Source organism: Mustela erminea, chromosome 4 (assembly GCF_009829155.1).
Source record: "Mustela erminea isolate mMusErm1 chromosome 4, mMusErm1.Pri, whole genome shotgun sequence".
In the NCBI taxonomy this organism is placed as follows: Eukaryota; Metazoa; Chordata; class Mammalia; order Carnivora; family Mustelidae; genus Mustela; species Mustela erminea.
In genome coordinates this window covers 71,062,394-72,215,826 of record NC_045617.1, presented here as the reverse complement: position 1 = coordinate 72,215,826, position 1,153,433 = coordinate 71,062,394, and the positions used below count along the sequence as shown (strand labels likewise).

The following is a 1,153,433-nucleotide window of genomic DNA, read 5'->3' as shown; positions in this document are numbered from 1 at the left end:
AATGTTTAATGATCATGGATGAGAAACTGGGGGAGATAAACAGGAGCCAGATCATGGAGAACCTTATAAAACATGCTAATTCTAAGCTGAATGTGGAAACACTGAAGAGGTTTATACAGTATAGTTTCTTTTTTCTTTCTTTAAAAAAAAACCAAACAATAAAACCCACATGCCATCTTTTAATGTACATAGGCATATGGCTTTCTTTAAAATATTTTGAAGTTCAAAATAAAAATTATTATTGCAAACAGTATAATCTTATAATCTCCAGTAAGATTTTCCAAATTATCATAAACATGATTTATTTAATTAAAGAAGTCTTTCTTTTTTTCACCCGTCTTCTGTAACATTTGGATGGGATTATATGATTTCCTTCCAGTCACTCCATGAAGAGTAACAGCTCTAGCATCTGTGTGGCATGTAGATAAAGTTTCAGAATAAACTGGGAGGATCTGCTAGGACATTATCAGGTATTACAGGTAAGAAGTGATAAGTACCTGAGCTACAGTGATAAGCGCTGAGAGGTTGGGGTTGATTTAAGAAGGTTAGATTGGTAAGACTGGATGAGAGAGGGAGTGGGGGATGGAAAAGATAAAGCGGTTAAAGTTGATTGCTCAGTTTCTGGCTTACCTTAATAGTTAGTGACCCACATCAAGGTGTTTTGAAGGAGTGGGTATGGAAAACGAGTAGGAAAAATGGTGAGTTCAATTGGGGATCTATTGATTTAAAGATGAATGATGTGGAATACACATATGGGCACATGCTTTGGAATTCAGGAGGGAGATCTGAGAGGCAAATATAGATTTGAGATTCATAGCTGAAATCAGAGACTTGACTAAGGTGTTCCAGGACACAGGGTTAACTGGAATCAGAAGGGGCAAGTGAAGGAACTTGGGGAAAAACACACATTTACAGGGAACAGAGAAAGGTGAAACTTAGAAGGGACTGAGAAAGAGTATTATTTTTCTTAAAAGATTTTACTTATTTATTTGAGAGAGAATGAGAGAGAGTGCAAGAGTGGGGAGGGTCAGAGGGAGAAGCAGACTCACTGCTGAGCAGGGAGCCTGATGTGGGACTCAGTCCCTGGACTCCAGTATCATGACCTGAGCCGAAGGCAGTTGCCCAACCAACTGCCACCCAGGCACCGCAAGAGTATTATTTAAGTAGGAATTAAACCAAGACATTCAGAATCTTGGAACATGATTGAGGAAGTAATTTCAAAATAGAAGAAATAATCACAGGGACAAAAGTGACTGTGCGGTCAAGGAAGGTGAGGATCTGCAAGTGTCCCTTCAAGTTAGGACTTAAAAAGTCATTGTTGGAAAAGCAGGATCAAACCTAAAAATTCAGAGAATAAATTGATGGTTGCTAGAGGTAGGGGTTAGGAATTGGGGGGATGGCCAAAATGGGTAAAGGGGAGTGAAAGATACAGATCTCCAATTATGGAATGAATAAGTCACAGGAATAAAAGGCACAGCCTAGGAAATATTATGGTCAGTGATATTATAGTAGTATTTAATGGTGATAGTTGGTAGCTATACTTGTGGTGAGCATAGCATAATGTCTAGAGTTGTTGAATCACTATGTTATACACTTGAAACTAATGTAACATTATGTGTCAACTATACTCAATAAAAATTTAAGAAAGTCATTGTTGACTAGATTACCTCAATGTGGAAAATCAGGTGACACTGTAATGATTTTTAAGGAAAAGGATTTCTCTTGAAAGGATAAAACCAATCAAACCAAACTAAAAACAGTTTGGTACCAGCAAATTATTTCTTTGTACTTATTTTTCTAAATGTTACAAGACCCTTTGGTCATTTGGTTGAAAAAAAAAAAAAAGAAGGGGAGGAGTTATTTTGCTGTACCAACATCCTTATTCATTCAATGTTGATTTTAGTAAATCCGTATAATCAAAATGATGAAATTGGCCTCTCAGATCCTATTTCTTTTCATTATATTATTTGTATTTCTTTTCTAAATTTAAACCTGAATGTCATTTTCTAGAATAGCATTAATGCTTTTAAATTTATAATGTAGGTATTATCAGGTGAATTTTTTCCCCAGCTTTTTAGAGATATAATTGACATATAACACTGTGTAAGTTATGGTGTATGATGTGATGATTTGACATAAATATATATATTGTGAAATGATTACCACAATAAAGTTAGTTAACATATCTATCATCTCACATAGTTAACTTTTTTTTTAAATGGTGAGAACTTGTAAGATCTATTCTCAGAGCAACTTTCAAGTACACTATACAGTATTGTTAACTGCAGTCACCATGCTATATATTAGATCCTCAGAACTTAATCATGTTATAACTAGAAGTTTGTACCCTTTGACCACCTTTACCCATTTTCTTGTACCACTCTCTTCTGGCAACCACCAATCTACTCTGTTCCTTTTTCTTTTCTTTCTTTCTTTTTTTCTTTCTTAAACTATTTATTTAAGAGAGAGAAAGAAGGAGGGAGAGAGAACACACACACACATGAGAGTGGGGTGAGTCAGAGAGAAAGGGAGAAGCAGACTCCCCGCTGAGCAGGTAGCCAGATGTGGGTGTGATCCCAGGACCCTGGAATCATGACGTGAGCCAAAGGCAGATGTTTAACTGACTGAGCCACCCAGGTGCCCCTTACTTTTTGTTTCTATGAATTCATTTTTGTTTTTATTTTTTAGATTCCTCATATAAGTGAGATTATACCCTATTTTACTCTTTCTGGCTTACTTCACTAGCCCAGTGTTCTCAAGGTCCATTCATGTCACCAATTGCAAGATTTCCTTCTTTTTTATGGTTGAATAGTATTCCATTATACATATAGGACATCTTCCTAATGCATTCATTTATCAATGGACACTTTGGTTGTTTCTGCGTCTTGGCTATCTTAAATAATGCTACAATGAACACAAAAAAGATGCAGACATCTTTTTGAAATAGTGATTTCATTTCTCAGAAGTGGGATTGCTAGATTCTATGACAGGTATATTTTTAATTTTTTTAAGCTTTTATTTATTTATTTGACAAGAGTGAGAGAGGGACGACAAGCAGGGGGAGTGGGAGAGGGAGAAGCAGGCTTCCTGCTGAGCAGGCAGCCCCAAATAGGACTTGATTCCATGACCCTGGGATCACGACCTGAGCTAAACGCAGACGGTTAGCCATCTGAATCACCCAGGTGCCCCTATTTTTAATTTTTTTGAGGAACCTTCTTACTGTTTTCTATAGTGGTTGCATTTCTACCAAAGGTGAGGAAGGGTTCACTTCTCTCCGCATACTTGCCAGTATTTGTTATCTCTTTTTGATAATAGCCATTCTAACAGAAGTGAGATGATATATATGGTGTGGAATTTAACACTAACTTTAGATGAAACTAAGAGAATATAATTCTTTTCTTTTCTTTTTTTTAAAGATTTTATTTATTTATTTGAGAGAGAGAGACAGTGAGAGAGAGGATGAGTGAGGAGAAGGTCAGAGGGAGAAGCAGACTCCCCATGGAGCTGGGAGCCCGATGCGGGACTCGATCCCAGGACTCCAGGATCATGACCTGAGCCGAAGGCAGTCATCCAACCAACTGAGCCACGCAGGCGTCCCTTTTTTTTTTTTTTTTAAAGATTTTATTTATTTATTTGAGAGAGAGAGACAGTGAGAGAGAGGAGAGAATATAATTCTTTTCAAACCCATAGAATCTCTCAGGAAGAGGAGCTTTCCTAAGTTAATCAGTAAATTAAAAGCATCGAGGAAAATTTATGCCCAGGGCTGGTTTTCTCCCCAGCTCATTTAGGCTTTCAGTTAACTCTTTTTTTTTTTTTAATTTTTTATTTCCAGCATAACAGTATTCATTATTTTTGCACCACACCCCGTGCTCCATGCAGAGAAAGACAACTATCAGTTAACTCTTAAATGTGGGAAACACTGTACATCAAGTTTCAATCTGGTGACAATGAAGATAAGAGGAAAAAAATATAAAGACTTACCTGTATTACCTAACAGTATTGTTTTAAGCAATAGACCAATTTCTATTTCAAAGTAAAATGATCACAAAAGCTCAGAATAGCCTTAGGCAATACAGGTGAGGCGAGAAAGCACTGAATTCGATGCCAAAGATGAAATCTCATGAGAAGAACAGGTGAAATGTGGCAGAAGGAGTAATATTTTGGACCTAGGAATGACTAGGATGTTTCCAAGAGGCTGCCTACTCCCTGAAAAACGATTGTGTGAATTGTGTTTCCTAGATATACAGCACCTGCAATGTAGATGTTTAGGCATTTTGGAGAAGTTGAATTGATTATTTATTTCATTCCAGGACAATGTATATATTTCTCAATAAATAGAATATCTCCAAAATTAACAAAGGAAAGTTCCAGAAAATATGGCACTTCCTAAGCCAGGGTCTCCTTTGTGAATGAGAAGATGTATTTTTACTTCTATCCTCTCTTATTCATGCAATGGGCAGACATAAGACTAAAGAAGATAATTTTTGTTCTCTGAAAAATCTAGTAGAGCTGGTTTTAGCTATTGGCCTTTGGAACATCCTCAGGGCTTTGATGTCCTCTAATCCAACTTGTGAGGGACAAAAGAGCTCTTGTCTCTCCAAGATCAGAGAGGTACTCTACTCTAGGCTTTAAGTGACAGTTAGATGTACAAAACTTTCCAGAAATTCCCCATGAAGCTATATTTGGAAGTAGGAATTTCCTTTTTAATTCTCATTGATTTAAGAAATGGTCTATATAGAAATCAATTAGAATTTTTACCTAAATATTTCAATAATCTAGCACTGTGCATCTGACTTAGGATAACCCTTGAAAATCACTGCATATGTCCATATAAGTACATAGATTACATACACATGAATATGAGATTTTCAGTGTATGACCCAAGGAAATACACAGTTATACTCTGTGATGGAAAATTTTGGTGTCTGATATTTAAATCTATAGAATAATTTCCATCTTGCTAGATTTGAGTAGAGAAATTTTACAAGAATGATGCAAAGTTACTTTAGAAAAAACACATACTTCCTCAGAAAGACCATCAACCAAAAGATAACCAAAGGTTGCTTATCAACAAGGAACAGATAATTGTTCAATTTTTTTGATCTTTTGAAATGTCATAGGAATAGCTAGTTATTGCATAAAATTTATTACCAGTTTTAAATATGGGAGGGTTGCTAGAATTAAACAGCCTTAGAGTGTCAAAATCTCCATTTGGATGGGATGCCTGGATGGCTCAGTTAGTTGAGGGTTTGACTTTGACTCAGGTCATAATCTCAGCATCCTGGGATTGAGCCCTGTGTGGAGCTCCACACTTGGCGGGGAGTCTGCTTGTCTCTCTCTGCCTATTCCCCCACTGTGATCTCTCTCTCATTCTCAAATAAGCAAATGAAATTAGATCTCCCTTTGGAATGAATAAAATTGCCACTAAAAAGGTTGAGGTATTTCCTTAGCTATTATTTGTCAAACCCTGGGTATAGAGGATGACATGCTTCTGTTGTCAGATGCCTACAATTCCTGTTCAAAAATATGCAGTGATTGCATATTTGCTAGCAAATAACCCTTCCCGCAGTATTACTTGACAAAAATCGTAATAATTTTAAGGTTCTTTCTTGAATGTCACCTCTTCATGAAGACTTTTCTGAATCTTTTCAAATGAGTATAATCTCTCCTTCCTCCAACTCTAACAACTACCCTACTCTTCACGTTGTTAGACTTATTTAATCTGTTCATTTGTCACAATATTTTGTGGCAAATTTCCTTGAGGTCACAGAGTTTCTTCTTTAGCTTTGTATTGTCTGTCTCCTTAGCCCAATATTAGATAGATGAGGTAAATAGATAGATAATAGATAGTTAATGTTTGAATATTTTATTTTCAATTGAAATTATATAGAGGAGAAACAGGCAGACAAAAAGGGATTTTGAAAGATAATAAATTTGAAATAAATTTGAAATTTTGAAAGATAATAAATTAGGTATTTAATTAATTAAAAGATCATCATCATCAATATACTAATGGTCTGTAATTGAAAGTATTATGCCAGTCCATGTAGTAACTAGGTCATTTTTTGGTCAACACATGCTTTTTTACTCTTGTCACAATAGCTTATTATATTTTGATCTTAATTCACGTGCCTTATACTGCTGTGTCCTAGAATGATCATGTCTCAATCTGACAAGAGGAGGAAAAGTTTAAGAGTTTATTTATGGAATCCAAATTATTTTAGGTTTAAGATCACCTCACCCCTGAACTTTTAAGAATTTTTAAAAATGATTTTATTTATTTATTTGAGAGTGAGAAAGCGAGTGAGTGCAAGTGTGCAAGAGCAGGAAGGTGGGTCAGAGGGAGAAGCAGACTCCCTGCTGAGCAGGGAGCCTCATATCGGGTGCCATCCCAGGACCCCGAGATCATGACCTGAGCAGCATGCAGATGCTTAACTGGTTGAGCAACCCAGATACCCCACCCCTGAAGTTTTAATCAACTATTTAGTGCATCTCAATCTTTGGCATTTGTATACCTCTGAAAGTAATGTTCCTTCTCACTTTGGATCCCATTTTAGGACCTGCAGTTCTGAGAGTTTTGGATCCCAAATCCCTCTTGGCTCTCTTAGTTACTCATAGCCCTGGCATGATCTTTGTAAGGTCCTTCTTAGGTATTTTTATTAGATTAAAGAGAAAGGCAGGTGGGAGGATAGTACAGAAGAAAATAAATTTGATTGCCTTTAGGTGTTACCTAAATTCATGTGATTCTGGGAGCACCTGACTGCCTCAGTCACGGGAGCACGTGACTGTTGGTCTTGAAGTTGTGAATTTGGGCCCCACATTGGGTGTAGAAACTACTTAAAAATAAAATATTAAAAAAAATTATGTGATTATTTTTTTAAAAAATATTTTATTTATTTATTTGACAAATGGAGATCACAGAGAAGCAGGCAGAGAGAGAGGAGGAAGCAGGCTCCTTGCTGAGCAGAGAGCCCAATGCGGGGCTCGATCGCAGGACCCCTGGGATCATGACCTGAGCCGAAGACAGAGGCTTTAACCCACTGAGCCACCCAGTCACCCCATTTTTATGTGATTATTGTCATGCTGTCTTTGTCCTTAATTTTACCTGATCATTGTTGCTATGCCAAGTGGTCCTGAAATATTCTTAGGGCCCCTTCTGCATCTATAATGATCTCCATAGATCAAATTCAGTCCAGAATATTCAAAACTTGGAGTTTCTATTTCTTGATTCCTAATGGACTATAACTTCCAATACTCATAAGTAAAAATTCACAATCAAGTTATAAGCAATTAATTGATTCAATCTGGAGGACAGAATTTATTTCCATGGAATTTCAAAATCAAAGGAGATGAAATTTCAAAAAGTAGTATTTTGATCCTCAAAACTCCTCTGATTTTATATGCGCTTAAAGGTATATAGAAACTTGAGATATTCTCTGATGATCTATATCATAGCTTTTAGGAAATAAAGATATGAGTAAAAATAAATTGGCAAGAAAGTAAATTAGGTATTTAAAAAACTTGAATATGCATGGTAAAAATGATGATGTCCTTAGTATTATTTTATTTGAATAAACATAATAAGTTAATTTTGGAATAATTCTACTTTTACAACTTCTAAAGCAAATTATAAAATTAATTATACCCTCAGGGTACGTGGGTGGCTCAGTCAGTTAAGCATCTGCCTTTGGCTCAGGTCATGATCCCAGGATCCTAGGATCCAGTCTGGGGTCCAGCTCTTTTCTCAGTGGGGAGTCTCTGGCCATCTCCCTCCCCTCACTCATGCTCTCTCTCAAATAAATAAAATCTTAAAAAAATTATACCCTATAAAGTAAATTTCTTTATAATAAATCTTTTATTAAAAAATGATACCCTAATATCACACAGTTATAAATATTAAAGCTCAGATTTGAAGTATAATATCGTATTCTCTCTACCATCATCAAAGATGGATTACCTAAGTCTAAGCAAAACAACTCAAACACTTGTTGGTGTATGTTTGTGTGTGGGCATATATGTGACAGAGAGGGGGAGAAGAGGAGGAGAGAAATCCCAAGAAGCTTGAGTTTACATTTGGTTGTCCATGTTAGATTACCTTCACACTAATTATTTGTGCAGATCTGGAAGTCCTTTCCAAATTGCATATAAGGATATTTTTAAATTTCATTAGCTGCTACTGCAAAGTCATAAATATATTTATAATTACTTTCAGAGCATTTAAGAATTTAGAGTTCTAGGCAAATTTTGGTATAGATCCTCTTAGAATAGGTGGACCAGCCAGAATTTTTGTGACATTAATATTTAGTTCAAGGGAATTTTACCAAGGTCCAGGTTAGAAAATTCCAAACCAAACCAATGGTGTGCAGAGATGATCCTGGAACAAAGAAAGAAATCTATTTGAACAAGAGAGTAGAAGTAGTAATTGGACCTGAAAATAATAGCCTAACAAACAACTACTAAGATTGTATTACAAAGATAAAATCAGCAATAAAAGAAAACAAACGGGCATCTGGGTAGCTCAGTTGTTGGGTGTCTGACTCAGGTCTGGTCTCAGGTTTTGATTTGGTTTTGACTCAGGTCTTGATCTCACAGTCATGAGATTGAGTCCTGTATTGGGCTCCATACTTGGTGGGGAGTCTGCTTGAGATTCTCTTTCTCCCATTCCTCCTCCCACCCCATGTGCTCTCTCTCTCTCACCCCAATCTCTCCCTCTGAAATAAATAAATGAGTTGAAAAAGAAAGAAAGAAAGAAAGAAAGGAAAGACAAAGCCTAGTGACCAAATCAAGGTCAAGTGTGATAATGGTCACGAATCCACATAATCAGCACCAAAGGTAGACAGGAAGAGGTAAGTGGGAAGCTAAAGTAAATTATTGCATGTTGTGGGTTACTTCAATCTCCTTCCTTCTTCCTTCCCCCCCCCTCCTTCCCTGCCTGACTTCCTTCCACTCTCTCTCTCTCCCTTCTTACCTTCTCTCCTTTTTAAATGTCCTACAATCTTTCCCTTTCTTTTAGAAGAATAACCTAGAAGCACCTAGGTGGCTCAGTCAGTTAAACATGTGACTCTTGGTTTCAGCTCAGTTTGTGATCTTTGGGATTGTGAGGATGAGCTCCATGTTACGCTCTGTGATCAGTGGGGAGTCTGCTTGAAGATTCTCTTCCACTGATCCTCCTCTCTCTTCTCTCTCTCTCAAATAAATAAATGAATCTAAAAAAAGAAAAAAAGAAGAAAAAATAACTTCTACTATGTGCACCATGCTAAGCATTTATTGTAATAATGAGTACGATGTATTTCCTGCCTAAACAGAGCTTTTAGTTCTTTAATCTAATACTGAACACATGGCTTGTGTTGTAAAGAGTTATGTCTTTATGGGCAGAAACCCACCCCTGACCTTCAAACTGAAATGACTGTTTTAACTGATGTAATGCCTGTAGCTCATGATGTTATACAGTAGAATTCACACGTAATAGTGGAGCTGAGAGACTTTGATAATGGCTATATGTAGAATTGGTGATCAGATAAGAGAAATTCATAATGAACTTTTAAGTAAGGGTACATGATTTTCTTGTAGTGTAGCTGAATCCTTTCTACTATAAGAAACATTAGGCTGAAATTTTATGGAATTACATAAAACATATTGAAATACCATTATAATGTGAAGTATAATATCAAATCCGTACTTGGATAGCATACATGCTTAGGCTTAAAATCATTGTATTTCAAGTTCAACTTCATGACAGCTGAATAAGGGATAGGATATTGCTTTTTTTTTTTTCCAAGATTTTATTTATTTATTTGACAGACAAGAGATCACAAGCAGGCAGGCAGGCAGAGAGAGAGGAAGGGAAGCAGGCTCCCTGCTGAGCAGATAGCCCAATGTGGGGCCTGATCCCAGGACCATGGGATCATGATCTGAGCCAAAGGGAGAGGCTTTAACTCACTGAGCCACCCAGGTGCCCCAGGATATTGCTAATTCCTTCCCAGTTTTGGGACTGATGAAAGGTCAGTCCTTTCAGATTGTCCAGCACACACTTGTATGAAACCCATAGAAATCATCCCCATGTTCAAAAGCAAACCAACTATAATACAACTCTGTGTATCAAACTGAAAGTGCTTTTCAAAATAGGGGAGAGAAGAGGAAATGTTCATAGTAACAATATGCTAAGTGCATGATGAAATAGAAAATTTACCCTGGTAGTTTCTCATTCGACAAGGTATGGATAAAATAGAAAGTTATTCCCTAGAGGATATCAAACCACATAGAACACTTCTCATTTGGATGGAGAGATCTGTGCCATCTGTTCAGTGCCGGTATCCCTTCCTTTTGCTTTATCCCCAGATTTCAGAAAATGTATACTGTGTGCAGCATGGCTGTAATAGATCAGGTTTAGAGAGGGGTTGTCTAAGCATTAAAACATTTCTGAAAGTTGTTTGGAGAGATTGAAATATAGCAAGTGTCACACCTGAAACCTGTTCAGAATCAGGGAGTAGGTAGTTGGTTTCGGTGGGTGACCAGAACTTAGAATCCACCTCCCAGCTTCCAAGGAGATTCAGAGATGTGTTTCTAACAAAATTGTAGTTAAAGGGGGATGGCAGCAGGAGTATAAATTGCTACCATCTTTTTGAATGAAAAGTTATTATTAAACACTGGCTAGCATTAATTAGTACTTTCTATATGCCAGAAACTATGCTAAGTTATTTATATATAATTTTATTACTATGTGTCAGGAGTCTTAAAAGTGTTAATTTTCTTGACCTGGTATTTTTACATCGAGGAACTTATAGTAATAATTAATGATCCATATAAAGCATTGTGCACTAGAATGTTTGCTACAACATTATACAGCATGGAATCTGAAGCAAATGTCCAACAATGAAGAATGCTTAGGTAAAGTTACACGATGAGATAATATACATTCATTGAAATCATGTTTACAAAGAATATCTAATATAATTGGAAAATGGTCTCCAAGCTGCATTAAGCAAAATTAAAGTAGGGTGCAAAATAATATATATAAGGTATCTTCAATGTCACAATAAACATGTATTTTTATAAAAAGGACTTATGGGGAATACATGAAACATTAGTTATGGTTTTATCTGGGTGATAGGAATTCTGAATGAGTTTTGTAAATCTTTTAAAATTCATTTCTGTAGTTTGCAAATTTTCCACAAGTAATACATTAATTTATAATTAGAAAACTGAGCTTAGGAAATTTTCTGACAATATAATTCTTGGCTTTTCTGTAGTAAGATTGCCTTCACTTGTCTCCCTGCCCAACTACCTTGTCAATGTGAACTCCTTCTCATCTGATAATGTTTTTGAGGTAATTTTTGAATCTCAGGTTAGATTGATTTTCTTCTGGACTTAGTTTCCCTCCTCTTAAGAAACCGCTCCCCATGGTATATTGTTGATGGTGGCACCTTCCTTTGGTGAAGGCCTCCTTCCGGTAAAAACTATCCCATTCTACCTTTAGTTACCCACTGACACCCTGGCTAGCTTCATGCTTTACTGATGGTACTCTGATAGGACTTCTGGGGATATAATGAGCATCTTGAAAGTTACTTGAAATCTTGGGATACCAACAGGGGAAGTCTGGTGCTCCTCTACCCTCAGAGGAGTGGTTGTACTTCTACACACCTACCAATCTATTTTGAAGACTTGGCTGACAAAATAGCATATGAGAATGTTTTCATAAAAGTCCTTAAGTGTCCTAAGTAAATTAAGGATAAAAGACTTTCAGATTAAATGTTGGTGGTTGTTATAGATCTTGGAGCATTATGGGGACTCAAGAAATACATGATGAAGGAAGGAACATAGAGGAAGATAAAGGAGATAAAGGTAGCCTTTACTATAATAAATATTTTTATTAATAGGAAAATACTGTTTTTCAGAAGATAAGATGTGGGGAAGACATATGAGGAAGGGAGGGAAATCATTCTAGGGTAGGAAAAGTTTAGGGACTGTGTCCTTTCTTGGGATAAATACTCTGGATTGATAAAGGACAATGTAGGCTGGTACTATATAAATGTACATAGAAATGTTTGCTATCAACTCTTCATTAAGAGAAATCATAAATTGTTTCTTCTAAAGATAGAAAGAAGTAAAATTACTTATGACCCAGACCTTCTATGGCTGAGCAGAGCAGGCTGAGTAATGGTGACTGAAAGATAGTGATCCTAATCTCTGGAATTTGTAAATCTTTATTTGGAAAAAAGGGGTCTTTGTGGATGTTACTAAGTTAAGGATCTTGAGATGGAGAGATTTCCCTAAATTATCCAGTGGGTCCAACAATACCATCACAAAAGTCCTTATAGCTTTACAAGACAGAGGCAGAAGGAGACTGTATGCAGACACACCTAAAAGACATGCAAAAGAGGAGGTAATGTGAGCCTGGAGGCAGAGATTGGAGTGATGCCAACACAATCCAAGAAAATGTTTAGAGCCGCCAGAAGGTAGAAGAGACAATGAAGGGTATTCCCCGGGAGGCTTTGGAGAGAACAGAGTCCTGCTGACCTCCTGATTTCAGACTTGCAGCCTTCAGAACTGTGAGGGAATATACTTCTGTTGTTTTAGACCACTAAATGTGAGGTAATTTGTTGCACCCCTAGGAAATGGATACATAAAATAATTCTTACATTGGAGAACAGCCTTATTATGAGTGGTTGGTGAGGTATAGGATTCTAAATGTTGTGCTTGTGATATGCTGAATAGTAAAATCAGTTCTGAAGAGTAGGTAGGCAGTGGGGTTAAGTATCTAGGAGTAAAATGGCAGCAATGAGGTCAGCTCTTGCAGAGAACTGGAGAGTGACAGGAAGGGAGAATAAGTAGGAAAGGGTCCCCAGTCTGTCTCTGACTTGAAACATTAAATCTAACCACCTAGTTGAGCTGAAATTGCTCTAGTTACAATACTGGGGCGGGGAGGGGGATGGAAACTGAACCCTGATACTCTTTGGGTTATTTACCCAAATCCTGAATTATTTTTCAAAATTTCATAGCTGGGTAAATAGAAATTATGCTATCATTTATCATCATGGGAGCCAATGGAAGAAAAGTTGCCAGACTCATCCTTCTGGACTTGCAGAGTAATCATTTTAAAGAAAATGGTTTCAATTACTTTTTTAAAAACAAAACAAAACAAAACAAAACAAAGAGAATTGTGGCTTCAGAACTCAAACCTGATCTACTCCAAAGCATTCTTTCCTCAAAACTACCTTGTGGCTGCCAGACCTAGTAAATTTACATTTGCCAGACAAATAGAAAAGTTTTCCTTGTTACACAAAGGCAACATTATAATCCAGCTCCACTGATGCAGAGAGATGTGGGACAGATGAAGATAACTCAGGGAATCCACCTGCAGCCACGGTCTCAGGGAGCCTCCCTCAGTCAGTTGAAATCCCAAACGCTTATCACAAAAGCGAGAGAAATTTGATAAGGACCTGGCAGTTGTGACCAGACTTACCCTTGCTAGAACAAAAAAGTGATACGCAGAGATTGACATACTCTTAAAACGATCAAAAGAGTAAATGCAAAGGTTTTCTTTTCAGAGGTTCCAGTCATACTGAGTGTGGTCAGATAGTGTGAGGGGCCCAGTTAAGTCACTTGTTAAGAGTATGTAAAATAAGTTGGGAAAGAAAGGACACAATTGAAAAGAATGGGGTATTTATTTACTGAAAAGACCAATGAAATCAATCCCTTCTGAGTGTAAAAGGAGGAAGGGAGTGTACTCTGCTAGGTATTCAACATGTGGGGACTCAGGATTATTTTTAGAAGGCACTTAGTGGGTATTTGCCATGGTGTGCACTGAAGGTAATAGAATTATGTTAACTATCACAAAATAATGGTTAAGAAATCAGTATTAATGTTTGTTAATGGAAGTTTAATACATATCATTATTTAGAAATAAGGCAGCAAGAGCTGTAATCAAGGTATATAACATGGAGGGTGACAGTCCCAAGCTCCATTCCTTGATGTCAGCTTGGTATACAAAATTCTAGAAGTTAGAGTTGATAAATTTGAAAACGTCATCCAGCCTATCCCCTTATTTTATAGTGGAAGAAAATGAGGCAGAAACAAAGCTACTGAGTTGTCCAAGTTTGCCAAGCTAATTAGAGAATGATCTTGGTTTGCTCTTACGTCATCTAAAGATACAAATGCTTGTTATTTAGCTGATTTTTCTCTGGACACACATCCTAGATATTCTAAACCTCCTACTAGGTTGACTCAAACAAAGCAAAGAAAGAAATTTAAAAAATCAAAACAAAACAAAAGGGACAAGCTGAAGAGAGCTTCCTAAAGTAATCAAATGAAGAGGTATTTTGTGATTGAGTCATCAATCTCAGTAAGTTGAAGAAGGTTCCATTCTTATTTTCAAACTAGAGAAAAAACCATATATGCCAATCTCTAGAACTTTCTTTGTTTGATGCAGAAGTATATTTTTAGCTTTTTTTCGAGGAAATCAGCCTCCAGTCTCTGCATCGTTTTGGCTGGTTTCTACATCCTGCTAATCTATCTTCTGCAGCTTCCCCAAAGCTGCTTATTTTATGGCAAATAATGTGAAAGAATTTTTGAATTTTCTCTGAGATATCCCAAATTTTACTAAGTGCTGAGGCTTTTTCCTCAAAAATAATTCTCATGAATGTTCCTTTCTTTATTTCTGTATCTTATAAAAACCATATTTAATACTTAAACTTTCCTAGGGAGATTGTTTTCAGTACTCTGAAAATCAGTCCCAGAAAACTGATTAAATCATTTACATATTCTTAGTCTGCACCGAAAACCCTTTCTCTCTTAAGTGAGTTTCCATTTTTTTCATGATTTTATGATTTTTCATTCTTTCATAATAGTAGAGCAGAAATACGGTCTACATGGAGTTCCCCCTTAAAGTGCCTATTAGAGTTTTCAAAATGCCCAAGGAATTGTTTACAAATGATATTCTAAAAATAGGTATATTCACAGTGTGGATTCATGTTTGTTTATATATGTATTTAAGCAATGATAAATACGAAATTCACACATTTTTGAATAGGGAAGAAGCTTAGACTTTGAGCCATATTCATTTGGGACCAAATGTTGGCTCTTCCACTTGCTAGCTGTGTGATCTTGGGCAGTCGCTAAGCTCCTGCAGCTTACTCATTTAAAACATGAAGATAATAATGACTGTTTGGAAGCGTTGTTACCAGAATTAAATATGTTAAAGAAATAAAGGGTATAATACAATGTCTGGTACTGATGGGTGTCCACAAATGGAGATTAGCATTATTTTCTCATAAGTCATATTACATTTTCAAGAAATTAAGCAGTATTACCTGAAAATATCCCAGGCAATTTTCTCACCAATATCTATCCTTTAGAAAATGCTGCTGCTTTGAAGATCATTCGTAGATCAAAGCTTATGCAGTCATTCTCCAACTTAAGTTTTCTCCTCTGCTCCACTCTAACAAAAATAACTGCTCTGCTATCACTTTCTGGCTCTTCTACTTGTTCATGCATTGTTTCAGACGGACTGTAACATGTTCTAGAACCATCAGAGGGATTCTGCCCTCTGCAATTGCCTTAGAATCAACTTCTCCCACAATTGGTTGTCACTTGTAACATTTGTTATCAGTTGACCAAAATGCTCAGTGGAACACAGATTAGGTTGTCATGCCTCTGGTGTGTCTGAGGTTCAGAACTTTTTACTGGACACATTCTCTTGTCACTTGATGCTAAGAGGAACATGTCAATAGTAAAACTTATCTGGAAGTTGAATATGATGTTACTGATAGAGTTAGGTGTCACATTATATAGTAGGCAGTAGTGTTGCCTGATAGAACATTGTTTGACTTTGTGCCAAAAGCACATTGGGTTCACTATAACTGTCTAGCTCTTCACATGTCAGTATGTCATTTGCTAGCATGCTAAAAATGTAGCAAGTGGCCAGGATTATTTTTAGTTGGAAAAGCTTCATTTACTTCTTATAGGCTAAATAGATCTTTAATGAATAACTTCTGTAATTTAACCTTGTTTTTAACAGATGAAAAGGGAATAAATATTCAGTGATTTGAATGATGGGTTCTCTGTAACAATGAAATATTTAAATGCTCTTACCAGGAGCATTAATGGACCATAACGTTTCTTTTGACAACAACAAGTATTTTGTATTAAGTGAGAGTGATCTTTTTTAAGCTGAACATAAAATCACAAACACAGGGAGCTACATTTTGAACTTTTTATTACTTTGAAGTGAGTTTTTACTCAGGTTGTTCACGGAGGTGTTTTCCTTAACTGGTGCATGCATGAAGATCTCTTCTAAATCAGCATTAGTTTCGTGATTAACTTTGAAACAAAACCCCAAATTTTAGTCACTGGTATGAAATGTTTCTTAGAGCAGGAAACTGGAATTTGCTTTCCTCTAGCACTAACTCATTCATCATTTAGTGCCTCTGATATTAAATGTCATATTTTCAATAATCTAAAATGATGCATGATTTACAAAATACTTCAATTTTATTGTTATAACACCAGGTACAGTAGGCTGAATATAGTAACATGAGCTCACCGGTAAAGAGTTTGATGAGATTAACTGAAACCAAAGTGAGATCTGCCTGTGGAGTTTTTCCTGACTTAGAGTAAGAACCCAAGTGATGGTTCATTCATTCATTTCAAGCTTTGAGTTTATGCTCCTGTGGTGAACTACTTTTCCTCCAATTCCTATCAAAAAAAGTATAACCAAAATAAAATGTTTTTGAATAATTCCTTATAGTAAATCAAGAATAACCCTTCTATTTCCCATAAAAGTAGCCCTTTTAGTAGATCATTATGTAGCAAAAACCCTGATCTATGGCTTCACCAGAAGGGTGATTTTGTTGTTTATTTCTTTGTGTTTTTATGTTCTAAAGGGATAATTCTTTGTCATTTTTTTGGACATACCAAAGTTGTGGTATTTTCCTGTATTATAGATTTCAGCCAGAAGATCAGAATTCTCTCAAGATAATTGGAACAGGTAGGGGTTTGTCCCAGGAATTACAGGCATAACTGTTGTTAGGGTTGGCTAGTGACAGTAAGGGAAGCCAACCTGCTGGTCTGTGTGACCAGTAGACCTAGAGAGGATTCTCAAGAGTTCATTTGGGGGATGCCTGGGTGGCTCAGTTGGTTGGACGACTGCCTTCGGCTCAGGTCATGGTCCCGGAGTCCCGGGATCGAGTCCCGCATCGGGCTCCCAGCTCCATGGGGAGTCTGCTTCTCTCTCTGACCTTCTCCTCGCTCATGTTCTCTCCCACTGTCTCTCTCTCAAATAAATAAATAAAATCTTTAAAAAAAAAAAAAAAGAGTTCATTTGGATGTTACTATGAAATTTTAAGACTCTCCAAAACATGACTCCTAATGTTTCTGTTACCTGAGGTGCCCAAAGTGTATGATTTGGAAGTCCTCACTATGTATCATGTTGTCTGCTCATCTTTTTAAAATTGTTGTCAGGAAAAAATGCTGCTTTCTTTCCTGCTCCTTTCTGCCTCTTAATGCTTGCTCACCATCTGCCAACTAACCTGGAACCATTCAGTTAAAGGGGGCCTTGGTCTGGGAAATGGAGTTTCAGGTTCTCCTCCTTTGAAGCACACTGGAAAATAAAATACTGTCTTAGATGGGGCTGCTATAATAAAAATACCGTAGATTTGGTGACTCAAATGGCCAACATTGATTTCTCACAGTTTGGGAGGCTGGGAAGTCCAAGAATAAGGTGCTGGCAGAACCAGTGTTTGGTGAGTGAGCTTTTCCTGGTTTATAGATGGTTATCTCTGGGCTGTGTCCTTACATGACAGGGAGACAGGGAGATAGCTCTTATGTCTCTGACTCTTTTTACAAGGGCCCTACTCTCATAACCTAATATAATTCAGATTCTTTCCCAAAGACTATATCTTCAAATACTTTCATATTGCAGATTAGAATTTCAACATATAAATTTCAGGTGGACACAAATGTTCAGTCCATAGCAAACAGGCACAGGAGAGATGTGAAGTTAAACATAAATCTGGTTTAGTTAATCCTTTGTCACCTCTATATCCACTTATGCCCTTCTACCCATATGCTACCTTCAAAAATAACAGCCATCTGACCTCAAGTTTCCTCATGATACGAAGTAAATCTGCATTATATAGCCACATATGCATATGGCCATATACAACTCACTCTTTCATCAAAAGGGTAGACTCACAATTCCATGAATCACTGTATCTCTAGGTGATGTCCATTCTTTTTCAAACTTGGTTTGAATTTTCCTTTGATCTCTTATATCTTTATTCTGAACTGTAAGGTTAATCTCTACTATTGTACTTTATATTAGAGGAAGAGGAAGCATGGAAAACAAACTGGTTGATATACACATATATATATATCATAAAGCAGAAAAGGAAATGAGCTTACTTTCTACATGCCTGATTTCTGCAAGTGAATAAGAAGCCATAACTGGTATTTATAATTTTCTTCTCTCACTATCCATTCCATTTGCCTTCAGGAAGCTCCTTAGCTGGCCATGGTTCTTTACCTGATGTGGAGATACAACACCTCCTTTTCAAAGGACTGGAGTACTTAGTGGCCCTGTTTATGTGGCTTACTCCATTCTTTTATTAACCATTTTCACTGGACCTATAAGTACTAAGATGCAACCCAAAGGATCCCTTGAATACTTATTGCCTTCAGTATATAGCAACAACTCCATTTATCCTTTATAATCAGGATAAATCACTCCAGCTGGTACAGCAAACACTTCTTTGTCTATTGACTTAGTGGTGTGAAGAGTTCAAAGTGACGGAGGATAGTTTAAACTTCAAGTTCAGAGGAATCATTGTCAGGTCCACTAGAGCCAATAATGGCAAATGGAAAGAAAAGATTTTGTGATTGGGTCTCTAAGGATAACTGAGAGGAACCAACCACTCCCATTCCCACTTCTTAGTTCCTTGATTCATGTCTTCTAGTTATAAGAAAGATAGCACAATATCAGTTGCTGGTTCAAAACATACACAAAATCTTGCAGAACAGCACTTAGCTGGTCAAGGTATTATTAGCTGGTACACCAACTGGGTTTTTAATAGAGTATTCCACTGTCGTATCAGGTAAAGAAACTTGAAGTGATGTTGTACACGGTAAGATCAATAGATTCCATGGGGTTGAACTCTTCCCCATTCTTTGCTGGCAAACACATTGTTTGGTCCAAAGCAAAGTTTTGTGGGATTCAGAAATTCCATTAACCTTTGGGTAGTGGTGCTTCAAAGAAGAGCAGATAGTAAAGGCATAACCATATCTTTTGCATTTATTCCTTTGAAACATGTTGCTTCCTCTTCCATGAAGAGGTAGAGTAGTTATCCTTGCTAGTTGATCCCCTTGCATATGATGTCGTAAAGGAAATCAGCATCAGACTCAGCTTATAGCATGCTAGATATTTAGCAATAATGGTAACCAGAATAGTCTTGTTGAAGGTAAGACCAAGTCTTTAAACCCATGCATAGCCTCTATTCCTGATGCTTATTTTGCTCATGAGCGCATCAACAAGCTAGAGTAGCTGGGGAAAGAAGGTGGTTAGTATCCACAGAAAGTGTTATCTTCTTCACTATCAGTAAAGAAGAAAAATTATTCAGAATATTCTTCACAGCTGTTGCCTTTTTGTGAACACTTCCTTGAGATACAAATAATTTCACTCCTACCCATTCCTGGAAGTTTACCACTTTCTATTCTGATCTTGCTATCAATCCATTATTTTGTTTCTTTCAAAGTGTAGAGCATTGGAAAAAGTGTTATCCATTTCCCATGATATAGATCTGTCATCTCAAGGAAAGTAAAAAAATTGAATGCATTAATTTATATATAAAATTCATCCATTTTTAGAGACTATGATATATAATATGATTAATTTTAGCAGATGTGTACATTGTAACCTCCCCAAAACCCAAAATACAGAATATTTTCTTCATTCAAAAACAACTTTGTACCTCTTTACAATCAATAACTCTACTTATTCCTTTTCCCAAACAAATACTGATTTGCTTTCCAAATTAGTTTTGACAACTTATGATTTAGTTTTGACTATTCTAGAATTTCATATCAATGAAATCATGAATTAGTTTTGACTATAATAGAATTTCATATCAATGAAATCATGTGGTATACAATATTTAGTGTCTGTTTCATTTCCTCTGTAGTATTTCTGAAATCCATGCATGTTGCTGCATGTATCAGTAGTTGGTTCTGTTTCACTGGTGAGTAATATTCCATTCTATGAATATATCTTATCTTCTTTTCCCATCACCATGATGTTTTCTTTTTTTAAGATCTTTATTTATTTATTTATTTGACAGACAGAGATCACAAGTAGGCAGAGAAGCAGGCGGGGGTGGGGGCAGAGCAGGCTCCCCGGTGAGCAGAGAGCCTGACACAGCGCTTGATTCAGGACCCTGGGATCATGACCTGAGCTGAAGGCAGAGGCCTTAACCCACTGAGCCACTCAGGCACCCCACCATGATGGATTTTTATAAGCATTTGTTATTCATTCTCATGGGTAAATACTTATGAATGGAATTAATGATTCAAATGTCAAGTGCATATTTCACCTTATAAGAAACCCTCAAAATATTTTCCAAATGGTTGTAGAATTTTCATTCCTACCAGCAATATGTGAGTGTTACCATTGCTACATATTCTTGCCTGTACTATCTATTGTCTGACTTTTTAATTTTAGCAATTTCTATTGGGCATTGATTGGTTTTAAGTTACATTTCCTAATAATTAGTGATTATTATATTATTTTTTAAGATTTTTATTTATTTTAGAGATAGAGTGTGAGAAAGGGTAGGAGCAGAGGGAGAGGGAGAATCAGACTCCATCCTGAGCATGGAGACTGACACAGGGCTGGATCATACAACTCTGAAAGCATGACCTGAGTTGAAATCAAGAGTCAGATGTTTAACCAACTGAGCACCCAGGCACCCTGATTAGTGATTTTTCAGATGCTTATTGGCAATTTATGTATCTTGTTTTGTAAAGCATCAATTCAAATATTTTGTTCCTTTATAATTTTGTTACTTTTCTTATTATTGAATTGTAAGTTGCTTTTATATATTCTGGAAGCAAGTCCTTTGTCAGATTTGTGTATTTTGAATGTTTTCTCCTAGGCTATGGCTTACTTTTTTTATTTTTGTAAAGGTCTCCCCAAAGGCAGTAATCTTTAATCTTGATGAAGTACAAATACCAATTTTTTTTTATGGTCTAGCTTTTGTGTACCACCTAAAAATAGTACGTAGAAATGGTAAAAATAGTACTCCAAGTTCACAAAGGCTTTCTCATGTTTTATCCAAGAGTTTTATAGTTTTAACTTTTATAGTTAGGGCCATGATCTATTTCAAGTTAATTTTTATATATGGTTTGAGGTAAGGGTTGAGGCTTATTTGTACATTGTAGTGTTCATCTCCAGTTTGGTTTAGGTATTTTTCATATTTCCCGTGTCTCTGTTTAAAATATTCAGTCTTTCCTATGGTTATATGAACATGTGGGTCATACTTCAACACATAATTGTGGTAGCTGTTTTAATGTCCTTGTTTATAAATTCTGTCATCTTTATAATTTTGAGTGAGTTTTGATATTTTTCTCCTCGTTATGAGTCTTATTTTTCTGTTCTTTTTATTTTTGGAGAACAGATTTTATGAATTTTACTGTGTTGAATGCTGGACATTTTTATATTACCATAAATGTTTTTGAGCTTTGTTCTAAGACACATTAAGTTATGTGGAAGCAAATTGGTGCTTTTAGGTCTTGAGTTTAATCTTTGGTAGGTGGGATAAGATCAGCTGATTTTGCCATACTGCTAAGGGAAAACCATTGTGGGTATTCTGCCCAGTGCCCTATTTTCCACTGTCGCTTGTGAAAAGATTATTCCTGACTCTCTGAAAACCTAGTGACTTTCCCCCTCAAGTCCTTGTGGGTTGCTCGTTTCCTCGCACATTTGTACTCACCAGGACTCAGCCAAGGACTTGAGGGAAGGGAGATCCTCTGAAGATACTGAATATCTATCTGGGTGCAACTGTCTCCACTCTGGCACCCTGGCCAGCAAAATGTAGCCTTCTCCAAAGAGACCTGAGGAATTCTTCAAGGATTTGAGTACACTTGTTCTGAAATTATGGGAGATGAAATGCTGTTGTGGCTATCCGGTCAGTTTTAGGGCACCATTTCTTATGCAGGGGATAAGGACTTCTTGTCTGCTGACTAGAAGTCCTCTTCCTTGGGGATGGTGCTAGAAACTCCCTGTGACTCTGGTCCTCAGTCTCCTTTGCCTTTGCGGCATGCAGACATACTTTACTCAATAAACCCTTCTTTTTTAGTGATAATTTTATAGCTCTCTTTGTCTTAGTCACATTGCAATCTTGTTAAGTAGTCATCTGACTTGGGGTTTCCAGAACTCTTTACATATATATACTGATAGTCACATGAGTCATCACCATAAATGAGTTATTCAGTAGTTATGTGTTGGTTTTTAACAGTTTTCCTTTCAGAGATTAATTCCATTGTAAATATTGTGACTACAATTATTGTGAATTAAGAATCTGGGAACATATTTCTGATTAAAAAAAAAAAACTTTGCTAGGGCCTTCTACCTAATTTGTATGAACTCCTTTATGATCTAGATTTTTTGGGAGAAGGTATCATTTATTTGTTAACATTTTGTGGTTTGCTGTTTCCCTTTTTGTTTCAGTTATATTTCATTATTTATAAAATTTAAATTCTTATACAGTGAAAGTTATTAATCTTTACATTTATATCATTCCTTCCCTCATTTCAATGCATATGAATGAGTTAATCTCTAATCCAGAGACCCAATAATCATTAAATACTATTTTCTGCTAGGTTGGCAGACATTTTAGAGCACTCTCTCATCTAGCATATTTCCCTCTATAATGAGGCCAGTTCCTTCCGTCCTGGCTGTCCCCACCCCACCATTTGGGTAATCCATGAGAGCCATGTTGGCATAATACGGTTCTTTTTTTTGTTGATGGTATATTATAACACAGGGACCATGTAACTCAAGACAATCTAATTGGCATTATTTTCCTGGGATTTTAAATATGAGCTCTAAAATTAAAATTGGAAACAAGGGGAACTACTTGAATGGATATAATGTGTTCCTAGGATGCTGCAAAATGGACATCTTTCTGCACTGTATCTTTGAGGCCTTTAGTGAAAAATGAATGGACGAAGTTAGTTCTTAGTGAGAAGCAAAGGAGAGAGGAGGAGAAAGGGAATTTTCTGGTTTTTTTTTTTTTTTTTTTTAAAGATTTTATTTATTTGTTAGAGAGAGAGATACAGAGCGCAAGCACAGGCAGACAGAGTGGCAGGCTAGAGGCAGAGGGAGAAGCAGGCTCCCTGCCGAGCAAGGAGCCCAATGTGGGACTCGATCCCAGAACGCCGGGATCATGACCTGAGCCGAAGGCAGCTGCTTAACCAACTGAGCCACCCAGGCGTCCCTTTTCTGGGGTTTTGATGTCTTCCCCTTTTCTATCTCATTTTTTCTCCAAAGCCAACCTATATTTCTGTCCTTAGGCATTAATGAAATGTAGCTGTATCTTTATAATAAATTCTCTTTCTCATTTGCTTGCTTTATCTAGCTAAACGTACAGTGCTAGTAACACAGGAGTTCCACTAATAAACTATTTAAACTTTTTTTTCAGTAATTATTTTGATATAAGCCGTCAGATGTATTATCCAACATCCACCCTAAGAGTAGAAACTGTGCAAACTATATGCCATCTTCTGGGAAGCATGTGAAGGCAGTTTGCAGAGGAAGGACTATGGTCAAGTCAGAGTCTGGTTATGAAGAAATCTATCAGATTCTGTAATTTCTAAGAAAAAGAAGATTGTACTTGAGCTGAGCTAAAACAAACAAACAACAAACAAACAACACCCCCCCCAAAATACCACCCCAAACTTCTGTGTGGGTAGTTTAAGTACCAGGACCTTATAGCTGGAGAAGGGACAGGAGCAAAATGTAAGGATAGTAAGAGAAGACTGGAAGTATCATTTAGTAAAATGAGGTAATCCACACAGAATCAGTCTAGGATGCATCTCAAGGATACAGCGTTTAGTTAACCACTTATTTTTTTCACTGAGCAACTTTGAATGCATAAGACATTGGATATTTCACACAAACCAATAGATATCGCCCTTTCCTTAAGGAGCTCATATTCTTGAGGGGATTGAAAAGGAAGATCTTAAATAATTAATTTCTTAGTTATTTACTTCATTTTTATTATGATGAGTGCTATTCAGAGAATCATTAAGAGAAGGAATTTGACTAGGGCTGCATGATATGAAATGATTTTTTTGAGGAACTAAAATAAAGTGTTTTTGTATATATTTTCTAAGCCAGATGCTAAAGTGCCAGACTTGTTCCAATGGGCCTGTGGATTAAAAAAAAAAAAAAATCGCTTTATAATTTCTTGTAACAAAAAAGTGGCAGAAATGTAAAAGTGTATGAGTATAAATTTCTGAATTCTTTTTTTGAGACTTTGACATTAATTTTCTTCTTGAAATAAGTGTTAGTCTTGTGACATAAAATGCAGAGAATAATACACTTTATCTAGTTTTGTCAGAAACAAGTAGTGAATGCAGAGACTTATCCTGCCTTAGAAATCTATCATTCTAAATGGAAAGGCTTGGACTATCAAATAAATACAATGCTGGTTATATATGTTTCCATTGTTTTAGTAATACTTGTTTCTTTCTGCTGTACAACTGACATTGCTCAGACTTCTCTCCAAAACATCAGGCACTGGAAAGAGAAAGAAAACAGGAAAACTAATCAGATTTTAAGCATGAATTATGCACCATCTTGTAGAGGAGAGGTTGGCCATTTTTGTCTGTTTCCTTATCCTTAGAAATCCATTCTTTTATTCACCAATCTGTCATATTGAATCATATCTAGTCATATCTAATGCCAACAGAACAGAACTATTTTTCCCAAGGCCATGGATCTTTGGAGTTTGTGTTTAGGCTTCAAGGAATCAGTGAAAACTTAGAAGTTGTATACATAATTGCAAGTGTATTTTGGAGTGAGGATTGGACAAGAAAAAAGAGTCCATAATATTTACCAGTTTTAAGAGAAAGCAGTGAGTCAAAATTGTTAGGCAGCCATTCCCAAAAAACCTTGTTCGTCTCTGAAAACTATCCCACATTGATCTCATTCTGGAAGCGGTTCTGAAAGATGTAATGTGCTTAAACATAAACTGATGCTTGTGCTTCTTACTGGTTTGAGAAATGAATATTTTCTCTTGCAGATCAGACAGAGAGTTCCTAAAGATATAGTTTTTATGTATTTTGTAACTTTCTTAGCTTTTAGCACGGGGATTTAATCTTAAAAAGTAATTAAAATTTATTTGAAAACAAATCCTTGCTCCTCAAAATTAAAAAAAAAATAGAATTTTTAGTGAAAATTTATCTACCATCATGTATTTCTACATTTCTATAATTTACAATTGCATTCAATTATTTTTATAAAAATATTTTTATTTGTGGGGCACCTGGGTGGCTCAGTGGGTTAAAGCCTCTGCTTTCAGCTCAGGTCATGATCCCAGGGTCCTGGGATCGAGCCCCGCATGGGGCTCTCTGCTCAGCAGGGAGCCTGCTTCCACCTCTCTATCTGTCTGCCTCTCTGCCTACTTGTGATCTCTGCCTGTCAAATAAATAAATAAAATCTTTTAAATTAAAAAAATATTTTTATTTGTAAAAATATTAATAAAAATGTTTAATGAAAAATACACATATAGTTAGTTGACTTTGTTATTACCTAATATCATTGGGTTATTTTGAAAAGAGACCTCATAAATGTCAATCTTTTCCTATTATGCCTAACTTCAAAAATGGTATAGTTAGTAAATTAAATAATATTGTTTACTCAGTATATGGTAAGCAGAATAGTAGCATCCCAGTGGTACACACCAGCTAATCCTTAATAGTCTGTGAATAAATTATGTTGAAATAATTTCACAGTAAGGGAGAATGAGATCACAGATTGAATTAAATTTAATAATCAAGTAACTTTAGGATAAGGAAATTATTTGGGGTACATGGGTGGCTCAATTGGTTAAGTGACTGACTCTTGATTTCAGCTTAGGTTATGATCTCAGGGTCCTAGGATCAAGAGGAGTTTAGGTTCACCATTCAGTAGGTGGACTGCTTTTCTCTCCCTACCTCTTCCTCCCCCCGACACACGTGCATGCACACACACACACACCCCCTCTCTCTCTCTCTCTAAAATAAAAAAATAAATCTTAAAAAATAAAAAAAAAACATAAGGAAAATATTAGATATTTTCAAGGTGGGTATGGTGTAATCACAAAGGTCCTTAAATGTGGAAGAAGAAGGCAGAAGGATCAGAGTCAGAATGATTTGATATGAGAAACTCAGTAGTCTATCATTGGCTATGAAGATGGAGAGGGACCATGAGCCAAGGAATGCAGGTTGCCCCTAAAAGTTGGCAAAGGCATGAAAATGGATTCTTCCCTGGAGCCCCCAGATAGAAAGGAGTCCTACTGACAACTTGATTTTAGCCCAGTGAGACCCATTTTGAATTTCTGACCTCCAGAACTGTGAGATAGTAAATTTGTATGATAAAAATGGTAAAATTAGTGATAATTTTCTACAGAAAGAACAGGAAACTGAATACATACTATCTGGTAGGGATAATAACATTAGGTTATGTTACTATCTATATACTATGCAGAGAATAATTACTTAAATACTTAATATACTTTTTTTATTAGACTTTTACAGCAGAGGGCAAAAGTAAGTTTTGTATCAAGCTCTGACTCCAGAGCTTATGGTCTTAACCACTATGCTATACAATCTTCTTTTTATAAATCATTGAATGAATGATAGAGATATGTAACGCCAACTTGCATATATACGGAGCACATAATGAAGTGTTCAGAAAATGCTTGTGAATAATTCATATTATAATTCATAAAGTGAATTTTCTATTAGAATCCAATTCTTAATGTTCTAAAGAGAAGTACTTTCATCAGTAGAATATTCAGGAGGCTGGAATTATTCTACCTTCCTGGACAGAGGAGTCAGTGGTTGGAGCATCTTTGAGCTTGGCTATTTCTATCTTAGCTGTTCATGACATCAGTCACTGAGAGATACTCAAACCTTTGAGAGCTCATTTCTTATAATTTTGAGAATAAGAAGATATATGAATGTCCTAAGTACACCTTGGTGAATCATCTTAATCTGGGTGTTTCCCTCAAGATGTTCCAAACAGACATTTTTAACAGTATGAGAAAGTGAAAGCATATCGAACGTAGGCCATGTTATTGATTCCCTACAGGTAGGCATCATATAAAACAAGCAATCCATTTTTTTCTTCAACTTTCCAAACTTGTTTTTATCCATTTGCTTGAAATGTTTCTCTCTTGCTCTATAAGTACGTTATGTGTAGTGCCTGATTCTCCCTATGGTATCTGCTTTCCATTAACTTCCTATTGATTTTCGGTTATGTGTACACAGCACTGAACGAACATAAACTGCAAACACCAGACTTAAAGAAGTTCTGCACTGTAACTGTTTTATCTTGGTGACAGAGCACTACAACATGAATATTGTCTGTGCCCTCTTTTTAAAAAAAATGTATTTGAAGGCAATTGTGACAGGTAGGGTCAAGTCTAACCAAGTGATGATGTCTATAAATTATAGTGGGAAGAAATTTGGCATGTGGGATGAAGGATGTTCGTGTAAAAAGGACAAATCAGAATAGATAAAGATGAACTGTTGAAAATATAGCATTACGGAAGGTGAGGTATGGTATAAATCACGATGAAAAGAAAGGTACACAAAGATAGGAAAAGTGAGGAGGAGTGGTAAGGAAGAAATACATAGCAAGTCGAGATGATACCTAGAAGGGAACACAGTTTTGAGACAAGTGAAATTTTAACAGTTATTTTGACTTAAAATGATTAATCATGACTTTCACATTTTTAAAAAATTTTTAAAAAGATTTTGTTTATTAATTTGACAGACAGAGACCACAAGTAGGCAGAGAGGCAGGCAGGGAGAGAGGAAGGAGGAAGCAGGCTCCCTGCTGAGCAGAGAGCCCGATGCGGGGCTCGATCCCAGGACCCTGGGATCATGACCTGAGCCAAAGGCAGAGGCTTTAGCCCACTGAGCCACCCAGGCACCCCTGACTTTCACATTTTAAAAGCATTCATATTTTTGGTGTTTTGCCTGAGAATCTCAAACACAATCACGATACTTTGAAATCAGAGAGATGGAGCTCTATGTTGGGCAAAATACTTAACTTCTTGGGGTACCTGGGTGGCTCAGTGGGTTAAAGCCTCTGCCTTCAGCTCAGGTCATGATCCCAGGGTCCTGGGATCGAGCCCGGCATTGGGCTCTCTGCTTAGCAGGGAGCCTGCTTCCTCCTCTCTCTCTGCCTACTTGTGATCTCTTTATCTCTGTCAAATAAATAGATAAGGTCTTTAAAAAAATATGCTTAACTTCTTTATTAGTTTCAGTTATATCATTTGTAAAATGGTGATAAATATTAACTCAGGGTTATTGAATGGCTTTTACCATATTAAAGAAAGTGGAAAAGTGCCTATGAAAAAAAAAGTGTTTATATTCTTAAAACATAATAGAAACAACCAAAACTCCTATTGATATTGAAGCAGATTGAAATAAACAGTAAATGGAACAGAAAACACATGAGTACATGGGATTGAAATCATCAAGCAGAAAAGCAATTTTCTTTTAAAAATTTAAAAGAAATTTTAAAACCTTTAAAATTATTTTAAAGGTTTTAATAAAAGTACACGATTCTGATTAAATGTATATCTCCATTAGTGGGCAGTAATAGAGCAGAAGAAATAAACTAAGGAGATTGATGGTGGAGATGGGATTTTTTCAAGCTGATCTGTTGTGGAAATGATCTGAAATTAAAAGATTGTATGAAATTCCTATATATTATAATCTCATGTTTCAAGTGTTTATGAATGTATCACTGCATTCAATTGAGGATTTTTTTCCTCTATCGAATCAATGACAAGTAATTTTCTAGAATTCTAAGATTGTATTCCACTTTTAGATAGTATTTTTATTATTTATTATGTGTGTATTTGTTTTTTAAATACTTTATTTATTTATATGAGAGAGAGACAGAGCATAAGGGGGAAGGAGTCAGAGGGAGAAGCAGACTCCCTGCTGAGCAGAGAGCCAGATGAGAGGCTCCATCCCAGGACTCTAAGATCATAACCTGAGAACCAAAGGCAGATGCTCAACTGACTGAACCACCCAGACACCCTTTAGATAGTATTTTTAGAAATGGAGTCTAGGGACTTATGGGTGGCTCAACTGGTTAAGCTACTGCCTTTGGCTCAGGTTATGATCCGGGAGTCCTGGGATCGAGTCCCATATTGGGCGTCCCCTGCTTTGCGGGGTAGCCGGCTTCTCCCTCTCCCTCAGCCTCTCACCCTGCTTGTGCTCTCTCTCTGTAAAATAAATAAGTAAAATTAAAAAAAAAAAAGAAATGGAACCTAAATTATAAGAAAATTTTTATCATATTTCTAAAAAATGTTTACATAAGAGACCTGTATTGTATAAAGAACATTTAAACAATATTCATCTACATGAACACAATGTCTCCTCTGAAGTGTTTTTCTTATTAAGCAAGGGAATAAAAAATGTGGGTTTTTTTAGAAGAAAGATAAGCTGGCTGTTTTAGCTTTACGCCTTCTTTCTTGCATATCATTTGTACAAATAAGAATTTCTATTTATCTTTTTTTAATTATTTGAAACACTGTTTTGGTTTTTTTGGTAGCATATTTTGTTTGAAGAGTTCAAGATTCTAAAGCAAGAAGCTTAGTTACTGAATATTTTATATTGATCTTGTTTTTTTCCTTTCCATCAAAAGTACTTACAAATACTTCAAGTGTAGGAAATAATACTTTGATGTGTTTCTCCTTTGGACTGGTTGTGTTGGACCAGAGTGGGTTACTGAAACATAATTGACAGAATGACTTTTTCTTGCAGAATGACTTCTTGGACTGCTAACTGATTTGTAAAAACTTAATCAAATGTTCCTGGCCCTACTGCAAACTTATCTCAATTAAATATTCCTTATACAAATTATTAAAAAAGGAAAAATAGTGTCTGTTGAATGCCTATTTACACATTCTTACCTTTCTCAGAAATCCCCTCCTCGTTCAGACAAACATTGGATCTTGATAAGCTACTTTATTTTGGTATATAAAGCCTTCTTCTGGACCATGGCTCAGTCTTGTAAGTCACCATATTTTCCTGACTGGGGAGGAAGGAAGCTAGGTTTCAAAGTGTCTTGGAAGAGAAGATGTGGATGTACCCCCCCACTGTGGCTGTCCGATTGTATGATTAGGGTTTAGATCTTTTAAAAGTATCTACCTCCACCAAGACTTCTTAATGTGGCCTCTCCTGCTAACTGATTCCCTTTCTCCAAAACTGCTACATAAAAGAAGAGCACGGAGAAACTTGGAATTTGATTTTGCATGCATTAAGAAAGGTGCATCATTCTTTTTGGCTTATTTCCTCATAATTCAGTCAAAATTTGTATATGATGGCATTGTTCTATTTGTTTATCTACTTTATATTTCTTTGGGAAACAAGATTAAGAAATTAGAACGTTCTACTGAGTTCTCTTTCCCAAATTTTTGAATTGTCCTAATTTAGAACCATAACATGGTTACTCTTTGAACACAGCAATTTGTTGTATTTTTAGCTTCTGTTTTCCAAGGTGAGAAAAACCAAAGAGGAAAATTCCTACTTATAGCCAATTCATTTATGAACTGGAACTTCAAGCCTGTATCACCTAACCAAAGCTCAAGAAATATTCTACATACTGACAAAAAATACTCCTGATCGAGATTTTGTTTCACAGTGGGGTATTCCTAGTTCCCAATCTGGAACTGCAGATATCATTTGGAAATTGCTACACTCTTCAGTTAAGGACATTTCACCAGATGTTCTGCTTTCAACTTTCTACCTGTATTCCTCTGTGTAAATGTTTTCTCTCATCTAGTTCTACTCTTCCCATATTATGCTTCTTCCCATCTCTCCCTTTTTGGAGAATCTCTTTGTATTGGTGTTTTTATCAAATGTCTGATTGGACATTCTTATCAACTTTTCCCTTGGATGTGGCCTCTCGAGTGACTATTTTTTCTTTTCAAACACTTCAGTACAATCCCTGTGCCCATCTTGGGCTCTCTGGATACTATAACCAGAGACTTAGGAGCCTACCTGACTGGAAAGAAGATTTAGTTATATAATGTGATGTTTAATGGCATCTGACAAAAAGAACCTGATACATCCATCTGCACAATAGTGATGCACCTGTTATTGGAATTGGATAGGCCACATCTTCGGGCCATAACTTCCCTCCTAAATAATACCTACATGAACACTTCTATTATTTACCTCTGAGACACTTACTTTTTTCTAGGATTATAGTCCTAACAATCCTCACCTCAGATGGACCTCCCCCTCCCTTTTTGGTGTAATAATACCTTCAATTAAGTGACTGTCAGAGCTGGTCAATTTTGGCGTTATTCTCTTTTTGGTTAGCTTTCATCACTGTGCTTAAATCAGTTGTGTGTTGGCTTATAGTTACTCTCAGGTGGCAGTTTTTTCCCCTTACTTCTAACATCTTGATGGGGTACATCATTATTATTCCTATATATCACCCATATTATATTATACACTGGTAACTGAATATGGGTTCTATGTATAGAAAATACCACCTACATCCATTTGCTAAACAAATGATTGAGATTCTACTCTATGCCAATCACTAAAAGAGTTTGTTAATATACTAATTTATTCCTTTAAAGTATGCAGCATTTATTGAGCATGTACTACTGTATATTAGGAATTATGTTAAAAGCTTAGTATTTTTACAGTGAACAAGTTGGACATAGTATTTATTCTCAATGTGTTTACAGAACAGTTGGAAATCAAGTGAATAAAATCACAATACTGGTGATAAGAGAGAACACAGAGCAAGTAATAGGGTCTTATGGGAGCAATGATGCATAAATATAGTAGTTTTTACACTGTAAAATTTAGTGATGATATAATTTGAACAAAATGTACAAAGTGACCCAAATTAATGAAGTAGGAAATTAAAATATTAGCTAATAGTAAAAGAATTAAATAGTTTAAATCTACAAATGACATTTGCTGAGCTGGAAATTTTGTAACATCTTTTTAAAGGCGAGGAGAAAAATAAGCTTAATTTAGGTTTTGTTCACTAAGAAAAGGGAAACCAAATCTAACAACAATCTGAGACACAGAAAATCGGTGAAGAATAAGGTTACAAATTACCTTCTAACACTGATAAGTAAAAGTGAAAACGTGGAAATCAACAGAAGTTTGGCAGAAAGACAAATATAAAAATTGTAAACTTTAAGAGAAAACTGAAGCCTAAATCTTCATGATACTAAGTGTTAAAGAGGAAAAGTTAATGTTATAAAACCACACAAAAGCCTGAAAGCTTAGAATGTTCAGATCTATAAAGAAATAAGGACACCATCATACAGACTTTATGTGGCATTTTATTTTCACAATAGCAGGTACTGAACATTATTTTTTTCCCAAAGAGAGTCTACCATATAACAACTAGTAAAACAGCAAGAACAACAGGTAAAATTGGATAAAAGACTCCATCTTCTAGCAGTCCAGGACTTTACCCTGTAATTTGTCTTGAAGTTTTTTACTTAGCCTGTTTCTGAGCGTCTCATATAACAATTGGTTTGTAGATTATCTTATCATTGAGTCGTTTGACTGTTTCTGAATCATAGGCTGAGAAGGCTTACAGAGAGTCTATTTTCTTGACTCCAGGCCCAACAGCATTCTAACTTAAAAACATCACTCTTGGTTCTTTTGTGAAAGAGAGACCACAGTCTTCCCTTTATAGGCTCTATGGAAAGCGTCTAATTGGTAGGCTATTTTAAGATACATTTTCAAAGATTATGCTTTTTTCAAGGCTTTTCTCAATATAGTACTGGTGCAGGATGCCAACAGCCCATGCTAGTATCATGTCATTTTAGCCCTTTAACGAATAGACCCCTGGAGGAGGAACAGGAGTTTATCCCTTGGAAATGATAAATAGATTTCCTTTCTTAGTTTTATCTAGAGTGTAAACTTTTATCTCCAGATCATGTCATTTCATTTATATTCTACAAAGCACCCTCTTTGGCTTTAGACAATGTTTAGAAAAAAAATAATGAGGAAAGATATTTAAAATAGTAGTAGAATTAAAGTTGAATGAGAGACTTCGGGGTGAGTTGAAGGGTTTTGAGTAAGTAGTTGCTCAAATAAGAAGGAAGGATAGGAGACATCTTGGAGAGGGAGACTAGTGTCTTTAGTCAGAGAACATTCTGGACCAGGTGAACCGAGAGTGTCATTTTAGACTGGTACAGGACTTTGAACATAGCTGTGATTACCCAATTTGTAAATTGACATAGCTTTGCTTTTTCCACTGTCCTTAGAAAGTTGACATTATATTGTAAAATACTTATCTGAATATATCTGCTACTCTTGCTTACCTAGAACCCATTACCTTTTTCTCTTTTACATTGCTTTTACTTCTCTCTCCCTTTGGGAAACTAGCCTGCTCTCACTTTTAAGGCTTGTATTTTGAAAGGGATGACCAGTAACTGTGATCTGGAGATGGCTGTGATCCAGGCATAGACAACTATTCAATTTCTGTGCCTACAGAACATGGTTGGGGTAGGGTAGGGAATGAGGGTTTCACATATCAGAATTATTCAACTATTAAAGAGGAGGAGCTATTTCCACTGTGATTGCTAAAGGTAGAAAATAGGCTGGAGCTGCTAGCTGCCTTCTTGCTATTCCCTAAGATAGTCTTGACTGCACAAAGGCGATACAGAGAAAAGCAGACCTGAGATAGGAAGAGAGACCAAGTCCTTATTGATATAATTTGAGCCACTGGATCTGGTATCTTCTGAATGTTCAGACTCTTGACCCTATAGATTACCACCCTTTATCTTCACAAGACACCATAACTTGCACGATTATGTTTCTCATAACTAGAACAGTAGTAGGTAATAAAATGTGTTTTGTTTCCACACTCATAAACCACCTTGGGTGCTTCTATATTTCAAATGCTGAGAACTCTACACAGAATCCCCTTCTATCTGTATTGCTTCACCATCTGAAGAGAAGACAGTGAAGGCAGCATAAGTGGTCAGCCAGCCAGGCACCCTCTACAGATAGCTGCCACGGGTCATTTCTTTTATGCTGATAGTATAATAATAAATATTTACCTCCTTTGTTAGCAAACAAGGTAGATTTATCTTCAACTAGAATTTTTTTTTCCCTGTAATAAATAGCAATGAAATCTGATATTTTAAAAGAGAACACCATCAGGGGCACCTGGTGGCTCAGTGGGTTAAGCCTCTGCCTTCAGCTCAGGTCATGATCTCAAAGTCCTGGGATCAAGCCCCACATCCAACTCTCTGCCCAGCAGGGACCCTGCTTCCCCCTCGCTCTCTGCCTAGTTGTTATCTCTCTCTCTCTCTCTGTCAAATAAATAAATAAAATCTTTAAAAAAAAAGAGAGAGATCACCATCAACACCCTTCAGTAGAGCACAGGAGGCTGCAAGGAGATGTAAAGAACACAACACTTCTATTCTCCAGTGTGCTCAGCTGGATTCTACTGTTGAAATTGCTGCCTTATAACTGGACTCTTCCTATCCAGCAAGGTTAGTGTTACAGGGGATCACGGGCACTAATCGTTCATACTTGCTAACTTTCAAGGACATGGATGAGGGAATGAACAGCTCCCACTGAAAAGGTCTAAAATATCTGTTGCTGAGTTTTTTCCTTGGAGAAGAGTGTTAGATACTCTTGGAATATTGTAATTCTATTCTGGTGGCTCAAAGAAAAATAAATAGATTTGTACCATTACATATTAATTATATTAGAAGATACATTTCATTTGTAGTACTAGGATAGAAAAAAGAGCCTTGTTTTCCTTATTAATTTTCACATTGTCGAATCATTTTTTTTCTTCTCAAGACTGATGGCCATTTCTGCACTGACAGATAAAATGACAAGTTAAGAAGGCTCTGAGTCATGTGATGGTAGAGAAAGTGTTGGGTTTTTAACTTAGCAGCTGATTTTATCTTATTATTTTTAGAATACACACACAAATATGTCATGTAAATTAAAAGTTGCACAAATTAGAAGTGGAGAACTTGATGAATTCTCACAGAGTGAATGTGCCAGTGTAACGAACACCCAAATGTAGCACCCCCGAGCCCTCTATTCACTCACTGTTTACCCACTTCTCTATCATCATGACTTCTAACACTGTAAATTAGTGTTTGGTAGAGATTTAGAAAGACAAAATGTCCTACTGAAATGTAAGTAGAGTTCCACTGATGGTTTAAACCTAAAACTGTGTGAATATTTTTTTACAACAGTACATATTTTCCTCCAACCCACATAGGAACTAGTGATACCTACTCCACATTTCCTCTGGGGCATATCCGATACCAAGTTTTAAGTCTTGCAGTTGCAAGAGGCTTTGTCATAAAGAGCTATATAACATTGACTAAGGTTGCCACAGGGGCTCTCTGCATCAAGTAAGTACCTGTAATGTCACTGGGGGGAAGGGCTAAGAAAGAGACATCCTTGTCCTTTTTTCTTCCCTCATAACTATCATGGTTTATTCTTTAAACAAAAGAAAAAGAAAAAGAAATAAAAGTGCCGTTTGAAGAGTTTCAGTTTTCATCTTTAGCTTCATTCCTACAATCTACTTAATCTCTCCTGGTTTCACTTTAAGGAGTACAAATCTCTTGGCTCACTCTACTTTCCTTTGATGCACCACAATTGGACACAAACTAACAGGTTGAAAAATAGTCCATGAGTGCTGGCCAGTGTGTGCCCTGTAAGGATGGGCTAAGTGACATGAAAAGGTGACTTCCTTTGGGGAAGAGTAATGGTCATCCCAACATCCTACTGACTGTCTTGAGTTTCAAAGTGTGATATTCTGTATCCAGCTAAACTGATCTCTTGATCATTTGCTGATAAGAATACTGAATGTTTAGTAGAACTAGTACAAATGCAAGTTTACTCTCCACAAACTAAATGGTGTTATCACACTGGGATATTGGAGCAAGTTGACTTTTAGAAGCACAGAAACATGATTTGGTTTAAAACTAGACACTGGATTACACAGTTACTCATAGCATTAAGCAAATTCAGAATTAAGACGATGTGCCTGAAATGATATTTTATTCTTTTCATTGAACAATAATCTCAGTAACACTGACAGTGAGAATCTATGGAGTTAGCAATTTGCAGAGCAGTTATTTTAATTAGATATAAAAGGGATATTATACTGTATAAAAACCCTCAAAACATTTTTATGTAGTAGTGCTATGGTTTATTATGTAGAACTCATTTAAAGATACGCATGCAACACATTATATTAATTTTTTATAATCCTGTATATTATACATATTTCTTCCTGCAATGAGTAATTGTTGAGAAATAATGAGAACTGTTGAGAGGGTGATTTTAAGAGTTTAACAAAGACAGTCTCCAACCTTAGAAGCCTGTAGTCTTCTTGAAGGTGAGGACTCTGAGTCTGTGCTTTGGTTCAGTGTCTGTTGTCTAAAATAACATGTGGAAAACAATAATGGGAATGAATAGAGTGTGTTTGAAGATGGAGTGGACAGGTCAGTCCATCTGAATGCTCTGTGGGTGTATGCGTTTGTGAACCAAGTGTAAAAAAATTGCAGTCACAAAACTTGGCACATTATAGTCTTTCATACTTTATGTGACATACATATACATATGTGACAGACATAATTACACTCAATAAATGTTGACTGAATGAATGAAAAAGAGCCTTCATACTTAATGGAAGATTTGAGTCTTCATTCTGTAGTTCCTAGGGAGTTGGTATGTTTCCCTCTTTGTGACCAGAAATGTTAGAGTTCTTTTGACAGACCAAGCAAAGTTACTAGTAAGAGGGATGGGAACTGACACAACTTTTCAGGTTTAAAGAGAAAATCCTTCCCAACACTGTACATATTTAAATTTATGTGATGTTTGCCCACAGGTTTTGGAGGGAGTTAGTCAAATAAATGATAAAGAAACTTCAAAACATCTTGTACTTGGATATAAATTTGGTGGTTCGGTATCCTATGAACTATAACCAATCCATCTTTCTCGGACCTAATAGCACCTTTTTTTCCTGCGACATTAAAAGCCTTTAAATTATACCAGCAAGAGTTGTGACAACATCAAGTGCTGCTGGGATAATAAAAACAAAATGCCATATATATGTACATATATATATATACACACACTAACATATATATATACAGTAACATATGTGCATACACTAACACATATATATGCTAACATGTTAATGTAATACACACATATACATACTTAATTAGGTTTTTAAAAATTCCATGCGATGAAATTTAGAAAACTTTAAAAAAAATATTAGCTCATTAGAGTCTCTGATAGAAATTCAAGTTTTTTAAGTATTTCCTTAAAGCTAGATTCATGACTTTTAAAATATAAACTGATTTGTTTTGTTTGGTTTGTTTTATTAAGATTTCATTTTTAGTAATGAGCTTTAACAAAATAATCCACTTGGTTGTGCTCATTCAAAGCTGATGTCAGCCTGTTATTCGCCAGATATAGATGAGGTATCTTGATCTCTGGTCCCGTATCCATCAACACTGTTACTAAACATGAGATGGGCAGTGTGAGTCAATTATTTTCTGACCATTATCATCTACATAACTGAATTACCTCCTAGATACAGTCTTTGTAAATAGTGTTGGGTTCTGAAAACTAGAGTGACAAATAGCATATGGGGAAACATTCACCAGTATTATGCAAGTATATAACAGACACTAGTCTTAAGTGGACTTGGAAGATTCTGAGATCAGCATGACATTTTGCTCACAAGTTCCCAACATAATACAGAACTAAAAATGGGTAAGGAAAAGAAAGCTTTCAGAGAGTTTTCAGCCGTTTGGGGGGGAACAAATGAAAGAATCTGGTTATCATTGCATTTGGCATCTTTGGATTATTTTAATGGATTGTGTCCCAGATGGGTATTAGCATATTGGTAGGGCATGGTCAAAATTTAAAAAAAAACAACTGCCACTGGATTGGCTTGAATGGTTTCCTTAAAATGGCAGATTAGTTTTAGTAATGGTGTTTTTAATACAGCTTCACAGCAAAGCAGATTTGTGTAATTTGGCCACCTGCTATAAACATCAATTTTAATCAATCACGTATATCTTTGCCAATATAGTTTATCAGTGGTAAAATGTTTGAAGATTTTGAAATAAATTTCATGATAAAATTAAGCAGCCATCTGGAATTATAATACAGGTTTTTTCCCAAGTGATTTGCAAGGCATAAATTTGAAATGTTGTATACAGAGAATATACACACGTAAGTATACATCTACTTTGTCCCTGTTTACAATGCAGTCTGTGAGGACATTTTATTAGGAATCATACAGAAAATCTACCTACTAACAAGGACCTATATACAGCCACGGGCAGGAAGATTCTTGGGTTCTGCTGGTCTAGCTCGTGTGCTTTGATAATGAATCCATCTGCTCTACCAAGGTCTCAGTGCTTATGATCCAATCTCTACAGCTTTTCAGTCAGTGTAAAATTATTGCAAAACACAAAATCTGCTTTCTGGTATTTATTTCAAGTGATGTTGGTTTAATAATGTGGCCCCAATCCAAATATAATTTATAGGAAAAATACTGTATTTGTCTTGCGTAGGCAAGTTAGATTTGCACCCTCAACTCCCTTTCTCTATAGTAGAAACTTCTGAAATTTTTCACGAAATATACATTTGAAGAATTTGCATAAAGATTATATTACAATCTGGATCTGTGAAACCAAAGATATTGAATATTTAAATTAGTAGTAATGTCTGCATGTAACCCCTCAATCCACTTATTTCAGAGACTTTTTTTTTTTAGATTTTCTTATTCTTAGGCTTATTTTAGGTTTAGTGATTTATTTATCACTAGTGGAGGGGACGGTGAGGGTTGGTTTTCATATCCTCTGTTTATCCCTCTTTTTATATTCCTTTTATTACTCATTTTAACATGCAACCTGTGGGGGTTTCTCCCTGAAATAACTAGTATTCCTCCAGCTATGAACATATTTTATTAGCTTTATAGCTTTAACTGCCTTTTGTTCAAAATCATAGGCCTTGAAAAAGATGAGATAGAAAATTAAAAATGTAAAATCTGAACAAAAGTATTTTTAAAAAAGACTTGGGGTTGCCTATGAAAGACTCATGATTAGCACTGAAAAAAATGAACTATTTTAAAGTCATTAGAGATGACGTGTTTTACTTTTAATTTCTGTGACATTATAGTCAACATATGAGATATAGAATCCCTACTGCATAGAGATTAAGATTGAACATGTAAATAAACCAAACCTCATATAACCACTCTTGTGCATTCTCTTTTCCATTATTTTTAATATTTGAAGTATCTTCTTAAGTTATCACCTCAAAAATAGAAGGAGGTGAAAAATTTTTAAATCATTTATCCATTTAATGAAACATAATGGGCCACTTCACCTACTTTACCTACATCAGCTGGTGTGGAAATCCTGTGAACTAACTGAGGCTGACTCTGCATGGATAGCTATTGTCAGTATATCACAGACCTCTTCTGTAAACAAATATCCATGACCCAACTTGCATGGCATAATACTTATGAATAAATACTGTTTTGAGAACAGGAGAAAACTTCTAATTCTTCTTGAATGGAAGATAATAATTTCACAGAGGAAGTAACATTTATACTAGGCCTTGTGGGATGCATAAGAGTTTACCAGGCAACAAAGAACATTCCAACAGAAAAAAAAAATAGTATGAAATAATAGAGTGAGTTGAGAGAAGACTGGGAAGTTGAAGCCCATGGAATTGAATAATTTGGAACAAGACAGTGAAGAAGTAGAATAAGATCAAATTGAGGATATTTTTGTCATGGTAAGGAATTATTCTATATGCATGGAGAGCTAGCCAATATCTTAAAAGCAGAGGACTGACATAAATTGATAGATTTTTGTAAATAGATTATAAAATGATGGTGTGGAGGTTGTAGTAAACAGGAACAGACTGGTAGAAGAGCCAATTATACAGAAATGGTAGTGATATGAGTTGTTTTTTTTTTTTTTAAGCAGGAAACAAAACCATGTGTTTTTCTAGGAAGAAAGTTGCTATTTCTCTCCCATACTAACACTGGTTTTACTGCTAGATTATAAGATGTATGAAGATTAAAGATTACTCTGCACTCCTAATTTTTAAAAGTTTATCATTCTATGATGAACTTTATATATCTTTAAATTTCTTTTTGCAAGTTTTTGGAACATTTTCATACATCCAAATTGTTATTTTACATGTTGCTAGAGAGGTCCATCAGGTTGATGAATTAACTCCGTTATAACCTAAAAACCTATTTTTTAAAGTAAATATGTGAATATGTGTTTCTGTTATCAGTGTTTTGTCCATGGCCAAGGGCAAAACCAATTGGTTTGTGTTTTGTCTCTTTTACTTGACTGTTCATCAAAAGCAGACATAATGTAAATTATTAGATAAATATCCCACAAGCAGCTGGCTGTAGAAAAAGGAAAAATATGTGAATAAGGAACATATCAAAAGATAATTTACTTCTTCTATAACTGAAACTTGAAAAGACAAGATGTCATGGGGTTTGGAACATAGGGACTCCTGTTATAATTAGTATTATTGCTATATACAATGTCTTTGTTTTATTTTTTTTAAAGATTTTATTTATTTATTTGACAGAAATCACAAGTAGGCAGAGAGGCAGGTGGGGGGGGGGAGGAAGCAGGCTCCCTGCGGAGCAGAGAGCCCAATGTGGGGCTCGATCCCAGGATCCTGGGATCATGACCCAAGCCGAAGGCAGAGAGGCTCAACCCACTGAGCCACCCAGGTGCCCCATCTTTATTTTTTAGTCTTCTTTTATTTACACTGTTCAAAATCCCTACTACAATGGGTTATGAAATAGAATTCACATGTGTATGATTGTTTGTCCATGTCAAGTATTATTTGATGGTTTTGACTTGATTTGACAGGTCAAATCAATCAAGACAATGAAACAAGCCTCTACACTCTATCCAGTCTAATTATACTGTCAACACATAGATGTTTCATAATAGTAAGGCATATTAATTGTTTGCTGCAAGAAGTTTAGGATCCTTAGCTGCACTTCTAGCATGTAAAATGTTGTTCACTTTAGCAAATAAGTAAAGGACTAGCTGGATTAAATTTTTAGCAAAGCAATTTATTTCCTTACTTAATGTGAGACCAGTACTAATGATTCTTGTAACAATTGTCATAAAGATGATTCATATTTTTCTATGTGGCTTTATAAATGCACCATCTAGTGTAAGATAGAAGATTCTAGTTTAATTGCTAACATTTATCTTTTTGGGTCTCATTTTCCCCCTGGAGTAACATTTCTAGAAATGATAAAAAATAAATCATTACTTAAAAGATTGGGATTTAAAATGGAATTCAAAGTTATTAGATAAAAGTGTTCATGGATGGTCGTGGTGGTGCGTGTATTATTCTAGTTTACATTATTTTGTCTTGAGGCCATAGATACAATTAAAGCGTTAATTGTTGTAATTGTCACTTGGAGGGTCAAAATTCAGGTAAAAATTTAAGAGCAGTAGACAATTGTTGTAAGATTATCCCGTTGGATACCTTAATTGGGTAAGTCTTTCTATGTCTTTTTTCCCTCTCTTGCCCTCTGCCTGTCATCTGTCATTTTCTCTTTCCTTCTTTTCCACTCATACATATTTACTGAGAGCTTTCTGAGTATAAAATGTATTAATGTAATGACAAATATATTGCCATGTAAACAAATGCAAGTATTTCGTAGATTAAAAGTACTGTTAAGATTAGTTTTGAACAGGGGCTCCTGGGTAGCTCAGTGGGTTAAAGCTTCTGCCTTTGGTTCAGGTCATGATCCCAGGGTCCTGGAATTGAGCCCCGCATTGGGCTTTCTGCTTAGCGGGGAGCCTGCTTCTCCCCACTCTCTCTGCCTGCCTCTCTGCCTCTCTGTCAAATAAATAAATAAAATCTTAAAATAAGACTCGTTTTGAACAATATTTGAGGAAGAGCCATACATTTGGAGGGGTAGTATCATAAGTGGGCAGTGATTAAATCAGGGCAAAATTGGCTATTTAGGATCAAGTCCAAAATAGACCTGCTCTGTAGGTCTAGCCGGCAAGAAGTCAAGTTCCAGCTAGCAGAGGGAGGATCAATTAGACCATGACTCAGGTAAGGAAATTACAAACAGATTACACTTTTATGTGGCCTTTTAGCATATCCTTATGAGAGAAAGTGCACAGTGCAGAAAAAGAACGTGGTTGGTCAAAAGAAGGAAGGCATAGTGTCTTGGGTCTTTAAAGAAAACAAATTCATTATAAGAAACAAAGTCCTTTCATCTTCATCAGTGAACATTAGCTGGATAATGGTGGAGTTGACTGGACAGGGTGGGCACTTGTCAACAGCATGAATTTAAGTGGACTGACTAGGGGTTCCTGGGTGGTGGTCAGTTAACTGTCCTACTTTTGGTTTCTGTTCAGGTCATGATCTCAGTATTGTGAGATGAAGCCATGTGTGGGGCTCCATGTTCAGGGTGAAGTCTGTTTGAGATTCTCTCTTTCCCTTTGCCCCTCTGCTTGTGCTCTCTCTCTCTCTCTCAAATAAATAAGTAAATTAAAAAAAAAATGTTGATTGGTTGTGGTGGACTTTGAAGTCAGACTACCTGGATTCAAACTGCAGCTTTACTGCTTATAAATTATGTGACTGGGCAAATTATTCCACTTCTTTGTGACGAGTATTCTTATCTTTAACGTGAAGAAAATAATGGTACATACCTCATAGAATTATAATAAGGATCAATTGAAATAATATTTGTAAAGTGCTTAGAATAATGCCTGGCTGATAGTAAATGGTTGTTAAATATATTTAAAAATTAAAGACTATATGTTCATAACAGAAATGGTAAGTACAACCATTATAAACAAAAGCAAATGCTCTGTTATTGGGGTTTGGGTTAGAAGTGTGGTTTGCGGTAGGTAGGGGAAGGAGTGGATCTAGAATTTATTTCCTCTAGTTTTATGAGGCCATTCCAGTTCTTGCCCAAGCACGCCAAATTAGCCTGGATATATTGTAAGCTTAGGCATGTAAGTGTTAAAAGCATCTAAGATTTCAAATTCTTATTTGGAGGGACAAGAATTGTTGTGACCCCCGATCCACTCTCGAATTAGCAAAATTTGGACAGAACTTCTCATTCCAGGAGACTTACTAATCTTCAGGCATAGAAACTATGGCACTTCTGATAAGAATATCATACCACACAGTCCACATGGGTCCATAGATTAGACAAACAGGCCAAACACAGCAGCTAAAAGGATTTTAAAGCCGTTTCAGTGGCTGATACACATGTTTGACTCATTAATGAATAGTTGATCCTTGTGATTTGTATGGCTTTTGTGGGTAGCACCTGGAAGTCACTTTTTGACATTTGAAAGTCTCATTCTATCTTTAAGTCCATGATATATCTATTTGGAGAGTCCTAAAAATGTGAATATATTTTGCTGAATTCAGTTAGAGAATGATGCAGATTAAGAAATGATTAATTGTCTTGTTGAAAGGTTAGTTCATACATTCTGTTATTCTAGGGGGAGAATTCTATTGGATGACAAAAATGTGAATTTTTCTCTATGTCATTTTGTTCAGTCTGTGGAGAGCAAAGGATTATTTTTTACAGTATGTTTTCAAATAATTTGTCCAAACTGATTTTGTATTCCAGAGTCACATATTGCTCTTGGGTTTTTCTCCCCACATTTCCCCCTAGTGGATTATTTATGCTTTCAACAAAATGATGAATGGTTCTTTGTATATTTTAAATGTGTTTATTTCCTCTGGAGAATCTGAGTGAAACAAGTATAGTCTTGCAGAAGAAACCTAATATGGTTACCTATTCCTTTGAAATTTGTTTTATCTTTGATTCTACGAATTCTTTACAAATTGGATGCTGTATATTAAAAAGCTATAATATTTCATATTTTTAATAGCAAAGACAAGATTGTAGAAACAAGTTATAATAGAAAAAGGATTTTAGTTTCTTTTAGAGATGAGTATTTCATAACATAAAATAAATCCATTAGGGATTTAAAAACATATTTTCTTTACATGTTACAATGAAACTTTCAAAGACAAAATTATTTTTCTCCTTCCTGGAGATCTTTTCTCTTTCTGATTTCCTTCTCTAGGCCTCATCACATTTTTGTACTTTGGCACATAAGCATTTGACTACAATTTTGACTTCAGAGATATATCCATTTGTTTTCATACTGAGGACATGCACACACACACACACACACACACACACACACACATATGGCTGATTCTGGAGAAGAAAGAGTAAGACTAAGTGAAGATATGGAACAACTTAAGGCACAGAATTCTCCAGAGGATTGCTTCTTTTTTTTTTTTCTTTCCTATGTAATCAAAGTGTTATAAAAAATATATTTGTGTTTTTGGAATTTCCCAAATTGAAATGGAATTAAATATCATTTGGAGATTCTTAAAAGTATATTTGTGAACACACATATATTTGCAGTAGGTAGCATGAGTAGAAAAATGTAGAAGCTTAGTTGTTAATAATCTTATTGGAAATTTTTTTAAGAAGGACTTCAATAAGCTACAGATTTTTGATTTTTTTAAATGTTAAGCTCTAATCAAGACATTGTGGCGCTTATATGGAAATGTACACTTGTTCACAACATTGCCCTCCAAGGATATATAATCTAGTTGAAGAGAAAAACAGCTGATACCATGAAGATATAAGCTAGTTTGTGAATGGCACAGAAGACCAGAGGCATTTTTGACTCTTGGATTTTGGGCAGATGTGGATATGCATTGTTCTCTGTAAAAAGAAGTCTTACATTCCTTTAGTTTTTCCTCAGCTTTAAAATCATGATTGCTCTCATTGTTTGGGGAGCTGTTGGAATAATCAGGGATGACCTTCTAGAGGAAGTAAATGTGGGACCTAAATACGTAAATGTAGTGTAAGATGCCCATGGGTAGGGACGTATACAGAAGAAAAGGGAGCATTCATTCTATGAGAGGTCAAGAGTATGAATGGATGATATAAGGCAGGAGAGTAAAATAAATTTATTCAGAAATGATGAGTAGACAGCCAAGTTGCATTAGAGCTGAATTAATTGGGCCAAATTATAGAAGGCTTTGGCTTCCAATAAGACATATTGGTAGAATGGGAACTTTAAATATTTTTGAAAGTAGAAATTGTGGTGTATAAAACAGATTGGAAAGTGAAAAGAGATGAAGTTTTTTTTTTTTTTTTTAACATAGCATATATAAGTGCATAAAAGATTTAATGTGAGGAAGAAAAAGAAGAAACAAGGATAAGAAAAAATGATAAGAAAAAAAAAAACCTGCAAGGACTTTTGAACTAGATGTGCATGGATATAGAAGCTATAAATACATTCCTTCATCCCAACAAAATGACAGAGTGCTTGTCTTATGAGCCAGGCTCTGTTCTAGGAACTTGAAATACATCAGTGGAAAGAACAAGGTTATTGCTTCTGAGGTGTTTCCATTATAAGGAATGATAGGAAATCCTTAGTGAATGGAGCAGTTATGGTGGCACAAAATATTAGCTGTGAAAGGGAAAACTTATAAAATAGTGGAGCAATTTCAAAATTTTGTGCTAAAACAATTTGTTCATTGTTTTCAGCAAGAAATTTGTTCATTGGAGTTTGAAAGGGATGTATTATTTGCCATTAATAATTCCATTTGAACTAAAGAATAAAGTAACACAAGAATATTCATATTAAACACTTCAGAATCTCAAGATGAGTCCCAAAGGTAGACTAGCTAGATAAGGGCAGGTAGAAGAAACTGTAAGAAAAATAAATCAAAAAGGTGTAAAGTAGAGAACATTATGGAAATTGCAAACTAAATTGCAGAATGTTGGCAGAATTGTCAACAGTCATGACACAATCCTAGAGTGTGGCAAAAGCTAGCTCATGAAAGGCCTTTCACACTAGCACATGTTAGAGAGCATCCTGAAGCAAAGTCCCTCCAACCCTGTGATATTCGGAGAAATAATGCTAGCATTAAAATCTCCAAACATGATATGTCAAGCAATAACACAAATCTATGAAGTATTGTGAAATAGGAATGTGTAGTCTAATGTAGAGCCAGTGGTGTAGAATGGTGTAGAACGAATCCAGATTCTCCAGGTTAAAGGAGAGTCAGACCATAAACAGATAAAGGACATTTAATGAGCTTCCAAAAGGCAGTCTTCACCTAGTCAGAATATAAAAGAGAATCACAGAAAGAATAACACTAATTTATTAATTTATCCAATAAATATTTATTAACTGTCCATAACATATCACTGTGGGAGATGAGAGTTCTGCTCTTGAGGAGTTTGTAAGATACCACAAACATTATAATCTTTGAGTCTGAAGAGCTAAAGTAATAGAATCTACTGAGTGATGTTGTGGCTAGTTCTTGCCCCCCGGGTATCTTGAGTGAATTATGTTGCTGATCTTCAAAGATTAGGAAGGTTAATGGACAATTGCATTTCTTAATGTGCTTGTAAGTGCTTCTTTTGTGAACTGAATGTTAGCCTATTTATAAGACATGCCACAAAGTGGTCTAGTGGGAACTCTTTAAGCTGGTGCTACAAACTTGGGGCTGTGAAAAATAAGTCAGTACTTAAGTATATAATGAAAGTAAGAGAGAAAAGAATGCATGAGCAGAACAAAAAAGGTAGTATTAGAAACCGTGACAGACAGTGTTGGTTGGTGGTCTCCATGCTCTGCATGCACTGGTTTTGTTCATGCTCTGTCCAGGGAGGTTGAGCATCAGGAGAATTTGGCTTCCTCCCCAGCTCTAGGGGTGAAGCTTGATTAGTCCAAGCCAATTATGGTAATTCCATACCCCTGCCAAGTGATTCATTCTGGCAGGGGCATGTGACAGAATTTTGGCAAGTAAGATGCAAAAGGAAATCAGTTGGACAGCTTCTGGGACAGTTTTAGCCCTTCTTATTTAAGGATATAAGGAAGAGAATATGTCCCATCTTTACTCTGTCTTTTTGGATATTGTTGTGAGAGGATGTAATGTTTGAAGCTACTGCAGACATCTTGCTATCCTAAAAGGACAAGCCCAAGGACATATGTCTACATTCTAATGATGGCAGTATGAGACAGATAGAAAGAACCCAAGGTCTTTGTGGTATAATGGATTCTTGAATTAACCAACTAACCGTTGCCCTGCCACAGCTGTGAACTCACATATAACATAAAAAATGTCTTTACTAATAAGTCAGTTGTTTTAGTGGCTTTTTTTTTTTCTTGCAGCCAAAAGCATTGCTGAGGTGGAAAAACTTCCTCTACCCTTTTAGGATCAGAGTTTGAAGGGCCTGTAAATTAAAATGACAAAAAAACCCAGATGAACAGGAGGAAAGGCATATGTTTCTTGACATTAATGTCTTCTGTATATGCAGCCCCACAGAAAAATAGTGAAAACATAAAAAGGCAGTTAGATTTGGACCATCTATACCATTTTAACAGGGAGTAATAAACTGCAGAGAAGTGATTAGACAAAGGTAAAGGGATTTGGGGCTACCAGGGGCAGTAAATTGTGGGAAGTTGACCAGGAAATGTATAGTAGATAAGGAATGTTTGAGTATGGTTTCATATGCAGATAAGAGTTGTTTTCCTCTTCCTGGAAAGGGGAGCATAACTATAAATAGGAATTTTTGACACATTTACAAAAGGAAATTTGTGCTCCGCCTTTAGGCAGAAAGGGGGAGGGCAGAATGTTCTTCCCAAACCTACTGCTTCTCAATTATCTTTAGTTCAAAATAATCCTTATGCCAAGTAACATATTTTGGAATGGTATATTCTGATCCCTTTCAATGTTCTACCTAATATGGCAATTATTTCATGTTACGACTGAATGTTATATCTCCCCAAATTTCATATGTTGAACCCCTACCCTTCAAGGTGATGGATTGGGGACTTGGGAGGTAATTAGAATTAGAAGAGGCCATGAAGGTATAGCCCTTAAAAGTGAGATTAGTACCCTTAAAACAGTCAAAAGAGAGTTCACTTCCCTGTCTGCTTTCCTTGTGAGGATACAGCAATAAGTCTGTAACCCAGAAGAGGGCTCTTACCAGAATGCAGCCATTTTGGCACCCTATTCCTGGACTTCCAGTGTCCAGAATTGTAAGAAATAGATTTCTTTTTTTTTTTTTTTTTAAAAGATTTTATTTTTATTTCTTTATCAGAGAGAGAGAGGGGGAGAGAGCGAGCACAGGCAGACAGAATGGCAGGCAGAGGCAGAGGGAGAAGCAGGCTCCCTGCTGAGCAAGGAGCCCGATGTGGGACTCGATCCCAGGACGCTGGGATCATGACCTGAGCCGAAGGCAGCTGCTTAACCAACTGAGCCACCCAGGTGTCCCAAGAAATAGATTTCTGTTGTTTATAAGCTTATGGTATTTTGTTAGAGCAGCCTGAACTAAGATATCCTGTCTTGTGTTCTCAGAGGTTGAACTTGAGCCTCTTGTTTAGGCTTGTGGGTCACTTTATACTTCTTTAGGAGCAAAGCAAATTGGATGGGGGGGGGATTAGTTTTCATGTTAGACATATTTATAATAATTTTTATGTCTGCAGTAAAACCAATTTTAATTATCAGACTGAAGCTGGAGGTGATATATGAGAAATTTAAAAAATTGAAAATTTACAGGCAGGTTTTAAGTTAAGTCTTTTAACAATTCACTATTCAGGCATTTTTCTTATTTTTATGACTATTAAGAGTGAAAACAGATCAAAAAGCAGGTGATCAAGAACTAGCGATGGATAGGGAAGACAGCTATTTTTCAGATATAAAATAAATGCAGTCTGTAGGGAAGTTAAAGGAACTGGATGATCCCCCCAACTGACCCTTAAAACAGACATATACATAAGACAAAGTTTAACCCTTAATGAATACAGCCTGGGTGTAAGGAAATTCAGATTTTAATCATATGATCAATAAGATGTCTCTTTTTACGTCACTATTGATACATTTGTGTAGGAGTTTGAATGACATTTAAGAACCTCTTGGTCATATGAAATTGAATTTCAGTGAAACTAGGCCTTATTTTGTGAAGTATCTGACTTAGCATTTTTTCTTTAGGAAGATATCACTTTAATTAGTGTATTTGAAGATTGGTTGAGAGTTTTATCCTTTCAAAGTAGTGATTTTCTTCACAGACTTCAATTCTATGTCATATATTTCTGACCTTTAAAATGTCTCTGAATTACTGCTGTTTTCCCTTCTTAAATTAGGAGAACTTTATTCCCGATTGAGAAGCAAGAACTGAAAATGTCACTTCTCCCTTTAAGGTATGAGGTGTGGAGGAAATCTTTTAGAAATGTTCAGTTTTCTAGTTCCACCAAGTGCAACTTATACTTGTATAGAATGTTAGGTCAAGCTTTTGTATTTATTGGCATTTTTCATATTTAAGCATAGGGACTTGATGTCCATGTGAAAACAAGAGGTAGAACTCTTTCTCACACACACACACACACATCTCCACCTATTTTAGGGAATTCAGTACCCTTGGAGAGCAATTACTGGCAATATTGGCAAGAGATGTCAGAATTCAAATATCCGGTCTGTTCATTTTTTCCTTTACTGGCTCTGTGATACTGGCTTTGTGATACTGGCTTAAGAAGATCCTTCTAGAAGGAAGATTATGAACTCCTGTGGATTAACAGAAGTCATGGCTCCTATAATAGGTATCATGGCTCTAGATTAAGAGAAAATTATTCACTCACTTATAAAATGTAAGTGTAGGATTTGATGTCCTGAAATTCATCAAATGTTTACTGTGTGATTGGCCTAACAAGTGATCATAGCACTTTAAAAATTGTTCTAACAGCTTCCTAGATTATGTGGAGAAAAACCTCACTTCCTCAACAATTTATTTGATACCATCACAGGAAAGAGGCTTGTACTAGGTTCTTGATGGCTGCAGTATTAAAAATATACAGACTAGTAGAAAGAAATAGATGTGTACATGTAGCCACATCTAAGTGTATCAAGGAAATTGCAGGCAATACAGTTGAAGTATAATTAGATGAAGGGACAAAGATTAGATACCATTTGATGAAAAGAAAATCATCCACCCATTCATGCACCAAGTATCTATCATGCCAGGGACCATGCTTTGTGGAGAGTGAAGATATAAACAGACATATGGAGATTATTTTTGTATGACAAGAGATTAATTAAAACATCTCACTAACATTTAATTATGAACTAGTTTAAGTATTGTGGTTGAAATGTACTGCTGGGTACAGGTTGGATTATATATAGGGTAGAGAATTTAACTCTTATATTGTTTAATGAGCTGGGAACCACAAGATGTGTTCCAAGATTTAGCCATGTAACCCTTTGGTGCTTTATTTTCTTCAACTTCTTCAAAACCAGGAGAAGTTATATTTATCTTGTCTCACAGAGTATATGAACATAAGTGAAGCAGCCTTGAAAAATTGAAAACATTATAGAGACTGAAGTTGTATTCTGTTATAGAATAATGGTTAAAAGTTCTAACTAAGGCCAAGAACATTTTTTGCTGAACAAGATTGTCATAAAAAATTAATTATGCAGTGTTGATAGATGTAATTTTTTGTTGTTGCAAGTATTTCACAAAGACATTTTACAGTGCCTGGCTGATTTTTGAGAACAGAATACTAGATATAGAAATAGATTATAGTGGTTTCAGGAGAAAAAATCAGTAGGGAAGAGATACAAAGTAGGGCTAAAAGTGAAAGTCCTTATTCAATTCCCTTTATAGAGGCATAAGGCAGTGAAGATATCCCTCTTTTAAGTTCTGATCTGTTTCCTCAGGGAGAAATCCTTCCTTCTCAACTCTCTTCCGCAGTTCCCTCCTGCTTTTTTGACCAGCAATGTCCTGTCTCCAGTGGATGATTATGACGTCTCTGTGAGCTAAATTGTGAAAGACCTGTGTCTGGAGTCCTTGTAGGTTTAGGTTTTGCTTCTTCTTCCTTTTTCTTAAACAGAGTACTCTACACTGATATCTATTCCATTATGTTTTTCTTCATAGTTTCCTGATTTATATTATTCCCACATTGTTCTTCTAAAGATAAATTTTTTAAAGATTAAATTCTATAGATCTTGTGCTTCCTTTAACCTAAGTCCATGGCCCACTCTAACCAGATTTGATATTGCATATTTTTTACACCTTCTGGGTAGTCATCACAAGTACCTACTAACAAAAGCATAACAAATCAATAGAAGAGGTAACTTATGGTTTTCTGTCATTCTCAAACCACTCGAAATTATGATCTATTTCAGGGAGGGAAAAAAAACTCACATAGTTCTCTGTTATATTCTTTTGTGTCAGATAAGCAAGCTCTGACATCCTAGGTTTTTAAGGAACATATGATATAGAATTGGTAGTTTTTTTTAAAAAAAGATTTTATTTATTTATTTGACAGAGAGATCACAAGTAGTCAGAGAAGCAGGCAGAGAGAGCGGGGGAAGCAGTCTCCCCACTGAGCAGAGAGCCCGATGTGGGGCTCGATCCCAGGATCCCAAGATCATGACCTGAGCCAAAGTCTTAACCCACGGAGCCACCCAGGTGGCCCAGAATTGATAGTTTTTTTTTAAATAGAATTTCCAACTGTGATTTTTATTTCATACCTACACATCATTCTCAGCAGGTCAAAAATGATTGTATTATGAACATCTAATTTGGTTCTTTAACATATTTGTATCAACAGTAACATCTCCTGAAAAGTAATACCCCATTTCCACATATATGAGGGCAATTTGGCACTGACATCTATCATTCCATTCATCACTGAGGGAGATTTGACTCAATTAATTTGTTTTCTGATTAACCCTTTTCTCCTCTACTGTTCCATTTCTGTTGTTTTTCCAAGTCAAGATCTTGGACAGTATAAAGATACTCCCTAAGAAAAAAGATTGTTATGAAAATCAGTTACATAAACTTAACATCAGTGCTGTGTAGTTCCCAACTATAAAGCATCATTGGGCATAAGGAAAGCTTTTTGTCCCCCTCTCTAGAACAGCACTTGAAATTTATGAGCATTTCCTCAGGCACTTAGTGACGGAATTTTATGCCCAGTGCTCTTTGTAAGGTGGACACTCGGGCTGGAGTCTCAGGGTGGCTAGTGGAAGGGAACACAGGTATGGACACACACACACAGAGGGCATGTTTGGGCCTTTTAAATTCTGTATCAGCTGGCTGTATTTCTATGAACTGTGAAGAATTTTTTTTCTAAATCTTCTTTTGTGGGGTGTGGTCTGTCATCAAATAGAGTGGGTGATTTTCTCTTTTGTACTTGCAACAATCTCCTTCGTAGTTGATACTGTCCCTGCACTTCGCGTGCTTGCTTCCCAGCGGTTTCGCTCCTGGGATAACCCCATCTCTTTTCTGTGTTCATGGCCATTTTCTCTTTTCAGGGATAATTGGAAGAAAGTAGAACAGGATAGGTCTGTGTTATTTTGTGCTCTTTGTAATATCTCTCTCTCTCTCTCTCTTTTTTTTTTTTGGTCTTTTTTCTGCACTACTTAAAAAAACAAAACAAAACAAAAATCCTTTGTCCATACTTTTCCTTCTCTCCTGAATACCTTTTTTTTTTTGCTGTTTTCTTTCCTCTCCTTTGTCTGTCTTGTCTTAGTTAACAGTAAAAGCCTTCTAATTTTTCTAAAACTATTTTTCAAAGGAGTCTTATTATGTTTGTATAAAATTTCTCCTCATTCCCCATTGTCTCATCTTCTGCAAGACTTTAATGTAATCTCTGCCCAAATGACTAGAACAAATATCACTATTATTTCTGCACACATTGCATAGCATTTAAAAGACTGTCCTTGTATTTCCCATCTGAAAACACTTATCGGTATTGTAATTTACCTTTAAGTGCCTAAAAAGTGTGCATAGAACCTTATCTTAGCAGTATTGCTCATTTATCCTAATTCTTTATTTGAGTAGGGAATCCTTGTGACTTCTTTCAGGGCATGGAGACATTAAAAGACTAATTATTTAGGTGTCAGCTGGAAAAAAGTGAAGTATCAATGTTGACATTTGGATTTCTGGAGAAGGGACTTATTTTTATGAAAAGATGATGGTGCTAAGTAAGATTTTATATGTGTTGATTCATTTTACAAATAAAAATCTAGGGGCACCTGGGTGGCTCAGTGGGTTAAAGCCTCTGCCTTCGGCTCAGGTCATGATCCCAGGGTCCTGGGATGGAGCCCCGCATCGGGCTCTCTGCTCTGCAGGGAGCTTGCTTCCTCCTCTCTCTCTCTCTCTCTGCCTCTCTGCCTACTTGTGATCTGTCAAATAAATAAATAAAATCTTAAAAAAAAATCTAGAGGAAAGTCCTAAATGAAGGTTTTTGTGAAAGTGATCAGAGGAAGTGATCAGAGGTAAGGCAGCAAAAAAAAAAAAAAAAAAAAAAAAAAAGCAGGGAGAGGGAAGAAAGAACGAAAACTGAAGTTAGCACTATAAATTCTACACTGGAAATTGGAAATGGGATAAAGTAAATGAAGAGGAAATAACTTAATTTCAACTCTAAGCTCCTCATTTGAAAGTACATATGATTTGATTACATATTTCCTAATCTTGATAAAATGACACCAATGTACATTTTGCCCCAACGTTACCAATATTCTCATTATCATCTTCATAAGCATTATTATCATTATCATTGAGCACCCACTTCATACAAAGCAAGATATTCTGTGTTTATGCTATGACCAGATTAGACAACAGCTCTGTTCACAAGGATGCTATGATCCAGGAGTAGAAACAGTAGATATACAATGCAATGAAGGAATGCTAAGCAAAGTCATTAGACTTTCTGGAAAAGTGCTAAGAATTTGCCCTGATTTTTATTTTCTCTTTACACTATTATATATAATTATTCTATCTTTCATAATTTGATTGACATTGGCTTTTAAAAAATCTGGTTCATATGAAGAAAAAGTTGTAATTCCAAACACGATTTGTTCTCTTTACCAAACTAATCTAGTATGAATTATATTTGATGCTCTAGAGAATATAGTGATTCTCAAACTTATTGATACCTATTTGCATTGATGAATGTAATTAATGCTTATTACTGGAACAAGTAATCTTATAAATCTCATACTTCTTTTTTTAAAAGTAGGCTCCATGCTCAGTGTAGGGCTTGAACCCTAAGATTGAAAGTTGCATGTTCAGCCCTCTGAGCCAGTCAAGCACCCTGCAAATCTCAGACTTTTAACATGAGGTCTGATGGGGATTTGGGTATAGGTCTTTCCTGGACTGCACCTTTAAGCAATACTTAGGGATGTAGGTTCCTTTAATTATGTAGCTCTGCCATCTTGGAGCTTATCACTTCCTGCCTCAAAAGAATGAGGAAGAATAAACTATCAAATGAGATTTTTAAAGACTATGTCACTTCTGTCAGTGTTTTAGTTCTGAATTTAATAGAGTGGCTTCAACTGTATGGTAAAGGTAGCCTAAGAAGTGTGGTCTTCTTATGGGACCTCCAAAGGAGAGAATGGGCTTGGTAAATCCATGGCATTGCCTCTGTCACACTGCAGAATATCTAATAAAATGACAATAGGCATTTGGAAACTAGGAACTTAGGAGAGAAGACAGAATGATAAATAGTTTTGGAAGACAGTGACAATGATATAGGGTTGATTAGTTTGATGTTAGATAATGAAAGCCATTATCCAAAGAAAGATCAACATAGCAAATGATTAAAAAGGGATATAAAGAGTACCTGGCTGACTCAGTTGGTTTGGTAGAGCATGCAACTTGAGATCAGGGTCATAAGATTGAGCCCCACATTGGGTGAGGATCCTAATTAAAAAAAAAAAAAAAGGATTTAAAGAATGCTTTTAAAAATGAAAGACAAAGACAAATATGAAAGTCTGCAGCATAGACTTCTAATTGCCTCTTAATTGTCCATTTGTTTCTCTTTTGTAACAAAACTGATTTACTGCCCAGGTAAATGACTATTTTCTACGTTTCCTTATAATTAGGGATGACCATGTGACTGTTTCTTTCCATTTATATATAAGTGGAAATGTTCTGTGAGATTTCTGCAAGGTCTCCTTTAAAAAAGGAATTATGCTCTTCATCTTTTTTCTTTTTTGAATTCTGAGCTGACCTTTGGGATGGGAAGCACATGCGGGGATACTGAAAGAAGTCTTTGAAAGCTCTGCCTTCTTTCAGAATCCTCTTACAGGAGAGAAAATTATACTATTATTTTATTCAAGCCACTATTAATTTTTGTTTTCTGTCTCATGCAGCTGGTCCAAATCCTAAATAGTACATCAAGGAATATCAACATTTAAAACAACAACAAAAAAAATGGCACAATGAAACTAGATATGATACTTCATATTTCCGATTTTTCCAGATAAGCATCAAAATTCCATGATAGCAAAAGCACACGCACACACACACACAAAACATAGAAAATGTAACCTCTGTTTTTTGTCATTCTCATTCTACTCAAAATTATAATCTATTTTATCAAGAAAATTAAAAAAAAATCAAGAGCTTCCAGTTATCTTTCTTTCTGTAAGAGCAACAACCTCTCTGACTTTCTAGGTATTTAAGGAACTGATATCTTCAGAAAATCATCACCTAAGACTTTTTCTAAGTTCTATTTTGAGATTTTTATGTCTATATGAAATATAGAGATTCTACGAAAGGTGAAATAAAAAGAGTATGTGATCATAAAAAAACTTAATTGATTTTGGTAAACCTGTTCTTCCTATAGGCTAGAACATTTTCAAAAATTTAGAGCAATGGAATCAATAGGTGGTAAATAACATAGTCTTATAAAGGATAAATCATGTTGAAATTGGTAGTTCATGTAGAATTACAAACTTTGAGAATAGCTAGAAAACAGTAGATTGAATATGTACTTCCTGGAATTTAATAAACCATTAGAAGTACCTGAAGAAATATTTGAAAAATTCATTTGATTTGTCACTGTCATTTTGGCTGAGAAATGAGTGGCATTGGATAAACTGAAAACTCTCTTATGGGTAATAAATGCATGGTAAGATTAGTGACATTGCACTGAATTTTGGCAGAGCTATCTAGAAACAAGTCAGTGCTAGGATTCTCTCTCTTTATCTCTCTCAGCACATTTTATTAGTCTTCCAAAATGATAGAATCATGTCATATTCTAACCAGTTAATAAATCTATATTGTATCCTGGACTGTTGTGCTAATCAAGAATTTTGGTTAATTATTATTAACTCATGAGTTGATCATAAGTTGGTGGTTTTGCTTTATTTCAATATATTTGGTTTCCATGAAGCTGCATTTTATAAATGTGCTGGTTGCAAGTTTCCTTTACAAACTCCTGATCTGTTTTTTTTTTTAATTTTTAAAAACTTCTAAAGAGCACACAACTTAGTTCAAGAACTTCCTTTTTGCCCTTTTTACTTGAATGGTTCCTTCCACCTACCCCACATTTATCCTTTACTACTTCTTTCTTTGGTTCCGATACTATCACTAAGATAGGAGATTTTAAAGTGTTCATTAGTCTAAATGAGTAATAACATATTAGGATTGCAAAGTACAAAAATGTGGTTTTTCTAGATTCAAGATCTAGATCTTCACACTAGATCTGGTTTAAAATTGTTCATATTAATTGAGTAATCTTGGGCAGTTTCTCTAACAGCTTTAAGCATTTTTTATTTAAAAAAATTAGTATATAAATACAACTGTTACAAGCATGCTGTGGAACTGAAATGATAGGACACTTATAAAAATAGTTAATGAAAAGAGGTAAAGCTACAAACTTCCAGTTTTAAAATAAATAAGGCATGGGGATAAAAAGTACAGCATAGGCAACGTAAGCAATAATATTGCAATAACTGTGGTGACATAGATGGTAACTATATTTATTGTGGTGAGCATTTTGTAATGTATATAATTATCAAATTACTATGTTTACACCTGAAACTAATATTAAAATTGTATGTCAGCTATACTTCAATTAAAATTTTTAAAATGTAAAAATAAGACAAAAAATGGCCAATGGGTAATCTTATAGAGTCTCTATGGTTTTTTCTTCTGTCCTTATTTCTGTCCTTCCAGCTTCCCTCTTCCCTTTCATTTCTCTAAAATAACATACTTGAAGGGCATCTTGGCTCTTTCCACAGTTTGTCTATTGTGGGCATTGTTGCTATGAACATCAGGGTGCATATGGTCCTTCTTTTCACTACATCCGGATCATAGGGTAGTTCTATTTTTTATTTTTTGAGGAACCTTCATACTCTTTTCCAAAGTGGCTGCACCAACTTGCATTCCCACCAACAGTGTAAGAGGGTTCCCCTTTCTCCACAATTTCTCCAACATTTGTCATTTCTTACCTTGTCAATTTTTGCCATTCTAACTGGCATCAGATGGTATCTCAATGTGCTTTTGATATGAGTTTCTCTGATGGCTAATAATGATGAACACTTTTTCATGTGTCTGTTAGCCATTTGTATGTCTTCTTTGGAGAAGTGTCTGATCATGTCTTCTGCCCATTTTTTTACTTGATTATTTGTTTTTTGGGTATTGAGTTTGAGAAGTTCTTTATAGATCTTGGATATCAGCCCTTTGTCTGTAGTATCATTTGTAAATATATTCTCCCATTCTTTGAATTGCCTCTTTGTTTTGCTGTCAGTTTCCTTTGCTGTTATAATAGCCAAACCGTGGAAAGAGCCAAGATGCCCTTCAACAGACAAATGGATAAAGAATATGTGGTCTATATGGAATATTACTCAGCTATCGGAAAGGATGAATATCCAACTTTTGCACCAACATGCATGGGACTGGAGGAGATTATGCTGAGTGAAATAAGTCAAACAGAGAAAGCCAATTATGTGGTTTCACTTATTTGTGGAACATAAGGAATAGCATGGAGGACATTAGGAGAAGGAAGGGAAAAATGAAGGGGGAGAAATTGAAGGGGGAGGTGAACCATGAGAGACTATGGACTCCAGGAAACAAACAGAGGGTTTTAGAAGGGAAGGGGGTGGGGAGATGGGGGAGCCAGGTGATGGGTATTAAGGAGGGCATGGATTTCATGGAGCACTGGGTGTTACATGAAAACAATGAATCATGGAACACTATATCAAAAACTGATGTTGCACCGTATGGTGACTAACATAACATAATAAAAAAAATAACGTATTCATACTTTAACAGACAACAGTATCCTAATCTAAGCTTTAACTTAAAGTACACTTCTTAACTCACACTTTGCCAAATTTTTATTCAAATCACTGGATTCTCAGATGATTTCTGTACGAAAACAAAGGAGCAAACAAAGTATTTCTGACTATGGGTATTTTTATACTGGCATGTTCAGTGTGAACTTAGGGGAAATGTTAGCGTTTGCTCTTTCTGTATCATCTCAGGAATATTTTCTCATTCCACTCTTGATTTCACTCGCCTACACATCCTGATTAACGTCATAGTGGTGGCAAGCATGTAGATGCCTAAAAATGTATAAATAGTAAGTAAGAGGCTGTTTCAAGGCAGGCTTTTGAAGTGGCTCTTTTTGTGGGAGTTAACTTTATCTCTCTCTTGACAAAGTTCAAGACTTCCGTGATAGGTCATAGTCATGAAACATCCCACTAGTGAAAAAATAACATCATGGACAATGATTGCTCCTAATGCAATCCTCCTCCCTGATACTGTAGAAACTCCTAGTCCTTCCCCATAATGTCTCTTCCTCTCCCTCACTTTCCTTTATACTGAGTGGACAACCTTTATTTGAAATGTTAAGCACTGACTCAGTGTCCCTCTCACCATCCTCTGTTTGCTTCCTTCCTTTCTGAAGAAAGCACATTCTAACACTAAACTATTATGCAACTGAAGGATATAATTTTTTAATTTTTTTTTTAAGTAAACTCTACACCCAACATGGGGCTTAAACTCACAACTCCAAAATCAAGGGTCATATGCTCTACCAACTGAGCTAGCCAGGCATCCCCTGATGCATATAATCTTAAAGCTGATTAATTAGTTCATATTTTCTTAAGAATGAAACTGTTACAGGTTGACCTGTTATGTAGAAGTAAAAAATCTCAAAAGAGGACAACTTAGGTTATAGAAACTGTATGCCTAGTGAGAAGTTTCTACTTAAGTGACCACTTTGGAAAAGAGGCACAGGAGTGGTTGACAATCCCAAGGAAATGTAGATCCATTTGTGTTGAGAGTGTGGTTGCAGATATCATTTTGAATATCTGTATTATGAGTCAGTAGAGCAAATACAAAGACACATCCACACTCTGTATGGAATTAAGGGGACAAGCAATTCGTTTTCCTAAATCTGTGAATAGAACCTATAACGCATCAGAAATAGCAAATTTATAAACACAAAATTGACAGAAATATATAAAACTTTTCCAGTGGTTCACTTCTGAATATATTATAGGATATGACAGAACACAGTAAATTTCATGTCATTTTATTCACTAAAGGAAGTGCTATGTTTATAAATCCTAGAATATCATCAAACTGTGTTTTGAACTTCATCTCTTCTTGAACTAGAATTTTAAAAGATTATGTATTTTCTTGAAGAAAATGTTCATCCACTTGCTAATAATGATGCTGAAGGAATGGAAATGTAATTTCTAGAAATTACTTACTGCTTTTTAAAGTTTTATAGTTCATGAACAGGGATACTGAAAATTGAAGTTTGATTTAATATTTAGTGGAAAGAAGAGAGTTTATTATTTATATCTCTGATAATGTTATTTGAGGTTTCTGTTACCAAACTTCATGAAATATATTTTGTAAAAATGATTCCTAAATCAGGTTTAGAGTGGGGGAAAAAAAGATTCACTGGAAGAAATTAGATCTCTAACACTATAGCTGACCTAAACAAGTTGGAGAGTGTTCTCAAAGAGTTTTGTTTCATTTTCCCATCAATAAAGAGAGTGATAATAACACTTAATAATTAATTGCACAGGAGTCTTGCAATAATTAATGTTTTAAAGTACTTTGAAGATGAAAACAATTTTATAGGCTTCAGTATTAAAGGTAAATTTTTATGGTAAGTATTATCCAACCAAAGACATGCATTTGGTCTCCTCAATTTATTTTTTAGTGCTTCATTTGGATCCTTATGTTAATTAGGAACTTAAAAAATAACACTTAAGAAAAGGATGCGAAATCTTGTTTTGGATCTTGATGTTAGACTGTGAAATCATATGTAACTTGCTTTTGTGAATTTTGTTTTTCTCATATTCATAAGCCTGTCGTATCTCAGCAAGTGAGCAAGTATTATTCCCAGTTCCCTATTACAAAAACATATCTGTCATGTCAAAATTTCTAAGATTTATCTTTTTCTAAAGCCCTTCACTTAATGCAAAGACAAAGTAACTATATGATGGCAATTCTGCATATGAAAAAATATTATTAATTCATTTAAAAATATTTATTGAACATATGCTATAGCCTATGAAGGCTATGTCACCAGGTACGTTGGGAAATATAGAATGTTTCATTCTCATGGCATTTTAATCTACTGAAAGAATTCAAGTAATTAAATTTAAGGTGGAAAGTGATAGGTTAAAATTCAGTATTATAATGGCTGTGAAAAGGGAAGACATCGTTATGGTTTCAGGAAACACAAAATTTCTGTAAAGTTAATATCTTAGAAATGCCTTTATATTTAATAAGAGGAGTAATAACAGTGGTTCTTAAGAAGGAACCTGGCGCCTCCTCTCCCCCTCCACCCCATTCCCCTGGGATATGTAGCAATATTTGGAGACATTTTTGGTTGTCACAGCAGGGAAAATGCTACTGGTATGTAATAGAATGCTGCGAAATATCCTACAATGCACAGGACAGCCCTCTGTGACAAAGAATTATATGACCTTAGTGTCAATAGGGCCAAACTTGAGAAATTCTGTTCATGATAGAGAACTACAAAGCTACCAGATGGAAAAAGTATAGGATATGTATTGGGAATAGAGAAATAGAGCTAGATAGTACTGAAAATGAAAATGAATAATTTTAATTAATTTGTTCTTTCACTTACTCATTCAGTAAATATTTTTATCTCAGGCAACGTGGACAAAAAGATGCAAGGCAGAATTCCTGCTCTGGAGTTTACAGCATAGCTGGAGAGAGTCAGGTAAACCAGCCAATGCATGTTCAGTGAATCTTTGCCTGGTGATTTCTATGAAACACCAATTCTAAGTGTGTTTTTTGAAAGAGTTCCATTAAGAATGAAGTTCTGAAAAGACTGTGTACTACATCCTTCTGCATACCTTGGGACTACATAAAAGGGGTATTTATCTCTCTCTCTGTCTCAGTCTCTCTCTATATATCTGATTGGCTTTATCTCAACCAGCAGTTATTTTGTTATTGCACCTTTTCTCTCTTTTTCTATAACAACTATTAGCAACCTATGACGTGCTGGCGCACTTTCACCGGTTGGCTTCCAGATTCACTCTCCACTCCTCTATACTCTTTGATGCCCAGGATGCTGACCTTTGTGGATTTCATGCTTGAGAGCCCCTGTGTTTGGCTCAACTGGGACATTTGCAACCACAGGAGAGGAGAGTGAGAGGAAAGAGTGGTTAGGATGTGTCTTCCTCGACTTCCTCTTCCAAGAAACCAGGTCACCACAGATTTTCTACATCCTTAACTCCTATCAAATGGCCTTTCTCATAGAGCCACCCTGTCTGGGTTCTTGTAACTGTTCCCTCTCTTTACCCCTTCAGACCTAGGGCTGGCAATGCTCCATACCTTGTAGAAGCCTTATGATTCTTTACGAGCCTGTCTACTTATTAAAAAGTCCTTTATTAAGTCCTCCTCAAATTACCCATCTTGGACCTCATTGTTATGTCTGGAACACGTAACTTAGAAAATGTTCACGTGGTAGCTGCGTAGCAGCTGCCTAAGGTCTGCATAGCAAGGAGTCCAGCAAAGTTTAAATTTTGTATCATGACCCATGAGAAGCTATTGAAGAATTTACCTCTTTATTTGTTGGCTTACTTTTAATGTGGCACAGCTCAGGGGCTTGGCTGTTCCACAGAACCATTTTGATATTGTCTATGTAATTCTACTTTTGCTATATTTGGTTTTAGAAAAAATTTAAGGTTTTGAAAAGTGATGTGAGCTCCAAAAAGCTTTGCTTTATTCTCGTGGATGTATTGCAAAGGAGAGAAGGAGTTACTGAGGCGAGGAGAGCAACAAAGATACACAGTCAATACCGAGTAATTAATATTTTATTCCTCTAGTTTCCCTTTCCTTTTTTAATTCTCAGGAAATAAAGATAGTACTTTAAAAAGTCAAGATAAGGACTCAGTGTTAACATGGATAGGGAAGGCAAGAATGAACAAGTGAGCATGTTAGCATAGTTTGCTTGTTGGATAGGTAGTGCAGAATGCTGATGTAGGATAAGTAGGGAAAGGTGGTAATGAAAATTTAAAACATGATGCAAAGAAACAAACTCCTCTGAATGCCATATCTATAAGCTACCAATTGTATCTATCTCATATGAATATTGAGGTTAGAATTTTATTGAGATGAGTTTAGGACACTGGGTCCTCACAATAATGCTTTAGGTAAGTAGAGAATCAATTAATGATGAAAGAGATTCCTAGTGTGAATTAACTGGAGAAAAAGTGATTCTTTTTGCAAGAAACTGCAACTTCAAAGGCAGACCCTGAACAGACTGTATCAGGGACTCTGTTTCCCTCTTTTGATCTTCAAAGTGTCTCTACAGGGATGTCTGGGTGGCTCACTCATTTAAGTGTCTGCCTTCAGCTCAGGTCATGAACCCAGTGTCCTGGGATCAAGTCCTGCAACGGGCTCCTTGCTAAGTGAGGAGCCTACTTCTACCCTCTACCTGCTGCTCCTCCTACCTGTGCTCTCTCTCTGACAAATAAATAAATAGAATCTTAAAAAAAATTTTTTTAAAGTATCTCTACATCAAGAAGAACCTATGGTAGTTTGCAAGGACTACGTGGAGAGGGACTACAAAGAGACTTAGGAAAATATCATTGTGTTAGGGTCCCACTAGGATGAGAAGTAAGTCTTTACTCTCTAGGGGTGGAGGGGAGATGTATTTAGCTGAACCAAAGGTACTCCTTGTATTTTCTTTTTTGTTCAGATAAGTTAATTTACACTTCCTGGACAATATACTTGCAAATCACTGTCATCAATTCTAGAGATACACATATGAATAAGAATATGGTCTCTGCCTTCAAGCAGCTGTTAATAATCTTTCCAACTGTGTCTCAACTATGCTATGGGGAACCAAAGAACAGTTTATTTATCCAACTTGATAAAAGGAAGAATCCTCCTTGATTAGCATGGTGGTAGTAGCAGTAAGCTGTAAGAAAACCAAAGACCAGTATGAGTCTCAGAACAAAGTGAGTATGGTTGGTGTGATACAGTGATTCTTGCTCATCAAGGGATACTCTCTGAGGACCAACCTTGGAGCATCTCTCTTTTTTTTTCCCCGTTAAAGAGGGAGGTATTTCCTTTTATTTAATGCTATGTCCTGAGGAATTATAGTTATGGTTATATAACAGAGTTACTACCAGGCCAGTGTCAAAATATTTTAGTTACAGAATTTTAAAGATTATTAACATTTTTAGTCTGAATGATATATTTCTGATTAAAATGTCTGTTTGTCACATGCTTTTTTCTTGAAAGTTGAAAGCAACAACATTTTTATTGTGTATCATATCTGATATACTCAAATAAATATAATTGACCATTGAACAATGCTGTGTTAGGGACTCACTCAAGAATCCACATATAACTTGATTCCCTGAAGTCTTTACTAATAGTTTACTGTTGACTAGAAGCCTTACCAATAACATAATTATTATATACTGTATTCTTACAATAAGGTAAGCTAGAGAAAAGAAAATGTTACTAAAAAATCATAAGAGAAAATACATTTATTGTGTAAAGTTTTGCAGGAGAGGTAAACACACCACCAGGCGAGGTAGGTGTAAGGCAAGATTTATTAAAGGCACTGTCCGGTGAAGTTTTGGGGCTCAGGAGAAGGGGAGCCAGGAAAGTCGCACTGGGAGGAGGTCGGCACCCTCAGGTGAGGTTCCAGGACTCCAGAAAGGAGTCGGGGAAGTTGCACTGGGAGGGAGTCGGCGGGGGTCTTTTATCGGGCCAAGGAGGGGCATGGGCTCACATCCATATATGGTAAGGTATTTGGTGATCGGAGGGTATGGGGTGGGGTCTCCTGATACTCCTGTTTCCTGCATAGGTATCGGGTTACCTATGGAGACGTGACCTGGGCATACATCCTTTTGTCAGGAGAGTCAAGGTTTATGGAAGGGGGGAGAGGGGGCTGGCAGATGGCGGCCTGGGCAGTTATTTCTATTGTTCCTCCTGCATTCCTGAAGCTGCCAACCCAACATATAGTACTGTATTTGTAGCAAAAATTTTGTAGTAAGCAGACCTGTGCAGTTTACACCTGTACTGTTCGACAGTCAACTGAATTTGAGGAATTGGAATTATAATTTTTTTTTGAAGATAGGCATTTGATCAAGTTCTCCAAGTTCTTTTTCAGTTACTGTCTCAACCCTTCTTCCCCTCTATTCACCAGCACCACCAAACACCATCTCCCCTTCCCAGTGATATACATATCCCCTCATATGTTAACAGCTTCATTGGAGTATAATTTACATACCACAAAATTCACCATTTAAACTGTATAATTTGGACACCTGGGTGGCTCAGTTGGTTAAACATCTGCCTTTGGCTCAGGTCATGATCTCAGGGTCCTGGGACTGAGTCCCTCATCAGGTTCTCTGCTCAGCAGGGAGTTTGTTTCTCCCTCCCTCTCCTTCTGTGTACTCCTCCTCTCTTTCTCAAATAAATAAATAAAATCATTTAAAAAATAAATAAAGTATATAATTCAATGAAGCTTGGTAAATTTATGTCATTATGCAACCATCACTACAATCTGGTTTTATAACATTTCACTTAAAAAAAAAAATACTCTTGTATCCCTTTGTAGTTACCTCCTGCTCCTACCCTAGCCCCAATCACTGATCTTGTTCTCTGTATAATTTTGCCTATTCTAGAAATTTATTTAAATTTTAACTTAAAAATGCACTGTGTATTCTTTTGTTTCTATTTTCTTCATACAGTGTTTTTGAAGTTCATCCATATTGCTTCATGTATTAATATTTTGTTCCTTTAATTGCTGAGTAATGAATATACCATATTTTCCTTATCCATTGACCAGTTGATAACTATTTGGATTGTTTTTTTTTCCCATTATGAATTATTCTAAATAAGTGTTTACAAATAATGCTTATTTACACACAAGTATTTTTGTAAATGTATATTTTCTTTTTTCTTGGGTAGACACCCAGGACTGGAATTTCTGGGTTATACAGTAAGTATGTGTTCAACTTTTTGAGAAACTACCAAACTACCATTTTTTCAAAGTATTATACCATTGTATTTCTCTACCAGCAATGTATCTCCATATGCTTACCAATTCTTGATATTGTCAGTTGTTTTAAATACTCTAGTGGATGTGCAGTGGTATCACGTTTTATTTTATCCATTTTATTTAATTGGGGGGGACAGAGGGAGAGGAAGAGAGAATCTTAAGCAGCTCCCTATCTAGAGCAAGCCTGATGTAGGACTTGGTCTCAAAATCCTGAGATTATGACCTGAGCCCAAATTAAGAGTCAGTTGCTTAACCAACTGGGCTACCCAGGTGCCCCTCACATTGTATTTTATTTTATTTATTTATTTAAAAATATTTTATTTATTTAGTTGAGAGAGAGGGCATGAGTTGAGGTGAGGGGCAGCTCGAGATAGAGAGGGAGAAGCAGACTCTCCATTGAGCAGGAGGCCTGAGGAGGTGGGGCTCAGTCCCAAGACCGTGAGATCATGATCTGAGCCAAAGTTTGATACTTAACTGACTGAGCCACCCAGGTGCCCCTGCATTGTATTTTAATATGTATTTTCCTAAAGGCTACATATATTGAACTTTTTTCATGTGCTTATTGGATGTTTGCATATCTTTTTTATGAGTATCCATATACATCTTTTGCTCATCTTTAAAATAATTTGTTGTTAACTTCTAGAAAGATGGTAGAGTAGGAGGATCCTAAGGTCACCTTATCCCATGGACATGCCTACATACAACAGCTACATCAGAGCATGGAGCTCAAAAAACAATGAGAAGACTGGCAGAGGAGACTTGCCACCATTAATATAGGAGAGGAGGACACATATAAAAAGATAGGAGGGATGGAGATGTGATCAGGAACCAAACTGCAGGAAAGACTAACCACAAATGGGAGGGCCCCATAGGCATGGAGAAGAGAGAGGAGCAGACATATGGGGGACCTGTACTGGGAAGATGAGTTCCCATAAAATTTGGCTTTGAAACCCATACAGCTTAAGATAAAAAATATTAATATATGTGAAATAGCAAATATCAAAAATTAATATAGATAAATATAAAGTATATATAATATATTAAAAAATTTTATAACTGGCTTAAAACCAGGTACTTAAAAAATCAGTGGGATTAGCTCTGAGAGAGCCAGAGGGTGATAGGAAATGGAGTCCTTGCCCTAAAGAGACAGTGTAATAAAAACAAACAAAACAAAACAAACAAAAAAGCCACCACCAAGACACAGCACAGAGGCCACAGTTTGAAAAGCATCTGGGGTATACTTGAAGGAAACTTATTTGCTAATCTTAGAATGTATGGTGGAGGAGCTGGAATCTTTAGGAAATTCTTCAAGAATGAAAGAGCTAACAGGGGCCTTTTTCTCTCCCCTACTTACCCCACTCCCAGCCCAGATAGTTGAACCTGAAGGAAACATTACAAACACTCTCCACCTAACTTGATAATGCTTGGTAGGAGACCCCCCAAAGCCTTTCATCTTGCAAGCAGTCCTGGTAGAGACTGTGCTACTCCAAAGTGACTCTTGCCCTGGGGAGAGGGGAAGATAACCGCACTCATTGGTACACTCACAGTTACAGCAGCTGAACATTATAACTCCCAGTGCAGAGAGTCCCCAGCCAATCAGTGTGTCTGCAGCCCTGGCAGGCATCTGGCATGACTCTTGGCTCCACCCACCAACAAAAGCCTTTCAGGGGACTACAGAGAGTGAGTGCTTTGTGGTTCAGTATGACCATAGCCCGGGCAAATGGGCTGAAGGGAGGCATTTGATCTGATTGTTGATACCATCCAACTAAAATCCCTTGGTGGCCCCAAAATGGTCCCTTAACAGCACAGGGACCAAACCCCGCAAAAAGGCAAAGTGGGCCAATTGCTGTTCCATGGACTGAAGGCAAACAAGGCTCAGCCATAACAGTAGGGCACACACAACTGACATAAGAGATACCCCTTAAGCACTTGGTTCTGGTGAACAGGGGACATTACACCAAAGGACACCACAGGACCTCTTCTTCAAAAGGCTACTACTTTCAAGATCAGAAGATGTAACTGTTTTCCTAATACATAGGAACAATCACAGAGGGTTAGACAAAATGAGGACACAGAGAAATGTGTCTCAAATGAAAGAATTTGAAGTGGCAGTCATAAAGACATTCACTGTGCCTGAGAAAAGAGTGGAGCATCCCAGTGAGACCTTCAACAAAGAGACATAAAATATAAAAAAGAACAAATTGAGATGAAGAACTCAATAACTGAAATTAAAAATGCATTAAAAGGAATCAGTAGTAGACTGGAGGAGGCAGAAGAACTGGTCAGCAAGCTAGAAGACGAGTATTGGAAAGCAACCAATGACAAAAACAAACAAACAATTAAAAACCAGAAAAGAATAATAAAAAATGAGAATAGGTTAAGGGAACTCAGCAACTCAACAAGAGTAATAAAATTTGCATTATAGGGATTCCAGAAGGAGAAGAGAAAGAAAAAGGGACAGAAAATTTAATTTGAAGAAATTTTAGCTGAAAACTTCCCTAATCTGGGGACAGAAACAGACATCCAGATCCAGGAGGCAGAGAGAGTCCCCAACAAAATCATCCTAAGGTGGTCTATGCTAAGACAAATAATAATCAAAATGGCAAAATGTAGTGATAGAGAATTTTAAAAGCAGCAAGAGAAAATAGTTACATGTAGGGGAAATCCTACAGGGCTATCAGCTGATTTTTCAGCAGAAACTTTGTTGGTCAGAACAAAGTGGTATAATATATTCAAAGTGGCAAAAGGAAAAAGCTTACAACCAAGAATACTCTACCCAGCAAGGCTATCATTCAAAATGGAAGGAAAGATAGAGTTTCCCAGACAAACAAAATTTAAAACCATTAAAACAGTCTTATAGGAAACATTAAAGGGAATTCTTTGAGGGGAAAGAAATTTTCAGGCTTAAGAAAATTAAGAAAGGAAATTAATTCACAGGCAAATACAAACATAATAAAAGTACTAGATAAATCACTTATAAAACCAGTACAGAGGTTAAAGCACAAAAGCAGTGAAGCCAGTTATATTCATAAATATCAGTCAAGGAATTCACAATGAATGTGAAGCATGATATATGCAGAGAATTTGGATGGGTGGAGAAAAATTTTAGTGCTTTTAGAATGGGTCCAAACATAAGCAGCTACAAATTTAATATAGACTGCCAGACGCATAAGCTATTATATCCAAGCCTAATGGTAACTGACAAATGAAAAACTAGTAGTAGATATGCAAAAAAGAAAAAAAAAAGAGAGAAAAGTATCCAAGTATATCACTGAAGAAAGTCAGCAAACCACAAGTGAAGAGAGCAAGAGAAGAAGGGATGGAGAACTGTAAAAACCATAAAACAAGTAACAAAACAGCAATAAGTACATGTCTGTCAGTAATTACTTTGAACGTAAATGGTTTAAATATTCCAATCAAAGGACATAGGGTGACTAAATGGATAAAAAAGCTAGATGCATTTGTGTTTTCTCTACAAGAGATTTATTTCAGGCCTAAAGACACATGCAAATTGAAAGAGAAAGGGTGGGAAAATTCATGCAAATGAAAGCAAAAGGAAATTTGTGGTAGCAATATTTATACTGAACAAAAGAGACATTATAACAAAGCCTATAGCAAGAGACAAAAAGCACTACATAATGATAAAGGGAATAATCCAACAGGAGGATATGATAAGTGTAAATATGCATTCAACATGGGATCATCTAAATACATAAATCAAATCTTAACAGACATAAAGGGAAAAATTGACGGTAATACAATGACAGTAGGGGACTTCAACAGCATACTTACAAAAATGGATAAATCATCCAGAAAGAAAATCAAGGAAACAGTGGCTTTATTTTTTTATTCTCAAAGATTTCATTTATTCATTTATTTGAGAGAGAATGAGAGAGATAGAGAGTGCATGCGAAGGGAGGAGTGGAGAGAAGGGGACAAGCAGACTCTGGGATGAGTGTGTAGCCCAATGTGGGGCCCAATTTCATGATCCCCAGATCACGACCTGAGCCAAAACCAAGAGCTGGATGCCCAACCAACCGAGCCACCTAGGTTCCCTGAAACAGTGGCTTTAAGTGACACATTGGATTAGACTGAGCTAACAGATATATTCAGAACTTTCCATCCAAAAACACATTGGGTAGAATACACATTCTTTTCAAGTGCACATGAAACATTCTCCAGAATAGATCACATGTTAGGTCACAAAATAAATCTCAATAAATTAAAAAACACAGAAATCATATCATATGTCTTCTCTGACCACAATAGAATGAAACTAGAAATCAGTCACAAGGAAAAACCTGGATAGAGCATGAACACATGGAAGCTAAGTAGCATGCTGCTAAACAATGAATGAGTCAACTAAGAAATCAAAGAAGAAATAAAATATACGGAGAAAAATGAAAATGAAAACCCAGTGGTGCAAAATCTTTGGGATACTGCAAATTCTGCTCTAAGAGGGAAGATGATAGTAATGCAAGAAGCAAGAAAATTCTCAAACAACAGGAAGAAATGGGATAGGGACTAAAAGAATAATAGAACAGATCAATGAAATCAGGAACTAGTTTTTTTGCTGAGATAAATAAAATGGATAAACCTTCAGTTAGCCCCATCAAAAAATAGAGGACTCAAAGAAATCAGAAATGTAGGAGGAGAGGGGATCCTGGGTGACTCAGTTAGTTAAGTGCCTGCCTTTGGCTCAGGTTATGATCTCAGGGTCTTGGGATTGAGCCCCACATTGGGCTTCCTGCTCAGCGGGGAGTCTGCTTCTCCCTCTGCCCCTTCCCCTTGTTTGTACTCTCTCCCTCTCTCTCTCAAATAAATAAAATCTTTTTAAAAAATTTTTAAAAAGATTTTATTTATTCATTTGACAGACAGAGAAGGAGCATAAGCAGGGGGAGTAGCAGACAGAGGTAGAGGGAGAAGCAGGCTTCCTGCTGAGCATGTTCCCTGTAGAGGGAACATGATGTGGGTCTCGATCGCAGGACCCTGGGGTCATGACCTGAGCCAAAGGCAGATGTTCAACTGACTGAGCTGCACAGGCGCCCCTCAAATCAATAAAATCTTAAAAAAAAAAAAGAAATGTAGGAGGAGAAATGACAATTGACATGACAAAAATACAAAGGATTAAAGAGATTATGAAAAACTGTATGCCAACAAATTGGACAAACTAAAAGAAAGATAAATTCTTAGAAACATATAACTTGCCAAAACCAAAGTAAGAAGAAATAGGAAATTTGAACAGACTGATTACTAGCAGTTCCATTGAATCATTAATGAGAAAAACTCCCAATAAATAAAAGTCCAGGACTAGGGGACTTCGCAAGTGAAATTCTACTGAGGAAGAGTTAATACCTATTCTTCTCAATTAAAAAAAAAAAATAGAAGAGGAAGGAGACCTTCCAAATTCTTTTTTTTTTTTTTTTAAGATTTTTAATTTATTTATTTGACAGACAGAGATCACAAGTGGGCAGAGAGGCAGGCAGAGAGAGGAAGGGAAGGAGGCTCTCCGCTGAGCAGAGAGCCGGATGCGGGGCTCAATCCCAGGACCCTGGGATCACAACCCGAGCTGAAGGCAGAGGCTTTAACCCACTGAGCCACCCAGGCGCCACAAGCTTCCAAATTCTTTAGACAAGACCAGCATTATCCTGATACCAGAACCAGATAAAAAACAGTACAGAAAATAGTAAGTACAGGCCAACATCTTTGATGAACACAGATGCAGATATCCCTAACAAAATATTGGCAAACAGAATCCAACAATACATAAAAAAAAAATCATTCATCATGATCAAGTGGGATTTATTCCGTGGATGCAAGGTAATTCAATATTTGCAAATCAATTAGTGTGATACATCACCTTAACAAGAGACATGATAAAAATGATATGATCATCTCAGTTGATGCAGAAAAAGCATTTGACAAAGTACAACATCCATTCATGGTAACAACTCTCAGCAAGGTAGGTTTAGAGGGAACATACCTCAATATGATAAAGGCCATATATGTGAAACTCAACTAACATCAGACTCAGTGGTGAAAAACCAAAAATTTTCAAAATCAAGAAAATGATAAGGATATTCACTCTCACCATTTTATTCAGTATTATATGGGATGCCCTCACCACAGCAGTCAGACCAGAAAAAGAAATAAAAGGCATCCAAATTGGTAAAGAAGAAGTAAAACTTTTACTATTTGATAGTATAAATAGAAAACTCTAAATATTCCACCAAAAAACTACTAGAACTATAATTCAATTCAGTAGAGTTGCAGGATACAAAATTAATATTAATAAATCTGTTGTATTTATATACACCAATAATGAAATAGCAGAAAGAGAAACTAAGAAAGCAATCCTATTTAAAATTGCATCTAGAAGAAGAAAATGTTTCGGAATAAACTTAACCAAGGAGGTGAATGACCTTTAGTCCCCAAACTGTAAAATACTCATGAAAGAAATTTAAGATGACCCCCAAAATGGAAAGAAATTCTGTACTAATGGACCAAAAGTGCCAACATTGTTAAAATGTTCGTATTAACCAAAGCAATCTACAGATTTAATGCAATTTCCATCAAAATACCAACATTTTTCACAAAACTAGAACAAAGAATCCTAAAATTTGTAAAGCACAAAAGACCTTGAGTACCCAAAACAAACTTTAAAAAGAGGAACAAAGTTGAAGGTATTGCAGTTTCAGATGTCGAGATATACTACAAAGCTGCAGTAATGAAAACGGCATGGTACTGGAACAAAAATACACACAGACACATCAAAAGAACAGAATAGGATCCAGAAATAAACCCACCTGTTTACGGTCAGTCTATGGCAAAAGAGGCAAGAATACACAATGAGAAAGACTGTCTCTTCAACAAAGGGTGTTGGGAAAACGGGGTACCTCTATGCCAAATAATAAAACTGGACATCTTTCTTATACCATACACAAAAATAAACTCAAAGTAGATCAAAGTGGATTAAAGAGACTCCTAGAAGAAAGCATAGGCATCCTGTGGCTTGTCTTTTTCTTTTCTTAAGAGTGCCTTTAAAGCCCTGTTATGTTAATTTGTGTATCTATAAGCAATATATGGAGGGATTATTTGGCCTTTTTGGTTTTGTTAAGTTAGAACCTGAATCTACATCCATTTTAGCATCTCAATTATTTCACTCAGCATTACCTTACAGAAACTCTTCTCCTGGTCCTAATTCATTATTTTTAATGACTGTATGCCATTCTTTGGTATGCATTCCTCTATTGATGAGTTTTCAATTTATTTTTTTCTCCACAATAGGTTTATTTTTTTCCTCCACAATAGCCAGTGAAGCCACAACCATATTCATATCCGTGTATGTATATTCTGAGAAGTTGTGGCTTTCTTTCTATAACTTGGAGCTCAGGAGTTCAAAATTTGTCTTGAAGACAGTAGATAATTTTTATTTTGATAGATATTGCTGAATTGATTTCTGAAAAGGATATGATAAATTCACTTTTCTACTAGGTGGTTGAGCATCCTTTATCCCTTATTCACATGAGTCAGGAAGATGTCCATTTAAAAATGTTTGCCAGTCAGAAAAGTAAAATGTGCCTGGACATTTGAATTTCTATGATGACTATGAAATTTGGGCATTTAAAAAAAATATTTTATTTATTTATTTGACAGAGAGAGATCACAGTAGACAGAGGCAGGCGGGGGGTCGGGGGGAAAGCAGGCTCCCTGCTGAGCAGAGAGTCCAATGCGGGACTTGATCCCAGGACCCCGAGATCATGACCCAAGCTGAAGGCAGCAGCTTAACCCACTGAGCCACCCAGGTGCCCAAATTTGGGCATTTTTCATGTCTGCTGCTTGTCTGGATTTGCTCACCTTTTAACTTCCATTTAAACCTTCATGCATATTTCCATTGGTTGTTTGCCTTATTCTTTTCAGAATAAGTGTGTTTGGCTATTACACATATTATTTTTTACCATTTGAATTACAAATATCTCTTCCAGTCATATTGTCTCACTATTGGTTTTGCTTTTGGTGTTCCTGGCTGTAAGAATTTTTAAATTTTATAGCTCTTGGTCTTGCTTAAGAAAATCTTCATCTCTACACTCATGTAGTTCCTTAAAATACTTGTATTCTCTCATAATACATTTTAAAATCTTTTTCTAATATTTTGAGGTGGGTAGTAAGTTCCTTTATTTGTGCATTTCTCCTTTAATAATAAAGTAGTGCCATGGAAGTAGTGACATCCCACGAGGAGATGCTTAGAGCCTAGACCTTGGTTTCTGAAAACCACTGACTTCTGGAAGGAACAAAAGGCCCTTGGAGAAATGTCTGATTATAGATTGTGAGCAGGAAAACACAATCAAGTCCTGATTATTGTATGGTACAATAAAGTAAGAAGTTGTTCAGAAACTAATGAGCTCATATCAAAAGATGGGAATCACATTGAAGTCTCTCCCACTGATCTAATTTGAAAAAAAATTGAACATTAAAAATAGAGAACAAATAGCAATGATCATAAATGCTTATAAAATATTTGAATAAAAAATTTCCATGAGTCAATAGATATATTCCAAAAAAGAAAGAAAAGACACAGAGAGAGAAACTAATGTAGGGGGAAAAAGGTAGATTTAAAAAGCACCAATATGATATCTGATTTAAGCAGAAAGATCAAGGGAAGCGAAAACCTGTGGCCCATAGATAGTTGGGGAGGACGACAGTTTCTCAGTGATGAAGTATCACTCCATAGGTTTCTTACTAACTATGAAGGGGAAAATGTACCTTTATTATAGAAAGATCTGGCTGTCACTATTCCATCCAAGTAGGCAGTCTTAGCATTTGCTAATTATAGGACCACTTGACAGTTTCGATTTCTTCTGCTATGCAATGTAAAGTATATAAATCATTACCAATACAGTAGTCTTTTTTTTTTAAATTTTTTAATAAACATGTATTTTTATCCCCAGGGGTACAGGTCTGTGAATCACCAGGTTTACACACTTCACAGCACTCACCAAAGCACATACCCTCCCCAATGTCCATAACCCCAACCCCCCTTCTCCCAACCCCCCTCCCCCCAGCAACCCTCAGTTTGTTTTGTAAGATTAAGAGTCACTTATGGTTTGTCTCCCTCCCAATCCCATCTTGTTTCATTGATTCTTCTCCTACCCACTTAAGCCCCCATGTTGCATCACAACTTCCTCATATCAGGGAGATCATATGATAGTTGTCTTTCTCTGCTTGACTTATTTCGCTAAGCATGATACGCTCTAGTTCCATCCATGTTGTCGCAAATGGCAAGATTTCATTTCTTTTGATGGCTGCATAGTATTCCATTGTGTATATATACCACATCTTCTTTATCCATTCATCTGTTGATGGACATCTAGGTTCTTTTCATAGTTTGGCTATTGTGGACATTGCTGCTATAAACATTCGGGTGCACGTGCCCTTTTGGATCACTACGTTTCTATCTTTAGGGTAAATACCCAGTAGTGCAATTGCTGGGTCATAGGGCAGTTCCCAATACAGTAGTCTTGACAAAAATATTTCTTCTGAATAAAGCACATACTTAACTTGTAGTTTACAATTATTGGAATTAGAGAAACAAGTTAAATGCATCATTTTGAAATAATCAGATAAATCCATAATTTGGGACATTCTCAAAGCCAACTGTCTGGACTTTGTAAGAAAATCAAAGTCAAGAAAAAAGAAAAATTGCTCCCTAAAAGAGTACTCTCTGGATTAAAAGTGATTTCATATCTTGCCATTTGCAACGACGTGGATGGAACTAAAGGGTATTATGCTTAGCGAAATAAGTCAATCAGAGAAAGACAATTATCATATGATCTCCCTGATATGAGGAAGTTGATATGCAATGTTGGGGGTTTGGAGGGTAGGAAAAGAGTAAATGAAACAAGACTGGATCTAGGAAGGGGGGAGAGAAACCATGAGAGATTCTTTTTTTTTTTTTTTTAAAGATTTTATTTATTTATCAGAGAGAGAGAGAGAGGGGGAGAGAGCGAGCACAGGCAGACAGAATGGCAGGCAGAGGCAGAGGGAGAAGCAGGCTCCCCGCTCAGCAAGGAACCCGATGTGGGACTCGATCCCAGGAACCGGGATCATGACCCGAGCCGAAGGCAGCTGCTTAACCAACTGAGCCACCCAGGCGTCCCCCATGAGAGATTCTTAATCTCATAAAAGAAACTAAAGGTTGCCAGCGGAAAGGGGGTAAGGAGAGGGTGGTGGGGTTATGAATACTGAGGAAGGTATGTGCTATGGTGAGTGCTGTGAAGTGTGTAAACCTGGCAATTCACAGATCTGTACCCCTGGGGCTAATAATACATTATATATTAATAAGAAAAAATCAAAAAATTATAAAAAAATAAAAAATAAAAGTGATTTCAGAGACATAAGAATCTTTCTCGCAATATATGAATTTTTAAATGGATATTGGAGTTTAAAAAAATGATGAAATATTTTTTAAGTGTAATTGGGGAAATCTGGGTAACAACCTGATGAGATGACATTGAAATTATTAGTTTTTTCCATTGTGATAGTAGAAGCACGTTCTTATTAGGGTATGTGAGCTGAAATGTTTTAAACGTAGGTTTTACAAAATGTACAAACATGTGGGTTTTAAATGCTGCCAAAGTCTTCATATAGAATGAAAATCTTTTAAATACTACTTACTATTCTTCATTATGCCACCTGGTGCTCAACAACAACAACAAAATACTGTTTTTGTTACCAACAAAATAACTAAACATATACATATAAGAGAGAATTATTTTAAAAAATTGGTTATCCTGATACTATTATATTATATGCTGCTGTGGCACACACTACTTAAAATGCATGAGTCTTTCTAACACATATGTCTAGATAGAAGTCAGGCAAGTCAATTGTTTTCTACCATTTAGATGTCATTATGTTGCAATCACTTAAATAAAGATTTATTTGTATAATCTGCAAAAATAATTTATTCTAAAATGTTTCTTGAAGTGTGTGTATATATATACACACATACACACAGACACAGGATGTGTTTTATAGAAGTATGTGTATTATGTAATATATATCATATTTTTATAAAAGAATATGGTCTGAAAATGTATTTGAATTTGCCATTTTGTACCTGATATGCATTGTAGGAATTTCAAGGATATAAAAAAATATATATATTATCTTGAGTAACTCTCTCCACTTCTTACTCTATCTTTCCTTTGGCAAAAAGAACCATCTGATGGCAAGTGGCAAGTGTGGAATACCATTGCTCCATATTGCTGGTTGTTAAAAGTCACTCACCCATGTGGACTCTATCTTTGCAACAGGCTAAGTGTTTGAAGTATCCTGCATCCAGCTGTCTGGGTAGGATTGTCTATTCCCATAGATTTAAATTATCCTTTGGAGGGGCGTCTCAAAACCTGCAGTTAGGTGGGAGCATCAGGAAGCCCATGGAGTTATATGTTTAAAATGAATCCTCCAATCTAGCATTGTGAACAGCAATGCTGGTATTTTGATATCCATCTCTTTGATACCTTCTTCTATTTCTGAATTGTTTAGCTCTTGAAGAGAGAGAGAAAATTTAATTTAGTGCCCACACCACAATGTTCAACACTTAGTAGTGCATAGATATTGTGTATTTTAAGCATGTATGATCATAGCCAAAGGGAAGCCAGAATAGTGCTGTTTATTTGCATTTTAATTTGACTCCAGAATTGTTTATGTTAGGCCCTTTGGTCCAATGCTAATTTAAATCACTTTCAATAGACATTAATTTCTTCCCTTGCTGCTTTACAACCCTAAATAATAAAAGAGATCATAATTTACTTTCAAGTCCATATTTATTCTACAGGTATGATTTTTTAGCTTCATGAGGGCTTGGAAGACTGATAAATGGTAGCAATATGGTAGTTTTAGAAACATTTGGATGAGAACTTAGTTTTAAATCCCAGTTCTGCCTTAGAGCGATTCTGCGAGTAGGTTATGTTTACTTCATCTCTATATCTCAGTTTACTTATATGTAAAATAAGAATTGTAGTAGTATATACCTCATAGAGTAGTTGGAAGGATTAAATGAGCTAAGGCCTGTGCAGTGCTGACTGTGTAAGTGCCCTATAATCCTAAAGAATTTTGCACCTATTGGGGTGCCTACGTGGCTCAGTTGGTTAAGTGTCTGCCTTTGGCTAAGGTCATGGTCCCAGTGTCCTGGGATTGAGCCCCACATCAGGCTCCTGGCTCAGCAGGGAGTCTGCTTCTCCCTCTCCCTCTGCCTCTCCCCTTGCTTATGCTCTCTCTCTCTCTCTCTCTCTCTCTGTGTGTGTCTCTGTCTCAAATAAATAAATAAAATCCTTAAAAAATTGTTTAAAAATATGTAGCACCTGTTATGCACCCATATTTGATAAGTAGCTAAAGAAGTGGTTGGGAAAGTTGGGAGTTCATTCTTGTTATAATTGCGGTGAATGATGGTCCATTTTCAAAGCTTATGATGAAACCTGAGGATAGACTTATTCTAAAATCAGGACAGGCAACAGTCATGATCTTTATCCTAGAGAACTGAAAACAAGTAGAACAACACTCTGTAAAAGATAAAAACATCAAAATAACAAGGACAGATCTGTGAAGAAGGAAAAAGAGAAGAGTTAAATGATCAGTTATGGGTGAGGGGAAAAGCTCAAAAGAAGAAATCTCCAAAAAAGGAACTAAAAAAAAAAAGTGATTATTCTGAATTGATCCAACAACCAATATGCTTATTGAATAGCATCTGAAAGACTGCAAATTGAAGTATGTGTTTTTTCTGACCATTATTTACATAGACATTTCTCAACTTAATGAGAGCAACAATAGGCAACTGGAAAATGTCAATTAGTCAGCATGCCCAGCTGGATCTTCCTTGATGTTCATGATGAAAGCTTCGTCTATGGAGAGACTTTATATTTTATTCTAGATACCAGACTGATGACAGAGATAAGACATGCATATTCTTTGGAGTTTGTAGTTTCCTATATAATTATTATTATGATAATAATAATTATTATTCTTTGATTGGTACTTCTTAGATTTGGAGAGAAAAAGTTTGGTGAGAAAAACATTAATGTGCACATGTATTAAGATTCAGCTGCTAACTTTCATATTTAAAAAATGATTCTTTACTTTTAAGCTATATTCCTTCAGGTGTGATCTGTTGTATCTATAGCATCATTAGTGGTATTTAAATGTCTCTAGGCCTGACAGTTCACTTGGACTAATGCAGAGTACAATGAGCAGTAGTTTCTAAGAAGTTAATAATTTACATAGCAAATTTACTTAATTTTAGTTTATAATAATCTAACATTTGGGGAAGATTAATTTATTTGGATATCATAATGACATTTCTTAGGAAAACATGCTTATTTTTGGAGACATAAGGATGCGATATACAGGAGTCTGTTTGATATACATAACCATGGATGGAGTTAACATTGAAAGTTTTAAGTACTTTTTTTTCAGAATTGGGATTTCTATTTTCTTTCTCTGTAGCAAGCTAACCTTGAGATATGTGTGAAAAGTAAAGGGTGGTTGGCAAAATAGAATGTTATAATGTGAAGGGAAATCTGATGAAAGTGTAATTGATTCAGAGATCTTTTTGTTGAACAAATGAAACCAAAGATTTTTTTCCCCCAATATCACAAACTAATTGCATTTCTTTCTGATTTCCTTGGAGACACACATAGAATAAAATGTAATAAATACTGCACTTGTGTGTTTACTTACCAGAATGTTCTCCTCAGAAAAAGTAATGATACCCTTTCATTGACATCATCCAAGTGATAATATACTTTTGTTTCTATCATTGGAGTAATAATAACCTTTCAACCACATCACCACACAGTGCTTCTTTCTTTTATTGTACATAATGCATAAAAATAAAAAGGCTATATTATTTCTTAAGGAGAAAGATTATTATTTAAATAAATTCACAGACATCTAAAAACTATAGTTCCTTTTTAACAAGTACTAAAATTTCTATAGACACTTGTTACTTTGTACAAGAATTTGTACAATACTCTTTCAATTATCACATTGTGCTTCAGATCTCTGCTATTACACATCTCAAAAATATGACTTAAAATGAGTTTTAGTTGTTTATATCAAAATTATAAGGAACTGGATTTTTTTTTTGACCAAATACTTTTTAAGCTGTTTCAAAGTCTGACTCGCATGAAATATTATTGATAAGTAAATTGTAGGTTACTAGAAGACAGATATCATGTCCAAGTTTTATGTTGATGGGTAAATTCAATGTAATTTGATAAGGGTTGACATTACTCATAGTGAAAATTTTAATTTTTTCTTTTAGGTTGTTTTAATCACTTAAATTAACTCACAGTTTTAAGGTAAAACAGTATGTGTTTAATGGAGTCCTTTATGAGTTGATGCCTATCATAATAAATTGTATACAGTATAAAGTAAATTATAACTTTGATATCTTTACTTAGTATTTCTTAAGAATAAACAAATTCTTTCTGGTTTTGCTGAATTTTGCTTCACTTTATCATAAATTATAAAACTGTGATTTTTCATGGATGAAGGAAACTCATATAGCATTACTCTATATAATAAGAAAAGCAAACCACATATTAAATACTTCAAATAAAAAACTCTTTTTAATAGTCATAAACTAAACAGAATGCTTCCTCATGCAGGCAAGAAACTCAGAAAACAAGCTAAGGGAACTTTATAGCAATTAGTTTTAAAAATTTACATTATTAAATATATGTTTAATAAATAGGTGCCTGTTTCTGGTCTTAGTCTGTACCCTAAAATGCTGCATCTGAGCTGGATAACACTGGTTTAAAGGCACATTTACAAACGGAGGACAGCTATATTACCATCGTTTCTGGATTTCTGCTACTGCAAATACTCTCTGGGTTAAAGTCTAAATTGCCTGTTGGATTTCATTGGAAGAAAGGTAACCCAGCTAAAGCTTTTTCCAAAATTCATATTTATTTAGGAGAGCAAGAAAATAACCTCAAGACTGTTTTTAGTTGTTTTAGAGGTCAGCTTTTGGTTTTCTTTTGGAAGCAGAAGGATTGTTCACCACATTGGTGATATTAGTGCTGGAATGACAGTGTTATTTATTTGGTGTGACTTAACATGCCAGGTCCCTTTTGGGGACTACTAAAAGTGATGTGTTATTTTCAGCAGTGATTAACATTTTTTTTTTTTTTTGGTAGTAGCTTTATTGACATAAAATTCAACCACTTACGGTGTAAAATGCAGCGTCTTCTACATATTCAGAGTACGTAACCATTGCTGCAATTAATTTTAGAACATTTTCATCACCCCAGAAGGAAATCCCCTTCTCCTTTACTTCCTACTTCCTCTCAGCTACCGTCCTACTGCCCCAGTTTTAGGCAACTACTAATTTACCTTCTTTCTTTATGGATTTGCCTATTCTGGACATTTCAAAATCACAATCAGATAATCAATCAACCAATTTGTGACTGGTTTCTTTCTCTTAGCATAATGTTTTCAAGGTCATCCACATTGTAGTATGTATCAGTACTTCATTGCTTTTTAAAAAAATTATTTTCAAATTTTTTCCAAACAAAGTTCTCACGTATTTATTAATGAACCAACCTACTGGTGCAGAAACATAGTAACATAGAAAAATCATTTCCCCAATAAAACATATCAATTGTTCAGATAGTAGTGATATTTATAGAGTGATAGGATATAAGCACTTGACCTTCATGAAGCATCAGTATATATGTGTGCCATTTCATGTGTGAGCCCTTATAGACCCAGCTTGGTTCTTATCCAATGCCTCTTTCTGGAGTTGTGACTGATTTTACTATAGCTTTTCATCTAAATCTATTGAGGAATGGGGTGATTCTATTTTTGTTTCTTGGCCAGAAATCATTTGACTCTGAAAGTCTTTTGAGAAGACATGGCAAAGAACAGTCAATTTCACACACTATGTTGGCAGAGAAAGGCCTTTTTATACCAAATAAGATTTTCTTATACAGGTTTACCATATTATTATTCATCAGTTGAAGGGCAGTTAAGTTGTTTCCATCCTTTGGCTATTATGAATAATGCTGCTATGAGCATTCCTGTACAGTTTTTAAGTGGGTATATATTTTTACTTAAGAGTGGAATTGCTAGATTATATGGTAACTCTATGAATAATCATTTGAGGATTTGCCAGACTGTTTTCCAAAGAGGTTGTGCCATTTTATATTCCTACCAGTGGTGTATGGATGTTCTGATTTCTATGCTACCTTGCCAACACTTATTATTGTCTGTCTTTTTGGCTGTGGTCATCCTAGTGTGGGTAAAGGGTATCTTATTGTGACTTTGATGTGTATTGCCCTGATGATGTTGAACAACTTCTTGATGCTTTTTGGCCATTTGTATATTTTCTTGGAAAAGTATCTATTCAGGACCTTTGCTTGTTTAAGCAATTATTAGTATTTTTATTATTTTAAAAATTCTTTAGGGGCACCTGGGTGGCTCAGTGGGTTAAAGCCTCTGCCTTCGGCTCAGGTCATGGTCCCAGGGTTCTGGGATTGAGCCCCGCATCGGGCTCTCTGCTCGGCAGGGAGCCTGCTTTCCCCCCCTCTCTCTGTCTGCCTCTCTGCCTACTTGTGATCTCTGTCTGTCAAATAAATAAAAATTAAAAAAAAATTCTTTATATATTATCAATTTTTCTTTCAGCAGTTTATTAAAATGAATACCTGGGGCGCCTGGGTGGCTCAGTGGGTTAAGGCTTCTGCCTTCCGCTCAGGTCATGATCCCGCTTTCCTGGGATCAAGCCCAGCATAGGGCTCTCTGCTTGGCAGGGAGCCTGCTTCCCTTCCTCTCTCTCTGCCTGCCACTCTGCCTACTTGTGATCTCTGTCTGTCAAATGGATAAATAATTAAAAAAAAATACCTTAAGTGGGTGTGTGTGTGTGTGTGTCTATAATAAGTTCTATTATTAGCGAAACATATATAATTTTTGGTCAACATGACATAGAGAAACTAATTTGATTTTTCTTTCAATTATTCTGGAGTCTGTTTGACTACGAAACTTTGTGGATTTTAATATGTTACCCAGAGCACAGCTTATAAAATAAAGGATGTATTGATTAGAAATTAAATTCAGAAAAATAAATTATCTGTTGTGGGTCATAGAAAGATATAATATGAGAGAAAAAGTAAATTTTCATAGAATTATATATTTTTCTAATGCTTTAAGTTTTTTTAAGAGGAATAAAAAATTTTAGCATTTGAGCAGTCTTCTTTCAAATTGTTTTCAGAATCCTTTCCTTGTATATATTATTACTTTTAGGCCATAAATTAAATTTAAAAGAACATAAGTATTTTTATATTTCAACAAAAACAATCACCTCCACTTCCCACTTCCTTATCTTCAATTGAACAAGTAAGGGAAAGAGTAAAATTCATGGTTGCCCCATTGATGTGGCTGATCTGGCCAATGTGGCCCAGATAGTATAAGCCTAACGTACATGGAAGGGCAATTAAGAACAACAGAAGCTTGGAGAGGAAACCAGCTGCCACAACTATGTCCAAGTATGAAGTATTCCTGCATGTGTACCTGAAGGAAATGGACAAGACAGCAGAGTGGTCATGATGGGACCCAGGTTCCCTGGCATTTGAAAGAAGGGTAAAAGGTACTAATGATCCTTTCCTTTGGGTGTCTTTCCTTGGGTGAGGGATGTAGTATGCAATTCATCTTAAGTGGACAAAAGAATGTGTAGCTCAACAGATACCTGACTTCTCTTTTATGAAAGGAAGATTAGGAAAGGTAGATTATGAAAGGTATAATAGAAAGTTATTTCAACTTGCAACCTCACCAGACTGTATGAATTTCTTTTAGGACCTTGTATATTTTGATCAGATAACAAGTTTTTACCATGAAAACAAAAATGAAATAGATGAAAAAACTGAACAGACTGAACTTGGTCATAAATCTGAAAATTTGGATATACACAGGGAATCAGCATTTAAAGCATAATCCCAGGGGTGCATGGGTGGCTCAGTCAATAGAGCCTCTGAGTCTTGATTTTTGCTTAGGTCATGGTCTTAGGGTTGTGGGATAGAGACCCATGTGGGTGGGGCACTGCATGCAACAGAGAGTGTGCTTAGAATTTTCTCTCTCTCTCTCTGTGTCTCCCTCTGCCCCTCTCCCCATCCCACTCATATGCACGTACTCTCTTGTTCTCTAAACAAAAATAAATTAATTAATTAAGTATAATCTCTATTTGAAGTGGTCTTTGAAATACAGCAGGGTTTGAGTATATGGTATAATTTGAAGATAAAATAAATTCACGTGTAACTCTTGTTCAGTGACAGATGAAATTCTAAATACTGACAAGTGCGACAAACAAGAACATGCTGACTATAAGTCATGATCCAAGAGCTGGACATAGGGATAACACTGGTGCCTCATTTGAGTAATAGCTTTTTACACCAGGTGCCAGCAGCAGCGTCTTCTGAGCTGCTCTTTCTCCTGCCCACCCTTCTTTACTTTAGCCAATAGCCATGCAAGTGGAATTTTGCTGTTTAACAACCAAGCTGTATGACAAGAGGAGTCACAATCTAGTGATGTGAAGGTGGAGAAGAGCATGTGTTAGGCCAGGAGAGATGCAAACTGTCCATACAGAGGAAAAAAAGCAAAAAGGAAGTAAGAAGGAAAGAAGGATTAAGAGAAATAAAACCTAGGGCCACCTGGGTGGCTCAGTGGGTTAGGGCCTCTGCCTTCTGTTCAGGTCATGATCCCAGAGGCCTGGGATCAAGTCCCGCATTGGGCTCTCTGCTTGGCGGTGAGCCTGCTTCCTCCTTTCTCTCCCTGCCTGCCTCTCTGCCTACTTGTGATCTCTGTCAAATAAATAAATAGATAAATCTTTAACAACAACAAAAAAAATAGAAATAAAACCTTAAGGGCAAGAACTTTATATTTACAAATATGCTTTCCTTTAGCTGTGGCTTTTGCAAGTGTGTGCCTGTATTTTGTGGTCTTCGTAAATCATGGCTATTTAACCACAAGTTTAAAGTTATTAAATTACCAACAGCCAATCCCCTAAAACTTATGTGCATGAAAAGATGTAAAAATAAAATAAAACAAAGAAATTTCCTATTTAAAATTTAATGCTGATGTGATTAAAAACATATATCAACAGCTTAAAGGCTATCAGACTTCATAATCAAGGAGTAGGCTTGTTATAATAAAAACAAGCTTCACTGTCATTTCTGGGTGCAGATTTAATTTATTCTTATTTTTTTAAAAGCCGAAAATGGTAGGAGGTGATTCATTTATTTGGATGGAAAACTACATCTGGGTCAGAGTTAATAGCCTTCTAAAAGTAAAGTATTATTTGAGAAGGCTTGTGGGTATGCCTGGAGCTTTTTACTTTTATATCATTTGCTAATAAGCTAGTTATCTGGAAGCTATTAAATTAGAATATTTGATTTTACTGAGATTAAAAAGAAATATTGGACTCATAATAATTGGTACAGAAAGCTTCCGTTACATTCTGCGACTTTTTAAAATCCAATGTCATGGTTTGTTTCTTCTGTTACAGGGTTTTTTTGTATTGTTTTGTTTTGTTTTACTTTAGGAAATATTTCTCTATTTGTATGTAAAATAAAATAAGTATGACAATTGAATAAGATACTATTCTTAGCTGATGTTTTACAAGGCTTCAAGCTTTAGAACTATGCCTGATTTAAAGAATTTCATGGTTAATATTTGTGCTGTATAAATTCACCAGTTTTTACTAGCAAGTAGTAAATTCCCAAAGTCTATCTTTGAAGGATAATTTGTTATACTCAAAGCATTTTTTCTTCTGACTCTAATGGGAACATAGGTATAGTGTAGGAAAATGTGAGACTATTTGCAAACTACTCCCAAACAAACTAAAATTGAGAAAAAAAATTAGAAATGAGAGAAATGTCATAGCCAACACTTGTATTTGGCAAGTGTTATAAGGTTTTTAGATTGTAATTTTTAATATTTGGTTTTTCCTTTGTTTTCCTTTTTAAATTCTTCTTTCCCTTCTCAATTCTTTGTTTCTTTTCTTTTTTTATTCTATCAAAATTACTTTTTGCTACAAATAAGACATTTCAACTCTGGAAAGAATTTTGGAATGTCAGTGTCTTCCATATAGTTTTGCAGGCTCAAGATGTGTGTGTGTGTTTGTGTGTGTGTATTAGATAAGTTTTTATTCTAAGAAAATATGAAATATAAATTTAAATTTATTATCTTTCTCTTTGCTTAACACTTTATATAAATTCTACATAGTTGGAAATAAAGCTGCTGTAAATAGTTCAGAATCTCTGTGGTCATATTCTTTCCTTAAAATTTTATACTAGAAATCCCTTTATTGACTTATTTTAACTTGAAATATAGTCACACGTAGACCTCCCTATAATACTTTTTTTTTTTTTAAGATTTTTATTTATTTGAGAGACAGAGAGAGAGCAGGGAGGAGGGGAAGAGGGAGAGGGAAAGGCAGGCTCCCCGCTGAGCAGGGAACCCGATGCAGGACTCAATCCCAGGACCCTGGGATCATGACCTGAGCCAAAGGCAGAGGCTTAACCAACTGAGCCACCCAGGTGCCCCCTATAATACCTTTCTCAAGGTTCCAGCTATGGGACTGCAAATATAAAGATATCATAATTAATTTCTCCAAGTGGTTATTAAACATAGTCTTCAAAGATCACCTTCACTGGGAGTAATTGATTTATGAATGAGATTTTTAAAATTTCACTGATGAGATTATTGCTTAGAGATCTTGGAAATCATTTTTCCACTGCAATGATATTAAAAGGATGGGACTTGGTCCAAGAATGATCCTGAAACTGGTTTATCTATCTATCTATCTGGTTTATCTTATACCTCATAAGCTGAGGTATAGAAATCTGGACCTTAACTTCAATGTATTATTTGCAAGAAAAAAAATGGGTTGAACACTTTTGATTCTCTGCTTTACCAGGGTTCTACTCTGCCTCTGTTATCTGATTCTGACTCCTAGCCACACAACTCCATGTGGATAGAACCAGGCATTGCTCAGATCAGGCTCACCACAATTTCATGCTAATTTTAACCGAGTCCATAGCTCTTCCTTTTAAATGTGTCTCTTACTGGGTCTCTAGCTAAGTATTCCCAAGAGTAGCTGCCAAGGAGGTTTTATCTTTTCCCTTATCTTTCTAATTCCATATTCCCCCTTTCCTCAGGCTTCATCCTATTCCTCACAAATGATTATTCTTCCTACTTAATCTGAAAACATTCAGAGATTCAGGGCACTTTTTCAGCTTGTCAGTTTGTGATTTGCTTCAGTTTTAGAGAAAGAGATGATTCTATTATAAAACCAACTTGGCTCTTTGTCCTTGACCTAGCTCTTTCTGTTTCAGAATGGGTATTATTCTTATAGATATTCTTTTCTAGTCTAGAATCTCACACCCTGCTTAACATACACATTTATTCTCGCCTCCCTCTCTTGCTACTGTCTTCTTTCCTTCTTTCCCTTTATTGCAAAACATCTTCAGTGTTGCTTTCATCTCTCTCTATGTGACCTTAAATTCATTTGTTTTCTCTTCTTCCCATTCTATTGGGAGACCTACTCATTGTCAGCTCTAACTGGCATATATTCATTCTCAATCTACTTAATTCTTTAATATATTTCACCCCTGAAAATTGCTCTTTCTCAATTTCTTTTTTTTTTAAAAGATTTGTTTTTTAAAGATTTATTTATTTATTTATTTGACAGGCAGAGATCACAAGTAGGCAGAGAGGAAGGCAGACAGAGAGAGGAGGAAGCAGGCTCCCTGCCAAGCAGAGAGCCCAATGCGGGGCTCGATCCTAGGACCCTGGGATCATGACCTGAGCCGAAGCAGAGGCTTTAACCCACTGAGCCACCCAGGTGCCCCTCTTTCTCAATTTCTAGGAAAGCTCTGCAATACTCAAATTCTTCTTCTCTTCCTATCTTTTAAATGCTGTCTTTTTCAAATATTCTTATTCACTCTTCTTCTCTTGGTATTAAATACTACATGTCAGGGATCTCATATCCTCCAGGAATGCAAATCTCCCTTCTGTGTAAAATAATCTTAAAGTAACAATTGTTTCCTCTTTTCAAAGGGTATTTGATTAGATAATTATATTTAATCTCCAGTACAAATCTGTGCGGTAGATCTTACACTCATTTTACAGACTATAAGATTTATATTTTTCAGCTTCAAACCGCCTGGCCACATTCCAAAACCTAACTAGCTATATATGGCACTTAGGCATTCAATACAAAGCAGTAACATACTCAGGATTAAAATTATAATCTTTTTCCTGTCCAGTGTCCTCCCTCCCCAACATCCCTGTTGGAGTTAATAATATAACTACTAGCCAAGTCATTTATTTCAAAATCTGGAGTTATGTTCCCTTTCAAATAGTTGGGGCTTCCAATGGGATTAATCTGGATCATCATCTCTTCATCCCAACTATAATTCATTTCTACCCACAGGACTCCTGACATTATATCTGTGGGTTTTCTGCACCAAACGGTTCTCCCATTCTCTGTGGACTCAACTGAGTGTCTTACAATCTAATTCAATTAAAACACTAAGTACCTGGAGTTAATGCAGATCTCACAGATTAAGGGCCCAGTCCCACAAGATTGTCCCTCCACTACAGATGACAATCATATGTAAAGGGTTCTCAGGTTACTCACATTTTTGTTCAACATGACCACAGATCAAAGGTTCTTTCAAGTCCCTCCTCAGGTTGTTATAATGGCTCACAGAACTCAGGAAAACACTTTACTAATTATTACCAGTTTATTATGAAGGATATATGTACATATGTATGTGCACGCGCGCGCACACACACACACACACACACACACACAAAACCCTGGCAGGAAAAACAGCAGAGAACACAGCTGCTGGTTGTTAGGTAAGAAGATGTTTACTCTTCCTCCTCCACTGTTGCTCCCATACTCCAACACCAAAGAAGAAGGTGCTATCAAGGAGGAAGTGATATTCCAGTATATAATACTCTATATTCCTTGGATATAAAGGATATTTTAAAGAATACAAATGAATGGCCAGATAAAGAGGCACACAGAGTAGGGTCCCCAAGGAGTTTGGGATGCCCCACCCTCCTGGCATGTGTATACATTCACCAATGTAGAAGTGCTCCAAACCCTTCCATTTGGAGTTTTTATGAGGACTCCATTGCATAGGTATTATTGATTAAATCATTGGCCATTGGTGCTTGAATCATTTTCCAGTCCCTCATCCTTTTGAAGAGGAAGGTCAGGGAGTGGGGCTGAAGGTAGTTTCCAACCCTCTAATCATATTGTTGGTTACTCTGGCAACCAGCCACCATTCTGAAGCTATTTAGGGGCCCACTAAGAGTCATCAAGAGTCTTTCTTCACATGAACACAGATATCATTGAAAGGGGCTTATTATAAAGGATACCCCTCCCACACTAGCATTCAGGAAATTCCAAGGATTTTAGGAGCTCTGTTCCAGGAACCAGGGATGCAGAGTAAAGATGTATTTCTCATTGCCCCACATGATCACAGTGGCCTTTTCTGCTACCTATCAACTCATCCTTTAAAAGCTCATTCAAACATTTATTCCTTCATGCTATCCTAACATTCCCAGGAATGGCTCATAACTCTCTTCTGTGGCACTTGTTTGCCCCCGTCCTGATATTGCTGAACAATGTGGCTGTCAGAGCTCAAGATCTTGGGTCAGCCAGGCCTGCTCCAATCCTCATGGTGCTACCTACAAGCCGGATGACTTTGTTGCAAGTCACTTAACTTTCTGAAGCTTCATTGTTCCATAGTGGTGAACAATGTCAATAATAACAATGTCTCATTTGTGATGTTTAAAATTATTAAATGAGATATTGTGCATAGCTGGAACACCATAATTGCTCCAAAAGTTACTGGCTAACTCATCTGCTACAGCATAATATTATGAAAATATGCCCAATGTGAGATTTAAAAACCTAGTTACCAGTTTTGTACCCTTTGGCCTTATAGTACTATGACCTGGTCATGATAGCTAAACTCATAGTACTTTTATTACCTGTGCTACAAAGTGGGATGCGTTATGATGTAAATAAATATTTGTGGGATGATAAATTTTTCTGTAAGGATATTCATAAGCTAAGATTATTGGTAAAATATAAACAATGACTAAAATGAACACTTGAATAAGGTTTTTATATATCTTCACATTTTGTTCATTATATGAACAAACATCAGTTACATAAACAAACATGAATAATAGAGCACCTTATACATAAAAATCCTTGATTGTTGATCAAATTAACTTTGATATCAGTTCTCCATTTCTCAAATACAGATACTTTCCAAATTCTGTTGATTAAGAAAAAACCTCTTATCTTTATTATTTTCCCCTGTAACCCAAAGCCACTGTCCTCATCAGGCCCTGGTCTCCTTTGAGAATAAACTGTTAAGTACCGCCTACTTGGCTGCCTTGCCTCCAGCCTTTAACTCTATTCATCCATTCATTACCAGGATGTAGAAAAATCCTCCTTAAACACTCATTTGGCCATATCATTCCCTTGTTCAAGAACCTTCAATGGCTTGTTTTTTTCCTAGCAGAACAAAGCTAAACTTCTCCCCTGAATTTTAAAATCCTCCATCTGTTTCTGCTCTTCCTAGGCAATATTATTTTCCATTATTCCTTAACAAGCTTCCACTGCCCTACTGAGACAGGTATATTTTTTGTCTCTAGTAAACTAGGCCCTGAAGATAAAAATTTGCATAAAATATTCAGTAGCATGTTCCGTATTTTTCTCTTACCTTCTATGCTCCTATGCATGCCATTTAAGTTTCCTGGAATGCCTTCTTCTCTCCCATCACTTACATAAATCTACCCAAACTCTATGAGCCAACAAATGTTTTTACTCCTCTATTAATCTTCTCCCCCCTTTTTTTAAATAGCATTATGTAGTCTTTTAAAATAGTCTGAACTAGATGATTTAGTCACATGGTATATATGAAGCCTCTGTTCCTCAGTGACTACCCATTTCTCTGCTCCCAGAGACATTTTATGTATAAATAATATTATATATGGACTCCCCTCTTCTCTTTTCCACCCCTCTTTTGAGTACAAATAACAAAGGGAATGTTAAAGCTGTCCCTAAAGGGGTCATATTCTAACAGAAACGTGAATGAAGCAATTGAGCATGTTGGATGAAGATCTGGAGAAGGAATATCCCAGGTAAAACAAACCACAATTGTGAAGTCCTTCATGTGACAGCAAGCTTGCTGTGCTCTAGGAGAAGCAGGGTGGCCAGTGTGGTCTGCTGAGGAGACTGCAGATGAGGTCATGGGAGTGGGGCTGCCAGGGAGGTAATGGCTAAAAAGGAGAGTGACCTAAGCCATGGTAAAGAGTTTAGCAGTTATTCTCAACTTACTGAAAATCTTTTGTAGGATTTCGAGCAGACCATGCTATGAACTATTCACATTTTAAAATGACTGTTATGGATAGTCTGTTGAGATTTGACAACAGACAAGTACAGAAGAAGCAGGGAAGCTATGTATTGGTTTCAGCTGAAAGGAAGCTGTAAAAATACTTTCTTAAATGTGTTTTGATATTACAAATCAACTGAAATTCCAGAAGACATTAATGACATTACTATGTATTGAAACCTAAAAGACACAGGCAAAGTGGAACTTGGGGATTAATTCATAATAATAAACGCATCTATTTAAAGTGTTGAAAGTGAACTGAACATTTAGCTAAGCAAGAGTCAGATTAAGAAAGTAGGATAACGTAATTTAGGTGGGAAGGACGGAGAAAGAAATAAGCAGGAATTAAATATAAACAAAAGAAGACTAAAAACTGGTTCCCAGAAAGGACAAGTGAGAAGGAGAAAATTGGAAACCTTGAAGAAGACACATTAACTCCTGTTACAGGTAACTTTTGTGAGGCTTGCCCACCTTACAATTCCACCTTTTCTAGGATTGGCCTCCACCATACAGTGATCAATTCTTGGTGGCCTTGTCCGTGGCTTGTGCTGCCTTTCATTGAGCAAGGACTAGAGAACTCCCCTGGGCCATTTATGTTTTTTTCTCCCTCCTGGAAATTTAGCATTTAAAATTATGAAAGGTATGGGGCACTTGGCTCAGTCTGTGGAACATAACTCTTGATCTTGGGATAATGAATTTGAGCCCCATATTGGGCATAGAGTTTACTTTAAAAAACTTAAACATAAAATCTTAAAAAAAAATACAGTTTTGAGAGAGACTGAGCATTATGTTTTCCCCATTTTTATTTTCATAATAGCCTTTTTCTTTTACAAAAAAAAAAAAAAAAAGACATATACCTCATTCAGTGATGAACTGCGCCAATGTGTTAAAACCACCAAAGTGCCAAGCAAAGAACTTCAGAAATATTAATGCTGGTTTTGACAAAGTAAATACCTAATAATTGGATAACAAATGCTCTTGCAAATCAGGGAATTACTTTTTCATTGAACTAAACAAAATTTAAGGAAAATCTAATAGAATTTCCATTGATAAATCATTAAAAGTAATTTTTAAAGATATATCAGTAAGTCATTTTTGTCATATAACCAATAATAAGTTCAAAGAACTAGATAACTTCACTGTACCAAAACTCCTTAGACCAGTTAGGAATGTATGTGAATAAGCTTTCTCAGCACTTATATCTATGCAAATGAAAATAGGGATAATATGAAAGTTGAGCCCTATCTCATTTGACTAATAATAACACTCATTACCAAATTTATTAAATAATAAAATAATAAATAATAATAACATAATAATAACATAATAATTAATAAAATGGAAAAAAATACAGAAAACCTTTAGTCTCATCCCTTTCACTAAGAAATGCAATTTTAATTAAAGGTTACATTTTATGATTGATAATTGCCAAAACTTGTAAATTTGTTGTTTAAATCAATTGAGAGCAACTAGTAATTATATGGTAATGATTAAAAAAATCATTTAACACTTAGAAACCCAGAGTCATGGGGGGCCTGGGTGGCTCAGGGGGTTAAAGCCTCTGCCTTCAGCTCAGGTCATGATCTCAGGGTCCTGGGATCAAGCTCCTGCATCGGGCTTTCCGCTCAGCAGAGAGCCTGCTTCCTCCTCCTTCTCTTTCTCTCTGCTTGACTCTCTGCCTACTTGTGATCTCTGTCAAATAAATAAATAAAATCTTTAAAAGAATAAAATATTAAAAAAACCCCAAAGTCAAAGAAAATTAAACATTAAACTTATAAGCATAGTTTTCTTGTAAAAAATATTAAAAGCTAATAGAAGATGCTTTAGCATAAAAATATATATCCCCTTGGTATAAAATTTTATGGGATTAAGTGAAATAACAAAAGGGAAAAAAAGGAATAATGTAAAATGTTTTACTTAGCTTTTAAAAAAAATGGTTTGTGGCAGGTGTCATATCACGATGGTATTTAGATTTCCTGGATACCTTTTAAAGTGATAGAATGATTTCATTTTTCAAGTTCCATATTTATAGTATATACCTACAATTATCTTTTTGCAATTACTTGATTTACAATGTAAAAATCTTAATTTTCAATTTAAAAATTCTTTACAAATATCACATCATGATGTTGTACACCTGAAACTCATGTTTCATATCAAGTATATCTTATAAAAACGTTCTTATGGAGATATGTAAGCCAAAGTTTGATGACCTCTCTTTTAGAGAGAAGACCTAACCCTGGAACCTATGCTACAGAGGTCAGGGGAAAGCCTCTTCCCTTCACAAAGTAAGTTACATCTGCAATGGAAAGAGCCTTAACAGGTGCCAGATTTTTATACTGTCCAGGTTAAGGACCTATAAACATTGAGCTTGGACCCTCAATAGGCTACTTGCTTTCTGTATATTGGACAGGTCAATATTTATTGATTCCTCAGTTTCTTTGCTGAAAGGTGAGAAAAAATACAATGACTATCTCAAAAGCTGTTGAAGGAATCCAGTGCCTGACATGCAGGAAGAATCTGAAATATCAGTGGTTGATATAATGAAAAAATGGGTTCTGATTAAGGTTATAGAAGGGAATGTTAGAATATTTTAAACAAGTAATTGAAAAAGTAATTGTGAAAAACTGAATTAGATTTGTCTTTAAGAAAATATACTTTGCTAACTTCTACCTGTAGAAAGTAGGAAGCCTGAACAGATCAACAATTATAGAACAAACTCCTACTTGAAAAGATACTGGGATTTGATTAATTTGATAAACAAGTTCTTTTAACTTGTGTAAGATGTTTATGTTTTTAAAAACTGGCTCCCAAAACAGGACAAGGTAGGAGTGGGGGTTCAGTTGATGGAGCGTTTAACTCTTGATCTTGGGGTTGTGAGTTCAGACCCACGCTGGATGGGTGGGATTACTTAAAAAATTTAAAAAAAAATCTTAAAAAAATAAAACAGGACATAGTGGAAATTGCTATATTGATACCAGAATGATACAGATAGCAAAACCCATCACACAAAGAGCTCATTTACACATGCACACAAACACAACAAATCCTACTTATAAAATATGATTTAAAAATCAAAGTTTACTTTAGGAATACAACCGTACTGACATGTTAGAGAAACTGGTGCTCTCATGGGACTATGAAAAACGGAAAGCCAAATACTTATATTGAGAACTGCTGATGTGAGAAATAGCAACGTATAGGATATTCCTGGATAGGAAAGCTCAATTTTCCTTAAGTTAATCCTAAAATGGAGTGTAATTCAAATACAATTTCAGTGTAATCATGATTTCAGATTTTATCTGAATTAAATTTATCAATGTATGCAAAGAAATGAGCATATTTGGACCCTCTTGGTGGAAGTGCTATTTGCTATAGTATTTTGAGGAGGGTATGGCATTACATATATGTAGGTGAATAACGTGCACAGTCTTTGAACTAGCAGTGAGGTAGATGTTAACTGATTGGTAAGGATCTCAGTAAGGGAAGAAAGCAAATGAAAACTATGTTTAATGTCATCTCATTTCGCTAAAAATCCATATTTATATATTTAGATGTATTTGGATATACAGAGGAAAATATCTCAAAAGATACACATCCGAATGTTAACTCAGACATTGAGAACGCTTTATTACCTATTGCATACAGTTCTATAACATTAATTCTGTTTTTTGTTCTTTTTTTAACAACAAGAACAGAATTTTTGATAATTGAAGTAAGTCAGGTCTTGGGGAAAATCAGAGATAGGTTGACAGTGGCTATTGGATAAACATGTTACTTAGCTTGGAATTACAGTCAGAGAGATATAGATCAATGGAGATAAGTCAAAGTCAGAAAAATTAGCTTCTCACAGCCTCTTTCCATGTAGTAATTAGAGACAGATCTGTGTTAGAAACTGATTCACTCTCACTTCATGTAAACCATACTATACTTTCTGCAGTCAAATATTTAGACCTAAGTATAAGACTTCATATTGGTCTCTTCTAATGTTACCTGGTCAATTAAAACTATTCTCCTTGCCTTAATCCAGATGGTTTGGGAACTTTGGGTAAATCAAATCAACATATTTTTCTTCCTAGTTTTATGACAAAATACATATTTATCTATATTATTGCTGAAATGGTTTCACTATGTAGAACTAAGAACAGAATATACGTGGAGTTTTAGTGTTAAAAGTCTTGTTTCTTTGGGTAATTACTTGATCATATGGTAATTGTTTTTCAATTTTTTGAGGAACCCCCATAACTATTTCTCACAATGGCTATACCAATTAACATTCCCACCAACAGTATCTGAGTGTTCCTTTTTTTCCATATCCTTGCCAATACTTGTTATTTCTTGTCTTTCTTGATACTAGCCATTCTGACTGATATGAGGTAACATCTCATTATGTTTTTGATTTGCTTTTCCCTGATCATTAGTGGTACTGATCATTTGTTTTTTAAGATTTTATTTATTTATTTGACAGAGAGAGATCACAAGTAGGCAGAGAGGCAGGCAGAGAGAGAGAGGAGGAGGAACAGGTTCCCTGCTGAGCCAAGAGCCCAATGTGGGACTCGATCCCAGGATCCTGAGATCATGACCCGAGCCGAAGGCAGAGGCTTAGCACGCTGAGCCACCCAGGCGATCAGTGGTACTGATCATCTTTTCATGTGTCTGTTGGTCATCTGTATGTCTTCTTTGGAAAAATATCTATCAGTTCCTCTATTCATTTTTTAATCAGATTGTTCTTTTGGTGTTGAGTTGTAGAAGTTCTTTTCTATATATTGGATATTAATCCCATCAGTAGACAAATGGATGAGGAAGATGTGAGATACACATACATATTACGTATTATGTTGTTATAACAAAGGATGAGATTGTGTCATTTGTGACAACATGGATGGACCTAGAGGTTGTTATGCCAAGTGAATAAGTCAGACAGAGAAAGACATATAGCATATGATTTCCCTCATATGTGGAATCTAAAAAAACTCAAATGAATAAACAAGCAAAAAGCAGAATCCGAGATAATCCAGAGAACAAACATGGTTGCCAGAAGGGAGGGTGGTGGGGGGGAATAGATAAAATGGATGAAGAGGAGTGGGAGATACAGTCTTCCATTTATGGAATAAAAAGTCAGAAATAAAAGGCACAACATAAAGAATACGGTCAGTGATAGCATTGTATGGTGACAGATGGTAGCTATACTTGTGGTGAACATAGCATAATGTATAAACTTGTCAAATCGCTATACCGTACACCTGAAATTAATGTAACATTATGTGTCAACTGTACTCATATAATAAGAAAAAAATTCTTGTTTCAATTATATTTTTAGAGGAAAGTCACACTTATGCAAAACTGTGATGTCAGCCATTTACCCTTGAGATTTTCCCACATTACAGTCTTTCCTTTTGTTGCTTTACCTTCTAGTCATATGATAAAATAAAATGCTCCGTTTCCATCCAGAAGCATTGTTCTCTCCATTCTTCCCCAATTTTTCCCCATAGCTATTCCTGCTTCCTGACATAGCCCTTAGGTATGGACCTCACCTTCTGTCAAATTGCTCTCCCATTGATCATTGATCTACCTTTCATTTGTTTTTTTTTTTTTCCAATACAGGCAGCTGTCCTTAGTTTTCACATGGAATATGATAAACACTTTTCTTTTAACACTTTACATGTTATCTCTCCCAGGAGGTCTAAATTTGAACAAAGAATTTAACTGCAAATCTTTCCGTAGAGATATTCCAAATAAAAAATAAGATCTGTATAAACCAAAGGACTTAGGAAAATAGCCTAAAACACCCCAGCAAATACTAAATTTATTTGAAGCCCCATGGTTTATAATTTAAGCATTGCTGAGTTCTACCTCATAATATATGTTTATTTTAATATGAAATTATGGCTTCAAATATAAAATAAAATGAAGCATTTATTCCACAAAATCTTTAATAAAATTGACTCACCATCCCCAAGATGTACTCTGTTAATACCATCACTTCCTTCCACACCACCTTCCCAAAGCAGAGTATTCACTACTTTCGTTTCCTGTGCATTTGTGTTGGGAGTATATGTGTGTGTGTAAGTAGGGTATTATTTTGTATTATTAATTGGTAAGGAAAGATCGCCTTCCCAATGTCTCTTAGGGGCCCCCAATGCTTATGTGTAGGAGTTATATGCAAAGAAAGCAAAATGTATGTTTAAGCTCCTTCCTAAGATTCTGTGCACTTTGAAAGCTGCATTTCAAAGAAGCCATTTCAGTGTCTTAGGAAATTAGTCACTGGAAGGAATTGATGCAGATTTAAAAGAAATGGAAGTTCCCAGAGAGTGCTAATGCTCTGCTAGAATGAGCTTCAGTAGGCAGGTAAATCAGTCATACAAAATGAAATTATGTATGCACCTATTAAAGATTACCTTCTTGCTAAATAAATGAAAAATTTTATGACAGATACATTGCTTGTAATTGAAAGTCCCTGATTGCGGGGGCATAATGACAACTGAAACTTGCGACAACCTGTTTGAATGAATTCCTTTTATAAAAATATTGAAAACACAGATTAAGAAAGGGCATTTTACTTTCTTCCAAATGTTTAAAATCACAGAGATAAAAGGAATAAAATAAATCTTTTAGTACTAAGTCATCTCAGAGAGTAGTCTTGTTTTTGTTAATACAAATACAATTCTTTCAAAGCATTATTTTAAATAATTTAGCGTGTGTGATCTAAATAATTTATAGTTATGAGTTAGATAACAGATGTTTACTGGGGAACCATTTATGTGAAACAAAAAAGGGATATCTTTTTGGATAAAGGTGAGGGGGCATGTACAGGGTAAAGTCAGAAGATGTAAGTGAAAATCAAAAGGAAAATCCACTTTGAACAAAATTGAGGGACTTTGATAAAGCTCGAGGGTTTTAAATGACTAACAGAAATAGTTTGCTGGTAGAACTGGCACTCAGAAAGCTTAAGATGCTGGCTGTGAATGTCTCGCTGAGCAGAAGGCTGTCTTTCCATGGAATCATTAGAACAAAGCAAAAGAAGAAATCCATGTCTTAAGAATTAGTTCAAATGTGTTGGATGGCTGATGGCTGAGGTACCAGCAGTCACTGGTGATAGCTGCAGTTCTCTTGTCCTTTTAAGTTCTATGGTCCATATTATATTGGCCATTTCATCACCATATTTGGTTTCCTTCTCATTCCTTGTTTTTCCCCTCATTCTTTTATTTTTTCCTTGTTAAGCCCGTAGGAGTGAAGGGAAGTGGCAGAGCTGTCCTCAGCACAAACTTTGCTGAGGCAATCTTCTGTCATGTGGCACCTGAAACTCAAAAGGAGACCATTACATGTCTAACTTCTGCTTACTCTGTGCTGGTGCCAAGCCAGCTCCAGTCAAGAGCCTTTGTAAATAACGGCAATAAAACTTCTCAGCAAAGAACTTCATGGCTTTCTTACACGCTATATTTATTTCTCCAGAAACAATTCCTCCTCACTTATAAGATTTCCCTGTCCCAGCATGTCCTCTTTTCACCAAATCTTCCTCTGGTTGAGTGACAATGAGTTCACATGAGGCAGTAAGTCACCTTTGACCCCTCATTTCACTTCATTTTGTCACAAGTGACAGGTGTTTAAGTCAAACTATTTCCCTTTTTCTGCAGGACTGGTGACCTTGAGTTTGTGGAAGGTGAATTTTTCTATGCAAACACTAGTGCGGAAGTAAATGATTCTCTCAAGATTTCCTTCCTCAATACTTCACGTGGGCCTAATGCTGTGGCTTCGGTATAATTTGTCATCTTCAGTGCAGCTGGGCTTAATGTTTAGGTAAATGTTTTCCTTTTTCCTTGGCCAGTTCTCTCTTTGCTCATTCAAGTGAAGCTTGTGCCTTTTCCTCTTATTTTTTTCTTTTCTGATTCGTACACTTGCCATGAGTGAAAGGGAGTACAGGAGGTGAATGGTTGTTTGAAAGATTTTCCTAAAGGATTTTAGTAATATCTTCAATGATAGTGATTTTATGTGTCTACAGACAGTTAAGGTAAGTGAATTAGGTATTTTGATTTGTTTTTGCCTTATAACGTGTGCTATTGAATTCTTCCCCACATCTTTGGAGCTTTCTGGTTTTACGTGAATTTGGTTTCTAAAGGCCAACACTAGGGGTCACCCTTCCTTATTTTAAGGTTTTAGTCATTGCCTAGAACCCACTGACAGCCCATTAATCTCAGAGGAAAGTAAGCAATTTTGTAAAGGAAAGGGAAACTCTTTTGGCTCTAATGTTAGTAATTTTGCTTTTTGTTCTTCCTCTGTCATGGAGCCCAGATTTTTAACAGAGTTTTGTGAATGAGAGAATGCTATTGAGTTTTTTCCGGCAACAAATACTTTTTTGAGCAGAAGAATTAACTCAGTTGATTTGAATTAGGACCCTAGAGACAATAAGCATTTTAGGCATAGTATTTAAGGTTTCACTTGAAATCATTAAATTTAAAAATGAGTTCTAAATTTGATACTTTACTTATGACAATAATTTTGCTTAATAAAACAGTAAAAATATCTTTATAAAACAAAATGAAAAATGGGAGGAGTTAGGTAATTAATGATTATGCATATCCTAACTGTAGGTTTCTAAAAATTACATAAGAATGAAATTGTAGAGAAACGTATACACTGAATTGTATCATGTTGCTTGGTCACGCTTTCTTAAGTCTGTTTGTGTGTCTGACTGAGGGAGTTCTTCCATCTACAACAATGCTAAGATTGTGTCGATTTGCAATTGGTGGTTCATAGATTCAGTTTTGAGGATAGGTCTTACAGTTTTATTAGGAAGCTTATATCTCTCAGTACCTATTTCTTCTCAGTTGGAATATTTCACACATAATGTGACTCTAAAAAAGATTGCTTAGCATCGGAGAGAGTACTTCTTCTTCCTGGAATTTTGTTTAACAACCTTAAATTCTTTTTTCTTTCCTTTATAGCTCTTATCTCTGCCTGCTTCTCCCTTACGTTTCTTCCTGGTTGTGAACTGACTCCCACTGATCTTTCATTTCAGACGTCTAGCTAATAAAGATAATATGTTCCATTATTAAATGTGTATTATATGCTAGGCATGAAGTCTTCACATCTTTATGTTATAGGTCGAGAAGCAGAGGCTCAGCGGTGTAAGAGGGCTGGAAGTCAGCTCTGAACTTGGGCTGACTGACTGGCTGCAGAAAACATCTCCTAAACTTTAGACTATGCCAAATTTGCCCGCTGACCACAAGACTGTGTTATCAGTCACACATACAGAAATATACAAAGAGCACCTAGTGACCCAGTAGGTGGCACATATAAGATTACCTGTAACCCTCTGAAGATAGTGAGGCCATTTCAAAGAAATAATTCCAGCTGGGGGATCCTGGACCTAGTAGTGGGCTGAATAGGTCAGCTAGCTATTTGAGGACAATGGAGATCACACCACACCCTAGGCTTTTTCCAGATCAACTTAGAAGAACTAGTCTGTCTGGTTCAGGTGTTGACAAGAGGGATAGCTTCCATAGCAATAACCAGGTGCAGATTTTGTTGCTTGTTTGCAGCGATGGTCCAGTGTGTTGAACAGGAAGAAGGGAGTGGTTAAATGAAGATTTAATGACATTTCATTGGTTTTTTAGCTAATTTTTTCCGGTAGGCTTTCCCAAATCCAGAGGAAGAAGAAATGTCTCCTTCCTCTGGGGTCTTATAGTAATGTGTGCATATATATATTTACTGTAATTTTCTCATTACCTCATAATTATGTCTTTAGTTTCCTATTCCTGCACTTAATCTAACTCACTGAAGCTGAGACAACGTCTTATTCTTTCGACATTCCTGACGTGTTTCCTAATGTCAGACGTATGAGTAACTCAAAACAATGGGTATGAAGAAATGAACTCCCCATTTTTAAAGGACTCTTTGGCACGTTTTGCAACATGAAACTAAAGTATTGCTGAACACTAAAAGGTGGTTTGGGGCTGGGGTGTGTGTGAGCATGCAAATGCAGCAGGCTCTGGGTAATTGGGAGAGAGACAAGGAGAGAGAGCAAACCCCAAATTAAGTTTTCAGAAAGGAAAGGGAAGTGATGAGGCCCGTCCCATTCCTGGACCAAGGTAGCTATTCTGTTAATTTCTAGATGTCAGTCTCTATATTGTACTTGAAAGGTTAAAATAATCTTTTGCCAAATTGAGTTTGATATAAGTGACGAAATTTTCCTCACTTCATTTTCAGAGTTGACTGAAACTCGCTGTGGGGGCTGAGGAAGCATGGCTTTGCAATCTGATACCTATTGAGGCACGTCTGTCACTGTATCCACAGGCGCTGCTTCTGTTCTTTTGCACTGATCTATCTACCCATGAAATCGGCCCATTTACCATATTTGCCACAAAATTTCCCCTCACACTCAGTATTTTTTAGTTTAGAAATTCTCTTCAGGACTGATGAGGCCATCAGGACCAGTCACATGGCCACTCTATTTTGGCTGTACTCTCTCCAGCAAACCCATCCTGTTTCTCTCCTCTTTCCTCTAACTCTTTCTCTCTGCCTTGTGTGGCCTTGGCACTAGCAGGTGGAGCAAAGAGAAGAACTGAACAGGAAAAAACTTGATATGGCTAATGTTTCCACGAGCTGGCAGTGAGTTCCCTGGGACCTGATGTGGTTTCAAACTACCTTTTCCCTAGAAGGCACTTTTCGGGGATCCTCATAGACTCCCTACCTTTCACTTCACATTGCTGAGGGTCCCATACCTGTAGTTTCCTTGTGAGGGAGAGTTCATTGCTCACCTTTATATTTAAACCGGCAAAACTCTCTAAATGGTTTCTTCAAAGGCATCCTCTGTTTTTGACGTAAAGACCAAAGAATCCCCAATTCCCTTTCCCTTGGGTTGAGGAGAAGTGCAGATAACCAACTCTCCAAACATTCACCACTAAGTTTCTCCAACTCTTTTATACACTCAGTATGGGTGAGGAAAGACCCCCCCCCCAAAAAAAACCCAATTCCTCTCAGCACTTTCTGCAAATCTCCTTTTGGAGAGGTAGTCTTGCACCTGACTTTGATAGGTCGTCTCAGGGCCTTGGCAAAAAATTGAGATTAAGTCAGTTTGGTTAACAGCCTATTAATCAAGTTATGGCTTGTGCTAATATGCTGAAAAAGAACTAAACCTCCACGTGGTTGAAATGCTTGCCCAGTGTTACTATCCTATAAATGGAACAATCTACTTATTTTTATTGTGGTACAATATGCATAATGTAAAATTTGTCATTCTAACCATTTTTAAGTGTAAAATTCAGTGGCATTAAGTATATTCACATTATTGTGTATTGAATATACTTCCAATCAAGGTCTTTCTACTCCCAGGGTGTGTGCGTGTTTTGTGACCAGAGATTTTTGTGCTGTTTATGTCTTGCTAGACTTCATGAGAAGTTCATGAGGCTCTTCAAATACCCTCTCCTTCTTTCTCCAATCCTTCTCTTATATTCAAGCATCTCCTCTATATCTAATGGGTTTTCTTGTGTAAATATTTCACTTTTAAGTTCTACTCAAAACCTGGATTCATTCAAAAATTCTTATTGAGTCCCAAGTACTGGTTGAGGCACTGGCATTAAAACAATGAATGTGACAGATAAAAATGTCGGACCTCCCAGAATTTCATTCTATCACACTTCTTGTGCAAATCCTTTGACTCAATAACTGTACTTCTAGAAATTTATCGTATAGGGAAGTTTGCTCGAGTGCACCAAGTTTTATGTAAGATGCTATTGATTGTGGTACTGTTAGTCGTGTGAAAAGTTAGAAACAAGTTAAAAGTTCATCAATATAGAATTGGCTGTATAAGTTATGATATTCATTGTGTAAAAGTTTCCTGTAGCTATTAAAAATAACAGGGTAGGTTGGAGTCTGTATGTTTAGGCATAAAAGATTATTTATCAATGTATATACATATTTGCATAGGGGAAATTCTGGCAGCATATGCATAAAAACGGTTTCCTCTGGAGGTGGAATTATGTCAGCTTGTCCTTTCCTTGTATACTCCTATGTGATATGACCATGTTTCAAAGGGTGTATTTTGTTTGTATCGTCAGTTTTAGAAATGTACAACCTTATTAGTAATACTAAAAATTCAATTTAACTACATGAAATATCATTGTTGTCTTTTAGATCGATTTGAAAAAGGAAAAGAAGAAATAGCAATGTTGGCAAAGGTGTGGAGAGATAGACACTCTAGTACATGGATGTCCTGTTGACATCACTTTTTCTAGGGAGCAGTCCTTAGGCAGGGTTCCTTAAGACAGCCAAGCTAGCTTGTGGCTTTAGGCAATAGTGCCCCCTAGCGGTTGCCATTGTCTGGTCAGGCGAACTTGCTGAGTTCCAAGGCACTGAAAGCAGAAACTTAGGTAGGAGTCTAGGCCTGGAGTCCCTGCGTGGGGCATGCTTGACCATCCACTAAGCCACCAGTCTGTCCACCCCCAATTCCTGCCTGTTATCTGAGAAAAAGGCCAGTGATATGAAAGGAGAGAACAATGTTATCAGGCACCCAATGTGGAAGAGCAAGCCTCTAGAAAGGGAGAACTTTCCTTGTTGGCTAAATGAAAAAAGCACCAGTATTCAGAGATCCAGGAATGGGCAGTGTGTGGGCAGCTGAGGGGCTGTGGGAAAGAGAGGGAAGACTGGAAGACTGGAGGACAACTACCAGGGTACCACGGAACTGGCTATAGCTCCCTCCACTCCTCTAGGCCAGCTGTTACAGGAAGAATAGTTAGGAGAGTAAAACTCCCTCCTAACTTGTGTTATCACACTATATTAGGCAGATTTGTATTTGCAACAGGGAGCCCAGTGTAAAAGATCCACATATCAAAGGCCAAAAAACATATCTGTTTACCTAAAACCTCCACTTCCAGAAATTCATGCTAAGGAGAAGTACTTGGTATCCCCACAGATTTAAGCACAAAAATGATCATTACAAATAGCAGAAACTGTCTAAAATCCAATACTAAGGGATCACTGAACTATATTTATATCTTTATCGTGTGACTGGATACTGGGTAGCCTTAATAATCACCACGAAGAATACTTATTGTCAAGGTAAAATATTAAAATATTTTTAGTAGGCAAAAAAGTCAGGTGACAGGGTGCCTGGGTGGCTCAGTGGGTTAAAGCCTCTGCCTTCAGCTCAGGTCATGATCTCAGGGTCTTGGGATCAAATCCCGCATCAGGCTCTCTGCTCAGCAGGGAGCCTGCTTCCTCCTCTCTCTCTCTGCCTGCCTCTCTGCCTACTTGTGATCTCTGTCAAATAAATAAATAAAATCTTTTAAAAAAAATGCCAGATGACAAAATAATACATAACCAATTTTGTAAGAAATATAAAAAGCATGTGTATATTCATTTAATTGAGAGGATACTGTATATATACCAAAATGTTAACAATGGTTTCCCTGGATAGATGGGATTTTTAAATGATTGATAATTTCTTCTTTATACTTTTATGTGTTTCCAAATTTTAAAAATAGACATATATTACCTTTATGGTTAGAAAATATTTAATCTCGGGAAGTATCAATGTATGTACAATTCACATGCTTCGTTTCATGCAGTTGTCCTCATAATAGTTTTTTACTGGTGTAATTTAAGAGTCAGTGACTTTAGAGTCTAGTATGTGTCTTTGAGATTATCTCCTTATTATTTAATCAGAAAGAATGAAAGGATATATGTCATATGTTTTACAAAAAGTATTTTAGTCTGTTGTTTTTTAACTAAGAAGAGTGGCATGTGTAGGCTGGAGAAGTATTCTTCTCTATAAAATGGAACTAATGCCACTATCTATCCTGTTGGTTCTTTGAGAAGTAAATGGAATTGATTCATGGTAAAGGCCTGGCTCATAGTTAATGCTTTGTAATTATTACCTACCAAGAAACAATAATATAATAGACATGATACCCTGTATGCTATATGATATTCTAAAAGCATGTCTTTTGGAATATTGTCTCTTCCACTGCTTTTAGTGTTTAGCCCTGGTCATGTGTGCAGAGTTTCAGAGTTATATTCTTAGTGTTCCTCCAACTGGTTGGGCAGAGACGGATGCACAATGTGTCCACCATTTAATGATTATTATTTCCCATCTTTCTTTCTCCATCAGATAAATCTGTTACCAAAATCCATATGGATGCAAGGCTATTAAATTCTGTTTGGCTCTACATTTGACTTCATTTTAATCAGTAGCTGAAGGAAAGTAGCATCTTCTTGGCAAAAGATTCTAAGATCTGTTGATTTTTGTTCTTTAATGAGCTTGCTTCTTGACGTATCAAACTTTGCTCAAATTCATCAACTGAGTAAAAGCACTGAGAAAGCACTTCTGAGTGGCTCTATATTCTGAGATTCAGAGAGTGAGTAACATTGGGGGACAGATAAATTAAGGAAGAGATGAGCAAATACAAAAGGCAGAGATAATTTCATATTCACAGTAGAGCTTTCTCAAATCCACACATATGCTTAGGAAATTCAGAGGAAAGCTGAGTTTTAACTGTTAATAATTTTATATTTTTTCAGTATTGTAATATTTCTAAATAAATAAATGATAAGGCTCCTATGTATTTTTAACGATATCTTACTAAACAGAAATTAGCAGAAAATAAAAAGGATCTTTAAAGGCATTCAGCTGGGTTTTTTTGTTTTGTTTTGTTTGGTTTGGTTTTAGTTTGTTTTTAGATGAGTGAATTGAGTTTTACAATCTTAGTATAAAGGATGATTTTTGTAGTTATTTTTTGTAATTCTTCCCTGTCAGTGAGAACTATGGATTGGGCAAGCCAGACTTCTTACAGTAGCACAAATGTACAAAGTTAAATGCATTTACTGAAGTATAAAACACATACCTCTATATAATTACAAGCCTATTAAACCACAGGTAGAAACACCTAATTTCAATGAAATAAGTTACTAATTTTGAGTAGTTTGTCATGGGAATTAGAATGAACAACTTTTCAGGCTATGAATTATTTATCAACAAGAAATAATCATCGAATGGTCCTTTGCTATTATTATGCTTATGGGGTCAGAATTTAAAAAATAAACAATATTTGAAGTATCAAAAAAAGTAGCAAGCTCGATTTAAATCAGTTCTACAAAGAATTCTACAAAGAATTTTGTCTTTCATGATTTCTGATTTAGCAACTTTTGCAAATCAAAAACACAGATAAATAGAGTGCTGGCTTGTCAACTTCAACGTTACTGGACTATTCAAGCAGTCAGTCCATATTCTGAAACCATGTATAAACATTAGCTTACTGATTTTTTTGATGCACATTTATTCTGCCAACTGGAACTCATGTAATTATCTCTAGAAATCTCACTGGTCTAACTTCAGATTTTGATTTGCAAAATATAAAGCAAGCTTTTACTGGGAACTTAAGAAAATAAGAAATATTAACTAATTGATCTCAATCAAATTACATGTTGGTACTATTTCTAAAAATATGATGGGTGAGATACCCTAAATGAACCTCCCAAACAAAATAATTACAATGCTTTTTTAAGTATTTAAATGTCTTGAGATATATTGCTTAGCTGGCCCAAAGGAAAGGAATTTAAAAAGGACAAATAAAAAGTGAAGCCAAAAACACCTGGAGGTAATGAAGAGCCGAAATTGCTTCTACACCAAAATATCTAAAGCCTACACTTGGAAGGATAAATAGATTATAGACAATGGGATATAAAGGCTAGAACCCATGCAGGATTCACACTTTTCTTAGAGACATTTGCACATGGCTGAAACCCTTGTGTAAGGATCTAGGGTAAAGAGAAAGGAACCTGCATGGCCAAAGGGAACAGTGAGGGCATTTTCCTATTTCCTATCTCAACCTTTGTTCTGGGAAGAAGGAAAAAAATAATATGAGAATTTGTATCCAAAAGCCAACCCTCCAACAGATTTAAGGTGCAGATTCATATCATGTTGGTCTAAAACATTTAAATGGAGAATGTAGTTTTAAATTGTTTAGGGTTGGTAGTGCCTCCAGGCAATTTCCAAACACAAATACAATTTCTCTCTAGAGAAAAAAAAACTTCAAAAGGTCCTCAAAGAGTTTTCTCATATCAAGTTTACAGAAATATGAGGGCAAAGTTAAAAAAAAAAAACTCAATCTCTCTCTCTCTCTGTCTCTCTCTCTCTCTCTCTCTCTCTCTCTCACACACACACACACACACACACACACACACACACACACACGAGACCAGAGGAGAGACCCAGATGAAACAACAGACTTCACCATCAGATTCAATACTTCAGACTTTGTTAGATATGCATCTTAAAATAGTAAGGGTAACTGGAAAATTGTATACAGATAGAGGAGAAGAAAAAATATGATGAAGAAAACCAAACTCTAACCTTGAAGAATATAAGAAACTAGTGAAAGCAAGAAAAGAAAACAGGAAAAAAAAATTCAGGTCACTCTCATACTGTTGGTGAGAATGCAGGTTGGTAAATCTACTTTGGAAAATAGTATGGAGGTTCCTCAAAAGTTGGAAATAGATCTACTCTATGACCCAACAATGGCGCTACTCAGTATTTACCCAAAAGGAAACAGATATGATCCAAAGGGACACCTGCACCTCAATGTTTATAGCAATTTCCACAATAGCCAAACTATGGAAAGAGCCCAGATGTCCATCAACAGATGAGTGAATAAAGAAAAAGTGCGAGATCTATATCTATTTCTATATCTATATCTGTATCTATATCTACTATATCTATACATAACACACATACTGGAATATTATTCAGCCATCAAAAAATGAAATCTTGCTATTTGTAATGACAAGCATGGAACTAGAGGGTATTTTGCTGAGTGAAATAAGTCAATCAGAGAAAGAAAATTATGTGATCTCAATTGTATGTGGAACTTAAAAAACAAAACAGAGGATCATAGTGGAAGGGAGGGAAAAATAAAATAAGACAAAATCAGAAAAGGAGAAAAACCATAAGAGACTCTTAATCATAGGAAACAAACTGAGAGTAGCTGGAATTGATGGACATTAGGAGGGCATGGGATATAATGAACATTGAGTGTTATATAAGACTGATGAATCACTGATCTCCACCTCTTAATAATACACTGTATGTTAATTAATTGAATTTAAATGTAAAAAAAAAGGTGCGCCTGGGTGGCTCAGTGGGTTAAGCCACTGCCTTCAACTCAGGTCATGATCTCAGAGTCCTGGAATCGAGCCCCACATTGGGCTCTCTGCTAGGCAGGTAGCCTGCTTCCTCCTCTCTCTGTGCCTGCCTCTCTGCCTGCTTGTCATCTCTCTCTGTCAAATAAATAAATAAAATCTTTAAAAAATAAATAAACAAATGTAAAAAACATTCAGGTAAATAGCAGCATATAGAAAGTTGGTATAAATTAATCCAAACATAGAAGTAATCACAACAAATATAAATTTGTTAAACTCTAATCATATATCTTCCAAACTAACAGGAGATGTAATGAGGTTCTATGATTCTAATCCAAAAGAAGCCTAGAAATTCATGAGGAAAAAAGAAACAGAAAAAGTAAATAGGATCATAAAAATACTTAAGGAGGTCATGCAAGTCAATCCAACACAGTTAAAATCACAATAAATATAAATGATTGGACCAAATTTCTAGTTAACACAAAAAATACAGAGTGAGAGTAAAAATTAAAATATCTGCTGCTTACATGAGATAACTTAATACTATAAAGACACACAATTAAAAAAATGAGAAAATGGTAGCACCCCCCCCCCCCCAATGAAACCAAAGAAAGCTATGTTATTTTCAGAAAAGATAGGCTTTTAAAGCGAAAAGCATTAGATATGAAAAAGGTACAAAATGTTATTGAAGGGGTGTGGATGAGATGCCCTCAAAGATGCCACTTTGGAATAAAGATTATTTTGGCTTAAAAGTAATAAAAACCAAAGAGATTCAGGGAACGTTCTCTACCTCCCCTGTAACTGCCTCAATTTACATTGGAAAGGAGAGTCTGTACCAGGAAGAAAGCACCTTGTTTTTCCAAACATTTCATATTTTCTTTAACCTTCCTGCTAATGAGCTTTCTCCTCTTTCCTTTCCTTTGTGTCCTCAACTGCCCAACCCTCAAGCTTTAGCTCATATAAGCTTCCTGTAGCCTCATTGTCTTTGGAATTTCATGGCTGTGTGGATTCCCTATGTACGCTTAATAAATTTGACTTTCTCTTGTTAATCTGTCTCATGTCAATTTGATTCTAAGTCTGGCTAGAAGGACCATAGGGCAAAGGAAGATCTTCCTGCACTATAAAACAAAAACACTAAAATAGTAAATCAACAAATGTCTTATTACAAGATTTAAAAACTGATTCCTCCAGGAATTGATAGTTTAAGGAGAAAAAATGAATAGTAAAGATACATCATATTAATTCGTTTGATCTAACAAATACAGAATGATGCTCCCCCGGTATCCTTACAATCACTTGGACAAACTCAGTATTGGTTATTTTATCATTCTCCACTGATGTGCATTACATCTATTGTATATCTTTTCCATATATAAGATATATATGTGAATATGTATTTCTAGGCTTTTTTTCTGTATTTGTTTATGCCTACCTTAAGATAATACTGACAAAATTATTATGATTTTTAAATAAAAACAATGGTAGTACAATATCCCCATGTTGTTTTTCTTCTTCAAAACTTTATTTTTATTGGTAAAACCATTGGTTTTCCATATGAAATTTAGAAGTAGAAAAATCAAGTTCCATGATCAGGATTTTGTTTGGAATTGCACTTAAAATATGGATTATTTTTTAGTGTTACTGAAATAACATATATAAGTAATAATTTTTATTATATTTTATAGATGATTACAGATGCTACTTTTTTATAATGCATTTTATTAATTATAACAATATGATCTAGATTCCTTCTGATTTTCTAATTAAACAACCATATTTTCTAAACAGATAGCTAGTTTTATCTTCCCATTCATACTCTTGTGACTCCAATTTTTTTCTTTTTTTGTCTTATTGAAATGGTTGAAGCCACTAGTATGATGTTCAATAGAATAGTAATAACAAGCTTCTTTGTTCTCCTTCTGATTTCAAAGTCAATATTTTATTATGTTTCCTAAGAATTTTTTAAGTCTTCTTTCTCCTGTATTTAGTAATTCTCTTCCTATTCTATTTTTTTCTGTGTGTGTTTTTAAAAACCATCAGTGTTGCGATACCTGGGTAGCTCAGTGGGTTAAGGACCTGCCTTTGACTCAGGTCATGATCCCGGGTCCTGGGGTTGAGCCCCATGTTGGGCTTCCTGCTCAGTGGGGAGTCTGCTTCTCCTTCTCCTATTACCCTCTCCATGCTTGTGCTCTCTCGCTATGTCTTTCTCTCTCCCTCAAATAAATAAATGAAATCTTAAAAAATAAAAATTTAAAAGTTAAAACCATCAATGTTGAATTTGGTCAAATGTATTTCTCTATTGAGGTTGTCTTATGGGTTTATTCTTTTAATTTGAATCAATGGTATCCTCCATTAATATTTAATTTTCATAAGACTCCTTTCCCAGGATCTAATAATTCTTTTTGAAGTCTATTTTCTTTGTTTCTTTTTAAACCATTAATGTGGAACTTGGTCGAATGTATTTTTCTATTGAGATTGTCATTTGTGTTTACTCCTTTGATTTGAGACAAGGTTATCTTACATTAATATTTAATTATCCTTATGGTAAAGTCAAACTGGATATATGTGTGTATGTGTTTAAGATACTGCTGACTATGACTTGCTGATATTAGAATTTTTGAAAAAAATTTTTTTGCAAATATGCTTGTGAACAATATTGGTATTTAATTTTCCTTTTTCCTAACTGTCTTAGACAAGTCTTAGTTTCAGGACTACACTCTTAAAGTAGTTGGAGGGTATTCTATCTTAGAAATGTTTTGTTCCTTGAATTTTTATCGGAAGTCACCTTGTTGGATGTAAAATGAGTAGGTAAATGTGTGTGTGTGTGTGTGTGTACATATATGTATATATATATATTTTTTTCTTCTTATAAAATAAAGTTCTTTGTTACTGGTTTCTTCAGTTTTTCTACTTATAATTGAATTATTATAGCAAAAACAGTTATGTCTTGTATTCAGATAAGAAGTGATAGTTATTTTAAAAAATATTTTATTTATTCCTGAGAAACAGAGAGAGAGAGAAGGAGGGAGAAGCAGGCTCCCCACAGATCCCCTAGGATCACAACCCAACTCAAAGGCAGATGCTTCACCTACTAAGCCACCCAGATGCCCCAAAAGTGATGACTATTTTAAAGGGAGAAGAAAAAAATTAATTTGAGGAAAATTAGTTGGGTGCCTATTTCCATATATTTAATAGTCTAAGTAATTATACCAAAAATTTTTATAGACTTTCTTTTGTGTTTTATGCTTGTTCTATTTCTGATAGGGTATCATTAAAAAAGTATGATGTTTGTGGGTTTTAAGATTTCTGTTTATAATTAAAGCAGATTTTGCATTTTATATTTTAGGCCTGTATAGTTACATGCATACAATTTCATTTTTTTTTCTTGTAAGATTCTTTTATGATTGTATGACAACCTTCTTTATTCCTATTAATGTTTTTTGCTTACAATTCTATTTTCACTGATATCAATATCAATATTGCTTCAACATCTTTGTGTCTGTTACTATTTGTGATACAACTTTTTTATCCCTTTATTTTCAAACTTTTGCTTTGTAGCCTAGAATACAGATCAACATCTATGTGTTCAAATATATATATATATATATATATATATATATATATATATTTCATTTTCTTGTATGGATTTAGAAGTTAATTTTTTGTTTAATTCTAAATTAAATAAGTACAATTTTTTATTCAAATCTATTTTCCTTTTAGTATTTCTCTTTTCCCACCACAAAATAATAAAGATCTTAGCATGATTTGCTCATTGAACAATCTCTGAAACTTCCTTATCTTGTTAATTTAGCAAAGAATTTTAATTCCCCACTTTAAAACGCAAAATTATTGGGACACCTGGGTGGCTCAGTTGGTTAAGCAGCTGCGTTCGGCTCAGGTCATGATCCCAGCGTCCTGGGATCGAGTCCCACATCGGACTCCTTGCTCAGCAGGGAGCCTGCTTCTTCCTCTGCCTCTGCCTGCCATTCTGTCTGCCTGTGCTCGCTCTCTCCCCCTCTCTCTCTCTGATAAATAAATAAAATCTTTAAAAACAAAAAACAAAAAACAAAACCCAAAAAACCCACAAAATTATTTTTCAAGTGTAGGTAATTGAAATTGATACAGTATTTTATCAATTTCAATGCTGACCATTTTTTTCTATTTTCTCTACCTTACCTCCTTGTTCACTTTTCTTTTGATAATATACATGGTTTGAATTTCAGAATATGGCTAGAGTAGATAAATGAACTTAGATACTGTATGTCTGGAAATACCTTAATTTCACCCTCACTCTTGAGTAACAGTTTGATTAAGTTGACAGTTTTCTAATTCTTTTTCTTCTTTCTGTCCTCAGCTATAATTATTCCACAGAATTTTGAAATGCATTGTTGCAGATGAGAAGTATGTCTTCTCTCTGACTGTCATGTGTAAGTAATTTGTCCTTTTTGCTCTGGTAGTTTTCAAGAGTGTCACCTTATCCCTGACGTTCTGCAGTGTCAGTACATTCAGTCTATGTATGGAAGTTATCAACAAATCAGAGTGTACTTTTGGTCTGAAGGCTCATGCTTTTTTTCCATTTTGGAGAATTCTGAAGTACTTATCTCTTCAAATATTACGTGTCTGTCAGTTTCCCCGATTGGACAAGTGGTTTAAGCCTTTCAGTGTCTTCTATATTCTTCACTGCATTGTCATTTTTATTCCTCCTTTTCAAAATTGTGTTCTTGATGAGTTCCTTCCTTTATGTTTATTTTCCTAATCACTCCATAGTTGTCTCCATTTCTATTTTAATCACACATATTGCATTTTATTTTAATGACATTATTTTTTCACTTTTGTATGTTTAAATGATCTTTTTATATTCACAATGTATTTCTTCAGGATTTCTAAGTTTTGCAATTTGTTAAGTTTAAAGGGAACTAGGTCTTCTTTTTCTGTTGCAAAGATTCAACATATTTATTTTAAAACTCTTGTCCCAATTTTTAAAAAGAGACTGAAATTAATTGGAATGAATTTACATTCTAATTGCTGATGTCCTTGGCTGTCTTTTAATGTTATATTTCTTTATGTGTTTGGGAATTTTCACTGGCTCTCCCCATCTCTCTTTTCCTCCTCCTTCCCTTACTTCCTCTCCTCTCTTTTTCCCACTTAGTCCACCACCCTGCCAAGCATGTTTTCATTTACTTCTAGCAGGTTCTCTGATCCTCTACTTCAGAAGCAGGTCAGATAATGACAATTAGTAGTTCATGGCCGATGGGGATATTGACAATATCAGATCTATTCACAAAGCCAGTGATTAGTTTGGTTCAACTTCCTGGAACAAGGTTGTATTTATTCTGCTTATTTTTCTAGTTCTAAAATATCAGCTTCTCACATGTTTCACATTTATATTCTATTTCTGGTCAATGGGAATATTTATTTTGAATTTGAAAGTGGCTATCTCATTTTGGATCTCTATGCTTTGTCATTGCCATGCATGAGGGAAGTTTATGAAAGGTGTACCCTTTGTACTTTTTCGACCTGTGTGTTTGTTTATTCAACTTAATATTCAATTTTTTTTTTATCATTCTTTCCTGTCCTGACCCATATTCTGTCTTCTTGGGATTTTGATCATTTTTGAAAGTTGACTACAGGTCTTCCAAGCTCCTTTTAAATTTGTTACACATCTGGCTATTGAATTATGAGCCACTACCACCCTCTTAACAGTCCTTCCTATAGTGTTAAAGCTGCTATTCTACCCACTGCCCCCGGCCCCAACCAGTCCTTTGCACTTCACTTTGTGCCATGTTCTTTTCTTCTCTTGTGCTTTTTGCTATGTTCTGCATGTTCTCTGAAATGTAGCATTTAAAATTTTTTTCTATTAATCACCAAAATATTTTGATCTTATTTTAAGGACTTTCTGTTTTAGCCGCCTGACACAGGGCCCTTGATTTTATGGGAGGTGTTCTTGTTAAGTGTGACTAGATCTCATCTCTGTTATTAGTGTGACTAGATCACATCTCTGTTATTCTAACCTTGGCTCATCCATATGCTCTTGGAATTACTCTAAATGCGGAGGTTTGCTTTTTGCAAATGCACATGACTCTCCTCTTGCAGGCATTTTACGTGTTGTAGTAGCTTGCTTGGCCCAAATTCAGCACATACCAAAAGAGCTCGAGTGTCTATGTCTCCAGATGCAGTTCTCAAAAACACTGGATGAGGTGATAGGGAGCTTTGACAGGTTCCTTGCTTCTCGTTTGGGATGACTCTGAAGCATGTTCCCTCTCCTCTAGTGCGTTAGTTAAGATTTGGTTTCTTAGTAGGATTTTGTTTGCCCATAGTGGTAATTTACTTGTATTGCATCTTTTGTTGTCTTTTTTTTTTTTCTCTCTACTCCTCTGTAAGTATTGATCTGAATCACTTCCCAGACAAATTACTTATATTCTAACCCTTCTGCCTGGGTTTGCTTCTGGGATAATTCAAATTCAGATATCAACTATCTTGTCTACATATGTTCATCCATTTCTATTTGATCTCATAGCAGATATTGGCAGCACATTTTGACTATCTCTTCGAATGTTTTAGTTTGCCCTTTATACACATGTCTGCTTTTTGTATATACTGAACTATTTACCTACTCCTTAAAAGAAATCCTCTTATTTTTGCAAAATGTACAGGATCCTAGCAGTGATATTTAGTAAAATTCCCCCTTACCAACCCCTAGGGCCTGATGAAGAGTCTCTCTTTGACCAAACTTTAGTCAGGCTCCTTTGAATCCTTTTCCCAAATGGATTCACTTAGACGTTTGTGTTCTTTGCATTGTCCAATTTTAGCAAGAATTATACTAAGTTCATTTAGCCAAAACCCCTCTATCCTTGATATCTGATTAGGTTTTTTAGCCTCGCCATCCCCCAGGGGAAGTCTGATCATCCTGGCCTGACTTGAACAAAAATTCTGTTAGGTCCGTTCCGTTAGAATCCTCCCTTATGTAACCCTCATGTTTCCTCTTAGTAATTTTCCATCCAGAGGATCCCCCTTCCCACTGTTTGTTATTCCTGCTATTTACTTTTCTTTGTTGTATTTAGAACTGAGCCCAGTTCTATACTGTGGTTTTTTTCTCTATATTGCAATAGTCCTAAATAAAACCTACTATCTAGCTCTGGTTTTCTCCGAAATTCTTTGAAAGGGCTCTTCATTTTGGTCTTTCTTATTTTTCTTTCAAAACACTGAAAAGCTCCTAAAAAGCAAAAAAAGCTAAATTCACAGTATGGTCTTTGCAACCAATGTTGCAGTTTGGAGCAGGCATAGGCAAGTTTTTAAAGTTCTCTTCCACAATGGATTCTGTGAGTTGGTTGACTTTTTGTCAGCAAAGGTATAATTTCACGGTGTGTTTAGGGGATAGAAGACTAAACCTGTTCAATTAACTTGAGAAATTAAAAGAATAGAGGGTGGATGGTATGATTGAATGCTTGGCTTATAGGATTCAGAGGCAGTGGAAACTTATAGGATTACTATTTCTCTTTCTCCTCCTTATCTTGTATAGTGATAGGACAGTTGTTTAATGAGAAAAATGATAAATCTTTGTGAATGTGTTCTGCAGACATAACTAACTTTTATAATGCCACAACTGGCAGGAACTTTCCAGTTTCCTCTGTTTTGTTTTGTGTTGGTCTCTGCTTTTTCTATTTCTTTTGGCAGGGAAGTCTTATTGATTTCTGCCATAGAAAGAAGGCTAGATACTGTCATTAACTTCAGTACAAGGCAATATTATCTCAATAATCAGCTAGCTGAATGGATATCCTTCAAAGGCAAAGATGCCACCAAGCAAATTCAAAAGCATTTAAACCCAACTTACTTTTAATCTTTCCCCAGTCTGCAATAGGCAAATATTGACACTGGCCACTAAAATCTGTAAGGCAAAGAGAATAATTTCCATGACTTTTGAAAAAAAAAATCCCTGGAATAACTTCGTCAATTGTTGATTCTTTTTATCTCTTTGAATTTGCTTATTGTTTTAGGTTTTGTCCTTCACTCAGGCAATTTTACAGAAAAGAGGCTTTCATTTGCATATTCTGTTGAAGAATTCAAAGCATGTTTCCTTGGAAACTTCCTTGTCTGGAACAGTTATTTACATAAACAATGTTTTCATCAAAGTTAATGTTTCCAAAGGAAGGAAGATATTAATAGTTTGTCCCAGTTAAAGCATGAATTAAAATTAAAATATTTTTATACCAAGGTTCATCATGATTAGCAAAATTTGGTTACCTTCATCAGCAACATAAAATAATTTAAGAAAAAATAACTTTCCAAGTTAAATATTAGGTTACATGTTCTCTGCCTTATGTAATGATATCCCCCTACTCAATTCAGGACTGGTAGGTGAAAGTTAATTGAAATACTTGTTTAGTTTAAAGTGGATATAAGAAAAAAAAGTAGATACATATTTTAACATTTCCCTTTAAATTAAAACAAGTGGGGAGCCTGGGTGGCATAGTCAGTTAAGTGTTTTGATTTTGGTTCAGGTCATGATCTCAGGGTCAGGAGATTGAGTCCTACCTTGAGCTCTGTACTTAGCTTGGAGTCTGCTTAAGATTCTCTTTCCCTCTCCCTCTGTTTCTCCTGCTCACACTTTCTCTCTCTCAAATAAACAAATCTTCAAAATATAAAATAAAATAAAATAAAATAAACAAGTGAATTTGTATTCATTTGGTAATCTGTTGATGGAGATCCAAGACTTTTACTTTTCATGGGTCTGCTGAGAGAAGTTTTACTTTTTCTTTCTTATATAAATACGCCTATAACGTGCTCTGTGCTTTCCAATTTTGGTTCCTTACACTTAGAATGAGAGCTCATGTACTTGCAAAAAAATTGAGTACAAATGCCTTCTAGATTTTTTTTCAAGTCTGTCAACTTTTTACAGTTTTCTTGTCTATACTTCATACAGCACAAAATTTATGTTAGTGACTCACAATTATGAAACCTTTCAAAGTATTTAACTTACTTTACATGGCAAACACTTCATCAGTCATATTTCATCGATTTGCATAAATTTTAATTACATAATTGTAGTAACAAGTACAACTGGCATAAACAACTTAGGAAATCCAAGTGAATCTTGGTAAGCATACAGCAAGCTACTGTTGAGAGTATATGCACTTAAAGAAATTTGCTGATTACTACAGGGGAGAAAAACTTTCATACCCTTTTACATTCTGAGCCTAGACCTAAGAATTAAACTGACATAGATTAACAGTAAAAGAGCACACACATTTTATGTAATACTTTTACATGAACATACGAGTTTTCAAAAGAAAAATGAAAGCTTAAACAAGCTGTTAGGCCCAAGTCTTATATACCTTTTTAAATAAGAAAAGTAATTTGGGAAACATGACATGACAATGGGGCTAGAGCTAAGGGCAGGTAGGACAGCAATATGACCCAGGAAATTCGTGGGGGAAATTAATGGAAGAAAAGGGTTTTCTAGTAGGTTCTTAAGTAGGTCTTTTTTTTTTTTTTGGAAGATTTTTTTATTTATTTGAGAGAGAAAGAAAGTGAGTGAGCAGGGGGAGGGACAGAGGGAGAAGGGAAAAATCTCAAACAGACTCCCCACTGGACAGGAAGCCAGACACAGGGCTTGATCCCATAACCCTGAGATGATGACCTGGGCAGAACTCAAGAGTCAGGCACTTAACCAACTGAGCTACCCAGGCGTCCCTATGTAGGTCATTTTTTCACTCCTAGTCTCTGGTGACAGGACTGTTTTTCTCTTCCCATCACAAAGAGGGCATCTTTCTCATGGGAGATTTTTTGACCTGCTTTTATAGAAAGTGGGAGGTTAGCGAGCCCTTCCTTTAGTGCTGTTTCTCAAGTGCTTTAACTCACAAAAATCAATATGCCACAGTGGCATGTTTTGAGGTGGTGTGTTCTGAACCCCGTCTGTACTTAGGGGTACTGAGCTCTGTACTTTGTCCTGGTGATACAAGAGTGAATAAAACAGATGAGAATCCCTGTCAGCCTGAAGAGATTGATATTAGTAAGTAAATAAATATATAGTTTAGTAAATAACTATTGCCTCTCTTATGACAAATCGGGATGTTCTCTGCCTGAATACCTTCACACATTCACAACATGCCTATGGTCCTTTCCCTGCCTGAGATCCCTGATGTTGAAATTAAAAGTTATTGCAATGGTCCTTCCCATATTCAATGGATTCAAAGGACTCTTCTCCATTTTGACTCTCTGAAGTTGAAAAAGATGATCTAGCTGAAGATGTGACCAGTCTTTTCATTTGCCTTCTCCCTTCACCATGACCTTTTTTTTTTTTTTTTTTTTTAGCATTTTGAGCAATATAGGTAGGTATGTTGGTTAATGCTTTTCTCCAGCATGAGGTCTTTGAACAGAAGTATAAGGGGACTTAAAGAACAGTTGGCAGCATTCAAGATGTCATGGACATTAGTTGGTATTTTTATAGTAGGAATAGCAAGAATAAATTACTCTTTTGAGTCAGTCAAGTGGTCTGAATCTTCCTCATGTATTTATTACATTATGATTTTTGAGCATGGGAATATAATTAAGCATGCTATCATTATTTTTTTCTGACTGGTACACTGAAAATATTTTCTTCTATGAAATATAAATGCTGCTTTTACCTTCTTTTTATATATTAATATTATTATTATTTTTTAAAATTTCTTTTCAGTGTAACAGTATTCATTGTTTTTGAACCACACCCAGTGCTCCATGCAATCCATGCCCTCTCTAATACCCACCACCTGGTTCCCCCAACCTGGTTCCCCCAACCACCCCTGGCCCCTTCAAAACCTTCAGATTGTTTTTCAGAGTCCATAGTCTTATTTTATCAAAAAAAAAAATATATATATATAGCAATTTTTTTTTTTTTTAAGAGAGTGTGTGCATGCACATGTGGAAGGATGGGCCAGAGGGAAAGGGAGAGACAGAATCTTAAGCAGGCTCCACACTCAGAATGTAGCCCAAGGTTGGGTTTGATCTCACAACCCTGAGATCATGCCCTGGGAGAAAACAAGAGTTGGATATTCAACCAATCGAGCCATATTTTAAAAATAAGGAATATGTTTACTTATTACTGTTTTTGTCAGGGCTACAAACCAACTTTCTAAATTTTTATTTTCAATGACTTGTTTTTTAAATCTATTCAGTACTTTTTTTATATAGCATATTATGTCATAATACTCCATAGTACTTCAGAAATAAGATATAAAGAAATTTTAAAAAATTATATTTGGTCTATTTTACCTTATGAAGAAACAAGAGGACTGGGGCTCTTTTGAAATAAACAGAAACACTAAACATATATAATGTGGCAATGTATCCATTAGAATACTCCCCCTGTCATTAAATAGAACACTATTTTTCAACTTTACCTTTTCTTATTTTTCTTTTTACCAAAACAAACTCAGCTGAATTTCAGTTTTTCCTTTTGTTGCTATTGTGTTTTCTTATGGAGCAGTTTTAGGCACAGCAGAGTCAGTTTATGTATGGGAATTAAGTGGTGGAGTGAGTTTAGGTCCAAAAGAAACAGATATAACATGCTGGGTGAGGTTGCTTGATTTTTTTGGTGGGTTTGGGGAATGATTTCGGCCAGTTTTAGTTTTCCTGGCTCTCAGAAAGTAGTTTTGACAATGTTTTCCAGTTGGGGCTAAACTTTTTATTCATTCTTTCAGTGTTTACTAAACACTAAGAGGCAGGCATGAGTCTAAGCATTTAGGATATCCCCGTGAATAAAACAGTCAAGATTCTTGGCCTCTCAACGTTCACCTTCTAGCTGGAAAGATATAAACATTAAAAAACAAACGTTAGAAGTAAATAAACAATAGTGTGTTAGAGGATTAGCAGTATGGAGAAGGAAGCAAAGGAGAGTAAGCAGGGTTGGTAGTTTGGGGAGCACTAGATTGAGGGTAAGTCCCATTTGGAAGGTGGTGTATGAGCAAAACTCTGAAAGAGGTGGGGGGTAAGTACGGTGTGGAGAGGAAACTGCCAGAGTTTCTGAGTACAGATCTACCTGGGATGATGGAGGGTAGCAAGGGAACCAGGAGGCAGAGCTGAATGACCGAAGGAAGTATTAGAAAGAGAGAAGTCAGAGCGGTAGAGTCCTATGATCTCAGCATTTCAAAAGGATCACTCTGGTTGCTGTGCTGAGAATAAAGTGTATGTGGCCAAAGAATGAAGTGGAAAGAACAGTCGGGAGGCTGTGAGAAATAAAAGAGATGAGAAATGATGCGGATCCAAACCCTAGGTTTTTACATGGTGGAATTCTGAATATATTTTGAAGGCAGAACCCTCAAAATTTTTATCATTTTTTTTTTAGAAGTATTCTGTCTTGTTTTCTGTATGTTAATTTTGTATCCTGCAACTTTTTATAAAAATGTTATAAAATAACCAAGTCACGGGCATATATGTACAGCATAGGGAATATAGTCAATAATATTGTAATAACTTCATATGATGACATTTGGTAACTGGACTAAGATAGGGAACATTTTGTAATCTATAAAAATACCAAATCCCTATGATGTACACCTGAAACTAATAAAGATATTGTATGCCGATTATACGCTAATTTAAAAAAGTATTCTCTTTCTTTGCATAGGATGGAAATCATATCTTGAAAAGGTTGTTAATGCTTAGTAGTATTTCTAGCCACAATTTATTACTCTTCCTTAACATGAAAAAGATTTGGAAGCTTATGTGGCTTATGCTCACACACAGACATGTCATTTTTTTTTTTTTTAATATTTATTTATTTATTTATTTGACAGACAGATCACAAGTAGGCAGAGAGGCAGGCAGAGAGAAAGAGAGAGAGAGGAGGAAGCAGGCTCCCTGCAGAGCAGAGAGCCAGATGCAGGACTCGATCCCAGGACCCTGATATCATGACCTGAGCCGAAGGCAGAGGCTTAACCCACTGAGCCACCCAGGCACCCGTCATTTTGTAAGTGGGAATGATAAATGATTAGAGATGTATTTCACAGACTACACATGGATTAGTTTTTAAGATGAACTTGGCTCTCCCATGATATATAATTTCTCAGCACCCTAAGCATAAACATATCTACTAGAGAAATACTGTAATTCATTTTAAATTATAACTTAAAATTTATATTCAAAATAAACATCAGAGTTTAAAAAGTTGATCTATATGCATAAAAATGTGTGATATATGTACATATCACACATATATTTTATTTTTTTAAAATGGACCTTCCTAAACAAATAATAACTTTATTTCTTCTCTTTTATCACGAACTTATTCGAAATGAGGAGGCTGACATTTTGAAGGTTCTGCAGATGATCTTACATTTTTCCCTTTTCTCTAAGTGCCAGTTCTGGTCAGATATTGAAAAACAAATCAAGTATCACCAACCTATTTAACATTGTTGTCAAAATCATTCAACTTCACATATAGCTGCTCTCTAGATCTTTGACTCACAATTATGAGATGGTATCTAGTGTTTTCTTTTTCATTTTTTTTACACTAATCTCTATTTTAGCAGCTTATTTTCTTTCCAAACAATTGAAAATTATGTCATAAGCAGCTTATTGCCTTCTACTGACATAAAGACATATTGAAAATTTTTTGAGGTTGTAAAAAGTGATGTGATAATGGAAAAACAGAAATGGAAATGATTAAAGTGAATATAAAAATAGAGAGTGGATGCACCATAGTGATAAAATCCAGTCATCCTAGATAGAAATCTGACCATATCAAACATCTTTCACATCAGCTTGAGTTTGACAGCCTGAGTCTTAAAGACAGTTAAAAAATATGTGTTGAGGATTTCAGAATTTCTTCAGTTTGAGTACTGATAAGCTTGCTTCTTCTAGCAAAACCAATATTCTCTTTATTGGAATTTAGGCAATTAGCTCTTCATGAACAACGTAGCCTTAAAATGATGACAGAAACAAAGAAAAAAAAAAGATCTTGCAGTAAATACTCTCAGTTTGGTTCCATGCACTTAGAAGATAGTCTTAATGTTTTATTTAGATCAATTTTTTTGTCAGACACCACTCACAAATTTCTCTCTTTCGCCAGATCTTTCCCCTGAATATCTGCCTGTATATCTGTCTGCTTACAATTAATGAATTTCCAACTGGACTCCCAATATGATCTTCCCTCACCTTTCTCTACCCAAACTCCATTAAAGTCATATATGTCTTAATTGATAACACTTAATCTTTTTAATTTCTCTTGCCCCTAAATTTGGATTTATTCCCAATTCCCCTTTCCTTTATCCCACATCCAGTTACCAGGAAACTGTTTGCATAATTTCAAAGTATATAATCACTTCTCTGTTTGAGACTAGATTGCAACTAGACTACACGTGAGGAGTCGACTTCTTAATGGACTTGCTACTTCCTCTCTTGCTTTTTTACATTTTATTTCCATTGCAACAACCAAATGATGCATTTAAAACATAACTTTCATATCATTTCTTTGCTGGAAACCTCCCTATTGGTTCACTTCTTTGATTGGATAAGAAGCTGAAGTTCTTATAATGGCTCATAAATACCTACATGACCTGGCCTACTCTTAGGTCTCTTACACAGTAATAGTATTCAAGATCTACCATGAGATGGAGCACTAGCAAACCTAGATCTTAGATGGAGACCCTGAGGGGCTCACCGTAGGAGTGAGTAAAAATCAGAGGAGTCTGGACAAAATATAATCTAGACCCTACTTAGTTCAGCCTCTGAGTAGATTATGATGATAACTACCCCACCCAATGCTACTTGGTAAACAAAGAGAAGAGAAAAAACACTTTTGGAGGAACTCAGTGTTATCTGAAGCCACTACATTTTTTTTTTTTTTAACACACAGTTTGTGCTCCTTCACTAACACTAGGTGTGTTATAAGATAGGATCATATGATCATAAGAGAAAAAAGTAGTCAATAGAAGGATATTCATAGTTGATCCAGTTTTAAAGTTAGCAGATAGGAACACTAACATAACTACAAATAATATGTTCAATAAACTAGAGGAAAATGTGTGACAAGATGAAAAGTTAGAGAATATTACTGTAGAATTATAAATTGAGAAAAGTGGTATTTTGGACTAAAATTAAGATAGGATTCAATGAAAATAATCTGATTTGAATCCTTGAAAGAGAAAGAACAACTGAGATATATAGTACACGTGGATGCAGTCTGGAGTTTTAGCAGGAGAGAAAATATGTGGCAGAGGCAATATTCAACTAGATAATGAGTTTTCCAAAACTGATGGAAAACTTAAGAAAAAGACTCAAAGAGTCTACTGAAGAAAAAGAAAAGAGTCTACTGAAAATCTCTAGCAGAATAGATACAAAGAAAACATGGCCAGGCATATCACAGCAAAACCATGAGAACTGAAGACAAAGAAGGAATCTCAAAAGCAGCAAAAGTAAAAAAGATACTTCATGTTCAAAGACTTACAGCTAATTGCTCAGTGGAAATGTGGGAAGTCAGAAATCAATAGAATGGTATCTTAAAAATGCCAGGTAGGAGGGAAAATGCCTACATGAATTTTATATCAAACAAAATAATCCTCAAGGTAGACAAATTAATAACATTTTTTTTTTTTTTTAGTATATGTGCTGCCGAAGCGAGCACAATTAATAACATTTTTAAGTCAACAAAGAGTGAAAAGGTCCTACCAGCCTATCTGAATGAACAGAAATATTTGGAAGTAAAAGAATTCCAGATAGAAATATGGAAATTCAGGAGGTAAAATAAGTGGGTAAGTTCCAACATCCACTGTTAATACAAAATAAAAGTAATGATTAATGATGCTTAGAAATGTGAAGAATTAAAATATACAATAATAAAAAATATAAGAGGGGATAATAATCAACTTATATGGTTAACATTTCGACTTTTTTAATCTCTTTCTCTGGAGCTACAAGCTAGAGGACTTCCAACAAATTGATACTGACAGTTTTACCAAATATTTTACCATTGGTTGATACAGTCCTCTATCTTTTTCACTTCTAATATCAGTTTCCTTCCTATTGCCTGATCACTAGGTCAATGAATGGCACTTTGGGGGAGGATGAATTCCTGTCTCCTCAAAGGACCTTCTAGATAGACTAAGAATCAAATTAACATGAGACAGATAAACAGGAGAAAATAAAAATTAGTAGTGTATATATAGGGAATCCACTTAGGCATGGAAATTCCAAAGACAGTGAAGCCCATTGATGCCTATATAAGCTAAGGAGATGGTAGGAATCTGGGAATACAAAGGGGAGAAAGATCATTAACAGTAAAATGAGAGCAGATGTTTGGAAAGCAAAGGTTGCCTTATCATTATGCAGGTTAATTTCTTAGGTAAAGAGGAATCTGTTAATAGCTCTTTCCCTGGTACAGGCATGCAGTTGTGGAGGAAGGGGAGAGTTGAGGAGTCTTTCCTGCACCTGCTGGATTTTGATTGCTTTTAAGTCAAAAATAGTGTTGATGCTGGGTGCCTGGGTGGCTCAGTGGGTTAAGCCGCTGCCTTCGGCTCAGGTCATGATCTCAGGGTCCTGGGATCGAGTCCCGCATCGGGTTCTCTGCTCCGCGGGGAGCCTGCTTCCTCCTCTCTCTCTCTCTGCCTGCCTCTCTGCCTACTTGTGATCTCTCTGTGTCAAATGAATAAATAAAATCTTTAAAAAAAAAATAGTGTTGATGCCCAAGTGACCCATGTTGGGACAGCCTACCTTTTGGCCCCTATACCCTACATACAAGGTATTTTTTAATGGAAGCATCCCACTTCAAATTACTAATATCTATGTTAAGATAATAGCAGACATTAAATACAATTAATAAACAAAATATATGCAAAACAAAATTTTGTTGGATTTATGTAACTGAAAGTTTTTTTTTTGCTTAAGTAAGATCCAATACAAGAACTTTCAATTGATAATTCGTCTTGTATCAAGTGATTCATGACCGCAGGCTCCTTTCATCTTATGTTTCTAACACCCTTTAGAACTTCAAAGTCCTCTGCATTTAGTTGGCAAATAGAAAAAAAGAGTGCGCATAAAGCAGAGCTGTTTCTCAGCCTGAGGAGACATCACTTTGACTCACATTACATTGCTGTCACTGCCTAAAGGTGGCAAAGAATTGGAATTGAGGACTTTGGATAGACAATAGACTTCCCATAGTGACTCCTACATTAGTAAAGACAGATCATACATTTTCCTTGACATTTAACCAGTTCTATCACAGAAGACTTTTGAATGGATAACTAACAGAGGGATTATGAATTTATAAACAAAGCTGATCTCCTATTAGTATAACTTTATACCACTTTCATAATTAAATAAACTTGATGAGGTATCCATGCCATGGGGATGGAAATGCTATATATTTTGTGCCATTCAGTTAAATGACTTGTCTAGGAGTATCTATCACTAAAATGTTAACTGTATGTTGAATACGATAATCAATTACATATTTGTCAGAAAATACATACATTTTACCTGAAAGAAATATTTTGGTCTTTAAACCTATCTACAATTTATTTAATTTAATGAGTTAGAGATAACAGAAATAAAGAAAAGGTACTGGTGAGAGTGTTTTATATGTGGATCTCATGTGACTCCTCCTTAAATTCTGCCTGCAAAGCAAAAGAATCCTTATTATACAAACTTTTAAGATTTAAATTAGCCTTTCAAAACTCACTCCTCTTAAATATGGGATGGTATACAACAAATAAAAATGTGCATAATTAAGGAGATTGTGCAGAAATGCTTAATTTCTCAAAATCACTCATACTTTAACATTAAAAGAAACAAATGATAATTATGGTCCTCTCATCTGTGACCCAAGCCCATACCTCCAGAGGAGAGAGATGACTATTTTGACAATGTAAATCCAAACTTACAGGCTATTTGCATATATTAGATACATGCTGCAGTATAAAGCTCAATTAATTGGGGAACATATTTTCTGAGATGCAATAACAATATAGTACTCAGAAATGTGTCTTACAGCATTAAATCTAAATTAAATATCAACTCTTGATTATTCATACTAACCATTTAATACAGAAGAACTACTTTTTAGATTTTAATTTACAAATAGAAACATTTAAAACAATTACATTCATCCATGAATATATTTATTTGCAGTTCAGAATCAAATGAGATGGCTGTTTAGAAACTGCTCAATCTTATATACTGAGCTTATGCCTCCTATTAATTTGCTCAACCCATTTAGCTTTAATGAAAACCTCTCACCAGCTATCCATTTTCAATATCCTTATTAAATTAGTGCTGAAAAATTGTGTCTATAAAGCACGAGTTCATTCACTTGAATTGAGTTCTTGCTCAAAAGGCACCTTCCGGTATGACATAATAAAGACCCCATTAAAAAGTTTTAAACATCATATTAAATGCTAATTAGATCTGATCAAATACATATTAAATTTTTATTGTGGTTCATTTTGTCCTTGATTTATTATTGAATATAGCAGTTGCATTTTTTTATAATTGGTAGTGAATGAATTGATTTAAACTTTATAATAATCATTAAGACTGCAATCAACCTGTTGATTTTTCTTTTGTTTGACACAGGATTTTAATTTGGAGTTCACAATGGAGTTTTCTGAAAAGACACAGTGGATGAAGACCTACCTGTGAGGTATGCATTTATGTATTTATCTGTATATTTATTTATTGAACAAATTTGACATATAACATTATATAAATTTAAGTGTATAGCCTATTATATTGATACACTTATATACTGTAATGACTGTTATAGCAATATCTATCAAATTACATAATTGTAGTGCAATATTATCTATATTCATTATGCTGTGCATTAGATTTTTATTGTTCATATATTATTCATTGCAAGTTTGTACCCTTAAGCCCTATCAATCTTAGATTAAGATTTACATATAAAGTATATGTAAAATTATATGTAAGTATATGTAAGTATCACTTATATTACATATAAGTGATAGTATATAGTATTTGTTTTCTCTGTCTGACTTACCTTACTTAGTATAATGTGCTCAAGGTCCATCATGTTGTCACAAATAACAAAATATCATTCTTCCTTATGGTTGAATATCTCTCTCTCTCTCTCTCTCTATATATATATAAAATATGTTATATATAACATATTTTTAATCTATTCATCCGGTGACAGGTGTTCGGGTTGTTTTCATATTTGACTCTTGTGAATAATGCAATGTAATTGGGAGTGCATATTCCTTGTTGAAATCTTTTGGGTTTATACCCATAAGTGCATTGCTGGATCATATGATAGATCTATTTTTAATTTTTTGAGGTAATACCATATTGTTTTTGATAGCTGTTAGACCACTTAACATTCTTACCAACAGTGTATAAAAATTGCCTTTTTTACCACATCCTTGCCAATATTTGTTGTCTCTTGTCTTTTTGATGATAGCCATTTAACAGGTGTGAGGTGATATCTCATTATAATTTTGATTTGCATTTCCTTGTTGATCATTGAAGTTGAACATCTTTTCATGAGCCTGATGGTCATTTTGATGACCTCTTTGGAAAAATGTCTATTTAATCATATAATTTCACTCATGTGGAGTTTAATAAACAAAATAGAGGATCATAGGGGAATTGAGAGTAAAATAAACAATATGAAATCAGAGAAAAAAGCCACAAGAGACTCTTAGCTATAGGAAACAAACTGAGGGTTGCTGCAGGGAAGATGTGTCGCGGGATGGGGTAACTGGGTGATGGGCATTAAGGAGGCACTAGATATAATGAGCACTTGGTATTATATGCAACTGATGAATCACTAAACTTTACCTCTGAAACTAATAATACACTATATGTTGATCATTGAATTTGAATGATTCAGTTCAATATTGAATTATTGAATTTAAATAAAATAAAAAATGCCCAAGACCATACTATAATTTTCAAGAAATATAAAGAAAAGTTTAAAACTTGCTATGTTAGGGGTGCCTGGGTGGCTAGGTGGGTTGGGCCTCTGCTTTCGGCTCAGGTCATGATCCCAGGGTCCTGGGATCGAGCCCCACATCAGGCTCTCTGCTCAGCAGGGAGTCTGCTTCCTCCTCTTTCTCTGCCTGCCTCTCTGCCTACTTGTGATTTCTGTCTGTCAAATAAATAAATAAATCAATAAATCTTTAAAACTTGCTGTATTAATACTTAATAAGCAGTGATTCACAAAAAAAATGTCAACTTAGTTCTTCTGCCTACCTTTTAATCAGATTTTTTGGGTTTTATGTTGTTATGAGTTTTTAAATATGATTTGGATGTTAACTCTTTTTTTTTTCCCCCAGGAGAGGTAAAAAGTGTCTTCATTCAACATATTAAACAGACTCTTTTCTTTAAACAACATACACCAGGGGAAAGCGCGAACGCAGTCCCCCACTACCACAAATTATGCAGTCGAGTTTCCCACATTTGGGGAAATCACAGGGGTCAGCACATCCGGAGTGCAATGGATAAGCCTCACCCTGGGAAAACCGCCTTCATGATCATGATACCTCCCCTGCCAGGTAAATATCTGGATGTTAACTCTTTATATGATAAGCGGTTTGCAAAGCTTTTCTCACATTCTGTAGGTTGTCTTTTCATTTTGTTAATTTTTTAAAAACTAAGTAATTGGTGTATTATAAAAGGATATAACTCAGGAACAGCTAGATGGAAGAGAAGCGGACAGCAAGGTATGTGTTTGTTAATTTTGCTATGCAAAAGCTTTTGAGTTTGATGAGTCCCATTGTTGATTTTTGCTTTTATTTGTGCTTTTGGCGTCATGTTTAAAAATCACTGCCAAGACCAGTAACAATGAGTTCTTTCCTGTGTGTGTGTGTGTGTGAGTGTGTGTATGTGTGTATGTGTGATATTTGTTTTGTCCTCAAGGCTAACACTGGAAAACAATGTGTACATTTCCTTACCGGAATTTAAAAAAATTTGATCATTTGTAAAAATTACACAGTACTTGAGGGCAATGACTCTGTCTTAGATTTTTTTTATACCTAGACTATAGCTAAATAGTTCCATAGCTCACAGCTTTACTAAGGAAATGAGGGGAAAGCAGGGAGATAGAAATGGAATCTCATTTATCACCAGAACCAGGGCGACAAATGAGAAATGCCTTGTAGTGGCCTGTCACAAAATCAATCTCCTCTATGAACATAGACTATCTTTCTGTTTGTTTTCCTTAATTTATCGCAGATTACTTTTCAGAATGTAGGACTGGCTTATTTTATCTTGAATGTCTTCCCAAGTATTTATGTTCTTTAATGCCTATATAAATATATTTTCTTCCTTTCTTCTTTCCTTTCTTCCTTCCTTTTCTTTTAAGTTTTATTTATTTATTTATATTTTATTATTTTTAAAAAATATTTTATTTATTTATTGGACACACAGAGAAATCACAAGTAGGCAGAGAAGCAGGCAGAGACAGATGGGGAAGCAGGCTCTCTGCTGAACAGAGGCGCTCTCAGGACCCTGAGATCATGACCTGAGACGAAGGCAGAGGCTTAACCCACCGAGCCACCCAGGCACCCTTAAGTTTTATTTAAATTCTACTTGGTTAACATACAGTGTAATATCTGTTTCAGGAGTAGAATTTAGTGATTCATCACTTATATACAACACGCAGTGCATAAATGTATTTTTGAAAGTTTTCTTTTCACAATTGCTTGTTGTTAATATAGAAAAATGGAACTGACTTTTATATTGACTTTGTATTCTATGACTTTGTTAAATTCACTTAATTATTATAATAGTTTGTTTCCTTAATTTAAATGTCTGTATATAGTGATGAAATCTGTGAATAAACATAATTTTACCTCATTTTCTTATCTTTATTTAAAATCTTTTTTTCTTGCCTTATTATACCTCCTAAGACTCCCAGTAAAATTTTGGGTAGAAGTGTTGAAAGTGGGCATCTTTGCCTTATTTCACGTATTAAGTGAAAGCATTTGATATTTTACAAAAACAGCTATGGTTTATTGTATGTATCCTTCATCAGATTGAAGTTGTCTTTTATTTATAGTTGCTGTGGATTTTTATTATGAATGGGCATTACATTTTGTCAGTTGTTTTTTCTCCATCTATATGATTTTCTGCATCTATGATTATATGGCTTAATTTGTTAATGTGGAATTACATGGATAAATGTTCAAATATTAAACCAACTTTGCATTCTTGTATTAAACCCCAGTTAGTCAGGACATATTATCTTTGTGTATATTCCTGGATTAGGTTTGCTAATATTTTGTTAAGGATTTTTGTACCCATATTCATGAAAGATACTGGTCTATACTTTTCTTTGCTTTTAATGTGCATGTTCCGGCAAGGCTTTGGAAACCCTGCACCCCAAGACGCGTAAGACTGCATGAATTCTGTTTCACACTCTTCTTTCACTACTACTTTTCAATAAAATTCAAGGAGTTGTGGGACAAATTGTCTAGCACATGAACTTATTTTTTGCATCTTGGGTGCTTCCAGATTTCAGTCCTCTCTGCCAGCATAAACTGTTCTTAAAAGCTAAGCTGGTTTCTCCTCACTTCTGCAATCTTTCCATCTATGACAGACCCACTTATTGCCTATTTGTACCCAGACAAGTCATGTGCCTTCAGACCTAGAAGCTGTCTTGGCTTGCTACTTCTCTATGTATGTATAGTTCATTTCTTGCTGGGATTCTCCTTCTCAAATCTTCCATGAATCTGTCAACCTTTGATAGTCTCATAAAATATTCGGTACAGGTTTATTATCTTTCACCTTTTCTTGTTGCTACCATGAAAACTATATATCGTTTGACATCCTTCTACATCCTACTCAGAAGCAGAAATTCTTTCAAATATCTTATATTGTGATTCCTGTTTGCTCAGATACAGAATTATTCTTATTATCTGTTTGTTGATAAACCAGTGTTTTTTTCCCACTAAACCTTTTCACTATTCAGTCCTGCAGGGGTCCAGCATCTGGTTATGACCATAGTCATGTCTCTTATTTTCATCTGTGCCTTAAAATCCAAGACTTTCACTCATTAAAATCAATAAATATGTCATGAAGACTCATCATTAGGTCTTAGCAGGTTGCCAGTGTTTTCTTTTTTCCTTTCTTCTCTCACTCACTCTCTTGTTTTCTATACATTATCCAAGTGCTCTGTGGTTGGACAGTATTGAGTGTGCTATACTGATGGAAAACATAAGTCACTTCTTAGGCTTTCAGTAGTTTTTAACCTTTAATTCACACAATATGGAAATACTAATTTTCCTCCTCTGAAACCCACTAGTACTTTTAGTTCTCCTTTTATGACACTTAACATGTTCTGTCCTGTATCATTCTGTATTATGGCTAGTTTGCATGCTTGTCCTATCTGCACTACAAGAATAAAAGTTCAATGAAGGAAGAGATTTTTCCTACATTCTTTAGATCAGTGTGCATGCCTGACACCATACACTGTACGCACTTCTCCCTCAATGGAGGAACTGATGTATGGAGAGTGTAATAATGTGGATAATTTCCACAAAGAAAAAGCAAAACCATTTCTGTCAGCCAGGTAAAATACTGAAGCTTTTTTTTCCCCATAAGAATAAATCACGTGGCAAGAAGACAATGGATAGTGGTCCTTTTCTCAAATCACTTACCTCGAAGTCATGTTTTTTTTAATACCATAGTTGCCAGATTTACTAAATAATAGTAGAATAATAAACATACAGTTAAATTCGAATTTCAGGTAACAAAGAATAATGTTTTAAGATAACTATGTCTCAAATTGCAATATTTGCTCACATTTAACTAGGTGTCCCTCTTTTACTTGGCAGTTCTATTCCAATTTACTAGATATCCAGAGTCCCTTTGTTGAACACTTCCTAAGTATAGCTTCCTTGGACTGTAACAAAGATCTCCCCTTGAATCCCACTTCTCTTATAAGGATGTTTTCCTCCGTATTCTTCTTCCTATTTCCCAAGGTGACAATTAGCAAATTGACAAAACTAAGCTGTGTTATAAGTGAATAATAGGGAGTTAATTTTGGAATGTTCAACTCTCATAAAACATGTGCCCAAGATAATTGTGGTGTTTTAGAGTCAGTATCATAATCCAAAATATTCTATTAATGGAAATTTCAAACCAAGACAGGTATTTTTAAAAAGCAAAGGAGAAGTTTGTTGTCTTCAAAACAACCTAGTAACATGGCTGTTAATGACACCTATGTTAGGAGGAGCACTTCCTCCTTGCTGGGCTCAGTAACATATAGACATTGTGATTATTGGCTACCTGGTCCTAATAAAATTAAAAACTTTTTTGAGGGGGAGTGTTGTTATTTAAAAATATTTTAAAGAATTTTCTTGGAATTCTTTAAAATTTCAAATGATCCCTTGCGGTCTAGGTTCTAAAAATTAAGTGAAAATTTATTATAAAAACTCAATTGAAGCCAGTAACTAAACCCACACAATTACTCACATGACCAGTGTTTTTTTTCTCTCCAGATTATATATACTTATTGAATAGCAAAATTTCCTCATTATTAAATTAAGTAGAAAATCAGAACATAAGATACGATACAATTAGAATCAAGAAGAAATAAACTGCTATCTAACAGGTGAATTTTTGCATTTGGACCTAAAGTGAACCCTTTCATTTAGCAATTTAGATTTAGGTTAATTCTCTCTGAAAGTATTATTAGTACAAGAGAGGATAAAAAAGGAAATTATGAAATATTTTCAAGTAAAATAAAAAGAATTTTTATGAGTGTTTTTTTTCATTTACCAATTTAGATTTAGGTTAATTCTCTCTGAAAGTATTATTATTATAAGAGAGGATAAAAAAAGAAATTATGAAATATTTTCAAGTAAAATAAAAAGAATTTTTATGAGTGTTTTAAGAACACACTTTATTTTTATGGGCTAATAGAGATTCCAAATTATAGCAAAAACAATTTTTATATTGAATATAAGGAAATACTTGTATTTGGAATCTATAAACCAGCAAAGATAGCTGTGGACACTTTTCAGAAGAACATTGATAGTCATCACTCTGGCATGGATATCTTTTTTTTTTATTTTTTTGCGGTTTTTTTTTTTTTTTTTTTTTAATTTATTTTTTTTTAATTTATTTCCAGCATAACAGTATTCATTATTTTTGCACCACACCCCGTGCTCCATGCAATCCGTGCCCTCTATAATACCCACCACCTGGTACCCCAACCTCCCACCCCCTGTCCCTTCAAAACCCTCAGATTGTTTTTCAGAGTCCATAGTCTCTCATGGTTCACCTCCCCTTCCAATTTCCCCCAACTCCCTTCTCCACTCTAAGTCCCCATGTCCTCCATGCTATTTGTTATGCTCCACAAATAAGTGAAACCATATGATAATTGACTCTCTCTGCTTGACTTATTTCACTCAGCATAATCTCTTCCAGTCCCGTCCATGTTGCTATAAAAGTTGGGTATTCATCCTTTCTGATGGAGGCATAATACTCTATCCCCAAGTGGTGATGCAACATGGGGGCTTAAGTGGGTAGGAGAAGAATCAATGAAACAAGATGGGATTGGGAGGGAGACAAACCATATGACTTTTAATCTGGCATGGATATCTTCTTGATGATTTTGTACATTATAAAGCCTCATCTGTGATTCATTTCTTTACAACAAATCCAATGTTAGAGTTAAAAGGGATTATTTTTCCTGTGATCCTCAACCATGTCTTCCCTACTCAACATATTTGATGGAAATGGTGAAAGGTCCCTAGTGGCTGCAAGTTCAGCATCTTTTAAAATTTTATTATTATTATTATTTTTTAGGGCATATATTTGAGCTTATTAGAAACTGACAATTCTCTTTTTTCTTTTCTTTTCTTTTTTTTTTTTTTTGGAGTAGAATTCAGTGGTTCATCATTAGCATACAACACTCAGTGCTCATGATAACAAGCGCTCTTCTTAATACCCATCACCCGTTTAGCCCATTCTCCACTCACCTCCCTCTGTCAACCCTCTGCTTATTCTCCATCATTGTCTCTTATAGCTTGTATCCCTCTCTCCATGTTTACTTTTCTCCCTTCCTATATGTTCATCTGTTTTCTTTCTTAAATTCCACTTATGAGTGAGGAGATCATATGTATTTCTCTTTCTCTGATTGACTTATTTCATTTAGCATAATACACTCTAGCTCCATCCACATCTTTGCAAATGGCAAGATTTCATACCTTTTTGATGGCTGAGTAACATTCCATTGTGCACACCCCCCCACACACATCTTTTTTCACCGTTAACCAGTTGATGGACATTTGGACATTTGGGCTTTCTCCATAGTTTGGCTATTGTTGCTTATGTTGCTATAAACATTGAAATGCATGTACCCTTCAAATCAGTATTTTTGTATCCTCTGGGTAAATAACTAGTAGCGCAATTGCTGGATCATAGAGTAGTTCTATTTTTAACGTTTTGAGGAAACTCCATACTGTTCTGCAGAGTGACAGCACCAGTTTGCATTTGTACCAACAGTGCAAAATTGTCGCCTTTCTCTGCATCCTCACCAACACCTGTTGATTCTTATGTCATTCATTTTAGCTATCCTGACAGGTATGAAATCATATCTCATTGGGGTTTGATTTATATTTTCCCGATGATGAGTGATATTGAGCATCTTCTTATGTGTCTGTTAGACATTTAAATGTCTTTTTTGGAAAGTGTCTATTCATGTCTTCTGCCTATTTCTTAACTGAGTTATTCGTTTTTTGGGAGGGGTGAGTTTGATAAGTTCTTTATAAATTTTGGATACTAACCCTTTATCAGATATGCTATTTGCAACTATTTTTTCCCATTCCTTAAGCTGCCTTTTAGTTTTATTGATTGTTTCCTTTGCTGTGCAGAAGTTTTTATATCTTGGTGAAGTCCCAATAGTTCATTTTTGCCTTTGTTTCCCTTGCCTGGGGTGATGGGTCTATTAGGAAGTTGCTGCAGCTAAGGTCAAAGAGGTTGCTGCCTGTGTTGTCCTCTAGGATTTTTATGGTTTTCTGTCACATTTAGGTCTTTCATCCATTTTGAGTCTATTTTTGTGTGTGGTGTAAGAAAGTGGTCCAGTTTCATTCTTCTGCATGTTGCTGTCTAGTGTTCCCAACACCATTTGTTAAAGAGACTGTCTTTTTTTCCCATTGGATATTCTTTTTTGCTTTGTCAAAATTAGTTGACCATAGAGTTGAGGGTCCGTTTCTGGATTCTTTATTCTATTCCTTTGATCTATATGTCTGTTTTTGTGCCAGTGGTATACTGTCTTGATGACTATAGCTTTGTAATATAGCTTGAAATCTGGAATTGTGATGCCTCTGGTTTTGTTTTTCTTTTTTCTTTTTCTTTATTTTTTTTTTTTTAAAGATTTTATTTATTTATTTGACACAAAGAGAGAGAGATCACAAGTAGGCAGAGAGGAAGGCAGAGAGAGAGAGAGGAGGAAGCAGGCTCCCTGATGAGCAGAGAACCCAACGTGAGGCTCAATTCCAGGACCCTGAGATCATGACCTGAGCTGAAGGCAAAAGCTTTAATCCACTGAGCCACCCAGGCACCCCTTGTTTTTCTTTTTTAAAGATTTTATTTATTTATTTATTTGAAAGAGAGAGTGAGTGTGCACACGTGTGCACAAGCAGCGGGAGAGTTAGTGAGAGGGAGAAGGAGGCAGAGGTAGATGGAGAAGCAGGCTCCTGGCTGAGCAAGGAGACCAATGTGGGACTTGATCCCAGGACCCTGGGATCATCTCCTAAACCAAAGGCAAAGGCTTTACCAACTCAGCCACCTATGCACCCTGTTTTTCTTTTTCAGGATTGCTTTGGCTATTTGGGTCTTTTGTGGATCCATACAAATTTTAGGATAGTTCATTCTAGATCTGTGAAAAGTGCTGTGATATTTTAATGGGGATTAAATTAAATGTGTAGATTGCTTTGGGTAGTATAAACATTTTAACAGTGTTTCTTCTTCTAATCCATGAACATGGAATGCCTTTCCATTTTTTTGTGTGTCCTCTTCAATTTCTTTAATAAATGTCCTATAGTTTATAGGTCTTTTGCTTCTTTAGCTAGATTTAATCTTAAGTATCTTATTGTTTTTGGTCAATTGCAAATGGGATCAATTGTTTCATTTCTTTTTCTGTGGCTTTGTTCTTGGTATATAGAAATGCAGCAGAATTTTGCACATTGATTTTATAACCTGTGACTTTGCTGAATTCATGAATTAGTTCTAGCAATATTTTTGTGGATTCTTTCAGGTTTTCTACATAAAGTATCATGTCTGCAAATAGTCAAAGTCTGAGTTCTTCCTGGCCAATTTGGATGACTTTTATTTCTTTTTGTTGTCTGATTTCTGAGGCTATGACTTCCAATACTATGTTAAATAGTAATGGTAAGAGTGGACATATTTGTCTTATTCCTGACCATAGGGGAAAAGCTCTCAGTATTTCCCCACAGAGGATGACATTAATTGTGAGTTTTTCATATATGGCCTTTATGATGTTGAGGTATGTTTCATCTATCTCTACTTTGTTGGGGGCAAGTTCATCAACTTAGTGAAAGACTGAGAGACTACAGAGAGGCATGGCTAGTTTGATTGAGTTCTCTAAAAAATTCTGATATCATTTTCCTCCCTTAAGGATATTGTTTTTGGGGCACGTGGGTGGCTCAGTGGGTTAAAGACTCTGCCTTTGGTTCAGGTCATGATCCTAGTGTCCTGGGATCAAGCCCCACGTCGGGCTCTGCTCCATAGGGAGCCTGCTTCCTCCTCTCTCTGCCTGCCTCTCTACTTACTTGTGATCTCTGTCAAATAAAAAAATAAAATCTTAAAAAAAAAAAGGATCTTGTTTCCAATGTAATTTTTTTTTTAATGAAGCAATTGAGTTGTCTGACAATGTCTAGAAAATTAGGCAAGAAGTTAGAATTGGAACCCATGTCTCTCATTTTCAAATGTAGAGCACTTACTAATGTATCATGTTTTAATGCACCCCTCTTAAAATTATCTTAGTGTCAGTAATGATTTATCACTTCAGTTCACAAATACCTATGGATTCTTTAACCTCTTTTAAAAAAACAAACAAACCTGATTTACCTTACCTCTTATAAAACAGAAGGTCTCTGGCAGAGAAATACTCAAATATGAATTGCCGAGTTATTCTGAGTTTGAAGCTTCCTGACAAACCTGGAGGTGTCAATACAGTCTTAACAGTCTTTAAGCAGATTTTATCTTCTTTTATCATTTTAGGTTTTGAACATATTGTTAGAATGTTTAATCAAAGATGAAAAATGTCAGAGCTTTTGCCCTAAAGACTAATTTTGATTAACTCATCCAACCAGTCTGGTTTGCATTTTCATATTGTGGTTTCACTAATTTCATAAATTCAGACAGTACTATAACTAGAAGGATAATTTTAGGGGACAGCAGACAGCGAGGATTACATTATTACTTTTCTGGTGCTAAGCACAAGTAGGTGACAAGAGGCATCCTTACACAGCTGCAATCTGTCAGTGCCTGCTCCAGGTACCTGCTTCTTGAATGAATCTCTAGGAGCTTCAATTCACAAGCAATTGAGTTGGATCAAAATGAATCTTCTTTTCATTCATATACCCACCATGTGAATTCTCTCATGTCCTTCAGTTTAATGTCTGAGCTTTGAATGATACTGTTATGTCTTTAACTTCATTTTTATCTCCTAAATTTGTATGTACGTAAATGCTTATCAGATTATATTCTTTTAGTAGAGACTCATTCATTTATTAAAATAAAAAATCACTGAATGCTTATTATGTGCTAGACACCCTCGGTCTTGGGCACAGAGCAGTCAATAAGACAAAATCTTTGTTCTCATGAAACTTATAGTCTGGTTGAAGCTTAGAATTTTATACCGTAGTTGGTAAAGATTTTAGGTACACACACATGCACACATATATCACATATATATTTCTATAAACATATATATGCATGTCTACATACATGTGGATGTATATATATATGTGTGTTTGGTGATACATGCTATGAAAAATAAAGTGAGTAAGGGGACAGAGAAATTCACAAGGATACTATTTTAATTGGTCAGAGAAAGCTTCCCTGATGAAGTAGCACTTCAGCAGAAATCTAGATTAAGTGAAGGAGTAAGCCAGGGTGATATTCGAAGGAAGAGTATTTCAGGCCAAGAGAGGAGCTTGCTTTGTCTGAATGACGGTTTAGAAAGTAGGAGTGTGGCTAGAACAGTGTGAGTGTAGACTATGAAGAGAAGAAGTATGAGATGTGAAGAGCCAGGTCATTTGGGGCCTTATTTGGCCTTAATAATGTTTCTGGGTTTTATTCTTATTCATTGGCCATATACTGTAAGGTTTTGCATTGAGGAAGAACATAATCTGGTTTATGTTTTAAAAAATGTAATGTATGTGGTATAAAGAATAGACTGTAGTGTAATTAGCATAGAATCAGAAAGACAAATTCGGAGGCTGTCAAAATAATACAGGCAAAAAATTATGGTACTTGGACTGATACAAGATCTGTAGCGGAGTCAGATTTTCAGTGTATTTCCAAGATAGAACCAATACGCTCTGCTGATGTCTTGGGGATGAAATCCAAGAGGAAGAAGAACTAAGACAACTTCATGATTTTAGTCCAAGATTCCCAAAGAATAGACATAGTCATTTTATTGAGAGGTAAAAATAGTATTAGGTAAGTAATGATTTCTAGAACCTTTCTTAGTAGATTAACAGTTCCTGCTGGATGTAAGTAAAAATGCTTCCAAGACTGAATTGGTTGAATACCTCTTTATGTTAATTCCTGAGTATTTTTCACCCTTGCTAATGAAACCTCAGGTTGGCAGCCAAGATAAAAATGATTGGTGGAGCCATTAGGGAAATATTCACAGAGGCTAACAACTATCTTGCTTGACAGGTAGAAACAATGACTAAAGTGGTTTTAGGGGCTGGGAGTGACCTAAAAAAAAAAACCAAAAAACAAAGAGGAATGTCAGTCTTACCACAGAATTCATTACTTCATTATCTATTTGCTAATATGAAAGAAATTGGGGAGGTTCCCCACCTTCTGTAGTAGGATTTTATATCAATACTAAATTTTTAAATGCTAGAAATTAAATCAATTTAATTTTTACTTTTTAATTAGCAGGAGAATATTTGTTGTTCATTCAGTCCTGAAAGTAGAAAGGAGAAATCTAGGAATAGTAGATATACTGGTGATAATCAGACTGACAGAAAAATAATTATTAGACAAACAGCATGACTAGAAAAAGATACTTAACAGAGAATTAAAAATAATGTGTAAAATTATTCTTCAAATTTGTAAAATGGACTTTTTCTCATCTAGATGTATGCTTTTAGATATGTATGTCTGCATTTCATAAAATCCAGGACATTTTTTTTTCCTCCCTAGGGGAAAAGATGATTTTCAAATGGATGTAGTAATTTAAAAAATACAATAGTGTACCAAAATTCAAACATTTCCAGTTTTGATACAATATTTTGTGTACTATGTTAATATTCTACATGAGGGGCTCTAATAGCAATCTCTTATTTTTCTGAAAGAATGGTGTTATGCTATCAGATATTTGAAAACAAATCTACCACTTATTTAAGAAAAAAAGCCACAAATCAAGAATTTCCAGCTTCCTAAAAGCAGGAATGTCTCCAAAAAATTTTTTAATGTTATTTTAAACTCAATTGTGAAATATCTAATTTTTCACTGAGAATTTATCACTTATTCAGTTCACATTGTTACCAGAAAGCAATACTGTTCTCTTTCAGCTACAAACGATTATTTCTTTTGCACCATGTGGAATGCCCTGCTGCTTTTGAAACCTTTACCATGACTCCTAGCCATATTCCTCATTGCTTTCGTGATCAGGCTTTCCAGTGTTTCCTTTCCATTCACTGAATGGATGACAGTTTTTAGCTTTATGCTGTAGTCCTTGGTGATTGCAGCAAAGGTTGGTGATTTTTGCAGTAGTATAACCTGTTTTTTAATGTTCTCATCTCTACTTCTCTTCATTTCCCTCAAATATCCTAGACATTTATACCTCCCAGGACTTACCCATCTCTTAATATTCAGTCCCAAATTCCAGTTTCTGTCCACATTCTCTTCTCATTGAGCCCCTCCAGCATACCTTTTCTTTGCCTTCCCTGGGATCTCCCACATTTGGACCTTTTATTTTTCCTTCATTGCCTGCTCCTGCCTTCAAGTGCATTCTTAGTGCAGATATCTTGGTGATTATTCATGGTCTTTCAAATACTTTTATCTTATATCAAATTATTCTTGCACCCTATTTGCTGGGTGAACCAACCATATGCCTTAGGAATCCTGGTTATAAGAAACAGAAATTTCTGGATCACTACAGCAGAAAATAATTTATTGAAAGAATACTGAATAGCTTACAAATTAGTGGGAAGATAGGCAGACAGAAAATGTGTGGGCACTGGTGGAGACTCTAAAATGAGCTCTCAAGCAAGGGCAGGTTACAGGGACATCTGATTAGGATGCTGATTGGGTTCAGGACATGCTATCCCAAAATATGCAAGATGGCAAACAAATACCTTAAACTGAAGAAGACTAAGAAACAGGGAGGTCTTTCTGAACCTTCTACCTATTGCCTTTCTTTCCTGAAAACAGGAGATAAATTTTATATGTGAAAGGTACCCTCCCTGTAGCAGAAGAGAGACATTTTATCACCAGAGAGAATTTAGGCTGGCAAGACATCTGTATAACAAAACTTGTTAAACTAAGTCTTATCTTCCTAGTTACATCTTCACCATTTACTACCCTTAGGCCAATCTCTTTTGACCTGTGAATTCATCACAAATTTATTGTTTCTTTGTTTAAAAGGTATAAAAGCTTCCTGCTTTGTTAATTTCTTCAGGTCTTCATTCTCTTGTGAAGGATCCCACCTGATGTAGGAAGGCTCCCAAGGGATGTAGGATGTCAGGATTCAAAGCCAATGTCCAAGAAAGAATTCTTGAGATGTCTTTGGTGCAAAAAAGTGATTTTATAAAAGCATGGAGACAGGAGGAGGAGTCAAGATGGCGGAGAAGTAGCAGGCTGAGACTATTTCAGCTACCGGGAGATCAGCTAGATAGCTTATCTAAAAATTGCAAACACCTGCAAATCCATCGGCAGATCGAAGAGAAGAAGAACAGCAATTCTGGAAACAGAAAAACAACCACTTTCTGAAAGGTAGGACCGGCGGAGACGTGAATCCAAAGCAACGGGAAGATAGACCCCGGGGGGAGGGGCCGGCTCCCAGCAGCGGCGGAGCAACAGCACACAAAATCAGGACTTTTAAAAGTCTGTTCCGCTGAGGGACATCGCTCCAGAGGCTAACCCGGGGCGAAGCCCACGCGGGGTCAGCGTGGCCTCAGGTCCCGCAGGGTCACAGAAGAATCGGGGGTGTCTGAGTGTCGCAGAGCTTGCGGGTATTGGAACAGGAAAGCTGGCTACAGAGACAGAGCCGACAGTATGCTCACAGCTCGGTGTTACCTTGAACTGGTCGCAGGCTCCGTGAGCTCGGAGCGCGACCGGAGGTCAGGAAGATGGGAGTTACTGGGCGCTGTTCTCTGAGGGTGCACTGAGGAGTGGGACCCCGGGCTCTCGGCTCCTCCGGGCCGGAGACCAGGAGGCTGCCATTTGTATTCCCGTCCTCCGGAACTCTACAGAAAGCGCTCAGGGAACAAAAGCTCCTGAAAGCAAACCCAAGCGGATTACTCAGCCCGGCCCCTGGTAAGGGCGGTGCAATTCCGCCTGGGGCAAAGACACTTGAGAATCACTACACCAGGCCCCTCCCCCAGAAAATTAACAAGAAATCCAGCCAAGACCAAGTTCACCTATCAAGGAGTGCGGTTTCAATACCAAGGAAAGCAGCAGAATTCCACAGGAGGAGAGAGCAAAGCACGGAATTCATGGCTTTCTCCCTGTGATTTTCTTTTCTTTTTTTTTTTTTTCCTGTGATTTTTTTTTAGTCTTGCAGTTAATTTAATTTTTTTCTTTTTCATTTTTTTCTCTTCTGCTAATTTTTTTTTTAACTTTTACCCTTTTCTTTTTTTAACGTTTTTAACTAGTTTATCTAATATATATATTTTTCCTTTTTATATCTTTATTTATTCGTTTTATTTTATAAAATTCTTTTATTTTATTTATTTTTCTTTTTTTTTTCTTTCTTCCTTTTTGAACCTCTTTTTATCCCCTTTCTCCCCCCTCACGATTTGGGATCTCTTCTGATTTCGTTAAAGCATATTTTCCTGGGGTTGTTGCCACCCTTTTAGTATTTTACCTGCTCCTTCATATACTCTTATCTGGACAAAATGACAAGACGGAAAAATTCACCACAAAAAAAAAGAACAAGAGGCAGTACCGAAGGCTAGGGACCTAATCAGTACAGACATTGGTAATATGTCAGATCTAGAGTTCAGAATGACAATTCTCAAGGTTCTAGCCGGGCTCGAAAAAGGCATGGAAGATATTAGAGAAACCCTCTCGGGAGATATAAAAGCCCTTTCTGGAGAAATAAAAGAACTAAAGTCTAACCAAGTTGAAATAAAAAAAGCTATTAATGAGGTGCAATCAAAAATGGAGGCTCTCACTGCTAGGATAAATGAGGCAGAAGAAAGAATTAGTGATATAGAAGACCAAATGACAGAGAATAAAGAAGCTGAGCAAAAGAGGGACAAACAGCTACTGGACCACGAGGGGAGAATTCGAGAGATAAGTGACACCATAAGACGAAACAACATTAGAATAATTGGGATTCCAGAAGAAGAAGAAAGAGAGAGGGGAGCAGAAGGTACACTGGAGAGAATTATTGGGGAGAATTTCCCCAATATGGCAAAGGGAACGAGCATCAAAATTCAGGAGGTTCAGAGAACGCCCCTCAAAATCAATAAGAATAGGCCCACACCCCGTCACCTAATAGTAAAATTTACAAGTCTCAGTGACAAAGAGAAAATCCTGAAAGCAGCCAGGGAAAAGAAGTCTGTAACATACAATGGTAAAAATATTAGATTGGCAGCTGACTTATCCACAGAGACCTGGCAGGCCAGAAAGAGCTGGCATGATATTTTCAGAGCACTAAACGAGAAAAACATGCAGCCAAGAATACTATATCCAGCTAGGATATCATTGAAAATAGAAGGAGAGATTAAAAGCTTCCAGGACAAACAAACACTGAAAGAATTTGCAAACACCAAACCAGCTCTACAGGAAATATTGAAAGGGGTCCTCTAAGCAAAGAGAGAGCCTACAAGTGGTAGATCAGAAAGGAACAGAGACCATATACAGTAACAGTCACCTTACAGGCAATACAATGGCACTAAATTCATATCTCTCAATAGTTACCCTGAATGTTAATGGGCTAAATGCCCCTGTCAAAAGACACAGGGTATCAGAATGGATAAAAAAACAAAACCCATCAACATGCTGCCTCCAAGAAACTCATTTTAAGCCTGAAGACACCTCCAGATTTAAAGTGAGGGGGTGGAAAAGAATTTACCATGCTAATGGACATCAGAAGAAAGCAGGAGTGGCAATCCTTATATCAGATCAATTAGATTTTAAGCCAAAGACTATAATAAGAGATGAGGAAGGACACTATATCATACTCAAAGGGTCTGCCCAACAAGAAGATCTAACAATTTTAAATATCTATGCCCCCAACGTGGGAGCAGCCAACTATATAAACCAATTAATAACAAAATCAAAGAAACACATCAACAATAATACAATAATAGTAGGGGACTTTAACACTCCCCTCACTGAAATGGACAGATCATCCAAGCAAAAGATCAGCAAGGAAATAAAGGCCTTAAACGACACACTGGACCAGATGGACATCACAGATATATTCAGAACTTTTCATCCCAAAGCAACAGAATACACATTCTTCTCTAGTGCACATGGAACATTCTCCAGAATAGATCACATCCTTGGTCCTAAATCAGGACTCAACCAGTATCAAAAGATTGGGATCATTCCCTGCGTATTTTCAGACCACAATGCTCTAAAGCTAGAACTCAACCACAAAAGGAAGTTTGGAAAGAACCCAAATACATGGAGACTAAACAGCATCCTTCTAAAGAATGAATGGGTCAACTGGGAAATTAAAGAATTGAAAAAAATCATGGAAACAAATGATAATGAAAATACAACAGTTCAAAATCTGTGGGACACAACAAAGGCAGTCCTGAGAGGAAAATAAATGCCCCTGTTTCTTTCTTGGCTGCATGTTTTTCTCGTTTCTGTTTCTTTCTCAAGAAACAAGAAAGGTCTCAGTTACACAACCTAACCCTATACCTAAAGGAGCTGGAGAAAGAACAAGAAAGAAAGCCTAAGCCCAGCAGGAGAAGAGAAATCATAAAGATCAGAGCAGAAATCAATGAAATAGAAACCAAAAAGACAATAGAGCAAATCAAGGAAACTAGGAGCTGGTTCTTTGAAAGAATTAATAAAATTGATAAACCCCTGGCCCGACTTATCAAAAAGAAAAGAGAAAGGACCCAAATAAATAAAATCATGAATGAAAGAGGAGAGATCACAACTAACACCAAAGAAATACAAACTATTATAAGAACATACTATGAGCAACTCTACGCCAACAAATTTGACAATCTGGAAGAAATGGATGCATTCCTAGAAACATATAAACTACCACAACTGAATCAGGAAGAAATAGAAAGCCTGAACAGACCCATAACCAGTAAGGAGATTGAAACAGTCATTAAAAATCTCCAAACAAACAAAAGCCCAGGGCCAGACGGCTTCCCGGGGGAATTCTACCAAACATTTAAAGAAGAACTAATTCCTATTCTCCTGAAACTGTTCCAAAAAATAGAAATGGAAGGAAAACTTCCAAACTCATTTTATGAGGCCAGCATCACCTTGATCCCCAAACCAGACAAGGATCCTATCAAAAAAGAGAGCTATAGACCAATATCCTTGATGAACACAGATGCGAAAATACTCAACAAAATACTAGCCAATAGGATTCAACAGTACATTAAAAGGATTATTCACCACGACCAAGTGGGATTTATTCCAGGGCTGCAAGGTTGGTTCAACATCCGCAAATCAGTCAATGTGATACAACACATCAATAAAAGAAAGAACAAGAACCATATGATACTCTGAATAGATGCTGAAAAAGCATTTGACAAAGTACAGCATCCCTTCCTGATCAAAAGTGTAGGGATAGAGGGCACATAGCTCAATATCATCAAAGCCATCTATGAAAAACCCACCGCAAATATCATTCTCAATGGAGAAAAACTGAAAGCTTTTCCGCTAAGGCCAGGAACACGGCAGGGATGTCCATTATCAACACTGCTATTCAACATAGTACTAGAGGTCCTAGCCTCAGCAATCAGACAACAAAAGGAAATTAAAGTCATCCAAATTGGCAAAGAAGAAGTCAAATTATCACTCTTCGCAGATGATATGATACTATATGTGGAAAACCCAAAAGACTCCACTCCAAAAACTGCTAGAACTTATACAGGAATTCAGTAAAGTGTCAGGATATAAAATCAATGCACAGAAATCAGTTGCATTTCTCTACACCAACAACAAGACAGAAGAAAGAGAAATTAAGGAGTCAATCCCATTTACAATTGCACCCAAAACCATAAGATACCTAGGAATAAACCTAACCAAAGAGGCACAGAATCTATACTCAGAAAACTATAAAGTACTCATGAAAGAAATTGAGGAAGACACAGAGAAATGGAAAAATGTTCCATGCTCCTGGATTGGAAGAATAAATATTGTGAAAATGTCTATGCTACCTAAAGCAATCTACACATTTAATGCAATTCCTATCAAAGTACCATCCATCTTTTTCAAAGAACTGGAACAAATAATTCTAAAATTTATATGGAACCAGAAAAGACCTCAAATAGCCAAAGGGATATTGAAAAAGAAAGCCAAAGTTGGTGGCATCACAATTCCGGATTTCAAGCTCTATTTCAAAGCTGTCATCATCAAGACAGCATGGTACTGGCACAAAAACAGACACATAGATCAATGGAACAGAATAGAGAGCCCAGAAATAGACCCTCAACTCTACAGTCAACTAATCTTCGACAAAGCAGGAAAGACTGTCCAATGGAAAAAAGACAGCCTCTTCAATAAATGGTGCTGGGAAAATTGGACAGCCACATGCAGAAAAATGAAACTGGACCATTTCCTTACACCACACACGAAAATAGACTCAAAATGGATGAAGGACCTCAATGTGCGACAGGAATCCATCAAAATCCTTGAGGAGAACACAGGCAGCAACCTCTTCGACCTCAGCCACAGCAACATCTTCCTAGGAACAACGCCAAAGGCAAGGGAAGCAAGGGCAAAAATGAACTATTGGGATTTCATCAAGATCAAAAGCTTTTGCACAGCAAAGGAAACAGTTAACAAAACCAAAAGACACCTGACAGAATGGGAGAAGATATTTGCAAACGACATATCAGATAAAGGACTAGTGTCCAGAATCTATAAAGAACTTAGCAAACTCAACACCCAAAGAACAAATAATCCAATCAAGAAATGGGCAGAGGACATGAACAGACATTTCTGCAAAGAAGACATCCACATGGCCAACAGACACATGAAAAAGTGCTCCACATCACTCGACATCAGGGAAATACAAATCAAAACCACAATGAGATATCACCTCACACCAGTCAGAATGGCTAAAATCAACAAGTCAGGAAATGACAGATGCTGGCGAGGATGCGGAGAAAGGGGAACCCTCCTACACTGTTGGTGGGAATGCAAGCTGGTGCAGCCACTCTGGAAAACAGCATGGAGGTTCCTCAAAATGTTGAAAATAGAACTGCCCTATGACCCAGCAATTGCACTACTGGGTATTTACCCTAAAGATAGAAACGTAGTGATCCAAAGGAGCACGTGCACCCGAATGTTTATAGCAGCAATGTCCACAATAGCCAAACTATGGAAAGAACCTAGATGTCCATCAACAGATGAATTGATCAAGAAGATGTGGTGTATATACACAATGGAATACTATGCAGCCATCAAAAGAAATGAAATCTTGCCATTTGCGACAACATGGATGGAACTAGAGCATATCATGCTTAGCGAAATAAGTCAAGCAGAGAAAGACAACTATCATATGATCTCCCTGATATGAGGAAGTGGTGATGCAACATGGGGGCTTAAGTGGGTAGAAGAAGAATCAATGAAACAAGATGGTATTGGGAGGGAGACAAACCATAAGTGACTCTTAATCTCACAAAACAAACTGAGGGTTGCTGGGGGGAGGGGGTTTGGGAGAAGGGGGTGGGATTATGGACATTGGGGAGGGTATGTGCTTTGGTGAGTGCTGTGAAGTGTGTAAACCTGGTGATTCACAGACCTGTATCCCTGGGGATAAAAATATATGTTTATAAAAAATAAAAAATTAAAAAAAAAAAAGCATGGAGACAGGACCCTTGATAAGAAGGAGTTGCCCTGGGGTCAGGAAGAATGGCGCATTATAAACGTTTAAGTTGGGAGGGGATTAGGATAGCTTTAAGTCTCTAAGGAATTTTGAAAGCAAAGTTTCCAGGACCTTGAGGGAGCTAGTTATTGTTGGGAAAAGGTGTGAGGAGTGTTGCTGCTATACACAATTTCTAACCTGGATTTAAGCCTTTGCATCACTTACTCAAGATTCAAAGTCTCAGATGGAAGAGTATGTTTGAATTGATATAGTTTTGAGTAGTATTAGAGCTGGGGTCCTGACCTAATGGCCAAGAAAGAATTCTTGAGACATTTTTGGAGCAAAAAGGTGATTTTATTAAGGTACAGGGACAGGACCCATGGGCAGAAAGAGCTGTTGCACTAGGCTTGTGAGGAATGGTTGATTATATACATAGGGGTTGGGGGAGGTGAGGATAAAGGGAGGTGTCTCAGGACAAAGAGGGCTTTTCATATGCTCAGAATACTGCAGGCTCATTATCTTCACGTTAAGGTTGTTTTTCCTTCTAGTAAGGGATTAACAATAAGACAGTTGGGAGCTTCCTGGAGAAATGTTATATTCTGTCTATTTCAAGTATTTGTCAGTAGGCTGCAGCTTATAAGAAAATTTAATTTTATTTAAATTCCCTTCTGCCTTTGTTTCCCACATCAGAGTGACCCTGGTTCAAATGTTTATATTCTGATTTTAAGAGTGGTAAATACGAAGCTCTTTCTTTCATCTTTATCTTTTGTAGTGGGTGGTGAGGCAGGACATCCTATCAACTACACAAAATGAGAATTTTCTCCCAAATAGTAAATAAAAGTGTTTGGAAGCCAGATGACCAAGACCTGAAGTACCAAGTTAATGTTAATCCAATTGGCTTCCTCATTGCACCTGTATATGGGCAACTGAGCACTGTTCCTAAATAATACTGATTCCTTATCATTTCTTTCTTCTGTTTTCCATGACAGTATTGCATATTTTCTCCTTCTAGTCCTTTCTTCTCTTATTCTCAGGAGTTGTTGTCATTGTTTTCTTTAGAGAGAAAAGTAGAAGTTCAAGAAAGTATCCTTTCAGTGTCCTGCCACCTGCCAACAAATTAATCTTGTTATACTCATATTTTCTTTCTTCCTTCATCTCGGTTGTTAATCTTCCTACCTGTGCTCTAAATTCCCTACCTCTATCTCTCCTTTTCCCACTTTTGCGGGTTCTCCATTTGGTTGATTATTCCCCTTGCTATCAACTTTTCCTTTTTTTTTTTTTTAACTTATTGTAACATTTAGTACTTATATGACATTTAGTACTTCAAATTATTAACATTGAAAAGAAAAAGTTTTCTTTAACCTATATGGCTTAAGCTACTTCTATATCTTACTCAAAGATGTTTGAAAGCTTTTCTATAGTTGTCCTGAAAGAATGCCTTCTTATGGGTGGTTATTTCTGGAACAATTTTGCTGGAATCAGATGCAAAATTGAATTGAGCAGTTTGCAGAATTATAAGGTAAATAAACATACAGACTTTCTAAGTAACCTGATATGATTTGGATGTTAATAAGGAAGGAATAGGACCTGCGACTTTGTTGACTAAAAAGGAGTGTTTTAGATACTCCCTTGTCAATGAAGAGCTCCTTTTTACTTGTTCCAAGAAGACCAGCCTCTTCTTTCTTCAGTCCCTTATAATATTCTCATCTATGTCAGTTGCTGGAAATGGAATATGAATTTCCTCACCCTCTCTTGATTTTCTGTTGCTGTCATAACAAATAACTTCAAATTTAGTGGCTTAAGACAATATAAATGTATTGTCTTACATTTTTCTAGGTTGGAAGTTTAAGCTGGGTCTTGCTAAGTTAAAATAAAAGTTTTCACTAGGTTCTAGGAGGGAATCTATTTCTTTGCTTCGCCCAGCTTCTAGAGGCTGCTTACCTTTCTTGGTTCATGGTCTATTTCCTCCATCTTTAAAACAAGCAATGGGGTCAAATCCTTCTCACATTCCAGCACACTGACCTCCTCTTCTTCCACTCTCTTCCACTTTTAAAGAACTTTGTGATTACATTGAATTCACTGGAATAACTGAGAACTATCTTGTCAATATCCTTAACTTAATTATATCTGAAAAATCTTTTTTCATTTAAAGCAACATATGCATGAGTTTCTGGGAATTAGGACAGGGCACCATTTGCCATCATTATCCTAATAATGACAAGACCACAGCATCCACCTCAAATACTCAACTGCTTATTGCCCCAGGACCCATAACTATGGTCATTTATTAGCAGGCTTCAGGGTGGTAAGTAGAAAGAACAGGGAGGAAATAGCTCATTTACAAAAAAAAGCAAGTTTTTTATATACATATTGTAGATACCTAAGGGATAGATTTGGGAATTCATTATAGTGTTAAATGAAGGAGGACAAAATGTAACACTAGATTGGACCAATTTTGAACCAATTTTTTCAAGTGGATAACTTACTAGATATTCTAGATTTTATATGTTAACTTGAGCAGCAGGTAATAGCTTTAATAATTTGTTTTGCTGGTGATGGAAACTTTGACTGAGAGTTGATATCCATATCTTCCCTAGTATAATGTAAAGGAAGGAATCTAAAAGTCTAAGCAAATAGGAGTGTTGGAATATTTATCATGCATGACAGTATATTGCCTTTCCATTATATATTCTAAAGAGACCAAAGGATTCTTGCTTAACTAAGGTATTGAACACCAGTGTCCTTGACAGCCCTGTGGTGACTGTCTTCTGTAGTCTAGTCATGACCACAGAAGATGCTGCCAGTGAGTTGGTTCCCTGATTTTATTAGGGATGATGGGATCCAGAGTGACAGAAGCTAAGTGTCAAAGCTTAAATAGGATCAAAAATAACGTATGTACTTTTACAGCAATGGGCAGTAGGAATGAGGTGGTAATATGAATATTTTGACCCACAGGAATCTCTGGAGGAAGATATTTTTAAAAAATGATGTCTATCAAAGATGCATTTAACTCATTATTGATGCAACAACAGTATGCTAAAGCTGATTAAAAAAATTGTAGGGTAGATAGAATTATTTATAGCTATAGAAAGAAAAAATGCTAGATTAAGATTTCTAAATGACATAAAAAAATTTTAATGCCCTACCCGGTATATAAAGTTTTCTATGGTTAAAAATCATTTGCATTTCTATAGGACAAAATTAATCTGCATTGCTATAGAAACAGAATCATCTGCATCATTATGAGTTTTCTCCTCACCAACTGGTACACTTTCAGAGTTGTAAAATACTATAATCAAACGTACATGTCCCTAGGGGTTAGATAATCCTAGTTAGATAAACCTGCTACATAATACTCTACTGTGACATTGAAAGGACATGCAATCATCCAATTGCTATTTCCAAGTTTTGGATTTTTGTTTTACTTAACAGTTCTTTCTTTTTGTACACATATTCCTTTCACCCCTGGCCACAGTCAATAACTGATGCTTTTTGTCACTTATATAAAAAGATTTAACTTGCATAAAGTCATATACAATCTATTCTTTGGATCTTTTGCTTAGTATAAAATTGTTGGGTTATATATCTTTTAGTATCTATCAGAAGTTCATTATTTTAGTTGTTGTTGAGTCATATTCTATTACATGGATATACTAAAATTTGTTTATCCATTTATCTACCAATGGGCTTCTTGTGTCCTTCAGTTTATAGCTATTTTGAATGAAGCTATTAAGAATCTTCTAACACAATCCTTTCTGTGAACATATGTTTTCATCCCAATTGGGTAAATACAATGGATGGAATCAATAAGTTGTATGGTATGTGCACAACTTATAAAAAAGAAATTCTCAAAGTGGTTAAATCACTTTATATTCCTACCAGTGGTATATCAGAGTTTCAGGGGCTCCCCATCCTTACAACACTTGGTATTGTCAATCTTGTTTTAGCCATAATAATGGGTAAGTAGTATGTCTTAGTTCAGGCTGCTAGAAGAAAAATACCATATTTAGATTGAACAACAAACATGCTATTTCTTACCATTCTAGAGGATAGCAAGTCCAAGATCGAAGCGCTTGAAGATTTAGTGTCTGGTTAGGACCTGATTCCTGGTTTATAGATGACTATGTTCTTATTGTACTTCACATGACAGGATGAGAGTAAGAGAAATCTGGGTCTTTTATAAGGGCAGTAATCCCATTGTTGAGGGCTTCATCATCATGACCCAATTAGCTCTCAAAGTCCCCACTTCCAAATACCATCTTATTAGAGATTAAGTTTTAGCATATAAATTTTGAGGGATATAAACATCCAGTCTTCAGTATAATAGTAACTTATTATGGTTTTAATTTTCATTTAGCTAATTATTAATCACATTGAGCCTTTTTCCATGTATTTATTGGTCATTAATATGTACTCTTTTGTGGGACACTTGATTAGGTCTTTTGTCTGTTTTAGGGAAGAGGTGTTTTGTCTTGTAGTGTAATACCCTCTAATTATCTTTCTTTTCTTGTGATTGGTTGTGTGTGATATGTTATGAGGAAAATATAGGAATATAAGATTTATATATATATATGTATATATACATATATATATATATATACTTTAAAGATTTTATTTATTTGACATACAGAGAGAGATCACAAGTTGGCAGAGAGGCAGGCAGAGAGAGAGAGGGGGAAGCAGGCTCCCCACCAAGCAGAGAGACCAATGCGGGACTCAATCCCAGGACCCTGAGATCATGACCTGAGCCAAAGACAGAGGCTTAACCCACTGAACCACCCAGGTGCTCTATATTTATTTTTAATATGTATTAATACACAAAGGTTTTTTTTCTTTCATTTAAAAACATACTTTAACCCTACTTTGATGAACTATGTGTTATTATGAATTTAATTATTTAGTAATGTTTAGATTTGATGAAGAACAAAAAAGATCAGTCTGAATAAATCATTTCTTATTAAAAGTTCTATTTTCTCTATGCTATGTTGTAGATGAATGAATGAGCTGTATATCTCAGCTATTAGTAAGAAAACTTATATAAATTCAAGGTAATATTAATAATTTTAACTTATGCATTTTAAATATAATCTAAGGGTTTAAAATACATAATTTATACAAAGAGCTGAGAACATGGCTTGATTTATTTTTATAGCAATAAAGTATATTTTTGAAGATTGAATAACTTATAGATGATATTGAACTGAACTAAGTAAATAAAACACACTACAATAAAAGTATAAACTTTTGAAATTGAATGTAATACTAATAGAGATATGAAAAATTCACATAGGAAAGTATAGTTGAAATTATTTGTGGAAAAAGATATAAATATTAAAAACCTTATGTAAATGTAGGAGATATATTTGGAAAAAAGAGAAATTGGTCATTTGACTGCAGAAGGATTTGTTTAACTTTGATCATTCATTAATTTATTCAATATACAAACATTTATCGAGCTTAGCAACTACAGTATAAAACATTGTTATGTGTTAAGGATATAAATTATATAAGACCTCTAATCTCAGTGAAGTCACATGTTCATAAATATCATATTTTTATGCTATGTTATAGGTGATAATATGAATATATAGCATATATACTTTTTTTGCTTTTTTTATTGTGTTATGTTAGTCATTGTATCAAAAACGGATGATATATTTTATGGTAAGCACATATACTCTTAATGATAGATATGTGATCTATATATTTTATAACATTACTAATAGCTCTGCTAATATTATAAATTATATAAGCCTAATATCAATATTTTCTAGCTTAAAAAATAATGTTTTATTGTGTTTATATATTTTATATCAAATAAACAACCTAGCAACTCTAACAACAGAAAAAGATTGTCATGAAGGTTGCCATTGTACAAATCAGTGAGAAAACAGAACATAGGTTGTCCCTCTGAGTTTGCTCCTTTCTCTTGGGCTTCACTTTAATCTGAGAAAGCAAAACTCTACCTAGTTAAGAGCTTAAAAGAAAACAGTTCCTGAGGGGAGCAAAAGAGATCACGAATGGGAGACTAAAGAGAGTCAGATGCAAAGTTTCTGTGCTGAAACTGTGCCTTTGTTAGACTCATGAGTTCCAACCAATATTATTGATTCCCACTGCATGTTACCCATATGGCCCTTTTTCCTTTATCTTGCCCACCCTAATTATTGATGCCTTTCTTTGCCTTCATAAAATGTCAAGTTCCCTCCCCAGTGAAAGTGGGACTCAGGAGTTCCTTTCCAGAACATTTGAGAACATAATAACTACTGTGTCCCCTGGTTCTTCAGTGTATACCTTAAAGGTAAGTAACTGTAATAAACTAAGTCTATATGAAGAATTACAATTGAGGATTAAATGAACCAAAGATCAAATTTAAATATTGTATATCTATTCTAAATCATCATATCAGTAGCTTTGTATTGTTTTCATGAATTCGTAAGCATTGGCAGAATAAAACAACTAGAATTAGGCAGTTACTGCTGGTCTTGTACTTGTGCTATTTATTTTTTGGAGAATGTTTAACTTACTCTCATATTTAAATGTGTCACTCTGAAGGAAGTGATTCTTTCCTTCTCCCTCTCAAACCTCAGCATTATCATTACCACATGCTATCGTGACTGATCCGTATATCCTTTTTGATGATGTTAGAACTCATTCCACTTAGAGTGGTACTGGTTCCTCTTTGTAGCAAACCACAGAATCTTTTCTGATGTCTCTGAAACAAATACATGAATAAACAGAAAAGATTCTCATGATAGTTTTCTAGAATTTTGTCTCTTACTGGTTTCTGTGTGAAATAATATATATCTATATATTCTTCATGTGAAAGACATGGTAAAGGCACAGTGCTGGTCCATGCATTAAATTTCCAGACTTTCAAACTGCAGGGATTTAATAAATGGGAACTGACTATAATGGAATAATGAGACTAATTTTTTATGGAATTAATGAATTTTCATAACTTGAGCAGCATTTTCCAAAGCAAACCCCTATAATAACCTATGGGATGATTCATGGAAATATGAAGGGTTTTGTGGCTTAAATAATGCCATATAATAAACATAAACTATATCTTAGGTTGTAGATTTAATGCACTTAAACATAATAATCTCTCTCATATTTTCTATTGAAGAAATCTGCTTGACAAAGTAGTTCCCAAGTTTATTTGAAAGGTGGTTTAGTGCATTGGTAAAGAATGTCTGCAATCAGATGACTCAAGATCAGATCCTGACTGCATTTGCTTCTTTGGAGAGTTTAGACCACTTATTTAATCTTTCTGTTTCTCGGTTCCATCATGTACAAGATGGAGTTAATAATAATAACTGCCTCATAGGGTTCTTATGAGGATTGAATGAATTAATATATATCAGGTTTTTTGAGTAATACTTGACACAAGTGCTCTAAAAAGATCTGTGATTTTAATTTGAGTTTGATATCCTTTTCTCATGTAGTACCCACTAGTAAGTAGTAGCCTGTGGCTAATAATGTACTTATCATTCACTGACTAATTCCCAAATGTTGGTTATGTGTTAAATGTTGTCTTGGTCAGTGTGGGCTGCTATAACAAAATACTAGAGTGGCTTAAACAGTAAACATTTATTTCTCATGTTATGGATATTAGAAAATCCAAGATCATGTTGCTGGCAGATTCCATGCCTTGTGAGAGCCCATTTCATGGCTTATAGATTGCTGTCTGCTTATATCTTCATGCTGTAGAGAGCAGAGAGTGAAGATGCAAACTTCTGTGTCTCTTCTTACAAGGGCCTAACTACTCTCTCCAAAGGCCCCATCTTGTAATATCATCAGATTAAAGTTTTAGGATTTCAGCATATGAATTTTAGGGGGGGAGCAAAAACATTCAGTCTATAACAGCAGTACTACTAATATTTATTTTTATTTTAAAGATAAACTGAGGCTGCTTAATCACTTCAATCAATCAACAAATATTTACTTAGCAAGATATCGGTATCAGATCTTTATCTGTGGATAAGAGGCACACACAGGTTAGAAAACTTGTTCTATCTGATTCTGATGCTTGTGTCAGCAGTGGCTGGACGTAACAGTCTTCTTTTATTTATTTAAAATAATGGAGAAGTTGAGCATGACTATCTGAGAGTGCCTGGGTGGCTCAGGTGGTTAAGCAACTGTCTATGGTTCAGGTCAGATCTCCAGGTCCTGGGATCACACCCTAAATTGGGCTCCTGACTCAGAGGGGAGTCTGCTTCCTTCTGCCCTCCCCTTTGTTCTTGGTCACTCTCTTTCAAGTGAATAAAATCAATCATATATATATATATTTTTTTTTCTCACCAAGATCTCAACTTCAGAAGAAGAATCTATTGTGTTGAGAATTTGCACATGTGAGTGCTCCTAGGGATGGTTTTTCATGGCTGACGGCATCATGGGTAAGTGTCTGACCCAAGAAGGGATGATCAGTTACCTAATGAGTTCTACCAAACACGAATAATGGTGATTAAGTAAATAATTCCACACTTGCTTTTAGGGCACTTGAATATCAGACATACTAGGAGGGAATTTTTAATCTCATTAATGTGGGATGGAGAGATGGTTTATTGCTAACTCACCATAATGGTTAAGTCCTAGTTGGTAGAACAGTAAGTATCAGGTGCATCTGATTTTCTGCTAGAACTGATACTGTACTGATAGTATCTGTGAGGTCTGGCTTGTGGCTGTTCATATTTTCCTTTCTTCCCTTATATCCTTCTAGAACAGAAAAATTTCGACTAGCCAAGAAGGTGCAAAAAATGCTGCTAGCACTTTCTCAGTTCTACCTTTCACAAGTATCAGTATTCACATATGGAAAGGACCCTTGTTTCCTACTAGAGAAAGAAGGTAGAATTTTAGTTATGGGTAGGAGTTTTTTGAGAGAAAGAAGAGAGAAAATTATTCTATTAATTTTGAGCTCATTATCCTTTAAGAGGGAATTAAACATGGCAAAAAGCATTATAAAGAGATATGATTTCCTCCGTCCCTTTAAAAGAACTGTGTGTTATTCAGGGAAAGAGATTGTGACCAAATTTGATGGAATTGTTTGTGCAGGTGCAATGAGTTCAGGGGCCCTGCAGAGCACAGTCTTTGCCCACAGACAAAGTATAGCCCAAAGTTAGTGAAAAAGTTATTTCTACATATGCATGGAACACAACATCCTTCTAGTCCTTTAGAGGCCTACAGCCTGGGGCATTGGAGTTTTCATGACTAGAAGCAGTGATTCTTTTTCAAGGGCTTCCACAGTTAGGGGGAAAGGACTTTTGTGAGCCTAAAGGAGAGACGAAGAGGAGTATGAATGTGACATGATGACTGTAGCTGACAGACTGGTTTCTAAGTATAATTGAAACATGCTTTGAATACTTCCAGAAAAAAATTTAAAAACTTGGAGAACAAGTTGAGGGGAGCTTATTTCATGCTTAGGCAGAGAGGAGAGAAGATGATGACTCATAATTAAATATCTCTCCATTTTTAAAAATCACAGTCTGCTAAGGCTTGGGAATACTGGTTATAATTAAAATAAATCCCTATCAACTGAGATAATATCGGTATATCCTAAAAGATCCCTTCCAATCTGAGAGAGCTTAACACACACAATTATATGGTATTCTACCTACAAGAAGTAAGTACAGACAGCAGTAGTGAGGATTATTTTCTATTAAATTAATTTGAGGATAGAAAAGACAGAGTTATTTTGTTATTTTTATTTTTGGTTAACTCAAACCAGAAAGGCCTGAAATCAAAGAATTAAACAACAATCTAAAAATCCCATGATAGAAATTCTTTCCTAGAACTAAATAGTTGAATTTTGCACAATTTAACAAATTATTAATAATTACTATTAAAAATGTATGTACTTCTTTTTTCTAAAGATTTTGTTTATTTATTTATTTATTTATGTGAGAGAGAGAGAATGAGAGAGAGAGAATCTGAAACAGAACCCACTCTGAGCACAGAGACCGATGGAGGTCTTGGTCACATGACTGGGGGATCAGGACCTGAGCGAGAGTCAGATGCTTAACCCACTGAGCCATCGAGGAGCCCCTGCACTTCTTTTTATTCAACTTTTTATTTTGGAAAAAAACTATAGACTTGGGGGATTCCTGAATGGCTCAGTGGGTGGAACATATTACTCTTGATCTCAGGGTTGTTTGTTTGAGTCCCACATGGATATAGAGATCACTTAAAAATTTTTTAAAATCTTAAAAAAATTTTAGACTCAGCAGAAGTTGCAAAAATAGTACAGAGAAGGTCCATGTACGCATCATCCAGCTTCCGTCAATGATGACATCTTGCACAATATATTATCCGAATCAGAATACTGATATTAGCAAAATATAATTAACTAGACCAATCACATCAACTACCATAAACCACAAAAACTCACCAAATATGAAATAGAAAATGTGAATTGATCTGTAATTTGAAAGCTCTGGAAAACAATATTCAAGGTGGTTTCACAGGACAATTCTACCAGTTCTATATTAAGAAGAAATAATATCAGATCTACACAATCTCTTCTAGAAAAGGGAAAAGGAAGCAATACTTCCCAACACTTTTGGGGGACTAACATAACCCTATCACCAAAACCAGATGAAGATTGCAGAAAAAAGCAAGCTAATTTCTCATGAACATAGACACAAAAATATTTAACAAAATATTCATGAATTGAATCCAGCAATATATTGAAAAAATTATACAAAATGACCAAGTAGATTTTATTCCAATTATGCAAAACTAGTTCAACACATCAAACTCATTAATGTATCTATATGTTAAAAATTATAAAACCATGATGAAAGAAATAAAGAAGATCTAAAGAAATGGAGAGGGAAACTATGTTCATGGATTGGAAAGCTCAACATAACGAAGATGTCAATTCTGCACAAACTGGTTAAATACAATTCCTATCAAATTTTCAGCAAAATTTTTTTCTTGTAAACATAGACAAATAGATCTTAAAATAAATATGCAAAGGCAAAGGAACTAGAAAAGCCCAAGCGGTTTTGAAAAAGAAGAATGAAGCTAGAGGAATCACACTACCTAATCTTAAAAATATATATATATATATTTCTATGTCTCTACTTAATATTCTCAATCTTTCTCGCTTTTGAATATATAAAAAACAATTATAATGATGAATGTGTTTTCATGTTCTGTCTGCTAATTCTAACATCTGGTTCAGTTCTGGGTCAGTTACAATTGATTGCTTTTTCTCCAAACATAATTTCCTGCTTCTTTGGATGCTTGTTGACTTTTTTTTTTTTTTTTTAGTCAAATGACAGGAAATATAAATCTTACTTTGTTGAGTGCTATATACTTTTGCATTTTTAGAAATATTATTGGCCTTTATTCTCAGTGAAGTTAAGTTACTTAAAAAGAATTTAATTCATACTGGTCTTGTTTTTACAATTTGTTTTTCAGGACAAGAGCAGCATTTAACCTAGTACTAATCTTACTCCATTACTAAATCAAGACCCTTCTGAGTACTCTACACAATGTGCCTTGAACTATGAGGTTTCCCACTCTGGCTGGTAAGAGCTGTCAGTATTTCTGGTCCTGGGTGAGCACCAGGGACTGCTCTATCTAGTTCAGGTGTTTTTGTTTTTGGTTTTGTTTTCTCAGCCATAGGTAGTCTCCTCACATCCATGCACCAGTGAGTGCTTGTCTGTATCCTGGAGGCAAACCCTCAATAGTTCCAGGGGTTCATTCTCTAAGAAGCTATCTTCTCACTGGTGCTCTTTCCTTTGATTTTTGTCACCTTGGTCTTTCTGGATTTCCAGTACAGTTTTCTCTACCTAGGGAGTCTGCCATTCTCTTACTCTGTAACCCCTGCTTGCACAAAAGCCTGGACATCCTTTCAAGTTAGTAAGCTGGGGCAGTAGTAGAACTCACCTCATTTGTGTCCCATCTTGCCGGGATGACCATCCTTCATCTGACATATTGAAAATATTGTTTTATATATTTTATTTGTCTTTTTTAGTTGTTTCAAGTAGGAGGGTAAATTCAGTGCTATTTGGGAGCTATTTGGCTCCTTTTGGGCCAGATGTGAAAATCCCGCCATTTCTACTTTAGTTCTATTTTATTCTGGACATTTAAATTTCTTGACTTCTCTTCCTTCTTCCATTCTAGTAACTTCCTTTTGCTACAATCAGAGTAATTCTTTTAAAATACACAGTTGGTCAAATACGAAAAACTTCATGGCTTCTCAAAGCATTTAACATGAAGAATAAAATCTAATAAAAGCTTAGTAAAGTTTACAGGGCTTCTTTTAAAATCTGGCCTGAAGGGGCGCCTGGTGGCTCAGTGGCTTAAAGCCTCTGCCTTCAACACAGGTCATTATCCCAGAGTCCTGGGATTTAGCCTCACCTTGGGCTCTCTGCTCAGCAGGGAGCCTGCTTCCTCCTTTCTCTGCCTGCTTCTCTGCCTGCTTGTGATCTCTGTCTGTCAAATAAATAAGTAAATAAATAAATAAATATCGTAATAAATAAATAAATTTTAAAAATCTGGCCTTAAGCCATCTAATCCAACATTTTCTAGTACTTCCTTTCAGACCTTATACTCCCATCATGTTCATTGTGGAGCTCTTCAAAGGTGTGGATAGTCTTGTGTCTTTAGATAGTCACTACTTCCTTGCACTTTTCTCCTAGTTGTCTCCTACTTATCCTTTCTCATTTAAAATATATTGTCCCTAGGTGTAACTCAGCACCTAGCACATAACAGGCCCACGATACAAACTTCCTTTAGCATATTGTTATTTAGGATTGGTGTGGGGAGGATGGAGGTGAAAATAGAAATTGATCTGGGGTATTTGTGACTTAAAAAAAAATCAAATGAATTCTAAATAAAATTATGTTACTAATGCTTATATTCTCATCATCTTTCTATTTCTGCTGAATAGTTAGGAATACGACTGTTTCAGCAGCTCAAGTTTGCAATGGAGTTTATCCACCTGCTCCCTTTTCTCATCACTCCTACTGAGTTTTTTGGCCTTTCTCCAGCGCTCTCTGTTTAGTGCCAGATTTTACCCCATTCAAGGTTGGCGTGCTTATTCAATTTTATTCCAGGAAAGGCCCTTCTACTCCTTTCCCAGGCCAGCTGGCATCTTCTTAAAATCTTTTCCAATATCCATGGCCTATCTCATGTTCCAGGTTCCTCTTGCCTTGGCTTTTTCTCATAACACACCAGATTCTCTAATGAGGCAAAGGCTATTTGTCTTGACTGGTGGTGGGCAGAATTCCTAGTCCTATTACAAGCCACCAAGCAGAAATTATTTAACTAGGAAGAAAAGATGGCATTTAAAATTTTTAAAAAATGGTTAGAAGATAAAAATAAAAAACAAAATCTTTTTTTCTATACTTTAGATAAAGTTTCTCAAAAGAACATTTTCATAAAAAACTACAATGTTAATTATTGACATATAGACTGTTTTTTAGAACATAACTCAAAGGTATTTTTTAAATTTGAATTACTTTAAAGTATATGTACAATGATATTTTTGGAAAAGTAATTTTCCCTGCTTTTAATTTTTGAGAACTTCTTGAATATAGACTCAGTTAATATTTGAATCATATATTCTTTTGTCATAAAATATTAAGTACAGGTAGTGCAAAGCACAATGCTTGATTTGGGTACACATATGCATCAACAGTGCACATTAGTTTCTCCCTTTCTGTACGTGTGTATATGAATAAATAACTAAAAGGAGAACAGTGTGGAGATTCCTCAAGAAATTAAAAATAGAGCTTCCCTATGACCCTGCAATTGCACTACTGGGTATTTATCCCAAAGATACAGATGTAGTGAAAAGAAGGGCCATCTATACCCCAATGTTTATAGCAGCAATGGCCACAGTCGCCAAACTGTGGAAAGAACCAAGATGTCCTTCAACGGATGAATGGATAAGGAAGATGTGGTCCATATACACTATGGAGTATTATGCCTCCATCAGAAAGGATGAATACCCAACTTTCGTAGCAATATGGATGGGACTGTAAGAGATTATACTGAGTGAAATAAGTCAAGCAGAGAGAGTCAATTATCATATGGTTTCACTTATTTGTGGAGCATAACAAATAGCATGGAGGACATGGGGGGATGGAGAGGAGAAGGGAGTTGAGGAAAATTGGAGGGGGAGGTGAACCATGAGAAACTATGGACTCTGAAAAACAATCTGAGGGTTTTGAAGGGGCGGCGGAGTGGGGGAGGCTGGAGGAACCAGGTGGTGGGTATTAGAGAGGGCACAGATTGCATGGAACACTGGATGTGGTGCAAAAACAATGAATACTGTTATGCTGAAAAGAAATTTAAAAAAGGCCACTTATTGGTTCAGAGGTGAACTATAAAATTTTAGAACATCTACAATGTCTAGCAATGTTATGTAACTATTATATATATATATATACATATTTTTTTTACTTTGCAGAACTGATATATAAATTAAAATGTGGCTTCCTTTATATCCTGTTGTTTCTTTGTTTGTATCCTGGGGATACAGAATTGGGTTAATATTTATCTTCATCACTTACTCTCATCAGTGACTCTTGCAAACCTTATTTATTAGTTTGTTTTTGTTTGCAAGCATGATACAACAGATATCAGTTAACCTAGGACCCAAACTAGAACATCTAATGATCTGGTTCTTGACATTTCTGCACACTACCTGTCATCACCTTCTAATTATTACTATTATCTTGGATCATACATGGATATTATCTTGCTTTTAAAAATATATCTTAGTTATAACTGAGTAGTTTTTATCAAGCAGATTGTTTTGTTTTACATTTTCAAAAAACGTTTTATTTATTTATTTGACAGAGAGAGAGATCATAAGTAGGCAGTGAGACAAGCAGAGATGGAAAGGGAAGCAGGTTCCCTGCTGAGCAGAGAGCCTGATGTGGGGCTCGACCCCAGGATCCTGAGATCGTGACCTGAGCCAAAGTCAGAGGCTTAACCCACTGAGCCACCCAGGTGCCCCAGTTTTCCTTTTTTTTTTTTTTTTTACATTTAATTGTTTTACATTTTTAGCTTATAAAAATATATTACGCAGTATTTTAACTTTTTGTACTTACTTTTCTCATCTAAGTTTAGATTGCTTACTTTCATTAGTGTTGTATGTAATGTTTATTTATTCATTATTTGACATTATTATATTTTATAAATATATAAGAATTTAGTCATTTACTTATTTGTCAATATATTTTTGACTGTCTTTAAACTTTTGCTATTACAAACATTAATGATATAAACATTCTGCATATAAATCTGGTTTACCTTTGGAAGAGTTTCTCTTTGGTACAAAATTATGTGAGTTAAGTGTAAGTTTTCTAGAAGTTGTAGAAAAATACAACATTTTTAGACTGAATTTTGTTATTATATAAACTTACATATCCCAGACAAATTCTATTTATTATGATGTACATGTGTATAGAAATATAATAAAAGTAGTATATATGCATGTTTAAAAGTATTAACTTTTTTGAAAAGTTAATTTTTGGGGGAATTTCAAATTTGTTGTCCAAAGATTAAATTCAATCTACAAATGTTTTTCTTTGTTGTCTTATTTAAAAGATATATCCCTTTTCCTAATTTAAAAAAAAAGCTAAGTACTCTGTTGTGTCTCACTTGTATATCAGTTAATGTGAACACAACATCCATTTCTGTATGGGACAATATTTCTTTTGTTCAGCTCAAAAAGTAAGGTAAGAGTTGTGACTAGATTTGACAAGTTGGGAAACCTAGGAAGCATTGTCTGAATTTCATTTTCTCATATCTTAGAGCACAGAAGTTTAAACAAGCGATTTGGAATAAATACATCAACTAGTATCTGTTCAGTGTTGATATTTTTCAACATTACTTTCAATGACCTGAAAAAAATGAGATTATCTTTTTGTCCTAAATCTTCTCATTCAAATCATTTATTTTATAACTCCTTTTTACAAAATAAAACCCCACTAAACTTTTTCCCACGACCAGGTAGGACAATGGCTAGTGCTTCCTGAAAATACCAAACAGATGACTCAGAGTCATTTTTTTTAGGACTGACTTTGTGCTCTGAAATTTTTAAGATTGCATTTGTAACTTATTACTTTACCACAAGGGTGCACTAAGAAGCCCTCATAAACACAAGAATCAGCTATTTAATTTGCTATAACCCATTTGTCCAGAACAGTAAAATGTTTCTAATGATTCACATAAAGCTGTTTATACTCAAATAACTTTCCTACATTGTTAGAAATACTGTGCAGAGGAGCAAAAAATGAATTCTCTTCACAAAGAAAATACCAATAAATAAGAATTTCTTTATTATAGTTTATTATTGTTTTTAAAACTGTTTCATAAATTTTTTCAGACATTAAAATGAATTTAGTCAGGGATTTTTTATTTCTTTGGCAGTTGAAAAGATAGTTACATTCTTTCTAAAAGAGTTTTAATTACTTGGGAGAAATAGTGATAAGATCTTAGTATGTATTCTGATTATGAACTGTAAAAGTTTCATATATTATATTATAATTTTACCAATTTTTCTTTATTACTTAGATTAAATAAAATTGTATGTTGAAATTTTATGAACTTTACATAAATCAAGAGACACTTTATATACTGTATATACCAACCTGGACTACTGGAAGTGAGTTTTGTTTTCTTACACAAATAAAAAGCAAATAATAAATGAACAGTAGTACTCCATATCTATTTATGTTTATATACCAGCAACATATCATCTTACCTTTGTCATCTCCTTGACAAAAAGTAGCAATCATTTTGCTTTTTGATACGTTTTGCAATTTTCAGCATATAGGTCTACCACATCACATCTCTTAATTTCCAGAGAGCATTATTAGCTGCCTATTACATGTCAGGCACTCTGATAGATCTCGGGGAATCAAGGTTAATAACAATAGCAGATACAAAGGCTTCTTTAAGGCATTCACTGTCTATCAGGAAAGTGGTGGAGATGGAGTTATTAGAAAGGAGCGTGAAGGGTCAAACCTTTCTTCAGTATTCATTCGAGAGTTTGCATTAGCAACAATCAGAATGAATCTTTTTGAAAGGGACACTGTCTCATATCATGTTTTTAGGTTGGGTAGTAGAAGAAACTCTAAGCTGGGAGGCAGTTTTCGGTTTTTATCTTAGCTTGCTCAATGAAACTTTGGGAACTTCAAAAGATCTAGTTTTCACATTTGTAAAATACAAGAATTAGAGTAAATGTTCTTTCAATTTTCCTTGAACTTTAACATGCTGTGATTCTACTTATGTGGCTGAATAATTAAGAGATTTATTCTACTTAAATGCAAAAGAAACTGGATTGCAAACTGAACATTTTGTGGCATCAGGACAATAAATATATTGTAGACTTTTGATTTTGAACATAAAGACATTATTCATTTTTATGGTTTAATTCAGCTGTAGGCGCCTTGTGAACATGATAGGCACAAAATGACCCTTACATACAAAATAATCCTTTGAATGCAACATTCCAGTTTACTGCTATTCATCACTGTAAATTTCTTAGTAGAATAATTGGCTTGATAATTGGAAATACGGAATATCATTTCAAGAAATATTTTATATTGAAGATTCAATATTGTGGGATTTTACTGAGGACTTCTTTATTTTCTGTTACATCTGTCATCACCTTTAATTCACATTTGAAAATAATTGGTTTCTTATGAAAGATATCAGACATATAAAAATTGACAGAATGACATAATAAATTCCCATGTATTCATCACACAATTTTTCTTTTTTTTAGTTAGCTGCAATTGTAATTGACATATAATGCTACATTAGTTTCAGGTCTACAACATAATGATTCAACAACACTATTCCTTATGCTATGCTTACCACAAGCATAGCTACCAGTTGTCACCATACAAATGTTATTAAAATACCATTGATTATATTCCTTATGCTGTACCTTTTATTCCCATGACTTACTCGTTCCATAACTGGAAGCCTCATAGGTCTGATTCTGCTTTTTGTTTGTTCATTCATTTGTTTTGCTTTTTTAGATTTCATCTAAAAGTGAAATCATGGTATTTTTCTGAGTTATCTCACTTAGCATAATACCTTTTGGACCCATCCATATTATTGCAAATGGCAAGATCTTATCATTTTTATGGCTGAGTAATATTCCTCTGTGTGTGTGTGTGTGTGTGTGTGTGTGTGTGTGTGTTGCATTTTCTTTATCCATTCATCTATCAATGGATAGTTGGACTGCTTCCATATCTTGACTATTGTTAATAATGCTGGAATAAACATAAGGGTGCATATATCTTTTTGGAATAGTGTTTTTGTTTTCTTTGTGTAAATATTCAGTAGTAGAATTGTTGGATCATATGGTATTTCTGTTTTTAATTTTTGAGGCACCCTCCCCATACTATTTTCCACAGTGGCTATACCAGTTTGCATTTCCATCAATAGTGCACCAGGCTTCCTTTTCCTCCATGTTCTCACCAACACTTATTGTTTCTTGTGTTTTTGATTCAAGTGATTCTGATAGGTGTAAGGTGATTTCTCTCTGGTTTTGATTTGCATTTCTCTGATGATTAGCAATGTTGAATATTTTTTCATGTGTCTATTGGCCATCTCTGTATGTTCTTTGGAAAAATGTCTATTCAGGTCCTCTGCCCATTTTTAATTATATCATTTGGAGGATTTTTTTTTTTTTTTTTGGTGTTGAGTTGTATAAATTCTTTATGTATTTTGAATATTAACCCCTTATTTGCTATATAGCTTACAAATATCTCCTCTCATTCAGTAGGTTGCCGTTTTTGTTTTGTTGATGATTTTCTTCACTGTGCAAAAGATTTTTAGCTAATAGTTTGTTTTTGCTTTTGTTTTCCTTGCCTTAAGAGATATAATATTACTATGACTAATGTCAAAAAAATTACTGCCTGTGTCTTCTTTTAGAAGTTTTATGTTTTCAGTTCTCACATTTAGGTCTTTAATCTAATTTGACTTTAGTTTTATGTACAGTTTAAGAAAAAGGATCCAGTTTTATTCTTTTGCATGTAGCTGTTCAGTTTTCCTAGCACCATTTATTGAAGAGACTGTCTTTTCCCCATTGTGTATTCTTGCCTCCTTTACCATGGGTTATTTGACCGTTTAAATGGTGATTTATTTCTAGGCTCTCTGTTGTTTCATTGTTCTATGTGTCTATTTTTGTGCCAGTACCATACTGTTCTGATTGCTATAATTTTGAAGTATATCTTAAAATCTGGAATTGTGATACCTCCAGTTTTGTTCTTTCTTGAGTGCTTTGGCTATTTAGGGTCTTTGGTGGTTCCATGCAAATTATAGGATTATTTGTTCCCGTTTTATGAAAAATGCTGCTGGTATTTTGACAGGGATTTTATTGAATCTGTAGATTCTTTGGGTAGTATGGACATTTTAACAATATTAATTCTTCCAATCCAAGAGCATGAGCTATCTTCTCACTTTTTGTGTCATCTTCAATTTATTTCATCAATGTATTATAGTTTTCAGAGTACACATCTTTCACTTTCCTGGTTAAATTTATTCCTAGCTATTTCATTCTTTTTGGTAGAATTTTAATTGCAATTATTTTCTTAATTTCTCTTTCTTAAAAACAACCTGAGGGTTTTGAAGGGGTGGGGGGTGGGAGGTTGGGGGAGCCAGATGGTGGGTATTAAGGAGGGCATGTGTTGCATGGAGCACTGGGTGTGGTGCAAAAATAATGAATACTGTTAGGCTGAAAAGAAAAAAAATTTCTCTTTCTGCTATTTCATTTTTAGTGTATGGGAACACTTCCAATTTCTGTGCATTAGTTTTTTATTCTGCAAGTTTACTGAATTCATTTGTTACTTTGTATCTATCTATATATAGATCTATTATCTATCTATCTATCTATCTATCATCACCATCATCATCATCTATCATCAGTGGAGCCTTTAGAGTTTTCTATTTATAGTATCATGTCATCTGCAAATAGTTACAGTTTAACTTCTTTCTTTCCAATATGGATGCTTTTTATTTCTTTTTCTTGTTTGATTGCTGTGGTTAAGACTCAAGTACTTTGCTTGAATGAAAGTGTTTAGAGTGACCATCCTTGTATTATTCCTGATCCTAAAGGGAAAGTTCTCAGTTTTCCACCACTATGATGTTAGCTGTAGGTTTTTCATATATGACCTTTATTATGTTGAGATATGTTCCCTCTAAACCCACTTTGTTAGGAGCTTTTATCATTATCATGCAGTTTTTTAAAAAAGATTTATTTATTTAGAGAGAGAGGGAGAAAGAAAGAGCATAGGAGGAGGAGCAGAAGGAAATGCAGAGAAAAAGTCTTTTTTTTTTTTTTTAAAGGATTTTATTTATTTATTTGACAGACAGAGATCACAAGTAAGCAGAGAGGCAGGCAGAGAGAGATGAAAGAAGGCTCCCTTCTGAACAGAGAGCCCAATTCGAGGCTTGAGTCCAGAACCCTGGGATCATGACCTGAGCAGAAGGCAGAGGCTTTAACCCACTGAGGCACCCAGGTGCCCCTGCAGAGAAAGAATCTTGAGCAGATTCTTCACTGAGTGCAAAGCCTGACACCAGTCTCAATTCCATGACTCTGAGAGCACAGCCCCAGACAAAACCAAGAATCAGAGGCTCAACTGACTGAGACAGCCAGGTCCCCCTGTCATCCAGTTTTAACAATAGTCAGTCCATGACAAATCTTCATCACTATGTGCTATCCACTGCTGATTATTTTCAAGGAAATCCCAATATTGCATCATATCATCTGTAAATATAATGATAAAGCAATCTAACCCACTTATAAATCAAGTTTAGGCTTTTTCCTACTTCTTCAGTTGTTTGTTTTTGACTTCTCTTCTCCCTTATGGCCATTGCTGTGAGAAGAGTGTAAGCATGGTAGGGATTTGGGATTCTGGGATGTCTGCGTATGTGTTTTATTAATTAAAGTGCATTAGTATTATTTAAACTTGATCCCAGATGTACCATTTTCATCTTAATATGGATTGCTGCTGAGCCTGCCTGTCTTTATGGCTTAGTGGACCGAATCAAACACAGTTTATGAGAGGCAGTTCTATATATATGGTCACTTTGTTTTATATTGTCAAATGTTTCAGATTACCTGGTGATAGTTCATCATGAGCTATTCTTCAAAAAGTGCATAATTCTTCACGCAAATGGCACTACCTTGTTCCATTACCCTAGCCGCGTGTAGTGCGATTCAGCTACTGGGGCTTGCTATGAATTTCTCACTAACTTTTTCTATCACTGAGACTTCAATTTTGTTATAAGATCTACTAACCTGTATAGCCTAAGCAGCAGGTTTATTAGATCATAGCCTGAACCTGTTTCATATCCATTTTGTGCTCCAGCTCTAGTCAAAGATAGCAGGATTTATGGTATTCAGGATACAGACCAGATCGGTATTCCTATGTGAGGAATGTGCTGCCTTCAGAAACTTAAAAAGTTGAAGCAGCACTGTATTTCCTACTTTGTACTTCAGCTTGCAAGATGCGATAATTTGTCATTTAATCTGGAGAAAGTGTCCTGCCATTCCCCTGACCACTGGATCTCCTAATATTTTGCTGATATGCCAGATACCTAAATCTTCATAGATGTTTTCTTCCTTTCATTTGGAGCTCGTGTGTCTTGCCAAGGCTTGCAGTGTGCCAACCACCTTTTGCTTATCCTGCCTGATAGCATAATATCACTGATATAATGGATCAGTGTGATGTTCTGGAGTATGCCCATATGATTCAGGTCTCCTTGGACTGAATAATAATATGGAGCTAGGAAGTAAACTTAAATTTAAGGCAAACTGTGATTGGTTTTTTTTGTTGTTGGATATTACATATGACTGCAAACCTTTTCTGTTTCTTTTTCCTGATTGGAATAAAAAAATACACACACAAAGAGTCACTCACACATTCTCTCAGTCTACTACATATCATGTACTTGAGGGCTTATTAATGTGCTGGAGTAAAAACAACATGACAAATGGGCTACTACTTGGTTGAGTTAGCAGCAATGTATAGTCATTCTCCAGGATATGTGTTTTTTGTAGGAGCCAAATAATGATATAAATGGATATAATATGATAGGGACCACTACTCTATCATCTACCATCTTCTACACACTCAATCTCCAGGATGCAATATTTTCTTTGATTTTCTATTTTATCTAGTAGGTGAGAAGGGTGGAGAATACAGATCCCAAGTCTTTCTTTTGGTAATCCCCACTATAATAGCTCTTAACCTAAAGACCAAGGAACCAATGCAAGGATTACTCCATCTGCTAAGAATACCTATCCCAATTACATATTCAGGGATCATGTGGGTATGTGTGTCTAGTGAAACCACTATAAACTAGATTTTAGCCAAAATGCCATTTATTACCTCATCTGTGCCCAAGTCATTTGCCCCTCCCTCTAAAAGGGCCATAGTGATTCTTTGTATCTTTAGAGATCAATGTCAATGCAGATTCTGTGTCTCATAGTCTCACAATATCTGGTTATTCTTAGTGTACAGAGACTTTAGACTTAAGAAGATAGTCATTGTTCCTGCTGAAGAATGATGGTAATGATGGAAATCATTACCATCTATATTTCCTATGGCATTGCAGGTTCCTAACTCCTGGTAAACTAATTTGTGTCTTTTCATATATATTTGGTATTGATTCCTAGCAACCAAATTGCAGGCTGAGTGGTAAGTATATGACTTGCTAGATAGTTTCAAATTTCCCTCCATAATGATTGTATTACTTTCCTTTCACACAGCAGTATTTGAGAACACCTGTTTCTCTATAGCTTCCCTAGAAGTAAGTACTAAATTTGGGATTTTTGCTAATATGATAGGTGAAAAATATCTCAGTGTGATTTTAGTTTGCATTCTTTTTTATCACAAGTGTGACTGAATATTTTTTTCATATCGTTAGGTGCTATTTGCAGTTCTTTTACTGTGAACTCTGTTCTTAATTCCCGGAAATTATGTAGAATTTGTGGACTTTTTCCTTCACAATTTTAGAAGCACTGTATATATTTGTGATGTTAACTGTTTTCTTTGATAGATGTTTGAGCTTTTTTCCCCACTTTGTCATTTTATTTTTTTTCAGTCATGCATGTTTTATGTAATAAAAATGAAAACTTTTCATCCTTGTAGCTTTCAGTTTCTAAATCATAGCAGGAAAGTTTCCCTCACACCTAGGTCACATTGCAATTCACCTATGGTTTCATTAATTAATTGCTGCTGGGAATTGATCCATTTGGAATTTGCCACCATGTATGGTATGAGGAATGGATACAATGTTATTTTCCCTATCCAGATCTCCCAATACCAATTATTAAAAAGTCTTGCTGTGTAATAATTTTTCATATGTAATTAAATCTTTAAAAAAATAAAAAATAAAACAAAAAAATTAAAAAAAAACAAAAAAAATTCTGTGCCATTGATATGTTTGCCTATTTGCACATTAAGACCTTAATTATAGAAACTGTATAATATATATTGATATATGGGAGTGCTTCTAGACATTAATCTGTTTTCAGGGATTTCATGTCTATTCTTATTTATTTATTCCTCCAAATGAACTTTATAATAATGTTACCTAGCTCAAGAAAAAATATTCTTGATATTTGTGTGGAGTTTACATTAAATTTACAAATTAACTTAGGGAGTTGTCTAAAGACTAAGTGCCATGATGTCTTCATGGCACTTAGTCTTTTTGTCCACATATACTTTTGTGTTTTTGGTGATTTCAGTGTGTAGGTTTTGTATATTTCTTGGTAAGTTTACTTCTTGATTTATAGGTATATGCACATGCATAAGTCTATAAATATATTTATGTATATAATTTGTTAATCTAAATATGCATGTTTGCTATCATAGATGGGGTTTTAGCCAGGTTTATTTTTATATATGAAATCTAAAATTTTGATATTGATTTTATAACCTATGTTAGCAAACTGTGTAAACATTTGTAGTAGTTTCTCCATTATTTTTTTGTGTTATCCAGAAATATAATTATTTGATTTGTAAATAGAATTTACCTCATTTTTTCCAAGTAGTTTGGCTTTATTTGCTTCCTTGTATTTAGTTTATTTGGCTAAAATTTCCAACAAAATTTTAAATAGTAATGGATATACTGGGAAATTTTGTCTTTTAAATTTACAGGAACAGTTCTAATATTTTTCCATTAGCTAAGATATAGACTTTGGATTGAGGTAGATACATTTTATTAAGTTAAGGAGGTACCAATTAATTCTAGTTTTTTTTTTTAAAGAATGTATCAAACTTATAATATATTGTTTCTTAATGTATGGAAATGAACTTCATTTTTCTCCTTAGTTCAGAAGATATGGGGATTATATAAAATGAAATAAACCTCATTTGCTTATGCTGTATTATTTTTTAATATATCACATATATTTTTTCAATTTTTTTGCTAATATTTTAGGTGCTTTTTCTTCAGTATTTGTAAGTGAGTTTGAGTTGTAGTATTTTTGTTTGTTTGTTTCTGATCATTGCTTGGTTTGGGAATCAATGTTATACTTCTTTCAAAATGTAATTTAGAAGTTTTCTTTCTTTATCTTTCCTCTGGAGTAGCTGTGTTGGAATAATCTTATTTTACTTTTTTAAATTTTTTTATTTTTTATTTTTTAAAGATTTTATTTATTTATTTGACAGAGATCACAAGCAGGCAGAGAGAGAGAAAGAGAGAGGGGAGGAGGAAGCAGGCTCCCCGCCCAGCAGAGAGCCCCATGTGGGGCTTGATCCCAGGATGCTGGGATCACAACCTGAGCCAAAGGCAGAGGCTTAACCCACTGAGCCATCCAGGCGCCCCAGAATAATCTTATTTTAAAGGATTAGTATAATTCCCTGTTTGTTTGTTTTTTATTTGTTTGTTCTTTAATCGGTCCCAGTTGAACTGTAACCATTTTCTCTTTTTATTTTTGACAAATGGTATGTTTATTCTTTCTATTTCTACTGGGGTCAATTTTGTTAAGTTTCACTTTTGGGATAAAATTATCCTTTTCATCTAGAGCAAATAACATTTGCATAGAATTATGCCAAGTACTCTATTTTTGGCATTCCTAGTTTTCATGATATTTCCTGTCTTTCCTATGTCCTTTTTTCTACCTTTCTTTCTTTGGTTATTTCAGCTAATGGATTTTGTTAATAATTTCAAAAGTCTGGGCTTTGAGTGTGTTAGCTCTACTTTTTTGTTTCACTGTTTTTTTTTTTCTTTAATTATTTTATTAATTCCTTTCTCACTTTTGGTTTATGTTATGGTTCTCTCTCTAACTTTTTTTAGCTGGATTTAAAAAATTCAATTATTTTTAATGGTAGTTTTTATTGATTTAAGTACATAATACCATAATTGGCCTATGATAACTGTCTTAATTATATTTCATATATTTTTATTCTGCTATATCCTGTCTTTACTATTATTATTTTCAAAAATTTTGGGTTTTTTTGAATTATGATCAAAGAGTGGTGATTGTATTATTTCTACTTTTTGGAATTTGTTGAGGTTTCTTTGTGGTATATAATGTTCTACATTCTTATTTATTTTTTTCTACTTTGTCTCGAATTGATAGAGGTATGTTAAAATTTCTTACTGGTAGTTTATTTCTATTTCTCAAATCTGTGGATGCCACTTCTTGAAAGTTTCTGTTGTATTACTTTTTTCATAAATATTAATAATTTGTACATCTTCATTGTGAATTGTAAACTTTATTAAATATTTTACTTTGTCTCCATTAGTGTTTTTGTTTTGAATTCTACATTGTTAAGATCATCTTCCTTCTTATTATTTTCATTTTCCTGATGTACCTTTGTCTTCCCCCATCTTTTTCTTTAACTTTTCTGATACACTTTTGTAAGGAATGACTTCAGAATGTAGCATTATGTTGGATTTTGTTTTGTTAACAAATTTGAATAATTTGAAGAAGAAAAGTAAGCCCACTTTTATCAATGCAATTAATATGATTATCTTCAATCCTATAATCTTAGTTTTCATTATTTCATTTATTTTTAAATCATTGCCCATTGGTATTTCAATATGAATATTAAAGAATTTAGTTTATTTGTTTCCTAGGGTTACTGTAACATGCTATCACAAATTTAGCAACTTAAAACAACAGAAATTTATTCTTTCATAGTTCTGGAGGCCCAACCTCCAAACTGAGAAAGGCTATACTTCCTCCAGAGGCTCCAAGAAAGATCTCATTTCTTGTTTTTTCCAGCTTTTGGTTGCAACTGGCATTCCTTAGTTTCATTGGACCAGTGTTGGCCTCCATGACCAATTACCTAAAACTCTTCTGTCTGTTCTTCTTCGTGTTTCTCCTACAAAAATTTTGTCATTGGATTTAGGTAATCTTCAGATAATCCAAGATGATCTCATCCCAAGGTCCTCAACTTAATTATATCTGCAGAACCCTTTTTCCAAGGAAGGTATAACATATACAGTCTCCTAGGATGTGATAGGAATACATTTGAGTGCTATTTTTCCCCTTCTATAATTTTTGTTATGATAAATTATCTAGCCATCTAACTTGAACAGTCAATAACATTTTGACTTACTTAACTATTCTCTGATTATTTTTACTAAAGTGTTTTAAAGTGAATCCCAAAGTCATGTCGTTTCAACTCCTAAATGTCAATATGCAGCTCAAAAAAGGGGGAGACATTTTCTTACATAACCATAGTGCCATTATGACATCCTGCATAATTATAATTTTTACTACGATCTAATACCTAGCTCAAATTTTATCAATTATCTAAAAATATCTTTGTGATTAGTTGAAATTAAAATCTAAGAAAAGTATTTTCGCTGAATTTGGTTATGCTTTTTAGATTATTTGTGATATAGAATGATCTTATCTCCTTTAGTTTTTTATGCCATTGACTTATTGAAGAAACCAGGTCAGGTGTCCTGAGGAATTCTAGAATTTGCACATTTCTTCCTGTGGTGTCATTTAGCTTGCTTATCCATCTGCAGTATTTTCTATAGACTGGAATTTAAATGTAGAAGTTTATAATCAGGTTCAAATTGTTTTTGTGTGCCAATTTTGGACTACATAAGTTAGTATCTCTTCTTTCTTTCCACATATAGTATAAAATAGCTATAGGGTATCTATCCTTTTACAGGTTTGTAACTATACTGTTTTCTCTAAAACCATAAGTGAATTTTAGTTCTACAAGTAAATGTATACTTAAGGCATCTTCTAAACATCACGCTAATGAGTTCTGATTTTTTTAGGTTGCCTGAAACATTACTTCTTTTTAATCTTCTTTTTTTTTTTAACTTTATTTTTATTAACATATAATGTATTATTAGCCCCAGGGGTACAGGTCTTACGCACTTCATAGCACTCACCATAGCACATACCCACCCCAATGTCCATAACCCAACCACCCTCTCTTTACCACCCTCCCCACTGGCAACCCTCAATTTCTATTGTGAGATTGAGAGTCTCCTATGGTTTGTCTCCCTCCCGATCCCATCTTGTTTCATTTTTTCCTTCCCTCCCCCTCAAACTCTCCACTTTGCCTCTCAAATTCCTCTTTTCAGAAGATCATTTGATAATTGTTCTTCCCTGATTGACTTATTTCACTCAGCACAATACCCTCTAGTTCCATCCATGTCATTGAAAATGGCAAGATTTCATTTCTTTTGATGTCTGCATAGTATTCCATTGTATATATACCACTTCTTCTTTATCCATTCATCTGTTGATGGACACCTAGGCTCTTTCCATAGTTTGGCTATTTGGACATTGCTGCGATAAACATTTGGGTGCATGTGCCCCTTTGGATTACTACATGTGTATCTTTAGGGTAAATGCCCAGTAGTGCAATTGCTGGGTCATAGCATAGCTCTATTTTCAACTTTTTGAGGAACCTCGATGCTGTTTTTCAGAGTGGCTGCACCAGCTTGCATTCCCACCAACAGTGTAGGAGGGTTCCCCTTTCTGTGCATCCTAGCCAGCATTTGTTGTTTCCTGATTTGTTAATTTTAGCCATTCTGACTGGTGTGAGGTGGAATCTCATTGTGGTTTTGATTTGTATTTCCCTGATGCCGAATGATGTGGAGCACTTTTTCATGTGTCTGTTGGACATCTGGATGTCTTCTTTGTAGAACTGTCTGTTCATGTCCTCTGCCCATTTCTTGATTGGTTGATTGGATTATTTGTTCTTTGGGTGTTGAGTTTGATAAGCTCTTTATAGATTTTGGATACTAGCCCTTTGTGTGATATGTCATTTGCAAATATCTTCTCCCATTCTTTCAGTTATCTTTTGGTTTTGTTGACTGTTTCCTTTACTGTGCAAAAGCTTTCGATCTTGATGAAGTCCCAATAGTTCATTTTTGCCCTTGCTTCCCTTGCCTTTGGCAATATTTCTAGGAAGAAGTTGCTGTGGCTGAGGTCAAAGAGGTTGCTGCCTGTGTTCTCCTCAAGGATTTTGATGGATTCCTTTCTCACATTGAAGTCTTTCATCCATTTGGAGTCTATTTTCATGTGTGGCATAAGGAAATGGTCCAGTTTCATTTTTCTGCATGTGGCTCTCCAATTTTCCCAACACCATTTGTTGAAGAGACTGTCTTTTTTCCATTGGGCATTCTTTCCTGCTTTGTCTAAGATTAGTTGAACATAGAGTTGAGGGCCTTTTTATGGGCTTTCTATTCTGTTCCATTGATCTATATGTCTGTTTTTGTACCAGTACCATACTGTCTTGAAGATAACAGCTTTGTAATAGAGCTTGAAGTCTGGAATTGTGATGTCACCAACTTTGGCTTTCTTTTTCAACATTCCTCTGGATATTTGAGGTCTTTCCTGGTTCCATATAAATTTTAGGATTATTTGTTCCATTTCTTTGAAAAAAAAATGGATGGTATTTTGATAGGGATTACATTAAATGTGTAGATTGCCTAAGGTAGCATAGACATTTTCACAATATTTGTTCTTTCAATCCATGAGCATGGAACAATTTTACATTTCTTTCTGTCTTCCTCAATTTCTCTCATGAGTACTTTATAGTTTTCTGAGTAGAGATCCTTTGTCTCTTTGGTCAGGTTTATTCCTAGGTAACTTATGGTTTTGGTGCAATTGTAGATGCGATTGACTCCTTAATTTCTCTTTCTTCTGTCTTGCTCTTGGTGTATAGAAATGCAAGTGATTTCTGTGCATTGATTATATATCCTGACACTTTACTGAATTCCCGTACAAGTTCTAGCAGATTTGGAATGGAGTCTTTTGGGTTTTCCACATAAAATATCTTATCATCTGCAAACAGTGATAGTTTGACTTCTTTTTTGCCGATTCGGATGACTTTTATTTCTTTTTCTTGTCTGATTGCCAAGGCTAGGACTTCTAGTATGGTGTTGAATAGCAGTGGTGATAATGGACATCCCTGCCATGTTCCTGGCCTTAGTGGAAAAGCTCTCAGTTTTTCCCCATTGAGAATGATATTTTGAGGTATGTACCCTCTATCCCTACACATTGAAGAATTTTGATCAAGAAAGGATGCTGTACTTTGTCAAATGCTTTTTTAGCATCTTTTGAGAGTATTTGATGGTTCTTGTTCTTTTTTTAATTAATATATTATATCACTTTGATTGGTTTGTGGATGTTGAACCAACTTTGCAGCCCTGGAATAAATCCCACTGGTAATGGTGAATAATCCTTTTAATGTACTGTTGGATCCTCTTGGCTAGTTATTTTGGTGAGAATTGTTGCATCTGGGTTCATCAAGGATATTGGTCTGTAATTCTCTTTTTTGATGGGGTCTTTGGTTTTGGGATCAAGGTAATGCTGACCTCATAAAATGAGTTTGGAAGTTTTTCTTCCATTTCTATTTTTTTGGGACAGTTTCAGGAGAATAGGTATCAATTCTTTAAATGTTTGTTAGAATTCCCCTGGGAAGCCATCTGACCCTGGGCTCTTGAGATTTTTGATGACTGCTTCAATCTCCTTACTGGTTATGGGTCTGTTCAGGTTTTCTAGTTCTTCCTGGTTCAGTTGTGGTGGTTTATATGTCTCTATTTGCATCCATTTCTTCCAGATTGTCAAATTTGCTGGCATATAGTTGCTCATAATTTGTTCTTATAATTGTTTGTATTTCTTCGATGTTGGCTGTGATCTCTCCTCTTTCATTCATGATTTTATTTATTTGGGTCCTTTTTCTTTTTCATAACTCTGGCCAGGGGTTTATCAATCTTATTAATTCTTTCAAAGAACCAGCTCCTACTTTAATTGTTCTACTGTTCTTTTGGTTTCTAGTTCATTGATTTCTGCTCTGATCTTTATGATTTCTCTTCTCCTGCTGGGTTTAGGCTTTCTTTGCTGTTCTTTCTCCAGCTCCTTTAGGTGTAGGGTTAGGTTGTATATTTGAGACCTTTCTTGTTTCTTGAGAAAGGCTTGTATCAGTATATATTTTCCTCTTGGGAATACCTTTGCTGTGTCCCACAGATTTTGAACCGTTGTGTTTTCATTATCATTTGTTTCCATGGATTTTTTAAATTCTTCTTTAATTTCCTGGTTGACCCATTCATTCTTTAGTAGGATTCTCTTTAGCCTCCATGTATTTGGTTTTTCCCCCAAATTTCCTCTTTTGATTGAGTTCTAGCTTCAGAGCATTGTGGTCTGAATATATGCAGGAAATGTTCCCAATATTTTGGTACCAGTTGAGACCTGATTTGTGACCCAGGATGTGATCTATTCTGGAGACTGCTCCATGTGTACTAGAGAAGAGAAGAATGTGTATTCTGTTGCTTTGAGATGGAATGTTCTGAATATATCTGTGATGTCTATTTAGTCCAGTGTGTCATTAAGGCCTTTATTTCCTTGTTGATCTTTTGCTTGGATGATCTGTCCATTTCAGTGAGGGGGCTCTTAAATTCCCCTACTATTATTGTATTATTGTCAATGTGTTTCTTTGATTTTGTTATTAATTGGTTTATATAGTTGGCTGCTCCCATGTTAGTGGCATAGATATTTAAAATTGTAGATCTTGTTGGACAGACCCTTTGAGTATGATATAGTATCCTTCCTCATCTCTTATATAGTCTTTGGCCTAAAATCTAATTGATCTGATATAAGGATTGCCACCCCAGCATTCTTTTGATGCCCATTAGCATGGTAAATTGTTTTCCACCCCCATACTTTAGATCTGGTGGTGTCTTTGGGCCTAAAATGAGTTTCTTATAGACAGTGTATTGATGGGGTTTTATCCATTCTGATACCCTGTGTCTTTTTATTGGGGCATTTAGCCCATTTATGTTCAGGGCAAGTATTGTAAGATATGAATGTAGTGGCGTTTTATTGCCTGTAAGGTGACTGTTACTTTATATTGTCTCTATTCCTTTCTAGTCTACTACTATTAGGCCCTCTCTTTGCTTAGAAGACCCCTTTAAATATTTCCTGTAGAGCTGGTTTGGTGTTTGCAAATTCTTTCAGATTTTGTTTGTTCTTTCAGATTTTGTTTTTATCTCTCCTTCTATTTTCAATGATAGCCTTGCTGGATATAGTATTCTTGGCTGCATGTTTTTCTCGTTTAGTGCTCTGAATATATCATGCCAGTTCTTTCTGGCCTGCCAGATCTCTGTGGATAAGTCTGCTGCCAATCTAATATTTTTACCATTGTATGTTACAGACTTCTTGTCCTGGGCTGCTTTTAGGATTTTCTTTTTGTCACTAAGACTTGTAAGTTTTATTATTAGATAATGGGGTTTGGACCTATTTTTATTGATTTTGAGGAGGGCTCTCTGTGCCTCCTGGATTCATGCTTGTTCCCTTTGCCCTATTAGGGAAATTCTGTACAATAATTCGCTCCAATATACCTTCTGTCCCGCTCTATCTTTCTTCTTCTTTTGGAATCCCAATTATTTTAATATTGTTTCGTCTTATGGTATCACTTATCTCTCAAATTCTCCCCTCGTGGTCAAGTAGTTGTTTGTCTCTCTTTTACTCAGCTTCTTTATTCTCCATCATTTGGTCTTCTATATCACTAATTCTCTCTTCTGCTTCTTTTATTCTAGCAGTAAGAGCCTCCATTTTTTATTGCACCCCATTAATAGCTTTTTTGATTTCAGCTTGGTTAGATTTTAGTTCTCTTATTTCTCCAGAAAGAGCCTTTATTTCTCCAGACAGCATTTCTCTAATATCTTCCATGCCTTTTTTGAGCCCAGCTAGTGCCTTGAGAATCATCATTCTTAACTCAGATCTGACATATTACCAATGCCCACATTGATTAGGTCACTAGCCTTTGATACTCCCTCTTGTTCTTTTTCATGGTGAATTTTTCTGCTTTGTCATTTTATCCAGATAAGAATATATGAATGAGAAATTAAAATACTAAAAGGGTGGCAAAGATCCCAGGAAAATGTATGCTAATCAAATCAGAAGAGACCCCAAATTGTGGGGAGAACATGGGGGTAAAAAGAAATTAAAAAAAAAATATATATATATATAGGACTGGTGAATAGATCAGAGCCACCCTCTTGATTTTGGTTGTATTTTGGTCTCTTAGAAGAAACTACCTCCCAAAATTTTAAAGAAAGAAAAACATATATATATATATATATATATATATATATATATATATACACACACACACAAAAAAAAAATAAGGACATAAGGGTAAACATGATGAAGGATGGAATATGACTGTAAAGATGAAAATTTAAAAAAAATTCTAAAAAAGGAATTGATAAGATAATTTGTTGGAAAAGAAAGAAAAAAAGTAGAGAGATTTTGCTCAGGCCTGAGACTAGAGCAAAGCCCTGTGCTAGATTTAGGGTATATTTTGATCTATTAGAAGAAATTGTATCCCAAAATTTTTTAGAAGAAAATACCTTATATGTATGCAAAAGATAAAGTTAGATAAAATAAAGTATAAAATATGACCATAATAATGAAGGTTTAAAAAGATCTTTTAGAAAGGTATTGTTTGAGTTATGAACATTGGGGAGGGTATGTGCTATGGTGAGTGCTATGAAGTGTGTAAACCCAGCGATTCACAGACCTGTACCCCTGGGGCTAATAATACATTATATGTTAAGAAAAGAAAAAAAAAAAAGAAAAAGAAAGGTATTGTTAAGAAAAACTAGTTAAAAAACATTAAAAGAGGAAAGAGGAAAAATTTTAAAAATTAGAATTGGAAAACATTTTTTTAAATTTAATTAACTTTGCAAGATTAAAGAATCATGGGGAGAGAGCCATGAATTCCCTGCTTTGCTTTCCCCTCCTCTGGAATTCTGCAGTTCTCCTTGATAAGTAAGCTTGGTCTTGGCTGGATGTTCTTGCTGATCTTTTGGGGGAGGGGCCTGTTGTAGTAATTCTCAAATGTCTTTGCCCGAGACGGAATAGTGCCACACTTGCCAAGGGCCAGGCTAAGTAATCTGCTCAGGTTTGCTCTCAGGAGCTTTTGTTCCCTCAATACTTTCTGTAGAGGTCTGGAAGACGGGAATGAAAATGGTGGCGTCCCAATCTTCAGCCCGAGGAGCCGAGAGCTTGGGGCCCCACTCCTCAGTGCACCCTTGGAGAGAAGCCCTCAATCACTCCCATCTCCCTGGTCTCTGGCCACACTCCAAGTTCACCCAGCCTGTGACCAAACATTTCTGTCTCTGGCACACAGCCCCATTTGGAATCTCCAAACTCCTGCTGCTCTGCTCTTCTGGCGGGTGAAGGTGGTTCTCCCCAGATCTGCTACCTGTGGGGTCTCTGCTCAAAGAGCAGTGGTCTAACTCTTCTCCAGATCACAGTTTAAGGTAACTGTGAGCTGAGAGATTACTCCTTGGTTCAGTCTCTGTAGCTGGCTTCCCCGCTCTGATACCTACGAGCTCTGCTACACTCAGACACCCACAATCCTTCTGTAATCCTGTGGGACCTGAGACCACACTGTCCCCATGAGGACTCCATCCCCACTTAGCCTCTGGAGTGATGTCCCTCAGTGGAGCAGACTTTTATAAAAGTTCATTTTGTGCTCTGTTGCTCCACTGCTTGCCAGGAGTCGGACCCTCCCCTGTGGTCTATCTTCCCGTTGTTTTGGATTCACTTCTCTGCAGGTCCTACCTTTCAGAAAGTGGTCGATTTTCTGTTCCTAGAATTGCTGCTCTTCTCTTTGATTTCCTGTTGGGTTTATAGGTGTTTGGAATGGTTTGATAACTATCTAGCTGAACTCCTGTGACCTGATGCCATCTCAGTCTCTTACTCCTCCACCATCTTGACTCTGAGTACCTGAGTAGCCACCTTTAAAAAAAAAATAAGATGCTGGAAACAAGGCATTTGGCAGGCACGTGTGTTACAGTAAGGATTAATGGAGTACATGACACTGTTGTGGCCCTGAAGTGTTACTTTAATGGATTCTTTCAGAAGTATTTCTGTAAGTAATATTCTCTGGGTTCTAAATATTCCTAATAGTTGGATGCTTTTTTGCTTATATGTGCAGTATGTTTCTATGTATTTTTGGTAGTTTGCCTGAATATAAAACTCATTGGGTTATATTTTCTTTTATTTCTTTCTTTTTCTCAAATATGTTTCTTTGTTGTCTTCTGACATAAAATGCTGGGTGTCAAAAATCTAACAGCAGTCTAATTTGCTTTCTCTTTAAATATTTTGATGTTTTTGCCTAGACGCTTAACTCTTCTCTCTCCCATCAACGTCCCTCTTTTCTTAAAATTTAATAGTTTACCTAAATGGATCTGGGAATTTCCTTTTCTGGATCATTTATCCACATATACAGTGTGCCCAACAGTATATTTTCAACTTCTCTTTTACCAGGAAAGTGTTTTGAATTGTGTTTTTAATATTTGTTCTGTTTCATGCTCTTAATTTTCATATGTTGGATCTTGACTATATTCCAGTGATACCTATCATTTTATTTTAAATCTCTTTTTGTCTTCATTTTATTTTGATTTTTAAACATCAGTCCTTCTCTATCGTCTCTTTAAGTCATCATTCTTGCTGGTGGGCACATCCCTTCTAGTTTAGTCTTTATTTCCAAAGTGATTTTTTCTTTTATTTATAATTCTAAGTTTTGTCAGCAATCTTTCAAGCAATATTTTTGTCCAGTAATCACATCTGTAACTGTGTGTAATTATTAAGCTATTAATTCATAGCTTGTAATAATTTCTTAATTTCTTTGGACTAATTTAAGTAAGTGTTTTTAGAAATGTTTTTCTACTGCACTTTCATTGTCTACAGGGACATAAATTTAACTTTAATCTCAGTTTTATTACAATAATTTCATCTGTGATTTGACTACAATTATTTTCATTACTCATGCTTGAGATTACTTTTCTTGTATTATTAGGAAAGAAGAAGGATAATATTATATTTCCTAGCTTTATGGTTCTAGACCTCCCTCTTCTGTTAGTTTAGTGAAGTGTTAAAAAACACGTATTGATACTCTCTGAGATATTATACTTTTTTCCTCCTCTTCAACATTAAATGATAATTTTTTTCTCTGTCCCTCCCACTTCTTTCCCATGTTCTGAAAATTTGGATTCTGTCCCACAGAAGGTTTTAGAAGAAGCTTTGATTGTTGTATTTTTTTGGCTTGTTTGTTTTTAAATAGAGTTCAAAGGACTCAGACTACTCCAATACCATGTGACCTATGTTTTCCTACATTGTACTCACAAACTGGACCCTGTCAAATCCTTTTCCAAATCAGTTAATGTTCTTGTATTTTTTTCCCAAACCTTCCAGAGCTTGGTGATTTGAGTGTTCTCTAACTCGCATGCCTCACAGAAGTCCCTATGCTTTTCCTTTGGTTCCTCCTGCATATTTAAGCAGCAGGACTATTTGAGTTTTGTTCTTGAGGTATACATTTTACCCATTAACATTTTAGGTTCATGAGGTAAACGTTTTACCCAGTACTGATGTAGAGGTTTTCCATAGTTTTTGATTTTGCTGCTCTGAGTGCCCATCTCTTTTTATGGGAACATTAACAAAGATTCAAAACTACCTGTATTAGTTTGCCTGTAATGTATCATAGACTTCATGGTACAGTTTTGGAGGCCAGAAGTCCTGGAAGTAAATTCAAAGGGTTAAAAGTGGGAGAATCTTCATGTTTGTCTATTTAGCTGAACTCCTTGCACAGAAAGGACCAACAGATTATTGCAGAGTTCTGTAGGTAATTGGAAATGACTGGAAAGTGATGATGCAAAAAACTTTTGGTAACCTTGAAAGTTAGGCAGAAGAACCAGACCATCTGAGGAAAGAAAGTGAAAGCTGATCAAGGCTTTTAAGACATACAGCAAAATCAAGATTAATCTATCTGCAGTATGGTTGATAGATTCAAAATAAGGTGAAAATTGTAGATTATTTTACAGTTTGTAAATATGCTTACATACATTTTCCAAATGCAGATGGAAGGTTAAAAAATGAAGTCTTATTTAGCTTTGATAATTCTGAAGGAGGTTTTCACAAATGTTATTTCATCCACTCCCTGCAAAAACACTTTAATGGATTTGCTAATGTTCATATATTACAAATGAAAAAATTAAACCCTGGGATTGAAATAATTGCTTCAATAACATATATTTCACAAATGTTAAAGTTAAGATTTGACTTAAGGTCTCTCTGACATCAAAGTTTATGTTCTGTCCACTATCATGCTGTAGTGGTCACTACAGGAGGTCACTATATATTAGAGGTGTTATAAGGTATATATTAGAGACTTGGCAATGAGAAGGTAGAGGATAAGCATGAGAAATTTGAGGAAGGAGAGTGAGTTAGTGGATAATCATATATTTTTGAGGTCAGGGATTACATCTAGTCATTTTTCCATCTCCTGTGTTCAGCATAAAGTGGCAACAGACTGGCCTATTTTTAATTTCTATGGGAATGGAATAGGAGAACTTAAGATGGCAGAGTAGTAGGGGAACCCTGGGCTTGTCTCTCCCGGGAGATGTGACTTGGAAGAGAGAAAAGCTATAGTGCTATGTAGGAGAGAGAGCACTTTTCACTCAGAGAAGTCCGGGAGAGAGGGAGAAATTGGGAGAGAATGGTGTGGCAGTGCATAGGGTTCCAGAAAGATGCCATAGTGTGGGGGTCCCCTGGGTCACACAGGGAGAGAATGTCCCTATTCCTGGAGTACATTTGGAAGAGAATATATTGCCTCTTTAAGGACAGAAGACTCTCCAGGTGCCATTGAGTGGTTGTTCAACAGCAGGGGATAGAAGCACAATAATAGGGAAGATAACTTGGTCACAGCTTTTTGCTGTGCTTCATCATAGACTTTGGGCACTCATGAAGACATGCTACTTTTTTCCAGGACAGAAAGATTCCAGGTGCAGTGCTGTGAGGCTCTCCTGCAGGAAAGCCTTGGAAACAGAGGAGGAGATTGTTCATTTTTCTGTGATGGCCTCCTGAAGAGTGGGGGTTACAAGTTCCCCTCCAGCATGGTAGTACTTTGGAGAGAAACACAGACATCCAGTAGAGGACAGAGTCACTTACACCAAACTCTCCACCTCTGTGATAGACAGATGCATCTTTATTAAGGCAGACTTGACTGTAAGCCAATGCAGTCGACTTTTCCCTGGAAAGGACAACGCAGGCCTTCTACATACATCAAGACTACTGATCATAGAGTGCTCCAAAATATCAGCTTCATTCTAGTGGAAATGGGACCAGGATTGTTTTTGTTTCAAATTTTTATTTATTTTTTGAAACATTTTAAATTTATTTATTTATTTATTTATTTATTTATTTATTTATGACATCAGGCTTATAGTTTTTTGTTCATTTGTTGGCTTGTTTATTTGTTTACTTTTCTTTTTTCTTTTTCTTTCTTTTTTTGTTGTTCAGGTTTTTTTCCCCCTCTTTCTTTTTTCCTTGGAATCAAGCATATACTTTTTTGTTTGTCATTTGTCTGTTTGCTTTCTTGTGCCTTTTTTCTTGGATCAGGACTTTCTTGTTGTTGTTCTTTAGGCTTTTTAAACAAACAAATCAAAACAAACCTAGTTAAAGGTCCAAACACTTCTCACTGTTAGCAAGGAAGAACTCTGCAGAGGACAAATGTGTGAGAAAGAGCAGCCAAAACACAGCAGCAGAGTGCACACAGCATACACTAGAAACAATTCCTGAGGTGCCAGGCTCTGGATAGTGTCTAACTCCTTCTCAATATAGGAGCTGGAAACATAACATGCTTTCATAGCACACAAAAGACAGAAACCTAGGCATGATGATAAGATAGAGGAATTCTCCCTCAAAAAAGATAAAGAAGAAATCACAGCCAGGAATTTGATCAAAACAAATATAAACAATATATCTGAACAAGAATTGAGGATAATAGTCATAAGAATACTAGGTGGGCTTGAAAGAAATATAGAAGAATCCAGAGAAACCCTGGCTGAAGAAATAAAAGGCATAAAAACTAGTCACTTGAAATAAAAAATGCTGTTAGTGAGATGCAAAATTGACTGGATATAATCACAACGAGGATAGAAGGAGCAGAAGAACAGGTGATATAACAGGTGATATAAGAGATAAGATTATGGAAAATAATGAAGCTTAAAAGAAGAAGGAAAGAAAACTATTGGATCATGAATATAGACTTATGGAACTCAGCAGTTCCACAAAGCACAATAATATCTATATCATGGGAGTTCCAGAAGATGAAGAGAAGGAAAAAGGAGCAGAAGGTCTAGTCACATGAATTATAGCTAATAATGTGTGGAGGACACAAACACTCAAGTCTAAGAGGCACAGAAAACTCCCCTCAAAAATAAACAAAAACAGGTCAACACGAAGACATAACATAGTGAAACTTGCAAAATACAAAGAAAAAGACAATTCTGAAGGCAGGTAGGGACACAAGTTCCTTAACCAATAAGGGTACAAACATAAGGTTACCAGCAGACTTGTCCAGAAAAATGGCAGGCCAAAAGAATGTGGCATGATATATTCATTGTACTAAATGGGAAAAATATGCAGCCAAGAATACTTGATCCAACAAGGCTGTCATGCAAAAGAGAAGAAGAGATAAAAGAGTTTTCAAGACAAGAGAAACTAAAGGAGTTTGTGAACACTTAACCAGTTCTGCAAGAAATATTAGAGGGGACTCTTTAAGCAGGAAAGAGAGGCTCAAAGCAACAAAGACTAGAAAGGAACAGAGACAATCTATAGGAACAGTGACTTTACAGGTAATACAATGCACTAAATTAATATCTATTAATAATTACACTGAATGTAAATAGACTAAATGTTCTAATAAAAAAATTAGGATATCAGAATGGATTTTAAAAAAAGGCCCATTGATATGCTGCTTATGAGAGACTCATTTAAACCCAAAGTCACCTCCAGATTGAAAGTGAGGGGGTGGAGAGAAATCTATCATGCTAATGGACATCTAAAGAAAGATGGACATGCTTATATCAGATAAACTTGTTTTTAAACCAAAGACTGCAATAAGAGATGAAGAAGGGCACTTTAGCATAATAAAGGGGTGTATTTAACAAAAAGACTTAAAAATTATAAATATTTATGCCCCCAACTTGGGAGCAACCAAATATATAAATTAATTAACAGCAAACTTAAACTCATTGGTAATAATATAGTAATAGTAGGGGACTATAACACCTCACTCACAGCTATGGACAGATAATCTAAGCAGAAGACCAACAAGGAAACAAGGGCTTTAAATGACTCACTGGATCAGATGAACTTAACAGATATATTCAGAGCATTTTATCCTAAGGCAATAGAATGCATATACTTTTTGAGTGCACATGGAACATTCTCCAGAATAAATCACATAGAGTCACCAATCAGGCTTCAACCAGTACAAAAACATTGAGATGATACCATGCATATTTTCAGACCACAACACCATGGAACTTGAAGCAGCCACAAGAAAAAATTTGGAGAGACCACAAGTACAGGAAGTTAAAGAATATCCTACTAAAGAATTAATGGGTTAACAGGAAAATTAGAGAAGAAATTTTTAAAAATGTGGAAGCAAATGGAAATGAAAACAGAACAGTCCAAAATCTTTGGGATGCTGCAAAGGCAGTGATAAGAGCAAAGCAACAAAAGTCTCAAATACAACTTTACAACTAAAGGAGCTGGAAAAAGAACAGAAGATAAAGCTGAAAACCAGTAGAAGGAGGGAAATAATTAAGATTAGAGCAGAAAGAAGTGATATAGAAATAAAAATAAAACCAGTAGAACAACAAAACTTGGAGATTGTTCTTTGAAAGAATTAACAAAATTGATAAATCACTAGCCAGACTTATCAAAAAGAAAAGAGAAAGGACCTGAATAAATAAAATCATGAATGAAAGAGGAGAGATTACAACCAACATCACAGAAAAAGAAAACAATTATGGAAAATTATGAGCAATTTTATGCCAACAAATTAGGCAATCAAAAAGAAATGGATAAATTTCTAGGAAAGTAATCTACTAAAACTGAAACAGGAAGACATAGAAAATCTGAACATACCCATAACCAATAAAGAAAATGAATTTGTAATAAAAAATCTCCCAACAAACAAGAGTCTAGGGCTGGAAAGCTTCCCAGGGGAATTCTACCTAACACTTAAAGAAGAATTAATACCTATTCTTCTGAAGCTGTTCCAAAAAATAGATATGTGAGGAAAACTTTCAAACTCATTCTATGAGGTCACCATTACCTTAATCCCAAAACCAGACAAAAACCCCACCAAAAAGAATTACAGACCAATATCCCTGATGAACGTGGGTGCAAAAATTCTCAATGAGATATACCTAATCAAAACCAACAGTACATTTAAAGGATTATTCACCATGATAAAGTGGGATTTATTCCTGGGCTTCATGTGTGGTTCAATATCTGTGAACCAATCAGTATGATACATCCCATTAATGAAAGAAAGTTTACGGTCCATATGATGCCCTCAATAGATGCAGAAAAATCATTTCACAAAATATAGCGTCCTTTCTTGAAAAAACCCTTAAGAAAATAGGGATAGAAAGAACATACCTCAATATCATAAAGACCATATATAGAAGATCCACAGCTAACATCATCCTCAATGAGGAAAAACTGAGAGTTTTTCCCTTAACGTCAAGAATACAACAGATGTCCACTCTGAGAGTCAACAGAGAACTTTAAAAAGTCCTAGCCTCAGCACTCAGACAACAAAAAGAAATAAAAGGCATTCCAATCAGCAAGACAGAAGTTGAATTTTTACTCTTTGCAGATGATATAGATGATACTCTGTAGAAAATCTGAGAGACTCCACCAAAAATTTACTAGAACTAATTCATGAATTCAGCAAAGTAGCAGGATATAAAATTGACATTCAGAAACCTATTGCATTTCTACATACCAGTAATGAACCCGCACAAAGAGAAATCAAGGAATCGATTCCATTTACAATTACACCTACAACCATAAGATACCTAGGAATAAATCTAACCAAAGAGGTAAAAGATCTGTGTTCTAAAAACTATAGAACACTATGAAAGAAATTGAAGAAGACACAAAGAAATGGAAAAATAGTCTATGCTCATGGATTAGAAGAACAAATATTGTTAAAATGTTTATACTTCCAAAAGCAATCTACACATTCAAAGCAATCCCAATCAAAATAACACCAGCATTTTACACAGAGCTAGAACAAACAGTTCTAAAATTTGTATGGAATTTTAGAAAAGATAAGACCCTGAAGAACCAAAGTAATGTTCAAACAGAAAAGCAAAGTGGGAGGTATCACATTCCCAGACTTCAAGCTGTATTACAAAGCAGTAGTCATCCAGATAGTATGGTACTGACATAAAAACAGACAGATCAATGGAACAGAATAGAGAACCTAGTAATGGACCTATAGTTAGATGGTCAACTAATCTTTGACAAAACAGGAAAGAATATCCAATGGAAAAATGACAGTCTCTTCAATAAATGGTTTTGGGAAAACCGGGACAGCTACATGCAGAAGAATGAAACTGGACCACTTCCTACACCATATACAAAAATAAATTCAAAATAGATGAAAGATAGGTAGCCATCAAAATGTAAGATGGGAAACCAACAAGACCCTAGAGGAGAAAACAGGAAACAACCTATTTGACCTCTGCTACAGCAGCTTCTCACTAGACACGGCTCTGGTGGCCAGGTAAACAAAAATGAACTATTCAAACTTCATCAAGATAGAAACGGTCAACAAAGGAAACAGTCAGTAAAACTAAAAACCAACCTATGGAATGGGAGAAGATAATTGCAAATAACATATCAGAAAAAACGTTATTATCCCAAATCTATAAGGAACTCATCAAAATCAATACCCAAAAGACCAATAATCCAGTTAAGAAATGGGCAGAAGATATGAACAGACATTTCTCCAAAGAAGACATACAAATAGCCAAAAGACACATGAAAAAGTGCTAAACATCACTCATTGTCAGGGAAATACAAATCAAAACCACAATGAGAGACCAACTCACACTGGTCAGAATGGCTAAAATTAATAACTCGGCAAAGAACAGATGTTAGCAAGGATGCAGAGAAAGGAGAACCCTCTTACACAATTGGTGAGAATACAAATTGGTATAGCCACTATGGAAAACAGCATAAAGGTTCCTCAAAAAGCTAGAAATGAAACTACCCTACAACCCAGCAATTGCAGAACTAGGTATTTATGCAAAAGATACAAACTTAGTGACTTGACTTGACGTATATATATATATTCCATATGTATACATAATGGATATTACTCAGCTATGAAAAAGAATGAAAATATTGCCATTTGCTACAACTTGAATGGAAGTGTAGTATATTATGCTAAATTCTCTGACTTCAGAGAATGACACATATCAGTGTGGAACTTAAGAAACAAAACAGATGAACATAGGGAAGAGAAGGAAAAATAAAATAAGATAAAAGTAGAGAGGGAGGCAAATCACAAGAGACTCTACAGTTTTTTTGTTTTTGTTTTTAAAGATTTTTTTTATTTATTTGAGAGACAGAGAGAGAGCATAGAGGGAGAGTGGGAGGGAGAAGCAGAATCCCTGCTGAGCACAGAGCCTGATAAGGGGCTTAATCCCAGGACCCTGAGATCATGACTTGAACAGAAGGCAGATGCTTAACAGATTGAGCCACACAGGTGCCCCCAAGAGACTCTATAGGTAAGAGAACAGACTGAGGGTTGCTGGAGGCATGGCAGGTGGGGAATGGGCTAGAAGGGTGATGGGTACAAAATAGGCCAATTATTGGATGAGCACTGGGTGTTACATGCAAGTGATGAACCACTAAATTCTACTCCTGAAACCAATGCTACACTATATGTTAACTTACTGGAATTAAAACAAAACAAAACAAACAATCAAAAAAACCAAAAAAGTAGGTGTAAGAAACTGAAAAAAAAATTTCTATGGGAATGCAATACTAAACCTTAGTATTATGCAAGTCAAAACAGCACTCTTTAATTTTGTGCTTCCCCCATTAGAGTAAAAGTAAATGGTGAAAAAAGTAATAGTATAATTATCTATAGATTTATTTGTCTTATATGTTAAAGAGAAACTTATTTCTTTAGTCATTTTTCTTTTTAGTGATCAGTTATCTCCTACTTACTATAGTCAGAGAGAAGTTTAAGGAAAGAAAGAAAATTGAGAGAAGAAAAAGAGGATAAATAGTTACTGATTAAGTCTTTCTTTTGAGGGAGCTAGAATTTAACTCAATGGCAGTTCAACAATGCCATTTTACCTCCACCTTCTCTCTGGTTTATTTTCTGGTCTTTAATGTTTCTGAATTTAGCGTGATTTTTGGACCTCTTTTAGTTGCATCAAGTTATGGATAATGAAAAGATGTTCCTGTATTGTCTGCACAAAATAGGGAAGAGAAACAAGGGATGCCAATGACAATGAAAACTTGGGCAGAGTGAGTAGTTTCTCACATATACTATTTTGAATTTTTTGGGGGGGTTGTTTTTTAAAGATTTTATTTATTTGTTTATTTAGAGACTGTGTGTGAGCAGGGGGGTGGGTAGGGTGAAAAGCAGAGAGAATCTCAAGAGACTCCATGCTGTGTGTAGAGCCTGATGCAGGGCTTGATCTCACGACCCTGAGATCATGACATGAGCTGAAATCATGAGTCTGACAGTTAATTGGCTGAACCACTCATGTCCCTGTAATTATGATTTAAAAAAAAATTATTTAAATTCAATTTAGTTAGGATATATTGTATTATTAGTCTCAAGGGTAGAATTTAGTAATTCATTAGTTGCATATAACATCGAATGCTCAGCACATTGCATGCCCTCCTTAATGCCCATCACCCAATTACCCATCCCTTCACCCACCTCCCCTCCAGCAATGCTTAGTTTGTTTCCTATGGTTAAGAGTCTTGGGGCGCCTGGGTGGCTCAGTGGGTTAAGCCGCTGCCTTCGGCTCAGGTCATGATCTCAGGGTCCTGGGATCGAGTCCTGCATCAGGCTCTCCGCTGAGTGGAGAGCCTGCTTTCCTCTCTCTCTCTCTCTCTGCCTGTCTCTCTGTGTACTTGTGCTCTCTCTCTGTCAAATAAATAAATAAAATCTTTAAAAAAAAAAAAAAGAGTCTTAAGGTTTGCTTCCCTGTCTGTCTTTATTTTATTTTATTTTTCCTTGTCTTTCCCTATATTTTTCTGTTTTCCTAACTATGTTTTAAATAAGTTAAGAATGAAGGATTTGTGTTAAAGCATTATGTTAATATTTGTTAAATTATGTTATTATGTTGAAATAATGGAATCACATTAAAACATCAGGCATATATTTTAGCCTCATTACTAGTATTGAATGTTATTTTAAAACTCATTTTGATTCATGTTATAAAATTATGAATTTCATAAAAGCAAACTTTAAACAAAATTAAATGTATTACATTTATTTTAACAAATAACAAATTAATACATAGGAATTAAGGGAGGTTGCATTAAAAAACTTTTTTAACTTAAAGAACATTGGTTAGAGTTCCCATTCCAGTAACATTAAATTTTATTAAAGCAATTCTCCTGTTGACAGCCATTGTAACTGGATTTTTTTTAAAGTCAGTTTTATCATAAGCCTCTTTTATTTTTTTAAAGATTTTATTTATTTATTTAACAGAGAGAGATCACAAGTAGGCAGAGAGGCAGGCAGAGTGAGAGGGGAGAAGCAGGCTTGCCGCTGAGCAGAGAGCCCAATGTGGGGCTCGATCCCAGGACCCTGGGATCATGACCTGAGCTGAAGGCAGAGGCTTTAATCCACTGAGCCACCCAGGCACCCCTGTAACTGGATTTAAAAAAAAAAAACAAACTTTTCAAAGATAGTAAAAGGAATTAAAAATATCAGAAACTCTATAAGACACAGTTTTAAAAAAAAGGAAGTAAACAAAATGATACTCTTTATTTTTTGGTTTTCCCCACAGAGGATGCTTCCCAGTTTCCTGGGATATACCAAGTAATAGAATTCAATACAAATGTAATCTTATGGAGTGAAAAGACAGAGGTTGAAAAAGACAGGAGTAGATAGATAGTGAAGGGAAAATTCTTATAAAGGGAGAAGCTCAGAGAAAGGATGCCCACCCCCAAATTCTGCATGGACAGTTCTGCATATATATCATCTTCAACTCTTTAGATGTTTCCTAAAATATGCATATGATAAGCAAGGCTCCAAAGAACCAAGAGGTAAGCAGAAGCTGGGAGATCTAGGAAATGAGAAGAGATTTCAACAGCTGTCTCTTGCTCAGGAAACAGAATTTGCCATTTAAATGTTGCTAAATTCTAGTTTCCAGAACTCTGAGACAATGCATTTCTGTTGTTTAAGCCACTCATTTTGTGTCTTTTGTTATGGCAGTATTAGCAATGAGGAAACCATATGCAGCAACATATAGCAAAGGTAATGAATCCTGACCAAGTACAGTTCATTCCATAATGTAAGGCTGGAAAGGTTGGAAAGCAACTTTGAAATCAATCATTGTAATTTCAACACATTAACAGAAAAAAAGTAGGAAAGAAATAGGATCATCTGAGGATACATAAAAATTATGTGAGGAGATTAAACATTGATTCATGATTTAAACAAACAAACAAACACACAAACAAAAACTCCCCCAAAACTAGGAATACAGAAAGATATCCCTAACCTGATGAGGACATATATGAAAATCCTACAATTAACATCATATATAATGGTAAAAGACTGAAAAATCTGTCTAAAATTGGGGAGAGTCTTATTACTGTCACTGCTTTTCTTTTCACCATTGAAATTAAAGTCCTGGCTACTAAAATAAAGCCAGAAGAAAAGAAAAGCAGTAAGATTATAAAGGAAGAAATAAAACTTTTATTGGAAGATGACATGAATACTTCAAAAATCCTATGCATTTTACATAAGAAAACAAAAAACAAAGCCTACTGGAACCAATGAATAAATTTAGTATGGTTACATAAACTCTTCCAGAATATTGAAGAGGAAGGAATATTTTCCAATTTATTCTTTGAGGCCAGCATTTTGTCTGACACCAAAAGCACACAAATGCACTACAAGGAAAGAAAATTGTAGACTAATGCCCTTTCTGAACACAGATGTAAAATTTATTGACAAAATTTTAGCCAATGAAATGCAATACATACAAATGATAAATATTATGCCCAACTGTAATTTGTTCCAGTGATATAAATCTGATTTAACATTTGAAAATCGAAGATATGATTCACTACATGAACAAATAAGTATAAAAACCATATAATCATCTCAATACATGCAGAAAAAATGTTTGATAAAACTTTTGGTAAAATCTATTCCTGTTAGAAACATTTCGCAAACTAGGAATAGAAGGTATATTATTATTCTTCGGAAAAACATAACCAATAAGATTATCCATCTATCTATCTCTTATCTATCTATCATCTATCTTTCTGGGGAAGGGGAGGGAAATGAAGATGAGGGAGAGAGGGAAGGGGAAGGGAGAGAAAAGAAGACATTTATTTTGGAAAAATTAACTCATGCAATTGTAGGGGATGGCAAGTTTGAAATCTGCAGAGCAGTCTGGTAGGCTAAAAACCTAGGGGAGAGTTGATATTGCAGTCTTGAGTCTGAAGGCAGTCTGGGGGCAGAATTCCTTTTTCTCTGGAGGTCTTGCATCTTTTCTTTTAAGGCCTTTAATTGATTAGATGGTACCCCCCCCACACACATTAAAGAGGATGATCTGTCTACTCCGGTAACTACTAATGTCTACTGATTTAAATGTGAATCACGTCTAAAAAATATCTTCATAATAACTTCTAGGCTGGTGTTTGACCAAAATCCTGGCACCATAGCCACACATCAAATTAATGCACAGGAGGGAAAATCCTTAACTTGATGAAAGTCTTTTATAAAAAACCCTCAGTGAACCTCATACTTGATGGTGGAAGATTAAATGCTATCCTCCTAAGATGAAAAAAATGGTAAGGATATTCAATCCCACCACTACTAATCAACATTACACTCCAGGTTTTAGCCAGTACAATATGGTAAGCAAATAAATAAATAAATAAAAGAAATTCAGATTTAAAGGAAAGTAATTTTATTTGTATTAAGTATAATTATCTTGGTCGAATGTTTTATGGAACCATAATCAAATTGCTATAACTAATAAGTGAGTTTAGCAATGTGGCAGGATAAAAGATCTGTATCTAAAAATTAATTATGTTTCTACATACACACAATGCAAAAAAAGAATATTAAATAAAAGAATAGTATTTATAATGTTATCTAAAATATGAAATAGTTAGTTATTAATCTGACAAAAAAGGGCAAGACCAAAAAAGAGAAAGACTAGAAAACCCTGCTGAGTAAAATGAGAGAATGAAAAAAATGAAGAGATACACTTGTGTTCATGGGTTAGAAGATTATTTTTTGGATGTCAAGTCTCTACAAGTTGACCTGTATATGCAATGAATTATATTCATTTATATATTGTCTCAGGTTGCTTTAGCTCTGCAATAAGACTTGCTTAAGGTAGAGAGTACATCCCCAAAAGCCTAAAGTATTTATTTCCTGACTCTTTACAGAAAGTTTGTTGATCTCTGCTCTCTTTTGTTTTCCAAAACAGATGGCCTTGGATCTTTTTTTGGCCCCATCTCTGTCACTTTCCATTCTTGCACTCCACCCATGATGAAATTGTTACAGATCATGTCATGTACTATGCTATCTTTTATCTGTGGCGCTGTACGTGTTGTACCTGCAATATTCTTCAATCACCGTACCTCCTATTTGACTGACTTATCTCTCTCTCCTTCTCTCTTTTTTTTTCCCCTCCAAGTCCCACTTTTAGATATTGCTTCCTTTAGAAAAGTTCTGAAATCTTACAGAGTTGCCCTGACCAAATCCTTCTATTGAGCTCTGTACATTTTCTAACATAATAGTTAACATGCTGTAAATAATTGCTTCTGTCTTCTCTGAAAGATTGTAAGCTGCGTGAGAAGAATAATGTCTAAGTTTTTTATTGGAAACAGCACATAATATCTGTTGAGTGAAAATTATTGAATGAACTAATAAATAAATGACAACTTAGGAATGAGATAGCTTTGGACCTGGATAGCATGGTCAAAGAAATCTTTTATAAATATCACAATGGCACTGGTAATTGTTCCTACCAGAAGTCCATGGCATTTTTCCTGGTTAGTCTAAATTCTAATTTGAGACACACAATTACAGCTTGATGACTCTAACATTTAAAAAAAAAATCATGGAGTCATATTACAAAGAATTCCTCTATAAGCATTTATGAAATTAACCTTTCCTTCAGCATAGTGTTGATAGAATTCTGTCTAGAACATAACTGAAACGAGGCTCTTCTAGTACTATGATTTTATTTTAAGTGAAAATAAAAAGTAGTCTATTGACTGATATGCTAACGTGGGATGTGAATTCCCTGGGCTCGTTTCCCAGACCAACCACTAACTTATTTGTATAAAGAGTGCACACTTTAATCTGTAACCCAGGATCTTCCTATTTAAAGTATGAGACAGTTGCTATCTCCATAATTCCTTAATATGGTTGTTGAGAGGATTGACATCTCTTTACTATTTTAAAATAAAAGATTAAGACAGTTTCTAAGTGTTGCTCATGGAGGAAGAAGCAGCACAGCCCTGTTCGCTAGTGGAGTGGTAGATCACCGCAGCTAGGCCACAAAGAAGACAGAAAATTACATTTCTGTCATGTAAAAAAAAACATATTGATATTCAAGGTAAACAAATGAATTGAAGTTGCTTTAAAGTAAAAATGAAATTGAAATTAGTGTGTGATGAAGATAACCATATGGTATTGACAAGTGAGACTGATTTGCCAAAGGTTTACCAGTGAAAGTTACAAGTGGAATCCTAAATGCAAATTATTAGTTGAAATAGACAATTACTAGTTAACAATTAGAGAATTTGATCCAGGACAGCTACATTTTGATTGCATTTTGACTGAGACAAGATGGCTCTAATAATAAATGTTTGGTAGTTTGGATTAAATGCACTAGGAACAATTCCAGGAAGCTAGAAGTTACAGTGAAATGTCTCAACAACGAAGGGGTGATATTTGAAAAGAAGATACAGGCTCATTATTGAGATTTCTAGAAGTTGCAAAGGAGTGGTAGACAGAAGTACTTATTTTTAGTTAAGGATCTATGTCGTATCAGTATATTAGAATATAAAGAAATAGTAAACATAGATTGCAATATAAAGTTGTAAGTTGACTAGAAAGAATACAAAGTGACATCAGTCATGTTGTCCCAGGAAAATATTGTCTTAAAATCTTTCTCCATTTTTTGCACAGTGCTTTTGGCCCCCACCTGTGTGAGAGAAAAGGGGATGTGCAGAAGAAGCTGCCATCATCCCCACAGAACATTTTTAACTCTGCAGCTGAAAGTGACAGCTTATGGAAAATTGGTGGAGATACAATAGAATAAAGTCACTTTTTTTTTTCTTTCAGAAGTTAGGGTATATAAACTAAGATATAGAAGTTTTACAAAGCCTACCGATCCAAATCTTAGAGGAGAGGTGAGCAGAAACTGTTGAGTTAGAGTGGAAAAAAAAAATGGATAAAGAATGAACACATCATAGGATTACTGATGTTTTTTGTTCTCTTTAGGTCATTACCCAGTTTTCAGAGGTGAACCATAGACTGTGTTAGAAAGTAAGCAAAACAATAGAAATGAGTGAAAAACCACCACCAACATCCTTTCCCTCCAAACCTCTATACAAATATTTATGAAGAAAAATACTTGAGAGCAAGGGCAGAACTGAAGCTAATAAATATAAATTAAGAAATCATTTGGGAAAAAATTTATGACATTTATACAACTCATGAAGTATTTTTAGAGGGATGAAGTATTTTTAGAGGGAATTTTAGAGGGAAGTATTTTTAGAAGAAAAATAAAAAACTCTTCAGTGTTGGTTTTAGGGGATCAATTGTTTACCAGTTTATCAGTTGAGCTGTTTTCCTAAAAGATGTTATCATAAATGACAATAATAATAATGTTAAAAAGCCTTCTGATATGTGAAAAGTCAATTTATTAAACATGATTCCACCGTCATTGACTAATGAAAGCACTGTCCATGGGTGTTGAATAACAGAAGTAAGTTCTGGCTCTTTGTTAGGCACTAGAGATTCTGGAGATTCTCAGGTGGCAGACAGTCTTTGCTCTTAAGCTGCTTATAATACAGTGAAAAAGAGATATAGAAACAAAAAATAAACAACAATGTACTTTTGGAGATGTGTGCATGGTACATACATGAAATATTGATGAAAGAGCTCTTATGTCTCACATTCTCAGAATGGATGCTCAATTTGGAGGACAGAGAGAGACCTTACCTGTTTTGTTCAACACTATATTTCCAGTTCCTAAAATAGTGACTGGAACGGAATAACACTAAAACTTTTTTAAAAGAATGAAAAGAAATGGTCTGCTCTGCAGTGTTAAGCTAAATTTCACTGTGGAGGTGATGTGTAAACTGATTCTTTAGAAAAGGCAGGGGCACTTCGGTGGCTCAGTGGATTAAGCCTCTGCCTTCAGCTCAGGTCATGATCTCAGGGTCCTGGGATCAAGCCCCGAATCAGGTTCCCCTTAGGGAGCCTGCTTCCCCCTCTCTCTCTGTCTGCTTCTCTGCCTACTTGTGATCTCTCTCTGTCAAATAAATTAAAAAAAAAAATCTTAAAGGAAAAAAAAAAAGAAAAGGCAGAGAAACAGCATACCAATATGCCCAAGGCACAGAAGGATAAAGCAGCTTGATTGTCTGGTCAATAGCCAGTAGTGGCTGCCAGACTTGTCCAAAGAGATGAATTCTCTAAAAGCTCAAGAGCCTGGAGAGATGGGCAGGAGTCATTGCCTTAGATGGATCAAAAATATGAATATTTGACATGGAAATTTACTGAGATAATGGAAGACAATCACTTGCCTGAAATTTGCTTCCTGAAGGAAATGCTTTTCAACCTTTCTAAAAAGATAAAAATCTTTGAAGGGGTACCTCAATCAGGACAGAGAAATTTCTGAGACTTGGAGATGTCAGGAGAATTTTGGGGGTGAAGTCTAGATTGCCTCTGGACATGGGGAGGCAGGCCAGGATAAATAGCTTTTAAGATTCGGACTTCTCAATATCACGGTATAGTTAGTCACTTACTGTTCAAGAATTCTCTCCCATTACCACCCATTATCACCCAGTCTTTAATAAGAATCATGTCCACAGGTATAGCCTAGTCTTGAGTGACTGGAATATTAAGACAGTACCTTGAGATACCATCATGGATATCCGATGTCCAAGGCAATTAGATTTTATTTTATTATTTTTAAAAAATATTTATTTATTTGACAGAGATCACAAATAGGCAGAGAGGCAGGCAGAGAGAGAGAGGGAAGCAGGCTCCCTGCTGAGCAGAGAGCCCGATGCGGGGCTCCATCCCAGAACCCTGAGACCATGACCTGAGCCAAAGGCAGAGGCTTTAACCCACAGAGCCACTCAGGTGCCCCGGCAATTGGATTTTAAATAAGACATTTAGCACAGTGCTCAAACACACAAGTCATGCATATATGGCCTTTATTTCTTCTACTCTATATTGAGTATCCATTTTTCTCTCACTGCTTTATATCAGTGAGCCTCTCATTTAGTGTTTGTCTTTTTCTTTTCCTTTGTAGAAAACATTTATTGCTCTCCTTCCTATATCCTAAAATGTTTATCCACATTCTGTCCAATAAGCCACATTTATGAATTGTATTAAAAATCTGAGGATTATCTCTAGCAAGATATCTAATGTCAACATAACTTTGTGTATTTATTTCCTATGCTTGAAGCTGTGTTTTCTTTCATCTCACAAAATCATGGCCAACACTTATGGCCCACCACATGCTCTACCTAGTCCTTAAAATCACTTCAACCCTACCAAGTCTGTCAAACTACTTTTACCATTAGATTAGTGCCACTCATTAGGTTTTGATGCATGGTTCTAGTGTGTCAGCTATGGTGTCATGGATAGATTATAAATGCCTTGACCATAAGACTTTTGTGTATATTTGTATCCCATATAGTACTAAATTCAAAGCCAAGCAGATGATAGATATTTACTAAGAGCTTGTGGTTGCTGACTTAAAGAAAGGCCACATGTGTGTGGAGAATTCTTGAGTCTCTGGACCATACTAGTAGTTGGATCTTTCTGAGCAGGGAGTAGTAAACTGATTATTCAATGCTGGATGGTGCACCTTCTATTTCATTTTCTTATCAGACATCTTTATGACCTTCCTTTTATCATTCTACTATTTTCCTTCTGCCATCAAGGATTTGTTCATTCTGTATCTATGGAATCTTTATGATTAGAAAATGACATGAGGTAAACATGGAAAGAATTTGTTGCTTATCACCAAATAAGAGATATTGCTCATCACTAGTAATGTGATACAGCAAGCCCTTAATCACTGGAACGTTCTGGGCATATTACTGAGCACAACAAAAATGGAAGAGTTACGCCATGCACATATGACTTTACAAATTTATTTTCAGAATTGATGAAGCAGTAACCATAAATAGCTGATTATATTTGCTCTGTTATATATAAATAAAATAACTAAGTATAGACTTATCTCCAGTGTCTTAGTTAGCCAATTGGTTATCAGATATCTAAGGATCTTTGCTGTTATATAAATAAAGAATGGAATAGTGCTTAGTTGAACTTTTCCTTTTATGCTGTATAAATGTAGAAAAAATAGGCAAGAACACCGGAAAACTCATTAATGATATCAATATTGCACAAAAATTCTATATAATCAACTGGACTGTTGCTATAGAATTGTAATCCCTCTCAATGCCCTTATTACCCAGCTTTCTGAATACAGAAATTTTCTAAGTTATTCTAAACAGCAAAGGAGAATCATGTACACAATTGACAATGTAATTAACTGATTTACGGTAGTATTTTTCCAATGAGTAACTTAGAATATTAGAAAGGCAAGATGGTGTATTCTCTGTATTTGTTCTGCAGAGTTCTGTTTTTACTTCTAATGAGCATAACAAAAGATTTTTTCTGAGTTGTGATAGGGAAGGGAAGACACTCATTTTTCTTTAAGAATATATGTGATTGTTATTGCCCGAGAAATTGCCTAAAGGCCCTCTTCTCTATTATACACTTTCTCAAAAACAAAACAAGATAAAACAAAATAACAACAATAGCAATGACAAGAACAACAAGATAGTCTCTCAAAAGCCATGGAGAGCTCTGAACAAATAAAGACCTTCCCTTGAACTTTGCTGGGTTCCTGGGGTCTACTGCCTCAGCTTTAACCCCTCAATACCCTTCAACTGTGTTTTGTCCTAAAATTGAAGAGTTGAAAATTGATAATACTAGGAAGACTACTTGGAAATGCTTGGTGAGTGACCAAGTATGCAGTCATATGCTTTTAAAATGTTATTTAAAGTTGACTAGATGTGATAAGGAGAGGCCTAACTTTAAAAGGAAAAAGATTCCATATAACATATACAGACTTGTATGCTACTTTTCTTTCTTCCTTCCTTCCTTCCTTCCTTCCTTTCTTTCTTTCTTTCTTTCTTTCTTTCTCTCTTTTCTTTTTTTTAGAGATTTTATTTAGAAGGATGTCTGGGTGACTCAGTCATTTAAGCATCTGCCTTCAATTCAGGTCAGGATCCCAGGGTCCTGGGATTGAGCCCCACATTGTGCTCCCTGGTCAGCGGGGAGCCTGTTTCTCCCTCTGCCTGCCATCCCCCGCACTTGTGCTCCCTCTCTTTCTCTCTCTCTGACAAATAAATAAATAAAACCTTTTAAAAAAGGATTTTATCTAGAGAGAGAGAGATCATGAGCCAGAGGTGAGGGGCAGAGGGAGAGGGAGAGAGAGAATCCCAAGCAGACTCCCTGCTGAGCATTCAACCTGACATGGGGCTTCATTTCATGACCCTAAGATCATGACCTGAGCTGAAATCTTAACCAACTGAGCCATGCAGGTGTCCCCATGCTACTGGTTTTGATTGTTGGTTTTTTTTTTTTTTTTTTACCATGGCACATGTGATGAAGTGATGCTTAGATGGATACTTTTTGTGTGGCACACTTATGCATGCTTTGTAACTGTTAACAGTTAATTCTTCAGTTAGTTATAGACTGATCCTATTTTTGAAGAATTACAATCGCATTACCTCTGATTGGCTCTAATTTGTGGATATATATATTTTTTAAGCCAGAAAAAAAGCTTTTGGAAATGAGGACCACAGTCTGTGAGAAACATGTTGGTGCTAATAATGTATTATTACTTCCTCCACCTGTCTTAGTCTTTCCTCAGGAAGTGGGACACAACAACCTTGAGGACAATCTGATTCTCTAGTGAGAGTAACAGGTAACTGTCTCTAAGCCTCAGCACTGTTATAGGATGTCACTCAGTTGGTTTATGTACTCACATTTTCATTTACCCATTCTTTGAGAGTCCATATAATCTGGCTAGAGTGACTGCTTTCACTACCATTGAGAAGCTCCTATAGTACTATAAAAGCAGGTCCACCATATCTACCTTTAGGATATTAATTCAAACTTATTTTTATCACTAGTATTCACTCTTATCCTCATCTCCAAACACTGCCACAGATAGCTCTAAAAGTGCACAGAGTTGGCAGAGATTTTCTTTATTGATTTCAGCATGGGTGACCAACAATGTGTAATTGTATTTTTCAGTAATTACTGCATTTCAATTTATCCTAATAGACTTTTTCACTGAGGTTACAAAGAAGAGGGTAATCAAGTATATGAATTTAAAAAAAATTATTTGCCAAAATGTATCTTTGGCAGTCATGGAGGTGGGCTGTTTGAATCGCTCTTCCAGAGAGAACTTGTTCAGGGGCCCCTGGATGGCTCAGTTAATTAAGCAATCGGCTCTTGGTCTAGGCTGAGGTCAGGACCTCAGGGTTGGGAGACTGAGCCTACATCCAGCTTGGCGCTCAGCACAGGGTCTGCTTGAGGTTCTTTCCCTCTCCCTTTCCACCTCCCTCTTGCACATGCAGACACATGTTCTCAAATAAGTAAGTCTTAAAAAAGAGAGAGAGAGAACTTGTTCAACTGCAATTAGCACAGTGAGCTGATAATCTATATAGTTGTCTGTATCTTCAGTCTCTTTCAGCCTTTGGTCCAACTGCATGGTATTCTCAGCCAGCTCAGAGTCATGACTGAAAATGACTGGTCCTGGCATATCTGCCCAATACTCCACTAAGGAATATCTTTGCACATAGCTCTCTGTTGACTGGCTAAGATTTTGTCAGATCTGTATTACTGTTAGAAGTTTTCCCTGCCTAATACTTCTTTTTGCTCCCTTTTCCTCTCATTGTGATTTCAAGTTTTTCTCTGTGACATCCACTTCCTTCAACTCTTATCTTTTATAGGCATTACTGTTCAATAAAACTTTTCATCTCAGAGTCTGTTTTCCAAAGTACCCAACAAACATAGTATTTTAAGTAGCTTGTTAAATGCTTGAAAAACTGCTGTAGTTTATAATCTAATTTTCTTTTTACTCTCTTGATTAATTCCCAAAGAAGCAGAGCTTGAGATAAGGGTTTATGTCCAGCCAGCATATTTTGCTAAGTCATTCCATCAGTGGAGCAGCAGATAGCATGAAACAGATAATTCAAGGGTAGTTGCTATGAGCTACTAGGGCTGAGTTCCATTAAAGACCTGTTGAGGAGTCTGTTCAAACCCTGCAGAATTGTCTCCTGGAGGAAGGGGAAAAGGGAGTAATTTTCTTTAGCCCCATCTTTCTTCAGTCAAAGGTTGGCCTTGAGTGTTAACTCCCTGTCCTGTCAGGTTTGCCTGTGTAACAGAAATGCTGAGTGTATTCCTGCTGGCAATCCAGCAGTGGGATCACAGAAAATCATCCCCTTGATAGGAAGAGAGAGAGAGATGTGAAGTAACTGAGTCAGGATGCTCTCATTTGCACCACTGCACAGCTGGTAAGTACAGATATGACTGCAATAAAAGGGTGAGTTAAGTGGCTGTGAGGTGTGGTAGAGATGCCCAATACACCCCTCTTGCAGCTTCATTGCTAACTAAGTTAGGTTACATTTCTCCCATCTTAAAGGCTTGTGGCGATTTTTCATCCTTAAACATCTATTTTTTAGAGAAATTCTGAAATTAATAAAATTATTAAGGATACCATAATAGAACCCTATGTACGCAGCTTTAACAACTGCCAATATTCAGCTACTCTTATTTCATCAATCCCTTCCCTCACTTTTTATCCTGGTACATTTTTTTAAAATAATTTTTTCAATTTATTTATTTTCAGAAAAACAGTATTCGTTATTTTTTCACCACACCCAGTGCTCCATGCAATCCGTGCCCTCTCTAATACCCACCACCTGGTATCCCAACCTCCCACACCCCCACCACTTCAAACCCCTGAGATTGTTTTTCAGAGTCCCTGGTCTCTCATGGTTCACCTCCCCTTCCAATTTACCCCAACTCACTTCTCCTCTCTAACACCCCTTGTCCTCCATGATATTTGTTATGCTCCACAAATAAGTGAAACCGTATGATAATTGATTCTCTCTGCTTGACTTATTTCACTCAGCATAATCTCTTCCAGTCCTGTCCATGTTGCTACAAAAGTTGGGTATTCATCCTTTCTGATGGAGGCATAATACTCCATAGTGTATATGGACCATATCTTCCTTATCCATTCGTCCATTGAAGGGCATCTTGGTTCTTTCCACAGTTTGGCGACCGTGGCCATTGCTGCTATAAACATTGGGGTACAAATGGCCCTTCTTTTCACGACATCTGTATCCTTGGGGTAAATACCCAGGAGTGGTACATTTTAAAGCAAATCCAAGATAACATATTAGTTTTCATCCACAGTAAATTGAGTATATATCTCTGCTAGAAAAGAACTTTTAAGTTAATCATGATATCATTGTTATATTTAACCAAATAAACTTAACATCCCATCCATGCTCATTTTCACCCGACAGTTTCCAAATATGTTCTAAAGTTGGTTTATTTGAATTGGGATCTTGACATTGCATTTGGCTGAATACCTCCTAAGTCTTTAAAAAATATGTTACATATCATTTATTTTTTGAAGTAACTAGATCATATGGCCTGTGGAATTTCCCACTCTATTTCTGTGACTGATGATAATTTCATGGTATTGTATAACATTCTTCCACACTAGAATTTTTTTTTTTTTTTTTAGATTTTATTTATTTGAGAAAGAGTGAATGAAAGAGAGAGAGCAAGCAAGAGCAGGAGCAGGGGTTGGGGAGAAGGAACAGAAGGAGAGGGAGAAGCAGACTTCTTGCTCAGCAGGGAGCCTGACATGGGGCTTGATCCCCAGATTCTGGGATCACAACCTGAGCTGAAGGCAGCCGCTTAACTGACTGAGCCACCCAGGCACCCCTCACACTAGGGTTTTTAACTGGGTGTCCCAGATTCATAGAATTAAAAAAGTTTAGGAATGTGTGTTGGGAAAAAAAAAAAAGACAGACATCTTTATATTTCTTAATGCCTCTAACAGAAACTTAACTTTTTCTTCCTCTTGAATATAAGCAACAAACCACAAAAGTATTAACACGACTATATAGATTTTTATTTCTGTCATCATAAATAGATGTTTTTATGTCTGTATCATATTACACTTATTATAGAGACCTTGAAATATTATTTTCCTTCATCATAACTTTTAAAATTTTACTGTGATTATGATACATCCCATTAGATTCCAAATAACCACAATCATCTGGTCCACAAATATGGCTGGACTACTCAGCAGCAAACCTGGACCTAGTAATTATTCAAGGACCACACAGTGATTTCATGAGTTCTGGACAGGCCATATGCATATTCTAAACTCTCAGTTTGTGTTACAAGAATTGGGTAGCCTTTTCAGGTCATGATCTCAGGGTCCTGGGATCAAGCCCCGCATCAGGCTCTCTGCTCGCAGGAGGCTGCTTCCCCCTCTCTCTCTCCCTGCCTGCCTCTCTGCCCACTTCTGGTCTCTATCAAATAAATAAATAAAATATTAAAAAAAAACAATTGGGTAGACTTTTATAATCAAATGGGAGCACAAGCCACGCCTGTAGACCACATAAGTTAAAAAAACTCTTCCCATTGATGTAAATACAACATTTGCTATTTAATGTAGATTATTATGAGTATAAACAGATTGTATGGTGGATTATTCATCTGTTCTAAGTTCTATGAGTAACAAGATTCTTTTTTCTACTACTCTTTGAAAAGGGTACTTACCCATATTATGAAATAAAAACATTTTACATACTGAAAAATTATAGTTAAAACTTGATTTCAAGGAAGGCTGTTTACCTATGTGAGAGAATTCTTAGAAGTGTTCATGTTGAAGTGGATTCTGATGTATTTCTTTGACAGTTCTAACTCGGTTGCAGATCCTCGTCTCTGACACTTGGAGTTGAAGAAAATAAAGGACAGTGAAAAAGTATTGTCTGTTAGACATAATTCCTTTTTACTATTTTATTTGAAGTTTGTGGAAGTTCTTAAGTTGTTGAGAATGATTCATCAAATTTTAGGTGACAAACATTAGGGATTCACATTGTGTTTAAGTCTTTCTTTTCATGTAATTATTAGGTGAATAATATTAGATGAAGTAAGATTATGGCTAATTTTTAACAAATGCTAGTAATGGTATACTGCATAAGTGCATCACATTACCGGATATATTTCTTGATGGATCACTTTAAATATTTTAAATTTTACTTAAAAATTAGGTTTTTAAAGTTATAATTTACTAGTATATATCAATGTTAATGTTGATAAGTTATTGAGTTCCTATCTGCAATATTACAAAATTTAGAATCCAAATAATTAGTGGATAATTAAATCGAAATTTAAATTTAATGAATATATAATATTATATATCCAATAATTAAATGGAAATTTAAATTTCCACTTAAAAAATAAATTGTTTTTTTTTAATTAAAGATTTTATTTATTTATTTGACAGAGAGAGATCACAAGTAGATGGAGAAGCAGGCAGAGAAAGAGAGGGAAACAGGCTCCCTGCTGAGCAGAGAGCCTGATGTGGGACTCGATCCCAGGACCCTGAGATCATGACCTGCGCCTAAGGCAGCGGCTTGACCCACTGAGCCACCCAGGCGTCCAAAAAAACATAAATTGTTATTATAATAATATTTGGAGGAAATAATGCAGTTTGTTTGAGTTAAGGAACTCTTTCTCCCCATGCACTTTGTCAAAGTCAGTTATTTCACATTGAGGCACTAAGATTTGTAGTCATGTAAAATAGTGGTTCTTGAATTTTAGCCTACATCAGAATTACCTGAATTTAAAATTCAGATTGCCAGGGCTCCAGAGTTTCTGATTCAATAAATCTGGAATTGGATTCAGAAATATGTCTTTCTAAGAAATTCTTAGAAATCTTAGTGGATGCTGATGGTCCAAGAATCACATTTATTTTATTTTTATTTATTTATTTTTAAAGATTTTATTTGTTTGTTTGTTTATTTATTTATTTATTTATTTGACAGAGTAAGAGAGCAAAAGCAGGAGGAGGAGTAGAGAGAGAAGGAGAACCAGACTCCCTTGCTGAGCAATGTGGGACTTGCTCCCAGGACCCTGGGATCATGACCTGAGCCCAATGCAGACACTTAAACAACTGAGCCACCCTGGTACCCCCAAGAACCACATTTTAAAACTACTACCATGATATATATGAATTTATTCAATCATTAGTTCAACCCCTCAATACAAATTTGAGTACCTACTGTGTACCAAAATCTGGGGATAAAAAAGTAGAGAAACTACATTTTCTTTTGTTTAAAATATTTCATTAAAGTATAATTGACATACAATATTAGATTAGCTTCTGGTGTACAACATAGTGATTTAACAATTACATACATTATGAATGTTCATCACGATAATCATAGTTACTGTCTGTCACTGTAAAAACTTATTTTTTTCAAAATTTTATTTATTTATTTGAGAGTGAGAGAGAGCATGAGAAGGAAGAAGGTCAGAGGGAGAAGCAGACTCCCCACAGAGCTGGGAGTCGATGCAGAACTCGATCCGGGACTCCAGGATCATGACTTGACCCTAAGGCAGTGGCTTGACCACCTGAGCCACCCAGGTGTCCTGTACAAATTTATTTTATTATTAACTATATTCCTTGTGCTGTACTTTCTATCCCTGTGACTCATTTATTTTATAACTGGAAGTTTGTACCTCTTTTTTTTTTTTTTAAGATTTTATTTATTTATTTGACAGAGATCACGAGTAAGCAGAGAGGCAGGCAGAGAGAGAGAGAGGGAAGCAGGCGCCCTGCTGAGCAGAGAGCCCGATGCGGGACTTGATCCCAGGACCCTGAGATCATGACCTGAGCCGAAGGCAGTGGCTTAACCCACTAAGCCACCCAGGTGCCCAGGTTTGTACCTCTTAATCCCCTTTGCCTATTTTCCCTATATTCCTCTCCACTTCCCCTTTGCCAACTACTAGTTTGTTCTCCCTATTTATGAGTTTGTTTCTTTGTTGTTTGTTCTTTTTAAATTTTTTAGATTCTACATATTAATGCGATCATATGGTATTTGTCTTTCTCTATCTGATTTCTTTTCCTTAGCACAGTATCCCCTAGGTATTCCTTTTTAGGTATTCCATTGTGTGTATATGTCCCATCTTCTTTATTCATTCATCTATCGATGGACACTTAGACAGCTTTCATATTTTGGCTATTGTAAACAATGTTGTATTAAATATATGGTCGCATATGTCTATTTGAATAAGTGTTTTCATTTTTTTCAGGTAATTACCCAGAGAATTACTGGATCATATGGTACGTCTATTTTCAGTTTTTTGAGGAACCTCATTTTTTAAAGGTTTTGAGGAAAACCTATATTTTCCAGAGTAGCTATATTACTTTACATTTCCACCAACATGCATGAGTGTTGCTTTTCCTCCATGTCCTGGCCAACATTTCTTGTCTTCTTGATACTAGCCATCCCATTGTAGTTTTGCTTTGCATTTCCCTGAGGATTAGTGATATTGAGCACATTTTCATGTGTCTCTTGGTTGCTTGTATATCTCTTTGGGAAAATGTCTATTGAGGACCTCTGCCCATTTTTAAAATCAGATTATTTGAGCTTTTTTGGTGTGGACCTATTTGAGTTCTTTATGTAATTAAGATGTCATGACAGTCATGACATCCATGGCTTATTAGATACATCATTTGCAAATATCTTCTCCTGTTCATCTGGTTGCCTTTTTGTCTTATTGATGGTTTCCTTTGCTGTGCAAAAGATTTCTAGTTTGGTGTAGTCCCAGTTGTTTATTTTTGCTTTGTTTCCCTTGCTTGGGGAGACATATCCCAAAAAACACTGCCAAGATTGATGTTCAAAGGATTATTTCCTGTGTTTTCTTTTAGGAGTTTCATGATTTCAGGCTTTGCATTTAGGTCTTAAATCCATTTTCAGTTTATTTTTGTGTATGGTATAAGAAATAGGTTCAGTTTCATTCTTTTGCATGTAGCTGTCCCGTTTTTCCTGAAACGTTTATTGAAGACATTGTCTTTTCCCCATTATATATTCTTTATTATAGATTAATTGCTTTCTTTATTATAGATTAATTGACCATATAAATATGGGTTTATTTCTGGGCTTACAGAAGCTACCTTTTCTTCACTAGAGGGAATTATTCTAAATGAGTGTCTAAGTTAACTTTATATCACAAAATAATTGACAGTTTTCAGCTTCTACTGCAATTTCACATGTCTACATCAATTTTACATCACTCATTTTTTCCCCATGGGAAATGAATCAGTATTTTGTTTATAAAATTAAACAATTAGACGTAAAATGTAGTAGATTAAGTATAAAGCTATGTCACTAAATATAAAAAGCAAGTAGGTCTGAAGATTTTATATTTATAAACAGATTGGGATATTATATTAGTTTTCTAGGGCTGTCATAATAAAATACCATTCATTGGGTAGCTTAAGCAAAAACATTTCTAACAGTTTTGGAGGTTGGAAATAGAATTGCTGGCAGGGTTGGTTTCTGGTAAGGTTATTCTTCTTGGCTAGTAGATGGCCATCTTCCCACTGTGTCCTCACATGGCCTTTTCTAGTGTCTGAGCATTCTTGGGTCTTTCTCTTACAAGGACACCAGTCATATTAGATTAAAACCTCACACCATCAGCCTTATTTTAACTAAATCACCTCCTTGAATGTCCTGTCTCCAAATGCAGTCATATGGATTAAGGCCCATCCATCTGACCACATTTAACCTTAATTATCTTTTTATATTACTTTGTATTTTTTTAAAGACTTATTTATCTATTTTAGATTGACAGAGACAGAAGGCATGGGGGGAAGGGCAGAGGTAGAGGGAGAGAGAGAATCCTTTGTGCTGTACATGGAGCCTGATGCAGGGATCAATCTCATGACCCTGAGATCATGACCTACGCCCAGATCAAGAGTTGGATGCTTAACCAACTCAGCCACACAGTTGTCCCCTTAATTATCTTTTAAAGGCTCTACCTACAAATATAGGTTACATTCTGAGGTACTGGGATTTGGGATTTCAACATAAGAATTTTGGGTGAACACATTTCATCCCATACAGATATTCACAGATATGAGAAAACATACCTTTGAGGATACAACTTTAAAACTGTCCCCTGACTTATACCTAAAACATCACCATTCTTTTTCTCATAATCAGTCTTTCTATAAGCATATATTGAGAGACTATAACATTTCCAGAACTCTTATAGGAGCAAAGGGAGGAAGCTTACTTTGCTTTCAGTTTTGAAGGTTATTTCAAAATGTCTGTGTGTAAACACATCTATTTGCAAATTGTGATGCATAAGCCTTTAGAAATAGTATTTGGTTAAATTTCCTAGAAGAATTAAAAAAGTCCATTTAATTTTTTATTATTTTTCAAAAGATTTATTTATTTGAGAGAGGGAGAGAATGAGTGAGCACAGAGGGGAGGGGCAGAAGGAGAGGGAGAAAGAATCCTAAGCAGACTCTGCAGGGAGCCAGTGTGGCTCAATCTCATGACCCTGAGATTATGACCTGAGCTTAAGTCAAAAGCCAGATGCTCAACCAGCTGTGCCACCCAGGTACCCCTAATCCATTTAATTTATAATGTGGTTGAACTACTATATAACTCAAACACAAACTAATGCAAGTTCTAAAGAACTAAATATAATTCAGATTTTCTTTTCTTTTTAAAAATTTTATACAAAAAATCCTGAATATTAAAAATTACTTAAATTCAATTAATTAACATAGAGCATATTATTAGTTTCAGAGGTAGAGTTCTGTAATGTAATTCAGACCTTCTTGATGCAAGTGGCAAAGCAGGGACAATTTTAATCATAGCTGTGAACATTTTACTCCTCATCTTTAGCAGCAATTTCCATCCATTCATTCAATAGACATTTACTGGATACTTGCTTTGTGTTCAGGGTACTGTCTGAAAGCTTACAATAAGCATTGTGTAAGAAAGAAAAATCTTTGCTAGAATGGAACTAGTGGTTCTGGAGGTGATTGGGAAGTGAAGGTCCAACAGCGGAAGGAAATCAAGATATCCATAGCAATAATGTGGAGAACAGTTTGGTAACTATATGGTCCTGTCAGATTGATTAGGTGACTCAAAGGAAGGTTCTTTTATGAAAGAACTAGTTATGCTGGTATGGGCAGTGTTGAGGAAATAAACAAGGTATCTTGGGATTCTCAGAACCTAGCCATTATCTATGTATAGATCCAAAGGGTCAAAGAAAAGAACTCCTGGTATGGGAGCCTAGTGAGAAATAGAATCGTTTTGGAAGTGACACACAGTGGGAGCTGTAGATAGTGGGTGGGTTGGTGGGAGGGAAAGTTACTCTCAGAAACAACCCAAAATAAGGAAGGAGTGAGGAAAAAAAAATCTCAGTTTCTCTTTCTTTTTCACTATTCTCTTGAGGGTGTCTTCCTTTGTTCAAATCTGACAGTAAACAAGATGCAAAGGGAACTTCAATAATGTAATCCACTGGGATTAGGACAGAAAGAGAATAGATGTGGTGGTGGTGGGGGGTGTGGCCCAGGGGAAAACAGCAAATCACCAGCATAGAGAGATTGCATTGGAACTGAGATTGTTGCTAGAACAGTCGTTCAGGTATGTTATTTACAGACAAGAATACTTGTATGTTAAGCACTGTTATGAAATGAAGTTTATATTTTGCCTCTGATATCAAATCACAGAGAAGACTAAGTGACATGAAAAAATTGCAGAGCCATAAAGAGTAAGAAATAATAATGAACTAAGTAATTAACCAAAATTGGAGGCCCAGGCAGAGAGAGAGATCACAGGGTGGGGAGCTGTTGCAAATACATATTTTATCAAAAATCAATTTGAACCAACTGACCAGTTTATTTAATGGTGACTTTTTTTTTTCCTTTTTGACCCTCTGCTCAGCCTCATGGTAATTCCATGGTTGATAGGAGGCACTTTTTCCAATCCATACAATCTGTTTCTTTGAGAAGGCTTTGACAGCAAGATCTTGGCAGTATTCCCAAATGACAAAGTCTTTGGTGACAAAGTCTTTCTATCTTTGGAAAGAGTTGTACAGTTTTTGAAACTGTTAAAGTAGCTGAGTGGTACTTGGATTCAGTATAACTGGATAGTATTTTTAAAATATTTTATGTGAGCATAAATATATGAAGTGATAAGGTGAATGAGTCCTGGCAGAATGATAGGAAATTATGAAGTATGAAAACCCATAAAACAGCAAAAACTATAAAGTTTTATAAGATATTTTTATATCATTTATTAAAATAATTGGAATAATTATAAATAAAAAATCTACCATCTGATCAATTTATTCCCATCTATGCATAGTTTCTTGGCTTTCTGAAATGCAACATATGATTGACAAGAAAATTAATCTTTTAAATAGTTTCTATTTAAACTATTTCCTCAGACTAATATTTCTAAATTCAATCTATCTGAACTTACAAAACCTGAAACTCATTATTCCTTTAGTTATCAGTGGCACAAAATATCCATCACTACTGGAAATAATTAGCTTGCTTAATTGCTGGATTTAATGCTATTCGTTAATTAACTGTTTATCATCTGTCTCTTACATTTGTAGTAATTAAAAATTTTTATATTGTTAAATTTTAAATTGGAAAAGGTCTGATATTCTGGGAAAATAATACAATGATTAATCCCATTGATTAATCTTGAAGTTAGATTTCATGGATTTGAGCCTACTTATCTGCTAGCTGTTTACCTTGACCAAGTTATTGAATGTGTATAAGCCTTAGTTTCTTAATCTAGAAAATGAGGAGTAATAATGGTATTTACCTCCAAGAATTATTATGACGAATAAATGAAAATGGATTACTGATTAGTCAATAATTTAAAAATTTGAATTACTACTAATATATATAGCATATATTATAGATATTAAAAATATCTAGGAAATAATATAAATAAATAATAAATAATAAAATAAATAATGTTTAGTTGTTTATGTTTCAAACTTATGTTATATAAACTTGATATTTATGGAACTTATTATTATCATCACAGTACAATATACAACATTCTCATACTTTAGAATGTGATATGGTTACACAATTCAGTGCATGATATTCCTAAGAAAAATAGTAAACTAAATATTTTAAAAACTTATCATTTCTCCTTTGCAATTATTGATCTTTAAAGTTATTATTGGTGACTTTTTTATATTGATGATTTTTGATAAAGTTTTAATATTGCGTAGTCCATCTCTATATCAAAACATAATAACAATAATTTGAGTGAATTTTTGGAGGGAAAAAAACCCATAAATGTTAGAGGGGTTGCCCCTAATAAAATTCGAGATATTCTAACATATTAACATCTCCACTTGGTCTTTCCATCATTCATGAAGCACGTGGTATATGTACATATAATCTCCAAGATAGAGCAAAAATCATATGGCCTTTCAACAACAATAAAGTGAATTTAAAAGACATTATTATTATTTCTGTTTATAAAAATATCTAAAAAATGAAGATAAATTATTAGGGTAATTGATAATTTATTTTTTATCACATAAAAATAGAAAAGGACTAAAGCCATTTGTGCCTAATGCCGTATTTTAAAAGCAGAATCTCTAGCGAAAGACATTTCTAGAGACCAGAAATCCATATCAATAGATAATATGACTTGGTTTGTGTACCACATTATACTGCATTTTTTATTCCTTATGTTACATGTCACACAAAAAAATTCCAGTGAAAGTGACTTAAGGGCCCATTTTTTTTGCTTTTTCCTTTCCATTGTCAGTTCATTTGAGCTTTTCTCATATTGATAAAATAGCGGCAGCAATTCCAGTCTTTGAAACCACACATCCTGCAGAAATAGAAGTGTTTTTTTTCTCAAGGATTTAAATGAAAGTCCTAAAATTTACTTTTTAGAATTTAATTTCTGGCTGGATTGGCTAAGGTCGCATCCATTTGAAGCAGTCACTATGCAGGAGAATGGAAGTATACCTACTGGCTTAGGTCAACAAACTGCTACTTCCCCAAATTTAACTTTCCCCAGAACACATGAGCCGCATGGTGGAATGGTATATCTACCATTCCAATTGAAATTAATGAATTTAGGGAAGATAAAGAAGCCAATAGGTACCAACTAGATGACTAACAAATGTACTACAGTCACTTTTATCAAAATCAGAAAAAGAATCACAAAAATCACAGAAACTAATCTTGAGGCTTTTGTATATACAGCTATACATCTTAAATTATGTCTAGAAATAAATAAAACCACATCTAAGGAAAATACCCACGGATATTCCCATAATTGCTTGACATTTTTTTCTCACATAGAACCTCTAATCCGAGAGGTTTTACCTACTTTTCTATGTAAAATTTGAAGTTTATGGATCTGGAGATCTAAGAGTCTTAAATGACTGTGGTTGTGTGTATTGGGTAATGTGTCCCAAATGAGGGCGTTACCAGGGATGAGAACTGAACACTTGTTTTGAAAATGTACCTTAGCTCTTCATGACATCTGGAAGACACTTGTCATGTGTTTCCATCATGCTCAGTTCAGACAACTTTTCTTCTGGAAGCATGGATGATATTGCATTTTTTTTCCCCCTAAAGATTTTACTTATTTATTTGACAGAGAGAAAGAAATCCTAAGTAGGCAGAGGCAGGCAGAGAGAGAGAGAGGGGAGCAGGCTCCCCGCTGAGCAGAGCCTGATGTGGGGCTTGATCCCAGGACCCTGATACCATGACCTGAGTCAAAGGCAGAGGCTTAACCCACTGATCCATCCAGGTGCCCCTGCATTTCTTGATCTGGTTGAATACTGAATGATTTAAGTATGCCAAAGTATAATGTATATCTGGGTTGTACATGGTTTTATCTCTCCCCCTACTTCTCTGATGTCAGCAAATAGTCCCACCTCTTTCTTTCAAATAGACTTCCAGAACTGACAACTGCGTCTAAGGAGGCAAAGAGTTAACATTCTCTTCTGTCTTTTTGGTTTTAGCAAATCACCCTGGATGAGCTGAGGCAAAACTCCAAGTAGAATGAGCTTAGAGAACATTAAGTCAGTATTACAGCACAAGCTCAGGATGGCTTGTGTTAAAAGTTGACAGTTCCTTTAAATTCTTTAGGGACTGCAAAAGGCAATTTTGTTTACAGTTCAAATAAGTGAAATAAGAGCCCGAACCAAACCTTTTAAGGTTTTAGAGCCAAAATTCTTCAGTATTTTTTATGCATTTTTATCCACATGTCACAACTACACAGAGCAAATAAACATGGGTATATGTCTGTCTTGGAGGAATTAGAAGGATTAGGGATAAGGAAACATTGTTTAGCCTGGAAAAGATTTTCAGGAAGGACACCTCCATAGTGTACATATCTTTAGGCCAAACCATGCTTAAATTCCCCAGAAAGATTATAGTTCTAATATTTCTTAAAACCCTTGAGAAGGGCAGGCTCAACCCACAATTTGATAGTTGAGATACTGTATACTGTATGTTAATGAAGTCACTGCTTATTCAGGCCTTTCAGGAATTTATTTGCACAAAGGACAAGACTTAGATGTGGTTTGTACTTGGTTAGGATGGGAACTTGACACCACGCAGAGACAGACCCATGGACTCTTTCTATAAAGGACTCCATGAACCAAAGGAAGCTCCAGCCATGTTGATTAAATACTCTGGTTTAAAATGTGACAGAGAGAGAGAGAGAAAGAGACATTTCACTTGTTTATTTTAGCTGAGCAACACAGCATGACACATACATAGTAATAACTGAAGAAACCTCAGTGTCATTTTGTTCTCTAGTGGGTTTATAGCTTTGAAGGCCACAAGAGAAGTTGTTCTTATTCTGAAATAATATTTTCATGGAGGGTACAGAGAGCAACCCCTATGTGAGGGGCCACTATAGAGTACCTTGGTAGATAGCAAACTTCAGGGAAATGTTGAACTAAGACCAGAAAGTCACTTGTTAGCATCTATGAGGTAACAGATGGTGGGGCACTGGGTGGGGGTGGTGAGTATTTTTCATTGACAGAGAGGATCATGATCCAGAGGTATTTGAAGTATTGCCATTAGTAAGATTATTTCATATTGGAAGAGATGCAGACAAAAGCCTAGTTCTGAGCCCTATGATCTTAAAAAAGTAAACAAACAAAAAGAACAAAACAAAGATGATTCATGAATCTCAAGGCAAAGAATGGTATATTCCACTTATGCTATGTATTTCAAGAGCTATCCCCACATTGTTTTCATTTTAGTTATTTCTGACTTCAGTCATGTAAATAATAGTAAGTTTCTTACTTTAAGTTTAAGGTTAGTTTGATCACCGGAGACATGGAGAATTAAATCAATTAGGAAAGACTCAGAGGTCCCTTTTACATTTGGAAATCTTTAGAGTGTAATTCTTTAGATTGCTTAAAGTCAGTAGATTTCAGAAATACTTACTTGTGAGGAAAACATGTAATGTCTTTGATGGATGGCATTAATGACTTCTCTATCATTGCCCTAATTCTGAAATATTTTTTAATGATTTTAAGTAAAAAAAAATTTATAAAGTAAATTTCAAGTATGTACGTTATACTATAGCTTTTCATATAGCTCTTATTCTGTTTATAGTAGAAATAATAGTTTCAGGTATTCAACCAAGAACCTTATACGGAGCAACAGACATTGAAGTAAAATGGATCATATTTCCTATGAAATTGCTAAAAGAAAAAAAAAACCTATGCAGCTTTAATATTATTTTAGAGTATGGAACTAGCTGTCAGAGTTGGACTGGTTCATCAGGCTCTACAATTTTTCTTCTTTCACAATCATTGTCTCCACCAGCTTTATTCTAAAACTGGTTTAAATACAAGGAAAGGAAGAGTAAAGATCACTTATTCAGTAGATCGAGGCTCAAAATCATCGCCATGAGCACTAATCCAGCTCCCACTTCTTTATTCCTGAAAACTGAGATTTTGGCTTGCTTCTGTTGGTAGGGTGCATGGATTAATTAAATGAATTCATTATCTTTATGGGTAGAAACATGTTCTATGAAATTCTCTACTTTGGTAATATCATTAAGAATTCCAATTAAGGAAGTTTGTTATTGTCATTGATTCTGTTCTCTACTTCATATTCTTCATGTAATTGTTCATCAAATTCTATGCTTTTTACCTCAAAAGCCAGTCTCGTCTGATTATCTCAATTCTTATTTTCCTACTCTGAGAATTCCATTATCTTTTATCCAGTCATTTGGTATTGTCTCTTCTGGGTTTCCATTGCTGTTGAGTCTCCATTTTTAGTTTGCCGTTCAAAACACTCCCAGAAGCATTGAAATTAATATGTGCAATGGCAAAGAGTCACAACCCAGATGTCAGACTACCTGCATTAAGATTCTAGCTCTTCCTTTTCAGCCTGACCTTGGGCAAGTTGCTTAACTACTCTGTTCCTTGGTTTCCTAGTCTATAAAATGGGGACAGTAGTTCCTAGTTGCAAGGAATAGGAAAGAAAATTTACAGGAGGCACTTAGAAGACAGCATTCTATAATGCTGACGATCATAAAACATGGTTTTGATCTGCACCCTTTGATGACTCTTCTTTAACCAGCCGAGTATATCTGCCCCATGGCATACAGGAATTTTCACAACGATTCCAGGTTACCTTTCCAGGCTTGTCTCTATGCCTGTGAACATATTCTATCTGCTCTGAAATGTATGCTATTTTATAGACGTATACAATATGTTCCAACCACATATTTTCTCATTTTCTCTTTCTAGAATGATCTTGCATTTTTTTTTCTTTTTTTGATCTTGCATTACTTATTAGTCCAAAAAACCCCATTTGTATTTCAAGGCCACACTCAAATTCACCTCTCCTTGTAGCTTTTTCTGGCCCTTGCTTTTTGCAATGGACATCATTTGTGTTTTGTCTATATCCCCTCGGTTCTGTCATTTCTTTCTATGTACAATAGCCTGATTTCCAGTGGTCATTTTTGGGCCTAATGGCAGCCTTTGGGCTGTTGGACTTATTTTGTCATCCTGCTAGTCAGTCTACCTCACAAAATAAGAACTGGGAGGAAGAGATGAGGTATAGAAATACCTGGGAATTAACATTCATTGGGAGCAGCCCCTAATTACTAAGTATCATACAATTCTATGTAATGTGGGGATGTGCTTTGCTGGAATAATCTTGAGGTATGTGTTTTACTGTGTTTCCTGGAGATTCTATCACAGATAGCTTAATAGTGTACCCTCTGATGGCTGTGCTCCTTTCTGCAAAAAAACCGTTTGCATTCTAACTCTTGGCTTAGGATCTATTCTTAGAGGAGCTCACAGTAATACACTCCTTCATGTACTTTCCATAGCACTTTATACATGCTCTTTCTGTTCTTTAGAGTATTTTATTATAAAAGGTTTTTTAGTTTTTATCTGTTTTGCCACTTCCCCTGGACAGTGAGATGTTCTAGCAAAGGGTCATATCACATTTATCTTTGTATTTGTGCATTTGTCTTGGGCTGGACTTGGCCCCTCATTGACCTTCAATAAATTTTTCACTACCAAAATGAACCGGAATTATCCTTTATGTCATCAAAGTCCCTTAATCACTCTTCTTATCCTCTGGCTCCTCTAGGCTTATGGAGTATTTGATCCTGCTTCCGTCTTAAACTTCCCTTCAGGGACTTAAATCTTGTCCCTAAAACTCAAACTCATGGCTTTCCTTCTAATTGATCACTGTTCTGTTTTTTTTTCTTTTCTCTGTTTCTGATTTCCTGGCTTGTCTTTTCTGAAGAAAAAGAAAGGGAGAAAGGAATTAAGAAGGAAGAGCGAAAGGAAGTGAGAGAGAGAAAGTAAAAGATAGGGAGAAAGGCAGGGAACAAAATGAAAGGTGGGGCTGGGAGAGAGAGAGAAGAAAGATGAGGAGGGGAGGAAGAAGTACAATGACAGGAAAAATTGAAATGGAGATGAGTGTGTAAAGTTCATGTGAGATACTTTTGCTCTTTTTAGTAAGGTAGAAGATGCAATCAACTGATGAAATCAAGAAACATGAAAACATATGTTTGAATAGAATGAAGAAGTCTTCAAAACCAATGGGAAGATTAGTAGTTGGGTAATCACTGATGAGTCAAAGCATTGGCATTTCTTCAATCTACTGATGATTACAGAGCACCTATTACGTACATATCCCATACATAACAAACAGAGTGAGACCATGGCATCTGGGAACTAATGCAACCTTATTACCCTTTATTGATCTTTTCGTTCTCATTTTTTGGCCAAGCTACCTCAAAATGTATATGAATGATACCATTAACCTAAAATATGAAAATACTCAAAAACAATATAAAAGTGTTGTTAAATTAATGATTTAAGCCTTGAAAGTAGCATCCTTTTGTAATGTATAGTCACTATCAGTGTCAGAATTCATTACTTTACTATTTTGTTGTCCAATGAAGAAAAAAGTACCTCTGGCAATATCTCTTTCTTTATTATCTTTGTGATCCAGAAAGCAGGTTATTGAGTCATTGTCCCAAAGCAGGAAAAAAAAAAATGTCTGCTGATTTCTGCTCTGAGCTTTACAATATATTCTAAAGTAAAGTGTAATTTTATAACTAGAGTCTTCTGACCCAGTTTCAGAATCCTAAGAAATTTTAAGCCTCTGGCTAAAGTCTTAATCTAATGAGTCAGGTTTAAAATTCAATCATAATGTTACATTCTTCTTTCATATGACATTTCCTTAGCACTTTATCACTTTTCTCCAAAAGATAAGCAATATTGTATGTGAAAATTACTATACACTTTGGACCTTATGAGAAAGTTAATTATGCAATTATAAACAATGCCCGTAATGGGTAAGAAGGTGGATTTGGCATCTGACAGACCTGAAATACATTGAAATATAATTTTTTTTCTGTCAGTTATTAGCTGTGACCTCAGAGAATCTATTTAACCTCACTGTATTTTAGTTTCTCTCCAAAAATGGGGAAAATAATGTAAGAATTTAATGAATTAAAAGATAAAAAGCTCAGGGGCATGTGGGTGGCTCAGTCATTAAGCATCTGCCTTGGGCTCAGGTCATGATCCCAGGGTGCTGGGATTGAGCCCCACATCGGGCTCCCTGCTCATTGGGAAGCCTGCTTCTCCCTCTCCCACTCCACCTTCTTGTGTTCCTGCTCTCGCTCGCTCTCTTTCTGTCAAATAAGTAAAATCTTAAAAAAAAATAAAAAATAAAAAGATAGAAAGCTCATGAAACACTGCCTGGCATTGAGAAGAATTGTTCTTTTATATTAAATTCATATTGAATGGTTGCCTTTCTGTTTGTTTGTTTAAGCTATTCATTATACATTATACAGCTATCCATTATACCGTTGTCTTATATACAGGGAATTCCCTACCTAAAAACCCTGGGGAAGATGGAGTTGATTTTCTCTGTAGAAGTTGATTGTCAGGTATTTATGATGCTCTCATGTCCAGCCTCCTTTCCACGTACTTAGGCTTGGAAACCAAATGCATGTACCTATACTTTGAATTATGGGATAATGATGCAAAGAAATATACAAGGAAGTGAATGTGTTTGGTGGAAGGCAGAGATAACTATAGCAGTAATAACCACCTTCCAGATGCAGCAGTGATAGTGTGGAGAGTCCTGGAAGTGACATTCAGAATTGTTAATGGTGCTTCCAGTGGCTTGGAATGCTCAACAGTGGCAAGAGCAGCATGAGGAGTGGCCAGCTCAGAGGGGATGATCTGGCTGCTGCCCTTGGTGTGTGGCCTCTGTCTGGAACACCTTCTGAAACATTCTTTTCTCTTGAATCAGCCAGTGTCATTCTTTGTTGCTTTCAGTGATGATCCCTGACTAATATAAAATTAGGACCAGAAACGGTTGCAATCAGTAAGCCCAAGGGAGAATGGCCTGGGCAGGGAGGAGAACATGAGCACAGGCACGTTAAGAAATCTGGGATTTGTGAACTGGCCTAAAGGCGAAGAGTTCTAGTAAATATTAAAGGATAGAACGTTGATAGCCAATGGCATGTGGTACCTGAGCCACTAATTAAATAATCCCCTGGGGTCATCTACTGTAGAATAACGATTCAAAGTAAGGCTATGAGAGACCAATAGCTGTTACAGTTGAATATGAAAGGAAGTTCAATGAATATGAGAATATTTTTTTTTCTAAATTCAAGGACTCCTTAAAAAGGGCTGGTTTGCTCAAATTTCAAAATTCTTGGCTTAAGGTTATAAATAAAACACTGTAAATAAGAGATCGTCTTTGCCCATGTTAAAACAAACAAGAAAAACGTTACCTTTTGTTGCACAGAGCTTTGGGAGAGTGACTGGAATCTAATAAGCACATAATATAAATTAGTAATTATTATTATTGCTTATATTGAAATTATCACCTCTATATTAATTGTTTGACCATAGAAAATTCATGTAACTAATTTATGAAACCACCAAAAAAAAGGAAGGAGGAAAAATTAGTATGTCTAGAATAGTTTGAAGTAGAATTGCAAAAAGGAAAACAGATGGGCAATATCCAGGAAGAAAATTTTGCTCAGTATTGCCCATCTGCTACTCTTTGCTTGCATGCTTTGCAGTAATATAAATTTTCAAACAGCCAAGCAATATAATCCTCAATCTACTTTAATTTATGTTTGCAGCTCATTGGCTGCTGGCAAGGGGATGGTTAGATTCAGATTTGATGATAAAGCCATATAGTTCCCATGTTTATCCCATGAGAGACAAAGCTGTACAAAAGATTAAAATTAGTAGGAGGCAATTATTCTCCTTATTAATCAATTCTAGACACATTTGGCAGCTTGTCTCCAGCAACAGAAGTGCAAGTCAAATAAAGGTGGTGAGACTCTTTCCAGCAATGTTATTTTAATTGAAAGCATCAAGCTCTTTTTTGGTAAGCCATAACCTACTTTACCTAGGAAAGTGTTAAGATTAGTATTTTTCATATGAAAATTACATAGTTTTCTAAAAGCATCATCAGTATTCATTATCTTATAATTTAAAGTATGCTTATTCACACTAAAAATAAACAAGATTATTTGAGTCAGGAACTAAAATACAATGCATTATTTTTTCTCCTCATGGGAGAAAAGTTGATACAATTTTGACTTTTAATAAATGGCCATTCACATAGATCCAGATCAGATGTCAGATGATGGGTTTTTAAGACTAAAGGCAGGACTAAAATAAAGTTTCCATACTTAGCAAGTAGCTACCAGTTTATACAGAAATAAAGATGGTAAGGGATAAAGTCTACATATTACTAGAGCAGATGATCATTTCTCTGTTTTAATCAGTCAATTCAAGCACTAAGTTTTTAAAAGAGTGATTTTTACTTACTTTTAATACAGAAGAGGAAAGTAGATCAAAGGCATTTCCTTTCCTTTCTCTTGATGATTCTTGGTATTTGTAGGGATAGGTATGCTCTAACACAGCCAATAGCAACTTTAAACTCTCAAGGTCTTACAACAGCAAATGTTTATATGCCTCATGTCCACCATCATCCCACTCTAAGACCCAGGTTGATGGTATCAGCTTCTCCAGAACATTGCTAGTCCTCATGACATAGTGGGGTAAAGTATGGTGAAGCAAGCAGAGTGAGATATCCTATTTCATATTTCACTAGCCAAAGTAAGTCACATGACAAGCCAGTGTTCAAAACAGTGAGGATGTGTAATCCCCCACCCCCCACCCCCGGCAGGTAGATGAATATTTTTGCAGTACTTATCACAAATATAACCGGAAGAAGCCTTCTCAAATCCCTGCAGGCTGCTACCTGAAATGTGCAAGGGGAGAAGAATTTTAGTTATAAGTTGGTCCTTTCTCTAATATTCCCATATTAGAGGGAGAAAGGATCAAATAAGTAAAAAAAAGCTAAAATTGATTTTTTATCCTAAATATAATCTCTAGCCATTCCTAAATTACTCTGGTTAAGGTATTTTGAGGATATGTGTCCTGATAAGAACAGGGTGCTTGAATTTGTAAAGGCCTTTTACTTACTAATTTAAATTAAGAGAGTCTATCAATTCATTTTGTTTCTCATTACCTCTTTTGACATAAATATTCTTTCAGTTGAAAATTTCTATAGTACTCCACTAGTTATAATGAATCTATAAGTAGTTTGTTGTTCTTTATATATTGCCTTTTATAATTTTTGCCTGCATGTAGATCATGGAAAAATTTTGATCTCTATTAAATTATGATAGGATATAAAGTAAAATAGGTTGGTGGCAAATTTGGATTCTAAGGGATATTATTTGATACTTAAGATGTAAATTTCAACTCTTTTTCTTCAGAGGATCACTGTTTCAGGGAACATCCTATATTCTCAAAACTGTAAGTCTAGTTTAAAGATGTATTTTACGTTTTATATAAGGGATTTAAGTTTATCTGATGCAGAAGTTATATTAAAAAAACTGAAAAGAACACATTTTCTTTAAAATGGTAGAAATGGTTTTAAGGTATGCTTTATAAAAATTTATATATAAATTGTACATATATATATAGATATATTTATAAATGCGAATTGATTATTCTTTGAAATCTTTCCATTACTTCTGTGACTCTCCTTAATTATGCATTTAAATATCCACTTTCCCTCGGACTCTTTGTAAGAAGAGGTGGGTCCCACTTTTGCTTGCCTTCTTGTTCCTACACGAGAGACGGATTACACTCCTGCCCTCTCAGTCTTCACTCTCTCCTTCACGTGAGGAGGGAGTGAATAATCTGGTTGGTAAACTGGGGGGTAGGAATACGAATTGGGCTTGTGAGGCGGAGGATTTCCTATTCTTGGGATTTGCCTGCACCTCATAAATAAATCTTATTTGGGTGGGTTCTGTAGGGGTGGGGTGCTTGTAGTTCCCAAGGGTTGACTGTAAGTAGGATAAATGTCTAACTCTGGGGTCTGGTGTTAAGTTCTCATGGATACGTAGTTGAGCAATGTTCTCCGATACTGTCGTCATGTACACTGATTTTCTGTTTCTCCTCTGCCTGACTTCCTTGTCTTTTAATTGATTCGGAACTCAGGCAAGGAAAGCATTGCTCTTCTTCACACCCTAACCATCTATCCTCCTTTTAGCCATCCCCGTACTTTGTTCCCTGCCGCAGATGTACAGCTCTTCAACACCTGGTTATTCTGTCCAACTTTCATGTTCCTCCTCTCCTGACTGAAGTGAGATTTCTGGAGGTGAGGCTGTGCATCTACAATTTCAGAAAACTGTATGTATTTTTTGGTGTGCTCCCAGGTTAATGAAGATTTTGGCTTACATCAGTTATATTGATTGCATATATCCTTCAAGTTCATGTATATAGTTTTATTTATGATTTTTGAAATAAACATTTGCAATTTACTAATACAGGCTATTCATCTTTTTTTTATCTCCCACCACCTTTTATCCTCACTTATCCTAAGAGCTGAAAATTATCTTGTTGATTTTTGGTGTTTGAATTTTAAAGTACATTAGGTAAAAATCACTACAAAAATTATTGATGACTATTTGCATATTATTTCAAAAAGCCTTATATTGTATAGAAACATATTTACTAGAACAGGAAAGTTCTTCATTGTTAATTTTGCATCCTTATATGTAATGATTGGGGACAGTTTGGTACAAGTAGATTTAAATTTATTTTCCTCATTTTAATTTTAAAAATATATATTGCTTAGTAATTTTTTAAACTTAATAAATCTTGGCGAAATTTCCATGCCTATGACTTTATCTCTTTTTGATAGTGGCTTAGGATTCTATAGGATCCTAACATTTTATCCAACCATTTCCCAATAGATAGACTTGAGGTTTCTGATGATATACCATTGTGAATACTCCTGCAACAATCAACCTGGTACCCATTATCTTGTTGTTAACTTGTGCGAGTTTAGGCTTTTTTCTCTAATACTATCTATGAACTCCTGAAAAACCTCACATTCTTCGAGATAGAGCAGTTAAGATACCAGGGCATAAAATAGGGTTTTGAGAGACCACTTAATACCTATGGGCCTTTGAAACCAGAGCGCCAACAAAAACAAGTTGGTACTTGGGGAGATTGTGTGGACTTCCCTGCCAAGAGAGCTCTGTGTGCCTGCAGGCTGACACAATGGATATCAAAAATGTAAAAAAAAAAAAAAAAATCACTAAATGGAAATGCAGGAGCATTACCTTTATAGACGAAGGGGTGCTATGAGCTGGATGAGTGCCACGAAGGTGAGCACAGGTGGCAGGAAAAACTGCCATCGGGTGAGTGAAATAGGACTGAGGGTGAGCCATCATAGGAAAAGCCTGGGTGCAGGCACTGAGTTTTGATTTTTTAAAAAAAAGAGCTGAATGGGAGTCCTGGTACTACTGTATTAGCCCAGCTGTGGACTCTTTCTTTTTCTCCTCAAAGTTTTTATTTCTACTCGTGCTTTCCCAGCTTCCTTTGCCTGGAAAAAATAACATATAAACCTACACAACTTCTGTTTGATATTTGCATTCATCCCCTTATTTATGAATCAAGAATGAGTAATTCATATTCAAGAAACATGGGCTGAGGTAAAACAGACTGTGTTTATGAACCATATGTTTCTGCAAGTGGAATAATTGGGTCAAAGGCAATAAATGCTTTGCGAGGATTCTGACAAATTGTTCCCAAAAGGATGATAATAATTTACTATCACATAGTATAAGGATGTCAGTTTTTCTTTTTTTTTTTTTTTGTATTTTCACAAGCACTAGGTATGATTGAGCTTTAAATTTTTTTGATCAACTTACTTTACCCATCCAAATTGAACCAGATTTCCTTATTGTTTTCATTTAGATTTCTAGATAACTATTGAATAAATTTTTCATCAAATTTAAAAAAATGTGAATCTTTGTTCTAGTGATTTATTTGTTGATATTCTTTGCCTAGTTTTATACTGGGTTATTTGCTTTCTCAGTAGTGGTTCATAGAGACTTTTTAAAAACAATGTATATAAACCATGTACCCATTAAACATTTTGAAAAAAATTCTCAGTCCTTTGTTTATAATTTAACTTTATATGTGGTTTCTTTCTACATGAAATTTTCACATTTTTCTATGATCAATTCTAATTTCTCTCTTGTGGTTCTAAACCTTCTAACTTGTTTAGGAAGAACTTTCAAACTCCCATATTACTACCATATTCTCTCATACTTTTATTTATACTTTTTAAGTGCTTTTGTGTTGTTAAAATTTTAATCCATATGGTACTTACTTTTATGTAAGGTATGCAGTAGCAACCTAATTTCAATTTTTCCCCTCAACTGATAGTGGTCACAGTGCCATCCCTTCTCCACTAATTCATGAATATTTGTAAATCTAAGTATACATTATTAAATTGATCTATTTCCTCATTGCTGCAGTGTTTAATCGTCCCTGCTACTGGTGATGGTGGTCATGGTGGTGGTCATTCTTCTCCTCTCCCTTCCCCTTCTCTTTCTTCTTTTTTCCAGTTTCCAAAAGTTTTTTTTTTTAAGATTTTATTTTATTTTATTTTAAAGATCTTATTTATTTATTTGACAGAGAGAGAGATCACAAGTAGGCAGAGAGACAGGCAGAGAGAGAGAAGGGGAAGCAGGCTCCCCACTGAGCAGAGAACCTGATGTGGGGCTCGATCCCAGGACCCTGAGATCATGACCTGGGCCGAAGGCAGAGGCTTAACCCACTGAGCCACCCAGGTGCCCCAGGTTTTATTTTTTTAAGTAATCTTTACACCCCAAGTGGAGCCTGAACTTACAACTCTGATATTAAGAGTCACATGCTCTACTAACTGAGCCAAAAGTTTTTCTTTCTTTTTCTTTTTTTTTTTTTTTTCATAAATTTGCTTTAGAAAAGGATCATTGATCCTGTTACTTTCAGATTAGTGGAATGAAGAGCTTTATCTAGGGACATATTAAGTGGTGTCCAAGGAGGCAGATGCTTTGTCTACCTCTTATTTATGCCTCCAGTCTTAAGGACAGACATGTAGTCAACCAATTCTTAAGACTTAAATCATTGGCTGATTTCTTCTTCAGAACTTTTTACTGAATCACTACCACGAATGATGTCTGTGTCAACTTAAATACAAAAGTCCTCCAAAATGGAACCTGGCTTAGAATCTGCTAGATTAGTCACCCAACTTCACTGCATCCAGGCTGTCCCACACCATGGCCACACCAGTCCTTAGTTCCAACCAGCTCCACGAAGAATGAGATTAGTGTAATATCGCTCCAGAGACCCAAAGGAACATCAGAGTCACAGGATGGCATCCCTTTTGCATTCAGACTTAATGATCTCTTCTATCAGATCTTCGTGCCCTCTATCTTGTTTGATTGTGATGAAGCTGGTGGGGGCTAGATGAGAGCTGTGCTGCTATGCCAGAGCCCAGTCTTGGAAAAAAAATTTTTTTAATCAAATTTTTGTTTTGGAGACTTGTAAGCTTCTTTTCCTTAAAAGAATCTTGGAGTGACAAAGACACTTTTCTTGGCCAAACTTTGGTCAGGACTAAGCCCTGACTTTGGGCATCCATTACCATCTCTGCAGAGTTGGGTTTTAGCAAGTCTCCTGCTAAGTCAGTGTAGAGAGACCTCCTATGCCTAATATTTAATCCCCCAGGGTATTTGATCAAATTCCTTTCCTCCAATGCTCAAACCTCAGTATCTGATCACCCTGGCCTTCAGCAAGAATCCTGTTAAGTCTGTTTATCCAGAATCTCCCTACTCATGATGTCTCTTCTTAGAAATTTCCTATCCATTTTCCACCTTGCAGCTATAAATCCACATGTCCTTGTGGTATTCAGAGTTGAGGCCAAAATATCTTAGCTGCTGCAAAAACAAATAAAGCCTTTTATAAAAAGATTTATTTAATTTAGAAAGAGAGACAAAGAGAGCAAGCGAGCATGTGCATGCATGCATGTTGGGGAAGGACAGAAGGAGCGGGAGAGAAAGTCTTAAGCAGACTCTGCACTGAGCGCTGTGCCTGACACAGCTTGATCTCATGATCCAGAGATCAAGACCTGAGTGGAAACCAAGAGTCAGGTGCTTAGCCTACTGAGCCTATAAGGAACTCCTTGAATAAATTCTTAATTTCCATCTTTAACATTACCAGAATAATTTTTTTTAACGAGTATCAGATTTCATAAATAATTCTTGAATTCTAACTAGCATTAATTTTGAGAAGAATTTATATATTTTAAGTTTGATTCTTTCTTCAAGAAACATGATCTGTATGTCTCTATCAATAGATTCTGAGGACTTGCTTTTTCTTTTTCTAAACATCAATTAGAAGTCTTTTATTGGAGGGCATCTGGCTGGCTCAGCTGGTAGAGCATGTGACTCTCCATTGGGTTGTGAGTTCAAGTCCCACATTGGGTGGGGAGATTATGTAAAAATAAAATCTTGAAAAAACAGAAGTCTTTTATTTTATCTTTTATAGTTCTAGGAAGGATATATGCCTACAGATGCACACACAGGTAAGTAGTTTTAAGATTTAGAAACAACAGAAGTATTACAAACTTAAAAAACACATAATTTAAAACTTCAATTATTTGAATTTTTAAAACATATTTTATTGATTGATTGATTGATCTATTTATTTGAGAAAGCGCTCACACATATGAGTGGGGGGTGGGGCAGAGGATGAGAGAGAAGGACAAGCAGACTCAGAGCCTCATGTGGGGCTTGATCTCAGGACTCTGTGATGGTGACCCAATCCAAAACCAAGAGTTGACACTAAACCGACCAAGTCACCCAGGGGCCCCTTGAATTTCTTTACATTTATTTTGCGAATTTAAATAATACGTTTTAAATTCTTTTCAGTCAATGTTTCCCATCTTCAATGAGAAAGACTAGAACAAAATTAAAAATGTATGATTCAGAAAGTTAAATGCATATACTGGAAATGTAAATAAATACTTTCAAGTTTGGGGGAGGGTCGATTTGTAGAATCTATACCTCAAAAGTTATCAAAGCTTAAAACTGCACCAAGACATTTGAATACTTTGTCTATGGATTTAGTATAATTTATGTGAGATGTCACTTAATGTAAATTCCTTACTAAATGGTCAATATGTCATTGTAGATACATGGGAAAAGCTTTTATTGGCATTGTATCTTGAAAATAAGACTAAATTTTAAAAATGGAATATCTCTCTTTATTTTATCTAAAAAAAAAAGTATCATTTTTAACTGCTCTTATTTTGGGCCTACTAAGGAATGAATCGATAGTGTTTTCCTAGAAGTTTTCTGACAAAGTTGTATAAAAGAATGATATGAAATCAATTATTTCACATTCGACGTTTAAATTCTAAGCAGAGTTCGGGCACCTGGGTGGCTCAGTGGGTTGGGCCGCTGCCTTCGGCTCAGGTCATGATCTCGGGGTCTTGGGATCGAGTCCCGCATCGGGCTCTCTGCTCGGCAGGGAGCCTGCTTCCCTCTCTCTCTCTCTGCCTGCCTCTCCATCTGCTTGTGATTTCTCTCTGGCAAATAAATGAATTAAAAAAAAAATTCTATGCAGAGTTCGACACAGAATTCTAAAGCAGAACACTTTTGCTAATGCATCCAAGCTCTGTTTGCTAAACATTTCAATCTTAAAACCATTTTGTTTAAAATCTTCATTTTATTACCGTGCTTCCTTCTCTTCTCTTCTTTAAATTGCTAATTTTGAGTAGTCTGGTTTGTGACTTGTGTTGTTCCCCAAATCACTTTAACGGACTTCATGCAGTGTTACAAATTTTGCAAGATTTTCATTTTCATACTGCAGTTGATTTACATTGTATTTTTATTGTATTATCTGAAGTCATATCTGATAATCAGTAAGAGAATGACTGACAAATAATTTAGTTTGACATGTAGGGGTAGATATTTCTTTTGAGTCCAGGAACTAATTTTAAAATTCAGCTATTAAAATGGACTATTTGGGGGCACCTGGGTGGCTCAGTGGGTTGAGCCTCTGCCTTCGGCTCAGGTTATGATCTCAGGGTCCTGGGATCAAGCCCTGAGTCAGGCTCTCTGCTCATCTGGGAGCCTGCTTTCCCCTCTCTCTCTGCCTGCCTCTTTGCCTACTTATGATCTCTCTCTGTCAAATAAATAAATAAAAATATTTAAAAAATAAATAAAATGGACTATTTTAATGTCACAGTTACCTAATAATGACTATATTTTTCTCTACCTAACCTCACAATTGTGGGGACTCAGAAAATTTCTACATAGATCAGCATCATACCCTTTTATCATGCAAATATTATTTCCTCATGCATTTTCAGTCAACTTCCTTTTCTGTTATGTATTAGGTATCTTCCCACGTTAGGACCTATGGATATATTCTATTCTTTTACCTGGTGTGTATATTTCACAGCTTTAACTAGTCTTCTGTTGGTGGAAATTAAGGAAACTTCTAATTTTTCAATAGCACAGTGAAAATCATACATAGCCTTTTTTCTAGTGATATGAGAAAATTTCTCTCAAACAAGTTGCAAGTGGATTTGCTGGGCTGAGAAGACAGCTATTTTACACTTTAATATATTTTATTGTACTTCTCAGTGTATTGACCAATGATATACTTTTGTGGACAGTATATGAGCTCCCTCAATCACGCTTTGTCCAACACTTGAATGTTTCAACTTCTTTTCTGCCAACCTGATGGATGAAAACTGGCATTTCATTGCTATTTTAATTTGTGTCCGCCACTAACTGACAAGGTTGTGTGTCTTTTGTGTGGGTATTGCTATTTGCATTTCCCCTAGCTAATATCCTCAGCATATTTTTTACCTTTTCTTTCCCATTAAGTTGTTCAACTTTCTCTTTGTCATTTAGAAATACCTTCTATATTCTATTTTTTTAAAACAGTATTTTTAAAAAAATTTTTATTTATTTATTTGACAGACAGAGATCACAAGTAGGCAGAGACAGGCAGTGAGAGGGGGAAGCAGGCTCCCTGCTGAACAGAGAGCCTGACTTGCGGCTTTATCCAGGACCTGAGACCATGACCTGAGCCGAAGGCAGAGGCTTAACCCACTGAGCCACCCAGGCGTCCCTACCTTCTATATTCTAGGTACTAAACTTTGATCGCATCTACATTAACATGTATTTTCTACTTTTCTGTTGCTTATCTGTTAATTTTATTCGTTTAATGTTGCTATTGCTTATGGCTTTTGAATTTGGGGATGTTAAGAAGGCTTCCTTATCTCTGACTGTAGTTCCTTCTAATGTCTTTCTGATTTTATTTTTAACAGTTTTTTTAAATTTCTTTTCAACGTAACAGTATTCAAAAAAAAAAAATGGTTTTTGCACCACACCCAGTGCTCCATGAAATCCATGCCCTCTCTAATACCCACCACCTGGTTCCCCCAACTTCCCACCCCCCGCCCCTTCAAAACCCTCAGATTGTTTTTCAGAGTCGACAGTCTCATGGTTCATCTCCCCTTCCAATTTCCCTCAACTCCCTTCTCCTCTCCATCTTCCTATTTTTAACAGTTTTACAAGCTTCTTCATCCCCTGGAAATTTGACTTTGCAAAAAGTGTGGAGCAAGGAAACCCTGTGGACTCTACCTTTAAACTATGTCCAGAATCTTTTCCTTCTTTCCTCCTCTACTATTACTCTGGTTCAAGCACCATCACAAGCTCTGGATTTATTTCTGCAGTGGACTGCCAATTGATCACCTCATGCCAACACCTGCTCTTGACAGTCTATTTTCAGCACAGCAACCAGAGTCACCTTTTAAAAATGTAATATAGCAATAGCTGCTCTTTTTACTCCAAGTAAAACCAATGTCTTTAAAATGACTACAGTGCTCTGGCTCTATCATTCCCAACTTGTCTCTCTCCACTTTGCCTGCCTCTTCTTCAGTCCCTTGCCACCTTCAAGAGTGCACTGGCTGCAGTTTTTACACCACCCTCAGATTACACACATGCTCTGTGTTCTACAGATAATAGTGGCTTGCCCTGGCCCATGGGGCTGGAGCTAAGCTGTTAGTGTGGCAACTGCTTCCCTTAGGTTGATGTCCCCACCATGCCTGCTACTCTTCATGCCTCTCCACTATATGGGTACAACCTCTCTCTTACCTACTGTTTTGAGGTTCCGTATTGCACTGACCTTTAAGACAATGGGCACTAGCTATCCGTTTTATTAGGCTCCCGCATGTGCAACTCAGAAGTGTGAGGGGCTGATTCCTACATGATGAAATTTGACAAAAGGGGGATGGGAGAGAGTTGATGAATTCTCCCTTTTCTCTTGTGTTGGAGGCAGAATAGGTTCATGTGATGTCTCTGGAAACATCTTGTATAACTGAGCAATCAGGGTGCCAGAAAGTCATGTCTAGATCGGTAACACTCTGCCTTAGTTTGTTCTATCTCATCCTCTGTTTTACTCCATTTTCCCGGTGCTCCTTCTTCCCTGCGATTGTACTTCCCAATAAAATGCTAGCAAAACATGTTTCCTTTGCAGTCTGTTTTCTAGAGACACAAGACTAAGACAAGTCTCATTTCAAATGTCACTTTTGCATTGAGGTCTACCCCAGCCCGTCATTCACAGCCCTAGCCCCACATCTCCCTCACTGCTGCATTTATTTACTACCTAACAAGTGATTTACTTAATCATCATGGTTATTATTTTCATCTGTTCTCCTTCCCCAGAATAAAAGCTTTATTATTATCATTAATATTTTTATCTTCTTTCCTTCCCCAGAGAAACAGTCTTAAGGCTATAGAGAAACAAACATCGCTGTCTGTTTTATGGACAGCATCATCTCCAACACTAAAGCACACTAAGCACACAATAAGGCCTTCAGTCAGTATCAGTTGAATGAATGAAAGAATGAATGGTGGCATTAATGCTATTGACTAAATGTAACCATCATCACATGACAATGAATTTGTACTTGTCTCTGCTTCTTTATATTATTAGTTGCAGGTTAAAGGCCTGATGTGGTTGAAGCACCTGGCAGCAGTGCTTAGCAGTCTTGTCCTCGTCGGTTTCCAGAAAGCTTGTTGTCTTCTCTTTTGGGCAACTAGGCTCCTCCTACTAGGAATCAAATAATGGTGGGCTCCCAAAAGAACAAGTCAAAAAGGAGAGGGAGGGAGAAAAAAAAAAGATAAACATTCCTTACAGAATTGCATTACATTATAAATGAATTAGGAGTGCTTCATTATAATATTGAATAGTCTTCTCCAAGGGTAAGCTAGGGGCCTTGGTGGTTCAGTGGTAGAATTCTTACCCATCAAGAGCATATTAAAACCCTTTATTATTTTGGTCTTCTTTTTAGATTATTCTGACTTTTGAAAATATTGTTTCACATATCAGTTGTACACATTTCTCCTTACATTTATTTCTAGATAAAATTTTTCAGAACTAGTTTGAATAGATTCACATTTTCTAATTGATTGTTTTGGGTATATACCACAACTATGTTTATTTCCACAGTATTTTTATATGTATCTTCCTTGCTTTGTCATCATTTGTCGTTTTTTACATTTAATCATTAAATTTATTTGGGATTTGGGCGCCTGGGTGGCTCAGTGGGTTAAGCCGCTGCCTTCGGCTCAGGTCATGATCTCAGGGTCCTGGGATCGAGTCCCGCATCGGGCTCTCTGCTCAGCAGGGAGCCTGCTTCCTCCTCTCTCTCTCTCTCTGCCTGCGTCTCTGCCTACTTGTGATCTCTCTCTGTCAAATAAATAAATAAAATCTTTAAAAAAAAAAAAAAATTTATTTGGGATTTTATGTACAGCATTTAGTGAAGATATAACTAAATTTTACTTTTTCCAAGTGCTTATCAATTGTCTAGATCTTTATAGCTGGGTATTCCTTTTTTTCTTCTCATTAATTTATGGTGCAAATGAGCATTCATTAAATTATTTTGTATGCTTACACTTGCTTCTGGGCTAGTGTTATGTCTTTTTTTTTTTTTTTTTTTAAGATTTTATGTGTTTATTTGACAGAGATCACAAGTAGGCAGAGAGGCAGGCAGAGGAAGAGGGGGAAGCAGGCTCCCTGCTGAGCAGAGAGCCTGATGCGGGGCTCAATCCCAGGACCCTGGGATCATGACCTGAGCCAAAGGCAGAGGCTTTAACCCACTGAGTCACCCAGGTGCCCCTAGGCTAGTTATGTCTTATTATTCCATTCATCCTCATTCCTCAACTGTATGGAGAAATGTATTCCCTTGACGGTGTGGTGTCGATATGGGATGGCTGAAGTGCCTTCAGAAGAACTAAAAATAACCAACTGGGTATTTCCAAGGGCAGTTACCTCAACATATCTGACTGGCACCTGGCAGCCTTCCTGTATTTCCTATCTCAGTTATTAATACAGCCAGATGGCCAGTTGCTCTGACCTGAAACTTAAGAATAATCCTTAAATCCTTATATCCGGTTGGTAAGCAAGTTTTGCTAATTTACTCTCTCAAATGTCTTCAAAACATTTTCTCTCTTCCCTACTGACACTGCATTCATTGGAGTACTGTGTTCTGTCACATCTCAGCTTAAGTGTCACCTTCTCAGAGAGGGTTTCCTGACACCCTATTTAAAGAAAACTTCACTTAACAATTACCATTATATCACCTGGTTTGTTTTCTTCATAAGTGCTGTAACAATTTGTAATGAGTCATTTGAAGCTTTTTTCTTAATTATTGTGTGTTTCTCCACTAGAATCTAAGTGCCATGACAGCAAGAACTTACCTTCTTGTATTCTGTGGTAGACAGGGTATCTAGTTTCCAGATTACAGTAAGCATAATATAATAATTTATTATAAGAATGAATGAATGACATGATTTCCTCTTGTTATAAGGTTCATTTCCAACCATCCACACTGATAAGATTTTTTAAAATTAAAAACAGAGATCTGATCATGTTGCTTTCCGGCTTAAAATTTTTCAAAATTTTCAGTGTCTTAAGAACAAGATAGAAATTAATTTTCTCAGCCTATAAAGAGTGATAGAATTATCTTAATCTATTTTAAATGAGGTTTTGAGTAGAACTGAATGTCCAATATTAGGTCAAAATTATAAAATTCATATTTGGTCTTACATTCTGCATTTTATTTATTTTTTTAAAGAGAATTTTTTTTAAAGATTTTATTTATTTGATACAGAGAGAGAGAGGTTACAAGTAGGCAAAGACACAGGCAGAGAGAGAGAGGAGGAAGCAGACTCTCTGCTGATCAGAGAGCCTGATGTGGGGCTCGATCCCACCACCCTGGGATCATGACCTAAACTGAAGGCAGAGGCTTTAACCCATTGAGCCACACAGGCACCCCTCATTCTGCATTTTAAAATATCTGATTCTTTTTTTTCTGTATTTTTAAATTTTTTATTGTTATTATTATTATTTTTTTTTTTTTTTAAAGATTCTATTTATTCACTTGACAGAGAGAGATCACAAGTAGGCAGAGAGGCAGGCAGAGAGAGAGAGGAGGAAGCAGGCTCCCCGCCGAGCAGAGAGCCCGACGCGGGACTCGATCCCATCACCCTGAGATCATGACCCGAGCCGAAGGCAGCGGCCCAACCTTTTAAAATTTTGTTTTATTTTTTTCAGTGTCTCAAAAATTCATTCTTTGTAGAGTTTTAATTAAAAAAACAAATTTGTATAGATTATAGCTAGCCTTTCTTCATAGATGTTTTTGACTTAATATTTCCCATATATTAAATTCTATTTTTTCAATTTCCATGTTTTTTTTTCTATTTTTTAACTTTGTTATTCTTTTTCTATATTTTAGAATCTTAACAGTTAAACAATATCCTTTTCCAGGTAGAGTTATAGAAATCCCATATCCTGTGGGTTTAGTTTCTCTCATGCTCTTCTCCCTTCTACAGATCACATGTTTGTGTGTGGCAGTTATCCAGGAACTTACATTTTAATATCTTTTCCTCTTTAAATGGAAATAATTTAAAAATCATTCATAATTGGCATTAAAATGATGTCTTGGCCATGTAGTTCATTTTTAATAGCTTTCTATGTTATTTTGGCCCTATAATATATTGAGAGTTTTTTAAAACTATGAAGTTCATAAAACTATGAAATATTAAAACTTCATAGTTTTAGAACAATGAAAGTGCTTAGGTGACTCAGTTGGTTAAAATCCAACTCTTGGTTTTGGCTCAAGTCATGATCTCAGGATAGTGAGATCAAGCCCTGCGTCAGCAATCAGCAGAATGTCTGCTTGAGATTCTCTCCTTCTCACTCTGTCCCTCCCCCTAGTCTCTGTCCCACTTTCCCTCTGAAATTAAAAAACAAACCAACCAACAAACAAAATAACCCAACAAAAAAACTCACAAGCTATGAAGTTTAATGATATGAATTAATTCCTAGTAAGGTGAACCATAAAATAATATTTCTAAGTTTTTTCTCTTTTTAGAGTTTTTAAAAAATGTATTTATTTGACAGAGAGAGATAGCATGAGCTGGAGGGGCAGAGAGAGAGGGAGAGAAATCTCCAGCAGACTCTGTGCTGAGCATGAAGCCTGACTCGAGACTGGATCTCCCACAACCTTGATATTACCACCTAATCCAAAACCAAGAGTCAGATGCTTAACGCTGCACCACTCTGGCATTCCTCTTTTTAGAATAAGTTTTAATAATGTCATCTTGAATTATATTTTGTTCTTAACTGATCTATGCTGTTTTCACTTATATATTTTCTTTTTTGAGTCAGTTTTTAAGAATTTATAATCAAGATACCTTTTCCTTTGTAGGGTAAGGAATTTCCTTCCTTGCTGATCAACTCTCTAATTTTCTGACCTTTAATACTGCGTTCTAGTATAAAATGTTCCCACACTTTTTGCAATCTAGTATTTTGTGATTAATTACTTAAAGAATACATTTTTGTAAATAAGTACCTAGTTTTTTCATAAATAGCACTAGACTTACACATTATTTATAAGGTCAATAATAAATTAAATAATCTGACATAATTTTTTAGTTTAATAAAAAAAGATTAATTGGACTAACCACATTTTTTTTTCCCTTGTTTTTGGTCTTTCATATTTTCTTAAATTACAGCTTATAGGGAGCTATTGAAGTATAATTTGAGGGGTGCCTGGGTGGCTCTGTGGGTTAAAGCTTCTGCCTTTGTCTCAGGTCATGATCTCAGGGTACTGAGATCAAGCCCTGAGTCGGGCTCTCTGCTTGGTGGGGAGCCTGCTTCCCCCTCTCTCTGTCTGCCTGTGATCTCTGTCAAATAAATAAAGTAAAATCTTTTTTAAAAAGTATAATTTGAAATAAAATTAAAAACTGACATATTTTAAAGTCTACATAATTAATATGAAGAGTAATAGAATAGTCTCAGGCTATGATCTTCTATATTGTTCTAGCTCATTATATTTCTTAAATTATTGGGGTAAATAATCATTTTATAGGTATCTAGTCTTTTTTTATCATTTGAAATTATATCTTTGTGACTTTTGTCGACAGCCATGAGGGACTAATTGGTACTAAATTTATATAAACAACTAGAGTGCTGGAGATATATAAAAATGTTGTTTTAAGATATTAGGTAATAGATAGTACATATCTGTATACTCTGAAAAAGGAGAAAACATTAGATCGTTCCAGTGATCGACTGACCCAGCTTTCTCTCTGGAAACTGTCTCTCAGACTACAGTACAGGGAGAGAAAACCTAAGCAAAGCTCAGAAGTTTTATTGAACTGTAGAGATAGAGATCAGAATTTGGGAAGGCAACTTAAATTTGTGAAGCAGAGTACTAGATAGGATAATTTTGAGAGATAAAGCTCCAGGAATCTATGTGGGAACTCCCCCTGTATTTTTTTACTAAATAGCATACTTGTCATGCAAAAGTTAAAAAACCTGCACAGAATTATGAAAGAATATTCAGCACTGGGAGACATGTCATTTCCAACGAGCCATAGTGAAGAGACATTATTGAGTACAGACCCTAGAGAAGTCATGCCTTACTAGAAGAGCTAAAGCAAACCTAGAGTAAAGTCTACTTCAGTGATACCCTAACAAAGCTTTAAGAATAGCATGGAAAAGATCATGCTAGTCCATAAAACACTTGATCTTAGCCAAAAGGTCAAGAAGCGATTAATTCACAAAACAAAAAACGTTTTTCAATAGACAATGACAAAGTTCAGATGCTCAGCAGCATAAAATTTATAAAACATTATCACTTTAACAATTGACCAATCATTATTAGACACACGGGCAGAAAAATATGACCCATAATCAGAAAAAAAACACAGAAATTTAAATGATAGAGATGTCTGAATAAGCAGATAAGAACTTCAATACATCCATTGTAAATATTTTCAAAGAGTTAAAGTTGAACACAAGAACACGAGAAAAGGAAACCATAAAATTAAAACTAATAGAATTTCTAGATTGAAAAAAATTAAATATAAAACATAGAAAATGTACTGGATGGGTTTGAAAATAGATGCCAGAGAAGAAAAGGTAAATACAGATAGTGTTATAGGCTGAATGTTTATATCCCCTCAAAATTCGTATGATGAAACCTGATCCCCAATGTGGTAATATCTGGAGGTGGCACATTTGGGAGGTGATTGGCTCATAAGAGTAGAGTCCTCATTTATGAGATTATTGCCCTTGTAAAAGAGACTCCAAAGAGTGTTTTTGCCTGTCTGTCATGGAACCTGTTAGGCAAGAACTCTTGACACTGGACTTTCACTTGACACTGAGGCTGCCAGAAGCTTGATCTTAGACTTCTGAGATACCAGAACTGTGAAAAATAAATTTCTGTTGTTTATAAGTCTCCCAGTCCAGAGTAATTTGTTATAGCAACCCAAATGGACAAGACACACAAATACAGTAATATAAAATAAACAAATTGAAGCAAAGAGAGAAAAAATAATTAAAAAAAATAAATAGAATGAAAAGTGATCTGAAGTAGAGAGGAGACAGAAGATTGTTGAAGAAATTACTTAAATTTTCCCCAATTTTAAGAAAACTCTAAGCTCACAGTTCTAAGAATCTTTAAGCAAGATAAATATCAAAGAACTTATATGAAGGAACATAATAAAATTTATGCAAATGAAGGATTACCCAATAATCTTTGTGGGGGGCTTTTAAAGCATTTAATAGGAAGTCATGATCAAACAAAGATGATTCTATTTTTAAAGGAATAAATTTACATACCATACAGAAGCAGGATAGTTGAAAACTTCCAAAATAGAAACCTGTTTCATATGGCCTTGAAATTCCACATGCTTTGGCTGAAATCAGGAAGCATGATTCACCTATTTGGGTGTGAAAATCTGATGTTGCAGTGAACCATCAGGTATGTTGTTGAATGATTTCAGCCACCACCATTTAGTGATTTTTAGATCAGGGTCTCTTCTGCATATTATGTTATGGTAAGCACTACACAGTAATCTTAAATTCAGACAGAATAGAAATGGAGAAAGATAAGAATAACTGCAGACTTCTTGTTAAGAATTATATAGTCCAGAAGACAATGAAACACCTTTAAAATGTTACAGAGGAAAACAACTTCTCAAGCTACATTTCTCTATGAAGAATAAAGGCTAAGTAAAACTTTTTCAGCAAATAAAAGTTAAGATGAATTTCTCACCAAAAGATAATTTATTATTATAGAAAATAAGAACTATTGTGGGGATTATAACATATAGAATGATGATATATAAACAATAACAGTAAAAGGGCAGACAGAGAAAAATGAACGTACTTTTTAACATTCTTACATTATATATGAAGTAATATAATGTGAAGGTATGATAAGTTAGAATCATATGTTATATGCATATACCTATAATACAGGTATGTGTATATTATAACAATGTATGTTATTATTTATAATATTGTATATGTATATAGTACATACATGTATACATATTATATGCAGTATATATTTACAATAGTGCAGATGAAAACATAATGCTAAAAAGTAATTATTCAAAAATAAGCAGAAAAAAAGAAAAAAGAGTAAAGAATAGGTGGAACAAATAGAAAACATATAAAAAGAACTATATTCGACCCAATTATATCAATAATTCTATTAAGTATAAAGTGGCTAAACCAGAACTCTATGATAGAGCTTTCAGTACAGGAAAACTGTCCCATCTAAATATAGTTTATGTTGTCCACAATGGCTTTTAAATGCTTGAACTGTGGCTATAGTGACTAAAGACCTGTTTTTAATTTTATTTGATTTTAATTTATTTAAACTTAAATTTAAACAGCCATATGTGGCCAGTAATTACTTCATTGAACAGTATATTTCTAAACATTACAAAAAGATGACAAAAGTTATCAGTCTAGATGAAAAAGCAAGACTCAGTTATATGTTGGCTATGAGAGATATCCTTTATATATAAAGACTCAGATTGAAAAATAAAGAATAGGGGCACCTGGGGGGCTCAGTGGGTTAAGCTTCTGCCTTCGGCCCAGGTCAGGATCTCAGGGTCCTGGGATCGTGCCCCACATCGGGCTCTCTGCTCAACAGGGAGCCTGCTTCTGCCTCTCTCTCTCTGCCTGCCTCTCTGTCTACTTGTGATCTCTTTTTCTGTGTCAAATAAGTAAATAAAATCTTAAAAAAAAAAAAAAGATAAATAAAGAATGGAAAAAATATGCCAAGAGAACCTTATCAGAAATATAGAATGAACATAGGAATAATACGAAATTGACTTTAGCAGAAAAACATTAATAAAGAGACATTTAATAGTGATAAAAGATAAGTTTTTGAAGAAGACGTTAACAGTATTCATACTGATAGCAGAACTTTATAGTACGTGAAGCAAAATCTTACAGAACTGTGGTATGATATTGTGACTTACGAGAAATATATATCTGGTCACTAGATGATCACAGTATATTTCTCACATATATTTGGTCTTGTCCATGGTTCCTCGATCACAACTCCTAAAATCCTTGGCAGTTCTTATGATAAGACAATAAAGTCTTATAAAATATGACAATAAATGTGCCTTGTTATTAATAAAGGTGACCTTTAGAGCCCACCCAAGGATGATGACTGGTTGCCAGGAGGATCAACCATGTGATTAATGGGTTGGGACTTTCAGTCCCATCTTCCTTGATCCCCAACCTCTGGGGAGGGGAAAGTAGCTGGAGGCTGAATTAGTCAATAATCAATGATTTAGCCATTTGTGACTATGTGAGGAAGTCTCTATGAAAAGCCATGAGGACAGCATTTTCGTCCCTTTCTGAAGACCTTCCATGGTTGGGGAACCATAACACTCACATCACACATCCCATATACCACCATCAAGCCAGGCTTCACGTTCCACGAGGACAGAAGGTCTTTTGTTTGGGACCTTGTTTTATGTATCTCTTTATCAGGCTTTTGATTTACATCCTTTAAAATATCCTTTAATGATCTGGTAAATGTGTTTCCTTGACTTCCTTGAGTTCTGTGACCTGCTTTAGCAAGTTAATCTAAAAAGGAAGTCATTGGAATCTCCAATCTGTGGCTAGTAGGTCAGAAGCACAGCGACAGCTTGGAGTTTGCATCTGGTATCTGAAGGGTGGTTCTAGGGTTGGGAGGAAGTCTTGTAGGACTGAACCCTTAACCTGTGGAATCCTATGCTATCACGATAGAGTATCAGAATTGAGTTGAATTGAGTTGAATTTTTTGCCTGATATTGTGCATGGGGGACCCCCTGCTTACACTGGAATTGGGTCTAGGTACTCTAAAAGAGGTGGTTTTAAAATATACCCACACATTTTTGATACTTAATCCTTTAAAAGGTGGAGGCTAATTGTCCATCTCTTAAGTGGGATCTGTATTTTTTAACCTGCTTCTAATGAATAACATTTATCAGAAGGGATAGTATGTGACTTATGCTGCTAGGTCATAAATGGTAATATAGATTGCTCCTTGTCTGTCTCTCTCAGACAACATGCTTTAGGGTAAGCCAGCTGCCATAGCATAAGCAGCCCTATGGTGAAACATATGTGGCAAAGAGCTGAAGCATTTTGCTGACAACCATTTTAAAAATTTAGTCCAGCCCATTATAGCCTGTTGGTAACTATAGTCCTGACTAATGTCTTGCTGGCAACCTCAAAAGAGACCCACCCAAGTGAAGAGAACCATCCAAATAAATTATTCTGATTTCATTCATAGTAATTTTAAAATACTAAGTGTTTAGTATTTTAGGCTTCTAAATGTGGGGAATGATTTGTGGGGAATGAAACAATGATTTGTTATGAAGCAATAGATAACTAATATAAGACCTGAAAGGTAAAATAGAAATATCAAAAATTATAGCTGGAGATTTCAACATTTATCTCTTAGTAATTGATAAGACAAATAAACAGCTAAAGAATAAGTATAAAGAACAATGCTATCAAATAATTTTAGTTAATTGAACTTTATGGACTATTCCATCTAAGAATAACAAGATATAATTTTTTTTTAAAGATTTTATTTATCTATTTGACAGAGAGAAATCACAAGTAGGCAGAGAGGCAGGCAGAGAGAGAGAGAGGAGGAAGCAGGCTCCCTGCTGAGCAGAGAGCCCGATGCGGGACTCGATCCCAGGACCCTGAGATCATGACCCGAGCCGAAGGCAGCGTCTTAACCACTGAGCCACCCAGGCGCCCGATATAATCATTTTCAATTGAATATGGAACTTTCATTAAGATAGATCACATGCTAGAATAAAAAGCAAGTTGCAATGCATTTAAAAATATTGAAATCATATTGAATATCTTCTCTGCCCATAGGAAAACTAAATTAGAAATGAATAGCAATAAGATACCTAGTAAGACCTAAGAAATTTGGGGATTAACAACTGTCTTAATCCATTCTGACTGCTATAACAAAATACCATAGACTGGATGGCTTATAAAGAAGACAAATTTATTTGTCAAGATTTGGAGACAGAAGTGCAAGATCAAGGTGCTGGCACATTTTAACACCTGATGAGAACCCACTTCCTGGTTCATACGGGTCCTATTTTTCTGAGTCCTTACATAGCAGAAAAAGGAAAGGGAGCTCTTTAGAATCTTTTATGACAGCACTAATCCCATTTATAAGGCTCCGTCCTCATGAACTAATTGCCTCCCAAAGGCCCCACCTTCTAATATTTCTTTGGGCATTAGGATTTCAACATGAATCATGGGGAGACACAACTATTGAGACCATAGCAACAACACACTTCAAAATAACACACAGGTCAAATAAGAAGCCACACACAAAAAAGAAAAGATTTTGCATTAATTTTTTTTAATTCCAAATTGTGGGATACAATAATAGCTACCTAAATTATATAAGAAGATAGGTCTCTAATCAATGAGTTAAACTTCTAGTATTAAAAGTTAAAGAATGAAGTAAACCTAAAATAAGTAGAAGGAAGAGAATTTTAAAGATACAAGGATCAATCAATATAAACAAAAACCAGACAAATAATAGAAGGAAATAAATATAGAAAGAATAGAATAATGAATAGAAGAATAAAATAGAATGAATAAAGAAAAAATAGAATAAATAAAATAGAATAAATAAAAATGACAGATATCTATTAAAAAGACCTGATGTAAAAAAAAATAGAGGAGACACAAATTACAGTATCAGGAAAAAGAGGTCATCAGTGCCAATCATAAAGACATAAAAAGGATAATAAAGAAATATTATGAATGACTTTATGCCAACAAATTTGACAACTTAGATAAAATGAATTCCTTAAAAATTACAAGTCACCAAACTGATATAAGATGATCAGAATCATTCTATATCTACTTAAAACATTGACTTTGTAATAAAAAAAATTCCCTCAAAAGAGAACTATGGGCCCAGATGATTTCACCAGTGAGTTCTGTCAAATATTTATGGAAAAAATTATACAAATTCTACACAAACTCTTTCAGAAGAACCATATTCCAACTAATTATATAAGGCCAGCATTACATCAAAATCAGATAGAAATATGATAGCTAAATATTAGTAAATGAAAACTAGAAACCTATAAAAGGGATACTATATCATGACAAATCATGTTTTATGCCAGGACTGAGAGATTGATTAACAGTAAAAAATAAGTCACTGTAATTCATCATATCACCCAAATAAAGAAATAAATAAATTATTTATTTATTTATATACAAAAAAGCATTGCCCAAATTTAATATGCATTTGTTATGAAAACTCTCAGCAAAAGAAGGGAACTTCCTGAAATTTTATAATAAGATGTATTGAAAACCTCATCATAATTATCATCATCATAGACATCATCATAATAGTCAGTGAATTACTGATTTCCCCTCTGATCAAAAAGTAGGCAAAAATGTCTACTTTTACCACTGCTATTCAACATTTTTTTTTAGTCTTTTTAAAAAAATTAACATATGACATATTATTTGCTTCAGAGCTACAGGTCTGTGATTCATCAGTCTTACATGATTCACAGCACTCATCATAGCACAAACCCTCCCCAATATCTGCTATTCAACTTTTTATTGCAAGTCATAGCGAATGCAATATGACAAGAAAAAAATGTAAAAGCATACAGATTAAAATGGAAGAAGTAACACTGCCTTTGTAGATAACATGATCCTATACATGAGATATACTGAAGAATCTACCTATAGCCTATTTGAAGTGACTTTAACAATTTTGCAGAATCCAAAGTATAATACTCAAATCACTTGTACTACTATTAGCATATTAAATTTAATGTGAAACATTAAATTGAAAAATACAGTTTATAATAGCAAAACACAAAACACTTAAGAGGTAAATTTTAAGGTAGATTTTAAGACACACACGTTGAACACTACAGAGCAGTGCTTAGAATAAAGATGTAAATAAATGAAGACAGGCTGTATTAATGGATTCGAAGACTCACTGTTGCTAAAATATCAGTCCCCTCAAAATTAATCTGTAGATTCAATAAAAAGTCCCTCCTACATTATTTTTTGGGGGTAGAAATTGATGAGCTGACTGAAAAATGTATATGGAAATGTACAGGACTTAGAATAGTCAAAAGAGTTTTGTTTTGCAAAACAAAATTGTAGGGTTTACTCTACCTAACTTTGAAGCTACTATAAAGCCACAATAATAAAGACTGTGATATTGGCATAAATAAATATATTATTTAGAGTCCAGAAATAGACCCACATATGATCAACTTCTGAAAAAGGGACAAGGTAATCAGATGGGGTAATAATGATTTCTCCACAGGTGGTGCTGAAATGAATGGGTATCTGCATGGAAAAAAGAGTCCTTACCTGAAGTACTTTACTTCATAGCAAACACCAAAATTTACTGAAATAAATCATAAACCCAAATGTAGTAGCTATGATTATAAAATCTCAAGGAAAGAATAGAGAGGATGGTGTTCACCATTTTGGCCCAGGCAAAGATTTCTGAAATGGGACACAAAAAGTGTTAAGCATAAATGAAAAAAAAAATCTTCATAAATTGGACTTAATCAAAATGAAACAGTTCTTTTCTTTGAAAGCAGTTGTTGGTTTGCAAACCAGTGCCGATGGATAGGGGTCAAGGAAAGACAGAAGAAAGGCAGAATACTCCAAGACTGGTAGGTAGTAAGTTTAATGAGCAAGGGAACTTCCATGAGGCTTGTCTTAGGAGGCCTTAAGAAGATTTCTATAGCCAGTTGTCAGAATCTTGAGTCTGTATAGAGGTCAGGCATTCCTAGGTTCAGGCATATGTTTTCAACAATACTACTGTCCAGATGTTCTCAACAATACTACTATCTCAAGGCTGTGTCCTTGAGGCAGCTGTAGTTTTGGGAGGGCAGGCAGGCAGAATGCATATTCCAAGGACAGAGGAGGAGCCTCTGGTTTCCTGAATCCATCCCACAGGTCAGCTGGAAGTCATGTCCTCTTGATGACCTCCTCTAGCATGAGTCAAGAAATTGAAAAGTCAACCCACAGCCTGAGAACAATAGGCACTATATAAAGTGTATTAGACAAAGAATTTTTCTCCAGAATATATATTAAAATCTTACAACCTAACAATAATATAACAAATGAGCAAAAGATCTGAGCAGACATTTCATAAAAAAAGTAATATAAATGCCCAATAAGGACATCAAAACATTTTCAGCCTCATCAGAGAAATGCAAATGGCAGTGCCAGTAAGGTACCACAGTGCAACCTAGAGAAGATAAAATTAAATAGCATCAGTGGTTGGTACACATGCAGAACATCTGGAACTCTCAAATCTTACTGGGGGAGTTTAAACTGATAGAACCATACTGTAAACAGTTTCATAGTTTCTCACATACCCACCAAGTACCCCAATAATATCACTCTTAGGAATTAAGAAATACAAACATATGTCCTTTCAAACACTGTATTCAAATATTCCTGGTAGCTTTATTCTTCATAGCTCAAAACAGGAACAATTCAAATTCCGCTCAGGTGAATGTATAAACAACTTGTGATAATCCATGTAATAGACAATATTTGGCAATGAAAAGGAACATACTACTGACATAGAGCAACAGCATCGCCATACCTCCAAAATGCTGTGCTAAGTGACGAAAAGACCTTTCTTTTCTTATTCCATTTATATGAAATTTCTGAATAGCTAAAATAATCTATAGTGGCAGAAATCAGAGCAGTGGCTACCTGTCTGTGTGGGAGGCTGTAGAAATTATTGCAAAAGGGCAGAAACATTGGGCAAGTGACAGACTTAATTGGGGCCATTGTCAAATGCGAGTTTACATTTTTAAAAATGTTTTTAAAAGATTTTATTTATTTGAGAGAGAGGGAGATAGAGGGAGAGAGAGTGTGGGTGGGGAGGGGAGAACCCAGAGGGAGAGGGTGGGAGAGAATCTCAAGCAAACCCCACTGAGTACAGAGCCAAACATCAGGCTCAATTTCACCATCCAGAGATCATGACCTACACCTAAACTAAGAGTCTGACACTTAACTGACTGAGCCACCCAGGAGGCCTGGGAGTTTACATATTTTAAACATATCAAATGGGTGCATTTATTTTGTGTAAATTGTACCTCAATTAGGTTGAAGAAAAATTCCTCTGATAATACTGGTTCTGTATCTTAATTTTTATTAAATAATTTTACATTTTTTCCCCTGTGTTGAATCACAAGCAGAGTTGATAGCAGAGATCAGTCTTATTCTCAAGACTTGAGCCAGACTCCATTTTGCAATTTCCACCCAAAAAAAACTCACCAAAAAACAAAAAAAACAAAACTCCACCAAAATAGAACAACAACAAAAAACTATTATAGAGTTTCTTAGAACTAATATTAACAGAACTAAAGAAGATGGATAATATTGAGAGCTATCCATTTCCTTGGGCGTCATTTGACCAGATGTTCTCAATCAGTCCTGGTAGGAACAATACCTCCTTTATTTTGCTGAAAGGAAATTCATAGATAATATTACTTACTTTCAATATAGCATTTAAAAACTCAATATAATGGCTTAAGTATAAAATAAAAGAGGAAAAAAGTAATCTATATAAAACAATGTACATCTCAATACATAAATGTTTGGGTAAAACTTACATTTAGTAGTTTGCCTATATTTAGTAGGCAAAATAGAAGCCTGAACCTATTCCTAGAGTCACCATCAATGAGACAGATGTGTATTGATACTGTCCGGGCGACACTGCCATGGACAGACATATTATCAATGATGTGATTTTTCTGAGATGGTAAACACCTCCTGGTAAAGTTCAGAAACACAAAGTATATGATTTCCTCCACTTACATAGTAGTTGCATCCCGGAAAAAAAAAAACAAAAACTGCAAAACATTTTAGGTGTAGCATAGACTTAAATCAGGCTTCAAATAATTTTTCACCTACATGAATGCCCAGTGGGCCATTCAGAAGTCCCTGGTTAGTAGCATTGTCCCACTCAGTATGGGACAACTAACTCTGGGACCTCATAGTACACTGATGTCATTAGTACTCCCAATCACTGAGTAAGCCAGCAGACAGCCTGCAAATCCCATAAAGACCCAGTAAGGAGTTTTCAAGCACAATGGGAACCTCAGATCATAAAAGAAAAAAAACAATAAAAAAGCTAGCAAGGAGCTGTCATTGGAAGCTGGGGTGGCAGAAAAATTCTGAGGTAAAGAGAAGCAGTTTGGAGCCTGAGAAGAAATGCTGGCTAAGGCCTTTATCCTATTTTAACAAAAGTCCCCTGACTGAACTGAAAACCTTACTTTTAATTTAACCTTTACGTTGGTCATAAGCATTGCAGTGGAGCAATGGAGATTTAAAAATTTTGTTCCACCTTGGTTGTCCTGCCCTCAGTCTATCAAGCAGTAGGTCAGTGCCCTGGCCTGACTTACAGAGGCCCGGAACGGCCTTCAGCCACCTGGTAACTTCACAGCACCCCAGGGCCTTTGGGACGGGGCTGTGTCTAGCGTTGGGTCACCTGGGTACACAGTGCCCGCACACAGCTTTGCCAGGCCTTCTCAGGAGGTCCATCCACTTGGCTTCGGTCAAGTTCCCAGCTGTGCAGACTTCCCACAAATAATGTTTTCCATGTGTAGAGACTTTACGGATCACAAAGTGCTTTCCTATCAGTTACCTCCTTTAATTTAAAAAACAAGTTCAGCTAACAGATCAAGCTAAGGAATGATCCCTTCTCCGAGGGAAGGACGGCTATAGGAAGGGCTGTTTCACCGAGGACCCTTTAAGGGCCTGCGCCTCGACGGCTGCGGGACGAGGGCCTGGGAAAGAGGAGGGAAGGGGAGTGTCCTCTTTCTGCCCCCACCCTCCCGCGGCTGCAGAGCCAAAGCCAGGGGGGGGCTGTCTCCTCCTCTTAGCCCGCAGCTGCTGCTCACTCAGCTCACAAGCCCGGGCCGGGGGACTGGGCGGCAGCGGCTCCTCGGGCTCTCTAGACTTGGATCCGCTCAGGGCCACCGCAATGCCAGGAGCGGCCGGGGTCCTCCTGGTCCTGCTGCTCAGCGGGGGCCTCGGGGGCGGCCAGGCGCAGCGCCAGCAGCAGCAGCAGCAGCAGCGCCAGCGGCAGTCCCGGGCACATCAGCAAAGAGGTACAGTCGAGGAACGGGCTCTAGATTCCATCCTATGCGGGGCTCGGGGCCCCTCACTGGTCTCTTCTTCCAGCAGTCCCGGGGCAGGGACCGATTTCTGGCTCTGCTCTCGGGTAACTGGGGCGAGAGGCGCTGAGCCGGATGCCAGGACACTTTCAACTCCCTGAGTACATCGTGGTGGGTTGTGTTGGGGGGATTGCCTACCTCCCCTCAAAGAACATGAAGCCCTTTTCATTGTTCATTCGTTCTGAGAGAACTTGCTATCGCTTTTACATACTGCCAATTGATTTCCGAAATCTTCCAAAGTGGCAAACTTTTAACCGCTTGAAAAATCAAAAGTTTTTCCAAATCCGATTCCATCCCTGCAGAGAAATGTTTCCCAAGCTGTGGCTCATCTTGGAACTTTATGGAGGGCAGCTGAGACTTTTTTTTTTTTTTTTTAAGGACTTTGTTTCTAACTATTTGAACAGAGTTTGTAAAGTAGTTAATTAAGTAAGTGAGTTTTTTTCTTTCATGCCCGTGGGACCTCCTCATCTTTTTCCGACTCATCCTATCTCAGGTATCCTTTTTTTTTTTTTAATAGTGAAATTTCTCCTCTGACTTAAATACAGACAAGACTTTTATGTCATGTTTACTTTAATTAAGACCACAGTGACCAGATACACACTTCAGGGGACTTTGGAAAATGGTTTTATGTAATGTAACTCAAATTACTCTCTTCAGAGTGCTGTAGTGTTTTTATGCGTATAATTTCTGATGCTCTTGGGAGTCTTTGAAGAGTTATTTTATGATCATGAATTTTGAAAGAAGCACATGTACAGCGTTTTAAAACATAATTTATAATACATCATTTTAGCAAACATTTTTATGAATCGGAAAACATGTATTAAAGTAAAAAATATTTAAGGTTTGGTTTCAAATATCAAAATATTTACCCTAAGAGTACAGAGTCTGGAGGTTAGCAGCTTTTGAAAGTTTTGATGAGACTGAATCTGTCAAAGTTTTGAAATACATGTATCCCTCTTTTTAGTAAACTGGAATAAAGTTATGTCTAACCATTCTGATAGTTTTTATAATCTAACATTTCTAGCAGTACTATTTTATCTTAAAAGGAGTACAATCTTCTTGCTACAATAATAACTCCATAATTAAAATTCCTAGATTAAAAATGACCGTAAGTTCACTATATAACTTTTTTCTTCTATTTTTGCTTTTCCTTCTCTGTGAGGTAAAATGGGGTCAGTGTGGCTTAATTAATAGAATTTATGAGAGCGAGTTTGAGAATACCTCTGGCTGCTGATTTTTAAAAAATACTGCTTTAAACTATTAGCCTTGCTTAGTTACATGATATCTTTTAACAATACGTATTACTTTAATACTGTTAAGCAGCTGGGAGTAAAGAAAAGCCAGGATCAACCCTTCTGTTCCCTTGGAGTGGGGCAGAAGCTGAAAGCATGCAGAAGACGGATCAAGTGGGTCACTGAGAAATTTCCTAGTGTGCTGCCCACCCCTCTCGTTCTCTCTTCTTCCTCTACTCCATTTCTAACTCTACTCCTCTCTTTTCTCTTTCCCTCTTCTCATCTCTGTCTCTCAGTCTCTTTCTCTCTCTGTATTATATAAGATAAAATTAACTCTGATTTCTGTAGCTAAGGTCAATGCAGAAAGGGAAGTTTATACTGCCGTTCTGTTCAGAGATCACTTGAATAATATATACAATAAGGAATTCTGAGCAAAATAGTTACAACATAGAATCTACTATAGACTGCTATCTTCTGCATCCTAGAACCTATTAATCTATTATTATAGATAGTTTGTGATATATTTCAAGTTTGGCTCAGGGATAAATGGTTGAAAATTGCTGATATTAAAAGTACATATAAGATATGTTTTATAATACCTTAAATTTATATACTGTTTCCTAATTTAAAAATGCGTTGTATACATTAGCTTATTTCACCTTCAACTATTATTATTATTGGACAAATTTTAAACTGGAGGCTTGGAGTAGTTGTGACTTAAATTCATGAAGCTGATAATATCTTAATTTTTAACAGCTAAAGACACCTCTAGTGTTGTTTATATGCTAAAGTTCCCTTTTTTATGGTACCAAGATTTCTTTCATTAATTGTGGGGGCCATGTTTTCTTTTTAACGTGGTTCTGTTAAAACACACTCTACGTGAAAATCACTGGATATGAGTATGACTGACCAAGTTTTTGGCTATCACCAACTTTTCTCTTTTTGATTATACTAATGTTGACCTTCGTGGCCAAGCATTGATTGTTTAGAATGAGTTCTTTTTTCCCTTATAGTATGGTGCCATTTTATTAAGAATATCGACAGGGGCGCCTGGGTGGCTCAGTGTGATAAAGTCTCTGCCTTCCGCTCAGGTCATGGTCCCGGGTCCTGGGATGGAGCCCCACATCGAGCCTCGCATTGGGCTCTCTGCTCGGGGGGTAGCCTGCTTCCCTTCCTTTCTCTCTACCTGCCTCTCTGCCTACTTGTGATCTCTGTCTGTCAAATAAATAAATAAAATCTTAAAAAAAAAATATCGGCAAGAAGCAATCATTCTTAAATGTTGTAATTGAGTTAGAAATTTAACCAGATTTTTTTTTTTGTTTTTAATTTTTTCTTTAAAATCTTGTGTAGTTTCTCTAGCTCAATGAGTTGTACGAATAGCATTGATTCAGTAAAAATGATATTCTAAGGAAAATTTTTAACCAGGTATGATTGACAGAATAAAATGATGTAGTCAAAGTGGTTCTGTGTTTCAGCAAGGCAGTAGATAAAACCTTTTCCTGATATTCTTATGAATAATTTGTGGAAGTGGGAATCTAATGGTAGGTAAATTGCAGCTGATTGGAAGTAGTTTCCGAAGAATATTGCCTAGTGGTTTAAGGTTAATTTGGAAAGATGTCTCTGGGAGTGTGATGGAGGTTTTCTTATGTTCATTTATCGCGGTGATAGCCTGATGGAAAACATAAAATCCAAGCTTATCAGAACTGCTGGTGGTCCAAAATTGATTCATGTGGCTAAACTGGTTAATAACAGATTCAGGAATTTTGGAGGTCTATATAGCCTGGACCATGAACAGAACCTATGCAGAACTGGTTTTGTTAATTTGTATGCAGGCATTAAATAACTTCATTTACCCTCTTCCGAAAATGTTTTGTTTCCATTATAAATACAGGGATGAGTACAAAAACAGGAGGAGAAAGGGCAGTCTGAATTACAGCAAGTTCAATATGAGCCTATAGTGTGACATGGTGACAGAAAAATGAACTCATAAAAAGACTCATAGAAACAGAGAGAGCTGTTGTTCTAGAACACATTGGAGTGCTTCATTGACAAACATAGGTCAATTCAGAGGAGGAAGAAGAGAGTAGTTAGAAGTCTGGAAAGATTTCCAGAGGAGGACTATCTCAACTGAAAACTATTCATTTGGAAAAAGACAGACTTAGGAAATCACAAGTGATATCCTGAAATTTGGGGATGGCTGTTTTGTGGAAGAGAGGATAAGATGTTCTTTCTAAATCCTGAACTCAGATCCACAGGAGCATATGACAAAGGGGAAGGTTTGAATTAAATAAAATGAGAAGAAACCTTCTCTTTCTTCTTGCCCCTCCCCATTCTGAGCTGTTCAGAAATTATGTGTTGGAGCACCTAACTTCTAGAAAAGTCCATGTGTGATCAGAGGTGCGACTGGTCAGGGATGAGTTAGGATAAAATGCCTTTACAGAGACATAGTTAAAACTCATCAAGTAAGTCTCCAGTACTTCCTTAAGCCCCCAATTCTAGTATTACAGTCTATTGTTTTTGGAGTGCATACTTGCATTTGAACTTCTGAATTCTTAAAGATGTCAAGAAAATATGAAATGTATATAAATGTGTTTTTAGATACCTTCTGGGATTTAAAATAAAAACATGTTTGAGATGATCCTCACTCATTTTTGGCAAGAACACTTAAAATTTTCATATGGAATTTTTACATCACATTAATTGCATGGTTCTGAAACATCCTATGCTATAAAATATGAGAATGCTTCATGAATTACCTGAGACTTATTAATTTTTTTGTATCACTTTTGCTACATATGTAAGTTTTGTACATATGTTGGCTTAGTCACTACAGACTGGCCTAATAGTTTAGTAAAAATGGTTCGTAACAGAAAAAATGTAGGGTTAAGAATAAGAACATACTCAACATTAACAATTATATTATAGATGTGGTAGAAGTTTTTTAAAAGATATAAATTTTATATTATATATTTTATCTCACATATCAGGGTATCCAAATTGCTGATTGGTCTTATTCTTAAAAGCTTTCTATCCTAGGATTTCATGCAAAGTAATGAACCAAATCTCCATCAAGAATTACTAGGAATTATGAAAAAAACTGCACATGCTTTGCCAATTTGTCCCTAATTCATTCTGAAATATGGGATAACTGTCTCCTATACTTTAGTAACCACAGTTTTACCAATAATAACTAAATAGTTTATAGCTCTTTGGGATATGCCAACTATGACTCTGTAAAGAAAGCACGAGTCTATATATTTATGGCAGAGACTTAGTTAAATTGGAAGAAGAATTTCTGAAGTAGTATGACTTAGAGTTTTTATACCATTCAATTATATTACTATAGTGATATCTCAAAAAAGTTTACTTTTTGGTAGATTTCACATATTTGTATTTTCTTAGTCCCCATTTATTTAAAGCAGATCATTGTCACTATTTTTCTGTTCATACATTTAATAAATTCTGATTATTAATTGACAAAGACTGTTGTGATAGACTTTTCAACTTGTACCTTGGAGACCAGATTATTGTTCCTCCTTTTAATCCAAACAGATTTAGCATTAAATGTTTAAAAAAAAATTCACTGAAACTTTGAGCTTTCACATCTGTCATAATCTGCTTTAGAATTATGGGGCCTGAATTCTGGACTACCAGCAAAGTAGAATTGGCAGAATAGGAACAGTTAACCTTGACCTAACCCATGCAGAGCAAGATGAGTGGGGTGGCTAGCTGTCTGAATTAGACAGTGCAAATGCATGCTTGATTTCAGTCAGCATAACTATTTAGTAGGATTCTACTGTGTGGGTGTAGTATGGCTGGAAGTTTCCAAGCAGGGTAATAATAATAATAATAATAACAACAACAAATAATAACTCCAAGTCACCTGTGTAGGTTGCAATAGGTTCTTTTTTCACAGCTGGAGATTAGGAAAAAGGTCAGGAAGAAACTGTTGTCACTGATCAGACAAAATGTTTAGGCTTCCAATGTACAACATTGGGGTTTAGGAGCATGAGTTTAAACTCATGGGTAAGTAGGTAGGAACTTAGGCAGAAGTCCAGTTGTGGGGATTGAGAAAACAAAGTAGAGGTTAGAGAAAGACAAAACCAGAGTGTCACATGGCTCTTGAGACTCATGCTGGGCTCCGTGTATACCAGTCAGACAGAAAGAGGATGGGTTCTTCACTGTACCAATTGCTAAGATGGAGTTCAGGAAGTTGTGCAGGAAGTTGGTGGGCATAGGACTAAGTGTAATGGAATATGGTTAATGAATGACTGTGTTCAGTAAGTAAAACAGAAAAAAAATCCCTGCTTTTCTGGAGTTTATATTCTGGTTGGGGTGGAGATGGAGACAAATATGAATATAGAGTGAATAAGTAATGTATGAATACCTATATTTTTAGAATGTAGTGAGTGATGCACAAACATATATACCAGGGTAAGAGGGGTTGGGGGTCTAGGAATAGAGAGAGATTGGTTGCTATTTTAAATAGAGTGATAAGGGTTGACCTCCTTGAGAAGGTCACATGTGAGCAAACCTTTGAAGGTGAAGTGGGAGTGATTCATACGGACACCAGGTGAAAGAGCTGACGCCCTTAGTGCAGGGAGCAGGTTTATAAAGGTCTACAGGTGAGCCCAATGCAAAGGGTCAGGGAAACACTCGGGAGCTGGATCATTGTAAAGAATTTGCCTTTTAGTTGGAGGGAGATGGGTGGAATTGGAGAGTTTTGAGCAGAGTTAAATGAATGAATGAAATAATAGCTAATATTTCTTTTCCCAGAGAGGCTTTAATCCACTTCACTAGACCAATAGTCCAAATGTAGTATCAATTGAGCTCCATTTCCTCCCCCATACATCTCATTCTTAGAGTATAGCTCAGTGACTCCATTCGAGAGTATTATACCTCAGCAGTCTATCACTGGGAAACACAAAGGTGTTTTGTAAATTTTTCTTTTTTCTTTTTTTTCTTTTGGCATCTCCATCCTATTATGATTAAAAGAATTTTAGTATCAGGTGCCTGCATGGCCTAGTCAGTTAAGTGTCTGACTCTTGGTTTTGGCTGCGGTCATGATCTTGGGGTGGTGAGATTGAGCCCCTCAATTCCCCCCATCAAGCCCTGCAGAGTCTGCTTGAGGTTCTGTTTGTCCCTCTTCCCCCACCTCATGCACATGTGTTCTCTCTCTCAAATATTAAAAAACAAACAAACAAAAAAACCAACTAATTTTAGTACCTTAAAACAACTGAAGTATAGGGAATTTCTACATATCCCTTCATTTGCCCAGTGTTCTTAGAAATATGCCATTTCTTTCTTTCTTTTCTTTTCTTTTTTTTTTTTTTAAGATTTTATTTATTTATTTGAGAGAGAAAGAGAGAGAGCATGAGCAGGGGGTTGGGGCAGAGGGAGAGGGAGAAGCAGGCTCTCTACTGAGCTGGGAGCCCATTGTGGGACTTAATCCCAGAACCCTGGGATCATGACCAGAGCCAAAGGCAGACACTTAAATGACTAAGCCTCCCAGGTGTCCCTAAGTCATAGATTTCTTAGAGTAATTTTAACTAATGTGGATGTTAAAAACAAAAATATGTATATCTTGGAGTTCTCTTTTATTATTTTTAGTATCAGAGCTAAAGTTTAGATACTATTGTTTTTTAAATTTCTTTTCAACTTAACAATTCATTGTTTTTTTTCCTTTTTTTAAGTTTTTTTTTTTAAATTTTTTAATTTCTTTTCAGCGTAACAGTATTCATTGTTTTTGCACGACACCCAGTGCTCCATGCAATCTGTGCCCTCCCTAAAACCCAGCACCTGGCTCACCCAACCTCCCACCCCCTTCCCCTTCAAAACCCACAGGTTGTTTTTCAGAGTCCACAGTTTCTCATGGTTCATCTCCCCTTCCAATTTCCCTCAACTCCCTTCTTCTCTCCATCTCCCTATGTCCTCCATGTTATTTGTTATGCTCCACAAATAAGTGAAACCATATGATAATTGACTCTCTCTGCTTGACTTATTTCACTCAGCATAATCTCTTCCAGTCCCGTCCATGTTGATACAAAAGTTGGGTATTCATCCTTTCTGATGGAGGCATAATACTCCATAGTGTATATGGACCACATCTTCCTTATCCATTCGTCCGTTGAAGGGCATCTTGATTCTTTCCACAGTTTGGCAACCGTGGCCATTGCTGCTATAAACATTGGGGTATGACCCAATGATGTACTGTTCTAATGACTTCTTTTATAAAATGAACTTTGAAATGTTACCTATTTTTACAATCAGAAACTTATTCTATGTTCTGTTTCAATTTTTATAACTTATTTAAGGATTGCTGTAAGTCTTGCAGTAACCTTTGGAGTAAAGTAATACAATTTTGGCCTGACTACATTCTTTTAGTTAGAACAAGAGTTAGGTGGAGAAAATTGCATAGCTTCTCTCTCTTTTCTTCCCTCTCTTCCTCCCTTCCTCTTTTAATATCCTGCTTATGAATAAAATGAGGTTTTCAAAGAGATAATTCTAACAAATACAACTTTTAAGAAGATATGGAAGACAAAACTTCACTTAAATTTTACCAAAAGCCAGATAATCACAATCTCATTATAGCTTTGAGGCATAACCTAAATTTACATGGTGAGTTAAAGCTAGACATTTGCTTGTCACAGATATATGATATGGGTAATAAAGCAGTGTTTTTTCTGGTCATCTTGAATGTGGATTTTAACATGGAAATCTGATGCTATTTGGTTTTTATTCAGACAAGTGACTTTTAGAAAAAGATCATATAGTGTGTTAGAGGTTATTATTCATAGCACTGGCTTTCTGTGACAGTCATAATCTAGTTCAAATAGCAAGTTAATCTATGCAAATAAAGAATGACTGAGACCTGAGGAACTATTTAGTGCCTGGCACTTAGGAAAGGCACTTTGCATAACGTTAACAAAGCCTTTCTATGTAAGGTCCTCTTAGTTGACCACCTCTTAGTTGACCAACAAGCTGTGCTTCTCTGCAAGTCTCTTTTATACAACAGCATCTTGAGCACCAGATGCTTTAGACTGTTTAATAGTATCTAGCTCATTGTGGGCATTAACACATGTATTTACCTAGTAGAGTTGTCTAGTAGGTTAATATAATTATCTTCATTTTATAGAAGGAAATAGATGCTTTGCAACTTGTCAAGGGAAAAAACAGTCCAGTGCAAGCTTTCGAATTAGAAATTAGGATGGTGCCTGGCTCGCTTAGTTGGAAGTGTACAACCCTTGATCTCGGGTTGTGGGCTTGAGCCCTAGGTTGGGTGCAGAGATTACTTAAATATATTTAAAAAACAAGAAAGTAGATAAGTTTCTGCTCCCAATTTTTTGGATCCTACATCGTCAACTCTTTTAGACTTTTAAATGCTTCCTTATCTTTTATAAAACACCTTGAAATAATCATACCTCCATTTCTGAGTTCAGTTAGTCTAATTAGAAAAGAGAGTCACTGGGTATTGTGAAAGAAGAAGAAAAGTGTTGTCTTTAATGGTCTTTTTCATTTAAATACACACAAAACTATGCAGAAACACACCCATAATGCTTACAATTTTGCATAAATGTAAAAATATTTGTCAAATTTTAGTTTTAAATTCTTAGAATTTCGATTATTGGACACTGGACTATAAGAAAATATTAACTGATTATGGCTTTCCTGAAGTCACCTTATATACATAATGTCAGTGAGCTAGAAACATAATGATATTTATTATAAAATGAATCCTTTAAAAAAGGTCTATATATATGTGTGTATGTGTATATTTATATTTCAGTGAATGAAATGAACATGAACCAAACATGTATACCTGATTCAGAGAAGAATTAATATCAAAATTCCTTTTGAAAGAAAGTAGAGCACTGGAATTTCTGTAAAAAGATCTAAAGAGTTCAATCTGAAATTGAACTTCTCTGTTAGAAAATTTTGCAAACTTCCTACAATGTAGGTGTATGTATGGCAACAATGAGTGTATATGTATGTACCATTTACAGTTTAGAACTCACAGTACCTAGTTAATGTATTTAGTATATTTATAGTAGTATATTTAATATACAAAGATATTTAGCCATTTGATTTGTTTTCTTAAATCAGATTTTCAGTTTCATAAAAAATCTTGAATAAAGGAATCTAAGAATTAAATTTGCAGAGAAGTCTAGTTGCCTTTAATAAAAGATTATGAACTACAGAATAATTTATAAATGGGATCATTATATTTTTTTAGTCCAGTAGCTGTACCATTGAAACTCTAAGGTGTACTACATTTTAAGTTGCTTGCAACATATAAAGTTCTATTCTAAAGGGGAAATAAGGTTAGTAGAGTTTGCCACATCGAATATATTTTTTCTAAAGCCTGTATAGCTACCTCAATTTTCTGGCTTATTGCCTGCTATGCCTTTTTCAATTACCGAATAAAGCTGAGAGTATGAAACAGAACATGAAATAGAACAATTGTCATTTCAGGGAGCTACTTTATCTCATTGGTTTGTTGTGAGGAGTATATAAAACAATGAATATAAAACATGGAGCATCTATTAGGGCCTCAAAAATGTGAGTTTCCAAGATGCTTCAAGAAAACTGAACTAAGTTTAAAAACTGTCTTGGTGTCAAGAAATTCTGTCTTAAAGCAGCACTTTTCCTCCAACACTGTGTTATACCAAACTCAGCTGAGGCTGTGTATGAAGGAATTTGCTTAAATACTGGAAAACACAAATGTATGAATTCAGTTTTAATTGGAATTTCTGTTGTAATGTTTTGCCAGTCTGAACTTTATAGCTTAGCATGCAGAAACTACCTATCAAGATATACCTCTTTATAATTTTAATTGTCATATGCATTCCTCTGCTTTGGAGAGAACTTTGAATAGTAGAAAAAGTGTCTTTGGGAGATGGCAAGAATGGGATTCATAGTCATGTTACTCCTCTTTTATTGAGATCAAAAACCCAAATCAATGGAGTTTAAATTTCCAGTTAAAGTAGAATTAAATTAGATAATACATGTAAAAATAGTTGGCAGCTAATCAGTAAATATTAGGTCTTCTTTTTCTTTATTGCTTGATCATAAAGCTCAAAAGTGATATTTGCAGTACATATGAGAGCAGTTTTGCTTAAGAGGAGTGAAACATTCTAGAATCTTCCTTGAGTAGACCCTAAAAGACTATAGATAGCAAACTATGTCATTGAAGAGAGATGGAAGAATTCTACCAAGGTCACACAACAAATCAGTAACAGAGATAGGAAGAAACATAAGGTCCTATATTTAGCTAATAGTTATGTTGGTAGCTCAATGTGAGAAGTGATTTAGACATGTAACAGGATAGAAATTTTAGCAATACTTTGTGGCTATTTATATTTTAAATATGATATAATTAACATTTTTTCCTAGGAATCTCTCATTTTTGGACATGCATTTATTAGGGTTTGGTAAATATTTTTTAGAGAAGGGTTTTAATATGTAATAGGTAAGAAAATTGTATGGTCCATAGTAAATGCTGTATAAAGATTATTTATTATTTTCAGCAGATGAAATACGTATCATCACTGACATCTGCCTGAGTAGAGAGGGTAATTCAGTATCTTTGACACACAATGAAAGTTGATGTCGGATGGTCTTCAATGGAAAGTATAATTGAGTTATAGAAAATCTCTCAAAATAGACCCTCTTTATTTGGACTCTTTCTGTTCACTAAGGTAAAAAAAAATAGTCTTGGAACACATTATTTAATACCAATCTAGATTGGGAAAAGTTTTAGTGTGTCTTCTTGCACATTAAATCTAATGGTGAAATTCTAAGAAACCAAAGCCCAAACCAAAAACTACCTCAGGAAATCGCATAACCGCAACAGATCTCTAGGGAGACCTGCTTTTATAAACTTGGTAATGTCAGATTATGAAAAAGCTTCAGACAAAAACATTTCTTATAAGCCCTTTGGCTCTTCAAAAAATTTCAATCATGCTTAACATGTAATACAACCATCTGGCTTTTCAATCTAGCACATTAGAAAAATCACTGGATTTCCAACTAGAACTCTAGGATACAAGTTTTGCCACCAGCTCTTCAGAAAGATATCACCTTAAAGAGCAGATAAGTCTTCTAACTATTCTGAAGTTCAATTCTCCATCCAAAAAAATATGTATAACGTTCAAATATATCTCCTGGAGATGTTATAAGAGTTAATTAAAATATACAATATGAATAACATTATTAATAATTCTGTTCATTATTAGAGTAAATTATAGGTTTGGCTGAAGACACTGATGGTTCGTGAAGTTCTGCTTCACCCCCTTCCTTTGATTTTTTTTTTCCCCCTTCCTAGTGGCTCTTAACTGTATTTAGTTCTTCTGTATTGAGAATCATGACACATTTTCCTCCTTTCTTCTTCTTTTTTTTTTTTTTTTGTTATATACCTCCCAGTAACAGAAAAAGTTAATTCATATGGAAGGGAAATATTTTAAAATGCAAATCCTATCTTTATTGATTTTGCACATAAATATACTTTATATGCAGACAATATTACATTTAAAAATTCATCGGAGCACCTGGGTGGCTCAGTCAGTTAAGCATCTGCCTTCAGCTCAGGTCATGATCCGGCATCCTGGAATGGAAGCTGCCCTGGGCTCCCTGCTCAGCTGGGAGCCTCTTCTCCCTCTGCCCCTCCCCATGCTCATAATTTCTCTCTCTCGAATGCACTTTCTCAAATAAATAAATAAAATCTTAAAAAAATTCAAAATGCATTTTTATTCTTGTACAAGATATTTTTTGTCAGTTTCAAAAACTGATTTTATTCAAGGGTTCCTGATTCGATGCTACCTAAGATAAGCTGAGAAAGTGATGCTGTCCTACAGTTCATTATCCATTTAGGGTTTGAAAGCTTTAGCTATAATTTTGGACAAAACATTGCCCTTTGAGGCCATTTTCCATATCCTAGGAGATCCATGATTTTTTTTTAATTAACCCATGACTATGTTTGGACTATCCCAAATATAATTCCATGAATTAAGTTAAATTTGGTTCAAGTATATAATGAATCTAGCCTGTTTATGATTTTCATTTATGTACTAAGTGAAAAACCACTCATATTCAGACAAACTTCATGAAAAATTGCTGTTGCAGAAAGCTAGGAGGGCATTTAACCAGTTAGTTTCTCTTTTATGATTTTAAGCTCTTTAATAATTAGAAATTAATAACATTAAGTTACACACTGATAGGACTGTTTGTCTTTTATTTTTAGCTATTGCTTTATCTCCAGTGTCCAGTCTGGCATATGGTGGGCATTTAATTAAATAATTGTAAAATGAATGAAGAAGCCACTCTTTGGTTAGACCCAAAGGGTGCCTTTTTAAAAAATTTCACATGTACTGTTTTTCTTAATGCTTTTATATCTTAGTATTTTTATAAGTTATAAATTTCCATAAATACTGAAACACAGTGGCACAGATACAGGGTATTGTTGCCAATGACACTTAAGTGACAAATATAATATTTTAGAAGTATTTTAGAATGCTTTATCTTGCTTTTAAGATGTACTTTTCCCCCTAAGGGTATTTCAGGAAGAGCTGAGCAATTTTTGAGCTTTGGATGAGGAATGAATATTTCTAGCTTAGAAGTTTTCTGATGTGAGAACCTTTTGGACAAGACTTATAATAGAGAAGATTAAGATAGAAGTTCTACTTCAACAAATGGTATTTGGAAAAACTGGTCAGCTATATACAAAAGAATGAAATTGGATGACTTTCTTAATACCCTACACAGAAATAAGCTCAGAGTGGATTAAAGATCTAAATGTGAGACCTGAAACCATAAAAATCCTAGAAGAGAACACAGGCAGTAATTTCTTCAAGATTGACTATAGTAACATTTTTCTAGATTTGAGTCCTGAGGCAAGGAAAATGAAAGCAAAAATAAACTATTGGGAGTTCATCAAAATAAAAAGCTTCTGTGCAGTGAAGGAAACAATCAAGGATACTAAAAGGCAACCTACTGAATGAGAGGAGATATTTGCAAATGATTTATCCAATAAAGGGTTAGTATTCAAAATATATAAAGAACTTATACAACTCAATGTCCCCAAACCAAATAATCCCATTTGAGAATGGGCAGATGACATGAACAGACGTTTCTCCAAAGAAGATACACAGATGGTCAGCAGACACATGAGAAGGTGTTCAACATCACTTATCAGGGAAATGCAAATCAAAACTATGATGAGATATTCCCTTATACCTACCAGAATGGCTAAAATAAAAAAACACAAGAAACAAAAAGCATTGGAGAGGATGAGGAGAAAAAGGAACCCTCTTGTGCTATTGGTAGGAATGCAAACTCGTACAGCCACTAAGCAAAAACAGTATGGAGGTTCCTCAGAAAGTTAAAAATAGAACTACCCTACGCTCTTGTAATTGCATTGCTGGGTATTTACCACTAAAATACAAAACCACTAATGTAAATGGTACATGTACCCTATGGACATGCATGAGAAAGAAAAAGAGGCAAACCAAGAAGCACTCTTAGCTATAGAGAATAAACTGGTGGTTACCAGAAAGGAGGTGGGAGGGGCATAGGTGAAATAGGTGATGGGGATTAAGGAGTGCACTTGTGATGAGCACTGGGCAATGTATGAAATTGTTAAAACCCTATATAGCACACCTGAAACTAATATAACACTGTATGTTAACCATATTGGAATTAAAATAATACCTTAATAAAATAAAAAAAAAATTGTTTCCTAAAAATGATGTAAGTTCTAGGGATAGAATAGAGAACACTCACACAGGGAGCCTTGGTTAACATGTTTCCATTTTTCTTTGTCTCCTTTTAGCAAACACTGCAATCCTTTATATTTTAGGGGGAAAAAAAGCTTTTGAAAAACTATTCACTAGGCCTCCACAATATGTCAAATAATGTATGTGCTGTGCCCTTAAATGTGATTTCTTTCTTGGAGTTATTAAAAGTCAAAATGATGACATACTTAATAAAAGATATTTGTAGTCCAAGAAAATTGTCAGCCCGTATTCTTATTTTAAGAATGGAACTCTAAGGCCAGGTGGCCTTATCCTTATTGTGTAGGGCAGAGATTGATATGTAGAGTGATCACAGTAAGAATCAATGATGGACAGAAAGGATGAATACCCATCTTTTGTATCAACATGGACAGACTGGAGGAGATTATGCCGAGTGAAATAAATCCAGCAGAGAAAGTCAATTATCATATGGTTTCACTTACTTGTGGAGCATAAAGAATAACATGGAGGACATTGGGAGAAGGAAAGGAAAAGTGAATTGGGGGAAATAGGGGAGAGGAAGCATGAGAGACTGTGGATTCTGAGAAACAAACTGAGGATTTTGGAAGGGAGGGGAGTGGGGGCATGGGTGAGCCTAGTGGTGGGTATTGGAACACTGGGTATGTGCATAAACAATGAATCTTGGAACACTGAAAAAAGTAAAATAAAAAAGAATCGATGGAATAATAGAAGAGCTAACTTTCAGGAGGGAACACATACTGATAGGTATTGGGAAAAAATGGAGATAGTTAAGATATGATGCTATCAAAAGTAGGCAGTTTAAATTTTTACTCAAGATAGAATTTACTTTGGGAGGGAGACAAACCATAAGTGACTCTTAATCTTACAAAACAAACTGAGGGTTGCTGGGGGGAGGCGGGTTGGGGGAAAGGGGGTGGGGTTATAGACATTGGGGAGGGTATGTGCTATGGTGAGTGCTGTGAAGTGTGTAAACCTGGTGATTCATATACCTGTACCCTGGGGGATAAAAATATATGTTTATAAAAAATACAAAATTATTTTAAAAATCAATTAAAAAATCAATTAAAAAAAAGATAGAATTTACTAAGACATGGAAGAAAGGTGTAAGATCATGGAATGCTAAAACATAATGTTCCAATTAAATGGTTAAATGTAAGTGATGCTTCCAGAAGTTTACCTCCTATCATTTTAAATAGATTATAAAAAGTAATATTCAAGGCTTCCCACCTGTTTCTTTCTTTTTTTTTTTTTTAAGATTTTATTTATTTATTTGACAGAGAGAAATCACAAGTAGATGGAGAGGCAGGCAGAGAGAGAGAGAGGGTGAAGCAGGCTCCCTGCTGAGCAGAGAGCCCGATGCGGGCTTCGATCCCAGGACCCTGAGATCATGACCTGAGCCGAAGGCAGCGGCTTAACCCACTGAGCCACCCAGGCGCCCCCACCTGTTTCTTTTATAACTCCTCCGTATTTTCCAAGCTCATTGCTTGGAAAGAATTATCTCTACTTTTTCTAGATTAGTCCATCTTTTGTGAGAAAGATAATTATCTCCCACTGTGCCTTTACTAAGCTGTTTGAGCTATCAAGAAAACTTCCTTTTCCCTTAGCACATCTTAGGTTTCGATGTCCTATCTCTTCTTTTTCTACTTTTAAAATGGAGTTAACATTGGGGTGCCTGGGTGGCTCAGTGGGTTAAAGCCTCTGCCTTCGGCTCAGGTCATGATCCCAGGGTTGTGGGATCGAGCCCCGCATCGGGCTCTCTGCTCCGCGGAGAGCCTGCTTCCTCCTCTCTCTTCCTGCCTGCCTCTCTGCCTACTTGTGATCTGTCTGTCAAATAAATAAATAAAATCTTAAAAAAAAAAAAATGGAGTTAACAGTTCATTTCGTCTAGGTCCTCACTGGTGAATTCACTGTGTCTGATCATTTCTGTTGTTATAACCTCCCAGATCATTATGTATAGTATAAAAAGTTATGTCATTTACTTGATTTCTCATTTTTCTTATGTGTTTATGTGCTGATAGGATGGGACAGGTGGAATTTGTGTTGAAATCGTATGTTTTCTTCTTTTTTAACACCAATTGCAGCACCTTGGGATTGAATTCTCTGTGAACTCACTAGGCCACAGCAACATTTTCAATTGGGAATTTACTTAAAAATCCTAGGAATGTGGCATACTCTTTAATTTTTATTCTCTTGGTATGTGTTCTTCATGGATAAAGAGATGGTAAAATGATTGAAAAGATAATAGGAATCAATTAATAAAGAAGCTCTGCAGTCAACTGTAGAATTATCGTCATATTAACAAGTTTCTTTCAAATTAAATATTCCCCCTAACCTAGGAATTAATATTAAACAATTTTTGTGTTCAGAGCTCAGCTAATACAACTTTCAGATAGAGCAGATCCTATAAAGCAAATGTCTTTATTTAAGTAACTACATAATATAGTCATGATTTCCATGGAGAGAGAAAATCAAATCCTATCTGATGGTCTTAATTGCAGCCTCCTTTCCACCACGCCATTATCATACATTTTACATTTGTGTAGCACTTGGTGTCTAGGATGTTTTATCATCACTTCTATGTCTCTACACAAAGCTTTTGAGTATCATGTTGTATAAATGAGTATACTGCCATGGTTGGAGGGAAGGGGAATCAATACTTAAAATGGATGACTGATAAATAAAAAAAAGAGAGAGAATCCCACATTTTCTAAATCCCAGACTTGCATTTCAATTCTATATACATTTTTGTTCTAATATGAAATGTAACAAATTTTTTTAAAGGGAGAAAACTAATATGAAAATTGTAGCATTATGATATTTATGGATGGTAGGGGTATGATTTTTGAAAATAGAATCTATGAATAATCCATGACCTGTTTTTTTTTTTATTATTTAGTCCAGAAATGATGTTTTCTCATGTTCTCCAGAGGAAAACATGAATTATTTTATCTAGGTACTTAAGATATTACTTACTCCTTCCTCTACTTAATTGACGTGTTTAATTCATTTTTATATTCCATTTGTAAATATGACCAGACACAAATTAGGACATGCATATTGTATTGTTTTATATTAACACACACATATTTTCTATCTTTCACAGTGGCTTCGTGTATGGTTTCATATATTAGGGAATTATAAATTGAATTTATGATAATTTGCTTAGTAAAATATTGATGTTAAAATCTAATGTTACTTTGAATATTGCTTTGAGGGCTATGGGAGACTTACAGTGAAATCATCATTTCACCAAGATTTCTTTCTAATAAGTCATTCACCATTACTGGAATTGTATTTTGTGCATTATATTCCATTGACGTAATTTTAAACTTCCATTCTTCTTCACTATAAATGGAATTTCATTATATCTGACTCCACAATAAGTGGGTTACAGTATCATTGACATTTAGTAGAATTACAGATCTTAGTGTCTTTTTATACTCTGCATTAAAATGTATTATGTGCTCCTTCAATTCTATTTCAAAGAGAGTACTATTGATTTACATAGTTGTTGTATAGAAGACTTCTGTGAAACTCCATCGCTTGATTTCACTGTAGGCTTTTTTTTCCTTCTAAAATTATTTGAAAATATTTTTTAGTGTGTTTGCAACTATTGGATAAAAATGAGATAAAACTTAAGAGATTATAAATATGCTTGTGTGAGTTTTCTCTATTCTCTTTAGCAGTAAGTCTTTATGAAACCTTTGTGAATCTTAAGCTGTAGCTTTCTCTTGCAACTTCCTTTTATTTTATACTTTATTATGAAAGCCCTTGTAGAAAATTAAGCGTTATACACAGTGCTTAGAATGCCTTTCTCTTTTAAAGAGTGAAATGAAAATATTTCTTTTGTCTCAAGCTCAGGGGCAGAAGCCTAGTGGGAATAACCTTTTTTATCTGTAAACTTGTTTGGGACATTTGATGGAGGGGGCTACTGTGGAGGCTGGGGAAGGAGGGGTGCTGAAGGAGGTAACAAAGACAAGGGACTTCAGTTCTAGGAGGGCACACACTGGGATCGCCTCATCTCTCCCTAGATCTCAGAAGTAGGCATCCAGCTGCAGGTAACCCCTTTTTTGGCTCAGAGGGGCCCTTAAAGGACCAGACCCAAAGGGGAAAAATTGCCCTAGAAGAGTCAGAAACTTTAGTTCTAGAAGCATGTCAAGGGTCTGAGACCCAGGAATGAGTAATGCCTGGGCCACATCCACTCTGTCTACTTTGGTAAGAGGAACATTTAAAATTCATCCAGGTCCAGATCCCCCAGTAGGTCTGCACTTGGACCTTACCACTGCTTCCCCTTTCTCCTCTTCCTGCTCTTTTCTGTTCTGGGAGAAAAGGGTCACAGAGTTAGTAATGACCTCAAGATACAGCTTTGTATTTCATCATTATGCCACCCACAGCTTTAATTTTTCAGCTTGGTTTGGGGGCATCCTGTTTGTAACTTACAGTAACAGACTTGGAATAGAAATGCCCTTGACAACAGTCTTAATGAGCATTTTTAATTCCACAATAAAGTAATTCAGAGAATTGTTTTCCTTTGTATCTATCTCCCAAGATAAGAGTATCTGGAGGCCAAATTTCCTGCTGAGTTCTTCGGCATTATTGCTGGGTCAGAAACTAGGCATTTTAACATGAAACATGTTGTTCTGCATCTGGAAGCCAGAATATAATAAGCATTGTTAATTTAGTTAAAAGACAGCTGTTTAAGATTAGCCTTCTTGTATATGTGTGGGAGTTAAACAGAATAATGTCTCTTTCTCAATATGTATGTTTTTCTTTCACTTATATGCAAATTTTAATTGATGAAGGAATTAAGGAACCAAATGAAATAATAAAGAATTTTATAATTTTTGTTGGAAATTAGTCGACCAGTATGCTTCTGAATGGCAATATAAAGTTCCAGCTACTAGATAATTTTGAAAATCTTCTATGCTATATGACTTGTATTCTGGGTCATAATTTCCTATAGTATAAACTACTAAGCCAGATAAAGCAACTCTATTTCCAAGATCTACCTTCATGGTAACTATTATTTAAAACCCTGGCCTCATTGATGCCTTTCAGTGAAAGCACTGTTGTGTTTCAAAATATGTATTTTGATCATTATCTAGGTTCTACACAGTTCTGTAGATGCATGTAATGAGATTTCTTTGGGAAATATGGTTTGTATTTGAGTTTAAACCTCTTATTTTATTTAGCCTTCATAAGCTTTAATCATTTTTCTGATTTTTTTCATTGATTTTTTTCATCGAAGTAGTACTAATTTTGTGCCAGGCATTTTATTCGCTTTGTTTCAATTCCTGAGATCCCTGAAGACTGGTATTATTGCAGGTATAAGTCTATAGTTGAGGAAATCAGGCCTGTCTGATCGTAAGGTATTTACATAATGAAATAAAGTTATCATGTCTTTTTTTTAAACAACTGTTTCGAGACATAATCTACATACAGTAGAATTCCCATGGAAGTATAGGGATCAATAAGTGTGTCAAATGTATATGCCCATGTGACTACCATTCTGATCAAGAAATAGAACATCTCTGCTTTCTCAGAAAGGCCCCACTTGCTCTTTGCAATCTCCTTCTACCCCCACAACCCCTTATCTGATTAGTTTCATCTGTTCTAGAAATTCCTCTGTATGAATCATCAACTATGTACTTTTTGTGTCTGCTTTTTTTCTCTCAGCCTAATGTCTGAAAAAATCATCCATGTTTTTGTTCAAATTTTTGTTCTTTTTAATTGCCAAGAGTTTCCAATGTATGAATGGATCTCAATTTTTTAATTTAGATGTTGATGACATTCAAACAGTTATCAGTTTTTAGATTTTATGCATGAATTTGCTATATGCAAGTTATGTAGATTTCTTTCTATGAACATATGTTTTTATTTCTCATTTTATCTAGGAGCAGAATTCCTGAGTTGCATGGTAAATATATATTTAATTTTATAAGGAATGGGAAAATATTTTTCCAAAGACGTTGTATCACTTTACTTTCTCAAAACAAAGTCATGATTTTGATCTAGTGAGAACAAACCAAGTGTAAATATTGGGCAAGCTAACTTGGATTGAGGAATGATACTATAATTGATCATTTTTCTTTCTACTCCTTTCTCTTTTAGAGAACTACAAAAAATAAGAATTGAAGAGCTTTTCTATATGGGAAGATTTTATTCTTTAAGAGGGTTTATGGCAGATTTAAAATTTTTTCTTTTCTTTTCTTTTTTTTTATGATTTTGTTTATTTATTTGACAAAGCAAGAGTACACAAGTAGGGGGAGCAGCAGAGGAAGAGGGAGAAGCAGGCTCCCTGCTCAGCTGGAAGTCTGATTCAGGGCTCAATGACAGGACTCTAGGATCATGACCTGAGCTGAAGGCAGAAAATTAACTAACTGAGCCACCCACTTGCCCCCAGATTTAAGATTTCTATAAAAATTCTACATAGACATAGGAGACAACAGATACACTTTGTTCACCTTTTAAAGCAGGATTAGTTACTTGTTAATTATTTTACAGTATTATGGTCATGGGTAAAGCAATAATAATAATGTGAAAAGAAAAATCCCAATTTATTCATTAGAAAAGAATGTGTTGAACATGTCCTATGAGTAAGAAGAGGTTTTCTATACTGTACATACAGAGATGAGCACGACATAATTTTTTTCCCCTGTAAGAATTGTGAAAGTAGGAAAAAAAAAAAAGAATTGTGTAAGTAGAAAAGTAAATGTTTGTATACAGGGAGATTTATAAAGGCAGTATATAGATGGTGAGACAATCTCACAGAAGTGGTAAATTGGGCTGAGCCTAACAGAGGAGCAGAATATTTTTTAATCATGTTATTTTATTTTTTATTAAAATATAATTGACATACAATATGTTAGTTTCAGGTGTACAAAGTAGTGATTTAAAAATTTTCTAAATTATGCAGAGCTCACCACGAAAAGTGTAGTTACCGTCTATCATCATACATAGTTATTACAGCATTGCCAACTATATTCTCTATGCTGTATTTTACTCTCCATTACTTAGTTATTTTATGCCTGTAAGTTTGTGCCTCTTAACCCCGTTCACCTATGTTGCCCATCTTGCTTTCTCCTCCCTCTTGCAACCACCAATTTGTTCTCTGTATTTATGAGTCTATTTCTATGTTTTTGTTTGCTTATTTACTCATTTATTTGTTTTTTACATGCCACAAGTAGCTGAAATCATATGTTATTTGTCTTTGACTTACTTCACTTAGCAGAACACCCTCTAGGTCCATCTACATTGTTGAGATTGTATTCTAGTTTATGGCTGAGTGATATTTCATTGTATGTATTCCATGTGTATATTTTCTTTATCATTCATCTATTAATGGACACTTAAGTTGCTTTTTCTGGGCAAATACCCATCAGTGAAATTACTGAACTGTGGTTGTTGTTTTTTTTTTTTTAATTTTTTTGAAGAACTACAGTTCTGTTATCTGCAGTGGCTACTCCAGTTTACATTCCCACCAACAGTACACCAGGGTTCCCTTTTCCTTGCATCCATACCAACACTTTTTATTTTTTGTCTCTTTGATACTAGCTTTTTTGACTAGTGTGAGGCAGTATCTCATTGTGGTTTTGATTTGCATTTCCCTGATGATTAGTGATGCTGAGCATCTTTTCATGTGTCAGTGGGCCATTGCTGTGTATTCTTTGGAAAAATGCATATTCAGATTCTTCTCCCATTTTTCATAAATTTATTTATTTATTTTGGTGTTGAATTATGTAAGTTATGTATTTTGATATTAACTCTGTATGGAATATATAATTTGCAAATATCTTCTTTCATTTAGTCAGTTGCCTTTTGATATTGTTGATGGTTTTGTGTAAAAGCTTTTCATGTTGATGGAGTCCCAATAGATTATTTTGCTTTTGTTTCCCTTGCCTGAAGAGACTTAGCTAGAAAAAAAAATGTTGCTAAGACCAATGTCCAAGTGATTACTTTCCTTTTAGGATATTTGTAGTTTAATTTTTAATCCATTTAAGTTTATTTTTGTGTATGGTGTAAGAAAGTTGTACAGTTCCATTCTATTGCATATAGTTGTCCAATTTTCCAAGCACTATTTATTGAAGAGACTGTCTTTTCCTCATTGTATATCCCTACTCCTTTGTCATAGATTAATTGGCCATATAAGCATGAATTTAGTTCTGAGCTCTCTATTGTGTTCTATTGATATGTGTGTCTGTTTGGATCCAGTACCATACCATTTTGATGACTAAGCTTTGTTGTATACTTAAAATCTTGGATTGTATTACCTTCAGCTTTCTCAAGATGCTTTCTTTCTCTGAGATTCTTTTTCAAGATTGCTTTGGCTATTTGGGGTCTTTGTGGTTTATATAAATTTTTGGATTATATTGTCTATTTTTGTGAAAAGTACTGTTGTTATTTTAATAGAGATTTCTTGACTCTGAAGATTGCTTTGGGTATTATAGACATTCTAATGATATTAAATCATCTAATCCATGAGCATTGGTGTATGTTTCCATTTGTGTCATCTTCAATTTCTTTCATCAATTTCTTGAAGTTTTCAGTGCATAGGTCTTTTACTTTGGTTAAATTTATTTTATTCTTTTTGATGAGATTATAAATGAGATTCTTTTTTTTTTTTTTTTAAAGATTTTATTTATTTATTTGACAGACAGAGATCACAAGTAGGCAGAGAGGCAGGCAGAGAGAGAGAGAGAGAGAGAGAGGGAAGCAGGCTTCCTGTGGAGCAGGGAGCCCGATGCGGGGCTCGATCCCAGGACCCTGAGATCATGACCCGAGCCGAAGGCAGCAGCCCAAACCACTGAGCCACCCAGGCGCCCCAATGAGATTCTTTTTTAAATTTATTTTTGTTACTTCATTTTTAATGTATAGAAATGCAACAGATTTCTTCAAATTAATTTTGTATCCTGAAACTTTACCAAATTGATTTATTCTAATAGTTTTTTGGTGGAGTTGCTTTTTTTGGTGGAGTTGCTAGGGTTTTCTATATATAGGTTTCTCTCTATATATAACATTCTACATATGTTATGTCATCTGCAAATAGTGTTAGTTTTACTATTTTTTAAAAGCACTTTGGATGTCTTCTATTTCTTTTTCTTGTCTGGTTGCTGTAACTAGGACTTTGAGTACTATGTTGAATGAAAGTGGCAAGAAAAAACCACTTTTTTTTTCTTTTTTTAAAGATTTTATTTATTTATTTGATAGAGATCACAAGTAGTCAGAGAGGCAGGCAGAGACAGAGGAGGAAGCAGGCTCCCTACTGAGCGGAGAGCCCGATGCGATGTGGGGCTCAATCCCAGGACCCTAAGACCATGACCTGAGCTGAAGGCAGAAGCTTTAACCCACTGAGCCACCCTTAAACCACTTATTTCTGATCTTGTTTCTTATCATAGAGGAAAAACTTTAAGCTTTTCACCATTAAGTAAGATGGTAGCTGGGTTTGTCATATGTGGCCTTTATTATGTTCAGGTATGTTTCCTCTAAACTCACTTTGTTGAGAGGAGAGAATAATTTGTTTGGGCAGATATGGAAAATAACAATTCAAGAGAGGAAGGCATGGGCCATGGGAACGGCTGATTAGAGAAGCAGGAAAGTTTTAACAGGGCTGATGAACTGAGAGAACAGAGATTAAGTTTAGGCTTACTATTAGTGAACAAAGAGGTTAGTTTCTGATGATAAAAGGGAAACTCAAAATTTTGAAAATCTATCCTTCCGAGAGATTATGAACACTAAATTGGAGTTGCCTAGTGAGTACTGAAAGGAAATGCAGAGAATAATCATTGGTTTTGATGAAGTTTGTAAGCTATGAAAAAGGTCATGACTATGTTAGCATTTCTCAGTAGCCGGAGACCCTCATTTTTTATTTAAAGGATATATATATATATATATATATATATATATATATATATATATATGTATTTTATTTAAGAGAGAGTGTTTGTGTGTGAATTGGGGGAGGGACGGAGGGAGCCAAATGAAGAGTGAGAGAGAATCTCAAGCAGACTCCCCACGGAGTGCAGAGCCCGTTGTGGGGCTTGATTTCACAACCCTGAAATGATGACCCGGGCTGAAATTGGATGCTTAATTGACTCAGTCACCCAGGAACCCCCAGTAGCTGGGCATTTTTTTAATGTCCAAATTTCGTATTTTCAGTAACTTTTCTAATTTGATTACTTCGGCCAGAAAACAAGCTACCCTATCACTGATATAACTATTTTTCAAAATGATTTATTTCACTGGTGTATGTTTTCTCTAAATAAGACACATTTGTGTGCATGTGTGTGTGTGTGTGTGTGTGTGTGTAAAAGAGGTTAGTTTTACTCCCTAGAAATCCTAAGACTTTTTATATTGGATGTAAATCTATATAAACTTGAGCTATCTCTTTACTTGTTATTTAAATGATATTAATAATTTGGTTTTACTTATTAATTCGAGATATTCTAATACAAAATTCCTTTAAAATTGTATACTTGTAACTTATAGAAAAATAGTGACTGAAGCTACTATTCCCTTTGGAATCTGATTTGTGGGCATTGTCTACTCTATATTTTATAACTGCAGTATTAAAGCAATCAGAGTTAAGCTCTCAGAGCAGATTAGAGGTACTTACTAGCAATAAAATATAGTAAAAACATGCAAGTCATAAACATATTTTTATGTAATGGAATTATCTCAGCACATTGTTAATCTAAATTAAGTGAGTTTATAATTGAGGTTTGTATGCAAGAAAAGAGAAAATTTATCTGTTATGCAGACTATCTATGTTTTTAATATCGCAGATAAAGTCTTAAATATCTTCTGAGAATAAGTGTGGGATGCCATTAAATGCAGCTCTCCTCTTCTGCTAGAGTACAAATATATGGCAAACCTAACCCCAAATTTAGAGAAATAAAAAAAGGAGTGGGGAAATGGAAAAGAAAAAAATTAGAAGAGAAGAGGAAAGCTAATTTTCTCATCCTTTTCCCCCCCAAGGTTGTTAACCAAAATAATTTCTAATTGAATAGTTGTGGAAAAATAGAAAGGTGGTTTATTTGTATTTAAAAAAATTAGCTCTGTATGGCTCAAGGTTTGATTGAGTTAACTGTCATGACTCCTAATAGCCACAAAGTTTGGAGATGCTATATTATTTTGACATTTCAAATCAATGGCTTGTGCTCATTGGCCTCCTAGTGTAAACAGGGAGATGAATGGCGCATAAATAGTATTTAGGTGCATTTGATTTTACATTTTAGAAAATATATACACGTTTCTTAGAAAATTGGAAGTTGAAATTAGCAAATAAAACGTGAAGTGAGCAAAAAAGAAATACTACTTAAGAGGTGACCTGTAGGGGCACCTGAGTGGCTCAGTGGGTTAAGCCTCTGCCTTCAGCTCAGGTCATGATCTCAGGGTCCTGGGATCGAGCCCCACATCGGGCTCTCTGCTCAGCGGGGAGTCTGCTTCCCTTCTCTCTGCCTGTCTCTCTGCTTGTGATCTCTGTCTGTCAAATAAATAAATAAAAATCTTAAAAAAAAAAAAAAGAAGTGACGTGTATAATTTAACTGTGTAATCCTCTAATATATGTATGTAATATTTGCTTCAGTTCAGTATAGCTTTGGGCCCCGGTCCCTCCCAGCCCAGTCTCAAGGATACCTGGTTTTTTTGTTTGTTTGTTTGTTTGTTTGGTTTTGTTTTTTAAAGATTTTGTTTATTTGACAGAGAGAGAGAGATCACAAGTACACAGAGATGCAGGCAGAGAGAGGGAGAAGCAGGGTCCCCTCTGAGCAGGGATCCCGATGTTGGGCTTGATCCCAGGATGCTGAGATCATGACCTGAGCCGAAGGCAGAAGCTTTAACCTACTGAGCCACCCAGGTGCCCTGAGGATGCCTAGTTTTGAAATAGCTGTGCACATCTCAAAAGAAGAATTTGCTTCATTTCTAATTTATTTTACTGTCTTGATTTTAAAGATATACTATCTAGGTAGACAACAAAGCCAGCATTCCTGAGCACCTCCATTTTGATGAATCTTAAGTTAATTCTTTTTCTCAGGTATTAAGGTAAATACAGCAAATTCTCTAAAACAAATAGGATTGAACATAGGTTAGTCATTTTTTATTTCATTACTATTGAATCTAAATATGTTTTCATTTATAATGTCCAAAATGCTTTCTTAAATTTGGTAGGATATTCTTATTGTATAGGATTTTACAAAGTTCTAAATTCAATAGGAAACTCATATGGTACTTTTCAAATGAAAAGCAAATTTTTTTTTTTACCATAAACAACAAAAATATTTCCCCCCAAATGTTTTTACACCTTGTGTAAATTACTGATTTTTGAGTAACAGTGAGAACACTTGAAACCATTAGTCAGACCCATTTATGAATAGGGTAGCAGTTTGTTGCTAGACCCCACTCCATAGTAGCGATAAGGCATAGATGGGAGAATAGTTAGACTAATTTGAAATGCTTTGCTTCACGTGAAACTTTGCCAGAATGCCATTACTATGTATTCAGTATTTGGGCAAGTGCTGAAAATCAACATCTATTTGCTTTTGTCAAAACATTTTGTATACATTCTACTTAGACTCACATGAAGAAGACAGAATAATGGGAAAAAAAATATGGTTTTCTTAAAAAACCTACAAAAACACATACATACATACTTATATACATACATTCTTATATATACATATTTTCCCTTTTTTAATTGCTACATATTTTCCCTTTTTTAATTGCTCATCTGCTTTTTAGATTAGTCTGTGGTTGACTTTGAAGAGCTTGTGGGAGTAGAGGGTAAGAGCTAAGGAAAAATTCTACCCAGAGAATTTGTGATTCTCTTAGTATTTTGTGGAACAGCATGAGCGATCTCCTCCAATTGTGTAGAGTAAGTACAGCCCACTGAACACTGCTTAACAGCAGTTTACCACAAGCCAGTTATAATGTCAGAAGCATCGGAACCTTTTCTTTTCTTCTATATTTGAATAATGATAAATGCCTTCATGCTGTGTGAGAACTATTGAAGTGTGTTTCTCCGCAGGTAAACTTGGCAGGGTCTTATATAACTCTACTCGAAGGGAGTATTACTTAAACAGTGTGAAATACATTGTCTGACAAGAGTTGTATTACAATTTGGAATAATGTTTATGCAAGTGGATAGTCTTCCAGTTATTTGTCGTTTAAAAAAAAAAAATGGACCTCTGAGGCCACAATAATAAAACCCAAGTCTTTATTTGGATATTTGTAGTGAAAACTATAATTATTCTTTGTGGGAGAATAAAGCTCAATTATTAGGCTGTAGTCCATCAAATAGGTATGATGAGAGATAACTTCCTTGCTCTTTATTTCTGAAATAAAAGGCATAAAATAATAAATCACTGTTGTTTTCAAATGTCTAAATATAATTTTCATCAAAATTGAGTATGTACCTGATGGTTGATTATTTGCCTTTGGCTGCTGTTATTTATTTTCTAATTGCTATGTCATTCTTTGCTGTTAGCTTGTCACTATCCAGCTCTCCTGGTGGCTATAGTCCTACTTCAAATGAAAATTTTCAGTAGGGGTTTTATGTTCCTAGCTGTTCAGCGCAAATAGCCAGGTAACCAAAAAGCATCTTTAGCTAGTAGGAGTATGGGAATGGAAGCCAAATATTCAAAGTCCTTGGTAAATTTTGAAAAGAATTTAATTCTATTGATTCATATTCTCATTCATTTAGTTTCTAGGCACTTGAGAATAAATGTAATAATCAGAGAGAACACTAAGTGTAAATACCAATTTTAGCAACTGAAAAAAATTGTATTTGAATCACAGTTTCTGATACATGAATACTTCATTAGTTATATGACCGCTTGTAAAATGGAATATGAAATGCCCTTATAATTGGGAATGGCAATTGAGTACTGAAATCTGAAAAATCTCACCACTCGGATCATGCTTCAGTAAAAAACCTGGTATTTCAAGTTTTGTTCATTTTGTGATTTCTTTTTTATCCAAAGATTGCATTTAAGTTAGAATCTTGTTGCATACAACCCCATGATCCTTTTTTTTATAGGGCGACGGGTGTGTGTGTGGGGGTTCCAGTTGTTTGGACATTTAGTCTAAGAGGCATCACACTACTCTGCCAAGCTGCTGTGTCCTGTCCACAGTGGCTGGAGGGTCAGGCATAGCTTTTCCATCCAACTGCTTTTGCATCCCAACCGTCAGATAAAAATGGAAACCCATTGGTCCTTAAACTGGATAGTTTCTCTATTTTAATGCAAATGATTTCAGTTAAGTCACAGTGAAGATGGTAAGATTAGATCTGATGGGGTGGAGTATTGGGAAGTAGAAATTTTTAAACCTTAGATTTAAGATAGGTGAGGAGTGTTGACCACTCCTCTAACCCAATTTCCTTATGTTTACTATTATCTCTTCTCTACTTCAACCCACCTAATTCTTGTTCTTTCTTTCTTTCATTTTCCTTGCTTTGGATTTCTTTACTTTATTCCATGGTGTCTCATTATTTCTCCTTAACCTTTTCTTTCCAGAAACAGAACATGAAGTGAAGTCTCCTATTAAAAAAAAAATCTGGTAATAGAATAGTATATGCTTATTACTTACTTGTATAATTAGAACTTCATACAAACAAAAACAGAGAAAAATTTCCATCATTCCACACCAGAAATGAATAAAATAATTTGAAGAATAATAATTATATGGAAGAAAATTTATTTTACTTTACTTTTTTTAGATATTTAAGATTTTGTTTTATGTTCTCAATTTAAAAGTAGTTTTATTTTTTTATTTTAGTTTCTTCTATACTCCTTTTCCATGCTATGAAAGCTAAATTGAATTTTATTTGCTTTATATATGGCCTATTAACCTTTGTGGAGAAAGAGACTTCCCTCACTTTCTTTAGGATTTGTATATTTTTATATTTGTTTCTGGATGTAAGGAAAACGAGAAGAGCTTGACATCAACATTAGTTCTTCCTCATAGAATTTTGATTGCACCAAAACCCTTTTACAGAATGTGTATCAGGTTGAATATTATGTCATTTGCACACATCTATCTCTTTATTTTACTCCCTATCCCTATAACTTCCTGGTGGTTGTTGTTGTTTTTTAAATCTCAGTATCCCTCATCTGTCCTCCTTATTCCCTTCCCTTTAACCTCATTGTTACAAAGTGCCATGAGTCAACCCAGAGTTAGTTTAGTTATTTTCTTGTGAGTGAGAGTGAGCAAAAGTAATTATTTTCCCTAACTCAATGATGTTTCCCAAAAAACCCATCATTACTGTTAATTTTCTAAAGTTATAATTCAGTTTAGGGAAGTAGGAGTTCTGTATTTGATTCTAGAAATACTGGAAACATATGTTTTGAGATCTAAGTAAAGTTGCTAGAAGGGATGTATATATAAACACACACGCACACACATATATCCATTCTAGTAATAGTTGTGTTTAACTGAAAATTTAATATATTTCATCAAAAAATATATATTGGAGTCAATAAAAGAGAGAATGTTGGAATTTGCACATTTATCATCTCCTTTTCTAGCTCTGCTCCAATAAGCACAATCTAGAAAAGAACTGTCACCCAACCTATTGGCCACTCACAAACCCAGTAGTCATCCTAATCTTCATTTCTTTCATTCTTATCACACCCAGCATTCCCTTGTAACAGGTCTAAAATTCAGTGTTGTGGGAAAAAAAAAGCAAATTTTGTATTTCTAGTATAGAACTCGACTTGTGACCCTGAGCCTCTTGTTTGCTTATGGTAACTGACTAGGAGTTTTCAGGTAATTTCAGTTAAATTTAGTAATTTGGGTGACACTTCTTTTCATTTAAAATTGAGTCATTTCAAGGTTCCGCCTTCCTGATCTTTCTCCTGATATGGAATCTAAATGTAGGGGGAAACGTGCAACATCATGGTATCAGGACAGGAGGTGAGCATTTTGGATCCTGATTGACTTGTGTCAACATAGACAGTAGATTGCAGTTGCTTCAACTGGTAGAGATTAGGAATCCCTCCTAGTACAGATTCAGTTCTCCCACAGTTAAATTCAGTGTTAGCTTCAACCATATAGTCCATCTGGCCCATGATTTTCTCCTTTGCTGGTCCCTTTGCACTGCATTCTGGTTATCTTCAGCAGATGCATGGATTTGCACTCTTTTTTCTTCAATAATGGGCTCACAAGAATGTTGGGAGTTTCCTTCATCCCCTTTTGAGAACCATGGAGCTCTTGGGGGTTGTTACTCAGGTTCTCTGCTTGTGCCTATTTGTACATGAGTCATATGCAATAAACTCTTCTGTTATCTACAGGTAGCAATTTTGAATGTTCTGTGTTTTATTTTTGTTTTTTAATTTCAAGATTGATTTTATTTATTTATGTCTTTATTTATTTATTTGAGAGTGTGTGTGAACGGGGGGAGGGACAGAGGGAGAGGAAGACAAACAGGCTCCTTGCTGACTGGGGAGCATGGTGTGGGGCTTATTCCCAGGACCCTGAAATCATGACCTGAGCTGACTGATACCAGGAGTTGGATGCTTAACCAACTGAGCCACTCAGGTGCCCCTGGGTATTCTGTTTTAAACTTCAGCGTACAACTGATGTCAGTCCATCCTGGTACTAATAATGCTCATATTACTACTAATACTGCTGTCATCCAACAAGTTACATAGTAACTAATATTTGCCATGTCCTGTGATAAATGTCAGAAATATATTATTTTACTTAATTCTCAGAACAATATGATGATGTAGATAATATTGTCCTCATTTTGTAGATGAGGAACTGGGGCCATAATATCAAATGACTCACCCAAGGTTGTACTTATTAACTGGCAGACCCAGGTAATCTGACATGAGGGTATGCATTTCTAAACCACAACCTCTGCAGGGGACTCCTGTATATCTGACTTTCCTCTTCTCACCTCTAACAGTTCTTTTGTCCTCTGTGGGCCAAAGCTGGACTAGTCTAAGGATGGTGCTGGCAGATGGAAGAACTCATTCAGTGGAAAACATGTTCCATCAGCTCTTAAATACACCGCTGATGCTCACCTGAATTCTGACTTCTAAGATTCAGAAACCATAGATTTGGGGTATATTTGTTGTTCTCTTTCTCCCCTGACCCTAATCTCGGGCTTCCCACAATAAAAGGACACCATTGTATAGTCTAAGATTCAACCAGTGTTGGTCACATGGAAGAAAAACAGAACACATTAATGTTTTAAGTTGTTCACTGTCTACCTCACACTTACCAAAGAAATCCATTCAGTCTTATTTGCTGCAAATCTGTTAGGTGAACCTTATGAAACTGATACTGCTGTGGGTTAAGAATGGTGAATAACAGCAATTTCATATCATTCAGCCTAATGTTGCATCATCAATTTCCTTGTAGGCTCACAATCATTACAATGATCCAGGCCGCCATCACCTCACAGCTAGAAGTGATCACAGCTGTCTTTTAATGGATCTTCCAGCTTCCCAATTCACCCTCTCCCATTTGTTTATTATACTTCAGCTAGAGTAAGCTTTATAAATTATAATAGCACTGAGCCACTCCTCTGTATAAAATGCTGTCATGGCATCTGATTGACATTAGTATAAAACTCCAGCTCCATTAATGTGGTCTGTAAGTCTTGTAGCCATACGTCCCAGTTGGTCTCTGACAGCTCTGGCTTACACCTGCTGCCCCTGCCTAATTATTAAAGGACCCCTTTTTTATTCTCCAAAGTGGTCTGTTTCGGTTGATGAATTATATGATCACCTTTACTTATAAGGTACCTCATGATCTGGCATCTGCATTTCTCTCCAGCCTCATCTCTCACCACTTTTTTTTTTTTTTAAAGATTTTATTTATTTATTTGACAGAGAGATCACAAATAGGCAGAGAGACAGACAGAGAGAGAGATGAGGAGAAGCAGGCTCCCTGCTGAGCAGAGAGCCCTATGCGGGACTCGATCCCAGGCCCCTGGGATCATGACCTGAGCCGAAGGTAGAGGCTTAACCCACTGAGCCACCCAGGCGCCCCATCTCTCACCACTTTTTAAAGTCATAATCTAAGTTGTAGACATCGGGAACTCCTTTGATTTATGGAGCATGTCATACTGTCTCTCAGTCTCAACTTGGGCCCATGATGGTGTTGCTGTCTACAGTGTTCTTCTGTTAACTCCCTAATTCATGTCAGTTTGTCACACAATTGCATTTATATGCTTCCTGCAAGAAGCACTTCCTCATCTCTAGACCAGCGTGCATTACCCTGTTTTTCTGTACTCATATTTGCTCTGTACCTCCCCAATCAAATCATCTTCCCACTTAACTGTGTTTTTATATAACTTTTGTGCTTCCTTTCAGACTATTAGTTCTGGTAAGCCAGGACTCTCAGTTTATTCACAACTGTATTCCCAGGGCTTAATAAGTATTTATTGTTTCATAGTGTTGCTGAAACTATACATGTATGTATTGAATGAGTTTATGAGACAAAATTAATTTTAGGGTGACTGTACTTTGACATCTACTCTTGACTTTTTATGTGAATAGACAGATGTTGAGCAAGTAGGAAGCACTATAACAAGGAGAAGAGAAAGGAAGACCAAAAAAGGACCAAGTCTTGAGTATCCAGAAAAGAACAAATGGAAAAAAAACCTGAGAGGCTTTGAACCGACAGTTTGGATGGACACCTACATTCCATTTCTGATCATCTGATCCTGGCTTTGCAGGGCTGTTCCCACTTACCTTAGCAGGAGCATTTCAAAAGCTTCCTGGAACCCAGTATATTTTTCTTACCATGTTCAAACTTACTAGAACATCTTATATAGTCACATAATTTTCAGTAAGCACAAAAGGTAATTATGTTTGCATTTGAGGAAGTACTGGACTTAGATAATTTCCTCTTTTAAAAGTTGGTGATAGTTATGTTAAACAAAAACAAAACAGTTTCTGAAATGGTGACTAAAAGTAGGGCTGTCTAAATCCAGTTTATAGCACTCAATATGAAAGTGGGAAGCTATTTGTAAGCTATTGTTGTAAGCTTACTGTTTGCAAGCCCTTGTCATGGATTGCACTGTGTCCTCCAAAAGATATGTGAAGTTCTAATCTCCAGTACCTATGAATGTGACCTTATTTGGAAGTTGGGTCTTTACAAATGTAGTTAAGGTGAGAGCAGGCTGGGTTAGGGTAGGCCCTAATCTAGTATGACTGGTGTCTTTGTAAGAAGAGAAGGGAGAGAGATACAGGGAGGAAGTTGTGTGAAGATGGAGGTAGAGATTGCAATGATGCCTCTTCAAGCCAAACAGGACCAAGGACTGCCAGCTACCACTGGTTGAGAAGAGAGAGGTATGACATAGATTCTCCTTCATGCATCTAGAAGAGATCAACTCTTCTCTGAGATCTCGATTTTGGACTTCGAAGCCTCCGGAACTATGAGTAAATTTCTGTTGTTTTAAACCACCCAGTTTATGGTAATTTAGGTATCTCTAGGAAACTATATAGTTACTCTAAAAAGAAAAATAAGTATATTCAACATATTTGATATGGAGAGATTGGAGCTCGAAATGGTAGAATGATTACAGAAATAATTATTTAGGGTTTAAATGCTTTGCTGTGCTTTCTTACTGCTCTCAGTCTCACTGCTGATTCTTTCAATAACATGATTACAGGTATCTTCTAGTGGTCTGATCAGTGGCAGGCCGTGCTGTAGGAATGCATGACCCCTCAAATCTCAGTAGACATGTATATTACAGAGGTGTAGTCCTCAAGCATGCAATGCCCAGTAAAGGTCCATCTGGAGACTCAGGGTTCCTGTTTTCCTCTTGTGAGGTCTCTAACTGAGCAGGTGGCTTTCGACAGTTGCAGCCTCAGAGGAGGCTAATAGGAGGGTGGAATGGACCCTCCAGTTCTTCAGTACTTCAGCTAGGGAGTCCTATCTACATTTTATTATCACCAAATATTTAGAGGCCCCTCCAAAGTGAGGGGGCTGAGAAGTATAGAGGACCCGAGGGATGTTTGGTATGAACTCTTTCCGCGTATTTGCTTTTAAAAAAATATATATTTTACTTATTTATTTGACAGAGCAGGAGCAGGGGGAGCTACAGGGAGAAGCAAGCTCTCCACTGAGCAAATAGCCCCATGTGAGACTTAATCCCAGCACCCTGGGATCATGACCTGAGCTGAAGGCTGACACTTACCTGACTGAGCCACCCAGGAACCCCTATCTCTGCATAATTGTAATGGCAAAAGAAAGTTTTCTTCACAATCTGTTACAATTACATGATCTTTTCAAAGATTCTAGCTCCTCCCTTATTTTGGTTTCTCTTTCCCCCTAGTAATAGTCTATTAAAAATTTCTTTTCATATATATATAGCTATTACATAAGTCCTTCACGTCCACAGTGTTGTTTGTCCAGACCAGAACCACTGACAACAGCAATAAAATTCTCCTCCATCCAAAACCGTTTCTTTTTTCCTTTTTTTTAATAAAAGATTTTTTATTTTATTTGCAAGGGAGGAGGGAGGGCTTGGGTGGGGGAGAGGCTGAGGGGAAGCAGACCCCTCACTGAGCAGGAAGCCAGTCCAGGGCTCCATCCCAGCATCCTGAGATCATGACCGCGGCTGAAGGCAGATGCTTAACTGATTGAACCACCCAGGCGCCCTCCCCCCAAACCATTTCTTATGCAAATGTTTGTTAATGTTCAGTTCTAATATGTTTGAACTGCTTAAGGAGAAGGATGACAGTAGAGGAGGAAATGAGAAGAAGAAAAAAAAGGAAGAAAACGTAAAGAGAAGGAGAACAGAAAGCAGGAAGGGGAGGCATCCACTGAAGTTTTTAGAATAAAAGACATTTTAATTGTATTATTTTGTCTATCAACTGAATTATCAGTTACCAAAATTCAAGAAAATATACCCCAGGAGGAAAAAATTCCCTTAAATAACAAACTAAAACTTTACCTAACATTCTCCTTAATCTCTTACATAAAAATCTATATCCCTCCATTAGGTATGTGTGAGAGCTGAATGCACAGGTGGCTAGAGTGCCCCTCTAATTCCCCCCAGACTTCTAGGTGGAGCTCATACAGATGGGTTATTTCCCTGCACGTGGATGTTTATCTAGCTCTAATACAATTCAGCCACCCTTTCACACCAATCTGATTACAATTGCTCTTTACAGGATTATATACTTTTTTAGAGAAGAAAATCATTTAACCAGAAATAGCATCAAAAAGCCTTTCACAGAATACATATGCTTTAAGTCCTGTATTCTTAAGATATTTCTATGTGTTTGCAAAAGCAATATAGGAATATATTTTAATTTTAAAAATATCAACCCCAGTGTCTAAGGATGGATGAGAGGATAAACAAAATGTGGCATATACATACAATGGAATATTATTTAATCTCAAAAAGGAAGGACATTCTGACACATGCTATACCGTGCACGGACCTTAAACTTTTGATGAATAAAATAAGCCAGTTACAAAAGACAAATACTGTATAATTCCACTTGCATGAGGTACCTAAAGTAGTTAAATGTAGTGCTGGAAAATAAAATGGGCTGCCTGGGGAGGGGAGTAGGAGGAATAGGCCGTTATCGTTTGATGGGTACAGAATTTCAGCTTTTGAAGATAAAAAGAGTTCTGGAGATAGGTAGTGGTGATGGTTGCATAACAATATCAATGTACTTGAGGCTACTGAACTGTGCATTTCAAAATGGTCAGGATAGTGTGGCACCTGGGTGGCTCAATCAGTTAAGCATCCTACTCTTGGCTTTGGCTCAGGTCATGATCTCAGGGTCGTGAAATTGAGCTCTTCACTGGGCATGGAGCCTGCTTAAGATTTTTGCTCTCCCCCTCATCTCCTTATTTTCCCCCTAACCCCACTACCTCCTTGCATGTGTGCCTGCTCTTTCTTTCTTAAAAAGTATCAAAATGGCTAGGATCGTAAATTTTATGTTATGTGTATTTTACAATTAAAAGAATTCAAACATAACATTCTTACCTTTGTCTTCTACCCAAAGAAGATCACTGTTTTTATTCTACAGTTATAAGGTCTTTTAAAAATATATTTATAACAATATATATTCTCATATGGCGGTATATATATATTTTTAATTAGTTTTGTTTTTCACACAGTCCTGTTTTGTGCATCTTTGTTCCAACAATGTTTAAGTCCTATTCTGAGAGATGGGACAGGAAATCTTCCCTGGGCCCCAAATGAAGAAGCCTCTCATTCTCTTCTCTACTCTCTTTATGGTCTTAATTCTTTTGGAACAAGACTGTATCAGTCCTTCACTACTGAGCCATTGTGGTGGAATTTTTCATGGTCCAACAGATCTAGGATTTCTACCTATTACTTCTACCATTTCAGTATTGCTTCTCCTACAGTTCTCTTTTATACTGAAGGTTATGCATCTCTCTGTTTATCTAATTTGTCTATCTGGGGAAGCGATGGAGTGTTGGACTTCAAAGATAAAATTGGATTTTAATAACACTTCAGCTGTTTTAGGTTTGAATCTGTTCTGAGTTTCTTTAAAAAAGCTTTTTGGTGGTAGTGGGACTAGGATTAGAGTACAAATGTTAGCTCTCTTTTAGGTGTCTGATCTATAGATATGAGCAGTTTACAGTTTCAAGGATCAGAACATACCATACCCCAAATTTATATCCCCAGAGGTTACTCAAATATTTATGTTATACTTTAATAGTAATATGATTTGTTCTGAGCGTATGGGGTGAACCTAAGAGGTAGAATTGGAAAGAGAAGCTTCAAAACTCAAATGCTTTAATAGGCTCTCAAGTTTGATTTGACAAGCTTTGACAGCTTATATCGTTTCTTTTTCAACATAGGGAAATCCAGAATAACAGTGAGATGTTCATGTCTAACCATTATTTAATATGAACATTGTGTCTTGATTAATGCAAGATGTTATAGACCATACTTTTGAGTATTTATGCTCCTTTTAAAAATCAGTTACCTTTTCTCAGATAAATAATTCAGGAAGTCTGAACTTTCTTCTCCGTCCCTCCTTTTTTTTTTTTTGAAGTCTATAAAGACCACTTTGCCAATGAGAGATATTTAGTATCATAGTAAAGTTCAGAGTTGATAAGGTATTTTAATATTCAACAGATATAATGTTGTAGTATTATTGGTAAGACTGTGAAACAAATCCCAGTACACTTTAGCTCTGCTAACAAAGATGAAATGGAGAATTAAATATGTATATGCAGAGTCTGATTAAGGTTGACATCCAGTTTGAATATATTCATTCCCTAAGGTATAGTTTTGGGTAAAAAATCATCAACCAAGCCTAACATAGCGAAGTTGAAAGCAGTAGAACACAAAGATCTGGTGGATTGTAAGGGACTGAGAATATTCTATGGGTACTGGGACTGTTTCCTCATTGGCAAACATACCAGCTTCCTCCTCTCTCCTCGACTCCTCACAAGCAGTGGCCTTTAAATTTATTTATTTTTTGTAAGAAATGCATTTAAATTGTGGCCAGTTCTTTTTCTCTCTCTAATATATACACACACACACTGAAAATGTTATAAAATGTCTTCAAGCGATACTTAGACCTATTACATTCAATGCATTCCAGTATTTCTACTCTGTATTCTTTATTTTTAGTACCAGATATAACCTACTAAATTGATTTCAATATTCACTCACAGATCGTAATAATAATTTAAAAAATCTTCTCCAGTGTGTTTCATTTCATGTTTGACTTCATTAGGGCAATAATTGAATGTGTGTTGACTGAGTAATGGATCCTTTCATATTTACTCGTGTAGACAAGTAAACTGCTTCTTTGAGCTGAAATCTTTCTTCAGATTTGCTTGAAATCCTTCAAAATAGATTCACTTCATTACTTCTTTACTAAATGTTCATGTCTGTACATGTTAATGCAAAGGGGAAAAAAGCTCTTAAAAAAAATAGAACTGTTACAATGCCATGCAAAGGACCATTTTTAAGTATGTGCTTATTATCCTAGTGGAGATTAGTAGTCTTCATTTTTATTTATCTGTTGACCTTCTAGGAAAAAGGTGCATAAGCTATAAGATTGTATTAACAAAAAGACTCCTGAAGGATTGAGAATTCATAACTATCACCAGTTTTTTAAAAAGGTTTTATTTATTTATTTGACAGAGAGATCACAAGTAGGCAGACAGGCAGACAGAGATAGAGAGAGAGGGAAGCAGGCTCCCTGCTGAGCAGAGAGCCTGATGGATGCGGGGCTGGATCCCAGGACGCTGGGATCATGACCTGAGCTGAAGGCAGAGGCTTAACCCACTGAGCCACCCAAGTGCCCCACTATCACCAATTTTAATAATTGAAATAGTAGTGCTCCTTCTTCCTGAACAACTTTGCTAATTCTCTTCTGCATTATTTTTTATCATCAGTAGTTTGTTTTCTTCCAGAAATATGAAGCCAGTAAAATAAGGTCAACATTCTCTCTTATGGGCTCAAGAATGTGGTAAAATCAGTCTAATGATGTATAATTTATAGTCTTATCTAAGCCCATAGATTTAGACATCTCCATCAGTAACTCTAAAATCCTTATTCCTATATTGGAACTCTTCTGTGAACTTCAGCTCTAATTTTCAACTGTCCTTTGGATATCCTTAATCATATTTTCCTGCCAGGATATATAAGTTAACATTTGTCTACACTTAACAATTAAGCATTCTCTCTCTGAAGTTCCTTATTCTGCATAGGTTTCCAGTTCTTTTCAGGAAAAAAAATGGTCTTCTTTCACTTCCATATTGTTTCAAATTCAATTACACAAGCCCTCATGAATACTTTAAAGTTGAATAAATGAATGAAATTAAGATGACATTTGATGTTAACACTGCCACTCTGCTCTTTAGAAACCATGTGGGTATTGGCAACAACAAGGAGACAAATACTACCAATTAATAATTCTTCAGTTAAAAAATGTAAATGTCATTGTACTCATTTCCTTTCAAATGATTTTCTTAAAAATTGTTTTTTCTAAAATCCATTTTGACTTTTACTCCCGTATCTGACTTATTTTGACTTTCAAGCCTGTCTTTGTGACTCTAGTTTTTATGCACTTTAAACAAATAAAAATTACTTTAATGAACTGTTATTTTCAAACTGTTATTTTCCAAATAGTGCACTTGGACTGTTATTGTAAAATCTATTCTTATTCTTTTCATTTTAGATATATTGCTTTATTTAAGAAAAAATAGCAATTACTATGTTTTTTCCTAAGCTGCCTTAAATGCACCAGTGATTTTTTTTTTTTTATTGTAATATAAGGACACAAGTCAATGACTATTCTTTTAAACTGTCCTACTTGGAGGCGCTTGGGTGGCACAGTAAGCGTCCGACCCTTGGTTTTTGCTCAGGTCATGATCTCAGGGTTTATTTGAGTGTGGTACCCCCCCCCCCCCCCCCGCACACGCCAATACCCCCTACCGCTTTGTTCTCTCTCTCTCTCCCTCATACACTCACTCTCCCTAAAAAAAAACCCTAAGCATTTTTATTTTACAAAATTATACTTAAATATTCCTCCATCTTCAATTATAAAAGTAACCTTCACAGTAATAGCAAAAAGAACAAGATTGGGTCATTCCTCATAACGTATTATAAAAGCTTGGCCTCTTCTGTGTGGTCCCCTTGAGTGATATTCTCACAAGTGGAGCTCTGTGTCATTCGTTGATGCTCTCTGCAAAAAATGCTCTCTGCATTTTTTGCTAATGTGAAATCTTCAATAGGAGTGACTAAGCCTTATGCAAATCTCTCTAGTTGTTGTTCCTTCCAGTAGTGATGCCTTGAAGCCTGAGAATCAATCACTCCACAAGTATTTATTGAGAGCTTACTGGTACTCAGGCGTTGAGCTGTTAACTGAAGAGAATACCAAGACTGGGATATAATCCCTGCCTCAAGGGCTTACACTCAAGACAAGACTTACATCCATTACAGAAGAATGTAAGAACAAATTATTAAATTCTAAATTTCACTGTAGAGACAATGAGTGAAAACAACTGAGAAAAAGGAGGAAGCAGGGTAGGACATGGATGATAGAGGAAAGTTGCCCTTAAGTGAGGCTGGAACCAGGGTGTGAGTACTTGGTGACAGCTTGTGGAATCTGACAAGGATCTCCTGGATCCTTGTGGGAAAGCCAGGATCCGCTAGAATTAAGATTTCTGACTTCAGAGCCAGACTGCCTATGTTTTAATTATAGCTTTGGCATTTGCACACTATATGATTCTAAGCAAGTCATGAAAACTCTGTGCCTCAGTTCCTTGACCTGTAAATATGAAGTATAATAAAAATCATATGAGTACCTGTCCTGTAGAGTTTTTGTGAGGATCAGATGAAATTATAGGAAAAAAGAATTGTAGGATCAAATGAAATTACAGGAATTGTAGAAAGAAAGTAATTACTTTCTTTCTCGGGGAGGGAGGTGCAGAGGGAGAAGAGAGAAGCTTAAGCAAGTCTCCATGCCTGATGCGGAGCTTCACCCATGACCCTAAGATGATGACTTGAGCCCAAATCAAGTTGGACACAACTGACTGAGCCACCTAGGTGCTCCTATAATTATTTTTAAGTAATGTTTTATGAGGTCCTTACAGTGCGAGGGTCAGTTTACATGGCCTATTTTATTTAATCGTTACTACAATCTTATGAAGAAAGTTTTGTTGTCCAGGTTTCAAACAAAGGAACACTTAGGTTATAGAAGCTGTCACCAGTTAGCACATGGAGGAGATGGTATGCAGATGTTGGGTTTTTATATCTAGCTCACAAACTGAACAGTTCACAACCACATCTCCCTCCCCTAACATGTATAAATGCTTGGATTCCATCAAAATAAGGAAAGATCAAGGCAGTGGACATTAAAGTTTCCAACACAACTCCTCAGAGTATGTTCTTTTTGGTAGTCCTCTTCCTACCCCAGTTGGTTTTTGTTTCTGTTTGTTTGTTTGTAAAAATTACTGTTTGAGCTTGGTATGTATCATAAAGAAAGCAAGGAAGGTACTGGGAGTGCCAACATTTCAGGATAAGCAGCAGAAGAAGAGCCAGAAGCAAAAAGAAGAGAATTCTGTGATCTGGACTCTGAAACCATTCCATGTCTGGTAGTCTTATTCTCAGTGAATGACCCCTGCTACCTGCTCCAGAAACCTCAGAATGAACCCACTCTTTTCTTTCCATCTGTACTGCTTATTACCTCTTCAGAGTCCAAATATCACAATTTTCCACTTGTACTTTCACTACAGATTATTAACTTGTCTTCTTGCTGCTTAGCCTTTTTATTTTGAGAATCCTCCACTCTATACTAAGTTCAGAGTTATTTTTCAAAAAACTAAAGGTGTGCAACTTTTAATGTCTCTACTCCATTCAGATCCTTTGCATGCTCATCACCTAGTCTATAAAAGGCTTTCCTCCGCAATTTGGCTTGGCAAACTCTCCTTTGTCAACACTCAACAAAAATGGGTACACTTCTACCCTCTTGATATTAGCAATTTTCTTTTTTGTTCCTGTCTCTGTATCTTATCCTGTCCTTATCTTGATGTGTCATGATTTATCTTCCTCACTAGAGGTAAGCACCAAGAGATCAACCATTTTTTTGTTTCACTGCTGTATCCTTATGCTTTAGTACACAGCAGCTACTTAATAAAGATGTCTTGAATGAAGCATGAATCGATTTACAACATCCTCTTCTTCAACTGACTTTGAGTTTTATAAGGTTTGCAACTGCTCATGATTTATTTATTTATTTATTTATTTATTTTTGGTAATTAACAGAATATTTAATACCCAGTACAAACTTAAGCATATGGATAAACAAAAGATTAAATGCATAAAGATTTTAGAGGGAGGCAGAAAGAAAGATTTCAGGAAGCCCACCCATGGATGAGAAAGCAAATGGATATTGTAGTTACAAGGAAGTGAGTTCAGAGTGCAGGACATAATCAAAAGCAGAGAAGAACAGTAGGGTCAATAAAAAAGCAATGATCAAGCAGATTGAGTAGAGACCGGAATAGGTATCGCTCCATTATCTTATTGACCAACGCCTACTTCTCACAGGCTAATTAGCTCAAGCACCACCTCCTCTGAGAAACAGGTGTTTCTCCTATGCAGATTGTGTTGCCTCTCCTGGTTCTGCTCTGAGCAAGACCCATCATGGCCTTCTAAGACTTCTTGTCCCCGTTCTTGCCCATTCTCATGTGTTCTCCTCACAGCAGCCTGAGATGGTTGTCACTCCCCTATTTTAAAGTTTATAATGGTCTACCATTGTTCTTATAATTAAGACCAAAAAAGGCCTTCATCATTCTGGCATGTGATGGGTTGTGCCACTATTTTTCAGGTGATATGTTGTCCATACTGGATTCCTTTGATTTTTTGAATATGTTCCATTCTCTCCACTGCTTTAAAAAGCCCTTATCTCTGAGGCTTCCTATTCTTTGGAAGATTACCCCACCTCCCCTACTCATTTTTTCAAACTTCAGTTGAAATACCACGTCCTTAGAGAAATCTCATTAGATTGCCACCTATCCCCTCACTAGATCACATTCCCTTGTTAGGGTACTGTTGTTTCCTATGCTCTTCCATTTTTAGCACTCATCATGTATTATAGCTGTTGACTTTTTGAGTGGGTTGATTAGTGCTTCTTTTTTCTCTGCTGTAAGCTTTAAGAGGGCAAGCATATTTCTCTTTTCCTTACCATCACACTCTTTAATCCTTAGCAGACTGTTTTGGCACTGGCAGACACCTAAGAAGCATTTGTTGGAATGAATGGATATTGAGCAAGGGAATAAACAGATAATGTATTTATGAATGAATAAAGGATATATCACATTTTTGCGGCAAATATTTTGGTTATCTGCCTGGCTACAACTAAGAGTGTATTCTTATCCTGAGGTATGACTTGGCAGCTATAGAATCAAAAAGAATATGTTAGATATGCAGAACACGATCATATATATAATATATGTTACTATATACATATAAAAATATAATGTATGTATATTTATAGTATAAATATTAATGAGATATGTGTAATATTTCTAGAAGTACTGGACCACATATTCTATAAAGTAGTCAAGAGCAATGTCATCAAACAAGCATGGGGCTTTTAAGATAAATTGTCTTGCTTTCTTTGGGCAGTGGTGGAAAATAAGGCTTGCTGGAGTGAAGAAAGGGAATAGAAAGCTTTCAGAATAAGGAAGAACAATTTAGATTAAATGAATTTATCTCAAACTTGGAACAAACACTGACTTAAAGTCTACTAGTTCCCAACCATATAATATGAGATGCTAGGGAAGTTGAGGTAATGAGGTGGGAGAGATTTATTGTGAGCTCTTGAAAAGCAAAATACATAATCAAAATTTGTGTTAGGAAGATTAATCTGAAAGCTTTTGAAAGATGCACCTAAGATAGGTAGTAGATTTGTTGAATGAATGAATGAACAAAATGAAATGAATTGAAAAAGTAGCCCTGCTTTTTTATGAACATTCTGTGCATTCTTTTTTTTTTTTTTTAAAGATTTTATTTATTTTATTTGGCAGACAGAGATCACAAGTAGGCAGAAAGGCAGGCAGAGAGAGAGAGAGGAGGAAGCAGGCTCCATCCCAGGACCCTGGGATCATGACCTGAGCCAAAGGCAGAGGCTTTCACCCACTGAGCCACCCAGGCACCCCAACATTCTGTGCATTCTTATTTAGCTTGATTCTCTTGACTGTGAAATTTGACTTTGTATTTCACTAATTATTTGGTTCTGTAATGTTTTATTTATTTATTTTTTATTATTTTTATTTTTTTTTTTTTTGAGGATTTTATTTATTTATTTGACAGAAAGAGACACAATGAGAGAGGGAACACAAAGCAGGGGGAGTAAGAGAGGGCGAAGCAGGCTTCCTGCTGAACAGGGAACCCGATGCAGGGCTCGATCCCAAGACCCGGGGATCATGACCTGAGCCAAAGGCAGTTGCTTAATGACTGAGCCACCCGGGTGCCCCTCTAATTTTTTTTTTAAAAAGATTTTTAAAATACAGTTTTTAAGATTCAGAAACCAAAAAATGACGTGCTAAGCAAATAGATGAGTTTAGAACAGAAAAAAAAAAAAGAGTTGGTAAATATATAAGTGAGAAACGTAATAAGGAGCTTCATTAACAAGGCACACCATTAAATGCGAACATATTCTTATATGTTTGTGTAGGTGGTAGTTTTATTCTGTGTGCCTGACATGCTATCATCTCCTGTATTTTTCAAATACACCATGCTACCAGGGGTCATCACCTTGTCCACATATTCCTCTGTCACCGAGCAGTTCAGAGGTAGAAGATGAAGGGGGCCAATGTTGGTCTCTGTTCATCTTAGCTTGAAAAGAGCATCTCTTTTCAGAGAAAACTGAAAATTTAGCTATGCTGAAAGTGTTCTACCACACAAGAACAGCAAAACACAATCTCATTAAAACAAGCTCAGAAAACAATTCCAAGATACGTGTTTAAAAGCAAACCAAACAACTGAAGCACAAATAGTGTGACCTTCTCTTGACTTCTGCTTTCTCATCTTTACTTATTCAAGATATGTTTTGGACATTAAGCTTTGTTCATAGCCATAACTTTTGTGGTTATTCACCCATCTCTTCTATTATTTTTTCCCTTTCTATTTTTTATTGAATTATTTTAAGAGAAACTTGAAAAAATCTTGATCAACAAAGGTTTTCACTCAGGTGCTTTTAAAATAACTGTATGTCTCCAGTAGCATTTAGAAGTATCTATACTATTGTCATTTAAATTGCTGCTTTATTGAAATTTCACTGAACTACAGAAATCCTTTTCTTCAGTTTAAAAGGAAAAGTAAAAAAAGATGGACAGCATTGAAAAACATTGAATAAATTATTATTCTTTTAATTTAGTTTTTTAAATTATGAATTGACTCATTTAAATTGATTCTAAATTTGTGTATGTGTGTGTCTGAATACTGTTGTCATGAAGATTAAAACTTTTGTTTTCTAGTTGTGTATATTGGGAATGCCAGATTTCTGTAGTTGATGCTTTTGTGGAATAAATGATATAGTTTCAGTAGAATTCTGTAGAGACATGTTTTAATGGGATTGTTCATATTGAGTGTTATTTTAGATGACATTTAAAGTATCACTTATATTTTTTTACCCATGTATTACAGGGCATATTGAGCAATTATACATCACTAATTCTTTGGTTCTCTTACAGTTTTTTAAGATTCTTTTTATCACTGCTTTGGTTGTATTAAGCCCAAGTACTTACCAAAGGGGAACTCACTTGGGTGGCAAGGCATGGAGTTGAGGAAATGTTCTGGAGACCTTTGGACAATGTGCTGGCTAGGCTGTCGTTGATGTGGAAGAGTGCCTTCTGTGGAAGCTTTCCTCAGCCTTGCTCTACAGGACTCTCATTGCGTTGCATTTCTACATACTCTAATATATATGTATTTTTTTCTTTAAAAACATAGGCTGTGTACTTTTTAAGGTACCTAGATCTTATTACTGTGTGATCAGAGAATGCGTCTTGGGCAACTTCTGCTTTTTGGAAATAACTCTGATTTTCTTTGAGGGCTTGCATAGAATACATTTTTCCAAACGGCCAGGAGACAATGAGAGTTTCAAAAGTTTTTTCTAGTCACTAGTGTATCAAAAAACAAACAAACAAACAAACACAATATTGGAAATCATATTAGAAAGGAACCACCAAATTCTACTTATGAATAATGTTGAAGAATACTAGGAGTGCAACTATATGACATAGATGAAGAAGAGAAGGAGAAACGAGTCTACCTTGTCAGAGTACCTATTGCACAGATGCGAAGAAAATCTCGGATGGTCAGATGGGGGCATCTGGTGAAAAAAGAGCCATTGATGTTCACAAAGATTTGGGGAGACCACTTATATATTTATGATGGCAAACTCATTCAGTACATATTAGTATGATGAAATGAAGATTTCGTAAGCTTTTCAAAGGTTAGAGTGATACGTCTATTGTGATGCAATTTAGTAGTGATATGTCAAAACTCTTGTAATTTGTTTCCCAGAAATTGATCATTACATATTGCATAGGAACCAGTATTTATAATTCTCAGGGGCTCAGTGAACAGGAAATTCATTAGGTGTCTATCTGTAGTAGGATCACAAAAGAGCTGATGGAATCTTTGATGATTTTTATAGGCATGGTTCTCAAACAGTGGTGTGTGGTTCACCTGAGTCCAAATCATCAAGGATGTTGAACAATGCACATTCAAGGGGCTCTACCCAGATTAAAGGAATTAATCACAATCTGGATTTGAGTACAGAAATGTACATTTTTACCAGAATCCTTAATGCACACCCAAAGTGTGCAAACCACTGATCTAAAGTAAGAAAGGTGATGGCCCTCGTTTATCTTCTGTTTGCTAAGTTAAATATGGAAAACATAAACTTCCCATGCCATACTTCAGAGGGATATGGGAAAAGAGTAGACATGGCAGTGAGGGGCATAACATCCTGTCATTTCATGTCATTGAGGTCCGGACGGCTGGATGGCAAGTATTTATCATGTATCAGAGCAGGCTGAACAAAGATGCATCCATGGTCTTGAAATACCTAAGAGAATACCAGTATGAAGTATATTCATAAATGTGTCTCACTTACCTAAAAGACTTGATTAAAAATGCATTTTAGAAGATTTAATTGTGCCTTTTCCTCTAGTGACCATCTGTTAGAATTTTGAATACCTAGTCCTATGAAAAATTTATGTCAGTAAGATATATTTGTTATAGCAAGCTTCTCATTCCTGGATTTTTTAATCAGCATCACTGTTATTAGCCTGACCAACCAGCTTGCCTACTAATCCATCTGATCCATGTCACACTCCTGCAGCTGCGAGTGGGAACAGCTGCTGTTCTTATTTCATTCTCCTTCTGGCTGTCATGACATCCAGGTACTAATAACTGGGGATAGGCATTTAACTAAAAGCAGTTGTTACAATAGCTTGAGCTTAAATCTCTACTCATTTTCCACAAAATGAAGTTAAAATTAAATGTCAATTTCAATAGCGACACGTAAATTAAATATTTGGGGTTGGTAATTTTTTTATTAAAGAGTTTAATTTATTTTAAAGAGAGCGTGGAGAGAGGCGCAGAAGGGGAAGGACAGAAAAAGGGAGAGAATCTCATGCAAACTCTGCTGAATGAAGAGAGAGAAGAGGGGCTTGATCTCATGACTCTGAGATCTCATGATTCTGGGATCATAACCTGAGCTGAAACCGAGAGTCGGGCACTTAACTGACTGAGCCACCCAGGTGCACATGGAGTCGGTAATTTTTAATCATGGTTGTTTTTTAAGTGACTAATCTGTATTACTGAGAGCTTTGTGTATACATAATCACTTGTGGGGCAATTTAGGTTATTTAGTTTTAAGATGGCCCCCAAGGATTCCAAAACCAGGGATTCAGTCCTATATACAGTTAACAGAGAAGCAAAGGGGTGGGAATGGTGTTAGAGAGGCCTCCCCTGACCCTAGTCCTAGTCAAAAATCTACATAAAACCTTTGATTCCTCAAAAACTTAACTACAAATAGCCTACTGTTGACCAGAAGCCTTACCAATAACATAAATAGTTGATTCATACGTACTTTGTATGTTACATGTAATATATATTATAAAATAAGCTAGAAAAAATAAACCGTTAAGATAATCATAAGGAAGAGAAAATACATTTACAGTACTGTATGTATATTGAGAAAAGTAGCGTGTAGGTCCACTGGTCAGCGCAGGGGATGCTGCGGCTGGAAGAACAGCAGCATTGGTGGGGAGGTGGGGGGCTGGCCCTGGGATAGCTATGTTCTGTATCCTAGGTAGCCGTGGCTCAGCAGTGGTGGCTTCTGGGCAGCCCTCGAGTGGGGATGGCATGCTGGAGATGCAGGGTAGCTGCCTCAGTCTACATGGAGGTGAACACCTGGCCTGTGGCCATCTAGTTTTGGCTACCTGTGAGTGCATTGTCCCTGAAGAAACCATGGGACCAAGACACCAGCATAGGGAGGGGTCCAGGCCTGGCCTGGGAGGAACCCAAGGCCACGGCTGTCCTTGAAGAGCCCTGGAGCCTGGTGCACAGAGGAGTGGTGGGGGACTGGCAGGGGTAAGGATGGGCACATGGGGCTCCCTGAACAGTGCTGTTCCTCTGGGCACCTTTTAACACTTCAGCCTAGCTTCCTGTCCCTGCCCTTGGCTTGACCTGACCATCCTATTGGGACATCAGTTGACTGGGAGCCCTGGGCCTCCAGAGGCTGCTGACATCTTTGGTGGGGCCTCCCCAGTACTCAGAGGGCAGCAGGCATGACCTCTGAACTAGTAGCCATGGAGACTGGGGTGGGAGTTTTAAGTAAATGCCTTATGACCTTTGCTATCAATTCTTAAAAAAGAAGGCTTGTAAGTTGACCCACCCAGTTAAACCCATGGTTGTTCAAGGGTCAACTGTAATCACTTCGCCTTGACTATGAGTGGGACCTTTGAATATGATGGGATGTCAATGCCTTGATTAGGTTACGTTTTATGACAAAGTAGAAGGGAAATTTCAGATATAATTCATGTGCCTAATTAGATTACTTTGAATTCAAAGGGAGATTATCCTGAGTGGACCTGGCCTAATCAGGTGAGCTCAAAAAGAGCATCTAGGGGTGTCTGGGTGGCTCAGTGGGTTAATGCCTCTGCCTTCGGCTCAGGTCATGATCCCAGGGTGCTGGGATCAAGCCCCACATTGGGCTCTCTGCTCAGCAGGGATCCTGCTTCCTCCCTCTCTCTCTGCCTGCCTCTCCACCTACTTGTGATCTCTGCCTGTCAAACAAAGAAAAAAAAAGAAAAAAAAAAGAGCATCTAGAGTTCAGAAGAATTCTCATGCTAGGCTTGAAGAAGCAAATAGCCATGTTGTGAGAGGGTGCCATGCCAAGGAACTTTGGGGGCCTCCAGGAGCTGAGAGCAGCCCTTGGGTGATAACAAAGAAGAAAGCATAGCTGGGCCAGTGCCCGGTTTGCAGTCTCTGAGCCTCTGAGCAGAGGACCAATCTATGCCAACTCCGAGCCTGCAGAAACTGTATAATAATAAATGCATTTTCTTTTAAGTAACTGAGTTTGTGGCAATTTGTTATGCAACAGTAGAAACCAAATATATCGAGATTACAAAATATTATCACCAACCAAAAACACATTACTCGAACACTGGATATTTTCTCTCAAAATACATGCAACTCCAGTTTATATAGCCTGTAATTATTGGTTAAAAAGAGGATCAGATGATAACAGAGCCGACAAGTTTGATGATCATAGGTATTTTTTTGTTTTTTTTGTTTGCTTGTTTTTACTTTTCCTCCAAATCAGCATCCAGTTTGGACATTGCCCACTTTTAATTTTAATTCTCATATTGTAACTTTCTGAAAGTTGAGATTTTCTTGTTGATAATTCTGTTAACATTTGGTAGGTATGCCTCTTTGGATTCCAAAAGTAAAGTATTTAAGAAGATTGGGAGACATACTTTTTAACTGTAGATAAAAAAGGAAAATAGAATGATGATTTATATTTTCTCCCTAGTTATAGCCATTAAATATAAATTTAATGATCTGTACCTTCTGTGGCTTATTAAATTGTTTGGTATCTAGGTGGAAAATAAGCTGTTATATCATACGTAGCTTTTCTCATGCAGGCCCATAGGCTTTGTTTATTAATGTTCACCAGCTTTGATTAGGTATTGTCCTGTGCCAAATAGAATGCTAGATATGGGAATATAAGATGAATAAGATTCCAAATCTATAGAATGTTTTAGTATAGTGTGAGGGAGAGAAACATAAAGAAGTAGTGTGGCAAAGTATTTTAGCTACAGGTTTGCATATTTTTTTTTTGTCCTTAGGCTTCATTTGGATTTTCTGAGCTTCCAATGGAAGCTTGATTTAACTCTTTCATTAAAATTAATTGCTCTTTATGTCTCTATCTGTAAGAAAAGCACTAAATAAACAGTGGAATCTGATAACATAGTTCTTTCCATGAGATGCTGAGTGAAGAACAGTATTTTAAACTTGTATATCCAATATACAATCCCAATTTTATATTTTGTACACATATATATGACATATAAAAAAGTTGGCGGGCACCTGGGTGGCTCAGTGGATTAAAGCCTCTGCCTTCAGCTCAGGTCATGATCTCAGTGTCCTGGGATCGAGCCCCACATCTGGCTCTCTGCTCAGCAGGGAGCCTGCTTCCCTTCCTCTCTCTCCGCTTGCCCCTCTGCCTATTTGTGATCTCAGTCTGTCAAATAAATAAGTAAAATCTTTTTAAAAAAGAGTTAAGCATCTTGAGAAAAATATATTTAAAAAAAAAATTGGAAGTAAGTTACTCATGAGGTGAATGAAGGGATAAAACCCCTAATGAGATTATGGGTAATTAAAAAGATTATATTTTCCTATATAATAAGCATGTATTACTTTTAAAATAAAAATAAACATTTTTTTCCAAAAAAAAGATGAGTGAATTCGAAGTGAGGAAATGAGACCATGGTTCTTACATATTTTTAAAAATGTATTGAGAGAGGGAGTGTGCATGCTTGAGAGCCCAGGAGGAAGGGGTGGTGAGATGGGTGAAGAGCAGAGGGAGAGAAAGTCTAAGCAGACTCCACAGTCTCACAACTCGGAGATCACGCCCAGAGCTAAAACCAAGAGTCAGATGCTTTAACTCTGAGCCGCTACATGCGTGTATATATATCAATTACATATATATGTAGTATGTACAAATCTTACACACACATATGTATAATATATGTACACATATATATGTATTTGGTTCAACTTGATTGTGAAGGAGCAGAGAGAGAAATTGTGGGAGGTCGGGGGAGATGCTGACAGGAAAAACTTTGAGAAGTTAGGCTTAAATATCATCGTGATTTGGGCAGAATGAAGAAATTGCCGGGAGAGGGTGAAGTGCAAAGGAGAAAATAAATAGCACAGGAAGATTTTCCTGGAAGCAGGAATGACTCAGATTTGAACAGGTGACAGTTTTACTTTGAGAAGAAGAGAGAAGACCTCTTTTGCAACTGTAGGAGAGGACATAAAAACACAGACATGAGAGGGTGGGAGTTTTAAGGGGTCCATGCATGTGGCCTAAATTCTTGCTTTGGGTTAGGAAGCCGGGTCATTAGCTAAACTAGAGAAGGATAGGATAGGAACAGTCTTGGGGAGGTGAAGGCTGGGAAAATCTAAACAAAGTACATAACAGGAAAGGGATTTAATGGCACCAAGGTGATCAGACTTGTGTTTGGATAGGATGGTCACTCTGAGGTTGGGCTACCATGAACTGGTCTTGGGAACTCTACAGGATTACCAATTTCTCTCTTCATATGCGGAGATTATACTGGTTCTGTAAAATACCTTTGTCACTTTCCAATATATACTTCTGGATTATCTTTCTAAAACACAGACTTATTTGTTTTATTCCTTCATCTGACCCAGTCTGTCTGCTCTCATACTCGGCACACCACTGGCCCTTTCCATACATACAGTGTGCATGTGTTTCAGTCATCCCAAATCTGAACATTAGTGTGAAATTAAAAAATTATGGAAATTAGAAATTTGGTGTTTCCCAGGGCACACTCCAGATCTGGGATAAATCTAGTGAGAATTTTTTAATGTTTTTAAGAAGTAATAATTAATCTTATTTGGTTCTCACGATAACCCCAGTGAGGGCTGTCTTACTTTAATATCATTAAAAATATGAAGAGAAGGTTACTTAATTTCTCAAGGTCACACAGTTCCCAGTGGGAGAGCTGGAACTCAAAACTAGACGAGGCCGAAGGGTCTTTTTTTCCCCCTCTAGTCTCCTCTTGTTCATTGTCTTAGGGCAAACCTGTTGCTCTCTCAATTAAAGTGAAGCAGAGGGAAGAGCGTTTCAAATTGCTTGATGAATTAACCCTGTGGGAGGTCAGAAGAACACAAGTATCAAAATCAGAAAAAAAAAAAAATTGAAGAAGGGTGAGAACAGAGGAAGGAGGGATGAAGAGACAGGCAAGACAGGAAGGAAGAGAAATATTTGATGAGCTTGTAAAGAACATTTTTTTTTTTTTTTTTGGCTACTGAATGTATGTATATTTAGATACATTTACTTAAAAAAAAATCCAACGTGATACATTCAGTACTTTAAAATAGGGTAATTATTTTTGCTTTCATTTTAAATGCTTATGTCTTACTTTAAAGTTTTAAAATTTTTATAGATTCAGGTGAAATGCTCAGTTTTCACGAAAATAATCACATCTTTAAACTTAAGGGCATATATTTTATGTGACAGCCTAACATTTACCACCTAGTGTTAAAGATGAACCAATTTGGGGAAAATTAAAAATTCTTTTGGTGTGTTTGAGGGTTTTAGACAGCCAACAAAAATGTGAACCTTTATTGTTTTATTTCTGATGATTTCTGAAATATTTTGATCCTAAATGAATATGTGTGAATGCTACATGGAGAATTTAGGGAATTCAAAATATCACAAAAAATATTTTTTATTTGCTTAAAATATATCAGGTACTGTATACGATGCTTAAAGTTCCAAGACAATGATTGCTGAACTCAAGAAACATTTTTTAGACAGTTGGAGAAATGAATAAAATGAAGTATGGCATGATACGGGCTTATTCCTCTAGTGAATGTGGGGGGCACAGAGAAAATGATACACTGGACTGCAGCCAGGGGAAAAGCTCTGGGATTGGCACAGGCTTGGCAGGAGGGAGAAAGGGCATTGATGGGTCAAGAGAAGTGAGTGCTCTGGGAAAGGGTCATCAGTTTTGAAGCAACTCCTCACTAAGGAGCCAGGAAAGGAGAACACATGATAGGAAGATGCGTGAGGAGCGAGGCACAGCAGTGCCTCAGAGGAGGCCCTGGGTGGACTTTATTTACAGTGTTTCTCCATCTACACTCTACTAATACTAGAAGTACCATAAGTCTTATGGACATTTTGCTTACTTAACTTTTAGTGGGAAGTTCTTAGTTTTCCAGTCAGGGACATGTGAAGCGCCATTTTTAGAAAATGATTTAGGGGCGTTACAGGACCATGTTTCCTGGGGATGAATACCCTTCTCTCACTTATTAGCTTTATGACCTCAGGAAAGTTACATAATCTCTGAACCTTGACTAAATTGGGGTAGCAGAACCTTCCTTTTAAGAGTATCGTAAAGGGGGCGCCTGGGTGGCTCAGTGGGTTAAGCCTCTGCCTTCAGCTCAGGTCATGGTCTTAGGGTCCTGGGATCGAGCCCCACATCGGCTCTCTGCTCAGCAGGGATCCTGCTTCCTCCCTCTCTCTCTGCCTGCCTCTCTGCCTCCTTGTGATCTCTCTGTCTGTCAAATAAATAAATAAAATCTTAAAAAAAGTATCGTGAAGATTACATATACTTATACATGTATGTATACATACATATTGTTATTTCCATATATACCTACACTCACTGACATATAGATATGTAGATATATGCATGTGAGGTGCTCAGCAGAGTCCCTAACACCAAGTAAGCACTGAGTAAATATTAGATATTATGATAGTTTACTTGAAACACTCACATGGTATAGCACCAAGGACATGGAAAATAACATAAACTTCAGCTATTGCAATTTTGTCAGACTTCTGGGTATTTATGATAGAGAAGAAAAGAGGGATCTAATAGCATAATATTTGAAGTTCAGCAGATGGTCTCAACCATAATGCGACTCTATTATTATTATTATTATTATTATTATTATTATTATTATTTTGGTCTGTGTGAAGTTTCACTGATAGCCATTTCCACAGAGCCAGTAAAAAGCATTGACTGTGGAATCAGACAAGTATGAATTTGAACTGTAGTTTTTTTCCCATCTACTAGTTGTTGACCTTCTGCAAGTGCCTTCAACTCTCTATTTTTTTAATGCTGTGAAAAAGGGATTCTTTCCTCACAAGATTGTCAAGGGGATTAGATGTGGTAACAGGTGACTAGTAGCACTGGGTCGAGAAAAGTCCTCAATGAATGGTAACTGTTATTAAAAGGAAGATACTACAGGAAATATGGTGCCATTTTCAAATCAAAATCCTGGCTCAGTGTTAGGGCCAATATCCTCTGAAAGAAATCTCCCTCCAGCATGACGTTTAAAATTAAAAGTCTTCATTTATAATGCGTAATAAAGGAGTTACGAAGTTATCAACATATCAAGCACATCCATCCAAGTATAGCTTGAGTCTGAGTTACAAAGTGATCTACTGTGATCTGAACGAGAGATGCAAGCCCCTAGGCATTGATTGTAGGATAAATTCTTCTGGTATTTTCAATCTCTGTCATCAAAGTTAGGTCTCCTTTACAGAGGGAAAACTTTCTCCTTGTCCCCAAAGCTCTCCACATGCTATGAAGAGGCTGTTTGTCCATTTTGACTTTCCTGTTTTAAAAATCCTTTATTCTTTTACTTTTTTAAAAATTAAATTTAATTTTTTTAAATTTTTTTATTTTTTATAAACATATATTTTTATCCCCAGGGGTACAGGTCTGTAAATCGCCAGGTTTACACACTTCACAGCACTCACCAAAGCACATACCCGCCCCAATGTCCATAACCCCACCCCCCTTCTCCCAACCCCCCTCCCCCCAGCAACCCTCAGTTTGTTTTGTGAGATTAAGAGTCACTTATGGTTGGTCTCCCTTCCAATCCCATCTTGAGAAGAATCTTTTAATTTTTTTTTTAAGTTTCCATGTTTTATAAGCAATATCAAGCCTCTCAACTATTTAAAAAAAAAAAAACACTTCAATTCCTAACAATTATTATTTTCTGAATTGGAATATGAAAGACTTTCTTTATATGGAAAATATTTCCTTATAGTGCATTATATTTTAATAGCTCTTGAAAATTCACCTGAGTGGTCTAGTGTTTATGGTAACCTGGATAGCTAATAATAATAGAAATTAATTCAATACATTGCCAACAACAAATATCTTTTGAGCATCTACCATAAATAAGGCACTGTATTAGATGGTCAAGATGAAAATATGAGAAGAGATCATTTCAGCTCTTGACGATCTTAGTTTACTGAGATAATAGGCTTCATTACAAATAACTGTAGTTGAATTTAACAAAATTAAATTTTGCGTATTCAGAGGGCAATTCAGATCTTCTGTAAAAGAAAGAGGATCACTCTTTTATATTAATAGTAATAATAATTATTAACATTGTTGAATACCTTCTATGTACTATCCTAGATACTTTATGCCTAGAATTTAAAAGGATAGGTAATTTTTCTTATATTGGTCTTCAGTTTCACATGCAGAAATGTAAATTTAGCCTTTGTTACCTTCTGCCCAGAGAGTGTAGAGGAGGTCTGATTTAGCCACTTGTTGACCAGGGGCTGCAATCAGTTCATCAGGACTCTGCTCTCTCTCTTCTTTGTTTACCTTATTTTTTTTAATTAAAGTACAGTTGACCTACAGTGTTACACTAGCTGCAGGTATACAACATAGTGATATAGCAATTCTACCCACCATGCAATTCTGTCACCAGTGTTATTACATTATTGAGTATATTCCCTATGCCATGTACTCCTCATGACTTATTTATTTTATAACTAGAAGTTTGTACCTTATAATCCCCATCACCTTATTTCACTCACCCCAACATCTGCCCCCTCTGGCAACCACCATTTTGTTCCTCATAGTTATGATCCTGTTTCTGTTTTTGCTTTGTTTTGTTTTTTAGATTCCACATATAATTGAAATCATATGGTGTTTGTCTTTCTCTGATATAACTCAGCATAGTAACCTCTGGGCCCATCCATGTGTCAAAAATGGCAAGATCTCATTTTTTATGGCTAAGTAGTATTCCACTGTTATATGTATACACCACATCTTTATCCATCTATATCAATGGACACTTGGGTTGCTTCCCTGTCTTGGCCATTTTAAATAATGCTGCAATAAATATAGGGGTGCATACATCTTTTTGAATGTATTTTTTAAAGAATTTATTTGAAAGAGAGAGCACGAGAGGGGTGAGGGAGAAGCAGAAGGAGAAGCAGGCTCTCTGCTGAGCAGGGACCCCAATGCAGGGCTTCATACCAGGGCTCTAGGATCATGACCTGAGGCAAAGGCAGACGCTTAACCAACTGAGCCACCCAGGTGCCCATTTTTGTTTTGTTTTGTTTTTCTTTTGGGTAAATACTCTAACAGTGAAATTACTGGATCGTATGGTATTTCTATTTTTAATTTTTTGGGTAACCTTCATACTGTTTTCTGCAGTGGCTGTCACAATTTGCATTTCTACCAACAGTGTACAAGGGTTCCTTTTTCTCCATGTCCACACTATTTGTTATTATTTGTTTGTTTTTATTTGTTATTATTATATGTATTTGTTATTTGTTATTATTTTTTATTATTATATGTATACTATATGTATTAATAATACACATTGTTATTATTAGAATCTTTGATTCTAGCCATTTTGATGGGTGTAAAGGGGTATCTCACTGTGATTTTGACTTGTATATCCCTGATGATTAGTAATGTTGAGCATCTTCTCTTGTCTCTATTTTCCATCTATATGTCTTCTTTGGAAAAATGTCTATTCAAGGGTTCTGCCTTTTTTTTAATGGAATTATTTGTTTTGTTTGTTTGTTTATTTGTTTTTCCTTTCAAGTTATTTGTTTTTTTAGTGTTTGTTATAAAAGTTATAAAAGATATTAACCCCTTATTGGATACTTCATTTGCAAATATCTTCATCCATTCAGTAGACTGACTGTTTTTGCTTTTATTTCCCTTGCCTCAGAAGACATATTCAAAAAATGTTGCTAAGGCAGATGTCTAAACAATTACTGCCTATGTTTTCTTTAAGCAGTTTTATGATTTCAGGTCTTAGATTAGGTCTTTAACTCATTTTGAGTTTATTTTTTTTGTAATGTAAGAAAGTGGTCCAGTTTCATTCTTTTGCATGTGGCTGTCCAGTTTTCCCAGCACTATTGAAGAGACTGTCTTTTCCCTCCTGTATATTTTTGCCTCCCTTGTCATAAATTGTGATCTATTAAGGATCTCTCCACAAGGCACCTAAGCAGGCCCTTTCAGGGTTAGATAGTCTTTAAGACTTTAAATCTCAGAAGAAAGGTCTCCTACCTCTAAGGTAGCCATTAATCACTGAAGATCCTGCATGGGTTATGTGTCCAACCCTGTCCATCAGGGACAACAAACCTTGGGTAGCTTAGGTCACATTTCCCTGAATATCACATAGGTAAAACTGCTTGATGTGGGTTCCATAGCTAATAAGTGACAGCTAGGATTGGAAGCTGTGCTCCTTCCAAATGATCATCCTTCTGCTTGAAGTACCTTTCAATTGAAACTGCTTCCTAGTTTGTTTCTTTAATTTTGTGTGAAAAGATATTACCATCATTTTTAAGTAAAAGCAATAAAAAAAAGTCCTATAACATTTTCTTCCCACAATGAAATTAGCTTTTACATAGAGTGGATTTCATTAGTAGATGTAATCTCGAGGGAGAAAAACAGTTTCTTTAAAATATTAGGATATCTTTTATTATTTAATGTCTCCTGGATTCTAGCATAATTGACAGCCTATGTGGTAATGCATCCTATTCTCCAGATAGGCTCCTTGCAAAAAAACCACAACAAACCTGTGGCTGTATTGTGTAGTCTGCACATAGGAGTGTGTGTGCACACAGATGTGTATGTTTTATGTGTGTCAGTGTATGTGTGGTGTGTGGGAGTGGGTGTTTGTGTGTGAGAGAGAGAGAGAGAGGGAGAGTGAGGCAAGAAGAGGGAAAGCATATGTTAGCTTTTTAATGTACTATGATCATTTTGTTGAATGTTTCTTTTTCTATCTTCCAAACTAATAAAGGAGCACTTTTGGGTGTGCTATTTAAAGGAGATGAGCCTTGTTTCTTTTCTGAGGGCACTTTTAAAAGGAGCTCATTTCTTAGATGTTTCTAGTCAAAATGACAACTCTGTGAAATACATTTGCATTATCTTAGGTGTATTTATTGGCAGTATCCTTTAAATGTTGAGTCTCAGCTGATTTTTTTTCCTGATCTTCAGGAAGTTCAGGGACCAGATTAAATCCTGCAGGTTTTTGTGTTATTGTTGTGCTAAATACCATGTTTCATCTCTTCTGCTTCAGTTCTGTAGGGCTGTTAGATCACTGTTGTTTGAAGGTACGTTTGAATTTGATGTCTGTCTCCTTGGCCAGTGGATTATTTCCTAATTTTTAAAAAATGTGGCGTGTGTATTGGAGAAGGTACTTATTCTGAGTGTCAGGGTGTTGTCGTTATTAGTGGGAGAACACATCTCTCAAAGACAGAAAATATGAGCCTCATAACAGTGCCTTATAAGATGACTCTCAAAGGTGGCTCTTATTTTAGCTGTTATGAAACAGGAAGAAACATCATAGACATTAAAGTGTAATATCTACAGTCACCGTAGCATACTATTAAATAAAATGAAGACATGAATATTTAAATTAGGATTTGTTTTTATACTGTATTATTTCAGGAAGAAATTGCAAGCTCTGGAAATTCTTTGTGCCTTGGTGGAAGAAGAATCTGGTTTTTATAGCTCTTTAAAGGAATATCTGCATCAGCAGGAGATTGCCAACTGTCATCATATTTGATTTTATTTAATATTTCTTAAGTACACAGCAGTTGTTTTTATGAAGGAGGGGTTTGTTGACATTTACATTACTGATTCTTTGATTTAGTTTTTACTCCCCGAGCTGACCTGTCATATGAGATAAATCTATACTACAGCAAAGCTCTGTTGTGAAAAAGTCCACAGCCAGATAGAACCCATTTGAATGAAAAAGCTAACAAAATTATAGAAGGGGATCTATTTATGATCTTTTAAAACAATCCTTTGGCTTAAGGCAGAGAACTATTCTACCACCAAATACTGGATTGCATGAAATGAGTCTGTGCTCATTCCAGCTTAATTTTCTTTATCATTCTAAGTACTCTACACATGAATTTAAATTTCAGCCCTGTTAACGTGCATTCTTCAGTGTGTCAGGAGAGGAAGATTATGATTTATGAGCTGGATAAACCTATAAGACACAGGTGGGAGCAAGGAAATTACTAAGTGTAAGAATCACTTCACAAGGAAATACTAAATAATAAAATTACTATTGAAAACCTTCACACACATCTTTTTCCCCACAGTAATACGAACTGTCTTGAAAGAGAAAAAGTTCAATGCAGTAATTATTGGAATCATTCTATTTAAGGTAGTGATAAATCTTGTTTGTAGTGTTTTATGTAAGAACTGAGGGCTAATAAAAGTGAAGTCTTACATAATATTTACTCTCTACCAGGAAATATTATGAACTCTTTACATATAATTAATTAATTTTCTCACTGACTGCTATTGTTATCCTTAATTTACAGAAGAAAGCAGAGATAGAGGTTGAGTAACACACTGAGCCCACACAGCTGGTAAGTGGCAGAGCCAGGATTTGGGCACATAAAAAGGCTTTAGAATCTGGGTCCTTTGCCACTAGTCTATATGGCTGTGGCAAGTGTGTTATAGAAAATTATATAGAGAGGACAGTCCTAGTTTCATTAAAATTCAAAATCAAAAAGTGAAACTATGTGGAAGCACTCAAAATTAGGAATTATTTTTTCAATAGAATAAAATTAATAGAAAATAAAATGTAATCGTTTCATCCTTATGCTACTTTTACCACTCCAATTATGGGCTTTTGGATTCCGTTTGGGCTTCTAAATACAGTTTTTATTAAAATAAAAAGATTTATTTTCTTTCTCTCTGGCAATTTTGTCAAATTTGAGGAATAAAAATAGAGCTGCCTATCATAGACTAAAGAATTTTAAGCTTTAGTGTTACAGAAACATTTAAAATGCCTCTATTTCTTGGATGAGAGCAACGCAATGAGGGTAGGATGTAAGCAGAGTGCTTAATCAGTAGATCTAAATAGATTCTAGTGTGTAAAAGTTTCGGTAAAGTTTTTTAGGCAAAAAGTAAAAATAATGTCTCAGCTGATCAAAACACCCGAATGCATATGATTCAATATATCATATATTATCATAAATTTCACTTCCACCCTTATAAAAAATTCACACAATTTGGAATGTGGGGAGCAAAAACTGTCAAAAATGCACAGTGCTATATACCATGGTATATATAAAGCCATGAGTACATGGCATCTCAATTTTACTCGGGGGCAATTTTAAACACTATATTTATAATTAAATAAATATATTATGCAGTAGAATAAAATTCATTTGAATTTGTAAAAGATCCAGTCTGACTCCTCAAAGAAATTTCAGAGTTGTGGCTCATAAATGGATGCTATACCACCAGACCCCAGGGTATATTCAATTTATTCTTTTCTACCTTTAGAGATGTTTGGGGGGAAAAAATAGTTTGAGAAACACTGAGTTAATGCAGCTTCCCATAGAAACTCTGTAGATTGGTAGTAACTTTTTTGATGCTTACTGTGAACCTAAGAGTGGCCATGCTGGTTATTTTTATATACCTTTTATGTACTAGTCTGTGTTAATCAGAGAGGATAGATTGACGAATAATGTGATTAGTGAAGGAAAACAAAGAACTGTTAATATAGAATAAACACAAATTAAAGTTACATGATATTGTACACAGCATAGGATTGAAAAGCATGAGTGCCTAGTAAATTTTTTCATCTTGGTAATTACTGTTTTATGGATTTTTATTCTCTGCCTGTAAAGATAACACAATATGTTATAATATTGTCATCTTTTATTTCTAGTCTGTCCTGTTGTTCAAATTCATGTTCAGACCCCAAGTAATGTTTCAGAAGGCCATGAAGAAGATTTTTGTTTTTAAAGGAACACTGACATGGAATGATGACAGGGATGGACTTTATGTGTGACTGAGCATGTGTGGAGGGAAGAGAAATGCAAAGTAAATGCTCTGTAAGACACAATGAATAGAAATATCGGAGCGGTGTAACCCTTCCACAAGTTAAAGGTTGCACTTTCATTCTATCTGTGGTCTGAGTAGAATATCTAGGTGGGGACACAATTCCTCAGGCTGCTCTTCTGATTTTGATTGTGGCACCAAAGTTATGGCCAGGGAGAGAAATGATTTGCCTTCATGGTGTCGGTCTTATTAAATTGGAAAATTTTTCTAAACGTTCACTCAAATTGTTGAGTGTTTTTTACAAATAGTTATTAGATGCAAGGCACAAGGCTAATTGCTGGTTGAATATAAAAGGATTTGGACTCGAGTCCAAATTATTTCTTGAATAAAATTCTTTATTTTGTGTCCATTGATAAGCCTTTAAGTCTTATAGGTTTATACTTGGAATTACCTTTTGTCTTAAATTTACTGCACCATGCTTTAAGGGATTATTTCAAGTCCCCTACTGGTATTTGATACACTGTGTCTTCTGTCTTTATGTCATTCAATTGATTTCAAATGTATATTTCCATTATAGATTTTTTTTCCTGGTTGAAATATTTATCTTTTAAAAAATTTATTCTGTGGCAGCTGCTTCACTATAATCATTCCAGACCTCCCAGTAAAGTCAGTGTCTTCTCAAAGTTATGGTTACTTATGAATATGTGAAAGGCACTGTTTTTTTGGTAAAAGTGTAGAATAATACCTTTTCTCTTGTTTTTAATACTCTCCTCAGTGTTGCCCAGTGTTTTAATAATCTTATTGGCTGTCTCAGGTTACTTAGATCTGTTGTCTTTATGGATTCGTTTACACAATATCAACAAGGTTCCTGAGAGCTCATAGCTCAATTTCCATTGAGTATAGTATTTTTCCTAGATTGTACTACTTCATGCCAATTTCCTGCCTATGCTATTGAGAGTTTTTCCTGAAATGTATTTCCTTCTGTGTGTTTGACCATCGAGAAGATATGTGTCATCTGCAAATCTGAGGTTTCACTTAAAAATTTTCTTAGCCCATGCAGGGGATAATTCACTTTATTTTGACTTGGTTCTTTTTATCCCTTTCCCTGTTTTCTATTCCTAATACATTTTATTGCTTTCTAAATTAAATTAAAATAATTAAAAATTTTAATTTTAAAAATTACCAAGCATTCCTTTTTTCTCATTACAAAATATTATAGACCCATACTGAAATTTGGAAATTTCATAAAGGCAGAAATAAGTAATCTCACTAGTCAAGAACAACGTCTGCTAGTATTTAGCATGCATTATCTTTTTATTTGCAAGTATACATTTTTACTTATTTGTAATCACTCCTTACCTACCATTTTAAGTATGTATTTCTTTATGGCTTTCAATCTCTCATCTATATTCTTTTATTATCTGAATGTGACTTTTATTCCAAGATTATCAAGTGTTCTTAATAAAATTACCAGGTGAATTAAAAAAAAAAATCTTTGGAGTACTTAATTTATGAACAGATCCCCTTCCAAAACTTCCAGTTTTTCTGTTACACAATTGTCAGTAGGTTTCAGCCAGATCAGGCTGGGGATAGTTTCACCTTGGTTAAGTTACTTAACTATGTTTATAAGGAATTCAGTTTATTATAAAGTTTAAAAGTGCGTACTTATTATTAAAAAAAAAATCAATGCTAATGTCAAAGCAGTGTTTCCAAATAATTACAGCTGTTCATGTGTTTTGATTTTCATTTTTCAGCAGCTGATCTTCCTGATTTATAACACATTTTTGCATGACTTCTAGATGGTATTATTAAAGTCTCTAGGTTTCTTAAAGCAAAATTCTTATAACTATCATTTTTATGTTAATGTATTTTTATACATTTATTTTGAAAACAGAAGAATAATAGGTTCCTGGGTGCCCATGGGGTTAATATTATTATGAAGTAAAATATTATGTGCACAGTTGAAGCTCATTGTGTTCCTCACAATCACATTCTTCCTCCTTCCTGCAGAGGAAACCAGTTTTAATTTGTAATATGTGGTCATGAATTATTTTAAATAATTGTTATGGTAATTGCGTTTATTCTGCACCTTCACCCCCCACCCCCGTTATTATCCTTATAATAGATTTTATAACCTGGAAATAAGGATGTGCTTTAAGTTTTATCATCACCTGCCTGTGGCCCCAGCAAGTTCTAGGATGTTGTACTGCATTCATTCATTCATTCATTCATCTTTGCTTTTTTTTTTACTTTTTTTTTAAATTTGAACATAGGTTGACACATGATGCTTCATTAATTTCAGGTGTACAACATAGTAATTCAACAGCTAGATATATTTTTGCTTTGATCACTCTAAGCGTAAGAGGTTATATGTATTTTCATTCATTTAATTGTATCAAGGAATACCAAAATATTAAATAATACTGAAAAGCTTATGACAAAAAGTTGTAATTCCTCTATCCCTCCTTCACTCTAAGAGGAGTAACTGATCTTAGCTCGTCCTTCTAGCATTTATCTCCAGATTTTTAAATCATATAACAGCCATATCTTAATTTTAAAATTTTAGATACACTGTTTCCTTTCTTCTTATGGGATATGAAGATTGAACTCTCATCTAGCCCATATGCACACTTCTTCCTGTATCTGTCAACATGTATTTATATTTTGAAGTGTTTAATGTTGTCATTAAAGCTGTATGAATATTACTCATAGCTGATCTCTGTGGTGCCCTATGCCTATGTTTTCTTTCTTGTACATTTTTTCCCCTAATAGGAATAATTGCCTTTTTAAAAAGAATTCTTAGTTTGCCAAATATGTTTCTCTAATTCTAAACCATGATCTTTGACAGAATTGTAAAACCCCTCGCAATACACTAAATCACACTTGGGACCATATTAGTTGATTTTTTAATTTTTTTTTTTTTTAATAATCATCCTGGAACTCTTCACTTCCACATTTTTGTGGATAACACCCTCTGTAGTGTTCCTAGAAAAAGTGAATGAAAAATAACTCACATGTCTGAAGATATCTTAATGCTTCCCCGTTTAAATATTATCTGGCTCCAGACTTGATTAGAAAGCATTTCTCCTCAGAATTTTGAAAGTATTGCTTTGAGGCTCCCAACTCACTTCAGCCACCCTGGCATTTTTCGTACATCTGAACATTCAGACTTCCACTTCAGATCTTTCTCACTGACTGGTTCTCTACCTGGTGTGCTTCTTCTCAATATAGCTGCATTACTAACATCCTTTCCTTCCTTAAAAACTGCAAAAATGTACCATTTTCAATGATCCTCCTTTAGACCTTTACTTTATTATATTATATTTTATTTTATTTAAAATTATTTATTTATTAGAGAGCAGGGGATGGAGCAGAGGGAAAGGGACAAGCAGACTCTGATTGTGGAGCCTGATGCAGGCCTTAGTCCCACCACCCTGAGATCATGACCTGAGCAGAAATCAAGCGTCCAGAAGCTTAACTGACTGAGCCACCCAGCACCCCCTCCATTTGTTGCTTTAATTAATTTTACCACTGCTCCTGCCCCCTGGCATTCTTGATCTCCCTAAATAAGTTGCAGTATTTCTTCTCTTCTTATCATCTCCAAATCAAATATTTTACTAATGAAGATATTGGATACACCTTTTTGTTGTGTCTGTCTACACTCTCCCTGCTGCTCCGCATTCCCTGACAAAATGTAGACTCTAAAAGGGTATAGATTTGTATCTTACATTTAAAAAAAAGGGGGGGGGGACATATATAAGGCAACCAGATGTATCCCTAAACATCTGGAAAAGTATAAGGTACATGGTAGGAATTAAAAAAAAAAAGTTGTTGAATGGTTTTCTGATTTCCCGTGTTAAAGTTGAGATGACATGCCAGTTTTTCCCTTCCTACAGTTGTGATCACATTTTTTCCCTCTATAAGCTCTTACAATCTCATTCTGATCTACAGTCTTCTGCAATTTGATGATGATAATGCCTTGTGCTGTAAGTTTTATGACTCTGGAAACTCATACCTTTTATTCATGGGTTTTAAGTTTCATTACTAATTATTTAACAATGTAGTATCAATCTATGGGTCTTATTTGGATGTCAGACTGATTCTCTAAATTTTTATCTTTTTTCTAATATTTTCATTTCCTTTTTCTTTTTATTCTATTTTTTCTACCTAGGAGATTTCCTCACCTTTATCTTAAAATATTTTTGTTAGTCTAACTTTATTTTTGGTAACTTGTCTGTGCTTTGAATACCCTTTTAAACATTGTGATATTACCCCCTTCTTCTTTCATTCATGCTACCTAATGTCCTAGTTCTCTGGTGTTATAGAAGAGTTGTTAAAGTTTTTATCCTGTCTTTGTTTCCTCTGAGCTCCATTCTCCTTTTCTGATTTGTTTTCTTTCATGGTAGATGTAAAACGTCTGGGGAAACTTGGCTGTCCAATTACATTTATCTGAGATGCTAAAATTGTTAGATCTGTGAGTGTCAGAAAATCTTGTTAACTCACTCAAATATGATCAAGTTGTCATTTAAATGGGAGACTTCCAAGTAGTGTATCTGTAGAGTAATCTATGGATATGCATTTTCAAGTTTCTTGCCTGCTCGCATTCCTATTTGGAAATAGTGTAAGGGTTAAGAGTTAGAATGACCATCATCACATTATTCAGCGTGTAGGTGTATGCTTTTTTGTTTTCAATATGGAACCCTACTTTCACCCCTATCTTTTACTGCATAGAGAGTGAAGACTTTCGGGTTCAGTTTCTCTGAAGAATAAATTCCTGGTCTCCTGCCAGGTCAGCAATGGTGTAGCAGCTAGATTTTAGGAGGTTGGTGAGGGCATCTGAAGACCTATCTCATTGTTAAAGACGGATTTTGCAGCTTTGGTTCTTATTCATGCTTTATAAATTATTTGATGCCTCAAATTTCAGAGACTTTCTGGGGCTCAGCAGCTCAAACTATTCTTTTTGCTCTGATTTCCTCCTCCCCCTTACAAATACATCATTGCCTCAGCTTTCTCTACTCTGGGCCAGTACCACTCACTCCATCTACCATATTTCCATCCTCTATGAATTAGTCGACATTTCTTTTCTGTTGTCATCTTCTGTCTAGTTATCCAGTGGCAACATATTTTTTATTACTTTACTCTTACTTTAAAATGTTTCATAAGCAAGTAGGATTTAAGGGTGTGTATGTGACCATCTGTCATCAAAGTTCAAAGTTTTCATGCTTTAATGTGAAGCACAAAAGGATATATTACTTCCATCCCATTACTTTTGAAAGGTTGTGAATCTGAGCCCTATGTTTTCAATCAAATTACATACAAATAGTGTTAAACTGTTTAATTCCACGTATGTTACACTACTTTGGAGAAGTATATGGTGACTTCACAGATTTTTCAGTGGCAGGGCTATTGTGAGGATTGTGAAGAGGAAGCTCTGAGTTATTCTTCAGCTCCATAGAGATAAAGACAATGAAAGTTGGTCTAAGTACATGAAGAGTTTCGTTGCAAGTTGAATCGTGTTTTTTACTTTACTAAGCAAGTAAAATTTGTTGTTAGCATGTGTTTATAAAGGCAAAGAGTCTTGAGTGATTTAGTCCAAGTGTTCAAATTTGTGTAATAATGACCTCTGGGTCCTAAAGAGGTCTCTGAATCCAAATCAAACACACAATAATTTCTAAAACATTGTGTATTTATTTAACTGATGGCAGATAAAACATTGTGTATTTATTTAACTGATGGCAGAGGTAAAATGCAAATAAAAATTATTTCAAGGTCAATGGCTCTATTTCCCCTTATTTGAAAGTGGACTCTTCTGAAATGGCAAAGAAAAAGCTTTTCAGCTATCTCTCCTATTGATGAAAGGGCAACAAACAAATACCTACATTTTTCATGCTTCTCAATAAAATAAACTGACAATGAGAGATTATGTTAATTACTTATATATCTTTGTTGTCATTAAATCATTATTTTTTAGGAAAAAAAAAAAGTACATGGTTGCGTTGGGGAGAAGACTACTGACCTGAGAAACAGAAACAGCTTAGTTTGTTCTGGTACAGTTCTTTCACTAACTGGTGTTTTTAGTCTCCAGAGTATGATCACAGATAAATGCAGGACTAGATAATTTTGAAAACCCCCTCGTCCTATTCTCCCCCTCTTTCGGTGTTGTTGCCTTTCTCCGCTTCTTGATACTAAGATACAGTTGCTGCTTTCAACTGGCTCACATTCTAGGAGTGAAAATATTGGTACACGTTATTGACAAACATACAAGTGATGTCACATGATCATATTGTTACTACTGTAAAAAAGGTGTGTAGAAAACACAGAGGTAATGTGGATTATTTTAAAAACCATTTTATTTCTTACCGAGTAAGGTACTAACCACTTCAAATGTAACCGAAATGTAACTGAAATCCATGTCTCAAATGACTGAGATCCTTCACATCTGGTTATCTTTAGACCCTGGGTTGTGTAAAATTCAGGGAGTATTTTCCACTGAGTGCTTTGTTTACTGTTATAAAATCTTAAACTGTTACATCAAAGGAAAACTTTCATCAAAAGAACCTCAGCAAAACCTCAAAACAACCAAACATTTCACTCTCTGTTTAAACTATCAGCAGAGGCAACACTGTTATCCCTGCTTATAAACTAACTAGTCCCATCATTGTGGCCCTTCTGAGTATCCTTTTCCCAGGGCCCCAGTTCTGCAAATCACTAATGAACCCTGGCAAAGAGAGAGTTTAGAAACAGGCAAGCCATAGCATTTTCGCTGACAAAGCATTTGTGAAGCTCTGGGAAATTCATCATCTGAAAAGTCTGAATTACGATCCATGAAGAAAGTAACCCACTTGGGGGACGTACCTTCCACATTCTCCTAGATTAATTTAAACCAACATGCAGATGTTTGATATGCTTCTCGCATGGCATTCCACAAGGTTGTGTTTTTTCTTTTGAGGTTTGAATATGCTGATTACCTTTAATAAGCAGTGTCATTCAGTGCACTTAAAAAAATAATTTTTTTTTTTTTTTTTTTTGTGGAGTAAGTAGTGGGAAAGAGCAGTCATTAGAGACTCGCATCTGGAATTGTTGATCGAAAGGGAATCAAGAGAGTCGAGCCCTGTATTTTTAAAACGGGAGTGATCTCCATTATTACTAAAAGAATCTGCAGGTTATAGGATACCTGACATGGGAAAGGAATGCTTGAAGAGTAGCCAATGATGTTGAACTTGCTGTATTTTCCAACTGACTTGTTTTTCTTACGAAGGCAGCATTTTAGTGAAATTGTGTTTGCTTTTCTTTCGGAGAGGTTCTAATTGAAGTTTGAAGGTTCATTACACAGTGCCTGGGAATATGTTGTCAAATATAATTCACCTCTCCCCTAGTGGATGTTGGCATAATTTTTTAGGACGGGGACTCCAGCGTACTCAGCTGTCCTCCTATTCTGCTCCACTTTCATTCATCGTAGAAAGAATTTCTGCCATGTTTCGAATCTCTACTTTCAAGTGTCAGCACACTGAAGCAAATATGAAAAAGTAGGTTTGAAGCTAAGTAGATGAATATTGGCATTCAGACAACACATGATAGGCTAAAACTTCTGTCTCCTTCAATTATATAACCTTAAGGGTTTCACAGACATATCCCCCCAAATCAAAGAACATGCTACTTCTACATTTAAGTTTAATCAGAAAAATAAAAATCAGGGGTGCCTGGGAGGCCCAGTTGGTTAAGCGTCTGCCTTCGACTCAGGACATGATCCTGGGATCCTGGGATGGAGCCTTGCAATGGGCTCCCTGCTCAGTGGGAAGCCTGCTTCTCCCACTCCCTCTGCTCTCTGCCTGTTTGTGCTCTCTCGCTCTGTCAAATAAATAAATAAAAATCTTGAAAAAAAAAAAAGAAAAAGACAAATCAGCAATGTTTGCTCCTACACTTCCCACGTAGCAAGATATTTCTGGTTTTATTTGGGAAATTGAATATACGTGGGGTAGGCTCAGATTGCCCAGTGAAGGGGTCTACTTCAGCGTGAGTACTGTTTTTATTAACAGATTTTATAAACTGGCTTGGTAGTTTCTAGTTCTGTGGCAAGAGCAATCTATCATGATAAACCTGTAACATAAATGTACAGGATACATTCTTGTTTCAAGAGTCTCGAAGAGGAGTCCCCTCATGAACAATTTATATCCAAGGATCATAAAATGGAAGTTCAGCAGTAGCACAAGCAAGTACAGTGAATGGTGTGTCGTTAAGTTCCTTTAAATCATGAAAAAAATATACTTTCAGAGATGTATTAATCTTACTCCAAATATATATATTTCTGTAAATAACAATCGGAAGGAAGAGGTTCTATTTTTTAGCAGTCCTGAGCTGACCGTTTATTAGGAGACTAGGCAAAAGGAGGACAATGGTCTCTGCTCGGAGTGAAGTATTTTGCTGTTAGACACTCGGCGGCAATGATGGCTGAGCTCTATCATTGTATTCTCTTGTGCATGTTTGATAAAACTCCTTAAATGCTAATATACATTTTGGAAAACACAAACTCTGTTATATTATGTTGTATTTAGAAGCAAATTGGTTAGAGGATATGAATCAGATTTGGTAACATGGTCATCAACCAAACTATTCTGTTTATTTAATTATTCAGAACAGGGGTGCCTGGGTGGCTTAGTGGGTTAAGCCTCTGCCTTTGGCTCAGGTCATGATCCCAGGGTCCTGGGGTCGAGCCCCACATCAGGTTCTCTGCTGAGCAGAGAGCCTGCTTCTCCCTCTCTATCTGCCTGCCTCTCTGCCTACTTCTGCCTACTTGTGATTTCTCTCTCCGTCAAATAAATCTTTAAAAAAATCTTAATTATTCAAAATAGGTAATGATGTGAAAGAAAATTGAGATTTGTCAATTTTTATTATATTCCCATCTTATTTCTTGTATATTTGAATACCTTCACTTTATTCTTCTTTCAGCTCAGATGGGCTATGCTCTAAGGGGCTAAGGAAATGAGAGGTAATCTAGAGTGAATGGATTTCAGAGTTTGAGTGTCTGTAAATAAACAAGCAGTTATCAATGGTATTACATTAATGATAACATTTTTTTAAAAAGATTTTATTTATTTATTTGACAGAGAGATCACAAGTAGGCAGAGAAGCAGGCAGAGAGGAGGGGGAAGCAGGCTCCCCACTGAGCAGAGAGCCCAATGCAGGGCTCGATTCCAGGACCCTGAGATCATGACCTGAGTCAAACCCAGAGGCTTAACCCACTGAGCCACCCAGGTGCCCCAATGATAACATTTTAAGAATTTTATTTAAACAGTTTTGGGGCACCTGGGTGGCTCAGTGGTTTAAAGCCTGTGCCTTCAGCTCAGGTCGTGATCTCAGGGTCCTGGGATTGAGCCCTACATTGGGCTCTCTGCTCAGCAGGGATCCTGCTTCCTCCTCTCTCTCTGCCTGCCTCTCTGTCTATTTGTGATCTCTGTCTGTCAAATAAATAAATAAAATCTTAAAAAAAAAAAGAATGTATTTAAACAGTTTAAAAATATCTCCTGGTGAGTTACATTTATTTTAAAATGTTTAAAAACGAATCATTGAAATGTTTCCCACTCTTATTCTACCCTTAGATAGCAATATGTGAAACCATCTAAAGTCATTCTTTATTCTGGTTTTCCCTTCAAGGGTAGTTAACAAATTAAAATAGAGTAAGAAGTCCTATACTTCTAGTCCCATAGTTCCTCTTTTCTGTTGAAATATAGGTAGCTATTTAGAAGATTAGATACGTAAACCAATCTTTTTTTTTTTTTTTAATGCTTAAGACAATCTGACTAATCTAAAATACTTCTTAGTAGTATTAATTGTCAGTAAGGAACATTGAGATCCACAGGTAAACTTATAATAGAAAATTTATTTTTTTAGTAAATTTCTGATACTAAATAGAAGAGATCAGACCCAGATTTTTTAAAAAAAGGCTTTTCAATTAGTAGACTTCACATTGGGTACTACCTGGTATCTGAAATTCAAATGTTTTGATGTACTTTTTGGCTAAGCAGTGGTCTAAGTAATTGGCCACAGATTTAAAAATGTGACTGTCTTAATATTCTGTGTTAGTAGAAGTTCAGAGGTTAGATGCTCGTTTAAGTGCAATTGAATCTGAGTTAAATGATTTTTGTCTACAATTTTTATCTTCTATGAACTTCTGGAAGACTCCTCTGTTGTTCTTGGTTAACAAAGAGACCCTTCAACTTAAAAAAAAAAAAAGCTAAAACAGTACATCAGGACAAAGTTGGAAACAAAGAAAAATAATTTGAACTCAAGGGATTTTCCTTAGCAAGGTCTTAAGAATATGCTAGCTCTTTTTAAGAAAAGAATTGTATATAAAGTCCATTTAGCTGAATAGATTGAAAAATCCTTATTATTTTGATTAATGATTCAATTGTTATATCCATGCTAAATGTTCATAAAAAGGCATTCATTCACATTTTAAAATGAGGTAAATTAAGTGAAAAGTAGGTCAGTGTGCTGAGAAATAAGCTTTTCTTTATCAAATAGTTAATTCTGTATTCTTTTAAAGGAGAAAAGATCAGCTCAGCATATAAGGTACTTGTGATAATGAAAGTACTATATACAGGAAAATCGCTTTTGTTTTCAATCTAGAATCAATTAATTAAATTTTATTGTAGATGTATTGCATAAAACACCTTTCAAGGGCAAAAATATTTTTCATTACATTCCTAGTTAAGGTTCAAATTTGAATGACTAACTCAAGTGTAGGTGAGGAAGTTGTTCAGGCTTTACACAGATTGTTAGAGAAGTAACAAGGTGGTTATGAATACCATCTAAAAATGTACCCAGGACATTAATTCTCAATCTATTTTTGCTGCTACAAGCTTTCAGGCCTAGGCCTTGTGCTGAGACACAAAGCTGCCTCAGGGAAAATTAGTTACCATCTCCGCCCAATGGGGTTTGTCTGACTGCTAATTAACACATACAGTCAAATTCTGTACTATTCCCAAAGACTTACAAAATCAAACACTGATGAAAAGAGAGTATTAACTAAATCGATTTTTAAAGAAAAAGGAAGCACATTTTTTTAAAGGTACAAACGGAAAACATAACAGTCGTTATCAATTGTTTCATTAAATATTCGTTGAGTAAGATGTCTGTGTGGACCCTGTTAGGTTGATCTCAGGTGCTTTGCAGGAGTGCTCATGTGCTGTAGGTCACGTTCAGAGACACACTCCTGACCACTTTTCATGCTACTTATTCCTGTCCGAGACCGTACTGAGGAGACCACCAGAGTGTGTACTGACCTGTAATTGAGGAGTATATTTTCCAGACATTTTAAAATTCTCCCTGCTCAAGATTGTAGGGGGATCCCTGTCAATCAAGAGCAGGAGGTGTGCCTGGGTTCTCAGCGAGAAGACCCCATTCTTTCCCTAGGGAAGCACAGATTTTACTGCTCAGTGGCTCAGACATGTTAGTCTGAGCTTCGCACGTCAGGTTATTTGTAAATTACTCAATCTCTAAAGATAAAACATTCCTAGTCCCAGGTTCATCATTGCTCAAGGACAACATCCCATACCTTGTGCAAAATCGGTCCTAAACTGTGAGGACCAGTTTTGCTCTTCAAGGATTTGCATTAAAGATACCTTCATTTGGGGTGCCTGGGTGGCTCAGTGGGTTAAAGCCTCTGCCTTTGGCTCAGGTCATGATCCCAGGGTCCTGGGATCGAGCCCCACATCAGGCTCTCTACTCTGCGGGGAGCCTGCTTCCTCCACTCTCTCTTTGCCTGCCTCTCTGCCTACTTGTGATCTCTGTCAAATAAATAAATAAATAAATAAATAAAATTTTAAAAAAGATATCATTCATTCTAGTTTCATTCTAAAACTGAAATATGTTTATTCACTCAAACAGAAAGATCTCAATATAAGACAACTATTAAGGAAAGGCTTTTCCTCCAGTGTGGGAATAGCTGCCATGCTGACTGGTCTTTATAAAGACTAAAGTGAAGTTGTAGCAACACAGATGTCCTGAATGGGATTGTCTGTTCTGGGCAACTAGGGCTTAGTAAATATATTAGGGTTGAAAGCATGTTCATGTTATTCTTCCATTCATTCATACATTTAACAAGTATTTTGGACTGCTTTTATGTGCCAGCCACTGTTCTAACCAGTAGAGAAAAAAAACAGAGTAGATATCTCTCTGTTTTTGTGATTCTTTCATTTTAGTAGGGATAGGTACTGGCGTGGGGGGGGCGGGCAGGGGAAGACAATGAAAAGGAAACAAATCAATAAAGTAATTTCATATAGTGATAATGAATGGGAAGAAAATGAAACAGGTATCTTGATAGTTCATGGGGGTGGGCATCACTTTGGTGGTCAGGGAAGGCCTTGCTGGAAGAGATAGTATCTTACCTGATGTCCAGCTGGGGGACTGTCCAGCTACGAGAGATCTGAGATGCAGGGTATTCCAAATGAATGAAAAATTCAGAAGTCCTCAGAAAATGGATGAAAAATTCAGAAGTCCTAAGATGTAAATGAAAGTCTCATGTGGGGATAACTTCTCCGGTTGGAGGAACAGAAACAAAGCCATCAAGACTAATATGAGCCAGGGTAAGGGTGGTGTGAGATAAAATCAGAAGACATGCAAGGGCCATACTGTGTCGGATCTTGTAAACTGTGGGGATTTGTTTGAATTTTATTCTGAGTGCAGGGAAAACCACTAGATGATTTTGAATCTAATTCTTTTTCAATACTTTGTTGCCCTGCTATTTGGAAAAAATGGATTGTAGGAAGAATTGGAGGCCAGCAGTTATTCTAGTAAAGACACCACAGAAGACTTGGCCAAATTTGATTTCTATAATTCCCAAACCCTGAAAGAGAGTACTAGGCCTTCTTCCTCAGTTGTTCCTATTCATTATGGGCCAAGACTCCTGAGCAGATACACTTTGAGAACAATTACTGTTAATTCTGGTTACACCTTGGTCAATTGCATAGGATTAATATAACTATAGGGCAGATGACAGAGGGGAAATCATTTTTTTTTTAACTTCTTTAGTCTCCATATGATGACAATACCACTTGGTGATAATCACATTTATACAGCTCAGTAGAAATTTTGAAATCTTAGGTTACCACTGACAGTTCAATTTCTAAAGGCAATTCACATGAATTCCCAGTTCCTTGATAATGTATTTCAACTGTTATATTACAGCTTTCTGTATAGTTTTAGACTTGGGTTAAGATTTTCTGTATTTTAAAGCAAATTAATATTCTATATGCAGAAGCCATAACACTGTTGCTATTTATATAAAATAAAGAAAATTAAAAATACTCTACACATGGAAGACATCATATACTTTGGAAATAACTGATTCCCATGAAGATGGGTTCAGATCTAATGCCGGGTGAAGATTAACACCAAATACCATGATAGCTGATAGTTATTTTGAGGTCTCAAAGGAGATGATAAACATCTATGAGAAAACAGAATATGGGTAGGTAGTGGTGGAAATAATTCTTATTTCAGGACTAAATAAATTGAGTAAATTAAAGATTCTGGCTTTTAGAGGGAGAAATACATTATTTTCTTTAAAATGTCTAAGTTACAAACTGCAAATCACCAGCATTATTATGATTACAAATTATCAAATTTTATATTAAAATTGAAATAATCTTCTAAACCCCATGTAATATTTTAGCCACAAGACTTTTTGTTTTATTTTAATTCTTTTTTTTAAATATTTATTTGTTTGACACAGAGAGAGACAGCAAGAGGGAACACAAATTGGGGAGTGAGAGAGGGAGAAGCAGGCTTCCCGGTGAGCAGGGAGCTGGATGTGGGGCTCAGTCCCAGGAACTTGGGATCATGACCTGAGCTGAAGGCAATTGTTCAACCACTGAGCCACCCAGGCATCCCTAATAATCAGTTAAAAGAATGCACACTAATAGTTACTCTTATTATGCTCTATAGTATTTTTAAAGTTTTCTGCTGGGATAAAATGGAATCTGAGTTCAAGATGTAAAGGTAGAAATTAAAGTGTGTGAAGGTCCTTCAAATATTCTGTCACTTTTAATAGTTCTCTTCTATATTACTTGACTTACCAATGTTAAAAGTCTGTAAGAGTCTTTCAGCTGCCTTTGATTTTCCTAACCCCTTGTGGGCACAGTTAAAAAGATGACTTATTTGGGTCTTTATAACTGACATTGGATAAGGTTCAAAGTTTTAAGTGATATAAAAACAGTTTAAGAATAAATAATATATTTTTAAAAATTCCCTTAGCAGTTTTTTTCTCTAAAATTGATTCCTGAATGGCAACATACAAGCTTGCATTATAGAATAGAATATGCAGTTGTTGGAAATCATGTTCTGCCTTATTCTGCTAATTTGTTTCTCTTGTCAGGATGCTTTTACTTAAAACATGTTTTGTGATTAGTGCTAAAATTATCATCTCCAAGTTTATCCTTCCCCGTTGGTTTGTCTACACTACCTGTCTTCTGGTGAAATGAATTAAATTCTAATTTGGAATGACTGTAGCCTACAGCCATGAACACTGATAGCTATGTGTCTCTAAAGAGAAGCACTAACCTTTGTTGGCATGTCTCTTGAAGTAAGATTCATTTGCAGAGGGTTGGTTTTATTGGTGGCTGTGTGGGAAGTTTAGAATAGGGGCCCAACCTACTCCTTCTGATCCTGGCATGTGATACCCTCTTTCCCCTTTAATTAGCTTCAGAGGGTATGTGTGACCATGGCTTTGACAATCAGGAAGAGCTCATCTCTTTTGCCCTCCTATGCCTGGCGTTAAAAAGGCACAGTGAAGACTGGAGGAAAAATGTTAATTTTCTTTTTAATTTTCTTACAGAGAGGAAATATTTCAAGCATTTTGTTATCAACATTTATAATTTAACATAATAGTTGAATTGATAATATAAAATTGAATACATTATTTTAGCAGATAATATTAATATTTTTAATGTGCTTGGTGTTGTCATAGATACCTATCCTACCTAAATGCAGTAGGATACTTGCCCTCAAGAAAGTATGTAGTCTTATTATGGACTGAGATAAGAAATGAATGTTGTCACAGGAAAAAATGTATAATTTAATACTAATATAGAGAACTTAGGCAAATAAGTGATGTGACAGTACAGAGGAGGATGAAAATCATTGTGAGGTGAGTAAAGACAGAGAGCATTCTAGAAGAAGTGGCACTTGGAGGATGTGTGGGGATTAAATAGAGAGAGAGTAGAGAGAAGACAGGCAGGTCTTCCAGGCAGAGTGTCTAGAAGCAGAGCCTGTAGAAGAGATTTTAGTGTCAGCAATTTCCTGAGGGGGTACTCTCAGGAGAAACTTGTGACAGCAAAGAAGCAGCAAAGTATGGAAGAAGAAACTGGACGAAGGTGTCCTGTCAGGAGAGACTGAGCCTCAGCCCAGTACATGGTGTGGTCTGGAGAGAGATCTGCACCACACAAGGGTTTCCTCTGTAAGGATTGGGGTGTCAGGTCAGTCAGTTACTCTCTACCACCAGAGGTGGGGGGATAGAATGAGTGGTATAATTTGTAGTGTGTCCTTGGGCAACATGAATTTCACCCATAGAGGCAGTTCTCAAGAATGGAAGGTTGCCACCAGAAGCCAATAGCAGTCAGCCCTTGGGAAAGTGGTCTGGGCATGGCACCAGCAGAATTTCCTACACTGGGGAAATAATTGTTGGGTGTGAGAGATGAAGCTAGCTTGCTGGGGAATATCCCTTCATGCAGAGTTGTCGTGACTTGTAGTTGGTATTACCTTATTAAGCATTAGCTGTTGCTCGTTCATGTTTTGAAAACAATGACACAGCTTTAAAAAACATCACTTTGTAAAAGATCCCTATCATTCCTTTCTCTGCTAATAGGACAGTAGATTGATTAAGAACACTAGGTTTTCAGTCAGACAGATCTGGCCTCAGACCCTAGTGTTGCCCTTGCTGTATAAATGACTGTGTGAGTTCCTGAACCAATCTCAGATTGCATGTGCAAAATGTGAGCAATCATGTATGCTTCATAATTGTTGTATTAAGGGTTTTAATCCTTGGGAACCATTCAACACGATGCCTGGTGTATAGTAAGTGTTCAGTGAATGGTGTTTAGTAGTTTAAATAAGTCAAACTTTTATTCTTTCAATACAGAGTATTTGAGGCTATTGTTGATTATTTTGGGGGGGGGTATTGACAAAGATGGGACAGGCCGAGACACGTGATATGCCTTGGGCACACTTGTGTTTGTAGGATTTGAGAGTGAGTCTGTTTTTAAATTTTATGTCCCAGAGCACTAGCCCTGAAACATCATCGGAAAGTAAATCTTTATGCTGAATTAGGAAAAAAAAACGATACTGGAAATGAAGTTTTATAGATATGTTAGAGCATCCATAAAATCCATTACAAAGGGAAATATATTAATAATGAAATGATTTTGGTAATACCTTGAGAATAGCTCTAATCCCAAATGATCTCTATGTCTGTGCCTCTTGTAAAGGCTTTTCAATATTCCCTGAAAAGTATTGGTATTGTTTTAGTAATGCTATCGGTATTTCAATTTAATTTTCATATCCTTTTATTCTTGAGATGTTAAATTTCATATCCTTTTATTCTTGAGATGTGAAATTTCAACTGCAAGCGTTGAAAATATATGGAAAAATAACAAATTACAAGTTAATCAATTTGTTTTTTAATATTAAAGCAGTTACTAAAAATTACTACATTACAATGGAAAAAAATAGTTTCTGAAGCTGGTAATTCAATAATTACTGCACTAATAGCTGAAGTCATTTTTATGTGTGATCCTAAATCAAAGTCTTCATAGGATGCTCCAGACCTCTTAATAGTTTGACTCAGGTGCTAATGAATTCAGGACATTAGAGCTCATTTGAGAGCAGGATTCATGATTCCTTTACTGTTCAGTACTCCTACCTCTCAAAGACATAGCCGCATTCAAAAAAGGACACTGATAACAGAGTTTGACATTCTGTATAATTTTTCCTCTGCCTATCCTTGAATCAAAAAGAATAGGAAGCTATTTTTAAAATAGAAGCTTGATTAGAAACATATTATTTTCTGCCTTTTTCTTTACATGATTTTCTTCAAAAGGCCTTTAAAAACTCCGCTGATGATTAAAATATTGAAAGTATAACAGTATTTAGGGTATGACTTTTAAATACTTCCTGGAGGGGTGCCTGGGTGGTTCAGTTGCTTAACGGTCCAACTCTTGATTTTGGCTCAGGTTATGTTCTCAGGGTTGTGAGATCGAGCCCTGGGTCTAGCTCTGTGCTCAGCCTGGAATCAGGCTTGAGATTCTCTCCCCTCCTTCTCCTTCCCCCTCTGCTCCTTCTCCTGGTCTCTCAATCTCTCTCTCTCTTTCTCTTGCTCTCTCTAAAAGAAATACAATCTTTAAAAAATTACTTCTTATAACTATAAACGTCTCTACCTCTGTGACTTAATATTTGGTCTAATTGTCCTTAGGCAATGTTCGTTATAAGAGTTTGCTGGATTTCTCATAGGAATTTGAGGTTGAAGGAGGGAGAAAATATAGGTGGGTAGATGAAGAAGATAGATAGATTTTTCAGTCTACTGGAGGACTTTGTTCAGACAAGGGACAGTTCATGTATAGCATTAACCCTATTATTTTACCTGTCTCCAAAAATAACCACTACAAATGGTCACCAGTCATGGGACTAGATGGAGTTCTTGCTTTGTGGTGGCAGTTCTGTGGGACCATATAGTTGATGGCCCCTTCCCCAGGAGTCTTGAGAATTGCCTTCTAGCACAAATGCAGACTCATATGTCAAGTAAATGCATTTTCCTCCTTCAACACCTTTTTTTTTTTAAAGATATTATTTATTTATTTTTAATTATTTATTAACAAGAGAGACAGCAAGAGAGGGAATGCAAGCAGGGGCAATGGGAGAGGGAGAAGCAGGCTTCCCCATGACCGGGAGCCTGATCTGGGGCTCAAGCCCAGGACCCCAGGACTATGACCTGAGCTGAAGGAAGACGCTTAATGCCCCTATTCTTCATTGCTTTTAAAGCTTTGCACATGCACCATTTAAAAGGTCTAAATATATCACACAGTAGTAGCCCAATCAAAGTAAGTGGTCAGACATCAACATGCTGTACACAGTACATCAGCTGGCCTGTCCTGTAATCCAGGGTATTCCATTTATGCCCAGTCAACCAGCTGGCCTTCTAGTTGCTTTATAAAACATAGACTTGATGGTCAAAGGCTCACAATAGGACAAAAGCTGCTCCTGCATTCTACTGAAATTGTTGCTTGAAATCATACCATATTTGCTATTAGTTACTAACATCCAATTTCTTTCAAAAGATGTTTTTATAACTTATGAAAAAGTCAATTCTGTATGTAGATAGTATTTTAAACCCCAGTATCCATACCTCTTGGGGTGTATATCAGCATGCCAGGAGACAGTCAAAACTGCAAGATAAATGTGACACTGTCTTGTGGAATATAAATTCTACTTAAAGCTTTTGATGAAACATGTGGTAAGAAAAACACTGATTTGCATTAAAATATATTCAAATATACAGTGAGATGGAACTGAAAGTTCACATGTAGTTTACAGATAAAGCCTCAAAAGTTAATATTTTCTGGAGGTACTCATTGACATTTTTTTTGTTGTTGTTAGTACTATTGATACCTGGAAAAAGTTTGAAAAGTTCTGCTTTAGACTGTCATTGATTTTGAGAGAAATATTTACAGAATAAGTCAATTAGAAAATCCAGTGGAAATGAGCCTGTAGATTCACTGACCAATCCATCCATCCTTCCATCCATCCATGCAATGTTTATCAAGTCACTCCTATGGACTAAATATTTTGTTATTAACTTTGAATATAAAAATTAATCAAATAAGAATTATATCTGCATTATGATACTTACAATCTATGAAAAACAATTTAAAAATAAATAAAATATGGTGAGCTAAGTACAACAATAAATTAAACAAGATAGAGGAACATATGACAGAAAAACAACAGATACTTTGAAGAGTTAGGGAAGACTTCCCAGAGAAAGTCACAAAAAAATCTGAGATTTTTCTCCCTCCTTCAACCTCAAATTTCCATGAGAAATCCAGCAAACTCTTATAACGAATATTGCCTAAGGACAATTAGATCAAATTAGAATTTGTAGTATGGTTAGGAATGGGTGGATTGGGGAGACTGTTTTAGGCAAATAACAGTGTTTCAGTTTATAGGGAAGTTCTAGGTGAGAAAGTGTACAAACTATTCCAGGGACTAAAAGAAGTTTGGAATGTTTGGGATTTAAATGTGGAGACAATGATGGAAGAGAAGGAAAAATCAGGAATCAGGAGTAAAGAGAATGGGGGAACGTTGAATCATAAGCAAGAATCTGATCATGAACCACTTTGTAAGCCTTACTAAGGAGTTTCAGGAAATCCCTCTGGAGATAATGAGGAAAATGAATCAAATGGATCAGGACAAGAAAATTCATTAAAAAGCTATTGAGGTAATTGAAGGGATTATGATAATGACCTGAACTAGGAAGGTGGCAGTGAAGATGGATGGGCATGAATGGACTGATGGACTTTTTTAGTAGTTTCATTCAAAAGAACTTGGTAATAGATTAGATGTAAAATACAAGGAAGAAAAGGATAAGCATGAAACTAATTTTCAAGTTGGTTAAAAGAAACACAGATTTTGAGGAGAAAAACCAAGAGTTTCCACTTGGATATGTTTTTCTTTTCATTTCTGGTGCCTGATAGATAAGCAGCAGTTGAATATTTAGAGTCAAAGCTCCAGGGAGAACTCTAGGTGGTGATTATGATTTGGGAAATTTTCACAAAGTAGTCATTGGAACCCAAGGGAGTGAGTGATACTGCCCAGACAAGTTTGTAGGATGAAAAGAAGGTATAGTAGAAACACTGTGAAAGACATCAACAGGAGAGGAAGAGATGCTTTGCGTAAGGATGGATATACTGAACATTTTGATTTTTCTGTTTGAGAAATACATTTTCCCCATGTTTCAAGCTATTTTACATTGGTATCTTACTAATGAAGAGTGAATCATGTGAATACTATTGACATTCATGAGGATTGTGTCTTGGGACCTTCAAATCTGTAAATAATATCTTGGTACATACGAATCCCAAGATATTCTGAAAATCTTAACTTCATGGGTTTGTGTTGCAAGATATTCTTCAAATATAACACTTATTAAACTGATCCATATGATACCTTTGTGAGCCAATAGAATATATGGCCACAGATATTATTCTTGTTCTCCAACTAGAGTTACCAGATGATAGAGTTACCAAATTGAAGACATAACCCATAACTGGCTATTTTTTGCTCTTTGGATATATTCACAGATGCATTCTATTTTGGCAATATCTGTAATGAATATCTTTTTGTCTTACAACCTTTTTCTTTATGATAATCCTTATTTAGAAAGAACTTTACCTGGTTAACTTTCAGCCTCTTAATTTTTAAACTATATGAACCAAATTTTATATATGATAAATCCTGACTCATTAGCTTCAATACTGCTCTCAGCCTCTGTTGCTTTAGAGGAATGATTATATATATACTTTACATTTCATTTGAATTAGGTTTCTGTTGAGACAAGTATTTTCTGAATGTGTCCTCATTTCACAAAATTAATTTATTTTCAAACTCTAATTTTACCACTGTTTCGATAGTTTTATAGCAGAGGAAAATGTTTTGAAACAATTTAAAGACTTTTAAAAATTTTTCCTGTTTGTCAGATAATATGGTTGATTCATTCCCTAGCTATATTGGAACTACTGCAAAATCAACGTTTTACTTTTAAATAAATCCAAATGTATATACTCTGGTTAAATACTCTTAGCAGTTTCAGTTGACTTTCCTTTAAAGGGAACTTCTATTTAAAAAATACACTATTAAATAATTATTTCCTGAGTTATTCTGTAAGAGGGGATGAGTATGAAGTGGCAAGCTGGCAGTAAAATAAGTATCCTAAATGTCCACCAGATTCACTGACTAGCTAACTGACTCACGTTAACCAATTTTGAGATTCAAAGCAGGGCCTGAGGAGAATTACCAATGAATGTTTGTAATGAATTATTGGAGTTGGATTGTAAATATTTGAAACTTCACATATTAAGTCCGTGTATGTCAAGTATCCAATTATTTTTTCAGCAGGTTTTCTTTCTTTTTTTTTTTTTTTTTTTCTGACCACCTATCCTGTGCCTTAATCACAGATACTGAACAAAAAACAAACTTGTCCTTTCTTTAAGGGTACTGCTCAGTTTGGCGGGGGAGGGGGGAACTAATCAGTCAAACTAACATCAGGATAATTTAATATGAGGTAAGGCAAGGAACAGGGTTCTTGATAGTGTGTCTCTAAGGAATTAGGACCCTGTGACAAACAGCAGTCACAAGATACTCTCTGAGAAAATGATTCTTGCAAGAATGAGTAGGAGCTGGGTAGCAGAGTTGGGTGGGCAGAGAGGGTTGGGGAAGATGTTCTGAGAGAGAGAGAGATCACATAACCATAGTTTTTTTCTCCTGTTCTCAGAGTGGGCATGGAGCCCTTAAAGATCTGAAAATGTCATTGTGACTGGGACACAAAGGTGAGGAAAAGAGAGTTGGAATTGTGGCAGATGTCAAATCATGCAAGGCTTTAAGGATTGTACTAAGGATTTGGAGCATTATACAAATTACGTAGTATTGATTACTTGTCAGGGTTTGACCAACTTATTTTGAAAAGGGCCAGAGAGTAAACCTATTTTTGCAGCTCTTGGAGTCAGCTGCGGTAGGGAAGAAGCAGTCATAGACAACAGGTGTGTGAATGGGTGTGGCTGTGTTCCAATAAAGTTTTATTCAAAAAACAAGTATGGGCAGTACCTTGCATACTCCCTGATTAGATAAATCCTGAAGTTACTGCCTTATTTCCAAGTTTCTCCATTTGAACTGGTGCAAGGATATTTTGGGGACTTTAACAGTGCCTAGTCAGCAAGCATCAATGTACTTCATACATTGAAAACTGGGTTAAGAAAAAAATTGGACTCCTTTGATTTTCCTTTGAAGTCATGTCATAAGAAGAAAGCAGCAGGCTGGTTCATCTGCCAAGAGAAAGAGCATAAAAGACAAAATGAAATGCCAGAAACTGGATTACTGGAGGGAATGAGTGCTAAGAAAATGTTAAAAAGGTTTCTTGAAAAGCAAGGATCACTTGGGAGGTGAACTTGTTCAAAGCATGCATTAACTCACCTCTTGCAAGAACAAACTGTATTACAAGGCTCTGCTCCAGCTTGTCTGATATACAGCACCTGTGGTCTCTGTAGACAACAGGCTCTGTACTTGAAAAGGATTGAGTTTAGTGCTCATGCTGTAGAGAATGATATACTATCATGAAAGTGTTCGGATGAAATCTGGAAAAGCTAAAGAGACTTTTAAAAAGTGAATTTGGCTCCAACTCATAATCACGGTACTAACTTACTTGAGTAATTTCCTAAAAGTTTTTTTTATGCTGAACTGCCAGTTTTCTACAGTTTTTATCCAAGTCATATAGGGTATTTAAAAATTTTGGAATTAGTCTGCTGGACACAATTTGAAGAAGGTATTTATTACTCAGGATGGGCTAGGTCATGCTGCATTAACAAGCAAACCCCAAAGCTCAGTGTCTGTAAACAACCAGCATTTTTTGCCCCCACTCACAATGCATGTTCATTGTAGTCAGTGGGGGGCTCTACTAATCATAGTCACTGATGGAGCAGTCATCAATTCAATGTTGGGGGGCAATGATAGAAGGAAAGGGATAGCTCTGGAGCAATTAAATGCTTGGTCTAAAGCGACATATGTTCGTTTTTTTCCTTACAATGCAGTAGTCAGAACTAGTGAAAGGCCTCCATTCAACCAGCATGGGCCAGGATATTCAGCCTTACCATCCCTGGGCCAGAAAGCAGAAAATCGGGAATATTTGGCAACTTTGACTGTCACCGACATTCTTATATTTGCATGTGTAATTATTTCATTGATGCTTGTTTTGTCAGCTTAATGGGGTGGGCTACATAAGAGCAGGGACTATGATGGGTTTTCCTCATTTTCCTCTATCTTGTGTCTGAAATAGTGCCTGGCCCAATGAGGGGCTCAAAAAATATTTAAGTGGGTGAAGCGGTCTATCGAGTTTAGTTCTTAGATAATAGAGTTTGCAAGACAAAGTGTCAAACTCATCAGGAATGTTCTGTGTAATATTACCCTTCTGTGTAATATTACCCTTCAAGGAGATAGAAAATCACGATTGAAAATAATATCCCCAAATCTCTCTCTCTCTCTCTCTTTTTTTTAAGATTTTATTTATTTGAGGGAGAGCGAGAGCAAACGAGAGAGAGAAAGAGTATGAGCAGGAGGGAGAAGTAGACTCCCTGCTGAGCAGGGAGCTAACTCGGGGCTTGATCCCAGAACCCTGGGATCATGACCTGAGCTGAAGGAGACACTCAACTGACTGAACCACCCAGGCGTCGCCCAAATGTATTTTTTTCTTTTTTTTTTTTTTTAAATATATATTTATTTATTTGAGGGAGGGATTACAATCAGGCAGAGAGACAGGCAGACAGAGAGAGGGGGAAAAAAGGCTCCCCGCCGGGCAGGGAGCCCGATATGCGGCTCGATCCCAGGACCCCGAGATCATGACCCGAGCCGAAGGCAGAGGCTTAACCCACTGAGCCACCCAGGTGCCCTCCCCAAATGTATTTTTAAAACAGATACAGTTTAGAAGGAACTAAGACACATTTTTTAAATGGTCACCTATTTCCTATTGTAATAGGAGAGACTTTTCTCATGCTGCATATTTAACCTTGGAGGTTTACTCTATTGGTTCATGCTAATCTAAATTACTGTGCTGTAATAAACAACCACCCACATTTTCATGGCTTAATACAATAGGGAGTTTATGTCTCTCATACTACTTGTCTGATTTTTATTATTAGGGAGGTAGGCAAAGGGGCCATGCTCCATATAGCCAGATGAGGACTGAAATGAATGGCGGCTCCACTATATGGAACATTTCTTGTCACTTTGCCTGAGGCAGGGACACCTAAAGAGTCCCATGCATTTTTTTCCTATGCCCCTTCTGTCTAATGTGTGACAGTCACTGGCCAGACTCTATCACCTGGCCTTAGCTAATGCAAGGTATCTCAGTGCTGCAGGAGAGCAGGTGGGATGTTTGGAGGGCTCCACTTTTACTAACACACAGATAATCTGGACAGATGTAGTTGAAAGGTCTAAATATTTATATATAGAAGAGCCCCTTTGCAACTGTGGCAGTTTTAACCTGAATGTGGAACTCACTTGAAAACAAAGGGTATGTTGAGATAAAGTAGCTCAGTCATGGTTTGCAAAAAGTATGCATATAACTCATTTGATGATGAAATGAAAGGAAGAATGTCAAAGATGAGACAGATTGCATTCTTAGTGTCATGTCTGGACCTAATAAATGTAGGCTGTCACTTCTGTTATGGTACAAAACAATGAAAGACTGTTTGCTATTAGGAGAAACATTTAATGACTTGATGTCAACAATCATTTCTGATATCAAGTATTAGAACAGTGTAGGAGAAAAATGATTATTTTGCTTTTCTGGATTGGTATCATATACACTAACATTTGGTATGTATTTTAAAATATTTTGCTAGTTGTCCTGTAAACACCTTGACTTTTTGTACTATATGCCACTTGAATAATAATACTCCACATGTAATGAATAGGTTGCTGATAATAACTTGCTAGGTTCTAGACATTAATACTGAATGAAAGAGGTTCTCTTTAGGATTTAATTTTCTTTGTGGCAAAGAAAGTCCTGGGTTTTGTTTTGCTTTGTCTTTTTTTTTTTTTTTAATTTTTTTTTTAGAGGGACATTTCTCATGGAATAATGGGTCATATCAGGTTACAGTGAGGAAAGTTTTGTTTACTGAGCTATCCACATATCAGTTAAAGGAATTTCACATCTATAAATAAATAAGCTTATTTTTCCATGGTGCCAGAGAGATAATGAAACTTTTATATAAAAATATTTCTACCAGCTGAAATATCACGATTGTTATTCTCATACTCTGCAGATACTTACAGAACTGTGTGTCTGTTTTAGAATACTGGGGTAGGTGTTTTAATTTTTCTCACATCTTGAGAACTACTTACAACAACAATAGATTTGATTTTAATGTGTATATCTTAAGATGTCTTTGAACCAATACTAATAAAATGAACATAACTCTGGGAAACCAATCATTGGAAAATGTAGGATTTTAATTTAAATTTAAATTGGTGCAAGAGAGTATTCAAAAGGTCTTAGTACTTATCTTTCCAATTATGGTTGTGATTACCACTTGGTCCAAACCAAGCTGCCTACTACCCTTTTCCATATTTCCTGACCAGGTGAAGGGCATCATCATCATCCAGATGGCCAAGTCAGAAACCTGGAGCCATCTTCTCATTCTTTTTGTCCCTCATTGTGATATGTAGTTAGTCCTGTAGTTTTCAGTCCCTAAATACCTCCTGAGTCCCTTCCCTCTGCCCTACTGTTTCTTCATTAATTCAGGCTATTGTAAGCCTATTGTAAAGTCAAGCCATTCCATCTTCCTAGGGTGATTTTTCTATAATCTACAGCTGGTAATATTCCTCTAATTGAAATCTGAAATGGCCCCCCATCAGCCAGGATACAGTTCACACTCCTGCAAGTTGGATCTCAGTCCTCTCATGATCTCAACCTTGTCTGCCTTCTTGCCTCATTTCCTATTGCTTGTCTACACACCATCTGAACCTGAGACATTAAAAATGACTCGGTTTCCTCCCAAATACCACATTCTCTCTTGTTGGCTCTCCTTTGTAAATACTGTTTTACTATCTTCAATACAGAAACACAACCCCCAGCTCTCAGTTCATCAACTTCTCCTCATCTCTTAATTGCTAGTGACTCCTTTCAGGAGCCATTCTGTAGTTCCTGGTCAATTAGGCAGTTGACCTCTCTGGTCTCGGCATAGTCTAGTCTTCCAACATGGCATTTGTCATATATTATCAAAATTTTTGTTTTATTTCTTCACTGCATTGCTCCTTGAGGATACCAACTGTGTCTTCTTTGTTTATTCATTTTTTTATACAGAGAAAAATTTTTAAATGCAGAAAAAAGAAATGATAAAATAAATACCCACATTCCCATCTCCTGAAATAACAACTTTTGCCATGCCATTTTTTTCTTACTAAAGAAATAAAATACAACTAATCCCTATTTCTATCCTAAATCCTAATCCTCTTCTGCCCTTCTTACAAGCAAATAACATCATGGGTTTCTTGTCATTTTGTTTTCCATTAAAAATACCTTTACATACATATTATGTATCTATAGCCAATATTGTATGTAGTGCATATTTTTCCAATTAAAATTTTTATACCTTTTATAAGCTGCTACTTGCAATTGTATTTTGATATTTCCTTGACTTCTATAGATTTCACAGACATAATATTGAGTGAATATTGTGTGAATATACCAAGAGATAGAATGTTAAAATTTAATTTCTGTCCATTTTAAGAGTGAAAATGGGATATCACTGTTACCTTCATTTGCCATTTGATTAATAATGTGATCAAGCTTTTTCCCATTGGCCAGTCAGATGTTTCTGGCTGAACATGATATTAATGTTTTTCTCCAGAAAATGAAAGGGTGAAATTCCATAGGCTTGAAGAAGTGGGACTGTTACAAGATCCATAGGCAGGCAGCTTAGTCAGAGCCCACTTTACTGTGAAAGAGTGGCAGAAGGAGAAGACAAGGTGGGAAGATGATGCGAAGAAGCTTGGAGTTTATTTTCCAATGATGGGAATTTATTAATGGGTTTTAACTAGGGGAGCGGTTGCTTCAGAGCTGTGTTTCACAACAATGAGCTTGTGAAGGATACTTTAGAGGTCAGGGCAGCAGGGACGAGAACTGGAGCGGGAAAACAACTGAGAAAAACACTGCAGTGGACCAGACAAGAAATGGTGATGGTCTGAAATGAGCAGAAGAAGTAGAGACGTGGCTGTGCTTGCCATTTATTTGGGAAATTGAATTTTAGGGATTTGGGTTAGATCAAGTATAAAGGTTGGTATTTCATGCTCATGGTATAAATATTAATTATATGTACTTAAGGTATACCACTGATATTAGTTATTTTTCCTTCATTAAACTGAAAAGTAAGGTAATCAGATCTCTATTAAACCTTGTCCTGTGCTTGTATACTCAGTGCTAGCACGTAAAAAGCAAGCAGTGAATAAATATAATGGCCATCTAGACATGACTACCTGTGTTTTGTGGAGTGTGGTTATTCTTGCCAACTCTACCCTTTCCCTTGCTATCTTTCAGTCATCCTTACTTCCCCATGCCCCAGGTGTGATTCAGCCATCACATCTTTTTGTTGTGTTTCCTGCTGTGATGCTGGTGCAATTCAGAGCTACTAGCAAATTCTTATGTTTTATTTGAGGGGATCTCTTCCTGTTCATCAGGCAGTCATGTTCTTGCCATGGTATCATCACTGTGTATCACCGATTTGACTAATGCCTCCTTTTTCATAGCAGATGTTTCACAACTTATCTCTCCCCATAGGGATGCACTTATATGTATTTAGGCATGAAGATCATGAAAGCATCCAGCTTTGAACTCCCTCTGCTACTCTCCCTTTCTCTAAATTTCTCCATTTTTTTTTTCTTTCAAAATGTCGTCACTTTCTGGACACTTTTAAAGGGAATAAAAAAAGTGTCTTACAAATTCTGCAGGATCCAAATAACAAGTTTCTCATAGTAAAAGGCAATTTTTCTATGGATGAAACAAAGTTTCTTTGTAGAGATGAGAATTTAAATGGATTTTTTTTGCAATGGGAAAGGGAGATATTTTTCACCAGTCTTATTGGTTTCCTTCTGGACTTCTCTAATTTAATTTTGATAGTCACTTTTGATGGCAACAGATACAGTTTAATTAAGTTTTACTCCATTCCTCAGTTTCCCTGGGGGAGTACCTGTGGGTGTGTTTTTATTACAAAACAACGTAAGTTGCCTATCTATACCTTGGGAATCACTTGACTGCATTGCATTAGGACAGAAAATAAAGGTTCATGAATATTTAAAAGTTTACTACTATCACTTTCTTACTCTTCTGTGTAGACCTACAAATTAATTAGTTGGTAGATCTGAAATATGTGTTTTTTATTATGCATTCAAAGGCTATATTATTTTTTAGTCCTTTGATATAAATCTTAATACAGTATCTTATAAGCATAGCTTAAAAAAAAAAAACTCTTGTTCTTAGCCTGTCTCATTCTTTTTAGATTTATGTCCACGATGTGCATGGTTCTGAATGTGGAATGGGTCTCTGTGAAGAAAAGTGGGTCAGATGGTTTGCTTGTGCAGATTGGGGAGAAACTGATAGCTTCCCAGGCTCTTTTGAAGGGCGCTGTTTTAAAATACGGATTAGTCAAGGTTTACGGTGCTGTTACCAGCCTGAACACTTCAAACCACTATGCAATTTTCAAGTAGTCAGTGCTTATGGCAAAATTCTGGTCCTTTGATGTCAGGACAGGAATAGACATTTTGTTGGAAAGTGAGGCAAAAATAGAGAAAAAAAATTGTATGATTCTTTTGTTTTTTGGAGGGGATTGACTTTCATAAGAATTTTTTACTCCTTTAAGATCTAGAAATCTCAGCAAAATGGCAAACCAAAACAAAACAAAGCTTCAGAACCCACTTAAGGATCTGATATTAAGCTTCTAATGTTTAAAATAAAATGATATTTGGAAATATTTTAAATAGTATAGTATGAGGAATCCCCCCAGTATACATTACTCATTTCAATAATTACCACTCATCACCTAATTGTTTTTCTCATCTGTAACCCCACTGGATTCTTTGAAGCAGTCTTGGATATTATATCATGTAATCTTCAATCTGCTAATATGTAAGTATGCCTTTCTAAAGACAAGGATTCTTTTTATAAAAACATAATTCCAATACTGTTGTACGCTAAAAAATAAATAATTATTTCATATCATCACATAGTAAAGATCTAGTATCTTTACTAGATAAATTAGATAAACATGCCTATTTAATAGAGTAGCTGAAATTCTTATATGAAGAAGAGCTTTCCAACATTAACTTTTTTTTTTTTCACCCTCACATAGAGTTCACATAGGAAAACAGATCAAATACTTGATACTTTCTCTTTATTACACAGGTTTTAGAAATGATGAGTTGGTTGACTAGTATTCTTTAATTGGTGACCAATTGCTTTTTGTATCTTAAACAACTCATGGGTTTTTAGCATACATGTTTCAGTGGCTTACAGTTACTCTTCTTTTCAGTGCTCAAATTGTCCCATCTTTTTGTCTTTTTGTGGTAGGAGTGTCTTCAGTGTGGTTTCCTAATCTTTTCAAATCAGTCTTCTTTGATATTCTCTAAACTTTCTGTTATATTAAGATATTGCTGGATTGTCTTGCCTATTTCTTGCTCTAGTCTTAGAAATAGTCATTTCTTTGAGGAATTCTGGTTCCTTTAGTGGGAAATGATACTTAAGAGATTCACTCCAACTGGACCTGTAGAGCTGTTGACTGTTAATCACGTCTTTCAGGGGATCACATGAGAAATGTATATTTTTTAATAGAGAAAATCCCTAATGAACTTCTGCTGATATATACATTTACAATTATAGGACTTAGAGTTAACTTCTTTAAATTTTATATTTATATCTCTTGTCTCAACCACTGAAACTTTTTTATTCCTAAGAACTTATTTGCTTTCATGCTCTCTCCTCATATATACAGTTTCAGAATTATACCAAAATTATCCTATATAATGTAGTTCTGAAATGAGTTTTTAAAATATTCTAGTTACTATTTTGTGTTTCTGAAACATCCTTCTAGCCATATACAATCAAATTACTTTTTTCCTTTTCTTTTCTTTCTTTCTTTTTTTTTTTTAGAGAGAGCATGTGAGCCTGGGATGGGGTGGGGGCAGGGCAGGGGGTGGGATGTGGGGACAGTGGGGAGAGGGAGAGGGAGAGAAAGAATCTTAAGCAGGCTCCATGCCCAGCACCAAGTTTTGCTCAGGGCTTGATTCATAACCCTGAGATCATGATCTAAGCCCAAATCAAGAATCAGATGCTTAACTGGCTGAGATACCCAGGCACTCCAGAAATTACTTTTATTTTAAATTTATTTTTTAATTTTTAAATTTTTAATTTATTTTTATTGTTTTTTTAAGTAGTCTCCTTACCCAACATGGGACTTGAACTCATGACTCTGAGATTAAGAATCCCATGTTCTTCTGACTGAGCCAGACAGGTACCACCATGTATAGTCAACTTAACTTAAAAAAAAAAAAATCCACTTGAAAAAGTCATTCTGTGGTTAAATCACAGACTCAAATTACAACTTTGTTTCATATGATTTTTGCTTTAAGAAATTTTTAGATTTTCTGCATTGTATGATGATACAAAACATAGTTCCAAAGTCAAATCCAGAGTAGAGTATATTCAGAGAAGATTAGACTCCCTTTCTGTCCATGCATTCTGTTTTTTCTCCCTGATGTGTTGCCTTTTTAAAAAATATATATTTGCATTATCTTTTTCAGTTTTTAGGAATATATAAAAATTGGTTATTCAAACAATCCATTTAAAGTTTTTTTCTAGTTTTCTGCTGCTATAAGTCATCTTATAATCATTTTTAAATATTTTATATGTTTATACATATATTTTATATATTTATTATATATTTAAAATATTTAAATATATTTTATCTACTATATTATGTTTTATTACATATTAATATATATTATATATTTATGTATTATTTATATTTATTATATAGTATATATATTTTTTATGTTTTATATATTTTCTGTGTACTTGTCAGTGTATCTTTAGGAGAGGTTTCTTGAAGTGTGATAAGTCAGAAAAGGGGTAAACATGAATGTAAATTAGCTAAATATTGTCAAATTCCTTCTATGAGGAAGAGTATTCTCTAGTTGTAAGACCAATTAATGAGAGTATATGTTCCTCTCCCCACCCCATAGATTCTCCAGCAAATCATGTCCCCAAACTTTATATTCCAAAGCTTCTTTGAGGTTATATCTAGTAGCTGGTTGGGAAGAGGAAAAGGGGAAACTCAGTATGATGGGTAGAGTCCTAGGTCACAATGAAAGACCTAGGTTCAGTTCCTGGCCTGTCAGTGACTACTTATTTGACCTTACACAACTTAGCCAAGTTTTTTATTTGCCCTATAGATCTGTGATGAAGACTGAATCAGATGACATTTATAGAATATGTGACAGAAGACTTTACCATGTAGTTACTCAGCATGTAGTTTTAAAAATGTAAAGCAATAGAGATTTTTAATATACTTGGGGGTGGGGTGCCTGGGTGGCTCAGTTGGTTGGGTGACTGCCTTCAGCTCAGCTTATGGTCCCGGAATCCTGGGATCGAGCCCCACATCAGGCTCCCAGCTCCATGGGGAGTCTGCTTCTCCCTCTGACCTCCCCTCTCATGCTCTCTCACTCTGTCTCTCTCTCTCAAATAAATAAATAAAATTTAAAATACTTGGAAATTTTTCTTTTTTCTTAAAGTCAAAGGAAATTAGTTTTTATTTTTAGCTTTTAAAAAAACATTTACAGAATTATCAGTATTATCTATTGAATGTTTGGGGAAATTTCTAGAAGTCCCTTGGTGAGAACAGATAAGGGGATATTTCTTACTGGCCAATGATGTTTGGATTGTTACCACCTAGATACCATGATGACCTCTGGCATCACCTCCAAGGCCACAAATCCATGTGCAAACATTAATTATAATAGTTGATATGAATTATGTTCAAACCTACATGCCATGCACTTTTCCTGCATTAATAATTATATAGTTATAATTATCACAAAACTGTAGTATAAGGGTTCTTATTATCCCCGTTTTATCTGATAAGTACACTGGGGTAAGAAAGACTCAGTACCTGCCCAAGATCATATAGCTATTATGGTTCAGTCAATATTTGAAATTGGAGCTCTGTGTGTGTGTGTGTGTGTGTGTGTGTGTGTGTGTGTGTGTGTTTTGTATATTTGGGTTTGAGGGAAGAAAATATTCAACGCCATAAATAGAGACCAGTTCAGTGCCGAATAGGTAGTGTGGCTATATGTCCTCATTTGCTTGGGACTGTGTCAGTTGATTCTTGATACTTTGATATAATTGCAATAGCACCAACTTTCATTCTCAGATGTCACTGTACTGGTGGGTAAAAAGAGGCTCTTTTTTCAGGCAAGTAACAAAGTGATTTAATGTTATAGGAGTTCAAAGTGTTTAGTGGGAGCATCTTCTTTCCTAAATTAAAGAAAGACCATTGAAAACACCATCCTCCTGCTGTGTGGTCTGCTGCCTTCTTTATTGTAGCTAGGAATTGATCCAACCTGCATTTGTAGTAAACATCCCCTTAGAGCTCCAGTCCCTCGTGGGGCTCAGTGTGGGGTTGTAGAGAAGAAAAAGAACAGGCTGCTCTCAACACTGGTCTCCGATTCCCTCCATTTTAACAATCCACATGTTCCCAGGCTTAGACCTGTGCCTGGCACTAACTGATCACGTAATGTTTTTTGACTGATCAATGACCCTTACTTGGTCTCTTACCATTGTGAAAGAAGTCAAGAAAGGTAGCTTAACCAGAGTACTCACCTCAGTTGAGGACTCACCTAAACATGTACTTCCATATTACTTCATTCTCTTGTTTCAGAGAAAAATAACACTGACCACAACTGGAAACTATGTATGCAACTTTTATCACTACATTTTTTTTAAGGGGGGGACGGGTAGGGGTGGAGGGAGAGGGAGAGAGAGAACATTTAATAGACTCCACGTCCAGTGCAGAGACCAGCATGGGGCTCGATCTCATGATCCTGAGGTCATGATGTGAGCCAAAATTAAGAGTTAGCCCCTTATCCTATTGAGCCACCCAGGTGCCCCCTACGTTTGTTTCTTAACAGAAAAGTCAGGAACCTGGGCTAAAGGGTCTATCTACCTAAGTCATTGCTTGGCTTTATTTTATATATACTGTAATTTTTTTATTTATGCAGGTATTGTTGAGCATTTGATCTGATCATCAGCCCCTGAGATTTTAGTCTATTTAGAGGGCACCACAAAGCACAAGTGAGAGACTTTTAAGAGTAGACATAACCATGCAAACTTAATGGAGAAGGTTAAAATGTCCACTTGATGTTAATAAAACAGGCTTAGCAATGCCAAAAGGAACACAGAGGCTGTGGAGATGTGATCTAGGGTAAATAACATTTAATTTTCTCTATAAAATATATTTTCAGTAAAAAAATAAAACACAGGTAAAATATTTATTTGGGTAAATGTTTTACTAAGGAAATTTTATTTCTTAAGAAAAACCTGCTAAGCCAGTATGAGACTAAGGCATTGGACTAATGTGTACATAAATGCCACCATGGACATAAGAAGGGCTCAGGTAGTAGGGAGCCTACCTAGTCCTATGTAAGCATTACCTAGACAATGAAATAGTCAGTTGTTGGGGTTCTCATATGTTCTTACAATTTAGACTGAATTAAGAGCTTTCTTTTTTTTCTTTTTGAAATCATGGGATAGAGAAATTTTGTTCTTCACATTTATTTTCTATGTTGATGGAGATTGAATTTCATCTGAGATGAGCCAAACAAATTGAGACTGAGACATTTGATGTAGAAAACTTAGAAATTTCTTCAGGTTAAAATTGTTCATTTAAACAAGTCTATTAGATTCAATTTACATTAATAGGGTACTGAATAAAAATGAAGTTATCCTTTCCTAGCAATTAAGTGAGAAAAAAGGACAAAATTATTTTATTACGTAATATATATTGAGTTTCGAGAACAGCAAAAGAATTATTTGTCTTCATGAAAACATGTCTAGAGAATGGCGATGGTGGTAGTATCTGGATTCAGGTTGCTTAAAAATCATGATTCTCCAGAAGTTTGGATTCTGTTTGCATCTGGTTTCTCTAATTCTATAATATGTAGTTGAACATGCTTATTGATTTTCCAATTTAAAAAAGGTAAACAAATGACTGAAAATAGGACTCCATCCTCCAAAGTTCAAACAACTGAATGGTAGTAAAGCACACACATGTGAAACATTTGTTCTTACATTATAAAAATTATAAAAACCAAGATAAAGTATGAGGATGGAGAAATGCAGGGGGGCATCATGTGAGCTTTTGTTTTCATTTGTTTTGTTTTTTCTTAAGTGTAATCAGGCATGATGCCATTTATGCTCAGTATATAAAACATCAGTTTATAAAATAGGATTCAAATAGCTTGCCTGGGCCATGTAAGCATAGGCCTTTGAATTTGCACGGAAATACTTGATATACATTTTTCAGCCAGGCTGCTAGAGAGCAAGACATTTTCTTCTCATGCCTCAAGTGCTCTGTCTATTAAATCTGTGCCTTGCAGAGCCATCCTGAGGATTGCAGAGAATAGATACCAAGGGCTTGGCACATAGTAAGTGCTTGTAAACTGTAACATACCGTGTTTGAGTTCACATCAGGCTTTGTTGATATTTACAAAAGCCAGTTTTCTAGATAATTTGATGACTAGAACTAAGAGTAGTTGTAAATCTATATTATTTAAACATGTTCTCTCTTTATTATGGCGCCTGTTAAAACCGAACACAAAGCTCTAGCAGCACCCAGGATATCTCACATAACTTTGTCTCAGAGTTCTGTTTACAGGGCTTCCACCGCATACAGTATGTGGTGAGATTTTTCTGTTTTTCAGGTCCTTGGCCTGGTGCTGTTTTAGAAAAAAAATATTATCCTCTTCGGTATTTCTTATTGGCTCCCCAAAGGAAGCAATTCTTTTAATTATTGATGATTTAACGGGGGACCATTTTATTCTAACTCCTAGGAATAAAACAACAACAAATGAGATGCTTGGGAAACATCTCATAAATGTGTCTAACAAAGAAAACATACATCTTCAAATATGAATATGCATTTAGAGCCTGGCTGCACGCCAGCACTCCTAACCAGTTGTTCTGTGCTTCAACTTCCTGTTACAGTAGATTCTGGAAATGGAAGCTCTGGGTCCACCAGCTAGAGGTAATAGCACCCCATAGAGTTTTGCGTCTTGGAAGAAGTGGACTTCTTTGTGGTGCAGCGATGAAATATTTATCAGTTTGCCTTAAGCCAAGCACATAGGAAAAGACTAGTTTGTATTTTTTTGTTTTGTTTTCAAGTAGGCCCCTTCAACTCATGTCTCTTGCCTGAATCAGAGAGCTTGTTGTTCGTGGAAAAGCTTTAAGCTGAAATACTTTCATTGTGTGAATGTTTATTACCTAAAAAAAATGAGCTAAAAATGTTTTTGGGCTGCAAGTGATAACGTGTCAATATGCCGTAAATCACAATATTATATATTGTTTATATAATGAAGAGGATCTTTCAACCAGCATGCATCCCTACATTTAAAAATTACAAAGACTACCCACAGCTGAGAATGTAGGTATTATTTATTTATTTTTTAACCATTATAAAGGAGAAAATTCCATTTTATTTCCTAAGTGTTGCACAGAAGAGTGTGATCCAATCAATTTAAACAAGTATAAACATAGAGATGATCATTTAGGTTGAATTTTGATTCAGAGTTAATCCTTAGGATTTGGGGTATTGCACAATCTGTCCCATGAAAGGGGGAAAAAAATCACCTTCTTGGGATTTTTATTATTTTTTTTTCCCTGAGAAGAGCATCCTGCTGGGAAGCTTATTTTATTCTCCTAGATTTGTTTCCTTTTATTTTATTTTTTTCCGCCTGACAGTGATGACTGGCTTACAAATAGAAATTTGCATCAACTAACACAGTCCCTTTTCCTTCTACTGTTGATCTCAAAATTGTTCTGCAGTTCCGAAATATGAAACACTATTGCTATTTTTTTTTTTTTTGTAAAACTTGTGCTCCCCAAAATGTAAATGGATGAAACTGCTACAGTCTATTATGGAAGCAAAAACATTTTCATATTTGCCTTACAGATTTTTTCCAAATAAAATACAGTCATGTTTGTAACAGCACATAAAAACTCCGTTTAGAATTCCCCACAATAAATGGAAGAAGATAAAGCAATCTGCTTCTTATATTAAACAGTGAAGTAAAAAACATGATTAAAAAAAAAAAAAACCTCTTCCTGTTTTGTTAGGATATGAAAGTCTGTAATAGTTGCTAACTTCTTTAAAAAAATTCTTTAGGTGAAACTTATGGTTGGCAGTGAAATCTATTATAGAACAAAGTAAAATGATATTGGAATTACATATGTAATTAAATGATGAGCTATTTGGGAAAAGTGACCATTCGAATTTTAATTTTCTTAAGTATTTCCTTTGAGCTCATGAGGTCTATACATGTGTTTAATTTCCAGTGAACTCAAAATTCTGGAATTAGGCTCTGTTTAGTATTACCCTGGGAAATACATTCATAGTCTAGTAATTTTCTTTTATGTCCACATTATTTTAAATCAGAGCATAGATTTGCTACTGTGTTTTATGGACAGAGCACATTTATTTGTGCATTTCTTAGCTCTTTTAATATTATAGCACATAGTCGAAGATAATTGATAGGATCAACTGTTAAAAAATTATAATATAGTGATGGAGTCTTGGCATTTATAGATTTGGGATTTACAGTTACACCTCTTTCAGTTTCAGAAATTTGTGAGAAATCTCAAAGGTGTCTAAGGCAGTTTGAAATTTGTAGGGACAGAAATCTGTGCTCTGACTTCAGTCAGTCAGCATCTAGTAAATTAGTCCAGCTGACTACCCAGTACCAACATTGCAATATCGCGTATTAAAAATTGTTTGCACCTGGCAAGGTATTGACATACTTATCATTTTTGATAAAATTTTTTTTTTTTTTTTTTTTTTTTTTACCAGTTCTGGGTATGTGGGTATGGGACTCAGGAATTGGCATTTAAAGAGAAGTATATACACATACAACCATACAGCATGTTTTTGTATTTAAATTTAGATAAAATGTCTGTGTTCTGTAGTATCCCATTACCTTAACTGTGTAGTGGAGAGAATGAAGAGTTGAATTCCTGAGTAGCTAGGTCAGAGTAGGAAGACACAACTATGTATTTCTTTTGTGTGATGACATTTCAGTTTTCCCTTTGTCCTTTCTGTTTTCACTTCTTACTGATGGTTTTATTGTAGATACTTCACTTACGTCATCTCATTGAATATAGTAGTATAAAGAGAAAAACCAACCATAACTGAAACTGAGTCCAATTCTCACTTATGAACAGGGCTATCCAAAAGAAGAATGGAAATTTCATTTAAGAGAGCTGAGTTTTTTAAGTAAAAATATTTTGAGCATCGTCTGCCAAATATATCATGGGCCCTATTTAATTTCTCTACTTGTCAGTGAGAACATCCCTGAGACACATCATGAAATCTTTCTGTGGATGAAATCACTTAACCCCAGCAGTGAGTGCCACAGATTGTTAATTTTAAATCACAACAACCACATTTCTATGCACATACATTGATCATGCTACAAACATTCTGACTAGAAGGCTGAAGAAAAAATAGAAAAAGCCCCTCTTTTTTCCATATGGAAATGTCACTGACCAGCAGAAATTGGAAAAATATCCATCAAGAATTTAGATGTAATGTAGATAGGTTCTGACTTCACAAGAGTGAACAGTTATTTCTCACAAATTTCAGTAACATTGTCTTGACAGTGGTTCCTAGGGCCTCTGTGTTGCTAGGCAACTCAAAAGGGGATGGGGAATTTACACTCAAATTTACTTGTATATGTTAGATTTTATACATATTATATTGGGAATGTATTATACACATCATTAAAGGCTAGTTGTACATTTCCATTCTGTCTTTTGTGTGGGCTCCTCAGTAAATGCATGAAAGACACTCTATCTGAATCTTGGCTCTCCCTTTTTTGAAAATTAACATAAACCTAATATATGCATTGTTCTAGTAGACTATTGTGGCTACATGGAGGAAAATAGGTAGCCTTTTTTGATGTAGGATGAAGAATTTTTCTTTTAATACAAGCTTTACTGTGTGTGTGTGTGTGTGTGTGTGTGTGTGTGTGTGTGTGTGAGAAAGAGAAAGAAGCAATGTTTCCAAAACAAGAAATCTATGAAAGAATAGTCTCTGAGTTCTAACTGATTCTTTTCATTTAATTACAATAATTAACAGATACAGAAGAAAACTGCATAGGCAACTTAAATCCAGTAAATTATTAAAGGTCCAAACTGTGGATATTTAAACTAAAGAGTAACTGTAATCAACTTGGGCTTTTTGAAAAATACTGTATGATCTTAAGAAACTGGTGGTATAATTTTAAGGGGTTGGGACAATTATATTTGAAAATTGGAGTGGTTTTGAGAACTGCATTTTAAGAGTTAATGTTATATCAATGCCACAAACCACAGAATTACATATCTGTAACAAAAGAGCTTAAGGAATAATGCATAATGGATTGTGATGGCTGAAACTGCTGAAAATTGATGGTCTAAATCAAAAGGAGGATTAGCAATCTTTGTGGGATGATTACACATCTGTAATTTTGTGGGAAGGGCAGGTAAGAAGAGCCAGGAATACTAGGGACTTTTATTTCAAGTAGGACTCCAAGGATTTGGGGGTATATATCATTTATTAACTTGGTTTCCAATAAGCTAAATGGTCCAAATTTGTGAAAGAAGATATTTTTAGTTTATCACACCAGGATTATGGAACCACTCCTGGACAGTAGGACAGAGTTTACATTCTCCATGCTAAAGGAAGGCTAGATGGATAGAATCTGATACATTTAGTGTCTGATACACTTTGAGTTCCTCACAGTAGTTTGGATCAATATTTAATTGAATGTTTTTGTTTGTTTGTATTATTCCCATTTGATTGAATGTATATAGTTTTATCTTTGAAACTGGAGATAAAACTGAATGTAAGTTTTGTATATTTTATCAAGATTATTTGTTTAATTTGCATTTATTAAAAGAATCTAATGTAATATCTAATATTATCTACTCTGTAGAAATTTAGAGATAATTAAAAAGTATCTTAATGGGTATAGTTTTCTGAGCAGAGAGAATGAAAGGCCTGTAAAAGTTTATCACACCAAATTGCATATAGTCAATAGAATTTATTTTGTGGTCTACCCACAAAAATAACTTTTCATTGATATTATATGTCAGATTACATATTATTAAACATAATTTTATTATACTTAGCATAATATTATATATACTACAATAATTTTATTACACTTAGCATAATACTATATATACTTAAGATTTCTGTAGGATGAAGTTGAGGGGTGTTAATAAGAACTAGATATTTAGTAGAGAAATCCCATGATTGCTTAGATTTGTTAATCTTCAGTGACATATTCAATTACTTAAAGATCTGTGAATCTCAGAATTCATTATAAATAATATGGTTTAGCATTTTTTGTTATTTAATAATTTAAATCTGAGTCTCCTGTGGCTGAGTTTTTGGGCCCTATCTTTGTTTTTCATGCAACTTTGAACTTAGTTTTCTTAAAAATTGAATTCAGATACTATTTTCCTAATTATATGCTATCATCCTATTTTATTGATTATTCTCTTCTTAATTAGCCAATTTTTATGTCAGTTATGACCAGTTTTTACATAAAAATCATTTACATGGTTTAATATCTCTCTATCAACCAAAATAAATAATAATTAGTACACTTAGTATATACCGGTTTTTTTTTTATGGATGGCTAAATATTACACTTTTTTCTTTACTGGTTTTAGATTTTTGATAGATATATAGCCAAATCATACTCTTCTCTTACTTTCCGTTTATTCTTTCTATTAATCTGTATATGAATTCATTCTTTGCTAATAATATGAAAGTGAACAAAACAGGTAAGTCCTTTATCTTTATGTAGCTTGTAAATCTAATGCAGTAGGCTGTCAATCAATAATTAAATAATGTAATTATATATATAGTAAGTGCTCTGAAGAAAATAAACAGGGCAATGCAATAGAAGGAGTTGTGTCAGGTTATTTTAGACGAAATGGTCGGAGAAAGCTTGTTTGTGGAGGTGACAGTCCCCCTGAAATTAGAAGGAGGAAAAAGAGATGGGCATGTCAAGAGTTGGGGAAATAAGTTCATCAGGCAGAATGATGAACAGGTGGCTAGGCACACTGGTAAGAAGGTGGTGAGTTCCAGAATTGGCTAGTGTGGCTAAGGTAAAGTAAGGGAGAGGCATAATATAATGGGACTTAAGTTTGGAACTGTAGACATGAGCTCGCTATTCACCAGTTCATACCTGTGATAAGAAGTTCACATTTTCCAATGTGTTTTTATGAATGACACAGCTTTCTTAGAGAAAGGACTGGTGGGGATTTGTAATGCAGATATTTCAGTGATGGATCATGGCATCATTAAGCCAGGGAGGATGGAATCACAGCAGGCTGGAGATGATGCATGACACCAAAAACCCAGACCTATCACATGGTGCAACAGTGAGTGAACCAAAAGACAAGGGATGTGGATGCCCAGTCTAGTGGGGAGCAGTGAGAGTTGATGTCTAAGATGGACAGGTGTAAAAGAAGTCACCGAGGAAGTCGAAGACCTGAACGCTGGGGTATGTCACAGGTATAGATTTCGTGGTTATCCAAGGAGAGGTAGGAAAGAAGGTGGGTGAACCAGCGACCATGACTATAATCCCTGACTGGAAAGTGGTTTTATGAATGTGATGGGGGATATAGTAGATGGTATAGCCTGATGATAGAAGCTTCAAATTAGCTGAGCTTTTTGGAGGGTGGGAACTTATTTGGTAGTAGCATAAAGCCTCACAGCCAAAAAACCCCACAAGGTCCACATGCAACCCATTTCAAAGTCTTGAAGAGTTTTAGAAAATTCAGTTTCCAAATCAGAGGTGTGATGATAGTGGCCATTTACTTTCAAATAAAAGCATGTCTCAGTACTCACTGACTCACAAGCACATGTGTTTCTGGGTAATTTAGCAAGAATGTAGCTCTGTGAGAGCAGGGATCATGTTTGTTTTGTGGACTGTGCATTAGTCTGGGACTAACATTGTCTTCTCAGTAAATATAAATTGGCTTAAGTAAATGGACTAAATCATAATCTCAGTTTCTTGTTTTTCTTGCTTTCATTTTAATTTGCAAATTGGGAACAATGTAATTTTCCTCTTTTGTGGCCTTATTTCTCTCTGTTACATGCTATTATAGTACAATGCTCATATTTTCAATACTTTCTAATTATTGCCTAGTTTTAAATACTATTAATTAATATCCTGTTGACACTTCATAACATTCTGTTAATTGGCATTTAACACATTTCCCACTAAATGTATTTCAAGATATATTTATAGATAGTGCTTATAGACACCAATTCATCGTAGTTTCAATTTATGGGATCTAAATTTTCAAGTAAAACCTCAAAGAATTATCAAATTCCCCACAAACAATCAAAATGTTTGTAAAACATCCTCTGAGTTTTCAGACATTTGTTTTGGAAAGGAAAAAAATCTATACTGGAGGAAAATTTTACTCTATTTTGTTTTGAATGAAAACTTTTCTATATGTGGTGATTTTGCTGTTCTTTTTATGTAAAAATGGTATTTTTTCCCCAGTTTATTCTCAGTGATTATGCTGGAGCCTGAGGTTAGATTTGTTAAGGCAGTGATTTTAAGGACTCTCTCTCTTTTCTCTCCATCCTTTCTTCCCTTGCCTGGTCCCTCTCCTCTCCTTCCCTCTTCCTTCTTTCCTTTCCTTTCTTTCTTTCTCTTGCTCACTCTCCTTCCTTCTTCTTTCTTTGTTTCTTTCTTTCTTCTTTCTTTCCATATAACTCTCACACATTTCCTAAGAGGAAGGATGGGTAATTATTAGATTACTCTAATATCGAATCCTTAAAATTTTGAAAACAAGTTTATTAACATCATCTATTGTGCTTTGTTTACTAAGATGATATATAAAAAAAAAAAAACTTGCTTATCTTGTCGAGTTTTAATACTAATATTTTCCCAAACTGATAGATATTGGTAAATTTTTTTCCTTTCACCACTTTCAAATATTTTTAGTAATTTAATAGTAATTATCTAGTTTTAATCAAATTCTAGTTCCTATGCTAAATTACAATATTATTATTTTGAAAACATTTTTAATTTGCTCTAGAGGTCTGTAGATTGAGCCAAAGAAGTATAAACTCAGAGTAAGAATATAAATAAGAAAATACACACACACACACACAAAATTTTTGTTTCTCTGCCTTTTTGTATATTTATTTCACTACCTATTAACTCTTTTATTATTAACTCTATTTCATTACCTATTAACTCTTTTATTATTTCTTGTTTGGGAAGATAATATTTTCAGGTATTCCCTATTTTTATACTTTTGTTCAGAAATCAGTTTGACATTTATTGTATTTTTAAGGAAAGTATATGTTAAGTATGATGTAATTATCCCCAGGTTTTGGCAATAAAAAATTAAGAACTCTAAGATTGAAAAGCAATCATCAGTGTCTCTTATAGCAAAGTCTACTGGTAGACATTCATCATAAGGTTATGTTAAATAAATATATAAATCTATAATTAAATAACATTGTGGGGCATCTGGGTGCTCAGTTGGTTAAGTACCTGGCTTTTTTTTTTTTTTTTTTGGTCAGGGCTGGCATGATCTCAGGGTCCTGCCTGGGGAAGGAGCCTTGCTTAAGAGTCTCCCTCTTCCTTTCTGCCCCACCCCCTTACGCACTCTCTCTTTCTTTAAACAAACAAACAACAACATTGGAAGCAAACATCACAGACTAGATAAGAACCAACTTGTAAAATCTTTAAAATTCTTCAGTTCTTCAATGAGAACCAGAGACCTGTCATTTGTCATTGTTATCACAGGAAATGTTATTGTTTGCTGCATTATGCTTCTGTACAATTTTAGAGTGCTATTTTGAATTGCTTTTCGTTAGACTGTAGTATCTTTTTACCATTTGTGTCAATAGATATTTTAAGGAAGAAATGAGTGATAATCTTAACTTTATTTTGTTTTGTCTGGATCTTCAAGATTGGGCATTAGGCTATGAGATCTCTCATCTCTCCTCTGTATTCCTAATCTCTGATGAACCCTATTTCACTGAGCTATCCACACCATAAGCCACTCCATGCAGCCCTCCTTTAATCACCTTCCAAATCAGCCACTACATCCTGGATGTGTTGCATCTGACATTGTTCTAAAACCCATCTGCTTCTTTCCAGTCCTACAACCAGTACCTTCATTCAGAGTCTAAATATTTCTTCCTGTGATTTTTGAACAACTTCTTACATCAGTCATCTGCCACCGTCTCCTTGCTCCTCCCCTTCTCTTATCACTCTTGCTTCATTCCCCTGTTGCAATCCCCTGAACTCCAATCTAAAATGTATGTTGAAGTGTTCCATAAGGTCTGCATCCCCTTTACAATCTGGTGTTTGCTCATCAGGACAGTGTAATCCTTGACACTTCTCCCACTGACACGCTGTCCTCCTGGCAGGCTGAATAGCTCCTGAGAGTTATTTTGCAGTGAACTTGCCATATGTTTTGTCTTCCTCTCTGCTCTTAAACTTCCCAGTACTTGCATGCATAATATGTCCTCACCTTTTAAGAATTTCTTAAAATTTTCCCTGAAATTTGAATCCCTCAACAGTCACCACTTTGGGCTACCGAGTCTTTGCCTTTCTATCATGTCCTACATGAATATTATCCCTGAGGACTTCAAGTGTGTGTTTCCCATCACGGGCCTAAGTAGCGTGCAGACGGCTGAGAGGAAGCAGTCTAGTGGAAGGAGGCCAAGGAAACTTGTCTCTAAGATCTCTGTTGGCAGATCAGTGTTTTACTTAGATGATATTTACGAAAATATAAATAACCATTTATATTTACAAATTACAGGGAAGTTCATTTATATTATTATAGGGAAGTTCAGATGACTGGGGAAAAGCAGAGATGAGGGATCCTAGGCCTCTTAGTATACTGTTGCTGTTTCCTACACTGTGGAGTGAGCTCCGGACAATAGGGACTACGTCTGTCCCCTGTGTCCCCTGAGTACCACATAGTGGTTGGCAAATAGACTGCATGCCATGTACATAGTAGGCTTTTAATACATATTAAGTGAATTGGGGATTCTAGATGATATCGACGCATCCATGTTAAATGGCTTTTAAAAAGTAATTCCTCTGTGGCATTGAAACCTATTTAAAAGACAAATGAAACTTTTTTTTTCTCCCCAAATGACATGCCTGATCTATGCTTTTTGATGAAGATGTGTGGCCTCAAATGGGAGTAAACCAAACCACTGCCATGTACACGTAAATAATCACAAGTAGCTGGTCTAGTACTTTATTCCTTAATGGAGGTTTAGTGAAAGGAACCTCTGTGGCCAGTGCTCTTCTGATGAAGGAATAAGTTAGAAATGTTAAAAGCCTGCTTTCTCCATTTTAGGCTGCCATTTTTTTTCCCCTAAGAGCCACAACACATTAGGCATACCTCAGATGTCTTTTTGAAATGCAAGAACACAAATGTATTGTCAGTAAAATGGTCTGTGTTGATTAGTTTGTCTTTGGGGTGCAGTTGCCTCATCACTGATGGAGATGCTGCTGGTGTTTCCTGCAACCTGCTATGGTATGCGGGCTTTATTGGCTTCCCACCAGTAATGCTGACACCAATTGTCAGATTTTATGGGCAGTTTTAAACCTAATGAAATACATCCTCGAGAAACTTCCTTCACCATTTTAGTATCTGCACGGTGTGAAAGAAAAGAACAAACATTCACAACACAGGATAGTTCAGGACTGCAATTGCAGGAGATGATGACAACATGCTTATTTTGCTTTTGCACATGGTGTCATTAACTGCACCATGGGACACTGATGCTGCCTCATACCCTGGTATTAATCTTTGTGCCAAAGCTTGCAGAAGCCCTGCATGCTTCCACTGACGTAAGTGTTGCTGTCCGTCTTTTTGATCTTAAGATTACGCCTTCAGGATAAAAGGTAATGTGAGCCTGCTGAACTTAAAAAAAAAAAAAGAAAGAAAAAAAATTAAAGTTAGTGAAAGGCAAGAGGTGTTCATTTTTTTCCAGTACTGAAAATGAGGAGTATAAAGCCACACAGGAGACAAGAGTTCTATCACTGTTGGGTAATTTACATACATTATCCAATTTAATCATAACCCTGGGAGAGTTGAAATATCGTTAGTCCTATTATACCAATGAGAGACTGAGAGGTGTGCTGGTATTTGATCCCACGTCTACAAGAATCCAAAGTTACATCCTTAATTAGTACTTTAAATAGCTATCAAAGCATTTGTTTTACTAAATTTTTATTCTTTATTAAACCTAGATACAAAAAAACCATCCCTATTTTCTACAAGCAAAGAGATGCTGGCAAAAATGTATGTTGAAGAATGTATAATCCTTTCATTTTTTTTTTCTACCTCTTTACATATTCCTGAAATGGTGGTATAGTCAGGATCTATGTATTGCCAGGAACTTTGGCAGGATGGGGAATTACTTTTTGGATAGAATCATTTGTAAGAATTTTCCAAATGCTTCACACAGAATCAACTAAATCTTCTGGAAAACATTTTAGAGACCACAAACACATATTGTACCCAGGATGTAGTGTGCTTATTACAGTGTGGTCTGTGATTTTCCTTTAAGCATACAAAACCAAAGACCTAGATTTAAAAAAAAAAAAAAAAAAGGCTGATTTTAGCACTTTCACTATAAAACAGATACTTTCCCATAAGAGAGTATCTTCATTCATATTGAACATACCAGTATCTTTACCAAGTACAATTAAAAAAAAAAAAAAAAGAAAAAAACCAAGCCATTGGGCCCTCCTCTGGTGGTGATGGGAAACTGATCTCCCTTGAGGGTCTTTAGAGAGGGTAGATGCTGTCTACCTTGAGAAAGACTTAATATAAAAAATGTTTATAAAATGCTTGAGCCACCTAGAAATAAATTAACTATCTTCCCACCCAGACCACAGTCTCTCAAGCAGTTAGTAATAATTTCTCTTTTTGTTCTTCTAACCACTTTGGAATTAAGGCTCAGACTCTTTAAAAACTGACTATTGTGTTGAGTTTTCCAAAAACCTCAAAATTTTGACAAATGTTACACATTCTCTTCTAATTAAAATAGCTATTTTAAGAAGTGAAAATGTGCTTAATTCAAAAATCTGGGTTGAAAATAGATATTTGAACAAGTTCAGAAAAATGAAGAAATAATTTTTTTGAAAAAGTGTGAAGTCATTAATTAAATATTTGACCTTTTGTGGCTTCTCAAATGTCCATTTTCAAAAAGATAGAAGCAGATAGAAGGAAAAGATATGAATGTCCTTTCAGGGCAAGAGGAGAAAAGTAATTTAAATTGCCTTGATACATGTTCATAGATTGTAAATGAGGACTTCTTAAAATTTAAACCCTTGAATATGATATCTAGGCTCAGAGTGAGTCTTTCTATATACAATGCAATTCTGACTGCCTGCCAGCTGTGTTCGGATTTCAGAAGATGACCTTCCCTATAAGCTTTATATGTAACTCATAAAATGCATGGCTCTGGAGAACAATTATCACGACAGGGAGTGTGCTTTCTTGATTATATTGGTGGGGTCCTGTTTCCTACTTCTGTTTTTGAAGGATATTAAAGGTAAGATTAAAAATGTTCCAGTTGTTCTGCTTGCCCGATAGTAACAGTGGAGGAGATGAAATTGATTCTAGTTTATGGCTCCGTGTTTCAAAGTCATTCAGCAGCACCTGTTGGCCGGCAGCTGTTGGAGATTATTGCTGGTTTCCTTGTCAGAAACAGTGTGGCAACAATAATAAATCAGATTTAAACTGGTTACTGAAGGAGTTTGTTTAAAAGACTTAAAAGTCTTTTTTATAGCTGAAGATGTTAATTCTAAGTGGTGAACCAGAATGAACCCGCATATATCTTGGTACCAACTTATATTTTCTAAATCTGGATAGTGATCACACATGCAGTGTAGCCAGGACAGTTTTCTTCCAGAAATACAACAACATCGAAAGCCTCCCTGCCAAACAGGGTTGAAAAGTTGGGAAGGGTTAGGATATTTCTTTATTTTTTTCTTTATTTTTTTTTCTCTTTGGTTCAGGTAAAACGGAGGATACAGCTCTGGTAATTAGAATTTCATATAGCAAATGTTCACATACATTGTGGATTTGAGGAATCAATTTTCACTAATCTAGAAAATTCTCTTCTCAAGAGAGAAGAGATTTAAAAACTTTCATGATCTATTTAAGTTCAATGTGTCTTTCAATGAGTAGGGAAAAGTGACTCTGAGGTCATAATGTGGAATTGATTCCTCTCTTCCTAGCATATTATGATATTTCACATTAAGGCAAACTAGAAACATTCATGGGTGAAGAGGGAGGAGGGGAAGTGTTTTTTACTTTATTATTTTCATGGTAATACATAGTTTATGCAACCCATCATTCCTGGTTGTCTAAATATGTGTTTTCCCTGAAGTAAAACCTCAAAAAATTCAGATGTTTTCGGGTTCTTTTGGGGAGGTGAATGATCTAGAGTTCAAGCAAGCATTATATGACTTTTTATTTAGTATACTTATTTCCTATATCTTTACCTATACATACAGGTACATCCATATCTATATATTCAAATGGTTATTTTTGATATTCAGGTTTTATTTTTGAGAAAAGTAGGTTTATTCTTGATCTTCTTTATCTAACTGGAGAATAGCTCACCTTGCTCATTTTTACTTTGCAAACCTCCTTGCTATTCTTTTTACCTCCCTCCTACTCTTTATCTTTCACTAACAGAGCCTTCAGCTATTAAGGCATATTGGTCTGTTTTCAGAAGAGTAACTGAAATTAACCACATACATCATTTTGGTTGCAACTTGGTAGGCACTTGGTTTGCAACATCAAGTCTCTGATCTTTCAGTAAAGGGAATAAGAGATGCTACACACACTTTTCATGAGGAGAAGCCTTTAATTTGGGAAACTTGAGGATACCGCCATCCCCTTTCCACGTGAAATTACTGTGACTTGTCTTTTGTGTCTTTTCAAATATTCATAGAGTTACTTTAGGCTCCATCTCACAGGGAAGAGTTGCATTCTGTGCACCTGTGGCTTGTCCATCATTGAGTCTTTCCACGCATAGAGAGTGACCCTACTGAGCTTGATGTCAAGACTGAGCAAAGAAAAGACATTCACAGAGATTATTCTTAATATCTCCTATTCTAAGATCACCTGTTTCTCCTATAGCTGCTTACTCCAGGACTTTTAGGGTCAGTAGGAATGTTTTTCAACAATTTTTTTAAAGATTAATTTATTTATCTGAGAGAGATAAAGAGCATGAGCAGGGGGAAGGCAAAAAGGAGAGAAGCAGGTTCTCTGCTGTGTGTAGAAAACCCACCCCCTGCCATGCCACAGCCAAGCCCAGGCCAAAGCTGAGATTCCATTCTGACCCTGAGCTTACCACCTGAGCCGTCTCTTAATTGACTGAGCCATCCAGGAGCCCCAAATATGGTTCCTTTTTAAAAATGTTTTTGATAGGGATGCCTGGTTGGCTCAGTCAGTTCAGTACCTGCCTTCCACTCAGGTCATGATCCCAGGGTCCTGGAATTGCGTCCCACATAGGGACTTGCTCAGCAGGGAGCCTGCTCTCCCTCTACCTGCTGCTTCCCCTGCCTGTGCTCTCTCTCTCTCCGACAAATAAATAAAATCTCAAAAAAATGTGTTTTGGGTATATTTGTTACACATGCCTGGTAATTTAAGTGGTAAAGGGAGAAAGATGAGTAGACAGAATTTAAGTGTGCTAAGGCTCTTTAACCATTCTTTCTCCACCCCCCCCCAATAAATTTTAATTTGGTAACATACAAAAATTGTAAAAACCAGAGTAGGTTCGGGGCACCAGGGTGACTCAGTCAGTTAAGCATCTAACTCTTGATTTTGGCTCTGGTCGTGAGTGATCTCAGGGTGGTGAGATGAAGCCAAGAGTCTAGCTCCATGCTCAGTGGGGAGTCTCCTGTCTCCTTGAGAGTCTCTCTCTCCCTCTGCCCCTTCCCCAACTTGGGTGTGCTCTTTCTCTTAAAAAAAATTTTTTTCCCAATAAAGACTAGGTTTAACGTTATTGGATACAGAAAATTTATTGCAAGGAGATAAATAAGACAATAGATTTCCCTACTATTGCTTATTTTCTTTATTCTGTTGTTCCTTTCTACCCAGAACCTGCTTGTAAATTCTCAAGATTAATTTTAGTCATTTCATGCAATTTTGTACTGTACCTTGTCTTTCTGCAGAGCAAAGATAATACTGTGGTTCAAAACTCAGCTTTCCACAGCCCTTAGGGAATATGTTTTTATTATTTTTCAGCAAGAACACTTAAAATTTGTGGAGCTATATTTTGTACTTTCTTGCATTCTTAAATACAGATAGATAATAAATTTACCTATCTCTTTAGCTCATTCACTATTATTATTCTGATTTGAGTATGATCATCAGACTGCACACTGTTGGTTTATTTAGAATGTTTACCTCTGTCTACACATAATCCTAAACTCCTGTACAATCATCACCCTTAATTTGATTCTTCAAAACTGTTTTAATTTGGAGTTAAAATCAGTAAAATTGGTACAATTATTTATGAAAAAAAGGATTCTTCAGTGGATATAATACACATTTATTTACACAATAAGGAGACTTCATTTGTTTTGGGAATACTTCCTGTTTCTTAACTATCTACTGGAAATGGTCAGTTACCATTTTTATATGTCTCTAAGTTACTATACTTTCATTAGAGATAATGGACTTTTGTCCTAGCAGAAAGATACAGTGGAAATAATGTTTGCCCACTGAAGAATACACTGTAATGCTTGTTTGGTTGGTTGGTTGGTTGGTTGGTTGGTTGGTTTTTTTCATTCATCAAGACGATTGTTCATAAAGAAAAAATAAATATTCCATTGACAAAGTTATGTATTTAAGTTATTAAATGAAAAAAATGACAGTGAAAAAGTTATTTTCAAACCTGCTGTGTTTGGCCCTCCTAATTATGTTTTTGCCTATGGAATATAGATTTTGGAGAATTTATTTAGAATCAATGATACACATGCTATTTTTGTGTGATAAAATATTAAATGTTTCCCTTAAATAAGAAAGTACTGTAATTCTCCTTTCCCCTTCAATGTAAATAGAGCACAGTCATTCTTTAAAGAGCAGCAAATTCCCATTTCTTCTTGAAGCATTATTTATAGCCATCGGGCTATGGTATAAAATTCACTTTTTTAAAGTTAAAGCAATTATGGCCAAATGTCTCTGGTCTTTCAACTTTTCTCTGTGACTGGCAATTTATTAAATAAGATTTTGATAAATAGAAAAATGTGGTAGCAAATAACTAGGTAGCTCTTAAGGTAGTAAGGAAGATTTGGTGGAAGAACCCAGAGCTGCCTGTTGCAGGAGTCAGAAGAATGCTGCTATAGCTGGAGCATAGAAGATATGGGTTAGCAGAATAGAATGTCCCTATTCTAAACAACAAATTGTCAGAAATGTGGACAGAGCCCCAAGCATGTAGGGTTTAGGAAATCAGGAGAGACATTTGGATCTTCTTCTAAGTAGGGTTTAAGTAGAGATGTGGCACACTTTTGACTTATATTTTTGAAAAATTTCTTTGACTGCCATATGGGTAATTTATTATTCAGGTACAAATTTTGAGGTAGGGAGAACAAACCCTAGGAATCCAGGTGTGATGATGGTTTACGTAGGGTAGGTTTCAAGGAACCTACCCTTCATAGGGTAGGTTTCTGCTACCCTACCTACATAGGGTAGCAGACATGTTATGAGATAGTTTAGCAGGTGGAGTCATCGTACTTACTGGTGAGTTGAATGGAGGTGATGAGAAAAAAAGGAGATGGTTAATATGGTTAGGGGAGGAGAATTAAGGATAGATCCTAGATTTTGGTCTTGAGCAGTTATGTAGCTGGTGATATCATTGAATATGAGAGAATAGATTGGGAGGAGAGTAGGATTTTTAGGGAGGAAAGGCCAGAGAATAAAGAATTCTGTTTCAGCTATACTGAATTTGAGATATCTTCTAGGCATCTAGATAGGGCAAAGTCCTTGAGAAGGTGGGAGAAGTTGTGATACAGATTTTACAGACCACATGGGGAGAACTTGGTCTTTGATAGGAAGAGCATGGTTTCATCTCTAGCAACTGGAGGGAAACTAGTGTCTGGGACAGATGTTGGTAGATTGGTAGATTAGTGTTGTGAACATGAGAGGGTTTCTGTCTCTTTGTTTCTAAGTGCCTGAAAGAGTATGAGGCAAGGCCAACAGTGAAAATAAGGTAGGGGAGAGGAGTATCTTGTGCACTTGAAGAACAAGAAAATATGGATACCTCATCTGTGTCTTTTCCAGTTATCTTACATTTGGCTACTGTGTGCTTTGTACCCTGGCCTGGACAACCTAGTGGAAGCTGGAGCTGTGTTTATCCCCTCTGCACTTTTACCATGTCAGTGGGCAGGTCTAGTTCTAGGTTCTGCCATTTGTGGTTCATTATTCATGCATACACCAATATTTGCTGTGTCAACTTCTTGAGTAGCAGAAACTGCATGTAATCATTGTGACCTTGGGTTTTTCATCATTCCATCATCTGGATTTCAGTTACATCAGAAGAGTCCATATATGGGCTGCCTGGGTGGCTCAGTGGGTTAGGCCTCTGCCTTCAGCTCAGGTCATGATCTCAAGGTCCTGAGATCGAGTCCCGCATCGGGCTCTCTGCTAGGCAGGGAGCCTGCTTCCTCTTCCCCCTGCCCCTCTGCTTGCCCCTCTGCCTACCTGTGATCTCTCTCTGTCAAATGAATAAAATATTTAAAAAAAAAAAAAAAAGAAGAAGAAGGGTTCATATATAAGTGCTACCTGCCAATGAGACGTCCCATCAGGGATACTGAGATTCTCTGAAGTTATATTTTTGGAGTACAAAGCAGAAAAAAGTGCCCTTAGTCCTGTGCACACTTAACTAAGTAGTTGGCCATGGGAAAATTATTTAGCCTGCCACCTTTAAAAGAAGGAATATAAAAATCTTACTATGAAAAACTAAGGATGTAAGGCTTATAAGATGATAAGCATTCAATATCGTCATTAGACTCTATCCAAGTGCAAATATATCAGGTATTATATTCTGTTGGGGAGAATTATGAAGCCATAATTCTTTGAAATATAACTCAGGAATCTATTCAAATAAGAAATTACATGCAATTTATTCCAAAGTAACTTTTTAAAATAACTGAGAACAACTATACTGAACTCAATATATAGATAATTTATCCATAAAAATGTAAACATATTAAGTAAGGGTATATACTTACCGATATAGAGGTTGAAAGCGTATCTGAAAGTACAAATCAAGAACAAATTTGAAAGTACAAATCTGAAAGTACAAATCTGAAAGTACAAATCAAGAACACAAATGTTAAGTTATTTTGATCATATCAAAACTCCAGGGTTTTCCCTCAAAAACATATAGGTAAGTTTAGGCTGATCAGAATTACCAGTGTCTTTGTCCTGAGATCATCAAAGTCCAGTCTAAGAATCACTGGTGACAAATGGGAGCATAAGAGAGCCAGAAAAAGGACCTTAACTTAAGTATCCCAAGAAAAGGAAATAAATACTATCTAAATCAGTATTTGCTTCTCCCTATAGTTTATCTTTGTTACAGATTGTGAATGTATTTTTTAAAAATATATTGCTCAATGTAATGATATTCATAAGTGTTTCACTATGAAAAACATTGAACACTTTAGATATGTAATATGAAATATCCCATCTTTGATAATTATTTTTATTCACCATATTCTTGCTAACTCTAACTTGATTAAGAAATTTAATGCCCTAACACTCTGGAATTTGAAATGTTCTTTAAAAAAAATTTTAGTATGTTGTCTAAGGATGGTATCACTTTTAATAAGCATAGTATTCCTTATTGCTCCTAAATAAATCACTTCTTTTTATGTAGTCTGCACAAGGAATGAGAACTGATGCATAAAAATACAGCCTTTTACTTTGCAAGGTTGTTTATGCATCCTGAGCCTGCTTATTTTTGCAATCGTGTGCATTGAAAAATCACCATTTGTGTTTTGTAGTCTGGCTTTTGACTAGAGTGGAAATTGGGGTTGGAGACAATGGGAAGTGTGATGTGCAATGTATGACCCTGCATCCAATGGAGAAAAACCACCAGTCTTGTCTACGCTTCAGTCGGCAGGAGGTTTTCTCTCAGTTTGTTTAGAAGAACCAGATCCTGTCATTTGCATGGCATACAGTATTTGACAGAAAAAATTTTCTTTTGCCCTGTATCACTTGAATGCTGAATGCCACAGAACTTCCGTCTCGCTGAAGAATAGTTTGAGGTATCCTTTGTGACAATGATAACAGTAAAACTAAATACAACTTCAAATTATTATGCATATTAGGCTAAGAGCTATTATCTGAATGCCAAAGGGAGCCAAGAAAAGTCTCTATGATTCAGATTATACAGAAAAACATTTTAAAGACAGGTATATAATACAAACCACTTTGGAAAACTCTTTGGCATTAGCTACTAAAGTGAATATAAGCATACTCTTTTCATGCTGTTCAGCCTGAAGGCATATACTCAAGAGAAATGTATTCTCCTCTGCATCAAATACACATCCAAGAATGCTTATAGCAGCACAGTTCAATCTAAAGCATGGAACATACCAATGACATCATAGTATGGTAAAGTATTCTGTGGTATAGTCATATAAGGAATACCATAATGCAGTAAAAAAGAACAAACAGCTACTATATCTGACAGAATGAGTAAATCCTCAAATATATTATTGAGCAAAAGAAATTTGACATAAAGAGTACATACTGCATGATTCTGTATATGACTCAAAAGATACAATTTATCATGTTAGAGGTTAGGATAATAGTTATCTTTGGGGAGGGTAGAGATAGGAGTGGTCGAGAGGGTGGATTCTTGGGTATGGGAAGTACCTTCTCTTGACCTGGGTAATGGTTATAAAGGCTTTTATTTATGATAATACACGATAGTATTATGATAATACACTATATGGTACACTAATATTTTTATTTATGATAAATGAAATTATATGAAGATAAATATATGCATTTTCCTCTGTATATTGTACATACAAAATACATGCCATATTTAATATACATAACTTACCTATTACATATGTAACATACATACTATGTTGATATTTAAATGTACTAATTTTAAAATATTTTTAAAAAGAAGGAAAATCTCAGGCAATAAGAAAGAGTCCATTTTCTCTTCACTGGAGATAAATAAACCAATTACATATAAGTCATATGGAGAATTTATGTATCTGTGAAAATAAACTACACTCCATTTAGATTTTTTTAATGGATTACAAAACAGAACTTAGTTATATTTTAGTCTGTTTAGGAATTAAAATGGAAATTTATTTTCTTTTCCTGAACAGTCGTCAAGTATATTAACCATAAGCAAATTTAACATAATTTAACATTATTTTAAGGATTCTATAACTCAAGTCAGTTGAATTTTTCTTGGTTTTCATTAGTTCAACATTTCAACTTTAAGTTAAACTATTTTATTTTGCCCTTCCTATATGTGACACACTATGGTTTCTATATGATCAATGTTTCTAATATGGCCTCCCAGTTAGAAAATTTTGGACATAAGAGTACTATTGATTGTAGCAAGTGAGTAAGTATGTAAGTTTATAGATTACCTACTACTACTCAAAAAGTGCATTATTAAAGGTATAAATGTGCCTGGCACCTGACAACTGAACTTGGTAATATAAATTCTAGCAAAATGTTAATGTTCAAATGCATGATATATTACTTTTTAAAAACTATTTTTTTTAATCCCTTGGGATGCGTCATCAGGGAGGATGATAAAGGAGATACCAAGAGCTGCCACTTACTAGGCATATGTGCCATGTGCCAGGCACATGATCCCACTATTTTTGTTTGTTTGTTTGTTTTTAAAGATTTTATTTATTTATTTGACAGAGAGAGAGATCACAAGTAGGCAGAGAGACAGACAGAGATGAGGAGAAGCAGGCTCCCTGCTGAGCAGAGAGCCCGATGTGGGACTCGATCCCAGGCCCCTGGGATCAACACCTGAGCCGAAGGCAGAGGCTTAACCCACTGAGCCACCCAGGCGCCCTCCATGATCCCAATATTGATAATACATTTGCTACCCATGTTTCTAAAAAGAGATAATTCAAACAAGATTTTTTTTTTCTGCCTTAGAATGGATGAAACAATTATTTAACCTAGTAATGATCATCTTTTACATTGCTTTAAGAAGCATATACCATAACTCTCAGGGGGTTGAAAATGCCAGGAAATTAATTTTAAATTAAACAGGAAAGTTAAATAATATTAACAAGCTTGAAGTAGAACAAAACATTTTTATCCACCCATTCCTAATTCCCTCCCGGTCATGTTCCTTTTAGGTGTCTAATGTTAATATTTTTAAATTTTATCTTCTGATACTCTAGATAGGCTTTGATTCATATTTCTCAATTTGTTAATTTTAGGTACCATCAATTAACAGTCTGTTTTTCTAAATTACAATTTAGTTTTCTTACATCTGATCTTCCTTGACTATCCTAGTATAGCTATATCACAATTTTATTTTTATTTTTTAAAATATTCTGTTTACTTATTTATTTGAGAAAAATGGAGTGTGAGCAAGGGAAAGGGCAGAGTGGGAGAGAGTCCCAAGCAGACTCCATGCTCAGAGATTATGACCTGAACTGAAACCAAGAGTATGATGCTTAACTGACTCAACCAGATGTCCCATCATCAGTTTTTATGTCTTTTGATGTAATATTCAATGTTAAAATACCTACTGTTCCTGTCTTGAGAACTATCTATGTCCTGTCTTGATAGCTTATTTTTCGTTTGTTTCCTGACTTTCTAATTCTTCTTGCACTTCTTGTACTATTATATTGTATCCCCCAAACATATTTCAGTATATTATTCTAAATATCCCCACTTTTTTTTTTTTAAGCTGTCTCTGCCCAAAGTCCTCTGTGTTTTGTTGAATTTGGGGTAATTGTTCCCTAGGCTTATTGTAGTGTTTTCCTACATTTAATTCACAACTTCCTCTTTTTTGGTTTATTTTTTTTTTTTTCATTTGGCTGGAGCACATCCTCAAGTAGTTTCTGAAAAAATGTTGAATGGGCAATAAATTTTCTGAGTTTTTTAAAGTTTGAATAATTGTATAAAATGCTAGTCACTTTTAGTTTATATACTTAGTCCTATACTTAGTCCTTCGAGTTTGGATAATTTTTCTCTACCTCCATTCTATTTTTTTTTTTTTTTTGAAGCTTGTATTTATCAAACTTGGCCTTCTTGTATTGTTGATCTATGTCATCTTTCCCCATTCTAATTTTACCCTATTTTTCTTTTGTTTCTCTTTTATAAGCAATATCTCAACTCTATCTTCCAAAAGTTGTATTAAAACTTTATTTTAGAAATATTTGTAAGAGTCCATTCTTATATTACTCTATTCTTCTTCTCTTTTTAAATTTCATCAAGAATGTAATTGGAGATTTCTTCCTTTAAGAAAAAAATGCTATCATCAGTCATTTGTATTATCTTTTGTCTTTCAAATTTTTCTCCTCTTAAATCTTGGTTCTTCTTTTCTATGAGATACATTTCATTATTTTTTAAAAAACTGCATATATTTATTCTCTTTCTCTTTTTTAAAAGATTATTTATTTATTTATTTGAGGGAGAGGAGAAAGCAAGCAAGAGAGCAGGGGGGGGGGCACAGAAGGAAAGGGAGTAGTAGTAGGCTCAGCAAGGAGCCTGACTTAGGGCTCCATCCCAGGACCCTAGGATCATGACCTGAGCAGAAGGCAGATGCTCCCCCAACTGAGTCACCCAGGTACCCTGCATATCTTTATTCTCTATTAATATTTCACTGTGGATCTAAAATGATGTGATTAAGGAGTTGATTGGGATGATTGAGGAGCTGACTGAGAGGGGTGTGAGGAAGGACAACAGGTTGATTAGGTAGGGAGCCAGATGTTTTTGCTAGGGCAGTGTCAAAAGCAAGAATGTGTAGATTTTTTTTTTTTTTTACCCTCTGGTATCATGGGGTTTCTTGAGAGAAGTAACCTCCATACCTTTCCATGGGGCATAGATGGCTACAAGGATTCGGGGTTACAGGTGTTCTTGACCACAAATGGAAGAAGTATTCACCTATGTAGAAAATTTTTCTTTCTTTTTCTCAAATTTTGTCTTTTAATAGAATAACATTTTATGAATAACTTTTATTTCACATAAGTGATCCATTGAAGAAAACTTCACAGTTTTAATTCCCTTGGTAACTCTCTGAAGTTTTGCCTTTTGGATGTGTATTTCACTGGATAGTAGGCTGAAATCCCAGGATTTGGGAAAAATCCCAGTTTTAAAATTATAGTCCATTTGATTATGTAAAGACCTGGTTGTGATAGGGCAGCATCTCACGTACCGAGCAAAATGTTGAATTATTGAGCGTGTTGTATTTATTCCAAAATATTTCATCTTTGAATTGACTACTCTTCTATGCTGACTTTTCTTTGCACGAAAGTTAAAATAATTTGGGAAAGGCAAATTATTCAGATGCTGAAATCACGTTGTCATTGATTTCAAGTAGATTAAAGGCTGGTAGAATTGGATATATGCTTTATGTAACATAGCTTATTTCTTAAAATTATACAGTGCATACACGAAATTCTGGAAATAAAAATGTTTAAGTGCTGAGAAGCACTTTTTTTTCCCCTCCTTTTGGTACAAATACACATGTATGTATATATAGTGTAGTTAGTTCTGTATCCAGAAGAATTAGCCGGAGCTTTGGAGAGAAAAGGTAAGAGGAAGAATGCCCTGAGCATCTCTTTGAATAGCTCAGGCAAGAACAAGTGTTATTATCCCAGGAGGAAACTGTAAGTGACTTTTTTGTAATTGGAAGTGTGTCCTGCCCTGATAAGAACTTGTGGATAAGGAAACAAGAGACCAGTAAATAGCCAAAAGGAAGAAAGAAAAGCTTGCTGTGTTCCTCTACTTAAATATATGTCATTTCTCTGGGGACTGCAGGTTTTATAAAGAGATGAGGACTAATTTGGGATGCTACTTACCTCTGTTTCCAAAAGAAAAACTTTCCTTGAGAATATGGTTATAAGTAGGCCATGGACCAAAAATAGGCCATAAGGCATGCCAGGCAGCTTTATGAACTTCAAGGTTCTAGGAAATTTCATCCATTGGAGAGTTCCTCAGTGTTTTAAACAGTTTTAGAAAGGAAACAACAGTAAAAATTAACCATGCTAGTAGAAATCTCTTCTGTAAGAAATGACTCGATGGGAGAGCCCATGTAGTTCTGATGCTGTTTTGTTGTCTGGATGGTTTGCTCTGGCTATTTTCTTCTCGATTTTTAGTATATAAATAAAATTTTGCAAGGCTGATAAAAGAAAATAAAGTAAGCTTTCGGGAGGCTATAAGATAGCATCATACATTTTTGAGGTTTTTAAGACTGAGATTCTATTTTGTTTTACTTAAAAGGAATGCTATAATATTGCACATTTTTGCTTATTCATGAAACTCAGAAGAAATTCCGTCCATTGACAAGCTCTCATTGTGTATTCATCACCACACTAAACCCTCATTTACTCTAAAATTAAGTGTTCAGTGATATGCATGTTATAAATTCATTCTCAGTTGTACAATTTTCTTGGTGCTTTGGAAATTGAACTTTAATCACTTAGCCAGAGTCAAGCAAAAATAGTACTTTGACATACATTGTCAGCATGTTCTTAGATTTTGATAAATGTGGGCAAAATCAATAGATAGATACAGGGGGAGAGTCCAAATAAAATCATCATACTTCAGAAGCTTTTCTTAACGTAACTCAGAGCTGTAGACTTTTCCTTTGAATAATAAAACAGTTTTGATGATAGGAAAGCATCAACCCCACTTTCTATTCAATGAATACGTTTCTGCTGGAGGTAAAATAATAACAAAATAAATATAATCACTAACTTTAAAACTCTGGTGCACTTAAAGGTAAGGTGGGCCCTAAAATTATTTAGTGCATCTAGTTTAGATATGTGGGAATGCTGGATCCAATGCCGATATCAGATTGGCACTTTTAATTTGAATATTTTCTATAATTGGAGTCCTATCCATCCAGTTTCTTTCTTCTCTCATAGATATACTTTTACCTTACACCTTATCAGCTCTTTCCTTTCAGAATTTCACTTTGCTTAATTCTTTCCCTTTTTAAAGATTAAAAAACAAAAATGTATACATTGCCCTCCTTTGCATCCATGTCCACACTTGCTGCCTCATCTCCGCTCTCTCCTCAACGGGTGACAATCTCCTTCAGTTTCCACCTCTCTATAAAGATCTTCTCATTAAGTTCACCCTTAATTTCTGAATCCAGTGAAGATTTTTTCCTGTGTTCCTTGAATTCTTTGTGGCATTTGTCATGTCTGAGCACTTCTTTTTTGGAGGACTCTTTCCCATTGACTTCTGAGATGACATTTACTTTGAATTCTCTTCTGACCTCTTACGTCAATCCTTCTGGGTAATCTTTAGAAGTTCCCCTGTGTAATTCTTCCATACTGAAGTTCTTCTGAATTCCAAACTTTAGCTGCTTTTCAGTTCCGCAGGTTTTCTCTGTGCCTCTGCAAACATCCCCTTGGCATCCGTTCCAAGTGTACTTGGGAGATTCTCAGGTCTAGACCTTCAACCTGACCTGTTGTAGAGTACTCTTTAATCATGGTTATGTCTTGCTTGCATTGCTAGACTAGCACTCAGGTTTGCTTTTTTTCCCTAGTTTTACCAACCTCATTCAGTCATTCCTTTAATCTCCCTGCCTTTTAACATATATTATATTGTTGTATTTATATTAGATTGTATTATGTATTTGATTTTGCTTATTTGCTTGTAAGTTATGTACTTCATTATTAGCTCACTATGTAACAATTCTATATCACTATTATTTTTGTCCTTGTCTTTCGCTTCATATCATAGTACTGTTATAAATGCTTAATAATTTTCTTTTTGTGACTAGGTACATGAATAAATATAGTCCAGCTGTTCCAAAGCTAAATGATAATGACCAAATGAGAACTACACTTTCAGTTTGAAAGGGTGTTTTAGCAGCTACTTTAGCAACAGCCTGGGAGAAGTTCTCCATCTCTTCCTTGCATTTGCAAAGCTGATCTGTATTTAAAACAGGGTAATTCAGAAATTTAATATAGAATTTAAATACAACCTCAGTGTTAGGTCTACTAAAGAACTATATTATAGACTGAGTACATGAGATAAAAAAGTTAAATGATGTGTAAAAACATTTAGGAAGCATGATAAGTTACTAGTTTCTAGAGGAAATATAGTATGCCTAAGGCATAGATTCAATAAATTAGTGTATAGTTATAGATTTGTCTAAATAAATTCATGTTAGGTCTTGATAGAAATGAGATAGCCAAACTTCTTCCCATTTTTTATTAGGCAGAAGTATGCTTGAAGCCCACTGAAATGAAGTCCAGGGCTACGCGGAATACTTTGTTCTGACTTGTGAAAATTTAAAAAGTAATTTAGTGCTAAATAGTTTCGGGATTCAAAATGTATAGAAATAAGTATTGCAATGACAGCAGTTCTCATTACACATAATGAGGGCTCATATCTGAGTGAATCTGTTGAAGGGTCTAGTTTGAATCATTAGGAAAAGGGAGAACTGAGGTGTTATAGAATGTGAAAAATCAACGAAATGTGCACCTCTGCTATTTTTACATAAAATAGACCTTTCCCCTCCACTTACAAAAAAGCCATTTTTTTCCTCACTCCTGGATTGCTTATTTATCTGTATGAAGTTATTATTAATTTATTATTGATTTCTAAGAAAAGTACACATACCCATGCACATTGTCTTTACATTTAAAAGTGTGTATTCAGACTTACTACGATATAATAGAAGCTTAAAATATGAATGTTATTTTTATGAAGGACTTTTTAAAAAATAGTGATCTGAAAACATTATTGTTCTTTCTTAAAGCTGGAGAGACTGAATTTTGCTATAATAGAGCTACAATTACTCTTTTCATCAACAGCTTCGTTAGTAGGTCAAGGAGAAATCATCCCTAACAAGAAGAGTCCATGGAGAAAAGAGACTAACCATATCAGAATTGAAATTAAATTGAAAAAATTTAAATCAAGGAAACTATTTTTGCCTCTTTTTGGTATGATGTGCAAATTCATGCATTTTAAATGGGAAATGGGAAATTTCATAGCCGCCGAACACCAGTGATGTGTGCTCTGTGGGCAGGGTGGATGCAGGTACAATATACTTGTGGCAGCCTTTGCTCATTTAAGGAAATTACATTTGAAACATTCTGACTACATTATAGAGCCACAAGAAACTTTACAGTGATTTCCTTTTAGTGGAACAAAGTACATGCTCTTTTTCAGTTCAGAATCATTTTCCAGTCTTGCTACACTTAACAGGCGGTGCAGATCCAGTCATAGAAAGGAATTTGCTGTGCACACACCTGCACACACACGCAAAATTTTATTAATACCTGTGTACTTCTTTGTGTGTGTTACACTTACTAGAATTTGTGCTTTAATATGAATATTTATCTCATTGATAAAATACCCTTCACTTACTCTCACTGTATATGGTTCAGGATTTCATATTTGATATGATACAGAATAGAATGATGGGTTATGTGAAAATGAGATCATGATATCAATGATCTTTCTATGATACAGAATGAAATAGGGGCTTTGAGCAGATAGAAAAAGTACTTATAATAATTAAATACATTCATCTTATATCGACTAAATTGGTTGAATTTCGATTTCCTTGCTAAGTTACATAACATTTTAATTAACCCAAAGACATTGTCAGGTTGCAAGTAGTACAGTGATATTTTGCATTAAGACACTTGCATAGATGTGCACTAAATTGAGCCTAACAGCAAGGATGAATGTAGCAGACATACATTTAGATACCAACTCCAAGAGTAGAGCTGTTTACAAGCAATTAGTGTATGTGTATTTTATTAGAGAAAGGAGAATTTATTATGAGTGGGGGTGCATTAACTCTTTCAGACATAAGGGTTCTAGTTCCCCAAAAGCTGCATTCATGTAGACAACACTTTAAGCCAGTTTTTAGCTTCCAGATGTTTTCTGATGTTGGAAAGTGAAACACTAGGGTTTGAAGTGGTTCTGGGGACACAGCCTTTCCTGTCAGGGATTCTAGCAGATGCTGATATAATTTAATATTCGTGGAAGACAGAGCAAATATAGAATAGCATCAAATTGATTTTTCAGAGTTTTCAAGCCAGATGTCCCTTGGCATTTACATGGAAGAAGTCTACTCTGTACCACGTTGCATATTTTTGTGTTCAAGTTCTCAGCCATAGTATGTAGTCATTGGTGTTTTGACAGCCATCTGCTTAGGCCTTACTTTCTCTATTCAGCCATAGCTAAAATTGAACATTTTTCAAAGTGGAAAATTCCAGGTAGTCTTGATTATAAGAGAACAGAAAGCTAGTATTCAATATTAGAAATAAAAAAGTGGTATGTATCTTTTGCTTAGTAATAACTCCTGTATTGAAAGAGAATGTGTTACAGCTATGCAAAAACAAATAAGCACTTTGGAAACAGATACCCTAGTTCTTATCAATAGAGTTTATTTTAATTTTGTACAAGGCTCTAGCTAGACACCGACAGAGTTACAGAAATGAGTAACTCCAGAGTGATTATTAGCCCAAGGCTGGCCTCATCTTGTACATAGCAAGAACTCTATAAATATTTGCTGAATGAATGATAAGTTAATATGTTAGAATCCGTATATAATAGTTTGTAGAAATTTTTAACAATAGCTGATAGGTTTTAATATGTGGAGTTGTACAAACACACACAGATGTATGTGTGATAGGTATGTTTATATAGTACAGGTGAATCAAAGAGTTTGATGAGAACTTTTGAGCACTGACTGTGTACCTTTGAACACCACATGCTAGGCATTCTGAATTTTCAAAACTAGTATGTAATATTTTGTTCTAATGTCATGAGTATATCTACATAAAACCAAATAAAATTTAAAAAATCTTTGAAATGATTAATTTTGTGATATATATTAATTGATAAGGAGTAGGGAAGGATGGGGAAATATTTTTAATCAAGAGGATGGATTTTTAACTGATTTTGGAGGTAATATTACATTGAGAACTATGGATAATAAATCAGATAAGGCAATTAACATAACCTGGGTATGTTTTTCCCCCAGTTTTACTGAGATTAATTGATATACAGTACCCCATGTTTCTGGTGTATGGGATAATGATTTGACTTATACATATTGTGAATTGATTACCACAATATGCTTAGTAGATGCAAAAAAAAAAAAAAAGAAAAAATATGGCTTTTTACTTATGATGAGACTCATAGGATTTACTCTGTTAACAGCTTTCACCTAACACTGTGTAGCAGCGTTAACTATAGTCCTCATCCTTAGTACTAATCTAATCTTAGAGAGGTAGTATTGTCAGATTAAGGTAATGAAATCTTTGACTAGAACCTGAAGTTTTAACTGAGAATAATGAGACAAATTCAGAATAGATTTAGATAGGGAAGGGGGTTAGGGTCAAATTATGGGCTACTTGGAATACCTAGATGAAACATTTGTGTTTAACTGAAGAGTCAAGTGAGAGATATCAGGGGATCCAGAGAGGGCCAAGAACGTAAAGAAAGTGGATTTGAATTTTGAGATTGTTGCCAGCTCAGTATAGATTAAGGTCTACAGTATCTTCAGACCTTCATCTGACCATGATGCACAGGAATCTACAAATAATGATCTTTTCTACCTTGATTAAAAATGGGGCTTTAAACTGCATCAATACTGATCGAAGATAATGTGAATTTAAAGCAGTTTTGAAAAACAAGGATTAAACCTGATAATTAGAAGTTGAAAGAGAAGGATTTATCTTAGCTCCCTCTACAACAATAGGCACGCACACATTCACATACAAAATACCATGTATTACTCACATTTTAAATGACATACATTTCTATTGCTCTTCGCAGTGTAATTTTTTCTGATTCATATTGAAAACCAGACTTTTATGTTGTATTCATGCATTAATTGATCTATTTATCAAACATTTCTTGAATGCTTTCTTGAGTCCATCATTATATTAAGCAGATATATTATTAAACAAGTTTTCAATTTAGTTTAGAGAAAGACAGTAAACAAATATTATTACGAGTGTCTAGAAATCCTAAGGCCCTAAATCCATCTATCAGTTTCATAAGCATGATTTACAAGCCTGCTTCATTACTGACAGGGTAGACAAAATATATATCGCTAAAGAGTAACACTTTGCTGGGCATGCTTGCAGTCGCCAAGAAAATATATAGCATTTTGAAAATGTTGTTTATATTTCTTGTTTCAACATGTTTGGGACTAGTTAATGTTTACAGTTTTGTGAGTGAATAAATCTATATACTGAAAACATTTCATTCAATAAGTTGACCTTTTTGAGTTTTGAATAAATTTTGGAGCCTGAGGGAAAAAATATGGTCCTTAAATTTAATTTTCTATGTGTGTCTAAGTTAAGCGCCTTGTATTATCAACTCTTTATTATTATTGTCATATTTTCAATAAATGAGTTACCTTTTGAAATATTCTACGCTTCCCAGTAAATTCTAGCCATCACCCAATCTGGTGACAATCTCGAGATTCAGTGTTAATAATGAAAAACGACCAACCTTTGGCTGTCTTGACATGACTGAATCCACCAAATATATATTTCCCTTCCAAAATAATCCAGGATATATTATCTAGATATGATTTTAGATGATACAGTATGTTGTTTACATTTATCAGTAGTAAAAACTGGATAAAATATTATTAGATTAAAGGAGAGAACAATAACTTAGAGAAATGAGCAGATACCAATTGGAAGTTTCATCGATAAAACTGAAGAGCAATTTACTTTGAAAGCAAAAATCTCATGACACTAAAATGAGATGACGAAAAAATTACACTATGTGCAAGTGTGGAGAAAAAAATAGCTTGTGATACTGTAGTGATCTGAGAGCTCATTATGCATCAGCGATGAAGAGGGCTAACTACCATGCAATTAAAATACTAGAGTATAAATAAGAGTGTATCATGTGTGGTGGCATATAAAAACTCAGAAGTGGATGGAATTTTAGTAGAGTGATCCTCTTGAAAAAGGAAACTGATTAGGCATATTTAATTAGAGAACGGTTATGCAGCCACCTTCTGTAGTATCTTTTTAACAAGAATGTCTCATTTTGGATATTATGCTTATAATAAGATTGATACTCCAAAGACCAGTCTACCCCAGATGCTTGTAGGGATGCTCTCCTTCAACCTCAATATTCTATATCCCAGAGCCCATCAATTTCCCTCTGTCAATTTGACTGCCCGTCAGGATTGGGAACTGAGTAAGTTTTGATGTAGACAACTAGTAACCACTGCAAGTTATAATGAGTCATAGTAATACCTCTCTTCTCTATTTGTGTCCCCAGCTCACTGATTCCAGTGAAGACGAAACACTTTTTTAAAGATCTGGAATTAGTGGCAATGGTGTTTATTCTGGGGGGAACTCTAATGAAAATTAGAAACTTTAAAGGTGACTAAACTTATTACAGAACGTAAACTTGATGATGAGGAGCTGTTTTCTTACTGCCTGTTAATAATTGGAAAAAAGAGACATGTTCCCAAATAGATGAGTTGTGAGAAAAACTGGGGGTGGGGGAGGGGGAAATACCCCCCAAAATCAAGGGAAAATTTTTTGAAATCTTTAGTGAGTGGTAGAAAGCAGTTTTTCAGAAATTTTTGAATTTTTGAAAATCTCAAGTTGACGTTTAGGAATGGCATGATCACTTTTTTCTTAGACCAACCCATTGTAGAGTTTTCTTGCTTCTCCCTATTGACTCAGAAGTGCTTGCCTGCTGAAGACACCTCTGACTCAAGGCTAGAATACGAGTTTTTCTTTCTGTAAGCAGCTGATTCAGAATCAGATCCTTTCTTTAATACCCTTATCTTTAATTTCATCATCTCCAAACCCAGATTCCAGGTCTTTATCTAGGTATGCAAGATAAAGATTAGCTTAATCTGATTTCTCTGGGCTCACTTCCACCGTTCTCTTAGCGTCATCTCTGGACTTGACTTCCCGCCAGACTGCCTTTGAATATCTCTGAAATTTTCTTCCTGTTGCCTGCTGTCACCCCCTACTTCTGTTTTTTTTATTTATCATATCCAATATGGAAATGTTTCTAATAAACCTAGTGCAGAAATTCTATCATATAATTCTCTTACAGTGGTTTGAAGCTCTGAAGAGAGGTGTCATGCCTGTGTTTTTTATTCTTGTATAATTACTGCCTATCTGAGTGCCTTATGCAGTTGGAGGCATTCAATGAATATGTGTTACATACAGTTAAAGAACTGGAATTGAGTTTGAAAATTCCCTTACCTAGGGAATTAATTATCATTACTGATCTTCCATTATTTTATCTATAAAACTGAGTTTATATTGCCTATCCTATATCTTAGAGTTTCTTGAGATTAAGGGGATAAATGAAAGTATTTTGTAATGGACAGTGCTACACATATATTATGATCAGTGAATTGCACGGCTCAAACAAACATTAATGGTACATGCCCCGTGACAAAGGCGCATGGTTTTTGTTTTTGTTTTAGATCAGATGTTCTAGAACAAATATACTAACTCCATGCAGAATGTCTAAGAAAGAAGTTCAAATTGGTATGACTAAATCAATTCACAGAATCTCATTCACTAGTGAGACTCATTAATTTTAGGAATATAAACTGAGCACCCATTTGATATCAATAATTCTAGTTGTCTCTGAAAATAAAAAAGATTAATAAGTTTTAGTCTTTGTCTTCAAGGAACTTAGTATTTAGTGGTCATTGAATGTTGATAAAATAGTAAAAAAAAATTTTTGACAAAACCTCCTTTTATCTGAGAGTTTCTATGTGCTTGGTAAATAAGAAGTATTATTAGCAACACTATGCTAAATGACTGTAAAATGCTGATTTTTCACTTCAAGTATTTACAAGAGCAAACAGAGTATTTGTGAGTTTTCCTGCATATTTATGTGTGTGTTCAAACAGCTGCTAGAGAACAAAGTGTTTTGCTATAAACACTGTCAAACCTCACTTCAAAAAAAATTTGTCTATAAAACAAGTATTTCCATAGATATACTGAAGCTGCGTAGAATTTGCTTTTAAAGCATAAAACAGAATTAGATGCTTGAGTCAGCTGTGGAGCATTTTTTTATGCAACTCTCATTCTAATTCTTCACCCTGCAAAGCAGGCTGAGACCTGACACAATTTGAAAGTGATAATGCAGTATGAAACGTACAGGGGCAGTCCAGCGGTAGGTCTAACATTAATATTGTATTTATTAGAACAGTACATTTTTATCCTCCAAAATTTTGTTTTGTTTTGTTTTTGTTATTGTTGTTTTAATAGGAAAGTATTGGGGGGGATGGGTGGGTGGAGATAGGGTTTTGGGAAATACATATCAATCAATCAATGTAACTCCTAAACCAAAAATTTACCCATTGAACCAACCTAATCCCAGTGAGAATTCAAGGTGACTTATAACAAAACACAAAAGACGGTTTTGTGTATTTTCTAAAACAGAAGCTGAGAAACTACCCAGAAGTAGGGATTTGAGTTTAGGAAAACAATTAAAAAAATAAACTTTAAAGGAATATTGGTTTTAGCCCTTGATGATAACGTTATCTCTCTGTTGTCAAATCACCAAAACGATGAAAGAACTAAATCTGTGTGGGTGTTTTGTTTTGTTTTGCTTTGTTTTGGGATTTTTACCCCCCCCTTTGGTATATTGTTTGTTTTGCTTTTTTCATGATTTATTCTTTTTATATTTTGACAAAATGAAGTCTTTCACTTCTTCAGAAGAGGCACGCCTTGTATGCCCTAAATTCTAAGGTGGATATTTTCCTTGGGCAGTATTTTGGAACACCTTTATGCGTCTGGCCCTTGCTGGATTCTGAAAATATGATGATAAACAACGTAAACAGAGCAAACATAGCTTCTTCTGTCAGGGAGCTTCTGTTCCAGGAAGAGAGATACACCTTGGATAAATAATCATTACATAACATTACAAAATATGATCAGAGCTAGAGAGGAAAAGTAAGGCATAGTCAGGGATTTTAATGGGGATTTGGAAAGGGTTAGCAAAGATCTCAGAGGAAGTACGCTATCAGGAGGAAAGACTCATGAAAGACAGGAGGTATGAAGAGTAGAGGAAAGTTAAGGAGCAGGGATATCCCGGCTAAGTCCTGAGGGAGGAAAAAGCAGAACCTTGTCTAGAAACTGACTAAAGACAGTTTTCCTTGAATGTAGTAAGAGGAGATTGTAAACCAGGATAATTTTGATTTTTAAACCTAAATTATAATCCATTAAAATATTTTTAAGAGCAGTGACTTAATCACATTTGCACCTTTAGAAAATCCAGTTTGTTAAAAAAGGGTCAAAAAAAGACAGAGGGTAATAAACAGGAGTCCACTTGAGAGGTTCTTGCTGAAGTCCAGATGTTAAAAATGCTGTAACGTGGCCCCAAGTGTTGGTAGTGGCACTAGAGAGCAGATCTATCGGAAATTAATTTTGGAGTTCCAGTAGTATTTGGTGGTGGTGTGGCGGCCACAGTGGTTCCGAGCTTTCTGTATAAGGCACCAGGTAGGTAAAGTAGAATGTGCTCAGCAAGAGAGAATTTAGGAGTAGCCAGTTGGGGGCAGGGCCAGGTGCGGGAGGCATGCTGTGGGTATCCTGGTAGTGCTGGAGCATAAGAAATCACGAGCTCTGCTTTGGGAAAAGTTTGAGATGTTTGTGAGATGTCCAAGGAAGGTATCAACCAGCATTTGGATAAGGAAGCCTGGAGCTTCAAAAAGGTATCTGGCCTGGAGATGGAACTTGGGAGTTGTTGACTTTGCAGATAGTATGTAAATGGCTTCCAAGCCGATGAGATTATTGGGGGAGGAGGACAAAATGAGAAAAGGATACAGGATCAAGCCCTGAGGAACTCTTATACATATGAATAAAAACAAATAAAAAGAACAAAGCAAATGAATGTTAACGCTTCTTAACTTTTTTTTTTTTTCCTCTAAGTCTTTTAAGCCAGGGGGAACACAAGATAGAAGAGTGGTTTTTAAATCTGTTTTGGGGCGCCTGGTGGCTCAGTGGGTTAAAGCCTCTGCTTTCAGCTCAGGTCCTGATCCTAGGGTCCTGGGATCGAGCCCCGCATCGGGCTCTATGCTCCGCAGGGAGCCTGCTTCCCTCTCTCTCTCTGCCTGCCTCTCTGCCTACTTGTGATCTCTCTCCTCTGTCAAATAAATAAATAAAATCTTAAAAAAAAAAAAAAAAGAATACTTGGGGCACCTGGGTGGCTCAGTGGGTTAAGCCTCTGCCTTCAGCTCAGGTCATGATCTCAGGGTTCTGGGATCGAGTCCCGCATCGGGCTCTATGCTCCGCAGGGAGCCTGCTTCCCTCTCTTTCTCTGCCTGCCTCTCTGCCTACTTGTGATCTCTCTCCTCTGTCAAATAAATAAATAAAATCTTTAAAAAAAAAAAACAACAAATAAAATATCTATTTCATCATTGGAGATAAGAAATTGTCTAGCAGTCCCTTAAAGAGCCGGGTCCGTGAGGAGCAGCGTCTTTCCTGCTGCCGTTGTACGCATCAAGGCTTCCATGAGCCCCTTCTGATATTCTTGTTTGAGGGATGCAAATGCAAGCTGATGCCCCTTGCACAGCAATTAGCTTCGAGATTTATCATATTTTTACTTTTACATTTTGAATGGTTAACCGCAGATAGACACAAAGTTTTCGATTTGTTTTCAATGGTACAAACACCTCTATTAATGGGTAATTGCCAATTTGAGGCTCTCCATTTCATTTTCAGTGACTTAAATGTGTTTTTGCATTTCCTTTTTTTTGCCTTTTTGCTTCTCATTTTGAGTTTGCAGGCAGACCTGCCAAAGAGACATCTAGTTTATAGGTTTGGTTTTGTAAGCCAGGCAGAGGAGAGCAGATACTGAACATATGTTCCGCTGATATTGATGAAGTGAGGTTGGAAGAAGTTGGAAGCAGTCTATTTCTCCCCAACTGCCACCCCCTCAAGGAATATTTTGGGTATCCTTATGGTAGAACATTCTAAATAAGTATCCTAGCTATAATAATTATTTTTCATTATAGGATTTTTGAAAACCTTTAGGATGAGTCAGGATTGTTCTGCAAGTAGAACACTAAAAAACAAAACAAAGTAGTTTGTAGATTCTAATTTTACATGGATAGTGGATAAGACTTCCATGCAAAGTGAAAGGACTAGAAATTTTATGATCGGAGCAGTCCACTGGATACTCAATAAGGATGGAAATGGGAGTACAGGAACCTGTATTTTGGGGACATGAATTAAAAATGAGATAAAGAATCTTTTCAATCTAGCCTGAGAATGACGGTTTGCTAAATGTGATTTTGTTGTTGTTGTTGTTCTGTATTTTAAGAAGTCTTTATTGATCAGAAGTAGTGTGCTCAATTTTCATTTACCAGGAATCGGATAGGTAGAGTTGGTTTTGAAAAAAAACTATTTAGAGGAGTTTGAAGAAGTTTGGGTACAAATGCCTTACCATTGTCATGGAGACACATTGTTATGCCCCTTCCTGGTGTATCTGTTAGTGTTCTTACCAGAGATCTGGGTTACAATGGCAGTTATTATCTTGTGTATGCACAAGCTTTAGGTTATGACAAATTAATGATATGATCCTATTTTTATAAGATAAATGATACCCTTATGAGGAATTTAATAAAACCTTACAGTGCTTGTCAGGGCCAAGTTCATAATGGCCCTCATAGTCCTTAGTCTAGTAAGAATATTTGCTACATAGAGTGATATTGTTACTCTACAAGCAAAACAGGCTTAAGAGCCATTGGAGTACATATGGTTACATTTGGTTTATTTTATTTCCAATGATAATGAAAATACTTACATTTTCATTTTAATCTCTAGACAGAAGGGTGTACACAATTTTTAAAATTCATTCCACATAGGATCATGTACTCTTTTCTTATTTAAAAAGAAGAAAAGAGACCAAACCAACTCAGAAGTCTCCAAAAATATTCTTTTATTTTGGAAGCTGGAAAGGGCAGAACTAAGCAACAGTACAAGACAAATTTGAAAGGCCTATAAATGTGAGTCTGGACTAGAATACATGCTCTCCTTGTTTCTTCTTTTCTTCCCCCCCGCCCCCCCCGCCCCACCCCAACCACTGGATTTAGCATTATTATTATTTTTTTTTTCCAGCTTACAAACATTGTTGTGTCTGGATGGCTATTAGTTCAAATTGGACTGATTTTCTAGTTCTCTAAAACTCTTCATCTGCATCACATATCAAGAGCATTGAGTTACTTCCTGCAGTGCACAGCTGGAAATCATTCTCTTAGGCAACATTTTGTTTTATCCCATTTTTGTTTTATACCAGTGTGTTCCCACACACCCACATAGCTCAGAATTTCAACAGACAAGTATCTCCTTTTCTTCCTTGATGCCTCTTAGAACATTTTAAATTGGCAGGTTCTCTTTTGTCTTTCAAATACTGAACTACTTGCAAACAGCTCTGTTTGCTTGCATGAATATTTTTAACAAAGCTCTACAGACCTGAAAGACTTAAATGGAAAGTTAGAGACATTCAGTTTCCTCTTACTCTTTGAGAGGTGATAGGGGCTTGGCATGAACAAGCAGGAGAAATACAATGTACCAAGATTAAGATGATTAAAAGGGGAAGGAGAGAGAGACACGTAATGGATTGTTGTAAACAATATGTGATGATTTTTTAAAGTTACTAAGAAATTGACTATATTATATTAAAGAGAAGTCATTGACTGGATGACTTTTCCATACCAAATTTCTACGTACCACCTGTTATTAATTATGTTGGTGAGGGTCTTTGCAAGCTTAACTATAGATGTTAACAAGAGGCATGATTTGAGAAATTAAAATACATATATTATGAATGCCAAAATATAAACATATATATTAATATCTCTGAGTAGTAATAACAAACTGTAATATGCAGGGCACAGACAATGAAGGCAACTACTGCACAATATTCATTTAGTTTAATATTTAGGCTGATGAAAAATATATAATTTAGAAATTATTTTTGCCAGACTGTATTAGAAAGATTTCCTTTAAAAACATGAGTTAGGTTATCATCATTTTAAAGTAATGGTTTACCAAACTTTACACAGTTCAAGGTAATCAAAAAGGAGCACACAAAGAAGAAAAAACAAACAAGAAAAAACCTTCCATTGTAAAGCAGAATTTTTAAAGTGATCACTTCACATTATGATCATTGTATAAGCATTGGGTCTTTGTGTAAATAATTGTGATGGCTGTCATTACTATTGTTCCTTCACATTTTGTCCTAAAGATGTTTAAGTGAAGCGACTGCCTATGTATCTATTTAGTTAGTTATGATAAAATTAACCTCTTGATCTTTGTATATGTGCACACTTGCGTGTGTCTGTGTATGTGTGTATTTATGTACATTTGTGGGTGTAGGAGAATGTATAAACATAATGTAGGGCCTTTGTATCCATGTGGCTTCTTGACCAGAAGCAGCAGAAATCTCCAACACTGTTTTACTTAGGCTCAAATGTATTTATCACATAACTTGCAGAATTGTTGGAACGTTCTCAACACAAGGCTTGAGAGATGGTGTTTATCAAGGCCCTTTCCAGGTTTCACTGCCTAAATGATCTAGTCAGGGTCTTTTTACAGACATTGCCCTTAACGCCTTCCTTCTCCGCCACCACTGGTACTTTTATCTCGGTCACTATTATCTTATTTTTCTTATTCCCCAACCCTATTCTTCAAGGGCTCGATATGTAAAGCCCCAGGCTGAAGCCCTGTGCATGTGCCCGCAGCACGTGCCCCAGCTGCTAAAGGAAGGGAAAAAGAAAGATCTCCTCTACTTCCACTTCCTTATCAGGATACCTTATCTGCATACCCTCTGTACTAAATACAGTGGCAGTTACCTAGGAATGGAAATAGAGGCTGGATTTGGTCAGGCAAGAAATGATAGATACTCAGTATTTTCAAATCACTTGGGTTCTTTGCATGATTTCACTGAGCTAGAGTGCCAAAACAGAGTCTTAACATTTCTACCAAATCAAGGAGCTGATCAATTTAATGGCTTTGGTTTGCGAGATTTCTTTCTAGAAATATTAATTTATATTAATAACTAATATAAATTAATAATTTATATTAATAATTATTAATTATAATAATTAATATTAATTATTATAATTAATAATTTATATTGATTTAGTTTTGATGTCACCGGTGTTTAAAAATAGAGCAAAATTACTTTGACTAGCATACAATCAGGCCTGAAGGTGTTTAAGCAGCTTGTCATAGTAATCTAGATTTCATTGCTTTTCTCTATCCCGGAAATGTGGCTGTGATCTCCCGTTTTGCCCTGCAGCAAAGGTGAGTCAGCCTTAATGTTCTCTATCATATTCCGTTTCACTGAAACCCACCCCCCCCAGCTTTTTGGCCAGCCAGGCAATTTTCTTGCTCTAAAAATCATCATTACACATATCTGTATCTGTTTCTTTTTATTCCATAAATTTGAATTTGAGTGTTATTACAGTCCAGTGTTCTCTCTACACTCAATGATGTTATAGAGTAGAAATCCATTTTGTAAAGGATATTAAAGTTTCAGTATGATGAGTGTTATAATAAAATAGCAACTAAGTACTGTGTAGACACCAAGAAGGAAACTAATTCTTTGTGGCAAAGTCAGGAAACACATCCACAGAGCAGGGATATTTGAGCTGCATCATGAAAGATGAGTGGGTAGCCCTTGTACAGAAAAAGATATTGTAGAAGGGGCAAGATAATGGATGACATCATGCATGGCAAAGAATTTTCAAAGCCCCTGATATAGTTGTAAACAGTAAAGTGTCAGTACACTTGACATGTACAAATAAGTTTAGAGAGGTAGGTTAGGGGCTGACTATAAATGTCTGGAGGACTAAGGAGTGGCTCCTCTACTCTAGGCAACACAGAGGTCTTGAAAAAAAAAAAGTGATGTGATCAGACTTAATTTTAGAAAGATAATTTTCATGACACCATGGAAGAGGAACAGAAGTGGAGTTACACAGAAAGACTAGTTAGTGGGCCACTACTGTGGTAGAGGTAAGATCGGATAGGCAATCCTTATATAAAAGTATAGACAGATGAGGAGAGAGAATGTTAAACTGGAGACAAAAAAAAAGGTAAAAAAATAAATTGGAAGCAGAAATCTTAGCATGGTGAGAAGTAAGACATATTTGTTCTCAAAGTACCCTTTAACATTTTCTGGTTTCTGTGAAATAACATTAAAGCTGGCTTATGTTCACCTTTTGAGTAAGAATGCCAGAAAACTGGGGGATAAAGATAACTGAATCAGTTAGTAATATTTTCATGGTTGGGCTTCATGGAGTCAGCCAGTAATAGAGATGAGCATGTGGAATGGGTGGATGCTTTGAATTGTTTTTTTTTTTTAAGATTTTATTTATTAATTTGATGGCAAGCGAGAGAGGGAACACAAGCAAGGGCAGTATGAGAGGGAGAAGCAGGCTTCCTGCTGAGCAGGGAGCCCAATGCGGTTCTCAATCCCAGGACCCTGGGATGGTAACATGAGCCGAAGGCAGACGCTTAATGGCTGAGTCAACAAGGCGCTCCTGAAATTCTTTTTTTTTTTTTTTTAAGATTTTATTCATTTATTCATTTTTTTTTGACAGAGGGAGGACGAGAGCACAGCAGGGGGAGTGGCAGGCAGAGGGAGAGACAGAAGCAGGTTTTCCGCTGAGTGGGGATGTGGGACTTGATCCCAGCATCCTTGGGATCATGACCTGAACCAAAGAGAGACACTTAACTGACTGAGCCACCCAGGCGCCCCGATTTGAACTTTATAAAAAAAGAAGATACAACTGACTAGAGGAACTGATTCATAAGTAGCAGTTAGAAGCCAGGAAGACGATACTTTTCCTCTTCCAGTGGTTCTTGGGATCCACCAGGGAGAGCTACAGGGTGTCACTGTCAGAGGAAATCAATTACAATAAGAAGGCTGAAGTGTTTTCTTAAAACAGAGAAATTTGGGAATGAGTGTCAGGATTTACAAAACCAAGATGGAAGTTGGTCTGTGAGGATACATACGGACGGGAAAAGGACAATTGGATAGCACCAGACTGAGGAATGGTGTAGGAGGTGGAAGGAATTTTCCTTTAGAGCAGGGAGGGGAGTGAGGCCAGTGGGTTTCATTAATTTCAATTCATTTGGAATTACAGTAACTGGGTCTGAAAATTAGCAGTGACATTTAGGTTCTGGGAATTATTTTCTTCATTCATAAGATTAAATTCTTATGAGGCTTCTTTGAACTGAATTCTTTTTGCTACCAGATAACAGCCTTCCAACTCGTCACTAGAGAAATGTCACTGACAGCCACAGAAACCAGTCTGAACCATGCCACACAGCAGATCGCTTACTAGCATGTTGAAGGCATTCCTCTCCAGCTCACTTGTAGTTCTTCAAAAGACAACATTATGTATTAAATATGATTCAAAGTCAAAGTTCTTTATTTTTATGAACTAAAAGCTGGAAGGATTGGAAATCTGTACAAGGAAAACAGTCACCTGCTGACTGCTGGCCTGCTGGGGTCTTGGAGAGGCTTTCAGCTGTTTGGCTGATACTATGCTTTGCTCTTGCTTGTTTCTACTGATTCTGACAGGATTGAAAAGATAGCTTTCCTCTGTGGTATCCATAAAATATTGCCACATTTGATTTAAGAGATGTCAATTTAAAATGTTATTGTTACTGGTATTGACAATTTATAAAAGACAAAAGATTATATAAATCATATATATACATATGTACATCTACATATATGTGTATATATATAGACAGTTCTATATAGATATTTACATATACACATATATAGGCACATGTAATACTTCTATAGATTCTTTGCCAAATTTTATTGAAATTTCCTCATATACAGAGAAGTTGAAAGAATCATATAGTAAACAGTCATATACTCAGCATCTAAGATTCTAAAATTAGTATCTTGCTGTATTTGCTTTATTATACATCTATCCATCTGTACATAGCTGTCCGTCTTATATTTTGATTCCTTGCAAACGTCGTGCCTCAAGTCTTCATCATGAATATCATTAACTAGAATTCAGTATTGGTTTACTTTATTTTTTAAGCTAAAACTTAAACAGTGAAATGAATAAGTCCTTGCTGGGTGTTGCATGCACTGATTGAGAGTAACCTTCAATAAGCTTTAACAGATGTGCACACTTGTATAATATATTACCATCACCCCAGAAATGGTCTTAATGCCTCTTTCCATCAGTCACTACCCCTCAAATCAACCAGGTTTCTCTATTTTACTTTCCCATTAGATTAGATTTGTCTGTTCCAAAAAGTCAAATAAATGAATAATAGAATATGCACTCTTTTTTGGTAAAGCTTCTTTTGTTTGGCATAATGCTTTTGAGAGTCATGGTGTTGTTTTATGTATCAGTAATTTGCACTACTTTAATGCTGAATAGTAGTCCCATTTTGTGAATAAACCACAGATTTTGTATCAGTTCTCCCATTGATAAAAACCTGAGCTGTTTCCAGACTTGGTTATTATAATAAGAACTTCCATGAACATTTGGCATATGTCTTTTTCATGGACATATACTGTTATTTCTAAGTGTGGAATGTGGGGTCAAGAGGTAGGTCTTGGTTTAAATTTATTAAAAAAACAAAAACAAAACAAAAAATTTTTCTTTTCTAATGTAGTTGTACTAATTTACCATCCCAATAGCAATGAGGTGGTGTTCCAGTTGCTCCACAAACTTCAAAGCTTCGAAGTTGTCAGTCTTTTTAATAATCTGCCACTTACTGTGAAACATAAGAACCTTGGAAATATATAGGTCTACTTACCATGATCTCTCCATCCATCATAACTTTATCAGTTATAACTTTCATAACTTTCATCAGTTATAACTTTTATAACTTTTATAACTTTCATATGGTTTATCATCATAACTTTCATCAGTATTACATTAACATACATTGTAATGTAACCCTCACTGCCCCCTTCAATATTATAATTTTTTCTTTAAACATTAAAATGTACTTAAAGACTTAGGAAAAAAGTCACTTTATATTCAAGTTTGTTTACACTATTTTTTCTCTCATCTCCCATTTACTATTAATCTCATGCTATGATTTTTTAAAAAATATTCTAGATACTACATTTTTCAGTTCCGGAAAAAAAATATATATATATATATATATATATATATTGGTTTCTATTCCTCCACTGGGATTTCCTATTTGTCTTTTCATTATAACCTTTGTGTGCCTTTGATCATAGGTTTAAAGGAGCTTAAAAATATTTGTATGCTGGGCGCCTGGGTGGCTCAGTGGGTTAAGCCGCTGCCTTCGGCTCAGGTCATGATCTCAGGGTCCTGGGATCGAGTCCCGCATCGGGCTCTCTGCTTAGCAGGGAGCCTGCTTCCCTCTCTCTCTCTCTGCCTGCCTCTCCATCTACTTGTGATTTCCCTCTGTCAAATAAATAAATAAAATCTTTAAAAAAAAAATATTTGTATGCTAACTCCAACATTGGGTTGATATCAGTGTTGGTCTTTATTCATTGCTTTTCTTTAAATATGGGTAGTATTTTATTGTTTCTTTTTATGTATAATATTTTTAAAAAAATACTGTCTGGACATTTGTGAATGATACATTGTAAAAACTCAAAGATTCTGTTATGTTTTTCTGAAGAATAGTCCTCCATTTTTTATTTTTGTGTTGTATCAGTTAGCTAACTTGTGTGGATTCAAACATTAAACTGTAGTCTCCCCTGTGGAATGCAGCTAATGTAGATCTGTGTTTTGTACTTTTAGCCCAACTTGGAGTATAGGCTGAGCCAAATTCAGTTCTCGTATTAGTGAAGGATTTGGGAAGAGATTATATACATGTTTTTGGTTACTTTATATGGTTTTCTCTTTTCCAGCATTTTTGTCTCAGTTTATTGCAGCTATTGTTGTTCTTAGTTCTGTTCTCCGGTTTTTCAAGATTGTTTAGAAAAAGATACATGAGAGGAACTGTGGAATTCTAGTTGAGTTTTCACCACTGTGCCTGGTGCAGTCTGAAACACATTCAATATCTTCCTTTTTCTAAGCATATGTATCCCTCCCACCTTACCTGTTTTGAGTGGTTCTCCATTGTTTTCAGGTATTTAGAGTTTTTAAAAAATATATATTTTCTTCAGAATTCATAGCTATAATCTGTGAAGGGTTTGATTCATTGGGAGCCACTCCACAATTATTAAAAATAGAACCTCTATATGTAGGTTTTAAAAGTGCTTCTGCCCTCTGAAACCAGGGTGTGGGATTTTGAGGTTACAAATCAGCACAATTATGTATATGTGTATGAACACACCACAGTATTTAGACTAGCAAATATAATATAAAAACATCCAAGTAAAAATTTGGTGAGTTTTCTAAATATTTGCCATATTGTAAAAATTTTCTATTCTTCACATGCTATGATTTAGCTTTTTCTAGATTATTTATTAAATGTCTACATTATATAACAGAATATTATTTTCTGTATAGTGATCATATTCTAATCTCTAATAAAATATATAATAATATAGGGAGAATAAATGTTACATTTTTTCTTTTTTTTTTTTTTTCAAAGATTTGTTTATTTATTTGACAGAGAGACAGTGAGAGAGGGAACACAAGTTGTGGGAGTGGGAGAGGGAGAAGCAGGCTTCCTGTTGAGCAGGAAGGATGGTGCAGAGCTCCATCCCAGGACCAGGATCATGACCTGAGTTGAAGGCAGAGGCTTTATGACTGAGCCACCCAGGTGCCCCTAAATGTTATTTGTTTTTGTTCAGACTTTTTTTTGTTATGCCACAAATCCAACTAAATTTACTTAGTTTAGATACTATTCAGAAAGAAAATGTCAGTCATAATTGTATGGGTAATGATGACTGGCTTTTATGTCATTAACATTACATGACCTCAAATTGAATTAAGAGGCTCTAAGTCAATACTCTATAAATGTTCACTATCTATTTGTAGTTCATTTACACTCACAGTGTTTACATAATCTTAACCAAGCCACCCACATTGAATATAGCAATAAATATTGCTCTGCTGCTTTTGAAAGGGAATAAATAGGTACAGCTTAATAGATTTAACATATAATGAAAATGGGCTGCAATCTATAATACAACCTGCTGAAGATTCAATAAAAACTCAACTATTGACTGACTCTTCAAATTGGTTGTTAGCAACTAATTGGATACCTTCCCTAACCAATACAAATTACTGATTTTTTAAAAAAAATAAACAGCAATATACCTGATAAAATTTCAAAAGGCAACTGTTCTTGGCCACAAAGCAGGGCAATTAAATTGAAAAGCTTAATTTTCAGTACATGATCAATAAGTTTAACAAACAAGTCAATGGAAAGAACTGAAAGATAATAAATGTAAATTTTGTTAATATCTTTGTTTATGAGTAGAAAAGTCTATGAAGCAACAAAGGGGTGGCAACGGGGCAAGTTGTTTCTTCTATTAAATATGTAAGCTGATAAGCTGAGGGCCAGGTTTTGGCTCTTCTTCATGCCCTGAAAAGAATAAGTCTTCTATGTTAAAGAGCTGAGTTCAGATCTTAGTTATCAATCTTACTAATTCTTATTTTTGTGTGAATTGTTTATCTTCTCTGAAGTGCAGTTTCTTCATTTGTAAAATGAGACTGATAAGATCTACACAATGCAGTGACTGAGCAATTAAGTCCTATCACTTAATGAACATGAAATAGCTTGAATCGGTGTTACTTCTCTACCTGTGATTCTTTTATACCTATGTCATTTTGCTCACATTTTATTCATTTAATTCTGTGTGGTAATTGGGACGTAATCCAATTCTATATTTTCAGACATCATAATCACAATATACAGTAGAAAATGTTCATCTGCCATCTTTCCTTTCTGGTCCCCTCCCATGATTACTCAGAACCGAGAATGTGCAGGTCCAGCCAGCTCAAATCAGGCCCCACACAGGCTGCACCAAAGCAGGGCATGGGGAGTCTTACACATACCTGTGAAACAGAGAAACAGACTCAAGGTCAGGGTCAAAGATGGAACTAGGCAGAGTTGAGGAAGGCAGGAGACAAAGATCGCAGAACAAAACTGACAGTGTCCTGGGGCATTAGAGTTGGATGGCCACTGCTTGAGATGCCTTTTGTATAAATAAACTGGCTTTGGAGGACTTATAGAAGGGGTTGAACTACCTAAACTTATTCTGCAGGCCAGAAAGACCAGAGGTTTTGACCTGAAAACAGGATGCCTGACATATGTCTTCCTTCTATTTTTCAATTTTGTTCTACACTGTACACTAAAAGCCTGGAAAAAAAAAATCCCATTAAAACAAGTTACTAACAGTGACAAATAGGCAGTGGGTTGTGTTGATGTATATGTGAACCATTATGTATACTCTGTGTAATCTATATGTGTCTAGATCTGCAGCCCTATCTGTATCTGTATATCTTTATACCTGAATCTGTATCTGTCTCTAAACAATCACCTAACCTAACTGGTTAAAACAACTATAGGGGCACCTGGGTGGCTCAGTGGGTTAAGCCTCTGCCTTTGGCTCAGGTCATGATCTCAGGGTCCTGGGATCGAGCCCCACAGTGGGCTCTCTGCTCAGCAGGGAGCCTGCTCCCCCCCCCCCACCTCTGCCTGCCTCTCTGCCTACTTGTGATCTCTGTCAAATAAATAAATAAAATCTTAAAAAAAAATAACCAACTATAAAGTCAATGACTCCATTAGTCACTCAAAATTCACATAAGTTTTCAGAAAGAAGTCCATACTCCTATGCTGTTCCCTCTGCCTGTTGTGTTCACTCTTCTCTTCTTCCTTTTCTCTACCAGATAAACTACTATTTCCCCTTTGAGATTCAGCTCAGATCTCTTCTCGCAATAAGCCTATCTTAATAGTGTTTTCATTCTCAAATCTTTTATGGTATCGAGTATATCATGCTCAGTGCATATTTGGCGAAATAATAATTGTACAGTTAAATGCAAAATGGTGATGAATGACAAGAGAAAGACAGACAAACTTTATTTAATTGTGTATCTCTTTCCAATCTAGAGAATAAAATAATGCTTTGGGAATGATCAAATTATTTTAAAATTTGTAATGTGGTGAACCTCACAAAATTGAGGTAGTTCCAATAAGCCTGCTATATAAGTAAAACTAAAACATAAAGATAATAAATAACATTTGTATTTATAGTACTTTACCATTTAGAAAGCTCTCTACATTTCCTCATGAAATATGTAACAGTATCTTTATGAATGGCTAATATTTTTCTGACCTGTGATCATCTGATCATATTAGCTATATTCATGTCACATTGATAGAATGTCTTATTGAGTGGGGTCAGAGCATACAGATGAGAAAAATGAGGGGGTTGGAGAAATAAACTTATCAGGAAGAATGAATACGATAGTGACTGTAGCTGAGTAAAAAGGTAAGTTCTGTCTCTAAAGTCAAGAGAAACAAAAGTAAAAATGAACTATTGCGACCTCAGCATAGCAAAGGAAACAGTCAAAAAACTGAAAAACAACTTACAGAATGGGGGAGGATATTTGCAAATGACATAAAGATAAAGGGCTAGTATCCAAGATCTGTAAAGACCTTCTCAAACTCACACCCAAAAGCAAATAATCCAGTCAAGAAATGGGCAGAAGACATGAACGGACACTTCTCCAAAAAAGACATATAAATGATGAAGAGACACATGAAAAAATGCTCCACATCACTTGCCATCAGGGAAGTGCAAATCAAAACCACAATGAGATATTACCTTATACCAATTAGAATGGCCAACGCTAATAAGACAAGGAACAACAGATGTTGGCAAGGATGTGGAGAAAGGGGAACACTCTTACACTGTTGGTGGGAATGCAAGCTGGTATAACCACTTCGGAAAACAGTATGGAGGTTCCTCAAGACATTTATAATAGAGCTACCCTATGACCCAGCAATTTCACTACTGGTTACTTATCCCAAAGACACAAATGTAGTGAAAAGAAGGGGCACATGCACCCCAATGTTCATAGCAGCACTGTCCACAATAGTTAAACTGTGGAAGGAGCCAAAATGTCTTTCAACAGATGAATGGGGAAAGATGATGTGGTTCATAAATACAATGGAGTATTACTCAGCCAGCAGAAAGGATGAATGTCTACCATTTGCACTGACATGGATGGAACTGGAGGAGATTTGTTAAGTGAAATAAGTCAAGCATAGAAAGACACTTGTGATATGGTTTCACTAATATGTGAAATATAAGGAATAATGCAGAGAACCATAGGAGAAGGGAGGGAAAATTGAATGGGAAGAAATCACAGAGAGAGACAAACCATAAGAGACTCAAGTCAAATTATCTTTAATCTCAAATGTACTTTCTCCAAGACAAGTTTTTCAGTTAGAGAGGCTTCTGATAAATGTCTTTAATATATTGTTATTGAAAAGAGATCCATAAAATACAAATACTAGTCATGTATGAAGCAAAATTGACATTGAGTTGTAGAAAGTAAAGACCCAAGTTCACATGGAATGAAAAGACTTCTCAACTCTACACCAAATGGGTCTCTGTGATTTTATCTGAGCAGGCTTAAACTTCTATTGTATCTAAGAAATAAGTGGTAGTATGATCATAGACTACTATACTTATTGTTTCTGATAATATATTGCCATATAATATGGCCTTATAGCACAGAAGACAGTAAAGAATGGTTTTCCAAAATCTTTTCATCATTTGCTCTTTTCTCCTGTTTGGATATAAAGAAATTATAACAACCACTTAATGCTAAATAATAATTGGAGCATAAAAATGACTACAAAAACATAAATGCAACTTGTACAAAATCTTTACATATGATTATAGTTTACTACTAGATATAAAATAGCTGAGCTGGACGAAGGGTCTTTTGCTGATAACATGAACAAGTTTTTTTCTTTGGGTTTTTATTTAAATGTGTGTTAGAGATAGGACTTTCTTCCTAATTAAGTATTAGAGGTTAAAAATTAAGATAGGTTTAGATTTTATATTTAAGACCCAAAAAGAAATGTTCATTTGAGAACGCATGCTATTTGTATAGAGTATTTAATTAAGTCAAATATTCAATTTTTGAATACTGATTATTTAATTTTTAATTAATGTTCTGAAAAATATTCTATCTTAGCTTCATCTTAAAATGCAGCAAAATCATAACCATGTTGTTTCTGGCCCACAAATCTTTCATTTGTCCTTCTTTTCCAGGTTTATTCCCTGCTGTCCTGAATCTTGCTTCTAATGCACTCATCACCACAAATGCAACATGTGGAGAAAAAGGACCTGAAATGTATTGCAAATTGGTAGAGCATGTCCCTGGGCAGCCCGTGAGGAACCCCCAGTGTCGAATCTGCAATCAAAACAGCAGCAATCCAAACCGTATGTATTTTAGTATGTATTTGCATGATACTGGCTAGGCTCTGTAATTGAGAGATTTTGAGTTGAAGTATCATTAAAGTCAAGGGTCTGTGGTCTCCCAAATTTCTAGAATTTTTCTTCCATTGGGAAATGCTTTATACTCCTTCTCTGACATTGTCAGACTTCTTTATATGTACCATTGTCAGAGTTCTTTATATGTACCAGGTGCATTGCTTGAGGAAAGTTTTCTAGCTGAAGACCTGTGTCAGTCATTAAGTTTACTGCCTCCAGAATAGTATGTGGATGTGTTGTTAATCCAAGCTTTAGTCATTCATGGGTCACTTATGTGCTAGGTACTCCAGTGAAGATCCAGCAGGAATAAGGTGTGGTCCTTCCCTTCAGTTAATGAAGACATGGGCAAAAAGTATAAAGTAAAGAATCAGTATAGGGGCCTGAAGGAGAGACAGAAGTGTCACAAATTCAGACCTGGTACAAATGAAAGCTAACTAAAAGAAGGGTTTTGTGCAGAGGTTGGAATAAGATTATGGAGGTTCTTAAACACCACAAGAGGAGTGTTTTAGGACAGGTGTCATACAAAGCCCTCTTGCTGGCTTCTGTGAACTACACGAATATCTCAGATTCATTTATGTATTTATTCAGCAAGCATTTGAACACCTGCTACTAGCAATGCATTGTATTGACGCATCATGGTAAATCATACATAGCCTTTGACTTAACAGACTTAGAGGGGAAATAGGAGAAGCAGAAAAGTAAAGTGAGTGTTAGGGGAACACGAGGGAGGTTATTTAACTATTCCTGGGAGAAAGTGACCCATGTACTGAAAAAATAAGAGTAAGATGAAAAGTATAAAAGAAAAAGCATGTGCAAGTCTTGGAGGTATGGAAGAGCAGGATACATTCAGTTAATTACGAGTAATTTGATTTAACAGGTAAAGAACTTATATAGAGAAGGAAAGGATGGTGTGCAAGAATTCTAGAGATAGAGATTGATTTGGAGATACACACTGGGAAATTATCAAATATATATATTGGGAAGATTAGTAATGTAAATACGTGATGTCAATGAGGTGACTTATAATGGGGATAAAACTTCACAAGTATATTGTTTTAAAATTTGCTTAGTTTCCTTCTCTTTTTAAATTGCAAAACAATAAAATGAAGGAAGCTTTCTCTCACAATCTACATTTTTTAAATCTCAAAACAAAGTTGGAAGGTATTGTGCATTCTTTATCAGAACGGGTTAAAGGGAAGAATGCATAGTCACCTCTCTATTGTATAATTTAGAGATGCTGAAAATATTTTATTTGGAGAATTGGGGACCTTTGTGATTAAAGTTGGTGGTCCTGTGTATCAGAATATTAAAACAAAAAGGTTAAGAAAAAGATGGTGACCATCAGAAAACTTCTTGCCTTTTAACAGCTCTGGTTATTTCTATGATATAGATTATTATGATATGGGCATAGGAGTGGGGAGCAATGGAACACATCTTACCTGTCTGCTTATTTCTGTATAGAACAATAAGGATAAAGGACCCAAGTCAAAGCCCTGTGGAAACATCAAAAGCTAAGGGAGGCAGGTTAAGTGGAATCTAGAAAGTCAATAAAGAGAAATAGAATCCAAGGAAGGAAGTCAGAAGATTCAAGTACCATGCATGTGAGGAAGGAAAGAATTATCAGGAAGAATGAGTAAGCCTCAATGTTAATTGCTTCCAAGAAATTGAGTAAGAAAAGTGAAATATAGATTTTCCTTGATTTTGACAATATGGGAACCTTGTTAAAGCAGTCAGTGGATTGATGGTGGCAAGTCACACCGCAGAGTTGATAAATGAGTGGTAAAGAGGAATGAAAGGATTATAGGAATATTCCCTCAAATATCCTTGATGTGAAAGAGAATGGAGGACTTCGACAGAGGAAAATGTCATATATTGAAGGTTTTCAGAGTCAGGAAGCATTTGAGCAAATTTCAGTGCCAAAAGGAAAGGCCAGGAAAGTTGAGGATAAAGTTGAGGATAAAGATGGGGGTGGTAGTTCTCTAGAGGTAAAAACAGATGAGTCACTAAACAGGTGGAAAGCCTTAAATTAGGAGACACATACCTTTTAACTGATCAAATCAGAAAGAGGGAGGATGAGTAGAAGCAAATGGAAGGAAGTATTTAGGAGGGAATTCTTATTTAATGCTCTTGATTTTCTGATTAAGATATGTGTCTGGGTCTTCTGTTAAAGAAAGAAGTAAAATTTTTTTTAACTGCTTTCAGGGAATAGGAGAATTGCTGAGCCATGATGAGAATAACATAAGAATTCCATATGGGGTAAAATGGAGGAATCAAATATTTGTACTGAGCCTCATGGAGTCTTATATATGTAGTGGTTACATATTATAAGTGATGTAGGATTTCCGAGAAGGAAAATATTAAGGGGAACTGAAGTATCAAGAGAAGTTTCCAAGAAGGTGGTGAGACTTAGTTGGGCATTAAAAAGACTAATTGCCTGAGATTAGAGGGAAAGGTATTCCAGAAAAGAAGAAAGACAAGAAACTATGTACAGTAACAAGACAGAATAGAAAGCAGATGCAGAGACCGGGGTGGAAAATAATTGAATGGAGACTCTTGGCTGGAAAAATGGATGAGATGCATTTGCGAAACTGAGTCCAAGAGCGACTCTGTCACTTCCCCCTTCAGTCTTGTGTCTCAGTTGGAAGACATCTGCATTTAGGCAAGCCCATCCCATAGCTTTATATTGAGACAAAGGTGAGCAGAATATTTTAGTAACTAAGTAAGCTGTAAAGGAGGTAGTCTTTCTGTTTCCTCATTTTTATTTACCTAAAGTGTTCTTTAAACTTATAGTCTGGATTTACTTTGTTTGATTAATTTTAAGGTACCAACTTCATTACATTTCAATTTCCTGTTTTGAAACTAGAAATTTAGAAAGAACAATACCCTGTAAAATTAAGCAACTAGCAATAAACTACATAAATATATTTTAGGAGAAGTTGGAGCAACAGATGATAAAGTTTTACAAATTCATTGAACAGCTAGAACAAATCTGGCAGGACTGTACTCAATTGCCATAAAGAGAAAAGGAAACTTGAACTTCCTGTTAATAGATTGTGCTTCCCAATTAAAAACTAGCAGTTTGAAAGATTTACCTCATCAATGATTCCTTTGCCAATTTTCTGATGCAGTTAGCCCTTAGATTGACTTGTGTAGCTATCCCTGTTGAGGATGTTATAAGTTTCTATCTCGTTCTAAATAAGGGAGGTATGCCAACAATTAATCAGTATTTGCAAATTAATTATGATTAAACTTTCATAATGGGGATTATAGTTAATTGTTGATTCATCTCCCAGTCTTCATTTTCGTGACTAATTCTCATTTCAATTTGACCTGAGGTGGCAGATATCAAAATTTCCAATTATATAGCTTCTCTCAGAATTACCTGAGAGCCACAAATTTGATTTGGAAATGTGGTTTTGTGTGTGTGTTTTTCGATCACATATTAAACCCACAGTCTATAAAGAAGATTCCTGAGGATGTTTGGGGAATGTTTGCTGTGATATTTATTTTTCTTCAGAAGCAATGTCAGAAATATTTCACTCATGGTTCTGACTTCTAATGTGCCACTTTCAGCACCACTGATACCACAAGGGCATTTATCTGATATTTGGTTTTGCTTATGGTATTTGCTGTCGTTATGAAGACCTGACACCTTTCTTAGCTTCAACAGAACAAGTGCCAATTATTAAATACATTCAGCAGTTTTACTTTTCAATAATGAGATAGGATGCCCCATCTCAGGGGACTGCGAATATGAGAAGACTTGATACAAAACAAAATCCATCCAGTTGCTTAGCTGAACTAAATAATTTATCAATAAAAATAGAATATTTTTGTCTTGTCCTGTGCTCTCACATTCCCATAAGTAACTCAAGGACATAAGCCTCTATGATTTTAATTTAAAAAGTCATAATAGGCTATTGTAATAAAACTAATATGGTCAAAGTATTTGCTCTAAAAATGGCAGATTTAGTGAATATGCAGTTTTGAATAAAAATTTTTCTTTTGAAGATGATTTCATTTATTACGAAATTCCTGTTGCATTGAGGACTTCATTTTGCTTGGTTTTGTTGTTGTTTTCAAATTTTTTATTAAATGCATTTCAGCTCTAATTAAGATTCAGAACAGTGTACATTTTGAACAGATGTATAATTTATTTTATGTATATGCATAATGGTTAGAATATTAATAGCTGTAATGTTCCTCTGGTAACCATGTTAGTTTAGAGTTCTCATCCAAGGTATGTTTACTGGTCCATGGAAAAATGAGAAAGTGAGAAATTCTGAATTTTTAATGACAACAATGAACACATTTTAAAGGACTGTTCTTCATTTAGAAATTATGTTTCTTTAAAGCTTCTGTTGGTTTCAGTTTTTCATTAATTGATAAAATAATAGTGACAGTGTATTAAATGACTGTGAAGGTTACTGTGGTTACTGAAGTTTACTGTGACTTGCATCATTGAAGAGCCGGGACTCTCATCAATTCCACACATCTCTCATCTACATTTTTTCAGTTTTTTTTTTTTCTGAAAATTAATCTTGGAATCACTGCTTTGGAGTGGAGTTTTGTTCCCCCTATTTCAGAAATCGCACACACAATTTAAATGAGATGCCATGGTTAAATACCAAATGGTGGAGCCAGGAGTAACATCTAGCTCCTTATATTCCAACACTCCATATTCCAGACCTCATGCTTTTTTCATCACCGTTATCTTCAGAGTACATGTCTACATTACTACATCATGTAGGCAAAGGGAGGGTCCATGATTATTGCTTGTAGTGATATTGTTTGCTCATTATTTGAAATATTCCTTCCATTTACAAGAAAGATTGTGTTCTAATCTAGAAGGTTACTTTTAGGCCATTTATTTGAAACATCTCCCCCGAGAAGTAGTATTAAAAAGTTCTCAAGACTGACACCCCAAGGCATACATAATCCGTAATGTACAGAAGTGTAGCAGGGAAGCTAGCCTCCAGTTTGTGTACATTTCTGTGGTTAAATATATTGGCTTTCATGTGAGAATTTAGGAAGTTAAGTAGTTTAGTGCAGCCCTTGGGATAGAAATAAGAACATCTCCATCCACCTCCAATCCTGCCATCTTCACCTGTGAATGAGCTGGGCCTATTTAGAAGAGAGGAAGAAAAAACCCAAAAATCTAAAATGGAATTTTTGTGTTACTTGGAAAATGAGAACAGATTTCAGACAAGAACCCATGACTAAGAACCAAAACAGAATGAGGGCTTTGGCACTTTAGGGGTATTGGCTGCTGTTGTGAGAGGCACAACGCTAAGTTGGAGGAAATGTAAGGTTTGAGGAGTGTAAGAAGGAAAGGGATGTTAAAAAAAGACTGCAGGAGTGGGGTGGGGTGGGGTGGCGTGATTGTCCACCTTCCTGTTGTCTGTCTCCAGTCTTCCTTTTAATTTGCACACTGAGTTCTGTTCTCATCTACCTGGAGTAAAGGTGAGGGAAGATCCACATTCTGTTGGTAGGACAGAGTTTCGTGTGCTATTCTCTGTTCTCCACTGAGTTAGTGATGATGGGGATGGGCAAATGCTAGATGGGAGGTTTGGAGTATCTTTCATTTTATATAAATGTATATTTAAAGATATACTTATTTATGAGAGAGATAGCATACAATCTGAGCAGGGGGAGGAGCTAAGGGAGAAGGAGAGAGAAGATCTCAAGCAGGCTCCTGGCTGAACATGGGAGCCCCGTGTGGGGCTTGATCTCATAGCCCTGAGATCATGACCCGAGCCAAAAGCAAGAGTTGGATGCTCAACAGACTGAATCACCAGGCACCCCATCTTTCATTATATTTTTAAATAGTGGTTAGAAGTTGGCCAGTAAAGGACTGACTGCAAAAAGTCTCATAGGATGGATTTGACAGCATTTTATATTAAACCCATATAAACCCAGAGTGCCCAAGTCTTGGTAATAATGAATGTGTCAGAAGGATAGATCTTCAAGTACCTTTCAACCACAATTTAGGATTTTTTGTTTTGTTCACAAAGTGGATGGCTTACTAGAGCTGCCTCAGACAGTATAGAGCTTTGCTTCTTTGAATGACTGACACATCCATTAGATCTCAATATTATTTCTTCACACTTAATTTCTGTAGTAATCTTTCAAGTTCCCTATTTGAATTGATGACCAGAGTGTTGAGCACTTCTTCTCTTACAGCCTAATGATTAAGGCATTTCATGCTACCTTATAGAGTGCTGTGGAAAAGTTGGCATTCATGAAATCTGTTGAAGATGTGAATTGCTCTCTTTTTATGTTATTTTGATGTTTGATATTCACATGATGATGCTTTCAACTTAGTTTTTACTTTTTTTTCTTTAAAGAAATAGCTATACATTCATTATATGATTTTTTTTTTGTCCTTTCACATATTGATGCTGATTCAAAAGAGAGACACCCGATTACAAATGCTATTGATGGAAAGAACACGTGGTGGCAGAGTCCCAGTATTAAGAATGGAATTGAATACCATTATGTGACAATTACACTGGATTTACAGCAGGTATAGTGCTTTCTTTTTTTATTGTTTTTAAATCATTTTCCACTTTTAAAGTTGTATCTTGGATTTCCTGTTTGTTTAGTTAGTGGCTCTTGGGTAAAAGGATACTTTTCTGTAATATGAGGCACAACGGGGCCTCTTCCTTTAGGATATTGTTATTTAGAAATAGTTGACATTTATTTCTAAAGCACAAGGAAAATGAGTTCCCATGAAGTGTTTAGAACTGAATTAGGAGCTGATTCTGTTTTGACTAATGAGAGTGAATGACGAAAATATAGATCAACAAAATTTTACATAAAGAAAATATATTGGTGCCATTTTTAAAACTTTTAAAATAACACAGCGCTCCTGCTCTGCTCATGGTGTGTGCTCTGAAAGGTTCTTGGGTAACAGAGCTCTTGAGTAAATTGCCTCTCATTACTGAGAGTTGAACAAGCTGTGACAGTTGATTCTTAAATTAAACTTGGGCCACTAAACGAGGTAACAAGCCTTGTAGTTGTACAAAATTGATGTTGAAGTTATTAGAGTTTGTGTGGCAGAGGCCTGGGTGCCTTCTACACTTAATCTCTTTTTTTCTTTCCATTCACAATAAGTGAGGTCATGTTGAACTTACTAATCAAGAATTACCATCACCCCAAATTATTTAGGCTTGAAAATTGGATAGAATCTGGTAAAATGTTGCCATATTTTGCTGTTATTCCAAACACTAAAGCTAATTTAATTGACTGAGGGCTGAGACTGGGGGCGTTTAACTTGGATGACTTCTGTATCTTCCTGTTTCTCCTTCCCTGGAATCAGTGTAGGAAAGGCTCTCAGTCACTCCTCCCATACCCAGTGGAGTCAGAGCAGCAAAACATTGTGAGTTAGTGAAGGTGGAATGGCCAAGATAATTAGTGATAGATACTTTGTATAGGTTGTAGATGTTGAGAATCCACTGGTGGTCATAGTGAAGGGAGGCACCAGCCAATGGGCTTAGTCACATTTCCAGGGGACCAGATAGCCACCAATCACTTCACATATGGATGCTTTTTGTCATCAACAGGAGTATAATTCCCCCTCCCGCTCTTCGTCCTCCCTGCCAGAGTTTGAGTCCATTTTTTTGCCAGAGTAGACACACTCAGGAACTACAAATTGCTGGCTGGTGAGTCTCAAAGGAAACCCTCCTCTCACCCATCTAGGACAACTCAGGACCTTACCAAGGTGACAGCAGAGCTCAGGACTGCAGCTAAATTGCCAGCTGGCAAGGATGCATGTCTACTCATTCTAACAGTTAATGTCAGCCCTGAGTTAATGGCATTTCTCAGGAAGTCTGAGTACTATCAAGGAATAACAGGGCAAACTACAACACTGATCAATCATGCATTAGGTCAATGAAGAGTTGTGCATGAATACCCTCAGGATCCTACCCTCAAAATGCACTTCATCCCTCTTCTGATAAAGACAACTTGGTCCTTTATCAGTCACCATGCTTCTCCTTGTTCATTTGGTTATTGAAATTCAGCTTTCCCAATCAGAAGTAAGTCTGCTGTCTGTTGCTTTGTGTCATGTTCTGGGATGGTGAATTAATAAATAGTGATGGTCAATTTCTCTAGTTAACTCTCTACTTATGCTTTAAATGCACATGGAGCACATATCCACATATCTATATATTTTTAGCATTTTTGTTTTTAAAATTTCTTATTTAAATTCAATTTAATTAACATAGTCTGTAATATTAGCTTCAGACATAGAATTTAGTGATAAATAAGTTGTATACAACACACAGTACTCATTACTTCAAGTGCCCTCCTTACTGCCCATCATGCAGTTGTTCCATCCCCCCACCTCCCCTCTAGCAACCCTCCATTTGTTTCCTATAATTAAGAGTCTCATGATTTGCCTCCTTCTCTGTTTTCATCTTACCTTATTTTTCTTTCTCTTCCCCATACTATATTCATCTGTCCTACTTCTTAAATTCCACATGATTGAAATCTTACAGTATTTGTCTTTCTCTGACTGACTTATTTCACTTAGCATAATACCTTCTACTTCAGTCCATGTCATGGCAAATGGCAAGATTTCCTTTTTTTTTTTTTTTTTTAAAGGTTGAGTAATATTCCTGTGTGTGTGTGTGTGTGTGTGTGTGTGTGTGTGTGTGTGATGTGTATCTCCACTCATCTGTTGACGGATATCCGGGCTCTTTCCATATTTTGGTTATTGTGGATAATGCTGCTATAATATTGGGGTGCACATACCCCTTCAAATCATTATGTTTGTATCCTTTAGATATATACCCAATAGTACAATTGCTGGGTCATAGGGTAGCTCTAATTTTAACATTTTGAGGAATCTCCATACTGTTCTTTAGAGTGGCTATACCAGTTTGCATTCCCATCAAGAGGGTCCCCCTTTTTCCACATCCTTGCCAATATCTTTTGTTTCCTAGCTTGTTAATTTTAGCCATTCTGACAGGTGTGAGATGATATCTCATTGTGGTTTTGATTTATGTTTCCCTGATGGTAAGTGATGTCGAGTGTGTTTTCATGTGTCTGTTGTCCATTTGTATATCTTTGGAGAACTGTCTGTTAATATCTTCTGCCCATTTCTTGGCTGAATTTTGTTGTTATTCTTTTGAGTATTGAGTTTGCTAAGTTCATTATAGGTTTTGGACACTAGCCCTTTATCTGATAAGACATTTGGAAATGTCTCCCAGTCCATAGGTTACCTTTAAGTTTTGTTGACTATTTCCTTTGCTGTGCAGAGGCTTTTTATCTTGCTGAACTCCTAAGAGTTAATTTTTGCTCTCATTTCTCTTGCCTTTGGAGATGTGTCTAGCAAGTAGTTGCTTCTACCAAGGTCACAGAGGTTGCTGCCTATGCTCTTCTCTAGAATTTTGATGGTTTCCTGTCTCACATTTAGGTCTTTCATCCATTTTAATTCTATTTTAGTATATGGTATAAGGAAATGGTCCAGTTTCATTCTTCTCCACATGGCTGTCCAATTTTCCCAACACCATTTGTTGAATTGACTTTTTCCAATTAGATATTCTTTCTTGCTTTGTTGAAGATGAGTTGACCATAAAGTTGAGGGTCCATTTTTGGTTTCTCTATTCTTTTCCATTGAGCTATGTGTCTGTTTTTGTGTCAGTACCGTACTGTTTTAATGATTACAGCTTTTTTATTTTTTTAATCCCCCCATTGACTATCTTATCCTATTTATTTATTATTTTTTTAAATTTTTTTATTGTGTTATGTTAGTCACCATACAATACATCATTAGTTTTTGTTGTAGTATTCCATGATTCATTGTTTGCTTATAACACCCAGTGTTCCACTCAATCCGCACCCTCCTTAATACCCATCACTGGGCTCACGCATTCCCCCAACCTTCTCCCTTCTAAAACTCAGTTTCCCAGAGCCCATAGTCTTTCATGGTTCATCTCCCACTCTGATTTCTCCTCCTTCATTTCCCCCTTTTTTTTGATGTCCTCCATGCTATTTCTTAGGTTTCACAAATAAGTGAAACCATATGATAATCGACTTTCTCTGTTTGAATTATTTCACTAAACATAATCTCCTCCAATCCCATCCAAGTTGATGCAAAAGTTGTGATATAACTTAAAGTCTGGATTGGTGATTCCTCTAGCTTTGGTTTTCTTTTTCAACATTGCTTTGGCTATTTGGGGTCTATTCTGGTTCCATACAAATTTTGGGATTGTTTGTTGCAGCTCTGTGAAAAACGTTGCTGGTATTTTGATAGGGATTGCATTGACTGTGTTGATTGCTTTGGGTAGTTGAGACATTTTAACAATATTTGTTCTTCCAATTCATGAGCATGGAATGCTCTTCCATTTCTTTGTGTCTTCCTCAATTTCTTTTGTATGTATTATATAGTTTTCAGAGTATAGATCTTTTTTACCTTTTTGATTAGGTTTATTCCTAGGTATCTTATTTTTGGTGCAGTTATAAATGGAATCAACTCCCTTATGTCTCTTTCTATTCCCTATGTCGCTATGTATAGAAATGCAACTCACTTCCATGCATTGATATTATATCCTGCCACTTTGCTGAATTCAATGAATGAGTTCTAACAATATGTTGGTGGGGACTTTCAGGTTTCTACATAGAGTGTCATGTCGTCTGCAAAGAATGAAAGTTTTGACTTCCTCCTTGCTGGTTTGGATGACTTTAATTTCTTTTTGTTGTCTAATTGTTGAGCCAGGACTTCTAGTACTGTGTTGAACAACAGTGGTGAGAGTGGACATCCCTGTTGTATTCATGACCTTAGGACAAAAGTTCTCAGTTCTTCCTCATTGAGGATGATATTTGCTGTGGATTTTTTCGTGTATGGCTTTTATGCTATTGAGGTATGTTCCTCTATCCCTACATGGCAGAGAGTTTTTATCAAGAAAAGATGCTGTATTCTGTCAAATACTTTTTTACATCTATTGAGAGTATCATATGGTTCTTGTCCTTTCTTTTATTGATGTAGCATATTACATTGATAGATTTGCAGATGTTGTACCACCCTTGCAGCCCAGGAATAAATCCTACTTGGTCATGTGTGAGTAATCTTTTTAATGTGCTGTTGATTCTTATTAACTATATCTTGGTGAGAATCTATGCTCATTAGGGATACTGGTCTATAATTTTCATTTTTAGTGGATTCTTTGGTTTTGGAACTAAGGTAATTAATGCTGACCTCATAGAATGAGTTTGGAAGTTTTCTTTTCATCTCTGTTTTCTGAAATAGTTCCGGAAGAATAGGTATTCATTCTTCTTTCAGTGTTTCAAACCTATCAATATTAATTCAACAGATCAGAGTCTACCTGAAAGCCCATTTTACACTGAAGCCATTTTATATTTTCCTAGGTTTGCTTTGCATTCCCCACTCATGCATTCTCAAATAGTATCTAAAGAGTTATGTGGATTTTTTTTCCTACTCACTCTTCTTCCTGTTTAGTTTAATAGCCTTAAAATGAGTGAATAATCCAAGACATCTTTTATAGTTCAGTCTTCATAGCAAGTTGTAGGTTTCTATTTATAAGACAGTACTATCTAACTCCAAAGTCTAGAATACACCTTGTGTAAGTGGTACATCTCCTATATCTCAAGGTGTCACTGCTGCCCAATGTCCTCATTTGCTTTGGCCCCTGCCTACTTCCTGCAAATCAACCTACTGTGTGTTCAAGAGAAAGGCAGCCCAATTTGCAAAACAATAAATCTTTATTTTTACTTGACTCACAATTTTAATTTAGTCAGTGTTTTGATGATGTAAAACATTAAGAAGGTTTTATGATACTTTTATAATGGAATTCCTCAAGGAGGAAGAGCTTGAAACCTCTTATTTTGTCTTAGGCTTTGGAGTAACAAACTGGAATGTGTTCCTAGAAATTTTTTAGCTAAGGACAAAGTTGCAGGCAAGCATATTTCAGTGCATTGACAATACAGAAAATGTAGACATCCTTATTATTTATTTACTTCTCACAAAAATCTTAAAAGGGCAGCTGGAATTATGATCCTTATTTAATAGTTAAAGAACACTTATGCTTAGAAAAGTCAAGTGACTTGGCCTTTTTACAAAGCCTATTTCGGGTGGGGCTGAGAGTTCAACCTAGAGTGTTTGAATCAAGACCCTGAACTATACCACCACACTATGATATCTTGACTTCTGTGAGAGAGTGCAACCAACAAATATTTTGTTGTAAAACAGGAGACCAGAGTTTTCATTTTCTTGTATATTTTAGTATGCTTCTAAAGTGGCATAACTTCTGTCTTTTGCACCTATAGCATGAAAGATTAATAGGTTATTCAGCATAAAATGAGCTATTACTCTACCGGGAGTCAAGGACAGCAGTTTTATAATGAATAGGTAAATATCACTAAATGTTTGTTTGTTGTTGATTCAGCAAGAGAGTTGACCACTCCTTAGTTCTCCCTTTCTTTTTGAGCTGTATGATTTCAGCCAGTGCCAGTTTTGTTATTGTTGATATATGCTTGGCTCCTCTGTGAAATCGTTTTATTTTATTTTATTTTATTTTATTTTGAATATTCATTCATATATTCACTCATTCATTTAAATTCAAGTTAGTTAACATATAGTACTGGTTTCAGAGGAAAATTAAGTGATTCATCACTTACATATAACAACCAGTGCTCATCCCAACAAGTCCCCTCCTTAATGCCCATCATCCATTTAGTGCACACCCCCTCTTTTCTTCCCCTCCAACAGCCCTCACTTTGTTCTCTATAGTTAAACTTCTCTTACGGTTTGCCTCCCTCTCTGCTATTATCTCATTTTATTTTACCTTCTTTTCCCCATGCTCATCTGTTTTGTTTCTTAAACAAAGGGGGCATGTACCCCTTCGAGTCAGCATTTTTATATCGTTTGGATATATACCCAGTAGTACAATTGCTAGGGCACAAGGTAGCTCTATTTTTTAACCTTCTGCAGAAACTCCATACTGTTTTTTTGAGTGGCTGAACCACTTTGCATTCCCACCAACAGTTCAAGAGGGGTGCCCTTTCTCCACATCCTTGCCAACAACTGTTGTTGTCTGAGTTTTTGATTTTAGCCAACTATCAGGTGAGGTGGTATCTCATTGTGGTTTAGATTTGTATTTCCCTAATGATGAGTGATGGTGAGCATTTTTTCATGTGTCTCATAGTCGTTTGTAGGTCCTCCTTGCAGAAATGTCTGTTTGTGTCTTCTGCCCATTTCTTCACTGGATTATTTTTGGGAAGTTGATTTTGATGAGTTCTTTACAGATTCTGGATAGCAGCCCTTATCTGATACATCATCTTCAAATAACTTCTCCCATTCCATATGTTGCCTTTCAGTTCTATTGTTTCCTCTGCTGTGCAGAAGCTTTTTATCTTGATGAAGTGCTAATAGTTCATTTTTGCTTTATTTCCCTGCCTCCGGAGATATATCTAGTGAGAAGCTGCTGCAGCTGAGGTCACAGAGGTTGCTGCCTATGTTCTCTTCTAGGATTTTGATGGTTTCCTGTCTTGCATTTAGGTCTTTCATCCATTTCAAATTTGTTCTTGAGTATAGTATAAGAAAGTGGTCCAGTTTCATTCTTCTGCATGTGGCTGTTCAGTTTTCCCAAAACCATTTGTTGAAGAGACTGTCTTTTTTTCAACTAGATAGTCTTTCCTGCTTTTTGGAAGATTAGTTGACCATAGAGTTGAGGATTCATTTCTGGGTTCTTTATTCTGTTCCACTTATCTATGTGTCTGGTTTTGTGCCAGTACCATGCTGTCTTGATTATTACAGCTTTGTAATACAGCTTCAAGACTGGGATTGCAGTATCTCTCACTTTGCTTTTCTTTTTCAAGATTGGTTTGGCTATTTTGGGGTTTTTTGTGGTTCCACACAAATTTAAGGATTGTTGGTTCTAGTTCTGTGAAAAGTGCTGGTGTTATTTTGATTGGGATTGCACTGAATGTGTAGATTGCTTTGGGTAATAGAGACAGTTTAACAATATTTGTTCTTCCAATTAATAAGCATGGAATGCTTTTCCATTTCTTTGTGTCCTCTTCAATTTCTTTCATAAGTGTTCTATCATTTTCAGAATATAAATCTTTTACCTCTTTGATTAGGTTTATTCCTAGGTATCTTATGGTTTTGGTGCAATTATAAGTGGGATCAATTGCTTCATTTCTGTTTCTGCTGCTTCATTATTGGTGTATAAAAATGCAACAGATTTCTGTACATTAATTTATATCCTGCAACTTTGCTGAATTAATATATCAGTTACAGTTTTGATGGAGACTCTTAGGTTTTCTACACAGAGTATCATGTTGTCTACAAAAAGTGAAAGTTTAACTTCTTCCTTGCTGGTTTGGATGCATTTTATTTCTTTTTGCTGTCTGAATGATTAGGCTAGGACTTCCAGCACTATGTTGAACAATAGTGGTGAAAGCAGACATCCCTGTCATGTTCCTGACCTTAGGGGAAAAGCTCTCAGTTTTTCCCCATTGAGGGTGATATTTGTTGTAGGTCTTTTGTATATGTTCTTTGTGATGGTGAGGTATGTTCCTTCTGTCCCTACTTTTTTTTTTTTTTGAGAGTTTTTATGAAGAAAATATGCCACATTCTGTCAAATATTTTTTCTGTATCTACTGAGAGGATCATATGTTTCTTATACTTTCTTTTATTAATGCATTATATTACATTAATTGATTTGCATAGATTGAACCACTCCCCAAGCCCAGGAATGACCCACTTGATCATGGTGAATAATACTTTTAATATATTGTTGAAATTGATTAGCTAGTATCTTGAGAAATTTTGCATTGGTATTCAGGGATAATGATCTGTAATTCTCCTTTTTTTTTTTAAGATTTTTAAATTTTATTTATTTATTTGACAGACAGAGATCACAAATAGGCAGAGAGAGAGGAGGAAGCAGGCTCCCCACTGAGGAGAAAGCTTGATGCGGGGCTGGATCCCAGGACCCTGGGATCATGACCTGAGCCAAAGGCAGAGGCTTTAACCCACTGAGCCACCCAGGTGCCCCTGTAATTCTCCTTTTTAGTGAGGTCTTTAGTTTTGGAATCAGGATAATGCTAGGCTCATAGAATGGGCTTGGGACTTTTACTTCCATTTCCATTTTTTGCAACAGTTTCAAAAGAATAGGTATTAATTCTTCTAATTCTTCTTTAAATGTTGTTAGAGTTTCCCTGGGAAACAACAACATTGTTGGTTGGGAGATTTTTGATTACTGATTTAATTTCTTTGCTGCTTATGGGTCTGTTCAGATTTTCTGTTTCATCTTGTTTTAGTTTTAGTTGTTTATATGTTTCTAGTAATTTATCCATTTCTTCTAGATTGCCCTGTTTGTTGGAACATAATTGTTCATAATACTCTCCTATAATTGTTTGTATTTCTGTGGTGTTTTTTGTGATCTCTCCTCTTTCATTCATGATTTTATTTGGGCCCTTTCTCTTTTCTTTTTGATAAGTCTGGCAGGGATTTACTAATTTTGTTAACTCTTTCAAAGAACCAACTCCTAGCTTTGTTGATCTGTTCTACTGTTTTTTTTTTTTTTTTTAATTTCTGTATCTTTTATTTCTGTTCTAGTCTTAATTATTTCCCTTCTTCTGCTGGTTTTAGGCTTTATTTACTGTTCTTTTTCCAGCTGTTTTAGGTGTAAGCTTAGGTTGTGTATTTGAGACTTTTCTTGCTTCTTGAGGAAGGTTTGTATTGCTATATATGCCCCTCCTATCAACACTTTCTTGCATCTCAAAGGTATTGGACTGTTCTGTTTTCATTTTCATTTGCTTCCATATATATTTTTTTAATTTCTTTACTTTCTAGGTTGACCCATTCATTCTTTAGCAGGGTGTTCTTTAACCTCCATGTATCTGTGGCCTTTCCTAATTTTTTCTTGTAGTTGACTTCAAGTTTCATAGCATTGTGGTCTGAAAATATGCATGGTATGATCATAGTCTTTTTGTACTGGTTAAGACCTGATTTGTGAGACAGTATGTGATTTTTCTGGAGAATGTTCCATTTGTACTCAAAAAGAACATGTATTTTGCTGCTTTAGGATAAAATGTTTTGACTACATCTGTTAAGTCTATCTAGTGTAGTGTGTCATTTAAAACCATTGTTTCCTTTTTGATCTTTTGCTTAGATGATTTTCCATTGCTGTGAATGGGTGTTAAAGTCCCCTACTATTATTATAGCATTATCAATGGGTTTCTTTAAGTTTGTTATTAATTGGTTTATATATTTTGCTGCTCTCAAGTTGGCATAAATATTTACAATTGCTAAATCTTCTTGTTAGATAAACCCCTTTATTATGATATAGTACCCTTCTTCATCTCTTATTATAGTCTTTGGTTTAAAATCCAGTTTGTCTGATATAAGTATGGCTACTCCAGATTTTTTTTTTTTTTAACGTCCATGAACATGAAAGATGGTTCTCCACCCCTCACTTCGAATTGGACATGTTTTGGGGTCTAAAATGTATCTCTTGTAAGCAGCATATCAATGGGTCTTGTGTCTTTAATGCATTCTGATACCCTATTTTAATTGGAACATTTAGTTCATTTACATTCAGAGTAATTATTGATAGGTATTAATTTAGTGCCATTGTATTACCTGTGAAACTGCTGTTCCTGTAGATTGTCTCTGTTCCTTTATAGTCTTTGTTGTTTTGGGCTTCTCTTTCCTACTCAGAGTCCCCTCTAATATTTTTTTGCAGAGGCTGGTTAAGTGTTCTCAAACTCCTTTAGTTTTTTTTGCCTTAGAAACTATCTCTCCTTCCATTCTGCATGATAGCCTTGCTGGATAAAGTATTCTTGGCTGCATATTTTTCCCATTTAGCACATTGAATATATCATACCACATTCTTGTCCTGCCATCCTCCTTGGACAAGTCTGCTGGTAACCATATGTTTGTACTCTTATAGGTTAAGGACCTTTGTCCCTACCTGCTCACAGAATTATCTCTTTATCTTTGTATTTTGCAAGTTTCACTGTATGTCTTGGTGTTGGCCTATTTATGCTGATTTTTGAGGGGAGTTCTCTATGCCTCTTAGACTTGAGTGCCTGTTTCCTTCCCCAGATTAGGGATTTTCTCAGCTATAATTTGTACAAATAGACCTCCAGCTTCTTTTTCCCCACTTTTCTTCTGGAACTCTTACAATACAGATATTATTGTATTTGTGGAATTGCTGAGTTCTTTAAGTCTATATGATCTAATAGTTTCCTTTCCTTCTTCTTTTAAGCTTTATTATTTTCCATAATCTTATCTCTTATATTACCTGTTTGTTCCTCTGCTCCTTCCATCCTCATTGTAATTACATCCAATTGAATTTGCTTCTCACTTACAGTATTTTTTATTTTAGGCTGACTAGTTTTTAGGTCTTTTATCTCTACAGCCAGGTTTCTCTGGGTTTTCTATGCTTCTTTCAAACCCAGCTAGTATTCTTATGGCTTTAATTCTAAATTCTTGTTCAGTTATATTGCTTATATATCTTTGAGCAAATCCCTAGCTGTGAGAATTCCTCCATCTTGTTATTATGTCTAGGTTTCTGGCTTTTGTGGGCTGTGAAAGTTTGTTATGTTTCCTGCTCCTATAGTAATACTATTTTAAGAAGGGGTCCTACACTGTCCAGGACCTGGCACTTCAGGAAGTATGTCTGGTGTATGCTGTGTGCACTCTACTGCTGTGTTTTGGTTGCTCTTTCTCACAGTCAGTCCTTTGCAGAATTCCTCCTTCCTTGCAGTGGGGAGTGTTTAGACCTTTAACTAGGTGTGCTTTGATTTCTTTGTTATGATAAGCTGGGTTTAAACAAAAAAGAAAGAAAGAAAGAAGCAGTAGCAACAGTAGCCTGATCTGAGAAAAGGAAAAGGAACAAAAAGAATGAACAAATGGACAAGCAAAAAACATTAAGTCTAATTCCAAAGAAAAACAAAGAAAGGAGGAAAAAATAAAACAAAAAAAAAGAAGCATGACCCAAAAAAAGAGAAAAAGAAACAAACCAACATATGAGCAAGAAACTATAAACCTGATTCCAAAGGGAGAAAAAAAATAATTAAAAAGGATAAAATACAAAATACCAATAGAAAGCAAACAAGCAAGCAAGCTAGTCGTAGTTCCACCAAAACTGAAGCCAATGCTTTGGAGCATCAGTAGACTTGGTACATTCAGTGGTCCTGTGTTGGTCTTCTGGGGATGAGGCCTGCTGAAGTGCCTCATAGTCAGATCTGCCCTGGTAAATATGCCCTTGCTGGGCATAGGGGGATGGGGTTTGGTATAAGTGACTCCAGCCTCCCCTGGAGGTGTTATGTTTTCTCTGAATTTCAGCTATGCAGCCCTGAGGGGTGGTGGTGATGGTGAAAGATGGCATCACCCTGCCCTCTCATTGTCAGGGCAGGGAACTTGTGGCCAGGGAGGGGAACTTGAAATGACCAGTGCTCAGGAGGCCCTCACAGAAAAGCAAACAGTCTTCCTTCCCCTGTCCGAGGCTTTTGTCAGCTCCCTGCCATCAAACTGTCTGTGCCCACGTTATTGGCTCATCCAGTGCCACAGTTCTCTTGTGTTTTCTTTCCGAATGATGCCTAAGATTCCAAACAATAAATCTGAAAGGACCTAGCAAGGTGTAGACACACTCCCTTCCCCCAGCAATGTACCAGGCACTGTTCTGTCCCAGAAAAGCAGTCACGTGGTCACCCAGGTGCCTGATCTATGGTTATGCATAGCAAAAAGCTGCAACTAGGTTATCCTTTTGCGTGTGCCTCTGTCCCCCACTGTAGAACTGTCACTCAGTGCCACCTGGCAGGTTTTTTGTCCTTGGAGAGCAAAATACCCTCTTCCAAATGTACTCCAGAAAGGGAAAAATTCTTTCCCAGTGTGACCTGAGGATCCCCACACCATGGTGTCTTGCAGGAACCCTATGTGCTGCTCTGTCTCCCGCTTTCTCCCTCTATCCCTGACTTCTCCCCAAGAAAATGGCTCCCTCCTTACCCTCACAGCACCGCAGCTTTTCTCTTCCCCAATTTACATCCCTGAACCTCACATCTGACACATTCTGTCCCTCTAGTTGTACAGACTGTGTTCTTAATCTTCAGATTAGTTTCCTAGCTGTTCAAAATGATTTGATACTGATTTGGCTGGGTTTGGAGGATGAGGCAAGCCCTGGGTCCCCCTACTACTATGCTGTCTTAAGCTGACTGAAAACACTTCTTAATAAAATTACTATTTTAAAAATAAACAGCCACCATTGAATTTTCTTGATCAAATCTTTATAGATTACACTGGGAAATTCCTTTTACATTTTAACATTCTAGATGAGCTCTAAAAAAGAAAAATAATAATAATAATTTATTGAGAAGATAATGGCTATTTATTTTATACATAGGTTGTTTTCAGATTTTTATTACTGAGGGATTATTAACTTTTCCCAATTCTGTTATTTACTCACAGTCTATCTTGAGCAAATGATTTAATCATGCTGTGCCCCAATTCCTAGATTAGCATAATAAATATTACAATATCATGACAAGAAATTCGAAGTGATGCTAACAGCAAAATAGCAGTTTTGTGTATTGTGAGGTCCTGGTATCAGCATAAACTTGAAAAGAAACTTAACTGCACCAATTTGTATGCAAAAATCCATATGATGGCAAAGAAAAATATACAATAATTTAGAAGACAATAATGAGGACTTGAAGTTTAACAGGTTATCCAAAATATCCACTTTTAGCTCCTTTTCAACCAGATTTTTACTGCAATATGTTTTATATCTGATCTCAGTTTATGACTTAAAAAAAAAAACTGGCCATTTTCTCTCCCTTTGATTTATTTAGGAAGAAAGCTGATTATTAGAAAGAAAGTGGCAAGTGGGATCAGCTACAGAGGGGCACCTTTATGAAAGACTTTGTTAGCATAAATTGAGGTCATTTTCATTCCTGGGTAATCCAGGTATGTCATGAAATTAGTTATGCCCATGTGTAGGAACCTCCTTCTCTTTAAAAAACAATTCACTTCTCTTCCTGGTCCATCCCCCAAAGCTAAAAATGCATTTATCAAGAAAGATTGTTTTACAGCTACAGAGATCTTGACCTAAATATTTTACTCCTTTATTTTATAGAGACCTATTTAGTGAGTTATATTAACAATGTTAAATGAGGCTGGGAAGGAGGTTGAATTAGCATTTCTATGCAAATACCATTCTTTTAGAATCCATGTGAGTAGCATAGAAACATATTCTCTAAACTGGTAATGAAATGCTTGAACACTTTTGTAATAGTAAAGCATGAAATATATTGAAGTATTTCAATACTTTCCATTTTTTCATATATTCAGTATTTGTTGTTTAAACATAAGAAGGATGGGGACCCTGGATGGCTCAGTCAGTTAAGCAGCCAACTCTCGATTTTGACTCAAGAGTTGTGATCTCAGGGTCCTGGGATTGAGCCCTGTACTAGGCTCCCTGCTTAACAGGGAGTTTGCTTGGGGATTCTGCCCCTCCCCTGCTCATGCTATTTCTCTCTCTCTCTCTCAAGTAAAATAAAAATAAATCTTTCAAAAAAGAGACATAATAAAGATTATCAGATTTTCAACCTCAAAGGAAAATTGTTATTCTTTAATTGCATATTCTTTCCTGACACTCTTCTTTCTCATTCCTGTTAAAAGAATCTGTTGTTCTGTAGCTTAGAGAACATTAGCTCTGCCTATTAAAGCATGCAAGAAAGAAAAAGTGTGATAGATATAGTTCATAGTTCATTATTCAGGAGGTTGAAAAGTGTGTAAATGATGTACAGTTAATATCTCATTATCTAAATAAGCAAGGAAACGTACACATATCATATCTTAAAAAAAACATACAAAATTTAAATAGTGTTAAATATTGTTAAATAGTGTTGAAATTGCTTCTGTTCAATACAGTCTATTTGACGTAAGCGTTTCCTCCTGGAGACTGATCTCTACAAAGGCATTAGCCCACAGAGTGGTCATCAGATGTTTATTTCCCACTGTATACTTCCACTCCATTTTGAGTCCTTGAAGTCAGAGGTTTCTGTTTATTTCCTCGTGGGGGTTGGCATTTAGCAGGAACTCAGGAGATTTGATGAAAGAATTGTCCATGTCTGTTCTTCAAATCACTAAAGTTTTTCTTAGTGGTGTTTGGGTCAGTGCTAAATTGATGAATACAAAAATAACTGTAGAAGAGATTGTAATCTATGCATTCAAGACGTCCTACTTGCATTCAAGATGTCCTACTTGGATACATCTTGTTTAGAATAACAGAATATAATTAAAATCACTGTTCTTTACTTACTTCGTTTTTTTTTTTTTCCTTTTAAGATCATTGATTCAATGTCACAAGTAGGATCTATGGTTAATTAGAAAATGTATTCTTCTACTAAATAAATTTATGCTAACCTTTTAATCATTAATGAAGGTGACAACCATCTTTAGTGTCTATATTGTGTAGTACATTAGTTATAATTGTCTTTGCTTTAGTCTACATTCAACACTATAGTCACATTGATCTTATTAGTGCAAAATCAGGTTTTATTACTTCTTCCACTAAAGCCTCTAATTTCTTTCCATCCCACCTAGTGAGAAAAGCATAATGACTCATGAGGATTTATAGGATCTTTACTTTACCCCATTTCATCTTTGGACTCATCTCCCTTCTTCAGTTGCCCTGCTGGTGTTCTATCAGGTCTTAAGGGTTTCTTTGTACTAATTGTTCCTGCCTCGGGGCCTTTGCACTTACAGTACCTCTGTCTGGAATAATTTTCCCCAATTTACATTTAATCTTTTTCCTCACATTCTTTCAGTTATTATTCAGGTGCCATCTTCTTAGTGAGAACCTCTCTGATAATACTATTTAAAATTGCAAACTCCTCTCCACTTCCTAGCCCACTTCCTTGATGTATTTTTCTCCTCCATAAAATATATTGCAGCCTAACTTACTATGTATATGTTACTATTGATGTTTAATGTTGTTTACCTCACCTTCCTAAATAGCATATATGGTCAGTAGTTTTGCACTACTGAGGATGTGTTAGAATGTGGATTCTGTAGTTGTTGGCTGTGGTGTTATAAATATGGCAGTGAGTTATGTATGTCTTTGAAAATATATATTGAGACTGTTTTGTTAGGAACACACAAACTTAGGATTGGAGCTGAATTGGTCATTTCCCATATTATTGCTAGCAATAATTCTATCCTTAAGGTTGACTTTTGTAACTTCAGTAAGCTTCTGTTCTGTTAGTATTAACATAATATAGTTATTTCCATCCCTCTTGATATCTTTATATTTAAGGAGTATCTTTTGTGAGCATGGTGTAGTTGAATTATTTAACCAATTAGACAATCATTGTCTTTAAATTGGATATATAATTTATTTGTGTTTAATGTTACTACAGATATTTGGGCTCAAAGTACCATATTCCTATTTTTTTAATTGGGATAATTTGATGGATTATGAAAAAAGTAAGAAAGAATATTTAAGATTGGATCATCTTGGAAAAACTGGGATGCATGAGTTTGTCAACTGAAGCAGTCCTAAACAAAGTAGGTACAATCCAAAGCAAATAGCACCATATCCTTTATGGAATCTATCCTGAAAAATATATAAATAAAATAATTTTATGATGCATTTGAAAAATGTTAATTGAACAATTGCTACTTAACACTCACTGTTTTTAGCTAGGACATCCAGCCATGAAAGAGACAGAAAACCTTGTTTTTCAGGATTTTACATTCTAATTTGAGGGTGGGGGGCTATGGTATTTTCCTGGGGTGAGAGGAGAGACATGGAAAATTAGGTATATAATTACAATAGTGAAAGTGTTATGGAACAAGAAGAGCAGGATAATATAATAGAAAGTGATAAAAGTAGCTACTTTGTGTGTTCTGTCTATGCATTTTTCAGAAAGTGGTATTTGAGCTGAGAATTGACTAATAAAAAGTGCTAGTCATGAAAAAAGCTAAGGTATATATCAGGCAGGAATAAACTTGGTGTGATGAGGAATGGAAAGAAGGTCTGTGTGGCTGGAACACAGTGAACAAGAGCAAAAGTTATGAGATGATATCCCCAAGGTATCTAGATGTAGTTAGTTCCTGGAGGGAGACGTCAGTCCTGATAATGAGTTAGATTTAATTCTGAGTATAATAGGAGATCTAGAATGAGATTTACGTCAGGAATAATATGATTTCATTTATCTTGATAAAAATATTATTCTGCCTGGTAAATGGAGGATGATTGCGGTGAAACAAGTGGGAGGTGATGTGGCAGATAGGAAAGCACTGAGGTGCTCTAGCTGAGAGAGACAAAGGAGACTTGGACTCTTGTGGTGTAGGGAGGGATGGACAGAAGTCATAGGTTGAGATTTACAGCAGAGGTTGATATGGCCAGAGTTGATGGCATAGAGAGAGTGGGGCGGAGATGTTGACTCCTAGGACTTTGGCCTGAAGAAATATATTCTACTAAGATTGTATGGACAGAAGGAGGAGCAAGATGGGGATGCTATGTTGTAAGTAAGGGCTCTTTAACATGCTTTGTTTGAAATGTACCTTATCCCTCAAAGTGGAAACATTAAAAGAAAATTTAATTTATAAGTCTAGAGTTTAGTGGAGAGACCAGAAGTAATGATATGAATTTGGATATCCCTGGCAAAGAAATTAAACACAACACTAAGGCCTTGTTTAAGATCACCTAGAAAGAAAGTGTAGAATTAGAAGGATGTGCTAAAATGAATCATGGGCACTTCCGATATAGAGGTGACTGGACTTCAGAGGAGAGGAAGGTAAAGTCGGAGGAGCGCAGATAAAATCTACCAAGAATGAGGGAGTGATCAGTGGTGGTGGTGTGAGCGGGATGAGTTAAGGAACTTAGAAATTGGAAATATCAGAATATAGAAAAAAAAAATCCAAACATTAAATTTCAACAAATGACAGTCTTTTAAGAGATCCTTAATAAAAGGTGAATGACTCCAAACACAGATTTATTTTGGAAACTCCCACCACAGCAACACCTTTTAGTGTTCAGTTTATTTATTTAAATAAGCACATATTGATACTGTAATTTTTGAATTAAGGTAACAGCTAATAAAACTGTACAGAAAAAAATTGTAGCATCCTTTACTTATTAGCCAGATTGTGTCTAAATATATAATTTATATGTATATGTATATGTAATATATATTCCTGTCAAAATACCTCAGTTTTGCTTGCTTTTACAAGTATTTTAATGTGGCTTTTCAGCCAAGTGTGCTGTCAGTAGGTTATGGTAGATTAATCTCAAATTAGCTGAAACAATAAACTGAACTGAAGAAAAATCGGCCTTCTAATGTACTACAGTCAAGGAAATCCAAGTCCAAAACACTAATGAGCAGTTGCCTCTCTGCATTGGGTTATTATGATTATATTAATTTAATAAGTCAGTTTGGGAATCAAAGATGAATAATCTTCAAAATACAGAGTAAATACTTAATTTAGCTGTCTGCCTTCTTACAGTTCACTTTTTCTGTCCGAAAATCTTACAGTAGTGGGCTGGAATATGTGATTTTCTCTGCAATACTATTTAAATACTATCTGCCACCTATTCTCCATTAATTCCTTTCACATGCTAAGCTTTTTCATTCATCAATGTTGAGAATAATTTATTTAATTAATCGTTCTGAAACTGTGGCAATCTTTATAAAATGAAATAGGAAAATCAAGAAATGGAGTAATAAGGAAGTTAAAAGATGGGGCACCTGGGTGGCTCAGTGGGTTAAGCCTCTGCCTTCAGCTCATGTTCTCAGGGTCTAGGGACAGAGCCCCGCATTGGGCTCTTTGCTCAGCAGGGAGCCTGCTTCCCCCTGCCTCTCTGCCTGTTTCTCTGTCTACTTATGATTTCTCTCTGTCAAATAAATAAATAAAAAATCTTAAAAAAAAAAAAAAGATTTTCCACTGATTTTAGAATACACTCGATCATTAAAACTAGCCATAAAATAAGTTCTAACCTAAGATTACCATTTACTTTATTTTTTTATAGTATGTATAATTGAGGCTTCACATAATTTTTTTCATAAATTATATGACATCCTGATGTCATGATTAGCATGGCTCCACCTGCCATTAGGGGACTTCAAGTAGCCCTGCCACCATTTTATTAATGTAACTAGATAAATATGGGCATGTACCAGAAACAGAGAAGAAGATATTGAGTAGGTGTGTGTCTTAGTCCATTTGGACTGCTATAACAAAAGGTTACAGACTGGGTAGCTTATAAACAACAGAAATTTATTTCTCACAGTTTTGGTGGCTTGGAAATCCAAGACTTCTCATTGTAGCCTCATGTGGAAGAAGGGGCTAGGGAGCTCTGCGGGGTCTCTTTTCTAGGGCACCAGTTCTAATCATATGGGCTTTGACTTCATGAGCTAATCACATCCAATGTGATAATGCTATCACCATGGGAATTAGGATTTCAGTGTATGAATTTGGTAGAAAGGTATGGACACAAACAGACTACAGCACTGTGTTATTCTATTGGATTATGGAATATAGAATACCCTCTGTGATACATAGTACCCTATATATCTTTCTTTTAAGAGAACCTCCTGGGGCTTCCTAATTCATCCCTGAAGTTACCATTTTTTACATTGTGTTTTGATATGTTAGAAAAGTTCCCTTTCTGAAAGCTGTTGTTTTCATTTACATCATTGTATTCTTTGGCAATCAACATAATTTTTTTCACTTTCTTTAAGAAGAGACTCTGTGTTCCTGAGTTACATTTCATTAAAGATTATCTTTTTTTTTTTTCCCCCCTTAAGCTCAAGTAGTATTTAACACTTTGGACCATATTTTCCTTTACATTTAGCCTCTCAGACAGAGGCTATGGTTCATTTTTCTTAAATTTCAGTAAAATCCACATAACATGAAATTTTTCATTTTGACCATTTTTATGTTTATAGTTCATCACCACCGTCCAGCTCCGAACTTTTTTCATCTTATGTAATTGAAATTCTGACCTATTAAATAATAGCTTCCCATTTGCCCCTCCTCCCAGCCCCTGGCAACCACTATCCTACTTTCAGTCTCTATGAATTTGACTACATATGTCCTATCATTGGTATCGTGCAATATTTCTCTTTTTAAAAAATATTTGTCTTTTTGTAACTGGCTCTTTCATATAGCATAACATCCTCATGGTCCATTCATCTTGTAGCAAGTGTCAGAATTCCCTTCCTTTTTAGGGCTGAATAATATTTCCTTATTGTATATACCACATTTTCTTATCCATTCATCTGTCCATGGACACTTGGGTTGCTTCCACATTTGGGGTATTGCAAATAATGCTGCTATGAACATAGGTATATGAAAATCTATTTGAGTCTCCACTTTTATGACTTTTGGGGTATATACCCAGAATTGGAATTGCTAAATCATACCCAAGTTCCATTTGTAATTTTTTGAGGAACTACTATAGTTTTCCATAGTAGCTCACCATTTTACATTCCCGCCAACAGTGCATAAAGATTCCAATTTTTATGTCCCCTTGCAAAGACTTGTTATTTTCCATCCCCCGTCTTTTTTTTTTTTTTTTTTTGATAGATGACATCCTAATGGGTGTGAGTGGCAATGGTTCAGATTTTCTTTTATAATAACTTAAGACCATATGCTGTAAGAAAGAATAGCAGTAATGAGTGCCCATGTAAAATTTGAGAATCTAGAAACATGACAGGTACAAGAATTACATGAAAGGAAGTTAAATCCTGAATAATTTTGCTCAGCTTGCTAAAATGACTCATCAACAAAAGGCCAGGGATAACTTGAAGAGTCAGGAAATACACAGTTTTACTTATTATTGGTATAAATTATGGTTTTTATAATATAAATCACGCAAATATATAGAACACTTGTGTCTAGAAATACAACACAGGTACTTTTGTCTGTAGGGATTAATTACGGCACTTTTTGACGATCAAAAAGGGTTGTCCTGAGCACTGGGCAAAATGATTTACATGAATCATCTTTTTTTTTTTTTTTTAACTCCATGAGAAAGATACTGTTACAGATGAGAACATTTTGTATCAAGGAGATTTAACAACTTAATCTGCCAAGTAATAGAGCCAGAGTCCAAATTCAGTTCTTCCTGATTTCAGAGGCTGCTGTCTATACTCCAAATAGACATTCATGCAACTTAACAAACTCCTTACCTGAACCTTGCAGTAATTAAAAGCATCAGGACTTGTCTGTATATAGTATATACATTGGCATATATAATGGCATGTGTACATGCCAATAATTGTGATAATCTTACTAAAAACAAAAACACATTAATATAAAGAGTGTTAACTTTAAAAAATGCCACCTTTAAACTGAATTTAAGCATTTATCAAAAATACTACTAACCTCTGATATATATGTGGAGATATAAGTTGAAATATTGAATTGACTAAGTGTCTGTATTTTTGATTTTTTCAAATGTTTTGGAAGGAGTTATCACATTATTAAATGCTATTTATTGGTCATCTTAAGTACTTTTAATGAATCATACATAATATGTGGGTCTTTGATAAGAAAATTCTTTGGGCAATTAAAATTACAGTAGAGTAAACATTCTTCTAGAAGACTTGAGAAAAATCATCATTGATTCAACTTGGTCAAAGTAATTTCCAGAAGCTTAGATTCTTATTTCTTCACTTTTAGTATGATTCATAGACTTTCCTAAGGAAGGGCTTTTAAACTTTTCTTTGGTAATTACAGTAAAAGTCTGCCTCAGTGTGTTCATATCAATATAACTTATTTTTGCTTTATTTTTTAAATTTCATTTTATTTTTTCAGTGTTCCAGTATTCAGTGTTTATGTACCACACCCAGTGCTCCATGCAAATGTGCCCTCCTTAATACCCATCACCAGTGTTACCCAACCCCTCACCCTCTTCCCCTCCAAAACCCTCAGTTTGTTTCTCAGAGTCCACAGTCTCTCATGGTTTTTCTCCTCCCTCCTATTTCCCCCAATTCACTTTTCCTTTCCTTCTGCTAATGTCCTCCATGTTATTCCTTATGCTACACAAGTAAGTGAAACCATATGATAATTGACTTCCCCTTATTTCACTCAGCATAATCTCCTCCAGACCCGTCCATGTTGATACAAAAGTTGGGTATTCATCTTTTCTGATGGAGGCATAATATTCCTTGTATATATGAGCCGTATCTTCTCTATCCATTGTCTGTTGAAGGACATCATGGCTCTTTCCACAGTTTGGCGATTGTGGCCATTGCTGCTATGAACATTGGGGTACATATGGCCTTTCTTTTCACTGCATCTGTATCTTTGGAGTAAATACCCAGTAGTGCAATTGCAGGGTCATAGGGAAGCTCTATTTTTAAATTTTTAAGGAATTTCCACACTGTTTTCCAAAGTGGCTGCACCAACTTGTATTCCCACCAACAGTGTAAGAGGATTCCCCTTTCTCCACATCCTCTCTGACACTTGTTGTTTCTTGTCTTATTAATTTTGGCCATTCTAACTGTGTAAGGTGGTATCTCAATGTGGTTTTGATTTGAATCTCCCTGATAGCTAGTGATGATGAACATTTTTTCATGTGTCTGTTAGCCATTTATATGTCTTCTTTGGAGAAGTGTCTGCTCATGTCTTCTGCCCATTTTTTGACATCATTATCTGCTTTTTGGGTGTTGAGTTTGAGGAGTTCTTTACAGATCTTGAAAAGCAACCCTTTGTCTGTAGGGTCATTTGTGAATATCTTCTCCCATTCTGTGGGTTGCCTCTTTGTTTTGTTGACTGTTTCCTTTGCTGTGCAGAAGCTTTTTATCTTGATGAAGTCCCAGAAGTTCATTTTCACTTTTGTTTCCTTTGCCTTTGGAGACGTATCTTGAAAGAAGTTGCTGTGGCCGATGTCGAAGAGGTTACTGCCTATGTTCCTGTTAGGATTTTGATGCATTCCTGTCGCACATTGAGGTCTTTCATCCATTTTGAGTTTATCTTTGTGTGTAGTATAAGAGAATGGTCGAGTTTCTTTCTTTTATACATAGCTGTCTAATTTTCCATATAACTTTTAAAGTACTTAATACATAAAGACATTAAATAGAATTCCATACTCTAAATTTTACAAAAAGAAACATTTCTGAAGACATAGAAAATAAATATAACATTTTAAACACAAGAAATAACACGTTTTTTATATTGTTCTCAAAGGTAAAAAATGGAAGTTAAGGTGCTAAAACAACTTGTTGGAAAAAATGAAATATTACTAACTTGTTTAATCTGTATGTCAAATATCTGGGGTTTTTCAAAGTCTCATATCAATCGGAATGTTCTTAAAAACATAGAACCTTGACAAAATAACATTTTGTGCTTGAAATGAAATTTGTACTGCAAGATTGGAGTAAACGACATCATTTCATATTGTACTATTTAAGTGTAGAAATTTATGAGTTCTTGGTAATTCCTTTACACATTTTCATTACTTTTTGAACATCTGTGGGGTGACTGGCATACAATAGGTGCCGAATAAATAGCTGTTGAATTGATGGACAGCTTTGCTGAATTTGCCTCTTTCTTTTTTTTCTTTCTTCTTCTTCTTTTTTTTTTTTGAATTTGCCTATTTCTGAGGTTTTTTCTTTGTGTTGCTATAATACTACTTTCTTAATTAGATTATTTCTTTCCTCTATAGTTATGTGAATTATTCCTCACTCAGGAATAGCGTAAGTGGCTAATCCAACCCTCTACACTTAACTTTTCAGTAATCTAAATTTTATAAATATTCAATAAACTTAGGATGGAATATCTTTACTTTTCCAGTAGGAGCCTGTCTTGTAAAAGATTCAGTTTCAACAAAAAACACTTGTAACTTGGGTGCTGAGTTTAAGAAGTTTTTATAGATTTTGGATACTAGCCTTTTATCTGATAAGACATTTGCAAATACCTTCTCCCATTCCATCAGGTTGCCTCTTGCTATTCAAAAGCTTTTTATCTTGACGAAGTCCCAATAGTTCACTTTTGCTTTTGTCTCTCTTGCCATAAGAGATACTGAACTCTAGGAAACAAACAGGGTTGCTGGAGAGGAAGTGGGTGGGAGGAGGGGTTAACTGGGTGATGAGCATTAAGGAGAGCACTTGATCGAATGAGCACTGGCTATTATATGCCACTGATGAGTCACTAAGTTCTACCACTAAAACTAATTTAAAATAACCACTTGTATCTATTGATTACATAATATGGGGATTCTTTTTTAAGAATGCAAGTTATAGCAGATGATATTGTAAATTGTAAAAATAAGATTCTTATGTAAAGTCCTAAATTTAGCTATATTGTCAGTTTCCTAAGAATAATCTTTGAACCTGTCAGAATACTGACCATATTGGCTAGCTTTAATTTCCTTGATTTTCATTTAAAAATCCAGTTCCAAAATAATTTGTGAATGACATTCTGCTATAAAAGTGTAATTCATCAAACATCTTTTTCTTTATCTCTTAAATTCATCACTTTTTATCATTTCCAGTATGGTTTAAAATGTGTATTTTTAAATTTAATGGCTTTTCTATTGAACTGTCATATTATTTTTTTTTTCATACACATCTTGGGATTTTTACCTAGATTTCATAGCAAGTATAGCTATATTTATGGATTCTCTTCTCATGAACTAACTTTTTGATTGATATTATGCTTTATTGTCTTATAAAGGTTTGTTAACAGCATTAATATTTGGGTTTATTTCCTTTCATTTCTCTTCTCCCTCCTCCCACACCAACACCTAAGCACACATACAAATAGATATGCACTTTTAAAAATTTTTACTTATATTCCAGTTAACATACAATGTAATATCAGTTTCAGATACAACATAGTGATTCAGCACTTCCCATATAACCCCCAGTGCTCATCACTAGTGCACTCCTTAATCCCTATTACCTATTTCTCCCATCTTCCCACCACCTTCCACCCGTTCTGGCAACCATCAGTTTGTCCTCTATAGTTAATAGTCTGTTTCTTGGTTTACCTCTCTCTCTCTCTTTTTTTTTCTTCTTTGCTCATTTGTTTTGTTTCTTAAATTCTACATATGAGTGAAATCATATGGTATTTGTCCTTCTATGACTGACTTATTTTGCTTAGCATTATCCTCTTTAGCTCCATCCATGTTGTTGCAGATGGCAAGATTTCATTTTTTTTTTTTTTTGTAGCTGAGTAATATTCTAGTTTATATATATGCCACATCTTCTTTATCCATTCGTCAGTCAAGGGACATTTGAGCTCTTTCTATAGTTTGGCTACTGTTGGTAATGCTGCTATAAACATTAGGTACATGTATCTCTTTGAATTGGCATTTTTTTCCTTTGGTTAAATATCTAATAGTACAATTGCTGGGCTGTAAGGTAGTTCTATTTTTAACTTTTTGAAGAACCTCCATACTGTTTTCTAGAGTGGTAGCATCAGTTTGCATTCCCACCAACAGTGCGGGAGCATTCCCATTCCTCCACATCCTCACCAACATTTAATGTTTCTTGTGTTGTTGATTTTAATGTTTCTTGTGTCGTTCATAGGTGTGAGGTGGTATCTCATTGTAGTTTTTGGGTTTTTTTTAATTAATTAATTTATTTTCAGAAAACAGTATTCATTATTTTTTCACCACACCCAGTGCTCCATGCAATTCGTGCCCTCTATAATACCCACCACCTGGTTCCTCCAGCCTCCCCCACTCCGCCGCCCCTTCAAAACCCTCAGATTGTTTTTCAGAGTCCATAGTCTCTCATGATTCACCTCCCCTTCCAATTTACCCCAACTCCCTTCTCCTCTCTAACACCCCTTGTCCTCCATGATATTTGTTATGCTCCACAAATAAGTTAAACCATATGATAATTGACTCTCTCTGCTTGACTTATTTCACTCAGCATAATCTCTTCCAGTCCTGTCCATGTTGCTACAAAAGTTGGGCATTCATCCTTTCTGATGGAGGCATAATACTCCATAGTGTATATGGACCACATCTTCCTTATCCTTCGTCCATTGAAGGGCATCTTGGTTCTTTCCATAGTTTGGCGACCGTGGCCATTGCTGCTATAAACATTGGGGTACAGATGGCCCTTCTTTTCACGACATCTGTATCTTTGGGGTAGTCTCTTCGATATCAACCACAGCAACTTCTTTCAAGATATGTCTACAAAGGCAAAGGAAACAAAAGCGAAAATAAAATTTTGGGACTTCATCAAAATCAAAAGCTTCCGCACAGCAAAGGAAACAGTCAAGAAAACAAAGAGGCAACCCACGGAATGGGAGAAGATATTTGCAAATGACAGTACAGACAAAAGGTTGATATCCAGGATCTATAATGAACTCCTCAAACTCAACACTCATGAAACAGGCAAACATATCAAACAATGGGCAGAAGATATGAACAGACACTTCTCCAATCAAGACATACAAATGGCTAGCAGACACATGAAAAAATGTTCATCATCACTAGCCCTCAGGGAGATTCAAATTAAAACCACATTGAGATATCACCTTACACCACTTAGAATGGCCAAAATTAACAAAACAGGAAACAACATGTGTTGGAGAGGATGTGGAGAAAGGGGAACCCTCTTACACTGTTGGTGGGAATGCAAGTTGGTGCAGCCTCTTTGGAGAACAGTGTGGAGATTCCTCAAGAAATTAAAAATAGAACTTCCCTATGACCCTCTCATTGTAGTTTTGATTTGTTTTTCCATGTTGATGAGTGATGTTGAATATATTTTCATGTGTCAGTTGGCCATCTGTATGTCTTCGTTGGAAAAATATCTGTTCATTTCTTCTGCCCATTTTGTAATTTGATTATTTGGGTTTTGGGGGGTATTGAGTTTTATAAGTTCTTTATATCTTCTGGATACTACACATGTATTTTAAATTGGTAGCATACTGTAGATACTGTAGATAAGGTTGTATGTCCTTTTCAACCATGTTTTGTTAACTGGATATTATATTATGAACATCTTCCTCATGTAATTATGTGGTCTTTGAAATTTATTTAAAAATTAGATCTCAGACATCTGGTCTCATAGATTATGTTCCTGCTTCCAGACCTCCTTGGGTTGTGGACCCCCTAAAATGTAAAGGTAATATAAGGGAGACAGAACACCTAGCAGGATCTCAGGAAATACCATCTACTTTATAGTACTTCCATGTATCATAGGAGCAAGTAATGTGCCCTTTCAAAACAAGGTATAAATCAATAATTAAATAAATTTAAAGATGTATTCTATTATTGCATTATTTACTATCCCTTTTCTTCATTCTATTCATTACAATAATAAAACCAAACCAATCCCAAAAATTCAAAATCAAATACGCTATTGGCTGGTGAATTATAAGGATAGATGGGAGTGAAGACTTTACCCTCAATTAGAAAATACTTACTGTCTAATATATTTTTTCTTCATTCTCTTTCAGTTAAAAGTTTCAAAATAGATCCTCTTGCCGCTTGATAGATGGTGTTCTTTCCCTTTCAAGATGATATGAAAACAAACAACTTATATCTTGTGTATCAGCTAGGAAATAGATGAAAGTTTTGCTACTGATTATAATAACTAATATTTAATGAGTGCTTAACATGAGCTGGACATTGCTCTAGCACTTCATGGATGCTATGTTTTGTAATCCTCACAACTTTGTGATGGGTTGTATTATTATTTCTGTTGTCCAGGTGGCAAAAAAAAAAAAGAGGCATGGAAAGGTTATGAAATTTTTACAAGTTGCCAGAGCCCATTTATTGCTATACTGAGTCTGTCTTTCAACAATTCCACATAAACATCTAATGAGGCATCCCATATTGTATACCTCAGAACAGCAGTCTTGATGATTTAATCCAGTTATTGAAATAAATAAATAAATAAATAAAAATAAGAGCTCTGGGAATTATCTTGGATTATTTTCCCTTCATGCCTCTTATTCAAGTTCAGCAAACCTGACCTACAAAATATATCTTGAGCCTGACCATTTATTATCTGCACCTCTCCCTTACTATTCTAAGCCACCATCATCTTTTACTAAGACTAGAACAGCCCCCTGAATAGTCTCTTTGCTTTCACATCTCTTCTCATAGCCTAACTACCAAACAGAAGCCACAATAATCTTTGAAAAATATACATTGGATTTTTTCATCCCTCTGCTCAAAATCCTTCCATGGCTTCCTGACATACCTAGACTAATGTCCATACTTTGTGCCACACCCTGCAGAGCTTGCAGGACCTGGCCCTTTTGTACTTCCCCAACACTGTAGCTAGTCACTGTTATGCCCCAATAATGGGTCCATGATTAAAGGAGCGAGACTGATGTAAAGCGAAGGTCAAGCAAAGCTTTATTTCGCGCCAAGCATCAAGAATCTAACCGAACGTTCGGGGACGCACCTCTTACAAGAGAGGGTGACCCTTCTCTGTTTTACAGTCTAGCTTTTAAGGGCAAAGGCCATGAGGTTGGGCCTGGCCACGCACAGGTGACCAATGAGATTGTAACACACCCAGGAAACTCCACAGTGATGCTAGGTGACCAACTGAGTTACAATTTACCCTAGTAGACATTTGAACCAGCCTATTACACCTTGATTGGGATTGGTGCCAAAAGGGCTCCCAAAGGGCTGGAAGGAGGGGCATACTCCTTGGTAGCCAGGGAGACAGTATGCATCCCCTCACTGATCGATGTCTCCACCTGGCCTGACCCACCCTTGTATCTGGGCTTTGTTACCTGGAGCTGGTTTCCAGGACTTGTTTTTAAGTGAATGCCCTGGGGGAAGAGGAGCAGGGACAGTTTAAGGGTTAAACAACAAGGTTTTTGTTTAACCTCAATGGAAGCCTCTTGCTAAAATTTAAAAATATAAAATAGGTCCTTACAGTCACAATCTGTTGATCCTGTTTCATTCTCACCATATTGTCCTTGAGATGAACCAAATTCATCCTTACGCCTGGCTCTCTGTACTTGCCATTTCTTCTGCCTTCAGTGCACTTTCCAAGATCTTGACATAGTGCCATCTCTCATGTCACCAAGGTTTCTGCAAAGATCACCTTCTCAGAAAACCCTTCCCTGATAACCATCTATTGTAGAAACCTCTACCTAGAATTGTATTATTTATTCTCTTACCTGTTTGGTATAGTGGGGTCCTGGCAAGTGTTTAACAACCGGCTCTCCAGAATGTAAAGATAAACAGCCATGATTTATAGTGATAGCCAATTTCCATGATATAAAAACTCCAATCAGGACTGATTTCAAGTTTCCAATATGCTGTCATATTGAACAAGGAATTGGGAAGAAATCCATACAATCAGCTTTTATTTTTTTTAATTGAAATGTATTTGACATATAACATTGTGAAAATTTAAGGTATACAACATGTTAGGCTGACATATTTCTATCTTGTAATATGATTGCCACTTAAGTGATAATTAGCACCTCTATCACATTATGTAATTATCATTCATTTTTAGTGGCTAGAATAATTCAATTCTAGTCTCTTAACAAGTTTGATAATTATAATGCAATATTATTGTCTGAATTTGCCATACTGTTCATTAGATCTCTAGGGTTTATTTACTATTCATTGCAGGTTTGTACCTTAAGGCATCTGTCCTATCCACCCCACCCCCATTCCCTGGTAACCATCATTTTATTCTCTGTTTTTAGGAGTTTGGCCTTTTTAGATTCTATATAAGTGATATCATAACTTGTGCTATTTTTCTCTGTATGACTTTTTTCAACATAATCTGCTCAAGGTTCATCCATGTTGTTGCAAATGACACGACATCCTTATTTCTCATGGCTGAACAACATACAGTGTGTATATGTATATACATATGCATTCATCCATTGACGGGCACTTAGGTTGTTTCTATATCTTGCTTATTGTGGATAAGCCTACAGTAAACATGGGAGTGCGGATATTTCTTGAATATCTTATTTTCAGTTCTTCTGGGTATATTCCCAGAAGTGGAATTGCTGGGTCATATGGTAGATCTATTTTAATTTTCTGAGGAACCTCCACACTATTTTTCATTGTAGCTGAACCAATTTACATTCCCACCAGTAGTACACAACTGTTTCCTTTTCTCCACATCCTCACCAACAGCTGACTTTTGAAAGCCAGTGTAGGCTGGCTTCAGCACATCACTGGTGTATTGCCTGCTTTTCAGAATATAATCCCCAGGAGAAAGCTATGTTGTTATATTAACCTCTGTATTTTAATACTTAGTTTAAAGGCTGGCAGAATAAGTAGCGTGTTACTCAATAAGATATGTAGAATACATGAATCAATGAACTAATTAATGTAACACTTTGTGGGCCTTTAAAATATGTATGGATGTACAGAATTTTAGAATCTATAATAGGAATCTTAGGGGAAAAGGTGAGAGTAATGCTAGTCGAAGCAAATTTGACTACGGGTATAATTGACCTTCCCATCCTTAATCAAGGAACTCCTCCCCACCCCCATTTGAATATTCTCTCTAAACCTTTCTGAAGAGATTACTGAGAATGTAGACATTTAAATGTATTCTATTCCTATTTAAATAATTGCATTTATGTTTAGTCTGCAAAAATTAATCTGAAGTTTTTCCAGTATGTTGTATACCTTAAACATTTGATGCATGTCTAAACTGTTGTTTATGTCAAGAATATCTACAATGTAAATTATGACCTTCTTTTGATTGTGTTATAATTTTAAAGTGACCTAGACACACAAAAAATTAGATTCAAGAATTTCAGTAGTGATAGGACTTTTCTTCACTTCTATTGGTAATGATACTTGATAGTATATTGTGCTGACGGGGGCAGACAATGAGAGAAGAGCCTCCTCCACACAAAATGTGTGTAAAGTCTGCTTCCAAAAAGTGACTGTATTTACTACCTCTGTTTATGGCCACCTAATTGCAAGACCATTCTTATACTCCCTGCGATAAGGAAGGAGGCCTCATTCTTCATACCTCTTGTAGTGTTTTGCTAACAGCTACAGTTACTTTGCAACAATCCACAGCATGTTTGGGCTTAACAGAATCTTGGGTTCATGATGAAACACTTCATTAAACTGTTGTTTATAGTGTCTCTATTTACAGTTATTCCTTCATATTTGCTTATGGTGGAATTGTTTAGATGTTCTGTTGTCATCATTCTCTGCTGTGTAGATGGATTCAATTTATAGTGTCAGATTTTACCACTGATGACCTTGAAGCTTTACCAATTGATGTTGAGTAATGCTAGTCAGTCACACTGTTCCAGAAGCCCTATGGGTTATCTCGTATGCCTTGGGTATCACACGAGATAGAACTTGATTCCACATTCGTGAAATACTATGTCTGTTTCCCACAGATATATAATTCTTTGTGATTTATTTCTGGATATTGTGATTAAATATTCTATTGGACAGTGATTTCAAAATCAGAATAGAATGATAACACTTTGTTGTACTTCAAATGGAAATGTGTATGGGTTTTTTCTAGTGAAGGATCCTATTTAAATTAATCATGTTAAGAGCTAATAGGCTTCTCACAGGAGGACATTAGTTCTATAAAGTATCTGAAATTATTTGCTCTTTTTTTTGGACAACTGTGACCATGACTTTTTGTGATGTTTGTAACCTGCCTACTTGGAAGGATTTCAATGTTAAGAAATTATCCTATGTCACTTTTTAACCATTCCTTTTCCTTTTTGTACTGTGAGCCCTATTTTGATTAGTTTTGATATTTTTCCAGTGGAAAGGGGTTTGTTTTCTTTTTAAAAGAGCTTTTTATTTTGGTGTAACCAATTAATTAGTCCTACATGGAGAGCTTTGGAAAGTCCATAAGCAGTCAAACTTGACTCCAGGACAAAACATTTATTGGTGAGGGCAGCATAGAGAAGACAATAAAATCCTCTATGCACTCTGTGGGTTGTTGTGGATCTTCTTGGAGCTTTAGAAATCCAGCTCTCAGCACTCCATAAGTCATTTTTGAGTTGACATCAGCAAAGTTATACCATGATTTGGGTGCATATCTCACTCAAAAAGAATCAGCATAAATCTAGGCAGAATAGAAAAAATGAAGAATTTGCAGTATGGTTGTTATAAGAATTTTATTATATGTCCTCTTAAAATGGTAGCCTTTCAGACATATTTATCATAACTTTTTGGCACTCAGTCTTTAGAAAATGTCTACATAGTTATATGAGTGTCATCTCCTACCCTTAGTTTTAAATCACAGCCAGAATGACATCAGGCTCCACAGATTTCTCATTTTTCATTTCATTTACACTCTTCACACTTCACTGGCAAGTGAGGTCACCTCTTTAAAATTTGGGGTAAAGGCCAGCTTGACAAACTTTGGCAAAATGTTCTCTTTTGCAAATTCTCATTTCAGAGGAAGAATATGTGATTCAGGCATATTTTAGATTGTTCTCTCTCTCTTTTTTTGGTCTAGTTTTATTTTATTTTTTTCAGTGTTCCAAAATTCATTGCTTTGCACCACACCCAGTGCTCCATGCGATACGTGCCCTCCTTAATACCCACCACCAGGCTCACCCAACCCCCAACCCCTCTCACCCCCCAAACCTCCATTTGTTTCTCAGAGTCCACGGTCTCTCATGGTTTTTCTCCCCCTCCGATTTCCCCCAACTCATTTCTGCTCTCCATCTCCCAATGCCCTCCATGTTATTCCTTATGCTCCACAAATAAGTGAAACTATATTATAATTGACTCTCTCTGCTTAACTTATTTCACTCAGCATACTCTCTTCCAGTCCTGTCCATGTTGATACAAAAGTTGGGTATTCATCCTTTCTGATGGAGGCATAATACTCCATAGTATATATGGACTATATCTCCTTTATCCATTTGTCCACTGAAGCACATCTTGGTTATTCCCACAGTTTGGCGACTGTGGCCATTGCTGCTATAAACATTGGGGTACAGGTGGCCCTTCTTTTCACTACATCTGTTTCAGATTGTTTGCTTGTTAATATTGTCACACCTCTCTGTCAGTGATGAGGGGTGTGTCATCTGTACATACTAATGTCATAAAATGGTTAGGTAGGTTCACCCTGTAGGTCCTTGCAGAAATCACTGCAGAGGCCCCTGGAATTATTTCAGAATTGGCATGCTATTTTTGATTGCCTGTTCAATTGATTCAAAACTGAGAATCTATTACATGTAAGGCATTAAAAGACATTTATAAACTGTTCTGTAGTTTCTACTATTAGCAACGTATAACTTAGTTTTAAAACAAGAGCAAGATTACTTCTTTACAAAGCAAGATTAAATTGTTATAAGAAATAGTAAGTTGTTATTTTGAAATATTTTGAAATGGGACTTGAGAATGTGGCTAGATTAAAAGTTGAGCTGTGGGAAATATCTGTATTAAATGAGTTACTTGAAATATTCTTAGACATAGAAAGTATTATGCAAAAAGCAAATCAGGCAAACTGGATTTATAAACTTGCTTTATAATTTCCTAGTCATGTGAAGTAGAACAAGTTACTTAGTGACTTGGTTTCCCATAGCTGCCATAACAGATTACCACAGATACAGTGCTTAAAACAACACCAATATATTAATTTTATAATTTAATAGGTTAGAAGTCTGAAATAACCCTTGCAAGGTTAAAATCTAGGTGTGGATAGGGTTGCATTGATTTCTGGAGGCTCCAGAGAAGAAATCATTTCCTTGATTTTTCCAGCTTCTACAGGCCACCTACATTCCTTGACTCATGGTCCTTTCCTCCATCAGCAGAGGCAGAAATGGGTTGAGTCCTTCTCGTGTTCGATTACTCTGACCTCTTTTGCTTTCTTCTTCTATTTTTAAGGACCCTTGTGATTACATTTGGCCCACTCAGATTATCCAGATTATATTGCCATCTCAAGGTCTTTAACTATATCATATTTGCAGGTATTTTCTTTCCACATTAGAAATTAAGATATGGACATCTTTGAGGGGTCATTATTCTCACTACGATACATACCCTCTCTCATTTTTTTTTTTGAGACTTTATTTATTTGAGAAAGAGAGAGAGAGTGAGCTCAAGAGAGAAAACACAGGTGGGGAGGAGAGGGAGAGGAAGAAGCAGACTCCCTGCTGAGCAGGGAGCCCAACATGGGGCTCCATCCTGGGACTCCAGGATCATGACCTGAGCCAAAGGTGGATACTTAACTGACTGAGCCACCCAGCATTTATACACCCTCTCATTTTAATTTCCTAATCTGTTCCTACCTATCTTGTAGGGTTCTTGATGGCAGAAACAAAGTTCTGCATGCTGAAGTGCCTTACAAATGCTAGGCTTTAAATAAAATGTAACTTTCCCCAAGGAAAAGATTTTTAAGAAGTAGAACATTGGGTCATTCTTTTGTTAAGGAAACTTGAATTAAAAAGAACCACAGCAGGTAGACCCATACAGAGTTTGGAGAGAAATTCAGGACATGCTATCTTCTGAAAACACTTTCTGTCTTCACTCCCTCTCCTATTGTTTACTTTCCATTTTGGGTGAAGAGCTGTATTAGGACACATTTTTTTTTTTTTTGATCCCTAAATTATAAATAGTGTCAATACCTTTTTTCCCCCCCAGAGATAAAGAGAGTTCGCCAAGGGGGGAGAACAGAAGTCAAAAACTGTAGAGACTTCAAAGAAGATGAAGATAAAGAAAAAAAACATGAATTTTTCAACTAGGTTTCTGGTAACTCTTCTGAAAATGATTAAAGTAGGTGGGCTGCCAGGTGTTAACTAGAGAAGGGATAATAAAGTTATAAACAACAGAGGGTACAGACTACACTTAAGAAAGTCCCTAAAGAAAAGTAAGAAAGTGGGACAGTATATCAACATGGGAATAGTTCTTTCTATTTTCATTTGTAATAGCTAAAATTGAATAAGTGTTAAGTGACTCTGATCTGTTGAAAGAATTCATGAACCAAGATCAGAAAGTTTTATTCTGTCTTTGATTTGTTATTCTACACTGCTAAGTTATATTTCTAACTCTTCTCATCACTACAAATCTTTGCTATTATTCCCCAAATGCTTTGAACTAGAGTGATTCATTCATGTCTGCAATGTCATAAATTGGAGAATGTGTAGATTCTTCTCACCCTGCTAACTATAGAAGCACAAAAACAAAGGCAATGCTGGGTATTTCTCAAGGGTGAATAATTTTTAGAAGACAAGCTTTAAACTGTCACATTTCTTATTGTCTGTGATTCACACCAATATTGTGCTCTGTGATGGCTTCATTGAAAGGACTGTCATGTTCGATGGGGGACCCAGCCTACCTGCTCTTTTACCAGTAGCTGGTGTGAAAGCCATGCTGTGCCAATGGCTTGTTCACAGGAGGCAGGTCAATCTTTGAAACCATAGATGGTTTCAGATAAGAGAAAAATATGTGAGGAGAGAAGAGATGTGAAGGGCAGTGCTAAAGAGAAAGAAAACGCTTGTCTGAGTTTTACCTGCAGCTAACATTGTTAAAAATGATAGCAACTTAATGAAGCATGAAGTAGTAAAGGCATTAATAAGCTAGGGGAGGACCTTAATTCATTCCAATTTGGGTTCCATTCACTCATGTTACTAGTTTTCTTAAGACTGAACTAAAATTTTGATTCCTTCTAGGCCTCTAATGCCCTTTAGAGTTGATAATTAATTTGAAAGAATTATTAAGATATATTTATTGAGCTTAGGATGCAGTGTAGTCACAGTATAAAGCAGAGTTCACATTTATCAAGATAATAAAGAAAGCGCATTAAAGATTTGCTCAGTAGGAACAAGCACTAAATTACCGGTAGTGCTAAAAACCACTGTGTAGAAGATAATCATTTGTTTATTAAAATATGATGCAATAATAACATTTTAAATTCTGATTATTAAAATTTCCCAACATACCCCCAAAACGTTATAGAAGAAAGAATATCATAGACCCAGGTGTACCTGATACCCACCTGTAAGAATTAACCCATAGCCTTTCCTGTGGCAATTCTACAAGAATCCTATCCTGCCCTGCAGATTCTTTAGAAGCAAATGCCGTATATATCATTCTCTCTATAAATATTTTAATATGTACCTCTGAAGGATGCAACTCTTCTGTAAATAAAACCATTGTCACATCTAAAATTTAGCACTATTACTACTACTCTAATACTGACAAATATCCCTTCAGTATTCAGATTCATCACAGTTACTTCCAAGTTTGTTTTAATAGCTGTTTGGTCGAATTAGGGTGTGCGTGAAGTCACATACTGCATTCAGTACATCTCTAGGGGCTCTCTTAATCTATAACCTCATTAGTTTTTATTTCCTTGCAATTTTTTTCTTCTTTTTAAAACTGAAGTACAATGAACATCCAGTGTTGCATTAGTTCCAGGTGTACAATATAGTGATTCAGCAATTCTTCACATTACTCAGTGCTCATCGAGATAAGTGTACTTTTGATCACCTTTCTCTGTTTTACGCATCCCCCTCTTACCTCTCCTCTAGCAACCACCAGTTTGTTTGTCTCATTTTCTTTGTCTGTTTTGTTTCTTAATTTCCATGTATGAGTGAAATCACATGGCATTCCTTTTTTTTTTTTCTGACTGACTTATTTGGATTAACATTATCATCTCTAATTCCATCCATGTTGTTGGAAATGGCAAGATCTCATTTTTTTTTTTTTTTTTGTGACTGAATTATACTCCAGTGTGTGTGTGTGTGTGTGTGCGTGTGAGAGAGAGAGAGAGAGAGCTTCTTTATCCATTCAACAATGGATGGATTCTTGAGTCCCTTTTATATCTTGGCTATTGTAAATAACACTGCATTAAACATGGTATTTTCATTTTCAAATGATCTTTTTGAATTAGCGTTTTCATTTTCTTTGGGTAAATCCTCAGTAGTGGTATTACTGGATCATATGGTAATTCTATATTTAATTTTTTAGGAATTTCCATACTGTTTTCCACAGTGACATATTAATTTGCATTTTCACCATCAGTGCATGAGGGTTTGTTTTTCTCTACATTCTCCCCATTTATTATTTCCCATGTGTTTGATTTTAGCCATTTTGATAGGTGTGAAGAGATACTTCATTGTGGTTTTGACTTATATTTCCCTGATTATTAGTGATGTTGAGCATCTTTTCAAGTGTCTGTTGGCCATCTGTATGTCTGGACAAATATCTAATCAGGTCGTTAGCCCATTTTAAATTGTATCGTTATTAATGTTGTTAGTGTTGAATTGTAGAAATTCTTTATATATTTCGGATATTAACCGCTTACTGGATGTATCATTTACAAATATTTTCTATTCAGTAGGTTGCTTTTTTATTTTGTTCATAGTTTCTTTGTGGACCAAAGTTGTGGGGTTTTTTTTTGTTTGTTTGTTTGTTTGTGAAATCACGACTGTTTAATTTTGCTTTTCTTTTCCTTGCTTGGGAGACCTATCTAGAAAAATATTTCTGCAGCTGATATCACAAATCACTACCTATGCTTTCTTCTAGCAGTTTTATGGTTTCAGGTCTCAGATTTAGGTCTTTAATCCTTTTTTTGTTTGTTTGTTTATTTTGTGTGTGATACAAGAAAGTGGTCCAGTTTCATTGTTTTGCATGTGGCTGTCCAGTTTTCCCAGTACCATGTGTTGAAGAGACTTTCCCCCCTTTGTAAATTTTTGCCTCTTGTGTCCCAGTTTAATTGACCATATGTGTGTGGGTTTATTTTGGGCTCTCTGTTCTAATTTATTGATCTATATGTCTATTTTTGTGCTGTTAACATACTGGTTCAATTACTATAGCTTTGTAGTGTGTCTTAAAATCTGGGATTATACCTGCAGTTCTGCTCTTTCTCAAGATTACTTTGGCTCTGGGTTGTTTGTGGTTCCATGAAAATTTTAGGATTATTCATTTCAATTCTGTGAAAAATGCTATTGATGTTTAAGTAGGGATTGCATTAAATCTGTGGATTGCCTTGGATAGTATGGACCTTTTAACAATATTTGTTCTTCTAATCCATGAACATAGAATGTCTTTCCATTTGTTTTGCCATTCTTTCCTAGTAAATAGCAGTATCCTATATAACTGCAATTTTCTCCACGTAGCTTTTTTCATTTAATAATATATCCCCCCATTTAGTACTCTTACATCTCAGGTTTTCTTGGCTTTTCTTGCTTATTAATTCTTCCAAGTCAACTTTAAATCAACTTGTCCAGTTCTAGGGAGAAAAGAAAAAATGTTTTTAATGAAAAAAAAGAAATTTCTTAATATTTATATATAAATTTAGTAAGAGCTAAAAAGTAACTCATTATTTTCCAGAGCTAAAAGTTGAGGTTTTCCTTTTTGGAGAAAGAGGAAGAGAAGTCCTTCAAGTAGTTGCCCACGAATGGTTAAGCATTGATTAAAACCCCTTTAAAAACAATTTCAACATACAATTGAACATTTTATCTTCAAAGGATTACTCTTAGTCATTTAGTTAAATTGTTGTTTCTTAGAAATTTAGAATGGTAGTGTAATTCATTTTAAAATGTATAAATGTAAGCTTAATGTTAGTATATTTAAAAACCTGTTTCAGTTGAGTACCCAGGCTTTCTGTTTCTGTCATGATGCAGGAAGCACTTACCCCAAGTTGAAATTACACATTTGCTTACCTAGAATTCATTAATTTGACACTCAGCAATTATAGTATACACTGGGTGGGAGGGTGAGTGGAATAAATAGGCTCTATAGGACCACTGAGTGACAATTACAAATCATTTTAGTACGTAAAATGACTGTAAATGAATTTGTCTCAAAGAAAGTATAAGCAGGCCAGGGGGGCATCCTTCTGGACTTCATCACATTACTCTAGGTTTCGTGAAGTTTGTGCAAATTTATAAGAGACATAAACTTACCCAGAAAGTAATAATTACTGGTATTTCTAGGTTAAATTTTTTTCTTTAAGTTTAGAGCAACACTTAAAACCTTTGCTTTTTGGAATTTGATTTAAGCAAGGTCTAGTAATAGTATTATCAAAATCTGTAGAATAATCTCTTCAGAGCATTTTTAATATTATAATAAGCTACTTCTCTGTGATTGCCTAGAAGTTTTTGCTGGAGAGTAAGGACTCGGTTTCCCATCGTATGATGACAGTGGGTTTTTTGAGTGAATCCTATATGGTACTCAAACTTTTGATGAATTCCCTGGATTCAGCCCCACTTTTTTTTACCCCTTCTGTTCATACCAGCCTCTGTGGGTGGTCTTCTCCAGGGCTACATCAGACCTCTTTTGAGGTCTCAGGTCAAAGAGCAGAAAATCATATGAACTGCGTTTATCCACTCAAACACAGAGACATGTGTTCCTATCTATAAACCTTCCCAGATTATTCCAATGGATACTAAGCCTGGAAACACCTGATTCTTAGGACCTTTCTGCTTCTGAAATTGTGTAGCTCTCAATGCTTTCTGAAAGCCAATATACCTGTATAGATAAATGAGAGAACCTGACAGACTCATTAGTAGAACTAAGAATACAGATGAGTTTTTAAAATATATTAAAGTTGACATCACAGCATTTAGAAATGCTAAAATCCATAACATTGGCAAGAGCAGATGCTAGAATATGGCAAAACCTCCTCAAAATTAAGCAGTTTTGTTAAGTGAACAACTGCTATAGGACGTACACAGACAACAATGTGGGAGGGAGGCAGGGGGCAACAGTGAGCTGATGTAAGATAACCACATGCTGTCTTCTTGAGAGATTAGGAAAGAAAAAATGGAAGAGAGTAATTTAGTCAAGTCCTACTAGAAGGGTGAAGTGTCAACCTCCATGGAGAGGGACCTGTATTAATATTTTTATAGGTTTCATGTGGATCAGGCCTCTAGGAAGCTGAAATTCTATGGCCTTGTTACATTATTAAGGAGCCATGCTTTGACCTAGCTCTTTTACCTGCATACCAGTGACATTCAAAAGTCTCAGTAAAATTCACGGAATGTAGTGCTCTTTGGTAGCATTTTCCTAGATCTGTGATTCTTCTGAACACAAAGCAGCTGGGATACAGTGGATTTCGGAGAGTCATTGCAAAGAATGTTCAAAATAAAAATCCAGACCTAACAATCCCTGTGTTAGAGATTAGTTGTACATGTCAGACTTATCCATGTGGGTTATAGGTGAGCTGAGATATTCAGATAGTCTCAGATATACTCAGATATTTTGAGATAGCCAGAGTTACTAGATTGCTCACTTCAGTCTGTGAGGTCTCCTCTTTTACCCCAGTGCTATTCCAATGTCATCTTATCTCAGCCGTGATTGTAAAAAGCATTGCTACATGTGGTGGTCATATATGACTTGTTAGTTTGGGACTGAAGGATTCTTCAGAAAGATTTTGTCCTCCAATTCTGCTCTATGATATCAAGTTCTTGATACTCTGTGCATGGTAAAAGGAACATCTAACTTAATGCTGCATCGGCAAAGTAATTACATGATATTTTGCTAGGTGACATATGAATGGAATATGAAATAAAAAGCAGTTATCTCTGTTACAGTAAAATGTCAAATATTTGATATTATTTCAAAAGTTATTTGAATTTTTTTAAGGCATGAAGTTTGTAAAAAAATGCCCACTAACAAAAAGAAAAAAGTTGGGGTATTGTGTGTTGCAATATAAGGTTCATCAAGCCCAGCTGTCATAACATTTTTGTACTTCTTATAATGAGGCATTTGCTTTCCTTGTTGTACAGCACAGATTAGGGTTTTGTTCATCTGGGAAAAAAAGTTTTATAATTACTGATTTTTGATGAGTCTTTATATGAAAACACAAGACATAATTAATAGAAGTGACTTAGGTACATGAGAGAATTATTCTATGAGAGTCATTAAAATTTTGTTGTACTTAGAACATCACTGTTAAAATTTTATGCAGCATTCTCTTATGCCTTCAAAGAATACTTCTATTCATTGTGTTTTCAATAATGCTGTCTACCACATTTCAAAAAGTTTATTCAAAATACTACATGCCAACTAATTTAATCAATTTTGCATGAAATGTGAAAGAGTCCATAGAAAATAAATGAAAGAGGGATATTGTTTTGAAGTGGGGCTCTTCTCTAATATTCTCTACGGCAGTGCCCACTTTTCCATGTCACTTAATGCTGGCTGTTATATTGAATTATGGAGAGAATCTGTGGGGTTTCTAGTATAACTTTGTTTCATGGATTTCATCTATTATTCCAGAGCCACCACAGAAGTTCCGAAGTCATAAATCCACATTGTAGCTCAAAGAAAATTTGGCCTCTTCCTATATTTGCTTGCTGAACTGCTTTCTGGACAAAGTTCTTTATCAGTTACCTCAGTGTGTATTTATTTTTATATTGTGTACCTCTGATACCTAAATATGCCTTTTTACTTCTCTTTTTGTGTTCTATTAAAAATACCTTTGTGCAATTTTTATTTTCTGGATGGAAACTCGCTAATTTAAAATATTTATATAGATTCTTTTCCAAAAACCATGCAGTGTTTTGTTTTCATCATCTTCTTATGTCTTCCATGGTTTTGATGTTGGAAAATAAACACTGTGAAACAAAGGGTAAAAGAGTTTAAGTAATTTTCTCTCAAACACTTATCTGCACATGGAGTTTCTAACTCATACTTTATACTTTCTAACACAGTAAGGTGAATAAATTGGTGTGTAATGAATGCTTTAGGTGATCATGATTATAATGGAATTTTAAAAATCAGATGAAATGATGTCAATGATTTGTTAGAGACCTAAAATCTAATCTTAACCCATTTCCTTTAAAGCCATGGCTGTCAAGATGAAACATCTCGTTTTAGCAAAAGGTTTTAAACATGAACATGCAACAGTAAAATCATTTCAGGGAACATAATAGGGTTATGGAATAAAATCTGAAATAAAATCTACTGTAGCATTAAGCCTTATTATTTGCTAAAAAATGGTGAGAATCCTATGGAATTCAGAGTTGCCTGTTGTTGTCGTCACTTTTCCGCAGGTGTTCCAGATTGCCTATGTGATTGTGAAAGCAGCGAACTCCCCCCGGCCTGGAAACTGGATTTTGGAACGCTCCCTTGATAATGTTGAATACAAGCCCTGGCAATATCATGCTGTGACAGACACTGAGTGTCTAACTCTCTACAATATTTATCCCCGCACTGGACCACCATCTTATGCCAAAGACGATGAGGTCATCTGTACTTCCTTTTATTCCAAGATACACCCCTTGGAAAACGGAGAGGTAAGAGGAGAAAACTCACCATAAGTACATTTAAGTAGGCCTGTCAGAAAGATGTGAATATATTAGTAATTAATGTCAGGGAGATTTTAAAATAGGATTTAGCAGAAGTATGCTTAAATGAGTTATTAAATAAAAAGGAAAAACCCAAGGTGATTGGAATTTTAACTACCTTCATCCAGTATGTGTCTCCCAAACCCAATAAAGTTCAGAAAAGTGGAAATGGGTTTGAGTGAGAAAGTCAATGATTAATTTCACATAAAGAGACTTTTTTTGACAGTGAGATTACTAATAATTGGATAAAGACGAGACTTTCACAGAAGCCTTAGATATGTGTGTACTCTGGTCTCAAGAGGGGGACAAAAGAGGTGAAATTTAGGGAGAAATATAGTTGATATGAAGGGTCTAAATGAAAGGGAATTCTGTTGGGTTTTGCATGTTTTTTGGTTCTCATCACGTAAGGCTAGAGTTGGGCTGTTGTTTGTTTGTTTGTGGTCAGACTTCTTATTACATGCTTAATTCAAAAGTGTTCAGCTTCTCTGTAGTGTCTTGGACCCTTCAGTTAAGATTTTACATTTATTCAAACCATGACGTCACGTGTTACCATCTGTGTGATCTTGAGCCAGTGACTGTGATCCCCTGTGCCTCAGTTTCATCTCCTAGAAATTGGGAAAAATAATAACAGCTCTTATTTCATATGATCATTAAGAAAATTAAATGAATTATTACATTTGAAGCAGTACAACAGTGTTGACAGATCTGTACTAAATGTTCTGTAACTATTAACTATTTTTATAGTTAAATAATGAGAAGAATAACCATTATTGTTCATGGAGTAGGAGTCAGTTACTCCTCTCAAATACCCAAAACTTGACTTAGTGATTCTCTTGGATTCCCTAGTATTTCCCTAATTTGTCTCCCTTTAATAGGTGTACTCCGGCTACTTTTGTCCTACATGCTTATATACATCTCAATTTATGCTCAAATCTGGTTGTTGCTCCTCACGTGTACACTGGAAGCTAGTATCATTTTTTATATTCACATTTCCAATAAACCCATATTCATATTCTATTAGGCCCACATCAGCCAGTCGAGGGTTATCTTTTTCAACACTTTACAGAAAAGTTAGATTTTTGACATAATTTGATCACACTCCCTTATGGCACTATTATTCTATGAATGTATACTAGTGCCTCACTGTATTTCAAATTCCATGTTCAAAAATATCAGTTTTGGGAAAGAAAAATTCCAAATGGTGCTCTCAGCAGAAATTTCAATCTGCCAAATGACAAGGAGTCAAATGCAGTGAGTCAAACAGCTGTTCAACCTGCTTTGTGCCCAGAGGCATCCAGGTCCTGGCCAGATTGGCCTGAGTATATGGGAGTAGGGAGGAAGTGCAGAGATAATATATTTGAGTTGAATTTTTATTATTTTCCCCCCAGAACTAGTGCTTACCAGAACTAATAATTATCTAATATTTATAAAGCTATTTTTTTACCTTGAAAAAATGGCCCAATTCAAGAATTGGTTAAACAATATAAAATGTACCTACATGGATATATAATCTACAAGTTTACATGCATATCCCCAAAGCATGCTCTCCCTACATTGATGGTGGTTCTCCATCCTTTAGACCATGTCAGCCTGCAACCTGGAACAAATACATTGTTTGTTTGCTTAGCTGGCTATATTGTTTTCACTCCTAGACACTCACTAGAAACCACTTGGCAATGGTGGCTATTAGGAACAAGTTACTCAAATTTCTCCATGAAATTTAAGTCTATTTCTTTCTCATAAGAATGTGGATTTTAGGAAAAGAAAGTAATTCAAAATATTTAAAATGCAGTGGTAGTATTTAAGAGTAAGAATTAAATTCAGACCTCTCCTAAAATACCTGCCTCAATATATATATATAGCTTCCTCTGTGAAATATGTTATTTTTTGGAATAAATGGATCCAGGGAAGGTAGGTGAGATATATTCTTCCAGCTCACTGATAAAAAAACTGAGATAAGAATCCAGGTATCTAGGCCCCCTGACCTTCCAGATTGATGTTTCTTACATACTCTAGAAAGACTGGAAGTTGATTTATTTTTTCTTTTTTTTTAAGTTGGTAATTGATAAACTCATGAGTTTAGAGGAGATAGAGATGCTGGATCCAGGACAAGTAGAAAGAGTCCTAATTCTGATTTGGACTAATTCACAATATAGAAGAACACATATGAGATTAGAAAACTGGGTTCTGGTCTTACATCTAGTTTTTGTTGGATCTTGGGCTGGTCACTTAATCTTTCTGAGACTGGATTTCTTTAATACATGAATTAGTTTAATATATAAATTGTCCTAGGACATCTTTGTGTATTAAAGTAATACGGTTTTGGAAATCATCTACAATATAGCATGTGGAAATATTCTAAAATTTTTGGATGTTGGCCTCCAATATTTCCCAGATCAGTGACTGTGAAATAAGTCTTACTATTATTAACTTTTCCTTGCAAAATGATGCTTTTAGATACCACCTGAACCTGAAATATAATTATTAGTGCTTATGTTCAAAACTTCCCAGAGAAGTGAAGTCATACTCAAGTAAGAAAAACAAACATACAAATTACAAAATTTGTAAATGCAAAATATATATGTATGTGTGTGTGTGTGTGTGTGTGTGTGTGTGTGTATACACACACACTTATAAATCCTACAACAGAAATGTTTGCAGAGAGTGACAAAATCCCCCAGGTGAGCCAGGGGAAGATCGCTTCCCAGAATATAGGTAAGCCAGAAACAACTTCTGGTATCTCACAATTTGAAGGCCAGTATGCAAATTTATTTTCAAAATGGAATATGGGTTAAACTAGGCATATAACAGAGTTTACCTCCAATGTTGATGGATATTTTTATTAGGTATAGAATCGTAGGGTTGCAGCTTTTTCTTTTGTAGCACATTTGGTCATTTTCTGGTTCCCATTGTTAATATTAGAAAAGTTAGCTATTGCATAATTATCTATTTTCTGTTTTCTTTGATTACTTTAAAGATTTTTATCTTTGTTTTTCAGTAGTTTTATTATGATGCTCCATATATGCACTTCCCAATACAATAGTCACTAGCCATGTGGAGTTATTTAATTTAGATTTCATTAACTCAAATAAAATGAAAACTCAGGTCCTCAGTTGCACAACCACATGTCAGGTGCTCAATAGCCTGATGTGACTAGCAGCTACCACACTGAATTATGCAAAATAGAACATTTCCATCATTATACAAAGTTTTGAGCAGCACAGATATAGATACCTTTTTATAACTGCATTAAGATTTATTTGGTTGGTATATTTGCAAAGTTACATCTTTCATTAGCTCAGGATATAATTCAACCATTAACTCTCCAAATACTTTTCCTTTCCATTCTGTCCCCTCTATAAATACAGTTAGTAATTTGGAACTTCTCACTGTATATCTTACATTGTCTTTTGTATGCACTCATCCTTTTGGCCTTTGTTCTTCATTTTAGATATTTTCTCTGGTTTATTTCCAGTTCACTAATTCTCTCTTTAGCTATATAAATTTGGTATTAAAACTATTAATGAGATTCTTAATTTCATTTATTACATTTATCAGTTCCAGGATTTATCTTTTTGTTTGTTTTGTTTTATTTTTCAGATTTTTATTTATTCATTTGACAGAAAGAGAGGCAGCAAGAGAGGAAATACAAGCAGGGGGAGTGGGAGAGCAAGAAGCAGGCTTCCTGCTGAGCAGGGGACCCGGTGTGGGGTATGCGGGGCTCAATCCCAGGACCCTGGGATCATGACCTGAGCCAAAGACAGAAGCTTAACAACTGAGCCACGCAGGTGCCCCATAGAATTTATCTTTTTTTTTTTTTTAAGATTTTATTTATTTATTTGACAGACAGAGATTACACGTAGTCAGAGAGGCAGGCCAGAGAGAGGAGGAAGCAGACTCCCTACTGAGCAGAGAGCCTGATATGGGGCTTGATCCCAGGACTCTGGGATCATGACCTGAGCCGAAGGCAGCGGCTTAACCCGCTGAGCCACCTAGGCGCCCCTAGAATTTATCTTTGTTTCATTTTCAAATAGTTTAGCATCTAGTTTTATATTGAAGTATTATATATTTATATATATTTAACAAGACTATTATTTACACTTTTAATATTCTATCTTTATCTCATTGAGCATAAAGTGACAATTATTTAAGAGTTTTTATTTGATAATTCTAATATCTGGCCTCTGTGAATGTATGTTATCTGATCTGATTTTTTTTTATGATTCTTACATCCTCAAGTTTCTGATTATTTTTGCATAACAGAAGGTATATTTTAAAATGTATATGTAGAAATAATTTGAGGCCTAAGATATTGTGAGGATTTTCTGATGCTTCTGCCAGGCAATGGCAGTACAGATGACCTTAATAAATATCAGATGATTTTACTTACGTGTGGAATTTAAGAAATAAAACAGATGAACATAAGGGAAGGGAAGGAAAAATTAGTCAGAATCAGGGAAGGAGACAAACCATAAGAGACTTTTAAGTCTGGGGAACTGAGAGTTCCCAACTGAGAGTTGCTGGGGGGGAGGTGGGTGGGGGATAGGCTAAGTGGGTGGTGGACATTAAGGATGGACTTGATATAATGAGCACTGGGTGTTATATGCAGCTAATGAATCACTAAATTCTACTTCTGAAACTAATCATACACTATAAGTTAATTAAATTGAATTTAAATAAAAAATGTAAAAAAATACAGTTTTAGTGAGTAAAATTCCTAGGACATAGATGATTCAAAGCTGTGCTGTAACCCTGTAACAGCTGCTTTAATTCCAATTTACTTAAGGCTTCCTGTTTTTGGAGTCTAAACCAAAGTATGTGGGATTTACCAAAGTCCCACCCATACAAGTCCTGTCTTTCTAGTACACTAAGGCCGACAAAATGCTGCTTACTCTCTCAGCCATGGCTTCTAGACAGGGAAATGCCCACCAGATAGAAGCTGTCACAATATGCCAATTACCTCTTTAGACGTCTTTCTTCTTGATATTGAAAAGATGGTTTTGTACCCTCTTGATAACTCCCTAATGACTTTAAGTCAATGTTTTGACATTTTTCTTCACTTGGTCTAGCTGTTATCATTGGGTATATTAACCCTAATTACAGACTCTACCATAAAAAGAAACATAGTCTCATACGCGTTTTTTAAACAAATATTTTGGAATCATTTTAGATTTACATAAATGTAAGAGGAGTGTAGAGAATCCCCATGTCTACTTTACCCTGCTCCACAAATGTTCATGCCTTACAAAGCTACCATGTATCTGTCAAAACCAAGAAATTAATATTGATACATTACCTTGATACACTGATACATGGTTTCATTCATGTTATCATTAGTGTCTTTTTTGTTTTCTGGGATCCAGTTTGGGATATCCAACTGAATTTAGTCATTGTATCTTCTTATTCTCCCCTGATATATGAAAATTTCCTAATCTTCCCTTATTTTTCCCTATCACCTTTTATAAAAATTATTTTTATTAGCATGCAATGTATTATTTGCCCCAGGGGTACAGGTCTGTGAATCATCAGGCTTACACATTTCACAACACTCACCATTGCACATACCCTCCCCAGTGTCCATAACCTAACCACCCTCTCCCTACTCCCCTACCCGCCCAGCAACCCTCAATTTGTTTTATGAGATTAAGAGTCTTTTATGGTTTGTCTCCCTCCTGATCCCATCCCTATCATTTTTAAGAAGACTGGTCAAGTGTTTTCTGACGTATTATTCATTTTGCATTCTCTCATGTTTTCTCATGATTAAACTAGGCTTCTGGGGAAGAATATCACAGAGGTAAAACAGCTTTTTCACTGTATCATGCCTCTTTCTTTGTATTTGTACATCTTTTGTCTGTTTCCTTTTTATTGACTTATGAGTCTTACTGTGATTTTGTTTTGTTTTGTTTTTGTTTTTTTGTTTTGTCTTTTTGAAACAGAAAGGTGGGGAGGGGCAGAGGGAGAGAGAGCATCTTAAGCAGCTCCACGCCCAGTGAGGAACCTGATGCAGGGCTCAGTCTCAGGTCCCTTGAAATCATGACCTGAGCCAAAATCAAGAACAAGACACTTAACTAACTGAGCCATCCAGGTGCCCCAGTCTTATTGTGCTTTTAGGTAGATTTTTTATTAGTGTGTAAATATTCGCTATGACTGGAAATACATTTTTTTGATTCAGTGATTAATCAAATGATTGGTGATCATTTGCTTCCAGTCCTTCACAGTACCCTTTAAATATAAATTTAAGTCAGAGAATAAGAGAAGTAAGAACAAAGTATTTTTAAGACCCACCCATGAAACAAGGCATTATAAAATAAACATATCTCAATTTTATCACACTAATTAAGTAATAATGTTTATGTTATAGGTATAGAATATTTATAGAAAATAGTTTCCTATAACAAATATCAAATCTGTGGAGTCTAAGGTTTATTACATTGTTACTTGTCTGGAGAATTTTGGGGATGTGTCAAAATGTTTAGAAAATTTTAGAATATTATACTACAGATGAAAAGTCCATCATTTGAGACCTGAATAGTACCTTAGGTAAATTCTTCATTGGTCTATTAAAATCCTTTAATAATATCTTTGAGTATCATAGCCCTCAACTTCAGCTTCTTCTGTATCTACACTTTAATACTGCCCTTTGTCCATGTCATTATTAGAAACTATTTGACTTTTCCTTCTGATCTCTTGAATTTTAGCAACATCATCTCTGCTTATTTCTTTGACTTGATTTGTTTTTCCATCAACCCCCACTCTTTCCCTCCACTCTCTGGCTCAGTCCCTTCTCTGCCCTCTACTTCACATTTCCTGAAAGAGATAAAAAAATGTTGATCATGTGGATTCACCAGAAGGATACTTTAGGGCATATATTCTGTCCCCTAAACAACTAGATTCAACTACTTCCAAAGAAGAGATTAGTCCTGCTGTCTAGCATCCTGGGCTTTCACCCAGAGGGAGAAGAGTTCACTCTGAGCTATGAGATGATCAAGTCTCAGGACCTGCCAAAAGAGAGATAATAGAGGACAATGGAGGTATACTAATTTGACCCAGTATATTGTTACCCAAACTGTAAACAGAAGGCTTTGAGCAAAAGCCTTTAAGGATTTTTATTTTAGAAAAATTGTTTATCAGTAATGCCAAGAGAGGGCTTAGAAGGCAGTGCCTTGCTTTGTTTTGAGAATGATCCTGAGCTTCCTAATAGGAGTTGTAAGGTATGAAGGAACAGACTCCAGGGGCCCTCCATTACTCCATTACTTTGAGGCCAAAGAGAAAAACTTTGGTGGGAACATCTACATAGGTATACCTCTCCAGGAGTGCAAGAGGGAGTCAATTCCATCAAGAGCTATTCACTTAAATGTTGCCTTTGCTGGAAACATCTCTCCCAAGTTGCTTTTGAGACCTGTTAATAAGAACCGCCACTTAGAGACACTGCTAAAGACCACACTTGCAGCACTTGTTCCCCCCAACCTTGGCTTTACTTGGACATCATCACGGAGGACATTTGCAAGAGCTATTTCTTGGTTCAGGCTTTATAATTCAGTAGATTTGGGAAGGGTTTAAGAAACTGTAGGTGTTTTTTAAACAAGTAGTCCTGGTGATTTTAGTGTTCCTCCTCCTCACTTATTGTTCAGCTATTTCCAGCCTTCCCAAACCTTGGAGAAGAACTGATCATCAGCTATTTACGGAAAGAGTATCAGTCATTCTAGCTGCAATACTTCTAACTAAAGAGACTTGTGTTTTTCTTTCAGGAAACATGATTGGCTTAGCCTGACTTGAGTCTCTGGGTGGGTTCGAGGTGGGTAAATAAAATTTGAGCTGTAACTAGGTTGTGGATGGCTGAAGAAGTGGCTGAAAGAGGAGAATCGCATAACTACTACTGACAAGGATAGGGCACTACTTTAGGAGACCTAGGATTAAAATCATCATAAATTATTTTCTTTTCTATGAGATTCTCCCCTTTCTCTAACTGGGATTATTCCTTTTAATTTCTTGGGGTTGTCAGTAGACTGCTAACTAAATATGCATGGTTACTATAGTAATTTTTGCTTCAATTTCCTCATACAGAGGAAAAGTTATTTACATATGATTTCCTCTCCTTACCAGTCTTTTGGACTGCAACTCAAATGGAACTTAGATTAACTTTGATTCTGCTTTTGAAACATGGCAGGCTTACATAAAAATCCCTGAAAAACCATCATTAATTCTTCAAGACACTTTTTTTCCCCTGTAAACTATATGTAGAGCTTTGATACAATTCTGATTTCCTATGTGACAGAATTTTATATACACAGACAGAATATTTTTCTTCCTCTTTTCATCACCTGACATTATGGTGGTTCTTAGAACTGCAAATATTGGAGGATGAAGAAATGAACTCAATCACGTACTTAAAACTGTTTCTGAGATCTTTCTTTGATGTAGTATTGTTGAGACTATAGCATGATTGTCTGACTCAGTTTTTGTGAAAATGAGGAACAAGCCTTTCACAATTATCCTTAGAGTTGTTTCTTTTTGGAAAAGCATCCAGATACCACTAATTTGTTATGAATAGAAATTTAGGGAAGTACTTATTTAGGGTTTCAGACTCCCTTTCTCTAAAAATAATTCTTGTATTGACCAACATGGTGCCAGTTAGTATCTTGAACAACATGAGAAAGTACCTTACAGGGTTGTAGTAGAAGATGCTAAAGTACAGCTTGCTGTCTTTTAGGGTATTCACTAGATTTGGCTTTCAGATACAGCTTTGCCATTGATTAAACATGGCGCTCAGACAGATGAGTATTCGGTGTGTCCCAGTGAGGTTCACCTGGCATCTTCCAAAACAGCAAGTTTCAACTCTAGTTAGAATACACAGAGTACTTGAAATATTTTGCAATTACACACACATAAAGTTCATAATTCATTTAAAAAACAGACCTTTGTAATAAAGATTAAATTGAGACAACTGTGTTCTTCCTGTTGATCAGTTTATAGTCTCCCCTAGAAGTGTTGTGCTTAGAAGGTATTAGTAATTCCTTGTCAAGTTAATTCGCTATTATTGAAAAATCATGAAGGCCAGAGAAAGCAAGCAAGAATGGAATCTTGAGGAGGTAACACCAATACTTCATGGCAAGTTATATCAGTGTTATGGAAGAGAATATATCAAGATGTGTTAAAATGAATAAACAGAAGAAATTTATCCTTCTGTTAAGCTAGGTTAGGTAGCACAGGGTTGTAGTAGAAGGTGCTAAAGTACAGCTTGCTGTCTTTTAGGGTATTCACTAGATTTGGCTTTCAGATACAGCTTTGCCATTGATTAAACATGGCGCTCAGACAGATGAGTATCCGGTGTGTCCCAGCCAGTTCCCCTGATATAGTAAAGATCAAAGTAGGTCCTTTATGGTACTGCCTCCTTTGTCTGCAGATTATGAGTCCAAGTTCTCTCCTTCAACCATTAATATTGGCTTAAGCTCATCCCTGGTTGTGATGTGTCTGAGCTGGCTTAGCTGGATTAAGACTAGGGTGCATGGAAGTAGCAGAGCCCTGCTCTGCTGTTTTGTATGATCAGCACTGTGGGCGGGGGGTGGTAACTAAACAGGAATGAAAGAATAAGCAGTGCAATATCCATGAGCTTGCTGGAGTTGAAAGAGACAGAAGAATAGATGAATGTCTCAGGTGCTGACATGGGTTAGTCAGGGGCCTGGGAGCTTATGATAAAAATAGCTAACATTGATCGCACGCTTGTTTTATGGCAGGCACTACTCCAAGTAAACTCCAAGGGTTTATAAGTAAAAATTCATATGTGCTAATACTTATCTCATTTTATAGTTGAGGGAAATGTGGTATAGAGAAGTCAAATAATTCTCCTAGGCTTCCAAGCTAGTAATTTTTGGAGCTATGATTTGAATCCAGTGTATCCTCTGAGAACAAGAAAGGCACAAGAACAAAAATTTTCTTCTGTGTCCAGGGTGTTCTTGGCAAATCTGGGCACTGCAAACCCAAGAGGCCACCTCCTAGCAGACTCTGCTTCTCTCTACATGAGTTTGCACAGACCTGGGATTGGGCTGCTGCCTTGATTTTAGTTTGGAGGGATTTAATCTTTTAATATTTTATGTTATGAAAAAATTCTGCACTCTCCTTTTTATCTTTTTGATAGTAACTTACTTTAAAGAGTAGACTTTTTTGAAATTTGCATTCTTAGTTTTGTAATCTTTTTTTAATCTTGCTTAATTTTTTAACCATTTTAATGATTTTTAATTTCTAGTTTTAAGAGTTTTATCTTGGTATATTTACATTTATCATATATTGTTTTTCTTTTTTAAACTTTATTCCAGTAAAATTTCTTTTATATTATCTCTTATACACACACACACACACATACACACACACACACACACACACCCCCTACACCTGTAATTATTGTTTTTAGAATTTGATGGTTTCCGGGGCATCTGGGTGGCTCACTTTGTTAAGCAGCTACCTTTGGCTCAGGTGATGATCCTGAAGTCCTGGGATTGAGCCACACATCTGGCTCCTTGCTCTGCAGGGATCCTGCTTCTCTCGCTCTCCCTCTGCCTAGTATTTTCTCTCTCTCTCCCTCTCTTTCTCTCTCTCTCTCTGTCAAATAAATAAATAAAATCTTTAAAAAAAATTTGATGGGTTCCAATTGTATTATATACTTGTCAGAATTCTTTTCTTGTTTTTCATTTTTTTAAAAATCTGGCTTTTATACCTCAAGTAACTTTTTAAAATAATTTCATCAGTTTTATTGTAGTTTATATTTTATTTTTAACTTCTTAATTTTTTAAAAGATTTTGTCTACTTATTTCACAGAGAGAGAGAAAGAGAGAGAGAAAGAGCACAAGCTCAGGGAGCACAGGCAAAGGGAGCAACAGGCTCCCTCAGCAGGGAGCCTGATGCAGGACTGGATTCCAGGACCCTGGGATCATGACCTGAGCCAAAGGCAGATACTTAACCAACTGAGCCACCCAGGCGTTCCTGTAACTATACTTCAAAGTATTTTACATTATTTTTGATCATTTTATTTTGAGGTTATTTTGAGCTTATTTTGTACTTCTATTATTTAAATACTATTCTGGGTGTCTTCATTTAGTTGTTTTGGTACATTGTGTTCACATGGCCCACAGGAAGTGAGATCATACAGACCACAATAAGGGAAACTACACTAAGAGGGGCCTTGTATCTCTTATCCCCCAGTTTAGATCGTTAGTAGCCCTTTTAGCTGTCTGAAAGGAGTTCCTCTAGAACTTAGAGTTTCCCTTTAAAGCTGAACCTCAAAATACTGATAGCAATGCAGAAGATCCACTGACCAATAGAACTTCTCAAGATAATACTACAAATTTATACACATGACTGTGAAAATTCTCCAGGATCTTAAGACAAGTTACTCTAAAATTTTACTGTATGAAATGGCTAAATAGTGAATAAATATTTTAAACACATAAGGAAGATGGTACAGGTTTTACTAAGAGAAGAATCCTCAAAACATATCTGGTTTGATTTCAATAAGAATCACATTTCAGGAGACCTAATAGAAACTATATTAAGACAGTTTTAGAAAAAAAAATTAATTATAATTTCTATACATGATGGCATTAGCTATTCCATATAACTTGCTTCCAGGTGTGGTTATAGACTAAGTGTTCTAGACTGTGTCCCAGAGACTACCCTATATTAAATAGGTCAGTGACAAATAGGTAAGGTAAGATACTCACCAGAGTATCTTAGGGACATAATTCACTGATTGTACATGGGTGTCTTAGTTCAGGCTGCTATAACAAAAACACCATAGACCAGGTGGCTTAAACAGCAAACATTTTTCAATTCTGGGGATAAGAAGTTCAAGATCAAGGTGCCAGGATGTTTGGGTCCTGCTGAGAACTCACCTCCAATTTCCTCACTTGCTAGAGAAGGCAGAGAAAGAAGCTTTTTAGTGTCTCTTCTTATAAAGAAAGGCACTAATCCTACATTATGAGAGCTCCACCCCTGATGACCTAACTATCCTCCAAAGGCCCTATCTCCAAATGCTCTCACATTAGGGTTAGGGTTTTAACATATGAATTTGGGTGGGACACAAATAGCTCATAACAGTGATAACAGTGCGTTACTCTCACAAACAACAGAGTATTTCAAGCATCATACAGGTGTTTGTTTTCAGTCAACATGCTTTAACGCCCCATCAAAAGCCCTCTGAATATAAGAAACTTTTACTTATTTTTCCATTTCCGTAAGAAAATTCAAAGTGCTATACTAGATAGACTTGAGATCCATCATAATAAGTTACTTTTTAAAATAAAATTCTCAAATATCGTAATACAGTAATCCTTTTCTGAAGCCTTTAAAATTGACTATTAACATCAATAATAAAATTATATTTTTTGAAAATAGTTACCAATTTCATCCACATTATAAAAGAGGTAATAGAAAACAGGGTTTTAAATAACTTTGAAGCAATTCATTTCATCAAAGTATAGATAATTGTTTCAAATATTACATTTGGCAGAGATACAGCAATTCCCCATCATACAGGTAATTGTATTAAAAGTATTAAGGAAAAGACCAGGTGAATTATTTTTTGGGTTCATCAAAACTTTCAAAAATTTGTGTTCTTCTTTTATTTTGATTCATGATAATTCTTTAAAACTGTTACTTTTATTATCAGTTAGGTAAAATCCTATCTGAACTTAATTGACATTATGTATCTCATTGTTAGAAAAAACCTTAAATTAGCTAACTTCTTAGTCTTTTGGACATTTCAAAACTTTGTTAGTTTCGGGATGCCTGGGTGGCTTAGTCAGTTAGGTGGACATTTCTAAAACTTTGTTAGTTTTGGGATGCCTGGGTGGCTCAGTCGGTTAAGCCGCTGCCTTCGGCTCAGGTCATGATTCCAGCATCCTGGGATCGAGTCCCACCTCAGGTTCCTTGCTCGGCAGGGAACCTGCTTCTCCCTCTGCCTCTGTCTGCCACTCTGCCTGCCTGTGCCCTATTTCTCTGACAAATAAATAAATAAAATCTTTAAAAAACAAAAAATCAACTTTGTTAGTTTTGATCACCTTATATTTTAGACAAGTCATATTATTTGTATGAAAAACAGTATTTTCATACACTCCATTTTTGGTCAGTGCTAAAATCATTATCATGTAAGGAAATTCGCAAAGGATGGAATAAGATTTAATATTATACAGAACTTATAGCCTATACATGTACTAGTTATTTTATTCCATGTAAATATTATGGAGATATAAGTGCATGAGTATTTAATTATGGTAGCACATTATAGAAAAGCTGGGTGAACCAAGTTCCACTTGTTATATTAATTGCAACTTATCATAGGAAACACCTATGTTAAAGTTCTCTGAGCTGAAAATTATAAATGTTGTCAGTTATTTGAGCCTCATTTCTGAAGCATATTGAGATTATAAAATTATGAAGTAGGAATAATATTTATTGTGTACCAAAAGAGGGAAAAATAACTATTAAATGTGCTGGACTTTAGAGGAAGCACTTAAGAGCACTGAAACTCATCTGTGTCTTTTAAAACCAGGAGTGAAGTCCTGAGCAAATATTCCATGGTGGAATAGCAGGTCATGCTCGATTTGATGATGTCATAGGGGCTGAGCTTTTCAGTTAAAATGTAACCTCCATGGAAAGGAAGAGGATTAGTGGGTTAACTATTATTACTGTTATAAGCAATGTTGACTGTAATAATTTTGTATATAGTACTTCATTGATTACAAAGCATGTGTCAAACACTCTGCCATCTCACCTTCACCAAAGCCTTGAGGATGCTTGAAGCCAAGTATTTTTTATTCTCATTTTGCAGGTGGAGGTTAAATAACTTGTTTATGGTGGTATAGTGGTGAATGTTCAACATTAATCTCTGGTCCAGGTCCAGTTCAAATCTTCTGGTGGCAAATCTCATAATCACTTCATTTCCTAAACTGAACCCTGGGGTCCAATAAGACATCTTCTAAATATGTATTTGCCATTGGTCACAAGGGCTGTGTGACACTGTAGATAATTAAGTGCCATCCCCCATCTTTACTGAGAAGAACCTAAGGGTATATCAGAAAATCACTCTCACATGGGAAAGATAATCTATTATTATCTTTATTGCAGAAGTATACTTGAAAATCCAACAAAGGATATTGAAGCTAATAGAATAAGCTCCGAAACTATTTCTACGCTAGAGCCATCATCAAAAGTCCTTGAGACAAATAACCCAGGAGTGGAATGGTTATGATTGCACTTTACAAGCAAACCTAAATAGATACCAGGAGCTGCTTTATCAGGTCCCCTGCTGTGAAATAAAAACAGGAGGAAAATCTACAAAGCATTCTAGCCTGAGGATGTGTACTATTTTGTATCATGGCAGACTGACTGCAGCCAAATATGTATTTTCATTGAAAATATGTAAATGAATAACTTTGCTGAATTTTGCTACCTGGGACTCACATAAGACATGCAATTTAAATTCTAATCATAGGTAGCAAAAGTCCTGTGATACTCATTTTGCAAAGGAGAATGGCAACCTTGGCAAGATTACAAGTTAGAAAATTATATTCCCCTTGTGTAAATTTGCTCTTCAGCTTCCTTCAGTAAGAATTATTTATTTTCTTATTCAACAGATAAGTGCCTTCTAAAACCAAGCCTACTATTAGGTTGAGCCATGTGGAATTGCCAATATTTGACTGTTTTTAGACAATAAATATGCAGTTTCATATGGCTTAAACTAATATAGGCCAAAGCATGAGTAGAAATATTTGCAGAAGTTTAAATTGTCCTCAGCATAACCTCACCTGTACACATTATTTTAGCAAAAGCATTAAAGGGAAATTGAGTCTCTTCAGCGAAATTAAAGTTTATAAGTATAAAATTTATACTAATTGTTTTTTGAAGATTTTTCCTTACTTTGTTAGCGATATGGGGAATATTAAGCTAAAAATGGGTCACCCTATGTTTGTTTCTTAAATTTTGGTGGAGGGGAGAATAGCAAATAGCATTTTCATATGAATAATCAGGCATTATCTAGGAGCCATGGAGAACTATGTGGAAGTTGAAGGTATATTAGTTACAAGTAAGAAGTTTGGGAACCGAGTTGTTTTGGCTCCTAGAGTGTACAGCATATATGCACATGTCTGTGTTTTTACATCTGTACATTCCAGTACCCTTATATGTGCTGAATTATCAGATGGGTAGACAGTAGTTGTATTGGAAGTGCTAGCTGCCACTTTCTTAGAGGCATTTCAAATATTTTTTTAATTTAAATTCAATTAGCCAACACATAGTACACCATTAGTTTCAGATGTAGTGTTCAGTGATTCGTCAGTTGCATATACACCCAGTGCTCATCATATCACGTGCCCTCCTTAATGCCCACCACCCAGTTACCCCATCCCCTCACTCCCCTCTCCTCCAGCAACTCTCAGCTTGTTTCCCAGAATCAAGGTTCTCTCATGGTTTGTCTTCCTCCCTGATTTCTTCTCATTCAATTTTCTGTCCCTTCCCCTATGGTTCTCTGCACTATTTCTTATATTCCGCATATGAGTGAAACCACATTTCAAATATTTTTAAACTTGACATCCAGTTTATAGCAGTTATTCACTATTTTGTTCAGGATGAATTACCTTATTGCAAGACTATTGGTGAAAATTATGTTAAGGGGGGAAGATCTTTTATTGGTTTTTTTTGAAGAGAAAAATCAAAGTAATGATTTAATTTTGCTATTTCTTATCTTTACATTTGTTCTATCAGTGGATGAAAAACATTGTGTTTTTCCTTCTTATGATTTGTTATGCTCATTCCATTTATCTTATAATAAGATAAACTCCGGTGTTGAATTAGCTGTGATACAGTGGCTCACACATTAATCACTCCTAAGTAAATGCATTACTAAAAAGATAGCACATCAAAAATATGGCTGGAATACAGTTTCAGTTCAACCACCAAATGACTTGGTATTACAAAGAAATGTTATGAGTTTATGTAACCAATCAGTAGTGCTCTGGATTTAGCTTTTTTTTTCCCCCCCTTAACAAACACTGAGCACCACCTGTGTAGCAAACACTATCTCAGGTGCAGGGGACAAAGGACATTATATTTGGGAGGGATAAGATAGATTAATAAATCAGGGAAAACATCTTAAAGTCTTGGACAAGGTTGTAAAGGCATGTCTAGGAGAGAAAAGCCTTGGTTACTGGGGATGGATTTAAAGGAGGGAGGAAGGAAGAGACAGGGACAGAGAGCTATTGAGAGAGTAAGAAAATGGCAGGGACCTGGTTGGCGAACGTGAGGGTTGCCACACAGGGAATGTGAAAGCAAGTGATGGGATACCCATTGTGTTCAAAACAGTTGCTTGATTCACCATGATTTTTTTAGTTATTTAGTTACTGCATATCTGAATAAGTTGAGTAGAGAGGCTATCTGTACAGAGCTATAAAACAGTTTCAGAATGAGAAAATTCAATTTCATTTTATTTATTTTGGGGGGAAGGGGTGAAAGGAGAGGGCAGAGAGAGAGAGAGAATCTTAAGCAGGCTCCACGGATCATGACCTGTGTTGAAATTGACAGTCTAGTGCTTAACCAACTGAGCCACCCAGGTGCCCTGAGAAAATTCAATTTTAAACTACACTTAGGAAAAGACTCAAACACCTGCCTTGCAGAAACATTTCACAGCAACAGCTTTTAGGGGAACAGAATTCCTCCCTGTATGATTTTTATGACTAAGTGCTTGTTAAAATTAAAAAATAAATAAATAAGGGTGTTTATCAGCACAAGGAATAAAAATATTTCGGTTTTTTGGTTTGTTTTTGTCTTTGCTATAGTTTGTAAGACGTATCTTGTTTTTTAATACTCTCCTCTGACAAGTCTCATGTCATGGGAGATTCACTTTGTAGCATAAGGAACCTGTTACTAGAGTTGCAATGTGTAGTCCTTTATTTTTTCCTAGTGTTTTGGTCAGTCTTTCTATTGAGGTGACTTTGTAAGAATTCCCCAGGACAAGCACGGGGTAATACTTGTTTCTATATTACCATCACAGATGGAGTGGGCTACCTGGTAGAATATGGGTTCCATTGCTAAAAAAAAAAGCATACACATTTTCCTTGAGACAATGACTAGATGAAAGCATTAGAGAACTGATGGAAAAGAGAGAAGGGGCAGAACTATAGAAAGAAAAGCCAAGAGCAAAGTAACCCATTTTGTCAGCAGTTACATTATGTTGTCTGGGTGCTGGGACCTAGTCTCAACTAGTTCATTCCATTAAGTAGCTGATGCTTGCTAACAAGGCTGAACTACTTATGTGGATGATGTTAAAAATAGGCAAGCAACAGATAAAAGCACCTCTCTGTGACCACAGAAAGGGTATCTCAAGTTGGACAGTGGATTGCAAATGATGTTCTCTGGAAGCTAAATCATTAATTAGGACAGTAGCAAAATGAGGGCAAATGGTGTCCTGGACAACATAATGTGTGTAGACCCATTTTCTTACCCACAGAGCCATGCAGCTGAAATTTGTCAAGGCTCACTAGTATCTTCTAAGCTCCCCAGGGAGGGGAGCCCCAGATTGCAATCACCCTCAGCCCTGCCCTGGTTAAGGCCCTATATTAGGACTGAGAGGAGAGATGATTCTGGGCATTTTATCCCTAATTCTGGAAAAATTGCACAGTTGGTGCCTAACTTTCATTTCTAAAAATAGCACAGATAATTTTTCAGCCCAGTGAAATTTTTATTTAAAGAGGAAACAAAGGTAGACTATAGAGAGGAGCTAATGTCAGTGTCTCTGGTGATACTAAAATTTCTTTTACAATAATAAAAGAAATAGTATCTTTAGGCCCTTGAGGTTTCAAAATTGGAAACACATCAAATAATGACAAAAAGGAGATATCTATCTATCTATATATATATATTTACACACACACACATATGTGTATATGTATGTGTGTATATATATGGGAGAGGGAACTGTAAAGCATAAGATAAATGCAAATCAAGGTTGAAAAGATACAAAGCAATTAGGTCAAGAACAATCAGTAAAATCTGTGCCAAACTAAACAATACTTTGATATTCTGTTGTGGAACAAGGACTTGGGGTTATTTTGAAAAGTCACATCACTACGACTCCATCCAGAACTCCCAGCTGCAGAAAGAGAAGTAAACAAGTCATCCCGTTGGAAGACTGCAAGGTTAAAGAACAAGCAAAGACGGAAGCCTCAGTGACATTCTTGTTGCTTCCCAGTGACATGATTATAGCTCATATAATTCCCTAAAGGAAAACTACAAAAGGATGTTTCTAGAGATAGGAATACAAATACCATTTGCTTGTATGTTTTAGAATCAGATAACAAGAATGAAGATTAGCTAAAGGAGGTTGTCTGTATTTGCTTTCAGAAAGTATTTCTATATCCTATATGCAGTCATTTGACACAGAATTTTTCCTACTGCCTTTTCATAGATTATCATGTGGCTGAAGGATGCTGTTTACTAGGCATTGCTAAAAGCTAGGTATTGAGTCCCTTGAGGGAGGGGACAGTGACTGACTTCTTTTTGCATTTCTCTACTCCTCAGCTTCCATCCCATAAACATATGTGTAAAGTCTTCCATGCCAACAGCCAAATCAGATCATTCTTGCCTGGGAGTAGAAAGTGGGACTTGAATTACCTAGTATGACTATCCCGATGAATCAGCCAGCTAGCCTTCAAATTCGTGACAGAAAGGTAACACTTAGAGTTTCCTAGGTATTTTCATGTGTCATTTATGCATGTTCTGGGGCGACAGCGAACCCTCAGGAAAATCAAGGACAAAAAGGCAGTCAGTTTTTTTTGGATTCAAATGTAAATATTCATGTAAGAACATGAATGGACAAAATGTATATGCACCATAATAATTTTTATTTAGTCCCTCTCATCTCTTGGGATACCTAAGAGATACGTACTGTTTCAATTCAAAATAACACATAAGCAAAATGCTACAGGGGGGAACAAAATCTTATCTCAAATTCTGTGAATTCATTACTCAAATCAAGAAACAATTTTGTATCCCCAGTCCATCATTTAAGAGATCACTTTGCAAAAAACAGTGAGAGAACCACTGTCCTTATAACAACGAACAAAACCAAATTGGTGTCTCCACTTTGATTTCTCTTTTGAAATTAATCTCCAGTTTGATTTTCTTTTGCCTCTGGTGTCCTAGAGGATCATTTGGTAGCATCTGGATAATTTTATGTTAACATCTGGAATTGAGATTTTTTTTTTATTTGTCTGATGCATATAGAATACTTCTGTAAGAAATGTATTTTCCCCAGCTGCTGTTTATTCATTTCAAAGAGACATGGTTAAGTGAGTGTAACAGCCTCTAAAATTCCTGAGGAAACACAAAGCATGTTTAATACAAAGTCCTGCCAGTCTGTTCTCTTTCCTACCAGCTTTTCCCATGGCAGAAGTGGTGGAGATCTGCATGGAGGGAAGAATTTTGAATGGTAACAGGTGGTGGAGTTGAGTGCATGGACCTTGGAAGTCAGGCCTGCTTTGGAACCGTTGGACTGTTAGTCAGTGGCTGTGTAACCTTGGGCAAAATCTTTGAAATTAGTTACTTGATCTCAAAATGGAGAAGTATAAATACATGCCTTCCAACATAGGTCATACTAATGAAACAATTTACATCAAATATCTGGCTCAAGGTGGGGACTTAATAAATGGCAACTCTTACTATCATTTATTTTAATGTGTTATGTACAGAATGCAACTTCTTTTCCTGACTTTCTAAGGCTTTTATTATGTGACAGGCAGTTTGGTGATTTGTATAAGGCTTTTCAGAGCTGCAGCTGAATCTTGTCTTTTAAAAAACTTACTCTTTGAGTGGAAGGAGGCGAAGGACTCAAGCTGGCTAAAGACATTGTAGTGGAAGCCACTTCCTTTGTGAGCTTCTCTAGCAAAGACTGTGAAGTGTGTGTGTGAAGAAACTTGACTGTTCAAGCCTTCGGAATTCACAAACATTTAAAATAGTATCTGTAAGTTTCAGCTCTTGTTGTGGCGGGAATAAAAGAGTTCATTGCCATAAGTGAAATGTTCCAGATGTTGTGAAACTCTTCTTGGAAGAGGCTAAAGGACTTGGTTTTATCCCCCACCCCCCAGTTATTCACCTTCAAAAATAAAATTTGTAATATTTAGTTAGAGGAATACACTGAAGGTTCTGAATACAGCTTTGAACAGTTCCAGAATCTCTTGCATGTTGTTGGGATATGTGTAGAACTGATGCAATTAATGCAAAGTGTTTTTCATTTACTTGATTTTACAACTTTTGATATTTTTGTTTAAAAAATTAACTTCATTTTACATTCACAGATTAGGCATTTTTCAAGGCAACATGAGTTAACAGTTTTAGAGAAATTATTTTAATAACATGGATTTCACATACTGAATCTGAAAACCCAACAATTTTCTTAAGTATATACTTTCCTGTGTTCTTGAAGAAATGGAGGGTTTGTAGATCGTCTCATTCTTTCCTCTTTCCCCAATACTTAGCAGGGTTGGTATTCAGTAGTACTAGATAATACTATGTGAATGAATGAATGAATGAATGAATGAATGAATGAATGAATGAATGAAGAGATGTTAAAGTAAATGAATTTATTACTGTTATTTATACAAGAAATATCCCCTTTTGCCTCCACTTATTCCCAGGAAAATCATCAAGGTGGCATACATAAGAAAACACGTAAAACTGACAAAAATGAAAATTTAACTGAACAACAAATTAAAGAGAAATGCGTATTTACTGCTCATCTGGATTAAGTTACTGTAGTTTAACTCTTAATTTAATTTGGAATTTTTAGACAATTAGGACAAAAAAAGGAAAATGTTAAATTATGTAGTTTCCTTGTCTAACAAAAGAGAGCATCCAAATTTGCAGAACAGACATTTTCTTGGCAGAGAATTCTCAGAGAAAATTTTAATGAAATCCGTATGTAAAGACTTCAAATAGCAAAAAGTACAAGATTTTCAAGGATAAAACTAGCACAGAGAATAATATCACTTGTTTATTTCTACCACATAAGAAAACTAAGGATATAAACTTAAAATTTTCACTCAATGATGATCTGTGAGTCTCTTAGCAACTAAGATAATATGATTTAATTCCATAACTTTGTGATAATATAACTCAGGAAGGAGCCTGGAGGATGGATGGGTAGTTTGTCCATCTTGATGTCCCTCTCAAATGTCAATGCAAAGGCAAATCCACAGGACTGAATTACTTACAGGGACTTAAGCATCAGTATTCTTTGTTGCTGTGTAGTCTTCCAGGTGATTACCATAGAGAATGTATTTCTAACCAAATGAAGAGCTAGCTCATCGCCATGCAGAAGTGCATTGTTGGGAGACCTGTGGTTAGAACATTTTACCCAACATTCATTTTAAGTAACAATAGCTAACATTTAATGATCACTTGCCACATGCCTGATACCATTCTAAGTGCTTTGATTCTCTTAGCCCATCAAACTTTCACAACAAATACATGTAGGATATATTATCAGTGTTCCTGTTTTATGAATAAGGAAACCGATGAGCAGTATTACTTTGCTCAAGATTATATAGTAATAAATGGCAAAGCCAAAATTTTAAAAGCACAGCCTGAACACTCAGCCATAGGCATGAACTTACCCTCAACTTGCCTATGAATTTATATCAGCTTGTGGACTCTGCAGAATGGATACTTTACACAGTTTCATGGAGTACAGAAGGACATGAACAATGATAACAGGAGCAGTAACTAAAAATCTGCTTGCTTTAACCATTAAAGAACATCAGTGTGAATTCCTGCCAAGTATCCGATTGTGAGGAAATTGTATTGTGATCAGCAGGCTAAAGTGAAGATAGTAATAAATCATTTGAAGTAGGTGAATGAATGGATTAACCTTTCGCATGGAATCAGATGGGAAAATAGAGCTCATTTTATGGAAGTGGTTGTGGTCTACGGGAGAGGGCATTGGAATAGACAAATGGATGAAATCAGGGTTTAATTCCCCACTCTACCTCTCATATTCTCTTTGACTTCCTAGGTTCTACTTTGAATGTACCGTCTTAGAGACTTGGTTTTTTAACCTGTAACTTGGTTAAAAATTCCTGCTCTCTCTGTCCCCCACCCCCATCTTTGTTGTGATGCCAAATAAAATACTGTAAGTGCATACCCCAGTGGATTCTAAAGCAGTCTACAGATGCCCAGTGTTCACACATACTTGCCGTGGGTGAAAGACATGCATCCAATTAATGTACAAGCTGTACCGAGTTATTTTAGTTCAATTAAAAAGACAAGTAGCTTATCTATAGGCCAATTTCATGGCATTTCAAGTTGGAATTTTGTCTGTTATAAATCTGTTCTTAACTACTCTCATTCAGTCTTTGAGGAAACTTTAATAGACTGGAATATATTCAAGAGTAGATAGGGTCAAAATCTCTCTAAGAGTAAAAAGCTAAGGAGAAACTTTTGAAAGCCATCAGGAGTACCTTATTGTTTTTAACCATGTCCCTCAAGAATGGAAGTGACCGGTAGTAATGCTGATGGGTCGTTGCTCCTAATGGACAATGTGTAAGAGTGAGCGACCCAGTTGAAATTTCTTAAGGGAACAAAAAGTCTTATAAACACTTAAAGTTTTGTTTTAATATTTTTGAATAACACTTAAGAAAGAAATGGTATAAAATTATATAAAGTAATTATATGAGGAGAATTGCACCATGATCAGTAGGCCAAAATGGAAGACAAGAGTCCTTTTTCTCCCTCTGTTCTTTCCACTGCTGATGACTACTAATAGTTTGGTGTGTATCTTTTCTTCTAGATATTATTTTTAGTGCATGTATGAGAAAGTGTATAGAAGTGTATTATGTAGTCTGATTTTTCTCACAAATAGAATTATCCTATACATAGTATTTATGATGTTGCGGTATTTTCCCCCACTTCGGTATTAGTAGATTTACATTGTTTTTATTTTAATTGTCATGTGCTACTTCACTGAAATGTGGGTGTCCTAGAATTTATCTAATCATATCCTCACTCTTGGCCTCTTAAGCTATTTCTAGCTTTTCATGATTATAGGCAATTCTATAATGGACCTCTTGTATAAACATGTTTATATTCTCCCATGAATATTTCTGCAACTAAGTCTGGTAAGATGAATCTTAGGTCAAAGGACATATACATATTTAAAATATAATTTCCAGTATCTATATACTAATGTCATAAACAAGTTTTATTTATAACCAGAAACTGTCACATTTATAAGAAAAACAAATATGTTGAGAACATTTTTTTAAAGTTGTCAGAGCAGATTTCAGGATGTTCCAAGCCTCAGTCTCTCAGATGTATATTTTGGTGCATTCAAGGAAAACAAACAAACAAAACAAAAGAAATTAAATAAATATCCAAAATCACATTCTGTCTCCCTCTCTATCCTCAAGAATCTCTGTATAAGAGTCATCTTTGATACAGTAAGTTTAGATTGAAAATTGAGTTTTTTTAAAATGTTTGAGGATTTCTGAACACAGTGAGGATTCACAATGTAATCATTTGTAAAATTTTAATAGTTATTATTCAAAAAGAAAAAAAAGAGAAAGTCAGATTCAAACGAAATAAAACAAGTAAGCTTTGCTGCACGGAATATTGAATTTTTGCTGCACTAATGAATTTTTGAACTTACAGGATTTTAGGAGAATCAAAGTGAGTAAAAATGTGCAATTACTGTGTAAATAAAAATGTATGGGATTTTAGATTAAAAAATCTAAAAAGTGAAACAGTTTTACAATGTTTACTAAAAGTTAATAATTAGTATGTTACAAAGCATTTGACTTTAGATATGATCTATTTGTGCTTAGAAGTCAGAACCTTCTTTACAGGTGACTTCACTTCTGTCTTCAGAGCTATTTTGTTTAAAGGCTTATTTATCCTCCGTCAAGTGATCCTTCTAAAGCTTTCCAGTCTATCTGTTCCAGTTGGGTTGGGAAATCTTCCAGGAAATTATTATCCTCCAGAGTCTTTTGCTATTGCATTTGCTGTGACTTAGAACACAGGCAAACTACACAGGAAAAGTAGAAGTGAGCACTCTAGAATACAAAGGTGCCTAATGTCTTCTCATGCCACTTCCTTATTGCCTTTAATAAAAATTTGTTTCTCAATTGCAAGGATTTTTTTTTTTAAACCACATAAATCGGTGTGCTCCTTCAGGGGGACTTTTCTAGAAGACTTTTTGAATACTGAAATGATTAACAATATCTGAAGCAAAATTGCACACAATGTCTGGTGTGGCAATTGTGGGTGGGAATACTAGAGGCCCCGCTAAGTGCAAGACAAAGACCGCCTTCCCCATTGTCCCTCACCATGATGGTGGGCCCGGGATGTGTTTTCAGAAATAATTACTTGCAGAGCACTTATAAAAACACATGAATCACCCTCTTCACTGTGCTTGTTCCCTTTTGGGGAAGTTTGTCTAGGAGGCTGTTAAATTGGGAGATTTACCAATCTAGTAAGAAAAATATTTACTACTATTTTGAAGACCTCAGAATCTTTTGCAAATAATGCTTTTGATTTTTATTACAAACTCCCTTGATGCTGTCGTTTACAATGCAATTTTTACTTAATTTGTTAGTTTAATTTAGCATGAGTCACTCCTAGGTGTTAACAACTTTCTCTTCCAGTTATATCTAGTGATATCATTGGGTTTTCAGTGACGTGCTTGCCGCTCCAAAGATTTCCCTGAAGTTTGCACATGAGAACTAGCTGAACCCCATGATACCTGGAGGTAAAAGCTGGAATCTGGAAGGAAGTGCTAACAAGTAACCTCAAAGCCGGAAACTATATACTTTAGAAAAAATAAAACCATCTTGTTAGTGACTCTTGAGATAAGATTAGAACCTCTAATACCGTTATAAATGGGTTTTAAGAAAATTGTATTGGAGCCTCTGCAAACTTCGGGAAAGGCCATGGAACAAAGAAATTATAAGGCAGCAGCAAATTGTAAATAATATATTTTGAAGTTATAATTAAAACTAACCAAAGTCAATTTTCTGAGGCATTGAGCTATTAAAGATTTATGAGTTGCCTAAAATCTCAAATCTTTCCTGAGGTAATCGCTTCAGTGGACATAAAGGAAAGGTATCTTATTTGCTGCTTCACTGCTTAAACCAACATGAAAAAAACACATTTGTGATTATTACTCATTATGAGGATGTTTATTGCAATAACAGCCCTGAAAATTTTGTGAGAAAAGATCACTAAATGTTGTTTTAAAACTAAAACTTACAATTAGCAAAACTTACAAGTTACCCTAAACCAATTAAGCTCTACCTGGATATGTAGGTAAATATCCTACAGAAACTTTAGGCTTCCCTCTATATAGATCTTTCATCCTATCAACTGATCATTTTTAAATGATTAATCGAATATTGTGCAACCAACATTCAAAATAGGATTTTTGGAAAAATCTTATATCAGAATTTATTCCATTTGTCAAATGCTCCTGCACCAATGTAGACTTCTGAGTTTCTGGATTTCTTTCTGGGGAGCTTCAGTGTGTAAATGTGCTCATTATCCTAAACACAGCCTTATTAATTCTTGCGGCCCAAAGTGAAAATTCAGGGAAATAGAACCCAGAATGCCTTCATACTATTCTTTGCTTCACGCCTTTGGAAATCTGTGGGAGGCTCTACAGCACTAGACAGAACACTGGGAAATAGGATTATATATAAAGTTTACCACCAGATTTTTTCCAAATGGTGCTTATGTGTGCATTTGTAACTTGTATTTTTATGAAGATTGAATGCTCTCCGGGTTTGCTGGCTGTGCTGAGTGGGTGTCTGTGGCACATTCATTCCCCGAACCGGGTTGGTATAGTCCAACTTCCCCACATAGCCCCACCACATGCATTTACTGTGGGTCTTGAATTCTGGGCTCTGTCGCTTTCTACCTGTTTGCTCATGGGCAAGTTCACTAACCTCTCTGAGCCTGTTTCCTCATCTGCAAAGATGAAGAATAGTAATATGTTCTCGATACTTACAATTAAATGAGATAAACCTGAACGATAAAATCAGCATAGAAGTGCCATATTTAAAAAATATTGCAGCTTAAAGCCATCTAATTCATGTGATGTTTCTTGAAATAATAGTTACATTTTGGTTCCTGGTCGAGATCCAAAAGCTTAGGCCTGAATTGTCAGATGGCAAACCTGATTGTCAGATGACAAAGCTCGGCCAGTGGTTATGAATTTTGAAACCAGAGGCACTGATCATCTTTGTTCTGGACTATCATTTCAAGGCTATTATTTATCAAGCGAACAGCCTTAGAAGTGAAGTTAGTGTCTCCCTGTGAATCAAAGCTCGGGTTTGCATATAGTCTTGGAAGATACAGATGGTATCTCCCCTGGGGTGTGTTGGGGGGGACACATGTGCTTTCTGTGGAAAGTAAAAGATTTCTTTACAGCAGAGTTTCCTCATCTGTAACACAACCCCCTGGAGTGCACATATCCACGGATCCTGGATCCTTGATTTATGTCTCTGCAGGAGGGAGTCTCTGAACCTCCCATACCAAATATACTAATCCTGTGAAGTGAGGAATACAGTCATTTGACCCTGTTATAAGAGTGTCATATGTTTTGCCAGTAGCCATAAAATTATGTCCGGCTGATTTGTTATCTTGAAAATCAGGTAATATTTCTGACCCTTCCTAGTCTTTTTTTTTTTTTTTTTAAATAGCTTTGGGGTACCTGGGTGGCTCAATTGATTAAGTGTCTGGCTTCGGCTTAGGTCATGATCCTTGGGTCCTGTGATCGAACCCCACATAGGGTTCCCTGCTCAGGGGGAGTCTGCTTCTCTCTCTTCCCCTGCCCTCCCCCCACCCTCGCCTTTACTCTCTCTTGAGCACACTCTCTCTGTCAAGTAAAATCTTTAAAAAATAGCTTTATTAAGACATACTTCATATACCACAAAATTCAGAAATCTAAAGTATATGGTTCAGTAGCATTTAGTATATTCATGGAATTGTGCAACCATCATCATGATCTAATTTTAGAACTTTTTTGGACATCCCCAAAAGAAACCCCATATCCATCAACAGTCATTTCCCATTGCCTGCCTTCCCTCCCTCTCTCAGCTGCCTTGGGCTGATGTTTGAGGGTAGGAGGGGAGGGTGGAAGCAGGATCATGGTTAAGAGGGCTTTGTAGCACTTAGCGAAGGTGAGAGGTGTCTGTAGAGAAGATCTATTTTAGAAGAACAGCCAATAGGATTTCCTGACCAACAGCATCTGCCAGAAGGATTTGCTGATGGATTTTCCATGCCGTGTGAGCGAATGAGTAAAGGATGAGTTGGCCATTTTTCGTCTCAGCAGCTGGAAGGATTAAGTTGCCATGCAGTGAATTGGGGAAGACTGTGGGTGTAGCAAGTTTTGGAGGGGAGGAAAAAGAGTTATGCTTAAATGAGATTAAGCTGAAAATGTCTGTTAGACATTATAGTGAGGTTGAAGAGACCATAAATAGTATCCTAGAGCTCAGATGAGAAATACTGCTTAAAGATATGAATTTGGGAATTTAGAGCCCTGAGACTGCATGAGATCACCCAGGAAGTACAAGAAGAGAAACACTCCTAGGACTGAGTCCAGGGGCACTTGACCCTGGAGAGGTCAGACGGATGAGGTAAAACTAGTCACATCAAAGAGCAAACACACAGTTTTGGATAGATATTCTTGTGAGAACATTGCAAGTGTTACAGATTCTCTTTGATGCCGGATGTGGAAATAATCTTCCAGGAAATGTACGCTCAGAACTTGATGTGATTTATGTAATAGGCAACTGACTATTTGCTAATTCCATTTGCTTCCTAAGAGAAAGAAAAAATAATGATAAACAATTATAGGAGAAGGGCCTTCAGACCCATCAAGAACTTGACCAGGGTTTTCCAGGTAGGGTGTAGAGAAGGCCAAGCTCTGGTATATATCAAGCAAAAGCAAAACAAAGGAGTGTATACTGTTTTATGGGTCTTAATGGACATATAACTTCATTTATAATATTATAAAAGCCTTGCTAATTGAATTTTACATAATGAAAAGAAAATGAAGTACCCACCGCTTCATTCATATCCCTTGCCTCCTACTATACATGCCAGAACTCCAGAAATACTTTATTTTTATGTAAAACTAAGGTGGTATCTTATGGGTTGCCAAACCTCTGGGTGAAACTTAAAAAAAAAAAAAAAGTCAGTCATCAATGTTTATTATTATGTGGATGTTTGATGTCATAGAAATGATAAATCATAATTAGCATTTCAATTTGTCAAACAGATGTTCATTGAAATACAAACACAACCTATTCTGCAAGCTGGAAGGACATTTTAGGTGACCCATAATTGTTCTGCTTCTGGAGTTAAAAAGAAACACAATTTATTAACATAATCCATTCAGTGGTGTGTAAAGATAGGGTGTATTACTTTATAAATTTGAGATTTTGCACTGAAATGATAATGTGTTGAAATTGATTTCACCAGTTGTATTTTAATTCTATTAATGACTGAAAACAACAGCAGGCAAGATTATTAATTAGACTTAGGTTTCAAGTATTTTCATATTTTCCCCAGGTTTGTTTGCATTTTAACTCTAAATCTTTTCTCATAAGTGACATTGACATAGTAAAATCCTGTCCGTAGTGTATGATTATTTGTCTTCAGTGGGCTGCAAGGATTTGATTTTATGAGTGAAAGGATTTCTCAAGTAAACTATCTCTGGTCCCCAGTTCCTTTCCCAAATCTTTAATATTTCCCAATACTTCCCTGTGGTTGATCCTAAAGTATATTGCAGCTGACAGGAGTCCTGGAATTCTGGGTGGTAGAGGAAGTAGGTGGGCAGGCTCTGTAGCTGTACCTTATTCTATTTCCAGCTTGCATTTTTTATTTTTATTCTTTTAATTTCTGTGACCTATTTTCCTTTCCCTCAGTGATCTTTGTTTTTGAAACAGTCTTCTTCTTACCACTTAAGGCAATTCTCAGGAATAATGAAAAATAGGAGTATTAAAATGGCTAGAGATAAAGCAATATTGCTATAAGTAGTGTACCGCAGAATAATCATTTTGGGAAGGAACAATACTCAGTCGGAGTTATAAATTCTGGGATGCTTATTTTTGAATTGCTCACTAATTTGTTGACCGACATATGTATTTGCATTTTTCCTTGAAAAAGAAATAAGATTTTTGGTGGCATATATGTATTTCTCTATAAATTGTATAACTTGATATGATGTTTATGTCTTAAGAGAATTTTTTCCTTTTGCTTTGTCAGTATCATGTTGTTTGTTAAATATACCACTGGAAGGAAATAGGAATTAATAAATGGGAGAGAAGAAAGTCAGGTGTATACAACACCTGGTGAATTAGAATTGAGAATAAGTTGAATTTTTATTTAAAAAATACTTTAGAGACTCAGTAAAAGAATTTTAAAGAAAGAGGAATATAGATGTAGCAGTAAGATGAAGGATTATTTTAAGTCCAAATATTACTGGAGGATAGAAGGTCATGAGATACATTAAATCATGTATAATTATACTAAAGAAGAAAAGGTGAAAAATAGAAAAGAAGGTGAATTATCAGAAATGAAGTTAGAGAAGGGACAGAATATTGATCAGATTTTCAGAAGAACTTACAAAGAAATCCATTCCATACTAACACTAGTCATAGGTCAAGATTTTTCAAAACCAGCTTTCTAGGGGTATAATCTAGTACACTGTGAATAAAGGTGGGCTTTGGCACATGGCCATTGTGGTCTCTGGCCCTGTGCTACAGAGTGAGATGATTGGAAATAGAAGTCTATACATCCTCTTTCCACGAGGTAATCAGCCCCTTGTGAATGCATATAAATAGGAATTTAGATCTTCTAACTGTGTTTCCAATGGTGCTGCCATACCCAGACCTTTAATAAGGAATGACGTCTCCTATTAATGTGTCTATGGCTTTAATTCACAACTTATCAGACTTAAAGATACTGAGAAATGGCCCGGATGCTGAAAGAGGTAGGATGGGGAGGCCTCAGGAAAAGATGAAGGGGCCTGGGGATAAAAATACATGTTTATAAAAAAATAAAAAATTAAAAAAAAAAAAAAAACAAGATGAAGGGCCGGAAAGTCTGAGATGAGTGAGAAGTGGAGAGATTGAAACCTTTGTGTTCTGACCCATAAATATTCACTGGAGTTACATTCTACCTTCTTTTCCAAGGAACCACATTCACAGTGTTACAACCACAAAAGGCAACACGGACAGTCATGACATACACTTATTGTTAACATTGTATAGATGTCATTATTATAAACTATCTTCAAAAGGGATTGTTAGCTTCTTATTGTGGAAATAAACATAGCAAAAGGGAAGAAGAAATGAAACCATCTTCTTGCCATTACTCATTGGAGCCAGCTTAGAATGAAAACAAACCCAAACACTCTTAAGCCCAGCAGCAACATTTATAACAATTTTCCCAATTTAACTCCTTTTTTTTTTTTTTTTTTTTGGAAGGAGAAACAGTTGTATTTTTGTCATTAATAGCAAAGGGAGCAGTGCCTAAACAGCCTATTATAAATTCTTCTGGGAAACCGTATTACAAATAATTGAAAACAAACCTGATTCAGTGAACTTGGCAGCAAATGTATAACAGAAAGCAATTCAGCCCTGGCCCCTGGATGATTGATTAAATGTTTGATTCCCTTTACCTTTCATTCACACTGTGTTTGTCAAGAGGAAAGAAAAAAGGGAATGTTGTGAACCAAAATCGGCTTTAGACAAATAACTTACAATAATGATCAATGACCTTGTATCAGCTGTTTATTCATTTTTCTCCAGCTTTAATGTTTCTAATATTCACGAGTCTGCATGAATTCCTGCAGAAAACGAGAACCTGGCTTTCAGCATGTCCCCACCCCCTGCCAGCTAACCTGCATCACGAGCTGTATCTGAGCTTCTTTGAGGCCAGGGCCCTGCAGCTTCCTGTGGTCAGTTATTAGTGTGAGTCCAGCAAAGGAACAAGAACACTGTGTACTCAGTAAATCTACAGAAAACTTCATCGCCTGGTTGTGTGGGAGGAGAGGTCCCTTGGTGCACTCTGTTTCTTTGAAGGGACTGGAGATCTGTCGGTGCTGTACAGATGTCAGGGGTGTCCAGAGCCAGTATCCTATAAACCCAGTAAATAAGTGATTACGATCCAGCTCTGTACAGACTAATGGGAAGAAGCTGAACTCAGGAGCCTGTAGACACAGATTGTGTTTGTGGGGCTTTTGCTCCAGAAAGCATTCAACCTTTACCCTGAGCCTCCTGGATGAAGCCCTTTTTGAAAACCTTGATTTTTTTGAATGTTCTGTGCACATCATGGTGTGTGCTGCGAGCCCGGTGACTCCCAGGAGATCTTCAGAATGATGTCAGATTTCCAGAGTGTCCCTTCCCATATCCCATCCTTTTCTTCGTCTTTGTCTTCTCACAAACAACTGCCCCCGTGTCAGGGGTTCCGCAGCCTTTTCTAACTGAACCTTTGTGTTGGTACCTGCTCACCTACAGTGTCGTCAGTGACCATTGTGTCAGCAGATGGAAATACAGGCCATCCCCAGAGCCACAGCCCAACCCAGAGCTGGAGGGGATGTGACCTGGCAGCCGTCTGATCTTTCTTTGTCTTTGTCCCTGGTGTGAAATTGGTTATAAGTAAGAAGGCAAAATTCAGGCACATGTCCTACTCTTCTTGATGCCTAATCTCCCACAGATGGGTATCCTTTTTAGCATTTCCAGAATTATCTTTCCATTGTAGGAGGGAACCTTGCCACCACTGCTTACATTGTCTGAGGCTGTCCAGGTGGGTAATAGGTAATTTCTGTAAAGGGTGCAACACATCCTGCTTAGCAGAGATACACAGAGCCATCTGTATTATTTTTTCTTACTTTCTCAAGAGTAACAACAACGGGCCTTAATGGTTTTTCCTATGTGCTAGGCATTTTTCTCTTTAGGTTCTATGGATTATCTCTTTTAATTCACCAAACAGCATGTGAAGTTAGTGTTTGCCTTTTACATAGGAAACAGAGACACAGAGATGACAGTGCCTAAATTCATAAAAGTAGTCAGTAACAGAGCCAGAATTTGAATCCAGGTCATCTGTCCCCAACATTAAAGTCTTAAACTGTAATTATCTATCTGAAAACACACAGAGACACACATATATACACACACACAATTGTGTGTACCAAGCATCAGGCACAAGCTTAGCCAAAATTAGGAAAACATACATGTACAGACATCCTTACCATCTTATACACAGACTCATTGGTACTCAGATTTATAAACCCACTGAAATAAAAATCCCCCAGTTATGGAAAGAAGAAATTTTGTTCTGCAAAAAAAAATATTAATTTTTTTGTTTATTATTTTACTCTTTGTGCAATGAAAAATCAGAGGGGAAACCTGTAGTTTCCTCTTACACAACTAAACTAGAGGGCATAATTAGATTATAGAACACATGATTTCACTTGAAAGCCTAGAAACTTGACCAACCATGGACATACAATTTCACTCTAAAGGTAAAATGAAATGAAGCAGGACAAGAGTTTAAGAGAGAGACAGAGAAGGAGTGAGAGAGGGAGAGAGAGGGGGTGAGAGGGCCAGAGAAGTAAAGGTATGGATGCGGAAGAAGACAACAAAAATTTACTAACGTGAAAGCAAAAGGAAGATGAGAGAGGAAGGTGGCAAAGAAGGGAGCAGTTAGAGAATGAGCCCGCCCCTAAATTGGTGAGAGTAGGGAGGGGATAGGCAAGTGTCCAAGGGTGAAGGCACGTGGGCAGCCACCACAGGGAGTCCAGTTTACAGACATATATGTGAGGGATGTTAGAAATACAGGTAGCCTCGGGGACATGCTCAATCCTGAGAACCTTGTATCTATGTTCAGACTCTTCTCTTAAGTATTAGTGTGACTCCATAATCTAAAGTTGTTTCTAGCTTGTTGTTTGAGGTAGCACCTTTCAGAACGATAATCTAGTTGAGGTCATCCATGATCACCCCAGAATGCTGCTTTTTTATGGGAGAAAAAAATCGAAATAATGTATTTATACACCTTTTCATTTATGTACTTGCAACACACACACACACACACACACACACACACAATTGCTCTCTGAGAAACCCTGGAGTCAGAGAATAAGAATGGAGGAGAGAGACTGAATTTCTTTGTCGAGCACGCATCTAGGTTTTGTTCCAATCTAATGACACAGGATCTGGCGCAGTATTTAGACTTCCCGGTCCAAGATTTTATTTTAATTTTAAACAAGTGTTCCCACACGAGGTCTGAGTACAAAACAGGAAAATGTTGCTTAAGTTTTCCTTTGTGCTCTTATTATATGTCTTTCAAGTGTACTGATTGTTCTGTCCTACCAATGTGGGTCACCGTACTCTCAGTTGCTTTTTTTTTTTTTTCTGTCTGGGACTTTCTCTGAGAGCTCGCCACAATAAATAAAAGCATGTTAGTTTCACAGATATTTGTTTTTGTTAGGTAACATGTTATTTTCCCTTTCTTCCTATAATCTGAAGTTTCAGTCTTTCCTACTTAGTAGATTTTACTATAAACTACAAACTAATTATTTTGCACACCAGTCAATGGTTTTTACTTACTCAAATACTTAAATACTAAACCTGTCAAACCAATTTCATTTATTATGATGTTAGTAAGACCTTGGGGATTGTTAGTTCTTTTCTGGATAATTGATGCTTTAGACTTCAGCTCTCAGACATGTTCTGGCTCTGGTTTTGAGCTTTGCATCTGTTTACCAGGAGGATCTCTCTTGCTATGGTTCAATGCCAGGGAATGTTAACGAGGTCTAAGACTAGCCTTAGCTTAGTGACCCTTTGTCTTTAGGCGAATTCAGGAGGTGGGGCCTCCAGTCTGGTGATGGGTCCAATCTGGTGGTGGTGGGTCCTGAGTGGGGCCCTGGAGCATGGTACACAGGCTACCTCAGAAAGTCCAGAGTGGATAAAACTACTAGGATAAATTTGATCCAAATTTATAAAGAAAAGCCAAGAGCTGGGAAAATCAAACAGTAGAGATAATTCCAGAAGACCAGGAGGACAAAAAAGAGAAAATAGAATTAGGATCCTTGTGTCAGTCACAGATTGGACCAGAATGGAAGAAAAAGAAAATAAGAGAATGGAGAGAGGTGCATGGAAAAGTTCTGTCTGCAGTGGTGAGCGTCTTGTTGCTAGGAGTCTGCAAATAGTGGCTCAATGACTGGCTGTTATTTCTTCAACAAGTGCTCACACAGCCCCTACTCTGTGCCATATTTGAGCTGCAGAGTTCCACCAACAGTGTTAGACTAGAACTGGAACAAACCCTAGCTCTATGAAGTTAGCCCTACTCATTAGAAGGTTCATATCTGTTTTATCTTCTTAAAGAGATAATAATAACATCAACTTCAAAAACAGCTGTTGCAAGCTTTAAGTGACTTACTACTCTAGGAGTTGGTATACACAGATCACAGGCAAGAGTGTCCGTATTCAGTAAGGACAGAGTAATAACTATTATTTTTGTGTGCAAGGTACTATATATTGCAAAGGCATTTCTGAAATAGCTATGAACTTGGAACAGATGACTAATGAAACTATTCTCTTAGTCTCTCTCGGGTTGAGCCACACCCCAAACAAAATTTGGAACAAAGCAAATGTTAGAAGAAAGTTAGAGAACTTTCCTTCTGGTGACTTTCCCTCATGGCCTGCTCTGAAGTGACTCCTCTTAGATTCTTTCCTGGCTATGAATTTCAGATGATGTGTATGTCCCTATATAGTCTGTGTTTGACAGCACAAAGATTTAGTAATGGCATGTGCCTTTGATAAAATTTAAATGAGAAGCTTTCAAAAGAGATTGAGAAAACCTATTTTGACAGTTCTTCTTTTATCCTTGCAAATATTAACTATTTCAACTAGAAAAAGAAAAACACAAGTAATAAAAAATTTTTAACTTGGAGTAGTTTTAAAAGTTATTATTTGAAAAGAATTATAAATTTTTAAAATAGATGTACAATGAGCACCCCCATGTCAAGGTTCTTTCAGAGCAAACAAAAAAGGGTGGGGGGAATTATATTTATATTTAGTAATAGTTTTCTCTCTTTGAAAATTTTGTTGTCATTATAGTTGTCAATGAATAGTTGTCATTATTCCTTTTATACATCATGACCAGTGGGAATGGTATCAGGATCTTTCATTCAGTTATGATGAATTATAGTTCACCCATCTGAGCATGTTTCAGATGAAGGTAACTGAAGCTCATTTTGAGAAAGTGGACTAGAGATAAATGTTTTGTTGGATTGCTTTGAGTTGTACAAAGCAAGAAGACCACCAGAAACTTTTTTTAAAAAAGGACCACACCAGTTTTGAGACTTTGAGAAAATTGAAACTCCTAAAGCAGCGACTTTGCTTCAATTTTTTATTTTTCTAAGAAAGTTTACCCTTCTATGTCCGTAGGAGTCAGATGGTGCTGCAACATAAGATGTGCTGTGGATGGAAAGGATACAATGATACAACGTGAGAGAGAGAGAGATGAGAGGGAGAAACCAGTAGAGAAGCTATGCAAACCTTTGGAGTAAAAAATTTTAACTAGTTTCACAAGGAGAGAAAAAAATAAAAAGAGGATAAATACTCTTTGGAGAGAACTGATTTTATTATTATGCTATAACTTATTCATGACTATTGTTTTAATAGTGAAGAATCTGTTTAGATGTCATAGAATTATGAAAGCTTTTATCCCGAAATGACAAATGCAAGAAATGTAATTCCAAGAAGAAGGAGAAGGAAAAAAAAAAAAAAAAGAAGAAACAAAAACAGTCTACGTTTTAGGGGCATTTAGAAGCAAGTAGGTGTCAAAAGCAAAATATTGTCTTACAGGAGAGTGAAAGACCTGTTAAGATTAAGTCAAGGGTAGAATAGTCAATGATATAGTCATATTTGTTAAATGGTTCATTAAGCTGATATTTCCCTGTATTGAAATAGGTTAGTTGAGGAAGTTAAAGTCACACACAGTCCTTGACATTTTATATATTAGAATATTACTTTTCAAGTACCTCAGTGGTCATTAACCATGGAGAGTTGTTGTTTTGCTTAGGTTTGTAAAACGTGAAACTTCTAATGGTATGGGCTACTTATTAAGGACCTTCCAAACTAACTCACTGCATTGTACTATGCATGGAAAAAGCCTTTGCAGTTCTTTTAAGTAAAAATATTGAGATACCTGAAGGGATGCACACCTTTATACAAGTATATCCTATTATTTTTCTCTTCAGTGATGGCTCTACTAGTATCTTAAATAATTGTCCATTGACTTATCCAAATATTAGGGCTACAGAGACACTCATATATCTTTTTAGATACTTGGACTATTGCAGCTCTAGTGAGATTTATTCAGTTATGGTAAGCAAAATTCACACTAGAATTCTTGATGTATATACAATAAATGGATCTTAAAATATAGGTAAAACACATACAAAATCAATATTTAATGACATACATAACACTCAGTTTGTGACTCTTTGAGGAGTTAACTCATTTCAAGTTCTATCATAGTCTCTAATATTTGGGCTTTGTTATTGATTTATTCATTCAGTAAGTAATTGTTGAGAATCTACTATGTACTACTCACTATGTTCAAGGCTGAAACTGCATTGGAAATAAGACAGTTCCCATTCTCATTTTACTTACAGTATAGTAGCAGACACAAACAAGTAAAAAGGCAGTGATAATAGGGAAGAGTCCTGGGAGCTCAGAGAACCCACAGGAGGGGCTTCTAGACAGGACATGGAGGTGTTGGTGGAAAGTCTTCAGCTGAGACCTGAAAGGTGTGTAAAGTTCTATCTGTGTAAACAGGGAGCAATGAGGAGACAGAAAAGGAGCTTGAAAAAGGAGCCCAGAGATGAGATAGACCATGGCGCAAAAGGCGAAGTGAAAATGACTCAGTGATTTGGTATTTAGTAAGTAGCCAATAAGTATTTTCAAATAAATGACTAAGTGAATGAATGAGAAATACTGAAGTATGAAGAGGCAGACCAAAGATAAAGCTTTGTAAGCATATGTTATAAGCCTTCAAAGTACTTCATTTTCTGGATGCACAAATGAGCAATGTTTGAATTAATAAAAATAATCATAAAAGTGCCAGCTCTTAGTTGGAGCAAATAACAAAATATGGGGTAAAGGAAACTGGAAAGCAGACTTCAATAAACTGTGTCTGATAGAACTAGAAAAAAATGGACTGGAAAAACATTGATTCCATAATGCCCCATTTCCTCATTAAGTCTCTAAAGATTCTTGATAGGAAAGTCTCTAGTCTGAAATGTTTGAATGTTTTATTAATTTGTATTATAAATGATATATTATGCCTCATAATTATCTATCCAAAGTATTTTTATTAGCTAGGTTTTAATCTTCATATATTCATATATTTTCATATTTTTAAGACTTTAAAAATAATGCATTGATTTGAAAAGGCTTTAAAAAATTGCAGTGAAACTTTTTGATAAGGTAAGCAAGGTTATATGTAAGTGATGAATCAATAAATTCTATACCTGAAATCAATTTTATCATATGTCAACTAACTAGAGTTTAAGTAAAAACTTAAAGAAAGATAAGGAAGGGTATTTTTAAGTATCTGTTCAGTACTGTATAATAAAACCAAACAATTTGTAAAGATGATTATACAGTTTAGTAAAAAAAAGTTTCTACTAGAAACAAGGTACTGTGTAACTTTGAATTCTTATTGATTATTACTGCATGTCTGTGGAGTTTAAGGAATTTATGATTTTAAGATAGTTTATTGTTTTTCATGTACTCTTTGTAAATAATAGTACATCAGCTTTATAAGTTGGACACTGAGATAGCCAGATACAATTTGCACAAACCAGTGGATAAGGTCTACCTTGCTCTGGCTAACAAAATTGAGTTAAGTAGATCTTAAGTTTAAATACATTGTCTTGGGGTGCCTGGGTGGCTCAGTGGTTAAATCCTCTGCCTTCGGCTCAGGTCATGATCTCAGGGTCCTGGGATCTAGCCCCACATTGGACTCTCTGCTCAGCGGGGAACCTGCTTCCTCCTCTCTCTCTGCCTGCCTCTCTGCCTACCTGTGATCTCTGCCTGTCAAATAAATAAATAAAATATTTAAAATAAATAAATACATACATACATACATACATTGTCTTATGATTTAGAAAAAGCACTTATGTATTTTCCTCAGCTGAGAATAATAATCTGTCAAAATGAAATTTTGGTGTAATAGAGAATAAAGTTAACTAATGTTTAACTAATATTAAAAAATGTAGTAGACCTAGGTATAAGGAAATCATGGATCAAAGCAGTTAATTTCCTAATTTTCTCTAAATCAACTTAGCTCAAAATGCTTGGGCAGAACATGATACAAAGGATTACTGACTTTAATTTCATTTTGTGGAAATAGCGTACTCAAAGATTTATTCATCCGATGTGAGAAAAATCTGACCATTTTATGAAATTGCTTTTTAGGTAGAAAGCTAGTTGAATTTGCTAAATATTTAAGATTTATGTAAGTTTCATGAATTCAGAAATTTTTACTTAGCACTTATTTTTTTGCTAGATACTCTCCTATATGTTGGGGATTATATCAATTAACAAGATTCCTGAATTCTTGGGATTTATGATCCAAAGAATGGAGAGAAATAATCATTATGATAAATAGGCAAAGCATAATCATGGTGAGTTAGAAGAAAATTACTAAGGAGAACACTGAAGCAGGTAGGAGGAATAGTACAAGTCAGGCAGAGGTTTGCACTGTAATTAGATAGTCACTGAAAGACCCACCAAGAAGACCTCATTGAAGCAAGGTTGGAAAGAGATGAGAAACCAAGCGTTGCAGTATCGGGGAAGAGAACATTCCAGGCAAGTGAACGAACCCCTTGAGAGAAAATCCTGTCTGGAATGTACTAGCCAAGATGGCAGTCTGGCCAGAGCAATGTGAATAGAGAAAAAGCAGGAAAAGAGCTCTCGAAGTTAATGTTTTCTTTGGCAGTGTTTCAGGGTGGAAATGGCATCGAGGTAATTTAGGATCTCATAGTTCATTGCAAAAATTTTGGCTTTTATTGGTCATGAAATAGAAAGGCATCGGAAAGTTTTAAGGAAAAGAATGATGTGAGCAGAATTATATTTTCAAAGGCATTTTCAGAGAGCTCCCTGAAATGGATGCTGACCTCAAGAATCTGCAAGACAGTTGTTGGGGCACCAGGTGAAGAGGCGTCACTGAAAGCTTTTGCTCCCGTTCAGGAAATGATGACTTATGTGCAGTCTGCTAATGATGAATGTGATTATGGCATGGGGCTCAAGTTGGGAATGGACCTCCTTTGCAGTTAGTTGCTGGCCAGCTTTTGCTTCTAGCATGTGATCTGTTGAAGAGGAAACTCTGCCGAAATTGCTAGAGATCATCTGGCAAACAGCAGTGAAGAGAATACAGACCAACTTTGCAGCATAGTGCGAGCTGGCTCTGGTGCACAGTATTTTACATCATTAATATTAAACTTGTGATTTTTGTTTTTAGACAATACAGGGAATAAGTCAATGGAAACATTTACTAAAGACTAAAAACAAAAACAAAAACAAAAAAACAAACCTCAGCTGCAATGGCTGCAAATACACTGTACAGAAATAAGAGTGGTGGTAGGGAAAACTGCTGGGAAGTTATCGTGGTGCCTGGGGCGGCGGGGATGAGGGAAGGTGATGAATGTTTATTCCAATATGGTTTTAGGGAAGGTGGTAAGAAGCGTTTGGATGCTGGATATATGTTGAGGGTAAAGCCAAGAGGATTTAGACAAATTGGTTGCCCAAAGACAGAAAACAAAAGCAGTCAAACAGGACTGCAACTTGGAGTCCTGAGTAGAGGAAAGGATGAATTTTTTTTTCTTTTTTCTTTTCTTTTAATTTAGATTAAATTAGCCAACATACCGTAAGTACATCATCAGTTTTTGGTGTCGGGCTCAGTGATACATGAGTTGCATATAACACCCAGGGCTCATCACATCACATGCCCTCCTTAATGCCCATCACCCAGTTTCCCTCCCCCACCACCTCCCTTTCCGCAACCCTCAATTTTCCTCCCAGAGTCCAGAGTCTCTCATGGTTTGTCTCCCTCTCTGATTTCTTCCCATTCAGTTTTCCTTCCCTTCCCCTATGATCTTCTGTGCTATTCCTTATCTTTTCTTGTTAATTTAAATTCAATTAGCCAACATACAGTACATCATTAGTCTCAGATAAAGAATTCAGTAATTCATCAGTTGTATGTAACACCCAGTGCTCATCCCATCACATGCCTTCTTAATGCCCATCATGCAGTGGCCCCATCCCCCCACTCATCTTCCCTCCAGCAGCCCTCAGATGGTTTTCCTATAGTTGAGTCTTGTATGGTTTGTCTCTCTCTCTGAAGACTTCCCATTCCGTTTTCCCTCCTTTCCCCTATGATCCTCTGCCCTGTTTCTTACATTCAGTGAGGTTAGGAAGATTGTGGGGATGAAGATCACGAACTCAGTTTGAGATACCTATTTGGCAGCCACATCAGTATACTGGATTCTGCATCCTGACCTTTAGAGGAGAGGTTAGGCCAGGAGATACAGGTGTGGGAAACATCAGTATAGATGGTATGTATGTATGTATGTATGTATGTATTTTTGCCATGGGTGTGTTTTACTTTCATTAATCATAAACAGTTATAGATGATATTATTTACTTTGGTGAGTTTTGATGGGATCTACTTACTAAGTGATGGGATCTCACTTACTAAGTGATTAAGTGTGGGTAGGACAAGAAAAAAAGGCCAAAAACTCGATACTGTGAAACTCCAATATTAGAAAGTCGGAGAGGAAAGGAGGGAGGGAGTAAGAAGTGAGGGAGAGTGAGAAAGGTAGCGGAGGGATCGGAAGACAGGACAGCGTGGTGTCCTGGAAATCATGGGAGTAACCCATTGTTTGAAATGCTACAAACAGATCAAGTATGGTGAAGACTGAAAATTGATCACTTGGGGGTTTCTGTTGACCACCCCGAGCCAGAACCAGACCCTTAACTCTGCACTGGAAACACAGTGACGAATTATTGCACTATCTCCTTTTCCTAAGATTCACACAGCTCACCCCCTTTCTCCAAATATATGCTTTTTTTTTCCTCACCGGATAAAATAAAAGTGATTAGGCTCCCTTTTACAAGTTAATAAAATCTTCTTCTCCATCTCTAAAACATTTTACAAATACACATATAGACACACACATATATACATATATATATATATATATATATACACATATATACATATATATATTTTTTGAAAATTCTAGAGGTTTTTTCTTTTATTAGTTTTTTGACCGATTATATTGGATGATTGAGAATTTGCAGCAAGATACTTTGCTTTTTTAAAATTTAATTAATTTAATTAATTTATTTTTTATTGTGTAATGTTAGTCACCATACTGTATACCACTAGTTTTTGATGTAGTGTTCCATAATTCAATTTTTACATATAACACATTTGCTCCAAGCAATCTGTGCCCTCCTTAATACCCGTCACCAGGCTCACCCATTCCCCCCACCCCCTTCTCTTCTAAAACTCTCCATTTATTTCCTGGAGTCTATAGTCTCTCATGGTTCCTCTCCCACTCTGATTCCCCCCCTTCATGTTTCTCCTCTTCTAATGTCTTCCATGCTATTCCTTATGCTCCACAAATAAGTGAAACCATATGATATTTGACTTTCTCTGTTTGACTTACCTCGCTCAGCATAATCTCATCCAGTCCCATCCAAGCTGATACAAAAATTGGGTATTCATCCTTTCTGATGGCTGAGTAATAGTCCATTGTGTATCCATACATCTGTTGAAGGGCAGATCTAAATCTAAAGCAGATGCAGTAATATAAATAGAGAAACATAATAATAAGGGACAATTACCCATACTAGAAAATTGTTTATTTGCTGTGAAAACTATTTTAAGTTGTATTCTAATCAGGAAAATAAAAGCACCATAGAGGCACAGAGATCTGATCCATCTGCAAAGGAGATGTGATTTAAATAGTATGCTTACAACTAATAAAAACAGAATTATTTGGATGGGTAGAGTATAATATTGATTTAGACATTTGGTTATAAAAAAGATATTTCTCATGAGTTTTTACTTTCTTTTTATTTATCTGTGAAAACTAATTTCAAAGAAGAGTATAATTTTAAAATCTAAAAAGCCGGCTGTTAATCAGGCTGATATTTTCAGCTGGAATGAATTCCTTTGACAGCATGAACATATACTCTCCAACATGTCTGTAATGGAAATCATTTCAGAAGACACCACACCACCACAGACTTCCCACGGCCTCTCAGCAAGGCAGTGGTGGTCTTAAGGACTGACACTTTTCATCTTTTTGAAGAGAGACACCCTCCAGTTGTTACCCTCCCCCAGGAGATCAGGAAGTATGTGAAGCTGTCCAGTGGACTTGGAATTACACAGCAAAGTGCCAGTGGACATAACCTATCTAATATTAGGATTTATTTTGAAGGAGAGTGGGAAAAATGACGGAAGAAAGCTGCACACAACATGGCCAAACAGCTGGTTTTATATTCCAGAAACAGCTTGGGACTAACTCTACTCACAAGATCTCTTGGCAGAAGAAATTGATGAAAATACCAAAGCTGTGAGGAGAAGTGTTCTTTTGCTGAATCCTTTATGTCACTATCATAGGGTGAATAGGTTTATTAACCTAAATGAGAACACGTGCATAGGGTGAATTAGGTTTATTAACCTAAATGAGAACACGTGCATAATTTTTAAAGTTCCTGTATGTTTAAATGAGGAACTTACTGATTCCATGTACAGTACAGATATGGCTCCCACAGCATCCACACCAAATAAAACCTTAATAATTTTCAGAAACACAAATCCTGACATGTGATGATCTTTTCCTTTCTTTCAAATAGCACTTTCGAAAGCAATGAAGGGAGAGCTTGATAAGATACAAAAGTAAGCATGAATCCAAGGGCATGGGCGATTTCCTGGATGCCAGAATCTCTAAAGGGAACTCATTTTAATTGCTTCATCCATCTATTTGTTCTATCTTTGCATTTAATTGATACATTCTTAAGTCATAGAGACAACTTAATTTTAAACATATTTCTGGCTCACCTGCTAGATACCAGAACTGTGGAATATGCAAGACCTACTTAAGTCTTCTAGAATTTCCTACATTAGAGGGAGGGTATTTGGTATAGTGAGATTCAGTGTTTTAGAATACTTTGCTTTCTATCATTCTCAAATATGTTAAGTGAATTTATTCTCTACTAAATATCCAAGGTAGACTCAGTTAGCTGGGACATTTCATATTTTTATCCTGAACCACTTTGAATTTATTCTTTGTGGCATCAGAATTAGTTTCTCATCTCAGAGTTTGCTATATTTATTTTTCTAGTGATTCGGTAGTTTATTGGCAGTCAGTTTGTAAAATCTCAGGGATTATCTAAATTCAGGATGTTAGGAATGGAAACACATTATCATTGCCTCTCCTGTCAAAAAACATAATTAACACACATGATTTATCGTCTTGAAAAAGTAGATGAGAATTCCATTGGGTGACCTCAAATCACAGTTGTTCAGTGCAGGTACAGACTGTCATGTTCTGGGACAGCCCTCAGCTTAGAACACATTCTTCTCTGGTATTCCTGTCTCGTTAGCCTCGTGTAAGTGTGTGTGTCTGGCTGTGTGTGTGCGTGTGTGTATCTGTCTTTCTCTCTCTCTCTTTCTCCATGTATATGTTTTCTGCCTAAAACCTGCCAGTTTCAAGGTTTTTTTAAGCATTTTGATTTATCACATAGGGAGTACTTCATTTACAAGGAGAGAAAAAGTAAAAATACTATACTTCTTCCTTTGAGTATATCAAGAGTTTCCTCATTCCTTTTTATCATGCACATAATTCATTATATAGATGTATAACTTATTTAATCAGTCATTCATTATTGACAGATATTAGATTGTTTCTAGTCTTTTGCTATTACCAAAAAATCCCATCGGATTCTATATAATATATGTAGGATATTTCCAAGAAGTAGAATTTCTAGGTCAAAATTCTAGGCATTTGTAATGTTGATAGCTTTGCTGAGTTCACCTTCAAAATGGTTTGTGCCACTCATACCTGGGAGTGTCTGAGAATGCCTGGATCTCCTAATTCTTGCCATAAGGGAATATTACAAGTATTTTGAGGTTTTGACAGCATTAAAAAATGAAAAAAGTTTATTACTGTATTTTAAATGAGCAGTTGTGGAGCTCCTGGTGGCTCGGTTGGTTAAGTGTCTGCCTTCGGCTCAGGTCTCGATCCCAGAGTCCTGGGATTGAGCCCTGAGTCAGGCTTCCTGCTCAGGGAGGAGTCTGCTTCTCCCTCTCCCTCTGCCCACCTCCCAACTCATGCTCGCTTGCTCTCTCTCAAATAAAATCTTTAAAAAAACTTAAATGAGCAGGCCTATTATTATGAGTGAGGTTCACTGTCTTATTGAAAGCTTAACAGCCACTAATGAGTAGTCCCTTTATATTTTCTGTGTTTTTGTGTTAGTTGCTGGTCTTTTTTGCTGTTTTTGATTTATAGGAACTCTTCAGGTATTAGGAAAATAATTTCTTTATAATAGAAGTACTTTTGTTTCTATCAACTTTCCCTCATCAGAAATTCTCTGTTCTCATGAGATAACTGTGAGAGAATATGGGCTTTGTGCATCTCAAGAGGGTAGTTCTTTGCTAATTTCTCCATTTTTTACATGATTAGATTTTTATTTATTCTGGTGTTAATTGTGCTAAATTATCCTCCTGAAAAATTTACCTTTCAATTCAGGTTTCAATGCACTTTCATAGAGTATATTTTTTCATAGAAGATGTTGAATCTTTGATAATTTTTTTTGTCTTCTTAATCTATCAATTTCTGAAAACCAAATAACAAAAAAACAACCTTTTGAAATCTCTCACTGTGATTGTGGATTTGTCTAGTTTTCTTCTATGTGTCAATTTTTGCTATATATGTTTAAGGCTGTGTAATTAGATACTTTCAACCTTAGAAGTACTTTAATTTCCTGTATTATCTGAAATTTTGTAACTTATTCGAAAACCAAGTTTTCTGGTTTCCCACTATATACCAGATTCTTAAATAATTTTAGGGCATAACATTTTTCAGAAAAAGAAAGATTGACCTAGGATTTTATGGAAATCCTAGCAAAATCAAGTAGAGGCAATGCCTTAGAACAAAAGAATATAGGGAATTGCAGTATATAGAGAATGCCTAAAATATAAACAAATGACTTGCTTATACATCTATTAGAAAATCCATAAACTTCCTCAATTACTTCACTATATTCCAGTGAGTAAATATCAACCAGCATCTGCCTAATTGGGAGGCATGAAGCTTAATTTTATTTTCCCAAGAAAAATCAGAAAAAGCCAGATATTTCATTTTTGGTAACCTTAATTGTTAAATTGTTTCCCGTATTGTGTAGATTCACATCTCTTTGATCAATGGGAGACCAAGTGCTGATGACCCCTCTCCTGAACTGTTAGAATTTACCTCCGCTCGCTACATTCGCCTGCGATTTCAGAGGATCCGAACCTTGAATGCTGATTTGATGATGTTTGCCCACAAAGACCCAAGAGAAATTGACCCGATTGTCACCCGAAGAGTAAGTTATGATGAATCCTATTGCAGCCTGTAAGTGATATTGGTAATTGTTAAGTAACATTTAAAAGTACCTTTCAGTGATTCGTAGGAGTGGCTGTTACCAGACACCTATTGAACATAACCTCCCTTTGTTCAAAGTCAACCTCTGCCCTTTTCCGATATGGAACATTTATCTAACACTTCTAAACTTTAATTTCCTCATTTGTAAAATGAGCATGACAGTACCTAGTTCATCATCTTATTTTTGATGACCAAGTTTATTATTGTCACTTGAGGGGATCTGAACTCCTATCACAATTGGCACTGGGGGTTTACTACGAAAGGTTCTATGACTTTGAAATATTTTTGACCGCAGTCTTTACTAAGAAATGTATTTTCTATCATAACTCAGTACACACATATGCACATACACATCTCAGTATGTCTTACACTTTAATGTGAATAGAATTAGCTGGTGATATTGTGGAAATGAACATTCTGACTTGGTAGGTCTAGGGCAGAATTGAAAAACAGGAATTCTAACAAGTTTTAGGTGATGTAAGTGTTGCTGTTCTGTGAACCATTTTGCCCAATCAAATAATTTAACTTTATGTTTCATTAATGAATTGCAACCCATAATTGTAAAAAGTGCTACTGTGGGGGGAACCGATCATGTACCCTATTTTATTGTCTTTTATAAATAGGAGATCGGGGGAAGAAAGGTGATGGCATCCCTTTTAATAGATCTTTGAAAACAGGAGCTAAATGCTGTTTTCCAGGGTTAACCTAAAATTTGTGGATTATGCCATAGGTGATCAGTCCAGGTTTCTAAAGTAATAGTTGCCTTTTTTCCTACCTAGCGCTCACCACATCCCTAGTTTATGTCCCATTCCTGAGAAGCTGCTGTACAACTAAGACATTGTTATAATTCAGCTATAAATCCATAAAGCAAATCCATGCTAAGAGAATATCTACTTTATGACTAGAGGTGAAAGCTGAAATCAGATTATAGAGAGAAATAGAGATTGTGAGACAAAGCACTTAATTCTAGAATGATGCACTTAGTTCTAAAAGGTCTGACTATTCCACCAGTTACAAATGGCTGAACAAGCAGACTGAATATCAAAGGGCACCACTTTTCACAGTTCATGAATACCCCTTATGTATATTTTCTTCTCATTACTTAACTTACCCACACCTAACCACTCCATCATCCCAAAAATAACTTTTAAAGTTTGAATATCCCCGTACAACACACATTGGATGTTTTAGTGCCCTGCATTTTCCGAACCTGAAATAACTTTACCTTGCACTACATTTCAGCATATTGTAAATAATTTTATGCAGAAATATTATTTTACTGCAATGTTTAGATTCTTTACATGTTTAAAAAATCACCTTTAATTATCATTTTGACATGACTTAAAAATATACACTGAGGAAGACTGAGTAATTTTGAAGTGAAATTTAATCTTTTCCGACAGTATATCTAATGGAGGAAAAAAAACCAATGTAAATAAATATGTTCCTTTTATCATCTTTTGCAGAAGGCAGAGTGGGGGTTGGGATGCACATCTATTATTTATAACTTCATTGTACATGAGCCTTTAAAATAGTGCAATAAAATGCAACATATAAATAAGCTTTTTGAAAGTGCTCAAGTTCAGTAAAGACTACATATAAATTTAAATATATAAAAATAGGATATTGAATTTCAGCTCTTCATGACTCAAAAGTGAAGCATTAGGCATTTATATTTAAAGAAAATTTCCCAGTTTTAAAAGCATCTGCAAAATACTATATCAGCTTTCTGACCAAATATCCCTATTCGTATCTATATTATTAAGAGATGAATTTAGAGAAAAGCAGACTTTTACATTCCTAAACTTCTGGCAAGTTTCATTTCAAGTTCCAGGTCTAAGTATATCAAAAAACAAAAGTGACAAAAAATATTATAGAAGATACTCTATATAAACAACAAAAATAAATAGGAAAAAAAGAAGTAAATGGAAAAAGGAAATTTGTAGCTAGGGAACTCAGATTTGTATTCACCTATTTATTCTTGCTGGGTTTTGTAATGTGAATAATTGGAATAATAGAACTATTTACCACTGAAATGGTTATTTGGATTCTATAAGATAATGTACTCTCATGATTACAAAATATTATATGCATATTAATTAAAATTTGTATATAGTCCAATACTATCATTGTAAATTATCTTAAAGATAGGTGGGTAGATTAAAATAATTAAAAACATAACCTATGTTAATTTCAAATAGGAAAGTAATCACATGTACTAATTTTAACATAATAATGAAAAAAATAGCAAGTGTTCCTCCCATGTAGTTTACTCCTTATGTTATGTTAAATCAGTCCTGCAATTCATTACATTTTATTTCCTCTTAATATAGTTAAGAAACGTTTTGTTTTGAGCATGATTTCCTCTAAGTATGTTGAGTTTCTTCAAATACATCGCGTAAGACAGTCCGCATATGATTAATGAAACACTGAGCTTCCTATAATGGCAATAAAGGGAGTTTTCTTTCACAAAAGTGCATAAAACAACTTTTATGAAGAGTAATTGCCCTGACCAACACCCACCCCGCCGTAAAAACTTGCTCTCAATAATAAATACTCCAGCACAGACTTTGTATGTCTGTGGGAAGGAAATTTCTCAAATGCCCCCCACCACATGTAAATCAGAGGCGGTCTTTCTCTGGGCTCTGATCACAGGGCAAGGAGTTAACTTGACACTTTTGTGAGCCCTCCATTGTTCCTGTTGTTCCTTCTGCTTCAAACTAAGGATGAAAGCAGAAAGTAATGTTTTTAAGCGAATGTTCCCTTTTGTTACTTACACCTTGCAGTCATCTTAACAGGATTTCTCTCTGGATTGCTTTTTGCAGTATTACTACTCGGTCAAGGATATTTCGGTCGGAGGGATGTGCATCTGCTATGGTCATGCCAGGGCTTGTCCGCTTGATCCGGTGACAAATGTATGTATATTTATAGGATACTTAGCAAGATGAAACTCTCAACTGTCAAATGCTTCGTGAGCCGCTTTGCTGACAGGGATGCTGTGAATGGGTGTCAGATCCTCACTTAGACGGTGTAATAGAAAGCCATGCCAGGGTGAAATAGAGCCAACAGTTAGGATGATAGACTTTGAAGTCAGCCACCACAGTATCAGAAAACAGATTAGTTGGGATTTTTTTGTTGTTGTGATTTTTTTTTTCCCCCCAAAAAGCCTCCCCAAACTGGTCTATTTTGAAACCTTTCTAGTGATGACAGCCTGCTATATGATTTAGCTTTAGAGAATGCCTGCCATCAGTCAACCTGACCATTTCTTTAAAAAAGTTTTCATCAAACTAATGAAAACAAACATCAAACTAATGCAAACAAATGAAAACTGCGCATGGAAGTAAATAGGAATGGCCGCAGTACCGGAGGCTGCAGTAGGGCCTGGGCAACAGGGTGCGGAACTGAAGAGCATCTTTAAGAGAGTGATGAAACCACCGGGTCGGAAAATGCTAGAATGCTTTCGGCTTGAATTTTTCATTAATGCCCTCGTATTAAATAAGCACCACCTAAAAAGAAGATGAACGGATATCTGTTTTTCTCAGTCATAAACTGGTAAAATACAAAATCATCTATTGTATATTATAGGGAAGAAACATATTCAGTAGTAAGATCAGTGAGCATAATTACTTACGTATGGATTTTTTTTTTTTTCCTTTAAAACCAGGATACAAATGGTATTTCTCTCAAAGCTGGCTTTCTGACTAATGTGTCATAATGTTACTTCCTAGGGGAGGCTCAAATGCCCTAGCCTATTCTTTGGGGCAGGATATGGTGCAGCTTTCTGCAAGCTGTGGGTGTTTTCTCTCATGTGTTCCTCAAGCTATGAGAGCCCACAAGGCAGCCTTGCAGTCCCTGTTCCACATGATGCATTGGACTCTACTCGGAGCACACACAGGCAGGAGATTCAGTCCTGGGACATTAGATTGCTATTTGACCTGTGGCCTTTAGTGCCTAGGAATCTATTCTCTTCTTCCCACACCCTTGAATGCTAACAGTACTTTGCCTTAAAGTGGACACATCCAAACCAGAAACACTATAGATCTCAGGAATCAGAGAAGGGAGTTCAGTCTTCAAGACAGTCATCAGTTGGGCCTGTGCTATCTTCCAGACCTGAGTCCAGTGACTCCAGAACTGGACCTCCTCAGGCTGGTGTTAACCGAATATATCCACTCCTTAGGCTGGTACTTCTTCCTTTCCAGATGGACAGGAGTTTCACATTTTGGCACCTGTGCTCAGAAAAGTTCTCTCTTCTCTTCCTTCTACCTTCTAGGGAAAGCCCTTCATTAATGGTTCCAAAAATACTAAAATTATGATTTTCCCCCAATTTTTGACTAGAAATCCCGCTGTGAGTGTGAGCATAATACATGTGGAGACAGCTGTGATCAGTGCTGTCCAGGATTCCATCAGAAACCTTGGCAAGCTGGGACTTTTCTGACTAAAACAGAATGTGAAGGTATGATCCCTAGAATTCAATGTCTGTTCTTCCTTTTCTGGGACACAGGTAATATAAGCATGTGGTGATTTTAGGTAAGTGCATGTTTCCAGTTAATGTATTTTACCAAGGCAATAGCTGGTAGGCTCTTTTATCCTATGGTTTTACTCAGTTTTGTTTTGTTTAATTTGATAAAAATTACTAAACACCTAGCCTTTACCACTGTGTGGGAATTACGAGAAATAGATAAAAGCGTAATAAAAGCATACTTTTTACAAAAGTACACTTACTGTCATCAGGGTAAATCTTAAGCTTATAGCATTATATGAACACACACACACACACAGAGTTGACCACAAATAATGTGGAGGTTAGGGATGACACCCCCCACACAGTCAGAAATCTGGGTATAACTTCTGATTCTCCAGAAACTTAATAATTACTAATTATTATCTGCTGTTGATCAAAAGCTTTACCAATAACAATCAATTAACAACCATTGCTTTACCAATAACAGTCAATTAACATGTTATTATGGTAAGAACATGTGTTTTTAACATAATACCTAACGTTTTCATATTTTTGTATTCCTAGGCTACATGGATCATTTTTAAGTTTTTTTTTTAATTTTTTACTTTTTATAAACATGTATTTTTATCCCCAGGGGTACAGGTCTGTGAATCAGCACTCACCAAAGCACATACCCTCCCCAATGTCCATAACCCCACCCGCCCTTCTCCCAACCCCCCTCCCCTAGCAACCCTCAGTTTGTTTTGTAAGATTAAGAGTCACTTATGGTTTGTCTCCCTCCCAATCCCATCTTGTTTCATTGATTCTTCTCCTACCCACTTAAGCCCCCATGTTGCATCACCACTTCCTCATATCAGGGAGATCATATGATAGTTGTCTTTCTCTGCTTGACTTATTTCGCTAAGCATGATACGCTCTAGTTCCATCCATGTTGTCGCAAATGGCAAGATTTCATTTCTTTTGATGGCTGCATAGTATTCCATTGTGTATATATACCACGACTTCTTGATCCATTCATCTGTTGATGGACATCTAGGTTCTTTCCATAGTTTGGCTATTGTGGACATTGCTGCTATAAACATTCGGGTGCACGTGCCCCTCTGGATCACTACGTTTGTATCTTTAGGGTAAATACCCAGTAGTGCAATTGCTGGGTCATAGGGCAGTTCTATTTTCAACATTTTGAGGAACCTCCATGCTGTTTTCCAGAGTGGCTGCACCCGCTTGCATTCCCACCAACAGTGTAGGAGGGTTCCCCTTTCTCCACATCCTCGCCAGCATCTGTCATTTCCTGACTTGTTTATTTTAGCCATTCTGACTGGTGTGAGGTGATATATCATTGTGGTTTTGATTTGTATTTCCCTGATGCCGAGTGATATGGAGCACTTTTTCATGTGTCTGTTGGCCATCTGGATGTCTTCTTTGCAGAAATGTCTGTTCATGTCCTCTGCCCATTTCTTGATTGGATTATTTGTTCTTTGGGTGTTGAGTTTGCCAAGTTCTTTATAGATTTTGGACACTAGTCCTTTATCTGATATGTCGTTTGCAAATATCTTCTCCCATTCTGTCAGTTGTCTTTTGATTTTGTTAACTGTTTCCTTTGCTGTGCAAAAGCTTTTGATCTTGATGAAATCCCAATAGTTCATTTTCACCCTTGCTTCCCTTGCCTTTGGCGATGTTCCTAGGAAGATGTTGCTGCGGTTGAGGTCGAAGAGGTTGCTGCCTGTGTTCTCCTCAAGGATTTTGATGGATTCCTTTCGCACATTGAGGTCCTTCATCCATTTTGAGTCTATTTTTGTGTGTGGTGTAAGGAAATGGTCCAATTTCATTTTTCTGCATGTGGCTGTCCAATTTTCCCAACACCATTTATTGAAGAGGCTGTCTTTTTTCCATTGGACATTCTTTCCTGCTTTGTCGAAAATAAGTTGACCATAGAGTTGAGGGTCTATTTCTGGGCTCTCTATTTTGTTCCATTGATCTATGTGTCTGTTTTTGTGCCAGTACCATGCTATCTTGATGATGACAGCTTTGTAATAGAGCTTGAAGTCAGGAATTGTGATGCCACCAACGTTGGCTTTCTTTTTCAATATCCCTTTGGCTATTCGAGGTCTTTTCTGGTTCCATTTAAATTTTAGAATTATTTGTTCCATTTCTTTGAAAAAGATGGATGGTACTTTGATAGGAATTGCATTAAATGTGTAGATTGCTTTAGGTAGCATAGACATTTTCACAATATTTATTCTTCCAATCCATGAGCATGGAACATTTTTTCATTTCTTTGAGTCTTCCTCAATATCTTTCATGAGTACTTTATAGTTTTCTGAGTATAGATTCTGTGCCTCTTTGGTTAGGTTTATTCCTAGGTATCTTATGGTTTGGGGTGCAATTGTAAATGGGATTGACTCCTTAATTTCTCTTTCTTCTGTCTTGTTGTTGGTGTAGAGAAATGCAACTGATTTCTGTGCATTGATTTTATATCCTGACACTTTACTGAATTCCTGTACAAGTTCTAGCAGTTTTGGAGTGGACTCTTTTGGGTTTTCCACATATAGTATCATATCATCTGCAAAGAGTGATAATTTGACTTCTTCTTTGCCGATTTGGATGCCTTTAATTTCCTTTTGTTGTCTGATTGCTGAGGCTAGGACTTCTAGTACTATGTTGAATAGCAGTGGTGATAATGGACATCCCTGCCGTGTTCCTGACCTTAGCGGAAAAGCTTTCAGTTTTTCTCCATTGAGAATGATATTTGCAGTGGGTTTTTCATAGATGGCTTTGATGATATTGAGGTATGTGCCCTCTATACCTACACTTTGAAGAGTTTTGATCAGGAAGGGATGCTGTACTTTGTCAAATGCTTTTTCAGCATCTATTGAGAGTATCATATGGTTCTTGTTCTTTCTTTTATTGATGTGTTGTATCACATTGACTGATTTGTGGATGTTATTCCAGCCTTGCAGCCCTGGAATAAATCCCACTTGGACGTGGTGAATAATCCTTTTAATGTACTGTTGAATCCTATTGGCTAGTATTTTGTTGAGAATTTTCGCATCTGTGTTCATCAAGGATATTGGTCTATAGCTCTCTTTTTTGATGGGATCCTTGTCTGGTTTGGGGATCAAGGTGATGCTCGCCTCATAAAATGAGTTTGGAAGTTTTCCTTCCATTTCTATTTTTTGGAACAGTTTCAGGAGAATAGGAATTAGTTCTTCTTTAAATGTTTGGTAGAATTTCCCCGGGAAGCCGTCTGGCCCTGGGCTTTTGTTTGTTTGGAGATTTTTAATGACTGTTTCAATCTCCTTACTGGTTATGGGTCTGTTCAGGCTTTCTACTTCTTCCTGGTTCAGTTGTGGTAGTTTATATGTTTCTAGGAATGCATCCATTTCTTCCAGATTGTCAAATTTGTTGGCGTAGAGTTGCTCATAGTATGTTCTTATAATAGTTTGTATTTCTTTGGTGTTAGTTGTGATCTCTCCTCTTTCATTCATGATTTTATTTATTTGGGTCCTTTCTCTTTTCTTTTTGATAAGTCGGGCCAGGGGTTTATCAATTTTATTAATTCTTTCAAAGAACCAGCTCCTAGTTTCGTTGATTTGCTCTATTTGTCTTTTTGGTTTCTATTTCATTGATTTCTGCTCTGATCTTTATGATTTCTCTTCTCCTGCTGGGCTTAGGGTTTCTTTCTTGTTCTTTCTCCAGCTCCTTTAGGTGTAGGGTTTGGTTGTGTACCTGAGACCTTTCTTGTTTCTTGAGAAAGGCTTGAACCACTATATATTTTCCTCTCAGGACTGCCTTTGTTGTGTCCCACAGATTTTGAACCGTTGTATTTTCATTATCATTTGTTTCCATGATTTTTTTCAATTCTTCTTAATTTTCCGGTTGACCCATTCATTCTTTAGAAGGATGCTGTTTAGTCTCCATGTATTTGGGTTCTTTCCAAACTTCCTTTTGTGGTTGAGTTCTAGCTTTAGAGCATTGTGGTCTGAAAATATGCAGGGAATTATCCCAATCTTTTGATACCGGTTGAGTCCTGATTTAGGACCGAGGATGTGATCTATTCTGGAGAATATTCCATGTGCACTAGAGAAGAATGTGTATTCTGTTGCTTTGGGATGAAATGTTCTGAATATATCTGTGATGTCCATCTGGTCCAGTATGTCATTTAAGGCCTTTATTTCCTTGCTGATCTTTTGCTTGGATGATCTGTCCATTTCAGTGAGGGGAGTGTTAAAGTCCCCTACTATTATTGTATTATTGTTGATGTGTTTCTTTGATTTTGTTATTAATTGGTTTATATAGTTGGCTGCTCCCACGTTGGGGGCATAGATATTTAAAATCGTTAGATCTTCTTGTTGGACAGTCCCTTTGAGTATGATATAGTGTCCTTCCTCATCTCTTACTATACTCTTTGGCTTAAAATCTAATTGATCTGATATAAGGATTGCCACTCCTGCTTTCTTCTGATGTCCATTAGCATGGTAAATTCTTTTCCACCCCCTCACTTTAAATCTGGAGGTATCTTCAGGCTTAAAATGAGTTTCTTGGAGGCAACATATAGATGGGTTTTGTTTTTTTATCCATTCTGATACCCTGTGTCTTTTGATTGGGGCATTTAGCCCATTAACATTCAGGGTAACTATTGAGAGATATGAATTTAGTGCCATTGTATTGCCTGTAAGGTGACTGTTACGTATATTATCTCTGTTCTTTACTGATCTACCACTTGTAGGCTCTCTCTTTGCTTAGAGGACCCCTTTCAGTATTTCCTGTAGAGCTGGTTTGGTGTTTGCAAATTCTTTCTGTGTTTGTTTGTCCTGGAAGCTTTTAATCTCTCCCTCTATTTTCAATGATAGCCTAGCTGGATATAGTATTCTTGGCTGCATGTTTTTCTCGTTTAGTGCTCTGAAAATATCATGCCAGCTCTTTCTGGCCTGCCAGGTCTCTGTGGATATGTCAGCTGCCAATCTAATATTTTTACCATTGTATGTTACAGACTTCTTTTCCTGGGCTGCTTTCAGGATTTTCTCTTTGTCACTGAGACTTGTAAATTTTACTATTAGGTGACGGGGTGTGGGCCTATTCTTATTGATTTTGAGGGGCGTTCTCTGAACCTCCTGAATTTTGATGCTCGTTTCCTTTGCCATATTGGGGAAATTCTCCCCAATAATTCTCTCCAGTATACCTTCTGCTCCCCTCTCTCTTTCTTCTTCTTCTGGAATCCCAATTATTCTAATATTGTTTCGTCTTATGATGTCACTTATCTCTCGAATTATCCCCTCGTGGTCCAGTAGCTGTTTGTCCCTCTTTTGCTCAGCTTCTTTATTCTCTGTCATTTGGTCTTCTATATCACTAATTCTTTCTTCTGCCTCATTTATCCTAGCAGTGAGAGCCTCCATTTTTTATTGCACCTCATTAATAGCTTTTTTGTTTTCAACTTGGTTAGACTTTAGTTCTTTTATTTCTCCAGAAAGGGCTTTTATATCTCCCGAGAGGGTTTCTCTAATATCTTCCATGCCTTTTTCGAGCCCGGCTAGAACCTTGAGAATTGTCATTCTGAACTCTAGATGTGACATATTACCAATGTCTGTATTGATTAGGTCCCTAGCCTTCGGTACTGCCTCTTGTTCTTTTCTTTTGTGGTGAATTTTTCCGTCTTGTCATTTTGTCCAGGTAAGAGTATATGAAGGAGCAAGTAAAATACTAAAAGGGTGGCAACAACCCCAGGAAAATATGCTTTAACCAAATCAGAACAGATCCCAAATCGTGAGGGGGGAGAAAGGGGATAAAAAGAGGTTCAAAAAGGAAGAACGAAAAAAAAGGAAAAATAAATAAAATAAAAGAATTTTAAAAAATAAATCGAATAAAGAAAGATATAAAAAGGAAAAATATATATATTAGATAAACTAGTTAAAAATGTTAAAAAAAGAAAAGGGTAAAAGTTAAAAAAATTTTAGCAGAAGAAGAGAAAAAAAATGAAAAAGAAAAATATTAAATTAATTGCAAGACTAAAAAAATCACAGGAAAAAAAAAAAGAAAAAAAAAAAAAGAAAATCACAGGGAGAAAGCCATGAATTCCATGCTTTGCTTTCTCCTCCTCTGGAATTCTGCTGCTTTCCTTGGTATTGAAACTGCACTCCTTGATAGGTGAACTTGGTCTTGGCTGGATTTCTTGTTAATCTTCTGGGGGAGGGGCCTGGTGTAGTGAATCTCAAGTGTCTTTGCCCCAGGCAGAATTGCACCGCCCTTATCAGGGGCCAGGCTGAGTAATCCGCTTGGGTTTGCTTTCAGGAGCTTTTGTTCCCTGAGCGCTTTCCGTAGAGTTCCGGAGGACGGGAATACAAATGGTGGCCTCCTGGTCTCTGGCCCGGAGGAGCCAGAGCCCGGGGCCCCACTCCTCAGTGCGCCCTCAGAGAACAGCTCCCAGTAACTCCCCTCTGCCTGACCTCCGGCCGTACTCCGAGCTCACCGAGCCTGCGACCGGTTCAAGGTAACCCCGAGCTGCGAGCTCACTGTCGGCTCTGTCTCTGTAGCCGGCCTCCTGCTCCAATACCCACAAGCTCTGCGACACTCACACACCCCCGATCCTTCTGTGACCCTGTGGGACCTGAGGCCACGCTGACCCCGCGTGCGCTTCGTCCCGGTTTAGCCTCTGGAGCGATGTCCCTCAGCGGAACAGACTTTTACAAGTCCTGATTTTGTGCTCCGTTGCTCCTCCGCTTGCCGGGAGCCGGCCCCTCCCCCCAGGGTCTATCTTCCCGTCGCTTTGGATTCACTTCTCCGCTGGTCCTACCTTTCAGAAAGTGGTTGCTTTTCTGTTTCCAGAATTGCTGTTCTTCTTCTCTTCGATCTGCTGATGGATTTGCAGGTGTTTGCACTCTTTAGATAAGCTATCTAGTTGATCTCCTGCTAGCTGATGTAGTCTCAGCCTGCTACTTCTCCGCCATCTTGACTCCTCCTCCGCATTTTTAAGGTTTTTAGATGGTCAAAAATCCCCCCGAATTTTTCCAATATATTTATTGAGAAAAGTCTGTGTATACGTAGATCCACACAGCTCAAAAACCCATGTTGTTTAAGGGTCAACTATGTACACACATACACACACTCCACTAGAAATGCAAATAAACAAAACCTACACTATATAAAGACTAATTTTCTTTCTTTTTTTTTTAATTTTTTATTTTTTATAAACATATGTTTTTATCCCCAGGGGTACAGGTCTGTGAATCACCAGGTTTACACACTTCACAGCACTCACCAAAGCACATACCCTCCCCAGTGTCCATAATCCCACCCCCTTCTCCCAAACCCCCTCCCCCCAGCAACCCTCAGTTTGTTTTGTGAGATTAAGAGTCACTTATGGTTTGTCTCCCTCCCCATCCCATCTTGTTTCATTTATTCTTCTCCTACCCACTTAAGCCCCCATGTTGCATCACCACTTCCTCATATCAGGGAGATCATATGATAGTTGTCTTTCTCTGCACTATTGGGTATTTACCCTAAAGATACAAACGTAGTGATGCGAAGGGGCACGTGCACCCAAATGTTTATAGCAGCAATGTCCACAATAGCCAAACTATGGAAAGAACCTAGATGTCCATCAACAGATGAATGGATCAAGAAGATGTGGTATATATACACAATGGAATACTATGCAGCCATCAAAAGAAATGAATTCTTTTTTTTTTTTAAGATTTTATTTATTTGACAGATGGAGATCACAAGTAGACAGAGAGGCAGTCAGAGAGAGAGGAGGAAGCAGGCTCCCCACCAAGCAGAGAGCCCAATGCAGGGCTCGATCCCAGGACCCCGGGACCACGACCCAAGCCGAAGGCAGAGGCTTAACCCACTGAGTCACCCAGGCATCCCAAATTTTCTAATACATTTATATGTTTGTAAAATGGTTCTGAAACCAGCAGAGCTTCAGATTCTTCTGCCTTCTCCCTTTGTAGCTCGTTCCCTAGTAAACAGCTCTAGCATATCAATCATCTAACGGAGGAAGAAACAGAGGGGAGAGATTACACCTTTCCAACTAGAACTATATCATTACCTAAAAGACAAAACCAAAACACTCTGATTCATTAGTTATACTTATTAAAGTATACTTATAAATTATACTTATTAAAGTCTTCCCATTAGCTGGGAAGAATATGAGACTAAAAGGTAACAGAGAAGGCAAAAAATCAAATTTATAGAAAAATATTCATTTTAATAATAACAATTAATATTTTAAATGTACGATTTCTCATTAATAATAATATAAGATACTAATATTAGAAATGACACCAATGATAATCATTAGCATAAACTAGGCTGTAGCAATTATGGGATGGTGACAACCAAGAAAAAAAGCCAGTGATGAAATACAGTAAAACAACTGGCTGTGAAAACACATGTCAACAAACACTCATTCATACTTGAATGTTAGCACTTCTGAAGACAATTGCATATGTCCAGTTTTTTCAGAAGGGAAATACTCAAGAAGTATAGCAGATGACTTTGTAGCCTAAAATTGTCAACTGGCCCAACGTGGTGATAGGTATGCTAGAGACACCTGCGTTCTGGAGATCTGCTCAGGCCAAGATGAGACCTAAAAACAAAGACTTGTGCTGAGCTGTAAATCCAAAATACCACGATGCACAATTCAGTTAAATTCAAATATTAATATTTTATTGAGTCCTAGCTACATTTTTTTTTTACTTTCATAAATATATATTGCCCCCAAACAGGCTTCGTAGACATTTTAACCTAATACCAACTTTTTATATTTATTTAAAAGAATTTTATCATGTATCCTGTGTCAGATATGGTAGGTTCTTAAAACTATTGAATTATAGGAAACATTCATCATAAAATCCCCCCAATCATAAAATATTTTCTTTTGAATTTTTAAGATTCTGCATATACTAATATACTATCAATGTCTTGAGTCCCTCCATTTTCTGTACTCACCTTTTTTGCCCTTTTATAGAAAAGATTTACTTACTTATTTTAGAGATGGGGAGGGGCAGAGGGAGAGAGAGAATTGCAAGGAGACTTCGTGCTGGGCACTGAGCCTGATTCAGGGCTCCATCTCACAACCTTGAGATCATGACCTGAGCCAAAACGAAGAGATGGTACTTGACCAACTGAGCCACCCAGGTGCTCCCGTTTTTTGTTTTGTTTTTTTTTGCCTTTTGATTTGCGTCTGCCTGGTTGTGAAGTTGTTTTGTTAGAAATCACCCATGGTTACTGAGTTATAGCTGTAGAAATGGGCCACCACCCCCCACTGTGGTAAAAGGGGCATCCAGAGTCCCAGCTTTTGTTTTCTTTGCATATACCCTACCCCATTCCTGACCATCCTTCAGGTTCTCCAAAGCTGCTCCCAGTGAAAGCAGACATTCATTCCTAAGAGTGAACTTAAGTGCAATGCCACTCATGTTCTCAGACTTCTTTCAATTTAATTATATTTCTCTTCTTCTGATGAATATCAGCAATCACAAGTGGGAGTAGCATTTGAGGGCAGGGGTTCTTCCTGTTGCCCCTGACATTCTCCCACACAGTTTTAATTTTGTAAAGTGATCTGCAAAATCCTTTAGTATACTCCACTTATGTATGTGTGTTTACACAAGGAAACAAAAAGTTTAGCTTAAATTTATGAGGAATATGGATGGGTAAAGCAATACAAAAGCACATCACCACTAACTACTATATATATAATTTTAAATAGTGGAATTATGAAACAATCATCTTTTCTCATGGAACAGATGGAAGGCGGTATTTCCAAATTTAAAAAAAAAAAAAAGTTTTTCTTTTTGTCCACAAATGGGACACAAGAATCCAAACCATAGAACCTTGCATAAATATCATGTTTTTGGCAATGTATACATTCCTAAAAGCTTATATGAAATTTTTCTTTTCCAAGTTGAATTGTGTTCCAATCACCTTAAGATGTAGAAAAACCCTTCTGTAACATGACAAATCCTTCTATGAAATGAATAATTACCTACTAATTCATTTGAGTTTAATTTGGATTTTCATCAATTTGGCTTACTTAAGGCAGGATATATCTCTAAAAAGCAAAGAATACTTCTTCCCTTGCTAAGCCTATACTAAAGACCATTTCTATCATGTGTCTTAGTTATTCTGTGAAATAGCAAACTGCTGATGGCAGAGTGGAAAATTGCTCTTTGTGACTGGGAACCATCCGTGTTCTCTAAGGCTATACATAGGGAACTTTGCAGGTGCAATACCTTTAAAAGAGCCATGGGAGCTGTAGGCAGAGGGCCCTGGCATGGAATTTGAAAAGCAGGGCTCCCCAAGCATCCGTGTTTTACCTACTTAGCTCACAGTTATAAATACTAAATCTACATAATGTGTGAATCAATTTGCATTCCTCTATATTTCCCTTTACTTACACTGGAAGCAGAAATCTTGTCTGTTTCTTGCAATATATTTTTACAACAGGATTTGTAAGAATTCTTGTTATTGTCCTAAAGGTATAAAACTGCTTATAATACCTAGGGATTTATATTTATGACTATAGGTTCCCTAGAAAAAAGTTTGAAAACTTTCCATCAGTATAGCAAGAATCCTATATTCTAAACCAAAGTTTAGATTTAGGATTTTTAGACCAGGGAAAGTATTTGCTACAAACAAGACAAGGAGATAGTATTCTTACTATATTAAGATGTCTTCTATAGCAATAAGAAAGAATTAAAAAAAGAGAGAGAGAATTCAATAAACCAGTTAAAAATGAGCAAAGATTCAAACAGGAAAAGAAAAGACTTAAAACCATCTAAAGAGATTCTCACACTTATTCATAATAAAAGAAGTACCAAATAAAACAATGAAAATACTCTTTTCAATTTGGCAAAACTTATCATTCATTCACTTAACAAATACCTGAATGCTTACTATGTCCAGGAACAAATAAAGAGGGTTGATAATACATAGTGTTGGTGAGGCTACGGTTGAATTTTTATCATATCTGTTGGAAGGAAAGTAATCTGACATCACATTTTTGGAGGGAAATTTTTCAAGTTAATTGAAGTTGAAATTTGACTTGAAATTACACTTGTAGGAATTTAGCCTAGAGATGTGGTTGTATAGTAGCAGGACTATTTCCTGTGTGCCAGCCATTCCACTGGGTGTTTGCGCTCTCACAACATCCAGAAAAGGGAAGCATAAAAATGTCACCAAGTGGGGCACCTTGGTGGCTCAGTGGGTTAAGTCTCTGCCTTTGGCTCAGGTCATGATCCCAGAGTCTGGGATTGAGCCGCATGTTGGGCACTCTGCATGTTGGGCTCTTTACCCAGGGGGGAGCCTATTTCTCCCTCTCCCTTTGCCTGCCACTCCCCCTGCTTGTGCTCTCTCTCTTTCTCTCTGTCACATAAATAAATAAATCTTAAAAAAACAATGACACCAGGATTTAAATTTTCTTCTCAGAGTCGCACAGCTGGCAAATGGGAATCGGTATGACATTAGAACCCCCAGTCCTCCCCCACCTCCTTGGGCTCCTATTACCTACTCTGTGTTACTTATAAAAGAGGAATCTGGAAACAATATAATTACCCATTAATAGGGTATTAAACACCCCATTCAAGAAGTACCCTGTGTAGCCATGGAGGAAACATGCTAATAGAGAAAGAGCTATACTTTTTACTATTACTAATATTTGGGAATAGTTCAGAACAGTTTACAAATGTTTCCCTTTGTGGGGTGGGAGAGACTAAGCTATGTGCCCCACACATAAATCTGTATACACACATGCGCCCCTCCACACATGTATGTGGAAGTCATGTAAGAACACCTGAGAAACTCAGCATCTGTGGAAGGAGAGTCTACATATCTTTTTCCCTAGTACCCATCCTAAAATAAATTTTACCCATTTATTTTAAAGCCTTACCCAATTCCTTCTGGGGGGATAATTTTTTCACATCTCTGAACTCTTATAATATGACATGAAACAGAGAAGGAGGAAGAAGAGAAGGGCATTGGAAGACAAGAAGGATCAAGGGGGAAGGGTATTGGAAAAATCAATTAAGAACTTATTTACAAGGCATTGTGTTAATGATTCTACAGGCATTTTCTCACTTAATGCTTTTAAATATTCCAATCTGGTAATTACTGTTGGCCTCTGCATGTTTCCGGAAACGGAGCCTTAGTGAAATTAAGAAGTTCCCTATATCACCTGACTAAGTACCGGATAGCCATGACTGGTGCAACACAGTGGGATCTCAGGCACTAAGCAAACTGGCTCTCATTTTGCCCTGGTTCCTTGGCACTTATGATAGAGTTCATCTCTCTTATCAGATAGAACTTGAAGGAATTTGCCAGTGTTAGCCCTGTAGACTCAGGAGCCTGAATTCAGAGTGAGGTTGGCAAGACTGATTTGGTTACCTTCTATAATTAGTTCACTTCTGTCTCCGTCCCTAGTAGAGGAAAAGAGGTGAATATGAGCCCCTAACTGAGAAAGCTATTTTGAGAATTAAAATCTATGGCAATAGATATAAAAGACTTAAAACAGAATGTAGAATATAAAAAAAAAATCCCAAGTTTTAGTTATTATCAGAAGTGTAAAAAAGCAAATGTGTCGTAAGTGTCCTTTTTTACCCATAGGATCTAACACTGAGATTCACATATAATAATTACCCATTGCAGATTACCTGGATTTTAATCATTCAGTGCCATAGGTCAATAATTTCTTATTTGTTATAATAGGAAATTACTGGTTGAACCATGAGGAATTTCAGTTTTATAAGATAAAGTCAGTCAAATATTGGCAATTTCATATGATTCAGCTCAATTTATAGGTTTTAATTATTTCAAGTTCTATTAAAAGGCATGAATTTATCAATACATTCAATAAACCCAAATACTTTCTGGATACTTTTGTAATATATATATATATACACTAATGCAACATAATTTCTCATGGAATATAAAAAATGTTATATAACAGAAAATGATTTTTCAGTAAATATGAAACCTGAAATTAATGTTTATGAATTTATTTTTCCCTAATGCAGCATGCAATTGTCATGGGAAAGCTGAAGAATGCTACTATGATGAAAATGTTGCCAGAAGAAATCTGAGTTTAAATATACATGGAAAGTACATTGGAGGGGGTGTGTGTATTAACTGCACTCAAAACACTGCTGGTATAAACTGTGAGACATGCATTGATGGTTTCTTCAGACCCAAAGGGGTAAAGTATGCTTTTTCTTTTTTTTTTTTTTTTTTTTTTTTTAAAGATTTTATTTATTTATTTGACAGAGAGAAATCACAAGTAGTCAGAGAGGCAGGCATAGAGAGAGAGAGAGGGAAGCAGGCTCCCCGCTGAGCAGAGAGCCCAATGTGGGACTCGATCCCAGGACCCTGAGATCATGACCTGAGCCGAAGGCAGCGGCTTAACCCACTGAGCCACCCAGGCGCCCAAAGTATGCTTTTTCTTTCACAAAGTGTTATTTTTGGCCTTTTCATATAGAGATGTATTATATAGAAAAATAATTTTGAAAGCTTTTCTTAACAGTTTGACTGCAAATCTGAGAGGTGACTAGGAATGTTTCAGAATGGAAACTGGATAAATCTTTGAGGATGTGGAATAAAACATTTCTATCTCTCTAGAAAGTTCTGTTGTGCCCCATTCCTGTCAATCCTCACCCCTTGGCAAGCTGATTGTTAGAACGTTCAATTAGTTTTGCCTCTTAGTGAATTTCATAAAAATGAAATCATAAAATGAATACAATTTTGTTTTCTTTCTTTCACTCCGTATAACATTTAAAGAGTTATCCATAGTGGGTGCATCTGTAGTTCTTTTTTTTAAAAAAATAGTACTGAGCTTATTATTCATTTGCGTGAACGTACTACAATTTTTAATCCATTCTGTTGGTAGGTATTTGTGTCATTTTCAGTTTCTGGCTAGCTCCTATAAAACACTGCTTATATTAAATAAAATATGACCACAGAAAGATATATTTTATTTAAGCGTGTTTGTGGTCAAGTTTTACTTACCTTGCTTGCATAACTATCTAGGGATAGAATACTTGTTTTATAGGATATTAATATATCTTTATATGACTTTATAAGAAACTGCCAACATTTTGCCAAATTAGTAACAGTATTTTACCTATTCACCAAAAATGTGTGAGTTCCAGTTCTTCCATATAATTTCTGATATTTGGTATTGGACTGTCTTTTTTGTTAGCAATTCTAGTGGGTACAACACGTGTGGCGAGTGGGTATTTGGCAATCATTAAGTCATTCCCATCAATGCTTGGTGCTACCACAGATCTTCTATTATAACCTTACAGCTGATCCCATTTTGCATGTAATTTCCTGTTAAGTGCTTATTGTCTATTCTTATATCTTGTCTTATGAACTTTCCCTTCAATCCAAAGTATTTTTTTTTTTATTCCAGAAACATTATAATTTTAGCTTTCAGATCTATGCCCCATCTCAAGTAGATCTTTGGATGTGGTATAAAACAGTGATTAAGATCTACATGGTTAATGTTGTTCCAGAACCATTTTTTAAATTCTTTGTTTTCCTCTTTCTTTTCCTCCCTCCCTTCCTTCCCTCTCTCTCCTTCTCTCTCTCTCCATTTCTTTCTTTCTTTTATTCTTCTTTCTTTCTTTCTGAGACAGAGAGAACAAGCAGGGGAAGAAGCAGGCTCCCATTGGGCTAAGAGACTAATGCAGGACTCTATTCCAGGGTCCTGGGATCATGACCTGAGCTGAAGGCAGACACTTAACCCACTGAGTCACCCAGGCATCCTCCTGCCTTTTTTTTTTTTTTTTAAGATTTTATTTACATAGTCATTCATTTATTTATTTAAGATTTCATTTTTATTTATTTATTTATTTTAAAAGATTTTATATTCTTTTTCTCCTTTAAATTGCTTTGAGGCAGGGCACCTGTTCTCGCTTGCTCTCTCAAATAAGTAAAATCTTGAGAAATAAATAAATTGTTTTGAGGCATTTGTTGCAAATCATGTGGTTTGATCACGTGGGTCAGTTTCTGGAGCCCTAGATCTGTCCCATGACAGATCTATGTCCCATGTTTGTCCATCCTTGTATTAATAGCATGGTATCTTGACTGATTTACCTTGAATAAGTCTTGAATTCAGAAACATAAATACACTAACTTTAGTCTTCCTTTTGAAGATTATTTCGGATCACAATTTCTTTTTATATTCATGTACAAATCAATGACAGAAATATTAGTTGAGAGTCTTATATAGAATCTAAATTCAAGTATGGAGAGAACACTAATATTGAGTCTTGTAATCAATGAACATAGTATGTCTCTCTGATTATTTATATGTCCTTTAAATATTCATAGCAGTGTTTTTAGTACAGAGATCTTGCATGTCTTTTGTTAGTTCTCAGTGTATTATAAAAATAATTTTAAAATTGTTTAATGTTGTTATTATTATCAAGATTTTCAAATATTGATGTTATATCCCATACCTGAGTTCCTTTATTTGTCCTAGTAGCTTCAACCTAGATTATTTAGAGGCTTGCTTTACGCTGTGTTAGGACAGATTAACAGTAAACTCAATGTGGTTGTCTAATATTGGCTAACTTGGTAGACAACTCCAATCTCTGTTTGCTTTATGGGATACAGACGGAAAAACTCTACTTCATCATTGAGCTTTCCAGCTGTTACTTTTCGCTGTATTATTTGGAGTCTACTGAATGGATGTAAGATTAAGGGATCAGTTAAGCATTTGAAGGGTTTCGATATGCAGATTCTGGTGCTTCCCATCTTTGAACATAGATCTCAACTAATTTTTTTTTTTCAAACTCAAATTTGTCTAGGTTCTGCCTGCTTTTGATTAATATTCCAGGCCCTTAAATATTTTACTTCCATTATTTTATCCAGAATTAATAATTGTTATCTGAGAGTAGATTAGACCATGCAAAACGCTGCCATGATCAAACCTGGAGACTTCATATTTTTATTACAAGAAATTAAGTGAATTGGAGCCTAAATTATGGGGTTTTAATACTTGTAAAAATAATTTTGCTACACTATATGTTAAAAATTTAAATCACTCAAGTGCCAAATATTTGGGTAGAAGTCCATTTCTTTTTTTTTTTTAAGTTTTATTTATTTATTTGAGAGAAAGATAGAGCTCCTGAGCAGAAGAAGCGGCAGAGGGAATATGAGAGAAGCAGACTCCCCACTGAGCATGGAGCCAACACAAGACTGATGATATCATGACCTGACCTGAAATCAGGAGTTGGACGTTCAACCGACTGAGCCTCCCAAGGGCCCCAAAAGTCCATTTCATTTTTAAAGATAAAAAAAGAAAAATTTTTTGCATTGAGGTTTTCAGATAAATAATATCTCTACAATATTTTGAAAGTTATTGTTCTGAAATTTGATTTAAGATTTACTTACTAAATCCATATACTTAATATTTAAATCAAATATATATAATGCATTGTTTATTTTGAGTAATCTAAATTATTTTAATAAATATTTAATAAAATTATTTTAATAAATTTAAAAATCATGTGCAAAGTTGATATATTTATAGGATCTCATGTTAGAAGGTTTCCTGGTCAGCAATCTGGCAAGTTTCCCCAATTACCACAAAGAGAGATAATCAATTAGGGGACTTTGATTTACCCAAGCTTATCACCTGAATCATAAATCATATTTATTACAGCCAAGGTTTCATTGAAAAGAATTTTTTCTTTAACCCACAGAGGGTTTTTTTTTTCATTTTTTGTTTTCATGTCTTAGTGTTTTGTTTTGTTTTTTTTTCTAGTGGGAGAGCCCTTCTGCCATCCTTACTCTGAAACTGTTACTCATACTTCAAGCTTCAGTCTAAATGTCACTTCTGTGAAACATTGTTGACTTCCTTGTGTTGTGTTATTGTGCCCTAATGCTCTGTTTGTATGTCTGTTTTATCATGCACATTCTACTTAATTAGTGTCTTCCAAGCTTGTTATTCCTGTATGCTTATTTAAAGCAGACACCAGGCATTACCTATCTGTGCTTTGTGCAGTTCTTACTTCATAATGGGGAATGAATAAATGTATCTTTAAAATGATGATTTTAAAACTGATCTATGAATATAGTTGATTGATATTCTATCAGAAACATAAATAACTCTAGTTATAACACTTTGATTTATATTAGTAAACAAGTTTCCATTTCTAAATTAAGCATAGATATATACATATGTCTGGCTACATTTTATGGGGTAAGTATATATATTTATGTGAATAGACTTATTTATATGTAGAGAGAGACAGAGAGAGAGCATGTACACAGTATTTAGGTATACCCTAGGCAAATGCTTTTTTTTTTTCCTTCTTACCCTATTGCGTCTAGAAACCAAGTGTTGTAATTACAGCATATTTTCACAGTCTAGGTTTGTTTAATTAAAATATTTTAGCATTAAAATTAGTTGTATTGAATAATAAATCTGAGGAATCTTATCAGAACATTTATTTGTTCTTCCTTTTAATTTTAGCTTAAGAATGTTACTATTGTCTTTACTGATATCTTCATATCACAAGGAAGTAGAGAAGTTAAATGAGGCCATGTAGTCAGCACCCACACTGAGATACGAGCTCACATTTTTCTAATTGTGGAGACGTACATTGTGTGCCCTTGGCTGACGCTGCCTCTCAGGAAGCCAAATGGTTAATTTCCCTACTTAATATTATCTTTTTTTTCAGCACTAAATTTCTGTTTAGTCAGTCACATCATAATCAACATGAACAAACTTCCTAAAAAGTAAATTTGGGGAAATTACTAATTTTGAACTGTGGTATAAGAAAAGAAAAACATACACAAAAAACAATCAGAAGGATTTTGTTAAGGAATATATATATTAGAGACTATCAAATTTTTTTTGTTTATTATAATGATACCATGATTATAAAAAAAAAGATGCATCCTGAAATGTCTAAGGATTAAAGTACTCTATCTGAAGTTTTCTTTAAACTTCAGCAAAGAATGAAAAATCATGAAACTCACATGGCCGAATCTTGAAAATTCCTGAATATAGGTAGCAAATAAATACAAGTGTATTTTACTATCTGTTTTAGGTTGGTGGCTCTATTTAGAAGAAGGGATTTTAGAAATTGCAAATATATATTGAAGATAATTTCCTATACTGTTTTCTCCATATAATTTATTATGTATTATTAAATTTATTTTGTCTTTAAAAGTTTGCCAAATTAAAAAATACTTATGTTTTTATTACATTTGACTAAGAGCCCTTTACTATTCTTGTTAGGTATCTCCAAATTATCCAAGACCATGCCAGCCATGCCATTGTGATCCAATTGGTTCCTTAAATGAAGTCTGTGTGAAGGATGAAAAACACGCGCGACGAGGTAAGAGCAAGAACAAAGAACTGTTGTTCTGATAAAAGGACAATGAAAAGCCAGATATGATTATTTTTAGGGTAATATTTTACAGTAAATTTTACTTAATAATTTTATTCTCATATCTATCAATGTTCCCTCCAGGAAGCAGTTTTTTATTCATCTCAATAATTATTTTTCTGTAAATTAATTACAATTAATTATGCTCTAAAAGCAAAAAGAGTTGAATAATTTATTTTGCATTATAAGCATATGTGTGTATATTCATATATACATATTTATATAGCTATGCTTATCTATCTTCTGATTAATCAGAAATCTGTGATATATGTAGTTTTTTAGTATCTTGTTATTTATTGAATTGTTTATTGTAGTTTCTGTGGTTTCTAGTGTGAAGAGACAGCATTCACTGAGGGATGTGTGTGTTGCAGGGGGAGGAGAGAACAGACTTCATACACTGAGATGTAGTCCATGTACAGAAAGCAAAACGTGTACATAAAGGACTAAAAATAGGTAGCTGTCATAAGTTAATGAAGGGAAAGAAGCTGATAGAAATTTAAGCCAAATACTTTCTTTGAGGATTGAACTCATGATGAAGTCCAAACATTGAAGAATCAAATGCCAAAATAACTCCTTGATAAAAAAATGTCAAGGAGCTATGTCCACGAGAGTTGCTTGCCAAAGTTAAGTAGAACATTAGGACATATCTGAAACAGTTTTTTATATCGCTAAGAGTGGATTCTTCTCTTGGGAAAAACTAAAATAAATCATGGTTACAATATAGGGTTTTTCCTCCAGTGGCTTCCCAGTTTCTTTGGCATGGTGTAGCTTACCTGCTTTCTTTATAAAATGATAAGATTATCAACCTAAGCCCTATAGTCTTAAATCTTAAAAGATTAAAACTCTGATTATTTTAAATCTCAAATGGTGAATTATTAAGGTCGTTTTTCATTTTATAGCTCCTTATCTTTTTGTAGTAACAACTAAATCATGTTATTTTCAGTAATATCTTTTAACTTTTTTCTGTACTTTTTTTTTTACTTTTTTTACTTTGTAAAGAAGTATATTATTTTCCGAAATCCTGATAAAATATTGAAAGGTAGAAAAATAAGCATACAATGCAGTGGTAATTCATTATAAATACTCTTATTAACATGTTTATGCTAATTTCACATGAGTTTTTCCCCAAACTATTGAGTGTTTTTCTGAAATCTGGTTTTAACACCTGAATCATCATTATGTGGACATACCATAATTTATTTACCCACTCAACTTTATATAGCTATATAGATTGTTTCTTATTTTGTTTATTATAACCAATGTTTTAGTGAGGATTTTTGTGTATAAATATTTTTCAGTTATTATAAAAACCATACATAGTAAAAACAAATTTTAACAGTAGGGAAGAGAATAAAATAAATAACAATAGTATCCTCTTCAATTTATTCATCCCCCGATCTCATTTTCAAATTTAACCAAATTGGGCCATTTCTTCTATTAAGTTCTGGAAAAACACATCTTACAGACAATATCTAAATAATATTCTTAGTACTTTCATCACCATTAAATATTGCCCACTGACTCTCCATCTTAAAAAGAAATGTTTCAGTCATTCATTCATTCATTCATTCCTTTTCTCCATTATTTAATCATTTTTCTTAAGTACGGTATATTTATAATGTTAAATAAAACGTTTAAGTTATGATTTTATGATCCACTAAATTTAGACTCCTCTTTTGAGATGCTACTATGTGCAAGTCCCTATACTCTCCACTGGTCTTCCAACTCACTTGACAATGTCTGCCAATTGCATCTTTATCTTTTCAAAAATCGTAGTTATATTTAATTTGAGACCTAATTCTTCTAATTTTAAAATTGAAATGTAAGAATCAATATTTATAATTAGATATATATTACTCAATATAGACCTGTGTTACCAAATTAGACACATTTCCCATGATACATTTTTATCTTCATGTTTAGCTTGGTGATTTCTTAGGAAAGAGTCTAAGTTACAGTGTAATGCTTTGCTTCTTAGTATGAGTAACCAGATAGTGGGAAATGGTATTTTATGACATTAACTTGATTACTAAAAAACTGATTATTTTTGGTATAAAGTGATGTTTCCCCCCCAAAGATTTGTAAGGGTGCTTTAAATATGAAAAACAACTGTATGTTAAATTTGTTATAAACATTCCAGATTTTGTGTCTTACTATTGTTAAGATTATTTTATAAATGAAACTTTAAAATGTTTTATATAATCACCTATTACAACTTAAAGAACTTTATCTATAAGACATTATGCCAAGATTATTGTTTTAATATTTTAATTGAATTTTTGATATGCCTTTAGAATTCTAAAACTCTCATCTATCCCAAGATCAGACAAATGTATTCATTTTCTTAATTCTTATTATTTCACTTTTTTATACTTAGTTCCTTAATCAGTATGGAATTTATTTGGCATATTTTATAAAGAAAGTTTCTAGCTATATTTTGTTTTTCTAGTAGTCTCTTTTAAATTAATCTATATTTAATACAATTTTTTTCATTAAACATATTAAGTGTATTTATTTTATATTCTGTATCTTTTAGCAGCATTCTCTGTTACCTATATAAGCCTAATCCTGGGGGCTGATTTTTCTGCTAATTTATTCATTGGGGCCCTATTTTCTTGTGTGTTTGATGATTTTGTGTGTGTGTTTGTGAGTACACACACATGCACATACTCATGCATGTCTGTGTAAAGGTTCTAGATTATCCTTTCAGGATCCTTGAGTTTGTATAATCTCTGATACTATCTTCTAACTTGAGTAGTACCTACAACTTTTCTTTCGTTCCATAAAGACATGCTCAGTTAATCCGTCAGTCAAATACAGGAAAGGATACTGGCTAAGAGATAACTTATTTCTTTAGAATCTCCTCTCTCTCTCTCTCTCTTTTAAATTTTGTAGTTTGTTGTAATTTTGTAATAAGGAGTTTCCTTATTTTCAACCAGCACAGCCATTCTGTCTGTCTGTCTATCTCTCTTTCTGTCTGTAACTTTATCCTGTGTTGTCCTATGTTCTGAACAAGAGGAGATGTTTGGGCATCTAGTTCACAATATTACAACGTTACAACATACAGGATTTTTACAAATGTTAAGATAGACATTGTCATTATATGGAATACATTTACACTTAGTCTTAATGGGGATTTTAACATGAGAAGTAAATGTTAATTTCTTGGAATGCTTTTCAGCCTTTATTGAAATTACTAGATTTCTTTTTCATTTGATTTATGAATATAATATGTTAAAATATATTATTAATATGAAACAATATTTAAATTAACAGAATAAAATCTTCTTGGTCCTTATGGAAAATCCTTTTAATGTACTTTAGGATTCAGTTTGGTGTTTATATTATTTAGGATTTGTTCATATGAATTCATATGTAAATTTGTTTTGCCTGTGACATCTGCTAGCTGTGCTATCTTGGCAAACAAATTAATTTCTCTGTGCCTTAGTTTTCTCATCTGTAAAATGGGAAACATAGTACTTATCTCATTTTGAGGTTTTGAGTATTAACTAAATTAACCCATGTATCATATATAGTGCTAAGCATAATACCTCGCATAAAATGAGTGCCATTTAATTATAAGCTGTTATTAGGCTTATTTAGGGCTACCTTAGTTAGATTTTGATACTAAGTTTTACTAGCTTCATAAACTAAATTACATAGCTCTCCATGTTTTAGATACTCTGTTAGAGTTTCAAACTTTGAAAACACTGTAAAAACTAACTGCTACTAAAATACTTTTATGATAATCTTTGACCATTTGTCCTCTTTTGATATCTTTGATTATTTTTAAGTTTTCTTTTACCTTATTTTCTTTGTTTATTTTTCAAATATTCCTTCTTTCCTGTGGTATTCATTTGTTTTTTCTCTTCTTATAATTACATGGATTAAATTTTAATTTCTTCACATTTTTAATGTATTTAACCTTTGGTTACTGTTTTTTTCTATATCTCATAAACATTAAGTTCTTTTCTCACTGCTGTTTTATAAATAATTAGAAAACTATTTAATCACAGTTGAAGTCTTTATTTCTCTTTCACTCAAGAGTTAAAAGGGGAAATATTATTCATTTTTAGAATGGTGGAATTTTGTATAAGACTTTATTATCATGGTTGATATTTCATATTACCTCAATCCTAATTTATAATGACTTTTATTACAAATACAGAAATAGTAATTTATGTTAAGAAAAGTAGACATAGATTACTTATGCTTTGAGAAATTGAGCATTTTTGTAGATTAATGAACTACAATAAGTATATATATACAATATGATGTGTAATTCAACAATAGTAGATGATTCATGTTTTTCTATGTCTTCTTTTTCTAATTCATCTATAAATATTAGAAAGGAGTAGGTTAATGTCATTCTCAGTCACTGATTTTTGGCCACTTTCTCTTTGAGCCCTCAAATCTTTTGTTGTCTATCTATATATTTTTGTATTTAAAATTAGTGTTCTTATGGAGTATGAATATAATATCTTTAGTCATGTTTTTTATTTTATTGTCATCATTGTAAAATGAGGTCTTGTCCAAATGAATCTATTTTTTTTTAAGATTTTATTTATTTATTTGAGAGAGAGAGAGAGAGCACTAACACAGGGTTGAAGGGGAGAGGGGCAGAGGGAGAAGTAGAAGCAGACACCCCACTGAGCAGGGATCCTGCCCTGGGGCTCAATCCCAGATCCCTGGGATCATGACCCCAGTCAAAGGAAGACAATTAACCTACTGAACCACCCAGGAGCCCCTTAGTGCATCTGTTTTCATTGGATTCTACTTTGCTCATTACTAATATTACAACTCTATATGCTCTCCTAATGTAGATTTACATTCCTTTTTTTAAAAAAACTTTCTTACCATTTTGCATATCTCTTCTAAACATTATACACACATAGTTTTTGTTTTGTTTTTTATTTAAATTATTTTTATTAACATATAATGTATTATTTGTCCCAGGGATACAGGTCTATGAATCATTAGGCTTACACATTTCACAGCACTCACCATATTACACACCATCCCCAATGTCCATAACCTAACTACCCTCTCCCTATCCCCTTACCCCCAGCAACCCTCAGTTTTTTTTGTGAGATTAAGAGTCTCTTATGGTTTGTCTCCCTCCTGATCCCATCTTATTTCATTTTTTTCCTTCCCTACTCCCCATCAACCCTGCTCTGCCTCTCAAATTCCTCATATCAGAGAGATCATATGATAATTGTTTTTCTCTGATTGACTTATTTCGCTCAGCATAACACCCTCTACTTCCATCCATGTCATTGCAAATGACAAGATTTCATTTAATTTCATGCCTGCATATTATTCCATTGTACATATATACCACATCTTCTTTATCCATTCATCTGTTGATGGACATCTAGGTTCTTTCCATAGTTTGACATCAAGGTTCTTTCCATACTTTCCATAGTTGTGGACATTGCTGCTATGAACAGTCAGGTACATGTGCCTTTCAGGTCACTACATTTGTATCTTTAGGGTAAATACCCAGTAGTGCAAAGGCTGTGTTGTAGGGTAACTCTATCTTCAACTTTTTGAGGAACTTCTATGCCGTTTTCAAGAGTGGCTGCACCAGCTTGCATTCTCACCAACAGCGTAGAAGGGTTCCTCTTTCTCCCCATCCTCTCCAAAATCTGTCATTTCCTGACTCGTCAAAATTTTAGCCATTCTGACTGGTGTTAAGTGGAATCTCATTGTGGTTTTGATTTGTATTTTTCTGATGCCGAGTGATATGGAGCACTTTTTCATATGTCTGTTGCCCATCTGGATGTCTTTTTTGCAGAAATGTCTGTTCATGTCCTTTTCCCATTTCTTGATTGGATTATTTGTTCTTTGGGTTTTGAATTTGGTAAGTTCTTTCTAGATTTTGAATACTCACCCTTTATCTGATATGTCATTTGCTAATATCTTCTTCTATTCTGTCAGTTATCTTTTGCTTTTGTTGACTGTTTCCTTTGCTTTGCAAAAGCTTTTGATCTTGATGAAGTCCCAGTAGTTCATTTTTGACCTTGCTTCTTTTGCCTTTGGTGATGTGTCTAGGAAGAACTTGCTGCAGCTGAGGTAGAAGAGGTTGCTACCTGTGTTCTTCTCAAAGATTTTCATGGATTCCTGTTTCACATTGACCTCTTTCATCCATTTTGAGTCCATTTTTGTGTATGGTGTAAGAAAATGGTCCAGTTTCATTCTTCTCCTTGTGGCTGTCAGATTTTCCCAACACCATTTGTTGAAGAGACTTTTTTCCATTGGACATTATTTCCTGCTTTGTCAAAGATTAGTTGACCATAGAGTAGAGGGTCTATTCCTGGGCACTCTATTCTGTTCCACTAATCTATGGGTCTATTTTTGTGTCAGTACCATACTGCCTTGATGATGGCAGCTTTGTAACAGAGCTTAAAGTCTAGAATTGCGATGCCACCAACTTTGGCTTTCTTTTTCAACGTTCCTCTGGCTATTCAAGGTCTTTTCTGGTTTCATATAAATTTTAGTATTATTTGTTCCACTTCTTTGAAAAAAATGGATGGGATTTTGATAGGGATTATATTAAATGTGTAGATTTCTTTAGGTAGCATAAACATTTTCACAATATTTCTTCTTCCAATCCAGGAGCATGGAATGTTTTTCCATTTCTTCATGTCTTCCTCAATTTCTTTCATGAGTACTTTACAGTTTTCTGCGTAGAGATTCTTTGGCTCTTTTCTTAGGTTTATCCCTAGGTATCTCATGCTTTGGGGTGCAATTGTAAATGGTATCAATTCTTTAATTTCTCTTTCTTCTATCTTGGTGTTGGTGTATCGAAATGCAACTGATTTCTGTGCATTGACTTTATATCCTGACACTTTACTGAATTCCTCTATGAGTTCTAGCAGTTTTGGAGTGGAGTCTTTTGAGTTTTCCACATAAAGTATCATATCATCAGCAAAGAGTGATAGTTTGACCTCTTCTTTACTGATTTGGATGTCTTTAATTTCTTTTTCTTGTCTGATTGCCAAGGCTAGGACTTCTAGTATGATGTTGAATAGCACTGGTGATAGTGGACATCCCTGCCATGTTCCTGACCTTAGGGGAAAAGCTCTCAGTTTTTCCCCATTTAGAATGATACTTGTTGTGGGTTTTCATAGATGGCTTTGATGATATGGAGGTATGTACCCTCTATCCCTACACTTCGAAGAGTTTTGATCAGGAAAGGATGCTGTACTTTGTTAAATGCTTTTTCAGCATCTATTGTGAGTATCATATGGTTCTTGTTCTTTCTTTTATTAATGTATTGTATCACTTTCATTGATTTGCGGATGTTGAACCAACCGTGCAACCCAGGAATAAATCCATTTGGCCGAGGTGAATAATCCTTTTAATGTACTGTTGGAACCTATTGGCTAGAATTTTGGTGAGAATTTTTGCATCCATGTTCGTTAAGGATATTGGTCTGTAATTCTCCTTTTTGGTGTGGTCTTTGTATGGTTTTGGGATCAAGGTAATGCTAGCCTCGTAAAATGAGTTTGGAAGTTTTCCTTCCATTCTATTTTTTGGAACAGTTTCAGGAGAATAGGTATTAATTCTTCTTTAAATGTTTGGTCAAATTCCTCCAGGAAGCTCTCTGACCCTGGGCTCAGTTGGGAGATTTTTGATGACTGTTGCAATCTCCTTACTGGTTATGACTCTGTTCCAGTTTTCTATTTTTTCCTGGTTCAGTTTTGGTGTTTATATGTCTCTAGGAATGCATCCATTTTTCCCAGATTGTCGAATTTGCTGGCATAGAGTTGCTTATAATATGTTCTTATAATTGTTTGTATTTCTTTGGTGTTGGGTGTGATCTCTCCTCTTTCATTCATGATTTTATTTTGGTCCTTTCTCTTTTCCTTTATGATAATCTGGTCAGGAGTTTATCAATCTTATTAATTCTTTCAAAGAAACAGCTCCTAGTTTCGTTGATTTGTTCTACTGTTCTTTTGGTTTCTAGTTCATGGATTTCTGCCCTGATCTTTATGATTTCTCTTTTCCTGCTGAATTTAGGCCTTCTTTGCTGTTCTTTCTCCAGCTCCTTTAGGTGTAGGGTTAGGTAGTATACTTGAGACCTTTCTTGTTTTTTGAGAAAGGCTTGCATCACTAGATACTTTCCTCCACTTTGCTGTATCCCAAAGATTTCGAACAGTTGTGTTTTCATTTTCATTGTTTCCATGAATTTTTTCAATTCTTCTTTAATTTTCTGGTTGACCCATTCATTCTTTAGTAGGATGCTCTTTAGCCTCCATGTATTTGAGTTCTTTCTAACTTTCCTTTGTGATTGAGTTCTAGCTTCAGAGCATTGTGGTCTGAAAATATTCAGGGAATGATCCCAGTTGAGACCTGATTTGTTACGCAGGGTGTGATATATTTTGGAGAATGTTCCATGTGCACTAGAGAAGAATGTGTATTCTGTTGCTTTGGGATGGAATGTTCTAAATGTATCTGTGATATCCACCTGGTCCAGTGTGTCATTTAAAGCCTTTATTTCCTTGTTGATATTTTGCTTGGATGATCTTTCCATTTCAGTGAATGGGTTAGTGTCCCCTGCTATTATTGTATTATTGTTGTTGTTATGTTTCTTTGTTTTTCTTATTAATTGGTTTATATCATTGGCTGCTCACATGTTAGGGACTTAGATACTTAAAATTGTTAGCTCTTCTTGTTGGATGGACCCTTTAAGTATGATATAGTGTTCTTCCTCATCTCTTATCATAGTCTTTGGCTTAAAATCCAACTTATCTGATAATAAGGATTGCCACCGCCCCTTTCTTTTGTTGTCCATTTGCATGTAAATTGCTTTCCACCCCCTTATTTTAAATCTGGAGGTGTCTTTGGGTCTAAAATGAGTTTCGGGGCACCTAGGTGGCTCAGTGGGTTAAAGCCTCTGCCTTCAGCTCAGGTCATGATCCCAGGGTCCTGGGATCAAGCCCCACATTGGGCTCTCTGCTCGGTGGGGAGCCTGCTTCCACCTCTCTCTCTGCCTGCCTCTCTGCCTACTTGTGATCTCTGTCTGTCAAATAAATAAATAAAATCTTTAAAAAAAATAGATAAAATGAGTTTCTTGTAGACAGCATATTGATGGGTCTTATTTTTTTTATCCATTCCGATGCCCTGTCTTTTGATTGGGACATTTAGCCCATTTACATTCAGGATAACTTTTGAAAGATATGAACTTAGTGACACTGTGTTGCCTGTAAGGTGACTGTCTGTTACTGTATATTATCTCTGCTCATTACTGGTCTACTACTTTTAGGCACTCTCTTTGTTTAGAGGATCCCTTTCAGTATTTCCTGTAGGGCTCGTTTGGTGTTTGCAAATTCTTTTAATTTTTGTTTGTCCTGGAAGCTTTTTATTTCTCCATCTATTTTCAATGACAGCCTAGATGGATGTGCTCTTATCTGCATATTTTTCTCATTTAATGCTATGAATATATCATGCCAGTTCTTTCTGGACTGCCAGGTCTCTCTGGATAAGTCTACTGCCAATCTAACATTTCTACCATTGTATGTTACAGACTTCTTGTCCAGAGCTGCTTTCAGGATTTTCTCTTTTTCACTGACTTCTAAGTTTTACTATTAGATCACAGGGTACGGACCTATTTTTATTGATTTTGAGGGCAATTCTCTGTGCCTCCTGGATTTTGATACATATTCCTTTTACTATATTAGGGAAATTCTCTGCTATAAGTCGCTACAATATACCTCTTCCCCTCTCTCTCTTTCTTCTTCTGGGATCCCAATTATTCTAATATTATTTCATCTTATGGTATTACTTATCTCTTGAATTCTCTCCTCTTATGGTCCAGTAGTTGTTTTTCTCCCTTGCTCAGCTTCTTCATTTTCTGTCATTTGGTCTTCTATATCACTAATTCTCTTTTCTGCCTCATATATCTTAGCAGTAAGACCCTCCATTTTTTATTGAACCTCATTAATAGCTTTTTTGATTTCAACTTGGTTAGATTTTAGTTCTTTTTTTCCCACCAGAAAGGATTTTATTTCTCCAGAAGGGAATACTCTAATGTCTTCCATACCTTCTTTGAGCCCAGCTAGCACCTTGATAATCATCATTCTAAACTCTAGTTCTGACATATTACCAATGTCTGTATTGATTATTTCCTAGCCATCAGTACTGCCTCTTGTTCTTTTTTTGTGGTGAGTTTTTCCACCTTGTCATTTTATCCAGATAATAATATATGCATGATAGAATAAAATACTGAAAGGGTAGCAAAGACCCCAGAAAAATGTACACTAACCAAATCAGAAGAGACCCAAAGCTGGGGGGAGAAATAAGGGGGAAAATGAAATAAAAATTATATATATATATATATGTATATATATATATATATATGTATATGTATATGTATATATATATTAGACTGGTGAATAGATCAGAGCCACCCACTTGATTTTGGGTGTATTTTGGTCTCTTAGAAGAAACTACCTTCCAAAATTTTAAGGAAAGAAAAATGTATATATACACAAAAATAAGGGTAAACATGATGAAGGGATGGAATACGATTATAAAGATGAAATTTTTTTAAAAATTCTATAAAAGGAATTGATAAGATAAGTTGGTAGGAAAAAGAAAAAAAAATGAGGAGAGACTGTGATCAGGTTGGAGACTAGAACAAAGCCATGTGCTAGATTTAGGGTATATTTTGATCTATTAGAAGAAATTGTATCCCAAAATTTTAAAGAGAAAAAATCTTTATGTATATAAAATATAAGGTTAAATACAATGAAGGGATAAAATATGGCTATAACAATGACGATTTTGAGAGATTTTTGAAGATTTTGAAAGATTTTTTTTAAAAAGTTATTGTTAAGATAAACTAGTTAAAAAAAGTTGAAAGAGGAAAGAGGAAAAGTAAAATATATATATATAAAATAAGAAAAAAATAAAATTAAAAAATTTAACTTTGCAAGACTAAAGTTTCATGGGGAAAAAGCCATGAATTCTTTATGTTGCTTTCCCCTAGCTATGGAGTTCCGCTGTTTTCATAGATCAGTGCACTTGGTCTTGGCTGGATATTCTTGTGATTCTCAAATGTCTTTGCCTGAAGTGGTATTGCACCACCTCTGCCAGGGACCAGGCTAAAGCAATCTGCTCAAGTTTGCTCTCAGGATCTTTTGTTCTCTGAATGCTCTCCATACTGCTTTGGATAATGGGAATGAGAATGGTGGCCTCCTAATCTCTGGCCCGTAGGAGCCAAGAGCTTGTGGCCCCACTCCTCAGGACACCCTCAGAGAAAACCAATCAGTCCCTCCCATCTCCGTGGTCTCTTGCCATGCTCCGAGCTCACTCGTCCTGTGACTGAATGTTTTTATTTCTGGCACATGGCCCCGTTTGGTGTCTTCAATCCCAGCAGATCCTTGCCATGCACTCCCTTCCTCTCCCCATGCAGGAGAAAGGAGGAGGTCTCTCCGGATCTGCCACTTGTGGGGTCCCTGCTCAAAGAGCAGTGGTCTGATTGTGACTTAAATCACAGCTTAAGGTAACCCCAAGCTGAGAGCTCACTCCTTGGCTCTGTCTCTGTAGTCAGCTTCCCTGCTCCAATACCTGGGAGCTCTGACCACACTCAGACACTTTTTGTGTCTTTCTGTGACCCCATGGATCCTGAGAGCACACTGTCCCCACAAGAGTTCCACCCTCACTTACCCGCTGGGGAAATGTCCTTCAGTGAAGTGGACTTCTAAAAGTTCTCCACACATAGTTTTAACAGAAGCAGTAAGACCACGAACATATGGCATAAGATTAGCATGTGGGTTTGACAGTCTTCTTCCCATCCTGCTGTGTGTTTCCCCTTGTGATGCTTCTTTCTTCCCTCCTTTCCTTTCTTGTGTGGGCTATATTTTGCTGTTTTGCTCTTACACTCTTCCAGATTTTGAAAGTCAATAACTTTACTCATTCATCTGCATTTGCCATTTTTTTAATCAAAGAGAAGAATAGAAATTGTATTTTGATGATTTAAAAAGGAAAAGTAAATTTAAACTGCTTTCATTTTTCTCTATATCTTGTTCTCAAAATATCTATTCCCACAAATTGTCAGTCTTTTTGTTGTTCTTATACCCAGTGATGTCATATTTAGATGATTGTTGTTTAATTTTGGGCTTAAGCAGTGTATTTTTACCCACCAGGCACTTTTTCCATCTCATGGTAGTCTAAACTATGAAGCAACATATATCACAGGTCGCTGCTTATTCTTTGAGTATCATTAATCAGCTATGAAAATAAGTCCTTGATCATTGTGACAGTTTTTCTGTGGCCTCAATTTTGGTAGGAGCTTCAAGATTTTATCTTTCTTTTTTCATTCTTTATATTTGTAAAGATATGTAAGAGATGCTGTGGTAGAGACTTGTAGTCAACTTTTAATTAAACCTTACATCCTTTGGGTTTAACTTTTCTTTATTAGTTTTTGTGTCAAAAAAGAATTATAAATGTTACTATCACGAAAACTTTAGGAATTTGTGTGTGTTAATATGTGGTTAATATGTGGTTGTTGTTGTTAATATGTGGTTAATATGTTAATATGTTGTTAATATGTGGTTCGTCTTCCCATAGGTTTGGCACCTGGGTCTTGTCATTGCAAACCTGGCTTCACAGGCGTGAGCTGTGACCGCTGTGCCCGAGGCTACACTGGCTACCCAGAATGCAAGCCTTGTAACTGCAGTGGTGCAGGGAGCACAAATGAAGACCCTTGTTTTGGACACTGTCACTGCAAGGTGTGTTGTGTTTGCTGGTAATGTCTGCTGTCAAGACAGAAGGTCCTTTTCCCTTTCTTTTCTGTTCTCTTATGTCTGTTTGACATTAGGTCAACTGTAACAGCTTCTCCTATAAATATCCCCTATCTCTCCTACCATTGGCCCTCCTCTTAAGTGTCATTACAACCAGGATGTCCAGACATCCACCATTTGTCTAATTCTACCAGCTCAAGAAGGACCAGTCACTCTAGGAAGAGGTGTTACTTCATAGCAAAAACCCCTTTCCCTCATTACCCAACTAGTCTGTGAATTGAAAAATAGCATTACAAACAGCAATGATATACTCAAACCTTCCATAGCTTTGCATCTACCTCTGAAAATAATTCTGCCAAGGGTTACATTCTGGCGTTTTAGGTAATCTTTTGAAGTTTAGACCCAGATTGTCTGAAAATACTATATTCAGATTCTTCTGTTTTATTACTGAAAATGTAAGAAACCTAGTGGAATTGATTAAAGTCTCAATTTTTCCTCCTTAGAGTACTTTCAGAAATATGACTTTATTTGTTGTACATACTCAGCTAATAGCTCATCATGTGAACACTGAGGGAGGCATTACAACCACAGCTTGTATGCATAGAGGAAACAGAGGCATGCACAAGTCTAAAATGACAGAACTGATTTCATTTAGCTGTGCTAATCAGTTCCAAAACACTGGGGTTAAGCTGTGTTATCTACATTAGTTGACAGAATACACTGAAAAAGTTAGAATGCCATACTGATATAAAAATGAATGTTACTTTTTTTTTCCTTTGCTCTCAATCATGGTTGGAACCTTTTTAAGAACCTTTATTAAATCATTAGTCTTATCTAGGAAGCTGTAAATTACATGAAATGATATACTTCCATTTGTTATATGTGTATGTGCATATAAAATTAAAGTATAACACAAGAGGTAAATATTAGTATTAATGTGAAGTGTATATTGATTGGGACAAGAATGTCTGACATAACAGGCTAAATATTATAATAGTTACATAATAAGTGTATGCTGTATCATGGGTCATTTAGGTGTTTTTTCTGCCTACTGAAACTACACAACTCCTGTCTCTGTAAACTGGCAGAAAGTCCATAATCTATAGTAAAAGCTGTCATATACTGGAACATAGTAAATTTCCTAGATATAGGACATTTTATTCCAATATTATTTGAAATAACAAATTGCTGTAGCACAGACCAAGACTGTGTTGCCATCTGTGTATGATCACTTGTTTAAGGAGACCTCTGCTCTTCACTCTGTGTGTCTTTTTGGACAATCATACAGGCTTAGTTCATCTTCTCTGATATTTACCAAAATGTTGCTTGTGTGCATTTTATTTCTCTTACAAAACTCCATGGAAATCTCTGAGTTTTATCACTTGTTCAAATAAAGGACAGGCAAAGCTGAGCTTAGAATGGAAGGGAAATCTCTGTAGTCTCTAGAATGCAGGACATCAAATGGGAAAAAAGAAAAGGAATGTTTTTATATACCTACTGTCCATACACTGGAAATGTCTAGTATTTGCAAGGAAAGAGTAACAAGTGAGGGAAAGACGCAGGCCTCATTTTTTTCCTTTCTTTGGTAAATGTAGAGAGAAAGGCTAGAAGAAGAGCTATAGCCACTAGGAGGACTCAGAGGGAGAACTCCTGGAGCCACTGCCTGCACTCTGCTAGCTCTCTGTCTGCCTCTGTCTTATACGGAGCAATTACAGTCCCAGTTAAGAACCATCCCTTTTGAGGTGCCTGGGTGGCTTAGTGGTTAAATGGCTGCCTTGGGCTTGGGTCATGATCCCAGGACACTGGGAACGAGCCCCACATCAGGCTTCCTGCTCAGCGGGGAGCCTGCTTCTCCCCCTTCCACTCCCTCTACTTCTGTTCTCTCACCATGTCTCTCTCTGTCAAATAAATAAATAAAAATATGTTTAAAAAGAAGAACTATCCCTGTTACAAACACATCTGAAGCTCTACACAGATAGTTAAAAGACAATAAACAGCAATTAAGAAATCATAAAAGAATAAGTAAGTAGCATCATTAAAAGAGTTGCCTTTCAACTGTGTGACATTTTAAATAGATGACTATAACCGCTTAGATAAAACTTAATGTTTTTTTTTCTTTTAGGATAAAAACTTGCAGAAAACAGATTTCAATAGACATCCACATAGTTTTAAAAATCACTAATTATATGCATACAGAAAGTGAATTATATCATAATATGCATGCATATAATGTACTATAATTAAGTACCTATAATCTCTTGTTTAAAAGAATAATAAATACACAGTATTCCAACAAAATATGCATGCAATTTAAATACTGAACAGACATTTATTAATGTAGAGAGAAATGTGGTAGGCCATTCTTTTTTACAAAAACATGATGAGACATAGGTGTGTCTGCTGGTTATTTGAAACAATATGGATCTATCAAAATGGTATTTAACAAGTAATACTTCATTGAGAAGCTAAGATACTGGAGACTTAAATTCAAATAAAATGGTATCAATATAAATGCTCATTTCCAAAATGCATATTAACCAGAAAACACGTACACGTTTTTTTGGTCACATTATAACATGTAATTTTTTCTAAATAATTTTCATTAGGAAGAAATTTTGTTCTTACTGACGTATGTAGATACTTTAAGAAAGCACTTGGTTATGAAGTCTTGGGCCTATATATACTTCTATTATAAATTTTAAGTGGGTAACATTCTATCAAGATATACTGAGAAAAAGGGACACCACTTCTTTCACTTCCAATACAAGTATGCTGGATGAAACAGAGTAAATAAATTTGTAATTCTGTTGATTCAGGAAAGAGAAGGAAATTTCTATATGTCATACCCAAAAGAGAAACCTAAGTTAACAAGCATAAGCCCAAGCAGAGCTGAACAACGAAGGTCATGGGGTGGGGAAGTAGGATGCTGGTCCTAATCTACAAATGGAAATAAGGTTGGACGTTTTAATGGCCTCTCTAGGACTTGACATTGAGTTTTGGACTCAAGGAAGGAAATTAAAATTGAGTTCACTTATGGTTAGACTCTAGAATTGTCCCCTTACAGTGAAGCAGGCGTTAGAAAATTCCACCTGCAAGCTGGCGGTGGCAACAGAAATTTTCTTTCTCCTTTGGGGCTCTAGGCAGGGAAAAATTAGTGTGCAGTGAGGAAGCAAACACCCAAACCTGTGTACCACATGGGAATGGGGTCAGTTTTATTCTCCCTTTATGTTAGAATTCTTCAACATGTCAGGCAAGTGGTATTCCCACAGGAAAGAAGGTGCTGCCTCAACTGATGATGAACTTGCCATAAAGCAGTACACTGCACGATAGAAAAATAACTACAAAACAAAATCAGGAGGCACAGAAGTCAAAATATTTGTACACCAAGAACTAGAAGAATAAGATAGTTTGCAAGAATTCATATAAACAGTAAAGTATATACTTTTATTGTATTAATCATAAAATACATGAAAATGTATAATCATAAAACATGTGAAGATAAAAGAATAAAAAAGAATGAGAAAACAGTACAAAATAGGGTCCTATATTAAAATAAATAAGCAGCTTTGGAAAAGAAGTCAATATCATTTACTTCTAGAAATAAAAACTGTATATGGTTGAAATTTAAAATTCAGTGAATTTTAGAAGATTAGAAACTGCTTAATAGAGTATTAGAAATGCAGACTTGAGGATAACACCTATTCGTTGACGTAGGAAGTAAAGACATGAAAACATGAGATGCTAAGTGGTTTGGCTCATAGAAGGATAAAATAGTTTCCAAAGAAGAGACTAGATGAACAGATGAGAAAGAATATCCAAAAATGATGAAAAGAAGAATTGTCAAGAATTAAAGAAAATTCAATATTTTCTATTGAAGAAGATAAAAAAGAAATCTACTACCTAAGCTCCCAGTAGGCAACTTGCCCACGAGTCAAGATTGAGAGAAAAAGTCTTATATGTGTTAGATATGTTTTTATTGCATATATCATATCATAATATGTGCAAGAGACAAATATCATGATGTGTGTTTGCCATTGTCAGTTCAACTGTATTGAAAACACTCGAAACACTGTACTGAAAACTGTATTGAAAACACTGATGTACATTCTTTAGCAAGGAGAATATTGAAACCAGAAGAGCATTCCAGTGACTTGAAGAATGCAAGAATCTGTCTATAAAAAACAATATGTCAGTGATAACCAATTAGAAAGTAGAATGAAAATATTGCGAATAGGAACAAAAACTATATGATACTTAGAAATAAGTATTTTTACGTGGAGATACTTTTCAAGAAGATTATTGAAGAATATAGGATAAAACTTTAAATGGGGAGATAGCAAATAATATCAAATCCTGGTGAAAACCAAGAGAAATGCTGCTGTCATTTGGGTAAATTAGTACTATGACCTGTGGAGTACAGTAGGGTATCTGGTATCATTAAGATAATGAAGTGTGTTACTCAGCAACTCCACATCTAGACATTAACGCTAAAGAAACTTGCACACTGTGCAGAAAGAAGCAAAGAAAAGATGTCCACCATATACATAATTGTTTTAAAAATTAGAAAAAAATTGAAATATCCATGTATCAGTAAGAAAAATGAAGTGCAATACACTCATGAAATATGATAAAAGAGCTGTTCTAGTGAAAATAGGTCCTCATGCCTAAGCATTGATAAATCTCAGAAACTTCAGGTGAGGTGAGGAAAACCAGTGTCATTGTGCTGTCATTTGTGTGACATTATAAGACATAAAACAGTTTCATATTGTGTGGACACACACTTACATAAAGATTTTTAAATACACTGATATGTAGAATTTCAGAGACTAGTTAACTCTAGAGAAAAGGGGAAGGGACTAGGATAGACATAAAGTAAAATTCAAATGTGCCTAAATATTCTTTTAAAATATATCTGAAACACACATGAGAAATGTTAATATTTTCAACCTCTAGGTTATGAGTAGTGGATAAATGTCATGTGTACTTTTCCGGCGCTTTAAAATAATTCCTAATTTAAAATTTCTTTAATCAAAGAAAAAAAGATTTCCTGATTTGAAAAGAGGTAAATGAAATTAGTATGTATCAACTGCTATCAATTTTACAGATATTCTGTTATATCTGTTATATCTTGTTTACTCAATGATATTAGTGAACATCATCCTCATTATATTTCAAAATATGAAAACAATGTTAGCTCAAGACATGAAAATACTTACTAATTTTTATACATTATTAACATTTTTGAAATTCCTCTATCTTCTTGTGAGTTACAAGAGGGAAACATTTCCAGATATATAAGTCAGTTGAATGTAAATGCTGGTCGGACTTTTGGTATTTATTTTAAGTACCATATGCTAAAAATTGGGCTTTTGAAGTTTGGTGTCATGTTATCCATTCAAAGGCCATTGGATTACAGTCTCTGATACATAATATAAACTGACCTTGATCTAGGTTGTAACATGTGCTTTTATTTTATCAAAGTCTTATAACAAAAAGATAAATAGTGAAGTAAAAGATTAGAAATCAAAGTGTGTATTTTCGCGTGCTTTGCTTTGGGTTTTCTACTGCACTTTCCATTAAGTCCTTACTGGCTAACCAGCTTATGTGATCTGACCTTGGGTTATCTTCCCAGAATGTTCTGGAGCTTCAGTCCCTGTCTTCTAGCCTGAATTACATTCCTTGGGGGTACCAAGCTCTTTCTGGAATTTCAGAATCTATTTAGAAGGGTGGGAAAACCTTACCCCTGGCCCTGGCCCTTTGCATGCTAGGCAGTTTTCAAGGTTCATCTTCACTTTCTTAGCAAAGCTGGGATCCTGGTTCCCCTGATAGAAATCATTCTCCTGCAGTAATCACTTGTAACATCTTTGTCTTTTCCTTTATTATCTTCTTACAACTTGCAATCTATTTAATGTCAGCCTCACTTCTGTTATTTTTTCCATCAATCAATAAGACGCTGACAGTGACTCATACATAAAAAAGAAGGAAGAAAGAAAATGAAACAGTTGCAGAGATTTGAAAGTTACTAAGATTGGTTGATACCTATTTCTTAATCTATAAAATGATGATATTAAATCTTTCTTGCCTAACTCTCAATAGGTGTAATTATAACATCGAAGCCTTTTGAAAGTATAAGGGATCATCATAAATACGTAGTAATCACTTTTTCTGTTTATTTATATTTCTTTTTACGAGTAGAAGTAAGTTTCTACTCTTTTCCTCTAATGGGATTTGCATGGTGTGTGCTTAGATTTTTATTGGTTTTGTATTTCCCTTTCCTATTTATATATAGCAGTGATCACCACATTAACTTGTTAGGCTGGAACCCTGGGCATTTCTACAAAAGGTGTTCAATTTATATGTTTGATCTTGAATCTAAATTACAGATGTAAATTTCCTAGCATTAGAAGTGCATTCCAGAGTTTGTTTCCTGAAGCAGCGACAGTTGAGAAATACTATGTTATTCAATTTTTAATGTTAAAGGCTAAATAAACTTGTGTGAAGTGAGAACTAATTTTCTTCTATTTTTCTTCTTGCTTCTAACCACCAACTACTTATTATTTAGCCACGGAACAGTGTATTTAAAGAGTAAGCGCTCAACAAATACTGCTAATTAGCTAATTATCCTTCTTGTGTTAACTACTTTTAATACTTGGATGCGTTAGAATGAAGGCCATAACAGAGGAAAATCTATAATTGACTACAAACGCCCCCCAAAAAACAGGCATGACTACAGCATTTCTGGAGCAATTATCACAAAAAATAACTTAAATGTCACTGGAGATACTCCGGGTAACTTTGTCAATAGAATTCCCAGTTGACTAACAATCACGGTTAAACATGTACCACTGGAGTTGTACCTAATTTATAAGAAAGCGACTTCCTGAGAATGGCTACAGGGAAACGATCGTGACTCTATTTCTCTAGAGAGAGCCTTTGCCGAGGGAACTCTAGCAAAAAGAAAATTGGTGTCAACCCAACAGTGTCTGACTCTAAGAAAAAAGAACCTAGTAAGGTTTTTCTAATTAAGCTTTGTTTTTAGAGAAAAAACTGCCGAAGGAGAAAGGCCAGTTATCATAAATATTTTGTAGGGTAGACCACAACATACCTACTTATGTACTCAGCTAAATATGTGCAATAGGATATGTATCTTAATCATGCATGTCTCCGGAAGGGGATGAAAATTGGCTCTAATAGGGGTGAAAATACCGTTTTCATTTTATGCATATGGACACAGTGCACCTGGACACAAGAGTATACCTGTGGAACAAAGATTTCATGGTGAGGATGGTATGAAAACAAAATAGTAATTAAAGAGGCTCCTTAAGGGCTTGAAAATAAAAATCAGGCTGGGAGACACTGGTCTAAAGAGAAGAGGCACTGTTTATCATCAGCCTATCTTCATCAGATTTGATGAATGAGTGAGTAAAAATAGCAAGTAAGGGAATAGTAAACAATAACATAGGTTTTATCAATAATTTGATACTGACAGCATAGTAAATTAAACTTCTCAAGGAACTTACCCATAAAGCAGAAGATTCACTCTCAATCTGAGCATCAAAAATCCAATTCAGAAAGATCTTCCAAAAATGAATCAGGAATATAATCGTAGCCACTTCATGTATGGCATTGTTGATGAACCACAAAGAAGTTTTGAAAAAGTAGTTATGTACCTTAGAACCCATAAAAAGAATTGAGAAGAAAGCTGCCAAGATGTTCTATATGATCAAGTTACTAGAAGGTGGGGAACTAGTCTCCCTAGAAGTTTCAGTAGAAGTCCTGGAACACTATGCCTTTGTGTTTGAATTGTGCCACTCTAAAAATACATTAAATACCAAACTGTGATGTTTTCCCTGTTTTTTTTTTTTTTTTTAAAGATTTTATTTGTTAGAGAGAGCGCAAGCACAGGCAGACAGAGTGGCAGGCTAGAGGCAGAGGGAGAAGCAGGCTCCCTGCCGAGTAAGGAGTCTGATGTGGGACTCCATCCCAGGACGCTGAGATCATGACCTGAGCCGAAGGCAGCCGCTTAACCAACTGAGCCACCCAGGCATGCCTTCCCTGTTTTGAAGCTAATATCATTGAAAGAAAACTTTGGAAACACAATCCTTAAATAAGAAATCACTTAGATATACTCTCAAGGAAGATTGGAAAGGGAGGAAGGAAGTAGAACAGGCAATAACTAATTTATTCTCTGCAAGTTGAGGCATGACCAGAAAGCAGAGCTCTAGCAATCTAAAAAGATTTTATCCTCAATTCATGTTCCTGTCAGCTTTGAAAGGCCCTTTTAATTAAGCCATGAGGACAGATACATAAGTTGGTACTGTATCCAGCATATTTACTATTTAGTTTTGGCTTATTATTTGTCTATTGTAGAACCTGAGAACAATCAAAACCAAGCACTTTTCAATCCAATGAACCCAGCTACCACCCACTCAAGAAAAAAATGTGGAGCAGACTCAGATCTAAATAAGTAGGAGTCTAGCAACTTAAAGCTGTGGCATGAAGCTGACATCCTATGCAGTCATGTGTAAGGTCTACGGGGATCTTACAGAAGTTGATCGTTACTTGTGAGGAGGGTTGAAGTAAGCATGGTGGTGTAAAATAGGATTAGATTGAAGACCTATAAAGAGTTCTAAAATGTTTTGGTTTGAAGATTTGTCACAACAAAGTAAAACTATCACTTTGGGTAGCCTGTTTTTCTAGGTATAAACATCCTATAATCTTTACTATAGTGTGTTGGGGGCCCCCAAGACCACACTCATTATCAGTGATTCACTAGAAGGACTTGGAGAATTCTGAAAAGTTTCTGTACTCACCCTAATGGTTTATTACAGCAAAAAATATATAGATTAAAATCAGCAAAGACAGAGGTGCATAGGAAAGAGTCTAGAAGAAACCAAATGCAGACTTCCAGTTATCTTCTCTCAACGGAATCATACGGAAAGTATTTATTTCTCCCAGAAACAATGTATGACAATACATTATTGGTTGTCATGTATGGCAATACATTATTGGTTATTCCAACCAAGGAAACTCATCCAAGTCTTGCTATTCTGGATTTTTATTGGGAGGTCAGTCATTGAGGTATGAAGCTCTTATATGACTGACCCAGTCACCTGTTCCCCCTGAGATCAAACTGATACATTGTGACTCAGGGCCCCAGGTAGACAAAACTATGTATTCACCATAAATGGTATTGTAAGCTGATAAATGTGGTGCAATGTCATGGGGAAACAAAACTAGACTTTTACCATAAATGGGATTATTAGCATAAACTGTCTGATGTGACCCCTGACCCCAGGTATACAAAGACCCTTTTATCAAGCAGAATATTCCAAGGGCTTATAGGTTATCTCCCAGGAGCTAGTCAAGCAATGGTCTTTTCAGTTTAGAATATGCAGGGTTTGAGCACTCCAGGCCTGTTGAATTAACACTTCACTGCACCATATGGTGATGAAAGAGTACCAGCGTCTTGTCTTTCTTAGACATTTTACCTCTTCCCACCAACTTAGGTGCATCAAGTATAGTTCATTTGATTTACCTCCTGCTGAATGACCTATAATGATTTACCAATTCCTGAGAGAAAAGATCAATATCTCAGAGTAGCCTTGAAAGTTCATTATGTGAGGGCAAAGACACTGGAAGCCAAGGACCAAGTGCAGACCCTAGCACACAAGAACTATTCAGTTCAAAAGTGTGTCTGTTTTGAAAAAATAAATGATGAATGAATCATCTACCCTTTGAATTAGTTCTTGTTTCCAATCTCTTTGCTAACCATGGGTCTCTCATTTTATCTCCTCCAACAGATTGAATTTTTAAACCGTTCTTCAAAATTACAAAAGGGCAAACGATGCCACTCCTGTCACAAAGCCTCCTTAAGTCTTTGTAGCACAATTAGTCCTTCCTCCTCTGTGTTCCCATAATATAATTGATTTCTCAGAGGCACAATCCTATTCCACCAAGCATTATAGTGGATTGTAAATGTATCATTTTACCTGGCTCTAGATGTTGACTTTTAAAGACAGAGACCTTGACTTGTGCATCTTTAGAGTCCCTAGAATTCCTACTCTATTGCGTTGCTTCAGGTTATTAATTAATTGAATATTGAAATTATTTAATCCTATTTTTTCAAGGTTATATTACCAGGCAAAAACAGAGATAAGGAAAATGTAATGTCTAAAAATTTCAAATTGTTGAACTCAGTCTGAATCTCAGAAAAGTAGTATTACAGGTTCAAAATTAGAGTAAATGAAAAGTAGATTAGACCAAGTGCGTAAGAGCACAGTCTACAGAACAGCTATAGTGTGTCCTCAGTGGGATAAGCTAAATTACACTTAGAGAGATGTTTCATCTTTCCTGTCTATATACCCTTCTGAGGACTCCCAACTTCAGAGCTTTGGGGAATTATTTGCACCATAGGTCTGAAATTAGTTTGATTAGTTTTGCTGACATTTATCATATGAAAATATCTGAAATCTAGTTTAGAAATAAAAATTAGCAAGAATGTCTGTGGCAATAATTCAATTTGTGTATTTATCAAGTTGCTAAAAATTGACATTTGAAATGGGCCAGGAGACAGCCCTTTGTTTAGGTTCCCAACAATATAGAAGTGACTGTGGTCTCTTAAGTAGGTCATAGAAATTAAGAGTCAAAAAGTTAATTTCAAATAAATTATTCTCTCAGATATAAGCAGAAACCTCTTTAGTTATTCTTACAAATTTTTTAATTTTTTCACACTCTTGTTCTTTCTCCTATTTTTTTTTCCTATGTTCTCAGATCTTATCAACCCTCTATCCTCTGCCCAATCTTGGTTTACTAAAACAAATAATTATATTAAACATCTACTATGTGCATAGCTCTTTGCTGTGGATGAAAAACACAACCACCAAGAAATTTATTTAAATTTAGTAAAATATTGTGTATCTAGTGCTCAGTGTTATAACAGGAACTTCAGCATTTTCTGGTAGTGTAACAGTAAGTAAGGCAAGGCTTCTACCTCTGAATAGATTATGGGGTATAACTAGGATATACCTAGAGAGAACAAGCTCAGAAGATACAGCTATGTGGGTTTTTTGGGTGGTTATAATAGAGCAATGTACAAAGGACTATGGAGCATAGCTGAGAGAGAAGTTCTCTAAGGAGAAGGAAAGTTTCAGAATTAAGGTAATGAAAGAACTCAAGGAAGAGAAAAAATGTGGAGCAAATCCAGGTGTAGGGAATACTGAGAATCTCTTCCTACAAAGCAAGGAGTCTTCATTTAGAAGTTACTAGTTAAGATTCACTGTTCTTTAAATTGAGAAACTACAGCCTTCCCAGTTTTTCGTTAGATAATCAGCTTTCCCTGGCCTGAGTCCACAGTATAGGCCCATCTATAAACAAATGATTTTTCAGTATGTTGGGACTAGGATTAATGATACCAATCTGGAGAGCAGTCACCGCATGAGATTTATATTTCCCATATTATTACTATATGATTAACTGGCGACACCAATGTATTAAAGAAACACTGTGAAAATTAACCAAGAAAACCTTTCCTTTTTTCCTGCTTGGTTGCATCAAGGAAATCTATGGCCGTTTACTCCAGTTTCTCTCCCTGTCAGGTTCTCATGGTTGCCCCAAGTGTATGTTTTTTTAATATGTAATATGGACAGTATTTTGTCCTCTGTATATTATCAACATGCTGTTGCACATCCATTAGTTTAATTCTCTAATTTTATCATATAGCATGTGTTCAAAGAGGAAGTGGTTCAACAACAGAGGTTGTGAAGCAGCCTGTGCCCATTTTAGTCAGTGAAACTCACTGCTGTATTTATCATGGCGTTTACACCACACTCTTGATATACATGAAGATCAAATTGTAGCTTTTACGACAGTAGATCAGTATCCAATATCCTTTCGTGTCAGTGTGGCTAGAAAGGAGATAGCTTAACAAGGAGATTTTGAGCAGATTAAGAAAAAAAATCCTATCTTTTAAATATGGTTGAAGGGTAAAATGAAGAATATCCAGTTTATAATTTCCTTTCATGGAACTAAATATAGATGGTTCTTTATCTTGAAGGGTATCTCTGTTTTTATTTGTAGGAGAATGTTGAAGGTGGGGACTGCAGTCGCTGTAAAGCCGGCTTCTTCAATTTGCAAGAGGATAATCATAAAGGTTGTGATGAGTGTTTCTGTTCCGGGATTTCAGACAGATGTCAGAGCTCGTACTGGACCTACGGCCATGTAAGCAATAGCCTTTTCATTCTGTATGCTGCTCAGTAGAATAGAACCTCCTTGCTATTGTTCTTTTGTAAGAAATTTTTTTAAAAAATGGTTTTCTGGTAGTAAGTTTCTACTTACCATTATCATGAAGAAGGTATTGAATTTTCTTTCAAATGCTATTTGTGTATCTTTGATCAAAGACTTAAAGGTTTTGTTTGTAGCCACGTGGAGCCTGGAACCTCTTAGAAATAGTAAATATTCGTCTTTTCAGTGTCCATGATTACTTTGAGAAGCAGTAATGGGATTAATGTGATTATAACCCCAAGGGCATAGGATTCAATTGAGAAAGCATCAGATAGGCTTTGCAGAATTATGTATTCCATTCACCAATGTTTTTGGTATACAAATTAAGAAGGATTGCTCCCCATTGCCTTTTCAACTCTGCACAGACTGTGGTTTGTGTCCTGATAGAGGATGTGCGAGAGGAAAATGGGACCCTCAGGGAATTTCAAATAGCCGGAATGGCAGCTCTTAAGACTACAGAGTAGCCAGATGCAAGCTGGAGAAAGAGAAGCCTAGAGGAGAATGAGAAACTCTACCGCTAGGGTTGCGAATGCTAAGTTAGATTCTTATACTTGGAGAAGTATAAGAATATACTGGGATATTTTATCAGGGGAGTGATAGGACCACGGTTGTACTTTACAAATATCACATTTGCAGTAAACTACCTTCTAAACACCCCTTCAACTTTAATCAGATAAGGAATACTTAACATAGCTACAGTATTCTTTTATGCCTGTATTGCTTTTATGTCAAGTCTAAAATACCATGAGTGATTTCTGATTGTCCTCTCATGTCTAAATCGGAATCTGTACACTATTAAATGTATTTGCTTTCAGAGCAGATTGCATAGAACCGATAGCAATTAGGCATCTAGCCCACTTCCCCTCCTGTTTGTAAAGTTTCACCCCACGCTCTAGACTGTTCCATTAACATCAAACTTTCATGGCCAGCAGAAGAGCAGAACTGACATTTAGCCTTGTTTCTTAGCAGTTAGGTCCAAATGATATTTGTGTTTCAGTAAGCCTTCTGGAAAGACCTTCCTCTGAATCTCACTGTGCTTAGAATCCCTGAAGGATGATGTTGGGAAGAGAAGAGAAGGAAGTAACACATTTCTTAAGGTCTAGTCCCAGCTGTTCCACAATTTTGAGAGATGGAGAATCAAATGACCTCTACCTGAAAAAAAAATTTAAAAATATGTTATCCACATATTCTCATCATCACTATTCTGCTCCCCATCACCTACAACACCAAGCCACTCACACATATCTAAGTGGGACCCTGGTAGCCACAAACCTCTGTATTTTTTTTTTTTTTTAAGATTTTATTTATTTATTTGACAGAGAGAGAGAAATCACAAGAAGGCAGAGAGGCAGGCAGAGAGAGAGGAGGAAGCAGGCTCCCTGCCAAGCAGAGAGCCCGATGCGGGGCTCCATCCCAGGACCCTGAGATCATGACCTGAACTGAAGGCAGAGGCTTAACCCACTGAGCCACCCAGGCACCCCATATCTTATGTTTTGTCCCAACTAGGTAGGGCAGTCTAAATTAGAATTGTAGCTGTATGCTCTCCCTCGGCCGGAATGTAAAGATGGAAGAGCAAATCATCATGTGTTCCTAATTTTTCCTTTAAGGCTCCTTCCTTTTCTGGGCCAAAGATCTAGGCTATGAATTCCTACAGCACTTCAAACCCCATGGGAAGGATGAGGTATAGTATTGTGAGCTGTGGCCATAGCAACAGGCTAGTGGATTCAAATGTCCTTAAGCCTCAAAACTGAAATTTAATTAAATGAAAGGGGATAAAAAACAATGCAAAGCTACCTTTCAGGCACTTGCATATTTTATCTCTTTTCTTCCTATGTTTTACAAATACATATGTAAAACCTTTTGTAATTATTTTTCTCATAAGCAATAGGAAATTATTAGTGGAATGAAAAATATGCAGTTTAGAGCCCAGCTATCTGATAATTTATATAACAGTATAATCCCTGTGTAACTTTGAACACATTTCCATTTTTAAAAAAGAAGTATTTGGAGCCATAACTTCTTAAAAAGCATTGGATCAATAAAAGCCCATGGTTACATAGTACTATCCAAAGTCCTAGAATCAACAAGAACACAATGAGACTCTATGATGAGTACATATGATAAGTTTCACATTTTCCACAGCTCTCCTATTTTTGTAAACTTGAATAGTTTTTTTGTTCTTGTTGTTGTTGTGTTGTTGTTTTAAGTTCCAAAGATTGGACGCTATACAGAATAGGAAAGAGAAAAAAGTGGACGTGGTTTTTGGTTTTGTTTTTCTTAAGTAAGATGATCGTGTGTTTTCTTAAAGATACAAGACATGCGTGGCTGGTACCTGACAGACATCTCTGGCCATGTTCAAGTGGCTCCCCAGCAGGATGACTTAGACCCGCCTCAGCAGATCAGCATCCGCAGTGAGGAAGCCCACCGTGCCTTGCCGCAGGGTCACTACTGGAGTGCACCAGCTCCGTACCTGGGAAACAAAGTAAGTCCGTGCGGTGCCAGCTTCTTGCTGCTTTGTTTTAGCCAATCAATACAGAGAATGGGTTTTATTATTTTTTAATTTTTTTTTAAGATTTTATTTATTCATTTATTTGTCAGTGAGAGAGAGAGTAGGCAGAGTGGCAGGCAGAGGCAAGGAGAGAAGCAGGCTCCTCTCCAAGCTAGGAGCCTGATGCAGAACTTGATCCCAGGACTCTGGGATCATAACCTGAGCCGAAGGCAGCAGCTTAACCAACTGAGCCACCCAGGTGTTCCTGAAGTATTTTTTTAAATAAAGGTCGCAACAAATTCATGGTGCATCAGGCAGCCAGAAGCAACTAAATCGGTTGAAGTTGGATGTTTCCCCCAGGCCCGCTGGGGGAAGTATGTATACCAAAAGTGAATGGTCTATAGCATCTTTAATATACAACTTTACACAGTTGGTGTTCTATGCTAACTTTTTTAGGGGGACAGTGGGGGGAGGTAGTGTCTAAGTCATTTTTATGCTTTTTGAATGACTGAATATACTGAGGAAGACTCTAGGATATTTTTGCAAAAGCTTGACGATGCTTTTGTGAAACAAATGATGAATATTGGAAGGAACTGTGTTGTGTTTACTTGAAATAGCTGTTTTTTCTAGAGTTGTCCATGGTAGGATACTTACTGAAGTTTTCCTCCTCTGTTTCTATTTTATTTCAAAGCTGACATTCAAGACAGCTAATTTTTCTACCTTGTATGAATGTTAATTGGAAATTAAATTTATTAGATAACTAACTTAATACTGGCCATGATGCTTATGCAAACAACATATTTTCTGGAGCTCAAAAAGAAAACTACGCTAAAAGAAGTGCCAGATTGAAAGCATCTTTGTTTTTAAAGCCCACTGAGACATACGTTAAAATATACACAGATAAACAAATGCAGCAGCCTCAGAAATGCAGGTCGTTTTTGTTTTTATGGTTTTTTTTTTTTCTTTTGTGGACGAACTCTACCTAGGTAGAGGCCTTTGCTTTTATCATATTATTTTATTTTGCCTAAGAGTTTGTCAGAAACCATATTTGGTATAGTAATTCTGAATGGTCTGCTTGTTCTGCAAAAGTTAGTACCTTATCAGCTGATAGTTAAATTACCTACTCACACCAGAAATTGTAACGGTGACAGAAAACTCCCTTAGCAACTTGATGCTATGTAAGCCTCTGAGTTTCACCTATAAGAATACAGTGATGTTTTTGATGAAATCTTCATTGACAAAACAAGCAAAATATATTTATTGTTAGTGGTTCTCTTGCACAGAGTATGAGTATCGAGAAAGAAAAACTTAGTAGTTCACATATTCAGTGAATGGGAACTGGTGGTTTTAGCTGATTAAAAAAAAGAATTTAACTAGTGGCCAGCTTCTTATTTTTAGCAGACTTCTAAATGCTATTATGAAAAATGTGTTAATGAATAAAACATGTTTTTCAATGAATATGTACTTTAAAAGAGACAGTGTATATGGCATAAAATTCTACAGCTGTAATAAAAATCCAATTAAACTTGTATTTGTAAGGCCTTTTACAATGAGAACTCATTCTATCCTGTTCTATTTTTGAAACTCCTGTATTCCTAACAAGAATAAAATAACATAAAACAGCTTAAAATTGCTAGAAAAAAAAAGATAAATATACAAACTGTTAAATATTTTGCCCCTGTTTTGAGGAGTTCAGAGAAGAGCCTTGGGTCAAAATTGGAAGTGTTTCAAAGGTCTTATTTTTTCTTACAGTGGTGAAATTTATTTAAGAACAGCTTATAATAGAACATTCTTTATGGCTTTTTCCATATTTTTTATTCGGTCTTATGCTTTTTCTTTCTGTTGGCTGAAAATCAAACTGACATAAGGAGAGCAAGCAAATCGGATACTAAATAGCACCAGAGCAAAGAATTTGGACATCCTGTTCCTAGTTGTTGGTGCCCAAAGATAACTTCCTTTATCCTGGCTGAACTATTTCTTAGAACCACCCACAATGAAGCACTTCCAATTCCCCCACAGATCATTTCCACATCAAAAAACTGTATTTGCCTGTGCTTCGACTTCCACTCAGTGAACAAAATAATGGTAACAGGGTGTGCAAATTGTTTGAATATGGAAGACATTTTTTAATGTAATGTGGAAGCCCTTGGTGGTTTACTGTCAGATATTTCAGTATGAATGAAACAATTTGCCTTAATAACTGAACCATATAAATTTTTGATACTACAATAATACTGCAAGCTCTCACAAATTACCTCAGTGCATCTTAACTGCCATGTCACATCACGTAAATTATAGTCATGATGACATGCTTAGTGTGGTTGATTTAATATCTTGCTAAGGAAATGGAAAATTGTAGGGCCTTGTTTATAAATTCAATAAAGCCACTTTCCTAAACAGTTGAAGCTAAATTCTTTACCAGTAATTGCTGTTCAAATCAGAGCCATTGCCAGAATCTGACAGAAATAGTATATCAAGAAACTGGTGCATCTGCTTTGATACTGAATTTCATTTACATCCATGACCAGGAGGCTGTGGGTATATCATCCCTCCTCCGCTTTTTTAGTGTTAATTCCTAAGTCAAAAAATATTTATGGGATGCTATTAGCTTTGCTAAATATTTGTATAACCAATTTTCAAACATTTTCCAAATCACTTAGTTATAAGGCTACTTAAAACAGAAGGGAGATGGGCTGCTATATTCTAGTATAATGAAGTTGCCACATGGCATCCTTCCTTTTTTTAGAAACCTAACTCCAAATAATGGAACTGCTCCCACATGGGATACACTTTGCTGACATAGAGGTCCAGCCCAATTGTGATAAAACTCAAGCACACTTGCCAATTTAGCGAAGGAAGATTTCTTATCCTAAGAAACATTTTTACTGGCTGCAGACTCTTTCTGGGATCATGAGGCACACAGAACTGGATGTCAATATGTGGAGGGATAGTCCATGAGGCCTGGAAGAACACAGCACACTTTTATACTGCCAATCTAAATATTTCCACTATCTCAGTTATGAATTAATTCCTCAACAGCAATCTTGAAAATGTTGGGTTTTTTTTTTTTTTTTCTCCTCACATGTGGGTCATTATTTAGCACAATTGGCACAATCCAGTGTTAATTCCCCCTCACCCCTCACTCAAGAGAGTCAAAGAGGATTTAGTCAGGCACCCACAGGGTTGTATACTATGCAGCATTTCATTTTCAAAATGCTTGGCAAGAGTTAATGCCTGGTTGTAGGGCATCGGTTTAAGCTTGGGACTAGGCAGGAATGGAAGGAACTAGAGAACGGCATCCTGCTGATTTGCTACAGGCTATAGCAACTATTCAGAAACAGTTTGTGTATTTCGGAGTTGGAATAATTTACTGCTTTAGTAAACTAAGTGCTATTGGAACATCGAAATAGTCATTTACTTAAGGTTACCCTAGTGGTCTGAAATAGTTAATGCAGCTTCCAAAAACAATTCTCTTCACATCTGTAAAATTCCCTGAGAATCTGGCTTGGCCTGTCTACTGTTCCCACATTACCATTAAGGTTTACAGTCCTGTCTCGGAGCATTATTAAATTAATCTTATGTGATTTGTTCTTTACAGAACAATGTTTATTTTCTACAACATTACGTCGCCTTTTTCTGTTTCTAGCTTAGGGAAGCTTGTAAATGGTTTCATGTCGTTGCCAAGAGTACCTAAAGCCTAGCTTAAGATGCACATTATGAGCCTGCTGACAAAATAGCATCTGGCTTCTAAAAGTAATCTCTGGTGCTTCTCTGTTGTGCTTGCTTGACTTTCAGTTCTGTCGCTCAGATCTCAAATTGAAGCTGTGGATTTGAAGGAGATTGATGCTTGAGATTCACAGGACAGGGTGGGTCTTCTTGGCACATAAAAGGAGCTCAACAAATACTTTGTGATTGATGCTCTGTGCTTAACAACAACAACGGAAGTAGTTTTGATTAGTTTGTTCAGAAATGACTCTTGACTTAGGATTTATGTCGGGTTGAGAAATGACTTCAAGCATGATGAAAAAAATTAGAAACTGATAAGCATGATCTCCTCTCCTCTCAACAGCAGAATGTGTATTTGTGACTTACAATTATTCAAAAGTAAAGGTCAAATCCGATCTCCCATCCTTAACTTCCTCCAGTTCAAGCCTTGGATTAAATGGATTAATTGAGAAGATACTGTGTAGGTGGAGAATGGCATGGCCAAAAAGGTAAATAGGACAAATCAACTATGATTGAATTTTTATTTCATAAATCAGATCTCATTAAGAATGATTTGGCAGTAGAGAAGTGTCAAGAAGATTTGCTGCCTAGAACTAACCAAATGAAGTGTTAGGGGTATATAAAGAAATATATTTATTAAAAAAAAGGGGCACCTGGGTGGCTCAGTGTGTTAAGCTTCTGCCTTGGGCTTAGGTCATGATCCCAGGATCCTGGGATCAAGCCCCGCATTGGGCTGTCTGCTCAGCTGGGAACCTGCTTCCCTCTCTCTCTGCCTGCCTCTCTGCCTACTTGTGATCTCCGTCTGTCAAATAAATAAATAAAATCTTCAAAAAAAAAAAAAAAAAAAGCCGAGAACTCACTTGTTGCCCTTAGCTATGGTAAAGTCTGCTATGCAAAATTATGCCACCTACAAGGACTCAAGGTCTCACAAACTTACCTAACCTTATCATAACAGTATCTTGATATTTTTCCTGATTAATTTTGGCATAAAAGAGCATTTTAATATTCATATGGGTTATTTTGTTTGCAGCACCTTATAACAAAGTGCAGTGGGGACAAAGATCAGTGTTTACAACTGAGCAACTGAATATGTACCAGATAGGGAAGCATTCAGTTTAACAGCAAGGAGTTTACTTAACAGTAATATCAGCCTCAGTTAACTTTGGGATATGGTTGCCAACAAAAGTAGTCCAGGTCAAGAGAGGTAATGGTTATATAGATTCTGTACAAAAGATGTCAACTAAAATATTCAACTTGTGCATTTATGCTTTCATCTATCTTAAGATACATGACCAAGGTTATCAGCTGATAAGCCAAGATATCCCAAGTAGTATGACACTCAAGACTGGAATCCAGATGTGTTAAGCCCTTTTCTACTAGTTTTGTTTTTTTTTTATGTTTATGAGTACTTGTAAAGCGTTTGGCTTTGGCATAGAAATGTTTAAGCAGCTTATCCAAAGGGAAGCATAAGGAATGAAACAATAAAGATATGAGTTTATATAAATGCAAATTAATGAAATAGAAAACAGATATCAATAGAGAGGCCACAAACCCAAAAAATTGTTTTTTTATTTTTATTTTTTATTTTTTTTTAAGATTTTATTTATTTATTTGTCAGAGAGAGAGAAAGAGTGCACAAGCAGGTGAAGTGGCAGGGAGAGGCAGAGAGAGAAGCAGGCTCCCTGCTGCACAAGGAGCCTGTTGTGGGACTCGATCCCAGGACACTGGGATCATGACCTGAGCCAAAGGCAGCAGCTTAACCCACTGAGCCACCCAGGAGCCCCCAAAAAGTTGTTTTTAGAAGAATTACAAAGCTCTAGCACAATTTATAGGGAAAAAAAGTGGGTAAAGATATACATAAATGATTTTAGAAATGTAAATATGGACATAACTAAAATTACTTCATAAAATAAAAATAATAAAGAAAATCATGAAAACTTTACACACAATAAATTTAGTTATTTATAAAAATAAGCAAATTTCTAGAAAAATAAAAATTAATAAACCTGGTTCAAGGGGAAAATCCTGGAAGTCATATCAATATTAAAACAAGTGAATTAATAATCAAGGAAATCTTCCCAATAAGAGACCACCAGGTTTATTTTGTTTATGGGTAATTTCAATCACTATTCAAACCTAAAAAAAAAAAAAAAGAATCAATCTTATATAAGTTTTCTAGAGTACAGAATCATGGGGATTACTCCTTGAGCAATTTTATGCTTGATATCAAACCTTCAAGAGAGGTATGAAAAAGAAATCCCTATCCAAAGTCACTCATGCAAATAGATCCTAAACAAAGCATAACCAGTCTGAATTTGTAATATATAAAAATGGCAAAACAAAATTGACCACATTGCTTTTGTCATAAGAGTTCAGGTTGGTTAAATATCAGAAAATCAGTTTAAGTAATTGGCCATATTCGCTGACTAAAGAGAGAGAAAAGTAAAATGATTGATCTCAGTAGATGCAGAAAAAAAATAGGCAAAATTAAATGATTCATGAGGTTTTTTAAAAAATTGCAGGGGCGCCTGGGTGACTCAGTAGGTTAAAGCCTCTGCCTTCGGCTCAGGTCATGATCCCCAGGGTCCTGGGATCAAGCCCCACATTGGGATCTCTGCTTGGTGGGGAGCCTGCTTCCTCGTCTCTCTCTCTCTCTCTGCCTACTTGTGATCTCTGTCTGTCATAAATAAAATCTTTTTAAAAAAATTTTTTTAAATAAATAAAAATAAAGAAAATTTAAAAATTGCAAAGATTGGAAAGGCACTTCTTTAGTTGATGAAGAGTATCTACACAAAAAGAAATAGCAAATATTTAATATAAAATGCTGTAAGACTTCTTTAAGATCACAAACATGAAACAATTTTCACTACGATCACTTTTTTTTAACATTGTACTGGAAGACCTAGATGGTGCAGCAAGATAGGAAATAAGAGATATATGGAGATTAGAAGGGAAGAAATAAAACCACCATTTGTAGATTATAGGATTATCTGTTTTGTGAACTCAAAAGATAAAATATAGAAGATAAAATATTTAATAAATGAATCAAAAGGGGAACTGTATACAAAATTAATTTATGAAAGCCCATTGTATTTCTTTACATCAGCAAAAAAAGTTCAAAATACTTTTATAATCAGTCCTTTATAATAGCAAAAAATATTAAAAGTACCAATGATAAAATTTATATGGAAAAGCAAAGGAAGAAGAATAATTCGAGAAAATTCTAAAACAAAAACTGGAGATGGATTTTTAATCAAAACTTTTCTGATATAAAGACTTAGGACTTATTTTAAAAAGATAGAATAAGACAAAAGGCAATTCGTGTGAAAAAAAGATAAAAAATGCAAAATAGATAAAATGGAACTGAGAAGGGAGCCTAAATGACTCAGTCAGTTAAGTATCAGGTCATGATCTCAGGGTTGTAGAATCAAGCCCTAAGTGGGGCTCTGGCTCTCTCTTTCTTGCCTTCTCCCTACACTTTTCCTCCCCTTTGCTTTTGCCCAGCCCCTGCCCAAATAAATAAATAAACCTGAAATAAAGAAAGAAAGAGAAAGAAAACTGAGAAAAAAAGCCCAGAATTATCCCATGGATACTTGATTTTTGACAAAACAGACTTTGCAGGTGATAATGATACAATAGGGCATGTAATAAGTGCTATTCATGCATTGGTTATCTAAAGACAGAAGAAAAAAAATTTGCATCCCTACATTATACATAAAAATAAATTCTGATTGAAGCAAAGTCTGTAATTTCAAAAATCATTCTAAAAATGCTTATCAAAAATAATACATTGGACTTTTTTGCTTCTGACAATAACTAAATAGTAGAATCTCAATTTACCCACCTGCCTTAAATAAGAAAACTTAAGAAAAAGTGTGAAACAACAATTTTTAGACACTAGACAACAAATTGTATGGGGTCTGTGGTCTCTCAGAAAAGAGAAACAAATGAAGTAAAGCTTACAACTGTCCCAGATTATTGCATGGGTGCAGTTCCAAGTGTATGGAGGGAAAACCCAATTATCAGGATTTGAAAGGTAGAGATTGGAGGTTAAGGAGGTTAGAAATCATGGAACAGGATATTGGAGAAAAGGGATATGGGTAGAGAGAGGGAGAGAGACAAACAAACCAACAGATATCCAGAGAGAGACGCAGAGAGAGACAGCTATAAAGCTATAAGCAAGACCTCCAGCCTGGCTAAGTATTGAGATGGAAGGGAGAAGATCCCTGAAGGCTGGTGAAAGAAATACCAATAAGTAACAAACGGAAACAATTCCTGGAGCTAACACAGAGGTGGGAATAGTTCATTTTCCCATCACCTCAAATGGACTATCTTCATAATGGGAAGGACGTCAGGTAATGTGTTGAGAGACTGTTGTCTTAGTAGAAGGGTTAAATTAGCCCGGGGATTACAGACTGCTCTAAATTCACCCTAATAAATCTCGAAAGCAAACCTTAAAAGAAATCAACTTGTCCCAAGTAAATTAACTGCATGCCAGAACAAAGTCCAATATTTCTTAATTACAACAAAATCCAACACCCAACAGTGTAAAATTCAGCATGTCTGGCATCAAATAAAAAATTACCAAGCATGTGAACAAGCCAGAGCAGCTGAACCATAACCAGGAAGAAAATCAGTCAATGAAAACAGACCTTAAAATGATAAGAAATCATGCCAAAGCATATATGAATTGAATTAAATGAAAAAAAAAAAAAGAGGAAGACGGAAAATCTTAAAAGCAGTCAAAGGAAAATAAGTACAACATGTATAGAAGAACAAAGATAAGAAAAATAGAAGAAAAATAGAAGATTCTTGTCAGCCAGGATGTGAATTAGAATATAGTACACAGATATTTTAAAGTATCAGAGGGAAAAGAAACAACAACATACAAAAAAGTCAATCCAGGGGCGCCTGGGTCTCTCAGTGGGTTAAGCCGCTGCCTTCGGCTCAGGTCATGATCTCAGGGTCTTGTGATCCAGTCCCACATCGGGTCTCTGCTCAGCAGGGAGCCTGCTTCCTCCTCTCTCTCTGCCTGCCTCTCTGCCTACTTGTGATCTCTGTCTGTCAAATAAATAAATAAAATCTTAAAAAAAAAAAAAGTCAATCCAGAATTCTTTAGTAGGCCAAAATATTCTCGAAAATGTAGGCAAACAAAGAGCTTTTCAGAGAAATAAAGGCTTAACTACTTTTTTTTCACCAACTATACATAGTTAGAAGAAATGTAGAAAGTTCTTCTGGTGAAAGGAATATGATGCCAGGGGGAAATATGTTCCTACGATATGAAATTAAGAGTATCCAAACAGTATAAAATAATGTTTTCTCCACTGATTGCTGCCTAACACAGGACCTCAGGCTAGTCATCTCTTTAGCCCTGGGCTTAACACAGTGGTTACTGATAATAACAAGACACACAGACTTAAAATAGAATTTCAAGTACCCTTTATATACAGTTTTCATTGAAATTATGAAAAGACTGTGCTATAATAAGAATGTAAGTGTTCTCCCTTCTTCAACCTCCATTCCTCTTCTCAAAACCAAAGAAAGCAAAATCAACACCAATTTGAAAGAGTTTCAATCAAATCTTAATGTAAAACTACATTTTTTTCCTCCCTTTTTATTAATAACACTTTCTGGGTATTCTATGTGGAGCTCAGTGGAAAAGCACAGGAACTGATGAATTGTTGGTTTTGATACAGGAGCTCAAGTTGGTAGGGAAGGATGAGAGACAGATACGTGGTAAGAAGAAGATGTCATAAAGACACAGAAAGGATGGCCATCTAGAAACCAAGGACAAAAACCTGGAACAGGTTCTTCCATCACAGCCCTTGGAAAAGACCATCCTGCTGACTCCTTGATCATTGGCTAGCAAACTCCTACATTATTTTCTTTCTGCCTTTTCATGAGAATTGATTGAAGGGGATTAATTCAGTAAGGAGAAGTCACGGTCAGTTATTTTTAGTGTTTTGGTCCTTATGCCTTTCACAGATCTGATTCAAATTCCAGATATCTACCTTATTAGTCTTATGATCTGGACACATTCCATAATTTAGTTGAGTCCTTCATTATCTACAAAATGAGAGTTCCAGCCTTAGAATTGGGCAAAGCCCTCTAAAATGCCCTTAGCACCCAAAAGCTGTTCAATAAGTGCCAATTTCCTCAGGACTTTCTATAACTGTGCACTGTAGGAATTTATATCAGAGATAGTCTGTATCAATTAAAGATGTTTGTTGAAGAACACTCTATCACCTGTTTCCTACTGTCTGACAGAGCATCTAGTGGTGGTAAGGGACAAGATACCATTAAAGATAAAAATGAACAATCACAGAGAGTTAATTTTAGCAAATAAGTAGATTATATGAATTAAGCAGTGGGTTTGCAGCTGTGAAGAAATTTGATCAGTTAACTAGATTTTTGAGAAGCCTGCAGAATGTTTTATACTTTATCTTGAATGTACCAAAATAAAGCTAAAAATCATCACTTCATGTCATTCCAAGCAAATGACTTGATAAGTATCTCACTATTCCTGCTTCACTGAAGGCCTAGTATGTAAAGGAATTTGCAATTTCTGCCCATCAGTAACTGATTAGAGAAGTAAATTTTATAAGCATGATAAACACAATCAACAGCCTGCAGCTATAATATCATTAAGGTGATCATTAAGATAGATCCCAATTCAATAATATTGGTGTCCTTATAAAAAGGGAAAATTTAGAGACAGACCCTCGTACAGGGAGAATGTCTATGGGAGCATGAAGACAGCCAGATACAATCCAGGGAGGGAAACATAAAACAGAGGCTTCTCCCTCAGCCCCAGGAGGAACCAACCCTGCCAACACCTTGACTTAGGACTGAAATCCTCCAGAACTGTGAGATAATGAATTTCCGTTATTTAGGACACTCCATGTGTCCTATGTTCATATGGCAGCGCTAGCAAAAGTATACAACTGATAAGATACCAATTCTTTTTTTAAAATTCCACATTTCCTTCTTATAATTTGCAGAGACAGAAGGCTAATCTAATATCTAAAGAGGTTATTGAAATTGACGAGAAAGGCCAATAGTCCAACAGAAAAATGGGCAACAGATACAGTTTATAGAAAAGGGAATATATGCTATATGACTTAAACGTAATAGAGTGATGTTTGCCAATTATTACTCCATGAAAATGGAAAGATATGAAACAGTGTTTAACCTGACTAAGTATGATAACTACACCAGGAAATCATTTGTCATCCATTTTAGGAAAGAGGAAAAAAAATGGATAGCACAGAATTACTGAGACTTTAAAAAGACAAAGATCCTGGGGCGCTTGGGTGGCTCAGTTGATTAAGTGTCTGACTCTTGGTTTCAGCTCAGGTCCTGGTTTCAGGGTCCTGGGACTGAGCCCTAACTCAGGTTCTGCTCGCAGCTCAGAGTCTGCTTGAGATTCTCTTTCTCTCTTTCTCCCTCTGTCCCTCCTGCTCATGCTCTCTCTCTCTCTCTCTCAAATAAATAAATAAGTCTTTAAAACAAAAGGGGGCAAAGATCCTTATATATTGGTAGTGAGGATATACATAGATGCAATCCAAGAGGACATTGGGGAGGGTATGTGCTTTGGTGAGTGCTGTGAAGTGTGTAAACCTGGTGATTCACAGACCTGTACCCCTGGGGATAGAGTATTATGCCTCCATCAGAAAGGATGAATACCCAACTTTTGTAGCAACATGGACGGGACTGGAAGAGATTATGCTGAGTGAAATAAGTCAAGCAGAGAGAGTCAATTATCATATGGTTTCACTTATTTGTGGAGCATAACAAATAGCATGGAGGACATGGGGACTTAGAGTGGAGAAGGGAGTTGGGGGAAATTGGAAGGGGAGGTGAACCATGAGAGACTATGGACTCTGAAAAACAATCTGAGGGTTTTGAAGGGACGGGGGGTGGGAGGTTGGGGTACCAGGTGGTGGGTATTATAGAGGGCACGGATTGCATGGAGCACAGGGTGTGGTGCAAAAATAATGAATACTGTTATGCTGGAAATTTAAAAAAAATAAATAAATAAAACCTAAAAAAAAAAAAAAAAAATCTTTGCCAGAGTTACAAATGTACATGTGCTTGCATATTTCCCTTCTGGAAATTTATCCTACAAGTGTATATAAACATAAGATATGCAAAGTCATTCATTCATAAATGTTTTTGGTGCCCATAAAAATGTCTTTCATTGAGAGACAAATTAAATAATTACATGTATTATTGAGTAAATACATGTAACCAAATGCGATAAAATTTTAAATAAGGAAAGAAATTCTAAATAGGCTAATATGGAATGATCCAAAATATATTGTTAAGTAATTTAGCCTGAAAGAAGAATAGTACATATATGCTCACCTTTTGTGCAAAAACTAGTGGAGAACAAGAATATATATTTACAATTATAAGGTTAGCTGTTTAGAGTCACAACTAGCATTTGAATTGAGGGGAGTTTGCCTCTAAAGAGTGTCTATGCCCTCTGTGGACAGATGATCAAAGATGTAAAATAAGGTATTTTAAGTAGAACAGCCTTTATTTTTAATTTGATCTGTTATAAACTATTGCTTCTCTATTCTAGACTTTGTTGTAAAAATTACTGCTTTAATGTGATCATTTAAATAAGTATTAAGTGTCCCAATCTTACAAGCTAAAAATGGGTTGACAAGCTTAATTAATCACAAGGGTTGGAATAGTACACTTATCTTTCCAGATACTTTCAGGAAATTCCATTATTGTCAGCAATGCCTACCATAGAAGCATAAAGTTCACATTTTTATTCCTGAGGTTTTCTCATCACTTCCAGCAGTAGAAGTTGAGTCAAGCAGGTGCTGTCTTACTTTACTTTGTTGGAAGCTCTTCTATTACCCAGGTCTCTGATTCCATTTAGTTGAAATCCGACATTTGCCACATGGAAAAAGGAGCTATGTGATAAGACCCCAATCTGAAATGTGATGAATTATTAAACAAGTAGTTTGTTGGGTGATTGAAAATTACCTGCAAAAGAGTGCTTATCTCCTTGAGGCACGTCAAAAGCTAATGGAATTGAGCCAATTAGACTGACTGTCTCTTCAATGAGTTGTGACCTCTCGATGGTAATAGCTTATTATGATGATAAATGAACCCATCTCTCCAACTGAAGCCTGAGTACACACTTCAGCAGTTTCCTTGAATCATGAGGCCATTACCTTTCAACTTGAGATCGACAGCAGTGACAACCGCAGGAGCAGAGAGCATGCATGACTAGACACAGATGATTGTTTTACTCAGATGAATATATTTACAGCTGTTTCCAAAGAAATGGGAACTCTTGTATGTTGAGTGTTCACACCTGAAATATTTACCAAATGACGTTTCCCTTATTAAGAAGAAGAACTACTTCCTGGCTACCTCATCATTTTGAGATAACAGGTTTTGCTTCCTCCCCCTGCCACCCCCCCCCCCCCGTTTTTGTTTGCTGCTTTCAGTGTTTGAATTCCTTATTCTTGTTGGTCCCCTGATGGAGTAAAATTTCGGAATAAAAATATTTTCTTTCATTGAAGATGCTTGTAATATACACACAAGCATATATATATATTTTAAATTTAGGAGTATGTATCTTTAATTAATTTAATCTTATTAAATTCCACAGATTATATTTCATGTGGGCTGGGAGAATCGCTCAGACTCCTTTATTTGTAGACAAGTTTTGTAAAAATTGTTGGTTTAGGAATCATGTAAGTATAAATAGTTTAATTTCTCATTTTTTATTTTCAATAAATGCCAAAAGTTCTTTAAGCAGTTATTGAAGCTTGATATGAATTTTCTTTTTCTGCTGTAGTGATATTTTGGTTTGAAAAGAGTTAGCGGAGAAAGTGTTATTGCATCTATAACAAAATACGATATTCCAGTCCTCATAAGTATTAGACAGATGTGAGCTGCCCACTTCCCCCCCAAAAATCTGTTGACCAAACAAAATTAAGTTTATGAAGGTACTACAGTAAGGGGAACACCAGCCACCTTGACAGAGTGTTAGTAGTGTCTTAGAGGGTAAACATCTGAGGAGGATATTCACTGGTTTTAAGGGAAAGGTTGGGTAATTTCAACGTGATTTTTTCACAGAAGGCAACTGGGCAGAGTTTATGATACCATAGCCTCGGCTTTGTCAAAAATGAGTGAGAGTGAGACCAGAGTCCTGAAGTAATTGTTGAAGAGCATTTAGTTAGTCTATGAGCGAGCCAGCTTGGGTGGATCACAGCCTGTGAACCAGGTTTTCTTGGAGTTTGTTTGGAGAATGGTTTAAAATAGGGGTTGGGAATTATGCTTATTCCCAGCACTAACACAAGAATAGGGGGTTGTGTTGGCTTTCATTCTCAGAGAAAGGATCTGTGTGAGCATAATGTAGTTGACTTGTTTTCTTCTGTGCCATTTGTTTCTCCTTGTATAAAGTAGAAATAGTAATACCCACTTCACAGAGTTATTCAAGACAGTGCCTTGTGATAAATAAGAAGCACTCGGTATTAGCGATTATCCTTAACTCCAGAAGAACCTAATTGGAAGTCAGACAGTATTCTATTGAAATTTTAGAAAGGCTATACACACATAGGAGGGAAGGAGAGAAGGAAGGAAAAAGAAGAAAGGAGACATGAAAGAAAAAAGAAAGAAAGAGAGCAGGAAAGGGAAAGGGTAGAAAGAATCTCTTCATATTTATTTAATTTTTAGTGTATTTTAATTTAGAAAGTAACTGTCTATTAGGATCTCTCTCTTTTAGTCCAAATTTATCAAGAGGTAGTCTGGTCTTTGAGTAAATGTCTTTTCTCCAGTTTTCATCTGGGGCTGGGTACGAAGTGATCATCAGCCTCGGTGTTCGGGAAGTAAGTCCTTTATGATGAAATAGCACTGGAAATAGCCGACAAGCAAAAAGCTTTATAGGCCATTGAAGGTCCCTGGAGCCATTTGCTGCTTTAAGCTTATTTTTACTCATCATCACAGGAAAAAAAATAAGCAGGGTATTGTTCTTCTTATATCAAATAGTTTTAAATGAAGATGTGATGATTTCGAATAAAAGTCAAAATGCTTTATTTTGCTTTTACTTTCAAAACAAGGAGAGAGATACAATTTGATTATGTTAATATCCAATCATGATTCTGCTCTTGATCCCAAACTCTTTCGAAACTTTACACAGGAAACATTGGAGCAAATTTACTGTATGTCATTCTCTAGCAGATATTTGGAGGATGACGGGTGGAATGAGTGTTTGAAACAAGAAACCATCCTCGGTTGTGCCAAACACGTGAAACTCTGTGCGGGGTGAAAGACGTTGAGGCCAAGGCAGGTGCAAGCTGTCCTGTGGAGAAACCCGAGTCAGGTAGATCCCGTAAGACGTAGCAGGAACGGCTTTGATTGCATGTGCCTTACATGCAGTGCCGTCTTTTCACTTAAAGCAGATATGTCAGGTTAGAAAGTTCAGACTCACCAATAAGCTAGCCTTGTCTGAGGTCTAGTTATGGCCACAGTAGTCTCTCAAGTCTAGTGCCCCTCTACATCACATCACCTCTTTATAGCAAACGGATTATTGACCCCCCCGCCCATTCCAGATTCACTCAGTCAGAAGACCTGGGGGAGATGGGTGGAAATCTACGCTTTAATAACCTCCCCAAGTGACTCTTGACCCATAAAATTTTGAGGGCCACTCTTTTATGACTCCTTTGAGAAACTACTAATGATGTTCTAAGCATCTCTAGAGGGTTCCTGAACTTAACATTCCCAACACTTAAAACAAAACAACAAAAAAGAATCATGTAGCATGCCTTAGTCTGAATTCAGATGTTGGCTTTCTTGCTCAGTAGTTTAACCTACACAAGGAAACCTTAAAATAACCCCTTCTTTTGTCACCACAAAATATGTAAATCTGAATCTATTTATCAATCTCATTACAAACAGAAACACACTTAAAATACACACAACAATACACACTCACATAGGAAAAAGTGAATCTTAGAAGCCGTTTTCTTTTTTAATAGGAAATCTAAGCTGTACTGCCATTAATATTTGAAATAAGGACACTGGACAGGACCAGAATATAACATGGGGGTTGGGGACACTTTAAGATTCTAGAAGAGGTTCCAGCTCTCCCTGAATATGGATTAACAGTTTTGCCATGAGAGCTCAGCTAGCCCAGTAGACAGTATAACCACAGGCAGACCCTTCCCTTCGCTGGGCCTCCATTCTTCACTGGTGAATTCGGGAGAGCAAAGGTTATAGGACCTTAGCAGCAGAAACTGTTTTTCAGACACAGTCTTAATCAGAACATGCAAAAACAAGAACAATGGTTTAGGTGGGTGACAGGACAGTGCTGGGTGTGGTAGGATAGGCAATGGTATTGATGGCAATGGTGTTGCTGGCAGAATTTGTTCTGGTTATGGGGAGTGACAGGGCTAGGAGCTCTGTCTCTATTGACCTCATCTGCAGTTTCCCTTGAAGAAACCTAGGATTTGGAGAAACATGGTACCAAACCTCCTGCAGATTTAAGTTTATGATTCTAACACCAAGGGAGAATCATGCAATCAGCTGACTCCTAACAATGACATAGTAACTCTATAAAGTATAATAAGGTGACTACATGACATTAATTGAAAAGAAACAAATGTTTCTCAGCTGAGCTATTGTCCATATCCAGATGCACTGATGATACATAAGCCCAGACATAGAAAATCTGAGATGTGTCAGAGCAAAGCTACTAAAATGATTCAAGACACTGAGCAGTTGCTGCTCGGCCCACATCATTTCCTACCTAGATTAAAGAAAAAGCCATAGAACCTTCATTCTACCTCAAGCTTCCCCAATCTAATACTTAACTCACATGCCTGATCGAGGTAGATCTTTATGAAACTCCAATTTGATTGCCTCAGTTTCCTGTTTAAAAAATCCTGTTTCCTTAAGGATTAAGTGAAAGCTCTAAGACCAGTCCCGACTTGTAGCTCAGGAGGAAACCTGGGGTCCGGCTAATAAAATGCCCATACGTATCCCATACTCTCTTGTACTTTTCTATTTCACGGTTTTTATTTTTTATTTTTGTCTGAAATCCACTTCTCCTGTTTTTCCGAGTGACTAACTTCTATTCATCCTTCAAAATGCAGCCCAAGCTTCGACTTCTGTAAGAAACTTCTCTCAGTACCCCTTCTACTACTACTGGCTGAATCAGGCCTTTCCTGAGTTCTTCCCCTGAGACTTCTGACCACCCGACATGAGAAATAGTCCTCCCTAAAGTGTAGCTTCCTGGGGGAAACTAGATCCTGTTCCCTTATGGCTAATGATGATGAACATTTTTTTCAGCCACTTTGGAAAACAGTGTGGGGGTTCCTCAAAAAGTTAAAAATAGAGCTACCCTGTGACCCAGCAATTGCACTACTGGGTATTTATCCCAAAAATACAGATGTAGTGAAAAGAAGGGCCACAAGCACCCCAATGTTCATAGCAGCAATGTCCACAATAGCCAAACTGTCGAAAGAGCCAAGATGCCCTTCAGTAGGTGAATGGATAAAGAAGATGTGGTCCATATATACAATGAAATATTACTCAGCCATCAGAAAGGATGAATACCCAACTTTTGCAACAACGTGGATAGGACTGGAGGAGATTATGCTGAGTGAAATAAGTCAAGCAGAGAAAGTCAATTATCATATGGTTTCACTTACTTGTGGAGCATAAGGAATAGCATGGAGGACATTAGGAGAAGGAAGGGAAAAATGAAGAGGGTGGGTATTGGAGGGGGAGACGAACCATGAGAAACTGTGGACTCTGAGGAACAAACTGAGGGTTTTAGAGGGAAGGGGTCAGGGGGGATGTGTGAACCCAGTAATGGGTATTAAGGAGGGCACACATTACATGGAGCACTGGGTGTTATACATAAACAATGAATCTTGGAATACTACATCAGAAACTAATGATGACTAACATAACACAATAAAAAATAATAATTTTTAGGGGCGCCTGGGTGGCTCAGTGGGTTAAAGCCTCTGCCTTTGGCTCAGGTCATGATCCTGGGGTCCTGGGATCGAGCCCCACGTTGGGCTCTCTGCTCTGCGGGGAGCCTGCTTCCTCCCCTCTCTCTCTCTGCCTGACTCTCTGCCTACTTGTGATCTCTCTCTCTCAAATAAATAAAATCTTTAAAATAATAATAATAATAATAATAATTTTTAAAAAGGAAAAAAATTTTAAAAAATAATCTGTTCCCTTTTGTCCCTGTAGAGCCTAGCAGAATGCTCTGGATAGCACAGGAGCTTAAAAATTCCCTGTTGGGTGAAAAAACGCATGCTCTGAGCAGATAGTAATTATTTTTGTTTCCATAAGATGAACTAGAGGAAAGAGAAGTAGAAATGGCCCAAATTAAAAAAAAAAAGAGAGAGAGAGAGAGAGAGAAAGAAAGAAAGAAACCTTAGAGCAAATACTTGGTTGAATTTTTTTCAGAATTGCCTGTCTGAGATTAAAAAAAAATCTGGATCATGTAAGGTCATGTCCATTCAGCACCAGGCGAAGGGCCCAAATAGTCTGCCAAATTCTTTTCCAGCTCTCAAATTTTATGAGCCTAAGCAATATTGTTTGGGTAATAGTCTTCTTCTTTGTGAATTGGGAGGAAGTTAAGATGTTTTGAATATTTACATGGAAACAAAGAATTTCAGAACTGGAAAGAATTTAGGAAATATTCTGTGAAGTGGTTTTCACACTGTGTTCTGTGTGGTCCTTCTAGTGCTAGGGCAGGAGGTATAAGAGAAAAGATAAAGAACCCCTTTTCCTCTCAAACCAGAGTGCCTTAATCTGTTTTGCACATTGAGAATACCTGGAATGGAGTATGGAAACTGAGATCCTGAGGGATTAAGTCACTTAGACAAAGACATAGAGCTTCTCCAGAGACCAGGCCGACATTAAGTTTATGACCCCCTGATTTCCACTGTAGATCTCTTTCCATTTTTTCTTTGCAAGGCAGAGAAAAGAGTAGGCTATTTACTTTACAGTCAAGGTACATTAAAATCATGACTCTTGTTTTCAGACAATTTAGAGTTCATGCCTTCAAATTAAAGAAGTTTGTTAACCAAGTTTAATTTGCTTTCACTGGGGAAGCAGCTGCCTTTCAAGATAATAAAATAAACACATATAATAATATTTGGTCAGCTGCAGCTTTTAATTTAAACGTTTGACTTAGTACAGTTTAGTCTTCTGGATTCCAAAATGTTCTCTGCAAGAGAAATGCACGCATTTTAAAGCATGTCAAATGTTTATTAGGGTGTCCTCCTACGTCTGGCTGTCTTTCTAGCTCTCTGCATCCCCTGAGCAGACATGACTTTGCTTTGGCATGTTTCCCAGTAGACTTGTTCCTTTCATAATCTAAAATTTTTAGAAGAAATGACAAATATAAGAGAGTCTACGTTCTTCTTTACTATCTCCATAGTTTTGTCTTTCCTAGAATGTCATGTAGTTGGAGTCACGTGGTACGTAGCCTTTTCACATTGGTTTGTTCCACTTGGTACTATGCATCTAAGGTTCCTCCATGTCTTTTCATGGCTTGATAGCTCATTTCTTTTTAGTGTTGAATAATATTCTATTTTCTGGATGGTAGTAGTTTATTTATCTATTCACCTACTAAAGAACATCTTGATAGCTTTCCAAGTTTGGATGACGAAGCATAAAGCTGTTATAAATGCTTGCATGCAGGTTTTTATGTGAACATAAATTTTAGTGAGGATCTAAGTTTCCAACTCCTTTGGGTCATTTGGAAAGAGAATGTTTAACTATATAAGAAATGGCCCAAGTGCCCTTCTAATGTGGCAGAACCATTTTGCATTCTCACTAAAAATAAATGAGAGTTCCTAATGCCCCACATCTCTATCAGGATTTGGTGTTGTTAGTGTTTTGGACTTTGACCATTCAAAGAGGGGTGTAGTGGTATCGCCTTGCTTTAATTTGTGATTCCCTAATGATGTATGACATTGAGCATCTTTTCATATACTTATTTGCCATCTGTATGCAATCTTGGGTTGTGTCCATATTTTTAAAACTAGATTGTTAATATTCTTATTGTAGGGATTTAAGAGTTCTCTGTGCATTTTTATTACAAATTCTCTGTCAGTTATGTTTTTTGCAAATATTTTCTCCCAAACTATGGCTCATCTTGTCTTTCTCTTGATAGTGTCTTTTTCAGAGAACATTATTTTGAATTTTAACAAAGTCTAACTTAAACAAATTTACTTTCACACGTCACACCTTTGGTATTATATCTAAAAAGTTATCACCAAACCTGAAGTCACCTCATTTCTCCCATACTGTCTTCTAGGTTTTTATGACTTTGAATTTCACATGATTTATTTTGAGATCTATCATTTATTTTTAGTTAATTTTTATGAAGGGTGTAAGGTCTATATCTAAATATCTAGATTTTTCTTCTTCTTTTTTTCTTTTGCATTTGTATATCCAGTTGGTCCAGCACCATTTGTTGAAAAGATTTCTCCATTGAACTTTGCTTCTTTTTTTCTTTTTTAAGATTTTATTTTATTTATTTGACACAGAGAGATAGCAAGAACAGGAACACAAGCAGGGGGAGTGGGGGAGGGAGAAGCAGGCATCCCACCCAGCAGGGTGCCTGATGTGGGGTTTGCTCCCAGCACACTGGGATCATGACCTGAGCTGAAGGCAGACACTTAACAACTGAGCCACCAAGGTGCCCCTACCTTTGCTTCTTCATTAAAAATCAAATGACTGTATTTGTGTGGGCCTGTTCCTTAGCCCTCTATTCTCTTCCACTGAGCTATTTGTCTATTATTTGGTTGACACTATACTGTCTAGATTACTGTAGCTTTATAAACAGTCTTAAAGATTGGTAATGGCAGCCCTTCATCTTTAGTCTCCTTCAGTATGGTCTTGGCCTATTCTGGGTCTTTGACTCTCCATATAACTTTAATATTAATATGTTGATATGTACAAAATAACTTGCTAGGATTTTGATTTGGGATTGCATTGAATCAATTCGCCAAGTTGAGAATAGATATCTTAACAACATTGAATATTTCTGTGCATGAACCTGGGATATATTCTGAATTAGTTCTTCATTGATTTCTTTCATCAGTGTTGTGGTTTTCCTCAAACTCTTGTACATATTTTGTTACATTTGTCCCTAAGCATGTTGAATTTTTTTTTTGGGGGGGGGCGAATGTAAATGATTCTGTGCTTTGAATTTCAAATACATTTTCATTGCTAGTGTATGGGAAAACAATTGACTTTTGTACCATTTTCTTCTTTAGACGATGGGATCAAATGACTTAGAAATTAAATATATTGCTCTAGCTGCAGTGACTATCTTGAAAATTCTCCACTTTGTTGTGAGAAACAATACCTGTGCATCTCAAGGTTATGGGTAACATGCTGCCTACAAAGCCCTTGCAAGGCTTATCATCTAAAAGAAGGAATAAGGTCCCAAGAAACTGTTCAAGTCAGCGTTTTTAAGTCCTAGTGAATTCATACAGCGTTATATGTAGTGTGTGAGCTATAAATGTAACCTACTACCAAACTTCAGACTTAGACATTCCCCTGTATCTAGAAGTTTTTGTTTGCTTGTTTTTAAACTCTAAAAGAAGAAACTAGAGATAATGTTTATCCATTCTATGGCACATAAATGTGTTTCTGGGGATGCTAGGATGCTGAGGGGTATATCTTCAGCCCAGACAAAATATATTTCTGAAGGATGTATGGTATAATAGCAAATGTGATGGTGTCATTGTAGATAATGCTGCTATAAACATTGGGGTTCATGTATCCCTTTGAGTTAGTATTTTTGTAATTTGGGGGTAAATACCTAGTAGTGCAATTGCTGGGTAGTTGAGTAGTTTGTTTGTTTAATTTTTGAGGAACCTCAATACTATTTTCCACAGTGGCTGTACTGTTTTGCATTCCCACCAACAGAGCAAGCGGGTTCCCCTTTCTCCATATCCTTGCCAACACCTGTTTTTCTTGTGTTGTTGATTTTAGCCATTCTGACACGTATGAGGTGATATCTCATTGTGGTTTTGATTTGTATTTTTCTGACGATCAGTGATGTTGATAACTTCTCATGTGTATGTTGGCCATCTGCATGTCTCCTTTGGAAAATGTCTATTCATGTCTTCTACCCATTTTTTAATTGTATTCTTCATTTTTGGAGTATTGAGTTTTATATGTTCTTTTTATATTTTGGATACTAACCCTTTCTTAGCTGTGTCATTTGCAAATATCTGCTGCTGTTCCATAGGTTAGCTTTTAGTTTTATTGATTGTTTCTTTCACTGTGCAGAGCTTTTCATATTGATGAAGTCCCAATAGCCACATTATGGAAACAGCCCAAGTGTCTATTAACTGATGAATGGAAAAAGAAAATGTGATATATAGATCCAGTAGAATATTATTGAGCCATAAAAAAGAATGAAATCTTGGGGTGCCCGGGTGGCTCAGTTGGTTAAGTGTTTGCCTTTGGCTCAGGTCCTAGAGTCCCAAGATTAAACCCAATATCGGGCTCACTGCTCAGTGGGAAATCTCCTTCACCCTCTCTCTCTAACCCTGATCCTTCTCTCTCTCACTCTACACATACATTCTCTCTTAAATAAATCTTAAGAAAAAAAAGAATGAAATCTTGTCATTTACAATGACATGGACGGAGTATTATGCTAAGTAAAATTTTTAGAACCTAACATTTTAGAACATAGCATTTACTAACTATAAGATTGTAAAGAAATTCTTTCACCTTATTTTTTTTGCCACTTTAGCTATATAATGAAGATTTTAAATGCTACTTCATAGAATTATCATGATGATTTCATTTAATAATATAAAACATCTGGTATGTAACAGGAACTGGACAATTCTTTACCCCATTTCTTCACTTGATATTTCCAGGAAAACAAATAACTTGACTCAGTTTCCAAAATTATACAGTGAATTTCAGTTGACTAAATCTGGAGGAAGAGGTTCTGTCACTTTATTCCCCCCCGCTTTATGTTTTCAAAAGTACCTATGAAAGAAATAGAACCATTGACTACAACAAATTGCAGCCTCCTGATCAGTACAAGCAAGGGCAATAATGGTGGTCTATACTCTGCTGTGCAGGACAAACATGAACTCGATGCATGACAGAAATCATGAGTCAGAAAGCAAATTCTATGTAACAAATTATAAATAAGCACAAAACAACTAGGAAACAGTCTCTAGTTAGAAAACTACTGTAATCTGCAGTTAGATTGTATGGAATAAGCATCATTTTAGAGATGGCAACTTTATTGTTGATATTTTATGAAAACTATTCTCCTTTGTTTTCATGTCAGTTTGAGGATAGAAGACTATCCTAGAGAGCAAAACATGCCTTTCATACATTAAGATTGCCTAGAGCATATTCTGGTACATTATATAAATATTAAGTAATCCCTATAATTAAAATGATGTTCCTTGGAATGAGGATGGAAACACATGCTTATCTGAATAGCCTTAAGCTAATTTTGGTAAGTAGATTTTTACTTTTCTAGAATATGTAATGAATAATGCTGTGTTACAAGTAAGTATTAATTAGTGGTTGAAATACAAAAGACAATTTGGGGGGGTTATATAATAATCTACATTACAACGAAAGGTATTTCTCACGATAAAGGCTAGTCAGGCTTGAATCATGGAAGGATATATGAGATCCACTTTTATTCTTGATGGAAATTATTTTCCCAATACAGTGAATAGTAACTTAATAAGTAATAAAAGAATACTAATATTAAAGTGCAATCTTAACATTTTATTTACAAGGCATGAATTTGGTTGAACAATTAGAAAATAAATTTATTGAGAATACTTGGAAGGCATTGTTATTATCAGAAACACATAATATACCTAAATATGAACTAAGTCCTTAATTTTGAAATTAGATTTTGAAGCAAGAAAATAAGTGCTCTTAAAATACAGGTAAGACAGGAGCACCTGGTGGCTCAGTGGATTAAGCCTCTGCCTTCAGCTCAGGGCATGATCTCAGGGTCCTGGGATCGAGCTCCACATTGGGCTCTCTATTCAGCGGGAAGCCTGCTTCCCTCTCCTTTCTCGGCCTGCTTCTGCCTACTTGTGAGCTCTCTGTTAAATAAATAAAATCTTAAAAAAAAATACAGATAATACGAAGAGTGTGATTTGGATACAAAATATGTATTTTTAGAATCTTATATCCTTAAGTTACTTTTTTTCATATACAAATCCCAACATCTGGTTTCTATATCCAATCTATTAGGTTTGTAATTATGTCAATTATATGAATGCTAAGTCATTTGGTCAATCTTAGGAGGGTTTTTTTTGGGCAATTACCTACTCTTCTTGGTGTTAAATTCAGCCTTCCTTTAAGTTGGAGAAATGAATGTCAATAAACTACCTGTAGTAAGACACCACAGTAAAATGGGTAACTCTGCATTGTTTTACCCATGAATCTTACTCCTATAAATGGTGTTTGCCATAGAGATCATCAGTTACCAAGTTGTGAGTAAATTCAAACCTTTCTCCTTTTAAAATACTCTATTCCTATTAAAACGTAAGATGTTTCATCCTTCGAAACCAGATTGTGAACAGATCTGGTTGGATTCCTTTTTAGTATTTCTCATAGAGAAAAAGGAAAACAAATTTAAATATCAGTTTCTAAGAAACTATAGGATGTGATCTCTTCTAGACTCTCATTCATGAACAAGTACCAGCTTCCTCTTTTGAGCTCGGGGTAATTCAGCCTCTAACTGAAGAGGTGGTTCTGAAGCTCAGATACAAATGGATCCTGTGAATTTTCACAAAATATTTCTCAAAGTCCCTTGAGAAAAATAAACTCAGGCCAGTAGCCAGCATTTTGTGTTTCAGAAGACTACATATAAACCTAGTACAGGCAAGAAGCATCTTTCATAATTTGCTTCTTAGAAGTGTACAAAGGTGGAAATAATGGTCACTTATAAACCAGCCAACATTATCCCAAAGCCAAAAGCTTTTGGTTCACATCACCAGAAATCATAGTTGTTGTTTTCAATCAGTAACACCAAATTTTTATTGTGAAGGGGTCATGACATTTTCTAATATAAGTGTAGAAACTATGAGTAATGAATCAAGGCTTAAAGCCTTGAAACATAAAGTGTAAACTAGATTAAGATGGATAATATCCACAAAATCATTATTGCAGATGACATTAAGAATAAGCTTGTTATTACCACAGATGGCATAGCAATTAAATCAATATATCAAAATACAACCATACTCTTATAAGTAATGTAATAATGATATTCATTTGAAATGTCTTATTTTATCATGAAAAAGATTCATTTGTGCAGTGTTTTTCCTCCCCTCAACTTTAATCTTCTTGGTAAGAGGGACAGCGTTTCTTTTGTCTAGTGGTAACCTTCCCTTTTAATCCTGCCTTTGACATAATAGCTATTCAGCCATATTTACTGTATTCATTTGAATTTTATAAATCTGAGTTTAAAATGTTCAATATATATACAACATACTGGTGCAAATTATAAAGCCATTTTTGAAAACTGGATAAAGCATATTAAGTTGTTAAAATTCTAGAGGAAGAAATGTGATTAGATGTGAACTACCTCCACAATATAAAATAGTGATAGGCTCCAAGTTAAAATAATGATTATCTCATTTTTCAGTACATTTATAAATGTCTATTATAATTCTGTACTTTCTAAAAATTGATTATAATAAAGAGATCCTGGCCATTATAAAATTATCATCTCATCATAGGTAAAATAAATGAGAGAATTATGGCGATTCAAATAAAGAAAGCATTTAAGTTAGAAAAAAGAAGAACTTATACTTCCAAAACATCTTAGTGTTCATTTTCTGTATTTTGCATTAAATTTTAATTTGTAGATGTTTAACTTTAGATATATGTATAAAACTCTAATCATCTTTATTAAACAATAGTTATTTATTGTTAAATATTTATATGTAAAGCCAAAAATTTATAACTTAATAGAAGTGAAAAAAGTACCTATGTAGAGTAGCAATTTGCCAGTTATTCCTTCAAGAATTTCTAGTTTTCAAGAATTTCAAGAAATTCAAGAATTTCTAGTTTAATTGCTAGTTTTCATGAGTTTAGGGGAAGATACTCTAATAATGCCTTAAGTCATTCATGTCAAAATATGTGGCTAAAAAAATACTCTAATTTAGGAGTCTTCAAGAACCCAGGAAGTGTGTAATCCAAATAAGTGTTTATAGTAGGAACATTAGAATTTCAATATACATATTTTATTTAATCTAAAAAATATTCAATGTATAGATTGTTGCAAACACATTCCCTTGATGAGGTACCATTCTGAAGATGTTCTGAAGGAAAAATTAGCATTTACAAGGTGAGAGGATTTGTAGTAATAACATCACTTGCTCATTAACTGAAATATTATGACTTAATTTACTATAATTTTGCTCAGCTAAGCTGGTTTATAAGTTATGTTTCCTATTTTTTTTTTTAACTAATGAAGACTCAACAAATGAATGCATGTTTTTTTTATTTTGGTTTTGGGAGGGGGCAAGAAGAAGAGAGAGAGAATCTTAAGCAGACCCCATGCTCAGCGCAGAGTCTGATGTGGGGCTTGATCTCACAACCCTGAGATCATGATCCTGAGCCAAAATCAAAGTCAGATGCTTAATTGATGGGGCCACCCAGGCACCCCAATCAAGGGTTTAATATGTATCGCTTAAAAAGAAAAACTACAGTGAAGATAATTTAATATGTATCCCTTAAAAGAAAAACCACATGAACATAAAAGTAAAAAACAAGAATATACTCATGCTTATCATGACTCTGTGTAAGAGCTGTTCTGCTTCACAAAATGAAGAGCAAGTAAGGACAACATCAAACCTGACAAAAAGTTGGTCAATGAGTGGGAACTTGCCTTGCAAAATCAGCTTTTATTTTACAGAAACAAACTTGAAAACATTTGTTCAGAAAGTCTCTATCATTTTGTGGCTCAAATTCATGTTTATTTATCATCCATGAATACACTTCTCTGTACTTTGGAACTAGAGAATGGAATTTTCTAACCTGTTTTTAAAGTCTGATTAACACTAAGTGTTAAATAGAACTTAGAAACAGAGCTTAAAATTTCAGTATGGACTCTGAAAAACAATCTGAGGGGTTTGAAGTGGCGGAGGTGTGGGAGGTTGGGGTACCAGGTGGTCGGTATTATAGAGGGCACGGATTACATGGAGCACTGGGTGTGGTGAAAAAATAATGAATACTGTTTTTCTGAAAATAAATAAATTGGAAAAAAAATAAGAAAAAAAATTTCAGTACTTACTAATATCTCTAAATAGTAAGCCAACATTTTCAAAAATAGAAGGACATTTTTAATTACGTTGCTCTTTCTAAAAGAGTATTACATTGTTGAGTAAAGAGGAGTTTTATATAAAAATTAAGCAGTTTAAAATAGTGTTTCATTTATTTCTCATACTTTAAGTTTTTATTTTTGTTTTTTAAAAATATTTATTGTCAAAGCATATTATATAATATATAAATACATAGTGTATAGATACAACATGTACTATAAATGTGCACTCTCATATATAAAAAATTTATTGATAAAATTGTAAAACCAAAAGTCTGGTAACCCTTGCTCTAAGTAACTGAGCAGTATAGTAAATCCAGTCATGAGAAAAATCTTTGAAATAGATGAAGTTTATGTTTCATGCATAATTAACATTATTCCAACTGTGGCTCTTATTCTCCTGGTGGTCATCTGGGATTCTCTTATTGCTCTTAATTTTACCATTATATAGTCTTAAGTGCTCAAAATAGACATTTAAGGAAAGTACTGTTGCAAACTAACATTTGATGACTGATGTATGTATTCATTGATGTCTACTATTTGTCAGGAACATTCCAGTCTGTGAGCACTGAATATGACAGACAATAGTTCTGCCCTCCTGGAACAGTTCCTTCTAGTTAGAAGAGAAAAAAAGTGGGTTAGAAAAGTGCATAAAGTATAATCAGATGATTATAAATGTCAAGGAGAAAAATAGAGCATGGGAGGGAATAGAAAGAGTGACAGCAGGTGAATGGTGCTATATAACTTTAGGTAAGATATTTATTCAAAGAACTGAAGATGATATAGGAGCAAAGTATATGGACAGCTTGGGCAAGAAGGTCTTAAGGCAAGAGGAAAGCAACTACAAATGTGCTAAGACATGAGGATGCTTAGTATATCAAAAACATTCAGTATGTGACGAGTGAGGGGGAGAGTAGAAGGAGATGGGGAGGAGGAAGATATTGTAGAACTTTAGACCATTGTAATTTTTCTCATATTTTTCTCACAGTGAAATGGGAAGCCACTGGGGTACTTTAAGCACAAAAGTTTGTTTATCTAACTTGTGTTTTAGCAGAATGAACATGATTGTTACATTGATAACAACTAGAAGGGGGCAGGTTCAGAAATTGGGAGACCAGGGGCTTTGCAATCATTGGGTTAAGCAGATAGATTGCTTAGACTAGAGTGGTATCAGTGAAGGTAATGAAGGGTGATTTGACTGTGGTTGTATTTATAGCTAAAGCCAAAAAGCATTTTGACAGTTTGGCTGTGGAATATTAAAAAATGAGAGAGAGAGAGAGAGAAGAGCTAAGGGTGGCTTCAAAGTTATCGACCTAAACAACTGAAAGAATAGAACTGCCACTTACTTAGTTAGAGAAGGCTGAGAAGAGCAAATTTTGATGAAGATCAAGAGCTCAGCCTTGCTAGTTTATTGTTTAAAATGCCTTTTAAACATACAAGGTGATATGTTAAGATGATAATGCCTACAAGTCTGAAGTTCAGTAGCTACTGGGAGAGATATGAACTGAAAATTAAAAAGAAATTATCAGAACAGATGTCATTTAAGCTAGGAGACTAGATGTGGTAACCAAGAAAATGAGTAAGGGAAGATAAGACAGACCTGAAGACGGAGCCTTGCAGGCCTCCAACACTTAGAGGTTAGAGAAGTGAGGACGAACGAGGATGGAGACAAAAAAGGAGTAGCCAGAAAGGTAGAAGGAACACCAGAAGAATGGTATATTGAAAGCCAATTAATCATAGGGCTCAACTTTGTCAAATACTGTAGTCAGTCAAATAAAATAAGGAATGAGAACTGACCATGGGTTCTAGCAATGAATGTAACTGGAGAACTTGAAAAGTGTATTTTCAGTAGAGTGATGGGGATAAAAAATTTGGTTGGTATAGCTTTATGAGAGAACAAGGAGGAAGATCTGAAGACATCAAGCATAGACCCCTGTTTCTAGGAAGAAAATAAGGACACACATGTTTGTATATGAACTGAAGTGGTGCTAGAAAGCACTGGAATTTTTTGTTGGCATTTACATTCTTAAAAAAAAAAAATAGGGGCACCTGGGTGGCTCAGTGGGTTAAAGGCTCTGCTTTCAGCTCAGGTATGATCCCAGGGTCCTGGAATAGAGCCCCACATCAGGCTCTCTGCTCAGCAGGGAGCCTGCTTCCTCCTCTCTCTCTCTCTCTCTGCCTGCCTCTCTGCCTACTTGTGATCTGTATTTGTCAAACAAACAAACAAACAAACAAACAGAAGAGAGTTGGGCGTGAGGCTATGGAAGGAGAGTTAGGAGTTTGAAGAAGAAAAAAGAAAAAAGAAAAAAGAAAGCATCCAGGATCATAGGAGAGAAAATGTACCATGCAGTGTTTCTTCAAATGTGTCCATCTCAACAGTTGCAGGTGCAGAGAAGGTAGAGAAACAGATTTAACTCTAGTGTGTATTAGGCAAGAGAGTATGGTGAAACTAGAGAGGGGCAAAGGAGTCAAGACTACATACAAAAGAGAGATTAAAATTACTGACAATGAACTTCGATATGGTGATGGAAAAGCCTCAGGCTATAACAATTTCTCATTTTTCTTTTCTTCTCATGTTATTAATATTTTAGATATTTGTTTTGTGGGACTGTACAAAGTATTAGAAAGTATCTAGCATCTGGGGCACCTGGGTAGTTTAGTCAGTTGAGCATCCAGCTCTGGATTTTGGCTCATGTCATAATCTCATGGTCATGGGATAGAGTCATGTGTCTAGCTCAGCGCTCACCAGGAGTCTGTTTGAGATTCTTTTTCTCCCTCTCCTTCCACCCCTCCCCCCACTCTTCTGCACATGCATGCTCTCTCTCAAGTAAAGAGGTGATTTTTTAAACTAAGGTTTTGAGAAAGAGCAAGCAAGAGAGAGAGAGAGAAAGAGAGCACAAGTAGGGTGAGGGAAAGAGGAAGAAGTAGACTCCTCACTGAGCAGAGAGTCCAATGTGGTACTTTATCGCAGGACTCCAGGATCATGACGTGAGCTGAAGGCAGATGCTTAATCGACTGAGCCACCCAGGCACTCCAAATAGATGAATCTAAGAAAGCAAGCAAGCAAGCAAGCAAGCAAGCAAGCAAGAAAGAAAGAAAGAAAGAAAAGGTAAAGGTAAGGTAAAGGGAAAGGAAAGGAGAGGAAAGGAAGAAAAGATTTAGTATAGTTTGGCCCCAGACCCCAAGTATCAGTAGCACTTGACCAAAATCAAAAGAACAGCATGTAATTCTTAACAGTTTTTTAACCTCATTGCACTTTTTCCTTCTTTGAAGTAGACTTTTTTTATATGCTCCAAAAATGAAGGATAGTTTATATAATTTTAAAATGTTTATATGAACAAAAAACCAAACTAGTCATCTAATTATTTGCTATATTCAGTATAAAACACTCCAACAGTAAAACACAGGTTAGTGTTTTGAAATTATACTTTATTAGACACACAAGAATTTTTATCAGTCATTTAAATAGTTGTCTTATCTCTAAGGTATGTTAGTAATAGTAATAACTGACCAATAATGAAATGAATCAATAATAATGAAAAACTCCTAACAAAGTTTAAGACCCGATGGCTTCAGAGGTTATTACTATGAAACATTTAAAGAAGAGTTAATACCTATTCTAGTCAAACCATTCCAAAGGATAGAAGAGGAAGGAGAACTTCTTGTTTCATTCTATGAATTCATTATTACCCTGATACCCAAACCTGATAAAGACTATAAAAAAAAGAGAACTACAGGCCAATATATCTAATGAACATAGTTGCAAAAATCCTCAAGAAAAGATTAGCAAACCGAATCCAACATTTAAAAAATCATTCACTATGATCAAGTAAGATTTATCCCTGGGATGAAAGGGTGGTTAAATATTCACAAATTAATCAATGTGATACATCACATCAGTAAGAGCCTAAAAACCATGCCATCATTTCAGTAGATGCAAAAAAGCATTCGACAAAGTACAATATCCATTCATGATGAAAACTCTCAACAAAATAGGTTTGGAGGGAGCATATATAAACATTATGAAGGCCATGCATGAAAAACCCACAGCTAACATCATACTCAATGGTGAAAAACTAAGAGCTGTTCCCCTGAAGTTAAAAACAAGACAGGGATGTCCACTCTCACCACTTCTATTCAACGTACTACTGGAAGTCCTAGCCACAACAATCAGACAAGTAAAAGAAATAAAAGGCATCCAAATTGGTAAGGAAGAAGCAAAACTTTTACTATTTGCAGATATGATACCATATATAAAAAACCCCTAAAGACTCCACCAAAAACTACCAGAACTGATAAATGAATTCAGTTAGATCACAGGATGAAAAATCAATAAGCAGAAATCTGTTGCATTCCTAAACAGTAATAATGAAGTGGCAGAAAGAGAAATTAAGAAAACAGTCCCATTTACAATTGCACTAAAATAATAAAATATCTATCAATAAACTTAACCAATGTGGTGAAAGCCCTGTACTCCAAAAACTATAAAACACTAATGAAGAAATTTGAAGATGACACAAACAAAATGGAGAGACATTCCATACTCATGAATTGAAGGAACAAATACTGTTAAAATGTCCATACTACCCAAAACAAATCTACAGATTTGATGTAACCCCTATCAAAATACCAACAGCATTTTCCACAGAAATAGAACAAATAATCTCAAAATTTGTATGGAACCACAAAAGTCCCTGAATAGCCAAAGTGGGCTTGAAAAAGAATAAAACTGGAGGTATCCCAATCCCAGATTTCAAAATACACTATAAATTGTACTAATTGAAACAGTGATGGTACTGACAAAAAAAGACTTATCAATGGAGCAGAATAGAAAACCCAGATATAAACCCACACTTATATAGTTAACTAATCTTTGATAAAGGAGGGAAAGGTATGCAATGGAAAAAAGACACTCTTCAAAAAATGGTATTGGGAATAGTGGACATCTACATTGAAAAGAATGAAACTGGACCAGTTTCTTATACCATACACAAAAATAAGATAAAAATGGATTAAAGACCTCAGTGTGAGACCTGGGACCATAAAAATTGTAGAAGAGTAGTCATTTCTCTAACATTGGCCATAGCAAAATTTTTCTAGATCTATCTCCTCAGGCTAGGGAAACAAAAGTAAAAATACATTTATTGGTACTACATCAAAATAAAAAGCTTCTGTGCAAAAAAGGAAACAATCAAAACTAAAAGTCAGCCTACACAATGCAAAAGATATTTGCAAATGACACATCTAATAAAGGATTAGTATCCAAAATCTATAAAGAGCTTATTCAACTCAATAGCAAAAAAAAAAAAAAAAAAAAGCAAAAAAGCAAAAAAGCAAAAAAACAAAAAAACCCTAAATAATCCAATTTAAAAATGGGCAGAAGACATGAACAGATATTTCACCAAAAAAGACATACAGATGGCTAAAAAACACATGAAAAGCTGCTCAATGTCATTGATCATCAGGGAAATGCAGGTGAAAACTGTAATGAGATATGCCCTCACCCCTGTCAGAATGGCTAAAATCAAAAACACAAGAAACAAGTGTTGACAAGGCTCTGGAGAAAAAGGAACCCTGTGCCCCTTTGGTGGGAATGCAAACTGGTGCAGCCAATGTGGAAAACAGTACGAAGATTCCTCAAAAAATTAAAAATAGAAGTATCATGTGATCCAATAGTTCCACAAGTGGGTGTTTATTTACCCAAAACACTAATATAAAACACTAATTTAAAATAATATACACACCCCTCTGTTTATAGAAGCATTTTTTTATAATAGCCAGTATATGGAAGCAAATCAAGTGTCCATCAACAGATGAGTGGATAAAGAAGATATAGTATATATGTAATGGAATATTACTCAGCCATAAAAAAGAATGAAATCTTCCCATTTGTAACAACATAGATAGAGCTAGGAAGTATAACGTTAAGTGAAATATGTCAGTCAGATAAAAACAAATACATGATTTCACTTGTATGTGGAATTTAAGAAACAAAAGAAACCAAAAAAAGAGACAAATAAAAAGGTAGACTCTAGCTATAGAGAACAAACTGATGGTTACCAGAGGGGAGGCAGGTGAGGAAATGGGTGAAAAAGGTGAAAGGGGTTAAGTATGCATTTATCATGATGAGCACTGAGTAATGTGTAGAATTGTTGAATCACTTTATTGTATATCTGAAGCTAATAGAACACTATGTTATCTATACTGGAATTAAAATAAATTTAAAATAAATAAATGGTAAAATAATAATAGTAATTGAAATATATCAAGTATTAACATGTATATCTGGAATGTATTAAGTATTCATATACATACCTGGCACCATGCTGATTGTTTTACCTGAGCTCTCTGATTAGATCTTCACACAGTGCTCTGAATTATGTATTATCATTATTCCTATTATATAGCAAACAGTATTAAGATGTGCTTAGTATTGGGAGAATGGAGCAATGTTTTGCAGTATTATAGTATGGCTATTCACTTTTCATCTGTATATGTTGACATCGAGTTGTTTCTAGGTACTAACATAACACTGTAGAGCACATCCTTTTTTTTTTCCAGGCATAAACACATTTTATCCCTTTGTCCTATAGTTCCTGAAACTGCTCATGCACTTTCTTCAAATCTTCCCTTTTACTCTGATTTAAATTGAGAGGTTAGACTTTCTTTTAAAATGAAAAGCAAACCAACAGAAAATAAGCCATCCCAAATACTGTTTAATGCATCTTAAACATAAAATAATTCAGTTGCTTAAAGAAAATTATCAACATCTGAAGTGCCATGCATTAAATATTAGTGACATTTACTTACAAAGGAATAGATATCATCTACCTCTATATAGTTGCCATTTCTGTATCAGTACAATATATACAAAGTTCCAAATGCATAGCACAAAAATGATATAGAAGGAATAGCGGTCACTAAGTTCCTGTGATTGAAAGTGTATCATACAATGTTCTTTCCTTTCAGCACAATAACCTGAGAAATATAGCTGTCTATTTAAAGAAGACATTTTCTTATTTGGCAGAATATTATGATCGCAGAGTATATGTACAATATGGTCTTAGTTTGTGTCTATCTGTGCTATGCTTGGGAAAATCACTTTAAGTTTTATTTAATTTATTTTGGAGTTTAACTCTTACTTTTGACATGATTTATATTCTAGGGAGATCGCAGCTTCTTCCTGCTTGAAATTCAGGAAAATGACATTGGATACATAAACCAAGTATATGCTCTTATTATAGCTGTGTCTGCTAGGGCTACAGTCCTTTTGTTAAAAACCTGCCAAAGTTTTCAATGCAAGCTTTCCTTTTCTAGGTGTTATGATTTAATCTGGTAGCTTCTATTGCTCCCTAAAGACTGTGCAGACCTGGAACCATAATCTGTATATGCAAGTATGCAAATCTATATATGCAAGTTTCTTTTTCCTTCTCCTTACTTCTCCTCCCTAAAATATTTTATTTTTATTATTCAAAATTATTGCCACTGCAACTGATTGCAAATTGTAAATCTGGGTCTGTTTGTAGAGCTGGTGGGTAGGGTCTCCTTTGGAATTTCTTTTTATTGACATATTGGTTGGCTGGATAATGATCTTTTTAAACATGTCCATGTCTTCATCCTCAGAACCTATAAATATGTGACTTTACATAACAAAAACAACCTCACAAATGTGATTAACTTTGAGGACCCAAAAGTTATCCTGGATTGTCCAGATGAGCCCAATCTAATCACGTAAGGCCCTAAAAGTAGAAGAGGAAGGCAGAAAAGGGAGTCAGAGTGATGTGACAGTGGAAGAAGAGGAAGAACAGATTCAAAGCCTGAAAGGGACTTTGTCCATCATCGTTGTCTGTGAAGATGGAGGAGCCCATGAGCCAAGAAATGTGAATGAGCTCTAGAAGCTAGGAATGGGCATTGACCAATGCCCAGTAAAGTGATGGGAACATCAGTTCTACAACTACAAGAACTGAATCTGCCAACAATCTGAATGAGCAAGAAAATGGACTCTCCCCTAGAGCATCCAGAAACAAATGTAGCCCTGCTGACACCAGGATTTTACCATTATACCTTAGTGAGACCCGTGTTGAAATTCTCACCCATAGAACTGTGAGATAACTTTGTGTAACTTCCAGCTGCTCAGCTTAGTATGAAAGCATTTAGAAACAATTACAGTATAGATGGATACTTGTATCTTTGGAAGAGGAAAGTGGGAGTTATTTTTGACAAGACCAGGAGGAGACAATGAGATGAAAAAAAAAAATAATAATAGAGATGTCATGGGATGTGTCCCTTTTCTCCTATCCCCTCCTTTAGGGGCTTGAGAATCTGGTGTGAAGCCTCACTTCAACAGGGATAAAGGCAGAGGACTGGAAGTGAGGGTGATATTTTTGTTAAAGATGTTGTGAGAAAGATTGTGACACAGGGTGAAGGTAAGCCCACTCTCCCCCATCTGACTGAGGGCCAAAGGCAGCTTTGTGTGAAGCTGTGTCTCCACTCTGGCTCCTGACAGCCACATAACAGAAAGATTTATTGATGAGGGACTAAACTGGATTTACTTTTAAGGTGTATAGGGGCCTAAGAATTTTTCTTACTGGATATCAGTGTCAGAGAGTCTTCATGTCTGTCCATGGATTTGTGAGGCCGGGGAGTATGTGCATTATGTTAAAGACTACCATTAGAGTAGCCTCAAGTAATTAATGTACAAATATTAACCCATTTAAATGAGGTATACATAATTCTGCACATACAAATGGAAACCTCAAAAGTGAATCATCCATCATAATAATTCTACCAGTCTAGCTATTTGTTATCATTGAGAAGACACTCAGAGCCCACCTGGTTTTGCTGACCTTTATGAGTTTTTCACTTACATCACAGAGTCAGGGTGTTGAAAATAAAACAAAAAAGCGGGAGGTAACTTGAAAGAAGAATGTGTAGTGGTATTTCTTCTCCATACACATGTTACACAGATCTTGCTCAACCTAGGATAGGGTTATGTCCTGTTAAACCTATTTTGAGTTGAAAATATCATCGGTCAAAAATGCATTTAAGACTCCTAACCTATGGAACATCATGCTTAGTCTATTAGCTTAGCCTAAGGCCTACCTTAAACATGTTTAGAACTCTTACATTAACCTACAGCTGGACAAAATCATGGAACACAAAGCCTATTTTATAATAAATTATTAAATATTTCATGTAATTTGTTGAATAAAAATGAAAGGAAAAACAGAATGGCTGCATGAGTACGGAGTAGTTGTATTGGTTGTTTAATTGTAAGTGGCTTAGTGGGGCCTGTGACTCCCTGTTCTACCCAACATCATGAAGAGAGTATTGTACCACATGTCACTAGCCCAGAAAAAAGATCAAAATTCAAAATATAAAATACAGTTTCTACTGAAGGCATGCATATCCCTTTTGTACCATTGCAAAGTCAAAAACTGTCAAAAGACAAACTATCATAACTTAGGGGTTATCTGTATTGGGGCTATATTTTGTAGTAAGAACTCCATTGACATGGATATAGTTTAAATTGGATCAGTAGACTTCATTAAAGCAACAGACTGTTTACTTAAGAGAGTACATTTATGAGTAGTTGGAAAATCAAAACTGCATTTTTATAATTAAGCTATATTGATGTGAATAAGTTAAAATTCATATGCTCGTTGTTAATTGCTTATGTACTTTCATGCAATGTACATGCAATTCAAAAGTGAATGTACTTTATGTACATTGACTTTTTTTATTTAGGAAACTCAATTACATAGAATGTATTTTAAATATTCAAGCATTAAACCACCTAGGTCATATACTAGGAAGCATAAAACTCATCATTGATTCTGTGTCTTTATGAAATTAAATGTATGGGAAAAAATTGCCAGTCAACTCAACTGAATTAATCTCAGGCTCATTTGTAGCCCACTACAGATTGTGGCCTATGTGTTTGAGTGAACAAAATGCAATAAATTAAGTTAGTCTTATTCTAGTTTATTTTAGACATAAATGTGTGACTTAAAAGAACTGGAAGTAAAGTCTTAAACATGTCTCTGAAATGTTAAAAAGACAATTTCATAATTTCAACCTTTATAAGAACTTACTGACTCATGTGAAAATGTTTCACATTCACTTTTGAATGTTCAAACTGATGTGAATGACAAGCAAGAAAATTCCAGGGACTAGGAAGCTTAGAACTAACTGAATTAGAATAAAAGAATCATTATGTGTTTCAGTGTGTTGAGTTTGTGGACAAAAACATGGGTTCTTTCCAATTGTTGTGCTACTAGAGCATCCATAGTTTGGGGTTGTTTGGCTTTGATTTCTCAAGCTGTGATGAGAAACCAATGAGCTTTAACAAGATGACCCAAAGATCCTCTGTGCTCTTTCCCCTCACTTGTTGTGTATGTGAGCACCTCTGCAAAAGAGCAAACTTGGCTTCTCCTCACCTTTTTCACCTATTGACAAAACTACCACACTTCCCTAAATTTCTATTTTTATTTTTTAAAAATAGAGATTTTGTAAATTCTACCAAGAGAGAAATACATAATTCTCTTCACTATATCCTTGGATTTGTATTTGCTTTAAAAAGGGCCAAGCCTAACATGGAGCCATATGTAAAACTAAGCTTATTAAATTACCTAGTAATAATAAAATTATAGCAGAATTTTATTTGGTCAAGAAAAATGATCACATTTTCTTGAATGTCAGGTGTCTAAAAATAAGACATTAGGAAAAGTTAATAAAATGATGAATGTGCTTGCCTGATGATTATGATACACTTTAATATTTCTTCAATTCTCATTAGCTAAATATAATGTAACTCTAAAAATGTCTACTATGATACTAATTTGTTAAAAATTTATATCCAACATATCTTGCATAAAGAATACTTTGCTTGGATATTCCTTCTCATTTTTAAACTTTTTAATATATTTAAAATATATTGTCAAATTTGACCACTTTTTTGGAAATAGTGAAATTCCTTGGCTGTTTTAGGTTAATTATTTTATTCTTTTTTTTAAATTATTTTATTCTTTTAAAAATTATTTGATTCTTATTTTTAAGTAAGTAAATAACATGATTAAACAGGGAGGCAATTTTTTCTTACTAGTATATTTTCTTAGAATAGGTTGCTAATTAGAAGTGCTCCTATTTTTCATCTTATAGCTATGAAACTATTCAAACCATTAGGTTTCCCCCAGCAGTTTTTTGTTATTATTGAAGATTATAATAACATATCATGAATTTCTTCTTGCATTTGAATATTCATATTACTGGATACTTTTTATTGCTATGCAAGCAAACAGTTGTAGTAGCAATAGACTTTGATGCATTCCTCAGTCTCTGAAATGTGAGGAAAGAGGAGGTAAACATTTAGCAAATAAATTGTACTAAGATTAAAAAACGAATAATAGTACTCTCATAATCTTATATTTATAAATAGGGCCTATGCCAAAGGAATATCTTAAAAATTAGTCTCATGAGGGAGAGACCAGATACACACACTCAGGCACACACACACATTTTTCAAACATTCTCAAACCAGAAAATATTTAGTTTTTATTCTGTGACCACAGCATGGTCAAGTATAAATTTAAAAAAATAATAAATTAGACCGCTTAAAAACTTGAGAACATGTTATAAAATAACTATTCTGGCCACAAAAAATTAAACTTAGACAACTATTATTCTGGCAACAAAGTATCAGAAAGCCAAAACTATGAGGTGAAGCAAAAGCTCCTTTACAGGGGTTAATCTAAAGTCTAAATGCTGAGATGCCTGAGTGGCTCAGTCAGTGTCTGCCTTTAGCTCAGGTCATAATCCCGGGGTCCTGGGATCTAGCCCTGCATCAGGCTCCTTGCTCACTAGAGAGCTTGCTTCTCCCTCTCCCTCTGCTGCTCCCCCTGCTTGTGCTCCCATGCTCTCTCTGACAAATAAATAGAATCTTAAATAAATAAATAAATAAATAAAGTCCCTAATACTTTCATTATAAAGTGAGAAGTGTAGGAAGAGGAATAGAAAGAGAAATTAAGTAACAATTCTCTCTCTCCCCTCAACTCCCACCTGAGAATAATTATTTTATTCATATTTGTTCATCTCTAGATCTTTGAAATATGTCAGTTTTAAAAAACATGGATTATATATTGAGTAAATGTTTAGTGAATGAATGAATTTAAAGAAGAAATTTGACTCAGAAAAGCATTTGTGCAAAGCCATTCTATTCCGTGCTTATAAAAATAATGTATAAAACGATGACACAATTATAGCTCCAAAGAAAGATCATTTAAGAAAAGCAAAGTTTTAGAACCACATAGCTTTTGACTGGGGGTAGCTGAACTTATTAAACTAGCCAATGGTGCTTAACCCATATTTGAGAGAATTAAGATCTTCTAAGAGTTTTCCAGTTATTTTTTGCTGAGTGACAGACCACCTCAAACTTTATAGTGCGTGTTAACTATTTTAATATGCCTACAAATGTTACAGTAAGAAATTTGGACAGGGCATTGCAAGGATAGGTACTCTTTCCTCAGTAATATCTTGGGACCCAGCACAGTCAATTTGAATGGTTGTGGGGGAGTTGAAGAAGCTGGAGACTTCTTCATGTACACATCAAATGCCTGGAATACAATAACTCAAAGGTTGAGTCACCTGAGACAGACAACCAGACATTGCATGCATGAATAGTACATGCAGTTTGGGTTTCCTCCAAGCATGGTGGCCTCAGGTAATTGGCAGTGTGGGGCTCCAATAGAAAATGTCCCCAGATAACCAGGCAAAAGCTCAATGGTCTTTAATGACCTTACTTCAGAAGTTGCACACAATAATTCACAGGTTAAATCGGTCAAAAACCTACCTAGATTCAAGACAGGAGATAAAGACCCCAATGACACTCAATAGGATGACTGTCAAGTAATTTGGGACCTTGCTTTAAAATCATTATAACAAAATAAAATAGAACAGAAAACATGTTGTTCTAAGCAATAGTATCTAAAAATCCATGGAGTCATAGAAGTGAAAGCCAACACCCAGAATCTCTGCCATTATTTGCAATTTGGCCTTGGACAGATGGTATATAATCTCTGGCCATGTTTTCTTAATGGTAAAATAAGTGCTTTGGGGATTAAAAAAAAATTAAGTCTTTTGATAGGTGAGAAAATAAATGAAGTTAGTAAGATTTCCAGTTAATTTCTGTATATATGATTACTTTCAGAAATACTGCTTAAATTCTAAAGTGATACAAGGTTGTTTATATTATTGAACTACTGCTTATTTGTTATTGAATAAATGACTACTGAAAATCAGATGGTGATGCATGTATGTTTTTTATTATGCACTTTTAGTGAATTTCTAAGAAATAGCTAATATTTTAAAATGTATAATTTCTAAGCATTACATGAGTAACCTAAATGGTATGATTTAGGAGATGAAGGTCAATATTTTTATGTCTCAGGAGCCAGAGCATGGATTGACTCAAGGAGATGATTTTCATCTACTTCAGTTGGCGGGGCAGCGGGGAGGGGGTGGGTAGGAGGTCCTGGTAAATGGACCTAAAAGCTTTTGAAGTTTTGCTGTTGCCATTTACAAAGTATACGAACTACTGCCTGTTTAATTGAAAATATTTTATATTAGTTTAATAGCTGGAGAGAACCTTCCATTTTAACACAAGTTTTATGCATTTCCACATACCAAGATATAAATGGTAGCTCAATGAGAAAAACTGATGAAGAGCTTGAAAATTAATGAGACATAAAAGCTTTTGACTCTGACCTTGAGATGCAGTTTGGTATTTAGGATGTTAAATTACTTGCCTTCTTTTAAATGGAGAAACAGCTGGTCTGTGTGGGAGGGATGTTCAGTTATGATTGAGAAGAAAAAGAAACAACAGAAATGTTAAAACCTTTTAGAAATAGTATATAAAATGAAATACACACTACAAAATTCAATGCAATATGTTAAAGTTCACAGAATGCATGGATGTTGCCCCCCCACCAAGAAGCATATAGTTGTTGAGTTGATATAAAATGCATGAAGAAAATAAGTATCCAAAGCTGCATAAATATGACACCCCCATGAGAGTATGAGAAAGTGTTTCATGTTGTGATTGATAGGACTGCTTTTATGGCCCTCTTTGAACTCTTAGCAGGAACTTTGGAGTGTCCTGAGGGTCTGTCTCCTTTATATGGCAGGAACTCTGTTTTCTTAGAAAATAGTAAAGAACACTGTCTGAATTCCCTTTGTTCCTACAGTTTATGGGAATTGGGGATCTTAGTAGAAAAATTACTAACTTTCTCATATAGCTTGTGAAAAATGCTCAGCTTCATTTTGAAATCTTGGCCATTGTTTTTCCTTGACTTAATGGTATAGTTTCCTTTTCTTTCTGTCTTTTTTTTTGGGGGGGGGTGCTTTTTTTGTTTGTTTTATAGTTTTTAGTCAGGGAGGCCATAGTCCGACCTGCCTTTAGTAAATGCCCCATGAAACTTATAGAATTTGGTGAGGACAATTTATTCTAGTGATTTATCTACTAGAAACAAAAAAAGAATGAAGGGAAGAAAAATCTAAAATACCATGTAACATGTTTACTTGAGTGCAATAGTTTATGCATATTAGAGGGTTTCCATACTGAAGCAAGAAGTCATAAATGTCTAGTTGAAATTGTATGATCTGATAGACACGAGATTTCTGTTGTCATTTAGGACAGGGGATTTTAGAACTAAAGGTATCAAATAATAAAAGTGTGAATATATGTAGTCTCTAGAATGTGTTAATAAATAGTACAGTGTATAAATCTTAACACAATAAAATAAGCAGAGAAAGTGTTGGAATTTTCACAGTAGAGATGAGTAGACGTAGAATAGAGCTCACGGAGACAAATATTTGTTCAAAGTCATACTTCCATGAGATTCCCATGAGCTGAAACATCATGTCAGCTCTCTTTACTTCCATAGTCTATACTTTGGATTTGACTTCATTCTTAAGGAACAAATACTTTAAAAATTATACATCTGGGGGCGCCTGGGTGGCTCAGTAGGTTAAAGCCTCTGCCTTCGGTTCAAGTCATGATCTCAGGGTTCTGGGATTGAGCCCCACATCAGGCTCTCTGCTCAGCGGGGAGCCTGCTTCCTTCTCACTCTCTGTCTGCTTCTTTGCCTACTTGTGATCTCTGTCTGTCAAATAAATAAAATCTTTTAAAAAAAATTATACATCTGGTTTGTGCAAGGCTGGCTAACACTCAGGTCTGATCCCCTTTTCACTGTGTTTTCTCAGTATTCGTCTTTCAGAAACCCCAACAAAAATATTTTAAGGCATTCTTTATGAAACACACTTTCTAATATTTTTCAGGTGCTTACATCACAAATATTTGACTTCTTTTAGATATTCCAGATAGCAATGCTGATTCTATTAGTCATTCCATCTGATAAAAGTAATTTAAGAATAAATAATATCAAAAGGGTAACTATCATGTATTTTGGGTTAACTCTTATTTTCTCTATTTCTACATTTCTGTTTTAATAGAATATATATATATATGAATATTTATACACACACATCCACATACATATATATGTAATTTTTTCTCACTTTACACAAATGGTTACATGACGTACATATTATAAAAGCACATTATAGTTGTTTTACTTAATATAATCAAGATAATTCCATATTAATGAATAAAGATTTTCTTTGTGTGTGTATGTATGTTTGTGTGGTATAAATTTATTTGATTGGTTGGTTATTTGTTTTTTGTTGAATGGATGCACCCAAGTTTGTTCAGCTGTTTTGGAAGAAGCTAAACATTGACTTTCATGTTAGGCTTTAAGGTTCAAATCCTGGCTTCACCACCTGTCAGCTTTACAACCTTAAGCAAGTTAGGGAATCCATCAATGCTTCAGTTTTCTCAACTTTAAGGTGAATGTGATAATAGTAATATACCTGTTACATCAGGCTGTGTGCATATTGTTTGGGGGATTAAAAGAGTTAATGTATATAAAACCACTTTACAGAGTGGCATCTCCATCTTTACCCTTATTAATATGTCTGTTAGGAATCACTATTAATGGACATTGGTCTATTTTCAATATTTTTCTACAAACATTGTTGCAGTGAATAATCATGTGCCTAGCTATATCCCATATGTGCAAGTAGAGCTGTTGGATAAATTTTCAGAGCTAAAATTGTTATGTCAGAGTGTACATGCATTTGTAATTTAAATAGACATTACCAAATTGAACCCATAGATTTTGTACCTACAACCACAAATGCACGAAAGTACTTGTTTCCCTAATCCCCTCACTAATAGAGTACACTAATAGAGTACACTAAAGATCTCAGACTTTGAGATCTTTACTAGTCTGATGGGGAAAAAATAAGTGTTTTAGAAAAGTTTACCTTGTTTTCTTATTATTATTAATGAAGATAATATATTTTCATGTTTCAGCAACCAGAGTATTTTTCTTTTCTGCACAAATACTTCGATTCAAATTAGCAAACCTATTTTGAATTTAGTGAGTTCTCACAGTAATTAGGAGGGAAAATGAAATAATGTTTCGTGAAATTCTGCATGCTGGGTATAGAACATGGAGAATAGGTTTTATATGGTTCTTCTAGTGAATTCCTTATAAAAACCCTTGAAGATGTTATTTTCATTCTCTTTTTGACATAGCACAGAGTGACTCCAGAATTAAATTAATTTGCTCAATGTCACACTGTAAATATATGGACCAAGATTCTCTAAAAGGTCAGTCTTAGTCTCTAAGCCTGATGTGGGGCTCAATCTCTGTGCTTCTCCATGAAGCACATGGTCTTTGCGTTATAGACACCTTGCACACTGAGAGTGAGTGAGAATGTGTGGAGTGTGTGTGTGTGTGTGTGTGTGTGTGTGTGTTTGAGAGATGTCTTGAGGGGTAAGTATTTTAAAAAGTAAGCATAAATCAAGAATACATCGCAGTATCACCAAAGTAACAGTGTAACTGTAAAACATAAACTCTTAAGGCCTCAATTTCCACATGTCTACAATATAATAACAATAATCATAAACATACACTATAAGATTTTTGGAGATTCAATAAAATGATGCAGCAATGCTATTTCAATTCTAAAGTTCAATATAAATATTAACTGGATTTTTGTATGGCTCAGTCCCCTTAAATTTTGAAACATACCATATTTTTATGTTATCTGTATCTTGCTTTAAAAAAGTGGCAAATGTTTTTATCTTCAAGCTTAAAACATCCAGATCATATTGATGTGTCCCAGTGATATGGTGGTAGTCAGAGGAACTTGCTCTGAATAGTTGAAAAATTTTGGAGATTGTTTTTCAAAATGGCAACCAAAACAAAACAATGGTAGCAACTAACCTTTACTAAACATTGATAAAGTATCAAACACTATTCTAGATTGTTCATTTGAGTTCTCACAACACCCCATGAGTCATTTACTATTGCATCCTCTCCATTTTCCCGATGGCAGACTTGATACAAAGAAAGATTAAATAATTTGCTCTACCTAGTTACACAAAGCTAGTAAGTGGAGATCTGACTACTCCCTGCTTCCCCAAGAAGACTAGCTCTAGAATCTGTACTCTTTCGCACTATACCATTCCGAATCTCTGATACATCTCTGCAAGTACTATTCTCTTAATGACATATGTTGCCCTGTCACTTAAGTATTTTATCTCTAAAACTACAAAGCAAGGAACAGAGATATGTAAAGCTAATTACTATCTTGGTACTGTACAATAGAAATTGAAAAGAGTTACCCTGATACTTAATTAACCAACTGTTAGTAAATTAGCTGTGAAATTTAACATGGTGGAATTGTAAATTGCTGGTGATATCAAATCTAATCCAAACTCTTAGCAGATGTCGGCATTCTTTCTCCAACACCCAGACAGTTGGACCTCTATTCATATATCTATAGAGATATGGACACCCTACAAAGCTCATTCCATTTTCAAGAGTTCTAGATATTAGAAGTTAATTTTTATGCGGGATCAAAAAATATCCTCCCCCCAACTTCCTTGTATGGACTTCAATTTTATGTGACAAACAGAGCAAGTTTTCTTTTTATTATACAAAATAGACCCTTAGACATTTGAAGAAAACAATCATGATTTCTCTATGTCTTCTATTTTTAAGGTTAAAGATCTCCATTTCCTTTCTAAACCTCTTGTTCTGCTTTTTGAGCCATCAGCATCCTGGTCACACCTCTTTGGGTGATCTCTAATTTGTCAACTTCTCCCTTAAACGGTGGTGTCAAGAATGTGCTCTGACTAGTTATAAGCATTTGGCTCATTGCTTCCTGGAATCTGTATGCTGGGTGTCTTTTTAATACAGAGAGTACATTGTTTGCCAATATATCAGAACATAATCGAAAATGTATTTGTAACTTATAAAATATGTATTAGTGGGTGCTGGAATTTACACTATTATCCTAGCATATAGAATCTGGTGAAAAGTAATGACATATAGTTGCTGTATGTGTGTAAATGTCTAAATGACTTAAATATTGATTTTTCCTTCCAACTTCAGATCAAACTTCCCAAATGCTAAAGGGCCTTATTTTAAAATAAACGCACTTAAGAGTTTGCCAGTCAGCAGTACGGTAAGTTCCTGCAGTAGGCTCAAATCACCAGAAAACTCAAATAGACATATTTCTTTTGGTCTGTTTTTAGGACTGACAAAAATAAGAATAGAGAAACCAATAAAGGCCTATTCAAATAACAACTGGCAAGTTATCTCATGAGGGTAGTACAAATTTGTCCTGGTTTTTTATGCCTTCTCCATCTATAATACATTGAAATGATATATGGTGTTGAATTTGATTAAAATTCAGATGATATTTATGCAATATCTACTGTCTGTAAGATGCTTATGCAAAGTACCATAGGGAAACATTAAAACATGAATAAGGTCTGAATCCTGCCAATAGTGTGATCTCTTCTAGAAACCCTAGGACTGCAAAGTGCATTTAGAATCATGAAATACAAATCATTATGATTATATTTTTAGTGTGAAGTTTGTATGTATTTTAATTTTGAAAATTATCCTTATTAAAAGAGTATGATTTACAATATTTATTGACTATATACTATGTGCTAGGTACCAAGTGAGAACTTTGTGTATATTTCCTCATTAAACCCTAAGATCAAACTTCACAGGTAGGTGTAATTCAGCTCATTTTAGGGAAAATTAGTGGAGAATCTGAAACCACAAATTCCCAAGGGCCATACAACATTTAAAGGCAGAACCAGAATCCAAAACCAGGTCTGAAAAATCTTCAGGCATGAACTTGATCTTTTGTGTGATTTATATCTGATTTCCCCATTAACAGACATGTTAGATAACTAATGCAAATCTTTATCTGTTCATTCTGGAGGATGACACTTGAATATATTTTATTAGGCTATTGGTTCTCCTCTGGGGTGTGACTTAGTTTCCATTGCATCTTTGGGAATCTTTTCTTTCCAAATTCATAACCAGCTTCTACTGCTGTAATAAAGAATCACCTGCCGAGTTCATGAATAAGGGAAAAGAGGTAAGGAAGAGTGGTAGATCAATTTTGAATGAAAAATTATATTCCAGGACTAGCATTCTAGCATCTGCCCTTGTGGGAAGTTGACTGTTATTTCAAAATAACCTCTGTTGAACTAACATAACCTGGAATTAATTGAGCTTATTTAAGCATACAGCCCTTCCAACCATATTTAATGTTCCTGAAAGTATAAATATTGAGCATTGCCTATGGAAAGATAGAAATTCTGTTTATAACAGAATTCTGTTTATTCCAGCTTTTGCAATTAGAAGGGAAAGGCTATACAATAGCCATACACTATGCAAAGTTAATAACATTCTTACAGGACAAAATGCTTAAGCACTAAGAGAGAGTTAGCTAAACTTTGAATTGAAATAGAAAATAGCATTATTGATCTCCTTTTTACAGTGTTCTTACAAGTTTTTTTTTTACCAGAATTTGTGTGCTTAAGTGTATAAAATATGTTTATTCATTTATCATTTATGTGAAAATAATAAGCCTGTTTCTCTTTAACTTAATGGAACTTGGATTAAAATGTATGTTGTTATTTTAACCAACATTCATGTTGTATGTCATAAGCATGCAGTTTTCTGTTTTCTTGGCAGAGAACTTTAAAAAAATATTAAGTTCCTAGTCAGTAAGAAACTTACATATATAAAACCATAATTTACAGCTTATTTGATTAGATCAATGCATAATTATGGATTACATGTATTTTTTGTACTCAATATTTACACATAAATTAATCCAACCCATAGCAAGAGTACTAATGGAACATTCCATCCAAACTTAAGTAAGTAAACAGAAGACAAGCAGCTGTTGCAAAGATCCTGTTTTTGAGTCTGGGCCTGATAACAAAAAATAGTTTGGAGAATTTGGCTGCTACCATTTACTACATCTGTTGAGATGGTGTTATTTCAACTCAACACTTATCAGTGCATGTCACAAAGTAACGAGTAGTTCTCTCAGTCAGAAAACCTAGAGGAAACACTAAATCTTAATTTGTTTACGGGATACCATACTCCATCATCTTCTATATGATGGTTAGCAAATCTTTTTATGGAGTGTTTATATTTCTAAGTGTTCCCAAATGGATTTAAGTGTTTGTAGAAATATGTGAAGTTGGGGGTGGGGTGGAGGAGGGAATAGTCTGTTATATTTAAAAACTTGATCTGTTTAATTCTGGCCCTCTTGTTATATAAGTACCACTAACAGGCTTTCAGTTACAGCCAGAAACATTCTTACCCGATCAAACCCTTACAGTTCCATTTGCTTTGAATCATAACTGAGTATAGAGAATGTAAAATCGGGCCTTACTTTGTTATATGGAAGACATGAAGCTTACGCTGAAGAGAGGTTGACATTATTTTATTTTATACAAATTCATATAAGAAGCTCATACTGATTTCTCCATTAAGCAGTTAGGAGACTGGGCTCCAGGGACATTGACTAGTCAGTTGGTGTCACACTCAGAGAATATCTCTGATGGGTGCCTGTCATAAAACTGTTCTTGGCGGGGCGCCTGGGTGGCTCAGTGGGTTAAGCCGCTGCCTTCGGCTCAGGTCGTGATCTCAGGGTCCTGGGATCGAGTCCCACGTCGGGCTCTCTGCTCAGCAGGGAGCCTGCTTCCCTATCTCTCTCTCTCTGCCTGCCTCTCCATTTACTTGTAATTTCTCTCTATCAAATTAATAAATAAAATCTTAAAAAAAAAAACTGTTCTTGGCACAGTCACATTGATCATTTTCATCCCTATTTTGGATACTGAAGAAATTTAGCTGATAACAAAATACAAAGGAATGCAAAATTACCGAGTTGGATGTGGCCATGTCTAAAGGTGAAAAATAATCAAAAGGAGGACGCGTTGGAGCTGGCGAGGCAGGGAAGAGAAGGAGAAGAGTGGGGAGGAAAAAAAAGAAGGAGATTGATAAAAGGAAAGAGGAGGCAGGAAATCCAGGCAGATAGGAAGAAATGAAGGAAGGGAGGAATAAAGGCAGGCAGGCAGGAAAATCCTCAAGATTTTCCTCTTTGTATCTCCTAGACTACCTAACTTGGCCTTCCGAGCCAATGTTTCCAGAATGCGTTGTTTCTGTTTGACCCTCAAAATTCATACTCCTTTTTCTATGCATTAAGGTGATGTGAATTTAGGACCTCCTATGTAAATTCTGCCCGTTCTCTAATTTAACATCCCCTTACACACGTTCTAATTAACAAACTTTGAAAGAAGAGAAACATGCTCTTATCTCAATGTTATAAATGTACAGAAAAATATAACAAAACATGAAGTTCTGTTTTGATGTTAAAGGAGAGCTCCATGAACAGAGGCATCAATAAACACTTTGGAGGGAGGGACACATTTTCAGAGTTTAAGGCTATGGAGCTTCAAAATCTAGAAAGATGAACCACTCGCCATGTTTGTGATGCTAAATTGAAATTAACATATATGTTTCATTTATCCTGCTCCATATTACAAAGACTTTTCCTCTCTGATTTTTGTATATCCCTCCTGAAATATTTGCTCTGGTTAGTGAAAGTAAATGTTAGATTTTACACCCCATTTAATGGAATAAGAGAGATGATGTTCTAATAGCAGACAACCCAATAACCCAATCCTATTTTAAGAAAGAATTTCCCCCCATATATAGTGTCCACCATAGATCACCCACCCTTCACCCTTCAGTTCATATTTCTTGAGATTGGGGGTAGGGGCGGCTACAACACAGGTAGCCTAATACTAAATACTGATGTAAAGCTTAGCTTTATGAATTACCTTTAGCCTTTTCCACTCATGAGGGAGAACTTTCCTGCCTCATTAAATCTTTAGTGCAATGTGCTGCATGCACACTACATTATTATGTGTGACATTAGGTTATATATCGCATAGTAACTGTAATGTTACTTGCAAACAAGCTGTTTCTTTCCCCTGAAGGTAGAATTAAAACAGGTACTCGTGGGAAACAGCTACTTATGTTGCTCTTTTCTTAATGGGGTGAATTTGAGGATCAGGAGAATGAAGGACTTAGAATTAACCATCGCTGGGAGTGAATGACTCTTTTTCCTTGCAGTGCCTCTCAATTTGATAACTGAATCTTCTTGAAGACAATTTTGCTTAATGGATATAAAGAAAGGCGAAAAAAAAAAAAAAGAAAAGAGGGGTGCCTGGGTGGCTCAGTGGGTTAAGCTGCTGCCTCTGGCTCAGGTCATGATCTCAGGGTCTTGGGATCGAGTCCCGCATTGGGCTCTCTGCTCAGCAGGGAGCCTGCTTCCCTCTCTCTCTCTCTGCCTGCCTCTCCGTCTACTTGTGATTTCTCTCTGTCAAATAAATAAATAAAATCTTAAAAAAAAAAAAAGAAAAAGAAAAAAGCCCCCCAAAACAAAAAATACACTAGGTCTTTGGAGACCTTCATAAAATGAACTATTCTCATTAAATTCACTTTCTCTTTGTATTGAAAAGGAACACAACTTCATCTCTGATAAATATAATCTATCCAGTAAACGGGAGAATTTCTAAATGTGAGCTGTATGTGTGTACTTCTGTCTGTGGAAAACTGTATTTCTCTGGCCAATAGAAGAGTGGCAGTTTTGTTCCTCAGTAGCAAGAGAAAATGAAATGTTCTATTGGCAATACAAGCAGTGCTCTAGGGTTGGCCCCAAAATGGATGAATTTGAAATTCTCAAAGATAAAATTTATAAGCTGAGTCTACAGAGTCCAAAATTGTGGAAAATTGAAGTTATACATGGTACACGTAACTTACCAATGTCGTGGGATGTGTTGTTAGAACGCATTCTCCAGCATTAATGGGTGATACAGTTGATGCAGAGCTGTCCCTGTTTTAGAGTCCTTTAACTCTCTTATTTGCTGTGGTTGCCCCTGAATCTTTGAGAATACCACTGAGAAACCCTTTTTTCCTCCTCAGTCTTCTGACCAGTGGGACACTAGCCAACCAGAGAAGGAAAAGCAGCATTTTTTTTTTAAAGATTTTATTTATTTGACAGTCAGAGAACACAAGTAGGCAGAGAGGGAGGCAGAGAATGAGAGAGGGAAGCAGGCTCCCCGTGGAGCAGAGAGCCCGATGTGGGGCTTGTTCCCAGGACTCTGGGATCATGACCTGAGCCGAAGGCAGAAGCTTAACCCACTGAGCCACCCAGGCACCCCAAGAAAAGCAGCATTTGAATAGTCAGAGAGCTGTAGGAGTGAGAAATTTCAGCAGGAAAATGAGTTGAAGCAAATCAAAGTAGGAGAATGGGTAGGTACAAACAGGGGTAAGTCGGAAGTCCCAAAACTTCAATTTGTGGTACGGTACTCTTACTATCTTTGTTTTGTTATTGTTGTTGTTGTTTTGCAGTGTCTCCTAGACCAATTGAATATGCCACAATAGTGAGGGCCAAACAACTTAACAAATATTTGCATTTTAACAACTGAGCAACCACCTAAAAAGATAATGCACAAAAGTTCAAGCAATATAATAATTTTTTTCCCCATAAATAACTAGGATGACTTACTAAAGGGGATTTGTGTACCCACCGGGTAATACACAATTTGTTAAACCTAGAAACAAGTTTGCTATATTTAATTCCTGTTTTGCATTGATTTTTGTACAATATTTGGTTTTTATCACAGCATCCACTGAAGACTTCCCTTGACAAAGATACAGCATGGCTGAAAGTGCAAAAACAGAGCTTGATGTTTTGAGAATATCACTGAAAGGAATATAAAGTTTTCCCATGTTAAAACTGTGAAGTACCTCAAGCTAGTTGTTTGTGTGGTATCCAACAGATACATAGTATTGCTTATGTTTCCTTTAAATATTGACAGTATCCCACAGTGCCTTTGTGAGTTTACTGCAGTGCCGTGGGCCACCTCTGCACAGCGCTTGTGAAAAGGGGCTAGGTAGATCCTAGAGAGTATTGAAACTCTGTAGAAACTTGAATGAAATGTAGAAACCTGAATGAAGTGGTCCCAGGACCACTAGAGGTCCTTCATTAGGGGAGGCAATAACAGAAGTAATGAGTGAGGTCAGAAAATTGAATTCAAACACTTAGTGACTACTTTCACTACTAACTGTGATGTAGTAGTGAAAATAGAAAGTTAGACAAGAAATATTTCACTAGAATAAGATTGAGACTAATTTGATACAAATAACACAGAGAAAACAATATTATGTTGTACCTATGGTTTCTAATTTGAAATAGAGAAAGAAAACAATTGACCTGACCCGGTCATGGAAGTTGGGAAAATAATCAAGTTTGTTTTCTGGAAAGATCCAGATAATAAGATTAACTGGGTATGTTGAGTGTTTCAGACATTATTAAAAAATCACTCAGTATAAAACTGTCATAGGCTGAACTGTATTCCTGCCCCTGAATTCATATGTGGATGTCCTAACCCTCAGAATCTTAGGATGTGACTATTTGGAGAAAGGATTTTTAAAGAGGTAATTAAATTGAAATGAGGTGGGGTGCCTGGGTAGCTCAGTGGGTTAAAGCCTCTGCCTTCAGCTCAGATCATGATCCCAGGGTCCTGGGATCGATCCCCGCATCGGGCTTTCTGCTCAGTGAAGAGACTGCTTCCTCCTCCTCTTTCTCTCTGCCTGCCTCTCTGCCTACTTGTGATCTCTGTCTGTCAAATAAATAAAATAAAAATGTTTTTAAAAAATTAAATAAAAATAAATTGAAATGAGGTATTTAGGGTGGGTACAATTCAATATGACTGGTATCCTTTTAAAAAGAAGGAATTAGAACACAGATGAACACAAAAAGAATACCATGTGAGGACACAGGATAAGGATGGCCATCTATAAGCCAAGAGGAGAGACTACAGACGAAACCACTTCGCTGACGCCTTGATCTCAGATTTCTGTTGTTTAAGGACCCAGTCGGTGTTTTATTATGGGAGCCTGAGTAAACTAACACAGACACAGCACAGCACAGGATAGAAGATACAGATTGAGGAACTAGGTATAAACATAGTTAAATCTAATGGAGGGGGCACCTGGGTGGCTCAGCTGGTTAAGCGTCTGCCTTCCACTCAGGTCATGATCTCTGGGTCTTGGGATGGAGTCCCATGTTGGGCTCCCAGCCCACTTCTCCATCTGCCTGTTGTTCCCCACCTGCTTGTGCTCTCTTCTGCCTCTTTCTCTCTCTCTCAAATAAATAAATAAAATCTTAAAAATCCACTAGAGGAAAAAATAGTCAATAAGAAACAGTAACCAAAAGAGTAAGAGTCTTGGAGACATCCATACATGGAGTATAGAATTAGAAAGAAAAATGTATCTACAAATGAGACAGTGATTCAACCCAGTCAGAGGAAGGAGTATCACAGAAGTTTGGTGCAATAGAAGACAAAGGAGTTGAGAATTTTAAGAGTGATTACATGCCACATACAAATAAAGACAAAAACTGAACCAAAGGTCCATTCGTGGTTGCTAGATAGAGCTGATAAACAACCTTTCAAGAAACTCTTTTAATGGAGTACTAGGAGTACAAAGATGCAATAGGTAAATTAAAAAAGGTTGGATGGGTAAGGATAAAGAAAATGAATGCAATATCCTATATCTGAGTTTGACAGTGAAAATAATAAATAACCATAGATCATAGATAATACTTAGGAGAGACAATAAAGTTGGTTGATGATTGGCATTTCTGTGTACATTGGATTTGATGGAGAGATTGAGGATTGGGATAACAAAGGGATTATAGGAGAGTAGGAAAGCAAGGACACGGAAGAGCCAAGTGAAGGTGATATTTGTCATATGGAGTGGTGGATAGATGGAGAAGAGGCAGAGACTTCTTCATCCAAAGGTATAGGAAAGGATGGTTTATACTCTGAATAGTCTCAAAGATTTTTCCCCCAAATCCCAATATTCCTTAGAAAAGAAGATGCTGTCTTATAGTTGACTCATTACAAAGACTTTCATATAATGGTGTGTACTTGTTGGGAAAGACAACTTCTAAACTGTGGGATGGCATCTTAAGCAATCCTTTTTGAAAGTAACTTAAATAAGGAGTTGACTAAGCTGCCATATAGAAATGGCCATATGCCAGGGTGGCCAGTTGGTTAAGCATCTGTGTTTGGCTCAGGACATGATCCCAGGGTCCTGGAACTGAGTCTCTGCATTGGGCTCCCTGCTCAGCGGTGAGTCTGTTTATCCCTCGCCCACTGGTCGATCCTCCCTCCTGCTCGTGCTTTCATTCTGTTTCAAATAAATAAATAAATATCTTAAACAAAAGAAAAAGAAATGGCCATAAATATATAGCTTTAAAGTGAATGAAAAAGACAATGATTCTAATACTATGGAAATTGATATTTGTGACTCGGAGTAAAAAACAAAGCTGATAACATCATCATATCTCTTTTTTAAATGGTCTGCTTCCACATAACGTAGGTGGAAGGAAAATGGATTCACTCATGCAAATTTTTAGATGATTCAAAACTGGTTCTAACAGTACCGAAGTATAGGTATCAAAGATACATGGAAGAGTTGGGGAAAATTTGCTTTAAGAAATGTGAGTGAAAAGTCAAGTTTTCATTTTTATTACTATTATTATCATAAGCCCTCAGAAGAACAGGTTGAATTAATTCTACTCCTTAGTTCTTGTTTTATATTATGATTGACCTGCCAAAGGGCCCTTTCTTTTTCTGTATTTGTTTCTTTTTCCCATTTCCATCCTCATTCCTCCCTTATTATTTTATATGTTATTTGACTTTATAATTATTATGAGTAGGTATAGAAACAACATAAACAAATGAAATGTTGTAACAAATCAAACATTTTTCTATTTCATCTAAAGCCTTAAAGGCTTGGATATTCTGGGGCTCCTGGATAATCTCAGTTGGTTTTATGTCTGACTCTTGATTTTTGGCTCAGGTCATGATCTCAGGGTCATGGGACTTGATCCACCAAGCTCAATGCAAAGTACCCTGAGATTCTCTCTCTTCCTCTCCATCTACCCCTCCCTTGCGCATGTGTGTGCATGCTTTTGTGCTCTCTCTCAAACAAATAAATAAATCTTTAAAAAAGGAAAAAATTTTTTACACTCCCTTTGGTGCTTATGAGCAAAATAGGCATTACCTTTCATTCTGAGTTCCTCACATTTGTGTAACTTTAAATTAAGAAATTATGAATTAAAATTGATCTTTTTTCCTTTTCTTTTAGGAAAACACATTCCAATAAATAGATAAATAAATAAATAAATAAATACATGTTGTCCAAATTTTAAATGATCAAAATATATTTGGAAGCTCAAAAGTTTTTGCAACATTATAAATCTACATCCTGGTGTTTTTCCCAAACTCCAACCCTAGGTCCTACAAAATATTTTTATAAATGAAGAAAATTCTAAATAGTTCTGTCTTTGAAATCTATAAAGCATTCTTTCCTGCTTCCTGTCTAGACTTTTCTCATTGAGAAAATGGTCTGGCTGATTTTGAACAAGTATGCAAGGTAATATTTAGGATGCTCATCTTAATAGAACCAAAAACCTTTTATACAGATTCACCGTTCATTACTCACAATACTGCCAAGTGCTATAGTCCAGGCAGATATTTATTATTTTATATATGAAAAGACATTAGAGGAATGCTATTTCTCAGTGGAACAGGGGAATAAAAGTTTTCTGAATACCAGTTCCTACTAGAGCTCCATGTAATGAACTCTTAGAAGACATTGCAGAGCTGCAATTTGGAAACCCTGTTTAATCAGCCATGGCAAGTTATGTGCCATTCCCCACGGAACAACTCTGAGAGGAATCCGGGTTCCTCCTCCTCCATCCCGCGCATCGCTGGGAATTGCTTTGTGGTCAGGGTCCACAGTAAGAGGCCATGGAGAGCCAACGGCTGCTGAGCTGGGGCTCTGTGTGTCAGCATGGAGGAAACAGCAGAATACAAATCATCAGCTTTGTTTTATGAATGTCTTTATTTACAATGCTGGAGTGGAATTTTTAAAAAAAGGACTGCAGTATTTGCATCAAATCTGTCACTCAAGCTCCAGTGTTGATTCCTGTCCTATAAATGATCTTGCTTTCCTATTTTTTTTTCCCTTTCTGCAAGGTTACTGTCAATGTCAAAGATGTAAACCTCAAGCATCCATTATATGGGACTTGGCATGCATAGTGGAAGAAAAGAAGTTTGTTTAATGAAAAGGGATAATAACATTCATTCCAACAAAGTATATTTGATTGCACAGGGAAAAGTGTATCTTCCTTGGGAGTTTTGATTGAATTGTATCATAATATAAAATTTGCTGCTACTCTTTTGTTTTGCTCTGACCCACAGCATTTCCAAGTTTAGCTTATAGTCTATGGAAAGTTACTGTCAAATGGAGTGATGTCTTTGTTGAAAGTGTTCATACCAACAGAAAGTGAGTGACGACCCTCAGGGATGGTAGAAATCTCCCAATTTTGACAAAGATCCTTCTCTGCTTGGGAATTGTAAAGCTTAAGTTATAGACGAGGAAAATGACAGGAGGGGCTGTGTTTGGTTTCATGGAGCTTAACCTATTTCAGCAAGCCTGCAATACTGGGAAAAACAATACGTGAATTTATATTTATGTCAGGCTTGCTGTTGATGGGTAAGGTTCGTATAAAGGTTACTGCTAAAGAAATGTCTATCATTCTCACTCTGCACTCTTGTAATTTCTGTTTCTTCCAAATTCTACCCTCTAGAACAATAAAATGATTTTAAAATAATAAGTAAAATATGAGTTAATAGCCCATCTCCTATCTTGTAATGATTACGTATCTCCTCTGTTGTAGCTTACAGCAGCTGGAGGACAATTGACATTTACCATATCATATGACTTTGAAGAAGAAGAAGAAGATACAGAACGTGTACTCCAGATTGTGGTTATCTTAGAGGTAGAGTATGGAGCAGATCATTTATGTTCAGCTGTTTCACAGTCTTAAGTTATTCCTTACCTGATTGGTTTTGACATTAATTTACATGTGACATAGGGAATATTTTATCTTGGGAAATTATTTTATGCCCATGTTATGTTTCACCCTGAGATATATCTAAAAGACTGAGCATATTCATTAGGTTCCAATGATAAAGTAGACCCTCAGACCAGACTTAGAATTTAAAATAAAAACATGCTGACCATATTCCCAAGATTAGAAGTATGATCAAGTGTTTAGCCAAATGCTGATTTACATAGTTCAATTTTTTTCATTTTTCCTTGCTTCCAAATAGATTTTATAATCCACTTCTTTGTTTATATTAGGCAGAAGCAAATGGAGAAAGAAACTGTTTATTTAGGTATAGTTAAATCTTGACTTCAAAACTCTTAATTTAGATAAGAAAGACATAGGAGAACTGCTTTCAGGATTTGGGGGCCATGGACAATTTCAGAATGCTGAAAGTGTGTCTAGGGATTCCTTCAAGATAAAAGGGATTCTCTAAATGTAAAATGTTGTGAAGTTCTATATTATTAATATAAGTGAACTCAGAGAAGAAGGATAACCTAAATGTCATAGGTCAGTCCGTACATTCCCTGTAAGGATGCGTTATATTCTTGGGAACACTAGAGTCCAGAGCTTTTCAGGTTTGTTTTTGTTTTCCCATAGAGAAAAATTATTTCAAATGAAAGCTTATGACACTACACTGTGGTAAGTTTTCTTCCCTATTTTTCTATACAACCCACATTCACCATAAAAAATAATATACTTGAAATATGCAGTTACTGTGCACTTGCGTAAAATCAAAGTATTTGTAATCACACGTTTATATATGAGTTGCCAAGAATCTTTCAGTTAATGGTGGAAGCAAGGTCATGCATAACAAATCTTATACTTAGTCCTTCATCTGGTTAAGGCTAACAGTTAATTTGCCTTCTCTTACTTTCAAGTATGCCAGAAATATGCTGAATGAAAGGAAATCCAGCCTGGAATTAAAAATCTACTGAGGATAAGTCACTAAATGACAAATCCAAATATGCATACTCTTTACCCTTTAAACCTTTTACACTTTTGCCCTTTTGTACTTTATTTTTCCCTTTAGGGAAATGACTTGAGAATTAGCACAGCCCAAGATGAGGTGTATCTGCAACCGTATGAAGAACATATTCATATACTGTCACTTAAAGAAGAATTGTTTACCATTCATGGCACAAATTCCCCAGTCAATAGAAGAGAGTTGATGACAGTGCTTGCGAATTTGAAGAGAGTCCTCATACAAATCACGTACAGCCTTGGGATGGATGCCATCTTCAGGTAAACTCAAGAACTACATCTCCCAGTGTTGGCGCAATTCCTAATTTAGACCAAACAGGCCTTCGGTAAAAGAGTGACTTTGAAGACTGTAGGTTTTCTTCAGATAGTAGATAAGAGTCGAGCACTAGTTTTCTGAAAGGCGTTTCTAGTAAAACTTTAAAATTGAAATACACAGAAGGAATGTGTTTTTGGAATGTGTCTTTTCTAGTATTGACAATTCCTTCACAGTCTGGCCAGAGAGTGTGATGAAAAATAATCCACATTCTGAGAAATTCTATGCTGGAAATTAAAATCTCCATTATGATGACTCAGATTGTGGGAAACTAAAGACGTATAACTCCAGGGTAGTCATATTCAGAAAGTAGTTTGTAAAGTATTTTCTTCCAGGAATTGATTAACATGTATCTAGCTTAATAGTATATACTTTGTAATAAGAAATCTCAACACTTTCCTCTAAATAATCACAAGTCTCTTTATAAAAGGCTGGGATGGCTGTGTGAAGTAAAGGAACAAGTATGAGCTTTAGAGCCAACCTAACTAGGAATTCAGTAAGCTCAATTGCTTATTTAATGTGTGACCTTTGGCAAGTGATTGGTCCTTGCGGAAACTTGGTTCCTTCAAGTGTAAAGTGGAGATTATAGTGTCTACCTTTCAGGGTCGTTGTGAAAATTATATGTGGTAATTATGGAAAGTGCTCATTAACTGGAATTGGTTGTTTTCCATTCTTTTCTTTAAAGAGAGAACTTCTGACTGGAACCAAACATGCTCATATCTGACTAACTGTAGGCTGCTATGCTTTTCATTTTAAAAACAGTGATGTATTTATCCAATGAACTGTGAACTTCAACTATGTCTGAATGATCTATTTTCCTGAATACACACAAGATAGGATGCCAACTTCCCCCCAGATGAGATTGAGTTAGATGATGAAACATAACCCGAAACTGACAACATGACATAATTAGAATCAAAGGAATGTCTCCAATACTGGTTTACCTACAGGAGGGTATGTTTTTTGTTTTTTGTTTTTAATACTGATGCTTCCCCACTCCCATCATTTGCTCATGCTGCTGCCTAGTTTGTCTTTCACTTGTACCATTTCAACTAAGTGTAATCATCATTAACATCTCCCAAAGGAGAGGACTGCAGATTCATAAACAGAACTATTGTCAAACAGTGTACCTCTTTTGCATAGGCAATTCTGCTGGAAGCTGGGTTAAAATGCCATGAAGATGTGAAGCAGCACTTAGGAATTAATTATGTTTTCTCCCATTTAGTAAATAGAGATTGTCATGATGTTTAAACAGTACAGAGAGATGAGTCCTCTGGCTTTCAATGTGAATGACAACCAAATTGACAAAAAGCAGCTAGGGGGCTTATTTATTTTTGTCAGCCTTGCTTCTCAGACTAGTTAATCCAAAGGCATTTCCTCCTGATTTATATCAGGTAATTTCAGTGTCTACCAATCAAAATCATCAGCTTCATTGGATGCCTTGCGAAGTATATGAGTGGCATGTTCACAGAGCAAGGGTACCGGAACAACACTGGAGCTAATCCAAGTAGGTGGCTGCTTTCTGCAGCCTACGTTACTTAGAGCACTGTCCTTCTAGAAGGAAAACCCAAAGTCAGATTTGAAATGCCTACCCATTTCAGGTAAACAGTCAGCCTAAATCCCCACTCCGTGAACTTGTTGTATTTTGTTTCTCTTTGATCTCCAAGTGGATTGAGTCATATTTGTGAAACATCACTTGAATTGATTTCAACTTGTCTTGCACAGTAGGCTTCAGACCTAGCATCCAGTTTGTATGTAAGCACAAGTAAATTGAAGCCATCCCCACAAAACTTGTTGTTTTTGTGATATTTAAGGAAGATTTATTTCCCTGGTAGTTCTCAGCACAGGGGACTTCCCTTCCTCCAGCTGTGTGGTTAGATGCAGATGAATAGTTGAAGGAGAACTAGCCTGAGGGTCAGGATTTTGACTTCTGTTTTCAATTCAGCTATTTAATAGTTGTAAACATAAGTGTAGCTTTGACCTCTTTGAATTTCAATCACCTCGTCTGTGAAATACAGAGGAGGACAATTGCCTTGCCAACTTCCAAAGGTCACCAGGAGAATAGAATTAGAGGGCTGCAAAAGCATTTTGCTAATGGTGAATGGGCGCACAAATTGTAAGCATTTCTATCTGACCTTAGTCACTGCAAGCAGTACCATTTTCTCCAAGTACCATTAAGACTTTGGAGACATGGAGAATAAAGCATACAGTGATAGCTCCAAAATGGTGACAATTTTTACTGTCATTCTTTTCCAGAATGCTGAGAGGCTCATACAATAAAATTAATTGATTTCTTTCTCCTTGCCCTCATTGGTAAGATGAAAATAAAAACAGAAAAATTTCATCTTTCTGTTAGAAATAGAAATTAACCTAACCAAATCATACGTCTTTCTCCTCTAAATTGTCTAAACGTTAGCTTTAGTAGCACCCTTGATATTTAACTCAAGCCAAGGAATCTGTTCAGCTTTTCTTAAATATCTCAGGTGTTAGCTCTGTGGTTTTTTTTCTTTTCTTTTACTTTATGGCAGACATTAGTTCAATTCATCAGAATTTCCAGTCCCCTCCCTTTTTATTTTATTTTATTATTTACTTATCTACTTTTAAAATCTTCATTGAAGTGTAGTTGACATATATTATCATTAGTTTCAGTTGTATGACATAGTGATTCAGCAATGATATACATTACAAAATGTTCACATTAAGCGTAGTTACCATCTCTCACCATACAAAGTTATTGCCATAATATTAGCCATATTCCTGATGCTATACTTTTCATCCCCATGACCTATTGAAGTTATAACCAGAAGTTTGTACGTCAGTTCCCTTCACTTACTTCGCCTATCCCCTACTTCCCTCCACTCTGGCAATCACCTATTGGTGCTCTGTATTTATGAGCCAGTTTCCATCTTTGTTGTTGTCAATTGTTGATTTGTCCCTTTGCTCTGTGTTGCAGATTCCACATATAAGTGAGATTATATGGTATTTATCTTTCTCTGTCTGACTTTTTTCATTTAGCATAATATCCCGTTGGGCTTCCTATGCTGTAACAAATGGTAAGATCCCATTATTTGTTATGGCTGAGTAGTATTCCATTGTGTATCTATTACCACATCTTCTTTATCCATTCATCTGTTGTTAGACACGTAGTTTGTTTGCATATATTGACTGTAGTAAATAATGCTGTAATAAACATAGGATTTTTACATCTTTTTAAATTAGTGTTTTTATTTTCCTTGGGTAAATACCCAGATCCAAACAACTCCTTTCGTAGTATTATATTTCCCTAATCTCTGAGGGTGGATATGGTCATATGACTTGGGTTAGACAATGGTACGTGAGTGGGAGTGAGTTCCGCCTGCAGCCTTCCTCCCTCTGCCCCCGACATACACACAAGAAAAGCATTGAATTGCTAGTATGAGACTCTCTGGAGCTTATCCACCTACCAGAAGATAAAAATTACCTGAAATATTGACAGCATATAGAGGTCAGCCGCCCTTAACCATCACTCACTCAGAACTGTGGAGGATTTTGCACGAGTAAACTTTTTGTTTTCTGTTAAGACACTAAGAATATGGAGTTGTTACCACAGCATAATTGAACCCCCATCATAACTTTATCATGATACACTTTATGTGTTTTTATTGTTTGAAAGTGAATTCAGAATTGTTTCAAGGCAAGATATCTTCATATGACTTCATATGAGTAAATGTGTGTTGGGGGGTTGTACCAAAAACATTACACAGAATTTATGTAATAAATAATCTAGAAAAACTCTTATAAATAAAGGAGCCTCTTGATAATTATAGTAATAGTGTTGATAGATACATAGTACACATCTACCTTTTGAAATTAATGATACAGGTATCATTTTTTGAGGAAATTATACTGATAAAGCCATTAAAATAAAAAAAAATTATGCAACTCACTAGGTGTTGGGCTCTTGGTAAAGGGTTTAAACCCACCTGTGTTTCCCTGCTATTGTCTTGGACTACCAGCCAAATCAATTTTGTAAATATTGGATTCAGTCAGTCTGCCAGCATGCCAGCATTTACTCAGTGCCTTTTATATATATCTAAGTCTCAGTCTCCTCCTCTGTATAATAGCAGAAGCAATGTCTAACTTTCAAGATTGAAGGCTAGGTGAGAAAATCATGTACCAAAAACACCTGACACACTATTTAGCAATATGTTGGGAGACAATGTAGGATCACAAGATGCTCATTGGTTTTATAGTCATGCTTGGGTTTGATTCTGTGCTGCACTCTTGGTTAACTGTGTTACCTTAGACACAACCCTTCTCTGAGTCTCGGATTCTTCATTTGTAAATGGAGACAATAACACAATTACCACACTGCATTCGCTCATAGTTAAATGAGATGTCTGTCAAGCCCCGTTATGGCAGACACTCAGTAAGCAGTAATTATTATGATTTGGTTGTTCTAAGCTAAGCAAAGAGGATATGATGGTGGATAAATGATCACTGAATTAAGAAAAGGCATACTCCAGAATGGAAAGCAGACATGTGCATTTACGGTAGTACAATAAATAGTACATTAGAACTATGCACAGTACATACTGGTAGAGCTAAGAAGGAAGAGATGAATTATCATATTATCATTTAACATAATGTCTGTGAATGGCTTCAGTGGGATCCAATCCTGTCAGTTATTTCCCTTACTTGATGGGGAGCTAAAAATGATGGTAGGAATGTCTAGGTCTTGTTCAGATGGCCCACTCAGATATTGCCTGGGCCACTAAATGGTTCTTTGCCTTTTAAGGAGTGGAGTAATATTTATCAGTTCCCCCTGAGTGGTGCTTGATGGAACTTCCACAAGGTAGAGACTATGGGAAGTTCTGAGTCATCATCTTAGGTTTTGACAGAAATGAAATGGAATAAAGCACCTGAAACAGCAATAAAATTTTCCTCTGGTGGCTCACCCAAAGTTACATTTATTTAAGTAGAATTAAATGGATGGCTTTAATAGAAAAAAATATATAGGAAAAAATTATTTAAAAGAATTTTATGATCATAGTTTCATAGTTCTTATTGCTTCAAAGAATAATTTGTTTTATATATTATTGTTACTATTATATTAGTAAAGCTTAACCTATCTAACTCTGGTGGAAATAAAGTGAAACAAAAATACTGAGAATGATTTTTAGGTCAGTAAGAGGATAATGTTTCTGATATGATTCTAATATTTTCAGTACAAGCTTATATAATTGTGTCTTTTCTCTTCATCATTTTATCCATATTTCCAAGTCATAAGAATAAAGGGAAAGAGCCAACTAAAGCATGTGACTAAGTTGACAAATCTCTGATAGTCCATGCACTTCTAAAATTTAGTACCTTATTCCTACCAGCATTATGTATTTAAATGAATGCAGCCTAGTATCAAGAAAAGAACATGTCCATATTGAAGGGGGAAAAAAACCTGCAGCCTTCTTTATGAGTAACACTTAAAACTGTTAAACACATTAAAATCCCATTTACCAACAGCAGAACCTGATGAACGTTGGGTCTGCTCAGTGAATGCTAATGTGGGATATTGCTGGGAAAGATGTTTGAATGTTGAAATTTCTCATAGCTCAAAATGGTTACACAGATTAAGGAGAGGAACATCTGTTGTTCAAAAGACAAATGAAATTTGGCAATTCATTGGAAATATTTTTGTTTTTGTTCTGTTATATTTTAAATTCTCCCTTAAAGTAATCTATTAGTCACTTTTCTATTTTAAAACATTCCAATACTCAATTTTATATTGAAAATCCTAGGACTGTATATACAATTGACCAGTCTACTGTTTAGAAAATTGTGGCAGTACTTTATGTGATAGTAAACTAGTATAGCAATCCTGAAATCATCTAATTCTGAAATTAAAGTGATCAGAAATCTCAGTGAATCTTGTGACAGTCCATTAATTGCAGGCAATAAGATGTCACAATTTGTTCTGTTGTGTTCTGACCTCTGACCTCAAGTTCTAACTCTAACATTTTTCTATTTATTTATTTATTTTTGCCAGATCAAATGAGTAATTTGTCTTTTACTTCTCTGACTTTATTTATCTGAAGGGTTGATATTAGGCTTTAGTCTATCATTTATTTGGGAGTATGTAAGTATTTATAAAACAACTACATTCCATTCACCTATTCATTAACCTACCCATTCATCTATCCATCTATCAACTATCCATCTATCCATTCATCCAACAAACAAAAATGTATTGAGCATGTATTGAGATGATCTGGTGAGGTATACAGATGATCTAACAGGGTCTTTATGAGAAGTAGCTCATAAGCTCATGTTGACACAAGCGAGTACTCTCCTTAGTAATTCAAACCATATGTTGAGTAGTACTTATACAGTAGAATATTACTCAGCCATAAAAAGGAATGATACCCTGATACATGCTACAACAAGGATGAACTTTGAAAACATACTAACAGAGAGAAGCCAGACACAAAAGGTCATGCATTGTATGACTCCAATTATATGAAATATCCAGAATTATCCATGTTAAATCCATGGAGACAGAAAGCAGACTTGTGGTTTACCAGGGTTACCTTTCTACCAGAAAGGCCAGAATAGAAAGTGACTGCTTAATAGGTATAGGGTTTTCCCATGGGCCAGTGAAAATGCTTGGAACCAAATGAAGGTTATAGGTATACAACACTATGAATGTACTAAATGAACATGTTAAAATGGTTAATTTTATGTTATATGAATTTCACCCCAGTGGAAAAAAACAAAGAAGAATTGCCTGTGATACTTCTTGTACAAGTTTACTTGGTGGTGCTTAGAAAATGACCATTTAGGGATTTTCCCAAAAATCTCTACATAACCTGAGTATTGTAAAAGAGTGATTTTTAACACTTAACATTTTAGGACCTCCTACTAGGTTGTCCAGATTATACCCCCAAAGAAGAAAGCATTGAAGAAGTAGTGTTCAATGAATTAATCTGTGGCTAAAGATAAGTCTCTTACCTTTAGTAGATACCAGTTAGTACTCAGCACCCAAGAAGATTCCATCCAATTGCCTTGATTTTTCTTTTCAACTTCTTGGTTATGTCTGAGGTCATACACATTCCAAGGTACCATCAACTGTCTGGTATTAGTAAAGTGAGAGTAAACACAATAATCATTTTAATGTATTTTTTTTTTTTTAATTTTAAGTAGACTCCATGCCCAATGTGGGGCTTGAAGTCACAACCCTGAGATTAAGAATCTCATGCTCTATTGACTGAGTCAGCCAGGTGCCCCAAAACAGTAATATTTTTAGAAATTTATTAGCTGAAAAGTTTATAATTTGGTTAAAGGTTGTTACTTTTGAAGATTCATTAAATGAGCCTATTAGCTTTGTTGTCTGGATTGATTACAGCATAGATTTCCAAATCTCTGAAGTTCCTTGATAAACATGAATCACTGATTAATAAAAATCTACCACCACTCTTTTGGAAAGCAAATGAAAATGCAAGAGTTGGTTACATCTTTCTTACGGTTAAAAGAAGGCACATAATGTTGTGTTAGGGGAGGTTATCAATCATTTTAAGAAATAATACTTATCACTAGTCAATAGCCATCAATTAATTTTGTACCCTTGAAGTTTACTTAAAATTTGTTTTAATGTATTAAAATGGCAAAAAGCTAGATTTGGAGATTCAAATAGTATTTCTTATAGTACTCCTGTAGATATTTTCTATACCCTCTCAACAGTCAACAAGAATAGTGTTAATAAAATGCCTACTATTTAATAATCACCTACTATGTGTTATATGTTAAATCAAGAACTTTATATTAATTCATTATATATTCATTGTATTTCATTTAATTTCTATATCAAGTTTATGATGTATGAACTCTTATATAATCTTCACTACATAGCAGAGAATACTGAGACCTAGAGAAATTAATAATTTTTTCTAGGCTACAGGACTGGTAAATGTCAGAGACAGGATATGAGTCTTGGTCTGTCTGACTCCTGAGTCTGTGTTGTTAATAATGAAGCTTTTAAAATTTCTTTTATGAAAAAGAAATGGAAAAAAGCCAATAAGACAACAATAACATTTATTTAAATTTTTAGTTCATATTAAGTTTTCATATTTTTGGAAGGAAATATATATGGGAAGTACATATACACATAGTGTACATAAATGCCACATATATAAATAAAATGCAAATATAATGACATTTTTCAATTTGGCCAAACCAGCTTTTCCCCAAAATAATGAGTGACTCCAAATCACTCTGCTAAAATCACTGGATTATACAGAAGTGCTGATGAAATGAAACCCACAGATACAGAGAACAATGCCTTTAGTTGAGGCCAAAAACAAATTTAAGAAAAATAGCACGTGAAAGTTTCACTTTGCATATAACACCCAGTGCTCCAGTTGTATGCAAACGAGAATCTTGGAACACTACATCAAAAACTAATGATGTACTGTATGGTGACTAATTTTTTTTTTTTTAAAGAAACTTTAACTATCAGTATGCAGATTTGTTTCTGAGAAAAAAGAAGTCAGACTAGCTTCCTTCTTTTCTTCCATCTTACCTTCCAGAACTCAAGACGTAAGCAGGAATATTCTTGTACCTTTTCAGCATTTGAGAGTGGGAGTGCTGGCAAGCACTTTGCACTGGACAGACTTAAGGAATGACCAGAGCTTCAAGTTATGGATATTTTTGGGCTGTCTTTCTCAACACAAACAGTTTACCTATGTTTTCATTCTTATTTCTCTAGGAGTCCTCAAGCTATGTACCGTCTCTTTTCCTTCCCACTATAGGTTAGGCTCGGTGGGCCTTGAATCTGCGGTGCCCTATCCTACTGACGGAAGCCTCGCCACAGCTGTGGAAGTTTGTCAGTGTCCTCCTGGATACACGGGCTCCTCTTGCGAAGTAAGTTTGCAGGAATAAATTCTCAACGCATTCCAAGTTCCTCGCACATTGCTTTCAATACACTGTTTTATAAGTAGTTTAGCTGTTTCATCAGTGATTGCACAAATAAATGATAGTGTTTTCCTTAAAGAAGAAACTTGAGTGTCTGCCAAAAATCATGGCTTTCAAATCGAGTACTGCTCACATTATGTCATCTTGAAATGATGTTTCTGTTTTGGATATTTTTACCTTACGACAGCTGAAAATCTGATCTTTTCCTGAGTGTTTATTTCCTATTTAATTGGTTGATAAAATAAGATGAATGATAGCAGAATCATATTTAATATTTCAAAATAATTTCCCTTCATTTCTATCTCCATACTTACCAGGAATTCGCACTGTTTTTCCCCTTGCCTCCAGTTTTTAATCTTGTGTGTCACACTCCTTCTCTACTTTATTTCTAAGAACATCAAACTGTAAGCAATTGAAGGATGCTATATTTAAAATGCCAAGAATATAATATATGGAAGAAATACTTTGATCTGGAAATTTTCCTACATGGCTTTGATTTGCTTAACACCTGAAATTTGAGATATTTGTTGCTGCCCCAATATTCTAGTTTTGTAGTAAGATTAACATTTCTTATTTAATACCACAATGTGTCATTTTAAAGTAATCATTTTCCTATACTTATATGTATTTTTTTTCAGTAGTTTGAAATTGGCTTTACTTAAAACCTGGTCAAAAAATTTTTCTGATAGAGGACATGGCTTGCAGATAAATAGAAGCTTAAATTCTTTAAAAATGGTGTCTTTAAGGAATCATTTGAGTGTACCAAGATGTTCCACTTCAACACACTATCCCATTAAACCATTTATAGAAATACTCTAGGCATTGCTCTGTTAGTTCTTTTGTGCTCTAAAATAATGCATGCCTTTAGAGGATATACAGGATTTAGAGTCATATTCATGACAAATGTGTTTTTTTTAACGAGGCTCGGATTCACCTATCTAGAAATAAAACTAAATGAAATTCATTGACATACTTGATTTTACAAAATTCATCTAAAGAAGAGAAAAATAACTGTGGAAATAAATTTGTTCTGTCAACCTAAATTTGATTTTACATTTAAAATACATGCTGTATTTGATGAAACATATTCTTTTATTAAGAGCCTACCAGTTTTTATTCAAGCCAGAAAGCTCCCTTTGAACCTTTAAGTTCCTATTTCAATTGGAATAATAAATACCTTGATTCTATTCTTCCTTTAATACTTATTCCTAGATTCATTATTCCGTGTACTCTTCTTCATCTTTATGAGTGCCAAACGTCCATTGATATAAAACTGAATATTAGAATTGTTCAGTTGGCTATGTTTTTTGCTTATTCGTTCCTCTCTTCAAAGGTATTTATTGTGAATCTTTAGTAAATTCTGTACTAGATGCTGAGGGGATTATCTGGAAGGTTACATCATAATCCCTGTCCTTAGAGAACTAACCATCTATTTAGAGAACCAGAACAAACACCTATGAAAAATTGGATCTCAGCACTAGATAATTAAAGGACCGGTAAGTGGTACAGAACGTAAGTGTAATAATCATTCAAAGAGATGAGCAGTTCCGGTACAGCGCAGTGTCACTGAAAGTATCCCTGCGTGCAAAAACCTCAAATTGGATGCTAAATTAATGGTAACAATTAGGTAGAAAGAGAGAAGCATGAAAGAGTCAAAGAAACAGAGGAGGGAAAGTGAAAGCTTCCTGTGATTCTTACACAATAATTGTTTGATAAATAAAGGTGTTTGGAAGCCCATAAAGGAATTTAGTTGAATCAGGAGAAAATGAATTCTGGAACTCCAGGATTTCTCTCTTTTTCATTTTTTCCACTAACAATTCCTTCCTTTCCTCATCAAAAGGTCCAATTTTTAGACTTGCTATTATTCATTCCTATCCTTTCCTGATTTTATTTGCTTTTTATTGAGTTCATAAGGCCAGTCACACTAGCTTTGCTATCACCAATATCCACAAACCACTTAAGAGCTAAGTAAACTACAAAGACTAGAATGTCATAATTCTTGGTTGCCAAAAAACAGGTCAAACCTCTCGTTATGGTATCATTCTCTTTTACTTTATTTGGGGCCAAAATGTTGATTCAAAATCTTGTTTTCTCATTTCTACCCAACTTCTCATAAATCACTCCACAGTTTAATCTTTCAAATATTTTCTGACTTTCCTGGTACCATCATAATTCATTTTATTTCACAGGTGAGACAGGTGAGCAAATCAAAGCAAAATGAGATACTGAAAAAGAAGTACTTTAATTCAAATCTTAGCTTTCTTTTCTATAAGATGGGAATAATATTAACTATGTCATGGAAGTGTTAATATATTTTTTAACTGATACTGATAATCATATATTTTGATACCATCAAGACCCTTGATATGAATGATAAGGTGATGAATAATACAGATATGGTCCCTGCCCTCAAGGACATTACCTTGAGTGGTGGCTAGATAACATGCCAGAGAACAAATTTAAATAAATATAATAAATGCCATGAAGAAAATTCACAAGGTATCTTGATACAACTACTAAGGAAGGGTGTTAGAGGAGTAGATAAGAAGGGCTACTTTAAGAAAGGTTGTCAGGAGAGGCTCTCTGAAGTGGAAATATATAATCTGAGTGTTGAAGAATGAGAAAGTCAGCTTCGTAGAAGAAGCTGGAAGTGTATGAGGAGGGAGTGGAAAGGAGCTTTTTGGAGTCCACAAGGACCTGAAAGATGGCAAAGATGCCTAAACCTTAGTAAGAAAGGGAGAGAGTGATATGAGGCATGATTCGAAGAACCAGACCATTCAGAGCTTGGCCTGCATTATAACAATGTAGGATTTTATTCTAAGTGCAATAGAAATTGATGAGAATATTTTAAGGTGGGTAGTTGCATGATCTGTGTTTTATTATATAAAGAAGTTTTTATGGCTCCAGTCTGAAGAACACAAAATAGGAAGGCAAGAATGAGAGGAAGAATAGTTCATATGCTACTGTGATAGAGCACGCTATTACAGTAGACTATACTGTTGTGGTTGATTGTAGGCTAATGGCAGAGGATGGAGAAGGATATGGGTTTACTCTGTATCTATTTTGGTGGTAGAACCAGTAGGATTTGTTGATACTTTACATACCAAGGGAGAGTTTAAAGAACTGAGGAGTTTAAGAATGAGTCATAAATTACCAGCTTGAACAATTGGATATGATGTCATTTACTGAGCTGGGGAAGACTGGGGAGGAATAGCTGTGGGGAGAGGACAGAATCAATAATAGTCCATCTTAGAAATACAGGGTTTGAGAAGTGTCAAGTATAGATGTGAATGTACATAGAATATGCAGGTCTTGAATTTGAAATACCTTTCGGGTCTAGAGATATGTATTTGGAAGCGATCATCAACCATGGGACTGAATAAAATTACCTAGGAGACAGTGTGATGAGAAAGAGAAAGTGATCAAGAGAAAAGCTCCTCGGAATTCCTGACAGTGAGAAGTTGGGTTAAAGTGGAGGAGCAAGCAAAGAGCTACGGCGGAAGTGGAACTGTGATATCGTGGAAATTGAGAGAAGAGGGCATTTGAAGGCGAGAGGAATCAGCTAAGCCATGTGTTGATGAGAGGTCAGGCAATCATAGAATTGTCCACTGGCTTTGGCTACCAGGGATGTGGTAATATAGCCAAAGTGTTTTAACTGAGTGGCGACAGCACAAGACAGAGCAGAATGAAATGATGCATGAGAGTGAAGTAAGGAAGAAAAGACCTTTTTATTAGTTACACTAAAAAGAAAAAAGAAAAACAGGTGGGTAACTGGAAGTTATGGGATATTAAGGAAATAATTTCATCACATTAAGGAAGTAATATTGTCACTCTAGTTAGTTAATTTTTAATGGGGATACTGGATCATATTTTTGAGCTGATAGTAGTGATCTGGTAGAAAAGAAAGCTATTATTGTTGCAGCCCAGAGAGAGAGAATACTGGAAAGACAACAGATAATGGAATGCAGATTACAAGTATGGTAATACTCCTTTGAGAGGAGTAAGAATCCCACATGCCCCACCCCATTGTTCTAGAGGGGAATATGGAGAGTGGAGATACAAATGGAGAAATTGTTGATGCTTTTGGACTCAATGGGGATATATATGAGTAGTACATTTGCAGAGTATACAGAAAGCTTATGAATGACAATTCAATGAATCTATGTCCTAAAACAGTTAATCAGTTATCTCCCTGTTATCAACACCCTTAACTTCTACCCTTTCTGGGTCTGCTGCTTCACCAGTTTTTAGAAATACATATTACAGAAGGATATTTCTTCTACAATGAAGCGAGGGTGACAAGGACTTTAATGAGGAGAAATTATAAGAAAGGGATAGAAAATCAATACCTTTTTTGTACTAACCAAATTGAGAGGAAAGTCATTTTTGCTTCCCTTTCAGATGTGAAGTATCAGCAGACCCCTTTTTTATATGTTTGTTATTGATGTTCAAATTTAAGAGTCTTCATACCCTGAGGCAGAAAGAACATTTCCAACAGTACACAACACAATTTTCTATACTTTATTACTTTAGTGGTTTTTCTCGTTTCCATTTTCAACTGGAGAAAAAAGGGGGGTCTTTTCATGATATATTACGTTATGGTTAACCATCCCGTAATATAATGAATAACCCACAAAATACAGCTCTAACTTGAGGGAGACCACAAGCTTCTAGAGGGCAGTTGTGTTTGCACCCCCCCCCCCATTTTGCATCCCGTACAGTTCATATCAACCCCCATGGAAGGGAAACTTCATCAAGGTTGATGGTGGATCTAGAGTTGGTACTGATACCAAGTTCTATTTCTTTGAATCAGAATTCCATTTTTGTATGATACAGTATTCCACACTTTAAAAAGGGAATGAGGAGTATAACTAGAGTTCTGATAGAATAATGCAATAAAATATCAAGGGAATATGTGGTAAATAAATCCTGAATTATTTAATGTCATTTGGAGAAAACGTACTAGGATGTGGGGAATTGAGAAGGAAAGAGGTGAATTCTTCATGTGTAGAAGTCAGCTGTGTATGTGATCATGTTGGGGGGGGCACTACCTTTCTTCCAAATGATTGCCAGGTGACCAAGTTTAGGGCAGTTCTATGTGGGTAAAGGAACACATTCCAGGAAAATCGACATTGACTGGGATGACATTAGGTGCTCTCTTCGGCTGAGGTTCTCTGAAAGTCCTTTTGTGTCTGCTGCCTTTTTTCAGTAATTTTTCTCCTATTTTCCTATCTGTGCTTTTTACTTTGAGACTGTCACATTTCAATTCTTTATATCTCTTCTTTATTTTACTATTTCAGAAAAGATACCAAGTTAATGCTTCCTCTAATCTCATACCTGCCAGTAACACTAAGGTCAGTAACAAGTCCCAAATGTCAGATCTAGCTCTGTAACAATGTTTCAATAATGGCAACACTTTGGTGAGCATGTTTGCTGAATGTGCTACTAAAAAGGACAAAAAAACAAAATTTAAAAAATCCCTAAGACTTGGAACCTTACCTTTCTTCCAGTCTTGCTGGCCTCAGCACAGACGAGTGAATGGAACTATTTTTGGTGGCATCTGTGAACCATGTCAGTGCTTCGGTCATGCCGAATCCTGTGATGACATCACTGGGGAATGCCTGGTAAGTGCTTTCTCCTCTGGGTATGCTGACTGGCAAGACTAAAATCAATTTAGTAGGCCCTGCAATTCAACTGTTAACTCTTGAGTTAAGAAGTGACTCAACAGGGGTCTTTATATTGAACTGAGTTGACAGCTGACAATGCTCCTTCATATGTGGTCTCCCGGACTAAAAAGTATTAGGAAATGTTTATCCATAGTAGTCTAAGAATTGAATTAGAATTAGATATATTATAATAAAATATAATGGACTGGGATACCTATCTACCATGAAGATATATGGCTTCAATCCCTTCCATAAATCGATCAAAGATAGTCTCTATTTCTATAACAGGAAATGATTTGTATCCCCATATCAAAATATAAAATGTAATTTTTATAATAGACATAATTCAGTTTTTTCCACAGTGAAAAAAATTAGGGTATGCTGTGTGTTTTTTTATTTTAAAATTTCAACAATTAAGTAAAGACAAAGTATCATATATAGATTAAGAAATAATAAATATATGTGGTACATAGTCACCAGAGCCTCTTGTCCTTGCTACAATTAAGTCTAAACTTTTCAGCAGAAGAAAATCTCTGCAAAGACCAGCACTTCCCATCCTGCTAAGAACCTCTAGATTGGAGAATGTACGCTACATAGACCATTCTGGTGAACTCAAGGGCATGTTCGTTTCATAATGTCTGACATGGCATGAAGCTTGAAGCGACACTTCTCATTTCATCAGTCTTGCAGAAACACAATTTGAAACAGTGCCAATTTAGGAGGATATCATATTCTCATTTCCCTGTAGAATTTAAGGCAGACTCTGTTATCTCTATTTCTTAATATTTTCTCTTCCTCTTGCCCAGTGTTACCCCCTTTCTCGTCCACTTAAAAGCTTCTGGGAAAAACCCCAAATGAAAATTCAGGGCTTTTGTTTTGATGCAATTTGGCATTTAGGTTTATTGATGCTCTTTCTGTTTTCTCTCTACAAGATTTTGTTTAATTGCATTGCAGAATAAAGCATGGTAGCCTTAATTTTTGGATCAGTAGATTTTCCTACTAGAAAAATAGAGAGACTAAGCAATTTTCATTTTAATTATACCACACGTCTTTTAAAATGTACCATGGGAAAAATGTTGAGTTACCTTTAAATGCTTTGCTAACATGCTTTAGGTACTATTCAGCCCAAAGCTGATATGGATTTGCTTTATTTAAATCTAAAAAGACAAACTAAACAGATCACAATACCAGACTTATAATGTTTCCAATAGTCCTATTTCATGTTGAGTTGATGAAGAGTAAATCAGATCATGCTGTTGGTCCATTTGGTTATGTGATATTTCTGAGAATGGAAGCTCCCCCTTTTTTTTAGAATAAAATAGTTTAATTCAGCATAATTTGGGGAGGAAGAAAGGAGGGAGCAACAATTTTCTGAGATCTTTTGTTGAAACCTTGTTTATTGACTCCGTTTCATGGAGAAAAAAGTAGGAGTCCACCTTCAAATAACAGAGAAAATCCTAGGGAAACAATAGAGATCTTGCAATAGAAGTAGAATCTGGTGTTTTCTCGTTTTTCCATTATGGCTGGTTAATATGTGATCATGTAAGAAGATACTTAGGGAGAATTTCAAATGCCTTTTATCTGAAATTATGTTGATAATGAAGTAAGTGCTAATACCCTACTAGTATTTGAGCATATTGTTTTGAGCATATTGTTTTTGAGCATATTGTTTCTAATATGATTCACAGAGAAAAATATTTGTTGCACATTAAAGACATTTTTAATGTTTACTTAACATGCATTTTATCTCCTTTTTTATTATGTATTTTTCCCCTAGCATTAAACAGAGAATTAATGAAATTTATAGATAAACTGCTTTTCGGTTAGCTTGGTCTGAAATATAATTAGAAATGAACTGAAATTCTTATTTTGATATCCGATCAAAATCTAGACCTCTGTTATAGTGTGGACCTATATCAAAAGGTCATTTTAACTCAAAGTACATTTGAAGTGACGCAGGAAACATTCAAAGCCACGTGGGAAGATTGTATACTTGCCCCTTCTCATTGTTATTGTCATAAGTGCTGTGAATGGAAATTTGGAAAGCATTTTAGATCAGGACACCTGTGAAAATATCCAGCCCATCAGAGAATACTTTTCATCTTTTTTTCAGTTCCGATTTCCACTGTACTGTTGTCTAATGCTGTTTCATAGGCTCACTTGCAAAAACACTCAAGTGTGAAGACTAATTTTATGATGTCCTCTAGAAGAAATAGGACATCAGTAAATATAAGCAACTTGTAGATGTTCTTTTTCTTTTAGATCAGTAGTTAAAGAAAAGGAGGCTGTCTGCATTATGCAAGATTTTCAGCGGAATTTCAGAAATACCCCTTGAAACATGGTTAAGACAATCAGTTTCATGATCTTGTTTTTTAAAATGCCTAAATCTTCGAAAGTTATAATTTGATCATGACAATATGCAAAGAATATTGCAAAAAATACACATTTTTTTTTAGTAATAGCCAACCTTAGTTAAGCTTGAAGACTGAAAGGAATTAATACAAAGATGAAGTCAAAGAGGACAAAGCCTTTCTTCACATTGGTCCGTGTTCTGTACACTCCATCTGAATACGTGCTATTTAGAAGTTAGCCTCTGCTCTCTTTGAAAAAAGGCTTGCTATATGGATTTGAGAGAGAAATTAAAGTACCTTAAAGAAAAATCTATTTTCAAGTATCAGCAGATACTAAAGAAATATCTATTCACTTGTAGTTGATGAAATTGTCATGGGATTTCAGAGCTTGAAAACTTAATAAATCATAGGATTTAACTCCCTCATTTTACAGAATGTGAGCGATTCAGAGTGCTAAATGATTGGATTTTGATTTAATATCTTCTGCTCAATAAAGAAGTTGTCCCTCTCCCCAAGGAATTTAACAAGTTCCATTTAAAACCATGTATTTATTTGTATGTTTTTATTATCCATTAATTAAATATAATTAAAATGAGCTTCTTTAAAAAATACACTGATGTAATAATATTTCAGACCTTTCATTAAATTAGGTTGGTCTTTCCAGTGGTCATCCAGATTGATAAATAATTTGCTTTATCCTTAAAGGGAATTTACATTTTCAGTATTTCTTCTGCATATTTAATTAATGGTCATAAAGATAAAGATTTTGTACCCCTAAGCTCTGATGAACTCTTTTTAACATGAGAAAAATATTTTAATTTTATATGGTTATAAAAATAAAAATGCATTTCAGTCATAATAAATCCATATTGGACAATTTTTAAAAGCAATTATATACATTTTATTGTGCCATTGGAGGGGAAACAAGTTAGGTCTACATGGTGCCAAAACATAAAAATTTATTAAATTGTGCTATTGAAAGCTTTATAGACGATTCCAGTGTTTGGTTAACTGGATTGTTCACCCTTATACCAGCCTTTGGTAAACACAGCCTAAGTTGATAAATATACTTTAACTAATATGAAGAAATCTAGATATAAATTATTGTAATTTGATTTTTTTTTTGGAAAGGACATTCGACCCAAAATTACTACTTTGTAGAAAAATGCCATTTCACTTAAAAAAAAAAAAAAGTTCTGGAGAAATTATGTGCCTTGTGGTTTCATTACATATTGATGTGTTTAAAAATCTTTCAGTATTCTCATTGTATAGTTAGGAGCCAAGCAGGCCCCTTATAGATGTAATATGTTAGTGTATTGTCCAAATCATCAGAGCCCACTGAGGTCCAAATTAATCTCTGAGATAAGAGCATCATTGTCCCAGAGGATTTGTACGAGTAGCCACTGTTCTCATTAAATCTACAGTTTTAAACTGAACAATTGGCTTTTACCTAGAATCAGCTACAATATCTACTAAACATATATAATTAGGACTCTGTAACTATGCACTTTTACACACATATGCACAATCACATGTATTTTCTATGAAAAAATTGAAAATTAACAGAAAAAAGAAATAAGATTTGTATAATGAAAAGAATTATGAGGAACTTAAGTTGTTTTTTGTTAAGTATGCATATGCTGAAACTGACATGCAGTTTATAAGCTACATCTTAGATTAATTTTCAATGCTATTTCCCAGCTGCAAAATTGACTATTTAATGTGGAAAACTATTCTTCCTAACAGGGAATAGACTAATAACTCTGTAGATCTATTTTTGGTAATATGTTGATGCTTGAGACCGAAATAATAATCTTTGATGTGCATTTCTTCCTCAGAACTGTAAGAATCACACAGGTGGTCCATACTGCAATAAATGTCTCCCTGGTTACTATGGTGATCCTAGTAAAGGAACCTCTGAAGACTGTCAGCCCTGTGCCTGTCCACTCAATATTCCATCCAATAAGTGAGTAACCAACTTACCTCTCTAATGATTTGGGCATCCAGTTCTGCAAGCGCATTTTTGATATAGAATGTTTCTTTCTCTCATCACACATAAATAAATAATAAATGTATGCATGAATTTCTCTGGAAGGTAATATGAGTTTTTCTAAATATAAAATATTTAAAGTTACTGCTAGTTATTCGGCAGAATTTTTAATATCTTAGTTCTGGTTCTGGTGATTTAATATCTAAGCGACAGAACTCAAATAGAATTTCTAAAATAACTGTAAAGGACAGACCTATTTTATACAAATGTATATACATGCCTACATGTACACACATACACACACACACACATACACATATCTTCATACATTAATAAAAAGACCACTAGTAATGGGCAGCTGGTTGACTCAGTGGTAGAAGAATGTGACTCTTGATCTTGGGGTTATGAGTTTGAGCCCCACATGGGTATAGAGTTTACTTAAGTAATTTTGGGGGCACCTGGTTGGCTCAATTGGTTAAGCGTCTGCCTTCAGCTCAGGTCATGATCCCAGGGTCCTGGTACTGAACCCTGCATTGGCTCCCTATTCTGTGGGGAGCCTGCTTCTCCCTCTCCCTCTCCCTCCTGTTCCCCGTGTTTGTGCTTTCTCTGCATCAAATAAATAAATAAATAAAATATTTAAGGTGAATACATAAATAAATGAGTAATTTTAAAAAATCACTAATACATTTACTGCTCATCTGGGTCCCAGTATCACACTGTTTATTTATGAATGTCAGGCAAGTCATAAACTTCTAGAAAAAGTAAAAGAGATCAATCTAGCTAACCTTTCAACACCCATCCTATTCCTTTGTTATCACATGGATTATCACATTATTTATCACATTATCATATGCTATCATACAGATATGATATATATGTATGACATATATATCAGTTTATCTCACTAATTATAGTGGTAATGACTATATTTGAATTGTATGAATATCAGCATATGGGTGATATAGGTACCTTATTTTGCATAAACTAAACCTTAAAAAAGATTAATGAAACTTCATACAATTTTTCCAGTCATCTAGTCTTTATTCTTTATTTTTTAAAAAATTTCTAACTATTCACCTAGAACAATAATCTTGGAATCTTGGAGAAGACTGTTAAGAGTGTGTATTTTGTCTATCTCTTCCCCTTACTTCTTAGGGGAATACTTTCTTCCAGCTTCTCTAATTCACATTCCCTCGGAGTGACCACCCTTAAACCACTACCTAAGTAAAACCCTGCCTCATAAATGTTATTATTTTAATGGGGCATAATACGTTGAACAAAAACTAGCCTTTCTGAACTAGTAAAAAATTGTAAATAATGATAATTTTAGGAGAAAGGGATCTTTTTGGAGACTCTTCTTAAGGATAAACTTAGTGCTTCCTCTGCCTTCCGCTCAGGTCATGATCCCCTCAGGCTTTCTGCTCAGCAGGAGTCTGCCCTCTCCTTCTCCGCCTCCCCCTAGTCATGCTCTCTTGCACGCACATACTCTCTCTTTCTAATAAATAATTTTTTTTAAATCTTTAAAAAATAGGTAAGCTTAGTGCTTAATAATGTCTATATTATATTAGGCACTTTCCAGCTATTTCTAAATTTTGTGATAATGCTTGAAGAACTTAAATTTTTAGTGATTTTTAAAATTAAATCTATCAGCTATAGTCTTTTAATGTAAAGGGGTTATCCAGTTAGTTATATTCTGAACAAGGTCTTACCCAAGACACTGCCAGTGAAAATGGTCTTTTTTTATAGTCAATGAGTAACCTAAGCTAAAGACAAAATTATTCTGTCCCTAAGTTTAAAAGTCTTCATGGAAATTATGGTTCCTAGTTTTCATCCCATTTGAAATCCTTATCGTCCTCTCCAACAAATCTGCTCCTTCAGAAGGAAAAAAAGAACTAACATTTAATAAGAGAAAATATTAATAACATAAATAATAATAATATAATAATAATATTTTATTAAAACAGACTACTAGGGATGACTGGGTGGCTCAGTTGATTACACATCCATCTTCGGCTCAGGTGATGATCTCAGGGTCCTGGGATTGAGCCCCATATGGGGCTCCCTGCTCAGCGGGGAGTCTGCGTTTTTCCTCCCTCTATCCTTCCCTCTGCTCATGTTTGCTCTCTCTGTCTCTGTCTCTCTCTCTCAAATAAATGAATAAAATCCTTAAAAATAAAATAAAACAGGCTACTATATTCTAGATATAGCAACATAAGTCCAATAAGGTGAATATTACCCCATTTAACAGATTAAGAAAAATTCTTCAAGTGGAAAAATAGCATTATGGAACCAATTTTGGAGCTAGAATTCCTTGATACAAATTTTGAGTTCTATACTTTCTGGCTGTGTGACTCCAAGAAAGCTACTTAAACTCTTTGCGTCTCAGTTCTTTCAACATTAGTTGTGATAATAGGACCTTCTTATAGGGTTGTTGTGAGAATTATGTAAATTAAAATTCACCAAGCACTTGAAACAATGATTGGACATGATGAGTCCAATCCAAGGACTGATTATTATTAATTTTCTCAGAGTCCTAATATTAAAGTATCAGAGTTAGAACTTTAAGTTTCAAGTCAATGTGTTTTCCAGTCCTCTGCAGTCTACATTGAGAACTTCCTTGAAGAGCACACTGAATTTTAAGTGATACCGATAAAAGCAATTAAATGGAAAATTGGGTCAATATATGTTAGTGATCAAAATATTTCCAGAGTTCAGGGCATGAGCCTGGATGGGCACAAAACTGAAGATCCTTTGGCAACAAAACATGTCAGAAAAAGAAGCTAATAGGAAATATACTGGAAAATAACAAATATAGAACAAATTAAATTTCTTCATAATCTGTTAGTCAGTCCAGTATTGGCCATAATATGGCACAACTCTTGCTTCCTGGTGTACTTGAGAAAGGGTTAGGCCACAGAATGGAGAACCTGCTCATTCACTGTGGCTGAGAGAATTCTCCAGAACCATCCAATATATGCAAAACTCAGTGTTCAACACTCACTTTCACTGAGGAAAACAGAGGTACCACATTTGGCCTCTCACTTCTTTAGCACTCCTTCCTTCTCAGGCAAAATGTCACAGTCACCAGCAGAGCTATCAATCCAGCAGAGCTGCCATTGACTGTACAGTGTCAATCCTAGCATAATACATTTGGAGAATTATGTAATTGATAGGATACGTAGATCTAATGGACTTATCCTCAAGTCTGACCTACATTACTATAAATGCAGAGGGACCATTAGAGAACTTTGCTTGGGTAATTATAGGCATTCATGGCCCATCCTTCTCTGTTTGCTGTGCTTCTACTTTAATTTTAATAATGGGTTCTAATTGTGTTCCTGAAAGGAAAGAGGATGTCCACATCACCATCCAGCAGCAACAAAGGGATTAGGTCCTAGTTCCGAGGATGGTATTTCCTCAAGTATATATATTCCAATTTTGTATAATTATGTAGATCTTGATTTAAAAAAATAGACAACTCCATAACATCTGTGACACCAAGTATTTAAAGATCCTGCAATTTTTGAGATGTCTCACTTATATTAAATAATTATTAAATAATAATTTTATCTTTAGAACAGAAAATAGAGTAGCAACCAGTTTTAAATTCCAGCTTCAAATACCACTTTTTTTTCTTCCAGGTAGAAAGAGGAGACAGTGATAATCCACTTAGTTTAAAAATGCTAGTTTTGGGTTTAAAGTTATAAAGACTTTTAAATTTAAAACAATGTGAAACAATAAGATTGTTTAGCTGTGCAATTGTGATTAGAAAAATCCTCCGTAATCTAATGACCTGAAATGCTTTATTTTGAAATCACTAAATAATGAGACAGGGAAACTCTCCATTTAAAAAATTTTTTTTTTCAAAAAGTCATTACTATTATAATCTGAGTTGAAAACTCTGAGGAATAAATTGAATGTTCACAAATAATCCAGAGGTTATTAAATAATTCACAGGTTATTAAAAAAAAAATCAGCTAAAAATCGCAGCAACCTTCATCTAGAAGTATAAGGCTTAGTGATAGTTTTGCTTTGGTGATTTATCTATTTAATCCCTGATCATAAATCTTATAGATCACAAGCATTTTGGCTCCAAATTTCTTAGATAATATTGCTAAATAAATCAAATATGTAGGGAGATAAAGATAAATTGGTATAATTATTATGATATATGAATACAGACAAGCATATAATATTTAAATTATACATATATATCAACTTCATCAACTATTCACAGTGTCCACTGTTTGCTTAGGCCTCTCATCTAGGTGATGTATGTATTTTAGTTATAGATTGTAACTAGGTAGTGAAATTTATCTCTAGAGAAGCAAATAAATATGCAAATATTTCAAATGTTTTATACTCATTAATTTCCAGTATCGCATAACTTATAAATTAAATATAATATGAAAGAGACACATGAATGTCCGCCCTTGAACACTCAGAATGTGTTTGAGTAGATAATATCACTGAAATCATTTGTATAGTAAAATTCAAGATATTCTTTCCACAAGATTAGATAGAGGGTAGGCCCTCAATAGTGGCCTATTTACTAATACCATTTTGAATACCACTTCTTTATGTGCATCAGGAATGCTAGAATTTCAATTTTTAAGAGAATGGAACACTCCTAGAACTGACTTCGAATTATTGCTGGTGTAATTAGTACTTTTTAAAAAAAGATGTTTATTTATTTATTTAACACAGAGAGGCACAGCAAGAGAGGGAACAAAGCAGGGGGAGTGGGAGAAGGACAAGCAGCCCCTCCCCGCTCCACACCCCCGCCCCGCCACTGTGCAGGGAGCCCCAGGGGCAGCTAGATCCCAGGGTTCTGGGATCCTGACCTGAGCAGAAGGCAGACGCTTAACTACTGAGCCATCCAGGCGCCCCATGTAATTAGTACTCTTAATAGAGAAATAAAACTGTTCCAAGACAGAAGGAAAATTGAAGAAAATACTCAGCAACATTCTTTAGAAATCTTTGGGTGTGTTAGATGTTTCAGAGCACTTTTGTACACATTGTTTTATGTCGCCGTGAGCAATTATGATGTATTTTACCAGTCCATCGTATGAGAAGGGAGAGCTAAACTCCAGAGAAATTAAATGCCTTGATCATGATCATTACAGCTTGCTTGTGGCAGCACCAATATTAGAACCCATATATTCTGATTCACCTCTCTGTGCTTCTTCCAAGGGGGCTATAGAAATAAAAACAATTACAGAGACATTGAAGAGAAGCAAGAAAACAAAAGGAAAGAAAAGAAAATTAACACAACTTCATGTTAGACACACTGCAAATATTCATCATAGGAAACGATCCCAGGGTTTGGCAACAGTTATGCTAACACAAATGTAAGGGATTAGGCATGATGAGATAATGCAGGTTTAATTAACAAGTAATGAAATACCTTAAAATGGAAACAATTCAGCATATTTTGCCAAGAACAATCTAAAGTGTTATTAAATGGCAACTACAGTTTATTGTGGCACTTTGTGACATGCTTGCTTTCATACTTGATCAGTGTGAAAGTCTTTACTAGGTCGATCATATTCTTTTGTTTTGCCAAATGAGAAACTCAAGTTCAGAGAACAGAGACCATCCAAAGACATAGAGTAGTTGGATGGGAAAATAACCCAGTTCTAATGACAAAATTCAGGGATGGACATTAAATCAGATTTCATATCATCTGATTATGATATATGAATACAGAATAAAATTATTAAATTAAAGGTAATTAAAGAAATACATGTGTTTGCTCAACGGTTCTCCTGAGAATAAAGACAGAGATCATTGACCTGAAAGAAGAAAACCTTACAGAGATACTTCAGAATTTCATGGAGTCCAAACCACAGCCACCATGTAAAGGAGTTTTCCCTTTGTTTTTCTCCCTTCCCTCTGTGTCCTCTACTCCTTGGGCAGCTGTGACTGGTCATTCTCACTGCCCTTCATGCACCTTCCAAGACACACAGCATCTTCTTCCTTCTGGGTTCTCTTTCCCTGACCCGAATGTTCCAGGTTACAGTTGGTTAGCAGGAGTCCTGCTCCCCTATTGTACACACAAACGTAGAAGACGCCCTGATTTTATGACCCTGATTTTATAGTGCTGGAAATTTTGTGCTGGTGGCGAAAGGGGTGCTTTCTTCATATCACATCACAGTCCCAAAAGGTGGTGCAGTTCCCTCTTGCATTAGCTGTGCGAAAGCTCAAAGCTATATGTTGACTGCCACTTTCAAAAGAACATACCTAATGATATGTATATATTTTGTGCTTTAAATATACCCTTGATTTTATCTAATTTTTGTGTTTGTTCTCTTGAACCTTAAAGTACCATTTTATCTTAATGTACATATTTTGACAGGTAGAATTAAATTCTTTTTGGAACAAGGCCAGTTGTATTTTTATGTATATATCCACGTGTGTTAACACAAACACCTGTATTTGCATAGATATTCATATATATATATATATATACACACATAAACATACACAGATTACATACCTATAAATGGATCATTATAAATCTAAGAATCTACAAGTGGAGAAAGACAACTATCATATGATCTCCCTGATATGAGGAAGTGGTGATGCAACATGGGGGCTTAAGTGGGTAAGAGAAGAATAAATGAAACAAGATGGGATTGGGAGGGAGACAAACCATAAGTGACTCTTAATCTCACAAAACAAACTGAGGGTTGCTGTGGGGAGGGGGGTTGGGAGAAGGGGGGTGGGGTTATGGACATTGGGGAGGGTATGTGCTATGATGAGTGCTGTGAAGTGTGTAAACCTGGCGATTCACAGACCTGTACCCCTGGGGATAAAAATATATTATATGTTTATAAAAAATTAAAAATTAAAAAAAAATCTAAGAATCTATGTTCAGCCATTAAAAAGAACTATTTCCATGTGCAGGTCCTTATTAGGTAGTCGACCAGTAGCTTCTCATCCTCCTCCTATTTGTGGAAAACGCCTGCTGTTCTTAGATCCCATGTGTCTTCTGTGGCATGAAGTGGATAATTCAGGAAGCAGAACACAATCTCTCTTCTGATGTAGAGCTAGCCAGCTAGAGTGAAGTGACATAATCTTGGAATCACTGGAAGTCAACAATGATCTTACAGTTCCCTCTTTCTGTCACAGAATAGCTTCATATTTTGGCCAAAATCAGTGTCAAGTTGCTTGCTACCTTTGCCAAAATAAATTCCGTAGACATTTTCTGTTGTACATGTTTAATTCCCATTTTCTTTTTATTTTTGTTGTTGAATGTCCTCTTCCCTATAGTGGTAACTGTAATTATAGCGGCAAGGGAGGAGACCTTCAGTTTATGTTGTTTAAAGAATATTGAATCACAAATACATAATTTATGAGGATGTTTTATTTAGATGCATCATGTCAAGTGATGTATTACCAAAAGTTTAAACTTATTTAATTCTTACCAGTAGAATGAATGCTGGCTGGTTACAGGGAAAGGAGAATGTCAAATTAGAAATGAGAAGTCCAATATATGTTTATAAAAAATAAAAAACTAAAAAAAAAAAAAGAAAAGAAATGAGAAGTCCTAGATTCCACACTAAAGTCTCCTGGATATTAGCTGTGACCTTGGGCAAGACAAATGATGCCTGCCCCAACCTGCTTATAAGATTTTTGTGCAAATGTGATAAAATTATTAATAAAAGTCCTCTGAAAATGTAGAGAGCTAGTCAAATCCAGTATATTGTTATTCCTTATTTTTTTTCCTGAAAAATTACTGATTTTTGTCAGTAGGTGCATTTTACTTTACTCCTGTTGGTTTTAACTGACACATGAGTATATTTAAGAATTTGAAATCTATTTTATAGTTTTAAAGTGTCAGAAACCCTGTCAAGCACCTTTGACATGACTTATGGTAAACTGATTTAGGATTTTAAAAAATAATTGGTATGGTTTTCTTTCAATCACTGGAGTCCCATATGAGTGAGAGACCTGGGGCTTTTAGTTAGAGTCATTTTGTCCCTAGACAATGAGACAGTTATAGAATGCCAGTTTTAAAATAAGACATACATGTATTCCAAAGATTTGTCAAAAATCCAGTCTCCTCTTTTATGTCTGGAAACAATAGCAAATCACAGGGTGAGAAGGGGAAAAAAAATCTATTTCCATTTTTACATGGGCCTTGTTTTCTCCTATCCAGTCATTCACCTGCCAAGAAAATCATACCTGGGGAGGTCCTTTTGGGGGCAGGTACCAGGCTGCTGTCCAAAAGATAGCCCTCCTCTCCCTGAGCACAATCTGGTTGACTCAGTTCCGTTGCTTGTGGCAGCCTCCCCAACCCCTTAACATGGTGTTCTTTTATCCGGGTGATATTTGTAATTCAAGGTAGCCCAACCCAGGCTTCCCCCCAGCATTACCTCAACAGATTCATTTTGACTTTTCCACTAAGTTGAAATGTTTTAAATGATAGAAGTCCTTGGTTCTAATAGTTTGCTACTATCAAAAAAAAAAGGTGATTATTAAATCTTTGCAGGACTGCTCTGAATTAAGCCAGAGGAGTAATATTCAGAAATGGTACCTGTGATCTGACCTGCACAAAAGTCAAGGAAGGATTCCAAAGGCATTCGAGTGTCAGGAGCAGAACAAGATCAGGACTTGCAGCGTTTAATTTGCTGTTCGCTCATTAACATTCATTTAGCATCAAGCAAGCCTCTATTGAATTGTCCTGTCATATATAAAACAGAAAAGAAGTCTATTTAGGGAAAATATAATGGGAGAGAGACTAATGGGGAACATTTTATATTAAAATGGTAGAGCAGCAGAACTCACAGAATTCAGAAGCGTTGATGGCCTTTCAGAGAGCGAGCATGTCAGTCTTGGGGTAGGAGTTCACGCGTGAGGGGTGCCTCTCACAAGGCAAAGAAGTATGTCTAGGCTCGTACATGTTTTTGAAGGCTGGCATGTAATTCTGTAATCACTCTGCTGGATCCTAATTTGGTCTTCAGATCCATTACTTCAGACCCAAACTGGAAATATGTACAAAGAGAGTGATCAACTTCAGAACACCAGAAGATGTGTGATGGCAAGGTTTTGGGGGATGGCTTAGTTGATTGTATTTTTAAGCAGAATCTGCATGCTTTGTCTCTTCTGAAAACTTTTTGAAGGATTTCACCTGCCTTAATAGCATCCCCATGGGTCCACACAGGCAGCCTCTTATGCATATGCACGCATGCTTGCATATGTACCCGCACACCCACACACACCTCCACACACACAGTACCAGGACTGAAAGTAGGAGACCCATCACAACCACCACTACCACCACTACTTCCAAGATCGCATACTGAGTTTTTCAGGATCTCTAACAGAATTTTCTGAGCTGCTTCAAATTCAGAAGGATTTTGGCGAGAAAGAAATTATATGATGCCATGTCTTGCCAGGCCTGGGCAATCCGTACAAAACGACTCTATAGTGCCACTTGCTCCTGATGATCACAGACCCAGAACAGTCAAAAGTCAGTTAATAATATGCCACAAGGCTCCTGCTCTCCACTGGGCTATATTCCCGTCTGCAGAAATGGCAATGTCATTTCATCCTCGATTGGCCAGGCCCTCATCTCCATCTGTGAGACAAGAATGACCAGCCTGTGTTCCCTTCGTCACAGCAGTCCTGGAGATGCAGAGATGAAAACATGCTGCTAATGACTTTGTGTATATGCTTCTTCCTTGTCTCTGTTGTTCCCCGACAACATCAACACAGCTTTAGCCCAACGTGCCGTTTAGACCGAAGTCTCGGAATGATCTGTGATGCTTGCCCTGTTGGGTACTCAGGACCACGCTGTGAGAGGTAAGCATGGACTGCACCGTCTTTCACGAGGATTTCTACCTTGGGAGGTATAAAACCACAGGCATTATCATCCTTCTCACTATTTCAGAAACACCGCCACACTTGGTGAGGTGAAATAAAGTTTCTCACTGTACTTGTCAAACACATGCATTTTATTTTTATAGTTTATTTATTCTCTAGAAATTGCTCTATAAATCTCCATTCACTCAGAGAGTGTTTGATGAATGTTTTAATCTTAAAGGTTAAGCATTAACCTACAATCTTTCTAGAAAGTACTGCTCAAGTGGAAAGTCATGCACTTTAAGATTTATCTCACTGTCCATGTTGCACCATTTATTTTTCATAATTAGTTTTTTGTTCTTAAAATGTGGCTTAAATGTGTAGTTCATAGTTCAGCAAGGGGTCCATAATTTACCTTAAATGTATTTGAAAATAGAAAGAAAACGTGATTTATTATCATGATGTCTAGCCTCTTCTAATTAATTCTAAGCCTGTATTTTAATTCCTGTTGATTTTACTAGGTTGTTTTGCAGTGGAACCAGGAATATTATTGTATGTAATTTGTGTGGGGTTTTTTTTCCCCCTGAACTATTTTTGAAGGAAACGTTCTTCTGTATTTCAGTCCCAGTATAAAAATGGTACAAAATTCTCCCATGGTATCATTGACAAGTACACCAACATCTTTCCAGTTTAGCCCTGGGAGTCATCCCTTTTGCTGCCATTACTGGGGAATGAGGAAAGCAGAGGAGGTGACCTGACCTGCTTTTACCGATGATCACCAAGGCAGACACCACAGAGGGCTATTGCTGCCTCTCCTTTCCTGTCCTCTTGTCCCCCTAGTTCAGCCAGGGTGCATAAAGTTAATGAAGCAGGACCCAATCACCAGAAGAAAGAATAGAGTTTAGCCAATAGCTAGCCATCTGTGGACGAGGTGCCAGGGACAGTTCCTAGCAGCAGCAAGCATGAGTGAGCATGGCAACATCTGTAGATGAGTAAAGGAAGAATAGAACTGAAACAGGGAGGATTTATATGCAACTGAGGAACTGGAGGTCTTTGTATTAATAAGAAAAGAAAAGAAAAACCTGGAGGGTACGTGTATATTACTTGTATGTTACTTACTATAATCGTAGGACACATCATTGCCGAAGACAGACTTACATCAAATGCCTAACCCCCTGGCTCACTACGGGCAGTCTTTTTTTTTTTTTTTTTTTTTTTTAACAACTGGAAAATGATAGCTGCTCTCTCACAGAATGCCATTAAATCACTTATCTAGGTGAGCATAGTCTCTGATGTATTTATGCTTCGTGCTCTGTATTTTCTGTACATGGTAGACAACCCTTTTTGAACCAGGTACAGCTAAACGTTCTGCATTTTATTTAACAAAACATCAGCTTAGCATCTATCATGTGCCAGGCACGGGGCTTGAAGTAGGATACAAACAGATGCCTTGTACTGTCCTTACCTTCAAGCAGCTCACATCGCTAAAGTGAACGAGAATGGTGGAAGGTATTCTGGAGACAATTCTAATCTGAATAATCAAAGTTGCTGAGGAAAGAAATACCTGATAGTGAGCATGATTTTCTGTTTAAAATCTTTATTAAGCGGCTTTAAAAAAAAAAAATCGAAACGGACATATGCTGCTTCTAAAATGGCATATCTTCTCTCCAGTTCAAGTTTTTTGGTCAAAAATCATCTTAAATTATTACTATATGGAAGATGGAATATTGTTTTTTTTTTCTAGCCAGAATTTGGATTAGGGTTTTCCAGGAATATTTAGGGTTTATCATTTCTGTGTATTTATATGAGCTCAGAAGTCCATGATTAGAGGAATTCAAAGTATTAGGGGAGACATTTTTGAGGATGTGCAGGGTGAGGTGGAAGGCGAGGCAAGTACAGCTCAGAGGAAGAAGAGGAGCCTGGTTGCATTGAAAATCTTGTAATCAAAACTATTCTGCAAGTGATTGGTGTAATCAGTCTGTGCACATCATCTACATAAAATCAGCATTGGAAAAGTAGAGCAGTGTTTCCCAAACTGTAGATGTTTTTGAAATAGAGTTCTGTGATCACATAAGTATATGAAGTATCTCTTAGCATGTTAAAAGTTCTGACATGTCCTGGATGGAAGACATCTGTTTAATTTCTTTAACTCAGCATTTTCTTTTCTTTTCTTGAAGTGGAGTTGACACCCAGTGTTAATTAGATTCAGGTATACAACGTAGTGATTGGACCACTCTACACATTATGCTAGAACTCAGCATTTTCTAATCTTGTGTGACTATATATATATATGCATCTCAGACTCAACTCAGGTGGTGGACAGGAATTATAACTTTATATTCTTTATCTCAATTTAATTTCTATTTTGAGACCAAATCTCTGTATGTGGGAGCTGTGAGAGCTTAGAAACATAATTTCAGTCAGGTATACTTTAAATTCACTCAATGTTATATGTCAGTTATATCTCAATTTAAAAATTTTGGGTTTTTTTTTTTTTCCTCCCCATCTCTCAGACTTGAACCAAATTCTAACAAGCTTAGTTAGAACCAAAAAACCTGAATGCTTGAGTGAGTGAGTGATTATGTGTATGATACTGTTTGTGTGTCTGTGAGTGTATATGTGACTGTGAGTGTATGTGTGTGTCTGTAGCTATGAGTGTGTCTGTGTGTTGCTATGAGTGTGTGTACAACTATGAGTAAGTTTGGCTGAGTGTGTGGTATGTCTCAGTGAGAATCTGTGTCTGTGAGTGTGTGTGTCTGTGTGACTATGTGTGTGGCTCTGTGTGAGTGTGGGTGTATGGCTCTGTAAGTATATGTGTGGCTGTGAGATTGTGTGAGTGTGTGGCTCTGTGTGTATGTATCAGTGTATTGTGGGGGGCAATGTACAGATGGTGGTCCAAACATCCAAGGATGTTTCTGCCAACCTCTTCCTTTTTCTGGTCCTCCCAACTGCCTTTCCCTTCAGGTTGAATAACTCTGCACTACTTCCTTACCACTAGTAGGGGTGTGGGACTCATTCTGCTGCCTTCACTCTCCTGGGACCCACCAACACTCTACTCATCTCTTCTCCATCTGCCTTTTCTAACTTCATCCCATTTTCTGTTGAGGATGCATTGCAGCAAGAGGGGCCAAATTCATAGAAATTGTGACTTCTGAATCTCAAAGTCCAGAAGATGCCTGGACTTTCTGCTTTCATCCTTGTCAGATCTTTTCACTCAGTCATGTAGCACAAGATGGTCTTGCTGCTAGAAATGAGGGAATAGAAACAATCATGAAAAAGAGGACGGCAAAACAAGATATGACAAAATATTAACTATTTTTTTTTTAGTTGACTCACAATGTTATGTTAGTTTCAGGTGTACAACATAATGATTCAGCAACTCTATAGGTTATCCTATGCTCACCACAAGTGAAGCTCTGATCCGTCACCATACAATGCTATCACAGTACCATTGACTGTATTCCCTATGCTGTGTCTTTCATCCCTGTGACTTATTCATTCCATAACTGGAAGCCTGTATTTTCCTCTCCCTTTCAACCTCCAGCCCCCACCCCTGAGGGCAACATCTGTGCTTATAGTGCCTGATTCTGCTTTTTTTTTTTTTAATTTATTTAAGATACTGACTGATAGTCTATAACATGTAGAATACTAGTTACACTTTTCAGAAACTTTTTCTTGGGGCCCAAGCACCCATACTTTCAGATATTGCTGCTTTCCTATGGGGAGTATTTTAAATAAAAGAGAAACGGAGAAAGAATGAGAGAATGAGGTATTCATCATGGCACTTTTCTAAGATTCTGGGCATCTGTCACTGTCAAGGAGGAGAAAAGATAGAAAAACAAAGAAAATACCTTGAAGGGTGAAAAAGGATGAGTGTTGGAGCATCAGGAAAAATTTAAAAGAACATGGAGAAAAAGTGAGCTAAATGCTGGTCACATTTGCTCTACTGGTCACTAAGCTACTTCCAGAATCTTATTCTGAAACTATATAGCATATATATCATACTCAGCAATATATCATACTTAATGGAGAGACACTTAAAAAGACTGTAGCAGGGTGCTTAAGTGGCACAATCAGTTGAGCATCTGACTCTTGGTCTCAGCTCAATCATGATCTCAGGGTTGTGGGATCAAGCCCCATATGGCCGGGCTCTGAGCTCAGTGAGGAGTCTTGAGACTCTCTCCCCCACCTTCTTACACCTTCCCTCCCCTCACACACAAAATAAATAAATAAATCTTAAGGAAAAAGAATGTGGCAAGTTGACCCAGTAGGATATATTGGACCACGTGAAACTTAATGAGGTACAGGGACCCCCAAAGCCCTGTCCCCTCCCTAGCTGGCAAATTTTTAACAGCTCCTCATGTAAGGAGAGAGAGGTCAAAGTTAAGACTCCTTTCACAATGGCCACTGAGAGTGCAGAAGGTATTGGAACCTAATTGCTTGTAATTCAGAAAATTCACCTATAGTTTTATCCTTATGATTCATATTCTAGGTCAGAAAAAATTCTTATTGCTTTTTAAGTTTCAGTTCCAAAATCCTATTTAGATATTCTCTGCTTCATAAATTCCTGACTTTGAATTGAGTCTAATTGCCGTATTACCATGATACTGCTGAGAATTTCTACTCATGCCTGAGTCTCCTTGAGCCCTTGAGTCTCGGACGTGGAGTGTATAGTCACAGAAATAGAAAAAGCAAGATGGTCATACTTAACTCAGTAATATCATTAGCAACATTGTGACTTCAAGTAAGGTTTCCAAAGTCTGCTCCTATGTGGTTGTACAGGTTGTAGAATGCACAAAAGTACTCAGCCGAGAGGAAGTTTAGGAGCTTACATCCCGGCTGCTCAGTATGTCCACTCTCTCTTCGTTTTTCTGCATATGCTCAAAGAGGACCCTTTTCTTCTCCTAATTTGCAGAAAAGAACCACATAAGCAGGCAAACCCACCCAGTCTTTAACTGATTCAGTCACAGGGGAAGTAGTAAGAATGCATACCTATTGCATAGCCACTCCAGCCACCCTCCTCTGTGCCTTCACCAATACTGTTCCCTCTGCAGCCCTTCCAGCTCTCCACGTGAGACTCACCCTGCTCAAGTTTTCCAGTTCAACCCTATCATCCTGAAAGGGTCCTTGATGATTCCTAATCCGAATTGGTTGCCCTTTTCTGTGCTTCCATGAGGACATTGGCATATCTGCAGTAGCTCCCTGCTACATTTTTAAGTACGTCTTTCTTCTCCATGGGCAGCAGCATCAAGATTGTGCCTTATTTATATTAGCCTGATGAAATGTTCCATAGGTATTTGAGTAAGGGCAGGAGAGGAAAAGAGTGAGAGCTTTTCTAGTATGCTCATAGATATCGAAGTACTGTGTTTAGTCTATAGATACTGACTGAGACTGTAGGCCACATATTTTAGCCAAAAGTTATTGGAAAAAAATGATGCAGCGGAGGAAAAGAAATCTTGCCAGTGTTGCTCTGCACTTCTCATTGCCATTTTTCTTCACTTTTGCTCTCTTCCCTCTCCCTCTGCTCTCCCTCTGTCAACTCTCACTCTCTAATATTGTTCCTGAGTCATCAACAGAAAGTACCATATTACATAATGGCATGTGACTCTAGAATCTCATCTACATTAAAGTTTCTCTTTCTAAAATATTGCTGTTTGGTATGAAAAAAGTTAACATATGTGGAAAGAAACAGTGACTTTGTATTGTCAGGATGTCCATCTGTAGCAAGGAATCCAATAAACTGCTAAGAAGTGTCCTCATTCTGCCTTACATATGAAAGTGAGAGACCCTGAGATTTCAAATTACAATTAGTTTTTGTAGAGTGAAAAACTGAGAGGCTGGCAAGGTATAAAGGGCTGTTATTCACACTAATTTTAATTAAGTGACTCCAACTTGATCAGACTATAAAACACTTATTAACAAAAGTATATGATTAGCAGTATTATAGTCCCTGACCCTAGAATTACATTTTAATTTCTACCGACACATTTTTATGTCTCTCAAACTACTATACTACGTATGGAAACACACACGCATATACATACCAGTAATAGAACCTGAATGCACACTTTTTATAGAGCAGCATATGAATTATCTATCATGTATATTCAGTATGCTTTCTTACATGTTCTATAACAAAGAGGAAAAGATGCTTCTTCCATTAGTCTACTTGATTGTTATTATTTTCTCATGAAAAAAAGGTTCCTTTTTATTGTGGAAGAATTGGGGGCTTACTAATTGGTATCCATGTTGAAAAAAATTCCCAGATCTTATTATATAATGCCATCTCTCCTGAGGGCAGTAAGTCATTTTGAGGAAACTAAGCTGAAAATAATGGGTTTTTGTTGGCTGCGATAATGATCATTGTATATCGTTATTCTAGTGGAGCAAAGTCTGTCTGTTAATGGTAAACAAAATGAGATGAGAGTATATGTGGATGTGATCATAAGCTCTGCATATCAAGTAAGGCAAGAAGAATTGGATTAAAATTCAAAAGTGTCTTCCTATTATCTTTATGGAATACCACTTCTGAAGAGATTGTGGGGAAATTATATACACTAAAATGTTAGTTCATATTTTATAGTAGATAATTAATAAGCAATTATATTTGTGGGTGATGTATTCTTCCAAACAATATTTATACTATGGTTTTTGCAATTTATATAATATTTTGTGAATATAATTAAAACTAGTAATCTCATTTTAAAAAATTATGGTAAAAGGTTAATCCTCTAAAAAAAAAACAATTATTATGGCACTTTTAAGTGTTCTAGAAAACTCAGAGTCATTGACTTCGGCCCATAGTTGTGATGTTATTAAAATGTCCTCACATGATGTAATGGATTTAAATAATTTCTATTTTGAATGGTAGAGAGCATTTCTCTACACAGTGGCTTATATATCTGCAAGTCGATGAGCATAAAAGTAGTGTACTATTGAAATGATATTCTCCCACATTGTTTTTGTTCCCCTTCAATTTTGATCTTTGCCGCAAAAGACTTTTTATTTTGATAAGATGGCACAGATGACAGAGCCAGCCTGACTGTAAGACTAGAAAGGCCCTGTTTTGCTTCTCCTTTGGCAAGTGTGGTTTAATATGAAGCGTGAACAAATGTAACTGAAAGAGAAGACAGAGCAGAATATAAATAGATGCCTCCTGAAACCCTGTATCTGTGCATCTGTGACATTAAGTAGCATTTTGAAACAACATATGGATAAAGGGAAATTTAATACTACAATTTAAAAAATCATCTCTGCTATGCCTCATAAATAAACAATTTTTCCCAGTAATATGTAAAATAGCATTTAGTCCTTAAAAAAAAAAAAAGAGAGAGGGAGAGAGAGAGACCTAGAGTTTGTTAATACGAGTTGTGGGCACAATTAAGCATCACCTTACAGCTTGTTACCCCAAGATACTGGCATACCTGCTTCTTGGGAAAGGCTCTTCAGTGAAAATCTGCCTCTTTATGGAAATGCAAATATATACAAACCTATTATTAACACAGACATACCCACAGCCCCCATCTGAATAATAATGAGACTCTTTGGAGTCACAATTTTCTATTTAATAAATTCTGAGTTCTCGCTGCTGAATTTCCTTGCAAGTCTGTTTCCTCATAACAAGCTTTTGTTACAACAACAACAAAAAATGTGAACCTTACATATTTGTACAGAAAACAACCAATTGGAGTAGATACATATGATGTGTTGCACTACAAAGGCTTTCCAACATGGACCTGGATTCCTCCGGAGTGCCAACAGCAGATTTCTTATTATGCTTTGGTCTCGTCTTCGGTGCCAGTGACAAGATTTTTTTTTTTTTTTTTTCCTGGCTGAAATCTAATTACTAGTGGGGCTGGCAGGATTTCATCTTGTATCTACACTACAGTTATAGAAAAACATTTTTTAATCACCTTGCATTCGAGAGAAGGAACACTTAAAAGGAAAGCTTATCATCCTGGGAGAGGGTAGCGTGAAAAATATACAAACATTGCCCCCAGTGGGTTTTGTGAGTTCCTCCCAGATACTCACTGATGAAATTTTTCCCCGTAGGTGTGCAGAAGGCTATTTTGGACAACCTTCTGTACCCGGAGGATCATGTCAGCCATGCCAATGCAATGACAACCTTGACTTCTCCATCCCTGGCAGCTGTGACAGCTTGTCTGGGTCCTGTCTGATATGTAAGCCAGGTACAACAGGCCGCTTCTGTGAGCTCTGTGCTGACGGGTATTTTGGAGACGCCGTGGATGCAAAGAACTGTCAGCGTAAGTCCTGAACTACTGACGCCCCTGACAGAATTGATGCATTGCACCTCAAAGCAGCTGATGAGTTCTTGATTGGGGATTGGAGGGAAGGAGATGAGGTGGATACATGTATCATAGAAGCAGAGCCTGTACACAGAGTCTGCACCTTTTAAAATATTTCTTTGTACGAGTAGAGTCCATCCTTTGAAAATCGCTGCCTTGTCAAAGGGTTGTTGTTTTTTAAATGATGCACACATTTTTGTAGATGTGTGCAATGAAGATTAGTAAAACAAACTTATGCCCACAATAGGAGAGAAGACTAGAAATTAGGTAAGCCCCATTTATCCTTATTGTGTATCTCAGTGATAATCATTTTCTTAAAATGAATTTATCTGTCCCTGTGATTGCTTTGGTACCTGTTTATAGGTGTTCATCTGTTATGCTTTCACATGTGAACTTTACATTCTTGCATTTCATAATAGGTGTAAAATTCTGCCATATTTCTATGCAGTGGCATTTGTAATTGTTGAATGATTGACCTTCACCTTAGGACTATTCACAGAATGCTATTTCCGCATTTTCTTTCACAAAATTGGCTATTATAGGGCCTCACCCATGTTAATCAGTACATTTCTCCTGTCACCTCCTCCTCCTTAGCTGTCTTATTTGACACTGCATATAATTTACTAATGCTTCGTATTAGCAGTAACATAATAGGCAAAGGAGAGCTTTCTGTGCAGAATCCAGTGGAAGGTGAGTCCGTGTCTGCACCTGAGCATTTTTATACCATCCTTGACTTCACCTGCTGCCATAATCTGTAGGTAGGTCAGGTTATGATATCCACAGTTCACTTCTGCCCACTTCATTATATAAGAAGGGGCTCTTCCAGTCATTCACTTGGGACCTAGGAGCTGCAAAATTATAGAAACCACTGTAGTGTCTTGCTATTGTCCCTGCTCTAAGCACCAAAGACCAGGTAGGAGACCCCATTTCAATAACAAATGTGTCTTTCTTCTCACAGGTTTGGAAGATGAGTGCCAGATTTTTGTACTTTAAAAATGGTAGCTCCTATGGCAGTAGTGCTCGTGGTAGTTGTATCTGTGGCTGGCTCATTTTAGGGCTCTTTTTCTATCTTCCAGTAGTTCCCTCAATAAAGTTGAGGAGATCTTTCCACTCATTTTATTGTGGTAAACTGGGGATCTGTGGAATAAGAACATGTAGGAGAATATGGTATAAAAACATTCTTAAGCTATCACCAATTTTTATACCACTTGCCATGAAGAAATGATAAGGGTTTTTAATGTTCTTCAGCATAAGAAATATAAGAAATATATTATTTATTTTTATAATTTTTCATATATTTGATAGCTCATCTGTGCATAGGTAGTAAACCCTCAAGAAGAGAAAATTCATGATAAATCATTATTTTAGTTTTCTTTAGGTTGGTTCATGGAAAGTATACCACTACAAAGAAATACGTTTTTTCTTTTTAAATATATATGTTATAGTTTGGGTCATATATTTCACTTAAAAATGCCAGTGCTTCTATTTTTAACTTTTTGAGAAATCTCCATACCGTTTTCCGGAGTGTCTTTACCAGCTTGCATTCCCACCAACAGTGTGAGACGGTTCCCCTTTCTCCACATCCTCATTAACATTTGTTGTTTCCTGTGTTGTTGATTTTAACCATTCTGACTGGTGTGAGGTGATATATCATTGTAGTCTTGATTTGTGTTTATCTGATGCTGAGTGTATTAAGAATCTTTTCATGTGTCTGTTAGCTATCTGGATGTCTTCTTTGGAAAAATGACTATTCATGTCTTCTGCCCATTTCTTAACTGGGTTAAGAAACTGGGTTATTTATTTTGCCCCCAAAATAAATTTTGGGGGCAAAATAAATTTGATAAATTCTTTATAGACTTTGGATCTAACCCTTTATCAGCTATATCATTTGCAAATATCTTTTCCTATTTCATAGGTTGCCTTTCAGTTTTGTCAATTGTTTCCTTCACTGTGCAGAAGCTATTTATATCTTGATGAGGTCCCTATAGTTCTTCTGTTTCCCTTGCCTCTGGAGATGTATCTAGTGAGAAGATGCTATGGCCAACATCAAAGAGATTCCTGTCTGTGTTGTCCTCGAAGATTTTGATGGTTTCATGTCTCAGTTTAGGTCTTTCATCCTTTTTTAATTTATTTTTGTGTATGGTGTGAGAAAGTGGCCCCATTTCGTTTTTCTGCATGTTTCTGTCTAGTTTCCCCAACACCATTTGTTGAAGAGACTGGCTTTTTTCCCTTGGATATTTTTTCCGGTTTTGTTGAAGATGAGTAAACCATATAGTTGTGGGTCCATTTCTGGGTTTCCTATTCTGTTCCATAGATCTGTGGATCTGTTCCAAAGATCAATGTGTCTATTTTTGTGCCAGTACCATACCGTCTTGATGATTATTACAGCTTTACAATACAACTTGGAGTCCAGAATTGTGATGCTTCCAACTTTGCTTTGCTTTTTTAAAGATGGCTTTGGCTCTTTGGGGTCTTTTGTGTTCCATAAAAATATAAGGATTGTTTGTTTTAGCTCTGTGAAAAAAATATACATTTAATGCGGTCCCAATCAAAATGCCACCAGCTGGCATTAAATGTATTAAATTACATTAAATGTATATTTTTTTAGGCAGTGTATCTATTTTTTAATATATTTAGCTGTTCATTTTTTGCTATATTTAGCAATATTTGTTCTCTCATTCCATGAGCATGAAATGTTTTTCCATTCTTTGTGTCATCTTCAATTTCTTTCCTAAGAGTTTGATAGCGTTCAGAGTATAGATCTTTTACCTCTTTGGTTAGGTTTATTCCTAGGTATCTTTTGATTTGGGGTATAATTGTCAATAGGATTGATTCCTTGATTTCTCTTTCTGCCATTTCATTACTGGTGTACAGAAATGCAACAGATTTCTGTACATTGATTTTGTATCCTATAACTGCTTTTGTTATTTTATTTATTTATTTATTTTTATTTTTTATTTATTTATTTGACAGAGATTACAAGTAGGCAGAGAGGCAGGCAGAGAGAGAGGGGGAAGCAGGCTCCCCACTGAGCAGAGAGCCCGATGTGGGGCTCAATCCCAGGACCCTGGGATCATGACCTGAGCCGAAGGCAGAGGCTTTAACCCACTGAGCCACCCAGGCACCCCCTGCTTTTGTTATTTCTAAGATGATGTTAATTTATGGTAAATTTAATCCTATATTCTTCATTCTAAGAAAAAAAAACTTCTAGATTATGTGGAATCTTAAAAATTGAACTATAGTATATATGAGATTCACATAAAGAAATTAAAATTATATTTTAAAAGGAAGTATGGGGAAAGATGGCAGCTACACTTGTAGTGAACATAGTATAATGTATAAACTTGTTGAACTACTACGGTGTTCACCTGAAACTAATGTAACACTGCATGTCAACTACTCTCATTAAAAAAAAAAAATTAATTTAAAAAAGAAATTAAAAGTATATTCAACATTTCTACTATCAAATGAAATAGGTATTTACAGAAAATATTGTGTTAGCTTTTTGTCACATCCCTGCTATCGAGTATGCTTTAGTGATTTTTCCCTAGGGAAAATCACAGCTGCTGCTAAGGCCAGTCCCTCAATGGCCACCAAACTTGTATCAAGTTAGCAGAAACTGAAGGCCAAATTGCTGGGAGAAAAATTCAGCCATTTTTAGGAAAGCAGTAAAACTAAGCAGAACCTTGAGTCAGATGAACAGAAAATAGCATAGGCCAATGGAGTAGCTATTTATAATGTATTTATAAGTTGTGCTCAAAATCAAAGTATCCAGAGACACGAGGCATTGCACAAAATTTACCAAAACCACCTATGAATATTCTAAATTCCTGTGTCGTCTCCCCTTGCGTCAGTGCATTTATAGGTACCATTGAAAATACACTTGTAGAGTACAGAGTGAGCCATTAATTATGTTCTGTTTGTGAAAACACCATTTAATTTTTAGACTGATTTATTATATATCTCAGAATAGCATCAAACAACTCCATTACACAGAAATGACAAAAGAGTACTTAAACCAAATGTATTGAAAATAGTATATAAGTTGCAAAACAAAGTAACTTTTAAAAATTATAATGGTATTTTCCTAATAGACTTAACGCAGTGTTTTCATTTTATACTCTTTTTAACTGGATATATTTGACATATAACATTGTGTAAATCTAAGGTATACACATGTAACTTTGATATACCTATATATTACAATATTACAATATTACAATATGATTGCCACTGTAGCAATATTTATTCTATTACACAATATATACAATATACACAATATTGTCTATATTCCTTATACTGTGTATTAGAGTACTATAGCTTATTTACTACTTATTATTTACTACTTGCAAGTGTGAACCCTTAAACAACAGCAGTTTTATGCCCCACCATCCATCCCCTGGTAAACTACCATTTTACTACCTGTTCTTTGTGGGTTTAATTTTTTTTCAGATTTCATGTATAGGTGGTATCATGCAGTAGCTGGCTTTCTTTGTCTGACTTATTTCACTTAGCATAATGTGGTCAAGGTCCATCCATGTTGTTGAAAATGGCAGGATATTCTTCTTTGTCGAGACTGAATAATGCTCCATTTATATATACCATACCTTTTTCTTTTTTTTTAATCCTTTCATCCTTGATGGACATTATTTCCAGATCTTAACTATTGTAAATAGTACTGCAGTAAACATGAGAGTGTATATATCTCTTTGAAATTCTGTTTTCATTTCCTTTAATTGTACATCCTGTAGTAGGATTGCTGGATTGTATGGTAGTTCTAGCTTGAATTTTTTAAGGAAACTCCACCCTGTTTTCCCAAGTGGTTGGACCCATTTACATTCCCACCAACAGTGTGCAAGAGTACCCTTTTCATCATCTGTTGTTTCTTGTCTTCTTGATAACAGCCATTCTAACAGATATCAGGTGATATCTCATTGTGGTGTTGATTTGCATTTTTTTGGCGGTTAGTGATGTTGAACCTCTTTTCCTATGTCTGCTGGCCACGTTGATGTCCTCTTTGGAAAAAAGATCTGCTTAGTTCCTCTGTCTTACATACTTTTCTAATCTTAAAGGTGTGTGCGTTTGTTCATATATGTGTGTCTACATACACACACAATAGATATAAAATAATACAGATTATATAACATTTATAATTCACTCTCAAAATTGGGATAATAATGATTACAGTAATGTTTTAACAACATATTATATGCCAGGCATTATGATATAGCTTTATATGTATCATCACCAAAACTCAATTCCAGCGTTACCATCTGGGGGATATTATTATTTAGTAAGCTTCTTAATACTCCAGGAAGTGTTTTCCCAACCACAGATCACTCTTGTTTTTTGCAGCTTGTCGCTGTCATGTCAACAGCTCCTTCTCTGAGCGTTGTGATGCCAGGACGGGACAGTGTGAGTGCAAACCTAACGTGCAGGGACGGCGGTGTGATGAGTGTAAGGTAAGGGGCAGGAGCTGATGAAGAATCACTTCCTCCTGGAAAAATGTTCATGAGCCTTCAACGATGTGCGTAGTAAATATATGGAGAGAGGAGTTCAGGATCATCCAATTCTATATGTACCAGCACTGGGATCATCGAAATGCTTTTTCCAAAATAGAAAAAAAAATCGCTGAACTTTAGCTTTTGACCTTCAATGTATCTTTCCTTGGCAGTGAATATGTGGAATATTTGTGCAATTCAGATGTTTTTGAAACAAATAGAGCACCATTTTAGTCCCAGTCTATGGTGAGTAAAACACTCTTTGCTCTTACGCTGGCAGAATGAAATGCATCACACCCTTTGTTTTTAGCAAATTCTACTTAACTGAAGTTTCAAGTAGAGAAGCTAATCCACATATTTTTAGAGACATTGTTTTTTCTAAAAGGAAATAAAAGAGTCCAAATATGTTGCTCTCTGTTCTTGAACATATCACCCTGCCTTCCGGATGGCAAGCACCTTCAATCCCTCCACGAGGGTGACGGAGCCACACTACCTCTTTCTTATAAATATGTATTTTGGTGATAAAGACTGTTCAACAGAACAAGCACTTCTCAGATGGCAAAGCGGCCTCTCTATAGTCAGTTTGAGAATATCATCTGCGTCAATCTCTTGAATAATATCAAATGCTCTTTTGTTCCTTTGTTTCTATTTTCTGTTGGCTTTTAAAGCCCAGTATGTGGTGGGAGCCAGAGAAGCAATTCTGTGTGCTGTGTGACTGCAATCCCGTTGGCTCTGTGACGCCATGGTGTGATGGGACAGGAAGATGTGCCTGTAAATCTGGCTTCGTAGGGCGACAGTGCCACCTCAGCATGCAGGCACAGCGGCAGGAGGAGCGGTCACAGAGAGCGCAGCGGGTGCTGGGGCCTCCTCAGAGGTGGGCTGTCAGCAGCTCCAGCGGGTGCCCTCGGGGAGCCTATCGGGCCCCCACTCCGGTAATCCCCGAGGCAGTGCATGGCTCATGCCTCCGCATGTCGTGTTCCGTGTGCTGCAGCGGACCTTCCCCGATGGCCTTGTTCCCCAGTCGTGGTTGCTCAGTGTGCCAGCTGTAAATGTAAACACTAGGCAGTTCCTGCTTCCAGCCTTGCCTTTGGAAGGAGCTATATCAGTGTATTTTTTTTAATATTTTATTTATTTATTTGACAGAGAGATCACAAGTAGGCAGAGAGGCAGGCGGGGGGCGGGGCGGGGGGAGCAGGCTCCCTGCCAAGCAGAGAGCCCAATGTGGGGCTCTATCCCAGGTCCCTGAGATCATGACCTGAGCCGAAAGCAGAGGCTTTAACCCACTGAGCCACCCAGGCTCAAAATACACCCCTATTGGTGTACAAAAGTATATTCAAGTTTCATAAAAGTCTCAACTAACCATGGATCTGGAGAAATGAAAGCTTATTTGTAGAAGTCTATGATCTTAGAAGTGGGAGGAATTGCAGGCATCATTTGGAGCAAATTGACTTCTATGAATGAACAAATGAAGGGATATCTAGCAGAGAAAGTGATTTTCCCAAGAAAATGTAGCCCACTGGTCTGTTGTTCTGGTAACATTTCATCATAATTGATGGCTTTGAGACTTTTCCACATCATAAGTTTGCCCATAGTTACCACAAGTCACACATTTTCACATCCTACAAATATACCACATACATAAAGTAAGGAAGCATGTTTTCTACTACAGAAGTTTAGCACCCCACCGCCCCCATCTTAAAAGGCAAAAGAAAGCAAATACTGAAAGGAAGAGAGAAAGGGAGGAAGGGGAGGGAAAGAAGGAGGAAGGAGGAAAACCAGGTCCAGGACCCTTGCTGCAGAGTTACAGGACACAAGACTTGCCAGAAAAGAATGACAGCCTGTGGGGGAGCAGCAGGTAATGGATAGAAGAAGGTGAGAGTAATGGAAAAAGCAAAGGAATAGAAAAGGAAAAAAAAAAAGCATTATTTCTAGGTTCTTTGTTGATATTTTAAGAACACTAGTTCTGACACCAGACTGCCTCAGGTCCAATCCCAGTCTTACCACATCCTAGCTGTAAGACTGTTCCTTCACTCTTTCTGTAATTCACCTGCTTCATCTATAGTGGGACCCATTGTGTAGGGTTTTTGTCAGTTGGATCCTTCAAGAAGCAGATGTGAAGAGATTTTGGGAGGAAATGCCTATAAAAGATGAAGGAGGAGAGAGCATAACGAGCAGGGAGACTTCTCCTGTGGTTCAGGCCAGATGGAAGTGAAAGGAGAAAAGGAAGGATTCTTCCAAAATGCCAAATGCTTGCCTGGCCAAAGGGGAGTGCCCGAGCACCCTTTAGCCATTAGAGAGGCATCCTGGATTGGGCAGGAAGGCTCTAGTAATTTATTGTCATCAGTCTTTGACTGGGAGAAGCATGTCCTGGGGTGAGCTCTCCAGTGGATCCACAAGAGAAAAACTGGAGGATGTCAGCCCACCTCGTTCCCACTGCCAATTAAATTACTTGACCTTTCTGGGCCTCAGTTTCCTCACTCTGTTGAAAGGTGATGGAAATAACTACCTCCCGGGATTGTCTGGAGGATTAAATGAATTCATGTTTGCAAAGGGCTTCAGAACAATGCTTGGCACCCAGCAGGCACAATACATAAGTGCTCATGGTCATTATTACCCCAAGTGAAAATAATTTCTGGGAGACCATCAGACTTCTCATTGACACTGGGTAGGGACTGTTTCTCATGTTCATTCTACCTCATTAATCTCGATGACTGACTAGGAATGTCTACTTTTTTAATTTGTTTACTACAAAAATTTTCCCTAGTCTCTGAATTAAATTTTTGTACATTAAATTCATTAAAATTTTGTTGATGAAATTTGTTTCTATAGTGTAACTTAGCTCTTCAAAGTTACATTATTTAAATATTTGAAAAGTATGGTAGAGATATTTTTTCTTACATTTTTTTACATAATGAACTTTGAAATTTTCTTAATAACTATGACTTGAAAGTTTATTTAATACTGTATAGATATATCTATTAAAGATACATAGATATGCCAAGTGAAAAAAAATTTAAGAAATAAAGATGAACTTAACGTATTTTCTCTACAATTCAGATATCTAAGTTAAGAAAATTTAGGAAATATATGCAAAATACTTTGCATAAGAAATGCAAATATATTTATGATTTGAATTTTTAAAAACAATTTTAATGTAGTATGTTCTAGTCTTTTTTTCTATGTACATATGTTTCTAGTTGTGTGTGCCTGAATGATATGTGTGTCGTTAGAGGTATATAATTGGAATAAAAGTGTGTATATAATTTTGTATTCTGCTTTTTGAAATTTTGCATAATGCTATGTCCTAAGCATATTCCTCTCATTAAAACTGTTTCAAAACAGGATTTTAATGTTGGCATATTATTTTATGGCATGAATGCTATAAATTTAATTTAATTCATTCAACTTTCTAACACTGAGAAGTTACTCTCATAAATAATACTGTAATGGGCATGCTCATACTTTAACCCATTTTCTCAATTTCTGATTATTTCTCTAGGTCAGGTATAATATTATAAATAAAAAGCATATATGTCTTAATCTTTCCTTATATAGTGAAATTTAATTTCAAAATTGTATGTTAAGCCATTTGTTAGAACTGATACTTTCTTCATTTATTTTTTAAATTTTGTTTCAGTATCAGTAGAGTTAACATATAGTGTTACATTAGTTTCAGGTGTACAATATAGTGATTCCACAAACACACTTTCTTCTTTAATAATATGATGACATCTGAATTTGAACGGGAAATAAAAATAAAGCCAGCAGTAAATACAAAGATTAAATGATTATTAAACTCTATCAACCCATTTTATACTTAAAAACCAAAAATGTTCTTAGCTATACTCATTTTAAGAGAGTAATTTTCAGTGTGATTTTGTTTTCTAGAACTGTTTTTCATACTGTTAACAATAATGGCAAGAATATATAATGAGCCTTATTTGTTTCTCTTTGGGTGGCTCCCATTAAATAGCAAGATTTATTCATACCAGGAAGTAACTGTTAAGTCTAATAATCCCAAATAGGAATTATTTTTTTACAAAGAAGTAATTACCAAGACTAATTTCCCAGATTAAAATACCATAATAACGTGACATACTTCATATTTTAAAATACAACCCTGTTGTACTTTAAGTAGGATATGCACTTTTCATTTTTCTAGTAGAGGTAATTTTTAATCCATCCACACTTTCTAACATCGTCACTGTAGGTCAGAAAACATGTACTTCAAGCCAAAGCTGGTAATGAAAACCGATCATAGAAAGTTATTTGTTATGCATAGATAAGAGATATGCCTAAGAATAACTCAACAGAGAATAAAAGTTTTCTTTCATCTACCTAATCTGGTGCTTTGATATGTGCCCTCTCAAATCAATTTTAGTTGTTAAAATGAAACCCTAGAACCTAGATGTTCGTAAACCAATTATTTTGTCAGCATAGGCATAAATCTCTAAGTTATATCTATAATGTAAGCCCTAGAATGATAATTAGAAGTATTTATGGAGAGATGACAAAAATTAGATCAAATATTAGAGGAAAAACATTAATTTTAACTGTAGGCTTCTGGTCAATAATATAGAAAACATTTTTAACAAGCAGAAGGAGTTCATAAGGTCTCAAATTAATCAATTCAGATTATTAGGAATGAAACAAGTAAATGTTTCACTTAAAATATAAGTAACACCTCCTAGATTAGTTCCCCACATTACTGTTAAAATCTTGGAAAGTATAGGAAAGACTGGTGAAAACATAGCAGACAGGAAGGATAGTACCCTAATTCTGCTATAAACTCTGATAAAATTTTAAAATAATCATACTCTTCTTTTTGGATTTTGTAGAAAAGGATCCATTAGTCAAATTACAACCTCATTGTCCTAACATCAGTGAAGAACCTCAACAACCCATAGGTTCCTCTTTCCTACCTTACGTTTTCGTGTTGTGCATCTTGTTTCATAATGAGTTAATTAATTTAAGTTTAATTTTTCTCTTTCCTTTTCTATGCCAGCCTGAAACCTTTGGCCTACAATCGGGGAGGGGGTGTGTTCCCTGCAATTGTAATTCTTTTGGGTCGAAATCATTCGACTGTGAAGAAAGCGGTCAGTGTTGGTGCCAACCTGGAGTGACAGGAAAGAAATGTGACCGCTGTGCCCGTGGCTATTTCAACTTCCAAGAAGGAGGCTGCACAGGTCTGTAAAGAAAACTAAGCCCTACGCGTTCATTCTCTGGTTTTGGCATTTTGGCAACTGTAGCAATTCATTCTTCTGCATTCCCAGAGTTGAAAGCAAAGGCACCTTGACAACAAATACATGATCCAAAATATTTAAACTAATAAGTAATGTATATTTCTTTTAAATAAGCTAAAAGTATATTGCATTGTGAAACATTGCCCTATAAATAACAGCTTGCAAGTACTCAGAAAATCCATCAGCAGGTCTCAATTCTGCTGTATGCCTCCCTGTCTGTGACCGCCAGTCACTCACTCAACGGCTGCTATAGCCTAAAAGTCAAATGTTCAGTTTTTCTTTTGCCAGCGTTCTCTTAGTTTAAACTTCACTCTCAAGTTAATGCAGTTCAGTGTTCCCTTTCCCTATTGCAAAACTGGTACAAGGATCAGAGAAGTGAATACCATTTTCAGGTACAAAAAATACATTTTCATCTACTTTCATGTTCCTTGAAATCTATGATGGTCCAAGAAAGAAACAAATTAGTGCTAGGTATTTGCTAGTTCTTGGGGAAATGCAGGAAGATTTGTAACCATGATTTCCCACAAGAAGTGTTCTCATGTTCTTCCCACAAATCATGAGTTAAGAAAATAGGAATCAGCATACTACGGATGAAAGTGAAGATTGAACATTAACCTTGATTTATATGCCACTAATTTGGAATTGACTCTTATTCCAACATTCACTAGGTATCACCTTTGCTTACTAAACTCACTGATTCAACACTGATGATACTCCTCTCAGTACCATGATAAATGCATGGTAAGATTTTAAAAACATTATTGACCATTGTAGCAAATTAATGTAAGAAGTGGCAGGAGTAATATCTCACATTGTTTTATATTTTATTTTATTTTTTTTAGATTTTATTTATTTATTTGACAGAGAGAGAGAGAGTGAGAGATCACAAGCAGGCAGAGAGGCAGGCAAAGAGAGTGGAGGAAGCAGGCTCCTCACTGAGCAAAGAGCCTGATGTGGGGCTCCATCCTAGGACCTTGAGACCATGACCTAAGCTGAAGGCAGAGGCTTAGCCCACTGAGCCACCCAGGCACCCCTTTTGAATTGTTTTTAAAACCATACCTTTTGGATATTCTCAACCACTTTCAATATATACTTTGTATCATAAAGATAAGCCATTATGTTATTCTGAAAGTTATAACTGTAGATCTTCTAAGAATCTATATATGATCTCTAAGTCAATATCTGTATATACTAAAAATTAAAATGCTGTATTTTAAAATATATTTTTCTTTTTTTAAAGATTTTGTTTATTTATTTATTTGAGAGAGAGAGAGAGAGAGCGAGCCTGAGCAGGAGGAGGAGCAGAGGGGAAAGAAAATGGGGAGAGGGGAGAATCTCAAGCAGCCTCTGAGCTGAGCACAGAGCCTGAGGCAGGGCTCAATCCCAGGGCTCTGAGACCGCAACCCTAGTTGAATCCAAGAGTTGGACCCCCAACCAACTGAGCCAACCAGGCGCCCCTAAAATTTACTGTTCTTTAAATCCAACTCTTACTAACGTGTTCAGTTAATGTGATTTAATGTAATGATACCGTGCATTCAAATACATTCACTACCAGAAACTGTAAGACAGAGAACATTATCCAAAATCATGAAATGGGGATAACATTAAAAATGCAAACTTAGTAGCATTCAAATCCAGAGAAATAAGATAGAAAATAGCCCCAAACAGACAGGATAGCATTCTGGTTGAGGATATGACTTCCACCAAATAGCTTGGATTGGTTTAGTGGCTCCCTGGGTAACTAGTTATGTGACCTCAGCTGAGTGACTGGGTCCTGCTGTCTCTCTACAAAATTCATCTATTTAATCAAGAAAACAATGACATCTAGCTCATGCTTTGTTTGTTTGGTTTTTTTTTTTTTTTTTTAGAATTAGTTGAGTTAATGGCTTTAAAATATTTAGAGTACTGCCTGGCATGTAGGCATCATGTAAGTGTTTATCACTATTAGGATTATTATCAGTATTTAATAGTATTCTGAATTGTGGCAAACATTCTGTTTGGGCAGGGAAAAACTAGCTAATCATTCAAATCTTCTCCCTACTCAGTTTTATGATTCCTCTGAGGAACTGCTTAAAGAATTTCTTTTTGCTGGTAATGAATAGAACCGTCCCAAGACTTTTTTTAGCACATAAATTTGAACAAAATGTGAACTATTTTTCTTCCTGATAAATGGTATGTACAAACTAAGTCCTTTGGCACGAAATTATCAACAACAATAATAATAACAAAAACAACAGCTAACCTTTATTTGGTGTTTATGTCCAGTATTACACTAAACATTTTTCACAGCTGATATAGAATGCTGTGAACAATGATAATTGTGATCCCTTAAAAACTGAACTTACTCAAATATTCTAAATGTATTTCATTTAAAGATTTAATCATCATATAATCAATGCAAAGGTTTCTTAAAATATTCGTTTCTTCTGTCTTAAACCGAGAATCTATGGTATTTCTCCCTTTCACTTCAGTTTGAAACACTGCACTAAAACATACTTACTGAGTCAACTGTAGCTAATAAGTGGCATACAATGCTCATCGTAGGTGAGTGTGAAGCACCTCTGAAACAATTTTTTTCAAATCTTAGTTTTGCATTCTTTGAAAATTTGTACTCTTCCTATCACATAGCTAAGAAAATGAAAAATCTATTGAAAAGAACAGGCTGGTGGTAAACAAAACTCAAAAATATCTTCATATGCACACACAAGCACACACACACACATAACTCATCTGTTTTAAATTTTTTTCAGAGGGCTGTTGCGCTTACTGGTTTTTAATTGCAAAAGAGAGTCATCAGCAGGAAGGAAATATTAATCTATACAGCATAGAAAAATTGGTTTTTAACTTAGAATAACTATAGAAACAAAAATTTAAACTTTATAGTATCTAGATACAGTTAGCATAGAATCTGATATTCCATTTCTTTCTTTCTTTAAACTTAGTTGAAAAACCAAGAATATGTTACTTTTTGAAATTATTAAAAATAATACCATATAATTTTATTGATCAACTGTTCTGTGGAAAATACTGTGATATACAAGATAAATGAGGATTCTTACCCATGATACGGAAAATAAAACAGCACAAATTCCCATATAAACTCAGTACTTTCTATCAGATTTTTACTCTTTTACTATTCTTTCCATCCATGAAGCTTGTGCCTGTTCCCATCTGGGAAATAATTGTGACCCAAAGACTGGTCAGTGTATTTGCCCTCCCAATACCATTGGAGAGAAATGTTCTAGATGTGCACCTAATACCTGGGGCCACAGCATCACCACTGGTTGTAAGGTGAGTTAATTGATTGCTTTATTTTATCCAATCATATTTTAAGAAATTTATTTTGTTAAAGCTTTATAGGCAGGCATTTCAAAGCCAATACTATATTTTAAAACAGTATAGAACTATCAGCAAAGAGTGATTGCAGTCACTATCTCACATTTTACCTGTGGGAGATATGATGAAGTAAGTACACATTTATGAATCTTCATTCATGATTCTTACCAAAAAAGAGGGAAAATTATAATAAAACCAGAAATAGCAATAACTTCATACCTAAGCCAGTGAACTATCTGCAAAGTACAAGGAAATTAGGAACTAATTAGTGGAATTTGCCAAAAATCTATAGTAATTGCCTCCCCCAGTTAGGACTAGGTTTTAATTTTTTTTTTAATTTTATTTTTTCCAGTGTTCCAAAATTCATTGTTTATGCACCACACCCAGCGCTCCATGCAATACGTGTTAAGTAGGTTTCAGTTTTTAAGAAGCAGTTGAGAGGATTCTATGGAGTCCTATTAACAGCCTTGAGCTTGAAAGACTCCTCATTTTTCCCATGGGCATACCATAGAACGTGGCATGACCAGATTCCGTAATGTTATGCTACGTATATAAGGGCTGTTGCAGTTATATCGGTGAGAGATGATCAAAGTGTGGACACAGTCAGTGAGTCTCCATGAAGACGGAGTGGGCTATATTACTGCTGGGCTGACTTGATAAACTCATAGATCTGCAAGCTAAGAAAGAGACACTTTTTAAGGGCGAGTCCTGGGATTTGCTTTTCAGGAAATTAGACGATATTATTTACTGCGAGAAGGATTATAGGAGACTCAAGTTTAGGTAGGAAAGTTGATGAGTTCAGGATTTTTGTCAGTGTTTTATGAAATACTAATTAAATACAACTCACTTATTTAAAGTGGTAAGTTTTGATCAGTGATTATAGTTGTAGAACCATGCCTTGTGTCCCCTTATAGTCCACTTCCTCTTACCCCTCAATCAGCACCAGGAAACTACTGCTTCTCCTTCTATCGCTGTAGTTCTGTAACTTCTACAAATAAATAGAAATCGAGCCATATTCCATGTTGGTGTTCAGGTTTTGTCTTGTTTGCTCTGGGGAGTATTATTTTTGGTCTGGCTTCCTTTACTTCGTATAATGCCTTTGTGATTTATCCACACGGTTGCATATTATCAGTATCTTATTATTTTTAATTGGTATTTTTAATTTTAATTACATTAGCTGAGATGCTATGGCTTATGTATTTACCATTTAAAGGGCATTTGGGTCATTTCCAGTGTGAGGTTATTACGAGTAAGTTTGCTATGAACACAGTGTATAAGTCAAAAGTATAGGTGTAGATATACGATTTCATTTCTCATGACAAGAATACTCCACATCCCTCCCAACACTTCATTGGGGTGTTTATTTACATCTTTGCCTTGTTTTAATGTCCAATGATATTGGGAATAATTTTATTTATTTTCCATTTATATATCTTCTTGGGGGAAATATCTATACAAATCTTTTCTATTTTGGGTCATTAGTTTTCTCAGTAATATGCTGTAAGTGTCCTTTATGTATCCTAGATATAAGTCTTTTAACATATATATGGTCTATAACTGTTTTTTCCCACTATATAGCTTGCATTTTATTTCCTCTATACTATCTTCATCTAATTTTTATGAAGACTAGTTTTTATTGTCTTTTCCTTTCATGGCATGCTTTTTATTTTCTAAGAAGTACATATTTGCTTAAGTCAATATCTAAAGATACTTTTCTTCAAGTTTTAGAGTTTTGGCTTTTACATTTAGGTCCACATTTCACTTTAAGTGTTAATTTTTCTGTTATGGTTTGAGGTAATGGTTATAGTTCATTTTTTAATGGATATCCAATTTTTCTAATATCATTTTTTTAAAGACTGTTCTTCCCCATTGAATTACTTCAATCAAAATAAAATGACTGTATATGTCCTTCAGACATTTCTGAACTCTATTCTGTTTTGTTGACCTATGTCTGTCCTTGGACTAACACAGTACTGTCTAGATCACTGCAGCTTTCTAGCACAGTGTGAAATGAGGTGGCGTAAACTCTCCAACTGTTTTTCATTTCCAGTATCTTTTGAGTACATTGGATCTGTTACATTTCCATATAAATTTTAAAGTAGCTTATCAATTTCTTTATTAAAAGCCTTCTAGGATTTGATTGGGATTACACTGAATCTACAGGTTGAATTGGGAAAAATGAACATTTAAGAATATTGCATCTACAATGTATGAATATGATGAACTTTTTAATTTAGTTGCCTATAATTTTTTCTTAACAATGTTTTATAGGTTTTGGTGTGTAAGTTTTATACATGTTCTGTTAAATTTATTATTGTGCTTCATATTTTTTTTACAAAATGTTATTTGTTTCATTAAAAATGCAATTATTTTTATGTTTAACTTTTTGTACTGCAACATTGCTATACTTATTCTAGTTATTTTTGGTAGATTCATTCGGACTTTCTATGTAGACAATCATACCATCTGCAAACTGAGTTTTACTTCTTCCTTTCCAGCCTGTATAAATGTTGTTTCACTTTCTTGACCTATTGCAGTAAAATGTTGACTTGCACAGACGGGAGCAAATAACCTTGCCTTATTCCTTACGTGAAGTAGAAGGCATTCAGTCTTTTACAATTCAGAATGTTGGTATGTTGTTAGCTGTGTTTTATTTACAGATGCTCTTTATCAGTTTGAGGATATTCCTCCTATTCCTAGCTATTAATTTTATCAAGAATATATGTCCAATTTTAACAAAGTGCATTTTCTATATCTATTAAGATGATCATATGATTTTTTCTTTTTCAGCTGTTAATATGGTAAATCACATTATTTGCTTTTCAAATGTTGACCCAAGTTTACAATCCTCAGATAAATCCTGCTTGATCATGAGGGATTATCTACTTTAAATTATTTTAGATTATGTTTGCTAGCATTTTGTAAATGATCTCTGGGTCTCTGTTCATAAGGAATATTCTTTCACAGTTTGGGGCTTTTTTGGTAGTTTAATGTATAATTTTGTTATTGGGGTACAGCTGGCCTCATGAAATAGATTGGGAAACTTTCTCATAGTTTATGAAGGAGTTTGCATAATTAGTGAAAAACAATAAAAACAAAAATACTTGAGAGAAAAGACAATGAGACCAAAACCTGGTTCTTTGAAATTATTCATTAAATTGGTAATACTCTAAGAAGATTGGTCAAGAAAGTTAAAAGGGAGGAAAGAAATAATCAAAATCAGGAATAAAAGAAGGGACATCATAAGGATCCTGCATACATTAAAAGAATAATATGAAAATAATATGAGCAACTTCAATTAATAAATTTGATAACTACACAAAATAAAAATTCTTTCTTTTGTTTAAAGTTTAATTTTCTCTTGTGTTCCAGGTTTCTTAAGATGAAAGCTTAGATTGTTGATTTGAGATCTCTCTTTTTTTCTTTATTGGTTTATGTTAGTCACTATACAGTGCATCATCAGTTTTTGATGTAGTGTTCCAAGATTCATTGTTTACATATAACACACAGTGCTCCAGGCAATACGTGCCCTCCTTTATACCCATCACCAGGCTCACCCATTCCCCACCCCCTACCCTCTAAAACTCTGTTTGTTTCTCAGAGTCCACAGTCTCTCATGGTTCATCTCCCTTTCCGATTTCCCCCCGCTTCTCTCTTTACTAATACAAGCATTTCATGTTATAAATGTCCTCCCAGGCACTAATTTAGTGGCATCCCACACATTTTGATATGTCGTTTGAATTTTCATTGTTAAAATATTCTTACTTATTTTATTATTTATTTGTGATTCATTGATTAGAAGTATGCTATATCTTTCTGTTATATCTGTATTATAATACATATAACATATTTGGTATAATTTCAGTTTTTTGAATTTCTAGAGATTTGTTGTATGTCTTAAAATAGTGTCCACTTTGGTTAATGTACTAACAAATAATGTATATACTGGTATCATTGGATGAAATCTATAAAAGTCAATTATCCTTAATAATTTTTATGTGTACATATTCTATCAATAACTGAGAGTTTTAATGCTTATGATTTGTCTCTTTTTTTCTTGAGTCCACTCAGGTTTTGATTCATGTATTTTGGAGTGATAATATTACTAGGTGGATACTCATTTAGGATTATTGTATCTGTTTGAAAACTTGTTGCCTTTATGAATATAAAATGTCCCTCTTTATCCCAAGTAATGTTTCTTCTGAAAATTTTCTGATAATCATATAGCCATGGTTCCATCTTTGTTTTTTTTTTTTAGAAAGTTATTTTATGATGTTCAGTTAGCCAACATCTAATACATCATCAGTTTTTGATGTAGTGCTCAACGATTCGTTAGTTGTGTATAACACTCAGTGCTCATCACAACATGTGTCCTCCTTAACACCCATCTTTCTTTTGATTGGTATTTGTCTGGTTTATATTTTTCCAAACTATCATTAATTCCATCTCTTTTCTAATATTTTAATGTTTCTTTTATATAGAATATATTTAAATCTTTGTTGTTGCTCCGATCTTAATTGGATTATTTAACCTTTCCATTTAATGTAAATATCAATATCATTGGGTTAAATCTACATTTCACTGCTCGTTTTGCCTTATCTGCTCTTGCATTCTTTTTTTTATCTCCACATTTGACTTATTAACTCTAAGTATTTTATGTTTTTTGTCTTATCTAGTGATATACATCTTAACTTTTCATAATGTATCCTAAAATACTAATATACACTTTATATTTAGCATCTTAAAACTTTGTAAGAGTAGACCTCTGATTTCCATTTTTTATCCTTTGTTACTCCCTTTCTTGTCCTTTGTCATACACTTTACTCCTATATATTATATATCCTACACTATAATCTTAGGATTTTGGTTTAAATAGTCAGTTATCTTTTTAAAAGGCAAGAATGCTGCTTTTCTGTTTTTCCACATGTACCAATTCCCGTGCTCTTCATTCCTTTGTTACAGACAAATTACTATTTCATATCATGTTTTTTTCTTTCATTAGCTACATCCTAATTATTGCTATTATAACTTCTAGTATTTCAGGTCTACTGACAATGATTATTTCAGTTTTGTGTGTTCAAAAACAGTATTTTTCCTTCATTTTTCAAAGATATTTTTTCTAGGTTTAAAATCCTAATTCCTGGTTTCCAGCAATTTGATTATTCTGTCTTCTTGTGGTTTACTTGTTTATTTCTCATGTGGTGAGTTGCACCTGTTAGATCTGTGGGAACACAGTTTTTACTAAATTTGGAACATTTCCAGCCATTACATCTCCAAATACTTTGCTGTTCTTTTCCTCCATGTCTCCTTCTGGAACTCATTATGTGTATGTTGGTCCACTTTATATTTTTCCACAGCTAACTGAGATTGTGTTTATTTTTTTCATTATTACTTTTTCTGTATTCTTCATTTTTGATAGTTTCTACTGTTAAGTGTCCAAGTCTACTAATATTTTTTCCTGTGGTGTCTAATCTGTTTTTAATATAATTGGTTATATTATTTTTTCATTTCACATTTTTTTATCTGTAAAATTTCTAGTTGGATATTTTTATATCTTTCATTTCTCTCCTTATATTCACATTTCCATTTATTCTCTAGAATATTTAATAATATTTATAAATATTAGCTTTTACAATGATTATCTGCTAATTACACAATTTTTTTTATTTTAATACTATTCCTAATGGTTGATTTTTCTTCTGATTATCAATCATATTTTTTACTTCTCTCCATGCCTGATAATTTTGACTTAGATGCCAGGTGTACATTTTTCACTGTTGCATATTGGTTTTCACTTTATTCCCTTAAAGAGTATTGAACTTTACCTTGGCAAACAGGTTAAATACTCACTGATGCTTGGACCTTTTTAGGCTTTGCTTTTAAGTTTTTGGTTTAGTTGAGTTTTGTTTTGTTTTAGAGAGGGTCTAGAGCAGGCTTTAATCCAAGGGTCATTTAGTTCCACTACTAAGGGGCTAAGTGCATTACTATGTCTTTCTACTCTGGCTGTTGGGAATCGGAATTATTTCAAGCTTTCTGTGAGTTCTAGGAATTTTTTCAGCTTATGGCTTTCCAATTTCTTTTCCCCCTCATCCACATAGACTCTTATCTCATGATACACAGATCGGTACTCAGCCAAAGATTTAAAGGGCCTTCTGCAGATTTCTGGAATACTCTCTGTGTATGACTTTCTCATTTTTAGGAAAATATTCTATTGGCCCCATCAATTCTATCTCAGCTTCTCCAAACTCTGGGTTACAGCCTAGAAAATTTTTCCTGCCCTGCTTCATTTGCTTTCCTTCTCTAGAAATCACAGTCCTGTGCTTCCTGGCATCCACTGTCTGATAATAGTTGTTTCTTAGTTTTCATTTTTTAGCTTTTGGTTTTGTAGTTTGACAGCTTAAAAAAAGAAGATAAACCATGTAAGTGCTTTAAAAACTAAAAGACTGTTTAAAAAGAGGGAATGTTTTCTCATATTAAATGCAGGACAGGCACGTATTGCATGGAGCACTGGTTGTGATGCATAAACAATGAATCTTGGACCTTTTTAAGTTAAAATTTAAAATAAATTAAAAATTAAAACAAGACAGAGGTCAAATAAGATTAGGGTTGACTGTCCATTAAGAGCACTAAATAAGGTCATTTTGATGTTAGTGAGAGTCATTCTAATCAGTCACATTGGGCTGAGAAATATTAGAACATGATGACCAAATTTGGTCTGTTTGACTCCATGGTAGTGCCCTATAGAGCTGTAAATTATTTCTTTTTTCTGCTGACTTAACACACATGCAGACTCTAATCATCTTTACATATATGATAAAGCATTTGAATGCACTGGTCCAGAATACATAATCTAGAGGAAAATAAGAATTTTGATGATTGTTCAAGGAGGTTCAGAGATATGACTTCATTTAGTCATATGATTAAATAAAAACTATACAGGACACATTTTTTTTAGTGCCAATGGCACTGTTAAGTTTCAAGTACATTTTTGGAAACAAAACAAAAACTTCTCAAGAGTTCCAAAGCTTTTTGTGAGTATGAACAGTGCTGTCAGTTTCTATGACTGACTTTTTGCATGTTCAACTATGAATCCAAGCATCTATCCTATCCCTTGGACTCATGAATAAACCCTAAAGAAACTTAAGAGGGTTCCATTCTATCCACAAAATCCTGTGATGTGGCCAAACTCTAATAATCTCCTGAAATTAAAGCTGATGCCTTTTTAAAAAGATTTTATTTATTTATTTGACCGAGAAAGATCACAAGTAGGCAGAGAGCCAGGCAGAGAGAGGCGGGTGGAAAGCAGGCTCCTTGCTGAGCAGAGAGCCCAATGTGGGGCTTGATCCCAGGACCCTGAGATCATGACCTGAGCTGAAGGCAGAGGCTTTAATGCACTGAGCCACCCAGGCACCTCAAAGATGATATCTAATCAGGATATAAATCAAAATGGAATATAGACCAAGTTTCCTTTAAAAAAGTAGTTCTGTGTTTGATACCATTATTTTTACTGGTCGTTGAATAAACATTATGTTGATTGAAGTTGATTGAAAATTTTTGATTACCTTGAACCACTGTTAAAAATCTGAATTTCTGAATAGCTACACACTTCATCATTATTAACAATTACAAAAAAATTCATAGAGTTCTCACAAATATTTATGAGCATGTATTCTACTACTGAAAAATTTGGGTGATTATAATCTAAATGAACAGTGATTTGAGATTTATAGCTTCTTTTTCTTTGTGTCATGGGTAATTTCTCTGTGCTGAAGTGTGAGCATACACATCATTTGAGCTTTCACTGGAATAGAATACAAAGCCTGCCATCTTTCACTAGCAGGGGAGTAGTGCATAAATCCTCTATTGCTAAACAAACATTACATCTAATTATGATTTAAGTTTGATGTTGGCTATAGTGTTATCTAAACATATGGTTAATGGTCCCTTTTATTCTCCACTATAACTTCCTGAATAAACTTCCTGATTTGAAAAGGCCCCAATGTCTACTTGGACTGTCATCTAGTCTTTAAGAATTAGTGCTTTGGTGTTATATAATAAATTGGGTAGCAAACATTTCATATTTTAGTTAAAGGATAAGAATGTCTCATGAGACATTTTAAAATGTATTGCATGACTATAATTTCCATAACATATCATACTTTTCTGTTTCTGATTGTGGCCCATTTTCTTTAAGTGAGTCAAGGAAAAGTCATTTAGGTGAAAGAACTAATTATTCTTATTTTTTAAAGATTTTATTTATTTATTTATTTTAGAGCGAGAGAGTGAGAGAGCATGGGTAGGGAGAGGGACAAGCAGACTCTACACTGAGCATGAAGCCTGACACAGGGCTCCATCCCATAACCTCCGAGATCATGACCTGAACCAAAATCAAAAGTCAGTGCTTAACTGACTGGGCCACAGAGGCACCCCTAATTATTCTTATTTTGAAATCTCATTCTCCATCTGATGTTTCTATAAGGATGAGTTACTTATGGTGACAGCAGTGGGTTATACTATGCTTAGGCAATTATGTCCATGTTTATAATTTAATAAATAATCACATTTTGGATTTTGGGGTTAAAATAACTTAGAGTAGCATTTTTTTTTTCCACTGGATAGCACTGAAGAAATAAAAATACTTAATGATAAAGAAACCAAAAATAATAAGGCCTAGTGACTATTTTAATATCAGAATCTGTGAAGGTATTTCAGCAAACATTTGGACAGGAAAGAGAGGATAGATGGAAACTGGTGATTGTACATCACATCCTAGAAAGAGTCGTCTCATAAGTAGACTACTGTTGGCAAAAGCAGAAGCAGGAATATCCCCGGTAGTAGTGGATATAGGGATCACGCTGAGCAATGAAAGTGTGAGAACTGCAAAGGGATATCCAGCCAGACTTGGATCTGGGAATCTGGCAAGTTGTAATGCATGGAAGTCTTCTATAGAGCTACACAGATAGAGATCTGAGAAGGATAATATAACAGTACCAAAAAGAATCCAGTCATTCATGACAAACAAACACTGCATGGTGGAAAACTCGGACACAAAGAGAGATGGCACCCACGTGGATACCAAGTCAGGACTTCCTTGGAAGACAGAAGCCGTAACAGTTATTTAAAAAGGGAAAGTATTGGGGCGCCTGGGTGGCTCCATAGGTTAAGCCTCTGCCTTCCGCTCAGGTCATGAACTCAGGGTCCTGGGATTGAGTCCCGCAACGGGCTCTCTGCTCAGTGGGAAGCCTGCTTTCCCCTCTCTCTCTGCCTGCCTCTCTGCCTAGTGGTGACTCTCTTTCTGTCAAATAAATTAATTAATTAAAAAATAAATAAAAAGGAAAAGTAGAATATAAAGAATTGTTAACTGGTTAAAGGTGCTTAGTTACTCAAAAAGCATAAAAGAAGGATATAGGGAGACCTGAAGTAACAGGTATAAAAGAGTAGCTACTATTTTTAGGCTGAGTGAGGGTGAACAGAGTTTGTCGACAAGGGCTGGTCTGTAGATGCTGTCCACCATTGCTGTAGGATGTGAGCATCCTGGAGATGCTTGTCATGGTCAGAGCACGTGTGCAGACCAAAGCTTCTCAGACAGCTGCCAGTAGGGAGAGACTGGCCAGCTGAGATTCTCTTTGAACTACTTGGCTCTCATACTAAAAAGTAAAATAATAATAATGACAATGGTAATGACGAACCAGAAACTAGAACAGAAGACCTCAATGGCCTTATTAGGTCTCCCCAGGACCCACTCTTGACTAAGCTTAACATTTTGCTACCTAATCACAGAGAAATGTCTACAGGGACCAAGGAGAGTATCATCAAGCAGGACAAGGAAGGAGGGAATTTAGAGCTCAGAGACAGTAGATTGATCCTTGCTACTGCTGATCTCTGAAAATTATTTATTCCAAGATCCTAAATGGCATTCTAAAATGTGCTTGGCATTTTCATTAAATCGTTATGAGAGATGAGCTCTATAAATCAAGAGCAGAAAGACTTAAAGAATATAGGACGAAAAGACACACAGAGGAGCACAAATTGAAACTGAGGTAGGTGAAATAAATTATGGAAATACAGCTAAAAATGCAGTAGTGTAATTAAAAATGCATTGGTGGCAAATACATACAATGGAATTTTCACTGTGGAAAATGTGCACTATAAAATGGTCAACAGGTCTGAGTGGCAAGTAGGAAAACGGTTGCAGAGAACATGAAGATATCACGGACTGGGCAGACAGACCAAAGCGGTGTAGTTTGAGAATTGTAGGTGATCCTGAAGAAGCAAATGGGAAAATGAGGACAGAAGCAAAAACCAAAAATAAAATTAAATGAAAAAAAACAAAAATAAATTTAAAATGAAAAAATACAGTTCTCAAACTGAAACAACTCATCAGATTCCAGTATATTAGTAAAAAAAAAGACTCAAACTTTTAAAAATGCTAGCAAAATTTTGAATTATGTAAATAAAGAGAATAATCCTATGCAGACCTAGGAAGAAGAAAATAAGTTACCAGCTAAGCACCTCAAATCAGGCTTGTCTGCAAAACAAAATGCCAGAAACCAACATTCTAGCTAGATGTCACTTTCGTGAGTTCTCTTGCCTTCCCCAAATCTAGTTTGGCGCTCTTGGTATGTTCTCGGAGACTTCTACACTTCTCCTATTATATAATTCTTATTTCGTTTTGCTGTATATGTATTTACTCACTTGTCTCCCTCTGTTAGACTCTGAGAAAAGTCTCTTTACAGCTTAAATTCTGTAAAAATGAGATCATAAGTTAAAATGACTGGTCTAAAGTTCAGTCTTCAAAACAAAAAGTGGTTGAGGAAAACCCTATCTACCTCCTCCTTGCCACAAAGACAGGAAAAAAACACGCATTCTCTTTATTCAGTAGGATTACGGTTTATGGACCCTCATCTATTTTAGTAAATGCAGGAAGCAGTTTTAATGTTATGTTCAGTGGTGTTTCCCAAGTGACTAAACTAGCACAGTAAAAAGCATGTAATAGACACATGATGAATATGTGTTTAATGGAAGCATAGAAACATTCAAATTAAAATTTTAAGCTATTTTCCATGAAGTGGTGTTAATGGTTGCTGTTTTTATCTCCTCCATAGGCTTGTAACTGCAGCACAGTAGGATCCTTGGATTTCCAGTGTAATATAAACACGGGCCAATGCAGCTGTCACCCCAAGTTCTCTGGTGCCAGATGTACAGAGTGCAACCGAGGTCACTGGAATTACCCTCACTGCAGTCCCTGCGAGTGCTTCCTGCCTGGGACTGATGACAGGACCTGTGACTCAGAGACTAAAAAGTGCTCCTGTATTGATCAGACTGGGCAGTGCACCTGTAAGGTGTGGTTGTTAAAATACACTAAAGGAAAAACCTTCCCTGGGTTCTCTTTCCATTGGCCACTTTTGACTTCACTCAGTGGTCATGACTCACGCTTCACTACATTAAAGAAATAGATAAACAAAAATTCATTGCCAGACACAGTTTTTATTCATATATGTTCATTTGCGTACAGATAAGCACCGCTCTCTAAGAACTTACTTTCAACCCAAATCCAACTTCATTTCCAGTCGATAGAGATGATATATTTTTAATGATAAAGTGGAATTTTTCTTTACATATTTGCTTTGCTTAAACAGGAATAATTTGGGAAGGAAAAAAATGAATGTTCTCTTAAGCATCATCAGAGAAAAATCACAGCTAGATAATAGGGCTTCTAAAAAACCATTTCTCTTCAAATTAATCCATAATCACTGTACACTGAAAAATATATTTACTGCTGTGGAAGTTCAGTAAAATTTCATCACATATAAACACTGACATAACAAACAGTGACTACGTGCAAAATTCAGCTCATTAATATTGTTAAATGATGTAGAAAAACAGCCAATTAAAAAGGATAAGAGGGATTTTTCCCCCTTAGATATTTCTAAAAATCAGTCCCAGGATAAATGCAGTGAATACTGTGTCAGAGGTATCTTCATGAAAAAAGTCTATGCTAGAGGGACGGAGGACATAGGAAAATGAAATCCAGAAAGTGATTATTAAAATAGTCTTCCAAATTTAGGGAAATGGCAGCATTTGCCATTGAAGCCTCCAGACAAAACACAAAGTCCAATGCTGTATTATTACATATTATAATTATAAATCGTATTTAATATGCACTTGGTGTGCATATATACACTGTAGAATGATAGTTCTATAAGCCTATATTTTAACACCCTGCCTGTTTTTTACAACTTTGTATCACACCACTGGGAATCAATGTCTCTGTTTTACTTTTGAAATTCTCCTGACTCTTTCCTATTGTTCACAGAGGATATTAGGAAATGTGTTGTTTAGATCTTAAAACCAATACACAGTAGCCTCTGCAATGTATTTATGTATAAACAAAGCCCTTTATAGACTTCTGAAATCCTAACAATGAAATTAACTTAACTACATGTGCCATTTGAGATGTGAGTCTCCTACTCAGTGTTTCTTTTTGGTTAATTAAGAAGAAGCATTACTCATTCTCAAGCTTATTTTTCTCATAATCTCATTATGGACCCTGAGGAACTCTGCTCTCCCTTCAGGTGAATGTAGAAGGCATCCACTGTGATAGGTGCCGGCCGGGCAAATTTGGACTTGATGCCAAGAACCCACTTGGCTGCAGCAACTGCTATTGCTTCGGGGTTACTACCCAGTGTTCTGAAGCAAAAGGACTGATCCGCACGTGGGTGAGTAAGGAACCGCTGAGCCATGTAATGGTACAATGTCAGTTCCTGCTTGTATCTTTCAGCCAGGCACTGAGGGATAGGATGCAATAGGAAAACAACTACAGAAGCCTTTCCCATGTGCACATTTAGAACTGGGGCCTGTGACATTAGACAGTTGGGATAAATGCCTTTTTTTTTAAAGTCCTAAAAATAACTCACTTATTGTTGATAAGGAAGTAGATGCCAAGGGCGAAAGGGAGATGTTGCAACTGAGGCATTATAGTCTAGGGATGGGCGGAAGCTGCATCCCTGAGAGTGAGGGCCCCCGAGCATGAATGCGGTCAGGTGCTAAGGCAGTCACGAAAACCAGAACTTGTTGCATGTTCCCTCGAACCTGCCTTAGAGAATCACAGTCTTTTAGGGGGGCAGCGTGTTCATTCCTACTTTTATTTTTCTCTAACTCTTCCCACTTTTAAGTTCTATCTTTTATTAGTGTAAAAGACCAATTTTCACAGATGTTGTAGTTCTTACTGTGCAAACAAGGCAGAAAGACTCATCCCCTACCCCGGTGGTTCATGTGACACGAGTTTTGTTTCTCATCACAACACCTCCTCAGATCAAGAATGGGGCTACAGAGAGACACACGGTCCCTAACTTAGTTTTCAAGGAGTGCAAAGGATTGGAGCTTAGCCCCTGCTGTGTTTTGATGCCCATGTAGGTGACTCTGCAGCCTGAGCAGACCATTCTGCCCCTGGTAGATGAGGCCCTGCAGCACACCACTACCAAAGGCATTGTTTTTCAACACCCAGAGATTGTGGCACACATGGACCTGGTGAGACAGGAACTCCGTTTGGAACCTTATTATTGGAAGCTTCCAGAACAGTTTGAAGGAAAGAAGGTAAGGACGAGAACTTTGAAGTCATAGGAGAACAAAGTAAGATATGTTTTTGGAATCACGCCATTTGGGGCTTTATCTGACATCTCATTCCTCATTTTATTTTGGTAGTTGATGGCCTATGGCGGCAAACTCAAGTACGCAATCTATTTTGAGGCTCGGGAAGAGACAGGTTTTTCTACCTATAATCCTCAAGTTATCATTCGAGGTGGTACCCCGACGCATGCTAGAATTATCGTCAGGCACATGGCTGCTCCTCTAATTGGCCAACTGACACGGCATGAAATCGAAATGACAGAGGTGAGCTTATTAGTTTGGTGCAAGGATGCCAGTGGTTTTGCGTTTAGTTTCATCAAAGTGGTTTCTTTTCCTATTAACAGAAAGAATGGAAATATTATGGTGATGATCCTCGAATCAGTAGAACGGTGACCCGTGAAGACTTCTTGGATATTATATATGATATTCATTATATTCTTATCAAGGCAACCTATGGAAACATCATGAGACAAAGCAGGTAAACTGTAATAGAATCAAAGTTCAATTCTTATTTTAAAGTCGATAGGTAAGATCAGTAAGACACCTGATGGAAAGATTTAGAAGTGTTTGGTTTGGGAGTGTAATGATAGAGGACAAGTCAAGGACGGCTTCCAGGTCACCTGGCAGAAGAAACTACCGATTCCCACCAACGTAAAATAGGATGAGAAGCAAGTTTAAGGGGGGAGAAAACATCAAAGTCACCTTTGACCTGGTGAGTTTTAGGTGCCAGTCAGAAATTCAGAAGAAAAAGCCCTGCAGAGTAGAGATAGATAACTGTTGTGCTATAAACAGATTACAAGATTGCTGAGAAAGTAACCCCCTTCAACCTTCAGGGGAGCCAGGCAGGGTCAAGTTGGGCTCGTCTTTTCCAACGGTGAGCATTCTCAAGGTTCATCCCAGTGTGCTCTACAATATTGTCCCTTTCACTGTGCATCATTATGTGGAAAGATTGGAAGTCACACCAAATGAAGAAGAACAGAAGAATAGTAATAATAAATGTGATGTCATGGGAGCCAAAGGATAAGAATATTACAAAGGACTCTAGTTTTGTCTAACCCAAAGAGGCCAATTAAAATGAAGCTTTTGAGACTGACACTTGGGATTACAATGGTGCCATTCGTCATACCAATTTCTGTAGAATGCTGGAGCAAATCTCAAAGTTTTAAGCTGTGAATGAGATACAGTGACACTAAGAGTATGGGTATAGACTATTATTTTCCATGAACAAAAATATAAAAGGGAGGAATGAGATAATAAGGAGTAAACATGTTCACAAACCCTGAGGGAAAGGGGTTTATAGCAAGATATACATTAAAAAGAATAGGATAAAGAAAAAGTAGATAATGGAGAAGCCAGATTTCAACATGAGCACACATGATCATTTTCTAGAGTGGAAGGGACAATTTAGCCAATGAGTTAAAATGAGGAATTGCTCACTTGTAGCTAAATTTCCTTTATTGGAAGCAGAAAGTTGAGTTCCGACACAGGGTCTCACTTTCTCTGGCATGTCAGTTTCTCTATCATTTCCTGCTTGAAAACAGTATTATGTAATAAATTTGTAGATCAGTTTAGAAAAAAATAAAGCAATTGTGAAGTCCCTTATTGACAGTCAGTGAATATATAAATCCCATATTTTGGATGTTTAGACTACAAGAAACATAGATTTTTGTTCTTTGTTGCAAAAGCTCCATATCGTTCTTCTGATTGTACCATAAGTAGGGACTTTGGGTAAAAGAATAAATCAAAAATCAAAATTCACTTTCAAATTTGTATCTCTTTCATGCCTTTTTCCTATTTCTCACTTCTAAGATTATTTTATGTGAAATAATTTAAAAATAAAGGCATGCATCAAAAATATACTGTCAGCAATATCATTAATTATATGAAAATATCAAGTGTAAATCAGGTGGCAGAAGCCAAGACATGTTTGTATGTCCTGGGAGACAGCAGATAAATTTGTGAGGGTGGAAATAAATAATTATTTTGCAAATTCTTCCATACCACAGTGAGTTTGGTAGCACGTGGAACATTTGGTTAGTGGAACTGATAGAAAATATATTGTCATCCGTTTTTCATTTTACTTTCTTTCCTTCCCTCATACTGATTCCATTTTATGGGGGAAAGACCACCTTTATTTTGGTCTTCCCCCACCCAGCCCCATAAGTCCTTTCTCTTATATGATTCATAGACCTCCCTAAATAAAATTCTTTGGTTTAAGAGGTCATTTTGTGAAGCTTAAGGATCAATCAATAAATAAATCACTTGTTCAAAGCTTAATAAAAATTAAAGCCATTGACTATCAACAATAAGAATAAAGAAAGCAATGGATCAGCACTTAATTTTCTAATGCAGTAGAATTGTGACAATATATAGTCAAATATAGTGAAATATATATATTTATATATAGTTAATATATAGTCATATATGTGCATATATATGCATATATATAGTCAACATATAAAAAATATATATAGTCAATATATAGTGAAAAATATATTTGAATCTTCCCTCTAAAATAGTTAGAACATAACCCTGCATCTTTGTTCAGTTACAAATAAAATAGTCTCAGAAGCAGAGCGTTTGAGAGTTTTACATGTAGTTTGAGACTTACATAATGTCAATGCTGACATTGCCTTTTTTTCTTCACTTTTGTCTTCTCTTACATTCATTTCAAGGACATAACAACTTTGCATTTCAGTATTCACTTAAATAGAAGCCTGAGTTAGCCCAAATCCCTGATTCAAGCAAAATAATTGCTCTTTTATCCCCTGAGAAAAACCAGGTGCATTGCAGAAATATCTGTTGTTGACACACAATTCAAGTTTTACTCAGTTTTTTAAATACTCACTAGCTTGTTGTGTGTGTGCGTGTGGGAGAGAAGGAAAGATGATGTTAGCAACTCCTCATGTTATGAAATACCACACAATGCCAACAGAGAGGACTCACGAACAAACCTCAAGTGACCTTCTCACTCCCACAGAGAATCCAGGGGGACATGAAGGTAGTCTTCCTTACAGGAGGGGCGTGGTTTGTTTATAGATCAAACAGCTTTGTTAACTAGAAGGAGGGGAGAGTGAAATCTGAATTTTAATTGAACATGTGTTTCATAAAGGCTGACTGATCTTCAGAGTGCAGATTACAATCTACGAAGTCAGGGTGTGCATTCATAATTCATTGTCAATAAAACCTACCTATGCTTGTTATAAAGTTTATGATTCAAGCTCCTCAAGCTATTGGAGGTGACTTTTGGTGAAGAAAAACTATTCATTTTCTCATTTAAAAGTTTATTTGCAGAACATTTCATGTTACCAGTTAGTCAGTCATGAAATAGTCTGAGTTTATGGACCGCATATATTTTTTAATGCTTCATTTCAAGTGAACGTAAAAGGTATCAACATTTTCACTAGGAATATATTTTTTTCAACTATAAGGACCTTCCTACCAATAGGAAGGGTGAGTTAAGTTCGTTGAAGGATTTATTTAATAAAATGAACAAAGTCACTAATCTGAAATCTTCCTTTTCCTTTATCCAGTAAGATCAATATTACTGGATTATCTTCAATCATTGTTTTCTTTACGGTTTTCTGAAGTTCTTGAAAGGACAGCCAGACTCAAGAGGAAGAAATCGGGCTAGTTGTAAATTAAAAGCAATTTCACTAGTGACCACAGGAGATATTCTAATGGGGAATGACCTTGGTTTGTCTGTTTGAAGGAATATAAATGTCTAATTAATTGCCCATGTCTACCTGAAGCCACTCACATTTTAAAATGTGGGGGAAAAGATCCTTATAATAACTTCTCCACAGGACATCAGACATCTAATTTACTAAACTCCTTATGATTTATGTGAATATTTTGCTAATGTGTAATCCCAGCCTTTGAGGAAGGCAAGATGCAGGGATATGATGTTGCGTGTGAGTCCCTGGATTTAGGCAACTTGAAAACCATAAGACAGGCTTGAGGTTATTGTCAAAAACCTGAGAAGACTCTTTTTGTAGGATTGGGTGTTTATGACATGAGCTTAATTTACTGGTGTGATAATCTAAGTATACTCACTGTTTGCAGGATTTCTGAGATCTCGATGGAGGTAGCCGAACAAGGAGGCATAACAGCGGTGACGCCTCCAGCTCGCTTGATAGAAAGATGTGATTGTCCCCCAGGCTATTCTGGTTTGTCTTGTGAGGTAAGCTGACTACTGCTAACCTGCATAAGCTCAACTCACCTAACCAGCCAAACAGAAATAACTTTCAGAACTAGTCTGGGTGCAATCAGTTTTCCTTGTTCATTGCATATCCTTAACCTATTTTTTTTTTTTTTAACTTCCACTCACAGCATGAAACACCATGAGATGAGTATGGTGTTATTGTGACCTAGAAGTAGGAATCACATCTGAAGGGTAATATTTGATGAAAATTAAAAGATTTGTAAAAATACAGAGCAGTCAAGAAATAAGAATGTTTTCATAAGGCACCTTTATTATATCTGAGCCATTTTCTCACCACCTCTTCTGAATGGCTAAAGACATTTAAGCTGCAGTGATTATGAGATAGGATTATATTGGGTTTTGAAAGATTGTTTTTATACGGAACATGACAAAACACAGGCACTGAATAGCAGACTGTTCCCTTCAACATAAGCTTCTCAGAAGGACATGTACTGTTCCCACAATGCCACTATCATCCAGTCATTATATATTTTTTTAAATTGCTTTTGCTCTCTGAGAGTTTCCCCTGATTATCTTTAAAACTGGCATATTTTCTAGATCTTTATCCTCTGGAAGTCTGTTTGACTTTTGCAAATATTAAGTATTAATAGGAAGAATATAATATAGGGGGAAAGAAGAATAGGTGGGAAACTGGCCTGAGTTGGAATCTTGACTTCACTCTCTACCAGGACTGAGACCTTGCACGATTTACTAAACCTCTTTGGGCTTCAGCTGGTAAACCTCCAAGTCCCTTACTGCCACCACACTCACCCGTCTCCTGCAGACCTGTAGTCCTCCCCAAAGTGCAACAACCAAAAGCAAAGGAAGGGTAACCAAGATCTTCTCCAGCCCTGCAGCGGAGATGCCTTCCTGGTAGGCACATTGATTGAGGCCCATGGCATAGCTGGTTAGATATGCTTAATACCTCTCCCACCAGCAGCTGATGAATCATATGAAGACAAAATGAGCTATGGCCCTAGAGCACTATTACAGTAGTAGTCAATGCTGGTTGATGTTAATAGAATTATTGTGGAATAATTAGTTATATATCCATGCACTGATTTCTTTATAGAAAACAGTATGCATCTTTTGTAAACAGGATTTGATGAGTTTTATTGAGTATGGCTCATAAGGCAGGTGATGGCACCAGCTCAAAACTAAAGTAACTTAAAAATAATATAATTTTCTTGAGATGTAGCATGCTATAGTGAAAAGAAAAGGAGTTTGGTTTCAGTGAATCCTCCCTAGCTCCATAGCTGGGACAGCGCATTCAGGGTTTGTTACTGGCCCTTAGGATTTTTACTTGTAGAATCATCATGAGGATTGATTTAAATGAGAACATGTATTGCATGGAGCACTGGGTGTTATACATAAACAATGAATCCTGGAACACTACATCAAAAACTAATGACGTGCTGTATGGTGACTAACATAACATAATAAAAAATAATAATTAAAACAAATATGTGTGTGAAAGCCCTATTATAAACTGAAATGCTATTCAACTTCATTACCGTTATATAAATTCCATGTTGTTCAGAGAACAATTTCAAAAGAACAACTGCAAATATCTTTGAAACATACTTGGAATAATTTTATAACTTTGTGGCTGCTCCAAAAGGCAATATTCATATGACTGTGTCTATTTTGATGTAATAAATAATCAAATAGTCTACCTCATTTTGAAATCATAACTCCTACCTATACATATAGGCACTTGTACACATACATATCACAGTTAGATGCATAACAAACCAAAATACACATATGCACACACAGTGTAGATGTAAACAATGAGACCGTGAATGTGGCTGCCTTTCCAAAGAGCATGAAAGAGTTAAAGGAAGAAGACAGAAGGATTTGAGATTTTTCTACACAAGTGGAATTTTTTCCCAAGAAGCATATGGCTATACCTTTGGTTTACTGTTTGACCTTGGTAAATTCTTTAATTGTTATAGGCCTTCATTGCTCTATAGTTATCCAATCTATAAAATAACAGGTTGGGTTTGAAGTTCTAAAATTCTCTGGTTCTGCTATATTATTTAGCTATGAAAGGTATTAAGTAAGTAGTCAAGATTGATCTTTAACCATCTTGAAGAGAAAGCTATACCGCAGCTATATTTTTTTCTGCATGTATTTAAAAAGAACACTGTTCATTTACAAATAAAATATGAGTAGAGTAGCAAAGTGTTTTAATGCAGTCTACCTTCCATTCCATATTTTAAATGTTAAAAACTCTTTTTACTGTGATTGGTAGGCTTTTTCAATAGCATATTCTAAAACATGCTTTTCCATTAATCTTAGTAATTTTCCATCATTATATGAAAATACATATTAGCACAAATAAAGAAACTTATAAATGAAGAAGATTAAGAAAACTAGGAACACATACAAACCAACATCTGCATTGGTGGCTTCACCTATGTCCTGTGAATTTCACTTAAGCTCCTATTTACAGACAATAATTACAGTAATATCCTAGTGTTGAGATTATGGGGATAAAGGCCTATCTCTCATAATAAGGTGCCTGAGGTGTTCTCCACATCCCATTGCTTCTAATCCATTATACATCTTATTTATAATTCATCTTGATTCTAAAGTGTAATTACCCAAGCATAAAATCTAATCATCGAAGCAACAGCTAAGGACAGTTCTGAAATAATACCTCCCATTCCAGTAACATATGCTTTGGGTCTTGAATACACAAAGCAATTCCTTTACAATATTTTTGCCAAATGTATGGTATTCTAGAGACATTTGTATTTACAAGCTCTTCATTTCCTGTTTTCACCCAAAATGTGGTTGCAAATAAATAGAATTAAGTGTTAGTTATGGCCAATAATAGCCAATTTGAAGACACTTACCCTTTGCCTGTTACCTGTCATCTCATGATGCTTCGGCATCCTGTTCATTGAGAATGTTAGTTCTAGAAATACGCGTTTGTTACAACCTATGATTTAAAGTAAAGATCAGATTACCTTTAGAAGTCAAATAAAGACTCAGTTTCCTTACCACATTTGTTGGTGTGGGAGCCACTGAGATTATAGCTGGTTCTCACCATTGTCTGAGTTCACATGATTGTCCAACTGACTTAAACTGACCTAAACTCAGGTTGGGTTGTATGTAGAACTGGAAATAGCAGTGAGTATGTGGTTCTCTACAATTAGATCATGTTGATCAAATACTTGCAGATGATCTCTAGATCATATGTTTGCAGTTCAACCTCTCTCTCCTCACCCTCATGTTGTAACAGGGCTTCTGGCTCACCGTTGAATGGCTGTTGTCTACTGGGTCACCACTGAGAAGCTGTAACTTTTGGCTACTAAAAAATAATTTTTTACATCTCCCCAAAATGTACACCTATTATCAAGTCATAAAACTCATAAGACAAAATAGTGAAAATAGACATTTTTTCTTCCATATGCACATTTTGCTTGGGATACCTTTTACCAGTTTTATTATACATGGAAGACCCAGAGATTGCTTTCATGTGCATAAAAATATTAAGGCACATGGTATGGATAAGTAGGCAGACATGGATATTCTGTTACCCAATGCAATGTAAAACAATTACTGCTGTTTTTATTTTTAGTCTGTCTTCAATGACTGTATTTAAAAAATTATCTGGAATAGAGGCATCTCTGTTGATTTATTGTATGTGAAGCTCCAAACATACATTACCTTCTTTAATACTCACAACAAAAAAACCAACTTACCGTTTACTGAATGCTTATTGTATCCTGCAAAACACCAAGCACTGAGTACGTATTATGATCCCCATGTTATGGATGAGGAAATGGAAGCCCAGGCAAGTTACAGAACCTGCCCACAACCACACAACTAGAAAACAGCAAAACTGCAATTTGAGCACGATTAAGTCTGTTTCAAAAAACCTAGATGCACTTACATCCTTAACTCTAATGTTCTACAACATCTTCATATCCCAGTTGAGGAAACTGAAGCCTGCAGTATTCAACACCTGCATAAAATCATATTAGTAAGCGATGAACAAGAATGAAACTGAGGATTGCCTGATTGTGAAACCCCCATGAGGATATAAGATAGGGTTTCCACAGGCAACAGGCACAAGTGTTGTTCTTGTTAAAGTCTGAGGAGAGAGGTGGGAGATGTTGTGTAACTCTGCACCTGGACCTGTGGGTTCTCTATTCTCTTTGTCTCCATCCTCTCACATTGTTGTGCAAATGAGACTTGAACATTTTGATGAAATGCCATATTATGAAAATAAAGATAGAAAGACAGCAGAAGACAATGAATAACTCTATGAATAACTCTAGCACAAGGAAAGAGAACTTTGTAAAAGTTTGAGTTAGGAAAAAAGGAACAGTGTTTATTTGTTTTTTTTAAATTCTCCATTTGTTTCAGGAAGGATTGTAGATAGGACTTGAAAAAATGCTATTATCTTTCCTTTTTTATTCTGACTCAAGCATGATCATTTCATAAATGTTGCCTCAGTTCACTGAGAACATTTGATATTGAAAGACTCAAAAATACCAAAAAGTGGAAAGAATAAATACAAAACAGATCTAAGAAAGAAGGGGATTAAAATGGAATAAATATATCCAATTCCTTTAAGAGTATTTTAAGGTTCTAACTCTTGCATTGTCTCTTACTTTGCCAGCTTAGGAATCTGATCTACAGTGTTAGCACTAAAAGATTCACAAATCATCGGAGTTAATACACCTGCTCATTTTTTGGGTGGTGAAAACCACATTCTCAATGATGCCATGCAACTCCCCTGTATCCCTTAGAAAAAAGTTAACTTGTAAAATCAAGGCTTCCGTATTCATTGTGTCACAGTCTGTGTCACAGCCCTTTAAAAGGCACACATTACCAGCAGAGTGAGGCACGTACCAGTGATTCTCCATTCTGACTGCTTATTACACCCATCTAGGAGTTTTGAAACAAACCCTGACCCTACTCTCTACCCGTTTAGTGAGAATTTCTAGAGGTGGTGGTACCTGCGTGGCTCAGTCAGTTGAGCATACGACTCCTGGCTTCCGCTCAGGTGGTGATCTCAGGTTCATGGGATCAAAACCCACAGGAGGCTCCTCACTGGATGGGGAGTCTGCTTGAGATTCTTTCTTTCTCCCTCTGCCTCTCCCCACTCTCTCTCTCTCAAATAAATAAATAAAATCTTTTGAAAAAATTAAAAGTTAAAAAAAAAAAAAGAATTTCTGGAGGTGGAGCCAGGTAGCTTTTAAAACTCCTCGGATGATTTTATGTGCATCAAGGTTGGGAACCACAGAGACAGGTCTAGAAGCTTCCGTGCAGAGCTCCACTGGGAGCTCAGGCTCAGACTCCTATCACAGGTGCTTTTCTGCTTCATCCTGCTCTCTTTCCTGGGAAGAGTCATGGTAATAAGGGTAATTGGGTGTGTTAGAGTAAACTTCACCTGCCCACTGACCTTCAGATTTCAGTTTATAACACTGAATTATATGTAATTCCTCAATGAAAATTCCTATTTCTGAACTTTATTCTTCCTCTGAGACTTGTTTTAAACTTCTGTTTGAGGTATAAAATGGAGCTACAAAAACTCTCTGTGTGATTTGCATGTTTACACACACAGACACAGACACATAGACACACATACACACCAAAGCAAATACACCAGTAAGATAACAATAATTATATAGGTATCCAAGGATGAAATCCAGGTAAAGAAAATCCAGTTTTATTCTTTAATCAGCATATCAAAGAGCTGGAGCTACTCATACTGAGAAATATCTCTAAATATACTTTGAATGGTTTCTTCAGTTTCTTAAATTAATTTCTCAGCCATAATTTCTAGACCTTATTTGATAACAATAGAGCAATATGAACCTTGATTTTAAATAATATGAATAAATATTAAAATATATGTTGAAGTCCACCATAAGACAAATGAGACTCAAAATATTTTGAATACTCTCCCTGACTTTCTTTATCAGCTTGCTCAAAGCTGGGATATTATTTAATCTCATTAAAATTTCTTGTAGGCTGTGATAAAAGCAGAGAGACCCCATTGAATGCTAAATTGAGGTACTTTTTCAGTATCTAAATCAAAATAAGCGAGGGAAGACTGACTATTGATCTTTTTCTTTTTCCAAGGAGCCTTTTTGCAAATACAACTCTGGAGGACCTAGGCCACAACCAAAAGAAAACAGAGGCGTTAGGAAGTTCATATTGCATATGGTTTTTTCCTGCTTACTCAGCGATCATTCTTCCATCAATGGGAATAAGATATGCTATTTAAAAAAAAAAAAAAATTCCTACATAGTCAAGATGTTAAAACAGACCCTTTATAAACTTCATTAGGATCTGAGGAACTAAGTCTTACTTCTCACTCATAAATCAAACAATGTCTAATAAATGCAGTAGCTTTGCATATCAAGAGGACTGAGCTTGGAACCCAAGACCACTCTCATTACCTCTTCAGGGGCTACAGGCTTCCTTCCTGAAAGCCAGAGATTTTTTTTTTATACATTTGCATAATAAACCCGAATGAAGATGGAAGTCTTGATTCTGCATATGTCAGCTTTGCTAGCAGTTTTCTGTTTGCTCTAGGATTTTTATTGCAAAATGAAAAAAATAGATCAGGGAAAGATAAGTTTTATTGGTGGCCTAATATTCCCAAGACATGAGGATTTTAAGTTTCTTGCTTTTATCATCTTTAAATTATATCAATATAAAAAATGCAACCATGACACTTTTCTATTTATTTAATACTTCTCTGAGTCTCATTGGACATTAGTTATCCATCAAGCATAGCAGAAGCAGATTTTAAGTTGTCAAGGACATTGGAATTCTCTCTTTAGTCCAAATGACAATTTTATTAAAAAACAAACCTCTTTCTCAAGAAAAAGACTATTTGAAGCTTTTTCAGATTGAGTGGTATATGTAAATGACAGTTCTCCTTTGCCAAGATTTGAGGTCTAGGATGCCTTCTGTATATGTTAAGAACCACACAGAAATACACATTAGGAATCAAAACTGGTCCTTGTGTTTAGAAGTGATGTTGCCTTTAATTCAGGTAGAAGGAAAGAAGTCCTTTTTCACCACCAAGGAACCCAAGTATTGCTAAACCAAGATTCATAATTAGATTGTCTTAATTGCTTTCCTTTTCTTTTAGACATGCATGCCAGGATTTTATCGCCTGCAGTCTGAGCCGGGTAGCCACACTCCTAGACCAACTCTGGGCACCTGCGTTCCATGTCAGTGTAATGGACACAGCACCCTGTGTGACCCTGAAACCTCCAAATGCCAGGTATTTACCTGTGTCTTTCTTGAATAAGGTCCATGTGCTCATTTATCTTTACACATGCTCAGAGACCATGTGCAGAGGCGAACGATCTAAGTGACAGGGAACTTTGTGTGTGTGTGTGTGTGTGTGTGTGTGTGAAATAAAACATGGGAAAAAAAACATTAACCATATTATACATTTTTTAAAGTAATTAAAAATTGATCATTGGAAAAGCCACTGCTCATGTCAAGAAATAAAATATTAATAGCAGTTTAGGAGAACACCTGAGGACACTAAGATTTATTTAAAAATCATATGAGGGTTTTTTTTCTGATTACATGCAAAAATAAACTTACTAAAAATTTGGAAATGATAAAAAAATTTTGAAAAGATAAAAGTCACCGAAAATTCAACTAAACATTTAATATTTTAGGTATTAGAGTTCTATGAATTTTATGCATGTGTTTATACATAAGATTTATATAATACCATAGGTGCTGTTTTATGTTCCGCTTTTTAAATGTACCTATTCTGAATGTGTTAGGTTGCTTGATGTTCTTTGAAATGTTTAGTCTTTGATTAGATAGCCCATAATTTAAGCACTTCCCATAGAAGTGGTTCCAAGCTACTCTTGTTTTTTGTTGTTGTTGTTGTTATATTCATGCTAATAGCCTGCCCTCTAACACTGCTAACCTACCTTGAAACAGTCAGGACTCCAAGAAATTTAGGTTTGCCATGTCACAAGACAGAGTTCCCCAGACTCTAATCCTCACACAGGTCTGGACACCAGATTTGCTAAACCCGTTTCCCACCTCTGCTCATCTACTGAAACCCCTCCAGTGAGGCTTCTGGAACTCAAAGTGGAAACTCAGCAAATTCCACTACATATTCTCCCTCTTCCTTTAGAGTTCTCTTCGTTTTGCTGTCCCCGACATACCGCTCCCCCTAGAGCCTTCCAAGGGGTAGCTCTTGCCTCACACTCTGCATTTACCTGAGTCTGAAAGGAAGCAGGAGTCCTTACTCCTCACCACCATTTCCCTATCATCTTCCTTTCTCCCCCATTACAACACGTGGCTTTGAATCACATGCCCCTATCTATTTGCCCACCATACCTGCTCGTCCCTGTTCTCTACTAACCCTCAGGGCATCCACCTCATTCATTCCTTGAAGATCTTTCCTCTTTATCATTGCCATTCTCTCTAGCACTATTCTTATCATAATCCTCGGTGATTTTAGTGTTCATGACATTAACTCTTCCATACCCTTAACTCTGCTTCTTGTCCTCACTCCATAGTGCTGCTCCTGAACTTGTCATTACAAGAAAGTGCAATGCCTCCACAGTCCCAGGTCAACTGTCTTCTTCTTCAGCCATCATCTGTTTTCTCTCCAGTTCACTTCTTCTTGATATATCAGTTCCAACCTTTTTGGTGTCACCGTTGGTGCTCATGGCTTTTCATTGCTCCTTGGCTCCCTCAGGTCCTCCCTTTCTCAACCAGCTTAATATTCATGACCCCTCTTTAGTATCACTTCCTTATAATGTTCATTTCTCTTGCAACTCCTTTACTTGTTTTCATTCAGTTAATTCTAACACTCATTACATCCTCCGGCTCCATACCTGTGCCTTCTAAGCTGAATGTGGCTGCTGAGAAACAGGTAACTATGCTGTCTAGTCTCACCATAAATCGATGATTGCTCACTTCAGATTGACCCTTTGTGCTACTCTGCAATCATATCACTCTACTTCAGTCCATTCCCTCTCCCACATTTCTGGATGATTATTTCATACCTTCTCCTTCAAGCCCTCAAACCCCTCCCCCAACCGTTTTCCAGCCTTACTCTCAGTAGATGGTCATGCTTTCATTTCATTGAAAGATTAGGAGTAGTTGGAAGAGAACTAATAGAATCCCCCATTACCACATGTACCCACCATTCTGCATCTGTGTGCAGTTACTCTGACTCTTCATCATTTTGGATGAACTTTTCTTGTTTCTAGACCACATCTGCGCTTATGCTCTGGATCCCAGCCCTTTCTCTTGCTCAAGGACATCATTCTGCCCATCCCTATTTCCACTTCTCTCTTGCATCATCACTTTTTGTTTCTTCTGCTATCTTAAAAAAATAATAAAAATGTGGAAACAAACAAACAAACAAAAAAACCCAAAAATAGAGGCACCTGGGTGGCACAGTTGGTTGAGCAACAGACTCTTGGATTTTGCTCAGGTTCAAATCTCATGGGTCATGGGATTGAGCCATGTGTCTGGCTCCATGCTCAGTGGAGAATCTGCTGAAAGATTCTCTCCATCTGCCTCTCCCACCATGTACATGTATGTGCACATGCTCTCTCTATCTCTAAAATAAGTGGATGAATTTTTAAATATTTAATTTATTTATTTTAGAGATAGAGCATGTACAGGGAGAGGGGCAGAAGGAGAGCAAGAGAGAATCTTAAGCAGATTCCAGAGTGAGCATGGAACCCCACTCAGGGCTTAATCCCAGGACCTGAGATCATTACTTGAGCCAAAATAGAGTTGGATATTAAATCATTTGAGTCACCCAAGCATCCCATAAATGGACAGATCTTTAAAAACATAACAAAAAAAAAAAAGAATAAAAGCAAACTCTCTTGACTTCACTTTCCCTATTGACTTCTACTACTTAATTCCTCTCCTTATGTACAGTGAGGAGTTATTTATACTCCTTCTGTAGTTTCCTCCATTCTCTCTTGAATTACTAAAATCGGGCTTTTACCCCTGCCACTGTACTAACCAGTTAACTAATAGTCAGACATCAGTCTTCATCTTTCTTGATCAATCAGTAGCATTTTTTTTAAGATTTTATTTATTTATTTGACAGACAGAGACCACAAGTAGGCAGAGAGGCAGGCAGAGTGAGAGAGGGAAGCAGGCCCCCTGCTGAGAAGAGAGCCCAATGCAGGGCTTGATCCCAGGACCCTGAGATCACGACCCGAGCCAAAGGCAGAGGCTTTAATCCACTGAGCCACCTAGGCACCCCTAAATCAGCCATTCTTCTTAAAACTTTTTGTTCACTTGACTTCCCTGGACATGCTCTTCCAGGGATTTCTAAATCAGGTGACTACTCCTTCTGTCTTCATTGCTATATTTTCCTCCATACCTGAGATCTACATACTGGGGGTCCTAAGATTTAATCCTTGAAACAGTTTGCTTCTCTAACTTATACTCATTCGCAAGGTTATCTTACCCAAGCACATACCTTTCAGTACCTACACTGAGAAACCATGGTATTTACCATTGTTTCTGTGATTAAATTTTAGACCAGGTATTTAATTTCTCTAGAATTTATCCTGGTATGAGGCAGTATCTTTCTTCAGATATATATTACTTTTTTAAAATTTTATTTATTTTTACTTATTTTATTTAAATGCAATTTGTTAACATAAGTATATCATTAATTTCAGATGTAGAGTTCAGTAATTCACCAACAGCATATAACTCCCAGTGCTCATTACATCATGTGCCCTCCTTAATTCCCATTACCTATTACTTTAAAGAAACTTTCATGTATTAACATTTCCTTTTCTCCTTAATACATCATGGTATCTGAATTTATACAAATTTGTTTTATCCATATTAAGATATGCTTAAAGGATCATCTATTCTGAGCTATTTACCTTCTAGCTCTTATTAGGGTGCTCTGATCAAGTTCATTTTATACAAGTCATAATATCTGGCAAAGTAGGGGTGCTTGGCTCAGTCTGTTAAGCATCTGCCTTTGGCTCAGGTCATGATCCCCAGGTCCTGGAATCAGGCCCCACATGGGGCTCCCTGCTCAGTGGGAGTCTGCCTCTCCCTTTGCCTCTCCTCCACCCCCCCCACTCACTCTCTCTCTCTCAAATAAATAAAATCTTTTTTAAAAAATATGGCAAACTAAGGCGTTTCTTCTTTTTCTAATTTCTTGACTAGATGTAATTACATATCCTTCCAGACAACATTCTGATTCACAGTTTCAATCTCTTCTCCAAAAAATGTTACTGGAATTTTTATTGGAATGGCATTAAACCTATATGTAAAGAATTGCTGTTTTTACACTAATCAGTTATCTTCCCTCAACCTCGGAGTATAATATTCTTCTCCATTCAAACCATTTTGTGTCTCAGAGTATACTGTTTTTATTATTACCTATATAAATTACACATTTCTTATATTAAACTTATTTCTATATATCTTACATTTTTACTTCAATGGTGAACGTTACATTTTTTTCTGTTTCGATATATTTACTAACTTGTCATTACTGATAAACATTAACAGAATTGATTTTTGATATCCAACCACTTTTTTAGTTTTAGAAATTTCTCAGTTGATTCTTTCAGTTATTTTTATATTTATAATAATATTATTTACAGATAGTTATAATTGTGCTTTTCCTTGCCAGAAGGTATACCTGATATAATAGGTTATGTTTTTGCCTTAAGTCTTCTAAAAATGTTAAATAGGAGGGTAATTAGTTTCCTATTTTATTCCTAATTTTAATATGAATGCCTCAAGTCTTTTGTCACAAAGTATGATGCTAGTGGTTAGCTGAAGATAATTATTCTTTATCATGTTTAGAAAACTTCTTTTTTTTCTTGACTTAAGGATACTCCCTTTCAGTCAAGATAGGATATTAAAACTGATTATGGGCTTGTGAGGAGTAGAATAAAGGTAAAGATGCATTAAAGATATGCATTTTAGATATGAGCATATATTTCTTTTTACCTTAAACAGAATGATGAATGATATTATTGACTAGATGAATAACTGAATAATATTAACTATCCTTGAATTCTTGAAACAATTACTATATGTAGTAGTCTCTCTCTAATCAGTGTAGTAGTCTCTCTCTAATCTGTTGGCTTGTAAAATTCAATAAATAATTTCAAGAAAGGGGATTAATTTATATATCTTAAGTGAGAATTAAATGCATTGTTCTTCCTTCTTATGTAATCTTCACTGGTATTTTTTAACAGGTTATGTTTAATTCATACGATTTTTGTTGTTGTTTTAAGATTTATTTATTTTGAAGAGAAAAAGAGAAAGCATGAGTGAGGGAGAGGGAAAGAAAGAATATCAAACAGACTCCATGCTGAGTGTAAAGCCTGACACAGCACTCGATCTCAACACCCTGAGATCATGACTGGAGCTAAAATCAAGAGTTGGACCCTTAGCTGACTGAGCCACCCAGGCACTCCCATATGATTAATTTTAAAACATTCATAAAGGATACAGTTTAACTTCATCTTTTAGGATAAAAATTGTTTATACTGTCCTCTTTATAACAATTGGTTATTATAGCTATTTTTGTGCTACAGATTTTTTTTTTGAGATATCCCCAGATGAAGTAAAAAATAAATACATGTGCACATCAGATATGCACAGATAGTATAAGTTGCTATGCTCTGAATTCTTATATTTTCCTTCAGGGAGCACGTAACTTTAGAATTCAGGCAACTTTGTTCATGTTTGTAATAGCCCCAGGAGGCACACAGGAAATAGCTATTATTACTCTGATGCTATAACTGAGGGAACCTGAAGCATAGTGATTTCTTTGCTATGTGTAGTATGGATCCCAGTTTAATATGAACACCATTACACAGAGCAATGCCCTCAACTTTGGGTCAAGTGATCATAAGCATGACAGTGTGGTCAGACTGCTTTGGTTCCAATCCTCACTTCATCTTTTACGGGCTGTGAGAGACCAGTCAGTTATGTCACATCAGTGGGGTCTTAGTTTCTTCATTTATAAAATGAAGATAATAATCGTAGCTACTCAGAGTTTTTGTAAGGATTCGATGAAATATTGTATAAAGGGTATGGAACACTACTTAGTGCGTGGCAAGCTCCAGAGAAGTGATAGTGATGACGATGATGATGAAGATAGTAATTATCCTACCTGTTATCTATCATTCATAGTCCAAGAATCAATTGGGTGATAATTAATCAAAACATGTAAAAATCACGATCAGTGCTATGCTAGAATTCCTCACTTTTTTTCTCATATTGTTCTTCAAAAATATGGAGTAGAGAAGAATAACACTATAGAAAACTTTACAGTCTAAGTATTTCACCTTTTAAATAAAATCCACATCACTTAATAACTATTCTCTTCATAATTCCTAATGATACTTATCAGAGAACTGTTGCTTCACTCTAGGCATTAATATATCCTACACATAAATATGTTACTACTAATAGCCCAGTACTATTGTCCCATAAGGAAAATTTTCCTTAAGGAAACTTTTAAGGAAAGTGGAAGAGCAAAACCTCTTGTGGTTTGAACCCCAAGCCAGGGGAAAGCGGAGGTGAGGAAACAACTGCCATTCAGGATCCACACATACACCTAGTAGATAATTTCAGGTAGTAGGAAGGTAGATAGGTAGATAGATGATAGATATAGATAGGTAGATAGATGATGGATAGGTAGATGGATGGATAGATATACAGATGGGTAGTAGAAAGATAGCATTTCCAAGTTAATATAACACACACATCTGTATCTGTCTATATCTATATCTACAACTCTCTGTATATATATAAACACTATAGCCCTGTGGTTAGTATTATTTTTTGCAAAATTTTTAAAGGGAATGTTGAATTCTCCTCAAGCTCAGATAACTTTTTGCAGACCAAATAATTTGTGAAAATATTATTTTCATTCTATCATTTCTTTTTTTAAAATGAAAAGGAAAAAACAATCCTTGTTGATCAGCTCTGTTGTCTGAAACCACCAGTATCTGTGATTAAGTAGTTAGCCCTATATTTGGTAAACAGACTCATAACTAAAATCTACTGTTTTTAAGGTACTTTATAAACCCTACCTTACTGAATTTATCTAAAAAATCTGACTAAAATAGGGATTGTTGGCATTGTATTACAACTCTGAAAATTAATGCTTAGAAAATCTAAGTAACCTACAGAGCCTTAGCTAAAATGTATTAGAATCAGGTTTCAAATCCACTATAAAATGCTATCTACAGAGTGTGAGAGAGAATAAATACACTGTTATCTGATTAAATGATTTGATTTTGAAGGCTTAGGTGAATTCTATCTTAGAGTACTGATAAAATCTGCAGCATGGAAAATATTTGCAAAAATCATGAAATATGAAATTTACCATAGGATGAAATGCCACTCCAGGTTTATAAAGGAAAGTAAAATGTAGCAAGCATTGATTTTTTTTTTTGCAAGCACTGATTATGATCTCCAGTAAAACTTAAAGATTGCTTACTTAATATCTGTCAAGTGTAGAAAAAATAAGTGCTCATTAGAAATCAGTATAGGTTCACTCAAAATAAACATATGAGACTTATTGCTAGGGTTACTGTATGTAAAATACCTGAGATCCTTCCTTAATCCCATTATGATATTAAATTCATCAGAAAGTGTGATATATCATATCTCAAATTCAGCAAAAATAATAATAGCCCCCAAATGTTCTACCCTGTTTACATATGTGCCAGACCCAAAGCTGATCCCTGTAGATAGATTTTTTTTCTCATTTATTCTTATAGGAAACTTATGTGGTAAATAGAATTGTTCCCTCTTTTACAGTTGATAAACTAATGCTGACAGAAATTAAATAATTTGCTCAAGTCATAAGCCAGTAAAGATCAGATCTATGATCCAAACTCTGGTTTGTTTAAATAGGCATTTGATAGAATGTTTCTTGATATTTTCACAAACAAGTTTGAAGAGATGGGCCAGATAGTAACTTGTTAACAAATTTGATGACTGTAGAAGGTTCTCTGCACTGAAGAATGTGTGCTGGGTTGTAGATTCACATCTCCAATGATGAGACATAGGCTTTGTGTTTCAGCTAGCCCTGTTCAAAATCGTGATCAGTGATTTGGATGAGATGTATCAAAGAAAGCTGGAAGTGTTACCTAATGTATTAGATGGTGGTCAAGAAGCTGAAAGAGGGGTGCCTGGGTGGCTCAGTAGGTTAAGCCTCTGCTTTCGGCTCAGGTCATGATCTCAGGGTCCTGGGATCGAGTCCCGCATCGGATTCTCTGCTCAGCAGGGAGCCTGCTTCCTCCTCTCTCTCTCTGCCTGCCTCTCTGCCTACTTGTGATCTCTCTCTGTCAAATAAATAAATAAAATCTTTAAAAAAAAAAAAAAGCTGAAGGAGCCTGACAGGTAGACATATGAACCACAATTAACAATTAATATAAAAGATTCTGAACTTAGGTAGGCTCATTTCATTCTTCTTGTTCATTCATTCTTGTGGCACTTAATAAATATTTCCAATGTGCAGGTATTGCAGTAGCTGATGAAAAGATACTGAGATGAAGAATGCAGAGGACTTGCCCTCTAGGAGCTTATATTCTAGTGTTTAGGGAAAGAGCAGAGGAAATGATGTGTAGTAACAATTCCTGTGAAACAGGAGTTTTTACTTTACTGGGGAGTCATGTATACAAGATCCAGATCAGGGAAGGGAGTACAGTCACTGTATTTTCAAATCACAGGTAGAGACTTTAATATCTATTTTAAGAGAAATTCTGAGTGATAAAGATTATTAAATGTTTAACTTGAAGAGATTTAGGAAGTAATTGTATTTTGTAGATATTTGAGGACTTTCCTTGAGAAATGGGAATTAGACTTAATCTTCGTAGCTTCCCAGGACAGAACTTGGATCATTGACTGAAAGTAAGAATGAGATGTGTTTTCATTCAACATGAAGAAAAACTTCATAGCTTCTAATTGTACAAGATGAAAAGGGCTGCCTTATCCATTCATTCAATAATGTATTGAAAAAAAAAGTGGGTAGGCATCCCTTTAAAGAAAGAGAGCTAAGTTAAGCAACTTCTCACCTCAGATCTAAGGTACTATATAATATTAATGTTATATTATTTTGATTTAGTAGAGGAATATATACCACCAGTTTTCCCATGTGCAAAAAACCCCTACCAATATCATATATTCTAATCTATTATTGAAAAGGTACTAGAAAGTATACTACCACTCTTGAGAATATAATTAAACTTCTTTTTTTTTTTTTTAAAGATTTTATTTATTTATTTTATTTGACAGAGAGAGAGATCACAAGTAGGTAGAGAGGCAGGCAGAGACAGAGGGGGAAGCAGGCTCCCTGCTGAGCAGAGAGCCCGATGCGGGGCTCGATCCCAGGACCCTGAGATCATGGCCTGAGCCGAAGGCAGCAGCTTAATCCACTGAGCCACCCAGGCGCCCCGAGAATATAATTAAACTTCTTATCAGACATCTAAAATACAGGATATTTTCCTAGAGATTAATTTCTATAGAAGGTGAATATTGTGCTTCAAAGTAGACAGGAAAGTCATATGAAAGGTCTCTGTCAAAAAGTTTCAAAAATAGCATCATGATTTATGTGTTGTGTTTGTGGACCTAAACAGAACATTTGATTTTGTTAACCAAGTTTAGTATGTCAGCAACTCTGTAAAAGATCGACTGTCCAGAGAAGGCTAAAATATTTACTCGATCTGTGAAGAAATTATATAGAGTTGCAGGTGTAAGAGCAGCAAACCATATTTTTGTATCTCTGTATTTCTGGTAATGATCAACATTATCATTAAGTGTTTTGAGTCAATTATTAATGTTAGGTTATGTAAAATAATTCATTACGCAGTGTGTTTATTTTTAAATGCAAAATGCTGGGACATCTGGGTGGCTCAGCCAGTTAAGCCACTGCCTTCAGCTCAGGTCATGATCCCAGCGTTCTGGAATCGAGTCCCACATCAGGCTCCTTGCTCAGTAGGGAACCTGCTTCTCTCTCGGCCTCTGCCTGCTTGTGCATTCTCTCTCTCTCTGACAAATAAATAAATAAAATCTTTAAATGCAATGCTGATAATTGTATAAGATCCTGCCTATTCTTTGGGGACATAGTTATTCACTTAACTGTAACATATGTTCTTAAAACACTCTCCAGCTAACTCACAATTTGACACCTTGCTGAATGATTTAGACTGGAATTTATGGATAATTTATCTCAGAACCATTATCTCTTGCCATGCTGTTCTTAAATATGGAATGGCTATTTTATTGCTAAAATACTGGTTCTTTTGGATGGCCGAACAAAAGAAGATCATGGTACTTATATAACCAATCCTAATTCAGAATACAACAAATTATCTTGTTCTATTAATCATATTTCTATAAAGTTATTAGACTGAGACTTGGCCTTTTTCATCTTAAGGAGACCGACCAGTTTGATCTATACTTCCTATATTGTACATTCAGCCATGCAGAATAGTCATCAAATGACTACCATGATTCAGTCTAGTGTTGAGCTAGAAGGAGCATTTAGCCCAGACTTGGGACATCAGGGAAAGTTTATCAGAGAAAACAACATTTAAAATGAAAGCTGACTTGAGTAGCTGCTAACCAGGTAAGTGAAGGGCTTTGCATATAAGAAGTCCCAGAGGAAAGAGAAAGCATGAAATATGAGAATTTCAAATGGTCCTCTATGGCTTTCACACAGCATACGAAGGTGGCAGTGGCTAAAGGTAAGGCTGGAGGGGTAAGCAAGCAGATGAGAAAGGGATTTCTTGCCATTCTGTAAAGTATATAATTCATCCTGAGGGCAATGGAGAACTAGTGCAGACTTTCCAGCAAGAGAAAGGCATGGTTTGAAAAGTTCTGTAGGATGATCATTCTGATTGCAGTGTGGGGAAATCATTGCATTAAAAAAAATAAAATTAGAAGCAGGATCTTTAGCTAAATTCTGTTCCAGTAAGCCAGGTAAAAATAAGACTAGCCCGATAAAAAATAGTAGGGACAAGGAAGTAAACAAACAGAGAGTAATAGAATCATGGAACACACTGATCAAATAGGCTCTCTGGGATGAGAGAGGCCTTTCAATAGCTGGCTTGGGCAATTGAGCGAGTGATAGTGACCCCAGATGAGATGGACGATACAGAAGTATTAGCAGGTTTAAAGAGAGATGAGCTAATCTTTGATATTTCAAATTCAAGGTGCTTTTGTTATGAAGTGAGATCTATCCAGGAAGCATTTGGAAATGTAAGTCTAGAACTCATTAGAGACATCTGGCTTGAATATATAAAATTTAGAGATTTTGGCAAATAGGTGATAACCAAAAGTCATAGTAATGGGTAAGATCACCAATGTAGAATGTGTAGGGAAAAGGTGAGAAAAGAAAAAAGAAAAAAGAAGTGACAGCCAAAGTAGGATCAAGAACCCAATCTTACTACACAGGAAGGGAAGAAAGAGTCCATGAAGGAGCATAAGAAACAGTAGCTGAAGAGTTAGAAGAAAAATCAGCAGACCATACCATTAAAGAAACTATAGGAAGAGAAAATTCAAAGAGTAGCCAGAAATATTAGCTGCTGCAGAAAATTCATGTATCATAAGGACTTATTATTATCAGTAAATTTGGATTTATCAACAAAGACCTTATCAGTGAGCCTGGAGTCAGGGTAACATGAGAAGACTTTTTTAAAGTGGGGAGTGCTGAAGGGAGATAAGGAAATAGAAATCGGGAATGTAAACAATGCTTTTTAAAATGCTTATCAAAGATAGGATGGAAATTTCCAGAGATCTGAGGCCCCAGAGATATTTTTGAGCTAGAGAAGTCTGGGCCAACCTCAAATGCTAATAGGAAAAATGAGCAAAGAAGGGAAAAATGCAGATGCTGGTGAAAAGGGGGAGGCAGAAAGGCAAGGAATCCAGTTTAGGAAGAGAATCGCTTCAGACAAAGGACAAACACCATTTCCTGTGGACAGAAATAAATGTTAAAAGGATGGAAAGTACTGCAAGACAGATGGCAAGTCTTTCACAGGAATCTGAGGGAACACTCGAATGAGTGCTTCCTCTTCTCTGAAAATAGGGTACTGTCGTCTGCTGAGAGGTGGAGATTGAACGTATTTGAAGTAAATATCCTATTATATAAGAAACTGGATTCATTTTGCATTATTATAAAAGACATCTGTAAGTGGTGTAATGCATTTTCAAATATAGCCCCCAAATGTAAAAACCAAAACAATGGCCTAAAATTCATCATGGTAATGTCATGATTTTACCCTATGCAAGAGCAGAAACTCTGAAAAAAAGAGTCAAGAGAAGTCCTAAAAAAATTTATAATTCCAGTGTGGAGGAACTGACATCAGTTACTGTGTGTTACGATGACCACACATACAGTACCAAACTTTGGCCATTAGAACACACATGAAAAACAAATATGTGCTTCTCTTTTGAATGAAGCCAAAAGCCCAGCATAGGGGATGTGGACAAAGTTCAATATGGAGCCTACAGGCGTTTCTGTAGCTCCAGCTGAGTTGCTCCGATCAGTTCCATAACATAGACAGCCATTTTATTACTGACTTTTTTGCTTCTCAACTTTTCTTCTGAGATTCTTTATAAGAAGTCATTTTTATAAACCACTCCAAACCCTGTGTTATAAAAATCAAGCAAAAACGCAATCCATAGTCCTCCTTTTTCCTCCATTTTCTCAACTCCGCAAGTCAAGTATCACATTTCCTCTACATAACAGTCAGTATTGCGTTCCTGCTGCCTTGTTTCTTATTTGGCATTTTTAAAAATAATTTTCCCAAAGTAGAAGTAAATTAGTATAGAGTCGGATGTCATTTTACCTTTTTCTCTTGCTTGATTCCTCTCAGGGCCTGACATAGAGCTCTCCCTAAGTCCCTCATTGCATGAATTATTGCAATGTGTTAAGTATAATTTTGCTTTATGAGAACTTTAATTACAAAACTACACAGTATTCTGAAACTACTCTCATTTCCTTTTGGAAATGTCTTAAAGCACATAGCCCAAGTGCCTCTTGCTATGCAAACATGAAAAAGAAAATTTTGACCTGGGATGCCTGGTTTCAGATTGGGTCCACTCTATTTATAAAAAGTTATCAAAATCTGGCAAGAATTAGATGGATAACATTAGTAGTAGTAACATTAGTAGTAACATTAGTATAGTAACTGGGGTGACCTTTGTTCTGTTTTGTTTTGTTTTGCCTCCTGTTGCCTCTTAAAACATATATGCTTGGTTAGGTTTCAGAAAGTCTATGGACAGGCATTCACCAAGGTCCCAGGATTTTTAGTACTTATCTAGCACCATTCTAGAAGAAACATAAATGGCCAGATGATGTAATAAATTATAGAAATGTGTGAAGTAGGGACACCTGGGTTCCTCAGTTGGTTAAGCGACTGCCTGTGGCTCAGGTCATAATCCTGGAGTCCCAGGATCAAGTTCCACATCAGGCTCCCTGCTCAGCAGGGAGTCTGCTTCTCCCTCTCACCCTCTCCTTGGTCCTGTTCTCTCTTTCTTATTCTGTCTCAAATATATAAGTAAAATCTTTAAAACAATGTGTGAAGTATGTTCCCCAGATTACAGTAAGAAAAAAATTTACACAGAGATTGATACAGGAAAAAAAAAAAAAAAGATAGGAAATTCTTATTGTCAGTATAGCTATGACAGCCTGGTATTGTTTTCTTTTATGAAAGAACTTCTTTTAAAATATGTATACCAAGAGGCGCCTGAGTGGCTCAGTTGATTAAGTGTCTGACTCTTGATTTCAGCTCAGGTTATGATCCCAGGGTCATGATCTCAGGGTTGGGAGATCGAGGCCTGAATCAGGGTCTGTGCTGGGCATGGAGAATGCTTAAGATTCTCTCTCTCCTTCTGCCCCCTCCCAACACCCCACGGCCCTGCACACACCCTCTCCCTCTCTCTAAAGTATATATATATCAATAACTCCTTCGATGATATGTGTGTGTTCACAGGAGAACACATACTTATAGGTGAAAAGCTGTATGACAAATTACATTCTAACTCTCAGTAAATAAAAACAAACTTCTCTCTTTTCCTTTACAGAATTGTCAACATCACACTGCTGGTGACTTCTGTGAACGATGTGCTCTTGGATATTATGGAATTGTCAGGGGATTGCCAAATGACTGTCAGCAATGTGCTTGCCCTCTAATTTCTTCCAGCAACAAGTAAGATTAAGAAATATTACCAAATTTCCCAATCAGTAGTACCATCTGTGTAGCACACGGGCTTCTAGGATTTAACTATTTTTTTCCATATAGATGAAATCTCTGTTTAAGATAAACATTTTTTTAAACAATTTAAAAACATGACGAAAGCGAGCACATAATGCTCTGTGGTTTATTTTTCCATTAGAAAATAATGGAAATAGCTACTGTCCCAAGTAATTATTAATTAAAATGTAAATACTAATATTGACATAATTTATGTTTATGCAATAAGTGATACATATGTACACATGTTTGTAATTTTACACACTTTTATAAGTATCTTGTATTTGCATATGGTTCTGACACAAACTCAACTATGAAGGATTGTTTACGTGCATATTATGTGACTTTGGTGACTCCTTCCACTTGCTTTGTGTGTTTAATTCACAATATGTAAAGAATTATTAAGAAAATAATTGAAAAAAATAGCTAAAGGAGGGTGACTTATTTTTACACTCCAAAATAAGCCCATATTTCCCAGAATCACAGTCCCATTCTGTTAAGATGGTCTGAGCTTGGTACCATGGAAACACAGCCATAAGGGGAAACAAAAACCAGAATATCTTATTTCAGTGCTGTCTGCACATTCTGCACTGGTTTATCTATTGAAGAAAACCCTTGTTGCGAAGTCTGTCTATACTTGAAAGTATAAGTGATTTATAGACTTCAATCTCTACCTGGTAGGGCAGTTTTTTCCTCTAAGAATTTACTTTTGAAAAGAATATAGGGCAGTTTGTTCAGAATTAGAATCCTGGACTCCTTTTCTTGAGTATATGAGAGCCACAAAGCAATTGAGATCGATGATTCCCCCTGCTGACTCAGTTTTTTAATTTTCCCCTTCATCATTGGCTTTATATACATTCTGAAAACATTTTCATGTAAATTGTCTCCCTTTCTTCTGAAAGCTCTTTTTTTTTCTGCTTATGAGAATCAAAGGTATTTTTGTCAAATGTGAATTTTTAGGCAAGTGGGATAGAGACGAGGATAAAATACATGTTCTTTTTGTTCATGCAAGCACCAAGTGGTAGGTGTATGAAAAATAACATTATTTCTATTTTCCTTTCCCTAAACTCCCTCTGATGACTAGATTTAAACAAGAGAATGTTATTTATTATATTGTTATTAAAATGTGAGTCATTGGATTAGAAAGATTCAGTAATTAACTGATAATTTCTATGATAACAATGAAGCATAAAATCTGTTGAAAAGGCTCACAGTAAAATGTGTCGTAAGAGAAGTCAACCTAAATGTAAAGAGACTTCAAAGGTACAAATACCACACTTAATTTTGGAATCTTCAGGAACATATTGAATGAAGTAGTAGCATTTATAATAGATCGAAAACAGTAGATTAAAAGGTTTTTACTAGTGGAGATAGCAGGAAGTTACATGAACAAAAGCTTAGAAAATAGAAAACACAGTTCTTCACGTTTAAGGACTAATAAGTAAGAGTTTGGAGCATGGAGTTCAAATAGATGAAAATGAGCGGATCAAATGAACAGGAGAATGGAGGCCATGTTTTAGAAATCCTTGAATACCCATCTAAGAAATTGCTATTTAATTTTCTCTGTAATGAGGAAACACTGCAAGTTTTTAGTTAGAACAAACAAACGAAAAGGTTAATGTGGCCAGAGCCACACTTTAGGAAGACTATTAGGAGAGAGCTGTGTAAAATGAATTAAAACGGGCAAAGAAAAAAAGCAAAGAGTGTGATTAATATAAGCTATTGCACAAACTTAGGCAAAAGATAATGAGAATATAAAGGTAGGTGGTAGTAACAGGAAGGGAGAAGAGGGGACAGGTGTGAGAACACTATTGAATGCAGCTCTCCAGGAGTGCTAACTAATTAGACATGAGGAGTTCAGGCCAGGCAGGAATTGAAGCCAAAGGTTGTTAGCCAGGTTGACCTCAAAAATGGTAGTGCGATCAACCGAAAGAGGGAAACCAGGAAAGAGCTGCTCCAGAGGATAGACAATTTATGTTCCAAATAGGTTAAAATTGATATGAAAGATCTGTCCAAATGGAAATATGCAAATAGCTGCAGAAAATGGAAATAGAATTGGAAGGGCAGATGAAGGAAGAGATATGTTAATAAATGAATTAAAATTGAATAAGATTTCCCGGGGTTATGTCTCCCAAGGGGATCATGTGGAAAGAAGGAAAAACAGAATTCCTTACACTAGAGAAACCAGAAAAGAAAGATGAGCCACGATGGAAACTGTCAGGGAGGCAAGGGAATGGAGACCACATGGCTAAGGATACCCCCAGGGAGAAAAGCAGCTGCTCTCAGAGAAGTCTGAGTACACAGGGGAGCCATGACCTGTGAGGGTCACAGAAGAGTTTTGACAGTCAATCCAGGAAAACAGACGTTATGTTACAAGGATGGCAGTTTATAGCTTTCAGGGTTTTCAAGAAGGAAAAAGAAAGAGTGCTATCTTGATTGGTTAGCAGGATTAATAGAAAGGTGTGTTTTCATTTGTGTTTTCTGTGATTTGTATAATTTAAGTACATTTTTATGGAAAGGACCCCCTAAGAATCAAAATACCAAATCCAAGTGGCTAGTTCAATGGTTTTCAAACTTTCTTAACTGCAACCATTGTAAGAAATCATTTTTTAATATTCTAAGTTGGTACATGCAAAACTTCTGTGTATATAATATATGTTTATAAATATGTATATATCCTATAACTTTTATTCAATTTCATTCTCCCACATTATTAGAAGAAATTTTATTCCAAACCTACTAGAGTGATTTCATGACCACTCATATGACCACCTAAAGCCTGGCACATCAGTTAACAAAGCAAAGACCTGTGTGTGCTCAGAAGGGAAGAGTTAAAATACAAAGCAAAGAAACAAGCCAGGGCAAAGAAGAGAGGCCCTTCTTCCCAAGATACAAAAATAAATTCTGACTATGGAGGAAGCTGAGATACCCTCTTCAGTGACTTGGATCTGTGTAGCCAATGAAAAGTAAGGAGTAAGTCATGGTTAGTGATGACTAACTCCCTTCCCCACATTCGTTTTTCAATATTTCTTACCATGACAAACTGTCAACTACCATGACAGTGAAGTGTGGCTCAGGGTTTTCTGCCACCTACTCAAGGAAAAGTTAGATACTTTTCAACAGAGTAGAAGAAATTGTAAGCCCTCTGCAGTCTGACCGCCTTTCCCCTTCAATGCCCTCTCTCCCCTTCTACAGTGATGTCACGTCGGAGTACCCTGTTCTTTCCCAAACACGCCAGCCATCTTTTGCCAGACAAAGACAAGAAACTGTGTGGTTTCATTTACATTGGGAATTTTTTTTTAAATATGGTCTCATAGAAACTGACTGTGGATGGTGGTTACCAGGGTGTGGGGAGTGGGGGAAATTGGGAAAGGCTGGTAAAAAGATACAAATTTTCAGTTATAAGATGAATGAGGTTTTTTTTTTTAAGATTTTATTTATTTATTTGACAGAGAGAAAGAGAGATCACAAGTAGGCAGAGAGGCAGGCAGCAAGAGGGGGGGAAGCAGGCTCCTTGCTGAGCAGAGAGCCCGATGCAGGGCTCAATCCCAGGACCTGAGACCATGACCTGAGCCAAAGGCAGAGGCTTAACCCACTGAGCCACCCAAACACCCCAAGATGAATGAGTTCTAAAGATCTAATATATAATATGGTAGTTGATAATATTTATTATATTGAAACATATTATATTGAAACTTGCTAAGCAAATATGTGTTCTCACCCCCCTAAAAAGGCAGGTATGCAGGGGTGGTAGATGCATTAATTAATTTGTACATCTATGTATATCAAATCATCCCATGCACACTTTAGTTATAATTTTGTTTGCCAGTTACACTCCGATAAAGTTGAGCAAAACACAGTAGGTGCATAATATCAAGCAGTGCAAGTGCCTCCACGGAAAATAAAGCAGCCTCAGTGAACTGAGAGTGGCTGGGGTGCCCTGTTAGCCAGGGGCCTCATGAAGAGCTTTGTAAACAAATGCTTATGCAGAGACGAAGGGAGTAATGGGGAGAGCCACATGACTGCCTGGACAAAGAGTAGTCCACCAGAGGAAAAAGCGTGTGAGTACACTGTCCTGGAGACTGGCCCATGCTTGGCAGACAACATGGATCCAGGGCAGCTGGTGCAGAAGGAATGGTGTCGGGAGAAGCATGACCAAGATATGTTTCAGGGACTCTCCAGTAGCTAATGAAATGTCCTAACTGCTAACAGTCTTCCAATAGCAAGGGGTGCCTGGGAACAGGGATATGCAATGATGTTAGCGATGGCAACAGGAGCAGCAGTTTCAGGTAGAGTGGACGGGGAATGTGAGAGAAAGGAGACAGCTGTGGCTTACGGCCAAACAAATGGAAGTACAGAATGATCATGGTTGAGACAGGGAAAATTATGGAAAGGTCAGTGGGATTGTTTTAGAGGGGGGAAACTCAGTTTTAGATCTGTTAGGGTAGATGCAAAAGTTTTAAGCCTGAATGAGATCATTGAGGGGAGAGAGGGCAGGACAGGTTAGGAGAAATCTGAAGACTGAAGTGTAGGGCACATAAAGAGGTCAAGGGCATGATGTATATTCAGCAAAGGAGACTGAAAAAGAACAACCAGTGAACTGGGATAAAGACAAGAAGAAGGTGGGCTCCAGGAAGCCATTTCATCTCTATAGTATCCACAGGAACCACACAGACTAGCAGACTCCAAATCTCAGAAACTCTCTTGAGGCAAATTTGGAGTTAGCAGACATAAGGAAATGTCTAAGATGGCCGCCAACAGAAAAGCACAGGATTTCCGAGTGGCCCTGCAGATAATGTGGGAATGGAGAGTAGATGAGGGAGTTGTGAGCTGAAACAATCAACTCTAACTTAAAGTAACTTGTGATCCCTACGCCCTCCTTCATAAGTCCTTACATGTGATTTAAGGAAAGGATTCAATATACCATAATATCGTAATTCAGAAAAGTTTCTATCTACTCTTCAAGGAGAATTATAACATTCTTGCATAGTGATTGAGACAGATATATTACTATAAAGGATTATAATTTAATTAGGTTGGCTCTCTAGAGTTTCACTTGAAATGTCTAAAACTTGTTTCCAAGTGCCTATATATATATACATACATATATATATGTGAGTTCAAAATGTGATATATGAGTGTGTGTATGCGCATGTATATATGTGTGTGTACAGATTCTCTCAGCATCAAGCTTTAACTTAGAGAGCTAAAAGCTTGCCAGAATGTGTCAATTATGTATTTGTGGATCTATTTTGCAAAGGCAAAAAATAAATTTGTTGGATAATGAGTTTGTGAGTAGTAGATCAATTTGTTCATGTACCTCACAAAGGTTAGAGTTTATTACTTATTCATGTACTATTGATTCCATGCACTAGAAGACAGTTAAAATAGGGTCATCATGGCTCCTGACTGATAGGAGTTGTGGTCCTGGTCTATACACAACATATCTTTTTCAACATCAACTTCTTTAGCAGACCAACACAAAGAAAAAGAGTGTTCGCAGTGTCGCAGTGCTACCGTCTTGCAACAAATATATTCTTTTTCTTCCTTCCAAGTTTCTGATGCATCATACAGTTTTATCTAGTGGGAATTCTGTACTTACATTTGAAAGAAGTTTGTAACAACCTAAAATTACATGTTAGTACAGGTTAGTTTTTCAAGTCTTGCTAATTGTTTCTTTTGTAGAGAAAGATGATCAGAAAACCTGGCAAAGCCTGGCTGGCAGTGGTCTATCAGTGCCAGAGTGAGAACAGGGCAAGTTATATAAGACCTACTTAGTAGAAAAGATCATAAAATTGTCAGAAAATCTTATTCATTTTCATGTAGAGAGCTTTCCCATCATTCCTCACACAAAATCACATTCCTTTGTGTTTAAAATAAATTTAATTTTAAATCCATATGTAAATTAGAAAAGGCACTCTTACTTTATGTGAAATATTTATTCACAGTTCATGCGTTGAAGGGCTAGTGGCAATTTGGGCTGAGTTTTCAGAAATAAATTATATAGCTTCTAGGACCAGTTTTTTTAATTGAAAAATAGTAATACTTATTCTGCTATGAGACAAATGTGTGTGAATGCTACTCCTATTTTTCTTTCAATTCATAAAAAACAGGACACTTGCCGGATGTTTAATATTTTTATGCTTGCCATATAATGATTAAAGTTTCAAAATGTTTACATAGTGTGAGGCATTGCACATTCATTAAGAAATGACCATATTTATTTGTCAACTATTATTGGTAATATTTTGTTGTGATACCCTACTCTTGACTAGAAATGTATACATAAGAATAAATAACTACCCCCAAATAAGTTCCAATCATCTGGATAATGGACAAAATTACTTAAATATATAAAATTAATAGGTTAAAAGATTTTTTTACCATGTTTTTTTTTTTTCTTTCCAACTCAGTTTTAGCCCTTCTTGTGTCATGCAAGGCCTCGATGATTACCGTTGCACCGCTTGCCCCCGGGGATATGAAGGCCAGTACTGTGAACGGTATGCAGTCATGAAACTGAGAGATCATCTAATAAAGGATCACAGTAGAAATGTAGTCATTATTTTCATAATTTATTTTCATGTTCTCCAATAGTTCATATGCTTTCCACACTTATCTTTTATTTTTATATCTGTAGAAACTTTCTCCGAAGATAGTCATTTATTTCCACCATATATATATACACATGTATGTATATATATAAAAATGTGCTTTGGTATTCATGGTTAGGCTAATATTCATTTCATGCCCTTGTAAATACCAGAAGGATGATGACTAAAAGCATCCCTGGACACCAAGGCTGTTATCTGAAGTAATTTATGAAAAAAAATGTTCAGTAGTATACTACATTTATCTATGTAAGCATGTAAATATCTCTGTTCCCACTATCTATGCATACAGGTATATAGAAAAGACTGGAAGGGTACAGTGAAATGACAGTTACTGTCTTAAGCCAAAGTGATTATAGAAAATGTATTTTTTTCATATCCATTAATGTTTAATCAATAGGAGTTGACAGTTCATATAGCTTATAGATGAACAGGGCATATATTATCAAATATGAATGTCTTGAATTATTTCCGCAGTTCTCAAATGTTGTTACAGCTTTACTTTCATCATCTCCAACATATAAATGATCAAATTATATTTTCCTGACAAATTGCTTTTATTCAGCTAATTAAACCAAAGGTCTTGGTTAAATTTTTATTGTAACTTTCCAAATGAATTTGTTCCACTTCTGAGAGCTTCTTAAATCATTTGAATCACCTTATGACCTGCCTAAGCTCATCAGCTCAGGTCTAAAATTGCTTACATGTTTTGAGTGTCCCTGTAATGTAGGAAACCCCTCCCCATGTTTTATCTTTGTTACTTTTGTAATTAACTCTTTGAGCATTTAATCAATCTCAGTCTGCTTAGAATAGAATTCTTTCACCTGCAAATATTAAGAAATAATTTAAGTAGACTTATTTAAATGGTCAAGCATTTATAATCTTACATTGAAAATAAAATAACAACTAAAACCACAAATGTGTAAAAGCTTAGTTACGAATAACTTTTTTTTTGTATTGCCTTTTCTTTTCTTCCTTTTTTTTTTTTTAAGAATTTATTTATTTATTTGACAGAGAGAGATCACAAGTAGGCAGAGAGGCAGGCAGAGAGAGAGAGGAAGAAGCAGACTCCCTGCTGAGCAGAAAGCCTGATGCGGGACTCGATCCCAGGACCCTGGGATAATGACCTGAGCCGAAGGCAGTGGCTTAACCCACTGAGCCACCCAGGCACCCCTGCCTTGCCTTTTCTTACCAGCACAAGATATTAATTTTCACAATTATCTGTGCAAATTTCCACTGAAGGTAGTTCGGGATTATCTGCCTAATGTTTGTAATTTTTGGCTTCAGCCTCCTACTGTCTCTCAACTTCCTCCAATGCTTGTCTCTGGAACAAAAACTGTGGGTGTTGATTATAGTTAGCTGACTGTATATGTAATTTATTGTCCAAACCGGGATATTCTAAGGAGAGATAGGAAGTGTTTTAATAATTAAACTAGGACAACAGGTAATTTGGGACCATTCTGAGCAACCCAGAGCATATGGTCCTGCTAGAATCTTGTTATTACCAGGTTTCCAGTAACATAACCCACAGTGATATATACTTAGGTGAATGGATGTATGAATGAGTGGAAGAGTCAATGAATTGATTTCATATTGGGTTCATCCAGTTGGATTTTCTTTCTAATATCTCAAATTAATGTTACATAATTTATTTCCATAACATTAACCCACTTCAAGATGGAATCTCCATCTTGAGGATGATATGATAGAAAGACCAGTAAAGTTAAATAGAAAATCTAATAGTTTATTGCCACTTAGCTTCTTTTTGTTCAAAATTAGTGGGTTGAATTATTTGGTCATTTTGATTTTTAAAATGCATGAGTCTAGGAAAGCCCAGGTGTCAATATATAATTTTATTTATTTATAATTTTTTAAAAAGACGACTTCAAAGCAATGTTTATGATCTAGAGTAGTGGTAGGCAGAGTGACCCACAGAATTTGGCCCATTGCCTGATTCTGTATGGCACTATAAGCTAACAATGGTTGTTACAGGCAAACGTTTACAATCAGTGTGATGATAGGAAGCACTAAACTTGACACTTTAATAAGAACTTCCTTCTTGTTAGTAGATTGATTTTACATTAATACATTACTATTACAAAGTAATTTTTACTCACATATTGTTGTTCTTGTTGTTATTATTATTAATGATTTGAATTCCATCTTGATTTCCATCAGCAAAAAAAAAAAAAAAAATGCTTAGAAATGTATTTATTCCTCACCGAATGGTTTTGATTTTGCATCTTGATCTGGAAAAGTATAAAATCAGTACTGGCTAATTCTTTACAGGAAAAGTGTATTGGCTCCTGATCTATTGACTCTCGGTATCACTTTGGTTCCATCCAACACAACACAAACACAACAATTGAGAGACGTGACATATTAATCTCCTGCTTTTTCACTGTTTAAATTCAGATGTGCCCCTGGCTATACTGGTAGCCCCAGCAGCCCTGGAGGTTCCTGCCAAGAATGTGAGTGTGACCCCCACGGCTCACTGCCTGTCCCCTGTGACCCCATCACAGGGCTCTGCACATGCCGCCCCGGAGCCACAGGGCCGAAGTGTGATGGCTGCAAGCATTGGCATGCACGCGAGGGCATGGAGTGTGTGTGTACGTACACTAACTTCGCCATTCATTCTGGGGCCCTTTTCCACTTCGGTCTCGTTTCCGATGAGAACTACTGACTCTTTTATTTTTTCTTTTTCTGCAATAGCTAATGCTACTCGTCATTCTTCCTGACACTATCTATCTACCTTGTGCTGTTTGCCTGCTGTTTTTGTCCCTGTCCCGTGGAGTCCAGAAGAGCTGAGAAAATCCTCAGCATGCTTTAGTCAGTGCACAGAAGACCTACGACCAAGCTTCTAGAGGCATATTTTATTTTATTTTCTCCAGCTCAGAGTTTGCAGTTTTACGCAGGGTTGGCATAGGCTCTGTGACAGATTAAAGACCTGGGTTCATTCAATTTTTCAGAATCCTCCTGAATTTGTAATCCACTGGACAGGCACTTTAGGCCTTGAATTACAACTGACTTTTCTTTCCTAGCTTGTAGGGAAATCCACGGGCATACTGCTTCATAACTTTCTCTTGAACTGCAGATCCTGAAAGCAGTGACAGTGAACTCAAGTATTTTTACTCACAGGTGCAATAAACAGAAAACAGTGTGCTTTTTTTTTTCTTTGAAACTGCTGCTGCTGTTTCCCATAGGCCATATAGAAAGTACATTGACTATCAGTAGTTAAATATAATTAGATTATATAAATTCTAATCTAAAATTAGGTTATTTATAAATTTAGGAGGGACTGTTACATTCTTTTTTGTCTTGAGGGAATTTACATTAGTGGTCTTAATTCTTTTTAAAAAAAATAGAAATATAAAATATTTGAGTAGCTTTGATTTTAATACTTACCTACTTTAGTGTATTTATGCATGCCAATATTTCTAGTTTTCACATCTTATGTGTGTGTTAATCTTAATAGCATTTTAATTAGAATTTTTGTTAGTGTTCCAATTTTATAAGAGTAACCTCAAAAGCTAAGGCTGGCCAGCATGGATGTGTGTATGGATGGGTTTGAAGTATAATCAACATACAAAGTTATATTAGTTTCAGGTGTACAACATAGTGATTCAACAATTCTTGCCATTTCTCAATGGTCACCGTAAGTGTAGTCACCATCTGCCACCAAATGACTATATTCCCAATGCTATACTTTTCATACCCATGACTTATTTATTTTATAACTAGAAATTTGTACCTCTTAACCTATTTCACATTTCACACAACCCCACCACCTCCTTTCTGGCAATTATTAGCTTATTCTCTGTATTTAAGTGTCTAGTTTTTCATTTTTTTGTTTTGTTTTTTAGGTTCCACTTACAAGTGAAGTTATATCATCATTTGTCTGACACATATCACGCAATACTCTCCAAGTCCATCCATGTTGTTGCACATGGCAAGATTTCATTCTTCTTTAGGGCTGAGTAGTATTCCGCTGTATATATATAGCACACCTTCTTTACACATTCATCTAAAACGGACATCTGAGTTGCTTCCATAACTTGGTCATTGTAAGTAATGCAATAAACATAGAGGTGCATTTACCTTTTTGAATTAGTATTTATATTTTCTTTGGTTAAATACCTAGTAGTGGAATTGCTGGATTGTATGGTATCTCTACTTCTAATTTTTTGAGGAAACTCCATACTATTTCCACAGCAGTTACACCAATTTACATTCTCACGAACAATGAACAATTCCTTTTTCTCCATATCCTTGCCAACACTTATTTCTTGTCTTTTCAATTCTAGCCATTCTAATAGGTGAAAGTGGATAGATCTTGCATCATGGTTTTGATTTGCATTTCCCTAATGACCAGTGATGTTGCACATCTTTTCATGTGTCTGTTGGCCATCTGCAGGTCTTCATTGGGAAAATGTCTATACAGGTCCTCTGTCCATTTTTAATTAAATTATTTGGGAATTTTGATGTTGAGTTGTAGAAGTTTTTTGTATATTTTGGGTATTAACTCCTTATCAGGTATATCACTTGCAAATATCTTCTCCCATTCAGTAGGCTGTCTTAGTTTTGTTGGTGGTTTCCTTTGCTGTTCAAAAGCTTTTTATTCTGGTGTAATCCCAAAAGTTTATTTTTGCTTTTATTTCCCTTGCCTGAGAAGACATAGCTAATAAAATATTCCTAAGGCCAATGTCAAAGAAGTACTGCCTGTGTTTTCCTCAAGGATTTTTATGACTTGAGGTCTCACATGTAGGTCTTTAATCCATTTTTCGGTTATTTTTTTTATGGTCTAAGAAAATGGTCTAGTTTTATTCTCTTCCATGTAGCTGTTCAGTTTTACCAATATCATTTGTTGAAGATACTGTCTTTTCCCCACTGTATAGTCTTGCCTCCTTTGTTGTTGATTAATTCACCATATAAGCCTGGGGTTTTCTTTGAGATTCTTTATTCTGTTCTTCCTTCTCAAGATTGCTTGGGCTATTTGGAGTCTTTTGTGGTTCCATGAAAATGTTAGTATCATTTGTTCTATTTCTGTGAAAAATGATATTGGTATTTTGATAGGGACTGCATCCAATCCATAGATTGTTTTGGGTAGTACAGACATTTTAACAGTATTAATTCTTCCCATCCATAGGCATGGGATGTTTCTTTGTGTCACCTTAAATTTCTTTCATCAATGTTTTATAGATTTTAGAGTACAGGCCTTTTACTTCCTTAAGTTTAATTCCAAGTATTTTATTATTTTTGGTGCAGTTGTGAATGAGGTAGTCTTCTTAATTTCTCTTTCTTCTACTTCATTATTAGTGCATAGAAATGCAACATATTTCTATATATTGATTTTGTACCCTGCAACATTACTGAGTTTATTTATCAGCTGTAGAAGTTTTTTGGTGGAGTCTTTAGGGTTTTCTATGTATATAGCATCATGCCATCTGCAAATAGTGACAGTTTTAGTTCCTTCTTACCAATTACTACCTTTTGTTTTCTTCTTGTCTGATTGCCATGGCTAGGATTTCCCATACGATGCTGAATAAAAGTGGTGAGCATGGACATCCTTGTCTGTTCCTGATATTAGGGAAAAAGTTCTCAGTTTTCACCATTGGGAATGAGAACCTGTGGGTTCTTCATGTATGACTTTTATTATGTTGAGGCATATTCTCTCTAAATAAACTTCATTGAGAATTTTTATTATGAATGAATATTGTATTTGTCAAATGCTTTTCCTACATCTATCAGAATGATCCTGGTTTTTTTTTCCTTTATCTTATAATGTGATGTAGTATACTGATTCATTTTTGAATATTAAACCACACTTGTATACTTGGAATAAATCCTGCTTGATTCTGGTGAATGATATTTTTAATTTATTATTGAATTTAGTTTGCTAATATTTTGTTGAGAATTTTTACATCTATGTTCATTAGAGATATTGGCCTTTTTTTCTTTTCTTTGTAGTATTTTTTGTTTTGGTATCAGGGTAATAACCATTGGCCTCATAGAATAAATCTGTAAGTTTTCTTTTCACTTCTATTTTTTTTTAATACTTTGAGGCAAGTAAGCATTAACTCTTCTTTAAATGTTTAGTAGAATTCATCTGTGAAGCCATCTGGACTTAGACATTTGTTTTTTGGGAGGGTTTTGATTACAGATTCAATTTCATTACTAGTAATCAGTTAATCAGATTTTCTATTTCTTCCTGATTTAGTTTGGGAAGGTTATATGTTTCTAGGAATTTATCAATTTCTTCTAGGTTGTCCAATTTGTTGACATATACTTTTTCATAATATTCTCTTATAATTCCTTGTATTTCTTCAGAGCTCTTCATTTCTGCTTTTGTTTATTTATTTGGGTTCTTTTTTTTTTTTTTCCTTGATGAATCTGGCTAAAAGTTTATCAATTTTGTTTATCTTTTCAAAGAACCAGTTGTTGATTTCATTGATAATTTCTGTTGTTTTTTCTTTGTCTTATTTCTGTTCTAATCTTTATTATTTTCTTTCTTCTACTACCTTTGGGCTTTGTTTTTTCTTCTTTTTATAGTTCTTTTTTAATCTTTTGTAACATTTGTTTTATTACTCTAGCTACATTTTCTTTCTTTTTACTTAAATTCAATTAGCCAACATATAGTACATCATTAGTCAGATATAAAGTTCAATAATTCATCAGTTGCATATAACACCCCATGCTTCTCACATCATGTGCCCTCCTTCATGCCCATCACTCAATTACCCCATCCCCTAACCCACCTCCCCTCCAGCAACACTCAGTTTATTTTCTATAGTTAAACGTCTCTCAGGTTTTTCTCCCTTTCTGAGGACTTCCCTTTCATTTTTCCCTCCTTTCTCTTATGATCTTCTGTGCTGTTTCTTATATTCCACATATGAGTAGAACCATATGATGATAGCCTTTCTCTGACTGACTTATTTCACTCAGTGTAATACATTCCATTTCCATCCACATGGATGCAAATTGTAAGCATTTGTCCTTTCTGATGGCTGAGTACTATTACATATATATGTAATAGTACTCAGTATATAATATATATATATATATATATATATATATATATATATATATATATATATACACACACACACACACACACATACATATATATAAAAAACACTTCTTTATCCATTTATCTGTCGGTAGACATCTCAGCTCTTTCCAAACTTTTCTATTGTGGACATTGCTGCTGTGAACATTGGGGTGTAGGTGTCCCTTCAGATCACTACATTTGTATCTTTGGAGTAAATACCTAGTGGTGCAATTGCTGGATCGTAGGGTAGCTCTACTTTTAAATTCCTGAGGAAATCCATACTGTTTTCCAGAATGGCTGTACCAGCTTGTATTCCCACCAACAGTGTAAGAGGGTTCCCCTTTCTCTGCAACCTTGCCAAAATTTGTTATTTCCTCACTTGTTCATTTTAGCCATTCTAACTGGTGTGAGGTGATATCTCATTGTAGTTTTGGTTTATATTTCCCTGATGCCAAGTGATGTGAGGCATTTTTTCATGTGTTGGCCATCTGGATGTCTTCTTTGGAGAAATGTATGTTCATGTCTTCTAGCCATTTCTTGACTGTATTATTTGTTTTTTGGGTGTTGAGTTTGATAAGTACTCTGCAGATCTTGGATACTAGCCCTTTATTTGATACGTCATTTGCGAAACATCTTCTCCCATTCTGTAGGTTGCCTTTCAGTTTTGTTGAATTTCTTTTGCTATGCAGAATGTTTTTTTTTCTTTCTTTCTTTCTTTCTTTCTTTCTTTCTTTCTTTCTTTCTTTCTTTCTTTCTTTCTTTCTTTCTTTCTTTCTTTTGAAGAGTTTATTTATTTATTTTGACAGAGGGACCAAGCACAAGCAATGGGGAGCAAGAGAGGGAGAAGAAGTACATTCCCCCCCACTGAGTGGAGTGTGTGATGTGGGACATAATCCCAGGTCCCTGGGATCATGACCAGAGCCAAAGGCAGATGCTTAACCAGCTGAACCACCCATGTGTCCCTGTATAGCTTTTTATCTTGATGAAGTCCCAATAGTTCGTTTTTTAACCTTGTCTTTGAAGACATGTCTAGCAAAAACGTTGCTGTGGCAGAGGACAAAGAGGTTGCTGCCTGTGTTTTCCTCTAGAATTTGTAGGATTTGTAGATTGCTCCAAGTAGCATAGACATCTTGAAAGTATTTTGGTCTTTCAATCCATGAGCATGGAATGTTTTTCCATTTTTTTGTGTCTTCCTTAATTTCTTTCTTGAGTACTCTATAGTTTTCTGCTTATAGATCTCTTGCCTCTTTGGTTAGATTTATTTCTAGCTATCTTATGGGTTTTGGGGGCAATTGTAAATAGGATCAACTCCTTGATTTTTATTTCTTCTGTCTCCCTCTTGGTATATAGAAATGCAACTGATTTCTGTGCACTGATTTTATATCCTGACACTTTACTGAATTCCTATATGAGTTCTAGCATTTTGGGGGTAGAGTCTTTGGGTCTGCCACATAGAGTATCATGTCATCTATAAGGAGTAAGAGTTTGACTTCTTTGCTGATTCAGATGCTTTTCATTTCTTTTTGTTGCCTGATTGCTGATGCTAGAACTTCTAGTACTATGTTGAACAGCAGTGTTGATAGTGGACATACCTGCCATGTTCTTGACTTTAGGAGAAAAGCTCTATTTTTCCCCATTGAGAATGATATTCACTGTGGGTTTTTCATAGCCTTGATGATACTGAGATATGTGCCCTCTATTTCTACACTGTGAAGAGTTTAAATCAAGAAAGGATGCCATACTTTGTCAAATGCTTTTTCTGCATCTATTAAGAGGATCATATGGTTCTTCTCCTTTCTTTTATTAATCTAGTGTATCACATTCATTGATTTGTGAATGTTGAACCAAACTTGCATCCCACTTGGTCATGGTGAATAATCCTTTCAATGTATTCTTGGATACAGTCTTGTTAGTATTTTGGTGAGAATTTTTGCATCCATCTTCATCAGGAATATTGATCTGTAATTCTCCTTTTTAGTAGGGGTTTTATCGGTCTTGAGATCAAGGTAATGCTGGCCTCATAAAAAGAGCTTAGAAGTTTTCCTTCCATTTTGATTTCTTGGGGAGTTTAAAAAAAATAGGTATTAATTCTTCTTTAAACGTTTGGTAGAATTCCCCCAGGAAGCCTTCTGGCCCTGGGCTTGTGTTTGTTGGGAGATTTTTTTTTTTTTATTACTGCTTCAGTTTCCTTGGTGGTTATGGATCTGTTCAGGTTTTCTCTTTCTGGTTAAGTTTTGATAGTTTATATGTCTCTAAGAATGTGTCCATTTCTTCCAGATTGCCTAATTTGTTGGCATGTACTTGCTCATAATATGTTCTTACAATTGTTTGTATTTCTTCCGTCTTGGTTGTGATCTCTTGTCTTCCATTCATGATTTTATTTGGGTCCTTTCTCTTTTCTTTTTGATAAGTCTGGCTAGTGGTTTATCAATCTTCTTAATTCTTTCAAAGAACCAACTCCTAGTTTCATTGATCTGTTCTACTTTTCTTTTGGTTACTATTTCATTGATTTCTGCACTAATCTTTATTATTTCTCTTCTGCTTAGTTTAGACTTTGTTTGCTGTTCTTTCTCCAGCTCTTTTAGGTGTTAGGTTAGGTTGTTTGAGACCTTTCTTATTACTTGAGAAAGGTTTGTAGTACTATATACTTCCCTCTTAGGACCACCTTTGCTGCATTCCAAAGGTTTTGAACTATTGTGTTCTCATTTTCATTTGTTTCCATGAATTTTTTTAATTCTTTAATTTCCTGGTCGATCCATTCTTTCTTTAATAGGTTGCGCTTTAACCTTCATATATTTGAGTTTTTTCCATATTTCCTTTTGTGATTTAGTTCAAGTTTCAAAGCACTGTTGTCTGAAAATATTCAGGGAATAATCCCAATCTTTTGGTACCAGTTGAGACCTGATTTATGACCCAATATTTTGGAGAATGTTCCACATGCACTCAAGAAGAAAGTGCATTCTGTTGTTTTAGGATAGAATGCTCTGTATATATCTGTGAAGTCTATCTGGTTAAGTGTGTTATTCAAATCCCTTGTTTCCTTGTTGATCATCTGCTTAGATGATCTGTTCATTGTAGTGAATCAGGTGTTAAAGTCCCCGACTATTTTATTATCATCAATGTATTTCTTTAAATTTGTTATTAATTGGCTTATATAATTAGTGGCTCCCAAGTTAGGAGCATAAATTTTTATAATTGTTAAATCTTGTTGTGTAGACCTTTTAAGTATGATATAGTGTCCCTCTTCATTCCTTATTATATTTTTGGTTTAAAATCTAATTTGACTGAAAAAAAAGTTGCTACCCCAGCTTTGTTTTGATGTTCATTAGCATGATAAATAGTTCTCTACACACTCATTTTCAATCTGGAGGTGTCTCTGGGTCAAAAATAAGTCTCTTGTAGACAGACTATGGATGGTCTTGCTTTTTTATCCAATCTGATACCTTGTGTCTTTTGACTGGAACATTTAGCCCATTTACTTTCAGGGTAACTATTGAAAGGTAGGAATTTAGTGCCTGTAAAGTCCTTGTTTCTGTAATTGTCTCTGTTTCTTTCTGGTCTGTATTACTTTAGAGCTCTCTCTTTGCTTACAGGATCTCCTTTAATATTTTTATAAGGTTGGTTTCATGATCACAAATTCTTTCAGTTTCTGTTTTTCCTGGAAACTCCTTATCTCTCCTTCCATTCTGAATGACAACCTTTATGGATAAAGTATTCTGGGCTACATGTTTTTCTCATTTAATACCCTGAATATATCAGGCCAGCCCTTTCTGACCTGCTAGGTCTCTGTGTATACCTCTGCTGCAGTCTAATGTTCCTACCCTTGTACTTTAAGGACCTCTTGTCTCAAGTTTCTTTCAGGATTTTCTCTTTATCTCTGAAATTTGCAAACTTCTCTATTAAATGTCAGGGTGTTGACCTATTTTATTGATTTTGAGGGGGGTTCTCTGTGCCTCTTGGACTTGAATACCTATTCCTTCCCCAGATTAGGTACATTCTCAGTTATGATTTGGTCAAATATATATTCTGTCCCTCTCTCCCTTTCTTCTTCCTCTGGTACCCCAATAATTCTAATATTGTTTTGCTTTATGGTATCACCAATTTCTCAAAGCCTTCCCTCGTAGTCCATTAGTTGTTTTCCTCTCTTTTCCTCAGCTTCCTTCCTTTCCATCATTTTGTCTTCTATGTCACTGATTCTCTCTTCTGCCTCATTTACCCTAGCTGTTAGAGCATCCATTTTTGGACTGTGTTTCCATAAAAGCATTTTTAATTTGGCCTGATTAGATCTTATTTCTGCGCTAAGAGATTCTCTAATGTTTTTTGTACTTTTTTTTAAAGCCCAGCTAGTAACTTTATAATCATTTATTCTGAATTCTAGATCTGACATTTTATTTATATCCATATCGATTAGATTGATGGCAGACAGTATTACCTCTGGTTCTTTCTTTTTTGTGGATTTCTCCTTCTAATCATTTTGTCCAGAGACTAGATGAACGAGAGAACAAAATAAAACTATATCCACATACTAGACAAATCTGAAGAGGTCAGAAACCAAAAAAGGAAAAAAAAAAAAAAAAAAAAAAAAAAAAGAAAGAAAGAAAGAAAAGAAAAGAAAAAGGAAAATGTGGGGAAGGAAAGAATATAATCTCACAGGTGGAAAAAACAGGGTGATACACTTGATCCTGGGTGTATTTTGGTTTGTTTGTTAGAAGACACTAAACTCCAAAACTGTAAAGAAAGAACTTATATATATACAAAAATGAGTATAGTGAAAGGAAGCCAGAAATTAAAAATATATCTGTAAAGTGTAAATATCAAAATGGAGGTGCCTGGGTGGCTCAGTGGGTTAAGCCTCTGCCTTCTGCTCAGGTCATGATCTCAGGGTCCTGGGATTGAGCCCCGCATTGGGCTCTCTGCTCAGCAGGGAGACTGCTTCCTCCTCTCTCTCTCTCTCTCTCTCTCTACCTGCCTCTCTGCCTGCTTGTGATCTCTGTCAAATAAATAAATAAGATTCTAAAAACAAACAAATAAATAAATATCAAAATGAAGATTTAAAAAAGTCTTAAAAACAAAAAGTTGATAAGAAGCTAGTTGAAACTAGTTGAAAGAAGGAAAGAACTAGTTAGTTGAAAAGGAAAAAAGAAACTAGTTGGAAAGGAAAAACAAAAAAAGAAAAAAATTTAAACTAAGAGAATAAATATTCATGAGAAAAAAATCTCAAATTCTGTATACTACTTTTCCCTAGCACAGGAGTTTTTCAGTTCCATGTGATCCATAAACTTGATATTTTGCCTGATGTTCATGCTGGTCTTCTGTGGGAGAGGCCTGCCTGGTGCACTGATTCTCAGGTATCTTTTCCTGGGCAGATTTGCACCTCTGTCCCCCTTACCAGGGAGCCAAGCTCAGTGTAAGCTGCTTTGGGTTGCTCTATGGGACTTTTGTTCCTTGAAGTGTTTCACAATGCTTGCAAAAAGTGGTCGCTTTTCTATTTGCAGAATTGCAGCAGTTCTTTTTTAGCTCTCAGGTTGAATTTACAGGAGTTCAGAATGATTTGATAGATATCTACCTCAATCCAAGAGACCAGAAAAATGCAGGTCCCCTACTTTCCACCATCTTCCCTCTATTCTACTTCTTTTAGTTCTTTTCACTGTAAAGAACTGTTGCTTATTTGAAATTTTTCTTGTTTCCAGAGGTAAGCCTTTATTGCAATAAACTTCCCTCTGAGAACTGCTTTCACTGTATTCCAAGGATTTTGTACCATCTGTTTTCATGTTTATGTGTCTCCATATATGATTTTATTTTCCTCTTTGATTTCTTCATTGATCAGTTCATTATTTAGTAGCATATTGTTTAGTCTCCATGTATTAAGGCTGGTTTTTAAAATGTGCCAGAAAAAGTGAAAACTGGGTATGTATGCTAATATGGGTTTTAAACCATTTTTTCAATGTATTTCTATCATCTTTAATAAAAATATATCACATTAAAGTAAAAGTAAATTTTGAGGTTGAGGGGAGAGAAAGATTAAATGTAATACATGATATACATGTGCATTGTCATATTCATTTATTGGTTATATGCATATACATTCTTTTAATATTATATATTTTAATGATAATTATAGTGTACTTCTAATACAATCAAATTAGTTTTATTATTATTTTCAAGTTATATTAGATATTGATGTATTTAACTAGATAATATATCGATGCTCCAAATACAAACACTAATGTAAACAGTCCTTGAATTTTAAATCATTGATTTTCTTAATTATCTAGAAGTAAACTTGAAATACAAACACCACGTTTGGTGTGCATCACCAAAAAAATACAATAACACATTAAAGACTGTGAGAGATAAAATAATGGGATTACCTTCTGACCATTTATTTTAAAGGGAGTTGTCATTATTCCCATCAACAACAGTGGCTCTAAGTTCTTATTTTGTTGATGATTAATGCTTTATATATGTTTAAATAGCTTTATAAGAAAACTCATTAAAAAAAATTTTAAAAAGCTATTTATTCTCCTTCACATCAGTGAAATTTAAACCTCCCAGAGTCCCAGGTGGTAGCAAAGGTGCTAGTCCTTCAGTGACAGACTTACTCCAGCCTTATAATGTTCATTTGCATTTTTCTTGTTCTACAGAGAAATGTACATCCCATTGCTATACATGATATTCAGGTCAGTTGCTATATTCAGGAAATTTTAATATTCTTCTGTAGGATTAAATAATGGATTTTTTTTCCTATACAAAAGAAGTGCTAAGTTATGGGGATTTTTTATATGTGTACATTTTTTCTTAAGTGTTTATAATTACTTTATAAATATTTCTTTTATATTTTTAAGATATTTATAAGAAATATTTTGTGAATACTATGTAGATTTTCTTCTGAAACATTAGTGATTTCTATTTCTAGTTATGTTTACTCTTTACCCTTTATTAGATTAACTGTTAGAATTCTTGCATAGATTATCTTTAGACTTCTCTCCTTTTCTCATATTTTAAAATTTCTCCTGTTTCAGAAAAATATGCCGTATTTCTACTATATTGACCTTTCCCAGGACTCAGTTTCTACTTCTAGTTTTGAAATAAGATAATTAATCAAGGACATAACTGACTTATCGTCAAATCTCTTTTTAAGATCTTTCTATATCCTGAAGCTAAATAAGAGCAAAATATGAAAGAATGATTCACCTGGCCTGTTTGATCTGCAGAGTCTGTTTTAACACGTGTGACTATAGTAGAATTGTGTAAGGCCTGTCAGTGGGTGTGGATGAGGGTAGTTTGGGTAGATGAGCCTGGTTTTGGTAAGAGAATATGTATGTGTAGTAAGAGAAATGTCTTCTGAGAAAAATCTCTTCTGAGCTTAAAGCACATGTTACATTGACAAATCAAAGAAATAAATTCGTGCTGGTTGTTAAGATGGTGCTGACTATAAAAATTAAAATATTTGTCCTATTATGTCATAATTTAGCACGCTGGTTAGTAGCATCGATTATATAGTTAATTTTCTCTCTTTGATTAATTCTCTAGAAAACATGACTTAATTTGGCCCACATTGTGAATTTGTATATTTTAAAAAATTTTTTAAAAACACAATAAATGTTGTAAGCATGATCATTTCATTATCTCAAGAGAGCTGCATACCTGAGGAAAGAATCTATATACCTCCTGTAAAGCTAGTTACACAGTTAATTTATTTAACAGAGGATATGAAATTGTGCTGTAGAGATTGTGCAGTAAGAGCAAATGCAGAAATTATGGAAGAGTTTCCCTAGAGCACCTAAAAGACTTATAGCTGCCATGGACAATTGCCAGTGAGCAAGCTAGGATTTAATGAGACCCAAAATGATAGATTTCTTGTGAGACATGGCCTTTTATACATGGAATTTCCATTACTGTCATGAGGAATTTATACAAATAATCTATGCCCTTAATAGGTAATGTTTAGACAGTTGAGCCAAATTCAACCCACCAAGGTTATCAACCTCCCCAATCCGAATCAGTGCCTGCCTAACCAATACATCTGTCTTCAGATTCTAGGCATTCTCCAAAGCCCCTTTTACCACACCTGTTTCATCATAATAGTGATTCCTTAAATGTTCATCTATATTGAGAGCTTACCATTTATCAGACACTATATTAAGCACTTTATATGCTTTTAAATGATTGTAACGTCCCTATACACTATTGTTGCCACTGTGTGATAACAAAACTGAATTAAGTGATTTAAGTCACTGTATCTTATAGTGACTTTTCCATAGAGCTTTGATTTGAACCTGGATGTGCCTTGCAAATCTTACTTTCTTTTACACTGACTGCCAATGTAAGACACCTAAAGCAGACATGGTTTCCCCAGTATATTCAATATTAATTAACTCAGCTCTTTATTCATTTACTTTTTGTGCTTAAAGCCCATGCTACCTCAATAAAGAATAAAAATAAAATAGGCTAAAAGATGAAAAATTTTAAATTATATAATGTTAATAGGTACATACTTTCCCCCCTACTAACTGTTGAGACTCTTTCTTCTAAGATTTAAAATATTATGGTGGTTATATGGGAGTTATTATAGATTTTTATACATCAGGGATTGTCAAGTAGAGTCCTACTTTCTATGTAAGTGAAAAACACACTAGCTGGGTGCTCAGGTTTCTTTCTAAATCATTTTATTTTTTTCTAATAGGAATAATTTGGGGTAATTCTCTGTGTCTTCTTCCCTTCCAATTATTGTTGAGTTCTGAAGAGATATTTTTATTGGACTTTCCAAAGCAGGATGGACTTCTCCTTAGTACGTTAGGTTAATACAAATTCAATGTCCTCTTCCAACCCTCATTCACAATTTACATATCATTTTATAAAATGAGAACAATCACCTGCCTTTCTGAAATTTGAGAATGAGCAATAAAGACTTTATTTATTTAACAGTAAATTTCTGTATGGTGAATCACAAAACTTGGATTTGTTCATGTCCTATTTTCTACAGATCAGTAGTTAGTACAAAACAACTCATGTAATGTTTAAAATAGATTATGAGTGGCATAGTAAAATATATTACTCTTACAGAGAACAGAAATTAAAATTAGGGGCTGTTGGCAAAATGTTATTCCATGAAGAGTACCTGAAATAGCATTTTGTAAATATCAAATTGATACTTCCTATTTTTATTCATTGCCTATGAGATAATAAGAATATAAGAGCTTAATTGCTTAGGTCACCTTTATCTATAATATAACATTTGTGGTAAGGTTTTGCTTGCCAGTATTGCAAAACCAGTTATGAAGTGTGTTTATTACCTGCAACCTAGCTAAATGGGATAGTGCAATCTAATTTGTAAAATATGCACTTTTCAGCCACTTGGTGAAAGTTAACATCTGAAGTTTTATCCTATCTTGACACTGATCTGCAGAGATGGCCAAGATTATTGTTTTTAGTATCTAGTTGTCAGCAAGTGTCTTTTTTTTTTAATTTTTAAAAATTTTAAATTTTTTAAATTAATTATTTATTTTTAGCCAGCAAGTATCTTATCACAATAATGCAGTGACCCTTGTATATTATCACTAGAACACTGTTGTATTCTTATAAATCAAAGATGATTGCTAATGGCAATTATTGCTCCCTATAAATGAGAGCAGGAACAAAATAGTGCAATGGGGCTGATCACAGTAAGGAAAATGAGACTTTCCATAATAAAAGATGACGATAAAGCAACAGTGGACCTCCAGGTGCTATTTAATAAGCTGTGGCTTTGCTTCTGGGACATGGAATCACCCTTCATCCTTACCTCTTAAATGCCACTCTCTTTCTGCCCCTATATAATCCCCAAATGCTACTTCCTATCCAAAGGCCAGTTAATCTACTCTATTTTTTTGCAACTCCAAGCTGTGGCATGTTAACCAAATCTGGATGTCCAGAATCTATAAAAGCAACTTCTATTCACCCTGTTTGCACTTTATCTGCATCTGTTTTGTTAGTAAAAGATGCTTTGAGTTTTTTGTCAACCTTCTTAGCATAGGTCCAGGATTATAAAATTGTAGAACAGCAACCATCATTCTGATTCTAGGTAATTTCCTAGTTATTGGCACTCAGTCCCAGTGATTTGATTATCATATTGAGAAAGCCATTCTCATAATGAAAGAAAGAGTTGAGCTGTTTTGTTTTCTGTCATGCTCTATTTTAAGAGTAAACTCCATTTTTTATATATATTTTTTATTAACATGTAATGCATTATTTGTTTCAGGGGTACAGGTCTGTGATTCATCAGTCTTACACAATTCACAGTGCTCATTATAGCATATACCCTCCCCCATGTCCATCACCCAGCCACTCCATCCCTCCTATTCCCCTCCACTCCAGCAACCTTCAGTTTGTTTCCTGAGATTAAGAGTCTCTTATGGTTTGTCTTCCCCTCTGGTTTTATCCCGTTTCATTTCTTCATCTCTTCCCCATGATCCTTTGCCTTGTTTCTCAAATTCCGCATATCAGTGAGATCATATGATAATTGTCTTTCTCTGACTGACTTATTTTGCTTAGCATAATACCCTCTAGTTCCATCCGTGACATTGCAAATGGCAAGATTTCATTTTTTTGGTGCCTGCATCATATTTGATTGCATTTTCTTTATCTGTTTATCTGTTGTTGGACATCTAGGCTCTTTCCATAGTTTGGCAATTGTGGGCATTGCTTCTATGTATATTGGGGTGCACATGCCCCTTTGGATTACTACATTTGTATCTTTGTGGTAAAAACCCAATAGTACAATTGCTGGGTCATAGGGTAGCTATCTTTTCAACTTTTTGAGAACTCTTTATACTGTTTTCAGAGTGGATGCACCAACTTGCATTCCCACCAATAGTGTAGAAGTGTTCCCCTTTCTCCGCATACTTGCCAACACCTGTCATATCCTGACTTGTTCATTTTAACCATTCTGACTGGTGTGAGGTATGAGGTGGTATGTCATTGTGGTTTTGATTTGTATTTCTCTGACCCCAAGTGATGTTGAGTACTTTTTCATGTGTCTGTTCGCCATTTGGATGTCTTCTTTGCAGAGATGTCTGTTCATGTCTTCTGCCCATTTCTTGACTGGATTATTTGTTCTTTGAATATTGAGTTTGATGAGTTCTTCATAGATTTTGGATACTAGCCCTTCATCTGATATGTCATTTGCAAATATCTTCTCCCATTCTGTATGTTGTCTTTCCTTGGCTTTGCAAAGTTTTTATCTTGGTGAAGTCCCGATAGTTAATATTTGCCCTTGCTTCCCTTGCCTTTGGTGATGTATCTAGGAAGAAGTTGCTGCGGCTGAAGTCAAAGAGCTACCTGTCTTCTCCTCAAAGATTTTAATGGATTCCTGTCTCACCTTTAGGTGTTTCATCCATTTTGAGTCTGTTTCTTTGTGTGGCATAAGGAAATTGTCCAGTTTCACTTTTCTGCATGTGGCTGTCTAATGGTCCCAACACCATTTGTTTAAGAGACTGTCTTTTTTCTTTTGGACATTCTTTCCTACTTTGTTGAAGATTAGTTGACCATAGATTTGAGGGCCCTTTTCTGGGCTCTCTATTTTGTTCCATTGATCTATGTGTCTATTTTTGTGCCAGTACCATTCTGTCTTGATGGTTACAGCGTTGTAATAGACCTTGAGGTCTGGAATTGTGATGCCACCAGCTTTGGTTTTCTTTTTCAACATTCCTCTAGCTATTTGGGCTCTCTTGTGGCTCCATACAAATTTTAGGATTATTCCATTTCTGTGAAAAAAAGTTGATGGTATTTTGCTAGAGATTTGATTTAAATGTGTAGATTGGTCTAGGTAGCACAGACATTTTCACAATATTTGTTCTTCCAATCCATAAGCATGGAACATTTTTCTGTTACTTTGTGTCTTCCTCAATTTCTTACATGAATATTCTATAGTTTTTTTGAGTACATATTCTTTGCCTTTTTGGTAAGATTTGTTCTTAAATATTTTATGGTGTTGGGTGCATTTATAAATGAGATAGATTCCTTAATTTCTCTTTCTTTGTCTTGTTGTTCGTATTATCAATCTTATTAATTCTTTCAAAGAACCAGGTCCTAGTTTCATATATATATATATATATATGTATATATATATATGTATATGTATATATATATATATATATATATATACATATACATATATACACACACACACATACACACACATACATACAAAAATAAGGTTAAATACAATGAAGGGATAGAATACAAAAATGAAAATTAAAATGATTCTATAATCATTAAATGAAATATAAAAATGAAAATTAAAAATGATTTTAAAAAAGAATTGATAAGAAGTTGGTTGAGAGAGGAAAGAAAAAAATCTAAAAAATAAAGAACTAGAGAAATAAATAAAATTTTTAAAAAATCAATTTTGAAAGACTAAAGAATCATCGAGAAAAAGCCATGAGTTCTACATGTTGTACTTCCCTAGTACTGGAGTTTTACTGTTCTCATTGATAGGTAAATTTGGTCTTGGCTGGACGTTCCTGCTGACCTTCTGTTGGAGGGGCCTGTTACACTGATTCTCCAATGTCTTTGCCTCAGGTAGAATTGCACTGCCCTTGCCAGGGACCAGGCTAAGTAATCTGCTAGGAGTTGCTCCTTGGTAGCTTTTGTTTGCTGAAAGCTTTCTGTATAGCTTTCGAGAACAAGAATGGAAATGGCAGCTTCCTGATCTATGGCTCCAGAGGAGCTGAGAGTTCAGGGCCCCATCTTCAATGTTCCGCCAGAGAAAAGCAGTCAGTCAGTTCCTTCTCCCTGGTCTCCAGCCACACTTCATGCTCACTTGGCCTGTGACTGAGCATTTCTGTCTCTGGCCCACGACCTCATTTGGAGTCTCTAAACCCAGCAGATTCCTGCAGTGTGCTCCGGTGCTGCTTCTCCCAGGGGAGAAAGGGGACTCTCCCAGATCTGCCACTTGTTGGGTCCCTGCTCCAAGAGCAGGGGCCTGACTGTACAATGGGTCACAGTTAGGGCAACCCTGAGTTGAGAGCCCACTCTTTGGCTCAGTCTTTGAAGCTGACTTTCCCATTCTGATACCTGGGAGTTCTCCCACATTCAAGGCACCATCATTCTTTTTGTGACCCTGAATGTCCTGAGACCACCATGTCCCAGTGAGGATTCCACCCCTCACTTCACCATTGGAGCAATGTCCCTCCACCGGACCAGACATCAAAAGTTCCAACTTTGTGCTCCCCTACTCTATCCCTTGTCTATAGGTAGCTGATGGAGACTCCCTCCCCCACAGTCTATCTTCCTGTATATTGCCTCAGATCATTTCTCCATCTGTCCTACCTTCTAGGAAGTGTTCGTTTTTCTGTTCAGAGTTACTGCTATTCTTTTCTTTGATCTCTTGTTGAGTTTGGAAATGTTCATAATGGTTTGATAACTAGCTGAATTCCAGGGCCACATGAAATATAGGTCTCCTACTCCTCTGCCATCTTTGAGCCCAAGAGTAAACTCCATTTGATTACAGTTTTTACTCTGTGAGATCCAAGATTCATTGACCTCAAAGAGCAATAGAATCATAAGATCTTCAAGTCAAAGGAAGTCTAAGTAAGATAGTGTAATTGCCTTTTCTGTGGTATCCTTGAAGCAGGCCATCTTCTGATGCCAGGAAACATGCTGTCATGATGTGTCTCCAGAAGGTTCAAATATTTGGCTGGCCACATACACGTTGTGTGATGTCATTTAGTCAACTCTTCTAAACTTCATTCATCATCTGTAAAATGGAAAAAAAATACTATATACATGTATGTGAAGTACCTAAACAAATAGATGCTCAGTAAATTCTAGGCATTATTAGCATTGTGGTTAGTATTTGACCACTTTTTACCAAAAACATATTTTGTACAGCTCATCTGTTTCTGATGAAATATTTGTTAGGCTGACATGGTTTTCTGTAATTCTGTCTCATTCTAGGCTCTTCAACTCACTGAAAACCCCTTTTATGACCACCTTATATTTTCTCCTAAGTTTTCACATGGCAGTATTTATAGACTCATATATACAATTATTTTGACTATTTTACTCATCTTTTAAATGAGGATATTAATAGCACTTTATAGAATTGCTGTGAACAGTAGATAAGATAATGGAGGCAAGAAAGAACATATTGCCTGCTATGTAATGAATATCATATAGATAAAAGTTACTATCCCAGTATTATTATATTATAGTGCTTACGAAAAAGTTACCCTTTTTTTGAACAGTTATGCCATACTTAAACATATTGAGCTTGTGTTTTATACATATCTATATATACATACAGGTATAAACAACACACACTTATGTACAGCATTTAACATATATATTAAATAAAATTTATACAAAATATTTTAAAATTAAGTTAAAATTAAAAAGTTATATTATGTAACATATAAATATATAAATATATTTATTATAAATGTTTATATTATGTATTCTATATAATTATACTTACATATTACATGATATATTAAATATACAAATTATATATAATATATAAAACAACTTGATACATGAATAGGTTCATCAGCTTCATCTAAAGCCTACAGAATACCTTTCCCTTTACTCAGAAAAAATAGGCAAAAAAAAGCCTTCTTAATCAGTTTCAAACCAAATTTTTATTTTAGAAGATATTTCTACACAATAATAAGCCCTAAATATATCCCAATCTAAAAGTTTCTTCTTGAAGGGGATAAAGAAAGGAGAGAAATATAAAATCCATATCCTAAGAATTATGAATGGCCTTCATATAAAAGAGTTAAAATAAACATGAATATAAGTACACAAATTTTTTCTTTTGTTAGAAATGAATATTTACTCATTTATCCCTATTTTATTAGAGCAGACAATTTATGTATCTTTACCTAAAATTGGTTAATGGGTTTGGCCTTTTCAAAAACACTCAATGCACTCATTTCAGCATCAGCTTCTTTGGTGTGGGCGTAGTGTGTGACTTTTTTTATGACAGTAATCCAATAGTTATTATGCATGAGGGACTCTGGTAGAAATGCAGTATTTTGTACTAATTGCTAACAGAAAGATCTGTAATATCAGCTGCATGATTTGTCCTTTACATGTGCCTAGCTATAACAATCTGAATTTAGTACTGCATTTGTTAATATTAGACACAAATTTATCCTGACACTTTTATAGGCAAAGCCTCAGAAACATTTAGTCATGTAAAATATAATCATAGTCTTGAAATATTTGCTTTTGTTCCCATGCCGATTAGCCAGGATCTCACTTTATAACCTTATCTCTTGCTGAATAGAATGGTTGGACGAGATTCTTTGGGGGTCCTGGTTATAAGATAGGTATTAATTTTCACTGAGCAGTTACCGCACCTTTATCAAAGAATAACTGTTTACATAATGTGAATATTCTATGTCTCTGTACACTCTTCAAATCTTCCCTCTCATAGTAAATTAAATGTGGTTTTAATTTGCATCTGCGTTTTTGCCAGACAGTCCCAACTTTTTTTTGTTTTTAAGATTTTATTTATTTGACAGACAGAGATCACAAGTAGGCAGAGAGGCAGGCAGAGAGAGAGGAGGAAGTAGGCTCCCTGCTGAGCAGAGAGCCCGATGTGGGGCTCGATCCCAGGACCCTGAGATCATGACCTGAGCCGAAGGCAGAGGCTTTAACCCACTGATCCACCCAGATGCCCCAAGTCCAGACTTTTTGAGGACAAATAAAAGTAGCCTGCGGTATAAGTAAAATATTTTGTGTCAGAATAAAATAACAAGCCATTATATAAAAGGCACATTTCCCCATGTGTTTATTGTCTAACTGCATGAACTAAACTTACACAGAAGCTTTGGAAAAATCCCCATGGATGTCATATCCATAAGTCTTTCTGACCCACTTGGACAGATGTTAGTGTATTACTTGGAGCATACTATAAAACTTACCTTTCACTTAGGGAAATGTGCTTCTACTTTGTTCATCAAAAAGCAAATACAGAGACCATGAGACATGGGACAATAATAGACCTTTGGACACAGAGACATAAAATGGGATGTATGAGTCCTTGAAATTAAATACTTTTTTATTTCAACAACTGAAGATGAGGAACCAAAACAGATGGGCAGGGGATAGAATGAACAAGAGAAAAGTCAGTATTCATCATGCTTCTTGGCATTCTAGCTCACCAGTTTACTCTGTAGTGTATTACAGTAAATCAGATCTAGTTCTGCATTCCAGTGCTTGATTTATTCTTATATGAAGTAAAAACTTAGAAAACATTTCCCTGGAAATTTCTGGAGCCACCAGTGAGGAACCTCTAGCTACACTATTATCAGTGACCTGATTCAATTTCTTTTTGGAAATAGGTAGGTTATAAATTATAAATACCTTAGAGAAAGGGCTAGCAAAGGATTCCTGAAGAACACACTGCCCTAAAAACCATGGTGAGACATCCTATTATGAAATATCTCTCAAGATCTTGAAAGTAAAAACAGCATATTTTTTGCTTATATCCTGGGAACATCTGCCCAAAATCCATCTTCACTAGAAGTTGAATGGAACTTTATAACAATGATAAACTTGCCCTCAGTGGGGAGGAACCTTTGTATCCTTCCTAACTTTTAATAAAATTAAGAATAGTTACTAATACTTATTCTTAGCCTGTGAATTGCTACCTGTAATTCTGATCTGAATTTGAACTCTAAATCATATTTGCAAAATTTGGGAAAGTGCATTAGTTATGTATTGCTGCCACTCCAAAATTCAATAGCTTAAAACAACAACTGGATATATCCTCGTTTCTGTAGGTTGACAGTTTGGGCTGACTCCAATGGATAGTTCTTTTGTTACCATGCCTGGGGAGTTTCAGATAGCCCCACTCACATGATGAGGCCTCAGCTGGAATGGTCAGGTCTCCTTTCTCTTGCTCGCAGCTGCCTCTCTTCCTCAAGAAGACTCATCTGGGATTATTCATAAGGCAGCAGGGTTCCAAGAATGTGAAAGCAGAAAATATTGAACCCCTTGAAGCTGAGGCTCAAGAGTCATACAGTACTCCTCTGAGACACTCCTTGGGTCAAAGTGTGTCAAAATCCAACCCAGATTTAAGGGATGGGAAACAGACTCTACCTCTTAATGAGAGAACAGGAAGGAAGGGGTGTTGCTTTTAATCCTCCCCAGAACTGACCATTGCCTTTATCTGGTCAGTAACCCATCTGTGCTTCTTTCTTGATAACATTTTGTAACATTTTTCTTCCCCTCCCTTCCTCCATTCCAATAACTCTTTCCTGGTTCAAAACTAAATTACCTCAAAACAAACAAAGAAGCTGAATTACTTTTTACAGGTATCATAACAGCCGTATCTTGACATTAGTCAGACTCCGCCTCTCCAGTCACATGACAATTTTCTCTTACCATTGTTTTTATTCTGTTCTCCTGTTCCTCACCTATCAGTGTTGTTCTCCAGTTCCTTTCTCATGATCACTTCCTCCCATTTAGACACTTCCTGTTTGACCATTCTTCTCTCACTCCCTCCCTTTCCCTTGCTACCTCTCTTTTTTCTCTCCTTCTAGTACTCTGCTCTACTCCAAAATATTTTTTGTTCTTCTTTCACAAAGATAGCAGTAAGCACATATTTTTTTTATTATGCTTACTCTGTGCGAGACACTATCCTAAACACTGTGACCAAAGGTGTTTAAGGTCTCTTCTCTGGTGTGGAAGAAGCAGTATATAAATACAGTAATAAGATAGCTCAACACACATGAGTGTTAAGATAACAAGACCAAGGGAATGCAGTAGTGACTGGTGGAGACAGTCATTTCTGAGTCATCGTGGCCTTCCTCTATGAGGAAGTGACACTTGAGCCCTTGATCTGAACATCCAGGAGCCACATAGAGGAAGGTGCAGGGAGAAGTGTCCAAGGCAGTGGAGACAATGAGCAAAATGACACCTTTCATCTTTAGGATTGAGCATCCCTAAAGCTTATCATCTGCAATGGTGGTTCAAAACCCTAGCTGTATGACAGAACCATCTGTAATCTTTTAAAAATCCTGATGCCTTGGCCTTACCCCAGACCCGATAAATCAGATGCTCTGAAGGTGGGGGTGGGAAGTACCTGGTGGTTATCTGTATTTTATAAATCCCCACAGGATATTAATGTACAGACAGAACTGAGACCAACCAACCTGCAGCAGTGCTTCGCAAACATTAACATGTGTAGGTCACATGAGAATCTTTGTAAAATGCAGATTCTGAGCCACAAGCTCTGGAGTGGGCCCAAGATTGTGCACATCTAAGAAACTCCCAGGTGACGGAAACGCTGCCAATCTCAGTACCCCCGAACTGTGTCATACAGACAGAAGTATTAGTGTTCACCTGAGACAAAAAAGCACATTCTCAGAGAATCAGAAGCCAGCCAACTCAGTTGCCCCTTGAATCAGAAACACTGGGGGTATAGCTATCTCCTGTAATTTAAGAAAATTCTCCAGATGATTACGAGACCCACTAACGTTGAGAACCAGACTGTGTCTTGATGTTTAGACAGACTCAGTTCAACACCTAATTGTGTTGCACGTTGTGTTCCCTGTAATTGTTTCACGTAGACAGGTGTGTTAAATCTTCTCAAGCACTCGCATTGAACTGGGAGCAGGAAGGCACAATGCTCTGTTGTCTTTACTGAGTTTCCATGCAGAGCAAATTCCCTTTCATTCCCGTTAGCAGAAGAGGAAGAGAATACAGCTCTAGTTCCACATTTCGGCTCCTCTTCCAAAGCCTCTTTGTTCACTCAGCTGGCGAAGCTCCTGCAGGTGACACTATACAGTTGCAGGTAGCACCTGTGCAGGGCTGATTTACTGAAAGCCCTGCTGGGGCAGTTGAACCCCTGCGTAGGGATCTTGTAACTCACTTCTAACTGCTGTCCTATCAAAAAATCACCGACTGCACTACTTGTCTTTGTTTGCAAGCTTTAGTTAATGGCTTCCTCACCATTAGGCAGCTCAGGGGAGTAATTGAGAGGACTAATTGAATTCTTGCCAATTTGGGGCATGGTCCAAAGCTACTCCAAGTCTTGGTATTTGCCATGTTGTGCATTTACCTCTCTTCTCATGTGCATAGTTTTGATACCTCCTTCTGCTGAATATATGCCAGAAATTAAAACTGTCTACATGAATACATATCATAAATATGGTAGCTTGTGCTCCTTGGCATGGAGAAGCTACACCTCATTGCTCTGTTGCAAAGAGTTAGAAAAAAAAAAGAACTAAAAACTTCGAACTGAATATGTACATATTTAAAATCCAGAAGAATTCGTGTACTTTTATTTTAGAAATTCTATTGTTTATGAAATTAATCTAATAGTGAAAAAAACTATCAATTTTTTTTTCTCTCTACTAACTCTACCAACAGTCTCCTTCCACCACACCAAGCTTGAATACTCGCTTTTCCTAATTATCGAGAAGATTATACATAGAGCATTAGCACTTCTGGCTACTTAAGGAATAACATTTTCCTGGCCCTTAGCAATTATTTATCCACAAGACTGAATGAGGTTAATTAGCAAAGCAGGAATTTGTGGGAGTGCGTGTAATGATGGGCAATAACGTGTTGAAAGGCTAAAGAGGAAAAGTTGGCAAGTAAGTCAGTAAGTAAATAAATCCATACATAACATGAGCCAAAAAACACAAATTATAAAAAGAAAAGTTCTTTCTTTTGACTTTTTTTTTTTAATAATTCTTTTCAGTAGTGTCAAGTGGAAAAGTTGTACAAATTTGGGATAGGCAGCATCCATGGTACGTGAAACACTTGAAGACCCAGTTGCTATAAATGCTCTCCAGGGCACTCCAGGGGAGCACAGTATATTTGAATACAGTTTTAGACACAAGAGCATGTTTTATTCTCTAGTTACAGATGTCCTCTAGATTGCTCATGTGGGAATTGCTGAAGCATTTCTAATGTTCTGTCCCGTGTCTTACCTCTCGTACTTCTGCAATATGCTTGTCCCCCTCAAAATCCATCTGCTTCTCCTCTTTGGTTCCTCAGCTTATGTCCCTGTCCCTATCTCAGCTTCTGGTCAAAGGCATGTCTTCTCGTCTGTTGGTCGTTTCCTCTTTTTTTCAACCATCATCTATTTGAAAGTATTAATTATCTAAGATGGGTAGTGTCATCTCTCACGGAATTATACGTGGGCCATAAAATATTTCATAGCTGAGATCTTTGAATATCTGCTAGGGATGCTTAATGGAAATAAATATTCCTTGTTGTTTCCCTTTCACAGTTTGTGGAGATGAATGCACGGGCCTTCTTCTTGGTGACTTGGCTCGCCTGGAGCAGATGGCCATGAGTATCAACCTCACTGGCCCACTACCTGCCCCATACAAAATGCTGTATGGTCTTGAAAATATGACTCAAGAACTAAAGGTAGGTTGGAGCAGTAACGTCAAGAGCCCGGGAAAAGATGACAGAAGCTTCCCAAGGGGCAGTGGCCAGATTCGCAAATATTCTTCCCATTGCCCCAAATCAAAGCAAGCAGCCAGGAGGAAATTCAGAGACTTTCTAAACCAGTGTTTTTGAAATTTGAGTATTATACTATAACAGATTGCTATTAAGGGAAAGAAGCTTATGTGCCCTCAGTGCTTGGCCTAAATCAGCTTTATTATGTTATTTAAATATGTACCAACATAAAATCAAGTATAGTTCCCTATACTTACAGCTCTATAAAATCAAAACACATTAATCCTCCCAAAAGCCTAAAACACCAATAAAATTAAAATTAAAAACATTAATATAAAATAACAGATGATTTTTGTTGAGAGCAAATTGCTGCTTGCGACAGGAATATGCCCCTAACTACTTCCACACAGGTTCTTTCATCAGTGTGTATGTTACATGTAACCCCTACCGTTCCACGGTATGAACTACAGAGCCCCTCGCAAGGGGTCCTTGGCATCACTTGAGAAGGCCACATGATTTACATGTTCAATCCACCACACAACAGACATGCGTGCAGAGGCGGGTTTTGAGATCAGGTGACCAGATCCATCTCTCAGGGGCCCAGCCTGACTTCCAGAAACGCTTACATTAACATTTAAGCTTCCTGTCAAAATGAAAACTCAAGATTAAAATTTTGTACTAGAGAGCTAGGAGACCTTTGAAAACACTTCACTGAGAACTAATTTGAAAAACACTGTTCTAAAACATTCTTAAAACTTTTGGTAGTGGGTGGGAGTGGAGGAAATGTTAAGGAAATTGAGATTTCATCTGATGAAAAAAGATGGAAAGTGACTCCAAATACACCATCGGTCAATGATCACGTAGTTTTGAGAAGTCCTGGAGAATTTCAGTATTGCACTTGATTCCCTGGGAGTTTTACAGCTCCTATGCTGTGGTCACTCCCCTCAGTCTATGTGGTTATAGCAATAATTTAAGAATCAGGAGAATCGGGGCACCTGGGTGGCTCAGTGGGTTGGGCCACTGCCTTCGGCTCAGGTCATGATCTCAGGGTCCTGGGATCGAGTCCCACATCGGGCTCTCTGCTCAGTGGGGAGCCTGCTTTTTTCCCTCTCTCTCTCTCTCTGCCTGCCTCTCCGTCTACTTGTGATCTCTCTCTGTCAAATAAATAAATAAAATCTTTAAAAATCTTTAAAAAATCTTTAAAAATCTTTAAAAAAAAAAAGAATCAGGAGAATCATCATGTGTTTTACACATTTTTGACTTACCGTATTATACAAAGATTGGAGAAACAGGTAATATTCAGTTACCACGGGATGCATTATGAGAGTGTAATTCGTGTTAGAACTTGAAGGATAGACACAATTTAATAGGCAGAGAAATATTGGCAAGGACGGTTTATTCACTAGACACTGGAAGATACTCTTCTAGGGAGTATATTCTATAATCTGAACCATGGCCTTCAAGGCAAGTATTATTAGTCCTATTTTCCAGAAGAGGAAGCCAATAATGATGACAGCAAAAATAACTAACACTCATTGATTAGTATCTCTGTTCAAAGCAATTAACTGACTAAAGCCTCACATGAATTATCATACATAAATCTTATAGAAACTCCAAGAGGTAGGAAAGAAGTACTGTATCATCCATGTTTTTTTCAGGTAGGGAAACCGAAATATAGAAAAGTTACATATGGAACCCAGGATCACACAGCTATTCAATGCAGAGCCAGGATTTGAGTAGGGAACGGTACTATGACTCTAGAGCCGGGAGAATGAAACTACCTTTGTCAAGCTCAGAGAGAGAGAAAGTAACTTGCCTGGAAAGGCCCAGCCCAGCTTCCCTGGCCCTGGGCTTGTACTCTTGCCATGGAGTCTAAGAGAGTGTGTGAGCCAAAGCAGAACTGTGAATTCACAGGACTTGTCTATCAGACATGAGAAGGCAGGCAGGCTAGTAAAAGATAAGGCTAGAAACTTGAGTGGGGCATGGTGATGTGAAGGACAACCTTGAAAGCTAGACAGAGGAATCTTGAGTTTACCTTGTAGTAACAGGAGTTTTAATAAGGAAGATGCTGACTGGATGTTTTCCTTAGTCCCCCCTTATTCATTTACTTATTCATTTACTCATGGTCAGCAATGGCTCACAAGCAGATGATCCTCCTTCTGACTTACCATCAGGTCAGTAGTAGCCTCATGTATGCCACAGTGCCTCGCTATGTAAGCATTTCATCATCTCACATCATCACAAGAGAGGTGCCTATAGTCCAGTAGAATGTTTTGAGAGAGGGAGAAAGTATAGTCACATGATTTTTATTATAGCGTATCTTTATAATTGCTCTATTTTATCATTGTTAATCTCTTATGGGTCTAATTTATGAATTAAACTTTATCCTAGGCTCATATGTATAAGAAAAAACCAGTATATCAGGGTTCAATAGCATCAGTTTCAGGCATCTACTGGGGGTCCTGGAACATAACCCTCCAGGGATGAGGGGGAACTGCTATACATGGGGGGATTACAAAGAAAGGAAATTGAACTAGAAGAGAAAATACTTCAGTAGGACATAAACAATTTTGAAAATACTACCTAAGCACCGGATGAAGTAGTGAAAGGCCCTAATGGAAGAGCTTTTCATCTGTGACCACCACCTGAGCCAAGAGATACAGTCTTCTACCTCCTGAGCGCTGGCTGAGTGTTGGTCAAAACCACCTTGATTTTCCTTCCATTCCAGTCTTCCTTGAATCTGGGTTTGTGTCCTTCTTTTACAATGTACTTAATACCTGGGTACTTGGGATCCTATCTTAATATTTTAAAAATAGTAAGCAAGTTATTTTACCTCCTTGTTTGTTTCCTTTCTCTGTGTCAGTGCTATCTGGTTCCAGCCTGAGATCACTGAGAAAAGAGTTGAGGTTCTGAGCTCATTGCAACAAGGCAGACACTGCCCACCATGGGGCATGTGGGCATGTCTCCAAAGGTCATAGAAAAGACTCTGAGTATTTGGGTTTGTGCTAGGTGTTCTGGGGTAGCTGTAAAGAAGCAGGGGTTTGGGCTGGATTGGGTGCTATTAGGAAGTGGGGGTAATGGATGATTCTAGTGAATCTTACAGAGAAGGAGGGAAGAACACAGGTTAGCTAAGCTATAATGACCAAAGGGACAGTGGTCACTCAGATTCAACAGCAAATGGATCTTTGGTATCTTTGAGACCGTGGCTTTGTCTGTGCTTAGAGAAGATTGTGGCGTGATCTTATTTTCTTTCATAGATCCCTGTCACAGGGTGACCTTGTCTAATGTTACTGTTCTGTGACATTGACTATGTTCAACAAGGAAAATGGCCCCTCTGTGAGTGCCTGGCCAGGCCCCCTCCTCTCTTTCTTTTCTGTAAACTGTATCTCTGTTCATTGAAATGGGAGCCTTGAACATTTGGACAGAGTTCATCTTGACTCTACCCCTTACTGGCCATGTGATCTTGTGTAGGTTTTAACTTTCTTTGAACCACAGTCTCCTCAGACACAAAACAAAATAACATTTACCTCATAGAACTGTTTTAAGAATTAAGTGTGTGTGTGTTGGGGGGGACCCTGGCACATACTAATTTCTCAGTAAATAACTGCAACTTGCATTGCTTGCCAAGATATTCTGCATAGCACTGGAGATATATAGATATAGATACATATATCTATGTATCTTTTCTAGTTGAACCAGTTTCCTTATCTTTTCTTGGAAGATAAGAAGAAGAAATACTTTATATATAAAGAAAAACTGTTGTGTTAAGTGTGCAACCCTATGATCACTGCAAAACCATTTACTAAAATGTATATGGGATGAAATCTTTTTCAGCACCTGCTCTCACCTCAGCGGGCCCCAGAGAGGCTCATTCAATTGGCAGAAGGCAATCTGAACATGCTCGTGTCAGAAATGAATGAGCTTCTGACCAGGGTAAGTTGGGAGGGTCATGAATCTCCTTACAGCAGATAGATCATGTGTATTAAGGAAAATTACATCAAATTTCTGAAGTGCAAATCTTGTTGTTTCTAATTCCCAATTTGGGGGAGAAGTAGATGTATCTTAACCTGATACTTCTGCCTCAAAGAAAATCCTGAAGCTCAGTAGCATCAACAGAAGTTGTGATTCTTGGGCAGTGTCAAGGACAAGGGCTAAAAATATCAGTGACAGTGTATTTTGAAAATTCTATCCAGTCACACATAAAAGTTTTTATCAGTTTTGAATTCCAACAACACTGTCTTTGACTATGTAAGGAAAAAGAAAAACAAATGAAAATACTTAAAGGCGCTTTGATCTTATCACGGGATATTTGCATTTGTATAGAAATAATACAGTCGAAATCAGTATTCCTAACAAAAGAGGAAATCTTTATTGTGAAAATCCAAAGTATTTAAGACACTTTGAAAAGTTAGAATGTAAAGTTCCTGTTACATTTATTGGACTTTTTAAGGAATTGGGTGTTTTAAACTTTAAAAAACCTGAAGAAGGTCATTTCTTTTTGCTGTTAGAGAATGAAGAAAACAACATAAAGTCCGCCATCTTGTGGCCAGAAAAATGTATGAGCAGAAAACAGGCCTGTAATTTAGGGATCCAGTTTGATTATTTAAGAGCTTTAAATGATGAAGAATATTGAAGCTAGATGTCCTTACATATTATCTAGTTCATTTCTTTGTTTATTTGTTCAAGAAGAAATACCTCAGGTCGTGACAATGAAAAGAATTACCACTGGCCATATAATTAACTAAACTCAGAGACCTAAGTAGAACCCAGTCTCCAGGGGCACCTGGGTGGCTCTGTCAGTTAAACATCTGCCTTTGGCTCAGGTCATGATCACAGGGTCCTGGGATTCAGCCCCATGTCGGGCTCCATGATCAGTGGGGAGTCTTTTGGAGGCTCTCTCTCTCTCTCCCTCTGAGCCCCCTACTCCCAACTCGCGCACAGGCACTCTCTTTCTCTGTCTTAAGTAAATATATATATTTTTTAAGATTTTATTTGTTTCTCAGTGGGAGAGAAAGCACAAGCGGGGGAGAAGCATGCAGGGGGAGAAGCAGGGTTCCCACTGAGCAGGGAGCCAGATGTAGACTAGATCCCTGGACCCTAGAATCATGACCTAAGCTGAAGGCAGACACTTAGCCGAGTGAACCACCCATACATATGTATGTAGATGTGTGGAGGGTAATATGGGACAACTGCAAGCAAATATGTAATAAAACATGAAATAAAATAAAGGAATAAGAAATGTACCTGAGAAACATAAATGGAATGATTTAATCTCTTTAAGGATAATTAGGGAAAATTCCATGGACCAGGAAGCGTTTCATTTATTCATTCATTTTATTAGTACTTATTGGGCAGATACCATGTTCTTGGTACTCTGTCAAAATGACAGACACTGGGAATAGAGGAATAGGAAAAACTGACACAAGCATTGCTCTCAGTGATTTGATTATAGCTTAATTATTTAAACCTAGAAACAAGAGCTATTTTACTAGGAATTTCAGACCTTTATAATGTCTTAGCCTATATCTTTTTTATCTTCTCAGCAGAAACTCCCATACTGAATAAATTTTTAAAAATAGGCTTCCTGTATTAGAGAAGTTGAAGGTTATAAGAAAAGTTGATTGGAAAGTACAGATGGTTCCCATATACCCCCTAACCCTATATATACATAGCTTTCCCATTATTAACACCCTCACCCCAGAGTGGTATGCTTATTACAATAAAGCTACACTGACAATCATTGTCATTCAAAGTTCATAGTGTACTTTTTCGTTCATTCATGGTGTTTTACATTCTTTAGGTTTTGAGAAATGTTTACTGACATGTATACACCATTATAGTATCATACAGAGTAGTTTCACTGCCCTAAAAATGCTCTATGCTCCACCTACTCAAATCTCTCTCCTCTTAAACCCCTGGAAAAGGGATCTTTTTACAGTCTCTATAGTTTTGCCTTTTCCAAAGTACCACATAGTTGGAATCATACAGTATGTAGCCTTTTCACATGGGCTTCTTATACTAGGTAATATTCATTTAAGTTTCCTCTATATCTTTTCATGGTTTTATTACTCATTTCTTTTTTAGTACTGACTGATATTTTCCATTGTCTGATTGTACCACAGTTTATTTATCCATTCATCTGCTAAAGGACATCCTGGTTGCTTCCAAGTTTTGGCAACATGAGTAAAGCTACTATAAACATTTGAGTACATAAGTTTTCAATTCATTTTTGTAAGTAACAAGGAGCTCAATCAGTGAATCATAATGTAAAAGCATGTTTCATTTTGTAAGAAATCACCAGACTGTCCTCCAAAGTGGGCAGTGCCATTTTGCCTCTCACCAGCAATGAATACGAATTCCAGTTCCTCCACAACCTCACTAGCGTTTGGTGGTGTCACTGCTTTGAATTTTTGCCATTCTGTTATGTGTGTAGTTGTAGCTCCTTGTTTTAATTTATAGTTCTCTAATGATATATGATACCAAACATCTTCTTATTGGAACCCTCATGAATGGAATTAGTGCCTTTACAAAAGGAACACTTATAGAAAAAAGATTCTTTTCTGCCTCCTGACCTTATGAGGACACAGTGAAAAATGATACTAGGAAGTGAGTTCTCACCAGACATCAGACCCATGGGGGACTTGATCTTGTGCTTTCCCCCAAATTCCAGAACTATGAGAAATAAACTTTAGTTGTGATAAGCCACCTAATGTATAATATTTGGTTATGGCAGCCCAGATGGACTAAGACAAGTCTTTTCTTGTTTCCTTTTTATTTGCATTGTTTGTTTTCTTATTATTTAACTTTAAGAGGTCTTTGTCTGTTTTGGATCATAGCTCTTTATCAGATATGTCCTTCATAAATATTTTTCCCCAGTCAGTGGCTTGCTTTCTCATTCTCATATCTCTCACAGTGCAGAAGTTTATAATTTTAATGAAGTCTAGTTTATCAATTGTTTCTTTCATGTATTTGACTTTGGTGTTATATCTAAAAGTTGTCACCATTTTTAAGGTCATATAGATTTTCTTGTATGTTATCTTCTAGGTGTTTTATAGTTTTATATTTTACATTTAGGTCCAGCATCCAATTTCAGTTAATTTCAGTACTATGTTTAAATAAATTTGTTATTTTAGAATTATTTTAGATTTACAGAAAAGTTTTAAAGGTAATATAGAGATTTCATCTATACTCCATACTCAGTTTCCCCTATTAATTTCTTGGTACAGTGTATCTGTCACAACTAATGAATTAGTATTGATCCATTATTATTAATAAAAACTGTACTTTATTCAGATTTCTTCAGTTTTCACTTAACACTTAACATCTGTATTATTCCAGAATCTCATTCCAGGATACTGCATCACATTTTATGTCATCATGTCTTTTAGGCAATGGACTGAGATTTAGACTTCCTTGTTTTTGACGATTTGGTAGTTTTGACCAGCTCATGTATTTTGTAGGATGTCCCTCATTGGGGTTTGTCTCATGTTTTTGTGGAAGGAAATTGAGTTATGGGTTTTTGTGGGAAAGGCTAAAGAAGATAAAGTATCATTTTTATCATTTTATCATTTTTATTACATCAAATTAAGAACCCATGTAATCAGTGTGTCTTATTATCTTGATTACCTGCTAAGGTAATGTTTACCAGATTTGTCCACTGTAAATTTACCCTTTTTCTAAGACCATTTTTATCTGTGCATTCTTCAGATTTTATAACACAAAAAGCCTAGAAATAAGACTACTGAAAGCAAAGATCTCTTCAATGAAGTGGGGATGAGGAGGAAATGAAAATCCTCATTTATCAATTAAACTTGTCTCTATCACATTTATGATTAGAAACATAAATATCATGGAAACTTTAAATACTCAAATCAGCATGATCAATTCTTCCCTTGTGGTCAAGCTGCATGAAAATCAAAAGGTGAATTGATACATATGGAATCATCACATTACGGAAATATCCAATAGTATTATCCTGAGACCACCAGTACCTTTATCTCATGGCCTTGAATGATCCAGCATTGGATGTGGTGGCCATGACTTTCATGGCTACATTAGAGGAGACATTGCCTTAAATTAGGAGCTCATATAGGAATTACTTAGGGCCAGGTCTCACTTCCAAAGGTTGTGATGTAATTGTTCTGAGGGGGGCAGTAAGTGCACTGGGATTTTCAAGAGCTCTTCCAATGATTCTGATGTCAGCCAAGGTTGAAAACTGTGAGCTTATACTCACCTGATAATTTCAGCTACCATTCTGCAGGAGAGTTCTTTCACTGGTACAGACAGTATTTTTTTATTATTAATTATTTTTATTCACATATAATGTATTATTCGCCCCAGGGGTACAGGTCTGTAAAATGTCAAGCTTCTACATTTCACAGCACTCATCATATCACATACTCTCCCCAGTGTCCATAACCCAACCACCCTCTCCCTACCCACTTCACCCAGCAACCCTCAATTTGTTTTGTGAGACTAAGAGTCTCTTATGGTTTTTCTCCCTCCCAACCCCATCTTGTTTCATTTTTTCCTTCCCTATCCCCCAAGCCCCCCAACCCGCCTCTCAAATTCCTCGTATCAGAGAGGTCATATGATAATTGTCTTTACCTGATTGACTTATTTCACTAAGCATAATACCCTCTAATTTCATCCACGTCATTGCAAATGGCAAGATTTCATTTCTTTTGATGGTTGCATAGTATTCCATTGTATATATGTACGACTGCTTCTTTATCCATTCATCTGTTGATGGACATCTTGGTTCTTTCCATAGTTTGACTATTGTGGACATTGCTGCTATAAACATTCGGGTGCACGTGTCCCTTCAGATCACTACATTTGTATCTTTAGGGTAAATACCCAGTATTGTGATTGTTGTAGAGTAGTTCTATTTTCTACTTTTTGAGGAACCTCCATGCTGTTTTCTGGAGTGGCTGTATTCACACCAGCAGTATAGGAGGGTTCCCCTTTCTCCCCTTTCTCCCCATCATTTCCTGACTTGTTAATTTTAGACATTCTGACAGGTGTGAGGTGATATCTCATTGTGGTTTTGATTTGTATTTCTCTGATGCCAAATGATGTGGAGCACTTTTTCATGTGTCTGTTGGCCATGTGGATGTCTTCTTTGCAGAAATGTCTGTTCATGTCCTCTTCCCATTTCTTGATTGGATTATTTGTTCTTTGGGTGTTGAGTTTGATAAGTTCTTTATAGATTTTGGATACTAGCCCTTTATCTGATATGTCGTTTGAAAATACCTTCTCCCATTCTGTCAGTTGTCTTTTGGTTTTGTTGACTATTTCCGTTGCTGTGCAGAAGCTTTTGATCTTGATGAAGTCCCAATAGTTCATTTTTGCTCTTGCTTCTCTTGCCTTTGGCAATGTGTCTAGGAAGAAGTTGCTGCAGCTGAGGTTGAAGAGGTTGCTGCCCGTGTTCTCCTCAAGGATTTTGATGGATTCCTTTCTCACATTGAAGTCTTTCATCCATTTGGAGTCTATTTTGTGTATGGTATAAGGAAATGGTCCAGTTTCATTCTTTTCCATGCAGCTATCCAATTTTCCCAATATCATTTCTTGAAGACACTGGTTTTGTTTTGTTTTGTTTTTTCCATTGGACATTCTTTCCTGCTTTGTCAAAGATTAGTTGACCATAGAGTTGAGGGTCTATTTCTGGGCTCTCTATTCTGTTCCATTAATCTGTGTGTCTGTTTTTGTGCCAGTACCATACTGTCTTAATGACAGTTTTGTAATAGAGCTTGAGGTCCAGAATTGTGGTGCCACCAACTTTGGCTTGCTTTTTCAACATTCCTCTGGCTATTTGGGGTCTTTTCCAGTTCCACATAAATTTTAGGTGTTTTTTTCCATTTCTTTGGGGGGGGGGGAAATGGTGGTATTTTGATAGGTATTTTATTAAATGTGTAGATTGCTTTAGGTAGCATAGACATTTTTACAATACTTTTTTTTTCCAGTCCATGAGTATGGAACATTTTCCATTTCTTTGTATCTCCTCAATTTGTTTCATGAGTACTTTATAGTTTTTTGAGTACAGATTCTTTGCCTCTTTGGTTAGGTTTATACCTAGGTATCTTGTGGGTTTTGGTGCAGTTGTAAATGGGATTGACTTTTTAATTTCTCTTTTCTCTGTCTTGTTGTTGATGTAAAGAAATGCAACTGATTTCTGTGCGTTGATTTTATATACTGACACTTTACTGAATTCCTGTATGAGTTCTAGCAGTTTTGGAGTGAAGTTTTTTGAGTTTTCCACATAAAGTATCATATCATCTACAAAGAGTAATAGTTTGACTTCTTCTTTGTCGATTCAAATGCCTTTTATTTCTTTTGTTGTCTGATTGCTGAGGCTAGGACTTCTAGTATCATTTTGAATAGCACTGATAATAGTGGACATCCCTGCTGTGTGTGTTCCTGACCTTAGGGGAATAGCTTTCAGTTTTTCCCCCTTGATAATAATATTCGCTGTGGGTTTTTCATAGATGGCTTTGATAATATTGAGGTATGTACCCTCTATCCCTACACTTTGAAGAGTTTTGGTCAAGAAATTGTGCTGTACTTTGTCAAGTGCTTTTTCAGCATCTATTGAGAGTATCATATGGTTCTTGTTCTTTCTTTTACTAATGTATTCTATCACATTCATTGATTTGCAGATGTTGAACCAACCTTGCAGCCTTCCTTGCAGGAATAAAGCATTCCTTGCAGGAATAAATCTTACTTGGTCATGGTGAATAATCCTTTTTATGTACTGTTGGGTCCTATTGGCTAGGATTTGGGTGAGAATTTTCACATCCATGTTCATCAAGGATATTGATCTGTAATTCTCCTTTTTTGGTGGGGTCTTTGTCAGATTTTGGGATCAAGGTAATGCTGGTCTCAAAAAATGGGTTTGGAAGTTTTCCTTCCATTTCTATTTTTTTGGAACAGTTTCAGGAGAATAGGCATTAATTCTTCTTTAAAAGTTTGATAGAATTCCCCTGGGAAGTCATCTGGCCCTGGGCTCTTGTTTGTTGGGAGATTTTTGATGACTGCTTCAATCTCCTTACTCGTTATGGCTCTGTTCAGGTTATCTATTTCTTCCTGGTTCAGTTGTCATAGTTTATATTCCTCTAGGAATGCATCCATTTCTTCCAGATTGTCAAATTTGCTGGCATATAGTTGCTCATAATGTGTTCTTATAATTGTTTGTATTTCTCTGGTTTTGGTTGTCGTCTCTCCTCTTTCATTTATGATTTTATTTATTTGGGTCCTTTCTCTTTTCTTTTTGATAAGTCTGGCCAGGGGCTTATCAATCTTATCAATTCTTTCAAAGAACCAGCTCCTAGTTTTGTTAATTTGTTCTATTATTCTTTTGGTTTCTATTTCATTGATTTCTGCTCTGATCTTTATGATTTCTCTTCTCCTGCTGGGTTTAGGCTTTCTTTGCTGTTCTTTCTCTAGCTCCTTTAGGTGTAGGGTTAAGTTGTGTACTTGAGATCTTTCTTGTTTCTTGAGAAATGCTTTCATCACTATATACTTTCCTCTGAGGACTGCCTTTGCTGTGTCCCAAAGATTTTGAACAATTGTGTTTTCATTTTCACTTTTTCCATGAATTTTTTCAATTCTTCTTTAATTTCTTGGTTGACCCGTTATTCTTTAGTAGGATGCTTTTTAGCCTCCAAGTATTTGAATTCTTTCCAACTTTCCTCTTGTAATTGAGTTTTAGCTTCAGAGTATTGTAGTCTGAAAATACGCAAGGAATGATCCCAATCTTTTGGTACCTGTTGAGACCTGATTTATGACCCAGGGTGTGATCTATTCTGGAAAATATTCCATGTGCACTAGAGAAGAATGTGTATTCTGTTGCTTTGGGATGGAATATTCTGAATATATCTGTGACATCCATCTGGTACAGTGTGTCATTTAAAGCCTTTATTTCTTTGTTGATCTTTTGTTTGGATGACGTGTCCATTTCAATGAGGGGGTTAGAGTCCCCTACTATTACTTTATTATTGTCAATGTGTTTCTTTGATTTTATTATTAATTGGTTTATATAATTGGCTGCTCCCATGTTAGGGGCATAGATATTTAAAATTGTTAAATCTTCTTTTTGGACGGACCCTTTAATCGTGTTATAGGGTCCTTCCTCATCTCTTATTATAGTCTTTGGCTTAAAGTCTAATTGATCTGATATAAGGATTGCCACCCCAGCTTTCTTTTGATGTCGTTAGCATGATAAATTGTTTTCCACCCCCTCACTTTAAATCTGGAGGTGTCATTGCATCTAAAATGAATTTCTTGTAGATAGCGTATCAGTGGGTCTTGTTTTGTTTTGTTTTATCCGTTCTGATCCCATGTCTTCTGACTGGAGCATTTAGCCCATTTACATTTAGGGTAACTATTGAAAAGTACAAATTTAGTGCCATTGTATCCCATAAGGTGAATATTACTGTATATTGTCTCTTTTCCTTTCTGATCTACTACTTTTAGGCTCTCTCTTTGCTTAGAGGACCCCTTTCAATATTTCTTGTAGGGCTGGCTTGGTGTTTGCAAATTCTTTCAGTTTTTGTTTGTCCTGGAAGCTTTTTATCTCTCCTTCTATTTTCAATGACAGCCTAGCTGGATGTGTTCTTGGCTGAATATTTTTCTCATTTAATGCTTTGAATATATCATGCCAGTTCTTTCTGGCCTGCCAGGTCCCTATAGATAAGTCTGCTGCCAACCTAACATTTCTACCATTGTATTTATTTGTCTCGAGATGCTTTCAGGATTTTCTCTTTGTCACTACAACTTGTAAGTTTTACTATTAGATGACAGGGTGTGGACCTATTTTTATTGATTTTGAGGGCAATTCTCTGTGCTGCCTGGATTTTGATGTGTGTTCCTTTTACTGTATTAGGGAAATTCTCTTCTATAATTTGCTCCAATGTACCTTCGGCCCTTCTCTCCCTTTCTTCATCTGGGATCCCAATTATTCTAATATTGTTTCATCTTACGGTATCACTTACCTCTTGAATTCTTCCCTTGTGGTCCAGTAGTTGTTTGTCTCTCTTTTGCTCAGCTTCTTTATTCTCTGTCATTTGGTCTTCTATTTCACTAATTCTCTCTTCTGCCTCATTTATCCTAGCAGTAAGAGCCTCCATTTTTTATTGCACCTCATTAATAGCTTTTTAAATTTCAATTGGTTAGATTTTAGTTCTTTTATTTCTCCAGAAAGGGATTTTATTTCTCCAGAATGTGTTTCCCTAATATCTTCCAGGCTTTCTTTGAGCCCAGCTAACACCTTGATAATTGTCATTCTGAACTCTAGTTCTGATAGTACTAATGTCCGTATTGATTAGGTCCCTAGCCATCAGTACTGCCTCTTGTTGTTTTTTTGGTTGTTTGGGGTTTTTTTTTGGTGTTTGTTTGTTTGTTTTTGTGGTTAGTTTTTCTGCCTTGTCATTTTATCCAGATAAGATTATATGCACGGGAGAATAAAATACTAAAAGGCTGGCAAACACTCCAGAAAAATGTATGCTAACTAAATCAGAAGAGAACCAAAACTGGGGAGAGAAGAGAGAGGAAAAAAGAAATAAAAATTTAAAAATTTTTTAAAAAGCATATATATACTTATTAAATACACACACACACACACACACACACACACACACTGTATTAGGGAAATTCTATTCCCTAATATTATAGAGCCAGCCACTTGATTTTGGGTGTGTTCTGGTCTCTTAGAAGAAACTACCTCCCAAAATATTAAAGAAAGAAAAAAAAAAATATATATATATATATATATATATACACAAAAAAATAAGGGTAAACACAATGAAGGAATGGACTATGACTGTAAATATGAAAATTTCAAAAAAAAAAATTTTAAAGGAATGGATAAGATGGTTAGAAAAAGAAAAAAGAGAGAGAGAAGAGAATGTGACCCGGCTGGAGACTAGAACAAAGCCATGTGCTAGATTTAGGGTATATTTTGATCTATTAGAAGAAATTGTATACTAAAATTTTAAAGAAAATAAAATCTATATGTATACAAAAAATAAGGTTAACTATAATGAAGGGATAAAATACGGCTATAACAATGAAGACTTAGAAAGATTTTTTTTAAAAAGTTACTGTTAAGTTAAACTAGTTAAAAATATTATTAAAAGAGGAAAGAGGAAAATTTAAAAAAATGGAATGAGAAAAATTAAAATTAAAAAAATTAACTTTGCAAGACTAAAGGATCATGGGGAAAAAGTCATGAATTCTATGCATTGCTTTCCCTTAGCTCTGGAGTTCTGTTCTTGTTGATCGGTGAATTTGGTCTTGGCTGGGTGTTCTTGCTGATCTTCTGGGGGAGGGGACTGTTGCCACAGGTCTCAAATGTCTTTGCCCAAGGCGGAATGCACCACCCAGGCTAAAGCATCTGCTCGGGTTCACTCTTGCGAGCTTTTGTTCCCTGAATGCTTTCTGTAGACCTCTAGAGAACAGGAATGAAAATGGCAGCTTCCCAATCTCCAACCTGGAGGAGACCAGAGTTTGCAGCCCTACTTCTCATTGTGCCATCAGAGAAAAGCAGTCAATCCCTCCCATCTCCCTGGTCACCGGCTGCACTCCAAGCTCACTCAGCTTGTGACTGAGTATTTCTATTTCTGGCACACAGCCCTATTTGGAGTCTCCAAACCCAGCAGATTCCTGCCACAAGCTCCTGCACCACTCCTCTCAGAGAAGGAAGTAGGGGGTCTCTCTGATCTGCCACTTGCGGGGTCCCTGCTCAAAGAGCAGTTCTTTGACTGTACCTTGGATCTGGTTTAAGGTAACCCCAATCTGAGAGCTCCATCTCTGTAGTCAACTTCCCTGCTCTGATAGCAGGGAGTTCTGCCACAATCAGACACCCCCGATCCTTCTGCAACCCTGTGGGACCTGAGACCACACTCTCCCCACAAGGATTCCAACCCCACTTAGCCTTTGGAGCGATGTCCCTCAGAGGCGCAGATTTCTAAAAGTTCTGATTTTGTGCCCGGCTGCTCCACTGCATGCCGGGAGCCAGCCCCTCCCCCTCCCCATGGTCTATCTTCCCGTTATTTCTGATTGACTTCTCCACATGTTCTACCTTCCAGAAAGTCGTCAGTTTTCTGTTTGTAGGATTCCTGCTCTTCTTCTCTTCTATCTCCTGTTGAGTTTTCAGGTGTTCAGAATGGTTTGATAACTATCTAACTGAACTCCTGGGACCTGATGTCATTTCAGTCTGCTACTCCTCTGCCATGTTGCCTCCTTCCACATAAAACTTTTTTTCACAAAGTGTTATGAATAGTTGTGAAAGCACTCTCTTATTGGGGAAATCATCTTTTAAAATAGCTTAGAATATGCTGATCCTTGAAGAGCTTTATGACTTCTGAATAATTAAAATGTTATGTTTTGGTAGTTGAATAGACTGATCCTTGGTCCAGCTGATGGTAGAATGCAGGGAGACCATCCAGTCTTTTTGATGCTTTTTCTTTTCTTCTTTGTTTGTTAACTAGTTGCTTTATGAATAATGCATTCGTTAGATTTGTTAAAGCATTTGGTGAGTCTCATCCTACATAGCTGGTGTAGGAGCTTGCCCTTTCTCCTCCAAGTGCTTTTATATTTTATGCTCATTTTTTTTCCTAGAGCAGTCTAGTTCTCTAATACTATGATAAAGAGAATCACATTCCTCCCTGAACTAACACTTAACATGCATTTTGTATAATTTATAGTGCAAATATTACATAGGCAAAATATTACATAATCATATATCTCTTTCAGTGTATTTTGATTTATTGCCATCTGATTTCCCTCTTGAAATGTAAGTTTCTTGAATATAGGAATTAAATTCAGCATATTTGAACTGTCCTACAATGTGGGTAACTACTGAGATGCTTTTTGATGCCAACTCCACATACCTCCATAGCTACTGTTCTTAGTTCTCTCTTCTGTTTCACAGCCAAAGTTTTTGAAAGCCTTGGAGACAGTTCTGCATTCACTTCTCACTCCACTGCAATTTAAATTTTCTCTCCAAGCTTGCTACTAAAGCTATTTCTAGATGATAACCAATGACAAGTTGGTCATTAAATCCAATGAAAACTTTAATTTACTTGAACCCACTTTAGCAGTTGTCATTTTTGACCCTTCCTTCCTTCTTGACCTATTCTTCTCTAGTTTACTCTTAATTCTCTGTCCTTTTATTCTCGGGCTCTTACTCTGCCCATCCCTTAAGAGTTGGTTTTCTTGGGGTGCAGTCATCAATCTGCATCTTTTCTCACTTGTAAATTCTTTCTTTGGGCTTTAATTGCCCTGTATATGCTGATTATTCAAAAATCTATATTTTCTTTTTTAAATATTTTCTTTATTTATTTGACACAGAGAGAGATCGTAAGTAGGCAGAGAGGCAGGCAGAGATGAGGGAAAGCAGGTTCCCTGCTGAACAGGGAGCCCGAATGTGGGGCTCGATCCCAGTACCCTGAAACCATGACCTGAGCTGAAAGCAGAGGCTTAACCCACTGATATACCCAGGTGCCCCCCAAATCTATATTTTCAAGACAGACGTTATTCTGCTTCAGTCCCAAAACCTAGCTGCTGATTGGACATCTCAAATTAAACTCATCATCTTCCTCTTAAAACCCATTCTTTCTCCTGTTTAGAGCATCTCAGTAATTTGTCCTCCAATATGTAGTCAATTTCCGCCCCCCCAAAATTATTAAGTTACCCTTTACTCTACCTTCATTTTCAACTGAATCCAGTTCAGTTTCCTTGTATGATCTCTCTTTATAAGCCATCTCCAACTCCAACCAATTATTAATCATATGACAGAGTAAACTCTCCAAATCATGGATCTCATCATGTCACTCTCCTTTAGATTCTACAACAGCTCTCCATTTTGTTTAGCATGACATATGATGCTCTTCCATTGTGATCTGATTCTTGCCTAACTGCCCAGCCCCATCTTTCTGGTTATCTGGACCCTGATGCATTTAACATATAAGCCAGAAAGCTAGAAATTTTTCTTGGTCCTTTATCTTCCTCATGGGCCTCCCACTTATTCAACCCATTACCAAATGCAGAGGATTGTTCTTCTTGTACAGATCTCCTCTCCACTACCCAACTCTCATTCCAGCTCCATAATCTTTAGTTTGAAATGGCCACAGTGGCTTTCTAGCTACTACTTCTGCTTTTACTCTTGTTTTCCTTCCACTCTGTTCTCTACAGTGTAGCCAGAATATACTTTTGCTATTCCAGATTGGAAGATGTCACCTGAGTGCTTAAACTCATCCTCCCAACTTTTCATTGCTCTTAGGTTAAAGCCTCAAATCTTCTTGCTGGCTGCGTCTCCTACCTGTGCTTCTGGCCATCTGCATTCCAGCCATACTGCCCTTCAGTTACCTCATCCCACCACAGCCTTTCCACATGTTTTTTTAGCCTTTGAAGTAAATCACCTTCTCCTGTATCTTGTTAACTTCTATTCATTCCAGTTCACCTTTCAAACCTCAGCTTATGGAACCCTGCCCTCTGAGAGACATTTTAGGTGTCTTATACTACTGTCTCATACTACTGTACTTTTTCTTCAGTTTGTAATTATAAATTTATTTTCATGATCACTCAACAAATACTTCTCTACTCTATCAGACTATAGGCTTGAAAAGCGCAGGAGGTATGTCCTTTAATTTTTTTTTCTCACCACAGTATCACCGATGTCATGCACACAGTAGTTCAGTAATTTGTTTAATTAATTAACTGTGAATAATTTAATAGCATTTGAACAACTAGATGACAAGTAGAAAAACTCAAAATAAGCACTGATTTTTTTAATGTCTCAAAAAATACACTAAAATCAGTCATGTATTTATAATTATATTCAGTTGGATGTTTTACTTCTTTGATAATCATCTCCTAAATGTTTATCCATAAGGTAAGAATAATATGTAATAAACTGAACTATATAAAATATCGAATTCAGCTTTATTTGCATTGTCTTTTACTGCCTATTTAAAATCAAATTTAAATCAAATTATTTTGGAAATGATGAACTACTTTTTAAATGACTTAAGTGCCAACAATATTGTATGTTTACCTTATTTATAGTGTTAAGAAGTTTAAGTTGTCAGCAATGTTTTTTATTTCTGCTATTATATTTTAAAAGAGAGATAAAGAGAATATCAAGCACATCACACTTGTTCAGTTTGGAACTCTTAAAACTAACACCTGAACTATTTAGGGAGAAATTGTATAGAAGTCACTTATTACCATTCCAGAGAGCCACCTGGCTTCTCCCTATCGCTTTCTTTGTGTATTGCCTAATAGCTTGCCCGAGGAGTACTTCACTGACACTTAGATATACAAAACTGGTAGTTTTTGAAGACGACCCTTGAAAATATCATATAAATGATTAGATCTGAACTTTAATTTTAGCAGGAAGCCATATAAGTCTGCAAATGCAAAAGCGAATGGCATCTAAGCAATGTTGTCTATTCACTAGTTAGTTTTGCCCCATTAAATTCTAGTTTTAACATAAAGAAAGTAGAAAATGAAAGACACTAGTAATATCCAACCAAGAAAATTATGTGCAGATTTCAAGAGGCACAGTGAGAACTGCTTGAGCTAAAGCAAGAAAGTAACAGCTACATTGTTCAGAAGTAAATTAATGCATGCCTAATGGTAATGCATGCTGTCTAATATAAATACTCCAAAAAAAAAAAAGGAAAAATAAAAATAGAAGGAAAAAATACCTAGCTTAGTGAACTTGAATTTAAAAAAAGATAATCAAAGGTAAAAGAGATACACAAGGTACTGCTTAAGGCGTCAGTTAGAAAGAAACACTGGAAAGATTGTAGAACTGAGGTAAGAGGATTTAAAAATAAGAAAATCAAAGATAGAGAATGAATGGAAGATTGTACAACATAGTAGGATAAATGAGAAGACATTTGTCAAATATTCAAAGGACAAGATAATAGTGAACAGGAGGGAATATGATTAAGGCATAGAATGGCAATTTAATAAGATGCAAGGAGAGCCAAACTGAATCAGACAGAGAGCTCCTCTCGTGTAGTAGTTAGCATTCATCTGTAACATTATCAATAGCCTGTCCTGGGTGAAACTGATTGTCATGAATTTCACCATGATACTGCTATCTATCACCACTCTGCATAGGTGATCGTGCATTTGTCATAGGCTTCCTTTATGGAGTCTCTCATGGGTGGTTTTGACAAGGGTGACTCTTCAATTTAATTACTGTGTAATAAGACATGACTTTTAAAAATGTCTGTATATGATGTTCTGCCATGGATTTTTAAATATGTTAATTTACTAAAGCCTTAAGGTGATACACTTCAAGTACTACCTGAGCTCAAGCAGCGTCCCTCCTCCCATCCAGAAGGCTCACCTTCTTCATGTATTTTCCTCGTCTTCCCAGATATTAGCATAATATAAGTTAGTGCTTGAAATGGACAAAATATAAAGCTGAGAGAAAATTTGTGTTTTGCCCCCAATTCCCTGTCTGTATGAGTTCAGAGGAGGCACTTACCCTCTCCATAACTACTCTTTCATCAGTATAATAATAGGGATTATGCCCTCTGTGTATCATTAAAGGCAGGAAGAGTAAATGAGACACAAGAGAATATTACAAGCCCTTCTGAACACACATATCAATCCAGGGTGTGGTTGAGCCTGACATTATCACTCACCTTTTAGAGAGCTAATACCATGAGTCAATGCCTTTTTTTTTTGCCAGGAACCTCACATTTCCTCTGCTTCTGGAGCACCGCCGAGAAGGGCGGCTCTTCTTATCTCTGCAGGGGAAGGCTACCTTCTCCCCCAGTAAGCACTGTGCTGGCCCTAAAGAGTTCTGCCTCATCCCAACCCCAACCCTGCCTGCACCCACATGCTCTTTGGTGTGTAACTGCAGGTTAGTCTTTAATGACCATGAGGCCAGTGACAAGAAAGAAGTGTAGTTGGGACTGAGGGTCTGGTGCCTGGCTGTCCTCCTAAACAAGCTTCCCATTAGGCTCTGAAAAGCACCCAGAAACTGCCCAGCTATCCACATTCAACTGGCAAACCTAGCACCTGGCAGAAGGCCAGTTTGCATGGTATTGGGAAGGCATAGAGATTTTTTTGTTTATTTGTTTCCTCCAACAGATGTTGGAACTTCAAAGGGATTTGTAGATAATTCAATATACCAGCGAATCACTCAATATCTACTTTGCCTGGCACTCTGAGGAATGAATGAATAAATAAATAAATAAGACCTAGCCTCAGCCCCAAGGACAGAGATAGGTAGACATGGAAAAACACCAAATAAAGTAATTACTCAACATCATCATGAATGGTGGTAATGATCGTTGTTTTTAAAAATCTAAGAAAGGGTCCTACCCAGTGGCTAGCAGACCCAGTGCGGAGCTGCCTGGTTGCACCAAGCAGGTTACCCTTCAGACCGTCCAGCAACAGGATTGACATTGACCCCAGGGGGACAATGAAGTCACCAAAGAGAAGGTTGAGTCTGAAAAGGGAGAAAGATGTCTTTCCTATAGATGTCTTTCCTATAGTAGGCCAAAAATTAATTTATTCTGGCAAAGTCCTCCATGATGATACTGGTCTAAAAGTATATCAAATTGATGAAGAATCCTGGAGGTGCTTATGGTGCCAACACCTAAAGCTGTCACAGCACAGTACCAGCTACAGCCCAGCCATCACATCCTGCCATGGCACCACTGTTAGCTCCTCCCTGGTGTGGGCTGTTGCTTGGGGCCCCACCCATGCCCCTGCTTCAGCTCCTTCTCCCACACCTGCACCTCTCGGAACAGTGAAACAAGAAAACCCTACAGAAAAACCAGCAGAAGCACCAGTGGCTATAAGCCCACCATCAACAGAGGGTACATCAGGAGAGTCTTCTTGGCCAAACTGTTTGAAGACGCAACAGGTGTGTGTGTGTCACAGGGCAGTCTTGTGAGAACATGGTAACCAAGATCATATCCATGGGTCATGAAAGCCAGCAAATGATTGCTGCTCTGAGAGTCTGTTCTAACTACCCTGACAGAGTAGTGGAGCCTCTTTCTATGGGAATCCTGGAGATAGAGAAAGTCAGACTGTGGTTGATTCCCTCCTCAGCAGCTAGCACGAGGACTGGCTCCCCAGTCTTCAGTGGCTGCAGCTGCAGTGACCCTACAACAAGTTCTGGAGAAGACCATTTGAATTCCTATGGATCAGCCTCAGTTTCAACAGATGAGACAAATGACTCAAAAGAATCCTTCCCTGCCTCTAGCATTGCGGCAAGAGGCCAAGAACATTCTCAACTCCTGCAACAGATTAGTCAAACCCAGGAACATTTGATTCTGGTGTTAAATGGACCAGGTTAAGAAGTAGGTGGGTCAAGGAACTGGGGGAGTCCAGATGGGAGGCGACAGTGGTCGAGTTGCAGTAGGTGGAAGTGAGTCTGTGAGCTACACTCAATGAGCACCTCCAGACTAAGAAGCCACAGAAAGATTAAAGGCACTCAGATTTCCTGAAGGACTTGTGCTATGAACATAATTTGCTTCTGAGAAGAATGAGAACTTGGCTGTCAATTTTCTTCTACACCAAAACGTTGATGAAGCTGGAAAAGGACTTTTTTTTCTCTGATGTTTCACAGCAGGTCACCACACTGCATTTACTGGTTGTCTCTGATGACTTGGGCTCCTGTGCATGATAGCTGGTATAAGGTAGGAGATGGGTGAGGGTGGGGGTACAAGGCAGGGGTAAATACGTACACATCTGCTGCAGTTAGCAGATGCCACAGATCTGTGCAGTGTATAAAATTCATACAAATCAAAGTCAGATTTTGCAGGTCTCTATTTCTTCTATAAAATGTTTGGAAACTTTTCCTGGGTTTCAAATTTTTTTTTTTTTTTTTTTTTTTTTTAGTGTATCGAATCCAAAAATTAAGTATAATGCCCTGCTTCCCATTTCTTTGACTAAACATTGATTTCAGAATGTTATGTTGGGTGCCAGGGTTGCTCACTAAGTGTCAGACTCTAGGTCTCAGCTGAGATCATGATCTTGTGGGTCGTGAGATCAAGCTCTGCATCTGGCTCTCCAATGGGCAGGGAGTCTGCTTGAGGTTCTCTTCCCTGCTCATGTTCTCTCTCTCTCTCTCTCAAATAAATCTTTAAAAAAAAAAAAATTGGTACCTAGAATCTACAATCTCTATTTTGGAGCAACGCTGGATAATAGCTTTGTGAAGTTAAAAAAAACTATTGGAGCTACTATAAACAGAAATGCCAAATTATTGATAGTTCCTGCTGCTTCAAATATGTATAAAATTAATATGTAAGAAAGCCTATTCTTTCAAGTTAAATGCCTGGGGGGCGGGGAAGGGGAACATCTTAAAATGAAAATACTGCTATTTGATCATTGAATTTGAGACCCTTCTAACATGATTGGAGGAACTGCAAAAATAGAGATATCTTCCTGTTTACATTTTTGTTTTGTTTTTTATTTTGTTTTGAGGGAAAAAATTGGTAGGTGTTTAATTACTGTTTGCTTCATTGTTGTGATGCAGTGAAAGTTTTAAAATCATTGCGTGTTTGCTTTGGAAGTATCCCTTTGTGAGATTTAGCACTTTGGGGCCAACAGAGAAATGCGGCATTCGCTCTCCTTCCCTTGGGTTTCTGATGTTTGTAAGTATTTTTCCTCATTAGATAAGAATGTATGACCATTGATGTCATCAGGATGATACTACTTTCAAAAAGAGAAGGAAGGCAGAAGTATAATACAGAATCTTTTATTGCATTGGAAAGACTGGTGAAGTCTTTGGAAGAATTGGAAGATGCAGCTAGGAAAGTTCTTTGAAAGATATATAATCACGATATCTCATGGCATATTAAAAGAAAAATTTTAATAGGAAAGAAAGAAAGGGGAAAAATATAATAAAGCATAAGCCAAAATAATCAAGGATGGCTTCACTGAGAAGGTTGAGTTGGAACTGACTCTTGAAGGCTGGATTAATTTTGGTTAATTGGAGAGGAGTTAAGGAACAACATTATAAACAGGGAATATTCATAGAAAGGCAGGCAATAGGAATGGTAATAAGGAACACCTGGTTGGCTCAGTTGGTTAAGTGTCTCCTTTCAGCTCAGGTTAGGATCCCAGGATCCTGGGATTCTGTCCCACATCAGGCTCCTTGCTCACCGGGGAGCCAGCTTCTCCTCTACCTGCTGCTCTCCCTGTTTATACTCTCTCACTCTCTTTCTCTGGCAGATAAATAAATAAAATCTTAAAAAAAGAGAGAGAATGGTAATAAGATTAGCAAGATTCATTAGGTAATTGCTTAATCACTTATTGAACATTCATTGAATATTTTCTCTCAGGCATCACACTAGGACACTAGGAGCTGGATATAAAGTGATGAGCAAAACAGATGAAGTTCCTGCTCTCCTACAGATTACCCTTTAGTGAGGGAGGTAACCAATAAATAAGGGAGTCCTAAGTAATTCTAAAATGCATGGCACTATGACGAAAATGTTCTTTGGAAAGTCTGGAATCCTGGCTAGGCCCTAGAAATGACCACAGCTAGAAGGGACACTGAAGCTGAAAGATGACAGAAGACAAGGAACCAGCCATTGAAAGGACAGAGGGGAAGTTGATTCCAGGTAAAGACAGCAGGATCCCAGCCTAAGAAAGGAAGAGTTTAGCATATTTTTACATACTAAACAGAAGCCGGGGTGGTTGATTGCATAGTGTCTTCATGATAACTTTTCTAACTTATTTCTTACCATGGATCATTTAGAATTCTTGACATCTTACTATTGCAGTGTTCCTATAATCAGTACCAAGTTTATTAATGATGACTCTTATATATTGTTGTATAAATTCATTAAGGAAGAAGAATTAAAGGCATGACCAGTTCATGATCATTCAGAATTTAAAAGAGGCAGTGCCTCAATATACATTTATTTTAAAAAATTAAATGCTTTTGGCTATGCATCAGAATTTGTAGCCTTTCTCATGTGAATATGTAAGTTATGATCTTTTAGTAGTATAAGATATTGATAAAGCAAGGAATACATTTTAAGTTAAATTATAATGCACACCATGTGTGGCAATACAGTACTGGTAATACATTAATAATTTAAGATAATAAAAGTGACCATAATGTAGATCAAATCCCTTAGTATAGTCTGTGATATGTGAAAATAAGAGTGATCTTGTATAGTCAATTCAGTCTAGATAAACATCTATAATAGCTTAGAAGGCCAATATCTTAAGCAGCTGACTTTAGTAATTTTCAAATAACATTTTAAAATGTATATGCATGTGAAATGTATATATAAAAAGTTACTTGACCAATTGGTTAGCACCCTCCAAATAATTTCGGATATTTACTGCAGACTGTTAAGAGAGATTTTTAAAACTTCCCATGGATCTTACCCTTTCATCTTTTTATTTGTGATGGTAACACTCACAGGTTGAGAAACTAGTTGATGGTTGGCCTTTATAGTCTACCTTTCATGTAAAATCTTGAAAGTGGTCAGGAACTAAACCTCTTACTGCCCCCTGGGAAATCACAAAAGGCAGTATAATTTCTATAGCATCTCTTACGATGTTCTGTGTTGGCCAGACATTTAGTTCTATTTTAATTTCTATCTAAAATCCACTTATGTGTAAGAAAAAATTTAGAATCTCTGGGCATGTCTAGAAGGCAAACACTCTGTACGGGATTATAGAGAATTAATGCTCTGCCAATTTGGACCTTTCTCAAATTATTTTAAGGCAGTTTGTAATTCTTTGATCCATTATCTATAGTTAGATTATCTCTATCTTTTTAGTAAAAAAAAAAAAAAAAGAAGTCCTATTAGCATATGCACATGCATCGAGAGAGAAACTGTATACCTACTTCAAGGTGCTCTAAACCTTGTATCTTTTAAGAAACTGAATGTTACACATGCCCCTTTTATTTAACTAAATATAGCATATCTTAACTATAAACACGTTAAATGGATTCCTTTGTGTTATGTGGCATCTTCAATGTGAAGGAAGGTGCAAATGCGTGGGTACATTCTTCAGGAGGTGAAGCTATTTGTGGAGTTGTTTCACTTTGTTGACCATGATGTGTGGTACTGTGATTAACAGCCGTCTTTTCCGGTGATGATGTATGGGAAGAGTTAGCCTTTATTCTTCTTTAATGTTTTCCTGGCATCTTTAGAGTGTTATAAAATAAGCATTTACTACTTAGTAGCTAAGCATTTCTCCTCTTTGTTTCTTTAATTAACGTATTGATCTAGACTGCATCTATAGGATCAAGCTTATTGAGACAGACTGCCTGGGCCTCCTCCAGAGATCATTGCTATGCTCCACACTTTTTCAGTAAATAAAATATGGACAAAACTGCAACATGTGGAGGCTAAAAAATCCGTTAAAGACTTTTGGCAACTCTACCTCAAAGATACTTCAAAAATAATTGTGTTTTATCGCTTCTTCTGTGTCATTGCATAGAGCAAGGGTTCTAAAAAGACCCAGTACAGCTCTCTGATTTCCATTTAATGGAAGAAGTAATAAAGTTTAATTGTATACTTGAGCACGGGGTGTCATTTCCAGTATATCTGATCAATAATTCATCGATTGCCTTTGGCTCAGAGTTATATTTGAAGGAAAATGTAGCTAGTGGGAGCTTATCTCACTGTAGCTTCATCATCTCAATTAATTATGCTTTTCCTGAATTTGGATCATTAGGCTACCAAAGTGACAGCAGATGGCGAGCAAACTGGACAGGATGCTGAGAGGACCAACAAGCGAGCAGACTCCTTAGGAGAATTCATTAAGGAGCTTGCCCAGGATGCAGAAGGTATTAGAATCCTTTAATTTAATCATTATGTCTCCCACCAGAAAAATGAAAAAGGGATTACACAGGACTGGAATTTCTCTAGTAAGAAATGCCATTTCTCAATCTGAGGGTAGGGTCAGGTTTTGAAAAATACTTTGGTTGGGATCGTCAAGGTCATGATCTGCGGAGCATCTACAATCTACAGTGTTAAATAAGGGACAACAGGTAGTGAGTTAGACATTATGAGCCAGGGTCTTGGTGAATTGAATGCAGTCCCTTGGGAATGCCTTAATTTTTGAGCAATGGCTATTATGAATAGATAATCAAAAACTTATGCTTTGCTGTTGTTTGTATTCAAAACTACTAGAAAGATTAATTTTTTAAAAAGCTATTTTTATCATTTTACTCAGTATATTAAAGCAGCACTTTAGTTTCTCAAAATGGCTTTTAAAATACTTGGTTTCAATGAAAATCTGTTGCTTAGAGTCTGGACTTGTTATATTACCAGAAGCTTCACTGCATTTAGTCCATAATTCTAAAGGAATTAGTGCTTGGCATCTACCGATATGATGGAGGATCAAAGTAGAAGCCATTTGGGGGCTAAACCCCAGATTAAGAACTATTTAAAGAAGATATTTTTAAAAAGACTCTAAATCATAAGTTTCTATTATTAAACAGTAAACAAACATGCAGGTTTAAAAAGTAGGAAAAATGCTTTGGGCTTTTTCTTTTAAAAATATTTTGATTACTCTATAGTGTTACGTGTTTTAGATATTTTGCTTGGAAATATAACCAAATAAATCAGGATGTGAGATAACCTCCAAGGCAGATCCTGACAGGTAATTCTTAGGGATCACTAGCCAGGAAGAGAGAGAAACTCCCAAAGATGCCCCACTGCAGGAAGCAACAGAGTTTTAGTCTGAGGCGAAACATATCAGGATCTGAAACAGAAGTTACACCTACTACAAAATTCTTAATTAACTCATTATGGTTTATCCTCTGCTATATGGAGTTTTTTGTGCTTTCCCCAGTTTTATTTCCCATTAATGTGACTTGAAATGCTCTCCACACAGCCCTCACAGAAAAAATCCCATTGCGGGTAAAACAATTTCTGCCTGGATCTGTGAAGGCAGTGGTCAAAACCCAAGTAATTTTCCTTTTCCTTCTACCTCAATCTCAAGCACTCAATACTTATAGCCTCAGTACTTATAGCCAATCCTGGAAACTTATTTTGAAATTATTTCAATCAAATATCCATGCTTGGGGGAGGAGTCAAGATGGCGAAGAAGTAGCAGGCTGAGATGACATCAGGTAGCCGGAGATCAACTAGATAGCTTATCAATCCATTGTGAACATCTACAAATCCAACAGGAGACTGAAGAGCAGAACAGCAACAATTCTAGAAACAGAAAATCGACCACTTTCTGAAAGGTAGGACCAGCAGAGAAGTGAATCTAAAGCAACGTAAGATAGATCGCAGGGGGAGGGGCCAGCTCCCGGCAAGTGGCGGAGCAATGGAGCACAAAATCAGGACTTTTAAAAGTCTGCTCCATTGAGGGACATCACTCCAGAGGCTAAATTGGGGTGAAGCCCATGCGGGGTCAGCATGGCCCCACGTCCCACGGGATCACAGAAGGATTGGGGGTGTCTGAGTGTCACAGAGCTTGCAAGTATTAGATCAGGAAAGCAGCTGCAGAGACAGAGCTGAGGAGTGAGCTCTCAACTCGGGGTTACCTTGAACTGGTCACAGGCTGGGTGAGCTTGGAGCATGGCCAGAGGCCAGGTACACGGGAGTGATTGAGTGCTTGTCTCTGAGAGCACACTGAAGAGTAGGACCCCAAGCTCTCGGCTCTTCTGGGCCAGAGATTGGGAGGCTGCCATTTTCATTCCTGTCCTCTGGACGCTACGGAAAGCGTTCAGGGAAGAAAAACAACTGGAAGCAAACCCGAGCAGATAAGTTAGCCAGGCCCCTGGTAAGGGCGGTGCAATTCCGCCTGGGGCAAAGACACTTGAGAATCACTACAACAGGCCCCTCCCCCAGAAGATCAACAAGAAATTCAGCCAAGACCAAGTTCAAGTACCAAGGAGAACAGCAGAATCCCAGAGGAGGAGAAAGCAAAGCATGGAGTTCATGGCTTTCTCCCCATGATTCCTTAGTCTTGCAGTTAATTTAATTTTTTTAATTTAATTTTTTTTTCTTCTTCTAATTTTTTTTTAACTTTTACCCTTTCCTCTTTTAACATTTTTTAGCTAGATTATCTTAACAATACCTTTCATTAAAAAAAAAAATAATCTTTTTTGAACCTTCATTATTATAGTCATATTTTATCCTTTATTGTATCTAACTTTATTTTTGTATACACATAGGGTTTTTTCTTCTAAAAAAATTTGGGGTACAACTTCTAATAGATCAAAATCTGCCCTAAATCTAGCTCCGGGCTTATTCTAGTTTCCAGCCTGAGCAAAATCTCTCCACTTTCTTTTTCTTTATTCTCCCAACCAACTTACTTTAACAACTCCTTTTTTTTTAGAAATTAAAAAAAATTTTTTTTCATCTTTATAGGCATATTCCGTCCCTTCATTGTGTTTACCCTCATATATATTTTTCATTCATTAAAATTTTGGGAGGTAGTTTCTTCTAAGAGACCAAAATACTCCCAAAATTAAATGGGTGACCCTGTTCTAGTCACCAATCTAATAAATACATATTTTTTCTTTTTTATATTTTTTTAAATTTGCTTTTTTTTTTTTAAATTTTTTTTTCTGAACTTCTTTTTATCCCCTTTGTCCTCCCCATGATTTGGGGTCTCTCCTGATTTGGCTAAAGCACATTTTCCTAGGGACTTTACCACCATTTTAGTATTTTACTGGCTCCTTCATATAGTCTTATCTGGACAAAATGACAAGGCAGAAAAACTCACCACAAAAAAAAAGAACAAGAGGCAGTACCGAAGGCTAGGGACCTAATCAATACAGACATTGGTAATATGTCACATCTAGAGTTCAGAATGATGATTCTCAAGGTTCTAGCCAGGCTCAAAAAAGGCATGGAAGATATTAGAGAAACCCTCTTGGGAGATATAAAAGCCCTTTCTGGAGAAATAAAAGAACTAAGATCTAAACAAGTTGAAATAAAAAAAGCTATTAATGAGGTGCAATAAAAAGTGGAGGCTCTTACTGCTAGAATAAATGAGGCAGAAGAAAGAATTAGCGATATAGAAGACCAAATGACAGAGAATAAAGAAGCTGAGCAAAAGAGGGACAAACAGCTACTGGATCACTAGGGGAGAATTCGAGAGATAAGTGACACCATAAGACGAAACAACATTAGAATAATTGGGATTCCAGAAGAAGAAGAGAGGGGAGCAGAAGGCATATTGGAGAGAATTTCCCTAATATGGCAAAGGGAACAAGCATCAAAATCCAGAAGGTGCAGAGAACCCCCCTCAAAATCAATAAGAATAGGTCCACACCGCATCAACTAACAGTAAAATTTACAAGTCTTAGTGACAAAGAGAAAATCCTGAAAGCAGCCCAGGAAAAGAAGTCTGTAACATACAATGGTAAAAATATTAGATTGGCAGCTGACTTATCCACAGAGACCTGGCAGGTCAGAAAGAGCTGGCATGATATTTTCAGAGCACTAAACGAGAAAAACATGCAGCCAAGAATACTATATCCAGCAAGGCTATCATTGAAAACAGAAGGAGAGATAAAAAGCTTCCAAGACAAACAAAAACTGAAAGAATTTGCAAACACCAAACCAGCTCTACAGGAAATATAGAAAGGGGTCCTCTAAGCAAAAAGAGACCCTAAAAGCAGTATATCAGAAAGGAACAGACAATATACAGTAACAGTCACCTTACAGGCAATACAATGGAACTAAACTCATATCTCTCAATAGTTACCCTGAATATTAACGGGCTAAATGCCCCAATCAAAACACACAGGGTATCAAAATGGATAAAAAAACAAAACCCATGAATATGCTGCCTACAAGAAACTCATTTTAGACCCGAAGACACCTCCAGATTTTAAATGAGGGGGTGGAAAATAATTTACCACGCTAATGGACATCAGAAGAAGGCTGGGGTGGTAATCCTTATATCAGATCAATTAGACTTAAAGCCAAAGACTATAATAAGAGATTAGGAAGGACACTATATCATACTCAAAGGATCTGTCCAACAAGAAGATCTAACAATTTTAAATATTTATGCCCCTAACGTGGGAGCAGCCAACTATATAAACCAATTAATAACAAAATCAAAGAAACACATCAACAATAATACAATAATAGTAGGGGACTTTAACACTCCCCTCACTGAAATGGACAGATCATCCAAGCAAAAGATCAACAAAAAAATAAAGGCTTTAAATGACACACTGGACTAGATGGACATCACAGATATATTCAGAACATTTCATCCCAAAGCAACAGAATACACATTCTTCTCTAGTGTACATGGAACATTGTCCAGAATAGATCACATCCTGGGTCACAAATGAGGTCTCAACTGGTATCAAAAGATTGGGATCATTCCCTGCATATTTTCAGACCACAATGCTCTGAAGCTAGAACTCAATCACAAGAAGAAATTTGGAAAGAACCCAAATACATGGAGACTAAACAGCATCCTTTTAAAGAATGAATGGCTCAACCAAGAAATTAAAGAAGAATTGAAAAAATTCATGGAAACAAATGATAATGAAAACACAACTGTTCAAAATCTGTGGCACACAGCAAAGGCAGCCCTGAGAGGAAAATATATAGCAGTACAAGCCTTTCTCAAGAAACAAGAAAGGTCTCAAATACACAACCTAACCCTACACCTAAAGGAGCTAGAGAAAGAACAACAAAGAAAGCCTAAACCCAGCAGGAGGAGAGAAATCATAAAGATCAGAGCAGAAATCAATTAAATAGAAACCAAAAAAACAATAGAACAAATCAACGAAAATAGGAGCTGGTTCTTTGAAAGAATTAATAAGATTGATAAACCCCTGGCCAGACTTATCAAAAAGCAAAGAGAAAGAACCCAAATAAATAAAATCATGAATGAAAGAGGAGAGATCACAACCAACACCAAAGAAATACAAACAATTATGAGAACATATTATGAACAACTCTATGGCAACAAATTTGACAATCTGGAAGAATTGGATGCATTCCTGGAAACATATAAACTACCACAACTGAACCAGGAAGAAACAGAAAACCTGAACAGACCTGTAACCAGTAAGGATATTGAAACAGTCATCAAAAATCTCCAAACAAACAAAAGCCCAGGGCCAGACGGCTTCCCAGGGGAATTCTACCAAACTTTTAAAGGAGAATTGATACCTATTCTCCTGAAACTGTTCCAAAAAATAGAAATGGAAGGAAAACTTTCAAACTCATTTTATGAGGCCAGCATCATCTTGATCCCAAAACCAGACAAGGATCCCATCAAAAAAGAGAATTACAGACCAATATCCTTGATGAACACAGATGCGAAAATTCTCACCAAAATACTAGCCAATAGGATTCAACAATACATTAAAAGGATTATTCACCACGACCAAGTGGGATTTATTCAGGGCTGCAAGGTTGGTTCAGCTTCCGCAAATCAATCAATGTGATACAACACATTAATAAAAGAAAGAACAAGAACCATATGATACTCTCCATAGATGCTGAAAAAGCATTTGACAAAGTACAGCATCCCTTCCTGATCAAAACTCTTCAAAGTGTAGGGATAGAGGGCACATACCTCAATATCATCAAAGCCATCTATGAAAAATCCACTGCAATATCATTCTCAATGGAGAAAAACTGAAAGCTTTTCCACTAAGTTCAGGAACATGGCAGGGATGTCCTTTATCACCACTGCTATTCAACATAGTACTAGAAGTCCTAGCAATCAGCCTCAGCAATCAGACAACAAAAAGAAATTAAAGGCATTCAAATCAGCAAAGAAGAAGTCAAACTATCACTTTTTGCAGATGATATGATATTACATGTAGAAAACCCAAAAGGCTCCACTCCAAAACTGCTAGAACTTGTACAGGAATTCAGTAAAGTGTCAGGATATAAAATCAATGCACAGAAATCAGTTGCATTTCTCTACACCAACAGCAAGACAGAAGAAAGAGAAATTGAGGAGTCAATCCCATTTACAATTGCACCCAAAACCATAAGATACCTAGGAATAAACCTAACCAAAGAGGCACAGAATCTATACTCAGAAAACTATAAAATACTCATGAAAGAAATTGAGGAAGACACAAGGAAATGGAAAAAGGTTCCATGCTCCTGGATTGGAGGAATAAATATTGTGAAAATGTCTACACTGCCTAAAGCAATCTTCACATTTAATGCAATCCCCATCAAAATCCCATCCATTTTTTTCAAAGAAATGGAACAAATAATCCTAAAATTTATATGGAACCAGAAAAGACCTCAAATAGCCAAAGGAATATTGAAAAAGAAAGCCAAAGTTGGTGGCATCACAATTCTGGACCTTAGGCTCTATTACAAAGCTGTCATCATCAAGACAGTATGGTACTGGCATAAAAACAGACACAGAGATCAGTGGAACCAAATAGAGAGCCCAGAAATAGACCCTCAACTCTATGGTCAACTAATCTTCAACAAAGCAGGAAAGACTACCCAATGGAAAAAAGACAGTCTGTTCAACAAATGGTGTTGGGAAAATTGGACAGCCACATGCAGAAAAATGAAATTGGACCATTTCCTTACACCACATATGAAAATAGACTCAAAGTGGATGAAGGACCTCAATGTGAGAAAGGAATCCATCAAAATCCTTAAGGAGAACACAGACAGCAACCTTTGGCCTCAGCCGCAGCAACTTCTTCCTGGGAACATCACCAAAGGCAAGGGAAGCAAGGGCAAAAATGAACTATTGGGATTTCATCAAGATCAAAAGCTTTTGCACAGCAATAGAAACAGTTAATGAAACCAAAAGACAACTGACAGAATGGGAGAAGATATTTGCAAATGGCATATCAAATAAAGGGCTGGTATCTAAAATCTATAAAGAACCTGTCAAACTCAATACCCAAAGAACAAATAATCCAATCAAGAAATGGGCAGAGGACATGAACAGACATTTCTGCAAAGAAGACATCCACGTGGCCAATAGACACATGAAAAAGTGCTCCACATCACTTGGCATCAGAGAAATACAAATCAAAACCACAATGTGATACCACCTCAAACCCATCAGAATGGCTAAAATTAACAAGTCAGGAAATGACGTGCTGGCGATGATGCAGAGAAAGGGGAACCCTTCTACACTATTGGTGGGAATGCAAGCTGGTGCAGCCACTCTGGAAAACAGCATGGAGGTTCCTCAAAAAGTTGAAAATAGAACTACCCTATGACCCAGCAATTGCACTACTGGGTATTTACCCTAAAGATACAAATGTAGTGATCTGAAGGAGCAAGTGCACCCAAATGTTTATAGCAGCAATGTCCACAATAGCCAAACTATGGAAAGAACCTAGGTGTCCAGCAACAGATGAATGGATCAAGCAGATGTGGTATATATACACAATGGAATCCTATGCAGCCATCAAAAGAGATAAAATCTTGCCATTTGTAACAACGTGGATGGAACTAGAGGGTATTATGCTTAGCGAAATAAGTCAATCAGAGAAAGACAACTATCATATGATCTCCCTGATATGAGGAAGTGGAGATGCAATGTGGCGGGTTTGGGGTGGGTAGGAGAAGAATAAATGAAACAAGATGGGATTGGGAGGGAGACAAACCATAAGTGACTCTTAATCTCACAAAACAAACTGAGGGTTTCTGGGGGGAGAGGGGAGGAGGAAGAGGGTGGGGTTATGGACATTGGGGAGGGTATGTGCTATGGTGAGTGCTGTGAAGTGTGTAAACCTGGCAATTCACAGACCTGTACCCCTAGGGATAAAAATACATTGTATGTTTATAAAAAAAATTTTAAAAAAGTATCCATGATTAAGGATAAACGCTGGGCCATGTTTTCCATAGACTCCAGCGTCAGCACTGCTCATCGGTTCACTCTGCCATGTACCCACTATCCAGTCTGTGCACTGCACAAAGGCACCAGGAGGGGCAGGTGGAGATGGGATTTCATCCAGGTTTTACTCTCCACCCACAGTCCATTCATCAGAGAAAAGGGTTAGGTATCATCAAAGGTGTCTCCCTTCTCTAAATTATGCATCTGTCAGGCAGCCTGGTTGTGTCTGTCCAGACAGGATAACTTTTTCCTAATTTATATGAAAGTCCATGTGGGATAGCTGTGCTCCTGTACCAGGGAGAAATGTGGACATTGTTCCCTTCTTCCGGCAGCTACTGATTTAAATGGTAACACACATGATATGCATAGCCCTTTATAAAAAAACTTTAGCAAAACTAATCCAACTGTTAAAATTTCCTGAATGTTTAAATCTGAATATGCCAGAAGCAAATGAAACCCTGACTGAGATGTTTATATGTATTACAAGTCTTGGCAGTTCAGGAGATTTTTCTAAAAGAAAACTCCCCAAAATCCATGAGTGGGTTATACAACATAACCACACCCATTTTTTTTCTCTTAGAACTATACTAATCGGAGATAGTATCAGTACTTTTAGGTTTTATAGTGGCAATAAATTGCTGTGGGAAAAATGAATGTGTTTGCCTGCCATTTATCTAGTTTTATTTTTAAATAGATGGGATACCTTACTCCCTCTATCTTCCATTATAAGTAATGATCTCTTCATAGATTATCAAGGTCTATTAATCTAAGGCATTCTAATCTCCCTATAATTTTGAAATTCTACTTTGGTATGACTCCAGATTAGATCACAAATACTCTATATTTTGTTCCATGAACTAATAGAATTAATGAGTGAACACACACACACATACACACACACGTATCTATACATAAAAACAACTCATAACATTATCATATGTACTAAGGTATACTAGGACTTAATAAATGCTAGACATCTTCTTTCCTGTTTCTCAGGTCATGGTAGTATTTGTCATTCGTGATGAATTTATCCATCAGAGGATATTTTTTTGGTTCAGTATGAAAAACAACTTTGTTTCTTCTGATGGATTAATGTATTTGTATGTTACAGATACTGTATATGTCTTAAGTGTCCCTTTTAAATTCTCTTCTATGCTTTGGTTACTGAGATACTATTAATATGTCTTTGGATTTACATTATTTTTTATCTTTACTTCATTTCCTTTTATGTTAATTTTATCTTGTTTTTAAAGATATTTCAAAACTACTTAAAATTTTCTCTGAAATAAAGTAGAAATAAGTAAATTTCAGAGCTATATTAATGTCATAATTATTTTCAATTCTGATGAACATGTACTGAGCTGATAGTGTATACCTTTGAATCTAAAAGGCTGACATGTTCATCTTCAGTTTAAAAATATTCAGAGAATTTCCAAATTAATATAAAAGTAGGGGAGCAATCACATCTCTTCTACTGAAATGATGCTTTCTTTTTTAATGCAGTATCATTTTGCTAACATCATTTTTGTGTGACTTAATTATTTCTTCTAGTTGCTTACATAGTGCTTTCATTTTTGAAAACATGATGCTTATGTTTCAAAAGATATAGCCATCTTATTCTTTTCCTTTCCTTTCCTCTCTCTTATTCTTTTTCCAGCAAGTTCTTCTCTGCAGAAGTTTAGTTTTAAGAATAGACCGCAAGTGAGTCTGTATCTCTCACATTACCCCCTTAGAACTATGCAGGCCCAGGACCTAATTCAATCAAATTTCAAAAAATATCTCTAATCAAAGTTCTTTTATATACTCACTTTATAAGAGAAAAAAATAACATGTAGGCCCAGGACCTATATTCAATCAAATTTCAAAAAATATTTCTAATCAAAGCTCATTTATATATTCACTTAATAAAAAAAAAACCTACACCTTTAACAATTTGAAAAGTGGGATTTATGAATGCAAATGAGGTCAGTGGTTAGTTACATGATACAATTAGTTAAATCAACATACTTCTACCACCTTTCCTGAAATTTAAGAAGTATAAACCTTACATTTTAATAATTAGCATTCTGCCATAGTTCTCACAAAGTCTACTGGATCAAGGAGCTTTCCAGTTAATCAGTCCATCATCACTGTTGTTCCTTAAGAAACACAATGCACCTAAGTGATAACTTAGCAACTGTAGTGGTGAAATCTTGAGAAGGTTCTTTGGGGTGTGTCAACGTAGGACTATTAAGGAGTTGACAAAGAGCAAACTAGCCTCCCTAACTTCTAGGAATATGGCACCTGAGCAAAAATTTCTACCACAGGGCTAGGAGTGGCCATGTTTTTTCTCTAAAACAGCTTATTTAAATTGTTCTGCAGATTGGATTATGACTGTCAGAATAAGTGGTTGATGGCAGCAACTTTCTAACCAAGTACCTTAATCATGAAAAGAGAATTTGAAACATGCATTTTGGGAAGGGTAAAATTCAAGATTGAAACCCAATTCCTTCTTCTAAACCATGATTTTCAAACTCTAGTGTAGAGGAGAAGTCACTGGAGGGCTTGTTAAACCAAGGATTGCTAGACCCTTACCCCTAGAATTTTTAGGTCAATAGGTCTGAGGTAGGGCCTGAGAATCTCCATTTCTAGTAAGTTCCCTGGTGAGGCTGATGCTACTTATTTGGGAACCATAGTTCAGAACCACTGTGTCACACCCTTCATGGCGGCTCTGTTCAGCCAGTATGCACCTGTTAAAAGAACCTGGAATAACTACTCTTGGAACAGCTCCAACCAGTGCTAATCAGAAAAGTTTCTCCAAGAGTAGAAGTGAATTTTCAGTATTCCTTATGCCATGAATGACATCTTAGGATATAGCATGGAATAATAAAAAATGTCTCTTGGCCAATGCAGGGCCTTATTCTAAGGACATTCACAGGTGATATTACAGAAATAAGGGATTGGCACACGAGAGTTTGAGAAAACACCTCCCTTCACCTTGTTAAGTTAATGCATCATAAAGCACAATTCTGGAGAAGCTGGCCTAAAACCAATGGTAGAATTGCATAAATGTTTCAACTCACCAGTTTTTCTGACTTTTATTTGAAATAGGATTCTTTTTTCAAATGAAACTTGCCCAGAATGCTAACCTATCAGATAGATACTTGACAGAATAGACATTGTTTGTAGAATACCTGAAGCACCCAGAGAATCCTTAAATTTTGAAGAGCCCAGTTTGAAGCTTTCTTTACTCAATGCATAATAAACACAGACTCTTACAATGAATGTTCTAGAAGGCTAGAAGGTGGCTTTGAGCCCTAATGTAGAACCCTCATCCCAAGTCCAGTGCTTCCTCCCTCATTCCTTTAAACAGAAACATAGAACGGTGTGGAAGAGTGAGGGCAGGTTTGTTTTCAGAGACCTCATCACTGAGACGTTTTTCTGTGCTCGGTATTTGCAAATTGACTGAATATGATTGTGTCTTAGCAGTAGCACAGACCTTGTGTTTTCATCTTCCAAGGGGTAGGCTTTGTGTCTCATTGTTTACTTCTTACTTGAAGAAGGTTTGGGCCATTTCTTTATTAGCGTGTTTTTCCTTGTGAGATAGAAACACCGTGCTTCAATTACTGTGCCCCACAAAATAAATATAATTGGACAAATATGTCACCTTTCCCTGTTTGTTAGGGATCGTTATTAACTACCTCTCTGTTCCCAGCAGGAACACCCATGGCAAACTACATTTCATTTGGAGATCGTGGGGAAAAGCAGATGCTTGCTGCCATTTTTGCGTGTGGCACTTCTGTTTACTAATTTACAAAATTTGTCTTACCCCCTGCAGCTGTAAATGAAAAAGCTGTAAGACTAAATGAAACTCTCAGAACTCAAGACAAGGCCTTTGAGAGAAATTTGCAAGCGCTTCAGAAAGAGATTGATCAGATGATGGCAGAACTGAGAAGGAAAAATCTAGACAAACAAAAGGAAGTTGCTGAAGATGAGTTAGTGTGAGTAGATGCTTTATTATTTTTTCATTTGATACAGTGAGCTTTCCAGATTGCTAACAGTTTTCTAAAATTTTCATCACACTTTTGAGTACAAGAGACTTCATTATTTTTCACTTAGTTATTATTTATCTTGTTCTAAAATGGATTAAAAGCATGTTTTCCTATATTTAAACAATTAAATGAATGATCTATTCTGGTGCTATCCCTTCCATAACTAGGACTTGCTTTATTAATCTCTTGCGTTAGGGACTTGTAAACCATCAATAGTTTTTTGTTGTTGTTGTTTTAATGAAAATATCTCTGGATAAATAAAGTTGTGAATTTGGCAATCCATTTTGTGCATTTTGTCATTTTAGGAAATGCTGAATAGAAGAGTCCTCAAATAATAAATGCCTACTACTTTGAATTTAGGGCTGAAAATTTGAGATTGGGAATAATAATTGTGATTTTACTAATGCAGATGAATTATGTGACCATATATTCAGTAAAAAATAGCTGTGTACTTTTATAGTCACCTAACTTCAAAGTGATGATATTAATACTTAAATAATATATATGTTTTGAATAGTATCAGCAACACTTGAGAACTTGTTACACATATAAATTATTTTTATAAAGATTTTATTTCTTTATTTGAGAGAGAGTGAGTGTATAGCAGGAGGAGCAGAAGGAAGAGAGAGAAGCAGAAGCAGCCTTCCTGTGAGCAGGGAGCCAGATGTGGGGCTCTATCCTGGGTTGCTGGGATCATGACCCAGCCAAAGGCAGACACTTAACCACTGAGCCACTCAGGTGCCCCTACATATACAAATTATTAAACTCCATCCCAGACCTACCGAATCCAGAGATTTGGGGATGGGACCAAGCAATCTGTTTTGGTAAGCGTGTTGGGGATTGTGATGCCGGTTAGCTTGAGAACTACTGTTATCCAAGTGTTCGGTCTTTTTTTAAAGGCTCAGAATATTATCGCTTTAGGAAAACCATTAAGTTAAAATCAGGAAACTCCCAGATCACTCAGCTGAAAGAAAAAAAAAAAGTAGATCAGTATCATGATATTGTATTAGCACATCAAAAATGGTTCTGTTCACAATTTCTAAACAAATATATCAATGTTCATAACTTATATTCAAAGTAATGGAGAAAATGTATCACTGTGGTAACACTGGGGGATTTGGGGGCAGGGGTATGTGAAGTGGATCATAAAATTTACTTTATCAGTCAGATTATGAGAAAAACGTGACTCTTTCAAATTTAAAATGCTATATTACTAATACATTTTAAATGTGTATATTTTTGTGCTTTAATATTAATTATAAGTGGTCTTACCACTTTTCAGGTATCCATTTTCATCTTGATTTAGTATAGTCAATCTGCTTTAAATCCTGTCTTATTTTTCTGTTCTTTGAATGCTAACATCTTTTTGTAACACAGTTTTAATACCAATAAACCGTGAGGCAATGACAAGGGCTTATTGTCTGTTATTGGGCTGGGCTGCTTGCAGAGCTGCCGAAGGCCTTCTGAAGAAAGTGAAGAAGTTATTTGGAGAGTCCCGAGGGAAAAACGAGGAAATGGAGAAGGGTCTCCAAATGATATTGGCAGACTACAAAGACAGAGTTGATGATGCTTGGGACCTGCTGAGAGAAGCCATGGAGAAAATCAGAGAGGCTAATCGCTTATCTGCAGCCAACCAGAAAAACATGACTGCTTTGGAGGTGAGTCTTAGGGATTCTCACCTGAATCTGTAGGGATGGGGTAGAGGATTGGGGGCTGAACATGGCTGATTAGTCAAGTTGATGCACATTTACCCAAATCAAGAACAACTCTGAAAGGAGACTTCTAAAGAGCAGAACAGGTAATGATCTCTTTTTTTCAAGAAAATTCAATGACCATTTCTATAGAATCAGATAAAATTTAGATAACAAAATCTTAAAGATTCTGAGGACAGTGTGATATAATGGGACCTGCATCTTAATGACAACTTGTCACTTTCTAGAAATACATCTTGGGCAAGGCAACTGAATTCTCAAAGCTTCAGTCTTCAAGCTACCCAAAGAGTGCATTATGCTAGAGCACACCCAAGGTATCTCTGAGTACTGATCTCATATGATTTGGTAGCCCACACACCATTGTTTAAACATTTAGCTGCCATCGGTCACAAAAGTGCCAAGTATTCCCTAATGGAATCTGGCACATGGAGAGTCCAGGGTTTGGGAAGATTTTGGTTCTCTTTTTCTTTGCAATGTATTCTATGCAAATGAAATTTTAAAAGGGACCACCATGAACAGATCAAGTCAGTGATTTTTCCCTCTTTTTCCTCACAGACAAGAGTAATTCTCTCCTCGAGAAATGATGGGCAGCTTCTGCCTTTTTTAGATAACTGAGGAGGCTGGAACTAAAATAGATTCTTCCTTTTCTTCTTCCCTTCCTCCCTCCATCCCTTCCTTTATCTTCCTTCCTTCCTCCCTCCCTTCTTTCTGTCCTTAATACTTGACGTGGCAAATTGAGCACTTTTCCCGAGTAAATTCAGCACATTTCACGGTACAACCTGTATTTGGTATTGAAACAACAGCAACAATTTCTCTCCAGGAACAAACCTACCTTGGCTGTTTTCAAAGTGTTTAACCCCAAAAGATCTGAAAACAGCAGCAGACCTCTATCTCTTCTAGTGTATCATCTCACCCTCAACTATAAACGAACACTCTCTGGCATTTATTTTGCTCAAAAATGTTATTGAATGGCAGTTGAATAGAACAAATCTGGATTTCTTTTCATCTCCTCATTTCTTTCCATTTTCCTTTAGATTAAAAAGTAAAAGATTAAAGATTTTATTTATTTATTTGCTGGGAGGAGGGTTAGAGGGAAGGGGAGAAGCAAGCTCCCGGGTGATCAGAGAGCCGGATGTGGAACTCTATCCCAGGACCCTGAGATCATGACCTGAGCTAAAGGCAGATGCTGAACTGACTGCACCACCCAGGCACCCTGATGAGTTAACTTTTTTAAGTGTTTTTTCCTAGTCCCTCTTCTGGGATTTATCCTTGTCATTCTGATGGAATATTGAGGAGGTTCACTTTTTCCTTGACTGAAGTACCTAATCTTAACCAATTTGGAGTTGACTGACATGCTGGAAATATTAAAGAAAAAGTACTATCTTGTAAGGCAGGATGCTGGGCTACTGTCATGTCCCAAGCACCGGCATGATTCATCCTGCTCAGTGACACACCAGTGGTGTAACTTACCCAGAGGTGCACCTCTCCATTTTATGGCAACAGTTTAAGAAATTAAAATTACCTGTGTGGAAAGCATAATAAGCATTTGGGAAGTATTTCAAGAAGAATTATAGTGGCTCAGTAAATGGTCCTTTCGCTACTCCTTCCTTTTAGTGATGTTTAAAACCAGGAGCCATCATTCTTGGGCGCCCCTAGAGATGCCTGGAGCTTATGTAGTCAGTGTTGCAAAGGATTCTAAGCAGTTCTTTCTGTATTTTCATTTTGTGTGTCATGCTTAACTAAAGGCTTGTTAAAAACTTACCGGAGTAAATAGAAAAACTGACTAAATGACCATGAGTAAGACACAGCTTACTTAAGATTGCAAGGGCTGATTAGGTTGCTTACCAAGGTTCCTAGTAGACCAGCTAGCTGAGAATCACCTGAAAAGTGTGTTCAAAGGCAGGTTCCCTGAGCTCCTACAGAATGTGTCTTTTGGTTAGTCTGGGCTGTAGGCCAGGGTTCATATTCTAAAACTCTCCATAGGTTAATCCGTTGTGCGTACTGGTTTGAGAGTAACTGATACAGCTTATTATTCAGTCAAATGATGGTTACAGTGTATTTTGAATAGATAAATGCCTTGTGCCTGTGTTCATAAAGAAGGTGCCATTGTTAAGGCCCAGCTCAAAAGTTATTATTTTTTTTAAGGAAATAAGCTTTTTTTTTCTTTAATTAAAAAGGCTTATTAAGCCCCTACAAGTTCAAGAAATGTGTCAAACACAAAAATTGATTATATCAAAGACTGGTCCTTATGGTGTGGTCCTTTGAACTGTAAGGTGAACATCAGCTAGAAACTTGATAAAAATGAAAATTCTTGAGCTCCATCCCAAACCTACCAACTCAGAAACTGGGAGTGGAGCCCAGCAACTTGTGTTTTAAAAATCCTTCCAGACATTTGGATGTAGCCTTAAGTTTGAGAGCCAGTGATATAAAGAATAAGTCACCATCTCTGATGGCTTCAGGTGATTTGTATTTAGTGAGAGGTACACATAAGTAAGTCACTGTTTATGCGCTACAGTAATTATCATAGAGGTAAGCAAAGGAAGGGAACCTAAATCACCTGTGGGTTAAGGAGAGCTTCACAGAGGACATGATAAATGTGCTGAGTCTTGAAGAAAAAGCACTACTTAGTTAAAGTAGAATAAAGAAGAACATCCCCGAAACATGGAAAACCATTTGTAAAGACATGGGGGGTGGGGAAAGAAAACATAAGGCAGTTGGGAAATTCAGTGGACTGATAGGACTAGAATGAAGACTGCATGGGAACAAATCAGAGATAGAGAGCCAGAGAAGACAGACAAGGTCCAGAACATGAGTCATGAAAGACCAAGTGCATTCTGAGATCAAGTTAAGGTATTTGGGTCTTATCCTGAAAACTATCATTAACAATTGAAATATTGGGGTCATGGATTAGTTACATTTTGGAAAATGTGTGAGTGGTTTATATAAACTGGAGAATTAGTTTTGTGTGAAATAGTGTGGTTTAAGGTTAGGAAAGTAGGCAGTAATAATATTAAATATCTGTCATACCTAACACAGCAAGGTGCTGTTGGTAACCATGATGTTTGACATTGACTAGGAATGATTCCTGGCCTCATATACTGTACAATTCAGGCAGTTGAACCTTTCACAGTACATAATACTGTGATTAATATGGGCTAGGAGCATCTGCAGAAGAGTCACAAAAATGATGGCATCATAGCAATGACTAAGAGAAATGTTGGAGTCACATGAGCCCAAATGCAGAACTCTGGAAGCGCATGGTGATCCTACACAATGTCAAAGACAGCCATAGAATTCATTGCTCAGCTCCAGAAGTGTGTAGCAGAAGATGGCTCTGGAAATAGCGTTTGGATTATAGAAGACTTTGAATGCAGCCTTCCAGAGGGGCACTGGCTTAGAGGGGAAATTCCAGAGATGCAGAAAGGGCACAGGGGACTGTGCACCTGGTGGACCTTGAGATTATGAGCCCTTCAGTTTTGTGAGGTAACATGTGCTCAAGAGTCAGTCCCCAAATCGATCATCAGAAGGTTGCCAAAGGAAGGATTCAGAGAAATTAGTTGCTAGATAGGCAGGGAAATAAACTTCTGTGTATTCTTAATCCTTCTACCACACCCAGAAAGGTTTTAGATTTAGAGAGCTCTGGAATGAATTAAGATCTGATTAGAAGTTAAAAGTAGAAATATAATCAACTTTGATCTTAAGTGGAAAGACTTAATAGTTATGCTTATAGCATACCTTGGGAGAAGAATTCCCTTTATCCATGGGCTCCCTTTTTGTTCCTTGAAGCTTCCTACCTTAGGTATTTCTTACCTTAAATCAATCTCTATCCATTCCCTCTCTTGATTTACATTTGTGGCACTCCGAATTATTTTTAAAATATTAGTATATTAATTTACTCGTTCATTTACTCCCTCCTCCAGGCAAGCCATGAGGAACACTTCTTTCCTGCCCACTGTACCCTGGGGGCCAAGAATAGTGTCTGGCACAAAGACAGAACAGATTTTTTTTCCCAGTGAATAAAGTGCCATAAAGAAAAAAAAAAAAGTTGCATCAATACTTTCATTAATATTTGGGAGCTCCAAAGAGTTCGGAGCTAGATTCCATTAGAGTCTAATTTGAAAATTAGCCACCTCTGAAATCTCCCTAGTCTCTGGATTATCATTTCTGCTTTAGGATGATAAAGAACACATTTTTACCTCTGCATAACAGCTGGTTCCCTAAAGTGACTCAAATAGAGCTTTTAGGAAGATTCTCATTCACTACTTAATTGAAATCAGAATGAATTGAATTGAAATTAGCTCTTCACCTAACTTACATGTGGAAATATTCTCTCCTTCCGATTGGTACAACATTTTAAATTAGCTTGATTCATGAATACAAACAAGTCAAGTTGAAAAGATCATCAAGTGTCAGAATATAGCATGACTTTAAATATAAAAGCTAGGGGCTAAAATTGATAGTTAGGGGAAAGAATGTTAAACCCTTGGAAGATAAGATACGACTTGTGAACAGCAACACCAGGAGGACCCTACCTACCTGTGTTGTCCATGAATAAGAACGGCATAGTGAGATTTGCTCTGAGTTAGCCAGGGATGGGACTAGCTGAATGATCCAAGTGTCACCAGTGGAGGAAGTCCCAGGAATGGACTCTAATTTCATTTATTCATTTAGAAATGTTTACGGAGGAAACTTTTCTAGGTCCTGAAGGTACAGTGATACACATAGACTGTCTTTATGGCATTTATATTATAGTGAGGGAGAGAGTCACTAGACCAATGAGTATATAATATGCACGTAAAGTCTGGAGCATGGATTACTATATATACTAAGTGATATGTTCAGTGAGCTAGCATGGTGTATTCAGTATGTTATGCTTCTTCAGTTATGTACAGTTCAACAGGCTGTGCATTTCCACTGGTTCCTATCCTGTAATGCACCTTAGGATGAATTGGTGTCCCTGATTTTCATCAAGTAACAGTGCTTTCAGCAACTCCCAGAAGAAGCAATCAAGATGATTCAATCCACAGAAAAAATAAAATAATATCTATATTTCTATAGTTTGTGGCCACCCTGTAGAATAGAATTCAGATAAATGAGTGCTAAGACAAAGAACAAAATAAAGTATAAGTTAGCAATTGCGTTGTGCTTACTGTGTGCTAGGCAGTGTTCTAAGCCTGTTCTTCTCAGATTTTGCTGTGATCACCTAAAGTTCTTGTTAAAATGTAGATTGGTAGTTCTTGAAAAGACAGATCGTGTATTTCTAATACCCTTCCAGGTGTTGCTGCTCCTGCTGGTCAGTGGGCCACACTGGAGAAAGGAGAGACTAAGCGTTTTACATGAAGCTAAATAACTTGCCCCAGTTTTGCATATCTCATGGATGGACAGAGCTGCGATGCGGTCTCAGGCAGGCTAATGCAGGCATCTAGTTTATAATCACTGTGCTGCGGCATGTAGAAAATAATTGGGATGAGAATGACTGCTATTTTAGAGAGGTGGTCAGAGAAGTGACCAGGAACAGAGTGTGGAGGAAGAAACAAGACAGAGGACTGGGGGAGAGCTCATGGGGAAAGGAACTGCCACCACAAGGGTCACAAGTCAGACCCAGATGTGTGTGCTCATAGCTTATTGAGGTGGTTGGTGAAGAGACAGGAGAAGAAGGTATGAAATCAGTGTTGTCCCAGTGCAAATAAGACAAGTGATTTCTGTAAGAGGAGAGACCGTGCTTTGATACACCAAGACCCAGCTTTATCATTAGCTAAACCAGGGCCCAAACCTCTACTGCATAGTTAGTGTGACCTTGAGCAAATCATTTGTTCAGTTTCCTATTATTTGAAAAGGTGTTAAACACAGGACTTCACGAGTTATTGTAGAATTTAATGATAAATAATCTGGCACATCTTGAGATATAAATGAATATAAAACTAACGTTATTATCTATATAAAAACATAAAATGACAGTGTTTTAAAATGGATGCTGTTAAATGCACAAGTGATTGAGAAAAGGAGTGAGATGTATCAAGGGGAAAAAAAAAAAGAGAGAGAGAGAGAGAAGAGACAAAGGTACACTCCAAAAGAAAAATAACAATATTTCTCTCTCCTTGATTTTACCCTTCTAGGCTAGGAATGAGTTCCATGTAGTTTTGAGACAAGCTCTCAGCATCAAGGAAAAATCAGAGCTTGCTCTCTTTTTATGGAACAGTCCATTAAATTTATTCTTCCATGTGTTCATTTCTCTTTTTTTGAAAAGCACTTCCCTTAAGTTCCCTTAAAAGTCTCACTTCTTCCAATTTTTACAGAACTCCCCTAGACTAAATCTGCTTATGTTTATGCTCACAGAGTACTCATTTGGACCTTGATTCTGGAATGTAATGTCTAGTTCCAGTGTAATTCAGGGTGCTACCACATGCTCAGGAATTTATATTTGGCACTTACACTGAAGTTTAAAATGGGTGTCCATCTTGCTTCAGAAATAGTTCTTCATTCCTCAACTAACATCACATAACTTTTCTTCTCTTGGATGACTTTCTCACACTGGGTGGAAGAAAGTATCTAGATAGGGATATAAATAAAATAATTCTTGAAGGACCAGCCAGGTAGTTGATATCATTCTCATCCAGCCTCATTGTCAACCCAACATGCCTTGTTTGCAAATCCTGTATTTAGTCCTCTCAAGGAAGTCAGAGGAAGGAATACTGGGCCGGATAGGGTTTCATCCAAAGAGCATTTTGATGTTTTGTTCATACTGTACTACAGAAAAAGAAGGAGGCTATTGAACGTGGCAAACAACAAACTGAGAATACTTTAAAAGAAGGCAATGACATACTTGATGAAGCCAACCGTCTTGCAGGAGAAATCAACTCAGTCATAGATGTGAGTATTTCATAAAAGCCAAAGTTAAAGAAAATAATAATGGCATAAGCTTTCATAAGTGGGAAGCAGTGATAAATCTCAGCAACATAACCAAATACTTGTTTTTTTTTTCTTGTGGGTGTCAGATCGTTTCTGCTTGATTGCATTGTGACCGTGTGAGCTCTTGGCAACAGTTAAAAATTCACATTGTTCTCTCAACAGACATGACTGCCTGTGTGAGAGTACTCACAACACTCCTAGAAACCTTTATTTTTTCTCCATAGTGATGAAGGGCATTTCTTGTTCCCAGGATAGCTCTTAAAATCTGCTTCAATATTTATATAACATTGGTTAAAAGAGAAATGTAAACCTGTAAGCAGACTTTCAGTACAGTGCGTAATGCAGTAGACACTGTACTATATGGCAATAGAAACACATATGGTCTAAAAAATTCTAATGACTATCATTTATGCATTTATACCTATGAAGAAGCATTTTCTTAGAAAAAGATAGTTAGGTTCTTCTTGGTGTAAATTGGCTCCATGTATTTCCTAATCTCTCTCATTAAATAACAGCTTTTATTCTCTATTCTCTTTTTGCTATATTAGTAAAATTGAAGTTTCATTAAAAAAAGTATGTGTAATTATATCTCAGAGAAATTAGTAACGGAGAGGAAGCTTGGATTCACTTACTTAAAATGCCCTCTCTTCTTATATATCAGTATGTTGAAGACATTCAAACTAAATTGCCACCCATGTCTGAAGAGCTTAAAGATAAAATTGATGACCTTGCCCAGGAAATTAAGGACAGGAACCTGGCTGAGAAGGTGTCCCGGGCTGAGAGCCATGCGGCTCAGTTGAATGACTCATCTGCCGTCCTTGATGGGTATGTCATTTGTTGTTGAAAATGTCTGTGTATCTTGACACTTGTCCAAAAGTTGTGACGAGCAGAAATGGTAGAGCATTTCTTTCAAATCTTGATTTCTCTAATTAGGAACATACAAGCTACATGGCCTTTCTGTGGGAGAGCCTAATTAGGAGGGTCTGGGCAAAGCTCCACTGAAGGCAGCATCAAAAGTCTGAGTTAAAAGTGGATTCAAATAAGGCTGGGTAGGGGGAGGGAACATAGCCCTAGGCTATACTAAGAAAAAATACTTACTGTTCTTTATTAAAGAGAGCACAACGGTTGCTTTATTAGCGCTTTAAATAATAATGTATAAACACCCATTCTGCTTCAAATTCTAGTTTTATATTTTTAATGAAATCAAAACTATCACTAAAATAGTGGCTTCTGACAATGTGCTCCCATAAATAGCGTTTAAGTCTTTTTTTTCTCTCTTTCGAATTCCAAGGAAACACTACATATTCCCCTGTGAAGTAACAGCTCACTATAGCTGGGACTCTTAATGGGTCAGAGGAGGGAGGGTCAAGTGGCAAAGTGTGTTTGACCTATAAATCGCCGCCTAGGTATAACTGGTATGCTTCCGCTACAATTTTGGGATTGTCATAATAAATATCAGTCCTATAAACCCCAAGAATAATTGCCTCAGATCTGTTATTTAATATATAACATGTATAAAGGTTCTATTCCAGGACTCAATATCACTGATACAAAAGAGAATATTGATGTTTGAAGACCCTGGCCACAATTTGGGCACAATTCATTTTATAGTAAACTTTTGCCAATTGAGCATGTAAGCTAAAAGTCCACAGGTGTAGGCTCCAGGTCCTTAGTCAGGGATGTGTTGGCTATGTAATCTGAGACAAGCCATTTAACCTTCTGAGATTCATTTGTCTTCATCTGGGCAGTACACCGCCCCTAAAGAGATTGTGTGAAGTTCATTCCAGTACTACGGTACAGGTGCTCTCAAACATATAGCATGCTTTACAGATGACCTAAAGGCTCATCTCCCTGCTCACAGTTGCCTCGGACATGTGGTTGCATAAATTTCTGAAGGACACTATGGGTGTTTAAAAATATATTGGTCGTATTTCATAGCTGAATTATTTAGGAATATGAGTTTAAATTGAAAACTATAATACAATAAGTAGCTACCTCATTATGACTTGGAATCATGGTGATCTTGGCTGTGATCATTTGGAAGTCATATTGGTTATAAGTGGAATGTTCTTCATTTGAGTACCAACTGCTCTGATGTTCTTTTTTGGGGGCAATCCCAACAGAATCCTTGATGAGGCTAAAAACATCTCCTTCAATGCCACTGCAGCCTTCAATGCCTACAGCCATATTAAGGACTCTATTGATGAAGCTGAGAAAATTGCCCAAGAAGCTAAAGGTCTTGCGCATGAAGCTACAAAACTGGTAAGAACTGAATAGTGTTATGTACTAAGAATGCAGGTCAATTCTTTTGAAATAAGGGTCTGAAAAAAATTGCTCAAATTTAAATGAGCTCAGGAAAAATCCCAGCAAACTAGAATATTTACTTTGAATTCTTTCCAGAGGCTCCTTTAAAATCGTATCCAAAATAACTTTCAGTGTGTTGTGATGCTAGAACTCTTTTCTCAGTTTCTCGCTGCTTTGCACTACTCATGAGGGTCTTGAAATTATTGCAGCTGCCCCCACAGTTTTTTGCCACCAACTCACAGAAGAAAAACAGTCCAACATAAGACTCTGGACAGGGACATTTATTGCTATTGTTCCAAACATCATAAAAAAGAAAGTGCCCTGAAAATTAACACCACTGCTTATACTCACCCACAAATTAGTTACATGCGAAGCTCGACTAGGAAGCATACATTTTACAAAACACGTGAGATCCTATGCTTCTGAACTATTTATACCATTTGTATCAATTGGAACTGGATACCTTCAAAGGACAATTTGGCTGCTGTCATTCTTCAAAATACATTTGGAAATAATATTTCAGAATTCAGGGGCTCTGAGTATAGCACCTTATCTGAGTATCTTTAGTACTGAAAAATCTTCATTCCTTCCATGTAGAGCAACATTTTGTAACTAAGTTATGAGATACACCCTCATAACGCTATTTGAGGCTAAAAAATATTTCATGGGAAGAACATGCTGAGTTAAAATGTTCTGAACTAAATGTTCTGAACTCCTTTGGTCTTCGCATCAGAATTTCAGGGGGAAAAATAAAACTAGATTGGACCTTTGTGGATGAATTATACATAAATAATTAGTGTTAAAGAAACAGATCAATGTTTTCTCTGTTTTGGTATGGGTCACAAAAGGTTTTTTTGCGATCTCTGGGATAATAAAGATATTTACCACACTCTTAAAAAGTTTATAGTGTGGTCATAGTGAAAAAGTCATATTCCATCAGCAGTTACTACTGTTTTGGTTCCTCTGGAATAAGTGATAATACCATATGTTGGGTTTATTTCTTATTCAAAAGTGTGATACAGTTCTTGCAGAAACTTCCTTATGCCTGGTTATCGTTTCAAAATGAACTTATTTTTCAAATCTAAATTCTTTATCTTCTCATCTTCTGTTTTAAAGACTGAGATCTCCAAGTTCATCATTTCTATGTGACCTCTGCTTTATTGTAGGACCATTTTTAGTGTCTAGCACTGTACCTGGCAGATACTAGGCACTCATGAGGGAATGAATGAATGAATGTTATTCCAAGTAATATCTTTCAACTCTATCTATAATCATTTGTACCAGTCAAAACCTCACTATTGTTGCTGCTTCATCTTCATAAGCTTCTAACATTTTTTGTTATAGAGCTGTTTAATTTCACCCAAATCTAATACTGGCACTTTATATGTAGAATGCTTTCATTTTTATACAGGCAGAAAATGTTCTCTTTCCTTAACACTGATGCTTATACATGACAGTCTAGTCAGCCTCAAGCATAGAGCTGGGATGAACTGTAAGACATTGCCATATGTCCTCTTGTTATCATCATTCCTTCTCTTTTTTCCGTATACCACATAAAAAATAATTAAATACCTGAAAAAGTACAAACTAAATCCTAAAGAGAGTCACTTATTGATTAAATGGCTATCTGCAAACTCAAAGACTTGATTTGTCCCAGAAAGTTTATTGGACTGAACAGAAAGTTTGTTGAAACTTTCCGAACAGAATAAATAAAGTTTTAATTTTAATGTCCTAATAATATAGTTCTGTTTTACTTAATAAATATATTTGCCAGTCATTAAGTTGACTGGCAAATGTATATATTAAGTTGAGCAATTACATCGCTAGGACTAGCATTCTGTATATGTAATATCTGGTATTACTGCTGGATAAACGCAGAACAATGAGACTAAGTTCATTATTTATGCATGAAAGAATTCAAGGATAAAAATACAGAAGATTCCTTTACTGATTTGAGTCTCTCCCTAAAAAGAAGGAAAAATGTTTTCAGTGGATCAGAAAGAAATGACAAAGAAACAAAGCAGGAATTTACATGAGGAGAGATAAGACCTGTTAGACAAACAATAAAACAGCCAATTACTATTGTGAAGAAAATGGATGTGAAATAATGTGAGAAGAAAAAAAAAGTATTGAGAATAACCTAAGGACAAAAACAAATGAATGATAGAAATAACCTCAAAGTATAATTGACAGCATTTTTAAAGCAACTTCCAATTTTAAAAATCTGCTTAACTTTACCTATTTATAATCACACACACACAAAATCAAGAAGGTCTTTGAAAGGAAAATATGAGTGAGAGAAAGTCGGTCATTTAGCTAAGTAATAAGCAGGTGGAGGTTTTATACAATTAAAGACTGTTGTAGAGCATTCCTCTATAAAGAGTAACGGTATGTGTCTTGCATACATCATTTATTTAAATACCAAAATAAAGTGTTTTGGAAATGTAGACATTATGAAGAAACAAATACTATTTTTCTGTTAGTGTCAGGTGGAATAAATACTATAAAGCATCTGTTTTCCGACACACAATCTCCAAGATAACGTCTCATTTAGTACTTCTCACTGGTGGGTTCAAGGAAAGGAGAAGGGAAATGTGTCACTTTAGAAAAGAAAATATGAAGATTATTTTATTCTAATCTTAATTGCTTTGGGGCTATAAAGAGTCCTCTGATGCTAAAACAACAGAAAATTAAAACTTTTTTAAAAAAATTTCTAGATATGTGAACTTAAAACCTATGTTATCAGCCAGATCAGGTTTTAGAAGGAGGCAGACAAATAGATTTCTTATGCTATTGGATGCTTGGAATCACCAGCAGAGGCAACAGGCTTCTGGCACATGAGGTCCTTTGCATTTTCTACTGGAAAGGCCTTAGGTACTGTGCACTCGAATCTGGTGCCTTCCAATAACAAACAGCAACAACAGTGAAAAGAAGGGTTATATAGAGTGAATTCCATAGTTCTGGTTCTCGAAGATCTCTCTCTCTCTCTCTTTCACACACACACACACACACACACACACACTCACCAGCAATATTCACTAATACCCTCTAGCCCAGGTTCCTCCTTCTCAATTAGTGTCAGTGTTCAGTCTGATCTTCACCAGAATGAGCATTAGAAATAGAAGAATTTATACTAGGTTTCAACTCCAGTACACTGTGTTCTTTCTTTTTAGTCTCCAAATTCAAGTTCTGTTACTTGCTACAATTACTCATCATTTGAGGGAGCCATAATTCTAAAAATCTTTAGTGTGGTATTTTCCAGATATTTCTAAAAAAATAATATAAAATACAGAAGAAAATGAAAGCAATTTGTAAGTGACATTTTTTTTTCATAGAAACAAGAAGAGTGAGGTAGTAAAAAACAGTGCTGTATAAGCAAGATGTAGGCTTTAGATAAACTACAGAGATGAGGGAGAAGTCTAAAAAATATATATTTTATAGAAGGAAGTATACCTAGGAATTAAGTAAGTTTAAAGCCTTGATTCTAATAAATACAGGAACTGCTGTTGTAAGTGATTTTTTAGTGTTTATTCCTTTAACATGAAGAGAGTAGAAATCCATAGAAACCTCAAAAGAAGTTTTTTTATTGCTTTTAGGGTCAAGAGTCTAAGGAATGAACTAGATTTTTGTAAATTTACTCTTATGTGGCAGATCAGTGGGGAGAAAAACCCTAATAGGAAGCAAGGACATTAGATAGGAAAGCCAGAGATTTCTGACAATATGCAGCCTGAGTTGATTCAGGTCGATCCTGATGTTAGAAATTCATATAAATGCTAAATAAATTATAACTCCCCAAATTTAATGCATACTTCCTATAAGAAAGAAGAAACAAAAGAAAATCTAAAAGTACAGAGGGAGATTAAAATAAAATGGCACAGTCTAAAGCTGCCACTTTAGTGGCTCAATGAATTTGGAACGTAAATATGCATCATAGTATCTAGGGGCTGGGATTTTAAAGACAAGGCAGGGAGAGAAGATACCACAGATATCACCTTGAACCTCTAAGAGAAGTCTCTAATTGAAGTATACAGAAGCATGAGACTCTAGAACGATTTTCTTCATTGATGAGCTTTCATACCTTGCAGCCCAGGAACATTCTGGAAGCTTGTTTTTTTTCATGCTTCCAGTTGTGAAAAAATGTCTCGTAAGATGCTAAAGTCACAAGCCTATGGATTGAAGTCCAAATTTATACCATCCATATGGTACAAGACTTTACAAGCTGAGAAATTAATGGCAGAGATACTAGTCTTTTTTTTCTATTTTTTTTCAAAGATTTTATTTATTTATTTGAGAGAGAGAGAAAGAGAGACAGAGTGAGAGAGCATGAGAGGGGAGGTCAGAGGGAGAAGCAGACTTCCCACTGAGCTGGGAGTCCAATGCAGGACTCAATCCCAGGACTCTGGGATCATGACCTGAGCCGAAGGCAGAGGCCCAACCAACTGAGCCACCCAGGGACCCAGGGATACTAGTCTTGGCTCTTGAAACCTCTAGGGCATCTGGGAAGATACAGAGAACTACTCTGTTCTGATACACTATAAATAATCAAGTAGAAGTGAGGGTAGACCGGCAAAGTACTTAACATGATCCTGAGATTACTGAAAAATCCAAAAGAGAATTTAAAATTATTTAAATTATTAAAATGTTAATGAACAGAAAAGAGGGATGGAAGAGGGACTAAAGACTATGGAAATTTGTAAAAGAAGCAAATACAGTTTCTAAAAATGAAAAATATAGGAATTAAAATTAAAAATTGAAGGGGAAGACCAAATAGCACATTAGTAACAGATGAAAAGAGAATAAGTTAGAGTTGACTTGTCCAGAATGTAACAAACATGGTAAAATATAAAAGGATTTTAGGAGGCAAGGAATGCACATTGCAAAAATGTAAGTCTGTGAGGAGTTCCAGAAATTGAAAGAGTGAAAATAGGGAGGAGTAATGGTCAAAGAGATACTGAAAATTTTCAAATATTGGTGAAAAACATGATTCCCCAAAGTAAGGAAAACCATCACATTAAATAAAAATAAGTCTGCACATGAAAAGATAACTGTTAAACTTACAGAGACCAAAAAGAAAAAGAAAACAAAATCTTAAAATAATCTAGAGAGAAAATGCAGATTATCTACAAAGCAATAAGATTTTACAGTTAGCATACTTCCCATTGAAGTCACAATGGAAGCACTAACACGCTCATGGTATATTATATAATTATATGATATGATATGCCACTCAACTCAGAATTCTGAGGACACAATAATGGCATCTTCAGAGAAAAACTGAGGGTTTACCAACTATAGACTCCCATTGAGCTACCATAAAATACACTTCAAAAGGAATGTCAACTAAAGCAAGGAAATTGGAGATTAAGGAGACAAAGTGAACAGAGAAATAGTAAATTTGTACAACTTAAGCATAGTGAAAATTATAATGAAGATAATTACTAAATGTGTATAATTGTTTTAAATAGTTGAGCCAAAAGAACAAGAGAGCAACAACAGGAAAATGGACAGATGGTCAGAGTTAGAAGTTTTTAAACTCTGAAATTTTGGGAGGAGAGTTAAAGAAAAAACTGATTAGATTTAAACTTTGTTAAGTATATGTATTAAACATTGAGGATAATCATAGAGGAGTAAAAATAACAATGTTAATCAGAGTTTTCCAGAGAAACAACCAATAGGATGTATATATATATATGTATGTAGAGAGTTTTTGAAATTTGTTTTAAGGAATTGACTCACACCACTGTGGGGGCTGTCAAGTGTGAGTTCTGCAGGATGGAGAACCAAGGAAGAATTGATGTATCAAGTTCAGAGACAGTCCGGAAGCACAATTCTTTTTTTTTAGGAGGATTTCAGTCTCTTCTCCTAAGGCCATCAACTGATTAGAAGAGGTCCACCTACATTATGGAAAGTACTCTGCTTTACTCAAAGTCTACTGATTTAAATGGTAATTACATCTAAGTAACACTTGCTTGACCAAAACCTGTAGACATAGCCTCGCCAAACTGACACACAAATTTAACCATAACAAACAGCTATACTTTCCAAATAAGCGAAGAGAAAAAAATGTGGAGAGTGGAATTTTCTATCGATCCTATAAAAGGCAAAAAAAAAAAAAAAAAAAAAAGAAAAACAGAAGCCAAAAAAAAAGGTAAATATAAAACATGAAATATAAAATTTAATCAAAATACAGCAGACAGAGTAATTATGACTAGCTGCCTCAAGAAATAAGCCCTGAAAAATCAGTTGCTTACCACAATCCAAATTTCTGTCTCATATCCTACCCAGTGTGTCAGAAAACCCTTCTCTGTCTCATAGCTACACCATACCTTGGAGCCTCTGAGGCAGGAAAGAGAAAGACAAAAGAGACGTGCCTGCTCTTCCCTGCCTTGGCCTGGACTGTATCTGGTCTGTTGATCAAGAATAGTCACATACCTCCATCTAACTGTAAGAGACACTGGGAAAAATAGGCACATAGAATTTTTGATGAGCATTAACTGTCTCTGTTTCAAGTTACCTTCATAATAAATGCAAACATTAAAATTACTAGTTAGATGACAATAATATTTATATTGTTTTAAAAATGTTGGACAAATGCAGCCATCAATATATGGTGTATATAAAATATACCACTAACTCTAAGGATACAGAGGACTGAAAAAGAAGGGAGGCCAAGAGATAAACCAGGCTAACACTAATCAGAAGAAAGCTGGTATACTAATATTAAATAATAAAAATAGGCTTTATATATTTTTTAAAAGAATTATGAGAGATACTATCATCACAATTTAATAAAAGGATCAAGTTAGCAGGAAGATTTAAAAAAAATTGAACCCACAGAGATATAACTACAAAGCCTAAGAATGAATAAAGGCAAATATCAGAATGAGGAAATCAACATATCTATAATAATAAAGGAAAATTTTGTCATTTCTCTCTTAAAAATTGGTAGGTCAAGTGAAGAGATATAAGGGTGCAGATATGGAAAGTACACTACACAAGTCTCCGTTAATGGTCTTCTAGAACTCTGTATCGAATAGATAATTCTATATGCCCCATTAGATAAAAGAATCATGAATCTTAAAAAAAAAAAAAAGAGCACCATGAACTAGATCACAAAGCAAGTATAAGTAAATCCCAACACTCCAATAGCACCTAGATTGTAGTCTCTGATTGCAGTGCAATAAAATTTAAAAAATTATGCTTATTGTTCCCCAAAAGTGTTTTAAATAAAAATCACACTTTAAAGTAATTCATGGGTCAAAGAAAAATATAGCTTGAAATTACAAGAACAAAATATGTTGTAACAAAATGGAAATAAAACTACGCATCACATCCAGTGGCACTAAAAAGGCAAGTGGAAGTTTGAAATGCAGTTATTAGGAAAGGGTGAGAACTGAACCCAATTATCTAAAGTTTCTGCTCAAGAAGTTCAAAATAATATAGAAAGAAAGGAATAAAAATAAAAGCAGAAATTAACAGCCTAAGGAAAATATTATTAGGAAGCTGATTCTTAGAGTAAGAAGGAAGAACAGGACTAAGTAAGCAGAGTTCAAGCATTACTTACACATATGGACAGGATTAGGAATGAAGAGTGGACATAATAAGAGAGGTAATATAGATTTAATATGGGTATACTCAAATATATGAGCAACTTTTTAAAAATAAATTTGAGTGCTTGATGAAGTGGAAAATAAATTTAAATGTACTCAGAAAGAGTAAACCTGAGTAGAAGTCTAGTCATTCAATGAGTTGAGTCAGTTGTTAATCTACCCATAACAAAATAATAATGTCTACCAAAATTTCAAGGATTCAATATCCAAAACATTCTACAGAACAGAAAAACAAATATTCCCTGGCTTATTTTATGAGTCTGATATAATCTTGATGTCAGAATGCCGTACGAGACAGGATCAGAAAGCAAAACTGTAAGTCAATCAAAAATAGAGATATGAAACTTTAAATAAAATATTATCAAACCAAGTCCAAATCTATATTTTTAAAGATTTTGACAAATGCGTAAAAACTTAATATTATTCAAATATGGATGATGGGGATACAGGTATCTATATTAATTTCTATTCCTATCAGTATAATTAAATTATTTCCTACTTAAGTATCTTAACTAAAATGAAAGAGGAAATTGAACATCAGTTCTGCAGGAGGAGCTGCCCTGAAAAATATAAAGAAAGTGGTTCTTAAAGGTTCCCGGAAATGAAAGAAGCAACCCTCACCCTTCACACCAACAAGAGGTCTTACATTTCTCCCTTTCTTTTAAAATTCATGATGCATGCATATTTTATTTCCTTTTAAATTGAAAAGAGAAGCAGGAAATTTCAAGCAACAATCAATCCCCTGACCTAACTTTGCTCACCTCTAAACTCACACCCCCAGGGACAATCATTGCTAAATCTTCCAACGATTTCTTCTCCTTCTCTCTCTCTTGGTATTATCATTATCATGCTATCATGTGATTTATTACTTTAGGGCATTATCTGTTTTCATTCTCATGACTGACTTTCATCCTCTGCCTAACCTGTGGTTTTTGAGCTGAGCTATCTTCAGGTTTTACATGCCTCCTTCCTGGCTTCTCCACTCCTGAGTCAGTTGAGGACCCAGTGACTGCAGTGGGTCGAAAGGGAGTAAATGTCTAATGACCCATGCTGATGTGGTGAGGGAGGCGTGTCTATCCTGCTAAAGTGAAGATTCCTCTGCTAAAGTCACACACTTTCTCTTACCTCCTTTTCTTTACATCATATTTTGAATTCCCTCCATCTCCCCTGCACAGTTTTTCCTTTTATCTAGTCTCTTGGTACTGTTTTCTGAAAACAGTATCCTTTGCTCAGAATTCAGGTGTTAATTTTTTTTTTCTTTTTCAAAATTTTATTTAAATTCAAGGTTGTTCACCTATGGCGTAGTTTTCGTCTCAGAAGTAGAACTGAGTGAAAGTTCAGATTTTAAACAAGTAATTTCTATGTCTGAGGAGTCTTTTGTTCTCTTCCTCGATTTTACTTCCTCGTGGGAGGGGTATGATTGAGGGTCTCCCCTCACCCATGCAGCAGGTGGAAGAGTCAGAAGAAGTCATTCCCAATGGGTGAGATACACCAGGCCACATGGTGTGGTTAGCAGTAAGCAGGCCAGTTCCCATGCCCCGATGTGCAAATCTTTGGGTCAGACGCAGTCCTCACAGCCCCAAGATCCCTGGGCTTTGGAAGCTTTCTAGTTTCTCTGATTGCCCTCTGCTGTGCACGGTGAACTCCCACGCTATTTCACTGTGATGTTTTGGTTTTTTCCTACTTGCTTTTTCCAGAAAACAATGTTCCCAGAATTAAAATGTAAGCTCATAGTAGACCCCCTAGTGGACAGAAAGGTGTAGCGCCACAGCTGGCCCCCTGAGTATTTTGCTCTTCACTATTTCTTACCCAGTATCCCGTGATTTTCATACAGGTAACACCCGGTACACAGGAGCTGCTCACTAAATGCAGGTTGTCAACCCTCCCATCTCCAAACACTAATGTCAGAAATCTAGAATGGCCAGAGTGCGTCGGAGTTTCAGAATTCACAAGATATTGGTATGGTCACGAGATGTAGGAAAGTTGAAGAGAGGAGACTATTGCAAAGGAAAAATAAAATTACTTTCTTTCCCTATTTAGTTTGAGATAATGTCTGAATATCTGTTTGAATGTACATGTCATGTGGGACTTTTTTTAATGGGTTGGAATTAGGTTCTACTGGTGTGCTAGAATTTCTCAATAAGGCTGGGGAAAAAGATAGCAGGATACAATTGGGGAATTAGAAGATCTGCCTTCAAATTGAGTGCTTTGTAGGATCTATTCTGACCCACCCCCTGACTTGATTCTTATGGTAAATATAGTCCATAGAGCCCAAATCCTTTCATGTGATTTAATATTTTATCTCCAAATATGTAAGATCATTGCTTACTCCTCATTGACCTACTTATGGTACTTATAAGCTACTTAGCCACTTATGAGCTACTTAGCCACATTTTACATTTTCTCTTTAAATTTTTAAAAATTGTTACCATATATTTAATGTACTTAAGGTGTAAATAGCATTACAAAACACAACACACAGAGTAGCCAGAGATAATTATAATTCTTACCTGTCCACAAACTAGCAATAATCATTACATGTTTTCATTTGTTATGATAGTAAAAATAATGCATTGACTTTTACCTAGATAATTTATTTTCCTTTATTAAACGTTTTACTTTCTTTCCTACTATTATTCTGTCCTTTAATATTATTAATATTATTCCTAATAATTTCTTCTTATTTATTAGTTTTTGAGTCCTTATAGTAGCAAGATTCCTTGACATTATTGCTATTGGTGTATAAATCATAAGGGTAAACACTATGAATCTTGCAATAGTATGATTAAACATTAAGGGATTTCTAATGAGTATTTGTTTAGAAATGTGGTCATATCTTCTCTTCAGTCTGTCTTATTTAGTATTTGCTTTGTATAATTGGATGAACTAAAATACATAAAGAATAGTTGCGAGGTCATTTTTTAGTTTTTATTTTCTCCATAAAGGACTGTGCAAATATTAGCAGAGTACATATTGCATTCCAAAGGCTCAATAAAATGTGGTGTTAGTCAAGTCATACACTTTAAATCACATTTTTTTGTGATTTTGTATTTTATTGTATCAGCCACTGTTTTCAAGTCATTCACATAGTCATTTTAACTTCTTATTAATACCTACAATCATTGGGGGTGCCTGGGTGACTCAGTCGGTTAAGTGTCTTCCTTTGGCTCTGGTCATGATCCCAGGGTTCTGGGATAGAGCCTCATGTCAGGTTCCCTGCTCAGCAGGGAGTCTTCTTCTCCCTCTGCCTCTGCCATTCCCCTGGTCTCTCTCTGGTCCTATCTCTCTGTCAAATGAATAAATAAAATCTTTTAAAAATATACCTACAATAATTGGAATTTAAATTTTATATCCATGTAGTATTAATGGGAAAATAACATAAGCTCGTAATTGTATGACAATTAAATCTGCCGATAAGATTGGTGAACATATTTTCTCCATCAGCAGTTCAGCAACTTATCTAACAACTGAGTGATTCACACAATAGCAAATACGAAAAAGTCAGTGAGAATCAAAGTCACCTAGAAAACTATTGAGTCAGTATGTAAAATGAGTATTCATTAAGCTACCCTGATTTTAGTGATTCTCTATGTATATGATATGCTCATTGGAGTCGATAATTTAAAAAAAATAGATTAGAAACAAAAAAACAAACTTCTGTTTTATGACCCAGCTTTAGACATATTAAAAATTTAGGGCATAAAATGTTAAAAATCAAAGGGTTTGTATCATCAGTCCAAAACATGGCAACTCCTTTGGGGGGATGCTATGAGGCAACGTATGTGAGAATTATTTTCATTCAAGACAGTTGTGCTCTCAGACTCACCTTTTAGGATTTCCACCTATAAGTGCAGTTATCAAGAGGTAAAATGGCCATGCTGGATTGGACTTTGGACATTAACTGGAAAAAAAAAAATTAGGTCCTCTGAGCATGTTCTCCAACTCCATAGATGCTTCTCTATTGCCTTGACTCCAAATCAAGATTTCTTCTACTTTCTGCTCATTCTGCCCCCATCAGCTTGTTCACTTCCTGCCTCCTTGCAGTAGGCTAGTGGTACCCACAGGTGCTGGGGCAGTGACTGTCAGGCTGTAACTGGTGAAAATCTATTCTCACTTAGTCATATATTTTTAAATTCTCTCTTGATTGTCCTACTCAGTGTTCTCATCAAGCTGAAATTTCCTAATCACAAATTCTAAACTTGAAATTTTGAGGATTCCTATTTCATCCCAGTCTCCTCTGTATGCTCACTGGCTGTCAGACTTCTGCAGAGATTCATCTAATCTCGTTCCCATCTTAGGGCACAGTGTGCGAACTACAGAGTGTGTCAGGATCTACAGCCTTTCCACAGATTTTGGACCAAGGCCATCTCCCTGGGTTGTTTGTTCCTCGCTTTTTATTTACTATTTCATTTTAATATCCTGTAGTATTTTAAAAATATAGGTCCTATTAAAATAGCTTTAAAATCAATGAATAGTGATTTCCTTATTTTAAAATAATGATTTTTAAATTGTCACAAAAGCAGTTCTTAGCTGTTACAGAAAAGTGGAAAATACAAACAAAAGGAGAAAATATAAAATGTGCATAAGCCCACCAAACAGAAATTTTCACTTTTATAATATTGTTTATCTGCACGAACTTTTTCCTGTGCAAACAGCTTTTTTGCAAATGGATAATTTTTACATAACTGTTTTGTAGCTTAACATATAATTGTATCTAATTATTATCACATGTACATTTTTTCAGTATTCTCAAAAATTACATCTTTTACAATGTGTATAGGATTAGATTCCACCATTTCTTCTGAAAATTCGTTTTATGAGAGTAAGAAATTTCTCCCTGATTTTTAACAACAGTCTCACATACCTGAATATAAATTTCTTCTGATAAACACCTCATACAAACACATTACATCTAATCACCAGCCCCTATATGTGTCCCTGCACATTCTGAACCATTTTCTTTATTAAAAAAATATTTAAACTTAAAATCTTTTAGCTTATGTAATATCTTTGCACAGTATCTCCTTTAGAGATATGCAGGACTTATCTTTTAAAATAAATTATTTCGTAAAGAGGGAACAATGGAATAAGTCATAAACCATGCTGATAAATTTTCAATTACATATCTAACAAATAAAAACAAAAGCAAAAAGAAATATTCTACATCTGTCCTTAGAGCCCAGTCTTTCAAATGAATTCAGAAATTCTGTCTCTGATAAACTAGTTATTTGAGGACCATTTAGAAAAGTAATAAAAGTATAATATAGAAGGTAATATAGGGCGCCTGGGTGGCTCAGTGGGTTAAGCCGCTGCCTTCGGCTCAGGTCATGATCTCAGAGTCCTGGGATCGAGTCCCGCATCGGGCTCTCTGCTCAGCGGAGAGCCTGCTTCCCTCTCTCTCTCTCTGCCTGCCTCTCCATCTACTTGTGATTTCTCTCTGTCAAATAAATAAATAAAATCTTTAAAAAAAAAAAAAAGAAGGTAATATAAACAATAAGTTCTGTAATGCCTTTTTTTTTAAGATTTTATTTATTTATTTGACAGGGCACACAAGCAGGGGGAGCAGCAGACAGAGGGAGAGGGAGTGAAGATGTAGGCTCCCTACAGAGCAGGAAGTCCTGATGCAGGACTTGATCCCAGGACCCTGGGATCAAGACTTGAGCCAAAGGCAGACATTTGACCAACTGGGCCACCTGGGTGCCCCTAAACAATAGCTTTTAAATTTGCTTTTTTATATAATAAATCACTGGGAAACAGGTAGACCATCCTGATAAGCTTAACTTCAGGTCTCATTTCACATCTTCTTCTCCTAATAGATCTTCCTCTGACAATAAAACACTGTCATATTTCCATGCTCCATTATGGTAGCAACCAATTTCTTCTTTTTTTTTTTTTAATTTAATTTTTTTTTCAGTGTTCCAAGATTCATTGTTTATGCAGCACACCCAGTGCTCCATGCAATACATGCCTTTCTTAATTCACCAGAATCACCCATTCCCCCATCTCCTTCCCCTCTAAAACCCTCAGTTTGTTTCTCAGAGTCCACAGGCTCTCACAGTTCATCTCCCCTCTGATCTCCCCACTTCACTTTTCCTATCCTTCTCCTAATGTCCTCCATGTTATTCCTTATGTTCCACAAGTGAAACCGTATGATAATTGACTCTCTCTGCTTGACTTATTTCACTTAACATAATCTCTTCCAGTCCCGTCCATGTTGATACAAAAGCTGGGTATTCATCCTTTCTGATGGCTGAGTAATATTCCATTGTATATATAGACCACATCTTCTTTATCCATTTGTCTGTTGAAGGGCATTTTGGCTCTTTCCACAGTTTGGCTATTGTGGACATTGCTGCTGTGAACACTGGGGTGCATGTGCCCCTTCTTTTCACTACATCTGTGTCTTTGGGGTAAATTCCCAGTAGTGCTATTGCAGGGTCATAGGGGAGCCCTACTTTTTATTTTTTGAGGAATCTCCACACTGTTTTCCAAAATGGCTGCACCAACTTGCATTCCCACCAACAGTGTAAGAGGGTTCCCCTTTCTCCACATCCTCTCTAACATTTGTTGTTTCCTGACTTGTTAATCTTCGCCATTCTAACCAGTATAAGGTGATATCTCAGTGTGGTTTTGATTTGAATTTCCCGGATGGCTAATGATGATGAACATTTTTTCATGTGTCTGCTAGCCATTTGTATGTCTTCATTGGAGAAATGTCTGTTCATGTCTTCTGCCCATTTTTTGACACGATTATATTTTTGGGGTGTTGAGTTTGAGGAGTTCTTTATAGATCTTGGATATCAGCCCTTTGTCTGTACTGTCACTTGCAAATATCTTCTCCCATTCCGTGGGATTGTTTTGTCTGTTCTTCACAGTTCAGTGGGGAAGGCAGACTATCTCCATCTTTGGATAATCAGAGCTTACTTTGGTGCTTAAGACAGCTAAAAACTTTTGTTGGCTAAATCAATCAATTCCTTCATCTATTCATCAGTGACATACTTTAACAAGATTTACTGTGAATATATAGCAAATAGTAGAAAGGTGAGTCTAACATGTACTAAAAGCTAATTAAATGCCCAGCCCTCTGTAAAATCTTTGTAGACTTTATCATTTCATTTTTTTCTGTATCTTTCCTTCTCTAAAAATATCTTAAATTATATCATATTTTCTATAAATAATTAATAAAAACCTACAGCAGCCTATGTATAATATTTTATTGTGTATGATATATTTTCATAAACATTTTTACATAATTTATATATACACAGAAAGAACTTATTATTTATAAAAATACAGTTTCTAAAAAGCAAGAAACAACATATCTTGCAACTCTAAGAACCTCATTTATATTTCACATATGCCATAGACACAGCTCAGAAACTCAGATGCGATGCTTATGAATATGTATGAAGTATAATTAGCTTGGAAAGTGCTGCTTCATCACCTGTCCTGATATTGTTGATGTGCTTCGGTGACTCACTAAGCAAAGCTGGAAAGGAACTCTGCAAATTCCAATGAGTTGAAACAGTTCCATTCATCCATAACGTGTTAGTAGTTTTCATTCTGTTATCATATGAAAGGCTGGTCTTTTAAACCTGGGTTGTGGATATACTGTTTATGACTGACAGTTATATGTCATCAGCCCTATACTTCAATATTTTGGATGCCTCTTGGAACACTGAAAACTGTCTATTCCTCCACATCCCTTGAACGCAAACCTCTCATTTCCACTGCCCTCGCCTGAAATGACAACTCTCTTTTTTCTAGCTTATACGATTATAATAGTATAATGAGTATCTCCTTTTTCTCCCACACACCTGCCCATTCATCTTCCTGGACTAAAGCGCTGTCCATACAGTCTTACTCAGAAGCTTTCAATGGTTCCATATTTTATATTGCCCAGTGTTTTTAGCCTGACATTCAAGTTTTCCAGAAATTGACTCTAACCTACATAATAGCCTTAGTTCTTCATACTGCCCTTCATAAACTGTACAGTCCTTTACAACTGAAATACTTGTTCTGTTCTCCACGCATCAAAATTTCCTGCCTCCTTAGGGCACTGTGTGGCTCAGTCTGTTGAGCATCCAACTCTTGATTTCAACTTGGGTCGTGATCTCAGGGTCCGGGGATCAAGTCCCATGTCAGACTCCACGCTTGGTGGGGAGTCTGCTAGAGGAATCTCTCCCTCTCCCTTTGCCCCTCCCACAACTTGTGCTCTCTGGCTTTCTCTCTCTCAAATAAATAATAAATAAATTTTAAGAAAAATTTTCTTGCATCCTTGCCTTTCCTTTCTTTACCCGAGCAAGAAATGGTTGAACAAAAATCCAGGAAGAGGGGCACCTGGGTGGCTCAGTGGGTTGGGGCCTCTGCCTTCGGCTCATCATGATCCCAGGGTCCTGGGATCAAGCCCCACATCAGGCTCTCTGCTCTGCGGGGAGCCTGATTCCACCTCTTTCTCTCTGCCTGCCTCTCCACCTACTTGAGATCTCTGCCTGTCGTATTAATAAATAAAATCTTAAAAAAAAAATCCAGGAAGAAATCACTGACTTCCTGAAAAGTAGGAAAGACTAGATGCTTGGGAGCAAAAGAGAGGACATTCATAAATGCAAAAAGATGGGAAATTAGAAGCAGGAAGTCTGTCAGGAGATGGACTTCAGTTAGGGGTTATTCATGTTGTAGTATAAAGGTGCCAAGGTCCAATGGAAGATCAATAAGTTGGTAATCAGACTAATCAGAAAAAAGTCAATATCCAGTATCCAGTATCAGGAATAAAAGAGGTAAAAGCAGTACAATTTCTGTATACAATAAAGAATTTTAAAAGGTAGAGAATTATTAATGACTTTATGCCAGAAATTCAACAATTTGAATGAAATGGACAGCCTTTGAAAATTTCCAAATACCAAAACTCACAAAAAAATAACTTGAATGCCCATTAAAGAATTGAATTTGTGCTTAAAAATCCTTTGTGTATACACACACACAAACACACACACATTCAGCCCCAGTCAATTTCACTGGTGAATTCCATGAAACATTTAAGAAAGAAGTAATAAATTCTTCAGAGAATTGAAGAGAAGAAAATATGTCCCACCTCATTCTATCATTCTATGAGGCCTGTATCACTCTAATACAAATGGAAGATATTATGAAAGAAAATTATAGATCAATATCTCTCGGAGATGTGAAAATTCTTGACAAAATCATTACAGATCAAATCTAACCATTTATTAAGATAAGCTACAAACTAGGGGAATGTATTTGCAAATTACATGTCTGATAAAGGATTTGTATCCAAATTATGCACAAATACCTTTTAAAATTTAGTAACCACAAACAAATAAAAATTGGGCAAAAGATTTAAACAGATGGAAAATAAGCACATGAAGAGGTGCTCAAGATTGTCACAAAGAAACTGCAAATTAAAACCAAAATGTTACACACACCTATTAGCAAGTATAAATTTTAAAAGACTGACTACATCAAGTACTACAAGAATGTAGGAAAACATAATTCCCCTACACTCTTGGGGACAATTGAAAGTAGCACAAATAATTTAGAAAACAAGTTGGTAGTTTCTTAAAAAACGTAAACATACTACTATATCATCTAGCCACTCCACTTCTAGGTGTTCACTCCAGTAGAAAATGAAGGCATATGTTTATCTAAAGATTTATACATACATACACCTTCAACTCAGTTTCAAATGGTCAGTGCTGGAGATGACCCAAATGTCCATCAAGAGGTGAATGAGTAGATTGGGACATATCCATTTAATTTAAAAAGGACCACATATTGATAACAAGCACAATGTGGACAAAGGTTGAAATAATTATGCTGAGTGGAAAAAAAAAAAACAGACAAAAAAGAGAACTAGATGAGCCCATTTATATAAGATTTTCTAAAATGCAAATTAATATTGATGGAAAGAGGAGCAGTGTTTGCGTAGAGATACAAGGCAGGGTGGAAGGGAGAAATTAAAAAGAAATGAAGAGTTCCTCGATCTTGATTGTCTTGATGGTTTCATGGGTGTCTATATGTCAAAACTTACCAAATTATAAATTTTAAATATGTGAAGCTTACTTATACCTCAATAAAACTGTTGGAAAGTGTAAAAAGGCAGATAAAAAAATTAATATTGGCCACCATTGTCCATAGTGCCGCAATTTCCCTGCATCAGACTTCAGCCTCTTTCCATGTTGTCGGACCCTTTTTCCTCTTTTCCCCTCACTTCATTTGATTATTTTTTTCCTTGCATCAAATCAACTTTCTCTCCCTCCTTTACCCCCATGACTCACTTTGCATATCCAAGATTAGCTTTAAAATTGTGGTTGTTAAATGCTTGCCAGTTTATATTCTTATAGAAAGACATTCACATCTCAAGGCTGTGGGAAAAGCTGTTTTTCTTTCTTCCTTCCCTCCCTCCCTTCCTTCCTTGCCCATCTTTGCCTAATTTCACCTGGTGCTCTGAGTGACCCGTATCACTGTAGTGACTCAGGATCATCAATACCAACATTAATTATTTTACTGCAATAACATTGGCATCTACTGAAATCTACTTGACCCCTATCCAAATTGATCTGGACTCCTGAGCTTTACAATTTTTTCTCACCTGATTGCTTCTCCTTCCTCATTGTAAGATTGTCAGCTATCACTTCTGCTGTTTTCAAGCGCCTATTTAGAGACCTTTGCCCTTCTGTCTTTGTAACTTCCTTCCTCTGATTGGTTTTGATCCAGAAAACCTGTAACCAAGAGAGCAAGAATGGTGTTTAGATTTGGAACAGCTAGAACCTGAGTAGATAACTAAGGCTTGTTTGTTTGTTTGTTTGTTTGTTTTTAATAAGGTACACTGCATTTGTGCCACTTATACTGATATTCTTCCCCCGCAAATGACACTTTGTGTTGTTAGTATATCTAATTTCCAAAGGAAACTGTAGGAATAAAAATTTCTTGTTCTCAGTTGAAGAAACTGTTCATTTTCCATAGAATGATTTTCCAGGGTAGTCAGCTTTTTTTGCAAATGCTAGCTATATATGCACAATGTCCCTTTTTATTTATGTAGATGTTTCCAATATGTCCTTTTGTAGATATCTTAATATTACATAATCAATCTGTTCTGTGAACAGTAGAGCTGTTACTATAACACCTGAAAGTAAATTTCACCACAACAGTCACAGATTTTATGATCTTTCCTAGTTTAATGCACAAATAATGTGACTGATAAAAAATAATGTGACAGAGGCTTTGCAGGTGTCATTTGGAGAGTTATGTCTGGGATAACCTGAATTCAGCTTTATAACTTGAACAGTAGGTTTAGCATTCTCTAGCTCTTCTTGCACCTGAAATAATTTTTCCAATTTAAACTTAACACATAAGATCCTATTTGATTTATCTCTTGGTATCAATGTATTATGTGATGATTGCTGGAAAGCAAACACTATTAAAATGGATCACGGGACATTAAGTTAAATGATCCCTTTCCCATATCATTCTTCTATCTTTGTGTCACCTTTTTTAATCCAAACCCCAACAGATGCACCTTTGCTAGGAGATGATTGTAGCTCTGAGGTTGTTATTTGCCTCCATACTTGGAGACATGTTTTCAAAAGGAGCGATGTTCTTCCTCATTGGAAGAGGACAGTAACTGTTCCTCTACTTATCACACAACTCAAGTAAAATGTGCTTAGGGATAAAGTCAGTAGATGTGTTCAGTTCTTAATTTGCTTGACCGTTCTCCAGCATTCAATACGGACCAACTCTGTCTTTGCAACACTGCCAGTCATCATGCTTTGAGCCACTTCTGTATCTCTTGGCTTCCATGATATCAAGCTTTCCTGCATTCTCCTTGCCCTCTAGAGTCTCAGTTATCTTGCCAGTGCCTCTTTCTCTACCTGCTCCTTAAACGTTGAGATTCCTAAGGTTTCTGTTCTAGTTCTTCTTCTTTCCCAATAAACAGTCTCCTGACTTAGTCACCAGTATGTGCTGATAATTTATAGCTACGTCTGTAGCCCAGAATGCTTTCCTGAAGGTAAGCTCTTTACACCAGCTGCCCACCAGATATATCTGCTCCATAATTCTGTGGGTTTTGATATGTGACACTTCTTTTTCCGTCCACAGGCAACAGGTCCTCAAGGTTCACTAAGGGAAGGTGCCAAAGGCTCTCTTCAGAAAAGCTTTGGGGTCCTTAATGAAGCCAAGAAGTTGGCAAATGCCGTAAAAGGTTAGTGTCACCTCACTTTGTTATTATTTTCATAACTGATTGTCATTCTATTTGGTAGGATATTTTATTACACTATTGGAAAATTGGAATCATTTCACTAGGGTTTTTATGATGCTTTTTATTATTGGGATTTAATGCAAGTAAACTATTTCACCAGTTTTATGACATTTTGTCATCCCATCTCATTTTGCATTGGGTAATATTTCATAATTTTTAGACCTAATTTATATAACATCATTTCTCTTATAGCTAAAGTACAGTGACTTTAAATTAAAGTATAATGAGTTTTTAAGGGTACCAAACCCCACTTGTTTTGGCTTCAGAAATGACAGTCACAAAGTAATGAATTAGGCAGATATAGTATAAATGTCCTTATGAAATTTTCAATTTGTTAGTGGTCACATTTTCTGAAAAGTTTTCACAGTTTTTAAATACATTTTTCTTGTATTTTCTTCCTAATTCAATCATCAAAGTGCATAAAATATCTACTCTAATCCATTACAGGTTTTACATTAAAAATGTATTACTCACTATAGCTGCTCTCTAGGTGTTATTATATTTATTATTTCATTCAAATATCTCCTGTTTCTCTCTGCAGCTTCACTCCTTACCATTTTCTGGTTTGCATCCATCTCCCCAAACTTCCTAAAATATTCATGGTCCTTCCAAAACATACTACTACTATTCCAAGCCTCCATATTTCAGAGTGTTAACCCTTCTCTTTGGAATGCCTCTTCATCTTTCATTCTTTTTGATATAATTACCTTTTAGCAGACCTTCAAGGTTAAGCTCAGATGTCATCTTCTCCAGGAACCTCGACACCGCATCTGAACTACATGCCCTTTCTCACTGCCTGCCTTTCTCACAGACTTGTCCAACTGCAAGCCTGTACTTAGATTCCATCTTCTGGAGGACAGATACACAGTCTTCTTCTTCTTTTTTTTTTTTTTTTTAAGATTTTATTTATTTATTTGACAGACAGAGATCACAAGGAGGCAGAGAGAGGAAGGGAAGCAGGCTCCCTGCAAAGCAGAGAACCTGATGCTCTAGATCCCAGGACACTGGGATCATGACCTGAGCCAAAAGCAGAGGCTTTAACCCACTAGCCACCCAGGCGCCCATGGTCTTCTTTTTAGCTTTGTTTTTCTAGGGTCTAATTTCACAGGGACTGGCTCAAATCAGGCAAGAAGAGTATTTTTGAGAAGAATGGAATGATATGGGTCTTTACTAACTTCAGAAAGAAAAGAAGTTTTATAAACATTTATATTTGTCATGCTTTATCTGTGGTCTCTAATAGAAGCTGATGGGAAATTACTACTACCGTTGTCCATGTGATGGTATTTGGATAGTAAAATGCTTTGGACTGTGTGTCACAGGAGGAAAAAAGAAAAAAAAAAAAAACCCTTGTGTACACAATTTTGTGCAGGAGCTTGCTCTTATTCTAAACTGAAGAGTCACTGTAGAGTCAAAACCTATCTTCCTCCTGGGCAAGTTGAGTTGATCCCATTACTTTGGGGCCACTTCTTCCCATCTGGTATCTTTGCCCAGAGCTAGGAAGGATTAAGGTGAGGTGAGTGAGGTTAGGTTGTACAAGCACAGGGTTAGTCCTGTTTTATTTAAAAGTTTACTATTTTGTTCATCATTGATCTTTTTTTAATGTACTTTAATTTTTTTTAAATACTGCATTAAAATATTTTTGATTATTATTTCAGTGCCCCTTTAAATTTTATACCCGAGGTGAAGGCCTGAGTCAACTCATCTCACTCCTTGCTCTGCCCTCAACTCTGTTTCCCCAAAAATACTGGCATTATAAAAATGGAGAAAGAATTCCATTTTCAGAGATTTTTTTTTTCCCCAAGAAAAAAAGAAATCTAAAGACAGTCCTAGTGGAAAGGGTTAGGAGACAGAAACGTTCATTAGTTTAAATGTCTTTTTTTGTACTTCAGGTAGTACATTATTTGAAGTAATGAAAACCCACAAACTACTCAAGTAATAATTTCTCCAAAAATCCAAGCCAAGGCTCTGACGGAGATGGCAATGTTTTCTTGCTACATTATGACATTCCCCTGATTTGTGGCCAATTACACAAGTTATAAAATGGCTGTTAATCAGGGAAATGCCATATATTACCACCAGGATCTGCTGAAATAGGCCCTACAGAGCAAAACTCTTGACAGCAGCTATTAAAATAGAGATTTAGTCATTTCCCTTTCTTTGGTGCCTGGAGTTAGAAGGAATAAAAATGGTGAGGCCAGTCTTCCCTCCATATTTCTAATTTGTTATTTGGTGCAATTCAGTATAATCTGGTGAGTTCAAGCTTTAGTCATGAATGACTTAGTGCTGCTCCCTGCCAGTTTTATACTGTCCTTGCCTTGAGGGAGTCTGAACTTGCCAGGAGCAATTTGTTTTGCTTTTTAATTTTTGAGCATACATTTGTTAAAAGTCAATTCACCCTTGTATGCTGTTGAAATTTGAAACCAGTCTACATTGCACTGATTGAATGTCTATGGAGGTAAAAATCATTTCCTTGATGGATATGGAACTTGGGACAAATTGATGATCAAGAGAATTAGAAGATGAATTAATACCAGCAGGTGAATTAATGCTCCTTTGCCATTGACAAGAGAGCTTGTCAGTCAAACAGCCAGTTGGGGTTCTCATGGAATGTGTACAAGGCAAGGAATGAAGCAGAGGTTGGTATATTAGAAACCTGAGAATACTAAGATTTTACAGTTTTACATCTTTATATAGAATAACTTCTCAATATTATTTACTTCTCAATTTAGCCCTAATTTCTATCTTCACCCCAATAAGTGAAATCATTCAATTCCCTATGACCCTGCAATTTCACTTAGGAACAAATAGATAATGTTTCTATAAACTGGATGACACTTCTAATAAATAGTAAGATCAGTTTCTAAACCTGAAGACATCGACTCAGTGAATTGCATGACATGAGGTACAGTCCAGCACGAAGAACGATACCAAAATTATTCCACATATTATCTTTTATCAAATTAATCAGTGCTTTTTTTCTATACTGGGGTATTCTAAACACTCGATCATTCAGTCCAGACAAGTGTATGAGAAAGATTCTGCCTTATGAATGTTGTTAATACAGTAGCATTGATTAACCTGGTAAGATTCTATTGTTATTTTAGATTAGAAAAATAAATAAATAAACAGGAATACTTCAATGTTAAAGTATGATGCAAGAGTTAAATTTTGCCCAAAGCCTTCTTTCATTATTAAAGATAGACTCCTTTTGACTTCACATACTACCGTTTGCCAGAATCAGCCTTTATGAAGATAGGCATGTGAAAGACAAAATCTATTTCATGGACAAGAAATAATGTTGGACTAAATGGATGAAATCAAGCTTGGATCTCCAAGCTGACCGTAGTCTGGAGAACAAAAGAATCTTTCCCCACAGATATTGCTGATTCCTCACACAGAACTGTACTACCTCCTTTGGAGTGTGAATCAAGAAAATGAAAATAATAAAACCAGACTGGAGTTGGTTTAGGAGTTAAAATGGAAAGTGACAAAGTAGTGGCAAACATACAAAGGTAGGAACTATTGGACCAGACAGTACTTGTCAAGTTCTTTTAGAATACCTTGCTGGCCAAAGCACAATGAGTCTACAGACCCACAGTCAGGCTTCAGAGCTTATCCTAGTGGAACCATAAGTGGGTTTCAATGTCTGTCCATTTTGGTTTCTCGTTACATTTGTTGAGGAGAGGATTCCCCTCTATTCTGGTGTCTTAAGTCTTTGGAGATCCTGCCCCAGAGAAGCCCCCTCTCCCTCCTCTCCTCAGACTTCTCACTATGAGCGACTCTCTAGAGGAAGGAAGAGTATATTCAGTGGCAGTTGATGGTTACTGAGAGCCTCTCAAGCACTGTCCCCACGAGGAACAAGACTAAATTTGGCCATTTGGGATCAGGACAAGGTTTCTCAGAAACATGCCTCCCTATAAACCTGCTGACTAAGTGATCTCAGACATTCCCATGCACCGCCACTCTAGTACATGTGTCTGGGCAGAAAAGTCAGTGAGAGATAGGACACATCCCAAACTTGTGACAGCAACGGGAGAAAGGGAAGCTTGGGAGCAAAGTCATGAAATAAGGCTAGGAATACAAAAAAGTGGCAAAACTGGGCATAGCAGTCTCTTCAAGTCAATTGACGGGACGCTGGGGACAGAATCCAGTCCTCACTTTTGCCTGGCTTCCTTCCTTAAGCAGCACTCCTTCCTTCAGCAAGGTCCCAGGTTCCTGCCCTGGGTTGTGGGGTTGACTTAGGGGACAGACTCTTTGGAAATTTAAAAATCTGGAAATATTAAGCAGGTAAAGGACTACATAGGTGGGTGAAAATTTGTGATAAAGTGACTTGAGGGAAATTGTACCTCTTATGTTCTTAAACTATCCAAAAATGACAATATATAATATAATACAATAAAATTGAAAATTGTGTAAAGTAAACACATATTACATAATTTAAGTTTGGCCACCTCGCATGTCTCAAACAAAATCATTTGCTTTGAAGAAACACCAAGAATCTGAATGCACCACATTTGTATAGTGGGACCAACACTAACCCACATTAGTCTGGCTACAAAGCTAATGCTTTTACCCTCTGCTGGGCAAAACCACTGGGCTTCAGCCATAGTCCAGAAGGTAGCACAGTGATGGTCATGATCCTAACACAAGATTGGTAAATGAATAAGTGGTTGAATAACCAAGTGTAGCCGAAATCTCTCATTATCAAGAAGGTCACAATCAAGATACTTTATGTGACTTCATGCCAATCCTTTGCCTATTTCAAACCTTCTGCTTCAGAACTACACAGAGAAATGCTGCAGAGTTTAATCTGTTCTCTAGTTCAGAAGGTGCCTCAACAACAAAACACGAAATATATTTGTAACAAATGGAAGTTATGTGGATTAAATTCTTCTTTTACAAAGAAATCCTAAACAGAGGATATTCCTTCATTTTTTGGTAAGAAGCAAATCCGAAGTGGTAAAGATTCCATCAGAGTATTAATTCATAATAGGACAAATGTCACAGTATTCAAGGAGTTCACTGCAAAATATTATCTGAATCGCAATTTGGCAGGAGATTCCATTTAACCAGACCCATTTAACAGCCTTTCTATCAATTTCACCCTTGTGAATGAGAGATTCTTTCAAGGTATTTGTTTTGTGCCTAAACAAAAAATAAAAATTACATTTGAAGAACTTAACTAGATGAGTTTCATTTTTTAAAGATATTATTTATTTATTTATTTATTTATTTATTTATTTATTTATTTATTTGAGAGACAGAGATAGTGAGAGAGAGCACAACGAGGGGGAGCAGTCGGCAGAGGGAGAAACGGTCTCCCCACTGAGCAAGGAGCCCAACGCAAGGCTCGATCCCAGGACCCCGAGATCATGACCTGAGCTGAAAGCAGACCCTTAACCAACTGAACCACCCAGGCATCCCTAGATGAGTTTCAGTAGTCAAAGAGAATGTTTCATTAAAATCTGTAAGAAGCATTCTTATATTTAGTTGAAACCTGTTTCAGCATCATTGAAATACAGCAGCGCAATCCTCAAGCCAGTGTGAATTATTTTGTTACCGTTTACTGCCTGTTGTAAATCCAGCACTTTCTCATACATCCACAATTTGTTTCTCCTATCAGTCATATGAAGGGAGGCACTATCTTTATTTTACACATGTAAAAAGGGAAAGAAATGGCATGTGAACCCACCTCGTTTTCCACCTCTGAGTCTTACGAGGAGTCCGTTGCACCACACCACAGTTTTAACGACAAGAATTTTGTACAAGAAGACATTATTGATGATGAAAGAAGTGGCACAACAGCTTTATTTTGAGATATTACATAACATAGTTCAAAGTTACCAGTTCTGATTTAACTGAACTGTAATTCATAATCAGCATGGCATGGTAAATGAGTAAATATGTGCTCTGAGTAGCAGTGACTTACAACCTTGGTGAGTTTCAGTTTGAGTATGTCTATCCTGCACAGTCAATGCATGGGAAACAAGAGGAACTGATACCGCCAGGAATGTTCACAGACGGCCCTTACTGTGCTGCTTCTTACTCTCAGCTGTACGAGCTCTGTATCTGCCGAACCCATTGACATTTGTGTTCTAATATGTGAGGACAGGATGGGAAAGGGAGAACCAAAGTGGAAAAAGTGTGTATGTGTAGCTTTTAAAATTTGGTGGGTGTGATACCTGGAGAGAAGTTAAAGAGAATGTCTTAACTACAGCTACTAGGTATGAGAGCTGAAGAAGTGAGAGGAAATCCTATAAAATGTTGCTATGAATTATAAATCGGATCCTTCTCTTGTTCTCCAAAATTTACAACTAAAGGATCAGGTTGGATGTTCTTTAACTATTAATAATTCTGTTTCTTTGGTCATGTTACAGTTCAAACTAGGCCAAATGCCGTCTCCCTTACATGTCAGCTATAGATACACTGGGCCTCGTATCTCTTTTCATTTAAAGCCGAGTTTGGAGGGCTGCTTTTTTGAGCTATTCATTGCAATAATTTCCCAAGTTTTCCATTTTGAAATCCACGGTAGGTTTCTGTACACGCCTTCTATTCACCTAATTCTATTGACAAAGCTATGAAGTGTTGAGATTTGGCTTTGTGAAATTCCAGAAACTACTTGAGAAAAAAATCATCACAGTGTGGGAGAGGATTCATCAAGAAGGAATCCAAATCTAATAGGTGAAACCTAGAAATCGAGTGTGGGCAAAATATTCACATTCTGACCTCCAAGTACAGAAAGCAGAGGATCAAAATTACTGCTTTGGAATTTGAAAGACAGAAGCAACAATGTTCTTCGGATCAATCTTTCCTCTGAATAATTAGCCTGACTGTTCAGCCAGTATTTGCAATTTGAATGCATGAAATAATATAAACCAAGTGATGCCCTTTAAATTAATGTTTTTTTCACTGTACACGAAGATCTTGCTTGCCAGACCAGTTTGAATGCTTCATTATTTAAAAAATCAAATCCAATCAAGAAGCTAAGAAATAAAATTTGTACTGTTCCCTTTCCTTAATTGATGAAGACGTCCAAGGTAATATCAAAAGAACAGCCCTTTATTCTCAAGGAATTCATATAGCGATCACAGTCATAATCAGACTGGCTTTCCCTCTGAAAGTAGACTTTCAATAACCTATCCAAAGATTTTATTTTAGTACAAACACTGAGAATAACAGAAGTATTAAAAGAAAGATGAATCATGATTGACAGAGGAAAAAATCTAATTACTTGGAAAATATATTTTGAGGCACTTAGAACTGAAAATAATAACATCTTAGTGACTGAAATGGACATATTGATGTTTTTGAACCATGCTTTGCTAGGTTATTTTATGCTTTGTTTTTCAATGATGTCAGGTCTTTGGCTTGGAGCTTAAAGGCAGATGTGTTAAACTGTAGTGTGTGCTTACATTACTCTTGTTTAACAGTGCTTTAATCTGTCTGCCTATAAAAGCCTTCTATGAAATGAAGTGGGTCATTAATTAATATGTTCAGTCCTCTTTTTCACATCCAGAATACTGATAGCTAAGATCCTTCATCCTTCTTCCTTTCCCTTTGCTATTCTTTCTGGATGAAGGCTGATAAAGGCAGGGATGCTTCTCTAGCTGACAGTGGTCTGCTCAGTTCCCCTGAGAAGCCAGGTGTGCTGCCTCTGGGGGAATATGCGGACAAGCAAATTGAGACCACTCTGGCTCTGTTGTGTGAGACCTAGTCTCTCCTGCTGCCCAAGCTGGGTACCAGGAAAGTGATGAGAACAACAGTCTTTTTTTTTTTTTAATTTTTATTTTTTTATAAGCATATATTTTTATCCCCAGGGGTACAGGTCTGTGAATCACCAGGTTTACACACTTCACAGCACTCACCAAAGCACATACCCTCCCCAATGTCCATAATCCCACCCTCTTCTCCCAACCCCCCATCCCCCCAGCAACCCTCAGTTTGTTTTGTAAGATTAAGAGTCACTTATGGTTTGTCTCCCTCCCAATCCCATCTTGTTTCATTGATTCTTCTCCTACCCACTTAAGCCCCCATGTTGCATCACCACTTCCTCATATCAGGGAGATCATATGATAGTTGTCTTTCTCTGCTTGACTTATTTCACTAAGCATGATACGCTCTAGTTCCATCCATGTTGTCGCAAATGGCAAGATTTCATTTCTTTTGATGGCTGCATAGTATTCCATTGTGTATATATACCACATCTTCTTGATCCATTCATCTGTTGCTGGACACCTAGGTTCTTTCCATAGTTTGGCTATTGTGGACATTGCTACTATAAACATTCGGGTGCACGTGCCCCTTTGGATCACTACGTTTGTATCTTTAGGGTAAATACCCAGTAGTGCAATTGCTGGGTCATAGGGCAGTTCTATTTTCAACATTTTGAGGAACCTCCATGCTGTTTTCCAGAGTGGCTGCACCAGCTTGCATTCCCACCAACAGTGTAGGAGGGTTCCCCTTTCTCCGCATCCTCGCCAGCATCTGTCATTTCCTGACTTGATGATTTTAGTCATTCTGACTGGTGTGAGGTGATATCTCATTGTGGTTTTGATTTGTATTTCCCTGATGCCGAGTGATATGGAGCACTTTTTCATGTGTCTGTTGGCCATCTGGATGTCTTCTTTGCAGAAATGTCTGTTCATGTGCTCTGCCCATTTCTTGATTGGATTATTTGTTCTTTGGGTGTTGAGTTTGCTAAGTTCTTTATAGATTCTAGACACTAGTCCTTTATCTGATATGTCGTTTGCAAATATCTTCTCCCATTCTGTCAGTTGTCTTTTGATTTTGTTAATTGTTTCCTTTGCTGTGCAAAAGCTTTTGATCTTGATGAAATCCCAATAGTTCATTTTTGCCCTTGCTTCCCTTACCTTTGGCGTTATTCCTAGGAAGATGTTGCTGCAGCTGAGGTCGAAGAGGTTGCTGCCTGTGTTCTCCTCAAGGATTTTGATGGATTCCTTTCACACATTGAGGTCCTTCATCCATTTTGAGTCTATTTTTGTGTGTGGTGTAAGGAAATGGTCCAATTTCATTTTTCTGCATGTGGCTGTCCAATTTTCCCAGCACCATTTATTGAAGAGGCTCTTTTCTCCATTAGACAGTCTTTCCTGCTTTGTCGAAGATTAGTTGACTGTAGAGTTGAGGGTCTATTTCTGGGCTCTCTATTCTGTTCCATTGATCTATGTGTCTGTTTTTGTGCCAATACCATGCTGTCTTGATGATGACAGCTTTGTAATAGAGCTTGAAATCCGGAATTGTGAATCCACCAACTTTGGCTTTCTTTTTCAATATCCCTTTGGCTATTCGAGGTCTTTTCTGGTTCCATATAAATTTTAGAATTATTTGTTCCATTTCTTTGAAAAAGATGGATGGTACTTTGATAGGAATTGCATTAAATGTGTAGATTGCTTTAGGTAGCATAGACATTTTCACAATATTTATTCTTCCAATCCAGGAGCATGGAACATTTTTCCGTTTCCTTGTGTCTTCCTCAATTTCTTTCATGAGTACTTTATAGTTTTCTGAGTATAGATTCTGTGCCTCTTTGGTTAGGTTTATTCCTAGGTATCTTATGGTTTTGGGTGCAATTGTAAATGGGATTGACTCCTTAATTTCTCTTTCTTCTGTCTTGTTGTTGTTGTAGAGAAATGCAACTGATTTCTGTGCATTGATTTTATATCCTGACACTTTACTGAATTCCTGTATAAGTTCTAGCAGTTTTGGAGTGGAGTCTTTTGGGTTTTCCACATATAGTATCATATCATCTGCGCAGAGTGATAATTTGACTTCTTCTTTGCCGATTTGGATGCCTTTAATTTCCTTTTGCTGTCTGATTGCTGAGGCTAGGACCTTTAGTACTATGTTGAATAGCAGTGGTGATAATGGACATCCCTGCCGTGTTCCTGACCTTAGCGGAAAAGTTTTCAGTTTTTCTCCATTGAGAATGATATTTGCGGTGGGTTTTTCATAGATGGCTTTGATGATATTGAGGTATGTGTCCTCTATCCCTACACTTTGAAGAGTTTTGATCAGGAAGGGATGCTTTACTTTGTCAAATGCTTTTTCAGCATCTATTGAGAGTATCATATGATTCTTGTTCTTTGTTTTATTGATGTGTTGTATCACATTGACTGATTTGCGGATGTTGAACCAACCTTGCAGCCCTGGAATAAATCCCACTTGGTCGTGGTGAATAATCCTTTTAATGTACTGTTGAATCCTATTGACTAGTATTTTGTTGAGTATTTTCGCATCTGTGTTCATCAAGGATATTGGTCTATAGCTCTCTTTTTTGATGGGATCCTTGTCTGGTTTTGGGATCAAGGTGATGCTGGCCTCATAAAATGAGTTTGGAAGTTTACCTTCCATTTCTATTTTTTGGAACAGTTTCAGGAGAATAGGAATTAGTTCTTCTTTAAATGTTTGGTAGAATTCCCCCGGGAAGCCATCTGGCCCTGGGCTTTTGTTTGTTTGGAGATTTTTAATGACTGTTTCAATCTCCTTACTGGTTATGGGTCTGTTCAGGCTTTCTATTTCTTCCTGGTTCAGTTGTGGTAGTTTATATGTTTCTAGGAATGCATCCATTTCTTCCAGATTGTCAAATTTGTTGGCGTAGAGTTGCTCATAGTATGTTCTTATAATAGTTTGTATTTCTTTGGTGTTAGTTGTGATCTCTCCTCTTTCATTCATGATTTTATTTATTTGGGTCCTTTCTCTTTTCTTTTTGATAAGTCTGGCCAGGGGTTTATCAATTTTATTAATTCTTTCAAAGAACCAGCTCCTAGTTTCGTTGATTAGCTCTATTTGTCTTTTTGGTTTCTATTTCATTGATTTCTGCTCTGATCTTTATGATTTCTCTTCTCCTGCTGGGCTTAGGGTTTCTTTCTTGTTCTTTCTCCAGCTCCTTTAGGTGTAGGGTTAGGTTGTGTACCTGAGACCTTTCTTGTTTCTTGAGAAAGCCTTGTACCACTATATATTTTCCTCTCAGGACTGCCTTTGTTGTGTCCCACAGATTTTGAACCGTTGTATTTTCATTATCATTTGTTTCCATGATTTTTTTCAATTCTTCTTTAATTTCCCGGTTGACCCATTCATTCTTTAGAAGGATGCTGTTTAGTCTTCATGTATTTGGGTTCTTTCCAAACTTCCTTTTGTGGTTGAGTTCTAGCTTTAGAGCATTGTGGTCTGAAAATATGCAGGGAATGATCCCAATCTTTTGATACCGGTTGAGTCCTGATGTAGGACCGAGGTTGTGATCTATTCTGGAGAATGTTCCATGTGCACTAGAGAAGAATGTGTATTCTGTTGCTTTGGGATGAAAAGTTCTGAATATATCTGTGATGTCCATCTGGTCCAGTGTGTCGTTTAAGGCCTTTATTTCCTTGCTGATCTTTTGCTTGGATGATCTGTCCATTTCAGTGAGGGGAGTGTTAAAGTCCCCTACTATTATTGTATTATTGTTGATGTGTTTCTTTGATTTTGTTATTAATTGGTTTATATAGTTGGCTGCTCCCACGTTGGGTGCATAGATATTTAAAATTGTTAGATCGTCTTTTGGGCAGACCCTTTGAGTATGATATAGTGTCCTTCCTCATCTCTTATTATAGTCTTTGGATTAAAATCTAATTGATCTGATATAAGGATTGCCACTCCTGCTTTCTTCTGAGGTCCATTAGCATGGTAAATTCTTTTCCACCCCCTCACTTTAAATCTGGAGGTGTCTTCGGGCTTAAAATGAGTTTCTTGGAGGCAACATATAGATGGGTTTTGTTTTTTTATCCATTCTGATACCCTGTGTCTTTTGATTGGGGCATTTAACCCATTAACATTCAGGGTAACTATTGAGAGATATGAATTTAGTGCCATTGTATTGCCTGTAAGGTGACTGTTACTGTATATGGTCTCTGTTCCTTTCTGATCTACCACTTGAAGGCTCTCTCTTTGCTTAGAGGACCCCTTTCAATATTTCCTGTAGAGCAGGTTTGGTGTTTGCAAATTCTTTCAGTTTTTGTTTGTCCTGGAAGCTTTTAATCTCTCCTTCTATTTTCAATGATAGCCTAGCTGGATATAGTATTCTTGGCTGCATGTTTTTCTCGTTTAGTGCTCTGAAAATATCATGCCAGCTCTTTCTGGCCTGCCAGGTCTCTGTGGATAAGTCAGCTGCCAATCTAATATTTTTACCATTGTATGTTACAGACTTCTTTTCCCGGGCTGCTTTCAGGATTTTCTCTTTGTCACTGAGACTTGTAAATTTTACTATTAGGTGACGGGGTGTGGGCCTATTCTTATTGATTTTGAGGGGTGTTCTCTGAACCTCCTGAATTTTGATGCTCATTCCCTTTGCCATATTGGGGAAATTCTCCCCAATAATTCTCTCCAGTATATCTTCTGCTCCCCTCTCTCTTTCTTCTTCTTCTGGAATCCCAATTATTCTAATGTTGTTTTGTCTTATGGTGTCATTTATCTCTCGAATTCTCCCCTCATGGTCCAGTAGTTGTTTGTCCCTCTTTTGCTCAGCTTCTTTATTCTCTGTCATTTGGTCTTCTATATCACTAATTCTTTCTTCTGCCTCATTTATCCTAGCAGTGAGAGCCTCCATTTTTTATTGCACCTCATTAATAGCTTTTTTGATTTCAACTTGGTTAGATTTTAGTTCTTTTATTTCTCCAGAAAGGGCTTTTATATCTCCCGAGAGGGTTTCTCTAATATCTTCCATGCCTTTTTTGAGCCCGGCTAGAACCTTGAGAATTGTCATTCTGAACTCTAGATGTGACATATTCCCAATGTCTGTATTGATTAGGTCCCTAGCCTTCAGTACTGCCTCTTGTTCTTTTTTTTGTGGTGAATTTTTCCGTCTTGTCATTTTATCCAGATAAGAGTATATGAAGGAGCAAGTAAAATACTAAAAGGGTGGCAACAACCCCAGGAAAATATGCTTTAACCAAATAAGAAGAGATCCCAAATCGTGAGGGGGGAGAAAGGGAATAAAAAGAGGATCAAAAAGGGAGAAAGAAAAAAAGAAAAAGAAAAGAAAAGAAAAGAATTTTAAAAAAAGAAAACGAATAAAGAAAAATATAAAAAAGAAAAAATATATATATTAGATAAACTAGTTAAAAAATGTTAAAAAAGAAAAGGGTAAAGTTAAAAAAAAAAATTTTACCAGAAGGCAAGAAAAAAAAAAACAAAAAATGAAAAAGAAAAAAATTAAATAGCTGCAAGACTAAAAAACAATCACAGGGAGAAAACCATGAGTTCCGTGCTTTGCTTTCTCCTCCTCTGGAATTCTGCTGCTCTCCTTGGTATTGAAACCTCACTCCTTGGTAGGTGAACTTGGTCTTGGCTGGATTTCTTGTTGATCTTCTGGGGGAGGGGCCTGGTGTAGTGATTCTCAAGTGTCTTTGCCCCAGGCGGAGTTGCACTGCCCTTACCAGGGGCCGGGGTGAGTAATCCGCTCAGGTTTGCTTTCAGGAGCTTTTGTTCCCTGAGCACTTTCCGTAGAGTTCCAGAGGACGGGAACACAAATGGTGGCCTCCTGGTCTCCAGCCCGGAGGAGCCAAGAGCCCGGGGCCCCACTCCTCAGTGCACCCCCAGAGAATAGCGCCCAGCAACTCCCATCTGCCCGACCTCCGGCCGCACTCCGGAGCTCACCGAGCCTGCGACCGGTTCAAGGTAACACCGAGCTGTGAGCTTACTGTCGGCTCTGTCTCTGTAGCCAGCTTTCCCGTTCCAATACCCACAAGCTCTGTGACACTCAGACACCTCTGATCCTTCTGTAACCCTGCGGGACCTAAGGGCACGCTGACCCCGCGTGGGCTTCGCCCCGGTTTAGCCTCTGGAGCAATGTCCCTCAGCGGAACAGACTTTTAAAAGTCCTGATTTTGTGCTCCATTGCTCCGCCGCTTGCCGGGAGCCGGCCCCTCCCCCAGGGTCTATGTTCCTGTCGCTTTGGATTCACGTCTCCGCCAGTCCTACCTTTCAGAAAGTGGTTGTTTTTCTGTTTCCAGAATTGCTGTTCTTCTTCTCTTCAATCTACCGATGGATTTGCAGGTGTTTGTGATTTTTAGATAAGCTATCTAGCTGATCTCCTGGTAGCTGAAGTAGTCTCAGCCTGCTACTTCTCCGCCATCTTGACTCCTCCCCCGAGAACAACAGTCTTAGTGTTGACAATACCAAGTTGCTCCAGTTTTGGTTGCTTTAGACGTTTGTTAATTGATTGATTGACCGATCAATCAATCAATCAGTCACTCTTTTAAATAAGAGAATAGAACTATCTGCCCAGAAGAAGCAATTTAATGAACCCAACCACCATGGTGGTGCTCATGCCACCATGAACTCCCTTGCTTGTTCTGTTCCTGGTTTTTACCTGCTGTAAGTACCATCAGGGTTCTCTCGTAGGTTCTTCTCCACCCGCCCACCGCGATATCCCACCCTGACAAACTTTTGTCTCTGTATCACCATATGTATTGTGTCCCTTGTTTGTTTTCATGAAAAAGATCTTAAGAATCTTTTTTTTCTCATATCTGTACCTCCAATTAAAGATCTCATGAACATTCTGGAAGATACACATTGATGTAGTGTCACAGGTATATCTGTTTTGGCAATGTTAAAAACTAGTGGAATACAGCTGAAAAATTTATACTTTTAATATTGAATTATCTCCAGTAGGTGATTTTTTTAAACATTAAAGAAATCATGCTAAGGTATCAAGAAAAAAAAACCTCTGAAAAGCCTATTTGAGAGCAATTTCTAAAATATTGTTCTCTATATATAACAAAAAAACATTTTATCAGAAATGCACTGAAGTTTTTTCATTCATTTTCAACTATGTATTAAAGCGATATTTACCATAGTTGGAAGATTCTACTTAACAATCATATCTGTTTGAGATTTTTAAAAGCTAATCCTGTGATCCATTTTGGTGATGAAATTTTTAAAATAAGTAACATTAATGGGAATAATGCCAAGAGTGCATCATTACAAATGCAGTAAGAGATTGATTCTTTTGCAGTTTTTTTCTCCATAAAAAAACATAAAATTAAGTCAGATACATAACAGACACCAAGAGGAAAACATAGCTATTGAACTTGTTGAAGAGTGAAATGGTCATTTCATAAACACCTGTTTTATATTATGGTCTGAGATGTATGTAGTGATAGATGCTAATAAATTAAAGGAATTAAATCAATTCTCCCGCATTTTGTAAAACTTATATTAAAATAATCTGAAATTTTGTATCTATATCAGAGATGTGTAAACTCTGAGATGATTAAAATTGTTTCATTCTTTTTGTTTTCCCTTCACAGAAAATGATGACTATCTGAATGGCTTAATAACCAGATTAGAAAATGCAGATGTTAGAAATGAGGATCTCCTGAGAGCTTTGAATGACACTTTGGGGAAGCTGTCAGCCATTCCAAATGGTAAGCATTTGGGACACTGCTAACTGTGTCAGTTGACCTGAACTATTAAAGAATGTTCTAACGTTTATCATCTTTTCTGACATTACACTTGGACTGTTGTCAGGAAATTAGATATTGGTTTTCTTACTTGTGAATTTTTCTTTGTGAGAATGAGAAACTAAGCCATACTCTCTCTCCTCGGATTTTTCTTATGCTTTGTTATCCTAGAAGACATCCATTGGTAGATGTTGCAAAAAGGAAAATATAACCATCTTATATACTTTTCTTACATGTGTCAACCCAGGAAATCTTCTTTCTAGTAAGATTCTTACTATTATTATAAATAATATTATTTGTAATCTCATGTTAATGGGAAAGTATAGAATCGCATGGGTACCGTTCTCTACAATGTTGTTCTACTACAAACTCACAGGTGATTATAATACCTACACGACAGAGGAGAGCCTTTCCCACTTCATTCTTTACTTCTTTTTTTTGTTGTTGTTGAGTATGGTTGACACACAATAATGTTACATTATTTTCAAGTGTTGAACACAGTGATTCAACAAGTCTATAAGATTCTGCTATACTTAAGCTCAGTTGTAGCTCCCATCTGTCCTGATATGACACTATTACAGGATCATTGACTATATTCCTTATGCTGTGATTTATTTCTATGATTTACTCATTCTGTAACTGGAAGCCTGTATCTCCCAACCCCTCCACCCATTCTGCCCCTCTCCCCACAGCCCTCCCCTCTGGCAACCATTAGCACATCTTTCTTGGCAAAATTCAGTTCCTTAAATGTTTCATCTTTGAAAACATTAACAGCTGAACCATGTCTGTAATATCTTCTTACCTTATTATAAGTACTTGAAGTTATTGTTTGGTATTAGTTCCTGAAAGTACTATTCTTTATATTTTCATAATGTGATATGATAATAACAAAATCTGCTAATGTTTATTGAGTGTTTACTCAATATGTGTGTTAAGTGTATGTAATCCTTATAGTAATCCTACAGAATTAATAGTGTTCTTCCCATTTTACAGGGAACAAGCTGAGACACAGTATCATGCTAAGGGAAATAAGTCAGTCAGAAAAAGAAAAATACCATGTGATTCACTCGTATGTGAAATTTAAGAAATGAAAGAGAATGCTGAAGGCCATTGTTAAAAGTGGCATGTATGAGATTTGAACCCCATAGTTTAACTTCATAGCCTACACATACTAGTAGGCACCTATATGTTCAGTATATGTTTTTATACAAATTATGATCAAGTAAACTAAAGCATGCATTTATATAATATAACACTGGAAATATTAATGATTTTTACTTTTTTTAATATTAAAAAAAAAAACTAACTGTCCAGGATTGCTTGTCATCTCCTTCAGTAGTAAGGACATAATAGAAAATTTCCAATGCTGAAAACTAATATAAGTATATAAACACATGATCTAAAATACCCAACAGAGTCTCTACCTTTAAGTTGAAGTACATTCATTCATCATTCACCTTTTGGAATGTTCAAGTTAAATCTTAAATCTATTTTTGATGAAACTATGACTTGGGGATAAATTTCTCTCTGTAATGTGTTTGGCAGCAAATTACAGTATACACTTATACAATGAACATTTAGAATAATCACTTTGCTATCTTAGGAACTAATCAGGTATTCATAGTCCCTGAGAAAATTTAATTTAGCTAAAAAATTACTTCATTTGCTATAATCAAGTGAGACAAAATTCAGCCTTTCCCTCTGTGCTTGTGTCCCCGAAGTGGGCCAGCCACAGCCTCCCTTTGACCGGCACAGAGTAAGCCACTAACTCTGGACCCTTTGCTTTGTTCCCCATACCCTCCGCTGCTAACAGACACAGCTGCTAAACTGCAAGCCATTAAGGACAAAGCCAGACAAGCCAACGACACTGCAAAAGATGTATTGGCACAGATTAAAGATCTCCACCGGAACCTTGATGGCCTGAAGAAAAACTACAATCAATTAGCAGACAGTGTAGCCAAAACAAATGCTGTGTTAAAAGATCCTTCGAAGAACAGTAAGATCTCCTTTTTCACTTTGATTGTCATGTGCTTCTTCATAGTATAAAAGGACCCTAGACTCCTAACTCTTAGAGGGGGAGGAGACCCCACAGTGATGTTGTCTGCTCTCCACATAGACTGGGCTCAGGAATGGAGTGGCTGCACCTCCAGAGCTAGAATCCAAGTCCCCAGGCCCTCTCTAGTGCTTTCTTCATCCACATTTGTCCAGGAATTCTCAAAGTCTGCATGATTTTTGGTATAGGGGTGCCACATACTTTTTTTTTTAATCCTTCAGTGTAATTGAAAATACAGCTGTGCTTGTGAAATTACATTCTCTGAGTTTGTGAAGTTCCATGGAACATAGAGGTCAAGGAGCACACTTACCAGCAGGCCCGTTAGAACAGGATATTAAAATGTTATCAACCTGAAATGCACTAAAATTAAAAAATATTAATATTTTATTATTTAAATGTAAATATTTAAATTATTTAAATATTTTCAGGAAATTAAAGTATCTAGTTTATCAAGAATATTTCTTCACATCTTTTGTATATTTCATTCAATTATATCAAGTTAATAAGGCTTTACTGAGAAAATATGGTAGAACTTAATATAATGATAATTTAAATTTTAACTGTAGTCAATAAGCATTATGATTTTTATCTTTTTTCCATCTTATGCAGTGATGCAACATTATCTTAGTATGTGATTTCACCAAAGGAGATGCTTGATTTTTTTATACTTGTCACTCTGAAGAGACTAGCCCTCTGTTTATATACCAGCATTTCCATTGGGTATCCAAATGTTGCTAGGATGTAATAACAGAAACAGTTATGGACATTAGATGTTCTGTAATTCGGGTGCTGATTTTTCAGCACCATTGCCTCAAAAGCTAACGATGCTACAAAATAATAAATACTACTAGCATGATTCGTTAAAGAGCAAGGAAAAGTGAAAACATATATAACATGCATTTCAGGACTAGGGAGGATTTATACTTTGCCATTTCTTAAAAAAAGAAAGGCCATACAATCTTTTTTTTTTTTCATTTTTTCTTATATAAACTCAGAAATAGCTGCTGTCTGTCATTCAAAGATTCCATCCAAATAAATGGTTCCAATGCATGCCGGATCACAATATGTATGCCCCCCAAGTGAAAATAAGTTTTAAAATAAATATCATTCTCTTATTTTACAATTGAAGACACTACTTCATTCAATTTCATATTGATTCTCAACTGATAGTAGTCTCTTCATAATATTTTTCTCTAACTTTCTGATCTTACACCCCATCTAGAGATTGTTACCTGTAATAGTAATTAAACTGTGTCTGTTTTCTATCTTATTAGAAATCTTAGTACAGTTTCTTTCAGTATGAACAATAGCCTGCTAACTGACATGTGTTTGTGGATTTTTATTTAATCACAGTTGTTTGACTTAAAATAGGATGCATTGGTAATTAGCACCTATTGTGAAAAGTACCATTTTTTGATAATCACTGCTTTATAAAACTCATAAAACTATTTCCTCATGAATTTTCTCATTTCTTTTTGTTTTGCTTCCATATGAAATTACCTGCAGAAATCAGTATGTATATGTTTACCGGCATACTTTTCCGTAACTTTAAGCTTGACTGCCTATTGCAAATGCTTCAGCTTTGCATGTTACCGTGTTTGGGTATTGCTTTAACCTTCTAGAGCTATTCTTTATTTATGTCACATATTATTTATGTCACAGTATTAATACTAGATATATTTTAAAAAGATTTTTTTTTTTACAGAAAGTTTGCTTATGGATGTATTTGATATAAAATGCTTTCAATTATGTTATAGAAATCATTGAAATACCTGTATGGTATCAATAGAAAAATGCAATATAGAATTCTTCTACAGACTGAATCGAATTGTGATTCTTCTGAGAACACAGATTCAGCCACTGAAATTCAAAAGACTTCTTTGCAGTAGGATTAAAATAGATTAAGTATACGTTGTTGTATTGCTTCCTCCCCCACCCCATGCTCATTTCCCTCCCTCTTATGAATAATTATTCTCAACTTCTAGAGAATTATACCTGGAGAAGCACAAAATTAAACTAATAAAATTAGATCTTACCAAATGAGCAATTATTGGGATATAATAATATTCTCTCTTAAATATTTCATGGTTTAAATTCAAAGTAAAAAATTAAACTTCAGAATGGAAAATAATAATAGTAAAATCCAACATATTGAAACCTGAGAAATACAACCAAGGCTGTCTTCAGTGGAATATGGGTGTGATTATATTACTAAAACCAGCACTGAAATAAGCAATTTAGGTAATCAACCCTATAAATAAGACAAAATAAAAATAAGATGAAAAAAAATGGATGAATTAGAAGATGGAAAATAATACACTTGATAAATACAAGAGGTGAATCCTTAGGAGTGTAAAGATAAAATATTTTTAATGCTTGGCAGACTTAAACCAAGAATAATAAAACACAAATGGACAAAGTTCTAAAGGAGCTATAACTAGATACAGGGGGGAAATGTAACACATAAGAAAGTACTTGTCAAAATTTACTAGGGAATTTTAGAGCCTAAAAGTGATTGATAATTTTCTAGAAAAACATTGAATTATCATAATCTATCTTCAAAAGTGATTTTAAATTCTATACACTCAAATAATTATAAAATAAAGTCACAAACTTTTAAAAAGCACTATTTAAGAAAGTATCAGACTCAGTATCACAGAGGTTTTATTTTTAAAACCGCCAAGAAGATAATTTCCAAAAGACTTCAACTTCTCCAGAAGATAGAAGGGGGAAAAAAAAGAGTAAGGGAGGTAGGAAACCTTTGGATTTCATTTGGAAACATTTGATAAGAATATGAGAGCTTTCAAAGGAAAGAATGCATTCTTGGATGAAGCTGAAATAGTCTGCTTTACCCTTTTCCTTTTCCCCATGAATCCAATTCTAAATAATTTTTTTCTTAATTCTAGGATAATTTGTAGAATATCAGGGTAATATTGGGGAATTAAAGGAAGGAAAAAATGGACAAATGGTTTATTAAGAGTATGCAGAACAAAAGGGTATGCTTTTATGTCTGCTGAATATCCAGTTATGTAGCAAGAGCTTTGACCCCAGGAACCTGCATATCAGGCTTTGATCTAGGAACTCTTTTAATTAAATTTAATAATACACTTATGTCCTTTTAAACACCCTTACAGTATTTTTCATATTTATAAGCATGAGTTCAAAATACTCAATTCAAAGCCTAGTTTAAAAATAATAATTTCTGGGGCTCCTGGGTGGGTCATTCAATTAAGCAACTGGCTCTTGATTTTGGCTCAGGTCATGGTCTCAGGTCTGTGAGATCAAGCCCTGCCTCAGGCTCTGCTCTGGGTACAGAGCCTGCTTAAGATTCTCTCTCTCTCTCTCCCATTCATGCTACCTGTGTGTGTGTGTATGTGTATATATAAATAAGTAAATAATATGCAAGCAAGCAATCTTTGAAAATCATAATGTCCTTCCTTTTGAGCACCTTTGATTCCTTCATGAGGATTAGTTCTCAGTGGTTCACTGACCACCAGAGTGCTGATTGTTCATAGCTTAGCAAAGCGCTCAGCCTTGGTCCTTAAGCAGTTTCCCTTTTTCATCAGAGTCACAGTGACAGAAATCAGAATACATGCTCAATCAGATAATAAACGGCGTAGTTTAGGTAAGATGACCAGCATCCTTGAGATAGAGTAATTGGTTTCCATGTGTCATTTGCCCTCCTATGAAAAGCTCATGCTGAAAGTCTGTGGATCAATGATAACCTTCAGTTATTTCAGGGTTAAACCCCTTTGAAAATCGTTGATATTCAAACTTTTTTTTTGAACCCATAAGAATGGCCATTTAATATGGTTCAACCTAATATAGAGATTAGGATAATCCGTTCTTCTTCAAAATGAAAATGAACTGCAGCATGAAAGATTTAATTAAAGTTTAACATAGGCCTTCCGTCTAAGGGTTGTTCAACACTGAAATGTTTTCAGAAGACATTTTGATAGCCTCCCTCTATAAGACATACAAAGATAGACCCTGAGAAAAAGAAAGAAAATCAATTTGGGGTGAGAACCCTGATTTAAATACGGTTCTGGCTTGGACAGATGAAGTGACATTTTAATACACGTTCATTCCTTGATTCTGTGACTAAACTTCTATAAAGGTAAGCTTTGGGCCTGAAGCTAGAAATTAATCATTGAATTAAGGTCATCGTATTCTTTACCTTCGATGCTAACGTTCATCTTGATCACAAAACCAGAGTGTTGGTCCTCCGTCTCTAACACCTCCCGTTTGGCTTGCCTGAGTCCCAACTGAAATCTTCCATTTGCCATCACACACTGCGCTTCTGCAATCATGGCCCTGCTTTATCATGTGGATAAGATGAGAGCCTTTCAATTATTTAATGAAGCATACTACTATTTTCATGTCTGTGTGTGTGTGTGTGTGTGTGTGTGTGTGGTATGCACTCATTTTTTCAATGCAGTTGCAGATGCCGATGCCACTGTGAAAAATCTAGAACAAGAAGCTGATCGTCTGATAGATAAACTCAAACCCATCAAGAAACTTGAGGATAACCTAAAGAAAAACATCTCTGAGATAAAGGAACTGATAAACCAAGCCCGGAAACAGGCTAATTCTGTAAGCTCTTTTTATTTTCAGTATCAGTGATTGATTGTAATTTGGGGTATTATTCCCAGACGGAATGACCTCCCCCCCATGTATCCTGTTGACTGATCGCTGGTTATTTTCCTTTAACCTGAAGCAATTTTATGGGGAGGGGAGGAAAAAAAGTGTGTTTTTTTTTTCCCCATAAATTTCAAAAGACAAAACTCATAAGAGAGAAGAACTTTCTAGAAGAGAGCAACCTGGTGAACCCAGGTAGAATTGCTAAATACCAATGTGAAACTTTATCTAAACTAATAAATTTCATCCCATGGTGACTTTAGAAATAGAAGGGAAAAAATAACAGTTTATATTGTCCGGTTTAAATGCAAATCTTTTTATATATCCAAGGTTTCTTTCTCGAAAGTTCCATTTTCTGAGCAACTTTGAAACTAGGATGACCAAAAATGCCCTTTCTTAATCCATCAACTTATAATTTTTTGAGTAGTGGCCAGGAATATGAGACCCAAGGAGCAGTATATCATTTCTCCTCCTTATACATAGCTGATACCTCTAAACAAGGTTAAGACAGTAAGTTCAAGGTGCACTTTAAAAAGGAATGCATGCCTGACTAAGGAGAAATTTAGAAAATGATAAATTCATCAAGATGATGTACAGAAGCTCAAAGTGAAAGAAGCAGATAGGGTTGAGAACACATATATATTGAGTTACAATCTGAAAACCAAGTGGGCAGTATGATGACATACACTTATTGTACATATGAAGCACAAAGTGAAAAGAAATAGATGTTAGTTTGAGGTTTGGGATTTTAGCTAAGATTTAGCCTGTGTAGAAAAAGCATCTCCTACATTCAAGGCAACTTCTACTTATATAGTTTATAACACCATAGAAGAAATAAGACATGTACATAAATAACTCCAAGGTAATGCCAAATAGTGTTACATTGCCTGACCAATGGGAAATGCTATAAAGTTCTGAAAGAAAAGAATTCCTCTAATAGCGGCCAGAAGATTTCCCAAAGATAAGAATTTGAGCCAGGCCTTGAGTGGGTGGGGAAGGGCTTGATTTGGATGGGGAGAGTAAGGAAGGAGAGCATTCTGAGAATGACCAAGGCAGACAGAAAAGGAAGTTTCGGGCTCGTCTCATGAGCGAGTGGTCTAGTTTTCCAGGATGACTGGTCGAGAGAACATTGAACAGGAAAGGTCCTTGGAGGCCAGGTCCTTGGAGGCCAGGTCTTGTTAGGCCTTGGATGGTGAAGTAAGCAATTTCATTTAGCCAGAATGGTTCCTGAGATGAACCTTATTGGTGAGGAGAAGCTGAAAGTTCTCAAACAAGAAATGTAATATTCTCAGAGCTGTGTTTTTTTAATATGAATTTGGAAGTTGTTTGGGGTATAAATGTGAGGAAACTAGGAACAAGACAACTTCAATAAGAGTCCCACCTGTAGCAGGTGGAAGTAGCAAGAGAAAGGGAGAGCTTGTGATATCACTCCTATCGTTTGCAATGTTAATTTAAAAAAACAGTAATAGTGGGGCGCCTGGGTGGTTCAGTGGGTTAAAGCCTCTGCCTTCGTCTTGGGTCATGGTCTCAGGGTCCTGGGATCGAGGCCTATATCAGGCTCTCTGCTCAGCAGGGAGCCTGCTTCCTCCTCTCTCTCTCCCTGACTCTCTGCCTACTTGTGATCTCTGTCAAATAAATAAATAAAATCTTAAAAAAAAGAAAAGACAATAATAATAAATATTCTCTGGAAAACCACACACTTAGCCTTATTTTCTTAGTCATCATGTGGGGAAATCTGGTCATTCTTATTATTTCTTCTTGTAAAGAAATCTAAAAATATGCCATATATTCCTCAGTTTTCTGTGCTCCCTCCCCCAGGGAGAAAGAGAAAGGCATGTTAATTCTGGCATGTTAAATACATAAAACCTGTCTCAAAACATAAAATGAAAGACAGATATAAAGAAATGATACCAAAAAGTAACCCTTGTCCATGCCTTTCAAGGAAACTTTCAATCATTCTTTTGAAAAGGAAGTTAAAACAAAGTGTCTTATTTTTTATAAGATGTTAGAAATATGTAAGCAAGGCAATTTTTTTTCAAGTGAGTTTTATACTAACTTAAGATGACATTTGCCTGATTTTATAAATGTATTTGTAGCCTGGCAGTAGTGTCTGGATGTGGCCTTGACACATATTCAATATGACCAAGAAATTAAAGACATTTCTTTGAAAGTAGCTTTCTTTAGTTTGTTAACTCTGAAATGGAGCAGATGATACTCTTTTTAAACAAATGACCTAGTTACGGGATGAGAGAAATGCAGTGAAAATCCAATAGATATAATAATGGGATCCTTAATAATGTTTAATTGAGTTCATAATGATTCATTGGTAATGTTGTATGAGGAATGCCTTAGAGATAACCAAGGCTTAGTGATTTTTGTTTAGAAGTCTACAAAGGGCTCACATTAGAAATAACAGAAATTGATAGAACAAAACATTCTAAGACATGTTTGTGTTTCAGAAGTTATTCCCTTTTCATGAGAGGGAAATGTCCTAGCAGCTTCTTCTGGAGAAATTTATAAATACTGCATTTTGATTTACCTGTTTTAATTTGTTTAAGAATCGGTAATTGGAAATCAAAACACAATGTATTTAAAAGGAGAGATTAGTAGGTATGGACTGGTGACCAACAGTGCGGGCTGCTTGAATTTTTCAAGTACTGAGGATATATTCAAAACCACAAGCCAGAAAAAAGAAAATCCAGAGAGTTTAAGAATTGAGCAATAGGCTACTTTACAAGATCAACTGCTGGCATTTAGATCATAACAACGTCATTTTGTTCAGAGAACCCTATTTTTTAGATATGTAAAGTATGCCATAAAGTAGATTAATTTTAACTCCTACTGCCATTAAATACCCTTCATTTTAAAATGGCTACTCTCTTAGACTTTCAATTCTCAGATACGGTTTCATCAGTTCAGTTTGGCTTCAGTACTCAGTGCTCTGTCATCCACACTTTGGTAATCCCCTTTTCAACACACCATCATGTAGGTCCCTATCACTTCTACCAAGTGTATCCAAGCAAGGGCAGAAACCAATCCTGTTACTGAAGAGTCATGTATTCCACCTACATTCATTATTTCTTCTCTAAAGAGCAACCAGGGAGTATTATTATATTATATTATTTTTCTTTTTTAAGATTTCATTTATTTACTGGAGAGAGAGAGAGCAACAGAGATAGTGAGAGAGAGCACAAGTGGAGAGGAGAGTGTGAAGCAGGTTCCCCACTGAACAAGGAGCCTGATATGGGGCTTGATCACAGGACCCTGGGATCATGGCCTGAGCCAAAGGCAGATGCTTAACCAACTGAGCCATCCAGGTGCCCCACACTGTATTCTTTAAACAAAAATAAATTAGTTGTGAAAGTTAGTTGTGATTAAATTAGCCATAATACAGCTCAATGGCCAAGCCCATAAAGCATTTGTGAAATAAAGATAAAACAGACCCCACACACAGTTCCTTTTGATTACTAAGCCAGCCCCACTAGGAATTTGCATATGATTTCCTATAGCTCCTATAGCTCAATGTACTACTCGGCTCCGCTCATGAATTCCAGGCAGACCTTGACTTCTTCTCCTTGATCATCTTGTGATGTCAGTGATGTTTATACCCTGCCTCAGATACTGAATTTGCTCAGTGTCAAGGCCTTTCCTGATGATGGTTTTGGGTTACTTGATGCCAATTCCTAAAATTCACCATATCCTATACCTTTTCCTGAACATTAAAAACATCTGAAAGCAGCATTTCCCCTATCTGCCCTCCACCATATTATCTTTCTCTTGCTTTGCTCTATAACTTTTTTTTAAAGATTTTATTTATTTATTTGACAGACAGAGATCACAAGTAGGCAGAGAGAGAGAGAGAGAGAGGAGGAAGCAGGCTCCCCACTGAGCAGAGAGCCCGATGCGGGGCTTGATCCCAGGACCCCGAGATCATGACCGGAGCCTAATGCAGAGGCCCAACCCAATGAGCCACCCAGGCACCCCTGCTCTACAACTTTTATCTCTAGGCCCTTGGATAACCCTTTGTATAGCTGCTATGCTACCATGTAACACGTTCTGCCAACCTTCACTGCACATGCAGTCTAGAGTATGAACATCCGGAGTACAAGTTGCACATTTCCAGCAACTCATTTTGATTCACCGACTCTCAGCACCTTATGTGGAAGGACAATCCCATCGTTTGTGGAGTAAAGAACTAACTTCTTGGTGGGGAACCACACTTACCAGGAAGACTGTCTCCGCCAGAATGCAGAGCAAACACTCTGGGTACCAGAGTTATAGTCTGGGTCCCAACCTTAGGAGGAAGACAAGGATAAGGAAAACAGTCTAAACGGTAGACTTTGAGGTTATTCTAGCCTTGGGCCACCATCCTGGGCTCCATTGGGCTGGCCCCTGTTTCTTTCCAGTGTGTGTTTCCTTTGTAGAGGATGCAATTCGGTTAGCAGATGAGTTGATGAAACAATAATGTACAAATGCATGACATCTGCAGAGTCTGCGGGAAAGGCAACAGATCTGCTGCATTCCCAGAAGCTTTCAAACACATATGAATTTACATATTCATCGGAACCCTAAACCCCTCCTTAGCTTTCTTTTTAAAACTTAACCTGTTTTTCAAAACAGAGGATCATAGGGGAAAGGAGGGAAAAATAAAATAAGATGAAATCAGAGAGGGAGATTAACCATTAGAGACTCTTAATCATAGGAAACAAACTGAGGGTTGCTGGAGGGGAGGGGGTTGGGGGATGGGGATACTGGGTGACAGGCATTAAGGGGGGCACATGATGTAGTGAGCATTAGGTGTTATATGCAACTGATGACTCCCTAAACTCTGCCTCTGAAAATAATAATACACTATATGTTAACTCATTGAATTTAAATTTAAAAAAGGTTTTTTCATCCAGCACCTCTTCAATGTAGTCTATACCACCCTTGGGGAGGAGTCCAGGGGCTGCCTATACCCATTCCCTAATGAGACTTTTGGAGATGCTTCCTGTGTCACCATAATATAGAGACTGGCTGTCTTGTCTGGAGTCTGCGGTACCCTTCATGGGAGGAGCAATAAAACCAGTAGATTTTCTTCCAAGTACAAAAGCTATTTGAGTAGCACAGAGTGCTAGAAAATTCACTGCTAGTGAGAACCAAGAGGAGGCTTCCTGAAGCTGAGCTTATAAATCAGTGGCAAAGGAAAGTTTTGCATCTTTCCCTGCCTCTGCTTCCTCCTCTGAGCACACTCATGGAGCAAAGCAGCAGCTTCTTCCCCAGTTCAAGCTATGCTGAAAAATGCCCCTGTGATTGTAAACCTGAAGCAAAGGAAATTAAATCATATAATCAACTAGTGCTATTTGTGGTTGAAGAAAGGCTCCCTAAATGTAAGTAAGAATCGATATGAACAGTTTCATTTCTGTTCACATAGGAATTCCTTTCTTAGCAATTTATAGTAATTTTAAAAATACTAGTCAGAAGAAAAAGGAGCTGTTAAATACATTAGTAGGGGTAACCATTGAAAATTATTTCCATTTCATTTCCTGGCAACTTAATAAAAAGGTATAATTTATTCTCAAATGTATGTCCTGAGTGGCATGATTAATATTCTTCGTATTGTCAGAACATCTAGAACAAAATCTATTTGGCCTTTTCCAACTGTAAGAACATGAGAGGGTAGGTAATTTCCTCTTGAAAACAGAAAGAAAAATGGTGTCCTACTTTAAGTGATACCAGAATCACCAAAATTTGAATTGTAAAATTTCATCAAACAACCTTAATGAAGATCATTATCATTAGCGTCATATAAAATCACCTTTTGGAAAATGTCCCCACATTCATAAAAGAGGAAGGTATGAAGGTAAGAATTTGTTATTTGCATGCTTCGAAAAAGAGTAGCATGGTAACAAGATATGGGACTGTGAACAGCTTATTGTCAAAATCCTGGCGGGAAGCTGATTGTCCGTGCCCTCCTTAATGAGTATAATGGTGTCTGCATATGGGCATTTAATGATTCTATTTGATGATAAAAAAAAATAACTTCAAAGAAGAGATGATGATGGTTTTGGGGTTGTTTGGGAAGTACTTCAAACTTGCTGAGAGATTTAGTCTTGGTTCTTTGTACCTTGTTTTCCTTGAAGATCAAAGTATCTGTGTCTTCCGGAGGTGACTGCATTCGAACATACAAGCCGGAAATCAAGAAAGGAAGCTACAATAATATCATTGTCAACGTGAAGACAGCTGTTGCTGACAACCTCCTTTTTTATCTTGGAAGTGCCAAATTTGTAAGTTTGATGTTCAGCTTCTTCAGTCTCCTGGATATGTGAATACACAGAGGTTAATCTTCATAGTAAGGGAAATGTATGGAACCTAATAACGTGGTCCCAAAATTGTGTGATGTAGCCTTTCAGATTTGAAAACCTCTGAATCTTACCTCACAAAGTTCTGAAGTGTCAAATTAAGTTAGAAGAAAAATGAATATTTAAAAGAAAACTGTTTGCAGTATTTAGGCACATCTGCTTTCATTTATGAGTAGTCAAGCATTTATTTAGAATTATGTTTTCAGATCTGGCTATTTAAGAAAGAGGACTAAGAGGAATAAAGCTTTGTTTTAAAAAGTCTCTAAGAAATTACAATGAACTTTCATGTTGAATGAAATTGCAAATAGTGTACTTCTTTCTTACCACTGAAAAGTCTTTTGACTCATGCTGAATTTATGACTCAAACTGAAAAACCAGAAGTTGTTATCTACCAATACTGACCCCCCAAAAGTTTTCATTCCTTTTATTTGGACATTTGACTCATTATGCATGAGAATCTTCCAAAATGAATAAAATTTTCAACAGATCAGTCATTGCTTAAGTCAATACTTGTCATTCATTTCAGACACTTTAGGTAACCTTGAGCTAAAGAAAAAAAAAAAATCACAGCTGACCCCTTAAAAATGTCAGTGTCCTTGGTAAAAACAATAATGAATTCTACCTCCAAATATTTTCTTTTGTCTCTTCCACAGAACCAGAATGAGAAAAGACTTTTGTTTCAAAAGTAAAATTGGTTAAATTAACACATATGCCTCAGCAGTATGGACACTTGTGTTGCCTTAGAGATGCAATAATAAAACATGACTTAATCATACCTAATAATAGATTGTATTGTTTGGGAATTTTTATTGTGAAACTTCTAATTATTTCACATATCTATAAATAGCACCTTCTGAAAAGAACTCTATTAGCCTCCTTGGGCTATCTGATATCTGATATCTGTTGTTTTTGTGTTTCTCTGAACCAGATTGACTTTCTGGCTATAGAAATGCGTAAAGGCAAAGTAAGCTTCCTCTGGGATGTTGGATCTGGAGTTGGACGTGTAGAGTATCCAGATTTGACTATTGATGACTCTTATTGGTATCGTATTGAGGCATCAAGGTAACTAACTGAATAAACATTATAAGACAGTTAAATGACAGAATTTGGAAGTAGCTTCCCAATTTATAAAAAAATCTTCTTTCCATTTCAAGGAGGTCGCTACTATGCACGTGTACAAATTTTATATATTATATGTACATGTACAAATGTGTTTTAATGGGTGTCTTTGTAGTATGCTTGAAACCTACACACCTCACACGTATTGATCTGAGTGTCTCGTCCATTTTGGACTATTCAGCTGGTTGTGTCATAGTCGTGCTGTCATACTCTCAGAAATGCTATCTCCCCTGAAGAAGGAGCCCTGAGACTGGCCTTATTACGCACAAGCTAGAGTGTGAGGGCTGCCACTCATGCTTAGCTCCTCTTCTGGTCTACACAGCAATCTTGCCTACAGGCAGGTGCATATCTAAATGCTGGCACAAATATATAAGGTGGTGTATCCACGCTACTTAAAATGGTTACAGGATATTGATTCATTCTGTCTGAAGCTTTGATTCCATTAACTTCTAGCAGTGTGTAGACACCATAGAGAACCCATTCCTGTCCTCAATCCTTTCCCCTTATTTCCTCCTCTTCTTTACCTAATTCTCAACACCTATGAACCCTGAAGCAGCTAGCAGTTAAGAGAGTGTGTATAGTTAAGGGCTGGGTCCAGAGCTGGATAGAGCAGTTGTTGAATACAGATGATGGTACAGAGAGTTTTACTCTGTGTTTGCATACGCTTACATTTTTTCATCATAAAAGCTTAAAAAGAAACTTAGTAAGAAGCAATATTTTTAGTTCCTTTTTAAGATCTTCAGTAAAGAAATGTGAGCAAGAGAGAGAGAGACAGAGTGTGTGTGTGTGTGTGTGTGTGTGTAGAGAAAGAGAGAGAAAGCAGCAGACAACGTGCTTCCATGCCTGAGAGTAGGGGAGGGATTAAGTACTTTTGTGACTTTAAGAACGTTTATATTCACAAGGGTCGATTCTTTGATCAGAAGAGATACATTCTGGTAAGATGAGGAAGAACCTTATTTGACAAATTCATTCTCTTGTTTCCATGTGCTTCAGTTCATGCTGCACCATCAGAGACAAAAAGATTACCTAAATGAGGCAGCGGAGAGAGACAGAGACACTCAAGTTTTGTTATGACTGCCTGTCCCAGAAGACAGACCAGTTTTTCATATTTCACAACTCACAGACATCAGTCACTTCAGAAAATGAAATGAAATAATAATAGCTTCCAAAATCCTATTAATTTAATGTAAGACTGCAGTTCTTCCATACATTTGGTATACACAGCTATGAAGACGAGATGTTACGCCGTCTACACTGAGATGGGATGCCAGCAGTAAAAGATGCACAATTCCAGGAAGACTACTTCAGCAAATTTGGAGCCAGGATATAACAAGGGATTTTAGGAGAAATGATGCAGCTTATCATGCAGAAGGGTGACTCATTTGGGGTTCACTTGCTGAATTAAATTAGACAAAATGCTCAAGGAAGTAGTACCAGCTCGTTTAAAGAGCATGTGCTGGTAAACAGTAAATTGTTTTGCAAGCCAATGGGAACAGGCCTTCTGCTTAAGCAGGGGCCATTCCATATGCTCATCGCTGCTGTGTCATTTCACCTGGACTCAACTGTGCAGGATCAGACTCTCCTGTGGCTGACCGGTTCTGGCCAGATCTGCCAGGAAACAGCCAGCAAAGATCAGGCTCTTGGTCTGATTTGCAACTTAAATGAATCCAGATCTTTGGAAGCTCAACACCCAATTAACTCTTAGATATTCTGCCACACGTCCCTACATTTCATACCTTTAAACACTAAAGTTACTGTAAACGTGATATGTGTTTTATGTTCTGCATTTTCTTTCGCTTCATTTCAACGCGCGCCCCTCAAGAACTGGGAGGAATGGGACCATTTCGGTGAGAGCCCTGGATGGACCCAAAGCCAGCATCGTGCCCAGTACCTACTACGCAGCATCTCCTCCGGGGTACACCATTCTTGATGTGGACGCCAATGCGATGCTGTTCGTTGGTGGCTTGACTGGAAAACTGAAGGTAGTGTGTTCTTTCCCATGCTTGTTTATTTCATCTCTGTCTACAGTTACTGATATAATTGCTCTGGGGGAAGGCATGATAAAGCTCTCCAAAAACTCAGCAACTTTTTACTTAATTTGTTTATGAAAACATACATTTCTTTTGAGTAAGGATTTTTTTCTTCTTTCAATATCCAATCTGCAAACACAATGTTTTTAAGCCTGTGTGTATTTACTTAAACAGTTGTTTTGCCCTTATCTGTGGCACTAGTTTTTTCATAGTCTTGTTTTAGTTGCCTCAAGAGCAAAGTGTTTTTTAAATATACCCCGTTTTCTGAATCAGTTTATGATTTATTGATATGAAGTGCTATAAAGTTCAGACTCACATCTAATTAAAAGATTTATGAATACCTTGGGAAATACCACAGGAATCATAAGCTTTGAAATCATGGTCTGATTTTTAACGTTTTCAAGTTGCTCTTCTCCTTATTCTTCTAGAGCAATGCACTTAATATTCATAATTGCTTCATGACAGGTCCTTGTGCATTTCAAATTGCTAAGTGCCTGCATTTTAAAGGAGCTCATGTTGATTAAATGAAATTAGGTGTTGGAAAAGGACCTGTAGGTGAGATGCGAGAGCACAACCAAATATGACGGATAATCCTGGGCTTGTCAGAATCATCCTGGGATGAGATTAGTCAGAAAATGTGAAAAGCCAGGGTGACCCCAAATTTATGAGAACTCAACCTTCATATACAGTGAGATTGTTTTATTTGCTTTGTGTATGAGATGTGACTCTAAACTCTTGGAATTGATTCTACAATTACACACTAAAACCATCCACATTTCTTAGAACCGCATATAAATATACAATGGTACATGGTAATATATAGTCATATTGCCAACTTTCTCTCCTCCCTAGGAAGATAAATATAGGGGTAGCACAGAGTAGTGTGAAAACCATGAATTTTGAAATCAAATCCAAGTTGAATTCCCTGTTCTCTCACATAATAAAACATGACCTTAGACAAGTCACTTAGCCCTTTGGGCTTCAGTTTTCTCAACTAGAAAAGGGAGTTAAACTATCTACCTTGCTTTGGGGACACCGGGGGGGCCTCGGTTGAGCATCTGACTCTTAGTTTCAACTCATATCACGATCTCAGGTCCTGGGATGGAGCCCCTGCATGGCAGGCTCTGTGTTCAGCAGAGAATCTGCTTGTCCTTCTGCCCCTCCCCCGTTAGTGTGCGCTCAGGCACTCTCTCTCTTTCTCTCTCAAATAAATAAAATCTTTTAAAAAATACATCTACCTTGCCGTGAAGGATATAATAATAAACCCTTATAACATACTATAACCCTATGGTATGCCAAGTAATATAAGTAATTTACATGAATTAACTTACAATTCCAAAAGGTAAATAGTATCCTCCTTGTTTTACAGTTAAGAAATCTGAGTCCCAGAAGAGTTAAATGGCTTGACCAAGGTCACACAGCAGTTAGTGGCAGAACTGGGATTTGAACACAGGTTAACAGGCACAAAAGCCTCCACTCTTAGTCACCACGTTTCACTGCCACTGTGAGTGGTGAGAGATTATGTGCATAAAATGTACAACAAATGCCTAAGACATGGTAGTTACATCTTAAATCGCATCTCAAATAATTCTTATTATTATTCAGTTGTCACCAGATGTAAAGAAACTCTCTTCTGCTAGTCTCAGGGTAAAAGAGCAGACGCCTGAAATCTACAGAAAATCTTAATCATTTTGGCCAAGAGTGTCAAGGCTCCTGCTGCATCAGAATAGAAACCAGAAGCTGAAAACAAGTAACTAAATCAACATGCTGATGAAAATTCAAAGGAGCAGGAGAAGATCCTAAGTCTAGTTTTTAGGATGCGAGAAGGAAAAGCAAAAAGCCAAGAGAATCCACAAGTAGAGTAATCAACCTCTGGAAAACTAAGAGACTCCAGCTGATAATGGAGAATTCCAAGGGCCGTTCTGACTTGTAAATATCAGTGGCTTCCTACAAGGCAGGAAGATTCCTTGAACACAGCAATAGAATGATGCACATGTTGAGTTTAACCTGATACTGTAACTACAAACGTTAAGCTGTTTAAGGATCATCTTCCCACATTTCTTCCAGACCCAAGTTGTCAATTCATTTTCTTAACCCTCGATTACTCAGATAATTGTGGCCTTTGGGAAAGCATTTCTAAAGTTATAGGTACCACAATATAGAATTTATCAGTAATGTGTCAGTGCCAAAAGAAATAGTTGTTTAAATTACAGCAAGTTTCTCTAGACTGGACAAGGTCATTCCCCTCCTTCATGACTGTGTTATATATCAAGCTTAAGACCTTTCCCTGTGAAAGTGACACCAGAGCTGTCATTCAACAAATATTTATTGAGCCCTAATAGGCTCTGTGCTGTGTATATCCGCAGACAATCACAATATGGTCCCTTCTCTTACAAATTCACTGTTTCCCTTCATTCTCCTGCATTAGAAACCTGCTTGGGTATAGGAGGAAATGAAAAATTGGGGACAGCACTATCCTTAAATTATCTACATATAAGCTTTTTTCCCTCTGTGTAGTCAATATGTGTGCCTTCTCAAGATCTTTGAAGAGATGTCTCCTTAATGGTACATGAAGACTAGCATTAATTAAATGCCTAGGCACCGGCTGTGGTTCCATAAATAAATAACCCAATTTAATACTAATAATCCCAACCCCAAGACAAGAAGATAGAACCTCAGAGTGGATAAGCAGCTCACCTCAAGTCAGAAGCTAGGAAGTGTTTATCTACAAATGCTGTTACCAGGGGTAGCACATAAATAACCAGGGTCTGTGAGGATGGAATATAGTTAAAAGATGAATAGATGCAAACCAAGAATATCACAAAGAGTAGACAATAACTACCCCAGATTTCACGGCTAGTAACTCTCCTGGATGCTCTAAGACTCCTTGTGAAATTGTAAATTCTAACAAATATCACGTTTCTCTCTGCAGAAGGCAGACGCCGTACGCGTGATTACGTTCACGGGCTGTATGGGAGAGACATACTTCGACAGCAAACCTATAGGCTTGTGGAATTTCCGAGAAAAAGAAGGTGACTGCAAAGGATGTACTGTCAGGTGAGCTGAAATGAGAACTCCCCTAAGGTCTGGCCTGTGCCTCACAAAATCTTTAATTTTGTTGTGCAATATTCTATTATCGTGCGGATGGTCTAGAGCGGAAAGGATGGGACTATGTCTGGGGGGTGATCTACCATGAAGCTGATAAAAGGTCAGATCCTTTCACCCATTTGTACAGGAACTTTCCAAGGCCCTGGGAGGCACCCTGGCAGTAGTTTCAGTGTTTCTGTAAGATCTTCGAGGAAAGGTATTTTCTACTCAATCAGTTGAAACTACGCTCTCTTTCCATCCCAATTTCCCTCCATATCCAGAACCAGGAGGTCTTTCGTGGCTGTAGCTCTGCTGTCATCATAATTTCTTTTTTTCTTAAAGAGAGTTTTCCTTGAACTGATTAACCTTCAGGTATCACGGAGCCTGGATTCACTCCATTTATGTTTATTAAAAAATATAGAAGCCTAGAGCAAGTTTTATCTCCGACGGAATTTTCCAAATGCCACATAGGGTCTTGGCAGGGTTTCAGGGGGAAACCCACTGGACTCAAAGATCCTGCTTAAGTGGAGAAGGATAAGAAGGGACCAAGATAGGCCAGGAGAAAGGGCCCTAACACACATCATCAATTACTACATACAGGTTAGAGTTTAGCAATCTAAAATACTTAACAAGCAGACCAACCTGAAGAGAGGATATAAAACAATTAGCTAGAAGGGAAAGGTTTCTCAGCATAAAAAACTTGAGCCCAGCTAATCAACGAAGCCTATTAAAACTCTAAAATTTAAATTAAATATCTGAATGCTTAATAGACACACCTAGCAACTCCAAATCATTAGATGCTACATGGATCATATTTTTTATTTCCAATTTAAAGAGCACATGCACATTGCCAGGGCCCCAGATTCCCCATCAAGGTAGCAGAGAACACTTTACTTCCAGTTTAACTTCCAACACTTTACTTCTGTCATCATGGACTTCTCAATGCAGCATTGAGGACAGTTTAAAAGCCTAACCCATTCATAGTTTAGAGAGGTTTGGTGAATAATCTTCAACAAAATCTAATAAGGAATGTTTTCTATAAAATGTTTTCAATACAACAAGGACAATGAGGTTCATTCACATTAATATCCCCCTACTCAGAAATTAATGCCAACTTTTCCCTCAATATTTATTTGGTAAATTCATAAAAAGGATTTTCAAAAACCTATCATGAACAAAACATCTAAGGATTTAAATGTCCACTCAGCAGTGCATATAATGTGTTAGGACTATCACAGGCTAATTATAAATTCTGCAAAGATCTTATACCTTAGTATCTAGAGTATCATATGAATTAATATAATTATAATAGCATATATGTGTGTGCACACACACACATGCACACATTTGTAGGATGTTTTTCAGGTGTCAGAGATTCACACCTAGGAATTCCTGATACAGAGATAAATACAGTCCAGGGCTAGCAATCAAGTAATTTACAGAGAGGATAAAACAAACCCTAAAATAGTTAAAATACAAGGGATAATTAAAAATCCCTTTAAAAAAGACACTCTCAAGTGTGCCTGGATGACTTAGTGGTTAAGCGTCTGCCTTCTGCTCAGGTCATGATCCCAGCATCCTGGGATTGAACCCCGCATAGGGCTCCTTGCTCAGTGAGAAGCCTGCTTCTCCCTCTCCCACTCCACCTGCTTATATTCTCTCTTTCACTGTGTCTCTCTCTGTCAACTAAATAAGTAAAATCTTAGGGAAAAAAAAAAAAGGCACTCTCAGTATACTATGATTATTCACATAGGGTTAGATCCGCTTCATATAGGAGGTAGCTTTTGAGGTGGACGTTACCATGGAGTAAGACTCCAAAGGAGGGGCTAGCAGATAAAAGGTGAAGAGCATTCTAGTCCCAGGGACCAGTGAGAGCAAAGGTAAGAAGGCTAGAAAGCCAGAGTATTTTAGGAAGGGACAAATAAAATCTGTTCTGCTTCATAGAGGTGAGTTCACTCGGGCAGGATTGGCGAAGGGGAGAATGATGTCAGTAGGTATGGAAGTCAGGTCGGTTTCTATATAGTTCTTTGCAGTGTGTAAAGGTTTTGCACCACTGAACAAAGGCACCTGAATGTAAAGTCTACCGACATAACTGAGTATACCAAGCTCAAGCCTGCACACACTGCCTCTTCACCCATGAACTTGCCCTTGGTTTGGCCACGTTCCTTGTCTTAGAAGTTCATTGCTCAGTTCTCCCCCAGACATTGTGCATTTTACCACCTCTGTCACTCAGCACTGTCAACCCTTCCTTAAGCTCCTTGCTATCAAGTTACCTTCACCTATTCCTTTGAAGGTAAAGTTCTATATTTACTGAAAAAAATTCTTCAATTTAAATTTTATAGCATATCTTTTTGAATTATGGTGCTATTTTGACCAAGACTATAATTGTTTCTGTGAGTGCTCTGATTATAAAGTTGCATAAGTTTTGAGTGACCACCACCAACACTGTTTTCCCATAAGCCTTGGTATATATGTGTAGGAATAATTTTTATAGAACTCCTGGTGTTTGTTAGGTGGTGTTCAAGAGAACACATAGCACATTGTTACATAAAGACCCATCATTCCAGTTTTAGAGCAGAAATGATTATATGTGGGGGACGTAAAAGAGAAGATTATAAGACATAGACTAAGAACATGTAGATCTTAGACTGTCCATTTTAGAAATTTGCAGTTATTCAGCAATCAGAATAAAGGACAGAATTGTTGTTATGCTTTAAAAAGTTATCTGCCAGGACAATAAAAAAGAAGTATATCTTATTTTTTCTTAAACTTCTAAAAATCACATTAAAATTAAAATAGAAAAAAAATTGTTGCAAGTTTAGCTCAACATTGAAACAATGATGAAATGTACTACATAAACCCCAATATCCATCTAGCTCAGTAGTTAACAAGCTACATGTGGAAGAGTGTGGCTGTTCCAAATAACATAATTAATCCTTAATAACTTTACCAGACATAAAGTTTCAAAAGAGAAACAAAAGGCAATTTTGGCAAATGTTAATTATAAAAATTATAAATATATTGGCAAATGTATTCAAACATGAATAAGAACACTCTAATATAATGTTAGAAGTTGAGATATTATAAACTACACCTGGAAGGAGTAATTCTTTTTTCCATATCTCGAAGTCACCAAGTTCTATCCAGATGTACTTGGGTTTGGCCAATGAGTTAAGGGAAGTAGACTGATCTAACGCCTGTGTATTTAGCTGGTCCCAACACAAAACCCTTCCCTGAAAATTTGCCTTTTGCTTGAAAAGGAGAATCTTATAAAGGGCTGAAGTAGGAATAGGCCATAGCAATCATTCATGGATCTAACTCTTTTATCTCAAGGTGACACCCAAAGGCTAGGTGGCTTGCAGCAAGGTCTCAGTGAGATTCCACATCAGACCTCAGGGTACCTGCCATCTACTTGGCTATTCTTTTATTCATGTTGAAGGAATTAACAGATTAAGGACATAAAGACATCAAGTTATAAACATCCCAGAATTCTTATACCAAAACAATTGTGTGGTGAGATTTTGTGTTTGTTGGTTTGTTTAAATTATAAATAACAGGGGTGCCTGGGTGGCTCAATTGGTTAAGCAATTCCTTTGGCTCAGGTCATAATCTTGGAGTCCCAGGATCAAGTCCTTATCAGGCTCCTGCTCAGCAGGGTATCTGCTTCTCCCTCTGGCACTCTTCCCTCTCATTCTCTCTCTCTTTCTCTCAAATAATTAAAATCTTAAAAAAAATAAAAATTAAAATAAATTATAAGTAATAGTGCATTGGGTCAAAGCATCCAGAAAACTCTCAACAGTGACTTCCACAACCATCTTCAGGGCTGTCAATGATAGTGTGACAGCATATAATGCAAAACCTTAGTATTTGAGAACTTCTCCTTAGTAGACTCTACACAACATTATCTTCTCTCTAATGAAGTGACCCAGAAATTAATGGTTTTATCATAATAATAAAGAAAGGCCAAATCATAGTCACTTTACTCACTACCAGTTATACAGTTAGTAGCCTGATTTAGTTCCTCAAACTTTCAGTTAGCACTTTGCAGGAATATTGAAAAACATTTTTTAAGTTTAATATGTTAGAAAAATATTCTGACATCATCTGATCTTATTCCAAATTATATATAACTTAAAATTACAAAGATCTGACCATGCGTGATGTAAAATAAGACTCTTCCCTTCTTTTTTTGTCTTCAGTTTTATTTCTCTCTGATCCAGGAACAGAGAGAAAGCCAACTTGTCTAAGATGTGGAACAGTTTTTCCTTCATGAACCTGTTAATGTTCATACACTGTCATTTTTCTCATTTAGCAAAGATATCACGCAAATGATATTCTAGGCTCTTGTTATCTTACAAAGACATTGTTATAATATTTCTCCATATCTCCTCTCTACCCTTAAGTTAACATAACACTCCAATTTCAGAGATTCAAATATATGCTAACATGCAGATTTTTAAAGTTTTAAAAACTCTCCACAATTTGAGACTTATTCTGTAATAACATCATTGTGTAGATTGATTGATAGATCATAGGTAACTGCATTTGAAAAAGAAATGTTCTTAAATGTTATTTTTCAAGATTTTTCTTAGATAGTTCTTATTCAACCAACACTGATTGAACATACAGTTTCTGTGAGGCAATCTACTATACTAAAATCTCCTTCATTCTATGTAACCATAATCTATTATGAGCCATGTGCCCCCCTTGTGCTGAGTTTGTGCCTGACATAGAGCCTGGCCCATAATCTCTAGTGGGTCTTATAGAGCTTCCAATCTATTAAAGAACAATAGATAACCACTGAAACAGATAAAGGCATCCTTTATTGTCTTAATCTAATTTGTCCCAGAAAAATCTATTGAACAGCAAGTAATCAGGGGGTAGGGATCTTTATTCCACTTAGGTGTTTTTTTTTTTGTTTGTTTTTATCCCTATAACTCGAAGTGTGTATCTTTTGACCACCTTCACTCATTGCACCCAAGCCCCCCTCATTATGTTATGTATATGCGAAATGTAATAAGACAGTCTCAGTCCATCCAAAACCCCACCACTTCACACCACTAAGGCATACTTAAATACCAGTGTAACAACCCATCAAGTATTTTGGTAGAATATAAAGCATTTAAAACATCAGTGACTTAGTTATTGAACATCAAATCAATCCAGGTAAGAGATGATTGCTACTTGGTCTAGCATGATGGCAGAGAGAAATGGAAGGATGGAAGAACTATTTGGGATAGTTCCTGTCCTCTAACAGCTCACAGTCAAATCTCAGAAGATAATTTGATGTGTTTAATATTGATGGATAAAGCAGACATTGGTTCATGCGAAATGTCTCTCTTCAGTCCTCAGGTAGAAGATAGCGAAGGGACTATTCAGTTTGATGGAGAAGGGTACGCATTGGTCAGCCGCCCCATTCGCTGGTACCCCAACATCTCAACTGTCATGTTCAAGTTCAGGACATTTTCTTCAAGTGCTCTCCTTATGTACCTTGCCACACGAGACCTGGTAAAGACATACATGGCTGATCTTCCATAATTAAAAATGTTTGCCTCTTTTCCATAGGATTCCAGTACAATTATCAGTTATTGTTAAATTATCAATTATTATTAAGAGGATTCTAGGATGCTGTGTGATAGCCAAGAGTAGGTGATGCAATGAAAATACTTATGTATTTTCATTGATAAATTCAATTACAGATGCAATTTAATTATTATTTATTTTCAGTGCAGCTCCCCATATAATCCTTTAAGAGAAGCACGCAGTAGAGTTTCCTTCAGTATGGAATCATGCAGCAGCAAAACTACTCCCTTAGTCTTCCTCTAAAGACTTAAGTTGAAAGATGGTTCTAAATATCCTCATTGTTTTTTCCAGGTTAATATTTCTTAGTAAATTCTTCCAGAGAATATACCTTTTAGTTGACTTAATATGTTTTTAAAGGAACCTCCTTTATTCTCCTGTTGTATAAAGATATATCCTAGTAATGTGGTTGTGACAATTTGCACTATAATGTTATACCCACAAACATTCACAAAGTAGTAACACCAGTTCTGTTTCCAAAATGGATGTCATTTACGGATCAGCATATTCAGTAACTTAGCCATAAGGCCCTGTTATAAACCACACACACAAAAAGTGAATACCCATATTTCTCTGTGTATTGAATCACTGATATATTTTTACTCTATTAATAGAAAGATTTCATGAGTGTGGAGCTCACTGATGGGCATGTAAAAGTCAGCTATGATCTGGGCTCAGGAATGGCTTCCATTGTCAGCAAGCAAAACCATAATGATGGGAAGTGGAAATCCTTCACTCTGTCAAGAATTCAGAAACAAGGTGAGTTTCTATAGGAATAGTGCGCTGTGAACCTTAATCATGCTATCCAACACTCTGTGTACCTAATCATGAGGAGGACCTTGTCTGTAATTTAGGTACTCACGAATTCTGCGAAAAATGGATCCCGTCATTTCTTTAGCTTAGATTATAGGTGACTTGGGTTACACATGACTGATTGAAGAGCAGAATGGTTCTCTGTCATTTTCTTTAGAAACTGAGAGCTTAATTTGAAAGCATAAAACTGTCCTACAACTTGTAAAATTATATCCTGTACTAGGTTTGAAAAGGTTGTGTGCTTTGCTTTCCATCTTGTTTTACCAAGATGTCGCCTTTAGAATGGCCCACTCATCGAATTTGTAGGGGTGGTAACACAGCAACTAGGTCTTTGCTTTTTAAAAAAATGTCAAACTTTTTTATGTGTGCAAGTAAGGAATTGGATAAAAATAATGTAACATTTTTACAGTCCAGGAACTCATTAAAATATACTCACAAACATTACTTCATTTGCTGATATAAGCAGGTATTTTGTTCTGGTGTTAGAGAAAAGGAAACATAGGCTCTAACTTACATGAGGTCAAAAACATATGTGTGTCAGCTCTCATAACCAAGGCAGAAATCCAAATCTGTTAGGTCTTAGTGTGCTGCTACTGTTATTTCAGTATAATTCCCCTAATTCTGTACACTATACCATTACCAGTATCTGCAAATGAAATTTGATCTTTCTGTTTATAAAATTAAACCTAATTAGTTTTGACCAGACCAGTGTGACATCTCATGAGAATTTCAGTTTAACATTGCACCACCGGTCCCTTTCTGCATTTAACAATTAGCCAGTAAACACCCACCTATACTATTGCACCACACCTGAGTGAGGTCTGTGACAAGTCATTCCCTTCAAGGAACGTGTCATCTACTGGGGAGATAGATAAGTACATAACTCAATGGTGAGAGGATAGAAAGCAAATGGCCATGTCAGAATGGGTACAGTAGGCTAGGAATCTCAGGACACAGATGTTGAAGTCACACCCAGAGTTCAGCTCCCTTAGGAAAGGCCCTGAGGCACAAGTAAGAGTTGAGGGCTTCACTGGATGGACAGCACGTTTGGACATTTGAAGGGGCTGAAAGTTGTGTGAAAGCCAGGAGGCCTCAGAGAACATTATCCGTCATTTTCCAATTGATCTTCCTTGGAACATGGAGGCTTGGAGAAACTCTTCCCACTTTAACAAAAACCAGTTAGCGCTTATAAAAGCTGAGTACTGCCTTATACATTGTTGCCACATAAGGGAGACACAGGCAGGTTTGCCTGGGAGATGCTCTGCAGAATAGTTAAGAAGAACGTTTAACTCCATTTGACCAAACATTTCCCAAACTTTACAGTCTCCAAAATCTCTCTCTTCCTGCAAGACCAGCATTCTGCTGAACACACTTTGGGAAATGCTTTAATTCATGCTGAGGTGTGAGAATTTCTCATCCCTTTCTGGGTCCTTCTAGCCTGATTCAGAATCAAATTGACATAAGATAGATGAACAGAACAAAATCAAATTTAATTTTGTGCAGGCAGGGAATACACACACACACACACACACACACACACACACACCCGGAAATTCAAAGGACAGTCACACAAAATGAGGTATATAGGTCATTCTGAACTAAGAAGAGGGTAGGGGTCTGGGACTTCAAAGGGAAGAATGCAATTTGTAGGTAGATAAAAACAACAAAAGAGGATAAATGTTTGGTAAATAAATGTTGGTTGAGCCATTCAATGGACAAAGGGGCTTTGGTCAAACAGGCCTTGCTAAGTTTTTCCCAGTCTACCATTGTTCACAGTATACTGTAGTTATCTGTTATCTATGGTGATAGTGCTCTTCCTAGGGCAGGTCCTCTACCTAAATTCTTTTTAAGCATTGGCTGGGGAGGTAAAGGGCTCTTCCCCAATACTGGGGTTTTTTTGTTTGTTCGTTTGTTTTATAACTTTTTAATTTTTTTTACTAACATATAATATATTATTAGCCCCAGGGGTACAGATCTGTGAATCGCCAGGTTTACACTCTTCACATCACTCACCATAGCACATACCCTCCATGGTGTCCATAACCCAACTATCCTCTCCCTACCCCCTGACCCCCGGCAACCCTCCGTTTGTTTTGTGAGATTAAGAGTCTCTTATGGTTTGTCTCCCTCCCGATCCCATCTTGTTTCATTTATTCCTTTCTACCCCCCAACCCCCCCAACATTGCCTCTCAGCTTCCTCATATCAGGGAGATCATATGATAATTGTCTTTCTCTGATTGACTTATTTCACTCAGCATAATACCCTCTAGTTCATCCACGTATTCGCAAATGGCAAGATTTCATTTCTTTTGATGGCTGCATAGTATTCCATTGTGTGTGTGTGTGTGTGTGTGTGTGTGTGTGTGTGTGTGTAAAAAACATCTTCTTTATCTATTCATCTGTTGGTGGTGGACATCTAGGTTCTTTCCATACCCAATACTGGATTTTGATGGCTTTTTTTTCCTTACAAGTTTTTGTTTAAATTCCAGCTATTTAACATACAGTTATTTATATTTATTAGTTTCAGGTGTAGAACTTAGTAATTCATCACTTACATCAATACCCCGGGGCTCATCACAGCAAGTGCCCTCCTTAATACCCATCACTTATTTAACCCATCCCCCACCACTTCCCCTCTAGTAACCATCAGATTGTTCTGTATAGTTAAGAGTCTGTTTCTTGGTTTGTGTCTTTCCCCCTCCCTGCCATGTTCATTCGTTTCTTGAATTCCACATGTGAGTGAAATCATATGGTATTTGTCTTTCTCTGACAGACTCATTAAGCTTAAGCATAATCCTCACTAGCTCCATCCATGTCATCGCAAATGGTTTTGACTGATTTTTAACTCAAACTAATCTTCATGTCAGAGTGGTCCATCTTGGGGTAGCCTGCCCCTGGCCTCTATAGTTACTACAAGTAAATCCATAGCCTAACAGGATGAATGTTGTCAAAAGAATTATTGGATGAGACTAAAGATAATAGAGGCCAGTTCATAAGGGGTCTTGTGAACTAAGCTAATAAGTTTCAACTTTATCCTGAAACCTGTGGGGAACTACTAACAGTTTTAATCAAGGATGTGACAAGATCAGATTGGTGCTTTAGTACGGTCTCCTCAGAAAACCTTGGAGGGTAGATTTATGACAATTTCAAGGGTTACTGCAGTCTGTAGTAAACCAAGTGAAGAGTGAGGAGAAGGAAACCATGAGAATGGAGAATAAAGAGTAGAATGGAAAGACATTAAGCATTTTACAATCAAAGAGCTTTGTGATATATTCAGTGTGGAGGACAAATGTTTTAAATGGGGATGTCAAGAATAATTCCTTCCTTTCCTTAAATAACAAAAATATTTTAGTGTAATCACATGGTATTGAAAATAAAAAAGAACAGAATATGTATTCTGGAAAAGATGCTGAGTTCTATTTTGGACATATTGTAGTAAAGCACCCTTAATATCTTTAGCAGCATAGGCAAGCTGTGTAATTGGCAGGCGATCAGTTGTATATACCTGAGGTTTAGCAGAGCTGTAGGAGAGATGGACAGTTCAGAATCATTATCATGCCATTAGTAGTTCGAGCTGAATAGAGATGAGAAGAACCAAGCAGTCATTTCTAGAGTGAGGTGATCCAAAGCCCTGCAGCAAACAGCAGTATTGAAGGGGTATAGTAAAGGTAGATCCCACAAAGGAAGCTGTAAAGAAATAATCAGAAAAAGGAGAAATGAGGAAGCTAAATTTTCAGAAGATCAAACTGAAGGCAGATTGACCAGTTAGGTTCAAGAATAGTCCAAGCAGGAGATGAATGATGGCTTGAAATAAGAGTTATAATGGGCTTTGACACTAGGGAAATGCAAAATAAATCCACAAGGTGATACCACCATACAGTTACTAAAATGCCAAGAGTTAAAAAGACTGAACATACCCAGAGCTGGCAAGTATATGGAGCAAATGGAATTCTTACACTCTGCTGATGAGGATGGAAAATGTATAGCCACACTGGAAAATAAGTTAGCAGTTTCTTAATAGGTTAAAGATATGTATGAACCAGCCATTCCACTTGTAAGCATTCACCCAAGACACATGAAGCATATATCGATACAAAGATTTGTACCAGGATGTCCACAGCGTCTTTATTCATGACATTCAAAAAAACAACGAAGTAACTAAAACATCAATTAACAGGTTAGTAGATAGATTGTATGTTGTCACAATGAAATATTATTTAGCAATAAAAATTAATGAGCTCTTAATATGCACACAACATGGATGACTAGCAAAAAAAAATCTTAGCCAAAGAAGGCAGACGTAAAGGAATACCTTTATGTCAAGTATATAGAAAACATAAATGAACCAAGATTCACAGAAAGCAGATAGAGGCTACAGAGGATGAGGTTATGTAGGGAGGCACAGGAAGGAGGGATGACAAGACATTAGAAGACCTTTGGGATGATGCATAGGTTTAGTATTTTGACTATGGTGCTGGTCTCATGGATGTATACATATCTAAAAATTCATTAAATTATATACTTTAAACATAAGCAACTTACAGCATGTCAATCACAGTTTGGTAAAACCTTTTAAAAATAGGGTAGATATCAGTGTTAGTTAGGAGATGAAATTAGATGAGATGAAATTTAATCCACTGATTAAATGTGGAATGGTGAGGGGACAGGCGGGATGAGTCTCTAATGTAGGAGTCTGGGTGGGTGTCATATTGTCACCAAATAAATCATATGGATTCAGGAGTAGAAAGATAATCATTTTGACTTAGAATATGTTTAGTTTGAAGTACTGAAAAGGTATACAGATGATGCTTTCTCATCTGTAGAATGTGGGTTTCTAAGCAAAAGTCAGGTCCAGGCATATATATTTCTGAATTGACAACATAGAGTAAGTAGATATAAACTGGCAGTTACCTGGATGGCTAAAACCCAGCAAGTGGCCAAATGAAGACACATTAGGGAATAGAACACTTCAGAAGTGTTCAAGGACATTAGTCACAGAGATGGAAATTGAGAATGAGGCTGGAAAGGTACAAGATATGGAAGCCAAAAGAGGACATTTCCTGAAGGAAGGAATTGTGAACAATATCAAATACTGCATAGACAGGGATGAAGATAAAGACCAAAAGACCCCACTGGGTTTGGATGTGGGGAGGTCCCTGCAGATTTGAGCAAGATTAGTTGCTTGGAGCAATAGGATAGGAATTCAAATAAGCCTCCAGCCATGCAACCCTTCCTCCTTTTTAGTGCCCAGCTTAGTTGTTTTATATGAGTTGTTCTTAGGGGCGTTATAGAAGCACTGTCCCTGGAAATTCAGAAACATTCCATCGGGGGCATTGGGCATCTTCCCAGAGAGTCAGTCAGTAGATCAATGGCCACCACGTGGGGTGCGCTGTATCCCTCAAGTGCACCAATATGGACACAAGATGGAGAACGATCATTCGATTTTCACTGAGCTGAGAGAATAGAAAGGAATTACCAAATTCACAATTCACTTACGACAACTCAGCATTGATTAGAAAATACTTGCTAAGACCCTACTCTTTGTCTAGTATTTAATAAAACCCTTATTTCCCTGCTTACCCATAAATGATGTCTGAGCTCATCAACTCTGAAATGTGAACAGCTATTCTGTAAGGGGAAGAAATAGGGCAGGAAATAAGAGCAACTGTTAGCATTTCACAGCAGAACCCACTTCGTTGCTCTCGAAGGAGAGAGTCAACAGTTAACTCAGTAAAAATATGCCATCCTGTGTCTCTCTGCTGGAGCTAACACTTGGGCCAGTGAGTTTCAATTCAAGGTATTTCTGCTCTTTAATCAGTTTTTCTTAGAATGGTTTCTAAAAATGCATATATTCACTCAGGGATAAGGGAGAGAACTACCTCCAGTCACTGGCTTGCCTGTGATAGAGAGCAGAATCTCATTTTCACAGACACCATTAAAATATGCACCAGATCTGTAGAAAGAGGCTATTTTCATGTTCCACTCAACAGCTCCATATGAAAACTTCTTTGCTGATCTGGATAAAAAGGAGTATGTTGAAAAAGTCTTAAAAATGGTTTTATAATTTTTTTTTAATTTTAGCCACTGGTCTGATCAAAAACATATGTGCATATAAAATTAATATATGTATTAAAGTAATTAAATTTTTAAATCTTGACTTGCTGAGTATTTTTTAATTGGACAATTATTTAACAACTTTTTTTGTTGTTTGTTTTTACAAAGCTCTACTTTGAGGATTTGAGGTATTCATTGGTTTGGTATTTTATTTTGATCATTTATTAATAAGATAATTATGTTTGATTTTATTGAAGATACTTTCTACAGATTACAATGGAATTTTAGAGTTTGATATTTTTCTTGGTCTTTCAAAGAACACTATTCTAAAAGATGATGTGTTAATTAAGGGGAAAAATAATGCTCCATGGTCAAATAAATTTGGGAAATACTTATTGCTCTATATCCCCCTGTTGGAGCATTACATTGAATATTGGTATGTTGAAAGATCTGGGTAGTCTTAAAATTAAAATACATATTTAATTTTGCCTCACCCAATGTTTGTCATATTTATTTGAACCAGTAACATCCAGGAATCTAGTGTTCCAAAGAATAAACATTTAGAAATACCCTCATAATCCACTGGTTCAAACAGCCATTTTCAGACCCTTGCTAATTCAGATCCAATACCAGGCAAAGATTTAGAGACCAAATCTGTCATGTTAATGAACTGATGCCTCAATATTCATCGAGGGTCCAAAATATATAAAGCAGTTAAAGGCTGGGCCTAAGCAAATATTATGCTGAGAAAGCACATAGTTCAGAAAGAGCCTTAGCCTGACTCTTAAAAATGAAGGGGAGAAAATCAATGAGATAAGGGCTTCCTTTCTGCTTTCTGAACAAAACAGTTTAAACAAGGAAATGCCTCTCTTCTTTCCTTTGCCTGACTGTTATTTTTATGCCCTATTTGTGGCTAGTTTAATAATTTATTTTATCAATGTCATTGTTTCTGCAGCTATTAAACAGATGTGTATAGTACAGATGCTTGAAAACATCCATGTCAATTTGAGAATGAAAATAAATTTATCTTGAAGTAACAGTGATTATACAGATGTGGTTGGTCTTTCTCAAGTAAGCATTTTCTTTCTTTTACAGCCAACATATCAATTGTAGATATAGATTCTAACCAGGAGGAGAACATAGCAACTTCATCTTCTGGAAACAACTTTGGTCTTGACTTGAAAGCAGATGACAAAATATATTTTGGTGGTCTGCCAACACTGAGAAACTTGAGGTAATTTAGTGTATATTTAGAGCTCAGGATTAAGTTTTAATTAAATGGCCACTCTGCTCACCAGAGTTCTGAAGTTTAATTACAGCAGGAATGTCACATAACCTTTAGTTGCAGAAAGGCTTAATTAAAAAAAAAATCATGTTACATGTTAGAACAACACCAGGATTTAGAATCCCAAGGATTAATTTGATATCTTTGTTGAAGAGATGGATGGAAATCACTGTTTCCCTCATAGTCACCTGATGAAAAGAATTATAAAAGTAATTAAAGGTGGAAACTAGAGTTGAATGTGCATCTTGTAATTGTCATTCTCTTTGCACAGTCGCTGGAGGTAATGGCACACTGACACTACTTAGTGTTCTAAAAATCAGTCAGTGTTCCAGGATACTGTGAGTATAACCTATTTTATTGCTAAGCATTAGCATGCTAATGGTATGTTGGAGCTTTCCCATATGCCTAATGCTAAGGCTATATTAGGTATTCTCGCACCCATGCCAACATTTTTTTTTTAATTTCACATATGTTTTATAGATAGCAGGATGGGGAGATAAAATTAACTCATAGTTTAATTCAAAAAATAAATGTAAGTAACTAAAAAATCTCAGAAAATGTTTCATCTGGTATTTGTATTAATTTACAGCTTGTTGTAAAACATCTCATAAGAAATAAAAGTTATAAAGCACTTGATGCTCAATAAATGTTAATTGAATTTAACTAGAATGGAATGAATTGATTTGAGTAAGAATTTGCTGCAAATACAGACTACCATGTTTTAAGTTTTTGTTTAGTTTAGTTAGTTTGTTTTTAGTGGTTATAAAAGTCCTATCTTGGTGTTTCTACTCTAAAAAGACACACCACAACTGGAGGGAATGTCATAATAATTGAGAAGTATGGTAGTCAGTTTTCCTATTTTCCAAATGAGTGGAGGAATTTTAACCTCATTTTATGACAGCTAGCATACAAACAGTTTTACTCTTCTCCCTGTCCCTAAACCCGTAGACCAGGCAACTAATTACCAGTCTTTCCAGGTTTACATTAATAAGCTTCATGAGGTAGATAAACTGATTCTACATTCATCCACACTATAACGTACTAGGAATGTAAACTTAAAGTGCCTGGTTGGAAAAATCATTGCAGAGCAAATATATTTGAATAGTGACATAGTGATTGCTCAAAAATCTATGTATTCAGTCAACAAGTGTTTGTTGAACATTTATTCTGTGCCCATCGGAGGGATCCAACAGTTCCTTAAGTCTAAGATCTATTTTGCAAGATCATTAAGTAAATTCCCTATAAGTGAATTAAATATAGCCAAAATAAAGCTATCAAGGTATTGCTTTATGTATTCTAGTGATGACTTGGTTTTAATTACCATAAGGTGAGATTTAGGAATTATCTATAAAGGTGTGTATGTTGACTACGTGGAGGTGGGTTTATGTATTGGTTTTCAGACTACTTAGTTAATGAGTCTGTCACTAAGATGTTTTTACTTGCACAGTTCAGCATTTTATAATATTTCTATGGCATGGCACATTATTCCAATAGAGTCTTTACACATATATCTGTGATTAAGCAAAGAGCCACGCATTCATAGTTTGCTGTTATTTTGCCCACAAACAGGATCTTAATATGGTGAAGTTCAAAAGATGAGGTAAACAGAAATTGTTTTTACATCTATTACGTTTAAGCTCCTTGAGAGGCAATGCTCATCAGCTACTCAAGAATACTATGGCATAGCAACGTTTGCATATTCTCATTCATAAACTAGATTAAAATTAGTGTTTTTCAAAACGAAAATTAAAATTAGTGTTTTTCAAAATGAAAATTTTCCCAAGAGAATAGTATGGATAATGGTCATTGGATTCTCATTTCACTATGATCAAGGGCCTATGTCTATCTTCTGTTCTGTTGATTTTGTTACATTCCCTTTTAAGATCCCTGTGAGATATTTTTTTTTAAAGACTTATGATTAAAATTTATTGTTTTACTAAACAAAAATGCAATTATGATTAAATTGTGTTTTGTTTTGTTTTGTTTTGTTTTTCTCTCCCCTTTGACCTAGTATGAAAGCAAGGTAAAATTTAAATTATGCATGCCTTCCTCAAGTGCATGGGTTGGGTAAATGTGGCTTCTTAGATAAAAGCAGTGGAGAAGAAGAGCAACAACCGTGCAGCTTCATTCCTAGTACATTTCATGAGCAAGTAATGCATTCTGAGAGTCCTCATGCTGTCCTTTACTTACAAAGATGCTGCTGCTCACCCACCACCAACTGAGCTGCAATTACACTTGTTTCACCTGCCACAGCCACGAGGACAGATTTCGCTCTGCTTTTCTCAGTGGCCCGTGCACAGCGCCCCCCCGGCGCCGATACACAGCAGCACACACGCAAAGGGCAGCTGGTCAGGTTTAGGGGCACAGCGTAGTTCCGTGGAACAGAACAAAGTATCCTGATAGGTTGAATCCTGGACCCCGATCTCTGTAGCCCCATGCTTTCTGCTGAACTACCAGCCTGTGCTCCCAAATGCTCACCACTGCCTTGCTGCTTTTTGCCAGCCTGCAAATACGCACACGTTTACAGGGTCCTTGCATCACTTTGCAAAGCTGCTTATCTATCGTTGTGTTTATTTAGAATGAGCTATGAAGTCAGATAAAAAGGAACCTCTGGAACTATTGTGCCTAAAACAAGTGTTTGCCTTAATGGTGAAGAGATTTGTGGACAGGCTCCCCAGCTTCCCAGGAGCATTGTAATTTCTGTTTGCAGCTAATCATTAGCATGAAAATTATGAACAGCAGGCCTCTGTAAGCGGCTGATCAAACCCCAGAGATGTGCAGGGATGACACTCTGGCTAGAGCCTGGTGCTTTGGTATTTCAGAGCCTAACTATGTCATCCTTCTGGAAAGGAGCTAATACAGCTGAACTTATCCAAGAAACTTTTCAAGCAAAGGCCAGACTTCTAATACCAGAACATAGAATATTCAGAAATGAAAGTATATACAAAAAAATAATCCAAGTTGTTCTATCACCACGTAGCAATGAGCCCAGTCCTGCTGTTTGCTGAGATGGCTCTAAGGCAAAGGCTGGCTTTCAGTGGAAGAATATAAATGTATATATAAATATAAAAGAATATAAAACTGTGGAGTGACACTGTGTCACTTTGTAGGCAAACAGAGGAAACAGGCCTGTGGTTACCATTAGGAGGCTGATCTCCATATGCGATTGCTTATCCCCCGTGCTTTTCCTAGCATCGAGCCGCTAAATCATCATGTTTTGAAACAGTTCCTTGTATGTCCATGAAACAGTGGAGTACAGAACTTTGAGAAGTGACTTACTTTATTGATAAGACCTCTGGAAAAAACGGTAATAAATCGCTCATCCTCTAGAGGAGAATGAACACTTGGAATGAAATTCACCCAATCCTTTCACTTTATAAATAAGATTCTAAGCAAGATCCCCACTCACCCTCCGGCTGGGTATCTTCTTCATAACAACCAACTGACTGAGCAGAAGGAGAAGACCTTGGGAATAAAGGGAAATGATCCAAGAAAATGAAGCAGTTCCAGAGACAGAGAAAAAAAAGAAGCAGAACAGATACCTGGCTTGACATAAATCACCTGCTACACTTGCCAGGGTTTGAGTTCCTTTCTCACCTGTTTTTCCTCTTGCCCTGTGTTCTATATTGAGGCAAAAAAGGGAATCCTGTCATCATGGGATCATGAGGAGAGAATTAATCATTATCCAAATAATTATCTTGATGTTGGTTGGACGGGTTTTATAGATGCTTATTAACAGAAAAAAAAAGTATTATTTTTTAACCCAATAGACCTGTACTATTATTCAATAGGGTAGCCATCAGCCACAGTGTTCAGTTTCAATTAAATACAATTAAATAACAGTGTTCAGCTTCTCATTGGCATAAGCTTCATTTCAAGTGCCAATAACCACATGTGACTAGTAACTACTAATTTGGAGAATGCAGAAGGGAATATTTCCATCTCCACAGAAAGTTCTCTTGGACAGGACTACTCTCAACTAGCCAAAGAAATATCATCACTGACATTATGCTAGCTACTGTTTATTGAGCACTTACTGGGTGCTAGTGTGTTTGCCTTTTCCTAAGAACTAAAGAATAAAAAGTAAACAATCAAATGTGATTTGGGTATTAAAGCCATTTTCAATCTCATTGGGAAAAATATATGTTCTGTACCTTTGGTTGCTTCATTTTGTTATTGCACCTCTATAAAATAAGGACTCTGGGGTCAGTCTGTAAATCCAGCGTTGAAGTATTTTTCTGGATGGTGTAATCCAAAAGGATGTTTCCTAGGCTTTGTTTTAGTTAAAAGCTTTAAAGAGAAATACAATATTATCTTAATCTGCAGCTGCCCCTTGTCCCCCTAAAAAAGTCTGAATGACAAAAATATTTTCTTAAAATAAATGAGTCCAGATTTTTTCCCCTAAATTTTGAGCAAGGTTTTGTTTTGTTTTGTTTTTAACTTTTTTTGGTATGTAGTTTTATTATGCTGCCTATACAATTGTCTACTCCTTGGTACCAAAAAAACCCACAAAAAACAAAAAACAAAACAAAACAAAAAAAACCCTTTCATTACGCATATGAAACATTTAAGAAATCCGCTAATTCCTGTACCTTGAATTTAAATTCTGTGCTGAGAATTTAAAAAGAGAGCAGGAAGAACTATATAAAGATTCTTTCTGCAGGATGGGGGTAACATGCACTTAATCTAACCAGTACATAACAGAAGCCGAGTTTGCTGGGTACGTGTGTGCCCATGTGCATGGTTCGAGATATGTGTGTATACTGTGTGGCCGTTTGCTGTATATGGCTTTTGTCCCATAGTCACAAACACTGTACTGCCATTTCCCTCATAATGTTGCTTTTGTTTTTCATGTAACTTTTCAACAGACCAGAAGTAAATTTGAAGAAATATTCTGGCTGCCTCAAGGATATTGAAATTTCAAGAACTCCATATAATATACTCAGTAGCCCTGATTACGTTGGTGTTACCAAAGGATGTTCACTAGAGGTTAGTTTGTTTTTAATGGCTTCCTAACACTTTTGTCTCTGATTTCATCTACTTAGTTTGGGGACTCTTACAGGGAGCAGTCCCTTGTTAATATATTTTAAATTCCTACCGATCCTAGTCCTAGCTATGCTTAAATAACAAAGCAAGATTGAAGCACTTCTGTAAATTACCAAAATCGCATAAATGTAGGAAATGGTGTGATAAAGACCCAATATTGTGAACCAATTTCCCACATGTGTAATACTCCATAGCATGCATTTTTAATTTAATCTCTCTTCTGGTTCTCTCTTCATTTCCAATATTACTTTTCCTTTTTCCTCATTTCTGTCATCTCTTTTAGATTGATTTTATCTTTGTGGCTTACATGTAACTTTATTAGCGGCCTCCAATTTTTTTCCAGTTTTTCCACATTCCACATCCGCGTTACACAAATAACAAGTAGCCATGTACACCATAAACATTAGTGTATAACATCTTGTCTAGTTTGAAAGTTTGAAAGTCAAACCTCCTTTTCTTTGAAAATGGTATGGATTAGGAGCCATCTACAAAGAACATCGTTGACAGGACCACAAAGTTCCCTGCTGTCAGGTCTCTTCAGTAACTTTTCTTTGTTGCTGAAGCAGCTCCTGAGTTCCATTTAATTCCTCTGCCCTGACTCTTCACTGGGAGCTGCCTCACAAGAGAGAGACACACACGTCCAGCTCCACTCTCTTAAAATGTCCATAAGTAAGAGCCAACAGTCGTCAGGAAATACTAGGAAGAAGTTTATGGGCATCCTAAAAGTCTGGGTTTTTTTTTTAATGTTAAATATATCATGTTTATACATTTTAGATTACCCCGATATGACAGAACTATCCATTTTAGTGTTTTCTCCAACTGGAATCACTGTAAGGCATGGCTGGAGAATGCAGGGAAATGAAGGGAGAATGAGGCGATAGAAAAAGTGAATCCGTCCCTGAGACATCAGGGGTAAAGACTGAAACTGAACATTCAGGGTCTTCATAGTTAGAATCTGCAATTTAGAATCAGCCATAGAGATCCACTGTGAGAAGCTTGGGGATAAGAAATAGGGAAATACAGAACTGAAACTAAGGATCCACACCGGCTTCTTTAAGAAAGTTTTACCGAGACTTTTAATCTTCTGAAGCCTAACTTTTATCCATGTCCAAAAGATATATGCATGAGGATGGAAAACTGTCCAGAAAATGAATAGCCTGTATGTGTGAAAATGATAATTCTGCAAAGGCACTTTTCAGTCACCAGGAATTATTTTACAACTGAAATATGAGGCAGAAATGATGTGGATAAATATTGAAAAGTCTGCACAGTAGTTTTATCTGAACTATCCAAAAGTCTATGATTTGAAAATTGGAAAAGAAAATAGATGATACATTTTACAGCACTTATGTCACTTAACTGGGCCTGGAAGACTGTGGGGGGAAATGTCCTCTGTGAGGGGATGCCTTGCTTTTACTCCAGCAAAATCCAGGACTTTTAAAGTGAGCATTTGAAGCCCTCAAAATGCCCAGCAACATGGGCTTGCTTAACTGAATCCTAGCGCATTCCTGCAATGGAATGTCCTCCTGCCATTAAATGTGATGAGACGATCTGTTTTCTGAGAAAGATAGCTACTACGTATGCAGTGAAAGAAAGACTTTACCAAAGAATGTGCCTGTCAGGATTCTGTTTAAATATGGAGGGGAGGAGAGAGTAAGAGGGCAAGGTTATGAAAAATAAATGGATGAATGCCTGCATAATGAACAGATGAATGAATGAATGAATGAATGAATGAATGAATGATAAAAGCTATATGCTTCTACACAGCTTCAAGATGGGGTGATTTTTGCTTTCTCTGCATAAACAATTAGTTGATAGATGGTATCCAAGGAATTATGAGAGTGTTTTCCACAGAGATTTAGAAAGATAGATTTAGACCAAAAGAAAATGTTGTCTGTCAGTGACAGTCGTTTGTATTTTAAATCAAAAGTGCTCAAATCAAAGCAGAGATCAGGGGCATCTGGGTGGCTCAGTGGGTTGAGCGTCCAGGTCACGATCTCAGGGTTCTGGAATGGAGCCCCGCATTGGGCTCTGTGCTCAGTGGGAAGCCTGCTTGAGGATTCTCTCCCTCTCCCTCTGCCCTTCCCCTGCTTGCTTGCGCTCTCTCAAATAAATAACTCTTAAAAAAAAATTAAAAAGAGGCCAGAATTTTTATTTCAACCCAATCTGCTCAGAAAGTTCAGTTACACCTGGAAGTATGTCTTCAGTTGCTCCCAAGCTCTCCATGTAACTGTGAGTTTCATGCTTTCCCAAACAATGTATTTCATGGTGACACTGAATGCCTGGAGGAGGGTAAGTGAGACAGAGAAATTAACTTAAATTTTCATTTCTGATCTTTTCTTCTGTTTTTCCGTTTTACCCACAGAATGTTTACACAGTCAGCTTTCCCAAGCCTGGTTTCGTAGAGCTGGCCCCTGTGCCCATTGACGTAGGGACAGAAATCAACCTGTCCTTCAGCACCAAGAATGAGTCTGGGATCATCCTCTTGGGAAGCGGAGGGACGCCAGTACAACCTCGGAGGAAACGAAGGCAAACTGGACAGGTACCCTCAGATCTCGCTGATGTTGCATTTTCCCTAGTACTCATATAAAACAGTTATTTTATAAGGAGTCTGGTGAGACATTTAGGTTGTATAAATCGCCTTTGTATTTTTAGATCTGCATCATTTATTTCCACTCTCATCTTTTTTACGGCAGTTCTCTCCACGAGGATTTTCCTTATTGGTCAGCGCTAGGTGTGCGGATACTTGCATTTGCACCTATATTTCATATGGGCTCAGCATATCTATATTTAAGGAGAGAAAGCTTAAAATAAATTCAGATTATAATACTCTTCTCTTGTCTGAGGGTCCAATTACTTACTGCATCTGTAGATATTCTGCGAAGGTCCCTTAAATTCTAATTTGAATTCCTTCTTAGGATCAATTTCTCAGTTTTGCTAGCCAACGTGATACAGTCTATTGAAGTCTGACCCACTCCAGCCTCTCTGGACACAGAGAAAATGGACTTGGGGTAGGAGAAGGCAAATAGAGCCCAACCCACGCAAGCAGAGACAGTAGCCTAGGCTCGGGTTCACTCATGACCTGAAGAGAAAGCCCACAGAGTAAGGTGTGAACTTCAATTTTCATACCCCATAGCCATTTGGTTCTGTTAAAAGCAATCTCTAAGGCATCATAAGTCTCTACTGCCTTGATATTCCTCCAGTACTTTCGATCTTGTGTTTTTAAGTATATGCGTTATTCCATTCAATCTTGTTTTTCTGAGTGAAAGAGTTTATAGAAATTATCTAGGCTGCCATTACCAAAGAATGGAATGCTTTACAAATATGTCCTTAAATATGCATGCATCCTTATAAACCAGGCTTTGTTTTTTGTGATTTTATGTGTTTTAAAAATCACATTTATCCTTTAAAACTGAGTAGTCAGTAATATGGTTGACCCTTCAACAATGTGGGAATTAAGGACACCAACCCCCTCACTAGGTCAGAAATCCACATATAACTCTTGACTCCCCAGTGACTTAACCGCAAAGAGCCTCCTATTCACTGGAAGCCTTGCCCATAATATACTCACTAGAGTAACATATTTTTTTTTATGTTATATCTGTTATATACTGTGTTGTACACTGTACTCTAAAAGTAAGCTCGAGAAAAGAAAATGTTATTAGCATCATAAAAAAGAGAAATACATTTACAATACCATGCTGTATTTATCTAAAAAAAAATCCACATATAAGTGGGTCCACACAGTTCAAAGCCATGTTATCCAAAGTATTATATAATAAATCTTATTCTTCCCCCCCCCAAAATAAAGCCTAAACAAAATAAATTTCAAAGATGTATAACCATGAGTAACTTGGGTTATCTCAGAAATAAAGAGTATTTCATTAACAGAAAATCTAGAAACTATATAAACATCTCAATAGCTGCTAAAAAAAAAAAAAAACTATTTGGCAAAAATTAATACTCATTCCTGATTTAAAACAAAAAACCAAATATAACAACATGGATGGATATTAGAAATTGAAGAGAAATGAGGGGGAAAAATGTACTACTCACTGTATGATGCCATTTTTACAGACTTCTAATACAAGTAACACCAAACAGGTGCTATTGGCCGGCTCAGTCGCTAGAGCACGTGACTCTTAATTTCAGGATTGTAAATTTGAGCCCCACTTTGGGTGTAGAGATTACTTAAAATCTTCTAAAAAAGTAATACTAAACAATATATTGTTTACAGATATATATGTGAGTTTTCAAAAACAATTTTTAAAAAGCAAGGGAATGATAAACATAAAATCCATGTTAGTGGTTACCACTGAGATGGTGAAGCTGAGGGATGGTTTGGGGAGGAAACTCACAGGAGATGCAATGGGTTGTTTCTTAAATTGGATGTAATTTTACTGGTATTCATTTAATTGTACAGTTGTGAACATGGCTTCATGATTTACATGTATGTCTCTTGTATTCTGAGGAATGTATCAAATAGTCATAATAAAAATGTCCTTTAAAGTAGGGAGGGAGGAAAAAGTGTTATTTTCTCTCATTTTTTAATACACATAATAAGCACTGAATACCCATAATATTTAAACTTCCTCTTAAATGCCTTCTCTTTAAATCCTGAAAAACAAAATTATTTTCTATTATAAATGATAAGCTAGTTATAAATAAAAGGACCAGATCAAACATTCTGAAGTAGATTTTCACTAAAGGTTATGTGTTTCCCAGGTCATTGTCAGATGGTTAAGCACCACCTACTGTCTCCAAATTTCTCCACCTGGACACTAAGAAAATGGACTTAAATCACCAGCTTTCAGGATTGGTCTTAAAATAGGCCCATTAAAACAATTAAAAAGAAAATACTAAGCCCTGTAATGCAAAGTAAATTGGAAATAATACGTTAATGTTTCAACATTTTAATGATAATAAATACTTTTTTTTTTTTTTAAATCTCAGAGTCAGTGCTATTTTAAAAAGGAAATAGTGTTAAATAGTTCCTGTCTGTTGTAGAACCAGTGTTGGTTACATTGACATATTTGCTTTTCCAAAGCTAACGTTTTGATGCCATGGGGTTATCTGTGACTGTTCTGCCAAAGAAGTTCATTATCTCGAACAATCAGTCCAGCTCAGAAAATCTTAATGGAGTGAGTAGTTTGCAGTTAGTTGCCCCTTTGGTGGACAGTGAGCGCTAGTCCAGATTCTCTGGACCTTCTGTGTTGGACACACAGCTGCTTAGATGATTCAGTAAGTCATCGATAATATTCTGATGTTGGACTGAAATGGTCTCCACCAGCTCAGGTGACCCAGGGAGGACGGAGAGATCATTGTACAGCACGTGCTCTCCCGCTCCACAAGAAAGGGAGCATGCATGGCTTCGGCTTTGGGGATGAGGACTGCATTCAGGCTCCCTGGGGTTCATAATCTGATCTCAAAACCATCCTGGTTGCTATAGTAACGGTAGCAAGAGGAAAGCAGTCATGTTTGTGGATGAAAAATTGTCTTCCTTCTCTCTAAGTGTGGGAGACAGGTTACACGTGGGTGATAGCAATCTATTCAACCAGCTCCGAGAACAAATTGGAGTCTAAACACTCAGAATGCCAGGAGATGGGGAGTCAGATCTGAGGTCTGGACGCGAGCTGTCCGCTTGCGAATAGAAGGCAGAGAGGAGGTATTGACACCCTTTGTTTCCAGTGGGTTTGGTGAATTAGAGACCCCCGTGCAAGCACAGCTGTTACCTGCAGCGTAGCAGATCTGCTTTGCAGAGACCTCTGTATCACACATCTGCTTTCCACATCCTCTAACAAGTAAAAATGGTCAATGACTCAAAAGCTATTTCCAGCTCTAAGAAAATATTGGGTCTTAAGGTCCCAGGTAAGAGCTCCAAGCCAAGGAACCTGCAGTTCTGTCCAGGAACGTGTAAGGCTGTCCCGGTTGAGACCCGTCCTTAACCTTCCATGACCCTTTGCTCTTGCAGGCCTATTACGCGATATTCCTGAACAAGGGCCGTCTGGAAGTGCATCTCTCCACAGGGACACGGACGATGAGGAAAATTGTCATCAAACCCGAGCCAAGTCTGTTTCACGACGGGAGAGAACATTCCGTTCACGTGGAGAGAACGAAAGGGTAACAACGGCTCTAGACAATTTGTCCTGACTCCCATCCACTCCCCTGCTCACACGACTCTCTGGACCTTTGCGCATGTGGTCCTACGGTGCATTGCCGAGCTGTTGAGCAGCGTAATGTCATCTTCTTGACATTTCATACTTCCGGGAACCTCATTTAACTTGGCCCCTAGGAATTCTCTTCACGTTTTTATTCTGTGCAGTTCTCCACTCTAGCTTTGGAGAAACCGACTGCATCTTCTGAAGCTGTAGATAAGAAAAATCCCTCCCTCCGCACCTCTCAAATATTCTCCTCTCAAATAAGGTATGTGCAGAGCGAGGCCCACGGAGGAGCTCAGCTGGAACTGGCCGCCTTTGGCAGCTGCTATTTCGTTCAGGTTCCAAAGCAGTTATGGCAGCTGCTTAGAAACCTGTCACAGAGCCAGAGTGTGGCAGGCAGCTGCAGGACCTCCTGAGAGCCGCTAAGTGCGTGCCTCATCCCTGCACCCCCCCTCCCCAGACCAAGGAGTGCTGGGGTCCCTGCAGAGTGGCTTCAGGAGGGAACAGAGCCCCAGAGAAAGACTGGAACAGGCTGCTGTCCCACCTCCCCGGTGCACGGAGGCTGCCTCTCTGAGGGACCAATAGAGCACTTGCTTCCCAGCCCTGAGTCACAGAATTGGCAGTACCCGCGTCATAAACTGCTCTCTCCTTTCTCCAGAATTCTGGGGCACTTAATATTTCCTTTATTGGGAAAGTCGTCTGTATTTTCATCAAAATGTTGTATGGCAACTCAGGTAATTAATTTAGAAGGACAGTTAGAGAAAAGGAAAACAGAAGCCCAGAGACTTCAGCCCTCGAAGCCTTGAGCAAGCCATTTCATTAGACTGAAGACATAGAAAAGACCTGGAAATCAAATGTGAGAAACCTCAAGACACAGAGGATATTTTTTAAAAAACAACAGTAAGAATGTATAGCAATTGTTCAGTGAGCAGATGCTATTCTATATAGACCTATATTTTCTAATTATCCTCTTGTGTGTAGAACAGTTTAGATAAGTAATAAGAAGGTTTTATCTTCTAAGTAAATGATAAAGCTTTCCTTGGCTCTTTTTTTTTTTTTTTTAATAGAGAGCATTGGGTGGTGGGCTAAATTGATACTAAGCTTTCTTGCAGAATGTCTACTAAGTGAGATGTTTAGAAAAATAAGGGATGGATGTTTGGACATACTAAGAACTTTTTCTAACCTAATAGCCAGATATTGTGGTCATGGTCTCTGAGAAGGAATGCAGACTGAATTTTCTCATTTGAATCTTAGAGATCTCTCTAAACTATTGTTTTACGTGTCTCCCAGACTAGATTTCAGGTTCTTTGCAAAACGTAAATCCTTCTCATTGTCAGAAGGACTTTGTAAATCTTTAAAATTTAGAGAATCTTGATAAACAAGTGCAGATTTGAGAAATATGGTTGACAAAAAGAAGTCATCCAGAATAATGTTATTTTGTAGAGAAAGTATTCTGCCATTCCCCACTGCATTACGATGTTGTGCTAAGGTGTCCTTTTAACAGGTGTCTCTTCAGGAAGGGCATTTTATTATGCCAACTTCACAGCTGTTGGCCATTAATCCAACCTTTATTTGATTAAGTTCAGTGCATAGTACATCCCTGAAAACTGGTCATTCGGTTAATTGACCATATAAACAAACAGTTTTGCCATTCGATGCTAATTAAAGGATAATGCATTGGACATATTAGTGGGTAGTCACTGAACTCTGTGGCAAAGCAAGAACACATTTGCTACCATAATGTCTCGTTCAAAACTCTGAGGTCAAAACACAATCATCACCTATCTTTTAAGCAAGTGCTTCAATTAACTGAGTAACCAGAGATCGCTAATGACCCTAAGAACATCACCTAGAAACATTTTTAAATGCTCCATGCCTATTCTGTGGCACTCCCTGTGTCAAACACTAGACACTTCCTTTTAACACCTCCATCTGTGCTCGCCAACTACCTACTCTTTTGTGTGACTTCAAAGATTGTATTATTTCGCGTTGATTATGATACTCTTGTTAATTTGGAAATACTTGCTTTCTCCCAACACTGTTCAGATCATAAATGTCAATTATCACTTCTTTTCCTAAAATCCTGGATAAGACAGTAATTTGAATACCACCTTATAAAATGATTGGATTTTTATCAAACGTGGAGGCAAACTTTTCAAGATTGTTCTTGCCCTATTCTCTCTCCCTCTGCCTCTCTTTACCCTCCTTCCCCCCCATCTCCCCTTTTCTACCCCTTCCTCTGCAAAAATCTCACTTAAGTCACTTTGATGTTTAATTCCGTGATAATCCAGTGATCCCTGCTTTCTATAACTGTTTTGCCCTCTGACCCTTCTGATCCTGACTCCACCTAAATGGCCAGTACAGGACAAAAGCATTAACCCCTACGAGTCTGGAGTAGATGCATAGGCAAGTATTCTCCTCTGTGAGAGCATTCTTCATACAGGTACAGAATTAGGCTGAAAGCCACAAAGTTAGATCAAATATTCCAGGAATAATTTGGGATTTCCAGAATGGGGATCATGATTTGGACACTGGAACCCAAGTATTTTTTACCATCCGAAATATGTTCAATCAAGATAAAATTACAAGGGTCCCTGGGTGGCTCAGTCAGTTAAGCATCTGCGTCTTGATTTCAGCTCAAGTCATGATCTCAAGGTCATGAGATGGAGCCCTGGCTCGGACTCCATGCTCAGTGGGGAGTCTGCTTGGGATTCTCTCTTTCCCTTTCTCTCTCGCTCCACTCCTTCCCCTTATGCACACTCACACAGACTCATGTGCACACTCACTCTCTCAAATAAATCTTTTTTTTTTTAATTGCAGATTTTGTTCTTCATGTAAATTACAAGTGTCTAGGCACCTACTTCTCTTAACATCTTCTTGCACATATATAACCCAATTGGTGGTCATTTGAAAACAAACGCTTAGACCCATATTTCAAACAAACAAGAAACCGAATATTAGTAATGAGATGTTTAATCATGAAACTCCAAGAATCAACTGGTGAAGTTGTAAGAAGATATAGCTAACTCGTCATAATACTAATAGTAATGTTTCTTATAGTGCTTTTTGCATATAATAGGTCCTCAGTAAAGAGTTACAGAATGAATACTTAAAAAAGAGGAAATACACCAGAATCATAATGAACACATTAATAATGTTCCTCTTTACAAAAGAACTAAATGCATAATCTAGTTTGATGCTCCTAGAATGTAAAATACAAGCAGGATTTAGCTATAGTCTTCCAGGAATGCCTTTATTAAGTAATATAGCTTCCATGCAATTCTTTAATTAATGTTTTCCATGGCTTAAAGTAGGTATTTTTATCCTCGTTTTATAAATGAATGAAGTGAGATTGAGCAAGATTAAAAAACTGGCCCAGGTCACACAGTTAGTAAGCTTCTACACTAATACTTAGCTCCAGTATCTTCCTTCTGAAAGCTCATTCTCATTCTCTATCTCCCCTACTGTGATCTAGTAAGAAAGGACCACTTTAATGGTCCTTGGGGCAGAACCTGATCGGAGAGTCTACATCAGAACCATGAGGGCCTCTGGCTCTCTAAAACCTAATTGAGATCAGAGATTTGCTCTTCCTGAACATTCTTTAATAGTGGCTCAAACCCCTCATTAAAACTCTTAAACATTGCTATGTCATGTTAGTAAGAAATTGCTTTTAGGAAAAAAAAAAAAAAGGGTGTTGGGGTTGCAGGGCTGCTTCTCAGTGAGTCACACATGCCCAGAAGTGAGTGTTTTTCTGAAAGTCTCTTAAACCACTCACATTCTTAGCAATAAAGTTTGAACCTTCTGATTTTTGCCAACACACTCTTCCAGAGTCTGGTAAAAAACCAATATGCCATTTCCCCCCATGTCCTTTGAAAATAAATCCAACCTGCTCCCTCTGTACCCCCTGAACAATGACATTTTGAGCACCGATGACATCCTTCTTCTTCTTCTTCTTCTTCTTCTCCTTCTTCTTCTTCTTCTTCTTCTTCTTCTTCTTCTCCTTCTTCTTCTTCTTCTTCTTCTTCTTCTTCTTCTTCTTCTTCTCCTTCTTCTTCTTCTCCTTCTTCTTCTTCTCCTTCTTCTTCTTCTCCTTCTTCTTCTTCTCCTTCTTCTTCTTCTCCTTCTTCTTCTTCTTCTTCTTCTTCTTCTTCTTCTTCTTCTCCTTCTTCTTCTTCTCCTTCTTCTTCTCCTTCTTCTTCTTCTCCTTCTTCTTCTTCTTCTTCTTCTTCTTCTCCTTCTTCTTCTTCTTCTTCTTCTTCTTCTTCTTCTTCTTCTTCATTCTTTTACATCTGAACCCTCTCAAAGTGGACCAATTGCTCAGGGCCATTTCAGAACATCTTTGCCCTGGTTTACTATTTGTAGTTCCACATGTGGTTTTTGGTTTTTATAAAATCAAGTGAGATGACATTTTAGGACTGAGTTTTCCATCTAAGTACTTTGGTTTTCTGCCCAGATATGTAGTAAGTTTTCAGTAATCCATTCGTGATCCTCAGGCTAGTGACTAATACTTACTAATAGCCTCGTGCTCCTTGCGTGGGACTGAAATTCAAAATCTTCCAGAACAAAAGAAAAAAATGCCTTTGGTCATTTTCATCATCAGAACTCTTTGTCTGCCTTGATTCTTTGCCCCAGGACCCAAGGATTGTTGTGAATAAGTAGCATGAGATTCTCAATGACTAGTGTGTGACTTATCTCCCCTAAGCAAATTAGGGAAATGAATGAAACACTCACTAAGGAAAATCATCGCAAGGAACAAGTAGCATGATGCTCTTGCCGGCCTCTTCTATTCCAGAAGCTAGCAGCTGGGGCTGGATGCCTGGATGGCTCAGTAGATTAAGTGTTTGCCTTTAGCTCAAGTCTTGATTGCAGGGTCCTGGGATCTGCCCCATCTCAGTGTCCCCTCTCAGTGGGGAGTGTGCTTCTCCCTTTCCCTCTGCCCCTCCCCCCACCCCTGCTTGTGTGCTCCAGCCATACTCTCCCTCTTTCTTAAAAAAAGAAAAAAAAAAAAAAGCTAGCAGCTATGTTTTTTATAAAATGCCCTGTAAGCGTTTGCTGTGGTGTCCTGCGATCCAAACTCTCGGGAGCAGAGTTTGTCCCCCAGCAAGGAGATAATAGCTAGCACAAACCAAGAAATAAAGAACCAAAGAGCATATGCCTCCCCTGCTGTGCTAAACCCACTGAGCCTTATCAGATTCCACATAACCACACTGTACGGAATCTCAGCTCTACAGGCTTCTGTGTGGGGCTGCTGTCACCAACAGAACCAAGGGTGGGCGTTGCAGGCCCACCATCGCCTTCTTAGTCACCTCTCAGGAAGGTCTGACGAAGGAGGCAGAGGGACTAGATGCTGAGAAACAGTATCTTTAGCTTAGGGTAGAATTCCTAATTCTCAAAGGTTGGCTCCCTTAAAAGCTCCTAGAGGAAGGGGGGAGGGGTAGCAGGAAAGATTTGATTTTCCAAGGATACCGGAGTTTTGTGCTTAATTCTACTTATTTTCATTGTTTATCAGCATCTTTACGGTTCAAGTTGATGAAGACAGAAGGCATATGCAAAACCTGACAGTAGAACAGGCAATTGAAGTTAAAAAGCTTTTCGTTGGGGGTGCCCCACCTGAGTTTCAGCCTCCCCCGCTCAGGAATATTCCTTCTTTTGAAGGCTGTGTATGGAACCTTGTTATAAACTCTGTGTAAGTACATCTGTTGGCTACTGTTTTGTTTTGTTTTGTTTTGTTTTTTTGGTATGAGGATCAGTCTACACTCGATCTAAAACCAAGGCAAGGTGGGGAAACAATGAAGAACTTCTCATTAGAAAAATAATAAAAAGTACCTAATTTTAATTCTATTCCACTAGCCCCATGGACTTTGCACAGCCTATATCCTTCAAAAATGCGGACATTGGTCGTTGTGCCCACCAGAAGCCCCGCGAGGAGGAGGAGGCCGTTCCCGCTGAAATAGTGACACAGCCAGAGCCAGTGCCCACCCCCGCCTTCCCTATCCCCACCCCCACTGTGGCACATGTAAGTGTTTATATCCTATCGCTTTCTAATTCTAACCTGTATTTTTAGTTGTTTTCAGAGAGAAGATAATTCAGGATAGCTGGTATGGTCTCCTTCTAGAATCAGAGGGAGGGTCGCTGGTCTATGAAAACCTGTCCTCCTCACATCGTTCTTGGATTACTTTTATTTACATATTTGTTCTGCTTAAATTTCCCTCCCTATAAAATGGCATGTGTTTTCAGCTGAAAAGTTAGCATAGCACAAAAACAAGAACCATGTGTAATATCAACGCACAGAGGCAGCCATATTGATTTTCAGTCCCTTTTATTCGCATTTTAAATAGTAGATCTCATAGCATGCATATCATTTGGTATTCTGTTTTTTAAAACTGGTAATACATAATTAGATATCATACAAATGTGTGTGTCTGATTATGATGCTGACGGGCCATGTCCACAGAGCCAGAGAGGGTCTCACAGGACCAGCCAAGAGGGTCCTTGGCTTCTTGAAGGACAGAAATCAAACATGAGCCAGCAGTCAGTGAGAGCAGAGTTTATTGGAGATACAGAAAAACAGATATATTCGGAGCATCTGGGAGACTCAAAAAGGAAAGGAGTATGAGTCTCATTTGTTCGGACGTGGGGGTTTTTTACTGAAAATTGGTCCAATGTACATGTTCTGTCCTCTCAGGCATCCAGGAACTGGTTAGAACAAAGACAAAGGCCCAGGTGTTTCTCCTTGGAGCCAGCAGTCCCTGGCGTCAAGGCGTCTAGGCTGGTGATCTGCAAAACAAAAATGATAGCTTTGTCTGGTCGTTCCCACCTGGTCCTTCCTTAAATGTTATCTGTTCTAAAGAAATGATTAACTCTTTGTCCCTTACAAGGAGGGCACAGACTATTTGCATCCTGAGGCACATGCAGAGTGGTTGGGGTCAGAGTTCTTAGCGAGAAGAGAGGAGCAAAGGAGCAGAAAGGAACAAAAAGCAGATTTTTATAGAATCCTTCAGTTTCCCAAACTCAAGGACATCTGTGTCTGTGTGAGTGTGTGTATGTGTGACACACACAAAGAGACACACAGGTTATTTCGTTGTATGGGAGGTCATCATTTCATTGATGAGAGCATGGGTCCCTGAGTAGACAGTCTGGGTAGCAACGCCTGCACTCCAGTCTACCATGTGTATGAATTTGGGGAAGCTACTTCGCCAGTCTATTCCTCAATTTCCTCATCTGTGCAATATTAATAATATGTGAGTCTAAGAGTTAACATGAAGACTTAAAAATAATGTTGGCTAAATGCCTAGTATATAGAAAACATTTAATAAATGGCATAATTACTATATAGTGATGATCATAATGACTGCTTCTAAGCGCTTACTATGTGCCAGCCACCACCTAAACAATTGGCATTCAACATTATATATAATTGTCATAATGGCTCTGGGAATGATACAACATCCCATCTTTAGTTGAGTTGATAAGAATTACCTGGCCTCAGTCACCCACCTACCCACACAGCCAGTAAACGGCAGGATGGGAATCCTAATGGATTTTCATCCATTAGGTCTAACTATACAGTCTGGCTTCATAGGACTGCACCGCTCTGTCTTTACAATTTACTCTATTTTTTCCTCATCATGGGCCATTTAGAGTGCTTCTAGAAACCATATTCTGGTAAGTGCCTCCATATACCAAACTTTCTTGTTGTTTATGTTCTTAAAATAGATTCTTGGATGGATAATTATAAGACTAAATGATGAACATATCTGAAGTTCTTAAATCGTATATCTGAATTGCTTTTTCCAGTATTTCCATCAATTTACATTTCCTCCACCAATATATCCAAGGGGGTGGATCTCTCTATCTACTGAACGGCACATGCATCCTATGTATCATGCTTGCCAATGGGTGAGCAGAACACGCTGTCTTGAGCAAAGAATTTGAAAACCCTTGAACATCTCATTTTCTTCCTTAGTTTCCATGATGGAACTGGTTGTTCTGTAGAGTAGTCTGTGCCTTGTCACTAGAAATATTTTGAGCTTATGGCTTCTCTAGCATTTCTTCCAGGATTTGAAAAGAGCGAAGTCCTTACACTTTCAGTGAGCATGGCATAACATAAAGACTTGTCAAATCCCTATGTTGTCCACCTGAAACTAACGTGACATTGTATGTCAATGATACTTCAATTAAGAAAGAAAAAAAATAGCAAAATATTTTCCCCCAGGGTAAATAGTCAATAATCTCGGCATTCTTCATGTGACCTAATTTCTTTTTTTTTACATTTTTTTAAAGATTTTATTTATTTATTTGAGAGAGAGAGAGTGCAAGAGAGAGAGCACAAGTAGAGGGAGTAGCAGAGGGAGAAGGAGAAGCAGACTCCTTGCTGAGCCGGGAGCCTAGTGGGGGACTCAATCAGAGGACCCTGTGATCATGACCTTAGTGGAAGGCAAACACTTAACCAACTGAGCCATCCAGGAACACAGTATTTTATTTTATTTTTTAAAAGATTTTATTTATTTGAGAAAGAGAGACAGAGAGAGCATGGGTGGGAGGGTAGGAGCAGTGGGAGAGGGAGAAGTAGACTTCCCCCTTGAGCAGAGAGCCCAACATGGGGCTCGATCCTAGGATGCTGAGATCATGCCCTGAGCTGAAGGCAGATGCTTAACTGACTGAGCCACCCAGGCACCCCCTCATGTGACCTGACTTCTAATCCCCATATGTGCACTGATCAATATTCTTAAGTTTGAAATATATCTTTCAAAATGCGGCACCTAGAATAGACTATATTCTTCAAAGTGCCCAGTTCAGGGGACAGCAGTACCTCTCGTTACATTCGTCTGTCCTCATATTTTATACCTGAAAATACTTCAATGTTTTATTTATTTTTTTTAAAAGATTTTATTTATTTATTTGACAGGCAGAGAGAGAGAGTGGGGGAAGCAAGCTCCCCGCTGAAACAGAGAGCCCGATGTGGGGCTCAATCCCAGGACCTTGAGATCATGACCTAAGCTGAAGGCAGAGGCTTAACACACTGAGCCACCCCGGCACCCCTACTTCAATGTTTTAAACTGATGGATCCCGCTGTTAGCTCATCATCAGGTCCCCTATTCAGTCAACCACAATCTTGGGGGCCTTTGAACCACTCGAACTTCTCTCGAGTCAGGTGTCTAAGCCAGACCATCTTGCCTTGGTCCAGTTAATTGGTGGAGAAGCCTGCGGATCCCCGGTGATCACCTTTCTTTTCCAAGGGCCCACACAAACTTTGTTTTATAGGGAGTCTCAAGCATATCTATCCCTCCGTGGTTTCTCGAGATCACATCTTTTCCCTTTTTCTGAAAATAAAGATACTTTCCCATCTGGGACTGGAGATTTTAACTCATTTAAGTTTTCCTGTAACCTTCTGTTCTAATTCCAATTTCCATTTTCTCTCAGCAGTGTATGTTTTAACTTCTCCAAAACAGAGCATGCACTTAGACAAGACAAAAGCAAAAGAGAAATGGAGTGACAGTCCTGAGGGCTCGTGTACAAAGACTCAGAGAACATCAGGGCTAGGAGAGAATTGAAGATTCTGACTCTTAATTTACACATGGGAAAACAAAGCCCTAGAACATACCTCATGGGCTGTGATCACACACATTTTTGATAGTTGGCACTAAAACCCAGGTATCTAAATTCCAACAGCTATCTCCCCTTCTCTTGCACATTATAGTTATTTATGCCATGTGGTCATAATTACATTTCTTAGAATTTCCATCCCTCTTGAGTTACATTTTTACAGTTTCAGATCCTGGAACTATACATATCTTTTAATTTGATTTCTTTCTCTTATTTTAGTTCTTCGTGTGGAGAGAAGTGTCTGCTTTTTAAAGGTGACTAAAAGTTAGAGGTTTGACAATTTATAACAAATAATCTTTTAAGAGCCTCCTAAATGAAAAAATGAATACGATATCATCATTGCTAGCAAGGGAGAGATGGAGAAGCAGATCTGAGGAATCAGACATTAATTTAAATGACAGAGTGAGCAAGTATGTGTGGAGGTCAGTCAGGAAAAGTGTGGAGTGTGGGCTATAAACTCACCCCACTAGCTTTCAAGATTGAAAATTGGAAACATGGCAGGGTGTCCCCTTAAACTCTATTCAAACAAAATGATTAGTGGTACCTAGAAGTGTAAAAACAGGTCTATAAGATGCAAATTTTAATATGTGATCACACTCTTGTACATAAAATCTTTCCGTTGAAACAATACAAAATGATGATGACATATGACATTACGTGACATGGAGAAAACAGGATATAAAACCATACACAATGCATAATCACATCTACATCAATAGATAGAAAAACGCATTAAAAAACCCTTGCAAGAAATATATCAGATGCTAGCAGCAGATGGAGTATGGACTAGAGATGATTCTCATCATCTAAAAAAAATTCTTACATGTATTTTGTTTTCATAACTTTTTAAAAAAGATAAATGGAAAGGCTTTCAACCTTTATTCCTCTGCAGCATCCCATTGGATAGCTGATTTCCCCTCTGAGCAAGTGCGATGTGGCGAATGGCCCCCCTCAACCCCTCCAAGTTGGGGACCACTAAGGACGCATACTGAGCCTTTACTCCAATGATCTGAGAACTGCGCCTGCTGGTCTGCCCTTCCCTAGCCCACCTACTTTTATGCAGTGGACTCTGACAGGTTACCTGTCCTCTCTAAATGTAAGATGACCCATTGAAAAATAAGGAGGATGCTATCTACCTGCACGGATTATTCTGAGGGAATAAATGATACAAAGCACCCAGCACGTTGCATGGCTCACAGTAACACCCCATCATTCTTCTGTGGGACTAGTTAGCCTGTCACACTTTCAGTGGGAGAGCAAATGCCAGGAAAAGAAGAGAGCGGGGATTCCATGTTTCAACCATTTCAGACTCCAGTAGGATATGGCTATTATAGCTCAAGTGTCACATCATTTTCCATTCTCACCATCTTCTTCCTTTTTTTTTTTTTTTTAAAGAAAGATTTTATTTATTTATTTGACAGGCAGAGATCACAAGTAGGCAGAGAGGCAGGCAGAGAGAGAGAGAGGAGGAGGAAGAAGGCTCCCCATGGAGCAGAGAGCCCGATGCGGGGCTCGATCCCAGGACCCTGGGATCATGACCTGAGCCGAAGGCAGAGGCTTTAACCCACTGAGCCACCCAGATGCCCATTCTTCCCTTTTTAAAATCAGAATGTAGACTGTAAGAATATAGTTAAGAACCCAAGCTTCCAAGTTAATCCCAGACATAGGAACTATCCTCTCTTTGTTCTAGCAGAGCAGACAGGAACCATCCCCTATTCTCAGTTCCTTTCTTCTCCTTTACACCATCACATCCCTCCCTGCCAACATCTTACACCATGAGCACAGCATTCGCTAGACCCCAGCGCCCTTTCAGAGTTCCCTGAGAAAGCCCCGCCCTGTGAAATGGACTATGTCAGCCCCATCATAATATATGCCAGAATGTCATTCTTCAGACGATGTTGTATGTACCTTATCTCATTTGATAGTGTGGTAGCCCGTCTTTCCTTTATGCTTTCTCTTCTTCCTTGGTCCATTTAGAGCTGCATTAAATATGCCTACATATTGTATTTGTGGAGATTTCTCAGGGAGGATGGTGGGTGTGGTTAGAGAGGGCTGTAGACGTCTACAATCACCACCTGCAGATGTATATGGTGTTTAGACCAAGTCTTTAGAGCCAGCATGGCCCATGCGGATGTATACGGTGAACTGGCTCGATTTTTTTACTTGATGCTCATTGGAAAGTTGAATTTTGAACCTTGATATCTGAAATGTGAACACTAAAAATAGCCATGAAGAGTTGTTGCTGTGAAAGGCTTTGGAGAGTTGAGGGAAAGAAGCAGCAGAGAAGGAAAGAATAGACCAAAGGAAAGCTATTTCTCTAACAGCTTTAATACTACAACTTTAAAAGCTAAGCACAGTCCATGCCAAAGGATGAATCAGTTGGATACTGATACGTATTTAAAGGGAAAACCCCTATTTTCCATACCACAAGAAATCTCTGTTCGGGTGTTCATGTGTAAGGATTACTGCAAATGCCCAATATTTACCAGAAGAGCTCGCATGCAGGGTGGTAACATAATTCACTTTCTCAATAAACAGCTTGAGCAGGGATTTTATATTTCAGAACATTAAAGTCAGTGCTGTAAAAAGTGTCTTCCACTTAGTATTCATCCATAAAAAGGAACATCACAAAGAAACCTCCAACATCTCAGATGTGATTTTAGCCCACATTTGTTAGAGAGATTACTGACTCGTGAAAGAAGAAAATGATGCAGTTTTTATGATCATTCATCACTCGTTGCTTTCAAGAACAAAGATGCCAGTTTTGATAAATGCAATTTAAATCCCTGTTCTCACCAATCTGAACTCAAGGAACGCTTGCCTACCAGCCACAGGCTACCCTGACGCCAGTAACTCACGTCCAAATATCAGCCAGTTGGAAATGACCACTGCTTTATTTTGACCTGACATGGAGTAACTGTGAGGTGAAAAAGTTTTCACTGTTATCCATTTGCCTACGTGCGGATTCCCTCTCCCACTATGTCACTGCTCTGATCAGCACGCGCGCACTGCCACCATCAGACTCCGCCTCCATCCCCCAGCACGTCCCATCTGCCCACAACTTGTCCTGGGACAAGCAACACACCATGTCCTCCAGATCACATTTTTCCCCTTATGCACTAGCAGTACTTCAAAGAGTCGCCACAAGGTGGCAAGATTGTAACGTCTTGAGATTGATGAGCCTGTGATTTTTTTTTTTTTTTATTGTTGTTTTAATACATTTCAAAGACAACTGTTTCCAAAATAATGCAGGTAAAGTATCACCTCCATAGAGATGATGCCTTCCCTCAAGCTCACATTAGCTTGAAGGAGGAATTTGTCTTGCAACCATCATTTTTTCTAAAATCTTCCTTGGAAGGGCACCTGCTTGGCTCAGTTGGTTAAGCATCAGACTCTTGATTTTTGGCTCAGGTGGTGATCTTGGGGTGGTGAGATTGAGGCACACCCCCCCCCAAAAGACTCTTGTTTACCAGAGAGTCTGCTTGTCCCTCTCCCTCCCTGTGCTTGCACTCTCTTAAATAAACATATAAAATCTTTTTAAAAATTTAAAAAACAAAAATTTTCCTTGGAATTATCTCATTAGAAGACCCCTCTTCTTGGGGCGCCTGGGTGGCTCAGTGGGTTAAAGCCTCTGCCTTCGGCTCAGGTCATGATCTCAGGGTCCTGGGATCGAGCCCTGCATCTGGCTCTCTGCTCAGCAGGGAGCCTGCCTCCTCCTCTCTCTCTCTCTCTGCCTGCCTCTCTGCCTCCTTGTGATCTCTGCCTGTCAAATAAATAAATAAAATCTTTTTTTAAAAAAAAAAGAGAGAGAAGAAGAAGAAGACCCTCTTCTCATATCCCTCTTCCTTAGCTTGGATTTTGCTAGGAAGCAGATTGAAAAATTAAGATCACCTTATTCGTGTGCAAAGCACAGGGCACTTTCTGTTCCATCTTACAAATTCCCTTTAAGATATTAGAGGGGAGAAAAAGATGCTTGAGCAGCAGGAGGAGCAGCTGGACCTTGTGAGGGGCACTAGGGAGTAGGGGGGAAAGTAGTCCCAGGCAAACCACAAGGGTCTGTGTCCCAAGTCAGGCCTGGTTTCAGACTCACCCTGGGGAAAGTGAGGCAGAGCAGGCAAGATCCAGTCCTTTTTGTCTTTAACCAAGTGAGAGGAGAGGGCTACACCTGCACCAAAAACATGACCAGAAACGAGGCTGGGAAATGGTCTTCCCATTTAAATCCAAAAATGCATACGTACAAAATTCTCCTCTCCTAGCATTTCTCAGTCCTCTTCCAACTGCGTATTTTATGAAGGAAGGTGATAGATGATTTATTCAAGAAATATCCTTAATATTCATCCTATTGCAAATTGATAGAAAACCTCAATTTGGGTGTCCTTAACATACAATGGACTTAGCATATGGGATTTAAACTTCGAGGTTACTGAGTAGAGTGACCCGTTTGTTACCACTCTCTTCCACAACACTGGACGGTCTGAGGACACTGTTTTATTAGCCACCACTTCTACCTGCTGCTCAAGGTCTAATTGTTACAAAAATGAGGCTGGGGCCCCTCGGGGAGGTAGGCTTTTTCCTCAATTTCCAGTGGCCATGTTATGTAGTGCTTCTTAACCTCACAAAGTCTCTGTCCTTTCCTCATCAAAGATTTTCCTAAAATAATGTAAGTAGAGTCGTCAGCTTCTTGAAGATCTGACAGGTTGTGACAGAAAACTGCTGATCGGCTCAGGACCCATGTTGGAAATCTCTGTCCAGCCCATCAGCAAGCAAGCTTCTCGTGGCGTTGGGGCCTCAGGGCCCAAAATACATAAAGACCAAAGTTCTCCATGACCTACAGCTACTGCCAATAAAATACCTAATCTCTGTAATTCCACCTGGATCATTAAAAATTCTATTAGAAAAGTTCTATTAATATTTATATGTAGTAACAAGACAGGTGACCACAACGTTTAACAATAACAACCTGCTGGTGGCTTTCTTTTCGGCCACGTGTCATGGTTCCCTAATTCCTCAGCATCCACTGACCTTTTCAATTTCCCAGATTTCAGAGCTGACAGGTTAGAGATGTTTTAGCCAAATTTTGCCCCGGAGGGACTCACAGCAGGGAGGATTCTCTTAGAGATTTCAGAGGAGGACTGCAGGCCACTAATGTGGGTGCCAGGAAATAGGGTAAGAGGCTGATAAATGATCCCAATTCTATTAATGACATCATTGCCAGCTGAGACATTAAGCTACCAAAGCCTTTCCATTTGGGCTCTTTTTACAGGCAGTGTAATAAGAAAGGGGCCACATGTTGATTCCAAGAGAGGCCATTCAGCTGTGTGAATAAATAGCATTTTCCTGATCTACCCACTGGGTTTTTGCATATCCGTGTGAATTTCTACCACAGTCTGCTCTTTATAACTGACCATCTCCTGGGGAAGCAAGAAGGGAAATACTTCCATGAAGACCAATTTTATAGCATTTCAAACACTTAAAGCCTTTTACCTGCTGTGGCAGAGTGCTCCGTCTGACTAAGCTCCAGAGAAAAGAGAGCAAGGCCTTTCCTCATCAAGTAAGAATGTCCTGTGCACTGATGATTCATCTCATCTTCTATTTGAGAACATTCTGCATCAAAAGCCTGCCTTGGGCGGTTTGGGAACCTCTGCTGAGTCAGCGCTCACTGGGGCACTGGCCCATTCTGAGCTATTAAGTGCAGATCTTAAAAACAGATGTGTTGTTTCAGAGTATGCAGGTTATTTATTTTCTCATGTACGGCGTGTTCTCAAAGCCTGCAGAAGCAGCCTGTATTTCAAGTGCTTTTGTGAAAACAGAGAACAGAGGAAGGAATTACAACTTCAGTCATTTGAGGAGCCTTGATTATCTACTGAGCTAAGGGTAATGCTGGCCAAAGACAGTCCAGCCAACCAGGACTGGCTATGTCATTTGCAGGGCCGGGAGCAAAATGAAAATACAGGGCCCCTTTTTCAAAAAAGTATTAAGAAACTCAAGATGGTGACAGCAGAGCATTAAACCAAGTAAGCCAGCCCTGCGCCAAGCTCTCCCTCCTAAGAACCCCAGGAAGTGGATCTTTGAACAGTGACAGTTGAAATGGTATATGGTAGGTTACATTAAAAATGTACTGGGTTGCCTAGCAACTGGCTCAGGGCCCGAACGGCCTGACTTGCAAGTTTAGATACACCATCTTGAAAGTCTAAATTCATGGAAGCCTTCTAGTAGAGTGATAATTTTCGAGAAAAAGTAATACAGTGGGAGAGAGAAATGGGGAGGGCCAGAAGGAACACATTTTTCTACTCTTCTAATTTGGTGGCTAGTTTGTCATTTTCCCCATCCCATCTTCGAAGAGTATAACTCTTCGTAAGTAAAGTAAACCTGAAAAAGAAATTCCAGTTTTTTTCATAAACATCAACAGTTTGGTTTTTTTTTTTTCCCCCTTAGAGGGTAATGAAAACATGAACTGTTTCATAAATATTTTGGGGCACATTGATTTGGCAAGTCAAGGGCGCAGTATAAGAAGATGGATTCCCACTCACTGAACATTTCACAGGAAGTGCCTACTATGTAGTAAAGTACCGAGATATGTAAGAGACCAGTTTTCCTCTTAAGGATCTTCAGTAAGATTACACAAGAACATTAAGCGAAAATAGAAGAAACACTTAGATAACAGGATTAAATTTTTAAAGAGCGGAGTCCATAATCTCCTCTTTCTTTCCTGGGTAATTTTGCAGGGTCCTTGTGGAACAGAATCAGAACCAGCTCTTTTGATAGGGAGCAAGCAGTTTGGGCTTTCAAGAAATAGCCACATTGCAATTGCCTTTGATGACACCAAAGTTAAAAATCGGTATGTATTCTTCCGAGATATTGGGAAAGAACTGATAACCGCAAGGACTGAGAATATGCGCTGATTCAAGTTTTAATCAACTATGCGTATTCATTAACGCGGTAAGCCTTTTAATTCACAGAGTACAGTAGAGAATCCAATTCTATTGGCCTGAGCCCGAGGAGCTCAGTTTTGGAAATCAGCAGAAAAAGTGGATTTGGAAATCACCTGGAAAGTCCTCCTCTCAGAGAACGTTTTACTGGCCTTTATGAAAATTCACCCACGGAGGCGACTTAATCTCAGAATAAGAATGCTTTTGTTTCTCTGTTTCATTTTGCACGCTTTCATTTCCCAGCCTCACAATCGAGTTTGAAGTGCGAACTGAAGCTGAATCTGGCCTGCTTTTTTATATGGCTCGGATCAATCACGCGGATTTTGCTACCGTTCAGCTGAGAAATGGATTTCCCTATTTCAGTTATGACTTGGGAAGTGGGGACACCAACACCATGATCCCCACCAAAATCAACGACGGTCAGTGGCACAAGGTAATAATAGCCCGTGAGAGGTCGGCAGTGTCCCCTGAGGGGGAAGCTGGGTGGCATCCTTTGGCATTCCCCTGGTGCAGATACAATTTTGCCAAGGCCGATCCTGACTCCGATGCTACTCTTATGCTGCTGAGGCTAAAAATAAAGCTGGTGCCCAGACAACAGCCCAACCTTGGGAAGTATAATCGGACCTGGACAGGTTTATGTTCAATCACTCACAGGCTTCATCATGGTACCACAAGATGCCATTATTGCTATACAGCTGTGGTTCCCAAACATCTGTCCCTCCCCACCGCAGCACACACACCCCCCCACCCCCCCACCCCCCACCCCCCCCTCCCCGCCACGGCCAGGTCATTGAAGACATTTTTGCTACTCTCAGTGAGAAATGGGAGACGATGGAGCATGTTAATCTTAAAGCTCTATGTCTTCCATGTAAAGGAGTAATATTTACTCCGAGATTACATTTTCTTCCTTTTGAGGTGCTAAAATTGCCTCTCTTTTGTGAAATAATATTTGACAAACTTAAAAGCTGGTAAACAAAAATGGGCACTAATACTTGGGTTCCCCTCCCCCATCATACCCCATACTGGTCTGTGAAAACCAAGAGTCTGAAAATCTGCTGGATCAGGTTTAAAGGGCTCTAGGGCTGCATTTCCACCGATAGCCATTTGGAACAACTTTTGAAACATTGGCCTTACACCCAGAAACTGGTACTATTATGGGCACAGAAGGCTCATCTGCCAGCTTACTGTCCTCTTTGGCATGACTGCAAATAGATAATATACTGCCTGATGAAAACGAAAACTCGGAATTTCTTTCTGCACCTGTGATCGCCTATTCAGTAAAGCTTCCCTCGGCAGACCAATAAAATGTTTAATTTTGAGAGTTTGATATTATTAGGTGGTAGATTTTATATTTTAACATACTGTGCCTTGGCATATCCTATAGAAAGGCAGAGAACCTGAAAAAATACAATAAAAATGCAAAGTCAATCAACTTGTTATCTTGGAAATAAGAAATGGAATCTTCCTGTTTGCCTGGGAACTTATAAGTGGCAAATACAGATCTTCATGAAGGAGCTCTCATTAAGGCTCATTCTCCTCTCTGGCTAATAGAATAAACAGGACACTTGAAAAACTGACATATTGTTGGTCCACAATGCCTATGCGATTAAGAAAGGAGGGATTTATTTTTGAAGATTTGTTTTTTAACAATTGCTTCCCAAACCAGAATAGGTGAATGTAAAATGAGGTCTTAATTATTCTAAGCCTGATGTAGATTCATTTTAAACCATTGTTGTACTCCAGCATTAGACTGGGTCACCTGTTCCTTTCCCTAAACTCGGATTCAAGTTTTTTTTTTTACACCCAAGCCAGTCTTGACAGCCCCGATTTTGCCCTGCTCCCAAAGAGAATTCACCCCACTACTGAAATTTCAGCATCAGGGAGCTGGCCATCTTCCTGCCTCCCTTTGTACTAATCGAGACTGCTGTGGAAACGGCCATGCAGCCTTGATGTGTTCCTTCCATTCTGAGGGAGAAGTGCCTATTAAGGCAGAGGGATGTAGCAAGTCTGAAATTGTATGGGGCGGGGGGGCGGAGAGCAGGCTTCACTCAAATGAATGCATGTTTAAAACCAGACATGATTTTTGCAACCCACTTAATTCAAGACAGGGCTCCCAATCGGCAAGGCTCCTGACAACACGCATGCCTCAGATACATGGGCTCCCTTGGCAACCTCTCAAAAAGTCTTTAATCTAAAACTCACCCAGGATGATTTTGTACCCTTTTGGAAGTGGTAGTCATGGAAAAGACAGAGTCCACGTGGAATAGTCTGTAAAAACTGGTTTAATTTCACTTATGGGTTTCACACATATTAGGCACTTAGTAAATTCTTTCATTTTTTTTTTTCCCTGACAAAGATCCAAAAATTTCCTACATTTACACTCTGCATAATTGAAATTTATCCCATGATTGGCTTTAAGGACTCCTCTTCTTTTTGTAGATTAAGATCGTGCGAATTAAGCAAGAAGGAATTATTTATGTGGATGATGCCTCCAACAGAACCGTCAGCCCCAAGAAAGCTGATATCCTGGATGTTGTGGGAATGCTGTATGTTGGTGGGCTACCCATCAATTACACTACCCGAAGAATTGGTCCAGTAAGGGTCTAATTTATTCATTGTGTGTGTGTGGATTAAATAACTACTTGAGTCATGTATGTATGTTCAATTATTAGATCATATTGGCCCCTGACCACTTAGAGGTGAATAGGAAATCGTCTTTTCGGAGAAGTGACAGGTTTCCCAGACAGATTTGACTAGGAGAGGTAATATCACCAAAGACTGTGGACCCTGTAGCCAGACTCCCTAGGTTTGAACACCTACTTAATTATTAACTAGCTGTGTGGTCTGCAGCAAGTTATTTAATCTTCCTTTGACACAATTCCTTCTTTTGTAAACTAGGATAATAGTACCAAACAAACAAGGTTACTCTAAAGATTAAATGGGGTAATACACTGAAAGTGTTTGGGAGAGTACGAAGCATATAGAAATACTAGAAAACAAGGAAGATAATGTTGATAATATTGTTTCAGGACTAGAGATTTCACAAATATTGAGAGATGTGGTTACTTAAACTGCATTTGTCCAGTATTGCACTGCAGTGTTTAGAGTACAGTACAGGATTCAAAATTTAAAGTTCTCACGTTATAAACCAGTGTTCACAATGTGTTTTGTCGGACTATGTGTCTGGTTTCTTTTGGAGAGCATGATTTTAAGAAACAAAGGGGAATCAGTGTTTTTGGAGAATATATTAAAAAGAAATGTATTACATTTCTATACTCAGATCATGTGATAATGCAGCACTGTTCTTCATCAAAGACCTCTGTTCATCATAGTTGTAATTCTCAGCCTTTGGCTCCCCTTGTGGGTGATCAGGAGTATGTTCCTTTCTTACTTTTTGGATATGCTACCCAGGCCTATCAAAATAAGAGTCTCTGGAGAGTGGCAAGAGTGATTATCATGTGTCCCTAAAACCAGATGAAATAGAGTGGAGCATAGTATGATTGCATTATTTTTATGGCCTTAAACTCTAAATGCTTCATGCAAACTTACAAGTTCTAAGTGCATGTGCTTTTTCTTAGAAAAGAGTTCACTGCTTTCATCAGATTTTCCTAAGGAAGAAGCACTAAGCCGAACTTAATGCTCCTTCCCAAATAGAATTGGAAATTAGATTATGACAAATTGTATATTTAGTAAGGTTACTAAACTATTAATAGAAACATATGGGGCTAATTAAAATTTTATTTAATTGTATAGTTGACACACAATGTTACATTAGTTTCAGGTACACATGTATTTCGACAAATTTATGCATTATGCTATGCAACAAGTATAGAACCATCTGGCACTATACAACGCTATTGTGATATCATTGACTATATTCCCTATGCCATACCTTTTATTCCCATGACTTCTTCATTCCATTTATGGAAGTCTATACTTTCTGCTCTTCTTCACCCATTTTGCCCATCCTCCAACCTCCACCCCTCTGGCAACCATCAATTTGTTCTCTATTATTATGAGTCTGTTTCTGCTTTTTGTTTGTTCATTCATTTATTTGTTTTGGATTCTTTTTTTTTTTTAGATCTTACATATAAGTGAAATCATATGATATTTGTTTTCTCTATTTTATTTCTTTTAGATAGTACCCTCTGGCTCCATCCACGTTGTTGTCATAAATGGCAAATTCTCGTTCTTTTTTATGGCTCAGTAATATTGCATTATATTTAAATACCATCTTCTTTATTCATCTATAATAGACTTAGCTTGCTTTCCTGTCTTGGCAGTTGTAAATAATTCTGCAAAAAACATAGTGTGTGTGCTTGCCATCTTTATGTCTTCTTTGGAAGACTATCTACCCATATCCTCTGCCCATTTTGAATTGGATTATTCTTGGTGTTGAGTTGCATAAATTCTTGATACATTTCGGATATAAACCCCTTATTGGCTATATCATTTACAAGTATCTTCACCCATTCAATAGGTTGCCTTGTCATTTTCTTGATGGTTTCCTTTGCTGTGCAAAAGCTTTTTATTTTGGTGTAGTCCTAATAGTTTATTTTTGTTTTTGTTTCCCTTGCTTAAGGAGACATATCTAGAAAGATAATGCAGTGGCTGATGTCAGAGAAATTACTGCCTGTGCTTGCTTCTAGGAGTTATATGGTTTCAGGTCTCACACTGAGGTCTTTAATCCATTTGAAGTATATTCATGTGTATGGTGTTACGTGGTCAAGTCTCATTCTTTTACAAGTTGCTGTCCAGCTTTCCCAGCAACCTTTTTAAAGAGGCAATTTTTTCCCCACGGTATATTCTTGTTTGTTTTAGATTAAATGACCATATAAGTGTGGGATTATTTCTGGAATCTCTGTTCTTTTCCATTGAACTATGTGTCTACTTTTGTGCCAGTGTCATACTGCTCTGATTACTAGTATCCTTGTAGTATCCTTGAAATCTAGAATTGGTACCTACAGCTTTTTTCTTCCTTCTTAAGAATGCTTTGGCTATTTGGAGTCTTTTGTGGTCCCATCCAGTAAATTTTTAGTATTATTTGTCCTACTTTTGTGAAAAGTGACAGGGATTGCCTTGAATCTGTAGATGCTTTAACAGTATTTATTTAACAGTGTTAATTCTTCAATCCATGAACATGGAATATCTTTCCATTTGTTTGTGTCATCTTTAGTTTCTTTGATCAGTGCATTACAGTTTTTAGAGTACAGGTCTTTTACCTCATCAGTTAAGTTTATTCCTAGGTACTTTATTCTTTTTATTTCAGTGGTTAGTGGAATTATTTTCTAAATTCTCTTTCTGCTACATTTTTATTAGTATATAAAAATGCAATTAATCTCTGGGTATTAATTTTGTATCCTGTAATTTTACTGTATTCATTTCTTCTAATAATTTTTTTGGCTGAGTCTTTAAGGGTTTTGGGGGTTTTTTGTTTTTTTTTTTTTGTTTTTTGTATGGTATGTGATTTGCAAGTAATGACAGTTTAACAGTTTAACTTCTTCCTTACCAATTTGGACACCTTTTATTTCTTGCCTGATTGTGGTGGCTAGGATACTCAGTACTATGTCGAATAAAAGTGTCAAGAATGGACATCCTGGTCTTGAACCTGATCTTAGAGAAAAGCTCTCAGTTTTTCACCCTATGTACCTCAATTCTGGGTTTTTCATATATGACCTTTATTATGTTATGTTGAGGTATGTTCCCTCCTAACCCACCTTGTTAAGAGTTTTTATTAACAGATGTTGAATTTTATCAAGTGTTTTTTCTGCATCTATTGAGAGGATTAAATGATTTTTATTCTCCATTGTGTTAAAGGTAGTATATATTGGTTTTTGAATGTTGAACCATTCTTGCATCCCCAGAATAAGTCCTATTTGATTGCATTTTTGATATGCCATGAAATGTGATTTGTTAATGTTTTGTTGAGGATTTTTTGCTTTTATGTTCATCAGAGATAATTGGCCTATAGTTCTCCTTTTTTCTGTGGCATATTTGTCTGGTTTAGGTATCAAGGTAATGCTGGCCTCATAGAATGTATTTGAAAACGTTCCTTCCTCTTCTACTATTTAGAATAGTTTGAGAGGAATTACATATGAATTATATATCTTCTGTATATTATATTAACTCTTCTTTAAATGTTTGGTAGTATTCACCTGCGAAGCCACCTGGTTTAAGACTTTGTTTGTTGGTAGCTTTTGATTACACAGTCAATTTTCTTACTAGCAATTGGTCTCTCCAGATTGTCTGTTTCTTCTTAATTCAGTTTTGGAAGATTGTATACTTCTCAGAATTTGCCCATTTCTCTAAATTGTCCAATGTGTTTGCATATAATTTTTCATAGTAGTCTCTTATAATCCTCTGTATTTCTGTGGTATCAATTGTTCTGTTTCATTTCTGATTTTATTTAGGTACTCTTTTTTTCTTGGTGAGTCCAGTTAAAGGTTTACCAGTTTTGTTTACCTTTTCAAAGAATCAGCTCTTGGTTTCATTGTTTTTTTTTTAAGATTTTTTTTATTTATTTGGCAGAGAGAGCACAAGCAGGGGGAGCAACAGGCAGGGAGAGGGGGAGAAGTAGACTCCTGCTGAGTAAGGAGCCTGATGCAGGGCTTTATCCCAGGACCTGGGATCATGACCTGAGCAGAAGGCTGACACTTAACTGACTGAGACACCCAGGCACCCCATGATCTTTTCTATTGTTTTGTCTCTTTCATTTATTCCTGCTCAGATCTTTATCATTTCCTTTCTTCTCTTCACTTTTGTTCTTATTTGTTCTTTATCTAGTTATTTTATACATAAGGTTAGATTTTTTACTTGAGATTTCTTTTTCATGAGGTAGGCCTATCAATTGCTATAAATTTCCCCTTTAGAACTGATTTTTCTGTGTCCATTGTATTGTCATTTTCATTTTTTTAAGATTATTTATTTATTTATTTGACAGAGATCACAAGTAAGCAGAGAGGCAGGCAGAGAGAGAGGGGGAAGCAGGTTCCCTGCTGAAACAGAGAGCCCGATGTGGGGCTCAATCCCAGGATCCTGGGATCATGAGCTGAGCCGAAGGCAGAGGCTTAACCCACTGAGCTACCCAGGCGCCCCTTCATTTTCATTTTTAATACCTTCAGTAACCTGATGGTTGTTTAGTTGCAAGCTGTTTAGTGTCCACATTTTTTTTTTCAATTTTTTCTTGTGACGTTTTTTTAGCTTTATACCATGTGACCAGAAAAGATGCAAATGATGTCAGTCTCCAGTCATATTTTGTGGCATAACATGTGATCTATCCTAGAGAATATTTCATTTGCTCTTAAAGAGAGTGTGTATTCTGTTGTTTTGAGATGGAATGTTCTGTGTATATTTGTTATGTCCATCTGATCTAGTGTGTCCTTCAAAGACACTATTTCCCTATTTTCATCCTGGATGATGTATTTGTTGATATAAGTGGGGTATGAAAATCTCCTGCTATTATTGTATTGCTGTCAATTCTCCTTTTATGTCTGTTAATATCTGCTTTATGTACTTAGATGCTATGATATTGGGTGAATATATATTTACAATTGTTATGTCCTTTTGCTGGGTTGATCCCTTATCATTGTGTGATGTCCTTCTTTGTCTCCTGTTAGTCTTTGTTTTAAAGTCTGTTTTGTCTAATTATAGATACCCCTGCCCTGGCTTTTTTTTCCCTCTTCTATTTGCACCATATAGCTCTTTCCATCTCTTCACTTTCAGTCTGTAAGTGTTTCTAGGTCTGAAGTGAGTGTCTTGTATAAAACAAATAGATGGGTCTTGCTTTTTTTACTCTCTGTCTTTTGATTGGAGCATTTAGGTCATTTATATTAACATAATTAAATATGTACTTAATGCCATTTTGTTAATTGCTTTCTCATTGTTTCCATAGTTCTCTATTTCTTTCTTCTATTGCACTCTTTGTGATTGACGACTCTTTGTAGTGTCATGGCTGGCTTTCTCTTTATATTTTTGTGTATCTATTATATGTTTGGGATTTGTGGTTACCATGAGGTTCACATGTAATATTCAAGTACATAACAGTCTCTATTGATCACCATTTAAAGTCAAACACATTCTAAAGGAAAATATTTACTCCCTCCTCCACACTTTATGTCTATGCTGTCATATTTTACCTGTTTTTATTCATAGTTTTCTTACATCTAATTATGCCCTTACCCTTCAAAGAAGTCCATTTAACGTTTCTTACAAGGCCACTTCAGTGATGATGAACTCCTTTTTCTCTCCTTCAATTCTGAATGATAATCTTGCTGGGTAGAGTATTATTATAAGTTATAAGTTTTATTTTTCTTTCCACACTTTGAATATATCATGTCACTCCCTTCTAGCTTGCAAAATTTCTACTAAAAAATCAGCAGATAAGACTCATAAGATTTTTCTAGTACATAATTTTGCTTTTCTCTTGCTCCTCTTAAAAATTATCTCTTTATCTTTAATCTCTGGCATTTTAATTATTGTTTAGAACTATCTGTGTTTCTAGAACCTGGAAGTCTATTTCCTTTCCTTGGTTAAGGAAGCTTTCTGCCACCCCTATAATGCAAATGTTTATTTGCTTAATGTCATCCAAGAGATCCTTAACCTATCCTATTTTTTAAAAATTCTTTTTCCTTTTTGCTGTTAGCCATTACCATCTTCCAAATTACTGATCTGCTCTTCTGCCTCTGTTTATCTCCTGTTAATCCCTCTAATGTATTTTTCATTTCAGTTATTATATTCTTCAAAATTGATTTGTTCCTTTTTATATTTTCCATCTCTGTTGAAGTTTTCACTGAGTTCTTCTCCACTCTTCTCTCCAGTCCAGTGAGTATCTTTACGATCATTAGTTAAAACTCTTCATTAGGCATCTTGCTTATCTCTGTTTCATGTAGTTCTTTTTCTGAAGTTTTGCCTTGTTCTTTTGTTTGGAACATATTTCTTTTTCCCCATTTTGCTTGACTTTGTGTTTCAGAACAGCTACTTCTCCTAAATTGTAAGGAATGGTCTTATGTATGGTCATCCCCTGTGCAGACTGTGTGTTCCTGGTGACTCTTGCTGGCTGGCATGGGCTTGGGGGTCACAAGGCACTCTGTGCTGGAGCTGAACTGGGTATGTGCTGGGGTGGTCCTGAGGTTCTGTGCACAGAGGCTATTCTGATAGGACAATTGAAGCCGAAGTATGTACGATCCAGGAGTTCCCAGGGCTCTCTGTGCTGAGGACACCCTGGCAGGACAGCTAAAGCAGGTATAAGCCGGGGGACTTTCTGCAGAGGGGGCCGTCCTGGGGTGGCTAGAGCTGAAGGTGGCTCTCCTGACAGGCTGGAGAGTCCTGGGGTGCTCCCCATGGGGGGGGTCCCCTGGTGGAACAGCTGGAACTGAGTCAAGCATGGCCTGGTGGTTCCCGGGGCACTCAGTGCAGGAAGCACCCTGGTGGTGCTCAGTCAGGCATCAGTCAGAAGATCTTGGAGTGGTCTGTGCTTGGGTCCACTAGCATACCATCTGGAGCTGAGGTAGTGCAGGCCTGGAGTGTTTCAATATGCATTGCTCCTGTGACTTGGTGTGACTGCTGGAGCTAGAGGGAGCACTGACCAGTGGTAGCACTGACCAGGTGTGTATTACCCTGGGGTCATCTCGGTGGGACAGCTGGAGCTGGTGTAATCTATGGGCCTGGGGCTTCATGGAGGCAATAGGCCAGCAAGGGCTCCTGCTGTGCTCCATGCTATCAACATGCAAGGGGAACAGGAGCACCGGGGTGGCTCAGTTGTTAAGCATCCACCTTCAGGGTGCTGGGATCAAGCCCCACATCAGGCTCCCTGCTCGGTGGGAAGCCTGCTTCTCCCTTTCCCTCCACATCTCACTCTATCAAATAAGTAGATAAAATCTTTTAAAAATTTTTAAAAAGGGTAGGGGGAACATAAACCATGGCTCTCACTAGACCAGACCACTGACCCAGAGAGTTCCAGCAGCTCCCCAGCCATTTGGCAGCATTCTGGAGCTGAACCTTTTAGGTACTAGTTGCTCTTTTTCTGTAGAGAAATCTGTTTTCAGTCCCTCAACACTATCCCTCACCACTGCTATTCATAGTGTTGGGGGTAGAGGTTCACTTCATTGCTATGTCTCTTGCCATTCTCTTTACCTTTCGTTGTGCTATGCAGTCAGCCTTCGATTCTTCTACGGGAGGAATTGCTTCATAAGCAGTTATAGATTTAGTGGGTCCACGGAAGTGAGTTCAGGATCTTCCTACATCACACCATCTTGGACAAGATCCAGCATAAGAGACTAATTAAAAGTTATGATATTCACATGGAGCACATAGTTCTGCAAACCAGAGGTCGCATTAGAGACACAGTGTACACTATTTAAAATATCAGAACAATCTAGACACAGGCAAGATACATCCTAGTGGAAAAGCACAGCACCGGATTCTCTGCACTTTTTGTGGGGAGCTTGGGGTGATAGTACAGCTCCAGGTAGTTTGGGGGCTACCTTAAGACAACTGGCCAATGATTGCTAGCACACAGCATTCCCACAAATTGCTGAGTTCCATATAAAGGCAAAGATCTGGTAAAACCTGATATCTGTTTTTTTCTGACCTGAATATTTAGGTGACCTACAGCATTGATGGCTGCATCAGGAATTTTCAGATGGTGGAGGCCCCTGCTGACCTCGAACAGCCAACCTCCAGCTTCCATGTTGGAACATGTTTTGCTAATGCTCAGAAAGGAACATATTTTGATGGAACAGGTTTTGCCAAAGCAGGTAAGGCACTCCCATTTTTTTCCTGTTGAATATTAAATATGTATCAATATTAACTTCTTGCTTATAGGGGAAAATAAAAGCCCTGAATTTCTTAAACTAGTATACCTAAACCAGAAATAAAAATGTATAGAAGTAATAAAAATGTCAAACATTAAGGTATCTTATTCTTAGGCAAACTAATAGAAAAAAGAAAGTAAAAGGCTATTTGGAAAGTTTATTTCATCTTCTTCCCTAGAGATCAATATCAAAATAAATTTAGTTCTACAAGAAGGTCTATATGTTTATACATGTAATTTATCTACTTTCCAGTTTTCCCTATCTTTCTGAAAATGAGATAGCATTTTTCTTTCTTCCTCTCTTCAATTCTTTGTGAGTCTTCATGTCATAGTCACCCACTCATACACCCAATACACACATACTAGTGTCTATGTCTCATTGATGGTGATGATGGCTCGTCCTTTTCCCCTGACTTTAAGGATCTGCCCCTTCTAGTGAGCATTTCCAGACCAAGTCTGGATCTCTGATATTAAATGCACAATTTGGAAAAGAGGAAAGAAAATAAATTCTATATAATAACCAAAAAAGGCATTAACATAGACTATTAACATAGCCTATTTAGTCCTAGGGTTACCATAGATACATGCATTTATTTTTAGAAAAGAATTAATGCACACATAATATATAGAAGTTATAATGGGAAATGGAAGTAAATAAGGTATTGTTCCTTCCTTCAAAAATATCCTATCAATAGGTAAGTATTGGTCTGTTCAGAAATCATAAGAAGTCAAATAAAAAATATTTAAAACTATAAAAGACATACAAGCAATTTTCTGTGGATATTTAGAAGAAAAATTAATCTTGGTTGGGAAAATCAGGAATTACATTGGAGTTAGGCTTTAAAAGTGAGATGAATACTCACATGCAAAAGTTTTCAGAGATGGAGGGGCAGGGCCCTCGAACAAAGAGTAAAAGTGGGACATTTCACCTATAGCAGAAGCAGAAAAGAAATTAAAAAAAGATACGTTAAACATTAAAACACTGGGAGTAATGATGAGTCCAATATTGCACGTGCAGTGAAAATCCAGTCTTCCCCAAGATTTTTGCAAACTCACAGATGGCTGGTATTCTCTTAGTCAAATTTGATGGCAAGTTTCAGTGGTTGATATACTGACTTGCCATTCTGCCTGGGCTCTTTTGGTTCTGGATCAAACTGGACCAGAAAATGAGGAGCCTCCCCAATTTCCAACAACTCCTGCCATCCCCTCAACAGAGAGTGTAATACAATTTATATAAGACTTGGGCAGTTAGAAAAGTTTATGTCACTGGAAAGATACAACTTCAATTAAACCTTTAAAAACTTTTCAGCTACCCAATCACTGTGGCTTTTGCTGGCCACTTCACTCTCTCTGTCTTCAGCTGAACTGCTTCATGTTGTTCCTTACTTCTCCCTTTCAGGGATTAAAAACAAGTACTTTCTGTTTTATTTTGCAGAACAATTGCTTCTTTTTCTCTTGAAATCTGCTCCAAATCCACCTGTGCACATTGCAAAGCCATCAAGGTTCTAAGTAGAACAACAAGTTTTTCACATAAGTGACACTACCCTTCACGAGAGACAATTGTGGTTACACACAGCACTTATTTCTTGCCTAATAAATAGAAGACATGCAGAAAGTTTCCATGAATTCTTCCCAAGCACTCCATGCAGTTCATGTGGTCTAGCCTGCTCTTAATGAATGATTTTGTTTCTAAGAGGCAGGTCTTAAATATTCTCTAAAAGATTAAATAATGTATCAAATATAGGAAATTATAGAAAAATCTTGCCTGGATGAACTGGAAACATCTATTTGTGTCCCAGATTCTATTCCTTCAAAACTGTGCTTGTAATTCCTTTCTTTATTAATAAAATGGGAAAGTTTGAACCCTTTCAGATCACTGTGGCATAGTAATCTTAGAGTGACCTGGTAAAATCTTACTGAATAATCACTGAAATGCTAGACTTAATCTAACAGTAGGACTTCTATCATAACCATATAGTGCTATGAGATTCTTTGAGTTAATCTCAGTGTGGGTTCACCCATTTATTTATTCAACAACTATGTATTAAACCTCCCCATGTGCCAGATACTTTGGTAGGCACAAAAATAAAATTGCCCTCCCAGAACTTACATGCCAGGAGGGAAGGCAACCAAGAAAATAAGCAATAACTATAAAGTGTGTCATATGATAGTAGTTGGAAGTATGGACCATAACAGAGTCTGAAACTTATTATAATTGACTAACATCTGAACTGATGAAATCTAAACCACAGCTTTGTATGAATTTGAATTAACAATCCCTAAACGATAATTCATGATTTAAAAAAAAAAATCTTCATTTTACAGTTGGTGCATTCAAAGTAGGATTGGACCTTCTTGTAGAATTTGAATTCCGCACAACTAGAACCACTGGAGTTCTTCTGGGAATCAGCAGTCAGAAAATGGATGGAATGGGTATTGAAATGATTGATGAAAAGGTGAGTGTCAGTTTTCGAACTGTTTCTGATTTCCTCACAATAGTGTTTTTCATATATAAGAACCTCTTTGTGAAGCCCTACTGTGTTCTTTGTTGGGAGAAACTAGATTATATCTTTCCATCCTTCTAGATTATCTCTAATGTGTGTTTTCAGCGTACTTACTCTGTAGACCAGTGTAAACTCTTGATGTGCTAATTCTACAGTAAGCCAACTGTGTTAACGAATAAAGGGCCAGATGGTTTTAGATCTCTGGCTCTTACTGTGTTGTTAAAGGTACACGAATACCCTGTATGTAAAACTATAGATTCCAATGGAAAAAAGAGGAGAGGCCTGCATTGTCTAAAATCAGTCTTTGCCTCTACTAACCCAGTAGGCACTTCTAAGAAGTCAAGGTGGCCAACTGACATACCACTTTCTCAGTGGTTATTTAAAAGCATCTTGATACCATTTCAAACAAAGTGCAGATTTATACTAAATTTATATTAGTATAATAAATTTTGTCAATTTGCTTACAATGGGTAAGCTAATTCTAAACACATCTCCAGTCCCTGGCTGCCTTTGAACAGCGTCCTGCAATGAAATGACCTGTGTATATACTTTGTACAGGCAGCAGGTAAAGAGTCAGACAAAGCAAGAAGTTACCCAAGTTTTCTCTCTGGCTCTTAAATAGGAATCATACTACATCTCTGGTCATATTTCCACTCATATAGTGTTGTGGCCTCCCAAGAAGAAAGACCACATGGTAACCTCAAATATGCTTTCCGTTGCCTCCTCTCCCCCTCCTGTCTTTAAACCATCATCAGAGGCAAAAAAGAAAAAGGTGAAGGCGGGAGGCTAATAGCTTTGCAGATTTTCAAACACGTTCACTACATCTTAGAGTAAGCTTCATTTCATCACCTGCTTACAACAACTGTTATTATCAATTTGTTGGGGTAACAAGTTTCAGTACGATACATGTGTATTTCTCACCAAGTCCTGCTATTACAAACTCTACCCAATGTAGTAAAATCTTAATCTTTACATTACATTTAATTTACAAACTTTTCACCTATTGCAGTTTGCCATCTTCTTTTTAAAACCCTTGTGTTTTTCTTTTACCTTGTCAAATGTGTTGCCAGACTGAGTGTTTTTAATGTTTCAATATGTTTCTTTCCTTCATCAGCTTCAAAAGAATTCTGTCATCTCAAATTTCAGGGACTGTGCCATGTTACTGAAAACAGATTTTTCTCATTTAGACATGAACTTCCAATCTAAATTTTTCATTGTTAAGAATTTAACTGGCCTCCTGGCTCAAAGTCTTTGGCACTGTGACATGAAGCCTGCCCAGGAAAGTAATTGATGTTATTCTCAATCCTGCATATAAAATGGAATCCATGAAGGAAAAAAGAATATATGCAATTAAAACATCAAAAGCTTACATTAAAAAAAAAATAATCCTCTAAAATGAATTTGTAAATCGAATGAATGAATCACTCTAAACATCTTTTAAGAAATTTTGTAAGGTTCATTAAGAACTCTCACACTCTATAAAGATCTATGGTAGGATTTGTCCCTGTGCATATGAGGTCTTTTTTTTTTTGGTCAGCTAGCCTCAAATTATATGTCACATTTTCTGAAAGCAGAATTATTATGAGTCTCACACATCTTGCCTATTGCTCCCAACAATGCCCAGAAGCAAAAAACATAATTTGTGACTCCTGGTTATTAAATTTGTATTTTAACTTCAGCCAACATTTTTTTTTTTAAGTTTTAAAATGCCCCAGATATATTCATTTCTAACTCTTCCGGCTGATGACTCTCCTAGAAACATAACAATTTTTGCTATGTGAACCATCATGACATCATGATACCTTTCTGATGATACCATCTGTGACTGTTTGATTTCCTACTTTCTAGCTTATGTTTCATGTGGACAATGGTGCCGGCCGATTCACTGCTGTCTATGATGCTGGGATCCCAGGGCATTTGTGTGACGGAAAGTGGCATAAAGTCACAGCCAACAAGATCAAACACCGCATTGAGCTTACAGTAGATGGGAATCAAGTGGAAGCCCAGAGCCCAAACCAAGCCTCTACATCAGCTGATACAAATGACCCTGTGTTTGTTGGTGGTTTCCCAGGTGAGTCTTATCTACTCCATCAAGAATTTCTTTGCTGTTACTGGATTTAAAATATTTATTTTTCTGTAAATATGTCCAAGAATGTGTGCTTAAGTATACTTCCTAGCTTTAGAATCTACTCCCATAAATAACACCTCACCTGAAATTTCCAGTGCGTAAAATGAGCATATTACTTATATAAACCACATGGGACTGAACTTTACATGATAGCCCCCAAAGTTTCATTCATGGGGAGATGGGGGCTAGAGGAAATGAATTTGGCTTATAAAAGATATGAGGCATTTAAGAGCAATGAAGGCCAGAGTTGGTGTTCTTTCTGATTTTTTTAAAATTAATATACCAAAGGAATCATAAAATGTAATGGAACTTATTTCCTCAAGTTCTGGAAATCATTGGGTTAAACCAGCTAATTTCCCCCTTAGGTTATTATAGAGTTTATATTACAAAGAAACCCAAGCAATAAATCTGCATTCAAAATCCCTAACCAGCACATGAATTATAACATCAAAACCACAGAGATTTACCAAAAGTGACCGTAAACAAGAGTGCCCAACTTGATGAGAAATAACCCAACTGCCTCTTTACAAATACAGCAATAACACATTCTTGGAATGGTCTTTCAGCATTTTGGCAAGAGAAAAATGGTTTCTCTTTACATAAATTCCCATTTATGTAAAGCTCCTCTGCTTAACAAAACAAGCAAAATGTATATTCAGAGTTGGTTAATGGAGAAAAAGATACAGGAGCAATGGGGACCAGTTCACAACTCCTTTTTCCAAAATTGCTTCTAAGTTTGAAAAGAACCTACTTCCGCTTCAATCAGGATAACCCCCAAATATTATGAAAGAGACAGTGTATTTCTCCATTCATGGTCTATGAAATGGGATCCTAGTTAGCACCTGCAAGGCCTGCTGAAAGAATGGAGTGTCTTCTTAGCAACAAAAACAAAATCTGTGTGAGTTTTCAACCAACTTAACATTTGGGGATGTATATTTACAATGTAAAAAACTAATAAAGTCACCATTAAAAGCCCATATCCTAATTCATTAAAGTATTTGGTCAATTGAATTCTTTCATTAAATCCCATAATATATCACAGCTATAATTTTATTCATTCCAAACCAAATTGCTATCTTAAAATACATAATTCTGCAGGTCTCCAGATTTCAGAACACATAACTATAGAAATGCTATAGGTTTAACTGTGAGCAAAGCTAAGAACAAAATCCCTAACTTTACCTAAAATGTCCAGCTAACAGCTGACTTTAAAACATTCCCTTAAAAACTTTTCAGGAAGATGGCAGAAAGGACTCTAAGCTCACCTCGTCCCACAGACACACTCGATAACATACACATCAGTGTAAATAACCCAGAAAATGAACTGAAGACAGGAAGAAAAAACTCCACAACTAAGTGTAGAGAAGAGGCCACACTGAAGACATAGGAAGGGCACAACCCCAGTGAGGAGCTGGGTTTGCCATTGGCAGAAGGGAGGGAGGGAGCTGCAGGTGTGGAGAGAAGAGAGAGGAGACTATCACACTGGAGAGTCTGCATAGGGAAGACAAATCCTTATAATACCTGGCTTTGAAAATCAGAGAGCCAAATTTTGTCACTTCTTAACAACCACCAGTAAAGCCTGGAATGTTAAAAATCAGCAGACCTGACTCTGGGAGAGCCAGAAGGATGGTAAGAAGTCCCCACCCATAAAGAGAGAGCACAAGAAAGAGCCTGTGGGGAGAAAAAAAAAAAAAAAAAACCAGCAAGGGCGCCTGGGTGGCTCAGTGGTTTAAGCCTCTGCCTTCAGCTCAGGTCATGATCTCAGGGTCCTGAGATCGAGTTCCGCATCGGGCTCTCTGCTCAGCGGGGAGCCTGTTTCCCTTTCTCTCTCTGCCTGCCTCTCTGTCTGCTTGTGATCTCTCTCTGTCTATCAAATAAATAAATAAAAATCTTAAAAAAAAAAAACAGCAAAGAAACAGCAATTTAAAACACACCTGGGACATAGAAGAGGGAGTTATTTAGTGTTCCAGAGAGACAGAGATTGCTGGGAGACTATTCCAGGAACAAAGAAGCCAACGGATGCCGTTTCCCTCCCCTGCCTCCCCCCACAAACGCACAGCCACCAGCAGGAACCAGGGCAGACCCAACATTCATTACCTAACTTGCTTACACTAAGCCCCATACACTCCAGCCTGGCCTGCTTCAGTCTTGGCTCTGTGACCTCCCTACCTCCAAAGACCAGCACAAACATTGCCAACACTGCATCTCCCAACCTCATGCTTTGCAGGGCCTCCATGCCAGCAGCAGTGGCCAGTCACAGAGGGCATATGTGGCATGTTAAAACTGTGCACCCTGCTTACCTGCATTTGGCAGATTGGCCTGGTCACAGCCACAGAGGCACATTCCCTCTGTCAGGTGACCAGCTCTGCCTTGTTAAAAGGGCATACTCACTCACCCACTACTTTTGAGAGCAAGAGACTTAGCTGACTTTCCTAACACAGAGATACAGAGAGTTAGACAAAATAAGGAGACAGAGGGAAATGTACCAAATGAAAGAACAGGACAAAATTACAGCAAGAGACCTAAGTGAAATATAGATAATATGCCTGATAGAGAATTTACAGTAATGATCATAAATGTCCTCACTGGACTTGAGAGAACAGTGGAGAACATCAATGAGACTCTTAACAAAGATTTTTTAAAAAAGAACCAATCAGACATGAAGAACACAATAATTGAAATTAAAAGTACCCTAGATGTAATAAATAGCAGATTAGCAGAAGCGGAAGAACACATCTGCAAACTGGAGGACCGAGTAATGGAAAGTAATCAACCTAAGCAGGTGAGAGAAAAAGAAATTAAGCAAAATGAGAATAGACTTAGAGAACTCAGTGACTCCATCAAGAGTAAGGACATTTGCATTATAAGGCTCTCAGAAGAAGAACAGAGATAAAAGGGGGCAGAACACTTATTTGATGAAATAATAGTTGAAAACTTTCCAAACCTGGGGAAAGAAACAGAAATTCAGACCAGGAAGCACAAAGATCCTCAACAAAATCAACCCAAGGGGTCCACATCAAAACACATAGTGATAAAAAGAGAAATTTAAAAGAAGCATGAGAAAAGAAAATAGTTATATACAAAAGGAAATCCCATAAGGCTATCAGATTTTTCAGCAGGAACTTTGCAAGCCAGAAGGCAGTGAATAATATATTCAAAGTGCTAAAAGGAAAGAAATCTGCATCGAAGAATTTTCTATCCAGTAAGGCTATTATTCAGAATAGGAGAGAGTTTCCCAGACAAACACAGGTTAAAGGAGTTCCTGACCACAAAATCAGCCTCCAAGAAATGTTAAATGGGACTCTGAGTGGAAGGGAAAGACCATAAATAAGAGTAAGAAAAGTAGGAAGTACAAAGCAGTAAAAATACGTGTATCTGTAAAAATCAGTCAAGGGACTCACAAAATAAAAAGATGTGAAGTATGACACCATATGCCTAAAATGTAGGGAGGAGAGGAATAAAAAATGGGTTTAAACTTAAGTGACTATCAATTTAATATAGATTGCCATATGCAGATGTTATGTACAAGCCTATGGTAATCAAATAAAATACCAGTAATAGATATGCAAAACAAAAAAAGAAAGGAATCCAAGTATATCACTAAAGAAAGACACCTTATGGTGAGAAAAGAGAACAGAAAGAAATGAACAGAGATCTGCAAAAACAAATAACAAAATAGCAATAAATACATACCTATCAGATAATAATTACTTTGAATGTGAATGGACTAAATGCTCCAATCAAAAGATATTGGGTAATAGGATGGATTTAAAAAAAAAAAAGATAAAAAGCAAGATAAAAAAACAATATTTATATGCTGTCTATAAGAAATTCATCTGAAATCTAGGGACACCTGCAGATCAAAAGTAAGGGGATGGAGAAACATTTTTCATGCAAACGGATGTGAAAAGAAAGCTAGGGTCGCAATACTTCTATCAGACAAAATAGACTTTAAAACAAAGACTGTAAAAAGAGACAAAGAAGGGCGCTATATGATACTAAAGGGACAATCCAAAAATAAGATACAACAATAGTAAATATTTATACACCCAAATACATTAAAAATTAATAACAAATATAAAGGAAATAATATTAATGCAGTAACAGTGGGGCGCACTTTAACATTCCACTTACATCAATGGACAGGTTGTCTAAGTAGAAAATCAACAAAGAAAAAGTGGCTTTGAATGACATAGGGGACCTGGTGGATTTAACAGATATAATCAGAACATCCCATCCCAGAACAGTAGGATACGCATTCTTTACAAGTGCACATAGAACATTCTCTAGAATAGATCACATATTAGGCCACAAACAAGTCTCAACAAATTTAGAAAGATCCAGTCACATCATGCATCTTTTCTGACCAAAATGCACTGAAACTAGAAATCAACCACAAGAAAAAGTCTGAGAAGACCACAAATACATGGAGGTTAAATAGCGTGCTATTAAACAATTAATAGATCAACCAAGAAATTAAACAAGAAATAAAAAAATACATGGAGACAAGTGAAAATGAAAACACAATTGTCCAGAATCTTTGGGATACGGATACAATCTCTGGGATACAATGGTTCTAAAAAGGAAGTATATAGCAATATAGTCCTGTCTCAAGAATCAAGAAAAATCTCAAATAAACAACATAACCTTAAACCTAAAGGAACTTGAAAAAGAACAACAAACCCAAAACCAGCAGAAGTGATCAAGATTATCATAGAAATAAATGAAATAGAAACTTAAAAAATATATATATATAACAGATCAATGAAACCAAAGCTGGTTCTTTGAAAATTAATAAACCATCAGATTTTTAAAGAAGACTCAAAATCAGAAATGATGTTTATACCACAGAGATACCAAGGATTCTAAGAGAATATTATGAAAAACTATATCCCAACAATTGGACAACCTAGAGGAAATGGATAAATTCCTAGAAACATAGAACCTCCCAAAACCGAGTCAGGAAGAAATAGAAAATTTGAACAGACCAATTACTAGGAATAAAATTGAATGAGTAACCAAAACACTCCCAACAAACAGAAGTCCAGGACCAGATAGCTTCACAAGTGAATTCTACCAAACATTTAAACATTTAAAGAATTAATGCCTACTCTCCTCAAACTATTCCAAAAAACAAAAAACAAAAAAACTATTCCAAAAAAAAGAAGAGGAAGAAAAACTTCCAGATTCATGCTATGAGGCCAGAATTACCAAAACCAGAATAAGACTCTACCAAAAAAGAGAACTGCAGGCCAGTATTGCTGATGAAAATAGATGAAAAAATCTTCAGCAAAATACTAGGCATCTGAATGCAACAATACATTTTTAAAAAATCACCTCTATAGAGTTTATTCCCGGGATGCAATTTTGATGTAATAACCACAAGTCAACTGGTATAACACATTACATCAACAAGAGAAAGGATAAAAACTGTAGAATCATTTCAATAGGTGCAGAAAAAGCATTTGACAAAGTACAACATCCATGTATGATAAAAATCCTCAACAAATAGGTTTAACTGCAACATAATAAAGGCCATATGTAAAAACCCCACAGCTAACATCATGCTCAATGGTGAAAAACTGAGAGCTTTCCACTAAGGTAAAAAACAAGACAAGAATGTCCACTCTCATCACTTTTATTCAACATGGTACTAAAAGTCCTAGCCATAGCAATCAGGTAAGATAAAAGGAATGAAAGCAATCCAAATTGATAAGGAAGAAGTAAAATTTTCACTATCTGCAGATGACATGATACCTATATATAGAACACCATAAACTCTGCCAAAAAACTACTAGAATATCTAGAATAAGGAATTCAGTAAGGTCACAATACAAAATCAATGTACAGAAATCCATTGCATTTCTGTATGCTAATAATGAAGTGGCCAAAAGAGAAAACGAGAAAACAACCCCATTTATAGTTGCACAAAAAATCAAATACCTAGGAATAAATTTAACCAATGAGGTGAAAGACCTATATTCTGAAAACTACAAAACATTAAGAAATTGAAAATGACATAAACAGATGTAAAGATATCCCATGCTCATAAATTGGAAACACAAATATTGTTAAAACCTCCATAATACCCAAAGCAATCTTCTGATTTAATGCAATCCCCATCAAAATGCCAACTGCATTTTTCACAGAACTCATACAATGCTTCAAATGTATATAAAACCATAAAAGATTCCAAATAGTGAAAGAAATCTTGAAAAAGAAACACAAAGCTGGAAGTATCACAATTTCAGATTTCAAGTCATACTACAAAGTTACAGTAATCCAAACAACATGATACTGGCACAAAAATAGACCCACTGATCAAAGGAACAGAATAGAAAGCTTAGAAATAAACCCACCTTTTTATGGTCAATTAATATTTAACAAAGGAGGCCAGAACATGTAATATGTATGTGTGTATATACATATTACATATATATTACATATATATCATATACACTGGAATATTACTCAGCCATTAAAAAAGAACGAAATCCTGCCATTTGCAGCAACATGGATAGATCTAGGTAGTATAATGCTAAATAAGCCAACCAGAGAAAGAGGACCGTATAATTCCACTCATATGTAGAATTTAAGAAACAAAACAAATGCACAAAAGAAGGGAAAAAAGATAAGTCAAAAAGCAAAAACGCAGATTCTTAAATATAGAGAACAAACAGATGGTTATCAGAGAGGAGGTGGTGGGGGGATGGGCAAAATAGATGAACAGGATTAAGGGTACACTTATCTCAATGAGCACCAAGTTGTATATGGGATTCTTGAATCACTAGGTTGTACACCTGGAAACAATGCAACACTATATGTTTACACTAGAGATTAAAAATTTTGTAAATTTTTAAATTTTTAAAAAATTCTGTTAACAAAGAGGCGCCTGAGTGGCTCAGTCTTTAAGGGTCTCCTTCTACTCAGGTCATGATCCCAGGGTCCTAGGATGGAGGCCCACATAGGGCTCTGTGCTTGGAGGGAAGCCTGTTTCTCCTTCTACCCCTCTCCCTCCTCATGTTCCCTCTCCCACTGTGTCTCTCTCTGTCAAATAAAAAAATAAAATCTTTTAAAAATTACCTTTAACATAGAAGCTACATTTTAAAACTGAGCCCATTTCTCATTTTTTTCAGATGGCCTCAACCAGTTCGGTCTGACAACCAATGTTAGGTTTCGAGGTTGCATCCGATCTCTGAGGCTCACCAAAGGCACGGGCAAGCCACTGGAGGTCAATTTTGCCAAGGCCCTGGAGCTGTGGGGTGTTCAACCTGTATCATGCCCGGTCAACTAGACAAATAGGTTTAACTCCAAGAAAGGTCCTTCAAGTATATCAAGTAAAACAAATGTATCTTACCTATATCTGCTATTAAAACTAATTTGTGCATGTGTATTGAATTCTTTCTGTACTCAGATGGTGCTAATTCAGATCCCAGACTGAATTTAAATTCAAGTTTCCTCAAGCCCATAAATATTAAACCGATTGTTTCACTCTAAATAATTGCTTGTTGTGTGTGATTTTAGAAATGAAAGACAAATTAATGAATTTGCAGCATGACTTGGAATCATCTCAAGAAGAGCTCAGATGTTATTTGTGAAGGCAACTTTTTTGTTTGTTTTTACTAACTCCTATTAATACATCTACCATCCTTTTTCATGTACGTCAGTCTTGGCTTTCTGTTCAGGCCACTGAAAACAATAGTAGATTTGGCATGTTTGATTGGGAGGAAATCAGCACCTTTACTCCCTATGTTTGAGAAGGCATTAGCAAATCATTTCCCTGAGGCAAGTTCATTAACAGGAGTTTAACTAGCCAGATGAGTGAATACTTTTTTATGCCGAGCATATATTTAGAGAGTATAGATCAGATTCAGGCCAGAGAGCTTAATTACTTGATTTTCTTGTTTGATAATGATTTATAGGCTTTGGGGAGACCCCAGAACCAAGTTCCAGAATGATAATTAAGCACACATTTTATACTACAGTGTTGACACTCTGGGCTCTTCTAGTTTGCGGTGAATATCACAATATACATAATCACAGAGGAATAATACTGATATGCATTTTTACTTACCAGGAAACAATGAACTGAAAATGTAATAGCAATACCTCCCTGAGTCTTTTTGAGTTATAATATAACCTGACAAATTCATTTCCATAAAAATGTCTTTTTTTGTTCTTCTTTGATCCGCTGTTTAAATCATCTTCAAAAAGGTCTGTGAGAAGACCACTCTAGATTTTATTCATCAGCTTAAGAAGGAAGTGTTTCATTTGCCCCCTTCAGTAGAAATAGTTGGAGTCTAACAATGCCAATCCTTTAAAGGAACAGTTCACATGGTAGCTTCAGCAGAAGAATAATAATCGTTTCTGACAGTGCTATCTATGAGGCAAAAGAAGGTGTTGTTTCTAACGAAGGAGATATCTAACACACTCTTAGCATTTCATCATTGACCAGTTGCTTGTTACCGTTTGCCTACACAGCCTCATTCTAGAGCAAGTGATTCTCAACCATGGCTCCATTTTGGAATTACCTGGGAAGCTTGATTTGATCTAGGATGTAGCCTGGGCATGAGGATTTTTAAAAGTCTTCCCAGGCAATCCTAAAGTGCCATCAGGAATGAGAACCACTGTTCTAAAGAGGAAAATTATCCACTATGCCTCAAGTTGTAAAGTCATCTGAGAAACCATTATTGACTTTGTTTTGGCCATTTTTTTCACACACAAAAATAATATTGAATCAAGTTAATGCCTTTTGAGCCATCTTTAAACAATAAAACTCTGAAAACCAAGGTGTTTTGAAAATGAAGGTGTTACTTCTGCACTGAACACTGATAAGATTTGGGCTTATCTGGAAAATAAGTGGATAAAAAGAAATAAAGATGCTAAGTTCCTAAATTAAAAGTTAATGCCTTTCTTTCCTGGAGCCTGAACAGAAAGAAATATAACAAATTTGAAATAAAGGTACCTAATTTATACTCCTGTGAGAGTCAAGCCCTGCTAAAGTCAATTTGTATATGAATACCTTAGAATGGTAGAGTCCGTGGGGCGCCTGGGTGGCACAGTTGGTGGGGTGACCAACTCTTGGTTTCAGCTCAGGTAGTGGTCTCAGGATCTTGGAATTGGGGTCTATGTCAAGCTTTGCACTCAGCATTGATTCTGCTGGGGTTCTCTCTCCCTCTTCCCCTTCCCCTACCCCCTGCACACTCCTATGCACTTACACTTTCTTTAAAAAAAAAATGGTGGAGTTGGAAGCGCCCTTTGAAATCAATAAATACAGTGATTCTTAACTTTGCTAGACATTGAAATTGCCTTGGGTACATAAGAAAAGAATCAAATCTGGATATCACTCCAGACCTTAAATCTCTGGATAAGGCCCTGGTACTGGCATTTTTCTAAACATCTCTAGCTGATTCTAATGTGTGAGCAAGGCTGAGAACTCGGGTTTCTACTGCCTCCATATTTTATGGGGAGGGACTGAAGGAAACCTACGGAGAACTGATGGTGTACTCAAAGTCCCACATTAGTTAAGTATGCCAAAACAGTCCTAAGAAAGCTAATCTGGACCCAAGCAGAATTTATGGAATCAAGTTTTGGCTATATGTGTCCCATACGAAATCCCTATTCCAAAATGGATCATGAATTTGTATGGACAAAGTTTATCCAAATTCTACGATGAGAAATAAGGAAATTTTAGGAACAGGAAAAATTTCTCTAACATATTTTAAATAAATTTTCTACCTCAATAATCAGATTCTTAGCCCAAAACAAAATGTTTCTTTCACCCAATCTTATCCCCTCAATAATTTCCTCACCTCCTCCCACCTACAGCAATCATGAAGAGAGCAGAATACTTTTCATTTATTTTTCAAACACCCACTCCTACCAGGTTGCCAGCCTTCTTCTTTAAGAAGGTGCTTTGCACTTCAGAAGAAAAACATTTAGGAGGGGAGTTTTATTGAGGTTACCATGGTGAACACGGCTGACAAAGGAAAATAAGGAACTGAGCAGATTTCAGCCCCAAAGCACTAGAACACTGCCAGACACTTAAAGCTTCAATTAGTGGTTTTAAAAAATCATAACTATTTTCTCCTTCTTTGATTTAGCCTATTATCTCTAACTATAGAACTCTCCTAGATTTTCTGCTTAACAACAGAGGAACTGACTACTTAAGAATGGAAAATCTCAATTTTATGTTAATTATTTGCTGAAATATTTGGGAATGAACTGGTACCTACAATTATTATGGAAACAAAGCAATAGTTTTCACAAGTGCTGAAGATAGTCTTTCACTACCACTTGCAAAAGATACGACTTCTTCTTGATGCAACTTTATCTCTTGTTTTTCAATGTCTTCTAACCTCTGTTGAATCAAGAAAGGTACAAACTTAATGTACTGTCCTCATTTGCTTGACCGAGGTTAGTGCATCTTCAGATCCAGCAGGTACCTGCAGGGAAAGAATGCCTCAGGCCGGGCCTGGAATTCTCTTATTTTGGAATCTTGATAATGCACGTTAGTTAGTGCATTTGTGCCAGATACCCAAGTGAGCAGGAAATTTGTGTCCATTGTCAAAATGAGAGCGTTGTGACACAGTGAACTGTGGTCTCCCTTCTCCAAACTCATTTTTTGAAGTTCTAGCCCACAGTACCTGAAAATGTGACTGTATTTGCAGGTGGGGCTTGAAAGGGGTCATTAAGGTACAATGAAGTCATGTGGGTGGGCCCTGCTCCAACATGACAGATGTCCTTATAAGAAGGGAAGAGACATGGGGTGCCTGGGTGGCTCAGTGGGTTAAAGCCTCTGCCTTTGGCTCAGGTCATGATCTCAGGGTCCGGGGATCAAGCCCTGCGTCAAGCTCTCTGCTCTGCAGGGAGCCTGCTTCCTCCCCTCTCTCTCTCTCTGCCTGCCTCTCTGCCTACTTGTGACCTCTCTCTCTCTCTCCTTCTCTGTGTCAAATAAATAAAATCTTTAAAAAAAAAAAAGAAGAAGATGAAGAAGGGAAGAGACACAGGGAAAAGACCATGTGAAAACACAGAGAGAAGATGGCCCTCTAAGCCCAGAATAGAGGCCTCTAGAAGAAACCAACCCTGCCAACATCTTGAACTCAGATATCTAGCCTCTAGAATTATGAGAAAATAAATGTCCATTATTGAAGCTCCCTATTTTGTGGTACTTCCCTATGGCAGTCCCAGCAAACTAACACAGAGCTTTTCTGCATACATACATACATACATACATACAGCATCAGAATATTCTGTTTCCTTCAGAATGACCTGTACATCAGAGAAACCAATTATTTTGAAGAGTGACCATTATCACTTACGTAAATGAAAAGAAAAAAAATTGAGACTAAAAAAAAAATAAAAGTCACAACATACTTAAACAGAAGAAGTTGTTGTTATATGTGCCTAGGGATATTAAGAATAGCTACATAGTAATTATAAATCAAAGAAATAATGTTCTTCTCAATAATACCACTTATTGAACTTTTCAGCAGAATGGATTCTCTGGAGAGCTTTTCTGGTTTGTATATTCAAGTTTATAGAGAGCTACTAATTTACCCTTGGACAAATCAAAGCCCTGCTTTATTTCGGAAAGTTGTCTCTCTGGAGTTCAGCCCCCTGCAGGGACATAGCTAATAATATAAAAGGTGGTAGAAGTGGAGGTGGTGAGAAGTAATTAGATTCTGATATATTTTGAAGATGGATTAGTGTTTCCTGCAGGATTGTCTATGGAGTATGAGAAAATAAGGTATGGATAAGTTCTGATCATCTAAAAGAATAAAGTAGCCATTATTCAGAGATGGGGGTTGTAGTTGAAGTGGACTTTTTACAGAAAGGAAGATGAGGTGATCAGTTTTAGATATATTAATTTTAAACTATCCACTAGGTGTCTTAAGGACATTGTACCATAGGCAGTTGGATGAGTCTGGAGTTCAGAAAACAGGTCTGAGTTCTAGATAGAACATGAGAGTCATCAGAATATTGATGTTATTTGTAGCCACATGACTGAATGAGATCACCAAGGGAGTGAATATAGACAGAGGACTATGGACACGCCAAAATTATGTGTATTAAGAGTATGGGTATCATAAAAATTACTCAGAACTTAAAAATAGGAAAAAGAAAGTATTGTTCTTTCAGTGCATTACTGGGCTTGACTTTCTATTGACTGGACTATTTTACAACTCTGTCTGGTTAAAGGTATCCTATAGGTTTTTGTCTCAAAGAAATGTAAATAAATTGTCTGGTTGAAGGTAACAATTTTTTTCTAACTGAATAATCTCTCCACGGAAATCTAACTGAATAATCTTATGCTAATATCCCTGTGTGTGTGTGTGTGTGTGTGTGTGTGTGTGTGTGTGTGTGTATAAATTTTCAAATGTGCTTTAGACGTGTTTATCATCTTATTTCTTCCCTCATTGAGTTAAATAAAATCTTTGACATGTGTTCACATTATATTTGCCTGATAGTAATAAATATTTAACCTTTTGAAAATTTTACTTCAGCAGGGCAGAAGGGGAGGAGGAGGAACCAGCTGAATATGTCCTGCTTAAATCAAAACCAAAAATCAAGTCACACAATTTGTTCACTTGAAAGTGAATTTTCTCAATTCCCTAACCCTATGTTTTCATTGCTACATTTCTTGGGAAGTAATTACTTTATAAACTTAAATAATATTAAGAGAGGAAAAAAAAGCTTAGGAAAAGAAATACAGGGGTACCTACATGGCTTAGCTGGTTAAGCATCTGCCTTCAGCTCTGATCTCAGGGTCCAGGGATCGAGCCCTACCTCGGGCTCCCTGCTTCTGCTTCTCCCCTTGCATTTCCTCTGGCTCTCTGGCTCTTTGGCTGTCTGGTGCTCCCGCTCGCTTGCTCTCTCTCTCTCTCTCTCTCTGTGTCAAATAAATAAATAAAATCTTAAAAAAAAAAAAAAAACAGTTAACATCTTCTTATTTCACTTTTTATTGATAATTTCTCTCTCCTGCTAGTTCAGCCTCTGATTTTTACACACACACACACACACACACACATCCAGTCTTACCTATTTAATAATGTTGGAGCCAGGAACAGATTCTTTGTGGCCAGATACACTATTGACTTTAAAATTCCTTTATAGAGGCTCTCTGCTCAGCAGCAAGCCTGCTTCCTCCCTCTCTCTCTGCCTGCCTCTCTACCTCCTTGTGATCTCTCTCTGTCAAATAAATAAAAAATATCTTAAAAAAAAATAAAATTCTTTTCTAGAAGTATGGCCTAAACTTTTGATTCTCAAACTCTTGTATATAACACCTAATCATAAAAACATGCATATAATCTTTTAATCATTTTGTTACTTTTGAACTACATAAGATAAATCAAACACTTAAATTAGATCAGTACATTAAAATCCCTTTAGACAATTATACAATATTTTCTAATAAAGCCGGTTATCTTACCTATAATAGAAATCAAACTGACCGGTAAAAATCACAAAAGAAGTATTGGAATAGACTGACTGAATTTGAAGAGTATGTTTTGAATTAACTGACTTAAGCTATGCACCAACCCCAGAATTCATCAAAGGTACTCTAATACGCACTTTAGAGAAATGGGCAAATCAGCTCTAAAACTAAAATATCAGGGAGGCCTGGGTGCCTCAGTTGGTTGAGTGCCCAAATCTAGTTTTCAGCTCATGTCATGATCTCAGGTCCTGGCATCGAGACCTATGTTGGGTTCTTTGCTCAGTGGGGCATCTGCTTGAGATTCTCTCCCTCTCCCTCTGCCTCTGCCCGTTCACCACTCTCATGCTAACAAGCAGGGGGAACAGGAAAGGGAGAAGCAGACTCTGTGCTAAGCAGAGAGCCCAATGTGGAACTCAATCCCAGGACCACAGGATCATGACCTGAGCTGTAAGCAGATGCTTGACCGACTGAATCACCCAGGTACCCCCCCAAATAAATAAAACTTTTTTTAAAAAACTAAAATAGGGCACCTGGGTGGCTCAGAGGGTTAAGGCCTCTGCTTTCGGCTCAGGTCATGATACCAGGGTCCTGGGATCGAGCCCCAGGTCAGGCTCTCTGCTCGGCAGGGAGCCGGCTTCCTCCTCTCTCTCTGCCTGCCTCTCTGCCTGCTTGTGATCTCTCTCTGTCCAATAAATAAATAAAATCTATAAAAAACCAAAAAACAAAAAACTGAAATATCAACATTAAAGACTGCTGACTGTAGATGGAGTAAGACATGCCACATATACAAAACAGGATGAATAAGAAAAACACATAATATCAAGTATGAGCCCCAAATCAAAACTGACCAAACGATGCTACAAATTTCAGATGACAGTATTTCATTGAGATGTATTCTGCATTAAAAACTCTATAGAGTATTTTCAGGGTTAAAACTGTCAGGATTTATTTAATTAAATAAATGATGGTCATGAGTCTTCTAAGAGGTATCAAATAAACCCAGCAGCCTTTCTATATAAACAGATGGAGATGGCAGAAGAGAAGGAGAGAAAAGAGAAGGACTGAGACTTCTCTCATTTTGAAGGCAATGCCCACTTTAAAAATATAGTAAAAGTAAATTTATTGGTAAATTCCTTTTGTTGGATCGTAATATACAGAATTCATATTAATATTTTGATTAAAATTTCAGCAGCGTTATGGCATCAGTGGATCAAATGGATCAAAACCATATGCTCTAATGTTTGCAGTTTTTATATTTTTGTAGTATAAAACATCAATTGGTTCATTTTAACATTTTTCATTATTTATTTCTCAATTACAATTAAAAAAAGTTTTCCACTACTACATGCAGTCACTTCTTAAAAGTTGAAAAATATTATTACTGCACATAATTTAGTGCCGGTAAGTAAATAGTGAACTAGACAAAATTTAACAATTTATTTTTTCTTACAAATTGGTTTCTAATTTATTAGAGATAATTATGATATACCATATATAATTTTTTATCAGATGATATAAATTAAGAATCTGATGAGGAAAATTTGCACAAATTAATTTCATTACAGTCACAACATCAAGGTGCCCAGCATCTCATAATGGGTAGTAAATCTACTGAATAACTGAAAACTTAAAGTAGGTATTATCAGAAACAATAATGTGAGGATAAGGGGCACCTGGGTGGCTCAGTGGGTTAAGCTGCTGCCTTCGGCTCAGGTCATGATCTCAGGGTCCTGGGACCGAGTCCTGCATCAAGCTTTCTGCTCAGCAGGGAGCCTGCTTCCCTCTCTCTCTCTCTCTGCCTGCCTCTCTGTCTACTTGTGATCTCTCTCTGTAAAATAAATAAATAAAATCTTTTAAAAAAAATAATGTGAGGATAAAAGAAAGGGGATTAATACGGAATTTGTTTCAGGGAGATTAAAATAACAAATTTATTAAAAATTATGTAATAATCTGGGGCGCCTGGGTGGCTCAGTGGGTTAAAGCCTCTGCCTTCGGCTCAGGTCATGATCCCAGGGTGCTGGGATCAAGGCCCGCATCGCACTCTCTGCTCAGCAGGGAGCCTGCTTCCTCCTCTCTCTGCCTGCCTCTCTGCCTACTTGTGATCTCTTTCTGTTAAATAAATAAATAAAATCTTAAAAAAAAATTATGTAATAATCTAAATAATATTGGTTTAAACCAATGTAATGTATATAATTACACTGAATTCCTAAACCATGCCAGAATATTATATTTAAAAGTATAAGATAATAAATAGCTTCACAAATGTGATTATTCTGACTCTAGTAGGTACCAATGGGTTCAAGTGTGTCCAGAAGCTCATCTCTGAAAAGGTACGGTAATGATAAAGAAGAGTCATAGGAGAACAAAGCTCTTGAAGAAATATCTGAACAAAAATACAACAGGAACCAGAGATATCAGGATCCAGATATTAAAATCAAAGGAGCCTCTTTAAATTAAACATTGTCAAAATCCCTTTTCCTTAGAAGACTATGGAGAATAGACACCTATAAAATAAAAAGACAAAGAACTATTTGTTTAAATCAACCTTTCAACTGAGAATAAATTATTCCCATGCTCATGGATTGGAAGAAGTAATATTGTTAAAATGTCTGTTCTAGCCAAAGCAAATTACAGATTTAAAGCAAACCCTATGAAGTTATCAATAGCATTTTTCATAGAAATAGAACAAACAGTCCTAAAATTTACTGTATGGAATCACAAAAAAAGCCCAAATAGCCAAAGTTATCTTGAGAAAGAACAAAGCTGGAAGCTCTCAGATTTCAAGATACACTATAAAGCTATAGTATTCAAAACAGCGTGGTACCAACACAAAAATAGATGAATGGAATAGAACAGAAAACCCAGAAATAAACCCACTCTTACATGGTCAATTAATCTATGACAAAGAAGGTAAGAATATACAATGGGGATAAGACAATTTCTTAATAAGTGGTGCTGGGAAAACTGGATGGCTACATGCAAAAGAATGAAACTGGACAGCTTACACAATACAAAAATAAAAGTGAGTCCTGAGATCATAAAAGTCCTAGAAGAAAACATAGGCAGTAATTTCTTTGACACCAGGAACAATTTTCTAGTTGTTTCCTCAGGCAAGGGAAATAAAAGAAAAAACTACTGGGACTACACCAAAATAAAAGCTTTTGCACATCAAGGAAAAAAAAAAGTCAACCTACTGAATCAGAGAAAATATTTGCAAATGACATATCAGCAAAGGGTTACTATCCTAGATATATTAAGAACTTCTACAACTTGACACCAAATAAAAACCCAAATAACCCAATTAAAAAATGGTCAGAGGACCTGAATAGACACTCTTCCAAAAAGGCCATACAAATGGCCAACAGACGAATGGGAACATTCTCAGCACCACTAATCACCAGGGAAATACAAATTAAAATCATAGTGAGATATCACATTATACCCATCAGAATAGCTATAATCAAAAAGACAAGTTGGGACGCCTGGGTGGCTCAGTTGGTTGGACGACTGCCTTCGGCTCAGGTCATGATCCTGGAGTCCCGGGATCGAGTCCCGCATCAGACTCCCAGCTCCATGGGCGTCTGCTTCTCTCTGACCTTCTCCTCGTTCATGCTCTCTCTCACTGTCTCTCTCTCAAGTAAATAAATAAAATCTTTTAAAAAAAAAAAAGACAAGAAATAACAAATATTGGTGAGAATGTGGAGAAAAAGGAACCCTTGTGTGCTATTGGTGGGAATGTAAATTTGTACAGCCACTATGGAAATTAGTATGGAGGTTCCTTAAGAAATTAAAAATAGGGGCACCTGGGTGGCTCAGTGGGTTAAAGCCTCTGCCTTCGGCTCAGGTCATGATCTCAGGGTCCTGGGATCAAGGCCCGCATCGGGCTCTCTGCTCAGCAGGGAGCCTGCTTCCTCCTCTCTCTGCCTGCCTCTCTGCCTACTTGTGATCTCTGTCCATCAAATAAATAAATAAAAATCTTTAAAAAAAAAGAAATTAAAAATAGAACTATCACATGATCCAGTAATTCCACTACTGGGTATTTACCCAAAGAAAAAAGAAAGAACTAATTAGAAAAGATATATGTACTTCTATGTTCACTGCAACATTTTTTATAATAACCAAGATACCGAAACAGACCAACCGGCCATTGATAGAAGAATGGATAAAGAAGTTATGGCATATATATATATATGCCATATACAATGGGATATTACTCAGCCATTAAAAAGAATGAGATCTTGCCATCTATGACAATATGGATGGACCTAAAGGGTATTATGTTAACTGAAATAAATACAAAGCAGAAACAGATCCAAATACAGAGAACAAACTGCTGGTTGTCAGGGGGTGGAGGGGTGGGAAGAGAGTGGGAGATGCAGGTTTCCAGTTATAGAATGATTAAGTCATAGGGATAAAAGACACAGCAGAGAGAATATAGTCAATGGTATTGTAAGTGCATTGTATGGTGACAGATGATGGTAGCTACAGTTGTGGTGAGCGTTAACACAGAGTTGTCCATTCACTATGTTGTGCACCTGAAACTAATGTAACGTTATGTCTTAACTATACTTTTATAAAAAAAGAAATGTTAGGGGCACCTGGCTGGCTCAGTCAATTAAGTATCTGTCTTCAGCTCAGATCATGATCCTGGGGTCCTGATATCAAACCCCGCATCGGGCTCCTTGCTCAGCGGGGAGTCTGCTTCTCCCTCTCCCTCTGTTGCCTCCCCTGCATGCACTTTCTCTCTCCAACAAATAAATAAAAATCTGAAAAAAAAAACCTTTTTAAAATAAATAAGAAAAATTTTTAAAAAGGGTAAGTTATTTCTTAGCATCCATTTCACACACTGAGACAAACTAATGAAAGTTTATGCAACAACTGTAAAAACTCATACATAACAAAATATTGGGGAAAATAATATTCTATTTAGTGAAGGTTTTTAAAGTCATTCCAAAGGTAAAAGGAAAGTACATTTATTGAACTTATGGAGCTGAAAAAGACATGTATTCCAGATTTATTCCCCTTGATTCTGAAAAGAAGTCCCTACATTTTGGGGGGGCCTATCCCTTCCACTACCTCTGCATCAGAAACGGGTGCCAACAATTCAATCAGGAAATCCTGTCACATCCTCTGACCTACAGTGACTGGCATACTAAGGGATCCAATTAGACCCAGTGAGTTTTCTGTGAGGCTTCTGTGAAAAGATAAATCCCTCTTCCAAGTTAATGCATAGTGTGCATAAGGATGTGACAGCTGGGATGGTTGCGTCCAATTTGCTACTAAGTGGAGAGCACCCACATCTGCCAAGGGACGTCATGATGGAACCCAAGGATGAAGCTGGTATTGCAAAAGGCAGAGTAGATGGGGTGCCTGGGTGGCTCTGTGGGTTAAAGCCTCTGTCTTCGGCTCAGGTCATGATCCCAGAGTTCTGGGATCGAGCCCCACATCAGGCTCTCTGCTCAGCAGGGAGCCTGCATCCTCCCTTTTCTCTCTCTGCCTGCTTCTCTGCCTACTTGTGATCTCTCTCTGTCAAATAAATAAAATCTTTAAAAAAAAAAAAAAGGCAGAGTAGAGAAATCATGTCTTCGGTGAGTTAACGTCAGCTGAAGACTGTCACAACTCTGGCCTATTCAGTTACGTACACTAGGATAATTTTTATTATTATTATTGTTAAAGCCAATATTAGAGTTTTTCTCTCACTTGGAACATTCAAGTCTTACTGATAGGCATGCTAACTATATGCTACCCTATATACACATTCTCCAAGTTAATCCTCTCAACAGCTTTTCGGGCATCACTGTTATCATCCCCATTTTAGATATGAAATAACAGAGGCTTTAAACAATTAAGGGACTTGTCCAAAGTCACCCAGGCAGGAAGTCTGGAACCATGAATTTTAAACTGAAAACATTCACATAAGGCTCAATACTTTCTGAAAGGAAAGTCTAAGATTATTATTTTTCTTACTTATATTATTATTTATTATTATATTTATTCTATTATTTATTATTATTCATTATTACTTATATTATTCTAACTTATATTATTTTTAATAAGTGGAATTTGAAGATTAAGTTTAAGAAGTAGTTATTGTGAGCCCAGTGCTGTTCTCTTTGAGAGGAGAGGTAAAGCTATCATTCCTGAATTTCTTCCCACAAATATTTTAAAATCCTAGAATACATAGTCACTATTGAGATGAGAAACATATATCTTTTCCAACTTTCTCAAGTATATTAAGACTGTTGAGCCAGCCAAATCAGAACAAGGGTATTTATTACCACAATATCAGGGTTTTTCATGGAACGTAAGGAAAGAACAAAAGCCTGACCTCATAAGGACGTGTGATCAAGGACAGAAAACCATCGGGTTCTACCCCAGCTCTTTCACCTCTGTCTGTTTCCCATCATGTTGCTGCTCCAGTCTCCTCTCTCCAGATGGAATCCCCTGTTAGGACGGCATGTAAATAGACAACTTCCAATTACAAAGTCATTTTCAAGGAACCCACAGAGAAGGACTAGCTGTTCTCCATCCAAATGTTAAATTCCTAAAAAGAAAGTATGATGGGCTGGTCAGGAATAAAGTGTTGACCTCTTGTGATCAAATCAATATGACTATGGAAAGGATTGGTTAGTACAAACATATCTGTGTAGTAACAATACTCCTTAGTGGTCCAGAGGTAGGAGCAATTATGGAGCATAGGATTACACCAGAAACCCCAAAATCTATTCCACTATAGCACAGAAGCAAGACAAAACCAGAAAAAGTCAGTGCTAAATTTGGGGTACACAGAAGTTCAGGAGAGAAGGGACCTTGTGGGGTTATCAAGAGAGACTTTGAGTCCCTGGCAGGACTTTAAGATTCTAATTCTCATCCCATTTCCGATGATCAACTATGATTCCACACCCAGTTTCAGTGTGTAAGGATTTTTTCTACATCAGCTAATAATTCTCAGAGACCATCTGGCTCTCCTATGATTTTATGCAATTTTGACTTTGTCTACCTGGAGATAGCATCAGATCCCACAGGCTAAGGACTCAGTCCTTAGACAACAAACTGTCCCTCCAACTTTAGGTGCCAATCATAAGTACAGGATGTCACCTGTGCTTCTGACCAACTGGCTATAGATCAGAGGTTCCAATGACCCTCTCCTTAGGTTTGGTTAACATGCTTGAGTCACTCAGAGAACTTAGGAATATTTTGCTTACTAGATTACTTTTTTATTATGAGAAGATGTTACTCAAGAATATCCAGATGGAAGAGATACATGGGACAAGGTATGGGGTAAGGTTGTGGATGTTTTACGTCTTCTCTAAGTGGGCCACTCTCCACCAATCTCCAAGTAATTGCCAACCTGGAAGCTCTCTGAACATGACATTACATAGGCACATATGATTAATCATCAGTCATCCCTGACTGATTCACCATCCAGCCCCTCACTCCTTTCTGGAAGTCCAGGGGTGGGGATGGGTGGAGTTGGGGGACTGAAACTTCCAATCTTCTAAGCACAAGCTTTGCTTTGGTCTCTTGGCAAGCAACCCCTCATTAGGTTACCTAAATGCTTTGAAAAGTCACCTAATTAACATAATAAAGGATACCTTTCCTGTACTTATCACTTGGGAAATTCCAATGGTTTCAGAAGTTCGGTGCCAGAAATCAGAGGAACACCAAATGTATATTTCTTCTTATAAATCACAATATCACAGATCTGAACTTGGCCATGAGGGATTTGGGATGGAGAAGGAAAAGTAATACTAATAGGGAAACCCGAAACCTCTATCACATTTTAATAAACTATTTATCAACAGAAGCTACATTGAAAAGAAATAAATTGTCATGTTGAAACTAGAGATTCTCTGATATTCCCAAAGATATTTTTAAGAATTATGTGATGTTTCTTAGAATCTTTCCAGAAGGACAGCTGATAAATGAATTTCTAAACTAGGTACTGGTTTTGAAATGAAAGTCTTATCACTGCAACTAAAAAATACTTAGTCATTGATTAAATGATAATGAGTTTTTTAAATCCTTCTTCTTTCTTCCCCTGCTTCTAAACAACCTCATCTGCTTGATAAATCAATCTAAATTGCTCCATAATTTAAAGGCCTAGTGTCTACTCAAAACGTTTGGTTTCTGTGTTTATTGTAGCCCACATAGTGCAAATATGAAAAAAAATCTAATTTTCTTAATGGAAGGGCTATAATTGACTCACCTAATGTATTTCTGAAAGATTAATAAAGGTACTTTTCCTCATGGCAATAACCACAGACATTAAATAAAAATGTTTCTCAAGAGCGAATAGTAATCCCAGTGACCTCTTTCTCATTATCTGCAAGCCCTTTATAAACTCACACAAGACACTGGATTCACAGTCATCTCTATTGAACTAAACTAGATTGTTTTCCCTCTCAAATGAAATAAAAGTTGTAAAACTTATATAATGACTTTTATTTATTCTCTCTAAACCCAATATCTCAGAAGTGAGAATTTTCAAATTCTAAAGTGAGATACTAATATTCATAGCATATTAAGTTATAAAATACCTTTTATTTTTAACTGTCTTTTCCCATTTTCTCTGCCTTACTATGCTCACTCCCCTCAAAAAAAAAAAAAGAATCAAAGCTTAATAAATGTCAGATTAAGATCAATAGACACGGCTACTAAAAATAAGAAAAAGAAACAAATGAACAACAACAAAATGGACAAAAAGCAGACTCATAAAGGACAAACTAATGGTTACCAGTTGGGAGATTGGGGGAATGGGTAAAATAGGTGAAGAGCACACTTTAAGTGATGAGCACTCAGTAATGTAAAAAACTGTCGAATCACTATGTTATACGTCTGAAACTAATGTATGTTGTATGTTAATTAGACTGGAACTAAATAAAAGAAAAGTTTATTATTATTCCTCTTTCATCTAACACCGAATACTGCATCTTATATATAATACATTGGCTAGGTGCTGGAGACATGCGGAACAAGACAAGGGGAGTCCTTTATCTCTTCCATTCTTGTGGGAGAGAGAGGTAAGTAGGGCAGTAAAATAAATAAATAAACAAACCTTGCAATAAGTGCTGAAAAGGAAACAAGAAACTAAACCAGAGAGAAACAATGGGAAGCAACTTTAGAATAAGTATTCAGGGAAGGCTCTTTTGAGCAGGTGATCCTTATGCTAATATTTAAAAATGTGAAGAGAGAATTATGTAAACTGCATATGCAAATGTGTGAGGAGGCAGAGCATTATGTTGGAAGGCAGTCCAAGCAGAAGGACTAGAAAGTGCAAAGATCCTGAGGTAGGTCAGATATCTTCTAGGGCTGGGAAGCAAATCAGTATGGTGAGAAGATAGCAAGCCAGTAGAATGATAGCATGAACTGAGTTCTGACAGTGACAGAGCCACATCAAGCAGGGTGTTATAGGCCACAGTTATGAATTTGGATACTGGTTTAGGAATGATGCAAAGTCACTGAGGATGTTAAACATAGGGTCTGATTCTATTTCCGCTGCTGCTCTCTGGAGATACGATTAGAGGGGCCCTGGAGTAGACAAAAGAGGATCTTGCAGTAATTCTGACAAAAAGGCAATGGTGGTTTGAAGTAAAGTTTGTTTATAGAAACAGAGAAGAGGATATATTCCAGAAAGTTCTGAAGAAGCAGTTGGTCTTACAGATAGACTGGGTACATGGAAGGTGTCTGAGGGAGTAGGGAGGGAGGGAGTATCTAAAGACAGCTTTTAGGTTTCTGATTTGAATGACCATGTAGACAACCATGATGTCATTTCCTAGAATAAGGAAGACTAGGGAGGGTAACAATTAGATTGCTGTTGGCTAAAGAAAAGCCAGTAATTTGCTTTAAATCTTATGAAAATGTGTTATCTGATATAACCAAGAAGTAAGTGGGGCAGGATCCAGGTGCTGTCCGTTAGAGCTCCAAGTTTACTTCTCTGTGGTCCTCTTAGCTCTCTCCTGTTCCTTACATAGGATCTATCCTCAGCCACAAAATCTGTAGCAGTTTTAGGCATCAGCATTTAGAGAGATGGGAGTGGCCATCTCAATCATTGTCTCCTTCCTAGCAGTGAAGAAAGATTTTTCTGGGAGTCTTACATTAGTCCCTTCGCAGGTGTTATCTGCAGAATATGACCACCTGAACCCAGCTGTATGCAAGGAGAAAGTGATCTCCGTATCGTTTTGTATTGATCAGGATATTTCCCTGAGACTGAGGACAGAATCCTGTCTCCAAATTAAGTGAGGAAGGTGCAAATAATAAAATAAAATCAGAACCTAGTAATTTACCTAAATGTGTTGCAAATGTATGTTCACTCAAAACCTATATAAGAATGTTTATACCAGCTTTATTCATAATTGTCAAAAATTAGAAGTAATCAAGGTATCTTTTGATGAACCAAAAAACCGTGGCATAGCCATATAATGAAATACTATTTGTCAAGGAAGGAAATGGGATCTCAAGCTATGGAAAGACAGGAAGGAATGTAAATGGTTAACATTTCTTAGTGAAAGAAGCCAGTCTGAGTATGGGATCCTAACTATGTGACATTCTGGAAAAGGTAAAACTATATAGACATTAAATAGATCGGTGGTTCTATTTTTAGCTTTTTTGAGGAACCTCCATATTGTCTTCCATAGTGGCTGTACCAGTCTGCATTCCCACCAACAGTGCAAGAGCCTTCCCTTTTCCCCACACCCTTGTCAACACCTGTTGCTTCTTGTGTTGTTGATTTCTGCCATTCTGTCAGGTATGTGGTGATATGTCATAGTAGTTTTGATTCGTATTTCCCTGATGATCAGTGATGTTGAGCATCTTCTCACGTGTCTGTTGGCTATCAGTATGCCTTCTTTGGAAAAATGTCTATTTGTGTCTTCTGCCCATTTTTTAATTGGATTATTTTTTGTTCAGGTGTTGAGTTTTGTAAACTTTTTATTTATTTTGGATACTAACTCTTTATTGGATACGTCATTTACAAATATCTTTTCCCATTCTGTAGACTGCCTTTTAGTTTTATTGATTGTTTCCTTCACTACACAGAAACTTTTTATTTTGATGAAGTCTCAATAGTTTATTTTTGCTTTTGTTTCCCTTGCCAGATGAGACCTATCTAAAGATTGCTATGGCCAATTTCAACAAGATTACTACCTGGGTTCTATTTTAGTATTTTTATGGTTTAAGGTCTCCCATTTAAGCCTTTAATCCATTTTGAATTTATTTTTGTGTATGGTGTAATAAAGTGGTCCAGTTTTGTGGAGTTTTTTTGTTTGTTTTTTGTTTTTTATTTATTTATTTATTTTGCCTGTTGCTGTCCAGTTTTCCCAACACCATTTATCAAAGAGACTGTCTTTTCCCCACTGGATATACTTTCTTGCTTTGTCAAAGCAACACACACACACACACACACACACAGGAATAAAATAGAATGAAATCTTGTCGTTTGTAATGACATGGATGGAGCTAAATGAAATAAGTTAGTCAGGGAAAGACAGACACCATATGATTTCACTCATATGTGGAATTTAAGAAACAAAGCAAAGGAGCAAAGGGAAAAAAGAGAGAGAAAAAGAGAGAGGCAAACCAAGAAACACACTCTTAACTATAGAGAACAAACTAGTGGTTACCAGAGGGGAGGTGGGGAAGGATGGGTTAAATAGGTGCTGGGGATTAAGGGACAAAACAAGCTGTGATGAGCATTGGGTGTTGTATGGAAGTGTCAAAGCACTATGTCATTCACCTGAAATGAATATTACACTGTATATTAACTAAAGAATTTAAATAAAAACTTAAAAAAAAAAAAAAAAACAGAAAAACCTCAGTGGTTTCCAGGGAGTCAGGGAGGGAGAGATGAATAGGTGGCATGCTAGGGATTTTTAGTGCAGTAAATCTATCATTTGATACCATAATGGTGGATACATGACAGTATCCATTGGCTAAAGCCAACCATGTACTGCACAAATGCAAACAGTAATGTAAACTATGGACTTTCATTAATAATAACTTATCACTTTTGGTCCAATTATTATAAATGTACCACACAAGATCTTAATTGTAGGGAAATACTGTGGGTAAGTGGGGGGGTCAAAGGAGGACTGTATGGAAACTCTCTGTGCCTGCTTAGTCTTTCACAAAACATTAAATTACTTGAAAAATCATCTAGTGAAGTAAAATAAAATCGGAGTTTTGCCAGCAACACACATAAGATCAGCAGAGTTGCACAGGTGGCTAATAGTGTCTATAATGGAGGAGGGAAAGAACTCCTGTTCCCATACATATTGAATTTGAGATGGGAAGCATCACATGAATATGTTAAGTAGACAGTTGGATGTATGAATCTGACAATAAAAGGAGAGATCTGGGTGAGATATGATGAACCTGGGAGGCAAGGACTCAAGAATCCATGGAGATCAGCAAGATCTAAGGAAAGAGAGAGGGTTCCTATGACCAGGTTTAAAGAATCGACCACATTTAGAGGTTGGACATATAGGAGCTGATATCAACAAAGGAGAATGAGAAGGAACAGAAAACAAGATCCTCAGGAAGATGTGATATCAGAAGAGACAAGATAGGAGAGCGTTTCAAGATACAGGTAGTGTTGATGTGTTTTTCAAAGATAAACTGAGTAGACAACTTGGTGACCCTGACAAGTGTTGCTTCTGTAGACTGGTGGAGGAAGAACAGGTTTGAACAGTGAATTGAAACAAATTAAAGAGAGAATTCTAGTCAATTAATTTTTTCCTATTTTTCTGTAAAGAGATTATTCTGTGTTAGCCTCGTGTCTTGCATATAAATTTGTCCCACTCACCAAAGGAGTAAAATGAAATAAGAACATTAAATTATGTGAACATATATATGTTGACACAATTCTGATAAAAGATGCTGGCACACTGAACAAGCTTATACCACTCCATAAAAGGTACTGGTTCTCAGGGAGGTACAGCTCCAGTATCTGAGGTCAGTTGGAATTATTCAAATATAACCATATGTCAGAGTTATTTCAGAGTTTCTTTTAGAAGCGAAGGAAACATTATGGCTTGGTGAGATAGAAAAGAAACCTACCTAAAATTCTGAAGACCAGAGTTTGCTTTTCACCACTTAGATGTTTGATTTTAGGTAAATAATTTAAACTCTTTGAGCCTCATTTGCCTCATGCACAAATAATAATACCCCTCTTCTGTGCTCGACCCAAAGGTTTTGATTTTTTTTCACCCTTTACCTCTTCTTTTCTTATATGATATTGAACAAATACTTTTCCCTAGTGGTTCTTCAATTATACTTCTTATTTTTATTCTTTTTTTTTTTTTTAAGATTCTTCTTAAAAAAAATTTTTTTTTTTTTCTTTAAGAGAGAGAGAGAGAGAAAATTCCCATGTGAACAGGGTTGGGGAGGACCAGAGGGAGAAAAAGAGAGAATCTTAAGCAGGTTCCACACCTAGTGCAGAGCCCAATGCAGGGCTTGATCTCACAATCCTGATTAAAGTTAATTATTTAACCTGAAAGATATTCAGCCTCAAGTCTAAATTTGATTCATTAAAAAAAAAAGTCTAAATGAACTTAAAATGCCTCATCTTTATCTTTTCCATCTTTTTTTCTTTTCTTTTTTTTTTTTTTTTTTGAAGATTGTATTTATTTACTTGACAGAGAGTGAGCATGCACGAGCAGGAGGAATGGGAGCAGGAGAAACAGGCTCCCCACTGAGCAGGGAGCCAGACCCTGGCTATCCCCAGAATACCAGGACCCTGGGATCACGACCTGAGAGACGCTTAACCAACTGAGCCACCTAAGCACCCACATCTTTTCCATCTGTTTGTTTTTTTTTTTAATAGTGTGTCATTTCAAAAAACAAAACAAAACAAAATAGTGTGTCAGTTCTACTTTATTTCCAAACTCACCAAAATTGGGTTTGGGTTTTTTTTTTTTTTTTAAATTGTTGTTTCAGGTTTTTTAAAATCTTTTATTATTTTTTTTAATTTATTTTAGAGAGGAGAGAGCAAACACACATGCATATGAGTTGCGGGAGGGGCAGAAGGCATCCCAAGCAGAATCCACACTGAGTGCGAAGTTCAACTTGGGGCTGGATCCCCTGCCCCAGCAGATCAGGACCTGAGTTGAAACCAAGAGTCCCACTCTCAACCAACTGAAACACCCAGGCACCTGGGTTGGTTGTTTGTTTTGTTTTGTTTTGTAAATACCTCAGTTTTAAAACTTTTCTTTGCTTACCATTTCTTCCTGGATTCTACCTCTTCCTTGTGATTTCTTTGGTATTTCTTGTTGAGCAATATTATTTAAGTAGCTCATTCAGTGAGAGTCAACCTCTTTGTTTTTAAGTTTGCTTCCCTCTTAACATTGAATGCTAGAAGTCTAAGTTAACATTTTTTCCTCAGCACTTTGAAGATATACTTACACCATCCTCCTTTATCAATTGTCACTGATTCCAAGTCTACTTTTATTCTGATTGGAATTCTTAAAATTTTAAATTCTTATAAATTTTCTTTCTTTTTTCTCTGGTAGTTTTAAAAATTGTTTCGTTCTTTTTTTTTTTTTTTAATGATAATCTGTGGTTTCACTACACTGTATTTAGTGATGTTTTTGGTTTTCCTTGTGCTGTGCCTAACTCAAAGGACTGTTTAAGGTATTGGAAAACTTTCTTGCAATTTGGGGAAATTCTCTAACATGTATCTTTATTGCCTTTTTCTAAATTCTTCTATTCTCTCCATTTGAATTTTGCTTTTTAAACTATAATCTTTCATTTTATTTTCCATAGCTCAACCTGTCTTTCCTACTTCTATGGACATATCCAGGCTTTTGAGAACCTACAATTACAAAATCTGGGAGTTTTTTAAAGGATGGCTATAAGGGATGTCTGGGTGGCTCAGTGAGTTAAGCATCTGACTCTTGGTTTTGGCTCAGGCCATAATCTCAGAGTCATGGGCTAGAGGCCCACATTGGCTTTGTGCTCAGCAGGGAGTCTGCTCTAAGATTCTCTCCCTCTGTCCCCTCCCCTGCTTGCATTCTCTCTTTCAAAAAAATCAATAAATCTTTTAAAAAGTAATAAAGGAAGAATACAAAATATGAATAGAAAATCAGACATGAAATGAATTTTTTAATGAAAAGGTAAAACACAAATTACAAATTGTAACAAGTATATTGAAATAAATGCTATAAATAAAACATACTCTAAAAGTCTATAGTTTGTATATTAACTGATGGAGTACCTCCATAATACCTGTTTTCTCCTTCATTTTTGGATACATATTCTTCTATGACAATAATTATATCATATATTTTTTTAATTTTTAATTTTTTATAAACATATATTTTTATCCCCAGGGGTACAGGTCTGTGAATCACCAGGTTTACACACTTCACAGCACTCACCAAAGAACATACCCTCCCAAATGTCCATAATCCCACCCCCTTCTCCCAAACCCCCTCCCCCCAGCAACCCTCAGTTTGTTTTGTGAGATTAAGAGTCACTTATGGTTTGTCTCCCTCCCAATCCCATCTTGTTTCATTGGTTCTTCTCCTACACACTTAAGCCCCCATGTTGCATCACCACTTCCTCATATCAGGGAGATCATATGATAGTTGTCTTTCTCTGCTTGACTTATTTCACTAAGCATGATACGCTCTAGTTCCATCCATGTTGTCGCAAATGGCAAGATTTCATTTCTTTTGATGGCTGCATAGTATTCCATTGTGTATATATACCACATCTTCTTGATCCATTCATCTGTTGATGGACATCTAGGTTCTTTCCATAGTTTGGCTATTGTGGACATTGCTGCTATAAACATTCGGGTGCACGTGCCCCTTTGGATCACTACGTTTGTATCTTTAGGGTAAATACCCAATAGTGCAATTGCTGGGTCATAGGGCAGTTCTATTTTCAACATTTTGAGGAACCTCCATGCTGTTTTCCAGAGTGGCTGCACCAGCTTGCATTCCCACCAACAGTGTAGGAGGGTTCCCCTTTCTCCGCATCCTCGCCAGCATCTGTCATTTCCTGACTTGTTTATTTTAGCCATTCTGACTGGTGTGAGGTGATATATCATTGTGGTTTTGATTTGTATTTCCCTGATGCCCAGTGATATGGAGCACTTTTTCATGTGTCTGTTGGCCATCTGGATGTCTTCTTTGCAGAAATGTCTGTTCATGTACTCTGCCCATTTCTTGATTGGATTATTTGTTCTTTGGGTGTTGAGTTTGCTAAGTTCTTTATAGATTCTGGACACTAGTCCTTTATCTGATATGTCGTTTGCAAATATCTTCTCCCATTCTGTCAGTTGTCTTTTGATTTTGTTAACTGTTTCCTTTGCTGTGCAAAAGCTTTTGATCTTGATGAAATCCCAATAGTTCATTTTTGCCCTTGCTTCCCTTGCATTTGGCGTTGTTCCTAGGAAGATGTTGCTGCGGCTGAGGTCGAAGAGGTTGCTGCCTGTGTTCTCCTCAAGGATTTTGATGGATTCCTTTCGCACATTGAGGTCCTTCATCCATTTTGAGTCTATTTTTGTGTGTGGTGTAAGGAAATGGTCCAATTTCATTTTTCTGCATGTGGCTGTCCAATTTTCCCAGCACCATTTATTGAAGAGGCTGTCTTTTTTCCATTGGACATTCTTTCCTGCTTTGTCGAAGATTAGTTGACTGTAGAGTTGAGGGTCTATTTCTGGGCTCTCTATTCTGTTCCATTGATCTATGTGTCTGTTTTTGTGCCAGTACCATGCTGTCTTGATGATGACAGCTTTGTAATAGAGCTTGAAGTCCGGAATTGTAATGCCACCAACGTTGGCTTTCTTTTTCAATATCCCTTTGGCTATTCGAGGTCTTTTCTGGTTCCATATAAATTTTAGAATTATTTGTTCCATTTCTCTGAAAAAGATGGATGGTACTTTGATAGGAATTGCATTAAATGTGTAGATTGCTTTAGGTAGCATAGACATTTTCACAATATTTATTCTTCCAATCCAGGAGCATGGAACATTTTTCCATTTCTTGGTGTCTTCCTCAATTTCTTTCATGAGTACTTTATAGTTTTCTGAGTATAGATTCTGTGCCTCTTTGGTTAGGTTTATTCCTAGGTATCTTATGGTTTTGGGTGCAATTGTAAATGGGATTGACTCCTTAATTTCTCTTTCTTCTGTCTTGCTGTTGGTGTAGAGAAATGCAACTGATTTCTGTGCATTGATTTTATATCCTGACACTTTACTGAATTCCTGTATAAGTTCTAGCAGTTTTGGAGTGGAGTCTTTTGGGTTTTCCACATATAGTATCATATCATCTGCGAAGACTGATAATTTGACTTCTTCATTGCCGATTTGGATGCCTTTAATTTCCTTTTGTTGTCTGATTGCTGAGGCTAGGACCTCTAGTACTATGTTGAATAGCAGTGGTGATAATGGACATCCCTGCTGTGTTCCTGACCTTAGTGGAAAAGCTTTCAGTTTTTCTCCATTGAGAATGATATTTGCAGTGGGTTTTTCATAGATGGCTTTGATGATATTGAGGTATGTGTCCTCTATCCCTACACTTTGAAGAGTTTTGATGAGGAAGGGATGCTGTACTTTGTCAAATGCTTTTTCAGCATCTATTGAGAGTATCATATGGTTCTTGTTCTTTCTTTGATTGATGTGTTGTATCACATTGACTGATTTGCGGATGTTGAACCAACCTTGCAGCCCTGGAATAAATCCCACTTGGTCGTGGTGAATAATCCTTTTAATGTACTGTTGAATCCTATTGGCTAGTATTTTGTTGAGTATTTTCGCATCTGTGTTCATCAAGGATATTGGTCTATAGCTCTCTTTTTTGATGGGATCCTTGTCTGGTTTTGGGATCAAGGTGATGCTGGCCTCATAAAATGAGTTTGGAAGTTTTCCTTCCATTTCTATTTTTTGGAACAGTTTCAGGAGAATAGGAATTACTTCTTCTTTAAATGTTTGGCAGAATTCCCCCGGGAAGCCATCTGGCCCTGGGCTTTTGTTTGTTTGGAGATTTTTAATGACTGTTTCAATCTCCTTACTGGTTATGGGTCTGTTCAGGCTTTCTACTTCTTCCTGGTTCAGTTGTGGTAGTTTATATGTTTCTAGGAATGCATCCATTTCTTCCACATTGTCAAATTTATTGGCGTAGAGTTGCTCATAGTATGTTCTTATAATAGTTTGTATTTCTTTGGTGTTAGTTGTGATCTCTCCTCTTTCATTCATGATTTTATTTATTTGGGTCCTTTCTCTTTTCTTTTTGATAAGTCTGGCCAGGGGTTTATCAATTTTATTAATTCTTTCAAAGAACCAGCTCCTAGTTTCGTTGATTTGCTCTATTGTCTTTTTGGTTTCTATTTCATTGATTTCTGCTCTGATCTTTATGATTTCTCTTCTCCTGCTGGGCTTAGGGTTTCTTTCTCCAGCTCCTTTAGGTGTAGGGTTAGGTTCTGTACCTGAGACCTTTCTTGTTTCTTGAGAAAGGCTTGTACCGCTATATATTTTCCTCTCAGGACTGCCTTTGTTGTGTCCCACAGATTTTGAACCGTTGTATTTTCATTGTCATTTGTTTCCATGATTTTTTTCAATTCTTCTTTAATTTCCCGGTTGACCCATTCATTCTTTAGAAGGATGCTGTTTAGTCTCCATGTATTTGGGTTCTTTCCAAACTTCCTTTTGTGGTTGAGTTGTAGCTTTAGAGCATTGTGGTCTGAAAATGTGCAGGGAATGATCCCAATCTTTTGATACCGGTTGAGTCCTGATTTAGGACCGAGGATGTGATCTATTCTGGAGAATGTTCCATGTGCACTAGAGAAGAATGTGTATTCTGTTGCTTTGGGATGAAATGTTCTGAATATATCTGTGATGTCCATCTGGTCCAGTGTGTTGTTTAAGGCCTTTATTTCCTTGCTGATCTTTTGCTTGGATGATCTGTCCATTTCAGTGAGGGGAGTGTTAAAGTCCCCTACTATTATTGTATTATTGTTGATGTGTTTCTTTGATTTTGTTATTAATTGGTTTATATAGTTGGCTGCTCCCACGTTGGGGGCATAGATTTAAAATTGTTAAATCTTCTTGTTGGACAGACCCTTTGAGTATGATATAGTGTCCTTCCTCATCTCTTATTATAGTCTTTGGCTTAAAATCTAATTGATCTGATATAAGGATTGCCACTCCTGCTTTCTTCTGATGTCCATTAGCATGGTAAATTCTTTTCCACCCCCTCACTTTAAATCTGCAGGTGTCTTCGGGCTTAAAATGAGTTTCTTGGAGGCAACATATAGATGGGTTTTGGTTTTTTTTCCATTCTGATACCCTGTGTCTTTTGACAGGGGCATTTAGCCCATTAACATTCAGGGTAACTATTGAGAGATATGAATTTAGTGCCATTGTATGGCCTGTAAGGTGACTGTTACTGTATATTGTCTGTTCCTTTCTGATCTACCACTTGAAGGCTCTCTCTTTGCTTAGAGGACCCCTTTCAATATTTCCTGTAGAGCAGGTTTGGTGTTTGCAAATTCTTTCAGTTTTTGTTTGTCCTGGAAGCTTTTAATCTCTCCGTCTATTTTCAATGATAGCCTAGCTGGATATAGTATTCTTGGCTGCATGTTTTTCTCATTTAGTGCTCTGAAAATATCATGCCAGCTCTTTCTGGCCTGCCAGGTCTCTGTGGATAAGTCAGCTGCCAATCTAATATTTTTACCATTGTATGTTACAGACTTCTTTTCCCGGGCTGCTTTCAGGATTTTCTCTTTGTCACTGAGACTTGTAAATTTTACTATTAGGTGACGGGGTGTGGGCCTATTCTTATTGATTTTGAGGGGCGTTCTCTGAACCTCCTGAATTTTGATGCTGTTCCTTTTGCCATATTGGGGAAATTCTCCCCAATAATTCTCTCCAGTATACCTTCTGCTCCCCTCTCTCTTTCTTCTTCTTCTGGAATCCCAATTATTCTAATGTTGTTTTGTCTTATGGTATCACTTATCTCTCGAATTCTCCCCTCGTGGTCCAGTAGCTGTTTGTCCCTCTTTTGCTCAGCTTCTTTATTCTCTGTCATTTGGTCTTCTATATCACTAATTCTTTCTTCTGCCTCATTTATCCTAGCAGTGAGAGCCTCCATTTTTGATTGCACCTCATTAATAGCTTTTTTGTTTTCAACTTGGTTAGACTTTAGTTCTTTTATTTCTCCAGAAAGGGCTTTTATATCTCTCGAGAGGGTTTCTCTAATATCTTCCATGCCTTTTTTGAGCCCGGCTAGAACCTTGAGAATTGTCATTCTGAACTCTAGATGTGACATATTACCAATGTCTCTATTGATTAGGTCCCTAGCCTTCAGTACTGCCTCTTGTTCTTTTTTTTGTGTTGAATTTTTCCGTCTTGTCATTTTGTCCAGATAAGAGTATATGAAGGAGCAAGTAAAATACTAAAAGGGTGGCAACAACCCCAGGAAAATATGCTTTAACCAAATTAGAAGAGATCCCAAATCGTGAGGGGGTAGAAAGGGGATAAAAAGAGGTTCAAAAAGGAAGAAAAAAAAAAAAAAAGAAAAAAAAAAAGAAAAAGAATTTAAAAAAAGAAAACAAATAAGAAAAATATAAAAAAGAAAAAATATATATATTGTATAAACTAGTTAAAAAACGTTAAAAAAAGAAAAAGGTAAAAGTTAAAAAAAAAATTTACCAGAAGGCGAGAAAAAAAAAACAAAAAATGAAAAAGAAAAAAATTAAATTAACTGCAAGACTAAAAAAAATCACAGGGAAAAAGCCATGAGTTCCGTGCTTTGCTTTCTCCTCCTCTGGAATTCTGTTGCTCTCCTTGGTATTGAAACCGCACTCCTTGGTAGGTGAACTTGGTCTCTGCTGGATTTCTTGTTGATCTTCTGGGGGAGGGGCCTGTTGTAGTGATTCTGAAGTGTCTTTGCCCCAGGCGGAATTGCACCACCCTTACCCAGGGGCCGGGGTGAGTAATCCGCTCGGGTTTGCTTTCAGGAGCTTTTGTTCCCTGAGCGCTTTCCGTAGAGTTCCGGAGGACGGGAATACAAATGGCGGCCTCCTGGTCTCCGGCCCAGAGGAGCCGAGAGCCCAGGGCCCCACTCCTCAGTGTGCCCTCAGAGAACAGCGCCCAGTTAACTCCCGTCTGCCTGACCTCCAGCCGCGCTCCGAGCTCACCGAGCCTGCGACCGGTTCAAGGTAACACCGAGCTGTGAGCTTACTTTCGGCTCTGTCTCTGTAGCCAGCTTTCCCGTTCCAATACCCGCAAGGTCTGCGACACTCAGACACCCCCGATCCTTCTGTGACCCTGCGGGACCTGAGGCCACGCTGACCCCGCGTGGGCTTCGCCCCGGTTTAGCCTCTGTAGTGATGTCCCTCAGCGGAAGAGACTTTTAAAAGTCCTGATTTTGTGCGCCGTTGCTCCACCGCTTGCCAGGAGCCGGCCCCTCCCCCCGGGGTCTATCTTCCTGTCGCTTTGGATTCACTTCTCCGCCGGTCCTACCTTTCAGAAAGTGGTTGTTTTTCTGTTTCCAGAATTTCTGTTCTTCTTCTCTTCGATCTGCCGATGGATTTTCAGGTGTTTGCAATCTTTAGATAAGCTATCTAGCTGATCTCCGGCTAGCTGAAGTATTCTCAGCCTGATACTTCTCCGCCATCTTGACTCCTCCTCTATCATATTTTTTTCAGTTGAGGAAGTAGATATTTTGGGCTTGAAAGATAGCAATATATTCCACCCCAAAATAGTCCACTTCGGTACATTCATTATTCTGAATTAAAGTTATTTAAGAAATAGCCAGTGTAAGAACTGATACTCTGACTCTCCTTTTTTTCCTTAAAAGCAGGAAATAAATCTCCCTTGTGAGGGTACCCTTCCTATACCACCAGAGTAAAGGGCATTCTTATCACCAGAGAGAGGGAATCCACGGCTGAAAAAAGTCTATAAACAGAACTGTTGCTTCACTAGTTTGCTACCCTAAGCCCAATCCCCATTGTTTTGTCAATTTTTCATAAATGTATTGTTTCTCTGCCCCAAAAGTATGAAAGCTGCCTGCTTTGGTCATTTTGGGGAGTCTCGTGTTTTTATGGGCTCCTGTATGTATGCAATTAAATTTGGAGTTTTTCCCCTATTACTCTATTTTTATGTCAATTTAATTATTAGACTGGCCAAAGAACCTAGAAGAGAAGATTTTGTTCCTACTGTTTGTTCTCTAGTTTGAGTCTTACTATTGATAATTTGTCTTTAAAAAGGTATCCTTTAAGGGCCACAAGTCATCATTGGTAATATCTGTGTTTAAGATTACTATCAAATTTGGGGAAAACCTCTAGGAAGTTACTTTCATATATAAACTATAAAAACACCTTCTGACTCTAGATGTATAAAACCTCATTCTTGGTTTGGGGCCTGGGAACATGCCGGAATAGGAGGACACTAAGTGCACCTTGCCTCATAAATATACCTAGATAACTTCCACAACAATGCAACTAACCCAGGAAATACCCAAGAACTGGAAGGAGAGACTCTCCACATTTAAACCTAGAGAGGAGGCCACATGGAAAATGATAGGAAAGGCAGAAACTCAGGAATCAAACTCCCTGTAAGATTAACCACAAATAGGAGGACTACCACAACATGGAGAAGGGAGAGAAACAGACACCATACCAAGCACCCAAGACAATAAGAACCTGCACTGGGAAGACAAGTTCCCATAACTCTGGCTTTGCAAACCAGTGGGCCTTAAGGTCGTGAGTTTTTACAATCACTGGGGCCTAAATCTGGTACTTTGAAAATCATCAGGATGGGCTCTGGGAGACTGGAGGGTGATAGGATACTGAGTCCTTGCCATTAAAGAGGTAGCATAACAAACAACCTCACTGAGATATAGCACAGAAACCCAGTTTGAGAAGTGCCTGGGATAAACCAGAAAGTGTATTTATTAATCTCAGAATGTGCACTGGAGGAATAGTGATCTTTAGGAGACCTTTCCAAGAACAACAGAGTTCATGGTCACCATGTCTCTTCCTCCAACCCCCAACTCCCCATCCCTAGCCTAGATACTAGGACACCTACAGAAACCAGCGAACACTTCCCACCTAACTTACTAACACCACATACCCTGCTCAAACACTCTCCTATGGATTTGCCTCATCCAACCTGACCCACTGTTCAGGAGTTCCTCCAAAGTGGTGTCTGATGTGTCTCATTCTTTAAGCAGCCCCAGTAGTGGCCAGCACCACTCCAAAAGTGACTCTCACCTTGGGGAAAGAGGAAGATAACCACACACACTGGCTCAACTCTAGCCCTAACAGTCGTCTGGGGGCATGTATATGATTTGACTACCAGTCCCACCCACCAACAAAAACCTCACAGGGGGAAGAATAAAGACCCCTGTTGTTTGGAGTCACAGACAGACTGAGGACAGACATTGGATCCGTGGGCCCTCCCCACCAATGAAAGCCTCTCAAGGAACAATACAGCAAGAGTGCCTTGCAGTTGAGTATAAGTGCATTTCCAACAAAGAGACTGAGGGCAGGCATCTGGTCTGACCCAATTACAAACCAAGGTGGCCCCAGATTGACCCCTTAATAGCACAAAAAACAAACCATTCCCATAAGAAACAAAGAGGGCCATTGCAGCTGACTGGACTAAAGGCAAGTGCAAGTCAACCACAACAATAGTGCATATGCAACACATACAGGAGATACCCCTCAAGCTCCAGGGTCTGGTGAAGAGGCAACATTGCACTACAGGAGCTCTTCTTCATAAGGCCACTACTATCAAGACCAGGAAACATAGCTGACTTTCCCAATACACAGAAACAAACACAGTGAGCTGGACAAAATAAGGAGACAGAGGAATTATTCCCAATTGAAGGGAAAAAAAAAGACAAAAATCATACTAGAGCTAAATGAAGTGGAAATAAACCATATGCCTGATACAGAATTCAAAGTAATGGTCATAAAAATACTGGGCTTGAGAAAATATTGGAGGATCTCAGTGAAATCTTCAACAAAGAGATAGAAAATATTAAAAAGAACCAATCAGAGATAAAGAATTAAATAACTGAAATTAAAAATACAGTAAAGGGAATAAATAGTAGACTAGAGGAAGCAGAAAAATGGATGAGATAACTGGGAAGACAGTAATAGAAAGCAACTAAGAGAAGCACCTGGATGGCTCAGTGGGTTAAGCCTCTACCTTTGGCTCAGGTCATGATCTCAGGGTCCTGGGATCGACCCCTGCATCAGACTCCCTGTTCAGCAGGGAGACTGCTCCCACCGCCCCAGCTCTGTCTGCCTCTCTGCCTACTTGTGATCTCTGTCTGTCAAATAAATAAATAAAGTCTTAAAAAAAAAAAAAGAAAATAAAGGAAAGCCACGAAGATGAGCTGCAAATAGAAAAAAATAATAGAATAGGTTATGGGAACTCAGAGACATCACCAGGCATAATAACATTTGCATCACAGGGATTCCAGAAAGAAAAGAGAAAAGGTGACAGAAAATTTATTTGAGCAAGTAATAGCTGAAAACTTCCTTAAACTGAGGGGAATAAAGCAAACCACCCAAATCCAAGAAGCACAGATAGTGTTCAACAAAATTAACCCAAGGAGATCATACCAAGACATACAGTAATTTAAATGGCAAAAAGTAGTGACAAAGAGAGAATTTTTAAAGCAGTAGGAGAAAATAGTTACAACAGAAACTCCCTAGGCTATCAGCTAATTTCCAGCAGCAACATTGTAGGCTAAGAGGGAGTGGCATGATATTTTCAATGTGCTGAAAGGAAAAAAACCTCCAACCAACAATGTTATATCCAGCAAGACTATCATTCAGAATAGCAGGAGAGATAAGTAATTTTCCAGACAAACAAAAGTTGGATTTATCACTACCAAACCAGGCTTATAAGAAACATTAAAGCGGACTCTTTGGATGAAAATAAGAGGTCATAATCAGGAGCAAAAAAAATTAAGAAAAGCAAAAAAAATTAAGAAAGGAAAAAAATTCACAGGTACATACAAACATCATAAAAGTAGTAGATTAATCACTTATAAAACTCATGGAGAGGCACCTGGATGGTTCAGTCAGTTAACCATCTGACTCTTGACTTTGGCTCAGGTAGTGATCTCAAGGTCATAGATTGAGCCCTGTGTTGGGTTCCCTGCTGGGTGTGGAGCCTGCTTAAGATTCTCTCTCTTCCTCTCCCTCTGCTCCCCACCAATGCTTATGCTCTAAAAAACAAAACAAAAAACTGGTAAGGTGGTCAAAGTACAAAAGCAGGAAAATCAATTATAATATTCAAGGAATTCACAAAATAAATGGATATAAAATATGACATCATTGCATGCAGTATGGAGGAAGGAGTAAATATTTAGTGCTTTTGGAATTGGTTCAAACTTAAGCACACATCATCCTAATATAGACTGCTTATAAGCATTGGATGTTACATATAAGCTTAATGTTAACCACAAAACAAAAACCTTTAACAGAGATGCAAGCAATAAATAGAAAGGAATCTAAGCACATCGCTAAAGAAAGCCATCAAACCACAAGGGAAGAGAACAAGAGAAGAAAGAAACAGATAAGGAAACAAACAACTAAGTAACAAAATGGCAATAACTATATACCTACCAATAATTAATTTGAATGTAAATGAGCTAAATTCTTCAATCAAAAGACATAGGGTGACTAACTGGCTAAAAAGCAAGATCCATGTGTTTTGTGTTGTTGTTTTTTTTTTAAGATTTTATTTATTTATTTGAGAGAGAGAGAGCATGAGCTGGGAGAGGGGCAAAGAGAGAAGGAGAAGCAGACTCCCTGCTGAGCAAGGAGCCCGACGCAGTGCTCAATCCTAGGACCTCAGATCATGACCTAAGTTAAAGGCAAACACTTAACTGACTGAGCCACTCAGAAGCCCCAAAACTCGTTTATATGTTGCCGAGAAAAGATTCATTTCAGACCTAAAGATGCCTGGAGATTGAAAGTGAAGGGATGGAGAAACATTTATCATGGAAATGGAAATGTAAAGAAAGCTGGGATAGCAATACTTACATCAGAAAAAAATAGATACTAAAACAAAGATTGTTAACAAGAGACAAAGAAGTAAACTACATAATCATAAAGGGAACAACCTAACAATAAAAAATAGCAATTATAAATATTTATGCACCCAACATATAAACATCCAAATACATAGTGCAACTATTAATAGACATAAAGGATGAAATCAGCAGTAATACAATAATACTAGAGGACGTTAACAACACACTTACATCAATGGATAGGTCATCAAGTTAGAAAATCAACAAGGAAACAGTGACTTTGAATGACACATTGGACCAGATGGATCTAAGAAATATATTCAGAACATTTCATCCCAATACATTAGAATACACATTCTTTTCAAGTGCACATGGAACAGTCTCCAAAATAGATCACATGTTAGGCCACAAAATAAGTCTCAACAAATTCAAACAGACTGAAATTATGGCATACACCTTTTCCAACCACACTGATAATGAAACTAGAAATCAATCACAAGGCAAAAATCTGGAAATAGGACCAATACATGGAGATTAAATAACATGCTACCAAACAATGAATGGATCAACCAAGAAATCAAACAGGAAATCAAAAAAAAAAATACATGGAGACAAATGAAAATTAAAATACAATTGTCCAAAATATTTGGATGGAACAAAAGCAGTTCTAAGAGAGAAGTTTGTAGCAATCAGGTATGAAAAATTATATGACAACAAATTGGACAACCTAGAAAAAAATGGATAAACTACTAGAAATATAGAGCCTACCAAAACTGAAGCTCGAAGAAATAGAAATTTAAAGGCTGATTACAAGCAAAGAAATTGAATCAGTAATTAAAAAACTCCCAACAAAACAAAGGTTCAGGCTCAGATGGCTTCACGGGTGAATTGTACCAAACATTTAAAGAAAGGTTAATACTCTTGTTCTTAAACTATTTTAAAAATAAAAAAGGAAGGAAAACTTCTAAATTCATTCTATGAGGGCAGCATTACACTGATACCAAAACCAGATAAAGACACCACAAGAAAAGAGAACTATAGGCAATATCTCTGATGAATGTAGATACAAAAATCCTCAACAAAATATTAGCAAGCCAAAACCCAAAAAACATTTTAAAAAATCATTCACCACAATCAAGAGGGATTTGTTACCAGGATGCAGGTGGTTCAATATTCCCAAATCAATCAACATGGTACATCTCATCCAAGAGAAAAGATAAAAACCATATGATCATTTCAACAGATGCAGAAAAAGCATTTGACAAAGTACAACTCCATTTATGATAAAAATTCTCAACAAAGTAGGTTTAGAGCGAACATACCTCAACATAATAAAGGCCATATATGAAAAACCCACACCTAACAACATACTCAGTGGTGAGAAATTGAGAACTTTCCCACTAAGGTCCAGAAGAAGGATGTCCGTTCTCACCACTTCTATTCAACATACTACTGGAAGTCCTAGCCACAATAATCAGACAGGAAAGAGGAATAAAAGATATCCAAGTTTATAAGGAAAATGTACAACTTTCACTATATGTAAATGACATGATACTTCATATAGATAATCCTAAAAAAAAAAAAAAAAAAGGAAAGAAAATCCTAAAGACCAACAAAAGCTGCTGGAACTGATAAAGGAATCCAGTAAAGTTGCAGGATACAAAATCAATGTACATTGCATTTCCACACTAATAATGAAGCAGCCAAAAGAAAAAGTAAAAAAACAACCCCACTTAAAACTGCACCAAAAATAATAAAATATCTAGGAATAAACTTAACCCAAGAAGGTGAAAGACCTGTATTCCAAAAACTATGAAACACTGATGAAAGAAATTGAAGATGATGCAAAGAAATGGAAAGATGTTCCATGCTCATGGGTTGGGAAAAAAAACATACTGTTTAAATGTCTATATTATCCAGAGCAATCTACAGAGTTAAGGCAATCCCTATCAAAATACCAACAGCATTTTCCACAGAACTCTGAACAAACAATTCTAAAATTCATATGAAACCACAAAATACCCTGAATAGCCAAAGCAATCTTGAAAAAGAAACATAAAACTGAAGGTATCACAATTCCAGACTTTATTACAAAGCTTCAGTAATGAAAAGTCAGAGAAAGATGAATACCATATGATTTCACTCCTGTAGAATTTAAGAAACTAACAAAGCAAAAAGAGAAAAAAACAAAAAACAAAAAGAACCCAGACCTTAAATACAGAAAAATGGTTTTCAAGGGAAGGGGGGTGGGGTGGAATAGGTGAAGTAGCTAAACGGGGTTGATGAGCCCTGAGTAATGTATAGAATTAGTACATCATTATACAAGGTACATCTGAAACTAATAAAACACGGTATGTTAATTATGCTTGAATAAGAATACAAGAAACGGAAACCTTGTTTTAGTGCCTCAGTAACAGGGGCTATAGGACATTTTCCTATCATAAAAAACCACTAGCCTTGCCTTTCTGTGACACGATGCCTGGTATTTTGTCCTAGTGGTAGTAAAGTATTCTTAGAAGCTGTTCCTTCCTTAAGATCCTTAATGTAGCAACACAGAGAAGTTACTGTACACCACATAAATACATCCCACCAAACACAAACCAAATATCCCCAAGTCAACTTTCCCACAGATATACATAGCCATCCCAGTGCTACCCAACATGCAGAATGCGGGACAGGGATGCAGAAGAATGGAAAGACACAACAGTCTTAACCAATTGTAGTTTAAAATTCCACTTTTGCTAATTTTATATAAACCTGTAACAATGTAAACAGATAGCTAAGAAGAGACATATTTCTCCCATGCAAGGAGAGAGATTACAGTACCATTATTTCATGATAAATTTGGTAGAGTTTATGTATTTCCCATTTCTTTATCTCCGTCCATCATATTCTAATTTCTTCACTTCTCATTTGCATTTCATCAGTTTTCTTTTTGTTGGAATTAAGGTACCATTTATCCCATTGCTTCACTTTTTCATTTCAATTTCTCACTTCAATTTTTCATTTAAGTTTTTTTCAATTTTTTAATTTCTAAAATTTCCATTTTGTTGTTCTCATACTTTCTCCTAATTTTTATTTACCTTTTAAGGATTTTATTTATTTATTTATTTATTTGTTTGTTTGTTTATTTGAGAGAGAGAGAGAGAACATGAGAGCAGGGAAAGGGGAACAGGGAGAGAGAGAAAGAGAATCCCAAGCTGACTCCAAGCTTAGCTCAGGAGCTCAAGGACCTCAGGAGCTCTCAGGACTCCAAGATCATGAACTGAGTCAAAACCATGAGTCATATGCTTAACTAAGTCACCCAGGCACCCCATTCCCTTAATTTTTAAAAAACAGTATCCTATGTTCATCTTATACATTCAATTTCTTCTTCTGTATTTCTAAGCATTTAAAGATATTTATATTTTAATTTATTCCAAGTTTCCCTAATATCTATAATTCCTTGATTGGGAATGCTCCCAACTTCTGTGCCACTTAACAACTTCAGGACAGTAAAGTACCTTAAGTGTTTTTAGTTTTGGACTATGTGCCCATCATGAGAGTCTTATGTGCCCTGGCTTATGGAGGCATCCCCATGAGGCAGTTCTGTTTATCTTTGTGAACAGAGCTCAGAGCTCACTCTACCACATATGTTGCCTGAAGCCTCAGGCCATCTCTGCGCTGGTATTGCAACCCATTCCCCTTGTTGTAAATAGATACGGCACAATTTGACCATTTCAGCAAATAGAAGATTTGGGGGGTAAATGCTGCTATCTTCTTATATATGGAGGTAGGGTAGCAGCTGATACCACACATGACCGCAAACATACACCACATGTATGTAACCTCAATAACTGATGGTGTGTCACCAAGAAAGCAAGTCCTGAACCAAATTCTGCTCACCAGCCCACCCACAAAAAGAAGGGAAACATTTATTAGCTAGGAAGTACAAAAATAGTTATATGCTTGTGGTCTTTGCTTTGTAGCACCTTGCATGAAAAGCTTGCTTTAATAGAGAAACAATATTTTCATGGCAAAACCACCTAGACTTATAGTCAGATGAGATGACTAGATCCCATGAACTGCTGGAACTTAAACTGATGGGCTGTAGACCTCAAGGACTACAATAATTGTAGAAGTCTCCTGAGCTATCTGAAGTTTTATACTTAGAACCTTCACAATGTTCCTAATCAAACACGTCGGTCTTGAACATGGCTCATTTTGCCAATTAAGAAATTATTTCTAACACCGCTTAAACTAATAACCCTTCTGGTAAATAATTTGATACTATTTGAAATGCTAAGCACCCACAGGTAACAGTACGGATTCTTGATGAAGGTACTTCAAATACGGACAAGCCATACCCATCTCTGTATTTGTTGACTTCAGTCTTCATATTGCAGAATAGGACCTGGAAATGGTCATCAGAACCTCCTAGGATCACATTGCAATAGCATCCTGACTACTTTCAGCCTGAGAATTCCAATGTTCAACACTCCTCTTAAATGTGATATAAAGTACCAAGTAACCTGGTGTAAGGCAAACATAATCAAGGAAAACATGACTCTTAAAGCACAGAGATAGACATTCTAATTCTGTTTACATGATTGCAAAGATTTCCAGCAGCTATTTGGCTGATGTTAACATTTTAATCACCCATTGTGTTCTTACACATGTGCACAGTGTTCGAGGTAGGATTCCTCCATACTGTACTTCTAAGATTCATCTTTCATACCTAAATTCCAGGTTTCATGTATTCTTTTTACATTTAATCTTACAACTTTCCCTACATAATATCCATGGAGTTTTGGCTTTTTTTTTTTTTTTTAGAATATTCATTCTGCCATCTGGGTGAACAGATGGATGGATGGATAAAACATCTAACATTACTCCACTCAGTAGACCATGTTTTACAGTCAGCAATGCTGTCCTAAAATTATTTCAAGCTCTGGATCCTGCTTCTATTATTTCCCTGTCATTGCCCCACTTTCTTTCTTTTTGGATATTAAAAGTAGTCACCACAAGTAGCCAAGAAAACTGCAATGAAGAGAAAAGCTTACCATGAAGAAATAGTAATTTATGAAGTGGTACCCTAGTGGCCTGGATTATTACAGACTCCCAGGGAGCCTACCTCCCTTTGGGGCAGCAGCATATGCAGCAGGAGAAGCTGATTCAATGCATTTCTGATTCTGCATCCTCTCCTGATACAGGGTGTGCTATAACCAACTCTGCTAAGGGATCAAGTTTCATGGAACATGTAATGATATCACAGCAGGACCTGAGCAAACAACAAATATTAGAGGTAGCTAGGGAAAGCAAACAATTATGGAAAGTTAAGGATCAGAGAGAGTTCCTATGGCAGAAAATTCTTCCTGTTTCAGGCTTGAGTCTAGGGAAACATAAATACAATGGTTATTGTACAGCTGTCCAACAGTAATGGACTTTGGTCACTACCAGCCTGGGAATATGTGTACCAGGCAATCTTAAAAGTAATTCAGTTGATTATTAGTCCCTGAACTCATCCTATCATTCTAGGTTAAATAAGAATAGTAATAATAATAATTTCAAGTCTTACATGCAGTAAGCTTTTAAAAAATTTTTACACTCTAATTCCTAGAAAAATAAAATGTGATAAGGGATACAGTATCAGATTACTCATCACTCAGAAGCTCTTGGGGGATTAGTGTTATTCTGTTGGGTATCTGAGACCAGTTTCTATTAAATGAATTATCCCCCTAGAAATAAGTTTAACAGGTGTTAAAGACTTCATTTTTTTATTCAGTGATGTTTTCTTGAAACTTTAAGGTCTCTTGTGTTTGTATTGGAACTCTAAAATTAGTTATATTTCCTAATTGCCCTAAATAAAAATTAGCTATAAGACCTACTAGAGTTCTCTTTTTGCTGTCTTTATTCCTATGGATGTCCCGTCTATATCTCCAAAACCTTCCTACTCCAAATTTTCCTTTCATTTTCTTTTCATTTCATCTTTACTTTTTCATATAATTAAAATCTGTTTGTTAGTTTTCTGGTGATATTTATTCCATACTTTCTCTTAATAAAGTGAACATTCAAAATGAGAGAAGAAATCACTACATATTTTAAAAATGCTCACAAAACCAAATGTAAAGAATACAACATTATTATTAACTGGCAATAAGGTTATCATTTCTTTTTTAGTTTTCTTCATTTTGATTGCCTTTTTCTTTCATAAAATCTATACATAGCTTAAAATTGACCATGTTTTTAGGTGCTGATGCACCATTTGTCAATTGTCTATTTGTCTATTGCTACACGCTGACCAACTCCCTCAAGGTTCCTAGTTCATGTCTGAAAGATGCTAGTTGAATTCTCTTCTAAGCAAAAAGGAAATCACTTCTTCTGCCTTCATTCTGGATTATGTTCTTCATCCTCTTTAGGAGTAGTGAAATCAAAGAAGCTGAAAAATCAATCCTTGTGTGCAGATCAGAGGAGCCCAAATCAAATAGAACTCGAAGCTCCAGTTCTGATGGCCTTGTTGCTATCCCTCCCCGGGTGCTGTATTACACAGTGAGAACATGGTGCCTGAGCCATGGGACCTCCTGCTGTGGCAAACATCTGCACCTGCAGGTTTCCTATTAGGGTAGTAATGACTATAGCTGCACTGTTTTGTGGGCATGGGAATGTATCAGAGCAGGGTACATGGAGGTGGGATCTTTAGCTCAGAAGATGACAGACCAGCCAATCTACCACATCTGCCAAAGAAGAGGTCCCTTTCCTCAGTAGATGATGAAGTATAGGTTCTGATTTGATTTCAATTGACTAGAGTCCTATTAAAAAGACTAGATTTCAGTTTTCCTGTGTTAAGACTAAATGCCTTTTTCTTTTGTGTTGTTAAGAAATATACGCAGAAGACAAATAAATACGAAAACTGTGCTGACCTAAATAACTATTTGCCTCGTCTTCTACAGATGTAATTTGAAGGAGCTGATAAAGAAACTAGAGTCCCTCAGAGGCCTCCGTGTAATTACAAAGGAAACACTCCAGAAAGCTAAAATGGCAAATATATTTAAGGTAATTCCCTGTGAATAGACTTTGGCCGCCACCATCCATTTTATTATTGCTTTTCTAAATTGCTTTCTTGCTGTTCTCTACCAGAGCCTCAGATCAATCTCTGGGTATTGTTGTGAGGGCTTGTCCAAAGTAATGACACCTGGCACAGAGCTGTAATTGTTTTATGTGCAGGGCATGTTAGGCTGTGCACTAAGTCTTTTTCTTCATTAAGAGACTTTGAATCTCATAGTTGGCTCTAAGCACAAAAGAGGGCACCTTGCAGCAAACATTTTAGTTTAAATAGAATTTTCTCCAGAAAGCAGGGAGCACAGGGTCACCCTCACTCAGAGAATGAGAGGTGGTAGGGAGACATCTAGAGCACAGTTTGAGTTATCAATATATTACCTCTCAGCGCCAAATCCACACGTCCTTCCATGCTCTGCAATAACAGAGACAATTTCTGCAGCTCTCTCTCCATTGCCAGCTGGCCCAGCGTTTGTCAAGAGAGTAATGCTGGACAAGGCAGATGCTTCTCTGCCTGGTTTACAGTCCTGAGTTTGTAGGGCTCCTGCAGTGTGTGTGATTTTCTCAGCAACGCCTGTAGGCCAGCAGCAAGTGACCTCTTTACTGGCACACCCCCCTCAGACATGTCCATGATCGTTGGTCTCACTGAGGCTGGATTTTCAGCACCTCCCCCTGCCCCAGGCAGTTTCCTAGGGGAGAGCCAGTGCTTAGCACCTCTCCAAGAACAGCTTCCCCGCACATACCCCTGGATAGACTTCACAGAAGAGGGTTGGCAGACATGGCTTCTCCCCTTAAACAGCTCTCCCAGACCACTACAGTCTACAGAGTTCTGAGGCATAGCACCACTGCCATGAGGACGGCTTCTCCCAGCACTCCAGAGAGAATACGTCTAATGAACTTCACATACCCACTGAGCCACGACAGCGCCCTCTCCAGGAATGTCTGCATCTCCACCCTGGGAAACATGGCATTCCGCTGGGGTGCTCCACCTCAATGCGAGGGGTGATGCTACTGCTACCATCTGCTATTCTTGTATTTCTTAGCATTATCTTGGCTCGGGTTTGCCAATCCCCCATTACTGAAATCCCCTGTTAATTCTTTATGTTGAATTTTCTCTATTCAATTTGTTTTCTGTTTCCTGTTGGACTCTGGCTGATACAGTCCCTCAGAGGGTCTTCTCAGAAGAAGAGTAGCTTCACCCCTGGCATTTCTGTCCCATGTACCCATCTTCCTAACAACACCCTTGCTTCCATTGACTGCCCTCAGCAAATGGTGATAACTGGCCTACACTCATTGAATGCTAGCCTCCTAGAGACTCCTACCTCCCTCACTCCAAGTTTCCCCACATCTCTGCCATCTTAGACACATCTAAGGTGGGTAAGAAGAATCACTTTAATTTCTACATGAAATGTACTTAGGTAAAACCTGTACACTGACCTTTAAAAAATTCACAACTTGATATTTTATAGCAGATACTTGAATAGAACCCTGACTTGATCAATATTGCAAATTGCCAAGTTAGTGAAAGTCCTGGGAAATCATGCCAAGAAACAGCAGAAATCTGTTCATAATGTGAAGGTCAGTCAAGAATTTCTGAATTGCATTGGACAGTATCACAATCAAAGTAGCCTGATCTTGACACTGTAATCCATCTCTGCCCTAGCACACAGAAAATCAGTGCTCATTATGTCATTTTCCACTGCATGACCAGAACAGTGACAAATTGACTTCCCATAATGACTATAAATAAAAGAAATGCACGGTAAAACTCTAGTCTAACAGTCTAGAGATAAGTAAGACATTACATTTAGAGGTTCTGGGAAGAAAAAACTACGATTATGTCTTTGGTCTGATACCCCTAGTGGCCTTTATCTTCTTGGCCCAAATAAAAATATGCTCTGATTATTCCTATAGTTGTAGGTAACTTTTTTTTTTAGCTTCAGGTGTACATCAACGTGATTTGATATTTTTATACATTACAAAATGATTACCACAATAAGTCTAGTTACCATCTGTCACCATACATAGTTATTGCATTGTTGTTGACTATATTCCCCATGCTGTATATTACATCCTTATGACTTATTTATTTTATGAAGTTTGTAACTCTTCATCTCCTTTACCCATTTTGTCTGCGTCCCAACCCCCTCTACTTGGGCAACCAGTAGTTAGTTGCTTGTATCTATGAGTCTGTCTCTGTTTTCTTTTTTCTTTTTTATTTTTTTTAATTTTCACATTTAAGTGAAATAATAAAGTATTTGTCTTTCTATGTATCACTTATTTCACTTAGCAAAGTACCCTCCAGGTCCATTTATGTTGTCACAGATAACAAGATTTCATCCTTTTTTATGGCTGAGTAATATTCCATGGTATATGCTGTACCATCTCTTTATCCATTCATCCACCAATATACACTTATGTTACTCCCATATCTAGGCTAGCTATTGTAAGTAATGGTGCAATAAACGTGGGGGTGCATGTATACTTCATATTTCAGGTCACTTCAATCTTAGCTAAAAAATCATCTGAAAAATTAAAATCTAGGCATAAAATATGAAGCAAACAATGGATTTTTGTCCAAAAGCAGAAATACATGACCAGATTCTGTTCCCCAAGCATGCCACAAAAGGTGCAGAGTAGAGCTGGGTGTTTATATTTGAAATTCATTCATTTAAGAGTATGGCACAAGATCTGGTTCCTGAAGTCTACACAGATATTATACTGAGGCTTGGCCTTGACAGTGTTTAGAAAAAAAAGTTTCATTTTTAAGTCTGTTATATTCTTATTGATCCCCAATTCAATTCACCTCAGGCACATCGGGCTCTTCACACTTCTCTCCCTGCCCAAGGGCCCACAGGGAGGCATCCCACCTGACACAATTGCGAAGGGCACCATTTATAGAAGATACATTTGAGTGCCCCTGGCATGGCTGAGGGACAAAAGCAGTCTCGCAGAGGGGATAATGATAATGGAAGGCAAAGAAGAACAATCTAGAAATTACCCATTCAGACACATACTTCCATGGAAGGCGACAGATTCCTCCTCCTATTAACCATCTACTTCCCTATATCTAGGACTTCATTTCTACAAATCCCTTTGAATAGGGCTGTTCAGTTGGCAAATCTAATCCCCTCTCCTTCCAGATAGCAGTATTGAGAAACAGCCATTTTGTCGTCCACCCAGCAGAAACCATTTCTACCAGAAGGGAGAAGGAAAAAACTGTGTGAATGGGGGCAGCAACTCACAAAAACAATAGCCCCTGAACAAAGGGGTACCCGTTCCTGTTTTTGTTCCTTCTCCCTGCTTTCTCAAAAATCTGCCGTCCTTCATACCACAGCTTGCTGGCCCTCTGGTCCAAACAACCTAGTATCTGTACCTCTTAAAGAGTAACTTCCCATTTCCCCCTCTCCCCAGTCCCTGGCAACCACCGTTCTCCTTTGTCTCAATACATATGACTATTCTAGGGCTCTTAACTCTTTCAGATTCCACCTCATACAGGGGGAGGGAGTCAGTGAGTGCTGGTATTTTTGTGGCTGTCTTACCACAGTGCCTTCAGGCTCATCCATGTTGTGTCATGTGTCGGAATCTCCTTTGTTTTTAAGGCTGAATAACATTGCCTTTCATATGTGTACCATATTTTGTTAATCCATTCATCTGTTCATGGACATGTTGGTTGCTTCCACCTTTTGGCTCTTGTCATCAATGCCACAGTGAACATGGGAGCACAGATCTCTCTTCACGACTCTGTTTTTGATTCTTTGGGGTATATGCCTCCAAGTGGCACTGGTGCTTCATAGTGTTTGTTGTATTCTTTGGCAAAACTATAATTATGATGAAATCTTGATCTTCTTTCACTTCCTAATTTAATCCTGCACTCATGCAGCTGTTCCTGACTGACGAAAAATAACCCCATCAATGTCTCTCAATTCATGACGAAACATTAACATGAATAACCATCATGGTTTGCTCAGGATGATCCCAGTTTTAGCACTGACAGTCTAGGTCCCAGGAATCCCCTGAGACCTGGGCAAACTGGGACAGTGGGTCATCCAACCAGAAAGGGACTCCTTAGGGACCTTGCGATCCCACAGTACCTCTTTCGTCCATTCACTTTCCTGCTCTGCTGTTGACTATTTCACAACTACACACTCACACTGCCTAAACTTCCAACACTTCCTCTCTCTCCTCACTTTCAACTGATGACCTGGGTTCCCACTGCTTCACTAGAACCTTTCCTAGGTTCTAGGAAAGAACCTATCATCCAGAAAAGAACTTCCCAGATTTCTACCACCGCCACCTTCCCACTGGCCGGCATCTGCACTCACATCCATTAACTTCCCTCCTAGTATTACCAAGGAACACTTGTTCCTCCATCCATGAACTTCTCCACAGCCAGTCCCTCTCCAACTACATCCCATTCCTTCCCATCTAGCCATTTTGTGAACTATATCCCTTTCTTTCTGTTAGAAGATAAACCGAAGCACATTAAAAATTTTAGGAATTTTTGAGCAAACATTGATTCTAGCTGAGCAGCATCATACTGGCGGTGGAAAAGCACTCTTGAGGAGAGCCAGGGGCAAAGATTTTATAGAGAACACAATCAAAGCAAGGAGATTATTTGATTGGTTATAGTTTAAACTACAACATTATTTGGGAAAGCCTGGTTAGCTGCTTGTGAGTGGTTGTTATTCACCCTGAGGCATTTATAGGAAGTGACTCTGGTTTAGGTTTTGGCTTGCTTACATAGGCTACCAAGGTAGTAAAGTTGCCTTGGTCTTATGACCTCTTCATTTGCTTGCTTTAAAACTTCTCAGTTCATTGCTGGAAAATATGTCTCCAACAATTCTTCCCCTACCTGCACCATCAATTTCTCTGTTACTGGGTCATTTCCTTTCTGTTATTTCTCCCATGTTTAAAAAACAAAAGAAAAAAATACTTTCCCTTGGCCTACTTCTCTTTCCCATGACTCTTATCTTCTTTACAAGCAAAACTCTCTGAACGTATTTTCACATATCTCCTCTAATTCTTCTCCTCTTCATCTCTCTTAAACCATCTTCAACCCAGCTTTCCTCCCTGCCTGCTATTAAATCTCTTCTTGTCAAGATCACCAACGATCTCCATGTTGATAAGTTCAATGATTAACTGTCAGTTCTCCGTTAACATTTGATAGGTTACATCTGATAGGGTAACATAGTTGTTACACTTTTTCATATGGCTTTAGGGTGCCTCTCCCTGAATTTCTTCCATCTGTTTCATTTTTCCTTGACTTCTTAAAAGCTGAAGTGTTCTGGGTCTATTTTTGGCTCTCATCTCTTTTCAACCATACTCAGTTCCTTTGGTGATCACACTCAGTCTCCTGGCTATAAAGATGCTGATGACTCAAATTTACACCTTCAGGCCAGACCTCGCTCCTGAATTTCAGATTCACATGTCTTAACTGCCTAACATCTCCACTTGGAAGATAACAGAAGTCTCGAAAATAACATATTCCAAACTCAAACATGATTTCTACCACTTTATTCCCCTACTTTCTCTCTCTGAAGTCTTCCCTGTGTTAAATGATGGCAAATGTATCATCCCCAGATTCCCAAGCCATAATCTTTGGAAGCATTCTTAAATCTTTTATTTCTCTCATGCTTCATATTCAACCCATCAGAAAATCCTGTTTGTTCTACCTTCATAATATACCCACAGTTGCATTTTGCTTGTGAATTTCTGCCATTCTGTATGTGACAGCTGTAACACTTGCCTGGCACTTCCTCTTGGCAGTTTCTCTCCTTCAGCTTCAGTATTTTCAAATAATAGAAAAAGAAAGAAAGCTAATAAATAAAAGGGCATGGTGTGGGTGTGAAATTCTAATTGCTTCTTAGAATGTCTTTGTTTTCAAGGAAGTTATGCTTAGAAACACAAACACGTAATAGAAAGAAAAATTAGAAGCAGAGTAAGACAACAGATCTTATACAACGGTTGAATACTGTGATCTGTACGGAGTCTATCACATTCAGTGTTTAATGAATGTTCACTGACACAAACAATACTCTCTTATATTCATATAGTGCCTTACCATGTGCAGTGCTGTTATATGCATGTCATAAACCTGTTTACTTTTTACAACAACCCTATCATTCAGTCGGCCCTGAAGTCCTTGTGGGCAGAAACCATTTTATACCCACGAAGGCTAGCAGTCCTTGTGGACAGAAACCACTTTGTACCCATGAAGGCTAGCACAGGGCCTGGCACATGGTGGTTGCCCAGGAAATGTCTGTTGAGTAGGTGGACTCATTGGCATGGGCCAATTATCCTCATGTCACAGATGAAAAAAATAAGATCCGATGACTTGCTCAATATCATGGAACTAATGAGCAGTCTTCTAATTCCTAAGTCAGTGTTCTCCCAAATATTAGATTTAAAGTTTCTTAAAATTTTGGTTTCCTGTTCTTTATAACAGAATAAACTTTTTTTTTCAGAATAAACTTTTAAGAGGATTTTTAATTGCCTAGTATTATGTTCTTTCACTACCTTCCAGCTTAATCTAAGTAAATATCAGTTTTCTATTATTTTCAGTCACAGATAAACCTAAGAAAACAATAATACAGGTATAGGCTCCTTGCTGACTCAGAGAGTCATAAAGTGTCCATTTACTGCTCTCAGGAATATCCTACTTTATTTAGGTTAGGCATATTGATTATGCTAAAGCGATAGTATTCTCAGAAAACATATACACTCTCTATATAACTATCTATTTGGGGAGTGGGAGTTAGAATAGGAATCATATAACAATGTTAACTCTGAGTTTCCAAATGCTCCCCCCACCAACTAGCTCACTTCTACCAAATTATTCTCTTTAATGGTTACTCCTGAGTCACCCTGTCACCAAACTCTGACATCTTGTTTCATTCACATGGAAGCATCTAACTAAATATATCTAGATGCTGTCATGTGGGTTATGGTATTTCCTCTCCAATTACATATGTATCTTATTGACAAGCATCATTTCCAGATCCCCACCTCCCTCTGATGTCTTCTACATATTGAGTTCCCAGCCACCAGGCCTAGCTTTATTTATCCTGTCCATTTTGCTCCCCAAAGCCTCCCCTTTCTTTCAGTACTCTAAGGCAGTCTTACTCTTCATTTTCATAAAGCCAAACCTCTCAAGGGCAGCAAATAATTAAGTTAGAAACCTACCCCCATGCCAACTTGTTTATAACAACAGTGGTATCACTCACTTCTAATACTATTACTTCTCCTTCTCAGTACTCATAAAATCTATCCAAAAATACCTGAAATACTGCTTTTTAATTCACAGTCACATGGTACAGACTTTAGGAAACATAAGAGAAGAGTGACAGGAAATTTCAGACAAAATGGGATAATGAGGATGATTAGCAAGCCTCATTTTAGGGAGCCAGGGCACAGAGCTGGTCTTCAATGGCCATTATATGATGTTTTCTGATTATGACCAATCTAAAGGCAGCTTTGGAATAATCAAGGAACAGTTATGCCCTATAGGTTAAGTCATCTTTGCAAGAGAAAAGAACACAAAAACTTAGAAAGTGTAATTTCTAAGGAGAAATTTATAATACCTTAATTTTCTTTAGATTTTATATAATCTTAGACTACTTTTTAACAGATAGTAGACCACATCTAATAAGCCCAGAAAATGTCTTTTACCTTCTCTCTTAACATGAACTGATTTTTTTTTAAAAAAACTTAATAATTTAAAGATTCTCATGTATCTTAATGAAGTAGGAAAGGAGCTGGTGGTTCTAAGTTTTTGTCAAATCCAAAATTTACTAGTGACCGTGAATAAATTACTTTGCCTCTTTAAGCCTAAATTTCCTTGTCTATAAATGAGTATAACATTATCTGTTTCCTAAGACTATTGTGAGGAATAAATGAAATCATACATGAAAGGATTTAAAAAAATACGAAGGGGCAAACATCTGATAAATGTTATCATTCAATTCCAGCAAAAGAGCAGAGTAGAACAACCTGTCAGATGAGGGGGGAGACAACAACACATACACTTGGGAAACCCATTTCCCAAACAGCAAATTTATTCTTGTTTCTAGTCACCATACTGATTTTTCACTCTTTTTTTTTTTTTTTTTTTTTTTAAGTAAGCTCTACACCCAGTGAGTTCAAACCAAGATCATGAGCCACATGCTCTACTGACTGACCCAGGCAGGTGCCCCTGATTTTTCATTTCTTAAGGAGGAGATATCTTCAAAGATAATCTGTGGAGATTTATGGGGCTCTGGAAAATGATACTACTGTGGTAAGTATAAGAAAAATAAATGCAAATGCTGACACTTAAGTGGACTCATTATATTGCATTTTGTTAGAGTTAATTAAAGAAAAAGAAACAAAAAATTTGATGTAAAAATGTAGGGTTTTTACAGAAAATTAATATCTTCCTCTATGTAAAAATAGGTAACTAATTTTCTTTCTTTTTTTTTTTAAGATTTATTTATTTTTTATTTTAAAGGGGAGAGGGTCATAGGGAGAGGGAGGGAATCTGAAGCAGACTCTATGCTGAGTGCAGAGCCCGGCGTTTGATCTCATTACCCTGAGATCACAACCTGAGAAAAACCTAAGAGTCAGATGCTTAAGTGGCTGCACCACCCAGGAGCCCCTAGACAACTAATTTTCTGAGATAAACTATATTATATTTTCCTACACATGTTCCAATCATTTCTAACCTAGAGTTCCCAATCACCTGTCACTTTGTATTTTAATCTGCATGGGGGAGCCTCTGCATGTCCCCAGTCTGCTTCCACCCTCTATGCTTTCCATTTGCTTGATCATTTAAATGCCATCCACGTGCTGTCAGCTCCAGTCCAGATCTCTCTTGATGGACAGATTTTATTAGCCAACTGCCACTCATGACCCCCACTTGGATGTCTAACAGGACTCAAACTTAACATGTTCCTGATCTTTGCCCTCAGTCCTACTTACTCAGTTTTCCCCATCTTTGCTAAAGACTATTCCATTCCCCCTCTGATTACACAAAACATATTGGAGTTGCACTTCCATATCCATTCGGCAGGAAATCTTACTGGCCCCACCTTTTAAAGCATATCCAGAATCTTACCACTGCTCACCAATCCCACAGGTACCACTTTGATTTGAGCCAACAATATCTCTTGCCTAGGTTGTTACAATAGCCTTCTCACTTGTGTCTCTACTTTCATCCTTGTTATCCCTATCCCCACCCTAACTCTGGATTTATTTTCAAAACAGCGACAGAGTGATTCTTTCAAAAACCTGCTTCAGTGCATTTTTAAAAAGTAGCCTCCATATCTGGTGTAGAGCTTAATGTGGGACTTGAACTCACAACACTGAGATCAAGACCTGAGCTGAGATCCTAAGGTGAAATCAAGAGCCAGTCACCCAACCAACTAGCCACCCAAGAGCCCCTTTAGTACATCTTGTGCCTTTGCTCAAAACCCTTCAAGACTAACCCTCTTTATCCAAAGAAATACCTTATAAAATTGGCTCCACTATTATGTCTCTGACCTCATTATCCTACTACTCTGCTCTGGCCTATTTTGCCTCAGCTGTACTGGCTTCTTGCCATTCCACAAACATGCCACGTACATCCCTTTTCATGGTCTTTATACTGGTTTGTCTATCTGCCTGAAGAATGCTCTTTCATATGTCCATATGTCTAACTCTTTCACATTACTCATTTTTTCACTGACTCTCATATTGACCACCTCATTTAAAATTATAATTCTCCCATTCCTTTTTTCCTCTCTCTAAATACAAAGCACTTATAATTCCAACATACTATTTATTATTTATTTTCTATCTCCCTCTGTTAGAATACAAAGACCATTAAGGGCAATGTCCAAAGTAGGGTGCCCAGTACTCCATAGGTATTTGTTGAATGAATGACTTCTATTTCTTGGTTATGAAGACTCTTGAAAGTTGAGTGTGTACTGTGTTAGTTTCTTACTGCTACTTTAACAAATTACCATAAACTTACTCGCAGAAGACAACACACATTTATTCTCTTAGTCAGAAATCTAAAATCAAGTTGTCAGCACAGATGTGTTCTTCTGGAGGGTTCAGGGAGAAGCTGGTTCCATGCCTTTTTTCTGGCTTCTTGATGTTGCCTATAATCTTTGGCTCCTAGTCCCTTCCTTATCACTCCAACCTCTTGCTTCTGTTGTCACATCTGCCACTGGCTTCCATCTCCTGCCTCCTTTCATCAAGACTCCTGTGATACCTTAGGGCAACCCAGATTATCCAGGATAATCTCCCCATCTCAAGATCCTTAATTTAATCACTTCTGCAAAGTCTTTTTTTGCTATATAAAGGAACATTCATAAATCCTGAGGATTGGAATTGGACATCTTTGAGAGGTCATACTTCAACCTTCAAGCACATGAGGAAGATGCTTTTCTGGGTTGGTATGTGAAGCAGAGCATTATCAGCCAACCGCTGAAGAGACATGATAAAACTGCTTTATTTCCAGTATATCAGGCACAATAAGGGATAGCCAAACAGAAGCTCAGGCTTGTTTTCAGATAACTTGAAAGCCAGACAATATGATCTCTACTTGAATAGGCATATACTAGGGATGCCTGCATGGCTCAGTCATTAAGTGTCTGCCTTCTACTCAGGTCATGATCCAGGGTCCTGGGATCGAGCCCCATTGGCTCCTTGCCTCTTCCGCTCCCTCTGCCGCTCCCCCTGCTTGTGTTCCCTCTCTTACTGTCTGTCAAATAAATAAAAGCTTAATAAAAAAAAAAAAGAATAGGCGTATACTAGAGATGGGAAGGCAACCCAGCAGAAGAGGGCTAGAGAAGTTTTGAGTTAAGAGGTAACACACAAGGCTGAGAACTTAGTCAGGCGTAAGACATAACAACTCTCTTAAACCACATTCAGGTTTCTGGACCTGGTTCCAAGGGAAACTGGAGACCCCTCAGGGGACTTACACAAGGAAGTGGCCTGATCAGATTTACATTTTAAAGCCTATCACTCTTGTAATAATGTGAAAAAAGAAAGTGAGAGTGTGAAGACATGGGAAAAGACCAGTTGGGAGAACGTACAATAACAGGTGACAGAGCTTTGCTATTATACTAAGCTGTAGTCTCTTCTCTGAAAATGAAGATCGTATTATGACCAGCCTCTCCTGCGTCTTACAATGATCCACTGAGCACACATCTAAAGCAGTGAGCTGACCATGCAGACCGTACTGGCTCCTGCGTTGTAACACTGAGTCAGACTTCAGCTGCCTGTTCCCATCACAAAATTACAGAGACTGCTTCAAAGGAAGGAAAGGTACTGATTATATCTAACACAACATATTTAAAAAACAATAAAATATTGACACAAGCACGGTGAGATAGTAGCTAGCCTCTGCACCGTCTTATGAGGTCCAAAAGACACATCTGTCCAATACCTCTTGCTAATGGAGATAAGACATGATTACGAGCTCAGAGAGAATGTTGCCTCCTGGATTTTGGTGACAGTGAAACGAGAAACAAAATCGCCACTGGGACTCTTGGCTGCCGAAGACCAAATACTATGAAAATGAACAACGTAGATCGTTCTCCAAAGTGTTTTTCTTCATGTCCCCAAGTAGTGAGCTATCATAGTACTGTGTGTGGAAGCATTGATGTGGGCAGGACACATGGCTTCAGGTCCTGTCTCTGTCACTTACTAGGTTTACCAGTGGGAAAGTCACGTGAACTCTTGAGTCTCGGTGACTCTTTCTGAAAATTGAGATAATTATAGAAATACCTCATCATGGTTTCAGAATTTAAGGAGAAAATGCTTATCAAGGGCTAACATGGTAGATGAACTAGAATAAATACCCAAAGGCCTCTGTTATTACTAATGTTATTTATTGCTCTTTTTTTTTTTTTAATTTGACAGACAGTGATCACAAGTAGGCAGAGAGGTAGGCAGTGAGAGAGAGGGGGGAAGCAGGCTCCCTGCTGAGCAGAGAGCCTGAAACAGGGCTCGATCCCAGGACCCTGAGATCATGACCTGAGCCGAAGGCAGAGGCTTTAACCCATGGAGCCATCCAGGAACCCCCTGTCCTTTTTTTTTTTCTTATATGTTTATGTTTGATACCTTTCAAAGAATTGCAAAGAGCACCCTGAAAGGTAAGGGAGGCAGAAAAAAGGCCATCAAGAAAGCAGCACAGGGAATGTTAGGGTCAATACCAAGTCATCTTTATCAAAGACAGAACATACTCACCTGTGACTCAAGCAAGGATGGAGGAATTGTGTTGCAGTCAACGTGCGTTAGCAAAGAGCAGACTGAGAGCGGGCAAGGGTAGATGAAGGCGGGAGCCAAGGGGAGAATGACAGTATTGATGTGCTGAGAGCAGCTCATCTCCTAGAGTGTCTGGCTCCCTGTCACCAGGAATCTGACAGCACACGAGGAGGAGGATAAAAGGGAACACTGGCCATACTCTTGGGGCTGCAGCTGTCCTCTCTGTGAAAACATAGGCACATTCACCCTCCTTAAATGAAACGTAGGAAGAAGCTGTCTGCAGCCTTCTCCAGAGGGCATTGTTGGAGTATGAAAAAGAACCACTTAAAAATAACAAGACCGCCATTGTCAACAAATGAAATTCTGCAGATAATCTCATTAGATATTATCAAGACCCAGAGAGCCCAGGTTTCAGAGCTTTCCAACAGATTTGGACTGCCACAGCTTTTAAGTCGCACATGATTAGACCCCCTCAAAAAATAAATAAAATAAAATAAAAGATAATCTAATTCTCCAAAAGCAAAGGGTAAGTCTAAGTCAAGGATAGGGAAAAGAAACATGTCTACATGACCAAGCCTTGTCGGAATGGAGGGGAACTGAAGAATCACTTACCTGACATTCTTTCTTTTTGATGCCCCATAAACTCAGGCTGGGCTGAGTGCATTTAATCCCATGGAAAAGAAGTACTTTTGATTCATTTCAGCAAAGTACATTAAAGGAGGCACTTAGAATGGCTGACATAAGATGAATTTAGCAACTTTCAGAACTAAGAAGGATTAGATGTCTTTGGCAGACTAGACAAGATTCATTACGTGCTACCCTCTTACGAAAAAGATTTTACCTCCCCATTACCCACCCTGATTTTGAAAAACCTCCCCTTTCTCTGCTCAGTCCCCACGATGGGATAAGGAAACCCTAAGTGTCCCAAATACAACCTCAGTTAGGTGTGGAGACTAACAAGAGGATGCTTGCTCTAAATTCTAAAGTCCCAGGAAAAAACAAAACAAAACAAAACTGTCCATCTCAAATCAAGTGTCCACTCTTGGTCCAATTAGACATGGCAAGTCTCACACCACAAACATGCCTCAGGGAAGGGAAACTGGAGATTCAATAGGGATCCTAAAGTGTGTCCAACTTACCTTTTCCTTCTCTCTCTCTCTCTTGTTCCCTACCCATGGCCACAACACACCACTTGCTATTCCTTCTGCTTCCTTTTTCTGGGCTTCCTCATGATTTCCTCAGAATGGAATGCCCTTTTTCTAAGATCTACCTGTTGGAAAAAGGAATCAAACACAGGTCTCAAGAACTTGATTTGGGAACTGGTCAGAATACATGCTCAGACTCCCAGATCTTAAATTAGATTTTAGTATGGGAAGCTGAAAGGACATGGATCTTAGTAAAGGTTACAAGATGATGTCCACTTGGGGATGTTCAGAGTGGGGCTTCTCTGGTATATGTTAGTTCCTTACCAGAAAACACATGTGGATATTGACATATGTCTCATGGAAGCCTGGTATTAGGGAAGTTTGAGTCTTTTAAATCCCAGCCAGGCATTTGGAAATCATAGCATTACTGCCTTAAAAAGATCACCAGTGCTATATTGTTGAATTAGTCCCAGCTGACATAATATCTCATAAATAGAGTCACAGAATGCTCGCTGGCTGTGAACGATCTCTTATCTCCAGAGCTACAAGCCCTTGAAGGTACTAAGCATGACCGTCTTGGCCTGCCAGGCACCATCTCATGAGGATGTCTCTTCTCTCTCCTCTGAAGTGGCATAGGACTTAAACACTGTGGTTTTACCTCCCAGATTGGTTTGTAAACATTATGCCCTACGTTGAGTGGTATGCACTCTGTCATCAGTTTCAATCCCAATGCAGCTGCTTCACTGAACTTGCTGGAGAAAGCTCCTCACTGACAAAACTGGGGACAAAAATATCACCCTCTTAGAGGGACTGTGAAAATTAAACAGCAATGTATATAAAACACCTGACACATGGCCTGGTATGAAGGAAGTACCCAACAAATGCTAATCACATCATTATTTCCTGCAGGAGCAGTCTGTATCCTATTGACATTTGAGTATGTTGTCTGTATCTACGTATGAAAATAGAAAATGAATTAAATAGAAAAATGGCTATGTGAAGACAATGCCTCCCATCACCTGACCCAGAAACCTGCCAAATGCCTAATGGGGTGACACGGACCTCTTCCGTGATGACAACTTTAAACACGACAAAGATACCAGCTTCTTTAAGCTAATTATGCCTTGGTTGTGGCTAAACCTGCCTGACTTCTTTGAAGCCTTTTCAGTATCCTACTTACATGTGCATAAACTCGAGGTGTTTATGAGCCCCCAACATTCACTGATCACCTACCATTTGCCAATTACTGCATTAAACACTGCAGATACCAGATGAGCAAAAGAAGCCTGTATTCTAACGTGCTGACAGTCTCATTCCTGGATGCATTATCTACTTTAACACTTAGCTTAATGCTCGCCGCACGTTCACTAATCCACAACTCATACAACATAATGATTTGTAAGGTTTTCAACTCTTGGTCTTCACATTCTCGAGCTGGACAATCATGATCTCTTCTACGGGGGATGCTGCCACTACAAACCCAAGTGCAGATTTGCTCTGCTTTCATTAAAACAGCATCTTCCCCACTGCCATCAACATAGCTGATGTTCACTAGATAATGTGTACAAATTTACACAGTGCATTCACAGAAATGATCACACTTACTGTACCTGAACTTCGCATAAGAGCAGGTTTACCAAAGCTCCGTGGAGTATAGTCTCTACTGGGTTTGGGGTTTTTTTCTGTATTTGATAAGCCTACCTTTTGCTCAGTTTGCTTTCTGGCCACAAAAAGATCCCTGGGTCTTTGTCTTCATGGAACAATCTTCAGAGTGTCTGCCAAGTTTCTACTGTAGCTTCAGACCCAAAGCAATATATTTTACTTTTTAAATGTGAATTAATGTTTCTCCTAAATCTTTGTCTTTGTACTTACCATCCTTGGATGTCATCTGCTACCTTTGCACCTATTCAGAGATATGCAAGTTCTTCTAACGGTTTGAGGTCAGATGCCAAAGGATCCTCAATCTGGAATGATCGTATGTTGTCCTGAGGCTGAGAGGTTTTTTGGTGCTTCTTGTTTTATTATTTTTTAATTTACTAACCACATATCTCTGGAATCTTAGTCATTGTATTTCTCTACCTAGAAAAGTTCATTTTCTTTATTCTTTCTTATTACCTCCATAATTCCCTAATCAAATGAAGGACAGTTCCATAAAAATTGCATTCAGATATACCCCATATTTAAATACATGTTGTTTTTTATAAGTTTGAGAAACCACATTTACATCTCAAATATATATACCACACTCCAAATACTCAAGTGCTTCTTAACCCACATTTGGCCTAATTTTCAGGTGATGTCACCAGTCCAGTGCAAAATCAGGTCTGCAGTGAAATACCATATCCATTCTGCTGTGTCAGTGCCCATGCCACACTGGTGATTAAAATTTGAGAATCACTCCTATGCCCATGAGTTTATTTGTATTTTTGATATAGGATGTCCCAGTTTTAAATATTGTATAACTTTATAGAAAATGACAGATAATCAGGAAACCTCAAGTTGAATGCAAAGTAGCTGAAAAGGAATTCCTAAAAAAGGAAATCCTCTTTAGCAATTCCTATGCTCAAATCAACAAGTTAAAGGAGATGGAGAGGATCATGATTATTCTAAGCACTATCTTCCCAAGGATGGACAATCTATATTTCTAAGGAAGCTGTCTTCCTTAGACAGAAGCTGTCTTCCTCAGTTCAAAAGAACTCAAGAACACCTAGATAAACAATATGAAAAAAACAGGAAATTTCTTGTTTTAAAAAAAAATCAAATTATTCAAACCCAAACTAAGGAAAATATTTCCCACTGGTGATAATGATGATGCTGATGCCAATGACATTTGTATTACGTACTATGGGTCCGGTGCCCTTCTATAATATTTATATTAAATATTTACTACACATTTATTTTCATTTAATACAAAAATGTGATAAATTTAAGTATCCAATGTAAATAGGTTAAATATTATAGATCCACATACCTATTTCTATAATAGAGGAACAAAGAATATATAGAGTTACCTTTCCTGATCTTGCGAATTCACAATATATGACACATAATTAGATATAATTACCCACAAAAGGTAAATTAAAGCAGTGAAATACAACTTCTTCAACGATGAAATTAATGAAAGTTAAAGAAAATAGTGGTAGGGAGAAGACATTGAGATTATCAATTGACTGCCATTGATAGAAGTATATAAATAAGTACAACTTTCCTAAAAATCTGTTTGACAATATATACAAGAACCTCAAATATTTTAAACTCTTTTCTCAGTAATCATTTTCCGGCATACTTCTCAGAAATTGACAAAATGAATTACTGTAACAACTGAGCTAACAAATCTGTATATGAGTCAAATTGTTCCAAATCGTTTGCTTTCAACAATTATGAAGAAGGACCAATTAGCTGGTAGATCACAAATAATTTTGGTAAAGATTACAGTGATTTTTTAGCATATAATGAACTTTAAAGGAGTTTTAAAAACTGTATCACTGCTATAACTAAGTTTTAAAATTCTGATTTACATGTGTATGTTAACTTTATCAATGTCTACATATGTATATATGCCATATATATATATATATACACATAAATAAAATTGAAAAATAGAATTGAGTTAAATTTATTAGGAGTAAGTTATATCTACCTATTGACAGTTAAGAAAAAACTAAGAACTTTCTCTCACTAAGAACCCCATTTTCAATAAAATTGAAATTTTGTATTTATTAACTATTAATTTGTAATAATTTTTGTTATTTGATCAACTTTTACTTCAATATATACTTACTGTGCTGCAGAGAAATGTAATTAATCTATGCCACTGAATATATTACATTAAGATAAATTTCTAAGGAGGAAGTACAATGGAAATAGAAAAAAAGCAATGATGCAGAATTTCTTGGTATTAAGGAAGAGCTTTTATGTATTTTTTTAAAAAACAGATAACTGTATCAAATCACTATGGCACTAAATTTTACCTGAAACATGATAAAGTATTAGAATTCCTTCACAGTTATTTAAGCTTATGATAAAAATTTTAGTTCCCTATGTAAAAATATGTAGTACTTTGTAAAAATCATTTTAGAGAGTGAGTAAAAACTTGAACAGAATTATATATCACTTCAACACATTCTGTTTCTCAAAAATTAAGATTTGGAAATGAAGCTTATAACACTTGTCTTCATCTTGTTTCAGATAGCATCATGTTTTCCAATTTATCTAACATATATTTCCCAGGTTTTGCTATACAGATTATAGTGGGCAGAGCAACGACTCTTATTACATGCAGCAACGCAGAAAAGCAGTGAGAGAGAGAATGATCTCTTCCAATCAAGGGTATTTTCAAAGAGCTGCTAACATGGGACAAACTCAGTATATCAAATCATCCGCCTCTTGGACACCAGCTTCCAAACAAGCTTATTTTAAAAGCATCTGCTTTAAAGAATCAGACCTATAGATACAGAGAACAAACTGCTGGCTGCTGGCAAGGGGTGGGGGGAGGTGTAGGTGGGAGAGGGACACAACGGGGGAGGGTGAGTGGGAGACCCAGGCTTCCACTGTTGAAACGAAAAACTCATGGGAATAAAAGGTACAGCATAGAGAATACAGTCAGTGATATAACAGCATTCAGTGGTGACAGATGTTAGTGACAGCTATGGTAAGCATAGCATAAGGTGTAGAGATATGGAATCCCTATGTTGTACACATGCAACAAATGTAACACTACATATCAACTATATGAAAAAAATAAGTAATGTTAAAATAATCATTGCCTTTCAATTTAGGAAAGAGCCTTACATTTAAAAATCACAAAAACAAAATTAATGGTATCTCTTAAGGACAAACAACGTTCTTAGGGACTTTTTCACATTTATCATGGTCAGTTTTCTTCAAAAGTTACTCAATTATTTTGAGTATTATTTTAGATAATAGGAGGCAAGATGTTCTTGAATTAACTACAGAAAGAAATATGGATAATATCAAGTATCAGGAATTACATGTGAAAACTATTTTATGATCAAGGCCCTCCCCTCCACTCCGCCTAGATAAAATATGAAAGGAAAAGAAAAAAAAGAAAAGAAAACCGCAATAAACCTTATTGTTTTGACCCTTCCCCAACAATCCCAACTAAATTCATAGCTTCTGGTACATCTTGGCCTATTGCAATGGGCTTCTGTCTTCCCATGATTCCAACACAACTTGCTTTCTAGAAGGTCAGCCAGCCCTGCACGTGTAAACTTCAGCTTTAATGGTTTCTACTTGGTCTTCGTCTGGTTCACTTCTCTCAGTTATTTGACATAACTGACCATTTCTTGTTAAGTCTGTTGTCTTCCCTGACCTCTAATTTTTCTCTTCTGGATTGAACCATCCCTTCTAAGTCATCTCTTCTATTTTGCATCCCTGAAGTGGTGAGATACTTCAAAGTTGTTCTTAGTCCTCTCATGGCCCTACATGTCCGGGGGATGATTCCTTCTGCTCCAATGGCTTTAACCATCACCCCCAAGCAAATATGTTTTAAATATATATCTCTCAGGGAAATATTTCTTAAAAGAGGCCTCATTTCTCCTTAAGCTTTTCATACATCTCAAGTTCAACATATCCTCATTGTCTCTCCCTACCACACTCATAATACTCCTTTCTCTCTTGCCCCAATCCCTTCATTCCAAACCAGTACTTCCCATTCTGGGGTACAATGCAAAACACTATCATCTTCTCCCAAGAGTCTTTTTTTTTTTTTTTTTTTTTTAAGATTTTATTCATTTGAGAGAGAGAAAGAACATGAGAGCACAAGCAGGGAGAGAGGCTGAGGAAGAAGGAGAAACAGACTCCGCATGGAACAGGGAGTCCATTTGCTGAGAATATGTTCCCTATCACCAGTTCATATTAATGGTATCCACAAATCTAAATCTGGTGTTCTGTGGTCATGCATCAGATGATTGATTTTTACATCACTGACATATAAAGCACAGTGTAGCAGATAGCAAGCACTGATATGTTTGGAAAGAAAAGGAGGAAATTGGGAACCAATGGAGAACCTTTTTTTTTTTTTTGAACCTTTGAAATATTCCTTATAATAACATTTTCTAAGGAACTCACAGTATATTTTAAGGCATTATCTAATAATGTCTAATAATTTAAGAATAAAGAATGTTAATCCCTTCCCCATTTTTAACCTGAAGACAAGCTTGAAGATGAAAGAGGCATGTCCTAGAATGTGTTCCTAGGTTCTTGGACAAAAGATGATGCATAATCTCTCAATAGTTAATTCTTCCTATTCTCAGAATTTTCTCTTGCCTAAAAGAAACTGGGTGATACAAGCAACCAAAGCTAAGATGCCCTAAGAGTTCTCATATTGAAATGAGAGTTTTAAAGACACATGTAATGACTTCCTTTTTGTGAAAGACTACTCTCAGGTGAAAGATAGAAAACGTTAACTGATCTGTTCAGAACTGGGCCACTCTCTGCGACTGTCCTTATGCCCTTCAGTCCAGGGTTAAGTTCTTTGTTCACTTTGGCCCTGGCTGAAGGGGAATGGGACTTAAGGTAGAGATTACACGAAAGCCGCCATTTTGTAAAAGCTATAGGAGATGCCACAAGAACTGAGATGTTCACATGCAACAAGGGGTGAACATCAAAAGAAGAGTAAAGACAGTGGAGAGTAGACTGCTTTCTCTGAAGCTTATCGGAGTTCCTTTGGTTGAGAAATCAAGACGAAATCTCAAGATAAAAAGCTCGCTTTTGACAAAGTCAGTGAGTACTGGCTTTCGCTGGAAATACCAGAGAAGTGGCTTTTCTGGCAACCAATCTGTTTTCTTATTACCGTACGCAGCTATGTGTGAAAATAGCTCATGAAACCCTTCTCAGAAATCTTAAGGAGTTTAAGAAATAGATACATGGAGGGAGAGGAATTCTAATGTTTTATGTAATACCCTTTGTATCAGAGACAAGTACACCATGTAATGCTTCAGGTTAGAAGTGAAAAAGAAGCTGGATGCCAAGTCCAGATTCTAAAATGTCAGGCCAAGTGAAATAGAAGGAAAATTACTATTGCTAGATTAACTATAAAATTTGAGAAATCACAAACCCAGAAAAAGCAAAACAGTGGAGTGGGACCTCTGTCAGCAGGAGCAGCTAACACCAACTGCAGATGCCCAGGATTATCCTTTGGGCAAGCAAGGTATCAGGTAAGAAAAGAAACTAGGTAAGAATTTGTTTTCTTCTGGGACCTGGCCTAAGGGGACAGGATTCTCTCTGCATCTCAGACCAGTTTGTTTTCCTCTTGGACTTCCTGGTCCGAGATGCAGAGAGAATTCGGTCTCCCAGACCAGGTTACTTTAAATGAGACAAGTTCTATTTAAAATTGTTTTCACCTTTAACTAGAGAAAACTTATTATGGAATTACTTTTTGCCCTTTACAGTATCACAGATACCCTGACAAAGTATTACAGCCAGTGATTTCCAGGTGGAAAAGTAATGTGGCTTTGTAGCCAACATCCCCGAATGAGATAGCAAATTATATTGTATCTGATAATACTGATTGCTATACTCCTAATAAAACTAGTCATGCTGCTGGGCCCACTGGGCCCTTTATATGAATTGATTCTGTAAGCTGCCAAGAAGTAAATATTCCTATTATTTTCATTATACAAAGTAGAAAATGAGACCTAAGTGACTTATCTTAGGTCACATTAGCTAACCCAGGTGGTCTGGCTCCAGTACCCATGTCACCTCTTAATGTATTATATAATTGCATAAATTCCAAAAACTATTTAGCCCAGCATTCAAGGCCCTCAGTACACCACCTGCTTCTGCTAGCTAATGTCTCATTTGTTTGCTCCCTTGCATCGCAGAATTTTAAGATTTGTCCCATACTCACTCTTGGATTTCTCTCTCATTCTCTCTCAACCTGGCTATAATCTGTCTTCCACCCTATCACTTTACTGAAACTGCTCATCAAGTTGGCAGTGACCTCTACATAGTAAATCCAGGGGGTCAATTCCCGGCCATCTCCTCAGGTCAGTTGTAAGTAGGATCTGACGTGACAATTTCTCTCCTCTGTTTGGTTGCCATTCTTCTCTTGGTCACTGGTACCTCACAATCTCTTCATTATCTCAAAGGTCATTTCTTTTCAGTGTCTTTGCTGGTTCCTTCTCCTCTTCCTAACCTCTAACATCAGACATCTCCAAGGCTCACCTCTTGGTGATTTTCTTTACTATATCCACATTCTCTCCCTTGGTGATCTCAGGCAGGCTCATGGTTAAAGTTAAAAGTCCATGTAGATGCCACCGACCCCTGCCCAGACCACTTTCCTACCATTTGCACAAATAACTGCTTATTCAGCATTGCCACTTGGATGCCCAACAGGCATCTCAAATTCAACACACCCATGATGGAACTCCTGAATCCTGACTCCCTCAGAATATCCAATTTGTCTTCATCTTCCCTATTTCTGTTGTTGGAAGCTCCATACTTCCAATTGCTCAAGTAAAAAATGCTGTGATTTGTCTTGATTCACAATGCATTTTCTTTCTCTCATACCAGAAACCCTACAGACTCAACCTTTAATAAAACTATATCCAGAATCTGACCACCACTTATCACTCCATAGCTACTACCCTTACCAATGGTGCCCGGTTTCATTCTCAACAATGTCTTAAACAATGAATTATAGTTGTCCTAGCACAAAGCGTTGATCTCATCACCCATCCCTATCCCAATGTCACCTCTCTGATCTCATCCATTAATCTTCCCTGCTTCACTCCACTCCAGCCCTACTGGTACCCTTGCTAACCTTCAGTAAGCCAAGACGACGACTGCTTTGGGGCCTTTGTTCTAGTTATTCCCTCTGTCTAGAATGCTCGTCTCCCAGATCACCACATGACAATTTTCTCACTTCCTTCAAGTCTTTATTAGAGATTCAATGAGAGACTGTTTACTTCAACAGGGAACCTTTCCCTCCACTTGGAATCTCTCTGCATCTCAGACCAGTTTGTTTTCATCTGTTCATCTCTTGTCTGTATCTACTCCACTTATATCCTTCCAACATATTAGATAATTCTACCTATTAATTCATTTTTACTTATTATTTTGTTCACTGATGTATCTCAAGGGTAGAACATATCTGGCACATATCTGTAAATGCCCAGCAAATGCTTGTTGAATGAAGAAACAACCACATATACACTAACGACAGATGTCACTATGCCTTCTTAATCTTTTTTTCTTTGCTGGTTCATGGTCTTTCCTCTTGTCTTGATCCTTCCGCTTGAGATAATCATCGTCAAAATTTCTCATCTTTGGTTCAAAAAAAAATCCCTCACCTCTCTCCCTCCCCATTCACAGGTTAAGAATAGAAGCAGACTAATAAATGTAACACAGAAACTCTTAAATTAATTATTACTTACAATTTTCCAAAAACAGTGATTAAACTGAGAGATCCGTGATGTTCCTACCGAACTGCCTTTAAATGCCTGGCACTGAGTCTCAACCATTTACCTCTGAACTCGGGTTCACTTGTAAACTTCCCATAGTTTAGATGCAAAGGAATCCCTGACCAATACTGCCACCTACCGATCAAGAGGATGAGCAATCAGTATGAGAGAGAACATGAAATCCAGTTTAACAAAAATTAGGAAAAGAAAATCATGAAAAAGTTCATGAAGTCAGTAAAATAAATCGCTTTTCCCAAAGAGTGCTAGCAGGGAGTCTATGTTGAACTCTACAGCAGGAGTGAATAAAGATTATAAATAATTATAACCCATTTCAGAAAAGAGGAAACATCTTTGAGATATTAACAGGGCAACACATCTTCTATCATAAACGAGCTCTTCAACTTTTCAACAGTAACTCTCTTAAGAATTAAAATGTCTGAAACTCTTAACAAATATATTTGTTGCTTTTATGGTTCCTCACATACAAACAAAAATTAATCCACCACAAGATTTAAAGTTCATTAAGAAAAAAAAAAAATTAATAGAAAAAACATTTGGGTTAATTCCAGGCCATTTATATTTGAAGCTCTACACTAATAAGTTTCTCCTCTTTAGAAATGTAGAGAGACCTCTTTCTTGATTGTGTAAAAGCAACATTGTTCAAGATCAAGGATTATGGATCATGAGTTCTAGGGACTTAAAATGTAATGGCATCTTTGTATTTATTTACCAAAATCTGGCATTCTTTTCATCATCAAAAGCCTCTGTGTCTGCCCCCACCCCACCACTGCCATCACCAATACACATACTGGGGGAATAGAAAATGGTAAAAAGTTAGTTGACATATGCTTTAGAAAGTCATTTATCTAAGAATTTTTTTTTTAAGGTTTTATTCATTTATCAGAGAGAGAGAGAGGGGAGAGAGCGAGCACAGGCAGACAGAATGGCAGGCAGAGGCAGAGGGAGAAGCAGGCTCCCCGCCAAGCAAGAAGCCCGATGTGGGACTCGATCCCAGGACGCCGGGATCATGACCCGAGCCGAAGGCAGCAGCTTAACCAACTGAGCCACCCAGGCGTCCCGAAAGTCATTTATCTAAATCATTACATTCACTCTTCTTTTTTTGAAGTTGTGCAACCCCATAATGTATTAAGCAGTAAATTTCATGTTTATATCATTAATTGCTTTCATTAACTTAAACTATTACTAAAACATTTTAGGAAATTAATATATATTGTCAAAATCAAAAACAGAAGACAATGTGTTTTTGAAAAATCCTAAAGAACAAAAGTTTGCCTAAGGAAAAAACTAAGGCGGGAAACAGTTTTTTATCTTGCACATGTCTTCCCAATTTAAACATCACACAGGAGCAACAGGAACAATAAATGAAGTGGCTTTTAACAAAAACACAAATACAAACAAAAATGTGGTACATTCATAAACATAGAGGATTAAAAGTAATAATTCCAAGAGAAGATACTTTAGAAAAATGCTTTTAATTATAAAAATTTTTTAAATAAAAAAGCAATGGCACAAATCACAACAATGTTATTTAAGTGATCATATCCACAGGCTGCTCCTATAATTACAGGCTAAAAATTTACGACTATTCTCATTAACAGCATTTTCCCTCCTAACTGGAATGACATCAAGAGCTTCCGAGAATGTGTAATTTTCCCTAAAATACTACTAAAAGTATCATAAACACAGTGTGTGCAACACTCATTTACATCACCTTTTATTTACTACACGCTAAACTCATAAAATATTGAACATTTCTCACTTCTTTTCTCTTATTTACGGTTCAGAGGCTCATCTCTTGTCACAATATGGTTTGTGCATTAAAATCCCTGGGAATAGTACTTTCCACAGCATTTTAATAAATTTACTCTGATTATCTAAAGTACACAAACAAAAACTTGTTCATATGACTGTGTCATACCCAGAAAAAAATAATGCTTCCTGCAGCCTTCTTTAGGAATTAAAAAGAAAAAAATAATCCCTCTTTCAGTAGAATGCATTCTTAATCATTTCCGGATTATACGATCATGCATATTTATACGAATAGGACCATAGGTAAAGCCAGCTAAGACTTCATAAATTTCACTTAGGAGAACACAGCATACATGAAGTGATTTGACTTTCACTCTTTTGTTACCCATAATCCAGTTATTCCACATGGATATATTTTACTTATTCTTCATATAGAAGTATTTAAGAGTTCCGTAATGGCGGTTTCTGACAGTTTGATTTGCTTGATCGCAGATACGGTTCTGCACACATATGTCAGATGAGCTGAAAACAATGCAAATCACTTCATGTGATACAGCAGGGAGAAGTGGGATGTTATTGTTTGAACAAATGATTCAAAGGGAGGAATATTAATATCCGATGGTGACAGGAATACTGTTGAATTTGGTCTGTTTTAAGATGCATTGTCTTCACGACTTGCCAAATACCTGGTATTTGTGATCTTTTCAGTTAAAAAGCAAACCTAGTTGGGGAAAGGCAGACGTGAGGAGGAGAAAAAGAAGAGGAAGCATGTATTACCATGTATATGATTTTAGGGGAAAAAAAAAAAAGTGAGAGGGAAGAGAGTATGTTTTCACATAAAACAAACTGTCATATCCAGGCACCTTTCACAGAGTCTAAGAGCTGCCAAGCTAATTAACCCCTTTTCCTCTGACTCTAGAGATCTTTTGTTTGCTCATCGTATTATTAATGAATGTAATTCTGGCAGCAACACAAATCTGTAACTTCTTAAGGCTTCAGAGTGTCACTATTCGTCAGTTGGGTACATGTGAACAATAGAAGAGTCCTGCCGTTTCTTTTATTTGCTCTCTTGCCCCAGCAAGGAGCCTCGGGAGGTCCTCATGGTTCTCTGCAGCTTCAGTCTCCTACGATGGCTTAGACTTGATGACCCACTCGGCATTGGGGTTGAGCTGATACAAGTCCTTCATGTAAGTGTCGTCATCAAGGCAGCGTTCTCCTATCAAAGAGACACTGGATGAGGCAGAAACGGTGTAGAGGCTGGGATGCAATATTAAACTTACTCCTCATGGCTTAACTCTGAAATCCTAGACTTCAAAATAGGTCTCATCCTTTCCCATCTCCCAGAACATTATAAGACTTGGCCAAAATACTGCAAAAGTCAGTTTCATAGGCTTTCTCTAAAGGAATGGGTTTCGAATTAATTTAGGAAGTTGAAAATACTTTGTGTGAAGGGCTCTGCAATGGCTCACTAAAAGCTTATGCACCTTTATTAAGAGCGGCAACAGTCTGGGGTCTATCTAAGTAAGAAACAATACTTCATTCCCAATATCTAAGAGTAAAAATGCAAGATCAAATAATATATATATATATATGTGTGTGTGTGTGTGTGTGTATATTTAAATAAACTTTGCTAACAGAGTTGACATTTCCAGGCTTCTAACAGAGTTGCAGTTTATTTTTTATTTATTTTTTTATTAACATATAATGTATTATTAGCCCCAGGGCTACAGGTCTGTGAATCGCCAGGTTTACACACTTCACAGCACTCACCAGCAGTTTATTTTAAGAGTAAGCCTTCATATGCCCATGTTCAAGTTTCAGTATTTACTAACACTTTTGTGTCCCAGGAAACAACTCCACAAAATTTAAAATCTTAAAATATTTTCAATTATTATTTTGAATTAAACACTATTTCATTTATTTAAGTTTCACCTGTACCATTTTCAAGGCCCAAAATAAAGAGAAAATATTACTTCAAATTTTAATAGAGGTGAGTACAACAGACTGGTAACTGGAAATGGGCATCTGAAATACAAGGCATGGTAAGAATCAATCCATTCATTCTATTTCTATTCCCGAAGTTACCAATGTGCTTGTATTCGTATGTGTGTATATCTGTGTTGGTCTTTGTGCGAGTGTGCGTTATTTAGAAGGCAATCAACAGTGGCAAAAATAACTTCTGCTTTCACTAAAAATATCTAGTACTGAGCCATAATAAAAATGTAATCCTAGCCTTAAATAAGCTCAGCTACTTCCTTTATTAAGATGTGATGTAAGCATATAAAAAAGAAAGAAGTTTTGAAAAAGTTCATTACCATTCTAGAAGCTCCTACTATTTTAAGGCAATTTGCCCTTGCTGAGGTTTAACACAGATGGGCATTTGTATGGAGGAGCTCAAATAGAGTCTGAAAAGTCGGACCACTGAACAAATCCAGAAAATTCATCGACTATCTAAAGCATGCTATATTTAACTTCTGATTTTTTTTCTCTTCAAAGATATAAATAATAACCATTGGCAATGTCAAATCAGCATATGTAACACAGAGAGAAACAAAATGTGCTTACCAATATTTCCTCCAATTTCATACAAAAAAACTTCTCCTTTCTTAAGAGTCTGGGCAATCCCACTATTAGGGACAAAACAAACTGATTAGTTGTATCATCAAGCAGCTTGCAAGTAAATCACTTTAATGTGCTTGGGGAATTCTGGCTTGTATGGGAAATTCATAACTTAGACACACTGTAATTATCTAACGTTTGTATTTTCCCATCTGTTAAGTGTGCCAAATAGGTAATAAAAATGTCACACCTGTAAATTAAAATAAACAAATGGACTCATACATCTGAGGGCAAAATAATACATCAGCATCTAAATTTGTAAAATCAAAAAGAAAAGTAACATAATGTTGTAGCTGCCAATAAAATTATCAATTTGATCAACTACTTTGCATAGGGGCCAGAAAGAGCCTCCTGAAACTACAAAAAGTAATATTTCCACCTCGGTTTTCACACTGCATTTATTCAATAAGTATTTATCATGGGTTTGCTGACAACTGCCCCAGTGTACAAGATGAATGTAAAGAATAGGACCTGGCTCAGAACCCTTCCGGTGCCGGCCATTCAGGTACAGGGGTTCCACATACTCAAAGGAGGAAGCAAACAGTCATTTTGAAGGTTTCATAAGGAAGAGATGCATTTACAGAGTTACGATCTTCAAAGAATAAACTCTTCTAGAACTTTGGGTTCAAATAATAAAAATCAGTAAAATTCAGTGGTTTTCAAAATGCTGTATACAAATTACCTGAGAAACCTGCTAAAAATTCAGACCCAGAGCTCTAGAAACTGATTTTGTATGTCTAGATCAAGCCAAAGAATCAGTTTTTCAAATGCTCCTAGGCAGACTGGGATGCACAGAAGGGTTTGTGAACCACTTGTGTAAGGCCCCGAAGACCTGGAACTGTGAAGGGAAAAGCAGATCTGACTTTTATTCAAACCATTACATATGGCACAGTACGAGCTCTCCTAACCCAAAGATCCCATGACTCTTCCAGGTTATCCAACTCAACTACTCTGCTGTCTGGAACATGATAGACACTTGGGGCTGCACACGCCCCCATAGTTAAAAGCCACCTGCCAAGTTGTATGCTAACCAAGAGACAGCTCCCTTTATTCCAAACCAGTGTATGCTTGTTTTTAAAATTAAATAATAATTATTTTATTTGTAATATAGCACATAATGCAATAAACTTTGAATATAAAAAGAGTGATTATTTCTATGAAAAGTAAGCTGAATGTTTTGGGAGACTTGTGTGGGGGGGTAGAAATGAATTAAATATTGCTCTCAGATTATTTCTCCAGTATCTGTGCTCTTGTTCTACTTTAAACACGCACACACACACACACACACACACACACAACTGGATTTCCTGGGAAATACAAGCTTTGCATAATGTTAATGAACAAATGCATAATTAAAGAAATGGCAATAGCCTTTTTAAAAACTGATGAGTAAATGTGAAATTTATTGTATATTCACTTTATGTCATTCATGTGTTCTTGTCTTTGGTGGAGAAAGTAGGGGAGGGAAAGGATGAGGGACGGAGGGCTTCCAACTGCCCCTGGGCTGATGGAATGTGAGTGGGGGGAAGAAGAGAATGTGGTGGGAGAGAACATATATATAAACACTTATGGACAACTTCACTTATATGGCCCAAATAGATAGTGCTAATGCACTTCATGGTCATTTTCCTGGTTCATTATGACAAGATTATAATGCAAGTCCTGTTATGGTCCACTCTTACAAATAAAAAGCTTGAGACTTAAAGAGATTATAAATCTAGCTTAAAAAGAACCAGGAAAAGCTGGGGCGCCTGGGTGGCTTAGTGGGTTAAAGCCTCTGCCTTCAGCTCAGGTCACGATCCCAGAGTCCTGGGATAGAGCCCTGCATTGGGCTCTCTGCTCGGAAGAGAGCCTCTCTCTCTGCCTGCCTCTCTGCCTACTTGTGATCTCTGTCTGTCAAATAAATAATAAATAAAATCTTTGAAAGAAAGAAAGAAAGAGGAAAAGCCGAAATCCAGAAAAGCTGGATCCAAATCCTCGGCCTTCAGCATCCCCAAGCATAGAGAAAGGAGCTGAGGAATGTTTGGGGGTGGGGGGTAAACAGTGGACAGAGAGGTTTACCAGATTTCCCTCTGGGTAGAGCAGGATAGGGCAAAGGGAGGAGGTAGAAAAACAGATTCCATTCCAGGGGGCAGCAAATTCTTACTTAATAACAGCACCCTGAGCAGAAAATCTAAATATGCAGAGGACAATTGTCACAAACCTGGTGCTTTCTACAGCAATCATGCTATACCGTAAATATTATAGTCACAGTCGACTCCATAGTCACCTCTTCCATCATCCGCAAGGACAGCAATAAACGTAGACTCAACGGAACACTTGGGTCCTTAGAGCAAATGCTGTGTAAATTAACTATATCTAGGCTGAAAGACCTGCTTAGGCATCTGAAGTCTGGCCAGACGATCTTCAGGTAAGAAGATCTGGGAGAAAATGGGCAGTCATCCCTGGTAAGCAGATTGGCAAGAGTTGGTATGTACTATGTCACAGCAGGAAGCAGAGAGGAAGTGGATTGATTTCATGAAGCAGAGACACCCTTTAGGGAGCAAAGACCTGTAACTGCTTCAGGGTTTTATTTCCTAAAATTCCATCTCCTCTGAGACTCTGCTCCAATGGCCCCAGATCCATGACGGTTGCTAGACCCTGGTTTGTAAGGAGGGTGTTTAAAGGGCAGCCTTTGGTATTGGAAACCACCACACATTTGGAATTTAGCACCACCACCTATCAAATGCATGACCTTGCAAAGTCTCGGTTTTCTTCTCAGTAAAACAGGAGTAGTACTAGTGCTTACTTCGCAGTACTGTTGAGAGGGGAGTTGGTGCTGGCTTACCGAAAGCTCAGATACGACCAATAAGCTTCTTTTCTATTTCCCCACCATCTGTTACTGCTCAAGCTCATCTCTTCTCCCAATTTATAAACCCTGAGGGAAGAGACTTTAAAATACATCTTTATACCCCTTCTGACATCTAGCAGAGGACCTTAAACAGAGCAGAGGCATATTAAATACTCATGGTACTGTATTCACACTGGAGAGGTTTTGGCAGAAAACTTCACTGATGCCCTTGAACGTTACAATGCAGACATGACATTCTATCGAAGACTAATTCTAAGAGGCCAGTGCCCCAGATATCGCTTTTGAAAAGTTTAGATAAATTTTCAATGAGCAGAAATGAGGGGAGAAATCATTAAAATAATAACTCCAGTTTAAAAAATAATAAGAATTACTAGTTTCCGATGTAGTATAACACCCAGTGCTCCATGCAATATGCACTGTATGGAGACTAACATAACATGATAAAAAAAAATTAAAAAATAAGAATTAGAAGGATGAAAACTGAAAACCCAATATACTTGTTAAACCTCTAAAATTTAAGAAAAGCTCTTGTAAGATGTCAAAGAAAGCATATGCTCTAATATCATCAGAGGAATGCCAAAGGCTACCAGAAGACTCCTCCTACCCCAGCAGCACCAGAACAGACGAGAAGGCTCGGTTGTCCCTAACAGGGACAGTGTGCTCTGTGTCCAGAAGACCTCAAAGCTCCGGGGACTGCCTGTCCTCTCTCGATTCTTCAGACCTTGCTTTTCAATTTCAGCATCTCTTTCTATTCATTATATTTCAGAAAAAGTTGTATTTTGTTTGTTGGTTTTTATCCCACTGTATCTTATTTAGTGATTTTCCTAACAGTCCCCACAGAGTAATTAACCTCCAGTCCACACCTTCTGGAAAGAATATCGAGTGCTCTCATATGCCAAGCCCATTGCAGGCACAGTGAAGGCAAGCTCGGACAGTCTGAGCCCAACAGGCTCAACTTGCCCACCAACTACCTCACATGAACCCAGCTCATCGTTCCAACTGTCTAATTACTAAGTCTGTTCTTTTCTGTGGGGAAGACAAAACGGTGAAGTACCTCCCATCACCCCTAGTTGTGTGTGTGTGTGTGCACGCGTGTGTGCATGTGCATGTGTGTGTTGAGGGGGAAGGGAGACCGCGTACGTGAGTATTTGAGTTATACTATGCAATGATTAAAACAAAACAGGCCTCTACCTTTCTTGGCTGAGAAACCTGGCAAGTACATCACTGGCTTTCAGTTCTTCTGTTAGCTGTATTGCCATGGAAACTTTCGAAAGATGGGGAGCTTGCACTCGAATCACTCCCTCAGGAACGTCAGCCTGCAAAGCAATGATGACACTGGAACAAAGCTGGCAGCAGCTGGGACATGTAGCTCCGTACAAGGCATTATATGGGAAGTGTGCTTAACTGCTACGCATTTCACTTCACTACATAAAAACCTTAACTACTGTATAATGCAATTTGCTAAATTACATCAAACCTCAAATATCCTCTTAATGGTGATAGGGGAACTTTATAATGCCTATGCAGTAATGCTTAATTATTTTTAAAGATGTAAAGAATGACAGCAATAACCATTACTGCCATATTAAGTGCTGATTTCTGAGTATTATCTACTAGAGAGTGCTTCTTCATGTAGCAATTTATGAAATTGAATCAGAAAGAAGTTACTTTGTGTGCTACTGCAATGTATGCATTTAAAAAAAAAAAATCTTCCCATGCACTGACCAAATCTCACAGAAATTTCTGTTCTTGAGCATCCTTGAAAAAAACATGCTTTTCTATCCATCTGTAGCATGTCTGCTTCTGGCTTGGCTGTGAGGCTTACACTGTGACCACACACTTTGAACTTCAGATGACCAATTCCAAATCTTATGCCCATAGATGTTAAGAACTGTTTAGGTGTTTGGTGAGATGTCCGTGAAAGACTTTGAGGACTGCAATATCAAAATATCATCTAGGGCATTTGAAATACCAGGTTTAATTAATTCCTAATCATTCCACTACAATAAATAGTAATTTATTATTTACAACTATATGTCATGAACAGACCTTAGGACAAAGAGCATGCACAAATTCTGCTTAAAGTGAATAATACTATAAAACTGTTTCATTAAACTGAAATTTACCAAGTATTGACTGAGAATCAAGCACTGGGCTAGGTCTACTTACCTGGGAGATAAGTAAGACAGAAGTCTTTTAGTACCCACTATTATTTTGTGCTCACAATTCTTTATTTATTTATTTTTTGTAATGTACATGATCTTGAATTGCTTTTACCCCTACCCCAACATAAAGCATGGATATACCATGAATAGAATTAAGGTGATTTCTCTCGAGGTTCAATAAGAATAACATGGCTTTAGAATCAGATCACATCAAAAGGGAGGTGGCTCTGAGAGAGTTACACTTTCTTCTCAGTAACCTGTGGAATGTAGTGCAAGAGGAACAAAGAAGCGATACTCATCCAAGACCACACAAGGAAGTGTGGGATCGTTTAAAACCATGGTTTTGCTCCCCAAAGTGCACAAGCACCTCTTAAATCTGTGGAGACATGGAAGAGGGCCTCACACCCATGTGTGAGACTCTGCTGTCCTCCCCTGAGCCCTCAGGGAAGGGCCACAGGAGCATTCCCTCCAGCGAAAGACCGACAATGCTTCCAGGAAGGCCCGCTGGCCATCCTGGTGGAAGAGGGACCCCGTTCCTAATGTCCTTTAACTTCCCTTTCTGGGGGTTATGTGCTCAACCCTATCCCTGAAGGACGTCCCAATCCCAGCCCATTCCCAGACCCTCAACACCTGCTTCCCTCCCATTCAGCCGGCCCCTGGGCTTGCTTTGCTGACTTTCCATTTTGGGGGCATATATCTTGGTCTGATAACAGTCTAGTCTCTCACCTCTGCCTCTCCCCTACGATGCAAATCTAACTTCCCTTTTTCTTTGATTCTGTGACAATTTATTTTCATTTCTAACACTGAAAAATGAGCTGCTTCTTACAATGGATGGGGCACCTTCAGGTGGTCGTGTGCCTTTTTTTTTCCTTTCACAAGCCGGTATTAAATCAGTGGTGTATCTTCTAACTCGGAGATCACGCTCCATGCCCTGTTGCCTTGGGTTCCATCACTAACCTAGATCCCACTGTGCTCATTCTACCTGCTGGCCTGGTCTCACCTGTTTGTTTCTTCCTAGGAGATGGAAAACAAGAAGCTGGCAGAAAACACAAATGTTGGAGCAGGATTGTAATATCAACAGTTGAAGCACCAAGTCTGTGTCCATAAAACCCTAATCCACCTTGTCCACTCAATTAAGATACAATTATTGGTATTTTGGATCCTATTAGTCTATTATTACATTATGGAGGGCCCTGAATGACAGGCTAGGGTTTGCGGATGCCCAAATACTTCACACTCATTTAAGAATGAGAACTACTTAAGTCATAGAACCAGGTTTCCTTACATACACATTTTCTTTGGCAAAAAAAAAAAAAAAAAAGTGACAAAAACTGTCTCCCATAATTACATCTTCTCCAGCCCTAAAATATCAAAAAGGCAGGCAACTCTAGGTTGACATTTAAAGTGAAGTAAGAGTTGGAGCGCCTGGGTGGCTCAGTCATTAAGCATCTGCCTTCGGCTCAGGTCATGATCCCGGGATCCTGGGATCGAGCCCTGCATTGGGCTCCCTGCTCCGTGGGAAGCCTGCCTCTCCTTCTCCCACTTCCCCTGCTTGTGTTCTTTCTCTCACTGTGTTTCTCTCTGTCAAATAAATAAAAATTTTAAAAATCTTAAAAAAAAAATAAAGTGAAGTAAGAGGATAATAATTAAGTTTTTGCATTTAGAAGGTCCCCAAGAAATGAGTTACAAAACCCAACTGATCTGGAAAAAATACACTGCCAGAGAATTCAGGGACATGATAACCTATTTCTGCTCCCTGCCATCTCCCACCACACTGTTCCTGCACTACGTTCTACGGTTTGGGTTAAAAAGGTCAACTGAAATTTGCTATGAACACCCAGGCTTTCCTATCTTTATGTATGTTCTACTCCTCTCCTGTGATATCTTCTAGCCCAACTCAAATGTATCAAACTCCATAGAACCTGCCACGATCCACAGAGTCAAAAAGAATTTCCTCCTTCCCCTGAAACTCACTTATGATGGGATTCTTCTACACGACACTTGCATGCTAGTTACACACCACACAGCTGAGTCACAGCTGGAGACTCATCTGTGATGGGATTCTACTACATGACACCTGCATGATAGTTACACACCACACAGCTGAGTCACAGCTGGAGACTCGTCTGTGATGGGATTCTACTACACGACACCTGCATGCAAGTTACATACCACACAGCTGAATCACAGCTGGAGACTCGTCTGTGATGGGATTCTACTACACGACACCTGCATGCAAGTTACATACCACACAGCTGAGTCACAGCTGGAGACTGGTCTGTGATGGGATTCTACTACACGACACCTGCATGCTAGTCAAACACCACACAGCTGAGTCACAGCTGGAGACTCGTCTGTGATGGGATTCTACTACACGACACCTGCATGCTAGTTACACCCCACACATCTGAGTCACAGCTGGAGACTCGTCTGTGATGGGATTCTACTACACGACTCCTGCATGCTAGTCACACACCACACAGCTGAGTCACAGCTGGAGACTCGTCTGTGATGGGATTCTACTACACGACACCTGCATGCTAGTTACACACCACACAGCTGAGTCACAGCTGGAGACTCGTCTGTGATGGGATTCTACTACAGGACACCTGCATGCTAGTTACATACCACACATCTGAGTCACAGCTGGAGACTCGTCTGTGATGGGATTCTACTACACGACACCTGCATGCTAGTCACACACCACACAGCTGAGTCACAGCTGGAGACTCGTCTGTGATGGGATTCTACTACACGACACCTGCATGCTAGTCACATACCACACAGCTGAGTCACAGCTGGAGACTCATCTGTGATGGGATTCTACTACAGGACACAAGCATGCTAGTTACACCCCACACAGTTGAGTCACAGCCAGAGCCAGCCAGCAAACATTTATTGAGTAGATGTATTTCTCAAGAATACCTCTAAGACGGCGATGCCAACACGGTAGTTATTTCTCTAGAATAAAATAACATACACCAATGTGTATCTCCTAAACAGCAAAGAAAGGCCACCTTAGGAACATTTTCTAAAAGAAACAAGTAGCCTCCATCTATCGCATGGTATTTCCTCTCCTACTGAAAAAAGAGAGGAAGGAAGGAATTAAAGGTGTTACAAGAAATACTTCAGTCATGTACTCCCACCCACAGGGAGTCACCAGTCACCTGCTTGAGGATGCTGCCACTTTTCCCACAAGGCCCCCAAGAAGAACTGAAGTCCTCCAAGACTGTGGCCGTGGCCTACAGCTTCTAAGTGAGTTCAGAGATCGTGCTTGAGAGAGCACGACCATGCTTCTCCCTAAAACACCACACTGAGGTCGGCGTAGTGTTGGGGGTTACACCCACACGCAGTCCACGTGACCCAGGAATCCAAATTCCAAATCTGATAGGATTTGGAAGGAAGAGGTTCAGGGACAAGCTTCTGAGGACACTCAAGAGTTCTCATGGGTGTGTGACGTGTCATGGGATCGCCGTATCGTGGCTCTTGCCAGCAGATGGGGACAAGCATGGGGGCCAAGTTCCTTCTGGCTGTGAAACTACACTTTCTCACACCTTCCCCTCAGTGAGTAGGGGGTGAAGCTAGGCCAGTTCTGGATCAGCTTTAGCCCTACCCAAACTATGAACTATATTGCTATTTTGACTCCTTTCCCATAGAACTGGAGTATCAGTGCCTGTGGAAACCTTTCCTCTGGGCCAACAATGGCAGAGTGCCTTTCCAGCTTGACTGGCCACATTCCCTGATGACTAAGGAGACTGTTCTAGTGGGGAAGGTGTGTGTGCGATTATGTGTGTGTATGTGGGTTCATGTGAGCATACAGACAGGAATGATTCTTGAGTGTTCATTTCTGTTGTAACGCTATGCCATCCAAATTCTCACAATAGTGCACACATAGAAGGGTGTGACTCACCTTGAATCTGCCATGCCCTTCACTGTTGAAGAATTGTGTCTAACTGACAGATAGAATGATTAAAGACGGAGAGTTTAGAAGTTGTTTCTGGAAAATTTTCCAGAAATCTTGACAAGGGTGGCCAAATGATATTTGCTAAAGACAATAAACAAGAAATGATGCCAAAGCTCCAATTTAAATGGTGTATGACAACCACCATTAAGCATCAGAATCATGCTGTATCAAATACTCTAGCTATTAGTATACTGATTACACTGAGCTGCCAAGCTTTGAAGAGAAACAACATGCTTGATCATTAAGCCACTCTGTTCTTAACTTGAGCTATAGTAATAACTGAATCTGTGAATAGTATAATCTTTGTAAACTTCCTATTTCTCCTTCTTTTTTTTTTTTTTTTTTAGTTAACAGCTGTGACTCTCTTATTTTTTTAATGTATTTATTTTTGGCGTGCTGGTGAGCTGAAGTTAAGTGATATACAGCAAGACTGGAGAAGAGAAATATTTCACTAACACACCATCAAAATTAGTCACAAAGGATTTTACAACTTGCAAAATAATAATCTCTTATGTGTACAAAAACTGTTATAATGGAGAAAATAATCTCATAGGGTCCTCCGATGTTTTATATATTGAACTAAAGTATATTTTTAAAATAAGATTTTATTTCTTATTATTATTTGGTCAAATAGAAAATGATTTTAGTATTTCTTTGTAACATGTAGATGAAACACCACATTGCTTGTATTTTTTGCACTCTAGATTAGAAATTCGAGGTCAGACCTTTAAAAGTGATATTATTCCTTCTTTTTGTCATTAAAAGCTAAGTTAAATGTAAAGCTGACATTTTTAATGCTACAGAAAAATATTTTATCATCAAAAGGGCCAACTGGAAATACAACTTTCTTAAGAAAAAGAATATAACACATATTTTAGGAAATTAAACAAGGACATTTTAGCAAGGTATCTTAAACTAAAATGGCATATTCATCACCTTAGTCTGATTGGAGATGGAAATATCGAAGGCAATCTCCACTATCTTGAACTGCCTAAGTCCTGATTATAACTGGCTCTTTATCATTCAAATGCTTAAACTTTTATCCAACTCAGATTCAAAGACTTTTAAAGAAGAACCTGAAATAATTTCTATAGTAAGATGCATTTAATTTACAATGAAATTAAGTTGATGTTTTTCTCTTTTAACTGGTACTTTTTGCACTATAAAAAAAATCACAGAATATCTTAAAAAGAAACAAGATTTTGTGCTTGATATTATAATTTGATTTTCCATGTGAGTCCCCAAGTAGATCCAGACACTGTTTCCAGACCTAAAGCAGATGCTTTAAACAATACCTACAATGATGCTCTGAGCTCAGAGCTGTTAAGTGAAACCAGAGATGGAATTCTAGACAGAGTTGTGACCAAAGCCATGCACCTCTAGTTATAAGCAACACAGACTCAACATTACACTGATGCCAACTCTGGGATTCTTCTGGAGAAGAATGGCAGAAAGCAGCAGCAACAGATTTCTTTTCCATGCCCAAAGGCCTAAATGTTAAAATGTTATAAGATCATCTCGGACTTTTAGCAAGTCATGTAAGCTCTCTAAAAATTGAGTTCCTCAACAGTAAACTAAGGGTGTGACGTGAGATCATCCTGGGTTAAAACTGAAGTTGACCACAGAGGGAACATTCCCTCCACAAATAAAGGAAAATGTGAGAAACTCGGTTTATTTTGTAAAATCTCTTTCTCATAAATGTACAGCTTCCCAGGGTGCCTGGGTGGTACATCAGTTGAGCACCCAGCTCTTGGTTTGGGCTCAGGTCATAATCTTGATCTCATGGTGGTGAGATCAAGCCCCATGTTCTGTTCTGTGCTGGGTGCAGTCTGCTTGGGATACTCTCTTCCTCTCCCTCTGACACTCCTGGTCATGCTCTCTCTCTCTCTCTCTCTCTCTCTCAAATAAATAAATGAACCTTTAAAAAAGTACCACTTCCCTTTACTTTGAAAGATGAGCCCGAATGACGAATGACAATAGAAAAATCATACAGATCTAAGTCCACAATGAACTTGAAACCTGCATGATTCAGCAATTTATAACCAGCTGCTCATCAAAGCTGCCCTAGACCCTTATTGGGCAGAGATGCGATTTGAGGTAATCATGGGGGAAATGATGGAATGTCTGTGATTTCCTTAAAAATACTAAAAGGAAACAAGTTATGGGAGATAGAATGGGATGAGATTAGAAAAACAGGTTTGATCATTGGTGATGGGTTTATGGGGTTCATACACTACTCTGTTTCCATGTATAGATAAGAAAAATTCCATGATACAATTAAATATATGTTTATACACACATATATACCAAATGGTGGGGGATCATACTTACAGTTTTTATACAAGGTTTTTCTCTGAGAGATTCTGACTCAATGGGTTCAGGGAGTGGCCCAGTCATGTTTTAATAAAAATACTTCTACCAATGACTCTATAGCAAACTTTGGATGAGACAGCATTAATCTGGTCTTACACCTCATTTTATAGAGGAAAGAAAGGCCCAGAGAGATAAAATGATTTGTCATTAATGTCTCACTGATGGCAGAGCTAGAACCAGATCCTCAAGCCACACGACTTCTGGTAGATGATGTGGTGTGTATGCATGGGTACACGGGCTTGTGTGTGTGTTTGTATGCATAATAGCAATCCCAACTGCAAGTTGAAGGCTATCACAAAATGGTTATTTTTTTGTTGTTTTCACCAAGTGTTTCCTCCTGCTGCAATTGATGCGTCTTTAGTACTCAAGAAAGTCACATTTCTATCAAGCAATTAATACACTGTAGTCATTAAAAGCATTTGCCTTATTAAGTAGATTATATCCCTTTCAACCTGGTTCAAACTGTTAATTTATCTAGTCAAGCAAGTCTCAAAAGCATGAATCCTGATTATGTATAGTTAGGAATAACAGCATGCAGAATGCTTTAAAAAATATTACCTTGGTGAATTTTCATGATCTACAATCTCTTGTCTTCAATGCCTGGCAATCTGGCTTCTTCCATCAATAGTTACTGACAATGCTTTGGAGAAAGTCAGAAGTGACCTTTCAAATGCAAAATTCACTGGACCTCTGTCCAATGTTTACCTTCCTCAACCTCTCTCTGGCATGGGGTACTACTAACCAAACTCATTTACCTCCCTGGTCTCCCACCCTGGGCTTCTAAAGACGCTATACTCTTCCACTTTCTCTGACTTCCTATTATGTCTTGCCTCTTTTACCAGCTCCTCTCCCATGGCCCACCACTAAAATATTGGTGTCTGTGGCTTCATGGACAATCTCTATGCTAAGTCCCAAAAGCACACCTCCAACTCTGGCTGCCTTCTGAGCTTCAGGCCCATGTAGCCAAAGTATCACGCCGGCAAGTCAATTACAAATGTCCAAAACTGACTTTCTCATCAAAGCCTGTTCCTTTTCCTTAACACTTTCCCTCAAGGATAAAATCACCCAAGGTAAAATCAGTGAGTCATTCTAGATTTCTCCCCATTCTACATTCTTCATATCCACATTTGAAGATCCACATCTGGTGGGTCCTCGTGGCTCGCATTTAACACTGCCTTCCGATGCCATTGCTGGGTGTTGGCAGGGCCCTGGACTGTTTCAAGCTATCTATTAAACACATGTTAGTAATGGCAGAATACATGTTCACTCTATTACTCCACACTAGCCCAGGCTTGGGGTATACACCCTTTTCAGAGTTTTTCTGTCCCCCATAAGGAAATAGAGGCTAAGAGTAAAGAGACCAGATTTAAGGTCCTCCAGATTTGGTTTCAAATTCCAGCTCCCCACTTCTTATCCAGATAACCTTCAATAAGTTATTTAAGATTGCTGATCCTCACTTTCCTCATCTATAAAAAATGAGATAATAATACCGTATACTTCAATTAAACTGCTGTAAATATTAAATGAGATGATGTTTGCAAAATGCTTAGCACCATGCCTGACCTCAGGACAATTATCACCCCTTAGGAATATGGCAATATTCATGGATTTGTAGCTTTTCTTTAACATACTAGCAATATCTTCCAATGTCAATATATACATTTATATTTCTGTGATATTTTACTACACAGACATGCTATAAAATATGTAACTGATCGTATCCTTTTGGGACTATTTCTAATTCTGGCCGGAATAAAGAATATGGCAATGAACTTAAGCATAACTCTTTGCACATCGTATTATTCCCTTTGAAGGGATTTTTGAATACAACGAGGAGCATGGTTTTCAGGCCTTGGCCAGATGCTAACTGCTCTCCGGAGGGATCCTACCAATTTATGCACTCCCATCAGCAATGAAATTAGCTGGCATCTCCCATGTAACCTCCTATTTTTCACTGCTCCAAACTTTCCTTCATCTGATAGCGCAGCAATTTTTAAATTTTAAAATGCAAATATAAAAATTTTAAATTTTAAAATGCGCCTGGATGGCTCAGTCGGTTAAGCACCTGCCTTCGGCTCATGTCATGATCCCAAGGTCAGGGGATCGAGTCCGGCATCAGGCACCTTGCTCAGGAGAAGTCTGTTTCTCCCTCTGCCTGCTGCTCCCCCTGCTTGTGGGCTTGCTCTCTCTCTCTCTCTCTCTCTCTCTGACAAATAAATAAATAAAACCCTTAAAAATGCAGAAATAATCCTGTAGCTCCTAGGGTCAAGACTTCCCTCAGCGTAGAAGCCTGCCTCCCCCTAGAGACCCACTCTGGCCTTCCTTCTGCCCCTGCCACTCCATGCACCTCAATGGCCCCTATGACCTCATTTTCCCACCAAACACCCTCAAACATCCCTACTTTCTTTTCTAACACAAATCTCACACTCAACACACCCTAACTGAAAACCATGATCTTCCCCATTGAAGGAGCAACTCTGTCCTTCCAATTTCTTGAGCCAAAAACCTTGAAGCCACTTTTTACTTCTTTCTCTTACAACTCGTATCATTTCGACTTGAAGGAATTCCAATGGCTCTAACTTCAAAAGACACAGAACCTGAACACGTTGCCTCCACTGCTAATATCCTGGTCTCACTTGGTTTAAGACATTAAGAATATATCCTGGTCTCTCCTCTTTTATGGTCTCCCCATCTATGCTGGCTCTCCTAGAGTCTATTCTCAACCCGGTAGTCTAAGGGGAGCATTTTAAAACATAGATTTTCAAGCCTTTGCTCAAATCTTGCAATGGTCCCACTTCGCTCAGGATCAATTCAAATTCCTAAAAGATGGCCTACAAACACTACATCCCTATGTAATTCATTGGTCCATGGTCCCTGTGATTTCATCTCATACTCCCGCCCCCCTTGCCAGCTCCACTCGGGTCACAGAGCACTCCTTGCTGGTCCTCAAATACCCCGAGCAAGCTTCTGCAAGCTTCAAAGGCTTTTGACAGACTACTCCTTCTGTGCTTCCTGAGAAAAACATCTAGCACAGCTCTCTATCCCTCCTTCATGTCTTCATACAAATGATACCTAGACTACCCAACTGAATATTGCAAGGGGCTCCTTCTCTCAATCCTCTTTGTTTGTGCTATCTTTATTATTGTAGAGCACTCACCACATACTAACATACTAGGTAATTTACGCATCAATTCTTAGTTACAGAATTTAAGCTGCACAAGAACAGCAGTATTCATCTATTTAGTTTAATAACGTCTTTCAGGTGCCTAGAGCAGTGCCTGGCACATGATAGTCATACACTAAATAGCTGTTTAGCAAATGAATAAAATATCCCAGGAAGTCTTGTGCTCCATAATTTCATGCTACATATTCAAAGGATTTGGGGGGCAGCAGGAGTAAGGAAACACAAACTACCAAGACAGAATGGGATTGGGCAGCTAATCAACAAAGTAGATGGCCCATGTTCCATCCAATAACATCATTGTTTTTCTATAATCGCTTTCTGTGCATTGTTATTCTCCCTAACAAAATGACAGTACCTTGAACAAAATTCTGGCAAGTGACTAAAATTTTTCAACCAAAATGACAGGTCTAATGAACCACCATCACAGGTCATGATTACCTAGGGGCTACCATTCTGTCAGGAGGCCTCCTCAGCCAGTGAGACTTCTCTATTCAATTTGCTGCCTACATAATACCTACACGTTCTTCACACCTCAGCTCTGCTTCCCAGGGAAGCCTCTCTCATGCCCACTCCCTATTTTGTAGTCCAGGGTACCCCAGGCTACAGGATTTACTCCCTGAGTAATACTTAATACATGAGTAAATCCAGGTTTAAATTCCAGGCCTTAAAATGGCAATGTGGCCTCTAACTAGTACAGAAATAATTCTCAGACCAAGTCTCATCTAATTAACTCAAAGTACAAACTAATGAAATCCAAGTTAACACAAATTCTCTGTAGATAACAAAATCATGTCAAACGTCTCATATCCGAAATACAATTTTTTTAATTATTCTGTCTATGGTTTCATTATTTAAAAGTACAGCAGCATAAATGTTTCCTCAGATAGATAATGTACCTCAGAGAATCATGTTATAAAAGACAGGGCTATAAAGTCACCTAAGTTAATATGAATAAGCAGAGCTACAAAGCAAGATGACACATGTGTATAATGGTTTTAGAAGAAATAAACTGTTCTAAGTTAAACAAAAATGGTACACCAAAAATCCTTTCTAACCCATGACAATACCAAGCCCTTTCTCAAAAAAATATAACACAATTTACAATTCCCCTTTATTAAACTTTATGTTCTTAAAGGTACTTAAAATGAACCAAAAATATTCATGCCAAAAATACATTATTTTGTAATGGTGAGAGCCATAATATAAAATATGTATATATATAAGAAACATATCTATCCACATTTAAAGAATATGTATTTATAGTTATAGATATATAGACATATTTATATTTATATTCTATATTTATAGAATGTATATATTTTTAAGTTATAAATTATTATATATATATATTTTTTACAATTACTAGTTTTCTAAGTAGGCCAAAGCCAAAAAAACCCAAAAAACAAAAACCACAAACTGATAACTGCACTTCCACATTATTCCACAAGATGTCAGCATGTAACCGAATAACCTCAATGGTGGTGTGACTAGAGGGGGTTGTCTCCACCATAAACAGAACAATAGAAAACCTTTCATTTCAGGATCTTAAGTTAGAGCTTTGGTAAATGTGTTCCATATATGTGTTTTCACACATATTTTATTATTTTAAACCTATTCCTTATATTCCTACAGCAGGTTGTAAATGGTGGTATGTAGGTATTTCCTTTTAAACCATCTTAATTTTCTTCATTCCAACATAAATCTCACCAAATTCTTCACATGATCCGATGAGGAACCGTTTCCATACTTACTGAAACCCACAAAGGATGCTAGGCATAACCAACCACTGACCTATATGCTGATCTGAGTTTGTTATTTTTCCCCATTTTACAGATGAGAAAATGGAAGAAAAAAGATCAGTGGTTCACACAGGGACTCTTTACTGCGTAGAGATTACACACTCGGTGGGCACCTGGAGTCTCCACAGAGTCCTTTGTGTGTGTGTGTGGGAGGGTGTGTGTTGAGACACTCTGGTCTTGTTATTTTCCTTTGTTCCCCATTAACAGCTCTTATGCTGAGTCACCAACACCTGAGCAACTGTTACTACTGATTGTTCATAGGAGCACAGTTACCCTTATTGAGGCCTTTAACTTAGAATTAGCAAAGGGCCCAGTAAGTGTGTAGAAAGTTCTACTACAGAAACATACGAAACTCTTTCTCGTGCACATGATCGTAAAAACAATACTGAAATCTGCATAAATACATATCTTCAAGTTTTTCTTACATCACTTGTATTCTTATCTTGCTTTTCATATTTCTCTCGGTCATAAGCCATTTTCTTCAGCAATTTCTTCATGGCTTTTTTGTCTTTTCTATGATTTTCACTGTTTTGCTTCCTCACTTGGTTGACAATAAACTTGGGAATCTACAGAGAAATAAAATTAAGTTTGGAGAGAAAAGAGAAGTGGTTCCATTATGAACTACGGAAATAATTATCTTTATGTTTTAAATGTGGAGAAAAGTCAAGGTTTTGTCCGTATCATAAGACTACGCTATTTTACATGCACTATTCATTAAATATGCAAAAAAATGCATCATATTATTCATTCACTATGAGTACAGAGCATGTACATGAAGTAATTTACCTCCCATTGTGTAAGTGAGGTTCAAAAAGAGGCTTGGTAAAGTTCAAGGATGTAGTGGCCACTTTTTATTCTTTATATGCCAAGATGAGAGACTGCCTGAGGTTTCGGGCATTAGGGTCACCACCTTGTCGGCTGGTCCCTTTAGCAGCCACCTGCCAACAGCCCAGCTTTTAGCTAACCTGCAGTCCCTTCTACAAACCAGCTAGCCTCACCTCAAAAGGGAAAGAAAAACTCACCAATAAAAGCCAACGGGGTTCTAGCAATAATCTAGGAAAAACTGATCCTCAGAAATTACGTTAGCAAAAATAAAATATTTTAGGAGTTAGCAAATTGAAACAATGAAATAATACTGTTATATTAAAAACTGAGATTTAATAAGTGGCCATTATTTTATTTTAATCCCAATGTCGTTAACTTACAGTGTTATATTTATTTCCGGTGCATGGACATCCTTTTTTTTTTTAATGATACTTGCAATCACCTCTATTGGCTTGCTTTTTTAGAAAATCTAAACCTAAAATGACTTTAGAAACTAGATATCACCACTCATTAACAGAACTTAAAAATATATACTTACTGTCCACAGGACTTGTTGACACTTAATCAATAAGTGCATGATATTAGCTGTCCCAGCTGCCATGACGAATTCTCGCTGCTCGTTGGACTTCAAACCCAGTGTGTGACACATGAAGAGATTCGGGGCCATGACCATGGCTACATTCATGGTTGTCATCTTATTTTTCTCTCTATTGTCTATTACTCTTTGGAGAAATTCAAGCAGGGCCTGAAACAGAAAAGACTCTTCTAGATTTGTGTTTTCGTGAAGATAAGAGATGGAAACACTGCCGTGTATGGGATTTTTTTACTTAGTTAAAAACAAGTAAGTTGTGCATAATAACCACAGTCGGCTCACTACGTTCAGTGGGCCTCAGCATCAAAGCTTCTCCATTTGGTTAGCACTCTGAGGTGGTGTTTTGTTCTGTGAAGGGCTACGGCACAGGGGAATGAGGCAGACAGGACACCCACCTGACCCAGGCAGTGGGGAGAGGAATGGAGAAGCGTCAAACACAGGGCCTACAGGAGCCATGGAGCACTGAAAAGCAGTTTCAGATATCCTACAAATATTCACTTGCTTCAGGAAGTGCTTCACTTTTGTCTTTAGGGGTTAAAAAAATCCCCTTAGAAAGGCTCATTTAACCTCAGTTTCATTTGCTTTAAGGTACTCAATAGCTAGCTGACAAGAAATCTAGAAAGAATGGAGACTGTCATGTGGAGGGATGAGGGGGTGAACAGAGACCAAGGAAGAGTTTTTTGAAAACTGAATGTGTACATAAAAAGGAACTTTTCGCCAGAACAGGCTCTTTTATGCTCATTTTGACACCACCCACCTCCCACCTCTATTGCCAACACTCCTGGGTCCTCTGAGCCTGCCCTCCGTAATAGCCACAGGCAACTTAGATCACCATCCTCCTGACAGGACCTAGGGCTTTAAGTTCTTCTTTTGCCTTCTTCCTTGAATTAATTTTGGTCTAGACCAGTAACAACAACAATATAAGTATTCGATGTTCTCTAGGGGTGAGGCCTGGTTTTAAGCATATCATAGACATCATCTCACTTAATCCTAACCGGAGAGAGAAGCTATAATTATCTCCCTTTTACAGATGAGGAAACAAGGTGTAAGAGAATTTAAGTAATGTACCAGAGATCATAGAGCTGGCAAATGGTGGAGAAGGTCTCTGGCTTTTGCTTCTGAACTCTTTTTTTTTTTTTTTTTTTGAACTTTTTATTTCTTTTCAGCGTAACAGTATTCATTGTTTTTGCACCACACCCAGTGCTCCATGCAATCCGTGCCCTCTCTAATACCCACCACCTGGTTCCCCCAACCTCCCACCCCCCGCCCCTTCAAACCCTCAGATTGTTTTTCAGAGTCCATAGTCTCTCATGGTTCACCTCCCCTTCCCATTTCCCTCAACTCCTAACTACACAAAGAATCAGGGTTCCTGGGTGGCTCAGTGGGTTAAGCCTCTGTCTTCAACTCAGGCCATGATCTCAGGGTCCTGGGATCGAGTCCCGCATCAGGGTCTCTGCTGATGAGGGAGTCTGCTTCCCCCTCTCTCTCTGCTTGCCTCTCTGCCTACTTGAGATCTCTGTCAAATAAATAAGTAAAATCTTAAAAAAAAAAAAAAAACTACAAAAAGAATCATGTTTTCATATTTAGCTTAAAATCCCAATCAGAAAGAGGTCAAATAAATGATACCGAAGTGGAAAAAGAAACAAACAAAAAGAAGCTGTTCATCTCTCCCAAGATTTGGCGGGGTGGGGGTGGAAATTCCTATGTTAACAGGAGGATCTTAAATCAAGTTTAGCTGCTATATAGACTTCAAAAATTTGAAACAAACTAAAGGCACTCAGTATCTAACCATAAGATTTATGTATCTAATATCTGGTACAGCTCTCAGAAAGCTACACTGTAATCCAAGCATAAGGTTATATAGTAACAATACCTTCTCAAATGAGGACAAAAGATTAATTGGTGAGGGTTGGAGAAAAAAATTTAATTTTGTTCCAGAGACCAGAATAATTAGTCAGGGAGCAGTGTATCTCTTTCTTTACAGAGCATAAATTTTAGAGATTAGGTAATAAACCACCTTAATCGTGGTGCACATATGCAGTAAGATTATTTAAACCATTACCATCAGAATATTCAAATGTGTGTATTTCTGTGTATGTAGATTATGAAATTTAAAAAATGTTAACCTGGCCCTTACTGAAAGCACTTCATCTTCAGATATATTTTCTCTTTACCTGAAATAGAAGAACTGACCTTTTTCAAAAAATATCCAGGCACGTGGGTAGCTCAGTCAGTTAAGCGTCCGACTGCTGACTTCAGCTCAAGGTCATGAGATTGAGACCCCACATTGGGCTCCACAAGGGGGCATGGAGCCTAGTTTATGATTCTCTCTCTCCCTCTCAAAAAAAAAGTATCACTAGTCTCTATTACATAAGTCTCACTGGATCTATTCCCTGAAAACCAGTTTGATTCCCAACACAGTCATTTATTAGCTAGGAGAGATCTTAGGGTAAACTTCTGACAACTCTGTCCTTTAAATTCTTCTGACTCATAAAACAGGAATACTAATCTTCCAGCCTGCCAGGACTGAGCAAGACAATGTGTACAGCTATCTTCCTAAAACTATAAATAAATAAATAAACAAATACCAATAGTTATATTAACACAGATCTGCTGATACTGGTCTTCATTGTTACTCCAAGTAAAAAGTATCCAAATATACAATAATACAAGGTCAAAAAGATTCCCCCCCCCCCCCCCCCGACAAGCAGTTTGTCTAGACATCTGTCTCTTTAGGCTTAAAGTAGGACATGGTGCCTCCTAACCCTTCAGTGTGCCGTAGTTACAGTCTACAAAGTTTATACACCTGATCCCATTCCTCCAAACAGCAAATGCAAGAGTGGCATTAGGCTCGTAAAAAACTGGAGAAGTTTGCATTAAGCTTCCTGAAATTATCTTGTGACAGAGTTTTCCTTCACTTTGAACTAAATGTAAGTGGTTTATTTTCTTGTACATATGGCATTTCTGTTTCAATGTTTCTATTATTAGAGTTCTAGTTTGAAACATCCATCAAGGCCAGCTCATTAAGCTCTTAAATAAAGCTTAATTATTAATTTTTTTTTTGCATTTTCCAATATTTTATTCTAAATGAGTATTTCCTTCTTGATGCATACAATTATACTCCTAGGAACCTTATATGAAAAAATTAAAGCTATTCTAAAATTTTAAAAAGTATCTCTTTCAACAGAATTTTCAAAAGAGTGTGCCGGGGACTCTGAAGGCAAATTCCAAAACTGAGTTGTAGACCAGCCTTGCCCCAATAGAAACCATATTGGAATAAGTGTTTCCTCTCACAAATATTTGAACTCATTTGAATGCAGACATGTTTTAAGTAAATCATGTGTCTTTCAATGCCTGCCTTATACTGGTCAGTCACAGAGCCATCACAGACAGGTACCTCTATGTGAATAAGAAAAAGATGGATTAAATTTCTCTTTCAGGGCTCTGTGTCAGGGCATAGTTGACAAGAAGACTGGAAATCAGTCCCCACGCTGTCCTATTTCAGCCACAATCTACCCTTACACAGCCAACTCTGTCACACAATGTTCAAATGTAACCCTTTCTGGTGCTGGCCTCTCTCTTCAAAACACCTCCACCTAATGCACAGCCTTCTCAGCATGTAACAATCGGTGAAGCAAAAGAACTTTTTTTTCCCCTGACTTAGTAAAGGGAATAACTCTTTGGAAGTTCTCCTGTAGAAATGCAGGGATTTTACTCCAGTAATCCTCATAAACTCTTTCATCCAGAAAAGTTCAGTATTAACATTCAATTCCTTGGGCCGAAAGAACTATCACCCAGTTTCAGTTCAAAGAGTCTTAATGAGGTACAGGAAAAACTTCCAAGATTTAACAACTGGCTTTGTTTTCTCGACATGAAATTTCCTGGCATGATTTTTCATTTTAAATAGAAAGAAATATAGAGGGTAGAGGGGCAAGGGTTCTGCCCCTGGCTATATAAAAACAATTTTTTGAGGCAATGACAAAACTTAAGGTAACTACTCTTTCTAAATTGTATTTTAGAAGTTTCCTTTTTCTTTCATAAGTTTATAACTAAACCTTTAAAACTACTCTGTAAACTTTTGATGTTAAGAAAATAAATCAATATGGAACAATCCATTGATTATTATAAAAGCCTCCAATAATGCTTATAATAAATGGTATTAAATCATATAGACCAAATCACTTTGAAATGCTGATGTAAATCAAAAACTCAGGGAAGCCATTAGAGAAAGTACTAGAACTTCTTTGAGTCAGTCTATCTTTTGGCTAACCAAACATTTCAAAAATCATCATTATTACTTATTTCAAACTCTACTGCTTAGCACTACAAATGTAACATCTTTAGGCAACAGTAGGTTTTATTAGATGAGCCTTACAACTTTCTTTTTAAACATCCATTTCTAACTTACATGTTCATTAAATTAAATTTGGAAAACATAGAAAAATAAAAAGGAGAAACCAAAAGCACCCAAATTTCCATCAAAAAAAAAAAAATGAACCTCACTCATTGGTTTCGGTAGAGGCGTTCCAGCAAAAATTAAACACCTGATAATACTATTAACATGACTAGTCTAGTACATACACTAGTGAAGAGTTAAAAACTTCCACCATTTATCTTTAAAAGTCAGTCTTTCCTTTAGACACTTAACTAGGAACACTTCCATGAAAACATCACCTTGTTTTACCACAAATAATGAGAAATTACTCCTCTGAGTTCTGAGGGATATTTAACGTAAATGAATCTGCTGACCTTAAGTGTGTCTCTGTTTGCATCAGGCAGGAGGATGACAAGAAGGTTCAAAGCCTGTAGTTGTTGCTTCCTGGTTGGAAGATCTGCAGACAGATTAAATAAATCAGAACTCTTTTCTTTACCAAACATTTTTTTTTTTACTTCCTTTTTTCATTTTGTAAGAAAAAAGTTATTTGGCATAAACATCCCTGTGAAATTTAAGACACAACAACTGAGCAGCGAGCATTCTTGAGAGTGTGTTTAAGAGAGATCAGGAGAAGCAGCTGCTGCGTTAGAGCTTCCTCTCAGAATGCTCACTTCCAACTGTGATCATATGACGAGCGGCCTTATGTTTGCAGACACACAACAGTGCTTTGGAAATAATTTTAACTTCTGCGTGATAATTATTCCCCAATGAAGAAACACAGAAAGTTAGCCCTTCCACGGTATGGTGTGAGGGTGCCTCTGTAACAGTGAAGGTTGTTTCTTCATCGGTGAGTGGACAAATCACATGCTAAGAGTCCACTGATTCCAATAGGAAGAAGTAAAATGGAGCCTGGAACACAGTAAGTGGTAGATAAATATCTATGGGATGAATTAGAAAACCAACCAGTGATGACTGAGTCAAAGAGGTACACGATGATCATTGATAGTTATCACTTTTAGTAACCATCGACATGGAAGTAATACTCATGGATATTTGGAATCGTTCTGGTACCTTGTTCCTAAGGAGTGGATTTGTCCTTGAATCCATATCCAAAGAATGTATGCAAAAGAGCATAACTTAACCATTACAAATATTTTAAACACAAGATGATTTTAGTCATGTCTCCCCAAGAAATTCTGAAGAAATGATATGAGAAGACACATGAGAATCATCTTGATATTACATGCTTTAGATAAACAATGGAGTATTACTCAGAATATGCTGGAAATAATGGAATATTACTAAGTCATAAAAATAGAAATCTTGCCATTTATGACAACACGAATGGGTCTTGAGAGCATTATACTAAGTAAAACAAGACAAAGACAAATATATGATTTCACTTATATGTGGGATTATAGGAAAACAACAACAACAAAAATCAGCTTATAGATACAGGACAATTAGTGGAAGCTAGGGTTGGGAGGGGTGTGGGCAAAATAGGTGAAGGGCATCAAAAGGTACAAATTTCCAGTTATAAAATAGTGAAGTCATGGGGACATAAGGTACAGCATGGCGACTACAGTTGACAATATATTGCATATTTGAAAGTTACTAAGAGAGTAGATCTTAAAAATTCTCATCACAAGAGAAAAAAATTCTGTAAATATACATTGTGATGGATGTTAACCAGACTTACGGTGATGATCACTTCACAATACATAAAAATATTGAACCATTATGTTGTAGGTCAATTATATCTCAATAAAAAAAATTTGGAAGGACCCAGAAGAGTTCTGGTGGACACTGTAGCTCACCATAATCATCAATAGTGGTACCTTTTCCCTCTCAAGGTGTCCCAGTTGGGAAGTTAAAGATATAGTCATTAGAATGTAGCGATGGCATTTTTCCTTTTTTGATGGTCTCTGGGACTAAAAGGAATAATTACAGCAGTATGCAAACCTTATAAGATCTCTGTGTTCACTGGAAAAGAATCAAGAACTATTCGATACATTAATTTGGAGCTTGTGCAATACCACAAAATGGCAAGGTAGAAGAAGTATGTACCCCTCCTCCAAGGAGGCAGCCAAATAATTTGTTCCACGTTTCTGCATGACAATTTCAGAACTTCATTTTTTGGGAAATAATCACAGACTCTGCTCATCTCCTTGTGCGTTTATGATAACTGTTAATCCACAGCTTCTCCAGTAAGTGTTGCTTTTAACACTTGGCAAGAAAAATGTATCAGATCTTACGTGACTCATTCTATTAGACAAGAAATGCGAAGTTCCAGGTTTTAACAAGAAAATATAGTGCAGGGCTCAATGGGCATGCAATTAATCTGTCCCTGAGGAGAACATCCTGTCATCTGTTTATTCAGAGATGTATATTTGTAAAGGAAAAGGACAACAATGTATGGCATTTGAGCTGCCGTTGACAGAGAGTCAATATGTCTCTCCGAATGTATCCAGTTATACTTTCTGTGAGGCAAAGTGTCATTAAAACAATTAACATGGATGGCACCAGCACAACGGCTGCCTCAAAGAGAGACGGCACTTACTCTGGACGGCCTGAAAGGCTTTGAGATATTCTACACTGAGCAGCGGTTGGGGCAGCTCCCGGATGAAGAGCTTCAGCAGGCTGGCGGCATCATGCTGTTTGACACTTTCCCAATTAAAAGTCCCTTCATAAAACTTTGCTTCCAGTTCTTGGCAAAGATTCTGAAAGGCAGAAGAAAAAAAAAAAAAAGGCAAGAAAGAAAAGCTACCAGTAAGTGCATTTTTTTTTTCCCTGCTGAGAGTGTGATACACTTCCCACTTTCCAAGACATTCTACTCTGTAGAAAAGAATCCAAAAGTACTAAAGGCCAACACTTCTCTGTCACTCAGAAAAATACTACTCGGCCAAGTACACTTTTTCCGTGACAAAAGATAGCCAAGGCCACAGAATTCAAAAACTGCATACATTTTCCTGCATCTGCAACAGACCTTAAGCGGTCAAGGTTTAATCAGGAAAAGATTAGTTAAAATCATCATTCTGTGTGGGAGCTTTACTTCAGATGCTGTAAGTTTTCCTTTGATTTTAAAAATCATCTTTTAAGGGTGCCTGGGTGGCTCAGTGGGTTAAAGCCTCTGTCTTCAGCTCAGGTCATGATCTCAGGGTCCTAGGATCAAGCCCCGCATTAGGCTCTCTGCTCAGCGGGGAGCCTGCTTTCCCCTCTCTCTCTTTCTGCCTGCCTTTCTGTCTATCTGTGATCTCTGTCTGTCAAATAAATAAATAAAATCTTTTTAAAAAATAAATAAATAAATTATGTTTTAAAAAGTCTGTTTTAAATTATTTAGAAGTACATGACATAACAAAATACATAATCAATCTCTGGGCCTAACGTAGGGGGCTACCTCTTGGTTAGTCACCTCTGGGAAATGGAAAACCAAATTCTAAAGCAAATGAGGCCTGAAAATACATCAGTACCTGTCTTGGGTGCCTGAGCCGTAAGTGGCACAGCCATCCGGCCACCAGCTGCAGAGAACAGTGGGAGTCCCCGCCGAATCAGAAATACCTAGTTTGTCTACCTCAAGGACTCTACAAGATCTGCCAGACAAATTATTAGTAATCAATTTAGTTTCACAATTACTGTTTTCCAGGGACCTTTTCACTGTGGCTTAAACCCTATTAGGTGAGAAATCCTTTCAAGTTTCTGTCACTCCCTTATGTTGAACTCTTCTCCCAAAGACGGTTCTTTGTTTTTCTGGGGAGATGAATTTATTACACTTTCTCTTCCCTACACAACTCCATCCCTCTCCTCCAGTTATTTCTGTAATGGGTGAAATACATAAAGGGGGGGGGGTAGGGGAAAGAGAGGTGAAGGGAGAGAGGAAGGCAAGAAAGGAGAGAGGGGAGGAAGGGAAGGAGAAGGAGGAATGGGAAGAGGGAGAAAGAGGAGACAGGAAAGGGAGAGGGAAAAAGGGAGGGGGGAAAGGAAGCGGGGGGAGGGGAAAAAAGGAAAGAGAGGGGGGAAGGAGAGAAAAGAGTACAAAAAATTTGGTGGGGCAGAGGAGAAAGACAACCCAAAATCTTGCATATTATCTTTAAATTATGTATAATGGATCAGCTGCTGCATAATTTGGGATGTGACAACAGGCCAGGTTGAAGAGTTGAGCCAATGGAATCCACTTAATTGACCTTCTTAGAAATTACATTTAGCTGAACTCAAGCTTCTGCCAGCTCTCCAGTCAAAAGTGTAAAATATGCTTTCCTTTTTTTTTTTTTTTTTTAAGATTTTGTTTATTTATTTGACAGACAGAGATCACAAGTAGGCAGACAGGCAGGCAGAGAGAGAGGGAAGCAGGCTCCTGGCCAAGCAGAGAGCCCGATGTAGGGCTCGATCCCAGGATTCTGGGATCATAACCTGAGCTGAAGGCAGAGGCTTTAACCCACTTTAACCCAGGCGCCCCTAAAATATGCTTTCTGTTCACCACTGTGTACTCAAGTAAACGTGTTTATGACTCTTAGGCGCTGGCCCTTACAGTCTGCTAATCAGTGCTGTGACCAGTGGACTCAGAAGGGGTATTATTGTCCATGTGGGTACTATGAAGTCACGTGACCAGCTTCTGAGGGATTCATTCTCAAATGCACCTCTCAACAGGACTTACCTCAGAATCCCACATGACGCCTGTGTTTGACTGTTGGTAAAATCGCCCTAAATGTTAAGAAGTGGAGTGAGACAATGGCAGCTTATCAAACTCATGCGGGCCCCAAAAGGGTTTCAGGGACCTCTGTGTACTGAACACCGAACCCAGGGGACACAAGCTGAATGAACTGTGTGAGCAGTCACTCCATGCAGTGAGAGCCTAGTAGGCGGGAACTAGCATTCCACAACGAGGAAACTCATCAAAATAAGCAGGTGCTGTAAACTGTGCAAGGTCTCGATAGTAATTCCAATCCTGGCAGCCCCACGGCCACAGTCACAAGCCCGGAGCATGTGCACCCACCAACAGTCTGTTCTCTCATCCAGCTCTAAAAATGTCATACAGAATAGGTCTTAAGGAAATGAACAGAAAAAATCTCTTTGCCCTGTCCTATTTTCGAGTGGATTTGCAAATTCAAGAAGACAATAGGTTGGACAAAGGCAATCATTTGCGCCACCTCAGTTGAGTTTAGAGGGTCAGAAGCTGAATTTAGAGGCTTCGGAGGCTGTTAATGGCAGCTAACCAAAGCCTTCTCCTAGATACGTTCTCCAGATAGAGCTACAGTTCCAAGCGTGAGGCCCCTGTAAAATGCAAATCCCCCGGGACACTTATGTATTATGCATCCTCTGAAGGGTAATTCTACCTTTGCTGTGCATTTACTGGATGCTTTATTCCCTAGAGCAGGAGCTGGGCGCCAGGGAGAAAGGAGGAAGATACCAGCATCCCAAGACAGTGGGAACAAAATGCCAGCTTGCCAGAAAAGGTGGCAGCAGGAGAGAGAACGGGAAGTCTGGGCATCGCCTTGCCTCTTTCACAAGCCAGACTCGGGCTACCCTGCAGTGGGTGTGACAGGAACTGTGAAAGTCAGGAAAGGAATTGAGGCAAAGTCTCATTTCCTCAGTTCCCACAGACTGGTATATGGAGACGAAAGTCACATCCTCCTCTTCTGCTCACCTGGTAGAGTTTCTCATCCACATTTTTTTTTTAATTCAATTGCTATTAATCACACTGACTAAATCTACGACCAGTCCCCTATTAATATTTTGACTCACTGTGTTCTCTTTTCACCAGAAGGATGGAACTCCTCTTGGCTTTTGCTTGTTGACTTTTGTTCCTGTTTTACCTCTGCACAGCAGAGAGATTAAAATCATTTGCCTCTCCATCATAATAGTATTATAGCTAATACACTGATTTTGAAGAAAAATGAAAACTTACAACCATCAGCAAAGACTCCAAAAAAAACTAAATGTAAACTGAAGGTTCAGAGGTTTTATCTTTATATTGTACCTACTTGACTAACAGTGGGGGAAGAAGGGGTTGGGAGGAGAAGTTAGCTTTTAAAATGAGAAAGCGTAATTGAACAATAAAGGGTGACATGAGTAGAACCAAGAGATTACCTTGATTCTACCAGCGGCTCCAGGTATTCTCAAGAGGCCTTCAGTTTCCAAACCTCCCTCTTCAATTCGGGAAATCAGCTGTGTATAAACAGAAGAACATTCTGACGTAAGGATTCCTAACAGGTACAATTCCAAATTGAACATCTGCTTCACATAGAGATAAATGATGACAATGATGGGTAAGCGGGCTTTCATGAAGTTTTGAATGCTACTGCACTAGCACTAGCCTTTCAACCAGAAAGTCTCAAAACTTTACTTCTAATTGAGAAGAAGTGGGGTCTTATTCTCCTTTGTTACAGAAGTATAATCATTTCACACAACAGCTGCTGTACTCCAGACAAATGGAGACTGAAGTTGTTCACTGCTTAAAAGCAACTAAGACCATCCGTGTCTTCTGCTTTTCCAGAAACAGACATTCTGAAATCAAATAAATCTTATGAAATTCCATTATTTGCACATTTACATCTCATTTTTAGTTTGTTTAAAAGACTTGTTTATGGTACGAAGGAGGGGGGAAAAAAAAAACCTGTTTGTAAATATTCATTTTTAAGCTTTGCAGCTTTTAGTGGTAAACCAAGACAAAAAATAGTTCTTGTTGAGGGCTTCTAAATCATTTCTGATGCCCAATGAATATACACAGATCTATCTCTAGAACTCCACTAAAATACCAAAGACTTTTTTTTAATAATGCAGAAACCCACAAAAATAGGCAAATGAAGAAATTACAATGACATACTGTCGGAAGCTAGGAAGATGATAAAAAAAAAAGTGGTTAGTTTCTTGGCCGAGTGATCTTCCAATTGAAATATGTATTCCCTGGGAAATGCACACAGGCTTTATCGGGGGTACTCTGCTATTTTAAGGAAATCAATTTCTTTGTGCTCAGGCTAAATATAAGGCAATTACTAGCATTGCATAGGTTTTCCTTCCTACCACCCATCCCCATTCACCACAGCCTTCTACTTTATAAAAGACAGACCTACTCTTCACTCATCCCCAAACTTACTATAATCTCTCTGCACACCCTAAGACATAAAATCTTCCAGAGTGCCAAAGGATGTAAAATTTTATTTTATTTTTTTCTCAGGGAAACGTCCTTTAATGATTTACCAAGGCTCTATAAACTACATAAAGCTGTTTCTTCCATGCTTATAAAAGTGTCTATTAGGAGCAAAGCAAGGTATCATAAAATGAGGTCTTTTGACCTTTGTCTAGATGTTCTGAAATCAGATATATTGTAGTGTGGAGACACTGGAAGCGAGGCAATTTTTCTTTAATGACCTCATCTCTCCTATCCCCGGATTAAGGCCAAAGAATGCACGCATCTTCAGGGAGTCAGGTAAGACTACGTGAAGAGTAGTTTCAAAATTCTCCTGAGGATTTATTATTAGATAAAGTAAGAACCATCTCTGACCAGTCAAAGCAGTGCATGATTTTTAAAAATTCAACTGGAATGTTTTCCAAGACTACATTTTTCAAGGTACACTAGATAATGAACCCACAGCTAAAAACCTTACAAAAGTTATTTTAGATTAGATGGGCATTACTCAATAAAGGATTTAAGACTAAACTTAACAAATAATACCATGCAAAATTTATTCAATGTCTGAGCAATTTTCATTTTTATTTCATCTTATAAAATGTTTAAAACGTTCCATTAGCAAATAAAATTCTTTGCTGGCTACTAGAGCAAATTAGTTTTTCACAATAGTACATGCCTTTCATTTTCATCAAATACACAGGATAAATGGAGATTTCTAAACAACTGAATAAGAGTAAGATTTGAGTCTTTATATTCAAGTTCTTTTTATTCCTCTCAAATGTGGAATACTAGCATCCAATAGAGAAATGTATATATAATGCCTGAAAGAATGTCATGTGGTTTTTCATATTTCTCACTTAAAAAATATTTTTGGCCACCACATTATATTTCATTATTAAAATATAAATAAGAAATACTTTATAGCTCTTTTATTTTCAAGACTTAAAAATGGAAAATAACTATATAGTTCTATATATTTTAATCATGCTCCTTTTTAGTAATTTATCTTACATGACACATTGCATAATGTATCAGTAATGTTCACAACATCTCCTAAGAAGGATTATATGCTTATATGAATTTATGAACTGAAAATGAAGTCAGAAGTTTTTGACACAAAGTATCTTTGATTTGGCTGATTAGTCTGACAGTGAGAATAGAATTTGCTAATTTGTTAGGAATTTTCTATAGATAGAAATTTAAAGTACTTTATTTTCCTGACGTTTTCTAAGAATATGGTTTAAACAATGTGCCTCTGAGCTTTTAAAAACAAAACAAACAAGAAAACAACACATATAATTCACAGATCTGAGATAAGCTTTGTTAAAACACTTTTTTGGGTATAATTCTTAATAAATGAGTATAATCCTCTAAAAACTGGTGATAAACCTTTTTGCAAATGAGCGATTTCCAGTTCTTTGTTTTGTACAAAACTGAGAAACACCTAATTGAGGTGACAGTTGCTCATCGAAAAAGTATTTTTCAATGCTAGATCACTGTCATTTTTTTGCTTATCATTCAGAGGGGAAGCATACAGATGAGTGTTATCTGATAGTAAACTCTTTACACCCTCTTTTATTTTTTGTGTGAACAAGAGTCTTTAAGGCTGTTACCAAACAACTTCACACTAGTTGGAAGCCCAAGTCTTCTGAATATTGAAGAGACCAAAAAGGTAAAATAACTACACAAACAAAACAATTTCAAGAGAAAATGACATGGGACTGCGTGTAGCCCTCAGCCTGACCAGGAGACATCTCTGAATTTTTGTGGAGACCAAAACGTACTCTTCACTGATGTGATGGTGAATTTGATAAAGTCAAGCATGACACATCATTGGTTTTTGGTCAAAAGCCAGTCTAGATGTGGCTGTGAAGGTATTTTTTTTTTTTTAGATGTAATTAACATTTAAATCAGTACATTTTGAGTAAAGCAAATTACTCTACATGACGTGGGCGGGTTTCATCCAGTGGGTTGGCGGCCTCAGCAGCAAAGACTGAGGTTTCCCAAAAAAAGTGGCAATTCTGCTTCAAGACTGCAACACGGAAAACCCACAGGAGTTTCCAACCTACAGATTTTGGACTCAATACTGCAGTATCAGCTCTTGCCCAAGTTTCCAGCCTCTGGACTGCTCTATTTCAGACTTGCCAGCCCCCACAATCACATAAGCCAATTCTTTAGAATGAATCTCTTTCTATGAACATGTGTGAGCGTGTGTGCACAAGCACGTGCGCATACACACGCACACACACACACCCTTCTTACTGATTCTGTTTCTTTGGAGAATCCTTACCCACTTGGAAAAGATGCTGATGAGATCCTTGCCATGCACAGTCATCTGTGGTAGTGTACATTTTACTTAATTTACTTAATTTAAGTAAATTATGTTTCCATTTTACTTAATTTACTTAAATTAATATGAATATCTGACCCACATTTGTCAGCACTTCCCAGCTCCTCACAGGCACGGCTGGCAACTATCCGTACAGACACAAGTTCTATAGGCAGTGGCCGGCAGAAGCTGGTGAGAAGAACAAACTCAGCAGAATGAAGCTTATCAGGAGAAACAATGAGATACATGTTTGGAAGCGATGGTGATCATGAGAAATAATGGGGCCCGAGATTAATAGGTAAGAGAGCTGAGCGTGGGTTTGGAATAGTGGAAGAATCAGTCCCAAGGAGCTTGGGCTTTGTATTGAATGAGTTGGTTGAGCCAGTTGATGGGAAAGTTCCCACTGCCACTCTTCCTATCCCCAGAGCTTCCAGAAAGTGTGACATGCTGGGGTTGCTACAAAAAAAATCTATAGCTTGGGTAGTCCATGACTGATCTGCCTACCTTCCTCACTGCGCATTCCTGGCTTTTGTCATGTGTAATCTGTGTTTCTGAACAAGGATGGCTCAGAGATTAGACTGAAATTTTTATATTGCCACAGATAAACCCCTTATGAATAACTGAGTGTTGATGACACCAGTGACTTGATAGTTTAGCAATCACTTTCTTATTCTACTTTATGGTTTCTTTGCCTACTTTGGAAGTAGGCATTGGTAAATTAAATTGGACATCCTCACTGTAAATAGGAAAGCTTGGGAAACACACACAGGCATGAAATATTCATGAGGGTTCAATTCCCTAGAAATTTATAAGCAGTTCCCGCTCCCGTGTATTATAGAACTGAAATCTCAATTATACAAAGCTAGCTAATATAAGACAGGAAAATGATGCCAGGTAATCACAGTTATAGTAATAACACAGAAAACATCACCATAAAATAAAAATTATGAGCCCTTGAAACAAATTTGTTTCCTGAATAGAAAATCAAAGTACAAAATAAAAGAGCACATCAATTGGAAAACTATATTATAATATTATGAATGCCAAAAAAGAAAAAACTTCTATTAGTTCAAGTATGTTCTCTCTGTGCTGACCGATTTAGGCCTACTTACTTTTTGAAATATCAAGGGTATTCGAGTTCCTGGTACTTTCCTCTGATCTTGTTCTAACAACACTGTCAATGGAATACAAAAAAGGCCGGAATCTGCAACAAAAAAATAAAACTTCTTAACTTCCATCCATCTATAAAATATTAATGCAAAAATATTAAGGCATCAGATTTCTGATACTGTCATTCAAACAAATAACTATTTATTGAGCACCTATTAAGTGAATGACACTGTCTAGCCATTGGGTCCACACATCGCCATAGGAAAATCTTGACCCTGTCTTATATAGCAATCTAGCAAGGAAAGACAGCTAAGTAAATGATTGCAATGAATCACCAAAATGATTAGAAAAGTTATACTGTCATGTAAGAGAAATAATGCCATGCGAGTATGTGAAATATACAAGTAACTTACTAAAGGTAACAAATTAAAAGTTTTGGCTAAAGCAAATATTACTTACTCATCTCTTTCATATGTAACTGACATTTAACATTCTATATATAATACAGCAAAACAGAAATGTTTGCTCTTCGAGAAATCAGTCAACCTAATGATCTTGTTTTACAAGAGTTTTTCTTTAGAAAGTACAGACACACACACACAAAAAAATTGTGATGAATTTTTGTCTTTCAGTCTCTGCAGTTTATCTCAATATATGAATAAAAAGAAGGTCTGTTCTCTCTGTAAAAAAAAAAAAAAAGAAAGAAAGAAAGTACAGACACTTCAGACACTTGGTAGTTCTTAAATTGTGATTTGTAGTTTCATATATTTGGGAACAACTCCAGAAGAACTGAAAGGTAATAACGTAAAATTTTTCTAAATTAAATCCTATACACCATAGCTTCTGCTTAGTACCTCCTACCCCACCCCCATCACTGAAGGAACAATTAGCACAGAAGTGTAACACAGGTCATCAGGGGAGATGTAAATTATTTGTGACTAGGAAACGGGGCTTTATATTGTGGAATGAGGACCTTGAAAACTGACACTCAATAGAGATGCCAATCAAGAGAATACCAGTAACCTAATAATTTGTAGCTTAAGCATTGTCCAAAAAAATGTAATCTTCAAAAATGTCAAGAGTCTAGTTTATGAGATGAATATATTAGAGGAGCTACAAAAATATTTAAGAAATGGAAAGAAAATCTATTCTGTTAATAGTTATACTGTAAATGAGAATGGCTTAATACTTCTCTCTCTACTAGGAAGCAATTCTAAAACACAAAAAGCCTCTCTAAGCCATTTTAAAAGTCCTAAGCACTGAGTCACAGCTATTTAAATTATATTTCTATTTTATATTTGGAAAAGGCTTTGTGACAAGCTTCTGAAAAAACATCTAAAGTCCTTCATTATCCATAATGGTCTTGCGGAAAATAAGAAGCACCATTTAACTCAGAAATTCACCATCCCATGCCTTAAGCTATAATACTCAAGAGGAGCTGAGCACAGAATGAGGTCTTCTGGGGCCCAGCATGGGAGAGAGGACCTTGAGGGAAGGTATACGTCAGTCCTACAGAGATTTTGCCTCTATAACTTAAATCAGGTGAATATGTGTCTTTATTAATGTTACCATAGCAACTCAGTAATCCTCATTCTTGGTGTTTCTTTAGGAGAGAACTTAAAAGTTAAATAAGAAGCCAGAGATTCCTAAAGACTTAAACTTTTTTAAATTAATAGATAATTATCTGGATTTCTAGACCAATAAAATCTTGGATAAAAACTAAGAGGTGTCTGTTTTCTGTAAGATTATAAAAAATAAAGTCTGTCTGTGTAATGGGTATAGCAAGTTGCTTACAAAAGGAAAACTGCATATATCCATGAGGAGTACAATTTGGTGGTATTATGTGCCACAATGGCATTCTTTTCTTAACAGACTGAAGAAGGTTTTTGCAAAATAGTTATAAGTAGAATGTAAATGAGCAAAGGGACAGGCTACTAACTACTCTATGTACTTCCCATCAAATAAATAAGCAAAAGCAATGAACTAGGATCAACTATCTTAAAGTCATTTTTCAAGATCTGATTTTGGAAAAAAAGAAGTTTATGTACCAAAAGTATCTCTTACATGTAGTTTTCAAAGGAGAGTGCATTTGAGTTAAGAGTCCTCAATACAAAAAAAAAAAAAAAAGAAGAAGAAGAAGAAGAAGAAGCTTTAATTCAGAATTTCCTTCCAAGGTAATTAAATACTTTATTATCTCTTTATTTTTTATAGTCTAAGAGAACAGTCCACGTTTATCAAGTTACAAAATTTTTGAAGGCAATGTTTTAAATTCTGAATTTTAGAAGTATTCAAGTATTGGTTTATTTTGTAGGTATTCCCCCCCCCCCAAGAATACTGCTCAGAAGCCAAGTTCATCTTTGCTTCTTTTGAAGTAAATCCAACGGTTTTTCATTTCAAAATTACCTTTTGTTTTTATTTTCACAGCTTTTTGTTGCTTCAATTCAATACCCAATACATCATAGAGGGCAGTCAGCTCAATGAGGGCTAAACGGCAAACTTTCTTCATGTCCTGGGGTGCTAGGTCACCAATCCGGGTGATGCCTGTTTTGTCTTTTGGACATCTGAAATTCTAAAATAAGTACCATTAATAGAGTAAGGATTTATAGGGTCTAACCCCATTTTTAGTGAAAGAAAACAAAATCATTACTATAGAAAGAAGCTGTATTCAGAGTAGTGACTATGAAAGCCATGGCAAAATCACTTCAGTCCGAATGAGGGGCCATCTTGTCATGTTGATGATCCTTAAGGCTGAGGGGAGTCAGTACATGAAGTCCAACAGACAAAGGGACCAGCTGTGGACCAGGCGTACTAATACCGGTGACTGAGAGCACAACAGAGACAGTAAAACTGAAGGAGAAAAAGAACTCTAGTTACTGACCTTTGACAATAAAGAAAGATTAGGAGTCAAGAGAAACCATGAGGAGAAAGAGGAATAGTAACCATGAGTGAGTACTTAGAATGTGCAAGGTACACTTTACCTATGCTACTGTCAAAAATATGTAAAATATGATATGAAATATTGAATATTTACAATATAATATATATAATAACGTTGTCATAAAACCCCAGAAGGTCTGTATAGCATTGGGGTGGCAGGAAGAATGGAAGGAATAGTAACAGCATGGCCTTTAAAGCCAGAATGCCTACCAGTCATCTTGCTACCAACCAGCTACTAACAATCTGGTAATTGTTACCAGATTGTTCTTTCTACAAAATGGCAGAAGGGGAGGGGTGAGGAAGAAGGAGCCGGGCATAACCAGAGGGAGAAGAATGAAGGCAGAACAGATGGTGGAGAACAGGGAGAAGGTGGGGAAAAAGGCCACCTAATTCAGAGGACGGTTGTGGGGTTTAATGCCTGGCACTTCCCTAGTACCTTTAAAGGGATGCTATTTTTATTACTTGCACTGCTAAATAAAGAGACTTAGAGATACAACTACCACAGGCAAGTAAAGTGGTATTTTGTTGTTTTCTACCAATATATGCCAATATTTCTGCCAATTTATTGTTTTCACCAATATTATCTACTACCTATTCAGCCACTTTTAATATTAAATACATTAAATATAAAGAAACAAACCACAAAGTAAAAATATGAATTTCTCTAAGACACTAAATACAAAGTATAGTCCCACTGTATTTACTGTGATCATTCTCTAATGGCTTGATTAAAAAAGGGTTATAAAGGCTATATCTTTTGGGGTTACCCTTGACTTCCTCATTTAATGGTCAAGGATGTTTAACTGGTTCCCTTTTACTCCTTTTACTTTGCTCATTTTTTCACCATATGATTAACACTTCCTGGTCTAAAATCTAGTATAAAAGACATGTCTTCAAGCAGCCTTTCTCAAAGTCAGATCCAGGGAACCAAGAAGTTACATAATACCCTTTCAAGGAGCCTATGAGGTCAAAACTATTAATAATTAATCCTAAGACATTATTTGCCTTTTTCACTCCCATTCTCTCATGATTGCACACTGGAGTTTTCCAAAGGTATAAGATAGGTGCTTTTCCAACAGATTGAATACAGACGTAGATGTGAGAATCCAACTGACTTCTACTAAAGTAAGATGCTAGGAATGTTGAAATGTAAAACCATGGCACATTAATAATTTGTTTTAGAAAATAGGGCTATTTTTCATTAAAAATGTTATTTATGCTAACTGTAATACTGTACTTCAAGTGGATTAATAATTTTTTAATTTCTCAATTTCAATTTCCAATATGGTAAATACCCATAGGTATAAGTGATATAAACAAAACCTCTACTCCCACTATCTCTGTTGTTTACTTATCACAAGAAATAATTCCTTAGTCTACATATTCATGTTCCATAGTTCAAGAACACAGGCCAGTGACAAACTTCCATGGAACTCAATCCAAAGAAATTCTTCACATTCCAAAATCACAGAAAGCAGTCTTCTTCCTTTCCTCAAAATCGTTCATGAAATCCTAATTTCTATAGAACTATGAGTATGCTTTCTTTCTTGGTTCAGCTACAAAACACTTCCACAGAGCTGGACGACCAGAGAGACAACAGAGGCCCCAACAGCAGGAAATCAGATTCTTGGCCAGAACGCTGCGTGCGTATCCAGGGTTTTGTCGAAGTGCTGGAAGCCGTGGTAGTTACTGCCCTCAATACCAACATCCTTCCTGACTGGTGAAACAAAAGCTTTGTGAAGTCCTCTATGCTTTTTAAGAAGCTAACAGGGTTTTGAGGCCAAATTGTTTAAGTATCATTGTTTTAGAGCATTTCCTAAAGCCTACAAATTTTGGTAACTGAGCAGCTAAATCCTTTCCAGCAAACTCCACTCAAAGAGAGAACCTCTTTACATAGTTCTTTACAGAAACTTCTTCTATAGAATCTGTTATAGCTTCAAAAAGAGTTCACTATAGGAGAAAATAGGTCTTTCTTAACTTTTTGCAATATGTTTTTTTCCCTGATGAGAATATGAAATAAAACAGCAATAAACATCATTAAACATCCAGTCTAAGTGAATTTCCAGTGTGTTAATGGGGCAGCGCATGGGGTTGAGAACTTGGAACCAGAGCGCAGGTGGCCCATCCTGTCTCCATCACTTACAAGCTACGTGGCCTTTGGCAAATTACATCACCCCTGTGCCTCCTCAGCCACGTTACCTGTAAAATGGGAATAACAACAGAACCCATTCAGAAAGGGTTAAGTGTTACTACTACTTTTCTTCACAGAGCTTCTCAATAATTTCAAGACCTCATGCTTTCCTCTTCTCCTAAATATTACTGTAAGGTAAGGGAAAAAAACAGCACTCTTATTTGATAAATGGTCTTTTGTCATATCCTGCAAAAGTCCCCACAGATGAGAATTATTATAGCACATTCTCAGTGGGGAATTGAGACTTACTAATAGACTAAATATGGCCACACAGCCAGTGACAAAATAAGGATGCAAATTCAGATATTCTAGATGCTAAATTCAGCAATAACCATTCAGCTCTGCTCCATTTTCTCTCTCCACCACAGCACACAGGGAGGAATCTGGATTGCTCAGTAGTGATAGAGGAACAGGAGCCCCTCAAAGAGAAAAGCCAGGTCTTAATCATTTCCGTAGCCATAATGGACCACAGGCCTGGTGCACTGCAGGTGTTCTGACCCAGGCTACTCAATGAGCAAAGACATACACCCTACAGGGAGGAAAGCCCAGAATCAAACTAAGTGAGGTATGGAGCCACTGGCTGGATGGTTCCCCACTGAGCCTCGCATTCAAAATCACACAAGACTTTTCACATTTTCTTCAGGTCTGGCCCCTGAGTTCTGCCCATTGCATTGTTTTCTAAATGGCTGAACCAATCTTATTTACCAACCTTTTTCTTTTTTTAAAGTTCTAAATGTTTTATTAAAATCAGTTACTATTGATCTCATAAACCAAACATATGTAATATAATTCTTTAAAGCATTAGCCAAGGTAAATGTTTAGAGAAACCTAAAATAATATTAGTTCAAACATTTGATTTCCCTAGCAATCTCTGTCATGAGCTTTATTTATTTATTTATTTATTTATTTAACATTGTGCTTTAATGAAAGGAGTTAGTTCTTTATCCCAATGTTTAATTCATAGCAGCAGCTTTTAAATATTTATGAAGTTTCCTGTCATTTTTGTTTAGTTAATAGACTGGATGGTTCAGTTCATTGGCTAAGAGAAGGCAATGCAATTTCAGCAAAAGAAAGCCTCTTTGCCTTTTGAAAAATGTGCTTCAAGAACGAAGTGAAATAAAATTTTTCAGAAATTATAAGGTCATCAGTTCCCATGTGTTACCATAAATTAACCAGGTAGCTCTCCCAGACCGCACCCCTCTTTTGAGGATCTCACAATACAAAGGGCCCCTTAGGTACTTCATCAGTAATGAGGGACCCTGATGGACTTGACTTTAATATGTTAAGTCACTTCTAGCCTCAACTTGGAAAGCAAGAGAATCTATTCTCACCTGATCAATTTCCACAGATGACTTTTTTTTTTTTGATCTGCTAGAAAATGCATTTCTTACCTAAGATTTTTCTACGTGTAAAATGTGATTTTTTGACAGTATTTCATTCATTGTTATTTCCAGAGGATGGATACTTTTCTAGACAAATGAACTTTTGAATTTGCCTTTTTATATTTCTTGCATTTTTTTTTTTTTAAATGGAGAGCAAAGAGCCATAGTTTAACCTTTTCCTGACAACTAAGGACCACAGCCTAAACATCTATTTTGGTATTGTGTACAAATGTGTGTTTGCTATCGATTTTCAGTGTCTTCATTCAATCCCGAAACACCACCTTTTCCACTGTCCTTCAGCTTCCTCCAGAGGTGTTCTGTTCCCTAGCAAACTGCCAACGTGGGTCCACATGCCTAGTTTTTGACCTTTCGTAGCCATGAAACGGTGTTACCAGAAAACCAAAGTCATTATAGAACAAGAATTTACTTGAATTAAACATAATTCAGTAAGAATCCAAAAGATACTAAATAAAGACTTAAGACTTAAGAATTAAATATAGGATATAGACTTAACCAGTTGTAATTTTAAAACTATGATCTTAAAAATTTCTGCATTAAACCCTTAATGTTCAGTCTCCAAAGCAGGATGAAAGAGTATTATTAAATTTCTCTTGTATACGATGGACCCAACAATTCAAAATCTTATTTATATAATATCTCAAGCTATCCTGAGCAAGTTGTCAGCAGCACCAATAGAGTCACTAAACTCACACCTAAATTAAATGCATTTATACCTTCAGGGCACATTAAGTGAAGTCAACATGGTCTTCCAGAAAAAACTCCAGATCCAAAAGCTGAGTCACCTGAGTCATCTAAGCCAAGCCTTAGCATCCCATATAGAGTCTAACCTGTTTCCCTGTATGAGAAATAGGAATTGAAATATCTACCTCATAGAGATCATTTGATAAATAAATACAGAGCATATTTTCTGAGATACAGTAGGTACCTAAAACACAGTAAGTAGTGGCTACATTTTCAAACTGAAGCCCCTTAAAGGTTATGAAACCTGAGCTCCACATTTAAGAGAAATTTGAATCTGCTGTGAGAGATCGTAAAGAATTAACAAAGACTACCCGATGCTGTAAGAAAAAAGGAAATGAATGAAAAAATGAAGTCAACAGAGAACAATGTATTTCATAAAGCTTATTGCTTATTTACAGAAGCAGGGGAGCATAGAGTAGAAATGGAATTTAAGGTTTATCTGCTTAGACACCTGCCTCAGAGCGATGAATATAAATATTCATTCCATCAACCATGCTGAGGACTTGTGAAAAGCTTACAAACCCATGCCTTCCAGAAGACATATGGATAAATGGTTGTATAGATGAACAGATGCATATATGCAGAAATAAATACAAGAATACATTGACAATAATTATCGAAAGCATGGCATCCTAACAGCTTAAAGTATTGTAAGATATATTGTATCTGATGTAAATTCACAGCCAGAGAAAACCTAATAATAAACTTAGATGCTGAACTCGACCCCCAAAAATGGGGTAAGATTCCTTGGTAAATAGAGAACAACAGAGAGGTAAAAAAATGGTAAGGTCATTTCAAGCTTGGGGTACAACATGAATGAAGTCTAGAAGAGAGGTCAGCATAAATGTTAAGCAGAGAATGAAATAAGAGAGTAAGTCTTAAGTCTCTGAAATAGATAGGAACTTATACTTCATTCCACTTTTGAATCAACTTAAAAGTCAACAAACTCTTCATTTTTTTTTTTTTTTAAATTAGACTCTCCTATCTTTCCCTTACAACCCCTTCCATCTGTTGAGATACAGACTGTCACTATTCTGAGAGTCTGGGACTGTAGGTCATCTCTTCAAGTCAAATGGTATGTATTCCTCTACTTTTCCCATTAGGTATATAAATAGATTCCTAATAATATATGGTAAAACTTGGAAACAACATAGATGTCTACCATTAGGGAAATGGTTTAATAAATTTTGATGCAGCTTCACAATGGAATATGATGTATCTATAAAAAAGAATGAGAAACATTTCTATATATTACTATGGAGTGATCTCCAGAATATACTAAGTCAAAATAAAAAACTTCTAGGTTGAGAAAAGTGTGACTGTGGGCTACCATTTACCTAAGAATAAAAGGATAAACCATAAGATTCAAACAAAAAGGAGTTTACCTAGAAGGTAAACTTACCTGTGAGGGGAGAAAGAGAACAGAGAGTAAGGGCTCAAAGACAGAAGCCAGACTTTTAATACATCTTGGTTTTAAATCCCACTTCTGAACTACAAAAATATTTTACATGTTTACAAACAAAATTGAATTTCAAAAAAGCAATGCCTAAAAATTGAAAATAAAATGAAACCATTAAGGCAACCCAGTATTCAGTTGGTAGCTTAACCATATGGAGAAGTATTATCCTATGCAAGCTCAAGCACAGTAATTTTATTCTTACAGGCCTTTTGGGATATATCTCAACGACACAAACAACTGACGAAAAGAAAAACAAGTTTAAGCTGTTTTTCTAGTAAGGATACTGTTGATAGCAGGGGTAGTATTGTTATTCGGAGAATACTGGGCATTAACTGAGGATGTAACACACAAGTAATTATATGTGTTCTAATTATATCGCCTGGGGTATCTGGAGAATGACTATTCTCAGCATGGAAGAAAGAACATACAGATGTACTTCTTGCCTTGGGAAAGGCTTTCAGCAATGACCAACCCATGGAAAAGGAACAGTTCTAGATTCCTGATCATAGTTACAAAAGTATGCTTTTATTAAATGGAACCACGGTCTCTTGGAGAGACAGATGATTCTAGATCTAGAGCAGAAATTGTAGCAGCTACACATGGGAAATTGTGTCTAGGCTACATCTATGAGCTAAATTCTATTTTTGCAAGAAAATTAAAATACAACAACACTAACTGCTCACTAGTGAAAGACGCTAAGGAATCAAAACAATTAACACTGAAAAATAAACACAGTTTTGAGAAACTTTTTCTTAAAATAAGTATTCAAGTTAAATGAATAAAAGAAGAAATGAAAACATCATCTTGTCAATATTAATAAATGAATGGATCAAGCATTAATTAGCAGTGGCTGCCAATTTCACGAAGAGAAAGATGATCAGATATTTTGTGTCTCTTGATACATGATCACATATGAAGTGATCCTGATTAAAAAGAAAGAAAGAAAACACACTGAACCTGATAAATCTATAGTCAAACAATGTAAAAGAAACAGAAGACCATGAGGAATTATAGGGGAAGATTCTCTACAACTCAATCATCAGGTTTCTTCAACAAATAAATTTTGAGGGACAAAGAGGGAGAATAACAGATGGAGAAAGAGAGGGAAGGAGGGAGAGACTGAAAGTCTCAAAAGACGTATCGACCAACTGCAATGCATAAACCTTATTTGGATCCGGATTCAAACAAATCTGAAAAAAAATAAAATAAAATTTGTGATACAATTTGAAATTTAAACACTGACTGGATACTGAAAGTTAAGAATTGTTAGCATTTTTGGGCGCCTGGGTGGCTCAGTGGGTTAAGCCGCTGCCTTCGGCTCAGGTCATGATCTCAGGGTCCTGGGATCGAGGCCCGCATCGGGCTCTCTGCTCAGCAGGGAGCCTGCTTCCCTCTCTCTCTCTCTGCCTGCCTCTCCATCTACTTGTGATTTCTCTCTGTCAAATAAAAAAAAAAAAAAAAAAAAAAATCTTTAAGAATTGTTAGCATTTTTTAGGTACAGTAAGGGGAATCTGGGCACATTTTTAAAAACCCCTCTTTCAGAACTACATACTGAAGTATTTATAGATGACAATATATAATTCAGAGATGTGTTTCAAAATAACACAGAATGGAGCACTGTTTGGGGGTACAAAGAGGTGAGGACTAGCCATGGATTAATGAATGTTGGGGCAAGTGGGAAAGTACTGGAAAGTTCATTACACAATTTTGTTTTGTTTTTGCAGTGTGAATTTCTACAAAATAAATAAATACATGGAATTTTTTAGAAGACTTTATTTATTTGACAGAGATACAAGGAGAGAAGGAATACAAGCAGGGAGAGTGGACTCCTGCTGAGCAGGGAGCCCGATGCGGGGCTCCATCCCAGAACCCTGGGATCATGACCTGAGCCGAAGGCAGAAGCCCAACGACTGAGCCACCCCAGGCGCCCCTAAATACATGTATTTTTTTAAAATGTAAGACATGTTTTGTAGTAACAAGAACACTCAGTACACGGAGCTTGGTTTCTAAATACTATCTGCTACTAAAAGAAACCAGGGCTCCTTGAAGAAATGGATTCCCTCAAGTCAGGGAGAAGAAAAGTACAAAGCGAGCCTGGGAACATCTTCTACAAGAAAGCAAAGAAGTAAAAGAACGAAGCCATGTTAAAATGATACAGGAACCAACCTGAAGGGCTCCCACGGGTTAAATTTAGAAAAATTTTAAAGAGAAACAATAATGATTTAGAAAACATTGAAAAAAGGTAGCCCTCCGTCCACAGTGATATTCAAAAACAAAAAGAGAAAAGGAAGGGCAATCAACAATTACAGAAGATTGCCAACCACCCAAAATAGAAGGAATAAGAAAATTAGGAATAAAAGAACAAGAAAGTAGGAAAAAATAGGAATAAGAAATAGGATAGGAAAGAGAATAGGAAAAAAAGGAATAAGAAAATTCTCAAACACGAGTTTAATTACTACTTCAGGCAAGAATCACAAATGTATGGTGATACTAGTGGGCAATGGGTTGTTACTGACGATTAGAATATCCGCCCAGTCCTAAGGATCACAAATCAGTATTAACTGCACAGAGGGAAAGTTATCTTTCTAACAGGGATATCTGGTGAACATCTCCCTAACTGAGAGGTCATATTTCCATCACCAATAAAGGGGCCGTGTGACTCCATGACCCTCTTCTGATGATGCAATCAGACATCAACCTTATCTTGCAGCAGTTTGGCCAAAAATGTGTAGCTTGAATCCAGTCATGAGGAACAAAGTCAGAAATTTGATTTCCACTCTTCAAAATATTAAAGAAAAAGCAGGGGATGTGATCCAAATTCAAGGAAACCAGAAAGATACGAACTCAAATGCAACATTGGACCCCTATTTGAATTCCAGATGGGGCTGGAGAAGATGGAAGCTATACACGACAATATTGTGGCAAATGGGAACATTTTAATAGACCATATGTAAAATATAATTATTGTTTTGGTGTTCAATTTCTTAAGTATTATAGCAATGTTCGTATGTCTTTGCTAAGCTTAAAACAAAACAAAATAAAAATAGAAAAAGTTGGGAATGCGTGCCTGGCTAGCCCAGTGGGTAGACCATGGGACTCTAGTAGGTCATGAGTTTAAACCCCACATTGGGCACAAGGCTTACTTTAAAAAAAAAAATAGTGAGTGGTGCCTGCATGACTCAGTTGAGTGTCCAACTTCTGGTTTCAGCTCAGGTCATGATTTCAGGACCGGGAAATGAAGCCCCACCCGTGGCTCTGAGCTCAGCAGGGAATCTGCTTGAGTTTCTCTCTCCTCCCTCTCCCTCTGCCTTCCCTCCACATTCTAATAAATCAATCAGTCTTTTTAAAAAAAGTGAGTATGTAGCTGACAACACAACATATAAACAGATAGATGCAGGAGGAGAAAAGCAAAGGTTGTAAAATATTCATTGTTAAATGGGTCTACGTGACCCCTGCAGGGGTGTTTGCTGTACTCTTCTTCCAGCTTCTCTGTGGATCTGAAATTTCCAAAATAAAAAGCTGATGAGTGAAATCTGAATAGTGTACTACGTACAGATAACGGAGCATCACAGTCTTTGCTCTTCTGGGCCTTCTCCTTGGAGCTCTCTTTCTGATTGACGGCTTGCTCTGCAAACGATACATCCAGGTTGATATCGGTTTCAGAGGCAGCTGCCTCTTCAGCAACCAGGGGAATCAGCTCTTTTTTACCCACAACTAGGCTAGATGCCTGGTCTGGGACAACAAAAAACAAAAAAACAAAAACAAAAAGGTTCAATTAATATATTTTATTTCTTTTTTTTACTTCTTTACTTCTTTAAATCAACTACATAAAAACCTTTGGGGAAGATATTATTTACTATGGTCAATAATTAATGGTTATTTTAAAGGCAAACATTTACCCCAAGAATCCTACCAATGGTGGATGCAGGGTATAGGAGGTATAGAAGCCATAGTTCAATTATGGAATCTGTCTGTGAGGTCACAGTGCTTAAATTGGGTGAAAGTCCAACATGGATAGATGATCTCAAACTCTGAATGAGAAGCCTCACAAAAATTTAGTAGACTTAATTGTTGTTTTATTTTACAATGGGAGATTAAAAGCAAAAGCAAAAAAAAGAAAAAAAAAGGTGGGGAGAGGGGATTTCAAGGAAGTTAGTTTTACTCTCTCTTAGAACTAGTAATACACCATTTCATTTTCTCACAGGGAAATACATTACTGGAATAGACTTCTTCCACACCCTGTGTTTCTTTTCTGGAATGTTATTTACCTATCAGAGGAAGAATTCCAAAATAAGAGTTAGTGCCAAACACTTGCCACAGAGGGAGTCGGGTCTCAAAGTACCTGGTACAGGAACCAATAGGTTTTGTACCCAATTATATCAAAGACTATTGAGGTTCTCACAACTATAAACCTAGTCAAATAAATTCTGGATATTTACATCAACATTTCAAAGGTATATAATAAGTTCAACATTTTTTGTCTGTTGTTAATCTTCTAGGAAAGAATTAACCCTGGAAGTCCTTGTTGCCTAAAACACTAGCTTTAGAGCTTTGGAGAAAATAGTTCTAATTGACACAATTTGTTAATAAGTTTTTGGTTTAAACATAACTCACATTAGAAAAACCTTGGAACCAATGACAGGATTACTGGGTTTTTGTTGTTGTTGTTGTTGTTTTTCTCATTGCAGACTTTTAATTCATGGTGAGCAGCTCTGAATTACAAAATAAACTTACATAGTGCATTTACACACTTCTGCACTAACACAGCAAGGTGCTATAAGGTCAAGTTATTTTAAAAATTCAATAAAGGCATGCCATATATGTGTATATGTGTGTGTGTGAGTGTGTGTGTGTGTTATTAACACTGCTTCCTTCAGAAAAATCTGTTTATAGTCATTTAAATTTTAAAAATATGTTTCTGTTTCACCCAATAGAAAATGAGGAATAAACATAACTCTAGCCTCATTAATTCTGTTTGATAAGCAGGGCAGGCTTCTGGGCATGTGACTGACTTGTGAAGTCTCAGGCCTCAACCCTCCTGGGTTTAACACTCTGCTGTTGCCACCTTGGAATCTGAACAAGAAGTCCCACATTTTCAGTTTTCACTGGGCCCTGCAGACTACCTCAGTGGCCTGGTAGCATCTCCTAGTTAAGAGTAAGTAAACACATACCAATGTCAATTTCAAAAATAAGAATAAATGTGATGCTCCTTGATGGTAATTACCTACTGCTACCATCTTTGGCACATTTGTATATTATTTATGTTGCTATTCCAATAGCCTGTGACATTTCTTTTAATTAGAATAACTAAACCATTTTACAATTAATTTTTAAAGTATTAACTTAAATGTCAAAGCGCAATTTTAGTTTTTCTTCTCCACCACCTTCCACTGCTGTATGTTTTACTGTGAATATGTATGTTGGTTTCCTAGGAAACCAGTCTGAGGGGGGAAAAAAATGATTAGCCATTTTCTTAAATTAGAAGCTACCTTTCCAGAAGTAGTGTGTTTATGGACAAGAATTTTAAAACTACTCTTTTTTCTCCCTCAATACTGCCATATCACCACTGCTCCACATAGAAAATATCCTGTGTTGGTTGCTGGAGGGGAGGGGTAGAGGGGTGGTATGTGGTATGGTATGTGCTGTAATGAGGACTGGATATCATAGAAGACTGATGAATCACAGATCTATGACCCTGTTTTAAAAAAAAAAAATGCTCTGTGCTAATTTCAAAGCTAAGTAGAGAAATTATAATTAAGGTAAAATATATTTACAATATATGAATTTCCTCCCAACTGTGGCAAATATTTAAAACAAAAATCAAAATACCTACAGTATAAAAGCCTGAGTTCAAATGGTAGATCAAGTAAAGGTAGACAGTAGGAAAAATAGTTTCATTTGTAGGCACTGCTGCAAGAAACAGATGGTGAATTGACTAATAAAAATCTCTATGAATCAATGATCTACTCTCATAGAGAAAAGTTAACAGAGAATTCTGACATAAACCTTTTGACTCTTAAAGTCCTAAAGTGTAAATAGTATAACTTCTTTATTCTCCTTTGGTTTTAAAGTGAACAATAGCCCTGGGTTATAAATATTTTACACAACTCCTTAGAGTTTTTCAACTGTTCAAAATATTCCAAAGTGCCTTTATTTTTATTTTATTTTTTTAGTGCCTTTATTTTTAAAAAGAATTATCCCTCTTTCACTGAAATCAAGAAATCAAGAGAAAATAAGTAAATAAGCATACTAAGATGAAAATTTGAAAAATTATTTGGGCATTATTAATGTTTCTAATTGTATGTATAAAAACAGTGGGCCATTGGCATAGAGTTTTATAATTTAATAAAAAGAATAGTACTTAGCCAATTAATTAATTTGAAATGGGACAACCCTTACAACATTAAGACTTCTGTGACTTTTTCATTTAGAATAAATCTCTTTCATTGAACATATATAAAAACCCAAGTGTAGGAAACAGACATAGCCATGTCTGTGTCCATACACATACATGCACACGATTATTTACTTATTTCTAAAGGCAAGGGTATAGCAGAGAAGTTCTTAGAAAAGCATGGTAGGAAAAATAGAGATACTGATGTTCCAAGACTCCAAGACATCCCATGTAATCTTGGACTAACCCGATAGTGAGGAGAAGGCAGGAAACACTTCCTAGTCCTCCCCAAGTCTGCCTTACACTCCTCCCCTACTACCTCTAATCCCAATACAACACTATGAATGGCGTGGGCACTCCAGGTGCCAGGTCTGAAGATCATAAACAAAACAAAAGGACAAGTCCCTGAGCCAGCATCTGGCAAACACAGACCACCTCCGTTAACAGTTTTTAAATAACACAGTACAGATTAAATTTTTAAGCTTCATTTGGAATACTTTTTTTTTTTGCAAATAAGGGAGAAAGCTAAAAATTCTTTCTTGATTAAGTGCTAATGAAGTCTTAATACTTGTTTTCACCCATGCCATGAATTTCTAATTCGTTTCAGAAATAACAGGTATAGAAGAGAAAAAGTATGATAAGAATGATAAGGAATTGGGTGGGGTTATGGACATTGGGGAGGGTATGTGCTTTGGTGAGTGCTGTGAAGTGTGTAAACCTGGCGATTCACAGACCTGTACCCCTGGGGATAAAAATATATGTTTATAAAAAATTTAAGAATTAAAAAAAAAGAAAAAGGAATGATAAGGAATTGCTCCCAAAATTATTTTTTAAGTTTTTATAAACTTTCTAAAAAGGAATCCACTTATGAATTAAGAATTTATCGATTTCAGGGCGCCTGGGTGGCTCAGTGGGTTAAGCCTCTGCCTTCAGCTCAGGTCATGATCCCAGAGTCCTGGGATTGAGCCCCACATGGGGCTCTCTGCTCAGCAGGGAGCCTGCTTCCTCCTTCTCTCTCTCTGCCTCCCTCTCTACCTACTTGTGATCTCTGTCTGTCAAATAAATAAATAAAATCTTAAAAAAAAAAAAAAAAGAACTTATCGATTTCAGAATGAAACTCCAAATTCTTTGGCTCCACTCAGTAGCTGTATGGCCTTGGGAAAGGCACTTAATATCTCTAAATCTCCATATCCTCATCTGTAAAATGGGTTCAGAACAGTATCTACTATGCGGAGTTCTTGAGTAAATTAAATTAGGTAAAATAAACATCTTCACAAAGTACCTGGCACATGGTAAACAGTTGGGGAAATTGATTAGGCATAGAGATGTTTATACAGAGATGCACAAACATTGAAAAAAAAAAAAAATCGAAGGCCCACTATATTTCCAGCCTTATGTAATTATCTACTTGGGAACTTTGTATTAGAATTTTAATAAAATTTGCTTCCTAGAATCAAAGGTGAATGTGTTAAAAGGTTGTATCTGCTTGTTATGCTAATAAACAGGAAAATACAAGAGAACAGGTCCAACATACCATCTTTTCCTTGATATTTATTTTCATTTGTTCTGACTGACTGTGTGTCGATGCCATCTGGAACCTAAAGATAGAAAGTGGGCCAGTGAGTCATCTCCAACTCACAACCGGAGAAATGGTATTGTACATAATTCCATTACCAGCCTTCGGAGTATAAGAAACATACTCAGAATTGTAACCACCACAGAAAAAAAAAAAGTACTATATTTATAATCAACAAGCAATCATCCAACAAATATTAGGTTGCCCCCAATTTGTAGAGACATAATACTAACCCCTAGAAGGAACATGAAAAACACTAAGAGTCTTGACTCTTGATTTCAGCTCACGTGGTATCTCAGGGTCCTGGGGTCAAGCCTAACCTCAGCCTGTCAGGCTCTGTGGTCAGCGGGGAATCTGCTTGGGGATTCTTACTCTCCCTCCGCCCCTCTCCCCACACTCTAATAAGTCTTTTAAAAAAAAAAAAAGTTTCCTTGCCATCAAGCACACCACTATTTAGTTGAGTGGTAACGACAAACTTAAAAAAACTGCTAATATCTAGTAACAGAGTAGATAAAGAAATTGTGGTCTATCCATACAATGAAATATTATTCAGCAATAAAAAGAACTGAAGTACTGATACAAACTGTAATGTGGATGAACCTTGAAAACACTAGACTAAGTAAAAAAAACCAATCACAAGACAGGATTCCTTCTCTACAGAATGTCCAGGATAAGCAACTGAGATAGAGATATAAAGTAGACTAGTGGTTGCTTAGGGGTGAGGAGGGCAATACATGAATGACTGCTAATGGGTTTCTTTGGGGAATAATGAAAAAGTGCTAAAACTGACTGAGGTGATGGTTATAAATCTGTGAATATACCAAAAATCGCTGAACTATAGATTTTAAATGGGTGAATTAGATGGTATTTGGATTATATTTTGATAATGCTGTTATAAAACAAAATTGCAAGTTGACATGTAGGAAATAAAATCAAAATTCTTCAAATTAAAAAAAAAAAGCCACTAATAAATGTGAGCTAAATTAAAACTAAATTACCAAGCAGGTAATATGAGCTCAGATAGTCAAAGAAACTTTTTTTTGAAGGGGTTGGGGCAGTGACACCTGAAAATAAAATTGTAGACCTCCAAGGGTTTATAGATACAGGAGAACATGGCTGGCTCCCCTCACCAGGAAGTGCGGCCAGGTAATAATTCCTCCTTCCAAGTAAGTCTTCAGAAGGAATTCAGGAATCAGGAAAGGCAGTCTAGTTCAATCATACACAGAGGTAAGTTTGAAAGAATTATTTTTTAAACAATCACTCTATTGGATTTTCATCTCCAGTCAAATGAAGTGTTTGAAAGGATGACAAAAGCCTTCATTTCACCTCATGCCGTTGACCAGGAAGGACTCTCCCCTTCACCGGCAGCCTACGAAGAGTCTAGAAAAGCATGAGCCCACTGGTGCAGCTCGTAGAGGACAGTGTATAGTGACTACTCAATCACAAAAGTGGCATGAGGGTCGTGATGCTACTTCAGCTCCCCTCAAGACAGAGCAAATACCGTCCTCCTCTCTCTGCCCACAAGCCTGTGGAAGGCCAGCCCTCCACAGCACAATGAACACAGTGAGCAGATCTAATCTTCCATATGAACATGTATTTTGGAGCATGTGGTCAGAACTTCTCCTTAGCAAATGAAGATACCAGTGCCGACAGTATTCCTTTCTGTATAATATTTCCTCATGTCAGCAAGGGCTTTGTGAGGAAGCATTTTATTTTTTTTTTAAGATTTTATTTATGTATTTAACAGACAGAGATCACAAGTAGGCAGATAGGCAGGCAGAGAGAGGAGGAAGCAGGCTCCCCGATAAGCAGAGAGCCCGATGCGGGGCTCGATCCCAGGACCCTGGAATCATGACCTGAGCTGAAGGCAGAGGCTTTAACCCACTGAGCCACCCAGGCATCCTGTGAGGAAGCATTTTAAAATGGAAGAGCCAAATGTGTACTTCTTTGAGAACAGAAGAACTGCAAGTGAAGATGTCTGGCCCCTGTTTCCTTGAGGAATGGGAGACATATCTCTAATGGGTGGCAGTGTTCTGATTAAAGGCATGCAGTGTACGCAAATTAACGTGATTTTAATTTACTTGTGCTGTTTCTCTCTTAATGGTGCCATCAGATGATACAATCCGCCCATTACCTAGGAATCAAACCATGTGGCTTAGATATTACCGAGAATTTGCTGTAAACTGCTGCTTCTAGCCGTGAGTAGCAACATCCTCTTGGAGACTGGCAGGAATCCCACAGCAGACATTTTACTTAGACTCAGTTCTCTCCCCCTCCCCCTTTTTGCTTCCTCTTAACTCCCTTAGGGAGGGTTCTTTAATTGGGAAGGAAATGTCATAATACTGTATTTCCTTACCATTCATTTTCCTACATCTGGAAACCTAGTCCAGTCCTTCAACCCCAGTGGCTGTCCCAAATAACCACTGGGTGGTATGCAAGTGTTTAACTGCCTCACAGCAGTGAGAGACCTGCCTCGAGCAATCCAGTGACCCCAAAACTCCTATCAAATAGACTGGAGTTGATCCAAAATTGCCTATGCAAACAGAGTAGCAATCTGAAGCCATTAAGGATTTCTCGGAAGAATAAAATGATTACAGAAAGAAAACCTCTACATGGCAGAAAGATACTTTAAATACAAGGTAGTTTTCTTTTTTAAGAATCATATGATTTTTCGTACCCTTCATTTGTAGTATAAATAGGATATCTTGTTCAGATAACTTAATATCAGAATCATATAGGGAAACCCAAATACAACAGGACACGCAGTGGTTAAAGGCACCTACTTCGAAGTCACACAGATTTGGGTTTACTATCTACGGGACATTGAGCAAGTTACTTAAAGTCTATGAGCCTCAGCCGTAGACTGGAAATGGTGATACCTCACTCGCAGGACAGCTGTAAGGATTAAATGAAATAAGCAAGCAAAGTAGTTAGCACAGTAAGTGTTCAGTTGTGGTGGCAGGAATTAGTACTACTATCATCACCGTTCAAGATTCCTTCTGTTTGTTCTCATTCCAAAACCCTCCTGGGTCTTCTAGGCCAGGACTATTCAGTACACCTGAGAATAATCCAGAATGTAAATCCAATTTAACCTTAAGAATACCACTTAATTCAGCTAACTTTTTTTTTAGAAGATTTTTCTGATAAAGGAAGAGATGATATTAATTTACATTTTGTGTAAGCTCCTCGCGTCCTCATAGATGAGTACAAAACAACCCACCAAGGGGTTGTTCTAAGCAACCGAGGTCTCTCACTTTCACCATGCCCGCCCTGTTATCTCTTCATCCATCAGCCCCACAGTCTCCTCATGGATTCCAACAGCTTCCATTATAAATTAATCATCCTGACAAATATTTACTCAAATCTCCTACATGCTAGGCACTATGTTAAGGACTCGACACAAAGGGGAAGTTATTTCATATTTCAGGGTTCCTGCTTTCTAATTATACTGCAGTTAGCTCCCTCACCAACCCCCCCCCCCACACACACACACATACACATGCACACATACTTCAGTTCATCCCCAAATGAGTCTCAGGAAAGGCAAATATTCAAACAGGAGTTAATAACTAAGGAAGAATCCCTTGCCTCCTACTTTTCTGTAAGTAACAGTCAGTAGTCAGGACAACTAACACAAGGATTATCACACTGAATTTTAACTTGTTTAATTTTCTGCCCCAACAGTGTAACTTCTAGAAGACAGGGACTAGGTCTCTCTCGATCCCTGCCAGCACGGAGCTTTAGTGCCTGGTATAGGAGTGCTCATTAAGTTTTTAATTATCTGAATTAAACTGGATTGGTCTAACCGGTTCAAAGCCTTTATTCCTTTGCTTTAACATCAAAAAACAAAAAAAAACCTACTTTTTCTTTTGACTCTCTCTGTTGAGCAAATATGTCTCTGACGTCAGGAATCTGGTACTGTTTGTTTTTTTTCCTCAAGGTCTGGGAGACTGTCTCTACTCGTTTCTGAACAGCAGCGGCCTGGGTCCGAGTCAGTGTTGACAAAAACACCATGCTTTCTTGGGAATCCCCAGCAGACTCTCCGAAGAGATCGGACAAACCAGCTTCCTTAAGCCACTCTTCTTCCAGTTCTCCCTCTAAAGGCAGGAGAGAAAAATGGGGTTTAAAAATCACAAGATATGAAAACTTTCACATTTCTTAAGCTTTCCAAACATGCTTGCTGACATTCTTCTACTGAAGTCAAAATGCAGTGCTAAGAATCATTATCTGAAATTGGACAACAGCCATCAACTCCAGCCACAAAGATATCAAATTTTAGATCCATTTCGTGTATACTCAATTAAAAGTTTTAAATGACTTCACAAGTGATTAACCTCTATAACATCCCTGCTGATTAACTAGGGCAAGATAGTACTGCTCCCTTTCTAGAGATGAGCAAGCAATGAAAAGATAACTTACTTCCATCAAGTTACAGAAGGAAGTCAATGCTGGAGATACCCATTAAAGCCTTGTTTCTTGGCTTAAATTCAGCACTGCCCTAGAGTCCAACAGTAATTGATGGAAAGGCCTGTTTTCTCTGTTCACTGTAGCTGACATGGACTATTGCAAAGAAGTAAAGAGTATCTAGACATCAGGGACTAATCAATTTCAAATTAAGTTTTTAATGCCCATAGTAAGCATATGAGATCCACATTTTTTACAAATTAAAAAAGAAAAGCACACTATTTAAACAAAAAATATAGCTTATTATAGGAAACTAATTACATAATAATTTAAAACACTGAAAGCAGAAAGTAAACAGTAAAGCAAATATTGTATAAGATCTATGAAAATTACAGAAAAACAGAAAGGTAACAAGAATAGATTCCCTCCAAGCACTAAGTTTATAGAGGAAAGTGAAACACCTATGACCTGAGACCTCAAAGACCTTCATCTACACACCGCTTCTCCAAGTTGATAGCCACGTGACTTTGGACAAGTCACTCAGCCTCTCTGTTCTCCCATCTGCAACATAAAGAATAACTGTCCTGGCTGCCATGTAACCTTGAACGAGAGAACGTTCCAAGGGAAGAGCTTTGCGGAGCTCTATTACAGCCTGTGTATCCTTCCACATTATATAAACTCCTTGAGGGCAGAAGTCTAGTATATCCTCAGTTTTAAGAAACATAAGGTAGTGTCAGGCATTCTGCACGCTGGGTAATAAAAACTGTTTACGGACAATAAAAAGCCAGCCATTATTATGAATACGATTAAGGTAGAATGCCGTAAACATGTATGAAAACAACCTGCTGGGGCGGGGGTAGAAAAAAAGCAGATATTGACATGCTAGGTAAAGAAAACGAGATCTAAATACAGAGGCACTTGACCCATTAAAAAGTAGAGGTAAAATTCAAACCATTTAAAGTCAAACAAAAGGCATGGGCCTTCTTTATAATCACATTATGAACAACAATCTATAAATTCATTTTATTCTTGGAAAATTATGAAATAGATAATGACACACGGCTATGTATCAGACCTGAATGCTATTTTCTGGGGAATATTTTCTCCTTATTCAGCAGACCACAGCTACGCTGCTTCCATCCTGAAACTCTGAGACCGAGCATTTGGGCCATGCACTGATTATCACAAGTAAGCTCAACTTTACAGGAAAATTAGAAAGACTGAGAGTAAAATGAAGAACCCAAACAAAAGAATGATTTGACTATAATTTTATAAATCTAAGAGACATTAAATTATCTTGACAAAGTCCCAAAAGTTCATTTTTGCTTTTGTGTCAGAGACAACCCATGGAATGGGAGAAGATATTCGCAAATGACGCTACAGACAAAGGGCTGATATCCAAGATCTATACTGAACTCCTCAAACTCATACCCAAAAAACAGATAATCACATCAAAAAATGGGCAGAAAACATGAGCAGACACTTCTGGAAAGAAGACATGCAAATGGACAACAGACATATGAAAAAATGTTCATCATCACTAGCTACCAGGGAGATTCAAATCAAAACCACACTGAGATACAACCTTACGCCAGTTAGAATGGCCAAAATTAATAAGACAGGAAACAACAAGTGTTGGAGAGGATCTGGAGAAAGGGGAACCCTCTTACACTGTTGGTGGGAATGCAAGTTGGTGCAGCCACTTTGGAAAACAGTGTGGAGATTCCTTAAGAAATTCAAAATAGAGCTACCCTATGACCCTGCTATTGTACTACTGGGTATTTACCTCAAACATACAGATGCAATAAAAAGAAAGGCCATATGTACCCCAATGTTCATAGCTGCAATGGCAACAATCGCCAAACTGTGGAAAGAGCCAAGATGCCCTTCAACAGACAATGGATAGAGAAGATATGGTTCATATATACAAGGAAATATTACGCCTCCATCAGAAAAGATGAATACCCAACTTTTGTATCAACATGGACAGGTCTGGAGGAGATTATGCTAAGTGAAGTAAATCAAGCAGAGAAAGTCAATTATCATATGGTTTCACTTATTTGCAGAGCATAAGGAATAACATGGAGGACATTAGGAGAAGGAAAGGAAAAGTGAGTTGGGGGAAATCAGAGGGGGAGATGAACCATGAGAGACCGTGGACTCTGAGAAACAAACTGAGGGTTTTGGAAGGGAGGGGTGTGGGGAGATGGGTGAGACCATAGTGGTGGGTATTAAGTAGGGCACGGATTGCACAGAGCACTGGGTGTTCTGCATAAGCAATAAATCTTGGAACACCAAGAAAATGAAATAAAATTGAGAAAAAAAAAAAGAAACATTAAATTAAGAAACATCTCCAATTTTTCTTTTTAAAGTATTATTGGTATTTTTTTTTTTAAAGAAATGTCACAACAAGGGGAAAAAAAATCTATGTATGTAGATTCTCTTTAACAGTTCAGTGCTAAGTCATTTACATGAGAAGTCCTCTGCTGAAAAGGAGATCAATATTAGTGGGTTAATAGGCACTGACTCTTTTTTTGGGCATGCTGATCAACTGACACCCCAAAAACATACTTACAAACATATGGGTGGCACAAGGCAGAGAAAGAAAGATAAAATGGGATGCCTAACTGGCTTGGTCAGTAGAGCAGGCAACCCTTGATCTCAGGGTCGTGAGTTCAAGCCCCATGCCGAGCATGGAGCCTACTTAAAATAAAAATTAAAAAAAAAATTTTTTTTTTAAGAAGAAAGCGAATATAATAGATGCCAGAATTGGTCATCAAAAATTTAGTGACTGCTTGAATTTACGAGATTGAAAAAAAAGTATAAATTTTAAGGGGGAAAAAATGTTTTATATGTTTCTTCTATAATACCAAATATAGTAATAGAGATTGTGGGAAATATAGCTAGAAAGAAACTGGAGACAATTTATGGAACAAACAGAAGAAAAAAGCAAATATGGAGGCTGAAAATGCTAATGGCATACACTGTCCAAATCTATACCCACAGGCTAGCTGGCTAAATCTGCAGCATTATATCCAGTCGGGGGTACAAAATGACCAGGGCTGAGAAAGGTCCAAAAACCACGAGAGGGACTGGTAGGCAAATCTTCTTTCCCTTCTGGAAGGACATGGTGAGGAACAAGATAAGCATCTTTAAACATTTGCAAGGTTATCCCATAAAAACAGAACTGGCTTGTTCTGATCTTCCAAAAGCCAAAATGTCCAAGGTAGAGGATGACAGATTGTGAATCAATGAGATAAAGTACATCAAGACAACTCAAGGTGACTGACCAACAGAAAAACAGCATCACTGCAAAGTAGTGAGATTTCCAGTCACATTTATACTCACTAGAGAATAATCAACCTTGTGGCTAGAATACCACAGAATGAACGTTAGATCACTTCAAAGACCAAGTCGAATCCTAGGGGGTCTATGAAACGGTAAGTCTAGCCAACAAGATTCTAGCATCTCTCAGACCAAGCGAATTTATTTACTCATGCTACATAAACGTGGCTGCTGCATCCATAGATCTGTTGCAAACAAGTAATTTTCAAGCTGAAACAACTAGCATTATCTTATTTTGGTTGTCCTTTCTTTAATTTTTGTTGAGGCTACCGTCCTCTTTATCCCCATGTAGCATCTCCCAGAAACATGCACACAAACCAAGTTTTATTTCAGTTACTACCATCAGGTTCTTTGACAACGACCACTTCTTGATCTTGTCTGTTTTCACTTGATTTCTCGATATTTTCTATTTCCATCCAATAGGGCTCCATAGATAGTTCATCCAAAGAATCCTGAGAGCTTGATCGGTCAAATGGCGGTTTTTCGCGAACTTTGGTGATTTCCTGGTTCATGGTGTACTGACCATATTTGCGGCTGTAAATTCAAAAGGAGACATGGTTCATTTTAATATATGAGGAAGTAGTACAAATTCTAAGACATCAGGGCTTACTGACTTAACAATTTGGAAACTCCATAAGTTCCCCTTAATAAAACCAAAGAGATATGTATTTTGAAGCTATTTACAGAGATACCAATAATTACAATATGCCTGCAGAATGAACAAAAATTTTCACTGGCCAAAAAAAAAAATAGCAGTGTGATAAACCATTTTTCCTTTCCATTTCACGTAAATTATTTTAAGATTTCTTTAAACCTATAACTGTTCTTAGAAAGCAACAGGTTAAATCTTGATTAAAGCCCATTAGTTAATTGAGATTTTTTTAATACAGCATTTCATATTTGTCATTTATATCTACAAACAAACTCAGTGAGCCCTTACATAACAAATATCTGCAATCAATAAATGAAATACTATTTGAATTTCTTTTTATTTTTGGAACCAAAACATAAATAGGAGAATGTCATATTACATTTGCTGTTATATCCTACTATAGAAAGCGACTCTTAACCTTTATTTGAAAATGTGCCCAAAGCTGATATGTATTTTAAAATATGGCAAAACATTATCGGGAGAAAACATTTATGGAAATTCTGAATAAATAGCTAGGAATTACCTCTTAAATACTGATCTCAAATACTATCTGTGAAGAAAAGGATAAATTGAGTAAGTGAAAGTATTTTTATGACTTGAAGTTAACTATATTTTTTATAAGTCACATCCCAAATACTAAAATGAATTAAAAGATGCTATAATAAATAAGCTTATATATGTGTGTGTGTGTGTGTGTGTGTGTGTGTGTGTGTGTATAAAATCCCCATATACAATAGAAATACTAAATTTTTGTTCTAATCCTTTTTTATATTGAGATGGGGAGCCTATTTAAAAAAAGAAAATTTTGAGTATGGCACTTCCTCTTTGTATTCAATTTTTTTTTTAAGATTTTATTTATTTATTTGACAGACAGAGATCACAAGTAGGCAGAGAAGCAGGCAGAGAGAGAGGAGGAAGCAGGCTCCCTGCTGAGCACAGAGCCTGATGTGGGGCTGGATCCCAGAACCCTGGGATCATGACCTGAGTGAGCCGAAGGCAGAGGCTTTAATCCACTGAGCCACACAGACACACACACCCCCCTTTTTTTAAAATATAATCTGAAAGGCGTCTGAGTGGCTCAGTTAATTAAGCATCTGCCTTCAGTTCAGCTCATGATCCCAAGGCCCTGAGACTGAGGCCCATACGGGGCTCCCTGCTCACCAGAGAAGTCTCCTCCTCTCTTTGCCCTCCCTGCTCCTCCTCTCTCTCTCTCAAATACATAACTATTTTTTTTTAAAGAAAATATAATTTGAGTGGGGACAATAATCAGGGAACTCGAGTTTTGTTATTCTAATTTCAAATTGCCCTTTTATCTCCCAGGAGGATGTTAGGAAATAATACTCTGCTACATGGGTTTTCCTACTATGCATATGAAAATTAAAAATACCATAAAACAACATTCTTTAATACCATGTGAACATTTTCCACATTCAAACTGGCCTTTCCCATAATTATTTAAAACAGAAGGATTTAATACTACATAACGGAGAGGGTCACTAAACTGGTCATTTCTACCTGTTTAATTCCAACTGGTTTCTTAGAGAAAGCAAAACACTTGCTTGTTGCTACAAATGAATACAATATAACTGACTACTGAACTGTAATATGCTAACAGGCCGGTTTTGTTCCTTTGAAGATGGTTCTCTCTGCCCTACTTAAGAACTTTAATAATGCAGGTTGCATGATTGAACAATCGCTCTATCTCCCCCGTAGAAGTCTAGGGTGGTGATGGGTTGGTTAGGAGTAGGGCCAGCAGGAGGAAGTCTAAACATATTAGTGTGTTTTTCTTTCCTTCAGTCTCCATTGTCCATTGTTTGCCTCCCCCATCCCTTAATTCAAGGGACACTTCCTCCCTCCCTACCCAAACTGTCCTGTTTACATCCCTATATCCCATCCTGGTCCTTTGGCCTTGCCCCACTGGCCACCCCTTCAGCGTTGTCATTTTAGTGACTCTTAAATTAGACTCTTAATTTATCAGACTTAATAAATTAGACTCTTAGACTCTTAAATTAAAATGTGAATGGGAAAGCTATCTCTCTCTTAAAAACAAAAACTTCAGGGGTGCCTGGGTGGCTCGGTGGGTTAAAGCCTCTGCCTTCAGCTCAGGTCATGATCTCAGGGTCCTGGGATCAAGCCCCACATCAGGCTCTGTGCTCAGCAGGAGGCCTGCTTCCTCCTCTCTCTCTCAGCCTGCCTCTCTGCCTACTTGTGATCTCTGTCTGTCAAATAAATAAATAAAATCTTAAAAAAAAAAAAAACTTAAAAAAAAGAACATAAATTTTATTTTTATTCCTGTGATAGCAGCTCAACCTATCCACACGTTCTATTCCTTAATCCTGCTTTACCAGGATCGTTAAACTAATTGACAGAATGTCTACCAGATTCATTTTTGGTTTATTTTGTTTCAACTATGTAGATGCCCCATCCTTGTTTTTGTCTTCTTTCCCATTATAATATAAGACTGTGGTCGACCTAATTCCTATCTCCTGCAACCCTCAATTCCGTGGGCGACCACAATAAATACTGTGGAATGTGTGAAGTGTAATGACCGATGCCAAATAATTTGGTTTATCTGTTCACAGAAAAGAGGTGCAGTTGAACTAAAAGTACATTAAGCTTCTCACTTCTGAAGGAATGTGTTTATTCTGGCAAGAATTTTCCAGTAAATTTCCATTAAGATAGCATGTGCAGAAAAATGCAAGGGCATTGAGCAACAGCATTGTTACGTAAATATACCTTCTATATCAAGCCCTGCTTTCAAAACAGGCAGAAAGCAAAAACCTAATCGCCTAGTGCTAATGAATAGACTCAATATTTTTACTTTAATAAGATTCAAAGCTGAATAGGTTTTTTATAATAACCTGGTGATACAGAGTCATGGAATGGAGGATTTTTTTTTTCTTTTTTGGATCATTGGTAAATGTTGGAAGAAAATGTTTTCTTTTTTAAACATTAAGAGTATGGGGTTGGAGAGAGGAGGCAAGCATTCAGTGGTAGACTGCCCTCCTTAGCGTGCCATAGATGTTACATTTTCTCTAAAAATGTAGCTGAACGTTTTAAAATTACAGTTTACATCAATAAACCGGTTGTGTCACTTCTTTTCTTAGAATGTACTCTACTTTTGAACTCCAGACAGACAATGGCTAAAAGTGTGGCTCTTCTTAAAACTGTCCTGGTTCAAAGCCCGTTAACTCATTCCTTTCTTCTGTTTCTAGGACTACGTTATCTGATACCACATCCATTCTCCAAACTGGGTTCAAGATCATAAAGTAACATCTGCTAGACATAATGAAGTGCAGAGCAGAAATATTTTTACATTTCCAAAAGACCCAAGCCAACACGTGGTGCTGAAATTAAAGAAACACACAGTTTGTACCACAGGCAACTACCAATCACCCTCTCCTGACTTACTGGCAAACAACTGTGCTATGTTAGTCTTCCCTGCTTGCCCTCCAGAATCCCACGTGCCAATCATCCTACGGCCACTCTTCAGAGACTCTCACATTTCTCACCTTTGACAGCTCTAACCATAGAACCAGACACCGTCATCTGAAAGAAGTGGCTTCCAGCAGGCTGCAAACTTGTGCCCTGTGCTGCGAGCATCCCCACAAGTCACAATATTTTCGCCATGTCTTTTTTTCCTGGGTACTAACATTATTAGCTAACTGACACTTACGGGCCTGCGCGGAACGAATGTCCCGTCTTTTTCCTCTTGCTCGCATGTTCTTACACTGGGTTTATAAAAAGTGGGGTTTTGTTCTATTTTCCTGAAGTATATTTTTCTGTGATATTTTTCCCCCCGTCAGTGAATTTCAAACATAGCGCTACTATTCCTGCCTCTTTTTTATTTTGTCATAGAGAAAGTTAAATTGGTCTGACGCAGTTTGTTCTTTTTGGGGAGATGGACGGTGCCATCCATTAGACTGTGGTCTGTTGGAAAAAAAAACAGGCTGATTGATGATTAATCCTAGGACCAGTGCAGGAAAATGACACGCAGTTCTATGGGGCTGGGAGTCTTAAGTACCAATGACCCAGGTTCTACTTAACTATCTCTATGATTTTGGAAAATCATGTGACTTCTCTAATCCAGACTTTTCCTACCCATAGAATGGGAAGAACACCAGTAGCCTTGACTGCTATGTGTCATGAGTTACCGAGTGAGAATTCCTCCCAAAATGCCTCCTAGGTAACCATGAAGAGGGCTTGCAACCTAGTACCACTGTTAACATGTAAAACCGCTACCTATAAATAACCACCCCTCCCATAGTTTAATAAGGTCACCTTTGCCGTTACTTCTAAGGTTCAGAAAAATTACTTAATCTTTAGGACAGAAATTCTTGAACAGTACTGGTCTCAGGACTCTTTTATACACTTACAAATTTTCGAGGACCTCCTAGGAGCTTCTGTTTTTATAGGTTATGTCTAATGAGGTGTACACTATTAGCTATTAAAGTTGGAAAGAATAAGTAAAATACTAATTCATTTAATGAGAATAATCAACATCTTAACATAAATAACTTCTGGGAGGTGGGGGGAGAAAACTATTTTACATACAAAAAAAAAGTAGTGAGATGAGTGGTATTGTTTTATATTTTTTGAATCTGTCTTTAATGTCAGGCTTAATAGAAGACATCTGGATTCTCACATCTGCTCCTGCAGTCAATCTTTTGTGATACTGTGCATCACGTAATCTCTGGGAAACTCCACTGTGTTCTCACGAGAGAATGAGATTGAAAAAGGCCAATACAGTCTTTGTGTTATTATGAAAGCAGTTCTGATCTCCTAGACCCCTAAAAGCGTCTTGAAACCCCCAGGTGTTCCAGGACCACACTTTGAAAACCACCGTTCTAGGATTTCTCAAAAACAACACCTAATGGATCTCAAAAAGCACTTTTCAATTCTATGGGCAATGCTCCAGAAAGCCTTACTGAAAGAAAGAGCCATGCTTTCCTGGTGACTCTTGACCTACCTCTTTGTTTATTTTAGTTTAGTTTTACAGCCTTTCATCAAAACTGGGACTTAGTCCAATGATATAACCATATTTAATTTATATTTCAATGACAAAAAATAGAATATCATTTAAAAACCCCTGCCTTGCCAAAGTCTTTCATCATTTGCTTTTATTTATCATGTATAAGGGGCAGAAATTCTAAGCTTCCCTCTGCACCAGTGCATTTGAAAATGTGCATTTACCTTAACACTCCTTTGTCATCCAAACCTTTTCCTCAACCATCTCAAGGCAAATTTATTTGAAACTAGGATGTTTCTTTGAACTCATATTTAATTATGTGGTCCAATCTCTACTTTCCGTAACCCCCCCCCCACCCCATCAAGAGTCCTGTTGCTACACCCATCCGTCTGTGTCCTGTTCTGACCCTTCCAGAGACATTTTTATGGCCTAAAGTCTGCTTTCTTCAAGTCCTTTGATGCTAGGATTCAGTTGTGTTTGTTTTACTTCCTTACAAGATCCTCTCTAAAAGAGCTACACTTTCTTTCATGTTCCTTATCCCAACATTCATTTCCAATGCACAGAAAGAAGTAACTGCATTGGGAGACACAAAACAGAAGAGTAAGGTTTATTTTTGTTCCATTTCTTGTTCTGTTTTGAATGCACCAAAAACAACAATAAAAGTTCTTACACCATAACTTACCATTAACCATAATGACCAGGATATTTTAGATAAAGCCATATTTATTGAAGCATAAACTTTAGAATGTTAACGGACCCTAGGGATTTAGACCTATCCCATCATTTTCTAGAGGAGGTAATGAGGCCCCAGAGTAAAATTTTCCCCAAAGTCACCGAGTAAAGTGACAGTAGAGCCAAGATTAGTGTCCTTAGTGTCCTTACTTCTTCTTCGGTAGTCATTTTATTATAGCCAAATAGAACAGAGAATTTACTTTTTTTTTTTTTTTTGCATCAGGCGCTCCAATCTTCCTCTTTGCACAGCACACAGCAAAACCCAAAAGTGATCATGTTGCCACAGTCTATAATTAACATTTTTAAACGACCAGTGTATTTATCTAGAGAAAAAAAAAAGCATTTAACAATCAAACCATCTCTCTTTAAAACCAAGAGACATCTTTGCCAAGGCACTTGCTAGAATATGCTTTGTGTCACTCTGGGATGTGACTTCAAGTACACCTGTTTTTAAAACATTCTGTTTTGAAGAAGTTGGAAATTTTTCAAAAATGTTTAACTCACTGTGCTTCTCCATTTATATTATCTCTGGGTTAAAAAAAAAAAAAAATACAAAAAGAAAACAAAAGCCCTGTTTCTACTGTGTGGATTTTTCTTTCAAGGGGCCAGTGGCATTAAAGAAGTAATCACTGCCATCAGGAGATGGTGAAGCTATTAATACTCTGTAATGGCCGTGTCCATCAGAATACACTGAATTTGAATGACTATGAAGAGCTGCAGCCTATGAATGACCCAAGTCATTTTTTACCCTAGGACGTGAATGCCTACTATTGTTTAGCTGAAGCAGTAATTATTAGAAGTGGTGCTGACATCCAGGAAGAAAGAATACTGAGTATGCCCAAAGGCAGTAAGAAGTTGATTAGAAAGCACTACCCCATGGCCTCTCCCCACACCCAGGCAGCCTTCAGAACCTAAGGGATCCCACATCTCTTCTACCCATCCCAACTGCTATAGTTTTAATAATCTATTGAAGTCAAATTTCAGATTTCAAGTAAATTTACTTTTCCCCTTTGTATATATTACCCCTTTCCTTTGGGGGTGGGTGGGGTTAAAATTCATCATTATTTCTTTCAGCATTCTTTTTCTTTAAACAGAGGAGTCAGTATCTGTACAGCACATTTTAGTCTCCACAGAGCATCCTCCACATTCCAAGACACAGCAAAACAAGGAGTGAAAGGCACGGATTACCCTCTATTGACACAACGTTGCCTAAGCAGAGCTGAGGAGAGAAGCCCCCTCAGGCACCCTGTGAAGAGCTAGTTTTCAGAACTTGGCTTTATCACTTTTACAGAAAACTAGGGCAAAACCAACTCATGCGCGAACCATGCTAAAGGAACAGGGATACAGGCGGCTGCCACCAGCCCGTCTGGTGGAAAGGAGTGAAGACACAGGAGCGAAAGGCTTGTGGGAAGGTCAGGGGTCAGCCAAGGCATATAGGAAGAACCCCTTTGGTTTCTCCGTACAGACACAGGCAGGGTACACAAAGGGGAACTCACAGGCCGTGGTTACAGACACAGGCCTTTCCTCTTTCAGATCTGGTTCTGTGTGGAAGTGAGATCCCCTGGGTTCCTGAGTTCCCCAAGTATCTTTCAGGAGGCACGTCCTCTTCCTCACTCAGAGGGACAACTCAACAAGTAACCAAATGGGAGGCGCAGAATCTCAACGCCAAAATCATTTTCGCAGACAAGGATAGAGAGATTTGCTGTGGGGCTTGGACATAAAACGTCAAGATCTTGGAACAACGGCGCACAGCACATCAAACTGAGTTTCATGTCTACACTTCATTCAGTGATCTACCCGCATGGCTTCCATCTACCCACAACATCTCTACTCCAGGACGCTTTCCTTTTCCTGTTCTAGTTAGCAGTAGAGCCACCTGGAGATTCGCCCCCAGAATCCACTCTCACTCTGGTCTTTTTTCCACTTGTTGTTTCTCAATGTCCTATCTCGGTACCTTTCTCCCTGGGGGGTGGAATGAAAGCATTTCCCTGCTTCTTCAGTCTCCCCACAGCCCTTACCACATCCTGCACTAGGATGCTCATTCCTCGCGTGTCAACCACTACACCGTGGGTTTCTTAGGGCGATAATTTGTGTTTTGTTTTGTTCACCTGAGTATCCCTAAATTCTGCAAACTGCTTGCCCTAGTAGAGGCTTATAAATTGTTTAATTATTAATTAATTGTTCAGTTACTGCTGCTGCCTCTAAAACCACCACCTCCTTTTAATTTCTAAGGTGGTTTTTATTTAATTGCACAAAGCTACAAAGGAGCAAGACAGGAACATGAAAGGTAGATGGTGAAGAAATTAGTCATTAGGAAACCCTAAGGCAATTAATAAGTAATTATTCTATGCCTCTGTAGTTCTTGAGTGTTTTGTTAGAAAGGAGGCTTCCTTATGAGGGAATAGAGGTTACAAAATAAAGAGCTGATTTCATATTAAACTGTACCTGATATTAAATCATAAATAAGCACTGGTTTGCATTTTATTAAGCTCACATCTCCTACTTCTATCCTGCCAACTCGATCTCTCAAACAAGTTTTAAAATATTTGTTGAATGCCTAATATATGTCAGGTATTTTATCAGAGATGTCTGTTCAAGCAAGCTACTCAAACATTTGTCACGAGATAGATTATAAATGACACCCACACCAAATAAGGGTGGAATTTTCCAGTTCCTCACTAAGCTTGTGGCCCAGACAACTCTCCAGCATGAGCTTCTGGGTCATGACCTTGGCTTTAGCCCGGTACCGAACACGCCTCAGGTCGTGTGGTTCACCATTCCTTCTTCAGACAGAAACTCACTTCCTCTCGGTCACTGCTATCAGCTCACCTCCATCTCATGTCCCCCACCACTCCCCAAACAAACATTTCTGTAGAAACCAATAATTTGAGGTCACCTCCATAGCCCATCCTGGGTATCCCTCCCTCTCTCTCCTGCTGTCCCTCACAGTCCTCGTGGGTTTCCTGGAGACCCACTCACCAGCCTTTCTGTAAGGCTATCTGTTCCTGAGATGGAGCCCAGCTTCCTCCACGCTACTGTCTAATACCTGGTTCTTACCATACAACAGTCATTGATTTCAACAGTAGTTATCAGCATCCCCAAGTTTTTGTCAGACTTTTATCCATTTATTTTTATGACTCTTAACAAATTGAAGTTTTTGCCTTTTCTGCCTCAAAGTTGTGCTCCTCTTCTTTTTCTGAAGAATCCTTCAAGCTCTCAACACATTCCCAAAGGTGAAATGAAGAAGAGGATTCACTGACAAAGGTCAAAAGTCCTCTCATCCTCCCTGATACTCTTGAACTTGTCATTCAAAAACTTCCTAGCAAGCCTTGTACCGGACTAGAATCTCATCATTACGCTGTACCAATGTGCCTTAAACATACATTAACACATGCAGATAAACTTACACCAATGCGCAACGGTCATATACGAAACTTAACAATGTACTTCGGAATCTGGGATCCGGGAGAGATGTTCAACCACTGGCCAGTTGACAGACTACAATTTCCCAATATCATAGAGTAGGCTGCTCTTGATATACAGTGCCTATCATCACACAGGTACTAACAAAGTATTTGTTGCTATAATGCCGAACTATGAACTTTAGTAGTTTGAATTTAATGTTGGAATAGAAAGGAATATAATACTGGTTTACTTACTGCCTAAGGGCAAACCTCTTGCCTTTCATAAGACTTTTATATACATATTAACATCAACTTCCTATGCTAATAAAAACATGGGCACAAGGCATAGTAGGATTTAGAAAAAGAAAAAAACGTGTTGGACAAGGCATAGCTGGAGTTAAAAAAAAAACACCTTTTGATGATAACTAAAGACAAATACAGGAGCATATTCTGGAAGAAATGTGGGCATTATTATTAAACTCTTCTTGCTTCTTTCTGATTTGATTTATTTATTTTTGAGGGAGAGAGAAAGAGAAAAAAAAAAAAAAACACAAGGTCACATGAGCTGGGGTGGCGTAAAGAGAGAATCTTTAGCAGACCCCACACCCTGTACACAGCCCTACACAGGACTCAATCTCATGACCCTGAGATCATGACCTGAGCAGAAATCAAGAGTTAGACACTTCACCAACTGAGCCACCAGGCTCCCCTCTTTGTGATCATTTATTGAAATAAGATAGAGAAATCATCTCATATTTCAGTGAGGCTATAAAAATATAAAACCAACCCTCCCCAGCTGGCAGAAGAAAGGCCACAGACACTGGAAGAACATGTTAAAAGTGAAAGGATCTCTTTGTGTTTATGCTATATACGATAAACAGGAAGAGGATATTTATACATTATTTCACAAGAACATTAATGAATAGTAATGAAGTAACTGAAAACAGCAGCAAGAGTATGGCAAATACTTGGATAAGAGAAAAGAAATCTGCTTCACGTAGGCTACAACGTGCAATTTTATGGAGAGTTCTGAATGACCTTCAGATGCCATAATGTTCTGCAGATAAGTACTGAAGGCCAGGAAGTATTTTTATAAGCCAGGTGCTAAAAGTCAGCTCTGCTGAGGAGATGGAGGGGGTGGAGAAATAATTTCCAGCTAATCAAATAATTTAGCCAAGCTTAGAAACAATCCATCCATACTGTTTTCACTACAGGTCTTCTGCAATCAGTTACGAAGTAGAGTATGTGAATGTTAAGGGGCAATTTTTTCCTCTTTAAATGAGATTATCTAAGACCCCTTTTTTCCTAGTAGATTTTAGAATCTCAGCTGACCCAACACAAGACATGTGAGTGCAGGAAACCTGAAAGACACATGAGAAATAAGAACATAGGGAACTAAAGGGCAATTCGAATTGTAAAATACTGCTTGCGGAGGGGCACTTTCAGCCTAACATCTGAAGAAAAACAAAACAAAATAAAAATCCCACTAACAAACATTAAGTATTTTCAGTAAAAGCAACTGAGCTCTGTTTGCAGGTCAGGAACAGAGCTCAGGGGGCAGAGAGACCTAATGCGACCATGAGGGATAAGTAAGGGTTTTACAAGAAGAAATTAAGGGAACCTTCAGGGGGTAAGCAGAGGAAATGCAGAAGGTAAAGAAAAAAAAAATTTAATATGAATACATAACAAATGCTATTCCTTAACATTACCTCATCATCCAGCAGAGCTATGGACCCACTGAGCTCTGGTAAATGCCACCCAGAGGCACATCAAATTCTCAGAGGGTTAAATCCTCCAAACTGCAAGTATATGAATCTGGCCTAATTTAATTACTGTCTTGAAAGGAATCTGAGTCTCCTGCTCATCACCCGGCTTAGGCTAGCCTACTTCTTACTTATCGCTTGCTTGTGTGGGGCAGCAAAATTCCCACTTAACCAAAAGCAAAATGGCATCTGGTTCCAAAATTCCGCTTCATGCAGGAATTTGAAACGGGCCAAGAAGTCCACAAGAAGTTAATGCCCGTGAGAGTTCCCTCCCTGGTCATAACCAAGGCTCCCGGCACTCTGTAGAAACTGATACTAAATCAATGTTCATCACGAGGACTCCCACCTCTGGTCTTCCACTGCCACCCCTCCTGCTCTCTTCTACCCTACCCATTGCTCTAGTCCTGGGTTCTCCTTTCTGCATATTTCCTACAAAGAAACAATCCAGGTTGACTGATTTCTATTTTTTTTTTTTTTTCCAAAAGGCCACCTGCTGGACCACCTCTGTGAACCCTGCATTCTGCACTTCCCAAGGCTTCCAGGACCTCACATCCCAGCTGGTCTTGCACCAAGGATGCCCGTTGCCAGAAAAGAGTGGAGGAAGAACGGACTCCTGTCTCAGGAAGGTAACTCTGTAGAAGAGATTAGCCTATGAGCTACTGAACAAATAGAGCCTCTAGACACCAGAACAGAGTCCGAGTAAATTCTAGAAGGAGAATATGAAAGGATTAAGGGGGTGTTGTTCCCACCAGAGCAGAAGGCAGTATTTGTGCAGTGAACACCGAAACACTCAGGATGGATGATGGCATCAAAGATGAACTTCCTTTAGTATCGGCCAGGTTAAGCCTCCAGAAAGACTTAAGTTGTCAGATAATTTATATTAAAGAACCAAGACTAAGAACTGTTTTCTGTTGTTTCTTTTACTTTTTTTTTTTTTTTTAATCCAGGTGTTTGAGGGTCCACTATTAAAGGTTCCCATCTCCTGGTGCCTTGGCTGCACAGTCAGTTAAGCACCTGACTCTTGGTTTCGGCTCAGGTCATGATCTCAGGGTTGTGAGACTGGGCCCCATGTTGAGCTCTGCACTCAGTGTGGAGTCTGCTTGAGATTCTCCTCTTCCTAGCCCCCTCCCACTCCTACACACACTCTCGCTCTCTCTAAAAGTTAATAAATTTTATTTAAAAAAAAACAAATAGGTTCCCACTTCATAAACAACTTCAGTTATTTGCTGAAGCAAGTTCTATAAAGTAAAACGCATAGGTTTTTATAAGAAACACTTGTGAAGCACTATGCATATGCCAACCATCCTAACACAAGAACGTTAATTTCAGGGGCACCTGGGTGGTTCAGTCAGTTAAGCCTCTGCCTTCAGTTCAGGTCATGATCCTGGGGTCCTGGGATGGAGAGCCATACTGAACTCTCTACTCAGTGGACAGTCTGTTTCTCTCTTTCCGTCTGCTGCTCTCCCCTCTCCCCTATTGCTCATGTTCTCTCTCTCAAATAAATAAAATCTTAAAAAAAAAAAAAAAGAATGTTAATTTCTTAATCCAATAGCTTTATGAATAAAAAGTTTCCCTGAACAACAATGCTTACATTTATTAATTGATCTTCCTTCATTACGGATATCAGAATTCTGCACTTATGTTTTATTTTTTAAAATCCCTGTGACTGGGTGCCTGGGTGGCTCAGTGGGTTAAGCCTCTGCCTTTGGCTCAGGTCATGATCAGGGTCCTGGGATCAAGCCCTGCATCGGGCTCTCTGCTCAGCAGAGAGCCTCCTTCCCCCTCTCTCTCTGCCTGCCTCTCTGCCTACCTGTGATCTCTCTCTCCGTCAAATAAATAAGTAAAATCTTTAAAAAAAAAATAAAATCACTGTGACTATAACTTAATAATGATATCAATCCACATGATGAAGTGCATTTTCCATTTCAAGTAGTAAAGTAATACTAAGAAGAACAGTGCAACAGGAACAAAGTCCGTACTTCAGTGTTTTGGTAGAATGATACTCCAGAGCTTGGGTTCCTGCTTATTAATAATAAACCGATCGCAACATTGTGATCCACACATTCGCTCAACAAATACCAACTGCCCATTGACTGCAAGGCACTATTCATGTGGGTACCAAAGAAACGCAGGACTTCCCCTCCGATCCTCGAGAGACACGCATTCTGAAAGTGGACATAAATCGCATAGCCAAATAAGACAAGGCAGCACTGGCCTCGTGCTGAGTGGTATTGCTAGTAGGTTGCGTTGTGGTGCTCACTTCCGGTGAAACAAAGACCCAGATGCCAGAAAGTGTAAGAAATCTTTGCAGCACAGTGAGCGTAGGTAAGCAGGAAGATTGAAATCTCTTGCTATACCTCATTCTAATTTTATAAAGCTCTCCCCAGAGCCAACCATGTCTTCCTGTTATTTAATTCGAATTTACTTCCCTCTAATTTAAGCCCATTTCCTCTGAGCAAAAAAAGGATTAATCAGTGTCCTCTCTGTATTAACCCCTTTGCTGGGAATAGTTTTCAGTCCTTACTATATACATTGATGAGACTACCAAATAGCATTCCTTTACTTTTTCTGCCTACAGTTTAAACATCCATGTCTTAGAAATATACCCCATCGCACGCATATTTGAGAGCATCTGAACAGTGAAGAACTACCCACAGATAACTCGGTTTCATTCTAAAAATTTCCCGTTGGGCCTTTTGCGGATTTGGCTTTTGCCCTGCAACTGAAACCTCCAAACTGATGTTGATTTTCGGAACAAGAACCTTTTTAGGCCCATGTGGGTGGTCCTTGGCACAGATACCAAAGTTAAAAACCTAATCATAAATGTTTTCTCCTCACCGAGGCAAGTGAGCACTGTTATTAATTGCTTTCCATGGTTCTGCTTTTTTAAAAAAAGCCTTTGCTGATCATTTGCATTAATATTATGCTAATAAAAGTAAGGGAATGCTAACTAATTCAGTCTCTTTAGTAATAACTAAAGATCAGAGAGAGAAAGATAATTTGCATATTTTCATGATTGGAGCGAATTGGCATTTAAATACTCATAACCATTTTTGAAGAGAAATAATAATACACGTAGGGCCAGCCTGAGCAGGAATAATTTCTCCAGTGGAACCATCGAAAACCCAAGTATTTCAGGATACATTCTGCTTGACTATCAGATGACAAGGATGAGCCTTCAAACACAGGGCAACCATCTGCGTCATAAATACATTTCAGTTCCTCTCTGCAGAAGGAATTCATTTACTGTTGAAGGCCATTCACTTCCACTTCTGACTGCTTATTCCTCAAAAAGCTCCCAAGTATCTTGAGAACAATGATTCAAAGAAGATCTTTCCATCTGCACTGCATTAGGCTGCAAGACAGCCCCTACGGCAGAAACAGCTTTTGCATAATTCATTGTGCCATTTTAAACCCTAATCAGGGACTTGCAATAAGCTATGGAGAGAGGAGAAAAGACAAACACATTCACTGGCTACTTCCTAAGCATTTGCCCAGTCCTCACTTCGGGATACCGCTCTGTGACTCAGGGTGTGCGCGAGTGTGTGTGTGTGTACTTCACCTTACGCCCAGTAGGTTCTCACTCCCTCCTGAAGAGCTGTCATCACTCCTAGGTCATATTAATGTCCCAAGAAAGAATATTTCTTAGGTTATTATCACAGGACAGTTTACGAAAGAAGATTCTACCAGCAGACAGAAGTTGGCCTCTCTCCAGCTCGGCTGTTCTTTGTGTGAGCCTGACAGATAACTCACTCTACAACGTGAAGAATAATATCTCACATCTCTTCCAATTTTAAAAATTAGATAACTCTAATCTGATTTTCCACATGTAAAGCCTTAATTGAACCTGCCACTTTGCCTTAGTGTTTCATTTTCCAAACCAGGGCAAAATGAGGTGGTGGGGAAGGGCCTCTCTGGGTCCCCCACTTACCCATCAGCCACAGAGGCGTCTCTTTGATTTGAGATCCATTTAAGAATGCACTAGAAAAATTATTTTATGACTACAGAAAATTAGAAAAACAACTGCCTTAGGCATCTCAAGTCTTAAAAACACTTTTATAGAATCCTTAAGCTTTAAACACTGAAAAATTAATTAGGCAGAAGTTTTTAATGATGGTATGCAACGTACGTGATTTTGATCCAGCACAAGTAGTGAGAAACTATGTAGGCAGTAGAGGTGAGGACATGGATTGCAAGTTTTATAATAAAATTTATCACTTCCCATTTATTACTCCACAGACAATGGTAAAAAAAAAAAAAAAAAAAAAAACATTGAGTTTTCATGGATAGGTGACACTAATATACAGATGAAATATGGTAAAGTCCCTGAGATTTAGTTTGGCAGTTCAGTAAAGAATCAAGAGAACACTCTCAAAAGACATTACAACTTAAAAACTGAGTTCAGTAGAAGTATATTTAAATGAATTTTTTTTTTTAACATAAGCTCTGTGCCCAACATGGGGCTTGAACTCACAACCCCCAAGATCAAGCATCATATGTCCTACCAGCTGAGCCAGAAAGGTAACCATGATTTTATTTTTAACTAAATAACTCAAAATGATTGAAATTTTGATCCTAAACTTTAAATACTTGACTGAATCTTAGGAAGCACACTTGGAGGGTGGTAGGAAACCTTCTCATATTATTTTAAATGTTACAAATTCTTATACAAGCATTGCTACCCAGCTAAAATAAAGGCAAGCCTCAAAATTAATTTAAAAATTTTCTAGTGGCCACATTAAAAAAAGAAAAGAGAGGGGCAGCTGGGTGGCTCAGTTGGTTAGGCATCTGACTCAATTTCAGCTCAGGTCATGATCTCAGGGTCATGGGAGAGAGCCCCACAACAGGCTCTGTGCTCAGAGAGGACTCTGCTTGTCCCTCTCCTTCTGCCCCTCCCCCTGCCTACTCACTCTCTCCCTCACTCTCTCTAAAATAAATAAAATCTTAAAAAAAAAAAAAAAAGTAAAAAGAATCAGGCAAGTGTAATAGTATACTTAATTTAACAAAATATACCCTAAATATTATCACTACAACATGATCATAATCAATATTAAAATTATTAATGAGATCTTTTATTCTTTTTTCATTCCAAGTTTTCTTTTTTTTTTTAAAGATTTTTATTTATTTATTTGACAGAGAGAGATCACAAGTAGGCAGAGAGGCAGGCAGAGAGTGAGAGAGGGAAGCAGGCTACCCGCTGAGCAGAGAGCCCGATGCGGGACTCGATCCCAGGACCCTGAGATCATGACCTGAGCTGAAGGCAGCGGCTTAACCCACTGAGCCACCCAGGTGCCCCTCATTCCAAGTTTTCAAAATCCTGTAACTTCCATTTGCATTCAATTTGATCTAGCCATATTTCAAGAGCTCAACAGTCACAGGTGGCTGGTGGCGGGCTTCTTGACATCGAGGATGCAGAACGAATGAGACAGCAGGTAGGTTCTCTTTGTATAGCCCAATATAGACAAATGATGTAATTCCCCCTCTTTCCCACATGCAAAAGTCAATGACTGCTTGTCTATAGAACATTCATTTTTTCATGGACTCAGAGAATATTTAGTGAAAAACTACTTTACTCCACACTATGCTAAGATATTAGAGTTCAGACACAGTATCTCAGACACAGTAGATCTAGAATTTAGTAGGCAACAAAAACCTGAGCAATGGGATCTCCAGAAACAATTGCAAGTGAGAACTGCTACGGAAACACAGATTGCCAAAGTCTTAAGCCCTAGGTTGGTGACTTGGTAAATGCTTCACGCCAGAGTGATGGGAGCTGGATCCTGAAGACTAAATGGAACTTTGCTAGGGAGAGCAGGACAAGAAAGACATTCGAGGCAGTGGTAACCACATCAGCAAAGCAAACGAAGACTATCCAGTGAGGCTGGGAAACTGAACAGACCGATTCAGACAGACTCACTGACATGCAGGGAGTTGCAACTCGTTGGAAGGGTTGGGGCATGTGTTAGGCACTGGGGGGCAAAAAGGCTACAGCCAAATTGTGTTGGACATTGCCTGTCCTCTAGAGACACATGAAATGCAATGGTAGAAGGTTTTTAAACAAGCAAATGTACCTACCAAATTAATGCTTAGAAAACTAAAAAAAAAAAAAAAAAGAAGTAAAATACAGAGGCACCTGTGTGGCTCAGTGGGTTAAAGCCTCTGCCTTCGGCTCAGGTCATGATCCCAGGGTCCTGGGATCGAGCCCCGCATCGGGCTCTCTGCTCAGCAGGGAGCCTGCTTCCTCCTCTCTCTCTGCCTGCCTACCTGTGATCTCTGTCTGTCAAATGCATGGATAAAATCTTTTAAAAAAAAAGAAGTAAAATACACAGAGACAGCCTGATGTTACAATGCTCTGGAGTCCAGGGGTCCCTGGGAGATGGTAAGGATTTGATTCTAGCGGTATGGGTAGAAAGAGAAGTGAAAGGACAAAGTTGAGAAGTTTCTTCCAAGGAGACTCAAAGTTAACATAAGTGGATGAAGGAAACAGAAGACATCAGGATGATCATATAGTCTGTTCTCTGACACGCAGGGGACAGCTGTCACTCACTGGGAGAGGGATGACAGAGCAAAGGGCAGGCTGGGCAGAACAAGTGTTCAGTTTGGATGTGCCGGATTTGAAATGTAAGAGACGCTTCGCCGGCTTCAGGATTTGTATGGCTCACACCCATGTTCTAGGAGTTTCACTTGCCTTTACAGTCTTACTCACTGGTCCTTTGGTACAAAGCATGTTCCCAGATCCAGCAGCATTGGCAGTAAGCTTGTCAGGAAGGCAGAATCTCAGACCCCACTCCAGACCTGCTGAACCCAATCTGCATTTTACCAAAACTGCCAGGCAATTTCCATGCATATCAAGTTAGAGAAAAACTGCTGGAATATCTTGAAAAACTGAGATCAGGAGCTCATGAAAGAGGGACTGACCACTGACCAAAGGGAGGATCGTTTTAGAAGTCAGCAGCACATACCTGAGTTGAACCACGGGGGTGAAAGGGAGTGTACAGAAAACAGAGAACTTTAAATAGGACAGAAGCTGTGTGCTGAGGAGGAGGCCACATGTTTGGAATGAAAACAATCAACATAAAGGAAAACAATGGTCCATTTAATAAAAACTGAACCTTCACGAGGAAGAGGAAGAAGAGAAAAAGGAAACAAAACCATTAAAAATAATGAAAGAACCACAATGGTGAATCCCCATTAAAGCTATGAAGAACTTCTATTTATGATTAAGAAGAAATCGTATTAATGTTCCTTAATATTCAAAAATACTGAACAAATTTGTTGAAAAACAAATCTGATGTGAGTGGAGGCAGAATTCAATGGAAATGTTGGGGTCACCTTTTGCTGGGACAGAGGTGACCCGAGAGAGTGACAGAATCAGGAGGCCGGGATTCCGGGCAAGGTTCAGATGATCCCACCGCACCAGGCAAACATCTCACCCCCAAACTCTGCCCTGCCCCACCCCCTCTCCCGACCCCACCCCCCCAACATGCCTGTCTCCTCAGCCTGATAATGAGGGGGACTGAGAACAAGCCCTTCTCCTCTAAAGAGATTTCCGGCTGCGACTGCCTATTACTTAAACTGGTAGGAAGGTGAGACTTATTTATGTCCTCCAAACACTCCCTAACAAGAGCATGAAGAATATTCCATTCCTCACCCTCAGCCCGTCCCAACTACCTCATCCCACCATCTCACCCAGCGAACAACTTTCCTGAAGTTTTGTCCAGACTCTAGCAGCTGTGCAGAGCTGATTTCAAGTCCACCCAGCGCTCTTCTGTGTCTTGTTTCCCAGGTGACACTGACGTCGCTGCCTGGTGTTGCCACAGACACACACCCAGAATGCTAAGGCCTTGCAACCAAGAGCCCCTCCCAAGACCCGTGCCAGCCACTGCTCCTCTCAATGCCTCGCTATGGCCAAATGATTAAAAACCACCGTGTGCAATTACCATCCCATGTATATCAAGCCTTAACTTTTTTTATATATATATACATATAGATAATTATTATATACAATATATATTTTATATATTTATAATTTATTATATTATAGAATATATAATAATTATATATTTCTATATTACATCTAGAAACATATAAATAAATATATATATATATTAATAAGTAAATATTTTAATTTGGTTTTCCTGCAGGTCACAGAAGCAAAGCTAGGAACAGCAAGCTGTGCTTTTATGTGGGAGCCAGTGCCCATGAATACAAATACGGCAGAAGATGAAAGTGCAGCAGACGCAGACAGGCTGCTCTTCCAAGCAGCAACAGCAGCCCCCGCCTGAAGGGCCCAAGAGGGCACGACGCCTGCTCCTGGGCAACTTGGAACAAACACTCACTGTAAACCCGACCTCTCCTTCTGAAGTGGGCGCAATTTGTCTTCTCATCCTCTTGCCTTCAATTAGGCCCCAGTATGGATCTGAAGACATGTTTTGTTCCTTCAGTGCAAATACCCTTCCCATGAGAACCAGAAAAGCCACCGCAGCATCTCGTCCTGTAGGAAGCTCTGCTCCCGCAGCCCGGGGGGCCTCAGCGGGTCTCCTTCGGCTAACACCCAATCCACACAGAAAGCCTTGGGTTTCACAGCACAGGGGTTCACGGGCACACCCGCCCAGCCACAGGTCCCAAAACGCAGCTGGTCTGGTTAATGTCAGGGCACCCACACCCGACACCCACACTGAAACAAGACTCATATGTCTCTTCCTCCAGCCTTCATCCATCCGCGTTCTTCCAATCCCAAGGGGCACGAGAAGCACTTTTAACCGCCAACTTTGAATTCCAACACATCTCGGCTCCTACAGAGACATTTAAAGGGTCCAAATCTGCCGGGAAAGAGGGGATAATTCTCACGCTGTATTTCAAATGTAATATTAAACATTCTCTACCCGTCCTGCACAGTCGCTCCATGAGAAGAATAAAAAAGGAGTGTTTGATAATTTGCCAGGAGCAATGATCTCAACAGTAAGACTATGAGGTGGTCACTAGTATCCTCATCCCCATCTCAGGGTTAGAGAAACTGGAGCTTAGTGAAATCAGTCAACTTGACCACGAAAGCCAGGCTACAACCCCCGTAGGGCCCCTAGGACCCACCCGCGCTCTTAGGCTCTAAGTCTCTACATGATTAAAGCCTCTCAAACCTGTCCTCAAAAAGGGCAATTCAAATTGTAGTGGAATTTGGAGCAGGAATGACCCTAGCAATCACTAGGTCAAATCATTCTCAAATCTATCAAGCCTCGGGGTCAGCACAGGAGAGGAACAGCAGCAATCCCCTATAATTATCAATGTCCTTACACACCTACACAATATAAGAATGACCCATTCCCTGTCTAACATGGGATTTTCTTTTTTAATATTTCTAAACATTTTATTTATTTATTTGAGAGAGAGAATAAGCAGAGGGGAGAGGGAAAAGCAGGCTCCTTGCTCAGCAGGGAGCCTGTTGCAGGACTCCATGCCAGGGTCCCGGGATCCTGACCTGAGCGGAAGGCAGACGCTTAACTCACTGAGCCACCCAACCACCCCAACAGAGGCTCTGTTAAGAGACAAAGACAAAGAATTGAGTTCACATCCTTTGCTTCCAGGCCTCATAGGTCCAGCCCTTAAGGATTCAAACATGAATATGGCAGAGCAGGAAAACTGGGTGATGTGTCCAGTGGCATACGCATGGTTAATAGCAGTGCCAAGTCTCTAAGAAGGTTTCTTGATTCTCAGTCAGTAAGTAAATAGCATAACCAAGTACCTTCCATTAGGACAGATGGTATTATGACAGAGAAAACACATTACTCTTCAACTTTATCACTAGGGCAATAAAGATGGGCAATAAATACTCTTTTATTGATACTTATTTTCCCTCTGTGAACTTTGACAGCCCAACCCACTGATCCTTTGGCTGGTCTAAAGACCAACTAACTACAGTAATAGTACTTCACATATAATCTCCAACATCTTCCCACTTACTGAAACATACTCGTCTGAAAAGGAAAAAAAAGCTGTTCACACTAAAACTAAAACTTCAGCAGTCCCCACACTGGGAGCCCACAGGCTAGACCTGGCTGGTGGAGGTATTTTGTTTGGTCAGCAAGGTGTTTCCAACATTGTTAGATTCATTTACCACATCTTTCTCTTGTAGCGTTTTCTCTGGGTAGGCAGCAGGTGCTGTGAGGCTGGCCCCTTTGATCAAGGGATATGCTTCCAGCTTAACAGAGTTCCCACTAGTGCTACCAGGAGGTTATGCTATCTGCCGGTCCCTGTGGTTATCTGGTTCGCGGTCTCCATTTTACTGCATTAATATTAAGGCACTGAAATAACGGGACCCCATTATTTCAAAGCCATCATGGGTGACGGATACACGAATTCTGCATCAAAATGGGGCTCATTCTATCAAGAAGAAAGGGACCGCAGCAGGGTGAGGGGGAAGATGAACTGGAGACTGGGTATTGTGATTCTGGTCCTTCCTCCATGAGTACAGTACAATATCGCTCTGATCAATGCACCCAACCTCGACGGATCATGGTTATTTCCTCATTTGTAAAATCGGAAAGTTGGAATGGCTACTTAAGATTTCCACACCCCTCTAAAAACATCCTGTGAGAGGTCTCTGATTCTGAGCGTGTACAAATAAATGAATTTTTCCCAGAAGGAGGGGTATTAATAAAAGGGGCACCATGAAAGATTGTAGGAGCCCCATAAACTGGAGTTTGATATGTTATATCATTTTCCATGTGATCTTAGGCAAAATTATCTAAAACTCTGAGAGCCAAAGCTTCCTCCCCTTCATTCATCTACTCAAAGTGATTTATTGAGCATCAGCTACATATTAGGTACCTTCTAAATGCTGGGAATTCCATGGTGAACAAAATCAAGTCTCCATTCTCACAAAGCTTACATTCTGGTGTTAAGGAGACAGAAAAGAAACAAAAATATTTATAACCTATCAGCAATGGATTGGGTGGGGAGGGGAATGCCATGCAAATAAATTAAGTGGGTTAAGAGGGTGGGGGAGGGGAGGGTGCATGTTAGAGATGGGAAGAGAAGACTTCTCTGATGAGACACATGACCAGAGACTTGAATGGAGTTGGGGTAGGGGATAATTAGCCATATAGATATTTGGGGATAGATTATTCCAGATAAAACACACAGGGGTTACTAAAATGTAATGATGTGACAAGCAGAACTCTTAACAGCGCAGTGATAAGCTCCTTTCTTCTCCATCTCTTCCCCTTCTAAAGGGGCATAGTCTTCAGGACCTGCTGCCACCCTTTGTATTAGCACCAAACATATGAAAGCAAAGCAGGTCAAGGACGAGAAAGCCTCCCCTCTAATTCCATGTTTAACCACTGACAACCTATGCCTGTTAAAGCCTGTGTTTTGACAGCCAAGTCAGAAAGCCAAATCGTTCAACTGCGTTTGCAGAAAATCCTTTCATAATAAAGTATATCCCCAAATACATACAGGTAGTAAATATTTAAGATCTGCTCTCCTTAAAGGACGGGTGGCAGAGTATAGAGGTTAAGTGCACAGTCTCCTTATCAGAAAAGCTTGGATCACATCCCAGCTCCCTGTTTGCTACCTGTATGACCTTGCTCAAGTTACTCAGCCTCCCTAAATCTCAATTTTTTTCACTGTAAATTGGGGCCCCACATCACTACGTCCTTTCAAAGTCAGAGTGAGACTTGAATGAGCTTATGTCCACAAAACACAAGAAACTTTCTCGGCTTAAAGAATAGGGCTCAATAATGTGTATCTATTTCTAACAGAGTTTTTGATTATAAGCTACCGATGTCAGCTCTGATTAAGTCCAAGATAATTTTATGAAAAACCTACTGGGAGGTCCCTAGAACATCCTGCAGCCAGGAATCATACCCCCAAATCAGGTCACGGACTGGTCCAAGGACACAGTGGAGGATTAGGTGACGCAGCTCACACTGCCAATACCCACTAGACCCTGTCCCACATTTCAGTGAAAAGAGAGCCCTGCCTCCCACCTGGCAGAGCTCAGAAAGGAATTCCCTAAATCAGAATGGATGCTCCCACGTTGAGCGGCCAAAAGAATGGCAGGTGTTCAAGTATACCACTATCACATTCTCACTGAACCCCTTTGGAGCACCCACTAGTTTGTTCACACCGCTTCGTCACCAAGGAAGCCTCCAGCACCCCCATCCTAGAGGCTCGCTGCCCTGGGAAGCCTTCCAACCCGACTTTGGTACCTGCTTCCTCTCTTCCCCAGCTAATTCTCTTACAAGGTACCTCATTATAAACTGATTTACACCTGGACTATAAATACTCATCTACAAACAGACACAAATCCTTTTGGGAGGACACGGGGTAGAGATTAAAAACAAATGCACATGCAGTCATAAATAACACTAGCTGGTGCACTAGTCATTTTGTGTGTGTGTGTGTGTGTATCTCAATGCACAAAAGAGGTTATAACTCCTTGTTGACAGGAAACACCATCCTTTCCTCCTGTACCTGTTGGAAGTCTTATTTCCTGTTCTTTGCCATGCTGAATATTTCCTCCCTTAAGTCTGAGAGGAAGAACAGTCTTTATTCTGAGGGTCAAAAACCTAATTTACACACAAATATTCTTTTGTAAGAAACATAGATTCGAGGGACTCGTGGGTGGCTCAGTGGGTTAAGCCTCTGCCTTCAGTTCAGGTCATGATCCCGGGTCCTGGGATCCAGTCCTACAAAAGGCTCCCTGCTCATCAGGGAGCCTGCTTCTCCCTCTCCCTCGCACTCCTCGTCCTTGTGCTTGTGAACTCCCTGCCCCCCAACAAATAAATAAAATCTTTAAAAAGAAAAAAGAGAAATAGACTCAAACTCCCATACAAAATGGAGAAATTAATCAGTGTCAATAAATTTCAGAAAATAATGAAACACTCAAAAATTATAATACTCATTTTTAAAAAATCATTTTTACTCCTTAGTTTCAGATTTTAAAAAAACACTATCTCCCACTCTGAAAAGTGGGAATCCCACACTGCCCCAATTTTACCAAGGGGGAAAAAAAAAAAAAGCTTTTCCCCCTCATAGAATAACATCCCCATCTTGTGGGCACTATTGTTTAATGTTTTCAAAAGTCATGGTGACATCTTTAGAGCTATGATGTCTCTATAGTTTTCAGGGGTAAATAAAATTAACTACAACCCCTATTTGGTCTATAAACCAGATGTTCCCTAAGACTTTAATAAATGCTTTCTGTACAGAGCACTTATAAATTTAAAATAACTAAAAACCTGCAATACCGAGTCAGGCATCAACCAGGTCTACAGAAAAAGAAATATATATTTAGATCCACAGACACCTAAGAAAGAAGTCTTCCTGTGAAAGGGGTCTCTTCTTCCAGTAAGTCACAAACACATTCAGGAAACCTCTCTTGAGATCCAGAGTGGTTTGCACAGTATTGGCTACTATCATCAGGTCAGGGTCTGCCAAGCAGAAGGCAATATATATGTGAAGGGCAAAGAGAGACTGACAAGAACCCAGTGGTTCCCAGCAGGCTGCTGGCCAAGGACTAGAGACTGATCATGTCTGCCCAGGCTCCTAGCCAAGAGGAGGAAGGTCACCAGGCATCCTGAAATATGTGTGTGCAAAAGAGGCAAAAAACAAGAAGGGAGAGGCAGGTAGAGAGACAACGGAACACCGGAAAAGCAAGAGGAGGAAGTATCATTGGTATGCTTTCTTCCAGGGGAAAAAAGGACATGCACATCTGTTAAAAAAGAAGTGCACACAGAGAATGAGAAAAGAGGCGAAGAACAGTTCCCATCTCTCTTCTCTTGCTGGCTTTCACATCCACCCCTGGGAATTTGAGCACAGGGGCAACATGCAGACACCACAGACATTTGAAGTCCCCTAGTCACTACCTACCATCCTTTTGGAATTATCATACAACAAGTTTATTTGGTGTTGTTACATTCATTTTTCCTCATTCAAGTAGTCCTTTTCTAGAGCTAGAGGGAATTGTGCTTTTCAGGCCAAGACATGATTGCAACACACTGCTTTTCACCATCATGTATTTGAGAACAACCTTTTTGTTATTGAACAAAGTCATCACTGCAGGATAGAGCAGGTGGGCACTTTCAATGTAGCAGCCTCAACCATTCAACCTCAAACCGTCGGTTTATCCAAATATTCACCCCAAACTACGGAAAAACATTTTACAGATTCAAACTGTCGGTTTATCCAAATATTCACCCCGAACTACGGAAAAACATTTTACAGATTCAAACTGTCGGTTTATCCAAATATTCACCCCAAACTACGGAAAAACATTTTACAGATTCAACAGGTTTTGTCATCTCCAAATTCTCTTCTAACGCTCTTTGGAAACCCTAAGAACAGTCAGTACAGGAGCAATCTGGCTTTTATTCAGTCTCCAGACCCTGGTCTCCAGACCCTTTGGTCTGCCATTCAGGAGTTGGAAGCTGAGACCCTGCGAGCTCTGCTCCAGCTTCTCTCCCCACTCTGGACTCAACCTACATCTTCCTTCAAAGACCTTACTCTGTTGAACAGCACTTGCCAAGCCCATCTGACTCAGGCACCTTTCCTTTCCCAAGTGCCTTGTCTGCACACTCCTCATCCTATCTCACACTCCCTACATTCCGTGACATCCACCACGAATACATGATACAATCCCAGCTTCTGATAGGAGTCCTGTCCTGAGACAGTCCAGTGCTATGGGGACAAGTGCAGCCTTGAATCCAACAACCCTATCACTTGCTGCATAGAGAGCCTTGGGCAAACTGTCTAACCTCTTGGAACATCCCTTCCCTTACCTATAAAATTAAGCACAAATATCTACCTTGCATGGCTTATGAGGACTGGAAATAATATACGCAAAGGGCCAAATATTACACAATAGAGACCCAAGGGGCGTCTGGATGGTACAGTCGGTTAAGCATCCGACTCCAGGTTTCGGCTCAGGTCATGTATCTCACGGTCGTGAGATGAAGCCCACACTGGGCTCTGCGCTTGAGATTCTGTCTCTCTCTCCTTCAGCCCTTCCCAGTTGTGCTTGCTCTCTTTATTAAATAAATTAATTAAATCAATCAATCAATCAATCAATCAGTCCTTGGGGTAAACAAAAAGATACTCATTCAACCAAGATCATGATTCAAAAAGGAAACAACACTGAGGACCTCAAGTGCAGAGAAATACAGCCATCACAAGAGGGGCTGTGGTAACAGCTCTCAGTCCTTAGAGAGCAGGGGCAGTGCTCTTCTCTCCCTCCGTGAACTTAGGGTACCATCCACTGTGCTTCACATTTTTTAAAAAATTTATTTATTTGACAGGGAGAGAAAGAACACAAGCAGGGGGAGCAGGAGAGGGAGAAGCAGGCTCCCAGCTGAGCAGAGAGCTGGATGCGGGGCTCCATACCAGGACCTTGGAAAATGACCGGAGCCTAAACGAAGAGGCAGATGCTTAACTGCCTGAGCCATCCAGATGCCCCCACTGTGCTTCACATTTAATGACACTTTTTAAAAAACAACAGAAAAATATGACTAGAATAACATGCACCAAAACATTAACATAATTATCCTCAGGCGCTGGCGTTAGAGGCAATTTATTTACTCATTTTTTTAAATTTGTGCTTTCCTCTATTAACTCAATTTTCTAGAGTGAGCAATATTACAAAAGCCATGCTTAGTGTATTCAGTATCTCACCATAAATTTGGAGCCCCAACCCCCTTACACATCGCATACAGAAGTTGTTATCAATTGTTTCCATTTTCACTCGATTTTAAATCTATCTATTCTTTCAAACTCCATCTAATTTTTCTCCTCAAGCACCTACATTAAACAACTGGACTCAAATAGTTGTTATTAAATTTGACTCCAGGAGGGCCTGGGTGGCTCAGTCAGTTAAGTGTCTGCCTTCAGCTCAGGTCATGATCTTGGGGTCCTGGCATCCAGCCCCCTCATGGGGCTACCTGCTCAGTGGGGAGCCTGCTTCCTCCTCTCCCTCTGCCCCTTTCCTGCTCATTCTCTTTATCTCTTTCAAAGAAATAAAATCTTTAAAAAATTTTGAGTCCAAAATATCCCCTCAGAATTTCACTTGTGATCACAGCGACCATTGGGTATCAAGTTCAAACTTTCTCTAGTTTCAAACCAAGTTAAAAAAAAAAAAAGCCCATGGTCCCTGAATGGGTAAAAAATATGTGGTTTATATATACACAAAGAATAGAATACTACTTAGCCAAAAAAATAATGAAATCTTGCCATTTTTAACAACATGGATAGATCTAGAGAGTATAATGCTAAATGAAATAAGCCAGAGAAAGACAAATGCCATGATTTCACTCATATGTGAGATTAAAGAAACAAAACAGAAAAAAGAGACAACCCAAAAAGCAGACTCCTAACTACAGGGAACAAACGGATGGTTTTTCCCAGAGAAAAGGAGGGTGGGGGGCAGGTGGAGGCTGGGGGAAATGGGTGATGGAGATGAAGAAGGGCACTTGCTGTGATGAGCACTGGGTGTCTAGGGAAGTGCTGAGTCACTGTATTAGAAACCTGAACGCTTGTGCACTGTTGCTGGGAATGCAAATTGGTGCAGCCACTGTGAAACACTATACGGAGGTTCCTCAAAAATTTACAAATGGAGGGGCACCCGGGTGGTTCAGTGGGTTAAAGCCTCTGCCTTCAGCACAGGTCGTGATCTCAGGGTCCTGGGATCGAGTCCCACGTCGGGCTCTCTGCTCAGCGGGAAGCCTGCTTCCTCCTCTCTCTCTCTCTCTCTCTCTCTCTCTCTGCCTGCCTCTCTGCCTCCTTATGATCTCTCTCTGTCAAATAAATAAATAAAATCTTTTTTAAAATAAATAAATAAATAAATAAATAAAAATTTACAAATGGAACTACCTTATGATCTAGTGATCTCACTATTGGGTATCTTCCCAAAGAATAAGAAAACAGTAATCCCAAAGGATATGTGCATTGCTATGTTTATACAGTAGCCAAACTAGGGAAGCAGTCCCAATGTCCAATGAGAGACGGATGAATAAAGAAGCTGTTCTCTACATATACAAGGGAATATTATTCAGCCATAAAAAATAAAATCCTGCCATTGCAACAACATGGATATCTTGAGAAACTATAAATGCTAAGCAAAATAAGTCACTCAGAGAAAGACAAATACCATATGATGTCATTCATATGTGGAATTTAAAAAACAAGTGAACAAGGGGCGGGGGGGACATACCAAGAAACAAAAACAAAAACCCAGACTCTGAGTGACAAGGAACAAACTGAGAGGAGGTGGGTTGGGGGATGGGTAAACTATGTGACAGGGATGGAGAGTACACTTATCTTGATAAGCACTGAGTAATACATGGAATTCCTGAATCGCTACATTGTATACTTGAAAATAACATAATGTTGTATGTTACCAATACTGGAATTAAAATTAAAAATATAAATTAAAGGGCCAGCTGAGGGGCTCAGTAAGTTAAGTGTCCAACTGTTGATTTTGGCTCAGGTCATTATCTTGGGGTCATGGGATCAAGCCCCACATGGGGCTGGCTCTGTGCTCACAGCGGTCTGCTTGAGATTTTCTTTCCTCTCTCCTGCCCCTCCCCCTGTTCACTTTCTCTCTCTCTTAAATAAAATCCTTCAAAAAGATATAAATTTTAAAGAAAAGGAAATAAACCCAAGAAATCCCACACTGTATTTTAAAGGAGGTCTCATTATTTTGACATTTATATTTTTTCTTATGGCAGGTATCTATAGTCACTTGTAGTTTTACTATTTTATGTATTCTTTCATATATTATTCAAGTTTACAAGTGGAAGATAGAGAAATTCTCCTTTTCAAACTGAAGTGGCAATAGTGGGCCTATTGAAATAGAAAGGAAGATTGCATATCATGGGTAACTTCCTTCCTGCCTTCCAGTAGAGGACCTTCATGATAATGACTGATGGTACCATGTCATAATGTAAAAAAATAAACTTCCAAAAAAAAAGGGATACACACTGGAGGGTAGCTAAATTATTTGAAAAACTTCCTCCACCACGTACTTCATATTAAAAGGAGAATCATCCAGATGAAGCTAAAAAAATGAGTGTGAAGTCCTAACTCCTATATTTTAATGCCCTCCCCTCCCCCACTCCTCTGCTGTAGGCTGCCAAACCAATACACACTCCTCCCCCCTCACCCCATCTGCCTACAGCAGCAGGAAACACTCTCTCCCCAAGGACCCATCATGTGCTTCCCCTCCAGATAGATCTCAACCTCTTCAGGACTTCCTGGATTCACTTGGAGTGGCTGCTTTCCACTCAATTCCAATCCTGATGCTGTCACTTTTCAAGATTTCCCAGTACAGAAAACCTACCTCTTCAAATCATAACATTCACAGAGCCACAGTGTTTCAGAGATGGCAGAAGTTAGAAACCCTGAAACCTCTCTAGTTAAGTGGTTCTCAAACTTAACAGACTTGCTCTTAAGAGAATACATATTTTATCATCTCTGCCTTTACTGTACTAGAGAGAAATTTTGATCATAAAATTAATAAGATACATGTGTATGTGCATATGTCCTTTTATCATAATATTAAGGAAAAATAAATTTAAAACATGATGTATTTCAGTAAGTGGATGTCCAGATATTAAAAGACATACGGAAGTAGTCAACTGCTTAGATCTGCTTATAATGAGTGAGTTTAGATTGGGGGGAAAAAAACAAGATCAGAAAAATTTCCCCTTTAAGAAAAAAAAGGCAGAAAATAAGAGTTCAAAAGGATCAGTGGCACATGGAATTAAACACGTGAGTTAAGATAAGCATAAATGAGAGGGGCCCGGGTGGCTCAGTCAGTTAAGCATCTGAATCTTGATTTTGACTCAGGTCATGATCTCAGGGTTGTGAGACTGAGCCCCTCGTGGGGATCCTTACTCGGTGCAGAGCCTTCTTGACCCTCTCCCCCTTCTCTCTCTCTCTCTCAAATGGATAAATAAAATCTTAAAAAAAAAAAAAAGATAAGCAGAAATGAAACATTTTTACAGGACATTCTTCAGGAATGCCAACTGGGTCATTCTAAAGGCATGAAGGCCACCAGACCATTCTGTGTTCGGCAGGACTGTCCTGAAACCGCAGGATATCTACCACAAGGGCAGCCTGCCCTACAGACCATGAGATAGTAAAAACAGCCCCACCCACTTCCCAAATGCCCTTTAGAGGGCAATACTGCCCCCACTGAGAAGCACAGACACACTTCCACTCTCTTCACCCTCATTTGTCTAGGAGAACACAGAGGCCCTGTGAGGCTAAGTGATTACACTCACAGCAGGTGACTCACAATGACACAGCCGGTTTCAGAAACTAGTATCACACTCAAGGCATCCACACTTGTTCCCCTCCCCTCTTTCTCCTGCCGCTGGCTCAGATTTTTCACCCCTACACTCTGCCAGTCATCAGCCTGAGCATTTCAACAACTGTGTCACTCTGCCCCCACACCTCACACATCCCCGCCCACCCCCAAATTCTGTATGCTGACTTGTCCCCACTGTACATCGTGTCTCATTCCCGTGGTCACAGCCTAAGCTTTACTAACTCAGATCACAAAGATTTCTAATTCAGCGTTCCCCATCTTGAAGCAGAGCTAACCTCCTGGCAGTCTCTGGGACCTTCCAGCTCCCGGCCAGCTCATTAAGTCAGCTCCCCCACCTCCCTCTCAGCGCCCAGGAGAACCCATTCCATAGGGCTCCCTCTGCCCAGCCAGGCAGATGTACCTTCAGTCTTATTTTAATGCCCCACTTACCCTGTGGGCTTTTTCCTTTCCTTACTTCATAAAAATGGGAAGTATGTTAAAGTCCACACCTAAGCAGATCTGCGATCTTTCATATTCATCAACTTCAATATACCTCTATTCAAAGCAGGGTGTTCTTACTGACGGCTTGAAAATTTCTTTCAATGGCTGCCCCAAATCTGCTGTAATCCCTGATCTAATCCCACTACAGAGTCAATGCCTACTGTTTGCCCAGTAATCAGGCAATAAATTACGAGGATGCCCCCTGCCGATGTCTCTGTTCATGCCCTATATCCAAGAGAAATGCCCTCTTGAGGAAAAAGGAGTTTTAGATTTCCTTCAGAATCTGGTTCCTGTTAATATCCTCAAGGAAGCCTTCAAACTCTGGCCCATATTGATCTCGGAATTCTTCAATTACTGATAATGACAGATTATTTGCAGAGATGAATGCCATCTTTAGATGACCTAGTCAAATCACTGTATTGTTCAGATGAAGAAACTGGGATTCATGGAGGTTAGGAAACAGTCTCCTGTCCTAGAGCTGGTGGTTTTCAGACAGGCTGCAGCTCCATTCTGTCCCTTCCTGCCCACTTTCTTTCAAATACACCTATGAGTAACATTTACGCAACTTTCCCCATCTTTCCTCCACAACCCCCCCCAAAAAAATAAAAAAACTTTTTTTGTTTAAAAACATGCTTTTGGATAAATTTAAGATTTATTTTACTTTGCTTCATCCTGTCATTCATTCAGTACTTAAAATGGAAATGTGTTTATTTGTTACATATTTTCATACTACATGGAAATTACATGCAAATATCCAGTTCCTATTTTCCCTTGTTCATTTCATTTTGTTTTTTTGTTTGTTTGTTTTGTTAAGTCAAAACCACCTCCAGTTTGCTTTCAAGGATAATATAGCCATGCCAAGTGATCTTAAATGGAGCACCCAAATAAGTATCTCAAATAAAGCTTTTTTTTTTTTAAAGTTTTATAACATTTTGGTTTCCAACCAGGTTTATTTTACATTTGTTTTTCCTGTATTTTATAACTATATAGGAAGGATGAAGTACAGAAAATCATAATATTGAATCTGAAATCATTTCTTAAAGTTCTGCGGTGTGGTTTGCTTGCCTTAACCACTATTTAATTAGTCAGCAGTGATTCACACAGCTCAGGATAGCTGTCTCCTTGCAATTTCTCAGCCCTCAGTCATTTGGGTGATAAATGCCTTAAATGACTGAATTATTTCCATTCTTTCCAAAAACTTCTTTTCACCATTTGCTTTTTTAAAATTAATGTGCCATCCGTGGATTCGTCTTAATGGTATCTGAAGATAACCACAGCCAAAACCCAGAAGAACAACCCATTTCAGACATGCCAGTAAATATCACTCTCCTGAGTGTACTTCGTCAGCCTTAAAAATCTGATGTTTCGATCCTTTGAAGAACTTCTATCCTTCGAAGTTATTTTATGCTCTATTTTAAACACAATCAAAATGTGGAAAGAGAAAGTGATAGTCTCCCGAAGCCACTCAACTGAATGACAAAATAGGAAAAGGTTTCAAAGATACTGGCTCAAATTTCATTTTCTTAATCTCCAGACCCACAGAGTAATTCACATTCACTCCTCTCTTTGAAAGAGGTTTTTAGTCACTGATCTGTTTTTAGCTTCTTCTCAACCCTGCTTCAATCTTTTCATCTCTCCATCATTAAGGAAATGCACCTTATTGAAGTATTTTATAAACTGCCTAAAAATTTTCAATTACCTATTTTTATCTGCATTGAGACGTGTTCAACAAAATTCTCATTACAACCATCTGATATGGAAGCAAACTAGTGTCAGATGCTAACTAAGCAGGTGATACTCATGAAAATCTGTAAAACATGTCTCTGACACAAAACAGTGAGGCCACAAGCTGCCTGCCTAGCTCTATTATTACGTGTAATCTTGAATATGTCACTTACCTCTCTGACCTACTTCTTTCCTTATAAATCAAGGGGGTAGTGAATGTGAACATCAAATTTATTTAAGTTTCCAAACCCTACGGTGCTAGAAAATTACCAAACAAATCAACATTTTTCTGTTACATGCCTAAATGAAGAAAATGTATTTTTCTTAAATACACACACACACAGTTGGCCTCTCATGAGAGCTCAACTATGACTCTCTTTTTTATGTATAACATCAGCACATCCTTGCATATTAACTGTGGTCAATTGAATCTATAAATAATCCCTTTCATTTTCATAAGGTGTCACTTCTTTTTTTCATTTTTTAAATGTTGACAAAATTGCTAGTAAAAGAGCAAAATAGCCAAGAGGGAATAACAATCACAATGACGCCAGTAGTTTGCCCTTACTGAGCTCTGTCAGCTGAACTGGCTCAGCATTTGCATGGTGTTTTTGCATTTCCTTCTCACAACAACCTTACTCTTCTGATTTGCCAGTTGAGGAACAGAGGGACAAAGTGGTTAAGGAACTGGACAAGGTTATACCCTATGCAGAAGACCTGGATCTGGCCATGCATCTTCTGCTCACGCAGGCGGTGAACCCCTTCACCTTCCAACCTCGAAATTAAAGAGGCTGAGGGACAATACGAAGGTTAGTTCAGTCTGATACGGGCTACGGGTCCCCGGAACTCAACGTCCACATCTACAATGAGAATGGATGTTGGAGCAGCTTTAGCACTCCACTACCTGGTGGTGTAATCTGGACAACTCCATGTAAGTATTTACCACAGACATCCAAAAAGATTGGCATTTCTCTCAGGAGCTTCTCTCCCAGCATAGCTACCTGCTGCTCTTTTCCTTAATTTATACAAATGGATCTATAATCAAGGAAGCAGCCTTGGTTCCCAGACCTAAGAGATATGAGAAAGTATTTCCGAAGGAATGAGAAACAGAGACTTGTTTTTTCCATACCTCTTGTTTCTTTTATGATATGGTCATCAATCCCCTTCCCCATGTCCTGAGGACTACCTGTACTGCCAATCAATTGCTCTCAATGCCAGTCCAACTCCCACTCCAAGTTCAACCAACAGCTACCCACACCACCCTATGCCACTCCACTCTGCTTGTGCTTGCCCCACCACTGAAGAAGCAATCAGATCCCATCTAAGGACTGACCAATAAGGAGCCAGAGATTTTTTTTTTTTTGAAAGAGAGAACACATTGCGCACATGCACAAGCAAGTGGGGGAGGGAAGGGGTGGGAGGAAGGAGAGAAACTCCACACCCAGCATGGAGCCCAACATGGGAATCAATCTCATAACCCTGAGATCATGACCTGAGCCAAAATCAAGAGTAATAGATGTTTAACCAACTCAGCCACCCCAGCGTCCTGCCAGAGACCATTTTTAATGGCAGCTCTCATTTCTGGTACAAGTATAAAACAAATCGACCCAAAAAACCCTGGTTGATACCATTGAGGTCAGGCACTTGATGTAGTATATCAAGCATGAGGCTCTGATTCTCTCCTGGCTACACTCCAGAGGGTGAGAAACATGGGAGAGAATGGAGCGAGCAGATGAGGCCAAGCTTCCTCACACCTGACATGGTCGGTCAGTGTTTCTGTGGCAGACGGGAAATACAGCTATGGCAATTGTAGTCAATGTTTGCTTACACATGAAAGTGGTAAGTACTGTTCATTCTGCTTTCTGACCACCTATAAGTGTTCAATCACACACACACACACACACACACACACACACACACACACCATGAGCTGCAGAGGGACCAACAGGTCAAATACTACCTCTAGAAACTACAGCACGGAGTCATCCATTAAATATAGCTTAAGGTACTCCTTGAATCTTCACAAGTGTGTGAAACCACCAAACTATCCCAAATCAACCAGCGACTCAAAAAAAAAAAAAAAAATTGTATGCATGCCATGAACCTGCTTATCATGTCCTTGCCATCTCCCAAGTCCGAGCTCATGTTAAAAATAGTCCTTTAGGATCTTTTTCGAAGATGGACTCATCTGTGTGGTTCCAAATAAGTACTATACTTTGTAGAATTTCAATATTAAGACTGTTGCAGTAATATTCCTTTTTTCTTTTTTTTAAGATTTTATTTACTATTTGAGACAGAGAAAGAGAGAATGAGCAGGAGCAAGGGTAGAGGGACAAGCAGACTCCCTGCAGAACAGGGAGCCTGACATGGGGCTCGATCCCAGGACCCTGAGATCATGACCTGAGCTGAAGTCAGACATTTAACTGAGTCACCCAGGTGCCCCTGTTGCAGTAATACTATTCGGAATGCCTGAAAAATAAAAGGCATGCAGCAGGCACTTTACTTAAAAACACTCATCAGGGATTCCAGGTTCTGTTTCTTCCATCACCAGCTGTGTGTGAGTAACCTTGACCGCCACTAAACATTCATCACTTGGGGTGCCGGGGTGGCTCAGTCATTAAGCATCTGCCTTCGGCTCACGTCATGATCCCAGGGTCCTGAGATCGAGCCCCGAATCGGGCTCCCTGCTCAGCGGGAGGTCTGCTCCTCCCTCTCCCACTCACCCTGTTTATGTTCCTTCTCTTGCTGTCCTCCTTCTCTGTCAAGTAAATAAATAAAATCTTTAAAAAATAAAATAAACATTCAATAGCAACTGTAGGTTCTGTTCTTGGTTCCATTACCAGCTGATTGTGGGTTCCCTCCGACCACCATTTTAGCTCTCCCAACCTCTGTCTGCTCATGTGGAAAAAGAGTTAAGCCAAATGACATTTGAAGTCCCCAGGATTAAAATGTAAAAGCATCATCCTTGAAAATCATTTAAGAAACAGTTATTTATCTGAAAACAGATGAAGAACTGCTTGTGCATGTTTTTTTAATTCAAAAGTGGTAGGGGTTGGGGGGAGTACCTGGTGGCTCAGTCAGTTGGGCATCCAACTCTTGACCTCAGCTCAAGTGTTGAACTCAGGGTCATGAGTTTGGGCCCTGGGTTGGGCTCCACACTGGGCATGGAGCCTACTTAAAAAAATTTTTAAAAAGGAAAATAGAATATTCAGAGGCAATAATGCCATTTTATTTTTGTATCTCTGAACCAAATAAGTAAATCACAAGGCCAGATCTGAAACTCTATTAAGAGATTATCAAGGTCCTAGTGCCAAAGGTTGAATTTAAATAGTTACTTTCACTAGCCAAAATATTTATCACCTTTTTTATTCATAAAAGTCATACTCACTTTTAATTATGAGTAGCTAGTTTTAGCTGTTCTGGTGAACTCTTAGTTTCACTAAGCATAACAACTTAAAAATTCTGGCTCTAAGAGAAATAAGGTGCTGTTTTAAAGCACTTAGAGCCTACCTCTTCGTTAGATTAGACGTACGAGGCTATTCTTCAAACTCCTAGAGCCAGCCTAAAATCAAATGTTGAGTGCTTAGGGAGTATTCGTTGACAGACAAAAAAATAGCAATGATGAAAACACTGTTCAGAATCTTGTTACTAATAAGAGAGAGAGGCTCTCTGGTTCTTTCCCTGGACACACATTGCCCATCTTCTTGTCTCTTCCCAATGCCATTCAGGATTTGCTTCTTCCTAGGACCATGATTCTCTGTCCCTGCAAAAACCTTTGCTTCCAAACTCCAAAACTCCATCAAAGCTAGGAGTAATTTTAATGTGAGAAGGGAAAAAGGAATACAAGATAGCAGTAACTTAAGGATAAAACATAAAACTTCTGTATGTGGAGCGCCTGAGTGGCTCAGTCAGGCTGTCTTTGGCTCAGATCATGATCCCAGGTCCCTGGGTTGAGCCCCCAACCAGGGCTCTCTGCTCAGTGGGGACTCTGCCCTTTCCCCTCCCACTCACACCTGTGCATGCACTCTCTCTGAAATAAATAAAAACAAAACAAAAACTTGTGTAGGAGTACTATCCAGATTTTGTTTACCAATCATGTTTCACATTCCCACAAAGTAGAATTAAGCCCATGGAGATAAGAATATGAAAAGGTCATCTGTGTATACCAGAGCACTAGGCTCCCCATGGGGGAGGGAAGGCATTCCCAAGGGTGGAAGAAGGCAGAATCAAACTATGCCCCACTGAACCCCAGGGATCCATATAGATGGGCCCTTTCCCATCTCTCCAGCAATGTTTACACAAAACACGAAATAAAATTCCACCTTACTTCTCTGGGCATGTATTTGAACCTAAATATATCATTGGCTGAAAAGCTGCAGTTCTCTATCAACCTTTCTTCTAAATCCAGGGTGACGCATGTGTGCTGAAGAAAAACTGTACAGGTAGAGGTGTTGCTCACACACATCCAACGCGCTCAACAGAGGCCCAGCAAGAGTCTGGAGTCACTGATGAAACTCCTGCAACCTACACATCTTCTGATCACCTGCTCTGCACTAGTCTCTTTTCTAGGCACTGGGGATACAGCAGTGAACACAACAGACAAAAATCCCTGTCCCTGTGTAGCAAATACACTACAGTTTGGAAAATGAAACACCTATAAAAAGGAACCTGGGGAACACCGTGGAAACTTTAATATGGACTGCGTAGTAGACCATAATTATCGCTGGTGTGACCATAGTCTAGTATAGTGGTTTCCAAACTTGTCTGCACATTGACGCGCTGGGAGATTCAACCAGTCCATCAATCAGTCAATCCGGATGCCACTGACCTATCCAAGAATTGCAATTTAATTAGTCTGGAGTATGGCTTGGGTTTTGGAATTTTAAACTTCTTTAAATTAAACCTCTGAATCCAGATGTCAGATTTATGTGTATTCATTTGCCACTTTAAAACATTTCTAAGTGCTGACATATTTCACCAGAAAAGTGGGGGAAACGGAATCAGTCATCGTGTTCATTAGGTTGTCTTAGAGAAGCTATTGTTCCTGAGTACAAGATTCAGCAGTTCCCAAGCAGAAAACTACTTCCAGAGGCCAGGAACAGTTCAGAATTCACCAAGTGAATTGTTCATTTGAGCTTCCTACAATCATTTTACTATAAACTCCTTTTGTTTCAGCACTTGTCTCATAATGTTTTTAAAAGTTTTAGTTCAAAACCATCCATCTTCGAAGGAACAGTGCCTCACTGATGTTATTCTGAGTATCAACTGCTTCCTTAGAAGGCTGGAGGCACAGAATACATTTGGATTTTATCTATACTGATCCAAAAAACACACTTCAAAGTACATTTTTAAACAAATCTTTACATTTAATCTGCCCTAATTTGCCTCTTTCTCCTAAAGATGTAACGAAATGTTCCAATTAATATTATAGAATCAGTCCATTCTCGTGCCATCTGTCATCTGGACAGCTATTATTCATAAGGGAAACTGTCATTATAATTCATTATTTATATCTTACCAACTTGATTTTTTTTCTTGGCAAGAACATAAAAAGGAATAGTGAGAAATATAGCTGGAAAAGCAGACTGGAGCCCTGATTAACAGACAGCCACACTTAAGCATGTGCTCATCTGTAAAGTGCTTACTAAGAACCTACTATGCACCCAGCCATGTAGATAGCATCAGGAACAAGCCAAACAGGTTCCCCAGTGTGGTCATGCTGGGAATACAGACAAGCATGCATGACACAGTCAAGAATGTTGCTTCGGGGCGCCTGGGTGGCTCAGCCTCTGCCTTCCTTCGGCTCAGGTCATGGTCTCAGGGTCCTGGGATGGAGCCCCGCATTGGGATCTCTGCTCAGCAGGGAGCCTGCTTCCCTCTCTCTCTCTCTCTGCCTGCCTCTCTGCCTACTTGTGATCTCTGTCTGTCAAATAAATAAATAAAATCTTAAAAAAAAAAAAAAGAATGTTGCTTCTGAAAAGTTAATAGGATGATCAGAATTAAAATAAACTAGACTAGGCTTGCATCAAAAGTGTAGAATGGACACAATAAAAGGAGATTCTTTCTGGAAACTAAATTTAATGGTATCGTCCTCCTGGCCCAGGGGCTTTCCATTTCACTTTTCTTCTCCCTACAGTCCTAGTTCCATGTGTCTGTAAATTACTACAACCTAGTGGCTTAAGATCTATTCTTTCATAATGGTGGAAGCGAGGCATTCAAACTGGGGATCACTGGCACCAAGGTGACAATGAAGCTGTACTCCCTCCAGATCCATTCCCTGCCTTCTCCCAGCATCTGTTGGTAGCAGCATTCCCTGGCTCTTGGCTCAGGATGCATGACTTCAGTCGGGACCTGCATTTTCACGTGCCTTCTGGGCATGTCTGTGAAGTTGCCCTCTTCTGTCTTTTCTAAAGATGATTGTGATTGCATTTAGGGCCCGCCTGGATAACCCAGAGCATCCTTCCATCTCAAAATCCTTAAATGAATTGCATCTCCAAAGACCCTTTTTCCAAATGAGGTTACATTCACTGATTCTGAGAATTAGGGCCTTAAGTCTTAGGAGTCTTTATCAGAGGGCCACAACCCACATAGAAAGATAAAGAGAGAAAAAGGACAAGGGGAGAAAAGCCAGCTTGACTATAAAACAGAGCATTTACACTGTGCTCTGCTCCAAACACATCTGAAGAGTTCTCAGGCTTTCTATACAGGTCCCGAAATGCACGTCTGTTTGCTCCTCTGCTACATCCGTGTATTTATAGGGATAATTTAGTTAAATGAGATGGGAAAGGACCATATACACTAAAAGTAATATTTACCATTTTTCTCTCTTCTGCCTCCTTAGTCATAACCTCAAATATCTTGGCAAAACAGCTCCTTTAAGTTTCACTTACCCATTTCAGGACTCTGGCTTGTTTCTTTACTATATTCAGTATGGGGAGAAAGAGCCCAAAAATGTTCAGCAAGGCACCCCACACAGAGCTGGTTCTTTGGAATCTTTAGAACCATAGTTCTGGTGGAACTCTGCAGCCAGAACTTACCTAGTCTCTAGAATAAGAAAAGTGACATGGGCATTCATGCTGGGGACATTCAGTTATAGCCACTCTTTTATAACTACAGAAGTCTTGGCTGCAGATATTTAAGTCTAAGGTCAGGGGAGCCCGGCTGGCTCAGTTGGTAGAACACAGGACTCTTGATCTCAGGGTTGTGAGTTTGAGTCCCATGCTAGGGGGTAGAGAGTACTTTAAAAAGGAAAAAAAGTCTAAGGCCAAAATCATATGGACAAGAAGAGTAGAAGAGGGAAACCTCCAGATTTCCAGGAAAAAAAAAAAAAAAAAAAAAAGATCACAGTCAAATCACCAAGGAGGTATTACGCCTTTTGTACTTTAGCAATTCCACAGCTTGGAGGCTAGGCCAAATCTTTGCTTTCCTGACCAAACCATTTGACTAGAACAATAGCACAGACCAACTTAATCCTGCCCTGCCTCATTATCTGGTCACCCAGATACGGAAAAATTGTTATTCTAGAATCCACTAAGTCAGTGATCCTTAGCTAAAATTCTCATTCAGAAGTATTTAAGATTAATACATAAGGTCGAACCCGAAAAATGAAAACATTTTGATGTAATATTTCATATAAATCAATAATAGCATGTATACAAGCCCCATCTCCTTTCTTCCCACTCCAGACCTGCACCCATACATAAATGCTTAGCCTCTCAAGCAGGAATAAAGACACACCTCATATCCTAGGACACCATTACAAATATATCTCCACTTTATTTAAACTAATAACATTTTCTGCTTTCATAAAAAGAATAAACAAAACATTTTGCTGTTGCATTGGCTGAAAATACAGCCACAAGAAAGCAAACGCAAAATGAATAGTAAACTAAAACCCACAGTTTACTCAAGGGTTACCTCATGTAGGGTAAGCACCATGGGACAGTCTAAAGACATTAAAAAAAAAAATTTTAATTTCACTCTCTTGTGCTCTAAGAGTATGGTGAGCAATCTCAGGGGTTACATAATCTATATATGATAATGAATTATCATTTGTCGGCTGGCCTCAGACAGCCGATGTGACAGGCAGCTAACTACCTAATGGGTACTGTGTCTCCTCCACTATCTCATCATGCAGTATCTTTTCACGGCACTGCATTCTCTTACAGAACTTGTTGTAACTTACTAAATTTAAAACGCAACAATTGTGCCCATAGAACACACTGAAATTACAGAATCACAGAATTTTTGAAAGGCAGGGCCCCTGGAAATCATATGAAAGCAGACACTCCATCAATCCCTATCATACTTTCTGGACCAAAGTCCTTCTGTCCCTTCTGTCCCCTCCCCAGGTCTGGCTGAAGCGCAGCAAGGACAATGTTGGTGTAAGTATGAAGGCTTGTCAGATCACCACCAAGAGAACCCCAGCTTTGGAATATGAAGCAACCTGTCCAATTTCTCTTAGCTGAGCCAGAATACCGTAACAGGACTACTGATGCACACTTGTCTCATTTCCATGTGGCCTTGGGCTACTTCCCTTTGGCCTTGGGCTACTTCCCTTTCTGGCCCAGTCCCCAAAGCAACAGAGGAGGTCTAGGAACCAAACAGCAGCACAAGAGGAGTGAGACTAGATCTGCCACCAACACAGGGTGCAAATGAAATCTCCTGGACAACCGCATGTTGTTATGTGTGGATAGCAGTGGAAATACGGATCGCTGACGCCGGTGTTTGAGAGTCAGATTCTTTCATATTTGGGTAACACATTAAGCTGACACCTTAGGGACACAAAGAAAGATGATTGTGCCTGCAAATACTGTCACATAACCAGCAATAGTGGACTGATTGTACAGTGTGTACAGGGCATGTCTCACATTAGCGAGATGTGGAGATGTGGGGATAGAGGAAACATCACGTCCAATGCTTTTATGGTTAACATTCTAGACACATACAAGAAATGTACACCTGTAGCTAAGAACACAAGGGACTACACAATAAAACACAAAAGAGAATGTGGTGTTCTTGAAGACCTCGCTCGCATAAATCATTTTATCAAAGAAAAACATACTCATAATAACACATTTTTATCAAAGGACATAGCTCGATAATATTACTATCTCCCATTGGCTGTTCTATTCTCTGTCTCCTGCCTCTGCGTCCCCTTTCCTTTGTTTTTCCTTTTTCCTATGGCTTAAAGTAGTTATTTCCAGTCTTGCATGCTCCAGGAAAAAGAAAAAAAATCACTTTGGGGTGAAGGGAATCAACACAAGAGTTGCAAACTTTTTATTTGCCAAAGAACAGCATTTTCAAAAACGCTTTCACTAGCTGCACGCCAGCAGAGACACTTAATCACATAAATGAAGGTGATCGTATTCATTTCACTATAAGCCACCAATATCAGAGCCTTTCATATTTGGTAAGAAGTGTGAATCATAGGGGCATCTGGGTGGTGCAGTTGGTTAAGCGTCCAGCTCTTGGTTTCAGCCCAGGTCCTTATCTCAGGGTCATGGGATTGAGCCCGCAAGGGGCTCTGAGCTCAGCACAGAGTCTGCTTAAGACTCTCTCACCCTTCCCCCTCAGCCCCTCCCCCGTCAAATCAATCAATCAATCTTAAAAAGAAATACATAAAAAGAAGTGTATATCACAGAGCAAGGAAGACACCACATAACAAACTGGAGAGAGAAACACTAAGGGATCAAAAAAGTAACGAAGACCAGGCTGGGGATGACAAAGGGGCTCCCTGCTTCAGGTTCTCCCCAGGGCCAGCCCAGTTTACGTTTAACAACGCCATACAAAGAAGCAAGGCGTATCTCTGTCTTGGAAGCCAGGAGTGGATGAGGGGAAGGAGGACCGCACCAAGAATCTTAAAAACAATGTTGGGAGAATTGGGAAGTAATACAGAGGTGTTACCATGGGAGGGGTTTTGCTCAGAATGCAATCCTGAGAAAACACCGGTGAGAAAATGACTTTTTAAAGTGTGGATTGGAAAGTGCAGGAGCTAGAGGCCAAGAAAGAGGCATTGACAGTGTGAGATGGTTGAAGTACAGATTAGGGCTGGAGCAGCTAATAAATAAAGTGCCTATCTGAAAAATTTTGTGGGGCAGGGGCATAACAAAGCTCAGTAAGGGGCTCCTTGAGCAGGCCTGGGGAGGAAGAGGTCAGTGATGACTCAGATGTCACAAGTGGAGAAAATGCAGGCCAGCAACAGGACTGCCAGTAGCACAGAGGAAGTAAGAGAGGAGGAAATGATGCATAAGATAGCTAAGAACCACTATAAATAGCTCCATGTCTGTGGTCTCTCCAGCAAGAATGCATGTGTGAAAGAGTCTGCATTCTACATCTTGGTTAAAATTTAACTGGGAAAATAACAACCTATTAATGACACAAACTGTTGCTTTCCACAAACTGTTGCTTTAGCATGGATGTCTAGGAATGTGCCTGTAGGGGAAAAAAAAAAATACCAAGGGAAAGTTAAGCTCAGTAGTGCCTAGCCGTGGAGCAGTGGTATAAAGGACCTTTCATTTTCTTCTTTGCGCTTTTATTTCTCCAAATCTCCTCTAATGGGAACGCTATTTTGCTGGTAGAATTTTTGGAACTTCTTAACTAAATAGGTTAGAATGCTGTGTGTTCATTTGTAAGTTTCTTAGACACACACACACACACACACACACACACACACACACACACACACGACGTGTCCACCTACTTTAGATATCATAGAGCTTTTAGCACACTGCGAGCACTTCAGAACAGCACGAATACACCCACAGACCTTAACGGTCTGCCACAGGTATCAGAAGTACGCCAATTCACCACCATACTTCAGCCATGCAAATCACTAAAGCCAAGAGATTTCTGCCCACTATGTAAGTTATTTAACCTAAAGTCTGACACTCCCGAGGACCAATCTCAGAAAGAATTTTTCACTGAGATCTGTAAAAAAAAAAAAAAAAAAAAAATCCTTCTAGAATTATGTAAGATATCAGCCCTTAAGATTTCCTCGTCTTAAATAAGGCACCCCATGGTGATAAAGAAGTGAAATGGATATTTCCAAAGAAAACTGGGCAAATCCAACATGCAGGGTCACTGAAACGGACAGCGGTCATTATTCCTCCCCCAAACCCCGCTCGTGGACTACGGCCATGCAACAGTGATTAAGACAACAAGCTCTGGAAACCAGACTGCCAGCATTCTAAGCCTAACTCTACTACTTTCCTAGTGTGTTGCCTTGAGCAAATCTCTTAACCTCCATGCCTCAGTATCCTCAACTGTAAACAGAGACCATGATGACCCACCTTCATGATATTGTGAAATATACAGGAGTCAAAATTCATATACAGGACATTGTAAAGCACACACTACAGTACTAGGCAGTGACAGGACACTGTACAGAAGTTAACCAGTGTCTTCTCACCCTAGAGCGAGGTGCTAAAAAAGCCTCAACTTTCTCAAAACGTATACTTAGATGCAACCAAAGACTGTGCAAATGATGTTGGAAATCATTGGACAGTTTTGCTATATTCAAAAATACAAAGTTACTTTTTTCCTTCCCACTTCCTCTTATTTTTCCTCCTGACCTACATACAGCGATGAACACATCTGATACTGGAGTTCCGCAAAATTAACGGCGTCCCAAGAGTAAGAGGCCTGGATGGGTTTTTTTTTTTTCCCCCCTCCAGCTGTATCATGCTCCTCCCTACTCAAGCCCTCCTCTAGGACACCAAGGAAAATTCTTTACTCAAAAACCCAATGTGTTGACAACGACTTTTAAAATCAAAAGCAAGTTGACTCACAGTAAAAGAAAAAAGTCTATAGTAAAGGAAAATTAAATAAATGTATATTTCACAAAAGGCTCTAATAACTAGATCTCCCGTCGTGCAACCCAGTCTCTAGGAGCCCACACTCTGATTATTTCCTCAAGTCACCTATTGGGATAAAAAATCTTTTCTCAGCAGGGCCATCCACTTAGGGACGAAGTGTCAGCACAAACTGAAATACATACTTCCATGAGAGCCAACTCCTCCCAACCCCCAGCTGTGCACATGCACGTGAGCGGACACACACACACACACAGTGTTAACTGCTGTCTCCCTGGACCATGGTGTCCCCTATATTTGCCCTCTGCAGACTGGGTTGCTCATCTACCAGATGAGAACTTGTCTTTTCCCAGTCATTCACACAAGCTTTCTGAGAATTCTACTTTCTATTATTAGGGACCCCTAGAAAGCCCACCCCCCCCCCAGTCTGGGCAATGACTTTAGCTTCTACCTTAGCACGCTAACAGTAATATGCCAGGCCAAAGTTCCCCCGTTGGGTAAGCTGGCACATGCCAGAGGCGTATCCAAAATTCTCTTGGCTCCTCATACAAAACTAACTTCTTTCAAGCTTGGCCTTTTCTCTGAGATACCAAGAAAGCCAACCACCTGGATATTCCAGCAAAATATGGCCTGAGAACTTCCCAAATTCTCAGATTTTCAACCTTAAGTATTTATAACAAACTTCTGGTTTTCTCCAGATTCCCATTTCTTTCAGAAGTCAGGGGAGTTGTCTTGTCAACTTTCACTAAATCATCTCCCTTAAAAAAAAAAAAAGATTTTTAAGATTATATTTATTTACTTGAGAAAGAGAAGCATGAATGGGGGGCATGGAAGGGGCAGAGGAAGCAGGAGAAACAGACTCCCCAACGTGGGACTCGATCCCAGGACCCTGGAATCATGACCTGAGCTGAAGGCAGGTGCTTAACTGACCGAGCCACCCAGGTGCCCCCAAAAAACATTCTTTCTAAGCACATGGTTTCATCACTTCAAGATGCAAGTGCTAAGGGCATATTATGCTCAATTGTTTGGCATCGGCTTCTCTATATCACACCCTCAGGACTTGCAACTCTAGTTCACAGGTCTTTGAGAAACTGTAAACTACCACAGTTCCCCAGCTTCCCTATTACTGGGAATGGTAGAAATTACAAATGCCAACTCTGGATATGCAAAGGTCTGAGTGTCTACTGACAGAGTTTGCAGCTGAAACCTCTCTCCCAGGGAGTTAAGAAAGCGCTTCCTGCCTGTCTGGCACTGACAAGCCCTACTCTCTTTCCTTGAATATCGGACAGTGTTCCTCAGGACACCCCAGGCACAGGTTCAAAGTCCACAGAGTAGGCCAGGCCTAAGGATGTTTCTTTCGTTCTCTTTTCTGAGCTCGGGAAGGAGGCAGACAAGCATTTTGTGCTGGGAAGGCAGACTTCTCTATAGGAAATGAACTCGTAGGTAGGTACTGACATTCATAGGAAAAACCACCCTTCCTTCTAACCTCCATCTTTACCTGTGCTGACCATCTCATGTGTGGTCACGTAGCTCACGGTGCTACATTCACACTAGGACAGATGAAGAAGGCTCTCTCGGATAGCCAAAGAAGTTCAGTAGGGACCAAACGTTTTTCTTTCGTTGCAGTGAGTTTATGTGTTTTACCTAATTTACTCTTCATACCACCACTGAGGCACAGAGGTCACAACTTGCCCAAGGTCATATAAATAGGAAGTGATGGATTCAAGACATGAAACCATGCTGTCACACAATCCAGAACTCCCTCGTTTCACCACAGTGCCATTACATTATACCTGTCTCAGCTCAGTAGATCCAAAGATCCATGGCCAGCTAGGTATTCAAAGTGGGAAGGTCACAAGCTAACACTGGTCAAAAGAAATCCCAGTTCTTCAGTCAAGATTGAGCCTTGAGGCTTGCCACAAATTGGCCTCAACCTCCCCTTCCACCTCTCTCCAGCATCCTGTTCTCTAGCCAAATTATAAGCCTCATACAATCAACACCGACCTTAGTACTGAAGCGGAAACTTTCCTCTAACCTACAGTCCTTTTAGCAGGACTTAGAATCAAATTGACAGGAGACAGATTAACAGGAGAAAAATCAGATTTAATAGGTGTGTATCCACACAGGCCTGAAAGTCTGAAGACAATGAGGCAACAGGATGCTTATAGGAGCTAAGGAGAGGAGTAGGGACCTGAGGATACAAAGGGAGAAAGCTCATTAGCAAGAAGGGGAAAGGAGATGTTTGGAAAAACAAGGTTGCCCTAATATGCAGATGAGTTCCTTAGGTAAAGGGGAGTTTGTTAATTGCTTTCTCCCTGGTACAGGCTCTTCTTTCCAAAGTAAATTTAGGCAGCCAAAGGGGAGGTAGAAAGCTTTTCCTGCATCTACAGGGTTTGGGTTACTTTTAATTCAAAATAATCTATGCCAAAGTGTCCCATCTTAAGTCTAGCTGCCCTCGATCCCTACAGGAAGTTCCTTTGCCTCAGAATGCTCTTTCCCCGAAACCAAATCCTACCTAAACCACTCTAACAAGGTGAAACTTGAAACTTGAAACTTGCTCTGATCCTCTTAGTTGAATGTAAGATGTCCTTCCTCTGAAAGTACCCATAACAAGACTGGGTTTTCGTGACCTCTACTACAGTGATCGGGACTTCCTGCCCTGTAGCACGCATATGTGATAGGGCATGTCGTCCTTAGAGATTTGCAAACTCCCTGCAGGGGGTTAGCTCTGAATAGCACCGTGTGCAGGTAGCATAAGACAGAATGCAAAGCACCATTTGATCAACTTCAAAGAGTTAGGACAGCACAGTTTGCTTGCTTGTTTGCCTGTGTTCTAAAGATGTCCCCTTGTTAACAACCGCTGCACTAGGTAATGAAAACAAACGTAGCTACTACTGCTGATGAGGATCTCATCTTGCGGAGATTCAGGAGACTAAGGCGAAGTGCACAGCATCTCGATACTGTCCGATATAGGGGTGCCTGGGTGGCTCAGTGGGTTAAAGCCTCTGCCTTTGGCTCAGGTCATGATCCCAGGGTCCTAGGATGGAGCCCTGCATCCCGCTCTCTGCTCAGCAGGGAACCTGCTTCCCTTCCTGCCTCTTTGCCTACTTGTGATCTCTGTCTGTCAAATAAATAAATAAAATCTTAAAAAAAAAATACTGTCTGGTATAAAAATCTTTTTTTCTTTCTACCTCCTTGAAGATCTCAGTGTCACAAGACCAAAAAGAGGTAGATTCTCAGTACTTCCTTAACATCCAAAAACATATGTGCTGTTCTTCTATGTCTGGAATTTACAGAGCAAGCAGAACCAGAGCGGCTGATGCTACGTTTCCCACTGCTGCCCCCTTCCCAGCCGAGCCTCTGAGGCCTCTTCAGCAGCTTTGGGATGAATGAAAGACGAGAAATCTGACAGCTGCAACTCAAGGATTCTCCTCTCTGATGAAGAGGAGAGTGGCCCCGAGGAAGCAGAAATCATGTTCTTGCATTTGAAAAACATCACCGTAAGACTTGGAGGAAAGCCAGAGGATGGTGCACGTTATTTTGCCAGAGATGCCCTCTTTTGGCACAGTTTCAGAAATCACTGCAAGTGTAAAGGCAAACAAAGCACATACATATAGAAATCTTTCTGGTCCTCCGTGTCATCCCTCAGAAAAACTACACGTTTCCATTTGCTTCTCATGGGGACTTAAGAAAACAGAATCCCTGGAAAAACAATTCTTGCCAGACTCCCTCACTCCCAGTGTCCCCGCCTTCAAATTTCCATTTTGATTTCTGGAACTAGCAGAGGTTCAACTATTTAAGTCAACTTGTCATTTAAGTTTAAAAGGGGACTAGTTAGTGTCTGTTTTTAAAATGATTACATAAATTGGGGCACCTGTCTGGCTCAGTTGGTAGAGCATGGGACTCTTGATCTCAGGGTCCTGAGTACAAGCCCCATATTGGGCCTAGAGTTTACTAGAAACAAACCAACGAACTCACAGAAATTTAAATTATGAGTCTAATGCTAGTAACCAGAAAACATGATTGCTTTACCCAAGCAGTCCATTTGTAACATTTTATTCATCATGAAATCAATACAATTTCCTGTGCATGTAAATCCACATGTACACGTGTATACAAAATAATTTGCATGGAAATTATAAATGAAAATAAGCCAAATGACTTATTCATAAAGTACAAATATCATCCTCACATATGTGCAGTTTCTAAAGTGGCTAAAGTGGCACATGCTGTTAAAATGGATAAAACCACTGCTGAACTAAATACATGCTTACCAGATACAATCCTACAAAGGTGATACATACTTAAAATAAAAAGTCTTAAATATCTGACATGGCTGATGCCAAAATGGGATATATTTACCTTAGTGTCAAGTAATCTATCCCTACATACAATATGTAAATTCCCCAAATAGAAAATGATTCATGTTTCAAATACAATAAAACATGACGACAAATCAGACAGTAAAGAAACAGTTGATTGTTTACATTGCTCTCAAGGACAATTTTAGAATCTATAGATAAGGCTCATTTTCAAACAAGTTAATACTATCCTTGTTCACTTTTTATCGGAGATGTAACGCAAATAAAATATTAAATAGCATAAATTCGCCTTGAAAATATTGACGCATGGGAAAGAGGATACATATCTACAGTTAAGCACTAGGTAGATTTGTAGCATTTACTATTCCTCTCCAAAAGAAGGAAAACATTTCCTCCTATGATTTCATACATGTCACAATTTAGAAGATTAATTAGGGATCAAATCAATCTTATATGCTTTCACAACATTTGGAAGTTTTCTTAAAATCTCCAAAACTGTAAATTCACTTATCATTTATTCAATATAAACTACTTTTGAGTTACTGGAAAAAAAGATGCCAGTGATATGCAAAAACACAGTGGAAAAATCACTTTGCACTTTCAACATCTGTGTATTGGACGCCATGTAAGCTGTTCTTTGATGAGTTATATAAGACATGTTCTATTACAACACAAACCCCTCACAATTTAACAGGCTGTTCAATCATGACTTTAGTTCACTAAGAAAAAACGAGTTGGGGAAGAAGTAGGGAGAACGTGAGGTGGAGGCAAGTCAGTGAATGACGGAGAAATGGTCACCTACAGTACAAAGATACCAACACTTTCCTTACGCCAGCTGATAAAGGACTGCCCAGACTTTGGCCCCAGCCCTTATCAGCTGAGGCCCTAAGAACCCTGGCAATTCCACTCAAAGAGCCAGCAGATGGGGATGGGGGCAGGGAGACTTCGAACAAAGCAGACCCCCTGCTCTAGCCATCACTTTGCGATAATCTCTCTCCACCCTACAATGAATGAGTTCTGTGAACTTCCCAATTTGCTCAGTAAGCTGGCTTTTCCTATGAAATTCACCTTCTCAATAATTCCTTCAAGATGCTTGGATTTATTGGGCTATCCGGTGGAAACTGGAAGACTGGCTTTCTCCAGCCTTTCAGACTCACTGGCCAAGGGTTCCCAGGTCAAAATCTAATAAGAGACATTTTTCATCTCAGGGCTATCAATTAAAAAACAAAAGAAGGTACATCAGAGCGGGTGCTTCCCTGGCCGCATACCCAGGAAGCATAATGGACGGGGCGTCAACTACCCACCGCACGCAACAGCAGCAAACAATGGTCTCTGGCGAACGGCTCAACCATGTACTCCCCCCTGCCCCCGCCATAGTCTGCTTTGAGGCCCAGAAGGCTCCCAAGTGGCCACATACATCCCTCCCTGTAGCCAAGAGCTCCAGTAACTTCTACGAGCACCAGCATGATGCTTCTGCTGCTGGTCAGCCTACAGCTGCCTTCCTGGGTCCTTGGCCAGTCCTGCAGCCTGCCTCCAGTGCCTCGGGGGCCCCAGACACAGCCTCGGGGCTGACACAGCCTGACACCCTATAAGGGGACAAGAGCCACTGTCCTTCACTTCCACAACTGCTCTCCTCTTCCAGGTTCTAGGCCTACTTTCTTGTTCTTGACCCTGAAGCCCCTGAAGGCCCACCTCTCTTCCCTCGACTGAGACCACTCAGCCCACCAGCCTCACAGGAGGGCTGGGCCGCCCCGGCTTTTTTGTCAATTTTCTTTGTATATCGTGAAAGGTTTACTCTTTACAAAATGCAGGCTCTCTTCCCTCTTTCTCCCCAGGGTGGCAGGTTAGGAGGGGGTGAAGCCGGCCTCAGGAGGCCCCCTTCTCAAAAGCACTCCATCATTCGTGGACTCCTCAGCGGTACACAATTCCCTTCTTCCTTCCCTCTCTGTTCCTCCCACACTCGGATCTGCACACTGGGCGCTTAGGTAAGACCATCCTGTGCAAACCATTTGCCTGGGTGCAGAGAGAGAATGTGATGTCAGGTTGCTCAAAAAGGCACAGACTGCTCGTAGACAAATAGGAAAGTAGGCAGACATCCCCCAAAGAACTCTCCCTGGTCAAGCGACCTGGGGATGGCATCCTAGGAAAGTGCGAGCACTCTGAGAGGACACAGAATTCTGCTTTTGCTAAGATTAGCGATTTGTGGCAGCGGGACATTTACAGGAACATGTCATGCGGGGACACCTTGGCCTGGAAATCAGCTATTTATAAAACAGGTCTAGGTTTAGGACCAAGGATTAGGCAGTCCCAAACCTGCAGCTTTCTGGCAAGTTTCAAATTACTTTGCCTACAAAGGAGAAGCTCCAGAGAGGGCTGTGGGGAGGTGATCATTTGGTTAATAGTTATAAGCTGAGAAAACCTGTTTGCTATGAAAAATAACCATGGCTAAGAGATAGTTACAAGCATATGTTCCCCAGCCAGCCAACCCTCACTCACCACCGTTTTAAATATCTTCAGTAATTGAATCAAAAGTGCTTTTGAAACACCAAATAGGACATTTTATTTGGAGACTTTTGAGTCTGTGGTAGGTCAAGGCTTTAATGTCCTTGCAGCCCCTTGAAGTATTTGAATGCCTTGAATTGTTTCTTAGCAACTGTGAGAAATTCCACACTTTCACAGCTAGAGAGAATGCTCATTCGGATTTCAGAGGAAATTTCTCATGCAATAGAAAGGATCCTAAGACCATCTAGATGGCTGGGGAGACTGACAGACAACATGGATTCCCAGCTGTCTCACTGTCCTATTTCTGAGGCAAAGGAAAAACTGATTATTCTGCTTTTCTAGAAAACTAGAGCCACCTAGGAGCGCTTAGGAGGCTCAGTCAGTTAAGCATCGGCCTTTGACTCAGGTCATGATCTCAGGGTCCTGGGATCAAGCCCCAACAAGCTTCCTTGTTGAGCCTGCGTCTCCCTCGAGCTCTGTGCATGTTCTCTCGCTCTCTCTCAAATAAATAAACAAATAAATAATCTTTAAAAAAAAAAAAAAAAGTACAAAGACCATGGAGGTGGTGTTAGTGGTGTTTTCACAGAGGCATGTCTTGTTACTGTGTCATCCTGCCTCTGGGAGATTCTCAAGAGCACCTGAAGACGGTTTCAGTTTTAAAAACACCCGCTGAGAGAGAAAAGAGCCCTCCTTTCCCCCTCCCCCCTGCTTCCCCACCCAGGGCTTTCTCCTCTACTCTATCTACAGGAACCTTCCTTCCCCCATGAGCCCCTGTGGCTCCTACTACATCCCTAGCATGCCCAGGCTACTGCTTTAAAAGACCTGGATCAAGTCTGCCATGGAAGAAATCCTTCCCGAGAATGAAGGCCTCACAGTCATTCAGACACACATGCCTTAAGAGAGAAAAATGAGAACTGCACTTACTCTAAGCCTCTCAGTAGAAAGACAATGACCAGGCTTCACCCTGGAACTGGTCTGCGTACCAACTGTGTGATCTGAGACTAGTTATTCTACATACATGAGCTGCCTTTTGTAAGAAAAGGATAATAATTCTCACCTTATGAGGATTAAACAAATTCCATTTTAAAGGGCTCTGCACATAGAGTACTCAATAAATATTTGCTTTTCTTTTCCTCTGTGATTTAATTTGCCCCAGTTACATGAATAGCTGACCAGAAAATGCCAAGAGACACCTCAAGGCCACACAAAATTATTTACTAAATGGAAGAATTTAGTAAAACTATTTATTTACTCCTTCATTGCAGCAGAGGGTATCTGAGGGCCTGAAAGTAGCTTCAATGATCTCCCGAAGTAACTATTTTATTGTTAGAATTGCTAAAGTCAGAACTGCTTTAGACTCCAGATTGGCATAACCTTATCTCAATACCAAAAAGGAAAGGGTTTTTGCTATAAACACGCACACAAACTACTAATCAAATGTTCTACTAGAATTTAACTTCCCCTGTCTATGCTTCTAGAAACCACATTCCGTGTACAAAAGTTGGAGACAAGTCATCTCTCCAAATGGCCGAGTGGTAAAGACGCCGGCGCCAGCCTGCCTACGTCCGAATCCCAGCTCTGCCGCTTACCAGTTACCTTATCACTTGTAAACTGGGGCTAACCCTGCCTACTGCTTGGGTTGTTATGAGCAGTCAATGAATTAAGCTAGCCTCTCTAACTTACTGGTAGTAATCCTGACATGAAGAAAACCAATGTTCTGCAAGAAAACACGGAGATGGTCCTATTCCTTGGAATGGAAAAAGCAACATATGAGGGTCTTGGATAGACCCTCATATGTTGCTTTTTCCAAAATGTAACATGCAGTAAACCTCCAATACATAATTAACAAATCATGTTATGTGGAACATGCTTAAAACACTGTTCAACGAAAATCAAATGATTAGTAGGGTTAAGTGCTGTTTCTAGGGAGTGACACGGCACATACACCCTGCGGTGACACTGGATATGTTTTCCAAGATGGCCGCATCATACTACAAATGTAACTCAAGATATTTCCCCAACATATGTGTTTAAAATGACGTACTGGGTTTGGAGGCATACATACACATTTTCCCCATCAACACATAAACTAAAAAATGCTGTATTTAAAAACTTGCATTCTGTAAAGCTTGTATATTAAGAAACAAGAAACCAGAGTGCCTGGGTGGCTCAGTGGGTTAAAGCCTCTGTCTTTGGCTCAGGTCATGATCCCAGGGTCCTGGGATCGAGCCCCACATCAGGCTCTCTGCTCAGCAGGGAGCCTGCTTCTCTACCTGCCTCTCTGCCTACTTGTGATCTCTCTCTCTGGCAAATAAATAAATTAAAAAAAAAAAAAAAAAGAAAGAAAGAAAAGAAAAGAAACAAGAAACCTTCTTACTATGGAAACATGTTCACCACAGAGAGATTCTGCAGGGTATGACTGCGTTGGTAAAATGAGCTGTGTCCAGCAGAAGCATGATTTAAAGAAGTCTCCTTCTCCTCCTCCTCTCCTTCCTTTTTCCCCCTCCTCCCCCTCCTACCAAAAAGCCCAAAATGTATAACTAGTTCCAGGGGTGCCTGGGTGGTTCAGTAGGTTAAGCATCAGAACCTTGATCTCAAGGGTCATGAGTTCAAGCCCTGCACTGGGCTCCTTGCTGGGTGTGGAGCCTATTTAAAAAAAAAAAAAAAAAAAATTGTCTCCATATTACTAATTCCAAAATATACAATTTTTAACCTTTTTCTACATATAAAGAGATAGCAATATTTTGAGATTTCACAAATTGTGTTCCCTAGAACACTGGTAATAAGTGTTATCCAAAAGAGAAAGAACTTCTAGGTCAAATAAATTTGGAATATACTTCTTGCTACGAATGTTTTAGGAATTCGTAATACATGCTAAGTAAGATATTACACGCTATAAGACATCCCATAGCAAACGTGGCTTACGCCAAAATATTACCACCACAAACCCTTCATATTTTTTCTAAGTTTTTATTTATTTATTCATTTATTTAGAGAGAAAGAGTGCGCATGCATGAGTGGGGGAGAGGGGAGGTGGGAGAGATAATTCCAGGCTGACTCCCCACTGAGCATGGAGCCTCACTGGGGCCTCAATTCCACATGCCTGAGACCAGGACCTGAGCTGAAATCAAGAGCCAGATGCCCAGCCGACTCAGCCACACAGGTGCCCCTACACAAACCTTTTCTAAATGGAACACCTAGTGTCTAGATTCTGTACACAATTTCAGAAACTGAGAGCTAACACTTTGGCTTATTTATTGAAGAAATCTGCTTTACGCAGATTAACGAAGTATTAGTCTCTACTGAAATGTGTAAAAAGCTATTAGAACGGGCTTTTCGTTTTAAGGACACCTAACGCGGACTCGGCTTTCAAGTTTCAAGCTGCAAAGTAAGCTGAAAAGGGATTAGTCTCTTTCTTTCGCCTGAAAAAATGGAAATGATACAATTTCAATCCATCATCTAGGGACGGGAAAGTGGGTGAAAATGTATTTCTCCAAAACGATTCTAAAATCTTAGGAATTCAGTGACCTGACAAATAAAGCATTACCATCAGTTGTATAGACAAGTACTTTGAATGTATGCAGTAGGTTCTCACAAAAACAGGAGCAGCCCTAAGTAGAAGATATGGAGTATTTTTAAAGAAAGAGAAACATTGTCTAATCTTAAAGTACTGTTTAAAAAATCTTTTTCCTTAAGAGAAACACACTCCACACTCTGAGTTCATAAGGTGTCCTGGCCACTTATCTTCCTCCTTGCTTTGAAGAAAGAGTGGCCAGAGGCCAAGAAAGTTTAGTAATACATTAGTAAAGCAAAAGTCTCTAGACAGGAAAAGAAATCCTACAGTGATGCCATTTGGTTATGTTAAGTCTCGATGTTCGGAGTTATTGGACAGCCAAATGTAACTAACATACTGGGACTAGAAAAAACAAGTGGCTCCAACACTAGCAATTAATTTCAATAGCGCCTCTGGGAGGTTTTCCGTACGTACGATGTGATCTCAAAAATATTATGTACTCCAAAACACTACATCTGAGCCCAACAGCCCCTTGGAGAAAATACCATTGGATGTAAACAAACAAGGGCCTTTGGCAACTCCTGCGATATGGAAGAGAGAGAACACGTTCTTTACAAGGATGCAAAGGACATTTCTCAGCACTATATTCCTCTCAAATTCAGATTCACTTGTGCCTAAAATCAAATTCAAATTTGGATCCTATTTTGAAACTCAGTTTTTGAGAATCGAGTTTTGTTTTTGTTCTTGTGTAAAGAAGAAAAACCTGTATAATAAATTGTCCCCCACACAATAAAATCTAACCCTCCCAGAATATCAAATATCAGTCAATTCACAAATATAGTTGAATGCCTATCACATACAGACCCCTGGATCCATCTAGTGCTTACTATAAGGAAAATTAAGTTCCCCCTTAAGGCATTCACAGTCTATGAATATAAAAAGATTCTCTAAAATAAACTTACCTAACAAGGCAAGGCAGAAGGATAAATACACAAAGAATGTGTATATACTAGTGAAGAATTATAAAAAGTCAAGCTCTAGGGGACAGAGATTTCTGTGTAAGAGTAGTAGGCAATAAGACCAAAAGGCAGGGAGGGCCAGGCACAGACTGGGATGTTATCGGAGTGGTTTACTCTCAAAGATGGCCTCCCTGCATGCAAGCCATTGCCCCACTAAGAGGTAACGTTTATTCCTCCATGCTCTTGGACCACAGCTGGCCTAGGATTAACCGGCCAATAGCATATGTCCATGTGGCACTGAGTAATTTCCAAGACTAGGCTCTAAGAAGCCCGACGGGTCCCCCCTTCATGTCCTGGAAGGCTCACTCTGGGTAAGCCAGCAAGAGTGTAGGAAGTCAGATTCTCCTACTACCCCTGCCAGGAGAGGAAACCCACGCTAGTCATGCAGAGGAGAGGCTCACAAAGAAATGACCCACCAGCCCAGGTACCAAACCTGTATGTGAAGAAACCTCTGGTGACGTCCACCCTCATCCCACCCCGCTTAGCAAACTTCAAATGCCTATTAAATTTATTTTAAGCCACTAAATTTTGGGGTGGTATATTATAGAGCAACAGACAACTGAAACAACCACCTTGATTTTTAGGAGAGAGGTCACAAATCAGTGGTGCTGGAGTCAGATCCAACCTACCAGCAGGATTTGCGGGGGGGCTCAGTATTTTTTTTTATTTCTAACTAAATTTTCTACGCAAACCCACATTTTTCTGAAGCATGTACTTTCTAGTCATCCTCTTCATTCCATTATTATATAACCGGCCAACCCTCTCTTCTCTTTTTTTAAGATTTTATTTATGTGGGGCGCCTGGGTGGCTCAGTGGGTTAAGCCACTGCCTTCGGCTCAGGTCATGATCTCAGGGTCCTGGGATCGAGTCCCTCATCGGACTCTCTGCTCAGCGGGAAGCCTGCTTCCTCCTCTCTCTCTGCCTGCCTCTCTGCCTGCTTGTGATCTCTGTCAAATAAATAAATAAAATCTTAAAAAAAGAAAAAAAAGATTTTATTTATGTATTTATTTATTGGGCAGGGGAGAGCAGAGAGAGAGGGGGGCAAGTAAACTCTGAGCTGAGGGCATTTCCCGATGCGGGGCTTGATCCTACAACCCTGAGATCATGACCTGAGCCAAAATCAAGAGTCAGATGCTTAACCAACTGTATCACCCAGGGGCCCCCCCCCATTAATTCTTAAGTATATAAATCTTGGAATTCTTAAGTATATAAATCTCATCTTAAAAATCCAGAGCAAAGCATTAATTCACTTATATGATCACCTAAACACATCCATGGTGATAACACTATGTGATTAAACTATAACATGGAATGACTCAAACTGTTGTAACTCAAAAGAATTTTAGTCTGCAAATATTAAAATATACATATATACTCATTTTCAATAAATTTTAACAGTTAACAGTGGTTGTTTTAAGAAAATGGAACACTATATAAATTTACTTCTACCTTGACCCAAATAACTTCTATCAGATGGTGGATTGCATCCTTGACCATATTATTTGGATCAGAGAGAAATAACAGACACACACTTAGTAACTCTAGTAGAAACATTAATTATAGACTAAGTTGATCGAGTTACATGTTTCTAGACCACCTATAAATAGCTCAAGTTCCTTTCAGCTTTCAGTTGCCAATTTACCTTTTCTTACTCAAACCAAATCTCAATTATTCAACAACAAATTATTTTAAAGTTTTATACTTCACACCAGAACTTCCTAAATAGGATACTGAAAAAAAATTATTTTAGAATCCATTTGAATTATATCAGAAATTCCCTCAGAGCAGGAATTCTTTTTTTTTTCTTTAAGATTTTATTTATTTGACAGAGAGAGATCACAAGTAGGCAGAGAGAGGAGGAAGCAGGCTCCCTGCTGAGCAGAGAGCCCGATGCAGGACTTGATCCCAGGACTCTGAGATGATGACCTGAGCCGAAGGCAGAGGTCCAACCCACTGAGCCACCAAGGCACCCCCAGAGCAGGAATTCTTACATTTATTTTATTCCAGGCTTATCATTTATACCCCCCAAAAAAGACCTTCACAGCTTAGCTAAAATATCTATTAAAATGTTTAAAATAATTCAAAATTTAACATATTAACATACTAACATATAACATATTAACATATCCTAATACCTTTCTAAGTCACCTGAATCTTTCTAGGTAAGATTTCAATTTTATGCTTATCAGTATCATTCCTATGACTTTCCTCAGATGATATCTGATAGAGAGTAAGATGCAGAGATAAATCAGATCCCTACAGCCCCACCACCCAAACCAAAACATACATGTTAATAAGAATCCAATATCCTACCACATAATTCCAGTTTCATAGCAGCATGACATCAATCCATTTCCCACTTAATCATATTTTCTTCTCACCTGATTCAACTAGGATCACAAGAACATATATCAATTTCCACCTTCCTAACTCTTCCAAAATAAATGACAAATGGAAACAAGAGCATAATCCCTAACAGAAGACAGGCACATGCATAGGAGATGTGGAAAGTTTTTGCAGGGATGTGTGAAGCTCCTGTGGGACTTGCAAGGCACACTGTCCTAGACTAAGACAAACCCACAGGCAGAAAATAAATACGTCAGTAAAATTTAAAAATGCAAGTCTCACTTCTCAATTCATAAAGGTCCTGAGAGGCACCAAAGAAAATATTGAGCAAAAAAAAAATATTGAGCAGTAACCACCAACTTAGTTGAAGATTTTATTTGAGTTTGAAAAATGTATTTGGGAACCTGTTGTTGGAAGCTCAGAACATATTTTCCCCATGGCAACAATGCTACAAATAAATAGTGCGTTGAGTTGTGTGGCTAGTGAAAAGAAATCTACTAAACAATGAAATGCCACAATTGGAGAACTTACAGCCTGTGCAATTTAAACATCATTTATGCTATCATTTCCCCATGGAAAACAGCTTCTGCCTTTCTAACGGGTATCCGTCTCTCCCCTCCCACCAGTTCACCCTCCCATTTCTTCCTTTAATATCGCTACTTCCACCAAAAAGTCCCCAGTCTCTTAGAGGTGGAACCAAAACCATCTGCTCTTGTGAGCCTTGGGTAAGCAGGAGCTGTCGAGTTTTTAGCAATTGGAAATGCAGGTGCAGGGAGGGGTTGGAGAACTGCTGAAGAAGACAGTTTCTGGCCTAGGGCGCAAGGCCCAGTAGGCATTGAAAGTAAATTTATTATGTATGACACAGATGAAGAGAACAACCAGCAGAACAGTTTTCAAATTTGTGTGCTAAATGGGAAAGGGGATGGGGAATTGAGGTGGGGGGAACACATTCCCCACCCCAAGACCTGTGCCATGGATATCATACCCTCAAGAGACCTGCTCCATGAAACATCACTTCCTTTTTTTTTTTTTTTTTAAAGATTTATTTATTTATTTGGGGGTGCCTAGTGGCTCGGTCATTAAGCATCTGCCTTCAGCTCAGTTATGATCCCAGGATCCTGGGATCAAGTCTCTCGTCAAGATCCCTGCTCAGTGGGAAGCCTGTTTCTACTTCTCCCACTCCCCCTGCTTGTGTTCTCTCTCTCTCTCGCTGTGTCTCTCTCTGTCAAATAAATAACTAAAATCTTTAAAAAATATAGGTATTTGCTTGAGAAAGAGAGAGAAAGCAAGCACATGGTGGAGAGGGATAGAGGAAGATGGAGAGAGAAACTCAGACTCCGTGCTGAGCGTGGAGGCTGATGTGGGGCTGGATCCCATGACTCTGAGATCACGACTGGAGCGGACACCAAGAGTCAGAGGCTTAACCGACTGTGCCACCCAGGTGCCCCCATCTGTTATGAAATCATCAGTTGTTCATACAGCACATACATACAACGTTAAGGGGGGAAAAAGTAAAAGTATTCTTTCCTCAAATACTTTGCTTTAGTTAACAGTAACATAGCAATATATTTACCTGTAAGTATTCAAATAATGTGAAGTCAATTTGCTCTTTGAGGAAACATAAGCAAATAAGTCTTCCTTCCTCTATATGCGATGATTTCACATATTAAGAGTAATAAATGATTTAGAAATGTACATCTGCCCAAATTATAAAAAAACTACTCAAAACAGTCACCTGAGCCCAAAAAGGGGTCAATACCTTTAAACCCTTAAGATATTTTTTGTATTCTTAGGAGTCATTAAAATTATTATAATCTGAGATATTTTCATAACTCATTCCACACTTATTTTTAATTTTTTCCATAATTATTTTTAAAATCAAGAAATTACACTATCTACCAAAGCAAACATACTTCCCCAAGTCATTTACAGATCAATCTCAAAAATGCTTTCTAAGAGCATTTCCAAATTAATTTGACTGTCCTACATCATCATAGAAAAATTGTTGTGCATTTAGTCAAGCACTCTTCTAAGTACATTACATATATTAACTCATCCAAACCTCCTAACTCTTGAGTTAGGTATTTTTTTCTCCTGTTTGCACAAGGAAAAGAAAAAACTGAGGTCCTGTGACATTTAACAACTTGTCCAAGGTCTCCCAGCTTTTAAATAACAGAGCCAAGATTCCAAGCCAGACCACATAGCTCCAAAGTCTGTGTGTATAATCACTACACCTTATTTGCTCTCACACTCATTCATTCATTAAAACTTTTATTACCTGCCTGAGGCACTTTGCTAAGGCCTAGGCATAAAGAGACCAAAAAAGAAAGAAAAATAAATAAATAAAAGGCAAGGTCTCCAACTTCAAAGAACTTACATTTTGGTACACAGCAGAAGTAAAAAGCAAATTAAGCCAAAAAGTTCAGTATGACAATTCTAATTAAGTGAAATGTCTAGGGAAATTCTAAGATATTGTTTTAAGAAGGATTAAAGTAATATTCCTCATCTACTTTTTTAAAACTCTCAAAAGCCTCATAGTTGATCTTTATAATTAACCCTGTGAAGCAGACAGAACATTATTACACCCATTTCACAGAGGAGGAGACAGTGAAAGGTAGGATGCCCTCGACAGCTTAGTAAAGATGCCGTATCCCTTCTGAGATCTGCCCTCCCCACAGAACCTGCTTCACTAAAAAGACCCTCCATAAGAATCATAGACTTCCTGAGGCAGCTCAAGCAAATGAACCCCGCACTTCGAGTCCCCTTTCAAAACTTTGAAACTAGGAAATAGAGAGATGATCAGTTTGCTATGAGATACAAGTTGATAGAGGGCAACAAGGCTGGGCATCCATTAGGATCTGAGCTCGAGTTTAAAATGATGAGATAATAAAGCCAGCAGACTGAAAAGAACAAGAGAATGTCCAGAGAGAGAGAGCAGACATACCACATGACCCCTCAGTGAGAGAAAAAGACAGGCAAAGCCTCCTCTCCCCAGGACCCAGCTGCCTGTAATAAACCTCATTTCCCTAAGGACACTGAAGGGTTCTCTGCGAACCACCAAACAGCATGAGCAAAGGAGATGACGTCTTGCATTCTCTCTCAGCACAGAAATTCAGATACTTAGTGCACTTGAGTTTGGAAGAGATTCCAGATGTAGTAACTGGCCATAACGGTCTCCATGGTTTCTGTTTACTTCTTGCAAAAAGCGGGACAAACTTGGCGGGCTCACAGCATCAAACATAGCAGTCAAAAGAATGTGTCTTCCAGATTATCCAGACATCATCCCTTCTGCCCCATCTACCCTAATTCACTCCCAATACCTTTATCCGTCCCCACTCTCCGCAAGTAGGGAGATTCGTGCTTTATCTCCTATCAAAAGAGCAAAGAAGTCAAGAAATACCAACACCCGCTAAAACCTTACAGCAATTTCTTCTCAGTATTTGTTTGAAAGGAAGCATCTAGATCAGAAGTCATCTAGAGGAGAGAGTTCAGGAGAGAATTGCATCACACCTAATCTCCTGCCCCCCTGTCCCCAAACCAAGCATGGAGAAGGTGCTGCTGACCTCCCCTCACCCTACCCCTGCCCCACCACCCTCACAGCCTGGAGGCCTCAAGTTTCTGCTGTTCCAAGCTCTCTCCCAGGGACACCACTAGGGTGACAAGCAGAAAGGCTTCTCAGGACGCTTGGGCAGAGCTGGATGAAAGAAAGGCAGGAGAGAAACATGAGAGAAGGCAGCAAAAGGAAGTAAGACATCACGAATCCATGACCACGGAGCACAGAGAGCCCCCCACTTTCGACAATGCAGGCTCAGCCCTCTAAGATGCAGGTCTTTTTTCTCATGTGTGAATGCTACTCATGTGTGCAGATGACAAGGAATTTAAAGAAGAAAAAAAATAATAATTCATTTTGGAGGTCCAATTGCTAAAACAACTAAAGCCTAATGGGCATGCAATCTGGTAGCGATTAAGTCCATCATTAATCACATCAATTTTTGTGAGGTCGTTTTGGGGCAATACTCCTGAAAGCAAGACAAATACCAAGAACTTAAAACATAAAAAGAATGTGAGTCTTTATTTTATAAAAGATTTTATTTATTTTATTTGAGAAAGAGAGAGCAAGGGAGGAGCAGGAGAGGGACAAGCAGACTCCCCGCTGAGTGCAGAGCCTGATGCGACGTAGGGGGCTGGATGCCAGGACCCTCTGATATCATGACCTGAGCTGAAATCAAGAGTTAGCCGCTTAACCAACTGAGGCACCCAGGAACCCCAAGAACATAAACCTTTCAATAAGCACAAGTCCCACACAGAAAAGAGAGACAAGAGTAGACAGTGCAGGTAGACAGGGAAATAAGTGTCTCATGGAAAACAAAAGGTTTTTGGCAGGGCTCGGGTTTTTTGTTGGGTTTTGTTTGTCTTGGTTTTTGTTTTGCAAGTGGTTAGGGGAGAGGTTCTTGAGATTTAGAAATTCTCATATTTGAAAGACATAAACCTAATATAAGTCCCACGAAGATCGTTTTGGACAGGCCCAAAGAAATCACAAACTTCACAAATGAGGGCAATTAAAAGGCAACTATCGGGGCACCTGGGTGGCTCAGTGGGTTAAAGCCTCTGCCTTCAGCTCATGTCATGATCCCAGGGTCCTGGGATTAAGCCCCGCCTCGGGCTCTCTGCTTAGCAGGGAGCCTGCTTCCTCCTCTCTCTCTCTCTCTCTCTCTCTCTCTCTCTCTCTCTCTCTCTCTCTCTGCCTACCACTCTGCCTACTTGTGATCTGTCAAACAAATAAATATTAAAAAACAACAACAACAACAAAAACCTTTAAAAGGCAACTATCACATAACTTTAAATAAAGGTGAGAGCAGCCCTTCGGAGTATGAGGTGTGTCTTCTAACAATTCAAGAGAAAATTATAGATAAGGCTTCTAAACTACACAGTAAAGAAGTTTTCAGAAAGTACTCTAATGTCATGAAATGGATGACTAGATTGATCTAGAAGCAGTTATCCATATGGTCAGGTAGAAAATGCATTTGGGGGCACCTAGGTGGCTCTGTCAGTTAAGCCTTAGGCTGAGGTCATGGTCCTAGGGTCCTGGGATTGAGTCCCCCATCAGGCTCCCTGCTCGGCAGTGAACACTCTTCTCCCTCTGCCTCTGCGGCTCCCCCTACTTGTGCTCTCTCACTCTCTTTCAGTCAAATAATTTTTTTTTAAAAATGCAATTGGAATGCCCTAAAAGCTAAAGTGAGAAAAAAATAAGAAATGTTATTTCACTTGCTACATAACTGCACTATCAAAATTCTTGACCATCCTTTTCTTCACCAAAAATTACACATAATTTTAGATAGTTCACAAACATAGATGAGAAAAACTTTATTTATGATACAGTACATAATTTTTTTGAGTGCCGTGTACTCACATAAAAACTTGGAATGCATCAAGAAAGACAACCACGTTCTTCCCTTAACACTTCAAGGAGAAAAAAATTTCCAAGTTGTAAGTCCAAAACTGAGCTTCGTATCTTACCAGCCCATCCTCTTTCCACTATAGAAGCCTTCCCAATCTAAATAAAATGGGAGTTGCATAGGCCAAACCTTGCTACAGTTTTTATTCCCATTGGCTCATGTACCAAAACCATCAGGAAATCCCAAAAGCTCTACCTTCAGAATATTTCACTGCCCACCAGACCTACTACCCAAACTAAAACCTTGGTCAAGGCTACCATCACCTTACCCTCCTGAGTCATGTGCCTACTTCTATAAGTACACAATCTACACAACAGCCAGAGACACTCTTCAAAACCAAAACATGCTCTCTCCCTCCCGTGATCACTAGCCTCCCCGATCGCTGGCTTCCCATCTCACTTTTTGCAAAAATTAAATTCCGCAAGTGGTCTACAAAACCGTCAGATAGATCTACCTGCCCCACCAAGTTTTCTCCTACTCAGAGCCACTGACTCCCAACCATTCCAGCTAAGCAAAGCTCTTTGCTCCTCTGGGGGCTTGCTCTAGGGCTTACTGCAGGCTCATCGCTTCTATACCTCCTCCATGGCTCTACCTTAAAAGCTCTTCCCCCAACTCTTGTCCCCAGATATCTGGCAAGGCTCACCTGCTGCTAAGGCCTTCACTTTCTTACTCTGTGCCCCACTCCACCACCACAAACAGATGTTTGTCTGGTTTTTTTTCCCCCATTACAGCCCCAGCTCTTGGACAACTGCCTGACACACAGTAAGAGCTTAGTAGTTATATGTGGAATGACTGAGTGACCAAATGATTACATTATGACATAATTGTATAAAACCACGAAATGGGTAGAATTTGAAAAAGTCTAGAATTAAACAAAGCATGTGAAGATGGCTACCCTCTTCCACTGGGCACACCGGGCAGTAGTTCTTAGAGGAGGAGGAAGGAAGTTTGGGACCGCAAGGAGTCTAGCTGCCTAAAGAAGACCTGCCCACATTCCATGTTGCCATAAAAGTCAGTGTTTACAGACCTCTGTGGGGCCCATCAATACCCCAAGGCAGGTTCACTCAAAGCCGCTGTCACTAGTTCCAATTCTCAATATTGCTACACATCAAAAGGACATTTCCAAGGTCTTTCGAACATCAGAGGCCTGAACTTTTACCCTTATGGTTAATTTTCAGTTATGCCAATTTCAGTTAAGCACATAAATCATGCCCATGTTTCAGAACCCATGACAAAATGATACTCGTGAAAATGCTCCTGAAATGAGGAAGAATGCTTTATTACGCCACAAAGCTCCATCGTTACCTTACCTAATGTTAAAGAGAGTAGCACCTGGCTATAAAAGCAGACACTGTTCTGTGAGCTTTACAGGGAAAGGCCCACCTGGTCCTCCAATGATGCGAGTACTATTAATTTCGGTTTATAGGTAGAGAGTTAAAGAACCCCTCCGGGGCCATACTGCTAATGAGCTAGAGAGCTCGGATGTGAACCCAGCCAGGTTGGCTCCCAGCCTGGGGTTTCAGAGCCTAGTCACCATGACCCACTGCCCCTTGGTTCTGCCCAATTCCAATGGTCAGCAAATGGGGTCAACAAAACAAGACCCTACACGATGAATGCCGTATCTTTGTCCACGGAAGACATAAAATACCTGGAATGTCAACTGGAGTTAAGAGTTTCAATAAGAAAATACCATCTGACATTAATAGTTATCAAATATTGATGAAAACCTGAGATAAAGCAAGTAAGTTTTTTTCAAAAAGTCAGGGCAGAGCTGCCTGGGTGGCTCAGTGGGTTAAGCCTCTGCCTTCAGCTCAGGTCATGATCTCAGGGTCCTGGAATAAGTCCCACATCAAGCTCTCTGCTCAGCCGGGAGCTGCTCTCTCCGCTCCACCCCTCCCACCCCTACTTGTGATCTCTGTCAGATACATAAATAAAATCTTTAAAAAAAAAAAAAAAAAGGTCAAAAGAGGGTGTGCCTGGGTGGTTCAGTGGGGTAAGCAGCTGTTTTCAGCTCAGGTCATGATCCCATGGTCGGTCCTGGGATCCAGCAGCACGCCAGGCTCCCTCCTGGGTGGGCAGTCTGCTTCTCCCTCTCCTTCTCTCTCCCGCCTTGTGCTCTTACTCTCTCTGTCAAATAAATAAATAAAATCTTAAAAAAAAAAAAAAAGTGAAAGGAGGGGCACCTGGGTGGCTCAGTGGGTTAAGCCTCTGCCTTCGGCTCAGGTCATGATCCCAGGGTTCTGGGACTGAGCCCCACATCAGTCTCTCTGCTCAGCAGGGAGCCTCCTTCCCCCTCTTTCTCTGCCTCCTGTGATCATTCTCTCTCAAATAAATAAATAAAATATTTTTTTTAATAAGTCAAAGGAGAATAATAAAAGTAGACAAAATGCAGTTTTAAAAACTGCTTTGCTAAAGCAAACAGTAAGAAACCTGCTTGAAAATTAACAAGTAAATACTCATAAGTACAGCTAGTCATAAAAAGTGGCTTCCTTTGGAAATATCTGTGTATAAGTCAGTCAGAACAACTAATGTTAGCATATTTCTTCAAATCCTAATGTTTTAAGGAAGAAATAGAACAAAAAACTGAAAACAGGATTCTGTAAATATTTGAGAGACTCTAACCAGGAGGAGGAGGAATTCCTTAATCAGTCATCCAGTGAATGTATCCTGATAAAGAGGGATAATGGAACGGAATGGAATGGAAGGAATTTTAGAGTAAGAGATTACTTACAAAAATACTAATTCCCTACTACCCCAGCTTCTCCAAAGACCAAAATTAATGTAAAAAAGACTTGATTAGACAAAGCTAAAAATCAAACACATTCTATAAATATCCTAAATCATATACATAGCCCTTTATACTTTTCAAGTGACATATATGAGTTCATCTTATTGAACAAAACATTCGATTAAATTGTTCAGAGTTCCTATTATTTGGAAAAGACATAATATTGCAATAAGCCAAATTAGACTCCCAAGCTCCCTGCACCAACTGTTGAACGGGTGGGAGAGAACAGGGTCTACCTTGGCCTCTTTTTGAGTTTTGTTTGTTTTGGTTTGGTTTGCATTTGAAGAGCTTTTTAAAATAGACATCCCAACCATCAACCCTGCCCCTCAGAGCAGCTTCCCAGTGCTTAAGGCACCAGGTGACCAATCTGTTCGGAGTGAAAGCCCTGTGGGCCTGGCTCCCCTTTTTCAGGGGTCACTCCTGACCCCATGCCATCCTTGAATCGCTCCCTGCCTCCATCCAACCCCCTCCTCCTCCACTAGTAGTATCTCAACCCTTCCAGGCCCCAAATAACACTGAGCTAAAATATTCCAGACCTAATGATAAATTCCATTAAAGACTGTCCCTTCCCCCTTTTTCCTGCCTTTCCCCCCAGCCCTCACACCAGGCCTCCCATCTTCTTCAGCCAATATAAAGAAATGGCTGGCTGGCTGGCTGGCTCAGGAGTGTTTGGGACTCTTGATTTCAGAGTTGCGAATTCAAGCTCCACACTGGGCATGGAGACTACTAAAGAAGAAAAAGAAAAAAAAGTCCCCACAACTCTAATTCAGTGGTGAAGGTTTGGGGCCAGTATGGACAAGCAATATGGCAGCCCACAGGGGAAACAGGTGGGAACAGACCTGGTGCTGTGGCCCCAGGAGGAACATTCACAGCACCTTCAGCTGCGGGTATACCCCGCTGCCTTAGCACCTCTAGATTCTGCTTCAGCATAGTCTGAGAGTACTCTGTCTGGTCTTTGTCCTCTCAACCCACTCAACTACAGGCCACAACAACAGACTGCAAAACTCCAAATATAGAATAAAGCCTCCAAAACTGAATATGCAGTCCCCTGGCAAAGACCTAGAACCATCGGCCTTGCAACACCCTAATAATTCCTGGGGCTTGAGGACTCAAGGGGAAAATGAGAGGTTTGGATTCTATGTCCTGAAGTTTCTTCCTACACTCAAAACCAAGAACCAAAATTTGGCTCAAATACCCAGGCCACTCTAGAGTAAAGTCAATGCGGAATGAACTAGGTTTGTACTATTCTGGCAATTATGACTCTGATGTGGACTCCCAGTTAGAGAAGACACAAGGCTGGTGTTACAGGCTGCTTACTGCTAAAAGATCACTAATACACTGGTGAACCACAGAAAAAAATGAAAGTACTCAATGATCTCACACAAAACACTAAAAGTGACAGAAAATAAAATGGGAACACATCTAAAGCACAAGTAGCAATTCCCTTTTCTCTCCAAAAATGAATTCAGTCAATGGAATACATACTGTGGCAGCTATGTGAGGAAAAGTTCTGGTCAGCCTGAGAATCTAATAGAGTACTACAGCCATTCCTTTGATTTTTATTCCCCTCCCCCACTTCTGAGGGTTTTTAAACAAATGAAAGAAGGCATTATTTCAGCTGTAGGCATAAGCATAAGTCATATAAGAACAAAGAAGGTTTTATTATCACACTTAACATCAAGGAGGAAATATGCTTACCGACAACTAATTGAGGTTATGCTACATTACCAGGTTAAGCATTCACTTTTTGCAAGCTTCTAAGCCAATATTTACTATTTATATCGAAGTCTGGAGGTAAAAATGTTCAGCTAGGAGGAAGGTCATTAAGAAGAAAAAAAAAAAAGCCCTTGAAAAATCAGAACAAAGTACACAGAGAGAAAGGTACTCTTTTTGCCTCAGTGGTCTATAGAACACTTGCCCTTCTGCGTCTAAAGTGAGTCAACATTAACCACATTTCACTCTGGCCCCAGCGAACTACCTCCTGATTAAAACAAACAAACAAACAAACAAATAAACAAACAAAAAAAGCTCCTTTTTGAAAGTTCTGCCCCATGCTCACAAATACACAAAAGAATGTGAAACACACTGCCACAGGCCAGTGTCTTGGGCTTTTTGCCTAAGAAGTTTGCTTTCAGGGAGAAGAGGGAGGGGGGAAATCCTGCACTCTAACAACAGACTCTACAATGAACAGCCTCGTTACTTGTTGGCACACTTCCCCAACTAGCAGTTCCAACGGCTGTGCCTTGAGCCCATTCAAGAATTCCATGTCACAGAAGTGTTTCAAACACAGTCATTTGATCTTTCAACATTTGCAAATGCACCTGCTAAGCAGCAAGCCTGACAGCCACAGCCCCAGTTCCTTCCCATCCATCTTCACCAGAAGTCATAGGGGCTACTGGAGGCGTGGACTAGAGGAGACACAAAGTACACAAACCCCCCCGGGGCCAAACACTTCTTCCGCAGCAGGACCTTAGGCTTTCCTTTCTCCCGGCACCAACTTCCCTGTCACTTTTTTTCCTGGAACAGGTAGGAGGTTTTGTTTTGCACCGGAGCTTTCCAACGCCGGGGCTTACCTTGCGGTGGCTTCCTCCCCTCCCTTGCCATGGTTCCCCCCCACGGCCTGGTCCTTGCCGCTGGGGTGGTAGGCAGTGAGGACAACTCCCTGGGAACTGGAGAGCCAGTTCATGGTGACAGAAGGGGCATAATTTCTGCGGTCCTGACACGGAGACGTGGAATGAAGTTCCTCCGGGCTGCTCCGCTCATTAGCATTGGCCGGCTCCGCCTCCCGAGGCCGGTGACTGGCAGGGGAGGGGCGGGGCCTCGCCGGCGAAGGGCGGGCTGGCCGGCTCTCCAATGAGAGCAGCTGTGACTCAGAGTATTGTTTCAACCCGGGGCAATTCCAGTCCCGGCGGCTTTAGTCGAGGAAGGGTGTGGGTGCGGTGGGGTGGGGGGAGGCGGGTATTGAATTTGCCCCCAGCCCTGAATCATTCCGATGAAACTGCCGGGTTGTGAACTCCGCTCATTGATGCGAGTACAAGCCTTCTTGGTCAGACAACCATGAGTTAGTACAGAGCCATCCCCCCCTCTTCCCAATTTCTGTTTCCATCTGATAATTTCTGCCACTTCATGTAACATGAGTAAGGGCATTTCTTAACCCCTTCATGTTCAGTGTCAAAATGAACCAAAGCAAAAACCAATGAGCCGGGAGCAGAAGTGTGCAATACAGGTAACAAGCAAAGCTTTACCTCTGCGTCTGGTTTAAAATGTCCACGAATGATTGTGCATCCTGGAACGTCATCTTCTTTGACATAAAAAGCCAATGCCAACTTTACCCCTTGCTTTTGTCAACAGACCCTTCAAGGCTAGAAAGAAACATCTACCAATACTCTGTTAAATGTTACGGCTGAGAATAGCAGCCGTTCTTAGCATTTGTTGAGCACTACCATATGCCAGGCCCTCTGTGACATGTGATTCACGAGTCCTGTCCCTTCAATTCATTTCAATTAACACACTCTCTCTCTCTCTCTTTCTCTCACACACACACACCCTACACACCCTATCACCTAAGAAAAGTAAAGCTGAGGGGTCAGGTTAAGTAAGTTCTCTTGGCTAAGAAAACACGTTTGTTCTGTGCCACAGGCTGTCTTTGAACAGAACTCTAGACTAAATTCCCTTCCTTTTAACCAGCATGCTGTTCTTTATTTTGTAGATTAGGAAACAAGCTCAAAAGTTATGAAACATACAAGGGATGTTCCTGTTCTTTCTCCCCCTCAAAAATATGGCTACTCTCTTCTCCATACCCAGGAGCCTGAACTGGATTGTTGCTGATCTTGGTGATCTATTAGTCGGTGTATTAGCAAGTTCTCAATATCATCATTCCATAAATGTTGTTTACACTTTTTTCATTATTTAAAGTCATCGTGAGAAATAAGTACTTTATTCTTACTTATACAGTCTTAAAGTATTTTTAAAAATTTTTAAACCCTCACTTCCCTGTCTACAGTGAACTCTTACTTACAGAAGTCTTCCTAAAAAGCAAGGGGAGGGGGGACACAAAGTACATCTGCATCCCTCCCCCTCCACAACCTTTGCATTTCCACCTCCAAAAGCTCTACCTGCGGTCTTCGTTCTGTCTTCATTGTCTGAGTCCCTTCTGGGCCCTTATAGTTAGGTCTTAGTTCTAATATTACAACAGCCCTTTTAGCAACTCCTTTGCCTTCTCTTCTAAATTATTTTGCACATTACAGTTGACTCTTGAATGATACAGATTTGAACTGCAAAGATCTACCTATAAGTGAAATCTTTTCTATAACTACAGTAAATGTATTTTCTCTTTCTCATGACTTTTTTAGTCTTTTTTATTCAAATAGAGTTGGCTCTTCCCTATGAATTTTTTTTTTTTTTTTAAAGAGAGAGCAAGTAAGTGAGAGTGAGCAAGAGTGGGTGGAGGGCAGAAGGAGAAGGACACGAACACTCTTAAGCAGGCTCCACACCCAGAGCAGAGCCCAGCATGGGCCTTGATTTCATGACCCTGAGATCATAACCTGAGCTGAAACCAAGAGTTGGATGCTTAACTGACTGACCCATGCAGGTGCCCTTTCCTCATAATTCTCTTAATTTTTTTTTCCCTGGCTTACTTTATTGTAAGAATATGGTATGTAATGCATAGAACATAAAGTATGTGTTAATCAACTATGTTATTGGTAAGGATTCAAGTCAACAGGAAGCTGGTAGTAGTTACGTTTTAGAGCAGTCAAAGTTATATGGGAGTCTCTGATTGCAAGGATGAGGGTGTGGGATCAGCGTCCCTAACGGCCACCCACCCCTAGTTGTTCAAGGCTCAACTGTATTATCACATACAAGCACAGCCCTGATGGTGTCTCTCCTTGCTTAAGAGCTTTCACTGGCTCCCCCTGGCTAACAGAACCAGTTCCAAACTTTTTGAGCAGACCACTAAACATTCCTGCTACCTTATCCACATACATCCTTCCCATCTCATCTGTCTGACACCATTCCCTCTGTTCCCACTGTCATTTTTTTTCCTCTTCCTTCCACACCTAACAGAATCCTTCCACATAGTAGGCCTTTTTTTTTTTAAAGATTTTATTCATTTATTTGACAGTGAGAGAGATCACAAGTAGGCAGAGAGAGAAGGGGAAGCAGACTTCCTGCTGGACAGAGAGCCTGATGCAGAGCTCAATACTAGGACCCTGAGACCATGACCAGAGCTGAAGGCAGTGGCTTAACCCACTGGGCCACCCAGGTGTCCCATAGCAGGTCTTTAATGAATGTTGACTGAATAAAAAACTGAATTTCTGGGACGCCTGGGTGGCTCAGTTGGTTAAGCAGCTGCCTTCAGCTCAAGTCATGATCCCAGCGTCCTGGGATCGAGTACCACATCGGGCTTCTTGCTCAGCAGGGAGCCTGCTTCTCCCTCTGCCTCTGCCTGCCATTCTGTCTGCCTGTGCTTGCTCTCTCCCCCTCTCTCTCTCTGATAAATAAATAAAAAAAATCTTAAAAAAAAAAAAAAAACTGAATTTCTTGTGTCTTTAAGAAGATTACTGGGACTGGGGCGCCTGGGTGGCTCAGTGGGTTAAGCCGCTGCCTTCGGCTCAGGTCATGATCTCGGGGTCCTGGGATCGAGTCCCGCATCGGGCTCTCTGCTCAGCAGGGAGCCTGCTTCCTCCTCTCTCTCTCTGCCTGCCTCTCTGCCTACTTGTGATCTCTCTCTGTCAAATAAATAAATAAAATCTTTAAAAAAAAAAAAAAGAAGATTACTGGGATTCCTTGGTGGCTTAGTTGGTTGAGCATCTGACTCTTGGTTTAAGCTCAGATCATGGTCTCAGGGTTGTGGGACTGAACCACAGGGCTCCGACTTAGTGGGAAGTCTGCTTTGAATCCTCTCTCTCTCTCTCACCCTCTTCCTCTGCCCCTCCACTGAAGCTCACTTGCTCTCACGCTCTCAAAATTTTTTTTAAAAAGAAAGATTACTAAACATTTTAGTCAAAATTGGTAATACTGAGGCACCTGTGTGCCTCAGTCAGTTAAGCATCCAACTCTTGATCTCAGCTCAGGTCTTGATCTCCGGGTCATGAGTTCAAGCCCTATGTTGGTCTTCACACTGAGTGTGGAACCTAGTAGAAAAAATGGTAATATTAAACAGTTGATTGGGAATACTAAACAGAGTGAACCTATGATGAAATATTGAAGAGTTAAGGCAAAAAGAAAACTGCAGGAAGAGAGGTGAAAGGTAAGTCAATTAGAACATATGAGTTTTGTTTTTTTAATGTCCTTATGTATGTAAAATATAACATGAAATATAATATATAATAATGATTAATACCCCCACAGTCACCATTCTTTTTTTAATCTGTCTTTCCTCAAATACAAAAATGGATAAATCATCACCTTCTACAATTACTGGTAGTAGGCCATACATTCTATCTTTAGAAATACTTTTCTTGTCTGTTTTTCTTGCCACCCCACTCCTTCCTTGCCCTTAATTCCCTGGACCTCCTTTTTATCTTCTTCCTTTATTTTTTCTGTTTTTCTTTCTTCCTTTGCTATATCATCAAGCTGTCAGTCACACATACTCACTGGTAGCCATGAGCATTACCATTTCTCAAGAAAAATTCATGATAGAATCTTTGCCCAGTTTTAACCAAAATGATGATTAAGTTGTGTCTTTGTCTAATAACATTCTCTTCACTGGTTTAATTACAAATAAATCACAATATGCACATTAACATATAACTATTTCATAAATTCAGAATAATACTTGGGTTACTAATAACCATGGTTTCTTAAATTTTTATGAGGCAGAAAATGTGGCACAAGTTGATTTACATAGTTTCATGCATAAGACTGAATCCTATTAATTTAATTGCCATGTACATGTAAATCCTCTTGGCTCTTTTTTTCATCCCACTAAGCCCTGTCATTACTAATCTAAGGATATTGCTTGTCACAGGCAGACAGTGGTAGGGTTGTGCGCGTGGTAGGTGTGTGCACACACACACACGCATACCATGCCCTAGTGCACGTGGCCTCAAATACAGGCTGAAGTAGATATAAAATGATTTTCAGATTTTCTTACGACCATCACAGAAGCAAAACTCACTACCAATATGTCCCCTTGAAAATGCTTTTCTTATTTCATACCTTAAGCCCTTCCAAGTTTTAACCAGAGTCCTCCCGTATACCCCATCACCCTTCCTGCTAGAAGCAGATTTTATGGAAAAAAAAAATACTATTTTCCTCCCTTCCGCAATCACTTTAAACAAACACTGAGAACCTAATGTCCTTGAAGATGTTAATATTCCAGGCTATTGATTGCATGCCAAACACCTTCCTGTTATGAAACATCTTACCAAGTAATTAATAACATCAAGACAGTTTAAACATTCATTTCATTCATTCTCTTTAAATGGGACATACTAGATGGCATAAGGAGGAAGAAGGAAGCTGTGACTTTTCAAACCAAATAGGTTGTTAAAAATAGGGTAGAGATAGTACTGTAGCCTCTGACAATTTGACAGTTATGTTAAAAAAATAATGGAAAGAAAAGTTATTATATTCAGTGATTGTAATATGAAAAAGTTTACGAACTCATTTTCATATTTTGATTTAGGGGCCTTTTTAGTAGTATGGAATTAAAACTGAAATACAATCAACATATTTGGGACACCTGGGTTGCTCAGTCAGTTAATCAGCTGCCTTCAGCTGGGTCATGATCCCAGCGTCCTGGAATGGGAGTCCTGCATCGGTCTCCTTTCTTAGCGGGGAGTCTACTTCTTTCTCTCCCTCTGCCTGCCACTCTGCCTGCTTGTGCTCTGTTTGTCAAATAAATAAATAAAATGGTTTTAAAAAGATTTTTAAAAAGAATCAACATATTTATCAATAAACAAAATTTATCAAAATTTTCTGTCATTTCTATTGCTTTAAATGGAATTAATTAAGGAGAATGTATACCCTCAATCACTGTCAGATTATTGAAAGCCTATAAACAGACACAAGGCCATGTAAAAACTGACCTTTCAATTGGCCAAGTAAAACTCAATTTACAATAATATAATAAGAACTTGGATAAATTAATCAACTGTGAAGTTAAAGTTTTATGTAAGTGATAAAAATCAGATTTACACGCTAGCACAGACTAATTAAGAGAGTGTTCCAATCTCCCCTGCCTGATGTTTTATTAAGCCTTTGTATGAATAGTTCTTGTGAGCTTACAAGAAAGTCAATTCTGGGGGTGCCTGGGTGGCTCAGTGTGTTAAAGCCTCTGCCTTCGGCTCATGTCATGATGTCAGAGTCCTGGGATGGAGCCCTGCATCGAGCCCCACATCGGGCTCTCTACTCAGTGGGGAGCCTGCTTCCCCCTCTGTCTCTGCCTGCCTCTCTACCCACTTGTGATCTCGCGCTCTGTCAAATAAAATAAATAAAATCTTTTAAAAAATAAAAAATAAAAAAATAAAAATAAATAAAAAATTTAAAAAACCACCTATTATCAAAACTTGCCTAATCTGGAAATTAGCCAAGAAAAGAAGATGTAATGAACCTAACTTTTCCTTTCGTTTTTCTCTTCATTGCTGAATACAGTAAGAGCCACACTGCATATACTTCCAACAGGAAGTATGAAGTCAGGAAGACTGGAGTGTATTCTCTGGAGGGAAGTATGTTCTGGATAGGTAGTATTTTGATTGTGAATAAAGGATCAATTTGAAACATCTGGAACTGTATCAATACCCAGGCTTGCCTTAATACAAAAGCCTTGAAGTAGATTATGAAGAACACTTATTTTTCTCATAAAGTAAAAGAAGCCAGTGTGACTGGGGAAGACCTGATGAAGTGGAATATCTGAGGAACTCAGGTGATTTGTGGCTTGGAGAAAAATGAGGAAGTAGAAGCTGTAGTTCTACTGGGAAAAAGAAATGGCGGTTATCCACTCCATAATGAAAGCGGATCTTCTAATATGTTAGTATAACTACTCCAGAAACTACTCTATTTTTCTTGACCAAAATACTTGATAAAACTGCACAGATATAGGTCATCAAAGAAGAATTTCTATTTTGTGAGCCATTGGGGAAATTGCTAAGGCTAGAAAGGACTTCAAGAATGATGAAGCATAATTTTCCTGGGTGGGGGAAAAAAATCCAAAACCCTGGTACTTTACTTGCAGATGGAGCACCTGAAATGTTGAGCAACACCCCTGGGTTTTGCTTCTCTGGTGAAGAAATTAGATTCAAATGTCAAGATAGAAATTAGATTTACATGTTGTCTGCAAGTGAGCCCCTGAGGGCAAAAGCAAGGCCTCTAGAAACAGGCAGGTTCTCATAGTGATAAGAGTTTGGACCTTAAGCACTGTCTTCAGAAAGGGGTGTAAAGAAACAGTAGAAAAACATCAGCATGCTTTTGATTACACAGAGCTTCCCTAGTTTTCCAGAGGATGTTGACATATGTCTAATTCTATTTCCTGGAGAAGTTTTAGTTTTTAAAAGAAAAGAATAACCCTCAAAATAATTTTAAAGAGGTATTTAATCAGGGAGTTAGGCTCATTTAACAATAATTCTAGCTGGCCAGTTGAATGAGTAAATCTTTTCATTTTTAAAGATGTAGATAAGCAGAGTTGTTTTAGACAAACAGCTATCATGCTAGCAGAGATCAGAAATTGAAATACTAGAGAAATTTTTGAATGCCATAAATGAATGCTGGTGTAGAAAGGATCTACTACTCAATTTTGCCACATGCAAAAATCTTAGGAGAACCCTTTTTCAAGTTTGCCTCTACTTGGATGAATGGGACAGTAACAAACAGTCTTTGACTTCCTAACATGACTTCAACTCAGGGCCTTAGAAGATTCTAGATAGGGCGCCTGGGTGGCTCAGTGGGTTGGGCCGCTGCCTTCGGCTCAGGTCGTGATCTCAGGGTCCTGGGATCGAGTCCCGCATCGGGTTCTCTGCTCCGCGGGGAGCCTGCTTCCTCCTCTCTCTCTCTCTGCCTACTTGTGATCTCTCTGTGTCAAATGAATAAATACAATCTTTAAAAAAAAAAAAAAGGGGGCGCCTGGGTGGCTCAGTGGGTTAAGCCCCTGCCTTCAGCTCAGGTCATGATCTCAGGGTCCTGGGATCGAGTCCCACATCGGGTTCTCTGCTCAGCAGGGAGCCTGCTTCCCTCTCTCTCTGCCTGCCTTTCCGTCTACTTGTGATTTCTCTCTGTCAAATAAATAAACAAAATCTTTAAAAAAAATAAATAAATAAAAAATAAAAAATAAAAAAAAAAGAAGATTCTAGATAGGCCTGCCTTAACATAGGCTGGTGTCTAGCAAGTTATATGAATTCTAACTTTCTCTGCTACTACTACATCTACGTACCTCTGGGAATCAGCATTTTCAGGAATTTCAAAATGAAATAAATTACATAAAATAAATTATATATATAAATGTATAGATATATACATTTATAAAATACACAAATATATATTAATTATATATATATAAATAAATTATAAAAGAAAATGCACATATTACTTTATGGAAAAACAGTCTTTCATTAAAATTATGTTGGGAAGAATTTACTTTGTTTTCCATTTGACCATTTTATTCCTTGGAAATAATCATTAATATATTTTTTTTTTCAAATGAGTGAGTCACGGTTCCTGGTTTTAAAAAAATTATACCATATTCTCTCAATTCTAAGACACAGATTTTAACAGTTTTGATATCAACCAGGCTATTTCATATGGTGGCAACACTTTTATTTCCCAAAACTCTACTACCTTGACTTGTTTTACAATAAATGGCAATCTAGTATCATGAAAATATTCAGTCTCTGCAAATTTTTGTATAACATACTTACTTCATTGGGTATTATAAATGTGCTTCCTTGGTTACAATTTACTTATTTCATTGGAAATTTCTGTGTGAAAGAATAAATTTCTAGTGAAAGAAGTAAATTATATGCAAATTTTTAGTATAATTGTTTGTACTGATTTTTTTTTTTGAGTTAGAGTCCATAGATTTCAACACATTCTCAATATGCCTCCACAAAAAATGGAGAACCATTTTCACCCCAATGCCCCATACCTCACTCTGAGAAAGTTCTCCTTACATTAGATCTTAGCTCTGAACTCTTTGTGTTCCTGAAATAGTTTCTGAGAGTTTTCCTGGAGTTTGTTTGCATTCATTCTATTTAATAATTTGGCTAGCTAGTTTGTTACAAAACCTCAAAGAACATAGCTATACTCACAAGAAGTGTGGTCTCCTGAAATTTTAAAACCTAAAATTATAGGGTTGATGTTGTCTAGAGGTTGTCTATATCTCATCCAAATGACTTCTTTTATAGAAGCAGCTGCTCTAAGGAAAGGAAGGTTACACAAAAGCTGGTCAGGCAGATGGTAACAGAGCCAAGACTCAAAGATTTGAGGAAGACAACAAATCCTGGCACCAGGATACTTCCTTGCAGTCCAAATGGCTCAAGTTCAGAGACTGCCTCAATACACAGTCCCTGGCTCAAAGTGTCTATTGTAAGAACTGATGTCTAGCTCTTCTGAATCGTTTCTAAATAATGTCTCCAAAATGCCTACCTTACCCATCCCCCCCCAAAACCCCCATAATGTTCTCTACTATTCAATTTTAGTGAAAAAATTTGAATTTCACTACTTAGGGCAGGAAATACATTCTTTCCCATCAACCTATCTTCCCACTATGCTTCATTTTTTAACATTTCTTTAAAAATACGTAAGATACCTATTTTCCTTTCCTGATAATAAAATTATATGTTTAATATCAGATGTCAAATTCCTACAAGTAAGGTTAAGTAACAACAAACACCATAAAAGTTCTTTCAGGCATCATTCTTTCACAACAAAATAACCACAAACAGTGTAGAGTAGAAATATTTGCAAGGAACAGCTTTTATCACAAATTGGCATGAGACAGAAGAAAAGCAGGAAGAGAAGTGCCTCTGTGTGACAATGTTAGATTATTTTTTCAGCGTTTCCGCACACACACGGTCTATCACATTGCCTCTTCCTCTTAAACGAAATTAGTTTTTCAAAATGTTTCCGACGGTGAATATAACTTGCTGAGTTTTTTAGTTTAAATCCCACTCTGATGTTCTGGATATTTATACCACTATAAATGATCAAGGATTCGAATCAAAGCAGTAGGTTCCCATTTTTGGTCATGAAAATGAGACCTATATCAGCATATCCCTTACTGTGTGTCCTTCCCTGCAAAAACGAATGCTTGTCTTTCCTGCAAAGATCATCAAATGGTGAAGCAATGACTAAGTTGCTTAGAGAAAACAAAGGGACAAGGGCAGAGCCCTCTAGGAATTGGTTTCTTTCAAGAGAGACTATGCTCTCAGTATTGCCTGCACTCTGAGCATTCACATATTGGAGGGATATAGAGAGAAGCTGGATAGTGTTGCCATCAAACATAACAAAAATACTTGCAAAGATTTTCAATCCAGAGCAAACTTTCTAGCACCTTGATGTGATCTGCAGGCACAAAAGGAGCCCTCGAGATTCCTTGAATGTCCCAAGAGCACATATATGGCCTGCTGGGCCCTTGGAGGGATACTAGTAGGTTGCCTCTCAAAGAGCAAAATTTTCCAAAAGCCTGTGGTTTCACCACTGAAGTCACATGTGGGGTCATACTGTATGGCCACTGGCTCACTTCAAACAGATAACCTGAGGGAGGTTCAGGTGAGTCAGATACAACCCAGCCCCAGGAGGGTATCTTTAGTTAGGATGGACAAATACATATGTATTTGTAATAGAAAGCATTACATAATAACTTCAAAAGTAAATACACACACACACACACACACACACACACACACACACACACGAATGCCAAGGGAATGGTTAGAACAACTAAAAGGAGGTATACAATTCCGAGATCTATGAAGATTTCAAGGAAGAGGGCATGACCCAAGTAATATGTATGTGTGATTTTCTTCCCCCCAAGCTTTCACTATTAAACATTTATTATTTTACAACTAGAGAACTTGCTAGTAAGTAGCCATCGAGTAATAGCCACCCGTTAGGTCTGTAATCAGGCAGGGTGGGGCAGGACTTTCCACCGGGGAAGGGAGGAATCTCAGAATCCCGCTGACTGCTTCCCCAAGTCAAGGCATGTTCACAGCCCCAGCGCTAGGAGGAATGCAAATCAGGGAAGGGGAGACAGGAGAGGAGGAAGGAACCTACAAAAATATAAATCCGTGCCAGATGTTTAAAGACTTCTAGCGCCTTGCAAGTATGTAGTCTCTATTCCACAAACAGCAAGGGATAATCAGACTACTGAGTGAGATAGTAACATAATCAGCTCTACCAGGAGAAAGAACACTCCAGTGGCTGTAAATAGCATGGAAGGCAGGAAAAAGATGAACAGAGATCTGTGCTCAGACCCTATCAGTGAGGAGGTGCTGTAATATTCCTATAGAATTACAGCGGAGGCAGCCCTGTGTGTTCTTCATCTACATTCGCAGTCCATGCTGGAACGCAGCAGCGGCAACGCACACAGACGGGACAATACAATCTTCAAGAACCTGGTAGATGTGTGGAGGCAGGAGCAGAGAAGGGAGGAGTCCAAAGTTACCCACCATCGCTAACCCTGGTGAATCAAGAGATCTAACAAATGGTTAAAAATAACTAGGAGAACCTGGGTGGCTTGGGGATTGAGCCTTTGGCTCTTCATTTGGCACAGGTCATGATCTCAGGGTCATGGGATAGCCCTGCACTCAGCCTGGAATTGGCTTGTTCCTCTCCCTCCCCACACTTCTGCTCATGATTGTCCGCTTTCTCTCTTAAAAAAAAAAAAAAAAGAAAGAAAGAAAGAAAAAAAGAAAGAAGAAAGAAATCTAAAACAAATACAAAACAAAACAAAACTCAACGACAGGCTCTCATGTGTTCCCACAATAGGAAAGCCAAAAGAAACATTTGGCCATGAAGCACCTGGAGATAGCAGGTAGGTCAAGAAAAAAAATGATGGAAACTTTGTTTCCATACTTAAAGTTTGGGATTCCCTAGCCAGCCCTCCCCAAGAGAACTAGTAGTTCCCAGAGTTTCTTCCTGTGTCTGCCTCCTTATGGAGTGTAGCCTTTACTCATTTCACAGTGGCCCTGGGCGTCCACTTAGAATACTTAAGCTTGAGAACTGTTTCAGACAATAAATATTTTTAATCAGGATAAAGGACTGAAAAGGAAAGGAAGAAGAAAGATGAGAAAGGTGAATTTATTGAGCACATGTCAAGTTCCAGATGCCACTGGCTCAACTCTTTAAATTTGCTTCTCTCTCTGTCCCCCATTTTCCATACAGGGTCTCCATGCTTTTAAGATCCATCAGTGCAATGCCCACACTGGCCAGCCAGCCAGCCCTGGAACAGTCTGGAAGCAGACCAGGCTCATTCAGAAACCCAACTGCAATTTCAAACAACAGGCACCCACTCACCTCCTCTTCATTTAAGTATGATATTTTATTCCTGAAATAAGACTATTTCCTTGTTATTTGATCCATTTGCAACCTAATTAAAAATGTGATTGCCAAATAGGAAAGAGAAATGCTGAGGTGAAGAAAAGAAAACCCTGTAATTGAACATTCTCAGACAAAACTGAGAAAGCATAAAAGCAATTTCCACAGCTCCTCTGTGATTCCAGCCTGGATTAGGCCTGGAGGTCTAATATCTACTGTCTGGTGGTCTATCACAGGACAGAGATGATAACTTGCTTTTGGCTTTGTACCAAGCCCTGAGGTTTTAGGATTGATCTTTAATTTCAATGCATCATTTCATTCTAGCCAAACAAAAGAAAAATATGAATTGATTTATGGATCACAGTATTTTTCAACATTTGGTTTATACCATCTTGAACCAATTTTCTGTGAACAATGAGACAAGGAAAACATCTGCTCCCAAAAATGTTAGGCCAGGTGATATAATATCCTTTTCCCTCTTCCTTTTCCTCTTCTTTAAATAGAAACCCATCCTTGTTTACAGGATGAGGGCAAGAGGTAAATTCCTTTCCAAAAAGGATGTAGTTGAGCGACATTGTTATTAAGGTATTGTGTAAAATTGTTACACGTGCTGCCTCCAGAAATTTATTAACAAAAAAGTAGCTAAGCTCCCGCCTACGTCAATAGTTACCTGTGAGAAGCCTAATAGAGCTAGGGGAATAATGGAAAATCAAAGGCTCCAGGGAGGTCTTTCTCTTAACTCATTCATGCTGCTAAACCTCTGTTTCTAAACCTGTAAAATGGAAATTACACATTCTTACCTGACAGAGCTGTCCCGAGGTACAAATAGGCTGATGGAAAAGGTAGAGAGAAAAAAGGAAAGGCATTCAACTAAATTTCTTCACTGAATACCTTTAATGCAAAACCTTAATATGAATACTTTATTCCCATATACAAATGAGAACACTGCAACCTAAAGACTAATGTCAGGCCAAACTCTTTGCTCAGGTTTAAAAATAAATAAATAAAAGGGAAAAGAGGCAGAACAAGGATTCACAATAAAATTCCTCTGATATAAAAGCCATGCTTTCCCCCATTAGCCTATCCTTGTATAAAGCAACAGATGCATTATGAAGGTGAAAAAAAATATATGTGTATATATATATATGGCATTTGTTTTAACCAGTGCTTTGCAAACTAATGAATGGTGAGTCAAAAACGGATAGAGTTCTTAGATATGATAAACTATAATATACATATATATATGTATATTATAAACACCACTAACTCTAAGTTGCATCCAAATTTCAGAGATGTTTAAATGTTCATGAAATACACATTTTAGAATCAATAAAATACAGAAATAGAATAATCAAGTAGAACTAATTTTTTTTTAATTTCACCAAAAGTTCACAAATTCGGTTCTTTAAAGATCAATCAGGTATTTCAAATTTTTAATAAATGATTCTGATACAGTCATGTAGTCATGAATTTATATATTTATTTATTTACATAGTTGTGCTTAGCACTGTCTCAACCCTCAAAGACATATTACCAAAAAATAACAATCGGGTTGCTAAACATGTTATCCGAAAATAGCAAAATAGCAATAGCAATGTTACCTAAAATAGCAATCGAGAAAGTGCTCAGGGTATGGAAGTAGAAGATTGCAAAGGTGGGGAGGAACACAAAGCAAGAGAGTCGCCAGCTCTTTCAGGGACGAAACAAGTCCTCAGTCTCTTCGTGGGGAGCACGAAGGCTAAGTTACTCATAAGCAGTTACCTTCTTATCTCTCTGAAAATACCTGGCTTCAGAGGCAAAGTTCTCATCTTTAGTATGAAAACCCCCCTCTGGATATATGTGGTCATCTGTTTATCTTTCTTCATCTTTAAAAAGGCTCATGGCCTTCCAGAGTGACACAGAAGTCCCAGCAGTGGGGCATGGTTTCATTGGAACCTGCCCAGGCCTGGATTCTTTCAGACTTCACATTTCCCCACCTGTACCTATTATATTCCCTGGCTTGTTTGATGGGCTCCAGGAAAGACTCTGGGACTGTCCTTTGGCTGACTTCTACTTCAGCATTTTTGCAAGCCAGTCCTACTGGAAGAGCTTCTGGGTTCTCTAGGAGTGCACATGAGCCTCCCAGGGAAGTCCTAGAAACCGTCTGATGTGCCCTGGGATCACTTGGCAAGGACATGGCTCACTTCCTTTTAGATTTCTGGTTTATGCCAAAGACTGAACTTACTGTAGCCTGAAAGATTTCGGAAATAAACATTCATTTTTCAACAGCAAAGCCACTTACCTGTCCCATTGATTTGGTACTGTAAACTTCACATTCATTAGTAAAAGAGGAAATTTCCTAAATACCTGTTGAGTAGAGTGTGAAATTCCCCCTTAATTCTCCACTTCCTGGATTCACGTGAGGGTCACTAGATTGGCCCCAGAATATCACTCATGGCATAAATATTGTCAGTTCATTTGTTTATTGTTCTATGAGGATGTGTTCCTTCGCTACTCATCAGTTTATTCATTCAGCAAATACTATGGGCCGCACCTACTAGGGCCAGCTACTGTAACTGTAGATGGTAATAAACTGAAGAATGAGATAATGAACTTGTGAAAAGCTAATGGGCCCCAATTCTTAGATCCACCAATTGGAAAAAAAAACAACAACAAACATTTATTAAATGCCAATTATATGCTACCCTGCTCTATTTCATTTGTATGATCTCAGATAGCCTCACTTCTTTGCTTCTCTTTGACAAATGAAAAAACAGAAAGATGAGTCAGAAAGATTAAGCAGTTTATGAGAGAGAGAACTAGTGGGGTTCACATCTGAACCCAGGTCTCCTGACTTCAAATCAATCATACAGTCTTTTTACTAAGGCATGTTGCTCATGGCATCTGGCGAAAGGAATATTTGGGTGCTGTTAGAAGTTCTCATCTCAAGCAGATTTGCATTTTGTTGGTTTGAGCATTGCTGCATCATTAGTGGAAACTGAGAGCACAAATTACTAGCAGCTGAGCACAGTACTAGAGCTATAATACTCGGAAGACTATGATGTCATTCAGCTCTCATATTTATTTTCATTTGACAAAAGAAATACCATAGATCCATATTTTAATCACACAAGTGTGAGCTAATCTTATCCTTTCCAGGGAAAGTGAATTTATTAATATTTCTCTGACTTTGTCTATATGTAAAGTTATACTATAGTCCTTGGAACCGCGTAACAATGAATCCTGGTTCATAACAAAGGATTGTTCCAAAGGTGACTTACACTGACACAGATAATAGTTCCAATCACTAAACCCCCTTGGATTAGAGTCAGCTCTGTAGCAAAACCCTGGTTACTTGCTTACTTTCCTTTCCTCTCTGTACCCTATCCTACTCTAAGATGGAGTGGAGGCTATTTTTCCAGACATTTTAGTTAAGTGTGTACTGTAAGACATATACATAGCCTAGCATATTAAAAAGTAAAAGCCTTCGTTTCTCACAGGGAAGAACTAGGAGGTATTAATGTAGATCTCCTTTGGACAGTCAGTAGAGAGGCTGAACTACTGAAATAGGACTAGCGCAGCGGTATATGGTAATTTCAGCTAGAACATGCTCCCAAAAAGGATGTCTGGCCCTCGAGTCTGCCACTCATCCTCTTAACATTGAAGTTATTTATTTTCCTGACAACTCCCTCCCCTACACACACACACACACACACACACACACACACACGCACACACACACGTCCTATACACTTATAGGTCCTTGAAGTACTCTCAATATATGATACTCTCGGGGCGCCTGGGTGGTTCAGTGGGTTAAAGCCTCTGCCTTCGGCTCAGGTCATGATCTCAGGGTCCTGGGACCGAGCCCCGCATCAGGCTCTCTGCTCAGCAGGGAGCCTGCTTCCTCCTCTCTCTCTCTGCCTGCCTCTCTGCCTACTTGTGATCTCTGTCAAATAAATAAATAAATAAATAAATAAAATCTCAAAAAATATATATATGATACTCTCAAAATTTGGACAGAGACACTCATTAGTATTTACTAACTGGATATGCTGAAGCACCCCAGCTAAAACCACTGACCCAGCCAAGGACACGAATAAAAGCTTCAGCAGTCCGGCTTCCCCACAGACAGGCTGGAGGGTTTGATCCCTGCTACAACAGTTGCTTGGCTGATAAAATAAATGCTGGAAGTCTGTGGTAAAAATAAGGTCTTGTATTGAATCAGTCATTGTTAATACAACTCTATATCACCCATGAAGCCATGCCAACTATGCATTGTGAAATGGGAAAGGGAAAAAAAAAATCATCATTTCGTTGTATCCTTTTACCTTCCTTTTCCCAAAGAAAGCAGAATCACTATCACACCAGAATTGACTAATTTGTCAGTAGTCTCAGCCAGTCTTTATCTTCCTGAGCTTTGGGATGTGTGATAAAAACGCAGGGAGAGAACAAAGTCCGTAATTCCCCACAGCACAGCATTAAACCACCACCAGCGTCACTAATCAACAACCATAATTAAGCCTAATTATAAATTACAAGTTTCTAATTTTAGAAGACCTTTGCTTTATAAATCCTAGACATTAGAGACATTATTAACTTAGCTACTTGAAATGATTCCAGGACCAGAAACCTTTCGTGCATTCTTTCCTCACGTATCTAGAACCAGTCCTGTAATTGGCATCCTTTACCTCGGGCTTCCAGGGGTCAGCAGCAGTGACCATTTGGTAAGAGTGGAGCATCTCTGAGAAGCTAATTGTATGCTACCACAGATCTCTCTTCCTCTTACACCTGAAACATCCCTTTGGGTTTTAGATTTTTTTTTTTTTAAAGATTTTATTTATTTATTTGTCGAGAGAGAGAGAGAGAGTGACCTCACAAGCAGGGAGAATAGCAGACAGAGGGAGAAGCAGGCTCCTTGCTGGGCAAGGAGCCTTACACGAGATTTGATCCTAGGACCTCAGGATCATGACTTGAGCCGAAGGCAGATGCTTAACCGAATGAGCCTCCCAGGCATCCCATTTTGGATTACCTTTTAATAATCTTGAGCCCCTGATTTTTGGTACGAATAGTCCCAGGAAATGTGGTATATCCAAGCCCTATCAGTTTAACAAAGAGCTGACAAAGGGAGGACCCTGACATGAGAAAAGTGTCAGAAAAGGAGGAGACAAGCCTTTTGCAGACCATACCTAAGTGCATGGCAGAGTCCCGAATCCATGTAAGCCCTTGCTCCTAGCTTTGAACCACTACCACTTATATTTTGGCTGGGTTTGAACACTTCTAGTTAGAATTGAGACAACTAAAGTTGTATCTTTGCCAGGTAAAAGTACTGGGGTAAGAGAGGAAGGAGAACCCATGACAGGTATTCAGCATAGGACGCCCAGTGATGTCCCGCTGAGTTTTTGGACTTGGAAAATGAAGGGTTACATGGCATATGGGGACCTCTGTTCTCCTTCTGGCCCCAACCTCTCAGGGCTGTGGTTTGTCAGTGCAGGACTTCCCCTGACCGTGTGACGGACCGCACTCCCACACTGGCAGGTTACGTCGAAACGATGATGCCTTATCAACTGATTCAAGACAGTGTCCCCCAAATCCCCGACCTCTAGAGCTACTGGATGGCGAGAGTGACAAGCAGCCGGAAAGGTTTGCTCCTGTGGCCTTCTACTCCTCCAAAGGCCTTTGGAGGAAAATGCGGATCATTAAAGGGAGCTGCAAGGTAGCAGCTTTAGCAAAGCTAGTGCCGCTAACTCTTTTTTTCTAGAACGTGGGTGGTGATGGTGCTATTAGCCATTCCTGACAATCCCAGGATGCTGAACAGGATGCATATAACAAGTACAATGGCTAGATGGCCTTGCTGTTGAGAGAAAGGTGGCACAGCAGGGACATGCTTTGGGAAAAACAAAACAAAACGAAACAAAAACACACACACAAAAAAACTAGTAACAGGGGTTCATCTTCCTATTTACTATTTAAAGTTAACTTTTCTCAAAGCCTAGCAGCAGCATGTATCATGTGGCTGTGACTTGATCCTGACGTCTCTTGTAAAGGCAGCTATCACAGCACCTGCCATTCCTGCTACATTGCCCCCAGCTCCCAGAAAAGGGGTAGCCAATCCTGGGCAGCCCGGCTCTCTACCATCCACCTCCAGCCAGAGCGATGGATTAATCCGGGGCTATCTGTGTTAAAAAGAACAGGGCTTCAGGGGGTCTTAGAGAACGTAGGCCCCCAGAACCCTCCCACCTCTAGTGCTTCTGTGATAATATAAATCCTCTATATAGCACCATTTATTATGTCTGCTTACTGCGTGCGAGGCACCACACTAAGTGCTCTTCACAGCTCACCTACTTTATTTTTTTTTTTAAGATTTTATTTATTTATTTGAGAGGCAGAGATCACATGTAGGCAGAGAGGCAGACAGAGAGAGAGAGGGGGAAGCAGGCTCCCCACTGAGCAGAGGGCCTGATGTGGGGCTCGATCCCAGGACCCTGAGATCATGACCTGAGCTGAAGGCAGAGGCTTTAACCCACTGAGCCACCCAGGCGCCCCTCACCTACTTTATTTTTTATAACAGTGTATGGTATCATCTCCACTTTATGGATTTAAAAAAAAAACAACAACAACTAAGACTTGAAGGCAGGTTTACAAAGTTTCTGTCTTGCTTATGCCTTTGAAAGTCTTTTTAGTTAAAACATGTACCTGTTTAAAAATTTTACACAAATTCATAGAGGGCGAACCAAACAAAATCCTATACAACCAGACTGAAAAGAAAATGAGATAGTTATTTTTATAAGCGCTCTATTTTATCAACTGATGGCTTCACTTTTTACTCTGCTTTTTAAACTGCCAAATCAAGTGAATGGATTCATTATTTTAAACACAATGTTGCATAAATCTTGATGATTCCCCTGACAAACTTCTAAAAAGATGTACGGCTGGGATGCATTGGTATTAGAATCAGAAGCAGCCGTAAGGGAACTAATCTGTATGTGGGGCTCTGTGTTAAAAATGCCTTAGCCAGGGGTGACTCCGCTTCAGAGGGAAATGTTTCTCATCTACCTGTCATTTCCATCATGCATTAATATGAAAAGGCAATATTTTTACCAGTTATCATAAAGAGGTGAACTTTTAGCTTTAATTTGGTTGCCACCTGCTGGCTAAAAGACAAAAATCTTCCCTCTACAACAAAACCAGCTTGGTAACTGAGGACAAGTGTAATATAACAAATGAACTCTCTATCAACTGCCAATCAAGTCTGGGTGACATCAGGTTATTTTCTAAAGGGAAACTAGTATTTAGTGTTCATGGTGCATGAGACACTAGAGATCTATTATTACATTTAAACAGCCCCCAACCATGTGGCTGGTCTAAGTATCAATGCCACTCTTTTAGAGAAAACAGCAGACTCTGGACTGCACAACCGAAGAGTGGTAATGAATTCAAAGCCAGGTCTTGCTCAGACATCAGCTTTTCTTCATCAACCCATGATCTTTCCATTATGCTGTGATTCTCCTCTACGGCTGCCTCCAAGGAATCCCATACTATATACAAAGAAAATTCTGATGAGTTGATGCTTAGAAACAGAGCTACAACTCACTGCCTAGAGTCACAAAACCTTTGTGCTGTTTCACAGTTTGAGAAGAGACAACCCAGATAAACATTTTGTAAACTTGGCAGGGAGACCCAACAATGATTAGTCCAAGTAAGGGAGAATGACTTGTACTGTGAGAGCCATCAATAAAGCAACTTCAGGGGAGCAGAAAAAATAGTGGATTCTATTTCTACTTTTCTAGAAAAGATTTTATTTTATTTTATTTTTTAAAAGATTTTATTTATTTTATTTGACAGGTAGAGATTGCAAGTAGGCAGAGAGGCAGGCAGAGAGAGAGGGAGGAGGAAGCAGGCTCCCTGCTGAGCAGAGAGCCTGACATGGGGCTCAATCCCAGCACCCTGGGATCATGACCTGAGCCGAAGGCAGAGGCTTTAACCCAATGAGCCACCCAGATGCCCCGAAAAGATTTTATTTTTAAGTAATCTCTATCTCCAGTGTAGAACTTGAACTCATAATCCAGAGATCAAGAGTCACATACTCTACCAACTGAGCCAGCTGGGTGCCCCCAAAAATAATCAATTGGAAATTATAATTTCAAATATTCAATCCTTCAGCCAAAAAAAATTTTTTTTTTAAAAAGGAGGGTTGGGTATTTTTCATTCATCCATTTAGGAAACAGTCATCAACACATCCATCTCCTTGGTACCACCTGTGCTGGGTGCCAGTGGGACACACATACAGCCTACCTCCCAGCCTCAGGGAGCTCATGATCCAGTTGGCCAAACACCAATATAAAGAGAACTTCTGTACTCCAAGCCGCTTTCTTGAGCCCCTTTTTCATCTACCATCTCATTCCTCTCTGAGAAGCACTAGGCACTATCTTTAAAAACAGCAATGGCTAGTGTTTTGAGTGCTGGTTCTAGGCAGAGCTCTAACTTCACAAATGTTAGCCAACTTAATCTTCATATAATGGCATGTGATAACTGCTATCTTTGACCTCTCTTTTACTGATGCAAGGGGACAACTGGCCTAATATCACAGAGATCTCTTCAGTAACACAACAGTGTTCAAACCCAGGCACTTTATTCCATAGTTTATAAAGACAAGGCTATACAGCCTCTAAGAGATGGAGGATCGTCCTGGTTTCAAAAATAGGAACATAAAATTCAGGCAACTTATCAGATGTCATACAGGTAAGCAGTCAGCAATGGAACTTGCTCTCCAGTCACTGGTCCAGTTCTCAACTACTACCATCCTGTTCTCCTGAAAACAGGAATAAGGATACAACAAGCATGGAGAAGATTCATCCACACCAACTAGAGTAGTTCAAGGTCAGGTTTTGGGAACAGAATCGGTAATGGTGATAGAGTGGGCCTATTCCAAGTGAGGCTGCTTGGAGGCCATGAGTGATTTCCCACTAGGCTGTGAACTCCTCCTCTATCTTGGTAGCTCTAAAGGGCCTGACCCAAAGTCACATTCTGTGGGGAGAAATGATTAACTAGACATCTCAGATAGACCCTATGCTTTAAGGAAGCACGTGAATTCCCATTACATGGTTTATCAAACTAGAATATTCACCAACTGATCACCAACTTAGGGGGAAAATTTCAAAGTCAGCTTTACATTCTGGAATCAATTGGGAAAATACAAGAATTACAATCTACTCCAAACATCACTCCAGAAGTAACACCTACACAAAATCATTATTCTTGGATAAAATATTACTTACAAGTTTTGGAAGGAATAATATTATCTAATAGCCATTTCTCACATTCATCTAATACTGCTATAATTAGAAAATACAGTTATAACTAGTATTTACCACAAACCAAAATGCTGACACTGAAAGCAGTATGTATATAACGAGATACACAAATTTGGAAAATAACCTGTACAGAATTAGAAAGGCAAAGCCATGGCTAATTGTCACTGACAAGTAGACCTAAAGAAATTTGTTTCTTCTTCTTCTTCTTCTTTTTTTTTTTCCTTTTTAAGTAGGCTCCATGCTCAACATGGGGCTTGAACCCATGACCCCAAGATCAAGAGTCACATGCTCTAAGTCAGCCAGGCACCCCTCTTCTTTGATTCATTTTATTCAATTTCTCATGGAATTAATATTTATAAAGCTCCATGTTTTCTTCCACTCCCTGCCTTTAAGAAGGCTATGGGGGAGCGTGGGGGGAGAAAAATGCAAGTGGAGAAAAGAACAATATACTCTGGTAAATGTAGGTGATTCCATAGAGAATTTTACAAGTGAGTTATCATTTTCATTGTTCTAAAAATCTTTATAATCATTGCCAATAGCTTGAAGGTAGATATATCATGCTCTGTCCCTAAGCTAAATAAACTGTATTTGTTTTAAGCACTAATGTCACATTTCAAGAAAAATGTGTACCTAGAGATGACGATTGGGATGGTATAAAAATCCCAAATGTATGAGAAAAAGGAAGCAGGGATGCTAGTCCTCAAAAGGAAAAAAATATTCAGAAACAATAATAGCAAACTTTTTTTTTTTTTAACTGAATGTGTATTATAGACCAGGCATTGTGTTTAAGAGTTTACATGCATTATCTCATTTATTTCTTACAGCTACTCTACTAGATATTATTTTACAAGGAAACCAAGAATTAGAAACATTCACCCAAGATCACAAGCTGACACATGGAGAAGGTAAAACCTCTCTGTAGGTCTGCCTTACATTAAAACCTAACATCTAGTCCAATCTGCTATAGTAACTAAAATTTGAGAGACAATGTCCCAGCCTCTCTTTTAGAGGATGTTGTTCTTATACCACTGTGGCCATCACCTGGGAAATATGACTTTTTATATGATGAGGTAAATCATCACCTCAATACATGACTGTTGTCATCTATGGGAGTTTGGGTGATTTGCTAAAATCTCCTATAGCTCAAATTCTGTAACCTGAAATATTGGAAAATATATTGAACAGAGAATGTATTTTGTATTGGTCTAAATGGCAGAACTAGAAGGAATGGGATGACTCAGTGACTGACTAGAATATATCGGTGTTTCTGGTACACCTCAAGAATAAAATGGAGAATCTCAGCATTAGAGAATATGCAAATGAAAATACAAATCTCAAACTTATTCAGTGTTGAATACATCCATACTATAGCAGTACAGAATTTTCTTTCCTAACAATAGTAAAGTAGAACCACAAGTAGACCTGGAATTCAACTATTATAAAATTCTAAAGTTATATTTTGTATTTTCTATTTATTTACTTATTTATAATTTATCTATTTAAATAGAATTTACTATTCTATTTATTTTGTATTTCTATGTATATTTCTATTATTCTATATTTTTATTCAAGGTAGTGTCTTTTCTTTTTAAGATTTTGTTTTTAAGTAATCTTTACATCCACCATGAGGCTTGAATTAATCACAATAGTTCATACTCCATAGACCAAGTCAGCCAGGAGTCCCAAGGCAGCGTCTTTCTTTTCTTTTCTTAGGCTCAACTTTGTTTTTATGTATCATCCTTTTCATATATTACCAAATTTGGTGTGCTAGCACTTTGTTAAAGACTTTTGCATCTAGTTTCACAAGTAAAATAGGAAAATATGCTGTAGTAGACAAAATAATACCCTCCTCCCAAAGATGTCCAAAATCTAGTCCTTGAAATCTGTGAATATGTTACATTACACAGGAAAGGGATATTAAAGCTATGGGTAGAATTAAGGTTGCTAATCAGCTGACCTTAAAATAGGGAGTATATATCCTCAATTCTAGGTGGGCCCACTGAAATCATAAAGGTCCTTAAAAGTGAAAGAAGAAGACATAATAGGAGGTCAGAATGATGCAATAGGATACAAATTCAACTGTTATTGTTGACTCTAAAGATGGGAGAGGGGACCAAGAGCCAAGGCATGCTTGCAGTCTTTTAGAAGCTAGTAAATGCAAAGATTCTCCCAAGAACTTTTGAAAAGAAATGCAACCTTACTAACACAATTTTAGACCAGTGAGAACAGAATTGGATTTCTAATCTAAAGACTGTAAGTCCACTTGTTTTAAGCCACCAACTTTATTGTAATCTGTTACAGCTACAATAGAAAACTATTACATGAGCTTGGGTGGAATTCCACAAAGAAAAGCAAATAATCATATTATTGTATTAGTTTCTTATAATATCCTTCTCAGTGTTTGATACCAAGGTTCTTGTGATCTCTCAAAGAATTTGAAAAATACTCATTTTTTCTCAAGTGTTTTGTAAAATTCATCACTGAAGCTATCTGGGCCAAGGGTGTTCTTTGTGTGAAGGTTTTGCTTGTTTTGTTTTTTTAGGTAAGCTATATACCTAACAAAGGGTTTGAACTCTCAACCTAAGAATTGGCTTAAAAAATTCTTAGGTTATATTTTTAGAAATTTAGTTCAAATAATTTTCAAATACATTTATATTAAGTTGTTCATGAGATCCCTTTATCTAATGTCCTTACAATTTATGGTCATGTCATTTCTTTTTCTTGATACTGTTTTTTGTGCTCTTTTCTTAATCTTAGTATTGCAAAGAAGTTACTACATCTCATTTGTCCCTTTAAAGAATCTACGTGAGGATATGTAATTGTTCTTTACTGGATGTTATTCTTTGTGTCATTAAATTTATAATGCTAGCTTTATTTTTTCTTCTATGTTTTGGCTAAATTTTCTAGCCTTTTTCTAGTTTCTCACCTTAGATGCCTAGCTCACTGATTTTCAGCATTTCTTCTATTCTAGCATATACATATCAAGCTATCCATTTCCTTCTAAATAGGACTTAAGTTTGCCTGTATCTCACAAACAATACATAGTATTATATTTTTATTATCATTGTAAAATATTATATAATTTTAGATTAGGTCCAAATATTACTTAGTGTATTTATTTCCAAACATAAGACCTTTTTCTAGTATTTGTTGTTGTTGCTGTTCATTTCCAGCTTATTTATATTGTGATCAGAGAATTGAGTAGAATTTGAATCCTCTGAAATTTTAGGGAACTGTCCTTGATTCAGCATACAGTCAATTTTAATGTTTTGCATATACTGAAAAGAAGGTCTATACTGCATTTGTTGGGACCCATATATTCTTACTAAATCAGTTTTGCTGATCATATTGTTCACATTTTCTACACATTTATGGTGTGTGTGTGTTTTAATCTCCCTGCTTATTCTAGTAGTTATTCAGAAAGATATGTTAAAGTCCCCCCTTTGGTTCTGGATTTGTGCATTTCTAATTGCAGTTCTATAAATTTTATGTGGCAGTTACTTCTTATTGCCAATTAATGGACTGGTATTTTGATCTTTAATTCAGCCTTCTGTGAGTGTTATTTGGATAGAGTGAATCAGGCTCCTAAATGGCCCAAGTATCCACAAGAGTCAGAGGTTCTCAAACATTGTGCCCTGGGTCCCATTGTGACTCTAGTGAAATCTGTGAGCAATTTTTCAGGACAATGTTTTTAAATGCATTAAATAAATACAAAAACAAGTGAAATTACTTTAAAATGTAGTTGACTAAGTACTACAAAAATAAATTTGGATGACATACCAAAACCAGTTCTAAAAGTTTACAGCAGTATATAGCTCTATCTTAAGAAGCAAGAAGTCATCAAAAATTAACCTTATAACTAAAGGAACTAGGGGAAAAAAGGAACAAAGCCCAAAGTTAGTAGAGGTAGGAAATAATAAAGATCAGAGAAGAAACAGACTAAAACAAAAACCAAAAATGAAAATAAAAACAATTAAAAAATACCAATGAGACGAAGAACTGGTTCTATGAAGACAAAATTCATTAACCTTTAGCCAGATTCATCAACAAAAAAGAATAAAATAAACTCAAATAAATAAAACCAGAAAAGAGAAGAATAACCAACACCACAGAAAAATAAAGGACCATAGGATACGACTACGAAAAATTATGCCAACAAAATGGACAAACTAGAGGGCATGGATAAGTTTCTAGAAACACATAACCTACCAAAACTAAAGCAGGAAGAGATAGAAAATTTAAACAGACTGATAAGTAGCAATAAAATTGAATCAGTAATCAAAAAATTACCAACAAACAGAAGTACAGGACCAAGTAGCTTCATGGGTAAATTCTACCATTCTTCTTTAAAGAAGAAGTAGTACCAATTCTTCTCAAATCATTCCAAAACATAGAAAAGGGAGGAAAACTTCTAAATCCATTCTACAAGGCCAGCATTACCATGATACCAAAATCAGATAAAGACACTTCAAAAAACAAACAAAAACAAAAAACAAAACAAAAAAAACCCCTGCAGGCCAATATCCCTGATGAAAAAAAAGTGAAAATTCTCAACAAAAAATTAGCAAATGAAATTCAAAAATGTATTAAAAGGATGATTCGCTATGATCAAGTGGAATTTATTCCAGGGGTGCAAGGATAATCAAGCCAATATACACAAATCAATCAACATGATACATCACATTAACAAAATAAATAATAAGAACCACATAATCATCTTAATAGATACAGAAAACACATGACATAATTCTACATCCATTTGCGATAAATAAACAACTCTCAACAAAGTAGGTTTAGAGGGAATACACTTCAACATAATAAAAGGCCATATATGAAAAACGCAAATCAAACATCATACTCAATGGTGAAAAACTGAGAGCTTTTCCTCTAAGAACAAGACAGGGTGTACACTCTCACTACTTTTATTTGACTAAGTACTGGACTTCCCACCCGCAGCAATCAAACAAGACCTGAGAGGCATTCAAAATGATAAGGAGGAAGAATGCCTGGGTGCCTCAGTTGGTTAAGCATCCAACTCTTGATTTCAGCCCAGGTCATGATCTTAGGCTTGTGGGAGTAAGTCCCACATCAGGATCAAGCTCAGTGCAGAGCCTGCTTGCTCTGTTCCTCCCCCCAACTCACACTCTAAGTAAAATCTTTAAAAAAAATTTTTTAAGGAAGAAGTAAAATTGTCACTGCTTTCAGATGATAAACTGAATATATATGGAAAACCCTAAAGACTCCATGAAAAATTTTTGAATAAGTGAACACAATGAATTTGCAGGATACACAATTAGTATACAGAAATCTGGACTTCAAGGGAAGATGGTGGAAGAGGAGGATCCTGGCTGAGAATCATACCATAGATACACCTAGATGATACCCACATCAGTGTAAATAACCCAGAAAATGACCCAAAGACTGACAGAACAAACAAGAGGTAGGGAGGGACAGAGGGAGAGAGAATGAAGCAGACTCCCCACTGAGCAAGAAGTCCAACATGGGGGGCTTGATCCTAGGACACAGAGATCATGACCTGAGCCAAAGAAAGTTGCTTAACTGATTGAACCACCCAGGTGCCCCACCACCTGGAATTTTAAAAATCATTGAGCTTGGCTATGGGAAATCCAGAGGGCAATAGGAAATTGAGTCCTTACCCTTGAAGAGATGGCACAACAAACACCACCACTGAGATATAGTACAGAAGCAACAGTTTGAAAGATGCCTGGGGTGTACAGGAGAGAGATTTGTCTGCTAATCTCAGTGTCTGTGCTGGAGGGAAGGGGATCTTTGGAATACTTCAAGAACAAATGAGCTGGTGGGTACCATTTCCTTCCCTTGTGTCCCAACATAGATACACAGACAGCTGTGGGAAGCAGCACAGTGTGAACACTCCCATATACCTTGTTAACAGCATGCTAACTCTTGCTAACCCCCACACAATTCAGCAGATCTGTGCCCTCCGAACCAGCATCAGCTCCAAGTCCCCTCTGACAGTAGACTTGTGCAAAACTTGCTAATGCCATATACCCCATCCCATGCTCTCCTATAAACCATTTCCTCCCAATCGGCCTCCTCCCACAGCAGACTGGCACAAACCTTGCTAACACTGTGCATGCCCACATTCTCCTGTGGAATTGGCAAGAGTCCATCTGAAGTAGTGCCACAAGTGTGGCAGGGTGCAAGCAGCCCTAACTAGCATCAGCACCACCTGAAAATGACTCCTGCCTCAGGAACAAAGAAAGATAACCACATACACCAGTTAGACTGCGGTCCAAGCAGTGGGCTGGGGCAGACATCTGCTCTGACTACAGGGCTTGCCTGCTAATAAAAGCTTCTCGGGCAACAACACAGGGAGAGTGCCCTGCAGTTCAGTGCTACTGCATCTCTGGCAAACAGCTGGTCTGCCCAACTCCAGCCCAAGGTGTCCCAGACTGGCCCACTTACAACACAGGGACAAAACGCTGCCCACAACAGGTAATGAGAGCCATTGCAGACAAGTAGATTGAAGGCACATGTGGGAGCACCACAACAGTAGGGCACACAACACACACATACACAGGAGATACCTGTGAAGCTCCAGGTTCTGATGAACAGGGGACATTGCACCACAGGCAATATAGGACCTCTTCTTCATAAGGCCATTACTTTTAAGAGTAGGTGATGTAGTTGACTTTCCTGACATATAAAAACAGACGCAGAGAGAAAAAATGAGGAGACAGAGGAGTATGTCTCAAATGAAGGAATAGAACAAAATCACAGCAGGAGAGCTAAATGAAATGGAGATAAGTAATATGCCTGATAGAAAATTTAAAGTAATGGTCATAAAGATACTCAATGGAGTTGAGAAAAGAGTGGAGGACTTCAGTGAGCTTTTCAACAAAGCGATAGAAAACAAAAAACAACCAATCAGGGATGAAATTAAAAATACACAAAACAGAATAAACTGCAGACTAGAGGAAGCAGAAGAATGGAGACACGACCTGGAATAGAGAGTGAGGGAAAGCAATCAAGCTAAACAGGAGAAAGAAAAAAAAAATACAAAATGAGAATAGATTACCAGAACTCAGAAACATCGAGTGTAATAACAGTTACATTATATAGAGATCTCATGAGAAGAGAGAGAAAATGGGGCACAAAATATATTTGAAAAAATAATAGTTGAAGGGGCACCTGGGTGGCTCAGTGGGTTAGGGCCTCTGCCTTTGGCTCAGGTCATGATCCCAGGGTCCTGGGATCAAGCCCCGCATCAGGCTCTCTGCTCAGCAGGGAGCCTGCTTCCCTTCTACTCTCCCTGCCTGCCTCTCTGCCTGCCTCTCTGCCTGTCAAATAAATAAAAATTAAAAAATAAAAAGAAATAATAGCTGAAAACATCCCAAATTTGGGGAAGGAAACAGAAAGCCAGGTATAGGATGCACAGAGAACCCCCAACATAAACAACACAAAGAGGTCCACACCGAGATAGGTGGTGGGTATTAAGGAGGGCATGTATTGCATAGAGCCCTGGGTGTGGTGCATAAACAATGAATCTTGGAATACTGAAAAAATTAAATTAAAAGAAATGTTAAAAAAAAAAAAAAGATACATAGCAGGGTGTCCGGGTGGCTCAGTGTGTTAAAGCCTCTGCCTTCAGCTTAGGTCATGATCTCAGGATCCTGGGATGGAGCCCTGCATCAGGCTCTCTGCTCAGCAGGGAGCCTGCTTCCCCCCTCTCTCTCTCTGCCTGCCTCTCTGCCTACTTGTGATCTCTATCAAATAAATAAATAAAATCTTAAAAAAAAATTAAAAGAAAAAGATACATAGCAATTAAAATGACAAAAAGTACCGATAAAGAATTTTAAAAACAGGATGAGTAAAGAAAAACAGTTACATACAAGAGAAATCCCATAAGGTTATCAGCAGATTTTTCACCAGAAACTTTCCAGGCCAGGGGAAAGTGGCAGAATATATCTGAAGTGCTGAAAGAAAAAGCCTGCAACCAAGAATACTCTATAGAACAAGGCTATCATTCAGAATAGGAGAGATAGTGTTTCCCAGACAAACAAAACTTAAAGGAATTTATCACCACTAAATGAATCTTAGAGGAAATGTTAAAGGGGCTCTGAGTGGAAAGGAAAGACCAAAAGCAGCAGAAAAATAAAAAGCACAAAAGCAGTAAAATGTTTTATAAAAATCAAAGGATACACACACACACACACACACACACACACACACACACACAAGTAAAGTATAACACCATCTACTGAAGATGTGGGGGAGAGGGAGAGGAGTAAAAATTTAATTCTTTTAGAATGGGCTCAAACTTAGGTGACCATCAACTTAATATAGACTGCTATATGCACAAGATGTTACATATAAACCTAATAGTAACCACAATTTAAAAGCTAGTAATAGATACACAAAAAATAAGGAGAAAAGAATCCACATGTATTATTCAAGAAAACCACCAAACTGTGAGAGAAGAGAGCAAGAAAAGAACAGCAAATGACATAAACAACCATATAACAAAACGACAGTAAGTACATACCTACCAATAATCACTTTTAATATAAATGGACTAAACACTCTAATCAAAAAACATAAAGTGATGAAATGGATAAAAAAGCACGACTTAGGGTGCCTAGCTGGCTTAGTTGGTACAGCATGTGACTCTTGATCTCACAGTCATGAGTTGGAGGCCCAGGCTGGGTGTAGATATTACTTAAATTTTTTTTTTTTAAAGCAAGACCGATATGCTGGCTACAAGGGACTCGCTTCAGACATAACACATGAAGATGATTGAAAATAAAGACATGAGAAAGCATTTATCATACAAATGACAGTGAAAAGAAAGCTTGGGTAGCAATACCTGTATCAGCTAAAAAAAGACTTTAAAGACTGTAACAAGGGACAAAGTAGAACACACATATTCATAAAGAAAACAAAGAAGATATAACTATAAATATTTACGCACCCAACATGGGAGCACCCAAATACATAAAGCGGTTAATAATAAACATAAAAGAAGTATTCAATAGTAATACGATGATGGTAGGGAACTTTAACACCCCAGTTATATCAATGGGTAGATCATACACACAGAAAATCAAGAAGGAAACAGTAGCTTTGAATAACATTGGACCAGATGGATCTAACACATGTATTCCAAACATCCCTTCTTTTTTCAAGTATGCATGGACTATATATTCTTTTCAAGAACACATGGAACTTTCACCAGAATACATTATGTTAGGCCACAAAACAGGCCTCATTAAATTCAAGATTGAAATCATTTCATGTATCTTTTCCAGCCACAATAACATGAACTTAGAAATCAATAAGTAAAAACATAAAAAGACCACAAATACATAAAGGTTAATTAACATGTTACTAAACAGTGAATGGATCAATTAAGAAATCAAACAGGAAATTAAAAAATACATGGAAATAGATGAAAATAAAAACACAGTGGTCTGCAATCTTGGAAAAGCAGCAAAAGCAGTACTAAGAGGGAAGCTTATAGCAGTATAAGTCTACCTCAAGAAGTAGAAAAAAATCTCAAAAACCCTAACTTTATATCCCAAGGAGGCTAGAAAAAGAAGAATAAGCAAGACCTAAAGCCAGTAGACAGAAGGAAATAATAAAGATTAGAGCATAAGTACTGGAACAGAAACTTAAAACAAAACAAAACAAAACACCAAACCGGGGCGCCTGGGTGGCTCAGTGGGTTAAGCTGCTGCCTTCAGCTCAGGTCATGATCTCAGGGTTCTGGGATCGAGTCCTGCATCGGGCTCTCTGCTCATCAGGGAGCCTGCTTCCTCCTCTCTCTCTCTCTGCCTGCCTCTCTGCCTACTTGTGATCTCTCTCTGTCAAATAAATAAATAAAATCTTTAAAAAAAAAAAAAAACCGTAAAACAGATCATTGAAACCAGGAGCCGGTTATTTGAAAAGATTAACAAAATTGATAAACCTTTATCCAGACTCATCAAAAAGAAAAAAAAAAAAGAGAGAGAGAGTGAGAGAGAAACTCAAATATCAGAAATTAAAGAGGAAAAATAACAAACTCTCACTACAGAAATACAAGGAATTGAAAGAGAATATTATCAAAAATTATACAGCAAAAAATTGGACAAGCCCCCCAAAATGGTTAAATCCTCAGAAACATATAACCTCCCAAAACTGAAACAGGAATAAAATTTATAGACCAATTACCAGCAATGAAATTGAATTAGTAAACAAAAAACTTCCAACACACTAAAGTCCAAGACCAGATGGCTCCACAGGTGAATTCTGCCAAGTATTTAAAGGGTTAATACTTATTATTCTCAACATATTCAAAAAAACAGAAGGGAAGCTTCCAAATTCATCTATGAGGCCAGCATTACCTGGATACCAAAACCAGATAAAGATACCTCAAAAAAGAAAACTATATCTCTGATGAACATAGGTAAAAAAAATCCTCAACAAAATATTAGCAAACCAAATCCAATGATACATTAAAAAAAATCTTGACCACAATCAAGTGGAATTTATTCTTGGGATGCAAGTATGGTTCAGTATTTGCCAATCAATCAGTGTGATGTATCACATCAATAAGGGAAAAGATAAACACCATATGATCACTTCAATAGATGCAAAAAATAGCATTTGACAAAGTACAACATCCAACATCCATTCATAATAATAACCCTCAACCAAATTGCTTAGAGAGAACATACCTCAACATAATAAAGGCTGTATATGAAAAACCACAACTCACATCATACCCAATGGTGAAAAAGTGAGAGCTTTTCCACTAAGACCAGAAACAAGATCAGGATGTCTACTCTCACCTTTATTTAACACAGTACTAGACATCCTAGCCACAGCAATCAGACAAGAAAAAGAAATAAAAAGCATACAAATTGGTAAGGAAGAAGTTAAACTTTCACCATTCATAGATGACATAGTACCGCATATAGGAAAAACTAAAGACTCTGCCAAAAAACTACTAGAACTGATAAAGGAATTTAGTAAGGTCACAGGATCCAATATGAATATACAGAAATCAGTTGCATTCCTATATACTAAAAATGAAGTAACAGAGAAATTAAAAAAAAACATTTCATTACAATTGCACCAAAAATAATAAATACCTAGGAATAAACTTAACCAAGGTAGTGAATGACCTGTACTCTGAAAGTCATAAAACACTGAAGAAAGAAACTGAAGATGATACAAACTAATGGAAATTAGTTTGTATCAAACATTAAAATTTATACAAATACAAAATTAAAATTTATACAAATAAAAATACAATGCAAAAAACTTCTGAACAGCAAAGGAAACAATTTTTAAAAAGACAATCTACTGAATGGGAGAACTTTTTTTTTTAAGATTTTATTTATTTATTTGTCAGAGAAAGAGAGCAAGAGCGAGCACAGGCAGACAGAGTGGCAGGCAGAGTCAGAGGGAGAAGCAGGCTCCCTGAGGAGCAAGGAGCCCGATGTGGGACTCGATCCCAGGACTCTGGGATCATGACTTGAGCCGAAAGCAGCTGCTTAACCAACTGAGCCACCCAGGCGTCCCTGGGAGAACATATTTAAATGATATATTTGATAAAGGGTTAGTGTCCAACAAAATATATAAAAAAACTTCTACAACTCAATGTCAAACAAAACAAATAACCCAAGTAAAAATGAGAATACATGAGCAGACATTTCTTCAAAGACCTATAGATGGCCAGCAGACACATGAAAATATGCTCAGTATCAATAATCATCAGGGAAATGCAAATCAAAGCCACAGGGAGATATCACCTCACACCTTGTCAGAATGGTTAAGACCAAAAACAAAAGAAACAACCAGTGTCGGCAAGGATGTGGAGAAAAAGGAATACTCGTGTGCTGTTGGTATAGCCACTGCGGAAAACAGCAAGGAGGCACCTCAGTAAATTAAAAATAGAGTTACCATATGATCCAGTAATTCTACTAATGGGCATTTGCCTAAAGAACATGAAAGCACTAATTCAAAAAGATCTATGTACCCCTATGTTTAATACAGCCCTATTTATAATAGCCAAAGTATGGAAACAACCAAGTGTCTTTTGATAGATGACTGGATAAAGAAGATGTGGTATGTGCACAATGGAATATTATTCAGCCACACACAAAAAAGGATGAAACCTTGTCACTTGCAATATCATGGATGGATCTAGACAATATAATGTTAAGTGAAATAAGTCAGAGAAAGACAAATACCATGATTTCACTCATATTTGGAATTTAAGAAACAAAACAAAGAAAAAAGAGTCCAAACCCCCCCAGACTCATAAATATAGAAAACAAACAGGTGATGACCAGAGGGTAGGTGAATAGGAGAGGCAGTGGAATAGGGAAAGGGGATTAAGAGCACATTTATTGTGATGAGCACAGAGTAATATATAGAATTGCAGAATCACTGTATAGTACACTGGAAACTAATATAACTCTGTATGCTAATGATATTGGAAATTTAAAAATAAATGCATAGCAAAAATAATTTTTTTTAAAAACCTGTTATACTTCCATACACAGATAGTGAACTGCCAGAAAGAGAATTAAGAAACAATCCCATTTACAGTTACACCTGAAAGAATAAAATACCTAGAAATAAATTTAACCAAGGAGATGAAAGATCTGTACTCTGAAAACTATAAGACACTGATGAAGTAAACTGAAGACAACACAAATGGAAAGACATGCCATGCTCGTGAACTGGAAAAGTAAACATTGTGAAATATCCAAAACAAATATCTAAAATATCTAAAACAATCTACAGATTCAACATAATTCCTATAAAATTCCAATAGTAGTATTCAAAGAACTAGAAGAAATAACCCTAGAATTTGGGTAGAACCCCAGAAGACTCAGAACAGCCGAAGCAATCTTGAGAAAGAAGAACAAAGCTGGAGGTATCACAATCTCAGCTTTTTTTTTTTTTAAAGATTTTATTTATTCATTTGACAGACAGAGATCACAAGTAGGCAGAGAGAGAGAGAAGAGAGGAGGAAGCAGGCTCCCCGCTAAGCAGAGAGCCCAATGCAGGGCTCGATCCCAGGACCCTGGGATCATGACCTGAGCTGAAGGCAGAGGCTTTAACCCACTGAGACACCCAGGTGCCCCACAATCTCAGCTTTTAAGATATCCTTCAAAGCTATAGCAACCAAAATACTGTATAACCAGTACAAAAATAGACTGATCAATGAAACAGGATAGATAGCCCAGAAATAAACCCATGCTTATACAGACAATTAATCCCTGACAAAGGGGGCAGAATATATTATGGGGAAAAGACGGTCTCCCTTACAAATGGTGTTGGGAAACCTGGACAGCTACATGCCAAAAAATGAAGCCAAACCACTTTCTTACATCATACACAAAAATTACCTCAAAATAGGTTAAAGATCTAAATATGACACCTGAAACCATAAAACTCCAAGAAGAAAACATAGGCAGTAATCTCTTAGACACTGGTCTTGGCAAAATTTTTATGGATTTCTCCTCAGAATTTTTTAAAAATTTCTCCTCAGAAAAAGAGAAAAAGAAAACAAAAGCAAAAATAAACTATGGGGACTCTACCAAAATAAAAAAGACTTTTGCGGGCACCTGGGTGGCTCAGTGGGTTAAGCCACTGCCTTCGGCTCAGGTCATGATCTCGGGGTCCCGGGATCGAGTCCCGCATCGGGCTCTCTACTCAGCAGGGAGCCTGCTTCCTCCTCTCTCTCTCTCTGCCTGCCTCTCTGCCTCCCTATGATCTCTCTCTGTCAAATAAATAAATAAAATCTTTAAAAAAAAAAAAAAAAAAAAAAAAAGACTTTTGCACAGCAAAGGAAACAGTCAACAAAATGAAAAGACAACCTACTAAATAGGAGGTTATGTATTTGCAAATAGGTATTTGCAAATAGATATTTGCAAGGCCTATCCAATCTAGTGTTAATACAAAGAACTTATACAACTTAACATAAAAAATCAAAACCAAAACAAATACTCTAATTGAAGAATGAGCAGAGGACCCTAATATTTTTCCAAAGAGGATGTACAGATGGCAAACAGACACATAAAAAGATGCCCAATGTCACTCATTATCAGAGAAATGCAAATCAAAACCACAATATTACCTCATACTGGTCAGAATGACTAGTGTCAAAAAGACAGGAAATAACAAGTGTTGGTGAGAATGTAGAGAAAAGGGAAGCCATGTGCACTATTGGTGGGAATGTAAATTGGTGCAACCACTGGGGAAATAGTCTGGAGAATCCTCAAAAAACTGAAAATAGAAATATCTACCAACCAGCAATTCCACTACTGAATATTTACCCAAAGAAAGCAAAAACACTAATTCAAAAAGACATTTGCATCCCTATGTTTAGTGCAGCATATTTAAAATAACCAGACTATAGAAGCAACCTAAGTGTCCCTTGGGAGATAGATGGTGTGTGTGTGTACACACACACATGCACACACACACACACACACACATACACACACACACAGGAATATTATTCAGCCATAAAGAAAGAAAGAGCTCTTGCCCTTTGCAACAACATGGATGGAACTAGAAGGTGTTGCGCTAAGTGAAACAAGACAGAGAAAGACAAATACCATACGATTTCATTTATATGTGAAATCTAAAAAAAAAACAGAAATGGATTCATAAATACAGAGAACAAGCAGGTGGCTGCAGGGAGTGGGGGTTGGAACTGACAAAATGAGCAAAAGAGATTAATTTGTACAAACTTTCAGTTATAAAATAAGTCACAGAGATGAAAATACAGTGTGGGGAAAAAGTTAATACTATTGTAATAATGTGTTATGGTAACAATGTTTATGGTGTTGATCATCACATAATGTATAGAACTGTCCAATTACTACATTGTACAACTGAAACTAATATGTTGTATGTCCACTACCCTCCAACAATAATTTTAGATGTTAAAAAAATTGTGATTCTGTAACACAATTCTTTCTTTACTGATGCTTTCAATAATAAGACCTAATGGTGGTTTTTATCACCTCCAAAATCTCAGGCTAATGACAAGCACAAGCAGTTCTTCAAGATCTCTGCAACTGTCATGTGATATGAAATATCTTTGATATTAGTGAAAAAGTAAGATTCTGTTAATGCTATAGTGGTTTACTGCCTATACTCTTACCAAAAGGAAATGTTCAAGATCAATGAGACATTAGTGAAAATGAATTTGCAATATTTTTTTCTGCTCCAATTCACAGGGACACTGAATTCTCTTAAGAGGTTCATGTTTCTGGACCATAAGCTTAGAACCTCTGCTTCAGATTGTCACATCAAAGGTGGACCTTTCAGAAGGTGCTTTAATGGTGTTCTCACTTCTAGGCCACTAATTCCTGCTTATGCAATTCTCATTCTTGTATTTTCTCCCCCCTTTCCTCATTCGTGCTAGTTCTCATTCTTCAGTTTATAATAAAAACAAATGCATAATCTTCCCTATCCCTCAAGCATCCTTTTCCCCAACTTCACTAGTAAATTCTGTAATATTTTTTAAGAAATAGGACTGTTTTCCTTCCTCAATCCATATAGCAATGTATTTCTATTATTGCATTTATCATATTATGTTTGGCCTTATGGATATTGGTGTACTAGGCTTACCTACATTATTAAATGATAAGTTAGTATAAAGCTTTACTCAGCTTTGTATTTAATGTAGTATGAATATGTGTTCAATAAATGTTTGTGGACTTTGTAGCCAAAGAGCCTTACCTTCTAAAATTTTTTATCTTTAGACACTAATTGAGTCAATGGGGGAAAAAAACTGCCTCTGACATTTCCTTTTTATTGTCCTATTTCTTTCTTGAATTACCTAAATCTAGATGAGATCCTGATTTTATTCATATTATCTAATTTAGATGGATATCTAAATTTTAAGTGGAAACCACCTAAATGCCCATTTATAGAAAAATGGACAAACTATGGTATTTTCATACAATCAATATTTTTTTAAAATTAGTTTTTAAAAATTAGTTTTTGATATACAAAATTAGTTTTTGATATACAAAACAACATAAGTGCCTTTCAAAAGCATCATATTAAGAAAAAAACCAGGAGGAGTCAAGATGGCGGAGAAGTAGCAGGCTGAGACTGCTTCAGCTAGCCGGAGATCAGCTAGATAGCTTATCTAAAGATTGCAAACACCTGAAAATCCATCGGCAGATCGAAGAGAAGAAGAACAGCAATTCTGGAAACAGAAAAACAACCACTTTCTGAAAGGTAGGACCGGCGGAGAAGTGAATCCAAAGCGACGGGAAGATAGACCCCGGGGGGAGGGGCCGGCTCCCGGCAAGCGGCGGAGAAACGGTGCACAAAATCAGGACTTTTAAAAGTCTGTTCCGCTGAGGGACATCGCTCCAGAGGCTAAACCGGGGCGAAGCCCACGCGGGGTCAGCGTGGCCTCAGGTCCCGCAGGGTAACAGAAGAATCGGGGGTGTCTGAGTGTTGCAGAGCTTGCGGGTATTGGAACAGGAAAGCTGGATACAGAGACAGAGCCGACAGAAAGCTCACAGCTCGGTGTTACCTTGAACCGGTCGCAGGCTCGGTGAGCTCGGAGCGCGACCGGAGGTCAGGAAGACGGGAGTTACTGGGCGCTGTTCTCTGAGGGTGCACTGAGGAGTGGGGCCCCGGGCTCTCGGCTCCTCCAGGCCGGAGACCAGGAGGCTGCCATTTGTATTCCTGTCCTCCAGAACTCTACGGAAAGCGCTCAGGGACAAAAGCTCCTGAAAGCAAACCTGAGCGGATTACACACCCCGGCCCCTGGTAAGGGCGGTGCAATTCCGCCTGGGGCAAAGACACTTGAGAATCACTACAACAGGCCCCTCCCCCAGAAGATCAACAAGAAATCAAGCCAAGACCAAGCTCACCTACCAAGGAGTGCGGTTTCAATACCAAGGACAGCAGCAGAATTCCAGAGGAGGAGAAAGCAAAGCACAGAACTCATGGCTTTCTCCCTGTGATTTTTTTTAGTCTTGTAGTTAATTTAATTTTTTTTCATTTTCATTTTTTTTTCTCACCTTCTGGTAAAATTTTGTTTAACTTTTACCCTTTTCTTTTTTAACGTTTTTTAACTAGTTTATCTAATATATATATATTTTTTCTTTTTAATATTTTTCTTTATTTGTTTTCTTTTTTTTAAATTCTTTTATTTTATTTTATTTTATTTTTTCTTTTTTTCTTTTTTTTTCTTTCTCCCTTTTTGAACCTCTTTTTATTCCCTTTCTCCCCCCTCACGATTTGGGATCTCTTCTGATTTGGTTAAAGCATATTTTCCTGGGGTTGTTGCCACCCTTTTAGTATTTTACTTGCTCCTTCATATACTCTTATCTGGATAAAATGACAAGACGGAAAAATTCACCACAAAAAAAAGAACAAGAGGCAGTACCGAAGGCTAGGGACCTAATCAATACAGACATTGGTAATATGTCACATCTAGAGTTCAGAATGACAGTTCTCAAGGTTCTAGCCGGGCTCGAAAAAGGCATGGAAGATATTAGAGAAACCCTCTCGGGAGATATAAAAGCCCTTTCTGGAGAAATAAAAGAACTAAAATCTAACCAAGTTGAAATCAAAAAAGCTATTAATGAGGTGCAATCAAAAATGGAGGCTCTCACTTATGGTTTGTCTCCCTCCCAATCCCATCTTGTTTCATTGATTCTTCTCCTACCCACTTAAGCCCCCATGTTGCATCACCACTTCCTCATATCAGGGACATCATATGATAGTTGTCTTTCTCTGCTTGACTTATTTCGCTAAGCATGATACGCTCTAGTTCCATCCATGTTGTCGCAAATGGCAAGAATTCATTTCTTTTGATGGCTGCATAGTATTCCATTGTGTATATATACCACATCTTCTTGATCCATTCAACCATAAGTGACTCTTAATCTCACAAAACAAACTGAGGGTTGCTGGGGGGAGGGGGTTTGGGAGAAGGGGGTGGGATTATGGACATTGGGGAGGGTATGTGCTTTGGTGAGTGCTGTGAAGTGTGTAAACCTGGTGATTCACAGACCTGTACCCCTGGGGATAAAAATATATGTTTATAAAAAATAAAAAATTAATTAAAAAAAAATGGAGGCTCTCACTGCTAGGATAAATGAGGCAGAAGAAAGAATTAGTGATATAGAAGACCAAATGACAGAGAATAAAGAAGCTGAGCAAAAGAGGGACCACGAGGGGAGAATTCGAGAGATAAGTGACACCATAAGACGAAACAACATTAGAATAATTGGGATTCCAGAAGAAGAAGAAAGAGAGAGGGGAGCAGAAGGTATACTGAAGAGAATTATTGGGGAGAATTTCCCCAATATGGCAAAGGGAACGAGCATCAAAATTCAGGAGGTTCAGAGAACGCCCCTCAAAATCAATAAGAATAGGCCCACACCCCGTCACCTAATAGTAAAATTTACAAGTCTCAGTGACAAAGAGAAAATCCTGAAAGCAGCCCGGGAAAAGAAGTCTGTAACATACAATGGTAAAAATATTAGATTGGCAGCTGACTTATCCACAGAGACCTGGCAGGCCAGAAAGAGCTGGCATGATATTTTCAGAGCACTAAATGAGAAAAACATGCAGCCAAGAATACTATATCCAGCTAGGCTATCATTGAAAATAGAAGGAGAGATTAAAAGTTTCCAGGACAAACAAAAACTGAAAGAATTTGCAAACACCAAACCTGCTCTACAGGAAATATTGAAAGGGGTCCTCTAAGCAAAGAGAGAGCCTTCAAGTGGTAGATCAGAAAGGAACAGACAATATACAGTAACAGTCACCTTACAGGCCATACAATGGCACTAAATTCATATCTCTCAATAGTTACCCTGAATGTTAATGGGCTAAATGCCCCTGTCAAAAGACACAGGGTATCAGAATGGATAAAAAAACAAAACCCATCTATAAGTTGCCTCCAAGAAACTCATTTTAAGCCCGAAGACACCTCCAGATTTAAAGTGAGGGGGTGGAAAAGAATTTACCATGCTAATGGACATCAGAAGAAAGCAGGAGTGGCAATCCTTATATCAGATCAATTAGATTTTAAGCCAAAGACTATAATAAGAGATGAGGAAGGACACTATATCATACTCAAAGGGTCTGTCCAACAAGAAGATTTAACAATTTTAAATATCTATGCCCCCAACGTGGGAGCAGCCAACTATATAAACCAATTAATAACAAAATCAAAGAAATACATAAACAATAATACAATAATAGTAAGGGACTTTAACACTCCCCTCACTGAAATGGACAGATCATCCAAGCAAAAGATCAGCAAGGAAATAAAGGCCTTAAATGACACACTGGACAGATGCACATCACAGATATATTCAGAACTTTTCATCCCAAAGCAACAGAATACACATTTTTCTCTAGTGCACATGGAACATTCTCCAGAATAGATCACATCCTCGGTCCTAAATCAGGACTCAACCGGTATCAAAAGATTGGGATCATTCCCTGCATATTTTCAGACCACAATGCTCTGAAGCTAGAACTCAACCACAAAAGGAAGTTTGGAAAGAACCCAAATACATGGAGACTAAACAGCATCCTTCTAAAGAATGAATGGGTCAACCGAGAAATTAAAGAAGAATTGAAAAAAATCATAGAAACAAATGATAATGAAAATACAACGGTTCAAAATCTGTGGGACACAACAAAGGCAGTCCTAGGAGGAAAATATATAGCGGTACAAGCCTTTCTCAAGAAACAAGAAAGGTCTCAGGTACACAACCTAACCCTACACCTAAAGGAGCTGGGGAAAGAACAAGAAAGAAACCCTAAGCCAAGCAGGAGAAGAGAAATCATAAAGATCAGAGCAGAAATCAATGAAATAGAAACCAAAAAAACAATAGAACACATCAACGAAACTAGGAGCTGGTTCTTTGAAAGAATTAATAAAATGGATAAACCCCTGGCCCGACTTATCAAAAAGAAAAGAGAAAGGACCCAAATAAATAAAATCAAGAATGAAAGAGGAGAGATCACAACTAACACCAAAGAAATACAAACTATTATAAGAACATACTATGAGCAACTCTACGCCAACAAATTTGACAATCTGGAAGAAATGGATGCATTCCTAGAAACATATAAACTACCACAACTGAACCAGGAAGAAATAGAAAGCCTGAACAGACCCATAACCAGTAAGGAGATTGAAACAGTCATTAAAAATCTCCAAACAAACAAAAGCCCAGGGCCAGACGGCTTCCCGGGGGAATTCTACCAAACATTTAAAGAAGAACTAATTCCTATTCTCCTGAAACTGTTCCAAAAAATAGAAATGGAAGGAAAACTTCCAAACTCATTTTATGAGGCCAGCATCACCTTGATCCCCAAACCAGACAAGGATCCCATCAAAAAAGAGAGCTATAGACCAATATCCTTGATGAACACAGATGCAAAAATACTCAACAAAATACTAGCCAATAGGATTCAACAGTACATTAAAAGGATTATTCACCACGACCAAGTGGGATTTATTCCAGGGCTGCAAGGTTGGTTCAACACCCGCAAATCAGTCAATGTGATACAACACATCAATAAAAGAAAGAAAAAGAACCATATGATACTCTCAATAGATGCTGAAAAAGCATTTGACAAAGTACAGCATCCCTTCCTGATCAAAACTCTTCAAAGTGTAGGGATCGAGGGCACATACCTCAATATTATCAAAGCCATCTATGAAAAACCCACCGCAAATATCATTCTCAATGAAGAAATACTGAAAGCTTTTCCGCTAAGGTCAGGAACATGGCAGGGATGTCCATTATCACCACTGCTATTCAACATAGTACTAGAGGTCCTAGCCTCAGCAATCAGACAACAAAAGGAAATTAAAGGCATCCAAATCGGCAAAGAAGAAGTCAAATTATCACTCTTCGCAGATGATATGATACTATATGTGGAAAACCCAAAAGACTCCACTCCAAAACTGCTAGAACTTGTACAGGAATTCAGTAAAGTGTCAGGATATAAAATCAATGCACAGAAATCAGTTGCATTTCTCTACACCAACAGCAAGACAGAAGAAAGAGAAATTAAGGAGTCAATCCCATTTACAATTGCACCCAAAACCATAAGATACCTAGGAATAAACCTAACCAAAGAGGCACAGAATCTATACTCAGAAAACTATAAAGTACTCATGAAAGAAATTGAGGAAGACACCAAGAAATGGAAAAATGTTCCATGCTCCTGGATTGGAAGAATAAATATTGTGAAAATGTCTATGCTACCTAAAGCAATCTACACATTTAATGCAATTCCTATCAAAGTACCATCCATCTTTTTCAGAGAAATGGAACAAATAATTCTAAAATTTATATGGAACCAGAAAAGACCTCGAATAGCCAAAGGGATATTGAAAAAGAAAGCCAACGTTGGTGGCATTACAATTCCGGACTTCAAGCTCTATTACAAAGCTGTCATCATCAAGACAGCATGGTACTGGCACAAAAACAGACACATAGATCAATGGAACAGAATAGAGAGCCCAGAAATAGACCCTCAACTCTACAGTCAACTAATCTTCGACAAAGCAGGAAAGAATGTCCAATGGAAAAAAGACAGCCTCTTCAATAAATGGTGCTGGGAAAATTGGACAGCCACATGCAGAAAAATGAAATTGGACCATTTCCTTACACCACACACAAAAATAGACTCAAAATGGATGAAGGACCTCAATGTGCGAAAGGAATCCATCAAAATCCTTGAGGAGAACACAGGCAGCAACCTCTTCGACCTCAGCCGCAGCAACATCTTCCTAGGAACATCGCCAAAGGCAAGGGAAGCAAGGGCAAAAATGAACTATTGGGATTTCATCAAGATCAAAAGCTTTTGCACAGCAAAGGAAACAGTTAACAAAATCAAAAGACAACTGACAGAATGGGAGAAGATATTTGCAAACGACATATCAGATAAAGGACTAGTGTCCAGAATCTATAAAGAACTTAGCAAACTCAACACCCAAAGAACAAATAATCCAATCAAGAAATGGGCAGAGGACATGAACAGACATTTCTGCAAAGAAGACATCCAGATGGCCAACAGACACATGAAAAAGTGCTCCATATCACTCGGCATCAGGGAAATACAAATCAAAACCACAATGAGATATCACCTCACACCAGTCAGAATGGCTAAAATCAACAAGTCAGGAAATGACAGACGCTGGCGAGGATGCGGAGAAAGGGGAACCCTCCTACACTGTTGGTGGGAATGCAAGCTGGTGCAGCCACTCTGGAAAACAGCATGGAGGTTCCTCAAAATGTTGAAAATAGAACTGCCCTATGACCCAGCAATTGCACTACTGGGTATTTACCCTAAAGATATAAACATAGTGATCCAAAGGGGCACGTGCACCCGAATGTTTATAGCAGCAATGTCCACAATAGCCAAACTATGGAAAGAACCTAGATGTCCATCAACAGATGAATGGATCAAGAAGATGTGGTATATATACACAATGGAATACTATGCAGCCATCAAAAGAAATGAAATCTTGCCATTTGCGACAACATGGATGGAACTAGAGCGTATCATGCTTAGCAAAATAAGTCAAGCAGAGAAAGACAACTATCATATGATCTCCCTGATATGAGGAAGTGGTGATGCAACATGGGGGCTTAAGTGGGTAGGAGAAGAATCAATGAAACAAGATGGAATTGGGAGGGAGACAAACCATAAGTGACTCTTATTCTCACAAAACAAACTGAGGGTTGCTGGGGGGAGGGGGGTTGGAAGAAGGGGGTGGGATTATGGACATTGGGGAGGGTATGTGCTTTGGTGAGTGCTGTGAAGTGTGTAAACCTGGTGATTCACAGACCTGTACCCCTGGGGATAAAAATATATGTTTATAAAAAATAAAAAATTAAAAAAAAAAAAGAAAAAAACCCGATACCCCAAAAGATAGCCAGACACAAAGGCATGTATGCATTTCATTTTAAATCAAGTTCATTAATGGACAAAATAATCCATGCTGATTGAAATCAGAATAGTGGGAGTGGCAGGATCTGACTGAAAAGAGCATAGGGCACCTTTTGGGATGATGGGCTTGACTTTATCTTAATCTGAGCGGATGGTTACACAGGTGCATATATCTGTATTCATTCATCAAGCTGCATACTTAATATGCTTCCATTTGCCATTGGTAAATTATACCTCAAAAGTTAAAGGAAAAACTATCTGCAGTATTTGTAAGAAAATGTACTAGGCACTAGTCCATGCACTGATGATAGAGCAATAAACAAAACTGTGTGATAAAGAAGAGAAAAAATGAACAATACATTGTGATTTTAAACTTCTTTGACCAGAGTAAAATACACAGCTAACGTAACCTGAACGACAACCTTTCGAAAGGAGTCCTTGTTGATTTCCTATTTTTATTACAGCTTAATGTCTTTATTAGCACATTTTCTTAATATGCAAGCAGTAAATGCTCATTTCAGAAAATATAGAATTCCAAATAAGCATAAATAATATTATTTGCCATAAAGAATATTATTTGCCCATAATCCCACCACAAAGATTATTCTTTTTTTATAATGGCTAAATAAATTATTTATTCTATTGTGGGCTACGTGCAAGTTAACAAGGAGTTTCTAACCATAAATTCCAGGATCCCTTTAACACTGAAATTTTCCATTCTGATCAATTCATCTCTCATTAAAGAAACAAACAACAAAAGAAGAAACTCAATTGGGACAGATATTATATATAGCTTTTCACAACAAATAAAGGAAATAAGGATCTATGCACATTTACAAAATAAATTTCAATCACATTAAAAAATACACTAAGTTGGCTGAAACATTCTTGGCTTTGAGGATCCTTGATTTTAGTCACTGGTTTTGGAGATTTTCAGTACGTAAAGTGCTTATACCCAGCCTTATAGAGACAATGGGGCAAAAACAGAGTCAGTCTTAAGAATAAAGTGCTTCCATAGGTCCCCATGGCATGCAGCAGAAGCATTTCCCAGTCAGGAGTGGGAAGAAAGTCAGGCATTCTCTGGTCAGTGTATTTAGAAAACAAGCTAGAGTCACCTTGGGTGGCTCAGTCAGTTAAGGATCCAACTCTTGATTTTGGCTCAGGTCATGATCTCAGGGTTGAGATCAAATCATGCTTTGGAATCCATGCTTGTTGTGGAGCCTGCTTAAGATTCTCTTTCTCCCTTCCCCTCCCCAAAATCAATTTTTAAAAAATAAATAAAATAGGAAACAGGCTATGTCATTTCTTACCCTAGGAAAATTTACACAGTAGAGTGATACTCCCAGATGTCCTACCACGGGAAACAAAAACCTTCTTTTTGTTAAACATTTCCAAACGTATTTGCCTACGTAAGCCACTCTTCCCCACTCTCAACAACTAAGAATATCAGAGTAAGGCCACACCTTGGAAACACTAGCATTATCTGTTCATCATGATGATCCCCATTAGCTTTCCACCCCCACCTCTACATTCTCCTAGGTACCCCGCCTTCCACCACGGCAAGGCCACTGCCACTCCCTGTAGACACCTTGGTGTCCCACGAAAGCCACACCTTGGAACACGCCATTTCCAGAGTGGGGACACGCTACTCTTCTTCAGAATCCTAGCTGGTAAACCCATTTTCATCCTTCACACTGCTCAGCTCTCTGCCTAGTTAGGGAGACAGGGCCAAACCTTCCTTTAGACTTCCATCTTCTGGTATAATCGACATCATCACGGGCCTTTCCGCAATAGATTATATTTTGTCTTTTAAGGGAGATGTCTTTTAAGGGAGATGGGCAGATGGGTTCTTCACAAATATTAGCTCAACAAATGGTAATTGAATAGTAGATTACGACACCAGCTCTTTTCACAGAAGGGAAGCAAAATGAAATAACTGTTAGATTAAGGTACCTCTATTCTTATTTCAGCAACTGATTTGTGGAGGCAGAATTCCTACAAAAAGTATCCTTCGGAATGGCTCCAGATTCCTCCATTTTTCATCCAGTGGGAATGCAAATGGTTTTAATGGCACTAAAGTGTATGCATAAAAATGGTTTTTAAAAAAAGCAATCAATTTTATATTCCATATAACTTGCCACAATTTTTAAAAAGCAAATGGAAATATGAAGTATTTAGACTTTCCCCCCTCTGATTGTTGGGCAAGGAACACCATTAACTACATTTTAAAAAAAACAAAAAACAAAAAACAAAAAACCCAATTTCTTTGGAGAAACCAGAAATTTTAAGATGTGTTGAGCTGACATTGAAAACAAAACTGAGGGTAACAACAAACAAAACCAGAAGTGAAAAAGTCATATAAGCAAAGATAGGAATTTTTATTATGTAATTAAAACACAAAGAGCCCGTTAACTAGAGAAAACAAAGAATCACTTCTACAAATGAAAACCCCATTAGTCCCACTTAAGTTGCCAGGGACAGCTTATAGCTCACAAGTGACTATAAAGTAAGTCCACTGGCTTTACAATAAAACACATTCTGATACCCCAGAAGAACTGTCTATGCGAGAGATTTTTATGTGGCTCATAAGCCTATTCCAAAGGATATTCCAGTAGAGAGGTTGCTGGCGGACTTTGATCCAGGACATGCTTGTAATAACAGGACCCCAAGCCATTTTCTCATAACTTTTCTTCAAAGGGGACAACACTTCTGGTTTGTTTTAGAATAATCTATGGTAACTTTATAGCCAATCTACTTCTTTATTCTAGAATCTTAATCAAAATCTCCAGTATTTATAAGATATGCAGAAAAATCCACTACGTTTAAACTTTAATCCGTTATTCACATGACTTATAAACACACAGATCAGACACACTCTGGTACTTTTACTTTTGCTATCCCTAAAAATAAAAGACTTTTGAAATGGGCTTAACTAAGACTTTCCAGGAAGGTAACATGTAACTATAATGAAAAGTGATCAGTGAAGAAATACAATTCGTCCCATACAATGTACCAACACCCCTAGATGCTTTCCCAGAAACAGTTAAAGCTTTGCAGGTAAACAGTATTAACAACCACTTTGTAGAACACAAACAATTCTAAAATTTTCTGTTCATATTTTGTAGCTATTTTCTTAAACGTGAAAAGACAAAGAAAATGATAAAGAAAAATGATAATCTATTTACTTTCATGATTTTGCAGGAAACAGTAAGTTTAGTATATTCTCTCACCTTTTTTTATTGAAACCAAGGCCAAGAATTTATGTACTTTTTAGTCATTCCCCCACAATCTGCTATAGGCTACACACTGAATTAATGGATTTATCTTTTCCCTTACTTTTTGCAGATTGATAATCCAGGTTTATAAATGAGGAGAAACCAGTTCATCTAGAAAAACTAAGGACAGCCAAGTGGCCATCAGCTGCTTCCTCTTTGCCCCACTGAGCAATTAACAAGCCTCTGAGCTCCAGGACACTAACTGAAATCACCACCTCTCATCTCTGTTTCTTGCTCTGACCCCTCGAATGCTATCCAGAGACGTAGACTTTGCAGGTATCTAAATAAATAATGAGACGAGTATTTATCAATTCTGCATGACCTTTCATGATCGTTCCCTCATCATGGGGACACAACTTTCCTCAAATGACTCCAGGATCAAGTGCCATTTTATTGCTGCTCCGTGATCTGCTCCTAAAGCCTAGTGTTGAGATGCTGACACACGGACTCCTCAAATACAACCTCCTCCCTGCTTATTTCTCTGCCTGGTGCCATGACCTTCTCTCCATGGCATTCTAAACTTGAGTTTTTGACTCATCTATCTGTGGATTTCTTGGAGTTGACAGTTTGTTTTGGACTGTGGTCCTGGCCCATCCCTCCCAGTTTGGTCAACTTGCCCCGAGCTTTGACTCCTGACGTGCCAGATGCCCAATACCAATCAGCCTGTTTTCTAGCTGACTCGATTCCTGACGCTGGCGCCTCCAGCCTGTCACTCTCATTGGGACTACTAGACAGAATAACCCATAAAATAATGAGCACGCATTTATTTTGCGGTAATGTTCCACGCTGCTTTGGCAGGTGGGAGAAGGAGGAACCAAAGATGCAGACATCATAAGGACTCCGATTCCAGAAGTGACATATACCAAGGGGAAGACTGCACCTTCTTAGCAAAATGTGAACCATGCAAGAGATTCGATAGAACTCTAATATTTGACATGCTGAATAAGGTTGATCATCAAAATATCAGTAAAGGCAAATGGGAACTGGTATCAGAACACTGTATATTATTTAAAGTACACAAAATTAGGGCACCTGGCTGGTGCAGTCGCTTAAGCATCAGACTTCTGATTTCAGTGAGGTCTTGACCTCAGGGTCCTGGGATCGAGCCCCAAGTAGCTGGGCTCCCTGCTCAGCAGGGAGTCTGCTTGTCTCCCTCTCCCTCTCCCCTGCTTTAATAAATAAATCTTAAAAAAAATACAAAATTAGTAAATTGAGTGCAAGTTTGGTCGTTCTCAACAAAGCTTTTTGTTTTCTTCATACAATCACAGATTTAAAAGAATCTCTGAATATCATGGGGCAATGGTGGAGACATCACCAAATGGCATGGAGAGTCTCTACCATTTCATGCCAAACGTGTATACGACACTTCTCCCAACCCCACATACAGCCCACTGGCAGGACCAGAATGCTGGAAACCTGCAGGCTTCTGTCTAGGTTGGTGAAGCTCCCTTTTTACCATCTGAGTTACATATGATATGACCAAGAGCTAGTAAGCTATTCAGACTAGTTGGACTTGTTATTTTAATTAAGGAATCGAACTACATATTATTCAAACTGGTGAAATAGAAGTTCAAAAAGAACAGCTTCTATTAAAAACCAAACCCAATGCCTTGGGAATCCTATACAAAGGCAGCATGCCAAGAAAAATGCTGGTACATTAGGTAAGAGGGAGAAAGCTATTAAAAAAAAAAGAAATAGAGGGAAAGGGATAGAAATCTAGAATTCTAGAATTCTACATTAAGAGATTCTAAGCTCTAGTATCATAAGATTCTTAGTTTTATAAAACACACCTCAAAATACACAACACCCATATGTTTCTATACGATTACACACCAGGTTGTAAATAGGGATTTCCTGTTTTTGCAGTATTTTGAAAGCAGTCATGGGAGCAAGAGGAGAGAAAAAAGGCTATGAGAAAAAAGTTACACAATAAACAACACTATGTATAAAAAGAATCACAAAAGGATGGTCCTTAAACTATTAATAGTAGTTATCTTGGAACAATTTTAGCTTCCAAACATTTCTTTATGTATTTAAACATTTTATGAGAGCTTTACATAATCACAAGAAAAAAGAGGCTATTTTTCATTTTGGAATTTTTGTTCTTTTGGTTTTTTTCACTACCAAAAAAAGAGAAGAGACCATAAGACTAATTTTAGGGGGAAAAAATCAATAATGATACATTGCATGAAAATTACTTTTGGTCTTTACTGACCTCTTCTTACAGCAGAGAGAAGGGACCACACCTCTACCACCCACTTCCCATCAGCCAAAATTCATTCTTCAAGGAACCAAGTGATCTGTTGTTTTAAACCTCTTCCATTCTCAGTTGGCAATACTTGGCCTCAGCTCCACATTTTCTAATATATATGTGTTTGTGTGTAGATCTCTCAGAGCCCTACTTGTAATTTCCAAGTCAGTTTGCCCTCTGGTGGATTTTCAGTATTTAACCTTGAGACAGTGTTTCATTCAAGCAATCTGTATTAGATATTACCGTTTATTTGTAAGCCTCTGACAACCCAATAGATAGGGAACATCACATAGGGAGGTGTTAATTGCAAGGGTTAGGCGACATTAATTCCAATGATGAATTCCCACATAAGGGAAAAAAAATCCTAGGCAAATCTTATTTTTTTTTTTTAAAGATTTTATTTATTTGAGAGAACACGCATGAGAGAGCACCGCAGGGATGGGGAGCATGGAGACAGACGGAGAGGGAGAGGCAGGTTTCCTGCTGAGCAGGGAGCCCAATGCAGGGCTTTGATCCTAGGACCCTATGAACATGACCCAAGCAGAAAGCAGACATTTAACCAATGAAGTCACCCAGGCACCCCACCTTAGCAAATCTTATTTTTTTTTTAAAGTTCATCTAAAAGAAAAAGCTAATAGGGAACAAATTCTCAAAGAAAAATTATAATTTTGTAAAGAAAGACAAATACCATATGATTTCACTCATATGTGAAATCTACAGATGAACAAAGGAAAAAAAGAGAAAACCCCCCTGCAAAAAAAAAAAAACCAATAAACAAAAAAACAGTTTCTTTAAGTACAGAGAACTGGTGGTTGCCAGAAAGGAAGTGGGAGAGCTAAGGAGGAAATAAATAAAAGGGACTAATAAGAGTGCACCTATCTTTATGAGCACTGAGAAATACATAGAATTGTTGAGTCACTAGACTGTACATCTGAAACTAATGTAACACTATGTCAAATAAAAGAATTTTTTAAAAAAATCAAAACTTTATTATAATGCAAACTAATAATTCAGCAAGATCTGGGACCAGAGAGAAGAACCCAGCTCCTCTTACTATGTTATGTTCTAGCAACTCTTTGGAGTTCTTGGGAAGTGACCATTCATGTATCCTAGAACACTTTTTTCCTAACATTTTCCCTTTTCCAATAAATCTCAATCCTTAGATTTCAGTGCTGCTTAAAACCAAACAAACAAACAAACAAACAAAAAACCACACCTTTTTCACAGTATTTTTTCTTCTCTAATTATTTCTTAGGCAGGTAACCTAGCAGTTCCCATTTACACATATGATGTATATCAAATCCTATACCTAAGATTAACCTATATACAGGGGGAGTTCAGGCTCACAGGAAACTACCAAACTTGTGTTTCTATGTTACAGATATAAGTGGCCAAACTGGAAGTTGGACATATCTGGAACCCCCTGGATTCTACATGAGAGCAGGTGGAATGTGTCCAAGATAGGGAGACGAGTCCTCCAATCCTCTGTTTTTACTAATAGCTCAATTAATCAAAATCTTACTTAGGAGCAGATTCTGCGAATTCAGGTTTACCAGGCTAGAGTTCCATCACCTTGGTTGTGATTCTAGAGCTGTTTGATTCTAAATTTCCCCAAAGGGCATCTGAGAAATAAAAATGGAGTATTCTTGAGCAATGCTGGACTGACATCAATTTTCCTAGTCCACTGCAAAAACACATCCAGGCACTTGGAGTTAAAAGGATCACAACTGAGAAGAAACCTTCCTGATAGGGTGCTTTCACTCACACCAGACTGTAATGGAAGCCATTTCATTAAGAGGCTCCTGGCGGTAGAAACTGGAGTGTCTCTCAATGCTGCTGCTTGGCTTATGCAAGAGTCTTGACAGACGCTGATCAGGCATGGCTGTCCTCAGCCTGTCTTAATAATTCATTTGGTTTTACTTTCACTTACACAAAAACACACACCACACAAGTGTATTATTAAAAGTCACTGCTATATTTAATATTAACATCAAGAGTATGTATTCTAGGCCCAACAAAAAATACAGTTATTTCTCACTGGGAAGAAAATATGGTTAACTCCACATACCTTTTCTCCTGGAAGTAATAATGAGATTATTCAGACGCCACGCAGTCTGTAACGCATGAAACCAGAACTTTCAGTCTCAGTGTCAAAAGTAGAAGTCAAACACAAAAATAACTAATACAGCAGGATTACACTGTTTGCAAATTCTCTGCTTTCCATTATTCTTCCCCATATCAAGTGACTGTAAAGACAGGCAACAGGGTGGGGGAGGGGAGGAATTCTGAACTTGGGCACCAGGAATCCTGGATTCTAGTCCTGACTCTAATACTAATCTGTCAGAGGACCACGGACACGTGCCTTAATTTCTCTCCTTACTTTCCTTACAAGGGGAAAGGGAAGAAAGGTGACCCAAGAACTTCTAAAACCTCTTCCAGTCTAACCCCCTCCAATTCTAGCTTCTGTGTTGAAGACCATGACCCAACCTATAATAATACTTCCCTACGTTAAACTTTGTTTTTCTTACTTGACACTTTTATTTGGAATTTTTGTTATCATTGTCCAGCATCCTCATTAGAGAGGCCGGGGGAAGACCACTCTGTTACAGGACTGACCAGACATCGACTCTTACTTTCTTCCCACAGTTTTACTCAAATAATCAACACACAGTATCATATTAGTTTAAGACACACAGTATAATGATCTGATAGATGTATACATTGTGAAATCAATACCACAAATTTAGTTAACATCCATCACCTCACAGTTATATTTTTTCTTGCAATGAGAACTTTCGAGATTTACTCTCTTAGCAGCTTCCCAGTAGACCACACAGTACTGTTCCCTATAGTCACTGTGCTATAATGCACATCCCAAGACTAATTTATCTTATGCTTGGATGTTTGTACCTTTTGACCACTTTCACCCATTTCCTCCACCCCCAGCAATCACCTCTGAAGCACTTTAATTTTTTTTTTTTTTTTTTTTTTTAAGAATTCTCACATAAGGGGCACCTGGGTGGCTCAGTGGGTTAAGCCTCTGCCTTCAGCTCAGGTCACGACCTCAGGGTCCTGGGATGGAGCCCCACATCAGGCTCTCTGCTCAGCAGGGATCCTGCCTCCCTCCCCTCTCTCTGCCTGTCTCTCTGCCTATTTGTGACCTCTCTCTCTCTGTCGAGTAAATAAATCTTAAAAAAAAAAAAGAATTCTCACATAAGGGAGATCATACAGGCACTTTGAAGAAATAGAGAACTGAGGAAGGAGAGATGGAGAATGACCAACTTCCGGGTGCAGTGAAATTTGTGGTTCGTTGATACAGTTGACAAAGGATGTTATTAGACTTTTCAGAATTACAAATGAGGTTAGAAGTACTATTTGATATGAAACAGATTCTATTTCACAATAATTAACAAGGGGAAAACGAAGCATGCTAAATCACATCAGAAATTTCCTTGGGCTCCGCAAGGAAGAATGTGAGTCGCTTTTATTGCTTTTCCTATTCCTGTGCTCCTGAAGCAGGAGGAAGAGCCTTAGTCATTTGCAATTAATTACTCATTGAATTTTCTGAGCCGTGATCATCTTTCCTTTTGAGCTTTCATCTAAGTATCTCTAAGAACTTTTGAATATTAATTATACCAACAGTGTCCTGAAATAATTTGGGGCTGTGATTAAAATTACATGCCCTACATTTGGTTACTCTCTTCAGGTGAAGCTTACAAAAAAAAAAAATCTTAGAAGGTTAGAGCTTAGACAGATGTTAACACCCATCAGGCCCCACTTCACGTTTATAGAAGAGGTTCTAAGATTACAGATGTTAAGGGGCATGCCGGATTTCACCTTGCTAGCCACAAAGCAGACTCAGCATACAATAAACCACATCCTCTTCTCCAAGGCCTCACTTGAGCTTGTGCCACAATAACATACTTCATACTCATTTTTTACCCGTTCACCTGAGTTACTAAAAAAAATTAACTTCCAGATAACTTTCTTAGAGACAAGGCCAGCATGTAGGTGGGAATGGTCTGGGAGCCTAAACATATTTTTCCTTCCTGAAATATTTGATATTTGTCTTACCTTTTCAAAATGAAGGTAATTACCATGAGGTCAATTATCTCCATGTGCTGAGTTGCATATAATTTTGGAGTTAGAGGAGATAAATTATGTTTGAGCCCAAGAAAGCAGCCTCCAAACATCAAAACGTCTGCTTGATCTGGCTGGTAACATAACAACTGGGTTCAAGCATTAGGCTACCTGTTAGGGGTCATGATAACTGGTGAAGTAGATTTGGTATTTTTTTTTTTTTTTAAGTGACCGATAGTCCCCAAGTTTCTCTGGGAAGAAGAGGCCACTGGGGTGGGAGGTAAGGACACGAGAGTATAACTGAGAGAGAAATAGGGCATCACTTAAAGCATATCTAAAAAATATTCCAATTAATGGGGCCCTCAGGTGGCTTAATCAGTTAAGTGACCAACTCTGGGTTTCTGCTCAGGTCATACCTCAGGGTCATGACCTTGGGGTCTGAACTTGAGCCCCACATCCGGCTCTGCTCAGTGCAGGGTCTGCTTGAGACTCCTTCCCTCTTCCTCTCACTCTGTTTGCCCCCTTCCCCTCTGTCCTTCTCTCTCACATAAATTAAATCTTAAAAACAACAACAAAAATGCTTTCCTGGAAAGAAGAAAAATAGAATTAAAGGCATGTCTCATGAGTGTCTTTGCTCTTCACAATTGCATAAACCAGTAAGGGCTGAGGGCTTGGGCCAAAGATAGTCCAGTTATTTTGAAGCATGTTTAAGAGTTACCTTACTGAGTACTTACCATGTGCCTAACATTTACTACCATTTGTATTAGCTCATTCAATTCTCCCAACAGTTCTGTGACGGGGATTCAGTTATTATCCCCACTTCACAGATGAGAAAACTGTGGCTTAATGAGATAGAGTATCAAGCACAGGGTCACATGGTTACTGAATTGGAGGAGTTGGGTCTGAATCTTAATATCCAGCTTTGAATATCATGTGGTCTTCTTTGAGGTAAGTGTGCCATTTGAGTGCCAGACTTATGCCATGGTGTGGACTAGCTGGAATACTTTATTAGATTTGAAAGAGAGAAAGAGAGTAAGCAAGCAGGTTGGGGGTGGGGTGGTGGGAAAGTCAAGCAGACTGGGCTGAGCATAGAGACCAACATGAGGCTTGACTCCATGACCTTGAAATCATGAGCCAAGATGAAATAAAGAGTCGGTGTTTAACTGACTGAGCCACCTGGGCGCCCCTCCAGGGAGGCTGTTTCTAAAATTAACATACACTAGTGTACCCCTTCCCAATGTTTTATTTGAAGGTACAAGGCTGAAACTCATATTTCTGTCCACCATTATTTCTCATTTCTTCAGAGAAATCCAGAAAATGTGGTAAGATGGTATCGACCTGGGTCACATAAGAGAATCTAACCTGAATAGTTCATTCTTTGTTTTTACCCTTGTAATTTCTTTCCTTTGTTTTCCATCTTGTGCTTTATTCTATCTCATGAGGCTCTGCAACTCCTCAAAAAAAGCATAGATGATCAAAAGAGAAACAAAATAAATTTGGTAATATTAATATTCAGGCTAATAATTTAGTACTAGTTAAAAATATAAACTAATAGAGGCCAAAGTCTAAAAGCTTCATGACCCCACAAAAGATCTCTAGAAATAAATATGTACCCTTCCTGGCTATTTTCTTGTGCCTTGTATAATGTCACAAGCCTGTGTTCCTGGTAACATATATTGTAATGTCCAAAATAGCATAGAAATTCATTTTATAGAGTTCACAGGAGTAGTTCTTGACTATACCTGCTTTTTCAGATATTCAGTTTAATTTAATTTTGCTACAGTAGAGCCAGAGTTACTTAATCGAAATAATGCCAGATTGGTTTGGTTAATGTTCTGCCAAAAATAGAGAACTGGTTTTCTGTTAGATTTATCAAAATTCTACTCCAAATTGGAGATAAGGCAGAGTTTTGTACTGGCAAAATATCAGGTCAGGTGTTCCTTCTGTTAGTTCTCGGTAGTCTGAAATCCGCAGTGATTCACTTCAGAAAATGAATTCTACCGCAATTAGAAATAAGGGTTGCATGTGTCCTATAAATGTCTTCTATCTCTTTTGTTCTCGTGCGCCCTCTAGTGTTGTTTAAGGGAATATTCAGCTAAATTTTTATCCTTGCTGGGAAGATGAAAGCCTTAGTGTGGAAAGAGACCATTTAGTCCAAAGCCCTGCCCTCGTTTTCTGCATGAGGCATTCACCCTGCTCTATGGAAGTGAAACACAGATAACTGCTGATATCATTGGGATTCGATTGTATTCTAGAATAGTGGGGGACATAGCATCCTGTTGACTGACTTTATTGTTCATAATCATATGAACAGTTTCAGTGGCACACAACTGAGATTACACAATATTCGGAATAGAAACTTAAGCATTACAGTGCGTTTGGAGACAAATAACTCTAATTTGGGGAAGGTCATACACTTCACTCAGACTCAGTTCCATCACCTGTAAAATATACATCATTATATCTATCATCACATCTATCTCAGGGGGCTATTATAGAGAAAGAAAAATGGGTGCAGTCCCTAGTAGAGTTTATGATTCATGGATGTAGTCAGCTAGTGGCAACCATTTTTTTAAGAGTGTATTTATGAGAGAGAGAAAGAGGAACCAAGAAAGAGGGACAAGCAGACTCTGTGCTAAGTACAGAGCCTGGTGAGGGTTCAATTTCATTGCCCTGAGATCATAACCTGAGCTGAAATCAAGAGTCGGAGGATTAACTGAACCACCCAGGTGCCCCCAAGTGGCAGCCATTTTTTAAAGATTTTATTCATTTATTTGACAGACAGAGAGATATCACAAGTAGGCAGCAGGAGGGTGGGGGGAAGCAGGCTCCCTGGGGAGCAGAGAGCCCAACACAGGGCTTGGCTAGAACCCTGAGATCATGACCTGAGCCGCAGGCAGAAGCCCAACCCACTGAGCCCCCCAGACCCCCCAGTAGCAGCCATTTTTAATATTGTATGAGTATCCCTATAAAATGGGCTTCTCAGAAGCCAATATTTCACTGGATCAGCTCCATCTTGGCAAGTCAAATTTGTATCTGTAGAATAACTAGAGGATCCTTTCTACTAGCAATCTGCCTCTGGTGTTATACTCCGTATAGTGTAATGTGTGAGATTAGTGTTCTAGTGCTCAGGTAGGTCTAAACCCACCTTCACCTATTGGCCAAGTGACCTCAGACTTTCCACTTGACTTCTCTGTGGTAATGTTTTAACACATGTCATATAGTGATGATGATAATACCTATCTCATTTTTTTTTGTGAAGATTAAATGTGTTGCTATATGTACCTGACATATAGCAAATGTTTTATAATTTCTGTTAAGAACTAGCTATAACTTAAAACAAGTCATTTATTTGGTACAACTGCTATAACACTGTCGTAGAACTGATATTTAACTAAACCTAAATTTTCAAAAAAAGATTAATATAGAGGTTGATTTCCTTCATCTGAAATAATTAGGAACATTTCTATATTTTAGGTGCTTCCAATATTATTGTTTAAAAATGTCCTCTTGAAAGATCTGTTTGATAGAAGGATTTCTGGGTTGGGTTGTTTTCTTTTTTTTTTTTTCTTTTTCTTTTTTTGGTTGGTTTTGAAGGATGTGACTTATATAATAATAATTTCCCAGGGCACCGGGTGGCTCAGTTGTTAATTGCTGCCTTAGGCTCAGGTCATGATCCCAGGGTCCTGGGATTGAGCCCGGCATCAGGCTCCCTGCTCGGAGGGAAGCCTGCTTCTCCCTCTCTCACTCCCCTTACTAGTATTCCCTCTCTCTCTGTCTCTCTCTCTCCCAAATAAATAAACAAATCTTTAAAAATAATAATAATAATTTCCCCCAATTTCTTCCTCTATGCAATATAAGTACACCAAATGCTTATGGCTATTGTTTACTCAATCCCCAGGACAGTGCTTCCAGGGGAAGGGCATGACCATTTTCCAGAATGTACTGATGAGCAACCAAAGCCTTTAGAGAAATTTAGTAACTTACCCAAGTTTACAGAGCTGGTGTGTATGGAAAACAAACAAAACAAAACAAATGAAAAAAACCCAGCCAGAATCCCCATCCAGGAATGTTTATAACTACTATGTAAAACGGCCTTTCTACTTAAAAATGGTTGAAACCGGTTTCCGTTAATACTTCAAAGTGAAATAATCCCCTGATCCTAAAGCAAATTGTTTTACTTCTCCAAGTCCCTGTTTCCCTCCCATATAGGATGACAATGATTAGATCAGGTGGTCCAAAATACCGGAAACACCAGAATTTAAAGCACATATTTTTACTTAATACATCTGGCTGATGAATCTAGAAATGTATTTATTTAAAATTTAAAAATACATCTACTCACAATTTTTCTGTTGTATTGTCTAATTAATTGGTGTTCTAAAATTTAACAATTATCATAATCAGTTCAACAGAAGTTTAAATTTGATATTATCTAATTCAGAATTCAAAAAGTATAAGGATATCTGTTCTTATGCATAAGGCATATTAACTCTGTATTTAGTCATTTCGATAATATCCAAATTTTCTATAAGCTCAGAATTTTAAAACACCAATTATCCCACATGATCTGACTTGCTAAAATCTACAATGTATTGGGGCGCCTGGGTGGCTCAGTGGGTTAAGCCGCTGCCTTCATCTCAGGTCATGATCTCAGGGTCTTGGGATCGAGTCCTGCATCAGGCTCTCTGCTCAGCAGGGAGCCTGCTTCCTTCTCTCTCTCTCTCTCTCTCTCTGCCTGCCTCTCTGTCTACTTGTGATCTCTCTCTCTCTCTCTCTGTTAAATAAATAAATAAATAAATCTTTAAAAAAAATCTACAATGTATTAAATCTGTCTGAAAGATATAAAATATGATAAAACTGGTTTGTTGACTTATTTCACATATTCTCTCATTTTATAGTATATAAATATTTAATGGTAAACATGTCACCTCTTTAATCATTGGCCAGTCTCAATCTCTGTATTATGGTAAACACAAAACAATGGGGAAATCTGCCACAAGCCAACCTGAATATTAGCAGAAGAAAACATTACCTGCTGGCATTTTGTTTTTATTTTCAAGTCAGCCAAACATTAATAATAGAAAGAAAAAATACTTAATTAGTGAAACTTACATTCTTCTTTTCATTTATTTAAAAAAAATTTTTTTAAGTAAGCTCTACACCCAACGTGCAGCTTGAACTCACAGCCCCAAGCTCAAGAATCCCATGCTCTACCTACTGGGCCAGCCAGGTGCCCTGAAACCTGACATTCTTTAACCCTCAGCTAGTATATGTTCAATAACTGGAAAGGGGCTACTTGCTCTTATTGTACTGACAAGACAGCACTAATCTCAGACTAAGCCCCCATAAATCGTCCCATACAGCCAAGCCTATTCAGTGGCCTGGCCAAGCATGTAAAATCAGTAGTGGTTCATAAGAAAAAGGAACTGAGCCTATGACAAATTAACAGGTTATTGCAGTAATTATATTTGGTGTAGACGGAAGGAAAGGGAGGACTCTCCCCATCCCTGACCATCAACTGTGAGCTCTACAGTCTTTCACATAATACTCTCTGCATCCTCTTCACAGCACTCACAACTCTGACATGTTTATACAGGCTGTCTCTTTCCCACCAAAATCCAGGTTTCCGGACATCAGGACATATCCGGTCTTCTCACTCCCGTGTCTTATTGTCTCCAGGAGCACCTGACACATTAAAGATGCTCAAAACACAGTTACTGAGTAATGAATGAAAGCAAGCAAGTGGTTAAACAATGACCTTCTGTTTCTACACATTCTTTTTTATCCCTTGCTATTAGTTGTTGTCCTTTCCATGGCTCCACCATGGAAATTTCCTCTTGCCTTGGTTAACAACAATGCCTTCGTCTCAACACTCTTCCCAGCCAAGGACAGCCAGGGATTATTTGGAGTTGAACTATGAGAACTCCTCCTGAGCCCGAGCTCTAAGGATGTCTGCACTTGAACAACACAACTTTCCTTCTGGGTGAGAGACACTTGAGAACAGTTCCACCTCTCTTTGTGAAACTTCTGAGGTGTTTTTCATAGACTAGGTGCTTTCACTGAATAATGTTAACTTTGCACTCTCCAGCATGTCCAGAGCTACAAGATTCTATACATATGAAGAGACATGCCTCTTAGAAGCACCATCTTTCATGAAGTGATGTATATTGTAGCCACCATTCTGACCCATGACTTGGGTAAGATGTCCTCCTACATGGGATCGTTGCTTTCTAAATAACAAGCCAACATCCAACAGACATGCTGACATCCAACCCACAGCTACCTGTAGACCTCTCTGCTCCATCCCAAACCTCCACAAATCTGTAGTAGTTCTGGCAAGGCCCCATGCAAACTGCACATGAAGGCACCAGGCTTACCATCAGGCCTTCCATATTCCTTTCCCCTTTAGTTACTTCCACTTGGAAGTAGGCCTCATGTGGCCAAACCTGGGGAGAGGGCAGTGACTACACTAGGTGCTCTAACATGGTTGTAAGGCCAACCTTCACCTCATGCTTTGGGAGTTGGTAAGCATAAACTGCACAACGCATCAGATCCCTTCCAATGGAGGCATAAGCAATCAGACAAATGGTAGCCTTGTTGGTATCATAGAAGTATCATTGGGGCCCTGGGTCTGTTATACTAATTTTAAGCCCAGCCATGCCCTGTTGCCTTCTAAACTGCACTTGCTGTCATTTGAATCAGGCCCTTTTTTATTGACAACCCCGACAAGCCCGAAACCTATGCCCCCAGCAGAACAGACCTACAGACCTTCCAGAGCTCTATGGGAGAAGACCATACTCCATGCACAGGCACAAGAGTACCTAAGAAGCTTTTTGAATCACAGATCCCTGGTCTAGATATCTTCATATGGAAAATTTTGATTCAGGAAAATTGAGGTCAAGCCAGAGAATCTGTACTCTTTCAAAATTTATTCACTACCCCTACTTCTACCCAACCATTCAAGCAACCGCCTCATGGTTTCTGAAAAACACTCATTTTGGGAACCCACTGACTGACCTAGACTGCACTCCTATGAGCAATTCGAAAAGCAACACTGTCTAAGTCATTTTGCTCTCAGAACAAGGGGAGCGCTCCTTCTTTCACTCACTCATTTGCACATCAGGCACCAGGCTAAAAATACACAGGGAAATAAAGATGAAAAAGATACAGTTCCTGGGGGCAGGGCTAACTTCACTACTGTGGGGTCCAGGACAAAATGCAGGGTTCCTTGTTCAGAAAGTAGTAAGCATTTCAAGACAGTGACAGCAGAGCATTAAACCAAGCATAGGTCCCATCTGAATGTGCACAAAGCATATTCATATTGGGAACCCCTGGACGTAAAGGGCCTTCCTAACAGCAGTGCAGAAAAAAACTACTCATTTTGCTCTCAAAACGAGAGCTCTGAGCTCTGCCTAGGTCACTGGCCTTATCTGTGTATAAGGCAGGAATCTGGAACATTCCCACCTGAGAAATGACATTCAAACAGACAAAAAGTGATGAGATTACTGAAAAACACTCATCATCATGAAAGAGTCTCCATTTCAATAAATTCTTGTAGTTGAATGAGTAGCCCTAACACTTCCAATGAAGGAGCTTAAAATAACCACAGAATAATGAATTATTATTCTCTATTACTTTCAGGTTTTCCTGGGTGCTGCTATTTTCTAGAAGCTACAAAAATTAGTACTTAGGAATAAAGGCCCCTCTTTTTTTTTTTTTAAGATTTTATTTATTTATTTGACAGAGAGACACAGCAAGAGAGGGAACACAAGCAGGGGGAGTGGGAGATGGAGAAGCAGGCTTCCCGCAAACAGGGAGCCCAATGTGGGACTCAATCCCAGGACCCTGGGACCATGACCTGAGCCGAAAGCAGACGCTTAATGATTGAGCCACCCACGTGCCCTTTAGGGCCCTAAAGGCCCCTCTTTGTAGAGCTGACAGAGGCATAAGTAAGTGATATTCATGAGTTCATGAAAAAGAAAAAAATTACAAGTCTTCATTTCTACTTTGCTCGCAATATCTTCCCAATATCCTTTCTAATCTTCTAAGGAAATGCCAAAAAAAAAAAAAAAGAAGAAGAAGTGAAAATTTTCGTTCAAGACAGCCAGTTTGAAACTTGATTTAATTCAAATGCACTAAATAAATGAGCTCTTCCATACTTTAGAACATTAGCCTTGTTAAGTCATTTGTCAAACTCATATTCTGACATTTCACGTGAGTAACCATCATGATTTCAGAATATAGAATTATGTAGTTTAAGACATTGACGACTGTTTTGTTGTAAGGATTTGGGGATCTATAAACCCAAATCTAGGTATTTTTATTCCTATCCTTTTAAAGGTCAGAGAGAGGGCAGAAAAAAGTGCAGACCAAAAGCATGACCAAAAATGCCTGTCCCTTCATAAACACAGTACTTCAAAGCTCTTTGTACGGCTCATGACGGTTGAGGTTACTATTAGCTGTCAAAGTGCCAAAGACTCGGTTCTTCTACATTTACTATTTCATGGTTGCTTTGCTTTATTTGCATTCTGACATAATACTCAGCTTCAGAACATTACAAATAGCAATCAACAGAATTAAAATGAACACAGCTTTATAGCATACTGAAATTGTGGCTAAGGGGGAAGAAGTTCTCTGAGCAAAAGCACATATGGAGGAATGGGGCTCTGTGTTGTTTTAAAGACACCTACCCAGATGTTAAAGAATGTGTTCCCCCTGCACACAGAGGAGGAAGAGTCAGGAAAGGAGACTTTCCATGCCATTTCCAGCAGGCACTTGTATACTTCAACTTGCTATCGTGAACCCTTAGGTCACGGAATAGGAGTTGTTCATGCCCCTATTCAAAATGAAACCTCACTTTCAAGAAAAGAGGTAAAGGAAATCATCAAATACTGACTTAAAATTAATTTTACTCAGGGAAAGAAAATTTACAAACTCACACATCAAGTTTGCTAAGGAAAAGAAAAAATTATCTACTGAATTGAACACAGTGTACTTTTTGGACTTTTTTTTTAAGTCTACTGATAAATGTAACGTACATACACAAAACCAGATTCCAGTTTAGAGTTTTTAAAACTGAGAATATAACGAAATCTGTATCTCACTGTTATTTCAAGCTTTTTAGTCAAAACCTCTTAGATACACCTTAATCCGCAAAGCCCATAGTATAGTTTCAAAAGCATGTTGACTAAATAAGTTTTCTTCAAAATCATTCTTTTTAAAATACAGACCACAGACCAATGCTGGGGATTCTGACTTGGTAAATCTAGGGTGAGACTCAAGCTTTTTTTTTTTTAAATAAAATGTTTTTAAATTCACTACATGATTCTGAAACAGAGAGCTAAGTCTCAGGACTCTTGTTCTAAACCAATGGTTCTCAAAGTCTGGCCTCCAGACCAGCAGCATCAGCAACATCTGGGAGCTTGTCGGTAAGGTCCCTTCAGGATCACCACCCAGACCTACTGAATTAGAACCTTACTGGGGGAGGGGCGCACACTGCAGCTTAGCAAGCCCTCCAGGTGATTCTGATTCATGTTCAAGTTTGAAAATTGCTGTTTAATTAAAAAATGAGGCCACATCATTTGTCTTGTAATGCCTAAAACAAAGCAACCAGACCTTTCAGCAGGTTTTCTTTCTATAGTTTCTTTATTCAACACACAAATAAAAATAAATCTCAGAAATGTATTTCTCCCTAAAAGAACCGAATAGCTGCTACTTTGGACATGTTTCTATAAGCAATCACTCTGACCACCTTGAGCTCAGCCTCCAGCTCCTTCCCTGGGTTAGGACAGAGGTCAGCAAACTTTCGCTGTAAAGACCCAAAGAGTAAAGGTTTTCAGCCCAGCAGGCCACATGGTCTCTATCATAGCCACTCAGCTCTGCCGTTCACCATGCATAAATGACGGGTGTGGCTGTGTTCCAATAAAACTTTACTTACAAAAACAGCTGTCACGTCCGATTTGGCCCAAAGGCTATAGTTTGCTGACCCCTGAGTTTAAGAAATAATGGCAGAGTAGTTGGGGGAAGTGGACTGTGGAGAGGAATGAAACATACCATCCCTCACCCAAGAATGCGTATTCTCTCATGAGCACACACTTAGCCAATCTGGAAGCTATTCCAGGTGAAGGAGAGCAGGCTAGAAAGAAAAAGTGGGGTGTCTCATTTGTTTATTTATAACTTATTCTCACAGAAATACTAATTAGGTGCATTCTAGGTGCCTGGCACCAAACATCAAAGCCCTACCCCCAGAAACCCAAGTCCAACAGAAGAAAAAATAGAAATTGGAAACAATGCCATGTGAGATAGCCACACAATGAAATATTATTCAGTGTTCCAAAGAATGAGCTATTATGTCATGAAAAGGCAACAGGAAAACAAATACATATTACTACCTGAACGAAGCCACTTTGGAAAGACTACATACTGTAGGATTCTAACTATAGGACATTGTGAAAAAGGCAAACGATGGAGACAGTAAAAAGATCAGTGCTGCCAGGGATTAGGGCAGAGGGCAGATGAATCAACAGAGCACAGTGCACTTTAAGGGCAGTGAAACTACTGTGTAAGATAGTATACTGGGAGATACATGCATCCTAGATTTGTCCAAACCCACAGAATGTAGGAAACCCAGAGTGAACCCTAAAGTCAATATGGACTCTGGGTGATGATGATGTGTCAATGGAGATTCAACAATTGTAACAGATGTCTTCCTCTGGTGAGGGATGTAGATAATGGGAGAGGCTACGCCTGTGTGGGAGCAGAGAGTACCTGGGAAACGTTTTGACTTTGTTTTGTATTTAGAAGTGCCAGAGATTTTTTAAGAAGTCCATTAAAAAGCAATATTCTCTACCATAGAGTGAAAAAGAGATCTGATCAGAATATCAGTAGAGGGATAGTAGAATGTAAAAATAACGCCAGTGAGACATCTGATATGATAGTGTCATTCTAATCATGACGGTTTGATTCCATTAAGTCACAACCTGACCCATTAATCCATGGACCTCAGCTCATGGTTTCAGGGCTCAGTGTACTAATTGCATAATGAGCGCACAAGGCTGAAGAAAGAAGCCTGGTCCAAAGACCCCCCCCAAACTGTGTAATAACAGTAATAATGACCCCAACCGGCATCCCCCTTTTCTCCCATCATGGCCTCTCTCTTTGTAGTTATCTTGCCATTAGGCTGTACATTCATAGAGGGCATAAATAAAGTCCATACTTTATTCATCCTTGTGTCTCCAAGAACTAATGTATCGGGCACATGGAAGGCACACAATAAATACTGTATTATAACAGGAAATGAATAAATTGCCGTTTATTGAGTGGCCACTAAAAAATGCTTTAAAATGGATCAGATTGCTCTAGGAATATATAAGGGGTGACTGACAATCCCTGAAGGAGCTATGAAACAAGACAGTAGCAGGTCTGGGCCTCTGGGAAGGAACAGGATTATGCCACTTGAAGAACAAGGAGAAACATATTCCAGGTAGAGGGAATGGCAAGCGCAGAGGCAAAAAGTTGAAGACTAAACACTGAGGAAATGAAGAGAAAATCAATATAGTTGGACCACAGGGTAAACCAGTGAGGAAAAGGAGATTAAAAAAAAAAATTAAAAACAAAAGATGATGAAGGAAAATTGAGATGTACCTTATGTCTGAGAAATTCCGAGATTATCCAAACATACGGCATGGTACCATATAATCTGGAAACTGTTATGATCAAATACTTGAAAGTAGAAAGCCCCAATAAATCACTCTCACTGTAGCACAGAGGCCCGAATCGGGGGTGATTGCTGGAGCATGCTTAATGGACCCAGTGAAAGAAGTTGACCACAAAACAGTGACCAGTGGAATGGGTAGCAGAAAAAAAAAATTGAGAGGCTTTTCTGATTTTGCATAGCTATTCTTTCCTATTAGATGGGGAAGAAGGAGCGAAAGAAGATTTCTCCCCTGTCTCACTTGGGAGACTTTAGAACAGGTAAGATCCTTACCTGAGTCAGGAGACAGAGCAGGAGAAGCAAGCAAGCTTGGAATAAGACCCTATTCTTTTGTGGATTTGTTGAACTTCAGACATTTGGGGAAAGATAAAGTGTAGTCGCAAATGTTTGTTTTAACAGTGTAACTTATATGAAACCACTCTGAAAACTTGAAAACACAATGCAAACTACTAATATTTTTAAAAGTAACCAATATGTGATGCACCTGTAAAAGGTAATGCATGTCAAAACCAGAGTAGGGGTGAAATGGTCACATTTTTAGGGAGCCACAGAAGACGACTGCCAGATTGCCCCCCTACCAATAAGTACCCCTGGGAAGTGAAGGCCTATCAACGCATACCTAGAAAAATAAATATCTGGTCTTCTCAGCTGCAGGATTACTCTTGGCCCAGGCCACAGCTGGCCAGGCCTCCCTCCCAAAATCACTGGATTAATGTTAGTGAAAATAGTCCAGAAACAGCTAGAAAGTTCTAGTACCATCTTCTCAAAAGCAGGGACTGTAAACAGCACAATTTACATCTAAGTTCAAAGGGTCAAATTCGGCTTTCCTAATCCCAAGGGATGTCAAGGAATTGATTTGAGACAAGGGAGGGGATGGTTTATTTTTAAGATTATTTATTGAACAAGGGGGAGGGCCAAAAAGAGAGAGGAGAAGGGGAGATAGGGAGTGAGGGGGTTGGGGAGAGAGAGAGAGAGACTGATTCTCCTACAGACTCTCCCCTGAGCTTGGAGCCCAACACTGGGCTTGATCTCATGACCCTGAGATCACCATTTGAGATGAAACCAAGAGTGGGACACTTTAACAACGGAGCCACCCTGGCACCCTGGGAGGGAATGGGTTATTAAGACAGCATTCACTGCAGATCATAGAGCCCCAGCATCTGGGGTACAGTGAAATATTTAATGAAAAAAGAAGGGACTGACTCTATGGCACAGAAACTGACTGTTTCATTCAGACTTAGACTAGACATTTTCTAGTTTATTTAAACCTACAGCTGTTTTATCAGAATACCCAGAATAAACTAGTTTCCTAAAAATAATATACTGGCTTCGAAAAGGATTCAGGCAATAGATAACAAAAATATTCCATGTCAAATTGAGTGGCAAGATTGTGGAATATTTCTTTTCTTTTGGGAGAAGGTCCCTGTATTTCCTAAGTTTTCCATAGGACACCTACCAAATATATTATAGGGATTAAGCTTCGGTGGTAGGATTATGATTTCATACTTTTGGGAACATTTCTGTGTATTTTTTAGGTTTTCTATGGCAAAAATACATCACCTCTGTCATCAGAAATAAAATGTAATTTGCAGAGGAAAGAAAGTCATTCATGCCGGCTTCTTCCTCCTTGCCTCCTTAGTTCAAGCTACTTGTGACACCTCCTGTCTGCGACATCAATTCCAGCTTTCTCTCTGGCCCTACGGTGCCTTCTCCATTTAGCAGCCATAGTGCTCCTTTAAAATGTAGAGTCCTCCAGTAGGTTCGCTGCACAGAGAATTCATTCTCTGCAAGACCCATGCACCTGGCCCTGGCCTATCCCTCCCTCTGATTTTATCTCCTAATTTACTCCTCCCCCCACACCTGTCCCTAATTCCTATCTACTCCTACCCCTGTCCACCACCACACCTTTCCCTAACCCTCTCCCTCCCCAATGCCTTTCTCCTCCCAGCCATACTGTTTTACATCTGTCTCTAGAACAAACCAAGCAACCAGGAACAGGTCCGCAGACTTCACCTCCATACTCGTCCCAAATCAAAGGCTGTCTCTTCAGAGAGGGCTTCCCTGAGTGCCCTCCCGGGAGACACAATCCATACTATTTCTTGTTCTGCTCTTCACAGCACTTACAAGGACCTGGTATTATTTTATTTATGGTCTCCCTCCCCCTTTGAACCACCATCCTCTCCCTTTATAAACCCCTTGAGAACTGGAACCTTATTCATCTTGTTCAAACATCTGTCCTGAATATCTCCACAGAGCTCGTCCTATAGATGCACAATGAACTTTGGTAAGGGGGTAGGGGTTATCAGCTGCAAGATTTTATCTGCACGTTGCCTTCAAGTTTATTTTATGCTGTGTTTGAGGAAGTGATTAAGATGGCACATTTTCTTTCTCAGCACACCATGACATCACCATTGCTAGACTGTTGCGATATATGGAAGTAGAAGCAGAAAATGAGGGTTATCATTCTTCTTTCCTATGCTTTTCCCAGGGGCTACTTGGAACTGAACTAAGAGATTCGCCAGGTTAACTCTGCAATCTTTTTTTTTTTAACATGTGATCTAACCAAGACATTCAAACACAATAGCTCAAGAAACTTCAAGATAAAGGAGGGAGTGGAAGGTAGATACCTGTATATTCCCCAAAATGCAGATATTCAGATAAAAACTGGATTTGTACTCTTATCTTCCCATTGCTAAGCTACTCAGCAGAAAACAATGTCACAGAGAAACAAAACCAGACCTATCCTCACACCTTAGGATGTCTTTGTATCCCTAAACTAAGTTCCTGCCAGTGACAATCTGAAAGTTGCTGGCAGGCCTAAAAGCTAACTATGCCCTTGAAAAAGGCCCAGAATTCCTGGGATTTGGTACATAAATATATGAAGTCTAGAACTAGTTTGATGTCTCGCTTCTTGTCTGGATTTCCAGTTAATATTGAGAAATTCTAGTTCTGTATGGGTACAGTTATCTTCTCCTTAAGTTGCTGAAACTCAACCTAAAAGTTGTCCTAAATAATAGAAAACACATTTATCAAATCAAAAGCAATCAGTGACTGACCCCTTTCATGGCCCTCAAAGATAGTTGATGAGCTCTTTTTAAACTGCCACAGAAAATCTGAGAGGGGGGATAGCTGAGAAAGTTCCATAAAATTATTAAAATGAAAACATTTCTGATCATGTGGCTCCTCTATTGAAAACATGTGAGATTTATCCTGATCTAGGTTTTGAGAATCAACATGTTGCAGCTGAAGTGGGTTCGAATCCTAAACACTACTTGAGCCTGTCTCCAAAACAGGGGAGAAATGGAGAAGCAGATAGAAGTTCTTATTTAATGAAGGAAAGACTGGAACACATACCTACTAGGACTGAAGTACTAGCACTATTCAATTGTTAAGAGGAAAAATGAAATTCATTACTTTTCAAGTGCTTCCTTCACAGACTGAGGGAGTTTGTGACAGCCCACCTGTTTCCTATTTGATATGGAAGAGCCATGAACAGTGGGTAGTGAGACAGGGACAGGTTAGTAACAGATAATAAAAGGGCAGGATGGCCCCACCACCACTCTCAACTCTTCTAAAGGGAAACATAATGACTGGCACTGGGATCCACAAGGGAGACAGGAGGAGAAGAGACCGAATGGCCTACCTAAAATCCAAATGTAGAATAACTTTGTTTCCTGTTTTCCTGTTTTCTTCTTCCAACTGATCATTAAGACACTGTTCCAGGCGATGGCTGACAGTAGTCCTGAGTATTAGAACTTTCTGTCTAACTAGAACCAGAATGATCACCGCTAATTAGGTAGGAGACAAAAACACCTCTCAGAAACCATCCCACAGAAAGACACCAAGAACAAGAAGAGGCGGACCTCCGATGACAGTTTCTCTCAATAAAATCCTGGGTCTTTTGGAGCTTCTGAAAAGGGCGCTTCTTACGTCAACTCCACAGAGGGACACCCGGACTGGTGCTCAGCTAGTGTGAATCTACAAACATGAGAGGCCAGACTATTACCCTCAGAGTCCCTGGATAGCTTTTGTCTTGCCGCAGGTCAGCTGTGAGTTCAGAACTTCGGGGTGTCAGGACTGTATAGAGCCGGGAAGTTTACACCAGAAAAGGGAGGAAGAGATGGATTTCTCCCAGTTCCCAGGCTCGTAATGGGACTTTATAGAACTCTGTGCCTTCTGTAGAACAAAGCCTGTTAACTCAAGGCAGTTGGTTCCAGTCCCTACACAATAAACTCGAAATAGGAAGGTGTAGGTCTGGGCGGCCTAGCTCCCTCACACTTTCGTACTAGAGGTTGTTCACTTGTTCAGAGTTAAATGGGCCCACGAGGGAATGCATCACACACACCTGTTGTTAAAACGGAAGGTGGCTTTAGGGGAGGATGAAATAGGTGCAGGAAATTAAGGCACTCATCGTGATGAGCACTGAGCCCTTTGTAGAAGTGTTGAATCACTATACTGTACACCTGAAACCAACATAACACTGTATTTTAATCATACTTGAACGTAAAAGCTTAATTAAAAATTACTGACTAAACATCACCCCCTACTAAAGAAGGCCTTAAAAGCAATAATCTGTCCAGAAATTCTAACTTTTTTCCAAATATTTCCATCAAGTATTTCCTTATCTTTTTCCTTCCTCTATGTTTGGGTCCTTTGCTGTCATAGAGAAACAGCATACTGTTTTTAAGTGAGTTATTAATAAATTTATCTCTAAATTGAGGAAGTAAATTTAACAGCTGATTAGAAAGAAAACATTTCTCTGCCCCATTTGATTTCCATCACTCTATGTTATGGAATACTTGTGGACCTCCTCTTGCTTAGTAGGTTGGGGTTAATTGAGAAAAGTGACCCTTTCTCTCAAAACCTCCAGTTTAATTAACAGTAATGGAAACTGTAGCCACTATTCCATGACATTTTGGACAGTTTCTTTGGTAGTGCAGGGCTTACATTTATTTGAATGTTCTCTTTATGTTCTGAAAACTTTTTTCTTTTACATGAAGATCCATCTAAAGATGTTGACTCCAGCTTTCACCAAAAATATAATTTGCAACTACAAAGTTGATTTACATGTTTTTTACTCTTTAGCTGATGCCTCTGTGGAGAAGCTATCCTGTTCAACACCCAAGGACATGAGGGGTGCTAATTTTTTTTTTCTTTAAACTTGTGGACTCCTATTGATCTCTCAGGAGTAAAACCCTGAACATTTTGTTTTTACAAATAACCTGATACCTGTAGTATGAACGTTTCCTTTCCAGTCCGCTGAAGTTCAATGCTGAGCAAGGTTGATGTTGAATTTTAATATGACTCTCCCTCGGCTATAAGTGAAATTTAGAAATTTCACTTACATTTTCATTTTTAAAAGGCTGCCAATTACAACATCCTCTTTGCCTATATGTATCTGCCTGGAATATGCCGGATTTTTTTTTTTTTTTTTGTACTTTTAACCTCATTTTGTAAACAGAGACCCAAATTTTACCAAGCAAGTGGGGGACAGGGATAAAAATAACAAGAGGTAATAAAGAACACTGACGTTTATTTCAACTTCATCCTCTAAGGATTTTTAAAATCACACAAAAAGTCCTTTTTCTCAGTCTCCGTTAAAAGCAAACCTGCAATGTGAGAGCAAGGCTAACAGTTACAAAACCCTTCCCAGCTGCGGATTTCAGAGCTAGCAAAAGCACTGAAAAGAGAAAAGCATGCAAAGGAACCCCCCTTACCTGAAGTGAAAGCAGTACACCAGCTTGGTGACTACTGTAACCATCTTTCCCAAGTCAAGAGCCGGCAATGCCAGAGTGCCAAAAAGTGAAAAAGGACGCGAGGTTTGGAGCGGCTGCCAGAATCTTGCCAGGTCCTTTCTCCCGGGACACACCTCCCCTCTCTGGCTCCGAAGACAAGCGGCTCTCGCTCGCCCTTCACGGTTAACCACAAGCCCGTCGTTTCTGCTCCATCATCCAGCAGCTGCTGGAAGCACCGGGCTGCAGCGTGCACGCCGGGGTGCTGAGAGGAGCCCCGCGCGGAGCAGGCGGAGTGCAGCCCGGGAGAGCCCAGGGCTGTGCGGCCGCAGCTGACGATCCTAAAGCCGCATGTTACTGGGCAGAGAGCAGCTTTCCAGGAACGAGGACCAGCTGCGGCACAGCCCCGGCGCTTCCCGGAGCCCAGGGCAAGCCCGAGCAGGCGGGGAGCTCAGGAAGACGCCCGGCTACTGAGCATGCTCGGCTGGTCCCCGGCGCGGCGAGGGCCTTTCAACCGGTGACTTCTCTTCCTGATTTGAGAAGGGGAGAAGGCAGAAATGTGCAGGGGTGAGATTGAGTGGAGGTGATTTCATCAACGTGGAGATGACCTGCTCCCAACCTCTCCCCCCCCCCAAAAAAAAGAGAGATATTGCATTGCAATTAGCAAATATTATCGATTAGATTGATAAAGATGTTTGGAAGCTATCAGTACTGTTTAGTCTTTCTGCACAGTTAAGCTGTCTCTGGGGTCAAGTATGTAGTGTAGGCAGTGAAAGGATTTTAAACCTAGAAAATCACTATCACTCAAAGGTTTGGAATTAAATTGCCTGCATTTGAAAGTCTGAGTAAGCCATGTGTCGTAAATCAGTTGATATGTACACAAGGAAATCTGCCTAAAGACAATGACCTTCTTAAGAAAAACATTTTATAAGGTGTGCAATTTTTGAGATTTAAATGTTAATTTATATCATGATAACTTACATTTTGAAGTTTAAACCTTTCAGATGGCAAGCTTCAGATACCAGGGAGTGTTGCTTATTCACGACTGTAAACACAAATCCTTTTTCAGGGTTTGGTAAATGACAAGTACTCCATAAATGCTTGCTAGAAGATGAGTTGTGGGTTAATCTGTAAATGGCACAGGCAGGCTGACGTCCTTGAATTTGA

General features: G+C 36.9%; 3 protein-coding genes, 1 non-coding gene and 2 pseudogenes across 14 annotated transcripts; 3 read left to right on the top strand and 3 right to left on the bottom strand.

Moving 5' to 3' along the window:
- Nucleotides 1-81,419: 81,419 nt before the first annotated feature.
- Nucleotides 81,420-81,575, bottom strand: LOC116588470 (annotated as a pseudogene).
- Nucleotides 81,576-128,601: 47,026 nt separating this feature from the next.
- On the bottom strand, nt 128,602-128,765 carry LOC116589634. The gene has a single exon (XR_004285391.1). It is a non-coding gene; the product is annotated as a U1 spliceosomal RNA (small nuclear RNA).
- Nucleotides 128,766-249,207: 120,442 nt separating this feature from the next.
- Nucleotides 249,208-890,119, top strand: LOC116588466 (laminin subunit alpha-2). Of its 5 annotated transcripts, XM_032339557.1 has the most exons (66): nt 249,208-249,510; nt 393,933-394,103; nt 400,568-400,680; nt 442,045-442,287; nt 487,869-488,048; nt 490,933-491,022; nt 492,443-492,560; nt 505,577-505,755; nt 510,811-510,910; nt 523,541-523,701; nt 535,792-535,932; nt 538,304-538,477; nt 594,825-594,926; nt 596,068-596,279; nt 605,112-605,223; nt 610,575-610,628; nt 610,785-610,898; nt 615,130-615,257; nt 625,005-625,091; nt 633,144-633,355; nt 638,753-638,859; nt 643,904-644,084; nt 647,296-647,432; nt 658,583-658,819; nt 660,053-660,196; nt 660,894-661,073; nt 661,182-661,370; nt 661,451-661,584; nt 665,172-665,289; nt 672,440-672,574; nt 686,389-686,513; nt 692,972-693,058; nt 695,582-695,775; nt 720,451-720,593; nt 724,461-724,559; nt 746,310-746,421; nt 758,224-758,386; nt 759,885-760,095; nt 766,903-767,019; nt 767,720-767,883; nt 769,182-769,320; nt 789,087-789,189; nt 804,549-804,665; nt 806,515-806,697; nt 808,261-808,266; nt 811,193-811,347; nt 817,515-817,658; nt 818,662-818,795; nt 820,675-820,834; nt 823,815-823,939; nt 829,315-829,477; nt 830,164-830,308; nt 837,512-837,650; nt 839,713-839,724; nt 842,570-842,690; nt 845,113-845,289; nt 848,719-848,867; nt 854,415-854,591; nt 854,756-854,921; nt 865,237-865,349; nt 865,684-865,873; nt 867,880-868,035; nt 876,041-876,194; nt 878,576-878,706; nt 880,603-880,825; nt 888,019-890,119. In XM_032339557.1, the coding sequence occupies exons 1-66, from the start codon at nt 249,384-249,386 to the stop codon at nt 888,174-888,176; spliced, it is 9,435 nt and encodes a 3,144-aa protein (XP_032195448.1). In that variant the 5' UTR covers nt 249,208-249,383; the 3' UTR covers nt 888,177-890,119. The 5 variants fall into 5 exon arrangements, with proteins under 5 accessions (XP_032195448.1, XP_032195449.1, XP_032195450.1 ...); XM_032339558.1 differs by lacking the exon at nt 808,261-808,266; XM_032339559.1 differs by lacking the exon at nt 839,713-839,724.
- Nucleotides 638,873-643,894, top strand: LOC116588469 (cadherin EGF LAG seven-pass G-type receptor 2-like). Its single transcript, XM_032339562.1, has 2 exons — nt 638,873-639,830; nt 643,737-643,894. Exons 1-2 carry the CDS (start codon nt 639,522-639,524, stop codon nt 643,749-643,751), a joined length of 324 nt encoding a protein of 107 aa, XP_032195453.1. The 5' UTR covers nt 638,873-639,521; the 3' UTR covers nt 643,752-643,894.
- LOC116588467 lies at nt 738,671-742,450 on the top strand (annotated as a pseudogene).
- Nucleotides 890,120-951,633: 61,514 nt separating the features above from the next.
- On the bottom strand, nt 951,634-1,152,480 carry ARHGAP18 (Rho GTPase activating protein 18). Of its 7 annotated transcripts, none has more exons than XM_032339551.1 (15): nt 1,152,252-1,152,480; nt 1,012,032-1,012,225; nt 1,007,804-1,008,039; nt 1,003,901-1,003,964; nt 999,526-999,704; nt 989,645-989,810; nt 987,244-987,335; nt 982,761-982,838; nt 979,237-979,396; nt 977,051-977,133; nt 972,248-972,454; nt 971,310-971,450; nt 958,591-958,715; nt 954,495-954,556; nt 951,634-953,145 (listed from the first exon to the last, which is right to left on the bottom strand). In XM_032339551.1, exons 1-15 carry the CDS (start codon nt 1,152,293-1,152,295, stop codon nt 953,054-953,056), a joined length of 1,923 nt encoding a protein of 640 aa, XP_032195442.1. In that variant the 5' UTR covers nt 1,152,296-1,152,480; the 3' UTR covers nt 951,634-953,053. The 7 variants fall into 7 exon arrangements, with proteins under 7 accessions (XP_032195442.1, XP_032195441.1, XP_032195443.1 ...); XM_032339550.1 differs by lacking the exon at nt 1,152,252-1,152,480 and adding an exon at nt 1,081,071-1,081,287; XM_032339552.1 differs by lacking the exon at nt 1,152,252-1,152,480 and adding an exon at nt 1,081,071-1,081,287 and having other exon boundaries at nt 951,634-952,650.
- Between the last annotated feature and the right edge of the window lie 953 nt (nt 1,152,481-1,153,433).

Excerpts from the sequence above, each read along its gene's own strand:
- LOC116588466 (XM_032339557.1), top strand. The coding sequence starts at position 249,384 with ATGCCAGGAGCGGCCGGGGTCCTCCTGGTCCTGCTGCTCAGCGGGGGC. Across the intron at positions 605,224-610,574 it reads ACACGGGCTCCTCTTGCGAA|AAAAGATACCAAGTTAATGC; the intron begins GTAAGTTTGCAG and ends TTACTATTTCAG. Across the intron at positions 661,585-665,171 it reads AACATCATGAGACAAAGCAG|GATTTCTGAGATCTCGATGG; the intron begins GTAAACTGTAAT and ends CACTGTTTGCAG.
- LOC116588469 (XM_032339562.1), top strand. The coding sequence starts at position 639,522 with ATGCTCTTTTGTTCCTTTGTTTCTATTTTCTGTTGGCTTTTAAAGCCC.
- ARHGAP18 (XM_032339550.1), bottom strand. The coding sequence starts at position 1,081,183 with ATGAACTGGCTCTCCAGTTCCCAGGGAGTTGTCCTCACTGCCTACCAC. Across the intron at positions 1,003,965-1,007,803 it reads AGAGAGAGTCAAAAGAAAAA|GTTCCAGATGGCATCGACAC; the intron begins GTAGGTTTTTTT and ends TTCTATCTTTAG. Across the intron at positions 958,716-971,309 it reads AAGATAAGAATACAAGTGAT|GCTGACGTTCCTGAGGGAGT; the intron begins GTAAGAAAAACT and ends ATTGCTTTGCAG.